The 1,153,433-nt window shown below is 39.2% G+C and overlaps 15 protein-coding genes and 3 long non-coding RNA genes across 35 annotated transcripts; 12 read left to right on the top strand and 6 right to left on the bottom strand.

Annotated features, from left to right (window-relative positions):
- Positions 1-159,755: 159,755 nt before the first annotated feature.
- On the bottom strand, positions 159,756-165,155 carry LOC148225357 (uncharacterized). Its single transcript, XR_015806233.1, has 3 exons — positions 164,993-165,155; positions 164,192-164,288; positions 159,756-160,680 (listed from the first exon to the last, which is right to left on the bottom strand). It is a non-coding gene; the product is annotated as an uncharacterized LOC148225357 (long non-coding RNA).
- Positions 161,055-166,650, top strand: IRX4 (iroquois homeobox 4). Its single transcript, XM_014880499.2, has 5 exons — positions 161,055-162,069; positions 162,993-163,244; positions 163,782-163,888; positions 164,840-165,162; positions 165,353-166,650. Exons 1-5 carry the CDS (start codon positions 162,025-162,027, stop codon positions 166,126-166,128), a joined length of 1,503 nt encoding a protein of 500 aa, XP_014735985.1. The 5' UTR covers positions 161,055-162,024; the 3' UTR covers positions 166,129-166,650.
- A 57,260-nt stretch (positions 166,651-223,910) lies between these two features.
- Positions 223,911-230,780, bottom strand: NDUFS6 (NADH:ubiquinone oxidoreductase subunit S6). Its single transcript, XM_014880519.2, has 4 exons — positions 230,599-230,780; positions 229,525-229,578; positions 225,553-225,675; positions 223,911-224,059 (listed from the first exon to the last, which is right to left on the bottom strand). Exons 1-4 carry the CDS (start codon positions 230,743-230,745, stop codon positions 223,994-223,996), a joined length of 390 nt encoding a protein of 129 aa, XP_014736005.2. The 5' UTR covers positions 230,746-230,780; the 3' UTR covers positions 223,911-223,993.
- Positions 230,780-231,722, top strand: MRPL36 (mitochondrial ribosomal protein L36). Of its 2 annotated transcripts, none has more exons than XM_088171873.1 (2): positions 230,780-230,876; positions 231,010-231,722. In XM_088171873.1, exon 2 carries the CDS (start codon positions 231,020-231,022, stop codon positions 231,332-231,334), a length of 315 nt encoding a protein of 104 aa, XP_088027999.1. In that variant the 5' UTR covers positions 230,780-230,876; positions 231,010-231,019; the 3' UTR covers positions 231,335-231,722. The 2 variants fall into 2 exon arrangements, with proteins under 2 accessions (XP_088027999.1, XP_088027994.1); XM_088171868.1 differs by having other exon boundaries at positions 230,795-230,871.
- A 108,059-nt stretch (positions 231,723-339,781) lies between these two features.
- Positions 339,782-406,378, top strand: LPCAT1 (lysophosphatidylcholine acyltransferase 1). Its single transcript, XM_014880507.2, has 14 exons — positions 339,782-339,898; positions 345,349-345,491; positions 346,908-347,122; positions 356,721-356,833; positions 358,215-358,275; positions 360,656-360,714; positions 365,422-365,456; positions 367,868-367,922; positions 371,439-371,521; positions 382,049-382,174; positions 387,810-387,963; positions 388,844-388,942; positions 392,889-393,027; positions 397,227-406,378. Exons 1-14 carry the CDS (start codon positions 339,782-339,784, stop codon positions 397,409-397,411), a joined length of 1,584 nt encoding a protein of 527 aa, XP_014735993.2. The 3' UTR covers positions 397,412-406,378.
- Positions 406,379-410,650: 4,272 nt separating this feature from the next.
- On the top strand, positions 410,651-436,088 carry CLPTM1L (CLPTM1 like). Its single transcript, XM_014880515.2, has 17 exons — positions 410,651-410,918; positions 411,823-411,923; positions 413,297-413,486; positions 414,244-414,386; positions 416,242-416,320; positions 420,159-420,276; positions 421,351-421,445; positions 422,983-423,067; positions 424,393-424,496; positions 425,839-425,904; positions 426,922-426,972; positions 427,609-427,691; positions 428,943-428,977; positions 429,260-429,315; positions 429,398-429,442; positions 432,534-432,649; positions 433,778-436,088. Exons 1-17 carry the CDS (start codon positions 410,745-410,747, stop codon positions 433,854-433,856), a joined length of 1,620 nt encoding a protein of 539 aa, XP_014736001.1. The 5' UTR covers positions 410,651-410,744; the 3' UTR covers positions 433,857-436,088.
- Positions 436,089-443,845: 7,757 nt separating this feature from the next.
- Positions 443,846-474,082, top strand: TERT (telomerase reverse transcriptase). Its single transcript, XM_088171831.1, has 16 exons — positions 443,846-444,151; positions 445,206-447,117; positions 450,068-450,263; positions 454,487-454,676; positions 455,983-456,165; positions 457,467-457,628; positions 457,993-458,088; positions 460,078-460,163; positions 461,964-462,077; positions 463,798-463,869; positions 465,679-465,864; positions 467,079-467,205; positions 467,489-467,550; positions 469,284-469,408; positions 469,754-469,891; positions 473,582-474,082. The coding sequence occupies exons 1-16, from the start codon at positions 443,846-443,848 to the stop codon at positions 473,683-473,685; spliced, it is 4,059 nt and encodes a 1,352-aa protein (XP_088027957.1). The 3' UTR covers positions 473,686-474,082.
- A 3,919-nt stretch (positions 474,083-478,001) lies between these two features.
- LOC106855665 (sodium-dependent neutral amino acid transporter B(0)AT3-like) lies at positions 478,002-502,711 on the bottom strand. The gene is made up of 12 exons (XM_014880516.2): positions 502,555-502,711; positions 493,674-493,814; positions 491,957-492,094; positions 490,768-490,949; positions 490,262-490,372; positions 485,179-485,291; positions 484,755-484,883; positions 483,979-484,135; positions 482,708-482,912; positions 480,684-480,843; positions 479,271-479,433; positions 478,002-478,214 (listed from the first exon to the last, which is right to left on the bottom strand). The coding sequence occupies exons 1-12, from the start codon at positions 502,709-502,711 to the stop codon at positions 478,002-478,004; spliced, it is 1,869 nt and encodes a 622-aa protein (XP_014736002.2).
- Positions 483,366-491,902, top strand: LOC148225355 (uncharacterized). 3 transcript variants are annotated; one of them, XR_015806204.1, is made up of 4 exons: positions 483,366-483,523; positions 485,354-485,442; positions 486,252-488,835; positions 489,498-491,902. It is a non-coding gene; the product is annotated as an uncharacterized LOC148225355 (long non-coding RNA). The 3 variants fall into 3 exon arrangements; XR_015806201.1 differs by having other exon boundaries at positions 485,354-488,835; XR_015806200.1 differs by lacking the exon at positions 483,366-483,523 and having other exon boundaries at positions 483,862-488,835.
- Positions 502,712-504,905: 2,194 nt separating the features above from the next.
- Positions 504,906-525,861, bottom strand: SLC6A19 (solute carrier family 6 member 19). Its single transcript, XM_014880521.2, has 12 exons — positions 525,585-525,861; positions 517,272-517,412; positions 515,699-515,836; positions 514,609-514,790; positions 513,737-513,847; positions 512,883-512,995; positions 510,479-510,607; positions 509,566-509,722; positions 509,224-509,428; positions 508,490-508,649; positions 506,178-506,340; positions 504,906-505,617 (listed from the first exon to the last, which is right to left on the bottom strand). Exons 1-12 carry the CDS (start codon positions 525,784-525,786, stop codon positions 505,411-505,413), a joined length of 1,908 nt encoding a protein of 635 aa, XP_014736007.1. The 5' UTR covers positions 525,787-525,861; the 3' UTR covers positions 504,906-505,410.
- Positions 525,862-534,461: 8,600 nt separating this feature from the next.
- CCDC127 (coiled-coil domain containing 127) lies at positions 534,462-539,062 on the bottom strand. 3 transcript variants are annotated; one of them, XM_088171807.1, is made up of 3 exons: positions 539,034-539,062; positions 538,596-538,724; positions 534,462-538,000 (listed from the first exon to the last, which is right to left on the bottom strand). In XM_088171807.1, the coding sequence occupies exons 2-3, from the start codon at positions 538,714-538,716 to the stop codon at positions 537,327-537,329; spliced, it is 795 nt and encodes a 264-aa protein (XP_088027933.1). In that variant the 5' UTR covers positions 538,717-538,724; positions 539,034-539,062; the 3' UTR covers positions 534,462-537,326. The 3 variants fall into 3 exon arrangements, with proteins under 3 accessions (XP_088027933.1, XP_014736008.1, XP_088027938.1); XM_014880522.2 differs by having other exon boundaries at positions 538,999-539,038; XM_088171812.1 differs by lacking the exon at positions 539,034-539,062 and adding an exon at positions 538,995-539,030.
- Positions 539,063-539,643: 581 nt separating this feature from the next.
- Positions 539,644-554,741, top strand: SDHA (succinate dehydrogenase complex flavoprotein subunit A). The gene is made up of 15 exons (XM_014880517.2): positions 539,644-539,728; positions 542,405-542,491; positions 542,780-542,941; positions 543,674-543,817; positions 543,950-544,114; positions 545,220-545,368; positions 546,609-546,733; positions 548,923-549,091; positions 549,665-549,860; positions 550,664-550,835; positions 552,137-552,255; positions 552,610-552,721; positions 553,271-553,401; positions 553,918-554,031; positions 554,397-554,741. The coding sequence occupies exons 1-15, from the start codon at positions 539,663-539,665 to the stop codon at positions 554,481-554,483; spliced, it is 1,998 nt and encodes a 665-aa protein (XP_014736003.1). The 5' UTR covers positions 539,644-539,662; the 3' UTR covers positions 554,484-554,741.
- Positions 554,742-556,708: 1,967 nt separating this feature from the next.
- Positions 556,709-572,168, top strand: FH (fumarate hydratase). Of its 2 annotated transcripts, none has more exons than XM_014880508.2 (10): positions 556,709-556,868; positions 562,972-563,106; positions 563,843-563,953; positions 565,334-565,510; positions 566,284-566,466; positions 567,424-567,589; positions 569,322-569,525; positions 570,724-570,851; positions 571,270-571,423; positions 571,957-572,168. In XM_014880508.2, exons 1-10 carry the CDS (start codon positions 556,740-556,742, stop codon positions 572,097-572,099), a joined length of 1,530 nt encoding a protein of 509 aa, XP_014735994.1. In that variant the 5' UTR covers positions 556,709-556,739; the 3' UTR covers positions 572,100-572,168. The 2 variants fall into 2 exon arrangements, with proteins under 2 accessions (XP_014735994.1, XP_088027921.1); XM_088171795.1 differs by lacking the exon at positions 556,709-556,868 and adding an exon at positions 556,966-557,185.
- Positions 572,169-572,813: 645 nt separating this feature from the next.
- CHMP5 (charged multivesicular body protein 5) lies at positions 572,814-582,275 on the top strand. Its single transcript, XM_014880509.2, has 8 exons — positions 572,814-573,135; positions 577,027-577,131; positions 577,846-577,892; positions 579,430-579,523; positions 579,602-579,673; positions 580,571-580,679; positions 581,053-581,165; positions 581,676-582,275. The coding sequence occupies exons 1-8, from the start codon at positions 573,067-573,069 to the stop codon at positions 581,724-581,726; spliced, it is 660 nt and encodes a 219-aa protein (XP_014735995.1). The 5' UTR covers positions 572,814-573,066; the 3' UTR covers positions 581,727-582,275.
- A 233-nt stretch (positions 582,276-582,508) lies between these two features.
- On the top strand, positions 582,509-599,223 carry BAG1 (BAG cochaperone 1). The gene is made up of 7 exons (XM_014880520.2): positions 582,509-582,615; positions 586,065-586,193; positions 586,342-586,424; positions 587,129-587,242; positions 587,752-587,859; positions 593,411-593,473; positions 595,886-599,223. Exons 1-7 carry the CDS (start codon positions 582,573-582,575, stop codon positions 595,973-595,975), a joined length of 630 nt encoding a protein of 209 aa, XP_014736006.2. The 5' UTR covers positions 582,509-582,572; the 3' UTR covers positions 595,976-599,223.
- Positions 599,224-599,968: 745 nt separating this feature from the next.
- Positions 599,969-611,515, top strand: ZNF830 (zinc finger protein 830). Its single transcript, XM_014880514.2, has 10 exons — positions 599,969-600,112; positions 600,212-600,311; positions 601,375-601,495; positions 602,039-602,072; positions 603,271-603,482; positions 603,836-603,926; positions 604,611-604,674; positions 607,652-607,732; positions 609,047-609,123; positions 610,859-611,515. The coding sequence occupies exons 1-10, from the start codon at positions 599,991-599,993 to the stop codon at positions 611,040-611,042; spliced, it is 1,086 nt and encodes a 361-aa protein (XP_014736000.1). The 5' UTR covers positions 599,969-599,990; the 3' UTR covers positions 611,043-611,515.
- Positions 606,465-1,107,733, bottom strand: LOC106855662 (poly(rC)-binding protein 3-like). 11 transcript variants are annotated; one of them, XM_088171732.1, is made up of 17 exons: positions 1,107,394-1,107,733; positions 1,003,524-1,003,661; positions 910,050-910,106; positions 783,196-783,281; positions 703,574-703,666; positions 666,852-667,005; positions 653,471-653,494; positions 653,341-653,373; positions 650,471-650,587; positions 645,161-645,292; positions 642,338-642,466; positions 641,369-641,512; positions 636,740-636,796; positions 636,185-636,260; positions 634,375-634,427; positions 626,381-626,550; positions 618,448-620,634 (listed from the first exon to the last, which is right to left on the bottom strand). In XM_088171732.1, the coding sequence occupies exons 6-17, from the start codon at positions 666,927-666,929 to the stop codon at positions 620,286-620,288; spliced, it is 1,362 nt and encodes a 453-aa protein (XP_088027858.1). In that variant the 5' UTR covers positions 666,930-667,005; positions 703,574-703,666; positions 783,196-783,281; positions 910,050-910,106; positions 1,003,524-1,003,661; positions 1,107,394-1,107,733; the 3' UTR covers positions 618,448-620,285. The 11 variants fall into 11 exon arrangements, with proteins under 11 accessions (XP_088027897.1, XP_088027902.1, XP_088027858.1 ...); XM_088171771.1 differs by lacking the exons at positions 618,448-620,634; positions 703,574-703,666 and adding an exon at positions 606,465-608,638 and having other exon boundaries at positions 1,107,394-1,107,723; XM_088171776.1 differs by lacking the exons at positions 618,448-620,634; positions 703,574-703,666 and adding an exon at positions 617,684-618,298 and having other exon boundaries at positions 636,755-636,796; positions 1,107,394-1,107,726.
- LOC148225354 (uncharacterized) lies at positions 620,817-629,444 on the top strand. 2 transcript variants are annotated; one of them, XR_015806164.1, is made up of 3 exons: positions 620,817-623,516; positions 624,748-624,899; positions 626,815-629,444. It is a non-coding gene; the product is annotated as an uncharacterized LOC148225354 (long non-coding RNA). The 2 variants fall into 2 exon arrangements; XR_015806161.1 differs by lacking the exon at positions 626,815-629,444 and adding an exon at positions 624,997-625,240.
- Positions 1,107,734-1,153,433: the final 45,700 nt, after the last annotated feature.

Raw genomic sequence — 1,153,433 nt, 5'->3', positions numbered from 1 at the left:
TGTAGAAGATTTGAAGTCTTTCAGGCAGCCAGAGCTGGCTTAGACTTCTCAGTGATGTCAGCAAAATTGAATTTTGCCTTCTGAACACTACCATGGGTGAGAGACACCCTTACCATGGGTAAGGATGCAGGGAGGAGGAGTGGCACCAGACTGAGTAGGACAATGGAGAGCTCACAGATCCTCTCCTGTCTGATTTGAGACACTGCAGCACCGACTGGGTGTGATCCCCATCCAGAAGCAGAGCCTGCCCCATCACACTCACCATTTCTGCAGCAGCAGCAACAGCAACCAACCCAGGCACACTCATGCTGCTGCTCTACACAACTCCTTGCTTTGCCTGTTTCTGGAGATAGCCCCATCAGCAGTGAAGGGCTTCCAATCCCACCTTCTAATGACATGACATTAGAAACTGCTTTGCTAACTGTGAACTTCTCCAGCCAAATGCCAATAAAGTTAATAATTTTCCCTGTGCTTTCAGAAGAGTCACATCCCAGCAGTCATGATCCAGTACCATCTCCAAACGCTTCCTGGAGTCAGATTTTTAAAGGATTCAGAATTTGATAGAAGAGCTACTTTCTTGCTTCCAGATGGTCTAAGCTGCTCTTATGGATCAAGCCTGGGACAATTATGATTGAGCAAAAGGAGCCAAGATGCCTGGGAGCCAACATTCAGCAGATGAGCCACAGTTTACAGTCTCAGATTTCGATCCACATTAATTTCGATCAAATTAATTCTTTCTTTAGGTCCATTCATGTTCGGACAGCATGAAGTTTTATGTAAACCTCATCAATTGCATTAAACACATTAAAAAGCAGACCTGTTACACTTTATACATCCCCAACAGCATGTCACAAGATAACAGCATGTCACAAAATAAAGTACATTTCTGTATAAGCTTTCTCTGATAAATCTTTTCGACCACACAGCCTGCTCACCAAACCTGCATGTGCAATAAAGAATGACTTAGGTTAACATAATGGTGAAATGGGGGGCCAACAATTGGAGCCTTATAACCTCCAAAAACATAACATAATATAAACTATCCTAATTGACATGAAGACTAGTGCACTGTGTTAAGGTATAACAGTTAGGGGTCTGGTATTTTGGCAAAGTTTTATTTATTATTTATTATTTATTATTTATTATTTATTATTTATTATTTATTATTTATTATTTATTATTATTTTAATTTTAAAAGTATTTAATTTTTATGGATATATTACTATATTGTTGGAAAATATGTTATAATGGAAAAAGCAGGAAACAAGATACAAAGATACAAATATAACAGTTAATTATCCAAATTTATGTATAGTTTGTTTCATCAGATGCATTTAATTATAACTACAGAACTATTTAGACCTATTAAGAGCTAGAATACAAAACAAAGTTTTCTTAGATATAAAATAACATTTTTTACAACATGTTTAGTTTTTTAAGTTATATGAATTTCTTCAAGTACTTTCAAAACATATTGACAGCTGGATATGGAAAAGTAAGGCCTATTTAAAAAAGAAAGAAAGATGTAATTTCTGGATAGACCTTGAAACAATCACCAGCTAGGACAGGACTCCATAACCTTCAGGTTTCAGGAGAGAATATCCCTGTAATTAAAATGGAACAGAGCTTGGGGAGTAAAGAAATTGCAGGAGAACAAAAACATCAGGCTAAAAGCAGTAAATCAAGAGCTGACTCCAGGGATGAAGGGGTAGATCAAGTGGGGCTAGAAAATGGGACTAAAATTCATAAGAGTTGGGCAGAGATGTGCAAAATGGAAAGCACAGTAACACAGCAAAACTGAGAGGAGCATCCAGCAGAAAATGTAACCTTTGTATTCTTTGGTTCCAATAGACTGTCTGGAGAATAAAGACGGAAAAGTATTGCCTTATTAATTTATATTTTTAATTAATATTCCTAATGTATTAGGGGTATTTGGAAATTATAGTAAAAGAATTTTTCTATTATAAACTTAACATTCGTGGATACCCACTAAAGACATGTTTCCAAAAAGACTCTAAAGGCACATGGGACATACTACTTTCATCCAGAGGGGAACTGTAACCACAGCACACACAAAAACATTTTACAGTAGGCTAGCTCTGGATTTAATTTGTTAAATTCTGCCATTTGTTCTCTTCCTGGCTTATTTCCTGTGAAAAAAAGATGACTTTAAAGAGTCTCAACTACATATGTTTAAGTGAGGATTTTTGTCAGGATAGAGGGAGTTTTCATGCCTACATAAGGTCAGAAAAGCAATTTGTGGTTGAACATGTCAGATATATTGTCAGAAAAAGTCCAGCTCCAACTCAGGGAACTGACATGCATACATTTTTTAGGTTTAAACTGTGCTGTAAGATGCAGATCATATGAGTTCCACCTGAACTGAGATGAAGACTCAGTGAATCTCTGATAAATGTCTGCTCTCCAGCACAATGTCCAGGGGTGCCTATAGTCAACTCATATCTCCTTTTGGGATGACAGTGTTTCCTAAGCACTGAGATAGTCAGGCAAATGCATTACCTTTTTCTAAGGTAACCCTGGCACATATCTTAATCGGGGATGGGAGATGGTTGAAGACATCTCGGTTTCATCATACACACATAGACATTCCCTCGACACTTGTACAATTATGAACTCAGTCTAGCCCAGTGCTCAGTCACACACATATTAATATACTTTTCCAGATAGAGTACCAGAAAACTCACTCAGCTAAAAGCTAAGAGACCAAAGTCCTAGATACTCCTGCAGCCTGCAGGAGTTGAAATCCATAGCTCTCACTATTCCAGGAAAGTCCTTTTGCCCCTGGAATATTGATTAGACTTAATACCAGTTCATCTTTCATCTTACCTGAAAAGGTGAGGGCAGTGTCAGAAAATAAAAGATGGGCTGAGCAGCTCAATATCCAGGTTCAGCTTATGCAGCCTCAGCTCAGGTACGCAAATTACAGGAGCGGAATACTCCATGTGCCATTGTCCCACGTAGGCCAACATCCAGCTTTAAGCATTCTTCACCCTTTGAGTTCTTATCTCTTTATTGCCTAGGTAGATTAGTTAGAGAACTAATTTTTAATGTTTTAAACTATCCTTGCTATGACCTTAGGTCTGTGTTCATTCAGGTACTATGTGTCCAACATGGGACGTCTGATCCTGACCATGAGTGCAACCTTGCTATGGTTTAAGGCCACTGCAGCAGCAGGAGAAGGCTGGTAAGCATTGCAGATACTGTAAAAAAAACCCAAAAAACCCAGCATATCAAACACAAATATGGAAAATTGTAAAGCACATCTAATGGTTGTGAAAGGGAGGATTAAAATTATTCAGTGATTATAGTTGTTGCTAGCTCATTCCCAACATGGTAGTCTGCTACTTCATCCTCATAAACCATCAGAAAAAGCTTACCACATGCTTGGAATAATAATTCTATCCAGAATGGCAGAAATCTCATTCTTAGCAAGAGAAGACATAAAGTCAACATCTTTCAAGACCACCAAGGACCTCAGCTCTCTTCAGGTCTATTTGCTACTGATAAATGCAAAATAACAAGAAGAAATAATTGCATTAGTAAAGGAAATGTTGATAAAACTCATTTACAGAGTTACATCTCCTTACAACACCTGCAGTTACCCATTTGACTCAGTCTACTTCATAATGAACCTTAAAACACTAAGCATGGTAGGAAAAGTGTTTGAGTAACAGCGTAGTAGATGTTGTTTGCCCCTGGCAAGATCCTGTTCAGTACCCAATGTCACAATTTAACTATAGAAGTTACTATTAAATAAGTTAGTTCAGACCTTTATGAGCCCACTAGCAGTGACTCTAAATTATGTAGTTAAATAACCACTAAAATAAATGAAATATGTTCTCTCCAACAAGAGAGAGTTTTCTTGTATATTATAGATATGAATGTAGAAATAAGTGAAACTACACCTCACTGGAATTAGGACCACTAGTTCTACTCTCAGTAAAAAATTTAAGAGAATTGTGTAGGATGGCCAGATTGATGATATTTACAAAGCTCTATCCTATGCTGTCACCGACAATCCAAAGGGATTAAGAAGAAAGAGTATGTTCCTTTGTACTGTGCATCTATCAAATCGGTATGTACCAATTTATCTCTTTTTCTGTCATAATAAATTAAGCAATAATAGCAAATTTCAGCTGGCAAATGCAATGGTCAGAAGACTGGCACTAGACTACACATGGTTGCAATGTGAATCTCACTCTCTCCTCAAATGTGAAACTTTCTTATAAAAATGTTCTGCGACTATGGAAATGTATCTGCGTTCTACCCTCTCCTGAGCCCATTAAGGTAACTGATAGACTTTAGATTACAGTGACTTGGAAAAAATTACTTTTTTAGTATAAAAAAAAGAAGACATTCAGAGAATAGAAAAGAACAAAATCGTACCTTTTCAGTAAAAACAGAAGGCAACAGAAGCTTTGGAACAAGTGCTTGCCAATAGAAGGATTTCATGCTCTTGTTAATTAAAGGAACAAAGAAAAAACAGTGCAGTAGGCTGTATCCTACATAACAGCTTCTACTAATAAAAAGTAATAGACAATTTCCTGCATTCAATTCTTTTGAATACTATTATACAAGGTAATAGAGTTTTGGAAATGGAAGTCCTAGCAGCCTGTCAGAAAGAGCTTTCTTCCACTTTTTTTTATTAAATGACTAAGTGCAGCAGTCTGTGTCCTATCTCTCCCTCTTGCATCTATTGGATTGTATTATTTTACATTTTGATTGAAATGATGTCACCAGCAGATAAAAGCCTGGCCCAGGCATTGTAATTGAATCAGCCTGAGTTGTTTATTCTAGTGATCTACAGCGATGCTTTCCTTGTCCTAACACAGAATACATAAAAGATCCTCTCTTGTTTAACATGCTACTGATTAGATCTATTTTTTTTAGAAGAAGGAGAAATCAAATTGGGGGGTCGAGAGAGGATGAACTGGAGTTTGGGGGGAAAATTGGAAAAAACAGATGAGAAGAGACACCATCTGCAAAACTTTCCATGTGTGACTGAAAGTTTAAACAAATAAATTTCACACGGCATCAGTACCAGATGCAAACAGATTTGATTGACAACATTTAAATAACAGTTAATGGGAACATCTACAATTTTTGGAAGGTTTTTCATGCTTAGGTTCTAAATTGGACACTTTCAAGTGTTTATTTAAAACTAATTCTAATCTTGAAAGAAGAAATATTTTAAATTACTGGGGGGCTTACAGCTCTAAAAATATGATGTGTTGGATATTAATATATTGTTAGTAACATGTTCTGTTTTCACCAAAAGCATTTTGCATTTAAAAAAGAGTAAAAACAACCTTCCATTTCACAAGTTGTTTCAAAAGCTGCTTTCTTTGGTAATTATTTTAAGAGAAAGTCTGTCTTTTATGCCAAGTGCTGTTTCTTTGTCGTTGCCCCCCACACATGCCCCTGCCCCCTCTCTGCCCCCCTAAAAAGCCTCAGTCAAATAAAGGAAAAATTGCACTATTTTATGTATGTCATGTGCATACCTTCACACAAAACTTCCTCAACAGCATTTTTGGTGGTGGTGGGTTTTCTGTTTTTCATTTGGTTTTGGGTTTTTTACTTCTGTGTCTTTCCTTAAAATAAAGTTTTAGTTAAATAAAATAAACTACTACTAAACCTTAAAATAAAGGTTTAGTAGTAGTGCCAAGATGAAAATAAGCCAAGCCCATCAGGCAATTTCCAGAACTGTTTTCTACTTTAAATCTATGTTTTTAATTGTTTGCCTCAAGTCTGAAGCTGGGACATTATTTAATTTCCTATTTGTATGAGAAGGAAACAAAGAAGTAATTTCAGAAAATACTTAAGAGATAAACAGATTTTTTTAATACATATAAAAACTATTTTATTAACAACTACAATTAATAAAGTATTATCATGGAAATGGCTATTAAAGATATTAGCGAAAAAATTAATTTTGGGAACTTTTAATAATCCATTTTTTAATACAGACAACATCTGTAACAAGACTATTTTCTACATGTGAAAATTTAAGCTAGCAAAAAAAGTTTTTTTAAAAGTAAAATAAAAACCTGTCCACAATCTCTCTCTATATATCTTAATTTGCTGTTATTTCCTGAAAATTTTCTGCAATGTATAAATAAAAAATACATTTCCTATTCCATTTGCAGTTTATTTAGCACTCCGAATAACTAAATTATAAAATTCACTTCATAATAATCACAGATACCTAACGAAAAGACCTTAGAGGCTTCATTTTTTTGTAAATCATTTATTGTCCTGAAGGTATCATTATTTGAGAGCATTTGTAAAATATACTTATTAATATTTTTAGTCAGTGATGAACTTGGAGGTAGGAAGGTACAATATGCACTATCTACATTAATAAATGTGTTTGTTTGCAGTGTATTGTAATGGATGTATTTTGTCTGAAGTTAACCCTTTAATTTGCATAGATTAGATTGAGTTGGTAGTATTCTTTGCAGTTATCTTGGTTTTCAACACTGCTACTCACTATGAAATACTCATCTCATAAAAAAACCCTGAAATAATGAAGAAATTAATTCATATCTGTCATTAATAATTTTAAAACAAACTCACTGCTTTATTTATATATAAATGTGTATCCCAGTTGGCCTTGTAACATAGAGACATACTGTTCTGTGAACAAATAGAGAGATCCAGACTCACCAAAGCAACGATCCATATTCAGTCCCCAGAGCTGGTAAATATAATTTGCATCACAGAGGTTACACATTTGGTCTCTGGGAGGAAAAAAAAATAGTAGGCAATGTTGATTTAGCCTCCCTTCAATACTCTCCAGCAGCTGCCTCAGGGAATAGCACTCAGAGGAACATCCCAATATGCCATGCTTTTTCTCACCATCACATTACTTTCTTGTTAAAGCATAAATGGTTGGTAAAGGCAAATTGATTTCAACAAAGGAAAACCATTGTGAACATGAGCTCCAGCATCCAATCCCTCTAAACATGAAGAGAGATTTATTTATAATTCAAAGATGCAGAATTAATTTTTTAATAGCAATTTTCATTACTTTTGGAGTTTCCACTGTGAATTCCTCTGATGTCTGGAGGTCTGGCAAATATCCTAACAGCATCAATGGGATTCCCTGTTTTAATGGGAGTTGTTTCAGATGCTGCCAGTAGAAAGGTGTGAAGAAAAAGAAAGCCTATAACTTCCATCTATTGTTTGTAGTAATTTCCTTTTATTATTTGTAGACAGTATCTTATGAGAGTCTTTTCTTGTGAGATTTGCAGCCCCAAGTACATTTTATAAATCAGTTAGGGACTTGTGCAATCTGATCAAAATCAAATTAAACTTTCAAACCTATTAAAGCTTGCAAAAAGAAATGTAAGCTGGCAAAACATAACACCAAGAAGTGAAAAAAGTGACCACAAAAGAGACAGCCAAACAGTAGTGCATATGTCAGAAATGCAGCAAAACATGAGAGAGATGATGCTTGGCTGTTTGCTTGATTTAAATAACTTCATATTAAAAGACACTCAAATCCCAGTACTAATGATGTTTAAACTGGAAGACAGACCTTACACCCTTCCTTCCTCCAGCGCTCTAAGCATGTGGAAGTCATCTCTATGATCAACAACAAGATCACATAAGAGAGTAATTTGTTGGGCTTTAAGGGTGGGAACAGCAAAACTGAGGTTCAGAACAACATAGGTTTCACATTAAATAATGTGCTTTTAAATCCTGAAAAAAACAGTATTTTTTTCCTTTCTTTAATTCATTCAGGAACCTGAAATGAGTGCTCAGCTTGTATTGGTAGAAACAATACTAATATTTCAAGTCTGTCTTTAATCACAAAGCCAGGCTTGAATAAAAAATAAAATGACAAGCAAGATGCTGAAATTTCAAGTATATCCTGTCTCTAACCAAGGTATGGAATACAGGAAGAAATAGGGTGCTCATAATAAGAAATGGCAGTTTCCTTGATCATTTGGGGTTTTTTGGATATAAACAATATATCACAACCTAAATCCAACTCTTGCTAAAGCATCTCAAGTAAGAAACCAGATTTTCAAAAATGCTGTGCCACAGCAGATTGCCCTGAAGTCAATTATTTAGAAAGCTAATTGAGAAATCCAATATACTATCATGCTTTTGAGAATTATGATCCAGGGTATGCAAATAACCACTGAGATAACCAAGTACACATAGGTCCTCCTGCTTTTTCTCAAAACTGATATTTCAGCTTTGTTCTATCTTAAAAAAAAAAAAATAATTAGTTGTAGCAGCTATGCAGGTCCTTCATAAAATCAAAACAAAACCAAAAAACTGTGTTACAGTCTTACCATTAAGGAATGGTAAGAAAATCCATAGAAATAAAGATGTTAGTGTCAGTCTTTAAGGGGTTATTATATACTAAAACAAATGTAGAGATATAAATTGTTCTTTGGCTATATATGCATATATACACACATATGAACATACACATCAGAAAAGCACAGAGTGCAATTTCCTTCTATATTATTTATGCAAAGATCTAAAACCTGATTAATTGCATTGTACAAAATGTGATTCTTTCATGAAATATACTGCCGCTGAGAGAAAATGTGTCTGTGTAGCATATTTTTGGTGCAAAGTGTGAATATTTAGAAAAAAGTTTACATGTCATCCTGTTCCATCTTTGCATGTACTTGCTCTTTATCTCTAAAGCAGCATACGTTCCATATGAGAGAGGGGGTTGCCATGGTATCTGCACTTTAAAAAATTGAATAGCAGATCTAAAAGAAGCATAAAATCGATTTAACAAGTTGTCATGTAAGTTACCCTGGCCCATAAGGATGAAGTCTATGCACCTATTTCTACATAAAAATGTTTATGTAAAAAACAAACAACCCCCCCCCAATTTTAAATTTTTTAGTTGCACAACTAAATACACTTTTCATTAGGTTGGCCTCATCAACTTACAAACCATTTGGTCATGCATGTGGATTTTCAATCTGTTTTTTTTTCCTTGTCTCTTTAAAAATATAAAACACATAAGAAGTAAAAAATAACTCTAAGAAGTGGTCCTAACACAGCAGATAAAATGCTGATGTATAATCTGAGACAAAAACAAACTTTACTTAAAAATTCATTTATTAACTTCTTATTCTAAAGAAAAGGTGTTTCAATAAACACCTTGAAAATGAGTACATTTCTTTTTTTTTTTTTTAACTACCCAGAAGAGAAGGCTTCATAACTCTTACTTTGGGACTTCTTTTAGGACCAAGCACAAAATAGTCACATTTATAGTGCCCAGTTTGCAGGGGAGGAGTTCTTGCCTAGTTTCACAGCAAATTAAAGAAACTGGTTTACCTCTGTTAGTTTGTTGGTTGGCTTTTGTTTGTTTGATTTGTTCTGTTTTCTAAAGAGAGAAATATGAATGGAAGAGGACAGGTGGAAGATGACAGCTTGTTCCAACACTACATTCTCTAAACTTTCCTTCAGGATAGGTTACCACCAAGTCATTGATTAAACCCCACACAGAATCATTACCTCTACCAAACACCCTCCTTGGAGCAGTACAGCCTTTGGGAAAAGGTCAATGTTACCTAGCAACTAAGAGGCAGTGCCTTTTAATAAATTAACCGCTTCATATGAGCTTTGGTGACATCTCAAATCACAGAAGGACACTGGATATTTGATTTTAATTTTAATGGGTTCAACTGTCAAAACTTGCCTGACAGAATCATGGCTGAACCCGGAAATTCTTTTAAGGATTGGATTTGTTCCGTGGAATACATAATCCTAACTATGCTCAAATAGAATTATGCTGATCTCCTGTAAACCCATACAAAAATCAAAGCCTGCTTCACAGAGAGTTTCAGGATTTTGTATGCCAAGTTTCCACCTCTGTGGAAACTTGGCTGAAGTTAGGTCCCAGAACAGGACAGTCTTAAAGCAAAGCCAAGGTCAACGTTCAAGACTAAGTCCCCAGAGAAGCCACAGGCACTACTCCTGCTGCAAGGTGGGTATGCAGTCTTATTGACTAGCTCTCCATTTTGAATCTTACTTTGAACATAAATCCCATATTGAAATAGGAGATGAATATGACTGGAATAAGAGAGGCTCTTTGGCTCAAGGATCCCAAATAGCCTACATTCTGGGGATTACAGAGCTCAAGGTAAATGCCAGAACTGTCAAATAGGGGAAGTATGAGTCAGTGTTAGGGAATGCAGGCAGAAACTGTGCTAAGAGTAACTAAGAAGGGGACAACCTCTTTACCTGATTATTTGCTTATATCCCACGACTCAGTCACGGCCCATTGTTTGTCTAGGTTTGTTTTCTCAATGAAGTACCTCTAGGTCAACAAACTAGCTCCCAAATTTATATAAAGCTCACCTACTACTGACATGTGCAACCCGAGGAACTGGCATTCTCTCAGACACATCTCTCTATGCCATGAGGCACCAGAAGAAGCAGCAGAAAGCTCAAAGAGAACCACAGAACAACCATTACTGCAGGCTCTATTGAAAGGACAAATGTGCATCTTTTTAGACACAGCCATTATCTGCACAAATCCTCTGTTTTTGCAGAGAGATTGAGATAGAAACTTTTTTTTAAGCTGGGTTAGAAGTTGTGTTAGCTTTTTGTTTGCTTCTTACAACATAGCAAAAATTTACTTAGTTTTGTTAAGGCAAGCTCACGTTCTAAATACTTTGTGTGGAAAATAAGGGAAGTATAATTAACATCCACCTATCTAGAAGATGGCCATACTCACAAAACCCCTGAAGTATTCTCTTGGATTTAAATCCAATGTTTTAACCAAAGAGTTCCCAGACTCTGCCTGCAGTCTTTAGCCTAATTTATGGTACAGAAATACAGTCTTGTCCAGTTATTCTCCAGCCAGCAGTAAAACTCACTTGGCTTTTAACCTTAGTTCTGCCTCAGTGAGAAAAAATGTCTAGTTAACTAAATAAAGAATTAAGATCTTTTCATGACCTGAGTTCAGAAAACCAGATTTATCTCCACTTCTCACAGTTTTGCAAAAGTATTTGTGCAAGAGTAAAAATACATTTCAGAAAGAAGAGCCAATTGTATCAATTTTGCACACTCCATTTTATGCTTTATGTACTTTCTCAGGGACACCAAGCAAAATTTATGGAACAAATTTATACAATTCTCTCTCTCCTTTTTTAAAGGAAATGTAGGAATGTTACCCAAAACTGTGACTTCAAGAATACATCGAAACCCAACCCTCCCCTACAAACATGTCAAACCCATGATAAAATTTATAAAAGATGGCAATCCTGACTGACATGGATAAAAGGAATGCATTATTCCAGAAAAATAAGTACCTTTGTCAAAAATGGCATTTCATCTTTTATTTTCCCTATTCTTCTGACTTTCACTGAATTTTTTATTACTTTGGACTCAACTGTTTATATTAATACCCTCATCTTTCTACCAGCTCAGAACAATTTATTTTCTATCTAGTAAGGCATTAAGTATTTAAAATTACTCCATACAACACATGGTATGTAGAGAGCCTGGTGCAGGAATAGCTGGAAGAAAAAGGCCATAGTCAGATCAACTTAGTAAAGCTAGCAAAGTGGGCCTCAGTCTCACGGATACAGTGTCCTTGAGATAAGGAAGACACGCAGAATTGAGAAAAACATGAATGCCGAAGTGCTTAGCTAAGCCGCACAGCTAGACCAATGATGAGCTCAGATTTTGCACTATGCATGAGCTAATTAAGCACTGTATTTAATCGCCACTCTGCGTATCAATAAACGAGACTTTGCTGATGACCGAATTGGTGTCCGCGTCTCCCTTCTCCGACAAATGGTGAACCCCGACGTGCCTCCGTCGCTGAAAAAGAAAACGGGGGAGAACGCGCCACGGTCGGTGAAGTAGAGTTGGGGCCTGCTGCAACCGGGTCGGTGTCAAACGACGTAGGGAAGACACCCCCAGGAGCCATAAAGGTGGTCCTGGGCCATACGTGCTGCCGAAGCCGGAGAGTTGCAACAGCGCTGACGACAAAAAATGGACAGGCAAGCAGCATATGATTTATTTTTAGTACATATAGATAAGTTAGGGTTAAAAGAGATTAATCCCAGGAAGGACATACCGGGGTTGTTAGTCTGGGGTTATGCTAAAGGTTTATTCTCTAATCCTCACACCGTGCATGATTTAAATGAGTGGCGTAAGTTAGGGGATGCACTGTGGGAGGCGGTATTACAGGATGATAAAACAGCAAAAAAGCTGGGAAAGATCTGGCGGGTAGTTCATAATGCGCTGCTAAAGCAGCAAGCAGAGAGAAGGGCGGCTCGGGAGGCAGTAGAGGCATATAAAAGGAATGCTCAGTATGGCGATAATGAGCCCCGAGCACCCAGCACGACCAGAGTAGAAATACCTATCTCTGGGGAGGCGGCAGGAATGACAGACATGGCTAGCTGCGCTTGGCCCTCGGCACCCCCCTTAGAAGAGCTCGAGGAGGATTCCGCCGCGGCGGCGGAGACAATTGCAGAAGGCGGAGTAACCCCGCCTTCCGACAGCGAAGGGCCCCAGACCGGCGGCGAAAAATCCCCTTGCCAGTCTGAGCCTACCGCCCCTAAGCCCACCGTGGAGCCAGCTCCGGTCCCTAGGGCGGAAAGCGACCTGTGGGAGGAGATGGCAAGACGGCGGGGGGAGGCGTGGAGTATGCTAGCCAGACACGGCTTGGAGACTGGGGACGAGAGCGCTGTTGACGCAGCGAAAACCTGGGCTTTCCCCGTCACGTATACACAGGGAATAAACCAGCAAGGACAAGCCGTCCAAGTAGGAGCATACTCGCCTCCCGACTGGAAGCTGCTAGCCCAGCTAAGACAGACAGTGAGTCAGTTTGGTTTCCAGAGTGAGCCAGCTAAGCAAATGCTAGATTTCTTGTTTGATACATACCTGCTGTTGCCAAATGATATGAGAAGTATAGTGAAACTGATTTTCACGCAACATCAGCAGTTGCTATTTAACGCCCACTGGCAAGCTCTTGTTCAGGAGTCAATTGCAGTACAGAGGGGCCCGGGAGATCCGTTAGCTGGAATTACCATAGACGAACTGATGGGATTGGGTCAATACCGCAGGACAGAAGCTCAAATGATTTCGGGACCCGACAAGGTTAGGGAAGCCATGCGTCTAGTAAGGAGTGCCATCGGTCGGGTCAAAGATAGCTCAGGCATACCCATGTATATGGGGATAAAACAGGGAAGAAATGAATCCTTTGGGGACTTTGTAGATAAGGCTGCTGCTGCTATTGAAAAGGCAGGAGTCCCAGAGTATATGAGAGGGGCGCTACTAAAGCAATGTGCGCTGCAGAATAGCAATGAGGCAACAAAAAGGGTATTATCAACTTTAGGAGCCAATTGGTCGATAGAAGAGGCATTGGAAAGGATGGCTTTACAGCCGACAGGGGCACAGGTTTTCTTAGTTAATGCACTAAAAGAAATAGGCTTAGGGCTACAGAAACAAGCCGAGTCCACACAGTCACAGGTGCTAGCCGCTCTTGCTCCTCTCCGTGCTTCCACAGCGGCCCCAGCCACGTCGAGTGATCACCGACCTCCCTCAGCGCGCTGCTACAGATGCGGAGCAAGAGGCCACTTCCGACGTGAGTGCCGTGCCCCAGGAGTATGGTGCCAAAACTGCCAGAACAACACGCATAACACATCAGCTTGTCGCCGCAAGTCGGAAAACTCCCAGCGAAGCGCGCCCGGCAGCCGCGCCCGAACACAAGTAGCCGCCGTGACATCAGCGCCATCTCCTGTCTACAACCAGCCACAACAGGGAGCCTGGGACTCGACCTGGCAGCCGCAGTAAAAACATCTTTGATAACAGATCGCCCTGTCAAAGTCCCAACTGGAGTTTATAGCCCGATAAATATCAAAGGACAAGCTTATGGAGGACTAATAGTGGGACGCTCGTCGAGCTCCATTGTAGGACTGTTTGTGCTGCCAGGTGTCATCGATGCAGACTACACGGGAGAAATACAAATAATGGTTTATACTCCTTTTCCTCCTCTGACAATTGAGGCAGGTCAGCGTATTGCTCAATTTATTCCACTTCCACAGTTGAGCCGGGGTGTTCAACCACAAAGACAAACCCCACGTGGAGACCAAGGATTCGGATCATCAGGCATTGCTATGCTCACAATGGATCTCCATACCAGACCCAAAAAGAAGGTGAAACTAACCTATGCAGGAGAGACAATAGAAATGATAGGACTCCTAGACACTGGGGCAGATACCAGCATTGTCTCACCAGAAAAATGGCCCCACAACTGGCCATCAATGCAGACCACGGATACCGTGACAGGCGTCGGAGGATTCACCCTTGCCAGAAAAACTCCTCCAATAAGGGTCACTATAGATGGGCAAGATTTGGTGACTGTGTTGTCCGTAGTTGCTTTACCACCATCGGTACATTGCTTGATTGGAAGGGACATTTTGGCTCAGATGGGGGTCGTTTTATCCAACGAGCACCCTTTGGGGTAATTGCCATTGCTTGGACTTTCCCAATCCCAATCACCTGGACTACCAATGAACCGGTAATGGTTAAGCAATGGCCTCTAAAAAGGGAAAGTCTAATACAAGCACATCAACTCGTAAAAGAACAATTCCAACAAGGACATTTAAAACTCTCAACAAGCCCATGGAACACGCCAATTTTTGTGATCAAAAAGAAGTCAGGAAAATATCGTCTTCTACATGATTTAAGGGCAGTAAATAATCAGATGGAGGCAATGGGGGCATTACAGCCAGGCCTCCCCAACCCAGCAATGCTCCCACAGCATTGGCCTCTTCTAATCATTGATCTAAAGGACTGCTTCTTCACTATAGCCTTACACCCTCAAGATACTAAAAGATTTGCGTTCACCCTACCAGCAATAAACAGAGAAGAACCTGATAAACGGTATGAATGGACTGTTCTTCCACAAGGAATGAAAAACTCGCCTACCCTGTGCCAACTGTATGTGGATGCCGCACTACAACCATTGAGGATACAGTGGCCCAACACAATTATTTATCATTATATGGATGATATCCTCTTTGCTCAAGAATCAGCATTTACAGACACTCAGATGCAGGAAATTCAAAGCACCCTAGCAAAGGCATCCCTCATAATAGCTCAAGAAAAAATACAGCGATCCACACCATGGAGGTACTTGGGGTGGTCTATCACAGACCAAATCGTACGGCCGCAGAAGCTCCAGCTTACAACAAAAATCACCACTCTAAATGAGGCACAGCGACTGCTAGGAGATCTGCAATGGCTCAAGCCGATTGTTGGGATACCCAACTCCTTGCTAGACTCCCTCAGGCCACTACTTAAAGGAACTGACCCAACCGCACCCGTAACCGTGACCCCACAACAACATGAAGCCCTCAAGGGTATTATACGCTGCATCGATGAGGGGTTTGTCTCTCGCCGAGATATCTCCTCGCCCATCGATCTTACCATCTGGAGTACTGCCAACCACCTACTCGGTGCACTCACACAGCTACAAAAGAAAACGCGGGAGACACGGGTACTAGAATGGATAACCCCACCTTTACAATCAAAAAGGACAATCAGCACAAAAATCGAACAAGTAGCCACCTTGATTCGTAAGGGTCGCGTAAGGATCATGGAAATCACCGGAACGAGCCCAACAACAATTTATTTGCCCATGAAAAAGGAGGACTTAGATTGGTATCTCCTCAATTCAGGAGATCTACAAACGGCTTTGCTGGAAGTCGGAGCAGCCATCCACACCGGACCGCTGATGCCACGTCACCTTCAGTGGCTAGGAAATTGGGACTGGATAGCAAAGCCAATGCGCTCGGAGCAGCCGATAGCGGGCGCCACCACAGCCTTCACGGATGCCGGAAAAAAGACGAGAAGAGCAGCGATCACCTGGAAAGAAGGCCCTCGGTGGAGGAATAAAACCATAGATGCAGCTCCTGAGGACAGCTTACAAACATTGGAATTGCTTGCTGTTGTGTGGGCACTAAGTGAACTGCAGGGGTCTTTAAATGTGGTCACTGACTCGTTTTATGTAGCAGGAGTAGCACAGAGAATTGAGGACGCCTCTGTGAAAGAGGTGCAAAACAAGAGACTCTATGAACTCTTGCTGCAGCTAAAGCGAGCAGTAGGAGCAAGGTTCAAGCCTTATTGTATAATACACATCAGGAGTCATAAGTGGGACGTAGGCTTGGGAGAAGGCAACGCCAGGGCGGATAGACTGGTTATGAATGTAGCTGATGACAGGGGGATTGAAGCAAGGGAGTCACACACACGATTTCACCAAAATGCTAAAGGATTGGTGCGTGAGTTCAAAATAGGCATACAAGAGGCTAAGGCAATAGTGAGAGCCTGCCCCACCTGCAGTCATCACAATAGTGGGGTAGGTCTTGGGTGTGGGGTAAATCCTCGGGGTCTGAAGAGTAATGAAATTTGGCAAATGGACATCACACATGTGGCAGAGTTTGGTAGACTCAAGTATGTGCACGTTACCATAGACACTTATAGTAAGTATATCTGGGCCACAGCACAGACAGGGGAAAAAGCAATCCATGTAATTAGACACCTAACAAGTTGCTTTGCAGTTATGGGAACGCCTAAGGAAGTAAAGACCGACAACGGACCTGCATATGTCAGTGGGAAAGTAAGTCAGTTTATGAGACTCTGGGGAATCAGACATATTACAGGAGTACCACACTCACCCACAGGACAGGCCATAGTAGAAAGAGCCAATGGGACACTCAAACAGTATTTATTCAAACACAAATCCGTAGATGATCCACAAGAAAGACTAGCCAAGGTTCTTTATGTCATGAATTATTTGTGTGTGTTCGGGGATGAATCTGAGCCGCCTGCAATCAGGCATAGAGGGAAAAGGGAAGGTAACAGAAGAGAACGCATGAGGGCATGGGTAAAGTACCGGGATCCAAAGACAGGAATATGGAATGGCCCAGCGGAAGTGGTATATTGGGGGAGAGGCTATGTTTGTGTTTCTACCCCCACAGGAACACTTTGGGTCCCTGCTAGGTGGGTGAAGCCCGTTCTAAATGACCGAACTGGTGGAAAGATTCCTGAGGAGGCGGCTGGCTCCAGCCGACCAGGAGCGGATTCAGCAGAAGTTGACGGTGACCTCACAGCCCTATTTGCGGAGGCTAGCACAGTTTAACAACGCTGCCCGTGAGGCGCTAAGGCAGCCACCACCGAATTGGGCTGATTGGATTGAGAGCCACGTCCACCAAGAAGAACAGCCTCTCAGCAGCCGTCCTTGTTGTGCGTGTGGGGGGTCATGGTGTGAAGCCTGGGTAGCCCTAAAGTGCGGGGGCTGTGGGGACTGCTCGTGGGTGGAACAGAACCAGAACAGCTCCTGTTAGCTTGGGCCCGGTGGGAACTTACCAACTGGATTAAGAGGCAGCACATCTATGCAAATTCACACATTATCGCTGCAAGATGCAGACATAAAGTCCCACACCTGCCTTGGCCTCAGGTAGGACCAATTAAGCCCGGTACAGACCCAGAGGAGGTATTAAATCAAAGTATAGAAGAGGTAAAACAACTGCAGATAACAGGGAGCAATACAGGGCGTAAAAAGAATAGGCCGCCAAAGAAATCAAAATGATGATCATTACACTGCTTATGCTTGCTAACTTTGCTCACACAAAATCTTTTCCAATGCAGCATGCGCCTCGGGAAAACGTATAGGTAACATTCACTAACATAACAAGACAAGAATCAATCTGCTTAAGTCTAGGAGGAGTACAAAATCCTTTTAAAACCTGTCTAGTAAGGTTGCCAGTATGGTTGCAAGAAGTTCAAGGGAATGTGCTGCATGAATTTATCTAACCACTCTGAGTCCATCCACAAAAAGATACAAAACATGCAGCAGAAATTACACAACCTAAAAGAAGAAGATGGTTAAGGCATTGACGAGTGGTTAAAAAGCCTAGGTCTTGGGGGATGGATTCGAACCGTTATTAAGTATGCTATTATGGTGTTAGATATATTCTTGTGCTTAGCTTTATTGCTACCTTGCTTGATAACTTGCTTACAAAATTTTATTCAAAAGACTGTCAGCAAAGCTTGACATACCACTCTTCTAGCTCAAAAAGAAAACGGGGGAAGTGTAGAGAGCCTGGTGCAGGAATAGCTGGAAGAAAAAGGCCATAGTCAGATCAACTTAGTAAAGCTAGCAAAGTGGGCCTCAGTCTCACGGATACAGTGTCCTTGAGATAAGGAAGACACGCAGAATTGAGAAAAACATGAATGCCGAAGTGCTTAGCTAAGCCGCACAGCTAGACCAATGATGAGCTCAGATTTTGCACTATGCATGAGCTAATTAAGCACTGTATTTAATCGCCACTCTGCGTATCAATAAACGAGACTTTGCTGATGACCGAATTGGTGTCCGCGTCTCCCTTCTCCGACAATGGTAGACATAATAGGTTTGCCAGCAAAGGACTGCCCATTTGGCTACTTATTATGTCCTTCTTCAAGTTTCTTAATCTTCATTGTTTCTTAATAATCTAGTTAATTTTAGGTCATTTGCATTTAGGTCATCACCATCCTGCTTCTTCTGCAGGAATAAAACATATGGAGTAACAGTAGAACCACCATAACTAATGTCAGGATTTTCTTCTTAAGACGTTTGATAAATTGTCTAAATATATATGTGCTTTGAGTTACAGGACTCATTAAAAAATAATCCTTTTTTTAAGGCTGAGAACCATAATTAGATCAGGATTCGTGTCTGTCAAGTTGCCTTTTTTATATCACTAGATTAGGAATTTAATACATAATACATAATGGACCCCAGGCCTTCTCCAGAGCTACTTTGGGTTGGATCCACAAAGAAGGTAAGGGTAGAATTTATTTCAACTAATCTTTGAGGCCTACAAAGTTGTTATCAACTTTTGAACTATATATTTCTTAATTTTTTTAAGCCAGTGGATGAAAAGGCATTTCTGGGATACAGATCACGTTTTCAAAAGGTAGATACTGCAGTTTGGTGAGAGAAGGGCACCCATGAAGTGTTCACTGGCTGGAAAGGGATTCTTGATAATCACCCCAGGTCTGGAAGGACAAATCTGAAGTGAAGTGGAATCAGCTACATTCCAAGGGTTTAGAAGTGCTTACCTGCAGATCATTCTCTGGACAGTGTCCATGACTGCTTTGGACTTTAGACAACAGCTGTGCTTGTCTTCTAAGTCTAACAGGAATCAAATATGAGGTTATCTTGTACATACTTCATATATTAATTGGGTTCTGCTGTGGTAAGTCTTCCAACATACCAGATCAAGCCAATATGAAAGTCATCAAATGAAGTACTGTACAGGTCCTAATCCTGCTGCTTGTTCTAAAGAAAACAAAATATTTTCAGAAGATAAAATTCGGTTCACATTTTTATAATGTATGTTTTAGAGAAACAGAGCATGTATAACATAAATATTTAAATACACACACACTCTCTCTCACACACACACAGAGATATAAATATATATCCAAATATATGTGAAGTAAGTCAATAAAGGAGCATAATGGGCACAGAATCAAAGTTAGAAACAGAAGAATTAAGCACACGAATCTTTGACACTGGGGTGTTAAAGTATTATTTGGATGCAAATCTTCCCACCTTTACTTGAAATTCTACCACAAAAGAATTTGATGACATTTTCAATAAGTTGAATTTTTTTAAGTAATTTATCCTTAAATATCCTAGTTGCAATTTGCAACACGTTTTGGTATTTTGCCCTGCCTATCTACTTCCCTACAGTTTTGATTTTATGTGCTGGCTTTTTTTCTCACTCCCCCATCTCAATGTTATGTGTTCTGTCTTATTCTGTGTCCTTCTCCTGGCAGGCTGGACAAACAGAAATAACAAGTAAATTTTGAGAGCAGAAAAGAACAATTAAAAACATGTATCACAAGCGATTCCTCCAAACTAGTTCTTGTGAAAACGCTGATTATGCATAACAAGCTCTTTGTGTAGAAGGTCTCAAGAATATCTCCTACAATGAAAAGGAACAAAAGATTACTGAGCTGCTAAAATACCACTGTGAACCTGCTGGTTTTTTCTGAGAGCTTACATCCTAATTATAGCATTTTTCTTTTTTCTTTATTTAAGAGTCCTTTTTTATCGCAGTGCAGACCGGACATAAACATTCCTTTGGATCCTGTGTGTAAATAATGAAAACATAAAAACTATGGATTTTTCCCCTATCAGGCAGGTTAATAGTTTAATTGTATACGGTTATTCTTACATTAAAAGCTGCATACCTGGCAAGCTTTATCGGGTAACAGGGACTTTTAAATGTGCCAATGTTTCTACAGAAGTAACGCGGGTCAATTGCAAAAGGGATAACCATAATGATTAAATCATTAAAATTTTGTCTATGCTTCACAGAGCATAGAGAAAATTAACTTCCCACCAACCTCATTTTTCTGCTGAACATGAAATAATGATTTTCTGCCAGTATAATTACAAAGCTAACATCTGATAGAGTCAGCATCCAGGGGGGATTATCACATGCATGAGTATTAGACCTCATTACCAGCTTGACTGCAAAATTATTACATCTTGTAATTGGATGGTGAGATTTATATACAGATTGGCTGGGTTCTCTGTAAGATTGTAATTACAAGCTTCGTTGGTTCGCTACTTATCACACGGTGCAGGAGGAGGCAAAAACAAGCAGAGGAAAGACCATTTCATTAAGCCATAACCCTATCAAGGGAGGAGCACTGTAACATCCCTGTATTTATTAGGCCAAACAGAGCTGTTTGCAGAAGGGGAGGCCATTTATTACCGCCTGACAAATGGGATTTCATTTATTTAACCTCAGTGATCTATTTCAGTAAAATGTACAAACGAGCCATCCATTTTATGATTCTGGAGTCAACGCCTCAATTATCTAAAGGCTAACTGACTGTTAAAGCACCCATCTGCTAGGATGAATTCATTGATTTAATTTGCTTCATGTTACTGAATGATTCTTAGCAGACAGGGAGGGGATGGAAGGGGAAGGGAAGAAGGGAAGGAAGCAAGGGGGCGGCTGGTGGTTTAGGAGAATGCATTGGAGTGATTCAGCACGCCCGTGTCTGTCTGCGCGTCTGCGCGCACGCACCCCTGGCTTTTTTTTTTTTTTTTTTTTTTTTTTTTATTTAATCCTTCAGCACAACAGAAGAAGGAGATCAATAGCAGCTTAAATTTTATGAGACAAGGAGTTAAGTTGTTCAGCTCGAGCCAAAACACCTTTGTTCTACCATAACAAGTAATCTCTGTGGCGGAATTAATATTGACAAGCTGGCTTCTTTGTAGCTAATTTTGTGGGTGCCTGAGCCAATCGGGAGCCTCGCAGTAATAGAGTTGTTATTAGAGTTCATTATAAAAGCTGTGGATCAATGGCTACACTGGGAGGGAGAGGACATGCTGCAGTAGAATGCATATGTATGCTCAAGGAAATGAAATCCTTTTAATGTCCTTGTAATAATTTATTCTATAGTTCTCTTTGACTTTAAAAAAAAAAAAAAAAAAAAAAAAGTCTTTCAGAAACAAAATTAAAAATGTTCCCTTGTGAGGCTCTTAATTCTCTTAATTTTATCATAACATTGAAACTGATAGGAAGTAAAGCAGGATTTCAGGGGAGGGGAATTTCAGGGAGACCCCGTTACCCAGCTCTCAATTTTATTAGAACTGGATTTTGTCTGGAAAATACCACCATTCCTATTTTATCTGAATCACGCTGGTTGGTTTGTGGAAAGCTTATGGTACTATTTGGGTAGCATTGACGTCTTTTAAAATACCCCATTTTTCTGTCCTCCCTAAGCCCTCAGTCTCATTAAATCTGATTTTTACTTTTTTTTTCTTTGACGGGGTGTCATTTTGTAGAAAACATTTCTATACTCAAGGAGAAGAAGTCACAAATACCATGCTAAAGGTTTTTTTCCATGTTTGTGGGAAGGAATGACCTGTATGCTGTGAGTTAGCAGTTTCAGCAAGCTGAGAAGGAGTTCACAGAACACAGCTCTTTATAAAAGGTTGCCTCTTTCAGCTGTAAAAGGGCCGTCCTTGATGTAAGTGTTCCCAGAGTAATAATCCATTTCTCTTGTGGCAGGCACCAGCTCATGCTATAATCTTTCCCACAAGTTCCAAATCAGTACAAGAAAGCTGTTTACTGGACAATTTTCCCTACATCTCAATGTTAAATGATACTGCATTAAAATGTGAGAATATCACACTCTAAGAAAGGCAGGAGGATCAAAGGGAGCCCTCACAGTGAGTGAGTTGAGACAAATTAGCATCTTTTGGTCATGGTTTCCAAGATATAAAAAAAATGGCATTTCAGGGCCATAAGTTGTTTGCTTTGCTTTCTCCTTTATTTCACTATAAAAAATAGCCATTTATTTTTTCCATCTCCCTATGCTTGTCTCTGCCAAAAAAATTGAATCACTTTCAATTGATGCAATTAGATGGGGTAAGTCCCTTGTGTAGACACTGTTGTTTCAATTCCAGCAGATATCATTAAGTCAATATAAGAGACTCTTCCACAAAAATAAGGCCATCAAGTATGAGCACTGTTTAGTCTGTTAGGTTTGGGTAGGGTTTTTTTTTCAATTACCACATTTTTCTCAAGGATTGACAAAAAACAATCATTTCAATTTTCTCATTTACTTTTTTTTTCTTCAGACATCTGTCTTAAAACTTAGATTCCTGCTATTTGGTACAGTAACAGAAAATATTCTGTGAATGAAAACCAGTGAATTAAAGAAACCTTGCCACCACATTTACCATCCTCTTTATCTTCTATTTTCTACCCCCAACTAGAAGAAAGTAGAGACATAGCGTCTGAAAACCAGTGACAGGAGTCATAGAAAATGAGGAAAAAGTTCAAAATACAGGCACTGTAAGAAGCTGGAAATCTTAGGGAGAACAATTTTTTGTTAATTAGAACAATTTTGAATTTGGCGATTTCTTTCTTTTCCTGTAGTACAAACCCCATGCAGCTGTACAGGTTGACTGCTGGAAAGCAGCTCTGCAGGGAAGGGCCTGGGGGTTCTGGTGAACAACAAGCTGCCCATGAGCCAGCAGTGTGCTCTGGGGGACAAGAATGGTATCCTGGGGATATCAGGAAGAGCAGTGCCATCAGGTGAGATGGGTGATCCTGCCCCTCTGCTCAGTCCTGGTGAGGCACATCTGCAGTGCTGTGTCCAGTTCTGATGGCCCTTCTTGAACAGGGAGGTTGGACCCACCGTGGTTTCTTTCAACCTTACCTGTTCTGTGCTTCTGGGACAATAAGCTTAAATTTCAGAATTTGAACTGAATATATCTTGACTGGCATTGCGCTTTGAAAAAGACTGAAAGGGAAGTAACTGTGACATATTCCCTTTCCCCCAGTTCAAATAAATAATTTTTTCAGTCACCCTCTGTTGATTTCCTCTTCTCTTCATGACAGCTAATTTCTAATAGTGAAAGAATATCAAAGGAAACTTATCTGTGATTTTTATGGCTTGTCATTCTGTTCTCTGACATTCATATCCCTCCCAGGATCTTTCAGAGGGATCCTTATGAACCTCAGTCTTGATGATTTAATTGTTCTTTGGTGTTCTTTATTTGCCCAGTATGGAAAGTCTTTAAGGAAAGGGAAAAAGAGAATTGGTAAATGTATCTCAGAGGTCAAAAAGAGTTTCCACAGAAATAAAATGATTGCAAAATGAGCAAGATCCTGCAACAATGAGGGAAAAAAGCAAAAAACTTTTCAGCCACATAAAAGAAATGTAAAGTCAGATCACAATGAGACTGACTCAGAGATTAAGAGCAGTATGGATCTGGCTCAAAAATTAAATTACCATACTTACAGAAAATGGAGATAAAATACTATCCTTAGATATAAGAGCAAGACAGCTACTGGAAATGCAAAGCAGAATTTCCCCTAGCAAATTAATACATACATATATATATATATATATATATATATATATACTGGTATACCATCCTTTTTTTATCATACTGCTGTAAGCACTCTGTGCTTACACAGACCAGCCAAGAGCTACACACAGAAGACCTATAGGAAGCCTAGTACAGCAATTGCAAAATTAGTATTATGATTTCTCCCATGCATCTGCCCTCTCTAATATATCTGTCAGGGCCTCAGCCAGGCCTTCTTAGTGTCGGTCTGAAGTTCCTTGGAACACAAAAATCTTTTTGCAACATTTTTTGGGACACTCCATGTCAGTGCAAAACAAGCATAGAAATCTTAATAAATTGTCTTTAGCTCTCCATTAACTTTCTACCAGATTTCACTGCTCTGAACCACTATTAGTCACTCTTTTTTTTTTTTTTAATGATTATTCTCCTACTTTACCCCATTTAAAGTTTGGAAATTACTCTGTTCTCTTTTTCTGCCTGATGGAGCACAGAAGGTTCCTTTTGTCTTGAATCCTGGATCGCTGACTTTGAAAGTTACTTCTATATATCACTGCAGCCCACTATAATCTCTAGTAAAGTATCTGCAGCTGAAATCCCTCCAGCACCAAGATCAGCCTCTAATTCTCTTTGATTTCAATGGAGAGGGAGTTTCATGATGCAGATCTGATGCTCTGTCACAGCACTTGCTCCAATAATTTCACTGTGCCATTCCAGATTTACACTACACTAGAAGCAAAGAACAATCAGAGCACTGTGGTAAATGGGTAGTTCGTAGGACAGACTCTTTCTTTGCCACACTTTTACCCTTAGTGGAGATGAAATAGATTGTGGAGTTGTATTTGCTATGCTCTCTTGTCACTAGAAGAAATGAAGCAACATTTAAGCTGCCATTCTAACTGGATATCCCATAATACCGCTACTACAGCAACAACTTCAGAACAATATACTTCTGAGTCCTTAAATGCAATTGGAATTTCTTTCTTTGGAGTTTCTGCTTGCTTTCTGAAAATATTTGAACAGCAGGGGAAGCTATTCATTAGAACACACATTCTCCAGCCTTCGTGCTCACAATTAACACAGGCAATAAAACACTGAATACAGTTGTGCATTGTACATGCAGCTACAGTAAAAGGCATCTACTTTTCAAGTTTCAAAGCCACTTGTCCTTTCACCCTACACCTCAAAAGAGGCCTCAGGCAGGAACATATTGCTGTATAAACACAGGCCTCAAGGCAGCCTACTCTTTAGTAAAATATGTGTTGTAATGAGATAATGCTGCACCTCTAATAGTTTATCATATCGTGAAGGCCTACAGTCATCTCGGTCTGAAGTCTGTTCAGCCGAGTCTTATCTACTCATTCAGTAATTTTTTTATTTACATATTTTCAATACAACCTGATTGTCCATATACAAACAAATAGATGTTCAGTTTCAGTTAGTCAGTGTTATTTCAATGCAAGGGCCAATATTTCCACTTTCATGAAAACAGCATAACTGCTGAGATTTTTGAAAGAGCTGTTTTTCTCTTTTACGAACTAATACTCAATCTAATCTACATGCACTAAGATAGGAAGCATTTCACAAATTAACTATGTCCACAACTCAGAAAAGACATTTGCCAGGGAAAAAAAGAATCAAACAAAGTAGTCATAGTAATCTGTAATTAAAGATCAGATCCAAAAGCTTATCACAAAACTGGTATCTACAATACATACATTCTTTCTCATCTTATTAGAAATAAATTCTAGAGAAAATCTGTATCCAAAACCAGTTTTCTTTCTAGTAAATTGGGTCAAAGGGTTCCTTAATGTAGCACATAGGATAGCATGAGCTGAGCCGAAGAGACTTGGTAGCTCCAAGGAAATTCACTGCAAAGGCATGTTTATTGAATGGGCTTAGGAAGACATCAAACTGTACAGGTGTGTAGAGTACCAGATGTCTCTCAAGAAGTCTTTAAAGCAAACATAGCAAAAAACTCTGACTGGGTGAGATTAAATCACGATAGGCCAGGTTGGAAGGCCTTTGAAAGATCACCTCAACATCTTATGGAAAAGGAAACCTAGATGAGATTTGCTAATAACCTTCCCAGATGTGTCTTGAAAACCTCCAGTGATGGGGACTCACGCCCTTAGGGAAGTTGTTTAAGTGATTGATTGTTCTCACTCTGAAAATTTTCTTTCTCATGTCAAGATGAAACCTATCCTGGAACTTGTTGCCCTTTGTCATCTCCACATTACTCCTTGTGAAGAGAAAGCCTCCATCCTCTTTGTAACCACCTTTTAAATATAGGAAAATGGTGATGAGATCCCTGTGAGACCTTTCTTCTCCAGAGTGAAAATACCTCTCTCCCTCCGCTTTTTTCTCATAAGGTATTTTCTCCAGATATTTCATCATTTTCATGGCTTCCTTTGGTGATGAGATTGAATATTTATGTTATTACTTATTCTGCCTCATAACTAGAAAAAAACAGTTAGGTGTATTTGGGAAAGACTGAGTTGTAGCTCGAGAGTCACAATTATCCTACCTGCTACCTCCATACCTGCCTGGTAATTACTTTGCTAATGGATAGGAAAAGTATCCTAACTAGGACAAGAAAGGATTCAAATAAGGGTCAGATTTGATGTGATTATGGAGAGATTCATGATCATAAATGCATTTTCACCAAAAAGACCTGGCATTTGGGAACTACCATGTCTTATAATAATGAGAGTGACACAATGATCACTCCCCTGATTTACTCAAGTATGTGCTTTCAGTTTTGTTTTAATCACTGGGTGAGGAAAAGACTCTGAAGATGTCATCTGTCAGACCAAAAACTACCTGGTTGTTGAATGAGGAAAATTCTGTTCTGGATCTAGATATTTTTAAGGATGTGCTTTCTACAATCTAGTTAAACATATGAGTATTTTAATTTATAAGGATATGTTCCTTCCCCTGATTAGGAGGATATGATTAACACACTGATTTTAATGTAGCAGTAATATTAATTAATCATTTACTATCACTTAGGTAGAAAATTGGTAGTCTTGGTTGTACATGTAAAAATAATATTTTAAATAAAGTCTGTAATTCTGGTAATGAATCCTCAAGAGTTCTTCAGAGTGACTTCACATGAACAACTCATATCACAAGATTAATATGAGACTAGAATAATTTTGTGTAACACATAAAGAGCTCTATCCTCATTTGCACAAAACCAAAATGAGCAAATGTCAGGAATACACCAGCACACAAAGAAAGTATTTTTAACTAAAAACTGGTAAACTTAGATTTCTGCTTTTTCCATTATCTACAAGTCTATACATTGTTTTAAACAATAGGGAATTATTACTTCAAGGATAATGAAAACACCGCAGAACTAGCAAAGCACTTGCTCATCAAGAGTGTTTTCCTTCATTGTCCTTGTCCTATTTTGCCCATTGCATTTTTTTATCAATATAATTTCTCTGCTGACAGTAAATGCCAATAGAGTCATCATACTAATAATTTTTGAGATCAAGGAAGAGATACATCCAGACTACTGTTGTTTCTTAGTTTGAGAAAAAGCCATTCATTTAACACATATTTTTGAAGTCAGGTATTCCTATATAGCAAGTTCCTCAAAAACATTTTCTAACACTTCTTGATTGCATACTAGCCTTGACAACTGTGATCTCAAAGAAACTGTCAGTGTATGGGCAAAGTCAGAAGTCCTCAGGAGTTCTGAAAACACATGTTTTCCTGAAGATAAACACCTTTGTGGAGAGGGGTGGGGAGGGTGTAGGGAAGAGGAGGAGACTAGTGACAAATTATCCCCACAAAAAAACACTTGGAAAACACACTTGGAATTAGAATCAGTTCTTAGGCAACAACTCTCTCCTCACCAGCTTTTCACAAGCTATAATAAAGTGTCAAAATTATATCTATCTACTTGTTCAGTGTCTTTGATGTAAGTGACAAAGCAATACTCTTTAGTTTGTTCCTCTGCTTTCTGTGATTTCCTAGAACTCTTATTCAAGGACTGAGCAGGCCTAGGACTATTTAACTTCTGAGAGTCAGAAAAGAAAAAAGGACTTCAGTTGGGCCATCTGGCCTCTATAACACTGCAGATCACTGGTGGGACAAACTCAGTTTTCTATGACAGTTTTCTATGTCACTGATAGCGGCTTTAAGCAGACCACCCTCCCTCCCCATGGAAGCATGATTTGTGTTTCCTTAACAAAACTACCAGTTTCCATCAAACAAAATTAAATTACAACATGGAACAGAACCTAGTATTTTTGGGCTGAATAAAGTAATTGAATTCTTGTGACTTAATTATAGTAGCTAATGGGGGAAGGGCATGGGACCTATTGCTTCTCTCTCTCAGATAAACACACAAGTCAGCAGCCTGCAGTGCTGCACTCACCTGTAGGCATAACAATGCTGAAATCTATTGTGCACAGCAGACCAGCTTCAACAAGGGACCAGGGAGCACTCACCTTGGAATATCCTACATCCCACAAGTGAAGGTGATTTTCTATTACAAGCACTTTACACCCCTTTTCCACCCTTTTACCAATTCCTATACGGAAAGAATATGTATGCCCAATTTCGCAAGGTTCTAAGTTCATGGGCTGCGAAGAAAGAAGTTTTTCCTCCCTCAACCTTGGGAAAAGAGCACTTTCCTTCCACTAAAAATATCTACCAACCAATCTTATTTTGTGTTTCTTTCTGTCTGTGAGTCATTTCTATGGTGGACTGAACATTTCTAGGAAAATAAATAAATAATGAATTTATATCGCACAATTAATTTTCTTCCATTCTCTCTCATTCTCTTCTACTGTGACTGAGGCTAGTCTTGTAGAGACAGGAGCCTTGCAAACAGGAAGGCATGAAAAATGGAAAGCTAGGGAGAAGGATGCATAAATAATATGCAAAATTCTGCATTCCTGTGAGACCAGGACTGAGTCCAGCTAAACATGGGGACAGTCAGGGTACTGGTTCCCAGGGTACTGGATGCAAAGTGGGCATAAGCTCCAGCAAAAGTAGCTGCTAAACTTAAAAGAGGAAAAGAAATATCTACCCTATCTCCCTACCTTGTTCTTTCACAGGGTGGTTCCCTGTTCCCTCTACACCACATTCACCCAGCTCCCCTCAGGGCTCACTCAGCCCGTGTCTGAAGAGAAGGCATTTCCCCAGGGACTCCCCATGTGAATCTGCCCTAAGGAGGCCCCAGACATTTCCCATCTGAAAGGAGCAGTCCCATCCTATCCCAGGCACCAAAATATCGCACCATAGCTCTGAAAATAGCATTTCATATATAACACACATATGGCATAACTTTCCCTCTTATGCTGCAGGACTGTCAAATAAAGTCAATGGAATTGCAGTGATATAAAATATGCATAAGTAAGGTAAGAATAAGATCCCTTTCTGCCCTCTGCAGCCTGATCATATGAGAAGCTGAACATTTCCCACTAAGTGCTTAGTGCCCTCTGCTCACATCTATTTGGTTTCAGTAGAATTCAGCTAGCAGAGTTAATCTCTTGTAACCTACTGTTCTGATGCAATATGTTGCTCTCATTCAGGAAATCTGAACTGAGTTTAGAAATTCCCAGGTCCCTCTCACAGTCAATAACTTACTATTTTAGTGCAATGAGCACATTAGCCCCAAACAGCTTGAGACTGCATTCTCCATTGATCAGATAAACAATTTGTGAGATATTTTATTACAAAACGACGCACCAATTTAGCCATCTTTTCATCAATGATGTGCTTAAATTGGATGTGAAATGCCAAGAAAGTTGCCTCCCCAGGGTGCCATCAGTGAGAAATGTAAAGCAGAGGCTTTCAGTTAATATAGTACATGTAGCAGAGTTTTATCTTTCAGTCAAATCAAATTTGTCAGTTGGTAATACATGTTTGACCTCCCATTATCTAAAGCCATAAATTGCATTGTAGTGATTTGTTAATCTCACCTTAAATCACCCAGCAACCTTTATATCTTTTTTTATGAATCATGGGGGTTTTATTTTTCATTTACTTATGAGTCCATAAAGTACAGTTGATTACATCTCTGGTTTCTTGTACCTACCCCAGTCATTCAAGAACTCTTACTTCTGTTGAACATAAAATGCATTATTGTTTCTAAATTCATTTAGGTACAGAATATCTCACTCTGGCTATAAGTGCTTTATTCCAGAGACAGCATGGATAGTCTCAACAGCCCACATTCAGATTGAATCTCTGAATCACAAAAGAAATGGAAAATGAATCATACGGTATTTGTGACCTTTTCTCAAAAAGTATCTAAGCCTGTGTTAGCATATTTGCTAATACAAATTTAATTAACAGAATGGATGTTCTCTTTTATGTCACAGCCACTTCATGTTGCAATTCTACCACAGTTTAATCATGGAATTTCAGGAATGATACAAACCATCATGGTTTAATACATGACATAAATGAACAGGCAACATTTTTCATTTCCATCACACCACTTCTGAAACAATAAAGATATGGAAAACTGTGGAATATAAAGTATATGCAGAACTATGGAAAATGAAGTATCTTCATGGTCTTTACAGAAGGAAAAGTTCAGAAGCCAAAAGTCACAGAATTATGAGAAATGTATTTTTTCAATGTAAACACTCAGTCTCAGTTATTCACTTCAATCAGACTTTCTAAGAATTGCTTTTCTTCAACATCCATGTGATACTGAGTTTTGCCAGCTTTTAGAAACCTGCAGCCTGCAATCAACATGAGAGTCCCTGGCAGAGGATCCAGAAAAGGCACAGTCCTGTGTGTTGGGCACTGTAAACAGCCTTAGGAAAAGATGCATCATAATCAATGTCATGGGAGTTAGAGCAGAGACTCCCCAAACTCATTTAAAGGTGTAGCTACTAAGCCTTCATTAGATGGGTCCACTTTCAATCCTGGCTGATCTCAACAGGATTCAGACTACTTATGTGTAAAATAGTAATTAGCAATGACTTGAGAGATTTAGTTTCTCTGCTTGCAAAATGAAAAATAAAAACAAAAAACAAACAACAGCTTTTTTATCCTGGCAATGCAATTTTTCTGTCCTTCAAAGATGTCTTAGATAGACTTTTCTCTTGGTTTGATTAACAGGCAAAAGGTCCCCTTTCCTCAGGTCAGACCTTCTCTTTGCCATACTTAAGTTTAAAAGGAATCTCTCACTGACCAAAGCACAGATGGTAAAGAACATACAGGCACAGCATTCAAACTTCTTGATATTACAGTACAGAGCACTTAAGCTTATTTTTATTAAGTCAAGCTTTATCCTTTGGTCTTGCAGGATGTCTCAGAAGGTTTAAAATCAATTTTTCCTACATCACCACTGTCCTTTACTTCAGCTATCATCTCTCTTACTGTCTGTGTGGACTCCTCTTGCAAAGGAGCTCATGACACCAATAGCAAAAGAAAACACTGACACCACAAGAGACCTGTAATCATGCCTAAGCTTGCACTCACACTTCAGGGACATTCAAATATCTAACCCAGATCATCCTCCCTTTCACTTATGCCACTGCATGTGAAAACCTTTAGGATGGGATGCTAGAGATAAGCCCTATTGCAGGAGCTACCTCTAAAAAGCAGAGCTGTCAGTCAAATAGACAGAAACTGGGGCAATTAGTCTTGTAATTAAGGATCAAAAAGAAATACTATTAGTTATTTTAAAGAGTTATATTCCAAAGAGTCATATTTCAAAGGATTATTACCACCCAGTACAATTCACATTAACAACCCTTTCTCTTGTACTTTTAACCTTGGTTCTCAATGTTTAGCACAAAAATCAAACACAAAAAGAAAATAAAATCAAGCTAGGAAAATATGTTCTGGCTCGCCTTTGCTTTTTGATGCAGCTCTAAAGAGTTCTCTGTTCATTGCATCTCAGACTACTCAAGAACTAGCAATAAAGGCAGCAATACATAATTACAACAAAGGCAGTACAATAAAGGCAGGTATAGAAGTGTTATGTGGCTTACAGCTCATTCATAGTTTAAAAATATTTTTTTGCTAAAACATAGGTGAAACATTAATAAGCATCTGATTTGGAATTTTATGTTAAGAACACAGATGAGTAATTAGGTAAAAAAAACCAGTTATTAGATGTTACATTTCAATACATTTGGGAGGGTGGGGGTGATATGCAGGAGTTGTGCTTAGTACTTATAGCAGCTAAACATTTGCTGGGTATCTGAGTGTTAGTGGGGTTAACATCAGACACTAAACAAGAAATCATTGCCAGGACCCCAAAATCATCATCAGAATGTTAAAAAAAACCCAACTAAAGAGCAAAAAAAATAAACCAAGAACCATAAGGATAAAAAAAAATCAGAAAGCAGTTTTAGTCTTTTGACTTTTTGGTGCACTAGGACTGTTCTAAACTTCTTCACAGCATTAGGAATACTGAAAAACATTCTCAAATTTTTGAATGAAAACTAAGATGATAACATAATCACTCATCTCTGGGAATTAAGGATTGAAATAAATTTATTGCTAAACTGGTACTAAATAATATTTTCATGGTATTATCAACTAATGAACAATCATGGCTCAGTACAAGCTACACAACTAACTCAGATCAGCTAAACACTGAAAGCTCCAAGGCAGCTTCTGGGTCCTTCTTTCTTCCCTGAGTTGTTTTGACCTCAGGCACACTCAGTGCAGACACAAATCCTTTTTGAGAGAGAAAGGACACACCACCAACATGCATCCATGGATTTATCTGAACTCAGATAAACTCATCTAAAGTATGAAGCTTTTACCTAACATCACTCTTTCACTAAATGGTAAATTATCTCAGCTTCCAGATATACTTAAAAAATAAAGAATCCATTGCCACAAAATACATTCAAAGCCAAACTAAAAGTAAAGCCATAAAGATGACCTTATCTTCACAAATGGGACAAAAAATCACTATCTAGAAGACACTGGATGTATTTAATAGAAACACAGGATCATTTCTTTTGGAAAAATACCTTTAAGATCATTGAGTCCAATTTAAAAAGAAAAATAAAGAGTTCTTCACAGTCAGACTGACAACATTAAATAAAATCTTTGTCTTTTTATTTAAAAATATTATTTTATTTGTGCATATGGGAAAAAAATCAGTAGGAACAAAGTGATCTTGGAGAAGATCATGTAGTATGTTTCATATGTGACAGAAGCAATCTGGCAGATTTATTGTAGGTCAGTAGTCAGAGCAGATTTTTTTGAAAAAAAATACCAGAAATGTTATAAAACGATTATACTTTCTATGATGTTCTCAAAATTCAGAAGAGTCTGCTTGTGAAAGCCTTGCAGTTTTGGTTTAGTTTGTTTTAGGTTTTTCTTCTCATTATTAACTTTAGCATTTATTACACCCAAAAGTGATCTTATTTTTTATCTCCATATTCTGCTCTTGCTGCATGCTTGCAAATTTCATAAGACTGTCTTTCAACTAAACAATTTCAATTTTCCATTCATACACTCAAGACTTAAATCACTATGGCTATTTGAAAAATTATATCACCAGCAAGAGCAGATAAGAATTTATCTTTTGTAAGCTATAAAAGAGAGAGATATTTATTTTCATTTCTATAGAAGAAGTATGTTGTGACAATAAAATATAAATGACACCCACAGGTTTCAACTGCACAGTCAAAACCTGCGTTTGTTTTCAGAAAAATCATGAAAATTGTCACACATTTTTATGGTTTTGCAGCTGCCATTTATATTCACAAATTGAGCCATGTGTTTAGAGCATTTTTTTAGTATCAAATTAAACTAAAAATATCACATCGTGAAAAAACTAACTTATGCTGACTAGAAATTCAGATAGCTTCCTGAGCAACATAAAATTCAGGAATGCTATTGGATGTTATATTAAATTTTGGTCTTTTTGTCTAAAAGAATCAATGTTGCACAGTTGTGTTAAACAAAACACATGTCATTTTATTTCATACCACTATGCCAGATATAAACATTACTCACTTTTGAAATTCATAATTTTAAGAACACTGTGAATGTATATGGGCAGCCAGGGAGCTAGCAATGAAGTTGGAGAACAAAAATTCATAGAATAAGTAGACCCACCATTTTCTACCTCCTAATATCACTGTGCCTCAACTTCTTGCATCATCAAAACAGCTCATGACCAAATTCACTGGGAAAATAATTTAAGCAGAAAAAGTAAATGATACCTGGGAACAGTGTTAAAGCATCTCAGTAAAAGTCTGAAAATCTTCAGACTTTTTTTTTCAGATTCCCTGAAGCAATTAAGAAAGATGCCTTCACCAATTAAAACCACCCTAACAGGTGTGAGAACAGCAATGAAAACATTGCTTGCTGATTAAAGAAACAAGATGCTAATGATAAATATTAATCAGAGTGTAGGAATTGTAGAAAATTGATAAGGGAAGGGAAGCAAAATGACTCAAATCTATCATTGTGCCAGAGTAAGAACAACATTTCTTCACTGAAAGACTGACTGGACACTGGAATCATCTGCCCAGGGAGGTGGTGGAGTCACCATCCCTGAAAATGTTTTTAAAAAATGATTGGACGTGGAACTCAGTGCCATAGTTTAGCTGATGAGGAGCTGTTAGGTCATATATTGGACTTGACGATCTCAAAGGTCTTTTTCGACCTAGTTCATTCTGTGATTCTGTAATTCTGTAATTTAAAGGCATATTTCTCCATGAAACCATGCTTAAGGCAGGAAAGGCCAATCAGGACTTACTTTTTCAACCAAAAGTGAAGGAGGTTTAGGCTTCTGACATCATTAAGAGACATACTGTATTAGAACAGCTGCTCTGTTGATGCTGGTAATTCTGCTCCCCCACGTATTCTTGCTCCTTCTATTGCCAGCTACACTATCCTGCTGTTAAATCTTCCTGAGTCCCTGCAGGAGAGAAGGAAGGCTAAAAGAAGCAGCAGTAGTGCAAGGGCATGGTTTCCAAACTTTTCTCAGACTTTTTACTTGCATCATTTCCTCTGATGGACGGCTGACATCCAAATTATGTTGTCCAGTAGTTGCTAGAACTTCCCTCCTCCATCATTTCCCCAACCGTATCATCACACTTAACACACTTCCACTGACTGAGTTAATGCATTACCGTGCCTTTCTTATAAGACTTCATTGCCCTGCTCTAGCTACCAGATATAAGAATTTACCCTTCTGTCAAGTTTCCCCTTCCCAATCCCTTCGGCCCCAAACAGGGAAAAAAACACATGCACATCCACACACACCCTCCCTGTCAAACTGCATTGCTGGTCTGTGCCAGTAAGCAAAACACCTTCGGCAAAATCCTGCTTTGCAGCCAACCTTCAAGCACACTTCTCTCACAATGCCCACAGATAATGGCAGTCCCCAGTGGCAAGGCCAGGAGTCGTCTGAGATATCTGAGCTGGTTAGGAGAGAAAGAAAGAAAGAAACAGGCAAAAGGCATTGCATGAGGATGCTCTCTTCCAAGAATAAAGTGGCTCTAATACACTGTAGCCACAGTAAGCATAACAAACTTGGTTAACTCATTTTCCCCGAACACCCTCTGTGAGCAGGGGTCCTGTTTGCATTACCACACTTGCACTTGCCAATATGCTCACAGCACCTTACGTGCTGCAGCCTTCATTTGCATCTGGTCTGAAACACTGACTGAGTTTTGGCTTTTCTTACATGTCCATGCAGTATCAAGGGTAAGGTAGCTCTGAACTTTTAATGAGGTACTTAAATACTACCTTGATATAAGTGGCTAAGAGAAACAGCAGTGAAAATACTGCATATTTAGGGAGCAACAACCAACTCACCACTATGGCTGGTTTAAATCCTACAAGAACAACGGGCTGTATGACCCTACCAGCACATACCATTTTGCAGACAAATTAAGTTTTGCTCACTGGATGTCTACTCTCCCTTTAGCCACTGAGGTACTGGACAAGAACAGTTTAAATATAAATTTAAATTTTGATCATTGGTTCTAGCTCATCTCTATTTCCAGTGTAATCGAACATAAATCTGATCACACAGCTTGGATAATATCATTGTTCACTTTATAGCCATGGCTCACCGTCACACTGGACAAGATCACACAGGGGATAAGGTCATAGAAACTCTCTGTGTGTCTTCTACCCTGTGATGTTATCAGGTACTCAACCCTAAAGCAATAGAAATACACTGATAAAAGAGGGGAAAGGGAACTGTGATAATAAATCAACTCAACTGCAGAGAAAGTGCCAGGGAAAACAATATTGATTTTTTTTTACAAGTCAGCGCACAGATTTGTCAGACAAAAGAATAGAGATGTCAAAACCCACAGAATCAAACACACTAATATTAAGAGAAAAACATCCACACTACCTACAAATGTTAGAATGTGTGCATAACAATGCTTATCAGGAAGATGAATGTATTTTATCATACTCAGAATATTTAGACAAAATATTTATATGATCCATATTTAGCAGCTACTGTTTGCTCCACACTGATTTCACATTAAGACATCTAAGTAGAGTCAGGCAGAAAGGGAGTCCACTGCAAAAGGAAAGTGCCTCTGGCCCAGTGAACAAAAGATGCTTCACTCCTCACCTAGGGGAGGTGACTCACTGGTCACAACCTCCCCAGGTGATAGCAAATTATCTTGCTTCTCTTCAGTGACTTAGAGGAGCTTTCTTTCTGAAATGGCCATGTTATGCTCCTGGAAAATAGGGGATTGGTCAGGGGAGGTCAAGCAGACAAGACAGACAACTATACGGGAGAGAGAAGACATTTAAGTTCTATTCCACTAATGAAATGAAATACTAAAATTATATAACCTATTTAAATAAGTATAGTAGAGAAAATCATGAACTTTGATTCTCTCACTGAGGATAATAAGCAAGTAGGAGTTACACAAAATGCTGAGAGTAAGAATAGGAATACCTAGAGGTTCAGAGCAGTGATTCATTTACTATCTAACACTTATCTTCAATAAATTCAGAGAAAATAAGGTCAGAAGGACTCTTACTTCAAATATTGTACCCTGTGGAACAGAAGTCCTTAAATGCAGTTCCTCTTATTTGTATTCCCAAAACCTGTTTGGCAAAACCAATTATTTTAGAAAGATATTTAACATTGATTTGAAGACTTTATAAGGTATAGAAATCATCAGTTCCACTGGTAATCTGTGCTAGTATTTCCATGCCGTCACTGTTACAAATTACTACTAATTTCTTATTCAAATTTAGATCCCTTTAACTTCCCATCATTAATCTTTTCTCTCTTAAATTACAGAGGCAAGATTTTCTCACTGTAGAAGTACTTGGGCATTATAATCACAGCACTTTTAAATCTTCTTTTTAGAAAAAGGGATAGACTGAATTCCTTAAAAGTCTCATTATAACTTGTCTTTCTCAGCATAAGAGTGATTTTTGTGGCTCCTTTGATCAATATTTTTAACTTTTTGCAATTCTGGTGCTGCAGAAGGGTCTGTTACACACATGGATGTGGGTTGCACCTGTGACCATCTGGAGATAAACTGATGTCAATTCCCCGATTCACAGGACTTCAGTTCCTTTCATGCTACTGCCAGTGGGGTACCAGGCATACCCACAGCTACATGCCATGGAATGTGTGCCAGGTACAAACTAATACTGAACCACAAATCAGGGCACTGTAAAAAATTATGCTTTAGCAAACATTGATATTCTTTAAATTGGACATGCTGTTTTTGTTTGCTAGGCCTTGTTTTTATTACCATTGCTTTATTTCCATTGAATGAGAAGCAGTGCTAAAAAAGAAGAAAATTTCATCTTTGCAAGATGGTCACAAGAGTCTTGTTTAGGGAAAAAAAATATAGTAGAAGTAGCAGACTAGTTCTAGGCATCACTGGAAAGGTAAGCAGCATCCTTGATTTTCAACATCTACACTTTACCAGCTGCCAACATGTTAAAAGAATTATGAACTTTCAAATACTCTTGAATTCTATATATACATTCTTTTCTGTGATAGGATTTTTGTTTTCTTTCCCCATCTTTTCGGTCTCTGAAAGGGTTATTCAAAAAGAAGAACTGTAATGCTGAGAAATACCTATCATTTTATACCCAGTTATTTGATACTGTATCTCTGAACAGTCAGAAAAGCTATTAAAATAGAGGCTGTAATTAAACAGTAGTTTCCCCTTTGCAAGTTTAAAACACATCCATGCCGTGAGCCACACCAGCAGGACACTTGTGCCTGATGTTCCCTTCTCTTGGGACACTTCCAATTACGAAAGAAAAGTGAAGTGCTTCACAGCCAAAGTTTTCAGAGCTTTCAACACAGTGATGCAGCTGCCTGTGCTGTGAATCTTCTCATAGCATGGGCAGTCCCCAGCCCCACCTCTGAATTAGAACCTCTTCATGATGGGGACACAGCACACAATTTGAAACGTGGTCTGAGTAAAATGCCAGTATTTGAGAAGGCTTACAGCTAATTTTGTCTGCTTGGCACAGAACCACAGTATGGAAATTGCCTTTCCATGATCTCTTCATGAAAAAGTAGTTCAGTGGTAAACAAAATTTCAGAAGCAGAATCTGTGTCTTTCGTGTTTGTTATAATTTTTGGGCCAAGTAAAATTATGTTAAAGTGAAGGCTATTAAGGCAGCCATCCTTCAGCAACTTAAATATTCTGAAAGACCTTAGAACCTTTAAGAAAAAGTGTGATAGTGCTAAATGTACTATGGGACAGGAAAAATATAAACCACTGGATAAGAGAGCAAGACTTTTGAATAAACACCTACATGTGATAAATGATACAAGCAGGAAATAAGTCTTGTTGAAAATACACTTTCCAATATACACTGATTTGTTCTTGTTCATCAAGCCTGTCAGACATACAAAAGTTGTTTGTTTGAATATTGTATGACCTATTTACTACCTGGACTTCTGAATTCAAGCCCACAGTTTAAGCCTATGAAGTCTTGGAAAAATTCCACCAAGAGCTTTAACACTGGATTCCTTGTACTTATCTTTGCATTTTTATGAAAACAGCTAGACCTAAAAAAACATTCAGTGGAATCATACTTCTTAGACACAAACAAAATCCTATGTACTATTTTAGCAAGAAATTGTCCTTCCTATTATTTTCCTTAGAAATTTCATTCCTACTCTGCCATCTAATGATTAAATGGAATGCTTTCTTTCCTTCTACTTTCCTGCAAAAATTAAGAGAATTCTCTCTGAACAAAAACTAACTAAATAAAAATACCCTAATCATTTTTAAAGAGGCAGAAAAACTTCAATTGTGTAGGTGTAATTCAAGATTTTTATATGACAACATCATATTACTTATCTTACTAGAAGCAATTCAAAATTACATTTATGTTCAAAATTCTTGGGGAAAAAAACCCACACTCTACTGATTTCATCATTTAATGCATTATTTTTCCGTTTCAAATGTGTGACTTACAACATGGACAGCTATATAGAATATTTCATGGGGGACTATATCTTTATTCTCTTCCTGAATGTCCTAGTTTTGGCTGGGATAATGTTAGTAAAACTGAGTACCTCTTCCAACTCATCCAGTACTTCCTCCTTTAGAGTCTCCTTCCTGGCTGATTTTTCCCTATCTGCTGACATAACATCAGTATTGAATGGCAACAACCAAGACACTCATGACAAACTTATCTTGCTCAGCCTATCCAGCTATTTGTCTGTTTTAAAGACAAGTTACTCTTACGAAAATCTAACATGAACACAACATGCCTGCTGGCGTTTTTCCTTTGCCCCAGCACATCTTATGAGCCTAACAAGGCTCATCCATCATCTGTACTAACCATGGACTGAGGTGAAAGGTCAGGAGTCAGGGATTGGAGAAAGTCAACTGTAAGGGGACAGAAGGCATGCTGATAGGTAAAAGACTGTATCACTGTCATCTACTGGCAACAATGATTGACAAAGACAATATTGTTTGGTAATACGTGACTATTATCCATTTATTTCACATTTTCCTTTTGCTCATCACAACTGGAGAGATGCAATAGCTTTTGCTGAAAGTCCGTGAGAGACTTATGATTTCTGCCATGTCTGTAGTACACAGCATCTGCTCAGCTTTTAGAGGTGACCCTTCAATGAGAGGTTCATAATTTTAGGTACCAGGTTCAGTCATTTTGCCCTACACAGATAAGATTTCTTATTTCTCCAGAGGGTTCAAGAAAGTCATGTGAAAGTACATGATTTTGCCACTGTCAGCTATTCCTGATAGCATTGCTCTGGACATTTTTCTCTGCAAGGAGGTTCTTTCTAAAAACTCGTCATTATATTAAGACTTCCTTAAATCCCACAAGCTTTATAAAATAAGCCTCTCTCTGAGCAGGGCTCCTCTTTCACTCCCAACTATCCATTCAAAATCTCAGCAACAGTTTTCCAATTTCTAAGACAATTACTTTCCATTATTCTAAATCTCTTAATTGTAAGATACGACAGCCTAACCAGTAAAAAAACAAGCTCTAAGGTTTTTTTAATTTCATTTTTTCAAATTTCAAAAATTAAGGCTCAATTGAACAGTATATTTGGGATTATTTTAAGAAGAGAGAGATGTTTCAGCAGTCTGCTAAACAATTGCATGTCCTCTCTCAAAAAGATTCTATGTTGTGAAAGCAGTAAACAGTAATATAAAGAAAGTTTCCTAAATTACTTGACCTTTTTTTCACAGTCTAATGAGCAAATGATAGGACGACTGATATCAGAGGGGTATTTTCGGAAAACATCCCTACAAAAAATATACAGGAATATGGTATCCTGGATCAAAAGGAAATAGTCTCCGTGTCTTAAACTTCTGATAAAGATAAAAATAGGATGAAGATCTGTGACTGTTTTGAAAAGTCCAGGTTGAAATTTAAATGTCCTTAAAGAAATAATCAGGGCTTAAGCCCTGAAGGGGTCTCTTAACCACTCAGCTTGATTTATTTTAACACTCATTATGTGTCTTTCAGCTATCCTATGCTAGACTGAAAAACTTTATCTTAGCTTAAATAGTGTTTGCCCAACAATTGCAGAGATTTTTGCCCCAGGATTAGCCAAGATGTGTCAGGTGAAGAAGCCCCTGTCCAACCCATAGTATGTCAGTACTTGCCCCTTCTCACTGCTCCCAGAGAGTCTCACTCATTGTGCTTTCCAGCCACAATGAAGAGCTCCTCAACAGCCAGTATTTTTTTTCACCTCAAAAATACTTACATGCAGCAATCAAGTTACTGCAACCTTTTGTTTTCCTTTCTCTCAGTCTAACAGCTGGAGGTTTCTAAGTCTGCCTTTCAAAAGCCTTTACATCATCTTTGCAGCTCATTTACGCACTGGCTCCACTTTTAAAATATGTCCACAGCCAGACTGGGGAACAGAACCATATTTAGCTTCTCAATATCTGTCTCACAGACTTGGTTTAAAGAGGTAAAAATCACCTACTTATTGATCCTCTGTGCTCATGCCTAAGGATCACATTAGCCATTTTGTCAGCAAAGCACTGAACTCAGTAGTTGAAAATAATGCTGCAAAAATGCCATTAGTGTTCCAGTGTGACACAGTTTATAGCTAGAAATTATGTCACCTGTAATATGAATGCCAAAAATATCACATACACATCACATTCAGTATTCCAGCCCAGAATTAATTGGAGGTCCAGAACCAAGGAGGTGAAAGTGTACACATTACAGACTGCTAGTCTTTCTTTCTATCACAGCCTTTCAATGTTTCACCTGCATGTCTTCATTTCCACAAAAAGATAAATATTTAATCTTTCATAATTTTACATCCTGTTTTATTCTGTTGTTTCAAGTAGGATTTATTCTAGTAGAACTACCATACAATCTTGGAAATGGTCGAAACACCAGAAAGTTGTTCATCTTGGATATATACACCAGGAAAACTCAGTATAAAAGATAAAGAGTAACTTGAGGATTTTATTCTTTAGTGACACATTCTTTTTATGTGCCCAGATCCTGAAATCTTACATCAGACAGCACATTAAACTCCCAGAAGGCAGCAGAGGAAAGGTTCGTGTGAAAAAGCACTTGACTGCTGAAGGAGCCACACCATAAAACTATTAATCCCCAAGAAGGACAACAGAGCTTACACTAAGAGTGAAATATGTGCAATTGAGGGTGCTACCCATTTCATTATTGATTACTGAATGATCCAACACTGCAATCTGCTGCAAGCAAGCAATGATTCTACTCTCCTCCATCGCCTAATTCCTTAATACTGAAGTTCTGAGGTCTCAGATTTTAGCATCATAGTCATGCTGCTTTTACTTCAGGATTTCTGGTTCTTGTTTTTGTAGGCACATGAAGTCAAGACAATGTAATGTCTAACTAAGAAACAGTGGAGAGAAAAAAAAGAAAAGAAGAAAAAAAAATAACAAAAAAGACCTGCACCAAAACAAACCTACCACCCATTTAGAAATATTTTTGTTAGCAACTGTATCATGCATTTTGGCATTTTTTGCTATTAAAATCAGTATCAGTCTTACCTCTGAATTAAAACTTCCTCATGCTGAGAACAGCCCAGAACCCTTTCTTCTTCTGAGAAATGCTCTTTATTACTCATCAGGCATAGCAAAAGCTAATGTCAGCATAAGGTTGGGAGGTTTTTCTCTTGTTGCTAAACTCGAGGTAGTTGCAGGAGCTGATGAGGCATGCTCAGAGCATATTTAGCCATTCTGACTCCTCAGAGAGCTTAAATCTGCCCACAGAGTATGATCTTAGACTGCTGAGACCAAATGTTTAAAATAAGGGCAGAAATATTAACTTAGGAAATAGCTCAAATCTTCTTCCTCCTTTTATCTACAAAATTTTGTCATTTTCTTTTGATCACAACAGAAATTTCAGGCTCATTCACACCATTTAATGCTAATCCCTGCAAGACAGTGGATTTCTTAGCTGTCCTTCTGACTACACAAGGAAAAACTTTTGTTAAAATACTATTAATCTTGGAGTCTTGAGTTTCTCTAACTTTACTCTCAATTACCTGCTCACCCCTGGTTGTACAGTAAAGTCATCCAGATGACTCAAGCTGCTTCAAGCACACTGTTTTAGCACCTCAGAAAAATCTCACTAGGCACTTAAACATCTACAAAAAATATGTTTTAGTGTTTTAAATCTGCTCTTTAAGAAGTCTCCAGGTAATATCTGGGCTTCATTATGTGCCTAATGAATAGGTACCTTTGAGAAAATAGTAATTTGGAATAATCTGTGAATGGAGTTACTGGAATCCATGTATAAAAGTGGATTCATAATGCAATTTTATTGATGTAAGTAATATAAAGATACTTTCTCCAACTCAGTTTCTGATTTGCAACATCTATCTGGTTTCAGTAACAGAAAAATCATACTTTTAAGGTGTTAACTGAATTGTACATTTCTCTCTTTCTGGCTTTCACAATCTCTCTATTTAGAAATGTAACTTCCCTACAAGAACAGTACAAACATCTGAACTCCACAGATTCACTTAAAGTGGGAATTCCTGGGTTTTCAAGCCCAAATCCCTGTAAATTCTTATGTCAGGAATTGCTGGTGTTCTTCAAACAGTGACTAAAGAACAAGTTGGCCCTTGTTCCCAAAAGGATACATCTATGACTCAGCAGTAGAAAACAGATAGATTAGATATACAGAGAAACACAGAAAGACAATGAAGTATTAGTTTGTGTGATTTATCAGTTAAACAACACAAACAATGTGGAAAGGTAGATGTGAACCAAGTAAAAGAAATACCTGCTTTTATCAAAGACTTGCAGAATCCAAAATGTAAAGCAAGTTATGTACCCTCCACCTGTTCAAAGGAGACAGTGAGGTCATTGGTTTGTCAAAAATTTGTTTTCAATTGACTACAATTTGGCTCTTCAGGGTTACTTTTGATTCCTATTCCAAGAACTGAAAAGTTCATAGATTTGCAGTGGCAAAGATCCTGTATCAAGCTACTAATACATGACATTATGTCAGACTACTTAAAATATTTTGCAACAGCAACTGCAAAGTATTTGAGGACTAAATTCCATTAGTGATCTAACTCAGAAGAACCTTTCTGTTTCCGTTATGTGTGCCTGTGGCCACCTGACATATTTCCAAGTTTTTTCCAAGGTATATTCTCTCTCAATATTTTTTGAAATCTCTAAGTCTCCATTTCATGTCGAAAATAATGTCTAGGTAACCCCCCCGTGCATCCTGTGACATTTTAGTACTGTCCTTGATTAGCAGTTACTCGGTTTTGTTTTGCAATGAAGAATAAAGTCAGCAAAGTCTAACAGGATATACCATTAAATCAAATTATATAGCACCAACTATACAAATAAACTTTTTGTCTCAGCATTTAGTTACTCTTTTCAGTTGACAGTAGGGTTAGTCAGATCACTCAATACATAGCACTGTCACTATGCAGCTGCCAACCACACAGTTCACCAGGTTTTAGGTACTACGTTCTTCAAACATTTTGATAAGGCTTAATTTAGACTTCTTTATGCTACACTTCAGCTGATGTGTCACTGCAACATTTTTCCTAAAAAAAAAAAAAATAAAAAAAAAAGACCGGCAAAAAACCCCCCCAATCTTTCTTGGCAACAATGAAATAGAATCAAAGAATATTTCAACTTGGAAGGGACCCATAAGGACCATATTTTAATGGATTTTGAGTCTACATTTACAGTCTCCTTTTGCAAGGAATATCATGGATTTCTGCATCTGTAACAGAATGCAGTACATAGCTTTAAATATTCTGTATCTGATCCTATAATATTCTAAACATTTTTAAATACTCTTATCTGGTAATAAAATCATACATAATAAAACAGCATCAAACTCTACTTTGGTCTACTCTATCTCTCTATTATAAAGTATTAAATATTAAACAATTTAGATAAAAGAAAGATGAAAAAGAGGTACTCTTCCTATCATAACTTAGCATTAATATTTCATTAAAGTCCAGATGTGACATATTATTAAATAGTGACATTTTTCTTCAGGAGTATTTCTTCTCATCACTGCATTTTTAAATAATTATACTAAAAATTATTTTTTTCCTATGAACCATTTAAATTTTGAAAAAGAAAAGTTAAAGGATTCTGTATGTTTATGAACTGTGCAAGACTGAACCATGGTCAAAATCACTGTACCTGACAGATTCCAAACACTTTATTTTTTTAATTATTTATTGGAAATTTAGAGCAGCAATGATTGACATTCTCTTCTACTTTTTAAGCAGACTTTTTTTTTTGCCACAGAGATGTAAAATTTCAAATGCAAATCTGCTCAAAACACAAGGAATGAGTCGTCATTTATCTAGGGAGCTGAATGAGAAAAAGGCAGGAAGGCAATCTTTCATTCAAATGTTAGGGGGTTTTTTTCAATAAACAAATAAATTCAGCTATCAAGATTTTATTTCCTTCCAGTTCTTTTCCTTCTCGCTTCTACTAGCTAAAGTTATTGCCACCAGGTTTTCCACAGGCTTTTGGTGAGTGTGCAAAGTATTTGTATTGATGACTTAGTCTTCCGCAGCATTTGTACTGATGGTTTCTTTTTTTTTCCTAAATACATGATCTGTGGCCTATTCCCACCTCTATATATATCACCATGAGCTCTTTCCATTCTATACTTTTCAGTACCAAGGCTGTATTAATGTTCTGTTGAGATGCTTTGTGTTGTGTTAGTCACATATGCTTTGGCCAATGCAGCTCCAGCACTTAATTGTTGTCTTATCCTCTCAGGCCAGGAATTATTCAAAAAATAAGAGTTTAATTAAGTTGTAGCTGAAATTTTATCTCGCTTAGAGTACATTATAGTTTATATGTACTTTCTTCATCCTAAGGCTGGTTCTTAATAACTCTAGCCTGACAGTAAATAATGCAGCAATTGCTTGCATCACTTTCAGTGTATTGTGTAGGAAAGGCAAGTGACCCTTGGAGCCTGCACTATTTTGCTGAGATAAATGCACAGTGAAATAGCTTGTAACACATCACAGACACACAAAAAAGAGAAGAGTTGGTAAGACAGGTCCGTGTATCACATAGCACAACATAGAAAAGGTTGAGATTAGTGATGATGTGCTTATTATCCCTGGACAGTGTACATTCTTGCAGTTACACCTCTGATGATCAGGAGCTTTTGGGTACACACACATCATACAATAAAAAATATTTCAAACTTCACGGCAGAGAATCAGAGGATCATCAATGCTGGAAGAGACCTGCAAGATCATCCAATCTGTCACCCAACACTACCACTGTAACCCCTAAACCACATCACCCAGCACCAGACCCAGATGCCTCTTAAACACCCCTAGGGACAGTGACTCCACCACTTCCCTGGGAAACCTATTCCAATGCTTGGACCCACTTACAGTGAATGTTTTTTTTCTGATATCTAATCTCCCCTGTCTCAGCTTAAGGCCATTTCCTCTTGTCCTCTCACTGCAGTCACGGCAGGAGAGACTGGCCCTGCCTCTCCACACCCCGCTTTCAGTAAGGTTCCCCCCTGAGCCTCTCCTTCTCCAGGCTAAACAACCCCAGCTCCCTCATCTGTTCCTCGTAAGGCTTGTTTCCTAGAGCCTATATGAGAATTGTTGCCATTATCTGAACATGTTCTGGCTCCTCAATGTCCTGTTTAAAATGAGGGGCTGAAAACTGAGCGCAGTTCCCGAGGTATGGCTTGACCAATGCCACATACAGGGAGACAATTTTTTTTCCTTCAGGATAAAATGTGTATTTATTTTTGCTGCTACTGTCCATCTCCCTAGACATAAACACTTGACTCACACTGTCAGGCCCTGTTCACACACATATGGACACACAACCTTGGCACATAAAACCTCATGGACTCAGTAGGCCACTAAAGAAAACAAACAAACAAAACAAAACAAAAGGAAAAAAAACAACAACAACAAAAATTATAAGAAAAGAGACCTTGGAAAGATTACGAGTAACAGATTTGTGTTATCCCATCCTACAAAGTTTTTCTAAGAAGGTGGAAAGCTCTTGTTAGTAGATAAACAGACTGAATGGGTTAGGTAGTGACATTTTTCATCTTGTTTCTTTTGTTTATTCAAGTGAAAAAAATCAATATTAATGAAGGTAAAAGCACAAATATCATTGGGGCAGGATTATCACAAGCACTGAGATTACATACCAATTACTTTCTACACAGACAGAGTGTAAAATTAGTTTTAGCTACTTTTGTTCTCTATGGCCACATTAAACAAAGCCACAGAAGTTCTTTGCTTATATGTTCATTAAAAACTGATATTGATCAGCCTAATTGCAAGTGCACATTTATACATCACTGCTGAACTTATTTATCTCTGCTAAAGGTATTCACCTTTCCCATTAAGTTATTAAGTCACAATTGTTCTCAAAAACATTTTATAAGGGCTTCCATAAAATTACAGTATTTAGAAGGAATGCTGCTTGACATCTCCCATGTAACTGTTTTCTGCAGAAGACAGTAAAAAAGATCAACTCCACAAAACTAAAAGTGTATTATAATCCATAAAAAGCATGCGTCATAATCTGGACCTGTGATGGAGTCTATATTGCCCAGGAAATATTTTTGTATATAAACACAGGAGAATCTATCACTTTCATAGCTCATCATCATGTCATTGTATTATAGAGCTCAGCTTTTGTACAAGATGGAGTTAATCACCATCCTTAATTGACTGTCAAACAGGAGTGTTTCTTTTCTTCACTTTATTTTCATGTACATCACAGACAGCAGGGGAACTGCTGCCCTTGTCATTTAATCAGACACAAGTTCACAGATAAGCTTAACTAAGTCTGCCAAGTTGATTCACTCCCTGAAATGGCCTAATCCCATAGCCAACTTCAACACACACAACATAATTTATTCCTAAATTCCAATGTGGAATAAACTGACCTGATCCCTTGAGAGACGGAGACAATATGATTATAAACCATGTCACATTACAATCCTCTAAGATGGTCCTTCAGCATTATTCTTGCACCTTCATAAAACTCAAAATACCTCATAAAAACGGAATATCCCTTGTTGGCATAGTGTAAAATCCCAGTCTCTTAAGTGGCCAAGCAGCCTTCTGATGAGTTGACTAATAAAAGTGATTACAAAAATAACAAAAACCAAATAAACAAACAAAAATAACCATGTTAAATGTCTGAAGAGTTGCTGTTGCTGTGCAAGGCTCATTGTTTTGCACACTACTGACGAGCTTCCTTGGGATGGCACTCTCCTAAAGACTAACATAACACTGAAAAAGAAAGGCAGTGTCTCTGCAGTTAGCAGGGCATACCAAATGATTTTCAGAGACTTATGTTATAGGTTTGATCTTCTGGCTCCTAAGATGATCGTGTAGAGCAGAAGATTATACATGCATATCCCTCCTGGTATATTCTTTCCCTTTATCAATTATTTTCTGTTCATAAGGCTATAGAATTAAAGATAAACTGTACAATTTTAATTGACCTTTTCTATCTTCTGTATGTTTGAGCAATCTTAATGTTATTCTCCAAAGAAAACCTCAAGTTACTCAAATTTCAGAGGATTTTTAAAATTTTTCTCATTAAAGAGAGAGTTTTTTAAAGTTTCAGAATTTAAGTAATTTGTGAGTCTTCCTTAATTTAATCATTTTACTGATTGTTAATAGAATTCCTGAAGAATAGTGTTTTGCCATAAAGTTTATGCATTTTCTTTTAGATTTCCTTCAATCTTTTGCTTACATCCTTATTCCATTTCAATTCTTCTTTTTTTGCCTTATTTTAGTCCTTACTTTCTCAGTTTTATTTAGTTCATTCCTACATTGCCATTGAAACAAATATAAATACACCATTTCAAACTTTTGAGAAGATCTTCCTGAAGTCCTTTTCCTTGTTGAGAACATCCAGTTTATTGAACATTGAGACTTACTAACTAGCTTTGAAGTCACTGACATTAGGCACGAATGGCTTAAGTTGACGTCTGGAAGAGATCTGAACTCTGGAGACAGACACAAAGGCAGCTGTGAAGATATCAGAACTGGCAGTGAAACCAGTGGATTACCTGTAATAGATTATCCAGACTGTCCAAAACCTATCTCCCATTTTCATATGGGTTGAATAAACAATATTATAGGTAAAATATGCAAGAAATCATATTATTTCTTACAACACCATATGATTATTTTAAAGTCCAAACAACCTGTCAAACTAACAAGCTGCTTTTATATCTGAAACTGAACCACCAATTTTTGAACTAAGCACAAATTTAACACAACTGCTTAGTCAAAAAAAAGTCTACTACTTGTACATAAAAGAAAATACCTTCTCATCCCTTTGGCTACAAATTGAGAAAATTCCAGCCTCCCATATCATTTCCCTATATCCTTCTAGGGAAAGCACTAGCAAAACAAAGAGAAGTGAAATTTTCTGACTATTCAATGCACTATAATCTTCAGTCTTCTTCATAAGTTGTAGTAGTCAGTGCCTACACCTACATTCTGCCTGTTCTCTTTTATTTCAAGCCCCAGCTGGAAAGAAGGCTGGAAATACTTGGTGAGCTCTGAACCACTGGAGAAATCCACTACCAATAGAAAATTGTCCACCAGGATTTTTATTTCTTTATTTTTCATGCTTACAGGTTTTTCATTCCTTGGGAGCAACACAAAGACACTACATCACATCAGTTAATCATGCCACAATATATCTAATACTTTTAAGTATAAAAATTGAGCAGAAAAAAATCTAATCCTTCTCATCTCTGCCTCCCCCTCAAAATGCCCAGAACCAAGAGATCATCAGTCCTTCTTAAGACATCACAAACAAAAGTTTAAAAGGTTAAATCTACTGTTTCTCCTTTTCTGTCAAGCTGATGCTGAACGTTTGATACAGTATTTATTTTTTCTTTATCTAATTCCTAGCAAGTGCCTTTCCTCAAAGAAGGAAATATTTGGGATATATATTCAACACAAATTAATTCCTCAGGAAAACGGCTTACACCAGATGTCTGTGAGCTGTTAGCCACATGTTGCCTGTTGAGCCTTTTGTTGTCAGAAGCTACACACAATTCTTCCAAGTATCGTTCGTTCCTTCTAGTATAACCAACTAATCTGATCGAAAGACCAGACAGTAGGATCCAAATCCCCATATGGGGATTGCCTGTAGCTGCTAATAATTTTCACACCAGGAAAAAATAAAAAGCTCTTTTCATGTTAAGGGCATTTTATTTTATTTTTAAAAAGATACCTCAGATCCACATCTTTCCACATACTCATTCAAACCACTTGCAAACATTCTTGCACATTTTCACAGTCTGTTGCCAAAATCTCTAAGACTAACAGCATCAAATTACCTCCCCATCTTTTTGATTTTTCAAACTCACACTTTTTTTGGCTAGTGTGATGGCTGAGGAAATTGCAAGGTGCTAAAACAATCAGATAAAACAAAACAGACCATTACCTTCTCTTACTGGCATATCCGGCTCTACTTATGGAACTTTCATATTTGAATAATGATAGAATTGGCTGTCTCCTAGCCACCTCTATTACAAAGCAAATGCACTTACAAGAATGGAATTAGATGAAAAAGAGAAATAGGAAATATCTTGAGCAAACATAAACCTTCAACCAAAGCGGGAGCCTGAGCTAAAACAGCACATCCAAAATGAACTTTCTCATGCAACTTTCCCTAAATTCCTAACGTTTGCACTGAGCTATACACACTTTTCAGCTATATACACTATCTAAATATAATACACGTACATAAACATTTTCAATTTTACTGAATTCATTTGTTTATTAAAACTGAAATCTTAAAATAAAAAATGTACTTTTTTTTTTCCTCAACAAGCGCTCTTTTTTTTCCTTGCCACATTGCAGGACTGGAATATTTGAGATTTCTAATCTGATTCCACAGAACTGATGTCAAAGTATAGTGCAGTCTAATTTTAAAAAACAGAAATTATAGAAAATCTCCCTTCCCAAACTTCAGCAGCTGAGCACTGAGGACCATCATAAGAAGGCAAAATGTTAGAGGTTATTTTTTCCCTTACTATCTCTGAAAATGCAACATGTAAAATGTGTTATCTTTCCCATTAATGCAAAATGAAATGTGGTTTTGCATGCTGTCTTATAGAGATCGGCAAAACAGGAAATTATTGCTTGATGGGGACAATGGCAATCAGAAGCATCAACTGTGTTACTATACAACATGGAAGTTATCTTTTATCTTAGAAAGCTGCATTTGCTTGAGTTGAAGGCATATTCATTGACCTGGAGGCCTGTCAGGAATTATATCATACCTAGAGAAACTCAGTAACATCAAAGATTATTTTCTACAGTCCATTTAAATTTCCAGCTACCTTACACTTTAATGCTCTTTGTTCAAAGCCAAAACTTCACAGATAAATTTGCATCTCCTCTTCCAAATTATTTTATTTATGTTTTTCCACATACCTGTATTTCCGTGTGCAGACAGAAATGAAAGGAAACAATAATTCTGTAGTATTTCCACTTAACACAGAAATTTACAACTCTAACTTTAAAACAGTTCTATTTCTCCACTATTTGCAGTGTCAAGTCCTTTGCTGTTTGTAATCAAATTTACAAATGCTCTCAGAACGGCTGTTCTTTATGGAACATATCATAACCTCCAGGTTCAAGAATGATCCATCTCCACCTGTAGGAAGTCAGGCAAAGATGACAGGAGACCCATGTAGTTAAACAAGGAGCTCCTGACTAAAACATAAAAAGGAGACATGCAAGGGAGGGATGCAGGCTCAGGTCATACAGGAGAAATATGTAGGTAATGAATACCCAAGGATGTGATTAGGAAAGCCAAAGCCCACCTGAAGTCAAATCTAGTAAGGGACATGGAAGTCAATAAGAAGGGCTTCCAGAGGCCTACCAACAGCAAAAGGTATCATAGGTGAAAAACCAGGACTGACACTGAATGGGGCAGGGAACCCAGTGATAATGGACATGAGTAAAGGCCAAGGTATTTCACCTAGAACTTAATAACTTAAGAACTTAATACGTTCATTAATAAGACTTCCTTCAGGAATCCCTGGATTGAGTTTAATGAAAGGGCATGAAGACTGGAGCATATTAAAAAAAGTGTGCGAGAAAGCTAGAATTGTTCAGCACATGACAGAGAAGGCTCACAGTAATTTTATCAATGTGTATGAAAACGTAGAAATAAAGATGACAGAGTCAGACTCAGTCATATTCAGTGGCAGGGCAAGAGGCAAGGGGCACAAACTATAATAGAAGAAATTTCATTTTAATATCAGAAAAAAATTCATTATTCAAACACTGGAACAGGCTGCCCAGAGGTGTTATGAAGTTTCCATCCTTGGAAATATTAGAAACTTAACTAGGCACAGTCCTGAGCAAGTTGCTTTAGCTGCCCATGCTTTGTGCACGACAGGTGGAATAGGCCATCTCCTGAGGACCTTCCAAACTCAGTGATACTGTGATACCAGAAAGGGTTGCAAATCATGCACAAGTACCTCAGAAATAAAAGCTAGGAACTTCAACATTTGGTTTAAGGTGTTGGAAAATGTGTTCCACTGACCACACAAGACAGATGTCAGCAGTGGAAAAGCAGTCTCTGAAATATTTTTCAAAGGGGCAAAAGAATCTAGCACTTTGTTCTGCCACTCAAAATCTCATCATTCAATAAAGATCTGAACAACATATGGAACTTAAATAGTAATTATTCAGTGATGTAAAAAGTCACTAACAATCATCAAGTGGTAATAATTTTGTGTATTATAAAGCTTGATGCCTTTCAATACTTTGTAAATGGTCTGGAATTAAGTAAAAACCGACTCATTATCAGATTTTTAAATGCATGAAAGTCTGCAGAATATTAAGTAAGGTAGTGAGGGCAACTGTGCAGAGGGATCTGGAAATTAATTTAGTAAATTTAAGCCCTTTCTTACAGCACATACCTTAATTCAGTCAAATAGATACAGAAGCAAGAAATACCTGGTTGAACTTTACTCAAGAACTCTATCCAGTAAAATAGTGACTTCAACCCTTATGACTCCTAAATAATTGTCAAACAAAACTTCCAGCCTATTTCTGCCACCCAAAAAAAGGCTACTGTGAGTGTGTGTAAACAGAATAGCAGTATGTGAGAATACCGAGATACACTTTACATCCTTGTGTCTTGATGAGAACTACAGTGAAGATACTGTAATTCTACTATCAGAAATAATATATAATTATATATAGACAGAGGAAGTGCAAAAGTGATTTAGACTGAACAAAGCTTTGCATTAATTTCATTGGCTTAGTTTACCAAAAGAAGATTAAGTTGTGATTTTGAGTGAATGATTATTTTTTTTGAAACAAGCAGTTTCAATGGCTGTTTAGTGGAAAAGAGTAAAAGCAGAACCCATAAGTGATCACTAACACTAAACAAATTCAAATAGAATTAAGTTATCATTTTTTAACAATGAGATAGAATATTGAATCATCTCTTGCAGGTTTGAAATTTAGGTTGCCTACATTCCTGAAAGAGTAGGATAGAGCTGTTAAGCTCTATGCATGTAAGGATCTAGAGGTTTGCTACCTTGCCATCTGGAACTAAATGATCTAATGGTCCTTTCTAAGGCAAGATCAATTACTTTGTGGAAGTATCAAAACGGTCACATTTCATTAAAATGCAATTTATCCTTGTCAAAACTTAAGCTCATTATGAAGTCACCTGTGTGACATGGGTTAAATATGGGACCAAAAAATGCAGGTAATCAGTATCCCCATGTTCCAGTAGCCATATTTGAAGGCATATCCTCTGATAGAAGCTGAACACTGACCAGCTATCTACCGTAGTATAAAACATTTCCTACATTTATTCTATGCTCCCTGATTGCTCAGACAGTATTTTCTAATGTAAGTTTTACACTTCTACTGATCTGCAAAATATTTATAGACTCTTGACATTTTTTCAATCAGAAGCATGTAATTTTAGCAAAGACGTAGCATTAATGCTACTAACCAGTATTGAAAGTCTCATTAATAAAAATATTTCAATTTATATGTTTCTTATGTCAATTTAGCTGTTTAATTACATTTCAGTGAAAGTACCATGTTATTCCTTTTACCCTCTACTGTCTCTACACTACAAGAAAGCATCTATATAGAGGTGTTTATACTGTTTTATACTGCACTGAGTCCAGTAGCATGCAGATGGCCACAGCCCCTTCCCCTCTGGTGTGTAGGGGCTCAGGACACATATTAGGGCTCATCTCTGCATTCTGCAAATGAGTGGGAAGCAGATGATCACTAAGAGAGAAAGAGCAGGGCTGAGAGAACAATGGATTTCTGCTCGGAGAATGAACATTAAACCTGACCAAGCAAAACAAGAAACTCAACAGTAGCAGATAAGAACACGTTTGTTTTCTAATCAACAATATGGGGAGAGCAAAGCTACTTTCATTTTGGAACAAGCCAAAATATTTCATTTTCTCTGGCAAGAAACATTTTATTTTTACCACAGGTGTTGCTAAAGCAGGCAAAGCAATGGATTGGAGAGCTACAGTTTAGGCACTAAGCCAAGATGGGAGATGGCTCTTTTTCTCTACAGAAGCCCTGGATTTAAAACAGCCAACTCATTACATGCACAAAGCTACTTAACTGCTCTCCTCCTGAGGAGATCTGAACTCAATAACTGCTCTTTGCAGAATGACTGAAACACAAAGTCCTTGGTAATTCTGCTGGGATGTTCTGCTGCTTTTCTACTCTAAAATATCTATCGAGACAATGAGAGAAAAGCATTCTGTATCTTCTTGTAATGTTCAGAGCCAAGAAGCCTGGCAAAAGCACGTTTTATTTAATGCATGAGATCTAACCAAATGGCTGTAGCTTACACGAGTTTCTACACTGCCCAACAACCATTTGCAAAAAGCTCTTGCAAGGCACTTCGAGGTATTTTACTTTTATCTTCCTTCCCCAATAAAACATAAAATAACTCAGTACCTAACTCTCTGAGATTTCCTGTGATAGTATCACACAGGGGTAAGTCACCGTTCATTTCCATTTCAGAAAATTACACCCTAAAATAGTTGCAGAGAATTGTTTCTAACCCGTAGGTCCCCTCCTACCCCACTGACACCCTACCCACTACATCTATTTTCTAGAATTTTTCTTGAGCAAAATGGCTGGTTGAGTCACTACTAATTCATCTCCTGCTGAATGCAGAGCAGAAAACATCTACTTCTTTGCATTATGTGCTGATATATAAGAAATTATATGTTTTCCAACACAGTGTTTAAAAGTATATCTGTTTCTCCAAAACTAGCTGAATCATTCAGCTCTGTAACATCATAGCACAGTGGGTTTTTTTAATGAATTCTAGGTCTCTCCTGAACACCAAAATGCTGAGGTTTTCATTTTGCTCTGCCAATATACACCTGCAGTTGGAATACAATATTCTAACTCTGCAGACATGCACCTTTTCAGTTCTCTGAACTAAACAAAAAAGTGGTAGCAGACAAAACCAAACTTTGTTTTGTCCATCTGTGGCTGAAATACACTGCTGAATGGACCCTGTGCTCCTCTTCAGCTCTAGGAGGGGCTTTACTCTCTTCACAATCCTGTGGAGAAATAGCTTTATCCACACTTTGCTGGATTTAATAGCCTAATCTCCCAATAGGAGCTATTATTAAATTAAACAAGGGCTAGTCCAAATGGATTTGGTTTTATGGTGACCTTTTTAGTGACAGCATGTTCAGGGAGGACTTTCTCAGAGGAGTGAAAGAACAGATGGGCAGCTAAGGCTAGCAACTCTGTTCATTTTACTGCATGGCATATTTTTTCCCCCACGCTCCCCAGATGTATTTTCCTGCTTTATCTTTTTCCTGCAGTTTTAATACATTTCTAAGGCATTATTTATACATACATTCTTATGGTCCAAGTTCTAATAGCGTAAATATCACTGTTCATCTGAAGTCTTTTTAAAGCAAGATTGACCCTTCCAAGAAGCGATGACGGTGTGCAAGTTTCCTTCATGCACTTCATCTTAGGGCTCTGTCTATTGTGAATGCTTCCTTTCTGTAGAAAAAGTCTCTAAAGTTTTGTTCTAAATCAAAATTCAGTATACGGGCCTTTGTGCTCACTACATAACTAACTTTATCTCATTCCTGGTTGTGAAATGCATTGGGTGCCAATGATAACTAATCCAGCACTCTGAAGAAACAACGTTTTCCAAACAGATTGCTGAAAACATACAGATGTTTTCATATTTCAAAACACAAAGATGTACAGCACCTCTTTCTCCCAGGACACTTACCAGACATCTATCACTGCATTGAGAAAAAGCTAAAAAACAAAACAAAACACAGATAAACAACAACAACAACAAAAACTGGGCTCAAGCATTGCCTACCAGATAACTCTAACTGCAGTACTGAAAATATTTTTCTTTACTTAAAAAGTTATTAAGGATATATGAATTCAAAAAAAGCATTTTTTTCGTGTGAGAATTTTTTTCCACCCTTACAGAGAACAGCAACTGCACCCACACTATGGATTATTTCCTCTAGAACCTGCAGAGCAACAGGAATATCACTCTCTGATGCAGGACACATTATCAAGAAAGAATTGAAGGAATTTAACTTTTTGTGCATTCTGCAACTTCCTTTCCCTTTCCAGGATGAAGCCCTCAAATATTTCTTCAAATTTTCTTATTCTTCCAGCTATTACCCTCTCCTGTTGAGAAGGGTTTGCCATTATTTTACTATAATTAACATCTTTTCAAGCTCAGCCCTTTACATATTTTCACACCGTTTTCGCATATTCACATTGCTTTTCTTCACATAGAATTGTATTTACCACATTCCCTTAGAATACTGTGTTCAGAAGCCTGTGCCCTGAAGTGTATCCATCTTCCTTTGCTACATCTGTCTTCTGTTTCAATGCTTGTCCTTGGCCTCATTGTGGCTTATGTGACAAGACTCAGTTAAACTAAAAATTAAAAAGAAAAAAAAAAAATCCCACTTGATATCAGCTTGGTATTATATTATTATCCATTTTCCTTATCAGAAATTATTTTAGGCTAGCAGTGCTGTTAGCATACTTACATGTGTTTTGAGGTCTTGTAAGCTCTTGCAAATTGATACAATTCCACCACAATTCTTGCCTCTTCTCAAACTGTGTGCACTTTTTTTTGTCTTCCAGACACCAACATACTTTCATCCTTGCAGTATTTTGGATCCTGCATCATGAATGGCAGGACCAGAGGACAATACTTGCACTCCACAGATATATGCCTAAATCTGCTTCCTTCATAGGAAAAAGTTACTTTTGTCAAGTGTTAGTCCTGAGCTACACAGTAGCCTCTTTTTTGATATTCTGCTCTCATATATTACCTATTAATTAATCACAAAACAAGAAAAGAGAAAAAAAAAGAGAGAAAAGAGAAGAGGGAAAAGGGAAAAGAGAGAAGAAAAGAAAAAGGGGAAGGGGAAAGGGGAAAGGAGAGAGGAGAAAGGGGAGGGGGGAGGGGGGAAAGAAGAGAGGAGAAAGAGGAGAAAGAGAAAATGGCTTTTCAGTCACATCTCAGGCAAACAAGTTCATATTTATTTTCTTTTATTTTCTGTTCAAAAATGAAATTCAGATACTTCATTCTTACATCATCCCCATCTCCTTTTCTTTTCTTTTCAACTGCTCTTTCTCATTTGGTAATATTCTTTTTAATTTGAGAAACTGGCATTCCATACTATATTCACAATGATTGTACATGATGAATTTGCAAAGTGGCATAATGAGGTTCAGATTTGTTCTCTGTTCCTTTCACAATAATTCATAATATTCTATCTGATTTTTGACTGCCACTCAGCACTGCTCTCCTGTTTCCATAAAGCTATCTATTACCACTCAGAATGAGATTTAGGGTTGTAATAGTCAGCTCACAACCCATACAAGATTACGTCAAATTAGGACCATTCTTTCCTCGTCGTGCCCCCTCCCCCCCTCCCAAGGGCATCATTATCTATTAATCTACATTGAATTTAATCAGCTGTTTTATCATAGCATTCTTGGATTGCTTTGCAGCTCTTTATCATCAGTAGATCATATCACCAGCAAATTGTTGTCTCAGTATTCTTTCTTCTTCTGATCATTTAGGAATATGCTAAAGAACATATTGCAGCATGGAACAGTCGACTTTGTTGGCAAATTCCGTCTATTGTGACAAATGATGTTTTACCCACACCTTCCTTTACCCTAGTTTACAATCCAGTATTAGTCCATATGAAAAACTTCCCTGTTATCCCATGGTCTCTTATTTCTTAGAAGATTTTTGCAAGAAACCATGATAAACTGCTTTGGGAAGTACATTTACCAAATCCAGAAAAAACTGTCAGACCTGATTTTCTTGTTTTTTGGGTTTTTTTAACAGAAGATGAAGGCTTATCCCAAAATATGTTTCCTACTCGTCCATCTAATATGGATGTTCTTCAAAAAAGTTTGCTCTAGCTTACCTAATAGTGAATTTACTGACATGTAGTAATGTTTTAACTGTTTCATCTCCCAGTTTCTTTAGAGCTCCTAAGTGTATTTCATCTTTGTCTGTAGATGTATCTTTTCTTTTTTTCGTTTGTTCAGACTTCATCCATCAATAACTTTCAGAAAGATCCATCAATAAACAGATTTGAGAAAGATCCTCCAAGATTTGTCCCCTTACCATTTAAATAATCTCAACCAGTTCTTCCTAAATGAACATTAAAAAAAAAGTTTAATTTTTCAGCTATATTGTCTCCTGTTTCATACGTTAATCACTTCTTGGACTTACAGGTCTCCACAACACTTACTTTTTGAACACACACAGAACAATGATTTATTACTCATGTTTTTGCTTTCAATGCCTCCCTGAAAACATTTTTTTAAACTCATGTTCTTTATCCACAGCATCCTTCTTTCCATAATCAAAGAATTCCCTTCACAACGCACAACAGCAATATGCACTTGCTCCAAGTTGTATGTTCTGAGTAGTGAAAGGAATGACCACAGTCTTGTATGTATTAAACAAAAAGTCTTGTAGACCAAGAGAGGCACCACTTGTCCCTGCCTCATTTAATAGTACAATAGCATACACAGTGTGTAAGTGTGTAGTATCTTTACCAAGAGAGAAGTTTCAAGGCACAAGTAGTAACATATAGGACAATGATTACATCATTCTTAGAAACAGCAAGAAATTTTTCAATTCAATATACCCAAGTAGTTCAATATACAAAACAAAACAAAATTTAAAAAAAAATTAAAAAGAGAGTGCAAAATGGGTGCAGATGAGCGACCAAATCTTATGGTCACAACTCCAAGTAGGGAAAGGTTAGGTAAAGGCGATTAGAGTTTATTAAAGGGGGATGTTTATCTCGGAAGTGGAGTAGGATAAGGATACAAGGTAATGAAAGAGTGGGATCTTTATTATCATTCAGTAGGATACCTTGAAAATGCACACACCTAAGGGCTCAGAATTCAATTGATGATGCTAGAGATAACATGTCTTTCGGAACAAAGGGGAAGAGAACATCTCTATGAAACCTTCAGTTGTAAACCAGAACAAGAAGTGAAAAACATTTCTAGCTGAGGATAACTGCCCAAAGAATAAAAATACAAGGAGAACTTGAAGGACTATAGTAACAGAACAGAAAAGGAAGTTTGATGCCTCAGAGAGACAAAAAAAACTTAAAAAATAAGTGCAGCATGAAGGAACAAAATACATTCTAGCTCTGAAATAAGACAAGAAGACCGGGTATCAACAACTCAAGGAGAACCAAGTCAGGAACACACAAAGAAAAAACAAGGGACATTCAGAGTTCCAGATGGAATTAAAAATTACATCCATAAGTAAAGGCAGGAGATTCACAGCAACACGGGGAAGGGCAGGTAGTCCTGGTTTAACCTCCACCTCAGCTCAAAATCACAAGAGCGGGTCTATGTGATGACAGCCTCCTTGCTACTTGCAACAGTCTGCTCTTGGGAAGGGGTCAAAAAACCAAAATGGCATCATGTCTGTTACATACAACTGGCAGGTGGACCTGCAACTGGGAAACATCACAAGGAACCTGAGAAACAATTACAACCCCTCAAAACCAGTATTGCCCAATTCCCACAGGAAAAAAAAAAATATGAAGGACTAACTGTTTCAGGGAATACCTGTAAACAAATAGATATTTGTGTGAACTTCAGGGGCATCAAGTCACAAGAGAAGTAAAATGTCTAATAAGAGATTAGATTAACCAATAGTTAAATGATGAGTGGTATAAGAAGACTCTATAGTGTTTGACTGTTGAGGCGAATTTATTGAAGGAAGTAACTTTTCAAGAGATAAATTTGACTTGAACATTCCAGGGAATAGCTACCTAGGATCAAAGCTGACACAACTGTTAAGAACAGCTTTAAACTAAGAAATGATAGATCCCCAAACATGAGTGGTAGGAAAAAAATATAGGGCAAATGAGAACCCAGACGTGGATTAAATAATCCTGTAATAACAGGAGAACATATGGTAAATAAAAAGAATTGACTGTGAACAGCAATCAGGTAAAAGAAGATGACATGCCTGAGTCTGCACTATATAACAATGGAGTAAGAAACAACTGATATGTAAAGCTTCCTCAACACAACAGAACATCTTGAATTACATTTATGGGATGTAAAAATAAACGTTAAAGAGAAAACATAAGCTTGACCAACACAGAATTCAGAACTGGAGCACAGAAACAGAAGGAGAGATACCATTCAGGAAAGATAATTCTAAAGATGTCAGCTGTGGGGCACTCACTAAGCTATAAGGCATTATGAAGGAAACACTTTTTATGACATCCATGTTCAGATATAATCTTGGATAACGATCACTGGAACATCATTGGAAAGTGAAATACTATTCACTGTTGTGACAGGGGACAAACTTCCTGACAAAGACTAGAACTGACTACAGTAATGAGCAGATAATGATTGCAGTGGAGGTGATGCACTATTGGATGTTACAACCAACAAATCTGTGTAACAAATACCCAGAGCTAACATGAACGAAGACTTAAATACTTTACACTGAAAGCTGAGTTAGTATAAATTAAATCAAAGGGCAAAAAAATAGTTTCATAACTCAATTATCAGAAACTTAAGTAAACCTAGAGTCCTCTTCAGGGGACCCAAATTAACTACGGAATTTAGACACTGAAGTATCTTTCAAAGATAGTAGGATACCGAGGAAAGTGAATTCCAGACAGATAGAGCAGAGTCCCAATCTGATTAAATGAAGAAATGTTACAAAGTAGGCTATCAGCTGCAAATGAAGAGCTGTAAAATGTTGCAAGGATTATGAGGGTCATTTAACCTCAACAATAACATGGAAATTGAATGGAAATTGCCAACTTTTTTCCTGGCACAGTACAGCAAAGTCGAACAAAAATTGAAAGAAAAAAAAAAAAAAAGAGAATAAAAGAGAAAAAAAGACTTATCATGATTTGGTGAGTTTGAAAAAAATTATCTATATAAATTGGACCAGGAGCTGAATTACAGTTTTGCATCTGTTTTCAAACAGACTTTGATGACAGACTATGAACATTGGAATGGATAGCAAGAGGAATACAGAACAGAAATTATCACATATGAGGCAAAAGTACCAAAAATTCAAAGCACTATGTACTCTTAACTGGGAAATAGTCAAACTTCTTCCCAGTGATACCAACAAATATGATAAGAAGGAGGCTGCAACCTCTCCCTTTTTTTCCTCATCAGAGGACGATATTATTGACAACACAAGAAAATGTTTGAAAAAGACTGGAGAGGCTGGGCTCTGATTTTAAGGCAGCAGAGTTTCTCAGATCCTTTCCTTTGCAAGACAGTTCTGGCAACGTTTTTGTCATTCCATAAATTCGACAAGGAATTGGACATGCCAGCCCACACTAACTGTGGGTTTCAATCACACATGGAAATAGGGGTGTGAAAATCCTGAGGATGGTGACCATTCAGCAATTTTCAGGATCACCTTTCACTCATGCTTTAACCTAGGCATGCTTCAAACCTAAGTCCTGCTGCTGAAAAACTGACTACAATCTGCACTGTCACTTAGCGAACTTCAGGCAGACATTTAAAAGTATCACACCTCTGCCAACAAACAAAATACATAAGTAACGAAAAGGTCTGGAGCTATCAACAAGAATATGCCCAAACCTAATGACAGGACAAACTGAGGAAATGTTCAAGAATTTCAGGAAGCCATACCTTCGAAACACTTCATTCCAGCAATGATGGTCCAACAGTGATGGTCCAACAGTGCTGATAGGCATCACCACTGGTGGCATCTGATCATACGCTCAAGGAACAATTAACCAGAGGCTTAAGCAGCAGAAATTAGTGCAGAGGTTTCCATGGTGAAGAAATGTGATGGAAAGGCAGACAGGAAAAATCTCATCATTTTATTTCATCAGGCCATGGCGGACAGATCTGTTCTTAGGAAGTTTCCAAGCTCACAATATCTGTGTTTCAACCTTTCAGGTCCATCCTGTAACTGGTATGATGTTACACAAATTAGCTACATTTAAATTAATCTTCATACTTTTTTATCCAAATGGCACCTATATATGCATGTTTTAATACTGATTTTGGCATACCCTGCAGTGCAGTCTGTGAACAGGCTGAGCCACAGCAGGGTCCTGATTTCAGATTAAATAGATCTCTAAGTACCTCTTCAGCATATCTCTATAAACGTTTATGCAATTTCCAGTATTTCTAAGAAAAATTAAGCTATTTAACTTTCTATTTTCCTGAAGAACTCCAACCAGACCTGTCACTCCCTTGCAAGCCTGGAAATACATGTTAAAGACTCAAGAAGTGGTCATCTTGATGAAGAATTCTGGTTTATAAGGTCTTAATCAGGGGCATAAACTAACTAACCTGTAAAAAAAATTTCAACCACTTCTATATACAAGCTGTGTAATGAGATCAGAGTTCATACCTTATTGCACAAATAGCATTTTTATTACAATAAAACAGTATGATACTAGTTCCTTTGTAAAGTACACCTATTACACAGTGAAGTAATTGAAGCTACAGGCAACAAATACCTGAAAAATTGCTCTGCAAATACCATCAATATCATGTTGTCAAATACCATCATTTTTCCTGATTTGGAAAATGATCCCACTAAATTTATGCTTTGGTTCCTCTCATTTTAATCATTTCCAAAATGGTATGAACAGAAGTTGCTGACATGTATGAATTCTAAAATTACACTACATGCTTTCTATGAAAGTGAGTGTGTATATATACATATATGTACGTATGTATGCAAATTAATATATATTTTAGCAGAATTTAACAAACACTTCATTTTCTTAACCTATCTTTATCATTTTTACAATATGCAATACAGTGGCAGAGTCCAAATAAGCTGGTATTGCACTATTCCTTTTGGCTACATTCTCAATGGAATCAACAGGGATTTTTGATTAAGCAAACAATGACACATCATATAACAAAAGCATAGCATGGAATCACTGAGGGTAAAATGTGCTTTTATCTTCATTCTCTGGAACTGAGGTATTTAATTTTATACTGATCTCTGCTAAACAAGTCCTAGTATTCCATAGCTCCTCATTCTTACCCTATAATAGAACTCTGAATTCCCACTAAATAGTCCACAAGGAGCTTTAAATTTCAACACATGGAATAAACAGCAGCAAAAAAAGTCACATTTTATTTTTATGTATGATGGATATGTTACAAATTTCTTAGAATGGTTTTTTATTTTAGATCTTGATTCTGCCAGAAAGACAAAACCAGAAAATATAGGTATATCACCCAGTGATAATATTTATCTCAGCTACATTTTATCCTGAAAGAGAGAACCACCATTTCTGCCATCAGTTTTCAGGGCCACTTTTATATTTGTGTTATCAGTTAGAATAACAAAAAAAAACCAACACCCAAAAAAAAAAAAAAAATTCTGATCTCACTTACAGCAGTTAGTTCAGCCCTAGATCCAGAAACTAAAGGTGGCCTGCTGCCAAGTAGTGGGAAGTCCTGCACACCTGCCTAGTCCTCAGCCATGCTTACATACAATCCAGGTGTTAATGCAGCTGCAGTGTGAATCAGATCAGCATTTGATCTCATCTTTTTTTCTTCTCAGGTTACTTTTCTGTCAGGTCCCTGCAGATTCAGCTCACAGTATTGCCACATGAAGACTTTTGCCAGCAGAAGGGATGGGACAGAGCTGTATGCAAGAGAAGGACTGGGTCTAAGAGACAAACCACATCTTAGTACTAGCATCATGTACTTCAGTCATCTAAGATACTCCGTGACACTTTTCACAGCCATACCATTAGATTCCTGTCTCAGTAATTACTCTATTAATAGCTATTTAATCTTTAGTTCATGCCATCAGGAAAAGATTCTTATCACACACAAAGTCATTTTGTACCGCCAAAGACAAAAAAGCAGTTTCAGCACTTCTCCCAAAGCACAAGGAGGTATTCAGTAACTGCAGACTGTGGCGAGATGTGCTGGACCCACGCGTGGTCTATTCCCCACTGTTCTGTAGGTGACAGAACATCTCTGTGAGACCCTCTGACTTGTATGTGCACCCATAGATGCTGAAAAACAGAACCAGCTCCAGCTCCTGAATCCACTGGCATCAGGACTGAGACACACAGACAAGTATGCATGTGCACACACATACAGAAACATGCAGTACAAAATAACACTTATGCGGCAGTATGTAATTGCTGTATTTCTACAATACTTCTGTATTTGCCCATTTGCCCGTGTATTTATGAAATTATGTTCTCTTTATCAACAAAGCTCTATTACAGAAATGTATCTTTGTTGCAAGAATATGTGTAAAATACATACAGATGCTATGTATCTACCCAGCATCTCTGCACAGAGATCTTTATATCATACACACACACACACAAATGTATTTTTTTCCAGTATGTTACCCAAACATCTCATAATTTAGCAGAGGCTAATAGCTCTGAGATATCGATTTTAAATACCATAAAACTTTGACCTAGTTTACTTTCCATAGATGTGAGAGACTGAAAGGATAATGACTCAAAAAAATTAGCCATTTACACAAGCTGCTTTGCCGAGACCAGGTGTGCACTTCCCAACCAAAGGAGAGAAGGAGATATTTTTGTGTGTTGGAAAAACCTCTGATCTGCAGAAGACAGAGGGGCTGCACATCCTCCGCCAGAGGATGACCATGACAAACCAACCTTTGTTTAGCAACAACCTGGGTTTTAAGCCAGATAAGAGAGAAGGCTGATAAGAAGCAAATCCTGCTAGGTGGGATAGTGCTTTTTATCTTGCCAATATCCTCCCTTACACAGCTGACACAGGTGAGAAAACTCCCCCTCCTATTCACACAGAGGCCTGAATTTGTTCATCCCTTCTGATGGGGCAAAACTTCTAAAAGTGTAAAACTTGTGACCGGGATCCATCTTGGATTAGACTTGAGTGTAGCCCCAGCCAGACTCTTGCACTGCCCAAGGTGTATCCTTTCAATAAATACCTATTTTATTCCTTTTGCTCTGCCTAGTCTCTGTTCCAGGTCAGCCTTTCCAGGCATCAAGACCACCAGTTTTGGGCTAGAATTAGAACTATTCTATTACTTGCTTGAAACCTAGTACAGGAATGAATTTATAGACACTGATATTTTGCCCAGCTGTCAAGGATGCAAATTAAACAGCCCAGGTAAAACCTGTACTTTAGTAACTATCTTTAAACTAGCAACTACTATTTGCAAAACCTCTCTAAAGTCCTTTAGTGTGGCAGCTGCAGGTGCAGGAGAGCAAGCTGTACAGAATCTAATTACATATGGGAAACTGGAATAACTTTGTAGGACAGGAAGCTATGTCACTCACAAATGACAGAACAGCAGAAGATAAAATGACTTCAAATGCCAACACAATTTTCACTTCAGTTGCCAACACAGAACTCACACACTACAAGGCCATGAGCAACCACCCCATCCCAGGTCTGGCTGCAGAGACAGTTGATTACAGCAGATAATTGTGCAGTCACCCTGGGAGGAAGTACCTCAGGCTCAGCCAATTCAGGATTCTACCAATCTTAACTGTCTGCAAACTGCACATGCCTCATTCAAGGCTGAGATTCTCCCTTCTCTCTCACTGGACTGCATTGAATTAGCTATCTCTTGCAGATGGTCATTTTAGTGAAGATTGATTAAAAAACCCACATTAATGACATCTGCCTCCTAGGTGTTATTTGTCCGAAATAAACAAAATTGCGCCTCTACAGAAGACAATTTCCTTGACTTTCCTCTTAATGCTAGAGCACACAGACAATGATTTCCTGCTGCCTGTCCAATTTGTTTCTTTTTTGCCATTATCTTCCTAGTTTTGCTATGCTTCTGAGAATAACTTGATCTTTTCCTTTCTGTGTCCTTCTTTCACCTGACATAAATGAAGAACAATTTTCAAAAGCTGCTATCTTACTACTTTTCTTATTTTTCATGCAGAATGGAAAATTATGTATGTCCTTACTACGCACGTATTCAAGGAATATCTCCCCCCCTTTGACTTCTTATCTCTCAGGCCAGTTTCCTGAAAAACTGTGTCTTCCACACATTTGAATTTACTGGTCTACTTCCCTAAAATCCACCTCTGTTTCTCATTCTCCTAGTTATTGGCCTGATGAAGTTTTCAAACCTTTCTTAACCAACTGGAATCATACAACCATTCAACAGCCATTAGAAAATGGTTCCAGTGAAGGTTTCAACCTTGAAAGAACCCAGTGTAGCATTTTTTACAAGGGACATTTTGGTTCTATATTAAATTATTCGTTTTTAATGAATGATCCTGTAGACAGACTACTTGGGCTAAAAGAATATCAACTGATTATAGTAGCTTAAAGTAGCAATGCGAGAATTATGCACTAAATTTTCTAAAGACTGTAATTGGTCCTTGGAACAAATTACAGCATCTCTGAAATGATTCACACATTAGTACCAAGGAATAAACAGCGTGATAAAAAGCACATAACACATTTCAGATCACATTTGCACAGAGAAAGTCATTAATCAATCACAATTCGTATAAGATACTGGTATCACTATGTAAGAGGCAAACTTGTTAGTTTTCATATTGGTATTACATATCTTGGCTTCACCTGGGCCCTTACACCTTACTTTAGGTTCACAGGTAGTTTCACTTGAATTTTATAACTTGTGTTGGGTTCTGTGCAAAACTCACAGCCAAACTCATCAGCTACTTAAAGTGATCAAACACCATTTGTGCCTACAGAACCTGCAACTGTACAGACTTTCAAAGAATGTATGAATACACTTACTGCAAACCAGCACCTTCTACCCAACTTAAAGACAACCCAGCAATTAACTTTTCCCCACTTGCCTACTCTGGCCCACACTTCAGCAGTGCCACATCTGATGTCCATGTCAGATGCCATGACATCATTGCTCTGCAGATTTTTCCAGCTGGCCAGGGGTCTAAGGATTGCTGATTCCAAGCAGCCAAATGCAGACAGTGACTTAGTCACAAAGATTCCTTATACTCCTTAGACTTACCCAATACTCAGTGGTGCATTTACTTCTATTTTTATAGAGCTCAGATTTTCTGTTTGAGCCATTGATCTTGTTAGCCTTTTTGTTTGTTTCAAGACCATCCAAGCTCATGAATGCAAGAATCCGTTTTGAAACCCAAGGAGGCCAACACAGATGGTTTTAACCATGTCAGTGTCAAGTCACAATCAAATGGATTTCCTCTCCTTGCACAAAAGCAGCTATTTTTAAAAATTGTAAAACTGCACACATCTGGGAGTGCTTACAGTATTAGTAATCCCTATACAGTATATGTTGTCATCGCTAGTAGGAATTCCCTCTTCCTTGACCACAGGCCAAAAGAACACAACTTCTTTTTGAAGCAGCTCCAGTTTATGTGGGCTTAATTTCAGATTTTTGGACATAATCTTATCACAAATTATTAGTAATGCTTCAGTTCCGAAAGTTTCTACTACGCAACACATACTATGCAATAAATAAAGAGACAAGTATGAATACGAACACTCTATTCTTTATTCCCCTACCTGTTTCAGCTCATGCTGAAGAAACAAACCATGAGTTAGGGATAGTGAACCTCCACATTTCTTGATAGATTTTCAATAACCTTCATCAGCTCTCTTCTCTGATGGTGTTACTTGGTCAGTAGTTCAGTATTCATCAAAAAACAGCTTATGCTAACCCCATGCATTACATCTATGTTGGCTTTTTATGTCCCTTTAGAAAATATTAGCAATGTTCTAGAACAAGAATTTCTCGTTTCCTTTCATAATTTTTTCCTAGTTCCCTTTTTATCATATCCACACCTTCATTCTATGCAGCAACCTTCCCCTTTGTTGAGTATTTGCTAGTTTTCAGGGTTATTTAGCAAAACTGTCGGGGAGTTGTTTCTATTTCAAGGAATTCTGCTAATTTCATTCCATTAAGAAAGGTTCAAGACAAGACTAAACAAATCCCTCCTCTTCACTGAACTCCCACTCATTACATCTAGTTGCCATTGTGGTTTCTATCCCTGGAGCCAGGAAACATTCAGTGAAAGGAACAATTTTGAAAGCATACTGCTCTCTTGCAATTTGCCTCACCTAGCCCACACCTGCATGAGGAACTCACATGGATGAAACTTCAGGATGCTTTCCCTGACACATATTAAGAAGTTATTTATCATACAGGAGTCCAAACTATTATTTCAGCCCTTGTGTTTTTGCTTTCCAGCTTTCTTATCAAATTTCACAGGCAAAACAGCCAGGCTCAGTTAGCTCAGTCTTGGTTAAATGCATGTTATCAACCACCACCCAACTGATTTCAATGAGTTAGAAGGATTTAGATTGTGTCAGGAAGCAGCAAGGGCCAGCTGATCCCTGAGGCAGTGCAAGCCGCAAAGTGAGGATGACCCAGTGTGGGCATTGCCTTGCAGTGACCACAGCAGTGTCCCACCAATGAACCCAGGGCACAGATGACACTGCTTACTGGGAACAGACCCTCTGGTAGTCCCAGAGATGGCAAAATGATGAACCAGGTCCAGAGACCATACAGCTCCAGCCTCTACAAGATAAAGAAGTGGAAATGAGGTTACAACACAGGTCCAAAGTCAACCCAGATAACAGAGACAAGACAGAAGACAGGCAATACAAAACATTTAAAGGCATCCATTTGGGAGACAAGCTACCTACAACACAGGTCTGAGGTGTCTCCAGGAGTTAGGGTCACACCAGCTCCAGTTCCAAGCTGGAGCTAAAGTAGGCTTCCAGGTCCATGGACACGGTTGTAGACAGAGGCTGGTTAAAGCAGTTAAAGCTCTTAGAGTCCTGATATTTTGCAATTTCTATTTATTTCCTACATGTTTGCTCATTTCATTTCATTTTTACCACATCTACTACCAGGTTTCCTTGTCCAGAGTCTCCATGCCAGTGCACTTTACAGCCAGACCTGTGTTACTGCTCTCCAGCTGTCTAGATCAGTACTAAAATTTTAGGTTCACCCTTGCAATTTTATTTGTTGCTTCTATTTTATATCCTTCCATTCCTCCAGGAACTGAATGACTTTTCATATCTGACACTTGTGAATGTCAGCTCTAATTTACAGGTTTGTTTTTTATGTCCAGGTCATTGTTTTCTTTTTTGTTGTTTTCCACAAAAAGACCAAATAACTGAGTTTGGGGGGTTTTCTGCTTCATTTGCATAGTGGTGTATAAGAGTGAGCTCTATGAGCTCAAATTGAAGCTCCCTTCTGGTTAGTGGCAGTACATTAACCATTTGCTACCATGATTGCTCCAGCTTGGTCCCACAGGAACAGAGAGCATCAGTTTGCACCCTGGAAACTCGATCCTGTTTCAAGCACCTGCGCAGGATCTGCTCATTAAGAAGCCGACATTTCTGACATTTGTCTATCTGTAAGTTGGCTCCACTACAAGTCGCAGATGATGAGCTCACAATTTGTTTAATTAGGAACAAATGTGTAAAGTAAAATGGCATGAATTAATGTCTTTTATTCTAGGCTCAAGTATTTTGCAGACCTTTGCTGCAAATGTTTATGCAAAACTAGCCCTCCCATTTAGACTTATGGCAATTGCCCAATTCCTCTTTCATGTCTCCGTCTTTCCCTCACAGTCAATTTAGCAAACCAGGCATCTTGAAACTTCTTGAAAATGCCTTTGATTTGCACGTAAGTTTCAGGTTTAGGTGTACTGCTGCATAAGAATTTAAGCCATTTATATTCTCCTACATTCATGTTTGGAAACAAAGATGTAAGTAAAGCTCCACCTGACTCACTGCAATAATTTAGAAGCAAATAAAGAGAGCAATCACAGAACTGTCACATGGTTGTGAACCTATCCATAAAGTCCTAGACAAACATTTCAGTATTTCCACAATTCATGTTTATAGTAGGAAACACAGACTCGTAAAATGGTTTGGGTTGCAAGAGGCATTAAAGATCATCTAGTTCCAACCTTTCACTAGATCAGGTTGCTCAAAGCCTCATCCAACCTGGCCTTCAACACTTCCAGGCATGGAGACTGCATGGGACAACTTGTTCCAGTGTCTCACCATCTTCACAGTAAAGAATTCACTGTAACTTCCAATCTAAATTTCTCCTCTTTTAGTTTTAAAACCCTCCTCCTTGCCCTATCATTATTTCCCTGTGCAAGAAGTCATCTTCTCTCTAATTTAAGCCCTTTTAGAGGTGTTTACTGCACTCCAAGCTAGAAGACTGAGCTGTGCTTGCAACTCGTGTGTGTCCCTATTCCAGGAAACTCGTGCCTTTGTAACCCTCCTTTTCCACAGGTGTCTGAGAACCTTTATTTCTCCTCCCTCTCCGCACAAACCTCCAGGACGAACCCATTTTTAAAAAATCTCAGTTGCCTTCTCAGGGCTTCAAAGCCACCATCAGTGCTGCCTAGCGGGCGGCGTTGTAGGCCCAAGATTATTACCCGTGGATTTATTTATGGAGGGCTGGGGAGGCTCTCCAGGGTTAGCGCGAGCTTCTCCCTATCCCCTTACCCCGGGGGGAGCACAAGCAGGCGGTGCCGGCGGGAGCTGCTGCCGGCCCCGCTCCCGGCGCCGCGGCGGCCAGCGGAGGGCGCCCGCCCCGCTTCCCTCCCTGCCTCCCTCCCGCCGGCCGGGGCCGGGGCCGGGGCCGGGGCGGTGAGGGGGTGAGGGGATACACTGGCATTCCCCGGGCCCGGCCGCCGCCTCGTCCCGCCGGCCGAGCCGCTGCCGCTGAGGAGAAGGGGCGAGGGAAGCGCCGTGTGACCTCCCCGGGGCTCCGGCGTCCCTCCCGGCCGCCCGGGGCGGCCCGAGAGGCAGCGAGCCGCCGGCCTCGCCCCGCTGCCCGGCACGGGCGGGCCCCGATCGCCGCTGCGGCGTCACGTCTCGCTTTTGTCCTTCTCCCCCTACACCCCCCCACCCACACACACACACACACACTTTTTTGTAACCGAAAATGTCCCCGTACTTTATTTGGTAATTTAACGGCATATGATTTAAATCAATATAAAATTCAAATACTTTTGTGCCACCTGTTGGATTTTGCCACTAATTACATGTAGCTGGAAGTGCTACATGTACTGCTGTGTTCAGCCTGGGAAGTGTTGCCCTTAGTGCCGCCGGGTGCCCTTACGAAAATACTACTTTGTTTGTTATGTTGAATTATTTTCTCTCTGGGCGCGCAGATAGAGCTGTTTTTTTCTTCATAAAAACCAGACCTATAAATTACAGACTGCATTCAATGAAAGCACAGCGTGATGCAGGGCTGGAGTCAGGGTGATAATGCAGTAATAATTATTTGGGAGTGTTATTAGCAGAGAAACTTCAGTCTGAGGGCCCGGGAGGCAGAAATGGCTGGTTCTAGGTACACAATAAATGCACCTGACTATCCATGGTTCAGGAAAGGGAATACTCCAGGCCTGTGCTTTCCTCATGCCTGTGAATACACAAACAAGTACCAGCACTGCTGCTCAGACTATCAATCATGGGCGGTCATACAACACAAAGCATGCCAAGTGTTACACAGCTGAGACTCTCTCAAAAAATAATTTTGTCTGACCCTTCTTCAATAGCTGTCAAGTCATAATGTCAGGACGCATTTTATCATATAAGAATAAGCTGATTTTATTTCACATTGGAGTGGACAGATTTATTCATTATAGAGTAATATTTTTTAGAATGACCAGGGATAAATGAGCTGCTAGAAATACATTCTGATAAGAATCTGAAAATTAACCAATGATTTTATTTGGATTTCATTGGGATAGGAAATTAATGACCTGTGGGTTATCAGCTGTCTTATTTGTTATTCCTTATCTGCCTGTAATCATACCATAGACACCTTACAGTTCTTTGAGATCCAGAGGTGCAGAAGCAAGTGGAGAAATGTCCGGGGAAAGAGTGGCCGCTTGCTCTTCTTCCCAAATGTAACTTCAAAGAGCTGGATGTGGGAGGTCTGCATGGTGACCCTTCCTTACAGTGGCAGGTGAAGGGCCAACACTGCTTCTCATGAACGGTGGGTCACGGCCATCCCTTCAACAGATGGGAAAGCACATTAGAACCAGGAAACATTCGCCCGTGGCAACACCAGAAATAAGTAAAGCCCCGAAATGGATTAATTTGCCTCCTTTTACATTTTCTTGTATTATTTTCCCATTTTTAACTGGAAGGTACACAGGACAAATAATGCATAAAATTGGGGATTATCATTGGTTTTGGTTTTGCATACTGGTACAACTAACTCTTTGGTACATATGTTTCTATAGTGTACTCTGCTTTTATGTTAAAATGCAAAAGTTTAGAAAGATATGTAGGATTGTTTAATGAAAATATAAATGCTTTCTAAATTTTTTGTGCTGCTTAACCCATTTGAGGAGGGAAAACTGCAAAATTAGATTACAGAATTAATAAACTATATCAGGAAATAGTGTGTACAATACAGTATTTCAGTGCTGACATCTGTCAGTCTGATTCAGAGAAGGCTTTAGTGATATATTTGTCTAAGTCTTCCATTAGCAAAGAATGTCTTTAAACTGTTTCAATTGACACCAATTTTATTGACTTTGGTTTTTGCAATAATCCTGCTTCTAAATCTTCTGTGGTTTTATGAGAACAATTTTCCACTGTTCAAACAGTCATAAATGCCCACAAAATTTACAAGATGACAGAAAAACACACCAAGTAAAATTAAAGTGTTTACACACCACACCAGCACTTTGCTCTTGGCAAAGTGCATAAGTGACTTCACAAGATGCAAATCAGTGCACATTACATATTGCACATTGTCTTTTCAGACCAGTCTGTAGGCAACATGAGCACGTCCTGGGGCCCCAACACCGTAGCTGGTTTTTTGTTCAGTTTCTACAGGCTCATAAATAGCATCTCAGGCTTTAGCTCCTAATGTGGTAAAAAAAAACCATGATGGCTTGCAATAAACTGAAGTCCAGTTATTTAAAAAATTCACAGCTGACTTCTTTACTTTCGTTCCCATCAACTTCTCTCTCATGTGGATTATACTATTTCTTGTCAATTTATTTTGACATATTCAAACAAGCCAAGAAGCAAGGAAAGCAGTCTTACACCATTTAAGATCTTTCCTACAAGAAGAAAAAAAGGTTTAAAAGAAGTAGTTGCAGTTCCTATTTAGCTAGTACTTTTTAAACCAATTGTAAAAAATGAAATCTCTTGTGCAGTGGAATTTAAGATTTAAGGAGCCTTTCTTCGAGTGAAGGAGTCAGTAAAAGTTGTCATTGTAAGCCAAAATCCAAAGAGAAATGCATCAGTTAAGGAGAAAGCGGTGATTTTTCTCATCCTCTTTCTTAATAAACTTGGGTAGATTTCTTTGATGCAGACAAGGTTACATGATAAACATTTGGCTTGGTATTGATACCAATCCTTCCTTAATTGAGAGAAGAACTAGCAAAGAACTAGAAGTGGCACTCTACAATAATGCCAGACACCTGCAGAAGTCATGACATATATGATGCCTCAGCTGCATGAAGTCACAAAGCGCAAATGCAGACATTCAGTGGGAGGAAGGGAGGGAGGCTGGAAGGGAGAAAGGGAAGGAGGGAGGGAAGGAGACCTTCACTCCGTGGCTGATCCCTTTGCAATTTCAACTACAGAATGCAGTATCCCTTTCTAGTGACAGACGTGGCTGGAGGTGAGCCCAGAGAAGGAAAGCCTGCACTGAAAGAGAAGAAAGGGAGAAAAGAGAAAAGAAGGAAGATTAATGGTTCTCCTTCAGGAGAACCACATGGGCTAATCTAGGAAGCCATCTTAGTCAGGAAATGTTGCCCATAGCCTCTTCTTCCTGGCAAAGAGCTTAACACTACCTAGGTTGTGATTTTCATCAAAAGACATCCTTTCCAATTCTTCCATGATTTTTATTGCTGTGCTATGATTCCTCAGTTCATAACATATTTTAGTTTTAATGCCTTATTTTTACAGTCCACTTAGAAGGGAGTCAAGTTCCTTTTTTCCCATTCCCCTACATTGCAAAAGCCCTGTGTTTTTCTGTCTTCCTTTTCATTTTTTTCCTCTTCTTCCTTATCATATATTTCTTCCCCAGAAGCACCAATTTTGTTGACTGATCTGTGTGATACATTACTCAATCTATGCCCTTGCTTTAAAGTAGACATAAAAATAGGTTAATTATAGGGAGAAGTTGAAAATGTAGAAGACTAGTATTTATTCTTGGAATAGCAGGAGTTACAACTACAATTCAGGCTTAATTTGGCTGGAAAAAATGGTTTTGCAATGACTTCAAACAGGCTGTAAAATATTTTCTGTAGATGTGGAAATACTCTAATGTGGGCAGAGTTTGGAGAAATATGCACAGGCCTTGCAGAAACATCTGGGATGTCGTTTTCCTGGTTCATAAGAGATACATTTTAGGTGATGGTCCCTGTGTTTCAATAACTGTGGGAGGAAACCTGACATTAGAAAGTGCATCCATCTTCCTGGACAAAAGAAAAGATCAACTTCCCAGAAACTTTTGTCACGGAGTCAATTCTTACACAATGACATGTAATGCTAAATAAATCATTTTTTGAATTACAAATTGAGAATCTGTCACCCTGGATAAATTCATCAGGGGGGAGGGCAGGGAAGAATGACTTAAAAAATAATTGTTTACAAGTATTCAGAAGACAATCCAATTTGTCACTCCCATTTTGAAGTGCCAGTGCAAAAGTTGTTGCCAGCTTTTAAAAGCTTTCCTTTGGCTTTCAAGTAATTTCAAGTAATATGTGTATGGTTAAAAGCCAGTTAGAGAATAGTGGTGTGATTTGGTGATGCAAGGCAAATGGCATGATTTAAAGTTTCATTAAAATCTACTCTCTTTACAGACTTAAATAAGGCCTTTATTTGTTTTAGTCATGCTTGGCTGTCCTATTCAGCATAGTTACCAGACTGATATTAACAAGATTCAGTGTGTAAAAGCAATGCCATCATTTTGAATTTTGTAACACGGTCTCTTCAAGATAAGGTCTTTTTCAGCTGTTTAAAAAGTGCAATGACCGACTATACATGCAAGCAAAAGAAGCTGTTCTCTCTTGCCAAAAAATGTGACTATATAGTTCATCACTGCCCTAAATACCTGTAAGTTAAGGTTGTATTCTTCTCTCCAGTTCACACTAGCAGAATTTATCTACAAGTGTCAGCAGGAAACACTCAATTTACCTGACAAATCATAAAACAATATTTCATGTTGTAAAGAAACTTTGGACTCTGCCAATGTGCTGGTCAATAGGTATGTACAATGAATCGTCAAACAAATATTTCAGTGCATGGTGAAAAAATAAATCTAGGTTCAGCCCACATGCCAATCAATCAGAGATTGCCTGAAGAATCATACAACACATTTGGAGACAAGTAAAAAATTTCTAGGCTCTGCCAAGATGCTGGGCCAATCAATCACGGTGTGGCTGATGAATCATGAAACACACTCTGCAGCATGTCAGCACACATACGTGGTTGGCACAGTTCTCATCATCCTGAGTTTGTCTTGCAGTTAAATTGACTGAAGGTGAGTTATAGGACTGTTGTTTCTCCCACCTACTGACCTCTGCAACCAGCCACTCTTAAATCCTCTTGCCCTGCACTTCGTTAAAAGTGCAGATTCAAGACAAAGGTTCAACACGAGAGCAAACATGGTTTCGATGTCAGACGAGTTGTTAACATGCTGCTGAAAGCTGTTGAACACGTATTTTGACAACAGAACAGACACCTACAAGAGTGTTATTCTCTTCAAAGTTTGCTGTGCAGTTTACATGGAAATTTAATATAAGACGTAATAAATATGTAATATATTGCACAATACTAAAAAAATAAAAGGATAAAAAAGTAAATCTGGACATTTTAGTCATTGTCCCATTGGCAATCTTTTTACCTAAGGAATTCCTAGCTTTATTGGCATTCATTCACCAGGTAAAGGTGGGATGGCATTATGGGGCTGTGTTAATTTTGTTCTCCTCTCTCAGCCAAAATTGTTCAGCACAAAATATTTCTCCTATGTAACAGTTCAACCTTGTACAACTTACATCAAAGTCATCCGTGTGAAATTAACATCGTCTACAAGTCTCTTCTCCTTAGTCTTGTGATTAACCCCCATTACATTTTAATAGTGTGCTGCAAAGAACTTTTCCTGATTACATGAATACTCATCTTGTGTGATATTTCCCACTTAAGATTTCTGAGTTTAAAAATATATTTTTGAAAAAGCAACATTTTTACTGAATCCTAACTCTTGCAGAATTTGAGTACTCATTGTATCCCTCTATGTAATATTATTTAAGTGTGCATTTTTCTAGACCAAGGCAGAACTTACCACAAGAATAGGAATAACATTTGCATAAATGACAGTGGCAGTCACATTTGAAAAAGAAAATAGGAGCAAAGAGAAACCCCATACTCACACCACATTTTTCCATAGTCAGCAAGGCCATGTGATAAAATAGTGACAGTTTCTTGAAGGTATTCCATCAGTAGGTGTTCCAGTTTTATATTCAAAAGGAGCAACCTGGGTCCTGATTTCCCTTGAGAATGCTGTTCAGTTCCTTATGGACTCTTTGACATCATCATCATCATCATCATTTTAATAAACAGATTTCTCAAACTTTCCTAAAGATTCTTCAGCTTTCATGCAGCACAGCATGTACAAATGTCTTAATACAGGATTCAGAAACATCTCAAACTGTGGGAAATTTAATTGTAACCTTTTGTTCTGCTACATATAACATAATCAATTTGTTTCAAAGAAGTTTGGTTCCTTATGCCAACAGACAGATAAACCATTACTGATTTCATAGGAGTAAATAAAGGAAAAATAATATTTTTAATAAAAACCTCAATTATCAACTAAGGAAAATTTTGAATGACTTTTTATGTAACTTCTGTTACTTCTGAGTACTCATTAATAATTTCTTTTCTTTTTTTTCCTGGTGGTTATAAGCATCTCTTTTCTTATTCTGAAACTAAAATTTTGGTAGCAACAGGGCAACAAGCAGTTTAAGTTGAAAAATGTTCTATTTGCAAAAATATAATACACAGGAATTATAGTGTTACACTTTAAATGTAAGTAGATAACTATAGTCAGTTCCCTTTGATGTCAAGGTGGTAGTAAGCATGGTGCAAGATTACATCTATGAATAATATAATAGTACTGAAGGAAGTGCTGGAAAAGGATCATAAGTTCTAAAAAAATATGTATGTGTATGTATTTATTTTCATGTATATCTTGAACACAAGTGTATATATGCCAGTTAGCTTTTTAAGGAATCAAAGGATGGATGATACCTTTCACCATTCTTCATAAAAATTCACTCCTGTTAAGGGGGTCCTTAAAGGGTCCTTAAAATTTGCACATATAGTCCCATCCCAAGTTAAAAATATGCTGAGAGGAATAAATAACAATGGTAAATAAATAATGAATGGACAACTTGCATAAAAAATAATACTTTTGATTCTACAGTTTTAATCTCACTTTTCACTCTTTGGAAGAGTGTATTAAAAATACACTCCTCCCATGCTATGCTGGTAATATCAGCCAGGTAATTAAATATGAATCACTGGGGCTATGTTCATTGACATTATCAAAGGATACAATTGTTTATATCCATAATTTTAAAGAATAAGTACTTTTCCTACTGTGGTCAGTAGATGCCCAGTGCTTTATTTCAAGGTGAGTTGTGCCACATTGTCAGCCTTGTTTACTTATGCTTCACTGAATTAGGCTGAGGAGGATGCAGAAAAAAATGACTATAATATTTATGAAATAAAGACCTCATCCAGTTCTCTCTAGGATAAAAATATGCTTTAAAGACGTCTGCCAACTTCAGAAACACATTGATTTGCCAGCCAGTGCTTGTTAGAGCCACCACTGAGAAATAAACAACAAAACTTGGAAAAGTGAATCCTTCCTAAACCCAAATTTTGCAAGGCTTATTGTATACAGATGCTGGTTTATTCCAGCAAATGTGTGCCAGATACGCACAGCTGTCTTTCTGTCACTTTTGATCCACCTCGGTATGTCTCCCCTGCTAGTTCTGTCTGTACCTTGGTGAAGGTGTTAGAAGGGAAAAAGTTCATTTCTCATTTCAAACTTTCACTTCTCTAGTATCCATCCCCCTCATATTTTGGTGGAGCTTTTATGTCTCTGTTACGTGGAGGCTGCAAATGGATGAGAAGGTGTTCCAACACTGATAAAAACTCATGTCTGAGTTGCCCATGACATTAAATAAAGGCCTAAAACAATAAGGTGGAGGTGCTAGTCCTTCCTCTAAAAAGCCAAATACTGATACTTTTCACTTAACTGGCTGAAGCTTATGATTTAAAGGCTTGTTTTCTTTGATGATAGCCCCAAGCTGTGCCCAGTTTCTCTACAGACAAAAGGATAAGAGCTGTGGTGACAAGCACACACCCCTTTTATGAATCAGAGAAACAGTGCTCTTCTTGTTCCCTAGGCAGTTGAAACCTGAGCCAGTTTTACAGCTTAGCACTTACCAGCTGGCTTTCACGTGAAAGGCTTTTAAAATATATACATACGTTCATGCACACACACGCACAGAGTAAGACATTTTTGATTCTGATGACAGTTATAGAAATACAGAAAAAATGTCTCTAAATCTTGTTTCTTGTTGCGACTGAGGCTCTTTCTGTTCTTGTGCTGTGCACCTTGGACAGGGGGAACAGATTGTGCCTCTCCACTTTTCATCAATCTTTTATGTATTTGAAGGCTAATGTCATATCCCCGTTCAGATGTTTCTTCTCTAGGATAAATTACTCCCAGCTTGTTCAACTTCTCCCCATAGCTGATATTTCCAAGTAGCCCATGCTGTATATTTTGTTCTTGCTATTACTTGGAGCATGTTGATAGAACAGAAGGTTTACTTGTGTATCTTGGCATGGCATTTACATGTTTTATCATCTCAGTGAGGTGTTTGCCTTTCTGTGTGAGAGCCTGGCATTGCTTCCTACCCAGTTCACCCACCAACCAGTCCAGTCCGATACTTGGTAGAGTGAATTAATTCTTTATGCACCTCAACTCTCATCCTAGATTGAAACCAGGGAATCTGACACATTGAGTTTTCTATGCTTCGTGTATTTTTTTAGGCAAAAGAATGAAATAGAGATACTTTAACTTTGTAGATATTTGCATCGGAACAAATCATCCATTACCTACCCTTTGTAGGTAATGGCAATAAAAGGAAATGGGCAATTCTGTGGTACAGTTTGTCTTGCTTTGCTATACACCTATCAAGTAGGTCAAATGAATCACCCACCATATGATTCAAAAGTCAGGAATGTGAACAAGGAAAATTGGGAAACAAAGAGAAACAGGTTTGACAGGAGAGATGGAGAAAATACTAAGAAGAAAGTGTTAAGGAAATTACAAGAGAGAAGAAAGAGGATATAAATTGTGAAGGCTGCATTGGTCTTTTGGAAAAAGTTGCAAAGATCAAGCAAACAACGCTGTGAGTACTGAATGGAAAAAATGCAAAGTGAAAATAAGCTACAAAATATGCAATAACATATTATTGCAAATACATAAGATTCTGTATATATTGAGACCTTCTCAACTAAGCAACGTATCTACACACGTGGAGAATTCTCAACAGCAATTGAGAAGTAGAACTTTCTGTAAAGGAATATAACGTGTCTTTTGAAAGAGGAAGTTGATTTGTCATGGCAAAAACAGAAATAAAGAAAGAATGACATAGGAAGAAAAATTTTGGTCTTTCTGGTTTAGATACTGATGTGTGAGAAAGAGGCAAAAGCAGAGAATGGAGGAGAAAGTGAAGTGAATTGAGTGGAAAGGAACCAGAATAAAAGGAAAATAAAAGCAAAGGGGCAGAGAAGCGTGGAGAGGGAAAGGCAAACACAAAGCCATGGCTGAATTATATAAAGAAAAGCCAGTCAAATAAGGTTGGATTAGTTTTATCTACCTTCAGGAAAAAAAATACTGGAGAAGTATTGCATGTAATTACACTGAAAATATGCTTTTGCGAGTCACTTTTATTCTTTATGGGGAAAAAAAAACAAGTACATGTAGTACAGGAACACTTCTGTACTTGTTCATCTTGAAAGATCCCAGAACAGCATTTTACATTATGATGTATCTTTTGCAAGATGTCTTAATCAAATGTTTTAAGTGTTTCTTACTCAAACTAGTCCTTAAGTAGATTAAAACAAGTAGAAAAATATATGAAACCACTGTAAAAATTGTTTCAAGTTCTGTGCTTTCATTACTTTAAACACCTTACCTGAAGGTTTTTTTTATATTCTTTTCATGCACAGAAGAAATTGGCCCAAGAAAAGAAACATTCCTGGATAATGGGAAGCAACATGTGTGTATTTCTAAAAACAGAAAAACTCTTTGAACATCTTCCAAAAAAATCCAAGTATATGCACACATTCTTCTAGCTAAAAGGAAAACCAACACTTGCTGTCTTCTTACACATTGCTTCATTTTGTCTTTTGTATTTATACAACTACTGCTTATATCCTGCAGTCAATCCTTTAAGAATAGTTTTGGCTGGGTGCTCTTCTTCCCCACCCCCTTCCCTGGTGGATCTTAAGGAGGAATTTTATCTCAGGGGAGAGGAAAGAAATTTATTTTTAGGTAGTCCTTTCAGATGGGAAAAGGGCACTGCTCATTATAACATATCTTAATCATACAGTTGTTTACCTTGCCTTCTGGATCAGCCCTTGAAGGTGGAAAGCAACAAGGAAGAGAACAGTACCTTCCATCCTGCTCCCCCCTCTTGGTGTTGTTCACATTTGGAGAAGCTGGAAGGAATCGCTTAAAGAACAAGGAGATATGAATTACACAAAAGAAAAAAAAAATAGAAAGCAATTACTGCTCTGCTTTCTCCTTTGCTTCTGCAGTCATTTCACACTCACAGTCTCTCAGTAAGTGAATGTGAATGACTCTTGGAAACCGAATTAATGCCAAGGTGTCACCTCCTGACAATAAGTTGTATGTCCTTCCTCCTATCAAATTATTTAAATTATCCTCATATCTCATATTAGCTGGTAAAATGTAACATTGGGGCACAGTTTAAGGAAAGAAATTTTGTGACATCTGAAGTAATTGCTTCTCTGAACCAAGCTCAGAAATATCCAAAGAAAGGGGAGCTACTTCAATCTAAATAAAGCATGAAATTGAACAAGAAGTAGTTGTACTGAGAACGGGCAGCAAGGGGCCAGACAATGGAAGCTATGCTCACATGGCTCCAAAACTTAATCTTGTGTCCCACCATGGGATATTTAGGATGCAAATATTCCTTATAAACATGTTAAGGAGTCGACAGTAGTGAAACATTATTAGGAAGCTAAGTCATTCATGTAACTGAGAGCACATTCATGTAACTGAAAGCACAGTTACTTTTCTCTTCATGCCAGTTGTTATTTCAGCATAAAAAAATGATACTAATAGAAAGCAATATAGTGCATACCATGTACATTGAAATAAATCACCTTATAAAGCAGACTCCTCTAATAGAACTTTCTGTCAGCTTTCTTAGTTAGGCGCTAACAGACACTGGAGGCTTTCAGATGGTCTCATTAAGGGAAAAAAGAAATCTCTGATGATACTCAATCACAATCTAACTTACTATTTTGTTTGTTTATTACAAATTATTTGTATTATTTTTTCTTTCATTTACTTGGATGAAGTCAGAAATATAATTCAAGGCAACATGGTTTTATATGTTTGCTCCAAGTGTGAATGAAGCCTCATGTACTCAGAAAATAATGATATAAGAACTTGTGTGAGCAAATACATTATTTATGTACAACTTCTGTTTGGGAGGTGAATCCTTTAGAAAATCTAGTGTCCTTCCAACATGGATAGGCAACTCTCACACTTTCCAGTGTTTTGGACAGAGCCTAGAACAAAAATATCTATCATCATTGCTGTTATCATGGGAATTGACTGGCAGAGGGCCTTGCTAAGGCCAAAAAATAGCAGGCAGGTATCCTAGAGAAAATGAAAAGAGAGGAGCTTGAGTATCACCTTTCAGTCATTCTGAGTCTCACCTGCCCACTTGTGAGGAGAGCTGGCAGCAGCTCGTTCACTGATCTTCCTCTGATCTGCAAACCTGCTATCAGGTTGCCCAGTTTTGAAGGAAAGGGTTGCACCATCCCCTTCTAGAAACAATCTAATGTACCAAACAAGTTGGAATTCAGTTTTGAGAACTTTTCCGGTTGCTATTATTGGCTTGTTGCTTAAACTTTTTTCTAAACGTGGACATGTTTTGAAGGAAAAAATTAACATTACAGCCCTCATTTCCTTGAGAATAAAATAACCCTTATGCCAGGGTTACTAGAGTAATTTACATAAAACAGACACATCAGAGTGGACACATGATCAGTTTAATCCAGTACTGTTTGCCAAGAGTGCAAGTACAGGACAAGCAAAGTGGGACGTAAGTCTCTTCCATAAAACTGTCCAAACACCATCCAAGCCATGTGAACTTCTGGCACTCACAATGTTCTGCATCAGGGAATTCCACTCTTTAATTTAGTATTAGGGAAACTACAGCCTCTTGTCATCTGCTTTGCACTTATCAGTTGGTGATTTTCACTCTTAGGTTTTGTAGAGAAGGAAAACAGAGGACAGGCAGTTCCTCTTCTATGCTCTCAATGGCACTCATCATTTAGGTATCTGTTGTGCACCCCCTCAGCCATCTCTCCAGTCTGCTTTGTGGTTCCTGTGCGGCTCACAACTATCCCAGATTTTTGATTGTGTTTGTTGCCCTTATCTGAGCCCCTTGCAGTTCTATCATTTTATTTTTGAGTTGGAGCAACCAGAAGCACACAGTGTGTTCAAGGTCTACATGCCTCAGGGAATAATCACCATCAGGTGGTGGTAGAGTAATGTTAGTCTTCTCTTCTGTTGTATATTGCTTTCCTTAAAATCCCTAACATTCAATTTCTTCTTCTCTCTCTCTTTTTTTTTATTTATTTTTTTTCTACTGAATGACTGTGTTACCTCCATGTTTTCACAGAGCTCAAAACCCTTGTTTCTGGGTGGTAATGACTTGCTCATGACACATGCAAAATTAGGATTTTTCTCCCAGGTACATTATTTTATGTACATCTATGGTAATTAGCATACCTATTTTTTTTTGTAATTCAGTACTGTGAGATACTTCTGCACCTCTTTTGCAGCTAACTTTCCCTTTTCACTGCCATAAATTATCAGAAACAAATTGTTCCCAAAGTGTGATCTTTTCTAGATCACTTATAAGTTGAACAGCATCAACCACACCTCAGTTGCAACTAAACACAACAATTGTGAAGTCATCAAGTGATGAAAAACATGAAATTTTATCAAGCCTGCCTTTGTTTATCCTTTTTCTTTACTGTGCATGTATTAGTTCTAGCTTAAGGAGGCAAGTTGTCAGGTGGTGTGTAAGCAGACATTGGCAAGCCCAATCTTCATTATTTTGGGACTCCTGCAGGTATCACTCTTCGGTCTGGGATGTCAAAAGACAAAGGCTCCTACAGTGAAGCAAGAAACAAAGCTGAGAAACCATCGTGGGAGATAGAGAGCAAGAAGTAATGACTTAGAGGAGTGGGAGACTGAAAAAGAGGAAAGCCTGGACGTAGCCTGGAACTGCATGGGTCATCAGAGTTTCAATACCAGAAAATGGCAAAGGGGAAGTAGTGAAACAAAAACAAATAAAGAGGTAGAGGGAGTCTCCAGAAATATACTCAGTACCAAGGGGCAGAAGAGAAAATCACACTCCAGAAGCAGAAGAAAAAACAGGTAAGGAAAGTAGGGATTCATTTAAAGGACAACTGTTCCACTCTCAAAACTGTAAAGGATCTAATTTTATTTTTTTTTTTTCAAATAAGACAACATGAGAGAAAAGTGGAGTCCTACAAGGTATAAAACCCCCAGTTATTATATTTGCCATTATAACCTAACAGAAATCTCACATCAGCTGACAATAGCTTTGGTAAAAACGGCAGAACAAATGTGTGCGTTGTTCAGCAGTGCTGTAAATTTGTGAAAATAATCTGCAAGTAAACAGCCTGTAAAAGAAAATGGTTACAATCTTTCCTAAATCATCTCCGAAGGGAATTGCCCATGCTTCATGTATGGGCACTGCTTTATAAGGCAGTACTTGTTAGATAACAATTTTGTCAGCAAGACCCAATGGATAGAAAATCTAATTGACACTGTCAAAAAAACCTGTTGCCACATTTCTAAACACAGCAGTTGTTCACAAAGCACTGAAATCTGTGCATCTGGCAAAGCCTCCCTCAGATCTGTAAAATTTGCTCAGAAACATTATGCTTGAGTCTAGGGCTGATGTTAAAAATCTTGTTCCTAATGCAGAGCTGTCTCCAAATTGAAGATGAGAAAATCATTTAAGAGACAGCAAATTCCAAGTTGGAGCATGCTTCACAGTTTGGTTTTTGTTTCTTGTTAGCTGAATTGATATTTCTTGGCTAGTATTTTTATCTGATTAATTACCAATGAGCACCAGAGTGATAACTCTAAAACCTTTGCATCGTTCACTGTACAAAGAGTAGTGCCAGAAAAAAACAAGATTTCCAATTATGAGCTGCCAAATTCCCTTAGCCTTGTTACAGGAGATCCACTCAGAATGACAAATTAATTCATTTTCATTGCCAATCTAGTCATTGTCATCTCCGCTGAGACTGTCAATAACTGCCAATTGTGATGCTGAAAATTGTGATATTTTATGAGACAGTTGGCTTGCCTGCTGGTGTCAAGGGATAGGAAGTAGATTTCTCAAATTCACATCGGATTTTTCTCTACAGAACTGGTAAAATCTGATACCCAAGGAAGACTTTCATGTCTGAATGTCAAATAATAACTGTTCCAAAAAGTGTATCTTAAGAATAGGGAATAACTGTCCAAGAAGCAAAATTATGTCTTTTAGACGTTAGAACTCTTCATGATAAAATGATAAAATCACTGACAAAAAATATACTGTCTTAAATTTTTGCAAAGAAAATTTATAAAACAAAATTCTTTAACTGCATGAATTAAAAAAAAAAAAAGTCAGAAAAAAACCTCAAGAGACAATAAGAAGTAGGTGAATAGGAATGGAGTAGCAATGAGATGGAGATTAAAGATACCTGAGATATGGTCCTCAAACTAAATCAATAGTCTATATTGGTTTCTCAGAAATTATGAAGTTACCAATATGAGGGATGGTGAATAACAATGAGGTCCATGGAATTTGAAATTAATGAATTTTAAGTGGAAGAAAGACTGTAAGATTTAAATGGGAGCAAGAGTGAGGAATAAACAAAAATTAACTTGATAATCTCTATCCTGATATTCTAAGAAAATTGATATTCACAATAGCATTTACAATGTCACAGTGGGTTTGGCATAATACCATTCTGATTGAATTACAGTATATGCAATGTATGCAATGTCTATGTTTGAGAAGATAAGAGGGAAAGAAGTGCTCAGACAAGTTTGTGTCTTGTCATACACTATATCATTATACACTAGACATTAGGACAGAGTTTGAAATAATTAGCAATTAATAAAATGGAGATAAATAGAAAAGGAAATGGAGTGCAATATGGATTTATCACATTAGACTAGCACAGAAGCACACAGTCTTTAATCAGAGACATAATGCTTTAAAAAAGAGAATGGGAATGAAACTACGGTTACTCAAATTGCTATAAAGTGGTTGGTACAACTCAAGATGGGAAATTATTACTTAAATGAAAAAGGAGAATGATGTCCAGAGAAACTATAAATGGAGAAAAGTAGTAAGTAAAAGAAAGACATCAATGTGTAGTACTGAAAGAGGTTGTACGTGGCGAAAGCGAGCATTAGAGTAAAACCTTCTTATGTATTGGTTCTAGGATGCTTTTTATTCAGCACTTTCATTCATTGTTTTGTCACAAGAAGCAGAAGTGAGATAATTAGATGTACAAAATATGGGGAAGAACTGTCAATAAAGAGAAGAATCATGATTTTCTCTAGGAAGTATTTTAATATAATCAGATGGAATTCAATAGGGGAGAGTCACAGCAAGTCACTCAATAACTGAGCATTTCTGCTAGGACCTGATTATTTAAAAAGAAGTTAGAAGCAGAAATACCTGAGTATATGAGGCAGTCACACTGATCTGCTCAGGAACATGAGGCAGTTGTATAAAAGAGAAATACAACCACCAGGTGTTCTGGTACTAATGATCTTTGGTGATGAATGACTATTGATAAATGCGATGGGAAGCAAATGTTTGTCAAAACAGAGATGTTTCAGGCAAAAGTGACTAGTATTTTTCAGTGAAATTAGGTTTTGCTAGTGAATTTCTACCCAGCTTCAGCAGTGCCACAGTCCTGGATTGTCAGCAGCATTCTCTTTTGGATTATCTCTCAGCTTCTTCATGGTACTTTTAAATGACTTGCCAATCTGTACCCATTGGCCAGCTGATGGCATGTTTTCATTTCCAAAAGCACTCTCAATAGCTTCTTTTTTTATTGTCTTTTTGACTGCCATAATTGCTGAGACTTTTGTTAGCAAGCAGAAGCTGCCAGCTTTGCATCTGGGCAATTTCTACATTTCTTTCTTACCCCTTTTTTGAAGCTTTGTAGCATGAGATGCTCTGAACAGCTGGGCCTGCTTCGAAAGAGCACATTATTCCCAAATGTTTGTAATCAAGTACTAATGTGGAGGTGAATCAAAGATTGACAGGACTTACAACACAAGATTTTCAAACTTGTAGCTCAGCTTAATAGGTCCATGGGCTTCCTTCACGCCTTTTGACATGAGCATTTCCATAGTGGTTCTTGGAATGTCTGGAGCTGTGTCTCAGAAGACAATAGGTGCTCAATAGAGGGAATTTCAGTCCCCACTGCCTTCATTTTTCTTGCATTTGGCACTCTTGCTATCTGCTTAAAGATAAGCAAAGTATTCTCTGGAGAGTGTCTTAGAGTAAAAGCAACCAAAACTCAGGATTTCACTTCCATGAGAAAGATCTCCCACATCCCAGACACTTTATGCAAGACTGACAATACATTATAGTTCAGGGCTCAAATGAAAAATACATTGTGTTAGGGGAGAAAGGAGATTTTCTTTTCCTTAAGGAAGAATTAAAACATTTCTTTTTCCTATTGCTTGAACAACGTGGAATGGAGAGCCATCCTAACTCCTGGCAACTCTTTGTGCTTACCTAAAACCTGAGGACAGCTTCTCAGGCAATCTCGAAAACTGGGGGAGCCTTAGAAGTCTCCTGGAAATACAGGGATGACCCTCCCACTTCAAAGTCCTTGGACAAGTCCCCAAAAGCTGTGGCAGCACCTTTACTGCCAGGGCAGACCCTCTAATTCACAGCAGACTCTAAAGCTCTCTGCCTTCCCTCTGAAGGTTTGTCTGAAGTATTGTCTGGAGGTGGAGAGTTATTCAGTCTCAAGAGGATCATCAGTGGCTCAAAAGTCAGGCATCTGTTTAATGAGACTTTGCTTTCATCCTCACAAAAGCATTTCAACAGGATATTTTGCCAAAGCCTGGCTGAATTTTGTTGAATTGGTTTTAAAATATTTTATTTAAAAAATCATAGTATTTTTGTTGCCTGTAGGCAATAACACTTCACAAAACATAGATAACACTGATAGTACAGAGATATGCTATAATTCATATAAGAATATGAATGGCTACTCATAGAACTGACTTTATAACAGTACCTGTGAAATTATGTGGCACAAGTTTTCAAAGTTGCTGTGTAACGTTCAAGGGGAAAAACTCATTCTTAACATAAACAGCAAAATCTATTCTTTTTTTCCTCTGAATAAATCAGGTCGACCCTGCAAGCATTTGCAGTGTTTTATATCTATTGCCATACAGTGCTTAGCAGTTTGGGTTCAATGCAGATCCCTGAGCTTATCTCTAACCTCTGTTTATCTCTCATCTTGGCTATGCAAAGATTAGTTTCTATGAACATGGAGACGGATCATCTCTGCAGACTGCTAGCTTCTTCGCCAACTCCTTGCTTCACAAAGGCTGAACTTTAGAAATTTTGTTGGCCTTTTTCCATCTTAAGTTCCCTCACTCACAGTCTGTCTTGCTAAAAGATATTTCATGCTCTGTCAGGATCCTGGACAACAGAGCTGCTTTTCTCTCACATTGAAGAGGATCTGCTTGGCTGGCACTGCTCACTGCCTAGCAGTGGGAGACGATATTGTGTGTCTCACGTATGGAGCTGTCTCTAATTAACCAAATGTCTGTGGTTCCAAAGATAAATGTGGGTGCTGGGAGCCTCAGCTCTATGATATAAGTCTGTGTGCCATCTTCAGCATCTTGGTTCTGGGCTTAAGGAAAATGTTTTTCCAATTTCTCATTCTCAGTGGAGTTTCAGTGTTTATCAAGCAAGAAGAGTGTTTTATCAGCTGTCCTAGTATTTCAGGCATTATTTCTGGCAAAAACTTTCTCACTCTTTTCTCAACAAGAGTGAAAAGCTTTACCTTTGTAATCACATCTGTATTTCCCAATATCAAGATAATTATATATGCAAAGTATCTTTGCCTGGGAGACAAGTATACTTTGTCACTGAACTTCATGAGAATAGCACAAATATGTTCAAGTTTTAAGGCTGTTTTCCTGTTAGGCTGTCACTTTTTTGCTGTCCCAAATCCTCATTAACCAACCAGTATTTCACATGACAGTAAGAAGTGCACATTTCAGCTAACTGAACCAGTCTACAGATTTATTGAGGTAAGAACTCACAGCCTTATGGACTTCTATGTGGATCATCATACATCTCTGTGTGTAACAAAAACCCATATCTAAGCACCATATGCATTATCAAGCTGTGGAAAAGCAGGTCAAGATAATCATACAGGACAAGGACAACTGATGCATTAGTCATATAATTAACATTCAGCACTGAGGTGTATTTTGCCATCATTTTGTTACACAAGGATTCTGATATCCCTCAGTACAAATGCCTTTATCCTGCAGAACAACTTTTCCTTCATTTGGAAATTTGAACTCATTGCTTCAACTGCTGATCCACTGAATGCACTTCTTGTTTAGTACACCTTTGTCTGCACCTTCTTCAGGTACCTTCCTCTTCTTTTCTGTCCAGCCCTCTGCTGCAGGTGTCACCAAGGCCATGGAGTCAGAGAAAAGCCAAAGGCTCACTCACACCACTGAGGTCTCTGCATCCTGCTGAGGGCAGGATCAGGACCAAGAGTGTAAATGGGGACACTTGAGCTATGACCCTATTTCCCCCTTTTGTACTTCATATAGGACAAAGAGGGTGAGCTGAGCATTATAGCATCCCAAATGTCATTCATTAAATATTTCCTCATATACATCTTTAGTCTTCAGCACTATTACTGAGGTGTTTTTGAAAGGCTGTAGCACAGCTTTCTATAGATTGTAAAGTTACAACTGAATGACAGGATCATAGAGAGGGCAATGCCAAAAAGCTGGATGAGAAGAGCTATACATAATAGAGTAAGGAATTCATAATATTCCATTGAAGACACCATATGTCCTTCCAACAGCTAGTCATCTTTAATAAAAGAATTTAAAGTGACTTGTTCTCTTTGTTAGTCTGTAGTCCAGATTTAGTAAGAACCTGCATTTTGAGAAACAGCATTTTTAAAACATTCAGAAGAGGAAGAAAAATAACACAGTGCTATTATAAACACTAGCAATAACAGGACCTAAGAAAAAATTCTTAATTGTTAATTTTGTCCTAGGAACGTTCTTATGAAGTGTTAATAGTACCTTTGAGTTAAAGAGAGGACTGAGAAAAATTGCTGCATGTGTAGCTGCACATGCAATATCAAAAATTATTCTTTTTCATTTCAAAATATCAGATTCATCAAACTGAAATCTTTTTCCAGGAGTGTTTTAATTGCAGAATTTTTCCCTTGGACTTGAGATTAAATTTTTGATCCAAATGAGAGAGACAAGCAGAAACTATTCCCCAAGTGACTGTTGAACTGGGACGTGGAAGCCACAGGTGCAAGTTCCTGTCTGTATCAGACAAAAGGAATTTCACTGCGGAGCAAGTATTTCATTTCACATGAGTGCCTCCAGTATTGCTATTCTGAGAATAGCTCTTTTTTTATGTTTTACATCAAGGAAAAAAATGTTTCAAAGTCTCTTGTTCTTTTTCAATATGGAATAAACACAATTTTCAAAATCTCCCACTTCTTTTTTTTCCCTGAACTTGAATTCTCATTTTTCAACTAGCTCTACAATCACATGGTCTGTCTTATATTTTACTGCCAATCTTACACATGTCATAAACAGAGTCTCCAGCTACAGAATGAATTATTTATATGAAGGGAGTGAATCCCAGAACATTGCAAGTTTCCTGCATGAATACTTTTGTGCCTCTCGTTTGTCACACACTTCATCCCATATTTGGCTCTTGTCAGATTGAGAGCAAAGGCCGCGAGTTGCTGCCCCAATAGGAGCATCTTCTCTTCCCCTTTTTTTTTCAGAGCCCAGAGGACATAAAAATATGACACTGCTATACTAGGAATGCTTAATACCCCCTTTGTGTCTGCCCTGTCCCTGTGCTTGAGGGGAAGTAGGGAAGATGGAAGGATTTGTTCTTTCTTAATGTGTTTGCTCATGGGTAGGGTAAGTTCTGGCACATCACCCACATCTGCCTGAACATCATGCTATGGTTTATACAGGTGCTATGTGGACACAGAGAAGTAAGTGGAATAGCTTTTACATTTTCCACAATTTCCATGAATTATTACATGGGAAGGAGTTTTTTTATAATTTTAATAACACTTTACTATTTTTCATTAAAGGTCTTTTTATTCTTAGTCCTATAAAATTACCTGATTTAGCACTCAGAGTGCTCATGAGGCGTATGGCTTGCAGCAGACCCCAAGGTGTCAGTTCTTCATTTCACAGAAAGACCATATATCTGAATTCTCCCTTTTAAATTGCAGGATTCTCCTCCAGAACTGCAAATCTGGAAGGGTCTGTAGAGAACAGGAAAACCTATGAAAAAAGGTCCTGATGAAAAGCAGTGGAACTGTGGAAAACAGTCTTGGAAGATATATACCAATTATGGAGGGTACCTCCTTTCAGCAACACCAGGAACAAAGCAATATAAATTACACACAGAAGAGAAATAAATCTAACTTTAATTAGGTCAGAAGTTCATGTGTCTGTAATAATGAGCTTCTCAGATGCTGCTGCCTCTTATGTTCTACCCCTGCTCCTCCCCAGCTCTAGGATGTGGCTCCAGGTTTTAGATGTGTCCCACCAGGATCCCCACAACCTGTTGCCTGCAATGGCCCTGGCGCATCTCTAGAAGGCTTTGAGTGCTTTTTCTGCCTTAACTGGCAGGAGCAAAGCCTTCTGGGATAATTAGTGCTGCTTCAATTGGACAGGTAGCGGATGGGAAATAAACAGGTTCAAGAGCTCAAGGGACATCCGTGTTGCTGTAGGCAGGGAGGCAGTGGAAAATATATATAGCTAAGCAGTTGGAAAAATATTTATTTATTTATGCTCCTTTCCTTTTGAGATGTGAGATGAGGACCAGCCCCAATATGAACTCATTTTTTTCCTAGGCAGTTGCCAGCTCTCTCTAGTCCTTGAAAATCGCATCCCACATAAATCCATGGCCAGCTACAGTGATGACCCATTTGGAAAAGCTTTTTCTTATTGTTAACTGTGAAAGGAGATAATTTGTTACATAAATAATGAATTAGATGTGTATTAATTTAGAACTGCTTGTCTGAATGGTTTGCAAAGCAGCTGTGTGATTTTAGGCAGTCATATGCTGTCAATTAACAACTTATTCTAAGCCAAATCTGTGTAAGCTTATTATGTGTATCACAGATTGTGGAATTTCTTCATAGGTTTTACTAATTCTAGCTGTATGCTATTGGCTGCATAGTAGTTTTAAACTGCTAAAGATTAGCAAAAATCCCAGTTAAATTACTGACGGGCAGAGGGAACTTCCAGTTGCATTCCAGCTATTAATCTGCTAGTGATACTTTTCATGTTGTTGAGAAGTTAGGAGAGCTCATTAAAATCCTCAGTTTTTCTGTATGGAAAATTTAATGCAAGTCCAGAAAGACAACATTCAAACTGAATAGTCATAATACATTACCAATATTTTATTCAATTAAGGGAGGGAGCTTTTAAGTTCATAGATAGACAAGAAGCATGGCTTATACTTACAAGTCTGAGTGCTATCTGTCTTTCCAAAAGAAATACGCCCCAAAATTTCAAAGGATTGATCCTGTGTCCTCAGAGAAGTTGGAAATGTCTGAGACAATTAACTATTAAAAAAAAAAAATGCTCAGAAGATATTAATTGAAACCTTTGACAATTTTTTATTTTTCAAGTGTACTGTATATGAAAGCAATAATTCCACATTTTGATTATTCTGATCTTATCAAAAGATAACAAGAACTTCAATAAATCTTGAGGGGCTGCCTCTGAGCAATACAATTATTCAAAGCCTCTCTTAACAATGTAAGTTTTTTCTACTCAATATTTCTAAAAGGATAGTCTGAAATTTGCACTTAGTATTTGTAATATACAGCACTGTATAGTTTGGAGTGAAGTACACAAGGATGACCATATCTGGGTTTCTGCAAAACTGTTCCTTCTCTAAGAATGTGGTCATTGCTAAGGCAAAAAAGGACAAGCTTTTATGCAAATTTTAGGGCATTTATTTGCTACAAAACTTTAGCCACAATCTCTCAAGCTTATGGAGCTTTAAGCATTTTCACGGGAAGGCTTGTTCAAGCGGTGTATCAACTCCTTAATAAAATCACTTATACTGAAACTTGTTCCATGATGCAGAAGCTTGGCTATGAGTCAGGCAAAACTCAAGCATATCAAGCCTGTGTATTTCTGTGTTTTCCAGTGTCATGGCTCCCCAGCTCCTCACTCTCTTGTCTGAGCACCTGACCCACAGCTAAGCAGGAGGATGAACAACTTTTTGTCATTGCTAGAAAATGCATCCTACTGAAAGGAAATTTTAGAAGTTTCCCCATTAACAATGTCCTCTACTAGTCCTTCAGTATATCTGCTTCTCCCCCCAGCGGAAGGAAACCCTGCCTTCCATTCAACACAGTGTGAATATGCTCCTGACTGCTTTGCTCTTCTTCACCTTGATCCTCCTTACTTTCTCCATTTCCTCTCTTCTCCATCTGAGGCTTTTCTTCTATTACCTATCCAGCTCCATTTTTCTCTCCAATCTATCAGCTCCTTCAGAGACAAATCTAATTTTTCAGCTCTGGAATTCAGTATTTCTCCTGTCCAGACACATGGAGAAAAAAATATTCCTCTTTAATAAATATTAAAAAAAAAAAAATAGGAAAACCTGTATGAAAGTTTAATCAAAATGTCTTTGGGATACAGCTGCCTGCAGACAAATTTAGTCAACAAACAATGAGTTCCAGTGTGACCACTCTCTGATCCTTCCCTTAGAGTAATTCAGCTGCAGTTATGTGGGCAAAATTGCTGATAACATGATACAAGTATAAACGGAACTGCCATAAAACTGAGAGGCAACAATTTTTAAACATGATGAAAGTATATTCTTGTGCAGAAAATGTTTCACACAGTTTTCCTTGGACTGAGATAACATTGACACCAAGAGCTTAGAGCAAGACAGAGAAATACAGTGATTTCTACATAGTGTGTGAACATCCAATTATATTGCACAGATTTCAGTTCAAGACTTCAATGACTATTACCTGATCTACCAGAGTCAGACCAGGATGAAACTTTCCTAACAGCAGATTATTTCATAATTTTCCATAACAAAACTTTCTGAACATTCTGCTGAACCATTTGGCTGTTCACAGAGATACATAGAAAAGGTAGTACACCAAAGTAATATCTTGAGTTTGCTTCATTTAACTGTAAGCAAAAGAAGCAGCATCATATTGGATCATACATGGATATTTCATGTATGTTAGGAAAAATGACAAAGACTCATTCTGACTTTTTCAAGTCAAAGTTCTTTGTAACTGAAATGAGCTACTCTTACATTGGATTTCTTCCTTTTCTGCATCCTTCTATTTACGGTTTATGTTTTCTGCCTCTCTGTACTTCTACCTGTGTAGTATAACAACATGTTCTACTTCTCCCCTCAAACTGGCAAATTCTGATTCCTCAGCTAAGTTTTTCTAGTAAGCAAAGGAGCCAGTAAAATTAATAACATTTTCATTGCATTTCTTTTTAATTCATTCTATTGCTTAATTTGCTTATATGATTCTGCAGCTGAAGAAAAGGGATAAAATGTCAGACTACTGTACAGATCCAAACCAACCCCTTTGAACTCTGATTTTACAGCATAAGCATCAAAGAAGAATTGCTACTCCAAGGCTTTTTATCAATAGAAACTGTAGGAAAGAAATGATAAAAGAACATATTCGAATTCTTACCTCAATTTCCCATTTTAATTTCAGGAAGTTCCTACTGAATTTGATGCTGTAGGATTAAGCCTTTGGGCCCAGATCCTCAAAGGTACTTCAGTGTTGCAAACCTAACTTTTATTCCTCCTGTGACCTCATGGATTTCTCAACCCAAATACAACTTCCCAGGCAATGAATATTAAGAGTGATTTTTTTCTCTCCTTACTAAAAAAAAAAAAAAAATAAATCAGGAATCACCAGAGCAAGGATCTGCTTAAATTGTCCATGTCTGAAGAGCAGACAAGTGGGACTAGACATAGTCACCTGCCACTACAGAGGCTCAGAGTGACCTAAATAGCATTTACCTCCACCTACTTTCTGGTTATTTTGGTGTGCAAGGGCTGGTTGATGTCTGTACATATGTAAGAATTGATTGACATGCCCAATCTAACTCCTAAACAAACAGTAAGTAAAAAGAATGGAATGGAATGGAATGGAATGGAATGGAATGGAATGGAATGGAATGGAATGGAATGGAATGGAATGGAATGGAATGGAATGGAATGGAATGGAATAGAATAGAATTAGAAATAGAATAGAATAGAATAGAATAGAATAGAATAGAATAGAATAGAATAGAATAGAATAGAATAGAATAGAATAGAATAGAATAGAATAGAATAGAATATTCTCAGCTGGAATTGAACTACGACAATCATCTAGTAAAACTACCTGACCAGGGCCAATTCACCTGAATGATCTGATGCAGGCATGCTGATTTAAGAGCCAGCTTACTCATTTGTTACATATCTATTCACAAAGTTGCACTCTTCATTGCAGACCAACCAGGTCTCCTATTGAGGCTCTCCCACTGTCTACAAATTATGACATGTAGATTCCAAGAGAGCAGGCAGCCCGTGATTAGAGACCTCACTTGACAGATAGGAAAGTGACATTCAAGCCCTTGACTTGGAGTTTACAATTTGATCCAACCTAAAACCCAAGTCTGGGCTGAGGTAAGATCTCAGCCACTGTAAACATTCAGGTTGACCTCAGCATTTAGGCTGCATAGTGTGTGGTCACTAGTCAGCCAGCTACAGGATTTAAGCACCCATCCTATCCAGTGGCAGCTTGCCAGAGATTTTTAGCACTTCAGTGGGATGTATGTGTGCATGGGGATGCTGAAGAAATACCTTTGGGGATCTGGGCCTCAGTTTCACTAACCTGAAGAACCTGTTTTCTCTTTCCAATCTACTGTGATAATTCAAGGGCAGGACAGTCTTGCCCTGAGTGAGGACACATCATCGTGATGGAGACTGTGGGTTACCATCATCAGGTGGCTCTAATCTCCTTGTTGGGGTAGGGAGGGCATCAGCCCTCAGCCCCCCACTCTCCCCTGCCCTCGCAGAGCACTTGCTTCTCCAGCTCCCTGGTGTGAGAAATGAAATAGTGGAACCAAGTAGTATTGCAGCTGCAGGGGGATAAAGGATTTTCAGCTGTATCTAACCTGCTGCTGCCTCAGATTCCCTCCCCAGCTGCATTTGTCAGGCCTACCATCTTTTGCTGTGCTCCATCACCTCTCACCCTTCTCCGATGCTCCATTTTTATGGAAATTCATTTATAAAAGGAAGACAGTTGTATTTATAATGTAGAGCATGCTGGAATACTTAATCTTTCACTTCATTTTTTTCAAGTGTGCCTTACTCAGACATGGACTGATAAGATGACAAGTGCTAAAACAATCTGTGAAATGATGCATGGACTTTTAAGCAAATTAATAAGTGCCTTGGAGCAAAGATATATATATAATCACAGAAAAACCTGACTCTTTTCATAGGAGATATATCCTTGAAATACTGTTTTATCTGGTTAATTAGAGTTAGGGGGTGGAAACACTGGCTTTCACGAGATTAAAGAGAAAACTTAAAATATTCAGATGGGAATTTGTTTTATATAATATACTACATACACACTTAAATATGAAAGTTTGATCCTTTAATATTTAACCAATGGACAGTCCACCGAGACATCTCTTTCATTTCCACTGAGGTCCTGGTACAAGCACCAGCTAGTTTTAATAGACATCACACATTTTAAAAAAAATAGGTGCAGTTAAGACACAGTTCAGCTAAGAGCCATGGGGCACAATATGTTGCATGGGTCAAAAGCGCACGTCCTAAAGGAACTAGTGAACTAGAACAGTGTCTTTGTTATTAATCCGGAAATTGCATTTTTAGAACATATATTGCTGACTATATAAGTCTCTTTTTTTTTTCTTTTCTTCCAGTAATTTCTTTTTTCACATGAACAGAGCAAACATCTCTCTTTGTTCCTTATAAAGATCTTTTAACTTTCCTGTTCCAGCTAGACAGTAACAATCCCTTATGCATCTTAACATTTATGTTTATGCAGGCTACAAATGTCCGTGCTCATACTCATACCAGACATCTTTAATACACACCTCCATCTGCCAGTGACCTGCCCGTGACCTCCTTCAGAAATGAAAGGTAACTTGGCTAGCTCTATTTCTGGTCCTTCTGAAAAAGGATTGTCAGGTCAAATTGTGACAGTTTAAGTGTGATGTCTGATATTGACTGCTGTCCAGCAGGGACTGTAAGCACTGCGACTCCCACTTCATTCAGGACCTTACTATTGACTTGCACTATCATCTTAAGGTTAGTCTTTAATCTCCTGTGCTTCCAGGCAAAGAAATAAGTGGCACTGGAGCAAACTGCTGTACCGCAGCCCAGGGACACTGCTCTCGTGGAGCTAGTGGCTGTATGACTTCAATGCCCACAATTAGATGAGCACTGCACAGTGTGTCAGAAACAGCTCTAATTACTATTAAAGCATGTTTCTGTAGCTCAATTTTAAGTAAAATAACTTTTCCAATATACCTATTTTTCTGTGTATCTGTGTTTGCATGTGTATACTTTGGACAACATGGGACAACTTCTTTAAAAGATAAGTCCTTGTACAATAAGGGAAGAAAATAGGAGAGATACTAAAAAGCAAGAAAACAAAGAAACAAAACAAAAAAAAAATACACTGTTGAATGCCTTTTCTAACTGTATGTTATTGCTAAAATATTGTTATTTCACCTTTTTCTTCCCTTTTCCACCCTCTAGGCTTGTCAAGCCACTTTCCTAACACCTGCATTTGTGCTCGCCAGTCCCTTCCCAGAGCAGTGCGTGCCCTCGTGGTTATTTCACTTCCAACTCCAATTTTCTTACATAAAAACTAAATGTGGGACATAAGGAGATTTGAAGTAGTGCTTATAATGGAGCAGGAACCTGAAAGAGCTTGCAGGTGCAGAGGATCTCTGCTAGTTACTGGCCAGGGTTATTAGCAAAGGGGCAGAGAGTAAAAACATCTTTGTGTTCCTGTCTTTCTCCCTTTTAATTTTGTGGATCTTCTACAGAAATAAAACAATTGGATATAAAAACTGAGTGCTTCAAGAATTGCAGAGTTCACTTTGGTCTGATCTTTGATGCAATTTAGTTTAACAGTGGAATATCAGACTCTTCAAAATATGCAAGTTATTTCTAATTCATAAATATCTTGTGAATAGACACTGTTTGAAAAATAGTTTGTAAATCAGCTTCACTACTATTTCTATTGCATTTAATTGGAATGGTTGTTATTTGGAATGCAGATACAGCTTCAGTTTAAGTGGGTGGCATTGCACCATCTGCCATATTTTATCCCAGGATAAAACCATATTATTTTATTTTTCCTGTCCACTTTCCAGGTGCAGTTTCTCACTTAGATTATTCCATAGCTGGTGTTTTCTCTCCTCTTCTCTCAACATGAAATTCTACCCAAGCCTTGAGGAAATCTTTGCTGAAACAAATATATCAACTGTGATTTTTTTTTTTTAATCTGGATTTTAGCAAAAGAAAAGTTGAAAACTCCTGCCTCATTCCACAAATGAAAACTTTGTTCAGTGTTGGCTTAGAATAGCTCAGTCTTGTTCAAAGAGATTAGCAACAATGGGCTTTCAGTTTTTACAATGTTAATCCATTATTAATCTAAACATATTTTAATGCTCCTTGAAGCACAGTATTATTTTCTTAATCCAAAATTTGCCTCATTGATCCCGTCCATGCTTATTTTTCCCACAACAATGCAATTTATACAAGACTGTAGCTAAAGTATTTGCACTTAAATCATAAATTGATGATGATCATGATGATGACGATGATGATGATGATGAATGTAGCTATAAGAGTCGATAAGACAGAAAGGTAGACCTCTTTCCAGCCCTTCAAATATGGCCATCACCCAGAAAAAATACTGAGAAATGAAGTGTCACTGTGATAATTTTCTACTTACTTGGGATTCTTGAGTATTTACAGATGCTGTACATATGCCATTTCATATTAATGAAAAGAAAAACAGTTAACAAGATGTCATAAGATACTAGTTAAAAATTTTGCTCACTAATATGCCATATATAAAAAAGAATAAGATTTCAGAATGATAAGGAGATTTTCTTGTATTTTGAATTTTACCAGGATATTTCCAAGAACACGGTTTTTAAATATTTTTTTCATTTCTTAATGAAGCCTATTTTCTATTTTTGAGTAGATCTCATTATCTGAAACAGTAATGGAAAAGAGTGTGATAGTCACAAAATATGCCTTCAGGCTCACAAAGTATCTCTAGAAATAAAATGTTTTCCTATAATTTTTTTAACATTTAAGACCTATATTAAAAAACAAATGTAGGTTAATGCTAAGGGTTTATTCACGGCTCCTGTTTAAAATTTAAAAGTTCAAGTGTGTTTGTTAAATGTCTCCTATGGCTGATGCCTCATAATATCTGTGACATCCACCAAAACCACTGTGAAGGTCATGGCATGGGCATTATTTAGTCTCTGTTTTTAATGTGCAGATTGTAGGCAAAAATCAACCTCTTGAAAAGAGCTGAAAATTTCAGAGATTTTGCTTTGCATTAAATTTTCTATGATCCTCAGTAAAAACAAATCATATTCTTATCTGTTAATGTTCCTACTTCCAGACTGTACTCCTTTCCAGACTGCACTCCTTTGCCATAAGTTATCTTTATTACTGTTAAAGGCTTTATACTCCCCAGTAATATTTAGGGAATCCAAAACGTATTTTTTAACCTTTCTGTGTAAATGTAATACCCATGCTACCCACCACGGCTCCTCCAGTGACTATACCGGTTGTTTTAGCAGGCAAGACGTTTTTCAAGGCAGGATGTTTAGGAAAGCTCCTGTCCTCTGAAGATTGAGTGCAGCCCCAGGTGGCTCTCCAGTGTCAGATGGACGGGAGGGAGCTCCTGGCTTTGGGGTGACTGGAGCAGGCAGCTGCCCAGGCTGCCCTTCCCTTTCCCAGGACAAGTGGCAGCTCCACACACTCCATCCCATCTGTCACCAATTTGCTTCCTGTCAGAGCCTGGCATCTCTGTGGCTGATGTTCCCTCCTTCACCGTGGGGGATGTCAGAGTTGTCATACCACAACAGAACCTCCAGTGACACTTGAGTCAGGACATCTGATAAGAAAAAAGAAAATGCTACCTACATGTACAAATACCCCATCTCCCACCAGTGAGGACTCCTAGCTTTTCCAGGGGCTTTTTACACTGAGGTGGACTAGGACGCCTCTGTGGTTGCCCATTACATATGGGCCCATTCTGGAATTTATTTGCTTTCTAGCAACATCTGCTCATATTCAGGGAGAAGAATAACCCTCAGGGAGCTGTAATATCCTTCCCCAAGGCTAGCAGCAGTTGTGGGAAGGCTCTGGAGTTTCCATTCCCTGCAGGAACAAGGAGGGTGGGGATGCAAACCAAACTGTAACAAGCCAGGCGGAGGCCAGGCAGATGGGTCTTCTCTTTGTTTATCCAGAGAGGCCATGCTCACTCCCAGTTATCCCAGTAAACACATCAGCCTTCCAATTCTTAGAAGAGGAATTCCAGCCGAGACTTTTTCGATCTGATCAAATTAAATTTGAGGGTATAAGAGGTTTTAGAAATAGAATACATTATTTACAACTAGAAGTATTTATTATTCAAACCATTCTATCAATGCTAAAAGAATATTTAATAGCTAATGTGTTAAATCCATATTTTATGAATAGTCAGATAATTTTGATTCCTTTTTTTCTTTTGTCAACTCATTTAAGTGCCATGATGAGAAATAGCTTATTAAGTCTGTGTCACAGATAAGATTTCTATTTTTTTTCACAGCTCAGAAACATGCCAAAATAAAAATGAATAAATAATATTTTTCATACCTTAACACTTTTATTCTTAAAACTTAATGTAGTGTTTGTGAAAATTAAAAGTAAAAATATGTTTAATATTTAATTACTGCATTTAAAGTTCACATCTTGTATGGCCATTGAGAAGGTAAAAATCAATTCCACTGTAATATCAGCTGTAAATGTGAGCAGAACTGCCATTATTATCAATTTCAGAAAAATGTTGATAAATATGTGAATGGTGAAATCTTTATTGTCCTGAAAAGAAGTAGCAACTATTTCACAAATGAAAAGAACCTTGCAGGAGATTATAAATCACACAAGTGCAAAATAGAAATAGAGTGCAATAATCTTAAATTATAAGCAGGATATGCTTTTATTAAATACTTTGTGCTTTATTAATACTTTACTGTGGAAAATAAAATTCACAAAAGCATAGAATGGTTTGGGTCGGAAGAGACCTAAAAGATCATCTAATTCCAGCCTCTCTGTCACGGGCAGGGACACTTTTCACCAGACCAGGTTGTTCAGAGCCACACCCAGGCTGGTCTTGAGCACTTCTGGTAATGGGGCAGCCACAACTTCTCTGGGCAACCTCACCACCATCACAGTAGAGAATTTCTTCATAATACATAATCTAAACCTGCCCTCATTCAGCTCAAAGTCATTTGGCCCTTGACCTGTCTCTACATGCCCTTTTGGAAAGTGTCTCTCTCTAGCCTTCGTGTAGACCCCCTCTAGGTACTGGAAGGTGCTCTAAGCTCTTCTCAGAACCTTTCCTTCTCCAGATTGGATGTCCCCAACTCTCTCAAACAGTAAAAACAGTAAGAACTGATGCTGCAATATTTTCCTGTTTCTATATCCTGCAGCATCTTTTTATTTCTTTGTTTCTTTTTATGCTGTCTTACAACACTTGCTTGCTCTTTTATTTGATTTATTGCACTTATCACATTCAATTTTTGACTTCATTTTTGTTTTAATGTCTGAAAAATTTTCAATTGCAATCTCTTTATAATGTCTTTTCTTCTGAAACAGACAGGATGCAGCTTGTCCTGCCAAGTGGAACTAAAGTTTATTAAATATGTTGTATATATAATATATGTAATATAAGATAAAGGTCTCTTTGTTGTTGCAACAAACAGTTCTAAATGCTGACTTACTCTAGGAACCATTTTATCAAAAGTTCTCAGCCTGATTTAGAGTAATGGTTCAAGGAATTAGCAAGTGAGTATTCTGTGCATAACTGTTTTTTTAAAGAGGGCTGTCAAAAGGAAAGGAAACAATTTTTCCTGCTTTCTGTAATCTGGGGACCCTCTGGAGGGAGAGCTGCACCCTTTCTGGACACAAGCAGCACAAAATGCTTCTATAGCACGAGGGGGAACTGACATGGAAGGCTGCAGAAGGAGAAAGGATTTGACACAAGGAGGGAGCCTGTGTTCAGAAGAAAGCAGACCTCCCTCTGGCATCATGGAAGGAAAAATACTTTCCTGAGCAAGGGTTTTGAGCAGATGAAGGTCTATTGACTGTTCCTGGTCTGAAAGGCGAGTGAGGGGGACACCTTGCCCTGTAAAGGTATGACAGACAGGGAAAAAGGAATTCAGAGATTTGTGTTCAAATTTGTGTTACCTGACAGATCCATGATGTCCCTATACAAAGAACTATGTTTTTCTAGTTAAGCAAATTTTATCTCTGATAAAATCTGTCTTTAGAGCCAGGGAGATATTTAGTGCCCCTGAATGACTTCTGAACAAACAAAAAGCTGGACAGCAGCATGTCTGACATGTCTGTGATGATCTGTATGGCTGAGCTTTAGCACAGCTTGTGGTGGAAAAAGGTGATGTGAGGGACATACCCAATTCTGGTAAGCTATATTATTTATCAGAGGGTAAATTTTTTTATAATTTTATGTAGGTTACAGTAAAAAGGATGGCTGTTACTCATTGCGACCATCACAGCACTTACTTTTACTCATCTACCCACTTGCATAAAACCAGCAAAATTTATCTGATGTTATTTGCATCAGACACGTAAGATATATGTAAAATTTGCAGATGGTACTGAGTCTTGTAGCTTGCTAAAATGGGGTACAATACTCAGTTTGAACTCAATAACTTGGTCAACTTTGGAGCAACCTAGTAATGTGGTGTGTTTTACTATAAGCAGAAACAAACTAGAACCTCAAATATGACTATGTTTCCCCAAGGCCACTTCCACCCCATGTAGAGGTCTTTCTGACATGCCTGTAACTAGTCATTCACAAAATGGGCTTATATAGATATATACATATATACAATGTATATCTTACATGCTTTTCTTAGTAGATTTTCTTCCAGAAAATTGGTCGACTTGCATGGGTCATACAGAGCTGAAGAATCAATGGTAGTCCTTCATACTTCCATACATATATATAAAAAACCAGACTTTTAATGTGGAAGAATACATGCTCAAAGTCTTGTAGTAACAGCTCTTACTGAAAACATTATACTGCATCAGTGCAGTCGCTTTTATCAATTGGATTTGTGCTCCCTTAAAAAAATTAATTAATTAATTAATTAATTAATTTTAAAACCCACCAGAACTCAACTGTAATATTTTCAGGACAATTTAAATCCACCAAGAGGATCTTTTTAGCGTTTTCAGTTCTATCCTTACACTCCATATGCACAAGGTTCAGTGTATCACCACCAGGATGATCAGTCCGATCCTTGGCTTTGGTGACTCTTTATTAGGGCACTGTGGGACGAGGGGCATTGTCCTGATGGCCACCACAGCTTCAGAAATCTCCCAGATGTCTCTCCATCACACTCCTGTGCACTCTGCCTTGTGTCTCTGCTGGACAACCAGCATGAAGAGCATATGGTAGGTAGTTTGTAATTTTCTTATTTATATTTGCTGTTGTTTATATTCTTGCTTATTGCTTATTTTACTTTTTAAATTTTTTTTTTTATACAAGAGGTGCCATATTAATGGCTACTTTAGTTTATTTATTTCCCCTCTGCATAAAGTAATTGCCAGAAAACCTTTCTGAATTCTACTAAGAAGAGAATAGCAATCCAATATTTGCTAGTACGTGCTATTTCCAATATAGGCTAGTCAGTGCAGAAAATATATGTAATGGGTGATAAACTGTCCCTTGATTCTGCATTTCTGAGGTTTTTCAATCTGTAAGTTGTCTTTTGTCCTTTCTGACTGTTGCTGCAAAGAGGATACATATATACAAATTTCCTGTGTTTTTTTCATTACACGTGTCAGAACAGGAGATGACTGATATAAAGTTGTCCTGCCAATTTCAGCATATCTTGGACAAAATATTTTCCAGCCAGACTGCTGAAGTTATGTTTAGGGCTCTTATTGTTTGCTACTCTACACTGGTGGAAATACACACACATCTGTTTTTATTTGTGCACATTTGTGGTTTCCAGTAGGTATCTGTTTCTCTGCTGTTACAGGATGTTTTGATGCAATATTTTTCATAATCTGGATGAGTCAATGCTGTTTGAATCAGAGCCAGAAAGCATATCCTTTATTTGAAAGGTATATTTTCCTATAATATTTATTCTGTAGTTTTCATTTAATTGCAGAGATTTTCCTTAAACCTTTTTGTATGCTTGAAGTGTCTGAGACATGCTTTTTATACCTTGCATTTATGATGCATCCAAAATAATAACTAAATTAATATAAGTCCTTATCATTTCAGTTGATTCATTTGTTCGAAATACACCAATTTAACTTCTACCAGTATATTTCAAGAATTAATGTTATAGTCAGGCACAAATATTTCTTTAAAAACCCGACATTTTACAAACCTGCATGCTTCTAGTCTTGCAAAGAAATTACAAAACCATCACAAACACTACTAGAAATTACTTTGCTATAGATTTGTACTACTTTGTTCACTCCTAAACATTCTGTGGACCATGTTCAGCAATAAATAACTACTGGGGCTATCTGTTCTTTTTCAGCTGAAATTGTGTAGGGCTCTAATTTTAGGAAGTGCATTTGACTGTGTTAGATTAGTATAAAACCTAAGCAGTGCATGACTAGCATTCTGAAAGACACTGATAATGGTGGCTCCAGTATAATACACCCATCACATGACGTCCAAAAACATACACTCACAAACTACATGTCTGGGATTTGGCACTTGTGTTCTGACTATAGCTACAAGTCCCCTCAGAACAAGGTAAGGTTTGTAGAGTATGAGAGATCTCCTCCGTCATTTGGCCACTTTATCGAGCAGAGGATTTTATTTTGCCCTGAAACAAATTGACTGAATTTGCCACAGATTCTGCTGAACTCGATGACAATTACACTTGCAAGTCAAGGAACAGACAGTTTCCATAGTATTTATGAATCATGATGGGAAGAAATGAGCAGTATGCACTACAATTGCCAGCTCTTGCACCTAAACCAGAGCAAGAGCCTTGTCACCAAGTGGTGCTGCTGGGACAATAAAAAGGATGATGCATGAGACTGCAGAGCATTGCAGCATTTTGCACTCTGTAAGTAATTCAGAAGGATGTTGAACAATATTCACAAGAGATAAATATCTTAAAAACAGATTCAGAAAATTTTCAGCCAAGAATTCCACAAGAATTAGCTGAAAGGACCTGCTGGCTGATACTAATCTCTAGTATGGCTTGCAATAGCAGAAAGACTTCAGATGCCTAGAGAGCATTAATTTTGTGAAAGCCCTCAATAGAAGGGCAAGCAGATGACCTGCATAACTAAAGACCAGAAATCCTGGTGTTAATCCAGGAAAGATGAATGAAAAAGTCATGTAGGATTTACATCCCAAAGTATTAAAGGATACATTAATACTACCACCAGTCATCAGAGCATGTTGTTCATCTTGTCAAAAAAATTACTTGATTACTTGAGGATAATGGATCACAAACTAGTTTCAAAAATGTGGGTATCACCTACAGCAGAAGATATTTCTAGTAGGGTCCATATTTAGCCTAATATTAGTCAACATTTTAACCAAATCTGTAGCTGTCACTGATGCAGCTGAATAGCAAATGAAACTGAGATAAAGGCAGGCCAGATATCCTGCCAAATTCTAAGCAGTCAGTCACATGCTACCCATACAGACTGGGGGATCAAGGAATTGAGAACAGCCCTGCAGAGAATTTGGGGATACTGGTGGATGAAAAACTGGACATAAGCCAACAGTGTGTGCTTGCAGGCCAGGAAGCCAACCACATCCTGGGCTGCATCAAAGGAGGCATAGTCAGCAGGCCAAGGGAGGTGAGCCTTCCCAGCTACTCTGTCCCACCTTCACTGCCTCCAGGTCTGGGGTCCTCAGCACAGGAAAGCCAGGGGTCTGTCAGAGCACATCCAGAGGAGGCCATGGAGATGATACAGGGGCTGGAGCACCTCTCCTGCAAAGACAGGCTGAGAGCTGGGGCTGCTCACTCTGGAGAACAGAAGGCTCCAGGGAGACTGTACAGCACTTTCCAGCACCTAACAGGAGAGCTAAGGAAGCTCAAAATGTTGAGAAGCACCTGTTGCAAAACAAAATGAGTAATGGTTTTAGACTAAAAGAAGTTCCATTTAGACTATATATACACTGAAGAAATTTTTTAGAATGGCAGTGGAAAAACACTGGAACTGGTTGCTTGGAGAGATGTCCCATACTTGGAAACATTCAAGGACAAGCTCAGTGAGGCTCTGAGTTGTCTCTGCTTGTGCAGGCAGGTTGGACTAGATGACCTTTAAAGGTTCTTCCACTCCAAACAATTCTATGAAATTCATGCGTGCAAGGAACAAAAAAGAATGTTGGCCATAACCACATGCTAAGAAATTGCATCCAGGTAAACAGATGTGTGAAAATAAATTTCCATTATGGTGACTCAGCAAAATAGGCATTTATGGTCTGCAGATACAAAGAGAATAATAAATGGGGCAAAGCCAAGATGATTTCAGCTGTGCCTTATGGCCTTGCTAAGACTAAACTGGAACACTTCTTCCAGCTTGGGTGTTTTATTTGAAGAAAGATTTTGAAGGTGCACATCAGGTTTTTTTGAGCTCAAAGAAAATGCCTTGCATAGACCGAATAAGGATTCTGCTCAGCTCTTGAAAAACAACAGTGAGAGATGGTCTGCTTGCAACATATAAAATATCTACATAGCAAAAAATACCCGAGTGACTATAAAAGAAATTTTAATACATCAGAAAAGGTATAACAAAGCAAAACAAAACAAAACAAAATTTAAAAAAAATTTCGAAAAAAAGAAAAAAAGAAAAAGAAAAGAGGGAGAAGAAAAACCAAGATCAAACTAGAAAACCCATTAGATGAAAGCTAAGCACAAAGAAATTTAGAAGGGAATATGCTCTAGTTGTTAACTGCAAGAATGATTAATCCCTGGAGCAAGGACCAATGGACATAGAGTTTCCCCACATCTTTATTCCTTCACATAAAGGTTGAAAGCTCTTCTGTAAAAGCTACATAAGTCAGATGTAACATAAGCACTAATTAATAGCAAGTTATTAACCTCATTACAGAGGTAGATGCTCATATTTCACAAGAGATCACACCAGATGACCTACTGATTCTTGCTGTCCTTCAACCCTACAAATTCATGTAAAGAACTGAACTACTCTTGTTCCAACTCAGCTTTGGGGAGTTACTAACGTGTGGGTGTTTGATGGCACCTTGCTTCTCACAGAAAGCCCACTGCTGGGGTGACCATCCATGGATCACATGCAAATCCTATGCCCTCTCCTTTCTCTGAGGTGCAAACCACAACGGTCCTGATTTGAAGCAAGATCAAAAAAAAAGGTCATTAGGAACTTAATTAAAAATATTTTAATTGCAGATGACTTTCTGCAATGTGTTTGCTCAAACAGTGTTCTGCAGCTGTCACTTAAGTAGTTCAGAACATCCAGCAAAGCATTATATTTCTTTTGTGTGCAAAACTCTTGTAATGAATCCCATTATGTAACCTGCTGGTGAAATAGCTGTGATTTCACAGAAGATATTGTAGAATTTGGTACATGGAACAAGGGGCGGCATGAAGAATATCTTTTTAACTCCCAGTTAGAACTAATCATGACTGACTGTCAGGAAAGAAATATGAAGGTATATAATTATTGGCTGGCATGCCTCAGGCATCACCCAGGTGTTAACAATACATAAAGGCTGGGCATGCAAGGACTAACCTCCTCCAAAGGTTCTTTGGTATCTATCCCCCAAATATTTTAATACTGCTATTTGCTTCACAGTATTGTTGAACTAGCAACAATTGGTTGTAACAGGATAGTAACAAGAAGCATACATGCATATAGATGTTTTTTTTCAGATATTATGAATTCACACCCAAGATAATTCAAGTTATTGCCTGAATTGTACAAAAACAAGTGCCCCTGCTAAGCTGCTGGTGAGTGGTTCCTAAAACTAATTCTTTTGCCTCAGTAGCACAACTCAAATGAGGAAATGTTTGCTTACATTACAGAAAATATGCAATAATTTCTTCCTATTACATGAAGTCTCACAACAGAAATTGCATATTTCAGAAAATCAGATCCTTTAATTGTGTTTAAATTCTGATTTAACTGCATATTCATTGCTCAAATGTCTTAAAAGTTTTAGTTCTCTGAAAGGGAAGCTGAAAGCTTTTACTGTAAGATTGTTACTCAAGTACCTTGTGAACAGCCAGTGGTGACACACTGCAGCAATAAATTTACAGACATTCTGCAGTCTGAAAGCTAATCACCCAGATTATTCAATTTATGCTTACAAATAATAAAGCAATAGGAGAATTCTGGATCAGTTTCTGAGTGATTCATAAGCATGGATGGAAAATGTAATCCCAATAACTACCTGACGAGCTCTGACACACACAAACACCCACAGACTGGCACACAATGCAAAACAGTTCATGTGGTTGCAAAAGAGTTTCCATTTATTCCCTGCTTTGCAAATTTAAATCTTTCCGAAAATTGTCCAATAATTTCTGATGCTTGCTCTTCAATAGGTTCAAGGCATTTTTTGGTCTAGGGCTTGGTTATTTTGAAAAGCCTGAAAAAAATACACAGCCACTTTAAAATAAAAATAAGCTAAAACATATTTTTTGCATCATTAAAAAAATAATATGTGGAAAGGAAGTTCTCCTATTTCCTTCAAGGCCTGAAGCCAAAAAATATTTAATTTTAACATGTCAGCTTAGCAAGAAAATATTTCTCCATATGCACAGTGGGCTTCTCAGAAATATTTGGTTAAGGGCATGATTCACTTCAGACTGATAGTTACTTCAAAGGTTTTAGCTGAGGCCCTACAGGTACATTTGGACAGTGGTGAGCTTTACCATGCATAAATCTGTAGTTAAGCACACACAGAAATGCCAAGTCCAATTAATTACTCCAGCATGGTCAAGGTAATTTTTCAAACTCTTCAAAAACATAGGAGTCATCCAAAAGCCATTCTTCTCCTAAGCCCATCACCTTCTGCAAACAAGCCTGTCCTGAGACCTGCAGGGCTAGGCTCTTGAAGATGCCACAGCCTTTATTCCTTTGCCTACACTTCCAACTGAACACGGGGTTTCTTTGCTTTCTTTACCCCTGCTTAATTGAGCTAATCGAGTGAAGTGCCCGTGCTGAGCCCAAAGGGCTGCTGGGGACGTAGCTGAGCTCAGCAGGCACCATGCATGAGGACATCCAGTTGGGCACTGACAGCAGCACAGCCTTGGTGTGGCTCTGCACCTGGGCTCAATGCTGTCACTTGTGTTTGCATGGATATACCACTCCCAGGTCTGGAGCTGTGTGGCCAGGTCCCTGGTCAGTGCTGTATAAGGAAGATCATAACTCCACCTGCATTATTTCAGCACAGGATAGCTGGATCATGCCAGCATGTATGCAGAAGTGTGCCTTGCACAGGGAGTGTTGGCCAAGCCAGCCTGTGACTCACCAGAAGAGTGCAGATAGGAGCAGCTGCCTGCTCGTGCCGACAGACACCAAGCAGAGTTCTGCCCCAAGTGCTCTTTTTTTCCGCACACACCATCTTTAACTCCTGCAGAATATATGACTTGCCAGATGAAATCTGGCATGTAGAAAACAACTTTGCAAGAAACAATGTCCTAAATGTTCGGCTGATGAAAGGAAGGATGTTCCTCTGAATGTTCCTTAACTCTTCAGATCAGATATTTTATGAAGTTTCACATTTCAGAAATGGAATTTAATCTGCAAATTCATTTGCCACTTCCATTTCCAAATAATGGCCTACTTGAAAATGTAATTCCTATGTATGTCACTGCAAAAGTGAATTTTTGGAAGAACACATTAATTTATACAAGTCTCACATAGATCATGCATCAGTTAGTTTAAAAGTATTCTCACTTTATTTTAGAGAATTGGTGAATTCTGTGTTCTGAAGGAGCCTTGTCTCATAATAAGAGCCGATTTTGAAGCATATAATCCTTTCTGTGATGATCCAATTATGTAATCTTCAGCATCCTTAAATACTAGGTGGTTTTTAAACCAAATTTTCTTTAATTACTTCTGTAGCTGGCTATATTTGTCAATGTCTATTTTGTATTTTCTACCAAATATTTTCTTGTAACAAGAAGAGAAGGTCACACCGATTTCCTTTACTATTTTTTATTTTGTGACTATCAGAGCTTGCTTTCAGGCACAGACTTTACATGTAATGTAATTGAGAAGTACCAGATACTTACTGTTAGTATTATTTTATCACACTACACTGTTTCTTTTTCTTGTTGAATTTTAATGCATACAAGTGCCTTAGAGTAGATTGGTCGTTGAGTTTCATGCAACATAATAAATTTTTAGCTGGTCGTTTAAGCTTAAAATCACAGCTCTTAGATACAGTTTACCACTCGACCTTTAACTCTCTTTCCTCAGATCTGTTTGTGCCACCCATGTACCCTAAGGCACCAGCGTCTGTTGCAACTCTTTAATTGCTGTCACTCCCTCGCCTGCTTTTTGATTCTCTCTTCTACTTTCCCCCTTTTGCACCCCAGAAGGGGTGTGGTGCATTTCTGTGGAAAAACGTCTTTAGGAAGAGTGCTTCTTAGCATTTCTAGAATGGGTTGCAAATGTGCAGTGCCAGATTTCATTCTCCTGTAACTCTCACCAATCACCTTTGTCATGTTTTTAAAACCAGCAGTAGATTAAGCATCACGCAGCCTCTCGCTCAACCTGCCCCTTTTCCCCCCACCTCTGTGGAATGGGGGAGGAGAATGGAAGTAAAACTTGCATGTTAAGAGCATCTAATAATTGAAAATTACGTAAAATACAGTAATAATTGTTGTTGTTGATGATGATAATAATAATAATAATAATAATAATAATAACAACAAGTGATGCACATTGCAATTGCTCATCCCCTGCTGATCAACACCAGCCCCACCTTCCCAAACCTTTGGCCACCCTTCCACCCTTCCTGGGTAGCCCCCCCTCCCAGTTTATATTCTGGGCATGACATGCTATGATGTGGAATATTCCTTTAGTCAGTTCAAGTCTCCATCCCAGCTATGTTCCCTCCCTTGTTTATGCGGGTTTGGTTTTTTTTAATGTACCTTCTCACTGGCAGAGCATGAGACAAGGAAAAAATGTCCTTGACTTAGGAAAAACATGACATAGCAAAAGAAAATTAAAAAAAAAAAAAAAAAAAAAAATCAGTGTGTTATCAACACCATTCTCATTCCAAATCCAAAACACAGTGCTGTAACAGCTACTGAGATGAAATTAACTCCACCCTAGCTGAAAACAGGACAACCCCAGAACACCTCAGCTCTTTGTTCTGCACCCCATCATCTCAGCGGGCACAAATCTGAAACTTATCCACGACTGAGAATGTGTCCTGCAGCAGTCATAACGGCAAGGGGAGGCAATTATCTTTTCCCAGAGTGTGAGCAGGACCAGAAGGAGCTCATCCTACAGGTGTTCGGTGCTTCACATCTGGGGAGCGCCTCTGGCTTTCGGTATATCCCCCACATTGCGTGTGTTGTAACCCAAGGTAGTACAACCACGCAGAAAACAGTGGTGGGCAAATTGAGAAACTCACAGGTTTTGCATGCCTGTAAGGGGTGAGACAGTCTGTGGTACACCAAATCTCTGCAGGTGCTTTCTCTGAGGGCCAGCTAAATTGAACCATTATAGAGCTGCCACAGGCAAAGAACACAAAATTGGGCAGTTAGCACAGCTCAGCGGACACGTGTTAACTTGCTGGCTGCATGTGTAAGACCAAATGGTTTCTATACCTCGCAGTACACTTTTACTACCCGTCAAAAATTACCATGCATCATCTTAGTAATCGGACTTAATATCAAAAAACAATAAACCAAAAACACTTTTGCTACAAATTTTCATTCTGTTTACTTGTCCAGAACAGAACAAAGGGAAGCATTAAAGGAATATATATGGGATCATGATCTCTGCTGTCTGGGGTGAGGAGTAGACGAACCAAGGTTTAAGAAATGTATTACAGAATAAGATAGAGACAGCAGGAATGCAGTGTAGTGGCAGCTGTAGCAGCTTAGCACTCTGCCCTGGTGGCATCTGCATGAAGTGAGGAGCGTAGTTATGCTGCAGAAACCTCTGTAGCCCAGCAGAAACATCATGATCCCATGAGGTCTCTTTAAGAAAAAAGCACTTTTTGTCACTGTCTACAAATGCAACGTTACTACTTAGCCATCATGTCTCTCCAGGGATGGCACACATGAAAAAATACTCCTGTCATTTCCTCACCATAGAAATCTTGGGAAACAACCCATTTCAAGTCATTTCAAACCTGAGGCAGCTTCAGCAATAGCCCACTGAGATTTACAGTGCCAGATCAGTAGGGTATGGAGTACCCAGAAGCACCACTGCTGTGATAGAGTGGACTATCACCCAAGTTAATTTACCTTCTTTCTCAGAGCTTTGGTCCTGGATGATCATCTTCTTTATACCTGTTTATCAGAGGCTGTTTCAAAGATGCTTCAAGAATGCTATCTGTGGCAGCCCAGTGCCAGCCCTTTGAGAATTTATGAAATAAGGGTCATGATTTCTGCACCTATTAATAACAAAATGAACAACTAGCGTAAGACAAAACCTACTGATTCAAAATTATGTTCATTAATCTTTCCGCATTAATCACCCTGCTGCATGCTGCACCTTGTAAAGCTTGTATATCTTTTTGTAACTAGCCTCAGATCACTTTGTAGTAGTCCAGTGGATAGGAAAAAGGCATAAATGACAATGCAACTGCTTTGTAATCCATTTATTCCATTTGTTAATTTGTCATCATGCTAAGTACCAGCAAAACAATGTTTTTTAAATGCCACGAGTGCAACACATCAATCATGACAAGATGCAGGACACACAAATATGCTTTATTGTGCTCGGTGCTGACTTCATTGCTCTGCTGCTTAGCCTCTGGTTTGGTTGGTTGGTTATTTGTTTGTTTTCTTAATGGGTGTTGACTAAAAGGTTTTGTTGTTGTTGTTGTTGTTTTTAATCAGGGCATGTTTTGTATTGCTGGAATGTCTGGGTGGAGTTCTTGGTCCTCTCTAAACATTTTTCATTTCCAGAATTTCAGAAAAATATATTATACACACATGCAAAAATAATTAGATGGATTAAAGGAAGAAAGGTTTTCTCCAGTTGTGTACAATCATTTCAGTAAAACAACTCAATTAAAATGCTGTATAGAAAGTACATTTTCCAAAATTTCTTTCCTATTAAAGCAGTTTATGGTTTTAATAAGGAGTAGAAAGAACCTGTAAATAATCTTATTATTTCAAGCAATGCAATTTTAATACTAATTTTCCAGGATTTTAATTAATTAGGTAGTTTAAATTTCTTTATTTATTCATTACAGTTTCATACTTTACGTTACAGTTTTGGGTGAGAGGTATTTGAAGCCTTAGGGGAACAAGTTACAACACAATCCTACTCAAACCACACAGACCAAGTTTCCTGAAGAAATACATTTCATCGTCTGGTCCCTACTTACATTCATAATTACCACTAGAATAAACAAGAGTTAAATAAAGCTACTGTGGGTTTAAGTCTTTGTCCATTATTTTAAAAGGGGATGGAACTGTCCAGACGTAAATTGTGGCTGTTGGCATTCTTTGCTTTCCTAATCCCTCCTGCTCAGCTCACATATCTAAAGTTAGCAGGCATTTAATGAAATGTGCTTTTCCTTCTTGTGCCTCCTACAGAAGAGAGGTTCAGATTAGTCTTGCTTTGGATTCATTAGTGCATTTAACAACTGTTAATTTATGCACTGCCTCCTCATATTGGCATGATGGCAGAAGGAAGAGAGTATTCAGAGCCTGAAACCCAGATTTCCAGCTGAGACATTCCAGCCGAGATTCACAAACAATCGCTCGGGGCAGAGCAAGATGCACTGCAGTGAGATGGGACACTGCCCTGTGCTTGCAGGAGGAGCCAGCTACCCAGTCCCAGGTAGGCTGGTCAAGCAGTCAGGTTGACCAGACCAGCCTTTGCATGGGCACAAAGAGCTGGATGTCACAGCTTCTGCTCATGTTTAGAATGTTTGCTAATAATAATAGTACAAAACCTGATTAACCTGATGTGAGCCAAAGTACCTGATAACTTAGTGTCTGAGAAGAGCTAGGGTGGTGTGGTGGTACTTAATGTTGCTCTGTCCAATCAACAGGCATCTCATAAATATTCAGAGTGGGAAGTTCCTTCTAGCTCTGCCCAGCTCTTCTTGCCCACTGCAGGTTCTGGTTGCTTTCAGTTTTCTTTTAGGCATTGTGGCCCATATTCCAGGCTGTGCTTTAGACTCTGGAAAGTTACAATCTGGACAGCTGCAGAAATGCATAGGGAACTTCAGAGGTATTTTGAAAACGTTGAAAATATAGTCTGCAAATTAAAATTAAGGTTGTTGTGGGATGTGTCACATGGCATCTCTACAGAAGAGATGCATTGACTTAAATTGCAGACAGAAGCCTTGGGGAAGCAATTGTTCTCTTAAGTGATTAAGGACTGAAACTTTTTTTTTCAGAAGCCTTGAAGCAAATGCTAAGCTTGCCAAGAACACTAGCCAACAGCTTGTTTTGAGTAGACAGAAGTCATGGCAGGAATTTTCAAGACTTGCCAAAACCCTCATAACTGTGAGTCTGATAATCAGATATACCCACAGGTGAGAAAGCATTCTCACAGTGCCTTGTAAAAATCTTTTTCTGTTCAATTTGCTCTTGATACACAACAGCTAGATTTTTGCAGTCAGACGGGGTGTTTTCCCAGCTCCTAACCGATACTCCAGATTTCTGTATGGATTCATCTCCTGTTCAGATCCGTGGAAGCATCCTCTTTTGCACAGCATTTGTACAGTTCTGCTTGTGCTGAAAATGCCTCTTAGGAAATTACTGCTTCACTGCCTAGCTCACCAGTCTTCAACACCATGTATTATGAATCATAAAATATTAATCTTGAGCCTTTAACAACATAAATAAGAATCTTGTTTAAACAAGAACAAACAATCACCACACAGTTATGCTACTGTGAATTAATTTCCCATTACTTTGATGGTGTCAGACTTCCAGCCTGGATACTTTCTTGCTAGTTCTTGAACTTTCAGAAATAAAAATCACAGAAAAAGCATATAAGAGCATCATTCTGTTTTCATTTTCATGATAGACATGCAGATATTAGCCAAGTGCCTAGATTTCAGTTTTCTTCTGTATCTACTGACTGACACTAAATAATTGCATGCTTCTAACTAATTGCTCTATTTATTTAACTAATAACTTGAAATAATTTTAATATTTCTCTAATTTTAAGTATTACCTTAAAACAGCAATAGCAAAATAAAAGTGATGGGGCTCTTTTAGCCAGCAAAATACATAACAAAAGGAAATGAATTACATCTAAAAGGCATCAGACTTTAACACCTCTGCTAAGCATCAAATCCAGAGAAATAATAAATAATGCACTATAGCTCATGTTAATTCTAACATTATTCATTCATGAATGAACAGGAATAGGTTGCAAACTCAATAATGGCCCTTCTCGAGTATATCCCTGGTAATGTAAAAACTGTGTTGGCATTTTGGGTTGATTTTTTTTTTCCATAAAATGCAGGTGTCATAAAACAATGTGCAGGGAACTGGCAGGATGGAGGACACCTAAAATAGTGTGATGGGTTTTTTTAGTGAAAGCACATGAGGGGAAAAAGCTCTGTATTTTCTACAAAGTTTGAATTCCCACAAGAGAATGTGACAGTATCTTTGTATTAGGTCACATTCAAATCCACCCCAATTTCAAGCAGGAAATATAGACATGACATAAGATGTTTCCAAGCATTTAATAAGGGGAATGCTGGTGACATAATTTTTAAATGGGTAGTTTGCCTTTCCTTTTGTGTTAACAGAATTGTTATCCACTCACAGAAGGGTTTATATACAGTGCTAAAATTATTAAAATCTCAAGAATTCTAAAATGTTTAGTCACTTGTCTGTTCTTCAATATGAGCAGCATTTACACAAAACCAAAAGATCTATTTACTGAATGGCTTATGTTGTACGGTGAAACTAAAATATGAGGTTTGGAGCATTTAAAAATATTTTTCCTATTTATTCCACTGCAATTAGGTTGGTTTAGGTTGGGCTTGAGTTCATTTTAACAGTATAGAAGTTTTTTATTAAACTAACAACAACCTTATAAATTTAGAAATCCTTATTTTGTCCTCCAGTTATTACAACATAATTATATGAATAAGAATAAAACTTTATTTCTTAGTAACATATTTCCCTGACCAAACAACTGTTGTAAAGAGCAGAAAGAAAATGTATGTGAATGAACATACAAAACCACCACTCATATCCCATTATACTCATTCTGTTTTCTTTTACCATTATTTTCTAAGTTGCTAAAGTTTCAGAACATAGGTTCAAAATATAAATAAAAAGGGACAGTAAGAAGAAAAATCATTGTGGTCTAGATACTTCCATGGCTTAACACAATTTCATTTGAAAGACTTAATAAACTTTAAATTAAGTGATATGCTAAATAGATATTCATTAATTTCCAATGTGGTGTTTCTATACAGTGTCTACATGTTCATAGTTGGAAAGTGCATCTTGATCTGTAGCGACTCTAAAGTCTAGTTCAATAAAATGTAAATTATTTTATATATCCATATTCCTGTTACACGCACACACAAAAAAAGTAAATTTAGCAAAACTAAGGAGATTATTTCTTTGAGCAAAAGTGAATTGTCACTTTTGTTGTAGAATATGCTATTATTGGAAAATGTCACACTAAGCACAGAAAAAGTAAGCCCATTTTATGGTAACTCAGTTTATATTTGAAGTTCATTATAGGAGTTTTCATACATTGTGAGGGGTTCTATCATTTCTAAACTGTGTGATTTAATGCCCTAGAAGTTTTAAAGCATCTTATTTAGGAAGAACAATCAGTCATATTTAATAGGAAATAGAGTTCCTGTTCATGGAGAAGTAGAAATTCAACTTAATTGATATAAAAATCACTTTTGGTAGCTATAATTTAACTTTACAAAAATGAGCATATAAAACTTTACTCAGACAAGAAAAATCTTAAATGTTATGTTCCGGTACAGTAAACCACAGGCTGTCAAATATCTTTTTTTATTCCAAAAGTGCTGTGGTTTTTGTTTGGTTGGTTGTTTGGTTTTTTTTACTCAACCTTAGTGCAGTAAGGCTACATGCTCTATCTGGAGGAAAGGAGAATGGAGCTTTAGTGTGAAAGATGAGTCTGGTGAATACTTCTGTGAAATAATAAAAATAAATATGTCAACTTGTCATTAAAAGAAATAGGTTGTCACTCTTTGTTTATTAGTCCTGCCTGCAACCCAGGGTTACCTACTGTGTATAAATAGGTTTGCCAGATAACTTGGTTTCCTGTTTCTTTCTAAAAACATTTGGAGCAATTTGCTCATTTATAACTCTTGTTAGGTGAAAAGTTTGGGGTTGCATTGCTTCCCTTAAAATCTGCACATTTTATATAATAAAGGAGAGTCTATTTTAATTCTGGCTTATCCTGATACTATCTGTCAGAAAAGTAATAACAGTGCAGGGTAATAGCTGAAGTGTTGGGAGAACTTCATAGCAGAACCAGAAAGAGCCTAATGAGCACATATATAAAAGGAAAAAACTCATTAACAAAACCAGAGAAGTGTCGGTGGTCACAAGAGCCACAGAATTGCTGGATACACTGTAGGCTTCTCCTGAAGCCTAATATAAATGTCTCTATTACAGCATACACCTTACAGTGACACTGGTCCCTTTGTTCCTAAATACAACCTTGTGTAAAGATGGAGCGCTGTAATTAAAGGAAATAACCAAAGTAAATTGCTATTTACAGCAACTTGAAGTAATACAGTGCTTATTTTTTAAAATGTGCCTGGCTCAGGCGACTTTATTTAATCATGCTTTCAAATATTTCTGACACAGACATCTATAGGTTTGATCTGCTTGTAAGAGATGTTTTGAGAGCTTGCTTCCTGCCTTTTCTCATGGCAGACAGGGAAAGTTAATAAATTTAGGACATCCACTGAAATTATCCCTTTTTCCTCTACCTGGCCAAACAGGCAAGATACCTCATCCAATTTCCAAAGCCAAGACAAAAGGAGGCGAGACTACTAGCCCCCATAATGAAAGCACTGAAAGGTGTTTATTTTTGGGTACTGTGTCCCAACCCTGGGACTGTCTCCCTGGTGAGATCTCTGTGTGAAAAGGCACAGTGCAGCTTTCAGGCTGCAGCCGTACCTTCTGGTATGCTGCAAGAAGGTAGATTTTGATGCCTCAGTGACCAGATCTCCTTCCAAGTAGTTTGCTAAATTCCCACTGGCTAGGAACAGCAAAGCTGGAAGTGCACTAGATGGAAACCTGGGGCCGTGATAATTGTACAAAGGCCTGCTGAGATTTTCCTGACTGCTTCCAGTGAAAGAAAAGAGTCCCCTACTAGCAGCGGTAAGTCCCACAAGAAGGAACAGTACAGTATGTTCACTCATAAATGAATAACACTTATTTTATAACATGAAGTTATAGATCCAGATGCCCTAATGGAAAGAGGGCTTAAGCAAATACATCACTGGGTAAGAAACTTGCCATTTTCCCCTCAGATATGGCTGAACTTACAGCCCTGCTATGTGTCTAAAAGAAAGGGTGTTCTGTAAGCATTTAGAATCAGAGAGGTTTTTTTTTAATTTAACTTACTTATATTATAACTGATACAAGAAGAATTCTGTGAATTTAATCTTTTTTGTTTCCAAAATCTGAAAAAAAAGGGAAATAATCTTAAAGCACACTGTGATTGTCCAAAGAAGGTAGGAAATTACATTCCTATGACAGGAGATCAGGAGAGGAAAACCTGAGATTCTGATCTCCTTTGCACCTTTATATCATTGTGTAATCATCCCAAGAACAGCTGTGATACTAAATATAAGTGATTAATCCAAATAACTTCCTGATCTTGTTTTACAGTTTTCATTTTTAAAGGCTATGTAACCTTATACTACAAAAATTATAAAATCCGCTGACCATTACCTGACTTCCCACACATTTCCACAGCAGTGGAGAATAATCTAAAATCCCAGGAGCACAGAAGTAAAGAGCTGGTGGAGGTGAAAAGCTGTGCAGACCTAGCTGTGGGGATTCAAGGCACAGCACTGGTTAACCAGGAAATGCCACAAGAATGAATCGTCTCTGTGCTCACGGGGTGCCTGATTTTGAGACTGCCGAGCATTAGACAAAGCAGAACTGCAGCTGGAAGTTAGTCTGCACTTAGAGTGTTGCTCTAAGACAAAGGCTGAAAAAAGTACCATCAAAATGCTTTGTGAGTTCTCAAACAATTGAGCTTACTGTCATGCAGGTAGTGGGGAGATCTCTGGAGATGGGAGAAAATGCACCATTCTGTGTTCTATCAACACAGTTCAAGTATCCCTGTCTCAGGGTAAAGAAGAAAACAGAAAGTGTTGATACCTTTTCCAAGGCAAAAACCCTGCAAAGAATCATTTATTCTAGCATCATCTTCCTAACAGTACCTGACTGAGAAGGGCCATGTGAGCAATGTACAGGGTAGCAATATTTTCCCTACTTGTCCTCCTTACAAATTCTGCTACCAGTTTCAAAAGGGGATGAGCAAAATTAAATATCCTGGGTGAACCTCACCATAGGATCTGCAGTTTTGCTTACTCTTGGCTACAGAAAAACCCTCATCCTTGCTCAGATGGAAGTAGACAGGGAGAAAGGTGCCATCCAGACCAGCTGAACTGCAGAGTGGTGGTGGAGCAGAGCAGCAGTCACACTGTAGGAGTAAGTGTAGGGGGATTAACCACTGAGAGTTTAAATCCGTTTGAGTAGCAGCAGGTGTCTTTAGAGTAACACATAAACTGGACATTTGAGGTATTATCAGAGTTAAATGAGTGGCAGGAAGAAATTATCAGTAATCTTGGATGACTGCAGAGCTGCTATCTCATCCCTGAAAAGCAGCAGGTCAAGTGCAATGCGGTGGTGCTGGTTAGCTAGAGGCTGGAGAGGGAGAACCAAGCAGCAGGAAGAGCTCCGGGGTAAGAAGTGGGGTTGGCTGCACACAGAATAAATGTGATAGGAACCTTTATCCAGTTCTGCTTGTGCCCTAGACATTAAGCGCTGTATTTTGACCCCTCCTATCTGTGCTTCTTGGAGGGAATGAGCAATTTTAAACAACATCATTTTTTTTCTAATACTTTATCTGTCTGTAGGCTACTTGGAAGAAATTAGAGACATTAATCAAAATTTTAGCTAAAAAATTATTTTAGCTAATATTTTTTTCAGAACAATATTCCTGGCACAGGGGAAAGCCATCACATATACGGCCTTCAGGATCCAAGATTGCTTATTACTGGCACAGATCTCCAGTCAGTGTATCCTTTAGCATCCTCCTCTCTAAGTCACTTAAAATATTTTATAAGAAACACAATATAATTCTGTAAAGCATAATTATTTTAGGCATATTTGATTTTGTCTATGCTTCCTCTTCCTGAACTCTCATTGACCAGGAACCCCTGGTTCCATATAACTTTACTTTCTATACCTCTGCCTTTCTTTTATTATTCAAAGACATGAGAACCATGAAAGCAACTCGATTTTAAAAATCTCCTTTTGGTACTAAAACAAAATCAAATTATTTTCACTTTTTATGAAGAGATTTTTAATGTTCAGCTACAAAGACAGTCAGTGAAAGGCTAATTTTAAACCCATGAGATATTGACAAATAAAGAGACATATTCATGTTTGTGTAATAAAGTCAGTAGTGGTAATCAGTCTTTCAAATAACATATTCAGAAGCATTTTCATTCAAAATATTTTTATATCTCTCTGAGAAATGTGGAATGGCTAAAACTAATAAGCCTGCGTTTCATACAAGTCATTAAGCAATTAGAAAGTGGATGAAAATTATTTTCTTCTCAGAAGAACTCAGCCCAATAAAGGAACAGCTTGGAAAAACCTTTTGGATTATTTCTAAAATTATCTTAAATTGTTATTTGATAAACAGCATTATCTGCTTTTGATACATTTTGAGGAAAAGGAAAATAAATAAAAGCCATTCGAATTGAAAGTGTATTTTGATATTCAGTCCTGGAAGCACGTAGTCAGTAATGTAAACCAGGATTTAAGGTGCTCTGATCTTAATAAAACATAAACATTAATATCACATTTTACTTTTTTTACAAAGGCAGAAGACTGCTGAAGGACAAGAGCTGCCACAATGAGTCCCTAGGAGAAAACTCAAATGGAAAAGGGACTAGCAAGAATTGACTGATTTCTAGTAAGAAGTCAGCTCCAGCTGGACACCTCTGTGATGAGAGAGAGGAGAGGAGAGGAGAGGAGAGGAGAGGAGAGGAGAGGAGAGGAGAGGAGAGGAGAGGAGAGGAGAGGAGAGGAGAGGAGAGGAGAGGAGAGGAGAGGAGAGGAGAGGAGAGGAGAGGAGAGGAGAGGAGAGGAGAGGAGAGGAGAGGAGAGGAGAGGAGAGGAGAGGAGAGGAGAGGAGAGGAGAGGAGAGGAGAGGAGAGGAGAGGAGAGGAGAGGAGAGGAGAGGAGAGGAGAGGAGAGGAGAGGAGAGGAGAGGAGAGGAGAGGAGAGGAGAGGAGAGGAGAGGAGAGGAGAGGAGGCAGAACGAGGCATTGCAGCCCTGCCTGCCTCTGCCCAGTGCCAAGAGGGGAATCCATGTCACCCAGTGGGAATCCATGTCACCCAGCACAGGGTGAGCCAGCAAGAGTGGGCAGGGGAGGCAGCAAAGGCAAAGCAGCCCCATGCAGCACCTGGTAGTGGAGTGAAGGGTGCTCCTCCAGCCCTGCCAGGGGAGTCGTTTCTGAGGAGAAGGCAAAGAGCAATTGGTGTGCAGTGATAGGCAGCGTTTAGTTCAGGGCCTGAACCTTAGCTGTGGCTGAGCCTGGGAAGAGGAAAATGAAAGCAAGACAAGTACATGAATTATTAATATTCCTACATTATTGTGCTTAGAAAGCGAAAGACAGGGAGCTGGATGGAAGGGACAGGCCTTACAATGGGGAAGCTGGAGGATTAGATGCACCTCAAAAAAGATGAGGTAGAAAAGTGGAATTTTATTGTTATTCTTACAACTCTGAAAAAAAAACGATAACCACTTATACTGATCAGGAGGAAATAAATAGAAATCAAATGCTATGGAACTGAAGGCTACAATTTAAATTTAAATTACATCAGAAACACAACAGAGATTTCTTTTGTCTGGAACATTTTGATCTGTGGCAGCCATAACAGCAAAGAGTTTATCCAGACTTAGTTGATCTGCGTCTTGGTATTTTGCCATTTGTAGTTTGATTTTCCTATGTGTGCTTTCAATAATAGATTAAGAGCCAAACTATTTTGCCTCCTCTCCTACCGCTTGAGTGCAACCAGTGCTTTTGAGCACTGTTCAGGAGAGCTTGCAGCTCTGTGTGCCTCTGTATAAGCTCAACATCTGCAGTACTGAGATACTCTTATTGAATATCATGCTATTTCAGCCAGCCTGGGACTTGCAGGCCATCAGTGGGAACTGGGCAGCCACCATATATGAACAGGGATTCTTGAAAAAGAGTGGCAATCTACAAGCCTGCTTGCCTGCCTGCCTGCCTGCCTGTTATTTGGCGTCCTAAACATAGGCTGTGGAGAGGAAATGTGCCCCTCTGTTTCTCCAGAGAATTTCTGTGGCAGTAGCTTCCTCTGCTCACTGCACAGCAACTTTTCATAGAAGCTAAAAGCAAAAAAAAAAAAAAAAAAAAAGGAATGCAATTTATAATATATGTTTTTCACAATAACTAGTAATACGATCAATAACTGGCAATAGAAATGTTCCGCTAGTGGCAAGGAACATTTTATGGTCTCAGCTCCATCAGCTGACATTACTAAGAAATACACGCCATGGTTTCCTTCACAAGACAAACAATATTGCAGCAACAAATTCTTTGTGTTTCTTACAGGCTTGTGGTAATCTTTATTTTCTTTCACATTTTATTTCATAGGATATAAACATATGCTTTGTCCCATCCTGCGGCACATCTACAAAACTTAACGTTTTAATTTATGTTTCTGCTTAATCACTCCAGTCCAAACTTGCTAACCAAGCTTTGGGGGTGCCTTAAAGATGAGATATTTTCTCCCATCTATAAGTAATATTCTTTAAATCTAAATCCTCTCTGGACATTAGAGTCTAACATTAGAACCACAAATAATTGCTTTTGCCTTTCACATGGGTAAAATCAGAGGTATGAGGACTCAATCACAATGGCTGATGCCGGATATTCCAACAGAAAATGGGTTGGCCTCAGGCAGTCAGTGCCCAGACAACACAGAATCCTGTAGAGATGAGCCCAGAACTGCTTCAGGAAATAAGGGGACATGTGATCCCCAGGCAACTTGGGTAATGGGCTTCCTTTGAAACATTCTGCCTGTGGTCTCCAGGTCAGTTCAAATAAAGTTTGAAGGAAGGTACCTCAGGAGGTTATCTTGTCCAGTCTCATTCCCTAAAGAAAATCTACTGTACTTATGTTGTTCTTGAGAAATATTGTCTAGGCTTTGGCACCTTCATCACTGGAGGTCTTTAGATGCAACCAATTTATTCCTCTGTCTTTACCACATGGAAAGAGTTTTAACATGTGCCCTATATATTCCTTTTTGAATTTTAAACCTATTACTCCCTGAATTATCCAATTTAGCACAATTTTTAAAATTTGGTGGGTTTTTTTTTAAATCAATGTTCCTTTTGTCTTGTCAAAAGCTTTTTTTTTTTTTTTTTTGTATATTTGACTCCTATTACACTTCTGTTCACTCCCAGCTCCGAGGTTAGTATATGCTGTGGACCATGCATTTGGTTTTCATCCCTATTGTGGGCCTGGCTGAAACACCAAGGACCTCTGTCAGCTTGCAAGCTGGTTTTCTTTTGTGGGAGTGGAGGCACCTAGGTGTTGACAGAAGGCAAAGGGGAAGGATGTGACTTTCCCAGAGAGCCCCCAAAGGGCAAGGTCTGCAGCCAGACCCTGGGACAGAGGAAGGACCTTCTGATTCACACCATGTCCAAATGTGACCTGCAAGAACACACTCCAAAGGCACCATGACACAAATTGCTCTGGCTGGATCTGTATTTTATGAGATAAATGCTACTTCTAGACACATTAGAGTGAAAATAATGATGTTTTGGTCTCTCATACATGAAATAAATGTTTCCTTCATCCAGTTTACTGTGGCAATCACTGTGGCTACACACAAACGAGTCTGGCTCATCCACCTAATTTAAAAAAAAAAGTCCAAATCATTAGCTTGTTTTCCCAGATTGGTTTTCTTTCAGTCCCATTACCTGAATTCAACTGACATAAGGAGAACAGCAGGGCTCCTAGGGTGGAAAAGGGAGCTGCTCCTTTCAGTGCTGCCAGGATGTTGGATTGACTCCAGAGACAAAGCACAACATCCCATAGGCTCTTCCCCTGTTTGATGGGGAGACAGAAAGTGCCAGATATGGTATCTCGTAATGCACAAGTCTATATATCAATGTCGCTTCTCAAGTCAGGGACTTGGTGCTGGGTGTCCCAGCCCAGAGCTTCAGTGGACAGGAATGCTTTAGTTAGACTGAACCTGGAATCCAAAAAAACATTCATGTCCTTCAGCACAGCTGACTTCAGTGAAAACTACAAATAGTTTTGTGAGTCTTATTTCCCTGTCTGCTTATCTACTGTCTATCTGGCACTGAGGACTTTTTCAGTACGTCTGTAGAAGGAGCACCAAATAGTTGAACAGCAGCCACTGCTGACGCAAAGAGGGAAGCCCAGATTTGGTATATACATACAAAATTTTAATTACAAAATATTTTGTATATACACTGCTTATCTGGGGAAATGTCACCAAGCCCATACAAACAGATCCAGAGAACCATCATTTGAGCAACAAGTGATTGTTGATCTATTAATGCTGTGAGAGGAACATATTAAAATATTTCCAAGGAGGATAAGCATGGTGGGAAATGGATGGACCGAAAGGAAATTGGAGTTCTGTCATTTTTGCATGATGATTTTGAACCAAAAATATAAGTAAGAATGTACAGATTGAAAAGCCACAATAGGAGACAAGTATTATTGAGAGTGTTTATTGTTGACTATGTTATTGCAACACAATTCTTTTCAATGCCATTTGAAAACCATGTATGACTGACAGAAATTAGATGTGATTACTCTTCTGTTTCTGGAACTTATCTCAATCTTATTTGTTTCATGAATAATAGGTCCAAAAATGTGCAATTAAAAAAAAATAATTTCTTCAAATTTCTTCAATCAATTCTGTAGTTTCTCTACAAAAAGTACACCAGCTATTAATAGGTACAGCTACTTTTTAGGTACCAGGGACTTCTGATGAAACATACAGTCCATACATGGAACAAGGCTCTGGAAGTATTGCAATACATACACAGTCATTAATTACATCCTTTATGCTGTTATAAGACAAATATCAGGAAAGCAACAGAAAAAATATTGTTGGAAATCAGACATCCAAAGAAACAATGAAAAAAATCTCATGAGGTTGCATGTACGTAGACACATAGCATTGCAGCTATAAACATTTATTCCTGATGAAAGGAAAATTCCAAATTATTTGTGGAGTCTCTAGTTTTATACACAGCCTTTATGAAACTATATCCCTTTCAGATTGCTCCAATATGTTGGAAAGTGAAGACCAAAGGGCTGGCTGCTGAGAATCAATAGACATTTTTACTTTGGAACAAAGATATAGTTTCTCTTTCATGACTTCTCAAAATATGCTTGTCCTTCTGAATGCTTTTTTTAATCTTGCATTTTGCTAAACTCAGTAAGAAACACTTGTATGTGCTGAACACAGCAATCATCAGTTTTGTTTCAAGAGAAAAGCATGATGGAGTGTTGTAACTGTCACTGGAAGAGGAAAATAAAGAAAATAAATATAAGTCTGAAATATTGATATAGGTTAATATATTAGAGCAAAAGAATATCTATCTCAGACTTCTACGCCCTTTGCCTTAGCTCAAAATGCAATAGAGAAAGTGTACCAGCAGAGACAAAATACTGGCCTCCCTTTTAGGCATGGAAATTATTTCAGATGAAATAAGTAAAACAACAACAAACATAATCTTCCTTGCTCTCTGTAATCAAAGAAAAACTCTCACTAGAAGTGGAACACTTTTTTCCAATATGTTCTCAAAAACAGTTGATTCTTTCATTTTCTTTATTTTTTTCCCAAAGGTTGTTTTGAAACTAACTAGCATTGAAGTCCAGAAATATCTGAGGGTTTAATTTCTCTGTGCACCTTTTTGAAAAGTCAGTTTTGGCTATCTCAAAACTCTTAAGGGGCACCTCTTTCCTCCTTCTAGTAAATTACACTTAATGCATTTTGTGCTCTTTTATTTTGATTCAGTAAAACCATCATTTAAACAATCTTCTAGATCCATCTATCTCTAAATAAATGAATCACAGATCTTGCCAATATAATACTGCAGAAAACTAGAAGCCTTACTTGCAAAAAGGACTTCCATTGGATGCTGCTGATACAGAAGGAGTCCCATCAACACATTTTTCTACAAAATTATGACTAAATTATTGGAGCAGAACCCAAAATGTTGCTCACAAGCCCCACCAGCATTGCACACCTACAGCCCCAGGAAATAAAAAGTTAAGGTTAAGACCAGCAGCAGCAGCAAAGTCTGATATTCTCCACTGCATGTTAATTTAGTCATCAGCATTCTTTAATGCTGAAAATAAATACCACCAGCATGAGGTATTACCCAAAGAACTACAATTGGCAATTGATGTCTCTCATCAGAATTTATATTTTGTCTCTATGGTCATGAAGAACTGCAATGTCCCAGCAAGGGCAACAGTTCTGTCTCCTTCAGCTCAGAGGTAAACTTTATGAGGCACTTGAACACATCTTCCAGGTGTCTCCACATGTGATCTGCCAGATTTCCCAAACCTGCTGATTAGAAATTCACCAAATCTTCCCACCAATCCCTTATTCCATTGTGGCTTTTAGCAGAGAAGCCACCACTACATAAATTCATTGATTTTTGAGACCACAACTCATGGCTGAACTATGATATCTTGTGAATGAGAATATATGTCACAGACCACATTTGAAACCAGTGGCTCTCTATAGAGAAAAATAAATCAAGATTAAGCATTGGGCAAGTGGCCCAGTCTCTACACAAGACTGTTGTCCTCATGATTATTTACCATTCAGATAATCTTTCAGCAGTGATCTCATTCATGTGAGCTTTGCAAACACTGAGACATGTCACACCATGCTGAGCCCAGTGTCTGCAGAAGACCATGAGAAACACCTACACCCCGAGACAGCTTTCCACGGACAGCTTCCTGCTTTACCTGTCAGCCAGACAGATCCTAATCTATTGAACAGGTGTTTTATTGACATTGCATTGTGATGGGAGTTTTTAAAATTAGAACAGCATGCTGTACGAAGTCAAATGCCTTTTAAATGCCTAAGTGCATCACACCTATTTATGTGTCTACCATATTTATCATCATCAAAGAGTAGAAGCAAGTCTGATTAACAAAGATCAATTTTGTATGAAACCATTCTGGCCAGTATTAATTTTATCCTGAACTTTTTGTTTATGTATGAACTGCTGTGACCATAGGGTGTTCTCATAATTTGCCACAGCCTGAAACCCACCCTACCATTTCCCAGCCCTTGTCACATGTCCTCTTGCCATCTCAGAGTAACGAGGGACACTTTTTTTCCTGGAACTTTTCCTAGTTTCCTAAAATTTTTTAAAAGCAAACATTGTTGAGAGCACATAATTTCTCTGCTCGATTTTTCAGGTCACTTGCATGTTGGTTTGGAAAATCTGAGAGAGGTGTGATTTAGTTTTTTGGTTTCTTATATTTTGAAGATAATATTTGACTTCATTAATTACAAATCACAGTATGTATCACAGCACACAATCATTTCTACTGTAGTCTATTAAGAAATTAAGACAGTTTTAAGAGCAAAATTTATTTAGTTTAGCAAATCATGGGGGACAATTGAAAACAAAAGCGTTTTCTGCTTCTGTATGTGAGGTCATCTGCCACAGAATCTTCTGAGGGGGAAAAATGTCCACTCTCCCAGTAAAACAAAGGAACTGAGAAAAACGTGTCTCTACTGGATTTCTTCTCACACTCTGGGAAGAAGAAGCAGTGCAACAAGGATAAATCTGTTCCTATCAAAAACTAAGAATTCTTTTTGAACATATAGGGGAAAATAAAATCAAACAAGGTTTATTTGCTTACAGATTGTTTCTCTTTCCTGAATTTTACATGAGTCTTACCTAATTTCTGATCTGCAAAGTCTCTGGTCGCATAAGTTTAAAATTAATATTGGGGCAGACCAGCGAAAACAAAGAAGCTTCTTGCAAGAGAAATAGTGAAATATGTGCACAATTGTACCAGTATTGTTAGCAACTGACTTTCATCTTCACTCACAAAACAAGAAAGAATGATAGTATTATATTTATAAGTTAAATGTGCAATTTTCAGAGGCGTTTCTAAATTCTAAAATTATTATTCAATGCTGCTGCTCAACCTTTAATGACCTGAATCTCTTTTTTACTCAGTTTTGGCAATTTTCTATATGAGAACACTTTCAACATGGAAAACAAAGATTATCTGAAAACATTGAAATTACTCCTTTTATTTTTAAATAAAACAAATTTTGTGAATAAAATTATCTCAAAATCTCTGGTACCCTTATTTCCTTTGAAAGGACTCTATTTTGGAAAATGTTGGCTTTTGTTTTCAGAAGACTCAATTCACTATAGCAACAATTAGCGTGAGAGCATTGAAATCCAACTATGATATACTTTCTGTATAAGCAATAAATTACTACTAATCAGCCATTATAATAGCTGATATTTTCCACTGTAAATTCTCGCAATACATCCCAATTTGGTTTTTGTATCCTTAAACTGAATTCATAGCCAGCCTTTTACTTAACAGAAAAGGATTCTCAGAGACTCTATTTGGCAAGAAACAGTACAAGTCCCTGACTGATTCATTAAGATTTCAAATGAAACCTTTTCAAGGGGAAGCATGGCTTTCATAAACATCTGTCATTCAGTTGATGCAATTTTTAACATCAAGTCAGTTTCAGAATATGAAAGCTCAATATGCAAAATGAGCCCCCAACCATTTTCAGTTTCATCAGTTTTAAAGAAAATATTATTATTTAAAGAAAATATTATGAACATGGAAAATAAAGAAAATATGAACATGGAAAACATTAGTACCAATGCATATTTTCAAAAGCTAGAACAATTACCAGATTACATTTTGCAATACCTTTTCCAATAAAGTATATCATCCAAATGTATTTTTAAAAAGAAACGAGGACCAGTTCAAAAGCCCCCTTTTCTCCCCACAAACAACAAAATTCAAAACAAATAACGTTTGTAGTCAGGACTTGTAGTCCTAAGAATGTCTTTATTAATGAGCAGACAGACCTGCCATGTATGAAATGCTGAAAGTCCAAATCCAGAGATGCACACCTTGTGACAAAGAACTACTGCACTGTCTTTGTTATTGTCTTTGAGCTTGCAAAATCACCCAGTTTCAAGAATTTCCTATAAGTGCTGTATTGTCAGGAAAATGACATATGTTCTGTTATTAAATTTTAAGTTGTGGATGTCTTGAAAGCAAATAAAGATCTTTCCTCTTTCTCTAAGAAAACAATTTTCTAAAAAAGACTAGAAAAAAATTGTAAACCTTATTTAGCTTCCTTGGATTTAATTTTTTCTGATTTCATGGGGGGAGGGAGGGGAGAATCCCACTAGCAGTGGTAATTGCATAAATGCTATAGAAAAAAAAGGAATGGATGAATAAAATAATTCAAGCAGTGACGTTTACTACCTGGACCAGATTAGTTTGCTGCAAATCTAATTTGCATGAGATACCATTAAATATAGGGGAAAATGTAGCTTATGCCCAGAACAGCTTATAGATTTATAGCTCAACTACAAGTAGAACTGTGTGAAAATGTGGAAATAAGGAAATTATAATTTATGGACTTTATATTTAAAAAAAGAAGTAATTTTGAAGATGTCACTTTTCATCTTAATTTAATTTTCTTTCTTGGATTATTTCTAAAATGTGGATCTTCCAGCATGATGATCTAAGCACCTTGTGGGCACATATTTTGATCTATTATAAAGTTCCATGCACTTTATTAGAAATTAAAGTGTTATTATGAATAATCTCAATAGCAATGAAATCTCAACACCTCTAAGAGATCGACCAAGGTGTACTTCTGATGCACTTATAAGATTACTTATTCATCATGCTTCTATTGAATACAATAAAAAATAAGGTGCATTACCTTAGAAAGCATTTTATTGTCTTCTTCTGTATCTCATTTTATGCCTAAACTAGTAAATGGACTTCTTTCTAATGACATTGCCATGTTATTATCAAAGTGCATATTGTACTGCCCAAGATGAAAGCAGCATGTTTGGAAATCCAATTACAAATTCTTTCAATCAAAAATACTGTGAATGCATTTGAATATTTTTTGACCTAAAAGAATTAAAACTACAGGTATACTATGTAACATGTAGCTGGTTTTTTTTTCAACTTTCCATTTATTTCTAGGTTCACCTGAAAACACGGCTAAGTCAAATTCGAGTAACTCTGGCAGTTCTGAACATAACATTACTTTTCCACAATAGAAAAAACTACACACTTTTTGCATATGGTGCCCATGAATAAAACACTCAAGACACTAACTGTTCAATCCAGAAATTGAAGTTTATCTGCCTTTGTTGGAGTTCTTGGCTCTGTATTGCACAAATCAAAAAAGAAAAGGAATAAAAGAAGGCAGGCATGAAGGAGGCTTACTCTTCTTCAAACGCCAACATGCAAAATTAAATCTGAAGTGAACACCTATTTGAGGAAGTAAAGGTGTAAAAGTAACCATTTCAACAGCTAAAGTTTCAGATCCAAGTGATGGCCATATCACTGTGTTCAGTCTTAGAGAAAAACTACAACCTTCCACCTGCCAGCCCTGCCAAAATCAAACAGGATGGACAGACAGGCCGTGCTCTTCTTCCCCTCACCAATAATAAGGCTGCTGCAAGCCAGATCAGTCTCTTAGTTGCATTTCTTCAGCCTTCCAAAATGCTTTCTATTAGATTCTTGGTAACACCTTTGTGTCATTTTGTGCTATCACATAAAAAAGAAAAAACCTCTTGCCTTGGTCATGAAGACGGTAGCAGCAGCAGAGTGTCCTTTCACTTTTCTGTTCCTACTCAAACTGGGCATAAAATAAGGCATTCTAAGTCAGGATTCACATAACCTACTTTACAAGGATCTGAGCCCTTAGACGTGCACATTTCTCTAAAAGAAGCCAGAGATGAGGAGTGTAAATGTTTGCAAAAATACCATCCCATTTGCCTCTCATGCTATTCAGAAAGGATGATTCTTACTGAAGGAGTCTTAAAGGTTTATAAGAAACAGACAAATCATAAAAAGCTAACACCCAAAGTTATTAGATCATTAGCTACAGCATGGAGCAGGCAGGAGGAAGAAGGAGGCAAATTAATGCTGTTTTGCAGATATAGAGACTTTCAGAGACTCCCCAGGAATTCTTCATCAAATAAGCTCCTCAGAAAAATTACTGATTGTTATTAGATGGTTTCTTCAGCCCAAGTCCCATCATGGGACTGGTACATGAAGAGGATGTGGGACAAGCCATGAAAGGTGGAGATACATGCCTCTCTTTGAAAAGATTTGATTTCTGGGGAAAATGAGGGATCTGGACCACTGGCTCCTCAATCATCTGGAACGATATGAAGTTCAATCAGAATACTGCGTAGAAAGATGGATCCACATTTTGCTACCTAAAATAATTTAAAAAACAAACAAACAAACAAAAATCTACCTCTTTTAAGAATAGAGCACAGTTGCTTACATTTAGGATAGGTTTCTGGGCTGTAAATCCTTCATGAAATATCTGCCAGTTCTTCTGGTGGCACCATGCAGACCACAAAGCCAAGAGAAAACCCTCAGACCTCTGTGTTTTATGCCCTCAGCACTGGCCTCCTTAGACATTTCCTTTTTGCTCCAGTGGAACTGTTTCTAACTGCTCCCACTAAGATTTTTATCTAAGGCAGGTCTACACTCCTTTGCAGGATCTGAAGGGAAGACAATGGAGTAGCCAGGCTATGAGAGCTCTCTGATTCCTCCAGCTGTGGTTTACCTCAACTTCCTCAACTGCTCCACAGCTCACAGCTTACCCAGTTTGTCCCATCCTTCCTGATAGCAGCTAATCCAAATAACTCTTTGCTACAGATGTTATCATCTCACTACTCACTAGCATAAATTAATTTGTTAGAACAACACTGACCATTGCATTAAACCTGGGGGCACCTCCCTGTTTACCATATTCCATCAGAGAAACTTGCTATTTTTACAGTCAGTTTAACTGGTTTCCAAGCCAAGAGATATAGTTTCCATAGCAGAACCAGTTTGTTTCTTTAGCAATTTATAAGGGGCTTTTCAAAATACAGGGAAAAAAATAACTGTCCCTATGAAATCTACTCATCAGAATCTGAAAAAAAATCATTTTAAAATAAAAATATAGACATATTTAAAAAAAAAATGCAGTGTAAATTGATTCTTGCTTTCTCCAAAAGTAGCATCATAAATTTTCCTTTGCCCACTACCAGTAGGTGCAAAGGAACCCAGTAAACAGAAAAATGTTTTATTAACTTAAAATGAGCTATTATGTTGCACATATCTCTAAGATTTTTCTCTCAATGTCTGCTTCCTTCTGAATATAAAAGCCAGCTACGTGGCTAGCAGAAAATGGTGTTTGGATGGACCACTTGTCTCCTGAAATTTTCTACCAATTAAAATGTTTTCTTGAAAATTGCCACACCTGGCAGTGGGGCTTGGTCTGTTCTTTAAGAAGAAGGATGAAAGACATAGCTGTAACACAGTGTCATAGTCCCCTTATGGAATAGACATTAATACATTCTGCAGTTTTTCCAGTACAAGTCACCATATCTCAGAAAATAAAAGTGGAAAATGAGAATTGACAAGCACGATTAGACACTCAGAAACAATCTCATGTTGTTCTTGAACAGGCTCATTAAGACCTTCAAAAAAATCCAAGCTCTGCTGAGGGCAGTGATGTTGGTGAATGACAAAAACTTAATTCCAGCACCTTTTGTGAATTATGTTTTTATAGTATTTCATAAGCACAGCATTCCTTATATGCTGTGTAACTGTAATGCTATTCTGATGACATTAGCTGTATTTGGAAGATATTAGGATTAAACATTTCTTCTGTTTTTCAGTATCTGAGCAACAGAACCAGTAAAGCATCATTGGCTCCACTAGAGAGAGCTCTTGTGCTAACATAATTATATTAATAAACATAATTACTTATTTGAAATCAGTGGAATTATCCATGGAGGAAGACGTATTGCTACACACACACAAGAAGAGTGTGGACAGTGTTCCTCTGACTTACCAAATACCTGCTGCTATATGTTCCCTTTGTGCTCACCTTTGGGAAGTGTTCCTGTATACATTGTTTTTCATTTACATGAAAACCTTTTCACGTCTGGCTCTGGGAAAAAAAAAAATAATCCCAAAATACAAACTCTAGCCCAGTACTAAATTATGTCCTTCTAACAGGCGTTTGCAGCTTTCTTGACTTGGAGGCCAGTGCTCAGTGAAAATTCAGGTATTTCCGAGTTGTTAGAGTGATTGTAATCCTATTGAAATTCCAGTGAGAATAAGCATAGAATGGGGCATAACTGGGTACAATATGCTGAGGTGGGTCTTACAAAGCCCTAAGTACACTTGTGGCATACAGGAGTGAGATCCCCACATTGGGCCATTTCAAGGAAAAACACACAAAATGTTATCACGGAAGGAGTAGGAAGAGATTAGGAAAGTTTTGACCTAATCCCAGTGGGGTTTAGATTTTAGCTATAATCACTCATCTGTCCTAATCCTACAAAGTGGCTTAATACAGAAGGATGGAAGAACTATTGGAGCATGCACAAAAGGTACAGAGAAGACTATTGATTGAAGGAACTAAGCTTCCTTTTCTACTGTTTCCCTCTGCAATTGCTATATCTAGTTTTATGCTTTCAAATCTTAATTTCTTTGTTGAAAATGTGCAGAATTGTTCTGCTATTTTTAATGGATCTTTTTGGAACAATAAAAACTGAATTGTATTCTTACTTACCTGAAATATCCCGACTTCAGTAATAATTTGTCTAGTACTAGACCTAATACTGAACATACATGGTCTAAAAAGCAAAAAATTTTGAATAGTTTCTTACAATACATCAGAAGTCCATCTGAGTCTCTCCCATAAATCTGTAACTTTTTGATCAATAAGAGAGCACTGTTCTATCAAAGGAAGCATTAAATTACCAGTGCACTTTATTCCCCCCAACCCCCACCTTCATCAGTGCTTCCCCTGTTCTCACTTGCCGAATATCTTGGAGTTGAAAGGCTGCTTAACCCCTGGCATTCCACTTGTTCTGTTATTTGTTCAACTCCCACTTACAGCGATGAAGACTTTGGGGAGTCATCATACCACAAGCCTGTCCTCAAAGTTAAATACGTAAGTGCTTTGGGCATCCTATTTCCAGTAGAATCTACTGTGTTCCCCTAATAGGTACAATCACTGTAAAACAAGCTCTCTTACTATTTTTTTTTAAACAGGGTCATTAGAGATTTCTTTAGTGCATTGGCACAAAATAAAAATTTATTTGGCTGATTGCTTCTCTCATGTCCCCTATTTTAAGAAGCATTAGCATCACAAATATATTAGTCTAGTACCATATACATCGTATATGTAAATACACTGTATACAATCCAATGGTATACAATCCAATACCTTTAAATTTATTATTTGCAATCTAGTATGCAAAAACAGAGCTTTTTTTTCCTGACTCCACATATGAATGTAAGACAATGTGACATTGAATTACTTACATAAAATTATTCAATAATTCAGTAATTACTAGGACTCTTAGATTGCTCTGTAAGGAATTTTCCACAAGTATCCACTGATATTCAACATTTATTTATATTCCTGAAATATATATCACAGTGTCTTTCATTCAGATTAATCTGACAAGTTCTACTAACTTGAAGATCAGAAAAGAAAAACCAAAGTCCTTTATGTTTCTACTGTGCACTAAGGTGCATAATCTTGTTGTCATGTGAAATTAGCAGCAAAGATCCCTGTGCAAAACAAACACTGGCATGTACTGTACATGTGCTGAAGTAAGACAGCTACCTAATTACCAAAAAAAAAAAAAAACAAAAAAAAACAGGTCATATATCCCCAGCTACTATACATTGCTAAGACATTCAGGTAATTCCTCCTTCACAAGATTTCTTTGTTGACAGCTGTTACACAGCTAGAATTTATTACTTTTTTATTTAACATAAGAGTTTTTCTCTTTAATACCTTTAAGTGTTAAATAAGTTACATAAAGTAGTAATATTAAATGCAACTTAAAGTAGAGCATCAGACAGAGGGTTACCCACCTGAGAGCCAAACATGAGAAAATGCTAGCACATTATTCAACAACTAGATTTGTCTTTAATTTTCCAGTCTTAACAAACCATTCCTTGAAACTGCATGATAAAGGATTTCAACCTGCATAATGATTCAGTACTTGGAAATACACTGACAAAGAGGGCAAACCAATAGCAAAATACATTCAAAGGCAACTACCATTTTCTCTGTGCACCCCAAATAGGGATTTCTCTTGTCTGCTGAGTTTTTAGTTGGTTTCCTCAGTGCTACCTCAAGTTTCAAGGCAAGAATCAAATGCTGGTACAAAGCAAGCAGTCAGTGCACATCCTAAGCTAAGGTAGAGCAGCTAACATTGTTCCAAAACCACTGAAGAAAAATGCTGATACCACATTTGATAAAAGTGACAGTACTTGACCTCTTCCAGAACTTTGTAACACTGTCATCCTTTATTGAAGATAAAAGCGGGAGCAAAGCACAATACAGAATATTAACGTGTCAATTCTTTCAGCTTCAGACAATAAAACATTTTGTTTTAAGGCTTGGGCTTTTTTTTTCGTTTTTACATTGTGAATTATAGTTTATCTTGGTTCTGTCATCTTTTTGAAGTGTGGTTTTATGACCAGCCACTAAGGCTGAGCTGTTAAGCTCTGCTTTTTCTGATAATGTGTTGTTATAGAGCAGCTGTTCACAAGTTAGGCAAACAGATTTAGTCCTCAAAGAAAATAGTTAATTGACTTCACTGCATGTAAAATAGATGGTAAAAGATATAAAATCATATTTCACTAAAATTTACTGGAAAATAAGCAGACGGTTCTACTTTTCCTTCCCACCTGTCCTCAAAATTTTAGCAAAATTTCTTTCTCCCATGGAAGCTAGTGACAGTGAAAAGTCATTTGACCTAAACATTGCATGTACTAAATTCTGAGATGCACACTTATATTTTGATTCTTGAAATATTGGGATATTTTAAAAGTAAAAATCATGTGCTACCTATTTATAATGTGAACTAGATACAAAAAGAGAAAAGCTATTGGAAAGATTTGCTGAAGCATTTCTGTGTTTAAATGTTCATCAAACTGTTAAAAATAAATCTTCATTTCTTTTGAGTGTGAGTACTCTGAGCATGCCATGTCATCTCTAATGGAAAAGTCAGGTCATTTACTCAGGTATGATGCACTTACTGCTGAAAAAAACATGATGATTTGTCTCTTTTTATTACGTATTATTCAGATAATGCTAAATAATTAAGGTATTTAGAATTATGGAACTTCTGACATTACCAAAATAAACAGAGATAGTAATAGGAAGGGATTTAGAGTACTTTCACTTAGTGTTTTTACTACCCCAAAAGATTTCACAGAAGTTGGAAAGATGCAAATAATTTTCAAAACTGTAAAAATCTCATTCAGTTAAACACTAAAATGTTACCATGTTATTCTAAGATCATTGTAAGAGAAAATACAACACATTTTAATTACACATCAGAATTAACTTCAATATCCTTTATTAGCTGAGGTTATTTTGTAGTTTGTAGATGACTTTATGGCTTAACTACAGAAATTACCTTGTCATAGAGAGATTGAATGAAAAGCACAGCTAAGGCAGGGTTCAGCTCTGGACTCTGAAGCATCATTTTAGGTGTTTACAGCAGGTGTCTGCACACAAGCCAGATGTGGGGGAGGCTCAGCTTCCACTAAATTGAAGGAGATTTTGCCAACACAGTTGGTAGCACACAGAGTTCCAGAGCAGGTTCCAGCTACCAAAACCTGCCCAGTCCAGTGGGGCACAAGTCTCCCTGCAGCCTGTGCTACATCTGTCAGATCTTTTGGATAGCAACTTGAATGACAATAACGCCCACATGAGCAAGTCCCCGAGCCCCGTTGATTCTGACAAGACTTAGGCTCCCACTCACATGGGAGCATCTCCACTGTCAATACTTCTGCCAGTTGTCTGAATCTGGAGCTGAATCCCACCCACAGCCTCACCCAGCACACATATCACGGCTTTTCTTAGAAGGAATCCTCTCCTAACTTAAACTTTTAATTACTAAACTGCTTCACAAACTAAACTCTTCATATACCTGACTTTTTTTTCCTACTCACTTTCATTATATTACTTATAATTGTATCTTCCTAAACCATGTGGATTTCCTGAAGTTGAAACACCTTCAGCCACTATATTCTATTAGTATACTGCACTCTGTTTTCTACCACCATTCCTCTGCAGTCACCTCTTGACAAAGCTGTGTATGCTTCATTTTTATACTCTGTCCCCACAAACCAATTTTGTCTCCCATTGTTTCCATCTGGATTATTTTTGCTGTTCCCTAAGTTTTTCTCCCAGGGTCTTTTTAGCAATATGAAATTCAGAACTGAAAGAATATCAGCTGCCACCAACAAAGCTGTGTAAAGAATTGTTTGTACCTGGGAACTCTTCCAGGGCAGAAAACAAAATGCAGGCATTAGAACTGACAAAAGTTACTGATAGTAACTGATGTGCCAACTGTATCACAACCATCTGAATCTTTGTCATTCTAAATGGGTGAGGGGTATAAGAAAGTAATTTTCATTCCTAAAAAAAGAAGAATGGATTACCTGAAAAGTGACTTCTATATACTTTCTACAGAAAATCCTTTAATTAATCCTTAATCTGTTCAGAGATAATTTTCCCAGTTTTAGTCAGTTTTGTTTATTCTCATAAACTGAAATTATCTCTCATGGCAAAAAGAGAGTCTTCAATCACTGTCCCACAATCTACTAAAGTGTCCAAGGTAGAATTTTAAAAGCTCGTAAATAATTTAGAAATGAACCTCAAATGCAGAAATTAATATGACACTACCACTATTTCAACACAGGGAAGTGCAAACTGATGCTTTGTGGATTTTTAGAAATTGCCTAATCTCTGATTCTTTCCATAGGAATTCATAAGCTTCAAGCTTTTGAAAACCACAGCAAGTATGAATAGTCCCATGAGGTAATTCAGAGCACCACCTTCTGCATCAAAAGGCTGCTACTTCAAAAATAAAGATTCTCTGCTATTTAAATATGTAAAAGAAGATACTTTGACCAGATTCCTTTTTTTTAAGCTATATTTTCCTATTACTTTATTTATTTATTTATATTACTTTATTTTGCTATTACTATTAGTCCAGAGCTAAACCTGATGTTTCTAAATCAGAATATTGCAGTGTAATTCATCTGAAGCAACATCTTTAAATTTATTCTCAGAATGAAAAAGCACTTATTGGAGCTTTATTATTAAATGCTCTCCCTGCCCTTGTCAATGGTTACAAGATCTACTTCTAGGTGGAATTTAATACACTGTTTTTCACCTGTGTGCTGAATTGTCTTTCCAGTCTGAGACACTGTTTTTTCTAAGACACATTCCTGCATTTGAGACCTGCAAGTACATTTAATTTCAAACAGAAGAGGTACAATCAGCCTTTTCTCTTTAAAGGTATCTTCATTTTGGCATTCATATTCCCCTTTGGCATAGAATAACCAAAGACTGCGACTTCCTTCTATTTAACGCAAGCCTAGAGTAAGGAATTACCTCTAGATTTTATTTAGCAATAATTTCTAATTTCAAAAATACCAGCTAATGGTTATTTTTAGAGGCAATAATCCAGGAAACAGGTTAACACTTTGGCTTTGTGATTTTCCCTGTACCGTGTTCCTCACATAAACAATAGAGCTAATATTGGAACGCTTTTAAAAATGCAGGGAAATGATTAATTAATGTGTCTATTAATTATTTGGGAAAAGGTGAAGTCCAAGGTGGCATATTCACAGATGTCAAAATAATTTAGGTTACTGAAAACCAGGAAGAACTGTGTGGAATTCCAGAGGCACTATAAAAGATAGACAACTGTGCTGCCTGACTGCAGTTAAAACTCAGTGTTAACAAAGGCATGTTAATGTACAGTGGGAGGTAAAACATTCAATATGATTTGAGCTGACGATACACCTTCATGAGCTCTAAGTGAATCGCAATCATTTGGGAGTGGGGCACAGGAGACATTGAGTCATTGCTGGCATCTCCTTTAATACAATTATTAACTATTTGGGGGACTAAATTTTAAAATGTATTTTAAAATTGGGTTAAAATAATACCTGAAAAATTGCACAATGCCATCAATTAGATTAGTTGGGCTTGCATTTACTGTTCATAAACCATTTTATTCCCTTTCTCATGTCTATAATTTATTCACCTTTTTACCATCTGTTTTAAACTTTCATTGGAAGATCTTCCAAGCAAGAGCTCCTCTGTGTTTGCACAGCACACAGCCCAAAGGAACCTTATCAGCCTGGAATCTTGTGGACACCAGCACACCACAAATTTATGCATACTACTGAGAACCAGTTGTTTGCTTTCATTTTGAATGTTGTGCTTAAGTCTAAATACCTCATTTAAAACAAACAATAAAGTGGAATTGGAAGGAGTTCAGAGAACATAAAGGCTACTATAATATTAGATTTTCATGAAATTAGGGTTGCTAAGCATCAGGATTCTATCCTTTGGAGAGCAAACATGCTAGAGACCAATAAAATAATACATGCAAAGCAAGAGCAACTTGTGAACTCTTATTCATCTCCTCATTGCAGAAAAACACAACAGCCAATAAAACCGAAGGAACATTTATGACCTAGAAAAGGAATTTCATCCTTTCCTTGTGTGAAAGGAAGCAGAAGAACTTACTGTGATAGATGCAGTTGAACTCAACAGATCAAAAATGAGCAAGATGGAAGAGGGCCATTCAATTGCCTGAAGATGGCACAAAGAGACATTTAACATGATCTAACAGTATCCTAAGAATGGCAAATATGACAGAAAACCTACAGGAGACCTGTACTGTGCTGAAAGCAGATGAAGACTATCAGGGACACTAAGGACATCTCCATAGAGTAAAAACTCCTTAAGGACAGAAAGCATCATTATTCAGTGCATTAACCAACAGGTGTCTGACTAAAATAAGAATAGACAATTACCTTCAAAGAAGGTTATTCTTACATCTTGCATTGATAGGTAGTGGCCAGTACCATGAACAATATGTTCATGCACTAAGTAGCACAGTACTCTTATATTTGATTTCTTGGGTTTTCCCCATGACCCTGATATAGGTTGCCCTAAATTCATCTGAATTTTACTGCTTATCACACCTCGTAATATAATCCTGCCCAATTTGTTATCAGAAAAGTGGAAAGTTATTTCTCCAAAAGGGAACTGAACTTAATGTTGCCATCAAGGATCTGAGACCTTTTTTCAAAACCTACTCTGTCTCATAACATTTTTCATTTTTATTTTTCGGGCATAATTTTGGATATGGTTTGGTGTCTTTCATTACACATAGAGACATCTCTTCCTTGGAAAATGGTATCTCAAATTCTTAGTCCCCAGACTTCTTGAGAGTTGAATATCAGGAGTAAAAGTTTTTTCCTTACAAACTCTACATGGTCAGAAGCCTGATCAGAATTTATTGTGATTTTCAAGTTACTCATAACAGCAGGGCAGAGTGAAAAACCATGCCTGTAAATAGAGCCTCCTCAATGGGTGCATAAACAGCCAGGAAATTAAGAGGTAATTTTATGCCTGAGAATTTTCTCCCTCAATTTGCCACTCTGTCATATTGGTAATGCACAATATCTTCTAGATCCAACCTATACTTGTGTACTTAAAGTCTATTTTATTTTTGCACACAAAGCCTACCTTTAACCCAACTTTGCCAGTGTCTTCAAAGGAGATGGAAAATACTTTCAGAAACAGATTTAGGGACGATCCCTGGACACTACTGCAACAGAAGGGGGAATGGCATCTTCTGTCTTTTGGGAAGTGTGGCTTTGAGACTTTGATTTAACATGACCTCAATCTAGCCTGTGTTGTCTTAATGGGAAATATATTACCATCCTGATTTGTCCTGATACAGTAATCTCCATTCTTTTGTTACTAGATCCTGAGTGTACTTTTCCAGTGAATGCCAGCAGGCAAGAATCACAGCATGAAATCAGCATGTGGCATGTTCAAAACAAGCAACAGATAATACTTCAATCAGTGAGCACACGAGTGTTGGAACTCCTGGCCACAGGATTGCTGAAGTGCAGAGCAAGTCAAAAAGGAATCAGGAATTAGTGCAAAGGAAAAAAAATCAGAGCCCACTAAACACAGACGTGTTACCTTTATCAAAGATCCTGATCTCAGGTTGTAGCCTGAGAGAATATCACTATATTTCTTTCCTGGTGCTATCTATATTTTAGCACAGGCATCCCCTGTGAACCTCTTTGAAACAAACCTTTGATCTCAACTTATGGCCTTTATATTTATTTGTAAAACACTCAGTTTTCAAAGCTGCTCAGGATTTTAAAAAGAAGCCCAAGTTTCAGGCAAAAGAATTTAATGCATATTTTCCAAATAAATGTATTTCATGAAACTGTTTTTCCAGATGTGATCAGTATTCCCTTTGTTTCCCTTTTGTGATCAACATTTGCTTTTTTTTCTTTCGCTATCTATAACCTTTTCTACTTTCATTTGTAATCGATCTTTTCCTGAAAGTACTTATTACTCACATAGTAAATCTTTCATTGTTTGTACAAGCCCCGTGTGCAGGCAGGCCTTGAACTCTGAAGTCCTGTAGGCATCTCAATTTGCATAGCAAATGATTGATGATGACAAAATGTGATGTCATATTGGTTTTCTTCCGACTGCATTCATGCAAAAGCTTTGAGGAAAAAAAATTTCAATTGAAAAGTAGCAAGTAAAAGAGTCCTTTAATAGCCATCATTAAATATTGCTTCAGCACTGTTCTTACTGTTTGATAACAGAATCCCAGAATTTAAGGGGAGATGGCAAGCATTGCTTACACAGAGAAGGTGCAGCAGTGAATTTTACCCTGTCTTGCAATGGGAAAATCCATCTCAATTCTAAAGGAAGGGCAGATAAGGTCTTACAGATACAAATCCTTGCTCTTATGAAGACTAAAAATTTGAAAATCCTGATGTTCTCAGGTGGGGAACAATCTCTCAAACAGATACATTTTTTATTGAAAATTGCAGCAATTTCTGTTAAGGGGTTGTACATGATTTAGACCCCAGGGATGAAAACAATTTTCACGCAGTTTTATGAAACTACAAACTAAAATAATGATTATGAAACAATTTCGAGAAATAATAAAAATTTCAAAAATCTTAGTATGTCCTTGTAGAAATCTAAAGTGAATCAATATGCTGAATGTTGTGTCCGGATCTGATTCTGCCCTCCATCTCAAAAAAGATGGAAAGTTTACACAGCAAAGTGAAAGAAACATCGAAGTCATTTCACATTAGATATAATGGAGAAGTGGGAACCTTCAAGACACTTCCTGGGGATGGGCTGAGGCTGGGCAGGATCTCAGCCCACACATCAGGATCAGGCCCAGGGACAGAAACCAAAACCTCATCATCTTGGACCCAGAAAGTCCCTGAACCACAGACCTCTGGAAATTGTAAATCTCTGCAATCTCTTCTGTTCATAAACACTCAGCAGTCAATATCTGCCACTACTGAAGACAGGGACAGCCCAGACCAGCCATCCTTGCACTATATCCTTACCATGAAAAAAGATGGAGAAGGCATGGAAGTTGAGCACATGACTCAATTCCTTGACTGGAAATGGCATCAGCTGGACTGCACATCAGAGAAGCCAGAATCATTTAAACGAGACTGTCTGTTTTCCAGATGGAAAAGGCTGCCTTTATCTGGCCCTGGTGCAGTAAAATGTTAATTTTGCATACTTTTAATGCTGAAGTAGTCAGTTGGTTTAACCAGGGTGAGGTGATTAACTAGAGTGTGAAAAGGTACAAGAAAGGGAAGAAGAGCTTCTTAAGTTGTATAATGAAGTTATCCATCACATTGCCACACAGGACAGCTCTTCTACACCTCACTATAAAAATTGGCTGGCTCTGGAGAGATGATTTTACTTGAAGGTAAACAAATTAGTAACTTACTGAGATGACTGTAAGTCCTTTCCACAGAATCACAGAACCACTTTTCCATGGAAATAATTATTTACAACTAATTTAGTCTGTCATAATCTCCTCCTTATTTTCAAAGTCCATCTGTAAACAATCATGCCTTATTCTTAGTAGCTAAATTACAGTTCCATGGTCAGGAGACAGGGAGTGCAAATGACTCCAACATAGCTTTGTCTATCCAAAACAAATTTGTGACCACATTCTTCAAACCAAAAGGTTTAAACCCAAATATCTGGCCCGAAGAACCTCTAGTTATGGAAGCAGAAAGGGGTGTTGAGTAGGAAATGGAGGTAATGACAATAAGATGGTTAGCAGGCATCTCCTTTTCAAAAATTTCTCTTACCTTTCTTATCTCAAAACTCCCATAAGTCATGTCTTTCCCACAGTCTAAAACAGGCATATAAATAAATAAAATCCTTCACATTAAACTAATAGAGCAATGAGCAGCAAGGCAGCCATAAAGAAAGTATCTGCATTATGTAATTAGAAAATTTATTTTCTGTCATATTCCGAACATTTGCTTGAGTATAAAGCAATATTCCTCAAAGAAAATGTGTATGTTTATATATATTTTAGCAGCCACCTCTTAAAAGGCTTCACAAGACGTCTCATTAGGAGAGAAAAGAAATTTGCCTGAAATATTCTGAAGCAATCATGCAATCGTAGTGATCCAGAACCGTTCCCAGAGAAAGTGAATCAAAGATGCTCAGGGCATAGTTTCCAAGGCAGCCTGCTCAAATGAGTCTTGGAATAAAGACTTCCAAAGAAAGGACAAATACTGCTGACCAGGAAGGGGATGGTAAACAGGAGAAGGTTAGTCTGACGGTTCTTCAAGACTGTAAGGAATCCACAAATCCTGATGAAAAGGAAGTCTTGATTGCAGGGTCTGTTTGCCAGAGAAGGCAAGCTACACTGACAAAATACTCCTCAACTGCATGAGGTGGAAGGAGTTGTTCCCAGCATAAAGGACAGAGGAGGATTGAGGACTGTTTATGTCACTCAGTGATCAGAGAATTAGTGCCAAAAGCTCTGTGGATAACTTATCAAAATTTTATTGAACAACTTTCTGCTTTTGGTGGTAGCAGTTCTGGGCAAGATACTGAGCCTTAATCCAGTATTGGAACTGCATGTTCTTCTGCCCAAAAAGGAACGTATGTCTGTCATAGTCCTCAGACAGATTTTTAAGACCCAAATATTCTATATGTTAAAATTTTATAAAATACAGATGCCATCTGATATTAGATATTCATAATGAGAATTTCCAAAGAGCAATTATCCACATTTAATTGGATTTAAAGTTATTCAAAGGTGTTTCTTTTCTCTTGCAATTTTAAAGTACTTTCTTGATTTTTGCAAGAGCAGTCTAATGCAATAAACAATTATTAAACTAGCAAAAGTTGAAATAGTGTTTTGAAAATTACACACACTGTAATGTAATCCATTAGAGAGTATACAAGAAGAACACTAAAGAAACAGATAGCCCAGGAAATAATAATTTTTCTACATAAAGGAAGTGGAATCAGTAGAAGGGCATATCTGTGTCTACAGATATTAAAATCTAATGGTCACAGACTACATAATCAAATGGTAGATAAAAATGCCCGGGTCGGCAGTTGAGAGGAAACCTCTGTCTTATTTATACAAATCGTGGATCAAAGAATATGAGTTCAAGGGAAAGCAGGACAAAGTTTCTTTTATCTGGTCTATTTGCCAGACTGGTATAGATACAGTCTATGCTACTCGGAACTTATTAAACAAACAAACAAACAAAAAACTTAAATTGCAGTAAGCATTCATCTAGGAATTCTCTGTTATCTCTGAAATTTGCAAATAGATCTTTGTCTAAAGCGTTGGGTTTGGGTAAACAACGAAGATGTAGAGAATGTAATGACAGAGGGACCAAATGCTAGAGAAGAATCCAATTTCTATTTTTTAGTGTTCTAGTTAGGTACCTGTCATTAACCTAATCTAGTTTGCTACTGGACACTTACAGGTGCAAAAGAGGGGATTTTTTTCCATCTACATACTAGTATTTCTAATTCTTGAGGCATTTGCAACAATGTCAATTTTTAGTAACTGCAACCAGGTTTGCTTTCAGTTTAGGGCAGACTATATTTTCAAGGAATTATTATAATTTTCTGAGAATTTCCATAAAAGGTTAACTCATTTAAGTTGCTTTTAAGTCAGTTACATTCTAAAACTTTTAGATCAATCCCTTCAAAGACTTTCCTTTATATATATTTCCCTTATATCTAATTCTTAGATTATTTCTGGACTCCAGAATAGAGAACTCTTCTGCACACAATTCTCCAGTCTATCTTTCTTTTGTCTCTCTTCAGACCTTACAGATACTTACAGAGGGCTCAATATGACTGTTGCAAATCAGGCTGCATTTAAGTGAAAAGTTCCCTGAAAGGACCAGTTCAGTTCTACCTCTACTCTCAAGGTTTCCAATATGCTAAAAAAAAATAAATACTGTTGCATTTCTAACTTGGAATTGAAATCTGAATGTTTTGACTGAGGGACATTATTGGCATATGTTCAATCAGACTCATAGATGACTTGAGTTCAGGTTCCTATCCTGCTTCTTTAGAGCTGAATCTTTCACCACAAATTGTTGTTTTACCTGCAACAGGGAAGATTGCAAGAGGGTTCTTTTTGCTTCTATATCTACTGTCTATGTCTATTGACTTATCACAACAGAAGACCAAATCTTACTTTATTTTTGTATTTCATATATCTCTAAATGAAATTGCCTTCCTCAACATCACTTATGCATCCCTTTCTGCAAATACTGGCATAAGGAAATGAGTTCCCTTCTTTGATAGATAAAAGAATTGAGAGCTTTCTCCAAAACAGTTACCTAGTCAAAGATGCTGAGCATCAGCTGGGACTGACCAGAGTGGAAGCTGCTGTTGCTCAGAAACTCTGGCAAACTTCTGTGGGTTCCTAAATGTGTATTTTAACTCCTGGTTTGATTCAACAGCTAAAGAAAGAATTAACACTGACAGATTCCCAAAGAGATATTGATGCCAGAAGGGCAATTTCCTCTAGACTGGTTAACAGCAGTCCAAATAAGTACGTCTTCAATGGAAGTTTTAAAAATGAGTGCTGTGTAGGGGTAAATATCCTCGATAATCTTGGCAATCAAGAAAGGGGAAAGAAAAGCAGAATCTGGAAGAAACATGGGAACAGCTATTCTGAAACAGAACTACAGTATATCCATCAAGTGTCTATTTCTAACATTGACTAGTACCATCTGCTGCAGAGGAAGACTAAAAAACCCTCTCATAAACCAGCTCGAGTTCATCAATTGGTTTATGCCCTAAGATGGGTTTGTTTTTACAAATCTTGTGGGTTGATAAAGTAAGAAGAAAGATTCTGGACATTTTATTTACCTGTAGAACTGCCCTTCTCTGAAACCCTGATCAATGATGGTATAAAAGCCAGACTGCTATTTATGTGTTTAAAAGTGTTTTGGGACAGGCCATGTAATTTGACTCATTTCATCCATTGAAATCTAGCTCTATGAAGTTAAATCCAGTAGAGGAAACAAAACCAAATTGATTACATGCACAGAACCTGTAGCATTTACACAGATCTATATAGTATTAACACAAACCTTTACTTCCAAGGAAAAGAAAAATATTAGGCTTCCACAAGACTTTTGATGGGATTCAGCTGCAGTGGGATATGGTTCTGCAGTGCACATGTAAAAAAGAAAGAAGTGTTTGGTGTGAATGTCCTAGGACTTCATCTGTCTTGCTATTTTTTCCCATAAACCTCTTTTTTATCATCTTCTGGGAAACATCTTCAAAGTATTATTTCAGCCAAGCTTCTATATTAGGCTGCTTTAAGTTCCCTCTAGCATTTACTCTGTAGTGTCATCCCTAGTTGGGAATGCCATCATTTGCTTGAAGGTAAGTTCTTTGAACTTGATTTTGAAAATAAACAATATTCTTCTCATTCAGCTTTCCAAAGGACTTCAAAATAGCTTCCAGATCTAAAGTAATGAACAATTACTATCCTTAGTGGAATTCACTAATTGCATGATTCATATATAACATAAGAAACATTCTTTATTTGCATTGTTAAAACTTACTTTCTTTTTTCTAGTTCGATCTATAAAATATTTAATTGTAAATTGTACTATTCAACAAATTTACTTTGGCATGCAGACTTCTATACAAATAACAAAACAACAAAAAGGAAAAGTGGCATTCAAAATAAATAAAAAAAAAGTCATTATCCTGTTTCTCAGTAAGTTCTATGTGGATTTTTAGTGCAATCAAGGCAAGACAAGAGGAAACACATAGTGCTCAATGAAAGAAAGAAATAAAATAATGGAGGAATTGGGACTGGACTCCTAAACTGCAGTTTTAATTACTGTATTTTTATAAATGCAAAAATGTCCACTCTTCCTGTCTCTTTTGGTAATTCTGAAGTGCCTTTGCAAAGCTGATCTGAGTGAGTTTAAGTTCTCTAAACTGCAGGTGAGCAGTTCTGGGGATTGTTTAGCCACCAAGCCACAGCACTTTGTAATTCCAAGGAAAAAAAAAGACTGGTTAGAGAGCCGTATACATTTATCAGCGATTACTGAAGCTATTTACTTCTTTTAAAGTAAATAATTCTCATTAAGTAGGAGCAAAAAAAATTGGTTTTGTTACTTCCTCTACACAGAGAGTCACATGACTCTCAATTTGCTCCAAAAAAAAGGTGTTTAGGGACACATATCATATAAGGATGGTCATAGACCAGAAGAAAAGCTGCTCTCCCAGTCTTCCTGTGACCCTCTCTGCTTTCAGGATCGACTGTGGTTCCTCCATCTGCCTTTTTCCAGCAGTGTAATTCGCAAAAAATCTTTTAAATAGGAAAAATTTGGATTTGTAAGCGCTACTTACATTTATGGAGTCTTCAGCATCTATTTATAACTTTTCTTTTTCAGATCGTCTCAGGTTTTATTCCGACATGCATTCTGTTCCAAATCTTTTAAGTTTCATGAAAGAGCAGTCAGCTGGGATTGATGTTTCCAGCAATTCCTCCTCACAAATGCTTGGCAAGCCTAGAAGGCACCGTCTGAGGCCCAGGAGCTGACAGAGTTAGGAGATCTTGCTGTACACATCAGTGTAAGGTGGCTCTCTGACTTTGAGTAAGAAAACCTGATGAAAAACTGCAAGCCAATAATAGTCGCACAGGGAACCGTAAAATAGATTTGGCTGCTCAAGGTTTCTAATAGTTGTTTAAAGATAAAAGTGACACTGGGCAAAAAAAGCAAGAGATCAGCTGAGCTCCTACTTTGGAGCCTGGGCAAGCCCCAGGGTGCCTGCACTTTGGTGATGGGAGGGCAGATTTTCTTAGGCTTGTCCATTCTGACTTCTTCATTTGGCTGACCACAAGCAGCCAGCAGCTGGCACGGGCACCTGCCCAAACTGGCAATAGCCATCCATTCATCCTCTTGCAGCTTGGAGCATCTGGAAATGCCTGCGGTGCCATGGGCTGTCATTGACCTTTGTCTCCGCTGTGTTGCCTCAGGTGAAGTTTCCTCTAGGTGACACACAGCAGCTGCACCAGCTCCACCAATGTCACTCCTGGTTCTGCTTCATCCCTGAATATTCTGAGTGTGGTACTGACATTTTCTTGGTTCCCGGATAAGCAGTGCTTGTCCTGCTCCGCTCCGCTTCCATCTGGAAAGATAGGCTGGCATAGGAACAGAGCGCACTGGGGAGCCCTGTGCATGGCCTAAATGTCAAACAGGACGTGCTCTCTGGGGACACGTGTGGCTGCAGGTGTCTGCTCTTCGTCTTTCACCTCCCACTGTTGCCTCTGGATATGGGCAAAGGCAGGAATCTGAGTCATCCTCCCAAGGCAGGCTCTTCCTTCAACATTAATGAGGATTTTGCAGAAATCCCCTGTCTCCCACAGCCCGTGTGTTTAGGACTGAGCTCTACCTGCTATGAAATCAGATGCTTGGAAGAGGAGGAGGATGTTAACTGGAAAATACAGTGCAGAGGAAGCAGCACCTTGCAGCAAACATGACTACATTTCATATCTTGTCTGCAGAGGCTCTTGCAAACCTAAAAATTGAACATATGAGCATACTTTTTTCCTTTGTGAACCATATTTAACCTTGTTTGACATGTATTTACAATGAAATGATTCTACTTTCTAGACAAGTTATCCCAGGTTTACCCAGCTTTAATGTGAAGCCAACATTCTGACTTGTTTTTACTTCAGGTCTTCTATATTACTGCAACCATTTCATCACCGGTTAAAAAAGTAAAAAAAAAATGAAAGTGTTCAAGCATTTATTGAATTTCAAAACAGGAGGGAGAAGAGGGAGAAATGTAGGAATTCTCTACAATTTCGCAGATTTTGTGGAGTTATTTACACTCATAAATCCATGTGTTCTTAGTTAGACAAACAGCCCTTTTGAGATAAACAGCCTAACTGTTCTGGAAAAAAAAATCTTTTGACTGCAAAGTCTCCAGAAAAGAAAAGTGCCGAAATATTGTTAACAGCAGTTTGGAGTAATTGGTGGAACAAACATTTAGCAGAAATTTCAGGCTTTTTTATGTAGAATTGACTTTAATCTGGCTGCAAATCACACATGATAATTTGGTGGATGTGTCTGTTTCAAGTGTTATGGGTATTAGCCATCAAAATAAACATAACAAACTCTCTTCTACAGCCCGCAGTCCCTGATTAAAATGGTTTTACTATTTTATTACTCTGATGAAGTAGAGTTCTTTGATGAGACCTGAGTCTTATTGATGGTTTTAGTGTGGTACTGTATTTATTACAGTTTGAAAATGACTGTTACACTACAAATGTATTGTCAGTGACTGTATTTTTGGAACTGCAATGTGCTGTGGATGTTTTCAAGGCTCAGTGATCCTCCCACCTCCCTAACACCTGCAGGGTGGGAATTACTGCATGGAGCTATAGAAAATAGTTATATGGTCATGACTTAATATCATTATTAAATGCTCAAAAAGTCTTATAATGTTTATGATTTCAAATACTCAAGGAAAAGAAACACAAGAGATAAAGATACCTTTATCTCTGTTGTCATTTTTAATTGTCTCAATTTAATGTGTTTTAAACACAGAGAAAATGTTAACATGCTATTAACAAAATTGTCAGTGAGTATGGAAAATAAATACCTATTGGGAAAAATTGCAATAAGTCTTTAGTAGACTGTTCTCAGTCTTCTCATAGAACATAGTTCTTCCAAGCAGTACAGACACTTCTCTACATGATTTCCCTCTGTGTGTGTACATACGAGTGTACAGACATGAATGTACATATGTGCATAGTTCTGGTTTCTAAACTTATTTCTAAACTTTCTGCACTAATGAATAATACATGTGCAGTTTAACTGTGACATATATTTATAACAAGCAATCATTTTGCAAAGGTTAGAAGTTAACCATTATCTCCGTGGTATGACGACTGTGGGTCTGTGATCTGTTCTCAAAGCTGGGTGCATGGTGGAGATTACAGAGCAGAAGGAAGAACCCTCCTGCAGAACAGAGCACCTCTGCTAAAAAAAAAATTGGCTGGTAGCAACAGTTCAGCCTCTACGTATTTCTTAACAGTTTCCTGCTGTTGAGTCACACCATATTGCAAAATCACCTTGCAAATCAGAAAATGGTGATTGTTTAAACACCTTTATTTCACAAAAACTTCAGATGCTCATGAACTATGGGCCAAATGTCAAGGTATTTACTCATGGAGTTAGATCCTACTGAGCATTACGTGGCATCCTGCGTCAGAGTTGCTTTCAAAAGGCATGCTGTGACTGCTCGAGATCTTCAGCACCTTGCAAAGCCATGTGGGTGCACAGGGTAGTGTGATTAATTCTAGGAGCAGGAACAAAAAGGAAAAGAGAGAACTGATTTGGCCCATAATCAGAGAGCCAGTCAGCTGCACACAGCTGTGCTCAATACAGATTGCAGGGTGTCACTGCTTCTATTGAATTCAATAGAAAACTGCTTACTGGCCTAACAAGGACAGATTTAATCCTAGACCCTGAAATATCACCACAAACCAGTTAATTTTCAGTATAAAATGTCTAAATGTATGCTTTATCAAGCCACTTTTATGTTTCGCTGGCCCCTTTATCTTGTGTCAACCAAAAATTCATAATACCAATTTTGACTGAAGGCTGGCTTTAATTACATTTTCTTTTACAGGTCTCAACTGCTTTTTGTGTCCTGGGAAATGAGAGCAATTCTTTCTATCATATTCAGAAAGAAAATGAAAAGGTTGGTAAATGTATAAGTAATTTTAACTGATTCATTGATCTGAATACTTTTAAAGTAATACAGTAAGTATTTCTGTCACACTTTGAAGTTAAGCTTGGAGCTCAGTTACATCCCTTAGGGTTATTTTATAGCCATTAAGAATGTGTACCTTTTATCTCATGCCTTCAATTAATTGAATTTCAAAAATATTCTCAAATGTTTTTAGAAAATCATTTAGTACCTGGAGGACATTCCTGTGTGATTTATTGTTACAGTAATTAAAAGCAGTGAGTATTACACTGGTCACTGTTGGAACTCCTGTCTGCCTTTGGCTATATTTTGGTTTAAGTTAAAACATATAGTACACTTGAGAGACTTGTGAAGGGAGGTAAGAAAAAAATTAATTCTTTTCAGATTGCTTCAGAATTTTGGCACACTTAGAAATAACCTCTTAAAGTGATCACAGTGATATTTACATGATAATTGTATGCAAGCACAATTAAACTTCCATATTAAACAATTAAATAGTGCTTTTCCTGCTATGGTGAATTATTCCTGACTACCCATATTAGTATTCTGTAGTTCTAATCAGTGCCATAAATAATTTTCAGTTTTACACATTCTGCTCTGAAGCAATTATTAAGAATTCTCAGGAAGAGTTAAAACAGCTAATGAAAATAATTAGCAGGAAAAAAATGATGGTTCATCCTGCATTGAAAGATAACCCTAACTGAAAACTACAAACGCTGCTTTAATTGCATCTTTGTTTTCTAGGCACTCACAGTTCTCTTCTGTGATCCCTTTTGTGCAAGAAGTGATTGCTCAGGAGCAGCGTTTTGCAGAACTCCTCACTCACAGAGGGATCGGTGGGATTACAGCCCCGGCCCATGTCCCTTCACTCGGGTAACACAGGGAAGGAGATTATTGCTGTATTGCTTCCCTGGAGCTCCACCTCAGCAGCACTGCTCACCTGCCCAAAGTCTGCAGCAAAGACGCAGTGCAGGAGGGAGAACTTGGTGCTACTGACTCGCTTGGTGTCTTCTGCCTTTTCAGCATCTTCCAAGAGGCTTGGTTCTGCTTCTAAGTCTATAAAATTATGCTCTTTTCCTACTAAAAAATAATCCTCTCCACCCATGCACATATTGAGCACGCTAAGACAGCCTTAGCTATTTCTCTAACCACATCAAATTTTTTCCTGACACAAAATAAATATCTTTTCAAAATCATGGGTCACAAATGGAATTATGGTAATACTTGCTTACAAAATTCTTTAAAAAATAATCATGAGCTTGTATCTGTGGACTACAAAAGACACTCAGATGACCACACAGGATCTGAAAATAAATATGGTTTATTAGCTTAGGCATTCATTTATGAATAAAACTCTAGTTGCATAGATTCTGGCCAATACAGGCCAGTACCAGATAAACATTTCACATTTTAACGTACGCACTGAAGTCATTGTTCAAAGTAATAACCTATCCTTTTAATAAACCATCCCCGTTACACAGAAATGCCTAAAGGTTTTCTAGTGTGCATCAGTCTTTTGAACATCACATAATGAATTTAATGTGAGAAAAGGAAAAGAAATGTACCTGTATGGATCCCTGCAAATTAAGCCAAACCTTGCTGCTCTGAGGCTACCATATAACTTGGCACTATATAACCAGATGAGGACAAAAATAGTTTCAGTGAAAATCTGATTTCTATCCATGTATTTACTACATTCTGAATTATATTGGCTTTCCTGAAATTATTCCAGTTAAGTAAATTATCTCAGAGGTTTCATGATTAAGCTAATGTGTTTCTAGGACCTTCATAGTGAACATGAGTTATGATACATGCATTAGTATATTATTCCTTGACTAGGTGTGATTTAGTAACCTCTACAGGAAAATAAAGGCCAAAAAAGTAAGAGATCAAGCTGCTGTTTTCTCCCGTCTGATATCTTAGAAAGTAGGTCTTCAAAATATGGCCGTGGTGCTGAAGGAATTTATACTGAAAATTAAATTATATTCCCTTTTTGAATGGAAATATGTGGCGCTATCACCGGAGCTGTTTGTCTAATGACATGGAAAATTAAGGGATTTAACCACTTGGTATCATTTAATAACGGCCTTTTCACAGCAGAGAGGGCATTGCTCTAGCTACAGAAATGGGAAAGAATGCCAAAGAATGCCAGGATAGACAGGACCAACAGCATTTCTACAGTGAAAAGAGCACCTTTTGATACTTTAAACACTAAAAATGGTTGAAACCTTAGCATTATTGGTTATTTAAACAAAAATAAAAATGGGACAAGACAACCTAACAACATCAGGAACAACATAAGGCAGGATCTACAAATGCCCTTCCAGCCTCGGACTCTGGCCCATGTTTTTTGGGGGAGTGCTGCCCAAAAGCTTTTGCTCTTTTTGCAAGCATCTTCCCAGATTTATCAGTGACCAGTGTTCCCTCAGTGTCCATCATGTCACTATGGTTGACCTGCATGCATGTCTACTGGGATTCCAGCTCCACTTAGTCTGGTTGCCCTCCTGCCTGGCTAGACCAGTTTCTGACAGAAAGCCACAGTGCTTTCTGCTATGTAGGTCAGAGTGGCAATGGACGGCAATTTCCAAGGTGTGCAGGTCGACATGAGCAAATTGGAAAAGACAGACTCGAGTCTGCTCACTTCCTTTAAGCATCACTGAAATAATTAAAAATGTTGATCTCGTGGACCTGAGGTTGTTATATCACAAAAGACTCATATTAATTGAGCAAGGAAACTGCAAACGTACTGCTATTGGCTGTAGCTGTTAATATAAAAGATTACTCTTTGAACGATGCCTCCTGCCCTTGAACATCGTATTTCAGGGCAGGGAGACAGCTGATCCCTCAGCATTGGAGCTCCTCGCTGTAACTCTGCCGTCGAGAAAAGCGGGGGCGGCCTCTGGCCGAGCAGCCGGCGCCGGGACGGGGAAAGGTTTGGAGGAAGACACCGGGAGGTCCCGATCCCCTCAAAGCTCCTTAGGGCCGAAGGGCAGGTGTCACCTCCAGGCGGTGGATGGTGCCACCCCGCTCTGGGGCAGGGCGCTGCCCCGGGCAAGTCGGCCGGGCTCAGAGGCAGCCCGGGGCGGGAGCAGAGGGACAGGCTCCCCGGGGAAGGGAGGAAAAGCCCAGACCCGCAGTGCCGGGACGGGGACGGCACACACGCCTCCTGCACTCCCGGGGGCATCGCAGAGCCCTCGTCCCGCCGGCGGGCAGCCGGGGCATCCACGTCGCTCTGTGGGTTTGTTACTCCGCTTTAAAACGCAAAGGCTCGTGGCATGATTGGCTTTCTGTTTACAGGTGCAGATGGGGAGAAAGCTCACGTTTTCTTTCGCCGTGTGGTTTCCCCACCTTGAAAGCTGCAAGGGCAATCCGAGGAGGGAGAAAGGGGAAAGAGAAGAGGGTTTCCCAGTTTCAGCATTCATCAGATTTACCCTGTCATTGCACTACAAGGTGCAGTGTGTGTCGAACATTACGAGCGCGGGGCCATGCAAATGACACAGGCATGAAAGAGCCCTGGCAAGAATAAATCTGTCGATGTACAGATGTTCCCTATTAACGTTACTGTTCAGCCTTGGTGGTTACTGTGGGAAGACACCGGATTAAAAATTCCCATTGCCACCCCACCTCTGCTGAACCTTTCTCCCCACACCTCTTTGTCTTCGCTTAATTAGGTAGGATATAATACTCTCTTTTTCTCCTCCTCTGTCTTATTGAGACGTCTGCCCAGGCTCACGCCTTTAAACAGGAATGATATTGATCCCTCCTCCCCCTTCTGTCAATCCCGATTTGTCCCTTTTCCTGCTGAACAAACAATTAAGAAAAGAAAGTACCGAGCGCGCGGTGGAACTTGTCATGCACAGGTTCCCGCGGGGATCCCGGGAGCTGCGCGGTCCCGGACACCGGGCCGGAGCCCGAAGCGGCCCTGGGCGCCCGGGACTGAGAGAGGGTGGCGGGAGGCTGCGCACCGGGAAAGGAATTTCGGACTGGGAGCTCGCTGCCGCTTCGCCCAGCCTCGGGCCCGTGTAACTCCTCCGCAGGGAGAGCGGCGGTGGCGGTGGCAGCCTGCGGGACGGACGGAGGGACGGGCGCAGCAGGACGGAGAGGACAAGCGGGAACAAGCGCTCCTGCCCCGACCCGCTTGCGGCTGCCGCCGGCACCTGCCCCCCCTCCCCGCTCGGCTGCGCCCCCACCTCCGCCCGGAGGGAGTCCCCGGTGCCCGGGCAGCCCCGCTGGGGCTGCGCCCAGGGCGGGCAGGGCCGGCGTAGCCAGCCTCGGGGGCGCTGCAGGGAGCGGGTCCCCGGTGCCGGGCGCTACCGCGCCGCCCCCCCTTGCCCCCTCCCCGCGGCCGGGGGGCGCTGGCCCAGGCAGTCCCCGGCAGCTCCGCGGCGCCCGAACCCGCCGCGCTGCCCCCGGGCTATGAATAAAGCCGAGGCGGCCGGGGGGACAGGTACAGGTGCCCGTCTCCTGTGCGCAGGGCCACGCCGACGTCCCAGCCCGCCTCCTCCAGCGGGAGGGAAACAAAGACGGCGAGAGAGGCAGGGAGAGTTGCCTGTAAGTTTAGCGCCTTTCAGTCGTGACTCGCGGAGATAAATGATAGTTTGGAGGTGCGCGCAGTTAATCACCGCCACGGCTGCCGTACAGCGTGTGCAACCCGCAGATCATTAGGTTAAATGGAGGACATTCGTGTCCTTCCAGAATCAATGCAATTATTGTTGGCAACAAGGACAACAATTGGAGTGGCAGCACTAATTTTACTAACCTGCTATTAATTATGGTGTCCCCCACGCCCCAGACGGCGTTTATAACCCGCGGAAGCAAGCGGCGCTGGCTGCTTCTGTTTTAAAACGGGAAAAGTTGGAAGTGGAATGCCTGGTCGTGTTGGAAAGTGTTAATCAGTAGGAAAGAGTGTGATCAGTGGAACTATTCACTTGAGCGTCACTCTGGTACAGGGGGTTAGTGGAGTGGCTGTGGCGCCTGGGGACCGAAGGCTCCGTGCCGCGCCGCGCAGGTACCGCGCACTGAGACATGTCTGCGTTAGCTCCCCGCAGCTCCCTGCCACGCCAGCCAGCGCAGAACGGAGGAGAGAAGCCCTACCATGGCACAGCCATCGCTACCAGATTTTAGCCGAAGCCTGGAGTGATCGCAGGTAAAAAATTTCTTCTTTTGGTGATGATGCTTGTCAGTGTGTGTGTGTGTGTGTATGTGTGTGTGTGTGTGTCTCTATGGAAGCAGAGGGTGGAGGGCAGCGGTGGGGCTTACTCCCCCGCCCCCCTTCTCCTTCGGAGCCTGCTTTAGCAGCAAGGCAGCTGAAAACGAACTGCTGGAGGGAAGAGAAACTATCCGTGATGAATCATTTGGCTTTGTGCAATCTTTACCTAGGACAGAGGGTAAATGTATTTTAACATACGTGTGTTATTTCTTGGGAAGGGGGTGTGGATATGATATTCAGCGAGCACTAAGGTAAGGTACTGAGTCAAACTTTCTGGATTTTAAGACGAACTTTAAAAGACAGAATGTGACCTTGCAAGCAGGAAAGTTTTGCCTTCGCAGGGAAGTAAGTTGAAGCTGTCGGCTGCCAGAGAGCTCAAAGGTGGTGGCGTCTGAATGCCTGCAGGTCTGCAGCACTGGGGGTACAGGAGCTGAGAAAGGAAATCTTAAACAATCTTTGCTTTGCTAGTGAAAACGTAGTTGCGATGCTCTGCACCGAGCAGGTAAATGTGGGCATGTTGTGGGGTCCATCTATAGCCATAGAGCACCTGCCCAGGTCACAGCATTTGCTTCTCTTGCTGAAAAGTTTGGTGTGGGGGTGTAGGTGCGTGAGTGTAGGTGTGCATGTAAGAGAGAGAGAGAGAGAGAGAAAGTGCTGGCTCTAGTTCTTAAGTGTGAAAAGTTAATAAGTACAAAGAACAGAATGAGCATGTGAGGCCTTTCTGCTCTAATCTAGATTGTTTGCCAAGAGGATTGAAGATTTACAAAATGAAAGCATTCAAATGGATAGCTTTGAACAACTGATTTTACATGTAGTTGTAAACTGAGTAAATTAATTAGCAGTGCCTTCTTATGCAACTGTTCTGTTGGTCATCATGGCTCTGCCAATCCCAAGCCATGGCATGGGTTTGTGCAGGTCGGCAGCATCGTCTCACTGTGCCTCGATCCAGAGTGCAGGAGGTGCAGTTACACCTCAAATTAGCTCAGGAAAAAAAGACCAACGTGATATTGTCAAATAGCAAGTTTATGGGAGCTAACCTACTTGAAAATGTTGTAGGCTGCCCTCGGTTCCATGTCAGACTCCAAATGGGCAAGACATAGAGCTTCAGAGCGTTTGTCAGGCTGTGTCAAATGTTGCTTTAAGTCTGTAACATGAAAAGAAAGCAAACTCGACTGAAAGAGCTCACTAAAGTCTGTTTAGCCCATAAGCAAATTCCGTTGCTGAAATATTTCCAGGAGTGGCAATAACCCCTCCAAAAGAGAAGGCGATGAAAACGCAGATAGTAAGTGTAGCTGCATTAACTGCCTCTAGATCATGTCCCTGAAGACGTCCATCAAAGCCTGAGTCCTGAAGAGGTTCTGTTTTACCTGCTGTGGCCTGTTCCAGCATCACACTCTTTCATTCTCATTCCATGTTTTTACAATAAAACTTGTATGAGCATTGGCTCCAGGTTCTCAGAGGAAAAGCTCATAACCCTGAGAGAGAGACCTGGCTAGGCTTTGGATGGGAAATTCCTGCTCGCCTGAGTGTGCAGGCTGGTTCTGACCAGAAGGGAACTCTCCAGCGTTTCCTATTGATCGCCATGGGTTTCCTTGCTCAAACTTTGGAGAAAGCTGTGTGTGTTTCTTTCTCGAAAGCTGTTAACTGCATTGTACAGGAAAGGGGCTTTGACGAGGATCAATTTTTATTGCACAGCAAAGACTTGCATTTTCCAAATGCTTAAGGATATAGCCTACAGCATTAAGCGTCTTTGCTTGGATTTGAACAGTGTTACGTTGTTTATGTGAAAGGACCACAAAGGTTATTTTAAATCATTGTGAGGCTTAATGCATGTTTGTGCTCTGGCACCAAAAATTCAAGATGAAATATAATTGTGTTGAGTTTCTTATCAACAAAGGGCCATTATTTGTAGACTGTAAGTGAAACAAGACATCAACAGTGGGGGAGGACGTAATGTCAGCTTTCAGCGTTTAAGTGTTTAAGGTTATTAAGTTTTTTTTGTCGATTTTCTTTTTGTTTGTTTGTTTTGGTGGAGGTTTTTTAATGACTGCTTTCTAGGGAATACAGATTGGAACTGACACAAAGCTGACCGGGGGTAAAGTAATAGAGCAGGCAGGCTGCAAAGAAAAATGACAAATAATTATCATGATTAATACAGGAAAGTTCAGTGCGAAAATGGGCACTAGAGTATTTGCATGGCGCAGTGAAAGACAACTGTGATATATAAATAGACAAGGACTATAAATATTGAATTTCTCCTTGTATTTTAAAGTTTAATGGACTCATCTAAATATCAAAACCTGTAGTGTATTGTTGGCCACTGCAGACTTTACATCTGCAGTGGAAAAAAAAAAAAAAAAAAAAAAAAAAAAAAAAAAATAAACCACAACTTCAGGACATTTCCCAAACTGTAGCCTGGAAAACTGGGAGGACTTCTTCAGGCAGTTCTCCAGCTCTCCCAGCTAATTATAGTGCTTTACACCGAGCCGCTCTTGAGATAAGTGCAACTATTTTCTTCCCTAGCACCGGTGAGTTTTATTCTGGAGCTTAAACAAACATCCCCCAGCGCAATGGGCACAGGAGGCAGAGGGAGCGGCACGGAACACTGCCTGCAGACCATTGTGTAAACACTGGGTGTCTTTTCTTCCCAAACAATGCAATAGTCCGTCAACACTCCGCACAGAAGGAAGCTGCTGGTACAGAGTCGCTAAAAGTATCGTTATACTTTGGCAGCATCATGGTATAACGCAGGAGGAGGAACAGAGAAGCCTTTCTATATAAGAAACCCAATGGCAAAGTTATTAATATTCTCAGAAATAAAAAGGAATTAGCATTTCAGGTGAGGAAAAAAAATGCACTTTCTTCCCATCCAAAAATCAATACAGAATTCCAAACCGATTATTTATGTCATTTGATTCCCTTTCTTTATACGTTTCTCCCGGCTACAGATACTGAGCTGTCAGGATAATTTGCATGTACTTTATCTGATATCTTTTATTTGCAAACACTCTAAAGCGCCATAAAACGCCTCTTGTTGTAGTCTAAGTCGATCTGAGAACTAGTATTTTCATCTGTAAATTAAAGCAATTACGCAGCAGATATTATATTATGTGTACTGTGGTCTCCAGATAGTCATCAATCACCCTCAATCGAGCTGTCAGTGTGGGCAGATTCGTTTCTGGGAGGCAGTCTTCCAGCTGGGGAGAAGAAGAGAATATCATCATTAATTAGAGTGTGACCCTGGGGCTATTCACATGTCTGAACCCAGGAATCTCTCTGAGCAAGTCTGCACACCATGGAGCAGCGTTCGACTGCACCAGCAGCCCAGCTTCAGCCTCGGAGCTGACTCCTCCGCTTCCCCCGTCCTCCCGGGGGCTGCCTGCCCGCCCTGCCTCGGTGGTGCCGGCCGTCGGGGGAGAGGTGCTGGGGCTGCCAGCATCTTCCCCCCACGGCCCGCTCCCTCCGAGCGTGCAGCACAGGGGGGTTGCTGCCTGCTTGTGTGGGGGGGGGGGGTCCCAGACCCCTGGAGGGTAGGGAGGCTGATGGCAGCGGTGGGATGGGTAGGGTAGAAGGGGGTGTTGGAAGTTTGAGACGGGATCAAAGTCGTTTTAACGTGAAAAGTCACATCTTTTCCATCATTCCCCGGAAGACGCTCGTAGGGTTTTCTACCTGTAATCACACGCCTGGAATAAAAGCCGAAAAGAAAAGCAGGATTGCTTATCATGTGCTTTATTGTTAGCGTTAGCGCTAATTTTAACTGTTGATTAAATCTTAAATGAAGACTCAGTCGTGTGTCCCTTCATATGTCTTGTTTGTAATTGAGACTAATTATTACTGTGGGGTGGGAAGAAGCAGCTGCTCATTAATTAATTTCTAATTAAAAGTGCTTACTAGCCTTTCAGTGACTAAGGAGGGTGGGGAAAATAGCTGATACAACATTGATCCTCCAGATTAAAAACATTCATTTCCTTCCCTTGCCCGCAGAAATATATATGTTGTAAGCAGGCGTTGCTGCCACCGAAGAGCTTCCCAAACTTTTCGCCCCTGTTAGGCAGGTTGAAGGCGATGCTGGAGAGTCTATTTTCCATGGCAGGGGAACTATTCCCGAAAATGAGTGTTAAACTTACAGGCAGGTTAATTTGAGTAGGTTTTGCGTGACGTCAGAGGCTCGGCTCTTTTAAAACAGCGCTCTGGTGAGCTGATGAATTTGTATCACTTTTCTTCTTCCCACCTTTTATTTTTCCGTGGGTGCAAAGTATTTATTTTTGCCATCACGTCTGCCTGTCTCGGAGCCTACATGTAACAATTATTTCTGTGTCGTAGTTATAGCGGGAAAGGTACTAAAATCTCCGTACATAGGAAAAAAAAAAAGTTTAAGTTTTCATGTAAATAAATTAAATGTGTGGTTTTCTGCTTCGTCCTATAAGCATCTAGGGACCTGTGGTTACCAATCAATTGGTACAACAGAGCAGAGCCAGGCTGCAATAGCGTGCAGATCAGACGCCTCGCCTTGTTTGTAGATAACTGGGAGCCTCTGTACCATGTCCTATCCTCAGTTTGGCTACCCTTACTCCTCAGCACCCCAGGTAAGAGTTTTTGCCTACCAACGTTAATTGATTAAATTTCAGTCCTTATGGATGCCTTCCCTCCGGGATGAGGGCGGCAGCGATCCTCTCCCGCACGCGGTAGCGGCAAAGCAGATGCTCGCCCCGCAGCTTTCCAAGATGACCAAGTTCTGTGTCGGGCACCAGTTTTAAAATGGGAAGAAACATGTGGGATTTAGGGTGTTTGGGGGTGATAAAGATGCGTGGGAGATGATTACAGAGATGAGAGAGGTGAGAAGGGGAGCTAGAGATCCCCAACCCCCACCCCTCCCTTTTTATTTTTTTCTCTTTCACGATTAAATTCACAGTTTATCAATTAAACATAGACGTACGGAGGTCCGGACCGTAGAAACAGAATGGGATATTCTAAACCAGCAGGTTAATAACAGATGCGTGCGTGGCTGGTACAAATCTGCAGTCAAAATAAATATGCATGAATGACTTCGAAAAAAAGGTTTAAAACGCAGATGGGAATCATTGTGCGGCAAGAGGAGAAAACGGTGTAAACCCCAATCTTACGAAAACACCCCAGGAAAGGTTAGCTTTTAAATGGAGAGGGCCTGAGGAATGTATTATAGAGGATTAAACATCCACAGTCACGGGGCGTTCTGATGTTGTGGAGTCGTTTTAAAAAACTGATAAAATACTTGTACCTCTGCGCTTCTCCAGAGCGTTTCTATCACAATTGAAGTAAAATACGGCAAGGGAGGGAGGGAGGAGGGCGGGCGACACCCCAAAGCTACGACCTGGTTTGAAAAAAAAAAAAAAAAAAAAAAACAAAGCAAAACAAACCCAAACAAAACCCCACCAAACTCACACATTCTAAAATCAACCGAACCCAAACTTGGTTTCACTTTAGGAAGTTCCCCCCACCCCGCCCTCAGCGCCGCTCTCTTTCCCTCCAGTTCCTGATGAGCACCAACTCCCTGACGACCTGCTGCGAGACCAGCAGCCGGACGCTGGCTGAGACGGGGGCGGCCGCCTCCGCCCAGACCCCCGTGTACTGCCCGGTGTACGAGAGCCGCCTGCTCGCTACAGCCCGACACGAGCTCAACTCCGCCGCCGCCCTGGGGGTCTACGGCGGACCCTACGCCGGGCCCCAGGGCTATGGAAACTACGTGACCTACGGTACCGAGGCTCCCGCCTTCTACTCCTTGGTAAGCCGCCCCGGGGGATGCTGGCTCGCTCCCTCCCGCTCTCCCTCCGGCCGGCTCCGCGCTCCCCCCGTGCCCCCGGGGCGAGGCCGCTCGGCGGGACCCCCTCCAGCCCCGGGCGGCGGCAGCCCCGGGCGCTTCTCCTCCGCCCCGCCGTGCACTCCCCGCGTCCAGCCCCGCGGTCAGCAGCTGTTCCAGCCCGGCGCTCGCTCCTCATGGTAACGCAATTAAAAGTCGCGCCTGATGAGCTGGCGGCCGAGTGCGGAGGGCCTGTCCGGGCGGGCAGTTTAGCGCGACCCAGACCCGGGCTTGCAAGAAAATGATGCGCTCTTCCCATACAGCCTTTTTTTTTTTTCTTTTTTTTCCGCCTGCACCGTAACAGCGAGAGTTAATATCGCTATTGATGTGGCCAGGCTCCGCGGCCGAGGGCCCCCCGGCAGGTCCTTCGCGCCGCTCCGGGACGCGGGCGGGGGAGCCGGGCGGCGGGGCCGGGCTCTCCCGGCGGCGGGGGCTGAGGGCGGCGGGCGGTGTCTCTTGCAGAACAGTTTGGATGCGAAGGACGGGAGCGGCTCTGCGCATGCGGGCATCGCCCCGGCGGCTGCCTACTACCCCTACGATCACACCCTCAGCCAGTACCAGTACGACAGGTAAGCGCCATCCCCACCCTGGCCCCGCTCGCTGCCCTCCACCCCCGCCACCCCCTCCCCGCCATCGCCTCTCCCCGCCCCGCCCCGCCAACCTGTCTCCTCGCCGCTCAGCATCTCCCGGCTCCAGCCATGCCGCCTCCCCTTCCCCACACCGACACGGGGTCCTCCGCCCCCCGGGCGGTCGGTAGCGCGGGGGGCAATCCCTCTTAACCGGGGCGGTAATTACCTTTCCCTGCGCGGAGGCAGGCTTGGGCATCCCGTGTATATTTATTAGTTTTAAACCAGCGCAAACCCCTTACGCACCGTTCCCAGCTCAGAGGCCCATTGGGCGCCAGTGACCTTTCCTGGAGGATGTGCATTAAATATTCAGTCGCAGCCCAGTGTCATCTGCGTTAGGTTCCTACAATTTCAGGAACAAAAGGGTAGAGGAGATTACTAATAAAAGGAGTAAGAGGAAATATATTTCTATTAACACTTACACCCTGGGGTCACCCAGATGAATTTTGTTTGGGGGGGACTAATAAAACGAGCGGAAAGAGGTATTTCTGTGAGTTTGCAAGCTGCTAGGATTTTCTTGCTCCCCCAAATGTTGACATTGACTTTACCGCAGATAAAAGCAGACGATTCCTTCCCTCTTTCCGCCACCACCGCCAAGGCAGAGCGGAAATTTGCATCGCCCGCTGTTGCTGCTGGCTGAACCCTTCCCTCTTGCTTTCCCTCCTCGGCTTGAATTCTCTAGGCTGGTCTCCCTCATAAAGCTGAGCTATCCTCATCCCTCTTAAAATCGAGCTGTCCTCACCCATCTCCCCCCTCTCCGGTCCAGCCACCCTCTGGGGGATGCCGCAGGCAAGCGGCCGGGGCCGGGGCTCTGGGACCCCGCGGCGGGCAGGTGAGACCGGGCGGGGGGCGAGAGCGAGGTGTCACATTCCGGGGGCTCCGCCCTGCCTGCAGGTACGGGACGATGGACGGTGGGACGCGGAGAAAAAACGCCACCCGAGAGACGACCAGCACGCTGAAGGCCTGGCTGCAGGAGCACCGCAAGAACCCCTACCCCACTAAGGGCGAGAAGATCATGCTGGCCATCATCACCAAGATGACCCTCACCCAGGTCTCCACCTGGTTCGCCAACGCCCGCCGGCGGCTCAAGAAGGAGAACAAGATGACCTGGCCCCCGCGGAACAAGTGCTCTGACGAGAAGCGGCCCTATGAGGAAGAGGACGAGGAGGAGGAGGAGGGTTCGCAGGAAGAGGCGATGAAGAGCGGGAAAGCCGAGGGTACCCTGCTAAAACCAGGCACTTAGCGGTGCGGCCGCGGGGGCTCGGCCGGCAGCTCGCCCCCGGGGCGGGCCTCGCTGGTGGGGGCGGCCGCGGGCCTCGCTGGTGGGGGCGGCCGCGGGGCAGCGCGGCGCCGACAGTGACCGTGTGTCTTGTTTTTACTGTCCCTTCCCCCGCCCCCGCCCCGCAGAACCCACGGGCAAGGAGGAGAAGGAGCTGGAGCTCAGCGACCTGGAGGACTTGGACGCCGCCGAGTCGGAGAGCTCGGAGTGCGAGCTGAGGCGGCCCTTCCCGCACCCGCTCCCGCATCCGCACCCGCTCCCGCTCCCGGGCGGCAGCCACCCGCCGCGGGCCGCCGAGCTCCCCGCCAAGATGCCGCCGCCGGCTGCCTCCGGGGAGGAAGAGGAGGAGGAGGAGGAGGAGGCGGCGGTGGCAGAGCGGGCGCGGAGCTGCCTGAAGACGGCGGCGGAGGAGTGCGGCCCCGACCCGCTGGGCGCTCGGCAGCGCGGCTGCGAGTCCAAGATGTGCTTCCAGCAGGGGCAGCAGCTGCTGGAGGCGAAGCCCAGGATTTGGTCCCTGGCGCACACTGCCACCTCCCTCAACCAGGCCGAGTACCCCTCCTGCATGCTGAAAAGGCCGGGGGGCTCGGCCGCCGCCGCCGCTCCCGCCCCGGTCAGCGTCATCGACAGGCACCAGGATTCGCCGGTCACCAACCTCAGGAACTGGGTGGACGGGGTGTTTCACGACCCCCTGTTCAGGCACAGTACTTTAAACCAAGCCCTGAGCAACACAACAGTTTCCTGGGCTACCACCAAAGGAGCCATTCTGGAAACGGGCGCCTTGGGACGCGCGGTGGGGAACGGCGCCAATGTGCTCAAGGGGCAGCTCTCAAACCTGGCCCACCATGACTCAAACAAAGAGTTTCTGGCGTTTCCCAAATCAGGAAGCAAAATGTTTTGTTCCTAACAGGCCCGCCGAGGGGCAAAGGACTTTCTAACGCTTGAAGAGTCAGCTACACTGAAAAGAGACTTGCAAGAGTTTAAATTTAAATATAAAACTTTTTCTTCCTTTTTTTTTTTTTTAACAAACAACATAAACGAGGATTTAAAGTTCAGTTTGCTCAGTTCAACGGAAAGACTTTGCTCATTGCTGTTCTGAACATTTTCTCCTGGCTGCGACTTTAAGGGATCAATGTCGTGAAAGTTATTTAATTCCATGTCCAAAAAGCACGTACTATAGTGTAGACCTACTTATAAAGTTTACATCCGAAAGTTTACAAACGGGAAATTTTAATTCAGATTTAATTTAAGGCATGCCGATATTAGTTATAAAGACTTTTCGAGAGTTTTTCCTCCTGATTTCCTTGTTAGCATATAATTCACAAACAGCACTTCTACTAAGTTTACACCTACTGCACAAATTTATCTTGACAAAAAAAAAAAAAAAGAATATGTTAAAAGGTATGCTCACTCCAATAAATTGTCTGTTTCAGAGGTAACACAAGTGGTGGCGTTTTGCATTGGGCAACAAACAACTTCCGTGTTTCAAATTCCCCCTCGGAGCCGATCCCGGTAATTCCAAGGACTGTCAACAGGCTGCCGGGAGAGGGGAAGAGAGGCTCAGCGCAGCGCTGCCGCGGGAATGAGGACGGAGCCCGGGAGGCACGCTGCGCGCAGGAGGGATGCTGGGCTGCGCTCCGCGGGGCAGCGCCGGGCCCCGGCCGCCTCCCGGGCCGACAGCGGGGGCACCGGCTGCCCGCCGAGGCCCGGCGGGCCGGGAGCATACCCCCCTTCCCCCTCCCCTCCTTCCCGAGCTGCGGGCGGGCGGGGGTCGGCCCCCAAGGGCCGGGCTCTGCCGCGGCGTCGCCTCCGCCGCGCGCGGAGCAATTGATTCACATGGAAAATTTGATCTTTTAAAGAACCGTTTTAGCTTTCCAGCTCCTCTGCCAGTGCGGAGAATCGCTGATCCGCCATGAATATTTCAGCACTTCAGTACAGATGCTTTACCGTTTTGACATTAAATAGAGTGCAGCCAACAAAAAGAGAGAGGGAGGAAGAGCGCTCTCGACGTGTGATTCAGGAGCACTCGCAGCCAATTTACCACTTAGATAACAGGCGCTTAAAAGATTTCATTTCCTTCCCCGGATGAGAACAAACTTTACTGATCCCCGGACCGGGAGAGAGGGAGAACTGCTGGAAAAGAAACTGCGATGCAATAATAGATCCCGGCTTACCCGAGCCGGCCTATAACCCCTGAGCTTCGGCAGCCGGCGCGGCGGGGAAGAACCGAGAGCACCCGAAGGACCAAACTGACATCGGGACAAGCAGAAGAGCCTTCCTTGCCTCCCAGCATCCTCGCCCATCCCATTCCAGCCGCTCCCCGTCGGTCCACCCCCCTTCACAATAAATAAATAAGAGTACAATAAAGGGGAAAAAATATAAAGTCAACTATAAACGCAACCGAGAAAACACTCAGCCAAAATATAGCATACTCCAGTCTGCGAAGTTTCTAGCGAGACCTGTTAGTGCAAGGACTGAATAAAGGAATCCAGGTGCGGAGATCAGATCAAGCCCTTCCCCTCTCTGCGAGCAGCCGTAATTGGATTGTATCCAGTCATATTCCCTGTCATTGTATTGACTTTCGCTCTCTTGGATGATATTATCGAGATCACTGAACCCCTCTGCTGATCTGGCTGTCAAAAGGCTCAGACAGGAGCCCCCGGCCTGGAAAACGTGCATCAGCCGAGATAATTTGAAGTGAAATTTTCATTTTGACAGTAAACCCCTCAATTTCTAAAGGCTCTGCACCCGGAGAGCTCGGTGGCAGGGGGAGGCTTTACAGAAAGCCCACGTCTTAAACTGAAAAGGGCAAAAGAACTCGAATTAGTTGTAATAGATAAAAGGGCAAAAATAAAGAGTCAAGGGTACTTGACAGTAATAGCGAAAGTGGAGTCTCGGGGGAGCCGCGATCTGAGCAAAAGGCTGGGCCGGCAGGAATTTTAATGCAGCCGGGGCGGCCGGCGAGCTTTGCCTCTGAAACCCTTTAGACAAAGCAAATTATTTTCAGCCAAACTAAAGAGACGGAGATGAAGGAGGCGAGGGAGAGGGAAGGGGAGAAAGGCGAATGTTCGGGCTGCCCTCAGACCATTGGTAGAGTCAAGCGGGATGGGGCATAAACCCCTCCGACTGCTGCGACGGTGATGTTAAAGCGGGGAGGTTTGTGTGTGCCAGCCTTGCTGGATGTGCAGGGACTGGAGGGGACACGGAGGCTCCCGGTGGGCTTCGGTTTCCATGCGACAGAGGCTCTGCAGAGTGCAAGGGGACTCCATTCTTTTTCCTAACACAGGGACAGCCCAGTGTGTGTGTGGATTGCGTGCAAAGAGAGGTCTCGTCCACCGAGCACCCAAATCTCTCTCACTCTTAAAAGCCCCCTGACTTCGAGCAGAGCCGGCCCTCGCTGGCCTCCCTGGGCTGGCTCTCTGCTGGTGACCCCGCAAGCCATATAAGTAATTTTACAAGTCTTTGCTGGCCGGCTTTGGCCGGGTCCAGGATTCAATTCGGACATCCTGCTGTTTGGGAGGCAATACCCTCCCCTCTCCCATCCCCCTCCCCTCCTCCCGACTTAAAATGAAGGTGATAACACTGTGGGCAAAGCAAAGGCGCACTGAAATACCAGAAGCGGATAGCTTCTGAAACACCAAAAGAAAAGCGGATCAACACTTTATCCCTTCATTTTCGTGTTATTGTTGTTATAAAACAAGTTTGAGTAAGTTTATGACTGCTGTATAACAAGAGCAGGGCTCTCCAGACCAGAGAACCGGCAGTATCTCGGGTCTGGTAAATCTGTGTGTGCTCACACCAAAACATTGCCCATCCTGAGAGGAGACCGTGTCAGTTAAGGGGGAGGGAAAAGAGTTTCTTGCTTTAGTACACAAACCTTATGACTTAGATCAGCCATGAAATGCAGAGATCTTTCAAAAGGGTTGGGGTTCTTGTTGATTGGTTGTTTTGATATATTTTTTTTTTAATATATTAACAGAAGAGTGTGAGAAATTAATTTTGCCATTTGATTCAATAGCACAAGTCAAAGATCAGGTTCTGCTGCTTTAGAGAAAGCTGCAGGGCTGAAAGGGAAAGCCGTGCAGCTCGTAGGTCTGTACAAAGCAGAAATATAAAGGCAGGCTGAGAAAGAAAAAGGAGGGGAAAAAAATCATAGAGAAACGTCTTGAAACTGAGAGACTCTAAATCATTCAGCCATGGCAAATTCAAACACACAAAGGAGGGGATGCTAAATTAACAGTGCTTTTTACATAGAGCCCAAATAAAACTGTAATCAGCGACGCGTTACTTTTCATTAAGCGAGTTTGACAGGAGCATATTCAGCCTCGACAAGGGAACAGGAGCGAAGAAATATACGGCTCTCCCAGCCCGAGTCATAAGATAATTCCTTAAGCTCCATTAACAACTCTTAGCCGCAGGAAATGGGCTCCCTGAAAACATCTCCAAATCTAAAAGCTTTATCGACCTCTCAAACCTCTGCTGATGGTTCTATTTTTTAAAAAAACTTAGAGGCGAGACGTCCAGCAAGGTAATAGACTTTGACACAACACCTTCTTAACTAGAGAGAGAGAGGCAGAGAAAACGAGACCTTAAATGATATTTAAAAGGCAGCCAATTAAGATTTAAAATGATTGTCTCCTGAGATTATGCATGCAATTTATGTCATCTACTTTTTTTTCCCAGACATGCATGCAAAATTGCAACGGGGCATATTGCCTGTTCCTTAAATGATGATGATGATGATGATGATGATAATAATAATAGAAGAAACAGTAGCAATTAACAATCTGGAGCTATCTCACGTAATTGCAAACGATGATCCAAGAAAGGGCTAGCGTTTAGGTAATCTGATTATAGAGCACCTTGCAACAGCCAGCTTATTTATAGGTGTCTAATTAAAAGACAGATAGATTAAATGATTCACACATTATCCACTAATGTTCAGGAGCACATTTCTTTTCATCCTGAGTGAATATTTGACTATTAAAGTAATGTAATTAATTTATAGTCAAACAACCCAGTGTATCATCTCCTTCCCACTGGCCGCATGGTAAAGTGTCCAAGAAGACTTTGTCTTGGCAAGACTGATTATATACTTTTAAGATATAAAGGTTCAGAAGGAGACTCTGACTTACTACACGTCTTTTTGCTACACGTTTGCCTTTTCCATTTAAATCTGACCTTCAAATAATATGAAGGCTTGCGTGTGTGAAAGTGTATCCAGTTAAATGCCAAGAAAAGAGTTAATGCTCACACTGTACCATTTCATGCAGAAATTCCGCAAAATGCAAGAAAATATTATAACTTGCTGATTTTGTGAGAGACCAGAAATTGTTTCAATGAGTGTGATTCTAGATGAATTAGGTGAAAAAAGATCATTCAAACGCCACTGCGTTTTGGCCAAAGGTCAAAGTGTTTTGGTCCCCACTTTGATGAAGTTACTTCTGTCTATGAAGCAATGAGCTTGCCTCTGAGTCCTGTGTCTCTTGAGGGCTGAGCATGTCCTTATAGTCCTTTTAAAAAGTGATGAATGAAGGAATGTTAACAGTCAAATTACACGTTTATTTGCATGTTAAAAAAGAAAAAAAGTAATAATTGTGTTTGTTCTTAAAGAGGAATCTATTTTTAATAGAATAGATAACCGTCAAAACACCAGTCCTGAAATGCAACATCTGGCATGTTTCACCTCGCATTTACTGTCAAAAAGTCTATCAGGTGCTTAGGACTTGTGGGAAGCGTTCTCTTCATTCTCCTCGTGAAATGGCATCATGGCAGAAAATAATCCTCAATTTGTAGGCCCCTCAAAAGGTAGTCTTAGTATACATACCAGCTATATGTGTCTGGAGGCTGTTTAATACATAAATCATTGGTCTCCTGTACCACATCACTATGTAGCAAAACCTGAATTTGGCCTAGAACTCGAAGACACATTTCACATAACCTGAAGAACCAAGGGAAGAGGAAATGCTTGGGAGCAATTCAAAAGCAAATTATAGTAATTGTTTCCCAGTGTGCCCCCACCCCAATGAGAAATGGGACTGTTTTCAGGGAGGAAAGAAAGGAGCCTCCGTGCGACCTAGAGAGAGTGCATATATGCAAGCCCCGCTGCTATCCTGCTTCTCACAGTGGGGAATGTGGTCTGGGCATGAGAACAGTGATTGACCTACTTACAGTGCTCAAGAGCTATCTCTTGCCCACCCCAGTTTAAGGAAAGCAAAAAAAAATGAAGGAAATATCCTGAAGGAAAGTATTCTCTTAACATTTTTGGTTTTTTTCTTGACATTAAAAAATTCTTGTATTCATTCATTTGGCTAGACAAAAGCAATGGCATAAAATCTTTTTAATCTCTGTTGTACCTCCATTTCCTTTCTCCAAATCAGCATGTCATTATTTAAATTTTGAAATGGGTTTCAGTAGTAATTGGTATTTTTTCAGTGGCTTATGTGGAATCATAACCAGCTCATCTTTCAAAGACTACCTCAGAAATCTTTCTGAAATACTGCAAAGAATGATGGTGGCAATGAAATGGAACCAAGGAAACACCTACTTTCACCAGTATTTCTTTAATTTATCCTACTCATATAGAATGCCAAAAATCAAACAATTAAAAAAGATGTACTTGAGATTTCATCAAGTATTTTCTTATGTGCATTGTATTGTGAAATAGGATTGAAACATTTGCTAGAAATATAGAACAAAGCTGAATAACCAACACTTTACCTGTGTCATTATGACAGGAGAGGTGCTACATCAAAGGCTAACATGTCTCCTAAAATTCTGTTCTCTATCATAGTATCTATTGATACTGGGCTTTAATGACCTGAGAAGTCACTCAAATTAGTTCTGTTGTCCTCAGTATGAAGGTGCTCAGCTAACAAACAGGTTCACTATATTAGTATTTTTGCCAAGGGGAAAATTATTGGAAGGGTAAGACAGTGCTCAGGGAACGAGCTGAAGTGGAACACTTTCATGGGAGGAGAAATGAATAAAGAGGGAAGTGCTTGGGAATCCCTTGCGAGTGAGGTTCCTTCCTTCCTTCCTTCCTTCCTTCCTTCCTTCCTTCCTTCCTTCCTTCCTTCCTTCCTTCCTTCCTTCCTTCCTTCCTTCCTTCCTTCCTTCCTTCCTTCCTTCCTTCCTTCCTTCCTTCCTTCCTTCCTTCCTTCCTTCCTTCCTTCCTTCCTTCCTTCCTTCCTTCCTTCCTTCCTTCCTTCCTTCCTTCCTTCCTTCCTTCCTTCCTTCCCTCCTTCCCTCCTTCCCTCCTTCCCTCCTTCCCTCCTTCCCTCCTTCCTTCCTTCCTTCCTTCCTTCCTTCCTTCCTTCCTTCCTTCCTTCCTTCCTTCCTTCCTTCCTTCCTTCCTTCCTTCCTTCCTTCCTTCCTTCCTTCCTTCCTTCCTTCCTTCCTTCCTTCCTTCCTTCCTTCCTTCCTTCCTTCCTTCCTTCCTTCCTTCCTTCCCTCCTTCCTTCCCTCCTTCCCTCCTTCCCTCCCTCTTTCCCTCCCTAACAGAAGGTATATAGGTCACAGCACAATGTTTTTCCTTCTGTCCTGGTTAGATTACAGCTCACATGAACACTGCATGTGAAGGTGATGTCACATCAGTCCTGATGACATTGGTTGTTGTAGCCTTGTGAACAGAATGCTTTGCTTTTGAGCCTTCATGCCGTTAGGTTACTCTCTTTTTGGACATACCATCATCTTCTCCCTGACCTTGTGACACGAACGGCTGACAAATCACAGGATCACAGAATATTCTGAGTTGGAAGGAATCCACAAGGGTCATCAAGTCCAACTCTTAAGTGAATGGCCCATACAGAGATTGAAGCCACAGTCTTGGTGTTACGGGGACCATACTCCAACCAGTTAAGCAAAGGATGTAGAAGCTATGAGATGTTGTCTTTTAGTCCAATGTCAAATACATGATGAAGTACTGATACAATTTTTTTTTGAGTTTTATTTGCCCCAAACACCAGTGTGCATGACTTAATTCTTTGGTTGCAGCCTTCAGAGAGAAACAAGTAGAAATCTGCTCACTTAAAGGAGCAATCTCATAATCTTACAGGTAAAGGTAAACCAGATCTGAACCAGCCTGCAAAGTCTTGTAATTTGTTTACCACAGCTAGGTTTGGCATACAGTAGCTGAAATGAATACCAACCAAAAAAATAATGTATCTATGTTGATTTTACTGGGGAGGTAAGGTGAGAAAGTCCCACCATGCTAGAAAGCTGGAGGAAAAGGGGCAGGGGATGGGAAATTATTGTGGTAGGAACTGAAGGGGTTTTAAGTCCATGTGTCAACCCAGTACTAATTTCTGCCTTTGTTTACACCAGCTTTAGTTCAGACTACCTTCACTGGACCTTCTCCATATTCATGGTACCATGTCAGACAGCAGGAAGGATCCTTGTGTGTGAAGGGTAAACCCCTACTGACTCAGCTCCTGCATGTAAATTTGGGGGTTAAAAACAATCACAAAGTATATGAGCAGAACCTCACAGTATGTCACTAGTTTAGATTAAGGATTTTAGATATATAAATGCAGTGCTTTCGTGAAGCTGGCCGGTTCATGTTATGTTACTCTGTATTAAATTGAAGCAAATAGAATCAACAAATGTGAGGCCAGAAGTAGTCAGATTCTCAAATTTATTTCTTGGTTTAGTGTCAAACATTTCCACTAAGCTCCTTTTCTCTGACAGCAACACAATAGAGAGAAACATTTCTACAGATGAAGAGCTTTCTATTCATCTTCCCATCTGGAGGAATGCAAAGCCTCTCTTGGTTGACAGAACTGCTCTTCCCCCTTCTGCTGCCACACGACCTAGTCTGTAAAAAGTCATCAAATACAGCTATTTCCTTGCTATGCACAAATCCTAGCTGCTGCTCTTCATTTGCTTGAATTTTTCTTTTTTAGGAGAAGTGATGAAAAAAGGAAGAAAAATCAGGTAGGAAAAAGTGTCCTTCACTTGAACTCACAGATGCAAGCTTGTGCCTACCACTGTGGTTGGGAACATTGTCAGTACTGGGCTGAATTCTGCAATTTTGAGCAACCATGTAAAACAAAAGTAATCCTGGAAACAACTACAACATATCCATTTCACACGTTCACTACATTTAATGAAATAAACTTTGCCAAGATCCTAAAGTAAGACTTTTGAACTGAAATGAAGGACATACAAAACTCAAATTATAATTTACTAACAAAAAAAAGTAGCAAGAGAAAGAGTCAATTTTGCAAGTTGACTGAAGAGGAAGGAACTTAAAATAGTTAGCTGATTCTGAGAAATGAGCTTTGTTCCATGGTAAGAGCAAAACAAAAGGGCACAAAAACGAAATCCTGATCCCAAAGCAATGAGTGAACAAGATGCACACCATATCGCATTCTGTTATGAATCTTCATTACAAAAAAGAAAAAGCTGAAAAGCAAAAAAAAAAAAAAAAAAAAAAAAACAAGACAGAAACTGAATTGTACATCAAGAAAATAAAATTTCCTAGTTGCTGGAATTGACTGATAGAAATCTGGGAGAATGGGACTGCACACATATAGGATGCATGGGAAGAAAGCAGATAACACTTCAGCCTCTTGAAACATATCCATCAGTGCTTCCTGCAAACACATGTAGAACATGATACATGTAGAACTAATTTACAGCTGCCACTATTTCAAAATTATAGTTTCTTAATCCTGACGAGCATAACTGATATCACTGAAAATGCCCAGTTTTTAATCCAGGCAAACAGTACTATAATATCAGTCTGAAAACCAGAGTGATAATGCATGGGAGAATCAGCCTGTTTACTTACTGTTCTCTCTGATCAGCTTTGTAAAGGGATGGTTTGGGCTGAATTTTAGCCCCATGCTCTACCTTTCAGAGTTATCTCCCAAGCTGAGTATAGCTATGTCAATATCCCCATCCTTTGCAAACATCCCAAGCTCTTCACAACCTAACTTCAGGCCTGGATGCTGAAGAATGAAAAGGTTTGTTACTCTTGAGTGTGAGGAATCCATAGGGTGGGGACAGTGTGATGTGTCTTGAAGTCTTCTCAGTGCTGCTGCCAGATTGCTAGAGAAAAGACGCAGCAGATTCTTGACAGACTGTGAGCAACTGCTGACATCCTCCTCTCTCGAATCCCAGTGGTAGGGCACATAGGGACAGAGTGGATCAGGGACATTTCATTTTGTGATGCATCACTTACAGGAGAGTGGTGAAATGAAATGTTCTGTTCACTGGAAGCGTGTTCTCAAATTTGATACGAAGTCAGCTGAGCACAGGAAGAGATTCTCCAGACCAAGAAATAACAGCAGCTTGTTTTTCCCAGTGGGTGGCTGTTATGTGAGGCTACATGAATGTGAGAGGAACAGATGAAGAAGGATTCTTGCAAAGATAGCTGCAGAGAATCCTTCATTGGGCATACCTCATTTCAGCTGCAATGCCCCTGGAGGTGTTATTTTTAAGCAGTTGGCACTGTAGATGGTCAGAAGAATGGGATAGGAAGTATTGTAACAGAGCTGTGATAGCTGCTGTCACTGAGGTAGCTGACTGGTAGACAGATAGCTCTACAAATAGGACAACACTAAGAAAAGGATGTAAGGAAGTGTTTTATTTTCATTCCATTGCCTTTAACTACTATAAATTCTTCAGGCACTGAGATGTGAGGAGACAAGATTCTCAGCCTTCCTCTTGACTTATCCTGATTACTGCTCTGCCAGAAGTAAGTAATATATTAATTGTTTGAGCTCTGGAAAAGAAGTTCCTGACTTTGCATACGTTACCAAAACTGAGTCAGATAATGCAATCTTAAAGGCAGGCTTTGGCACATTTCTCACCAGTGAGACTTCCTGAACCAAAGAGGGATGTGTGGCCATGATTATTGCATCCAGCTTCCAAAAAAGATGCCTCCTTCTTCAAAGCCAGAGCAAAGAGATTGAATTCACTCCACATGCAGATTCAAGTGTGTGATAAAAACCAAAGGTATTTAGCATGTACCCCATGTCACCAAATCTTTTTGTGGCAACAGTAAGATTAATTTAAGACTGAATAATTTCAGTAACTACGTTCTGCAAAAACACAGTATTTGCTCTTAATCAGTAACACATTATCTAACAGCTTCAGCAATGACAGGCTGCCACATGTGTTGGGGGTTTTGATTAAAGGCTGGGCAATTCTGAGAAATGGGAGTTAATGACTTTGGACCAGTTTGCTAAGTTCACTTCAGAGCTGTTTCTGCAGCATGTTTCACTCTATGCTGCTGCTGAACTGCAAAGTGGTTAAACAGGTTCTTTATCCTTCTAGATCTGGGCCTTGACACTTCCATAAATAATACTGGTGAAAAAGCTTTGCTCAGACCAGACTAGGGCATCTCATCTCTCTTTTCTTCCTCTGCAAGGTCCTGAAGATTCTGGTTGAAGAAATTGGCAATTACAAAGACTATTGATATTAAATTTGCTTTAAAAGCCTGGAAGTTCAGTATTTTGTTCCTACAGAATGCTGATTTCTCCTGTCTTTTGTACTTGCCCACTGGGTCTTGGCCCTGCCCCTTTGAAGTGCACAGAAAGAAACAAGGATCACAGAATCTGCTCCGTCTCGCTGTGATCCATCATACAGGTAATTTGCTTTAACTGAACTAGACTGAAGTTGCCTACCAGGTAGATATATAAATGCCAGTCATGATCTATGCTGTTTAGTGCAGTTTGATAATATTAGGACTACAGGTTAGGAAAGAAGTGAGCAAATAATTCAGGGTGGGATTGTTGTGCACTAGGAAAGCTGCATGATAATTCATGCATAGTACTTAGTATAACCTTGTCTAGCTTAAGTAATATCAATTTCTTGATTACCACAATTATTCACACTGATTATATAAAGAAAAGAAAAAAAACCCTACTTGAATTGTATCGGATATTTGCATGAATATATCTCTGTAAGTGGAAAAGGAAATGTTTCTGATAGGCATACTTCTGAATTTTTTATCTCGTTCTTTTAAAATAAATATTTGAGCTTGTTCCCTAACAGATACATGTCAGCAAAAACTAAATGACATAAACTATATAAACTGCATAATTTAGCTTTAATAAAATTCAGTACCTTTCATTTATTTTTAATAAATTTAAGTATGGCATAAGATAAAAACTATCTATATACTTTAATACATATGGACAGACATATATATTTGCAAACCTTGCTTAAGTATTCTCATTTTCTTTCAAAGGCCCCAAAGGATTCAAATGATATATGGCAGAAATTCTTTTAAGGTAATCATATAAGAAAAACTAAGCAGGTGGAAATAAATGGTCATTGACTATAAGATCAAACTCCCCAGTGAGTCTGTTGTGAACATCCAGTGTATATTGAAATGCAGTTTTGTTCTTCCTAATCTGTATTTTGTACAAAATGTGTGCTTTCCATTTTAAAGTAAATGTACACATTGAGTCATAAGATTACTGTTTTTAACAACAGAGTTGGAGTAAAAATTCCTACTTCTAAGTTTAGAATCAAGTACTTAAAAAAATATTTATATTTCTATTAGCCACTTCCAAAGTTATAACTGGAATACAATTTGAATTCAGTCACAGTAGTCCCATCCAAGGGTGATATCAGCTAATTCAACTGAAAGATGAGTCTCTCACTTTTCACAGTTGACATACTTGCTTCCGTTTTTAGATTTCTTTGAGTATGTAAAACAATTTTTTAAAAAGCAGATGGGCTTTTATGCTGCCATTTTTAGCAGTTTTTCATTCATTACTGCTCATGTTTTAATTATTAGCACAATTCAGATATAGTGATGATTTGAAAGACTCTAGGAAAGAGAGAAAAACTAAAAAAGTCTTAAATGGCTTAATTATAAAGCAAATAAACAAATTCAGTAAAAAAATCACATAATTTTCACACAAAATCAGTTTTACAGTGGACCAGTAATACCTGTGACTCCACTATTACAATTTAAGGGATTGATGATGCAACACTGACCAAAATTCTTAAAGATTATTTACTCTTTTGACCTTTTCAAGTGTACAAGTGATTAACAGTTAGCCTATTTGTCACAATAAGTTTGATTTTCAAAACTGGGAACTCAGTAATTGCCTGCAGTATTGGTAGAAGTTCTGCTGAGCCCTGTAACCCAACTTTATAGGAGGGTGCAGCCACAGGTACACAGACTATGATCTTGATTCTACAGAACAAAAGTCCTCATTAAAACATTCTTCGAAATCTTGGCCCAAAATTTTGCAAATTCAGCTTGATAAGCTGGAGTACAGGAGTTTGTGAATACAAGGAACATGAACATCCAGAAAAAATTATAGAAATCAGCTGCAGCCTCATATATTGTTGACTTTTCATTACAGATGTTTTGGTATTTGACAGTTACATACTGTACATAATTAATTTGGTTCTTTTCCTCGTAATGTACATGACCTGATAGTAATTTTCACAAATTGGATCATTTTTCATAATTATTCATCATATCATTTATGTGAACAAATATGGTTTGTCTTCAAATGCAGAGCTATATCTTCTGCTATGTATGACTGATCTTGTAAGCCCATAACCCTGGCCTCTTCTCTGGATACTCTTTAAAAATAGGAGCAAAACAAAAAATATTTCAAAGGCTTTGAAACTTTAAGGGAAAGCAGAGAATGCTTTAAGCAGAAAAAGGCGGTAGATACAAGAAAATTAGGACAGCTTGTGTTTTTCCTGTTATTATTTCCAAAACTTTCCTTTTTCAAAGGATTATGTTTGATTACAGTTATAGATAGAAGATTAACAAAGAGCTTGTGGTTTTTTTGACACATCAAAGTCAACAGAAATACAGGATTTTAAACATTTCAAATATCTTAGGTATCTTTGCAGTAGCTAAAGTCTCATCCTAAGCCAAAGGAAGTATGTGGCTTACTGTCTCATCTTCTTACTTTTCTTACTTTTAAAATTTCAGCTTTCTCATTGTGTCCCACAGAGAATTTGTTCATGCATAATGAGAAGAGCAGGGAAACCACCTGCAGACAAGTTAAAAAATAAGGTGTTTCTTCTGGTCAACTTTAACTTACTCTACAGTAAAAAGATGGTTCCTATGGCAGGTCCTCCGATCTCCAGTATCCATGATGGGTTAGAGGAATCCCACTCAGGGGCTCGCTGTGAATTTAGGCAAGTATTTTTCAGGGCTTTCCTACTCACTGGCTGTTGCTTCATTCTAACATGTTGTTCTGGCTCATACAGATCTGTTTATTTAGACACTTTTTAATAACACTTCGAAGGAAGTCCCAGGAGCTGACCTGTACAGGAGACCTCAGCAGAATTGCTGACACTGAAGTTTTGTCTGCACTGAAGGCTTGTGCCCTCACTCTCCCAGCCCCAGCCCCAGCCCCTTTACTACCCACAGCAGGGGATTGCTGCAGCAGGTCTTGACTCCCTCCTTGTTCAGTTTTCCTTCAAGGGCAGAATAAGGTGGAGAGAAGGAACAGGAATTTGTCTTAGCATTCGGGTGTGGTGCTGTAACATGTGGGCCAGGACACAGCATCCATGGGTAACTCAGCCTGGCTGGAGCTTCCTCCCAGCTGTTCCAGCAGCATTCTCAAACTTCTCTTAACCCAGACACAGAGCCCTCAGACAAAATGCCTGAGTATGAAATAATCTGGACACATGGTGGCCACTTCTCTGTCTCTCCCTGAATAGCACTCTCTGTTGAGCCTGTTGGTGTCTTTTGATCTGGACTTTGCACAAACCAATAGCTAAGAGGGAGCAGCATTAATCTTTGTAAGTATAGCTGGGAGCTAAAGACCCCTCAAACCCGTTGAAATAAGGGAGACATTGCTAGCATACCTCTCCACCCTGCAAGGCCTGCTATCAGCATCCTGCAATCCTAACTGGCGTGCTGCTACTTCTTCCCTTTCCTGCTAGCTTGCAACTGTGGTGGCTGCTCAGGCTGTGTGATACAGTCTCTGCTTTGATACCACACAAAAGGTTTTAAAGTGGAACATGCCGCAGAATTAGGAAGGGTGAATTGGCTTGCTTTCATGAATTACAATCTTCTCTTTCTTCTTCTCCCTCCTTTCCCATGCTCCTTATCGCTCAGCCTAGCTCTGGACTGGCACTATTCCCACTAGGTACACTGTTGTTCTTTCTGCTCTCAGTTTCTCACTGTTACTGTTCTACTTCCTCTTAAACTCAGAGAAATTTCCCTGCCTCAACCTCATTTCCATCTTCTCTTATTTCCCCCTAAATTCCATTCACTCACAGCAGTCGTAGCTGTAAATAGCTCCCCAAAGCTCAGAGTGGCTTCTCAGACAAGTAATTTCCCTTAAATGGCCCTACAATAAAGAAAAAAAAAATCTATGTATTTACTGTTCACTATCTGAGGAAAAGGGATATTTTGAACCTGACATGAGGACAGATGAAGGCAAGCAGTGATAAGTGGGAAAACCTGTTACCAGCTCCTGACTGGCCACACTCTCTCGTGACAGCTTCATGCCTCCTACTCCTCCAGAGTGTGAACAGCTGCCCACTGCTGCTTATTGTCCACAGGCTGCATTTGTTCTGCCCAGATCTGTGTCCTGTGGCTTTGGAAGATTGTCTAGGGCTTGTTGGGGGGATCTTTGAATGTAAGGAAACAACTTCATTGATCCCTGGGATCTAGACTTGGCTCTTAAGGCAAATAATCCTGGTGTGTTGACTGCCTTGTAACTCTTTCTTGTAATGTAGGGTTTCTTTATGAGGTCAGTTCAAAAGGAACAGAAGTTAGCTGAATGCTGGATAGTAACGAGCAAAAGCTGAGAGCAAAAGGCTATACAGGGCCAAGTCAGGTCTAGTACCAGGGATTTTTATTTTGCAAACAGAAAGTTGTAGGAACTCCAGAGAAGAAACAGTGACTCCTATGACAGGTCGTGGTACAATGCCGAGACTTGTAAAGCTGGCAGAAATATTTGCTGTCAAAAGAAGCCTGAAATTGCAGCTCATTGGCCACTAAGGAAAACAGTTCTATCAGGTCTTCAGGAAAAGGGTCCCTGCACAGGGGGGCTGCAATGAATCTGCCCAGACCAATTCCTCTAATTGCTTCCAGTGCTATACAGCAGTGCTGTCATTTGGAATGGCTGATAGAAGGAAGACCTTAAGTTCAAATGTAGCCAAGGGTTTTATATAAAACAAGTGCTGAGCCTACCCCCATCCTTCAGGGGAACAGAAGGAGCAACCAAACCTTTGTCAGGCAGTGGAAGGACAAGAAGCAGGGAGCACACTTCTCCCACTTTTGCAGGGGGATAGAAGTGTGTTGCTCTAACTCAGCTGTCTCTGTGGGTCAAAATACAGAGGCCAAGGGTGCTCTGGCATCAGCTAACTCAGTCCACCAAAACAGTGGAAAAGTAACCCATGGGAAAAAATAAGTTTTTGCTTTTTTAGTGAGCTGATGTGAATCAGCAAAGGAGCCATAAAGAGTAGGCAGAGAGCTACATCTGGAAGCTGAGAGAGGGAGGAAGAGCACGGGAAGGAGGATAGGAAGCCAGGACAGGTTATACAAGATTTCCTCCTTTAGTCTGCAGTAGGACATGGTGGGCTCAACTGCCTGTGAAACTAAAGCCTTGGGGTGAAGTTACACACCCATTTCAAGCTGATAGAATTGTTCACTGACATGAGAAGAAGTCTCCCAGCTTCAAAGCCCCAACATCTTTGCAAGATCCTGTCACATAGTTGTTTGTAACCCTTCTCCTCCTTTCCTTCATTTTTTTTTGCTGAAGGCTTATTTTCAGAAATAAGATCAGAATGAATTTAGTAATAGAGACATTCAGAAAAGAGTTTTGTGAATGTGGTAACCTTGTGCAACTGGGGTTATTAATTACTTAATAATTTTGCACTGCTTGCTTTGCTGTGAACAGACAGAAGATCATACAATCATAAAAGATGACCAATAGAGAAATGTGTAAGGGAGTTAGCACGATTTTCAAAAGAAGGGACACTGGTTTTGTAATTTAAATAGAGACAGATGAGTGATGATACAAGGCAGGAATCACACAAACTTCATCAAGATCCTTAGAACGTCTCTTTGTCTATAAACCTGGGTTTCCTTTTTGCAATTTGGATATCTGTCTGTGTCTCACTGCTTTGTAAAGGTCTTATTCTGAAACGTAATGAAGCATTAGAAACACATGTTCTTCTCCTTCAAGATGCAGTCCGTGGCTGTGTTCTTGTTCCTGGTACTGGGCCAGGCTCCCTGATGCTGCCGAGTTCCCAGGACAGTGAGGGAGCTGGTTATACTTTCCTGGTTATCTGAGTCAGCTGCTGCAATGTATATACACCAGATGACAATCATCCCACGAGGGACTGTTCCCCAAGCTAAGAATAGCTGGAGAAGTGAAAAGAGGGGGCTATAAAGGAGGAAAGCTGTCCCAGTGTCTGCACTGAATGGACCAGGTTGCAGCTTGTACAGCTTTATCATAATTAATAACAAAAGTGATAGGGACGAGAGGCCTGTAATCTTGGCAGCCCTTCAGCATCTGATCAGCTTCATTCGATATCTTTAAGTAACCCAGATCTAAAGCACTAGAGCAATCAGGCTCCTGTCAGAGGTGAAAGAGGGTGTTTCTGAGTCTGATCAGAATAAAAGGTTTGTCTTCTTGGAATAATGTCAAGTGAACCCCCCGATTTCTGAGTATGAAGAACTCACCTCATCCTTGGGAATGGGCACAAAACATAGGCTTACCTTGCACCACTGAGACCCTTGGAATAACCTCTTATTTCTTGAGACACAGGGGACAGAGTTAGGGACTTTTACCCACACAGGAGCTTTCCTGCTTACAACTCTCACGGGCACAGGCGATGCCTCCTCCTTTGCCAGCTGAACAATGCTCTGCCAGCACAGACCCCCCCATGGTGCTGGATGATAGATACCTGCTCCTCCTGCCACCAGACTTTATGCCTTTCTCTGTTTCAGTTGCAGGGGTACCTGCTAAAAAGTTTTAAATACCTGAGGCAAATATACATTTTCATCCAAGAAGCTGTTTGATAAGCATCCCTTGTTTTATCTTGATATTTTTCCAGTGTAACTTTCTCAGTAGAACAACATGCACCATATTCAACATTTTGAGTCATACCTGTAAATAGTTCTTTGTCCTGTATACTTTAGATAATATGAACACTATGCTTAGTCACCAATGACAATTGTCACTTGAGTATCTGGGCAAGACAAAACCACAAAACTGTCAAAAGACCACAAATTAGAAATGACAAACTTGCCCCTTCTGATTTTCTATTTGCTAAAATAGGCTTGCATTGCTGAAGTCTACTTTGAGCTCAGTTTTCGTTATGCAATTGTTTTTTGACACATAAAAACTGATTTTCTTCTTTATCATTCTCAAGTTACTGGCTTATACCCAAACACTTAACAGGAGTTTGATTAACAGTTAACAGGAGTTTGATGGCAAGGCCATCTCTCCCACTCTTCATTCCAAGGTAACAAAGCCAGTAATTTTCATACTGAGCTGCAGTTGAATTACAGCTACTGCAGGCTTTCTAATCCACAGTCACCTTGAATTTATTGTCTTACACCAGTAGTACTAGCTATAGAATAATTTTACATATGCCTATGTACATTCTAACCTGTCCAAAGTCACAATGTCTGTCCTGGAGAAAATTCTGTCTTTTTACAGGATATTCTTACTGAATTGCTTGTGAAACATGTGATGTAGCTCTTTAATACCTGCTGAACAAAATAAACATTTCATAACACTCATTCCCCCTAAAGAGGAGTTGCAAAGGCACAGTAAAGACCTTGGGGAATGAGAAAAACAGGTAAAATATCTTTTGAATGATGGAAATCCTTAGCCCTGGGTATAATTTCAAGTCTGTGGCAATTTGTAAGTCTTTAGAGGCTTGAGGCAGGAGTTATAGCCTGGGTTATGTTGCTCATGATCCCAGAGACCTGGACTGGCAGTAAAGTCTGAAACTGTAGGTCAAAATATGTTCTTTGTATGCATTTGAAGTTGGAAACCTGTTTTTCTAAACATTACTTCTGAAATGACTCATTTCTATCCAAAAACAGTAGTAGTAGATAATCCAGGTTTCAGTTTTAATGGCAGCATTATGATTCATATCCCCATATATCTGTTCTATATGTACATTTTATTAAATATCCTCAATAATTTAAGCATGAAACAATACACATTCTGTTCCTAAGAAATTGCAGTGATACTGAGTATTTTTCAATCCTATTCTGATTTGATGGCAATAGGCACTTGTTTTCCTCCTGCTAGCAACCAGCTAGACTATTCAATTTGTATCCATTTTAAAAAGTTAAGATTTGTGCCTAATATAAATAGACTGTCACAGTCATTCCTCAGAAAAGCGTGAAGACTGAGGGGAACATCTGCCAACCTATTTCTCCTTCTGAAAGTAGAATTCTTTATTACTCAATGGAGTTTACACATGAGATCAGTGATACATATGAATTAAAATCCCTGGCACATGTGTTTATGATAATTTTTCTTTGACCTCACTCAAAATTCAGGAATCTCTATTATTTTCAACAGTGCATTATATTTTCTTTGCCTATTTTGTTTCATTATTTGGTTTACTTTTCACAGGTTTCCAGATTTGTCATGTTCCATGTGGAAAGTATCAGGATTTCTTTGTCCTGCATTGGAATTGCTCAGGTGACTCATTAAGATGAGAACACACTCATTTTCTGAGAGGAAGGAAGACTACATTCTAGTTTTGATGTTTCCAGCGTAAAAATCTCAAAGTGCCATTAATGGTTCTCCCAAGCTCAAAAGCAAGAACTATTAACAAAATTTTGACATTTTTGTGTTTCCTTTTGACAATTTCCTATTTAATTGATCATTAAGGTGGAGATCACACTCGTGCTCTGTCCTTGTCCCTCACAGACGCAGATCTCTTTATAGCACGAGCTCCCCACAAGACACACACACAGAGTCTCTTCAAGGCTCCTTGATCCCTACAAACCTCCACGCTGCCTGAACCACCAGCCCTGGGAAAGAAGGAGTTGCCTTGCCCTCCATGTGGCAGCTGTTGCATTTGGGAAGGAACAGATGGACCTGGCAAGGTCCACTTGGGTGCTCCATCTACTCCAAGTAGTCAAGTTGGATGCTGAGCTGCAAGGAGCCAAGAGTAAAGTCTTAAACAAACACTGGAGCACGGGCTGGAGCCCTGGTCTGCCCAGTGTCAGACAAGGAGCCTGTGCTGTGGCTTGCAGGGTGCTTCTGCTGGCAGTGACCATGTAAATCCTCAAGGATAAAAGGAGGGAAGGTGATCTCTGTCTTACACCTGGCTGTAGGTTTGCAGCACGAGTCTGACACAGGACCAAAAAATTAGCTTTTTTTGCAGATTACAATCCTACCTTTCAAGAAAAGGTTATAGTCCTCAGTACCTTTGTGTGCCCAGGCTATAGCTTTCAGAACATTTTCCTTGAGGAGAAGTAAAATTGTTACTGTGTTTTACCCACCTAAGGGAAAGCCTCAAGGATTAATGGCACAAAACGAGCTTCCTAGCATTTTTCATTTGCATCACGGTATATTCATGATTTAAAGTTCACAGACACATAGAGAGCTGTGACAAGTGTCATGTCTGAGCGTGGCTGTGGTGCCACTGTCAGCCAAGCTAGTTTGCAGTGGTAAGGATATGGCCCTGTGTTTTGCATACATTTGTGTTATTTTTCAGATGGAAACTTCCTTTTATAAATATTTGCAGGTTCACACAAAATGCACATAAAAATACATACAACAGAAGCCAATATGCACACATCCATATGGTAAATCTCCCAAATAACCAAAATCCCCTGGTCCTTTTAGAAAATCATCACTACACAGGAACAGTATTTTCTGCACACTCAGTGATTATAGAATATCAGGTTAATGCGCTGTGTCCTTTATCTATTACTGTGGATTTGACAAATAGGTTATTTTCACCATTTTTCTCACAACAACAAAGTCTGCATTTTTTACATTTGGAAGTAAACATTCCTTAAAAACAATCATCTTTTGCAATGACCTTATTTCATATCTTCTTACTCCTCAGTGGGATGAACTGCTCATGCAGCTGGCAGCATTTAGCTTTATGTTGGCATACCCAGTGATGTGGCCAGGTTTCATAATGCTGTGAATACCAAACCATAAAACCGCTTTTCAAAAGCAAATTCATAAATGCACTCATGCATACCTTTTTGAGTTATGAGGTGGCTGCAGATTTGGCAGTGCTGACTTGATGCAGTTTTGACAGGTTAGGTTAAAGGATTAAGTCTAGTCTGTCTTCACTTTGCCCTGGCTCTGACACACTCTAAAAAAAGTTGTAGGCTGGCTCTGTGCCTAGTATGACCTCTACATCTCCTCAGTGACAACACTTCCCTTTAAGGCTCTCCAAAGGTCAAGGCAGATAACTTGTTGAGTCTTCCAGATACTTTCTTATCTGTGGCTCTTCCTCCTAACCTCACACAGTGGAAGAAATATGCAAAACCTTGGAGGAAAACAAATCAGGCTTCATGAGGAATAGCCAGCACCAGATCAAATATTTCTATCAACCTTTTCTTTATTATACAATCCTTATTTACAATAAACATCTGGGATCACGGGTCACTAAAATCAGATACATGTTCCACGAAACGAGATCTCATAGCTCATCTTTTTTTTGCTCTGGCTAATTTGCATTTGAAAGCAAATTTCAAGCACTTAAAAAGAGAGAGCTGGGGAAATAATGATTTGATGACAGAAGAGTACACTTCTACCAAAAAAAAAAAAAAGCCTGTGGTATTTGTTTAACAACAGTTCACCTTTGAGAAAAGAATAATGTGAACAAATATGGATGATAAGCTCAGCCTTTTATTCTGGCATTATGCCAAAGATTTTTACAGAGAAGTGTTGGTGTATGCAAGATTCATAGAGGTTAATAGATTTTAAAAATCAGAATACCATTTGTTTTTCTCTATGATATATCCATTTAATTTCATCTACTATTGTGTTGTGTTTAAAGGCTTGTGAGTGACTGCAAAACATCATTTAAGAAAGAGAAAAACTCTCATCAGTTTTGATGTACAAGTTTAAATTAAAAATAATTAAATAATCTTTCTATACATAGTGTTATCACTTTATATTATGATTACTGGAATGAGAACTTTTTTCTACTGAATTCAAGTGCTTTACTCAAAGGAAATGCTTTTGGTAGTTAGAGAACTATATACAGGGCACATATATCTCTTGTGTATGATTCTTTAAGCAGCTAAGCTAAAAACTTTAAGCTTCCTGTAGGTTTGGTTGCAAAGTTGAATTTTCTGTCTGTAAAATCATTCCTATAGCTCTTGTCTGAGCACTCTGCAAGATTTTAAAATCTTTTAAAAGAATAGATATCAGACTGCATTTTTACAGTGATGTCGGTAACTTTGTGGACAGACAGAACACAGCTCTCTTCCCCTGTTCCATGATTTCTTGTTTGTAAATCCACAGACTTACACTAATCCTCTTGGCTGTAGCACCAGATGAGAAAATATTTCCACTGAAAAGGTATTTGCCTTTCCAGGCTCAGTGTTTCTCAAAGTATTCTCTCCTTAATGTTAAATCTTGCAATTTTTTCCCTGTGTGGGGGCCTTACATTTGGTTATATTAAAATATGTATTATTTTTTCCCCAGTTTATTAAACAATTAAGAGGATCATGTACAGATAACCCAGCATCATGATTTTTTTTTACCACAGGTTTTGTTTTTGTGGCACTTGCAAAACTTATCAACAATTCTTCTATATTTCTTAAATGCTTTTTCAATGATTTATGGCTGCAGTAGGGCAAGAACCGGTCTGTGTGAGATCTCAGTGGAAGCACACTTGATTATGATACTCTGGTAATTACCCTGTTGGATATTTATCATTCACATATCACATATCATATTGTCTTATGATAGTGAGAAATTTGCATGGTAATATGTGAAAAACTGTACAGATATTCAGCCTGAACAGAATAATAAAGGTACTTTTAATCAGCCTGTCATCTCTTAAGAAAGGAAATGAGGCCAGAAAAAAGTGGTTTACGTACAAAAAAAAAAAAACAAAAAAAAACCCAAAGTCAACTGAAAGGAATTGTAATCTCATCCTTTATTTTTCATGTCAGTTATCATATTATTTTCATAAACTTCATGTCATCTTTACAGGTTCATTCTAATGATCATTTTAAAGTACAAATTTACTTGCCATCCTTTAGAATTTTCCTGCCATTCTGAAATTTTAAAATGTTACCAGGAGCAACCTTCAAAATCATTTAAAAACTCTTGGATTTAAATGATAAAGATTCCTTTGTAAAAAGCCTTTGTGGTAGATGTTAAACTTGTTTCTGAAGCCCATTTATTTCTAACAGTGCAAATGACTTTGTGACCAGGGCTTTTTTCCCTTTACAGAGCACCTGAAGTAAGAAGTTATAAACCCAGCTTAGAACATAGCTGCAAGCTCAGCTACTGAGATATGAAATTCCCCATATTGTTGTTTGAATCTACAAATGCATGACCTGAGACTCAGGTCAGTTAGGGGCTGGGTTTCTGTCCCTTTATAGAAGAAGAAGTGCAAGGAGAGAGGGAAGGAAAAAAATACTGTGAGGTTCACCATCTGAGGTCTTGGTTGCTTTATTTATTTAAGTATTGCCAAAGACACTGGTTGCTCCATGGGCTGAAGGAGTGGGAGGATAAGAAGGTGTCAGCCAGGCCAGGGGCTGGGACAAGAATGCCCATCTTCCTGCAGTGCAGGGACACCAGTGTGCCCTGCTCCCAGCAAGTGTGAGATCCATGCTGCCACCACTTGCTCCTCAGCAAGGGTGCAACCCAAAAAGCCCCACATCTGCATGTTTAAATGCAAAGAGGGTAGATTTAGATTCGATATTAGGAAGAAATTCTCTGCGACCCTGGCACAAGCTGTTCAGAGAAGTGGTGGATATGCCATCCCTGGAAGTGTGTACTTTACTAAATGTATCAAATATAGCAATGTACGCAGACTGTCCCCACAGCGTCGAGCTCTTGCTTCCTTGGGTACATTTTGGAGTCACTACCAGCAGATACATTGATATTTAGCAAAGTACTGAGGCTCAATACCATATATTCTGCTTGGGTGTCACTCTACACCCAAGAAGATTCAGAGCGTGAGATTTAAATTTTCTTTCTAAAAAGCTTACACATCCTTAAATCTAATTATCCTATAGACCTGAAAAGCAGTTTTGTGAACTTAAATACCCATCAATTATGATTCAGGAGTAGTTTTAAGCAGGCCAATTTCTACATGGAGTTATTATCCAGCGTGGATTGCTGAGTGTAAAGAGGACAATGGTTCAACAAGGAATAAAAATGAATTTCATGTTTTAACATTAGAAAGAGTAAATAAGATCATGTATTAATTAAATAAAAGACTAAACAGGACAAACCTTTGGAACAACAGACATAACATTTAAGAATAAAATCAACATGGCAGGGTAAAGGTCGGAGAAGATCAAGTAAGACGCTAATAGTTGTGCTTTTTCCATTTTCTTATCGATCAATATTATGTTTTTCCCAGTGAAAATGCAACAGCAGAGTTATTGCTGACCTTTTTCTCACCCTTCCATTGTGTATAAAATCACAGCAAAATAACAAACAACTTCATAAGCTGCAGAATTTTTTGAGTCAAAAAGCCTATGTCCAAAAAATAATTGTTTAAATGATGCATAGTAAAAAATGCTCTTTCCATGGTACAAAGTAATATACCTCTCTCCTAATTACACATGAGAAAAACTTTGTGCCAGCTTAAAAGTCAATAGGTACACATTTTTGGGGGGAAAATTCAGCAATAAACTTTGCCAGCACTTTAAATAATTGACGGGTCAAATACACCCTCAGCAACAAGAACAGGAATTAAGTATGTATTTCAATAAGGACATATATATTTCACATCATAATGTGGGTTTTTTCCTGATGCTAAATTCCTTCTTCTCACTTTAATGTAGGATCAAAATTCTGTTTATTAGCAATGATTACCCACGTTGCCCTTTTAAAAACTAAGAATATGCTTTTGTAAGAACTTTACATTACTTACTAATAAGGACATGGATGGCCGCAGTGAGCAATTCAATCAGAAAATCGTGTGTTCTGTTCCAGCAAAATGACACTTTCCATTTTCTGCGACTGCCACTGCCACCAGGAAGAATGACACAGAAACTGAGGCAAAGAATAAGAGAAATTTAAAAAAGAGAAGAAATAATTTACAGTGATTTCAGTTAATTCAGAATGATACCGTGAGTGTTTTATCCCATTTAATATTTTTATTTTGATCAGTTAAGATTAGGAACAGAATAAAAGTTTACATATGGTAAAGCTGAACTGATTCATCATTGTGAGTGACAGAAAAAATCACAGGGATATTATGACATACCATAAAGAAACACAAAGTTCCTTTCAAGTGAAAGAAGAAATGCTGATATTTTTCTACTGTAAATAGTATTTGCAGATCCTGTAGATACAATAAAAAATATTCACAATTCTCCTTTCTAAAACAGATACTGAAAACATGATGAGAAGTTAAGAACTGCCTAGTAAAAAGTTTATTTTAATTTCCAATGTGCAGGTAGTGAAGATATAATTTCTTTACATAAAAATTAGATAATCACAGGATTATCTGCATACAAATGTAGCTTGATAAACCACAAGGTTTGGTGTTCAATGATACAGTAAGGATATGTTGTGTTGCAGAAGGTTATATGCTCACTAGGTGTCCTTTTATGTGACATACAGGGTGTGGTGACTTTTGTAAACAAAGGAAGCCTCTTTGTCTTCCTGCAAGTTATAGTTGTTTCCTTAACTAGAAGCCACCAAAGAATAGAAGCATATAAGGTAATTTAAGAATCCATTGAAATCTCAGTATTACATGTCAGATTTCAAAATCTGAACAGAGGCTACAAAACAGTGACGATATATACACAAAAAATTATACATATACATATACATATACATATACATATACATATACATATACATATACATATACATATACATATACATATACATACACATACACATACACATATACACATAAAAATGCTTTGTGGGAGATTAGAAACCTTGACAGCTATCACAGCTTTCTCTAGAACCGTGATACAGTTGAAATTTACTCTGAAGCCATGACCTATAAAGCTTTGTGATTATTGGAGAATCTTTGACTTTTTTCGAGAAGTAGGTTGCAGCCAAACTTGTTTTTTTCCGAAGGTGCTTGAAAATGAAGCCTCACAGTATTCCATGAGTATTTTCAAAACGCAGATGGCAAATGCAGAGTCTCCAGATGCATTATTTATTACCAAGTCTCATAATTCATTTAATGATGTAATTGTTTTACAAGCCTGGGTCGTCATTTGTGAATATCTGAGTGTAGTGACATAGAAATTAACCTAATAAAATGCCACTATCGTGCTTTACTGTGGCACAGCAATTACTGTAGACAGTACACAGCTCTCCCTTGCTCTCCTCCTTTTCATTATCCTTATCTTCTGCACTAAACTGAGACTAATGCTGCTTGAAGTTACAGAAAACCATCCAACAAGAGAGAAGATGTGTTCTTTTCTAACTATTAGCCCACTCATTACAACATTTCCTTGAAACACAGGAAATGCTCAGACTCTGGAACTCCAGACAGGTTTTAGCAAGAGCTGTGCAGCAAAGAAGACATCTGAATACACTAAAATACTGTGATGGAGCCATGGGAAAATGCAGAACCTTCCATACTACTTTTTTGCTATTTATTGCTGTACATTTACAGCTTCAATCCCACTTTCCCATATCTTTTACAATTGCTAGTACCCCACAACATGTAAAAGCTGAATTGAAAAGCATGTCACAATTCTCTATCTGGTGAGACACTGGCTTTGAGCAGGATATTACTGTAGGGTATTACTATTTGGATTATCAAATTCCCAAAGTAACTTTCTCCCTCAGAAAGGCTGCTCTTTAGGGACACTCCTCCTGGGGTGCCATGGCTTTGGTATAAGCACACTTCACTTTCTACTGATCAAGACACACAAAAAGGCATTTCCATAGTAAGGAACTGCAATATTTCTATTGCAGAAGAGGATTTTTGAATGCCATTATAGTGCGTGGCTTGCAGCTCACTCTGCTTCTTCCTCCCTGCATCTTTTCACATCTTTTGGAAGGGTTTTAACTTTCATTCTCTTTCTTCTTCCTTCCCAATTTCCTCTTGCAGTTCTCTGTTCCTGTTCTCATCCTGCTTGATTGTCTCTCAAGCCGTCATTGTTTTCATCCACTCTCCACCTTTTTTCCCCTCAGCCTGCCTTAATTTTATCATGAATGTGGTGATACACAGATAATTTTAGATGTATCTCCAACTTGTCATACATATTCCTTTATTCAAATTGCTTGATATCTCCTATAATTTTCTGTGAGACTCGGACTCCAGAAGGTCTCTTTGGCAGTGGCTGCATGTTTAGGTGACACTGCAAATGTTGTCTGCCTGGCTAAAGATGGATTGAAGCTCCTTTTTTTCTGCCTGGAAAGAATCTTGGAAAGACAACTGTATTTCAGGCCTGCATGAAAGCAGCAGAACAGACAGTACAAAAGAGAAAAGGTTTTTCTAAGTGGAAGGAAGACATGCGTGAGGGAAAGCTATGTTGCAAGTTATTTGAGAAACAGAACCTCAATAACAATAGCAAAGACAGGTCTGCTTCTGTATTTTTCAAAGACGGGACAGTTGGACCAGAAGTCTTGGCAGGACATGGGCAGTGATCAAGGAATTTACCTGTAGTGACAGGACAGTGCAAGGCAGAGCATCATCAAGCCTGTGAAGCTTAGAGAGATAAGAGCTGACTCAGCTGGGGGAGCCCAACTTACTTTCAATGCTAATTTTTCACCCTGAAGATTAATTAGATTTGTGAATAGAGTAGAAGGGGATATGAGGACTGTGCTGCTAAAAAGTCTTGGCCCTAACCAAACTATGAATTTGCTAAGTGACACTATATTAGCTTTTCACATTTGCTCTTTTCTCATTTTTTTGTTATTTTTGTGTAATTTTATAGTTATGAGGAAGTTTTTCCCAAAAGATATGTGATTTTATATTTTTTGGGAAACTCTCACCACTTAACAGAGAAATGCCTGCCTATGAAGATCACTAGGAGATTCAAATTCCTCAGATTCTGAAGAGAATAGGGCTTTACTGGGACTGTGAACCAAACATTTTATTTTGAAAAGGATCTCTTGAAGTAATTGATAACTCCAGCTCCTTTTACTGCTGGTGGTTTCTGCCAGAAGGGCAAATGTTTGGAAGAGGCAAGTTACAAAATGTATCTTGCATTTAAACCCTAAGCATAAAGAATAAAATCTTCTATCTGAGGGAGGGAGGAAGGAAAAGTTAAAAAAAAAAAAAAAGCATCTTCCAAGAACAGAAAATGCAACATGGCTGTTTGGGCAAGAAATCTAGCACAGTTGCTGTGAGCCCATCAATCAGTGGCTGAGATGAACCCATTTGTAAAAGTTAATAGAGCAAAGTATAATGAAAGACAAATTGGCGTTATTAGTCTAAAGTTTATGGTTCAATTAAACTAATAATATGCAGTAAAGCAAAAAGAATAATTAGAAACTATGATAAATATACATGGGATTGTAAAAATATTACAAAGCTTTACATATTTTGTTCTTTTTGAATATGATCTCTTTTTGATAACTTTATACTCAGTTGCCCTAGGGCATACAAGGAAACTGCAACAGTAAGATTTAAAACAGATAATTACTTGAAACCAAATAGTATTAAATATGCAACATAAAATTTACAGCGGAAATTGTCCTGAGAGCTGAACCAATTTGAGATTTAAAAAAATAAAAGGACATTTTAAATTGGTTTCATGATATTACTTGTTTATCAGCTTTATAAATAGATAAATTATAAATATTTTATCACTAAGCATTATTATTCTGTTCTCTGAACCCTCTAATATTTACAAAATACATACAATGAGCTGCTCTATGTACCATGAGCCAAGCCTTCTACGTCCTCCGTACTTCTCTTTGTGGAAATGCATAAAGGAAAAAGATCCATTGTCAAGCACTCAGCACTGTCCCTCCCCTCCTTGTGGGGTGACATCAGGAAGACCAGGAAAACTCGAACCATCTTTTCCCCAGGAAACCAATGAGAGTCAGGAAGCCAGGCCAGGAGATGGGCTCACTGCTTAAAGTGGCTGCTCCCCTAACAGCCCCAGAAGCACCCAGAGAATTGATGTGATCCCACCAAGCCTTTTGTCTCCACCAGCCTTTCCAGCATGGCCTTGCCAGCAGGTACCCAGACAGCTTGGGGGGTGCAAGGCTCTGTTCTGCAAAATTAGGATCTCCTCGATCAGGAGAGCAATGGTCACTTACACACACGTACCTTTGACAGGAGGGCAGCACACACTGCACAGGCATGGCTGGAATCAGCAGGAGCAGCTGAAGGTGTGCCTTGGATTGAGAGCAGGAAACTGTAGAAATATCAGCCCAATCAATGTTACACTTAGCCTCTCAGCCTAAAAAACTTACCGTGCGATTTTAAAATATTTTCATTTTTCAAAGCTTATTGGGATGCCAGCCAGTATTTTGGCTATTGAAAGATGGATGGGGAATTTGCATTAGGAGAATATCAAAGGCAAATCCTACAAAAATAATCCCAGTTTAAAAAAACCCTACATTTAATCTATATATGACTCAATCTGCAGATGGTGAAACATCATTTCCAGCTCAACACTGGGAAACGGCTGCAGAAGGAAAGTGGAAAATAAGACAGTAAATGTTTCAGGTTCATAAGAGGACAGAGATCAGTTTTGAAATGTGGTGTGAATGCTCCTAGGGGATTTTGTTAAGCAGACAAAGACAATAAATAGAATTTTAGTACAGAAAATAATTCCATAGAGTAAAAAAACCTCCAAAACACAAGGACAAACCATTAATTCAAAATTTTATTAAAAGAACCCCAAGCAAGCCCAAACCTGTTCAACCAGATATTTTGGTATCTTTTATAGGCTTTGAAAGGACTGTCATATCATCTTCTCAGGGAAGTTAAATTTCATACATCCTTAATCAATCAAATACCTTTTCTGAAGCCCCAGGGCTGTGACATTTCAGTCAATCAAAGCCAGAGGAAAGCAGAGACCAAGACACTTCCAGGATGGGAACCTGATTAGATGTATATGCAACAAAAGCTCTGTTACCCTCACAGCAAGGAAACAGTATTGTATTTCAAGAAATGCCATCTAGCTTCAGCAGAACTCTGTTTGTTTGTGTCAACAAGATTGTAATCCCCTACTGTCAGACCTTTTTCCACTATGAAATTCCTGTTACCAGTGATCAAGTTACATCTTGATCTTCTTTCAAACAAGCTGGGCAAGATGAGCTCTGAAGGCCTCATACCACAGGGCTAGAATATTTTGATCTCACATGGCAAAATAATTTGAAAGAGAATGTCCTAAAAAAAAGTTTCACACTGTTTCACAAAAAAAAACCCCTACACAAAAAAAGTAACTTCCATGAAAATTGCTTTAGACTAGATATTTTTTACCACAGTTTAGCCTAGAAAGAGGTGAAAGGTTGAGAGGTTATTACTTTTATTCCATTTTCTTGCATTTCCATTTTCTTGCCTTTCAGTTGGATAAATTCATTAATTAATTGAAACAACTTGATCCCTACGTATGTTTTTTTTTAATGTTTGTTATTTGAAATTTTGTAACACAGCTTAGGCAAAGGTATTCAACCTTTAAAGTAACACCTACTACAATAATTGATTCAAATATTATCTTACCCAAACTTCTAATTTCCACCCATAATTGATTACTTAAATACAACAAGATGTTTGGATATTTCCCTCCTTCCTATTAAGTGAAAGACTTGCAAATTTGCGAAGAGTTTCCTACAATAATTTCAATTAGAACTGAGTAAATAGTCTCCACCTAGCAATTCAGGAAATGCTTTATTATCTTCCTTCTTGCTAACTCTCTGGGGAAGGATCCTCAAATAAAAAGGATGTGTTGCTAGTAAGAGTTGTTCTTCCCCTTCTTCCCTCACTCATACAATTTACAGATTACATCCCAGTTCTCTGGAATACTCAGTGTTCAAAGCTTCAAGTCTTTTGAATGTTGTCAGTAATTTTCACAACTTCATTCTAAGGCTGACTTGGTTGAACACAATGTCCAGTCAGGACTGGCACAATCAAAAACCTGACGGTGAGAAAACTTTATAAAAGCTTTTCCCTCCTCCTACTTGCAAGAGTAGCACAGCAGCAGAGCTTAAGGAGCACATATTTGAGATGACACTTGTCACTCTTTCTAATACAAGGCAAACCACTTTTCATGCCAGCTTTGGTCTAAGTGGTGACGGTCACTTCAGACACCAGTGTGAGAAAGAAAAGGAAGGGAAAAATTAAGTGATTTCTTTGCCTGCTTATGCTCGGACAACACAGAAAATTGAGACTTGACCATTCCCTGACCACCTTTGATGGAGAATCACTAAAAATGGTGCAGAGGTAAGATAATGTGAGCCATAGATGTGTCAGAAGTGGAAAACTGAACTTGGAGAGAGGGAGTGACACTGAAACAGTTTTTCCTGCAGGAAGCACAGTCTGTGGTCTTCCTCTGAATTAATTTATTTTAATGAGGTTTTGATTTTGCCTTGAAAGTTCCCTTCCCCTTCCCAAATCTTTTCTTGGGAGAATCCAGACACAATTGCAAGATCAGGCCTGTGTCTGATTTTGTTAGGATAATTTAGTTATTAGGAAATAAAACAGACAGAAGAGATTAAGTTTTCCAATTGGCAACACTCAATTCCTTCAGAGCTTTTGCAAAGAGCATTGTTGAATGGAGGGAAAAGCTTCCTGTTAGGTGAGTTTTTATCTTCGTTTAAGGGTGTCAAAATTACAATGCTCTACCCCTTGCTCATCTGGGACAACACAGGCATACCTGCATTGCTTGGAAGCAACCTGGAAATCCACAAGTATCTCATCCACGTCTCTGGCTCTATCCCCACTGCCAGTCATAGCCAAGAAAGCTCCTGGAACTTCTTTGGGGATCTCTGAGAGGCCCGAAGTTGCCTTGTGCTACCTGGAGTTCTTCCACCAAATTCTTGTAGGGCCAGTCTCACCTTCTGTTTTCTCAGCAAGGAGAGGACTCACTGATAGTTGGAGAGACCAGGGCTCAGTGATGGCTTTTCCTCAGCTACCTATTAGGAAGCTCCCTAAATGTCAGCCTTGAGGCTATTCTGGAGTAAAACCAGCCTGAGCTCCTATTTGTAGAAGGGGTCAAAATTTGAATGGTGGTACTATCAAATCTGGATTAAGACACAGAGGAGTTGGTGTGAGTGTGACAGCCCAGTTTTTCTGTCAGAGCATTTAGTGGACAGAAAAGAACTCTTTGAGTATATTAAATGCCTGTTTGATTATTTAAAATTTTTGTTCAAGCAGAAGCTTTAAATCATGCCTTCCCTCTCCTAGCCAAGCATCTCAACCCACAGATTCAGGAGTATGCTCAGGTCACACACCATTTCCTTCTGATCCAGCAGACATCTTTTTCTCACAACTCAAAGCACCAGAACATAAATGGGAAGATATGGGATGCATCACTCTCTGTTTAAGGGAGCACCCAGCCACCTGCTGAGGGCCCCCAGGTGCCAACTTCAGTTTTCTACAGGCAGAGGAAATGTGTCACACCAGATGCCCTAAAGATTCTGTCCCCAGTCGCACCAAAAACTGTCAGAAACTCCTAGCTGGGACTAGATGAAAAGGAGTGCTTGATGGGCAAAGAAAACAACAGTGCATTTCCACAGTCTGTCTCCTGACAGGTCCCTGCTTTGTGCTTTGCCTTCTGTGGCAGGAGGCCCAGGGACCTGCCCAACCTAGGACACAGTTAAACTGTGGATGTGGCTCAGGACCGCGCTGTACCTCTGGAAGAAGCAGAATTCCAGACAACGCTGAAATGCTTGGCAGCCTAAGTCACTGCTTTCCAAATCAGCAGATATCCCGAAGTCTGTGGGAAGCCTGGGAAAACACCACAGCCTGGTATTTCTAAAGCAGCCATGAAACTAAATCAGCTGAGGGAAAGAGTGGGCATGTCTTGAAGTCAGGCATAAAAATATATTTTGTAGGGCTAATCTTCACATTTTCCTGCACTTCACTCCTTATTCCTTTTCTGCATTTCAGCCAGAATCCAAGTCTGTACGTCTTTTCAAACAAGCCACAAATATTTTTCCCTCTTAAATTTGTTTGCCATTGTAGCGACATCATTTTATACAGCACACCAAGAATTCCCTGAGTTTTTTAATACTATCACAATACCTCACTTTTAATTACTTGAACTAAAAGCTTTCAAGTCCGTCAGAGTGCCTTTCAAGGCCTGTAAAGATATTAACTGATTCCAAAACCAATTACCTACATTTTCCTTTACTTATTGCAAATGTGACCTTTTGTTAGAATTTGATTGCAAGTTTCCTGCTGTGAGTATATAACTATCTGTGTGTCTGAGAATGGCTACCCTCCACTCATGTGATGACTGCTGTTAATTTTAATACACTTTGATGGCTAGAGAACAAATAAGTGTCTGTGACACAGAGCAGAGACATTTGAAGGTGGATAAACTACCACTTTAATGAGTAGAAATCAGCAAGTAAAGGGGCCTTCCAGTGACAAACCAGAAGACCTTCAACCTAAGCAAAGTATTTTTCAGTTTGGAGGGGATTTAAAAAAATCCTTTCTGTAGAGGTGGAATAACAAAACACCCCATAAAAATGACACAGATTATAGAAAAGAAGGATGCATAAATAAACACTCTCCAGAGGTAATCTATTTTTCTTATAAATTAAACTATGTCAGAGAAAATATTTCAGGGTAACTACTGTAGGTATATGTTTTTATTACCTGTTGATAGTAATTCTCTGAGATACGAAAAAAAACCAACACCATGTTTATAGACCATTTTTTCCATACTAGCACTGCACTACTCTTGTTTGGATGAATGTTTGGGGTTTTTTGTTCACTCTAAAGACAATCTTCAGGCTAGAATCCTATCTCTGAAGAAAAATACAAAAACAGATCTTTTGGAGTCCAGAGGAGAGCAAGAACTAAAATTAGGAACCTGGAATGATTTCCTTGCAAAATAAGATTAAAAAAACATTACTTACCCTGACTAAGTAATGATCAAGGTGAAAAATTAATTCTCTATAAATATTCAAATACTATAAATCCTTAGGAATGAGAGAAATTAATTAAAAATACGTAAAGGAGTACTGGGATATTAGAAAGGTTTTAAAAGCAAAAATATGAAAACTGGATTATTCATTGTAAAGAAAAATATACAAATTATTAAAAGTAAATTAATAAAAAATATTGTCTGCTAATGTAGAATATATTGTACTAAAGAGTGTGACTCTTCCAGCTGCATTCTTTTCTATACTGTTATTTCCCCTAAAAATCCACAACACAATTGTACATAGAGGTTCCATTGAGTAAAATCAGGAGACAAACAGAAAAGACTTGCACCAGGCTGGTTTTTTTTCCTTTTCTAGTTTTCATTCACAGTTTGTGGGTGTATTCTGAAACCTAAGTACTGTCTTGTTATCAGTAGTGGAAGAGTTTGCAGAACACAAGATCTCTGATTACGTGTTAAAATGGAGAAGCAAGCCAAAAAGATTCTCTGAATATGTTCTTTCCTACTCAGACCTCATTGGATGGTTTCTCAAACTGATGAAATAATCAATTATTAGCCTACAGAGTTCTCTTTTCTTATGTTTCCAATCACTCCTTAAAGATTCTCATTTATTTTCAGGAAAACCCCAAAACCAACAGTTTTTATCTTGTTACCCCCAGAAAGAAATCCCACCCTTGGGCTGACTTCAGAATCTACCACTTGCCTGGATTCTTACTCCCTTACTCCCTTACTACTTACTTACTAATATGACAAGAATAACACAAGGAATTTTATCAGGGATAAAGATACAGATTAGGGACAATCTGCAAGATGTTGAGCAATACAATGTGTGCCAGTAACAAGCAGTTTCTGTTTTCAAAGACAGGCAGCTTTGCATCCTATATTGTTCTGATTTTTAATTCATCTTGATTGTCTTATATTTAAAGTGCTCTTTGCCCTCAATATAATCAGATTTGCTGTCTCACTGGATTTCACAGTCTAAGTTTCATGACTTGACTGACATATATCTGGATATCAATTACATTTTATTAAAAAATATACCCATTGTAATATAAGCATTTCCTCCCTTCTGCTTAGTTCAGTAATACTGAGAATCAGGGAGAAAAATTGCAGGTCACACTGATACAAAAAGGCAAGACCGAGTGAGCCTTTCTGCAAACAATGTTCTACTAAGTGCTCTGTTTCTATTCAGTGTGAACATGGATTCAACACTCATTTTTTAAGCAGTTGTGTGGAACCACTTGTTACCAGTAGTTCCTCTTGGAGATTCCACCCAAGCCTTCGGGATGGTGTGCCAAATCTCTTTTGACTGTGTCTGTTGGCTGATGAGCTTGTTCCAGTCTGAGGATACTGCTGAGCACAAACCTTGCCTGTCCTTCTCAGCATCGTTTTCAAGGCCTGGCTGTCAGTTTTGTGTTCCAAAATGCTGTGCAGTTAGCCAGCTCGTCACACTGCAGGAGAAGGCCAAGTCTGGACACCAGCTGGCAATGAGCTTACACTCAAGTCCTGTCCTATGATCAGTACACCTCTGACAGCTCAAGCCCTGCCTGACCTCTTGCTATTACAGTCCTTCTTTAGAAACTGGCTTTCTTTTCCAGGAAAACAGCCACAGGTGCACCAGGTATACAGAGAGCTTAAGTCCGGTTCTCTAAAGGAAAGACAACATTTATTAATGCTTTGAAAAAATATTTTCTGACACAGAATTTAAGCAGGAGGCTTAGGAAGCTCATTGACAAGTTGGCAAGAGAACAGTGGCAGATTATGGATTACTGTTCACCACTCCCAGGGTTCAGAAGAATAAAAGGTTGGTGTGAGCTGGTGATGGCATCATGGCAAGTTTTTGATATTTGATATTTGATATTAGAAGAGTAGAAGGGCCAGTTGCCTACCACCCATGGAGCTACTCAGGTAATGAGACAAAGACAACCTTCTCCCAGTGACCTACACAGAACCAAAAGCAAAAGCAAAAGCAAAAGCAAACAAAAAAAGGGAGCAGCAGCACCATGAGTTTTGGATGACTCTGTGGATGGTGTGTGCCAACAGTGCAATAGCCAGTAAACTATGGGACCGCTGAAATGATGTTTTTACAAATATATTAATGGCAAAAGGAAGGGTAAGACCAACCTTTGTTCTCTACTGGATGCATGAGGGACCTTAGTAGCTGCAGATGAGGAGAAGGCAGAAGTGCTTAACACCTTCTTTGCCTCAGTCTTTAGTGGGAGATGGCTTGTCCTCAGGACAGCTGTCCTTCTGGGATGGTAAATGGTGTCAGGGAGCAGAATGGTCCCCTGTTATCCAGGAGGAGGCAGTCAGAAAACTGCTGAGCTGCTTGGATGTTCATAAATCCATGGAACCAGATGGGATCCATCCCAGGGTGATGAGGGAGCTGGCAGATGAGCTTGCAAAGCTGCTGTCCATCATTTACCAACAGTCCTGGCTCACCGGGGAGTTTCCAAATGACTGGAAGCTGGCCAATGTGACACCTATTCACAAAAAGGGTGGGAAGGAGGATCCTGGTAATTATAAGCCAGTTAGCCTGACCTCAGTACCCAGTAAAGTAATGGAGCAGTTTATACTGAGTGTCACCACACAGCACTTACAGGATGGCCAGGGTGTCAGACCCAGCCAGCATGGGTTTAGGAGGGATAGGTCATGTTTGACCAGCCTGGTCTCCTTTTATGACCAGGTGATCCACCTGGTGGATGTGGGAAAGGCTGTGCATGTTGTCTATTTGGCCTTTGACACTGTCTCCCACAGCATAGTCCTGGAAAAGCTGGCAGCCCATGGCTTGGACAGGAGCACTCTTTGCTGGGTTAGGAACTGTCTGGATGGCCAGGCCCGGAGAGTGGTGGTGAACAGTGCTGCATCCAGATGGGGAACACCAGTGGTGGCATTCCTCAGGGATCTGTGCCGGGGCCAGGCCTGTTCAATATTTTTATTGGTGACATGGAGGAGGGTATTGAGTCTTTCATTAGTAAATTTGCAGATGACACTAAGCTGGGAACATGCGTCCATCTCTTGGAAGACGAGAGGGCTCTGCAGAGAGACCTGGAATGCTTGGGTGGATGGGCAGAGTCCAATGGGGTGAAGTTCAATAAGTTCAAGGCTGAGTCTTTCATTTTGGCCACAATAATCCCCTGCAGTGCTATAGGCTGGGGTCGGTGTGGCTGGACAGAGCCCAGGCAGAAAGGGACCTGGAGGTGCTGGTCAACAGCTGACTGAACATGAGCCAGCAGTGGCCAAGAAGGCCAATGGCATCCTGGCCTGTATCAGGAACAGTGTGGCCAGCAGGAGCAGGGAGGTCATTCTCCCCCTGTACTCAGCACTGGTGAGGCCACACCTTGAGTGCTGTGTCCAGTTCTGTCCCCTCAGTTTAGGAAGGACGTTGAGACACTTGAGTGCCTCCAGAGGAGACAAGGCTGGAGAGGGGATTGGAACACAAACCCTGTGAGGAATGGCTGAGGGAGCTGGGGTTGTTTAGCCTGGAGAAAAGGAGACTCAGGGTGATTTTATCACTCTCTACAACTCCATGAAAGGTGATTGTAGTCAGGTGGGGTTGGTCTCTTTCTCCAGGCAGCAGCTAACAGAACAAGAGGACACAGTCTTAAGCTGCACCAAAGGAAATATAGGTTGGATATTAGGAAAAGGATTTTTACTGAAAGGGTGAAAAAGCACTGGAATGGTCTGCCTCGGGAGGTGGTGGAGTCACCATCCCTGCATGTGTTTAAAAACAGACTGGATGTGACACTTTGTGCCATGGTTTAATTGAGGTGTTAGGGCATGGGTTGGACTGGATGATCTTAAAGGTCTCTTCCAACCTTGTGATTCTATGATCATTAAAATTTACCTTATCAAGGATGAACTAGTCATGATGGGAATGAGACCAAGAGCTTTTTCCCACCTTCTGAGAAGAATGTCAGCTACAGGAGTGCATCCTCTGGCACCATTACTGAATGGAGGGGTTTGCATAAGCATTATAGCAATTTTGCTCATCTGACTCTTGGAATAAGCTGTGTCTTCTTTGCAGAAACTCTCTTTTCTAGTGAGTAGGATAAAATGATCTGAGTCTATATGGACAATTTCAGACCAAAATGTTAAGATATTGACGCAAATTATTGCTACTGAAAAATACTTTCATAATGAGAAGTATTTTGCAAAAGCAAAGCCCATCCTCTGCTTATGTAATTAAGAGTGATTACAGAAAACAAGTCAGCTATAGGCTGTGAAACTAAAATGCTTTAGAGGGTCCTAAATCCTCATATAAATCTGAAGTTTTCCTAGTTATTGTACAGAGTATTTTTCAATGGGAAGTTATTGATACATTTCAGTCTTTTTTGATCTCTTAGAACTGAATTTGCCATAGTTTTTTTACTACATCATAACCTTCTAAAATTAATTACAAAAATATTGATAAAACCAGTAAGGAAGATACCAATAACAAATAAAACTACTATAAATTTCCAATAGACATCTCTCAAAATTCTGCCAGTCTTTGCAAATCATGACTTAAAAGTTGTACTGTAGATTGTGAAGTTACTTTCAAGGAATAAAAAGAGTGATATATTGTATCTGTGAAAAACTGGACCAGCTACTCCATGACAAGGAGATTCAAATTGATTTTTTTTTTGCCCTTTCTTTTGCAAGATCAGAACAAACTGCATAGTTTGAGACAGATTTTCACATTTCACATTCACTGGTCTGGCTGGTGAAGTAGAATAAGAAGACAAATTCAAAGGCTGGAGAGACAATATTTGTGAGATGGACAGGATAGGTGGGACTCAGTTGCCTAAACATTGTCACCTCAAGCCATCTGAGATATCATGGGCAGCCACAATATCTGCAGGTGGCTGGCAGGTCTGAGGAACAATTTTAGGGAGATCTGTTCCCTTGCAAACCAGCAGGAGGCCAGGCAGGTTTAAAATGTCAGAGCCAACACCAAAAGTGATGCTTGGCCCTCCTGTTTCAGCAGCTCAATCTCCCTCTCCTCCTTGAGTATTCCTTAGCTTGACCTCCTTGTAGAGCCTGGGGCCGTACTTTGCCTTTCACTCCATTTCTACCAGAAAATCAAGTTTCTCCAGAGACTTCACTGAACTGAATCTTACACACCAAGATTTTGATTCCCCAGTTTTTCATCTGGGAAAAGACCAAGAAGATTTTATCTCTGTTTTCTTTCTTCCTCTTTAGGAGTTCATATAAATTATTGAATGCATTACCTGCATCCACACCTCACTTCCGGCCACCTTGGCAGAACCTGGAGATGTGAGAGCTTTCTAAAAGTTCCCATTCTCTTTTCAAATTAAATGCCTAAGAGACTTGACCTATCACAAAAGTAAATAAAAGCTACCAAAACCTTTGCTGTCTTCTAGAATTGTTCAGTGGTGAGTGCTTGCAGAAGGTGAATGATCTGCTCTGAGAGGCCTTTTAATGTGGAAACAAGGGGTTCAGTCCTGTTCTCCTACTAGCCAGGAGACTGCCTGCAGCAGAAAACCATTGAAGAACTGCAGGTGCAGCCTACCCAGGCTTGACAGAGCTGTTCCATCTCATGTTAATAATTAAATATTCATTGGAGCATGGACCAGAACCTGACTCTCCCACTTCCCAGGTGATAGCCCTAATTATATGCCTATGTCATCAATCTATGTCTCTGCTGTAATGAATTGTCATTATTTGTATATACTGGAAGAGTTTTAACAGGAGATAGCTCTCCTCCCTCTTCCCCTCCCCTCTGAATGTCTGACAGCCAAGAGGTCACAGTACTCTTTCTGGCACAGATGAAGGAAAAGGTTCAAACCTTCTCTGAATCACACATAGTAATAAATCTGAGAAGAGGTGCATGGGGAATAGCTACAGCCACTGCAAGGTAGTCCTTGAAGACTCTTCCTTGGGCTATGCTGTGGAAAACTGATTCTGGTAGGAATTCAACTGAGACCATTAAGAAGAAGGGTCCTGACCGAGTTGGCTGTGGGTATGTGTTTGGGCATACCCATTAGACACTGAAGTAGGGCTTTAACATCCCTGCTGCTTCCTAAAGACTAGAGCTGTGCACCAAAAAGAACACATGGATGCTTAAGTCTTTTCACACATCTAACCCTTATTATCTACAGGATTACCTGCAGAGGTATACATTGCTTCAGATAGCTTTCTAATGAAAGACAGTATCAATAATCAATATAGTGGCTCTATACTCCTCTCCCTTCAGGTGTCATTACTCAGCCCATGCCACTGACTTGAACAACATAAAGATTTCACATTAAGACTCACACAAAAGATCCTTCAGACTCTATAATCACATATTGCCTCTCCAGGGCATTTTCTACAATGCAATACCATATTTTCATATCCATTACTCACATTCTCTGTAATACTTTCAGCACTAACACTGCTGAAATTACTTGTGCAGGCTTTAAACAGGCTGGTTATACTACACTAAGCAGGTGTTTCCCCAGAGTTTTCCATTGCTAGATCCTTCCTGAAATGCAGTACGAGAGAATTCATTTATCACAAGTTAAGAGTCTGTTAATGCTTACCTTTTCTTTAGGAAAACAAATGAGATTAGAACTGATAAACTTAGCACTATTTATAATAGACTCACTAGTTCTGTGCATCCTCTGTGTGTGCAGAATTACTAACTCTGCAGTGTAGAAAAGCTTTTTTTATTAAATACTGGTAAAAAGAGAACATGGATTTTTTTTACATGACGGCTTTACACATTAACCTCTTTAATATTGTAGCCTCTCTCTTTGGTGTCTGAGTGCTTTGCCAAGTCAAACTGCAGCAGGGACCAGTGCAGTGCCCATGTGACTGGGAGAGGCGTGGGGCACAAGATGAGCTTTACCCCTTGCACACCTGATCACATGCTGAGGCATGATCCTTCTTCCCCCACCATACAGTACCCAGAACAAGGCTCCCACTCACCAGCTGCTGCATGGAGTCACAGATCCCCTTCAGTGACCTACAGCTGCCTACAGTGACCAAGATGCCAAGGAGCAATGGCAGTGTAGTGCTGCATATAACCAGCCTCCCAGTGCTGCTGCAAGGACTAGCAGATGAAAACTCCAGTGCTCTTATCCCCCTCTGTAAATCTGCACCTGCAAATATTGACTGAATTCTACCACAGATAACATGCCCATAGCTAACTCATGTTTATACCATCTACTTTTGGTCCTCCCTCATTGCATCTATTGTTTGTTTTAAAAGCAATTACTGTGTAAGGCAGCAGCTATTAAAACATTACTTTCCAAAATCCATTCCAAATGGTACTTTTAAAAATTTTCCCATGCAAATCTTTTGCACACCAATTGTTCTTTTGCTAACAGCAGTTACAACAGTGTCAGCTCAGTGAGTTTAGAATTACTCTTAATTTCACCTTAACAGAGTAGCAGGAGAACCAGACTTTCTGAAACTGGGCTTTGACACACTCAGAGGGAGAAAAACACTGAAGGCAAAACCGAATATCTGCTTTGTTAGTGGCAGCATTCAAACATTATCCCCTCATCCCAGCATAGTCTTTGTGAAGCCAAAGTGAAACGTGCAGCAAGACAGTGTATAGTAATTCACAAGGTCCTGTGGGACCCAGGAGAAAGATTCACCTGCAGTTGGGTGTGAGGGAAGGAATGGCACATTGCTAGAGCTTGGATCACACAACAGGAAAGACAGAAAAAGCAGAGAGAACATCTATTAAGACTCAAGTGTGCTTTATGAAATACAGCTACAAGCAGTATTGATTTTATCTCCTTTCATCTATGTAGGAGAAAGAGAACTTTACTTTCCTTATAATTGCTTTAATAATTAAGAAACTAAAATCCTAGCTGTGATCTCCCATATATCAGTAAGAAAACATGATGAAAATATAGGAAAGAAAAGGGAATGGAAAAATGTTGGCTGAGCAGTTCTCTTGGCTACTGCGCAGAGCATACCAGCACATCTGCCTTATCACATTATTATTATTGTGGTGGCTTGCCATGCCATCTAGCAGGGACTCAGGGAACTACCAGTTCTGGGGAAGAGCTGAAAAGACAATACAAAAACTAGACCAGGAAAAAAGTTCTGGAATATATATTTTTGAAGAGTAAATATAAGCATTTGCATTTTTCCAATAAAACAGTTTCTGAAAGAAGAGTACTTTCTACAAAAAAAAACTTCTGCATCTAATTCTTTAATACATATTGAGCACTTCCACAAGTTCATCACACTTTGTGTATGAAAATATTTTTCTTCCACCTTTAAATGTCTCAGGTTTGCTCATTTTTTCTAAGATTAACAATTAAAATCTGCAGCTAACTTTCTGTTCTTCATGTGTTTCACCTCTGGTGTGTTCGTTTTCTTAATCCCTTCTCTGACTTTTTTTCCTGATGCTTCTGTGAGTTGAACCCCACATGCTTCTAGACCAATACTGAGACTAAACTCAAAGTGATTTGTGAACATCACTGATGACCCCAACATCAGTCTAATGCAGTTATACTTTACTACATACTGGCATGCAAAATGATTTGTTAGACCTCTCTTTTTTTAAAAGGGGTAACGAGCCATTTTTTAGAGTTAAAATAATTTTCCATCCAAAAAATTACTAATCCCCACCAGATATGCCAAATCAAAACAGTACAATAATGCAAACTTCATTAATTCAGATTCCTGCTTGAAGGCTGTACTCCATGCTGCATGGAAAATATAATACTTCTGTTCTCTTTTTAAGCATTTTATGAAACAAGAAGTTTGAATTAAATTTTATTTATTCTTAGTGTAAAGCTACAGCTTTCTACCACTTGGCCACACAGAAAAAGCCTTTCCAAACTTTTACATACACCAATACTATGTTTGCTCCAAGGAATTCTTAAAAGGACATGAGAATGTCCCTACTGCTGTCCCTCTACCTCTCACTGAGAGACCAAGCCTCACAGAATTTTACAGACATCGATAACTTTGACTTTCTCTTTCATTTTCCCTCTCTCTTCCTCAATTTCTACTGCATCTATCTTCCTTCTCTAGCATGAATGCCTTACACTCCAACACCTTTTAACCCGTGTGCCTTTTCCTCACTTTAGCAGTTTCCTCTTGCTTTCTCTCTTGTAGCAAATAGCAGATCCTACCAAAATGTGGTTTTCATCTCCTTTGCAAACAGATGCACTTTGACTGCATTCTCCCATTGGAGCTATCAGTATCACCATCACCACCACAGACAGTTTAGAGAAAAAATTTGGACAAGTGAAGATTTGCTGTTGACTTCACCATCTTCCAGTCCCCTCATCCAGCAGAATGGATGGGAAAACAGGGACATAAGCTGTGGATACAAGACCAAACACATCAATGCAGCTCCACCCAGCCCTGATGCTGGCCATGCACCTATTTCTTCTTGGTCTCCCTGTGAACACAGGGGAATCAGTTCCTATGGTGTGCATCACATGTGACATGGCAGAGCCCATATTTGCAGTGACATCTCTCCACAAACCACTTAGAAATGCCAGGGTCTCTACCAACCTTACCCTGAATCTGTGGTCTCCTGATTACCAGATTATCCCATTTGAAAATGTACACATGGGAATTAAAGACAAGAACTTTGGTCATGGCAACACTCTCCAAGAGACAGAGATATATTACTTTTTTCCCTGGTACTGAAGGAACCCTGATAGACATGATGGAGAACAGGAATCCAGTTGTTCAGCCACCTTTGAGCACAAGGAAAATCTGTAAATCTTACTACTCATCTGCCCCAGGATACTCATCTCCCACTGGGCTGTACTGCTTTCACACTCCACTACCTGCTCTCCTGCCATTACAAGTTAAATTGCCATTATAGACAATATCCTGGCTGGAAATTGGTGTCACAGAATCTGAGTCTTCACCAACAATACCAGGACTCCCTCTGCCAGCCCATCATTCCGCTGAAAAAAATCACTCATTTTCTTCTAAATCCTAAAGCACATTTGGAGAAACTGGTTTTGGTCTAGGAGTAAAACCAGACTCAAAGACCTTACACCCCTTTCTTTTATGATGCTGTCCAACAGGTCAGTCTATGTCCTGGCTGATGTTTCCTGGCAATGCAACAGTGAACAGTGCCTGTTGCCACCTTGGATGATTACAGTGCCAGGCACTGTCAGGAGGCCTTTGCTGGCATCCATGTCCTCTTTATGTGCTTCAGGCTTTTTAGACTTTTTCCAATCCCTTTGTTTCCAGTTATCTTCCATAACAACCAGCTGATTGTCTTCTTCTGTAGCCCTGTCATGTCCTCTCTCACTCATCCTTCATCCAGGCTAACGAGTCAATCTGTTTAGTTTTGCTCCATGCTGAACTGCTGTACTTAGGATCAGTGCTGTTGTGAGATGCCTTGGTACAGAGTTCTGCGGACAGTTCAAGTTTATACAAGATCAAAATTGAACTGAACACAGTGAGGGGAAAAAAATCTGTTCAGTGCTACTAATTACAAAGATGTGACACCAGGAATTTGCTAAGCTATGTGAGTGAAGCATCACTACCTATAGTGTAGCATCTCTCTTGGGCACCCACCATTCCCAGCTGTGAGAAACAGGTTACTAGATCTTTGGTATGTCCTATCCAGGCAGTTCCTAAATTTTTATGTCTTACTCTTTACTTTCCCCAGTTTTATAACGTCTTTCTTTTCAGAGGGGAATGGGGAGTAACAACAACTATTGTCAGTATTCTAGAGACGAGTGCATCCATTGTATACAGGGTCATAATGATATTTCAGTTTTCCTTCCTAGTCCTTAATTAATCCTTTTCAGATTTACCTACTAAACACATAAGCAAATTTTTAACAGAATTATCTGCCAAGTTCTTCCTTGCATATATTCTTCCTTTGTGTGCATTATTTTTTATTTCCCGATACTGAATTCCTAGACCATTTAACAATTCTGCTAATATGTATCTTGAAATTCTTCTGTGACTCTTGTTGCTGTCCTCAATAATTTCGTATCATTTTGTTTTTCACAGTAGTTTTTATCTTCTTTTCCAGACGCTGCATGCAGACACTGAATGCAATTACAGATTCCTGATGTATACTGTCACAAAAAATTGATCTCTTAAAAGCTTAAGTTTTCCCTCATCTCCTAGATAATTATTAGTACATAAGAAGAGCACACAACAAATTCATCAATCCAGAGGCCTGTAGTGATGGAACTATCTAGAGTTCCATTGAAAGATGCTGCATTTGTTTTTGGCTGGGATATATGTCTCCTCCTGGACTCTCTCTTTGAGGAGGAGTTTTCTTTTTGAAAACTTTCCATTTCCAAGCCTACCTTTGTCCTTTGGCAATGTTTTTTAGACTGTAACATCAATAAGTTGATAATAGTTTCTAAAATGGAGTAAAATTATCATCAGAAAATCCATGGAACCCTAGGAAATTCTTGTTTCCAAAGACATTTATCTATTAAGACATCTAGCTAGAAGCTTTTAAAAATAAATTTGGTTGCATAGGAAAAGGATGCAATCCAGAGGGATTTTGACAGGCTTGAGAAGTAGGTCATTGAACCTCATGAGGCTAAACAAGGCCATGTGCAGTCTTGCACTCGTGTGGCTGCAATCACCAGTATCAGTACAGGCTGAATGATGAATGGACTGCAAGTAGAGCTGAAGAGAAGGACGTAGGTATCCTGGTGGATATAAAATTTTATATGAGCCAGCAGTGTGCTCTTACATCCCAAAAAGCCTGGGCTGCACAAAAATAAGTGTGGCCAGCCCATTAAGGGTGGTGATTCTCCCCTTTACACCACTCTCATGGAAGCCCATCCAGAGTTCCCAGTACAAGGAGCCTGTTGGGGTGGGTCCAGAGGAGGGCCAGGAAAATTACTCATGGGCTGGAACACCTGTCCTGTGAACACAGACTGAGAGAGTCAGGGTGTTCAGCATGGAGAAGGAGCTGGAGAGACTTTACTGTGGCCTTGGAATACTGTAAAGAGGCTTTTAAGGAGATAGGTAGGTAGATAGGTAGATAAGTAAGATAGATAGATAGATAGATAGATAGATAGATAGATAGATAGATAGATAGATAGATAGATAGATAAAATAGATAAGATAGATAGGCTGTTTTTACCAGAGCCTGTAGTGAGACAAGGACAAATGGTTTCAAATTGAAAGAGGGTAGGTTTAGAATCGATATAAGTAAGAAACTTTTTTTGATTACATTGGTTTGACAATAGTACATGCTGCCCACAGAAGCTGTGAATTCTCCATACCTAGAAGTGTTCAAGGCCAGGTTGGATGGGGCTGATCTAGTGGATGATCTTCCTGACCTTTGATGGAGGTTTGAAACTAGATGATCTTTAAAGACCCTTTTCAGTCCAAGCCATCCGTGACTGGAATCACTAAAACAGCAAACAGATGAATAAGAAGGGACACATAATCAACCACGTCAACTTGCATGCAAGTGACAACATCATGTTACTGAGCAGTGAAATACTCACAAGAGCAATTCCACTGCTGCTCACACAACCAGCTTTCCATACCTGGATGTTTTTACTCTGGAGTCTAAATAAGGCAAGATTAATGTGGAAAAATTGTATATGACCATGCAATTCAGAATCCAAATGCAGATCCAGAAAAGACAGGAAGCACATGCAGATGATTGAAGGGTCAGTTCTAGATTCTGAGTGCTTTGGAAGATTACAACAGAAACATTTTTCTAATATAATTCATTTTAAAAATTGTATTTTAAAATTTGATTTGTTTGTTCGAACCTTTAAAAAACCACCACCAAAACTTGACAGTACTCTGTAGAACTGCAGCAGCAGAAGCCACTACCCCAAGCCCTACTACAGTGACATGTCAGCATTTTCAGCACAGAGGTAGCCACTGCAGTTGCAGTTTTGGCTGCTGTAGCAGCAGCTGTTACTCCCTTGGCAGTAGCACAACCTGGGTTCTTCAGATGTTCATCAGATTTTGACAGGCTGGATATTCCTAAGAAGGGCAAATGAAAGGGGAATTTTACCACTGTACAGGAAGAAAAATTTAAAATAAATTAAAAAAAAAATTAAAAAAAGCACTTCTACAACCAAAATAATTTCAACATGAAAAATATCCAAGCCTTTACTTCACATACACAGTAGCAACATATTTTTCAGATGAATACTTAAAATCCACCTTTAAAATGTCAAGAAATAGCTATCCTAAAGTATTGGATATTGATCAATTCTTCTTGGTCAAGCATATACAGAAGATCTATCAAGACCTATTACAACAAAGCAAACACAATCTCCCAAAAATACAACTTTTCCCCATAAAATGTGTGAGGATTCAGGAGCTCAGTGTTGCAAGACTCTGAAGACTCTTTGGTCTTAGCAAGTTTTAAGGAAGCATAGAGAAACAACAAAAGGACGTAAAATTTTAAATATTTTTTAAAAAACTAGGTATAAGATAATGATCTTATTCTTTGGTTTTTTAACACGGGTTTAAGTCATAAGAAAGTCTTGTGGGATGAGTGGCATTGATCATCCCTACACAGCGCCTAAATAGTTTCACACTTTAAATTACTGACTGGTGTTACTACTATTAAAAAGACACAGGAAGGGAAATCTCTGAGGCTTCTGCTTTGGGTTTTGCTTTTGGTTTTTTGGGTTTTTTTAAGGCTGTGCAAAATGCTCAAGAAATCAGGTTCCAGGCAGTCTGCCCTGTTTCAGTAGTTTCAGTAGACAATGCAAAAGGAGAAGGGTTGACATCCACTTTTCACACCCAACACTTAAATTCTTTAATAAGCCTTATGCATGATGTAACCAAGATTAAGAACTACAGATCAGCCTTTCTGTGTGCCATTATTCGTTACTGGGGGGAGGTGGGGATGGTAAAAGTGCCTCAACAATAACTGAGGTACTGCCTGACAAGAAAATGAAAGCACCTGTCAAATAGTTTTTCTGGAAATAAGAAAATAATTCTCCCCCACAAAGCAAGATTTCGTTCACAATGAACATTAAAGGCAACAACAAGCAGTTCTACAGCTATACTGAAAAGAATCAGAAAGTAATGTTTTGCCTCCTCTGTAGATTCACAGTTAAGACTTTCTGTCCGAGCTTTTATTGTTAAAAGAAATTAGTAAAAACACCGTGACTTTTAAGCAGAAGGTTAGAAATGCATAGGTTCCAAGAAGACCAGATTCAAACCAAAACTTCCTCTGGTTTTGGTTTGGTCAGGTTTTTTTAATGCAAATAGGAGGCTTCCTTTAGTACTCGTGAGCTTGGTTTGTGCCTTAAGAGAGAGGAGTACAAGAGAAGAGCTGAGTCCTCTCTGCCTCCAGCACTGCCTGGCACTCTCCCATTCACTGCTTAATAGATCACAAAATGGTAATAAATATATTCCATTTTGCTTGGCCAATTATAAAACATAAGCTGGAAAAGAGCTACTTAACAGATACAGCTATTGACACCTTATGTATGTGTTGCTTGGATTCACTGGATTAACTTCCTTTTGTCAGATTTGTATTTAATCTGTTTTGTTCTGCTTATATCTGAATCTTACAGAGGGACTGTTAACTAATTTCTTTGATCACAGCCTAAGACACAACTACCCTTGAAATTGTCATTTTTTTCTACATCTGCACAAAACCAAAGTATACTTAAGAGAGGATTTTTTTTTTCTGGGCAAATTCTATCTACATAAAATGTTCATTTTCACTGTCCATTTTTTCTCTTCTGATAATGATATTTAAAAGATGTATGGAGAACGAATGTAATTATCCTTCTAGGAAGTTCTGAGGCATTTTATTTTTAAGCAGAGATTCCATGTTCTTCTACTGATATGTGGATTGAATTATTTCTAAAAATTCCTCTGTTTAACATATATAGATATTTTTTCATATTACAAAAAAAGAGAATTCAGAAAAAAAAATTAGACCAAAGTTTTCTACCTCTGAATTCCCCTCTTTTTCCCAAATGCTCATTAGCTCCATCTTTGCTTCACTACATCTGTCCCATTAAGTCCCACTGCTTCTAATTCTCCTTTGTTTCTGCCTTTATGTCACTTATCAGTGGCTCATGTCAAAACTTAAGTGCTTTTAAGATGGAGCAGATTATAATGAGGTACAGATTATCTGACTTAAAACACTTTTTCTTTGTTGCAATTGTAAATGCCCACATAAATATACAAAGATGAAAAGGAGCCATAGATGTACATAGAAGATGTGCATATCTGTAAGTTTTGCATATACCCAGACACGCACACATGTTTTCCTTGGCATTTTGTATTCAAAAGTAATAAAGTTGGACAGAAAATATTTCACAGGTGACCCGCTGCCAAGAAGAATTTGAATTATTTTCGGTCATTTTGAGTTATAAGGTCTCAAGATAAAAGAAAAGAACATTAAGAATAAGCCATTAAGTCACTTAACCAAACAGTCCTAAAGGAGTTTCCTGCTAAAGTGAACCACATTTCACTGTCCCTCTACCTGCTGTAATGAATGATACATGAAGCACTTCAGATAATACCATGGGGTTCAGAGTGATGAGCTGACAGTGTGACTTTCCTTGGCTTCACTGGCAAGCCATCAAAAAGAAGTATTAAATCATTGTGGCTTTCTTTTTTCCCCAAAATTTTTCCAACTGCCTAACTGACACATGCATATTTTTACTCAAATTACATGAGGCTCTGTTTGTTTACTTTTCATAATGAAGGAAATACTGCTTCATATTTGATTTGAAACTAATTCAAGATTTACCAACACGGAATGGTATCCATATATTTGCAAAAATATCTTAAAGATGTTTAGTGAAATACTTACCTAATGAATACAACTCAGTGAGGACTGTACAGAAAGCAAAAAGTAGGGATAAAAAGGGGAAACAATCCAAGCTTATCTCTCACACTGACTAGTTTGGCTTTGTTGCAGATGCTCCAGCTCTAACTTCTAAATTATTTCAAGTAGTCATAAAGGAAAGGAAGAAAGAAATTTTATTCTATACTTTTTTTAACCAAAGCTCTGACGCCTCTGCCCATTATTTGAAAGTTTGCACCACCAGCCCCTTGTATTCCTAAGCACAACAGAGTGCTGTAACTGTAGGGAAGCAGCCATGTCCACCCTTCTGCTAACATTTTGCCACCAACTAATCATCTCAGCAGAAATTCATGTCCTTGGAAGAAAACAAGCAGACAGGATAAAAGCAGATGCTAGCTTAAGAGTCTATAAGACTCAGCTAGATGCAAAACGGATTAGGATCCTAGTTCATTCTTCTTTACATTGTTTTAGATGATTCATGAATCAGAAAAATCCCCTCCACCAAACCAGACAGTCTGGAGAGAAGAATATTCCATGGATGAAAGAGCATAAAATGAAATAAAGTGGGTATTTCCTACAAATTATGAGGTTTTTTCCTATCCACAAAAATATGATTCACAGGAAAGGTCACTTCTTCAGAGCTCCAGATATACAGAACCCTAACTAGTCTATCAACACCAAAACCCATGAAAGCTTTAGATTAGATTATTCCACTTAGCATGTATTCCCACACCATTTTCCTTTGATTGTAGACATAGGTTACCAATTTAGCCTTAAATTGCTTATGAGGTTCTGCAAATTTTTAAGAGAAGTCATCCTTATGGGAACTAATCATGAGCGTCCAGGCAGCAGCACAGCCCTGATTATTACAAATTTGAGAGATGAAAGATAGATATTACCTGACATATTACCTGCATACATGTAATTGTATGGAATACCCCAAAAAGAGGTGACTAAGCACAGGTACTCTATGAAATACAGAAATGGAAAAAAAGACCAGTATTCAGATCACAACAAGTTTATAATATCAGCTGCTTCTCAGCTTCCAAATAACACTTTTCTCAGGTTACATGAAAATTTAAAAAGAGAGTTTATATAAAATTTAAAAATAGGCAAATAAAATGAAAGTTCACTAAAACACCAATAAGCCACCTGACAAGGAACTGTCATTGGCTAGTAAAATATTCTTCTTGAGCCACACAAGAATTTGAGATTAATACTTCATGGACTATGAAGCTTTGTATCCTTTCTGAAAGGAGAAGAAAATAGGTCATAGATTACTACCACAGTGATCATCAGAAGTCACGTTATTCATAATTCTGACCTTGGACGAAGCACAAGCAATTTCAATACAGAAAGTCTGACATGCTTTTTTCCTTTCTGAATCGAACGGGTACAGCACAGCAGACTTGATTCACACATTTTATTTCAAATATTTTTTTTTCTGTTTCAACAGCAATACAGAGTTGCAGAGCTCATAACAGCAACATCAAATGTCAAAGTGATCAAGTTCACCAAATAAAGTGAACAGTATTAACCTATCAATTTTTATTCATTAAATCAGCCGAAATATTACTAGAACTGATAAAACACTCTTAAAATACATGAGGGGTTGAAAAATTCTTAATGGAATGGGACTTATTTTCTGCCAAATGGTCCTGTTTTGCAACATGCTTTTCAAGTACTCAGACAGAACTTGAGAACTGAAAATCTGAATCACAAGCTAGAAAATGAGGAGTTTCAATTTTCATGAACTAAATAAATAATCCTGGTTTGGGCATTCCTCCACCACAAACACAACATACTCATTCCAGTATTTGCAAAGAAAAATAAAAAGACACAGAAAGAAAGTTACTATTGTTCTGAAGTTTTCAGCACTTTTCAGTCAGTTAACAATTTTAGGTAAGAGCCTGCTTTAAGAGGGAATAGCAGATCAAAGTCACAAATAACTACATAAGCTATTGATGCATACAATCATACCAGAAAAACTGAAACAAAATACGAAAACAGTAAAAAAGAAGGAATGCAGAAAATATGTAAATTTATCACAACTTATAGAAGATAGGACATCAGGAAAAAAATCTATACTGTAAGATGTAAGGCCCATAAATGTTTGAGTGTTTTAGGAAAAGTTTTACACCATTGTTATATTTCTACTGTTGGGTGAAATTAGAAGTAGGTAGGCAGCAGATTACAAAAAGTTGCTCCAAATGAGGAAATTCTTGTCAAACAAGGATGTTTCTCAATAGGCAAGGCCTGACACCAAGCAAAACTGTTTCCCAGAATTAGAAATACAAAACCATGTCTGGTTATGCAAATATTTGCAGAGGAATGTCAAAGACAGAGATAGAACTTACAAAGTGATTTGAGCCACTCAGCTGAGTGCACCCAAGCTCAAGGAAATCTCATACACTCAAGTGCAAGGTCACACAGTAAAGAACAGAATGAGCATCCAGAACAAATCTGTAGCACAATGAGTCTAGAGGGCATGGCAAACAACCAAGTCTGCATAAGTTTCCAACACTATGCTATCCAAGAAAGTGAATGCATTCCCTTGAATGAGAAGGGGATTCCCTCCCTGCTATTTTATTTTTGCATGCAGCAGCAATGTTCTTAATGCTAAGTTATTATGTTCACTGTAGCTACCAATATTTTAATGTGTTTAGCGACCAATATTTTAATGTGTTGAAAAATTACTGAGGGTTGAATCACAAAAGAAATAAAAACTTGTTCAGGAAACAGCCAGAATGAGCAGCAAGATGCTGTCATCAACAGTATCTTTAAATATCGCTTTATTAATATATTTCTTGCAGTTTTCTGGATGCTCTCCTGTGTTCCAAGAGGTTAGATCTATCAATGGAGATAACAGGGAAAGCTCTTCAGCCAACTATTTTCAAAGTTATCCAGTCCTGCTGGTCTAAAGGTCTTTACTGGGAATATATGCCTAATAGCTTTTCCATTTATGGTTGGAACAGAACATATTTCACCACTGTTCAATATAAGTATCAGCTCTTTTCCAACCCATTGGACACTACTAGTTAAATAGTTTCTCTCTTTTGAAAATCCCTGGAGTTTTTATGTCTTCAATATAACCACTATCAAAGATCATTGTTTGGGGTGTTCTGGAGCTTTTCCTTGGGGCAGGAGAGGGGAGATGAAGTGTTGGAATTTATTTTTGTTTTTTAATATGCTTTAAAAATTCTTTCAATTGTTCTTAGGATTAATAAGGCAGATGTTTTACTGCTAAGTACAAATTTTCCAAATATTGTCCCAGGCTTCTCAAAAATGTCTGAATCTGATGTCTAATTTATGCTAATTGGCATAAAAATCAGACATTTCACAATTTAACAGTAAACACTTTATTCCCTGGCTATTCTTGAGGAAGATGCTATTATCCAGCACAGGAGATGCTGAATGCTAGCTGCTTCAGCAAAGCCATGGAGAATGTGAGAAGCCACTGGAATCCAGAGTGGCATTCAAATGGGTAAGCAAAACTGAGAAAAGTACAAGTCTCTTCAATCCAGAATCTGGTATAAGCATCAAGAACACCACAAAAGCAAAACTGCCAAAAATAAAATTACACTAAACCTTTGGAATCTCGAACTTCAGTTTGAATGGAAAAAATCCTTTTATATTTTCATCCTAAAAGGTAGGGCAGATTTCACATATGCTCTCTTAAATGAGAAAGTGAGAACAGATCTGAAGTCCTCTAATTGTCCATGACCTGAAGCACCGACTTCTTTTTTATTTTAGTTTGTCTGGCTTTGTTAGACACTGAGCAGATGATGACAAATCTTCATCATGATTAATATCAGGATTTGAGGTTTGGTCTTTCTCCACATTGCTACAAAGCCAAATATTTTGCAACAGCAAGTCGCCATCGCTCAGACCACTAGAATACTTTTTGTGGGAAAACTAAGTTCAAGTCCTTTCTGAATCTTATTCAGAAAAAGGTCTGGAAGGCATTTTTAACATCACCACTGTTCAATGGAGCCACTATCTCTGGCCTGATACATATTTCATTTCCAAGACTGAGAATGGACCACTGCAAGGATATAATTACCTTTGGAACACAATCTATAATGGTTTTCAGATTCCAGTCTTGTTTCAATTAACACACATTTTAGAAAATACAAGCTTAAAAATAGAGTCAGGAATGCTTCAGAATTTACCGAAATTGCTTGGTAAATCCCACACTGTGAAGCCTCCTTTCCCCTGGTCTGAATCTGCTTGTCGATAGCTTCCAGCCATTAGAGCTCATTGTTTTTAGCCAGACTAAAGATCCCATTATCAAGCTTTTGTTCCCTGCATTTGTACTGGTAGACCCTGATCAAGTCATCCCCTTAACCTCATTTATAAGGAAATGCAAAGACAAAGCTTGTTAGATCTTCCACCACACAATACATTTTCTATTATTTTAATTAGTACCATGGCTTTCTCTGAACTTTCTCTCACTTACCCATATTAATTAATGAACCACAGATTTCAAACTGGACTCAGTATTCAAGCAACAAACGCACTCATGTAAAATTCAGAAAGATGTGCCTGCTGAACACATCTCTATTTATTCCTCCAAAGTTCACAGAAGTTATTTAAGAAACGGAATTGGACTGGAAATTCAAAGCACTTGATGATCAACAACCTACCCCAACCAAACGCAGCAGTCAGTATTTCCTGTAATCTGAAGTTACTAGGGCTGCTACTCACACAGGATAAATTTCAAATCAGTGATACAATTATCACTTCAAATAAATACATTTTTTACAATCAATTCAGACAGCATTTCATTTTTCCTGTACCATTCATTGCATTGAAACACATCCAGCTTTGTGCCAGTGTTGGCTGTCTAAGTGGCAGTGAACAGAATCACTGCCGAATCCTCTCCCTTAACAATGTTTCAACCTTTCAATTCTCAGCAAACCATCAGTCTCTATCATATGGCTTTTTAGGACACTCCTATGAAGCTAAGTGCCACAGGACTGAGAAAGGACACCAAAAGGGGTCCAAGAATGCATCCTTGCAGCAAGGAGTATCATCTTACATTGACAGTTGCACACCTAAGAATTATCTACCCTTTAACACATTTAATGTAAAATATGTGAAGTGCTGCTGGTTGATTACACGAGACTTTCATTTCTGAATCAAAATATGGACTACCAACTCTAAGCTTCAAAGAAATCAGAGTTACATTAACGCTTTTAGCTTTATCAACCACTTCTTCTAATTTCATCAAAAATACATAATGCTAACTTGACATGGCCTGGCTTTCCTATAACTCATGTTGATTGGCACTAATTATACAACACTTCTTTAATTCATTATTAATTAGGTCCCTTATTATTTTGCCCAGAAGTGATGTCAAACTGACAGACATGTAATTATCCAGGTCATGCCTTTTACCCTCTTTGAATGTTGGCATGTTAGCCATTTTTGTGCTCTTTCTCCAGTATTTCAAATCTTACAAAAAAAAAAAATCAGTATTAATGCTCCAGGAAGCTCATTGGACAGCCCTGCTGAAACTCATTATCTGAGCATACCAATTTAAAAATGGCTAAATTTAGCTGCTTACTAAAGAGCAACCCCTTGAGTGCCTATTACTGGACATTATTGCATTGACTTCCTATTATACAATTACATAATATAACACATACATCTTTTAATTTGCCAGTCTTTTTACACCACTTTACAATTCCACCACATCCCTCTCATGTTAGACCAACACATCTGCTTGATTTTAATGTAATTCAGTGCTCGATATCAGCCTCAGTTACGTTTACTATCTGCCCTCTGTTCTCATTTTCCTTCAACCTTACAACGTATGCATTACTTAACTTTACAGCTCTCCTAGCTGCCCACCGAACATGGGGATAAGTTTTTAACCCACGTGGCCTCCTTTAGCACTGGCTCTAAGCCAACAAGTATTGCCTCTCTGTACCACTAGCAGGAACACACTGGACAATACCAACAAACAAAGCAAACATTTCTATTGCTATTACAGCACACTCTATTTTGTCTGATACTTGCAACAGCATTAAATAAAAAGGCCATGTATTAATAGCAGGTCAAAGGATGAGAAATTTAGGGATACTGTTTTTTGATTTGGAGAAGACTTTTACAAGGGCAACTTCCAGAGCACAAGCAGATGCCATACAACTCAATAATTTCAGAAAAAGTGCTTTTGCATATTGTGCCATAGTTATAGTAATGATTTGTGCTCTTTAAACAGAATTTGCCTTGTAATTACATTTTAGTTAATTTCTAATTAGAGGACAGAGAACTACCAAGTAATGTGGGGAAAAGGATGGATGGTCCTTATTTATTTTGGAAGTTTAAATACATAATGATTTTCACCAACCTTAATACATTCAGCAATAAAGGAGAAAAAAGCCTATCTGGTTTTACTAAGTAAAACAAGATAAAATTGTGACCATTATCATGGGTTGGTACTTCACATTTCCCTAGTGACAGAGGATGAACTGTGGTTTGTACTCTGCTAATCAGACACTGTAGTTCCAGCCTGGGATGAATTATCTACAAGGAACAAAACAGTGACTGACAGAATCCAAGTCTGAAAGTTTTACTCCATACTGCTTTCGAGTCTGAATTTGTGGCCTGGGAACTGCAAAGCTGCTTTGATATTTACCTGGTTTAGTCTACCCTTGCCTTGATACTGATGTGTTCCAGTCTATTACCACACATCCATTTCCACATGCATCTGCTTGGGCAACCAGCACAGTTAAGTTCTTGCTTTTCCACACTTCTTTTTCCTGCAAATCAAGGCTGGCCTTTCCACAAGTATGTGGATGGCATAGTCCAAAGTACAAGACTTCCTATCAACAGCCATTCCCAAGTAGATACATGAACCTAGCACGCAGGAACTGATACGAAGCGAAGTCTAAAGTCTGCCATGGAGATCACTGGTGCAAAGAAGAGGCCTTTGTTCCACGAGTGTCAACAGTTTCACACAGCACAAGTACTTTAGGGAGAACATCCAAGAACAGCATTCCATAGTTAGACCAGTGGGATGGGATTTGTCAAGGTTCTCAGCAGACGCTGTGCCAATTTAAACATTGTTAATTTATTATGAGCAGCAGTGATCCAAGCAGATATATTATTCATTAGAACATCAAAGGTCCAAGGAAGAGGACTGCACACAATTATTTGTTTCATGTCTCTTTGCAGAAATGATTGCACCATGAGAGAACTCTGCCAGCCAAAATACCCTACAAACTGGTAGAGAGCCAGAGTAAAATGCAACCAGATTTATGCTTCAAGACAGACACTGATAGTTCAAGCATAAGACTTATCAGAAGACTGTTTGTAACATCCCATTTATGCTCAGTTGACAGATCATCTGCAGAAGGTCAGATTGCAAATTACTGAGTTTCATGGAAGCATCTGTTGCCATTTTTGTACATGCTCAGGTGCTACTCTAAACACAACATATTAACTTGGCCACTGCACTAACATTACAAAATTACAACCTTCACAGCAGACCCTGGTCTTACAGAAAGGTCAGTGCTCAGTAACCTACACTCCAAAACCATGCATAACTCTATTTAGTAGTTCCAAAAACTAGGTCATTACAAAGAATAAATTGGCAGCCAGAAGATCACTGAAACAAGCAGCAATGGAAAGGAGAAAAATTGAGGGGAAGAATAAGGGGAGGAGACAGAAAGACAGGTAAAGGTTTTAGAGGTGGAGTGAGTGAAAAAAGAGGAGGGGTGTCCATGCAATTACTCACATGCAGTACAGCCTCTAAGCATGACTTCTACAGAGAGAACCATTCAGACCTTGCTTTAAGCCTGAGTTGGTCCATCTTTGTCTATAAATTGAGGCAAGCAAGTTAAGAAGCTTTAGGCCCACATGATTTGGTTCAACTCGATACAACCACATCAATCTATGCAAACTGCAGGTTTAGAATCCTACCCTGTTAAACTTTAGACAAGCAGCAACTACTACCTGGGATCATGTTCCATCACCAGCATTTAAAACAAAGTAATTTACTGACAACAGACTAAAATGCTTTGGTGGAGCAAAGACCAAACCAAACTCAGACCCTACTGCTCCAGACAGAGACCCTGTTTGAAAGCCATGCTCACATGACAGAATACTACCTAAGTGAAATTAATCAAGTGGGTAGATATGTCCCACAAACAGCCTCACACAGCCTAGGTAAATGCTCTCAGTGCCAAATTACTTGTATTAAAGGAGCAGAAGCTACCACCTGCAATGGAGCAACGCCTTCTTTGAGTCTGACAAGATCCAGTTCCTACAGAGGCATCAGGTGTGAATCCCAAGCAAAACCAGATAAACATTCACCCTTCAAATGAAGGACAAATGGTTATGTCCTCACCTTTCCCATGTTCCAGCTTAGGTAGTTCTCCAGCTCACACTGATTACCATTCCAGGCACTGGTGGCTTCTTTTAAACAAGTGGCAAGAGAAGCTACTTAATTCAGGGCTTACAATCTTGCTTCCAGCAGTGAGTGTAGTAATGCTGACTATCATAATATCTTTGCACTTCCTTTTGTGAATCTAGCTACAGATACTGGACCATGAACCAATTAGGAGTGTCACACAGTGACAAAAGATAAAACACCTAGGATAATTAATCACGCAGTAATTACAGCCCATTCAGTGTTGAAAAGAATACATATCTACCCAGCACAAACCAAACCTATCTACAGCCAAACACCACTTCCAAACCTGTGAAAAGTCTGCCAAATATGAAAACTAAAAGTTAAGTACAAAGCAGATATGGTAATACCATTCACCTCTCAAATACTTGACAAGCTGGGTTTTAAAAATGTACAGACCGGACTTTCCATAGTTAAGATAAACACAAATTTTGGCATTCTAAATATATTGTTTATTTATAGTTGAACGTTAACATCTGAACAGAAATCTGCGAGCACACAGGGATAATCTTTCAGTGATGTTTCTGTTTAAACTGAAGTCCGCAGTAGCCACATGTTCCGGTCTTTGTCTCTTTGTCCTGCAAAAATACAAAAATACAACAACTGCTAGTTTCACTTTATAAACCTTTAAGAAATTACATTTTTTTTCTCTTATTTATTTGTGTCCTCTTAAAATCAATCAATATTGCCAAAGTACAGAGTTTAGTCTTATTTGAAACACTGGGAGCAAAGTTGATGGTATGAGGTTCTTGCTTTATTTCTGTATCCCATGTGGCTTCCCTTATGCCAGACTTTCAACTACAGGCCTAAATTCAACTATATAATTTTAAAGTCAGGCAAAGTGATATCTGTTCAGAAAGATAAGATCCTCCTACCAAACTGAACATCTCAAGCCAGTTTGGTCATATCTGTTCCAATGTTCTGAAAATATAATTTCACAATTACTTTAATACAGAACAGGATTTGGCATTTCCTAGACAGGAATTTTTGGTCAGTAACAGAGTTAGTTGTAGGAAGGAGGAAAATTCAGTAGGAATCCATGAGAAATGCTGGAAGGAAGTATCTTGGAGAAAAGAAGCAATTACTGCTGTATAAAATTTCATTATTTTCTCCAGAAGATACTTGTATTTTTTAGAATTTTGAAGTGTGACTGACTGCAAGGTGTCATTGCACTCCTTCCTAACATGGCAAAACACAATACAGCTAAATATTAGGGGAATCTTCTGTTATTTAGCAACATAACTACTTGTAGTCATGAAACAAAGTTGAACTCATGGTTCCCCTTAATAAAGGATTAGCATTGAAAAATCCAAACTACCCTCCATTCCCAAAGTCCTGCATTTCAGCTGTTAGGACCAGGGAAAAGTAGCTAATCTAATACCATTTTGTTTGCAGACTTTATTTTTCAAGAACTAAATCACAGAAAAATCTGCTATCAGGCTTTACCTGAGAACAGTACCTAAGCAACAGCTGCATCAACTATGGTCATAGGACAGCAGCTTCAATATTTTTACTCTTTAGAACAAGAATACACTGGAAGTTATCACTACTGTCAACAGGAGAATAAGACAACATTTACTCTTCATTCTCTGGCCATGTCTGAAATATTCAGTCTACCAAGATTCCCAAAGACTGAAAGAGGGACTAGTTTGTTTAGTTTTTCCTCCTTTTTTTTTTTCCCTTGAACTTGCAAGACTGAAAATAAACTGCATATTCCTAAGAAAACTGCAAATGTATGGTCAAACTACATGACAGCATTTAAATAATCAGAGTTCCAAAATGCAGCAAGGATGTTAATTTTTGCTCTCAGTGGTTGTTCTTACTATTTCACCTGATTTCTTTTTAAAAAAATACTGTCCTACCAAACAAACCAAAATTTAAAAAAAGAATTTCTATAACTTCAAATGGAAGCCCTCTAATTCTTCTGATTTATATCAGGCACCAAATAAAATGAGCACCTCAGGTGGTTACTCTCTTTTTATTTTGTTAAACTAGCATTCCAAAAACTAGATAATCTTACAAAAAAAGAATGCACAGGCAAAGCAAGCTATATGCAGAATAATGACGTTACCAAGTTTATGTATACTTTGGGATGTCCCAAAGCTCCACCACCACCATCGCACGATATCACTCTGCTTTCAACTTGACTCACAGGCTGCTCTGCTATCAAATCGATTGCAAAATTCTTGTTCACCTATAAGAAAAAGAAGGAAACTTTCAGACACCATCCCCATTCAAACAGAAAGTAATTGCTATTTGCTGCCTCCTCAGGTAGTTCCACCACAGCACTTTGAGAAGTTCCTGCTTAGGCTTCCTCCCAACTCCTCCACGAACTCTTAGGCTCTGCTATAAGCCAGATCAATGAACTATACACTAAACTTTGCAAAAGTAATCCCTTTCTCCTGATATGCAGGCCACATCAGTGCTTAGGTTTCAGCAGATTCAGCAGAGAGGTGAGCAGGAAGAAGTAGACAAGAACAGAAGATATTTAACCAACACTGTATTCTGCTTTAGTGACTACATGATAAAATTCCAGAAGAATCTCTGCTGATAAACTAAAAAGTAATAGTGAGACAAGTAAGTCAGGCATGAGATAAAACAACTGATGGCAATTTAGAGCCTCTAGCCACGTACCTTATTCCATCACTGCACAGGAATCTCATGAAAACATGAATGTGGTGCATAACAACAGTCAGAAAGACAAATTGCTCAGCATCAGAAAAAAGGAAAAACCTCTAAATGCCATTACTCCACTCTGTAAATCCATCATACACGTTTCCTGAATATTCACATCACTGACAAGTAGGGCTTCGTCCTAGAGCACACCTGCATGGTCTGGAAAACAGATCCATGTCGGGACAGGCTGGTGACACAGCAGCTTGTCTCTCAGCAAGACCTACAGCAATCCAATACTCTCCAACTCTGCACTGAGCAGACAACTATTGCTATAATTCAGGGAAAATCCAGGAAGGCCACCTTTTTCAAAGGCCATGTTATACACTCATGAATATCAAAGGAGGCACTATCTACTGCTTTGTGTATAAACAGGTATTGGAATAAAGATGAGATTCTTGGGAAAAAGACTGCTATGCGTCCATTACATAAAGCCCTAGGAATTACAATGGTGTTTTTGTATAATCCTAAGCAAACTTAGCATCTTCCACTAAGTCCCCCAAAAATCTTACATTTTCTGGTACAGTAATGGACAAGTCAGTTTTGCCAACTAAAAATTTGTCCTTGTCAAAAGAAGATGGTAGCTTAAAAAAGTTAGCAAAAAACTAAGTTTTGGTATTGAAAGAAACTGGCAACATCAAGAACCCCACTGTCTGGGGCTGCATCCACAGGTCGTGATATTTTTGCCAAACAGCAAGAACTTTTACTGCTGTTTTTAATAACACTCAAAATTTTGCATCCTTCATTTCATGCTAAAGGAGGAGGGAGATAAAACTATTTTACACCCTTGCTTCAAGATTAGAAGCAAGAACTCCACTCATTCCAACATTTCTTAATCACAAAAGGTACTTGTGGGGAGAGAGAGACCTCTCATCCACTGTATAGCTAAGACTTGTCTGTGGTTCAGCCCACTAAACAAGACACAATCTAGGAATTCACCATGAAAACATACCACAAAAAAAAAAAACCACAAAAAACCCCAAGTGGTTGCAGTTACAACATATCTCTTTGACTAAAGCACAGCAGTACTCAGCAGGAAGGGGCTGGTTTCCTCAGCACATCCAGATGTGCCTTGCTCCAAGCATAAATCAATGGGCTATTTTTTCCCTGCCACAGTGCCAGTTTGACAATTTCCTTTCTGCTTCTTCCCACCTATCCACCTGTGCCAATCCATGGTCTAGGAGAACAAAGAGATAAAATCAAACTTGGATTTGATCCCAGTCCAAAGATGTAGAGGGAAGGCAGGAGAGAATTATCTAAAACAGACCAGCACTGAGGTGGCCCTCCTCACACCTTCAGCTGCTGCACGAGCCCAATAGAAAGGGTAGAGCTGAAATGGGAATGGAAGTGTTGAAATAGGTCCTGCCCTACCTTAGGGATTATGGAAGGGCAGGATGACCTTAGGGATGACAGAAGGGCAGGATGACCTGGTTGGACTGTGGCAGATGCAGTTTAGCAGTTGCCATGCTCAGTTTTCTCACAGCTTCCTGCTTCAGGCCCTTGCCAAAGAGCACTAATCCTCAGTTCTCCACAGAGAACCAATGATTTTAGCTAAAGCATATGGATGTCACTAACAACAAGGCTGGCAGAACAGAGGGGACAGTGAGCACATACTCTAGGCCACATCCCTGGGCCTGGCCCCCTGAAGCACACAGGCCCAGACACCCTGACTGCAGGACAGTCCAGAGGCTGTGTCCCCCCGAAAAAAGGAAAAGGAAAAAAATAAAGGAAAGCTGCCATGGCTGGACTGGGCTGATCCTGAGCAGGTCTCAGCCACCTGCACTATACTGAAGGCAAAGGAAGAAGTGATCAAGAAAGAACAGTCACCTTAGTGCTTCTGCTTCAGAAATATGACAACATGCAGATAGCAGACATGGCTGTTAATCCTAATACTGGCAGCTGAAACACACTGTGGGATAATGGCAAAGACCCTAGAGAGAGATCCCATTAATAGACACAGACTGTTTCAAGTACTTAACATGTAAATTTTGTCCAAATTTCACCATTAAAACTTAGCATTAAACCTTGCTCAGCAGATACAGAGCTTGGCTTTTGCTGGAGAAAGAACTGGGCTGAACTGAAAACCTCGGGTGCTCCACACCACATAGAGTCTGAAATTACCTGATGGCAAAGGCACATTAGAAGGACCACTGCCCTGTGGAGAACTAGGCTTAAGGAGCATTTTCTACAAAGTTACAGAAGTAGCAGAGACATGGGCAATACACTTGGGAAAGACCTACTTTGCCAAATATCCTCCCTGAAGTAAGCTAATTTAGTATTTTAAGTGACATTTTCATTTAATTATTTCACATGTAAAATCCCCATTTTTGCCACACAGCATGAGTTAAATTGTATCCGTCACACAGTGAGGTAAACTCTATATGAAAACTCAGAAATCAGTGTAATTAGTTCAGGTTAATTTAGGAAAAGAATAATTACATGCAACTACATTAAAAATGTAACCATACTTTATATTTAATGACCCTGCTATACATAAACATTTATAGCATTAACATAAGGCACTATTCAAAGGCTCAGGCCTTTGAGGAATACATTTTAGCTGAAATAATTTTATTTCTACCCAAAGGCCAGCAGATCCCTTGTGGAGCTGCTCTGCTTGATCATGAGAGAAAACTCAGTGCTGAAGGACTTCTTATAGAGTGGGTATGGCAAATTTTAAGCAGCAGCAACAGGGATGCTTTATAGTACTGTACTTGGATGATGCTGGTATTACCACACTTTGCATTTGAGGCTTCATTATTTCAGAATAGTCTACATTTTACTTTTATTTGTTTCATCACTCTTTCAGCAAATGCTTCTCAGGCTCATTAAAAATGTAGTTTGGGTAAAGATCAGAATTTTAACTACACAGAAGCAAATTAAACTTCAGAGCAGCTGTAAACAGATATATAAATAGATAAACAATTCAGCATAGTATTTAGTGATGTGATTTTTCTGAATATAAATGTGCTGAAAACATACTAACTCCCTAAAACAGATACTTAAAACAAAAACTGTTCCAAATTTAAGATATTCAAATGCCTACAACTCTAACATCTTAAATGCAAGCACTTAAAGGTAGAGCAAGTCTTGAGTTTTTCAAGTTTATCAAAAGCAGGGAGGTAAGACAGAAGCAACTGTAAACTGCCTTAAAAATTTTTTTCACCATAGTGAAAAAAAAACCCCACTGAAACCCCAAATCCAAACCACTTTGGTTTTGGTAAGGGTTTTTTTGTTTGTTTTGGGTTTAGTCGATTTCTTGCTTGTTTGGGTTTTTTAATGACAATGAGGTTGAGGACATTTCTATCAGGTAAAGAAAAAAGCCCCATAAACTGCCCCCTCTCCCATGACAAAAAGTAGAACGAGTTACCTCCTTTTGTCGTCCAACAAATCTAACTCTTCTGTAATCCTTCTCATCATATACCTAGAGCGTAAAATAAACTTGATTTTATTTACAAAGCAACAACTATAAACATAGAACACAAAGACTTAGAAAATAAATAATCGAACTGTTTACTTAGTTTCAAATATTTTCACCTTACAAGCATGTAGTATATAGAAAAACCAGCTTCCAATTCTCTCACACAAGTAACTAAATCGCACATTGGAAAGTACAAAAGATGAGGAAATTGGTGGTGTCGGGGGTGGCATGAAAGCCAGTAAACAGAAGAGCCTGATCACAGAGATGCACAAAAATGTGTTATTTATAATGCTGTTCCTTGATCTCACCCAGGTGGCGAATTAAACTGGGAAATTCAGGTTTTGTATTTATTTCTGTTCAGCTAAGTAAGCGCAGTGCGAGCTTTCCCAAGTTAGCTCCACCCGCCATCCTCTCTCGCATCTCCTCAAGGCACCACTCGAGCCTCAGCTTCGACACTGGGAAAGAGGTAACACAGGATTATGGAGTCCCAGGGCATTGACACGAGGGTGTCTCCTCCACCTGTCAACTCCTGGGCTGGGTCACAAGTCGCATTCGGACTGGAACGCTGGGTAATGACCAGTGACCCTGACCCTGATTAAAAAGGGATTTGTGTTTTTTTCTTCCAAAACAGCGCGTTCCTCCTGTGTGCTGATCACCCATGAATTCCCACTGTGCGCGCTGAACAGAGAACCACAGAATAAATTAGGTTGGAAAAGACCTCTGAGCTCATCAAATCGAAGCAGCGACCGAACGCCACCATGTCAAGCAGACCGTGGCACTAAGCACCACATCCAGCCATTTCCCAAACACCTCCAAGGACAGACACCCCACCGCCTTCCCGGGCGGCCTATTCCAGTACCCAGCCCCTGTTTACGTGAACAAATTCCTCCCCATGTCCGACCCAAGCCTCCCCGTCACGTTACATCACACCCCACCGGCGCGCTGCTCGCGGTCCCGCCGGGACGCGCCCGCCGCCCCCTCCGAGCAGCGGAGGGACGGCAGCACCGGGCCCTGCGCGCTCACCTGCCCCGTGTGGGTCACCAGCTCGCCGGTGTTGGAGGCCCGCACGCCGTAGGGCCGGGCGGTGGCGGCGGCAGCCAGCCCCGGGCGGACCAGCAGCGGGCGGCTCCGCGGCAGCAGCCAGCGGAAGGTCGCGGCGGGCGCCGCCATCTTCGCGCCGCCCACGTGACTCCCGGTGGGGCGGGCACGGCCTCGCCCCGCCCCGGTCCCTGCGCGCGCTTCCGGCGGCGAGGGGACACGTGGGCGGGGACCGGCGCCTTCCGCGGGCAGCGAGGGGTAAGGTCAGCGGTGTCCTGCCTGGTGGAGGGAGCGGGGCGGGTGTTCTCAGTGGCGGGTGGTGTGGAGGCAGCGGCGGGAGAGGAGGAGGGCAGCGGGAGTGGTGCGTGTGGTCTGACCGGTGCGCTGTCCCCGCAGGGTGCCGAGCATGCTGTCCCTCCTGGTCAGGGCCGCCGCCACGGCCGCCCCGCTGCGCTCGCTCTGCCGCTCGCCCTTCTGCTCGCTGGCCCCGTGGGGACGGGCGGTGGGGCTGCCCGCGGCCTGTGGGAGCTGGGCCCCGCCGCCGTGGCGGGCGCCCCGCGGGCTGCTGGCCGTGCTGCCGCCGCTGCCGCCGCTGCTGGCCGGGCTGAAGACAAAGACGGCGCTGCGGAGGCGCTGCAAGGACTGCTACATCGTCCGGCGGCGCGGGCGGCTCTACGTGTGCTGCAAGAGCAACCCCCGGCACAAGCAGCGCAAGGGGTAGCGCCGGCCGGGACCCCGCCGGGCACAGAGCTGGCTGCCGGGCCCGGAGCCCCCGCCGCCCCTGTCCCTGTCCTGCCCTGCGGTCACCGGGAGCGGGCAGCTGGGGACACCAGTCGTGAAATCGTGTGCGCGACAGTGTTTCATCTTTGGAACACCTAGAGCGAGGCGCGATCTTGATGGCCCTTTCCGGAATTTCAGGCCTTGGATGCGGAGCACTGAAGTGGGAAACAATAACCTTCAGGACCTCTTGTCATCTTAAGCATGAAGCCTTAAAATCACCGTGCTGTTAAATTAGTAAGGATGAAGCTGAATCACTGGACTCTGAGGTGCATTTGGGCTTAATTAAAGCAAAATGAAAATAAACTCCACCGATGTTCATTACTACAACACACTATGGCTTTTTTCTTAAACACACTTTCCCCGTCCCCCAAGATACTGATAACAGAACCAATAGTTTCAAACTCAGGTGGGCAATTTCAGATTCCATCTAACTTGCCTTAAGATTCTGCAAAGCTTTAGGCTCACTCTCATAGATTGGGGAGGTTTAAGAATATACTTTTTTATCTATTGAAAGAACTCTCTCCTAATAGGTATGGAGAGAATGACTGAGAGTAGTAATGCCTCAGAGGTCATATAGCCAAGCTTAACATTGAATTCAAACTAGTGAATTGGTATCCATGAATTAATTAAAGATAAAATTGTTTCAGTCACCGGTGGTATTCTGCACACTTCTCAATATAACTCCACTTGAGGCATGAGTGTTTCATCATCCTCTGAACTGCAAGTTCTTAGCAAGTGGTACCAAACTAAACTTTCAGAAAACTGAAATCCAGTTACAGCTACAAGTTTGACAGAGTACCGTGAGAAAGTGTCCCTGACTTGAAAGAGGTGAAATTGGTTGAGCACTGTGTTTGAAGTTGCTGTAACATTGGATAGTAGGATGACTTGAAGACCTTTTCTGCCCTGTTATAATTCCACCACTTTACAATTGCAATAACTTTTATAATTAATGTATTTTTATTCAGTGCTTGTAGACAATGAGAATCTAAGCCTGTAAAGCTGTGGTTAAGCATTCCAGAGGCAATAATTATTGGTTTTCTGTATGTTGAGTGGTTTGTCACTCATCTATCTCATGGAAATGAGGGTTTGGAGAGAGAGGAGCAGGTTAGTTAATGTGCACATCCGTCTTAGGGGGCATTCAAACGAATTCATGGCAATGAGGGGAGAGAACAGGCTAGTTTCATCTAACTAAAGAGAGACAGATTGATTCAAAATGTGTAAGGGTCCTCAAAATTAAGCAGCCTTGAAGTAGTGGAAAACTTGCTGTACTTCAAATGCTCATGAAAAAGAACTACTTTCTAAATACCTGCAGCTTGTGCATGAAAGTAAAATATAAGCAGAGAAATTTCTTGGAAATATTTTACGCCTTTAACATGCTTTGACAATTAAGCCATCTTAAGAACTGAAGATTTTAAAAGCTCTGATTCCCAGTGTTAATGGTACACATTTCTAGGTGTGTGCTGTGTGTTTTGTTCCAGAAGAAAAGGCCTGTGTGCTGTGAACCTCTGTGATACCTTGTGAGTTTAGCTATTAGTACACCTTTAAAGTAAAAAATTATGTATGACCCAAAAAACCAATGATTTCCAGGCCTACCCACTTTTCCAGTGGATAGTAAGTACTGACCTGTGGATTGGGCATGAGATGAAGTGAGGTTCTCTTGGTTGGTTGGGCTTTTTAGGAAAGATATTTGGCAGGTGCCAAATATCTTACTGCCTCATAAACAGTTCATCCGACCCCTTGGTTCAGTGAGAAAAAGGCAGCTCACTTACCAAACAAATTGTGCTGGTGGGTTACCGAGGAGGTATTCAAAGGCTCTCTTGCCAGGAGCAGTGTCAAATGGTTGAGACACCAGCAATTGCCAGGGTGAGGAGCAGCAATCATTACCTGGCCAGACTTTGTGAATTCAGCCCTGAGACAAGTTCACTCTGCCAGGCTGGTGTGAAATACAGTCTGCACTCCATATTTTGGAGAAATTTAGGGCTAGGATTCCTGTGCAGCAGAGAGAGGCACAAATTACTTCTTTCATCTCCCCCTTTAGCCTAAGACAAGCTTTTGTACAGTGCTGATTCAGCATCTTATTTCAACAACTTACAACGAGGAAAACTTTTTTCCTAATTAAACCCTTTGAATGTAGGGCTGCTGGTCAGAAACTTGAGATGTGAAGTAATTTGAATTCAAATGTTTATTATGGCTGTAAACAATTCATGTGTCATTGTCTGAACAGTTAGTTTGTGATACCTGGGGTGGAGCATTCAAAAGAATGGAGCATTCATGGCCATCACTGAAACGACGCATTTGCTTATGCTTAATAGATTTTGGAAAGAGGTTTATAGGATTAGAAACTAGGAGGCTCTGAATTATAATTGTACTCTGCCAGTGACTTGCTGTATAATCTTGAAAAGGTAATTTTACCTTTGTCTCAATTTTTCCATCTGTTAGGCGGGAGTATTGAATCTCACACTTATAAGTACCATTTTTTAGTTGATGTTTACAAACTGTTAGAGAGGTGTTTTTAAAAAATCCGATTCTATATCTTTCTGTAATTTAACATGAGGAAGGTGACTATCACTGGGGGTGATGCATGTTTATTTTAAGTTTGTTTACAGCAACTGCAAAATGAGCAGGTGAAATAATGTCAGCCAGTAGCCTCGTGGTTGATAGCTAAAGGTTCACATCCTTCATTACAGACCTTCTGAATGTTATGCTACTTAAACAGCTGTTGGCAAAGGAGCAGGTATACAGCAACTACTTAAGCTACCCAGGCCAAAAATTTAGTCCTGGAATATTAAAAATACCAATCTATGTTAGTTCCTTAATTACATGTTTTCTTTTTATTTCTCCCCCTGGAGGCTGAAAGGGAGTGGAATGATAAGAAGAGCGCAGCTAGAATGCAAAATGTTTTAGGGAGGAAAATAGTACCCAATAGCACAGGAAGAAGAATCCATACACTGAAGACTGAAATAAGACTCAGGCCCAAATTACATTTTCAGCTTTTGGCTTCCTACTGCTTATGTGTGTAGGTTACCCCCTCCAGAAAATTTTCATTCTTCTTTAAGTCCCCACAGTGGAGTGGGAATGTGACACCTGATGTCTCCTGTGACTGTCTCCATTGTACAATTATGAAAATCATTTGCACTTGTGAGTGACTGAACTTACTTAACTCCTCAGAACTGTTCTAGGGAATAAGATTGTCAGATTCCTGGTATGCAACAGGTAGAGATGTATTTAGGTCAACTGGAGGATAAATCTTAGAGCTCATGTATATTAATGACTGTCAGACTTTGCCTGTGGTTCTGTGTATGGGAATTACACTATTGGTTGCTGAATTCAGGACAATAGCTGCTCAAAAATGACGGGTGAGGGAGAAGTCTTTAGGAATTACAGCACTGAGAATCCGTGTCTGCTTGGATGGAGGCAGTAAACTCTGAGGTTAGCTGACTGACAGGTGACTGCTCCAGATTCTGACACCACTACAGTCAGTTTCTTGCACTCAGTTAAAATAACTATTTTTGAGTAATGTAGACAACATATTGTTCTTCCATTCATTCTATTATACCATCCACAAAAGCAAAAAAAAAAAAATACGGTACAAGAAAGAGTGATATTTCAGAGCAATTACAATTGGAATTTTTTTCTTTATTTGTAGAGATGAAGTAGATAAAATTAAAAAATATAAATAAAACTGTTAAAAAAATGTAAATATTCTAAAACAATGAAAAAGAAAGTGATAAGTCAGTTTGCTTTCTCCTCCTTGTTTAACAGTGCAAACAGACACAATATCCTACTGCAGGTACTGTTCAGACTATCTTCTGTGTAACACCAAGGTCCTTCTGTGGTTTCAGTGAGCTGCATGCACCTGACACTAAAGCTGATTGATGTTTATCTGCATCACCATATTGCAAAGTCCTGAATCAGCAAGGGTGGACACACCTTGATACACACTGCTGAAAACTATCAAATTACTTTTAAAATGGAAGTTAAGGATAAAGTAATCCCATTTAACAAAACCAATTCTACACTTAAATACGTGCATTCTTTCTATTACAGCTCACCAGATCATTAATTTGGAGCCTGAAATCTGTTCCAGTTAGTCCCAGAGGCTGAGAAGGGGCTGGATTCTTTCCAGCTAGCTGGGACAGTTTGCCTCACCACACCTATGAGGGGGCATGCCCTCACCTGTCCTGTTTCCTCTGCTTTCCAGGACTGAATTTATCTTCCTGTAGGAATAGGTGAGCTGCCCATGAAGCTGTTATTGAACTGTCACACTTTACAGCCCAGTTTATTTAGGTAAGTGGTGGTATTTTACTTCTATACCTCTGGGAGATAAACTGCAGCAGTTTTGTTATTGCTCCGTATCCCACTCATAGTGAAGGCAGCAATCTTTATAAGAGCTTCATCACAGTGAAGACACTGAACCTGATCTAAAAATGATGAAAGTTGGTACAGAGAGAATATTGGCACCCAAGATGAAGCTGTCACTTGCTGGAGTTATCCACCTGCCTCCAGGAATGAAAAATTCGCCATTTCATATAGAAGTTTGTGCATCAGTCTTTGAAATCTGTTGTCTGTAAATATGAATAAAGTGTTGAAAACAAGCAGCATTTTCAAGAAGCTACCTCTGCTTATATGCCACGTGCAAAAAGAAATAAAAAGTGAGCTTTGTGAAGTCATTTGATCTAAAAATAGATTGATTCCATTTAGTGGTTGAAAGCAAGTCTCTTCTGTTATACATGATTAAAGATTGGTAATGAACAGTGCCTAAATGAGGAAAAGACTGGGAGCAAGCAGTCCCAGGGACTCATACTAGGAGGCTAATATTTATAAAAGCAGTGATTGGGATAGCTAAAATAGGTCACTTTCATAGGATCTTCAGGCTTTAGATAAAGAACTTTTGCATCTATTTTGTGCCAAGTACATTGGTTTTGCTTTGATTGCTCATCTAGCTGTTAATAGCAAGTTGTTTTTATGTCATCTGGTCATTCATCCTGATCACCAATTATGTAGTCACAGAAAAAAGGAATTTATTTGATGTATTTAAATGAATAAAAATACAGTAAATATGAAATGGTAGCCTGGGACTTGATCTGTAGGCTTAAGAATTCTGCTCTACCAGAGGTAGGACGTGAAACCTAAAACACGGCTGCAGCCAGAGACCATAGCTCTGGGGTTAGAGAGATGAGTAGTGGATAGAGGAGCAGCCAGTCACACAGTAATGATTATGTTACAAAATAGTGTCACTTCACTGTGACAAGGTGAGCTTGTTTTCTTTAATTTCCAGTTACCAAATTTTGTTAAGCCTTTCATTCTTAGATTCCTGTATTTTTTCCTTCAAAAGGCAGTCACTAAATGTGAGTGATCCTTTTAATCTTTTGTTAAAATAATGAGATTAATCATCTTTCTTAGTATAAAATATTTTGTCTAACCTTTGGATATTTCTGTTCCCTGTACCCTCCTCTCATTTATTTTTAAAAATACAGGCACAGGAATGATAGGTAGAATCTACCTTAGTGATCCTGTGCACTGAGGTTAAAATGCTCCTGGATTTTGTTCTCAGTAATCTTCTGCTTCCTTCATTTGAAGATTGCTATGGATTTCTGTAAAGAATTTGTTTGCTGTCAGCTTTTTATGATCTGTAAAGGATTTACATTGCTTAACACTTCCCCTCTACTTCACACAGCCCTCTCTTCTACAGGGGTAGCTGCAATGTCTGATTTCTAGATGACTTTGCATTTCAAGGTAACAAAATGAAAATTGTTTCAATGTGTTAAACAGCACAAAATTTTACCCATTGCTCCATTATCATTATTACTACTTTGCTGTTTTTTAACCTGAACTTATGAATGTTTGATCTATATAACATCCGAATCACTCATTTAAAAAAACAGGGTATCTATCGTTGTCTTAATACCCCTGAAACCACAATGAAAGACATTCAAATTTCATGGTGGTTCCCATTTGCAGTTGTGATTTGACGTTACTCAGGGAGTTTTGAATTCATATATTTATGCTAGAATTTTTCTTTGTTTGTTTGTTTTTAGTTTTGAAACATAAGGCATACCATGAGTCAGTTTGAACCACTTTGGTTTTGCTCCTGCATCTTGTTCAGTTGATCATCTGCCTTGCATCCATGACAGAGTTTCCAGGATGCTTTCTTCAGACAAAACCCAGACTCAGAAACAGTTCAGTGTCCAGAGTGGCATGGCTAGCTTAGTCTAAGACTAGTGTCATAGTCTTATATTCAGTGTGGCTGGTTCCTTCAGCCCATCCCAGGTCTCCAGTACTACTCCAGCTGGCCTTGATGTCTCATTACTTCATACCTTCTACATTACTTCATACCCTGGCCTTCTGCACACAGCATACATTCTCAGCATTATCCAACAAAAGCACAGATATGGAAGGCTGCAAGTCACCCATCTCATTGTATTGGGCACCTTGGAAAAATGTTCAAAAAATGGTCAGGAGGAAAAATAAGCAAAGAAAGGCAAAAAGGATTTTTATGAAAGATCCTTTCTGGTGAGTTTAAGGTGCATCCCTTGATACTGCTTGAAAAAGTGAAGAGCAAAACTAAGTGGATCTGACATTAAGGCTCACAGGGAGAGGTGGTGTAGCTGTGTGCTAAATGTGAATCAGACAACATCTCTTGTGCCATGAGCAGAAGGGCAGCTGTGCCCTTATAGTAAACATCTCATGTGTCGTGAGCTGTGATGGCAGAGCCACAAGGAGAGGCCATTGGTGTTAAGGCCTTTGAAACATTCATCATTTAGGGTCTCCTTAACCATGACATAGCTTTATTCTCTCCAGGCATGGAAAGGTACTGCCTGTGTGGAGTATGGTCGCAGTCAGCCCTAGGACACTTTGTCCACAGAACGGTGATCAACGGAAAAAGTTGTGAAGGCAGTGGATAAACTCCAACTCCCTTGCTATGCTGGCAACTACGTAATATTACTTAGGTAAATACATTAAATTCTGCATTGAATTTGAAGTCTCTTTTGTTAAAACAACTCTTCAAACAGTCTGGAACTTCCCTCTTCCTAATCTTCTAACTCCAGCTCTACATTTATTCACAATTTATGCCAACATTATCTTTCTGTTAAACAGCACTTCTGTTCCTGGAGAATTTACCTGCTTGATATTTATTTCTAGGTAGGTCTCATGTCCTTTCTCAAATCTTTATTTTCCTAAGCTGAACAATTTCTTTTAGTCTTTTCTCAGGAAGCAGACTTTCTGATCCTCTCATCATCCTAATAACACTTTCATGTTTTGTGTTTGAATTTGTGAGATAGGCCTTGTAAGAAAGATAATATATTTTATGAGATCACTGATATCATTAGAAAAAAATAAAAAAGCTTTTGAGTAGACAAGTCATTCACACATATGCCAAAGCTTACCAGCTTTTTTCCCAACTATTTCAATTGTATTTTAAAAATATTGCCTCTGCCTACAAGCATTCCGTCTCATACATTCTTGGACATTATTGTCTACACCATATACCTTCTGAGTTAATCCTTCCTGAAATATTTTACATAATTCTGACCTCCCAAATATTTCAGTGTTTGCCAGTATGGCAGGTGAATGTCTACCTCATGTATGTTTCTTGGAAACATACATCACCCTATGTATTTCAGGATTGACTTTGAACAACTCACTGGGCATCAAGGAGTAAGATGGCATGAATATTTCCTCCTCAGAGCACACTCTGTCAGAGGTCTCCTCCCAGAAGAGGGAATAAGGTGGGAACTGGGATGTGTGAAACTCGTCCAGTGATTCATGCTTGTGCAAAACAGCTGATCTAAGGCCTTGGAGAGTCCCTCAAGGACACACAACCTGCATTTGTAATATCATTTTGAGTGAAGAGGATTTCCTTCCCAAAAATCTTATTCTCAGCTCCAAATAATAGATGATCCTGCCAAAATTATATAAAAATTAGATATCTTATAAAGATGAATGGTATGCTTAGTAGGATATAAAGTGTATTCTTCCCAAACAGTCTATTTTTAGCAATTTCTTAAGAAATTTTGTGCAGGTTTGTATATGTGAAGGTTTGACTGGACTCACCAATCTTCCTCTTTTTTTAATAAACCAGCATAAAGTAGAATTTATTTACATAATGCAATGATCCATGAAGGTTACCATAACATCAAGGGACCGTATTAACCGCTTGAATGGAATTCATTAGAAATTAACTACCACTTAAATTAATTTTCCCACATTCACAAGGCTGTAATGGTGGAAAAAGGAACCGTCCATCAGTGTGTACTGACAGGAGAGCTGTCACTGCTTTTATTTATAGGTGAATACATTAACCCATGAGGCAGCCTTTTCAGACAAAATCTTGAGCTTCTGTACAAATAAGCTGCTTCTGAAGACTTTTAATAAGTATCCCAGCCTCAGTTAAACAGGAACACATACTGCTTAATGCTTTTGCCACTGGCTATATGTATTTCAGCTTTTTCATAAGCACAACAGAAAAATATGCTCCTAAAAAATGCAAACTTCACACAGTATGTATTTTCAATGGATAATATTATTGGTTAGATCTAGTTATAGTGATATTGTATTATCAGTATTGGTAAAACTATACAAACAAAAGATCATCCATTTGGTCTTCATTTTTTGTAGTTTATTGTCCAGTTTCAATTTTTTAACTCTCTTACAAGTGATTCTATATACAGGTCTTCAAACTGTAGGATGAAGCAAATGAGACTTTTACCCGCTTGGGATCTAGATACATTTTGGGCAAGTTTACTGTAGTGCATTGTGGTAATCATTTGCATAAGCTGTGATGGGAAAGGGCTTTGTGTAACCTGTTAGATGACCATAGTTGTCACAAAACAATACAGCATAAGAGGTGGGTGTCTTTTATATATGTAAACATCATAGCTGAAATGATCTCAGCACAACCTCCTGTACAGTTTAACCCAAATAAATTTTTTAATGTGTAATTATAGCTCAGAGCTAAAAGCTGGCCTTTACCAATCAACTACATTTGTATTTTAACAGTGTAAGTTCAATAAGGAAAGATTGTTAGCTTTTAAAAAACACCCCCTTACATAACCCCCTTAAAATAACTAAATAAAATAAGGTTTACTTCATTCTCTCTTGGGTGCTACATTATGTAATAAACAGTGGTGACACAACATCAGATGAGCCTGTGTGCCAGCAGTGGTGCTTACTGAAATGTTACAGTCTCACTGCTGTCCAGAAAGAGAAAATACAGAGGTTAGAGTGAACCTCACAACATTCTGAACACTTTCTCATAAGCCTCTCCATTATTTCCTGGCAGTGTCAAAGGAAGTTTCGACACACAGTTTCTCATATGGGGAATTTGTAGGACAAGTGGCCTTTCCAGGTATTTCTGTGAATTTACTGCTGTGTTCAGACACTTGACATAGCAAATATACAAGCTTTTTCTGGGTTACCCACTAGTCCCTCAAAGAGAACTAAAGGCTGTCCTGATACTCCAGTGATAAAACTGCATGCTCTTTTTATGTTGTCCCCTCTGAACAGATTCTTTTCAACAGCTTCTCAGAGGTATCAGGATGTTACATGCTTAGGGCTAAAAATATAAACTCTGTAAGTGAAGAGAAAATATTTTACAAGCTTAGCCCTCTGAGAGTGTATGTAGTTTTCCATTCCAGTTATTTAAATATGGCTATATTATTCTATTCAGCTATGCTAAATTATAATCTCAGTGTCAGTATTACCAAAAGAGTCTATGGTTGCAGTTAGGTCAATCTCAGACTGTTGTCACACATCTTAACAAAAAAAATTATTTGTATTCTTTTTTTTTATAGTTATATTTGACTTGCTAAGCTGAAAATCTGGAAGTATTTCTACCAATGTCTTGCTATGCTATTTGTTTACAGTACAGATCAGTGATTCTCAGATGTTCCCACGGCAGCCTGAGGAGAGCTGGTAGCTGGCAGCAGACTAGCCACTCTCCTTCAAAAGTAGCAACTGTTACCGGTACAAGTTATGATTTATTTATTATTTAATGGATTTAGAGCATTTAAAATTCTTACAAACACTGTTTTGTCTAATTCTTCCACATTTTATGTGGCACTGCTTTTTAGTTTGTCTGATTTGTACACACTAATGTACGCACATAATGGATAATGGGAATGAGTCAGACTAACTAGAAAATCATGCCATTTTACTTAGTTCTCATTGGGGACTGCAGTTAGTTTGGTTAATTGATACAATATTGACTAGGTAATGACTCTTAACTTCTGTCAACATTTTTACATTTGTTAAATTCCCCTGCCTGATTCTGCTTTTCTGCTTTATTTCCTTTTAAAATTTAAACATCTTAAAAAAAGCTCTTCTCAATTAATGCATTTCATGATTGAGGAACACTGAAATTAACTTTTAGCCAATTAAATTTTTACGAGTATTTGCTATTGTCGACAGTAGTAAAAACTTCTGTTTCAGCCACATCAATAATTAATTTAGAAGCACATGCCTGAAATACTTCCCCACATGCAAAGGCGTTGTTATTCTCCCACAGCTTCCCTCACAGTCATCCTGGTGACTCCCTTGGCACTAGTACGCCATTATTTTGTTGGCAGCATTTTGATTTCTGCATGGTTATGATTAACCTGTACAATGTGTTCCTCTTAATGCAAAGCTGTTTTCTTATCCTTCAATTCTACAAACTGGAAAAAGCATATAGCCGCAGGCCACACAGAATAATACCAGTGTCAAGCTTTAAAAAACATATTTGTTTTGTGTCCTCTAAGGACAAATGATAGACATGTAAAAATGTTTTCTCTGTTTCTCTTTCATTGAATACTTACTTTAGAATTAACTTCTGTCACAGAAAACATAATTTGAAGCATCTACTTTATTTCTGAGCATTTCTGCTATAAAGAGGGAAAATAGTACATTGTGTATGACATGTGTGATTACAAGGTTATAGAAACTGTTTATGTTTCTCTAGTTGTTATGGTTTCCCCTTAAGAAAGCTTGTCACTGGAAACATAAGAGCGTCCTTCCTTCAAAAGAGGCAAGAATATAGTACTATCAAGTGGTGCAATTAATGTAATTTTTAATTGCTTTACGATACTTTAAATTCCCACCCCCTGAAGCACTCAATGTTCTTCATGCAATCCAGTCATGCATCTGCTTTGAAACAGGTCAGAGAAGAAAATATATTTTTATGATACATTCTTAAGTGTTCTGATGATTACATGTGCTGTAACCCATTTCTTCATAAATGCATTCTGTCTTTAATTTACCCTCTTCAAGTTACAGTCACCCCAGTTTATTCACAAAGATTGTTCTTTTACGTACTTTCTCTGTCCTACCTATTTGTTAATTCTGTTTCTCTGTGATATCAAGCATATTTCATTTCATGCTTCATTGTCCAGGTTTTAGTTTCAGCTCCAGTATATTAAATGTTCCCACCCTTTTGCTCCATATTTTATAGTCAACAGTACAGAAGTGTTAAAAGCCTTTCTCGAGTGAAGAGAAAGATGAGTCTTCTTAATGTGGAATTCTCTTCCTTCAGAAACTTGATTGACCCAAAATCTTGTGACTCCACAGTCAAGAAAAATAAAACTCATTCAAGGCAAAAAGTATCTCAGCAACACATTTCTGAAGTTAAAATAGTAGAATTTTTCTCTTTTCTCCCTATTTTCTTCCTGTTGAAATAAAGAAAGAACCTGCATATTATTTTTTAACTACTTTAGCTATATGATTTTTGCTGAAGTCTACATGTTGTTAGGTATTTTATGTATCCATGGTTTTGATTAAAAAAAATGTGTTACTTTATTAGATTGAAGACTACTTTTTCTTTAAAATCCTTAATTTTCTGGCTCAGTTGACATAGTGAACCTGATAATAGAAAAAGATTTCAAGGACTGAGGAATTTCTGATAATACGAGTGAGGCAGTTTGGAAATATCTCTTAGAATCACAGGATCACAGACATGGTGAGGTTGGAAGTGACCACAGTGGGTCATCTGGTCCAACCTCCCTGCTCCAACAGGGTCATCCTCAAGCACGTGGCACAGGACTACGTTCAGATGGTTCTTGAATATCTTCAGTAAGGGGAACTCCCACACCCTCTCCAGTCAGCCTGTTCCAGTGCTCAATCACCCACACAGTGAAGAGGTTATTCCTCATATTGAGGTAAAATATCCTGTGTGTTGGTTTCCGCCAATTTTATTGCTTGACACCACCAAGAGCCTGGCTCCATCCTCTTGACACTCTCCCTTCGGATACTTCTAGACGTCAGTGAGGTCCCCTCTCTGTTGTCTTTTCTCGAGGCTGAACAGGCCACTTTCCCTCAGCCTTTCCTCAGAAGAGAGATGCTCCAGTCCCTTTATCACCTTTGTTGCCCTCCTCTGGACCTGCTCCAGAAGCTCTGTGCTTCTCTTGTCCTGAGTAGCCCAGAAATGGACACAGCACTCCAGATGTGCCTCACCAGGGCTGAGTAGAGGGGCAGGATGACTTCACTTGATCTGCTGAAAATGCTTCTCCTAATTCATCCCAGGAAACCATTGGCCCTCTTGGCCACCACACTGCTGGCTCATGGTCAGCTTGTTGTCTGCCAGAACCTCCAGGTCCTTCTCCACAGAGCTGCTTTCCAGCAGGTCAGCCCCCTGCCTGTGCTGGTGCCCGGGGTTATTCCTCTCCAGGTACAGGACTCTGCAATCTGCCTTTGTTGAATTTCAGACTGTTCTCTGCCCCTCTCTCCACCCTGTCGAGGTCCCTCTGAAGGGCTGCACAGCCTCTGGGGTACCAGCCACTCCTCCCACTTTTGTGCCATCAGGGAATTTGTTGAGGAGGTCTCTGCCCCTTTGCCTGAGTCACTGATGAACAAGTTAAACAATACTGGGCCCAGTATTGAACCTTGGGGGACACTGCTAGTGACAGGCCTCCTGGACCCTCTGCCACTGCCTGCTACCCTTTGTGATGTGCCATCCAGGCAGCTCTCAATCCACCTCCCTGTCCGCGCATCCAGGCCACACTTCCTGGGTCCGCCTATGAGGAGGGTGGGAGAGACAGTGTTGACAGCTTTGCTGAAGTCGAGGTAGACTCTCCACGGCTCTCTCCTCATCCATTCCGGAAACTGTTTCATCACAGAAGTCAATTAGGTTGATCAAGAATGTTTTATCTTTAGAGAATCCATGCTGACTACCCCTGATATCACCTTCTTGTCAATCATGTGGACAGAGATTGCCTTTAGAAGGAAGCACACCATCACCTTTCTAGGGATTGAGGTTAGGCTGACAGACTCGCAGTTTCCTGGGTCCTGCTTCTTGCTATTTTTGAAAACTGGGGTGACATTTGATTTCTTCCAGTCCTCAGGCCCATCCTCTGATCATCATGACCATTCAAACATTATGGACTTGTCAACCACGGAGAAGCTTCCTGCAATTGAGCTAAAGACCTCTGGAAGGCGAACTTGTCAGGGCATTTCCAAAGGATCCTGTATGTTTTCTTCCTGGAGTGGAATTACAAGAAATTTATTAATGTATTTGACAGAGGTGTATTTTAATTAAATGTAAAATTCCAGCAGGTATTACTGAAGTACTGTCATCTGAGTTTTGTGGAGCATACTGGAAAACAATGACAAAGCACTTAAACAAAGAACAAAACACCAAGAATCCCAACAGGTAATGACTTAAAAAGAGAGAAAAGTTGATAGTAACAGAAGTGAAGACAAAAATAACATCACTAAAAAAACTAAAATAAAATTATTTTAATATAGCAGAATAAAAAAAGGAAACCAGCTATATGGATCTTAGTTGTTAGTTGAAATGCTTTGAACAAGACTGTAGAAAATGTAAGTTTTATCTTTATTCCGCCATGTGAACTAATTGCTTCAGAATTAAAAGAAGGTATTATCATACTCGTGGTACCAAGATAGAACAGAAAGAAACACATGTGTTCTCCCTGATCTTCATCCCATACTAGTAATTAAAACCAAAGACAAAAGGAAAGATTATTCTGTCTGTAGCAGTTAGCCTTAATAACATATCAGCTGCTCCTGCTTTGGTTTAATGGAATATCAAACAGGTTGTGCTCCCCCTTGCAGCCATGAGAATGCTGACTGCTACATATCTGAGGCCTTCAGCTTCTCTGCAGCACTGTCATGAGGAACAACCAACTACTGTTCATGAGGAACACACCAAGGTGTCTTTCCTACTCTTCAACAGTTGCATTTGAATGTGCTTTAAAAATCTGATTAATTTCATCAATGAACAAAGCTAATTTCTGGGAAGGTTCAAAAATTATATATGTACACACACACATATATGTATACACTTTTAAATATTCCTAGGTCAAATCTTCTCCACATAATATATTAATTATTTAAAGCCAAACTTAAACTTTTTAGCACATTTTATTTCCTGCATACATACTTGAAAATTCTTATAAATAAAAAGATGAGATTTTATTGAAAGGTTGACAATGGGTTTCCATTATTTTGGAACAGCAACTGTGAAATTGAAGGAAATCGTTTCTTGTATTTATGACTGCCCTTAGAAAAGTACAACTTATTAATGGACTTTCTTTGCTATTTCATATGGGCTACACCACTGTTTGCTGTCCAGACATTTTAGTTTACTTAGACAGGAAATATATCACCCATTCTGGATACAAAGTATGAGTTAATTCCCATTAATAAAAGATCTTTGAGCTTTGTTATTATGTTTCTGCTGTTTGTAAAGTGAACTAAATGGGACACTTTATGTTGTCTGCTTGGAACAGCTCACTGTGAGGTGTTACAGGCTTTTCAGCAGTGATTGTCACAGGGAAATGCCTGCTGATCATCATCATCTGTCAGTGGCCCTAAAAATACCCCTTCTTTGGAGGCACAGTAATCTCTGTTGGGGACCCAAGGAGTTCAGAACCCAAAAATACTTTAAGCCCTAACTCAACGCATCTGCTGAATGCACCAGCAAAAGAAAATTGTAGAAGTGCTTGGGTGGTGTTTTCATTTGGCTTTTATGTGATTCAGCATGGCAATTAGTAATTTTAGAGAATAAACAAGATGACAACTGCTTAGCAGCAGAAGGCAGAAAGAAAGAACTCATCAGTGCTGCCATACTCCCACTCCCGTCATCCCGTTCACATTATCTCAGTCACACACCGTAATTGGAAGTTAAGGCAGCAGTTCTTTTTTACGCAGCATAAAGATATACAAATAACAAGCATTAAATAAGAAACATCACACACCACATCGAGATTAACAAAAGTAATAATGCTGACCTTGCTAGCACTCAAGTCTTTTCAACCGCAAATAATCTTCCATCCTGACAGGGAAGAGCAAGACACCTAATCCTCCAGCATGTTCATGATAGAAGAATTGCCACTCCCTCTCAATTAATCATTATCAGAGACAGTTCCCTTATTCTCAAAAAGATTGTTCCTTAGGCCTTTGTCAGCTAAGACTTCCCTAGTACAGAAATGAGCCAGTCAGAGTTCTCTTAACTTTGGTCCAATAATAGCCCTTGCACTTGAGATCTAGCATTTCCGATTTGTGCAGGCTCAAATGCTCCTTAAATGGCTGTTGGGTGAGCTTGTCCCAGTATCTAAAAGAAAAGCATATCTAAATATTATTGAGGTTTTCTGTTGATCATAACCAATGTCTGTTTGCAGATTTTGTAAACACAATTTGGGTAGAGCTTTAGCACTGTGTGAAGATTAATGACCCTTAGAGGAGTCCTGCAGATTTAATTTGTATTCTCCACGTTATGCTTTCACATTTTCAGAGGGCATTGCTAAACTTCTGAACCACTTTGTCAACCTTGTTAATTTGACAGTGATTTACATCTCTCTTAATTCATACTGGAATATCTTCAGCTGCAGCTATTTGTTAGTTATTCCACTCAGGAGGGAAAATCCTGGACTCATTGCCTTAGCACAAGCTGTCAACACATCCAGCTGAGGAAATGACCTTGACTGAGAGCACCCATTTTTTCAGCCCATGTTGGTACCCAGGTGTGTGTGTAATGGAAGTCAGGTTCATTGTATATTGTTTCCATTTCTCATTTAGACTTAGAGCTCTAAAATCTTTCTCTTCTTCCCTGAAAGAAGAAGTAAAAGGATTGTCCTTTATAGAGAAGTATATATGTACAATCAGATGAGACAGTCAACAGTATTTATATCTACACTCATGTGCTTTTTCTATAATGACTAGAAAAAACATTGGGAATTCGAGGCTATGCCTGATGAAATTCTTGCAAAAGCTGACACAGTTACACTTGTGGTTAAAATAATTCAATGTACTCTGACAACATCTACAAACAGCAGTCAGCACCTCAATTCTGCCAAATTCTGCTTACTCTTATCTGGAGATACTGACAGTGTCTCTGCCAGGACAGGCTGCTAAACCAGCAAGCTGCAGAAACATCTGCAACTGCTGCAAACTTTGCTGAACTCTTTTTCATATTGGAGAAGAAGCTTAAGCAGGGACTGACTGCCTCACAGGGCACCACCAATTTTACAGAAGTAATGTTAGATGGTGTGATCTACTACAATATTGACAATTTTTTTTTAAATTTAGGTATGTTTCTTTAGATATGATTAAATTCTTTGACATTTTTTTTCCTTAAATCCTTAATGCATTTTTCTATCTTTTGAGGGACTATCGGCATATATACTTTCCCTTCTCACATACTTTTCCAGGCGATAAGAGAACATCTGGAGAGGCATAAGCTGTGGACAAGGATTTTAGCATTTCAGTTTCCATCTATACTAATTTGTGGCACCTAGAGGCCTGTAGAGTTCCATTAAGTTTTTCCTTGGAAATTAATATGTCCTAAACGCTTACAAGGACAAGAACTGAGAAGGCAGCTGTGTGAAATAATTATATGAACTTCAATATTATATGTCTATCTAAGGCAAACTACATGTATATCACCCTTACTTGTAAGGTAATATTTTTTATTCTTTGAAGGAAGTTGCTATGTTTTAATATTCTTTAAATGTGCAAAATTTCATAATGAGAATGAGCATTTCTTGAAAGGAAACTGCTTTCCATATACACTGTACTATCTGTTATATTTATCTAGAATAAGACTCGTTAAGTACTTGACTACTTAAGTTTCTGTGAGACTTAGGCTTACAAACACTATTAATAATTCTATGAGTTGTAACAGAAATGTAAATTTTCATTAAATACGCATTTCTTGCCTGGATTTTTTTTTTTAATTCTATTGATTGTCTAAGTGGAAATTATAAATACTCCTACAGATTTTTTTCTTTAGTCTCTGGAAGACACTTGTACATAGAAGGTTTAGCTACATTATTTTCATATCCTTATATAATAAAAGAACTCAGTCTCTAATAAAAACTTCTTCAAAAATAACAAAATCAACAAAGGCATTAGGTGCTTCATGTGATATATGTATATCAAAACCATAAATGTATATAAAGTTGCTTAGATTTAACAGTTTATGCCTTAGCAAACTTTGGAGGAAATTGAGAATAGAGAATACTGCAAGTTTGGTTTTATTTCAAAGATTATGGTCTTTTGTATTAATCTTAATCAACATTGCACAAAATCAGCAACAATTTGAATTAAGAAATTAGATATCAGAATAGAATCTCTGCAAGAGCCCTCTTCATGAATAGGAATCTGAAGGCATTGTCTGGTATGCAAAGAATAACAGAGTTGTTGCTTTGTTGATTTTTTATATTTTTTTTTTCGATTTGTCAGAAAAAGAATCCTAGTTTCAGAGAGACTGCAAAATAATATAAGTACCTATCACTAGGAACTGTGGAAATTAAAATACCAAAGCAAAAATACTCATCACTTGAGGAAGCTTCTTTGCATACTTTCATGGAGAGGTGAAAGACACACCTTTAAGTAGAAAAAAAATCAGAGTCTCCAATAGACCAAATAGGGAGATATGGAGAGCAATCTTGCACAAAATGTTCATTTAAAGCCTCCTCGGCCAGTGCAGGTACTGAACCCAACTTCCATATTCTGAGCAAATGTTCTACTTGCCTGATTAAAAAAAGTCCATAACCAGGAAGTAATTTTTCTTAAATGTGGCTTATTTTTGTTTGACTGTGTTTAAAGTGGATGGAGCTGTATTTCTGGCTGCCAAACCCGTCTATAGGAGAGGCCCCCAGACTGCTGCTGACCAACCATGTGATATGGGCAGAGAAGCAGATAATTTCAGTCTTGCTTCAGCATGAGCACAAACAAGCAGAGCTGGAACTGAAAAGTCCCTCCTGCCTGGAGAAGCTGCAGAAGACTCTGCCCCTCCGAATTTTCTGAGTCAAGGACGGAGGCATCAAGGAAGATTCATTGCTTCGAGAATGAAGGATGCCTGATCAGTTTTGGGGATTGCAGCTTGGCTTGTGGTCTAACACCTCCTGCCATCTTCCATCCTCCTCGTGTGAGTGACCCCAGCCAGCAAAGCTCTGGTGGCTGGAACTGACCCTGTCACACCCCCTCCTTCTCAGTACGACTGCTGGGGCCAAACAGAGAAGGCAATGCCTCTCCATCAAATGGGAATAACGATTTTCTTTTCCCTTCTAGAGGTTTTGAACTATCCAGATGAAAGTCTTGCACAGGAAGTAAGTTCCCATTTTAAAACAAGCCTGCAATATTGTTTGTCTGCAAAGAAACAAAGGTTACATGTTTCAAAAGTTTGCACAGTAAGTACTTACAAGCTGCACATTGTTTTTCATTACCAATGATTTGTTTTCTTGCAGAACAACCTCTTCTAAAATATTAAACACAGTCAAAGTGACTAATGCATTTTTTTAATCTAAGAACTGCTCAATTAAAAATTTACAAGGCACGCAATTTTGATTTCTGCCGACAATAGTCAAAACTTGTGTATAAAGATTAATTACTTATAAAGTAAAACACATCTTTTAAAAACTGACATTAAAATTGCATCTGCACTTTATGTTGGATTTTATTCTACTCTCTTTAAGCAAAGGACTTCTGATGGACTTTTGGTAAAGTTTTATACTGCTGATAGAAATGCACTGTCTGAATTGAGTAGTTTTCGAACAAGCTGAAAATGAGAAGCAAACCATATCTTCTTGTACTTTTGGTTCTGATGTATTCATTATACCCCATAGCCATCCAACTAAACAATGTAAAAGCTACATGGAATTTGAAATTGCATTGTATTATAGTGAATTATAATCTGACATCAAAGGATGCTCATATTTCGGCTAAAATTAGACAACTTGGTCAAAATGGTCTTCAAAAATGTTTGTGCTTTTTTAACACTAATATTTGGTACCGACTCTACATGATTGAGGTTTCTAATGGCAGTAAAATATATATTTCTTTTACTATACCAAGACTGCCCTCTAGAGTCACATTGGGCCAAAATAATCTGTGGTGTAACCTCTCCAGAATATCTTTGAAATGTACATATTTTTACAGGGCTCATTATGCAGTGCTGAAGTTTGAATGATACAATGACTGCTTGAAAAAAGTAAGAAATGCAGTTTCAAGGCAAAGATGGGAATTTTTTTTTCACTTACTGTGAGCTCTGATAATTCATTGCAAAAAAGAAATACTTGTAGCCACTTTGCTGCACAAATTTCTTATTTTAATTGAGTCGTAAAATATTAGAAAAATTATGAAAAAGAGACTAGTTTTAATGTCTTCCTAAAATCACATGAGAAATGTGTGTGTCTTTTAAAGATGTCAGAGGGAACGCATGCATAGTAACTGAATTAGGCTGGACCTGGTTCTTTCTTTACAAGTGTTAAAAGGCAGCACTTCTCCCCTGTGAGGGTTGGATTAAGCTTCCACTGGAGCCAATGGCAAACCTTAAGTAATCAAGGAAACAGAATTATTGCACAGATTGCCAGAAGCGTTTGTATTCAGTTGTTAAATTAATAATGGGTATCTGGTTCAATAAACAGTTGTGTTTCCCATTAAATTGTAGCTGCAGTGCTGCTTCTTATTACTTACCAATATATTATGCAAAAAAAGGCAAGGGAAAGAGTACAAATGGGAAGTAAACAGACCCTCACAGTAAGGTTTTACATTAAATGATGCAATGAAACAAACTTTTAGTGCACACTTTCAACCACATACCACTTCATGTTATTGGAACAGAGGCTCATTTTCAGATTAAAGGAATATAACTTTTGATTACAACTGCAATTTAAATTGCAGAACATAATACCTAAGACTTTATTTATCTTTCCTCAGAGAATGGAATTTTCACTTATTTTGCTATTTCCCTGCTCCCAGTAGGAATGGCTTGTTCAAATCAGGTTACATTTTGTATTTTTTATATATTCTGGGGCAAGTTTGGAATAAATAGCCGCATCAAAGTGACTGAAATTGGCTTCATTAAATAAAGTGAAAAGGATTTGGCCTCACATTGATATTTACTACAATCTACATTCATTCAATAATGTTTTTTTTTGCTCTCATAATTCTGTAGGAAGCAACCAAAAAAAATCAATCAGGATCACAGTAAACAGCACAGAACAAGAAACTGATTTTTTTTACTATGGCTTTGTTGAGAATAAACCCCAGTTCTGTGTTATATGGTCCCAAGTTCTGGCAGTGTAACTGCATCTGTATTTTTCTTACCAAGGAGATCCCAATATGTTCTCTTGTGAGGAGCTGTGCATTTATTCTTGGTAATTGTGACTGCCATGTGAAGTGACAGCCAATCATTCAGGACATCTTGGGCTGGTTTCACATTGTGTGGGCAGAGCATGCAGAAGAAACCCTGCACACACAGAGTGCACAAGTCTTGTCTTTGAGTAGTTTGCAGGCAATCTGGGAAATATTTCCTTAATATAATAAAGCAATAACTTTCAAACATCATAGACCTAAACTGACAAAAACACCCACCAAGTGAACTTTTTTCATCTAAAAGAAATGGTGGAGTTTAATCTGACAGCCAGTGCACTCAATGGAACTCTGTCCATTGAGATGAGTGGGCTTCTTACTCATCCCTTCTTATCCTCTGTATACTTGAAATAGCAGGAATCAATTTAGACCATGTCCTAAACATAGCTACACAATCTCATGATCACAGGATACTAGATGAAGAATACAAATGCCTCAGACATTTTTCTTTTGTTGCAGGATATCATTTTTAATGCCACTTTCCTCATTATTTCCTTTCCCAATAATGGCAAAGCATTCAACATTTCTCATTATCTCTTTTACATTGGAATAGGTTTCTTTATTTTTTATTTTTTTTTATTTTGTTCGTCTTATTTTGATTATACCTTGAAAATACTTGCAGTCATTCCTAACACCAAGATATGCTTCTATCTTTTAGGGAGTATTGATTTTTTAAATCCTCTAATTTTGTTGCCTTCAGGCTGACATTTTTCACTATTAGGCCACTTTTCACTAAAACAGAAACATAGAAAAAAAGGCATTTTACGGAAAAAAAATCTTAATACTGATTTATTTGAAAGTCACATCAGATTATTCTCCACCTATCCCTGTTACAACCATTATTTCAGAAATAATGGATAATTCATTGGATTTGGGTGCTAAATAAAAGAGTTGCTGTATTTGCACAGTTTACGAAGAGATAATGCATTTTATATAACCACCTGCTGTAATGCATACATGAAGGATGTGAGCTAGAGCTTGCACTTGACTGAAGAGCATCATAACCATTAACCTACAATTTACTCCAAGGCACCTCTTTCCCTGTGTCCCCATCTGGAGATGTTTCACTTTGTCTGAAACCACTGTGATAAAGAGTGAGCTTGTGACAAAGACTGCACTGCTTGGTATTGATGTTGCTCGCCTGCAGAGTGGAGCTATATATAGTGTTTATGGTATTCTCACCACCCTACAAAAATGTCTGATTATGCTAGTAAAGGAAATGCCATAAAGAGAAGAAATCAGGAATTTGCCCTTTCACCTTTTTCCAAATATTCCTTCTCCCATTGATTAAAATAGTTTTTAAGACCTAGAACTGTCTTTACTCCCCACAGGAAGAGAAGGCCCTTGTGTGAACCCATTGTTGCCAAGATGAACAACAGAACCGCTGCAGATGGGGGTCCCTGGAGCTCTTCATGTGGTCTGGTGCTGATGCAGAACCAAGAGGACATGTCTGCACTGTCCCTTGCACTGGCATTAATTAATGCGAGCAGGTGAACAGCCAGTTCCAAACAAAACCATACAAAATCACTGATTACGTTTTGGGCTTGCAGAAAAGGATCCCCTCAAAGCGTGCAAAAGTGTGGAAGGGAATGCATGGCATATGGCTGAGGTGGAGGAGGGCACAGTGGCCCTCAGAGATGGCAGCTTTAGTAGGAAAGTGCCTGACATATTGAGCAGAATCAATAGTCTGTGGTTGGTATAAGAGAAGATATAATTCCTGTTCTTCTTCAAAATTTTTGCCCACAGTTTTCTAATCCCATATTTCCAAACTGAAATTAATAATTTGCCACAAGAAAAATGCTGATGATTCCAATGTCTTCAAAGACATGCTTTGACTACACTAAATATTTAACCAGAAATTTCAGCTGGAAATTAAACTGCAGATTTGGTACCTCTGAAGAAACAGCACCAAAACAGTTTTCAAATGGGAAAAATCACACATTTCTCCATATTATAATTGCTTGCCCATGCTGCCTCCAAGATTAATTAGATTTGTTTTAACTATTTCTTCAGGAAATAGAGGAAAAGAAGAGGAAAATTACTTGAACACAAAGAATAGAATCTTAGTTACTTTCTACCAAAACTTTCATTCTTCTACTTATTTTTTCTTTCCACAATACCTTTCCTTTAACCAAACATGTTTCTTCTTACATGTTGGCCCTTCCAAATTCATCCTCTTCCTCTGACAGTTATTGCATGTGTAAGAACTTTGTTGCCTCTTTTGGAAAGAAATTGTTTCTCAGTGTTGTGTGACTGACAAAAATTCTACTCCATCAGTTAGCTTTTTAAGTTTAAAAAAAAAATCTTATTTCCAATCCTAAATCCCCACAGCACAAGAAAGTAAGAATCATATAATTTAAAATCTGTAAAGGTGTCATTATATTTAAGCTGGTAGACAAGAACACTCAATTTGTGTGTCTTCATGTGTGGGTATATTCATTCCAATAGACATCCATATAGCTAATCTAAAGGAAAAAAAAGGTCCATGCAATTTTTTTCCCCTTTACTCTCAGATTCTTGCTCTTGTTACATAACATTGTAGTGAGGTAAGGATTAAAGATGCAGTGTTTCTTCTGCGATGCAGGACAAGAGTGCTCTAGTTAATCTAAACTGAATTTTGAATTTTGGATGAATTTGTCACACATAGCTGTTAAGGGCACCACACCATCCTGCCTGCTGTGATAAAAATGAAACCAAGGTACACCCTGAAATTTTGTCCTTGTGTGGTAGATGAGTCTTGCTGGTCTCCCGGAACAGGAGGTGCACATAGAAGCCTGTCTCTGGAGACAATGACATGAGCTGCGTTGCACTGTGAGTCTGCACCAGTGGTGCTGGAATTAAGGCAGAGCTTGGAGTGATTTACGCTTATACATTTGAAATTAATTTTTCAAACATAGCTTAAAATAGCCCCTTAGAAACTCTTCAGGTTCTGTTGAGCTAGCATGGTCTCCTTTTGAATTTATACAATGTCCCCTGTACATTTTGAAATTGCTTCAGAGTATCCTTCCAGCTTTCCTTCAGGACTTTTCTGAATTCTTCCCATACCTTTTGCACTTCTTGTCCCATTATTATCCCATCCCATGGATGAGAGGATATGCTGCTTACCCTCCACAGCATCTTTCACAGCTGACATCAGCTCCATAGTCCCCACAACTTCTCACAATACCTTCACTGTGTGAAAAGCAAAAAATCCTGAGGCTGTTGTTGCTTCTGGTGCTTTACCACAGGCTTTAGAACTAAGCATATCCCAGGTCTGGCTTTGCTAAATATAGAAACAGCCTTGTCACCCACAGCTGGCCCCAGAGCTCCTCCTTCTTCCCCAATATATGTCTGTACTAAGTGTCCCCATCTGATATCACATTTCTGATCCCCAGTTCAGTCTTAACTTTGTAGCTCTTTCTTCACATGGAACAAATTTCTTCTACTACCAACAACTGCAAAAGTAAAGAAATACATTCATAATCTGCCATGGCAGAAAACACGGCAGGGACTACATGCCTTATGGTAATAAATGCACTCTTTTTATCCTTATTCCCAGCCTGGGAAAAAAATCTACTTTTTTCCCTCAATAATTGCAGATGCTTATACTCCTAGAAACAGAGGGAAAGGTGCAAACAAATGCTGTCCTGTAGACATAATTGTGCTGATAAATATCTTAAATACAGTTCAGTGAAACATAGGACTAGGACCTTCCTTGAGTCCTGGCTCTTTATATCACAAACAATTGTATCCTAAAACTGATTTAATAAATGTATATGGTTTAACTTCAAAGTTAAGTATTTTTAACTGCAATGTCTTTCCTGGAAGAACTAGAGTAACTCTTAGGAATCTCATAATTTTGTAAATGCATTTACAATCTTTTTATCTCTATTTCTTCTTATGCCAACATTGCCTTTTAATTAAAAAGTTATTTCCCCTCACATTGTTTACCCACTTTATATATTTATAGATTGCAATCATAGCTTCCTCCATACTACAATCTGCTTATATAAACAAGTCAGTCTTCTGCAGTGTCCTTTCCATAAAGTTGGGTTCTCTGGCTCTCTAGTCTTCTTAGCCTCTCTGTGCACCTGATCCAGATTCAGCCCATTGCTTCTGGGCAATAAGAAACACCTCCACTGTAAAGCCTTACAACATCAAAATCCGATGTTGTTAGCCCTTCCCATCCCTGTAGTATTCCAGAAGTCTTTGATATTGATGGAGCTGTTGACTTTGTACCAATATCCTCTAAATAACTCCACCACGGTTTTGATGTTAAGTGAAGAAAATATTTAAAAGGATTGACTCAAAAGTTCATGAGCTTTATTAGTAACAGCTCAACTTTATATTTTAACCTGTGCCTTTCAGCACTACCCATTCCTGTCTTTGTTCACCTATTTCCCTTGCTTATTACCATCCTCATACTTTCTCCAGTAAATCCCATTTTTCTCAATTTTGCTTGAGGTTTCTCACGTGGCATTTCTTCAGGCCCATTGATGCAAATCAAATTGACAAAATCTACTCCCTCTGTCACTCTCTCAAGACTGGCTTTGATTTGTTCTTACTGCACTTTGCCTAATTTTCTTTTTTCTTTCAATACTTGATCATCTTTCCTTTCAAAAACATAACATACACTTGAGGTTCCAATGCCCGAAAAAATTTTAATCATATTCACTTTTCCAGCTCCAGTTCCTACCCCAATGTTGTTCTCATCTGATTGCAAGACTGTTGAAAAATCTTTCTTGAATGTTTGAACTGGATATTCCGTTGCCAGTTCTTTGAGATTATTTGATTTCCCTCAGAAAGAATTCAATAACATTTCTTCAGTGTTACTCCTGTCTCAGTTGAAGATATTTTTGTTTCAATAATCTTATTAAAATTTTCCATCATTTTGCCCCCACTAAAACATCACATTATTTGAAACTGAATCAAAGTATTCACTTAGTTTTGATGCTAAACTGAAAATGCCTTCCATCTAGAGGTCAGATAGTCACAGTGTAGCAGATTTACATCTTCTTTAGTCTTTGTCATTTGTCTTGCTGTTCTCTGCAAGGTCTACTTCACACTGAGTCTCTGCTTGTTGTTAACATCCTCCTTGGAGTTCTTCCAGTTGGATCTAAAGTCCTTCCCCACAGTTTTTTTGATTGATTTGTGACAAATTTTAATAATATCAGCATCTTTTGTTTAATGTTGAAGGCTCTGGGATTTCATTCTACCTGGATTCAGTGTCCAGTTCCCTTTATTTATTCAGGTTTACTTTCTTACATAGCTATAGGTATTTTTATATTCAGCCTTATTTTTAGCTGATGCTGAATTGACTTGTGATCACTAAACTTTCCTTCTGTTTCCATTTCACTTAAATGTCCTTATCACTAACCAAAATGAAGCCTAAAATGGTATCATCTCCTGTTTTAGCACTGAAACTTTGGTGGAAGAAATAATTTGCTTCTATATAATATGGAATATCTGAATCATACCATACCTATGACTGTTTATTTAGCAATTTTTATGTCTTTGTGTCTTCTGCAAAACTGTTCAAATCTGTTTCATCCCATATTTGTACCATGTTCTTGTTCCTGGCAGAAATCACCACTGTTATGTTGCATCACGATTTACACTACAGCAGAAATGAGCAGATACTGTGCTTCAGTAAGAAAATCTTATTAAAATGCAAACACATATTTCATTTACAAATGTAACCAGTAATGTTTTTTAAAAGATTCCCACTTCAGTAGCATAAAAACAGCTGATATCTTCTTCAACTTTGTCAACTCTATCAATCTCAGAAATTATAGGACTACGGGGGACTATGTGACAATCATCCTTCTCCTCCTTCACCTCTATAACGTAAAGTGTTGACTCTCTCCCAGAATGTTTCCCATGTAATAACAGAATATTTTTATGGAATCTATAAATTTTGCATGTGAAGATGGAGAATCTACTGCTTTCCATGGTACCTTGAATTTGTCTATTTTTAACTTGAATTTTTTAATATGTGATTATACCCTGTATTTTACAAAATCTTCTACTATTGGATATTTTTTCTTTTCTACCACACTGCCTTCATACCACTTTCAATCTTCTTTTTGATAAACTGATTGAGCATTTCAAATTTCATATTTTATTGGTCTTGTAATTGACAGTCTTCCTGTTTCCCCACACATATTCAAAAATATGGACAGAGTTAGTGCAGACAAAAACTTGATAGAGTCTTGTGATACTTCCATTTCTAACGCAACTTGCTCTTCTATTCATTTATACTGAACACCCTTATTAATTGTTTTGGTTTTTTTCCTGGAAGATTCATAGGAGATTAGCAAGTCATTACCATTATTGGCATATGTGTCACAGGGGAGCACTAGAGTTGTCAGCTTGCCCAGATATAATGAGTGATATTATTTTGGCCTTGTCCTCAAACAAAACACAAAATGTCAGTCACAAATGGTGCTGATGTGCTGTGCCTCCACACTGATCCAGACTCTCTCGAGTTTTTTTCAAAATGGTGCAAGCACACCCACTCCCAACATGCAGAATTTTACATGCACACACATGCACAGACACTGCTGCTGCCTTTGGGGAGGAAAGAGCAGAGTGGGAGGGTGAATAGGGAGGGATTGTCTCTCTCTGTTGTACAGTCTGAGAGTAAAGTTAGACATTAGATTAAAGAATTAGAGACTGGAGCACCCTGCTGCTTGGCTGCACTACTGACTATCCTTAGAAAAGAAACATTAATGTGGTCCCTGATAGGTGACTCACCTGAATGAAGGGAAAATGCTGTGACAGCAACAGCTAGTGAGTGTGAGTCAAAATTAATATTGCAGGATGAGATGCCTACTTTCTTGAATTTTTAATTGCATAGCAATGAAAATATAAGATTATAATTGTCAGATACTCTGCTTTTCCTGACTCGGTCTTGCTATAATTTTCAATGATCACAATTTGTTCGAAATTGAAATTCAAGAACTGCAAAAGTCAAATGTCAATGGAGTTTTAAACTGTCCTGCTACTAACACTATATACACTGTGATGTTAAGAACATAGTAGATAAAGAACAGCAGAATAATCCTATCAGAAAACCACTAATCTAATGAGTCTGTCCAGCAGAATATCACTTCCAGACATACCAATTTCTATTAAAAAAAAACTTTTGAAAAGAGAACAACTACTGGCTTACGAGAAGACAGCACTTTGAGAAGACAATTTAGCAGGGTAAAATTTTCCATATATACAGTAGTGTTTAAACCCTTCTGCAAGATAACTTCGTTTGCCTCATGGATTTTTTATTGACCTATGGTTTTTGTTTCAAAGACCACAAGCTCTGTATAATTTTTAGTACTTAAAACATTGTGTTTCCATGTTCTGGACACTACAGAATGCTCTCTAAAGAGCTTCATTTTAGTCTCTAAATGCACTCATGCAGCCTCAGGTTTTTCAGGGGAAAAGAAGTGAAGTTCACTGAAGAGTCCTTTGAAGTTTGGGTGGAATATTGCTGTTCCAGCAGATAAGTGATGCACGGCACCTTCATCATTTTGCAGCTGTTGGAAAATCTCAGAAACAATAATGTTTTTGTCCGCTGCACTTTTCTATGTTTTCAAAGAAGCAACATGACTTACCTTATGTTTAACTGCAAAGTATAAGTGCAGCCTGTAACAAATAAATGTAAGCACTGTAGGCTGGAGCCCTGGGACACATATTACTTATACATATCTTGTTGGTAACAGAACATAAATACTTCACTAAAGTCTCCATTTGTAATTTGTGCTGAACGTTTCTGAACATATGAAATATGAATTACATTTTGTAATGGCCCTTTGTGTTGAGGTCTAGCGGGAAAATATTGTTCTCCACGAGACAAAGTAAATTGCAATGATTCCTGAAGGGACTTGACTTTTGTACAAGAAAATACATTTAATCTGACATAGTTACTCTAATGATCTCTCATGTTATCTTTTATTGAACACAAAATGAGGTACAGCCATCAAAGTTTAGCATGCTACTGAGTGCACCATCATTAGAATACCAATATGCAGCTAAGGGGAATTTACTTAGTTCTACACACTTTTAGGGGCTCACAAGTTCAGTGCAGTGCTATGTGCTGCCTGCTATTTAGGGGAGGGAGGCTTGCAAATTGTGGGTTTGGAAACGTGCACTAAAAGAAGTTAGAAACAATCACTGTGTCTTCAGGTGTATGAGGCATCGAGGGACCTCTTCAGAAGAGAGGGGTAAGAGGAGAACCATCACTGACTTCAGCCACGTACTGGGACATTCCAGAGAAGGCCAGAGCTGGCCAGCAAAAGAATGATGGCAACAGGCTTGAGAGAAGGAAAATTCCAATCAGATATTGGGAAAGGTGTTGCCCAGGGAGGACATGGGATTTCCTTCTTTGGGAGATGCTCCAAACTCAACAAGAAAAGGCCATAAATGGCCTAAATTCAGACCTCACTTCAAAGTCAGCCCTGGTCTGAGCAGGGGTTTGGGCCAAATGCCACCAGAGGTGCTTCCTGACCTACATTATTGCATAATTCTATAACCATATTTTATTATAATGTATCTATTATGTAAAAGCCTATTTCACCTATAAAATGGAGTATATTTATGTATGAAAAAAGAACAGTAATACAATATGGTTCCAAGTGAATAATAGAAAATTGCTATTACCTTGTATCAGAAACATGACTAATAATACTTTTTTAAAGTTAAAATTAGCCTCTGGCTAGTTATATAAGACTGAATCAACTTCAGCATAAGGTTTTATTAGCTTTTTAATTTTTTTTAAATATTCTGAATATACAAATGATTGTTATACATTAAATTCATAACTGTTTTGCTATGCCCATGATAACCCTTTCTGCATCTGATTACTTTTTCTAATCTCAGCACAGGATGAGACAGCACTATGGAGAAATGGCAAGGTGGGGGGAGAATTGAAATGTATGCAAATGAAGCCTGCTAAGGCTACACTTCAGAGGCTTTTGGTTTGTTTTTTTTGAATTGGGTTTGGTCTGTATTTCTAAAATACAGACTAAAGATCTCTCTTAAAGAGGGATCAGACGTTTTTTCTTTTTCATTAATCTTATTTGCAAAGCTTTTACCCACAACTGTTTTTACACAGAAATATCACTCCAACGTCAAAGCAAGCTCAGAAGAAACAGCTGCTCCCTGTACATTGATTTTAGTTAAACTAATATGTTTAAAAAGTGTTTATGTTTATAAAGTGTTCCTGATACTTGCAAAGGCCTCTTGCAGAGCCCAGTGGCACATGCTTGATAGTATAGAGTTTCTTTCTAAGTTTTTGATGCTTGAAAAAAGATTTGGGAAAATGTCTAGCCTCTAGTGATATCCTCATAACATTAAAGATTATCTCAGTTCATGCCTTCACACATTTGACTTTATTTCACTTGTGATAGCAGCAACTAAGTATTTTAAGTATATAATGCATGCTTGTTTTCATTGTTATAGACTTCTAATGTGTTAACTATACTCTCATCTTTAACTTTTCATGAATGTGATTTGGGGATAAAATTGGTTTGGGGTCTTTATTTCCATTCTGGAAGACAAGGAAATTAATAAAGTCTTCAAGCACAGAAGTTGTAACTTTGCCTTATTCAGCTTAGACCTTTAGAAAAGTTGGGAATTGATAAAAACTTGTCCTATGTACATTGACATAGTTTTTGTAGTAGTTTCTTGTTCTTAGTTACTTTCAAGCTACTGAAGAATATGAAACATTTGAACATTGAAACAAAACAGGCAGGAAGCAGGTGTATCATTTAAAGAGCGATACTTAATTGAGGAGACGTACAACTCTTATTTCTGGGTTTTAGTATAAATATAATATTCTCTGGAGAAGATTAAGGAAGGCCAGAATTGTTTCTATCTATATTGCAGTCACTTTTCATTAAAAAGCTGTATGTACACTCTTTGCAATATTGTCTTTGATTACTTAGTTGAATGCTGTTACTGTTATTTCTTAATCAGAAAGCAAAAGTGGGAGCTTTGCATATATTAAAAAAGAAATTAACACATGGCATTCTGGTAATTTTTTTAATGAAGCTCATTTAAAAGCTTGTAATAACTATATTTCTTGGAAGAATTTTACTCATAAAAATGCTATTTAATAATTGCCTGAACTTTTAATATAAATCGCAATTACCACAGAATCACATTATTGTGGCGTTCTATAGTGATGCTTCCCCCAAATATTTCCTGGTATCTTATCAGTAGCTTTGGGAGCTAGAGGTGATTAATTTTTTTACTTAATAGTCCCTGTGAGATTCTTCCTCCATGACTTTGTCTGAAACCATTTTGAACCTGTACAAAATTTTGTCGTTTACAATATCAATCCATTTACACCACGTGGCAATCAGTTCAGCAAACCTCAGCACCTGCCCAGTAACCGATTGCAGCATTCCTTTGAAAGCTGAGTACGTTCTCTTTTCACATCATGACCAAGACCCATTTACTCCCATGGTCAGCTCAAAAATATTCTCTTTTTCATATTTAATGAAATAAAATAAAAATGCTAGTAAATTGATAGTTTTATAAGTATTTAATATAATTTGACAACCAAAAATACTATTCATACCCAAACGATCATTTTCTTTAACTCTTACAGCCTAACAGCACAGGCAGGAAAAAGTTTGTAGGAGTAACATAGACAAATTAATCTAGACCCCCTGTTCTAATAAATGATGTTACAAATCTTACCCTGCCAACTGAACTAAGGATAATCTAAAATTTTGCATCTTAGGTCACTTCTAGAAATGTTTTTGTAACATCTTTTTTGTCTCTTATTTTAAAACTTGACAGACTTTTCTGCCAATAAAGTGTAATAGAGAAAAGTAATATATAAAATAATATATTTCTTTTACCAAGAGTGAAATGAAGTATAGCTACTTTCCAAACACATGAAAGGGAATTCAGAAGGGTTTCTGCTTTTTTTGTCATGCTTTTGTGAATGGAAATAGCAAGATATAAAAAGTTTTTTATTTATCATACGCCATGCAGCAAAAGTCTCACAGATCTTGAATTGCCATCTTGCCACAGAAGATATTAATTATCCACCAGAGATTTCACCAGAATAATCCCTATTTCTCAGCCTGGCCTAATTTAGCAGCCCCTCCCCTTGTCTCTAAACACATATACACTCATCTTCACTTACATGTCAGATTATGTAACTCAGATTAAGCATTAAGCATATGTCTAAATCATTTGGGACTTTAATTAGGCAACTAGTGAAAAAGCCTGGCACTCTAATGCTAGAATTAATTTTAACAGAAAGGATTGGAAGCAAGAATTCCAGCTAGATAGTATGAAAGCCAATGGATACCATTAAGTCCAATATATTATCAAAAAGCTATAAGTAATCAGTAATAAAATAATTCTGCTATTTTGAAATACAAGATCAGTAATGCAATATTAAAAAAAATAAACAAAAAGGATATATTTAAATAATAACATAGGGTTTAAGCTAGGAAATTTATTTGCCAAGAATATATCAATTATGTTTTATTGCAATCTGGCTTCAGGCCATGAATCTATAATTTTAACTATCCAAGAGTGACAAAAGAAATCCCAGTAACTGTTACATATCTGTTCTTATCAGGTAACAGAATTTGGGAAAGTTGATGAAAAGTCAGAAGTGTAATAGTTTGTGGTTTTGTTTTAAGAGCAGAAGAGAAATACTAATCAAATGTTTGAGTTATTTCCTTATTTTTAGCTTTACCTAGAGCAAATGTTAAAAATAGTATCTACTGAACTTAATCATTAAGTCAACAACTCTGCATAATTTTCACATAGAATTTCAAGGCACTTCCTGGAAAACCATAACTGATACAATTTTAATAATTGTAATAGATAGTGAAACTGTAACAAGAGTGCTGGAAATGGACATAAAGCTGCTGTTGTATCACTATTTTCAAAGGGACGTGTAATGAGTAGGCTAATAGTCAATGGATGGTAAATGGAGGTGTAGTGAAAACATAAAGCAAATTAAATACCAAAATAAGCAAAAAGATTCAATTTGCAAGTTAATAACTTCTTTGGGGGGGTTTCGAGACATTAACTACTAGAAATGAGAGCTTCTGATTAAATATCGCAGGCACAGAACATAGCTGGGTCTCCAAATATTTGGTAATATCTAAGATTTCTACAGAGATTCTTCTCTTTCCCTCCCTGAATTCTACTAAAGGGCTGCATGGTAACTGTTCTTACAAATGGAAGGATTTGAGCTGAAAACACTTCCAAAGATGTTCTTCTTTCAAACAGGCAAAAGGCAGTGTGAAGTGCCCTGTCTTATTGTACCTAAATTTTAGTTATTTCTGCATCTATGGTGTTCATACAGAAAATATGCTTTCAAAAATAACAGTGTTCTGTTGCAATGCTACTTCTCTTTTTTGTTATTTTGAACTAAAAGATATATTAGGCAGCCTCACAATGCAGTTACGTTATTTGGGAGTAATGTAAAAATGCTTTATTTTGTAGTGGAAAACTGAAAACAATGTACAGAATTTTTAGATTATAGAAATAACATAAAAAAGGAAAACAAATAAGAATTTCATCCCAGTGCTGCCACTGGTACCAGGGTTGCTCTAGACAAGCATCTTTTCTGAGCTCTGCCTGCTGAATTATGCATGTAAATTCAAAAGTTTTGACCATCACTTCTCCTTATTGCTAACAGAAACTTTAAAACAATATTTCAAATATTAACAGAAACAGAATTTGTCTCAAAACCTAGTGTGATTTGTTCAACAAGATATTTGCAATGTCTGCCCACGCTGAATCAAATTAGTCATAGGGCTCAGCTCAACTGCAGGAGTGCTCAACAGAGTAAGAATTTGCTTATCCTTAGTGATAAATATGTATTCTGACCCTCTGTTGTCTGGCAAAACACACAGAGGATGGATAACATTGCATGTAAATGCCTAATGACAAGTGCCAGGATTAATGTGACCAAGCCTGGCAGGGAGATAGACCTACTTGCTGCATATTCTGCTAATGGATCAAAAGAAGAATTGTACTTGCACAACGAGTTGCAGCAGAGGTTAATACATCTTGTAGGAAAAGGGAAGATCCCAATCTCCTAATAACAGCTCATAGGAAAAAGTCCCTCTTTGGCTCTTCCTAGGACAATTATATCTAGAATCTAATTGTTGGGGTTTGGTTTAGTTCAAAATATAACATGGCTGTCTAGATGGTTTGCAAGCAGTTCCTTGTTGAACAGAAATATCACTGTTCTGTTAATTGTATCTCATAAAAATCAATGTTAACTGTACTGTGCGTTTATGGGTACAAGAAAGTTTTATTTTATGATTTGACTTGTTTATAAGCAGCCTTCTTATACTTTGTGTGAAAGAGATGGGGTTTGGTTCTTTTTAATTTTTTCTTTATTCTTTTATTTTGTAAAGAATGATTACTCAATCTTTTAAAATAAATGAATATTAATTCCTTCAGTTTAACTTTTTATTCAGATGATCCATTTCAGTGAGAGAGAACATTTTTTACATTTAAAATTTATTGACAAATTCTTTGTGGGAAACACAACCCTGCTAAGAACAAAACATACTGAGCATCCTGCCAGATCTTTCTGTCTCTTTCTCCTCCACTCAATAGGGAGGAAGGATGAGAAGGAGTCAGATCCTGCCATGGCCATGCACGAGGTCTCAGGAAGGGCAGACAGAAAATACCACCTTGCTGAAGGGAGAAGGCCTGTGAGAATGGGGATGAGCTGTGCAGAGATGAGGATACTAGCGTGGATTTTGGGACATTTACAGCCTTCTTGCTTCTGTGTTCAGTGCCCACAGCCCTGTGTCATAGCTTGCTTTGCCTACATGTCCTGCACCAGCCTGAGAGACTCAGGAAGATACTGAAACTCCATCCTTTGTCTTTACCCATCCTGGAGATTAGTCTCCCATAAAAATGCCTCTGAAGGACTTCTCTGGACAGCTGACAAAGAAGGTCTGTCTGCTGAAGGGAGAGGAGCTTTCAGGGGGCATTGCAGGGAGGTACTGCATCTCCAAACATCAGACTGCCCCCACAGGCTGTAGCCTGGCTCCATGAACCAGCTAACAGAGCAAGACAGAGATGAGCAGGCTGAGGTACCATGCCTCTGAGAATCAGCTCTACATAGCCTACACATTTCTTGTTATGTCAATTCAGTTTCCCTTCTTTGTCCCCTAGAGTATAACATCTTTCTGGCCTGATACCACTGCCTTTCCCAGATTAAAACTACTCAGCCAATGCTGGTGTTAAATGCTGTTTATTTGATCGCTTCTACTCTGCTCCTTTCAATTTCAGGACCACCCATGACTCACAATCCTCTAGCCTGATTCTTTTCCGTCATGTATTTGGCAGCCAGTCATGTTCTGCTGGCATTTACTGGCACAAGGGTTCTTCAGCACATTCCTGTGACAAACACCACTCTTTCAGGAGTGCACAGAAGCTCAGATGCCTAACGAAAAGCTGCATTTTCTTGTGGCTTGATAAAGCTTTTGTATTGCTGGAGCCCTCTAAGATACAGCATCTGCCTTCTCCACAGCTGACTAATGGCAGCCCTTCTCTCCAGAGGAGTACCAGCCATTACTTTCAGTTTCTCTGCTCTACCCAGCTGGCAGAGGGAGCCTCCTGTTTGGTAACTGAGGATGTTGGTCACTGTATATTGTAAACAGTTCTGCAAGCCCCAGTGCTGTCAGTTTGCTCTTTCCTGTACAGAGCAAGATGCACAGACAGACACTTGCACTTAGGCAGCAGTACAGAAATTAATCCTGGAAGGAGGCCCATTGTCACTGCTCACAATATCCTCAACAGCTACCAAATACTCAGCATTTCCAGAAGGATTCTGAAGTTGCTACCACTGAATATTCCCTTTTCACAGCAAACACATTTTGATCTGATCTCCCACACAAACATTTCTCCCCACGAGTGAAGAAGGCTGTACCAGGAGACATTCCACTCATAAGAACACCTGCAGAGTTTCAGACCAAAGGCCCATTTCATCCTGAATTGTTTCTCCAACTGTGGGTCTCTAACTGGATGCTTAGAGAGAAAACATCAAAGAAAAGCATGAAGTAGAATTTGCCTACAGAATCTCACCCCCAACTTTCAACAATTTGCAGAACAAGTCTATTTAATCTTTTCTTATACTGAAATCAATCCTTATTTCAGATCCCCTTCCTGTCACTGTTCTCCACACGTTTTCTAAGTTTTATAATATCCCTTATAATATCTCTCTTTTTTACTATGAAGAGGGCCAGAACTGCATACACTGTCCCTAGGTACATCAGTGTTTCATATAATGACATGATAATGCTTTCTATGTTCTTCCCTATTTCTGTCTCAACAGCTCTTACTGTTCTACTTGTCTCTTGATAACAGCTGAGTGCTGAGCAGGTGTTTCCAGAAATCTTATCAAAAAATCCTTCTCTCACTAACACATATTCAAAATATAAGCAACAACCCCCTCCCCTCAAAAAAAACCCTCAGGCAAAACAGAGGTATTTGTCTAATTATAGAAGAGTAAATGTTGTCTTTGTCAAAGAATAAATGGAAAGCCTTGCTCAGTACACTCCTTACAATACAAACACGTTAATATCCTTTCTGGAATAGTTTTTTTCTGGCCATTCTAATGTTGAATGAATTCATTATCTCCATGTACTGACCTCTAAATCTTAAGGATTCAAGATATCATTCTAGATATTTCCAGTGCATTGTCCTCTGTGCACTTCCTGCTCATACGCTTAACTTATGGAAGTGAAACAGTCCAATTGAGCAAGAAAGACCCTTAGGTTCCCTGCACATGTATTATTAGGAATGTTGGTATTAACTCCATACTTATGGCTTCCTATTTAAGAAATATTCAAAAACCTTTTTCTGAGAACTCCAACATTTTCAATGTTTGCAAGACACCTTCTTTGTAATGGCACAATTGAGGTAGGGAAGTTGGTTATGAAATAAGTTAATGCAATTAAATCCAGTTTTGAATGACTATGAAACACTGAAAAATTACCAGTCACTGACTTTGAAGAGATTGATAGTATCAACAAATAAATATAAATAATATAAAAATATATAACTGTGAGAACAGGTAGTGGAGATTCATACTTGTGGCTCCAAGTGAACTCAGAGCATCCCCTGTCCCTCCTCTGCATTTTGGAGATATCATGTGATGTGGATTGAAGTGCAGTCTTGAAACTCAATTGAAGACAATGGCTTTCACCAGTGTTTCCAGACTCAGGCTGACTAAACACTCTGCACAATTATGGACCTTCCAGGGGAGCCTGGGAAGCAGAGAAAAAAGCTGCATAAAACAGATAAGATGTTACTCATCAAAGGTTTGTCCAGTCAATGAGAATTAAGGGAGGTGATTGCTCAGCTCTGTAAACTAGATGTGTAAGGTGCTGCCAATAGGTGTAAATTAGTAAGTTTATTATGGTTACAGATACAAGGCATCTTCATGAGGTATTCTACCTCCATGAGCTTAGACTTCAGACACAGAGAGACTGCTGTGATCATGGTCATCTTCTCCATGCCAAAGAACCAGGCAGAGGACCAGCTTTTAAGGTTGCAACACTCTGAAATTCTGTGGCGACCAGACGTGAGAAACCAATGAGCCTCTCTGTCTCTTGGATTCAGCTTACATTTGTCAGTCAACATGGACAGTTTAGATGAATCCTTGGCCAAAGATTTCCAGCACAATATGACTCCTTGTCTGCACCAGAAATTTATCCAGGGGGAGATTTATCCAGTACAAACTTTTAAAGAGCTTAGCCAGAGAAGGTGATGACCATATAGTCTGTGGCGGTATGAGTCTGTGATTTATGTTCATTTTATGAGACCTTAAAATAAGACTGTGACTCTTTCTGGAGAGAGAGTTCACTTCTTCCTCCATCAGCTCTTCATTCTTCTAAAATGCCAACCACTCTTACTTGCTATCTGTATGTTTTCTATTAAAAAAAAAGGAAATATGCTTATTCTACCTTCAGTTCGCTGTTTATGTTTTGCTGCATAATTATGCTTGTGTCTCTTCAAGGTCCCAGATTTCTGCCAAGACAAATAAGACTGCTCTGAAGTAGAAATGTTTTACAGAACAGGTTAATTCTCATGGCAAGTATCCTATTAGGAACTCCAGCTACAGTATACAAAAGCAGTAGCAACTTCAGCAAAGCATTTAAATACAAGAAAAAAAAAAAAACCCTTAGCCTAGGCTTGGGCCAGGCATCTGGAATGATGAATATCAAAACTCTGTAAGATTATTTCGGGGCCACAAGGAAATACTGAATCCTCCTGAGCATCATGTAACTTCACAAAATTGTTGTGCCAATATTTACGTTTGGGTCCAAATCAACATAATCAAGGTGTGTGTGTGTGTAATCAAGAGGGATTTGAATTTGCAAAGTAACAGAACAGCAACTGCCAAAAGCCACAGAAAGCTGGACACTTCAGTGTTCTTTTTCTGACCTACAGTTTAAATTTCTGTGTAACTCACTGTCATTATGTCTACTCTGTAAAAGTATGAGCAGATATGGAGAAGCTGACACAGGAGACCTGTTTTTCTTGAGACCTCCACCCGACACAGAACCATCATTGTCCCAGTGGTTAGGACACTGTGAGCCTTAACTTTAAACAAATACATTTCTGTGCCTCGTACTGTGGAGAATAAATTAAATCTATCCTCGACTGACGAGTTTCAAAAACTAAAGTGTCAGTGAACTCCTGATTTCTCTTTCATCCAAGCACTTAAGTTTTTAAGCCAAAGTCATTATTTCTAAGCAAGCGAATTCATTATTTTGTATTTTTCTTGTTAATATCGCATCACAAAAGGGCTTTATAAGGAGCCTTTAGGAACTGAGTAGAAAACTTCCCCAAAACAGCAGCAGCAACAGTGGGAGGAACCAAAGCAGTTCCACAGAAATTAGTGGGATGGTAGGGGACAGTTACTGGGAATCATAGAAAAGAATCACAGAATATCCTGAGTTGGAAGGCACCCACAAGGGTCATTGAAGTCCAACTCTTGGCCTTGCACAGGACTCCCCAAGAGTCTCACCATGTGCCTGAGAGCAATATCCAAACACATCTTGAACTCAGGCAGGCTTCATGCTGGGACCATTCCCCTGGGGAGCTGTTCCAGTGTCCAACCACCCTGTGGGTGAAGAACCTTTCCCTGAGATCCAACCTAAACCTCCCCTGACACAACTTCAGGCCATTCCCTCAGGTCCTGTCACTGGTCACCACAGGCAAGAGATCAGTGCCTGCCCCTCCTCTTCCTCTCATGAGGAAGTTGCAGACTGCAATGAGGTCTCCCTTCAGTCTCCTCCAGGCTGAACAGACCAAGTGACCTCAGCTGCTCCTCATTCACCTTTCCCTCAAGGCCCTTCACCATCCTTGTTTCCCTCCTTTGGATGCTCTCTGACAGCTCAATGTTTTTATATTGTGGTGCCCAATACATAATGGTTGCATTTTCCTTTTCTCCTTCTGTATGAGACTATATTCCTAGAAGTGGGATCACACAATACAATTTGACCCACGGAGACCAGGCCACCTTCTCAGATATCCCAAATGGACTCTGGTACAATATTCATGGTGTCACTGGTTACAAATCCTGTTAGGGCTCTGAAATTTAAACAAAAATGTCACCACACTAAAACGTCAATTAAATGTTTGTGACCCAGCTTGACATCAATCATTCTTAATAAAAGCAAAGAAACACAGATTACCACTCAAGAAAATAAGCAGCTTTTAAACCTTAGTAAATTTTTTTGTTTGATTTTTTTTCCAAGTCACTGTTTCCATTTAATTGATGGACAAAATTTTCTTGTCAGAACTGGGTTACTTTTGCCAAACTTTTCACTTTAAATGCAATTATTTACCAAAATTACAATAAAAGATTCCGGCAAGATGAAATAATTTGGTTTTTTGTCTGTGATAATGCTTATTAGCTCTAACTACATTGCTGTAAGCATTGCTCACACTCAGAAATAACAGTGCTTTCCCAAGTCTGCTCTCCAGGAGCTCCTCCTTTTCTCACCTCCACTGATGATCATCCTGTCGAGACTACAGCAAAGCAACCTACCAAGAATATCTAGCACTGTCACACAGTGAGACTGGGCAATAAACAAAGCAAAATGTGAGAGAAGCAAAATATCCAAGCTTCTCCTTATCATTTAGCTTCCAACATTGAAGGAAAGCTCTTAGAAAGCTTAAAAGAAGGGATGAGAAATACATCAAGGTAAAACTTGGTAGCAAGACTCTCCAGATTATTTCTTTTTCTGACATAATGAATGATTTCATGAAATATAAAATGCATGAAGCCAGCTCAGCTCTTTGAAAAGATGGATTCAAAACTCAGTCGCGCTTGATGCAGACTAACGGGGAGAAAGAATTGTTAAGAAAACCACACTATGATAATCACAGTTATCATACTGAGGACTGGACACAAAAGACCTAAGAAGTAAAGCTGAAGTGAAGGTTTCAAGACTCATAAATCAATTTGGAGGCCAGGTTCCAAGCCACACTGTACTTGGGAGATCCTCTGTTAAATTTATTGAGGTAAGGCTATGTTTTATTTTTACAATTTTTACAATATTGGAATGATATCTGCTGCTGAAGAGGCCAGCAAGACACAGAGTCTGCCCTTTGTTGGTGACCTTCTTCATCTTGATCTTCTCAAGTAAGAAGAACACAAGACTTTAATGCATAGGTCAGGGAAGAAACAAAACTGCTGGAAAAGAAAATCTGGAGGATTTATCTGCAAAAAAAGTGGTACCTCAAAGGAGAGAGTCGCCCTCTGCAACTTTAAAGGACTGCATTTGGATAGTGAACAGAACACTCTGATAAAAATAGTAAGATAAAGTTGAGGGAAAATTACTTATTCATAGTTTTGTTACTATTCCTTAGATACTTACATTCAGGGACATTAGGCAAAACAGCCTGTTCTCACCTGCAGTATTCTGAAAAGACAAATTATTTCTGATGAAGAAAGCAGTCTCTGTATAAGGTAGGGAAGGCTGGGAGAAAATTTTCCCAGCTGGAGGAAATGGCAGAATTAGGGAAATTTAATGTGAAGCTTAGAAGTTTCCTGACTCCTGAGAGGCCATTGAGAGATTAAAGCAAATTACTTTGGCATACAATATTCACTTTATTATAATCAGATGACTGGAGAGAGAAAATCTAGGGTTTGATACCTACATTCACCCAAAGAAATGTCTTAAGAAAGAGATAGCAGCCAGATTTAAAGGAAAAAAAATAAAAATAGCCATCCTATACATGTGAAAACCCTTATGAGCCTGGCAAATAAACAAACAAAACAAACAAACAAACAAACAAACAAAAAACCACAAAACAGAAAGAAAAGATTCCAACACATTTTCCCTTGCATTTGTTTAGTTGGAAGCAAATTCCCTAAGCATAGCTTGAAAATGTGAAATGGTTAAGAACTCCATTATCATTCATGCTCCAGCAACTTCATTATGTACACAGGCCCAGTCTTTTACAGGCTAAAAGTGCAATCCTGATCCTTGCTGCATGCCATCTATAACGTAGCCTTGCTGAAATACCAATAACACTAACATCTGTCTTGTGCAATGTTAAAAGGAAAAAAAAAAAGGGGGAAAGATTCCCATAGATAAAATGCACATGAGGATGACAGAAAAGGAATATACAGAAAGCTATGACAGGCAAATTTTATTAATGGTTGGACCATATGCATCCGGGGCATAATTAACTATTCACAGGTGAAATTAGCAGATAGGAGTGTCGGTCGTGAGCAAATTGAATAGGCCCTGATTATATCAATAGTTTTCAACCAGTGTCCCCCGGTTATCAAACTATCAAATAAATTTGTCCACTCTCTCCTTCTCTGGGAGGAGGGGGTTAGAAGGAAGGGAGAACTTTAATTATCCGGCCACGGTATATGGCAGGTCATTAATAAAACCTAGTTATCTGGCTGCAGGTTTTATAGTTTTACTGTTATCTATCTTTTATCTAAATAAACATTTGGAAAATGTCCTTAAAATTACTGGAGATACTTTGCCACTGCTCCACCAGATATTTGAAAATGAAACTTTGTTGGATTTTACTATACGATGCATGGCGTCACCTCAAAGGCTCCCACATTCTTCCTCCTACCTCTATAATGGAATTACAGAGTTTGGCTGTACATACATTGATGGATCTAACCAACCTGCAAATGCAGATAAGGGTAAAATCACTTGATGGGTTAGTTCTCCTTAATGTATATTTACTCAGCCTTTATGTTATGTATGCATTTTTTACTTTCATGCCACATATATCAATGACAAATGTAAGAATTGAAAAGCCAGTAATAACATAAAAGAACAGCATTTTTTTTTTGTCTGTGGTGCAATTGCCAGAGACGTTATCTCTGCATTTGAATAAGGAATAGTAGGAAATTAACATTTTGGGGTCCTGGTCCTGATTCTGTTCAATGTACATCCAATTTCTAAACTCAAATGGACTTCTATGATACAATAGAGGTTTCCAATAATAAAAGCCTCACACTTCATTTACACTGTATTTTTCCACAAGTGGTACAATAATTGTCATAAAGGAATGTGGATGTTTATTTTATATGCAGTTATTTAAGATTAGTATGGAAATGGCCCATGCAAAAATGTTTATTTTGAGGAAAATCAACTCATAAATATATTTTCCAATCTGGCAATTTTCAGTCTCTTCTGTCTACAGGATATATTACACTTTTTTGTTTTAAAATTACCTGTTTTCTTTTCCTATCGACCTGCAGAAATATGACAATCACAGTATTCTATTAATTAAGATATAGCTTTGTTATCCAGTAACTTAAGAGGGGATATATGTCCCAATTTATTCTAGTTTGTGTTGAGGGGGTTTTTTTGGTTGGGTATTTTTTTACATATATGATCTTTCATAGTTCTGGGAACATTTTTCTACAATTTAAGCTTTTAAGCTTAAAAAAGCTTTTAAGCTTTTAAGTTTAAAAAAAGAACCTAAATCAAATAGGAGGTTGGTGAAAGCAGCTTAATTCCCATTTTCAAAAACTGTAAGCCTCAAGCACAGAATTATTAATTCTGATGAGTACTCTCCATGAGACCAGGAGCAAACTGACATAGGGCCCACTGCTGGGATGGGAAATGAAAGGAAAGCTGTTGTACTGAAGTTCCTTTAGAAGTAAATTAGGATTAGAGAAAACCCCTATGTTAATGTTCCATTAGATAGAAGAGAAAAAATTGTAGTGAGACCATTTTATGATTTTACAACTACACCAACGCAATTCCTCCCAATACAATAGAATTACTCCTAATTTAAAGAGCAAAAACATTGGTGGAGGAGTGAAAAATCTCTCTTCCTGATTAATCTTTGTAGTAGCAAAACACTGTGATCACAGCAAGTCCAAAAGGCTTTGACAGGAGAAGAAGAGAGGATCTACTTGAAGAAGCCAATCTCCTCTTTTGGAGTGGAATTTGGAAGAGGATTTATATCCTTTTTCCAGGTGACACTTAATGGTTTGTATTTAACATCTAAACTACAGACAGATAAATTATAATTACATTGGAACTAATATAGTTTCATTGAAATCAGAGAAATTATCAACTTAACCCTTTGGGAGTTTAGAAATGCAGAAATTTGAAAAATTACATATCTGTCACAAAAGAAATTGCAAAAAGCATCTGTCAGTAAACTAATAATGCATTTATCTGCAATTTCTAAAAAATGAGGTTTTGGTCAGATGTAATAATCTTTTAATTCTTTGTTGGTGGAGGCAAATTAATCCTATTCCTTTACTTTTTAAAAGATATTAACCCACAAACACATCTCTCAATAGTGATTGTATCTGGGAATTCTCTTTATATAATTTTTTTTAAATTATGCATTGGCATTAGTTTTATATTTTCTGTATTAACTGTATAATATAAGCAAAAATTCTCTTCTTTTGCAATTACAGTTGCTCCATTTTCCTTACATTGAGCTTTGGTGGTGATATAATTAAAAAGTGGTGCTTTGCACAGGCAGTATTGCACATGGTGAAAAATGGCAGCTATTTCCACACTTCACAGATCCAGCTGCTATGAGCATTAAAAATTACTTAAAACACAAATTTATCGCATCGTGATTACAATGAATTGTGTTGTTATATATTAATTGAATTGTAAATTGCTGTTTTAAATTAAAACACAGCTTATTAGGAATGGCAAGAGAATAATAAGAGATGAAGTAATGTTTCATGTAATTGCCAAAATAAAATAAAAAATCTGAAGAGAGAGAGGAAAAAGTATGTTCCAGACAACTACCTCTCATGAAAAATTGCCCTGGAGCTGTTGATGGACTGCATATTTCAGGGTCTTCAGTGAATAACAGCCTTTAGTCTCAGAACTTAAGGAACTTTTTGCAGCAAAATAATAATATTGGCAATAATAATAAACCTGGAGAGGAACTATCTGCAGATAAAACACCCTTTTTACAAACATGTTTTTTTCCCATATAAGTGCCATCTCTGTAAAAAACCCAGAATGGCTGGATGGCAGATACAGATGTGGGGGAAGTTAGGAAGATTTTGGGAAAGTGAGCAGGAAACACCAGCAGAGGCAAAGAAAACACTTTTAGGATGACATATTGTCTGCACATGAAGTCATTCACGAAGAACACGACAAAGACAAGTGTCCAAAGAACAGCTAAGTGGAGAAGGGGCTGGAGCAAATGTCTTATGAGAAGTGGCTGAGGGAGCTGGGCTTGTTAAACCTACAGAAAAGGAGACTCGATGCCTTATCCTTCCCACAGCTACAGGAAATGTTGTAGCAAGGTGTGGTTGGCTTCTTCTCCCAAGTAATGAGTGACAGAACAAGAGGAAGTGTTCCCAGGTTATGCCAGGCAAGGTTTAGATTGGACACTGGGATTTTTTATTTCAATGAAAGAATTATCAAGCACTGGAAAGGGCTGTCCAGGGAAGTGGTTCAATCACCATCCCTGGAGGTATTAAAAAGAGATGTGGTGCTTAGGGAGATAGTATTGGTAGACCTAGCAGTACTGGGTTTGCAGCTGGACTCAGTGGGGGTATTAAGGGTCTTTTCCAACCTGAATGATTCTCTGATTCTAGATACATGGTGTAAACATGGGAAAAAGACAGACCCAAATCAGTAAAATTCAAAAACAGCATCAGTACAAAACCACCTCTTTATTAGGAAACATAAAAACAGAAAAGTAGACTAAACCCAAATATGACATATTGCTATACATATCTAAGACAAGCGAGAGAGATGAACCAGGATTGACAAACTTTAAACAACCTAGTAAAAGAAATGCCAGTAGGCTCTTGTAATTAGTTGGATATAGATCAAGTTAGCTTGTGAGCAAGTGACATTTCAGGTTCAGAGTTAATAATGCAAAGTCATTAAATATATAATTAATTATCATATACCTAAGGATTTTTACCATGTGTTTTTAAAATCTTATAGTATTGGGACAATATCAAAAGTAACCTATCAGCATCGTCATTAAAGCTGATGTGTTATGGAAGGTTAAGAAAGTTTTGAAGAGAGAAACCCTAGAAATTATTGATGAGTTCACTTGCCCCTCTGTAAACTGGATGAATTGTGTAAGGAGCATGATGTCTTCTGAATTTTGGACACAAAGCAATGACTTGTTCTTGGTGCTTAGTCAGAAAATGAACAAGACAAAAAAAGGCCACAGTGTAATGGTAACCATAATATATTCAAATTCAAAATCCCATAGAGCAAACAAGCCTCAGAATTCCAGAAAATAAGAAGGCTTATGAAAAGGAACTGAAAACCAGCTTCTAAAGAGAAAATTTGCAAGAGACAGGTATGCCCCATCTCTGGAAGTGTTCAAGGCCAGGTTGGATGGGGGTCTAAGTAACCTCATCAAGTTAAAGGTGTTCCTGGCAGTGGCAAGGGGTTTGGACCTAGATGAACTTCAATAACTTCAGCAACTTCAAGGTTGCTTCCACCCCAAGGCATTCTATGATTCCATATTTTTTTGAAGACATCATATTAGAATTCTATTATAAAAAGGAAAATATCAAACTTGAAAGCCATTAACATGAAGTAGAAGTTTCCAAATTCCTCACCATGAGCAGGGACATTTTTCACTAGACCAGGTTGCTCAAGGCCCCTTCCAACCTGACCCCGAACACTTCCAGGGATATGGCATCCACAGCTTCTCTGGGAAACTTGTTCTAGTGCCTCAAGACCCTCATCACAAAAAACTTTCTTCCATATGTCCAATCTAAATCTACCCTTTTTCAGTTGAAAACCACTCCCCTTTGTTCTGTCACTACAAGCAGTGTCCAGCTGTCAGTGAGCAGAACATGGATGCCCTTGTGCTTGAAGATCCAGTCATTCTGTGTGCCTGTGGTTACTTATAAACCTGGCCCTTATTTTGACAATTCCTGTAGAAAATCTCCAGATAAATGCCTCTGCCTGAGCTACTGCTGCAGGAAGGCTGCAACAAAAGCATCAGGAGTTTGGCTCTGTGGACATGACTTGATCAAAAGTCAGGCATGCCATGAGGCTTGCAGACATAGATTACAGAGCAACAGCATTTAGATGACTCTTTGTCTCCATTGTGACTCAATTGGAAACAGGGCTGATGGGGACAGAGCCTGCTTGGAAGGCAGACACACATTGATGGAACCTCCTCCAGACTGTCAAGACCTTGTTAAGCCCAGATTCAGACTGCAGAAGACTTCCCAGTGCTATGTATCTCATGTCCCCCTACACAGCTCTGTTTGTCCTATTTCATCAAGTGTAAAAAAATAAGACATTAAAGTGAAGGCAAGCTCTTGTTGCCTCCTTGGCAGTCTTTTTTCACAGTGTTAGAAAGTTGAGTGTTGAAATATAATTGCAGAGACAAGACAAAGTGACATTGTGTCTTCATAGGCGTAGATATTCCCAGTCCAGGTACTTGTGGTTCAGTATTTTAGAGACACTGACAATCAATACTAAGATTCCTGGGATGGCGAATGCTCTTCTTCTGTAGAGATACAGACCAGAATACACCTTCAATAGTTGCAGGACTATTATGAGTGATACCTTTCAGTATGTTTGCCACAGTACCTTACTTCTGTGATGATGAAGCCTACACAGAAGTGGGCTTGATTCTCACAGGCTCGAGGCTACCATGGAGGTTGCTTATCTTGGCTGTGAGACAACTCACTTGCCTTTTGGGCAGAGTTCTGGGAAGATACACACTGGTACAGAGAATACAGAATAATAACATTCTCCCTCCAAGCCAAACAAAGCAATCCTGTTTTTCCTATGAAGAGCCGTGGTGATTGCTCGTTCATTTCAGCATAGACGTTTGGATCCAGATGGCTCTCAGCCACTGAACAGCACTCCTTAACACCAGGGTGGGATATTCTCTTTTATTATTGGAGGAATTTCATTACACTCATTTAATGAGGTAGAACTGCTTTACAACAAGAACATTTTACCCTGGAGTCTTCAGGGTTTTGAAGAAGGTTATCTGACCACTTAATTTACCACACTGTAATCACAGCCAATGTCCTGCCAGTCATAAGCTTTAGGAAAATAGAATTAAAGTGATTCAATGGCAGATTTTGTCCTCCTGTTTAAATATATTGCTCAAGATCTTGCTAGGACTCTTGTATGAATCTCTGAACACTTTGTCTCTAGGTTATCATTCCATTAAGATGGTTTTTTTGAGTGGGCAGTACCTCAGGACAGCAGGGAAAATCCTTCATATGGAGTCTTCTCACTAACTCCATATAAACAGTTTTTCCCAGAGCTGCTGCTGAGTTTCATTTGTGGCAGATGATCAGTGTCTTCACAATTTTCATAGGTAAATCTAAGCTGTCACACACTGCATGTGGAAAAAAGTCTCTCTTTCCACTGACTCAGGACATACTCACTTATATAACCTCCTATGTCTTATTCATCATTATCTAAAACCTCCTACAGCCCCACATTCTCTGCATGGCAGTCTGGCAGGATAATTAGGTTAACCTATGCAAAGACCCCTGGTAGTGTGGGTTTGTCTCTGTCTGAACTCAGCCTTCCTTAGAGAGACCACTAAGAGCAGTTCAACACCAGTAATGTTGGTACTAGGGGGTGCTAGCAAAACCAGCCATTCATTCATGTTCCAAACATTAAACTTTCACAAGGATGTCTAGGTTTGATGCTGTGTTTGATCAGTCAGGCTTCTGCTCACCTGCAGACTTCAAAATCCAGTTACAGATAAAGGAGAGGGTATTTTAATTCCCTTTAAGGTGACTGTGCATCTGTTGAAAAATAAACTTTAAAAAGTCTAAAACTTTAAAGAGATCAATAGCATCCTGCCCTCTGTGCCTCAAAAAAAACCCTAAACCAAATGAAAATCTAGAAATAAAAGTTAGCTTAGAAAATAGAGTGGTATCTGAGATGTGGTTGTCTTTATGGATATTCATCAGCTATGTTCCTTCCTTCCCCTTCAGAGTCCTTATATACCAGTGGGAGTTGCATTTTTACAGTTTGAGTCTTCCTAAGCACAGGAAGCACTAGAACCATCATCCCTTACATTTTGTGCTATTTCTTCAATAAAATAAGAAAGCTCCATAGATTTTAAACGCTTCATGGAAAGAATTGCTATTTTGCCCTTTTCTCCATTTTTTCCCAAAAGCACAGCTTTACTAAACCTATTTGGCTCAAGTGTCTTGTGCTATGCCATTTCACACAAAATCTTGAAAAAAAAGAAAGACTTCGTTGTTTACTGAAATTTTTAAAAAGTCTCATGTAATACTAGCTATGTCTTTTACACTTTTTAGTACAGAGTAAATATTGGAGATTCCATTAAAAAGTGATGATATAAAAAATTCTGGTCAAGGGATTATTTTGAAAAGACATTGTGTCTGTAAAAAAATTAGTGGCATCGATGCATCATGCAACATAGCAGACATTTGTGTTCATGTTAATGGGATTTTAAAACATTTTTCTCCTAATCTTTTAAAAATTAAGTCATCTTTGCTTAGTTCACCCTTCTCCAATTAGTTAGTATAAAGACCAAGCCAAATCACTTCTCTTCATTCTTTTAATTCTTCCTGCCTACTAATGTTTGGTTTTGCAACCAGAATCAAAGGATATACATTCAAGATGCTCTGTCAAAGGTGTTCCAAACAGATGAATAGTTTACGTTTCCACGTTTTTTCACGAGGGTATATGTCTACCTCTGCAACTACACAAGTGCACAAAGGAATGGTTCTACAGCAGATTTTTAGAACAGAGCTACTTTCAAGGATAGCACTATTATTGTCAGAACATGGCTTCATAATTTTAGGGGACTTAGCTGTAGTATTCAAAACCAGAATTCATAGCATTACGAGATGAACAGGGAAAGAATGAAAAAAGTTAATATGCCAAGCCAAATAATTTTTAAATACAAGTTTAAATATGAATGTATTATAAAAGGCCTGGTGAGATCCTCCACAAATTATTATACATATTTCTGGCCACTAATTGGGGGGGGGAAAAAAAGAAGAAGAAAAAAATAGAGGTAAAAAAAGAATCATTTAAACACATAAAAATGCAAAAAAGGTCAAGAAGGATGGTAAAGTGAGCAGGCAGCCAAGAGTACAAAAGGAAATATAAAAGAAGTTGTCTTGTTTAGCCTGGAAAAATGAAAGGCAAGAGGAGTTAAGACTGTACTGTATAAATTCAGCAGGTGGATGTATGCCACAGAAGTAAATGAGCTATTTAAGAAAAAGATAATGTTAGCAAAGAACAAATTAGTATAAACCAGTCATGAATAAAATTAGACTGGAAATTAGAAAAAGATTTCTAAGTACCAGAGAAGCAAGGTTCTGGAACAGCCCTTTAATACGAGTTGAGGAGGGCAAACCACATATAATGTTAAAAAAAGAGTCTGAAATAAATGTTAATAGAGGTATCTTGTGTAGTTGTCTGCAGTGTGGAGGACCCACTCAGTGACTTGTCAATTTTCTGCCAGCTTATTCCTATGTGGCTAAATTATTTGCTGTAAGGTCAGGAGGAATTCTGTGTAGATCTTGGTTCTCCTAGATCAAAGGCCAGCCTTGCCAACTTGTGATTTTCCTTTTTGTTCCATTACAGCTTTAGTTTTAAAGCTTCCCTTTACAGAAGCTGCAAAGACATATGGGATCTTTCTTTCTTTCCAGGACACAAGAAAAAGATGGTTGTTTCTAGCCTTTCTGGATGCAGAAGAGAATTTAAAACCTACACGCATTTTAAAAGCTTAACAAAGCATGGGACCACAAAACACCTAATATTTTTAGCTAACCTTATAGGTCGGGGCTATAAACAATATCTCATCTACATTCAAATCCAGCTTCCTTCCCTGAACGGTTACTCTCTTCAATAATTTATAGCATGCTATGAACTTATTTTCCCCCCCAGCACAGAAAACCCTCTGTGCACCACTCAAACTATGGCCCCAAGCAGGCCTTTCTCACCCCCTCCCACAGAAAGGACTGAGCTCCAAGATTTATTTTGCTGGTACATGTGTCCTCTATGTTGCCATGTGCACCCTTTAAGATAGCTCATTGTTAAAACCAAAGGAATATAGTTGAAACCAAAGGAAAAGAGGCTTTTAGGGACAGTCTGTGAGGAATTATAGAATTACAGAATGGTTTGGGTCAGAAGAGACTTTAAGGAGCACCTAGTTCCAATCCCCCCCACCATGGGCAGGAACATTTTGCACTAAACCACCCAGGCTGCACAAAGTTGAATCATTCCTTCTTATTTCACCATGGGGTAGGGGGGAACTGAGCCCTCTTCACCAGTGTCTCTCTGGTGGCACAGTCTTATCTCTGGGCACCACACTGCAAAGGGTCAAAGTCTGCCAGGGGCAGCCACTGAGAGCCTCGTGGCTGCACTGAACAAGCCAGTGATGTTTCTGATTGCATTGCTGGGTCAGCCAGCGTCCAGCCACTCTCCTGAGCTCTGGCTGTTATTAAGGTGAAATCCAGTGGAGTCCTAGGCACCTTTGCTCCCCTACCTTAGACAAGCAGCTTCTTCATAATGCATCTGGCATTATATGATTTTTACAAAGTTCTTCAACCAGATGGATGTTCCCAGGTTATATTTTTTTTCCTCTCAATAGTGAGTCAGAATTTGAGATAAGCCATGTTAGTCAACTGCTTTTCTTCCTAGCATCCACTACACATTCTGAGCAGCTTAGAAACACAATGATTTGTACTATATCAAATCTTCCATGGCTATGTGGTCTTGCTAATTTGAAAGGCTGCCTGTAAGTTTGGCACAATGGTCAATGCTGGGGTGTAATATCTAAGATGTCTACATAGCAGAGCTCCACCATGTGTCTTGTCTAGTTACAGCGATTGCTCTCAGCTGTATTTTTCACTCAGTGTTGTCACTGCACAGGTAATGGAGCCTCCATGGTTCTAGCACCCCAGCCACTGATGGAGATCTGCTATGACTTTCAGTAAATGCAATATGCCTTACAGTTCCATGGTAAATTCTTCTACAGATTCGTTCTTGGCATTCTGGAAAAATAAAAAAAATGAAAAAAAAAAAAAAAAAAAAAACAACAACAACAACAACAACAACAACAAAAAAAAAAAAAAAAAAAAAAAAAAAAAAAAAAAAAAAAAAACACCTCAATTTTCCATAAATAATATTTCCAGAGATCAAGTATTTAACTGACTTTTAGCAACTTCATGCTACAGCTTTGCCTCTCTAGTCACCTGGTTTCCAGCACAATCTCATCCCTGACAAACAGGGAAGTGCCACTGCTTTCCTCTCCCAGTGAACTCAGGTAGCAAGGCTGGGAAAAAAGAAAATCATCTACCCTTTGAACATTTTGAACTGCGTACCTTTGCAGTTCAAAAGGGATTCTTTCCAGTTGTTTTCAAAGCTTTGTCATCTCTCTGATTCCCATGCCATGCTGTCATCCTTTTAAAGACACTTACATGAAACTTTCCTGCACAGTTCTGTCTGTAAAAACAGCATTTATTCAGGGAGAAGATGGTGAAAAACTGACTTGCATGGAAAAAGAATAGGTAAAAATAGAAATAAAAGTGGTTTTAGTATTATATTATGACAATAAAAAATATTGTATAATTAAAGGCCCCTATTGCTAATCAGGGTATGGTAATACCACCTATTAAGGAAATTCTCCCACTACTAATTATAATGAAAAAACAGTAGAATAAGAGGACTACTGGTCCTAAACTGAAATCCTTCAAAAACTGGAACTGACATTCAAACAACCAAATGAAAATAGACCCTCGACTCTGGTGACCAAACTAATGAAGGATGAAATAGACTGAAATATAATATTAACAGAAACTAGATTTAATTAATAATAAATTAATAGCACATCCATAAAAAATTAAAATACTTCAAAAGATTTTCAAATACCTACAGCAGAGAGCTTACCAGAGAATCACCTTTCAATAAAAGCATTCAGAAAATGAGGATGGAACAAGAAGAAAAAGTGTTCTTTGCTTCAGTGTTCATTGCCGGGAAAAAAAATAAAAGTGACAGTGTGACAACCTTTCTTTTCAGAAAACATGCAAGAGGAGTACCCTCACTGAAGGAACTTAGAAAAGATTTCTGGAAAATCAATAAAATAACTAGTAAAAGGTTGTCAGCGCTAGACAGTACTCACTGCAGAGGTCTAAGAAAATTTAAACACGAAATTGTCCTATCTGTGATGCAATAAACTGTGGTAAAATTTACCTCAGTATCAGAAAAGTGAAAGCTGACAAACATGGCATCAGGTTTTAGAAAGGATTCCAGGCTGATCCAAGAAACAAGAGCCTGACATTTGTAAAAGAAAATTGGAAGGTATTGTACAAAAGACTAGAATTGGCAAATGCATAGATAAAGCAGTGCAAAGAGAAAGGCTCAGCCCTTGCAAAGACAAGCCATGAATCTGCATTTGGTGGAGTTCTTTGAAGGAGGAAAACTCCTGAGATTAGGTCTATCCCATAGACACAGGGATTGAGATTTCCAAAATACTGTTGTCAAAGTCCTGCGACAAAGGCCGTCGGATAAATTAACTTGTCAGATTAAATGGACTGGACCATAATGAGAGGTAGCTCAAAGTCCTCAGCAGTACAAAGAGCTTTGAATGTTGCAAGCTGAGACAGCTGTCTGGTCAGTTTTGGTCGACATTTTTCCCAGGTACCAAAGAGAGGCCCCAGTTGTACCCTGTAACTGAACCCAAAGTCTTCACCTTCCCTTCTCCACATCTTCCTCTTCCTCTGAAAGTTGGGCTCGACAGACCTTCGGAAAACAGAAGAAGACATATGTGTCACAAAGATTTAAATAGTTCTCTCTTTACTCCCTCCCATCTCTGGCACTGGCAGAAGAAATTTGGCAGTGTTTCTTCCTGCAGTGCCCCAGCTGTAGCACGTCTCTGCTGCTGGTGTGATGTTGGATTTGTCCTCGGATGGGCAGTGCACAAGAGCAGGGTGCACACACTGGGATTTTTTACTGTCCTAGCAAGTCTGCTGGCAAGACAATACCACCTCTGTGAGGATTAAAGCCAAAACCTAAATCAACCTGAGCAGCTGTGAGATGGCAAGTCATAAGCCAAACTGAGTGCAGGTAGTGTGCTGGTGCTTGCAGCTCATGAATAATTGCAGCATGAGAGCAATTTCACAATGACAAAAGTACACACTAGGTGATGAGGTAACAAGATGGTTTTTGCAAGGAGCTAGTGAATATATTTAGAACTGTAAAGGGTCTGCTAAAAATTTTCTTCCACATTTATTGTGGCCAATTCTGCAAGGCAGATGCATCTTTCCCCGTATTGCCACATTTATGCATACATGTTGAATAGTGATGGGGGGGAATTTCAGAAGAAAACATGAAAAACTGAAGGTTTTCCACCATCTCCCACATTTGTTTCACCTCTAGAAGTACTGGAGTTGCAGGGTTGAATATGTACCAGCTGTGATGGGGAGGCAGTGAAGGGAGAGTGGTTTGCATCCCCCTGCCTAAAGCTGCTGGAACAAGGCTCCTTCTCCATGGCCGTGAGGCTCTGATGAGAGATCTGCCCTTTCCAAGGAGGTCTAGTCCTGATAACAAGTGCCTTACCAAAGTGTTAAGGAAGGAGCTGTAGCTGTTACAGGAGCTGTAGGCAGGGAAAATCTTCCTTTCTGATCTCTTTTCTTTTCCTCCTCATTTTGCATGTGAATCGCAGTATTCTGTGAGCAGAAAGTTCTTCATGTGACAAAGACCCACCACATCTTCAGTATGTAGCTAAAGCTAAGGGACCTAAAGGCCATTAACTTTGTTCTGCTGTTCACCTTTTTTTTACGTGTACTTTCTGTTTGGTGGGGCAGTATCTGTTCCACTCTAGTTGGCTTTCTAATTTTGGCTTTCACTGGTGCTCTCTCATAGACAGTTCTCTGAACTGATGTGCACCTGAATAGATAAAATGATTAAATGAGATTAAATCACAAGAGAAAGCATCCTCCTGATCTGCATGTGATATAAATCAGTCTTTCTACAATTTAATGTGATAGAATGATAATACCACAAGATCAATCATCCATATATTATTAGGAGAGAGGTAAAGACCATCCAAGTCTTTCTATCCAGGATTCATATTACTTATCAGTGCATTCCCACCCTGGAATCTGCATTCCTTCCTTATCAGGTGTTCCTACTTCTGCTGCAAATCAGCAGATGCCACATAGGGAAAAAATCCCTGATGATTTGATAAAAGATGCCTTGTACAAAGTGTAACAGTAACCTAAATTTTTCTACAGTATCATTTCTACCTGAGCAGCCAAACCTCTGGTTAAAATATTCATATTCACAAATCAGCTCACTAATCTTTCTGGTTTCTGTGTTTCTGAATTTGAGTTTTATCTACAATCTCCTACAACAATGCATTCTAAAATGTATTCATGTTTTATGAAAAAAACCTTTCATTTATTTTAAAATCTTAATGATAACTTAGTTTGGTTGTCAATGGGTTACGTGGATGTGATAAACCAATAATTTTTCCTTCTTTTGTTTAGTTGTCTCATCTCTTGTCTAAGCCTAGGAAGCCTAGTTTGTTTTTGTCTCCCTTCATGTGAAAGCTGTTCTAAACCAGTGATTTGGCTTGTTACATTTCTCTGGAGTCAGTTTCTGAGTCCCCTGGATCAGCTCCAGCATGCTTTTGTTGCCACCTTCCTGCTCTTGGGAACCCATGCTCTTAAAAGCAAGAGGCAGATGATAAAGCCATCTCATATAATCATGGTCAACATTTTTATTCTCTATCCATAATCCCAAAGGATTCTAACAGCAACTTTGAAAAATACCCACAGGTTCAGCGAGTTTTGACCACATGGCTCCCAAGTGTTGCTGAAGGCAAAACTAAGGAATCTCCTGGGTTATTCTCAACAGTAGCTAAACAGCAGCTTCCTCCCAGTCCTCCAGCATTTCTAGTATTTTACTGCTGCTTATAAATGGGAATCCAGATAGATCAATTAATAGGCCTGTAAGTCTGACCTTATCCAAAGGAAAATGAAAGAGTGATTAAAATGTTCCTTTGATAAAGATTTTTTAAAGTATGCTGCTCTGAACAAATTTGCTCCATCTCCCAGTGCCCTCCTTGCATCTCCTTGTTAAAATATATACTGTTAATTTTTATGCTTTAGTTGTTGCTATGTGCCATCTTTGTGAGCTCTGTTAGATCACCATAGGTGAATTAAAAACATAGATTAAAACTGTGCTGGTTGATGACACTGCACAACGTCCTGTTCCAGATATCTCTTCCTATTCAGAATTTGTCAAATTCAAGAACTAGGAGTCAGCTGTGAAATCTGATCACAGTAACAAACATTTAACAGCGCTTAGGACATGGCTTTGGTTTGGTCTCCTCTTCCATGTGAAAAACTGTCTGGGGAATGGTGGTCTGCACTGAACCATTTTGGGTGAGAGGATGGTGAGGAGCCTTCAACCACCAAAGTTCCAGGCAAGACATCTCTCAGCAGTTTGATTCCCAGAGAGGTGACGACAGCCTCCCAAGCTCCAGGCTCTGCATGTGCCAGGGAGCTCCTGGGATCTCTTGGCTGCCATGGCTTTAGCAGCTGCAGCATTCACACAAGGTAACTCACCAACCAGTGGTTAAGCCCAGTGGCAGATACTAATAGCAGCAGCCTCTTTCCATTTCTCAAGTCCATTTTAAATTAATAAGAATGTTCCCCTTCTGTTTTTCATCCACAAAGAGACCCCCTTCGCATATTAATTTAATGTTAAATTGATGGATTAAATTATACCAAGCTCAAAATCAATTCTGCACATATTCATTAGAACGGACTAAATCCCTTAGTAAGGATAAAGCACAGAAAATGCATTTAGAGACACTGATAAGTCCAGGTCCATTATATGTCATTTTAAACAAAGAGCAAAAAAAAGCCCCTTTGGAGACGCTCTATCAGCTATTAAACAGAGACATTGCATGCACAGGGAGATTGATGATTAGCATTTCCATTCTCAGAATGGCTCTCCCTGGGCTGATGATAACAAGTAAATGCCTCTTCATGTCTTTGTCACAGTTCACAGAGAAGCAGATGCCTAGACTAAGCTTTTCTCCTTTGTCTTTCCTCTTGTGCAATCAGTTAACAAGTGCAAAAGCACAACAGTATCCGCTGTTTGCTGGAATTCTTTGATCTCTGGTAAGATCAGGTGGCAACTTTACATATTTTACTTTTTCTTTCTCATACTGGCCACTGCTTTTGCAAAATCTTCTTGATTGTAAGTACATTACATTACTCACTAGCATGGGAGGTTTCTCATTTGATAACATGGGACAGACCATCTTTCATGTGGCTGCTGTCCAGGAGAGCCTTTCTGGTCTACAATACCAAAGCCCAAATTCTAGACTCTCTTTAGCTTTTGACATTCCAACACTCAGCTTTGAACCTGAATCCAGATCTCATAGACGTCCTGTTTCTAAAAAGGAACAATCTAAATCCAAATTCTCTAAAATTGAGAATTTCACAAATTTCTGTTCATCTACATCTGCACCTAAGGTATGTTACCCACTTCTGCTTTAACAAGTTTGGGATTTTTATTGAGACTTTGCCGCTCTCTCAAGTCAGCACCTACCGTGGAAGAAATGCTTTTTTTTTTTAAGTACTTTTAACAAGTACTAGGCTTGTTTGAGGAAAAAATCTTCATTTTCCAGATGCCTGTTTTCTGGGTAGAAGCAACTATCTAGGCTGCTTAGGAAGCACTCAGGGCAGCTCTGCCTTTCCTCTGTTTGGCACCTAGAAGTGCTCTCACTCAATGAAAGGAAGGGCAGGAGCAGCACCCCGAGGTTCATTGGAGTCCTGAGCTGTGCTTTTTCCAGGTATAACCCCTATGGACTACCCTGCCTTGAGATGAGCTGTGGAGGTGGAGAACAGAGCCTGTTAGAACAACCTGTTAGGCACAAGTAAATCTCAAAAGCAGGCAGGACTATCTCATGCAGAGAAGAGAGAAAGGGAAAAGTAATATCAATAAATTGCCTAAGAGAATTCATTGGGTTTTCTTAGTCTTTCTGGTTTGGAAACAATATTTAAAAGAAAAAATTCACAACATTTGATGTCATGAAACTGGAAAAACTTTATTATTTTAGTCCCTGCAGCTTTTCCACAATAGGAGGCTGAGGATCATTTACCAGAGATGTAAGATCTGCTCTCTATTAATATTTTTTAGTTTCATCTGCAATGATTTCTAGTTCAAAAGTGAAGACAAGAGACTGTAACTATATACAAGCAGACAAGAGTTATAATCAAAGTACGACAACATTTCTAAAATCCTGTGTGTTTTCAGAATGTCTGTAAATTCAGTGAATTCGATCCCATTTCACAGATATTGAAGGTCATAGTGCTCAGTCTTCCAGCTCATTCTGCATGAAAAAAGATTTGATAGGAAGGGAAAAGGCACAGAGTATTGTGTGCCTTATATCAAATAACAAAGTAGTTACAGATACCTTGTTTTTTTATGCATGATATGAATTTCTGTAAGAAAAGGCAACTTCTTGACTACTGGGCCACTTTCTGGAAAATTGTGTGGTATGCTTAGAGTTGAACATTACATGAGGTGAAATATCAAAATTGCTAGCACAATTTTATGCCTAATCCCTGCTGTGGGAAGTGAAATTGTGACAGATGGTTGCTGTACTCATTACCCCTTTATTCAAAATGAGTAATGATTCACCATTAAATCCCACTAAAAAGAATGTATCTATTCATGTAACAAGGTTTATTCAGTGTAACCAAAGAATCTGGTCTTTATTTTGTCAAGAGCTTTACATTTCAAATCCATAAAGTTGAGCTAATAGTACTCATTTACCTTTACACCCAAGGCTGGGGACAATTTGAGCACAGAACCTTTTTTCCTCTGGTAAGCATAATTGCCTGTCTTTTGTATAGAAAGTAAGGACATACTAAGTTTGGTGTTAGGCAGTGAGGATCCCTCTTCTAGGCCTGATTCTAATGTTAATTTGAAATAAGATGGAAGTTTCTAAATTTGACCTCAGTGAAAGAAAAAGGTGAACTTCTGTCTATAGCTAAAAATGGCTGAGAAATTCTCATTCAAAAATACTATTTGTGACAAAGACAGGAATAATAAGTAATAAATATAAAATATAAAAATAATCCAGTACATCATAGGGTTTCATGGCACATTTGGCCTTTTTGAATTGAAATGTTAATGACGAAAAATGCATTGTGCTTCTTTTTATATTGAGAAAAAACATATTTTATATTATGTAAAGCACATTTGGAACTTTCCAATTTTTTATTTTGAGAATTGGTGAAAAACTAATCCACAAATAATTCATACTGTGTTACCATAATATTTAATACTTCTATTAATTATTTTTATCAATTGAAATATAGTGGGAAAGCAATTACTTTTGCTAGAGGGTTAAATTTTGATTTACAAGCAATGGCTACTTATGATTTTATGTCTTGCCATAAATATTTCAGTGTTTATTCTCAGTGGGTAAATATATAATCTTTTTCTAAACATACAGGTTTTGTTGCTACATTATAAGGGCTGTTAATCACTTGGAACTGGGCTTGGTTAAACAATTGCTGTAAAAAAAGTTTGAGTCAAAAAATTTTCTTTCCAGAAACCAACCGGAAGCAGACACAACAAATCTTAAATGGTGGAGGAGAGGAGAGGAGAGGAGAGGAGAGGAGAGGAGAGGACAGGACAGGACAGGACAGGACAGGACAGGACAGGACAGGACAGGTTTTTAAGGTTAGGATTATTAGTAAGTACCTTGTTAATTTTTTTTACTAGATCTTTTCATTTGAAATTTAGTATCTACTTTGTAAACAAGTAGATCAATGAGTCACAGAAATTAAAAAACCAATCCCCTTCCTCCTACAAACTTGGTGTTGAAGAGGTGTCAGTTCCTATTTATTCAGAAAAAGTAGTATTTCATGAGCAGATATTTCTTCTAAAAGGAACAGGTTGTGCATTTTCAATTTCAGAAATCAGATCAATATTCAATGTGTACAAAAGAATGCATCTTTGGATTTTCTATTTGAAAACAATATATTTTGGCTTGGTTCACAAGGGCCTTTGATGCTGAGTGCTGCAGCATTTAGCTTCCAGGCAATTTTGCCTAGTGAAGCTCTCAGCTGTGAAGTAGGCAGAAGCAGGTTCTTTGCAGAAAACACTGTAAAACTAGAGTCTGGGAATGGGATTTGCAGAAAGCAGCATGCCACACAAGAAGCTAGAGCTGCTGAGGGAGGCAATGCTGGTAGGAAGGTTGTAGGTTAAGTCCTATTCCTCACAGGATTCTTGATGTTTATCTCCAGTTGGTGTTCATAACCAAGACCTTTCTCCTGGAATTAGGCACTGAGGCTTTCTTCCAAGCATTAAGGATGGGGCAGTCCTTTCTTTCCCAACAAAGAAGTGGCAGAGTTAACATTGCAGTATCTCCTCCTTCTCTGCTCCATTCCCCCTCCCTCTGTTTCTATTCCAGACTACCTATGGTAAATTATCTTCCATGATCCGTGTAAGCCAGGTTCAAGCCTCTCTTCACAGGGATATGTCCAAGTCCAGATTTCTTAGTTTATACGAGCCAGGCTATCACATGAAATGAGCAGAGGATGTCTCACTTATAAATCTTGGTGGTACCCTGAGAAACATCAAGTAATTTGGGAGTCTCACAGCTTGGTTACTTGTGCACATCACTCACATTTCTGGTGATACAGAATCTGCTATTCAGCCCAAGCAGGTCGCATGATTTAATCCCCTACTTGATTTTCACTCTGAGCTGAGTTAATTCCAGTTTTCTTTCATCTGCTTAAAGCTAAGTGCAGACATGAATATTTATTGATATGTTTATGGATATTTGGCTAATGTGGTAATTTAGTCATGCTTTAAAGCAATAAGTCCCCACTCACTTGTTAATGAAAATAGTGTTTATTCTTCATGTTGTAGATTAGAGGAGGATGGTTGGCTTGCCACACTTAGTGGTCAAACACCATATCAGCAAAATCCCAACTCTTAAATACATACATATATATATATGTATAGACACACCTTTTATAATACCAGGTAATCATGTGTTTGAGGGGTTTTGGTAGAGAGTTCAAAATTGTCGATTTTGAATGATCGAGACAACTGTATTTACATTCTTTATTGAGGTGGACACTTCTCCTTAATGTAAATAGAACACTTGCACCTTTCAATTACTTCTGAACAATTTAACATTGAAAACATTTCTCTTCTAAAGTTTCTCCTTTTTAACTTTTGCTTTTCCTTCAGGCTTGTCATGTTATGGTAGTTGTCTTGAATGATGATTTATTAATCAACACTTATGTCCAGAAATGCATTGGGCACATGGTTACCTTGGAATATTGTCAGGAGTCCAACTGGAGTCAGCAAGACTGCTTGCTGTTAGTAGAGCTCTTTGCAAAATTAAAAAAACAAATAGATTAGTCGAACTAGCCTGGCTCATGCAAACATTTTATACTATGAGGACACAGGAAAATGTGCAAAAAGGCCTTACCCTCCTAATACACTTAAGACTAGAATCTATCTCCTGTGATGATCAGTGAATCCTATTGCAATGTTCATTTTGTTATTTGAAATGTCTATTTACAGATCAGTCATGACTCAAATCTGGGAAACTCGAACAGTAAATATTTCCACCAATATTTAATTTTTGCATTGGATTTTTCCATGTTTTTATGAGTAACCTGATTCTATAAGCAGTGGGAGAGGCAATACTCTTCAAGCACATTAGACCTGAATCCCTTTCCTGGCAGTCATTATATTGGTCCCAATAGACAGACTTTGAGATCCACACATTAGTTTTGCTGATTTTTTCTGATATTCTAAGGTCTATGGGAGGTGAACTGTGTAACACTGTTTAACACAGCCAAAAGTGGCAGATTCATCGTGCTAGTACTGAAAAGCTCAAATTAACTGTTGAACACTTACTACCTCTGCTGCCTTCCTCTTTCACTCACATGTTTTCAGCAATGTCATGCTGCTTGGTATAGATCTCTCTCTCCCAACACTCTGCAATCGTTTATTTTTTATCCAACGGGTGTAAAACATAAAATGTATACGCTATCAGAGGAAAAGCTAACAAATTCCAGGACTTCCTGCTTCCAGCCAGATGTCCTAACTGCTAGGGTACGAGATTACTTCCTGCCATTCAACTTTACCTTCTGGGAGATACAGTGTCCCAGTACCAATGGGAGTGGACTCTGTGCTCTACAGACATATGGGATGAAGGTCTGGGCACACTGCTGGCATGCAGAGGAATTACAGTTAGACCAGGAGGTCATTTCAATCCTAGTCTAGTGTAAAAAGTAGTGATTTCTTTTCTCCCTGGGACCATGCTTGCACTTTGGTGCTTTGATGATTCACAAATTACTGTTTTTTGAAGGTACTCTGATAACATAGGACCATTATATCCGAATACCATCCAGGTGGTCAGTGATAGAGGGCAGCTTCCATGTTTGCAGGACCACAGAAGGCTCCATCCTTCCCCTAGTCCCTGGAGCTGTCTCCTCATCAAGCTTGTGGCTGCACAACACACCTTGGGTTGCCAAAAGCGTTATCCTTGCTGGGGCCAGGTTCTGAATACATGCCCTTCCTTCACTATGTGGCTTCCCTACTTAAGACATTCAACTGTCCCATCAAGCTCTTTGCTTGAAGCTTCCTTTCTTCTGGCTTCCTCTTGAACATCTTCCAGCAGCCAAGGTGAAGAATAAACAAGGGTTTCTGCCAAGCCATGCAGTAGCAGCCTCTTTCTTGCAGGACGGCTCAATGATTAGTGATGAAATAAGCTCCTTCTGCTCCCTAAAACCTTTCAGCTCCACATCTCATGGCTCTCAGATGAGCACCACATCAACAGGTCTCAGTGCTATGTGACGGGGGAACACACCTGCTTGAGACAAAATAGAGAGAAGGAAAATGGACTGATGGAGTCAGTGATGTAGCCCACTAGTTGTGGGGTCACATCTGGGGAAGGATGTTGAGATGCTTGAGTGCGTCCAGAGGAGGCAACAAGGCTGGTGAGGGGCTTGGAACACAAACCCTGTGAGGAATGACTGAGGGAGCTGGGGTTGTTTAGCCTGGAGAAAAGGAGACTTGGGAGTGACCTTATCACTCTACAACCTCCTGAAAGGTGGCTGTAGTCGGGGGGGCGGGGGGGTGGTCTCTTTCTCCAGGCAGCAACTGACAGAACAAGTCTTAAGCTGCACCAGGGGAAGTACAGGTTGGATATTAGGGAAAAGTTTTGTACAGAAAGGCTGAAAAAGTACTGGAATGGTCTGCCCAGGGAGGTAGCGGAGTCACCATCCCTGCATGTGTTTAAAAAAAGATTGGATGTGGCACTCGGAGCCATGGTTTAGTTGAGGTATTAGGGCATGGGTTGGACTGGATGATCTTGAAGGTCTCTTCCAACCTTGTGATGCTGTCATTCTGTCATTCTGTGAAGAGGAGAGAGCTTCAATTCCTTGCTCCAGAGTTTATACATGCCTCTATGCAAGGTAGATGCAGATTAGACAGATGATTCAGTTATTGTGGCACAAATTAGAAGTCACTTTTATACATGAATGCCATATCATTCCTTTTCAGAGTCATACCTCTCCTGGCTCAGTTAAGTCCTGAAAAAGACATAGAATTATGGAACAGCCCTGGTTGGAAGGGACCTTCAAAGCTCATCTAGTCCAACCTTTTAGAGGACAGGGAGCATAGAGGAGATTATCCAGCACCCTGCCAACTGCATCTTGAAAACTTCCAACCATGAGGACTCAACCAAATCCCTCTGCTGAAGGCAAGTCACTTTAACAGGAACCAGTTAACAATACGGGGATGATAGGGTGAGTGTGAGAACTAAATTCATGGAAGAGGGAGAAGGGCAAGTAAGGGCTCCCCTGAGTTTCTGGACAGAAGGGGATGCAGCAGTGTCTCCCCTACCAGTCGTACTCACAAAGAAAGGAGTAACCCAGCTTGAAGGACAATAGCTGCTTTACTTTCTTGTTCTCAGTTTTTATATTTTGTTTATTTATAGAATAGAGTCCCACTTGCCCTTGCACTAGAGCATTTTTCAGGGGGAGAAGCTCTTGTGCAGTGGGATGTGGCAGAGACAAGAGGAGTAGGACTTGCACAGGAGCCAGCACAGCAGGGGCTGAGAGGCTGGTGAAGGAAGCAGGATGCCAGCCAGGCATGTCCCAGAGGCAGCCCCTTTTAGGATCTGGAAGGGCCTGCTTGAAATTTGCTGCACTTCAGAAAGCTACCACACTGACTGAAACAAAGACTGGAAGCAGACATTGCTGCTGCCAGGACACACTGGAATTTCTTTCTCATCCTTGTATTTCTGTTCCGCTGTAACAAAGGAGTAGAGAGGAGGTCCCCTTACAGTTGGTGTTTAAATTTAATTTCCCTCCTTGTTTAAAAAATCTATAATACCTTGAATCATAGAGGCTTTCTAACATTTCCTGGCAACATTCTAATTCTTATTATAATTAGAATTAGGTTATTACATAGACTTCTGACAAGTACCTGAGTATTTAGACTTTAACAGGATTTGAGATCATTAGACCTTGCATTGGGAAGAAGCATGGAACCCATCTACGTTTGTGATGATTTGAGAAGCAAGATCCATTAATTTTCTGCTGTATTTTTTCCTATTTCTATGCTGGTGATTTACATGATGGATTTATTAATCTAAAAATGCGTTTAAAACCAGCTTATATTAAAGTAAATAATACAATATTTCTGAGACTGTGTTTAGTTTCAGATATGTGATTTTTTTTATCTTCTGAAGCTCATTCACATTTATTGGCCCACACTTTCAAGTCCATTTCTGACTGATGCAACTACAAATTTCCAAAAGCAGGATAACCATCAATTGATTCTGACAGTTCATTTCCTGATTCAATCCTGACCGTAATCATACTGATTTGATGCATCACTTGTTGGCAGGAACATGATTCAGTATTCAATCATAATGCAGTGTTTTGATGGAAAGTTCTCCACACATATATAAAATATAATTGTAGTACATTGTATTTAACTGCCCATTGCTGTTGCAAGCATATGTTGTCCTAGGATTTCTCCTAGGAACACTACCTTGACATACTGAATGATAATAACTGCCACTAAATCAGGACAGCGTTAGCATCACTGTCACTTAATGCGGATTAATTTAACTAGTGCTAATGCATGTAAAAAATAATTAACCAGAACTTCAATATGTATAAAAGGTATGGTTTTGCCTTTGCAACAGGTCGGTTAAATAAAGATTAATTCTGTAAAGTTCACTCATTGTTCAATAGACCTTAGTGAAGAGTAAAGGATTTCTGAGGTTCACTTTACAGAGAGAGCCATGAGCATCAGTCAAAAATTTTTTGCTCATCTTGGGAATGAAAATATTCATGAGGTTCCATAACATTCTTTACTTGCATAGACAAATTCATTGTCTTTTATTTTCACTATCTGTGAATATTTATTTGCAAGAGGCCTTATGAGAAACAATTAGAAATTTGGTTACAAAGATGCAGAGTAGCTGAGAGTGTGAAAATAGGAAATATTATTTACACAGTTCTGTTTCTGAAAAATAGTCATACAGTAACAATATCTTCAGCAATGCAGTGGCAAAGTTTATACAGCCCATGCTGAACATTTTGATATTCTCTGGTTTTGAGGGTCTTAATTTACACTAACTTTTTTTTTCCACCATAAAGAGCAAACAGACCAGATATATGAACGAATGTAGCTTATGTCTCCTCAGTGTTGATATTGCATGTAGAAATCTTTGCCAACTAATCTCTTCTTTGGTAGTGTATGGGGCTGCATTTTCAGCTGGAGCATACTACCCACTTTGCTTCAGTGTAAGATCAAGCCCTACATATTTTATTTAGGGAAAAAAATTATGAAGAGAATTATGTTAATAAATGTTGAAGAGACTAGAGGAAGATGTATCCGGGGTTGAAAAAGCAGAGCTAATGAGTTTTGACAGGTTAACTTTCCTGGAATTTGCCTAGGGTATCCCCTCAAGAAGTAGATGATTTCAAAATCAACATCCTTGAATGAGCTTTTGCATAAGCTTTACCTTTCTCCTCCTAAGTGTTACAGGGGGAAAAAGTTAAGTGTCTGTAAAAGCAAATAAAGAGAAATTTTAAGGGGAGATAAAGAGATCCAACAGCATGTTCCCAGGGGAAATGTGAAAGGAGAGCACAAATGAATCTTTCTGTAGGCAAATGGAAGGGAAATTTTGTCTGGTTTAACTAGCAGTGGGTATAGCTGGTACTCATAAGAATAGCATGGTGCCAGCTTGTCTATAGCTATCAGTACATATATATTGCAGTCAGTATGAATGTGACAGCCAGGGAGTGCCCTGTGGTAGAAAGAAACCTAAGCCAGCAGTAAACTAGGTAGCCTAGTAGCAGCAGGCATCTATTGTGGCAGAACAGACATGGATGGAGTCTGCAAAGTCAACATTGCAGGAAAGGAAAATTACCCTGAAATCTAAAATAACCATAGAAATTAAAGCTTAATAGAAATTTAAATGGAAATAGTGCCTGCTGTTAAGGAGAACTGAACAATTCAAGGTAGCTCCTGGTCTCAAGCCTGTGGACCCTAATTAAGCCTATAAATGTTTTGGTGCTGGCCACCAGCTGTCAGCAGATGGATCTGGCTGAGAACTCCTACGTGAGAAATACATGAAGATATTTGCAGAAATACTGGGCTGGCAAAAGTTGAACAGTTTTCACATCTACTTGTTCTGCTTTGCAACACTGCAGTATCAGTTAACTTGCAGTAGGCAAGTTAACCAGCTGTGTCCCATCTCTCAATCATTTGCATCCATTGTAGGAAGTGAGTTAATATGCAGAATACTGTTAAAATAATTCATCAACCTGAACCCAAAAGCTCAAGCACAGCCTCAGAAATAATAAGACATACTTCAGTTTAATATAAATTGCATTTAGCTGCGTTGGAAACTTCATAATCACCTAATTTAAAGCACAGCAACACAGGAGGAAAATCTTTCTAGACAGCTATTTAGACTGGTTTTCTCTGACATTAGCAGAGATGGAAACTGATGGAATGGATCTAAATGCCTCCTTCCAAGCCACTAACTCTAATGAACATCCCAAATCCACCTTCCAGTTATAATACTGAATTACATTTCGGTCATTTTTTATAAAAGATGAGAAATTTAATTGAAGCATTTCATCACTACAGTACAGTATCTTATGAAAAGAAGTTATTAAAACCATAGTGCAGTCTGCTCCAGTAGAAGATTTTGAAAAATTAGAAATTTTGGAGCATCTGAAATCTGGAGAGCGAGTCCTCCTCCAGCAGTGTCTGCTTCTCCTAAGACTAGCCTGCAACTGCTACTTGGGAATTCTGCTGTAGCATTAGGTTTGCAAATATGGGGAGGTTTAGCAAAAGGGAAGTTTAAATGCTTTCCAAGCTGCTTTTGTGTATGAGATAGAATTTAAAATCTTTGTCACAAGTTCAGTTTAAGAGTGACAGTATCATTCTGAATCTACCTAGGTTTTTTTAGAAAGTATTCAGCAGTAATTTTCAAGTTCTACATTTGCCCACCCAGTTTGCTGGCAATGTCTGATCATTTTTTTTAAATCCTGTCACGCCACTTATAGAATGCTTTTTCCCCTTTGCTTCGGGAAACAGTGGCAAAAGGAACACTTAAAGCGCATTGATTGATAAAAACTGTTTTGTGGCAAGTCAATTACAGGCCCAAACAAGTAAATCTATTCCAGTCAGCTTCAGAACAGCACTCAGGTTAAATCACCGTGGTAGTCACTTCCAGGGGTATACACTGTGTGCAAACTGTTATCTGACTGGCAAAGACTGCAGTGCTGTGAACCCTGAAGCCCCTTTAAAAATGAGCCCTTAAAAATCCCCACACCTGTGTTTATAGCCTGCAGTAAGACTAAAGCACAAATTAAATGCTCCTTCAAATATAATGGCTTTTCAGCAGGCTGTATTGGTAGATCCTTTAGGGTCTGAGAAGACACAATGCTAACACCCCTTCCATTGTTCTTGATGAGAAATAATGGAGGAAGGCATTATTTGACAACAAGCAGTTACTCTGTCCATAAGAAAAACAGAATGGCAAAGGAAGAGATGGAGGGGGAAAGCTTTCCTGGCTGTCCAGCTTCCATATAGCTGCTTCAAACCAAATTGCGCTGAAATATTTTATATGGTTTGGACTTTTCTTGCAAGATGGAAGGCTGGATTTGAGGGTGTGAGTGGTTTCTATTTTGTTTTGGGTGTCTACTCTGAGGAACAATTTGCAGTCGATTTGTCAAGCACTTTATGCAACACAAAGACCAAGATATTCTAGTTAATCTGCCACATATTTAGTGTCTTGCTAACTATTACCTGGTGGGTTTATATTCCAAGCATCACTTAGAGGCATAGGAAGGATATTTTGGCCCCAAATCTATAAGATGGTCAGTAGCTGGGGTGGAACAAACCAGTACTTGGGCTGTGACACTGACAGTGTAACACAGGCTCGTGCTTTTACATATGTATTGTAATGACAGGGGGAAAAGACTGATCTGGGATCTATTCCACACAGGAAGATGTAACTGGATATATATGTAAAGCTGAGCACACACATGTATTTCCCAAAAATATATGTATTAGCAATATTACGTTTAAAGATTTAAAAAAATATCTTTAGCTGTCACATACGTTCCAAAACACTGTCTTTGTGGGACAAATTATTTTTTAACTCTTTTAGTCCAGTGATTGCGTGTCATTTGAAATGAAAAAAAAAAAAACCAACACATATTATCCTTCTTAGGAACATATCTATGAAAAATATCCAAATAAAGATTTGTACCAAAAAAAAAAAATCCAGGAAACCTATAAAGTCTAGTTTGAATAATGGGAAGATTCCTATAAAAAGTTATTATTTGTACTTTTTTTTTCTGACATAGTTTTGTAAAGTTCTATTGAATGATCTGAATTGTTATGTTGAAAACATTACAAAAAGTGCATTAGAAAATCTACAGCCTATTTTTTCTTTACTTTCTAGGAATTAATACTAAAATATAAAATGGACTTCTTTGTATTCTTTGTCTTTAAAAAATTAAAACTTTAATTGTTACACATAAACAGAATTCTAAAAAAAAAAAAAAAAAAACCAAACAACAAAAAAAACCTAATTAGCTACGTTCTGAATTTATGCCACTTTCAGAAAATGAAGATTGTTGAATCAGGAGCATCCTTTAGCCACCATCTCCAAGGCAGCTGCTCAATTTAAAAAAAAATTTAAAAAAGAAAAAAAAAATGTCTTTTTAGCTATAATGCATTTTTATTCTCCACTGGCATCGGTCTAACAGACAGAACTGGTCCTTCAGCAGTCCTGCAGTTTAACACAGATACGTGTCTTGCCAGCTACTCTTTCTGCATCAGTTTGGGAGCAGTGACATTATCATCCCCATTTCTCAAAGCAAGAGCTCCACCATTTGTTGGCCAGCAGCAGTGCATCCTTCCACATGCTTCCAAGGGAGAGACAAGCAAACGGAAGCCAAAGTTTGCCTAACGAGGTGACATTTCAGAAGTGATGCATATCATACACTTTTTTACTAGAGCTGCCTTTGCAATAAACAGAGACCTGTGGAATTTCTGCTCCCAAGACGCTCTCACTGCAGGACAGAGTCTCATTTTTCACAGTGCTGAGGAGTGGGGGTAGAAAATTCTGTAGAAGAGGAGAAGGGCACTGAGATTTGTGCATGGCTAAGCAGCACATGGTTCGAGGAAGATTCAACAGCATCCTTGCCTGGCACCCAGTGACTGGAACCATAGAGGGCTGCTGGCACCGCTGTGCCTGAGGTACCAGTACCATGGTTCATACATATACCAATTACAGTGGGAATGCCCCAGTTTTATGGCATTTTGGACTTTCCTGTTTTCAGCTAGGGTAGATTTAATTTCTTCCCAGTAGCTGTTGCAGTGCTATTTTGGGGGTTTGGAATGAGAATGATGTCGATAACACACTGATGTTTTGCTTTTTTGCTAAGTCATGTTTGTCCTAAGTCAAGGACTTTTTTTCCTTGTCTCATGCCAGTGAGGTGGCACATAAAGAACAAAAAAAACCCTAACTGTGAAGGAGCATAGCTGGGACAGATGACCTGAACTGACCCAATTCACTTAATTTTCAATTATTAAACTGTTCTTATCTCAATATACAAGTTTTACTTCCATTTCCTTGCCCACGCCACCGGGGTTGGAGTTGGGGGAAAAAAGGGCAGGTTGAGCCAGTGGCTGCGTGGTGTTTTGTCTCCAGCTGGGTTTAAAACCATGACAGTTCTTTTTGGCATCCAATGTGGGGCCTGAAGCGTTGAGATAAGGACAGATCCAACCAGAGTGTGTGAAAAGAAAATTGTTATAAACATTCACTCCATTGGTTTAACAGCTGCTACTTACAATTTGGACTTATTTGCTCTCATACTCACAGCATTTTGTCTGTATTATACTGGTTATACCTTATTTGCAGTAAGAGTTCTCAGTGGTGTATTTTGTAGGATAGGCTTATGATATGACAGTGTAACTGTTTGGGACACCAGTCTGGGGTATGCATTCAGTATTGCAGGAGTCTTTGTGCTTTGGTAGTCTTCTACTCAGAATAATTAATAATCACACCTTTGGTTTTTACTCCTCAGAGGAACAACCTATGGGAGAGACAACTTCCTATTTTTTTCTCTTCTCCTTTTTTACTTCCTTGTCCTCCAGGCTGATTACTGTAGTTCAAGAAGTTTAAAGATTTTTTATATCCTTTGACTACCCCTTAAACCAAACACCTTGTCCTTGAAACCAGAACAAGTGTCTACACAGAACAAAAATTCAGTGGATGTTTCTGATTTTTTTTTCTTTACGTGTCCATTCAGACTTTAATAAAATGTCCAGATTGCAGAAACTGAAATCTATGAGGTTTTAAGAAGAATTAGCACAAATATGGTGTTGCACTGTTTCCCAGAAAGAGTGAACTCAGGATAGATCTTGGCTTGAGTTGGGAGGAACCCCAAAGATCATCTACTTCCAACCCTTCTGCCATGAGCTTGGACATATTTTACTAGACCAGTTTGCTCCAAGTCTCATACACCCTGGCCTTGAATGCTTCCAGGGTTGGGGCATCCACAGATCCTCTGGACAGCCTGTTCCAGTGGCTTACCACTCTCACAGTAAACAGAATCATATAATGTAAAATGAGTCCCCCTGGGGTGGTAAATGTGATTGAAAAATAACATGCAAATTCCAGGTTAGGCTTTGAGCAGTTTTCCAAAGTCCTGACAATATTATAATTACCAACTACAGATTTTGTAAATGAAATGGTTGGTTTTGAGACACAAGGAAGAATTTCATTCCAGAATAGAGGGCTCAAAGTGCACTTTCTGCCTTTCACAATGTTTCCAGGCCTTGTGCATCTGTATTTCAGGATCCTACTTTTATAACCTTGTATTTTCATCGAAGAACAGGAATTGCTGCAGTGATCTCCTCAGAGAGATCCAGCGCCAGGCACTGTAACTGCAGTCACTCAAAAATCCAGATATTTGACCAACTATCAAAACTGTGATGTTCACCAGGCTTGAGCCACACAACAGAACTCACAGATTTTCGTTCCCTCAGTAGCTTTTCCTGTTGCACACAAAACATATTCCTATCCATCTTATACACCGTGTGCCTGTGTAGATTGAACTTCTCATGTTGTGGCATGAACTTTGATGGGCTGTGGGGCAAGGGGGGAAAGAGACACAGAGAGATGAGTATACCCCCACTCTGATCCATCCTGTCCTGCCTTTGCAGGAGTGACCCATGTACCTTCCTGAAGTCTGCAGCTGTCTGTTGTCTCATTGCTGCCATGGATTCGTGTATTAATGTGTATGTGCTGATGTGTCTGTGTGCACGGGCATGCACGTGTGCATACAGCTCTGTGCATATTACTGTGCAAGGATGGAATCATAACCTGCTTATAGATCATGCCTTACCTCAGGTATTGCATATTATATATGCAACACGGGATGTTGTACGAGTCAATCTTCAAATAAAGTTCACAAGCAACTTGAGCCATGTTTATTTATAAAGCCTTAGATTTATTCACAAGGGTAAAGGGCTGCCTGAGCTGCTGCCCCCAGGCTCCAACTGCCTGTGGTGTGACTGAGATCACAATGCCAAAGGACTCCCCATTCTGGCCAGGATTGTGTCCTTTTCCAGGTGACAGTCTCCCTTGAGACATGAATAAATATTTAATGTATTCATTCTTCTTATGACATAATTGAAGCATATCTGAAGCCCGCATGCATCAGAGATTCAAAAAGAGTATTTTCAAATTCAAAACCCAAAAAATTGCTCTGCTTTTGGAAATCTATTCCTCCTTCAGTGAGAAGCTAAAGAAACTCCAAAGAATTGCATAAGCTTTTCAAAGAAAATTAATGAGAAAACTCCTACTGAACTATCAGTTCCATAATTTAAAAAATGAGAAATGCTTTCTTTGGGTATTGAGTTATGAAACAAAATTAAAATATCCATAAAATCACAACAGATTGCAATATATTACTAATTCAGAAAATTTAATAATACTCTACAAAGGAGACAAGTGTGATTAGCTTAAGAGTGCTTACAGGTTTCTAAATGTTTAAAATTATAGTAGTTTCTGTGATAAGAATGGAAAAAAAGTCTTCATATTTTAAAGGGCATGCCAAGACTTCCTGGAATCCTGGAAAGGCTTCTAGATTCCAACAACTTTTGAATCTATGTGTGGATGCCTAAATTGTTTTACCATTCTGGTGCAGGAAATATATAGCAATATCATCTTAGACTTCTCATTTGGACCTTCAAGCATAGTATTCTGAATTTTTTATACACGGCAAGGATTCAGAATTGTTCTCACAAGACTGGCAGGTAACTTAAACTTGCATAATATAACATCAGAACAATGCATTTATTACCATAACTTACTAATAAATAAATCAGAATATTTCTGGAGTCAAATTTTGTTATTCTTTTCTTTTCCTCTTGGGAGAAGGAAAAGGGTGGAATGTCACACTATGTGACAAATGAAAATGACCTGAGCCCTTGTGCTTTTATGATCTGTCAATATCTTTCTGGTAATAAGATGCCATAACTGAACATAGCATTGCAAGAGCATGTTTTGCATCCTAAAACCACATAAAGAAAGATTATTAGTTTCCTGCTCCAATACAGGATGATAGGGTGCCTGGTGAATGCAACCCAAAACCACATTGACCTTTCTTCCACAGGCAGAACGTATTGGAAGCTCATGTCTAATTTGTTATTTAATATCCCTTGGGATTTTTAAAATTGGACTGGGAAAGGTACAAGGAAAAATATGAGTCTCACTTCAGCAAATGAGTGGAATTTTATTTTTAAAGATAGTTTCCTTTCTGGTTTCTCTTATCTTTTATTGTTGTTTTAAAGCAACAACTTTACATATATAAATCCACAGTGAATAACCAATTATTCTATTTCCAGTGGACTACTTTATATGACCCAAATCCTGATTGCTTTGATGATATGAGGTGAGCCTTAGAATCAAAGTTACAAGTCCAGTGCATTAAGTAACCAGGAGTTGGCTGAAGACTTGCAATAAATACAGAAGTAAAATATAAGCAGTGGGTAAATAATATTTTGGTAATCACAATTTCTATTAAGTATGTAGGGTTTTTTTAATCACAAATTAATTAAAGAGACAAGTAAGATAATGAAAGAGACTGTATTTTTTATAAATTTAGCCAGTTGAAAGCTTTTTTTCAAATGAGTGTGCATCTCTATTAACTCTTCTTGCTGAGCCCTGAGTGTTCAGGGACACAAGACTGTCCCCTTGCTTAATGTTAGGAGAGCCTGGTGCCCTAACTTTCTATCCCTAAAGGCAGTGTGTAATGCAGCTGGAATGCTAACGGGTGACATGTTGCAGGAAAAAGGAAGCAGGTTATCATATTTGGGACATTGACAACTCAAAGTGTTGGGTGATATTAAACAACAATAGTCACTTGACTAACATGATAGCATTAGAAAAGCCAAGTCCTGACCTGTAACTGAGATATGTCATGCTCAGAAAGTGGATTAAGTTCAAAATGAAATGTCCTGAATACAAAAAGAAAACCTCCCAAACAACAAGATTCAGGGTAGGTATTATAAATAGGGAATAATAACCAAACTTATCTCTGCAGTTACAAACATAGCTCTGCAATGGTCAGTCCATCTCCTCTCTTACTGGTGTCGTTGTCCATGCCTTCCTCTCAGGAAACAGAAAACAAGACACAGTTCTATACAGCACATAAAACTGCGAGGTGTTGGTTTTAAGCATCTGTGTACAGACCAAGTAGGAGAGCAGAAGCAGCTGTGAGCCCCTGTGAGCAGCACCCAGCACGGCAGGAGCGCGCTGGGACACAGGCAGGGCAGCACAGAGCAGCTGGGAAATCTCAGTGCCCATGATCCCAGAGCTGCCACCTCCCCTGGGGCAGAGATTCCCCACTGAAGGGACTAAAGAAAGCTTCCTGCATGTGGGAAGAAAATAGCTGCAGTGACCAATCTGCACCTTGTTCTGGCTGGTGACTTAGAGCTCTATGAGCATCTTCTGAAGATAGTGCCATGTACAAGAGTCTCCTAGACACACCTTAGATTGCAACTGGCTTTTTAGTACTGATCATCCGTAAAGAAACTGCACAAGTATTAGAACACAAAAGAACATTTATTTTAACAGAACAAAATTCCAATCTGAGGGTTTTCTAGTATGATCTACTTTTTTTTTTGTGAGATAATTCATTGTCCCACAGAGTCAGACTAGTGTCACTGTGTGCATGCGTGTGTGTGTGTTCCCTTATTCTTGGTTTTATTTTACTCTTCTAACTACATAATTAATATAACGAAAGGAGCAGGACACAGTTAATATGAGCAAAGCTCTGTCAAGAACCTGTGATTTCAAGGTCTGTGCTAGTCTCATATTGCCTTAAGCTTTCATGTTTGAAAAGCTAGGAACAATAGTATTTGATCACACACTTCAGAAGAGCATTTTGAGGCTTAATCCACTGCATTGCCCAATATTTTGAGAAATCTAAAAATATACATACAGAAATTCTAACTGCTCTAGGCTAATGTACTTTGTATGTATAATATGGATACAACAGTTCCTTTTTCATGAGACAGTAGTCCAGATTTTTAGTTGTTCTACAACAAAAGGTTTTACTTCATCATGGAACACACACACTCCTTTTTTGCTGCCTATGTTAGCATTGATCCAGACTTCAACCACACTAGCATCTTCTTCACGTCTGTCTCACAGTGCTGAAATGCACAACAATGACTACTCTGTACAATGACTAATTATCATTAGACCTCAGTAGTCGTTAATGGGAAAATAATAAAGCATATACTGCTTTTCCAGTAAAGTGAAAGAAGAATCACTGCTAAGTCTGATACTAATTGACATAGTCATATGCTTAAAAAAAGAAAATCAACAACGACAAAACTGTGGTGACAGCTTGGCAGTGTGATAGGTGATACTGAGGACCAGCCAGTTGCACAGTAATCCAGATGGCTTGGCAAGATCATAAAACTCAGAACTGGAAAGTTTTTCAAATTGCCTTCTAGCATGTTCCTCGCTCCCAAAACAAAATTAAGGATCCCCCTGTCACCATCATAGAAGCTTGCACAGACTGAATTTAAATATCTCCCAAGAGGGAGATTTACCAGCACGCTGGGAGAATCTCTTCCACGGTTTCACCATCCTTAGAGCTCAGAAGCTTCTTCTGAAGTCTCAGCTGAGTCTCCTGATGGACAATTGGAATGCTGATTCCTCTGCAGTGCTCCATGCATCTGCTATTTATCTTTTCTGTTGACACTTTTATCTTATTTAACAGCTGCTGGCCAAGTTTAATGCTGCATTCTTTACTTCAGGCTACCCCTCCTTGTTCAAATTTCCTTCACTGAGGACTTTTTCCAGACCTATGATCATTTCCAGTTTCGTTCTTCAGTTTTTCATTGCTCTTACGATTTCAAACTGTGCCTGCCTTCATAGTCCTCTCCTCCTCATGCCTGCTTCCATGCCCACAGACATATTCTTTTTCCCATACTCTAGGTCACTTGTAAAAATACTGAGCAGTTGTAGACACAAAGTGGACCCTGTCTGTTTTGACAGTGATATCAGCTGTAAAAATTTTTGAGCACACTTTTCCAAAGAATTTCCAAACTGCAGTTTGTCCAGAATGAGCTTTCCTATCTCAGCTGTCAGTGTATGACATGAGGCAGCAACCAACGCCACCAACTGCGGCTCATCTGTGCAAGGGATTTGTCATCATGCTGAAGAAATTTAACAAATTGCCACAAATTCCTTCTGACAAATCTGTGCTGTTTGCAACTCATTTTATTGTTCTAATAAGGGTATTCACGGGTATTGGTACCAATGGTTTTTTTTCTGTAATTCAGAAAAAAAAAGAGCCAGGCTGGGCTGTGAGGAGCTGGAGTCTGTCCTGAGCCCTGAGCAGGCTGGGAGAGCTGCAAGGGGCTGAGCAGGGGCACTCAGGGCTGGCTGTGCCCTCATGGCCCTGACAGATTCCTTACTTTGGTGAGATCAGGGAAAATCTTATCAATTAGCCACATATGTCTCTTCTCCAAGGTAAGTAACAGGACAAGACAAAACGAACTCAGATTACATCAGGGGAGGTTTAGATTGCATATCAGGGAAATTTCTTTGCTGAAAGACTTGTCAAATGCTGAAGCAGACTGCCCAGGGAAGTGGTTAAGTCACCACGACTGGAATTGCTCGAAAAACATTTGGATGAGGCACATTTTAAGTGATTTCATAATGCAGCAAGTCACTCCAGAGCAGCTAAGTACGGGAGTGAATAATTGTTTCTTTGGTGACTGCAGTAAACAGCCTTATGCTTAATAAATCTAAGATAACAGGAAAAGTCTCAGGGCTCAGTTACAGCAGGAGATTAGCTCTGCACTCCAGAGGCACCACATCCTGCCCATTCTCCCAGATCCAGCCCTGTTTCCCAGCTCAGTCAGGCTGGGCTCTGTCATTTGGTCATGATTTATTTACCCCGAGTGTTAAGTTGTCCTGGCATTTCCACAAGAACTTGTAATGGATATGTAGCTGGCAGAGGGCATGTGTACACAGCACAGCACAGAGCACTGTCAGAGATACCCATCTGGCTGGGAGGGAGCCAGCACACCTATGTGGAACAGCAGAGCTCTCTGCAAAAACTCAAACCTGAAATCCCCAGCCACATTCAAGCGCAGAAGCGAATTAGCTCAGCTCAGCACCACACATGCACAGCTTGTATCTCCCAGCCAAGCAAGATCAGGGCCAGCAAAGAGATCTGGGTGTTGCTCTCTGCTGTGCAAGGCTGGCATTCCCCACAGAGGTGGCTGTGCTGCCTTCTCTTCTCGTCCTGGTGGCAAAACCAGCTCTTCCCTCAGCCTCTTCTGTACAGCAGATGCAGAAACACCATCTGCTCTTTCCCCCCCTTCTTACTGAGCACTGGCTACAACCAAGATGACCTTTGTCAGAATATACTTACCATACTATTTATGTCTTGAATTGTTGACATACCTTGTCAAACAATGGATTTACGTCCTGCCTAGTTGATGTATGAAGTCCAAACCTGATTTATAAGTCACGCCTCTTTGCTACTGCATTCATTTAAGGGTCACTGAGCTGATTCATGCCTTGAGATTGTGAATGATAAATCACAACTGCATTCTGCATTTCCTGTAATTTATTTGTAATCCAGCAATTTTCACTTCCATTATAATCTTTACTGTACTAACTTGCCTGTACAAATAGCAAAAAGATGCCCTTTTTAACAAGCTAGACCTCTAGGGAATACTTTGCAATGCTCAGGCACCTTTAGCACCACCAGGCTCATCAGGCCAGGGAAAGTTATTCTAGTCCCTATATAACCACACAACACACAATGCCATGGACCATTCTGCAGCCTTGCAAAGGTCATTGCCTAACTCAAACCAACACCTTTGAGGCTGGTGTGGTTGGAACCATAGTTTCTATAGGTCTCTGCTTGTGTCTGACAATTCAAACTGCCAGCATCCATCATAAGGGCTCAATACACCCACTCTAAGATTTGGGATTATTAACAAAAAGGTTCTCAAACCAGGAGAGCATGGGCTGGCAGGGCAGCTTGGGCTGAGTGCTGAGAGGGAGTCCAGCAAAGCAGGCCTCACAGGGGAAGGCTACCAAGCCCAGCTGGGCACAGGGAACAAGTATTAACAGAACCCCAAAAAGATGGCAAGGTGCTAAATGCAGGAGTTTTTCACAAAAAGGGGGTCAGACAAGTAATACTGTCTATACAGCACACTTCAAACATTAGAAGTGTGAATTGCCATCTGCATATTTTGGCTGATCCTTCTGTTTATGAGTATCCCATGCTCTTAACAGAGGTGGAAGAGGTAGTAAAGTTAAAGAGAAAATAGAAAAAGGAGTGTTTACAGCCAACTCAGGTGCAATTATCTTCCCTAAATTTTCTATTTAAAACAGATGTAGAGTTCAGCATGTTACTGGAGGTGAAAATCTCTCTTCACTCTTGATAGTACAGTATCTCTTGGGAATTAGGGTAGGAAACCCAGACATGCATTTCTATATAATTATTTATAAGTTATTGCTGTATGTACTAACAGAGATTTCTTCTGCTGTTATACCATGAGTCTCTACACTGGTCAGGTATTTTCTTTCATGAAAAATAGCTTGTGTCACTAATTTGTGGCTTTGTCAACTACAATTCAGAAAAATATGGTAGATTTTAACACCTGCAGTTTTACAAAATCCAGTTCAGCTACAACAACTCACATTCATAGAAAAGGAAACCTCTCTTGGTGGTTCCAGTAACTACTGGGTGTTTCTTCATACAAAGCAACAAAAATTAAATACAGATGAGAACTGCCAAAGTCCTAAGGGTAGGTACCCACGCCCTGTTCCCTTTGCTCCCTCTGTACTTGGGACATGGCATGGCCCTCAGCTATCCTCTTACAGCAAATGTTGTGACCTATCCCTGGGGATTGACCCAGCACAGTAAGCCAAGTCAGAAACAAGTCTTTAAAGAAGAATATATATTCATCTCTTTATTTGGATCCTGTGACTAAACCAGATGTAGGGGCACTGACCAAAAAATAAGAAGAGTCAAAGGCTTCTGTTCCAAAAAGCAAAATGGTTGCTGAAAGAACATTATTGTCACCATTTGGTGACTGACATTTCCATTCCTGCTGAGCGTTTCCATGAATGCCTAATTCATGTCTTGAATATCGTAAGTTCAGAACTATGACAGGTTGTGTGTGACACACAATAGCATTCTATGTCTGCATGATGCACATAAAAAAATAAGAAAGTTGTTTCAAGAGCACTGCAGGACCAAAGGAAAAGCTGCAGAAGTTACTCCAGGGCCATACTGAAGCTTTTCAGCAGAAACCAACCAATGCATTTGAAAGTGGACAGAGAATGCAAGGGACTTCAATACACATAAAACCTGTGTGTATGGCATGTTTGCATGAGGGAGTCCTCACCTAAGGCAAACATCTTTATGGATTTAACATCTTTATGGATTATTTGGACAGGGCAATTGAGTAAGTTCACAGACGACACAAAGTTGGGTGGGAGTGTTGATACACTTGAAGGTAGAAGGTGTCCACAAACAGATCTTAACAAACTATGGATGGCCTAAGGCAAATGGCATGAGATTCAATAAGGCAAAATGCCAGGTCCTGCACTTTGGTCACAATAACCCCTTGCAATGCTACAGGCTGCAGGAGGAACATCTTGAGAACTGCTCAGCAGAAAGGGACTTGGGGGTTCTGGTTAACACTAGATGGGTATGAGCCAGATGGGTAGCCAAAAAGGCCAATGGCATCCTGGCCTGCATCAAGGATAGTGGGGCCAGCAGGACTAGGGGAAGAGATTTTGTCCCTGAACTCGACACTGATGAGGCCACATCTCAAGTACAGGGTCCAGTTTTGGCCCCTCACTTCAAAAAGGATCCTGAGGTGCTGGACTGTGTTCAGAGAAGGGCAATTGAGAGGGTGCAGGGTCTTATGAGGGAACTGAGCTGAGGGAACCAGGATTGTTTAGGCTGGACAAAAGGAGGATCAGGGAGGACCTCATTGCCCTCTATAATTACCTGAAAAGAGGTTGCAGTGAGGCAGGGGCCAAGCTCTTCTGCCATGTCTCAAGAGGAAGGATGGGAGAAAATGGCCTTCAGTTGCACCAGTGGAGGTTCAGACTATATATTTAAGAAAATGTCATGGACAGAGTGGTTAGGCATTGGAGTAGGTTACCCTGGAAGGTGGTGGAATCACTGTCTTGGGAAGTATCCAAAAGGCATCTGGATGTGGCATTTGGTGATATAGTTTATGGTGGTGCTATATTGGCAGCTGAACTAGATGATCTGGAAGATCTCTTCCAACCCTGATGATTCTGTGATTCTGTAAATGCCAAGGAGGGGATTTCCAGACTAGAGGAAGAAGATATAAAGCAGAAGAAGCACAGACTTGGGCAATCCCCTTGATTGCAGCAAACACAATATTTTATAGTTCTCTTTCTGCAACAGTGTTTGGGGATGGGTCTTGCTTTGGGGATTGTTCTGGTAGGTATTGACAAAAGGAAAATGGTTTGAATGAGAAAAGGATTTTAAAGAAATCTTCCTCTCATTTATTTTTCAGCTACCATTTCAGATTTCTTTTATTTAGGTGCAGATGGCAGTACTTGCAGATGAGGAATGGGACTGACATCAGAATAAGTGTTGTGAGAGGCTTGTAACTTACTGAAGCAGATGTTTAAGGTCTTTTAAGAGTAATTATTCTGTAAGAATAAATATATTCTTTAATAATGACATTAATAAATGTTATTATCTACTCTACATTTATACAAGCACTGTTATAGAAATCACAGTTTGAGAAGTTCCAACTAGAACTTAAGGAATTGTTGTTCCCTGGGAGCCATATACTTGAATGGATCTACGAATTTTTTTAAGAAACCATTATCCAATGTGCTGTTTGGTTACCAGCAGTTCTGAGAAGGGGCATGTGGTTGAATAAATCCAGCTGCAAACAGGTTGCAAAACAAACTTTTTCTTCTTTGGGCAGCTACCTGCAGGGACTACTTTGGGGTGTCATCCTGACACAGAGGGAAGAAATAATTTTTAGGTAATTTCCTCTGTCTCTAAAAATTCATCAGAAGGAAAGTAGGAAAGAGATGTTTAAAAACCAATAAATTGCAGCCATTAATGTTTTCAAAACCAATAATTTAAAATTACTCCTTGCATCCATTCAGGGCTACTTGCAGCTGCTATGACTACAGGCAGAACGTTAGCTAGTCTCAGATTTGTGACAACCAGCAGAGGGAAAATGGATCATCTCTATTTTTTGACACAATTTTTTTTTGCTATATAAACATGGCCCTGAAATAAAACTGTTCCAGGTGTTCTTCTGAAGATATTTAACTCTCAAAATCCAGAGACAATGACTGCTTGCATTACTGAATGTCACTGCATGGAATTTTAGGTGTTAGTCGCTAGAGCAGATAAATGGACACACACTCTGCAACACTCAGTTCATTTCCTTGGCAAACCAAGGTTAGTGTCTTTGTTTGGAGATAGTTCATCTTCTTGTGTGAATCCAGCAGGATGCAAACTGTTGGCAGTTATACTCACTCCAGTCTCCAGGCTTGCTTTTGAGTTGGCTTGCCTGCCAAAGCTGGAACATCCCAGTTAAAATATTCTTCTTCACTGCTGGCTGACAAGATCACAGCAGCCCTTCCTGTCTACTGGCTGCAGTGTGAGGTGTTAATTAAAGAAACTGAAGCACTAATATTTGCTATAGAAGTTGCATCGTTAGCTGCAATGACACTTGTACTTCCTGAGAAGGCACCTGAACCTCTGAAAGTTAGAAAACACCCTGCAGACAGCGCTGCCAGCCTGGGACTTTCTATTTTCAATGTAAGAAATGGGCAAGCACTTCGCTTTTCCTTTTTCCATGTGCAAATTCTTTTCTCTACAGGTCCCAAACTGTTTTCATTCACCTGTCCTACCCAGATGGGCAGTGTTGCTTTGCAGTTTCACTCAACACAATCTGTGGTTGTTCGGAATGCTCAGCACTGATGGTGGCACTGAATCAACCAAAACCTTGTAACAGATCTGCTCCACATAACTCTGAAGTGAGCAAACCAGAAGATACCATCTTCTTCCAGCTTTTAAAGCAGGACTTATTAGAACTCAGCATATTAGTGCAGAGTAACTTGTCAGGTAGAGAAATCTGGTTAAGCGAATAATGTAAATTCACAAATATTGAAACAGGTCTCTTGTTCCCTGAAGCCTTGTAGGTAAGATCCTTCTCTCCGCCCTGCTTCCTGCCTCACCCTGCCCCTCTGTCCACTGCTCTGGCTCTCTGCCCTCAGAGCAGAATCCATCTTTCTTCCCTGTTTAACAGAACACCCATGGAAAGCACAGGCTGCCCCAAACTGCCCCATACTGCAGCCACACAAGCCAAACAACAAATGCTCTGAGAAGCAATGTCTTCCTCATCTCTCAGTGACACCTTACTGTTAGCTGACATTTTTATAAATAAGACCTGTCTTCTCAAAAACATAAATATCCCCAAGGCTAGATTCATGGAGGACTGAAAGCAACATTTCCAATCTTGAGCTTCCTCCTCCAGCAGTCCTGTGAGTTCACCAGGGTCTTGTCTCAGCAAAATTAATCTGCCTCAGTGAAAGTCCAAGGTGCCAGCAGCAGGACAAGAGTGAGTTTGCCTCACTGGCAAACCTGGCCAGCCTGCACAGGCTGTGCCAAACTCCTGGAGAAGCACATCTCCATGAGACTGCTCAGTGCCATACACATTTTTTTCCAACCAGATCAAAATGTTGCTTGGTTTTGCACCAAGCATAGCATCAGGATGCTTTTCTGACTTCTCAGTAGACCGCTAAAGGACATGTTCAGCACACTAAATTCTTCCATATATCAGATAGCTTATCTGCAGGTATCTCCTGTTCAGCTTCCAATTTCTTGCTCAGTGCCAGACTTAGATAAGCCTTTCCACTCATCATTATTGCTTTTAAAAAGTTAAGTCTTTAGCTCATATCAGCCTGCTGACTGCTTGCCATCTGACTTAACGTGGCCACTGACATGGGGGCTTTAAATCCACAGTCTGTCTGCAGCCTGTAAACCAGTGGTTAAGCTGACATATTGGTCTTCCAAACACCAAGAATTCATTGGGAGGAAATTCCACCATTATTTAGTATGTGTGCATATCTGTAATGACAAGTTCTGCTTTAACAAGTAACAAATAACCCAATTTTTTTTAATGTACAAATCAGAAGGGTTGTGACAGAGACTCTGTACCAAAGAATAAGGTGATAACGATGAGTCATCCCAGAGACAAATAAACCAGATTTGCTGTATGTGAGCATGTGCAACTTCTGAATGCCTTCCATGTCATGTACTGTACAGGTCAGAAGTGCAAGAGAGCTGAAAAGAAATCTAAACAGTAACTGTAAATTGGGCATTTCCTGACCTGTGCACAGCAAGCCAGAACTATACTTCTGATCTTTTTGGAATGTGAATTTATTGATTTACCCTGACGATGTGAATATCCCTGAGGAATGCAACCTACGAAAAAATATTTTTGCACCACTTTATATCTCTGCAAAGTCTTGAGTTCAATTTGGTAAGACAAAAAGAAAGCACCAAACTTCATCACTTAAGCAGTGCAGAAGTTCTCATCATGTATCTGCGCTCTGTCTGCATGACTTTGTGGTCTCACAACTGCAAGAACAGAGGCAGTGCTTGGGCATTTGCTCTGTGTTGGGAGACTGAATGAGTAGGGGTGTGTGTTTATGTGTGGTGGCCACTTGGCTGACCATCTAGGCCTGTCTGGGAAGGGAGGGAATTTTTAATGAGCTTTCTAATTAGCAAAAAAACAGAGGGATGACGTAGCTGTGTGGAAGTGTCCTTGCAATTATACAGGGTTTTCAGGGTACAAGAAGCTACAGCAAAGCCTTCCTCATTCCTGAGTGGGGATGAGTGGGGATGAATGGGGAGAATTGGTCTTCTGTAAGAGTGAAGAGGGTTGACAAAGAGGCATTGCCTCACTCCATCTTTGGCAGCAGATGGGCCTACATGGCTGGGTAGAGATGGGGGTGCTACTACTCTAGCATGTATATTCTGCATGAGCCACCAAAGAAGCAGTGCCCTGGAGCAAGCCAACTAGCAAAACATGCCAGTATAAGGAGCACTCAGTTGCTTGGGGAGCAGGAATACAGCTTCACCAATATGTGGGTCAGGACCATGGAAAAAACTCTAATGAGTAAAACAAGTGACACAGGTAAAACCACCACAACCTACATGAAGAGATTGGAGGATTTTTTTATTTCTATCACCTAGCCACAAAGCTGCAGAGTCTGTTTCATAAGAAAATATAAGACACCTCAGACAGTAAGACTCTACCTGAAACATCTGGTTTTCTCTTTCAGGGTATGAAGGATCACATGTATATTTATGGATATGAAGGATCAGGTGTATGTTTCAAATACAAGTCCTTTCTGGGGTGGGGAAGTATAGATTACAGATCACTCAAACTGTTATTTCTGTGTCTACAAAAATAACCTTACCCAAGTAAAACAAGTCTCACAAGACAGAAAATAAAAAAGGAGAGGAAAACATAACTTCAAAAGGTGGTGTATGTGGTGCTGTAAAAGAAGAGGGGAAATGTGTGGATCTGAAGGGGTCTTAGAGAGTGACTCAAAAGAAAAATTCTTTTCCTAGAAAAAGTATACACCATACAGAATTTATCTGGGAAAAGGACGTGTTTCTATCACTGTGTTGCATAATCATCTGTCTTTGTTTATTATGGTTAAGTAGTGGAGAATGAACTGGCAATTAATAATATATTCGTTGTCTGAAACTTGATCAAGCAACATAGTTAATACCAAGTTAAAATTTAATAATAACTTTTTTTTCCCAAAAAAATCTGAATAAAAGTGCTTGATCAGACTCTGAGTATGTGTAAGAGTGTATTTTCAAACAATTGTTTGGAGATCTGGGAAGCTTTGTTGCCATGCTCTTAATGCAGAGAATATAGCAGATTCATAAGGAAACCCTGGAGCAAAACAGTTAATAATGTCGTGTAAACATTTTCCATACAGAGGTCACATATAACTGACACACAGCACTGCCGATTTGATAAAACACTTTTGCAGACTAAAACAACATAAGCCAGCCTGTCACTCATTTGAGCCTTAGCCTCAAGGCTTATTTAAGATATAGAAATGAAAACGAAGTATGCTTTTCTGATACTCTCTCCTGTTTCTCTTCCACTGGTGCTGGAAGGACCAATAGGAGTTCAGTACATGTTGGAGGAAATTGTGGTACCTATTGGTGAATGACACTGCTATTTGTACTCCATGCCCTACATGACCCAATCAATTCTTTGTTGTAATAAACACCACTGCTTGACTAAAAAACTTAACCTCAGAAATCCCGAACCCAAAACAAATGTCATTTGAACTAAATTGGCTTTTTTTGTTTGTTTGTTCATTAAAATTGTTTATAAGATTCCATTTCCTGAGGCAAACAAAGGGCAATAGAAGCAGAGATACTGGTAAACATAATCCTTGATGACTTTATATTGAAACGTCAGTGCTTGGCTACACTCATACATCTTAATTGTGCTGCTCTACTCAAACATTCAAACTAAGAATTACAACCAAGAATTCATACATATCAAACTTTACTAAAAAAGCCTACCTTCTATGTTTATCTTTATTGCTACCTATCAGACACTCTACACCAGCTCAGGATTTAGAAATCAAGAGTTTGCACTTGAACTTAGAATTTTGATTGATTTGACAGTGGCTACTCCTGTCTCCTCATGTCTCTTGTAAAAAAGACCCATTCCCTGAGGGAAATACTGTGCTATTGTAGTTAGCTACCTGAGTGAAGAGTTTCCTTGCTGTGACTGTTAGAATCAGCTCCTCAGGATGCTTTTTCTGATTCAACACTATGATAAAGATAAGAATATTTAAAATATTACTAAACTTGAACGTGGCTGAGACTGAAACGAGTATTTTTCTTAGTTCTTGCTGTCATAGGAATCTAAAAAGGTTTAGAACTCTCCCCCTGATGATAATCTTGCAGATTAGTTGTCTAACCTATATCAGTGAAGAAAGCCACAGAGCTGACTGACTGATTTGTGAGAAAAATAAATGTTTTGTCAGCCTACTCCAACTGTCTGAGGGACCATGAGCCCAAAAAGACAATGTCAGGTCTCAGTTCTAGAAGGCTAAAATAGTGCCAAACCCTTCTCAGGGAGAATAAAGCATATAATGAAAACTGTTAGAAAATGATAGCTGTAGCTGGGTAATGCACAGAACCTATAATTCTGTGGGAATAATTCTGGAATAGCAGCAGTATTCCCAGGCACACAAGAGGGATGCACAAGGGCTGTCTACACTAACACCTCTAAGAAGGGAGCAATGCCTACACAGAAAAATGTTTTTATAAGGCTGCTGTAAGTTGAGTCAACTCCCTCTGCGAGGAACCCTCAGCAATATTTGTGTTGGTGAAGGAAATCCCATCATTGGACTGAAAGAAGCATGCTGAACATTTGACAATTAGTGAAAATATTAGATTACATTGATGCAGATGAAACAGTCTCTGCACAGAGAAGGTACCTGCCATAAATGACATGCATGAAGATTTTAGTTCTTTGTTGAAAGCTTCTAGAGAAAGTGTCTTTGTGTGCTATATCAGGAGACTGCTCATTCCAAATACAATTTTTTATTGTAGGTTTCAATCTGTGTAATTGTCTTGTCATCTGTTACATTACATCCTGAAGATTTTCATAATTTTTTTAATCAAAATTAGGAGCAATGAGCAAGAGGAGTCCATTGTAGGGCTCAGTGGCTCTCAGAAATTAACAGAATTAAAAAGTCTTGAAAAATGAGAAAATTGGTGTTAATGTATTTTGAAAAAGAGTAAATTTGTTGATGATGCCAGTTACTGAAAGACAAAGGCTAGACATACAACTTTTCTTTATAGGCATAATATTTTATTTCAACACAGGCACTGTATTGCTGTTATGGCTAAAGGACATTAGAATGGTAAGATCTGTAATCATCATTCTTTACTAGAGCAACTCCTATTTGAAAAAAAAGTTAGTTTTTTGGGCAGAGAGGCTCTTGTGTACATAAAACCATGTCTTTGTTTTCCATTGCTTGATAACGATTACACATTATAAAAAACACAGCAATGCAGTTTCAACTTTAGGCTCTTTGAAATCTGTATGTGAAAAGTCTCAGGCAAAAAAACAAAAAAAAAACAAAAACCAAGAAGGCAGAGGCCCTTTTTTTGGCTATCCTTATAACTTACAAACATTGTGATTGACTCCAGGTTGTCAATTCATTTTGATCTTGGGGTTAAATCCAAGTGAGTGGCCTGAATCCTCCTTGGAACAGGATTTGACATCATTGTGAAAACTTCTTATGGCAATGGATTAGCCTTCATTTTGGCATGCAGGATGAAATCATATTTGTGTTGTGCACAGAGCTGTGAGATTTTGAGTGGGGACTTTCTTACAAAAAGATAGAATCCCACACTCACAAATTTTATATCTTGGTGACTCCCTCTAGGGTGAACAAATCTGATTTCAGAGACGGATGACATTTTGTGACAAAAAGGACAGAGAAATTAGCTTTAGACTGCCATTGCAACACATTGATTTTTTTCCGTTGAATTTCATTATTTTTTTATTAGTAGTAGTGTTAAGTATAATTATAAAAACAAGCTTCGTCCCAGAAGACTTCTGTTTAGTAATGCACATAATTTTAAGAAAAAAAATCACTACAGAAATCATTATTCACATTAGACTGGTTGTAAAGTCATTAAATGATGGTTGCCCAAACATAATTACTAATGAGGACTCATTGATAATAAGCATTTTCCTAATAAACTCTCTCAGGGATCAGCTGTCAGGATAATGTTCCTCAATACTCCCATTGATGCCATGGGAGCTGGAACAGAGGCTACACACAGAGTTGAGGAGAATAAAAAGGGTATTTATTGAGAGGCCTACAAAAGCCACACCCTAGCAATATAAGTGCCACAGTTGTGGCCCCTGCCTGGATGGCTCCAAGATGGAAGCAAAGGAGGGCTTGGTCACAAAATCTCACACTTTTATAGGTTTTGGTTCATTTGCATGAACCCACCCTCCTCTTTCCACGTTGTTTATGCTTAGGGCCTGAAGTCTGGAGAAACTGTCCTTGAGTTCTCAACTGGAATAGGACTGTTTTGTCTTCATCACCCTAGCACATCAGAAAAGCACATCCAAGCAGAATAGAAAAACTTAAGGCATCACCATGTCAGTTCTGAAGGAAAATAGAGGCAGATTATAACTGGGCAGAGAGCTGAAAGATCAATCAGCAATGAAAAGGAGCAGTGATTTACACAGTGGGGACCATTGCTGGGTCAGAGGGTGGGACAAGGAGAAAAGGGCTATGCATAAACTGGCAATGTGTTTCCCAGCTCTGAGCTTGTATGTATCTCTTAGCAATCACACGTGTGGATGCTTGGAACTCTCCCAAGCAGAAGGCCAGGACAGATTTCTTGGCTTCCTCCTTCAGCAGTCACCATCATGGTCAGCCTGGAGGAATGGTTCAGGCAGCAAGGGGAAGGCTGGTAGCCTTGAGAGTGGCCCTGGGCATGCACCAAAGGGATGGGCTGAAGGGAAAAAGCTGCTGCTGAGGATGTGAAACACTGATGCCTTTTTTCTTCCCTTATTATCACTCCCATCTCAACCTCAAGGCCTAATATTTCTAAGAGGTCTAAATTTAGCAACACTTTTCCTTGCTGGGGGACTCAAATCTGAAAGGAGGATGTATGAAGAGGACAGAGACTGTTTCAACACCCTTGCAAGGGGAAGCAGAGGGGCAGGTGCTGATCTGTTCACTCTTGTGACCAGTGACAGGACTCAAGGGGACAGCATAACACTGAGTCAGGGGAGGTTTACGTTGGACATCAGGAAAATGTTCTTCACCCAGAGGGTGGTTGGGCACTGGAACAGCTCCCCAGGGAAATGGTCACAGCACCAGCCTGACAGAGATAGAAGTCTTTGGACATCACTCTCGGGCACTTGGTGTGACTCTTGGGGTGTCCTGTGCAAGGCTAAGTGTTGGATTTAATGATCCTGATGAGTCCCTTTCAACTCAGCATATTCTGTGATTTTAGTAAGATTTTAGGGCAGAGCTATCAGTAATGAAATAATGTCAAAACAGCAGCACTAAAGTGCACCTTGAAAGAATAATGAGCCTTTTAAATCCTTAGGTGGTAATATTATAGCATATTGTGGCTATATCACAGTGATTTAAAACATTAGAAATATACGTAATTATACTATACAAAGTTAACTATGTATTTCTAAAAGTTTTTAAAAAAGCAAACAAAACAAAAAACAAAAAACCAAAAAAAGAACCCCCAACATAAAAAAAAAAAAAAAAAAAAAAAAAAAAAAAAAAAAAAACAACCAAAACGTGCCAAAATGTTGCAATATTTTTAATAGGGGTTGTTTAATGAAATTTTGTATGATGTTTTGGGGAAAAAAATTAAAATTATTTTTACTCATGCAAATAATTCTACAATACATTTCCAGAAAAAGAAACCGGTAAACAAATAAAAGTTCAAAGTTAAAAGAAACAACTAAAATTTTAGGGCAAAAGTGAAATTAGATACAGTATAATTTTTTGTTTGTTGTTGATACTCAGAAAAGATGTCCACTTTGCACAAAATCATTTGATATGAGGGAATGGGGCTCTGATGAGCAGTTGAAATCAAGTATGCTTCACTAACAGCAATTAACAGCATGCAAGTTGTAGGAGCTGCTGCAGTGAAACAGGATTAAGCAAGATGAAGGAAGTCACTGCATTACTTTGAGAAAGATTCCACTTTCTTTTAAGGCTAGTGTAAATCTGCAATTACTTCTGTCACTTTTGTAAAGTCACTATGGCCTCTAAAGGCCAATGTCTTTTTTCAGAATTCGCATCTCATGTATATTAACCAAATACTCATTTTTCAGATTTACTAATATTACAATAAGCAGTAACCGACCACATACAAGAAGGTTTTGTGCTTGTGACTGTTCTATGTATTGTTTTTCCCATGTATAAATGAAAGCTAAAATCTAGAGAAAGGATGTCTTTTGCAGTCCCTTATTTACATTTGTCAATAAATGTCTCCCAGTGCTAAAACACTATTAATTTCTGAGAAAATACAAGGTTGGACATCCAACGGAACTACGTTTGCTAACAGACCACATGGAACAGAAAAAACATTTAATTATGTAATTCTGAAATTCCAAGAGAATGAGTAAAGCTGCAATTTGTCACGTTATTCTGGTTTTGAATACTTCACACTAAACTGTCTGATTATATAAATGCATGCTGATTCTTATGTTAAAGGCATTTTTTCTTTTGAGCAGAAAAGGACAGATTTTCTCTCCAGATATTGGAGGGTGGAAAATACTGTTTTAGCAAAAGCCACCACTTGACAAAACACTGCAGGAGACTCTACTGTGAACTAGTTTTGTTTATCAAAAGACTAAAGTATTTCCACCTGCCTTCAGTCAGTGAGAACTTATCCTAGGAATTATTTTATAGGAGACTGAATTGGAAATGATAGAACTGTTTGCTAAGGAACATATAACCTATAATTGATTTTACTCCCCTTAGTTTGAATAATACTTTCCTTTATCTAAAATGCATGAGCACATTTACATCTGTGGCTCATTTTGGCACAAAACTACATTAAAGCTTCTCTCTGAAAATGAGCTGAAGTCTGCCCACATTGTTTACTGTCTTATCCTCCTTCTTCAAATATTAAATCAGTACCACAATCAATTTCAAACTATTAAGTTATAGACTTTAGTATTCTTGATGGATTGTTAGGCCATCCTGCTCAAAAGTGACACACAAAACCAAAAAATAAATAGATATGATAAATAAATATGTCATGATATATTTATGCAAATACGCTGATGGGAGATGTGCTCAGTTATCCATTTTCTATAGGCTTTTTCAAGTTTGTAATCATGGCTGATATATACAAGCCATAGAAAACTCTAATGAAGACTATAATCCAAATTATATATACTAGTTTCTGCAACTTTTTTTAGCATTTTGGCTTACTGATCCAACATGTTTTTGACGTTTCACATTCAGCACATGAAAGACCCGACCTCACTATAATGGAGAACTGCTTTTTTTAGAAAAAGGAAATGTCCTAGTAACTGTGTGCAATCCCCTCGAGTTCCCAGCCTTATCCAAAAAAGAAGAAGCATGAAGTTCATTTGTTGAGAGAAGAATGATATTACTGGGTCCTGTATTCCTTGCAGATTCTGCTTCTTATGCACTGTGTCCCTACATGCAGAAGATGATTTGGGTTACCCTAACAAAGAAATGAAGAATTAATATAAGTTAATAGAATGGGGGGGGGGGGGGGGGGGAGAAAAACCAAATAAACCCACAAAAATAGACCAGAAAAATAGTTCAGAGATGATAGTAAAGAATCATAAAGACCACATTTTCTTCTAAACAAAGAAATGTAGTGAAAGTATTGTATTGTCATTTGTAGGGCATGTGCAGATGCTTCAAAGGTTCAAAAAATATTCACGAACTGCAAAAAATGCCTCTAAGAATAGAGAGAGAACAACTTTAATACCTCAATCACTTTAACATATCAAACAGAAGACTTGAGAGGCAATTACACAGTATAATGATCTCTATGAGGGAAAAATACTAATACAAGTATTAAGAAGCTTTTGAAACCAGCAGTGTAAAGTGCACAAACAACAAGGTTGAAAGCTAAAACTTGTCATCCCTATTATTAAACAGGCAGAATATTTTAAAGGGAAGGGTAGTTTACCTCTGAAAAATGGTAATAGAGGAAGTAGCTGATTATCCACCTCTCATGGTCTTCAAATTAACCATATTTTGGGCTGCATCAAAAGTAGGCCAGCAGGTAAAGAGAGATGATTTTCCCCCCTATTCAACTTTCCTGAGATCCCATCTGAAGTCCAGCTCTGGGGTCCTTAGCAGAGCAAAGACATGACCTATTGGAGTGAGTCCAAAGGAGAGTAATGAAGATGACCAGAGGGCTGGAAAACCACTGTTATGAAGTCAGGCTGAGAGTTGGGGCTATTCAGCCTGGAGCAGGGAAGGCTTTGGGGAGACCTTAAAAAAGCTTTCAGTACCTAAAGGTGGCCTGCAAGAAAGCTGGAGATGGGCTTTTTACAAGGGCAAGAACTGACAGAACAAGAAGAAATGGCTTTAAACTGAAAGGTTAAAGATTAGATATTAGGAAAAAATTCTTTAGTCTGAGGGTGGTGAGTCACTGGCACAGGTTGCCCAGGGAAGCTGTGGATGCTCCATCCCTGGAAATGTTCAGAATCAGTCTGGATGGATCTTTGAGCAATCTGTTATAGTGGAAGGAGTCCCTGCCCATGGCAGGGAGGTTGGAACTGAATGACCTTTAAGGTCCCTTCTAATCCAAACCCTTCTACAATTCTATCCTGCACTGAATCACAAAGGAAGTACAGCTTCTTAATGAAGTAATTATAAAGAAAATGTTAACAGGTACAAAACAGGCTTCTTCTTGTAATATCACTCTTGGAAGTGACCGGACTATTTCAGGTGAAAATCAAACATGAACAAACACAGATTCAGCTTGAAGCAGGATCCTTAAAGGGAAAGTTTTGTAAGGCAGTAGACAAATTAAATTAAATCTTAATTATAAGCAGTAGTAAGACCTCATTCTTTTCAAACAACTTTTGGGTCTGCCTGGTCTTCCATACAGAATGTTAGGCAAAAACAACCTTCATATCTCAGTACTATGCAAAATTATTAACAGTATCTAATAATTGCTAAAGTGATTGCTTTCAAATATACACAGTATTAGCGTAGCTTCATAGCCATACTAATAGCCTTGATTAAAATTCAAAATTAAAAAAAAAAGATTTTAGATTGAAAAAAATATTTTGTTTTTCACAAGGACACTAACCTTTTAAAAATGGAACATAGCGTTAAAAAAACTATCTGTTGTATTTCTGAGGCCAAAAGCAATCTGAAAGATAATGCAAGAGAGAAATGCAAGAAAGATTATAGAGATTGAAAGGATATTTTTAAATAGTAAAAATATTAATTTTTTATAATTGGTTTTATGGTATTGAGAGCTTTCAAGTTTTTGAAAACTCTTTTTTTAATTTTTTTCATCAGTTTAGTATAGAGGTAAAGTGCACGGTAGCCTTTACCTATAAAATACAGAAATAGTTCTTAACCATGCCAAACATACCCACACGCAGTTAGAAATGTGCGCTCATACACATGGATAACATGCGAGTAACAGAGTTTGGTTTCATGTTTGCAAATTGCATTTTTTCTTCCCTTCCCTCCCCTAAAAATCTACTGTTGTAATGAAAGCCTTATTAGATTTTTCTACTTATTATTAACCTGGAGACCCTCCAGCCTCCTCCCTACTCTCTTTCTTATTCGTTTTTAAACTTCTGACCCGATGCAATCTGCCTGCAGGGGCAAATACAGTTATCTCCTTCTAAATTAAAATTGTAACTCATTTGGTACAGTTTACACAAGGCCTCAGCTTTGACACATGCAATTACTATGAACATAGGAGGAACATGATTGCTGAGAGCCACCAGAAATAGAGTTTAATCAGAAAACATGGAGTTGCTCCAACAGATTTGTAATTTCACCACTTGCTATTCTTTTATGTTCCTGAGTGTTCAGATAATTAGATACACTATTTTTTTGCTTCCCAAGAGGCCAGTGAAAGCGAAATTCCTTATTTTACATTAACTAGATGAAATTATAATACACAAAATCTATAACTTTTCTGTTGAAATGACAAATTCATACAACATTAATTTTAGCACTTACAAAATGTTACAAATAATTCCTTCTGTAGTATTAGTGTGTATCACAAAATGTAGACTTAGGTGAATTAATCACCCATTCAGATGGATTGCCCAGTCTATCAGCTTTTACTCACATAAGAACCCCTAGGTAGCTCCCTTTGCCTATCTTAAAAGGCAGGATTTTTAAAAAGTTCTTTAAAATATAAGGTTCATATTTTGTGCCACGGTTAGGGAATGATCCTCTGGTGCAGTGGATCAGACTGCAGATCTGTTTAAAAAAATGGAGATATTAGGAAGCAGATTCATAGCTCCCCCTCATCTTTGTGCCTCCAATTCCTCTATGAAAAGGGGATTTTTAGTGTATTTGATCAAGTTTAGTGAAACATAGAGATGAATCAACAGAGACATCATGCACTGTAATTAGAAAGGAAGATGCACACTTCAACTGTATGTTGCCTTGCATGATGGCACCACATTCTTTCAAGAATAGGGGGGTTTATGACTCAATTGCTTTTACAAATAGAAGCATCTGAACAGTAAATATAAATTAATAGACAAGTGCAACATTACAGGGTTTCGAGGTCTTTTTACTGGGGTCTGAATGCATTAATCTTAATTCTATTTTAATATCAAGTTCCCCAGGCTGATGGATGGGCCTCTGGGAGGACTGTAGGTCAGGTAGGGAGTAAGGTTACAGAAAAGGGCTACAAAAATACTTTGCTTAAAGAAAATGCATGGCTGATGATGTGCTCTGTAGTACAAATGTGGTCCTGCAGCTCTGGCTGTTTTTTCAAGAGGCCACCTGCTTTCTATTTCTCCTTTTATGTTAGCCATTAATGTTGCTGCCACAGGCACAATTCATACTTACAAGGTTGGAGGCTCAGACAAAAGCAGCTGCTGTTTCAAATAGCGCTACTCCATTCCCAAGACAGCCAACTCAGCTGCGACAACATCTATGATGTGGATACACCAAATTCACCAAAAGATAGACTTTCCCATCCTTAACACACTCTTTTATGCTGCATACATAACAGCAAAGCAAACCCATAAGGCTGGAAGGAAACAAATTGCAGATAAGGCAAGTTTATGGAAAGAAGGAGTCTGGAAGAGCAACAGAGAAGCAAAGCAAAAGAAAAAAAATTAAGAAAAGGATTATACAAATATTGGTAATGTGGTTTCCAGCCTGCCTCAAGAAAACTTCTAGGTCTAGAAGCTTTTCTTGGTCAGTGAAAACCTAATTTATTTGATAGTAGCAGTTACCCAATTTATAAAGAGATGGCAAAATAGAGAAATGTTGTATCATCCTGCTTGTTTAAGTGTGGGATGTCTGAGTCCGCTGCAAAGGCAGATTTGTTTTACTTGGCCACAGGAACACGCTCTGAGCCATTGGGACACACTGTCTTTCTGGCAGCCTGTGCACCCCCCGCCCTCTCCCTAGGACCCCACACTCAGCAGGCTCTGTGGTAGAAGGCAAAGCACCTGCAGAGTTCTCTCAGGTCTTAAAGAGTTTCTGACCTGTGACACGGCCCTGGGCAACCTGTGCTTTTTTTGTTCAAAGCCCATTTGGTTTCGTCTCAGCCCATTCTGAGAAAATCCAGCCCAGGGATCCCTGCACCACACTTCCAAAGCTGAAAATGCAAGTCATGCAACTCAAAGCATCCCAATACTATCACAGGCATAGCTCTTGAATTGCATTGATATTGATATAAGGAGGCAGGAACCGGCAGCCAGGAGCAGGATCAGGGAAGAAGAGGAGAGAAAAGGACCACAGTAGCCCCAAGCAGTCTGCCTTTTGTTGCAGGTAAGAAAACACCCTCCGAGTCAGCTGGAATTTAACCATGCCCTTGTGGACCAAGGAGAGTTAGAGCTTGGGAGCAGCTCTCCACTAACATATGGGGACAGCAAGGGCTCACAGTGAATGGTTTTGCAATATCCTGAATAGAAAAGAGACTGATTGTTCCCTGTCTCGTCCAGTAGAGAAGCAAAAGCCATAAAATTAATTTAGTAGCAGCCACGGTCAAAACAAACAAAAGGAATTGGCTGTGACCACACAGCAGACAGAGAGATGAGAAACTCCTTGACTAAGAGGCTGCAGCTTCAAGAAGTGTTATGGGACAGAGTCTGCAGGAGCACTCAAAAGATCCTAAGTGTTGCAAAAGAGACCACAGCAGATTCAAGAAATACTCTCAGATGGGGAAGTTTTAAAAGGGAAGTATTTTATTGATTTGCTTTTATTGTTCCTAAGTCACAGGCTTTTGGACACTGTTGGAGTCAGGATAATGGATTAGTTAGCCTATGATCTGTACCAGTCCAGCCACTCGTCTGCTCTTAAGATTGATACTTCCTACCAGCTTCCAGTTAGCAGCAGCTGGGAGACTTCCAGGGCTGCAGCTAAACTACTGAGTTTGACAGCCACATCAGGCTTATCCTCCAAAAGTATGCTTAATCCAATTTTTTTAACCGGTTTCTGGTCTGCATATTATCTTGCAACAATAATTCTGAACTCTGTTTAGAAACTGTGCATAAAGGCACTTCATCTTTGTTACTTTTAAAAGGTCACTTGGCACCTTCATTGAAAGTGCTCTACTCACCAAGTTTGAGAAAAGAGAAAAAAATCAGGGGATATTTATAATATTCTTTTCCATACATTCATACAGCTCTTTTCTTGCCTGAAGCAGTTAATCTACTTATTTATATTATATCCCTCAGTGCAAAATTATTCTCATAAAATGTTAGAAAGGACATAGTTTAGGAGGTAACTTTGAGAGTTTAATGTCAAAATTTACTACAGAAAAAGCATAGGAATTTAAAGGATAACTGTTTATTTCTATAGATAGTTTGCAATTCCTATTTTGGTCTTCTGTTGTGCTGATTTTTCATGGAATACAGACTCTACCCTTGTACCAGGCTCTTCTGCACTCCTGCCATAGTTCAGATATTTACAGGCACATAAACTGACTCAAAGAGAACTGGTGAGGACACTGAGTACTGTAATATGAACGTGAAAACATCAAATACTAAGTAAAGCAATATTTACAGCACTTAGAAAGAAAGGACTCTCTAAAGTGATACTATATTTTTATGATGGCCACGAAAATTGATAGTATCAGTGGCTCAACAGGAATGAGGATAGAATAAAAACACTTTTGTAATTCATTTGATTTGTGATGCTAGACTTAAATTTCTCTCCTGTGCTTTTAGATAGAGACAAAAGCAAGTATACATACTTCAACATAAAGACAAAATCTGTTGTCCTGTAAGAACAGGTTTATTTGCTGGACCAGCAAAGGTTTCCACTAGATGGTGCTCCTAGCCTTGAGAAAGCCATAATCAGATTAACCTGCTGCATTTCGAGGCGAGGAACAAGGCGTTTCATGAGCCGGTGAACCAACAAACACGAAGTGGCATCTTGTGGCTTTCAATCCACATTGCTAGATCCCTAGGCTGCAGTAATTTTGCTCTTTCCTCTCACCTGCTAAGCACTCACAAACATATTTTCTATTTCATTCTCATCTTCCAGCCTTCTCATCACAGAGACTGCCCCAGTCTTCAGCCACAAAATTTCACAAAGCCTGTAAAGATGCCTCTAAAACATTTTCTGCAAAGCAGGTTCGTGCAGAAGCCCCATCTCTCAGAAAGCTGCCTTAGGAAAAAATATCTATATGCATATATTATGAAAGTTCTTTGTCTGATCATCTTCATTTTTGCTGCTATTCTTTTTATCTCCTCCACTATCTCCATAAGCGTTACAATCTTCTTAATTTTTGACAGGTAAAAAGGAAGAAAATAAAATCCAAAAGAATGCTCTTCAGCGACACTTACTTTTGCTATTCCATTGGCAGATATCGTAGTATAGATCCACATCACCTCTCCTTGCCCACCAAGAGGCATTAATTCTTTTCACTTGGGTAACATTGATACATTCTCCTATACACTCTTCCATCTGGTGGCAGAGCAGCTTTTCATCAGCCCCCTCAGAACAGCAAAATACGTAGCAGGATGTTGAAATACTGGAGACATTTCAGAGATGAGTTGCAGAAATGGTCAAAGATAGGAAAAAGTATCTCCCAGTGAGAGACCCAAAAAGTTCAAACCTGTCCACTTTAAAAGTGTTTAAGTACCATCGCTTCCCAAGATAGGAAAAGAAAGTTAAGAATTAGTACAGAATCAAAAATACAGACATGGTTCAGTCCAAGATAGCACTGGTGTGCAGCAGAGTTGGGCTCATGTGCATTATAAGATGGAAGAAGCTAAAACTGAGCAGACTATGCAGTCTTCCCAAAGAGATTTTTTTATTATTATTATTATTTTTTTTTTTTTTTTTTTTTTTTGCAAGAACTGCCTGTCTTTGGCTCAAAATAGCTTCCTCTGGTGGATGGAACAGCCCAGCAGCTGGCAGCACCATCACAATTTTAGTGTCAGAATGTCAGAAGTGTACTGCCACAGTCCACTAAAGTGAGATTTCTGTTCAGGATGTAAGATTTTCCTGTGACATCTGGAAGATCACCATTTACAATTGCTGTCACTGGAACACTGCTGATAAACCAGTTGTTGTGACAGTAGTCTACACTGCCATCATGAAGGAGCAGCCCACAGCACTGCAATGCATTTGGAAAGACCACATAGTTATGTGGGCTGCTGGTGAGATTCATTTATCCAATACACTGAGTTTCCTCGTGGAAAGAATACTTCTCTTTTGTTTGACAGAGTTACAGAAAAGTCTAGTTACAGTAAGACTGGTTTATCACTCTTAATAGAGAAAGACAGTTTATTTTCCTCTCTAGGCTTCAAACCCCTTTAAAAATTACTTTGTTAGAACAGAGGAATGGCTGACCATGGCCCTAGGCTGACCAACAGTAAAATCTATACTGACAGGCAAATGAGAAATATGAGGCTGAGTCTGACAGATCCATTTAACCTATCTTGACTGAGTAAGAAACAGAGAAGAAAGAGAGACAGAGCTGCTAAAAGTTTGAACTGCAGATGTCCCTTCTATGAAACTCTGTGACTGATGGGAGAAGCCACTTTGCCTTACCATGTTGAGCCTTGACTCCATGTTACAGACTGCACTTAGTTCCTTCAAGGGAATTATCATGGACATGGAGTGCTCAGAACATTATCCAAAATAAAAATAGCTACATGTCCTCTCCCAGATTTATCGCCCTCACTACTGAGTATCTCCTCCTTTGCCTGTCTTTTCATCTGCCCCATGACCCAGTGTTGCCTTGTAGAGCACCTGGTAGAGGAAGGAGAAGTGAAAGCAGTAGTCAGAGTGTTCCTGCTGTCCTTTCCAGCATATATCCCTCACAGAAACAGTTAGGCTGCAACCTCCTGTACAAAGGAACAGAAAAGGTACTGAAACCACTGTTACGATGGTGTGTTTCTGGTTGCAGAGATGGCAATAAAACACCTTTCATTGTGGCAAGCAGGGGTGTTTTATGTTCATCTCTTTCAAAGGGGTTTTGAGGCAACATTGGTCTCTATTCCAGAGCAGAAGTTCTTGGACTCATTCCATTACTTACAAAACCCGTCCGGCTCTCTGATGTATCCTTTTCCACCAGGCATACACTTGTTGGATTGATTCACCCGTGTTTGAAGAGCCTGTGATGAGAATATGACGCAGGCTACTACACTTCCCTGAAGTTGAAAGAGCTCTCAAGAGCCTGGCAGCCTCCTCCCATGACTACCAGGTCAATGCAGATGTGTTTTCAGCCTCTTTGATGACTGCTGCCAGCTAACTGGAATTGGCAGTTACTTGAAACCCATCAAAGAAGGACAGATATGCACTGTGCTACCCTTTCTGGAATCTCCTCCTTTCATGAGTTTCCACATGCAGATGTAGAATTCAGCTACTTCATTCATTGCTACAGAATAACGCTGCCCCAACTTAAATGGTAATGGATGAAAATCAGTTTTGATTTAGTTATCAGAAGCTGCACACTCCATGATTTAAGATTAAACGTGGCAGAATATAAAGACTGACTAAAAATATTTACCAAGAAAATAAATGCCTACGGCACAATTTGTCAATGCATCTTTACTGCAAAATACAGTGAAGTTGACCCTCTTTAGGTTCTTTTCTATGAGGAAAGAGCCTTAAGCAGCAGTCTTGAGTGGAGAGTAACATGCCAGTGCAGTAGAGGTTTGGAGATTTCACAGAAGAGCAGAAGACATTGTGGGTTAATTGTAACTTTTGAAAGGAGATATGAAACTATATGAAACTATGGTGTGTGGCAACAAATTACCTGTATGCAACCAGTTCCTATATGGTAAATGATGTGAGACCAAGAACTGAAAGTATGGTGTATGCAACTGTGTGCATGAATATATATAAATTATTATTATTACGACTACTACTACTATTTAGTACATTTTTATAAATATGATGCAGCTGCAAAGCTTCAAGATTCTGCTGAACTGAGCAGGAGGATACTGAGCTATATTTCTTGCAATCATAGAATAAGCCAGTAACTAAAAATTTGACATTCACTACAAGGGAGAGAGCTAAGCTAAGAGGGTGCTCATGGACTGTAGACTCTGGCATGGTGCAGTTTTGAAAAGCAGTATAAAAGATTCTCTTCATCACGTCAGACATCAGAAGGCAGTAGTTAATGGTTCAGAAAAGACACAAGTAGGGGCATAAACTTCTCTCAAGTTTTCTGAAAAATCCCAAAGAGTAATTAAAAAGGAGGAGAAAAAAATGTTTACACTATAGCAGAAGTGTATCTGAAGAAAGGATGTTTTCTGAGAAACCTTCTTTTAAGTCGTTGCCACTCTGAGTTTCACAGTTAATGTGACAAAAAAAATCTCACCCATGCTACAGACAGTGAACTTGAGATTTTTAGGGCAGATGAGACTTGAAATATATTTCAGCTTGGCTGTCACACTTTGCTTTTTGTCTCTGATGCTGACTGCAACCATTGCCCAAGTCCCTGGTTGCTGGTAGATTTTCTGTGCAGTTCATTAGTTTAACTCACTAGTCAAAGAGGTAAAGTCCACCTCTTCTGGAGCAATGGCCATTCAAGCAGAACACCAGATGACCACCTAAACTGATCTCTGTAACTCCTGTCCCTAAATCCCAAAGAGCAACTTTTGCATGAATTTCTAATTCCATTATGAAAGACTGAAAATACTTACTACAACAGCTCATGAGAGAAATGTAAGCATCTTAAAGGAAACCTTTGAATGTTTAATTATTTTTTTCACTAGCATTTTTCTAAATCTGCTCTTCTCCAAATTAATGTGAACCTGGATGCTTTTAGCTTCTCTTCCAGCCACTGGATCTTGTTATGATATTGTTTTCTGCAGGGTTAGAGTCATCTACCATTGGCAATCTCCTTAAGTGCCTGTAATTATGAATCCTACGAGATACATCAGACTCTAATTTTCTCACCAGTCAGGGGTTTTTTTCCAGATCACGGAATATTCTTTTGTTTTCTGGCTGAAACACCACTTAAACACCAGTGTAATTTATGATGCTGTGATCCTCTGGTAACAATCTCACTCAAGCTGCAAAGGACTGTCCCATGCTCAATCCAAACAGGAGAGCCATGTTAATGCATGCTTGCGACATGAGTTGGAGCCTGAACGTAGGGAGGATCAGTTGATTCTGGGCTGATGATCTTCTTGCTCTCTCAATAAATTAATCATCTCTGAATACTGTTTCCCTTCTCTTGGGCTCACTGTGAGGTGAGCCAGAGAGTTACAGCCCATGAATCGCAGGACACAGCTCCGCTGAGGGGTACAGCCACCACGCAGGCAATGCAACTACCTCTGCCTCCTGGGGACAGCTCTGTGTTGTTAGCAAGGCACAGGGGCAATAATCTCCCCTGCTCCCTTTGCAAATCCTCTGCCGGCTGACCTGTGATTACTGATGGTTGTGGGTGGAGTTGCGTGAAGCTCGTGTAAGGCTTTTTGTTTAACAGAGGCTGCTCTGTGGACCATCACTATGACTATTCTTCTCCGCCACTGAGTAGATTTTGTAAGATCTCTCCATCTTTATCAAAATTCCGGGAAAACTATCTGATCCAGCCAGCAATAGCACACTACATACGAATGAATCAAAAGTCACTAGCAGGGAGTGCCTGCAAACTGAAAACTGGATACTTAGTGCCATCTTTTTCCACTTTACACAACAGACATAAAAAAAAATCAATTACCTTTTGGCAAAAGCCAATGAAAAGTTTTAAAATCTAATCTATACAAGATTAGCCTAGAACAGGACTGTGCAATTTACAACTGAATCATTTCAAGTGACTATTACTACTTGAGAGGGTTTTAAACTTTCACATCAACTTAATGCACTCTGTATAGCTAACCCTATTGTTTGTCATCACAGCTCGTTGTAAAATACTTCTTTTGAAATGTTATAAACACAAAATGTTCTATTCAAAGAATCGTCTTTTTATGGACAAGATGATCTTGAATTTAAGAAAAGCTGTAGAAAAGTTAGGTACAATCAGTCATATTAACTAACCACTCCATTCTCCAGCACCAAGAAATTGTTCATAGCATGAAGAAGAGCTAAGTAATTCTGAGCTCATAGAAAAGCCTATCTAAATTTAACTGCTGTATCATGTTAATGAGAGATAAAATGCCCTGCATCCACAAACAGATGGTACTAGCCCACATTAATAAACTCACTGGAGAACTTAATATGCTTAGATTTAGATAGGTTATTCCACTGGATGACGCAGTCCATGACGCATCCTGAAGCAATGTATCTGTATTTGGCAGTTCTTTATCATCTTACTTGGTTCTCCTGGCTATACCAGCTGCTGTCCCCGTGTCCTGTCCTGCCTCTGGGCTATCCTGACTTGCAGACATACAGGTGAACCCTTTTGTGGTTCTTACTTCTGGAAGCCAAGAACACTCACTGTGGCACAGTCCTATTTTGTATTTTCACACAATTCCTGGATTTTACTGACCCCATGGAAGATCTGTGTATCCATCGGTATTTGGAGAGCAGTTAGCGTATCCCTGAACTCCCCAGCAACATCCATACACACACACACACATACACACACTCCTTTTCCCAGCAGAGTGTGAGGAGTATACAGGTATGAAAGATATGGATGCCTGTTTCTGCCTTGCCCTGTTCCATCTGAGAGCTGCAGCTGCCAGGGAGATGCCAGGGGCAGGGGCTTGAGCTGGGCATAAGGCTGCTGGCACCACTCTTACTCCCATATGGGCTTCTTTTGGCTTCAGGCTGTGATTTTGCCTCCCTAAAATCCAAGGCAACAGATTGAATTTGGACATTTTTGCCCAGGGATCTTTTGGCAGCTCATTCTATTTGCACTTCCAAAAGCATAAAATGTTTGTATACCATGCTTTGCATATTTAGCCAGTGTTACTAGCTTATAGTAAATAAATATTTAAAACATATTAAGTATCATACTATTTCAGAAAAATTGAATTAAGAATTCATGTGATTGGAAAACAGTATTAGATGCAATTGGATTGTGCTATTAATTTCATGAAGGCTGCTTCTAGTGATACAATTTATATGAATTTGATTCATCTTATTAGCAATCTCTATGACTATTTGTTATGTGAATAATGAACAAAGCTTCCTAAAATAAATCTTTGGATACCGTTTTCCTCCTCTTCTAAATAATGTTAATGTAGCACTCCTTAAATAAAGGTTGCTTAATACAAAACCTCTGTAAGGTTAATAAGTACAATAACTTAGAAATGAGAAATCATAGGAAGTGGGTGGAAGAGAACAAGTGCAAATTACAGTCCAAATGTGTTGGAACTCAAAAGATATTTTCATAAGATATTGCAATATTTGCACAAAGACACAAAGTGGAGTATCCAGAAAGCTTGAGATGTTCTTATCTACTCATATAAAGGGATCTGGAAGACGGGAAGTATTTACTCAGTGTCCTAACTTAGAGAAATTATCATGACAGTCATGGAGCTTTAGCTGCTATATACCTGGGCATGGGATTTACATGGGGGCAGAGAAATACTCCTTCTTTTGAGCGTAAGTACATCTGGAGAATTTGGTGAGCATGTATAATCTACTTGCAAACCAGAGGTATACCTGAGAAGGCAGAGAGAAGACAAGGATTTAATTCCCTACCTTCCAAGATTATCTTATGTCAGGGGAATACTTTCCTGACAGAACTAGAAATATAAAATATTTTTGGCCAAGACATTCAGACAGAAGAGAGGGAGAAGGTATTTGAACATGAGAAAGAAATGAACACATATATAGAGGGGTACAATCATAGTGAAGCACTGAAAATATTTGCTACTTTTTTTTGCACCTAGTTCCCTCTATCTGTGCTCTGTTTTCAACTTCCTACACCTTGTGTGTAGCTATTTACAAGGATGTGGTTTTCCAAGTTAAAACTGAGAGAAGTTCAGTCAAGATCTAAACTGTCCCTAAAACCCAAATATTTTTAAATGTCTCTAAGACATTACCAGATCTAGTATGGATTCATTTTTCTGTGTTTCAGTTTAAGAAAAACAAGAGAGAAATAAAATACATGGGACAAACTGGGATACTATTGATCATTGATAAAGTACGAGGCAGATCTCAAATTGCACAGCAATTTGTTCCACAGTCTTAAATCAGTCTTCGAATGAGGTGAGTAAGGCTCCTGCTGACCAAAATTTCTTTTCCTCAATAAGGATGAAATCAGCATACATTGCACCTTAAATTCACTCACTCTCATAAGGCTGGGTATTTCCAGTAGTGTGCAGGAGCAGGGTTTGTGCACCAAGGGTGGAGAGCTCAGCACCTGGCAGAGTCTGTGACACCTAAAACATCAGCCTGCTCCTGCCCCACTACTGAGAGGCCATCCATCATCAGGGGGGAACTGAAGAGTTTCTTGCTGAAGCCAAGGTCATGTGTGAACTATAATACTGTGAATCCTGAGGTGAAACATAGGTATTAAGAGAACAATAATTTCTTGAAAATTCTGAATTACGTTATACTATGTTTCCTAATGATTTCTGAATGAGGGAGGCCTCTTTCTTTTTTTTAATTATCAAAGCAAGAAACTGCTCTTCTTCCCATAGAGACCTGCAACTAACTCCATGCATTTCTTTCCTGATTCAAGAAAGTCAGATAGATTCTGTTTCTTCACAAATCACAATAAAAATGGTAGTGCATTTTCATTGCAAATATTTTCTAGCTACTAGTACTTCTAGTAATTCAACATGTACTTTTATGCCTTTTCCCATCACAAAATATTTTTTGTTAAAACATTTTTAAAACCTTTCCTAGTTTAAACACATGAAAACCATAAGGGAAAAAATAAGAAAGAAAACTAAAAAAACCCTACAGAACATGTGAAATCAACTGTAGAAAAATTGTTTTAAGGGTGGAAGTGTACCAGAAGCATGCTTGAATAGGTATCAGCTGATACTACCAAATGGCCATCAAGGTCAAGGACCATCATAAAAATCAAAGCAAGGACTTTTCCTAGGCAAGAATTTTTTTTTTTTAATTTTGAAATAAAGTTCAGGGCTGCCGTCAATATATTTGCTTTTTATGAACACTTATTTGATTTACTTTTGAGAAAACCACTTCAATTTAGCTGTTAAATACCAAATACTTTTCCTACTTCAAGGCTCACAGAAGCAGGTTTCATAATATTTGTATGCTTTTTATGCATGAGTCCTCTTATTTATACAGCTCCCTATAAATCATATAAATGAATGACAGAAAGGACCAATTAGAGCTTTTTCTGGGTAGAATGGCTCTTAGATGGTTGTGCTGTCTCGTTTTAATGGTTTCAGGTTCCACAGTTTCCCTGAGGAGATTGAGAGCTTACTGCAATTTATTCTTATGATAGTCAGCTTCAACATTTCCTTTTCCAATTGTATTACAATACACTTACATCCAAAATAATGTATCACACATTTTTCTCCTCTTGTGATGCAAGATAGATTCCATAAATCCTGCAATAAATTTGTCACCTCTTCGATGTCCTTATAAGTCCATATTAGCTGTGTTATGTAGCACATGCCAGTCTTGAAAGCAACATCAGTTATGCCTCTTTAGTGATTTGCACAAAAAAGTAGCAATCGAACCCCAATACTACAGACATACTTTATTCAAGCTCCAAATTAATTCACTAAAATGATCCATGGTTTTTAATTAATTCTATGGTTCCAGGTATTATAAAATACTGCCCCTTTTTATGCATGCTTGTAGAGTCTTAACTCCATCCTCCTAGGGTCATATAATAAAATTTCAGGAGCAAGGTTTTTATCGTGTTTCTCTGGAAGGAAGCAAATAAATTTTCCAGTTCAGTACAAAGTAAGCAGTACTGTTGTGTGTGGCTGATTCTGCCCTGCCATGTAGGCTGGTCCCTTCACCCCTCTCTTTGTCATGTGCCAAACTTGGTTGGCTTTCAGATTCCTAGCCTGCCTTTCCCATTCAAGTCCTGCCATGGGATTGCCCCTGTTCCAGGGCTCATGATCAGTTCCTTCACTGTGCAAATTTTCTTACACAAGAAACAGGGCTTACATTCATCTTTTTACAGTTTCAGATTAAAGGGACTACAGAGATAGGGAAACACATTCCTGCAAGTTTAAGACCGCTAGGTTGCACATTTTTTTTAAGTTACCTGTCTTCAGTTACACTGATCACAGCAGAAAACAAATGAGAACCAGAAACCAGGAAAGCACCCCTTAACATCCTAGTAGTTCATGTATGTACATACAGCCTCTAAAACAAGCTAGGAGATGGTTATCAAATTACAATTCATGGAATGTTATCCCTACTGAACAAATGAGTTCTATAAAACTACAAAGTCTCCTGGAAACTCTGTCAGGTGTTAATGTGCTAATTAGAAAATAATTGACTAAACCCATGAAAGCAGTAATAAAAATGTAGAATACTGCTCATTCACTCACTAACACAGAACAAGGGCTCTAACAGCAAAGGTTTAAGAGCCAAAGGACCAGGCAGGTGCCTAATGCTTCGTTAGGTTTTATAACTGAGGAAGACACTACAAATACCAAAAGCCCTGGTGCGAATAAGAAAAATAATAATAAATAATTTTTGGAAGCTGGCTTTAGAAAACAAATAAAACACAACCAGCAGAAATAAAGAAGCCTGATTACATCTCACATCTGAACCCATTCCAACACCCTTATTGTACCTTGTGTCCTACACCTACCAGATGGGGAAGGAGGGTGTGCACTGGAGCGCTCTGATGAGCCAAGTGCTGGGCAGCCAGCGGCCACCACCTCCTCCTTGCTGACCTGAAGGACAGCTTTTACTGGCTGAAGAGCCTGGAAGATCCCTGAGGGGAGCTGCAATGAATTCCTCCCTGGCTACGTGGCATGTGGGCCCTGTTAGAGAGAGTCTCTCCTTCATTCTGCAAAAAAATCTGTCATTCATTACTGAAATCAGCCCCGTATGGCTGAACTAGCAACTGGCTTGAAGTCACCGGAGGGGGAAAAAGGGTGAAGGCAGCCAAATTGTTTGGAATGCAGCTAAAATACTTCAGAGAGTTGAAGGTTAAAAGGGATCATTGGATCACATATTCTGACCAGAGGCCAGTAAGTCTTAACTACCAGTCCCGAACTAAACTAAGGAGCTTGTTTGCTGTTAAAACCATTACATTTGCATTACATTATCTCGCTCCTGACCACTGATTCTTCTTTTATGTACTTTTCTACCATTCTAAAAAGCTTTAGAATAGCAAATCTTGCAGATCTTTTTGACAAATTGATAATGTGTTCAGAACGTATAATTACAAGAGACTTCCTCCAGTACTACAATGTTCTGGCAGTTCTTTCCTGCACCACTTGATCTTTAATGTCAAGAGGCACACGCCTTGTTCTATGATCAGTTCCCATTAATACACACTGTAATGCTGGTAGTACATCCAACAGTCAGACTGGACACATTGCACTTATCTGTAACAGTTTGCTTGATGTGATTTTTAGACAACTTTTTCTAACACATAAGCTCTCATTCCAGAGGCATGACTTCTATTCCTGGAAAATTTGGGAGTAAATTTGGCCTGCACATTTGGCTGTTTGAAAGTGTTAATTTTACTAAGCCATCCAGATGATTTTGCTGTTGCTCTCACAGTAGTTTACTAAGTTATCATTTAGCACATACATAGATTTTATTAACAGTGAGTTTATTTTGGATCTCTGGTAAAAATCTTGAAAATGCTGATCCTACAGAAACTTGCACCCCAAAACCATGAAGACTAGCCTCTGAAAACTCTTCTATCTTTCAGAAGTCAAAAACTATTTCTCTATTTAACATGTTGGTTATTCAATAGCATTAGCCATTAGAAATACATATGGTATTAACCAAAGGACTCAGAAACCATTTTGCAGTTCTAAGCCTATTAGATTAAAAACAGAATCCATGATGTTTCTGCAATTACTTTTATCAATTTACCCGTGTTACTGAATAAGGCTGTTAGAATTGTTTTACAGGCCGCGGTGATTGACATTAAGGATATCTTACTTATTTCTTTATCAAACCATTTTCATATCTTTTCCTACTGTTTTGTCTGTGGTTTATGTCAAAACAGTCAAGAACAGTACAGGTCATCCAGCTTGGTCATTTGAAAATGGACAGAACACGAATGATTTTCTTTACTTCTCAATTCTTACTTTCCATTTAAAGATTTATTAAGCCCCAAACTTAGCTACTTCTTCAGACAACTCTGCCAAGATCCCACGGCGCAAATTAGCCAGACTTCATTAAAAACTGTCTAGCTTTGCTTGGAACAGCGCTTTCCCCACGGACCTCACCAATTCCCGCCACGTGATGCCAACACCACACCTGGTTTGTCGCAGGTACGGCGGCGATGCTCACCGGGCACCGCCGCGCGCTCCGTGACAGCTGCGGCCTCAGACCCATCTCCAGCCCGGAGCGACCCCCCTGGCCCTCCTCGCTCCCCTTTTTCTCTAAATCCCCCTCCGCCGCCGTACGCCCAGCGGAACCCCCGTTCGGGGGTTCCAGCGAGGTGCCAGCACCTGCAGACCTCCCCGGCCACCCCCGCCACATTCCCGCTCCTGCCGCGGGGGATGCGGCGCCGGCGCGGCCCCCGGGAGCGGGCGGGCGGCGCCCCTCATGCCGCCGGGCGGGGCCGCGCTCCCGGCATGCCCGAGGGGGACGCTTCGAGGGTGGGTAGGTGGGCGGAGGGAAGAAGGGAGGGAGGGTGCGCGCCCACCCCACGGCCGCTTCCCATTCCCAGGCGCTTCCCATTCCCACCCGACGCGGAAACCGGCGCGCAGCCGAGCCGCTGTAGCCGGCGCGCAGGGCGCATGCGCGGGCGGCCGGGAGGGCGGGGGCCGGCGTTCAGCGGGGAGCGCTCCGGCCGCCGGTGCCGCCCGCACTCCGCGCTCCCGCCCGGCGCCGCCGCTACCCGGGACCGGCGGCCGCCGCGCACAGCCCGCGCCGTCTCCCCCCGCTCCGCGTCCGCTCGGTGTCCTGCCCCGCCATGAAGTTGAGCAGCCGCGGCCGGGGATGCTGCGCGGGCGGCAGCCAGGAGCGCGGGCCGCCGCCGCGGAGCCCCTTCGTGCACCAGCTGCGCTTTAGCCCCCTGGAGAAAGCCAAGGTAGGGGCGTGCGGCCGCCGGGCCGCCCTCCCTCCCTCGCCGCCGCCTCCTTCCGTGCGTTCCCCGCGGCGCACCGGCTGCCGGGCCGCGTCCTGCGGCGGGCGGGGGCTCGGCGCCGCCGGTGCTTTGTGAGCCGGGCAGAGCCGGGCAGCGGTGCTGGGCGTGTGCGAGGCGAGGCGGCGGCCGGGGCCGGGGGGCTGGGGGCGGCCGTGATGCTGTAGTGCGGGGCGTGCGCCTCAACTTGTGTCCGATGCCTTCTCCAAAGGAAAAAAAGCTGTTGGTGGTTTCTGGGGGTTTTTTTTTTGCTTGTTTGTTTGGGGGTCTTTTATGCGTTTTGTTGGCATTTTGAGGTTTGGGAGGGTTTTTTTTTCGTTTTTCTGGTATTCTGGGGGTTTTTGTGTTGTGTGTTTGTTTTGTTTTTTTTTTTAACGGGGGCGGGGGCGCAGCCCTGCGGAGCCGCTCATTTTCAGCGTCAAGTCAAGGTAGGTATTAACCTGGGCCGAGACATCCCGGTGCAGCCGAAGTTTTGCCCCTGGGTAAATAGTCCCTGCGGCGTAATTTAGGTTTTGTGCAGGTAGCGGTGAGACTACAGGAAGCAGTATTAAAATGCAAATTTGCAGTTGCCTGGCTTTTTATTTCATTGTTTGGTTCTAGGGGCTTTTTTCCCCTCTCCGTGCCTCTGCCTCGCCTCGCACAGCGTGCAGTAGCTGGTTGGGTATTCAGAGGGCATGGCCCTTGTCTTAGGCTTTCGGTAAGATCTGGGTCACTTGCTGTAGGAAGAAATACCGTCAGAAGCTCACCTAATGAGAGGCTGGCCATTTCTGCCACTTCATCACTGTAATACTTCAGGTTTATAAAGCTGTTGTTTTGGGAGCCTGACAGCCTTCAGTACCTGTTAACATTGGAAATTATGGTTCACTAATATTGAACCTCTTGGGTAAAGGTGCTTTAGATCCAGCTTTGATTTGCTGCCTAGATGCTTAACACGAGATATGTATGGCCTGACTTAAAAAACATAAGAATGTGCCTCATGCTACATATCAGGCAGCCCAGGAATTTATGGTATACTCCAGTAGAAAAGGTTTTCACTTTTTATTAAGTTGCCCAGTATGTATTCAGTGGTTGCTCATAAATTGTTGCTTAAGCTGGAAAAGGGAGAAAAAGCTTGTGTCATCTGCTTAATTCCTCAATAAATTGCATAGTGGTAAAGGTTTTCTTTCCGTGTACTGTACTTTGTTCCTGAAGTCATGGTTAATATGCAATTAATGAGGTAGAAGTCTGTCAGGCAGCTGAGAGGAGCACATGAAGCACATGTTCATATGGACTAGGATTGTCTCCAGTTATAACAACTATTGTTGCTTTCTACTTGGTTATTTATAAGAAATTTTAAAAACACTGCTGGGAGAGGACAGCAGACTCTGTTTTATGTTTTTTGCAATAGTAAGTCTCATAGGACCTACTAACATCGCTTATCTGATGATAGTCCTGACACCTTGAGGAGCTTTGCTAGGGAAATGACTGATTGTAAAACACATCTGCTTTGTGTGTGGGCTGCCCTGCTCGTAGGTATGAGATGTGAGCCTTGCAAGTGGATTTCAAGGATTTGTTTTTCTCAGTGAAGATGAGGAGATGTGTTTAAACTGCTCTAGTTTGTCACAGTGCACAGGCCAAAGGAACAGCCTCCTCACCAAAGATTGTGTCTTGGACTCGCTTTATAAGTGAACGGCCTTTCTCTGATATACGGCAGCACAGAGTTCTTTAACCTAACCTCCCTTCAGTCTCTTACTGTTGCAATTTCACACAGGAAAAAGCCCATAAACTGGCATACAGAACTGTGGTAGATATTTTTTCTTTGCCTTAGTCATGCTTTTCCAGTCTCTTCAACCATTAAAAGTTGTGCTTGAGACAAAAGCTGCTAAAGCAGAGCTGTGGAACTGCTCCACTTGAGAAGAAATGCCCCCTAGGTGAATGACAGAAGTGTACATTCTCCTCTGTACAGCCTTGGAGAGCTACAGAGGGCTTGGTGTGAACTATTGCAGCTGAACTCACTTCCTGTTCAGCTGCAGGCGTGTGTTGTGGCACAGGCTTTTCTGTCTGTCCTGTGAATCTAACGGGGGTTTCTGGGATTGCACAGGCTATCGAGGAAGGTTAGGAATGTAGGTACGAGCAGGGGACTGGGAGACAAGGCTGCTTTGTCCCATGGTCTGGTGTCTGTTGCTGATGGTCTGCCAGATAGCTCCATTATCTTTGCTACAACCTCATCCTGCACTCTGCAAGAGGTTAGATTAGCTTTTTTGTTCATTAATGCAGCTCAATCATGCTTTTTAGCATGTTCCAGCCTGAGACTGTGGGAGTGAAAGAAAGATAGAAAGTGAGAGAGGAGAAAGCGCAACAGTAAAAAGAAATCCTTCTGACTGTCAAGGAACTGTTCACATCACCTTTCATTTACTTTATAAAAACTGGGAGATTACAAGAGTGTAAAAGCAGTAAGACTGTTCTGAACTGAGTTCCATCAGTAGAAATTATGAGAATGGCTATTTTACTGTGATCTGAGGGTGACAGTAGGGGTCATTCTTGAAGCTACCTGTTTTATTTCAGTACTATAATAAAATTCTTTTTGGGAGACAGACGTGATTTTATTAACCATGGATTTTGTTCATACTAACATCTTCTGGGCACTGTCATATAAGTCTTAAGCTCTTGATTCTTGTTACCACTGCAGAACAGGCAGAAGCATTACTGGAGCTATTACTAAGCATCTGTAGCTTTTTTCCCCTGCTACTTCAAAATACAATACAATGCCATTTTCCATTTTTCTAGTGTTTCTGGCCCTTTTATTTCACCAGTGCTGGTGTTCATTTGGTGCCTTGGTGAGCTGATTTGCCTCATTAAACCAGCATATCATTGTGTTTTTGTGTTCTGATTATTTTCTTTTGCTGGGATGGCTGTGTTTTTTCTCACTAATGAGCTATATTGGCTCATTGCTAGCTCACATAAGTGCTAGAGCTGACTCAAGGGGAGGATTGAAGAGAGAGTGAACAGGACCACTCTTTCACAGCAGAGATCTGTTAGATTGGCTTTAGCTACAGGAAAATTTCTCCTCCTGTATTTATCTCTGTGAATGTGTCTGTTGGGGAGCTTGCAGAGTGGGAAAGTGGGTAGTGAGAGAATTGTTGAGGGATGAATTCCTAGCTCCTTCACTGCTATCTTTGGTGAGTTGAGCTTTTGGGATGATAATGGTGAGGAAGTATAGGTGTGGGGTAAGATGTAATTTCTGTCTGTAAAAGAAAAATCAAAAGCTCTGTCATGTCAAATAGTATTTCCTTTCTCAGTATTGTGACTGCTACTTTGTAAGTCATGGAAATTTTGTTGCAAATAAACTGGTTTTAGTGATGTGATTACAGTATTGGTAATTTCCAAGTTGCATATTTTCAGCTTCTCTGTGCATGAGAGCTATGATAGTGGTTTTCAAGATAGGAAACAGACCTAGAGAAGTAGAAACCAGGGTACTCTGATTCTTTTGCTCAGTGCTTAGATATGTAGGACCGGATATTTTAGAGAACTTGAAACTTGAGTTCATGTTTTATACCTTCATCGTGAGGTCATACTTAAATCTGAATGCAGTCTCTGTAAATAAGGAGAACATTCGATACTTATTTAGTTTAAGTGACTTGCCTTACATCAGGTTTAAGCTCTTCTGATGGAAGAAGGCAGATCAGTTTCCCAGGGCAGCCTTCCATTACAAGCTATCCATAGGTCTTTCACAGTATACACGGCAGCTTCCAAAAAACTAAGTTGGATGCTGTAGGCCAGCAAATGTTAAATAAATGGTAATCAACCCCCTCTTGAGATTTCTTTGGTGTGAGCTGAACCCCTCAAAGCTCTGGGTGGACCTTTTAGGGGTTTTAAAATGTATATCAAAACACAGGTGTTATGTGACTTACAACTTACTGCCAAACAGAATTCCTAATTTTGATGGAAGACATGTCACTATCAACATCCCAGATATGTTGGAATGTGATCACCAAAATAGTGTCCACATAAGGGCAGAGCCAGAGTGTATGTCTCCTGCATTCTGATCTCTGACAGTCACCTGTGGGGACAGGATCACCTCCTTTTTTCTGTCTGACACTGTTGCTGTGCATAGGTTTTACAGGGTAGAAGCTTTCTTACCTGGGAAGATGTCTGAACGTAGGTATAGACTGAACTACTTTTCAAATGTTAGCACCTTTCTTGACTCCTAACTTTCTTCAGGAGGTAGACCTACTTTTCTCTCCTGCCAGATTTCTTGTGTGAACAGGTACTGAGCTACTGCCTGCTCTAAAGAGGCTGGTGTCACAGCCAGACCCTGTGCATTTGCTTCTTGCTGGCCATTACCATCCTCACTGTATCTGGAAGACCAAGAGGCTTTTTCTGCACATTTATACCATCTTTTACGGCATTATGGATGCAACTTCTATTTTCATTCTGTGACATGACACTAAAATGATCTTTGGTACAAAGGATTAGTACAGAGGAGTCAAGGGATGGAATCCCTCACTACCGGATACCTGCCATTCAGCTTTGCCCTGGAGTAGGAGAAGACTTAGAGGAGTGATAGGGAGGGAGGAGGTGTGAATCCCAAAGGTCTGTGTCTTCACCTGCATTTTGTATCACTTATTTTTTAGTGGCTGTCCTTCTCATTTTACAAAATTAGAAGGTAGCTGCTCTCATCTCCAGAATGCTGGTGGGCTTGTCTGTGAATGCAGAGTTGTGTGAGCTGGTGGTAACTTTGATGTTCATCTGACCATTGTAGCGTGTGAAGATTTATTGGTTCATTTGGGAAACTAGCCTATCTAAGAAAAAAAAAATTCTTTTTTCTGTCAGTTCTGCAAACTCAAGCAGAGTCTCCATAGGGGCTGGAATCCTGTTCTGGAGAGTGGGGTCGTGGTTGTTATGAGATGATGGTGCTGGTCTGAACCATCACTGTAAAATCCAGCTGCAGTGGGCTGGTAGCTTAGGGCTTGAAAGTGGTATCTTGGGGTTTTCTCCTGTTGTGTATTCCCTGCACCTACTCTAGATTTATAGATTTGTGCACCTACAGAGTGAGTTGGTTGTTGAGCTGTTTTGGGAAGTGAGAGGAAGTGGAAAGTGACCTGCATGATGACTAGATCTGCATCAGGGAAGAGAAGAATATGAATTAATCTTTCCACAGCAGCCTGGAGATGCATCAGATTAAGCACATGAGACAGCACCTTATGGCTCATTACTCATGCTTGCCGAGCTATTGTGGTATTGAAAAGTGTGCTTTTTAACCTTATCTGCCTTATCTTTAATTGAATGATAGCTTGCTGTTTCTACCATTAGATATTTTTAAGTTAAGAAATAGTATCGGTTTCTAGGAATCACTGATCTTTTCAGTCTGAAATTGTGTTGGAATAATACTTTTAAAAATTATTTTTATTTTACAGATTGCCTTCATGACCTTGACTCTGTTTCCTATCCGACTCTTTTTTGCTGCTTTTATGATGTTGCTGGCCTGGCCTTTTGCGTTCATTGCTTCAATGGGATCTGACGAGCAAGAGCTTGAAAAGCCCCTCTCCTGGTGGCGAAAGTGAGTCACTGATACGGTGAAAATATAAAAATTATTAAACACTTTCCTCAGCTGGGTAACTAGAAATGCCTCAACTCTTTGATTTGCCAGGTGACCCAAGAATTGCACTTGTAATCTCTGGCTTCTTACCTTTTTTGGGGATATAGTGTGAAGCTTTGTTGTGGCATATTCAATTGCATTGATTCCTGTAATGTCAACTTCTGATTCTGAAGATTGACTTTATGGAATGTGCTCAGATTTCATATTCTAAATTTTTGTTGTAAGCTGCTTCAACCCTGTGATGAACTGACAAAACCTGTGTTGATTCCCTGAGGGCTTGCCCCATACTTTAGTGCTTATTAAAAGTCTGTGGTTGCTTTGATATTGCAATGCTAATTAAGGTATAATATAAGACTCTGTCCTCCCATCCATGAAAACTGCTATTTGAGGAGCAGGAATGGAGGGGTGTATCACCTCTTCTATTGACAACTTTAAAATTAGGAGCTGGCACTAGCATGAAGGAAGCTGATTGTGCTTTGCATCACAGGAGGGAAGGAGGTTGAGAACCACAGAGGTATATCACTTTACATTTCATTTGGAGCAATATCAATGCAATAACTAATGGAATAATTGGCTGCCTTCAGTCTTGCATACAGTTATTTTGAACCCTTTTAGATTCTCCCTTCCCCATTTAATCCAATTTTCTGTGTTACCCTGCTCTCTCTCCTCTAATCTCTATAAGTGTTACAATTTGTGGTGTTTGATTTTTGTGCTCTGTTCAAAGTTTCTCTTTTCATGACTGTGAGACAGTTGAAAAAGACAGACAAACAAAACTCCACAAAAAACCCACAAATAATCCCCACCCCACCAAAAAAAAAAAAAAATCCACATGAAACAAAAATCCAAATCACTTTAGGAGAAGATGGGGAAAGGGAAGAAAATAAAATATTTCCAGAGCTCTTATATGTATTCTGTAGGCCTTCCTATATTTGAGAATCTCTGCCCTACATATGCCCCCTGTTTTGTTAGGGTAAACTTGAAACCAAGAATCAGGATAAGTGCATTCTGACAATATCCTAATAGTATATTTCAGGACTCAATTTATTAGAGCTTTTTAGGTGTTACTTGAAAGCCTTATTAGGCATTGTGTAGAAGATACTTAACAGTCATAGTCTGAATTAAAATAAATGATGAACGAAATGCTAGTCTTGGAGACTAGAATAAATTAGTGTTCAGGTATAAAATGAAGTTTAACAGCATATTACCTTGAAAGTGGTTTTAAATCAGCTGAGAAAGAGAAGAACAAAGTGTGTGCAGTGTTCCAGCTGTGTTTTAAGCATTATATTTTTTCTGAACTTTTGTCATGGATGTAATTTTTCATTTCATTATTTTAAGGTGTTCCTGTGGCAACATAACCTCTTTCCCAACTCTTTACAGGATAGTGGATATTTTGCTGAAAGCAATAATGAGAATGATGTGGCTTGCTGGTGGATTCCACTGGATAAATGTCAAAGGCAGACGGGCATTGCCAGCAGAAGCAGCAATATTAACGGTGGCTCCCCATTCTTCCTACTTTGATGCCATTCCAGTAACTATGACCTTCGCCTCCATTGTGATGAAAGCAGAAAGCAAAGATATTCCTGTTTGGGGAAGTAAGTCGGTAGATACTTCATTTTTCAAGAACAATTAAAAAAGATTACTTAGGAAGTTCACTGAGTGTGTGTGGGAGGGACTGAAACAGGAAATTTTGCTTTAATATATGGTGAGAATTTTTTTTTACTGGTCTACTCTGAATGTCAATACAAAAAGTTGGGGCAGGGGGGAGAGGGGAATGTTCTTTTTCCACTTTCTCAAAGTTGAATGAAGTCAAAGCAGAACTCATGGTTTAATTTGCAGTGAACTTGTAGCATTTTAAAGCCTGCCAGATGGAAAAGCAAATTAGAATGGGGCTATGGAAGCAAAGACTAATGCTAGGGAGAAAGTCTACTAAGACGGTGCTAGTTGGGGTGCCCTGCCAGAAATGTCTTTTAGGAATGTGGTCTGCTCTGAATGCTACCTTGCCTTGAGGGAGTGCTGCTAATCCTTCACACATCAATAGGTTAGTTTCAGGCAGAGTGTGAAAGATGAGCAGAAGAGCAGATTGTTGTGCACTGGGTTTAGTCATGAGAAAAGCAGATTCCTGAGTCAGTAGTGCTTTAATACTATCTTTGGAATTATTCCTGTAAGCTCTCACAAATGTTTGAGAGACACCTGTTGTGACAGACAAAAAGTTGTGTAAGCTTTTGGGCTTTTAGACTTCTAACCAAAGTCTGTGTGGAAGCATTTTGGAGAAACCCATCATCTTGTGTCTAGCGACCTGCAAAGTTCAAAGAATGTTCCTGTGTGTCATTATGTAGATTTTTATGGGTAGTATAAAAGTGACAAAAGATTTTACTTTGACCATGGGTAGGACTCTAAAATTTAAAAGTTTAAACAAAAGCTTTGAGTTCCTTTGCAAGTAAGTGGAATCAGGCTGTTGGTTCTGACATACTTCTAAAATTTAATTAGACAGTGTGTTTTTAAGGTCACATTCAAAACCAGAAGCTAAGAAAGGCCCACAAAGAGTGAGTGATTAGATATGTAAGTTTCATTTAAGGAATCTTGTCATGTAAGGGTCTGCCTGTATGAGGTAAAATTCAGGCCAGATATGTAATTGTATCTTAATTCCATTGAATATCTTACTAATGGTGTTGAGAAATTTGTGGCAGTGGAAAATCTATGTAAAAATTAATAGATCCTTTGAAAAGAAAGAAAAAGTGCACAGGCAGGCATGTGTTTTCGTAAACAAGTGTATGCAAACAAGCATAGTGTGAAAACAAAAGGAAATTGAACTCCCTTGTTCAGTACTGAAAGGAGATACTCTTGTGTATGTTGGCATTCCTGTACAGCATAGGTGTTTCCAGGCCAACTTGGGCTTTAGGAGCAGTCCAGACATAGAAGCAGGGGCTGATTTATCTTCTTTCTCAGGTGACTCAGTTGACTGTTTAATGATTGCTGTCCAGCAAAATAAAAGTATTCTGTGTGGAACTCCCTTTGGCTTGAAGGTGGTCTGTCTGGACAACCCAAGTTAAATGAGGTAACTCCAGCCCATGTTGTGCTACTGCAATGTGATGAAATGGCAGAATGGCATTTGACAAGCCAGGAGAATTTGTAGGGATATGGAGATTGTAGTTTCCCTGAATGTAACTCAAGTTCTGTGTATCAAGTAGATCAAACTATTTTCTAAATATCTAATTTAATTTTGAGGTGACTTTTACAGGATTTCATTGAAAGTCTAGACTTTTTACAATGCATTTAAACAATTATTCACTTCATTTAGTTCATATGTGAGTAAAACCAGTTACAGAAAAAGAGAACATGTAGTGATTTGATATAACTGGAATGTACAGTGCAGTCAAATAAATGAATGTTTTGTCTTGTATAGCTGCATTTGCATTATGCTGTGCAGCCACAAAAGTTATGTAGTCACTTGTGAAGGGTTCACAAAAATGTCACAGAAGTGAGGCATACCAAAGGTCATAACTGGGACTGAGAGTTCAAAACCCATTTTTGTTTTTAGGGGTGGACTTTTATGTAACATTAATTGCAGCAGTTTGTGTTATTTAAGTAAATGGACCTTAACAGAGAGGTAGTAATCACTGCATTGATTAGTTTGGCTTAAAAATTAGTGAGAACTTTCCAGTACAACTGTGATTCATTTATCCTTCCACCTTTAAGAAAAGTTTTCTGTGAAGCAGACAGTGCTGAGTATCCTCTCCTTTGATGCAATACTTTAATCCCAATGTAACTTACACCTTTCTGCATGCACACACATAAAAAAATCCATTTCATGTTATTGGACCACTGATATTTCTCTTATGCTTATGTGATAGTGTGCTCATGTTTTTATTGGGTTCCCTGGTGAATTGTTAACACTCCAGACCTTCATAAAGAATTTATCCCAGAGGTCAGAATTGTGTTGTGTTCATCGGTTTTGTAGGTCTTGCAGGCTTGGTATACCATCTTCAGTAAGGTTTTGGAGCCAGTCACTGATAATCCTAACTTTGTTATCTCTTGAGTCTTGTTAATGGTTATTCTGAATCTTCTGGGAAGCTTTGAATAAAGTACATTCATTTAACTATCTGATCAGGTTTAAACATCTAAAAAATGAAGTGGGAGAGGAAATGTAATTTCCAAGGATGAGGACTTTGGGTGAAGAGTACTTCCTCATCCGATATATTCAAGTATGATATAAATAAATTGGCTTTTTAATGACTATGTTTATTGAGACATTGTACATTGTATACCAGAGGGATCAGGTGCTTTAGCAGGCACAAAATTATCTGATTGCTACATGGTTACTAAGATTGCTTCTGCAAGTACTTTAATAGGTTTCTAGAACAGCTGCCTGTATTATTGTACCCTTCGTTTGCCAGTCATGGAATATTAAGCTTCTGATCCACTTGAAAGCCCAGATGATTAAAAGCCTGTTCTTTATGGGATTGGTAGTACCCTGCAACTGTGTTTGTGTGTGAGAGTTTTATTGCTTTCTAAATTGAAGACAGCTCTCCTGGTTTGCAAAGTCCAATTTCGGAAGCAGACTTGAGTCTTGTGACTCTTACAGATATCTTCATCCTTTTTCAGAAAACCAGATTTTTAAAATGCTCTTTGGTTCTGGGAGAAGAGTTATGAACTCTTCAGTCAATGGCCAGTAGTGTAAAAAATTATCCATTTGGCACACACACAAGGTTAACAAACTCTGGGGAGGAACTGCTTGCCCAAATATAAACTATTTCAATGATCATTTAAAAAAAAAATCAGTATCCAGAAAGTAGAGATTGCCAAACAGATGGAATATGTCATGATGCTGAAGGAAGATGTGTGTTTCTACATGATGACTTTCTAGGGTTTTGCTCAATTGGACATGTGAACTTTGCTGGACCACTTAAGTCTTACAGTGGGAAAATGACTTGTAGGAGTCTGTTACACCTTACATGGTCTGAAGAAGTCAGATCCATTTATCAGTACAGACCCTTAAACTTTCCTGTTTTGCCTACTGAATCCCACTTCAAGTCAAGGACAAGGTTTGTGCATAAATTCTGGATAGTTACACTTCCCTGTCTTATTTTTGACTGTTGAAGCACCCTGGATAAAAGTAGTTTTTCACTGCTGAAATGATTGGTCCTGCTGCAGAAATGCTTCAGTAAGAAAGAAAAGGGATTTATCCCTATATATGAATTGATGGGGACTTGAGACCATTTTTATGATTTGAACTTTTTCAGTCGTCTGAACTTTTAGAAACGAAATATAAGTGAAAAGTTAGTTTCAACTTTATGCAACTTCTCAACATCTCTTAACACCACTCTCTGAAAAGGAGAGGGAGTTGATACCTGTGAAATGTACAGGATGGTATGTTATCTTAAGTTTATAAAGGGGAAAGAAGTAATTTGTGTTTGGTGGAACACAGCAGACCTACAGAGAAAGGGAGACTCATACAGTGCTATTAAACGATCAGTTCTCTTGTAGGTGTTTTTTTTTCCACATCTAGTAAACTCGTGAATTTTTGTTCAAGCTCAGTTTTTGAAAGTGCATTATGGGCCTTTCTCAAGCATCATGACTAAAAGATGAGAATAAGTAATTCAGGGGAAAGTATTTATGCTTGGGTAGCTGAGTATATTTTCATCTCAGAACTTAAAAGGTGCCAGATTACCTACCAGCTCTGTTGTGGAACCTAATCCTTTAGTCCTGCATCCCAGGTACCTCCCCCACCTCTTCCAAAGCACACAAGAAGAAAATTGTGGTAGACTCATGGTTCTTCTGTGACAATCTCGCATGTAAACACTTCTGAGATTGACTAAAACAATTGACTAGTCCTTAAACTCCTTGTGGAAAAACCTGTTCTGAGGTGAAGACATTACAAATTTCTTCTTTTATACACTGTAAATCAGGGGCTTAAACACAGAGGTCACTGGTAGGAATGCCAAAATCCTATGCTATGTCAGCATTGTAGCTTGCCTTGAGTACACACTTGAGCTCCCCATTTCTGAGGAGCATCTTGAAGTTGTTGCCAAGCTTATCCATTTTATCTTCTCCTTTAAAACCCTCTGTTTCAAAATTCAATGTTTCCTTCATACTGTGGGCACCCAGATGATCCTGCAAGATTTCAGTCTTCCAGAAGCGCTCTCAGAGAGACTTAAAATACTTGTATTGTCACATGTGTATTATATGTATGTGTTTATCATTTGGCTTGGAGTCCTGGAAAATTCTGTAAAAAATTACTTCTCATTTAAACTGCTGCTGGAATGAACCACCATCACTAGTTAATATATATCATTTATTGAAGTTACAAACTGCAGTATATAGGAAACCTTCAGATCAACAATTCTGCCTGCCTTAAATACTTTTTAGATTGTCAGCAGAAAGCTAAAACATAAAACCATGTCCTCATACAGGTATTGCAGGTGTGAGAGCAAGCAGCAATCTCTGAGATTAAAAGAAGTCTTTGTCTCTCAAGAAGTCCTTAGAGGAAATAGGTCACATTTTGAAAGACCAACACAAATACCACAGAATTTACTTCTGTTAAAACGACAGAGGACACCGATTATTTACTTCCCACTACTGACTTTTCCTTGTCCTATAGGCTTCATTTTTTTTCTCACCTTTCTCTTTGGAAATAGCCTCTATCCCATGAATAATTAGCGTGCCTTCAGTCAGGTGGTCCATCTGGTGAGCATTTAGTCAAACTTGGAGAAATTGTTCTTGACATACATTTGTCTTTAGTGGTTGATTCAGATTTGAGTCAAGTAAGTATATATATTATATATGTGTTTTTATAATAAGATACTACCACCAGCTTTACAAATCTCTTCTAGAGTATCATGATGTATCATGACTGTGATAACACTTCTTCTGTAAGAGCAATGTAATTCCAAGGGCAAAATATCCTAATTTTGTTTAAATTTTGTGCATTGATACAACTTGGTGTATTTAGTGTGTGTGTGTTCTTGAGTTTTTCCATTTTTAAGGTCTGTCCATATATGCAGGAAGTAACTGTAATCTAGAACTTTAATGGTTTTCTTCCCCTATAATTTTCAGAAGACTTTTGAGCCTCTTGCAGATTTATTTTCTTCTTTTCTCTGCAGTAAAGAGCAGTTTTCATATTAGATGTTACCTCATTAGAAAAATTTTGAGTTCAGAACCTTGTAAGCATGTACATTTCAGTAAGGCAATTCTTGAAAACTAAGCCCAAGATGGTGTTTTTCAACCTTTATCCTTCGTGGGTTTTGTACCCCTAAATACAGAACACACAACATGGCAACTGCTATTAGAAAAATAATTGTATTTTTTCCATACTAGAAAAAAGCTGTGGAGTAAATACTGTAAATGGATATCCCACTGCATACTACTTGTACAGCTTATCTCCACGTTAAAGGCAAGCAGAGCCGGTTGTGCTGCCTCTGTAGGATTCCCTTAGAATGTCAGGGGAATGTAGTGATGGGGCTGTGTGTTGTTTGGGGGAGAGGCCAAAAAAGCCTCAAATTCAGCATTCTCTACTTTTGCAGCTGTCACTTTGTTTGTTGCTGATTCTACAGTGGTGAAAATGTAACTGCCCACTCAAAAATGTGTGTATGGATACATTTCAGAAGATTTGTATGTAGTGCCACGTTGCTGTTCCATAGCATTTTGTGTTCTCCCGTGCCTTGTGGAACCAGTGGTGATGTTGTCAGTATAAATGGTTTGCTACAATACTTTCTGCTGTTGCGTATTATGCAGCACTTTGTGTCTTGAATTGAAACAAGGTTTCCTCACATGCACACTTGCCTGCAAAGAGAGAGGGGAAATAATTTTTTCCCTGCTGTTGTCCTAAGAATCTTAAAGACACCAGCTGTATGTGTTCAGCTTATCAGGAAAAAAACCTGGGGTTTGCTTATGCATTGAGCTGGTGCTAAAATTAATTGCCTGGGAGTTATGATTCTGAAACCAGTTGGAGCTGCCACCCTGCTATTAATTAAAGTAATACTGAGTTTTTGCAGTCTTTCTTTAAAGAGGCTGTTTTGAACAACTTTCAATTGGTTAGAGTTTCTGTATGTGGCATCTGGCTGATTTGAGAGGCAGAAATTTTAATGTTTTACTGGCAGCACCATTTAAATTGCAGGCACCTGCCTAATAAGATAGAATATAGCATGTCAGTTGTCCTCAGGACACCTTATATGATCTGAAACTGAGGATGAGAGTGACTAGATGAAATAGAGCTGACACTGATAGAGAAAAAGCTGGAATAATGACGCTCACAAGATCAGTTTTGTGAACTGATGGATGTGTCTGTCATTGCCCACTAGATTTGATAATTCAAGGGTAGTTTTAATGGAGTGAGAGGAGCTGGGCAAGATATTTTTCAGAATCTCTGAACACTTGAGCTGTGGTTTTCACTACCTGGTTACAGCCAGTCTTGGACCATTGAATTGCTGAGCAGAGAAGGATATGATTATGTTCTGTTTATTGTACATGTTACAGAGTTCTACTTGTTTCCTTTGGTTGCTCAGTATGCCAGCTGTTTGGAGCATTTTATACATTCACTTCTAGCCTTACATTTCCCTAGTCCTGCCTATTCCTTGCATCACGCACTATCTTAGGTACTGTCCCCCTGTGTTTCAACTTGACTTGTGACCACAGTCTCATCTTGGCTGCTAATTTGGTGTGTTTCTCAGCTTCTCTTTTTTTCACAGACCTTTGGCCTTGGTCCTGACTTGCACAGATCGAGTTGGTAGAGCCTTTGAATTTTCAAATTTGTGTTTACTGAACATGAAAATATGTGATGAGAGTAAAAGGTCTGTGTAGCCTTCTGCTCTGTTGTCAGAAGTGGTTAAGAAAAGACTACAGAGTTAGCCTTCTCTTCGTGTGTATTTTCAGCTTTTTACTGATGACTGAGAGTTTCAAATTCACTTAAATTGTTGGACTTAACCACTAAGGGCCTGGTAGCTGGTGTCTCACAGGATCTTCAGTTGCTGTTTAATATTAAAACAAGAATTCTGTCAGTTTTTTAGTCCAATGTCTAAGGAAGTAAGGCTTTAAATAACCACCCTAATAGGCTAATTCAACAGGCAGGACAAATCCATAGGAAGCTAAGATGTCAGTTACCTCTGTCTTTCAGCATACCACAGTAATTTTTCTTTATATGGAGGTGTGGTGCTGGTCATTTATAAGATAACTCACCTTGTGTTCCTCTGGAGCTTAGTAATGTTACAGTAGCTTGCTTTTGGGAAGGTTGTGACAGTAAAGCTCCCAAGTTCTCACATCTTGCCTGTACAGTTTTCAGATACAGATGACATCAGTGTAGTCTGATGTTTTCTGTTGCACTGCCTGAAGAAAAATCTGTCTGCTTTGTCTGCTTGCTTAATTTCATGTGTTATAAATAAGACCCTGCTTGCAGCATGTCCTCAGAAAAGAGCCTGGGAGTTCTGGAATTATCTTATTCATTCCTTGGCCTGAAGTAACCTAAATTCTGTCACTTGGGCCTAATGTAAAAGAAATTCCAAGTGAATGCTGGGGATGTTGTATCTTTTGCCTTCCTTTACTTTATAATGTTTTTGGTATGGAACAGTAATTTGCAACAGTTGGGCAAACTCAGGAGTAGGAGCACTAAGAAGAAAACAAGTATGGTTTCCCTTGTTACATTTATTACTTGTTCTGTGTTTGTGGGATTTTTTCCCCTGTTCTTTGCGTGTTAGTCTTTTAGTGATTTGTTTTGGGGCTTTTTTGTTTTTTACATTGCCTTGGTTTTTTTACCTTTGCCTTGCCCAGCTGGCAAAAGATGATCTTTACTCCCCTGACAGGCGTTGTTCTGTAGATATTGTCTTAAGAGCAGGCATATAGGAAAAAGTACAAGAGTAAGGTAACTTTTCTGAGTTCTGAGAGGAGCAGTTTGTCTCCTGAGCTGTGGCAACTTGTAATAGATCAGAGACTTGTCTGGAAACATGCTGTAAGGTTTGACAGATTTGTTTCTCAGAACCTAGAGAATTGAAGGATTTTGGTGAGTTGGTGGCTCAACTTCTAGTGGGATACCATAACCAGCAGCTTTTGCCGAGTACAGAGCTGTAATTCCTTACCCTGCTTTTTCTTCACACTTTAAGCACTGGCTGATCTGTTAACGTAGCACGTTTGTCCTTGACAAAAGCAGATTATACAGAGTCAGTGAACTCCTCTCACAGTGGCTGGAAAAATGAAAACTGTATTTGGGGCAAGTAGAATAGCTAATGTTTTAGAACCTTCTTTTAGAACCTTGGAACCTTCAAGTAAGATTACGTGATACAAAAATTATTAAAAGGTTTTTGAAGACAACCTGCTTAAGTGAAGGCATGACGCACACTCTATTTGAAGATACTTCTCTGGTAGTGCTTTTGGGCACTGCAAATGAGCTGTATGGGCTTCTTATTATTTTGTAAGTTATCTTTGGTGTCCTTGTGACAGACATGCGTGGAGAGTATCTTGTGGATTGATTTCTGATTTTTACTTATGTTCATTTTGTGTCTGGCTATGTACAAGAGGTTTCCCACTGAGCCAGGAAGAGGATGTCTGAGATCTAATTCATCTGGTATAAGGAACAGGCAAACAAGTGACAGCTGAGAAAATGAGCATGCCTTTTCTGTTGACACTGATTCTTCACAAAAAATAACATCAGTGTATATAATATCTTTGGTGTACCTTTAGTGGAGCTGAGCTGTTACAAAAGACAAAAGCTCTAAAGTCAGAAACAATTTGACTGACGGGATGTCTTTTGCAAACACTTAAGTAGCAGGGAGATTCCTGCTGCTTTGCTTGGTTGGGAGTGGCTATACATTTTGTGATTTCTGTGGAAGGAGGAAATGGCCTATAGACAGCCACAGCTGCACTGTTGCAGAAAACTGCATAGTATGTCCCATCATGTTTTATATTATCTGTGTTGTATGTATTGGTCTATTAAAAACTGAAAAAGTGCAAAATGCCAAAATTGTGAAAACTGTTTTCCTCACAGAAACTTACAAAAATATTTCAATAAAGGTGCAATAATTCAGCTGAGTATTTGATTTTGCAGTGTAATATAGTAGTTACGTTCTTCCAACAAAAAATTTTTGTCCGGAGTACTAAAGTGGGGGGGAGGTGCTAGTACAGGGATGTATGGAGGGAGTGGGGGATCTTTTTTAAACCAAGGGTAGGTAAAGGCTGGTCCTTGTTTTTGTTTTCCCTTCTCTTCAGCTCTGATCAAATATATCCGACCAGTATTTGTGTCTCGGTCAGACCAGGATTCTCGCAGGAAAACTGTTGAAGAGATAAAGAGGCGTGCCCAGTCTAATGGTAAATGGCCACAGGTACTGTATTCTGCCACTCTGTAAGAGATGGTATTTGGCATTTCCAGGCTTTGGATATGCAGTTTACTTTTTTCATTGTGGGTGGCTTTAGGTGGTTTGGGGTGTTGGGTGGGTGTGTGAAATTTCCCCCACCCTCTCTTTCTAGAAGATAAAATGTATGATTCTCATCTGCCTCTCATTGCATTGTGTTTCAAGGGAAACTGGGTAAGTACATGGGTAGGCAGCTCTTAAGTGGTATGAAATGGACAGACCACAGCAGGTGAGAAATTCCTTTAAGGAGAAAAAAAAAAAGAAGTGCTTACCAGAATACCTGGGGAAGTACGTTGTGTTCTCTCCCTTTGTGATATTTTGGCACTGCCATTGTTGGAGAGGTGATACTGGGCAAGGCAGCCCAAAAAATTGGGGCATTCCAATAACCATCTATATTAAAACACGTGATAAAAGCATGGATAAAATAAGTGGGTCTGGGTTTTTTTTCTACAGCTAAAATGTGTCTGTTTATAATGTGCCTTGAAAGAGAGTAATGGGAAGGAAAGGATGGCTATTTAAGATCTCAGATTCCTAGAAGCATGTGATTATTTTGCAAATTTGAAGCATTCCAGTGGTTTGTTTGAGATAAAGATGCTGTATATATTTTCTGGGATTATTGCTGCTAACAGTGGGTATGCCTCTGCATACTGGACTACAAAAACGTTATAAACAGCTATAAACAATGTGACAGGTGATATATAGCTTTTGCATCATGACTTTCATCATTAGATTTTTAAAGCAAGCTGGGACAGAGTGGGCAATAAAACTGGTGATGTTACTTCTAGTCCATTGCTTTTTTCCCTTTTGATATGGATCTGGGGGGACTTTGTTTCTGTACAGTCTACCCTCTTCTGCTGAATTGGTTCAACTTAAGCATTTTTTGCTTTTTTTTTTATTAGAATCCTGTTCAGATATTTTTAGTCTCTGTCATTTGGGCATCTGTGCACATGCCAAGTAATAGCAAAGAGAAAATAACTGTCTTTTCTTAGCCTGTAAACAGGTAGCCTGGGAGAAGGAATTTTGTTCTAGTATAAAACAGACTATGATACTTTTGCCAGCACCAAAATCTTCAGTGAAAATACTCATACTTAACAAGTGTTTCTAGTCAGTGTTCCAATAAATAGAATTATTATTGGAGGGCAAGAAAGAGGCAAAATCACAGATAAATAAAAATACTTTTTCTTTTAAGGTAGAACTTTGACATCTTTAGCACCTTTTTTTTTTTACTCTAGCTGAACTGTTTGAGAACATTTTTGCTGTTATCCGTTAATAAAAGCTTTGAAGAGATGTGTTTATAAATAAATTCACATTGAAATAGGTCTTAAAAGTCAACTTTTTTTTTTACTTCAAGATAATGATATTCCCGGAGGGCACTTGCACAAACCGATCCTGTCTAATTACATTCAAACCTGGTAGGTATTATGCTCATTTCTCTGTTCTCTACAGAATGTCCTTGTATCTTCATTTTCTGAAGTACTCCTTGTGTTTTAATTTGCTTGCTGTTGCAGAAGTTGAGTTAAAAACCTGCAGTAGGGTGAAATTGGAATATAAATTTTTCTGATGGTACAGGAAGATTGTAATTCTACCATTGAACAAAGCAGTTTCAATAATTTGGTTTTTTTCTTGGCTTCTGAGATGCATATGAGCTGGAGGAGTAATGTTTCTTCCTGGGGCTTTGTTTGTGGTTGTATCTTTTTGCTTTTTTTGCTTTCTTGCTGCCTTCATTTCCTATTTGGGTCTGCCATGCAGCATTTAGATACTCACTGCTACCTTAAGCTTTATAGTGTATCAATTTCAGGCTGCCCAGCATTTGTTGCTGTATCTGGCTGGTTGCTCTCTAACTCTTCTGTGGAGTTGCATTCTGGTGAAGGTGACATGAAAATGTTTCCCATGTAACACTGTTACAGAGGCTGCCATTTTTTACAATTTTGACGTAACATCCAGGTTCTAAGCTCTTTTCAGTAGTACCGCCCTTATAGTTTATCAGATTAGTAGAGAGTGTAACAGGGAACATTGCTGCAGCTGTAAACTGCATTTCCAGTAGGGAGAAATGCCACTACTGTAGTAAACTATTAATCTTTAATGTAATCTTGCCTTTTTCCTGTAGTAAGGAGATCGTCACTGAAGAAGCTTCAGTGAGCAAGACAGTTGCGAATGTGTTTTTTGACTTCCTAGTTTTCTGCCTAGTTTCTGGTCTTACTGTGTGTCTTGTATTTTGTTAGGCTTGCAATTTAAATATCAGTCTTACAGTATCATGCAGTGAGTCAGCATTGTGGTTCCTTGCACTGATTCATTTGGCTGAAGGAATCTCAGACTTTTCTCTCAGATCTTACCTTTCTAGATGAAGAATGGTGATTAGGGAAAAATTCACTTCTGCAGCTCTTAGCTCTCCTTCTCTCTCCACCTGAATCCTGACCATGCTTTGAAGGCTAGCCTGAATCCTTCATGTGAAGCCCTGATTGCCTGCATTCCCTCTGTGCAATAGACATTCTAGGCACCATGTATTTCATCTTTACATTCTCACTCTGTTTTCCTCTGCTCTGGTCTAGTACATGTTGCTGTCTGCCTCTTGACTGTCTCACTTTTCCTACTGAAACCTGCTTCTGATCCATCCAGCCTTTCAGAAATCCTTTGCCTCAAAATTCCTCGCTTATATCACATGACTTTAGGTCTTTATTCAAGTTTGTTCTATCAGGATGCCTTCCCCTATTCTACTAACATGGCCTGTACTCCTTGCTCTTACTACATATTTTCTTGGTTTTGTGTTTGTGTATAAATGGTAGTGTTATCTACCACTCAGCTTTTGTCAGCTTTAGATTATTTCAAAAGTTGCTTAGACTGTTCTTTGAGACTGAGCAGAAGGTACCACTGGTCTCCAAATCTCTTAAGGATTCTATACAGACCACCTTCATTTAGAGATGTTTATACTCCATAAACAATTATTCCTTTTATGTCTCAACAGTTACTTCGTAAAGCAAATGTTATGCTAGGAATAGAGTGTACTTCAATTATTTGGTTCTTAATTGGAATATTAGGGAGACCTTAGTAAATTGTCAAGAATAGCATACATTGAGTGAAAGTCTTAATTTATTCATGAGAGAAAGAGATGTTAAGAGAAGTCTTGAACAAGATAGTTATCATGCTTACCCAATCTTTGCATTAGAAACCAAGAAAATGTTTAGCAAATGAAATCGAACTTGTGCTCATTTATCAGAGCTGTAATTTTCCCATGAAGTGAAGCAATGCTTCTGAATAATAGCTCTAGTTCAATATAGCTCTAGATCAATTTATAACTATTAGTTTTCCCATACAGAAGTGACATTAATTCTGTTATTTCAGAGATTATAAATTGCCCGTAAATTGTTGTTGTTCAGATAAAAATAGAAAGCTTCTTTTACATAAGAAAGCCTAAGGTCTTCACCAAAAATATTGTTAACTGCAGGGAATAAAGTAATCATCTTGTGCATGCTCTTTTTTTTATTCATTTATTGAACTGAATTTGGTACTAAGCTTTGACTTGAGTTAATGACAATATATGTAAGTGGTAGATGATAATTTAGATAATGTAAGCAAACACTTTTAATTACCTATCTGCTGAAAAGGAGGCTATATAAACATTGTCATTCTCCAGTGCTTACTGTTTTGATTACTTTTGAGGCTGCTTTCAGATCCTATTTTTTCACCATCTACTTCCCATCAGTCTGTTAGTTGTATATTTTTTTCTTGTTACAGTAAATTTATTCTCTACCAAAATGCACTATAAATTAATTATGTATCATATGTGCCTTCTAGGAGCGTTTATTCCTGGGGTTCCTGTACAGCCAGTGGTTTTACGTTATCCAAACAAACCGGTAAGTTCAACTTGCAGTGTTGTTGGAAATTCAGGGCATTTTCCTTTAAGTGCATTGGCCCTTGTGTAACCTTTTAGGTTTAAAAATTCAAAAATCATTGCTAAGTTATTGTTAGTTAAGTATTTATTCCTTAAGCCTCAAGCAGTATAGGGAGGCTTAACTGAGACAGTTTAAATGTTTCTGCTCTGAAAGTTGTTCAGGTTGTTACAAGAAATATTCTACAAATGATGAGACAAATGGCAATTTCTGTCCAGGATCTGTGTTCCTAAGTGCTCCCTGTTCCTGCAGTGTGTGCTGGAGAGTTTTCTTAATGTCATTTATTGCTGGAAGATGTTTCTGCATCTCCTGCCTTTGGGATGTTAGTCACGAATTACTGTGACTGGCTGAATGGTATAGGATAATGTGTTGAGGACCTCTGCACCTTTATAAAGTGTCATCTTGTCTTACATTCACCATGCCCTTGGCTAAGGAATTAGCTAATTAGCTAATTAACTAGCCCTCCAATGTAAGTTATATTCAGGTAAAATGCAGATTATAATGTTTATTTACAATAGCCAAAGTTTCTTTTTGAGCCCACTGGGGCTATTTTCATGTCCAGTCTGTGCCCTTCTGAAGTAGAAGTTCCTTAGGGAGGGTGTGAAGAGCGTCAGAAATAAAATAAAGACCACCTGATCTCTTTTACTGATGCATGTCACATCAGAAGATCTCTGACTAGCCCATTAACAACTCCTTGTCCTCAGGAAGGATTTTGGTTCTTCTTGGTACCTGAGTAGCTTACAAATATTTCCATCCACTGTTCTTTTTGTCGTTTACAGGTTTGTCATTTACATAAAACATATGCCTGATTAAAAAAGAAAAGGATCCAAGCAAAGTTAATATACACAGGCCACCATTCACTCTTGGCTGAGACAAGGTGTAATGGCAATCAAATAATTTGCAGTAACTAAACCCAAAAATTAACTTCGGAGATGCTGTGACAAGAATAGCAGCCTGATATGCTTACATAGTGCATTGAAGCAGGCTGCCTGGGACTTTTCATTACATAACTTATATTTCCAGGCAGAAAGATTGTTTTCTAAAAATAGTTTGAAGTTTTGATGGCACTGCCATTTAAAATGGCAGACATACTCATGGCTTGTGTCATACTTAGTATGCCTTGTAACTTTGTTAATGTTAAGCCCATAGCAATATAGAGCTATCAAATGTTATTTTGTAAATATCTTCAAAATCCAGGTGCATACTGAAATGTCATTATTGCCTGTAGTACATAATATGCAGTATTTGTAAACCAATAGTAAATGTTCCTAACACTTTGTTAATAGAAATTTCTGAGCTTTTAATGTTGGAGTAAAACAATACAAGTGTAAATGATAATTTTGATAATTTTTATGTTACTGCAAAAATATCATAAAAAATTGTAACTAGTCATATAGATAGCCATTGTGAGCTGGCATGAGTTTGTGTATGGGCCTTTACTTTTTCCTACTACTTTCAATTGCTGTAAAACACTTAGTTTTCAGTGCCTTACTGAGTCATTTAACCTCCTATGATCTACTTCCTAGAGACCTTGCAAAGGTCTAAGCATTAATGACACAGGCAATAATTGCTACTATTGCTTTATTTTCACATGAGCTCAGGGGTTGCAGAAGAGTTGCATCAGAGTTAGGAGAAGAGGCAGAAGGAATATAATGTGGTACACAGAAGTGAGATTTTTGTTACAATACGGAGTTAGATTATTTTGCTCCAATTATAGAGGTATTCTTATTTCAACCTACAAGGCAAGGTTTATCTTTTCTTTCTGATTCTTCTGCCCATCCTGGGGGAGGAGTGAGCGAGCAAGCAGCTGTATAGTACTTTAGTTGCCAGCTGGGATTAAACCACAACACATGTAAGAACAGAGTAGGGAATGAATGAGTAGTTCTTACACACTAAGATACCAATTTTAGCAAACTTTAAATGTCTCTGACTTTCTATTTGCTGTCTTGTTTGATTGATGCATATTATAATTTTAGGTTTAGAAAGGAACTTCTTAAGATCTTTGCTTAGCCAGCGAACTCCAGATATACATTGTGTGCAGTCACGCCACTGTGTTTTGCTTGAAGTGCCTGCTCTGTTCTATGTTCAGAGCTTTGAGTTGCACAGTACAGATGAGAACAGTCTTGGATTTGAGTGCACCTGGCTGTTTTGAGAGGCTTTTTGAGATTAGAGCCTGGGGTGAAGGTAGTAGGTGTGTGCACTCTGGCATGTTTATTTCATTGTAGTCTATCCAAGAGCTAAGGAAAGCACTACTGTTCTGCAGTGAACTGAAACATGGCAAAAGTGAGGAAGTAAATTCAGGGTTTTTTCTAACAAATAAATCTAGCTCTGGTTGCTGTGAAGAACTATTTATATTTTTTATAGAGTTGCTCCGTGAATAGCAGTCATCTTGGGGCTTGTGACTATTTGTATTAGATGACATCCTGTATCAGTGCTTTTTTGTAGTAATATTTTAGTATATTGCTCTTATCGATGCATGAGCAGAAAGAAATTTTAAGGCTTAAAATGTTGTTTAGACCTGATATTCAAAATTTGCTACTGGTTGTCTAGATTGGCAACACTTTAGGTATTGGATGCCTGAGAGCTATTGCCTATATTATAATTAGAATAAATGCTCTAATGTCTTCACCCATAGGGATCTCTACTGTAATCCTTTCTGTAGTCTTTTACTCTTCTTTTTCTTCATTTGAGTTTTATGTCAGAGTGCTGTTACTTATGAAATTATGAAAATACATGAACTGTATACCTGTTTAAATATCACAGAGCCGTTTAAAATGTGTTTTATGTCCAAATGTCTTCCACAAGTAGCTGTGCTATTTGATAAGAGGTTTGGCAGCAGCTCTTGTACAGTTTTGGTATATTAGGCTTAACTGAACCTGTGAGAACACAACCAATCTCCTGTTTGAAGGTTGGCATATGATTCTCAGTATCTTCTTGTGTCAAATGTAAATTCTATGGAAGATGGTTCTTCTCCCTTTTTCCTCCCATGCCTAGGGGAAATAACAGAGAGGCTAACATTCAAGGTCAGGTTGGATGGAGCTCTGGACAGCAGGATCTAGTTGAAGATGTGCCTGCTCATTGCAGGGGAGTTGGAATAGATGGCCTTAAAAGGTCCCTTCCAACCAAGCTATTGTATCATTTTATGTATTTCCACACAATTTGAAGTATTCATTACTTAGATACAATAGTTTCAAAGTGTACTCAGAATGCTGTAGAAGAGAATGTTGTCAAGAAGCATAAGCTGGTAGCTGTGATAAATAAAAAAGGTCAACTTAGTTACCTAAGGAAAATCCTACTTCCCTTTGTCTTTTTGTTGTTTTTATCATAAAGATACTGGCTACGCTGGTAGGAATCTCCTATAACATGAATCTGCCTGTTGTAGATCAGAATCCTGTTTTCCATTGAACAGCATTTCTGGCCACTATCCTTGATGCATCCTAAAGTTTTGATGAGAAGAAGCATGCCTGTCTACTATGACATTCACATTGGGAATTTGTTGCAGCATTTTTGGTAGATAACATGACTTACTTGAGTTTGTCTTGCCAGCTAGCCAGCATGAGGCAGGATTCTAAAAATACCTATGCACTGTTCAGTGATCCAGACACTTTTGTGGAGAACATATTTTTATCTCCCTCTGCCCTGTTGCAATTTAGAGAGTTGAGTTGGAGAGGTGTAGTACTTGGTGTTCTATAAGGCAGATCTAGTCTCTAGATAAGTTATCAGCTATCTACACTGGTTTCTCACAGTTTGTAATGAAAGTTTCTTGTGGGAAAGACAAACCTCATGATGTGTTTACTTGCAATGTTATCAGAGACATCAAAATAGCCAGAAACTATCCACATTATAGTTCTAAAATGGATGGAGATGGAGTTTTTTTAATGCAGATAAATTGATTCCGATAGACTGCATCATATTTTGATTAACAATAATTGTTAAATGTCAAGTTTTAAATTTTTATTGGATCTTTATGACATATTGACCTTACTCTCCAAGCTGTTGATCTATCATTGTGTTTTTCACCTTTTATGGATGTGTTTGCTTTATTTTTACTTTTGGTGGCCTTTTGCTCTAAATAGTAATTAAAACTTGAGTTGAACTTGATTTTTTCATGGCCATGACATATGTAATCGCCTGAAATCTCTAGAATGGGTTTGGATGGTAGCATAGAACGGAACTGGAACATATTCAGTAGGTTGAAAAAATGTCTTTCAGAAGCCTGATTTTAATGAGTCCTGTTGTCTTACACTTATGAACTCTTTCTCAGTTAGAACTAATTTCCAGATTTTTAGATTCTTTCTTGTATGCTTAAATCACATCTCCAAGCAGTGCAGTTTTGTTCCTGTGCTGTTTTGTAGTATTAGTTAAAAATGGCTTGACTTTTATTGTCATATTCCTATCTTTTATATATTCCTTTACAGGTCTTTTTTCCCTTTTCACTATTTGTGTCTTGTTCACTTCTTTTACTGCTGTTTGTCCTCTCTTAGTGTTTCATTTTGGCCATATAGCTGTGTGAAAGATGGGCTGATTCCTAATAGGGTTAAGAACTTTTGCAAAGAGAGCATAGAAGTTTCCATGAAAATTTCTTAGTCATGTATTGTCAGTTATGCTGTGTACAATGTAAGAAGTTGAAAGCACAATAATTAATTGCAAATATCACACTTCTTTTCTTAGGACACAATCACATGGACATGGCAAGGGCCAGGAGCGTAAGTGGTTGATGTTTTATTGTTTTTATCATTGCTTTCTTCAATTAGTTTTTATTTATATTACTTATATGCTTATATAGTCAACCAGTTGCTTGTTATTTGATTATTCTTTGGGATTAATTTCTCTTTTATCTGTTATTCTCTAATTATACTAATAGTCAGTAAGAGGAATCTAAGTGTAAACAATGTGCCTGAAGTAAAACAACTTGCTTCTGCTCTATATATTCTATTGCCTGCAAGTTGGTTTGGTATCTTACTGTATAAAATCTAGGGCTGTTGCTTGAAATTGATCAAATCTCATGAAAATAGTCGACCCACTCAATGAATTTGGAGATACTGTTTCCATTATCTTGTCTGAATATAATTTCCACCCTTTTTTTAAACAAAATATTATTCTAGAGGTTCTTTAGCAAATTCATGAAATATAAAATATTAGATAAAGCAGTTCTTGCTTGTTTAAAAAAAAATTTACGCATTATTTTCTCATTGAGATTTGAGTAGAAATTCCAGAATGTCTAGGTGAAGATTAAAACAACAAATTTTGAACCCTAAATGAAAAGGAGTTGCCTTCTGTGTTTTATACTTTGTATTGTTTTGAACATCCCACTTGAGAGCCTATATTTTAGTAGTAATGAGGAAACCATGGGGATTAGCCAAGATTCAAGTAATTTAGAATTTTGTCAATTAAGTTTTGCACTTAGGAACCAGGTCTAATTAAGGGCAGGATTTGGAGACTTGAGGAAATCATTGATCACTTCCAAAGGTTTCAGCTTACAATTAATTTGTCACTTTGGAAATAGAGGAGTCTGTAGTTGTGTATAATGTAAACAGACACTGCAGCATTTGCTGCATAAAGGGGTTTGTGTTCTTGTGAGCTCTTACCTCTTCCTTTGCATTTGCACTGCAATTTGTGTTAAAAAGTAACTCAGCCATAGAGGAGAAAGGTGAGTAATTACTTCCACTTTGGTGTCCTAACTGAGGACTCAAAAACACGGAGGAGGGAAGTAGATGTGTTGCCTCAGATCACTGTAATGTGTACAAAACCCTTATTCTGAAGTTTTGACTTCTGCTAATAAAGTTAAATTAAATTAAAGCTGAATCAGAATCTGCAGCAGCATGTGACATTATACAAATTGACTGGGTCAGTTTAAATTACAGCTTGGCTTAATTAGGATTAATTCTCCTGGGTGACCTAAAATGTATTTGTGATGTCTTAGCAGAAAATACTATTAAGACTTCAGGCTTCCTTTTCTCAGTAAACATATTTAGTGTTAAACATAAATCTGGAAATATTTCTGTATCTAGGAGTATTCAGTTTATTTAAGGTGCTGTAGCCTATCAGATGGTTTGACAACTTGTCATATACAAACTTAAACACTCTCTTACACTCATTGAAAGTAACGTTTTTACTACTTGGACAGTATTCAGAGCAGATCAACTGAGTCTACCTTGAAAACAAAGAATGACCGTCATTGAGTTAGATACAGGTTCTATTAGTTTTAAATCTTTATTTAAATTCAGGGTTCAATCTTTGAAGATTACAGCAATGGCAGAGAGAAAAGTTTTCTTGTAACTTACTGGGGGTTTTTAATGCTCTTGAAGAAGGACCTAGAAACCAAACTTCTGTGTTTCTGTCAGGGGTGTAAACTTCAAATCACAGGCTCCATTGTTGTTACTGATTCTTTACTTTGCTCTAATGTGTTGGAAGCTCAATAAGAAGGAAGGGGGTAAAAATGTTTTGCAGCCCTACGTGGGTGTATAAGAAAATGAGGAGGGTTTTGCTTCTAGGAACTGCACTTTCTGTGTAAGAGGATTTTGACCAGTTGTCCCCTCACGATGATTGACTGCTGTAACTACCTAGATGCTGTATGAAAACGTGGCTACTTGACACTGCTCCCTAATTTAGCTTTACTAAATCCTTTCCTGGATTTGAATCTTAATGCTTTCTAAGGTCAAGTTGATTCCAGTTATCTTGTGTCTTAGGCTATTAAAACACAGGTACTGCATTTCATTAACAGACTTTGGAAGTATAATGAACTTTGATTCCAAAGTGAGGTAATGATAAAATCTGAGTGGTTGCATAATTAATCTTGCCAACTCTGTGCTGAATACAGCATTTTTCTGAAACGGACTTAGTCTTCCTTTAACACATTATGCATATATTACCTTTCACTGCGTGTCTTCCTGTTTATGACTATTTTTTAAGATGCCAATTCAGTGTAAACTACTTCTGTTCCACCTTACAGAATGTAATGTGTGGAAGTACTTTCAAAGGCCTTTTCTGTTAATTTTTATCTGAATATGATCATACCTACAAGTAGGATGCTATGTGAAGACTTTGGAGCATAATGTATTATAGTTTCATTAAATTTTTTTTTCCTCCATCCTTCCCTATCTTGTTCCCCTTTCAGGTTTGAAATTCTGTGGCTTACTTTATGTCAATTTCACAATTCCGTGGAAATCGAGGTCAGTAAAAATAACCTCCAGTGTATTGGAGCAGTTGCAGAATACATAATATTGTACTTAATTCTGTGGTAAAAGTTTGCGTTCAAAACTTGTATGTATGTCTGTAAAAACAAGTTAAGATACCACATATATTTTAGACAAATGGCTTCTGCATCTGAAAATATAGTTTAGAAATGGAATAGCAAAATATTTTTCCAGTTGGCATAAGACTTTTTTACTGATTTGAATTTAGATAAATTTCTGGCTCAGTTTAAAGAGTCTTTTCTGAACAAATTTCTTGTCTCCTAATGGCCTGATTGCCGTTTCAAGTAGTGTACCAACTTTGTATGTTAGACATTCAACTGTGTGAGTGCTGATGTACAAACTAAGGACTGTCTTGTAGAGAAAAATTTTAGATGGTTTCTTATAGGCCACGTAAGTTATTTAATGTCTGGCTAATATTTTTATTAGGCTGCACTGTTCAGAATGTGAAATTGGAAAACACAAAGAAAACCCATCTATAGTCTTAACTTTGTTTTGAGGAGAATATTGTACTTTTAAGGCTGAAAACTATTGTAGTGAAAACATGGAAACAATTAAAGCCTTTCCTTTCAATTTGTTGTCCTTACGCATTTTAGAGTCCACATTTTTGTGGACAATTACAGTATTTGAAAAGTGTTACATAGGATATTTGACAGATGTTCTGCAATTCTTTTCTTTTTTGAATAATGAAACAGCTATTTAGCTCTGACAGATGGAACTGATGGCAGGGTAAATCAGTAGGAAGAACTATTGCGTGTTTACATACATTGTGTTACAATAGTAACATATATTGCATGCTAATCACTGTACTGTCAGTGCTCTGTGTTTGCTTATTTTTGCAATCAGTTATTCTCAAAATTGATGGGTGTGCAAAATACCAGCCACTCAATAGTCGTATGTGTTGTAGAAATTTGTGGTTTGTGTTATCAATTTAGTTGGATGAAAAACAAATGTGATTTCCAGAATAGTGGTGGCCTGTGTTTTGCAGAAAGGCCAGGGAGTGACTGCCTCACGCAGGGCTAAGGCAAACCAGCTGGCTGGCAGGATTTTTACCCTTTCTCAGGAGCATAGTTTTCTGCCCTAGGCAAGTAAAATGGGTTCTTTCACACAGGAGTGAGCACTGCTGAGCTTTCTTAATTTTTGAGGCAGCAGCTGCTAGCAGATGTTGAGTTTCTATAGCTTTACAGATCTTGCATAACAAGCTATGATCTGTGGTAGTTCTTAGGGGGAAAAAACCAAACTGACTGCTGACCTTCCAGAATATTCCATTCTAAAGTAGGAGTTGACAGAGGATAGAGGAGCAGACCTATCTGCAAGGTTGCTCTCAAGTATTAGGCAGAGTATTTCAGAGCTACTTGTTGACTTACTTTTGTAAGGAAGTGCAGTGAGGACTAGTAACATATAGGAAAAATTAGTTATTCTGTGTTCAAAGTCATGTTTTTCACCTGGTCTCTGAAGCTTGTTGGTTGATATTCCTCTGTTCCATCAGCACAGAGATACTGGCAAAATATTTATCAGGCTGGATACCACAGTTAGTGCTGATGATCCAATAACTCACAAAACAACACAACTTCAGTGTTTTTTTTGATTAAATGATAGCCAGTAAGATTTAACAGCCAGCAATCAGGATCCAAAGTTAGCTAATCTGGGCTTCTCTGCATATATGTTCTGGCATATGGTGTGTGTTCTCCAGTTTGTGTATTGAGAAGTGAGCATCTACGTAGGTTTTATAATGGCTTTTTGTAAATATTGGCCCATCCACCCATCATGTTCTTATAACTGGTATGCTGGCAACGTTGTGAAGAAGAAAGGATATATGGTTATCTGCACATGTAGTTTGTTTTGGCTCGTGTCTGTTTTACTGACCTGTCAACTTCGGTGTTCATATATCTACCACAGTCTGCAGCAGCTGAGAGTTCTTCTCTTAGTTTTGTTAGTGATGCTGAAATGATTATGCTATTTATGTCAAGTTAGGCACAGACATGTAGAACACCTCTGAAATCACCTCATATTCAAACTTCTGTATTTGGACAAATTACTTAATAGTCGTTTGCAATACAAATAAATGGACTGAGGTTTGGAAGTTGAAGGAACAGCTTTCCATCTCTGTTAGCTTCACAGTCTTTGTGGTTTTGTGTGTTACATGAGGCTGGTGTACCTGCTTGTAATGTAAACCTAGAAGACAGGAGTCCTGTTTTCGGCTGCAGTGGCGCATATACGGAAAACTCCAGCAAAACTCAAAATAAATTCAGTATTTGTCCATTACAGGAAACAGATTAATATCTAATGGCAGTGTTTGGGTACTGTTAATCATACTGCTACGTGATTTTGAAAACACAGCTAGCTTCAGGGTTATTGAGAAGTATTGGATGAACTTATCAACTTTAAAATAGAGACTAACAACTTCACCCAGTTGTTAGTTTCTGTTTTAAAGACCAGTGTGAAATTTCTGGGTCATAATTCCCATTTTCACTGCCCATAGGTAATTATATGTGCTACAACTGAACTTCTTGCAGCTTTTTTCTAACTCAGAGGCCTTATGAGGATTGTAAACATTTTGCTCACTTAGTGCATAAATGATCTTATTGTGCTGCGCTACTAAGAGAGTTGTCTGTCTGGTACTGAGTAGGAGTGGTGATCAGAGTGATCCCCTCTTGTTCCTCCCATCTGAGAAGTAAGTTAGTTACTTGGCAGAACGAAATGTTTTGAAGGTTTTTATTGGTGAGACTGGCCATGATCTTGGGGCTTTTGTAATTTTTCAATGGACACTTAAAAACAGCTTAAAACACTGGAAGATATTTTAATGTTGGCGTGGCCAACATTCTGAAAGCTGCCCTTTCTGTTGCGGGTCTCCAGCAGTTCTGGTTTAATTTTCTACTTTCCAACATCAACTGTTCTGTGGTTCTCTGGTCATCTGCATTCATTTAGATTTCTTCTTTCTTAGTGGAGTGTTAATGGCTGATGTCCAATTCGAAGGGAAAAAAATTTCAAAACATCCAATAACAGAAAATAAAAACACTTCTCCTATGCACAGTAGGCAGTTGTACATGATTTCAAAATGTGCAGGAGGAACAGTAAATACCTGATGTCTTTAAATTTGGATTCTTAATATTTTAGCTATAGAGCAATATTCCTTTAACATGTGCTTTTTTGGTTATCTGGAAAGAGTTTAATAATACAGGATGTAAGTGAGGTTTGTGCAAGAGAGTGCTAATATTTCTAAAGTATTTAAAAATTCTGAGTTCCACTTAAGAAATTAACATAAAACTCTGCATAGGTTCCATGAGGTAAGAAATGAGCAGACTCAATGTTATATGAATCTCTAGAACTATGACGTATACTTAAGCATTTAAACATTTAATTTTTAATATTTTCTGCAGTCTTATTATAATTTTGTGAGTAACGACAAACTCTATACAATTTTCACCATAGTGCTGTGAGAGATTTGTTTGAAATGTTAAATATTTTTGGTATAATTCAGTTCTCTGTATGCAGTTTCTACCCGTGTATACTCCTTCAGAAGAAGAAAGAAAAAATCCAGTGTTATACGCCAATAACGTCAGACGGGTAATGGCAGAGTAAGTATGTTTCGATTCTGTATAAAAATAGATGATTTTAAGTTTAGACTGAAGAAAAGATCACAAAATCCAGTTAGTATGGTTGTCTGCCTACAAAGAACCTTGTGGTCCGCAGGAGTGTCTGCAAGACCTCTTACATAGCAGTTACTTTCCTCTTTGAGAAGGCCAGGGAGTCACTGCAGCAAGAACTGTAGGACTTGATAGGTTTGAATTTTTCTTTTCTGGTTGGTTGTTTTGGGGATTTTTTAACATGCCTTCATATAACAAGCCAGTTCTGCTTGCTTCAGTGGGTATTTAGTATTCTGGGGGAAGGGTATGGTTGAATTTTAGGAAAGTTAATGTACCTGAATTTTGTGCTATTGGGGTTGCATTTTAAGCTGTGACTGTTTTAATGAGGTTAAGAATAGTTTCATGTAATTATTGTTAGCCTGTGGCTATTTTAAACAGTAAAGCACAGTGAAGTGGCTTTACTTCCATTGGATGCAGAAGACTGATACAATGCAAATTAATTGAAGTTAATGTGGTGACAGTTGAAACACTTGTCTGTAGGGTATAATAAAGGCAACATTTAATACTTTCACTCTTTTGTTGCATTTTTATTAATAGCTTTTTCATTTATTTTTTGTCCTTTCAGTAAATCTTCCATTAGTCAGTAGATAACTCTTTTCCACATTTACATTGAACCCTCGGGCCTATGGTTGCTATTAACTTTTGAGAGGTTTATGTATCTTCCTTATCCTGATTTTGAAAGAACTTGTGAAATCATAATTTCCTTTGTGTAACTTCTCTTCCGTTTCCAAGTTTCCGATTTAAACCAAAGGCCAGTTTGTAGGTAGTAACTGAGAATTCTTGTCTGGTTGAGCCCAGGTCTGTCAGTTTCTTTAAGGATGTTGGCACAATAATATAACAATAGATTCATCCTGCAAAAGGATATTGCTCACAGGAGAAAAGAACAGAAGGACCTTTTGGAATCATCTTGTCTTGGAGTCAAAAATCTTTGAGGCATTGGCTTCAAAGACTTCTGTTGTTAATTAAAGACCATCACCTGGCAAGTGTTGTCCTCAGACTTTGTGTAGAAGGCCAGGGTACTAAATCTTCTTTCTGAACTCTACTCCAATCAGGTAACAGGGATTGTGTGCTCTAAGGAAAAATTTTGGAAGGCTACAAAAGTTAATAACTGGCATGTTGCAATCCTTCCCTTCTAAGTGCGCTTAGGAGGAAAGAAATTATGTTTCTCCCTCCCTGCCTTGAAGAATTAAGCATGTGTGGTCAAAGAAGAGGAACGCAGATCTAATGGGAAGACTGTCAGAATGAGTGACGTCAAAAAAGACTTACTTTGGGATGAAGCAGGGGCTGTAGATGCTGTGTTCATGTGAACGAGAAAATAAATGTGTTTGGATATCAAAGTTTTGAAGTTAAAATGCAGATGGGAATGAAACAGAATGTTGATGCCTGAGTACCACAGATAACTGTAGACCAGTTAACATAGTTAAAAATTACTTACTTCTGACCACTTCCAGGTGCTGCCTTCTTGTGTCAGTTCTCCAGACTTTCCTAGTTTATTCATGCAGCTTTTGGTACAGGAGATTTCAGCTCAAATGCTGTCAAGGCTGTTGTGGAGCTGTAGCAGTTGCAACTCAAGTACCTCGGGTGCTGTTTGGTGCTAGCATTGCACTCTGCATTTCTGGACAATGTTACTGCTTTATCTAGATTTGTCCTGCTTTTCTTGAGGATTGAGTCAGTGGTGATGTGGCATCTTGTTTTCAGAAGGTCCTTTTGAGATCTGTTTAGATATCTGCTTACTCCCCCCCCCGTCATATTTCTCTGGCAGAAGAGTCTAGTTCTGCTGGATATTTTACAGCATCAAAGGTGACACTCCCAAGTAATAAAGTATTTGTGACTCTAGAACCAGTGTTGTGGAAACCTTGTGTCTTGCTCTTGATTTCAGAGGGAGTTGATAGAAGTGCAGCAATAGATACAGTTTCTGCTCTTGAAATGGTTTGCCTTCACAATAATCTTGATTTGTGGACAACTTCTATTTAGCACTGAACAAAGCATTTGACAAGACGTCTGTATCTTATGCTGCTTCTGCTTGTTGACTCTCTGAAGAATTTTTTTATTACCCATATTTGATTAGCTTTTCTGTGGGTGGCCACAGATGTGAGTGATAGTGGTTTCTAGATGCTCAATTTATATATGTAGAGTGAACACAAGCTGTTTTGCTAAGGGGATGCTGTCATTTGCAGAGGTTTGCTTCTTTAGGACATTAATTTCTTGTACATTGGATGAATTTACTTGCCCAAAAAGTGAAATTCAAAGTGTGCCTGTGTTATCAGAACTGGAATTACTCCTACAGGATAGCAATTGCTGCTGAACGTGCTTGCCATCCTTTGGGTCATGTTGTTAATTTACACAAAAGGTATGTGTGGAATAGATTAATCTGATTTTTAAAACATGGTCCCTATTTATACATTAATGATATGTTTCACATTTAATTTTCTCATAGAGCCTGTTTTTGAATGAGTCTTTCTTGTTTCGTCTTTCTGGCCTTGTTCTGACACCTGCTCAGTTTAGTCAATGACTGTGTCACCCACAACATGATGATAGGAGCTGTGTTTAGAGTCACTTTCAAAGCACTGAAAATGTTGAGTACTTTTAAATACGGCAACAGTCCCGACCAGTTCTCTTTAAAATCAATAAAATGTGGTGCTGTTCTGAGCTTTAATTCACTTCTTGTGTTCTTTATTGCTCTAACAAAATTTTGAAACCACCCTACTAGTAAATCAAGCCACGCTAATAAATATTATGTTGCCATACTGTTGTATTACTTGAGCAAAATCATCATTTTGGTGTTCATGTGCATAAGCTATTATCATCTTATGTTGATGATAGTCAACATGGGTTGTTTTGGTCTGCTACTTTATTGAGTTCCACAGTCTCTCCTATATATTTTATACTTGGGTGTCAAGCTTATTGGCCCGTGTTGTTTTTTGGAGTTTTTTTTATCTTTGAATTAGTAAGAATTTATTGAACTATGTTAAATGGTAAAATTGTCAGTCACTTGATATTTCAATCTCAGCTTTTCCAGAATTATTAGGAACAAATCACTTGACCTTGCCATCACATGTATTTATTTCTAAAAATTTCTCAGTGGTAGAGGAAATATCTTTACCTCTCTTAGAGCATTGGGAAATACTTACTTTTATTCATAAGATACATTGTCTTGTTAACCGATGTAAAGTATTGAACATGACAGAGATTTTTATTGCCTAATGATGATTTTGCTATCCTTAGCTAGTAGTTAGTTGTGTTATTTTTTGTATTTTTTCTTATGCTTTAAAAAGTGTTCTTCTTAGCTGCATCAGTTGCAAGTTTTTATCTAGTTTTATCTTTCTTTGTTGTTTTGCTGCATCATAGTTCCTAATTTACTGATAGCTATTTATAGAATGATGTGTTTTGTGGTTTGTTTGGAGTATGTTCCCCAGAAGAAATATATTAGTTGCCTCTTTTCTTTGTGGGGTTGTACCCCATTTGCTAGTGCTCTTAAATGCCTAATTTTCATTAGGAACTGTATTCTGAAAGATATCTCTTAGTTGTAATTAAAGTACTCTTTAGGGTATAGAAATTCCATTTGAAGGAAAAAGTAGATAACTTTTACTCCCACTTTGGGGTGAAAAAAAAGTTTGTTACCCTACTGTTCTTTAGGACTCAAAAGATGTTTGAAAGAAGTATGTCAGGAGCTTAGTTTTTAGTTAGTTGCAAAAATTCATTTATTTCACTGCATTCACTGGCTGCAATATCAGCCAGTGGTAGTGCAGGCAGGTGATGGTGAAAATCTGCACTGCAGGCTCTTTGTGCAAGTCTAAAGTAACCTCACCTGTAATTACAAATACAAGCTGACTAGATGATGATACACATACCCACAGGTCACCTATTAACATGCAAATATAATTTGTTTTCCTTTAGTTTTAGTTTCTCTTAAAGACTATCTTCAAAATAGAGAAGAATATGGTTAGATGGTACAAAATATTGCAAATTTGTTAATTTTTTTTTTTTTTTTGCATGTGGTAGATGTTGAGACTGAAACTTGATGGAAACCAGACACCTTTGCCCCTTTGTTTTTCAAAACTGTAAGCACCTCAGAACCGAAGTTCTTTCAATACTCCTGATATGAGCATTTTGTTTTCCTAGGTCTTTTGAGTGTTAAACTCAGCATTGTAATAACATGTGTGATACTGTCCAGGAGTTGTGAAGTTTCATTTTTGATGAGCCCGGAAAGGCAGCCTTCCTGTAGAAATAGCAAAATGTCATAGTCCAGTTTGCATTTTTTCAATAATTTTTTCTTCCTCCCTCACAGAAACATTTAAAGACATGTTTTTATATTTGCAGTAGATGTTGATTAAAGTGCAGCATGTTAGACATTGAACTTGAAACATCTGTCTTCCTGATGTTTTCTGTCAAGTGCTTGCCAGGATCACTTTCCCCGTGTTGGAGCATGTCATACAGTTAAAGCATTGACTTACCAGATTGACATATGAGCATTACATTTTGCTTTTGAGAAATGAGTACTTTTATCCAGCATGCTGGTGAAGGCAAAAAATATTACAGGTAGTCTTCTGTGTCCATCTTCCCTTTTCTTATCTTCTACCCAGTCAAAATCAGGGTGGTTTTTTTTTTCTTGTAGGCACTGACAGCATCAGAATGTGATCTTTGCCAGTATATGTGATAATGTTAGTTGCTGAAGAGTAGTTTTGAGGATGATGAAGATTACAGTTGCTTACTCGTCTGACTCGTGGCTATTTGTTGTATTCAGTGGCCTGCTGAATCTAACTTTGGAAAAACTTCTGTGCCTGTGCTGTCTGAAGTTCTGTGTGTGAATCTGCACAGGTACTGTTGGATGCTCAGCATTCAGCTTCGAAATCCAAACTGGTTTTTGGCATTTTTATCCCATCAAAGGCATAAGCATCAGTATAAGGGGAATTACTGTAGTGCTGAAGTTAACAAGCATCCATTTGAAGCTTTGATGGTGAAGGGTCTAGAGAGTAAATCATGTGAGAAGTGGCTGAGGGAGCTGGGGCTGTTTAGTCTGGAGAGGGGGAGGCTCAGGGGGGACCTTATTGCTCTCTATAATTGCCTGAAAGGAGCTTGTTCCAAGCTGTGGGTTGGCCTCTTGTCCAACACAGCCAGTGATGAGAAGAAATGGCCTCAAGTTGCTCCAGGGGAGGTTCAGGTTGAACATTAAGAAGAAATTATTCATGGAAAGTGTTGTTAAATATTGGAATGGGCTGCCCAGGGAGATGTTCAGGAAACAACTGGATGTGCCACCATGGTCTAGTTGAAAAGACAGTGATGAGTCAAAGGCTGGACTTGATGATCTCATAGGTATTTTCCTACCTAAAAGATTCTGCGCATTGTTTGGGTTTCAGTACATATACAAAAATGGAGATGAGAAATACATTGTGCACTCTGTTCATTTCTGTGAATACTGTGAGTGTTGCGGGTGGAGAGCATAGTCACAGAACAGGGTTAACTGTGCAGCTTCTTGCTACATTTATTTTCTCAAGGAAGAAATTAATTTTTTTAAAGTTAAGTAATACTTTGCAACAGTCTGGTTTGAACTGGTTTTTGGATGCTGACAACACAAGGAGAACCTCCTTTTTTTTTTTTACCCCTTGAAGATTTGTGATGTGCAAGTCTACAAGACCAACAATTACAGGACCCATTTTCAAACAACACCAGGCAAAAATACAGCTGTTGGCAGCTTCTTTTTCTGTCTAAAAATTAAATCATTATGAGATAATAGATTCCTTATGTGAACTTCAGACTCATGACTGGACCTTCTTTTGCTTGGAGAATGTCACAAAGCAGCGGTCTGAGGAGAGAAAAAGGACTATCTACTCTGGCCTTCCAAAACTAGTTGGCAGCTCTTCATCTTGGGAAAGGATGGGGAGGAAAAGAGTGGAGGATTGTTTTGAAGGTCAGGAGAATAATCAGTGTTCTGGAAAAGCATACTAAAGAAAGTCTTACTTTTCATAGCAGAAGTTATGGAAAGCACTCAACGATTGATTGGCTGAAAGCAAATGGAGTAACTCTTTAAAATGTACAAAATTGTGGCATTCATTGCCAGATAGCTAAAATTACTTCATCAGAGCTGAGATGTACTGTAAAAAATATGTGGTTAATTAGTGATTCTAAAACATAGTGGTACAAAAGGTCTCTGGTTCAGGGAGCTTGTGTACAGATGACTACTAATAATTAGAGTTACTTGTCCACTGTTTTGTATGTCTTTTTGCTGAACATCTGATAATGAAGAAAAATACCAAATTAGATAGAATCTTAATGTTTTCAGCACCCAATATAGATTATAGTTGATTTAAAGGGGCTTTTTTTGAGCAGCCTGTGGAATAGTGTCTTGATAGTTCACAGTTCTGCTTATGAACAATGTAAAATATTTTGAGAATGTTTTTGTTGAAATGTAGATTCTGAATGTCACAATATTGCCTGTACTAGTTTCTCTCACTTTACATAATATTCCAGCAGTCACATTCTGTTTTATGTTTGGCATTTTGCATGCATAGTGGACTGGTATGCAGAAAATGAGGATGTTAATAATTCATCTTGTCTTATGACTGCACAAATGTTAGACATAGGGAGCTGTTTGGTGTAAGACACCAGGATATAACAAGTACACTTGTGTTTAACAGATTGAGTTTGCAGGAAAGCTTTTGGGGTTTTGTTTCATTTGAGTTTTTTATTTTCAAGCGACTTGCTGACTTTGAAACTTCATGTAGTGTGATATAATGATGGGTAAATAGCCAGCATCTTGTAGAGGGCAGAGAAGGAAAAAGTCTCAAGGAATGTCAGGCCAGACATTTATGTCAGGTCATATGAATCTGCTGGACTTTTTAAAAGGCTAGGCTCACATTAACTGAGTGTGCAAGCAGAGGTAGTTTAAAGAAAAGCGGGGGGAAAGTGCTTTTAAATGAAGAGATGGGAAAAGTCTCTTTTAGCTCATTAAAAATATGAGATTGTCCTTGTGATTTGCATCTCAAATTGAAATTATCTTTTTTCCCCAATTGAAGTAGAAACGGATTGTCCTGGAGGATAAGTTAGAAAAGTTTGATAGCTGGTTCTGTAGAAAATCTTGTGAGTTGCAGTTGTACCGAGGCCTTACAGTGAACTCTAATATACCAGGTTTAATCCTAAGAAATTTTAAAAATTCACTAGTCTTAGAAATAATGAATTTTATATGTTCCCCAGCTTCAGTTTCTTCAGCATTCTGAGCTGAAATCAAAGTCCTTTGTACGTACTTTAAACTGCTAGCCCTATATAGTTTGTGATTTTTCTTCTGAGCTCAAGAGCCCCTTGAACTCTATCTGGCCTTGGCTGATTCTGTGATTGAACTTTGCTTTGAGCAAAAGTGTTTTTCCTTCCTTGCTTCTGATCTTTGTTATTGTGAAAGTCTGGATGTATATCTACCCTGTTTAAGTTCATTTGTTTGGCTGGGGTTTTTATTAAGTCCAGCAGCTTGAAAATTGCAACAGGTGAATGAGAGAAGCTGCTTTTGTCTTTCTGAATCCTATTTTGTGTATGTGTGGACATTGAACATGTGTGTAGGTATTAATTGTAGTGGGGATTTTCCTTTACTGATAGCAATATAAGTCTGACCCAACTACGACCTCTTTAATAAGGGGTGCACAAAGCTATAAAAAGATGCAGATTGTGTTTTCCCCTTGTGGTTTGGCTGAGTCTGAAATGATCCTCGATTTTGTTTGGAATTTATTTTGTATCATAAGTTTGGTTTTGATTTTTTTGTTGATTGTATGTTCTGGAGTTTTTTTTAATTCCTTTTTGGCTGGGCTTCTTCAACATATTCAGGGACCATTATTTAGCAGTTATTTAAATTTGGCATTGCTGCTGGGCTGGCAGTCAGTCAGGCTTCAACCCTCCCATCAGGTTGAGTGCCCTGATCTTTCTTAGTCATCTTTCTTTTGATGTGTTGGAAAAGTATCTTGCTTTTGGTTTTAACAAGCTATTGTTTCTTGTTTTGGCTTGCCACCTTATGTGGTTATGTTTTAACTTGTCCATCTCCTCTGTTTCCCTTGAGAGAATACTTGGGTTTCTTTTGTTTCTTTAAAGTCTCTTTATTTGAATTGCCACATTTAATCAGTTTTAATGACACTATTTTTTTTTTGTCCTTTCAGAATTTAAGTGCCTTACCACTTCTTTTGGTTCCTTAATATGTCTAACAGAGGAACACTTTCAGTTTCCTAACTTACTTTTAGCAAACTTCCCCTATTGCATGTAGGTCCCCTGTGCTTCAGCTGATCACCTGTACATTCCTGTGTTTCTCTTGCATGGTATATCTGGCATGGCCTGGAGAACTGATGAATTTTGGTGTAATGTGCTTGGTTGGGCTAGATCTTTGTTTATTGCCTCATTCTTTTATGGAACTGCTCTGGGTAGTACTGCCTGTAGCAGGCTGGAGAGAGTTGGCATGGATGTCTGTAGGGATGATCGAGAGCACAGATGATACAAAAGAGGGAAGTAATCTCAGCTGGCTGGATAGACTCTACTTCTTTCATCCACTCCTTTTTCTTCTTTTGAGGAAAATTGATTTTGGATTGTAAAATACCAGTGATTTCATCTTCATCTTGTATAATACAACACTATATTGAATACTATAATGCAAAAGTCTTGACATGCTCACAATACCTGATCTCTGAGTCAGTTTGAACTTGGAAATGGATTTAAATCCACATGGCATGGGGGAGTTCTTCTTCTGTGTTTTACACACTTGTTGCTATGTTAACTGTAAGTCTGTGGGGTGAGGTAGGGTATCACAAGAACCTGGTCCATTCCATTAAGGTGGTTTACTGATTTAGAAGTACTGCTGGAACACTTCATAGGAGGAGTGGACTGATGAAACAAGAACAGATGAAGCAAGAAAATTTTGGAGGAACTGGATTTAATTGCTTAGATCAACAGTATGAGGCAATTTAATCTTCAACACTCTGCTTTTAAGATGATTTTTCTAAGTACCTAAATCACTTGGTTTAGTTGGCTTTGTCCTTTTTTCCTTTCTCTCTGTTGTTCCTTCTTAGGAAGGGGAAGGCTATTCAGCCAAGATCACTACCTTCTAATTCCTTGTTTTGTACATAAATAGCTTATAAATACGATCTATTTTTTTACCGTATTTGGCACTTTTGAACTTGAATATTTATTAGTGAGGTGTTCTTTCTGAATGTTTGAATTTCTCAGCCTTAAAGAGAGAAACCCTGGTCAATACCTTTTAAGGTTTAGTACATGTCCTATATATCAGAATTCCTGAAGTTTGATAATTAACTGGTGGACAGAAGAGAACTGGCTTGTTATTTACCTTGGTATTCAAAGGCCTTAGAGATTCTGAGGAAGAGACTGTTTGACAGAAATTTTTTGCATAAGAGGTAACTGCCATACAGATCAAATTGTTTATAATAAAGCATAGAATTGAATGCAGTTTTCATCAAAGCCAAAATTAATGTGGCAGGCCTCAGGGTTTTGCATCAATCTTTCCATTAGTGTACATTAACTTCACATATGAAAAAGGTGGTTAGCAGTAAGGTAGACAAACTGTAGATGAAAAGAATGAAGATAAGTAAATTTTAAAAAATTGTCAAGATTTCATCAAACTACAAAAGGCGACATAAAGGAGATAATGCTCCTTACTACAATAAGTAAAATCAAGTATAATAAAAAATGTAGCAGGTGAGTAGCTTATATGGAGCTGTGTTGGCTTTCTAAATTGCATCTCATGTTTGTATGCTGGATTCTTAAAGGCCTCTTTCACTCCTCAGTGTCTTTCTCTCAACTTTGCCACAGCAAATGCAGGGCAGCTACAATATCAGGATTTCCATCAATTACCTTTTGGTGCTACAATTACAACAGAGCATCAAGTTAGAAGTGAAGCAAAAACCAATACTGAATTGTTTGGTGTATAAAGGCTTGGGAGCATTTTTTTCCTACCTTTCTTATGTCGTACATTTAAAAATAACTTGTTTGCTTTGAGTTTAACTCCACTTGTTTTTGTATGTTGTGTTCTAGCTGTTCTTTAATGAGAAATGTTGCCTTTTGTATAATATTAATATTAGCTGAAGGTAATAGCTGTTCTGCTCAGGTGATTGCACTAACACATTAATAAATCAATAATGAAAATGTTGGACACAGTTGTTAATAAATATATATTTGTGTTCTAAATTGAAAATTTTCAAACCCTAGTTATTCATTTATATGAAATTTATGTCTGTGAAAGTCCATGCAATACCTAATTTTGCCTTGTGTTCTTGCATATTTTCATGGATTCAGTCAAAGGAGATGCTCTGCAACAGATCATTCTCTCTATGTAAACTTACTTTTATGGGCTCTTCCGTATAATTTTTCAGGATGGAGAGCATAATTGTTGCAGGATTTCTTGCTGTGAAAAAAGTGATTTTTCTGGTCAGTTTTCTTAAAGTGTCTTATTTACAGTGTTTCTTTGGTTTATTCAAGGGCATTGGGAGTTCCAGTGACAGACTACACATTTGAAGACTGTCAGCTGGCTTTGGCTGAAGGACAGCTTCGTCTGCCTTCAGATACGTGTCTTCTAGAATTGGCAAAGCTTGTGAGAAGCCTTGGGTGAGCATATACAATATTTATCTGTAAGGTGCATCTTTATTATATATGTTTATACAGTTTTCCCATCATATAATAATATTGCATTCATGAGTATGTATGGAATATTGTAATCATACAATCAGGAAAACACCAGTATAAAATTAAAACAGTATTGTACTTCATTGCAAGCAGCACCTCTGAATCTTAGTGAGTAGACTAGGTTGAAAAGTTATTTTCCATCTGAAAAGTGAGAAGAGTGAGTCTGAAGCCTTCATTCCTGAGCTAGAAGACACTTTCTGAAGAGGATCAGGAATACTGTGGGATTCCTACTATTTGATACAGTTAAGAGTCAATTGGCTTTTCCTGTGACATCTGTGGAGGGGAAACAAGTGCTGCCAATAGCAATCTTGTGACTGGATTAACCTTGTAATAGTGAGGACAGAGGGGTCACCCTTTCCCAAGAAGGACAAGGTAGTAGTTGATCTTTTGAGCAGGTCACTGCCACAGATGGATTTTCTAATGCAGCTGTAGGTCAGTGCATGCAGTGTGGTCCTCTCTTCTTTCTTCCCATAGTGCCATTTCCTGCTGGCTTTTCAAAGCCAGCAAACTTGAAACATTTGCATAAACCATGTAGTAGAATTTGCTGCTGTCTTCCAATTTTTCTTCTACTTCTCCAGTGATCTTATTGAGCGACCATTAAATAAATGTATGGCCTCATCCTATTAACTCTCAATATGCAAACACCCTTTTTCATTTGCTTGTCTCATCACCTCAAAGTACAGAGCATAGTCTAATGTTTCCATTGTGTATTTTATTTTCTTTCACTAATTTTTCCTTCATCTTCAGCTTTTGTGTGCATAAATGAAAGCAAAGAAGAAAAGCTCTGTTGGAGAATAAGGAATGTAGGACAGCACACATCATGAATTCAGATGACAAGCATATGTTAATCTATTGTCAGGACTTCTATCTGAAAGACTTCCATTAGGATAGAAAAGACTTCTAAGGGAAAAGAAAGATTCTCACTTTTTTTAAAAGGCTCTGAATTTACAGTACTAAGGAAGAAAAACAAGCAAAACAAAACAAAACAACCACGTCTCTTATTATGCAGTTGATAATCCCAGGATTCAGTTTAATCCTCTTGTTGTCTGGCTTCTGTCTGCTCAATATAAAGCTGTTCCTTCAAACTATGCTTTTCTAGGGTTTTGTTTTTGGTCTCTGAAACAATTACATGCATTTGTGAGTGAGGTTCACAGCAGCCCAGAACCTCTCTCTCTGGTATGAGCATTATTGGTGAAATATAATCCTCTCTGAATTTGGGCATGTGCCAATAAGAAGGATATTATGATGGTATTTTTCTGGCACAATTGGATGAAGATTGTAATATGACTTCATCTCTAATGCATGTTTGATAATAATGTAGTCATTTTGCTGTTTATTCAAAGGTTTTGAGGCCAGGGAGGCATTAAGATCATCCACTAGCATCCCTAAATAACTGGAACAACAAATTTTATCCAATGGATTTTTCATCCAGTCTTAATACTTGTTTTTGAGCAGTGACATACTTCAGAGGTAACATCCAGTTTTAAGATTCCTATAGTAAGGCAAATTCAGATGTAGATTTTTTGAAATCAACTTATACCTCTGTTTGCTATACTGAAGAATTACTTCTGTGCACATTATGTGTTTACAGGATTCATTATCACTGTCTGTAAAATTTGCTTATCCTGTGTTCAGCTGGATGGGATCCTGTCCAGAATCCATGCAGACACAGCAGTGAGTTCTCATGCTTCATCTAAGAGCTCAAGCTCTGTTAACAGAGCTGTGCAGCTGGCTTGTACTCAACTCTGTGATAAAATGGCTGCTTTATCAATGAGATCAATTGATCATAGACTTAACTTTGCAAATTGTGCATTCATTACCCTTCAAAGAGTCATGTTTCTCTTCAGTCTGATAATTTGTCTGACCAACGAGCTAATTGCTAAACTATGTGCAGTCTATATTATAGCTTTCATATTTTTGTCGTGTGTTTTAAATTCTCTGCTTCATTTGATGATTTATTCTGTAATTCATTATGCCACTGTTGAAAGTGAATCTCTATTTTTACTTGAACTGGATCTATTGCCACGTTCTGGACACTGAATCTTGTTTGGATTTTGCACCTTACTAAAGACCTCTTTGGATATCTTCTCCTTCAGGAAGCATTAATACAGTTAATTAAGTCTAGTCTCTGTCTTTTTATGAGATACTTCTTAAGAGCTGCTTTAGGGTAGTTACTTGAGTTCTGATTTGAATTTATTTGCTCCTATTGTTTCAAGCTTCTGTTTGTTCTAATTCTCAATATTACTTCATTAAATTGACCATGAGGATCCTTTTAGTCAATGCAGCTGTAGGCTACCAAGATTTGCAAGGACCTCAGGCCTGGTGCCTGTCTATTCTTGCTCAACAGTCTCTACTATCCAGACTACAGTGCAGACTTCTGCTCTCCATGTGTGCCTGAAATGGTGGTCCGGACTGTAGGGGTAGAACTTTGTGTCCCCAGAGTAATTACCCTCACAGCCACCTACCTGTGCTGTGACTTAAGAGTGCTCAGAGATATCATCTATAACAAGGAAAAAACCTCTGGAGAATGTTTACCATCTGCATTTGTGATAAAAGCAATGCTCTCCACTATAGGAGGTGATCATGGATCAGGCATGGCAGTAAATGCAAACCATGGTAGCCTCTGCTTTTGTGGATCAAGGCAGGGTGTGCCAAAAGTATTCAAGAAGATCAGTTTTGCAGTTTTTCAGTATACTTGCTCTATGATGGCAAGAAGTTGCAGAGAAATACATCAGCAGACATAAAACTCAATGTATAGTGCTTTTCTGGCTTAAGGCATGGTTCTCTCTGTGCTTTCAGTTTACAGTAGCTGGCTGCAAGAGCCAGCTGTTTTTCCAGCTGTCTGAGACACTGGAAGGTTTTTTGCAGGTTCCCAGCATGCAAGAAATAAGCTTGTTATCAAATAGTCAAATATAGCTAAGACTAGCTTACTTGCTAAAAATAGTGATAATTATTCTGTAAAATATTCTACCTTCAGGGATCTGGTTTTCCTTGTGAAGTCTGCTGTGAAGAATTTTATGTTCAGAACTGTTAATCTTGAAAAATGTCCTTTTCATCTTCATGGACTTAGGAATACTTCTTGTTCTCTTTAGTGTGCACTGACCTAAAAAATGAAGCAATGCACCACAACAGCAAAAAATTTTATTTATCATAAAGCCTAGATCCTGCATGGAAGCTTATTAAGACAACAAGCATGATTTCATGAGGGAAGACATTTGCTGTTGGCTTTCTATAATTTATTGCCTCCACGGGGGATAAAAGTAACAGTCGTCAAGGAATTGGGACATTGAAACCTTTTCACATTGGTTCAAAACCTATTATGAGATTGGCATTTGGCTTCTGAAGATTTTAGTTTAGCAGTTTATGAACATGAACATATTAATTACTTTCTGGTTTTGAAGAGCTAGAGGGAAGTGAGCCCACCTTGGATTACCAGAAGTACAATGCAGTCATACTCAAGTGGAAGCAGTTTGCCTCACTGATCCACGTACTGCTTTTGAGATTGCCTCACATCTTTCTATATTTACAAAACATAAACCACAAGATGCCTGTAAGGTTTATTGTGAGCTGTGTTACTTCCTGTACAATATTTTGCCTTCAAACTTCTATAGCTTTTCAGGCTTAATTACTGGTGAAGAAGGGATCTTGTAAGTCTTAGTGTTGCTCACCAAATGAGTGCTCTCTCAGTTCTAGAAGGTGAATTTTGAGACAATTCATTGCAAACAAAATCTCTCTGATTTTGAGACAAATGTTGCAGTACATATTGTGTGTCAGTGGGGGCTTATCTCAAGGGAGGATTTAGATGCCAGCTGTCCTTGTGGTAGAGTTAAAATCCATTTCAGCTACTACTCTGGGATGCATTATCAGCAGCCACTTTTTGCATGTAATCCTGCATGTGAGAAGATGAGTTGTGTGCATCTCAAATCCTCCGGATTTTTTTGGTTATTGTTCATTTTACTTTTCTACTTGATCATGGAAAATGAATATTTGCAGAAGGGCGTCTATTCTTTTATACTGTCTAGGACCAAATCTTAAGATAGGTTCTTTAATGCTAGGATGGAGACCTTGTGAATGTTCTATAGGAGCCATGGGTTTCTGGAAGAATTATTGCATCTTCAAGTCTTATAATTCAGAAATACAGGTCTTGACATGGGTTTAGTTAGTGTATATTGGTAAGTCAGTGTAGTTCATGACAGACAACATGGGAGCTGTATTTTTATTTAAAAGTTGCAGTGTTTAGAAGGGGTCACTACAACAAGTGATCAAGTTCTGAGGCTGATGTATCAGATCATCTTCCTAGCAGAAATGCTCTTATCTTTTTTCAGAAGCTCCTCATAATGCTGATATTAAGCATTTTATTCATTCTTGTTACTGAGAGGAAGCTGCTGAGGAGTCCCAGCTGCAGTCGGGAACAGTTCTGGTGTAAGCTTCTGAGTTGTGTGAATAGCTGCTTTTCCTTGTCTGCAGCAGCAAGCAGCAAAACAGGCAACTGCAGAAGGACATTGTAGGAGACTTTACTGGTATTTTTTTGTCTTCTGAGTGGAAAGATGCCCAAGTTACCCTAAATCAGTTCAGAGGAAACCTGATCTGGATCTGCTTGATGTTGTATTACAAGAGAAAGCTGCTTTTATTTGCATCGTACCTGCAGCACCATTTATTTTATTCATAGTAAGATTATTCAGCAGGGCTTTTTTGTTTGTTTTTTTTTTGTTCTTGGGGGGTGGGGGGGGGTGGGTTTGTTGGGGTTTTTTGTGGAGTTTTTTTTGAGTGGTTTTTTTTGTTTTGTTTTTATTTTGGTTTTTTTGTTTGTTTTTTTGGATTTGTTTTTTTTGCAAAGCCAAAACAGGAAGCTTGACTGAGGTAAAAAACTAACCAACAGCCATGCAGTAGATATCTAGATAAGATTAAAGTTGTTCATTCATCAGTCAAAGTCTGGTTTTGCAATGGAGAAGGACTGAGGAAATTCTGTAGCTGTAGGAACTGTTAGAATTTTGTTTGGATTACATCATAATGGTGTCCAGCTCAAGACTGAATGTGAAAAATGAGGACTGATAAACAGGATTAACAGTATAATCACTGTTATGTAATATCTTGATTTTTTTTTTTTTCTTTTTTTTTTTAAGATGCATCATGTCCTTCCTGTTCAGTGACATTAGTAAATTTGGAAACATAATTGGTTTATGTTACTGTCCTACAATACAGCCATATTTGGGTGACCTAAATTCCACCTAGTTCTCCACTCTTGGAATATATTAGCCAGTTCTAGGCTGTGTTTCTTCCTGTTGAACTGCTTACATGACTTGTGATCAAGGTAGACTAAAGGACTTGAGTTTGCCCAGCATTCTTAAGCCCTTGCAGTAATTCCTTATACAGCTTGAGAACTAATGGGAGCTTTAAAATACAGAAATACATTATTATAAAATAAAGTTGTGTAATAATTCTGAAACCAGACTTAGGAATGCTTTACACCATAATTATCCATTTTTTCATTTGATATTTTGAAATAATTGTTGAAATATTGTTAAAACTAGGTTGAATTTTAAAATATGCTTTATAGGCTGAAGCCAGAAACACTTGAAGATGATCTTGATAAATATGCTGCAAGTGCCATGAAAATGAAGAAAGAAAAGGTTAATCTCAAAGAATTTTCAGCCTACTTGGAGTTTCCAGTTTCTCAGACATTAGAAAGTATGTTTGCACTTTTTGATGAGGTAAGAAGCAACATTAAGTTTAAAACATTTACTACCCAAATGAAGTTTTGGTAAACTCCACTTTAGTCTAATTCTGTTTTAATTGAATTCCCTGAGGTCTGATTTCTGAGCACTTCACCTTAAAATTTGCTTACTGCACTTCCTTTTCAGAGAGGTAAAGGCACCTATCATCAGCTAAATAAAGCATTTCTTCAAGTAGAACTTAAAAGCATCATCAGCTGGACAAAAACTATCTCTTTTCTAGATGCAAAGTATGAAGAGGAAGAAAGGCAGAGTAAGGCTACACCTCTGCTGCTGTTCATTGCAGCTGAATGCAGTGTCTGTTAGCTGATATTTCTTTTACCTTGTAAATAAATGACTTGTTCTTCTATGAGCCTGAAACATGAAGGATCTTTGCAAATGAGCCAGTTTTTCGTTCCTCTGGCAATCAGTCAGAATGGGGAAACGACCATTATCTTTGTGTGGATGAGGTGCTGTCTGGACCAAGAGATGGATATGTCCTCAGTGCTCTCCCTTGGAGCAGATGTCATGTATTCAGGGCTTAAATTAGGATGCATTGTTCTCTGGTTTTAATTTCAGCCCAGTGATTCAGATTGTTTAATGGAAAAATCTTAAATACACGAGTGAAGGGTGACAGTACAGCACTGTCTTCCAGGAATATTTAAACTGTGACTTTTGACTGAGACTGTGAAAAGAATCTGCAGAGATTTCCTCCAGGTTCTTGTCCTCATGTGATTTCATTTCAGTGAGACTTTTTTTTTTTTTTGATGTGGCACATATAACAATCTTTCTGAATATTCTGCATTTTTAGCAACTGTTAGTTATTTATGAAAATTCTCAGACAAACTGCACTATTTTGAGAGGAGGTTTTCCTTCACAGAAGGAAGATGGTGTAATTGACATTCGGGAATTTGTCATTGCTCTGTCAGTTGTCTGTAAGCCATCCAAAACTCTGGAAACAATTCAGTTGGCATTTCAGGTAAGCTGCATTTTCTTGTTCCATGTAGTTTACTTATTTTTAGAAATTTTTAATACTGGCATTAGACTCAGTAGAAGTTTCCACATTTCCTTTTAAGACTTAATTACATTTTGAAACAATATTAATGGAAAGTTAGATTAAGAGTTCGTGTTAACAGAATGCATTCCAAGTGTAAGTTGTGTAAAATTATGGAAACTTGCTGTTTGAAATTGTTCTTTGTAGAACTGTGGTAGAATCCTTTTTAGCAAATTACGTCTCAAACCTTAAGTCATTTGTATTGATGCATCTAAGCAAACAGTCTGTAGAGCTATACTTACTACTCTTAGAATGTTTCAATCAAATCTAATTTTTCAAGTTAATAAAGTATTTTTTAAAATTTCCTGCATGTTAATAGAGAGATTTTTTTATCTCCTTTTTTCTTCTTGTTAAAATTTTCTTCCCTCTTAGTCTTACCATGTATGTGTGGTGGTCCTGCAGTCTTTGTCCAGACTTGATGCTTCCCAGAAGTGCTCCTGATCTTGCTCTAGCCTCAGTGGTTTGTTGTAGCATCACCATAAATTGTTAATGCAAGCTTTTTGGGAAAGTGACAGCAGCAATGCTTAACCAATGGATTTCTGACACCTTGATTTATTACTTTTAAATTAATTTTTTTAATATTCTCGTTTCAACATGTGAACTCTGCATCCTGTGTCATCTTTTCCCTTTGCCTTGAATTCACATGGTCTTCAGTGTTACTGAAACTGAGAAATGCTAAGTCTTGATGCTGTCTTCACTAGTGAATGCATGGAGCTCAGAGCATTCAGTTGCATGGTGCTACATTGCAGCCTTATTTTCTGTGTAGTTGTATTCAGGTTCTTCAGCATGACGACTTTAACTACGTTTTGCTGAAGAAATGAGGCTCCTGTGAATGCTTAGTGTTCACATGATCATTCTTACCCTTCGGCCAGAATCCAATACATTTGGCAAAGGAGGAAGGAGCAAAATATTTAGTTCCTAGAAATATTGTGGGAAATCTGCCATTAGTAGCTGCTGTTATTTATTGCTGCTTCTGAGGGAAAAGCAGAAAGAAAGGTCTCTGTCCTGACTCAGTCTGTTTCAGCTATAAAATGGCATAGAAAACAGTCAGGTGCTGTTTGGTCAGCTCTGTGTCTTCATACTAAAATGAACAAATTTGAAGTAAATGTAAAGGGGGCTTTGTAGAAATATTTTTTTAAATTTAGCTGTCATGTTTCATAGTGTGCTATATAATTTTATCATTTGAGAGGAAAAAAAGCTCAGTCTGGATGGTTATTTTCTTTCTGGAAGCACTTGAAGTTAATTAAACTGTTTCTTAGGAAAATTTCTCTTCTTCATTATCTCCTTCACTCTCCAACTCATAATACATAATTTTGATTCACTTTGTTAATTACAAAATATAATAAAGTTAGCTGTAAAACTTCAAAGAAGCTTCATGCATGTATTAAGGGGAAATACTCAGCGAGGGGAAGCAGGTATGGCTCATTTTATCCTGCTAGTGATGACTGGAAGGGTTAAGAAAAGTCTCAAGCTGAGGAAATTTTGCTTATTCTAGGATTAAAGAAAAAAGGAAGGAGAACCAAGAGAACCTTTTTTAATCCTTTCCCACCTCTTGTCCTGACTTCACATACCATAAGATATTCACACAGCTTAGCTGGCGCCATTGAAGGACCTAGCCAGTTCATGAGTGTATGACTTCGAGCAGGTGTTGTCCTCTGCCATGGGCTACTTCATTCAGGAAAAGTGCAACACTTCACATAGCTACAAATTTTCAAAGTGTTTAGTATTTGACTGTAGAACTTGAAAAATAGTATCATTATATGGAGTTGATAGAAAAATGAGGGGAGTGGGCTTCACCCATGTGAAGGCTGTGTTGCCATTCAGTGGGACCTCCCTAGGCTGGAGAGTTGGGTGAGGAGAAACCCAATGAGGTTCAGCAAGGACCAGGGCAGGGTCCTGCACCTGGGGAGGAAAAACCCCAAGTCCCAGCCCAGGCTGGGGTTGGACAGACTGGAGAGCAGCTCTGCAGAGAAGGACCTGGGAGTCTTGGTGGGTGACAAGCTGACAATGAGCCAGCAGTGCCCTGGTGGCCAGGAGGGCCAGTGGGATCCTGGGGTGCATTGGGAAGAGCGTGGCCAGCAGGTGGAGGGAGCTGATCCTGCCCTTTGCTCGGCCCTGGTGAGGCCACATCTGGAGTGCTGTGTCCAGTCCCCAGCTCAGGGAAGACAAGGAGGTAATGGAGAGGGTCCAGTGGAGGCCACAAAGGTGATGAGGGGTCTGGAGCATCTCTCTAATGAGATGAGACTGAGGGAGCTGAGGATGTTTTAGTCTGAGAAGACTGAGAGGGGATCTCATTAATGCCTCATACCTCAAAGCTGGATGTCAGGACAATGGTGCCAAACTCTTTACAGTGATGCCCAGTGACAGAATGAGGAGCAATGGCCATATACTCAATTACAAGAAGTTCCACCTCAAGATGAAGAACTTATTTATGCTGAGGGTGGCAGAGCACTGAAACAGGCTTCCCAGGGAGGTTGTGGAGTCTCCCTTTCTGGAGACATTCCAAACACACCTGGATGCACTCCTGTGTACCCTGCTCTAGGTGTACTCTGTACCTCTTGGCAGGGGGTTTGTACTAAGAGCAGCACTCTGATGTAAGTGCTACGCCTTCCCTTCCAAACTGCTAAAGAAACTAAAGGCTGCTGTAAATCTTGTCAATATGGTGTTTATATTGACCACCTAATATTACCTGACTATTTGTTCTGTGAAAATGTAGCGGGTTTTATTAAAGAAATGTCTTGTTCTTTGCTCTATTCCTGTGAAACAGTGTGCAGATCAGGTGCCAGGGGGCAAAAGGCAAGATTCCTGATTTGAGAATATGTTTTCTGCCATGGAACTTCAATATTTTTATTCTGCTGAGGTGTACTGTCTCATGGCAACAGCTTCTGCCTGTGTGAAAAATACATACTTATGCTTGTTTTGTTCAATCTTATCAGTTCCCACCTTCTTAGTGATGTAGAGAAATTAAAAGGAAGTTCCCAAAACAGCACTTTTTACATGGTTTGATATTTTCAGTGTTGTCATACTTGAAAAGGAGTCAGAAATATTTCAAAAACTCTTTCTCACTTTACATTGTACAGGCAAATTGAGTTGTTTTAAGGAAGCGTAATGAAGCTGTATTTATTTGGTACAGATGTTTTGAACTATTTAGGTCCATTTTTCAGGGTAAAACATTGTATATATGCAAAGATGGAATGAGACTATGAGCACTTATTCTTAGTTATCAATCTATCAATCTGTCACTAGTCAAGTTAACTCTTTCTGTGAGGTAACTCTTTAGGATGTAAGATTATGCAAATGATTGTTTTCTAGAATAAATACTTGTGTAAAATTATATGCCCATCACTGGTGTATGGGTTAGGATTCTCCTGATTAATAATTCTCCTGATTAGATACAGGCATTTTATGCAAGCTGGCATTTGGATTTTGGTCAAAGGAATCTTGAGTTTTACACCTGACCAAGTGGAAATGGTATCTGATTTATCCTGACCTAAATATCACAGACTGTCTTGGAGTTTAGACACGTAGCTGAATGGACTTAATATTATTCTCAGTTACATGTTTGCAAAACATGTTAATGTTTGACAGTCTTGTAACTGAATATCACAGTAATTCCAGTGGTTAGGCGTGTAAATGTAGGACTTTTTTTCTGATTATAGCAAGCTTTACTTCCTAAGCATATACAGATGAACTGATGATGATATTTTTTTTACCCAGACTAATCTAAAATAGTCCTTAATATACCACATCAGTCTGAGAATGATTAGAATTTCTAATACCAAATTTTTATTTTGCTTTACTTCAATGTAGTGCTGTTTATAGGAGTTGGCATTCAGCTTTGCAATGATTTTCTTGCTGTCTTGATTCATAGCTGTACCAGTCAGAAGGAGGAACTGTAACAGAAGAGGATTTAGGTTGTATTCTGAAGACTGCGATGGGTGTGTCACAAATTGATGTTACACATCTTTTTAGAGCTGTAGATGAAGAAGAAAAAGGAAAGATTACATATGGTAAGTATTCTGACTGCATCTGAACTGTCACAAAGTGTCATGTTGACAAACAAAACAGTTTCTTTTTTATTAAGCTTTACCTTTTTTAGTTGGCTTGACTTCAGTACTGATACCAACACGGCAAACAAAGTAAATTTACATTTAAAAAAAAAAAGAGTTTCACCTTTGGTATCAAATGCCATGTTTGCATATTTTCAGTTTTCCTTTCCACATCAAGTCACAAAATACAAGGATTAGCTTCTTCAGCATATTCTGTTCTGTGACTCCCATGTATGTGAATGTGTGTTTTAAAGAAAGCTGCTTTAACTCTTTTTTTTTTTTTTTTTTTGGTCTCTTGTGTCTGGGAGCAGAAAAGGAGGGGTTAACCAGGCTGCCTATTCTGTAGTCTGCAATGTAGGTAGAATGGAGGTGAGAAAGTTACATTTGAAAAATTGAGACCTGGGTGAATAGATTCTGCTAGGAGTCAGAGTACTTATATGTTACTTGAGATTTTGTTTTGTGCAGTAAGGGTCCAAATTTAGTTGTATCATTTTGAGTATGAACTGAGTTGTTGATAGCCAACATACTAAGTATCTCCAGTAGAGAACATACCCTCTTCTAATTTTCCCTCAAGATAACCACTATATATTTAATTTGTAAAAATCTTACAAAATAATATATCAGTGTTAGTAAATCATAATTTCTACACTAGTAATTCTTCTGTTTGAATCATACAATATCTATGTAAAACTTCCAATAATCAAATATTTTAGAGTTACTGAAATCTCTGTCTTTGCCACTGTCCTTTCCTTTCTTCCTTACTGTCTTCTCTCCTTGCTTCCTGCTGTGCTACCCCTTTCCTTTCTGTGCCTCTCATCTGTCACATCCCAGCATTTGCACATCCATCCCGCCCATTGCTTTTTTCCTGCCTATCACTGTTGCTCCTCCAGCTCATAATATGCAGTGACTCAGCTCTTCCCCCACCTCCCAGTCAGCAGCTTCAAAAATACCAGCACAAATCTTAAGCTGGTAAGCACAGAATTTTAATTTTGGCACATTTCATTGTTTGAGAATAGCTAAATTTGTAGTCATGTAAAAGTGAACTCAGACCAGGTCATGTGAGTTATCAAAGAATTAATATTTTAATATTCATCTTTAATAGTTGCCTTTAATCTGCTCTTTTTCCCTAAGTGGTCGTCATATGTTCCCATCACAAGAAAATCTGGACCATTGAGCCACAGCAGTGGCCACTGGAGTGCTTGGCTCTCATTTTCACTATTTTATATCCTGTAGCCAAAACCAGTTTTTTGTGATGCAACACAAAGAAGGTAGTAGGGTAGTGTTTACACAATTTCTTTGAAACTTTTCTTAGGGCTTTTTCTGAGAAAAGTGCACATTTTATAATAGAAACATGTCATTTTAACATATCTGAAAGTTGATTAGTGAGAGTAAATGTCCAAGTTACTAGATTAGAGAATTAGAAGTTGCAAATAAATTTCTGGTATTGCATTTCTGTCTTGAAAGTTCCTGCCATAAACATTCAACTTCTTGCCTTTCCTGAGAATATGTGGAACTTCACACATGCTCAATTTGTTGCACTTACTTACTAGAAAGGAGAGATGAAAAAACTTGCAGACCACATGGTTCTGAAGATACTGTCCAGACAGGTTCTGAGAAATCAAAACATTGTATCTGGTGGAACTAACGTTACTTTGGATATTCTCAGCAGTGGTCTACTGACAATCTCCTTTCTAGAGTTCTGGAATTTAAAGCAGGAATATTAAGTTGAGTCATACTTGTGAGAACAAAAGACAAAATACCTAAAGTATCAAAGTTGAATTGCAGCACACACGGCAGAGTCCTTGAAGCCTAAAGGAAAAGCTCAGGTTGCAGGTAAACAGAATAATCAAGAGCAAAATCAAGATTGTGTAACTAGATTGGTAATTGTGAATCTGAGTTATTGGAAATCTGGATTTTTGTTGCATGGTTGAAAGCACACCGGTTGCCAAAGATCTGTGTGTCAGTTCTCTCAAGCTGTGTGCAGTTGTCTTAGTTGTTCTGGTGTACTTTGGTAGCAAAGCATATCCTAATTTAGTCTAATACAGATCAAGGAAAGATTTATCAGTCTTAAAACATGGTTCTGGAGAGTTTGAATAGGTTCTCTAGGAGAGCATGTCAAATTCTAGGAAACTCCACCAGCTCTTGATAGACAATTCAGACTGTGAAAGTGTTCTGAAGATTGCATGGCTTGCTGTAGCCAGAAAAAAGGGGGAATTGGCCATATTCGGATTATTTCTATGGATGAAGAATCAGGAAAGGAAGATTTATTTGCTTAAAATAATTATATATTAACCACAGGATTATCCTATGATTTAGCTTAGTGGAAACAAAAACTAGGGAAGATTAATGAACACAGAGCTTCCAGGAAGAGCGTCAAGTAGTTAGGAGTTTCAAGAGTGGGGGAAAACTTCAAGTAGTATATACGCATACTTAATGTAAAGATGTAGGCATGAGTCTTAATTCCACTTTGGGTTCTTTCTTCCTTTGTCTCTGTTTTTAGTGGAGGTGGGAAGCAAAGTCACATTTTTTCCCCAAGTAAATGACTGAGGCGATCTTTTCCTTCAGTCAAATGCTTCACAGTTGCTTTCAGTTTGAACTCCAAGATGAGACCTGTGATTAGAAGTAATGCTGGAATAGTTGGTTCTTTCTACATCACCTTGTTTCACATTTCTGATGAATAAGGCAAATGGAATTTCAAGCACTTTTCATTGCACTCTGCTGAATACCACTTCAATTAATATTCCTTAATACTTTCAGGACTTATTTCAGCAGGACCCAAAATGTCAGGTTACTGAGATCCATCCAAAAGGTTACTCTGTTCAATTTGGATTCCCCTTTCCTCATGAAGACTTTTATCATTTATATGATCCATCAGCCTGTTGTACATAGTTTTTCACCATAGATGATAATGTTGTTTTTCATGACTTAAACTTGATCAACTTTATTGAAGTTACAGGTCCAGAATGCTCTAGATCTGTATAAACTGAGAATAAATGATATCCACATTTTTGTGAGTGGAAGGATAAAGTAATGTTTACTGCCTTCTCCTCGCCTATCCCTTTGCAACAGTTCAGAGGCAGGATTGCCCTACAACTTCAGTGCCCTCATGAGCCATATGGCATTCCCTTGCTCCCTTGCCTTTGCAGTATTGAAAAATGATGTCATCTTAAAGAGTGGCAGAGAGGGAAAGCTGTAGTGTTTCCCTTCTTCCATACCTGCCCAGTTGTAGGAGGCACTCCTTTGAAAGGCTTTTTCAGGTGTCATCTGCTCTGTTCTCCAGGGAATTCACATCATCATCTAATCATGAGCTCTTCTGGGATAACACAGTGAATTTGAGTGGGAGGTGTGTGATACACTGTAGGTGCCTGAATTAGTGAAAACATTTGCATCCAGATTTTTCTAGTGTCAGTTTACATTATAGGAATAGCTTCTTGTTGCTTGGATTCTGTACAGTATCTTGTGTTCAAATCCTGTCTGAATAAAGTCTTGGGCAAATTGAGACCAAGTTTCAGTGTCTGATTTTCAACACAAAATGTTACTTGATGTTAAGAATTCCCCATGCCTCCAAGAACTAATCTGGCTTTTTGTATTTTCCAGTTATTATCCAACATTAAAATCAGGAGTTTTTTCCTATGTTATGAATTATCTCCTCAGTATTATTCTCTAAAATGTTAAAATGCTGAAATCTTGAAAGCAGAAGGCAGCAATGACAGTTGGTGTTAGGTTGAGACAAACTGAGTGCAAAGCATTAAAGGGCATGTTTGCAAAAGAGTTTTGAGAATTTAAGAAATGACTGTTCTTGATGTTTAGCGATCTTCAGCTGGAGGGCTTCTATACTTCCCTAGTGAATAATGAAATGCTATGTCAGGGCATGTGGTACTCATCACGCATTTTAATGCAAATCTGAGCCTGTTTACCCCTTCATACAGCTAAGCTCTGGCCTGAAGTGTTTTCAGAGGGCTTAGATAACTCTTTGCAGCATCTCAGCTCTGTGGATGTGGTAAACTTATGCTGAGAAGCTAAAACAAGCACTGGGGATAGCATTATGTTAACTGCTGCTATTTTTCTCCAAAGAAATCATGTGATTATATATGTGTAACTATTCAAATTTAGCATCCTTCTGTTTCAAAGAGCTGATTCTGTGCAACAATTTTTTTTAGATGACTTCTACACATTTGCGGTGTTGCACCCACACTTTGCAGAAGAATATCTCTATGCTGATCAGATGGGAGCTGAGAGTGGCTTGGAGACTTCATCTCTTTCTGCTCCTAATGGTATCTGTACTGACTTCAGCCCTGACAGCAGTGGAGACAGAAGGAAGCCCTTGCAGAAGAAACTGAATTAACACTACAACTGTTACCTTCCTCTCCTGGTGAGAGGGTTGTATTTTCTTGGGATTTTCATAAGTCATTCCAATTATACAGCAAATACCAGTTTTGTGTGTGAAAATTCTACCTGAATACCATCCTTTGAATCATATGTGCTATATTTAACAACATGTTCCAGGTTACTTTGGGAAAGGTGTTTTTATTTTTTTTGGAAAGGTCTTTGAAAGGCAAAAATGTGAATGTGCTTCATTATTGATGTTCATATTTAAAAGGAAGCGGCACAACTTATTTATATTCCATTGGCTAGTTCCATGTACAAAGTGTCGCACAAACTGTGCATGTATAAAGAAACTGTAGCTACTATGGTGTAAAGTGCACTTTGGTGATTAGTGTTTTCCCTAGTTATGGGGATGTTTATTTGGGGCCAAACTTTGCTGTCCATATCTGAATAGCCAGTCTTGTTGATTTCGATGGGATTATTCTCTTGAGCAAGGCAAGCATACCTTTGGCCCTTTGTTTTGGTTTCAGTGAACAGTTTGGAAACTAATACAAAAACTTGCTAAGGATTACTTTTTATTTTTATTGCTGAATGACAAAATTGTTTCTCTTTCCATGGTAGAATGAAAAGGAAAGGCTTATTATCCCTCACCCCACACTTTTCTACTGTAATCTTCCGGATGCAATTAAACGTGAATTCTTTCCAAACTGACATGCCACATACTGTTTGAAAATACATAATTGAACTGTTTGTGCTTTTCTCTTACAACCAATTCAAATCAGGTCCATACAGCATTTTATGGGAGATGTTTACGGAGCTATATTTGATTTAGATGTATCAGGAATCACAAGTTCCTTTTGTAGCAGGCCTGTACAAATAACATACATGAAAGTTTTCATGATATATTCCATGCTATCAGCACAAGTTGGAAAAGGTTGCAGTCACTTCAGGGGCCAATCCAGCAACAAGTTGCAGAACATCCTGAAGAAATGCTAGTTAAATCTCTATAGCAACATTACATGTACTTCATAGAACATATAAAATAGAACTGTTAAAAAAAAAAAAAAACACCACACTTGTATTAGTAATATTTATGGTTCCTTTTGTAAAGCCAGATGCCTTAACTGCTACTGGGGGTCTCAGAGAAAAATCTAGATTATTATAAAGCCACAGAGATTCATTGATTAGGAAATGGGACAAAAGCCTCAGAGTAGGAAGGAGGACTCTCACAGCATAACTGTGATGGCAGCTCTGCTTCCAAACAAAAAAATCTTTTGAGTCATTTCTGACTAGTTTTGTAGGGTTTTGTGCATGGAAAACTATTTAGATTTGAGTCTTCCACAAAGGAATTAAAAACTAGATTTGAAAGGGAAGAATTTTGGTAAAGGACATCTGTTTGTACAAAATGCTTTTATAACTATTTTTTAAATAGCAGGAGGTGTTTTAAAGCTCATTAGGGCATTGGAATGTGTCCTTAGAAACCCCGAACTGTATGTGGCACATCTCCAAACCAGAACTGGCTTTAATGAAGAGGGAAAGAGGAAAAAATGTAAGAAAATATGCTTTATGGAGGTATGTGGAGGTAATAACTAAATTTTTGATTTATCTAGGTAAAAAAAGCAAAGCTCACAGGGCAGCAGCAGACTGGCTAGCAAGATTTGAATTAAAACTGATCATGAAAAATAGGAGAAATTGATTGAATAAATAAGGCATATGAGAAACTACACTTAAGTAGGAAGAGTCAGATGCACAGGGGGGAGTAAGTATTACTGTGCTATATCTTGAGATGGGGATTGCACAGAATATGTCAAACTGAGCACTGTTAACTCTTTGCTACAGAAAAGATACTCATGATGGAGGGAGGCATCAGCATGTGGCCTGTGAGAAGCAGGGTGGTATTTCTGTGTTACCAAGATGTGATCAGGTCTTACCTGAGGTACCTGTTCATATGGGGACACCTGAGAGAGATGAGGTGTAACTGAATAAAGTCTGGAGGATAGAAAGCACTCGAAAAGAGATCAAAAGTATCCTTTAATCCAAAGAAGAAGAGGCTGAAGGAAGATGTGAACAGTCTTCAAATAAGGAAAAAGTTGCTATAGGGAAAATAGGAGCATTCTTCTCCACAAGGATGGTAGATGGTGGCTATTAATTGAAAAGGCAAGTTAAACGTTAGTCTCTTACAATACACCTTGTTAAGCTAAGGAGAAGGGTTATTTCCGGTGCAGTGAAAAGCCTGCCTTCCTTCACTGGAGCTTTTGAAAACAGAAAAGACAGCTCCAATAGAGACACTTGATTTTGTTGATCATGCTCCAGGGTTACAGCGAGATGTCCCTGAGGTTTGTTTTCTGTAATTATACAGTATGTAAGGGAAGGCAGGTGTAGTCTGGACATCTTGTAGAGACAAGACTATGGCACTTGGCTCAAGCTAGCTGTATAAGATAGTTATCTTTTGCTTTGGATGTGAGCTTGGGAATTTGAGAATTTCAGAATGCAGGGAAGGAAAGAGAGCTCCCCAACACATACCTGAAAAGAAGAAACAGGTAAGCTTAGAATCTCGTGGACAACTCTGAAGTGAGAGAAGCTCCAGAGGAAGAGATAACATTGATCACATCTGTGAAAGAGCAAGGAAAGCTGATTGAAGTTTGCTGAATACAAGTGTGTCTAATTTGCACGTATGGTGTGAGTAACTTGGGGGGGTCTGTCTCGTAAAAGTTCATGGGTTCATTGACTTCTTTTTTTTTAATTTGTATTTGTGAGGTGTTTTGTAATTGTGGTGAGTGTAACAGCTGTACTTTGTGTGCACCTAAGCTGTGCAGAGTGCATTGAAGGGCGCTGCAGCCTCTAGTAGGGCTTTAAGGGCTAGTCCCTTAAACAGGCACCAGCCACACTGTGTGGTGAAGAGGCACTGAAAGTCTTGTGCACCAGTGAGCTCAGTCCAGAGCTGCTGCTGGAGAAGGCCGGTGACCAACACAAGTCACAAGCAAGTACTCTTGGTGGATTAAAACTAATTTAAAAATTGGTGGATTAAATAACTAAAATTTAAAAAAACCAAAAAAAAAACAGATTCTGGAAGGAAATGTGATTCTCTCTCTTTTGAGAAATTACTGAATGAGATAAAGACATAATAGGAGGAATGATAAGATGAAGGATCAGCCTGCATGGAAGCATTGTTAATCACACACCATGTCATGAAAGTTGAGATTAATTAATATAATTCCATTAATTTTAGCATTTGTAGTATATAATACTAGACTGCCTCATAGCGAGAGAGAAGCCACATTACCACAGGGTGGTGAACTCAGGCTCCTGAGGGCTGAGGCCTGGAACACATCCTATGACTGTAGCAATACTCCTTAAAACTCATCCATCAAACCCCACCTGCAGAAGTGTTTCAGTAGTTGCAGATGAGAAGCCTTTCTAGAGGCATCTGACTGTGGAGCAGCTGGGTTGTGACAGTCAAGTTTCAGTGACTTGATGCAAAATCAGAGTAGAAGTGAAAACTTCCTTCCCTCTTCACCAATATTGAAATGTAAATGCTTTCAATTAAAATATTACTGATTTTATAGGCAGATTGTTATATTTTAACAGGTAGTATCAAAACCCCCTAAATTTACAAGGAGACATATGCAGAAATTATTTTGGTCCTTTGCAACTATTTAACTTATGCTTACACAAAAAATGCAGGGGTGTGAAGGCATTTGACATTTCTGATGAGCATTTTTGTACTCTTATGTAACACTGCCATCCCTTGCCAGTAGAGTTCTTGCATCAACCTGAATTTTTACATATTGTATGAGATACCCAGCCAAGGCTGCTTCTCTTCTGCTGGGTATCTCTTCTCATATGCCTAAACAAGTATTTAAAGTTACCTAGAAAACCACAAAATGCAAAATATTTGAAGTTTAGGGAAGATTGATTTGGGGGTTTTTTTTGAGTTACATTTTTTCAAACATAATGAAACCCCACTAAAACTAAATAAATGTTTAGTAGGTGCAAAGCATATTTAAACCACTGTCTCTGGAACAGTATGGTGTTATTACAGATTTTTTGGGGAGTCTGTTGCAAACACTGTATAGGAAATTTATAAGCCTTATGGAGAAATTAGGCTGTACACTTAGTTTTATTAATTACACTATATGTTTTGATGCATTTATTGTAGCTAGAATGATCGAGGTGTGATAAATAGCAACCAGATGTGTGTGTGTTTGCTAATCCCATTTTCAAAGTATAAATCCTTAGGTCACAGGGGTTGAAAAGGACACGTGTGCAGTAGGGAAGTGATGCGATGTCTTTAGTGGCACAGCTGCCAGAAGTAAATAGCTACGTGTCACACAGAGCTCTTTATTAATATCTTCATACAAGCTGAATACCTTTGTTAGCTAGTTAAGGCATTGGGGTGATTGGAGTATTTCTGTATTCATAAAATGCAGTAAACACTTTCCTGGAAGTCTTTGTTGCACTTTAACATCTGATAAATTCTTAAAGCAGGTGTGGTTTTATTTATGAGTTCCCTGATATGGCAATACCAAAGACGAACATTAAATTATTCTTCCTACTTTTATATTACCATGTGGTACCTATAGCTTCTCATATTAACTGCTCTCTGCTCCTTCAAAAATAGCATTCTCATTGAAGGACAAATAAAAAAAGACTTGAAAAATTTTAAAAAAACAAAACCTGCCCCGACTTAAAAAATACTAATTGCAGAACTCTGGTAGCATGTGCTGTAGATTCTGATCTCAGAAAAAGAAAACCTGTAAGCACAGCTTTGCATATGTTACAGGACTAAGCTAGGCTGGAGAAAAAACAAAATTCTGATTAAAGTTCTGACCAACTGAGTTCAATGTTTCTTTAGGTCATTGTGGGTCATAAGACTTTATGAAATGTTGCATTTTTCTTAATGTGAAGTCTCTGGTTTTTCCTCTAGCAGAGCTTTCATGAGTGCTCTAGAAATAGGAAATGACAAATATGCTGGCCAAGAGTTCTACATGAGGAATTCAAATTTGGCTCCTAAAACCATATCGAGGCATGAAAGTCCCCTGTGAACCAGACACTTCAAAGAGTTTGCTACTTTTTAGGTATCTGAACTTCAGCTGGTTAGGAAAACTTAAATTAACAAATTATTCTGAATAGATCATTACCTAAAAAAAGGAAGAATGCAAAACAGAAAGTAAGAGTTATCATCAGTGCTGTTGATAATTAATTACTAATTAATTAAATTATTAATTGATCAGTCCAGCAAAACTGCAAGGTCTGTTTCACATATGAGCAGAAAGGCTGACATGTTCATTCAGGTAATTTTGCTATCCTGACTAGGTAGAATTTAAGCCAGGTGGTCTTCACTCAGAGGGTGATATCTTGAAGGTACTGCCAGTAATATCTTCGTCACTGGCAATGTAGACAGATTTCATCTCACCCTGCCTTTTTTCTTTGAGTTATCGAGAAAAACCATTGAAACCATGACAGGAACCCTGTAAGATCTTAAGAGGTAAAAACTCTCTAACACCACCTCGGAGGCACAAAGGTGATCATTCTGTGGAATAGTTATGGTGGTGAACTGAGTATACAATGCTGGTCAACACCTTGTGGTCAAACCACGTATAAGTGGTTAATGCTGAGGTAAAACTACTAAGAGAACTCAGCAGCAAACAGGGCATTCTTTAGGTGTGCTTGGACTTGGGTCTCTGAGTATTTCCTGCATCTCATAGTGCTCAAGTCAAGACAGTTTCTTTCTCTAGGAAACATTTCAGGTTTCTTTCAAGATAATAGTAACTTTGACTTCTTCAAGTGGAGGAATGATTTGTTTTGTAGAAAGCAGCTTCTTTTTTCCCAGATGGTGTGATGTGCTTTATCATGTGTAATGTGATTAAACTGAAACGGGTGATACCAAGAGAGCAGAGGATATAAGAGGCTTATAAAATAGAGGGTTTATGTTTCTGTGAGATATGCTGAGACATTTCTATACAGTGGTTGACATTGCCTAGATTGTTTTGCAAGCTCATTATGCAAAATCATTTTAGTAGTTGTGTGGTGGCAGTGGCTGTTTATTCCACTTTCCTTAGCAGGGTAGCAGAGCAGAGTACTCCTTTGCAGGCCAGCTTTGGGGTATAGATGTATTTGCAGTTTTCAAATGATCAATGTCTGGGAACAGAAACAGTAGAATCGCCTTGGCACTGATTGCACCTCAGTAAGTTATTCCTGTTATGTAACTTAGCTCTTTGAGGTATTTTTTTATGAACACAGTTATGCTTTATTCTGAGCTAAGTTGCACAGAGCCATATGAACATCAGAGCTCACTTGAGACAGCTTGGGGATCTCAAAAAAGGTGCTGTATGATAATCTGTTGGTAGTGTTACATTTCAGTTTTTTCACTTTGACCAAAAATGTCAGAAGCAAGAGGAAAATGTCATTACTTCTGTAATACTCTATACTATCAATGGAGTGTTATTTAAGAGTGCCAGTTCTGAGCCAAAGTCAGCTAAGAAAAATCAGGCTGAACTTCTGATCCCGAACCAGCAAGTAGAAAATCCCATCCATGCCCAGCATGGCAGCAAAGCTTTCACTCTGCAGCTGGCCTCTTCCAACAGTAAAGAAGGATCTTTTCTGTCCCTTGGGTTGGTGAATTCAGTTTACTGTATCCCTGGTTCTTGCTTGTGCTGTCTGTTCTTTGTAGGTTTGTTGCAGCCAGAGGGATACCTTGCTGCCTCAAGCTGAAGTGACATTCATGGACTTTTCTCCCTGAGCAGAGAGCAGCAGGTGAATATTCGAGTCCTGGTCTGGTCATGCTACCCAAAACTAAAAGCCCGCATACTATTTTAGCTTGTGCCTGCCATTCGGTATGGAACTGCTTTTTCTTTTCATACACTTCAATCATTGCAGGTGTGTCCAGGTGGCAGCAGGTCTGAAAGAGCTTACGAGATTCTCCTTGTTCCTGTGAGCAACAAGAAATTAAATTTAGAAGTATTAGAAGTTTACAGTGAAACCTTAAATTGGATTGACTCCTGACTTGCTATATATATATATATATCACTTTCAGTGTGAGCCTGTTCACTTCCATGTTCCAAATGCAGGATCTATAAATGTGATTGCAAACAAAGTCTCCTCATGGATACTGAAGAAAGCTGACACTCAGACACTTTTCATCCTACCATGGTACTGGAAATGAAATTCATCTGGCAGTAGGTTGTTTCTAAGTCTATGAATGTATACGGGGAAAACCCAAATACATGTCTTTTATTCACTCTCCAGCATGAAGACAGTTTTGTACTTTAAATGCTAAAGAAATAAGCTTTGAAAGATCTTTTATGGCCTAAGTATATATTTTTTGTCCTATGTTTTCTTTTATAATGAACTTCAAGCAAAATATTTCTTATATTTCAAAAAGGAAATTTAGGTTAGCCAGTGCTGTATTTTCCAGACAACAAAAGCAGTTTTAAACTAAACATCTATAAATGAATTTGTATTTTTAAATATGTGAATTAGAATTCCTTTAAGTTAAACATGTCTCCTTAGCAACTGTATATACTTAGACATAAAGCAAACCCATTGCAGCTGCTTGTCTCTAGTTGTGTTTGGTGATTTGTTTATATTGCTTTTTCAGATTGCTGTAAGGGTATTAAGAGTCCATGTAAATCAGCAATGTTAGAAATAGAAGTCAGAAGTAAATTTCTTTAGAAGTGATAGAATTTGTTTCCTGGAAGAGGACCAAGAGTCAGCATCAGCTAACCTTGTACTATGTACTATACTACTTAAATGTTGCAGCGTTGTGCTGAAAGTATTTGACATCTGCTAAATGGGACCACTTTCTAAACCTTTTTGTAATTCCCAGCATCTCTCCAGGTTTGTGAGAGATTTCTAATTTGATCACAGGTACTAGTTCATCTTTTTTGGAAAAATAAAATTGAGTAATCAACAAGCTGAGAAATAATTCAGAAAAAAAGTAGTTTTCATCTCCATTCTTGAACTTGCATTGAGGGATATCATTTTTATATTTTGGGGGAAAAAAAGGTTGCTATGGTTTTGAACACACTTGAAACTTTAAATGCAAAACCAAAAAAGTTAAGACTGAAATGATCACATTTTGGAATTTTCTTGTACTGCTACTGAATCCAAGTTAGGCACTGCCATGAAAAGGATGCTTTTAGCTGGAAACCTGTGTTGACAGAGCAGGAAGCTGTTTTGTAGGGACTCACTTGTGAGGTATCACGTGGTTGTTCCATCAGTGGTACAACTTCTGTTGCTGACTTTGAGGCTGCTCAAACAGACCTGGTGTGTTTAAAGAAGAGGTTTTTATTGTAAGAGCCCTTGGATGTGCAGTGTAAATCTGTAACAATATATAGTGCTACTGGATAATAATGATCTAAATGCATATTTTCTGCTGTAAATTTCCCTCATGTGGCTCCAATGATATGTGTACATAGACTATTACCTTTGCACTGAACTGACTATACTTCATAAAATGAAGAGCAAAATCAAGTATTGTACTAAAGATGACCATACCTTGTGGCTCCAATTGTGGAAATACTTTTGCAGAATGAAAGGTATAGCTTCAGTGTTATAAATTTGATTTTTATATTTTTTATTAACATGCATGGAAGACTAAGGATAATATTTTTTAAAAATGAACTTGTTTTTTGTACATTTTTTCAATGTTTAAAACTACATGATTTAACATTACCTCTGAATGCCAGTGATCAGTAAATTTTTAAAGGAAATACCTCAATTCAAGCATTCTTCTCTTGTTATTTGTCTGATAGGTTAAAATGGACTACAGGGTGTGATGAAGTGAGCATATGATGTAGGTGCTTAAACTGTGCTATAGCAGGTGTATGATGATTTACTGAAAGGGACCTAAATGATACACTACAAGTGTTGAGTGCAGTTACACAATCATGGCTCATTCTGCCCAACTGGTCATTTTCCTCATGAATAGCTTGTAAATTAAATTTTCAGCGTGAAGCCAAATTAAAAAATGAAACAAAAAATACTTGGTTTCCTCTGGATTTTTTTTTCCATTTTTTTTTTTTTTTAACAACAGGGTTTACAATAAGGAAAAGGATACAAACCATAATTGTAAAACTGATATGTTTAGGCATATATGTTGATGTGTGTTCTCTGTGTCAGTGTGTGTAGAAAAACAGCTTGTGTTTACCTGACACTTGGGAGGATGAAATACAGGGGTTTAAAGGGCAGGGAGGGATGGAAACAGAAAAAAAGAGAAAAAACAATATTCCTCTGAATTAGCTCTGGATACCTTTCTTTATCCGGGAAACAGACAAGAAGGGTTCCAACACTCCAGACACCTATATACCTGAAAAATTGATAATGAAGGGTGGACAAAAAGGCATCCTCTGAGGTCCAGTGGGTGTAAGCTGAACCATTAATATGAACAGTGTAAAAAGTAAAAGTGAAACACTTGGGACATTCAGGATGATACGAAGATTTCAAGGCAAGGCTTGGTAGTGCTTTACTTAATGTTATTCTCTAATTTAAAGTGATGGAGTTGTTGTGGTTAACCTTAGCTGGCAACTAAGGATCACGCATCTGATTGCTCACTCTCCCCCCACCCCTGGTGGGAAGAGGAGGAGATCTGGGGAAAAAAAAAGGAAAAACCTGAGGACTGAGATAAGAACAATTTAACAGTTGAAATAAGATAAAATAATAATGAAAAAGGTGACAACAAAGAGAGGGCTAAAACCCAAGAGAAACAAGTTATGCACAACATAACTTACCACTCTGACCAATGCTCAGCCCCTCTCAGTTTATATACTGGGCATGACGTTTTATGTAAATATCTCTTTGGACAGTTCTGGTCAGCTGCCCTGGACATGCTCCCTTCCAGCTTATTGTGCACCTCCTCATTGGCAGAGCATGGAATTCATCCCACAAATGGGTTTGCCTTAGCCCGAGGCAGGAGTAATCCAGACTGCTTTCCTCAGCATATTTTTTACATGCATTACAGGAACTTTATCACCTTCCACATGAAAGTACATAAACGTTTTGATTGGGTAGGGCCAGCCAAATTGGCTGATTGCCTGGTCTTGATTAACCACGTGGCTGTTGCTAAATGTGTATCCTTATGTTGGAAGATCCCATCTTGTTCTGTTTCTTCCTCATGTTTTTGTGGTGATTTCACTTTGTTCTCCTTTACTAAGCAAGGTGACTTTTGCATCCATGTCTTCTTGTGTACAGGGTCAGCCAATATCAGCATGGGTTTGTGCTGTGCCTGTCTGAGTAGCTGTAGTGCCTGTTTTCTTGTCATCAGATCCAGAGACCTTCTTCTCTCCTTGACGGTAATGAATAAAGTTGAAGAGGACCCAGTAGGCCTGGACCAGATCCCAGCATGTTGCAATCATTTGTGTCTCTGTGGAATAGCCAGGGCACCAGCATACTTTTTCCAGATTTTACTAGTTTTTCTATCGTCTGTGCTTGTTCAAAGGGTGAAGTTCAAGTATGCTGTAGGTGGCCACTGTCCTAGGCACCTGCCCATGCTGTCCCACTGTAGTGGGTTGGCCTGGATGGATTCCAGGCGCCCACCGAAGCCTTTCTCTCACTCCCCTCCACAACTGGACAGTAACAAATGGTTCATGAGTTAAGAACTGGGAGAGATCACTCTTGGAATACTGCTACGGACAAAACAGGCTAGAATTACAGATATTAATTAAATTTATCACTAACAAAGAGCAGTATAAGAGATAAAATAAAACCTTAAAAACACCTCCCCCCCACCTCTCCCTCCCTCTCAGCTCTACCTCCTCCCCCAGTGGTGCAAGGAAACAGGGAATGGGAGTGATGGTCAGTTTGTCACCTGTCATTTCTCCCACTGGAGAGCAGCCCTTCCTTTGCTCTGCCATGGGATCCCTCCCAGGAGACAGTTCTCCATTGACTTCTCCAGCATGAGTCAATCCCATGGGCAACAATCCTCCCAAAACTGCTGCAGCATGGGTCACTCTTCCACAAGGTGCAGTCCTTCCAGGACAGGCTGCTCCAGCATGGGCTCCTCTCTCCATGGACCTCCCCTGGAGTCACAGCCTCCTCTCAGGCATCCATCTGCACAGGCTGCAGGTGGATCTCTTTTTTTTTTTCTTATACATGTTGTCATAGAGGCATTACCATTTCTATTTGGCCCTGCCTTGACCAGCAGCATGTCCAGCTTTGGGACTACCAGGGATTGGCTCTGCTGGACATGGAGGAAGCTTCTGGCAGCTTCTCACAGAAGCCACCCCTGCAGCCCCCCTCCTGCTACCAAATGTTTGGACATGCAGATCCAATACACTCCCACACCCTGCCACTTAGGAAGTATCCTGTCCCAGGGCAGGTCTCTGGGTAGGATTCTTAAATAGCTGTTTGACCTTAGACCAGACCTGGAACACATGCAGGAGTCATAGCAATAGGAACAGGCTGGTTTGAACAACCAATTCAAAATTTTCAAAAGGTGTCTCCTCCATGGATTGGTTCTCCAAGCAGAAAAGGTAAAAGGCATAATTATTAATAATTTTCCACAGATGGCTCCCAAAGTGCAGAGCTGACAGCAGTGCTGAGTAGAAACAACAGGTTAGTTCCAAGGCCAGCCATTCCATCATATCATAAGCCAGAGTTGTAAAGTACAACCAAATTATAACCTTAGTTCTGTCCCCATGGGTGATAAACAGCACAACAGGGAACACATACCACAAGTAAGGTAACGCATAATGTAACATTAAGAAAAAGCACACCAATTCTGAGAGCAAATAAATCAACATTGTGACCAGCAACTTTGAAACTAACATAATGAATACTTGTATTTATTCTAATGCATTCTAGTCAGATTTATCATTATTGCTGGGCCCCATATCAGGTGCCAAAAAGAAGCGCTGCATGATAGAGTTACTCACCACATGCTGACTGATGCCAGACTCTGTTCCTGAGCAGTGATCAGCCCCTTCCAGTAAGCCCCCCCAGTTTATATACTAGGCGTGACATTTTGTGGTATGGAATATCCCTTGTATAGTTTGGGCCAGCTGTTCCAGCTGTGCTACCTCCCAGCACCTCCTCACTGGCAGACCATGGAATGCTGAAAGTCCTTGACTTGAGGTAAACACTGCTGAGCAACAACCAAACCATCAGTGTGCTACCATTAGTCTCATGCTAAACCCAAAACACAGCTGTGTACCAGCTACTAGGAAAAAAATTAACTCTATCCCAGCTGAAACCAGGACAGCCTGAATGCCCTTCACCCTCCCAAGTGACTGTTTTCTCATCTGTGTTGCAAGGAAACTCCTGGTTGTGCCATTTCACTGAGCTGCTGGGGCACTGAGCTGTAATTCGTGCTTGTGCCTCTTCTGCCCCTGCGCTCCTTCTGCCCAAGCCTCTCAGCTGAGGAGAACTTGAGGTGAGTACACACATCATCGCTTTCTTCTGGCTGGCCCACACAAAAGCACACATGCAAGGACTACAGGAAATGCTTTTATTTTTCAATCCAAGCACAGGGCCAGGAAGAGCCTTCCCAGCTCCCTTGATGGACAATGTTTGAGGCTCGGGCCTAGGAGAGAAGAGTGACTGATGGTAATAATGGTGATGGTAATCATAGAGTTACTCAGAATCCATTCAGCTGGAACAGCCCTCTGAGATCATCGAGTCCAACCTATGCCATCAGTCAGACCATGGAGGTTCAGTCTTTCCTTGAACACCTCACAGGGATCCATCATCCAACTTCATCTCCCTGGGCAGCCCATTCCAACATCTAATCACCCTTTCTGTGAGGAAATTCCTCCTGACGTGCAACCTAAACTCCCACGTGCAGCTTAAGGCTTTGTCCTCTCATCCTGTTACCTGGGAGAAGAGGCCGACCCTCAGCTGGCCATACTCAAGAGTTGTAGAGTAATAAGGTCCCCCCAAGCCTCTTCTTCTCCAGGCTGAACACCCCCAGCTCCCTCAGCTGCTCCGCACGGGACTCATGCTCCAGACCCTTCCCCATCTTCAGTGCCCTTCTCCGGACTGGCTCCAGCCCCTCAGTGTCCCTGCTCCAGCCCTGAGCGCGGCTCCCCCTGCTCGGAGCCCGGAGCGCTCCCGGGGCCAGGCCGCGCACACAGCGCCCCCTAGCGGCCGCCGCGAGGGGCCGTTCCGTCCCCGCAGGGCGCGCGCGGTCCCCGCGCCGGCGGCCGGGCGGGGGCGGGGCCGGGGAAGGAGGGGGCGGGGCCGAAGTGGAGGGGGCGCCGCGGGGCCTCCCGCGCCCGCCGGAAGTGGCGTAGAGGCCGGTGGGCGGGGCGGGGTGGGCGGTGCGTGGGGGATGCGCGAGCGGCGGCGGCGGATCCCGAGCGGGGCTGCGGCGGGGGGCGGGGGCGGCCGCCGCCATCGCCATCGGCGCTGTCACCATGCTGAGCCGCAGCTCCTTCACCAGCCTGGTGGTGGGCGTGTTCGCCGTGTACGTGGCGCACACCTGCTGGGTCATGTACGGCATCGTCTACACTCGGCCCTGCCCGGCGGCTGCGGACGGCGCGGCCGGGGGATGCGTCTGGCCCTACTTGGCTCGGAGGCCTAAGCTTCAGGTGAGCGGGGCGGGCACGGCCCTCGGCGCCACCGCTGTCCCTGCCCTCTGTCCCTGTCCGTGTCCTCTGACCCCACTGCTGGCCCCTGTCCCCGCTCCCTTCCGGGCGAGCCGCTCCCACGCTCTCTCAGTAGCGCTGGGCCTTGTGGAGAGCTCCCTTGGCTGGTGCACGGGTAGGACTTGGGTTGGTGTTTTTTACTGATTTCGTGTATCTGCTGTCACACACGTACTGGTTAGAGCAGCGTTGCGGACGAAACGCTGGGCCTGTTTAGTCTAGAGAAGACTGAGAAAATGTGTCATTAATTCGTATAAATATCTCAAAGGATGGGTGCCAAGGGGATGGTGCCAGACTCTTCTAAGTGGTGCCTGGCGACAGGATGAGGAGTAATGGCAATAAACTAAAACACAAGAACTTCTCACTTCGATGTGAGAAAGAACTTTATTCTGTTGAGGGTTGCAGAGCCCTGGAACAGGCTGCCCAGGGAGATGGTGGAGCCTCCCTGTCTGGAGGCATTCCAAACCCATCTAAATGTGTTCCTGTGTTACCTGTTATAGGTCACCGTGCCTTGGCAGTGGGGTTAGACAAGGTGATCTCCAGAGGTCCTTTCTAGCCCTGACAGAGACCCTTTCCTTTACTGATAAGGTCTCTGGTTCTGTGAAATGGCTCCACTTCCTTCAACTTCCAGAGCAGGTCATCCCATTAAAATGTATTTAGTGGCTGTGTTTCTGCCCCCAAAAAGAGCTGAAAGACTTTTTTTTGAGTACACTTTTCTTTCCCTGTGTGTGCAACCTTCCTGCAACAGGGAGAATTAGTGAAGCTGAAAGACAGACCTGTACTCTAAATGTAGTTATGCATGAATTTATTTCCATACTCTTAATTTCTCTGTGCTGTGTTCTGATTTCAGTTAAGCGTGTACACTACCACACGGTCAAGCATTGGTGCTGAGAGTAACATAGATCTCGTTTTGAATGTGGAGGATTTTGATATTGAGTCCAAATTTGAAAGGTAAGGGTCTGGACCAGTAGTATCCAAGGTATCAGAGTTCTTTGTGGAATTCTGAAATGTGCATCCTAACTAGGAGTTACATGGATGGAAGTATGCAATGATGCCAAGACAGATTTCACTATTGGTTAGCTTGGATCAGCGTGCTATTCTCAGCCATATAAGCAAACATTTTGCAGAAATGTGCCTTGCTTATAATAGTAAAAATTATTTTCCATTAAGAAAATTTAAAGAAAAATGTGCCTGGAAAAGCTTCAGATTTGTCTCTAATCACGTAGGTAGGACACTGGCTATGTGTTTTGTTTTGTTCTTAATTGCTGTTGCTTCAGACTAGAAACAGCACTTGGGCATCAAACTATGTTCTCCTGTCCTGTTTTAGCAACACACTCTTCCATAACTATTTCTCTGCTAAAAATCACACAAGAAAAGAATCACTTTTTTTTTCTGATAGTCGGGGTTTGGGGATCTTGAGAAGCCACATTGGTGCCAAGACTGTGCCCTTAGAGAAATTTTTTAGTAGAATACTGCACTCTACATATGCCTCTGAACAATTAAAATGGCTAGAACTACTTGTTTTGTTCTTCATATTTGCTGTCTCACTTTCGTTTTGTTTGTTTGTTTAAAATAATTGCCCATTCTTGACTCTCTTATCATAGTCTCCAAGGTTATTTTACTGTCTTGATTTTCTATGATTTAAAGAACTTGTTGGTTGCAGTTTAGGTCATATTGAACTTCATCTCTGACAGGCCTTGTAAGAATTGTTTTACTGACAGGGTCTGCTAAGCTATTGAAAGTATTCAGAGCAGAATAAGCTGAGCAAGACTGCAGGAATAGAGGAGGAATTATGCAAGAGTGCAAGTAGGATGATTTCTTGGCTAGTACAAGGGGAGTGACCTCATGGTTTGGGGCTCCAGTTTAGAGTTCTGCGTTTGGCATGCCATAGCTGAGGAGATATTTTATTAATGCAAAGTGCATGGCAAGACGTTGTGATTTTCTTTTTAAACTTTGTGTCATGTATATGATCTGTGATGCCTCTTCAGCACATAAAGGCTGTTTTTTTACAAGTGCTGTCATAATTTTGGCCCTGTGACGTATCAGTAGAGGAAAGCAACAAAAGAATTGATGATGCAATTCTGTGCTATCTAGGGCAATAAAGTAGGAAGTGGACAAATGTTAAATTATCTTAATATAATAGTGAAACTTTGGAAATGCATATATTGTGATATGTACTGGAGTATAAAAAATTATCCCATCCAGCCATGGAACATGTTAGCCAGATATAATTGTTGTGTTCCAGGCAACCCAAATGTTTAGTAACAGATAAATATTTCAGCATGTGCTATGTCATCTCATAATATATTTATTTTGTATTTCAGGACAGTGAATGTCTCTGTACCAAAGAAAACCCGAAATAATGGCACATTATATGCATTTGTATTTCTTCATCATGCTGGCATTTTGCCTTGGCATGATGGCAAGCAGGTGCATATAGTAAGCCCTCTGACCACATACATGGTCCCCAAACCAGAAGAGATTAATTTGCTCACTGGTGAATCAGCCACACAGGTAGGTGTGTTCCACCTCTACTAAAAAATCTGCAAAATAAGTAATTTGTTTTATAGATACTTCTGGTGTTAGTATCTGCTGTGCTTGCATCTTTAAACTAATGATGATTCAACAGAAAAAAAAGTCAAAATCCTCTTCTTGATTATCATGCTGATAGCAGACCGCTCAGCAGAGCAGAGGCAGAGCTCTTTAAAACACTGGTTAGTTATTAAAACACTTCCCTAGTTAGCAATAATTGTTTCACTGATTCATTGCTTTTGGTAAAAATACTGTATTGCTCTGTAACAGCATGGTGCTGCTTTCTATAGTGAATTGAATTCACGTGAAATAATACACTTTGCTGTTGTAAAATAGCAGAATAAGATATGAAGAGAAACAGATAATGTTTAGTTGATCATCCACATCCTTTTGCCTGTTTTGAAGTAACATCTGATTACTGTTAAACCCTGACTTCAAAGGGATTTTTTTTCTTATTAGTATCCTAAGGCATGAAGGTTAATTAGATGAATATTCCTTCTTGATGAACAAGGCTGTGAATAGACTGATGTTTTTCAGTGTCAGATTGTGGTGAGCCTTTAAAATCCATTCTGTTGTATTTGAGTAAAATAGTTGATCTGATCAAAATTGAGGTAAATTATTTCCTTGTGGACTTCTGGTTTTTGATATAGTTGACTCCCTGGATTCTGTGAGTTAGATTATTACCCTATTCAAAATTTGGGGTTGGTTGGCAGTATGTATTTTTATTCTTTTTTAAAAGCAAATTGAAGCAGAAAAACAGACCAATGCCTTGGATGAACCTGTCTCTCACTGGAGGTCAAGACTAACCTTAAATGTCATGGTGGAAGATTTTGTGTTTGATGGATCATCCCTCCCTGCTGATGTTCACCGTTACATGAAAATGTAAGTTGATGATTTAATTTTGTCAGATACATTGTTGTAAACTTATGCCACACTCCTTCCAAAATCCTCCTTGACCTTCTTTAGTATTTATGTTTAAATGGGCACCTAGAGACAAGAGCAGATGGACTTAATGCTTGTGTTTTGTTAAGTTAAAAACTGCTGCTGAGATATTATGTACTAGAAAGCCTTATTGGAGAAACCTGGTTCCAGGGCAGCTCAGAGTTTAGAAAATTTTTTCTGTGTGGAATTAACTTAGTAAGGCAAAGAAGGACTAAAAAGACACAGGTAAAATGCTACAAGAGACCTCAAACCTATTTGTTCTCCAGTTGTCCTTCTGGCCTTCAGAGCAATTGCCATCTCTTGACCCTTTCCAATTATCCTTCACCTGCAAGTTACAAATTGTACAAACTAAAGTGCTGAAGAGGCACAGTTGATGTCCTAGGATATAGTTTTTTCCTTTATGATTTGCTTTATTTTTCTTCCTACGTTATGTTATTTTCCTCAAGAAAATCCTAACTGACAGGGATGGGTTTTTAGGCCTTTAGGTGCAGGCAGTAGCTTCTGCTCACAGCTTGCTTCAATCATTTCCAGTATGAAGGGTATAAGTAGACTTATGCTGCTGTATGTTGATGCCGTTCTTTATAAATACCTTCTTAAATCCAGAAGTAGTTGGTTAAGCAGCAGACCCTAGGGTTCTGGGATAGCTTTCCAGCCAGAATAGATACACCCATAACACAAAGGGGTTGATGAACGAGGAAGTTTCTGTTATTGCATTGTACAGGAAAATAGTTTGTATATAAAATAACCTGCTGCAATTTCACTAACTTCACTAATAGCTTTAATCGTAGTTATTACATAGAAATCTAAATCACTTCAGTTAAATAACCAAGCACTATTTCTGAGCCTCAATTTAATACTTTTCTATGTTACTGTTGGAAATTCTATGTTTAGTATGCAGTCTTTCTTAGCATGCACAGAGACTTCTTTCTTTTGTCGACAGCTAAAATTCAACTTTCAGCCTTTAAAAATATACATAATGCTACTTCCATAGATTTTTACCGAGACCATCACAGTGTAGATAACTCTCTTTCTAGTCAAGACTTTAAGAATTTGTCTCTGTTAGGGTATTGGGCTAAATACTTTTCTAAGACGCTGACAAAGCAACTGCATGTAGATCATAATTTGCTGAATAACTTTACAGTAACCAATTTGTTAAGAGGGCTTGAAGGCTGGAAAGTTTTTATTGGATTCATGCAGGTTGGTGAGGTGGTATAGCAATCCAAATGGGAGCTTCTGTAGATGGAAGAGAAGATTTCTGCTCCTTGTACAGTCCCTGCAGTAGAATCTGACCTTCCCATTTGTGCATCAGCCATCATGTTCTTGGTTGCATGTTGGCCAGAGCATGGCTGATGTCCTGCCAGGCACCGATGAGGGGGGAGATGGTGGAGGAATGTCATGGTCACAGTAGGAGGGGGATACTAGAAACAAAGGATACAAATATATGGCAGTAAACTTCAGCATGTTTCTCTTCCACAGACTTTTAAATTTGCCTTGGTCATGCAAAAGCTTCAGCATCATCACAATCAATTTAGTTTGTATTTTTATTTGCTTATTCTGTCTTTCTGCAGATGAGAAAAAACAAACAAAATTTTTCAATACCAGTATCTTTCAATTAAAGATTGATTCTAGGCTAGTGGCTAATTTCTTGTTGTGTGTTAAAAGAAAACGTGCTTGAAAAGATGGTGGGAAATTTCTACATGGGTAGATCTGAAAGTGATGAATGAATGCTAATTTGAATAAAAGTAGGTTTTTTTAAAATCACTACAGTCATAAAATCCATGTTTAAACATCCTAGGGTTCAGTTGGGGAAGACAGTGCATTACCTTCCGATATTATTTATTGATCAGCTGAGCAACAGAGTGAAAGATTTGATGGTGAGTAATAAAGTACTTTTAATTACATTTAACAGTTTTAACAGTAATCTTCAATGTTGTTTTATTTAAGATTTTTTTCATAGTTTGTTTGCTGTAATGAAAAAGTATAAATGTACAAAAGGACTCAATGACCATTTAACTTAATGTGTCCTACTGTGATAACTGCAGAAGCTGGATCTGGATTTTGAGACTTCTCTCTGGCAGAAGTATCTGTCAATCACTGTCTTCTATTCCACCAAAGATGTTTGGACTCCATTGCTTCTGCCTTTTGGTGCATATGGACGACGTCACTGTAGCACCAGAAGTGGCAGGAGCAGTCTCCTCAGCAGTTTGACTTCCTAATATGAAGAAATTGTGTTAGCATCCCAAACAGAGTAGCTTCTCAAACCTTCTAGGCATATTGACAATATCCACAGCTGATAGTGGAGCTACACTTGAGATAAGTCAGTAGCTATTTTCTATTCTCCTCGAAATTCACTTGTGGTCAAATTTCTTGGTGCTGCTCTCTATCACGTTAGACAAACTTGCGCGCCGTGAAGTTTGGTGTTACAATACGTCCAATGATTTTGTGCACTCAAATAAATCAGGACTTTGAAACTTCAGTAATGGAATTACAGAAGGATGAAGTTTGATGAGATTTCTGGAGATAGCTAGTCCAGTGCCCCTTCTCAGAGTAAGATCGCATGGAGTGAGTTTTTCATGACCTTTTCCAGTTGAATTTTGGTTATATCCAAAGACGGAGAGGCCACAGCCTCTATGGGCAACCTGCCCATAGAGTATTCAGTCACTCCAGCAGTAAAAAAAAAAAAAATATATATATATATATATAAATTTCTGTATTCGGTTTCTGCCCAGCTCTTCTCTTGTAGGAAATCATGCAGTTCCTTTGCTACAGCTTACACATGGCAGTCCCATGCATCTAAATCATGTTGATTTTAGCAGTTCTTAGTTAAGCCTTGCAGTTTCTTTTCAGTTGCACTGACTGGAATTTGGTAATTGGCATTACTAAGAACAGCAGTCTTGGGGAATGTCTCAAAACTGTTAAATGAACATGTCTGGATTAATGCATCTTCTAGTTGGAAACCTTTGTAGATGTAAACTTCCCATAAACCTTCTGAACTGTCTCTCCAATTCATTACTTTAGCTCAGGCAAAGGATTTTGTTACTTAGCGTTCAGGAGAATCTTTACGAATTTGCGTCCCTTCCACCCTAAATTTGTACAGCAAAATAAATTCCTGAGCATTTGTTACAGGTCTGAACAACAGATTGTTTCGTCCAGTGTTTCTTTAGATATACATTTGTAATGTCTTTATTGTTGTCCTTTGTTTTATCACAGCTCATCCAGTCCAGTTCAGTTTCACATTCATGTGAGCTTTTAACTGGTCAAGTCATGTACTCTGTTTACAAATAAATTCAGCATTCTCTTGTTACTAATGACATTCCTGCAGTTGTCATGCATGCCACAATTAATGCTCTTGCAACTCACTGCCTTAGAAAGTCATTAAAGATCCTGGGAAGTGCTGCAAAGACTATTCCACTAGAAACTTCAACTGCAAACTTCCCCTTCAGCACTGGCTTATGTGATGTCTCAGTAGTGACTGGCCAAACTGCTCTCAAGCTCTGCAGAAAGAGTGGTCTTGTAGTAAACATTCTGTGAGAGAATGAGGGGTAAGTGAAGAGCAGGAAAGAATAAGGAGAGGAGGTGGTACAGTTTCTGTGAAGCTAGGTTAATATTTGACTGTAAATAGGGGCACAGACAATATCTGTTTTCTATGCCTAACCTAAAAGCATGGAACTGAAGACGCATTTTTCCTTCTTCTGCTGGGCTGTATAGATTGTCAACTGACTCATTTTGATCAAGATGTAGGTCTTCTGTGGTGAGTACTGCAGTCTAGAGATTGTGTTCCTCATGTTCTTAAATGTGCTTAAATGCTGGGGTTTTGGGGATTGCACGGACTTTATTAAAGACATAATTTAAAAATTCATACCACTGAACTTATTTGCAGTGCTTGCACACTGTTTTGTAATATTGATTAAGTAGAAGTAATGTGTGATGCTCTGATGCCATACTGCAAGAACAGGTTGTATTGCAGGGATTTGGTCATTGCTAGCTTTCAAAGGCTTAGCAACCATCAACTCACATCAAGGTTGCGAGGCACCACTTGTGGGCTTTAAGTTTGTTGAGAAGGAATTAATTCTTCTAATCTTACCTTTATTTTAGCTTTTAGTGTTGGAGAATTCCCATCTGTATCTTCTACTATAATCCAGTTTTCTTCCCTACACTACCCCTAATTCCTGCATAGTAATTCTTTGTCTGTGGAGTGTTCATTTGCTACATTCTGCTTACCCAGGAATTTGCAAAATTTTTGTTTCTTGTCCATCCTCTGCAGATGAAATTTCTTTTCCCTTTCTCCTATAAAGGTTAATGCTGTCTTTGACACACTGAGAAATTGAAATGAGACTAATTGAATTACGGGAATCCTTTGAAAAGGCAAAGCAGTCTGGAAGATGTTTATATAGTTTGGTAAACAGCTGTAGAATCTTGCCAATATTCTCCACAGTCAGCTGTAACCACACTTGATTTTTTTGTTCCATTCAGTTCAGAGATCCTTGACACTGTTCTAGTTTCTCAAGCTTTTCTCTCTGCTGTATTCATAAAACTTCTCAGCTTCCCTTCTTCTCCCTCATGTGCCTGGATGTGCTCCCCCTGTCTGAAAAGCTTGCACGGTCATGGGAGAGTGGTGAAATTGAGATTTGTTTGTACTCACTGGAGGAAAGAGTGAATGGGAGAATGAATGTAGCCCTCAGTTCACATTTGAGTGATAAGTGGGGAGTCTAAAACAGTGTTCTGTGTCACAAGAACCAGAAGAAGCCCATTCACTTCAGTTAGGTGTCAGCTAACTAATTACTGTAGAAACAGATGCAGTGTGGAGTAGCAGGTCTGAGATGAGAATTATGATTGGGAGTAATTAGGAGCCTGGAGCAGTAGGTCTTGAACTCTTGCAAGGCATGCCTGCCGAACTGTCATCTTGAGCTGTCCTTGGAAATGTAAAACAGAGTGCCTGAACTTGTTCTAAGATAGCTGCTGAGTATTCTAACATCTGAGAGGACAACGTGGGGTTTGTTGTTTTTTTTAAATCTGTTTGAAAGGTGGACATGTGCGGCTATCATGCAGAAGGATTTGAGGCAATTTAAGACTTTTTTTTTTCCAGCTGAAGTAACCACATACATGATACAGTAGGATTAGCAGAGATGTATTTTTTGGAGTGCAGGAAGAAAGTTTTTGTGACACCCCAGATCCCAAAGTTATATTACTTAGCTTTAGCTGTGGTATTTTCATTAGTCTGAACTAGGGGCATCATCTTGCTTCCCCACCCTTTGAATTTCTCTCAAAATCAGCCTCAAGTAAATTTCTGACTATGGCCTTTGGGATACAATTTGTTTGTTGGTTGAGTTTTTTGGGATTTTTGTATAATATTCTAGTTTAGATAATCTTCGCATATACATTCCGAGAAGAACTGTCAAAAGAGTTATCTTAAGCACACTTTTCCCACTTTATGCTGCCATCTCAGAGGCATTTGTATACAGGAACAGTGAGGTTGCTATAGGAACTTGAACAGATCAAACTCCTAATTTAACATTTCCTGGAAAAAACACAAAGACTTCAAGCATGGTGTAGAAATCTAAGATCTTATTCCCTTTAAAAAACAAACTGAATTCTTAAAATTGTGTGATCAAATTATAGTGTGATACAATCACTTCATTTTAAAAAATTAATGGAAGTAATTGTTGCCATTTTTCTGCTATTAAAAATGCAACATATCTTTTTGAAATGCAGGTTATAAATCGTTCAACAACAGAGCTACCTCTTACAGTGTCGTATGACAAAATATCTCTTGGGAAACTCCGATTTTGGATCCACATGCAGGATGCCGTGTACTCCCTCCAGCAGTTTGGTATGCTTACCTTTAATGACTTTAGGCCAAGAAGCCACAACTAACCCTTAATTTGTTGCTTTTGTGTACATAGATGACACTTTTTTCTGGATAGCTGGTGAAGAGATTTAATGCTACAAATCTTGTGTTGTTTCACCTTAAGCTAAAGATAAAAATATATGTTGACATATGGTAGGGAACAAGAATACGGAGGTGAATTAACCATTTTTTGTGAGCCTCCTCAGAATTTAAATTTTCATATTCTCTGCCTCAGTTGCCATATGATAGATACAGGATATCAGGACCTCTCATCCCAAGAGTACCTCCTCTGGCTGGAAAAAAGGCCTGTGTAAGATGCTGCATGTTCCCCCCAAGTGTGTCGATAGTGAAACATAAAATTTGAAATTTTCCTATTAGAGTAGTTTCTGGAGTTAGTCAGATTAGTAGCAAAACTCCAAAGTCACTTGAGAATGGCCACGATCCTGCTGTGATGGCAAAGTAAATTGGTTCTGAACTCAAGCACTATTGCCATAAATGCAGCATTGTGTAAGTACACACGTATGAGAACTGTGGACTTCAATCATAGTGTTGCATCTGTGACCATGTTTCTCACTGACTTTTGTTGTCCTTTACAGTGTAGTCCTTTTCTCATTTTTCAGCTTTTGATGTGAGGCTCACTCTTCTATGTATCAAACTAAAGGTCAGAGGCCAATTTGTAAAACTTTTTTTTTTTTTACTTCCTGCTCAGGCCAAAACGATTTAATGTGTCTTGCCATTTGTCTGTCAGATGGTCAGCTTAGGTTGTAATTACACAACATGTTAAAGGCACATGACAAAACACATTGTAATTACATAAGTTAAAGCCTTGTAACTGATGGCTTTTGGTTTTGGGCAAGCTAAATAATATATAATATTATTTAGCCAAAATATAGGTAGATTAGGATTTTACCAATAAAGCTTCCATCATGTTTTGTATTTATGATTCCTTAACAAAACATGTGCAGATGACATAAGATTCTTTTCATACTGGAACTTGAGCATAACAGCAACGAACTGTCTGGTACTGTTTGCACAGTGACTTTTTCTTTTTTGTAGGTTTTTCAGAAAAGGACGCAGATGAAGTAAAAGGAATTTTTGTTGATACTAACTTGTACTTTTTGGCTTTGACATTCTTCGTAGCAGCATTCCATGTAAGTAGTTTAGTTTTTAGGAAGTACATAATATGAAAGAAAAAAAGGGGAGGGTGTGTCTGACTTTTGGGTGTTTCATTTATTAAGAATTATTCTTGAAATAGTAATTGCAGTAGAGCAGTGGAAGCATTATCTGGTACAAGTCAGCTATATTTCCAGTACAGAATTAATATAAAACCCTTAAATAAGGCAGAAGTTTGAGATAATTATACAGAAATTACCAGTCTTGACTGAAATATGAAATATTACCTTCATTATCACTTTTTTTACATTGTAGTTGAACCAAAGCCCCTAGAATTAATATGCCTGTCAACAGTAGTTTAAATTTTGTAGACTTCTCACAAGGTTTACCACTGCAGTGACATAGCTGGGGCACCTGTACTAGGGTTTGAGTTTCTGACTTCTAGTCCCTGGAGAAATTTAGATCAGCTGATGTAAATTGCTTCCAGAAATGTTCCTGTGAAGTGTGGAGCACTCATGGTTATTTTTTTTTGTTGTTGTTTGTCCCTTTCTTAGCACTGGCTTAAATCTGAGTCTTGGTTTTAATGAACAACTTTTTTAGACACTTGGAACATTTTTGTTACCTACCATTATACTCAACACAGTTCACATGCTCTGGGAGAGATAAGAACTTGCCTGGAATGTTATGTTTCTTTATACTTACATTACATACAGTTAACTTGTTTGGAAAGTCTTTGACTTCCATGACATATTAATTTAATTTTTTTCACTCTGTTTGTCAGGTTACAAGGTATCTGTAGACTGGGACAAGCTTTTCTGATTTTCTTTTTTATTTTGTGTATCATTTTCCCAAATAATAATTTTTAAATAACAAACAAAAAACCAACCCCCTCCCATAAACAAACAAGCCCCACAAAAACAACTGAAAATTTCCTCATTAGAGTCCACTGACCCAAGAATTTCTGGAATCTGTTCGATATTTTTAAACACTGAAGGCTTAAAGGAAATACCAAAAACTATACTGAATGAAAATACTGAAGAAAATAAAAAAGCTTCCTACAAATAAATTGAATTTTTAAATGACCTGGAAGTTTAGGTCCAGTTAGTGACAAAATACAGAGGAAACCTGGCTTGCTGTATTGTAGGATATTTTTTCCTGAAGTTTTTATATTATCCAAATATAAATTTACTGTCAATGCAATACGGAGCATTTTTGGTTTAATTTACTATGCTTTTCCCTGGTCTCTCAAGGATGTCTTTGGTTCCTCAGGGTCCTCTTTCTTCACCCTCTATGATGAGTTACCCTGTATTGGGTCTCTGACTTTCTTTACAGGACACTGATTTGTGCAGCATTGCAATGGTAGTATTTGAAATTGATCCTGTCATTTTGCACTGCTTTTAGAGCTTGGGCTTCTACAACAACTTTTCTTTTTGGCTTTTATTTGTAAGTCTTAATTTTCCTTTCTGAAGCCTCTAAAACTTTTTTTTTAAAAAAATGTTGAATGCATTGCTAACATTTTCAGTCTCTAATTAGTGCATGTTTCAAACAAATGAGTGTGTTTCTTCCTATTTGCAGCTTCTCTTTGATTTCCTTGCATTTAAAAATGACATCAGTTTTTGGAAGAAAAAGAGGAGCATGATTGGGATGTCTACAAAAGCAGGTATGGATTAGAATGCATGTGTGCTGTCTATTTTACGGTGTTCGTTTTCAGTCTTGCTCTAAGTTGACGTTCTGTAGAGATAGTGAAGGGAGATGGTTTGTGTAGGAAGAAGAGATGGCTCGCAGCCTACACAGATGGTTCTAACTTTGTTAGTTCTGTGCTCAGGTGTCACTTGAGTTCAAGCACTTGCATCGCTACTGAGGTTTAACTGTCTTGAAATTGGGAATTAGATTAATATTGAGTCAATTACCATGTTTTCCCTGCTGAAGGAACACAGAAGTACTTTGAGAAAAGAATGAAGAGCAGAAAAAGTTCTGTGGGTGGAAAGAATGTTGCTTTCATGGGTAATGCTGTTCTGCAAGTCCCTTGTGTTCCTTCTAGATAACTACAGGTTCCAAAATATTTGTGGGTGGAAAGTTCTGTATTGTAATGCTCTTGCTTGATCTGGGCTTTGATGTAAACAGGAGCAATAGAGGGATGGGAGGAGGGGGAAAGCATGGGAGGGTTAAGTTGATTTGTATATAGGAAAGATAAGAGGAGCAGTGATCTGACATCTTGCCAAGCCTTCGTAGAAACAGATGAAGGTTTTTCCAATAACTTTTTTCCAATTTTGATTATGAAGCAAAATTGTAGACCTGGAGTCATTTGACCTCTGAATTATCCTTAATTCTATCATATTTACAGATGGATTAAAACATCTAAGGAGTATCAATACCAGGGGAAAAAAAAGTCATTTTAATTTATGGTGAACAACATGTTTTTATCCTGCGGAGAATCCATGTATCATTTTTATGAGAGTGCATTTGTATTTCAAAGCAGTTGTACTGCTGTTGGCATGTGTATGCCAAAAAGTTCATAAAAATTCAAAACAGTCCATGGAATTTCAGAAATAAGAGTAATTTGCCAGTTTCAAAACTCAGTCAAGTCAAATTCAAAAGACTTAACATTTACAAACAATAAATGAGTTTCAAATACTGACATTATATTATCTCACAGCCTTTCAGCTTCCTGGAGACAAGAATCATGAATGTAGTTCCTAATTGTACTCATATGTTGCTGAATTGCTTCAGTACAGAAATGTTCACTAAATGTTCCAATTTTCTTTCATCTCCTGTGATAAGGATTGCATAAAATGTTCTTGTTACCTATTTGCCCAGAGATCACTGGCTGTTTCTAGGACTACTAGAGATATCAAAATGTACACAGAAGAAATTTATGCTTAAATTGTGTAAGACAGAATTGCACTAAATAGGCCATCAGTCTCCTGTCATCTCAGCTGTTCATTTAAATATTAAAAGCCTTCCATTTTCATTTTTTCTGTCTAGTGCTTTGGCGGTGCTTTAGTACTGTGGTAATATTTCTTTTCCTTTTGGATGAACAAACAAGTTTATTGGTACTGATCCCAGCAGGCATTGGTGCAGTGATTGAGGTGAGTTCTTAAAGCTGTAGCACCAGATACCAATATTTGCAGCAACATCCATAGTTTATAGCAGAAAAAGCATGCTAAACTAGTTAATGGAAAACTCTGCTGTAGCTTGCATGTCCTTGGCTTTCAGTGACAGATGAGATTGTCCCTTGGTCAAATAACTAAACTGAAAGTATCAGTTTTTTCTGGGATGGTCCAGCTGAAATTATAGAAACCAAACACCAGGTGGAACCTCAGAATCATTCTATCACATCACCCAGTAGGCCTCACTCCTGGCCAAGCAATAACCATGTCAACAAGCCTGCATGGATGGAAGCATTGTCAAAGAGCAGGCTGTGTGCCCACAGCCAGTGCCAGGACTGAGGTGACTGGGGAAGGAGGAAAAGGAGGAGATTGCTACTTGTGTGCATGATTCTGAAAGTCTGCATCTAGTCAGTGGGTTGCAGGTAGCACAGCTATCTCAAAGTGACCGCAATCCTATGGACAGTACATCTCAGAGGAATTTGTCTGCTAGGAAGAACTTTTTCACAACTTGGACTTAACTCCTGTTTCTCATGCAGTACTAATAGTGACATTGAATCTGTAAGAAATAATTTTCTCACTTGTATCAAAGATAACAGTAAAGGATCATCTTTACCCTATTCCCCTTTTTTGGATTTGGAATATATGGTGGATGACAAGAGAATATTGGTGTATCTGAAGTTAAACAAATGAATCTTGTCCACAGAAAGCTTCAGGAAGTGTAGCTCTCCTGGGGAGCTGCATTGGCTAAGCTGTCAACTCTGTATAGCAGTGTGGGTACATGAGTAAATTTTCAGGTGAACTGAAACTTCTGGTTTACATTAGGGTCAGGCTGTTAGAGCTGCAAAGTAACCAAATTCAGCAGATTCACTGATTTTTGCTTGTAGTCCAGTCCAGAAATGTAATGACCTTGTAAGTGCCAGCTTAATCACTGTTAGGAGTTCTGAGGCACCTTCATCAAAAGCACGTAAAAACTTGGTTGGCAGGTGACTGCTGGAATTTTCTAAATGCCCAGCCTAGGATGCATGTTCGTGCTAACCCCACTTAGGCACTGCAATTCAGATATCCTGAAATTACTACAGTACTTCATTTAAACTACATCATCTGATAAAGAGACTTAATAGTGCAGGCTCACAACATTGTACTTTTGATGACATGGCATTTGGTTTGTGTAGACACAAGCAGTGTGTACTGCAATCAGGCTGCTACTGCTTTATGCAATGGGTGATTAAAATAGGTATTCTGGAATCTTGAGTCTAATTATCTGAATCCTTCATAAGATGTTCCTTTGAGTAATAATCTTTCATGTTTTTGCTGATCACAGCTCTGGAAGGTGAAGAAGGCTTTGAAAATGACAATCAGGTGGCAAGGTTTGAGACCCAAATTTCAGGTATAGTATACGTTGCCCTGTAGATGATTACTCTTTCATCATCCATCTGTTTCTAGGTTACTGTTGCAAGTTGACTTCTAGTAAAATGAAGAATTTTTTTAAATTATCAAAGTTTCCTGTGTACAGCCCTCTGAATGGCTTAATCCAGTAGCAGGATGAGCATTTGCAAACCTGTTTCTTTCTTTGAGTTCTTTGGAAGAAGCAGCTATTTGTATGTATTTATGGTGCAAGAAACTTCAGAACTTCTTTGTCAGCCCTGCTAAATCTTTATAGGTGGGACTGTGCTGCTGCCACTGTGTTGGAAAGGCACTCTTAAGTGACAGCATGTTTTGAAATGAAGAAACTGGCTTTTGAAATAAAGAAACTGAACCTGTAGGTTTAACTTCTGCATTGTGGAACTGACAGGAGATATGGCATGTTCAAGGGACAGCACACTCTTAGATGATTTTTCTGGGTAAAATGAAGTACCGAGACTGCAGAACATGCAGTGGCAAAGTGCAGTTGACACTGAAAGTTTATCTTGTTGGTAGAAGAAACCGTTGTCTTATATTCAGTGTTTCTTCACAAGAAGTGCTGGGGGTTTTGTGCTGCTTGAAGTCTGTGTCTGGAGTGACTGGTGGCTCTGCTTGTTCCTGTGTCAGTAATCAAGGAACTGTGTTTATGCAGACAGAATTTCTGCACATGTGGAGATAATCCATAACTGACCTCTTCATGGTTTTGGCTTTTCATAAATGCTTCCTGTATCTGACTGATTTTTGGCTACTTTGCTTTTGCTTTGTGAATTCTGCTGTCTCAACAGCATTTTTCTAAGCAAAGAAGTCTTGGAAGTTCGGTATAAAATGAGGTTAAAGGTTAATCTTTTTGCCTACCCTATATTTAGTGGGCTGCACAGGACAAATATGACTCTCCTGTGTAGAAGCTTTTAAAATCTTTGTTACCTGCTTAATGTAGAGAGTTGGACAGCAAGTGCCTTCCCTCTGTGTTCTGATGTGACTGTGGTTTTCATGTGTCTTGCAGTTTGGTGCATACAATGACTCTGAAAAGAAAACTGAGGAATATGATGCCCAGGTAAGAGGGAATCCTATGACTTCCAATCTACAAGGTCTGTCTGTGTCACCTGTTGACTTGTTTTGCTCTTTTTTTCTACAAGTGTATTTTCCACATCCTCACAATTGTCAAGTGGCTCATCATTGTGTAGAGGATCAGATAGTGAAGATTCTTTCTGATAATTTTTGAGAGGAAACAGTGAAATAGTTCTTTTGGTTGTTGAATCTGGTTGAGGCAGAATTGCAAATGACTTACATGAAGAGAGATCTGAAACAGTTATCACTCACAATTTTGAAAGCTGATATTTATACTTGTTTTTTGTACTTGTTATTTTTACTGAAGGAAAGTTCACGTGGTTCCTGATTTCTGAAAGGAGTTGAGCATAGTTGACAACACTGGTGTTAAGTAGGGAGCTACTTTTAGACACTGATCTTTGTGCTGTCTCTTGGTGCCTGCGCTCCAAGGTGATTGCTTGTCTGAACCGGGCTTTTCACCAGCATCACCACTAGAAGTGGAAGCATAATGGAAATTATAAAAGACATTTGGGAATAGAAAAAGATTTTCAGGAAAAATTTATGTGTCTGTCTTCTATTTAATGCCATGAAAAAACTGTTCATACAGAATGTGAACTAACAAACTATTTTCCTTGTCTACTAGGCTATGAAATACTTGTCATATTTGCTCTATCCACTGTGTATTGGAGGTGCAGGTTACTCCTTGCTGAATGTCAAATACAAAAGGTACTGTAACTCTAAAAATGATCTTACATGGAATTGAAACTTTCCCCATTTTTTTTCTACATGGTTATGGAAATCGGTTGTAGTTTGATACATAAGCCAAGAACTGGAAAATTCCTTGTCTTGTCTCTAAAGCTGAAGAATCTAGATGGTTTTTAGCATCCTGTAAGCAACAAGCTGTTGTATTTTACAAGTAACCTGATATTTACTTTAGCATATAATTCAATAGCTTGCATACATGTCAATCAGAAGAGGAGGAAGAAAGTGGCCATTGTTGTTCAGAGGACCAGTTGGTGATAGGAGACATGCAAGGAATTCAGTAGTTGAACCTGTCCAATAGCAGAGAGGAGCAAAAACCTTCACAAAATTATTTGCTTTGAACAAGAGGCTTCTCTGTTCCTAAGTATTATAGTTACCATGGCAAGTAACCAAAAGCATTTTTGAGAAAGGGCTCTTTATTCCTTAGAGCTATGGACTTCCTGCAACATAGTAATACTTCAGCAAGAGCTGGACACTCAGTATTTCATGGACAGATGAAAACCTTGTCGCCTTTCACTCAAAATAGCTGGTTCACTTTATGTTAGAGAGATGCAAGCAAGTGTGCAGCCATGAGACTTTGTTGTAGGAAAAAATTGCAAACACAAGCATGGTGATTGCCATGTAGGCATTTTTTTATAGTCCTTAGGCCCAGATGGGATGGGAGAAAGCAAGCAGTACAAGCAGTAATAGCTTTTCCTAATGTTATTTTAAGCTGTTGCTCCATATATAAGCTGTATCACTCATACTAGAAACTGGGGCAATTTCTGATCTATTAGAAAAGCAATTTTTTCAAAAGGTTTCTGCTTTTCTGACAAAATTCTTGAATTTGTTTTGTATTCCAAAGTATTATATTCCAGGTATTTATGAGCTGCAGCTTAAGGAAGTGAAAACAATTACTATAATAGAATTCTTGCCATTCTTAAATTGGTAAGGAAATGTGACAGAACAAGTAATCGTAGCCATGGACTATCCTTTAATCTTGGAGGATTTTTTTTTATTAATTCTTTAAATGCTTGTGGATTACTGAAATGCTACTACAACTGTAATGTTGCTATAAGCATATCAGTAATCCAAGGAAGATGTGAGGTATTTAGTTCTTGCATGGAGTGATTTGTAACGTAGCCATTTCTTGGAGTAGTCAGCATACAGTGGTGTATAGGATGTGTTATAAATTTGGCTGAAGAGAAATAACTGTACTCTCTTCTTTGTTTGTAGCTGGTACTCCTGGTTGATTAACAGTTTTGTCAATGGTGAGTCCTTTCTGTTCTTTTTTCTATTCGTATTTCTTCAAATAAAGGCCAGGACTCACAAGTAGAATATTAACTGCTGTCATTTGGATCGGTGTAGTACAGAGCAATAACTTAGTATTAAATTATCACAGTGATTGAAAAAGGGAGAAGAATCAACCTAAAGTGAACAAAATAATTAGATGCATTTTCACTCTTCAGAAAAAATGAGTGCAAGTTACTAATTATGAAAGTACAGTCGTGTGATGAACATCTGTGCATTTGTTTTCCATATTTCATCTTCAGGAGTGTATGCTTTTGGATTCCTGTTTATGCTGCCCCAACTATTTGTAAACTACAAGGTAAGATTGAAAAGTGATGAAAGTCTACCTTTCTAGTCTCTTCTTCCAGACTTTATTACAATTTGATATTTTTTATTTTTAGATGAAATCTGTTGCACACTTACCATGGAAGGCTTTCACATACAAAGTAAGTAAAGCTCTAACTTAAAGTTGGGTGCAGTCATTTTGAAAATTATTTTCTGTAAGAAACAGCCAAAGAATAATTAGCTTAAGGATGGTACTTTTTTTTGTTTTAAGAACTAAACTTGTTTGCAACTGTCCTTAAAAAAAAAACACACACCGATTTTCATTTTTCATAATGACTTCCATATGATGAGAATAGAATACTTGCATCCTAGTTTTCATGATAATACTGCTTTTTGTACTGTCAGCTGTCTTGTGTGAGTGCAGATGTTGGTCCTGCAGATAAATTTATCAGTCTCAGTTAAAGACATTATTTCAAGAAGATGTCAGTGAATCACTGACAAGGATAGTTCTCAAGAAACAGTTCGGTATGCTAAAAGACCTTATTTTGGCAGGCTTCAGGAGCTACCAGAGGATGAAGTAACGTAGACAGTTCTCTGCCAGGGTGGTAATTGTGAGCTTCTGGGCAAATGTGACTGGGATTGTTCCATGGGGGAAGAGAGGCTGCACTGTGGTGTCCCCACTGCCTGGAGTGCTCTGGTAGGAAATAATGCAGTGCTGCAGCCAAATTCAATAGCAGACATTGGAGGGGAGGGTGAGTTTATTTAAATCAAAATCAGCTCACTGACCCTTTGATAGCTGTATATCCACAAGCACCCACTTGTGTATCCAAGGTTTGTATAGTATTCAAACACTGTACCCAGGTATCCCAGTCAGGATTCCATGTGCTGATATGGGATAACAAGGGACACCCACTGCTGGGTTCCCATGTCTCCTACGTTCTCCCTCAATTAGCCAACTATATGCTAGTTTTGTTCTTGTACCCTTAAAGAGCTGACAGTGTTTTGACTATCATTTCCCACCAATCCCAACCATTAGGATTTTTGTACTGTGCTTTGTTTTCCTGATTTTTGTGTCCTGAGAAACCCTGGCTGGATGTGCTGGGATCAAGACCCTGATGCCATCACCATGTACTCTTTTTACTTGTGCTTCCATTCATAAATGCTTTCATTTTTCCTTTGTGCTGATATATTACAATTCTCCAGAACATCTGTACTTTAAATGGAACAGTGTTAAAAACTGCTTAATAAGTGGTGTCCAATTCTGAACAGAAGATTTGGGACAAAAGAACTAAAACGTATACATCTAAAGAGACTTCAAAGGCTTTTCCATTTCTGTGAGCTTATAGCAATTGTCCAACTCCCTTCTGCCTTACTGTTTTTAAGGAAATAGGGTGCATTCTAGGAAAACAGATTGAAATGTAGCTGATAGCAGAATAGCAAATAAGCAGTGTTTGATGTGGAAATAGAGAAAAAAGTAACAATAAACACAGTATTTCAGGTATATACTAAGAAATCAGCATGTTTCTTAGAGGAGGGAGCAAAAGGTGTATCAGTGAAGTAATTTAACAATTTTACTTCACCAAAGAAAATAACTGAGCAGAGACATCAGCAGTTAAATAAACAACAGAGGGAGGTTATTCAAGCAAATAACCTTTAAATCAGTACAACCTTGCTGAACAGCCTTTTCTTACAGAGTGTTTATCGTTCCTGTTTAGATGCCATAGGCTACCCACAACAAAGGCTTGTGTGTGTGGAGAAAGAAGTCTTATTTTTGTTTTCAATTATGCTTAATTTAGAGAGCTTTGGAGGGAGTATTTTACTTCTTTAAATGGATATTTAAAGTTGCTTACTCTCTTCTTCACTTGAAATGGAAAGAAGAGTCTGAGGGTTCACCTGTGATCATGTTTTAGAGAGCTTTGTTGGGTTTTTGCCTTAATTTGAACTCTGACTTTCCATTTTCTGTGGGTTTATTGTTTTTGCCCTTCATCATTAATAAAGAGTTCCTTCAAGTGACGTAATCTCAAAAGACAGTTATGTAGTCTGAACACTATTGGATTGGCTGCCTTGGTGCATTCACTTGCAGGGGCTTATGAGGACTGCCTGTGTGCCTGAAGGATGGAGCATTTAGGTTTTTCTTCCCATTGTCTTTGTAGGATCACTCTCTTGAGTGTTGACTTGTTAAGGGTGTATTTTCCAGCTTGCCAAGGTTTTTATTTTTGAAAAACCTTTGCACAGGCTTGAGAAGTGCCAGCCATATTCCTCAGTCACTTCAGATTGATAGATTTGTTTTGACCTGACAGAAAGAGCTCTCCTGTTGAAACTAACCAGAACTCTTTCCTGTCCAACACCCCCATTTTCTGCTGATATTTTCTTCCATCTCATGAACAAATGTTGGGTCATTTTGTAGAGTGAGTTTTGTGCTTATACCACTTGACCCCTTCTTATGGTATGGATTAGCATACAGCTTGCTAAACTGAAAGGAGCCACATTAGTGACTCAGTCTATTAACCCAACAGTTAATATTCTTTGCTGGGTTTGTTTCCTGATGTTTTTAGGGCAGTTTATTGCAATGTCAGTATTAGAGCTGGTGCACTGTAAGAGTTGATGTGTGCAGCCTCCCTGTAGCCAAGAGCCAAATCCAGAGGAGTTGGCTTTTGGTTAAATTACCTTTCATTATTGCTGCAGAAATAGAGCCTATACTATGCCTAGTTGATTTGAAACGGTGTAGAAAATTATCCATCCCTTATTCAAGGCATGGTTACTTCCATGAAAGCACTGAAAATATTTTAAAGTCTTTCCAAGGTTATCAAGTTAATCTTCTTAAGAGTAATAAATTAACAAATTTTTACACAGATTTCTACAGAAAACGAAAGTGAAGTGACATTTTGTAAATCTTGTCATTTGAGTAATGAATGAACAAAAAATGTGGGGGTTTTTCCAGTTTCTTTTGAAGTTTTCTCTGAAATTGAGTTTGTGTTTTTCCCCTCCCATGACAATACTCTCACTTACCCGAAACAGTCCTACTTCCTTTTTACTTGTAACTTTGGTCTGTAGAAGACAGTATGGCCTTCATTAAAAGAAGGCATTTTAAAGTTTGCATTAATTAGTTTTGCAGCATAACCTTTAAGTGTTTTTATAAATATGGAGGAAGTCTGTGTTCCCACAGAAAAACATAAGAAGCTTCTAACTTTGTATGACTAATGACTTCCTTTCTTCACAGTCAACTAACGTATACTTTTCTTTTATTTGTAGGCATTCAACACCTTTATTGATGATATATTTGCTTTTATCATCACTATGCCAACATCTCATAGGCTGGCATGCTTTAGAGATGATGTTGTGTTCCTGGTCTATCTCTACCAAAGATGGTACAACTTCCTTTAATATTGGTTACAGTTCTTACAATGCTATAGATGGTTGTAGTCTTGTTGCTATAAAGAACTATAGATTGGGATAGACTTGGAGCAGAAGTTTTATACTATAATAATCTATAGTATAATATAGTCTGGATAATGTTAGTTATGTAGTATGTTATGGTATGTTAGTGAAGGGAAGGGTGAGCAGGGCACCTTGCAAGGGAGATCTCAATACAAATAGGAGAAACAAGAACATTTTCACGTAACTTACAGTATACCCCTTTTCCCTCCCCACAAAATCCTTCTTTGCACCAGATTTGGAAGTCGCAAACTCCCCTACCACCAAAAAAAACAAACAAACCCAAAACCAAGCAAAAACTACAGAAAAGAAAACACAAAAACAAAATTAAAAGCCCCCACAAATCAAATATGAGACGTAAATATCTGAAGTAAGGGGAAGGAGGTAAATTCCTAAGTTTGTATTCACAAACTCACTTGGGAGTTCTGGGCTTCTAACTCTTCCTGAGGGCCCTATCTTCATGTGCTCAATATCTGAGGCATGCTCTGCAAGGCAGTAGTGAAGGGTGTTGTCTGATAGGGACTGCCCTTCTCTGCTTTTCTATTTATCTGGTTTACAAAAGCAAGTTATCAGATTCTCTTGTAAGTTGAGTACCTGTTGAATTTCGGATTCTATAAGTAATTAAAATCAGATGGGGAAGAAAGCTGTATGCACTACTGTTCATAGTGAAGTTACAGAAAGTGTATTCTTGTTCCCAAGAATGAATATTTTTGTTTATTGTTATTTTTGTAGAAATTAAGCAGTCAGCAGCTTCTGATAGGGATTGGGCACCGGTTTCAAGTTTGAGAGGTATCCTGGATTGCTTGAGAAAAGACTCCAGCCAAGCTTTAGGGAGTTAATACGTGTCTTAAGAGGTTCTGTTATGACAAAGTGGTTGAGTCATATTGTGAAGAAGCTGATTTGTCTGTACAAATTTTTAAAGATGTTGGGTTTTGCCACAAATGGGAATAGAGAATACGATGACAAAGAAATTCACTTTTAAAATTAAGCATCACAGAACTACTTAATTCCTTTAGATAGGAGACTGTAATGTAACTAAAGATTTGGTTTCTTTCTGCCAGGCTTTATCCTGTGGATAAGAGCAGAGTAAATGAGTATGGAGAATCTTACGAAGAAAAGTCAAAAAAAAAAAGCTCATAGAGAATAACTAAGAACTGAAGAACATTCTGACCCCTGGACTCTTACTTGCTTTGTGTATTACCTTGTCTTAAGGAATGAAAAACTTATTTAATAAGAGTATTTTTAAAGCTTATAACAGAACTACATGGACAATACATCTTCTATATTGCCAAAATCTAGTTTTGATACCCTCCTCTTTCAAGACCCTCTTCTGTTCTCACAAGGTCTGCAGTCTGCCAGATGACATTAGATAAACTTCCCGCATTTCAGCTTCTCTTCAGTGAAAACCTGAGCATCCTGACCATTGTAATTAAGATCCAAATCTGTGTTTCTAAGACAACTCATGAACTGAAACTGTGGTGCCTGTGCCACTAGGCTATGAAAACTGAAAAAACAAGACACTGTGTTACAGCAGAATCAAGGATTATTGCCAAACTGGCAGCTATCAAAAATAAAAGGCATAATATTGGATTGTATTCTACTTACAAATCATTCTCATTTCATAATGGAGATAATGGAAATTGTATAAATCATTAATTCCTAGCTAAAAAAAAATTGTTGGAAATATAGGATAAGCTAGGTGGTGGTGTTAGACTTCAAATTCTGCCATGTTCTTGGCCCACAATATGGCAGAGGGTTTCAGTTTCCTTAAGATGAATGAAGGTGTGAAAAAACTGTAACATGATTTCTTTCAATATGTATGCAAGTTTATAGAAATCTTTCTGCATTGTTGACAAACCTGATTTCTTGGCATAGCAGGTAATTGTGTAATGCAGATCATTGTTATGTACTGGGAAAGTCTCTTAACGCTTCTTAAATTCTTCATCATTTGGTACCACAGTGACCAACTAGGCCAATTTTGTCATGTTTCAAAGGGAATAATTCCTCAGTCTTCTCCCCTCTCCCTCCATGCCCCATCCTGATTTTTAGATTAAATACACCTCATTTAATGGAACTATTTTGCTGAAGTACAACTTCAACAAACTACACAGATACAGAGAAAAAAAAACCAGCCTGATAAAGAACAATTCATACCCTTCATACAATTTAAAATCTATTCCATGGGAATGGAATTCTTTAAGGGAGGTATTTTGATCTGTTTCTTTCAAATTTGTAAAATATAATCAGGATGAATTATTACACCAAAATCCAAACTCCACAGCTGTATCTAGAAACCACTTTTAATAATGGTTAGAAAAATTTTAAATTTAAAATATTCAAAGATTTTTAAAAGCAAGGTTCTTAGTAATAGTAAGGGATATACAGAGTGCATTCCTTTCAGCAGCAAATAAAATACAATTTAAAACATCCAAAAGGCAGAACTCTTAGTTTCCAATTCTAGTTCTGCTTTGGTCAGTAAGTTTACAAATAAACCATAATGATTCTTAAGTTTATTAAATTGCATGCTGTTTGTAAAAGACTGTTTGACCTCAACTTGTCATGAATTAAAAATAATTATTGACTAACCTTGAAAAACACAGGTTAGCTCCTGTGGTCTGTAACAACTTTGTGAAGTGGATTTTATCCATTTCTGATACTGCAAAAGTCTGAACGTATAAACATTTGGGTCCTGAAAAGATAAAGAAATGTGTCTGCCTATTGTGCTTTGCTACAGACTAGTCTTTCCTATACTGAAGTCCTCCTTACACACTGCTGGCAATGGAAAGGAGTCTTGAAGTGAATATTTATCTCCTATTAATGTTAAAGGCTCTTTATGCTGTTAATTGTAACTACAGATTATTGATTTTAGCATTAAACACACCTAAGTAAGTCTATGCAAAACTGGGGTTGCATTTGCTGTATCTTGTACCTGTTTTGAATTTGTTTGGAATGAGCTCTTTGCTGTTAAGCAAACTAATACTTCACATTAAGTTAAATGTGTGTGAAAAGTTTTCCTGATATAAAGAATGCATATAGCACATTCCCTTTTTGTGCCATTTCAAAACAACCGAGTCATTGTTCCTTCTAGAGTAGCTTCTCAAAGTCCAGAATACCATATTTGGGTACTTCTGATGTTTCATTGCTCGTTTTTGTACACAGCTGTTGAAAAATTGCTCTTGCACCTTTACATACTGTGAGGTACATACTTCTGTCTTGCATTTCTTGACACTGACCTCATGATGTCCTATAAAATAGTCATAAAGCATATAAAATTAGAACATTTTAAGTCTTTAAAATGATCAAGACTTTCCTGTTCAAGTCATTGTTTTATGCATTCCATTTCCAAATAAAAGACTTGGCATACGGGATAAAGAGTTACCTTTTGTTACTGGAAAGAAAGGTGGTAAAAAAACTGTAAGTAGTAGCTTTGGAGATACTGCATTATATGTTTTAACTGTCTAGTTGTGGTAATGACATCAGCTAAAAATGTGGTTCTGTATGTGAACCAGCTCATGCTGGATAATCAATATCTAGAATCTGTTGATGTGTCCAAGAGTAACTTAAAAACTTCCTCATTTTTAATGGAATTTACTGTTGCAAACAGCTGGGTGACCATCTCACATTCTCATCTTCATTAGGCTTGTAATGTCTTTGGAAATGAAAAGATTACTGTGATTTGGGGTTGGGGCTGTTTTAGAATTAATTAAGAAAACTATCATATGCTTCTGGAAGCTGCTCTTGCCCAGGACTTAGCACTGCAGTCCTGATTCTCTAAGGACGTGAGTGACAAAAGGCAGCTGGCTGGACTCTGGGTGTGGACTCTGGACTCTGCCTGTGGCACAGTGCCTCCGAGCTGTGACAAAGACTGTGTTCTATTCCTGCACAGCTCTTCACTTCCATACCCTGCTGTTTCCTGCTCATCATTTCCTACTGCTGTTCTCCAGGAGGTGACCTTCCACCCTTTGGGCTTTTTCCCCAGGAGACACAGGACAAACAGATTTAGGAAACAGCAGCAGCATAGACAGGTTTTTCTAACCAGCAGAGCTCAAGCAGTCTGCTCTGCTGTGGTTCTGTCCTGGAGCAGGGGCTGTGAATGCTGGTAAGCTGTAGCCTTGGCACCAGTACATGTTCCCTTTTAACATGACACTCCAATAACTCAGCTACAGCACCTACAGCTCAGTAACACAAGCCTTAAGATACATAATTCTGTAGTTTGTCTGCAAACACCACGCTTTCCAGTTTTTTCAATCAGAAGATAAATCTCATCTTGAAGAAGTGAAATGTGGCAATTTCTTGGTAATGCTTGTACCCTTTATGTTACTGCTTACAACTTTTCCTTATAGTACGATTTAAAACAGGTGGGAAAGGACTTGAGGAGGCTGCCCACTACCAGCACTTCCTCTTATCTGTCTTACAATGCTAATTATGCTTTCCTGATAGTCCTGTGTAAGACCCTCTTGAGTGAATAAATATAACGATAGGTATTGAGAAAGGGAGCCAGAAAAAGCGCAGCCTTCGCAGATGCCGAATGATAGTCTCTGACCCCCTCTCCCACTGAGAGAAGTTTGGCCCTGTGTGAGGATCGATGCACTTTTCCAGTGGTTACAGAAATATAAAAAAAAGACATTAAGTTGTTAGAGAGCATCAAAGGAGGGCAATGAGGATGGTGAAGAGCTTGGAGAGGAAGCTTTATGAGGAGCAGTTTGAGGTCACTTGGTCTGTTCAGCCTGGAGAAAAGGAGACTGAGGGGATACTGCATCGCAGACCAAAACTTCCTTGTGAGGGGAAATAAAGGGGAACGTTCTGATTACCTCACTCTCTTGACCAGTGAAAGGACTTGAGTAAACAGCATGAAGCTGAGTCAGGGGAGGTTTAGGTTGGCTGTTAGGAAAAAGTGTTTCACCCAGAGGATGGCTGGGAAAGGTAATATGCTCCCCAGGGAAGTGGTCACAGTACCAGCCTAACAGAGTTCAAGAAGCATTTGGACAGTGCTCTCAGACACATAGGGTCAGTCTTAGGAATGGTTCTGGGTAGGGCCAGGAGTTGGATTTGATCATCCTGATGGGTCCCTTCCAACTCAACATGTTCTATTATTTTATGTAAGAATTTTCTCTTAGTATAAAGGGAGAACTGTGATGTCTTCTTTTTAAGGATATCTGGAGCTAATCAGTTTGCTTCATTTTTTTCTTTAAACCATCCTATTTCTTACTGCTCCTTTTAATAGTGGGTCCCTAAAAATCCTGGTTTTTATTGGTTTTTTTCTAATTATTCTTTTTAGAACCCCTCCTCCTTCATCAGAAGGAAAAAATAATTCAAAAGTTACTTTTAACACTGGAGCATTGTAGCTTATGCCTGCCTGTGTTTGGTTAAAAGAGTAGGATAGCTTCTCACCTGGTGCCTCCAGCTTTCTGTTTAGTGGTACTCTGTCCTTTTAGTCCTTGCCATGTGGTACCCGTAAAATGTCTTGCAAGCTGTTTTGAGTCTATGTATGTATTTGGGTATAGTTGTGTCTCAGTTTCTGTCCCTTAAGGTTCTTTTTTTTCATCTACAGCTCCATAATCCATATTAAGAGAGAGCTCTGATGGTTGCCTTCATTATGATTTGTCTTTCTATTTCTTGCACATCTGCAAAGACTATCTTACTCTTATTTTGGACTTTGAAAAGTTGACTGTGAACATTTTTACCAGGCACTATTTGCCTGTAGCAGTCTCTAGCCCCCGGTTAGTCTGTGTCAAGCAGCTGAAAGCCAGGCATTTCATTAGTGTGGTTCGTCTGTGTGCTTTGGCCCTGCTAATCACAAGCCAAATGTGACCAGGGAGCAACTGGGAATGAAAAATGCCAGTTTCTCCACTCATGAGATACTAGAGAAGAAGAGGTTAGAATGGGTTGCAGGTCAGTGAAAAAAAGAAAAGAAAAAAGGAAAGAAAAAAGGAAAGAAAAAAGGGGGAAAAAAGAAGAAAAGAAAAAATAAAAGAGAGAAAAGAAAAGAAAAGAAAAGAAAAGAAAAGAAAAGAAAAGAAAAGAAAAGAAAAGAAAAGAAAAGAAAAGAAAAGAAAAGAAAAGAGAGGAAAAGAAGAAAAGAAAACCCAAAAAGAAAAATGATGCAAATTTAAGCAATTACGCCACCAACCAACAGATGCACAGCCTCTCCCGGAGCATCTTCTCTCCCCTGCCCCCTAATCTCCCCTCACTTTTTATGCATATGTTATGGAATGTCCCTTGGATCAGTTGGAGTCAGCTTTCCCATCCGTGTCATCTCCCAAATTCCTGTGCACCCCCAGCCTCCTCACTGGTGGAGTGGTGAAGGGAGCAGAATAGGCTCTGTAAACATTGCTCAGCAATAACAAAAACATCTCTGTGTTATCCAGACTCTTTCTGGCACAAATTCAAAATATAGCTCTGTAATAACTAGTATGAAGATATTTAACTCTACCCCAGTCAAAACCAGCACATGGAAAATTAATTTCCCCTCAAACTCCTTTATTGAAAGGCAGTGTGAAATCTGAGGAAGAATATGCCTGAGAAAGAGCAAAGTGATACATTTGGGCATAGCTGGCTGCCAGCCAAGAGGCTGAGATAAGGATCAAAGAACTTGGGGAGGAAATACTGGAACTGATGTGTGTAAAGTAGCACTGAGCATTTGTTAAACAGAATAGAAAAGTTCAGTGTTTGATGGGCACAAAGTATGTCTGATGCAATTAAGACCTGACTTCAAGGAGGCAAATGTGGGAGGAAAGGAAGGGCTGAAAATCTGTTTCAAGGAGCAATAAGCAAGTAAGGAGAAGCTGAATCAAACAGTAAGTCTGGGGCTGGTGTTAGAAGAGTGATGCTATTCAGGAACCATCACACAGTGTGAGAGGCACAGTGGCCTGGGAAAAGCATTTAGGAGGTGAAGGGACCGCCACAGCTTTGAGGGAGAGTCCCAATCCAGAGGATTGTGGTGGACAGACATGAGAAGAGCCAGACCCATGTAAGTCTGGTATCTGTGATAATAGTGCAAGAAAGGGCTTGTTTCCCCACACCACATGCCCTCTGCACAGGTCGAGCCAGGAAACCAAATCACTCCTCCTTTACCAAGACTATTGTAAAGAAAACAAATACTGCAGATGCAAGCCAACGAAGAGCAAATTACTATCACAACAGGCTTCATTCCACAGCAGATAAAAGTAATGACATGTGACAGATGCTCTAAAAAGGGATTACACCTAGCAGCTGGTTAAGATGAAAAGATGTCCTTGATTAAAGGCACATGACTGTATGATCTGTCTCAAGCATTAGCCTCAGGTGAGATGGGCACCAAGATCAGCCACACTAGCTGAAGATCCCCTAGTCAGTGATGATTCAGACTGGTTGATATGATGGGCCAAAAAGGAGTGTTACTCTGACAAATTATACTGGGTCTGGCAAGGATAGAGTTACCTTTCTTCAAAGCAGTCTGTTTGTGTTCTGCTTTGGGTCTGTGACTAACAGACAACACACTCGTGTCTTGGTATTGCTAAGCAGCACTTGGACAGCATCAGGATTTCTTTTTTCCCACTTTGCCTCCACCATGAGCAGACTGGGGTCGGCAAGAAACTGAGAGTGGGCAAAGCTGGGACAACTGACCTGAAATGACCAAAGGAATGTCCCCTTGTATCATATAACGTCATCCTCAGCAAATGCAATGTTAACTCCTCCAATGTGCCATAGTTATCCACTTGTCCACTGAATCCATTCTCTACAGTCAATTTTCACAGCTGAGTCCTCAGATTTACTGCTAGGTAGTCGTCATGATATCCTTTGGGATCCTTGATGTCAGGTTGCGTATTTTCATAGTGACGCATTCATAGAAACATTCTGGCTTGACATGTGCAATCACTGAGTTCCTTTAAACTCACTGGTAATTACCATCTAATTATAGAGACTAACTGATTTTTGAAATTTTTTTCCTCTTTCTTGAACAACATAATTCACTCAACTTGAGCCTGAGACTGTTCATACTCTGTGTAAAGATTTGACACGGGAGCCTCCCTCAAGTTCCTCAGTATTGCCACGATTGTCCTAAGTGTTCCTTCTCTATTTTTGCATTATAGACTTCCAGGCAAGCTGTTCCACTTCTGATGTTTTACGTTTCTTTCAACTTTGAGAAGTTATTCATCAAACTAATCTGATATTTTTTGATTTGTTTTTCACTTTTCTATTTTAACACATCTTCAAATTTTTGAAAGACACCTTACTTCTTCATCTTATGACATTTCTTGTTAGTTTCCTTTAGCCTTTTCAAATGGAGCTTTGAAAATAGAGACACATTTGCAGAAAGCCTGCCTCTTTAAGTGGCCATTCCTGAAGCTGGACCCAAACATAACATCTCATTTCCTTTCACTTTGTTGCTTGACCATAAAAAACCTTTATTTTTATCATTCCATTATCATCATCCATTCCCAGGATAACTCCCTTTCACAGAAACTGGTTGTAAAGCAGGATATGGATAAGGTTAAGTATGCCTTGAAGCATAAATTTTGTTGAGGAGAACTGTGACCCCATTATTTGTCCAGATCTGGGTTCTCAGTAAAAGAGTAATATATTGTAGTGAGCACAGAGAACTTTTCACTAAGGGTCACTAAGGTGATTAGGGAGCAGAACAATCTGACATATGAGGAGATTGTGTGACAGCTGGGATTATTTAGCTCAAGGAGGAAAGGCTCAGTGGGGATCATATCAAAGTGAATAAATACAAGATGGGTCCATACTCTTCTCAGTGGTATCCAATATCAGGATAAGAGGCAGTGGGCACAAATTAAAAGAGAAGAAATCCCATTTAAACACGATTTTTTAAAAAAAGTGTGATAAAGCACTGGAGCAGGTTGCCTAGTGAGAGGTTGTGGAGTCTCCATCCTTGAGGGTATTAAAGCCTGATTTGACATGGCACTTGGCGATTTGCTCTAAGTGAACCTGCTTTGGGCAGCAGGGTGGAATAGACACTTCTATAGAGCTCTTTCAGCCTCAGCTATTCTATGTCTCTGTGATTCTATTATTTTCCTTATTCATCCTGCCACCCCTCTAAAAAAAACCCCAAAAGCAAAATAATTAAACTTACTCTTTTTCCATGTTACTTGATTGCCCCTCTCCCTCCTGAATTCTCTCCCCAGCTCAATGGTCGACACACAGAAAAACACCTGTGAAAAGAAAGAGGAAAGACCCTCCCTTAGCTTGGCTGCAGCAGTCCTCCCCCCCTCCACCACTGCTGTGCTCATTGCCACCAAGCAGGCATCAGGAAGAGGCACAGGCATAAACCTGCCAGCAGCTGGCAGAGATTAATTAACCCCTTTTTCTTCCTTTTCCTCTTACTTTCTTCCTGAACATGTTTCTCACAGGAAATGGTGAACCTTGTGTTTGCCACAGGCAACATTCTACCTTAAGAGTGCTGTCACCTTTGGAGCAATGGAGACATTGGGGGAAATACATGTGAAATAGATCCTTCAGAGGTCAGACCAAGGATATCAGCTTTATCCCTACCCGAGGTGCAGATGCTGATGGATTCAGACTGTCTACAAATCCCCTGCCCCTCAGTATGCAGTGGCAGTGCAGTATTTCAGTTACAGCCCCTCTGAGGTCCCATGAAGCCTGGTGTTACTGCTCTCCCTCCCTTGGGAATGCCAGCTGGTGCCTATCTCTGTTAAGGGCTAAAAGCTACTGGCAAGCAGGCAGTGCTGAACTGAAACTGATGTAGGAATGCCTCAACTTGTAGGTCACAAGGTGCCAGAGAGGTGACTCCTCAGCCATGCTGATATTAGGAGAGCTGCTTTGCTCCCAGGAAGAAATTAATTGTTTGAGTAGGAAAGGAGGCCAGTCGTCCATGAGTGGTGGAATGCTGACCTCACTCCCTAGTCTGTAAAGGCTTCCCTTCGCTTGAGGAAGGGAAGGTACACATTGCTCTGCCTCAGTAGACCCACAACTTCTACATGTCAGTCCCTGCCACTGGTGAGAATTACTCATTGCATGGCACCACCAGTACCAGGGACAAGACTGTCCACGGGGACACTAACATCTCCTTTCACCCAGTAACACACCTTCTCTACGATGGGATCTGTTGGATGATTCCTCTCAAAGATGAGGTACTCTCTAATCTTTGGGAAGAAGAGAACTCATATTTCTGCAGGATACTCACAACAACCTAACTATGAAGCCTGGGTAGAAGATGGTCACCTCACAGTCCATGGTAGAGTGCCTACTCCATCTTGCCTATTTACTCAAAAGTCCTGGGATTGTTGAATTTATGTGATGTGTCATGTCACATCTCCTTGCAAAGGTTTTTGGAAATTCAAGTAGCATAAATCAACCAGATGACCATAATTTTCATGTCTTTCCAACACTTGACAGAACGCAAGAGCAGGACTCATTATGGGAGCAATTTTGGCTGAGCAATTTGTATTTCTTCCAGCATCCCCTAATTCTGTTATCGCACAGATATTTCACATATATTGTCTTTGCACATGGCAAGAGGGTTGGAAACAAATGAACTTTGAAGTCCCTTCCAACCCAAATCATGCTATAATTCTAGGATTTCTACTAATTCACTTGGAACATAAATAGGTCCTAGAGACCTGCATTTCCCCAGGACTCTACTGCAATCCCTTTCATAGTCTGGCATCAAGTTTTCTATCATGAAGTCTTCAGATACCAAGGCAAGTTTGGAGCAGGAGGTTACACATTACCGCAAGCGATTTGGCTTCTTCATTCATGAGTTTGATGAAAGAAAAAACAAAAAACCAAAAAACAGGGGGAGCCACTTCGGTATTTTTATGGTTTAGTGTGTTTAACTCCACCATAATCTCTCTTGGAGTTGCTCTTATTTCAGATAGATCCTCAATGGAGCGCTGATCCTGAGGAAAAGAAGCGCTCCTCGGAGAGGACTCCTCCCGCGGCGCGCCCTCCGGGGAGCTGGACAGCGGCCCCCGGCCCCGCCCGGCCCGCCCCGGCCCCGCCCGGCCCGGCCCGGCCCCGCCCCGTCACCGCCTCCCCGCCGCCACGCGGAGGGTACCGGCACGCCGCGGCTTTAAAAGGATGGTTTGCCTGCCTTCTTATTCTCCCGCCTCTGCAGCTAATGCCTTGATGTGTTCGTTCGTTCACCGCTAAGCAGCTGCTCCGCGATGCCCGGCGGGCGAGCGGCACCGTCGGAGGGGCGCCGCGGCGGCCCCAGGTGGCCCCATGCCTTCTTTGGCCGCGGCATGGCGGGCTGGGAGCCTTTCACGGCCGTGGTCTCCGCGCTGCGCCGCTGCTACGCCGAGGCCGTCCCGCTGGAGACCTTCGTCCGGCGGCTGGGGGACGGCGGCGCCGGGGACGCCGAGGTGCTGCGGGCCGACGACGGCTCCGGCTACCGCACCTTCGTGGGGCAGTGCCTCGTGTGCGTCCCCCGCGGCGCCCGCCCCATCCCGCGGCCCTTCACCTTCCAGCAGGTAGGAAGGGGCCCGGGGGCGAGGGGCTTCCGCCCTCGCCGAGCAGCGAGAGCCTTGCCGGGGCTTCCCGGGGACGGCGCTTCCCGCGCCCCGTGTGTGCGGGGGCGGCGCGGCGGCCCTTGGCCCCTCACGGCTGCTGCCGGCCGAGCCCGGCCCGCTCCCACAGCCATCCGCCCCTCATCCCGGCCCCAGCGCCAGCGGGAAACGCTCGGAACCAGCCCCTGCCTCTCCTTGGGGCTGGGAGAGCAAGGCCCAGGTGCCGGCCCGGGGCGAGCGGGTAGCGCTGCGGGTCTGTGTGCGTGGGGCTCCCTGACTGCCCGCCTGCCCATGTGCAGAGGGATGAACTAGCCGAATGTGGCCCGGGAGCGACTGGGGATGGAGAGTGCCCCACTCTTGAGAGATTGGAGAAGAGGCGGGTGGAACGGGCTGCTGGTCGGGGTTTAAGCGGAGGAAAAGCTTTTCAGAGAGGGGAAGACCACTTTTTTCTTAGCGCCGTATGAGCAAAAATGTGCTGTGGTAGGAAGCAGATATTGCAAGCCCAGGACGACTTGTTAAATGGGTTTTGGAATTGTGTGCCGAGTCGTTTAGTTGAGTTTTCCTTCACATGAAAGGAAATGGAGGCCTCAAGAAAATTAGCGTTAGTTCCCTGGAGGTTGGAGCCTGCGCGAGCACGTATGTACGGATGTGTGCCTGCAAACGTGGATCTGCGAACACGGATTCACGGGAGGCAGTGGAGTCTGAACTGCTGAGGGACTCAAGGGGAATAGTGTAGGGCGTTTCCTGGACATAAAAGCCAGGATCAAAAGGGCAGATGGTAAAAAGACTTCCTTCAAGTCATCGGCTTACGTTGCTGCGTGTTAACATCGTTAACATCTTACATTACGATTGGAAAATCTGAATTTTTGAGTATGATGCTTGTGAATCATTAATACTGTTTTGGAAGCTGATGGCTAGGGCTGTGTATCTTTGCACGTGTTTTTATTTGAAGTGTATATTGTGGTTTATGGAGGAGTAAGTGAAGAAAGCTAATTTTCTTTTTTCTTTGTTTCCTCAGTTATCTAGTCAGAGTGAAGTTACCTCAAGAGTCGTTCAGAGACTGTGTGAAAAAAAGAAGAAGAATGTCCTCGCATATGGATACTCCTTACCAGATGAAAACAGTTCTCAATTCCCAGTCGTGCCACTGTCAAAGATACACAGCTACCTGCCCAATACTGCCACAGAAACTCTTTGTATCAGCGGCTTCTGGGAGACACTGTTGAGCCGGATAGGGGATGATGTGATGATGTATTTACTGGAACACTGCGCCGTCTTTATGCTGGTTCCCCCTAGTAATTGTTACCAAGTTTGTGGGCAACCGGTTTATGAACTTATTTCATATAATGTAGACTCACCCCTGGTGTTTTTTAGACAAAGGTTCTCAAAGTATAAATGTACTAGCTTGCTTAAATATGTGCGAAAAAGGCTTATGTTTCATAGAAAGTATCTTTTAAAGTCATATGAATGGAAGTACAGACAAGGATGTGAAGATAATGTCTCCATGAGAATGAGAAATGAAGGCAAAAACAAGAGACAAAACTTAGTACCCACTGACCAGTGTTCTGCAAAAGCTGTTTCTAAAGCAGGCAAACAGATCAGAATGGTTACTGAACATCAGGAAAAACAGAGTAGCTCCGGTTCATGTGTTTCAGCTACAGCTCCATCTCAAAAAAGGAAGATTCATAGAGAGCAACCTGAAATTCCAGCCAAGAGGGCAAAAATAGGGGAGAAAGTGAGAGAGGAAAAGGCTTGTAATCTTGTTCCTGATCTAAACCAAAATAGTTCCGAGACACCTGAAACTGAATATGTAGCACCACGTTCTGAAAGTGTCATTAAAACCCCCCATATTTCTGAAAGAAGTAATAGTGCTGTGTCTGGTCCTTCTTTAGTTCACACGTCTCGCGGCAGGGGGAAGTTTTTGGCAGGTAAAAGCTATCTTCTGCAGAGACTTCAGCGTAACAAACCTTTAGGCTCCAACACTGAAATGCAAGCAGAAACGCACAGGAAAAGAGTAGAGATGCATACCTATGAATCTCAGTTGCCTTCGGGAGAAACCGAACCCATGGAGGGTACCTCAAAATGCAGAGGGCGGGAAAGTCCCCAACCTCATTTATCAAAGAAGTTACCAAATAGACTTCTGAGTTCTGCAGTATACATTGAGAGGAAGTCTCTTCTGTATTCTTGCAGGAGTTTCCATGAATGTTTTCCTAAATCATTTCTATTGAATCGCTTGCAGGACTCTCAGGCAGGTGGAAGACGGCTTATAGAAGCTATATTCTTAAGCCAAAATCAGGTGCAGCAAAGGCATAACCAAAGTCTGCCAAAACGCCGCAAGCGGAGAAAGAAGGCGTTGCCCAAACGCTACCGGCAAATGAGGCATACATTTCAGCAATTGCTAAAGAACCATGGAAAGTGTGCTTACTTAGCTCTCTTGAGAAAAAATTGCCCCGTTCGGATATCTGAAATCAGTATGAGAAAAATCAATCTATCTTGTCAGGCAGCCTTGCCTGGGGAAGCAGAGGTTCAGAAGCAAGCAGAACAGTTTGGGAAAGAGCCTACTAAGTGTGTGTCAAGCAGCAGATGTGAATCTGGTCATACTAATGTGCCAGACAACTTAGGTGCTCCCGTTGCAGAATCTCTGCGCGGGGAGTTGTTGCCGAGTGAGGAGCAAAACCCGGGAGAGGCACGAGATGCAGCCCTCAGGGAGCTCCTCAAGCAGCACAGCAGCTACTGGCAGGTGTACATGTTTGTGAGGGATTGCCTGGAGAAGGTCATCCCTGCTGAGCTTTGGGGTTCATACCACAACAAGTGCCGGTTCCTAAAAAATGTCAAAATGTTCATTTCCAGGGGGAGGTTTGCTAAGGTTTCATTGCAGGAGTTGATGTGGAGGATGAGAGTGAATGACTGCATGTGGCTTCGTCTAGGCAAAGGTACTTCTTATATTAACGAATTAAATGGTGAGACTGTTAGATGATTGATGTTCATGTTTAAGGTGGGAAGGGGAGGATATTGAATCTGGACTCAGAATTGCTGAGTTCATTGGTAATAACCATAGCTGAGAGAGCAAACATAGTAGTGTTTGTAACTGATGGTAGAAGGACACTTAAGCTTGTCTTCCTTCCAAAACTTGTTTGAATTCATGATGTTTGTGTTTAAAAGAATGACATTTTCATAAACATGAATTCAGAACCTGGGCTGAACAAAAAACCAACACTCTTTCCTATCCACTCCTACTATCCAAATTGCAGTAACTCTGAAAATCCATTAAGGTATGACCTAAGCATGTTAGGAATAAACTGCCTGTTTGTTACTGTAAGAGTTCAGAAATAGCTAAAAGCAAATTAAGACTCTTGCAGTAGCATGTGTTCCTCTGCTATGGGAGTGAATAAAACCAGGTTTTTTTTATTCCTCACATCAACCCTATGAGAAAGATGTGAATATGAGACCTATTCAATACAGGGATTGCCTACTATAGAATCACAGAATGGTTTGGATTGGAAGTGACCTGAAAGACCTAGTTCCAGCCTCCCTCCAATGGGCAGGAACACCTTCCACTAGACCAGGTTGCTCAGAACCCCATTCAACCTGTCCTTGAACACTTCCAGGGCTAGGACATGCACAACCACCTGGAGCAATCTGTTCCAGTGCCTTACCAGCCTCACAGTAAAGAATTTCTTCCTAATATCTAATCTAAACCTACTTTGTTTCGGTTTAAAACCTTTCCCCCTTGTCCTGTTACTACATATCAGTGTAAAAATAGCTGTCATCATCTGTCACCTTTTCTAGAGCCCTTCTCTAGGATCAAGAGAGCCTTACTGAGCACTGCTTCAGCCTGGCTAATTGGTGATGCAGAAGTCTCCAGGCCAAGCGTTCCCTAGCTAAAAAGCTTTCATTAGGGCAACAGCTGATTGCTCCAGATTGTGTATTAATCCATTTCTGTTTAATCTTCTTTTCAAATGGCAGGTGAATCTTCCTTTCCTTGAGTTTGTTCTTCAGACACTATCCTAGGATTTAAATCTAGGCTGAAGCTGTGGTTCTGGGGTTGGTTGCTGTAGGATCTAGTGCATATTTTCATTTTTCTATGCTTCTGTTCTTCATCTATTCAATATGGATTGCACTCTCTTAGCTGGTATACTTACAGTGTTTATTCTTACCTGGTATTGTACTTGGATCCTACAGTAATGTGAGCTGGAAATGTTATTCTTTTGTTAAAAGGTGCGGTAAATTCTGGAACTGTTACAGGTTCTTTCAAGTGTAGGAGGGAAATCAAAAGTCTGATGTTTGAGAACTGATGTCAAAAATAAGGGAGGTTACACTTTCATAAGAAACTCTTAATTCTAGGAAACAGTATTTCTTTATTCAGAAATGGTGGTTCAAAACCACACTTTCCAAAATGCTGAGGAGTTAAATATTTAAAAAGACTTTACTGTAAAATATGTGTTTGATTCATAGTAATTTGAAGCATGTTATCTTTGGAAAATATAATGCCTTCTTCTTCTCTGGCCATATTCCAGGTAAAGCAATATATAGGCTTATTTTAATTTTCATGGAAGTACTCTCATGTGCTTGATGTTTAAACATGCTCTAAATTGCTTTGCTGCACTGTAAGTGGTGTTGTTTTTTCCTCCAAAAGTAGTAGTGGTCTTTTTGACAATTTCCTGAATTGTAGTAATTGTTTACATCTGTTGTCAAGAACTTAGAAAAGAAATAATCTATTTCCAGAGCAGCTACCTATCAGCATCCTGATTCAACTGCATATTGCAACTCTTCAGTTAGAGAGTTTTCCAACTCTGAAATTTTTCCCTGATGTTAACTGGCTTCCGTTGAAGTAGTAGTAGTCTCTTTTTAAGTTCTGTAAATACATGAAAATGTCTCTGCCCTGGAGCATGCAAAAACCAAACAGATTAGAAAACTGAAAAATTATTTCCATTTGATAAATTTTACTGTCAGGTCTGTTGCATCAAAATTAAGCTGTTTTTAACACACTCATGCCATAACCATGATTTGTACTAAGCAAGCTAGCTAAACTAGTATTTCTGTGTAGTTTGTTTTAGAATCTTGTTTAGCATTTGGGCTAAATTCTACTCTTTAAATGTAATTAGAAAAATTATTATTGGAAGTTGGCCAAAACTATTGTAGCTCAGGGTCGTATTCATTGTTCATCTGTATTTAGACATAATTACAGATCTATGTGACCTTAAATTTGACAGTAGTTAGGAATGCTCTGTGTTCCTAATTGTTGTCCCATCTAAATATTGGAAGTACTGATGGACTTTGGGTGATCTGAATTTTTTCTTTGTTTTACTTTGACTGCAGTAATAAGTTTTATATAGGATGTCTGAAATAAATTCTAACCCTGGAATTAATTCGTTTTCACATAATTGGGAAATCTCAATATCATTCTTATCCCCAAATCATCCCAGTTTAATTTTGTTAATTTTTATAGTCTACCTAAGTTATTTTCAGTCTTTTGCTTCCTTTTTTTAGAAGTTTTATATTGTAGTAGGTTTCTTTCTTTTTATTTTATCTCTCATTTCACAATAATCTTGCCTTTGTGCATTAAAGGATATTGCACAATCAATATTGGGGGAAGAAAGTAAGTTTTTGGGCTACTATGGCATGTATTTGTATCTTCTATGTCAGTTTGTCACTGCAGATTAGTTCCTGTGTTTATACTTTAAGCTTGGGTCAGTTGCATTATAAAATGCCCCGAAAATCTGGAGTGGCATCTGTGTAGTTGTTTGTACTTACCTTTTTTCTTTCTAACGACCTCAAGCTAAGTCAAGAATTTTGTGCAAGTTTCTTGTTTGTGTGTTCTGTTTCTTTAATCATGCTAAGAATTGATAGTTGCTATAACTACCTTTGAATTGTTTATTGAAGGTGATTACTTTGTTCCTGCCGATGAACATTGTTTCCGTGAAGAACTTTTGGCCAAATTCCTATACTGGTTGATGGGTACCTATGTGGTTGAGTTGCTCAGATCATTTTTCTATATCACCGAGACGATGTTCCAGAAAAACATGCTCTTCTACTACCGAAAGTTTATCTGGGGCAAGTTACAGAACATTGGAATTAGGTAACACTAGAAAACTAATTAAACATTAATGGATATATAGAAATCATGTGTTTTGTAGTGTAAAGGTATATCTCTGCTTTATTACCCATTTATCTTCATTTTATTTGCTTCACTTCCCAGAGGAAAATTCAACCTGTGATTTTTAGCATGCAGAGTTTGTAATTTCAGAAATGTTTTGTGTAACAAAACTAATTCAAATTTAGATTTCTTTATTAGAAGAAAAATCTTTGGAATAATAATGTATGAAGAGGATTTAGTTATGATAAATCCATTTTTTATACCTTTTAACAATGAGTAAAGCATAGTGATAGAATCCCAAAGTAGCTTTGTGAAAGTTCATTTTAAAAATACTCAATTTGCTTTAACTACTTTAATTTAGAAACAGCAAAACCAAGACTATGCTGAAATGCTGTACTACTCTATTAATAAAAATCAGGCAGTATCCTAGTCGGTTTAGGATTTTGTTTGTTTGGTTTTTTGGTTTTTTTTTGAAGGCTAAGGGATTTAGAATCTGCAGCTCCTTTTTTTAGTATGGCTGGAATTCCGTGCTGGTTTTTTGGTCTTAAAAATGCATGCATTTAAGTTAGGGCATTATTTAAGGTAAAATTTTAAACAATTAAGTAAGAAAATAGGAAAGGCAATTCTAATGAACAGTGTTGTTCACCCATCTCCATAGTTCACATCTTTCAGGTTTTCATTATAAATCGCTGGTGTCTGAGAGAGCTTTGGAACTGTGAAAAATTAGCATACTTTGTCTTGTGTTTTAGTGGCTGTTTTGTATGATGAACCTTTTGCTTTTGCTCTTATTTCTTGGTCCAAAATGTTACATGTGTGATTTTTCCCCTCCTGCCCCATCACTCCCTGATTTCAGCATTTGTATCTTCAGTGCCACTCCTTGCATTAAATTTTTGTTTAACAAGTGTTTGCACTTAATGGGCTTTCTATCTTGTTTTGCAGTTGTAGCACAGAAAATAGCGCTTTAAATAGCAGTAGAATGTAATCTCCAGTCCCACATATTGTTTGTCTTGTCTTCAAACTAACAGCTGTAGTGTTGCAATTAGTGTTTTATGCAGTTTTAATGTACCTAAAGACTATTTTTGGCACAAAATATGATCAAGTACTGACTCTTACGTAGTAGAGATACAATAAAAAATAATAGAAGTAGCGAATAATAGATTTTTGTGAAGTTTGTGATTAAAAGAAAACAAATAACTTGGGATTTAGCTCTTTTGTTCATGTTCCCAGTTTCTCAGAAAAGGACAAGGTGCTCTGAACTCAAAGGACCTTAAGCTATGGTTTTATTTCTTATGATTCCCTCCCCTTTACTTCTGATTTCCTTACTATGCAGGAAGCCCCTTCTCGCCTTTGGCTTGGAAGATTCCTAAAACTGCAAGTAGTTGGAAACTGGAGAAACATTCCAAGGAAGTGCTGCCGCATGCTTGGCAAAGGCGTGTTCTAAGAACAGGATGTTTGCTCTTGGCTACAGCAGTCAGTTTATGTAGTTTAGGACTTTGAGTCTGATACCAGCAGCTGCAGTTAAGCTTCACTGACAGGGCTTTCAGTGCTGCTCTTTGAAGTGTGATGTGTTACATGAGGTCTGCCACGAGTCCAGCTTCCTGCATTCATACAGGTGGCCAGCTGCCAATTTCACATAGGAGGAAAGAAATTGGGGTACTGGAATATACGGGTGCTTCTGGCAGCCTTAAGCCATTTTGAGGCTGTTCAGACATTGTCTGCTCTTAATCAGCCAGGCACTGCTGGTGAAGCAGTGCCAAAGGCTGTTGGACTGTTTCTGTCTTCTCTGGAGGAAGAGTTTCTGGTGACCTCCGTTGTTGTTGTATTGCATGTTCTGTGGTTGTTCTGGTTCTGCTCAGCTGAAGCTGCTCAAGGCGGTTGCTCTGAGCTGGTTCAGCAGGAGGCATTGGTAGCCACTGATTCCTGTTGAGTTCCTTTGCATCCTCCTTTGGAGGAAGAGAGTGGATGGAACAGGCTGGACTGGAGTGCACCTGGACTTTACTTGTGAGCTTACCTTTGCAGAGACTGTGTTGTCATTAGGGAGTAAATGCTCATCTTGAAGGACTGTCCTTTTAAGTAGATCATCCTGGGCAGAATCCCACTCAAGGATATGAAGCAGGGTTCTGAGAGGGGTCCTGGATCTCTATATTAGCCTTGCTGTATTGGTAGAGATCAGAGTCATTGTACACAGACAACTTTATTAATTTTTGAAACAATACCAAACTTTATTCCCCAAATTAAAAGCAGAATTTACTAAGAAAAAATGAGTATTTTGTGACAGTTGCTTCAAGTTAAATAGCCTGCAGAATGTGAAGTTGTGTTTTAAAAATAATGAACCTGGTGTTATGGTGAGAGCACCTGTTTTCCTAAAACTTGTGCCCTCCTTGCCCTTGTCACACACAGTGGCTGCTGAGGATTAGAAACACTGCAGAAATTCTGAATCTTCACCATCAGATTGAGGTGAGATGTCAAAAGACAGCAGGACCATCCAGTCAAGTTCTTTCAAGTTTCAGTGCTTAACAGCATTGTGAGTGCCAGTGAGGGCAGCATCGTTCAGTGGCTGCTAGATTAATGCACATTCAAAATGATCAGTGCTGCTATAAATGCCATAAAATAAGCAATGAATATTGCTGCAGGCAAAATGACATCCAGTTCTCCAGCTGGCCAGAGGTAGTAGTGAAGATCTGCCAATAACTGGCCTTTGTCTCTACTTTCAAAGGAAGCCATATTTTTTAATATAGTGATAGGGATTAATTGGGTTTTTTTCCCTCTGGTCTTGAATGTGAGCTGTAAAGGGATGGAAATTTGATCATTGTTTCTTCTGTTGAACTGGAGTTACTTGTTTTGTCCTGGTTATCTGTCTAATAGTGTAGTAGATGATGTGTTCAGCAAAGAATGTAGTTCTATAAAGAACAGTGATCCCTCACTGTGGAAAAGCAATCCTTTCTGCTTTCCTTTGGGCAGCATCTGTACCAGGAGTTTAATTTGAAATGTTGAATATAAATCCTCAAAACTTTTCTCAGTAACTCAACTCACTGGCTCTGCATGCCACTATACCTTCTAGGTGTCATGCACTGTATCTCTCAGACCCCAAGCATCCCAAGCAGCTGGATCATGAGCTTGTGTTTGAGTTGTGTAGGTATACAAAAGAAGTGTTTGTGTGCCTCTCTTACCTGCATTCTTGGCTTCTCAGGTGTCTCCTAGAGCGTCTTTACCAGGTTTCTGCCATTGACCCACTGCCTTTTGTAATTAGTGTAGCCTCCTTTTGCTAAACCAGCTTGTTGGATTGTGTGGGATATAAAAAGTCTTTATGCAGATTTAGATTGACGTTCCTTCTTTTGTAAGGACTTGAATTGCCTCACTTACTTCCTGGGGTAATATTATAACTATTAGTCTGTAGGGCACATTTTGTCCATCTGAACAATGCAGGCAGTGCAGGAGATTGATCCAGGTTTTTTATATTGCAGGTAGGGTACTTTAACTCTTCATCTTAGATAAAAATGGGCTTTTGCTCCACCACCATTTCCTGATCTATTGTATGGAAAAGTATTGATTTTGATGAAGCCTCGTGGAACTGTAAATCCTGAAGGGAGGGATCTGAGAAGAAAACATATTTCCCATTAAGGTGAACTTGGGAAGCTCAGAGCCTGTGACTTAGGTGCCTTTGGTTTTTCATTATTTTCTGCTGTTTGCTTCAACTGATACCTGCTTGTCAAAGTCCTGGATACCTAAAGCCCTTATGTTGTTTGTTTATCCCAGTACGTGAATTACCTATAACTCCTAATAAGTGGTAGATCCTCCAACTGTTGGGAGTAAAACAGCCATTACAGTTTGTAAGTTCTTCCCAGGAGCTCTCATAGAATAGTTTTCAGAAGGTTCTTTTCAACTTTGTTAATGTATTTTAAACTTCTGAAACATGAGCAATATCCAACTTCCTGTTTCTTGTATAAAACATATTTCATAATGTTCATATGCATTCCACGATCTTAAATTTTAATTTGTGTTAAGAGGAGTTTTTATTTGCATCAAGCAGAAATGTGTGGTCTCTTATTGTATTACATTGTCATTAAGATACTGTGATATTGTTCTGAAATTCACAATTTCATGTCACTTTCTGTAGAGGTTAGTATTTGTACTATCTTAGAAAAATATTTGGCTTTAGTTTAGCTTTTCCTATTGCTTACACTAAGTGTGTATTTGTATTTTAGAAACCATTTTGTCAAAGTACAGCTACGGCCTCTGTCTTCAGAGGACATGGAAACTATCCGTCAAAAGAAATTTGTTCCTATGGCATCAAAGCTCCGGTTTATTCCCAAACCAAATGGATTGAGACCCATAGTAAAAGTGGATGGTGTTGTTGAACCACAAGCACTCAGCAAGGAAAGCAGAGAAAAGAAGGTTTTTATTTACTTCATTATTTTATGTGCATTTGATATAGGTAATTAATAGATGGAGTAAGGATTTTTGTTACATAAAGCTAGTTTCAACATGGTGGACTGTAACATTCTGATCAGAATGGCTGAATGGGTCTGTTGTAGCTTAGCTTCTCCCTTTCCAATGGTTAATTACCACAAGCCTCCAGTTCCAGAATCACAGACTTCTGTTTGCAAACCTCCCTTAAGGAAACGAGCCCAATAGAAAGGCACAGCTTCTAAGGTAATTTTGTTATTTTGATATGGGTGAGTCTGGCCTATTGGGATTTGCCTGAATAGTGATGGTGCATGTTGATCTGTGAAGCTGCCTGTGGAGCCAGTGAGCAGTGGTGAGCTGGGTATGTTACAGAAGAGGGTCTAAGGAAGGGCAAGGAAGCTGGAGCAAGCACAGTAGAGAGATAGGAAGGAAGCTGAAAGTAATTGCAGTGTGGGAACAGAGACAGAACACTCAGTGCACAGAATAATGTATTTAACAGGGCAGTTAACCAGAAGACATAGTGGCAACCCAGTTTCACTATCTTGCATGGCTGCATTAATTGATTTTCCTTAAGGCTGAGTCTCATTCACAAGATTGAATGTTCCCCAAATGGGTGAGATGTCAACAGCTTCTTAGCACTAACTTCATACCGTGTGATCCCAGACCAGATGAAAAGAGCATCAGCTAAAAGCACTTCTGAACTGTGGAGTGTTACTTCACATAATATTCCACATTATCGTATTTACAGAGCTAATCAACCTGCAGGACTTCAGTGCTGCTCTGATGTACTTGACTGCTCCCACAGCTGAGTTAAATCTTTGCTCCATTACTTGGATAAAGTACCTCCAGAGGCACAGTTGGTGGTGCAGCTGGGGTTAGCATAAAATCTCAGAGCACACCTTCTCTTTGCTGTTCTTGTTGCTGTCAGTATCTCTAACAGAGAGAATGAATGATATTTATTAAGTTATTTTCAGATCAGTGGTGGTTTTATTTGCTGGCATTCATCTATTTATCACTGTAACTATTACACTCTGATTTCCAAGAGTCAAGGATAGGCGCTAAAATATTTTCAATAGGATTTAACTGTAAAAAAAAAACAAAACTGAGACTGTTTTGTCACTTTGAAGTAGTTACTGCAGTGATATTCAGGCTTTCTGAAAGCTTCAGTTGAATAAAATAATAGAGTAAATGCATAAATATAATCCCAAACTTCATGTAAATTTGTAATCTATGTATTACAAAGAATTTAATGTGTTGCAGCATAACTTAAGGTGCTTCTCTTTGATCTCTTTAGATGAGTCATTACAACACTCAACTAAAAAATCTGTTTAGTGCGTTAAATTATGAACGGACTATAAACACCAGTTTTATAGGCTCCTCAGTGTTTGGGAAAGATGATATCTACAAGACATGGAAGCAGTTTGTTATAAAGATTCTTGAATCTGGCGGTGAAATTCCTCATTTCTACTGTGTAAAGGTATGTATTTTTTATTGCATGTTCAAACCAGCTTTTCAAAATCAGGGTGTGCAGATACTTTTATACCTGTACTAACTGTAATCTAACTACATAATTTTTTTCTTTCCTTAATAAAATTTTGTGCATACCTTACAGACTGGTTAGTTTTTTGATGGGGGTGGTTGATTGCTGTTTGTAGATAAGTGTCCTTGCAGTAGAGCTTTCTTTACTTGGGTGTTTTCTGTCTGTCTTTTGTGCAGGAGCTCCTGCTTCTATGCATGCACTGAATTTTTTGGAGTTAGATTTAGCTAGGTATAAAAGTGAGAGAAAGATAGATAGAAGCTCAGCCTTTTGAGCCATATGAAAACCAGAAAAAAATGTTCTATGTGCATTTGAATAAATTAAATGTCTCTTAAAAAATTGGTCCCTTCTATCAGTATCGTTAGTTTCTGTTGAAAATGAACATACAACTTCTGGTTGGTGTTTTTCCAATAAGTTTCTTCTCCCACTAGGAAAAAATCAATGCTTGTGGTAACCTACTATTTAAAGGAGTTTGCTCTTCATCTTCACACTTTTGTCAGTTCTGTCTAGTAAGCAACATTTTGTGTTTAATTTCAAGTCATAGCTTTGAATTGGGGCAATGTAAACAGAAATACATAAGTTACACAGATTTGTGTGTATTATAGGGGGGCTCTGGTCTCATCTCTCATGTTGCTTGTCATCCTGCCCTGAAATAACTTCCATAGTTTTGTCTTGTTATCTTTTGAGGCAAAGGGTCATGTCATTGACATAATTCGTGTTATAATAATCCAAAGATTGTTGTTTTTACAGAAAGTTTTCTGTTTTTATTATGACAAGTAAAAGCAGACGTAGGTTTCCAATATGAAAAGGAAAGGAAGGGAAAGGTAAAATATGTAGGTTTGCAGCTTTCCAAAAATCTAAGATGTCATCTCCCTGGCTGTATGGTGAGGCAAGTTCCTTAAAATATTTAAACATGAGAATACCAGCTACTAAGTTAAATTAGGGGTTCAGTGTTAGATTTAAGGTTGCATATGGTATAATCTTCTGTCAATAATAAGAATTGTGTTAAAACATGATTTGGATATTCCTTTCTAAGGGATTGATGAGCAGGGAAATTTTTTTCAGATAAGCAGTGAGTTTTTATTTTGTCACAGATTTGGCTGAATGATGCAATGTATTTACTCCCATATGATCTGTCCTTCAGCCTTGCTTACACACTACAGCAATACTTCTTCTATAGTACCATAGTGTTTGCAGCAATATTGTTGAATATGTGGTGGAAGATATTTCTTCTATTTCAGGCTGATTTGTCCAGGGCTTTTGATAACATTCCTCACAATAAACTTGTGGAAGTGATTTCGCGGGTCCTGAAGCCTGAGAAGAGAACCGTGTACTGCATACGGCGCTATGCTGTGATTATGATTACCCCGAGTGGAAAAGCCAGGAGGCTCTATAGGAGACATGTATGACTTCCTGATTGCTTCTGTTTGCTGTAGTAAACATATTTTGGTCCCAGTCACAATTTGAATTGACTAAGTACTTAATAAACTCTTTTTTAATACTCTTAGATATTTTCCAGGGGTAAAAAAGCTTGTTTTTAGTCTGTACCTTTTTAAGTTTTTACTTGCTCTTAGTAAAAATGAAGGTAAATGTGTTGTGGAAATATAGATTTGTGGGTGAGACATTTCAATTTAACAGTAGAGGAGCTGTTGGATTAAAGTAATGCAATAAGGCTGGTCCTTTGACCTCCACTGAATAGAAAAGTCAGTTATTGAATTTTCTATTGCTTTTGTTATTTGTTTCTTTACAATTTAAACAATTATACAGGTTTCTACTTTCAAGGACTTTATGCCAGACATGAAGCAGTTTGTGTCCCAGCTTCAGGAGAATGCCTCATTACAAAATGCAATAGTAGTTGAACAGGTAAGTATTGTGAGGTTTCTTTTCAACTGTAAAAGAAAACTACAGAAGAATTAGGGCAAGCTTGGGGTTTTTACTTGTATGTACATATTATATGGTGACATTACTTCTCATCTAGGTAACCAACACCTTCTGCAGAAAGACTTTCATCATCTCTTCTTTGATGTTTGTAACAGACTTGAGTGTTTAGTGGGAGGAGTGCACCAGGCAAGAAATCTGGAAAAAATCCTTCTAGACTTTTCCTAGACTTTCTCATTATTTTATAAAACTTTTATTTTAATCAGTGTTTTTTTCTTCCTTTCCTAATTTCACTGTTTCTTGCAACAGTCCTCAAATGAGAAATTATCTAGTATAAGCGGGCATCAACACTTCCTATTTCCAAAACATACGGAAGAAAGAATGACCAAAATGTATTGCAAGACAAGTAACTAAGGATATGGGATCTTGACTAGCAAACTGCACGACTTTGTTTGTTTTGTTTTAAGATCTTATTTTGTGCCTAGTTAAAAATAAAAAAAACCTGTTTTTAAGAATTACCTGTCAAGGTTGATGAGAATGAACTCTTCTTTAGGGGAGTTAAGTGCAACACAAATCAAATGCAAACAAAATCAACTCTTTAAGTTGTTGTTTAAAGTGATTTCTTGCTTTCAGTGAATTAAAGTATAGTTTAAAATTACATGTATTTTCAATTTACTCCAACTGATGCTTTTTTGCAAGAAGCAAGCATCATTCTGTTTTAATTTTTGTGATACAAGTGTTCTCAAGATTTCCTTTTGTGCAAGGAACGTGACAAAGGCATAGAAATAAGTGATAGACTCGGACAATTTCTTCATGCATTTCCTTGCTTGGAATCATGGTGTTCCATAATAACAACCTCCAAGATTTCCCAAGCGTCAAATGAGCAGACAGTTATGCTCTTTCAGGCTAGTAATTCCTCTTTAAATTTTTCTTCTCTAAACCTGGCAGTGGAAAATGACAAAGTTGCCAGAAGGTGATTTGTAACATCCAAGTGAAATGATCTTGTGTATCTGTGGATATAAGAGTAGAATGTATGGTGTGGCTGGTGTACAATTCCAGGATCTTACAAAAATAAGAAAGTCTAATGAATACCTGGATGAAAATGGAAACTATCTGGATCTCTCGTGTCTAAGTACATTTTGTTACCTTTTTCAAACTGATTTAGAGAACTATGAGAGAACTGGAGAACTATGTGAGATATTGCATGAGTAGCAGCGTACTATTTTAAAATATTTTATGTTTGAAAACTATTTGTGTGTTATTATCTTAAAAGAACAAAATATTTTGAGAAAAGTGTCATGTCAGGCTGGGTGTTGTACCATTGGTACATCACATTGTCTTTTCAATGCAAGTAATCGTGATCTTGCATGGCTCTTTCAAAAGCTGGGTGCATTTGTCTGCTGTCTGATCTATGCAAGTAGTAAGTAATTTATTTTAATTTGAATTAAGTCATTGTTAAGGGTATTTAAATTGTTATAAATGGATTTTTTGTCTTATAATTTTTAACAAAATGTTCCATAAATATTGGGTGGACAGCAGTGCATGGAAGTGTTGGTAATAGCTGGAGAAGTGTGTGTTTTGCAGCAGAATGGGCAAGTGAGTGTATCAAGACTTTGAAAATCATAGATATTGTGACATAAAGAAATTGTCCTACAGAATAGAAAGTAGCCAAAAGAGCAAAGTCTTATATGTTGTAATATGCCAGCACTTAAAGTGGCCTTAGATGTTGTATTTGATTTCTCCTAACGCAAAAAAAAACCCAAAAAACCCAAAAACCAACATCCAACAAAAATTAGCTTGTTGGATGTGAGCAGCTTTTTAGCATGTATGCTCAGATCTTGGCTTTAGGGTTTGTCTTTTCACTTACTTAGGGGTCTGAGCTGCTACAATCTATTTTTTTTAAATACTTGTGTATCTTCAAAGTTATAGTGTATTTTTAATTTCAAATCTTGTTTTGTTTTGTCACCTTTCTAGAGTTTAACTTTCCAAGAGACAAGTTCCAGCCTGTTTAATTTTTTCCTTCAAATGATACATAACAGCATCCTGAAGATTAGGAACAGGTAAAAAGAAACTAGTTATTCTGTATATAGCATGCTTGGTTGATTTGTTTGTTTTCTGTTAAGAGGATGCCCTTATTTGACTCTTTGATAGCTATATTTTAAAGATTTTTTTATTTCATATTAATGAGAAAATTGTGTATTGGTTTAAGCTCTAAAAAAGCATGAAGAGTCAACTTTATATTCAATAAAATTTCTCTTCCTTACCTGGATGACGTTAACTATTTACAATGCATTATTCTGTAGAATATGGAATAACCTTCATAATGTATTATTTCATAGAATGTGGAATAACCTTCATTTAAAACTGCAAGTGTAATTCCAAAGAAATATACCTCAAAATGATGAGCTCCATAGTGGTGAGCAAAATCAAGAATAACATCCAAGCAATCATGCAAAAGCCTTGTCAGTCGTTTCCCTGTAGTGCAATTGTTTTGCTATTTGGCAAGTTGCAATAAAAATAAAAGGTAGTATCAATAGGAATTTAAATTATTGACAACTCCAAAATTAAGATTGAGATGTTACAAAAGGTAGTGATGCAGATTTCTTCTTGTGTTAGTAGAGATACTAACTTAATACTTATATTTTGCCTCTAGGTGGCAAATATGTACTATGTCTAAAAAAGGAAGTACTTACATGATCATTATTTGTAAATTCAGAGTGATTTATATTAGATTGAATAGCTTCTTGCTCTGGAAAAATACCTTTGTTTTAGAATATTTATTTTAGAATCTCATAGGAGTGAGGGAGACTGAGAAATGCTCTCAAGGAGTCACATGGAAGTATGTTTATATTTTTTTCTATCATTGGTGCTTACGCTCCCTTTGGCAGGATCGTAAGAATGCTCTTGTGGCATACTTTAATAATGACTAACCAACATGAGTATATTTAATGGAATTTTAATGGTTTCAGATAAAGCACACCCTGACAAAACCAGCTTCACGCTTCCAAGTTCAGTCCCAACTTGACTGGAAAAATACTGTTGGTCCTGAAATTAACTTATCCCTTTTAAGTAGCTTGTTCTTCTTTGTCCAAAAAAAACCCCATATGTTCAGTAAATAAATAGACTCTTTCTCATTAAAAAAACACAGTCAACATTAACTTGGTGTTTTGAGAAAAATGCAGATTATTGAGCTGGGGACCTCTAAGGAATCTTATAATATCATTTGATACATTTAACAAAAATAAAATTGCAGCAAGGAGTATTTTCAGATGGCTGAAAATACAGGTAGGATCAGTGCTCAAAAGTAGTATGTAGTCTGAATTTATTCTCTTCAGCTTCACCAAGTCATTCATGTAATAGTGGTGAAAAGGACATTATAGTATCTCACTGCTTCAAAGAAAATAATGTGAAAATAATTCTCTTGGGTTTTGTGAGCCATACCCATTTGGTTGATGCCAGCATAGAAAATTCTCCCAGTGCACTTCGTTTTATGTGTAAGAATACTTCTCTTGAAGCTGTCATGGTAAGATGTAACATAAAGAATTAAAAAACTTCAATGAAGTATTATTCTGTGGCAGAAGGAGGCCTTGTGATTTGAGATCAGTTACACAAGTTCTTTCATTTAATGGCAGTTATCTCCTGGAGTTTAATACGGAAGGAGTGTGTGTATTAATGAGGTTTTTTTCACTATTAAAGTTAAAACTAGATCTCTGTAGATTCTTGGAAAAAAGAACAGAAAAATTTAAGACTAACTGGAAAACATAAAGTATATTTCTTATGTTATACTTGGAAAAAATATTTAACAGCTATTGTGATCTTGTTGCATGTTTTGAGTGTTTTTTTTTCCTTTTCTTTGGTAGGTACTACCTGCAGTGCTGTGGAATTCCACAGGGCTCCATTTTGTCAACCTTACTTTGCAGCTTATTCTATGGAGATATGGAAAACAAATTGCTCTCTGGAATAAAGCAGGATGGGTAGGGGTGCTTTGTTCTGTGCTCTGTTATAGTAATTCATAATATGTAGTATATGTATTAGTCATTTTCTGACATTTAGTTTTGAATTTCAAGGATTTCCAACTTCATTAGGAGTGTGGTGCACACAAACATCTCTGCAGCTTCAGTGAAATAGTGGTTGTTTTTTCTGGAGAATTTCCTTATTACAAGATTGAGAAGAAAATGCAGAGAGGCTTTCCTATATCTTTGGTAGGAGATTTATTCTTAGAGCACTGTATTTAGGGATGCTGTAAGGAGTCTTACAAGCTGCTCTTGTACTTCTCAGAAGTTTATGGCTATGCCTCACTCATTCCCACATCATCTATGGTCTTTTTTCACCCTAGACAAGACAAGATGTTTGTTACAGACTTTCTGATACTTCAGACTTCTGCCTGAGGGCTTTTCAATCCATTGTTAGTAAATCTTAACATTTTATCAAGGTCAGAGCTTTATAGCAGATTTTTTATGGGGTATGTTGGTTCTTGTTTGAAGCCCTGTGTGTTTTTTGGTAAATTTTCTCTCAGTCTTTGTGCCCTGCATGTGCTTGGTCCTTAGGAGCTTGACAGAAAGCTAGCCTGATAAAAGCTTTACCTCTTTATTAGCTGTAAAAATTTTGAAAGTTCCTTTTACCTTTGTATGAACAGATCCCCAATTGAATCCTAGATTATTTAGTCATGAGCTGGACCCTGAAACGTCTGTTCAGACATGTCCCTTTATTGCTGTGAGTTCTTCCCCAAAAGAATGAAAGAGACTGTGGGAATACTCCAGATAAGTGCATCTGTCTGATGTCTCTTCTTGGGAAGCTTGCTGGGTGTCAGAATTTTAAACATTTCCCTACAAAAGTAGTAGTTCTTACAGACTTTTGAGGATGTTCTGATGTGAGTCTGAAAAGCTGTCTGTTGCTTTCAAAGGGTGTTGTCTACAAAATGGAGATTATGAAACTGAAGAAGTTCAGAAGAATGCACTCTTTAATACAGCAGCTGTCTTTATATAGAGCAGATTTTAGAATGTTGCTTAGGTGTCTGTTGAATGATCTTGATAATTTAATTTTTTCTTTAAGTCAGAAGAATAAGGTGGTTATTGACTGGGCTGGGCCAAGGTGCAGCTGATCTGACCATAGTGATGGCAGTACTCTTGCTTTGAAGATGAGGCTGTAAGTCATCATCTCCAGAGCTACTTCTCTGTGATCTGCTAGGCAAGATTTACCAGAAAGATATGGACATGCTTGGGGTCTGAATTTCAGCCTTTACAGTGGTAGATAGTATTCTGTTTTACATTCAAGCTATAGCTTCATAAACAAGTTATTACGTGGTAAACAAAGATAGACTTGGAGCCCATCAAGAATCTACTTGTGTACCTGGTCTAGCACCTCTTTACTTTGTCCTCTAGAGAAAGAGACTGGAAATTGTCTCTTGGAAAAACATAAACCCCTGGGAAGCCACTGTGGAATAGTTTGTGTGTTTTAAGTTCCTTCATGTTTCATCTAGCCAGTCTCATTGCTTTTTAATTTACTTTTTTCCTTTTTGTTTAGGAAAGAAGCAAAACTGAGAATTTCTTCATGAGTCTCAATTTGGAGTTCATATCAGCCTCTACCATATTGTGAATTAAAATAGGCAGGCAAATTGTTGCTCTCAAGTGTATGAAAAAACTTTGAAAAGATTATGTACTGAAAAATCTAACATTCATTTCTTCTTGATTACAGCGTTCTCATACGTCTCATTGATGATTTTTTGCTGCTTACACCACATATAATGAAGGCAAGAACTTTTCTAAGGTATGCTATTAGAGTCATAGTCTTCAAAGCAGTAAGCATTATTGCCTTTTACGTAATTCTTTTTCATCTTTATGCACATCGGTGGGCTGTTTTGGAGTCCTTGGTAGTAGCCTGTGCTTGGGAAGAATCCTAAAACTGCCTTCTTGATAGCCAGTTAACAGTCTGTTGCAGTTTACATACTGGGCTATTCCTGCTTAAGTTTGAATTAGGGACCTACCTACTAACCTTGATGGAGCTTCAAGCAAAAATTAGTATTGCAGCCTAACCAAGGCAGCTAACAGTTGTCTATCAAAACCATTTTCTCTTAAATTTTTGAGATGTCTTATTTGCATTCTCAAAATATTTTTTATTGGGCTCTCGTGGTACTGCTTTCTGTTCCCAGGGAAGAAATGTAGCTCTTGTCTGATCCAATATTGCTAAGAATTTTCTGGTTATTAATATTCCATGATGCCTATCTGAAGATACCGGTAGCATGGTATTATGTAGGTCACACAGAAGTTTTAAAACAGTAATTCTTATTGTGCTTCAGAACTACCTTTTCTTTAAAATTTGAGTCTCAGAAGAGGCTCCTGGTTACTGTGGATAGGAGTGTACAGTCAGTTCTAAGGGAGTTCTGCTGGTGCCAAAATCAATTTAAAGGATCCAGAGGACAGGTCTTGAAGAAAAGTGTAGTGTGTGCAGTGTAGTCAGTTGCATCATGCTTTTCAGTTGTCAGAAAGATGCAGTCAGAAAGTTGTGAGCCTGAAAGGCAATGGAGCAATCAATTAAGTACAGTTTGAAGTATAAGTGGATAGTATATTTTGAAGACTTTATTTGTCCTCATTTCCTTATCAGAACAGAAGGAAATTTCTAGAGATCTCTGGGTTTACAGTTCTGGGAACAATAAACTAACAGTGAAGGCCTCAAGCCATTAATCTCTGTAACATCTTTTCAGCACCATGTCACTTGAGTAGCAGTGCAGATACTGTCCTTCTTGCCCTTTGAAGTTGTCTGCATCTTTGTTCTGTATCAACTTCTGTACCAGCTATGTTGATTTTCTGTAGAGAAGTAGCGTTTTTGGTGAGAGATTTCCAGAACTGTTTACAGATCAGATCCTATGAGCTCTCTGCCACAAATGCAGTAGTACCAGTGTTTCCTTATGTAGTATTAGAACTGGGAAACTCAATAACTTAGTTTTGAGGAGATAGCATTAAGACTATAACTTCCCAAGAAGAAGAGCATACCTCTTCCTCTCTTTAAAAGGATGAAGCCTGCACTTAAGTACATTGCCAAATAAGACAAACTGCTCCTTGTCCATGACACTGCTGATACAGTATGTATCAGGTAATCAGCAGGCAGTGCTGAAATCTGGCAGTGAAAACTTTCTTAGGGAAAATGTTCACCTCAAAGTTCAAAACTTTCCATCGGATAAGTGAGGTTCCTGTTATATAGATTCTCCTTGGTTTTGTTAACCTCCAAAACCAATAACTTGTCATCTGTCTTTTTCCAGTGATTTTTGTTTCAGAGGTTTCTGTGAGTGTGGTGCATACAGCTTGTCTCAAGTATTGCGTGGCTGATGTGCTTAATTTGCATTAATCTGTAAATGTTTTCCATAATCCTCAAGTTTATTTATTTTATGTTTTTATTTATCTCAAATATCTTCACTTTCTTTATTTCTAGCTGTGTTCCTTAACATGAAGAATTGGCTGTGATTCCCTTTATTCTTTGATTTCTGCCCTTTTATTCAAGATCTTGTGTCTTGCAGCATGGTGCCAGTTTTTGTCTGCTTTGCTTGCAGGGGCTTAGCCTAACTGTTTATATCTGTTTTAGGACTTTAACATCAGGTATTCCTGAGTACGGCCTTTTAATAAACCCAAATAAGACAGTGGTGAATTTTCCTGTTGATGATATCCCAGGATGTTCCCAATTTAAACAGCTGCCAGATTGTCGTTTGATCCCGTGGTGTGGTTTGTTATTAGATATAAAAACACTTGAGGTTTACTGCGATTACTCCAGGTAAATAAAGTTGTACACACCAGTGTCAGCTTTCTAGTATCTTGTGCATAGTGGGAGAAGCACAAGGGTGTTGGGAATGGTCTAGTTGAATTAAATGCAAAAGAGATTGGGATTAATTTGATATAGAGTAGAGGGACTAGCAATCTTTTTGACATCCGAGGTGTTCCCTCTGGTACATTTCAGATGGAAAAGAATGTGTGGGGAAGAGAACTTCTCTTTAAACTGGCAACCTTGACAGTTTAGACAAAACAATCTGAAGTGGCATAGAACTCAGGACAGGATAATGTATCCTACTGAAAAACTGTGTAGATCCTTTACATGGACTATTAGAGATGGCATTAGACATTTACTAAAGTTTGAAAAGAAAGGACTGTTTAAACTCAAGGATAATATTGCTGCATTATTGACCATTTTTGGTATAAGCAGCCCCTAAGTATTTAAGTGGAAAATTAGGAGGAGGTTTTCCACTGATAGGGTGGTAAAGTTCTTCAGTAGTTTTCCTAAACAGAAAAGTTTGGTCATTTTAGGAAAGGAATTTATATGACATGGTTTCCCATAGCAAAGGACCAAAAATCAACAGCCAAAGATATTTATTTGCTTGCTGAGTTCTTGAAAGAAACAATTTATGTTGAAAAGGGTACTGATGCTGCTGGTCTGGGAGACACTAATCAGAATCATAAAATCATAGAATTGTTTATGTTGGAGAAGACCCTTAAGATAGTCCAACCAGTAACCCAGCACTGCTAAGCCCACCACAGTGTTTCAAACCTTTGCTTTTGCTAATCTTGATTTAAGTAGCTGGGACATCAGGGTTGTTCCAGTAACTAAGGTGGCTTCAAGCCTAAGCTCCTTCATTCATGGATCATAGATATAGATAAGATGATTGTCACTGGAGCAATTAATAATGTTCTGGGTAGACAATGTGTTTAAGAAATATATTTAGTTTGTTTTTAAAGTTATTGCATTGGCTTTTTTAGCAGGGTCAAATTTTCAGCCCTGAGGAATTGAAGTCAGCCCTTAGCTAATACCCTTAATACCACAGGGCCTAGTCTCTTTCAATATTGAATTTAATTATGGTCATCTTTTAGCTACTGGCTCATTAATTAGCAGGAAGTCTCTGTAACATGGGAAGTTAAATGAGGCTCACTTTACAGAATTTAATTTAGTCTATTAGCCCATCGAGTTTAATTACTTTTTTACTTTTTTTTTTCTAGTTACACCTGTACTTCCATCAGATCAAGTCTTTCCTTCAATTCAAATATAACAGCTGGGAAAAACATGAAATACAAACTGAGTGCAGTCCTTAAACTGAAATGTCATAGTTTATTTCTTGATTTACAGGTGGGAATATGAAAATGAATGTTTGGCAATATTGTAATACGTGATGAAGACCATTAAAACTGCTTTGAGTTCTAACATGAAAGTTTATTTTGAGAGGAAATCCACATAATCGGGAAATGACATCAAATACAATGTTGGGTTCCAGAAGTGATCCTTCACAACATTGTTAACTTAGTTGCACAAAAGAAGTCTTTAAAGTTTACAATAAAATGCTTTTTGTCTAGATCTTCAACAAATCCTGTTATGACACTAAAATATTCTTATGGCTCTGTTTCTGTTCTAGATCAACAGCCTTAGAACAGTTCTCATTAACATCTACAAGATATTTTTACTCCAGGCTTACAGGTAGGTCACTGTCTTCTGAAGAAGGTGTTAGTATTTCATTACTCTTTCTTGACACATGGAGGAGCTATGAATTAGAAAAAAGTATGCTATGTAAGTGTGCAGTGTCTATATATGTGTGTGTGATGTATGCAGTAGTAAATGTCAGTAGTAGGTCAAATTATTCTTGTTTCAACACTGTTCTTAAGTAATACGGTTAGGTTTAGGATACAGGAATATATTTGATGTGTGTGTTTAAGTGATACTTCAAATGGATGTTCAGTGTCTTGGTTTTGACAGCTGACCTCAAAATAACCAGTCTGTTTTGCTTCAGGAGTATTACAAGAAGCCTTATTAGCCATTTTATATTTAGATCAGTTAGAACTTTGTATCTGTTAAGTCATATAGAACTTTGACCAGTATAACTTTAGGTAAAGTGAGGTTTCATTCTACCAAGTTAATTGCAGTTTCTTATTGCTGATAATGTTTTAATTACTCCTTAGCTGGTAATATCTTGGTATTTGTGAGCTGGGCTTGATCAGCAGAGGAAGTGAATGTTTTAAACAAAGATAAGGGAAAGAAATCAAAATTAATAAGTAAGTTGCAAGAAAAGACTCAACTATGAATATTGGAAACTTTGAATGATTGGCAGCAGCAAGTAATTGGGGTTTTATTGCTTTAACACAGAAAATATGCTAGAAGTTCTTCACTCTTCACAGAAATCAGATGTCGCTCTTTTGCTATGCTCACACTTGTTACAAAGGGACATTTTGATTTTGTTCTTAAATTCGTCTTGGTCCACATTCAAGCTATATTCTTTGTCCAAGAAGTGTAATTGGGTTTGTCTAGTACAGCACTGATGTGTCCAGCTCTTAAACTTTTGTGTTGTGGGTGATTTTTAAAATTTTTCTCTGATAGATGTGATCACTTAGTTACTTCTGTTTGGTTTTATGGTAACATTCTAACAGTGGCCTTTATAGGTTATTTAAATGACTGTCCACCCTAATAACTGCATATCAGGTTAATTCAGCCCAAGACCTGTTATGCAGCAGGTACTTGGGTCTATCCTATAAATATTGAAAGTGTCACAGTTTCTTTAAGTGATGGCAATATGCTGAGTTAATTTAATAAACAAGTATATACATTGTTGATTAATTAAAAATCAACATTGTAATTGGCTATATTTAGCATAAGCAGGATTATAATGTCAGAGTCTGAAGGTAAAAAAAGTCAGCAGTTTTAAAATATTTTCACAGGCGTAAGGAAGCAAACAATACAAATAATTTCTATGGAGTTGGCTTCCAAATAGGCAAAGGACTGACTATCTTGGTCTGTGAAATCATTTGGAAGTCTGTTTTATTTGTCTACATTTATTGTGGGGTTTTGCTTTGTTTTGTCTTCCTCTCACACTCTCTCATGTGGGTGTTCTCTGCTGGCGTGGTCTGTGAATTGGTGACTATGGGTATTTTAATTTTCCCTGCACACAGCACAGTTGTGCTGTCCTCAGAGGAGAATTCTGTTACCAAGGCAGATTGCTTCAAGATCATCTTTCAGCATAAAATTTAGAAACAAACATCATATATGTCTGACATTCCAGGAATGTGTATATATGGGAGAGGTGTCATGCAGTAACAGTGTTGATACAGCTAAATACTGATGTTTGCTTTTAAATGTTGTGTAGTGCCTAAGCTATTTAGTCATAGGTTCACTTGAAATTGCAGATGGCTTGTGATTAAATAGGCTGTTTTTGTGAACAGGTTCCATGCCTGTGTTCTCCAAATTCCATTCAACCAGCAAGTTAGAAAAAATCCTCATTTCTTCCTAAGGATTATCTCTCAGACTGCATCATGCTGCTATGCTGTCCTGAAAACAATAAATGCAGGTATAGGATGTTAATGGCAATGAAGTAGTGGGTTTGGATTTGTTTGGGGTGTTTTTTAGACAAATAGAACATCTTGAATGTGCAGTCTGATGGTGTGATTTTGGGATAAAGATCAGGATTTAATATTGTGAAGTGCCTGCTAAGAATCACAGTGCATTTTTCTTAAACTCAGTTTTCTGAAGATTGAGTCTCAGGCACTAGTTCTGCTGATGTACAAGACTTCACTGACTGCACAGGTTTCTAGTAAAAAATCCTGGGGTGGTTTTATAGAAGGAGAGGAGAGATCAGACATACTTCTTAATGCTCATCATTTTCAGTTACATTATTTTCCTTTTCTATCTCTAGGGATTGCTGCAGGTAACAAAGATGTATCTGGCATATTCCCTATTCATGTAGCAGAATGGCTCTGCTACCATGCCTTCACTGTCAAACTGTCAAATCATGAAGCTGTTTACAAATGTCTGCTTACATCTTTAAAAGTCTGTAAGTATTCAGCTATTTTTGCAGTTTTGTCTATGGTTAATTGTAACAAAACTTAGAAACTAAGGGATTTTTAAAGTTTTCTAATCCTAAAATGTTGTTCTCAGATGTACCTTAACAATCTTTCTGATTTTATTCGAATTTACTAAGAATAAGTAGGCAGACTAAAATGTCTTTTAGCACTGCATTTTCTAGAGCCTTATTCTCACAGGACAGCTGACTTTTGGCACTCAGTAAGCTTGTACACTTCAGAAGGCTTAATAAGACTGTGTTAATCATGTAAGTATTCTCAGCAGGTTTAACTAAATGAAATACAAATGCTCAAGCTTCTGTTTTAAAAAAATGTAGATTAACTGGCAATTAAATAAACTCCTCCTACATTTAAACTCTTACCCAAAAAAAGTGTCACCAGGGTCACTTGGAAACAGAAGCACTGGCTCTACTGCATGTGTATTCTTGAAGAGTTGTGGTGTTGGTGTATCTGACACTTCCATTTGGTGAAGGAAACTGTGTCCCTTGCCCCTGGGGAGCTCTTTCCTTAAACAGTTGTGCAGTCTGCCTGTAGGACAGCCCCATAAGTAATAGAATTTTCAGTTTTAAGATATTAAAAGTCGGCAGCAAGAGAAGCAGCCAGTACTGTTAATGAATTTAGCTGCAGTGATGCCCGGACTCTCAACCTGACTCTCTAATTTGCACTCTGAATGAGTCATTGCTTCGGCAGTTTTCTTATACAAGACTAAGAAATTCTTGGGTCACATTCCAGAGTAACACCTATTTGATTTGAAACGTATCCTAAGCTTCCTTTGATAGCTGCACTGAGGTCGAGTGCCCCAAAAAGAAAGCAGCTCTCCTTTTGAAAGGAAGCATTTCCTTCCCATATCAAAGGCTTCTAGCAACACCGGAGTGCAGTGCCTGATTCTTGGTGGTGCAGTGTGAATGTATCAAAACGACACACTTTTACAGGAAACAAACTGATGGTTTGGATTTTGCCAGCCACATTCTTGCGAGCTATGGACTTTCTGTATGGAGCAGAGTTCCAACAGCCTTTCCCAGAGGAACTCCTTCTGAGTTACTCACTGACACCAAAACCAGAGGTCCTAAGTCTGCTCACTGCTGCTGAGAAACCAGGGCAGGAGTGGAGGGGACAGCGACTGAAGAACGAAGCAGAGAATGCAATAGACATAACCAGGACAGTGGGTTCTCTGGGAGCTGCCTCACTTCTCTAAGATCCATTTGAGTTTTCATCAATAATGCTGAAGGTTTTGCTCTTGGGATCTTTGACTGGCAGACCACAATCCAAGCCAAAGCTCCTTCATCCTTCTCTGTGCTTTGCTGTTTAATCTGACAATACTTTCAGGGTGGAGGCACAGCCCCAGGAAACTTTATTGCTCAGCAGAATCTCACCTTCCATGGCTGTGTGCATCAGCTGTAAAAGTGGTCTCTGCTGTCCACAAAGGCACATCACCACAGATGTCAGGGAAGATTGGCTGGGAAGTAGAGGCAAAGTTTTCCCAGTTTGAAGAGCAATTGTCAGTAGGTTCCTTCTGCTGTACCCATAGAGCTGCTTGCCTAACTGCAATACTGACCTGAAGCTTGCATGTGGTCCAGGCCTAACTCTGTGCAGTTTCTAACCCAGGAAGGGAAAGCTGACCAACTGTCAGTTGGCTGCTCTGGCAGTGAGAATTGCCCTTGAGAAAGGGAATAATCTTTCTTCCTAAATTCCTGGGGAAACCTATTAATATTGTACTTCCTGAGTATTGCAGTGGTGGAGCAGGAAAAGTCCAAAGGTCTGTAGAAAGTCGGTGACAATGTTCTCTTGAAAAGAGTAATTTTCAGCTATTCTTTCATAAATCTTAACTTCTGTGAGGCAGAATCTATTCTTCACATCCATAGTGTTAAGACAACTTACTCTTTATCTACAGAGTCCAGTTTCTTTTGGAAATGTGAGACTTCAAGCACATTACTGAGAGATTAAGGCTTCAGAAATCTTTTCTTAACATCTGCCTCAACAATTAGCAGACTGTGACTTGTAACTTATGACTTGTGACTTTACTATGAAACTTTTAGGATGGAAACTTCCACTGTGATTGGTTGACAGATTGCTGGGGTCCAAGTAATTCAAATGCTATCTCTCCATTTGCTTATAGACACCTGAAATCTTACCTGTACTTCCACTAGCCCTGTTCCACCAGTACAGCAAGGGTTGATACAATAATTGGTGGAGCTGCACAACGATATCTTGAGATGATGAGTCGCATGCATACCCTTGGTGCAAAGGGGCGTGATTATCTCTGTATCCCCAAGGTCTCTGGCATAGGTGAAGGCTGTTTTTCAGTCCCTGATTGTACATGGTGTTTATATTTGTATTTTCTTCTGAATTTAGTACAATCCTAAGTGTCCTGATCCTTTGGGCATACACTAAAATCCATTTACAGAGATATTGATAGTTTTCTATGCAGTTACAAGTTCGTTTTGTTTGCCCTGCACCAGACTAGTCCTGGGTAATGTTATTGTAATCAGAACATCATTTTGTAGAGAAGGTTACTAGAGAACTAAACATTATGTAGAGATATTAGAACTAATTCTAAACATGGTATTTTAAGTTTTGACTTCTGGATATCAGGTAGCATGTGCAGATGTCAGTAGTCGTGATGGGAAAGTCACTGACTTTCAGGTGGGATCCTGTGAAGTTAGCTCAGTATTTCTGTATGTTGCAGTAATCTGCAGCATAGAGATAAACAAGGTAAAAGCCCTTGTGTTGACTTATCAGCTGCAATTTTTGTTGTCATTTTGGAGTTTGTGTTGGCTGCATAAAGTCTATTACCTTTGTAAGATCATGTTATTGACAGGAATTGATATAAATTTGGTTTTCTCTTGTATCCATTCACATACCTTTCCATTACACTCCATGGCAATCAATATCAAGCTCATAGGTTTTGGGGAGGAGGTACTTCCCGCTATTCCCAAACCTATTAAATATCAACATCAGGCTTGTCATGAGTTGTCATCATTCTTCAGAGTTAAGTATTTAAAACAGAGTTATTGTTTAACATCCCTCCCGTTATTACCAGTGGGGAAAGGAGCAAGAGTCTTTCCTTATCATGATAAGATATAAATACATCATCTGTCTCCTTTCCAGATACAGGGCAAATGTTTATTGAGTACTTTTGGCTTTCTGCACCATTGACAATTTTGCCGACTCTGTTTAGTGATGGACTTAAACTGTTGCTAGGATTTTACATGTTCTTCCTAATCTGTAAAAAGTCCTTTTTACTGTCTGTATTTCTATTGATGGGACATTCAGTCTTTCAAAGTAACTGTGGTTTAATGGAAGGCCTTATTTGGTGGGTAAAGTTGTTGAACTTTCAAAATTTACTTTTTAAAATTTAATGAAGTTCTCAAATCCGAACAAAAAAAAGTTAGAAAAACAGAAAGTAGGAGGAATTTGCTCCTTGATTTTCTTTGTTAATATTTTCACATACAATTTTGAATCTTTTTATTTTTTAGCCTGATTTAAGTGTGGAAGAACAGTAGCATAATTTATTGTAGCTTTTTTTTGTCCCCATTTTCCAGATGTTTCAACTTTTTAGTTGGTTTTAGCTAGTATTGATTTCATTGCTTCATTAGCATTTCTCTAAACCAGAATTAATAGTTATTTGCAGTTGTAATGAATTGTTTCTGATATTTTGGTAGGTAAGAGACGGGTAATTGGGAAGATCCCGGAGGATACTGTGGCACTACTGCAGGCAGTGACAGAACCATCTCTTTGTCAAGATTTCAAAGCTATCCTGGACTAACTGATTGAGGTTTATTTCATAGTTTTCTCAGGTTTGAAAATAAATACTATGTCTTTAGGTGACTTCTCTGTAATTTATTTTGGTCAAGTGGGCAAAAGCAAGTTAATTCAGAAATTTTATATGTCTGTTTCTCAGGTACCATACAAGGACATTAAAAGAGCAGATAGTTTTGTTAGTACCTTCTTGTTTGGGTTTTTTGTTTGTTGGGGTTTTTTGTAAATCCGTAGGCTGTTTGAAGTAATTTACTTGGTTATGTTCCATCACTCCCATCTTCTTGATGAAAGAATCATTAAATTATGTTCTGTACAAAATTATTTACTTTCTTGGCTCAATGAGTTGTCTTGAAGGTTTTATTTTTTTTACTTCTCTGTGTTGCAGACTATTTTATAATAAATTGGTTGGTTAATTGCAATAACACATATTTGTTTCCAGGGCCTTTATTTTATAGTAATCTTTAATATGCTAGTTTATGTTTCCAAAAGCAGTTACCTGCACAGGACAACTGCATTTCCTGGCCAGATGCAGAGGCTAGAAATTTTACGCTTTGTAGATCACAACTAATATATGCCAGAATTTCACTGTCCGAGCTGATTGTTTGATATATGTTTTACTTATTTTGAATACTTAGTGATATTTTTACTGCAGTGTTGTACAGAATGATGCTGGTCCATTTATAGCTACAAAACAAAAGATCTCAATTAGATAATATACCAAGTATATTGCTTTTCTTTTTGCATATCTTTGGCTCTGTAAAATCAAATTTTTTACGAGGACTTATTGTGATAGAAAAAGGGAGAATGGCTCCCAAAACTGGGAGTTGGTTTACATTCAATATAAGGAAGAAATTACTTACTTTGAGGGTGTTGAGATGCTGGAAGAGGTTGCCCAGAGAAGTCATAGTTGCCTCATCCCTGGCAAATCTCCACCACAGAGGGACTGCTGATTGATTTGCAGTATTGCAGTCTGTCCATTAACATCATAACTCAATTCAAAATGTACAGTCAGTCATACAGATTTGGGTTTTTTTCTGTCTGCAGAGTGGCACTCTTAAAATGCATTTTTAAAAAAGTCAGAGTAGTTGTTCCTACTAGAGATGAAGAACAGCACTCTTGCTCTCCGGCTAGCAGCTCAAACATTTAAACACCCCCATGCCCCTCAGTGGTCTGCAGTGATACTGGATGAGGGAGGACTATCAGTGACAGCACTGCATGAGAGAGGTCTGGCAGGGCAGAAAGCTTTATTTTATGGGATCGTGTGGCAGGAAGAGACAGCAAGATGGTCTAACATGAAGAAGAGAGGGAATGTAAACTTCACCAATGGCTTGGATTAGCCCAGTTTTCTCTGTGAGAAAATAAACTTTTGATGTGGTCTCAGCTGAAGGTGTAATTTTATAAAAATGAATACTGTGTAATGCTTGCAATTCTCTGAGATGATACTTGTATTTCCCAATAATTACTGGCTGAGTCATCAGTTTTAAAGAGTAGCTGTTTGTAAACTGATACAAATACAGTGTAAAAATCACAAGAGAAGATTATTTCATTTCGATTATCCTTCCCTCAGAAAGGCAAGTGAAAGTAAAGCTGAAACAGGTACATGTTTTAGCAAGTGGAGAATTTGGAGATTTGAAGAAGAGCTGGAAATCTGTACTGAAAACTTGAAGTTGCTGCTGTGGCTTATGGTAACTGGAGAGAAAATACTATTAATATATGTGTAAGAAATAGATTAACTATGGTGGGGGCATACAGTTTTTGCTCTAAAAACAGATGTTTATAGTGTTGGGAAGGTAGAAATTTTCCATAAAGCTATTCTGGCACAGAACTTTTCTAAAAGAAATAGTGTGCTCCATTACGGTGGCAAAATATATTCTCCTTAATTGGTAGCAAGGCAGTGTGTTAAACAGCAACTGCTGACAGGAGACGTTGGGGTAGAGTGAATAACTTGAATTTAGAAATATTAAATTAATTACCTTAGGAGCATTCTGAATCTGTAATGTGGATTTTCAACAATCATTGTACAGCTGGGAAAACTTCAAAAGATTTGAGAGGTTGCGGTGAAGGTTAAGGTCTCAGTATTTAAGAGAGGGCAAGTAGAGGGACTGAGAGCTGAACCACTGAACGTAACTCCCTGCTCAACCTGCCCTGCAAGTGTTGCAAACCACTCAGGAAGTTGAGCTTGCTGGAGGATTTAAATGGAGAGAGGGAGAAGTAGGGCTGAACATAGGTTTTAGTGTGTCTGCAGAGCTTAAGGAAGGAATTTGACGGAAGCCCTTCTGGGGGAGATCGCAGTATCTTCGATGCTTACATCAAACACGTCCTGCTCTCCCCACTGTTTCCTTTTGGGAAGGAAATATGGACTGGGAATCTCAGGTTGAGGTTGGTATCAAATTTCACAATGTAGGAAACTGCCTGTGTTCCAGAAGGATTGTGCATTTCTTCCCTGCATCTGTTTTCTGTTTATTGTATTATGATAATTTGGATTTGTCTTTATTTATAGTGCTGTTCCAATGCTCCTTCTGAGGTGTTTTCATTTAATAGGCAATTGATGTCCTTGTTTTAGGGCTGTGGATTCTGGTTAAGGCTGAACATCACCATGGCTGCATTTATGTCTTTTACTGATTTACCCCCAGAGAACCCATGTGGTTCTCGCAGCCTAGACAATTCTAGGAAAGTCAGAATGTTACAAGTTCACCACAGCATATTAGAACAAAGAAGATTTGATGGAATATGGAGATAAAAGATTGGGAAAAGAGTGAGCAGAAGGTATTTGCATACACATGCTCCCTCAAGTAACACAATTGAGTTATTCAGGAGAAAAATGTACCTATAGGATATCATCTTATTCTTCATGAAAAAGAAGGGGAACTTTATTGGAATAAGGCTAGAGTTTTGGTACAGGAATCTTCGTAGAAGTTACATCAGAAATGCATTGACAACAGAAAAACAGTGTTCATGCAAGTGTTGCCAAAGACATTTTTTTGCATGCCTACTTGAGCTAAATAATAACTTCAGCTTGTGTTTCCCAGCCATCATTTGTAGTTACTGGAGCTAAAAATTGTCCTCCCTCAGAGTCCTGTCCTGGGCTGAACTGTGTGTCTGGTGATCCATAAAGTCTCACCTCTGGTGAATGGAAGGGACAGCTCAAAAGTCACGTCTGGATACCGTGACAGTAACTCAAGATGGATTTTATAGACTTGGAAGTCTTCTAGATCTAGTTTAATTATTTTCTTAGCTTCTGTCTGTATTAGCCGGATGTGTTTTTATTTAAAAACAGAACTCTGGCTACTTAAACCTGGTCAATATAGTTGCCTATAGGATTATAATGAATATTTAATTAACTGTAGTTAGAAACGTGAATGTCAAATGTATGCTTTAGTTAGTTAAAAATTCTTATTTATGTATTTACAGATTTATAACCCTTTCCTTTCTCTTCCTTGACTCAGCCTGAAGGCACTGTCATACTTACTCCTCACATACTTTCCCCACATTTTTTCAGAGGCTGCTGGTTCCTCAAGTATCTTGACAAGAGGAAGCCTCATCTCCCAGCACTAGAGAGTGGCCAGGATCTGCAGCCAAGTACAGGAAATCCTGTTTTTCAATAAAGATTAATTTCATGTCCTGTAAGGTTGCAGCTCACTGAAAGGCTGCTATACATCTGCATTTTTGTTATGCTATTCAGCTATTGTGTTCAGCTTTAGAAATAAAGGGGAAAAAATGGGGAATTTTTTTACAGTATTTTCCACTACAATAAATTCTGGACTGTGCTAAGATAAGAGATTTGTGCACAATTCATTACTCAAATTTACTTAACACATTGTTTTATCTGCTGATGCTTTATATTTGCTTCTTGCAATGCTTGAGAATATGAAAAAATCACAAAATGACTGCTGTTTTACGTGGGTATAGGGATTTACAAAAATTAGAGTGTAGTGGAAAAGAGCAGTCCTTATTCTTAAAGAGTTCCCATTTTGCATCTCTTGGAGCAGGGGGGCAGGGCAGTGAATGAAACTGAAGATGCTTGTGTTCCAGTTTATGTTGTTGATCCTTAGGAACAGATGGGTTTTTTAAAAGTGAAGAAAGACAGAAGCCAGCAGCAATACTTAACAGGCTCTCCAAGTTTAAATTCTGGCTGCAGAGATACATGAAGCTGTGAAATTGGTTGAAATTAAAGGAAACACAAAGGCATTCTTTACAGAGTGTAGTGATTGCTGTGAGCATATGAACTGTGTATACCAGGTTGGTTGGATGATACCAAATGACAGCTAATAATGTCTAACAAAGGCTGTCTTATTTTTGCTGACAGATAGGTACAATGGATATTTATTCTTTTGGATGAGAAAAGTTGATGTTAGCCCCCTGACAGGAGAAGACTTCTGGGGGTACAAAGCTTGGGTCCTTGCTCCTGCGCTTTTTTTTGACCAGGTGGAAGAGCGCAACCAGAGGTAGGCACACGCAAGGAAGGGCAGCCAACAGCACACAAATGGCCTGTACCCAAGGTGGATAAACCTTCTCTTCTTTCATGGGGAAGCCTTCCTGTGGAGATAAAAAAGCAAGCAAATGAAATAATTTGTAGCTACACTTAGATTTTACTATGATTTCTATTTTTATTACGCTGTTTCAGTAAGGATAGTGAAAGTTTTACTCTGTCTGCAGTAGTATTCAGTGGCTGTGTCCTCTGCAAACCCTTCTTGTGGGTCTAGAGACAGCTGTAAATGTTTTACAGTTTCAAAGATGTATAGCTGGAATTGTGACACATTCCTAGTTATATAGGGATTGCCCAAAGTGTTATCAGACCTTCACCCTCTCTTGGTTTATACTATGTTCATTCTTGTATTCAAAGCTTACCTGGTTTCAGCAATTACTGAGCATGTTCTTTGTCAAATAGGGAAGATGTGTATTAGAGATTTTGAGGGAATGATGATTAAGCAATTTCTGCAAGTCTATGACTATGAGTTTTATTTGGAATGATAGATACTTGATGGCATTTGAGGGAGACACTGCTGGTGTGTAATTCTCATAGTTTAAGACCAGAATTGATCTTCAAGCCCCTACACAGGTGTATTTGAGACAGCTTAAAGAAACTGCAATTGATGTGTGACAGGTACATCTAGATCAGATGTTTTCAGCATGGACATGTCTGTTCCTGAATTAGCCACCGCTATTCTCAGACCATTGCCTTCCTGTCTGTCTGTCAAAAGTACACATTCATACATTGACCAGGGCCCCAGTAATACTGGTAGTTCTTGCTGAGAAATGCCTTCATCCCTGATGTCTGTTATGCAGCTCTAAACTCTGCTCAGGCATTTGTTCTACCTCTGGAATGTCTGTGACATGTTTCACTTCAACTTCTGAGCATTACCTACATCCATAAGAAATATGGAGCATGAAATAAGCAGGACACTCAAGAAGAGACACTTGCTAGTATGTGTAACCTCTCTGCACACTGGAGACTTCTCATTTTGAGCACTGTATCACTTCAGGCTATATTACATGGATAAGCAGTAGATAAGAATGATCTTAAAGGACCTGGTAAGGGAGGAAGATAATTGTTCCTTTCATTAGAAGTTCTGAAAATATTTGAGAACATACGTATTTAGGGTTCCAGGCTGTGTAGCTTGGTGGCTTCTGCATCTGGAGAGTAACAAAGGCCACGAAGACAATTAGCAGGAGCAGAGGGCTCATAAACCTCCATGTGATCTGCCAGTAGAGATTGAGTTTTCGTCCGGTCATCCATTCCACATCTTTACTGAACCTTGTAAAAGAAGGCAAGTTTATGATGATGTCAGATCTAGAGTGGTAATAGTTTTCCTTTTTTATAGTTTCCTATAAGTTGGAAAGACAGAGTACAGCACTGTAAATCTTTTCTATTCCACACCATTCTTTAATAACGCACTACTTGCTTGAGTAAATAATAATATCATTCAAGTAGATCTTTATTGATCCATACCAGGGCTGAATGACCAATTTACATTGTCAGTTTAATTACCTGAGTACCTAGTGTAAGGTTTCTAAGCGTAAATAAAATGATGATAATATTGCAGCAGTTCTGCAAACTATTCAGATATTTAAAATAAAAAGATGAAATTGCCAAGGGAACAAACACAGCATGCTAGGAAGAAGTCTCAGTTAACCAGCACCAAATCAAATCAGGTCAGGGCCAATGTTACTGCAACCTGAGCTACATTTATGTCTTACAAGAAAAATAATCCATCTCTTTCCTGTTGCAATCTAAGTCAAGAGTCTCTCTGCATTCTTCAGAGAGAAGTCAAAGTGCAGAAATTTAATTAAAACCTTTGAATAAATTAAAGTATGTTAAGGCACTCACACATAAAGTAAAGATGTAAATTTAAGCTTTAAAATAAGTAAGCAAGTAAATAAGTAAGTTTTAAGTGCTTTTAGTAAATAAAAGGTCTCAAATACTAAAGTAAAAGTGCAAGTTCTAGTAAAGGTTAAAAGGCATAGTCCTAAATACTAATGTTGCCATAGAAGCTCCAAGAACATAATTTTAAATATAATAAAACTATAGTAAAAATGTTGCTTACATTTTTCATATAAAACAAAATGAACCGTGTTTGTATGTAACCTGGCGTACTAAACTAAAATTCTTGTAAGTTAGAAAATAGTAGTTCAAATTTGTGTCTTTATCTTGTTAAGAAGTTCCTATAGAAAAATCCATGTATTAAAAAAAGCTTCACTTTTTCACTTTGCTTTGCCTTTTGCTTTTGTTCCTACTCTCTCGCCACCGTCATCATTGCCCAAAAAAATAGGAGTTGCAGCAATGTCAGCCCTACTAAAATCCTTGAGAGCAGCTTCTACTTCTATTTAAAATTCTATACCAAAACTTAACAAGGACTTTAATGCTTGTAACTCTGCCTTTCAAAACTAATGTGCTTTTACAATAAACAACTTTGTAACAACTATTAACTGCTTAACTTTTTTAAAAAAACAACCACCAAATAATACCTAAAACAACAAAAAATAAACCAACGCTTTCCAACATACCTTTTAATTTTATAGATGTACACAACTCCAATCACTTCAAAGAAAGCGATGACTAGAAGAGGCACTGAGCCTGCATATCTGTCAAAAATGTCAATCCAGTAACTCCCTGAACCCAGTGTAAAACACAGAGCAATGAGGAAGCTAATTAGACATATTATACCTGAAGAAAAAAAGATATCTTTGTTACTGGAGTACTAAACTTGGTAGGTTTATTTTTGTTCTTGTTCTAAGAATTTTTATTCTCCCTCTATGGAGATGCAAGCTGTTTTTTCCTTAGGGGAGCTAATCCCACTTTCCAGACTCAGTTTTCCCATGTGTTGGCCAAGAGCACCACTGTTACAGGAGGATTGCATTCATGTGACTCAGAGCATCCTCCAGTCGTTGGAACTTCCTTCCATCAGACAGCCTGGGCTGTGCTGTGACTCAGTGTTAATTTTTGACTGCTGTAGTGAGTTTCAAGTGCCTCATTTCCATGCAGCAATAAGCTTAAACTGCAGGCAGGTGGCATCTTGGAAGTGTAAGGACTCCCTGGATTTCTGCCCCTATTTCCTCAGAGAGCACAGAGCTACAAATGTGTGTGTCCCTTGTGTTCCAGCATGTATCATTTGGGTTTCAGCATACTTCCGTGCAACTAAGAAAGCAGAGGTTATAAATATTGATGAGATTGGAAAATGAGTGGTTCTTGGTGTTTGATACCCATTCTTCAGTGCTGAGTACAGAAAGAGAAAATGGCCCAAAGGACTCTTACCTCAGTAAAGATGCTCATTGTCTAAAATCTAGGAGAGCCCTCAGGCTTTCTGGATAGCAGCACACGTTGCTACATGTGCACAAAATGCCTGGCTTAGATATTTTATTTAGCTTAGTTTGTTTTCTAGTTTCCATTCAGGCCTTGGAACTGGCCTGTGCACTTCAGCACACTTCTGTACAATTCCCCTTTAGCCAAGATTAGATTTGGGATAATTGAGAGAGAAAGTGGGAAAGAAAGGAGGGAATAAAGGTATTGCTGGACACAGACAATCAGTCTGGGCTACTAATCAGATTGTGTGTCTTGCTAACGTGTTGCTAATTGCTTCTAACTCTGAGATGGCCTTTGGTTCACCTCAGTAAAATGCTGCCTTCAGACTTTATTTTTTAAAAAAAGTTCGCAATTAGAAAATCAATTTTAAAATAATATTGTTAACTCATCAAGTTGGGAATAAATTTGTTTCTACATGAAAAATTGTAAAATTAGATTAGATACAGTTTAGATGCCACAGGAATACTCTACAAAAGGCATGACAGCAATATTTCCTATAAGAATTTAAAAGGGCACATTGCAAAAATATTAGTCCATTTTTTGCAACTGCCATAGATTTTTCTGACCAGTTTCACAGTAGGATCTCAGACTCTCATCAAGTCTGGTTCTTAAGGAGCAGGTCTCATTCAGTTACCATCTCTGGTTAAAAAGATTCCAGTTTTGGTGCCAAAACAGGATCACACACCTTCATTCCTCATTTTTCAAGTGGCAATTTTCTACTCTGACACGTTCACAGTAAATGTGAAACAATCTATAGCAGCATAAACCTGGGTGAAATAGGAGTGAATGACCTCTCTTACAGTGGTAAGTAGTGCAGGTGATTATGGCAGACCAGCTGATGTCACTGAGTGCTTTAAAGTGATTTGTATCTGTGCCAAAGGCTTAAGGGAAGACAAGGCTCCTCCTGACTACTGCAGCAGCTCAGAGTGAACTTGACTCTAGGAACAACAATTTTACAAGCTTTCTCTAAGTGGAACAGCTTGACTTGCAAGCTAAGAAAAAACTGGCGAAGACAATATAATATTGTCACCTGACATCTTCTGCCATAACTGCTACCTCATCTCTCTGCTTATCTTCTGCAAACATAACCCACTGCCCTTACTTACACTGTGGGATTCAGCTAAATTAATACCACAAATTATTAATTCTTCTGTGACATTAATTAAGCAGTTGATATTTTGTGCATCTCTAAGGAAGCCACCTTCTTTGAACAAAGCAAATACCTTACCAGATAATAGCTCCTTCGGTGCTGATTTAGGTATAATATGAAGCTCTAGAAGAGGAGTGAAGACACCCTCAATGTTTCCAAACATCGAAGAAAGTCCCAAGCTGAACAGCATTATGAAAAACAGGATGGCCCAGGCTTGGGAGCCCGGCATGAGGATGATAGCTTGAGTGAAAACGATGAAAGCCAAGCCAGTTCCTGAGACACTCTGCAGAATTCAAAAACAGACAAAAATCCACCCTACAATGTCATTTCTCATGCATAAAGTAATTATAACACACTGCTGTCCTTCTCTGGAGTCAAGGTTGCTGATCAGTCTGTGCCCTCTGTGGCTGCCAGCAGTTGAGAAAATGGGCAGTGCAGAGTTTAATTTTAAATGTTCTACTAACGACATCTAGACAGTCATGGAGCAGAATTTTAGTCTGCAGAGAGATGGGTTCAGGGTAAAGCCAATTAGAGAATTGTAATTGTAATAGCAATTGTTTTGCTAATACCATCTTAAATGAACATACTTCTGCAAAGAAAGATTACCACTCTTAACACCTAGAGAATTGGTGAATCATTGGTCACAAAATCCCCTATAATGGCCAGGGCAGAAAAAACTAATAGGGAAAAAGCCAATTTCAACCAAATTTCTTTTAATTTATCTCTCAAGGACAAGGATATTCAAATCTAAGCATGGAAAAATCTAATGTTGCTATGATTTGGAAGTAAAGTATTTCAAACTGCAAATCAGAAATGGGTGCCATCAGAAGAAGTGAGACAAAAGAAACTGACTTGTACCGTGGCTGGAATGCCGTCCTTGGACTTCTCCATCATGTGAGTAAAATAGCCTGCTTTACCATTATTATGGTATGTTAGGCCTGTCGTGCATTGGCACACACTGACTGTGCCAAACAGGACCCTTAGAGCAAGTGGAATGAGGTAGGACAAGAAAACAGAGAAGAAATGTCTGTGTTTAGTGGTAGGGGAAATGTTTTAGGAGGGTTGGAAAAAAAGGAGAGGAAGAGGACCATGATGTATTTTGGTGGTGAACAGTGTACATTGTAATGGATTTTTTGATACTTCCCTAAATACAGATTTAGGAAATTCCCATTCAGCATCCTTTTTCTGTAATCTTTCATGTTGAAATTTTGATGTTGTAAACTTAATCTGTAACCAGCAGTTTCTGCCCACATTGCAGAACAGAGTACATGTACTTGAAAGAAAAAGAAGATACTGATCCTTCTACATAACTTTGTTTAAGGATTACCTGTTGGAAGCAGTTATGGTACCTGATCAAGAAATTCTTGAAGATCACAGCTTTTCAGTTTGAGTCCAGCAATTTTTTCTGGATATGATGAATTCAAAAAACTAATCCAGGATGTGTAGTTCTGTCGCATGATGCTTTCTTCTGGAAGATCAAATTCATTGATGATATTGATGATGTTCCTGCCAGAGAAGCCAACATATTTACACTTTAATTTAAAAGTTTACAGATGATGTGGCTGGAAATGCTATGCTGTGTATTCAGATGCTACTCCAAAATTGTGTTTACTTTCTGTGCTGCTATTTACAGTATAAAGGAAAATATTAATTGACAGCTTATCTATAAAATAGTAGACAATATTGAGATATTTAATGTTGTCTCAGACAAAAACTCTGAGTAGTTTACGCAGATGCACCCTCTAAAACATTTTTATTTTATCAAGTCTCCAGACCATTTCCACTACTTATGTTTAATAAGTTAGTGAAATAAATTTCTGGAGAAATAGAAAAAGGTAGGGATTTTTACTGCTTCTAATACTAACCTGAGAGTAGGGCGCAAACTTTGATGCACTACTTGAAATAGGTTGTTTTATAATTTGTCTTGCTTCTTACAAATGATCATCCTTTACTCAGTCTCATAGTACTTTATATTTTTACATTAAACTTCCCCATACAGATGCCTTTCCTTTCTAATGAAATTAATTCTCTAGATAAATGTATTTTAAATAACACAATATCACATTGTCTGTTTAGGCACTGAAACCAGTGTAACAGTATAACTTTGAGAACACATCTTTCTCACCTGTCCAAGCAGTCCCAGTAGGCTGTGGTTGCTTTAAACCCCAAAACAGAAAAGACTGGGATGGAAGCGTAGAGGGATGTCATGCTGTTCACAATTGCTACTGTCACAGCATCCTTTTCGCAGTCATTTCTAGAGATAGCATTCAAACAAATGAAGTGCTTTAAAAAGGCAGATTTTTTTTTTATCTGTGATAAAAAATTCAATTCAAGAAATTATATTTCTGCAAACAATTTTTAAAAAATATTCTTTTCTCCCTCTCTCCCTTTCCCTCTTCTGTTAAAAAATCTACTGGGCCTTTTAGAAAGACAGATACTTTTCTAAAGGTCTTTTAGAAAAATTAAGGAAAGCGTTTTGAAAATTTAAAGAGATTGCACAAAGTGCAGCATGAATTCAGCCAGCTAATAAAGGTTGTAGTTCTACTCACTTTGTTGGATTATAGCTCGCAAATGCAATAAGCCCTCCAAAAGCCAAAGAGAGAGAGAAGAAAATCTGTGTAGCTGCATCAAGCCATACACGGGGATTTTTCAAAGTGTTCAGCTGAAATAATTGGAAGAAATGCATGTATTAGGCTTAAATTAAAATTTTGTTTTCTCTTGCAGTTCTCATAGCTCATCTGTTATTTCACTTCTGAAAGTTTGAGCTGTGTTGCCATCTAAATACTATGAAAATGGGAATATGTACTAAGCAGGTCAGTAAAACAGGTGTTTTCACTTTTATAATTGAGGCTACTTAAATGTGTGCAACAGTTATAGGATCTTCTTTATTGTACAGTTTGTCTATCTGATGATAAAAATGTGGTTCTAAATGATAGACACTATGAACACAATAGGGAAAATACATATTTCCTCACTTTCTTTTTTTTAAAATTCACATACTTAAGCTGCAGTTAAAGAACATTGTCTTCCTAAAACTATATAAACAAATACTGAGTCTTCATTGTTTTAAGACAGAAAGTGATTCCATAGCTTTCCAAATTTGCTTTAAAAATAATTTATTAGAAGCAACTAAAAGCACAAGCAGACAAGAAGAGAACAGTTATTAAAAACAGCGTCTGCAATTCAAAATGCTGATAAAACGGCAATAAAAGATAGAAGGTCAGCATAGGAAATACAAGAAAAAAGGAGAAACTGACAATGAAATTTGAATTTTGTTGTAAGGACAGTATGATATAGGAAGGTAAATTAAAAAGCAATGATTGGTGGGTTACAGAGAACATTAAGCAGTTTTAAATAGGTGCACTAAGGAATCTTGACATTGAAATCAATATAAAAGGAAGAGATAAAATATGAGTAATGTGCAAAATGTAAATGTGATCAATGAATAATACTTTCCTGCAGAAACTGCAAAGTGATGTGTTATACCCTACCGTGTGAATTGCTCTCTCATCCATTACCAAGGAGGGGGAATAGAAGAATCTTTTGCTAAGAATGTTTTAAAAGCCAGATAGTTCAAAAGTGATGCTGGGGCTGTAGACTATTTCACTTTGTTTCACAACAGTCTGAGCCAAATCTGCATCCCAGTTATGCAGAGGATGACTTGTGTGTTTTGTGTGTGCCTGTGCTACAAGTGATCCAAGTCCATGACTGGGAACACGTGTAGGAGTGAGAGGTAAGTACACCAAAAGACCCTTCACAGCATTTTGGGTTTTCTCTGATGCTGGCCTGAGCTTGAAGAGCAAGAATAACGGGTCCAGCTCAGTGTGGATGGATTCAGGCAATGCCATTGCTGCAGGTGCTCTCTCCACAGGGAGGCCACTGCTTTCACCACAGCTGAACTGGTGTCACCTTTTGTACAACACAACATAGCAAGCAGATTCGTGGAACCACTGCTGGCTGAAATGCTTCAGCAAAGACAAACCCTTCTGGAGGTTTATTTTGAAGGATCATAGACAAGCCCTCAAAGGCCAGAGTGCTCACTGGCAGGACTTTGTGAAGGTGCAGAAACTTGGCACTCACGTGGCTCTGTGGCCTTCACACTTTGATTAAGGGCTGCCAAGCCAGCTGGTGCTGACAAATGCAACTCCTAAAAGTCTGGCTTTCTTACTGGGAACTTTGGCAAATGAGTCTGGAGATACTTTAGACTGGTGTTAGGTGCAGTGCGTTTATTGACTCCAAAAGATACTAATCAACCCCCAAACTTGAAAAGATAATGGGCAGGCAATCATGCCATGGCAATGTCACTATCTGGTCTTCAGCAAATTATTGAAAGTGTTATTTTATATTTATATGGCATACAGATTTTATAAGCATATCTTCAGAAGAAAGAATGTGCTGATGCCAGAAACGTGGATGAATATATACAATCAGTGTTAATGAATGAACAGGACAGTAAGAAGGAAAGGTAATATAATTGCTCTCTCGTGAGCAGTAAGATGTTTGGATTCTTGAATATGTGAAGCACAGACAGAAACAGAATTTAAAATTTCTGGGATTTCTGTGATGTGTAATTTTGGTGTAAAAGCAGCTAATGGTTTTGTGACTAGAGGATTTGGGGCCTGTGCTGCCTTTTTTTTTTTTTTTTTTTTGGCCATAGTCGCTGCTTGTTAAATAGCTGCTGCATTCTGGGCACAGGCAACACTTGCCCAACCAAGTTCTTGGAATTGTTCATTGCCAGAGAACCTCCAAATATTTACAATCTCTGAAGCACTTTGAAATGTGAAAGGGAATGGAGAAGGAGACTTTTGTATTCCTTAGGTGACACAGGTGTCCCCTGAAGCTGAACCATGCAGACTGTTGGTGATGTATGATGGAATCTCGTTTCTGCTGCCTCTGGTTATTTATTTTTCCAAAAACCTTTCCAAAAGTCTGTTCCAGCTCGTGTGTGGCTTCACCATTGTACAACTTTGCTTTCCACTCAGGTGTCAGTTCAGGATTCTTTTTTGTTTTCTTGGCTGCTTCATTTTCCAAGTAATCAAGAATTTCAAGAAGGTGAGTGAATCATCGGACTTCTCTATGTCTGAAAGTCAATGAGAAGAAGTAGTCATTATTTTTTCTGAAATATATGGTGGAAAGTGTGTCAGATGACAAAAACTGATTATGTATTTTTGTATGGAAATAAAAACACAGCCTCACATAATTAAAATCCATATGCATGCTTTTATTATTTGTGATACTTACTAACAAGAACTAAAATACAAACCTGGAAAGTGAATAAACTTTAAAAATTGTGGTTTAGAAAAACAATTAAATTCAGTTGGGTGATGATGTTGAAACTAGGTAAGATGGGACTTTTTGTGCTAGGTATTACTTTCACAGACTTCAGAAACAACACTGAGATAATGGATGTAGCAGCTTTTACACAGAAACTACAATTTCTGCTGCACTGTAAAGTTGGAAAGAAGTTGCAAACTATTGCCTCCAGTCAGGGAAGAATGTCAAGAAGGTTGATTTTATTTATTTTAAAATCAAGCTGAAATAGACAGTAGGTGATTTAATTCTTACTTTATTTTGATAAAATTTCTTCCGCAAAAAGACAGGAGAAGAAGAAGAAAACAGCACACATTTAAGAAATATACTTTACAGTTTTTTTAGCTGATGTGGCCTGAGTGGGCCCAGTAAATCTCTGCTAAAGAACCTAACAGCCCTCCTGTGCAATTCACTTTGGGACATCCCCTGTGGAGAAGTGTAAAAGAAAAACCGGTGTTTGTCCACAGCGGGGGTGGGAATAGTCCGACAGCAAAGGCAGTACTGGTACTGTGGGATAAGGGGACAAAGAGAGAAGGGCAATGTTGAGGGTGTGTGCTTACTGTCCTTTTGAAGTCCTTGAAGTGCCACAACCCTGTGTAGCAATTGGTAGGTTAGTTTAACAAAGCCATCTGTCTTACACTAACAGTCTATGCAGGTATCACTTACCAGGCTGTTGCATCAGCTTTTCCACATCTGTAGATAAGAACATCACTAAAATCATCTTCAGGTGACTTTTCAAGGATGTCCTCAGGATCTGCTTCCTCAGACCAGCTAACCATCAGCTGCAGATGGACTGCAGGTGGATTTTCATTCTGACTTCTGTTGCCAGTGTAGAAATTCATCCAGCTCTTTACAATGATCTGCTCCTCCTCAGCACTGCAATGCCTCCAAGCTTTGTGAGTACACACAAATCTAGTGTTCTGCATTTAGTTCAGGATCTTTGCAAACTAAAACCCCAAAATGCCTGAGCTCTTCCAAAAAAACCTGACAGCCCAGCAGAGACCAAACGATGACAGGCCAAGGCGTGTTTTGTTTGTGTTGTTGAAGCTGCTTTCTTCCCTAAGGCATTGCACCAAGCTTTTATAGTCCTGTCTGAGCCCTATGTCCTGATCTTGTGTAAAAACCAAGCTTGTCCTGGAGCTCTGACAGCATTTAGATGGGTGTCTGTGCCACTGGGCTTGTAGAAGGAGGGATAAAAGGAAGGGTGTCTCATCCGAGCTTTCTCTTGCTCTTGTCCCTTTCCAACCTGGCATGTAAAGTATCTCTGAGCTTCTTAGCTTATGTTTTCCTTAATGTCTGTGTTCTTGTTGTAGGAAAGGAAAGGAAAGGAAAGGAAAGGAAAGGAAAGGAAAGGAAAGGAAAGGAAAGGAAAGGAAAGGAAAGGAAAGGAAAGGAAAGGAAAGGAAAGGAAAGGAAAGGAAAGGAAAGGAAAGGAAAGGAAAGGAAAGGAAAGGAAAGGAAAGGAAAGGAAAGGAAAGGAAAGGAAAGGAAAGGAAAGGAAAGGAAAGGAAAGGAAAGGAAAGGAAAGGAAAGGAAAGGAAAGGAAAGGAAAGGAAAGGAAAGGAAAGGAAAAACCCAGTGCTCCTGTGTTTGAAGCACTGCTGTGGCTGCAGAGGCAGCGGATGCTCAAGAATGTGTCAGTAAGTGCTGCTTTTCCTCCTCTATACCCACCACTTCATGGAGCTTTTTAGCCATGAAGGCAGAATTGTGAGGAGCCTACAGTGGATAGCAACCTCTTAGTGGGACACTTTGACTTTGCATTTGGGAATGCTGCCAAGGACAATGTAGAAAAGGTACTTCTGAAATGGCCAGTGTGTGGAGGGATCTGGAACTCCTGTCCATATGAGAAGTTTAGAAAAACGGGAGAGGGGCTGTTCTCCAGGAGTTCTGAAGAGCTATGAAGAAACAGGGGCAGGAGAAAATTACTTTCACCCTTCCAAAAAAATCACTACAGTGTAATTCCTCAGTCATTCTCTTTGTGAATTCTTAAAAGATTAAATCTGTGTAAATTCTGTAGCAGTGGCAAGGAAATTCCATCTTTCTCATGTACTTGTGAAGTACAACAGTTTCATACATATGAGGCACCCATAACGTTCTTAAACTTAATTTTCCAGTATTTTCTAATACGCTTACTACTGAACTGTTAAATTTTCTGCTGCTTCTTTTCTTGTGAAAATGTATTAAAATACTTAAGTCGCTTCATCTCAGAAAAAGAGCTTAGCTGAGCTCTTTGATAGACATCTAAACCAGGAGTTGTTGGAAAATGGGTATTCAGTATGAAATCTGAGGGGAAGTAAAAGGAAAAATACTACTAATACTTACATTAGGGGTGAAGAGGTAAATCAGACCTTCAGTGGCTCCTGGTAGAGTGAGTCCTTGAATAAGGAATATAGTCAGGACCAGATATGGAAATATTGCTGTTACATAAATTGCCTAAAGTAAGGAAGTCAGAAGATAGACAGTTACTGGCAGTGAGTTCAATAAACCTTATTTAAATTATTGCAACATACAATCATAATGATATTAGATTAGACAGCTACAGATGAATATGGGCATCTTTCAAATAAGCAGGGTGTAGTTTAGGAGAATATATTTGTAACAAAATGGCTCTTAAAACAGTGTGAGGGAAGGCTGGTAGGGCAGAAATGGAAAAGGAGAGAAGCATCATTTTAAGCCACTTGTACTGCTGTTCTCAGTTTGCTGGACAAGGAGCACACTGAATGGTGCCAGTGTGGTAAATGGGGAAGGCTTTCCTAGTGGTAAAAACTCAGTGTCTGGAGGGCAAGATTTCAAACTGTGGGATAATCACTTCTCTGCCCTTTCCATACCTTCCCTGTGGTTTCAATTCCTCGGATGGTGCACAGATAGACAATTGCCCAGCAAGCTGCTAAGCACAAAATGAGCCACCACTGTAACCTGCCACTCTCAGCAATATCGGGTGTTATGTTTAAAGTTTTCCTGTACCAAAAATAATTTACTGCGGTGCTTTCATAACATTCTTCATTGAAACCTGGGGAAAAAAAAAAGTGGCAAGCATTAGAATAAGCTATGGGCTTCAAAATCAAATACAGAGATGGACTTTCTGTACTCTCTGTAATGTGCGGCAAGACAAACTCTCACAGCAGGGTGAGACTATGAGACTTCCATAAGACCTTCACCAGAACATCACCAGCATTTTATACAGGGGATAATTTCCTAATTAGAAACAATGTTGTACTCCGTGCAAGGTAAAATCTAAACTAATTGTAGTGAAAACCATTACATTTTTTTAGCTGTAGAGCTACAAGTTGGTGGAGCCATAACAAACTTCAGGCACCTGAGGATATGTCTAAGTCCAGGCTCTGCAGGTATGTCATGGCCCTGTGGTGGGGAAAGACCCTGGCCTCTTTGGTTTGAGTTTCCAGGACTTCTGAGAAGAGGAACCTCAGGCATTCACATGAAGGGGAATGGGCATGCCCCTGCCAGGCTCTGTGCCTGAAGAAAAGGGAATTGGGAACATGGTGTACACCACAACCTGTGATGTATTTGTCTTCCTACTCTAGAACAGTCCCAAGGCCTCCAAAAGAAAGTTTAATTCCTCTATGTTTTGTCTTTTTTCTCAGCCTTTTACTCAGGTGATATTTCTTGCTGTGCTCTGGAACTTGTTCTCTCTCATGCCCTGAGGAAAAACGGGAAGCTGAAAAATAGTTTAAAAAACCTGAGAGCATTCTTCCTTATCTTGCTAATGTACACTGTCTCTCTTTAATCTTAGTAAAAGTTTTGCAATGGATAACAGGACTTGTTCTTTATTTTGTTTCCCATTTTAAAGTCAAACAAAAGGACTCATGGACTTTCTGGCTATTTTTCCTGTAAGGATGATGAATTGAGTAGGCTAGCATGACTCTTGTACCGTTTTAACAGGAAATCAACCAGAACTTGTGCACAACTCATGGCCAAATAAAGTGTGGTTTCTTAATAAGCCCAGTCTGATGTTTGTGATCCTTCTTTTGCTAGCAGTGCTCATGGAGGTGTACTTACCTGTTCTGTTCTCATTTAGAGGACAAACACTCCAAGGAAGAGGTTCTTGGAAGGAGTTTATGAAATACCACATCACCCAAGTTAAAACAGTGTTGTAGTATAAGCTCACCAGAACCGACACCATCCACGAACCAACTCCTGCAGAAAGCCCAAGATCTTACTTTAGAAAAGCTTTGGGAAAAGTTATTAGTCAGTCACAGCACTAGCTCTTAGAAGCTTGCATTTCCTATTTTTTCAAGATTTTCTTCTCCATCCCACCAACCCCATGCTGAGATTTTTCCCATGAAAGATGGGCATTTGTGTCCTCAGTAGCTAAACACTTGTGCACAGTCCCCTGGATCACCAGCTGTGCTCTAGGAATGCTGAGACTCTCTACTTACAAAGAAGGTTAGAGTTGAAATGTTTGCTCTAGTATGTAATCCATTGTTTTCTACAGTACTGGACAATTGTAATAGCAGAGATAGCAGAGAGCAAAAGAGACCAAAGTTTTATAGTGTGCTGTAGCTGCATGAGGCCACTCTTGTCCCAGCACATGTGCCCTAACCTGGTAACTGTTTTACTCCTGTGATGAGGAAGGAAGAATATCAACACCACAGCTTCTGCTTGCTTGCATTTTTGCAAAGGTGAGTATGAACATGCCTGATTGTAGGAGGTGGGTTTAGCTGGAAGCACCACCTGCTGCTTGGTATTTCTTCCTTGTTGCCCTCCGGCCCTCAGATGACACCTCTTACCCACCCCTTCTCCTCCCACACAGGCCCACAGGCAGGGCTGTCAGTGCCAAGCCCATTTCAGGCACCTGCTTAAAGCAGGTCATGATGCAGCAGGGCTGGCTGAAGCATCCAGGCACTGCCCCTTGCCCTGCAGGCACAAGGGTGTTTATTATCTCCAATACCCAGTGGAGTCAATGCCTTAACCTCCTCATGGTGGCTGTTCTGCATCACTTTTTGCAGCCTAGCAATGGACGCAGAGCACCAGATGTGTGTTTTCATATATTCAAGAAATAAAAAAGAATTGGCACACTAGTCAGATGCACACTACCATGTGGACTGTCCCTGGTGCTGAGCTATGTTGATAAAATCCCTTCAGTAGCCCCACCCTCTTGTGGAGGGGAGCCTTCCCATGTGCTTGGGACTCATTAGGAGGTACCAGGATCCTTGATTTCATATCTTCCTGTCCTTCCTCAAGTCTGACTACTCATGGACAGAAGACTGGGTCCTGGAGGGGCTATGAGGGAGGACTGTGGGCAGGCAGCTCTTGTTGAGCACCAGGTTATGGGTGGAATGGGGCAGCATTGAATAGCAGAGCCCATGTTCATTATGCTTCCCACAGCAAAGGTTATTAGGTTTGCATTTTAGACTCCAAAATGAGCCTAAAATGTGCCTGGAGTAACACCTGGTGAGAACAATACAGAATTACAGAATCACAGAATGGTTTGGGTTGGAAGGAACATTACAAGATCATCTAGTGCCACCCCCCTGCCATGGACAGGGACATTTCAACTAGACCAGGTTTCTCAGAAACCCATTCAACATGGCCTTGAATGTTTCCAGGGAAACCACCCCTCTACATCTCACCACCCTCTCTGCAAAGTATTTATTTTTAATCCTAATGCTCATTTCTTTTTATATCCTAAAAAGCATGAGGCACAGGTCTGTAGGAAGTGAGTGCTGGGTAGGATCTGTCTGCAGTCTCTTGAGCTGGCACTGAAGAGACATACCAACTCCTCCAAGGTAAGGAGAGATGGTGTTCCAGGCTCCAACGCTGCCTTTCCTCAGGTACTGGCCTAGGGCCAGCTCGAGATGTAGCAGTGGGATTCCTTCGAAGAGAAGAGCAATGAAGTATGGGATCAGGAAAGCCCCTGAAAAGACATTTAAGTGTGATTAAGCCACACGATTATCTGCATCTCACTGAAATTATGGTTTGTAATTAATTTGCTTTATGAGCCTAACAAAGTCCTTGTAGGATGTGTTGGGAGAGGGATCATTGCTAGGGGTACCTACCAAGTAACATCAGTTGTTGGTAATTTTGGTAGTGAAGATGGAGGGACAGGGAGACTTAGTGCTGCAGGACACTTCCCTCAGGCATTGCTACAGCCCATTATAAGCAGCCTCATATTTCATTCATTTCCCTTTCTTTTAAGCATCTTTTGTCCCCTTTCTCATAAAGCACAAGGGTTTGCCTATCCCCTATACCATCTGTTTTCCCTTCAGTGCGTTGCCTCGTTTCTTTTCTTAAAGTTCTCAGGGCTGTGCTCCTCCATCCTGCACTGGAAAAGTAGAATTATGTGCTGTACACCCCCAAGAGACCAGGTTATTTTATTGCATGATGCTCTGCTCAGACCAAAAGCCTCTAATGAAAAACTGAAAGCAAGGCTGAACTTGTTCTCTGAGATGTGTGAGCCATGAAACTTCATTTCCTCCCAGTTTGTATCCTTTACCTGTTTTCTGTTTTCCTCACAACATCTCCCTTGGGCCAGAAGCAGGGTGTCCTCTTGGTTGCCTCTGGGAAGGGACCAGTCCTACCAAGGGATCAGCCTGGCTGATTCCTGCTAATCTGTGTGCAATGCCTCACTCCCCCACCTTCCCAGAACAGGGACACATGTTTAGGTCTTCTTTCTTTTGCACCGATGCTGATTTTCGAGAGATCAGAATTTTCACCAGTATGTTTGTACCACCTGCCCAAATGTCCCATTAAATTGAAATAGATTTATGTTTATTGCCATGACCAACAACCACTGTGACCACAAAGCCTCTTTTCTTCAGGGAAACAAAGACAGGAATCCTGCCTCAGCCACCTACCAATCCTCCTAGAAATGTGAACAGATTCTGTGCTCCTCATAGTTTGTCAATAAACCTGTGCTTCGTTCTACCATTTCTGCTTTGCCTCTAGACCTCATATGTGGATCTGCTCAGCTCTGCTCTTCCAGCTCTAGAAACTTTTTTATGAGAGAGGTGAGGGAATGCACGAGGATTTCTGGTCTCCACCTGGGATGGCGCCTGGGTTCTGCAATCACTGGCTGTTTAGAAAGGCTGGGCAGATAAAATCTAATCTCTTGAGCTAGTATTGTCTTGCAATAACTTTGCTACCTCTTGCTAAGTGCTGCAATGAATACATACAACACCCAGAGAAGGTGTGTTGTTGGATGATTTAGCCTTTTATCAAGTAATGCACAGGAACAATCACAAAGCTCTTCTCAGCAAAGAACTGTTTGTAAACAGCCAAACTTGGAAATAAATGTCTCACCTTAACATCTCTATTCTTAAAACGCTTCTAACTGAGAAGCACATTTGAAAAAGGAACTTCACAGTTCTTTCCCGGCATGTTAAATCCTCATTTTGAGGTCCCTTCCAGAAGAACCCAATAACCTCTTGCCATGCTCAGTCCTGTAGTCTGTTTCAAACCTGCTGCAGTACATCTGAGCATTCAAACCACCACACATGTGAGGGTGCCAGCCCAGTCTGATGCCTTGGACTGTCTCCTGGGAAGAGCAAAATATTGAGACAAGTGACCAGAGCACTGCAGTATGGAGCACTCCATCCATCTGCCAGGCCCTCCACACGCTCTGGGCAGCAGCTGTTTCTCTGTGATCCACGCTGAGCCCTCACTAGCAGAGCACTCCATAAGAGACCAGGCTATCTCCCGTATCATATCTCCTGGGAAATAACTGCGTAATAATTAGTGCAAGCTGTTATCTCTCTCCCTTTTTCTGTTTGCTTGTTGAACCACTGGCAGCAGAGCGTGTTTAGACATTCTGCTGATAAAAGCGTGTTTACTTTGTGCTGGCTTGTGTGTATCTCCAGGCATATTTACAGCACGGCAAAACATAATGTCACACTTGGAAAAAAGAATACTGGTTTTCCATGAGAATGATATAAAATAATCTGCTATCTGCAACTATGAAAATATGGCAAAAGAATGGGTTAACAAGAAATAGTTTATGAAGCTAATCTTTCTCACACCTAATTCAAAAAAATGCCTTGTAATGTAAAATAAGTTTTTAGTTGTTCATTCCTTTGCATTACAATATTTTTAGGCAAAAAGAAAAGAGGAAAAGAATAGACAGTCTGCTGAAGCACTTGAAGCTTACTTTTTTCCACAATAAAATCCCCCACCTATAGAGAAACATGGAGAAACATTAACAGTAAGCTGTCAGATACAGAATAGTGAGTAGGAACCCTCTAGCACTGTATAGTCAAGGGCTCTGATTAATGATAGAGGAGGATGTGCCAAAAGGCCAAAAATAAGTACCTTTAAAAAAAAAAATGCCATGAGAAATCTAACCATGGAGAAAGCAAGCAGAAAATCCAAGCAGCAGAGAACCTAAGATATAGCAGGTATCACAAACCAGAGCATTCAAACACAAGCACAACAAAAACTCAGCAGAACCCATAGGATGTTAAGCACAGGCACAGCAAAACTCTGTAGATTTGGCTTCCATGGGGCATGGAAAAGGAAACTTTAGCAGAAAGAAATCATAAAGCACAAATAACAAATTATCTTTTATCTGTACATTCTACAAAAAAAAAAAAAAAAAAAAAAAAAAAAAAAGGTTTTAGAGGTTTTCTTTCCTCTAGAAAAGTGAAAAAGGGAAATGACAGTGGTGAAGCCTTTTAAAGTACTTTAAAATCCTGGAGAAATGCCTATAAAAATCAAACGTATTGCCAAAGCATGATTTAGTTGCATTCCTGGGGTGTGACTTAGGAAAATTTTAGTCTACAACATTCCTTCTGTCAGAAAGACACTGAAGATTCATGAAGATTCATGAAGTATCTATCCTGCAAGTAGATACATGGTACTAAAAGAAGGTCAAGGCAAAAAAACCACAAAACTCTCCAAAACTTACATGAGTTAAAGGTTGTTTTGGAAGGAATCCTGCACAAGGATATCACAAAGCTATGGAGCAATCTCTGTGCACATGAGAAGGCACAGAAGGCCTCCAAAAGCTTTTTCAAATCAGGCTATCAACAGCTGCAACTACTGCACTACTGGTGAGCTGGTGTCATGAACAGGAGTCCCAGGTGAGGAGGAGCACCAGTGTGCTGGGGCTTGCTGAAGAGCCATTCATTCTTCAGCTGAAGATTGCTGAAGACCCATTGGGGAGGAGAAAGCTCCACAGCCGTAGCAGCAGGAGAGAAAGGAGCAGGTGCACTCAGGATACACAGAGGGTTTTCAAAACCTGACCCCTCGATTGCAATGCACGGGCAAGTCAGGTCAGAATAGCAACTGCCCAACCATATCCAGCAAAATGACACTTGAAGGGCACAACCTGTGTTCTGTCACCTGCACGTGACAGTCTGGGTGGGAAGGGCATGAACCACTGGGCAGCCTGGGGAGAGCTGCCAGGGCTCCATGGGACAGGGAGACCCGCAGGCTCTGGAAAGAGCGCAGTCTAAAGTCAGTTCTCAGCGACCAGCAAAGCAGTGAAATTCAGAGTGAAGCAACCAAATTGGGTTTGTCACTTGGAAAGGGAGACCAACAGGCCACACTAATGGGAATGTAAAGCAGTTTGAAGTATCAGCCAGGCAACCTCCTAATCTACGTGTACCGAGACCAGCAGAAATTGATGCGCTTCAGTGAGAAGCAGAGAAGAAGACCCAGTAGGTTTTCTTGATATTGGGATACTTAGACTTCCTAAATGGTGGAGAAAAACTTGGAAGGACTGATCCATGTGTTCAGTCTTGCATCTTACCAGTGCCTGTGGATCAGCTAGCAGAAGAAAAGCAAGTGACTTGATGATTTGAAGACACAACAGCATTTGAACGGCTGGAACATGAATAATACTTTTCCTTCAGATAGAGATTTAGGAGTAGAAAAAATAATTATAATAAAGACTGAAATGACCTAGAAAGTGGCAAAACAGTAATTTTGAAATTAGGAAATGTATCTGTAGAGTCTGAAAAATTCAGAAAGCGCATCTTAATGTGATAAAATGCAGCAAACATTTGGAGATCCACTTCATCAGATCTGTTGGTGCCTAGGAGGAATGGTGATGGGTGCACTTTTCCAAAAGACTAAGAACTTAATGGCAAGATACCTGTGATAATTTATACAATTTTATGCAATAGGTGGGAACTAGTTGTTCAAATACAGAGAAAAAGATATTAGCTATTGAGAGGGGATTTTCAAACCTGTCCACTCTCTCCACGGCAGTTCAGCTAAGTAGTGTGGTATAGCTAACACAGCAAGGAATTACATCGAGACATCAGATAGGAAAAAAAAGCAACTAAATCACACTCAACCCTCTAGAAAATAGCACTTCATGACCTCTTTTATGTCTTCTGCACATGCCTCAATCCAGATGAAAAGTATGAGCTACTGAGCATTGTATTTATGCAGCACGCTTATGGTGGCACTGACATTGCCTTGCAGGCCACATTACACATCTTACTGACTGGAACTTGGCAGGGTTGAATTTCCCAGGTAAATGACTGTATCTCCTTGAGCAACAGTGAGGGAGCTAAGGCCATGTCCAGAAAACCAAAGGAGCAATGGCCATTTTAAATGAAGGTGGGTAATACCTGCAAATAATTCATAAAATAAGCTTGGTGAACTCCCCTGTGAAATGTGAAGGATGCAAGCAGGCAGCTTTCAAATACAAGCATGCAACAATCTGAGATGTAAAAAGCAATCAAATATAACAAATTATGAAAGGATTGATTCCACATGTCACAGCTTTTCACCAAGGGCTTAAGCAGGACACAGCAACAAACCAGAAAATGAAGTTTGTTACTTGCTGTAACCCAATTTTTCTGTCAGCGAGAGAACAGTTCTGATCTTCCCAACATACTGTGTTTGTTTGGGTTGGTTTAGGTTTTTTGTTGTTTTGGTTTTGTTGTTTTTTTTTTTTTTTTTACAGTATCTTCCAGCTATACAATTAGGTTTTGTTTTCCTTTTGAGGACACAGTGAACCAGGCATTTCACAGCACGCTGTAGTTCAAATTTGAGCAAAAGGTCAAGTAAGCCATGAGTTATGAAAGTCTGTAAATGGTTGTCCCAGAAGTAAACCATTCTCCCTTTGTAGCATGACTGTAGTGTTTATGTGTATTTATTTTCCTAGAAAGAAACTGTATTTTATATTAAAGATATTTTTCAGCGACTTTATAGGCTCAGGCACTATACAGATTTTTAATACCCATGGGTTAAGCAAGCATGTACATATATATATTTATACACTAGCTATATCAAAAGTAAACCACTGCAATCAGTTCTAGCTAGAAGTGGGTTGGTTTTTTTAAGTATACTCAGATGACTCTGTGTGTACACATGTAGATGTGTGACTTGTTAGTGTCTCTGTTTCAAGTGACAAACTCTGTACTGGGCAATTTAGAGACTTCTTTTAAATCTCAGTTGCCTGGGAACATTTGTGTTTGTCTCCACCAACTGTGGCAAACAACCTTCATACCCATTAGCCATGAAAAGTAAATAACTAACTTAACTCAGGCAATAAATCCAAATAATCAGTAACGGCAGCAGGTGATAAATGTCAGCAGAACTGACATTATATTAGATCCGAGTTACTGAGTAACACTAATGTGCAATGAATCAGGGCCAGAGGTCTGATGGGAACAGCTGACACGAGACAAATGTACAAGCACTTGTTTTCATCTCTTGTTTTGGAAAAGATGCAGAAACGAGGATATCACCTGAACCAGCTGTAAAACTACCCTGGAAGCCACTCAGCCTTCAAGCATGTCCATGCAATATCCATACCTGGTTTCTCCATGCTTGTGATTGTGGCTGTGGGCAGAAAGCCATGGCACCTCTCAGGGCTCCCAGTTGAACACAGTGCTGCTGGTCTCTCCCATGTGCACATCTTCACAGGCACACATACAGGATTTATGCTCCAGTACCCCTGAAAATCTATTGGGCTTTTGCACCTGAGTTGTTTGCTTTCAAAAATGCAAGCCCAAACCATGCCACTGCTTTAAATTAACAGAAGAAAAATGCAGCTACCTTACACAAAGATGTAAATGCAAGAGCTCTGTCTTCTCAGTGATCTTCATAACTCACTCAACTTTTCCAATGCCAGCTTTCTAGGATAAATTATTCACAAACTGCAGTGCACTCTGTAACAGAGTCCATCCTGCTGCTGAGCTCTTCGAGCCCTGTATTGAACCCCAGTGACCAAACACTGGCTACCCATCCACACATTGACCTTAATTCACCACTGTCTTGTGCCACTGTTGGTGGTGATGCAAAGGAGCTGTTTACCATTACTGAGTCTGGTGGCTATTTTAAGCTGGTTTTTCACTGGCAGCATTACTACTCAGGGAGCAAAAGGAGCAACTCAGCCCTTGCCCCTGCAGCATTTTCCTGTTTTTACTCTCTTTAAACCTGCTGTCCCCCTGTCTTTTTTGTCCCTAGAAGTTCCTGTGGGAAATAGTGGAGTTCTGGAGCTGGATACACAAGCAAGCAGACTTTCTGAGCACCGTTAAGTCCATAAGACAAGTGACCTCCTTGCAGTCACTTCTCTTGGGGCACTGAGGTGTGTAGGGCAGGGATGCAGGGGATCCCAGAAGGGAGGATGGAGGGGAGAATTCAAACCTCAGGAGCAGAGGAGCATTGTTTTCTTCTGAAGTGAGGCTGGGATCTGAAGATGTTGAAGCACCACTGGCCACAGTTGGCCATGGAGAAGCAACAACTGGTGCTTCATAGGAAAGCGTGAGAGCCTTTTTATGGCCAGCAGAACAGTATTTCATCTTAATCCCGATTTTGCATAAATTTTGTGCAGCCTCTTGCAGCTGGTGGCTCCAGAAGCTGCTCTGTGCAATGAAATGTGTGGAGGAGCTGCATCTTGCTATGGCCCTGCCTGGGATTTTCAAACTTTCCACTGAACATCACTACATTACAAAAACATCACATTATGTTTGCTTTATTATGTTATTTGTTAATCCTAAATTCTTTTCCGCTTGCTTTCCAAGATAGAAAGGCCACCTGAGATGCTGTAGAGGATTTGACCTACAGCTCCTGCTTCATAAGAATATTTTCCTTGCAGGTTTCATGCCACATCTGCTGTGAGGATGTCTCTCTAAAGATGTACATCATGTCTCATTAATGCCAGTATCATTAACTGAATCGACAGGGTTTTTTTCCAGTAATTCCCATGGACAAAGATAGAGAAACAGTGTGCACTCCTGGCTTTCTAGCCACCCAGTGTTGGTACTTTTCTGTGAGAGTTTCACTGGGTGTCATATTTTTAAAATAAATGATGGAAATCATGAAGTGTCCTGGGAGGAATCTAAATGGCTGCTTCTTGTCTTTTTTTATTTCTATTTGTGTGACTGTAACTCTCAGCTGTTGCATATTCAGCCTTAAAAAGCTCCTTGCTACCAAAATAACTTACATTTTCTTGTTTATAGGCTATGATAAACATACTCTTTAATTTTCAACTTCACGACCTACATAGATTGAATTAAGTTGTTTCTCGTCCCAGAAGTTTTCTAACCTTTGAATAATTGCTGGGGCTTTTCTGCATTTTGTCTAATTTTTAAAGTTGACTTTGAAAAGTGGACTTTCAGAAAAAGTCAGAGATTCAGGAGCTGTCTTACTATACGCAGCAATATCTCTACCTACTTCCTAGTGTTCTTCTTACATCTCCCAAGGTTCTTTCTCTTGATAAATCTGCTATAACTCATTCATCGAGCCACTTACTATAGTCCCTAAGTGGCTACTTCTCTCTGAAACACTTTCCATTACAGGCTACATCCATTCTTGGTTCCTTGTTTGATTGAAATACGTGTAGTTCATCGAGTAATACTTCAGTAAAGTAAACTTGGGTGTGCTAATATTTTCTGTCATTTCACAGTTTCTCCAGGTGTGAATTTTTGGTTTCTCCAATTAATTGAAAGATAACAAATAATACTGGGCTGAAACAATTTGCTCACTCTTCTTTAGACAGCTTACCGTGGCAGATTTCAAAAGCTTCTGTGAATGGTGAGTTACCAAGTACTCTTTTCAGATCCATTTATATTTACCAAATTGTCTGCTTCTAAAGCAATTATTTGTGGAGCTGGTGCCCAGAGACAGGCTTAGGCAGCTGTCCACGACACCTGGCAGGCTCCTGTTGCTGCTCCATCAGCTGAGCATTTTAAACAGCCTCACAGACAACCTAAAGCACAATTTAGTTTTGTGCAGGGGCAATTCCAGATGATGAGGTAGCTCCTAAGAGCACCAGAGGAGGGTGGGGAATGACTCACTCACCATCCCAAAGGGAAGTTCAGTGGCCATTTGTCTAGGGGCCAGCTCCCTCAGGAGCTTCCCAGGACTTCTCATTTCTCCTTAGGGTAGCCAGCTACAGGTTCAGTTTCCTGCTTCCTTTGGGACTGTAATAGCAGTATAAAAACTTTAACATGGATTTGTTCTATCATCAGTCTGGTCAGCACCATTCTGGTCTTCCTAAAGTAATGTATCATTTTATAATTAAATATACTTCTAAAGAAAGAGCTAAATAACTGATGCAAAACAGTTATGACAATTAGTGTTTTTAAGAAAAGGATATAACTGATACAAATTATGCAATTTCCATGCCTATCAGAAGTTAGCACAGTTGTATGAGAATTGCAGTTCAGTATTTTGGCAAAGCCCTGTTCCAATCTTACCGCCTCCATGTATCTGACACAGGTATGGAAATCGCCACACGTTCCCCAGGCCAACAGCAAATCCAATACAGCTTAGGATGTACTGGAACTTATTGTCCCACTTGGGTCTGCCATCTTCTTTAGGGATTTCAGGTGCTGCTGATAAATCTTTTGACATTTTAATGAAATATCCGTGGCTCCTTAGCCTCTATCCCTAAAAATGGGAAGATGCTTCAAAACCTGTCTCTCCTACAGGTTTTATGCAGGGTGACAGAAGGATCTTGGAAGAGAGGTGGAGCTTTCTTTTCATCTGATGCAAAGGGTCGTGTCATTGCCAAGGCTGGAGTTTAAAGACAAAACCAGGAATTATTATTATATAGAGAGTTACCACTCTTGCTTTTTTTGCAGCTCCTTCTATAGTTAGACAGCTTGGGAATATGTTGTTAATGGGTAACTCAGGATCAAGCAAGTTTTTATTTTCTGTTCTCCTTATGTTCTCAGACTCTGTCAGAGAAGTGTGACGCTGAATATAGTTAAAAAGAAACCTTTGCAGCAGACTAATTAAAATTGCAAAATACCTGTAGAAATCTGTGAATAAAATGTTGGCATTTCATTTCTTAGTTTATTAATAGAAGCAAATAAATGAAGGAATCTTTTCCAAGTGCAAAAAGTCAATTAGGAAAAAAAGCCAAGAAAAATTAGAACTTGTATGTTCAGACATTAGAATTTGGTCCATTTTCACAAGAGTTGCTAGAAGTTAATGACTTCTCACCTGTAAATGAATCCCCAGTGACTATTTTTATTATTCATTAAATAGTTACTGATGAATGCAAGAGCTAAATGCTTTCCTTCAACTGAAAGTATGTGACAATATTTTTCTGTTTTCTTTCAGTCATACCAGAGTTTTGCTGGTGTGCATGCCAAATCAGCTCACTCCACACTGAGCAGAGCAGCCAGTCATCTTGCTTGCTTCAGTAAATCAACAGTTTCTGGCTGGATTCCTCTCTCTAAAGGGGAAGAGTTTCTAAGTGAAGGTGAATTGTTTTCCCCAAAATAAAAGCCCTGCTCAGCAGCTAAGCACACAAATGTGATCAGGTTGCAGATCATCCAACCAGAAGCCAGTTTCAGATCAAGGCTACACGACTCTCCCCAGGCTGTCACAGCTCATCTGCTTGCACCTCTGCAAATATCCAGACTCACAGATGGAGCAACTCAACTTCCCAGTGTCTTATGGGGGTTGTCTCAAAGGGCACACACGAGCTGGACACACGAGGTAGTTTGGCAGCACTTGCACAACATCAGTGGTACCAGGGCACAACCACCATCACCTCTTCCCCTGCTGCTCTTCTGAGCAGGAGATGCCTTGGGCTGGGCTTGGGCCCTTCCAGCAACACCCTGAATCCCACACCTGGCACCTGCAGCTGGCCACTTCACATTCCTGGTAGCTATTTTTTTCAGCAGAAAAATCAGACAAAAAAATGTCATTCCCGTTAAAGAGCAGCATCTTTAAATAGTTTAAATAGTTAGTTACATTAATGTAATTTTTAAAAATTGAAAATGGAATGTAAATTAATTTAATCATTCTGGTTCTCTGGAATGGGTTGCTCAGAGATGCCGTGGATGCCCCATCCCTGCAAGCCTTCATGTCCAGGTTGGATGGGGCTTGGAGAAATCTGGCCAAGTGGAAAATGTTCCTGCCCAAGGTTGGAACTGGATGAACTTCAAGGTCTTTTCCAACGCAAACCATTGATTCTATGATTCCATGAAGTACACACACAGTGTCTGGCACTTCACTCTCAATTTAGAGGAGATAGACTACTCTGAAGACACACTCTGGAGTAAATATACCCTAAGTGTACCTATTTCTTTTAAGTGTATATATGCAGACAGTTGGATGAAGAGGATCACCCATCTGGAGGAGACATGGACACTGTGTGCCCCAGGCACTCTACCTGGGTGCTCTAACAGTGCCCCTTTCCCTCTCCAGTGGCCACGTGAGGAATGGCACTCCTCACTGAGCTCCACTGGGTCATATGGAAGTTAAAAAATTCAAATAGTTGTAAGGCAAGTGTGTGTGTGGGGGGGGGTGTGTGTGTGTGCATGAACCAGAGCCACCTACCTTGATGGCAACAGAGGAGAGCAAGATTTGCATCTTTGTGTGCCTTGGATCTCCCATCAGCACAGATCCTCCAGGCAAGTGGTGCACCCCTGGCTCATGGGTGCCACAGAAGGCAGATTTTGCTGTTTCCAGAGCTGCTTCTGCCCCATTGCAAGATTGCCTCTGCTGTCATCAGCAATCAGCACTATCTGCTAGGAATTTGGAAGTCATAGGCAATTTATAAAACATACAGAATGCTAAATGAACCAAGTTGTCATTCTCATACATAGAAATGTTTTTATTAAATATTTTAAACTTCTCTATGAGACAAACAATATTAGTGGCTTTGTGCAACACAGTGGCATGTAAAGTAAAAACAATTTAATGTGCAAGAGAGGACAGCATTAAGTTACCCTTCATATTGGCCACCCAACCACAATGATTACATATGTTAAGAGTCACTTAATGGCATTTCATGCACAGTGCATCCCCAAGCGGAGGGGATGAAAGCCAGTTTCAAACAAGCTGGCTTCAGAACTAGAAAGAGAACAAATGATTTGGCCTCCTGCCCCAATCACTTGTAAATGTCACCATTTTGCTTCCAGGAGCCAGGCCATCAACTCTTCACAGTGTATTGCATTTTTAAGCAAATATTTACCTGGAAACAACACATGGTTATCCTTTTGCAAAAATAAAACTAACTTCAGATTCTTAAAAAAAATTTTTTTTTTACTTTCCTCACTGACAGAGTATCTTTCCACATTTGAAAAAAAATGGTTTTATGATGAATACTTTATGTTTCCATTAATAGAAGTCTCAGATGTAGCGATAAGACCAGCACGATCATTTTTTTTCTGACAGTGGTTCCTGATGGCTTTGTAGATAGCAAAGGTAGGGATGGTCAAACTGGGCACTCCAGCGAGGATTACAATGATAGCATACACCCAGGATGGATACTCAACCTTCTCTGTTTTGGGGAACTCCTCCTGAAAGAGCAAACAACCAAGTTGTAGAAAGCCATGAGGAGCAAAAGCCTGGGAACATGCACACATTCAATAATTCAAGAGATCAAAAATGTAATTGGGACGCTGGCCAGCCATAAGGGCACAACAGTTTGCCAATTCCACAGCAGCTTTCAGCTCAATGGTTTTCAGCCTCAGCTGTTTTGGACTTATTTTTACTTAAAAATGATGTAAAGAAAATGGCATGAAAGCAGTAAGAGCCAGGAAGGGAGACTGGGGGACTGGAACACTTCCTTGGCACAAAGGAATGTGGGAATGGGGGGTCTGACAGGCCACCAGGGCCTTATGGCCAATCAGCCTTTTTGTGGGAAGGCTGAAATCAAAGGGTCAGGGAGGGCTGAAACATTATTAAGAGGGAAGTGAGGTTGCAAAGAAGGAGAAAACAAAGCAGTCCCATCTCCATGTCTTGTGGCAAGTTTGCCAGAAAACTGTTTCAGATGGAAGATGAATATAACTGACAATGACTCTTTCATTAAAGAATACTTAAAATAATTATAAATAAATATTTTGGTTTACAGACTTACATAGCTAGGGTTCCAAACACTGTAGAGCAGTTCTTCGTTGACTTTCACCACAAAATAAAAGAAAAAGATAACTAACATAATGAGAGGACTGATGAGTCTCCAGGTAACCTGCCAGAAAATGTTGGGCTTGTGTCCAATCATGAACTCAATATCCTCGTTAAACCTAGAAACAAAAACAGGAAGTTCAGACTTCAAAACTGGCCAGGATCAAAGAATGCCTGCTCATAAACAGGGGAGTCCAAACTACCCCTAACTGTGGTTCTCAGGAATTTGCTAATGTCACTTTGAGTCCAGAATTGACAACATCAGGAGTCAGTAGTTTAAATTAAGGCACATATCATTGCAAGTCTGGAAGATTATTTTTGGAAATGTACTGTCTTGAAGATGTCTGCGAGGCACATGTGAAATAGTTTCAACAGGAAAAAGTCAGTGCAGATGGATTTTCCCCAGAACATACTGCAGTATCCTTTCATAAATTTTTAATAAATATCTCAGTACTGCATAAACTAAGGGAATGACACAATATTTTAAAAAGAGCAAAAGAAAATAGAAGTAACTTAATAATTAGATTATAATATAATGTTTGCCTAATTTTGATATCTACCAGTTTTCTCAGGCTGAATAATGAAACAATATTTAACTTTACACATTATTAAAAACACATTAATAACAATTCTGTTATTTGGATTATTCATGGAACATGCAGTGGTCAGTGGGGCAAAAATATTTCCACAAGAAGAAAGAAACCCTGCATTGAGAGTGGTACTGCATCAGTCCTGACTCAAATTATGGCCTCTCCATATAATGCAACACCTTGTGCACACACTTCTTAAAAAATAGTTAGTTTGGAACTTTGGGGAAGTTTATTAATTAAAAAAAAGATCATCTATTTTATCTTTTCATCCCTAACTTCTGCTAGGTGTCTTAAAATGGCATGGAGCCCCATGTCCTGACTGCAGCACAGATTCAGGTGTAGTTCACGTGTGCCATTGATAACACACATGTTCTCCTTCAAGCAACAGAGTCATCTTTCTACCAATGTCCCTTTCTCAGAAGAAGGTCACAGAAATTCTTCTGGAGCAGATAACACCTCTTCTGGGCAGCCCTGAAAAGCTCTGTTCTCAAAGAGGGCTACAGTGATGTGTGCTGCCCAGGAACATTAAAGTTTGGTATGAGACTCTTTTCTGAATCAAACATAAACACAAAGACACACACCTCGCCCCCACTTTATGGACTCAACCCATGATTGTGTCCTGAGATTAATTTTAATTTACTTTGGAAGGAGTTCTGAGATTTTGAAGGGGAGGAAAAGTGATCAACATAGACGTTTGCGTCCTTAACAAATAAAAACAATCCTTCTTTCCCAAGGGTACACCATCTAATTTAGCTAACCTAATTCATGCTTCCTCGAGCAGTGTAGAAGTATGGGAAAACGGGCCACAAGGGCATTCACCCCATTGCCAGGAGCTGCAGCTGAATCTGGCACAAATTCAAGTAAAACTTGCAGGTGATTGAATTCCCTGTACTTTATTTCACTTTTCTTATGTATAAATTATAAACATTAAGATTTTGAAACTTGATTTATTACATTTGTAGAAAGTTGAGAGGATAATTATTCACTGCTACAACTGATAAAGCCCTCCATGTATCAGCTAAGAATGTATCTCAGTAGCCTTGGATTTGCAAACTGCTGTAAACTAATATCTGCAGCCTGCCTGGAAATCCCTGTGTTGGACAGTATCATTTAGCACTCCCTGTAAACACTCCTGGGATATACCTCTGTGTTAAACTTTCATCTCAGTGCCAAGTGCTTGTACTTTGCTTCTGCTAATTAAATGTTTAATGCAATTATCCTGAAGAAGAGCTATTAAAAATGCCACCATATTTAAAAGGCAAATGAGCTACAGTGGCTCTTAAATAACTGTTGCAAGTGTCTACATTCTGATGCCTACTTTAAAAATAAGTTATTTGCATTCATATTATTGCACTCCAGGGCTCTTGTTGATGCCTAATATTCTCGTGCAATATCTTAGGGATGTATTTATTTGAACTGTTTGTTAAAGAGCCTTATTTAATATAATGTATTAAAAAAGTGGAAAGGTGTCATATACAAATTCTTAACAAGCATTATTTCTTTCTGCTGAGAACTCTGTAAGAAACCTGAAACATATAAGCAACCCTAAATCACAGCTGCATCATTTAATTGATTTCTATAACAAATTCTGTGCACAGAGATGCAGCAAGATTGTACCTATACAACAAAAATCACTTTATGCATTGATATCAAGTAATGGTTAAGCTGTATTTCATACCTGTCTATTCCATAAATGTAGGCGACTGAAAACATCTCACAAAATGCAATTATCAGCAGGGGAATAGAGCCAGCAAAACCATCAAATAGACTCAGCCAGTAATTACCAGAATTCAGCACAAAAATGAAAGCTATAAAATAACACAGCAAACAAACGAGACCTGTGGGAAAAAAACCAAAACAACAGCACACTTAGGCAAAGAAAGCAAAACCAAAATGAGAAAGAAAAGTATTTCCCCAGTAGCTATAAAACTTTAAAAGTAGCTCTTGCAGCCTGAAGGCCACCACTTTATTTTTGAATGGCACTCTGGGGAGGCTGGCTTCTATTTGGGTAAAACTCTCCTAACATTACACAGGTGGCAGATGCTGCAAACAAAAAGGGAGAAAGCTGAAGAGATGAAGCAGGTCCTCTTCCTCATAGCTGATGGGATAATGTTGCTCTGAGACAAATCCTGCCTGAGTGAAGGACTCAGGTCCTCCAAGTTCCCAATGGAGGAGTGGCCATCATGAGCAGGCTGATGGGCAAGCCTAAGGGTTAGCAGCTGCCTGCAGGCTCAGAAGGAGCCTCACATGAGCTGCCCCATTTGGGAACACGAGAAAATCTTTAGTAGGTTATCTGGGAGTCTTAAGACCATTCCAGATCAGAAGGTAGAAGCAGGGTGGGCTGCTTTTTCAGCACACCAGCTGCTCTCTGGGTAGGGCAGGGTGGTCACTTGTCTCTAAAAAAGCACTTACCAGTAACAAGTTCCTTAGGCACTCTGGAGGGTATAATCTTGAGATCTTGCAAAGGTACAAGCACACCTTCCATATTTCCAAACATAGATGACAAACCCAAGCAGAAGAGCATGATGAAGAAGAGAATGGACCACAAAGGTGAGACGGGCATTTTGGTGATAGCTTCAGTGAAGACAATAAAGGCTAGGCCAGTTCCTTCAGCTCCCTGGGGAAGATTTCGGATCATTAACATCACACAGCACTTAAATTTACATTGGTAGTCACTAGACTTGGCAATTAAATAGTTGCTATGTATTCCTACCATATTTAAGGTATCAATATGTGTTAGGGTGTTAAACTTACATCATTTAGGAAAGTTTCCAGATCACAGGTTTCAAACTTGAGGGTTGCAAAAGTTGCAGGATCAGTCATGTTGCACAGCTGCTGCATTTGTTCAAAGTTATCTTGGGTTACATTACCTTCTGGCAAATCAAATGCATTCATCAGAGTAAGAATATTTCTGAAAAAGGGAAATGCAAGTAATTTGAAATTATTAATTTTAAAATTAGAATCAGGATTCGTTTGCATAATCAAACAAGTCATTTAGAGTACACTATTAAGATCAGATTTGACATTGGAAAGTCCAGCAGATGTGCATGTGCAATTCTCTTTCTTCCAAGGTGAATATAACACTGTCTTTCGTGGCATAGATGACTCTAAATGGATGGACACTCTAGGAACCTGTGCAGGAGTTGAGTGCCTCTCTTAGCACTGCAGACTAAACACCAATCCCCAGACTGGGCAGCATATGGAAATGTCTAAGCTGTCTGCAACTGTGAATCATGCAGTTTCACAGTTGAATGTGGAGGAACTAGACTGGAAACCACAAAGTCTGACTGCCCTGGTAAAATGAGGCATTTCTGATGAGACCTAAGCTTTTGAGCTCTCTAGGAGGAAACCTAAACACAGAGCTAACACAGGAACCAGGGAATATTGACTGCATTCATGCCATATGTCAGCATTGAGAATAATGTAAAATATAGTTGCTTATGCAACATTTATGTAGGAAATAAGATGACTTAAACGATTATCACTTTCTATGGGATGTGTTCCACAAGATTCCATATTTTTATAAGTAATGACTGGTTCTAATGCCATGTGAGTCAAGAGCTGCAATCAGTCAGAAATGATAAATCCATTATCGACAGGCTAACAGAGCTGCCTCAGACAAACAAACACCTGTATATTCTGTGGGGTTTTTTTCCCAATAACTCACTTGTCAAAGCAGTCATCATATCTTTCTGTGGCTCTGAATCCAATGATGGAATATATGACAGTTGCGGCGTAGATGGATGTGAAACCATTGATCACTGAAACAATCACAGCATCTTTCTCACAGTTGTTGCTGCAATTCAAAGAGAAGAAACAGAGGATGTCAATCACATTCCCAAAATAAATCGTAAAACTGGCTACTAAGACTAAGAAAAAAGTAGTCTAGGATGCATAGTTACATCAGTGTACCCTCTAAAAGCACACTAGTAGTGCTGTTAGATTCAGTAAATTGAAACTTGGTGCCTTAAGCAATTTAACAATTTATGGTCTTGGTTTCTTTTGGTGTTTTTTTCCCCTTCAAAGAATCCTGTTCATAAGGAATAATTGTCTGAGCTGTTTTCATATTTGGCTCATGGGAAGTAAAGTGTGAAGGGCAAAAGAGTCCCCACCTTTTCAAGCTTGTCACGGATGTGTGCAGAAGCACATTGCCACGGGTTGTGCCTTCACTGCTGGTGTATCGTGCTGCAATAAAACTGAGGCTTGAATTCAAATATTCAGGCAGGAAAAGTGAGCAGTTCACTTTTCATAGCACTTAGGTATGGTAAAATTGCAATAGCCAAGAGCACTTGGGAATAGTTTTGTCTGACTGTTGAACAAAAGATGGTTCAAAATTTTCTCAAGTTTTGGAAGAACAACAAAACGTTATGTTGATAAGATGGGACAGAAAAACTCTTTGTAGAAATGCCTCTGCTGCAGGCACTTCTTGCCAGTGTGCCTATGCTAATACAAAGAATTTGCAGAGCCAGAAACAGACTTTCATCTAAGGGACAAGATAAAATATCAATATTAAATTAGTTAATGGTTTTAGGAGAAGGCTGTAAAATGGTAGATATCTTATTTCTCCTGGATAAGAGAGGGGTATTGAGATAAATTTGATGTTGTCATATTTAATTTTCTGAACAGGTCCAAGAGGAGAGACAAGCCTGTCCAACCAAGACACATGGTATCCTTTCCCCCTTTATAGCATTGCAAATAGCCTCCTGCTGGATGTAAGGCATTGAATGGAAATTCCTTGCTGTAGTCTTGTGACAGTTTTTGTAATGTGACACGAGATTCTCAATTACAGGCTTGAAAAACATTTATTTCTTTTAGAGAAAGTAAAATGCTCAAGCTCCTTCTCATTATGAATTTGTGAATCCTTGACAGCATTGAAACCTTACTGTATTTTCTGGTATTTTTGTACTCCCAAACCATCCAGGGGCAGAGTCATTGACACCTGGTCCAGCTACTGCTGGATTGCAGGTGGTCCAACACCAGAGTGTAACACTGTGGAATTTGCATGGAGATTTTTTACTTATATTCCTTGGGAGTTTAATGACTTTGTTCAGTTTCCTCCTTAAGTCATGAATCATTGAGCATTGAACAAACATGGCCTGAATGCAACTACCCTGTGTTTTGGAAAACCCAGAGGACACTGCTCCTTTTCTTTGTGTCTTTTGGAAAGGTGGATGATCTCAGTTCTGACCCCATGGCTGTGGGACATTGACTCAGACCTTAAGCAGGGCTTGGCATCTCACACTGAGACTTGCAGGCACCAAAAATTCCAGGTGATCTTTTCAAAAACACCTGAAATCAGCAGTGGTGGCAAGGAACTTCCATCAGTGACTGAAATGTTGCTGTGGTGTAATTGAACCCAAGCCAAAACTGAAACACAGGTTTCTGAATTCTTGACCAAACCACATATCCAAAACTTAATTCAGAGATGTTTATCAAAAATATCAGGTTTAGCGAATGCCACACAGTTTTCCTTTCAAGAGTGCTGAAGGGATGGCAGGCATCAGGAGGCATTGGTGGTTGCTGCAATATTTATGAGGTAGAGTGTAGAATATGGCACTGCATCATAATTTGCAGGCTGGGTCAGTCTCTGGGTGATGGGATTTCTCACTCCCTGGCCCCATAGCACACATATAAAGGAATTGAATTTAAATGTCAAGATTAGATATATCTGTTCATCTCAAAGCTAAAGTTTTAAACTGTGTTCTGTGAATTGATTTGAAATATGTGCTTTACCACCTGCTGAGACCAGGGGCATCACCGTGCACTGAGCACTCCCACAGAGGAAACTCCTGCTCATCAGCTGGGGGCGGGCAGCCTCCTTCTTCCTATCCTGCACCACCACATCTTTCTCTAACAAGTCAGCCAGAACAGGGACCTGAAATCTTGGTTTGGGAGAGCTAGGGGCAGTCAGAGGAGATGCACCTTACATGTCTGAAGGGGGCTGTCCCAGTCCCAAGTAGCACAATAGTAGGACAAAATAGAAATGAAAATGAAATTTTCATAGAAAATGAAAATTTCATTTCAAAGAATGAAATATTCATACAAAATTTGGGTTTTGCCTGGCTACTTACTGAATAGAGTTGTAACTGGAGAAGGAAATGAGGCCTCCAAAGGCCAGGGAGAAGGAGTAAAACACTTGAGCTCCTGCATCCAGCCACGTCACTGGGTTTGCCAGCTCGGTAACCTGAGGCATCAGACACACAGCTTTAAACTGCTATTTAAACTGAGTATGAGAGATTTAAAGCAACAGTTAAAACAAGAACATTAACCATGCAAAACTCACTGTTCTTGAAGAATTTCAACAAATAGGTCAATATTTTTGACAAACTTACTTTTTGTTTTTATAAAAGAAAGCCTATCTCAAGGTTTTATGTATTTTGAAAATTGATTTAAAAAATGCTTTGCATAGCTGACAGCTGCCATGCCTATTTTCAGAAAAGATGTTTATTACTTAGCATTAATAATGATCATTCAGAGATCTGCTTATGGAAAACGATCCCTCTTTTAATTTTGTTTAAATACTGTTATGTAATTAAACCATTCTCTTAGGTTTTGGTTCATATAGCAATTAGGTGGGTTCTACTCCCATCAAATACATGATTTATGCTTTAAACTTAGGCTGGATCTTAGGTAGAATACAGGAAAATAAACCAAGCCAAATAAATGACAACCCCATTGCTCTGTGATAATAATTCAATCCGTTAGAACAGATTTTGATGGAGGATGGAGAGAGAGAAAAAATATTTATGTATATGTACACATGTTATATCCAATGCAGAGGATTCACCTCACAGCATCAAGATTTTTAAGGTGTTTGAGGGATAGTTAGAAAAGCACCAGTGGGGAGGACTAATTTCCAATCAGTTGTTAATTACAGAGAGAATTACACCACGTTTCACTGAGCAATGACCAAGCAGTGACTCACATTAGGGGTGAAGAGATACACAATTCCATTGGTGGATCCTTTCAGCGTCAAGCCACGGATCAGGAAAATGGTAAGCACCACGTATGGGAGAGTTGATGTCACATACACAGCCTGCACCAAAAAAAATGTAAATAAACCACTCAAATAAAACAAAACACTTGAATAAACAAAAGAGAAGAAAGTAGGGAAATAATCAACGTGTGGTGGCTAAAAATAACAGCAAGTTTCAAGTGAGTCACAATTAGCATACCACAGTAATTTAACATACTTTCAGTAATGAACTAGTATTTGTGGTATATTTTGACAATAAATATTTTTCTAAAAACGGTAGTCTATTTAAGAGAAATTGTCATTGTTGAAATTCAACTCAGATCATTCAAAAGCTGCATCAAAAATAATCTATACCCAGAGACCAGATTGAATGCAAGGATGGACTCTCAGGGCTTTGCTGGGCAAAAGAACATTGATCACCCTTTCATAGAGATATTATTTACAACTTGCACAAACCCAAATAAATCTATATAGATATGTTTTGAAGAGAATAGCCATAATAAAAAGAGAGTCCATTGATCTTGCATTAAAGATTAATATTAGTGGTAAAGTCATAATGTGTAAAAATGTGTTACGGACCTGTAAGGACAAGGAAGACTCACAAAAAATTGGTCACAAAAATCTCCACATAAATCAAATCAAGTCAGATTCCATTTCATTCACTTTCATTATTCAAAAAGCAGTCCCAGTTATGACACTAAATTTTGAACATGCTTTCACTCAAAAGAGGACTTCTACAGCTTTATTAATTCTGTGTGAATGAGGGATCACAGCAGCATGATTAAGATAATCTCATAAAAAGTCCCCCAAAGACAGAGTACCTTTCCTGTTGTTTCAATGCCTCTGATTGTGCACACATACAGCACACCCCATGCACATGTTAAACACAGCAAAAGCCACCACTGAATACTGCCAGACTCCTCAATGGAAGTGGAGATGTTCAGTGTTTCTCTGTACCAGAAGTAATCTACAGGAGAGCTCTTGGCACACTCTTCTATATAACCTGAAACCATAAAACAGTTGTCATTCTGTATGTCTTCTATTTACCTGGAAAAAAGGAACCTCAATGATAAACATCAGTGTTTTAAATTGTTCCACTTAATGCCAATAGATTTATTGTTGGCAAATTTTCAGATTTTTGGAGGTTAGTTTCATGGCAAAATGAGAGATTTAAAAGACAGCTGTCTAATAGGTATTTTAATACAGTGGCTCTTCCTTTCCCACACCTCCTTCAGCAATATTTAGTCTTCTGTTTTGCAGTGAATTTTTCAAGGTCTTGTCATCTCAAGTTGAATCCTCAGTTCCCTGCACTGTGCTGGCCTATGCAATATTCTGCCCTGGCCTGCCCTTAAATGAGGCTTTTCATGCTTTTCCTGGGAGGAGAGGAGCAGAGCACTCTGAACAGCTGTCCCCAGACCCAGCAGAAAAACCTGCTTCACACAGTGTCAAGCAGGGCTGACTATGGAAAACAAAGCTGCTGTCACCCAGCAGTCTCCAAGGAGCTGTAGAGTTGTCATATTGAGAGATACAGGTGTTTCAAATGGATTAGGCTTTTTTTTTTTTCCTTTTTAATGTGCTAACAGAGGGCTGCTGGTGAAGAGACAGATGAAACACATTGCCTAAATCTGGAAAATGTTAACGTTTATACTAGATCTACACTTAGTGAATATTCTGTATATGAACACATCTGTCAAAATCTACTATTAAAAAAACAAAGTTTGTCTCAAAGATTAAGTGCTGGCCACATTTTATTTAATGTGAGTTTGTACAAAACACAAGTATCAAGTAGTGCAATATGCCTGACAGGACTGCCATGCCTTACTGCTATTTCACAGAAAGACTCATTTAGGGTAACTGTTAGAAACAGAAATCTGTGCTGTGCAACAAAATACAATATTTTATAAAATATACCTGTTCTGTTTTTATAGAGAGGACAGGAATTCCAAGGCAGGGGATCTTGGAAGGAGTTGAAGAAATACCACATCACCCAGGCAATAATAGTATTATAATATAAGCCCACCAGGAAAGATACAAACATTGATGCGATGCCTGAAAAAAAAAAATCAGAACACCATATAAATTGCAATACTTTTGTCTTCAAGATATATCGAAGTATAAGGTATTAAACTCCACCTTTCCTTCCTCACCTGCTACATTTTGGATGGAGGTTTATCACTGTGAATTTGTTGCCTAAAGGTTGAACAGGTGAGTCCTATGCAGAGTTACATCCTAAAACCTCTCTGAGGCTGAAGGTGATGCCCACTTAGGAGCCAGCTTTATGAGGGGACTAACTCCCTACAGACACCACACAGTCCTGTTCACAGCCTTGCCAGCTGATATCCCGAGAGTTTGGGATGCTGGACACATGTAAAGCTCAACTGACTTGGGAATTTGATTAAATGACACTGAAATATTTCCTTGTTCCACAATGTCCCTGCAAAGGCCAGCAGAGGTGGTGGTGTATAGGACGGATGGCTGCCAGGAGGCACAGTCTGTGACCAGGTACAGAATTCATGCTGGTATCTGTCCTCCTCTGCCTGCTCCCAAGCAATCAACCTCTGATGACTTCTCTGGCGGACAGTAAATGCTAATCATTAGCTCCTGAGAGCTCTTAGGTTCTAAAGAATCTTGAAAAATTCCAGGTGCAATGAACAATTATCTTTTGTAACTGATTTACAAATGCAGTGGATGCCAAAACAGTTCTGTTTCTTTCCTTTCAAGTGTGTGGTTGAGGCTGGAAGGGATCTCTGGAGGTCACCTGCTCCAACCTCCTGCTCAAGCCCAGCCACCCAAAGTTGGTTGCCCAGGACCATGTCCAGGCAGACTTATCAGAGTATCTCTGAGGCTGGAGACTCCACAACATCCCTGGGCAGCCTGTGCCAGCAGCTGCTCACCCTCACCACGTTTCCTGATGTCCAGAGGCACCTCCTGTGTTTCCTGTGCAATGAGGCAGCAGTGGAGACTTTATGTTGTGTGCACAATGCTGCTTTTACTATATTTTCAGATGGACTCTTAGAATACTCAGAAGTTTGGTACAGAGGTGAAAAAGTATTTTCTGTTTCTATGGCTTTTGGAATGGTAACTCTCAGATGCAAAAAAGTAAAATTAGGTGGATCGAGGTCTACCAGATAAAGATTCAACAAATGTTTATCCACGGGACAGTTACAGAACAATTTTTGGCATGCCTAAAGATTCATCCTAATGGCAAAAGCAGCCACTATGGATAACACAGAAAATATCTCTGAGGCCTGAAATTGGTCTCAGGTTAGAGAAGAGTTTTAACAGGGCCCATGGTACTTGGGAATATGAACACAAAATTGTCATTGTGTTTTATTGTGATTAATTTCACCTTTCAATGGAGAGTTAGGAAGAGGGGAAAATTAATAGATCCTGAAATCTCTAATGGCACGCCAAAATAAAACCCAGAAGATTTGTTTTTTAGATCATCAGTTCAGAGACTTTCTCAGGTGGCTTTTTGACTTACCAACCCCTTTCAGGGTAGGGTGGATAGAGCTCCATACACCCACACTGCCTTTCCTCAGCCTTTGACCAACAGCAAACTCAAGATGAAGCAGTGGGATGCCCTCCAGGACTAGCAAAATCAGGAAAGGGATCATGAAGGCTCCTGGAATGAATAAGAAAAATAACAATTCCATTCAGTGAATTGCTAAAGCAAACCAAAAACATTAGGTTTCTGAGACATTGACATGGTAAGCACCCTGTAAGCATCTTTGTGGAAACCCTTCCCTGTTTTCTGAGCAACGCTTTTCCTGATTGCTCAGGCAGGGCACTCAATCATATATGTAGTTTCGGGTAGGAATTCTTATTCTTCCCAAGTGACATACATAAATAGAAATTATACACTCTCAAGGTTAAAATTCGAAAAAGCCACCTTTAAATTACAAGTGAAGGAAAGGTAGCTACTCTCCTGGAATTACTTAATTACTTTCCCCCCTTTTTTTTCCTGCAAAACATTATGGTTTTATAGCTGTGACTCATGCAAAGTATATAAAATAGTTGAATGAGCTAAGCAAAGTACCTCTAAATATTAAGCAGTAGCCTTGGACTGTCTGCCTAAAACAACAGCAAATTCTTGACATGTGCATCCTGCAACTTTTGTGTTTGATTAGAAGGTATTTGAAGTACAGGGTTCAAACCCTGTTAATTACAATAATTAGTTAAGATAGGACAAGTATTCTTAATTATTTTTTTCCTGAACAAGGTGTACCTTGGTTATGGGAGGTAATACAGAACACCACACTGGACTGTGAAAGTGCAGAGTCAGATGCTTGAAAATTGCTACACATTAGAATTATAGTTATCTGTCATTACAAAATGGCTTTATCTTCCTGATCTAAATAGGAGCAAGTAATCTGAATGTAATGAAAAGAATGCAGACCAGAATGCTAAGGGTTCAAGTCTGGATATTTACTGACTTTTTCTCATGTGTGCAATGAAAATCAGATAGCAAATGAAAGAGGAAATCTGAAGAATGAAAATCATTCCAGAAACTGAAATTTACTTCCTGGGGATTCCATGCTGTTAAGAAAGCGGGTGAGCTGTGAGCACACAGCACACCTTTTTAACTTTCTCCTTTCTTCTTTTTGTGTCCAGGCAAGGATGGTCATGGGACCCTTTTATCTGACTGCTCTGTCATAGATACATCATGCTTAAAGACTTCTTCTACAGCATCTTAATAAAGGTACCTCTGTAAGTATCTGGAGGAAATCCCTTAGGCTGATAGAACACTCTTGCCATGTCCACCATAGAAGATGGTTCAACTCTGAGAGTCCTGTAGCAACTTTTACACACTGTGCTCTCCACAGGGAGAGCTGTGGTGCTGGGACTGTGCTGCTTTGCTGCTGAATCTCCCTGTCTTGGAGGGAAATTCATGTCTGCCCAAACTGCTAGACTTGTGTGAGTGGAGGTGAACTGTGCACTTAAGATTAGTGAGAAAAAATGGAGTCTAAATCAGAATATCAGTCTGCCTGCTGTCCACTGAAAGCAAAAGGTTCAGACTATCTTTAAATGCTTTCTAAGGCTGCATAGGAAACAGCCTGATCTTCCCTCCTTCTGCCAACAGAGATGGGAGCTATCAAAAAAGATTTTTCTTTGATAGGTATGATAAGGAATGATTGGTCATAGCTTGAAAAGACTATAAAGGTTGTACGTTTTCTTATTCAATGAGATCTTTGACCAGTGGGATAATTCCTAATCAAGTCCTCAAGTGATCTTACAGTGACCTGACAAAAAGAAGGTGATGTGTCTCCATTAGGAGCACCTTAGCTGAACTAACTACCAGTCCATGCTTAAGTTTCAAGGCATGATCTAAAATCACTCTCATGTGAGTTTCAAAGGGTGACAAGGACTTATCCCTAGTGCAAATGGGGAGTGTTTGGGTCAGCTAGCTGTACAGATCCATCTTCTGGAATTAACTGTTACCATTGTTCAAGAAGGGTTTTACCAGAGAGAATAGAGAGTGTGGTAGAGCACAGACCCATATGGCATCTGAAAGAGCAGGTAACGAGAAAAGATCCAGATGAGGCATCCATACAAACTCTGCAGGGTCAGGTTTCAGACGCTTATGAGGTGTCTTGGGCTTGAAACAGAGAGAATATTCCGGAATTTAAAACTGCTGGTATAAACACAGTGATTGTGTCCTTCTCTGATCTCACCCTCACGAGTGCTCCTGGTCAGAGTGACACGAGGGAAACTGTCACGCTGACATGGGGATGGAGCACAGGGCATATTTTTGGCTGCTTGCACTTCCATGTACTGGTAAATAACTCTGTCTTTGTGAAAGGCCAGAGACTCTGTGTGTGGAGGTTGTCCCACTGACCCTCCCACCAGGAGAGGGAGGATGGGCTCCCTCCCATCAGGAAAGGAAGCCATCAGGATGTAAGGGGATGGAATGCAACAGTGAGGGTGCCCTCACTGCATACACTGCAACAATCTTGCTTGCTATGAAAGCAAAAGTAAAGCAGTTATGAGAAGTGTTATTCACAGAAAGAGGGTGGAGAATCAGCAGAGAACAAAGTATTTGAAGCCAAAATTGCATGCACTGCATGTCTAATCAGATTAATAGGGGCACTTAGGTGCTCATTACTGCATGTTCTCGAGCAGCTAAGGAAATCCATAAAGACAATATGGGACAAGCCTTTAGAAACTGAAAGGACAAGACAGTCAGTTCCTTGAAGTGATGGAGACTGACACAGTTTCAGTGAGTCCCAGAACCTCTGTCAACACGGGCAAAACCTTTGCACTGTCAACAGTGACGCCAGGCACAGGTAGATGAGGAGTCCATTGCTATTTCTGGCTTAGAAGCTTTCCAGCTGCCAGTCAATACAGCATGGAGAGAGGGCTGCCCTGTCACATCTGACAGTCGTAGCTCCTGCAGCCAGTAAATTTGTAGAAGTCCCTGGAGTGGTGGGAAACAGAGGAAAGAACCTTGTTTTGGAAGAGATCCTAGGTGCTCAAGAATTGGAATAAGTCCTCAATGTTTCACAGATTTGTGACATGAAAATACACAGTCAGAAAGACATGAGTCAGGAATTGCCTGCTTTAGCACTGACACCATTTGTAACAATATCTCAACTAAGACCACAACGCTAAACTTGAATTTGCCGCTAGGGGAGTTCACTTTCCTCAAAACTAGAGTGGGTCATCACAGTTCACTCTTTCCTGGCCTTACAAATTACTTTTACAATTACTTTTCTGCAAAGTGAGACAGCACCAGCCTGAGGTTCTTAGATCTATCACAGAGCTGCTCCACACTAATGCAAGGCTGTTCTTGCAAGGACTAAAGGATCTCCTGAGAAGGGAATGTAGCTGAGGTGTGAGAAGTGAGGAAGAAAATAAATGAGACACTCTTCTTCTTGGAGATGATGTCCACAAAATCCTTTTCCTGAAGGGACAGACTGACACAGAAGAAAGAGATGAATAGCAAAGTTGAAAGTTTAGCAAACATCTCTACAAAAAACAAATCATAATGAGTCCTTCAGTCTTTGACAGACAAAAAGTACATCTCAGTTTTTCTTCTGGCTTTCCACTGAAACGTTTTCAGTTTGTCAGTCCAAATTTTTCCAGTCGCAATTAGGTTTTATTTCAAGCAAGATGAACCACGTTGATTTTAAAAAATGTTAATTTTTTAGTAAGAATGTTTTTTGTGTGTGGATGAATGGCATGCTTTATAGAAGTGTGAGCATACCATATCTGTAGAGCTACCTTTGGCAACCAGCTTCAATAAAAATGTGTGCAACGTGCCACAAAGGACTCAGCATTTTGAACAGCATTTTATGTATTTGAAACTACCAATATTTAGCTGTAGGAATATTGCTATATTTTCAAGAGAAATAAAATGATAGCTCTCAATTATATATCACTTTTTTTCTCCTTTTTCAGTTCTTTGGTTTCTAGCAGCCAGCTCAGAAATCTATCTTTGCTGCATTTTCCCTTTCTCTCAATTTCTCCCCAAAATTTCTGAATTGGAAAAATAATAATTTGACTTGGAAAAGCTGTTGTATAGAATAATAGAGTCATTGTGGTTGGAAAAGACCTCTAAGATCATGGAGTCCAATCACTAACCAGTGTTCACCACTACACCCTGTCCCGAGGTGCCACATCCACACACCTTTAGAACACTTCCAGGTTCACATGGGACACAAAAAAATAAACTAATACTTTTTAAGCTGCCACAATTTTATGATCCTAGCAAATGAACCAATGATCTGAAAATAGACACTGTATAGATGTACACAAACAATGGTCGATATTCCAGTCCGAAAACCTTACAACTGAGATGTTACATTCTCATCCTGGTTCAATACTGTATTTCACAGTCTGAACATCTGTATAGCTGCTATTCACTCTCTAATCTGAGAGTTTCTTATGTCAAATTGAAAAAAAACCATTATTTTTCTACATAGCTCCTCACAAAGGGAAGGCAGGCGGACTTCAGATGGAGATGTTTTACTATACTAATATATTCTTAGACCTCAGCTGTAGCAAGATGTTATTTCATCAATTGCTACATGAGGAATTGCTGATGTCATTACTGTGCCTTCTTTCAGTGTGGCATGCAGAGAGAAAAAAGTTCTCCCTCATGCAGCAGCAAGGTTTCCATATGCGAGCTGTAGAGTTAGAGACTTTTTTTATAATCAATGGTTTAAACATTAAATATGCATCTTCTTTTTTATAATGGTCATTAGGGATAAAATGAAAATGTTTAACAGTTGATTAAATGACATGTTGCTCAATAAAGATTAAACAAAAGCTATGAGCAATGTCAGAGAGCTATCCAATGAAGAGAAATTTCAATCTCATTAAGCTGGTGAAATCACTGAGGCAAACACCACACCTTTTAAATTGTGCGCATATTGGACTCTATTTTGCCTTTGGTAATGATGCATTTGTCAACTTTTAAGACATTAAAGGATAAAATGTGCTTTGCTCAATTAATTTTCACTGGAATAAATATTCTATTTTAAAAAATATAAACTCATTATCTATGACAACAAAAATAAGTAACCAACAATTTATTTTTTTGTGTGTGTTTGGTTATCTCAGTGTGAAAACACTATTATAGTGTTGTGCTTAGGAAGAAGCAGCTCTTAAATAATTCCAGATTTAAGTTGAACATCTGAAAATAAGCATTACTTATAAACTCAGTGTTCCTAACTACCTTCACAGAGGACAATTTGTAGAGAAAAGACCCACTTTTTTAAAGTCCAAGTACCACACATGGGTAGATTTTATACTTTACTGTCGTCCATTTATGTCTCACAAGGGATGTAACATGTACAAGCACCAGTTCACAAAGTAGGTGGGCATCCAGCCTCATTCAGGAGTGTCCTTGGCTGAAATACTCTCTACAAATACACCATTGCTACCAGACCTCACCCATCCAGAATGATCCAAACATTCATCCATATAACTCATATTCAAAAAGAAAGAAGTTAGATAGCAAAGGGAATCCTTAGAAATTATAAACAACTTTCAGGAGACAGTCTATATAACCTTGATTCTGCACACACCTGATATCTGATATGTGGTCACACAAGAATTTTTCCCATCCGCTGCAGATATTTCCTGCACAGCAAATAGCTGGTTGGTTGGGTTGTTTATTTTTTTTTAAATCTCTTAACGCACAACCACTATCCAATGTGAGTTTTAGGACTCTAAAATAATCACTCCAGTAATGATCCGAGGAGGAACATAATCCCCATTTCCAATGGGAGAGCAGGAACAGGGATTCCTGCTGCTCTGTACCCAGGATTCAGTGAAGACCACACCTTGAAGACAAAAAGTATGAGGACAAACACCATCCAGGGTAAAGGCAACTGAACTACTAGGGCAGAATGGAATTTCCTCAGTGAACTCATGCTTGCTTTCTAGAGGATAATTTGGAAAAAGGTACATAATGTTACAGCTTTACCCTACTTTGTTATAGAGGCACATCTGTGCCCCTGAGTGGACCACTCAAATGCAAAGATGAATGAATCATCTTGGCCACCATGTCGAGGGGCAAAGACTAAGGCAAAACTGGCCCAAAATGCCTAGTAAATACACATTTCCAGCTGGATGTAGGTGAAACTGGATAGAGGGAGCACAACTGAGGTAGGATGTCATACACAATGACTACCGCAAGCATCTTGTTCTGGAGGGGTGTCAAGGAGTTTCCTTCAGCAATCTGACAGCTGCAATCCACGACGTTGCAGTGCTGCCTCTACTGGGTGCTCGGTATGCTGCAAACACGGCTGAACGGGAACTAGAGATGCAGGAGCCAGAAAATCTCATGAGGCAGAAATTGTCTCAACACCAAAATATCTTCAGAAATAAGAACTTTGAGATCTTATTATCTTCTTGTTTTTACAATACAAATAATCACATGTTCAAATTCAAAGGCATCCATCCAAAAAGCAGGCAGTCTTCTTTTTTTCCCTTGATTTAAAGGGAGAAACTTGAGAACAGAAACTGTAATGGGAGGAGGACAGTGGTGGCAAGAGTTGGATTTAGACCTACTATGAGAGGCTGAGGTGCACTGTACAGCAGAGGAGGAGGGGGATAAGTGGGAGGAGGGATTGCACAATAGCTCTCCATCCTTATGTGTGATGAAATTAGGGAGCCCCTTCTAAGAAGTCACAGGAAGGCATTTTTCTTGTGTTTATTGATATGAGTCACAGCATTTGGTGCAGAAGAATATTAGAGAAGGTAGCAAGTCTAGAAGGACACGTATCTGTGTATCAACTTACAATTCCTTTGTTATGTGCTCCCTTTAAAATTCTGCCTAAAATTTGAGTGAGAGAGTCACAGTGAAAAAAGAAGCCAGGGTTAACTGCAGTCAGTGTTGCTGACAGGAGAAAGGACAAATTAACAAGATGATGAGAAAGAAAAATAATTGCTGCCAGAAGACTGACACACACACAAGCAATTCATAAATCTTCACTGACATCAGTGATAAAACCGTGATCCATACCAAGTTCTTTGCATTTGTTGGGTGCTTGCTTTTCAGCTGCATTTCACATGACTAGAACACAAGAAAAAGAAAGACCAAAAAGCAGGGAAGTGCCTGTAAATCCACCCTGGAAAACAGGGCATGTCCACTTTCTGACTGAATTTAAAAACCTGAGAAGCCAATGAATGCCACAGTTTTGGAGATATACATCCACTTTTTCCAAATTAAATTGTCAAATATAGAAAATGGCTTCTGCCTGTGTGTGTGTGGTTTTTTGTGCCTTTTTTGCTACAAGAACTGACTCTGGTGCAAATGACCTCAAGTTTACACTGAAAACTCTAAATACCAGCCCATGTTAGAGAAATTTTAATGATAAAAGCATCTCTTCTTGCAACTGAGCCACCTGTTGTTCCATGTCCCTGAGTCTGTGTGAGCAACTCCCCACAGAGCCCTCACTTGTCCCCACTCTAACTAGGAGAGTGATTTTTAAACATCTCACCATGCACATGTAAAAGAATATTACTTTGAAATACTGTTCCTTAAGCCAAAATTTTTCTTCTGAGACCAAACATTGCAAAGGCACAAATACATTTTCCATCTATCTCAGAGTGAAACATGGACAATAACCAGATAGTAGACAAAAAAGTCCGTAAGAAAATGGAAAACTTATGTTGTTGTAAAAATATTTAAGCAACGGTTCAGCTTAAAATTACCTTTCAAAACCAACAGAAAAAGAAAACAAAATCTTTTACACAGTCATTCAGTCCTTACCTAAACCTTAAGGAGTCCCAGCAAATAATATATGCTTGGATTTTAAATTACTTAATAACACCAACTGCTAAACAAATACTCTTACTGTTAACTTCATTCATGGTGTTAATCCTAGCACAAATTACACAGACACTGACTCTACAGGTGATGCATGGATCAGTCCAAGCCCAATGAAAAACCTATTATAAGAAGATCATTTGGTATCATGATCAGAATCATAGTCTCAAGTAGTTTATTAATATTTTAAATACACACTATATATATGTATGTATGTACAGCAATACTGGGTTTAGATTGAGAAAATAAACTATGTACGTGACAGTGGAAGACTCACTCGTTCAATCCTGTGTCCTGAAATAAAAACAGACCCTTCCTTTTCTTCCATCCCTAATGTGACTTCAGTGGGTGATCATGACCTGTGAAATTGCCTTCTCTGTTATACAGTCTTCTAGAGAGAACATCTCTGTTCTCACAGAACCTGAACAGCTCTAGACATATTCCATTATTTGCTTACCAAAAAGAGAATAAATCTGGTTTATACCCAAAGTTAGTTAAGATGTATTAAAGACATACCTCCTCCATGGCTCTGACAGAGATATGGGAACCTCCAGACATTTCCTAAGCCCACACAGAACCCTACACACGTCAGCATATACTGCGCCTTGTTGTCCCATTTTGGTCTGGAGCTTGCCTCTTCTTTCTCAAGGACCTCAAGTTCAGCATGGGAAGGTATCCTGTCCTCCAGGCCAGGATTGGGCAGCTTCAGCTTTACCATGTTCTAAATTTCCTGCCTGAAAGTGCTGCCAGTGAGGAATAATGAGAAAGGCAGCTGGTGAGAAACCTGCTCAAAAAGAGACCATCTATTTGCTGTCTTCAGCTATATATACTGAACCTTTGGCACTGGACTTGTAAGTGCAGGCTTGTGGTAAAAAGAAGCGTCAGCAAATCATTCGATTGACCAAGTCAGCTCTGACACTTATTAATGCTTTATCTGCCAAGGTTTTTACTGAACAGCCTGTTCATCCAGTAGAATACATTGATTTCAGCTAATGTAATTCAGGAGATAATTTGGCTATAAACCCTAATCGCCTATAAGGATATGTAACACCCCTTGCCACTCCCCTGTTTAAACTCACTTAAATACAAATATAGCCCTAGCAAATGAGGAATAGTAGGATTCCACTGGCCTCAGACTAAATATAGAGATTTCATATAATTTTTATTAGGAAGATAAACTGACTGTGACTCATAATCACGTTCAGTTTCCAATTGTGTATGCTTGCAAAATTGTATGTCTCATAATAAATGTTTCTCTGACATAGATTATACTCTACTAAACGTTCTGACCAAAAGGATGGAGAATGAAAGGGATTATAAAATCTGACCTTTAAAGTCATAAGCATAATCTGCTTACCCCAACACCTCTAATCAGTACAGAACAAGGTCTGAAGAACACGATGTCTTTCTTATAAATGGGCTTGAAATCAAAGGTCCCTTCACCTTTTCAGTGACCCTAGATATAGTGGTCAAAAATAAAAAAACAGGACACTGGTTAACAAATATCACAGATACTATTCCTATCTTCATTATTTCAGCACAATTATAACAAAACTGTTCCCTTTGAACCTGGTCATTTCTAAAAGATAAGTCACTTGTCACTGAAGACTATATATAAAATCCAACACTGTAAATGTCATAAGAAATATTGTCAGCTACAAGCTCATTCCATGCAGTGATACAGGGTGGTCAATGTAAAGAACTAGGAGAAATCTTGTAAGTCCAGCCCCTAGAAAAAGAGGTGAACACGTTGTAGCATCCCTTTGCAATCTCATCATGTTTATTCAAAGTTGATTCCAAAGGCTGTTCAGTATCTTTGTAATAGGTATTAATATTTCCCTAACGTGACTTGAAATACCTCTCAGTCTGCCTAGTGAGAGCACTTGTCTTTTTCACGAACTTGTCAGGTCTCTGCATGTGCTATCTCCTGAGCAACCATTGGATCAGCAACTTTCTTCTCCTTTATTGATTCCAACTACGGATTTCCTAGCTTGTGGCAGAACTTCCTTTTCAAAGTTGCTGAAAGCATATGTTCAATTTCACTCAGTTTCTGCTACTCCAGAGCATTGAGCTGCACAACTCTTCCTGAATGATATTATTACAGCATTCCCAATCCTTCTGAGAATATGTCAGGAACATCTAATTACCATGCTACTATTTTTTTGTCCTTAGTCATTAGTAGAAGAATGACAAAACATAGTTCCTAAACTGATCCTTCAGGAACTGCCTTAGCAACCTCCCCTTAGACCACCATTTCTGCTTTCAAGCACAGCTTATTATCATAATTAGATTTTTACTTAGTTCTTTGTTCCCAGAGTCATCACAGAATCATAGAATGCTTTGGAACAGACCTTAAAGGTCATTTAATTCCAACCTCCCAGCCATTGGCAGGGGGACCTTCCACTAGACCGAGCTGCTCAAAGCCCCCACCCAGCTTTTTTTGTGGATGGGTCATCCACAGCTTCTCTGTGCAACCTGTCCCAGTGCCTTGCCACCCTTGCAGTGAAGAGAACTTTTTCCTATTATCTAATCTAAACCTACTCTCTTTAATTTTGAAGCCATTATCACTTATCTTATCACTGCATGTCCTGTCAAAAGTCCCTTTCTGTCTTCTTTGTAGTCTCTTTAGGTACTGGAAGGTGCTCTAAGGTCTCACAGAAGCCTGCTCTTCTCCAAGCTGAACAGCCCCAACTCTCTCAGCCTGTCTTCATAGGAGAGGGGCTCCAGCTCTCTGATCATCTTTGTGGACACCTCTGGACTTGCTCCAACAGGTCCACATCTTCCTTGTGCAGAGCTGGATGCAGTACTCCAGGTGGTGACTCACGAGTGCAGAGTACAGGGAGAATCACCTTCCTTAGCCTGCTGGTCACGCTTTTTTTGATGGTGAATTGGTTGATTCATCTCCTGGACTGTAAATGCACACTGTTGGCTCATATCCAGGATTTTGTCCACCAACATCCCTACAGTCCTTTCTTCAGGAGTGATCTCAGTCCATTTGCCACCCAGCCTGTATTTGTGCTTGGGATCCATGTGCAGCACCTTTCACTTGGACTTATTGAACTCCATTATGTTCTCATGTGCCCACTTCTCAAGCTTGTCCAGGTCACCATGGATGGCATCCCTTCCTTCTATTGTGCCAACTGCAACACTGTGATCATGTTATATCTCCTATTTAGTTCAATCAATACATCTAGTTGTGGTCATGTGGCAACTAGTCTACTGAAAATTTCTCACTGCTAAGTTTCATGAGCAGGCAGCTTCTATCGGGATCCAAAAATACAGTCCTGACTGCCTTATATTGTGTAAATCCTCTTTTTGAAGACTTTATCTTGCTCTGGTAACGCAAGGTGCCAGTGGTTGTTAGTTATTTATCAGTTGTTAAATATTTGCTGAAACAAGTACGCTGGGCTGGCATCTAGCTTTCATGTCTTTATCAGAGTAATAGCATGGCTAATGACCTTAGAAGACACTGTGCCTTTTTCTAGAGGACTTACAGTAACAGTGACACCAGCTCCAATATGATCCACAAGTGCTTGGTGGTGTTGTCTATATTGCCACCCTGTGGACTGGAACAGGCAAGCTGGGGCTGCCCTTCCCTCCTCACAGTCACTGATTTAATCAGAGCCTCTTCCTGTGCTCTGAGGTAAACTCCTCATTTAAGAGGTGCTAGGCAGGTCACACAGGTTTATTAGGGCTAATAAATCTCTATGAAATTAATCCTTTAGTGATATAGTCCACGATACAAGAAATGTATTGCATACTGTTAATTATAAATGCAGGAGAAAAATGGATCTCACTTTTAGATTGGATTACTTGTGTTAAAACATTTCTAATGACACATTTGTTTTTTTGTCTCCTACCCCCATATTTTTAATGTACTATTTTTTTCAAAAGTTAAAAAGGCCTATAAAAAAAAGTAAGCCAACTCGTCTGTAAATAACACACAATTTTACAAAAACCTAAATAAAAGGGGAATGTTCCCCTTATAAAAATCCTATATTTTGCTGGAACATGCACACATAGGCATTTGTGGAAGAATGTGGGCATACTCCTTTTCTTAGATGAACATGTCTTTCACCTTGCAGGCTGATGATGATGTTATGAAAGAGTATGAGACAGGATGGCAATAAAGAAAAGAAAATTATTGGAGATAAAAATCAAGGTTACAGGAAGGACAGAGCCACTCGTTTCCTTTTGTGGGGCCAGCTCTGGTCATGGTGCAGTACCACCTGGGCCAAGGGACTCCTACCTATGGGCAGCCCTCAGAATGTCAGCCTGGCTCCATGGGGACATCCCAGCTGGGAGACAAGCTGTCCCCTCCTGCAGCTCAGGCACAGCCTGACACACTCTACCAAAACAGCTACTGGGCAGCTGCTCCAGCTGTGACCTCCCTGTGCCAGCACGGGCACCCCTGGGCCAGCACAGCTTACTTCCAACCCTTCAGGAAGCTATCCCATATGGAGAAAGACTGAAAGTAGGCTGAAATGAGGTGGGAGTTGGTCTCTTCTCACAGGTAACAAGTGTCAGGACCCAAAGGAAATGGACTCAACTTGTGCCAGAGGAGGTTTGGATTAGATAATAGGGAAAATTTCTTCCTGGAAAGGGTGGCCAGGCTTTGGGAAGCCCTGGCAAGTGGTGGAATCACCAGCCTTGGAAATGTTCAAAAGGTGTGTGGATGTGGCACGTGGGGACATGATTTAGTGGTGAACCTGGTTGGGAAAATGATTGGACTAGATGATCATAGAGGTCTTTTCCAACCCCAGTGATTCCACAATTCTGTGATTCTAAGGACAGGTTCTTCTCTTCCATGAGAGAGTGGAGGTGGCTGACGTGCTTGTCTGGAGTGCTTGACCCTTGCCTCCTCCACCATGGAAGGAGCCACAGCCATCTCCAGGACATGCATGTGCCAAGGGTGCCAGAACTCTCCAGGCACTGGCAGAGCTGAGCCAAACCAGACTGGGGCTGGCCAGAACTATGGCAGCAGCTGGACTTGGTGTGGCAACTGTTCCACACCAAAGGTGTACAGTTTCCACCTTTGGAACTTGTATTTCATCGTACTGTAAAGCAGGATTTGAACAGAAAAGAAGTGCTCAAGCAGCTTGTCTTCTTTTAGGTGCAAGTCCATTTGCTGACAAGGACAAAGTCAAATCAGCTGACAGAATTAGCAAGATATTGAAACATCCTGATAAAGGTGGATCACCAGACTTAGCAGCAAAAATAAATTAAGCAGAAGACTGGGAGTCCAGTGCTAAAAACTGAAGTTTGAAGCCTTGGGTACTAAAATATTCAGCAGATTCCTTGTGCAATAGCTTTCAGATCAACTCGCTCTGCATAGTTTTGTAATAGTGTATTAATTGTTCCTATTTATTGTCACAATAAAAATTTCAGATAATTTAAAAGCAAACGGAAATCTTTTGCAGCTATGCAAAGTTATATGCAGCTATGCTTCTGTGAGGAGCAGGGAGTCGGAGCTAATGATCCTTCTGGGTTCCTTCCAATTCAGATATTCTATGATTCTATGATTCTTCTGCCCTCCATCATAGGCTGGAAGAGACTGCCTCGGGGGAAGTTTTTTATCTGGATCCTGTGAAGGGGAGGACAAATAGGAAGAAGCACGGGACTAGTCTTGAAAAACCAGTTTCTTTCATGTAGAGCCATTGAGAAAAGCAGACACCACTGGCAATACACATTGTTTGCAACTAAGTTTCAGGTTGCAACCAATAGTTTCAGGCATGAAATGCAATATGATCCTTTCATTGTGATTCTATCACGTCTGATATGACATAGGACAAATCTGTAACTCTCCAGATATTTACATAGTTCCTTGCAATATACCAGGCTATTAGGATGAACGAAATTGTTTTGTGACCCTTTTTAGTACTGCAGCAGATACTGGAGTGAAATCTCTTACTCTAGTAATTCTGTAGCAATATCTTACCAGCCTTAATTCCATTTTCTTTCCAGTCAGCTTCTACTTGGTAGTCAAAGCACCATATAGAGCAATACAATTACTCTTGCTTGTATAATAAGCCTAAACTGGGAAAGGATGGAAATGCAAAGATGGTGAGGAAGAAGGAGAAGGAGATGAAGGAGAAGGAGAAGGAGAAGGAGAAGGAGAAGGAGAAGGAGAAGGAGAAGGAGAAGGAGAAGGAGAAGGAGAAGGAGAAGGAGAAGGAGAAGGAGAAGGAGAAGGAGAAGGAGAAGTTAAATTAAATAGTCTCTGTGACAGCCCATCCTTTAAAATAGGAGGAAAAAACACAATAATCCTTTTACAAGCTGCCAATGGGTAACATCCTTGAATTGATGTGCAAAAAGGAAGCCCCAGGCTCAAGAGCAGACTCAAAATCTCCAGCCTAGGGGGCAACAATGATCATCTTTGAAAGGGAGATACACAGGCAAAATATTTCAGAGTTGCTTAGTTTTAAGGGTAATAAACAATCGCAGGTGGTCATGCAGTTTACCTTGCCAATAAATGATTTGTAGATCTTTAACTTGATCTAAGTTTTATGCTCCGTTGTTCTCAAACTCTACCTGATAAGTAACCAAAAGGCACAGCTCTCACAGCTCCTCAGCAGGCATGACTGGATTGCCTATGTGAGTGCTTGAAAGCTGCTACCACTAGCCCACAGCAGTTCAAGAAGGGATACCTAAAGACTTTGGAGATGTCCAATAAACCTTGGAGCCTAAATTTCTTCCCATGAGATTGTAAACTTCTCCAGATTGGAGAGAAGTTCCAACTTGTGCCAACAAGTGTCACTGCAAGGGAAAAGTAAGACAGCACTGAGTTGTTGTTGGAAGTCTGTCCCAGACTACTGGGAACATAAAAGAGGTAGGATGTCACACACAGTGACTTCCATATGCATCCCATTCTGAGTGCTTTTACGGTGTCAAGGGGTTTCCTTCAGCAATCTGACATGCCTAGAAACTTTCAGTTTATGTTTATTATGGAAGTTTCAGTGTCCCTAGACACTGAGAAAAATTAAAGGGAACAAGCTATGAACAGCACATCTGGTGTAGTTCATCCAGAACTGAGCTGACACTGATGCCCACATGGCCTCTTTCTCCTTTTTATCTCTCAGAAAGAGGCACAATCTTTCAATCTTTATGTTTGTCTATACTGGTAGTTTGCCTAATATTTACTTCAGTCTATATATAAATATTTAACTGAAGTAATATCAACTACAGCAGAAGCATGCTTTGTTATTTTGTTCTTCTTTTTGACACCAGGGAGGGAGATGTGCTGTCTTTAATATTTCACTATATACAGTCAGAGGATCACCAAAATATTGCTTTAATCTTTGAACACATTTTACCTTTGTAATAACTTTGGGGGGAAATACAGGTAAGGAGCATAGGGGTAGAAATGCTTCTGTGGAGAGCATCAAATTGTCTGATCTTATGATCAGAAGGCTGGAGTGCTTCTTCTATGAAGACAGGCTGAGAGAATTGGGGTTGTTCAGCCTGGAGAACAAAAGATTCAGAGGAACCTTACTGTAGCCTTTAAGCACTTCAAGGCGGCTTCTTATTAATAGGGATAAATTTTTAGCAGGGCCTGTTGTGATAGGACAAGGGATAATGGTTTTAAACCAAAAGAGGGTTGGTTTAGACTAGACATAATGTAGAATTTTTTTACAGCAAGGGTTTTGAAAAACTGGCATAGGCTGCCCATAGAGGTGTTTCATCCCTGGAAACATTCAAGGTCAGGTTGGATGAGGTTCTGAGCAACCTGGTCTGTTTAGAGATGTCCTTTCTCATTGCAGGTGAGTTGGACAAAATGAGTTTTAAAGATCTCTTCCAACCCAAACCATCCTGTAATGGTCAGCATCTCCACAAATTTCTGAACCAGTGAAGTGCTATTGCTTGGGATCTGTCTCACAAGTGTCTCTCCTCCAGCTGGCAGCAGAACATGTTGACAGTTATAGATTGCTTCTTGCCATCCTCATTAAACAAAGAACAGTGCTCTTTAACCGAGTTCATCAAGGTTTTCTTTTCCAGTGCTGCAATATACAATGAGGTGCTAACATATTGCTGCACTACATCCAGCCCCTGCCTGCTGCCTTAGCACAGCAGTGTGCCACAGCACCCACCTCGGTGGAGACAAGTTCATTCTGCTTTGGTCACCTTTCTTGTTATTACCCCCGGAGGTGTTTGGGCCCGAGAGCTCTGACTGCGTAGGAATAGGAGATGTTCTCCAGTGGGAAGAGTCTTCAGCCACAAGGGGGAAGCAGCATCCAGTGACACAAGCATCAACCACAGCAGCTGAGGATTTTGTTCTGATCGCGGTAAGTTTAGAGGTGAGCTATCTCAGACATATAAACCTGTTATGAACATAAGAGTGAAGAGGCATTTTTCCAGCAGCTGGACAGCCCAGGTGATCTCAGCACAGGGCTCTTGGGTGCACGACTGTGAACAGCTGCCACCACTGTTCCCACAATCCACCAGATCTCTTCAAACTTTTTCACCCAGACTCCTTGTTTCCAGAAGCACATTTACTTTCAGTTTACTTTACTTTCAGTTTTTGTTGCAGCAATCACTCCGCTGTTTTGCTGTGAAGTGGCCATTGCCTCATTGCTGAGCTATGCTAAATTTCAGTGAGTTACTTCTTAGCAGGTCCATCTGATGTCTCAGATATGCAGTGACCAGGGAAAGCTGCTGGACCAGGCAGTAAATTAATGACCAATAAATGTGGGCCTTGGCATACACACCAGTAAAGCCTTCCTATCCAGCTGCACCACAACTGCAACTATAAGTTTGCCTTTCATCCTTTTTTCAAAGCAGTAACTCAAATTCCTTTGATTTCACCACAGTAACTGAACCATTGACCACTGTTTCTGCCTTGTATCCTGCAGAGGAACACTCAGTTTTCCCATCCTCATACAGGAGTGCTCAAACCCACGTTTTAAAGAGCCAGGGGATGGTGAAGGATTGTGTCAAATACAAATAGATTGAGGATCTTTTATTACAGAACAAGGATTTCCAGTGTCTGAACACTGTCCTAGAGCAGCTGCACTGCAGTTCTTCACAGAGAGCAGGAAGATGAAGGAAATGAAAAGCGGCTGACATGCAGAATGAGACATCTGAGCGATTCTGGAGGAAGGCAGAATATCCCACGCAACATTGTGTCAAAGGAATGTCCCCAGTCTTTCAGAGGGATGGTCACCTTTAACCCCACATCTTTAGTTAATGCTCCACACTTACCTGTGTTCTTTCCTACGAACAAAACTTTATAACATATTCGCTTCCCTGTACCAAGACCAAAACTTTTTACTGCCCATTTAAAAAATGTACAATTCATAAAACCTAAAATGGTGTGATTAGTTTGGAAAGTCTGAATAAAGTAGCAAATTCTATTTCTTCCACCCACCTTGCCCAAGTTACAAAGCAGGGCAGAAATACGTAAAGGTTTTTATTAATTGTTATTGTTTAACAGCTGAGTGACAATTTTATAATAAAAATAAGTTCATTAAATACTTTGAAAACAAATTATTCTTGCATTCTACATATGAATATGGGCAGTTCCAAACAACTAACCAATTCAGAACAAGTGCTGGGCAAGATAAAACTTACATTAGAATTTTCAGTATAACAACCTACAAAGGGTGAATATTTCAAAAATACATTGCATACCCACAAACACGAGTTTTGGTAGAAACTAATGGGACCAGTGCTTCTAAATCAGTTACAAACTTTTAAAAGGCCTTCTGAAACAACCCTTCTGTTTTGATACAACGATCTTCAAAGAGTCCATGAACAATAGCTCAATTAGTTGTACAAATAAATGACACTTCTAAAAAAGAGAAAGTGACTAACAAACCTTTACTACATTGTGTCCAACCCTGAACATTCAAGTGTATAAGGCTTCAATGTACATATCCATACTGAAAAAATAGTATTTTACTCTTGATTACATTTTCTTTAAACATTTTGAGTGATGAGTGACAAACTATGAAAAAATGAAAAAGCATGAAATCTTTGACCTTTTAATGCTAACTTGTACAAATTCAAGGCAGGAATCTCAAATACACTGGCACTGATTCACTGTCTGCTTTCAGTCAGCTGAGTGGCTTAGCTGCCTGTAGGAATGTGTGAAGTGTGCCACAGCTGGATGGCCACTTTCCACATCCTGAAGGAATTACACACGGACTGTTATTCAAATTACAGGTTTTAGTAACTACACACAAGTTATTCAAACTAATTTGTTCTCCTGGGCAATTACACTGTGTGCCTATGTCCAGCTGCAGCAGCTTGGCTCAGGGTGTCACACACGAGTAGCAACGCAATTGTGTTCTCATCTCCCAACCTGCATATGCTTGGCACCCAGATAAAATGTGGCCCTTCTGTGATCTCTTTTTTTGTCCAAGTTTGTCTCCTAAAACTTCATTAAAAGAATCTGTATGAAAAAAGGATTAATAAGTCAATACAACAGTATAATTAGTACTACCAAAGTGAGCAAAATCTCAACTGAAAAAACGAATAGTTGGGAAACATCTATCCTGCTCAGGAATTATGTTCCATGTTAGATATTTCTGTTTAGTAACTGGATTAAGTCGTGCACATTGTTTCAAAAGATTTATCTGCTGTCTTCTGTGCTCAGACTAAAATGAAACCAGGAGAAAATAGTAAGAGCAAAACCCCACATCTGCAGGAAGATGGGCATTCACTTAGCTTGGATTGCTTCCACGGTTCTACATGATTGCTTAGAGCAAATGCATTTGTCAAGTCGAGCCCTAAGTAAATAATAAACTGCTAATTAATGAACTGACAACCTACCAGCACTAATCAAAGTCAGGTAACAGAGAAGACTAGATGTTATAAACGAAAGGGTAAACACTGCCCCTTTGAGGTCTAAGGCTGGATTAGAAAGGGGGAAGAAAAAATTGTTATTATTTTAAATACATGGCACATTTGAAAAAAAGGTGGTTCTTACTGCTAAAAGGACCTGAAGTATACTCAAAGTTCTAAGAAATTGAAATGCACTGGGTTCTTAAAAGTTGTTTGTTGTTGGATTTTTTAATCTGGATCTGTTTATTTTCCTGTATTATTTCACTGTACTTATTTTTACCAAATCTATTTTGTTTTACTAGCTAAATTAAAAAGCCCCCTTTCTTTAAAGTTTGCAAAGCTTGTATATTTGTAGGCTTTCATGGTCGTGTATGTAAAGTGGTGAACCACAAGCACAAAATTTCAGAGCTGCAGAAAAGAGCATGTACATCAGTTCTGAGAGAAGGGAGACAGGTGCAGAGGGAGTAGTGGCTACAAGTGCAGGCTGCATTTAGGTTCCCATCTGCAAATGGTCCAACAGGACCTGTCCAAGGTGCAGAGCCAGGTGCAATGGCGAGTAGGTTCCTGCAAGCAGGCCAAGAGGCAGCCAATGCCCTGAGAGGGAGAGCAGCAGCACGGGGACATCCATAATGGTGGCACATTGTTGTGGTACAACTAAAACCCTGACTGAGGGAAAACCAAGTATTCTTAAGGTATCTCCAATACATGAAAACATAACTTCCAATTTATACACTCACTAGAGTCTGAGAATGGATCAGAAGTGCCAATGAGACATCAGTCTGTTTCTTTCTGTGTTACTTGAATTAGCATCTTTTGGATGTTTAATTTATAAAGCACTTTTTGTATATTAAGCTGGAAGAAATGCAGGACTGACTAATCTGAAACAGGATCAAACTATTCCCCCTCTCAGAATACTAACACACACACACACACACACATATATATTTATATAATTGTACATACGGACACGTAGGATTTATGTGTCAAGCAGCTGACTTCAACACCATCTCTCTCAAACATCTGCCTCAAAATCAGTCTTGCTTAAACAACTTTTTAAAAAATAATAAGAAAAGACAGTGTTGAGGCACCATGTAAAATGTCAGGGATAAGGAGCACAATGTGCTGCCACACCTGGAGCAGACAAATGACCATTCCCTGCTGCTGGAGTGTGACCATCAGCACGGCAAATCCCTATAAAATGAGTTCTGTTCTGCTGCTTCTGATACCTGGGGAGTTGGCGTATCTCTGTACTGCAACACAAACACACTCACAGAGTTTAGGAGCATGCATAGCTCACCAGAGCATCTGTTGTTAGTGAGAGGAAAGGCACCAGCACTGCACATGTCCCATGCAAATACAAGTGCAAGAAGGACGAGAGACAGCAACACAGCAGAAAAATTTAACAGCTTCGGACTACAACTGTGATTGTCCCTACCATGCATGGTGGATCACATGGAATCCCACTGCTTCCCCGGCCTAGCGTTTTCCTAACATGGCCTTTTCTACCCTCTTGAATTTCTGCAGTTCAACAGCTAGTTCCCAGTATCTCAGATACAGCCACATAAGCTTTCCATTTTGACTTCTGGCTCTGTTCAGCACATTCCCACAGTAGTTATCATGTTTGAAAATATCTTTTAAACCACTCTCCACATCTAAAGCCATAGCAACAGGATTAGTTGCTGCTTTAACTAGCAGATTTTTCTCTATTTCTAGTCTCTGACTTCTGGGTACAATAAGACTGCAGTAGATGTCCTGTCTTTCCTTCAGTCCCTCTTCAAATTCTTTAAGTAAAATATTGGCTCTCTGTTGCCACTCTTCTTCCTTTGCCAGGCATCTCTGGTACAAGGTACCTTCTGCTCCAGAGTGCATAAGGACTTGTTTTTCTTGCTCCAACTTCTCCTGCTCCTGTTCTAGGAGCTTCCTCTCTTCTACTAGTTTGCGGCTCTGGGACACGAGGGCTTCACGGTAACTCAGGGTCCTGTTGCGTTCCTTTTCCAGCTCCACCTCCAGATGAGCAACAGCACGACGATTCTCCGTGATTATATCCCGGTATTTGCCTTCCAGGTCTTTCTGTAATATTGACTCTTTTCTGTAGTACTCCTGCTTTTCTTTTTCTATTTCTTTCTGACATTCTCTGGTCCAGATCCAACCTATCACATATAAATGAGACCTCAGATGCAAGTATAACATGTAACAATGAGGGCTATGATTAATTAGCTATGTCTGAAATTAAGCTACTAAGTGGTAAAAAACCTCCTTTTTTGCCCTTCCCAGTGACATTCCAATTTACATGTCCCCACAAAATGTATTTCCGTGATCCCTACTTCACAGTGAGTCACTTTAAATGATCACGCTTTCTCTAAAATAAAATAAAATATTTTTTTTTCTTTTATTGTCTGTATTAGCACTACTTAGATTAGAGAAGGAAAATAAGATCATGGAGAAACAAACTGGAGGTTTCCGATGCAGATACTGCATGGAGAACCTTCTAGGGCCAGTAAATAAATATCAGCAACATCTCTGGGCTCTCCAGCACATCCTGTGCCCATTTTTCTTGAGAGAGCTTTGTATATTGAAGCTTATTAAATATGGATTCGACTCCGTGTACGAAAAGTGGTCTTTGCCTTAGCGGTACCAACAGCGCTGGTTATTTACAGCGCTACAAACAAGAAGGCCTGGGGAAGTCCCCAGACGGGGCATGGCTCTCGCACCGCACTCTTCGGGAGCCCCCTCGGCCCTACTCACGGAAGGCGGCCAGGCCCAGCATGGGGACCAGCAGGGCGTAATTCCACCGGCTGCCGTCATCGCCGGGATCGCGCCGATTGGGCAAGATGTTCCAGTTGGGAGGGTCGTTTAAGTTATTCATGAAGGCACCTGCGATGCACACAAGGGAGACGCGGCCTCAGCAGCGCGCACAGGGGCCGGGGTCGCTCCCGCTGGGCGACTGGGAATTCTGCCCGAGCCCCGCGAACGTCGGCCCCGACACTTGGGAGCTTGGCCGCGCTCTGAGTGCAGCCCCGGCCGCGACACGGCACCCCGAGCCCGAGCCCATGCCCATGCCCATGCCCGTGCCCATGCCCGAGCCCGTGCCCGTGCCCGTGCCCATGCCCATGCCGCTCCCCTCACGGCGGGACCCCCACGCACAAACCCGGGAGCGCGCGGACCCCTGGCGCTGCCACTCACCTGCCGGCCCCGCCCCCTCCCGGGCCGGCCCATCCGTCGGGAGAAAAAGGGGGAGGAGGGGAGACAACAGAAGGACTCGCCCGAGGCTGGAGCGCTGGCGGGCGTCTGTCCCCGCCCCCGGCGGGCCCTTTTTGTTCCATTAACGCGGTGTGCTACAGGCAGCCGTGAGCGGCATCTGAATTCCAGCGTCTGGAGCTGATGAGTCTACTTTTTGTCCTAGACAGACAGTACGGTCTTCCCTTCACCCTCCTGTCCAAATCTTATGTCTGTGAAATGGTCTTTCCCACAACTTCAGAGAACGATTCTGGCCTGTTTATTACGCAAAATTTCAGGCCATGTCAGAGAGACAAAAAGGCTGAATCTTACAGTATTGGAGACCTACATGTTTCAATATTTCAACAAGGAAAAACAACAGCAGTAACACAATTCTAGGATTTTTTTTTTTATGTTCTTTACTCTCAAACCAGGAGCTGTTTAGGAATCTTCCATCGCGCAGGTCTCTTGGGTGGAGTGAGATTGCCCTGGGGGCCCCCCCTCGCGGCAGTGTTGGTCTAGCCTGCCGATCTCCGCGCGTGCGCCCTTCGCGCCCGCTCTCTCCCAGCCCCCCCCCCCGAAGTCTGCGGTGCGTGATGGCGGCAGCGGCTGCGCGGGGGCTGGCGAAGCGCTGGCTGCGCCCGTCCGCGGCTTCCCGGGCGGTGAGTCCCTGCCCTTGTCCCTGTCCTTGCTCCTGCTCTTGTTCCCGTCCTTGTCCTTGTCCCTGTCCTTGTTTTTTGCCCTGCTATCCCGCCGGCGGCGGCCCGGCTCCGCTGTCTTCTCCGTGACCTTGACCCGCTCGGTGATCTCTCCAGCCCCTGTAGGTTCGGCTCCTCCGGTGCTATTTTGGAGCAGCACAGACCTCGTAACTCGTGTCCCGGGGGCAGGTTCCTGGGAGTAGGTGACTGTGGGCATGGCTGGGCCGCGCCTCCCGGCTTGGGAAGCTAGCGCCGTAGCCTGAGGCCCTGAGCAGGGTTTTGAGGGAGCCAGCGGAATTGGGATGTGCTGGGGAAAGGCCCTGGAGGAGCCTGGCAAGTGCAGCAAGGGATAGAAAGCTCGCCCTAGACTCACTCTGTATCATCAATAGTGTGCACAGGAGGACCAGGGCAGTGATTGTCCCCTGTACTTGGCCCTGCTGAGGCCACACCTCGAGCGCCGTGTTCAGTTCTGGGCCCTTCAATTCACGATGGACATTGAGGTGCTGGAGCGAGTCTGGAGAAAGGCAACGAAGCCGGTGAAAGGTCTGAGCACAAGTCCTGTGAGGAGCGGCTGAGAGAGCTGGGGTTGTTTAGCCTGGAGAAAATGAGGTTTAAGGGGGAGTTTATCACTCTATAGCTGCCTGAGGAGGGGTTGTAACAAGATGGGGGTCAGTCTCACACGCAGCTGGTGACAGGAAGAGAGGAAATGGCCTCATGCTGCACCAGGGGACGTTCAGGTTGGACATCAGGAAGAATTTTTTTCACAGCAAGGGTGATTAGACATTGGAATGGGCTGCCCAGGGAGATGGTGGAGTTACCATTCCTGAAAGCGTTTAAGAAAAGGCTGGATGTGACACTTAGTGCAATGGTCTAGTTGACACGGTGGTGTTTGGTCATTGGTTGGACTCGATGGTCTTGGACACCTTTCTGAGCCTGATGCGTTCTGTGATTCTAGACCTGTGTGGGAAGCCAGTGTATATCTGGGTTGCTTCAGCCTGGCTGGTGATTGTGCCCAGAAAGGGCTGTTGAGCAGTCTGGTATATTTTTGTTAGGGGGCTGTAAATTGTGCGTGAAGGCTGGTTCTTCTCCGTGGTGAGGTGGGAGTTTTCAGTTTCTCCCCACTGTTCTCAACCTGCATGCCCATAATGAGCTTGGGATTATAAAATCAGCTGTAGTTGTACTTGTGTTGCAAAGCAAGTGCAGGGAAGACAAATAGAGAGAGAGGAAAAGGCTTAAAGAGTATTTCCATATTTTAGATGGCAGTGAGTTGGCCCTGATTGGACCTTTAGTTTCAAAAGGGCCAGGATCTTCCTGGTGGCATAACAATTCAGGATTACTGCAATCAGTGTTTCCTTTAGACTTAATGTGATATCTTCTTCTGCTTTGTGGACTTTTGTTCGAGCTCAGAGCCTGGTAATAGCAGTATGGAACAGGGAGAAAGGAGCTTCCTGGAGAGTACTGGTGGAACTCTGTGAATACGTGTTAGGAACTGATCTCATTCCAAGACGGCTGCAGAAACCAGAAATGTGCTAGCAAGTATGACACAGTAGATCTGCTGTTATGCAAGAAGATAATTTGAGGAAACTGGTAATAGAGACGATAAAACTGGGTTGAAGAAAGTGTACTGAAGTTCACTTCAGAGATGGGCAAGAGGTGGACATTAGGGGAGGGAAGAGCTGCTTGTTAGCATATTGTAAGGTGGTGAGACCATGAATGTAACAGCTGCAGATATTACTCCAGTGCATTTTAGGTTATATTTCTGATAGAGAAGTGCTGATGTTACTGGAGAGGTAAGTAATATGGCTTTGTGTTGCTGTTCTTAACAGTCATACATGCTGAGTTAGGCTTATTTTTTGAACTGTGTAAAGAAAGCATACCAGGTTCCAATACATTGGAGAGGTGGAGACTAACATTCTGATTGTTTTAATCTATCAAAGCTAAGACTGCATACTGAGTAGGTTTGGGTGTGGTGTTTGTTGGTTTGGTTTGGTTTGGTTTTGAACAAGTCAAGGGGTAGGGAATGACGTTGCAGAAGGGTAAAACTTGCATCTTTGTACTAAGTTTGTGTATTAATAAATGGTTCTAAATTGGTCACTAATTTAATAAAGAAAAAGAGAAATATCTCTGGCTTTTGAAGCAATGCTCAACTGGAAGAGCATTCTCTACAACCGTTTTTAATTTTCAGTACTGTGACTGCCTGAAATAATTCAAATTCTGAGGATTACTTGACAGGAGAGTAGTTTTCCATTACTTCCCACGGTTCTCACAAAGCTTCATCTTTGCTTAATTATGAAAAAAACTGCAAGAAAACTTCCGCATTAATTGCAGACGTATTTTTCTGTCTGCGCAGCCTCAGACAGGTCTGAGAGGCTGGTAACTGTTGGTGAAGTCAATAATGCATAGTCTGGGACACCCTGTTAACTGCAGGCTATTCTCTCATCAGTCAAATATTTTTGTTTATATGGCACGATTATAGGAAAGCCAGAACTTTGCGTAGCTCTGAAATACATTAATACTCTTGTACATGTGCTACCGGTGGTAAGTGAAGATTTGTTAAAAATGTAGGGCAACTGAGAGTGCCATAAGTCTGTCCTGTGGAAACGTTTATTCCATAATGGTTGTCTTGGCTTCTTTCTGCAGTGGCCAGCAGCATGCCAGGCTCCTGCACGGAACTTACACTTCACAGTCTACGGGAAGAAAAATGCCTCCACGAAGGTGTCTGACTCGGTATGTCTGTACTTTTTATACTGTGATTCAATGATGCACTTAATGCTTGACAGACACAAAACTTCCAGGCTTTTAGTGGAGCGCTGTGTTCAAGTGCTTCGTGAGACTGAGCTGCTGAAATGCGTGGCTCTTTTTAATGACTGTTTCCATTCAAGAGAGTATAACAGATGTAGCAATTGCTGCAAAAGTCTGTTGAGAACATAATAATGATCCTGCTTGTGTTTTTATGGAACTTGTTTGACTTTCCTTGAACTATTTGTGATCATAAAAAGTAATTTATTTTTCCAGATTTCTACGCAATACCCAGTAGTGGACCATGAGTTCGATGCAGTTGTTGTGGGTGCAGGAGGAGCAGGTCTGCGGGCAGCCTTTGGCTTGTCAGAAGCTGGGTTTAACACAGCCTGTGTTACCAAGCTGTTCCCCACCCGCTCTCATACTGTTGCTGCACAGGTGAGAAATGAGGCAGAACAAGTGTTTAAGGAATGCCTGCTGTCAGAAAACTGATTTGGATGTAGAATGGGTTGAACGGGACCTTAGAGGTTACCCAATTCCAGTGTCCCTGCCATGGGCAGAGATTCCACACATTACATGAGATTGCTCAGAGCCCCATCCAACCTGGCTTTGAGCACAGGCACTTGAACCTCTTGTTTCAAGGCCATGCTTCTTTTTATAAAAATCGCATTTTTAGTTGAAATTTTTTTAGAGAGTAATGCATAATAAAATCACAGGATCAATAAGCTCTAAGATCATAAGAGCTTAACCATGAACTTATCATTGCTAGACTTTATGTTAAGTAACAAGTATATTTCATTTTGCTTCCAAGCTAATGATGTTGCAAGATACAATTTTTTAATCTCACTTGCAGTTGTTCTTAAAATCGTTATTTCCCCTTACGTTTTTATTTCATTGTATTCCACCTTCTTTCTTTCCCATGTCTAAACATTATCAAAATGCAGTGCTGCTTCTCTGACTATAGTGTAACTGTGGTTCACTGTGTTACACAAAAAAGCAGGACAAGCCATTGTGAAACTAAGGAGTTTCACAGTTTTTTCACAGTCACATTAAATCTGGCTTGACTTTATTTCTTGTACAGTGCTGTGTATGTGGTAATAGAAAGGAGGTAAACCTACTAAAGCTGTATTTGAGTAATGTAATTCCGGGAAAATGGATTTTCATTTTCAGGGAGGGATCAATGCTGCCCTGGGGAACATGGAGGATGATAACTGGAGATGGCATTTCTATGACACAGTGAAAGGGTCGGACTGGCTGGGTGACCAGGATGCCATACACTACATGACTGAGCAAGCCCCAGCTGCGGTGATAGAGGTGAGACTTAAGGGATTTGATGTCAGCTGTAGTTATAAATAATCCAGGCTAGCTTCCAAGGAAATCTCCTTAAAATAACCCATCGTATTGTGATGCACAAGAGTTTCTGATGCTTGTATTTGGTTTCAACAGCTGGAAAATTATGGGATGCCGTTCAGCAGAACTGAAGAAGGAAAAATCTATCAGCGTGCATTTGGTGGACAGAGTCTTCAGTTTGGAAAAGGAGGACAGGCCCACAGATGCTGTTGTGTTGCAGACAGGACTGGACATTCACTCTTACATACTCTGTATGGCAGGGTAAGCAATTGTGAAGTTTACTTGGTTTGGACTTTTGCATTTGTGTTTACTGTTTTTTTTTCCCTTTTCCCCCCCAGAGTTAAAAAAAAAAATCAAAACCAAACAAACATGTAGCTGTTCACATACGAATGAGGAATCCAGGGGAATGGCTTACAGCAGTTCTGAGTTATCTTCCTTCCTGAGGCAATGTGGAGGGATGAAGACAATAGATGCTAATTAGTGTACGATGTCAGCTTTGTGGTCTGGACTAGTTATGCACTGTTAGTACTTCTGTATCTGTTAACTAGACCCAAAGAGAATTTATGTAAACATTTCCCCCAAAGCCCTTTTTCCCAAAAATTCGACATAGCAGCATTGGGGAACTCTGAAAAGAAGTACAAGACAGCATTTTTTTTCACTCGTCTTCAAACTGGGAGGAGGGGGAAACAAGCTGTAAACGAATTAAAGCTTTCTTTGCATTTCTGAGCTTGTTCTACGGCAAGTAGGTGACTAATGTTCCAGAATATCTGCTTACTAATTCTACAAACCATAATTAAAGCACGTGCTGGCTGTTCAAAAATGGTAATGGGCTACTTGAAATGAGAAATCCAACTACCTCGTAGCTACTGTTTTTTATTTGCTTGGTAGCCAGCTAATTGCTCTCCTCCAGATTTACATTGTGTGTGCTGCTGCAATACAAATTCTCAGTGCTGACAAACACTGCTGTAATACCTGAGGGCATGAAAGAATGTTTGACTCGGTGCCTGTTGCTCCTGCTGGTTTATTTGGCCTCCTGGAGGTGTTTCTCATTTCTCTGGGAGAGCTTAAATGCAGCGTGCTTGTACATGTATGGGGCACTGCAGCTGGCTAACGTGTTGCCGGGAGAGTGAAATGATAAGTCCTGCTGCCTGGCTCCTGACTGCTCAGAATTAAGCACTTTTGCAGCTACTTGTATCTTTTAAAGCTGGAATAGATTAATTAGCAAATTCTTTAATAAATAGTTCTGAGGAAATAGTCTTCCCTGAGAGCTGGTGGGGATGTTTTTTATCCTGATACAGCCCATGTGCATTGACAGCTTTGAAGAGAGGTTACTTCAGTAAAAGTTCCTTTTCTAATTTTCCTCCAGTCTCTACGATATGATACAAGCTACTTTGTTGAATATTTTGCCTTGGATCTACTTATGGAGAATGGAGAATGCCGTGGTGTTATTGCCCTCTGCATTGAAGATGGAACCATACATCGTTTTAGAGCGAAGAACACAGTCATTGCCACTGGGTAATGTAACATTTGTGATGAAGGACCGAAATCTGAGAGTGTTACCAGCTGGAAGTTTGTGTGCTTGTACATGTATTTGGACCCACAGTGTGGAGAACATACGTTGACTGACGGAACATAATTTATAGGTTCATTCCCTCCACACTAAAAGCAATATAACTGAATTCAATCATTCCCTCTGAAAGAAGGCACATACTAATTTTGTGACCAATATAAATTTGGTATGAGGTCTAACTTTGGATTCTAGAACAATGACATAAAGTAAGAATGTGTAAGAGTAATATATAGGATCCAGATGGTTTTCGATTTTTAAAACATGATGTTTAAAACAAACATTGTTGCAATGCTGCCAACATATCTGTCTGTAGAGTCCTGATTTTCCTGTAGTGAATAGCTTCTGTCAAAATTCCACAGACTCTATTTCACTAAGATACTACCACTGTGATTCTAAGTGTTCTAGGATAAAATTATACTATGAATGTAGCTTAACATTACTTGGTTGCAAAGATTGTATATGTTTATTAGAATGCTATTTGAATTAGTCTTTTGCTGCTTATGGCACTCACCTATCTTTCAATGTGAAAAATATTTTATATGTATCTGTAAAAGATACACTTATAAATAAATTTTTAAAAGGTTGCCTACATAATCTGTTCTTATGATGTGTTTTTCATGCCTGTGTAATTTCAGGTACATGGAATATGTACATTGCTATTTCTTCTGAGAGTTTGTCCTGAAATTGGGCTGATTGGCTGTTCTCTATAATGTTGGAGGCTAACCTAGATGTTTGCAGCATAATAATTCATGTTTAATACCTGGACAATTAAGTTTTTAAATCTAAGAATATAAAACCAGGACCATATGAGAAATCTAAACCATCATTATATGCTATTATATGCTATTTTTTATAAAACTACTAGTGATAGTTTAAATGAAATTGAATGGTATGGATTGAGAGAACTTTGTGAAATAACCTTTTTTTCTGGCAGAAGGGCTTCTGATATTAACCTAATGATCCTGTTTTGGAATTGGTTTTCTTTTTCTTCAACCTTCTGTCACAAACTGGGCTGAACCAGTTTTATGTTCTTTTGGTTGAACTAGTACAGGATGTGGTAGAACTTGAGTACTTTTCTTATTAACGCTTTCCACTGTAGTGCAAAGAGCATAATTTAGTGGTATGTTGTAGTGATTTTTAAAAATTTTTCTTTCTGTTAATTCTGTTAACTTTGGTATTCTACAGTGGGTATGGCCGCACTTACTTCAGCTGCACATCTGCTCATACCAGTACTGGTGATGGCACTGCCATGGTCACACGAGCTGGGCTCCCTTGCCAGGACTTAGAATTCGTGCAGTTTCACCCTACAGGTACAGAATATGAAATAGTGCTTACAACATTATTTTTAATTACTTGAACAGATTTTTATGTAATTTTAAAATGTCACAGAATAACACATTATGCTGAGTTTGAAGGGACCCATCAGGTTCATCAAGTCCAATTCCTGGTCCTGCACAGGACACCCCAAGAGTCACACCATTTGCCTGAGATCAGTATCCAAACACTTCTTGAACTCTCTCAGGCTTGGTGCTGTAACCATTCCCCTGGGGAGCCTGTTCCAGTGCCCAACCACCCTGTGGGTGAAGAACCTTTTTCTAATACCCAGCCTAAACCTCCTCTGACACAACTTCAGGCCATTCCCTTGGGTCCTGTTGCTGACTGCAACAGAGAAGAGATCAGTGCCTGCTCCTCCTCTTCCCCTCACAAGGAAGTTGCAGACTGCAATGAGGTCTCCCTTCAGTCTCCTCCAGGCTGAAGAGACCAAGTGATCTCAGCTGCTTCTCATTCAACTTACCCTCCAGATTCTACCGTTCTTGTTGTTCTCCTTTATCCAAAGGTCTCTAATGTTTTAATGTCTTTTTTATATTGTGGCACCCAAAGCTGCCCCCAGCACTGGAGGTGAGGCTGCCCCAGCTCAGAGCAGAGCAGGACAATCCCCTCCCTTGCCTGGCTGGTGATGCTGTGCCTGATGCCCCCCAGGACAGGGCTGGCCCTCCTGGCTGCCAGGGCACTGCTGGCTCATGGTCAAATTGTCACTGAGCAGGACCCGCAGGCCCCTTTCCCTGGCACTGCTTCCCAGCATCTCCTTCCCCAGTCTGTCTGTACATCCAGGGTTGCTCCATCCCAGGTGCAGAATCCAGCACTTTGCCTTCTTTCACTTCATACAGTTGGTGATGGCCCAGCCCTGTTAATTTGTCGAGGTCTCTGTGCAGGGCCTCCCTGCCTTTGAGGGAATCAGCTCCTCCCAGTTTTGTACTGTCTGCAAACTTGCTCAGTATCCCTTAAAATCCTGTGTCGAAGTCATTTATGAAGATGTTGAAGAGCACAGGACCTAAGACAAGGCTCTGTGGAACCCCACAAGTGACAGGTCACCATCATGATGTCTCCTCAAGCATGATGTGCTCAAGTTGGTTTGCACTTCTCTGCAGCATCTGAGTAGTTGTCTTGTGACGTGTATTTAGACTTGTCTGCAGATGTTGCTGAATATAAATTTGAGAGTAAGATATGTAATGTGAGAAAGATCTCAGCTATTCCAATTTAAAAAGCAGTGTTTAATTAATTTTAAGGTGCTGTTCTTACAATCCTAAGAAGTTTTATGAATTGCAATCTGGAACTACCTCTTAAACTTGTATTTCCGTAGTCCTTAATATTTTAAGGGATTTGATACTAGATATTAGAGCAATGGGATAGGTGCGAATGGTAGGGAATTACATACTAGCATCTTCAGTGAAGTGGGGTAGTTGAAGTTAAGGTGTATATATAGAACTGTGGTTTTCTAGCACATGATCAGTATGTAAATTGTGAATAACAATGATCACAAACTAGATTTGTAGCTAATTAAAGGCTTCATTTTAACTCTGTGATTTTTTTGTAAATGGTTTATATTATTTTACAATGTTATTGTTATATCATAGAGATCCAATGTTCCTTTGACTTAGTTAACGTTTTTAGAGTTAAAGGAGCTTTACTGCTTGTATGATGTCTATCGCTTTTAAGATAATTATCAAGTGCACGAGTTTGCATTTTTGTTTTCTGTGATGACCAATGCTGCAGAATAACAGGTAGGCCTTTTTTCTCTAAAGGAAAAGGATACCAAGTAAGCTTTTGTGTCACAGGATTTGAAGCCATCCTGTACTGCTTCAGCACAGAAGAGGGAATAAAAATGTGCAAATGGACCTTGAGATAATCAACTTCCAGTTCATTAAAAATCTTAACATAATTGCTGAAGGTCTACAAGGTCTTCATAAAATTCTCCAGATGTATTGATAGGTGCAGATCACTTCCAGTTTTAATATTTGAAATACTATGGGTGTTCCCTTTCAGAAAGAGTGTTTGAAAGGATAACACCACCTGAGGGACAGTTTCTAGAAGTATGATTAGGGTGCAATAAAATCTGCACCTCTTACTATTTTGAGAAGACCCTGTTTATTCAGTGTTCATCCTGATTGTGAAGCTGTGTGGAGACACCTCGTTTGATGGCGTTTTTGTTCTTGAACAGGTATCTATGGGGCTGGCTGCCTTATCACAGAAGGATGTCGTGGAGAGGGAGGTATTCTGATCAACAGTCAAGGGGAAAGATTCATGGAGAGATATGCACCTGTTGCCAAGGATCTGGCTTCCAGGGATGTGGTGTCTCGTTCTATGACCATAGAAATCCGTGAAGGAAGGTTAGTTACATGCTCTAAACAAAGCTGCAGAATAAACTCTTAATCCTACTAGACTGTGAAGTGCAATAGTTAATTTGATAAACACGTGGTAATTCATGAGAGTGAGCTTTAATGACTGTTAAGCTGATCTCTGTGTGTAAGGCAGAAATCTTTCTTGTTAATTCCTAATGATACTGACAGAGAACAGGTGATGTTAAGAGTCTGCTGTTTGAATTCAGTGTGTCTGGAGACAGTTGCTCAAACAAGTTTAATGTATATGCTCTTACTACAAACAAAATAATTTGTTTCTCTGTTCTCTTGACTAACTACCAAGTTTTACATAGTTCTGCAGAGATGCAATAGTTGAAAGTCCTAAATAATGTGAATTACTGTGAAAAGAAAGCTGGGAGTTGGAAAATGGCTTTTATTCATCCAAGTGCCACAGTCTTATTAAATATGCTAGATACTAATTTTTGTCAGATAACATTTGAAAAAGAACCTATTTATTTTCACAAATTAAAAGAACTGGATTAGAAGTGCTACTAGTGTTTGTAAATTCCCGTTATGTATTCCAGTGTTGCTTTTTTTTGCTAGGGGTTGTGGTCCTGAAAAAGACCACGTGTACTTGCAGTTGCACCACTTGCCCCCACAGCAGCTGGCAACCCGTCTCCCAGGGATTTCTGAAACGGCCATGATATTCGCTGGAGTTGATGTCACTAAAGAGCCTATCCCTGTCCTGCCTACCGTGCATTATAATATGGGAGGTATTCCTACTAACTACAAAGGACAGGTGAGCAATACACATCACTTCTGGGCTGTCTTCATCATCATACTAGGAAATTACTTTCCAAATAGAAGAGCATTAAGAATGTTTTTCATAAATGAAAGGATTATTATTACAATTTTTAATAATAAATAATAATGATGTCAGATAACTTAAAATACACAATCTTCTTGGATTTTTAAAACAACTTGATAACCGTGTTCCAGTCTATGTGGATGGAGATGGGAGTTCCAAGAAACATCTAAAATTAAGTTACTGTCAGGTCTGACAACAATTCTCTGTTAATTGAGCTGAGGATAATATAATTGAACATAGAACAAAGTAGGGCTGTATTGCATTCTGTAACATGAGTTAATGTGTATTAGTCCTCTGTAGTTCATGTAATCTAAACACTAAAGCAGATCCACCAACTGACACTAGTTGGAAATCAGCATGGTCGTGTCAACTGAATTCTTCTCTTTGTGTACTTGTTAAATTTCAATGTAAAATTTTGCACTAGAAGCATGTGCAGATCAGGCTTTATTCCTTTGCATTTCTGACTTGCTGGGGTGAAACAGAACTATGCACTCTTCATAAGCATATATAAGGAAATCCTGGGTTTTAGTCCTGTCTGTGTTTACATACAGATGCAAATGTATGTATTTGCATATTTCTGTTTGCCCTTTAGAACTAAAATAATTCTGTGTTTAGAGTTGGAAGAAACTTTAGGTTGCTGTGTTCCATCCTTACATGCACGTGGCCTTTGCAAATAAGGAGGTTTGCACTGTTTCAGAGTGTTTTGAGTATTAATGGAGTGTGTGCCATGTCAGGTGATCACACACGTGAATGGTGAGGACAAGGTGGTGCCTGGGTTATACGCCTGCGGGGAAGCAGCCTCTGCATCCGTCCATGGCGCAAATCGACTTGGGGCAAACTCCCTGCTGGATTTGGTGGTCTTCGGTCGTGCTTGTGCCCTGACTATTGCAAATACATGCAAGCCTGGTAAGTCTCACTTTTCTAGAGACATTTGATTTTATGATGTAATTTCTGCCCAACGAAGAGTTGTTGCTACCTGATTCAAATTTTGAATGATGGACACAGGCTCTTACTTGTTAGAAAAGGAAGAAATCGATGTCTATGCTTTTTGTAGGCGTGTCTTTGCCAGGCGAATGTTTTGATGTTACTGTTTGCTTTGTAATTCCTTTTAAAACTAGAATTGGGCCAACGCTATTGGCAAGAGCAGTTAAGATTTTTGACAAATTAACACAGAATATTGAATGTGAAGACTGTATTCTCTACATACTGCACCATCTTCTACATCACAGTGCAATCTGTCTTACACTTGGCACTTTTGTATAGTGGAATTTGCTGCCACCTTGCTGATTTATTTATAAGGAGGACTGACATGCAAGTCGTGAGAGATAGATACTAAAAATTGCAATATCTTATCACTGGATTCTCACTGCTGAATCTTAAATATTTTTAAATAATCTGGTTCAGCAACAGTTGTTGACCTGAAAAAACAAAGAAGCAAGCCCTCCCTTCCAACCTCCAGCAAAATACTGGAAGTGGCAGTTACATTGCCAGAGCAGCTGGAGTCCACAAGTAGTTACCTGTTTTCTTGCTGCCTAATGTCCAAACTGCACCAACTGCAGAGACTGATGATTCCTCATGGAATTCGCCTAGATCTTGTGATGCTTATTTGGTCCGGCTTTGTGCCAACATTTTTTGAATCATTCTGTGGCTCTTCAGAGTTAGAAATTGTAAAAAGGGGTTTGTTAATAAAATCTGAATGCAAAGCTACATGTGAGATGAACTGTGCTGGTAAGATGCTGTGTTTGCTTTGTTGCCCAGTAACACGTGGCTTCTGGTATTAGAGGCAAGATGCAGAGCTCATGTCTAACTGCCAAGCTTATTGACTGGCCCTGGTCCCTTACACATCCAAGAAAAGGTGTGAGGTTTGGGTGTGAGGAGACGAGGAAAGTGTAGCAGAAGGACCACAGGATTATTCCATAGTTTAGACGAATTTTCATCAAGTGCTGCTTGGAAGGAATGAACAGCAGAATTTTGCTGAATCTATAAAATCTTTATTAATTGTTACAGGAAAGAATGAGATAATATTCCACTGAGAACTTTAAATATATGGATACAATTGGTGGAACTTCAGGAAAGTGTACACCTCAGAGGAAGGAAACATTATCTATATTTTACTCAAATCTGATTTTTAGTAATTGATAGTCTCTGAAACTGCCAAAAACCAAACCCAAGCCTGACTACCAAACTTACTGAAATTTTCTTCTTAGGAGAGCCAGTTCCCCCCATTAAACCAAATGCTGGTGAAGAGTCAGTTGCTAATCTTGACAAGTTAAGGTTTGCTGATGGAAGCATAAGGACTTCGGAATTGCGACTTAGCATGCAGAAGGTAAGCCTGGGGAAGCTCTCAGGGATAGGGTGGGACAAGCTGCAAGCAACTGTGGCAAAGTACACTTCAGGATTTGCCCTGCAGAAGTAAAAAGTGTGTGAGAAGATTGTGTGTGCAGCAAAGGTGGTGTCACTTTTCTTAACTCCTTTTTCTGTTCTTGGTCATTCCCTTGTGTACTTTACCTGCTGTATGATACAATGGGGTTTCAGTTGTTTGGGGTGACTGGAAGAATGTGGGGTTTTTCAGGCTGCAGACAATTTGAACTCAGAACAGCTCTGTATCCAGCTCTTCTGGAGCTGAGGAAGTTACATGCTTTCCTATGCAGCATATCAAACTCGTTTTACTGTGTTGCAGGCAATGCAAAACCATGCTGCTGTGTTTCGTACTGGTTCTGTACTCCAAGAAGGCTGTGAGAAACTTAGCCAAATTTATGGTGACCTGGCTCATCTAAAGACTTTTGACAGAGGTAATTTGATAGCATAGAACATACCTTGCCCAGAGTACTCTGGGAAGTGTTGGTGGCTTTGTTTCTGTTTTTGGTTTTTGTTTTTTTTTTCCTGTAAACCTAACATGTTTCTTGAATCTTTGGCTGAAGATTTTGACCATTTTGAATCTTCCAAAATATTTTGTAGAGCCCTACTTACTAAACATGGTAACGAGGTAAAATACTTACTCGGCAGTAATTTTCTGGTTGAAAAATCTTTCAAAGAAGCAGAGACTGAAATGGAATTTAAATGTGTAAGGTACATACTGCCCTCTGAACATGACGTGAAGTTGTCCAAATACTAAGATGAATGAGCTTTGTCAGAATCTTCTGAAAAGGCCAGGGACTTGCAGAGAGGTAGGAAGATGTGGTTTTCATTCTCCAGCTGAGCAGATCACAATACAGATAGATACTGCCATATCTTAAGAGAACTTGGTTATTTAAGTGCAACTGATGATGCACCTTTGGTTCACTCACATGTATTACTCTTGTTTATAGACAATCTTCCATAATATTTTAATATTTTACCAGGTATTGTGTGGAACACTGACTTGGTGGAGACCCTCGAACTGCAGAACCTAATGCTTTGTGCTCTACAAACCATTTATGGTGCTGAAGCTCGCAAGGAGTCCCGGGGTGCCCATGCTAGAGAGGATTATAAGGTATAAATATTTTCTGTGACCTGAATGTAAGATTGAATCTCCTTGTTATGTAGCCTCAGATGGATTATTTTAAAGTTGTAATGACTTCAAAGTACAGTCTTCAGTATTAGGATTAGTGTAGTATTTTTTGGGGTCCTATTTGTTCTGCTCTGTCTTTTATTTGTTATTTATAAAAGGACCAATACGTGGAACACTGAGGATGATCTCGAGTTGTTCCATGTGCACATCTGAGTGGTTATGTACCTCTAAACCAGGACTATAGTAATAATATTATGGATGCATAAACAGGATGTAAAGATGCGTAAGTAGAACAATTGTCCTATGCAAGGAAAGTTACCTTAGAGCCCTCGTTAAGGCTGAGTATTTCAAGTTTGACAGGCAGTGCTAAGGGAAAGCTTGCTGTCTGTTTGAAGACATGCTGGCTTACAGGTGCAATTGAAATGCAGCTAATCTCATGGTTGTGAAGTGATTTGCAGATGCAACTTCTGGTCTGTACTAATCTCATTTTCTCCCTAGTTACGGGTGGATGAGTTTGATTACTCTAAGCCACTCCAAGGCCAACAGCGGAAGCCATTTGAGGAGCACTGGAGAAAGCACACCCTGTCATACGTGGATATTCCAACTGGGAAGGTACTTTGAGCTTGGTGCTTGAGGATCTTTTTTGCTGTTAACAGCTGTTCTCATAAACAGCCTTGGAAATGTGATAATCCTGCACTGTTGATCTTTGGGAAGTGACTTTGCTGTTTGAGCTGGAATTGTGTTTCCTCTTGTGTCTAGTTCTTGTGTCACTTCCCCTAGGCTAGTTCAAAGGCTTTTTTCTTCTAATAGTGAGAAAACCTATTGTTGGGTGTTTAGTAGAACAGCTTCATGGTATTCCAAAGGTAGAACTGAATTCTGACCCTATAAAAATCTTAGCTGTTGTGGTTGTCTGGATGTCATTCTGTGAATCCTGTGAATCCTGTGGTCCTGAAGTTCTTTGTTCCCTTTTACTTTAGGTTACCTTGAAGTACAGACCAGTGATCGACAGAACTTTGAATGAGGAAGATTGCCAGACCGTCCCTCCAGCAATCCGCTCGTACTAGCAGCTTCCATCTCACTTGAAGCCCTCTCCCATAGGGGCCAGTGTACATAAGCATAGCACAAGCAAACCAAAATAGTGTTGGCACTTAGCAATGAATGGAAAATGCTGACAAAACTCTTCTCCAGCTTGTATTCTCTTGTGGCTTACTGTACACTTATTAAGCAGAACAGCTTATGTTCTTTCACACATCTTTCGAAAGGGACAGCAAAAACACAAATTGTGTCTAAATAAAGTCATTAAAGGCTTGTATTTGTTTGAATATGTTGATCTGTCTGTAATTACAATGTTCTTGTTGTGAATGTATAGTTACTTCCATATTTTAAGAGCAAGAAATGTACTCAGTGACAGGATAAGGGGCATTGGGCACAAACTGAAGTACAGGAACTTCCATCTAAATATGAGGGTGATCTTTACTTTGAGAGTAGTGGAGCAGTGGAACAGGCTGCCCAAAAAGGTTGTGGAATCTCCTTCTCTGGAAATACTAAAAGCCTGCCTAGATGTGATCCTGTGCAGCCTGCTCCAGGTGAACCTGCTGGCACAGGGAGGTTGGACTAGATGACCTCCAGAGATCCCTTCCAACCCCAGCTATTCATTGCAATAGTTTTAGATAAGACAGAGATGCTGAATTTTGTGTTGTGGGAACTTAAGCATCTTAGTTGTTGACTAAATAATACTTGAGGATGATGTTTTAGTAGTAATTACAAGTTTGTATTGTCATACTGTTTTATTGAATGACAAAAGAGACTTTCACTTCCTCTGATACAGAATAATACACATAATAATATTATACTGTGGAACTTCTGAAGCCTCTTTAGTGGCATGCCCTGTGTATTTCTTAGACTATCTCTTCTCAGAGGCGCCAAGGGGCTTGCCTAAACATTAAAGCTTACAAGACTTGAATTCAGTGTGCTTTTAGAGCCAGGATTGTAACTTGTAAGGCAGTAATAGAGCAGTTTCTAGCAGCATTTCTCTGAATAACAGTTTTTGTAGGACTGAAGGTTACCTATGTAGATTGCAAGGGAATAAAGTGTTTGTGTTAGACAAAGAATTTGTTTTCTTACCGGGTGAATGTTGGCTGCTCTTGGAAAAAAACCCAGAATGTCGGAAAACCTGAAATGTTGCAATGTTGCGGCTGGTGGGTGAAAAAATGGAATTTACTTTCTTTTGAAGGGTTTCTGCACTTTGCACCGGGGGCAGATGTAAGACGCCGGAGCAGGAATTAAGGGCAGGGGGGCTGCACCTTGACTTGGCTTGTCATTGACTGTCATTAGGAAGGAGGGAATAAGGTTTTAGATATATTTGAAAAGGTTACAGTGTCCTGGTTTAGGGCAAATTTGGGGGAAAACCTCCGGAAGGAGCCCCCAGACAGCAAACCCCACGACACCTCCCCCCCACCACCGGGTTCGGGAAGAATTTCCTCAGAGAAGAGTGGGAAAAAAACCTGTTTATTTAACAAGCAAAACACTCCCCAGCACAGGAAAAAAACAACACCAGCTGACAAAAAAACTCTTTCACCGTTCTGAAGGGATGACAAACTCAGTCTCTCCCGCGAGTGGTCGCCCAGTTATCAGTCTCTGGCGCTGGGGAATGACTGCTGCAGGTGACTCCCGGTGTTTCTTGGGGTTTCCCAGGTCCCCGTCCAGAACAGGTTCAGATGGTATCCAGGATAGGGAGGGGACGGGGTGAAAAAAAAAAAACAGTCCAGGGAAAAAGTTGGACTGCCTAGCTGAACTAACTAATAAGCAAAAGCAAGGGCAAAGCGAAGGAAAGAAAAAAGAGGCAGAAGCGAGCAAGCAGGCAAGCAAGCCAGCAAGCAGAGCTAAAACCTCTCCTAAAGATAGACCATGGGGGAGGTGAGCCGGCTGATAACAAGACAAAACAAAGCTTCACTTTCAGAGTCAGTCCTGAAAGCACAGGACATAATACCAAACATAATCAGAACACACGATTGGAGATACAAACACCATAACATCACCCTAGGACATACAGTAAGGCAGAACAAGCTCATACTTTTTTTCCCCCTCGTGGAGAAATCGCTGCTGCAGCGCTTTTCCCGCTGCCCTTCGCCCGGGGCAGGCGGGTTTTCCCAGGCCGGGCGGACCGGCCCCGGGGCCGCACTCAGCGCCCGGCGCTGCTCCAGCGGCCGCCGATTGGAGCGGCGGAGCCTCCGGGGCCGGGCGCCGCCGGCACCGTGACGCTCGTCCGGGGCGGTCCCGCCGCTCCTCCCGCCCCCGCGGTGCTCCCAGCCCCCGCCACCATGCACCGCTCACTCCGTGCCTGCCGCCGCCTCGGCCGCTCCGCCGGTCTCCTCCTCTCCCGCCCGCCGCTCCCGCCGCCTCCCGCCACCCCCGGCCGCTGGATCCCGGCGCCGCCCCGCGCCGCCATGGTGAGCCCCGGGCAGGGAGAGGGGAGCGGTGACCTCTAAGTGCCACCGCTGGCCGCCTCCCTCGCTCCGCCCTCGTCCTGCAGGCAACGAGGAGCGGGCGGTGACGGGGGGAGCGCCTGGGTCGGGGCTTTAATCCCGCGTGTTGCTTCGTCGGGAGCGCGCCGGCACCGGGAAGACGAGTCCGCCATCCTCTGCCGGGCTTTTGCGACCATTTCCCGCATCCTTCCTGCGGGCGGGCCCGGCTCGGCCCCGCTCGGCAGCCGCTCCCGGGCAGGCCGGGATGCGCAGCGCGGAGCTCTCCCGAGGCGCTGCCCGGGGTGAGATTCACCGGGTCCTGAGCACGGCCCCGAGCCCGGTGTGGCCGGGCAGGGCGGGCATCCTGCCGGGCAGGAAAGGTGTCGGTGCGGATCTGCTTCACAGAGCTGCGCTGTGCGGCAGCTGCTTCCGCAGGAATTTTAGGCGCTTTCTTGCAGCTGTTGACGTGCAAATAATAATAAGCTGTATCCTAATGGGAATATCCGTCACTGGAGTAGCTTTGGGGATGCCTGGAAACACGGGAGCTTGCGGCTGAGAACTGCCCGGTACTTCTAGCAGGCGTCAGCAGTAGATATTCGTGTATAATCAATTCATTGTCGGGCTCAGACGCGAGTGGGAGTTGATTGTTGCATGCGGTTCAGCACAGAAATAGAAACACTATTTGGATAAGGAACTTCAAATCTCAGTACTAACACGTTGGATGTTTCATGGAAACCTTAGTCTCAGGTTTATCTTTGTGAGTTCACATCTTAAAACGAGGTAATGTAGACTGTGACAAGAATTTCAGCAGAAAGATTTGGGGATTTCATCGATTCCGTAGTTTACTAAATTAGTTAATAAACTTATCTAGAACATCAGTTTCCAATCTGTAATGTTGATGAAGGTGTAAAAAGTAGCATTTAGTAAAACAAGTTTTCCAGCGAGTGAAAAACTTCATATGAGGTGCGTAAAACTTAACTGCATAAGAAAACTGGTGTCAGAGCAGAATATGTAACTCAAACCAGTGGCCTGTTGGATGGTTCCCTTTTCTATTTTGCCATTTGGCATAATCTGAGAAAAACACTATAAATCACGGCCTTCATTAATTTGCTGAAAACCTGGTATTTATGAGTCTGGTCTGCAATTTTACAAGAGATGTATTTTGCTTGTTGCACGTCAGAAACGTGACCAGTCCCGTGTGTGTTGTGAGTTCCTTGAGTTTAAATAACAGCACTAATTAAAATATCCCACAGTGGACTTGGAAGTCAAGCAGCTATTGAATTCTTACAGGAAACGTTCTGTATGCTTTTAGGTAAAAGAGGAACCACCAAAAGATGTGCTAACCAGTATTTAAATTTTAAAAAGCAGCCACCCAACAAACCCAAGCCATCACTTTTTGATGTTTGTAGAGATTTTCTCAGTAGCAAGAGTTGTTTTAAAAAACATTGTGTATGTAGATATTACCAAATATTCATGCTGTCCTGGTATGTTTATTCTGTTGCATTTACTTAAAGGTAAATTGCTCAAGATGTTTTAAATGGAATTGTCGTAATGGTCCTTCTATAGTTAAACATTATAAAGTATTTGAGCTTGGGTTCTAAAGGGTAGATTTCAGAATTTGTGACTCAAATTATGTTATAAAAGAGAAACTATGCTTAAAAATGGGAATAGTCTTCATCTAGTAAAGGAGAGCAGTAAAACATAAATTGCACATTCCGATGGCCTCAAAAGACTGCTTTTGACATGCTAAAAATGATGGTTCTTTGCATTGAAATACTTACGCCCAAAAGTTGCTGCATCCATAAATGACAATGTAATTTTCCACAGGAAGCATTATTGCAGCAGTTCTGCCATTCGAGAATCTCTGCTGTGTTATGGTGCAATCAGTTCTGATCAGTTCCCTGCAATAAGGCAAAAGTACAGTTCTATTTGCCTAACTTGACTAGCTTTGAACTGTTTGGGTTCTAGGCATTTTGGAAGGCTGAGCACATCTTGTCAGGCCTCCTAAGGGGAAAAAAAAATGTTTGGAACAGTAACTGTGAGCAGATCCTTGCTTGTAGCTCGGATAGAAATTAGGTGAGCACAGGAGCTCACCTTTGCTACTGGCAGAGTTTCCAAGCCTCCTTTTGGCTTCTCCTGAGGCCCAGGGATGGGGGAGTGGAGGGCTGATGGAGTGTGCCACTGATGCAGCATTTTACAGCTGGTCCTCTGGGTCATGGGGTGACTCCACAAACCACTTTACATACAGGAACTGAGATCTTCAGCTCATAAAGCCGCTCAAGAGGCTGAATTCTGGCCAGGGAGTGAGGGAATCGTGTTTGTTACATTCACACTCAGTGGCTGCTGCAGGCTGCTACACCAGTCCTTAGAGTAATGCTGCAGCTCAGTTCTTCAGTCTGCATGAAAAACATAATTTTGCTTTTTTACCTAATGGCACCTCTTATACTAGGAATCAGCAAATGACATTCTTCTTAAAACACCTTGCCCTGTTAACTTGATTGGAATTATGAGCATGGAATTAGTTAGGAAAGTTGTTTTTTTAAAAAAAATAATGATTTAATTGTTGAAAGGATGTACTGATCCTATTTGTCTTTGTTTCACCATTGTTGACACTGGAATTATGTAAGGTTAAAGAATCAGTTGTGCAACTGCTAGCTTTTTTGTCTGAAAGGTTCCAGGTAGTTTACTTTTTTTATATTGTTTGAGGGTAGATACTTTTGATTCTTAAACCACTGGTGATCTCAAGACCTGGGCTCGGAGCTGAGTGGGTTCTGCTTATCCAGCTCTGAAAGCTTTGCACACTTGTGGGGGTGTTGGAGTGCATTCCAGCCACATAGTGAAGGGGTCCAGGGACAAAGATGAGGAACATGGAAGGATCTCCATGAGGGGTGGAGAATGGGAACAGGGGAAAGTGGTGCACTGGAGGATGAGAGATCAGGGAAACCATTGGGGTAACGGGGGGAACAGTGCAGCAAACTGGGGCCAATGAGGATCAGGGCAAGGGAGAACATTCTAGGGAAAGGCCATATGGGGGGAAACAGTCAGTCTGGGCCAATGGGCCAATGGGGAAACAGAACTGGGCACATTAACATAAAACTGCAAAGGACTATGGGAAGAAGCCTTTTGTCTCCATGCCCTAAAGGTCTCTTCGATGACTTAGGGTCTCTCCTTCCAGGCCACTTAGACTTGTTTCCCTGGCAGGCCCCAGGGTCTCATAGTGTGTCCAAATGCCAAAAGCGGAGATTTTGAAGGCAGTGAGTCAGTGATCCCAAGTGTTTGAATATTAATATGTGCACATATACGGCAAGACCCACCAGCATCCAGTTAAACATTCTTGGTAGTGGTATACTAAAGAAGCATTTACTATATTCTCTTTCTTCTTAGCATGCAAATGAATGCTAAGTGACTCAAGCAGGACAAAGAGGAATAAAGAACATAGGAATAACTTACTCTTCCACACTAAGCTTTCCATTGTTGAAGAGTCAGTGCCTGGGAGGGCATCAGCCAAAACAAAAGATGTGGGGAGTGGGATAGCCATGTGAGAGCTAACCTTTGTTGTGGGCTGGGCTGCAGTTTCTTCCAGTTCACATGCACCACATCCTCTGAAGTACTGAAAGTGAGCAGGGGTGGTGTCTCTGGTATGTGACTGATGGTACCTGAAAAAGCAGAGTGTCTCCATCTGGCTGGGAATGATGCTTAGGACAGTAAAGAGGCTGGGACACTTCCCTCTCTCTGCTGCAGCTTGCCATCCGTGGTGATGCAAATCTGGGCAAGCAGAAGGTCAGGGCTGCTGGAGAGGGTGTTCTGGCCAATACCCAGTGGTGCTTCTGTCCAATGACACTGAGACCCACTAAAGGAGGAGTAAGTAAAATGAACAAAGAAGAGAGAGGAACAGTCTGACTTCAGAAGTGGACTCCTAGGGAAGAGTAAGAGCTGTGTGAATATAGATTATGCTTTCCCCATTTTCTGACCCAAACTCTTTACGTACTTAGCGCTGGTAAGGCTGCACCTCAAGTCCTGTATCCAGTTGTGGGCCTCTCAATTTGGAAGGACATGGAGGTGATGGAGTGAGTCCAGAGAAGGGCAACGAAGCTGATGAAGGGTCTGGAGCACAGGTCTTGTGAGGAGCAGCTGAGGGAATTGAGGTTGTTTGACCTGGAGAAAAGGAGGCTTGGGGGAACCTTGTAACTCTCTACAACTCCTGAAAGGAAAGTGTAGCCAGGTGAGGGCTGGCTGCTTCTCCCAAGTGACAGCATGGGAGAAAATGGCCTCAGACTGCACCCCAGGGAAGGTTCTGGTTGGACATCAGGAAGAACTTGTTCACTGGAAGGGTGATCAGACATTGGAACAGACTGCCTAGGAAGTGGTGGAATCCCTGTCCCTGGAATTGTTTACGAAATGACTCGATGTGGCACTTAGTGCTGTGGTTCAGTTGACATGGTGATGTTTGGTCAGAGGTTGGACTTAATGATCTTGGAGGACTTTCCTCACCTTAATGATTCTATGACTTTCACATCAGGGAGTTTCTTGAGGCTGCAGTTTGTCTAATAACCCAGTTTAGATCTTTCTTCTGAGGGCTTATCTCATCTTCCTTGAAGTCTTGTGGACTTCTTGCATCCTCAGCATCAGCTGACAAGGAGTTTTGTCAGTCTGTGACTTGTGTGAAAAGCTGTTCCCTTTCCCTTGCTTTGAACCTGACTCCTACAAGCATGTTAGGGCTCCTGTGTCTTGTATTGGAAGAGACAGTGAGCAGTTAATACTGGTTATGCCTCAGTTTTCCTTCAATCCCCAAGTTATCTTTTTTACTGAACAGAAAAAGTCACTTGTCTGAAGAAAGCTGTTCCCTACCTTTTGTCAACTTTATTGCCATTGAACTGTTTCCAGTAAAACACGTTTTGGAGATGAAAGAACCAAATCTACACAAAGACCTCAGATTGTCAATGAATCATGGTGGCACAGCAGTGTTTCTGTTTGTATCCTCTCCTTTTCTTGATAGTTCCTCGCATTTGATTTTCTTCTTTCACTGCACTGCAGTAGACTTGACTCTATTGATAAGAGGTTTGTTTCCCAGGGACTCACCCCTGAGGGTTGTAGTTAGGTCAGGAACTCAACATTGTGTATGTATATACCCTGCCTAGAGGGCTGACATTGTTTTACTCTGTGATAAATGAAATGAAAAAGACTTCTCCTTCCTGGGGACTCTGAAAGAAGGTAATCTCATCTCCTGGGAAAGGATGAATATCTTTCTCACAGAAAATTGGGACTTTGCTGACCAAAGTGTGGAAAGAGGAAGAGTAAACTGTTCTTGCTTCCTATCAGTTCCATAATCTTTGTAGAGCTGCATGTGAATGTGATCACATCATCACAAATTAAGGGCTGTTCTAAAAAAAAGTAAAGAATTACTTTTTTGGGGGTCTGTCAGCTAAAATTAATTTAGCTGTGCCTGTGTTAGATAATAACAGATGCTAGGTGAATACATGACATAGAAATATTACCATACATAAATATTGCACAAAATATACCTAGGTGTAGTTCCTTTGTGTTGCACAGCTAGAGAGCATCCATGTTCCTGGTTTATTAGGCTGGAAAAGATAATTAATGGTCAGTAACCCAGTACTGGATTAGTCAGTTACTCCCTTCCAGTATTAAGTGTCCTGTGTGGTGTGGATTTCAAATAGGAATTATGTTATATGTGTGTTGATTGCGTGGATGCTGCCTGAATTCTTACCATGCTACTTCTTCAGCTGGGTTTTAACAAAACACCTGTTCTGTAAATTGTGAACTAAGTTACTGATTGTTTGAAAAGGAGAAACAGAGTCTCTCATCAGGATGAGGTTTCATGCAGTGGGCACTGAGGTCTAAAGCCTGTCACCATGGGTCAGCAGTGGTACACACTTGTAGTTGTGGCTTTTAGTGAGACAGCTGCTCAAACCAGAATGTCTCAATTTTGAGGATGTAATTAGAAACATAGCTGTGACTAGCTGCATGTCTTGTCTGTGTATTTTTTCCATCTTTTTTTCTTGACTACCAGGTTTCAAAAAGAATATACTGATTGCCAGTGTTTTAATTTTTTTTTCCTTTTCTATAGTCTTCTCAAGAGGCATTCAGGATAGAATATGATACCTTTGGTGAACTGAAGGTCCCAAGTGACAAATACTATGGTGCCCAAACTGTAAGATCTACAATGAACTTCAAGATTGGAGGTGTTTCAGAAAGGATGCCAGTAAGTAATTCAAATCTGTGTTCTCTTCTTCTATAGAGTGTTTTGTATGTGGAAGTGAATACCTTTTTCTTAGGCTTTTGTTGGAAGTGTGAGCAACTTGAATTTTAATTAAAGGTAGAAATTTCATGGCAATATATTATTGTGGTAGAAATATTTCTTGTTGTCTTTAAATAAATTTAATATTGCTTATTAATAATTTTATGATGTTGCTTTATTTTTAATAACCAGGATGAACAGAAATCTGTCTTCCATCTTTACAAAGATGAAAAAGCAAATGGAGTCATTTGATGTAGCATTTATACAGTTCGTTATTGAAGTAGTCTAGTATAGCACGAGTTGATATAAACTTAATTTGTCACGTGTAGCTGTGCATAGGTCATTAATGTGCACGTGCTTTGTCATATACTGACTCTCTATGTACTGAAATTGGTCAAGTGTCCCTCAAAAAGCTGTTTTAGAAATGGAACCAGTTCAGTTCTAGTGCATGTGACTTTTGGTACACAGAACATACCTGGGCCTGCAAAAACAGCAGTGTGCTCCCCGCTGGACTGTTTGGATGAATGTTAGTGTTAGTGGGAGCACAGGTCAGATGACCTGATTGCTCTCTGGCTTGGCTGATGGACTGCTGCTGAATTTAAGATCAGAAGGAGTTTGGTTTAGAACTAGACATGCACTATAAATTGATAACATGCCTTTTGGGGGAAATTGTGTGTTTAAACGTACCCTTGTGCCTCAGATCCAAGTCATAAGGGCTTTTGGCATCTTGAAGAGAGCAGCTGCTGAAGTAAATCAAGATTATGGTCTCGACCCGAAGATTGCTAAAGCCATTGTACAGGCGGCAAATGAGGTACGAACGAGCTGTTCAAAATACTGCAACTGCCACTGTGTTTTTGTTAAGCTTTTCACAGGAGGTTGAGGGATTGCATTTCTCAGATTGTTAGAAGAAAGCGTTTCCTGTTAGTAAATCTTGTTCTCCAGAGATCATTTCCTTAATGTAATATTTGACTATTCTTGCATGTAAAGAAATGATAAAATGTTCAAATGCATGTTGATAAATACCACCCAAGTGCAGAGAGTTGTGAGTGACCATTATTTGAAGTGTGATAATACCAGGTGTTTTGCTTTGAATTAATCAACAGATTTGTTTGTCTAGAAGCATTTTTAGCAGAATTTTCTTGTCCTGACTAGCTTAAAAATATTTCAGTGGTGGCAGAAACTGTATCCTCTTCCTTCCAGCTGTAGTACCTGAAGTCCCAAGACCTGATAGCTTTGCAGAACTCCAGAATATGTCTAGGATCTTCTTCTGGTTTCTAAGATTCCTCTAGTTAAAGGTGGATAAGAAGTTTTGGTGGATTAAGGCTCCTTAGTTTAGATTCATAAATTCTGAAAGTTGTTTCTGGCTTTCTTTATTGTATTTTAAAAACACCTCTGCTATGATACCCTTTCTCTCTTCTCCAAAATAATTTTGTAATACAACTTAAATAAAAAGAGGAATCAAGTTACTCTTGGAGGTGGGAATGTTGCCCCTATATAAGATGGGAGATACAGAAGATCCTTTCTTGAAAAGCATGATTCCAGGAGGACTGATGTATCCTGATAATCTGATTGTCTGGCCTCAGAGTTGTGACAGTAGCTCCTTTTTTTTTTTGTGAGGCTAATATGCGTGGGGGTGATACTTCTGAGCACAGATTTTGATACTATCACAAACATATGTTTAGAAAACTCTCTGAATATGTTTAAGATTCAACAGGCTCCAAAAAATGTTGCTCAAACAGGAGAGTGCCTTACAGGAAGGAGGTATTTGATACTGGCAGCCATCTGCTGGTTTTGTTGATGCAACATGTAATGTCTACAGGTGTAAGAGGTCTGGAACTTCCCTGTATGAAATTTCTTTATTGACAGATATCAGAGTCGGGTTACACAAAGAGAAGGCATAACCTAAGTACCTTTTAAAAATATTTTCTGTCTGTGTCTGTAGAACATTAAATCAAATTCTATATATCTCTGTATTTCACAATTCAGTGTCTTCAAAAAGCATAGCAAATGTTTTTTTCCCTTTTAATGTCTGATATTACATAAAAATGTCCTAGTTATTCTAGTGTAAATTCACTAATTGCTATGTGTAGATTTAAAATGTAACGGAGAGCATAATTTTAATTATGGCAATAAAAAAGGTTTATGTGTTTTTTTCTAGTGGAACAATTTTTCTCTGTTTTTTCCATTATAGGTAGCTGAAGGAAAATTAAATGATCACTTCCCTTTGGTGGTGTGGCAGACAGGGTCTGGAACTCAAACCAATATGAATGTCAATGAAGTAATCAGCAACAGAGCTATTGAGATAATGGGAGGCACACTGGGAAGCAAAAAGCCAGTGCATCCAAATGATCATGTTAACAAAAGCCAGGTTGTTACACTTGTTTTATACTGCTTTTAATTTCAAAAGTTTTGTGTCTGTGAATTGTGAATTTCGAGTTTTCTTGTATCCACTGTTTAGGTTTAAAAAACCAAAAAGTTTTGTGGGCAACTTCGGCAACAATTTTCTGTTTTTTTCAGTTTAAATGAACTTTAAGATGTTTTTCAGTGACAGTATGAGCTTTTCAGATTAAAAACTTGGAACTCATTCATGATAGATAAATTCACATATAATGTATTAGACAATGGTGGCCTTGTGACAAATGCTACTATAGTCTTAAAGATGTTAAATATAGGTCCAGTTTCTAAAAGGTGGGTCATGGTAGACATTTTTATTATACTTCTCTCTTAAACTTCACCTGCCTTGAAGGAAAGGTTAAGCCACTGACTTGGTTGTTTCCCTTCCCTTGGTGCTCACTCAGTGTTCTGTGAACTACGGATTTAACATTATCAAAGAAACACGTGTATTTCAAAGACACCTATAATCCCTTTCAAATCATCTGTCCACTTGTTAGCCATCTCTCATTACTACTATAGTAATTCTTTTTTTAATCCCAAGGTTGTTATGAACAATCTGTTAAATTTAACTTTCTGTTGGTGTAGTCATAAAAAGTTGATCTATCAATGGGGAACACCCTTAAGTTGCTTACTCTTAGTTTAGTTTCTAACAGTTTATGAGATAAAATGAATAGAGCCACACATGTACATCTTACAGCAGCAATGGTGAGAAAAGCTTGTAATTAATTTCTTGAATTTTCTCCACAGAGTTCAAATGACACTTTCCCAACAGCAATGCATATTGCTGCTGCCCAGGAGGTTAATGAGGTCTTGTTACCTGGACTAAAGAAGCTACAGAATGCACTCGAAGGGAAATCCAAAGAGTTTTCCCAAATCATAAAAATAGGGCGCACTCATACGCAAGATGCTGTTCCACTTACACTTGGGCAGGTAAAACAAAAATTATGCATTTCTTTGGAAAATTCAAACTTAAGGATGCCTAAATTAAGTTAATAGTTTAGGATAAAATATAGGAAAATAGCTGAATCTCAGCCCGAGTATTTTCAGTATGTACTGGAGTTTGCTGGATATGCTGTACTCTTATACATCCATCATAATTTTTATTAATTTTTTACCATATGTGTTTTATTTCTAACAGTAGTAAAATATAAATTGTTTTAAAATGATGTTTCATTACCAGATAGCACAGCACAGTTTTTGTGTTACACTGACATTGCAGGGTAGTTGTTGTCTGTAATCTGTAAATTTATGTAAATTACGTTTTGCCAACACACAAAACTACTAAATATTGTGAATGAAAGTTTTCAATACATAGTCTTGTGTGTAAAAATGTGTGTGTGTATACATATATATATATATATATGTAAAATATGGCAAATGTTATCATATTGTCAGGAATGGCTTATATTACAGTAATTTAATAATGAATTAAACTGAATTGATAGAAAAGCAGGTAGAATTTATTAATTTTTTCCAAGAATGCATGGGTGGGGTTTTTACTAACTAAAATAAGGTGAACAAAGCCCAAGATCCATTTCTCTATTTGTACTTCGGGAACATTAATGTAGTCTTGGAGCTGATTTACTATGGAATCAAATCCTGCTAAGAATTCAACTAAGATAAAAGGTCAAAGTTGCATTATGTATATACTTTTGTATATTAAGATTGGTTTAATGTATAATTTTTTGTAGCATGGGAGCAGTCCTTTAATAGATGCATACTTTCCCTCTTAATGAAAACATGCTTAGATTTAGTATTTGGGTGAAGTTCAGTGCCATCATGTTTTTAAAGGAAATAGTCAAATCATGTTAAAAATCTAAAGTATTGTCGATGCTTGTTCTTGGTTGTTATCTTTTTTCCTTAAATTTGTCCTCCTTTCTTTCAAAGGAATTTAGTGGCTACGTGCAACAAATTAAATACGGTGTGGCTAGGATTGAATCCACCATGCCAAGGGTGTATCAGCTGGCAGCTGGTGGGACTGCAGTTGGCACGGGACTGAACACAAGAATTGGCTTTGCTGAGAAAGTTGCTGCTAAAGTGGCTGAGCTGACGGGTGAGGAATGATGTTTGGGAGTGGGTAGTCAGTAAAGCAGTGTATGTAACAAGCAGTCAGATTCAAACTGAATCTGTCCAGTTTCTATACTTCTCGTAACCTTTAACTGTATTTATGTTTTAACGTGAAACTTTTGTTAATGTCATGTGTTATATGCTTCTACTTCAGATTTTTTGTGCAATGTATTTTTATAAGTATACTCAGTGCATTGAAAGTGACTGAAATGATGGTGTTTGTCCAAGCAGGACTCTTTGGATATGGATACAGTTTCAGACTTCTATTATTAGCCCAACTATAATGCTTCTCTTGATCGTAGCTCCTCTGGCTCTCTTAATTTACAGTGACTTGATGCAAAAGAAGGAAAAAAAAACGCTTCCAAAGCCACTCTGATTTTTTCATATGGAAGAGTAAAAGTTAACTGTCTGATTTTTTTTTTTGATTCTGTCTTTATAGATCTTAAAACTTAATTTACAGTGCAATTGAGTTTTTTGATCTGTAAACCGGATCTTTTGTGTTACAGTGTCAGTTTTTGACATGCCCCTAAACAAATGTGTACATCTGTCATTTACATTTGCTGTAAAATCAGAAATTGCTTAGTGACAGTGTTTTTGTTTTAATGGATCTATTATTCACAGTCTTTCAGAGAGCCAAGACTGTCTTGTACCCTGAAAGAGAAGTAACTTGCTGTAAAGAACAGCTGCCAAGAGCAGTACAGGGCATGTTTTGGTGGTGTTAGGAAGCTCTCCCATGTCAATGGATGCTTTGTGTCCTGTATGGGCAGGTTGTATGAGTAGGGTAGGGCAGACTCCTGAGTTCCTCATGCTCTTATAGAGGGTGGTTTTTGGCAAGAACAAAAGGAGAAACTTGGGTGGATCTCTGTAACTAAGAAGGCAGCTGTGCAGTTCACAAGCCTATGCAAATTGGGTGGGATTTGGTGTTTGTCATGGAAGCGCAAAACACTGGAAGTTGTGGGAATTATGCTGCTCTCCTTTGAACTGGTGCTGAAAGCTCAGATCAGTCGTTCTGGGCAGCAGTTCAGCCCACAGTCAGTCCCTAGTGATGTCTGCAGTTTTTTACAGCCCCATTCTGCTAAGACCATCCTTCCAGGGCAAAGTCCTGAAGGAATGTTTTTCATCATGCAAACTAGGCTTACATCTCAGGCATTTAATTAACATAAATAAAGCTGTTCCTTCCATTGCTCTTGTTCTCTTGCTGTTGGCAGGAATCCTCCTAAGTCTGATCCAGCTTTCCCATGTTGTGGCTGGTTTATTGTTCCCTTCCCTTGTGATTACTTCTTACTTACCCTAATGTGCTGCAAAATCATCTATTTTTATAACTGAAAGCATCACAGCAATTAACAATCTACAGTATCTAACTTGATTTAATGCAAGAAATGCCTAAGCTGAGCTAACTTTTGAAAGATTGTGAGACACTGTGGTGCAGGAGCAGTGCTTAGAATGCAACACACTATGAAGGCTTGAAATTTGTACCTTTGTTGTAGGTGGATGCTCAAATTTTATACTCTTCTGTATTTTAGTGACTTTCATTGTGTCTTTTTGTATTTAATTTACTTTAAGAAATACGTTTGTGAAGAAGGCTCTGGAGAGAAGAGATGATCTTACAGGGTTGTTAATTTTTAATATTTTACTAAGCTAGTTATGTGTGTGATTGTCCAGCGTAGGTCTGCAAGGAAGTGCTTCACTGGATTAATGTTTACACGCTCTCCCTGTAGGTTTGCCTTTTGTCACTGCTCCAAATAAGTTTGAAGCTCTTGCAGCTCACGATGCTTTAGTGGAGCTCAGTGGAGCCATGAACACAGTGGCATGCAGTCTGATGAAAATAGCTAATGACATTCGCTTCCTGGGCTCTGGACCACGCTCTGGGCTGGGAGAACTCATCCTGCCTGAAAATGAACCTGGGAGCAGCATCATGCCAGGTACAGAGAACACATACGGAGAGAAAAGACCTGTTTCTTTTTCATTTTTTTGACCACTGTCTCTTAACAAATGTTTTACCAAACACCATCACAAATGTCAGTAAGTCCATGATTCTCTCAGGCTTTATCTACTGCCCTATTTTACCAAAACCTGTGTTCATAAAAATGCTTGCACAGATGTGTGTTGGCTAGTGTGTGGGGGAGAGTAGTATCTGTAAGAATATGGCTCTGGTAACACAAGCGTACTTCTCAAAGCTTGCTTCTAGAATTGCAAGATCTCTACAATTTTAGGTAAAGACTTTTCTGAAATAAACTTTAATCTGTGAATTGTAGTAATACTGTCATGTGAATTGACTACTTCCTAGCATGATTAGTGTTACGCACTCACATTTTCCCTTCTGCAGTGGTCTCATTGTATGTGAGGATAAGAAAGAAAGGAATAATACTCATAATCATTCCCTTCCTCTCCGAAAAAATTATGTACATATGAATATTGTACACCCAAAACTATTCTGAGATTGTTTCTCCTGTATGATAAATTATAAAAGAAACAGGCCACAAACATATCTGGCTTTAAAAAAGCAAACAATGAATGTTCTTACTAGGATTATGTCTAAAAATTAAATGATAAAACGATAAAACAAACTTGCTTGGAGACCACTCTAACTTGGTGTGTTTGTTGGGTTTGGCAGGGGGTTGGATTTTTTTGGGTTTTTCTATTCTGTTTTTTTTTTTTTTCCTGACAGAGTGTACTAACTTTATCTCAAAGTAATTCTAACCAATCAGTAATACTTTCCTTAAGCTGAGTGAGATTTGTTAGTGGTCTCCCAGAAATGCCAGCTTGTACATGTAAAGGTAGGTTATAATCTCTTGACTGTTAAGAACTGTGGTAATGAACAGCTGTTTAGCTCATGCACATGTTGAGCAGTTGAACTTGTGCTCAAGCTCTCAGAGTCTTGGAGACTGCTGAAGCAGCCATAGCTGTTTTACAAATCCTCGCTGAAAATACTGGAATAGTACTGTGGAAACACCTTCTTTTCTGTGGTGCGCAGATACACATGAGTAAGACAAGTTACCTCTTACAAAACCTTTTCTATTGAATATGACTCGGTAAAAGGCTGTGGGTGGGTGGTTGGTTGGTTTGTTTTTCCCCTTCCTTCTCCTTTGGTAACCTTTTTCTCTCTGTTTTTTCAACCAGGAAAAGTGAACCCCACCCAGTGTGAAGCTGTGACCATGGTGGCAGCCCAAGTTATGGGAAATCATGTTGCTGTTACTGTAGGAGGAAGCAATGGACACTTTGAACTGAATGTCTTTAAGCCCATGATGGTAAGTTCATAAAGTTTTATGTATCTAGGACTTTATTAGTAATTGTTTGTACAGTCAGATAACTTAGGGACAGAAAAAACCCTCAGTGAAAACTTGAACACTGCCAAGGTCGGGGCATCCGCAGCATTCCTCAGATACTGTTCCAGTATCTCACCACCCTCACAGTAAAGAATGTCTTCCTGATATCAAGCCTAATTTCCCCCTCTTTCTGTCTGTACCCAGTGCTCCTTGTCGTATCACTACAGGTCCTGACAAAGAGTCTCTCTGCCTTCCCTTTAGGCCCCTTCAGATACTGGAAGGAAAATAGCCTGTTAAACAGGTTGAAATTGCACGGAGGGCACTGCTTATGAACAAAGGTGCCAGAATGTGCAACTAGTAATATCTGAATTAAATAATTGCTATTTCTTTGTCTTGTTAGATTAAAAATGTTTTAAACTCTGCAAGACTTCTGGGAGACGTGTGTGTTTCTTTCACTGACAACTGTGTAGTTGGAATCCAAGCCAATACGGATAGGATCAACAAACTGATGAATGAATCTCTGATGTTGGTAACAGCACTGAACCCACATATTGGTAGGTTTAAGGCTCAAAAACTTCTCACAACATATCGAAATACTTTGTGGTAAAATTATTTTGTACACTTCATTTGTATTGTCACAATGCTTGTGAGGCCAAGTCAGGTCAAAAGTTAATTTACTTCAACATGACCAGTGGCTGTTGTAAAAGCTGTGTGCTCTTTGCAGTGGCCATGCCAGGATATTAGAAAAATAACTGATTAGAGTCAAAAGGAGATTGGGAGAATTTATGTACCTGTTTTACTAAATTATCATTATTAGAGGTCGAGTGAAAGATTACAACATGAGATTATTTTTAGAGGACAAGGTCCCATAAATTTTTCATCTAAATTAATTAAGACTAGAATAACAAAATCTACTTTTACTTCAAGTAAGGAGTAAGCATTTGGTGTGCATTTCCTGCAAATGGAGTTAAGCAGTAATAGTAATACCTAGCAAATAATTTTCCAAAGACTCTGTCCGACTTCTGTCACCTCTAATGAATCATCTAAAATTGCAAATGGATAACTTGTTGGTTTTGTTTTGTAACAGGATATGATAAAGCAGCCAAGATTGCCAAAACAGCGCACAAAGAGGGGACAACGTTAAAAGAAGCTGCTATAAAGCTGGGGTTCCTTACATCAGACCAGTTTGATCAGTGGGTGAAGCCTAAAGATATGTTAGGTCCTCAATAACTTCTGTAAAAAAAAAAGTGTTCTTAATATAAAAAAAAATAAATAAAATAAATATAATATAATCCATTAGTTGGAAGAGGCCTCTGAGATCACTGAGCCCAGTCTATGACTGAACACCACTGTGTCAACTAGACCATGGCACTAAGTGCCACATCCTGTCTTTCCTTAAACACCTTCATGGACAGTGCCTCTACCACCTGCCCGGGCAGCCCATTCTCATGTCTAAGCACCCTTTCTGTGAAGAAATTATTTTAATATCCAGCCTAAACCTCCCCTGGTGCACCTTATGACTCTGTCCTCTTGTCCTGTCACTTCTTACGTGGGGGAAGAGTCCAATCCCCACCTGGCTACACCCTCCTTTCAGGTGGTTGTAGAGAATGATAAAGGTCGCTCCTGAGTCTCCTCTTTGCCTGGCTGAACACCCCAGCTCCCTCAGCAGCTCATGGGACTTGTGCTCCAGAGCCTTCCCCAGCTCCACTGCCCTTCTCTGGGCTTGCTGCAGCACCTCCCTGTCCTTCCTGAACTGAGGGGCCCAGAACTGGACACAGCACTCGACGTGTGGCCTCAGCAGTGCCGAATACAAGGGACAATCCCTGCCTTACCCTGCTGCCCGCACTACTCCGCACTGCTCGGTTTTGGTAGACTTTACGTGTTTTCCTGGCATTTTTGACAGATCAGCTCAGCTGACGTTGTTGGGGTGATCCTACACTGCGAGCAGGCGCTGCAGGCCCAGCAGTTGGCTACGGGGGCCGTGTGGAGGGAGAAAAGCGTCCCTGTGTGGGCTTTTCCTCTGTGGGCCCGAGGGACAGTGACCCCGCCGCCAGGCAGCGGGGCTGGCAGCTCGGAGCTGCGCTTCCTGCTTCCCGGGCCCTTCCTCCGCGGGGCGGGGCCGGCCGTGGAGTTCCGGGTCGGCCGGGAGCTCTGCCGCCGCTGCCGGGGCCGGGAGCGACTCCGAGGCACCGCCGCCATGAATCGGTTCTTCGGCAAGGCGAAGCCGAAGGCACCGCCGCCCAGCCTCACCGACTGCATCGGGACGGTGAGTGCCCGCCCGGGCCCGCTGGACGCTGCCCGGCCCGGCCCGGCCCGGCCCGGCCCGACCCGACCCGACCCGGCCGCCGCCTCCTCGGGAGCGCCGCGGCGGCCCTAGGGCAGCACCTGTGCATGGGTGCGAGTGTGTGTGTGTGGAGACACTGCGGTGCGTGAGCACAGTGTGTGTGTGTGTCCGTGTGTGGGTATGTACATCATAGAACCACGGAATGGCTTGGGTTGGAGGGGATCTTAAAGATCACCCAGCTCCAACCCTCCTGCCGTGGGCAGGGACACCTTGCGCTGGAGCAGGTTACTCGGGACACCTTCCACTAGAGCAGCTTACTCAGAGCCACACCCGGCCTGTCCCTGAGCGCTGTCATGTGCGGGGATACGTGGTGTGTTTTGGTGAGCGTGTTTTGTGTGTCTGCACGCGTACACAGGGATGTACCTTTGTGTGTCCATACACCCGTGCCCGCGTTTGTGTCCTGTGCCAAGGAGCTCATCCCATAAATGGGTGCACGCAGTGAGCGTGGAAGGCATGGCTGTCCTTACATCCTCACGGATGTTCTCAGCATTTCCATCTGAGTCCTTCTCTTCACTATCTTAACTCCTGCCGTGGCAAGTTGTGGCAAGGTAGGGGCACGAGCAAGATCAGTGTCCCTGTGCAGTGCACAAAAGTGTTCTGTCTCTTAGGGGTGAGGAGGGTTGCTGTAGGGTTGATGCCAAACACATAAGCAAGCTCAGACCAAGTAAGAAACGCTCAGGAAACACGTGGCAAAACACAACTGTTGTTATGTTGGCCTGCCTGCAAAGAGGGTTAAGAAAAAGTGTTAAGGTTTACCTTGTAATTTTATAGTCTTTTTTTTTTATTTTAAAATTTATGAAGAAAACCATAGCATGGCTTTGCAGCTCCTTTTGTTGTAAGCTAATTTTAAGAAGTGAAGAAAGTGGAGTTTCTTGAGTATTTCTGTCAGTAAACAAAGGTCGGTAATGGTTGTGGTACAGATGTAGGTTAATTAAGCTTTGTCATTGGAACCTAACAACAAACAGTTTCCATGGCAAAATCTGTTTTCTCTCAGAAGATTCAGAAGATTTATTTTGCTACCCAAGGAAGAGACTCTCTAAATGAAATACCTAATATTTGTCAGTGCTATCTACACATCAGTCTGTTGTGTATGCCACCGCTGGTATGGGGAGAGAGAAGTGCTCATAATGGTTGACCTGGAACTTTATCTTATTGATAAAAATCTGTATTGCTTTTTAGCATTATTAAGCCCAAACATAATTTTAAATAAATTTCATTAGAACAGTGAATAAAGCATCTGATTGAAAATCAGGATTAATTTTCCCATTGTTGCCAATAAACACTTTGGTGGACGACTTGAACTCCAAAATCCATCGGAGATACTAAGTGCTTAAATTTGTTGTTTTGGCAATATAAGTGGAATAGCAGAAAGCCTTGTTTCCCTCACAAGAACTAACTCCTTATTAGTCTGTTAGATTTTTCATGCTGCTTTTGCCAGTTCAAGTTAATGTCCCATTTTCTAATGATATGTAAGTCAAAAGAAAATTTAGATCAGTCAATAGTCTGTCTTCTGCTCAGAGCTTGTTCAATCCTAGAGGAGTTTTGGGGTACATAAAAGTGTAATTTAAACAGAGGTTTTGATTGGCAACACCAGGAATTTAGTTTGGCTTTTTTTTCTTTGAAAATCCTGCTGAATGCAGTTTTGATCCTGTTCTAGTTGTTTGTAATTGCACTGTCTGATAGTTTGACTATGCAAGACAGCAGATTAACCAAAAATAAGATTTTCAGTTTCATTTTATGCATGTGATGAATTTGCCAACCAATGATGAGTTACAGAGTGGTTACTAGTAAGCATGGGGAGAAATGCTTTATTTACTAGTTTGAAGTTTATGAGTTAACTTTTTGTGCCAAGTTATATGCAGTAATTTGTGTGATTTGTGAAAGACTTCACAATCGCGGAGTCTCAAGGATAGGCCCTGCTTAAACTACAGACATGATTAGATTGTATATTTTAAACTACACAGAAGTGAATTATTATTGAAGAGAGTTGTGAGATACTAAAAAGCTTGCACTATTTCTTTACAACGTTGAATCCAACAGTTTGGAGGCTCAACTGCTGTTGCTTCTGGGGGGTCTTCTGTCTTAGACACATTTTGCTCTACCTTTTGAAAGAGTCAAATTGCTTTGTAAGATCTCTTACCATGTTAGTTCAGTTGTAATTACCATTAAATGGCACTTTGGAAATGTATTTGGTGAGCAGTGATTAATGCAACATTTGTTAAAAACATAGACAACTCTTAGGCAAGTAATCACGCCTGTATTTTGGATGTTCTTTCCTGTGTAGACAAGTTTAGTTATCTAAAATTCATTGCATTTAAAGGCAGGGGTTTTTAATGCCTGCTGGCAGAGCACAGTCAGATGACTCAAGCTGTCACGGGGCCGGCAGGAGGAAGGATGCACCAGGAAGTGAAGCATTAATAGTGCTTTTACTTTTTCGTCTTTGAAAAAAAACCCTTTAAATTTAGGCTTTTTCAGAGTGGTAAATAGGAAACATAGGAGCAAAAGACTAATAGTTGTGACAGTAGTGTTAAGACTCAGATTCCCTTTCTCTTGTGTAAATTGGGGCCCTTGTGTAGCAGTGAAACGTTCCTCAGTGTGTTTTATTTGTGAGTAATAGACAGAAACTCTTCAAGTCCTAATACGCAGTCTAATTTTTTTCGGATAAATTAGATCCATTCTCTCCTCTTCTGTCCAGTCTCATTTTTAAAAGCTGAGGTCCTGTGTCATGTGTGTGTGAAATTTTTATGTAGTTAGTCAATGTGGGAGATTTTGTCTGTTTCCTGTTAATACTGTGTGAAAGAATCATTATATAAATAAACCAAATAATTTTTCTTCCCCTGTGGAGGCTGACCTCAAAGATGCAGCAAGCTGATAAAGATCTTGAGGAGATGCCATGCTTTAAACACACAAGAGTTTTAAAATCCCAAGTTTTTCTCTTTCTTGCTATTAGTAAAATATTCGGGTAATAGAAAGCTTAATACAAATTTTTCAATGCTGGCTGTGCCCAGGTACTTTTAATGTCTTGTGTGGAATGTTCATATCAGATGTTATGCTCAGGATACCTCTGGCAAATGCACGTTGCTGAAATAGAGCAGAGTTTTAAAAATGTCATTGAAACACTGATATCAAAATCCACATAATTTTACATTAGCCACACCATTAGCAAGGCAGAATTGTAAATTTGCACTGATCTGTCTTATGCTATAATTGGAATGTCATTATAATCTAATCCCTAGAGAGGCTCCTTGGAATTAGAAGTTAATAAGCTTTATTTTGTTGTTTCCAGAGAAATGCTAGGTTAGTCAGCTCATTTTAAAAAGGCCTTTTATGAATTTGTGTATGCTGTTAGAACTACCTGTACCCATGTTTGGTTATGTAATTGTCATTTTCAACCCTCTTATGGTGAAGGGTTAAAATATATCCCAAATGAGAGCTCTGTGGAATGCCAGCAGGGCACACCTAGAAGTTTTCCATTCCAGTTTAGTCCCTGGCACTTTGTGTTACAGGAAGTTCTGGAGTGGAGAACTGCCTTGAGAGTGTTTGCAAGGGAGCATCTCAAAATGACGAGAACATGTAACAAAGGCAGAGCTTCCTGCAGCCTCAGAGTGTTCTTTCTTCTGCTCCTTTTAGAAGTTGTTTCACTTGATTCTGGTTCTGGATTCTCACAAAATCTAAGATGTTTACAAAATCACTGTATGAAGAAACAATTCAGTTAGAAACACAACAAAACAGGCTGTTCTTTTTATTGTCTCACACCTGATTACAAACCTTAATCAATGTTGTTTTCTTTGTTTTCCCCCTCATGTATTAAAGGTGGATAGCAGAGCTGAGTCAATTGACAAGAAAATTGCGAGGCTTGATGCAGAACTAGTGAAGTATAAGGATCAAATGAAGAAAATGAGAGAGGGACCTGCAAAGGTAAGAATCTTCTGTGGAATTTAAGCATGAGAGGATATGACTCACACTTCTTGTCATGTGATTTAGCCAGTTCATCAGGTTCTTAAAACTACATCTTGCCTTACAGATGAGAGATAAGATCCTGAAGGATTATTTTTATTAGACATACATCTTTGAACAGTGTTTTCATTGGTTTTTATTTGTTCCAGAGTGTAATGTAATCCCCCCATGAGAAGTAACTTGTTTCCCTTCTTCCTCATTACCTGAATTAAGTCTGGCAGAGAGGCTGTTTTATTTGTCATCCAAAATAAAAAGCTCCACACTATGCCTAAGTTCATCCCCATTTTTTAAGGGGATGAACTTACAATATAAAATGTGTCTGAAAATAAACATATATGATATAAACAGTATTGTTCAAGTACCTGTTTCAGTATTATTTTATGCTGACCATTAAAATGCGTTAATGAAAGATAGTTCTGATGGACTAAGTTTAATTTTATTCACCTTACTGAAAACATAAATAAGAATCTAGAAACGAAAAGTATTTTCTACAAGAAGCTTTGTATACTCTCCTCTTTAGTTAATCCTGCCAAATGCTGAATGTAATGTTAAACTCTTGGTACTAGTAACTGAGGAATCTTTTGGAAAACTTAAATCCAATGCATTAGGTTTAAAGAACATAATCAAGTGTAAAGTCAGATATTTTATCTAATGTAACACTCTTGTGTCTTTCAGAATACAGTAAAGCAGAAAGCATTGAGAGTGTTAAAGCAGAAGCGAATGTAAGTTGAAACCTTTCTCGGTTTATGGTTAATAAAGGATTGTTTTCTTTAGGGGGCAGTGGCACACTTTTATTTCTCTTTCCAGTACTCTTCTCCTGAGCATTGTTTAAAGAAAAATGCTGAAGAAGCCTTTCAGAAGTATCTCCTTACATATTTAGCATCAGCATATTTTTGATTCATATGTCAGTATATAAATTTGGATTGGTGCAAGATGACCTGAATCTGCTCATTATTAGAAATATATTTGGCTCCTAAACTTTGAGAGATTGCCTCATTTTATATTATTAGTTGATTGCTGTAAATTGTGTATTTGATGATCTTGCTCTGGTTTACTGGAAATTTACCTGTTCTTTATGGACACCTTTAAAGACTTGAGCAGATGTAGTGCAGGTAATTATGTCTATGCAGAAACTCCCAAATGGACAGGATAGATGATCCTGTGGTCTGGTCTTGTCTAGTGTACTGTCTTGAAAGTGTCCAGCAACAGATCCAAAGGAAAGAATATCACAACATGGCAAATGTTGAGGAATGTTTCATTGGAATATCTCATAGTCCATGAACTGCAAATCTTAGAAGCTGTCTGAGCCAAAGCTCCCATCATCTTGTATTTCACATCCCTCAGATGAATTGTACCTTTATGGCCTCACTCAATTACTTGTTAAGTATTATTAAACTCTATCATATGGCAAGGAATGTGGTACTTCAGTTAGATGTTGTGAGGTGGACTGCTTGATTCTGGCTTTACGGTTTTTTTTCCTGGTTTTTAACTATGCTGCCTGCTAATCTTCCTTGGTGGGATTACTGGGCCCCTCATAATAGACCATTGTCATATCCCTCAGTCATTTCTTTCTGCTCTTGTGGAACAGTAATAGATGCAGTCATTAGTTGTCCAGAAGGTTTTCCATGTGGATCCTCCTTGTCTTTCAGATCTCTTGCTTTGCATATTAGAAGGGCTTATGGTTCATTTTCATGCTTTCGTTCTTTTGCTTGACTTGACATAGTTCACGTTCATTATTTGATACAAGTTTAGCTTTGAGAAAGATGATTTCCTAATTTTTAAAAACTCTCTTTTCTCTATGGTTAGTCTTAAAGGTTTCCTTTTGGTACCCTATCCTCCTCTTCCTCCCTACCCTGAAAAACTCCAATGTGGAGCCACTGTGGGATAATCTCCCAACTCTTTCATTCTCTTCACAGCATTAGTGAGCATGACATGTGTGTCTGCCTTATGGTGATTAAACTTTTGCTGTATCCGCACCTATTTTGTCAGTCTAGGCAAATATGATGTTGCTGTCAGTCAAAACAAAGCTTAGTTCAGGAATAGCTTTGTGGGCTTCAAGTACACAGAAATGCATAATGGCCACGTTTTTATGGAGCTGTTTATTCTGCAGTTGTGTATAATGAGTGAAAAAAACCTCCAACAAATCTGTTCCTATCTTTAGACTACTGCTACTGGTTTTTCAACTCTTGAAAGATTAGGAATGTTTGTGGTAATAAATAGTGTAGCCTTTTAAAGCCATTATTTGCCTTTTTTTAACAGGTATGAACAACAGAGGGATAATCTGTCACAGCAGTCTTTTAATATGGAACAAGCTAATTACACTATTCAGGCACTGAAGGATACAAAGACAACGGTACCAGTTTGTTTATCACACTTGTTTAATTTGTTTAATCTGTGCTACATCAGATACAAGCATGTTTGACTCTTCTAGGTGGATGCAATGAAACTGGGAGTGAAAGAAATGAAGAAAGCTTACAAGCAAGTCAAGATTGATCAAATTGAGGTGAGATTTTATAGTTTAAATAATTAAGGAACAAAAATAATGTAGTGGAATAATGGTGAGTGGACTATGAACTTGAAGGCAAGATGACTATTTTTGTTCACATGAGTTTGTCTGCCTTTTTTTATGGGACCACCATCATAAGTCCTTCCTGATTTTTCTGGTACTGCACAATCAGAGGTTTGCCTTATTGTAGTGATTATTGTTTCCTTGCTGAGCTAATCTTTAATCTCACCTCTCCTTTCCTTGCACTTCAGCGTAAATGTTAGTGGATACTTCCTGCTATGGCTTTTTTTGTCCTTTTTTGTTTCCTTATACTAGTAACGTGCAGATTAGTCCTTTACCCCCCTTTAGTTCAAGGTAGTGCCTGATGAAAAAGAACAAAATTTAAACCAAAAACAAACAACAACAACAAAAAACCCCAACAACCCATCAACAAGGGCTGGCTGTGACTTCAGAAAATGAATAAAAAATCTCCCATAAGATCTCTAAATACAATTTCAAGTATGCTGTACTTAAGCTCCTACCCAATGCCAGTGCTGAATTCCTTTAAGTTCTCTTTCCTATTCTGTCTTTTATAAATGGCCTGCATTGTAAACCTTTAGGCAAGTATTGTTTCCTTACCTGTACTCAAGTACAGCGCCAGTAAATGTGCTAACGTATCTTTTAAATTCTGCTGTGGCACAACTCAGGTTAGTGCTTATTTTCCAGATGGTAGATTTGTCTAAATTTCATACCTTTACTGCTTTTCAGGTACTCCTGTCCTGAATGTATGTGTCTTGACTTGTATTAATACTGCTTCAAAAAATGGTTTATGCATTAGAAGAATTGAGTGTTTTGTATGTTGGAATTACTAAATTTGAGTAAATATGGGCCAATTGAAAATTATTTTTGCTTCAGGACATACAAGATCAATTGGAAGATATGATGGAAGAAGCCAATGAAGTCCAGGAGGCACTGAGTCGTAGTTATGGAACACCAGACATTGATGAAGATGATTTGGAAGCAGGTTAGGAAGGGGGAAGATGATTTTTTAATATTACTGAATATAAAAATCATCATACTGTCATACAGTGATTGTGTATTTCCTTGGTCAAATGCTTTAAATGTGTTGTAACGAGCTTTGATAGCTTTTTTTAAAACTTAAAATTTCCTTTAAGAGAAGTAACAGGAGCATAGACAATCATGAGATACCAATGGAGTGCTACAAGGCAGGGAAGAAGGTTCTCTCTAGTTTATGTGTTTATTTCTGACTGATGACTGATGCTAAGTGAGTCTGAATGTAAGCATCCAGTAGGAATCCTGAGTTTCTGTAAGAGCAGCTTTTCTCTTGCAAAAGGAACTTCCTGCCTAATGTTTCAACCAACATAATTCAATTTCAGAACTGGATGCATTAGGTGATGAGCTTTTAGCTGATGAAGACAATTCCTACTTAGATGAAGCCGCATCCGCTCCAGCAATCCCAGAGGTCACTCCTACGGACACAAAAAACAAAGTGAGTCCTTTGCTCTTTAACAGCTAAATCCATTTTTGTTTGGTTTAGGTTAATCACATTTGTGTGGGTTGCTTGATATTTGGGATCCTTAATATTTTGAACAAAAAAGTGTGCTTTATGTTATGTATGCTATTTATGTATTATATGTATGGATGCTACATACAGAGAATTTGAGAATACAGTGTACTGAATCCTCTTAACTATGTTTAAAATCACTAGAATGACATTTTGTCATTCCTATCAAACACTGTTAGACTGCCAGTAGAATTTAAGTGTACCATTATGGCTCTAGTCTTACAACCAGAAGAAAAGCTTCTGAATGTTTGCTTTTGGGGCTTTAGTTGAGCCTCATAGTGAGGAAGAACATGGATGCTCTTGTTTTGATTCCAGCTGTCATACAGTGGCAATTGCAGATACAGACACTACACATAGAAGTAGTAAGAAAGCTTCTGTGAAATGTTCTGGTTGCTGGAGAGTTGTTAACCCATTGCTTCTTTTTCTTTCCTACAGGATGGCGTATTGGTGGATGAATTTGGGTTGCCAAAGATCCCTGCAACATAAATATTTCAAAAGCACAATGGATACAATGAACTATACTTTTCGAATTGTATTAAGGATCTTTTTTAATTTAAAATTCTGGAGAACTTGTCTTTCCAGTGTAACCTTAATATCACTACATCCTAGAATGCAATATGAGTGGCTGGTGGTGTTCTTTCTTTGGAGAAAGTTGTTCTACTACTGACTTCTGTTAAGGGAAAATTCATCCCCATTCCCTTCAGTGGAAGCAGGCAGTCTGATAGGTTTTGATTTCCGTGTCTTATGGACAGAGTAAAACGTGAAGACTAGTGGTGACTGTCCATAGCTGAGATTTATTTTGACTTTGTACTATGTTTCTTTTTCTTGAGACTAAGACTATACGTTGCTGCTTACTCTCTGTAAAATAGCTCCCTTGTTACTACGCCTGTTTGATAAAAGAACTGAAAGCAATTTTTAAACCACTGCAGTCCTGAGACTTTCATGCGATTGTACTTGTAACCTTCTTGAAAACTGCTCGGGTTATCATTAATTTTATGTATTCCATGAAGACATAAAATCACGTAGATTAGCAGATCCCTTTGTGTGGCGTTTTTGGCGATTAATTCGGTCCGAAGAGCGGGGCGGGGGGCAGGTTATCAGCGTCGCGGGCACAGGGTTCGCCAGAGGCGGAGCCTGGTTTGGGATGGGGAAGGAAAGGTCCCGTTCACGCCAGGCCTGCCTCGGCCGCGTCGCTGCTGCCGTCGGGAGCCGCGGGGCGGTGCGGCCGCGAGAGCAGCCCGGGAAAGCGGCATTCCCGTTTTCCTGCTGCGGAAGTGACGCGCTCCGGGCGCGCCCCGGCTGCGCCGCCGACGGTTCCTGTGGCGGGGCGAGATGGCGGCGCCCGGAGCCCCGGTGACTGTCACCGTCACTTACAGTAAGCGCCCGGGGCAGGGGCGGCGGGCAGCGGGCGGGGGGCGCATCTCCGGCCGCAGGGGCCGCTCCCGGCCCTTCCCCGCCCCGCTGCCCGCGATCCCCGCCCGGCCCGGAGCGGCACCGGGCACTGCGGGGCGGGCGGGCCGCGGCGGCACCGGCGGTGGGGGCGAGCGGGGCGGCCTCAGCGGGGCACGGCCCGGCCCCCGTTCGGCCTGGGGTCCATCCCGGCTGCTGGTGTGAAGCTTCGCTCCTTACTGGCCGCGGCTTGCCCGTGTCTGCTCTAGCTGCATCGCAGGCGTAGGTGTGCTGCAAGGGTGGTGGCGGGAACAGTGACACGGCGGTCTTTGCCAGGGCAGAGGTTGTCTGAGGGCGACGAAGATCATGGGGAGCTGGAGCGTCTCTTAAAAGGAAGAGCTGAGGGCTGGGCCTATTCAGCCTCGAGGAGACATGACAGAGGGACCTCATTGATGTGAATGGATATCTGAGGGGGGGATGCCAAGAAGATGGAGTCAGGCTCTTCTCAGCGCTGCCGAGCAATAGGACAAGAGGCGATGGGCAGAAACTGATGCACAGGAAGTTCCACCTGAATATGAGGAAGAATGTCTTTATTGTGGGTGACTGTATCTTGGTACAAGTTACCCAGAGAGGTTGTGGAGTCTCCCTCAATGGAAAGAGATATTCAAGAACTGTTTGGACACAATCCTGTGCCAGTTGCACTAGGATGACCCTGCTTGAGCAGGGAATTGGACCAGATGACCCACTGTGGTCCCTTTAGGCTGACCCATTCTGTGATTCTGTTGTTTGGGTAGTCTTCATTTAGATGAAATATATTGCTGAAGTCAGCACTGCATGTTAAAAGCAGGTGCTACACAGTAGGCTTTCTTCCGGTTTGTTGAAGAGACTTGGATGTTTGCAGCTAGTGAGTTGCAAGGCTGCAACAGAGAGTGGTTCCTTCAGTAGGACAGGTGGGTGCTGACCTGATGGAATGGCCATCTCAAAGGCCAGCTGACACAGCTGGGATTTTTTCCACCTCAAAAAGAAAAACTGGAGGAGGGAGAAGAAAGTGGAGAGAAAGATAGGCTTGTATCAATAAATAAACATAAAACGTTACTGTAGAGGGGTGAGAGTAGCTTGGACTCCACAGTACTTAAAAACATGGGAACACCATGCTTAAATTTTAAAGTGGATCTAAGTGAGACAGGAGGAGGAATGAAGAGGACAGTAAGGTATTAAATCATCAAGGTATTTGGCTGATGTTTGTTAGCAAAACTTAGTAATGTTGTATTTTGTAAAAAATTACTGGATAATAATTTCTGCCTTTGTTTCTTTTACACTATGTTGGTAATGTCCTTTCCATCTCTAAAGCTTATGGTTTCCTTTTTCTTGCTTGCTCATTCCTGTTTTCAAATTGTGTTTCAAATTGTTTTGTAAAACGTTTCCTTTTATCACCTGGTAGTTTTGTTTAAGAGTCTTTGTTGAGGAATTTTGTAGAATAATCTCTTTGAATCATCATGATTCATGTGCCTGGTGCCTTCAGAGAGCTCATTTGATCTGAGGGCTTTTCATTTTGCAAAGATGTTAGTAATTTAATGATTTGACATATTTATAATTCCGATGTCTTACTGTTTGCCAGCAACCTGCTTGTTTGAGAATGTTTCTGTCTTCCCAATTGTTTTCTTACCTGATAATGACTTTGTTATTAGTAGATAGCAAATAGAAGCCTGTGTTCAGCTTGGGCTTCATCTGTCTGATTTGCATCTGCAGCTGTCAGATGCAGCTTGACCACTTTGCACAAAACATTTTTAGTAAAGTTTTGTGTGCATGAGTGAAAGTGGGGAAAGATGTAAATCAGGGCTGAGAAATAAAATGGCAGTAGACCTACATCCTGCCAGCAAACCTGCTCCAGTGTAGGCTCCTTTCTTATGGGTCTGCAAGTCCCTGTCAGCAGCCCGCTCCAGCACAGGCTTCCCACAGGGTCACAGCCTCCTCTCAGGCATCCACCTGCTCTGGTGAGGGATCCTCCGTGGGTTGCAGGGGCACAGCTGCTTCGCCATGGTCTTCACTGTGGGCTGCAGTGGAATCTCAGCTCTGGCACCTGGAGCAACCCATGAGTCTTTTTTTATGGTGATTTCACTCTGCTGTAAATTTACAGTAAAAGTTGTTTACAGTCTGTCCAAAGTGGTACTCATAATTTGTAATTAAACTGGTTCTGTTAGACAAACTTAATCTGTTTTTTTCCTCATTTAATGTTCGGGGTTTTTTTGTTTTTTCCTCTCAACTGCTCACGGGCAGAGCCCTTATATAAAGCAGTTGTATATATCAAAATTACCTTTTGAAATATATTGAGGTTGTATTTTGTGGTTTGGTTTTTTTCCCCCAAAACAAACTGGTAAGAAGGGCTGTTTATGGGAAATGCTTGGGTGAGAGGGGAATAATGTGATTTTAAGCTTAAAATTGTCTTGGAATAACAAATTTAGTTAGTACTTTAAAATTTTTGAGGCTACAGTGTCACTTGTCATGTGACTGTGGGAGGCTGGAGCATTTTAAAATCAATTTTTCTAGCACTCTCCTGTGTAAAAGATATGTGCACTTTAAATTAGTGGCATGAGAATAGTTTTCCTTCTGGTATGTGTTCTCTTCCTGCAGAGTAAAAAATGCCTGTTTTGATTTCCCTTGCAGCCAGAGGTGGCTGATTCCTGTGGGTGCTTTCAGATTGATAGACTTAAGTGTGTGGGAGTAGAGGGTTGTAGAAAGGGTCTGTTGCAAAGCAGAGATTAATAGGCATACTCCTTTTTCTTCCCCTAGGAACTGCCTCCTGTTTGCATGCAAGTAATCTTAGGGAGTCTGAATAGATTGCTCCATAAGTGGAAGGTGACAGATAAGCTGGGATTTCTCCAAGTGGTTATGTCTGCTTATCAGTAGAATATGGGGAGAAATAGATTTTATACTCTGAGAATTCTCTCTGGTCAGTGGTGGAGATGAAACAGGGTAGACAATGATTGTTTGTTTCTCATGTTTGAGGAGAAGGGAGCAAAGGAAGTGATAAATTGTCTCAGATACCAAAGACTCATGTCTTTAGAAGTTACTAGAAGTAGGAAATGGTGTGGAAGCAGGAAGGTGTGGGCTTTCATGCTTGAGCTTGTGGGATGTCTGGACACCATCTATACTCTTAGATAAGGAATAATATTTAGCAGGAGCTAAATTATGCTGGTAAAAGACACCCAATCTAACTCGTGAGGTTATTCCAATGTTAACCAAAATTTTCAGCTGGGGTCCTTTCTTCAAGAGGAAGGAAATTCAATAGAATAATTTGATTGAAAATTATGATTCTGCATGAGAATCTGTGGCTTGAGAACTTTATACATTGATGGTAATAAATATTAGAGATGAATTTTCTGTAATATTTTCTAAGTTACTATAGATATTACTGTTACTCTGTTTTTCTACTAGGTAATGAAAAGCATAGTATTCAAGTTGCTTCTCAACAAGAAGATGGTGAACCTACACTACAAGATATGGCTGTACTTATTGAACAAGTCACTGGAGTCCCAGTTCCTTTTCAGAAACTTATATACAAAGGTAACTTAAATCTTCCATGTTTCTTATAGATGATAAGCTTTCATCTTAGTCGCTTTCAGGTGTCCATGTTTTGAACGTTTTCAAAAAGACATTCCTATGCCACTAAGTGTACTTAACTGTTTTTTTTCCTTTCTCATTCTTCATTTAGGAAAGTCTCTGAAAGAATTGGAACAACCGTTATCAGCACTTGGTGTTAAAAACGGTTGCAAAGTCATGTTGATTGGGAAAAGGGTAAGCATTGCCTTTGCACCTTTCTTACCCCTTAAACTGTTATTTTCATCAGTAAGTCAGCTGTTGAACGCAGAAACAAGCTGCAGCATTAGCCTAATTTTGTATACCTATCCACAAAGTTGAGTTCTGTCTCATGTTACACTGCAAATAGCTGCAGTTTGTAGTTTTCTGAAATTACATTATTGATTGGCTTCTTTACATTATTGACAAGACTGCCTAATCTGTGGTCAGTGCTCCTGAACTTTCTGTGCACTGATGACCTTATCTGCTCATCTTATTTTTCTGGTTTAAAAAAAACTTCCCAAACTGTAGCTACTCAGTCTTGATCATCTGGATTATTTTTAGTGAAATGATTTGTAACTAGCTTTGCAACTTGAGGATGAGGTAATAATCTCATGATGTAAATATTGCATATACTTTAAAAATACAAGTTGACAAAAATAAAAAAATTTGCACTTTTTATTTTCCCTTCAAATTTATTTCATTATATGTGTTTATATACATTGCTGTTTTAAGTATATTTGTAATTAAGCTTTGGAAGAAGCTTATTTGGTAGGTACTGAAATATGGAAAGAATAGCCACAGTGTAGTGTGTATTCTAAACCCTCAGAAGCCTTTATGTCTGTATCAGCACTGCTGCTTTTTAGCTACATTGTATCTTTATTTGTTCCTTAGTTGTGAATGTTGTACTTTTGAATACGCAGAATAGTCCAGAAGAAGAGGCTGAATTAAAGAAGTTAAAAGATTTGGAGAAGTCAGTGGAGCAAATAGCTAATAAGTTAGAGGAAGTTAATAAAGAGTTCACAAGTATCCAGAAGGTATGCCAGTTTTGTATCACTTTATATCTTTGCAAAGCAGTTTTGTACGTATATCTATTTAAAAAAAAAACCAAACAAAACAGTTTGAAGGTTTTGAGTAGTCGGTAATAGGGTGCCCCTCCTAAATGTCCGAGCCAGTAATAATTCTTAGTGAATTCCAAATGCCATTTATGAGTTTGCAAAATAGAGACATGGCACCGTTTGGAAAAAGATAAATATTGTTTCATACGGGATAAGTTATGTTCTTTATATCTGGAAAAACTTAAGAGTTCTCTCAAAGTCCAAAGAAGAAGGTCTATTGCATGTTTATCATTTTAGTAAACCTAACAGATCTTACATTTACCATGTCAAGAATTGATAAAATACAGAAGAATACGGATTAAGATTGGAGTCCCTATCACGTTTGAAAATACAGAAATAATAAAAGATGTTTTCTGCTAATGTAGATTGACATTTTCTTAGGTGAGTATTGTGTAGGGTATGGAATAATTTTGTTTTTTCTTCTTCAGGGATTTTTAGCAAAGGATCTCCAAGCAGAAGCACTAAAACAGCTGGACAAGAGGATAAAAGGAACTGCAGAGCAGTTCATGAAGACCCTTGAACAGATTGATGCCATTGTAAGTAAATAACCACAGAAGAGGGTCAAATCCCAACAGAAACTTACTTGATATTGTACTGTACTAAGAAATTTAGTTTTTGGCTATCCAAGCGCTTCACAGTCATTAGTGGATCATAACCTTACATTACATTTCCAGAGTATAATACACATCTTTCTGTATCATGTAGTAGCTGAGAGCTAGATGAGAATAGGATCTTGTACAGAGATAAATAGAAAATTGCCCCAACCAGGGTATTTCCTTACTCTGTTTCTGTTACTGGTCCTTCTCTGTGAGCCTCATTATACAATTAGGTTACACATCAAGATCATAATGGCCTGCTCTGAATGAAAAATGCTGCTTTTCTGTGGTAGTGGTGTCTTTGGGTCTCCTCCTTGGTACAGGGACCTTTTATTGGAATTTTTTCAGAAATATGCCATACAAATACCTATAATTGGTGAAATAAAAGTAGTTTAATTTGATGGGCTCTTTGAAAAAGTTCAGCAGTGGACTAAGAGTAATAATTTGAACTGGCCATCATCAAATGCTATGTAATATGGATGTGTTCCTAGGAATGGTGGGAAGCTTACTAATTTCCTGCTTTTGTATTGTGAACCTATGATGATAGTCTTTGCTGCTTGTTATAGCCAACAGTTCTAAATACTTCTTTAAAAAATTGCTGTATTCTAAGTATTTTGAAATCTTCAAATTTCTCTTTCCTTTTGTGCCTCATATGAAGGAGGATATTGTGCTGACTGTTATTGAATGCTGTTAGACATAAAGACTTCATATAACTGATTTCCTGTTTGAAGTGCCAGATTTATTATGTGCTGTCATGAAAACGTCAATAAGGTGACAACTGTCTCAGTTAGATGGTGTTGAAGCTTATTTCTGACCCCTTCAGTTTTTGATACCAAATCCTATTTAGAAAACAAACTCAGTACTTCTGGTGTGCAGTTCTGGAATCCAGCAGGCAGCATTGTAAAACTGTTTCACTACTTCCTGATGAATCCAAACTTAATCCAAGTTTACTTTTAGTTCTGTTATTTTTTGCGTGGTTTAAATGGAAAGCATGCTGTGATGTATCTCCTTATCCAAAATATTCTAAATAGTACTGGACAAAGGATTTTAGGTCTGGTACAATGTTTTGGAAGACTTATAATCAGTGACCTAGTGTTTAGATTTGGGAAATAATGGAGTTCCCTGTACTTTGTTTCTTGAAGTTTTCTTTCTTGAGAAAGTGGAGCAGCTAGAGCTAAGACTAATTATAATCAATTTTTTCAAAATCTATAATAACTGTTTGTTACTTTACTGTATAAGAGCCTATGACATTGAAAAGTCTTTTTTTGTTTGTTTGTTTTTTTAAATAAGTGAGGGCTTGGAATACCTGTGATTGCAGTTGCATTGCACATACTTGTTTCTTTTAGTATACAAAGCTGGCTGTGAGATTTGTCATGAAGACTGGACTAATGTGCAGTCTTGCAGATGAAATGCATGTTGGTGGGTGGAATCTTTGCATAAAATGTGGGAGTTCAGAGTGCTGGTATTACACCAGGTCAGATGAACAGGCCAACAGGTTACTGAGGCAGCACTCAGCTGTGCTGTGGTTGTGCAGTATATGGAGGCAGCAGTACAGACTGGTAGTGAAGGATGTGTATGAGCAATAAATGAGTTCCACTAGAGTAAAAAATAGCAAATAGAAATGCAAAGCAGTAAAGTATTTTATCTTATCATAGAATTGGTTTGTTCAAGGAATTAGCGTTTTTTTCAGTAGCCAAGTAAAAAACTAGTTCTGACACATCTGTTAAATGCTATTGAACATGTAGAGATGCTGTTGATTGAGTCAAGAGCATGTTAAAAAATTCAGAGGGGAAAAATGTGACTGACTGAGAAGAATGGATGATACATTGTAGAAGTCAAATATACCAGGAAGCTCACACTATAAATGTTCTAGGTTTTTTTCCTTTGGCAGAATCGTCACAGCTCATTGAGGTGTCTCAGCTGCTGTGTGTTATTTGGATCACTCAAAACTATACAGCTTGGTGGAAAATGAGGTTTGGTTGGTTACAGAGAGATAAGGGTTAGGAGGCCTGCATATTGTTTTCTTTCTATTCTGGGTCTATCACTCACTTACTGGTAGCAGAAGCTCATTAATTAGAGAAGCTGAGTTTGGAACAAAATACTTTTACTAGTAGACATCATGGTTCAATAATTGTGAATTTAAAAGATGGGATTTGGAAGGTGGAGAAGTAAGTTTACAGTCATACAGTAGTGTAGTGTGAGAGAAAAAATACACTGCTGTCACTGCCAGAGGTGTGAAAGAAAAGATGCTCTACCCAAAAGCATGAAGGGATGCTTTTGGGTAGAGCATCTGTAACTTAAGCATTGTAACATAAATGTGTTTAAACAGCTACTGCTTTCGCTGCATCTTGCAAAATTTTAATTTGTCTGACACAGCCAGACATTGCCATAAGCCACAGATCTTTGAAGTTTTCTTTGGGAAGAATGCAGTCGAGTCTTGTTCAATACTTGAAGATTTGTGCGTGTGCATTCACAGATATGCTATTTATTTCATCAGTTTAAACATTTGGTCCAGGAATAGAAGTCAAAATACACTATGATTACAAATCTCAGTGAGAAGAACACAGGAAATGCTTTACCTGGTCATCTGGCTCGGGTTTTTAAATATCTGAAAGGCTTTTTCAAGAAAAAGCCAAGTTCTTATGAGATCAGTAGGAAGATTTGAATCCACAGTCATGACAGTATGTACTTGTGAACCAGCTCTGATTTAATGAATGTTTTCACCAGTATTGCAGTGTGAGCACTTGCTTTGTCATCAAGATGGTCTCCTATTAAATGGTAGATTTTTTAATCTAGAAAGACAATATTGCAGAGAACAGCTTGTTCTAAGAATTGAACAAAGTTTTCTCTTCTGAAATACCAGTCACTGATTTTGTTAGCATAAGTTCACAACAAATCTGTCAAATTGCATCTATCGGTATTGAGGACATTGATAGCACTACTGACTCATAGTTATGCTCTGGTGGTCCATCCTCCTTTCCTGAGGATTTTCTAAAATTATAGTTCCTCTGTAGAACTTACTTAAATTACTGTGCTGTTCTGATGAAATTTAACTGTCTACTTGTCTGTGCTATACTTGTCGTTGGATAAATCCATACGAAATTAACAATTCAAGGATAAAAAGAAAGAAGTATTCTGAAAAAACCCCATCACTGTTCCTGTAATAAACATTTCCCAGAAATCTGGGATGCTTTTCCACTTACAATGAGATGAGATCCTATTACTACACTTTTTAAATTTATCAGGAATCTTTGAATTATCTCACAATAAAAATGTGATAAGCATGTCTTACTATAATTCTTTAATCTCTTAGCATGAGTTGTAAACATGAAATCAGATCTTCAGAGAAAGGTATTTCTAAAGCTCAAGGAGCATTGTCACGTGAAAGGGGAGTTTTTCTCCAACCGTTTCTGTTTGATATCTGTATCAGTGCCCCAGGTTAGCTGAGACCCTTGTGCCCCACCAGTCTGTCAGCATCCTGTTGTGGGGACCCTTCCCTGAGCAGCCCACTTGATGTGGGGGTGGTTCAGCTTACTTGCTTGGGGTCACATGCAAACAGAGAGGCCCCTCCTGGACCTCCACACCTTTAATTGGTCTGTTGATGCCCCAGGCAAGATTCAGGGACAAATTCAGGACACAACAGCATAGGAAGAACCCCCTCCTGGGTATCCACAGTCGTTACTTGCTGCCAGTGACTGTAAGTGCCCTTGAAGGACTCACTTTACCAGTTTACGGAACAGCCCTCCTTTATTAATACAATAGAAGACTCTGACAGGTTTGCTGGTGGTAGTATCTTGCTGCAAAAACTTCCTTAAAGCAATAAACTAACCAGCTCTAATCCCCCATAATGGAGTCTTCTCTATTTTTATGCCATTTTTAACTTAGTCTTATTCTCTTTTTATATTTAGGTGGAGCTAGAGTGACTCTAGTGATGCATCATGTTCAGTGGGGGGTGGTTGTACATTGGAGGTGGGTAATGTCAGTATTACATCTGAAGTGACCTTTGGGGCTGGAGCTATGCATTAGTATTGCATCCAAGGTAAACTTTGGAATGGAGGTGGCCATCTGTGATCTTGCCATGTTTGCTGGTTCAGCAGCAGGAAATCTCTTTCCTTCCATGGCTGACAGCTGTTACGTGGCTTATCAGCTACAAGGTACTACTATGTTCCCCCTCTTGCAGGATTTGGACAGACCCTGGCCATGGTGTCTCCAGTCCACCCTCTCTTTAGGCCCCATCATGTGTATTGTGTGGGAAGCCAGGCATGCTGACTGCATTCCATTCTGGGAGCAGCAACTGCATTTTCTCCCTACAATTTTCCATATTGTTATATTTCCTTCATCCTCCATTTCATCCTCCCTTAGCCTGTATGCTGACTACAGTTTTTGTAACTTTCCTACCAAGTTTCAGTGATGGAAACTAGGGTTGTAGCCATCATGCTGTTGGGGCTCAAGAGGGGAACCCCAGCAAAATACCTCTGAGGAGACAAGGAGCATTCCCATAGAGAGGTGACACTGTCCACAGCTCAGCTGAAGCTCCCCACACCATCACACACAGCATGGGCAACAAACAGGAGGAGTAGATTCCATTTGTCTGAACAATAAAAGAAAAGAAGTTTGTGTATCTAAACCTCCCAGATATGCTCACGTTTTGGCTGAAATGAAACAGATTAGGTTAGGGAAACATCTATTCTTGGTCTGGAGTTAGGGTGGAAAATAAAATAAACTAGTGAGAAACTCCCAAGATTTTTATGCATCTTCACCAGTGAGAACACAGTGTTTTTAAGAATGTTCACATAAACTTTATATAATGATGATCATCTGTACAGATGTTTTACCTATTACAAAAAATATCATAAACCTGAGTACCATTCCTCAGCAACACCCCAATTTCACATAGCTCAGAAAGGACAAAGCATGTAGCACTTGCCAGGATGACATACATGAAAGTAATAGGTGGTAGGAATATATAAAATTATGCCCTTTGAATTAAATTAAAAGCTGACATCATGTAACACTTCACATCTGTTGCCTTCCATGAGTACTTTGCAGAGATTATATGTACAACTTAGACTAGCAGTGGCTGCATTACTAATGATGCATTCTAATGATGGGAAGTGATTGAGTTAATGTATTTGTAAGAAATTTGTTCATGTTACAGTCTTTGAAAAAAAACCCTGAAGATAAAGCTCAGCCGAACAGTTAACACACACCACAGCAGAAAAATCAGTGTGTGTAGTCTTTTGCTGTATATTCCCTAAAGACACATGGTAGATTTGCTAGCTCGATTCTTTGCAGTCAGCATGCTGCAACCTTGACTTTTTAATAACTTTTTCATATATATTATTTCCTGTGTAATCATCCTTAGTGACTGGGCATGGTATTTTCAGGATGCCTATTCAGAGGATTCTTTGATAATTCTAGTTTTTGCTGTAAGTCTATACGTTCGTTTTAGCATTAACCTGCATCAACTTGTTTGCTTATTTTACTGCAGAGTCTGCCAGAGAATTTCAGTGACTGTAAACTGAAAAAGAAGGGGTTGGTGAAGAGGGTCCAGGTGAGTTTTCTTGGTTTGTTTTTGGTTGTTTTTTTCCTTTTTTTCCCTCCATAAGTGCTGGGCACTTGTATACCAAGAGTCTGTGAAAATGAGCTGTTTAGATTTTTTCAATGTTTGTTCTTACACTGGTATTTTGTATGACCTTCCTTTGAGAAGTATTTAATAGCTTTATAGAACAGCACACAAAATACAGATTTTCATAGTTTATGCTGTTTTCAGATAATGTTTGTCATTTACATTAATGGTTTGTCTTATGGCTGCCTGACGATGTGAAGTAATCCTGATAACTTGTGAACACGAGAGGATTGATAATTCCTCCTTTTTTGAATCTTGGTGGACTGGAGTAATGACTGAGGTCTGGGCACGAGCATGCAGTCAACTGTAATTCCTGCTGACCTACTCCTGACCTTGCCAGAGGTCTTCTTTGGAAACTTTCGCTTCTGTTGCAATGCAGCAACTTTCTTTGGAGAGTAGGTCTTGAAGATCTCTACAGCAGAGTAGCTGTGCTGCGGATGGAGGGTTTAATTGCTTTGCTATGGTATGATGTTTGTAAATTCCTAGGCATTGTTTTCTTCTTGAACTGCAGGTTTGTTAATAAATACTGGAAGTCAGCACTCTCCACTCAAACTTACATAAATGAATGGTAGTTCTATTTGTATTACTGTTTTTATTTGTATTGTGCTGGCTTTAGTGCCAGGTTGGGCTCCTAAAAATTGTTCGTGGAAGTACCTTGCATTCATATATAGAGTTGAGTGATTTTGTCTTTCACTGTAACCTTATTTAATACTTCCCATTGATGTTTCACCAGTTTTTTAGAATAGCCATCTGTTTGAGAGGAAGGCCCACCAAGAGGTACTTCATAGGAGAAGTGGTTTTAGTTACAGCTTTAGGGAGGGACAAAGCACTTTGTACTCAGTTATTGAGACAAGTTCAGATAATGCAAATGGAAATGAAGGTGGTTGCTGGTGTGGCTGTATTATGTGGGGGTTCTGAACACACTCTTGATTCCATGTGGCTAACCAAGGCAGCAAAACTTGTAATAGACTATCGACTTTGTGGAAGCTACTGGATCTCAGCTCTTGGGTGAGGTTACAGCAGAAGTAAGTGGCGCTTTGTGTAAGAATTGCTGTTAAAGCATAAAATGGATTCTGTTGAGCAGAGATCAGAATTATTTATGTGCTTTTGTAGGCACAGCGTTATGCAGCTGTGGGTTATGAACCCTTTAAGGACTGCAGAGGAATCCTAATGAGTTTCAGACCAGAGCTGCCAACAACAGTTTGTTTTTCTCGAGCAAGAAAACAGAAAACAAGAACAAGGAAACAGTGGCAAGCTATGCTTATTATTCTTAAGAATCCATGAAAGCAAGGGGGAGCTATTAACTGCCTTCTACTGCTGGCAGTCACACATCTTCCTGGGTGGGGAGATAAATATGAAACAGTAGCAGCCAGCAACTGCAGTTGTTACCACCTCCGATTTTTCATCACTCAAGACAGCTCAAGGGATTGGTTGGAAACAGATGATTCAAACCAGTGTGATGGTTGAGGAACATTCACGTGGCCCAACAGTTCACTGCTCTGGAAGGAAAGTGCTTTCTTAGTGTCATTTTAATGTAAATAACATGAAATGTCGGTTTCACTGTCTGAGTCTGGTGCAGACATAGCAAAAACAAAGGCAAGACATGAATAGCTAATGGAAGAATCTTTCTCAGAAAGTGCAGTACTTGCATGCCTTGGGACTGGCCTAAAACAGTTTATTGGTATAAAGTGCTGTATGATGTGCTGTGTATGGCTGAGCAAAGTGACCAGGGGCTGCTGGGTCTGTGTGTTACTCTACTTGTGAGAATTCATGGGCGGGTTCTAAGAAAGTGTAAGGTGCTGTGGACTGCCTGTGTTGGAATGGAGCCTTCTGTCTTTTGAGGAACACCAGCTGCTGATGAAGATAAAGGTTCAATGGTGCCTTGAAGTCTTAAGAAGTAGAAAAGTTCTTGGTTTAATGAAAGGTTGTTTTAAATTTGACTGAGTAGGTTTGTCCCTCCCAGCCCTGGCCTCTAAAGTACATGTTTTAGAAAGGAGCTTAGAAGTCATACTGCAAAGTGAATGAAGTGCAAACTTGTCTGAACCTTTATGTTTCCTATTGTTGTTTATGGACTTTGGATCAACTGAAAATAGTCAGCATCAGGACTGGTGATGGTGGGCAGCCATGCTCTTACCCTTATTAGCCTTACCCAATGTCATGTTTCTATTGGATTCTGGGTGAATGCAGGTGTGCACAGGCTGTTACCAAAACAACTGGAAAGTGGCTGCTGAATTGACATCTTCAAATTCACAATAAAACTGCACTTTCACTTCTTCAGAAACACCTCCCAGTGCCAAACTGTGTATCCAATAACATTTCTTTGTTTTTTATTCTCAGGTTTTTCTTGCCCAGTGTGATACCATTGAAGGGAATATTGGTCAAGAAATGGACAAGCTACAGTCAAAGAATTTGGCACTGGCAGAATGAGGCATTGCCTTACATAATTAGGAAACATAATTGCTCTATGAGCAAGAAGAAAAGTTTGCTCTTTGTTTTGGAGCACATATCCAGCTTCCTTTTTTTTTCCCCCAAAGCCCAGTCTGTTAGACTGGTACCAGTCAATCATTTCTTGCTGGTTGTCTTGTTTGCCGCTTGGTTAGAACTATTATTTTGAAAAGAAAATCCTTCCTGAAGAATGGCTGAACTAATCTTTGTGATGAATTGTGTATCTCATGGATGATAAGATAGTTTAGTTAACTAAGTTATGAAGTTTTCAGTGGTGGGCAATTTTGTCTGATATATCTTTGAATTTATTTACAGCTCAAGTCAAAGAAGGTCTATAATTGTACAAGTGCCATAAGTTGCAGTTGTAGGACTTCAGCTTGGTTGAAAAAGGCAAACTGAGACAACATCTGGGAAAGTTGAACATTCTAGTAGACAGTTCAGAGCAATAAAAAACCCCTACGCATTTGTATCTACTTAATGTTTGTATGCATTTATAAATATAAGAAAGCTTGACTATAAGGGAGTCGTACCTATTTTAGCCTTAAATTGTCATAATAAATGGAATGTACTGTAACATGTATGGTACTTAATTTTGAGTGGTGCTTTGAGTTGTTACTGAGCTCCTTGATGCAGATGTATGTTTTTTACAAAGATTTCTGATGTACTGTGGTTTTTATAGATTATTTGTATTTTTATTATTTGTGTTTTGTCTTATGTTGAGAAATGAAATGAGATGACTCATGCTGCTCAAATACCAAGGGTTCAGTTCAAGCAAGGTATAACTAAGGAGCTATTTTGAAAGGTTTTTTTTATACTTTTTTCTGAATTTACTGAATTCGTGATGCTATATTTAATGGGAAGATGCAGTGATTATTCCAATATGTTAAGGCAATCAGTGAATTTTTATGACATGTTGCAAAGAGACACAGGTTTATTTTAGCAGTGCCATCTGTGTGAGGGTTATGACTGAGTCTCACAGTCAGATACATGCTGTGCTTAACCTTCTTTTTTAGGTGAGAAGTCAGCTTTTGCAGGAGACAGAACCTTTGAGTGGGTGCGGCCAACTTTGCAGTGGTTGCTCAGAGGTTCTGAGCAGACTGTGGAGCGTGTCAGCCTCTAGGTAACATAAATGTACAGGAGCTGCTTTTTCACTGATGCTCCTCTTTGGGAGGTCAGCCAGATACACAGCGGCTGGCAAAGCAGGGACTGGTAAGGAGCCTCTTTCTGTGCAAGAAATAACCTCTTCATCCCAAATGAGTCAGACTGAGAATGTTTAGAATTGGCCCCTGGGTAGTGAGCCATTATCCGTATGTTTGAAGGTTAGCTGTCCTTTCAAGATAAAAATAGGAAATGTATGTAAAAAGATTTTTAACTTCCTGTAAGTTATAAAGCTTAAATAATGCCTAAAGTGTAATTATTTCAGTATTGTCTTTGATGTTCGTAATTGGAGGAACTTTTTTTTTTTTAGTGAAAAATGGCATTGAACAAATGAAGTGATAGCTGTGCATTAGAAAGGGTCACTTGTATTCTAAAAATGCTGGTTGGCCATACCAAGGTTTGGTATGTTTTTTGCTGTTAACCAGTTACTCCAAGCTTATATTTTTTCCTTATGAAATTCTCTTATCAGCATCTGTGGAGGATTTCATAGTCTAAACTTCTAGGAACCTTATCTATCATGTTAGGATTTGGTGTGGTAGGACTGTGGAAGTTTTTTCCTAGTCTGTCATGCTGCATTTTCTCAGCACTTTAAGGTTAAGAGGAAGAAGCATTGGTTGTAGTCATTTTAGTGAAGCCCTGCCTAGCCTGTGGCTGCTTCTGGACCAGATTCAGCTGACTCTTAAGCCACCAGCAACACTTGCCTAATTCAGGGAATGCAAAATCAACCACTTTCCTATGATGGAAAGGATTCTCACCCTCCCAGATGTGGTTTCTCTAATGCGCTGAGCTTTCACAGGTGCACGTACAATGAGCAAGTATCCTCCTGTGCCCATGGAGAGAACTGGGAGCTGTGGTCATGGCTAGGACTGTGTTCATTTCTGCTGCTCCTGTGTAGTTTTCTCTCTTGGGTGAGAACATTTACACACAGACATCGTCTTCCCAGCAGTCTTTCCCATAAATTGCTGCTTCCTTAGATGTGCTCGTGTGAGTACATCTCAGAGCAAGGTCGATTAACTTCAGGGTATTCCATAGCAGATATTTTAGTGGTCTGGTGCTTTGAGGCAAAGAGAGTGATGGTGATGCTCTCCCACCAGCACATCTGTATTCAGCAGAGGGTGGGTGTCCTGAGCCAAACTTACCTTGCAGTGCTAAGTGCTTTGGTTTCTAGGACAAAAGTCTGTGTATGAAGACCAACTTGTGCAGTATAAATTGTTTTGTCTTCCAAATATAAAAATGAGTTGATTTGTTTTGGAAAACAGATGGTTGCATTTAGAGTTATCCAAGACATTCTAGAGTGAATTGACTTTTATATTTGATTTTGGAGAGGGGAGTTGTAAACATTTTTTGTCATAATAGCCTTAAATTCAGTAAAAGCAAGCGTCTGTGCTTTTCAAAAGTGCAGCAAACTGCAACTGTGGAAGGAAGGGGAAGGAAGAGGCGATTTTAAATATTCTTTAGAATTTGTAAATATAAATAATCAAGCTTAAGCTGTAGTCTCACTGATTCTGTAGTCCAGGTGTACTGTGATACCTGTTTTGCTACTGAATCATTTCCTCAGCCCAACAATCTGCCATGATCATGTCAAAACAGAAGTTCCTCCCTTTTGCTGTAGTTGCACTTATCCCATCGTCTTCCTCCAGTTACTGTGTTGCTCTGGCTGTGTTTACACACCTTGGACTTGCCATCCTGGCAAAATGTACCACAGGATTTGTCTTTTATCAAAATGGAAATTGGAATTGCACATGCCCTTGGCCCGTCTTCTCTCCCAGATCCCGTGGGCTGGTGTGAGATGAACCAAACCCAACTCAGGGAAATGTGGAGTCTGGAGCCATGGGATGGGTTGCTCTCTGGAAACAGCACAAAATTATAGTGGCATCCTCCATGACCAAGTCCTCTGGAAGGTGATGTCACTGTAAGCCTGGAGCAACACTTTTTGACTTCTAATGGACACTTGTGGTTTGGAGTGGAGCACTTGACACCATGGAAATTGGCACTAGATTTTATTTTTTTTTGTTAACTTACGTTATTGTACTGTGATAAATGAAAAGATAAAAATAAAACATGGAAAGTTCTCTGCTGTCCTTGGTCATGTTATAGTCACTAAGTGCTGCATTTGGGCCATATTTTAGTGGGGAAGGCACACCCTGCTCTGGCTGGTGCTGCCATGTGTGCTGTGCAGGGGAGCGAGCAGGGCCTCATGGAGGGCGCTGTGATTTGGGGCCTCCAGTGTTCTCAGGATCGGCAACGAGACAGAGATTTTATAAAGCTGGGTTAGGTGTGGGGGGTTTTTTTGGTTGTTGTTGGTTTTTTGTTTGTTTGTTTTTAATTATTTTTTTTTAAAAAGAACGGAAAGTACTTTACACAGTTGTGTTGCACACCGTGCACTGGAACAGGTTGTCCAGAGGGTGTGGAGCCTTCCTCATTGGAGATGTTAAAGAACCATCTAGACACAATCCAGGATGACCCACTGTGATGCCTTCCAACCTGACCCACTCTGTGATTCTGTTTTCTGGATCTGGATGTATGAGATGCAATGTTTATTATTTTTACTTATTTGGGTGGCTCAGCGTGACAGGTGGGGTACATTTCAGGCAGTTTATTCAGAGGCGTGTTCCACAGCTGGACAGCTGTGTCTAGCGAGCTCTGTTGGTGCTCCAAAGGCCTAACCAAGGAACATCCCGAGGAAGGCGACAAAGGAGATCCATCCATCCATCCATCCGTCCATCCATCCATCCATTTCTCATCCTCCTTCCCCCGCTCCCGCTCCCTTCCCGGCGCGCTCCCGCTTGCGTCACGGCGCGCGCCGGCCCCGCCCCTGCGCCCCGCGCGCCGGGGGAAGATGGCGGCGGCCGGGGCGGGCGCGGGGCGGAAGCAGGTGCGGCAGGAGGAGCTGCGGCGCCTCATGAGGGAGAAGCAGCGCCAGAACGCGGGCAAGAAGCGCATCGACTCGCCCTTCGCCAAATATCCTCGGCAGCGGGCTCCCTAGAGCTCGGGGGAGAGGGCTGGAGGGAGGGAGGGGGTCCGCGCCCCACACGGTGCTTCCCTTAACGCGGCCGACACGTACAATAGTCTGGGGCACCTGAGCTGCTCCCTGTGCAACGCGCCCGTGAAGAGCGAGCTGCTGTGGCAGACCCACGTCCTGGGCAAGCAGCACCGGGAGGTGAGCGGCGGCGCGGAGGGTGCGGGGCTCGGCCGGGCTTTGTTGTTGGGGAGCAGCGGGACAGCACTTGGGAAGGGGAGGGACTGGGGAGAGGCCGCACTGCCGGAACGGGGGCCTGGGGTTCGCTGCTCCGGGCTCTGGAAGTGCGGCGGTGGGAGCAGCGGAGCGCCCGCCGGGATGAAAGTGGGAACCAGCCTGGCTGTTCCGCCTGGGTTCTGTTCTCTTAAAGCCTGTGCGGGGATTGAAAAGCCAGCCTTTAAGAAGAGAGTCCTGTGTCTTTCAGGGATCTGCTCATCAGGTGAAGCAGTTCCCACCTCAGCGACAGCTTTTGGCTGTCACTTGTCTGCAGCTTGGACTTGGAAACACCCCCGCCCCTAACCCTCCCCGGGCTTGCTCGGGGACCTGTGAGCTGACAAGTGACAGTTCATGCGGGGTTAAGAAAATACGCTTTTTTTTTTCTTTCTAATTCAGCAGTAAAGATAAAGAACTTGTAAAGCAAGTCAGGGAGTTTGTAACTTGGATGCGACTCAGGTTTTTTGTTTTTATCCTTCAAGTTCTGCTGCTGCTTCTTAGCAAAAACTGAAAGACTGTGTTTAATTTTACAAGTACTCAGGAAAAGACCGAAGTAACGGAGGGGTTCCAGTTCATTGCCTTCATTCAGACTGGATGACTGTGGCAAGGCAGGGTGATGTCTTTCATGCTGTTGAACTGCTGTGCTTTAATTTTAATACATTTAATATTCCTGGATCTTAGAATAAATCTAGCCTTCCTGCTCTTTTCTCCAATGCCTTACTGCTGTCAGTGTCACTGCTCTTAGTCTTTTCTTTCTTACTGGTACAGCCTCCCTCGTGTGAGTGACAGTTCCTCTTCCTCCATGTCACATCATTCCAGAGGCTGACAGAAACACTGGTCTTTGTTTTGGTACCTGTGGTGTCTGTTTTAGTGATCTTGTTCTAGAGACGTATTAGCTCACTTTGATGAGCTGTTGTAAAAGCTCTGTATTTTAAGCTGCAATCCAGAAGCTGCTGCTAGTAATGCGTCCTGAATTTTTATTTCTTTACAGAGAGTTGCAGAATTAAAAGGCACAAAGCAGACGGCCACTGGCTCAGTTGCTGGCACATCATCTCATCCTGTCAAGAGAAAAACAGTTGAGACGGAAAATACAGACCTAAAGAGAGTAAAAGGTAATGAGAGAGAAATGCTTGCCAGAATCCATCCATTTTACATCTTGAATGGCTTTGGTTTGTTTTGTTCCTGTGGAAGTGAGTATGAATACAGCAGACTGTTGAGTTACTGTCAGCCTGTTGCTGCTGAAGAGGGAAAAAGTTTGCTTGCTCTTTCTCTGTGACTTCTGTGTCAGGAGAAAACTGTGTTTTTGGAAGTTTACCTGGTTTTCTTCTGGGTTATTGGGTTAAATTAGATCATGGAACTGTGGGCTTGGCCCAAATAGATCAAGAAGTAGGGTAAATTAAGCAGTAGGAGCACTTGCCTAGGAGTGGTGTTACTCCTTTTCAGTGGGATCAAGTCACTGGTTTTCCTCAAATCATGTACCAAAGTTCTTGCCAAATGAAAAACGGTGAATTTTTCCCTTGGTGCTGCCAGACATGTAAATATATGAGATATGTTAAATACACATGCATCTGGGGATTTGGTGCTTTCATAGAAGTCTTAGGGATGTTTGTTTTAAAAGCGTGGATTTTAAGAAGTGACTCTTGGCTGTTGTACAGGTACAGACGAAAAGCCACACACGTCTTCGTCGGGGTAAGTAGATCTTGTTATTACATACAAATTCTTTTCTAACTACCAGTGGCTGCATTCTCACCCAGCTCTTCCTTGTCTCTGCTTCCTAGACAAGGGCAAAGGTTCAGAGTCAGCAGATCCCTGCTTCTGCTCATTCTCTGACAAGAGTTGTATATTCCTGAACATGGCAGCATCTTCCTGGGTGGAGATAATTGTATCAACTCTTACGACTGTCTGAGAAAACAGGAATTCTTTTACTGTCACTGACAGACTTTAAAGGAGTGACATGTGGTGCTATTACACAGTTTGAACATAACTAGATTGTAGCATGTACTCTAATAATGCCGACATCCTACAGAAGAGGTGGCAGTCTGAAATTAAGACAAATTTTGAATGTGTAATTATATGATATTTATTAACAAAAACTAACAAATGACAGATCTTTATTAGGATGATGTCACCTAAAATTCATGTGGGTGCATATACTGCAGTTGAACTTGTACAAATATAGGACTGTATTTGACTTAAAGGGGTTGGGTTAAGCATCTCAACTGCCCCTAAAAAATTTCTGATGGTATTTGGACATCTTTGCAGGGTTGGCAGATGTCAGGTGACACCTGTGGGTCTCCTATCACAGGATAAATTACTATCTTGCATAGGTACCACATGCTGTTTCCTTGTAGGAATTTGAATTTGTGTGCACAATTAACACTTGAGAGGTTTGTCCGTTTTTTAACTTATTGGTATGATTAGTTTAAAATATAACATGGAAAAATGTTTGGCTTGCAGGCTGCAGCTATTCAGCAAATCTATGTTTTCTCATTGCTGAGCCTGTGTGGCTGTTCTAAATTGCAGTCCTGGACAGCAGTAGGTACCCAAAATAGGTAGCAAAATACTTAGTAGGTGGAAAAAGAATATTTAACTACCATTCCAATTTGCTACAGGCTATTTTTATTAATGTTTCTGATAGGAATATGGAAATAGAGAAATGGATCTAAAATGTGTTTTTAGAATTAACCTGGGCATTTCTGGGGAACTTAAAATGAGAGCCCCAAGTGTGTGCTGCCTTCAGACAGTGGCTGTGTTGGCAGCTGTGCAGTTCGGGGCATTGCTCAGTATCTCACAGCCTGTATTGCTCACAGAGGGACTGGGCTGCTGGTGCTGTACTGGAGTCATTGGTGTGAAGTTTCAAACAGTTGTGTTGTGGGCTCTTTACCAGGCTGCCAGCAGATTTTTTTGATGAAGCAGAGCAAGACAGCGCCAGTGTACAGCTTTCCAAGGGCCCAGGTCCCAGTTTATTGTCAGGGAATTATGATGACGACGATGATGATGAAGAGGAGGAACAAGAACAGTCAAGCAAATCTTTTGTCGTGCATAAAACTGAAATTCCACCTCCAACTCAAGAAGCAATAGCTAATTCTCTGCCTGCAGGTAATGCTGACTGAAATAGGAATTGATTCTGTAAGGAGAACCTGTGATTTAACTGATGATGAAAGGTTTTTATTTTATTTTTCTAATTATTGCCGTTAGGTGATGGGTAATTAGGTGGTGGTGAGGGTGTGTAATACTGGAAGAAGAGATAAACTGTCAAAGAATCTCCTGTTATTGTGTGGCCGGTGCTTATTATTTATGTTCTAGTTGCTTGAGGCTGCCAAGGGAAGTAACATCTGGCTGTTCTTCCCTTGATTCAGTAAGGTACTAACTGAAATTCCTGTCTAGTAGGAATTTTAGGAAATGCCTGAACAGCTGTTCTTTTTGTCACAGACTTCTGTCCTTTCCTATAGACTTTTTTGACACCAATACACCAGCTGCTCCTATAGTTTCCCATTCAGGATCCATACAGAAAGCTGAGATACAAGAGAAGGTAGTCGAAAGGTAAGCAGTCAAATCAAACATTGATAGTCTTAAGAATTGTAAATAGGCATTTATCTTCCAGGAAATAGAGACTGTGATCACTTAGAAATCTGAACTTATTGTTAGGTTGCATTCAGAATAGTTTGTATATATGTCAGCCTCAGGCATTATTTCAGACAGATGTCTTGCAGCCTAGAGATAGGAGAAAAGATGGAGCAAGGTCATACAGAGTCTGTTTGACATCTCTTTGCAGATTTTAACACAGGGTTAACTGTGGGAGCTTAATGTCAACTGCTGCTTTCCACTGTTTAAAGGAAACTGCTTTTCTGTGGTAATGGTTCAGCTCACTTGAGCACTCCTTTAGACAGTGCTTTAGTCTTTCAGAAGTAGCAACTATGCTGTTACAATGTTTGGGTGCTCAGCACACTGAAAAGAATAGTTTAAGAAGCATAAGCTCCAGCTCTTGTTTTATCAGTGAGATTGAAACCTTTCTGTGCAGTTCCTGAAGGAGTTACTGAAGTGAGGAAACACAAGCTGAAGGAGGAGGTTTTGATGGTTGTAGATAAAACTAAGGGCTTAAAAAACTTGCTGTGTTTCTACATACTTAGACAAAGGAGTATGAATTTCATTCTTGACTCTTTTTAACTCTGCAATAAAGCAGATTGTAAATGGTTAACTTGGGCTAATAGTAATCAAATATTTCAGGAAAGAAAACACTGCTGAAGCTTTGCCAGAAGGTTTCTTCGATGATCCTGAAGTGGATGCAAAAGTAAGTGATCTTCCCGTTTTATGCCACTGGATTTGTTTCTGCCAGTTGTAATGATTTTCTGAGTAGTAAGGATGCTTTTCCAGGTAGTCAGTCATACTGGCATATAAGAAGATGACTGAACTATTTAGAGTAGAATAGACTCTTTCAGTTGGAAGTGACCTATAATAATCATCTAGTCCAACTGCCTGAAAACTTCAGGGCTGAACAGAAGCTAAAAGTTATTATCAGGGACATTGTCCAAATGCCTTTTGAGCACAGACAGGCTTGGGGCATTGGCCACCTCTCCAGGGAACCTGTTCCACTGCTTGCCCACCCTCTTGGTAAAGAAATGCCCAGTCGGAATCTCCCCTGGTGCAGCTTTTAACATTCATTCTGTGTGGATTAGAAGACATGGAAAGGGATGGAGGTGGGCAGGAAGAGCTTGTTAAAATCATCTCTTGGAAAGTATTTTTGATTAAGGTTCCTCTGTGGCTCTTAAAGAAATGTCATTTGTTGGTTGGAACACTTGGGATTTGGACAATCTACCTTTATTTCTGTGAGTTGTCCCAGGAAAAGCAGTTCACTTAATTTGTACATTCAATTTTGCTTTGGAATTGGGGATATAAGTCCTTTGTGAGATCATGCTGAAAAGTGTTGAGTTACTGTGTGACTGATAGGGTGCATCCTGTTGGAATGAAAATAGCTCCATTATGGCAAACAGTGTCATCTGTGGTACTGGTTACACCACAAGAGTGAACTTGGTCTTCAGCCCTTGTCTTTTACCACTTTGGGGGTTTATGATGCTCAGAAAAGAAAAGAAATGTGGGCATTCACCTTGTTTCTCAAAAAAACCCCACAACTAAAAATCTTGAAATTGTGATCAAAAACATTCCTACTTCCTTCAGCTTGCACAGTGCCACATGATGACCAAAATAAATACTGGTATTTGAAAAATAAGCCTTTTTTTGTTTTGTTTTGTAAAATTTGCCAGAGATTTGGTGGCTTTCTTGCTTTCTTTATTGAAATACAGTGCTGTAGGCTTAAGTCTTTTTTTATTTTCTTGGAGTATATTTCCCTGTTCACACAGTGGAAGGCTGCTGGTGTATTTAAATGGCATTGTGAAGCCAAGCCATAAGATCTAGTTTGGAGACCTTCCAAATAATGCTTCTTCATGTTAAGTTAGTCCCACTGGCCCAGCTAACAAGCCTAGGTGTTTTACTTGCTCTGGCCAGACTCTTTTGGCACTACTCATGTCTATGTGTTGCCACTCTGAATAGTTTTGAATAATAATACTTCGAATACTGAAATAGGTAGCTGAAAAAGCCATGCTTTGGCTGTTTCATGGGGTTTTTTTTGTTTGCTTTTGTTTTTTTGTGTCTAAGTGAAGTATTAAATTTTTCAAATACTTAGTTTCATTATAAGCACAGGAATACCTAGGAGGCAAAGGAGAATCTGCTTAGATCTGTGAGGATACTGGTTAGTGAGCTTTGTTCCTTTGTTCTGGTTCTTGCCTCCACTGATAAATTTACAAGTGGTTACTTGTTCCAATCAGCTCTTCCTTGAATTGCTTGCAGAGGCTCAGCCTTTTCTGAGTGTAACTAAAACTCAGAGGAAGGAAAATGTTTGTGACATCACTTATACTGAGGTGGCTGTGGTGGTTCTGTGTTGGAATCATACACAAAATACTTATTTTAAGAATTAACTGGGCATTTGAAAGGGAGATCATGGGCGTGAAAAATGCTTGTTATTTGCGTCAGGTATTTGTAAAGCATATAAATTCTGGATTAGATAAATATTTCAAGAAAAAATAATTAACTTTAGCGTTTAAATTTATTGTAAGAAATACAAATAATTATGAATTACAAAAGACAACCACAATGCATAATAACACAGTACATACACATATGATAGAAATAATAACAGAACAGAAAAATGAAATGATGACTATTACTTTCCAGTATGAGTTTGCTTGGAAGCTTCTAATTTATTCTATAAACTTAATTCATACTACTTGATTTTGTATAATCACTCAGGAACAAAATTTAATCACTCAGGAACAAAATGCACCAAACTGTTGTCTTTACTAAGATGATGACTGACATATCACCAGAAGAGCAGAATGAATAAAGGGAAAATAAAACTAATGCAAAAAAATGGTGTCATGACTTACTATGTTCAAACTGCTTAGTTCTCCTAGCTATATAATTTCTACCCAGTCCTGAGTCAGGCATAATCTGTCCTCTAAAATACATTATATGCCACATCTTCCAGTCTTGAATTGTGGAAGTTTCAATTACACAGGTAGACTATCTTGTTTATTTATTTGCATTAAAAGCACAATCTGGCTTTGATTACCTCGGCTGTAGATCTTAAAACACATTCTTACCACTACTACTTTTTCAGACTTCATGTCTTAGTACTAAATGCCATCTACCACAGAATAAAAAGCTTTGCATGTCATTAAAATTGGTTTGTAGCTGTACAGTTTTTTCTGCTAGCCAACAAAATTAGACTAGATTTGAAATACAGTCAGGCTACCTAACACCAGCAGACTAGTGACTGAAAAGTTTGATATTTTATGTTATGCCAAAGGCAAACAATTCACTGCTTTTTGGCTTGTGAAATGGCTACTTATGCAATTGTACAGGCAGCTTACAGAAGAATTTAATAGTTATCACCTGACACAGTGAAATGACAGACCATCAAACTCACTTTTGTTACTCCAGACATTCCACACCAGCCACTTTTAGTCAATAATTATTCTTTAATGCTGCAGTCACGGATGATGTTTTAATCCAGGAGCAGAGTCAGATTTTTCTTCCGAAACCATTGTGCAGCTGCACTCTCTCAGTCATATCCATTACTTAAACTGATGTGCATCAACCAGACTTTTCTGATAATACAGTATAATTTTTCCTGTTTCTCCTGTTTTTTTCTACAGTGCCCCAAAGAGTCATTAGACTTAAATTGTTAATTTATAAATTTTCATGTTCCTTAGGTGAGAAAAGTTGATGCTCCAAAGGATCAGATGGACAAAGAATGGGATGAATTTCAAAAGGCAATGCGACAGGTCAACACAGTAAGTAATGGAATCTATATTTATTGATTCTAAATACTATACACAATAAGGAAAACAACAGTTTCATGCAGCTCTGCAGAATGGCTGACATCTGTATTTGTCAGCTGTTTGTTTCAATGCAGTATGTGGTTAAATGCACTTTATAAATGAGCAAAGGGTTCCTTGTATTTTCCACTTAAAGGAAATTAAGTTGAAAACTTAATCAAGATCCAGTCATATGTATCTAGTTACATTTGTTACACTGTATTTTATTTAAATACTATTTAGCTAACATATACCTCAGATCAGTGTCCTGTATCCAAACAGGACACAATCCTAGGCTCTTCTTTAGATCTATAGTCATATTTTAACTTTTAAAAACAGTACCTATTTTTCTGTCTTTTAGAAAAAGTATCTATAAAGTGTAGGTAACCCAGATTTCATGTTTAATTTAAATATACTGGAAAGGAACTCCAAAATCTGGGAAAGTGACAAAAGAGTTTTGAGACACGTAAATTGGCCACAGTTTTTCTGTACTTCCATTTTTCACTCTTTACTGTTGCATGGAAAGTCTTCCTGTAGCAGGTGTTTATCTGCCCTTGTGTACAATATAAAACTGTACTACAGATTGCCTGGTGTTTTCAGTCTTCCCCTAGAGTATTTACTATCCTTTTAATTATTTTAATTGTAAATAGTTACTCATATGTCAACTGCTGAGAAAAGTGGTGCAGAAAAATGTATCATTGCTCATTTTAAAGCAGTCAGCACTATAAACAGAGCGAATGTTCATACAAAAGCGGTGGTGGATACATTTTGCTAGCATAAGCCATTCAGATAATTCTTCAGCTTAGGAGGAATCTTCTCAGTTATGCGTGGACCATTGATTGCATAGCATCTCCCAGACATTCAGATTTGAGAAAGTATATGCTGAAAAAAATAACAGGTTAGAAACACTTCGGGATCTAGTGGGAATATTTAAACAGTATGTTCAATAACTGGTGTGTATTTAAGTCCCAAGCACTGGGATAGAGCTCCCGTTTCAGCCTTAGACTGTGGGGGTGTGTGTGCAGTTTGTTTATGCTCAGGTTCAAATCCTAGTGTATTGAAAATTTCCAAAGATTAACCCCAAAGCAGCCAAACTACTTTTGATTTTAAGAAAAAGCATTTCCATTTCAAATTAAACCAGACCTTTTTTTTCTGTATTTGCCCTTGTGAAGATGGGAATATACACAGAGGAGACTGACTTGAGGTAGAGGGGAGCAGGGGAGGACACAGACATTGTAAAGGAGCAGAAGTGGAATTCAGGATGAAGGTGAATTTTTTTTTCTGGTTTAGATTTCAGAAGCAATAGTGGCAGAAGATGATGAGGAGGGACGACTAGATCGCCAGATTGGAGAAATTGATGAGCAGATGTAAGTAGATCAATTTTTCCTCAAATTCTCTGTTCTCTAGCAGTAATGAATTGCTCTTTGACTAATGTGATAAAAATACTTTTAATCTTCGATACTACCTTTCATTAATCATCTGAGTATTTAAAGGACAGACTCCCTCAAAATGCAGAATGATACCTAATAAAGACATGGATTCTGGTACAAAGCTATGTAGCTTTCTCCAAAGAGAGAATGCACTGGAATCACTGAAAATGCACAAGGCAAATTCTTGGAACAAACTGTCCCTCTTCCCCTGTCAAATGTCTTAGTTTCTACTTCCCTGGGAATTTTGATTGATGTAGAATTTATGTGAACATTTTTAAGAAACCTTTCCTGTACTGAAAATGTCCTGTCCTGTGGCAAATGCTCTTTGATTCCAGTGGAAGGTTACTTAAACGTTTTTGTGGAGTGATGCACTTCATTACATTAAGTGGTTTGTTTCATTTTGTTTTGCTGAAAGGGTGACTGTGGTGTTGGATATGCATTGGTTTAAATTCAAGTAACCTGAATTCAGCTCAGTGGAACAGTTCATTACCATTTTCGTGTAGCTCAACACACTGATATTAACAGTGATAATGGCAATTGCAGTGACTGAAAAGAAAGAGAGGCAACAAAAAGAAGACACTAGAAATTAAAGCAACACTTCAACCATCTGGGCAGATTTAGATGCTGCACATAATCAGTGTATGGTAACAACAGCATTGGGTTCCAACTGAACTTTGTTATTACAGGAATGTCTTTTAACAGTGTTCATGTAATTCTGGAGAGGGCTTGAGCTAAGCCTGCCTCTCTTAGAGGATTTATTTTTCTCACTAGCTAAGGCTCTTGTAAGTACCTAGAACCAAATTAAGAAATTTATAGAGTATTTCAAGTTTGTTACTGTAATTATTTTTCCCCAGAATAAAAGTTCCAAATAGATTTTTGAAGACTTTTTATAACTTCTGACTTCTGAGTGTATTCAAATGCAAGTTGAAAATTAAATAAATTCCTTGGCCTTCAAATCTTCAGCCTGTAAGAATCATATTGGTGATATGCTGGGGGAAACAGGATCCAGATAGTAACCCCTCCATGTTGACCCTTCTGAGCAAATAAGAATGAAAGGGGCAAAGGTGATTTTACATCAGGCTGGTACTACTTGGCATTTTCAAAAAAATACCCTGTTTAAAATGGCTAGAACATTTATAAAACACAATTCAAGGACAGAACTTTTTAAGTAAATGGAAACCTGAAGCTTTTGGATTATGTTTCCTTAAAATGTTCTGTTACAGCACAGAGGAAGCAGATAAAGAATCTGAACACTTTGTGCTGCTTTTATTTTCAGAGATGCCACCAGTAAGTTACCAAAATTAATAATTGATGTCACACCTATCTCTCATGAAAACCATAAATTGAGCAAAGAATGGCTCCTTCTTGAGTGGAAGTGGATATTGGTTCTGTGCTTTTTGAAAAACGGTTTGTGACTGTAATGCAGTTCCTTAAGTATTTGGATTGGATCTCATTGCTAGAGAACTGATCACACCTCTCTTCTCCTTGGTCTGTTTTCATTTGGTGAACACTGAGAAGGTGCACTAGCATCGTCAAAGGTTATTTCTTTCTCATTGATGGGAAGCTGTAAAGTTTCTTTATCCAAAGTTGTAGAAACAAAATCCAGCACTGAAGATGATCAAATTAATAGGGAAAGGCTCCAAATATTAACAGGTGTTTCACTTTCCAACAGTGAATGCTACCGCCGTGTCGAGCTTTTGCGGAACCGCCAGGACGAGATGAAGGAGAAATTAAAGGAAGCCATGAGATTAAGAGCAGCACAAGAGAAAGAGGAGGAGGATGTTGGTAGTGAAGATGAAGAAGAGCTGCAGGATTTGCTGTCACAAGACTGGAGGGTGAAAGGGGCTTTGTTGTAGCATTTCTGCAACATGCTTGATACTCTTTTTATCTGTGGTCTTACTTTCATTGTTAGAAGGGAGATTATCTTGTTAAATATTTATTTAAAGAGGATTGTGAGGTAAAGAGCCAAGCTTATTAAAAAAATTTGTAGATCTACAGTGGTGTATTACTTGTTGTAAAAACTGTATATTGCAAATATTTTACAATACTGAATGGACCTTTCCTATTAAAATGACTGGTTTCCTACCAGAAGTATTTTAATGGGATTAATAAATCTGTAAAGAATCTCTAGGCTTTTGGAAGCATTAGCTCAGTTTGACAATTTTTAGACTTGGCTTATTGTCTAAAGAAGTGCATAATCTACAAAGTTTTCCTAGACTGGGAGTTTAGGGAAGGGAAAATATTATTAAGCATTTATGTTTTCTTAAAATTTGTAGGTGCCCTTCTGTCCATTGCCCCAGCTCCCAATAAAATTGTACATTTTTTTTCAGGGTCTGTTACAGTTTCTCTGTGTATATAAGGACTAAGCTAAAAAAATGCTGAGCTACAGCTTCTCCACACTGTATATACTGTCATGTGCCACAGCACTCCTGAGTATTTTTCTTCATAGTCTCCTGTTTTGCATAGTGCAGCCATCATGTAGCATACCTCACATTTCTTGAACCAGAGGGATGAGAACACAGTGGTTACATATCTGCATCACTTAATGAAGGGTGACAAAATGCCTGAGAGGAAGGTACTGCATTGGAAACTGAGGAGGTAAAATAATAGCTGCAAATACTGGAAATTTTCTTAAAATACAATCTTAGGCACAGAAAGCATCTAAAATTGATTCTGTTCTGATAAACACAGATTAAGTAAAATCAAGAACAAACAAACTTGACAAGACTGGGACATGGAAAGCAGAAGCTACCTTTGGTAAGTGTCTATTTTTAATTTTTTACTTTTGCAGATCTTCAAATATTTCAAATTTGCTGACGATTATTTAAAATAAGAAGGATATATGGCTTGACTTATACCAAAAAGTAAAGTTGTTAAGAACCGGTTAACTTTTTTTTTAATATTCTAGATTTAAAACTAATGAGATTTTAAAAGGAGAAAGCTAGCTTTGGTCTTATGAAAGCACTCCAGTTACTTGCCTCAGAGATGGTTATCAACCAAGCAATAAAGATTAGAACTAAACTTAGATGTTTGATTTGCCTATTTTCGGGGAAATACTTGATATGGCAGAAGCCCTTTCCTTATAGTGGAGATGCTTTTTTATCACTCCCAATTTCCAGGATCCTTGAGTTCAGCTCTTCCTATTTATAAAGCTGCCAAAATTCAGGCAGTGGCCCTTAGTGGCTTATATTTACTGCATCCATGCATTCCTGCTCACATGTGCTGGCTTACAGCCATTAGTAAGAGTAAGTAGCTGTTGCTGCTAAAATGTCAGATGTGACACTGAGGTCTTACATGAATTAGGACTGTCACTGAGATAGCAACATTCAGAGAGTAGTAAAAAACAGAGTAAGTGTTCAGAGAATATTGAAATAAATAATGAATGTTTGGACAAGTTGGAAAAAACTTAGTTGTACCAAAACTGAAATAAAATGTCTTTGTATAGCATGAAACATTCAAATATCAATGTCTGAGGTGCCTGTCATGCTGCAGTGAAAGATCTCTAGATCCATTTATCCCTGTAAAGAGAACTTCCAGCTGAGAGGTTGGTGCAGTATTAACAGGAATCTTTTTCAAAACAAACCAAAAAACACACCCCCAGTTTCCCTCTGAGAAAAGCTAAGCTTAGTTTCTAATTGTTCTGCTTATCTTTGCTTTTCACTGACCCCACTCACCAAAACACATGGGCTTGTTAACACTGAACTTCAGAATCACTCTGCATTTGGCTTAATATCAGAGAAACAGAGGTAATGAATGTCAGGTTACACTGAGCATCATGGACATACATGTTTTGACTGTATAAAAATGCTAATCTTTGAGTCTATAAATGACACTTTTTGTACATTTTTCTGTAATTTTACTTTCATCTTGCACATAAATCTGCAAGTCCTGGTTTCAACTGTGGATGAGTAGGAAATTAATGGAGCATTAAAACAGTTCAGCTGTTCTAGTCCAGTTGCCCTCATCTTTAGAGGTATCTTGTGGTAAGAAGCTAAAGGCAGTGCATTTAGTTACAGTGCGGGGATCTTGAACGTTCAAATCCAAACCAGTGCAGCCTGTTGTTATTAGGAATAGATGGCAGGAATAAACACTAGATCACTCATCATTCTACTTGTTCTCCTTGCATAACTTGCTGGAAGGGTAAAGATGGACCAGCCAGGGAGTGTGTGCATTGCTGGGGAAGTGACAGCATCCATCCCTCTTGGCTGTGTCTTGTTTAGGAGGTGGTGTTCTTTTCCTTGGGGGAATCTCACAGATCTCCAAATAATGTTGTATCCAAGTTTTTTACAGCTTACTGCATACAACTGTACCTTTCTTGAGCATTTGAAACAAAGCTTTTACAGAGCTTTGTCAAGTTGATGGGAGTGACTTTGTCCCTTGAGACTGACGTGCACTGATGTGCATGTGCTGTTGTGTCAAGACGGCAAGAAATCATCCTGCTTTTTAGCAATGAAAGTAGCACGGCTGTAAGGGAGAAGAGGGAAGTATCCTAACCTCATTTAGTAGTCAAGCTAATTTATTAAGGGAAATAATCTCCTGTATCTTAGAAAAACATAGGGATAATTAGTTTGTCATCTTAAGTATGTCTTCGGTTTTAGAAAACAGTTTTCTATACTTCTGATGAGCTATTCAGCTAGGTTATTAACCAGGGGAAATGATTGTTTTTAAAAATAATGTGCTTCCTTATTTTTCTCATTTATTAACTTCCTTGAATTCTATTTTTAACAATAAAGATTAAATCAATCCTAATAACTAGCTCTGTCAATAGCCACTATTAAAAACGAAATTTTAATTTGAATTAGGAAGACTATTTTAATTCTCTGATCTCCAAGACTTGCAGAAAACTGAAGTATCTGAGTTAGGGAGGAAGACGTTTGTAATCCTTATTTACTCATATAATAATGGAAAGTGTTGTCCAAACTTAAGAACTGTGGAATTTCATGCCACCAGAAAGCAGTTGAGATTCCTGAGCTTGATGGTTTTGGAGCTGGTGACTTCCAGGGGCAGAACATGTGTGCCTGCATGTTTGAAATGGAGTTTGAGGGAGCAGCTTGCCACAGCTACAGCTGCTGGCAGTGAGCTCTCCTCTGGCAAGGCAGGCGGTCACAAATGGTAATTGCTGTCCTAACTTTTCTTCTGCCCTTGAAGAAATAAGCTGCTGCTCTCATGCCTTAGATGTGGAACAAGGTCTGTATTTGATACAGAGAAGTCCAAAAGTGATTGTGCAAAATAATAAACCCAAATAGCAACAAACCAGTGTTCTCATTTGCTAACATTGTTTTTCCTCTACTACAGCATTTAATTTTAATATTTGCTTCAAATTGCAAATACTGATTGAAAAGAACATTAGCTTTGGCCAGGCCGCCTGCCAATAAATTCAGTTTGAGGAGACACAGATTTTGCTTATTACATTCCACTATAATTAGATTCTCTGCATTTTATCATCTTAAAAACTAGTGAGCTAGAAATTATAAAAGCCATATTACTAAAATATTTTCAGCACTTAAAAATACTTTTTTCTTATAATCCATAAAGGTTGCCCTAGAAAATCAGACATTCAGCCTGCATGAATCATGTAAGCAGAAATTCCCTTTTGTTAGGTACCATCAAATGACTTTGACTAATTTGAGTTACTGTCGTAAGACACATGTTGTAAGACATGCTAGTCCTTCTGCATTGATGCAGAAATTGATTTAATCAACATTACTGCATTCCTTCCTGCCACCAAGGAATTAAGTACACCTCAGTGCCAAGAAGGGCAGTGTGTACTTACATCCCTGGAAAGTGTTGCTCAGGCCAAGATATGGAAATTTCAGGTGTGAAGCAGTTTTTCAGTGTCTGCCTTCATTTATCTTCTGTTCATCAGTTCAGTTAGAATTATCCTGGCCCAACAGCCAGGAAAACAAATGTGAGCAGTTCCTTTGTGTAGATACCTAAAACAGGTCTTTCTTCCAAAAATACAGTGGAGGTAGTAATGCCTTGCACCACTGGTGGCTGCAGAAGTTACAGAGGATAGAGGAATTCTCTGTTCAAATCCCTCCTTTCGATGCTGTCCTTTGAACACACACTTTGTGTCACTCAGTTGAGCAGCCTGACCTGCAGTCTTCCCTGCAGAAGCTGTGCCACTGTTGAACCACTGGATCAGTGAGCATTGTGACTTTTAGATAATCATGACACTCCTCCAGAAGGGGAAAGTCCTGTCCCAAGAATACAAACTGTGCTGAAATACATTCAGCTGATATTAAGGCTGTGGAAGAAGTTGGATTTTCAGACTGTCTTGTGAAACTCGACAAACAGCACCTTCCCTGTGCAGCCTTCTGAGGCTGAGGCACTTCCCAGGTGCCTCTGTTTATGGCACCATTGAGACTGTGCTGCTTCCTAGGAGCTTGACTGGCACAAATGTGAACCTTGGAGCCCACAGATGCCCTCTGGCTATGCCTGAGAACAGAAAGCATTCTGTATTAGCAGAGGACTAACTTTGTTTGTTTATTTTCCTTCTGGTTCCAGCCAGCATTCATGCTGTCAATGTTTTTTCACTTGAGAAACACAACAGAGCTGCTTGAATTCATTTGAGATGTTTCCAGAAACCTAATTCCAATTTGATGACGCAAAAGCTGCGGAACTTGTGCTGTCTTTCATCTGGAAACTCACATTTGTGTGGGCAGTGACCTTTTCACAGCGAGTACATGCTTCCTCTTATCTACCTTTGGGCATGAGTGGTTTACTTTTCTGTCTCGGTTGCCATTATTCTTTTACCCTTTTTTTTTCCTTTTTTCTTTACCATCTTATCTTTTGTTTGTCTGTTTTGTATAGTAAAGCTATTAGGAGCTTTTTCTTGCCATTCAGAAGTATTTTCCAACTAAAATAATGAAATTAAAATAAGCTTAGATTTTACCACATTTCTGCCTGTATTTTTGCAAAAACCCTCTCAGAAGATTTCCTTCTTTGTCCATGTGTTTTTATTTTACCTTTCCTCATTCCTCACACAAATGCACCTCTGCAATAGTTTGTTTAAATCTTTCAATTCTGCAAGGCACACATGAATTATAAATGTGAAAGATACTATACACCCCAGAGCTGTTGCTGTCCTTTGCCTGGCAGCTTTACTGGGAGAGCAAAGCTTTGACCTACTTAGTGTTGAGCTGCAATAATGTTCTTCTTTTTATTTTTTTTTTCACTTACAGTAGCTAGGCTAGCCACAGAAATAGCTTTTGCTGTTGAAGAAATGAAGACTTCTTAAGGTCTCTGCTGTAAAAGCAGTTTCATCTCTCCCTTCAAGAATGAGAGGTTAAATACATTTTAAGTAATAAAAATATGGTTTAAGTAATAATAACACAGAATTTTATCAAATTAATATTACAGCTTATTGTTTTTCTAAGGGTTGGAATAGCTAATTGTCATCATTGGGTAAAGCCTCCTGGGTGCTGGGGTGAATTGTCCTGTAATGCTCATTGGCACCCTTCATCATCGGGGTTGTTGTTCTGTGGCTGCATCTGTATTGAGAAAGCTGTTGATTTCTACAGGTCTGCAAGCCTGCATGCACGTCCTGGTCATGTCCTAGTTCCAGGCTCAGACTGGAGAGCTGTCTATATCCTGGAGACCATGGAGAATAATCGTGGTATGCCCCAAAAGCTCAGCAGGGGCAGGGAGGGGAAGCAGGACCCCAAGCTAATCCCTGAAGGCAGGTAGAGACTTTTAACAGAGCAGGGAGATGAAAGTTGTACAATCAGTCTTGTGTCATTAAGGATGCTACTCTTGCACTGCCAAAAAGCTGCTTCCTCATGAAGCCAGAGCAGTACCGGTGACAGTACTGCCAGTGCCCTAAGAGCCAGAACACGGCCAAAGGTGCTGTAATGCAGCTCTAATGCTCGGGGCCAGCCCCTTTCTTTTGCTTGCGTATGAAGAGAGAACTCGAGGCTATGACTGCAATGCTTCGGCAGATCCAAAGGAGGGTTTGAACAGCTGGAGCAGAGTGTCAGGGCAGAAGGAGACAACTCCTGGGCCTGCTGAGCTCTCCATTCCCCCTCCTACCGCACATTGCCGTGCTCCTCCCTGCTGCTGGCTCTCTCCTGGCAGGGTGGAAGGTGCTGACTAGAAGCCTCACCACTGGGCAGTGCTGCTGGGAATGGGGAAGTACGAAGGGCCTTAGCAATATAGTACTCAGCATCCAAGTTCATTCTTTTGTTCCTGTTTTTCTTTCCCCAGTATCTGTTCTACAGATCAGTCTGGGAAAAGACCAGAGATACAAATCAGTGGCTGCTTGTAACATGAAACCAAATTTGTCTTTTCTATGCAGTGTGAGAAGTTCTCAACGAGCAGCTTCATTAAAAACCAAATCAAGTTTTGTAGAAATACTGGTTACTCTACTAACTGCACAGTCTGGCTCCCTCTAGTCCTGAAGAGACTCATCATCCCTGACAATGGGCTAACATCCTTACTAAGGTTGCCAGTCTTGCACAGGTGTTACACTTCCCAATGAGCACTGGGACCTTAAGCGTGATGATATGAAACCTTTAATCATTAATTGAAAACAAGCAATTTGTCCGTGATCTTAGTTTGACAATCCATAAAATAGTGCTTCTTCAATGACAAGTTAGCAACTCGGTTACAAAGAACAAAGTTTAAACAACACAACAGCTGTATGCACAAAGCTACCACGTCTTTTTTTGTTTTTTTAATCAGGAAAAAAATTTATTTATAAAAACGTCTCATTTAACTTACTGTCGAGTCTCTAGCTGAATACAGTGGTTTAGAACACTAACAGCCCATGCTTTTATACAGATTAGCCAAAGCATGAACATCAATGAAAATTAACCCCCAAAAATAACTTGTTGTTGCTTTATGTTATGAGCCACAACTGTGTTAAAACTGGAACAGTAATGAAAGCAACACAAGAGTTAAGAAGCACAGTTGCTTAAAGAGTATAGGAAGTGTTTTCTTTTGATGTCTCAGAATAATAAGAAAGTTAGAAATGGCAGAAACTCCTCTGTAGATTAGTCCATAGAAAGCATTGTCTCATGGGGCTTTGGAAAAGTCCTGTCTGGTGGCTAATGCACTAGGGCATGATGAGATACATTACAGAGCCCCCAGGCCAGTAACTTCTGAAGACAGCCTAAAATGTAGGAACAAAAATGAGGAAAAGAAAAAAAAAAAAAAGGCAAAAAAAAGAAAAAAAAATCTTCTCACTATTAAAAAAATACCACTTGAGTACAACTAGCATAGAACAGCATTTCAGTGCAGGCAAGTTTTCTCACACAGAGGTTGTTTTTTTTTTTTTTTAAATGTCAATTATTGAAACAGTTACAATAGTCCAGAACAATTTTACAGCAGTTTTCTAGAGCTTTTAAATAGCTGTGGTATCTTGACATTACTCCCAGTTTTTCCTTCATTATATGCAACCAAAAAAAAAAAAAAAGAAAAAAAAAGAAATAAAAAGAAAAGAAGCCACAAACAAACAAAAAACCCCCACAAAACAACAAAAAAACCCCAACAAAACCAACCAAAAACCCCATTTGGATAAGTGCAAATTGTAACAATGGCAGTTCTACAAATGGTTACAGTGACAAAACTTAGTGCAAAGGTACTAAGGTGAAGAAAAGCCCACAGAATACAGAAATGACACAAAATACTGAGATAGTACTTAGCCCTATACATTAACACACTTTGAAATACCATGTTTTAAAAAGTATTGCGTTTGCATTGTGTTTTTAGTTTATATTAAAATGCACTGAATACAGTTAAATTGTTAAAGCTTTGTGTCCAAGGAGTGCAGAGTGGATGAACATGGCAGGCTAATGGGACTGGATTTGGAAGTGGTGAGGAGAACAATATTGCATTACTGAGTTATGCAACAGAAATTAAAAAGAAGGTGGATGGACAAACATAAAATGCAGTTAAGAACTAGTTCCAACAGCTGGCAACCAGCCACTCCATTCCCCAGCTCTCTTGGCTTTGGCTGACATTACCTGTCTTGTTTTAGTTAATCTGAACATCCTGAAGTGCTTGGTAAAGGGATGGGATCTGTCCAGGCAGCAGCCTTTCAATAACCTCTAAAATGCTGCATGTTTTTCATGATTACCATACAACCTGGCTGCATGATTAGTAGCGAGTTGAGCAGGGATGTATTTTGTACAGAAACCTAATAAAAAACGGTCATTTTGGCTGAATAAAACATACACGAGAGAAAATATCAGTGATGGCATCTGGTTTGTACTTTCTCTGAAGTACTTACAGAAATAAGTACTGTGTCGGTATATGTAAAACATCTGAGTGCAAAAGGAGGAGCCTGCATTCTTCTCTCTCTCTCCCTCCCTCCCTCAAGCAGAGTTCTTAAAATTATGTTTTTCCAAAGCAGAGAAAAATGATTGCGCCCTTTAAAAGAATCACATGGAAAGGAACAGGTGCCTGATATTTTCTCCTTACTGTTTTACAGTCATTTTAATTTAGCAGTTTTTCTCAGACCAGAAGGATTCCTTGTATGCAGAAGTACCTAAAGTTGGTACATCCTAACTTCCATCTCCTAGGCATAGGCAGATTTTGGGACAGGGAAATGGGGGTCTCCAGGCCTTTTGGGAGCAGCAGAATGACTGAGGGGGCCAGCAGCACTTCACAGGGGCACTAGTGATCATCGGAAGTGCCGGATTTGCACATTCTAGCAATAGAAAAAATACATCAGAGATGCCAGTTTGCCGTAAGGAATTGTTCTGCAGTTGGAAGGATCCCTGCAAATTGATCTAAGTGTATTTTTATGCTGGAGCAGGACCTGGCTATATCACCACTTTGCCCCATTTACGTTTTTCCTTCTCTTCACTGTAACTCCTTGCTGGGCCGGGGGCAACCCTGCCTTGTTGCAGGGCCAGCCCTGGCCGAGCCCGTGTCTGGGAGACAGAGCCCGGGCTGGCACCTGCTGGCTGTTGGAACTAGTTGGAAGGTGGTGCCTGGTGTTAGGCGTTATGGAGAGCGGAAGACGACTTGAGTTGGCAACAATTAACACTAGCAATTGAACAGAAAATAAAAGATGCCGTATTGTTTCCTTGATAACTAGGATCTACCACAGACTCTTGGCAGAGCTGGCAAAGCTTGCATTGTGTCTCATCCCTTCAATATGGAGCAAACTTCTGGCGGTCAGATTTCTTAACCCCGCTCGTCGAAGGAATTTTGGCAGTGTAAGCGGACAAACTCCCCGTGGCCCCCGCGGCGGCCGCGGCATTTAGTGCCAGGAGTGGGACAGTTTTCATGCCAAGCAGACTGGAGACAGGAACGGCATAGTGGGTGGTTGGCAGAGTTGGTAGGGGAGGGGGGGTACTGACGGTAGCGGCGGAGGCGGCCGCCAGCACGGCCATGGAGGTGGGGGTGGAGGTAGGGGTGGCAGACTGAGAGAGGTTCATGTTGAGGTCAACAGGGGTCGTGACGGAAGCGGTCTGGGTGCTGACTTTAGCCATCTCTAAGCTGCAAACGAAGAGAGGAAGAGGAACAAACAGGTTGGGAGGGTTCAGCCAGGGTGGTGGGGCCGGGAGAAGGAGGAGGAGGAGGAGGAGGAGGAGGAGGAGGGAGGGAAGGAAGGAGGGAGGGAGGGACAGCAACCACGAAAGGGCAGGATCCAGGATTAGATCGGTGGACGAGGGGGACAGACGAGTGGGAGGGAGAAGGGGGAGAGAGAGAAAAAAAGGGAAAATGAGGGTCAAAGGAGGAACATGTTATGTGTTAAAGAAGAGAAATAACAAAAGGGTTTTCCATGATTTGATGGGGAAAATATTACTGAGACTCTAAAGTTCTTTCAGAACAGAAAAAAAAAGAAAAAGGAAGAGGGTATGGGGGTGTTGCTAGTTCATTTTACATATGAAAAAAAAAAAAAGAAATCTAAGGAATGCAGGTAATGGCAAAAAGATGGAAAAAACGAAACTTAAAAGAAAACTTAAAATAACTATGAAGTTTACTCCCCAGCACTGATATGGTGAATTTTGCTTTTCAAAATTAGGGTATTTCTGAAAGGGGGACGCGGGGGGTTTTGGTAATTTTTTTCAATTTGTCAGTTTTGTGACATAAATAGTATCCTTTGTCATTTTGCTAGGATGAGAGGAGACTGAGCAACAATTTGCTGCTTCCATTTAAGGCATAAAGTTTTGGTTGTTTTGGTTTTTTTGTTTTTTAAGTGAGTTAGTTTTTCATTTCATTCACTGTGAGGTCAATGTGCATTTTTCATATAAAACAAACCAGATTAGCCAGTGTGTTCACTTTGGTTTGTACTTTCCCCAGACTTTTTTAAAATATCACAACAAAATATTTATGCAATCTAATTATAAGTAAATTAGTAAAAAGGAACACTGAAGAACACCCCGGCTTGCACAGCAGTGGTATCCTTCCTGAGCTTGTGCAGTGGTTACAGTGAACATGACAAAGCTTTCCAGCTGACAGACAAGGTACTACATGGATACAACAGACACATCTGCAGACAGACCCCGCCAGCACCAGGAACTTTGAGACTGACCCGACCTCCGAGCCCAGGGCAGTGATGGGCTCTTGGGAGGGTGTAGGAATCAAACCACCTTCACTTTAACTCCACCCATCAGCAGGCAATATGAGTTTGGCCCACATACTCCTGCTTTTCTGTACATTTTCAGACATTAAAATACAGTAATTCCAAGGACACACTCTTTTCTTTGTATGCCAAATAAAATAAATCAGCCCTTTGCCCATTTGCTTGCTGCAGCTTGTGCACTGGCCTTTGGGTTGGCAAATAACACAAATACTGATTTCAGGATGCTTTTTGCAGGTGAATAGCTGGGAGCTATGGCAGCCTAGCATAGAAATAGGACTATGGGTTAGAAAACCTTTGCTGGCTACAGTTACATGTATATTCCTAGTAAGTTTGGGGTTGTCTTTTTGGCAATCACTAACTTGTCAGGCTCCTGGGCTTTGTCCTGAGGTGAGGTGAGGAGCTGTAGCAGCTCCTTGCTTCCAGAGTAAAGTGCCAGCAAGCTGCTGGCTGGCCATGCAGAGGACTTGGTGCTTTCTTATCACAGTCCATCAGACCCAGGAAGGCTTCCCAGCACAGAATTTGTGCTGGTCCCTGTTAGGGACTGGGTGAGCAGGCTTGGAGAGCAACTGTAGCCAGACTGCAGGCCAGGAAGGAAATTTGGTCCCCCTACAAAGGGCTTGGAAAAACCTCTCTTTTCCTCACCTTAGACACAGTTTTCAGAGTAACAGCCCCAGAGAAAGGCAATGACTAGCGCACTGCCTGCCTTGTGCAAGGATGCAAAGATCAACCAGTGCTACATAGGCAGTGGGGATACTGGACTAAAGCTCTGCTGCTGATGGCAAGTCTGAAGGACACCTGAAATGGGTCTGAGCTGGGGAGAGGAGTGTGGAGGAGAGGGAAATGCTTGAGCACCGAGCTCCTCTTCTCCACAGAGAGGAGGAGCATAAACACCTCAGCAGCTTTTGCTGGGAAGCTGGAAGGAGTGCATCTTCTGTGAGGAGCTGGGAGGGAAGGAAGGTGAGTGCATGAAATTCAGACTCTTTTGAGGGAGGTGAAGTTTTGATTTTCCTAGCCCAAAGTCTTTATCTGTCCCCATGGATGAGCAACTCCTAGCTTTTCTAAGCAGAGAGAAGAGCACCCATGTGCTGTTGGCCATACTACTCGCCATCTATTCACACAGAGGTGTTTATGTCAAGACCACTGAATCAGAAACTCCAACTCCACTGTACAGTCTCGACTTGGGGGTGTAGGAGCTACAAGTGATATCTTAATATGCTTTGAAAAACTCAGTTTATACAGGTGGATTTTTTAGTATTATTCAGTATTACACTGGGAGGGAGGCTCATAGAAAGACAGCGCAGGACTCAGGGTTTCAATTATTCCAAATTTGTCTACTGTGCATTTATCAAAAACAAAAAAATCTTTACTGATATGGATGGGGGGAGGGGGGTGAGGTGTTTGAGCCTAAGTTTTTCCTGCACCAGCAGGGAGAACAGATCCCACAGGCCAAAATGCTGTTGTTGGTAGCAGCCATTCCAACCCCCTCTCTCTGGTTTACTCTCACAGGTATGACTGTAGCAGTAATTTACCCTGTTTCCCATTTATTACTGGTGGCAACACATATGACTGGAGTTCATCAGGTTAGCTATCAGCTGTGCCATGGCAGTGGCAGTTTCCCAAACCAACTGTGGATACAACGTTACATGTGAAAGCGGGTGAGGCAGCCTTCATACAAAATTTCACAGTGACAATTTTACACTGTCCCTTTACAGGACCTTTACCGCACCTTCTGAATACATACACTGAAGGCCATATCCTGCATTACCTGAAACTGGTGAAGAGAACAGAGCAGGTGGGGCTTTGGTAGTGCTGTTGGGTCTGTGAATGAATCTCTTGCAAAAAAATACCTTCAGAAAACTGCCCTTCAACAAGGAGCAAGTGCTGCTGGCTAAGTTCATTTATAATCCAAAGTCAGATATTACACAAGAAAACTAAACTGCAGTTCAATCTTAATAAAAGCAAGATGAAATTGGGTAATGAAAATCTAGTTACTACAGTGGAGACCAGTTAAAGAGGCAGAGGGCTTTACAGGCAAAAAGACATTTCTACTGCAAACAAGCTAAGACACACTCTATTCATACAGAGGCCAGCGCTCGGGTAAGCAATACAGAATCAAACCAATACTTTAGAAAGATTTAAATCTCTGTCTTGATATTATATCAATATATTTATATATCTATAATTTAGAATATACTATGTACATATCCAACACCAGATTGCAATAAAATTCTTAAAGCAAGCTGATAAATTATTCTATAGATAGCAACTTTGGTTGGAGGATAGCTTAAAGATACACACAGTATGTTTCAGGATAGATAGTTTTGGTTTTTATATCTTATGTTGATGAAAGACATTGGTTTATGCAGAAATATTGGCCCTGGAAACTGATTCCCGTGAACAATACATCTTGTAGGGGAGAAAAGATCTACCTTATGCTGAATGCTTATACGGCTGTTATTTCTTATAATTATTATTTTCATATGCCAGACTGCACTTTGAGCAGTCTAAGTGCTGTACTCGTCTCTTCCTCAAAGCTGTTTTATGCCACCATCTTTAAAAGAGAGGCGTCACTTGTGGCAGGTTTAGGAGGTGGCTCCCAGCACACAGAGGCAGCAGCAGCAGCCTGGCTCTGCACCTCTGTCCTGCCCCAGCACCTAAACCTCGCTAGAGCAAACCTCCCACCTGCCTCACAGCTTCCCAGTCTTCCTCCAGTGCCACTGAACTCGCACTGCTGCTGTGGTGGCACCTGGCTGGACAGCATTGTCTCATGTGAAAGGAGATGTCTGGAACAGTGTCACTTTTTAAAATGAAAAAGCCACCTTAATTGCCTATGTTACCTTTACAACTTAACTTATTACATATTACTTTAAGAGTCTTCATTTACAAATGAACTCACTTCATCTAAATACAGTTCCAACACATGGTACATAATAATATATGATGGTTTATTGTAGATGACGGTAACAAATAACTTCTATCTAGAAATTTAACAGGAACAAAATACTTTGTTTCTGGTTTTACAGGGCATAGATAGAGATCCGTGGTATATGACTGCTGAGGAGTTTTCTTCTTTGCGAAAGTACGTTAAAAGAAGACCTCATATAGATCCCATTCCACCACAAGAATCATTAAACAGTAATCAACAGAAGTGTGAGAGTTCACAGACTTTTCTAAAGTGAGTCAAACAGTTTTGTTCACTAGAGTTTCTGTCTCTGGTGAGAAGCTCACTGCAACTCCATTAATAAGTGCATTACTTTATTTGCATGCTTTAGCTGTCTTCAAGATCCTAAATTGTTATCTTCCGAGATCCAGATGCATGCCATATGGTGTTTGTGCAACTAAAAATGAAGGGGTCTATTCTCGTCTCGATGTGTGGGGAATCCCTGAACACCAAGAGAAGAACATATCCTTAAGGGTTAAAGGAGGGAACACATTTTTATTTGATTACAGGGCTTACGGAAGTGACTTATATTTGCTACAAAGAATATAAATCAAAAGAGCTGTAGGTTGCTTTAAGATTCTGGCAATGGTTTATCTTAGTTTTCACAGTGCCACCCCTATATATATCTTTCCCTAGGAAGCTGCTTTCAGACTAAATTATAAAAAGCAGTAGTTTTCTCTGCTATAACACAGAGCTGTACAAACATCCCATTCCTCCACTCCAACCATTGCAGTGGTGCTCTACAAAACTGGGATGAAGGGGAGGCTGGACCACAGGAAGTTGTAGACTGGCTGTGTCTGCAGCTCCCACATAAATCATATACTTTGTACTACCTTGACAGCAAACACAGTTAAACACAAAGCTTGATTCACATCACAGTATTTTTGGAGGGGGGGGGGGGGGGTGGTGCAGGGGAAGAAAATAAAAGAAAAAAATGCCATAAAACATAGCTACTCCCCCTCCCCCACCATATATTTGCCTCAGTACAGTATTTACAAGTAGATCTATGAGACAGCGCTATATCCATTGCACTTTCTTCTCCACATAATTGCAAATGGAAGTGGGATCAATTTTAATATTTTTCTAAATAATCATATAAAAACTGTCAAGAGACTTAAGCCATCACTATGGCTTAAGTAAACAGCCAGTGATTTTATTAATTCTGGGACCAGGAAGTGGAGAAGCAGATAGTCTCACTCTGTCTCATTAGGGAATGCTTCTTACAGATTTGTGGTGCTGTCTCTGAAGAAGTAAATCCTGTGCCTCTTCAGCAACCTAATGTCAGTTTATCAACTCTGAGTGGCAATTTCCAATTGGTAAATTAAATCTATTTTGCAATCTGTTTCACTATATTTGCCACTCAGGACAGTAAAATGGGTCTGTGAAAAGTATTTTCCTCTAAACAATTTATGATTGTCATTTCATTTAATTTATCCACTGATATTTTAGGTGGATGCTAATATTAGTATTCAGATTTTGCAGCTTTTGTCATTCAACATGTACCCGGAATCGCACTGGATTAAGCTCCTTTCCATATAAACCAACAGCAAACACAGGTTCTAATGATACAGGCTTTACAAACCATTAGGAATTGAATAATACTATGCAAAATGGACACTGCAAAGCAACTTTCTGGATCTACCCAGGACAGACATTTGCTGGAGAGCAGACAGAGCAATCTCGCAGAAGCATGATCACTTACAAAGCCAACTTACCTTGCATTAATGAGGTACTGTGCTAAGCTGATGTTTGCAGGGGATCCTGTGATTGTAACTTGTCGTTCTGCGGAGCCTTCTGTGGCATTAGCAATCTTGATCTGTGCTCCTGACATCTGCCTGATTTCATTTATCTTACTGCCTTGTCTGCCAATAATGCAGCCTATTAACTGGAGTGGGACAAAGACTGAGATTAGTGCCACAGACACAAGCAAAAACCACTTAACTGCAATTTGTAGTATTGCTAAAAAACATGGTTATGAGCAGCTCAGTAGCAAAACAAAAATATTTTTGCTCTGCTGTTTGGAAGGAATCACTAGTGCAGTCTATTGGCTCTATGGTCATATGCTTCTAGATGCAGTTTTGCTCCTACATGGTTAAGTCATTATCTTATTTCTGGTATTTCAAGACTATTTCACTGTCTCCCATGGCAGGAAATGGAGCGTGCTGTGATGTTGAGAAAACCAAACCACAGCCCTGCCTGACTTGCCAGTGGCAGCAGCAAGACAAGAGCAGCAGCTGAAGTCAGGCTGACCATCCACAGCTGCTGCTTGTGGCTCTGCACCTTTCCAGAGCACTGACAGCCCTACACCTTCTTGGGTATACGTGGTTCTTGCTTGGCCAGGTACTGTGCATTAAAGTCAGTGGGATTTACAGCTCTCTGACTGCAGGCAGAAGCAGGCATAGGAAGAGACTGAAATTTGTCTGCCTTCCTTTACAGAAACTTACTAAAACTCTTATTTTGTGAATAGAACTGAGCCTGAGCTGTATGTGTGTGTATGTGTGCCCCAGGGTGTTGTTCCTCAGCATGGGGAGCCCCCAGGAGCAAGTGGGCACGGAGCCAACAGCTGAGGCTGAGAGGTTTTGGTTTCTGTAAGACTGACGAGGGGGGGTTCGTTCTGTGCTAAGAAAGGATGGGTGCTGAGAAGCTCAGCCATGGCCAGAATGAGTAGAAAATAGAAACTTTGCTCTACAGGTCTATTGATGCTGGGATTTTGCCAGTTTTGCAGAAGGATATGCCAAGATGTAGAGACTGCCCTTTCTCTTCCACTCTCCCCACTGCTTCAGGCTCTGACATATCACCCTCTGTGAGACTGTAGTACTGAGTAACTGGCCAGAAACAGATTCACGTTGTCCAGACATTTTATCAAAAGAAGAAAAATCCTCCAAACGCAATCCTTGCTTCACACTCAGGGACAAACAGAAAGCCAAAGTGGATACCCAGGCAGCTGAAACAAAGACCAAGTTGTGACGAGCACAAGAGGAGCAACCACGAGGTGGGGGAAATGGGGTGGCAAGAAACGTACACAGGATTTCCCATCCTGTTACAACAGGCGGGCCTTGCCTGTCCTTATCCCAAGGATCTCTCTCAGTGTGTGACTACACAAGCCAGTGCAGAGGACTGGTGTGACCTTCACCAGGAAGCCTCTGGCCTGTGTGTGCACCAGTGTGCCTGCACTGGCTACCTGTGGGCAGCACAGGGATCCTTAAGCCTCTCCTTCTGATGCCTCAGTCTCACTGGCCTCCATGGTCTGCAGGGAGTGAAGCTGGCACAGGAGAGGAGGGCACCAGAGCCCAGGCAGAGAAGGCACCTGCTGGGTCACATAGCAAGCTGCCACTTGTATGAGCTGGGGGTCCTCCAGTGATGCCCAGCTTGACCCAGGTGGGTCAGTGCAAAGAATGTGCTGTCTCCTAGCTGAGTTTGAGTTAGGTAGTGAGGATTCAGTTCACACTGGTCAAGGACTTGGTGATGCTGGTGTCTGGAAGAGAGGTTTGGTAACCTTTGGCCTGAAGCTCTCCCAAGTCACACTTCATCCTGTGACAACAGGATGCTTGGACACCCTCTGCAAGCTGTGACACGGCCTATGGCTCGTGCAGAACACACAACTCCATCTGCCTTGCAGGAAGGATAATAGTGCTTGGGGTCTCTCTGGGGTGCCTTTCTCATTACATGTTACATACACTGAAATTTGAGCAGTATCTGAGTATTCAAAAGCTGATGTGTTCTTGAAGAAGTTCAAGGGACATTTGGTTATGGGCATTTGGTTTTACATAAAGACACCTGCCTGAGATGCCTTGCTCTGAGATGGAATCAGATGGAAACTGCATCCAAACACCTCTGGCCCATTTGGGAAAGGAGCCAGACCTACCACAGACTATACCAAGCCTACTATACACTGTAGTCTAATACTAATACTATACTTACTAATAAATATTAATATCAGTGGCACAGGGTCCAGGAGGCCTATCACTTGTGGTGTCCCCCAAGGTTCAGTACTGGGCCCAGTATTGTTTAACTTGTTCATCAATGACTCAGATGAAGGGGCAGTTCAACAAGTTCCCTGATAACACAAAGGTGGGAGGAGTGGCTGATACCCCAGAGGACTGTGCAGGCCTTTAGAGGGACCTTGACAGGGTGAAGAGATGGGCAGAGAGGAACCTTCTGAAATTCAACAAATGTGGGGGCTGACCTGCTGGAAAACAGCTCTGTGGTGAAGGACCTGGGAACAACAAGCTGTGGACAACAAGCTGTCCATGAACCAGTAGTTTGCCCTTGGGACCAAGAAAGACAATGAGATCCTAGGGAGCATTAGGAATAAATAACACTGCCCCCAGATCAAGTGAAGTCATCCTGCCCCTCTACTCAGCTCTGGTGAGGCCACATCTGGAGTGCTGTGTCCACTTCTGAGCTACTCAGGACAAGAGAGACATGGAGCTCCTGGAGTGGGTTTGGAGGAGGGCAACAAAGATGAGTAAAGGACTGAAGCACCTCTTTTATGAGGAAAGGCTGAGGGACTTGGCCTGTTCAGTCTTGAGAAGAGACAACTGAGAGAGGACCTCATGAATGTCAGGATCTGATGTGCAGGAAGTTCCACCTGGATGTGAGGAAGAACTTTTTTATTGTGTGGGTGAGCAAGCACTGGGACAGGTTGTCCAGAGGGGTTGTGGAGCCTCCCTCACTGGAGATATTCATAAACCATCTGGACACAATCCTGTGCCATGTGCTTTAGGATGACCCTATTGGAGCAGGAAGGTTGGACCAGATGACCCCCTCTGTGATTGTCTGAATACTTGTATTATTAATATCTATAATATACACATATGTACATACACACATATAGTATGTACATGTATATGACTCTCTCAAGACTTGTTGGGAAGAGCTCACATCAGATGTGCATCAAGCCCAGTAGTCTGTCTCTGACTATGGAAGTAGCCCACCCTTAGAAGGAAAAAAACAAAGATAAAACCAGTGTGAGGCATAAAGTTTTCACCGGTAGTTCAAGTTTCCTCCTAAGGCTTACAGACCACCTGAGCAGTAGCTGCTATCTCTGTCTTTATGCTCTACAGTCCATCTGTCTGACAATTTATTTTTGAACCTGTTTCTCCTTTTGCTGTTCAAGGGCAATGGCAGTGACTTGCAGACCTTGCTGATGTGTTGTTTGTAAGTATCACCATTTGTTTGTACACCCCAATATTTCAGCTGGTGTACCCTCCTTCTTGATCTGTGAGCACCAGGTAAAAATGTTTCCCTTTCCACTTTCCCTACACCACCTGTGTCTGTCCTCCCCAACTTCAATATACCTCATTTCTTCTTGTGCCAAAAAAACCCTCCAAACAAACCAACCCTAAAGCACACGTTCTGCTTTTTGCCTTTTTCTAGCTTTACTCTGTTCTTCAATAAAGTTCTGCTGGCACGAATGGAAACAGGACTAAGTCAGGAGTCTGGACTCTTAAAGGGTGGGATTCGAAGGTCTCCTATAATTCCTCCCACCTCCAAATTACTGATGCTGATAGTTTCTCCCAATATGCTATGGGGTCTCTGGCCCAGGTACCTCTCTTCCATTTTTTTATCTTCCCCGTAATGCTAAATATAAATGCTTTTAATTATTAATTTATTTATTTTCCTGTAATGCTAAAGCACTAACATTGACTGCCACAGGAAATGGCATGGAGATTTTAAACACTGGTAAAAAAGAATCAGTTTCCTTTCTTATAATGTAGTGATTGTGAAAAGGGCCAAGAATTAGCCACTGCAGCTTGGTATCTGCTGTCAGGAGCAGAGGGATTGACCACACCTGTCTACAGGCACTCATGGTTCCCCTGGTTCCTTGCTGCCAACACACAGCAAGTTCATTTGCCTGTGCATCAGCTGAGCAAACTGATGCTCATCATGAGTGAGACTCTTCAATCTCTTTTCAGAAACATACTGGGCTGGAACTCTTAGTTTCAGGTTTGGGTTGGTCTGTTTTGTGTTTTTTAACTAGAAGGTCTGAGGCAGAGTACTCTATAGGGGGAAATATCTCCTGAGGCAGATTAAGGTTCTTTACAAACTTGCAGCAGGGCCTCGAAAAAGATGCTTAAATACTTAAAAATACTTAAATACTCTGTATCTCTTAAGAACAAAACAATAATAATGTTAAGAAATTTCCTTGTCACAACAATGCAAAATCTGGACCATAGTACTTGCACAGACTTTGCAATAAGCCATATAGAAAACTGAGAAGACATATGGGCTGCTCTGAGAACATTTTATACATAGGGGTCCCACTCACTGGCAGGGAAATATTTAAGGTACCATAGGGAAATAAAGGCAATTCTTCATGTCTGCCATATCCATCTTGGATGGATGGACACTTCTCTTTCTATGGAGTAGTGATCAGATTTACAGCTGCCTTAAAATGTTCTTGGTGCTTCTGTGGGGTAAGTTGCTTTCCTGTTGCTTGTCCCTGATGCCTCCCCCACACATATGCAAAATATGCCTAATTTTTATGAGACAGATTTTTAAGTTACTGGTTCGTTCACTTACTCTCAATGGATGTTTTGGGGTATTGACTTAAGAAATCTTAAGACATCTGATATCTACACCCAAGGATACCATCTATTCTTTCTTTTAAGATTCTTTTAAGGACCTGTTTATGCTACTTTATTCTGGGATTTAGGTGAAACACATTTACATTGTGCAACTTCGGCAGCAGTGGAAGGACAGACAAGATCCAGCAAGGAAATGGCTTTGATGAGCAAAATGAGATACTAGATAAGGACCAAGGTGACTTCTAAGATGGACTGGGAGAACTGTCCTCTTTGTTCTCTTTTTGGAATTACACAGAAGTTAGGAAAAACCTAGAAAGGCAAATCTTCTGAATTCATTATTTGGAGAGGAAGCCTCAGCTTTTAGCATGTGGAAAATAGCTTTCTGTAAAACATATTTTTTTAAAATTCTCCAATATTGCTTTGTTATTGAGCAACTGCAATTGTCAGCATACTGTATGAAGAAAGCAGCATGGTGTTGTTACAGAAATTAATATAGAAAAATAAATTTCTGTCAATGCCAGAGGGATTGAGGAAAATTTATTTTAATATGAAGCTATGTAATTTGTAAAAGGTTATTTATATCTATTTGCTGTAGACTAGGCTAAACTCTCATCTCCTCATTGTCTTTATATCTGATTTGGCTCTATCATGTTCTTACTGAGGCAGGCTTATCATTATCTTGGTCTTAAAAAGTATGTGAAAGTATGTAGCACATGTAGCTATACACTGATTTCTCTGGTAGCTGCAAAGCACATAGGTATTTGCAAATCTCGTGGTGTTCTCATATGTGCTGGACTTTTACACAGATAAGCACAAATGATAAGAAAGCGATGGATGCAGCACTGGGGATCCCTGGAGCTGGAGCAGGCAGGGGACAAACCATAGGCAGCTTCAAGGCTGCACTGCAGTTCCCTGCCAGGGCCTGCAGCTTCCTTCACCTTCAGCCAATAAACCATCACTGTGCCACACTGACAGCCTGTCCATCAAAGCTGGGACTAGGAGATGCTTATTGGGAAAGCAAAGTTAAATTGCCTAGGCAGGCTTTGCTGCACAGCTGCTGCTGCCTCTCCCACCCTACCTCCCTCCACACACAGCATCTGATTGATGGTGCTGGTGCCTTCCCACCCTGCTCCTCACTGCCTCATTGCTCTCTGTCTCCCTCATATCCTCATTTCTCTTCAAATCATTAAGGTTGTTAAAGACTTCTAAGGTCACGGAGCCCAATGATTAATCTGGCACCATCATTTCACCCCTAAACCAAGTCCTCAAGTGCCACATCCATAATGTCCATTTGAACACTTCCAGGGATGTTGACTTCACCACTTCCCTGGGCAGACTGTTCCAATGTGACCACTCCTCCAGTGAAGACATTTCTCCTAATATCCAAACTAAACCTCCTCTGGTGCAACATCCAGAGACTATTTCCTCTTTCCCTATCACTCACTTGGGGGAAGAGAACAACCTCCACTTGCCTACAGTCTCTTTTCAAGTAGTTACAGAGACCAAAGGGGTCTCCTGAGCCTCCCCTCTTCAGGCTAAATAACCCCAGCTCCATCAGCAGCTCCTCATGGGACTTGTGCTCCAGACCCTTCAGCAGCTTCACTGCCCTTCTCTGGACTTGCTCCAGCACCTCAATGTTTTTCCTGAACTGTGGGGCCCAAAACTGAACACAGCATTTGAGGTGTGGCTTCACCAGAGCCAAGCACAGGGGGACATTCACTGCCCTGGTCCTGCTGGTAACACCACTGCTTGTACAAAGAAATAAACTTTTGGCACTGGGCTGCCTGGAGAGCAGCCCTAGCACATCTGTGATGGGAACATGGGACACCAGTATGCATGGTCACACCGGGAGACCCCAGGGAAGGCATCTGCGTAACTCCCAAGCAGCTCCTGCTACCCGATAGGGCAAGAGACTGCTCCTGCAGGCTCTTCCTAAAGCCTAACTCCATTTTGGCCTTGGCTTTGCTCCTTTAGCAACAACAGCAGACACACACACTGTGTAGCCAGAAAAACTTTCTATGAGAAGCACTGTGCAGATTCGTGTTTGTTTCATGGATGAGAATCTATTGCACTACGGGACCCAGGGCCAACTTTCTCCCTCTCTTTCTCTGCTATGAACCCCAAAAGAAGGTAAGTCAGAAGAGTGACCTTGGATTTAGATCTCTGATAGCAAGAGCAACATTTGCCTGAAAGTGAAATTAAGAAACTTGTGCTGTAAGGATAAAGAAGGTGCTCCTAAAAAATTCTCAATGTAAAATGAATCCAGTTGCAAAGCAGGAACTGATAAATCACTAGAAAATTTTTTATATAACAGAAAGCTTAAGAAATCACAGCACTCACACCTCCACTTCTTTGTGATACTGTATCTTTTTCTTACTGTAAATCATTGCCACTGAGTTTAATAGGGCTTGCACAATATTTTAAGTATCTCTTAAGTAATATAATTGCTATTTGTGATCCCACTCATGCTTCAAAGCTTTTTCAACTGGAGGGGAAAACTTCCATTTTCCAAGTGACTCATTTGTAATGAAAACTGAAAAAAGACTACAACCCTGTCTGCAATGAAATTGAATTAAAGGGGAAGGCATTTTTATGTGATAGCCAGCATATGAATCGGGCATTTTGAACTGTTTCAAGATTCAGCACCATGTTGCTCAAGGACACTGAGCCTCTTGATCACAGCCGACCCAGAGCTGCTGGAGCAGAAGTGTTTCTAGCCCATGTTTTTTAAATAAACCCTTATACTGCACCTTTACATTTCCAAAGTAGCTTTTTGGCTCAGGAAAAATGCCATCTTGGGTAAGTGTGGGGTTCAGTGGAGATGGGCATGGAGGACTCCAGTCCAACACACAGCTCACAGAGCTGCAAGTTCTTCCACCCCCTTTGGCCACTCTGCTGAGACCACCTGTGCCAGTGCCACCTGAGAGATGAGTTTTGGGAACCCAGGTTTTCATGAAGCCAGAGAAGCCCCATGGCACTGTCACCAAGGGGCACGAGAGGGGACAGTCACTCCTGCTGCTGCCATCCAGCACTTCACCAACCCCTTGCACCCCTCCCCACAGACTGAGAGCTGCACAGTTTATTCTGGTGTTTACAGGTCAGCCAAAGGTTAGAGGCGTCCCCTCTGGTGGCAGAGGAGTGAGAGAAGAGAAAGAGATACGGACTATTGGTCCACTTACATCATTGGGAATAGTAAGTTCATGGGAACTGGTTGGAGTAGTGGCATCCAGTCCTATTCAGGGGACAGAGGGAAAATGTTACGCCAACTGTTTGCAAGAAGGGCAAGACACAACAAATGAAATTTTAAAGAAGGAAACATACAGAAAGGAGAGGAAAAAAAAAAGAGAAAAGAAAGGAGCAAAGAAAAATAGAGAACTGCTAGTGAAACAGAAAAGAGAGCAAAGGATGCAAAATTCAGAGGGCTGGACTAATTTTAAATGAGTCTTATTTTAATTAACCTTTAACCCACCAAAGCAACAAATGTCACATGAGATTCCACAGGGTTATTATAAAAAGCTTCTAGAAAATGAAGGGTTTCCTCTAAAAATAGTCTCCGAAGCTTGTTCTAAACACATCAATTAAGAAATTAATGGATGGCTGAAATTGGACCTGTCTACTATTAATTCTAGAACATGGAAAATTAAAGTGGATGTCGAATGAACAATCAGCTGAACAAAATACATATTTATGAAAAATAAAAAAAAATTAAAATAAGGACGAAGAAATTAACCTAAGAAAATCTGGAAATTATATGTGGGATTAGTTGCTGAAAAAACGTTGGGAAGGGTAATTTTGGAAGGGAAATGGACAAAGTACTCTAAGCTGCATACATTTGTTTGTAAATTGGGTGGACGAAAGGAAAATGCTCAGGAAAAATGGAATTACTGCTCTAACACACAGTAACATTACAAAAACGTACATCTCACAAATATAACCAGGAAAAGATTAAGGAGCAGGATGTTAACGACAAGAATAAGGAAAATACAAAGCTAGGAAAGGCCATTTAGTATTACTTGTAGGTATTTTATCAGATACATCACAAAGAAACAAAAGTATGTTTTGATGTCATGAGTCTTTCTCTTATTTTCTCTTTTAAAAACATTGTATTATCTGTACATGCCAAAAATAGTACTTTCTAACTAGAATATTAAAAAAATTCAACAAGAAAGTGACTAATTTTATTTGTTTACATTCAATTATGGACTGCATAAGCTTATTTCACACTGAATATCAAATAGTCAAGTTGCTCACTGAATTTGTGATGTATTTGATAAAATGTTATTTGCCATACAAAGCATGTACCAGATGCACTTCTGTTCTGTGAAGTTTTTACATGCCAAGCATGTATGTTGTGAAGTACAGTAAAAATCTTCATTTGCAGGCTTAAGTGACTTCTCTTCAATCAAGAATTCAGCCTCAGCTTTATGGAGCAAATTTTAAGTCCTTAACTAAATTTCCATTGCATTTTGTAGCTATATCTAGTAGGAAGTGAGGCACTTGTTGCAGCAGTGATGATTACAGATGTTCTCAAGATATTTCGCTCTACAGGTATTCAATTTTCAGCATGCCATGGTTTCTTTACCTGGTGCTTCTGTGCCATGAGTACAAACTGTTTTCCCATGTTTGCTTCTCTCTGATCCATGTCACCAAAGCATGGACAAGAAGCAGCCCAAGCACTTCCCTCAGAACCAACTGGTACATACTGTATGGTCCACAATAACTTTGCAAGGACTAAACAGAAGAAACTCAGGGCTTTTAGCCAAGGGCACAAATGAAGCAGCTGTGATTAATAAAAATAACAAAGAAAGCATGTTTTAGTAATGATGAAAGGAAATGTAACAGAGGCACGGGAGGGAAGAAGAGAGATTAATGTGCAAAAACAGAAGGATTGCTGGTCATTGACCACATTTATTATTAAAATGATGTAATGACCACGGGAAACAAAGCTGTTAAGAAGAAGGACATCCCCAGGGGGTCATGGGTACGTACCAGGGAAACCAGGGGTGGTCTGCCCAAGGGGAGTAAAGGGGGGATGCTGCATAGCCAACTGGTGAAGCTTGGTCAACTGCAGGGCAGGATGGGAAATTAGAACTAACCAATCAAATGGAATTATTTCAGAGCAGAGAAACCATCTTATGTGTTCTAAAACTGGATTAATTAAAATTATATTGAAAAATAAAAGGTTTAATCATTCATTCTAATCTACCATAGAGAAAAAAAATCGAACTGGTTATAAATGACATCTCTACTGTTATTATATGTAATGGCTATTGTTAATATTAACAAATTACTGTAGAAATACATATTAAAAGAACTCAAATATATCACATGCAAGAAGACCAAGATAACTGTCATTTGTTCCTGGGCCATTGTACTTTCTAGCAATTGTTACACAAGGTGAGAGATACAGCTGGGCTAATACTTGACTACACAGTGTGTTGGCCAGGAAAGTTGTCCTTAGGCCAGGTCTTTATTGCTAACTGTAGAAAGCAAATGCTGCCCAGAACAAATAAGAGGGAGAGGAACAAAAAGGGAATAATTTACATGTGCTGGACTCACGTCTGGATGAGGGATGGCATACTGCCCCTGAATCGTGAATGCCTGGAAACAAGCAGCATAGTTAAGACACGGGTTAGTCAGGTGGGACAAGCAGCATTCCTGTTCTCATCAGAAAACCTTTTCATGGCCCCTCCCAGCAAATGCTACCCCCATTGCTTTCCACACTGAGTGAGGTTTAATTGTCTTGTGCTGCTTGATAACCCTTGGCACAGTACAGAAAGGTTTCTGTCAGGCTGCCCATGTACCCCTTGCAAGCAGGGAATGCCAAGCGCTGCTGTCTGAGCTCTGATGATCTTGGCCCTCAGCACCTCTCTTTAGTCCAGCTCTGTCCACCAGGAGCAGAGCTGAGGACACTGAGGGGGTCAAGGAGCACAGGGGGTGGCCAGTGACACCAATGCACCTAGAGAGATTCTGATGCCAGAGCAGCAAGAGGCACAGTGAGGAGGGGACAGACCTGCTCAGGGGATGCCTGGCTCTGTCCTCCAGCTCCTGACTGCCACGTGTGTGCAGGGCCATGTGCCAGCCAGCTCTGAGCCACCTCGTCTGACAGCCACAGATGCCAAGTGCCAGCAACAGTGTGCCCTGGGGCACCTCACAGTGTTCATGCCCGGGCTGCCGTGCCACTGGGTACCTGAGCACTGTCCTGAAGTGCCTGGGCACAGGGTCAGCAGGCCAGTTTGGAGACAGGAGCATCATGGAGACCCCCAGCATGGTGGGTGGTCTTATCTTCCACAGCAAGCCAAGTATCCTCTCTCCAAATCCAGCCACACTGCACCACAAGAGCAGTGCAAGGGATGTAATTTCTGGCACCAGTTCTGGCAGTACTGGGGTGAGGCGTGGGGGCAAAAAAGCACACGAGTGAGGAGGGATAGGGTGGCATGCCTGGCACAGCCCTTTGTCTCTCCTGCTGGTCCTGTTCAACTCTCTGCAGCGACTTACAAAAAAAAAAAACTACAGAGAATTTATGATTTTCTATTATGTATGAAAGGAATGGCATGTCAGAAAAAATTAATGTGCTTGTGCTTAGACAGGCAGGAAAGCAGAAGGACAAATTATAACATAAATATTTGTAGTGGGAGAATTATAAACAGGAACAGAGCTGATTAGCTTAGTTTGCAAAATGCTTATTTGACAAAAGGCCTCTTAGAAAGTAATGAATCCTCTGCAAATGATAAAACAATTCATTTAATGGAGTTCGGATATTAAAACCTTTAATGTCTCAACTGCATGATGCACATTTCTGCAGCAGAATTTCCCTTCTGGAGCAGAAACATTTCATTTAATTTTTAAATTAGTTATAAAGCCAGACCATAATCTGGCAAACATTATGCACATGAGCAGTTTTCAGGGAGAAGTGTGTGTACCAGGCTCAATGGGAGGCTCATGGGCAAACATGCATGAGCATCTACAGGGGATGGGCATCACTGATGGGTTATAAATCACAGGAAAAGGTTCCAGTCCACAAAAACAAGAGATGACTGCCATCAGTGGGTCTAAAGGTAATGTATTCAAGCAAGTGAAAACTGTTTAACTGTTTCACCAAACGAGGAGAACCTGAGTGGGGAGGGGCCTTGTGGTCAGCCAAGCACAGTGGCAGCTTCAGCGAGGTTACAGCTGCGTCCATGAGCAAACAGTGGGTTTGGAAACCACACTTTGGTATCTGAGTTTCTGTGCTGGATCACAAATGTCTTTTCTGGTCTCAGTCATACTTGAAACCCAGCTGAGAAAACTTCTCTTACATGGCTGGTGTCCAAGCAGTGGTCTGCAAACTAGCAAGAACCCATCACAAAAAAGTCACCAGCAAACCTAACAGGAGTCATCCCCCCCTCATCATTCTGCACCCTCATACTTCCATGTGTACATAGGAGTAAGCAAACAAACTGGAGAAGTAACGAAAGCAATGATTTTTCATTACTCAGACCAGGTTTACTTTGCTTGATAGTCCACGAAAACCATCAAACCGAAATGGACAAGATAGGCCTTGAATTTTCTTCCCCAGGAAAAAAAAAGGAAAAGAAAAAGAGAAAAAAAGGTTTTAATTTCTCAGGCTGCCAATAGGTCATTTGATTGATTTAGCTTGAGAAAACAGTCTCTGTCTGCTTTACCCCTTGTCATGGGAGCCACATGTTTTTGGGGCTGAGGGCTGGGGCTTGCTAAGCTCAAGCCTGATTAAAGGCTATTGAGACATCTGTCCTGTTCCACTGAGCACATGGGCTATGGATCTGCTTCCATCAAAGTCAAGGGCAACTTCCCTACTGACGTAAGTAACAGCAGGGATGACCTGGTCTGCACATCTCCCTCAATTTAGACTGTCGTACTGGTAAGAGGCATAAAGCAAAGCTGCACCCTCTGAGTACCCATTTAAACATCAGTGTAGCACACAGGGTAGAGATTTCCAATTTAACCATTGCACATGCTAAATAACAGTAGGGGCAGAGCAGGGCAGTGTTCAGCTTCTTTTTAGTTTGGTTATGCAGCACAGTATCAGAGAAGCACAAGAGAATTAAAAACAATACTTAGAGTGGAAGAACCCCAACTTCTTAAGGAAAACTAGAGATTATATTTTGCTAATGTTACTTATTATACACAGTATTAAACAAACAACATCCTTTCAAGATAGCCATGATGTAATTTAGAACAGAAAAATAACTTCTGATAGCTTAGCTGACAGGTTGAATGGAACTAACAGTGGTAATAATTTTTTTTTTTATTAATTTCTACTAATGAAACCTGGTTAAAGTGTTTTTCCATACTAGTGTCCAAACACACCTTAAGCATTTTCTTAAAAATTCTGCTTAGTCAGAGCACAGAGAAGGTGTCTGCCTCTTACACTCTTTCTCACATCAATAACATTGCATTAGAAAACTGAAAACACTTTTTCAACTGATAAAACTGAAAATGACAAGAGCTATTAGACCTGAAAATAGGATAGTTTAAATTATTTATACAAACTGCTCAGCACCCTCTGGCAAACAGTTTCAATGCTTTTCAGTAATCATATACAGTCTTTGAAGGCACTGGCAATTACAACACTGGTAGAATAGGCTGCTGCATATGTATAAATACACATTTCTTAAAGGAAAGCACTGCAGTGTAAACTTACACATATGGAGTAAATTATTCTGAACTTTCAGTCATAGACCAGTTTCTGGCACATTATTTTACATTTCAATTCAGTTTTGGTCACTAAGGAAGCAGATTTCTTATTCTGATGACAACAAGTAATAGTACTAGGCCAGAGCATGATGAAAGCTACTATATCCTGATTATGAAAATCTGGATATAAATCAGAACAAATCATTAGAGAGTAGAAGGACTGTCAGAAGCATTTTGGTATATACTTGGGAGGTGCAGGAGCTTCCTTATACACCAGCTGTCACACCAACAATGCCAGCAGCACCTTGGGCACTCAGCCCCACCAGGAACTCCATGTCCAGCTTCTCATATGATCTCCAAATTGCCCGAGGTGGGACACAGTCTGTGCCTTCAGCCCACACCCTGTGACAGGATGATGATCTTGGATGGGCTGATGGGGTAGGAGGGGGAACCTGCCTGCAGATGTTCCACCTTGTAGGTAACTGGGTAATTGCTTAAAAAGAGACCTTGGCATCACCTTGGGGAAAAGATCTGGTTGGGTGGGGGTGCCTTACTGCCAGAGAAGCTTTATATTTGTTAATCCTGAGTAGAGAGATGTCTGCCTTCCTCTAGGCTGGGTTCCTCTAGAGTTAGGCAGGGCTTGCAGTATCTCACTCCTCCACCACTGCTTGAAGCTTGGTGGCTGCACAGGTCCCCTTGTGACCCTCCCATGGTGTTTTTAGGGTATTTATCAGCTCTGTTCATCACTGCCTCTTCAGTGAAAGCTGCATTCCCCCTGCAAAGGATGATGGCAGAGCATTCCTGCTACACCTCTGTCACAGGCTGCAGACCCATTTCAGACATTATTAAAAAACACAGAATAACAAATTGCATGTCGGTTTTTAAAGGCAGGTGAGAACCCTGACTGATACAGCTTAAGTTGAAAGGGGAATCATCAAAACTTCCTTACATAAAAAAGAAACAGGAATGCTGTTCTTGCGTTATCAATCAGGCTGCTCCACACCATGATGGGGAAGGTCTACACTTGCATATAAGTAGTTCCAGCCACCTCGGAATTCCATTGCTACTTGGTCCCAAGGGACTACAGGCAGTGGAAATTATGTGTGCATAAATCCCTACTGCAAAACGCACTAATTGGTTCCAAAAAGTATGAAAACTGAGAAAAAAAAATCACATTTTTCATTAGCAGAAATGTCCTGCTGTTTCATCATCTCTGAAAATTGTCAAAACTGCTTTTACTGCTAGTGAAGCTGCAAGTTAAGAAAAAAAACCCCAATCACTACAATAAGCAGGGATGCCCCACTCAAGGAACTCCTGATTTGGACACCTCTCAATCTGCAGAAGGGAAAACTGTTCTTAATTACAGAAGTGAATGTTAAATCTTGTATACGAGATCATCCCAATTTTGTGTAAAGTTTGCAATGCAGTGTTCTCCTGTCCTGCAACTGTAAGCACACACAGTAGACAAAGCACATCAATACTATACCAGGCAAGAAAGAGTAAAAGTTGAAAACTAACAGGCGCTGGCTGAGGCTGGGCCAGGACGGTGTGGTTTCCAGCTGAAGCCAAAATGGTGTCTGCTCTTACCTGGCCACCTGCAAAAATGATAGGTGCAGAGGCAGGTTTGGGACGGTAGGGGATGGTGGCACCTTTGGGTGGGGACTGCAGACAAAAACACAAAGCAGTCAATATGCAGAACAAAGCAGAGCTTGTATTAAAAAGATGTCTCTTTTTATAAATATTGGTCACCTCAGACAACAAGGCATGCAGATAACCCAGCCCAGCCCACCCTGCCCTCCACCCCATCAGACCAAAAGCACGTTAGAGGGCTCCTGTCTGGGCTACAAGGGAAGAGCTGAGGACCTGAGTGCACGGCCAAAACAGGCAATGGTGACACCTGTGGTTTCATTACTGCCACTGCCAGATGAAGCTATGCAGCTTCATTAAGCGTGTTAAGCATTTCAGGAAACATGGGCACAATTTTGAAAATGGCCAATGGTTTGGAAATTATGGGCATTTTCAGCAAGGGTTTAAATTGCCCAGATTTCTATATAAATTTATTTTGTGTCTCATTTAATCTAAGGGCTAAAAACTACCATCAGAATGAAACTTACTGATCTTATGCAACGACCTGACCCTAAGGAAGCAAGAAGTCCTGGCTGGTCAAAATTATTTCTATTTTAAACAAGAACCTGGATGTTTTCTGCCCTATTCTACATCAGAATAAAATGTGTTTCTTTCAGAATGACTACAGCTCTGTGCTGGACCTGGTTGTTGTTCGACAATATTATGACAGCCTTTGAGTGCTAAACCTTTCTGCAAGAGGCTCTCAAACACCAGGAAAAGCAGAGTTTAACAGAGCCTCTGGAAATCCCTGGCACGGGAAGGGCAGGCAATGCCCCAGGGGAACCCTTGGCAATTGACAATTATTAATAATGTGTCTGAGCATCTCCTGAGTGAGAAGGGACAGGCTGGGCGCCCGCTTACCTCCAGCATCACCACGCAGATCTGCTTCACACACTGGATGATGGCGTCGGGAGTGCCGGATATGGTCACCGCGCGCTCCGTGGAGTTGGGCAGCATGTCCCCTGCCACCTGCACCTGGGCTCCTGTGGACTTCAGCACAGACAGAGCCAAGACACTGTCACTGCCATGCAGGCAATGCCACCTCTCCAGTCATTCACTGATACAATAGAGGGGGTGCACCGCTAAACTTTTTGTCTTTTCTTTGCTGAACGTGGTAGAACACGTACGGAAACTCCCACCCCAGACTTGGATTTGGCTGTTCAAGCCAGTTTGCCAACACTACCACTCTGGGGAGGTTAGTCCTCAGTAGCTGTTAGTGAATCAAACTGGGACCTGAGCTTCAGGAGAAGCATTTTAACCCTGTCAAAGACAGACAGTTGCAATGCTGACTAAAAAGTGAAAATGAAGTACTCTTCAACATTAAAAAAATAGAAAGAAAAAAACCTCAATAATTCAAGAAGCTCGGCTAATCAAATGAGTCACTCTTTAATCTACTGATAAATGACTCTTTAATCTACTGATGGCTGACTTGTGTCTCTTATTGAAATTCAGGGCTTCCTTATGCTACATGGTACAGAAGCACTTCTAAACCATAATTAGTGTTGATTAAATATATGCATATCATCAACTTTTAGCTCATTAATGAACCCAAGAAAGCAATGAGCCTGTTTTGGGGATTTTTTTGCTCTGTTTTTAAAATTTGATCTTGTGTGTCTTAGTTAAAAAAACACCAACAAAACAAAGCAAAGGAAGAAGAAAATACAGGAGGCCTAAATAACCCTTGGCATTATTGGACAAACACAGAAGACCTTTTCAGTCAACAGAAAAAGCCCCAGGCTTTTGATGATAACTGAGCTCTTTAACATATTGCACAAAAGATCTATTCCTGACTGTTACTGCAATGCAGTATTTGGGCTTTAAAATACAAGTTTTTTCTGCAACCATTGACTTTGCATCAGTCAGCAAAGAGTTAATTTGTTTTCCTGCTAATTATACATAACACATGTGTTATCCTTCTTTGTAAAGACTGATTAATGTACTGATTTTATCTTCTGTTCACTAGTGCTGTGACCAAAAGTATCAATTCCAGGCCCTATAACAGGCTTTGGAATTTCACCATAATTTTATCAATTCCTCTTTTTTGTCATAATCTTATGTCAAAAATAGTACATGTTGTCCCTGGATGCATGACTGAACACAAAAGACCGCTCCTTTTGCAACTGTTCAGTGCGTTGTGTGATGATGAAATTAGACCACATCTTGGGCTGGATGCTCCTCGATTCCCCCCTCTTTCCCAGTATTTGCTTTTTAATGAACTTTCCTGGGTATCTGTACATCCAGCACAAAAGACTGCCAAATACCAGAGTCATTTCTGCATTTACTCCCAGTGCTAATCTTGTTTACTCTCTGGCTTTGGTCATATATCAGTAGCAAGAAACAAGACATATTTTGTCCATCACCCTTATGCTTAGGAAGATGTGCTGTGTGGCTTCTTGCTACATTAGCCTTATCAAAACACCTATTTGGCCAAACACTGTCCTTTTACCAGACTATAGGCAATTGCTTCTTAAACTATGCTCACGAGGATAATCACTGCAGTCACTTCATTTAACCAACAGACCAATCTCACCTTTATAAAACCTATGTTCTGAGCACATTCCCACAGTGCTCTGAGTGGAGTTACCAATATTGAATATAAAATCCAAAGTATGGATATCTGTAAAACCTAGAGCTAAGCAATCACTAGCACACAGTTCACACTCGTGTCTGCTCCTATTTTAACACAACTAAAAAATCAACTGGGAAGCTCCACAAAACCTACTGTCTTGAATTCACATTTTAGATTTAAAAAAAATGGAGTTTCAACTTTGTAAAGCCGGTCAAAACCCTTTTGTTTTGACACATGCAAATTTAAAAAATGGATCAACATGTTATCTTAGTACTTAACGCTTTATCCCATGTTGGAATGAATTCAATTTCAGAAGGAATATTGTCACTTCCTCCAGAATAACAATCAATTTTCTGTAATGTCCTATTCAGAGTTTTTCTGTGTAACTGAGCATGTACCTGATTTTCTTGTATGAGTGATTAAAACCACCAGATCCTTGGCTTGGCATGTGCTATATTTTTACAGTCATGCATGGAAGAGTTAAAACAGGCACTGTATGGCACTTTTTGCATTTTTTTGTTAGACAAAAAAGTGGCTCCTAGCACGCTGAATGAATACCTCCAGCTTAAGTCTAGACTATAAATAAATTCTGCATGTGTTTGGAATGCATCAAATCAGGTCACCTGTGGCCCAGTGACATTAAGGAGAAACAGGGAAGGGGCATGAAAATCACGATTTTCTAGAAAGTAGGTCTCCTGGCCTGGAATCTCCAGTGCTGCTTGGGCTTTTCTCTGACTGTAAGGGTGGTAATTAACTTGGAAATGCCTGCAACTCTTTGACTTGGGGTCCCCTGAGTATTGCTGGGCAGGGATCTGCGCTGGAAGAGAAACTTGAAGAGCCATTTGTCACTGTTGCTTTGCTTAACTGTGCATGAAAGACTTTATACGTTGTAAAGCTGTTTCTCTATTTCACACATGGTCTTTAGAGTAAAGGAAAGTACAAGTCCAGCTGTGCTGGACCCTTTGCTTCTCCCAGAGCAAGGTTTTTCCAGGTTTTTCAGTCGACACATGCTCATGTTGGTGTGATCAGCAAAGTGCAGTGGGCGATGCTGTCAGGGCACACTGCAGTAGGAGGGTGAGCTAGCCAGTGTCCCCAGCACACATCCCAAGACTTACCTCCCTGATTTCTTTGATTTTGGAACCTCCTTTTCCTATAAGGGATCCACACTGGCTTGCTGGGACGACGAGCCGCAGTGTTACGGGCGGTTTGCTTGTCACCGAGCTGTTTGTCATCGAAGCGTTTATGTCCTGTAATCACAGTGTCAGTGAGTGTTAGCAGGGGATTTGCCACTCCTGCTGAGCACTGAAGGGCTCAGAGCAAATGCCCAGGCTGTCTGTGGAGACCTGGGGAGTGTGCAACCAGCTGTGGCTGGTTCTTATGGTAAGGAAAGCCCACCACAGCTCTGCCGGTGATACTCTGTAAGCATGAAGTGACTTGTGCCAGAGGAACCCTTTGGATGTCTGGCATTGCAAGATCTGTGCTGTGGGACCAGAGGGAAGGGCTGGGGAGGAGGAGGCAGCCAAAACAGGAAAGGAAAAGGCAAAGAGGCTTTTGGATTCACAGGCTTCCAAAACTTGTTTCAGTCTGTTTTGTCTCTTTTTCACAACCTCAGCTAGAAAATTTACGCTGTGTAATATGTATCTACATTTCATATGTCTCTTCCCAGATTTGATTCAAAGGAAAATGGTTTTAAAAAGGAATGACAAAGAACATGTGAATGATCTGAAGCAGAGAAACTCAGATGATTTTGTAAGTCTTTTGCCACCCTCTAAATTTAATTTCTCTTTTGTAGCAGGTCCATAAATATTTGTAGCACTATATAATTTCTAAAATCTTTTTCATTGTGGTTATGTAACCAGAGTACAAAAAGCTCAGCAGAACAGTAATTGCCTGTGTCCAGGTAATGTAACATACATCCGTGTATCCCACTATCCAATGAGACTACATTACACACTCCCATAAGCACTTCAATACACTACTTGCTGCAAGGTTTAAATTGTTTTAAATATATTTTGTTTGTTCAAAATCTTGTAGGCAAGACAAAACAATCCCTCTAAAGACTTCATCGCAGAGGAAAAGATAAAGCTTATCTACTGACTGATCAGTGGGATGCTTTGAGAGAACTTAGGACGAAAAAATAAAAAGCCACAAGCTGCACGGCAGCTGCTCAACAACTCATGAGAATCTCGGAATGTTTTGGTAACACTAGCTATGAGCTGAGAAGACTCATCTGTGAGGTGGCATGGCACAGCAATTATGCTCTCCACAGGAATGCTACCAAAAGACTAGGATAGGAATGAGAAAACATGCATTTCCTCTTAAGTCATTTATGATGCAACAAGAGCTCCAGCAGACAGAACAGATGTGATTTCCTATGCTTATAAAGACTATCACTTAAAAAAAAAAAACAACCAAAAACCCAAAAAACCCCACCAAGTGCCTATATTGTGCAATCAGGACCCCAAGTTATAAAAAAAAAAACAACCAACAACAAAACTACTCAGCACTTCAAGCAACTCTGCACAGCTCACTGAACCAGTGTGGCAGCCTGTTGACACCAGCACTGATGCCTGCAGTACCTCCCCAGTTGTGATGGCAGCATTCTTCCATCCAAGAAAAGGCTTGGTATGACCTTAATTAGCTTAAAATAGAAGAAAATAAAATCTCGAATGGAACAAGGCATTGCTGCACATGACAAGACAGCTACCAAATCATTCCTCTGCCAGCCAGTAGTAACTCACATTCTGTTTAGTGGCTGTGTCAGTGAGAGATTGCAATCCAAAATAAAGCCAGAGAGCTAACAGAATTTTGCAGTACCCATGTATCTGAGACAAAGTTACGCCGATTTTTCAGCTAGAAGACACCAGCTCACTGTATCGTGTTTGTGTCAGGTAGAGCCACATGTAGGTGAATAATCCTTTAATCACACAGCACGAAACTTAATAATGTCTCCTACTTCCATATCATATGCAGCCTGGCCTCAAAGCCTTCACTGAACTTTCTGCCTTCAAAAGCACTTTGCAGGAACTGGAAGCCACTGTTCTCTTTATTTTGTCCTCATAATTTAAGAAGAGCAAAATCTAAACATGGACGCTCAGCAGCATGGAGTGCATACAGGAATTATTCCAGCTTAGAAACGTGACAAAGTAGAAATAAGCAGAAAAAAAATCCCCTTCAGAACTGCAGTCTTCTGAGTAGGAATGGCTGGAGATTTTCCCACAGAACAGTCATCTTTCAAACTGGGAGATTCCCATTTATTTAACCTCTAACTTTTTGTGCATCGCATCCATTTCTTCAGGGCTCTGGCAGACACTACAGCTGGACCTTGTGTGGCTTTCTCCTCGCTTGGCTCCTCAGCCAAGACAGGCTAACTGGGAGCCTGGAAGTGCTAAAGAGTCAGCAGCATCCATAGCTCTTGGCATCCCAGGGTCATAGCTCATAAGGCTTCCCAAGACAAGCTAACCTGGAAGCTCAGAGATCTATCAAGCTTCGAAAGAAAAAAGCATATCAAAATACTTCTTTTCTGGTTTCAAAGAAAATGGTAAACTGTCTAATTTTGACAGCAAGGAGGATTCTGTGAGGTGGCTCCTCACTTGGAAATGACCACTTAAGGACTGACCACAATTGTACTGGCAGGAATTAAAGTCTGTCAGAAAGGCATCACCCTGATTGCTTTTATCACCTTCCTTTTCTTTCCTCCTTCTTCATAGAGCTGAGCAAGTTCTCCACAGATGTTTAGAGAGGAACAAGGATTCCAGAAACCCTTCTCTTATTTATCTGAGAAGATCTGACTACCAAGCTGTGCCTGCTGGTTATTCCAGTGCTAAAGTACCATATGCTTTCAGAGAATTATGCAGACTTACAAGCAAAGCTAGAGCTGCCCCACTCACAGTGAAGTTAGAGCTGCATTTCTTGGGTCTCAGCCTCCAGACTGCACTAAAATGTCCCCTCTTGCAATTCCAGTGGTCTGCCTAGGTTAGTGTCATTTTCTAACAACTCTCTTTCTCCCCTGCAGTAAACACTTTAAGTAGTTATGTAAATATCTACTTAGCTCGTGAATTCATCATAAGACTGCTAGAAAAGCAACTTCCATTAGGAAGATTGTCAAAGCAGACATACAAGGCTACAGAGCAACCACAAGACAAACACAACCTTTCTCATTTTTCTGTCTATCTGACACATTTTGAGGTTTTTACTAACATTAGAAAAGCATTCTAGGACTTCCTAGACCTGCTTATCTCCAGGTATACAGCTGTAGGGTGGAAATTAAGGATCCAAGGTCTTCATGTGGGCCTGCATAACAAATACTAAAAAGATCCTTCAAAGCAGCAATCTCATACATGCATCTCTTTTCTTCTGTTTCAACACAGCTGCAATAACCAGAGCTGGACTGAATTTTTTAAATGGCTGAAGAAATCACCAGCAAAAAGATATGCATGAAAAATAGCACTTGGTAGCTAGCTAATTTGTAATTTTTGAAACAGCACTTAATTTTGCCTCCAGAGCAAAACCTAATTTTATGACAGGAAGATTTATAGGAAGTCTAACTGATTACATATATAATGTATTATATATACAATATGTATTATATATACATATTTCTTTACTGCTGTTCTTTTAAATATACTACAAACCAATTATATTAAAACTAAATGCAGATACTTCAGAGCAGGGAGTGATCTGCAGGGAGTGCCAATACTCCTTTGCCAGTGCTCATACGAAGAGCCCAGGTTACCCTCTAAAACCTGCAAATGCAAATAAGCACAAAATCCAGTCAGATGCCTGATTTTCAGCTTTCTTTGCCTATTGCTACCTACAGCACTTTCAAAGACTATGTCACATTGGGTGGTGGGCTGGGGATCTGATGCCCTGCAGTGTTTGATGTCTGTATGAAAAATGCAGCATTATTTCCACTGGGTACTCATTGTGGTGGGAACTGACAGGGATTATCCCTGCTAATGATTATCTCAGCATTTTACAGGATGAGGAACAGAGATACTGCTCTCTACAGGATTCTCTAGACTGGAGGGTATGGCACTGTACGCCAAGCTACCTCTTAAACTAGAAAAAACAGGGATTGGTCCATGATTGGTAGGAGAGGAAGAAGAGAAAGAGATGACAATAGGAGGTTTTGAAATTGGGTTAGACAGAATTACTTGTGTGGTTCTGCAGGCTTAAAGCTCAACATCATTATTATTTCATTAATAACTGGCAAAAAACTCAAAATGTGCCATGCCACAAAACTAAGACATTTTATCAACATACTGAAAGTTTGACCCAGTATCAGGAAATTGAAAAAAAAAATCTAAATAGTTTTTGATTGTGCTTTGAAGTTGTAAGTTCAAGATATATAGTTGATTCTAGAGGACAACTGCATCTGGTGACTTATGAGCTCTCTTCTAGTTGTGTTGCTCTAAACTTGAACCATTGCCATGTGTAAATAAAGGCACATGTTGACAGTTCTCATCAAGTCCACTATTTCCCTGTGCTATGGGTAGATGTGGAGACTAACCTTGCTGACTTGGAGAAATAAGAACTCTTAAGAAAGCGATTAACATCCCTCAAGTTTAATCCATTCTGGAGAGACCCTGTCCTTTGCTTCTGCTGCAGGTGACCCAGTCTACCTGTCTGCAAGCTCCTCCATTAGGAGAAGGTGAACTGCTTCCTGCAGGGGCATCTGCCTCTCCAGAGAGGACAGGAAAGTTGCCTGGACTAGACAGATGATTTTCAAAAGTAGAGGAAGTTAAATCCTCTCCAGAGTGACCAGGGTTTATGTTCTGTACTCTGCTGCCTTTTCTGTGAGGTTCTCCATTAAAATGTTTACTGTATCTAATTGTAGCTGATCCATGAAACTGAAGGAAATCTCAGAATTTTAGATACATATCTGCACAGAACACAAAGTCTACAGTGAATTGAACTCTTGCCTTATGTACTCTGAGTGCCTTTACTTTAATTGGTTTTAAAAAACAAGCCTTAAATGTGGTAATTGGTAATCATATTGTTTGTTTCAAAAAAAAAAAAATCTAGTTAAATGAGTTATATATTTATTTTGACATATATAAAATTTACATCAATACCAACTGGATTCATACAAAAACAGAGTTAAAAATTGGGCAATTATTCTTTTCAAATCAAATCCACAATGGGAATAGAATTTTTCCAAAACATTTTTCCTACCATTAGTGCACATTACTAGAAGCAATTGCTTTTCCCTGAAGCCTCCAAAAAGCAAAAGAAATGATCAAACATCTTGTAAATTGACCCATTATTTTTCTTCAGCATTGCTGCCAAAAGCATTTATAAAAATATAATCACTTTCATTGCTATTAAATAGAACATTAAACAAATCCTATTTAACATTAAAGCAAGAGAAAATTCAGTGTTTGTATTTCAACTTGAAGAGAGAAAAAAAATTATTTGCTTACCTCTTCAAATTTTAGTGCAATCATAGAAAAAGCTTTAAAAATTGCATCTGTTGGGCCTGTTATTGTCACAATTCTCTCTGGACAAGTGCCTTCTGAAATATTGATTCGAGCACCACTCTGTCAAAAGGAACAAACATTTTTCAAAGTTATACTTCCCAGGGAGCCAACTAAGTAGGATTAGGGATATAGTTTGGGAAGGAATACCTTGAGGCACCTAATTCCCTCCCCTACAACTGCAGCCCCAACATCATATAATTTCTGCATAAACTGATCACATTCCAAAAATTCATGTAACTGCAGGAGGCCGGATTCTGTCTGGGTTAATGCTTATGCAGCCTTCTTTGAAGAATGCAAATAGCACCTCTGTAACTCAAAGTTGCAAATAATTGCATAATCAAGCCTTTTCCCTTCCTTCTTGCAAGTTTAGCCTTAAGTAGGACTGGAACTGCAGAATTTAAGAGAGGATGGCTGTCTCCAGGGAGCACCAGCATTTCCCAGGAATGATGCACCTCTCTGGTTTGGAGCCCCAAAGGTGGGGCTTGGCATCTCTGCTTCTCTACTGGGGCTTTGCTTTGGAGAAGCCTCCTTGTAGATGAGCCTCATGCAAAGGCAGCCAGGCAATATGCACTGAGCATCTCTCTAAAGGAGTAGTGGTAGGACAGGAAACACCAACAGTACTGTGTCCATAGGGCAAGAAGCCTGTTGGAATGAGTTAGAAAACCAGAAGTCTCATAGAGAAGCCAGGCTGGCTCTCAAGTAGATTCAGTCCTCTTTATGCCATTGGGCAGTGAAGAGAAGTGTTTCAACCAGGGAGTTTTACACATTTAGAAATTTATATATTTTTTAATATATATTTAAGAGGATCTTTAGTGTAGGTAATGATCAAATCCAGTTCAGGTAAGAGCCACCCTATGCATTCTCTGAGGTTTCAGTGCTGGAAATGTGTTAATACAGCCTAACAAGTCTCTGGAACCTCAACCCACCCACAGGCACTGACCTTGGGGATCAGGGCCTGCAGCAAATTGAGACAAGCTGGGTAAGTTTGGCCCTTTGCCTGCAGGGTCACCACAAAGCTGCTGATGTGCTGTGTCTCAGCCCTTATCCACACCATGCTGCTGCTCTACTGCAAGAGACTGTTTCCCCATATGACAGCACCACCACAACATGAAAAAAAACCAAGGCTCAACCCCATCGATAGAAAAACTTTCCTGCACAGACCTAGGCACAGAACTGAGAACTCTGTACTTTCCTTTAGGATCGAAGTTGTCTCTGACATTTCCTCGACAGAATTGTCTCTGACATTTCCCCAAAGACAGAGCTACATTTCACAACATAAAGATGGCATGCACCCTGCCACATCTGCCAGGGAAGTAAAAATAAAAGTTGTATTTTGCTTTTAAAGAAGTACTGATAAAGGCAGTCATTTGGACCAAGTTATCATCATGTGGAGATACACCTTCTTAGTCCTATGCTGATATAAAGATGCATAACATTCCATCATTTAAAAAAAATACCCAAAAAAATAAAGTGTCTTCTGACCACATAAAAATGACAGCAGGGGTCTAGGACTGGAAGAAGAACATTTGATATTTATCCTGAAAGACAGACCAAGTATCATAGGTATTCTCTAAGATGTTTTACTCAGAAGTCAGGAGCACTCTCCAATGACGGCTTCCCTTCTGCGCAGACAATTTATATGCAAAGATATCTGCTCATGATTGTAATTAATAATTAAACTAAAATGTGCTTAATCAACTGTTAGGTTTACCTAGTACACTAGAAACATTTTTTTATTATCTTTTTTTACTTTAAGTCTTAGCAAACGTGTGATAACATGGGTGAAAACATGTCATCAAAAAGGAGCTCAGAACTCAGTCAGTCTGACAATGAAATCCCTATTGTATATATTTAAAGATGGATGTCTGCAATTTTCTTTACTAAAATACTTTGACATTTCCCTGCCACAGACCTTCTATCAGAGTAGAAAACAACAAAGCAGCTGACACAGTAATGTACTGCAGCTTTACTAGAGCCAAATTGACTTTTCTTGAGGCATCCTCTATATACCGCACTCCTAAAGTTTTAAACACTAGGATTTGTCTTTTGACCTATACTTTTAGCAGTTGCTTCAAAGCAGAAAAATTAGATGGATCTCCAGGCAGGATGTGCTGCCTTGCAGGACCAGTGTGGGTCTGTAGCCTCCACCTGAGCACACTCCTCTGAAGATAGCACAGCTTGCTCTGTGGCAGGGAAAGAAGCCTGCAGACACCGGGGAGGTTGAAATTTATGCAGTGCCCTGTTTTAATCCTTTGTCTTCAGCCTTTTCAAAGGATGGAAATGGCAGGTGTGTGTGTCTACCCTGCCCACATCCTACTCACAGCTGCAAAATGAGGAAAAGCTAAGGCTTTGCCAAGACATGGCAGAGAGATGCTCTGGCTTATACACATCTGGCTCCAGCTCTGCTGAAGCTTGTGTCTACCCTCAAACTTGACGTGAATCAGTCTAAGGCTTGCTTTCAGATTTCTGGAAACTCTACCAGGAGGGCAAGCCATGTGCAGTACTGATGCTGGTACATTAATGAAAGTACAGTGGGTCTGATGCACAGAACCGCGCTGTGAGCTGTTCCTGAGATAAGGCAGGACCAGGCACATTGCGATGGGATTGAAAGACTTCAGACTGCTGCGGTGATAAGGAGGTCACATTAACAACAATGTTTAATTTAGGCCAGCATATTTATACCCCACCGCTTGCAAAGAAGGAGGATGTTAAACGATGTGCCCGCTTGATGGCAGCATCGGTTTGCACATGCTGAACTCACTGTTCTCTGAGCTGGAAAGGAAGGCAAGTGAAGACATCAAAGCTTGTCTTACCTCCTCCCTCATCTTCTTCACTGTCTCACCTTTCTGTTAAAGAAACATAAAAAACCCGTTAGCCTGGGCTAAGAAAAGAGAACTGATATACAATAGTTTGACATGAATATAAATAAAGTTATTTTCTGACCTTTCCAATAATGCTTCCAACCTCCTGAAACAGAAAAAAAAGAGACACCGTGAATGATACGATTTGTTACAGAAGAGCATTTGTGCTGTTCCTAAGCTATTTCACTATCATTTATTTCAAAGCTTCAGTGTGCAGCATAGCTCCATTCCATTGTTGCTGTATACAAATATGCCATGTTAGATACAAAGGGATGGATCAAAAATGCAGCTTTGCAGCCAACTGATCGTACAAGAAAAATACATTTAACAGAAACGGATCTTGTGGTTACAGATCAATCCTGCTACTGTAAACACAGACAAATCCCTATCAGGGAATGAAAAGTTAAGAAATAACAGAACTGCACAAGCTACTGGAGAAAATGAGGTGTAATACAAACATCAAAATAATTGCTGGTTTCTCCAAAGGCAGGCATTTACCCTCCTTGTGCCTTGTAATAGTGAGAGCTGAATTTCCATGCTACCGAATGTTATTGTGCAAACACCTGGTGGCCTGTCTTAATCTCCCTATTAAGCACTTAGAGAACAATAATTGCTAATCACTTTTTAGGGATTTGGGAATTGCTACTGGGCTCCCACAATCTTCTGCCAATGGAAAGAAAATACTGAGAAGCATGACTGTGAACTTACAGTAGGGGAACAATGTGGCAGTTCTGGCAACATCCCAAGGGTTAAAAGCTTGGTGAATAAAACCAACAGGTAAGAAAAATTAAACTATTAACACTAAAATGAATGGTCTGGACATGTTGCACAAACCATGCAGCTGTGACATCAGACTGGCAATCATGTGATGGAGAGATCAACTAAAGGAAAATACACTCCTTTCCTATACTAAGATTGTGAAATCTACTTCTACAGTTAAAGACTGGCTCAGATGGTTGAGCTGTCCATGAGATGTATGATATATCGTTTCCCCCCACCCAGTCCATACACTTCAGTGTGATCCATCCTGGAACACAGTTCAACGTGTCAAATTTTTGAAATTTTAGTTCTCCAATGCTCTATCCAGTGATGGACTTATGATAAAGTGGTACTGACTTCACTCTGCAGGAAAGAACTACCTGCAGTGACCTTGAGTTATTTTTGCCAGCTGTTTATAAGCTTATGACATGAAGCTGTTTGTGCTTGCAACTCCTCACATCCTGCTCACAAGACATGACGACTTTTCAGTGAGAAGAAGTTATTTATTTCAGTGAACTCTGGCATACGTTCCTTTATGCTCTCTGCAAGTCTGCACACACCACCAGACTGAGGGGAACAGTCTACACTGCTGGACAGGCTCGAAAACTGGGCTGAGAGAAACTTCAGGGAGCAGAAAAAAGTCAGATGAAAAGCCTCATGTCTGCCACGGAAAAAGCCCCTGCAGCAGGACAAGCTGGACAAAAACTTGCTATCTTAAAACTGACTTAGCAGAAAAAGTCCGGAGGGTCCTAACTCAGAACTTCAAGATAAATAAGTGAGTACATCAGCAGTGCACTCCTGATCAAAGGGGGGCCTTTATCAGCAGGAGTGTAGCTAGGCTAGGGCAAGTGGCTTTTGTCTTCTGTTTGTGAGACCATGATGGGAGGACTGTGGCCTGTTTTGGGCTCCTAGTACAACACAGACAAGGACACACTGAGGTGAATTCAATTCAGGGCCACCAAGCTGGTCAGGGAACCAGAGCACAGGACACATCAGGAGAGGCTGAGAGAACTACATTTGCTCTTAAGAAGAAAATACTTGACAGGGGATCTTATTGCAGCGTACAATAAGGAAAGCAAGCTACAATATCAAGTTCCTACTCAATGTGAGGAAAAAAATTCACCATGGGGATGGCTGGACATTGAAAGAGGCACCCAGAGAATCATCATCCATAAAGGTGTGAGAACCCAGCCTGGGCAAGGTCCTGTGTAATCTGCTCCAATGCAATCTGCTTTATTCAGGAGATCAAACTGGAGACTTTTGGGGGTCCCTTTCAACCTTCAGTCTGTGATTCTTCAGTCACAGCCTTATACCCACTGAAGTCATTGCCTTATTAGTCACAAAGTTACTTAGCCCATTGAGGCCCCTTCTCAGGTTTATTTTCAAACTATGCTTTTCCTGTTTCCCATTTCCCTTTTTTATTTCTCTTCTAACTTCCTTCTTTCAAGATGGCATTCTGCACTCTTGCACACACTGATCTGAGAACAGATATTGTCCAGACAGGACCTGCAAATCTTCCAGTGGTATCTGCCTTACAAACCTACAGTTCTTTTGGCCGATGTACAGTAGACCTTTACACTTCACACAGCTGTGTGGATGTTTTTGGCAAGCTGCTTGTGTCCATTTGGGACTGTGAGATATCTGCACCTCTGTACATACAATGCAGAGGAGCAGCTCTGTGAGAATGGCAATGAAAGGGCTCGCTGCAGTTTTCTGTCCTGCAACTAAATTATTGTAATATTCTCTTAATATGAGGGTTTAGGTCACACCTTTTCCTGTGGATGAGATAGCCATACCAGCATGCTGTGTAGGTTCTCAAATGAGATGCAGCTTTTTTGTTAGCAGTGACACAAATCTGGGAAACCCGTTCCCCCAGATTTTTAAGATCTTACTATTTTTTATATTAGCATCATAACTCTGCCAATCTGCGAGTAATTGCTGAATGCACAATACAGGGAGCAAGGCTCTCAGTGATGACAAAACTCATGAATCCCCCATGTCCAGTCGTTCCTATCTGACCACTTAGCACATCTGGCAGTTTTATCTTAAAAACTTCTTCCATTCTTCTCAGTTCCAGCTTTCAGAAATAATTACTTTCATAAAACAAATTCTTAGGAAGTAGAAGGACCTTTTGCTAGGGGTGAGAGCATTCTGTTTCAGTTGCTATGGGCAAGCAACTATATTTCAGCCCACGGTATAACTTCAGGTTTTGTATACCTGAAGTTTCATTAGAATATGTAGGCCTGGTCTTGAACCTCCAGGGCTCTGTCAGCATAAACTTAATATGAAATCTGTCCAAATCCATTTGATCATCTTGGGTCTTAATGAGAAATACTGTTCTTTCAGAAATGAATGGTTGGTTACGGGTAATATGTGCAAAAATATCTTCCTTGGAAATAGGAGAACTTTGCTTTAGGAACAGAAAAGCAGTGCACTGTTTTTAACATTGGTAAAAAAGATGGTCCATTTCCAACAAGGAAGTTAGGAGAATTTAAACAAGTAAAAGCATAAAATAAAAAGATTCTCAAACTGCTTGTTTTGCTGAATTCTCTGTGAGTTTTACTTTGGATTTCAGTGGGGATGGGAATTCTACATGAGCAATCATCACCTTGTTATTTATCAACAGAGTATAAGCTATCAAAGAAATTAGTGAAATAACTAATTTGTGAATACCACTGAGAAAAAAATAAGCACTAACTTTACATTGACATTTCAGATCTTTTTTCAGAATTTTGCTTTATAGAAATTACTGGAAAAAAACCCCACAGAATACAGGTAAAAATACAAAACACAGATTTTAAATGGGCCATTTCAGACTTTTCCGGCACTTCTTCTAGGAAAGCTCCTAGAAAGTACTGGTGACAACAGATCATGTCTTTAATTATGATGAGAAACCTTTTTCAGCAGCAGATTAAATCGACTCTTTTCACCTCATTCTTCAGACTACTGAAGCTATTGCACCAAACCTTTAATGTTTCTTTATACAGCCCAATATTTGTTTCATACAGTTTCTTATATCAACATGAAATAAATTTACTGCTAAATGAGATACCTAACACCATTTTTATGATACTCAAGTTTTAGCATTATTTCTATCCAAGATCACTTTAATGGCTTTATTTTCTTCAGAAAATGTTTCTAAATCTGCCAGACACCAAATATGCTGTAATTACGTGCATAAGATGTCTGTCACCTATATCTGTTCATTACAAGTTAAGAGTTCAGTGTAAGTCAGGAAACCAACTGCAGTCCAGGGAGAGATAATGAAGGATATTTTGTTCCTAAAAAGGGAGGGAAGAAGTGTACTCCCAAGGGTTTTTGGCTTTTCTCATCTGCAGTAGAAGCAGCCTAAACTGACACTACATATGGAAAGTTTGGTGAGAGAGGTCCTATAGCTGATGTCAAGTTCAGCCTCAGTGCTAGTCAGACAAGTGTTTGATTTAGCTGCATTAGCAAATAATTGCCTGTTACAATATACTAACAACTAACTATTTGCTATTTTCCAGTGCTCAGGAATATAAGCCAGCAGTAACTATTTATCATCAATTTCAGACTGATTTATTGACTAACCATCCACATGTAAATATAACGGAAAAAGTTACATGATAACAATTACTGAGTTGCATATAATCACATTTCAACAGCAGATCAAAAAGAAGTGCACAAAAATAAGTTATAAAGGAGGGAACTAAAACTCAGTGGGAGAAAGACAGGTCCAAGCCAACCCATCTGGCAGACTGATGTTGGAGCTAGAAGTACTACTCAGGCTCCTTGGCCTCAACGTGTAAACACCCAACCTCCAGAAGCAGCTGTGCCATAGCATCCATGCTGGATGACTCAAAACACTGCATGTATCTGCCTACACCCACTGATCCATACCCATACACACACAGGTATATTTATTTGTGTTTAAAGTCAATATACACATTCAGGCACTAAACAGATGGGTATCAACTTTCATTCAAGGAATGACAGCAATTTGGGGTGCCTATACTGAGATTCATCAGAGACCTGAGTTTCAGATGGTGCTGTGTACCCAGCCCAGGTAATGCCTTCCAAAGGGCATTACCACCCAGTGACCGCATCTCAAGCAGGAGAGTCTCACACCTGTGCTCAAAGAGTTGTTCTGGAAAATCCCAGGAAAATTTGAAATCCACATGATGATTTCAAGAAGATAATTCTCAAGCCTGGGGAAGTGAGCTGTCATTACGATTTTTTTTAGTAGGAAACTTCCAATCAAATAGATAAAACAAAAGCTGAACCTTACCAACAAACCCTAGGAGACTGCCCAGCATCAGTAAAGTATATTGCTAACCAACCAGCCAATTCATTGCAGAAAACTTGAGGAAAAGCAATGGTAAAAACAGCATTTCTTTCATGCTGAAATGTAGCATATAATATTACTTGTCCACTTTATTCACAAGAATATAATGAATTTTATTCTTAATAAACACTTGGGAAGTGGTGGACTCATCAAAGAGTAGAAAGCTATTTCTGCAGATTTTGCATCATCTGTGGTGAAGGTGAGGCAGCATCAGCAGAACAAAAGGTGGCAGCAAAAATGCATGTGAGTTAAGGCTTTTGCAGGACTCTTGATGGTAAGAACGACTAAACAAAGATATAAAAGTGGCTGTAGAAGAAACCTATTTCCTAGTCAATTATCTGGTGTGTCCTTTGAATAACAAGAGAAAGAAATCAGTCATATTAAGAAAACAAGAGGCTTAACAAATGATAACAAACCTTGGTTTAAAGATTAACCTTTGATCTGTAAATATAAAGTGTGAAATTCCATGACTTTTTCTAAGTGTGAGGTTGGTTCAATAATTACTGAGTCCTGGAAAATCAAAACAAAACCAAGTAACTTTTGTGGGAGCATAGGAACGCACAGGTCTTGCTCTATTATCATGCAGCTTTTATTATCAGTGCTATGGGGCAAGTGAAACAAAAACTTCACAGGATCCCTGAGATAAAGCCACATCTAGAAGGAAAATACATTTAAGAAATAATACAGGAATATACGGTTTCTCCTCAAAACACAGCACAGGCTCCATCCTAAAGCTTGAAATTCCTTCAGGCAATACTCTGATTGAACATGCTAACTTGTTTTCTATAAAGCAAGGACAAGGTAGAACCAGTAGGGCTGGAGTCTACAAAGAGAACAGCTTTGAAAGGAAAGAAATACAGCCTTCCATGGTGGGGAGACACATTCGTCATGGGACAAGGAGGGGTCCTGGCAACAGCACACGACAGCTGTGCTGATAAAGTGTTCTAGACCTAGAGCAGTTGTCTTTCTCCCATCCATAAAGAGGCATAACATAACTCAACTCTTTCTCTCCTCACCTTCACCTGAGGACAGAGTTGCCAACAGTCAACTAAACTCATGAATATGCTTGTCTGGAAGATCCCAAGAACACAATCCACAAAGACATTCTGAACAACACGTTTGCATGGAGCATGTGGGGCATCAGCATTTTTCAAAGACCAGAAGAAAAGTCAGTTTTTGGAAACATGACATAATGTGTCAGCCTCAGAGAAAAAACAGTTACCTTGGACAAACGGAGCATCTGATTTGTGTTCTGGTATTATGTGGGATTAGCCTCACTGACATGGGAGATCTCATGTTCCTAGGTGATGCTTCAGTAGTCACAGTCTGATGTCCACAGCCCTAATTTAGAAAGGCATTGCAGTCCAACACCTTCCTTACTGAGGCAGATCTTATGCTAACAAATATGGTAGTGTATGAGATCTACAAATCACGGTTTTTCGGATGGAGATTCTAGTATTAAGCATCTTCTGCCGGTACATCTAACTTTTTTTGGGCAGCTGTGCCAATGTGCATTTTTCCTTTCCTTTTTTATAGCAGATGGGTAGCCAGCTTACATTCAATTTCACACCTAAGGTCCCAGCCATCCCCGACAAAACCAACCCAAAAACCAGTTCTGTCCCTGTGCTTGTTCCTGCACCTGAGATGCTGAAGGAGCAGCACTGAGTAGGGTGTGTGCCTTCTGCAATCTCAGCTGATTACAGTGATGGACCGATGAAGAGATTTTGTTTGGTAGAAGTGGGAACACTCAGCTATGGAGACTGTTTTCAGGAGCAGAGTGGCCAGGGGCTGGAGGAGACTCTCTCTCTTCCTTTCTGCTGATTTTTGAGACTAGTGAGAGTATCTTGCCTGCTCCTACAAAAACACTGGGAAGAGATCCTTCTTGTGTTCCGCATCTGCATGCAGAGTTTTGTTCCATGACCAGGGTTCTCAGGTATCACAGTAATGCAAGCTAACAAAACAGGAACTATAATAGCAATAAGCAGGACAGTCAATCCTCATAATATCCTGACAGTGTTTGTGGAAACTGGAAAGAACAGAACAAACATTGGCTTGATTGGCATTTTATGGCTTGGATTGGATTACTGACAAGGTGATTCTTAAAGTTACTTTGTTGCATTGTGTATTTCACTAAGTAAAAAGCAAAAAATGGAAAAGAAGGTAATTACCTTTAAGATGGGGAAAATAATTTTCTGTACTTGCTTTAAGGTTTCTCAGGGAGGCTATTAAGCAGGCACCAAAAAAGTGGCCACTAAAAGAAATCCCTGATGCTAAAATGGTATTATCTTTGCTAATGAAAAATGTAATTTTTCTTAATGATTTTATTCTGTATTTGAGCTGTTAAGTGTAAGCCATCGCTTTATGAGTCTAAATTTTCTTTCTTTTTCTTGTGAAAATTCTGTATGTAGCACCACAAAGTAATCACCAACATGTCTGAAAGTCACCATTGAAACTGGATATAAGCCACTGTAACTAGTACTTCCAGTGCCACAAGTCACCCACTGATCTTGCTGAAATAACTTTGAACTAAGGCACCCTGAGTTCCTCAGGGAATGTAAAATTAAGCTGGAAGTACTGGAAGTTTAGCACCTAAAAACTAAGGCACTCATAGGGTTTTGTCCAAACTCAAACATCTGACTGCAGGTACATCTTTCTAACTCACTGCTGCTGAACGAGAAATGCGTCATTGAACAAATGGTATTGGGGAAAGAAAAGCTCCACTTGGTCATCATATCCTTCCTCCATCAATGCAGATTATACAGTCTAATAGTACATGTGCTACTCATTACTGGGCATGTTTAAATTTTGCATAGGAGACTTACAGAACTCAATGACAATCTCAATACCGGATTTTTTTTCTTAGGATTCCCTTATTAGATTCATTTTCTAAATAGTATTTTATACCATTATTTTCAGCCACAAGCAATTGCAGCATTCAAAATAACTACACTCCATAACATTTGTTCTCTCTATGTATTTCTGAGAATATTTGAAGAAAGCTAGGCACAGTCTCCTCAGTCTCCTAAAACTTTTGTTATTTTTCTGTGAATTCCCTCTCTGTCTTCACCATCACTCACACATGTGGCACCTGCTGCTGAGCACAGAACTGCAGGTGTGATTCTGCCAGAAGAACAGTAAGGTAATTACCTTATCTTTGCCCCATGATGCACCAATGCCATACATCCAAAACTTCATATGCTTTTGCTGAAATAGCTTTCCTCTCCAACATAGAAGATCCCAAATGTGCCACTCTCTAGACACTGCCACATCTGATGCTTTTTAGCTTTTTATGCTTTCCAGATTTCCCTATGTCACTGAACATGTATCTTCTAAATTACCTTTGCCACTTAATTGCCTCAACTCTCCAATTAACACCTCTCAGTATTTGGCAAGAGTCCTACTTCCCTGCCACTTTTCCCTTCACTCCTTCATCCTACCTGTAAATTATTTCCTTGTTCTTCCTAACCATCTGACTTCATTAATCCATTTTGGATTTTATTGCTGAACTCCATTCTCTTTCTCTAAAAGATTCTTCAGACTCAATATATTACTACATTCTACTTTGGTTTCTTGCAGACTTCACTGCACCCAATATGACTTCATCAATGCACACGTTCACACAGTGCCTTTGGAAACAATGCATTATTTCTCCTGCAGGGTTGCCTCAGAGGGAGGAAGCAGAGATTCTTGCACCACCACTATGAGATGGAGGTGGATCTCATAATGGGTTTGTGACCTCTTGCCCTTTCTGTGCTGGCCCATTTGAACATTTTCTCCTGTTCCACCTCATGGACCTGGCTTTTAAATCTCCATTAAGCTGCTTTCCTGAGATTTATGACCTTTCTACTGGCACAGTCTCTTTACCATCCACATCTAAAATTAAACTTTAATGTTGAGTCTCCAGAGTCTTAATCAGCCTGTTAACACTGGCTGTGTATGAAACCAAACTAGTCCAAAATCATGTAATCATTATCTAATACATGTAATAATTATCTAATATCTGTTTTGATAATATCTAATATTGTCAAAATAGGTACTTTTTCAACAGTTATTTCTTTCTGGGCATGAATTGACCAAACCTAGTTCAAGACCACTGCAGATGTCAAGTGCTAAGGTATGTTGCCAGATACCTGTGGGCAAGGCTGTAATTTTTAAGTCTTTCAACCTCATTACCTGTGGCAGTAGGCAAGGAAAAAACATCAGCCACAAGTTATGGGAATAGAAAAGTCAGCAAAAGGTGAGCAAGGAATGGTAGGAAACATGGAGCTCTACACCTATACCCCATAACACGCAAAAAGCCAAAAGAATTTTTATCTTGACAAAAATTTAAAAAGGAAGAAAAAGTAAAAGATACAGTTCTTTTGGGGCTTGAGCTCTGCCTTTCCATACAGAGGGCTCTGAGGGCTGGGGGCTGTTTGCCCATGCATGCACGCATACTCCATTTGTCTTCTTTACACCCTTCCAAAGCAGTGATCTGATCTGATCTGATCTGGGCAAATATTGCTATTCTTGCTTTTGCTGGAAGCAGAAATCTTGCAATCCCTGCAATACTCCAATCTTGCCCAGAAATTATACTTTTGAAGTAGACAAAGATAATAGAATACCCATATTCATTCATGTCTCTTTCCTACACAGTGATTTTACTTATTTTACTTCAAGAAACAGCAAGAACCAGATGGAAAATACAGAAGTAGGGCACTGTAAACAGCCTCAACTCATATTCTGTTTTCCTCTACTGAAATGTAGGAAACAGGTTTATTTCTTAATGTGGTGCATCTTTCTCATTAATAAAGGATGAAAACGCGTATCTGCATTATTTAACATATTCTATGTACCCAACTGCAGGCCCTTCAAAAGACTCTTCTGTTTCTGACCTCTCTGGAGCAGCATTCAGGTAACTCAGTCAGAAAGGTGCAGAGCAGCAGAGGCTGCAGTGCCTGTCAAGTGCAGCTTTACAGGATGAATTCAGTTGTGTCTGACTTGTCCTTAGAAACCTTCAGTGATGGATGGTGCAGTACGCCAGGCAGCCTCCTCCCCTCCTCACACATCCTTGTAACAAGTTTTTCCTAATCTTGCTTTTGAGATTTCCTACAAACACTGACAGTTGCTTCTCTGTGGGTGCAAGAAATGCCTAAGCACTGCCCTTGCAGCATCCTCACCAATACCTGCCCTCTAATTCATCACAAGAAAATGTGACAAATGTTTTGTGTTGCTCATGATTTCTCTTCAGGGCTGTAACACCATCATAACTTTTTCACTGATGTAACATGGCACAAGATAAAAAAATAAGCCTTTCATCTTATATCATCACAAAATCTCTGAAGTCCCAGCTCAGGAGGACACTTCTCATACCAGGCCCTGGAAACACTGAGGTTACCCTAAGGTTAATGTTTTATACCTCGCAGTGGCTGGCTTTTTGCAGAGCCTGCACAAATTTTTTTTTCCACTTCCACTGATAAAAAAATTGCTCCCTTAACACCACGTTTTCTGCCATGAGAATATCGAGGCTGTGCCTTACCTTGTTGCCAGCTGGCTGCTCCCAAACCTTGCTATGCTGTGGCTGAGTGGCTGTGCTCACAGGGGCCATCCCAGCCTCTTCAGCCAGAGGCTGCACAAAGCCCTGCAGGAGCTCAGCTGGATGTGCAGACGCTCCTTTCCCCAGTGCAAGATAAAGCAAAGGTGCTGATTACTGGTGTCCTACCTGCACTGGAGAGACACTGGCCTTGGTTCTCCCAGAGATCAGGACTCTTCCTATTTTCCTTTCACTGCATGATAAGGTCTTTTGGTTTTGACACATAATTTGTTTGTTGTGGTGGTTTTTTTATTCATTACCATCTTGCAGAGGTCTGTCCACTCATGCAAATCCTAATTTTTCTGCAGGTATAGAATTTACCTGAATTGCCCCATTAAATGTCCACTCTTGACAATTAATTGCCTCATTAAGATGTCCATTCCTGACTTAAAGCCTCTACACAAAGCACATGAAAAGTACATGCTGAGAATCTCCTAAGTCTGCAGGACTTACAGTTAAGATAAGCAAACACAGTAGCACAAGTTATGGATTTCCAATCAAAATGCATGCAAACAACACAAAGCACATAGGCCTTCCCTATGCAAAGGTACACTAGTAATAATGGTTTAGACACAGAGAGTTAAGGTTAGTGGGAAGAGGTCCTCATTTTTCCATGCAATGCATTAATAAATAACATTAAAATTCTCTCAATTTAAAAATAGCTGAATCCAGTTTGCTTCTGCTATTTTAAAAACCTTTTCACTTCCCCTCTTCTCTTCCAATTATGACCAGTTATTTACAGACCAACTTCTGCTTCCAGACAAACTTTTTTGTCTAGAAATATTAATTAGAGATCAGCAATTTCCACTGATGTCATTACCACAACAAATCTCAAGGAAGATTCTAGAAATGTGTTTTTTCTTTTCCAGAGGCACATACAGTTTTCATAATGCCTTCTCACACTGAGTTCATATTGATTCAAACATCATTCTTTCCTCTGTATTATTTCTAAACCACAGAAATGACATCAAAGAAACGGAAAGTGTCTGACTTTTATCACCAAAATAAATTCTGATTTACTGTACTCTTTCCAATACTTAAGCACAATAGGATACATGATTAGAGCATAGTGGAACTAACAGAATACCCATCGTGCCTTGTTAACTGAGGAAGCATGGTATAGATCCAGGTAAATTTTGAACTTTGTAGTTTTGTGGGTTTAATTTAGACCCTTGGGGCTACATATGCATTGAAGGTTGGACACATAACATCCATTATTATTAAAAGTGGTTGCACACACAATCAATGATATTTAATAGAGAAAATGAACTTTATCTTATTTCATTTCTGATTTTAAAAAATCCCAATAATTCTAGCCCCCAGTTTCAATAAAATGTCCTGAAAATGACAGATACTTAATTTTTGCTTTAAAGGCATGATTCTGAAACAAGCAGACAATTTCTGACAATGATTAAAAAAGCCCAAGACACCATCACCTAAGCACATGGGAATTTGACTGTAACCAGTAGGACTATACCCATTGGGATAAGTATGTGTTCAAATGCTTTCTTGGATTGTGACCAGAACCCAGCAGAATCAACCCTGAAAACCTAATTTTGAGCATAGGCATGTGTACAGATTTTAGGTGGGTTTTGTAAGAGAGAGTGTTATTAAATTTGTTTGACAGATCCCTATTTAAGATGCAGATTTACACACCAGATGCCTGCCTGAAGCTGAATATTTCAGGGGGAAAAAAATCAAACAAAATGGTTAGATCATTTCTGAGAAAAAACATAATTTGATCTGACATAACCTAATTTCTGAGGTATTTAATTTGCAAACTTAAGCTGTACCCCCTCACACTTCTCCATAAGTAAAATAGAATGGGAGATAGTTTAGTGCCCTATTTGTGCTATGGGTATATCATATGTGTTTTCACGCCATAGGTTTAAAATATCCACTATTTTAAATGTAAAAGTATTTTAGTTATAAAAATAGACTCTAGGAGTAAAAATAGTTTTTAGATTTAAATATACAAATTTGATCTCCAGAATAAAATGCATTATATATTCACTGTTCCCTGTTACAGAAGAGACTAAACCACCTCCTTTCTATAACATTCATTCATTAAACGTAAAAATGCCTGGAGTTGCTTGATGTAAATAATACAAACAAACCTATAAAATGTGGTTTTTTAATTAAAAGCCCACTTTATGATCTGTCGATGTGAAATAAGCAGTGACCAGACTGTAAAGTCTGACAATGCTGAATTGGCACTTTGTCTATGGCACAGATTTCCCACTTATCTGCATGCTTTAAGTGCTGCACTGGACAGAAAGGAAATGAGAGTCAACCTTGCAACCCAAACCCACAGGGACCTGGACAAATCCCCGGCATATCAGGGGGCTCACTCTGATGAGATGTTACACCAGAATAATGAAGAACTCTACCCCATTTGCATTCAATAGAAATAGACAGCAACTCTGTAGCAATTATTTCACACGGGTCAATGTCCTGCTATCCTAAAAAAACCCTGCAAAACCCAGAAAATGCTGAGAAAGGCAAGCTGTATGCAGGTCAGCCTCTTGCAAGGGTCTGCCCAATTTGGCTCACTATCAATGGAATTTTTTTTTTGCCCCTGGATCCACTCAAAACGGGTTCCTTACAGGCAGGGTTTGTTTCTATGAGCTCGGGCTGCATTGTGAACTTCAGCAGGATTCCCTGAAAAGCAGGGGGTGATTTTTTGGCCGTGGCAATGGTGCTTTTGACTCAAGGTGGAGGAGGAGCAGACCCTCAGTCAATGTTACTGCCAGGCTCTGCTGGAAACTGCACACACACTCAACACACAGGCAACAGGAAATGCTTCACCTTGCCATGCATGAGAAGGCGTATGGTAAGAGTGACATTGAGACCTCCTTCAGACACTTTTCCGTCCTTCGTGTTCATCCTGGCCTTGTATCTTCAAGACTTGAAAGTAGCTTCGTTTTTCTTTATTTTTTTTTCTTCTAGTCACTTAATAAACCTACAGAGAAAGAAAAAAAAGAAAAAGTACCATTGAGTGGCTGAAGCTACTCTCAACTGAGAATATCATGTTGTACAAACCAATTAACATTCCTTCCTTTGATTTTCTGGACTACAGTTTAGTGCTGAAAAGGCTCCTTTGATTATTATCCCTCCCCATCCAACTCTTTAGCCCTTCACCAATTACAAGATAAACTCCCTTTTGAAACCTTTAAAATTTTCTTAACTTCCTGTATTTCAAAGTTGAAAGTATAGAGCATGGCAGAGTGAAATACGTTTTCTTCTGAAGAGCACTTTGTTAACCTCTGCAGTGTGTATATGCTATATACACATATCTATACATGCATTTTTTTACATGTGTCTGGTGCTATTTTCATTTCTCTCCTCGTTATCACCTCTTTTTCTTTTTGCTCTTGCAGAAGAGATATTTTTGTTTTCTCTCTAGCTAGAGAGAAATTAATTCTGAGCCTAAACACTGATCCCTGCCAGCAACAGCGGATGACACATTATCAAAGACATCTGAATAACTAAGAGCCACTTGCTGTTGTAAATCTGGGCACTGTCTGATTTTGTTTTTGTCTATGAGGCCCAGAGGTGGCTCAGTCCCTCAAAGGCCAAAGCTGAGCTTCAGCCCTAAGTGGAAGGAAGATTTTTCTTAATTCCTAATGACAAATTGCAGATTTTCAGTCATTTACAAAGCCATAAATATCCTAAAATGCTAATGAAAGCTGCAAGGGCTGGCTTTGAAGGGATAAACAAGATGCATTATGAGTTTATTAATGCAAGGACATTTATCAGCACAAACAAAAATACGGGCAGGAAGCAATATTACCAAGGGCAGGCAAATTCTGTAGTAGAAAAGGCTTAGTGACTCCTTATTTAGTTTTGTCCTTTTCAGGCTTATCTTATAGAACATAAAACCCTTAGGCATTATGCCTCTCAGTAACCATCCCTTTTTGTTAGCCATCCTCTGTAACAACCCTATTAGCTTTGCATCTTTGGGCTTCCCAAAAATTTGCCTTGCATTTTATATAAATAGGGCACTGGCTCATAAGCACTCCTAGGGACACCCATTTTGTGTTTTGGAGTGTACAACCATGTTTCACTGTTGTGGCAGGCTGCTCTCCCCTTGCCAAGATTGCTCAGGCATGGGACTAAACAATTGGAAAGGTCTAGGGGATCATTCTCCTAAAAACTCTGGAGGAAGTATCATGAGGATGTTTCACCACTTGATTAAGCTCTACCCTAAGAGACACTAAGCATTTTACTAGATCAAAGTGAAGGCCACATTGGCTGAACATGTTATGTGTGAGAGAAATCGACAACAATGGTTAAAGAAAGAGCACAAGGAACGTGTGGAGTGATTATTGATGGACTCACTGAGCTGCCAGCAATCAGTGGTTCATGGCACCCTGGGAGGCTGCCTCCAGACCTGCATTTTCCACAGCCATTGGTGGACAGCTCCATGAATTTGTCTAATGCCTTCTTGAATCCATACATCTGGTCTCCAAAAGTGATGGTCTCACACATTTAATATTAGTGTGGAAAAATGTTCTCCACTCTATATGGCTTAAATTTGCTCACTGAAATTTCTCTTTGTTACCCATTTTGCCCTGTGTGTGTTATATGAAGACCATCACACCAAGTCACTCCTCTGAAGCTGAAACTTCTCATTTCAGCCATGGCCTGTGAGTGGCCAAGCCACTCCTGATGTTTTTTGCCCCTGGGAAATACACTGGAAGAGTTTTCTCTCAAGCCTCTGCAGGAATACTAGGGCCACAGAGAATTCCTGTGCCTTCAGTGACTGTAAGAATAAGTGGCAGACATGCCTCAGGAGAGATGAAAAAAAAAGTAGGAAAGAGCATCTCAAACTCCTCATTCCACCTTCCCGATTTCCCCTAACCCAGCATGGACTCAAGGTATTTAATACCATGTGCTCCACCACCAAGACCACAGCTGCAGATTTAAATCCATTTATTTCACATTTAGGCTTATCACTTACACTACATATTCCCTATCTCACTGGAGAAAGGGAGACAAGAAGCCAGGTGCCTGGGTGAGAAGGCAGAAAACAGAAGCAGCCTGGCCATGTCTCTGATTCACCGTGAGCGCAAGAAGGTGACAGGAAAACACTCCAAGGCAGATCTCAGGGAATGGCAGAGAAGGGTATCAGCTGTACTCTACTTGTGTAAGATTAGACCAGGACACAGGGGAAAACCTGCAACTGTATGACCATGACAGCCCCTTCTGACAAGTTCAGAGCATGGAGCAGAGGAGATGACTGTGGTTGTTTGCAGACTGGAAAGGGAATAGTCTCATGCTGCTCACCTGCTCCTTGCTGAGGGAAATGTCCTGGCTCTGACAGCCCAGCATTTTTTGATCTGCCAAAGATAACTCAACCAAACCCAAAATGCCAAACAGGAGCGCTTTGGTACATAAACAGTAGCCTAGACCTTGGCATTCTGGACTGTACAGGAGCAACACTGGCCATTTGAGACCTCTAGAAACTGATGGCAGCTTTAGGGTATGCTTGGAAGATTTCAAGAACAGCTGTGTTTCATGTAGAAGCAAGGTATGTAACACCTCTGGATCAAAATTCAGTGATGAAGGTACAGTTGTGTTTCTAATGAGATGTATTCCCATGTGGGAAAAATAATCCCAGACTAGAAACAGGTTTATAGTTGCCATGGCCTTTTACTACTGGGATAGAACATCACTTTGGAAAAAAAATGTGGAGGAAAACCTCTACCCCAACAACAAACCAATCTCCACCCCAACCTGATCTTTTCCAGATAAAACATGAAAAAATCAGTAGTAAAGGTGAACACCTTTTGGGTTCTTTTTAAAAACCCAGAGGTTACAAATTAAATTCTACCACAAATATTGTTAAAAAAACCTCACTACTATCTGATTTCCTGAAGGATTTTGTCACTGTCCCTCCTCCCAACAAGCTTAAACTCTGGCACCTGGCACTGAGAATCAGAACAGATGTCTGGGGGAGGGCTGGGAGTGTGTGTGCCTGCAAGGAGTTAGGCAGCTGTGTGAGATACAAAAGGAATTAATTCAGAAAGGCAGCCTCACATGCTAAGGAAGAATACTTAAAACCTACACATACACCACGAAGAGAGAAGACTTTATTATGCCAGGTTTAAAAGCTGCACCAGGTAATTCACATCTGCCTCAGTTGTCCTGAGACTGCAAGTAAGTATTCTGGGTAAAACATTTACAGCTTTACAAAGTAAACCGACAATGCTGTTAATGACCCGGGTGTTTTGGTTTTAAAGACAGATTAAAATAAAATGCATTGTTGTACTTCATTGCTTTTAACTAATTAAAGCAAGTTTTTCTGCAGACAGCATTGCAAACATCCTGATCTCTATCTCTGTATGCATGCAGATGTCACATCGTGGCACAAGGAAGAGAATGGTTCCCTCTACAGAGCCTCCTACCAGACAGCAAGACATGTATTTATAAACTTAGTGCTGTCATATACAAGTGCATTGTGAATATCGAATCGGTAAAATAATTTCCTTCTCCTTTGCAAAGTCAGCATTTTGAACAATCTCTTATGTTCCTGCCTTGTGTGTGCCTCTCTGCAAGCGAACAGGAGGCTGAACACAGGCGGCTTTCCTTTCCCAAGTTCTGTGCAGCGAGGTCCCATGGCTACCCTGGGGGCTGGGAGAGTTGAGTTTCAGACTGAAAAAAAAAAAAAAAATCAGTGTTTCATACTTCTCCTGATGCCAGAGGAAAGTCAGGGGACTCCACAGGTGAGCAGAGAGTACTGTGCAGGAAGGCAAAGTCAGTGGCATAGCTACATGTTAAGAATGAGGGTATTTGCATTTTAGCCTGCCTTCAGCAGAGAGCTGTCAGCAACAGGAGGACAGCTGGACAACATTCTCTTGAATGACCTTGGGACTCTGGACCAGAATGCACAAAATCCAAGATCCGGGGTTCTGCAGCTCCAGGTAACAAGCAAAAACTATGATGCCCACAGAACAAAGGAAAGTAGCTCACATCACATAGTTCCCAGCAAACTGCAGATCTTTGCTTCCTTTGGGGATTTTCCATTGTCCTGTGGACATTTCCCCTGCTGTTTATCATGTAAAAAGTGAACATTTTTCTTCAGGTAGAAGAAGATATGCAAATGCATTCTATCTCTAAGTATATGTTTCTATACATTTTTAATATTAGCTATCCCAAGCTGGCATAAACCCACACGTCCTATATGCTCAATATTTATTACATACAATTTTTAACATGGCTTTTCTGTAACTGTGGGTAGATTAGGCAAATAAAACAACAAGCAGCTAAGACACATGTTCATTGGACTACTACAAAACCCCCACACAATTCCTTAGGAATTTCAGTGAATTAATAAAAGGTATAAGCTGAACTATATAGCTGAAGGGCAGTGTCACAACCCCCACATATGTACACACACAGAGGTTAGGAATCCTTGTGGCTGAGGGGATGGTGTGAGATGGCTGCCTGTAGCCTGAGACATGGAAAGTCAACCTCATGACCCCCTTTCTTCCTACCCCTAAAGCCTACTAATTCCCTAAGAAAATAAGCAGCCATTGCAGAGAAAATGTCTGCACAGTGCTTTAAAAAAGATACGCATGTTCAGGCACGCAGGGTAAGAAAGTAGCAGGCAGGGATGCCAAAGATGAATAAAATTAACATAGGACCAAGGTAGACATCAGGCAATTGATGTCTGAGTTTAAAGCCCAAATAAATCATTTCACATCTGTGAATCTGCCAAGAGAGCTCTCATCTCAAAGATCCAGAGGGATGCAAGGGAGAAGGGAAAGAAACAGAGTGTGTACAAGGTAAGGTGGGGTGAAGCTGCACAGTCACAGAGGTGTGCTGGAAAGTAAAGAGATGCAGAGAGAAGGGAAGGAGAAAGGCAGGGAGAAAGAGGGAAATGAAGCTTCAGATAGCTGATATAGGGAACAGTGTGAGAAAAATCAATGTGGAAGCAAGAACCACCTGGAAATGTTAAAGGAGGAAGCCTGCTTTGCTACATGAAATCTTGGTTTTACAGTTGTTAACTCTGAGCTGTTGGGTAAGAGGAAACTGGGCAGAGCACCCAGCATAGCATTCTCTGTGTTTGGTTGTTCAAAATCTCTTGAACCTAATTATGATGCTTCATCACTACCAACTGAAAAATGCAATTAGGAAGAAAGCAAGGAAGAATCTACTGATGAAATTGAAAACAACAAATTCCAGCTGTTCCACTGGAAGAAAAAAAAAAAGATAAAAGAATGGGGAAATGATAGTGACTGACATTCAAGAGAAGTCGCTTCTAATTTACATGAGGATGGTTAAACTCAGTCATATAGTTTCCATGTATCTGTAGGTTTAGAAAAAGCTAAATTCTGTAAAGGAAACACGAGAACATCCAGTCTCTCACAGTAAACGTGTCATTTTTATAATATGTGGAAATATTCCAGAGTAGGGGTAGCTAGGCAGACATCAAGCCATAAACATAAGGGCATGAAAAAGAAAACTAATACATCAGCAGAGTAATGTGAAGATGAACAGAACAGAGATGTATCATGAGTTATGAAGAACTGGAAACTGGACAGCAACACACTACTGTTATGAAGAAATAGTTCAGAGTTTCATCTATTTAGCAAGAACTCCAAAAACAGTATTACAAAAAAAAAAAAAAAAAAAAAAAAAAGAAAGAAAGAAAGATACCAAGAGTGAATAAAAAAGAGCAGAGAAAAATGAAACGCAGGAAGTAATGAAAAGGCTGTAGCTAAGTCCTCTTGATCAGAAGACTCCAGGTGGAGGGAGACCTCCCAGGAATTGGAAGAAACACACTGCCAGAGATCATGATGAGAAGGAACAACTTGTGCTTTCAGCAGAGCACAGCTCTTTGGAGGCAGATTTATGCTACTGACACGATTTTAGTCTTTCATTTAAACTGGAGGGAATATAGGAAGGAATAAGGAACGGAAGAAAATTACCACAGGGCAAGAAATGATGACATTATCTGTAGAGTCGACGTATTTGGCCATACAGTAAGGCTTAAAATTAGAAGTAAGTTGTCTGCCACAGAAAGGTTCGTGCTGTCAAATGAGGACATGAGTACTTTGCTTACAAGATCTTTGATAAGCTAGGCAGCTATTATCTATGGCTTTTTGCTTGAAAGTAACATCTCTGGATGTCAAAGGACTAAACAGTGTAATTACCCAAGATAACCACGGGCAAAACTTACCTCCCCCCAGCCAAAAACCAACAACCACAACTCTAGGTGAAATCCAGAGCGAAACCAGCTCAGCTGCAGTTGTATTAATTTGTTTCAAGGAACATTTTTTCAGAATTATTAAAAGAGATAATGATCAGACAATATTTACAGTCTCAGCTGAAGCAAAAGAAGACAACTGGATATTTGCTAAACATACACTTCTTCAGTTTCTGTGTCAACTGAAGGATAAAGACATCCATTGTTAATAAACCATATTGTCGTGAGGTTACTAAAAACAAAAAGCTCAAAGGAAGCCAGCAATAACATAACAGTAACAATAATGACAACTCTTCAAAGGATTTCTCTCCCAATAATAACTATTTGCAAAAGGAGAAATCATGCTTTGGAGAACTCCAGTTTTACACAGAAGCCTCACCAGGAGAACCTGATTAATGAACAATAGCTGAAGAAGCAGGTGCAGTATCAACCTTTCTACTTCATCACTTCCATCTCCCAAATTACTAGAAAGGACTCTACACAAAGGAATAAGATTATACATTTTATTCACATCCTTATAATTTATATCCCCAAAATAGATTTAATGCTAATCTCTAACTGTTTCATGAACGGAACAGGATCCGCAGATCCTGGCTCCCTTAAATCATTGTATCACGGCCCATTTTAAGTAGGGGGATAGTTGGTGTGAATCCAAAAATCCAGAAATAAGAAAATTAATTATTTGCGTTATCAGAACAAAGCTTGCATGTGTCAGTTGGCACAATGGATTTTTGCGAAAAAGGTAAGATAAAAGAACAGCACAAGAATGAAATTTAAACACTGGAGAGAAGAAGGATTCAGGAAATTCATATATTAGATGCTCAAGGAGATACAAATAACAACTAATAAAAGTAAGCGGAATATGGGCTACTAAGAGAGTAGTAATTGAGTGCACAACACATAGAGAAAATACATGCTTGTAGGGAGGTTTTTAAGTGGTAAAATATTAGCTCAAAAGTCAAAGAGGATTACAGAGCAACACATTCTTCCACCAGTTAACAGCCACTAACAAAAAGCAGTTGCACAGCTTAGCAAGCCCTGTGCTGCTTTTACTAATTATTGTAAAAATCTCTTTATCTGTCATATGCTAAGCTCTGTAGTTACTACAGATGGCTGGAAGTAGTAGTTTTGCCAAAGATGTGAAACTGATAAAGAACAGGATGAAAAAATAACAGAATAACTTTTATAGGCAATTGCAAGTATAGAAGCTGGCAAGACTCCAGGAATGCTGCCTTTTGAATGTAATTTTATGAAGTATGTGAAGCGACACTAGTTTTTCCTTGATATGTTTAATGGTTCTGCCTGAGGAAGAACCTATCCTATCTACAGAAGAAGCTGCCTTGTGTTCTCCCTGCAGCTGCCTTTGTGTTCTCCCTAAAACAAGAAATGCCCTCACCCTGTACAACTGACATCTCATTTGCTGAACATCACTGGATGTCAAATAATCTTTGAAGAGAACAACAAAAATTAGAGACTTATTTTTTCTGTTCTCAACTGATGAATGTTTAGCTATTGAACTTGATGCATATGAATCCTGCTCTTAAAATGTACCACTTTTCCTCACACTGGTCAATAAGCAGAAGCTTTAGGTAATTAAACTGGTTGTTCCCTTTTTGATTTATTAAAGGAAGGAAACAGCAACATATTCATTGACTCTTCTACTAATAATGTTTTTTTGTAAAGTCTTTTGAATAAAAAATATGATGATGTGAATTGATTACAGGAGGAAAAATCACAGAAGCACAATAAAGACTATTGTCTTGTTCACAAATTTTCTACTATCAACATTTAATGACAGATTACTTACTTAACATAAATTAATGTCAAAATATTATTCTGTGTGTGAATAGACAGCTACATACTTCCAAAATATCAAGAGTTATCCCTTTAGAAAGCATCACATGCCAAACAGGTAATAAATGCTATCAAATGTCTGGAAATGAAGTATCAGGAAATCTAGAAAAGCTACATAATGGTATTCAGCAAATGCCAAACAGATCTGGGACCTGATGGAAGTAAATAATTTCCAGGGTATGGAAAACACAGTGATTCTTTTGCCAAAGCTATCTTCCATCTTTCTAATTTTCCCCCTTCTTTCTGCAATTATTCCAGAAAGAATTACCCTGGCAGAAATGCAGAGAGCATCTTTACAATTCCCCATGAGCTACAAGACAAGCAATGGAGCGAGCATGCCAGTACTTTGTACAAACCCAGTAGCCAACTAGCACTTCTGCCTATGTGCAAAAGCCAGGCAGATAAAAGCTCTTGCAGATAGAAGCTGACGTTGGACTAATGCAACATAAATGCTTCCACAGGAAAGTTGTGGCAACCTACTATAAATTACTCTGTACAAATATTCTCCAAGAGGATTCAAGGATAAGCAGGAGGACAGAGCAGAAGGTGCTTTCTATCCTTTCCTAATGGCAGCAATGAAGTGAACTGTAAGCTTCACCACGAACCTTGTTGCCAGTTTGCAACATCAGGGAAGACAATTTATGCATATGGTAGACCAGTTATTTACTGAAGACTCTAAAGCTCTAATCATAGCTTTAAGCATAAAATCAGCTTTAACTGCCACTTTATCCTGTGGCTTCAAATCCTCAAGTAAAGCACCACGTTTCTCAGACCTCTGGGATTTTTGATGTTGCTTGTTTCAAACAGAAATTTTGCCTTACTTGCTTATGTTTGACTAAGAAAACAGACACTCCAGCTAACTTGGACTCATCATTACCTATGGTGTGAGATAATAAATCTAATAAAGAAATGTACATATAAGTCACAGGGAAGGAGACAAAAAATTGAACAGATTGCCATCACAAGTAGCATAGTCTAGCACGGAGCTGCTTAGAAGAATGGCCTACCATATAAGAAGAGATTTTTGGTCCACACCTATTCCTGGAAAAATTCTATGTTCTGATGACCTAAACATTGTGAATGTGTGGTATATTTGTTATATAATCTCTGCCCCCTAGAGTCAAATGCCTCAATAAATAATTTCATTCTAGAATAGTGTTTAAATTGTAAATTTACCTTAATATAATTTAAAACAAAGCAACAGCTTTGTTTGTTGATTTAAAAATAAATGTACTTGCAATAAAAGTAAGAGAGTCAAGCCTAAGTCTCTTTCCCATTTTTTAAAATGTGTAAGAGAACAGAGAAATTGTTCACACGGTCTATTTCCAATATATTTAAAGTAAGATTTATGTGCATACATAAAAAAAAAACCCAAAACATTTCAACATAGTATGCATATATGCACAGAATATGGTTAAATGCTGAGAAGCAGGTAAGGTATATTTTTTTACATGACAGATGTGAACCAATTTTAAAACATTATGCACCACATATTGCTGGGGTGTAATCCAATAAGAAAATATTAAGAATAGAATGATTTTTAAAATGAGATTTTTATCTTCAGTAAAAACAGTCTCACAGATATAGAGATCTATAATTTTTTTTGCCAGTACATATAGAAGTACAGACAGCTTCTTATTGATCAAAGGAAAAAATTCCAAACCAGACGAATAGTTGAGGAAATACAGAAGCTTCTTTAATAGGAAATATTAACCCATTAAGTATATTCCCACTGGGCACAGAAAAGATATTTAAATCTATTTGGGGTTTTATATTTCCATTGGTATTGAAATGACATCTGTCCTAGAATATATCTTTGTCCAACCTATTGTAAATTAAATGTTTTCTAGACATATCTGGTTTGATAAACATGAGTCAATTGTTTCACTCAAACCACAAACATGGTTGTTGGTCAGTGAAATGAGGCTAATAATAATGATGATACATTTCACTTCGTTAAGCATAGAAATATTATATATTGATATAATTGAACTTCTGACAAAGAAAAACAAGCAAAACAAGCAAAACTATAACTTTTGTGGTCACCTTAATTATGTTATTTAAAAGGCTGTGATTTGAAAATCCATTCAAGCTTCCCAGATGAATAAAATAAATATTTATTTAAAGAAAAGGAAATTCACACAGTGTCTCAGAAAGGGAAGAGGATGAGCTCCAGTCCTTCAGTTGCAAGGGGATGGGTACCAGCCTCTGGAGTGTGAGTCACAGGTTCCCTCTTGGGCCACCACACTTGTGCTCACTTGAGGCAAAGATGGAATTGTCTCAGAAACCAATCCAATAGCAGCACAGCTGTAACAGCTGCAAATATGGCTGAGCACTGCAAAGACTTCCATCATTCATAGGGATAAAAGGGGAAAACAAAAAGCAATGCTGCAATGTCCTGCCATGGTGTTGGAATTGTTGCCATCAAAAGCCACAACCTGAATATTTAAGTTCTCAGCCACTGATGGTTAGTAAAACCTAAACAGCATTATACAGATTTCACCGTAGAATTAATGACTATGGAGTAGGTAAGAAAATCCAGTAAGTTCCAGAGCCTCATTTAAAAAAAGATTTAACAGAAAAAACCCACCCAATCAAAAAAGCCAAAACTCAGCCCACAATAAACAACTCTTTTATGGGCAGTCAATACTCAGAGTAAAGAGCCAAACACATCCCAATATTTAAGCCACTTAAATCAATATTTTTGTCACTGATTTAAACCAGGAGAATCTTTAAAACTCAAAAGCCAGTCTAATTAATGAAGTATTCAAAACCAAAGAAAACATCAAATAGTTTATTAGTGACTTCAAAGTGCCAGTTGTAAAGTGAGCCACTATATCTTGCTCTAGCACTGCATTTGGCTCTAGCCATCCATTTGTTACTTCTGTGGAACCTTTAGAAAGGAAAGAGCTTATTTTTGAATAAACAACTAATTTGTTTCACCAAGTTGCTCAGCTGAAATAGTGCTTCATGAAATGTCTTTTTGTTTAACCTTCAGTCTCCTTCCATAAAAACACGTGGGCACATGTACCTGTACATATGTCCATGAATGTATACAAGCTTCCCAAACACTTTAAACATTTTTAAGAGATACAGGGATGTCAAAGTGTCAGGTTCACACAAGTTTCATTGAGACACAGACTAAGCAGGTGCAAGGTTATGGTTCCACTGCAGGTCATTGGGAGCCTCTCCTCCCAGTGATGACCTTGAGTGAGCAAAGTGGAAAGAGGGGACTCTGAAAGTGAACTAATACAATCACTTTTAAAGTTTCCAGATTCAGAGAAATTCCCAACAAGGGGTGCTTTAAGCAGACACAAGACACACATCCCTTTGTTTTTTTTTTCCACACCTGCTCCAGTAGCTTTGTGACTCCTACACAATCCTGCTAGACATAATCAGATGTGTAATTTGGTGCTATACATTCTTTATGAAAACAAAACAGGACCTTGGCTAATGAGAATGATTTGATGGTGCCCTTACCTTCCCACCTTTGGCTTTGGACCAGAAAGTAATCCGTTAGTTCATTCAAAAGAAAAAAGTAAAGATCAAGAGAAAGTAATTGCTGACTTATTGCAGAAACACCAGAGATATACTGTGGATATACACCCAGGAACAGGTTACTACTAAATAAATAAATAAATACCCCCCTCTAAAATTAAAACAAACAAAAAAAACAAACAAAAAAAATTACTAAAATTTTGGTAGTGTCTACATTAATAACTAGAAGGTATTAGTATCACATTAATGACTGTCACTTGGACAGACGGCAGACACTAAAAAGAGGAGCTCAAAAAAGAGTAGAAAGATAATAACCCAAAAAGTAATACAGTGAAAAAAAATAAATCTGAATATAATAAATCTGAAATACAAACACTAAATTTACAATACAAATAAAACAATTGAGAAACCCAGTTCTTAAAAATGAGTCACATCTGGGAGGCCCTGATGATACAAAAGACCTGAGGATGACCCAGGGTAAAATTAAAGGTTTAAAACCTGTACTTTGAATCAGGGGAATAGGAAGCAACTATGTTCTCATAACCAACTCCTATTTTATATTTGTACCTGGACAATCCATAATCATAGCAACACAAAAAAATCCAATCCAATCCAATCCAATCCAATCCAATCCAATCCAGACCAATCCAATTCAATCCAATCCAATCCAAAAACCCAAACAATCTCAAACAAACAAAAAAATGAAAATGGAAAAAGGAGTTCACTGAGAGGAGAACAGAAACTGACAGAAAGATGGAGGTGGATCAGTCTAACATAAAGAAAACAGAGGTGAATGAACTTACGAAGTCTTATTAATCTCAAGTCTCCAAGACTTTGTACATTTTCTGTCTCTTTGTCATTTATACTAGAGCACTGGAATTATTTCTATTGAAATGGGGGAGCAATATTTTAGAAATTTTTTTACTATTATTTAGTCAGTACGTAAGTTAACTTGGTAAGAGGAAAAGGAGGTCATATAGTATTCAAACAGATACAATACTTGTTTTCTTTTTTCCCCTCCAGTGCTCTGTATTGAAATCTGAAAAGCCCGTTTCAGATTCTGCACGTTGCTATTGCACACGTAATAATAGGACACACTGGCCTTTGATACAATTCTTTTCAGGGAACAAAAGCTTCCTTTGGCACAACTACAGCCACTGCTTGTTGTAGGTTACACATGTCTTTCCAGTCAAGCATGATTAATAACTGTTAAAAAAAATGCTCATGACCCATGGCAAGTATTCTTTCAACTATAATACCAGCATTATGGGCTCTGAATCTCAGTAATTTTAAAATGTGCTTCTACAATGGAACTATAATTTAATTACTTTTTCTGCAGCCTGTTCCATTTTGTTTCATCACTTTGATTGCACCATGCACTTGGCAGCTTATGGAAGACTGCATCTGCCTCCAGGATTATTTCACTGGGCTCTTTCGACATCTGTTTCTGAAAATGACTTTATTTGCAGTGGCATAAAGAATAATCAGAGACTTGTTTAATCCAGATAAATTGGAAAAGAGAGAGACACAGAGACAGAGTTGGAGACAGGGAAGAGATCAGGGAAAAAGAGAAAGCAGATCTATGCTACATGCTGCAGAAGACATCAAAATAATCTCTCCTCTTTTGGTGCTTCTGCAAATGTTGTTATCTGATGGATGATATGATACATGAAAAGATGCGTCACTAAGTCAGCTCCTTTTAATGTTTAGGGGGAGCTCAAAGATGCAATACATTCCAGCTAAAGCTTCGTGCTGTGCTTGATCAGTTTAATAAAATTTTCATGAATTACATTTGCAACCTCATCCACTGAGAATCACAATGCAGTCTGAAATGATCTATAGCAATTGACAAAAGTCCTTATAATAAATGAGCTAAATCCAGGCTCCAGCCTGACCTGACATCCTTCCAAAGGCAGCTACAGCCAACACCTGTTGCCGAGTGCCACTGCACAGCTATGGATTGAGCACACAGTTCAGCATAACTTCCCACATATCAGCCCTCGTGAAATGGGTCACCTGTGTATCAGATGATCAAGTGCAAGGCATCTGTAACATGCCCATGCCTGCCTGAGCTTTGATTCAACACAATGGAAACCACCACTGTTGACTCCTGTTTACTTTTGTGTTATAGATGGATTTGTTAACCCACAAACCATTTTAAGCAGTTAAAGACGTGCCCTCTAAAAGATCATAGGTGTTGGCAAGGTTTTATTTTGTCCTTTAGTTCTCTTTGCCTGTCTCTTTGTGGAGAGTGAACATATATTTGTCAAGACACATCCACTGACTCCCAAAGAAAGTGCTGCAGGAAGGCAGCTCTGGCAACAGAAGCAGACAGCAAAGGTTTAGGAACAAAGGACACTAAAATTCTAGGTGCTAGAGTGCTAGACCATAAAGATAGCAAGCCAAACAATTCCTAACATTGTCTTACTTTTGAGAGTTTCAAATCTTGCCTGTCTTGTGCTTCTTTTTGGAGATTTTTTTCTGTTCTTTGCTGGTCTTCTGGGCTACATTGCTGCAGCAAGCACATAAGAAATTAACTGGTTTGGACACATACTTTTCGTAGGAATTACTTAACTTCAAATGAGGTCCTGCAGTTCTCAGGAAAACAATGAAGAAAAATCATCGTCCCCAGAAGTAACAGGTATCATGCAAACACACAATAGCTAGACATGATCTTAAGTGGTGCCCATGCACTTTGCTGCTGTCCCCATGAGAAGGTCAAAAAAGTGAAAGACAAAAAATTCCTCCTCTTCTGTATTGCACTGACTCACCTTTCCTCAGCAAAATACAGCAGGTGAGCTGAGGACATGAAAAAAACCATCAAAGTTTCCATATTGTTGATCTACTTAGGCAATACAGGAAGCAAAACTCCTCTGGCAACTAGTGCTACTGCTAGTAACTTGGCAAGTTTGACAATCTGCATTTGGAAGCCTGGGTATTTTCATAAAAGATATAATCCCCAAAGTAAACAACTCAAACTTTTGGAAGGAAACAGACCAAACCAAAAATTCACAGTTAGCAAAAAGGAAAAGAATCATAAGTGTATTTTGCTGCTGAATTATTTGAAACCCAGTAGAACAAGGTACTCTTCCCTCCTTTCTAACCAAGGTCCCTGATACCTCTCTGATGTCTGAAGATGAGGTGAAGATTTGATAGAGGATATCAGCTATTCACAGAAGGTTTGTAGTTGGCTAATTAGGTAGAGAAGGTGCCCCAAAGAGAGATACGTTCCAGTGACAGAGCATGCTGTGAAAATCCTATTAAGAGACTATTAACAATTAATTTTTTTCTTTTCAATTTAGACAAATTTACTTCCTCCCCTCATTTTCCATCTCACAACCTTTGGCTGTAACACAGGAGTTGTGTACGACCAGTGGCCATGCAAAGAAATTACCCATTGCTTTCCTAGAGCTTCAACATAAAATGCACACAGCATAAGAAACAGAAAGTCTGACAAGGATTTGTTGTCTTGCCAGTATTACCAAAGAACAAAAGCCATCATGCTTAATTAGCAATTCTCCCTAAAAGAAATTGTAAGGATGTATTGTTTAACAACCAAGGTGAAAATTGGTTTTCCTCTGAAGCACCAGCTTGTGATCACTGTTGGACAATGAGTAGATGCCTGTGCTGTGCTGTTGGTCAGATGTGGCTCGGCAGCAACTCTTCCATAAAAAATGCTCTTAAGGACAAGGTAAGTGCTTGAATATACAGATATTTACCTCAGCCTAGCTACATGAACTTGGAATGAAGCTTTCAAACCACCAGTAGCAACCAAAGAGAAAGAAGCCAACACTCCCTTAAGCACTGATAATAAAAGCAGTTTGTAAGGTCAGGGTCAAATCAGGATAGGGCAGCATGGGCAAGTGGCCCTTCACTCAGGATACTTAAGAGAACAACAGAGGTGTCAGCTTGTTGCCTGTGGTGATGCCAGTCTGCCCTCTTAAAACCAATTTTTTAAGAGGTAAAACTTTAGTTTTGAGCAAATTTGAATATCCAGCTTGGAAAGAGTGGAAATTCAGTGGAAATTGGTTTGGGTCTTGTCATGTGATCAGTAGTCCTCACCGTGGAAGAGTTCTCCTCCTCCTGTAACCACAGGCTCCTATCCAGAGAGCATTTGAGACCCATCTCAGGGAGTGGCAGGAAGAACAGCTCATGCTCTGTCCAAGACATTTCCACTGAACTCCAGCAACAAGAGAAATTCAGTTTATGCAGAAGCACAGTCTGCCTTTTACCCACCAATCTGGTCTTAGGCAAGGCACAGAAGCAATTCTTTGAAGACACTATAAAGGCTACACTGTAACATGGAAGAGCTTCTCCAAAAATGAAATCTTCGTGTGTCAGCAGAAACAGTAGAGATGCCCCCTGAGTGTCTTGATACTGGCAAGTCTTTAGCTACTTAGCTAACTATAAAATCGAGTGATTTAGGCTCCAAGTTTCAAGCACATAAAGGATCCTGGAACCTGCCCATTATGGGCACAGACACCAAATCTTGTTATAATGAAACAAAATGCTGTCTGCAGTCATTCTATCTTAAAGATCTTATGTATGGACAGTTGTCTCCCAGCAGTTGCCCACAGACACTGTCCAAGACTTTTTGGAATCAACTAGGTACACCCAACAAAGCATCACAAGAGATGACCTGCTCCATATTATTACTCTTAGGTCAGCACCAAGGGAGGGCCTCACTACAGCATACTAACTATTCCTTATCCCTTTCCCCTTGACATGCTCTATCAAAACAAACTATTTTTATTGCAGCAAGATTTTAAGAAAATCTACTTAAACTGCTTTCAAAGACAATTGATTTTCATCTACAAGAATGTATCTTACTTATACATCCTTGGAGTGAAATCAACTAAAAGTGGCTAAAATGAAAATGGACCCTGTTTGTCATGGGCAGACCTAGTTTCTGCCTGTGGCTATCCTTCAGCTCAGTAGGAGAAGTTATAAGATAGAAAAAGAAAATGATCTGTGTGGGAGGCTTCACTGTGCTCTGCTTAATTAGCTGCTGTTCAATATGTGAAACACAGCAGTGTGCACCTTCATGTCCACACACACGCTTTTAGAACCGATGTGCACTGGTAACGGGGTTGATATATCTTCAATAAATTGGAATATGACACCAAAACATTGCCAAGAGGAAATACTCTGCATTACTTTATAAAACAAATCACGATTTTCCCAGACTGCAACAGCCCCAAGCAGATCATCTAAGTTTTCAATTGCTTCCATAAAGTGGAAGCTCTGTCTTTGCAACAGCATTCAGTCACGCTATCTAGAGTCTTCCTAGACTGTACTGTAATGTAAAATCAAGATAATTGAGAGATCATCCATGCAACACACATATACATATATATCTGTTCATTCTGACACGCATAAAACTGCTTGTATCAGCCCAAACACTCCTGCAGTGCTCAGAGATATAATTCTGATCACATAAAATGCATCAGCAACCACTATTTCCTCACACAGTCATTCTATATACAAATGTCAGATTATGTATTGTTCTTGTCAATGCAAATGTCGGTTTGGATTTGCCATAGGCTACAGATGTGCCCCAGATTATTCTGGGTCCCCTATGGAGCTGAGGCACAAATTCTCAGCACCTCGCAGGATGAAAAGCCTTTGCCACAGTGACAGGCAAGGGTACACTTGTCTTGCCTTTCTGGCATGGAAGAGGCACAAATAAAATATTAAGTCCATGCACTTCTGACCCGTAAACTGCAGCATCAAACAAAAGCAGGGCAGCACTGCTACAGAAGCGCAGTTTCTGTGGATATATAAAATTAATGATCCAGCTTCCCTGATCTGTGAGCACAAGTGAGTGCAGACTGAGAGGTCACAGGGAGGGCTTTTCTGGGCACAATCCGGACCTTTAAAGAGCATATCAAGCATCTAAAAATCATATAAAGGAGAACAGCATAACACTTGGTGGGTGCAACTTCTACGGAGAAACACTCCTTTACAGTTTCTACAGCAACCTGTTGATTATGAAAGGCTGATAGTAGATGTCCATGAAATAAGAGGGTGAAAACCAAGGCAATATAGGAAAAGGATATATCAGACATACCTGACGTGTTAATTGTTTCCTTCTGTTTCCCTTGAATTCCCTGTGTTCTAAATAGGAAAGGTGGTGAACCAGTCTGAAGGATTTACTGGGCTTTCCTGATAGCCTCCAGAAGACTCTACTTCACAATTTCTCATTGTGACAGATTTGGTTAATGGAAAAATTGAAGAAAAAAGATGTAGACAGTCTGGAAATGTTGAACCTAATAATTTTAATAATTTTGTGTGTTTCTTGGGTTTGTTAATTTTTTTTTTTTTTTGCTGAAGCGTAAATTCTGTTGAAACATTAGGACCTTGGAAAAGAATTACACAGGTAGTTTGTTATTATGGCTAGCTAAACAAAAACCCCAAAAACCTCCAAAATCACATTACAGCCTCCCAGAGTATTTCTTCAAAGATGTAGTTTTAAAGCCTAAGGCACCAAGTTTTATATGAGGTGTGTATGTGTTAATAGAGGGATATCTGTGATGATATCCCCAAGCCCTAGGCAAACTCTCCTCACTCTGAGCCATGCTACCTGCCTTCTTCCCTGCTACAGGTCTCTGCCAGCTAGTTCAAGAGACTCAAAAGCCAAATATTCTGTATTTCTTCAAGGTGCTTTGTTAAAAATTCACAAAGGAAAAACTAGTCTAAAAGTCCTATTTCTGTTACCTAAAAATATGTCAATTATCAGTTGCAGCTGAAAAACAGTGGAAGCCAGTTCTCCAAGGAGTACAGACTACCAAGATAACTGCAATACTGAAATGTTACTGTACTCTTAATAGTAATAACAAAAATAATAGCAAAACAACAGAGAAATGCAAAGCTGACTAAATACTTAAGAAGCAGTACTTTTTAGGTCATGCAAATACATAATCCAAGTCTTTTTATTCCCTGAATCACAGAAGCTGATGTAGAGGAATAGTTGCAGCTTCCACGCTCTCTTCCTTCCCCCACACACCCCCTCACACCACTCCCCTCTTGCTGACATCCTGGCACTTCTGAAAATTACTGTTTCGCCATCCAGCTTTTGGAAGTAAATGCAAAATTCAATGGATCTTACCTCCTCCTTACCAATGGACTATTAACACAACCTAGCTAGCTTGACTTTAAGTGCAGACTGACTATACTAACAGCTTCATTCTTTCAGAAAATGAGATATGCGGTTATTAATTTTGTCACCAGAGACATCAGACCAACTTCTTACTTGTGGCTGTGAAATTCCTTTCAGATGACATACTTACAAAAAAAATTAAGAATCCATGTAGTGGAGGATAAAATGACTCACATATTCTAGGAAAATACAGGCTTGTAACTGAGACATGTAGGTTTAGCTCGAAGCAAATTTATGCCTATTACAAAAGACATCTTGTTGGTCTCTCCCTTAAATGCATAAGTAACTGAGGCATGCTGTTTGCAAGATTTTCATGAGAACAGCTCTTTCATGGAAAACTGAGTTATTCTATTGCTGTTTCCTTTGTAAAATTTTAAACAGTCTTATTTTTTTGCATGAAGGACATTCCAAATCCCACTTTCCATTTTTAATCACAAAATAGTTTTGCAGCATGTATTAGAATAACAATGGTTCTTCCCAGGGAGAGGTCTTTGCTGGATGAAGTAGCAGCTAGCAAATATCATGCAGCTGGTAGAATAACAAAGCAGGAATCTATGGCCATGCTCTCTCCCTTTCCTCTTTTCAGATCTTGCCCAGAGCAGTTTCAATCTGAGCTTTGAGGGAAAAGTCCCTTTCCTTGGCCTTTTGTCTCCTTGCTTGAACATAAATGCACATCTGTGGATTGTGAGAGGAAGGAGTTGTGTCTCCATGAGGAAGAGGGGCACTGTCCCCTGTCCCTTCACCCACAGCTAGCAATGACTAAAGACAGGCACGAAGCCCTGCACTGACAGCACACACACTACAGAAAATGGCAGAGTGACCCTGAAGCCCAGGTTCACATGGGCTGGGCCATGCCCAGCGTTTCCTCTGCCAGGTGCACCCAGAATACACAGAAACCAGTCCAAGGTCTCAGGTGCAGCTGAAGTTACCAACCAGCCATGCCATTCCCTACACTGCGGCTGTCCCCTAGATCCTGCAAGAATTCTGGCCAAGCCCAGGCCTGCTATTTAGACCTATACATCCTATCATTGCTGCCTCAAGACACAAACTTACAGCCCTGTGCTGCAAATTCTGCAGCCAATGAAGGCAGTAAATAACATCCCATGGACTATCTGGGGACTAACTGAGCACATAGCAAAGGCACCAGGGCTCACAGCTACACAGGACCAAAGCAAATGGAAACTACATCAAGTTCCATATGTAGGCTTAGCTGTGAGAGTGTTAGTCTGCTTTCTAGCAAGGGTTAACTAGATCAATACTGCAGGTTTCTGCCAACGTGGGCTATCGAGGGACAGGAACATGCAGCTCTTGGGTGCTAAAGCTGTGCCAATGCAACCTTCCAGGCCAATATATGGCCAGAACCACATAACAACCAGAAGCAGTTTACTGTGCTTACTGTGAACAAGCTGTAATGTGTTCACTTGATATTCAAAGCCATAAACACAGAAGGTGCCCTTAATTTCACTGTGACTGAAAGTGTACAGAACTGGGTCTTATCCTTGCAATATTACCTTGAACTCTGCAAGGTGAGCAGCCATTTACATCTTTAGTAGATTAAAAGTGCTGGCTTCATTTGAGTTTGCTTTTCAATTAAATTTAATTTTGAAGATTCTGTGTCCTTTTTGCTCCTGGTATGTAATAAACTAATCCACTTATTTTTGTAAACATCCCTGCTTTAAGGTGTTTTACAACCACACACTTTTTGTGACAGAGTTACAATTTATCATATGCTGGCACTGAAGAAGATTAAATCAAAAATCTTGCAATACTGGAGCAGTTAAGTGATCACTGCGAACAATGGATCTAGATCAACCACTGGTTGTCAGCAGTTTGACAAATACCATGTTTTTATCCTGTTGGTAAATTGTCTGTAAAGAAAATAAAGTTCTAAGCGTGTTTGTCATTCTCTGGCCTAGTGGGTTTGATTTATCTAGCTTCAGGTTTATCCTGAACTGTTAACTGTAAATAACAAACTGACTGGACAACATACAGCATCTGACATTCAAAGATGGCTGTGTGTGCATCCAACTTGGTTTATCCCATCACAGGGCAATCTGGCTTGAATTAATATTACAAAATAGTATTAATCAATTTAATACGACCTGGTGTATAAGCACCTGAGGTGCTGAGAGATCCAAACAAAAAGCTTCTCATTTAGCAGTTTGTTTAGAAGCTGCTGGTTCCAAACTCCAGTTTCATGCATAATGTAACTACCCCTCTAAACAGTGATAAGTCTTTAAATGTGGCCATGAAGCTGAATCAAAATTTCCATGGCCACAGAATAAAAAATAATTTCAAATTAATAAAACACTCCCCCTCTATGTGTGTGTATATATATATATATATATATAAAAAATATATAAATATATTTAAAAACTAAGTGACCCTGAGCTCAGATGTCCAATCCCCTGGTGCCACAGCAGGCAAGCCCATGTGCACATTGCACATCCTTATCTCCCATAGACATACTTTCACATTCTCAGCAGCCTCCTTCCATAACCTGACAGACAACGAGGAATATTTAATTAGAAGATGCTGAAACTGCTTTGTTTCCATGAACTATTTGGGAAGTGGCAGATAATGTTCTTTTTTCTGACAATTCCCCTTTCTCTTTCATTAGAAAACTCTTAAGAAGGTGCTGTCACATCAGAACAGTGGCACTGCACACCTTCACCCTGCAAAAATGAAAGCAGAGATACAGAAACATGTCATGTGATGACAAATGCAGTTTTAAGAAGTCTTCACACTTTTTTCTTTATATTTGCTTCTTTCATGCAGTCCTCCATCCCCTCAGTCATGCTGAACAAACCTGGAAGTGATTTGATTTGAAAACCAAACAAACCAAACCAAAAAATAAATCCAAAGTCTACAAATTATCATCTGGCACAATGTGGAAGTGGATGAACAACAGTGCAGGAATGGTGCCTTATTAAAATAGCTTTGCTGGCTGAGAAAACACTTGTGTAACCACACTTGTCTATACAGAATAGATGGTAGTGAAGAATCAGATGTTATAATTTTTCCAAAGTCATTTTCCCCATTTCTAATCGGCCAGGGTTAAAATTTTCTGCTGTTTTTATGTGATCACATGAAAGCTTGCTATCTGTTTGTAATTCTTTGCTGTTTCTCAAGCATGCTGACCCCCTCCATGAATGGAGGAGGACATTTGTGGAGCTGAATGTCTCAGCAACGTGCCATGAACTGCCTTTCTGCTGGCAAAAGGAGTGTTCATTTCTTACTACCACCACCTTCACCAGTCTTCGAGCTGCAGTGTTCACTGTCAACCAAATTGGAAAGATCTGTCAAATCACGAGACTAAATCAATCTGCAAATTTTCTTCAGTCACTCACACATCAAAACATAGGTGTGATCTCTTTTCTTTTGAAAAGAGCAGCATGCATTGTTTTCCAGTAAGCTGTGACAGCTAAATGCTCAATACGGACTGAAAAGTCGAGAGAAGTAAAACATACTGTGCCTTCTTATATATTAATTATAACTTTCTAAGAAAATGAAAGCTTTATTGCAAACACATTTTGATTACTGAATGAAAATGTTCTTTCACATTTCAAAAATGTTTCAAGATCCCAGAAAGAAGACAAAGTGTAAGCTTTACTGTTAAAATTACCACCTGCTCATTGAGAAACGGTGCTCAAAATAGTGAATTTTAATGCAGTAGAAATGCCAATGCTATTTCTCCAAGACAACTTTTTTCCCCCTATTTTAGAAAAGCACTTGGGCCCAGATGTTACCAGGTGAAATGCAGCAGCAGATGTCCTGTCAAAGGCATGCCAAGCAACTTGAATTTATTTTAGTGATCTGCTGGCACTCCAGTGTAAACGGCTCAGTGTTATTAACTGAATTCTCCTGGCTCACCTGGAATGGATTTAAACCCATTTTTGTCTTGCAGGAAGAACCACACAAGAGTACTCTGATTAGTTTAGAAGCTCCTGGAATGAATAAAGATGATGCTTATATTGAAATATGTGGCAAGAACAACAACTACCAGCAGCAGGTTGCCTGCTTTTCCCAAAGACCCAAAAGCAAAATTTACCATCCTGTTTCTATGCCAGTATCCCAGCATGTCTTTCCACAACCGTCTTATCCCGACAATTTGCTAATGTGATTTTTGGAGATGGGTTGAAATCAAGACTTGAGCTGGGAATGCCAAACTCTGAAGTGTCACTTATTCCTATCTCTGCTGACAATTAGAAGTATTTCCACCAAAGCCCAACAGAAAGATTTAAGTTTCAAAAGCTTAACTTTATTTCTATTTTTATTCTCCATCAAACAGGATAATTGCCTATATTTTAATAATTTGCAGTGACTTTCCCAATGCAAATAAGGCTCTGCAAAATATCTGCAGTTCCTCACTAAGCGTCTCTAGATCAGGAAAGGACTGCTGCTCTGGCCAGTTGGACAGCACATGCCAGTGACCACAAAACCACAAAGATCTGAGCAACCAAGGATTGCATATTCCTAACATCTCCCAGTGGTCCTGCTGTCCTCAGCAGACCTCTGATCCAACCCCATGACCCACATCCTGCCCACTCAAACAAAACCTGCATTGACACTTGTTTCTTGCTCTTGGCTCTAAACTTTTCTGTGTTGCCTTCTGCAGGCATGGAAGCCTGATAGCCTCCTGCCAACACTACCTTTGGACCAATATGAATTTTTCCACATCTTCATACCTGGACAGACACCACCTCTCCCTGCATAACAAACCAGAGAATGGTTATTATCCACCACCGGCTTGCACCCTCCAGACTTGGGATAACAAAACATCCAAAGCTCAGCCTGTCCCACAGCTACCCCCTTTCCCTGCTTGCTGCCATCACAGCTGTGCACACGAAGTTGGGAACCTTGGGGGACCACAGCAGCCTGGCTTGTCCATGGCCAGTAGCCAAGAGGGACAGATAAGCCTGCTCAGACTGCTCAGAATCGTTTCCTAGCCCCACTGCTTATCCTTCTCCCTGCCACCCTGGGGCACTGCCAGCAGCAAAGTCTCCTGTCTCCAGTTCATCTGATTTACACACAAGATTGTCATTTCCTTTCCTGAAGCCATCCTTGCTCTTCATCACACCATTTTCAATTCCTAGATTAACTTCTCCGACAACATCCTCATTCATTACACCAAACTGATTCATGTCCTGAACACTGCACATCTCATGCTCAAAGGGAATGCTGGTCTTCTGGAAAAACGGCTGCAATGATGTAATTTGGGACTCTAACACAGTATGTGTGAATAATAAGGCCAAATCGGAGGCACAGAAGAAACCACACATCTGGCTTTTCCTAACTTCTAAGAGCTTGTTTCTGCCACTTAAAAGTTCTTTTCATGTTGGTTTTCAGTGCAATGTTACATACTCGTTGTTAAGCACTGACAGTGGGGTTAGTGCCACAGTGGAAACAGATATAAAGAGAGCCTCTGTCTTGAGAAATATCCTTTCAAGCAAAAAAGATGCATAAAGAAAAGAGACTGAACCCCCGTGGCCTCACAGAACTCCATGATCACCTCCCACCACCAGCCAAGTAAAATCTACAGGCATCACAACCCTGAACCACTACTAGCAGACACACAAGAATTCCTTCATCTGGAAAAACAGCTAAATGCAATTTAAGTCTAGATTGTTACCAATCAAGTGTGGCAGCTCTTACAGCATAGACATTAAATCCCCAGTGTTCAACCATCCTTCATTCATAAACATAGTCTGGATTGGTTTGGTTTTCTTTCTGAGCAAAAATTTGCACTGCAAGCCTCCTCAGTATGGAGGCTATGCCCTAGCATTTACTTCATTAAGCTTCATTGTTCTAATCAACAGCACATCCACTGTTGTTCTCCTTTACAATTAACATCACATAACATCACACACCAAGACTTTTTAAAATGAGACTCAGAGCTGCATGCAAAAGACCAATGCCAAAAAAAAAGCAGTACTACCTTTGATTCTGCTATCTTCTTCCTTGCAAGCCTTGCAACTGTTATGCTCACTGTTTCCATTTCTAATAAGTGCAATTTTAATATGCTGAGAATTTTAGGCACTCAAAAAATTCATTGACATGTTTGAGCCTCTCAGTACAAAGGGTCAGTCTATGCTAAATTAAAAAGGAGTGAATAATCACTTATTTTGAACAAAGACTCTTTGTTTTCTGAAGTTGTTGCTATGCACATTCATGTGAGAATATAACTTGATCACAGGAAACAAGAAAGCTTTGTAGTTTTCATTTTTTGGGCTTACAACCACAGTCCTGTTCAAAGTAGTCACAAAGACATCACTTGATTTTTCACCAATATTAGTAATGAAACAATCTTTTCTTGTTAATGTTTAGTGCTGCACAATTAATATACAATTGCAATACAAGCGACATGTCTTTGTGGGTCTGGAAGCCTGATTTTTGTATAGTGTTTCTGGTGTTCCAGACGCCAAGTGGTACCAGCCATGGACAGTGGGTGATGGTTTACACTTAGGGCAGCTGTGCCCCCTTCACAGCAGGTTCACAGTGCAAGCCACATCCCAGACCTGCCCATGCTGTCCCCAGCAGCACTTTTCGCATTTTAGACATAGCAATGATGTCCTCCATAGCATAAGGAAAGGCTGTCTCAGAGAAACCATGCTCTCAGGGAAGATTTGTGTCATGAGTGATACAACTGGGGGCAGAGAAGACCTACTCAAACTCTGAAGACATCACAGCGTGCTGCTGCCATGCTGTGCAGTTGTGAGCATGCACCAGCAGCCAAAAGAGTCTCTGGCCTCAGACCAGACCCGGGACAACTCTGGGCATTTCAGTAGCAAAGGGTATCTTCATCTGCAGTCACGTAGGTTTAATACTCACTTACAAATAGGCCTTAAACTAAGGAAAATTAGTTTACAAAGTGTATTTTGATTAAGAATAAATGGAACAGAGACATGAATACATGAAGTCTAGAAGCTGAGGCAATAAACCCCCAAACATTTCTTGCTGTTGAGGGGGATTTTAGTAAGACACTCAAAACCCGAGAACAGTATTACCTGTTCTTTGACCACAACCAAACACCATCTTCATTAATGCTAGCATAAAAGAAAAACAGCTATTGCTGCCCTTATCCAGTTACTGCTGAGTAAACATGGGAACTTGAAGCTGGAGAGGCAGGAAGAATTCCTCAATCCTCTTCCCAAAGAAGCTGTGCTAAGAGTCTGCTTTAAGATTCCCAGAATGTGAAGGTATTGTCTTGTTCTCTATTGGAACATGGGCATGTATGATGTGAGGCACCAAAGTGGCTCAGTATCTCAGGAACAGCAAGAAATGCAAATCATTTCATAAAGCAGCACATACAGAGAGAGTCTTTTTGCCATGGCACGATATCAATGACTATGGATGGAGCGCTTTTCATTTGTCACTGATCTGTAATTCACTTCGTTTTTGTCACCCTGAATTATCGTACAGTTTAACACTGAAAAGCCAACTTCATCCATGAGTTACTCTCATCTGACAAGAGGATGTGATAACATTGCTTTTTACATGCAAGAAAATATGGTATAAATTAAAATATTGGAATGGACTGCCTATCTGAAGGACTTTTCTAATAAAATTAGATGCGTTTTTCTGGCATTGTTAATACTAATTTTCACGGAGTGTATGTATCTAGTGATGCTGTCTATCAGATGTCAGAATGCACCTAATTTCTTCACAGTAATTCGGTAAAATCTTGAGAACAGGCAGACCACAACAACCTTCATTAGGTCAGTGGCAAAGCAGTGTCCCCTCACTTTAACCTGAAGCACAATCCCAAGCATTGTGCTTGGAATTGTCACAGAGATGATGTCAGGTGAGCATTCACACATGAGTCTGCTTAGGCAGTGGGATTAGTGCAGTACAAGGGAGACCTTAACATGATGCCTTTACCCTACAGTCTCTCTTTCTTCTTATTTCTTCTGCTCAGACTAAAACATGGATACGATTTCCACAACATAAAACTACTTTGCTCACTTTCAAGCTTTGCAACAACTAGAAATGATATCAGAAAACTAGAGGTATCTATTCCATAACATTTGGAAGTTTGAATTAAAATCATCACCAGCATTTTCTGCCCCCTAAGTCCCCTATCCGCAGGACAACAGGGAACTAGAATAATGTATAAAGTCAAATTCTCAGGATGTAAAAAAACAACAACAAGGCTCTTGCTTGCCTGATTTTTTGGCTGTTCAGTTTGGTTCTGCTCTGTTAAGCTAGGATGAAATCACAGCAAACACTACAGTAACTCTTCTGTTAATTAACAGCCTGCTTCGGAACTGCACTTTTCATTCCCACAAGAAGTGCTGCACTTCCACAAAGTATCACTTGTAGTAAGGCATTCAAACATGCTAATCGCAGCTTTGCCTCCCTGGGAGATGTATGAGCTTACTCTGCATTAGTTAAAGGCTTCTGAGTTGATTTCATTTTATTACTGTTATTACAACTTTGAAAAAGTAGAATTTTTTTACTTTTGCCAACTTGCACAAATCCAGCTCAATACCAGTGATGACACTCTGATATGCTTTACTAAGTTACACATAACCTAGTTAGGTTGACAACAGTGACAGAAAAATGCAGAGAGGAGGGGCTGGGAAGAAAATTTCTTCAGACATCTCTGTTTTTTTTCCATATAGGCTTGTGTGCATTGACTATGATGGGAATGGGATAGAGAAGTGACCGTGCACTGTGCAAAGCAGGTGTGATTGCAAATTGCAACATATGTAAATCCTCCAGTAAAGCTTCCTATAAACCATTTTTTTAAATGATCCTCACTTATATTTTTATTGAGTATTTCAGGCTTTATCCCTCTGCTTCATTTTTATTCTGCTGCTGGGTAGTTATTCAAAGATTGAAAAGTTCCGTCACAAGGCAACAGGATTCAGCACTTGGTTATTGCAAATTCCTGTTTACTGAAACCACTGACGTCAGTGAATAAAGAATCTGGGTTAAAAAAGCACAACAGAGCATGCTACCTGTCTTTGTACTGAATAGCAGGCAGCTGGGAAATTGGCAAGCTTTAGCATAAAACCAGTGTGAAACTGCTTCAAAGAGATGATTTATTTTTTTTTATGAAGGCATTTTAAATGCTCAGCCAAAGTAAGGAAAGTTGGTGTTTTCTATTGAATTAAGGCTTCACTTTCCAATAGATCTAGGCATCTGTGGGCTTGTATTTTTGTATCCACACAGCAGTGAAATTCATCTTGCTAGGAACAGCAGCACTGATTGTGTTGCTAAACAAATTAGCAGGGGACTGGACCTGTAGGTCTGGGAAGAAGCACTCTTCAGAACAGTTGTCCACTGCCAGATAGAGAAAGAAAAGATGCTGTGGAGAACACATTATTAGGATACTGTCTGGGAAGAGAAGCCCCAGGGACATTGCTGCTACACTGATAACATATGATAATCCGCTTGGAAGATTCTAGGGTAATGTTATAACAGGAATAAAATTGATGATGCAATTTCTGACCACGTGTAAGTGGTGGGAGATTGTACAATATTAAGAAAAAGACAAAAACCAGGCCACTGCATGAAGAGAATCTCTGGAGTGCATGAGAAGTAAGCTAACAAGGCATGGAGAAAAGAGCACAAAGGAAGCAGAGAGCCCCAAACCAATTTACAATGAGTCACAGTTCTCCAAAATAACACATTAAACTAAAAATATATCCAGTTGTCATCCAAACAATATGGCACTTTCTGAACCAGATCCTGAAAAGAATAAATTGTCTCCTGAAACTGAGCATTTGGATTTTTCCATGAAATATTGATTAATACCTTTAAAAACAATTTCAACACACGAACACACATGATGATATGATGTTGCCTGTTGAAGGTGTTGCCCCCTTTGAAAATGTCACATATCGAGAGTAGAGGGCTCTTCAGAAGTTCACACACATAGAGCACACTGTGTGTTGTTAATCTACTTAGTTGTATTTGTACACAAACTTGGTCAAACAAAGCCAGATGAATTGTTTTTACATTTTTTTCCTGAAAATACATATCCAAATTACATATATAAAGCCTTTACTACCTCGATCTCACTAGATATTGTTTTCACTGGGACTAATAAAAGTCTAGAGTAAATTAATTTATCTTATTGGTATTACTGCATAGGGATGGGAAAGGCAGATTAGGCTCCAATTTGCAGTACTAAAAATAGTCAAATACACTTGCTGTAGGCATTTTAAAAATAGAATTTTATTTTAAAAGAGAAGAAATAATTTTTAAAAGTTCCTCTAAATCCATACTAGATTTCAAAAACATGGATAAAACCCCCAAGACTCCTCTAGTGGAAAACAAAGGGAACTCTGCCATAATAAATGGTAGCCACATCAATGGCAATGAAAATCATAGGTAAATTAATTGCCTACAAACATGCCTTTATTGTAAAAAAAGAGGTCAGGATAAGATCGATTTGTTACAATGTAGGTGTTAGGTGTTACAGAGTCAATTAGTGAAATAAAAAGTTGGAGTAAATCCATCACTGTCAATTAAGATATATTAAATATAAGATTGTTTCTGGCGTTCTTACACATGTAAAGACACTTACCTTTAGGCTACTGTTATTCAGGCTCTGTGCATGAGCACCAGCCTGCCATCACAATGCTCGAATAATATATTTTAACTGGCTGTTTTCCTCATTTAAAGACGAACTGCTAAGCAAAAACTATGTCCCTAGTGCTGCTTTAGGATGTATTAAAGAACTCAGTAGCAGGACTGAGCATTTTTGCTTAAACATTGTGTGCTAACGTCTTTTGTCCTGCTTTCTTTTCTGGTCCCATCCCCAGCGAGCAGCTCTGAGCAATGAATCATCTTGATTTGTAAAAGTTTTATTGTTTGCTCCTTTTGAAAGGCACATGCCGCTCCATCTTGTTCCAGATCTGGGTGTTTCCACCACCTCGAAGAAAAAGGGCAATAGGTTTTGGGAACTCACAGAAAGCCTGGATGCCTGTCAGCTCCCACTCCCACACCTCGAGGAGAGGATGTGTGAGCCCAGGCTGCTGCACTTGAAGGAGGTGCCCTCCCTGCCCACTCGGATGGAGTGTGCTGACAGCCCAGTGTGAAGAGGGACCCTGACCGGCTGTGGGGTTTGATACGCTTCTGAAATTCCCTAAAACTTCTCTGGATGACTTTGTGCAGTTATTGTCCTCAAGAATCCCAGTCCTATTGCTTAACCAACAGTGACAGACAAGACTGTTCCCACTGCATGATTAGATAGATACAGGAGCAGAAGGTAAAGAACAAGAACCCACATTTTCCTGAAGGAAACCAGGCCAATTATCGGTACTAGCACCGCTATTAGAGGCACCATCAAGTTCACATAGGGAAGACAACCAACACTGTAGAGAAAAAGACATATTTCTCTAAATGCCACCCTGCTGTCCTCTCCCGTCCCTGCCCACCCGCTCTGAAGAGGGCAAGATACAGCTCTTTGTGAATTCATCAGGCACAGTTTCAGGCATCTCAATGAATGAATGTGATGGCAGAAACAAAAGAATTGTAACATTTTGTCCTACACACTGAACCTCAAAGGTCTTGATCTCAAAATGTCACTGGTCAGAGATGTCCAAACAAATATGCTTCAGAAGAATTGTAACCTTTACTAAAAAGGTACAAGTACTTTCTAAGGATATATGTCTTCAGCACAAATACAATGTATATAAATAAAACCAAATCCAGCACCACAGATGGTCTTTTAATGACACTTAATTTACATTACAAAAGCAGAACTGGATGTTTATAGACCTGGCAAATTATCGAGAAAGACTGCTTTACCTTCAAACTGCTACTAAAAAAAGCCTCCATTTCCATAGATGTGTCCCAATGCACTACCTTTTCAGTAATGAGTGCTAGATCTAATCAGAGACAGGTGTATTTCAGTAGGCTGAAATACAAATCCGTATCCAGTGGCTCCTTCAGAGAGCAAAATTCACCTCCATAATTTCCCTTTTTGCAGGGAGCAAGCCAGCTTTAAGTCTCTCTTGAACTTTCAAACTAGGGTTTAAATGAGACTTGGGAGAGGTATCATTGTTATGTTGACCACCTGCCTGAACGCTTAACTTAGGTATGAAGTAGATCATACAGCACAGGAGTCAACAAGCCTTGTGATCAGCAGTGTCAAAGGCTGACAATACATCTAATAATAACCAGCACCGGCACCTCCATATTCTGCATTCATTGCCAGGAGTCAATTATCCACCATCTATTCAAGGGCCTTTTGAAGTCCTTCTTGTGTTACTTGAAAATGAAATTACACCAGGTCAGGTCAGTTGAAATGGCTGGATTTCTTGTTGGCTGAAGTCCACATCTCTTTTTTTTTTTTTTGGCTGTAAGTCAATGCTAGCTGCAAACTTCTAGTGAAGCCGCAGTATTGTATTTAATTAATTATTTATTGATTAAAAATAAGTTTTTTAATCCAAGCTAGCAGAGCTCAGAACTCCTTGGGACAGTCAGTTTTATTTAGCTTTGGCACCAGTGACTCTACCCAGAATTTCTCTAAGCTCAAGCTTTTAAGGGCAACTGCTCCTTGAGTGCCCTGTTACAGCCCCCGTTTTCAGACTGCTGAGGTCTACCACAAACCTCAGTGAGAGGGGAAGCCCAGAACCCTAACATCAGAGCTCCAGAACAGGGAGCACTGAGTGAGCTGCATCAGAACTGCTTTCACCTGGCTGTCATCCAGCTTTCTTCTAATCTTTTCAGTTTCGGCATCATCATTCTCATATAAACTGCTTTTATATGCTGCTTTTCTCTTCTTACCCATTTAGATTATAAAACTAGCTTTTCCTTTCAGCTACCTATAAGCTGATCTGACATCACTGTCAGAAATTTACACTCCACATAGAAAATCATCACAATTATAAACTTTAATATTTCTTTGATGAAGAAAACAATCCTGAGAGATGAACTACTTTGTTTTTTAGGACATCTACTTGGAAATATCTTTATGCAAGTAATTCTTCCATTAGGCGTGAAGAAGGATGTCAATTAAATAAAGAAACTATGCAGCTGAGTAGTGATATTCTATCAATGAACATGGAGGTATGTGCCCAATCCATACATGTTGAAGAAAATACGATGTCAGAAAAGGGCACGATAGCCAGCTGAAGGAAATCTGGTGCAATTTTACTCTGTCACTGATCTAGGTGATCTAAGGTGATCACTGCTCAGTGTCCCCTCCTGTAGGCATGGCTAGCAGACCCAATGCTTTCCTGTTCAAGGGACTGAAAAGTCTCTTGGGCAGACATACTAAGGAAGTTAGGGTAAAGATAGAGATGTCACAGTAAAGGTCCAGAAAGAGAAATGCTCAGAAACCTCAGAGCATCTCCATGATACCAAACAATTACCTCATGGTCAAGGCCATTTTGCTGTGACTAGCTGAAAGCAGTTATATCAACACATTTAAAATCAACTAATAAATTTTCCATTCCTTCCAGGTAGGAAAGATCAAGAATATCAATGATAAAAACTGGAGGTATTTTATGTCCTGTTCCCTGTCCCCAAAGAAAGTTTAAGACTGAGTCTTAAATGGGTGGATGCTGGTTCAGTCAAGAATACATTTATACTGAAAAACAAAGCACAACCTACATTTACAGTTAGAAAAGTTACTCCACAAAGCTGTAAGAAAGCACAACAACAAGACCTCATTGGGGAGCTCATTTTAGAGAAAGCACAGCGGGATGTGTAGCCACAGTAAAATAATACTCAAAAAACCTGACCTAGATAACAGTATTTCTAAGTGACTAGAATTCATTAGAAACAACAGATTAAAAATGTACTGCACAGGATTCTTTGAAGGCTGAGTGTCACACTCAGATTAAATAACCAAACTTATGTAAAAATGAAAGCAACTTTTATTTTTTCCCTTAACAGAAAAAGAACAACAAAGAAAGCTGTGAGTTCTGCTATTAAGAAGAAGTCAGTAATAAGTCAGAATATGAAAAAGAGCTCTGACTTTGTAGGGTTTTATATGAGTGAACACTGTCTTTGGCTATGAGTGAAGCTGACGAGCTCACAGACCTAAGTGCTGTGGGATACCAAATACAAAAGCAGAACCCAGTATAAGTCTCAAAGTTTCCATACTATAAACCTAAAGCATTTTCACATCATTTATTCAAGAAATATGATGATTAAATTATGCTGTCTCATGGTAGCAGTGTATTAGGATGTGTTAGGAAACATCCTTTCCTACTTTCCTGCTTCTCCCTGAGTGCTACAGCAAAAATCCTTAGAAAAGGATGCTTGGGTGTGTCCGCTCACAGGGAAGAAAAGCAAATCAAACCCTTTAGTCCTTGAAAAAGCTTCTAAATTGTGCTGAATAAAGCCCAGGTTACTGCTCCATTTCAGGAAGGCACTTCAATGCTTCTGGACTCAAAGTTAAGTACGTGCTTAAGCACTATAGGAATGCCAAAGTGCCTTTTCACATCAAGCCTTTATTAGCCCTGCAAGTAGAGATGGTTTACTTTTGTATAAGCATGAATAAAGGGATTAGATTCATGGACTTACAGAGCTTTTTTTTTTTTTCTTTTTGCTTTTTTTCTGTGAAAATAATATGATGCATCACAAAATACCTTCTAGTGTAAATTTAAAATTTTAGATCCCTGCAGAAGGTCGTCTGGAAATGTGAAAGATACTCTCCCAAAACAACAAAAACAATAATCAAATCTCTAGCTTAAAATTTGCTAAAAAGGGGGAAGAATTACAGAATAAAAACATGCCTTCATGCTTACCACATTTGACAAGTTTGACAGTTTCTCAAAAATTACTCCAGAAGCACCTTTGAATTGTACAACTCCTTTACAGCTACTGACTGCATGGTTAGTCATTTGTCACGTGACAGTATTTACTTTTGCCCTGAATCAGTTACAGGAGCGAAACTAAGATATTATTTCCTAGAAGACACTAAAACAATGTAGGTAGATGAGCGTGCTCCGTATTTGTTGTTATTTACTTACTACTTGCATTTAGTATTAACTTTCTAATTAACTTCTAAGTATTAACTTCTAATTAATTAATCAAGGTTTTCTAAACAAACTCATTTAAAGGAGCTCAATAAGAAGATGACTACAGTTACCAGCTAATAGAGGGCTCCTTCATTCCCTGAAGATAGCAAAGCACTGGTCGACCATGCTGCAGGAAAGGAATGGTTCACTCCAACTTCTCCAGTCGGGACTGTAAGCAAGCATTCTGCAAAGCAATTCCCACTGGATTTATTAGCAGTGACTGAAGAGGTTGCTGGTCCTCCCATCCTATTCCCATACCACTCTACTGCCACAGTTAAATCTGATGAGTTAAGTGTCTCCAAGTTCCCCTTCACCTCTGCTTTAATATCAAATAAAACCTGAAGGTGAATCACACTGCCCTCAAGCTGGGAGCTGCAGTGGCTGGGGAGCAGGCACACTACATTTTGCTATTTTTACCTCAAGGATAAGAAATTCCAACAGAGGCAGGGCAAAGTAGACGGCAATGACTTCTTAAGCTGCCTCAGCCTGAATCAATGGAGCTCTTCAATCACAGTCTACAGAGCAAACCCCAGCCTAGTTCTCCATCGGCTCCATATAAGCCATCCACAATAGGATTTGCTAAAGTATATTGGGATTTGCTTTCTTTGGTTGGCCAAATCACTGACAAATCTCTGGAATTAAACTTTTTATAACTCAATTTCACCAAGCAGATGAAACTTCTTGGACAGACAGTTCTACTCAGTAAAGCAACTACATGGATGGCCTTGGATCTTGAGCAAATTTGCAGAACTATCAGAATGAAATCTGACTGAACTTTGTGTGTATTTTTTAACTGTACTCTTGCATTCTATAGCTACTATTTTTAGGCGTCACAGACCATCATCTTGCAGGACCAGTAATCTAAAGAAAATCTAGGTATTTTGGAATGAGTGCTCTTCCACCTGAGGTTTATGCAGATTGTCTCAAAAGTCCTAACACAACTGGCACCTGTTCAAGTGTCTCTAGTGACAGCTACTTCCTGGCAGTCATCTGCAAAATATCCCTAGCATTTCCTTTCTTACCATCCAGAACAACACATTATTTACCTGTATTCAGACTTTAAGCCTAAACATTAGGTAAAATTGCTACAAAGTCCTCCTGCTGCTTCAAAAATCTCTGGCAAGCAGCCTTTTGCTGGATGCTGCTTTACTGTGTTTGGTATCTGGCATTTCTGCATAGTTTCCATCACCTGGAAGTTCAAAACATGGTTAACAGTCTGGATGGCTAACACAGGCTATGCTGCTCTCCTAATGTCTGAGTGCACGCTGCCTTCATCCCTCTGAACAAGAGCGGAAAGGTAATGTTGCTCCCAGTTTTTACCTGATTTCTTTCTACTCCAGAAGCTTTGAAAAAAAACTGTTCCAAATTATTTTCCTGTTTTACTATTCATTCAGAATCATGACACTTTTTTCCTGGATGGATTTTCTTCTGGATGAAACTGGATGCATGTTTCTCCCATTTCCACTGTATGGTACAGAAAAAAACATTTCTCCCTACCCAATGTTCCAAATAACTGATTTGAGCTCTACATTTACTTCATAACATTTGCAGCTAAAACTGCCTAAACTATTTAATGCTTAATAAGGATGCATTATTATACATTCTTTCATGCATGAATTTCAGGTTTCCACTTTTAGACTCTCAAGCTGCAGAAAAGAGCAGAGTTTCTTGCTGCTCCTTTATAATTATTTACTTAATTTCACTTGAGGCACTTTTGTGAGGAACACTTCAGTATGAGTTCAGATCTTCAAAGTTAATTTACAGGTGAAGCTGACAAGAACACTAAAAGATGGATAACTGCAATATGCCATGACATTCCAAGTAAATGGAATTGCATTAGGTAAGGATAGTGCCACTTCAGCTCTGAAACAGGAGCTTGTTCTTTGGGAAAGCCTATCTGATCTCCAATACACTAGGGGCAAATCAGGAGCAATGTCAGGACATTGAATGGATTTACATCAGTGACAGAGCAGAAGATAACTGGTTTCATAGAAGGTACTTAAAAAATTGAAGCAGCCTCCAGGTCTCCTCTTCCCAGCCCTGTGCAAATACAGATCTCCAGGATGTATTTCAGGGGGAAAAAAACCAACCAAAACTACGACTCTCACCTGCACCTTTTTGTTTTTCCAAAAATTTTTTTCTGGTCCTAACACATAGTTTATTTTCACACTAAGGTCAGCAAATAGATACTCAAGCATCTTGGGAATTCTTCTTTGTTTTCTCTATAGGGAAATACAGGAATGTCTGTCCTTACAAAGACTGCCCAAAATCTCTACTTAGACCGTGACTAAGTATTACTTTGGATCATGCAAGCCCCAAATTCAGTAAAGCAGTTAAATTTATATTTTGGCTTTTACTTCTGAGCTAAAAACTCACATATACATATGGGTCTCACTGAAATCAGAAGGATTTAAACACATACTTAGTTTTACACTAGAGAGACAGACTTAAGGATTACGTTCAACAGCTTTTTGGAGATGAGACTTAAGCAAGTCAAGGCAAGTAACATATTCAATTAGTATGTATACTTCTCTCTGCTTCTGTGATACAACAATAGTTAAAATGTGTCTGCAGAAGTGATAAATCATACTCTGTACCCCATAAAAAATGAGTTAATGTAATTGAGGTGTACTTCAGACATATTGTTGGTTGTATCATGCTCCTGACTCTGTCTTTCGGGATTATTTTGTCTGACTTACTTCACCAGGAACAAGTGAGTCCCAATTTCCACATGAAGACTTGTTCCCGTAATTGGGAGAGAACAGATTTTCAAGCTCAGATAAGGTAAAATTAATGTGCCAAAATGCAGGTAACTCACCTGAGGATGAGCCCCCTCAGACTACTGTCATAAATCATCATTACTTCAGTCCCTACTCCAGACATTGGAAGAGGCTGTCGTTTAAGCCATTGTCTGAAACACAATTTTGGTGACTGTAAAATCTCGTCTGATCCTCAAGTATAAATCCAAATTATCCACAGTGACTGATAGCTGTATTGTTCTCCAAAGCCTTTATATGTCTCAGAAAAGTTGATATATGTAGAATTTACCATCAGAAATAGTATCTTTAAAAAAAATTAAAATCTCATTGCAGATGGATACAAGTAAATGGCTTTCAAATGATTTTAGAAAAGCTTTTTGCATTTGCTAAAGCAATGAATTTTAATATCCACATCCCAGGCTTGAAAGACCAGATACAGCTCTTTAGCAAGGTAGAGTAGCAAGTGAAGATCAAGTAATAGACACATTTATAACCTAATTCTGTGATGACCATCACATGATGATCTCCACATACATGTATGTACATACATAGATTTTTAACTTTATACTGTATATACTTTATGAAGACATTAAAAACACATACACAAATTATTCATAACAATACTAAAATTGAACCAGGGTGTGCATCAAATTAATGGAGTTTCCAATTATACAAATCTTAGTACTTCTTCAAAAAAAGGTAGCAAAAATTAATTTCCTTTTCCTTTTAATCTTATGATTTAAATAAAAAATATACTGAAATATACCTTAATCAAAACATGAAAAGGCACCAGTTTAACTGGTAAAATAGAAAATATCTTATTTTATAAAAATACTAGTCTCTTCTTTGCTTGTGGTAGTGCTCTTCAGACTTATTACTGCAATTCTCTTGCAGTTTGGTTAAATGTCAATGCTCCAATTACTTTAATAGTCAAACTGTGTGCTATTTTCACCACAGAGTCATTCAGGCTTGTCATGTTTGACAAATCCAGTAATTGAGATGAACTCTTGGAGAATACTGACACGTAACCAGTCATTTCCTACTGAAGAACATTGACCTCTGCAACACAAATCACAGAGGATTTATTCAGCAGCTTGAAAAAACAAACAGACTTTTTAAGTTTAGGATCATAATTTCATACATCTCCATTCAGTTCCTTGTTTATTCACTTTCTGCTCCACTGGGGTGGGTATTAAAACATTAGGGGCACTTTCAATAAGCACAAAAAAAGGACTACATCAAGTATTCTGAAAATCTATTGTGAATTAAAAATGGCCTAGTCGATTGTAAGAGGCTGAGTGTGCTGTCAAACAGCCTCAAATCCTCCCTCAGTGTTCCCTGCCCCCAAGCAGCTGCACCCCGCCCCAGCTTCAGTTCATTACCAGAAGAAAGTATTATACTAATTACATAAAGTATTTATCAACAGTGATCATTTCAGTCGTTCCAGTACATTAACCCTTGCAGGGGCCTTTTTATTTTTACTGCACCTCCCCCCATGAGGTCCTGCAGCCAGTGTACTGAAACCCCAGGACTCTCCTGATTCACCTTGGATTCACTGAACCAAGCACAAGCAGTGCAAACCCACCAAGTGTGTACTTGCTGGGCTGGCAGGTTCTTGGGTGACACCTCTGAGACAACCATCAGTGTTTGACAGATCTGAACAGCTACAAGCCCACCACATTTCCATCGAAAAACAAGTATTTTGCAATGACAGCTTGTTGCAAAGGTAAAATGCAACAAAGGTCTGGGATGAGGATGCAACCTAGTTCAAATGCAATTCTGAAGCTTCTCTGTGATCTCCATCAACTGGTGACCTCATGCTACTTTGTTATGAAAGACACTACAGAACTTAATACCAGAATTCAGCCTGTCTTTGGATGAAGAACTACCATTTCATAGAATGAAATTAACTCGCCCTCAAAGTAATATAACCCCAAAAAGAAAGAATTGTGATCAAAAGCAAATGACGGATAGAAATATAAGAAGAAATAATTGACATAGACAATACCAGCTTCCAAGAAATTATCTTTGCAGTTGCCAAAATTAAACACCCTTTTGAATGCTTCTGCCTGCCTTCATCAGAGACAGTAGCTGGTCTAGGATGTACATTACCAAACGAGGCTTATAAGAAACCTTGCTTCATGTCTCCTCTCCCAAAGACTTTTTGCTTGATCTTTGTCAAGTGAATTCATTTATCTATTTTACAAGCTGATAGATTGTTCCTCCCTGGAGTCTTTGAAAGAAATGAAAGCTAACTATCACAGGTCACGTAGCTTCTGCAGGGGATAAAGACCTCTTACATACTAATGACAGCATGTCCATGTAATTTTTTAATACATTCTAATTCACAAGCAAGTATATAGCAACCACCAAGATGAAAGGATATCAGAAAACATCTGAGAAGGCAGAACTAAGAGAAAAATGAAAAAAAACCAAACCTTAGAAGGAAAAGATAAACTAGAAATTATTTGTGCAGGATTCTACTTTCAGGAAAAAGGAAGTGTTCAAAATCCTAATAAAAAGGGAAAGTGAATAACTAAGCAGTTCTACTCTGGTTAAATTACTACACATTTATATCCATACTGTTTTTTTTTCCAGTATAACTTTTTCCATTAGGTGTGCAGTGCCCACCTGAGCGATAGAGACCAGGAACCTACTACGAGGCTACTTGGAGAACCTGGTAGTGTACAAAGCCTTGGAGCTGGGGAGCAACAACAATGCTCCCTCTCAATGCAGAGGTGATGTAACCCACATCAAAGGAAGGCACTTAACTGTCCCTTCAGCTGGATACTGCAGATTCCAGCCTTTTCCACAGGAATGCACAAGACCTTCACAGAAGATGGTGGTTAGTTACTCACACATCATGCATTCAAACAGAAATCAGCCTCTGGTACAGGGCACAGCTGACTGAAGCAATTCAATGCATTTGCCTCGAGGAGTCTGACTCAAAGAGCAATAGGAGGATCGGCTCTCAACACCAGTCCTCTCCAGGCTCACAGTCCTCAGAAATCCTCAGAATCTCCACTGGTCACACGCACTGCGTCCATCTTTACCCAGGAGTGCATTTGCCAAGATCATGAGTTAACTTTCTGGCTCTTCGTGTGACACAAATCCAGTTGAGCCTCGTAACAAGGAAAAATCGGCACCAAGAAGGTCACAGGGAAGACCAGGTGCTCTCCCAAGGTACTGCAAGCTGGATAGCAGTACCTTGCGTTCCCTGAAGGCACCACAGTCTCTTGCACCATCTGCATGCGACTGCAGCTGCCAAAGGGGTTTCCCTAAGTGTCAAAACATACAGAGTCCTGATCCACCTGTAGGCACCACCACAGTGCAGAGAGGACAACAAACTCCTTGAGTTTAGCTACGAGCACTTATGGATAATTTGCATTAGGAGGAAGGTAGCTATTTCTTCAAGGCAGAGCCATAAAGCCTGAAGAACAGCACATGTGCAACACAGTGGTCAGTGCCCTGCCCTCCTCTCCACCACAGAAAAGCTCCCCACCCACTTTACCAACCGAGGGAAAACAGATGATGCCACATCTGCCAATGCATGCTGGGCATTTATGTACTTTTAGACTTATTTACTTCCTCCTTCCCCATCCACCTGCTGGTACATGACCATATTACATTACAATTCCAGACAACCTCAAACCCCATGCACCTAAGCAGATGAAGCTTTTCCTTCCTGAGACACCAGCCTAGCTACTCATGCTCCCTGGCCTCACCACCTCTAGTGACAGTGGGGCTCTAGCAGAAATCATTTGCCTTTCTGTCAATGCGGAGAAAAGCAACATGCCAACTCAGCACACCAAAAATTGGAAGTTTGCATTAGGCTGCAGGCAGAGCTTGAGATATTGGTTATTGTATATGAAGTTATAAACAGGCATCAGACAACTGTTTAGCCCAGCTTTGGGAAATGGGGGAAAAGGTATTCCTCCTGTCACAAGATGCAGTAAATCCAAATCTCATTCCCCTTCCTTCTCCAGTAACTTCGAGCCTGGTCCAATGTATTCAGGTGACTGTCCCTCTTCCTGTACCTTATTGCCACAGAGCGGATTCAGAGCTACAGAGCAACAGAGTAGATTCTCACTTTTGTACAAAAAACCCAGGATTGCAACTCCCACACTTTTCATGAGGGCAATAGACTGTACACCACAACAGGGAGCAAATTTTTCAAACTGGAACATGATGACCTTCAGGGTACGATTTAGGAATGCTGATCCTTCTGACAGTGGGGCTGCACTGAATGACCTTTTGAGGTGCCTTGCAGCACTCCTTCCTATGACTCTGCTTGCAAAGCCCCATTTATTGGACAGCATTTCTGGCAAAGACAGAGTTTGCGTTCCTAGGTATTACACTCAGTATTACCGGCCTGTTAATTTGTTATTTACATATGGTTATCTATCTCATCTGGTCCCTAACACACAATTCAGCTTATTTTCCAAGACTATTAAAATTTTTATTTACAGGTAAACAGGGCCAAAAAGTGACAGTTATTAGCTGGTGACTAATAAATGAGGAAATGTCTGAGACATGCTTTCCAACATTTCACTTTGGTTGCCATAAAAAGCAACCTACTGTACAGGAGATAGTTGCTAATGATTATATAAAAAACATGTTATGGAAATCTCCAGGCTTACATGTGGTTTTTTTTTCTGTATAAACATCTGCTGCCTCATGAAATTTATCTTTTCTTTAAATAATCAGTATTTCTCAAGGAACATTTTAAGGCCTCAAAGATGGTCAAAGCCAGTTTTGCTGACTGATTCAAAATCAGCATATCTCTTCTGACAGTCTGAGAACAGATTATAACATCCTGTTTGGGTTTTTTTGAGGCCACATCCTTCTCTGCAAAGTCCCAGTGAATCAGATGTTTGAATACCTAGTCTGAAAAAAAGACTGCTCTTGCAAAAAGAGGCAACAGTGAGGGAGGAGTAAAAGGGCAGAAAGAAAACATTATTTAGGATTTAAAATTGGGAAGGCAGGCAACTCAGAGGAGCAAAAAAGCATAAGAATGAACTAGGAAGATTGTGGCTTATGCCTTCCAAAAGTGCTACTTTGCAGAGTGGCCTGCATGACAAGCAGGTAGGTTTCTTTCAGGAGATTCCAGGATGGAAGAAGAAGAAAGTATTACTTGCCATATATGTTTAGGGATATATTTTTGATGCTGTAACTCTTTGGGGACAAATAGAGAACAGACATCTTGCTGTTTGGTAGAAGAACAGAGACTCTATTAGGAGTATTTGCCCAAAGCTATAACAATTTAAGGAAGTATCAACAGCCTTACATCAATAATTAGATCAACAAGGGGCAGGGAAAGGCAAGTTTATTTACAGACAAGAAAACAAATGCATGTTGTATGCTACTGATCATATTCAAATGTTTAATTACACTGTATCTAAAGTGTAATTTTTTCTCAGTTACAAAATTAAGAAACACTCCTTTTCTTAAAATAAAAAGTGGATTTTTCAGAGTATTTTAGGTTAATTCACAGTTTGTTTGTTTGTTTTTGATTCAGAGATAGTTGACTCTATGCTGGCTTATAAAAATTTTTTTTACAAATACCCTAACATAGTCTAAGTGGAATGGTTACAGCTACGAAGAATATAATAAATTGGTGTTAATAGTACCTAATAAAGGACTTATTAACACATCTGGAATGGAGATCCAAAAGGCCTAATGTCCCATGAACAATAATATATTCCTTTAAAATAACAGTAACCATTTCAGTCTCAGAAAGAATTAGTTTTGATTATGTTCTGAATACATTTGCTCATGTTAGTATACGTGATCTTTAATATTCCCTTTACATTTACATTGCCAACAACTGTACTAAGTTCTTTAGAGAACAGAGGAAATCCTTGCCTTGGCAGGATGAGGGTCTTCAGAGAGAAGAGTGGGAACAGGAACACTGCACACACATTACTGAACACATCTGTGTGCACTGCAGCTACCAGAGTGTGTTTCCCTGAAGTGCCACTCGCAGCCTCACGTGGAGGAAGGTCTGTTCACACCAGGCTGCAGCCCACAAACTACAGGTTAAAGAGAAGATCCTTTAGGGTTTGTCCTAACAGGATACAAAGGGCTCCATGAGTGATTATCTCCTCCTATGAGCATGGAAAACTGAGATGAAACACTCTCATTTACCCATAACACTGCTCTCACAAACTTAGGGATGCAGAGGATAATAAAAGAACATAAAGTAGTCAGGGCTCTTGGTGATACTAAATGAGATCTTTTAATTGTATTTGCTTTATGTGGCTCTGGTAGCTATGATGCTTTCGATAAAATCTTGTTTGAGTTGCTAAAGCTTAATATGAAAGCCCAGACTGGGATTTTTCATTTATTCTGAGAATTTATATCATTTGGGCCATTCTAAGATAATAAATTCTATGGCACTTCTTATTTTTTAGCCATAAAATTTGTGATTATTATACAGAATTTTTAACATATAAACATACATAGATAACTTGAATATGCAGTCTATTTTTTATAAGTATAGTTGTATATAATCTATATAGTATGCAATATATTTAATGTACATTTATACATTAAATAGTATGCTGTATTGTGCCCTTTTTCCTTAGCACATTGCAAAATTCTTTGTACTGGCTAAACAACAAGAAATTATAGAAGATGTTATTTATTTTTTATGCATGTTGGGCTTGTGATGTAACTACTTTTTTCCCCTTTTACATCTATTTAGTTAAAGTGATTGTGCCACATAATTTTAAAAGTGGAAAATCTGAACAATGGACTGTACAAATAGGTGTACTCTATCATGACAATCTAACATCTAACCTCAATATCATAAAAGCATCTTACAGATTTGATCTGCATATTTATCTGTTCCCCTTTCAATCTGAAAAAGTGGAGTAGCTGTTGAAAATATGCTGTTAATTGTTCTCTAACATCCGTTGAATAACTCTTGAGAAAATATGAAATCAAAAGGGTACCTTTAATGGATAGTTTCTTCTTTATATCTCCTTCATATACGCATTTATAAGTGTATATTACATACGTCAACCCCTAAAACTAACAGGAAATATCAAATTACTTTGAGTAGAAACTGAATTTTCTTCCTAAAGGCACAAACTTGCAGATACTGCCTACATTGAAAATGAAGGTAACATAAAAGTTTCCAAATGAGAAGGAAAAAATGAAACAATTCTTCACACACTAAAGATAAATAATAAGGTGCAAAAACATATACACACACACACACACACACACAGAGGAAGCTTGTCCATAGTAAGAAATTATTTAGACTTATGTTTCTGGTTGGTTTTCATCCCACCAGCACCCTATAAACAAAATTATAACCATGTATTACAGACTGCCTACTTACTGTTAACACACACTTAATCCTGCCAAGGCCAGTTCTACAGCAAACATTATCAGTGTGCAAACCACAAATGAACAAAATTACCATCTGCACACTGAAGAACAGAATTGCAAACATAATTATATCTCTTACGTGTAGTAAGTACACAGTTGTTTAAAATTTGGACTTACAACCTGTTTTTCAAATAATGGCTTCAGTCTGCTTCCAAGTCACCAAGCTAATGGCTGTAATAAGTAGCTATACCTCTTAATCAGAGAATGTCACAATAAGCATAGTGCATCTATCTATCTAATCTTTTCTGGCCATGTTATTACGGTTTATGAGCAGTTTTACCACCCATATGTTATGCTGTCATGTTCTTCTAAAAGCTGGTTATTAGGATTAAATGGGGAAAGTGAAATATGAATGCTTGTATAAATTGCAGAGATGAATGCTGCTAAAAGCAAGGTGTCCTAGGTCAGAGAAAGACATGTCATATGTTGCAGGGCATGCCACTTATTTCAGCAGGAAACCCACACAATTTGCTTGGACTCTGCCAGGCTTTCTGACTCATTGCCACAGTTTGGCTTCATATGGAAAACAACAGCTGATCCTCATTTGTTTCTACCCTAACATGCACCATGGCTCAAAACACTAGAATCAATCCTTCTTCTCACCAATTTTAAAGCCAGATGCTGTAATGACTGTGTTATTCATCACATTAAGACCACTATACCTCATGAAAAATCACTGATATCCCTTTCTGACCTTAACAATACACCAAAATTCAGAGGACTGCTTTCATTAGAATAAAAAGTTCATAATTAAATCAGAAATCCTTAGATGCAGACCTTCACGTTTGGTACAAAATACAAGAGATGCACAATGGGGTATAACAAGAAAATAAAAGAAAACCCCAAAAATCCCAAACCCACAAAGAACCTTGGATGTGCCACTGACAATGAATTATGACTTGCATAAGAGCCAATACTATAAGGCTGCTTGGGGTGAGGGAGAGACAATTCTCATTCCGTAATATTTTAGCAGAAGAAAACAGGAAGCAATTACTGTGCTCTGCTCAGTACTGAGGAGGCCACATTTGCTGTTTTGGTACATTGCACTTGCAGGAAGTGTGGAGAAAATGGAGAGAATGTATAAGACAGCAACATATTTAAGAGAGCTCCTGAAAATCTGATCAGGAAGGAGAGACTGAAAGGTGGGGTTTCCTTGTCTTGTAAAAAATGAGAGCTTTCTGAGAAAAAGGTTTTTAAAAATGAGGACAGTGCTGGTTTTCTCCATATCTAGACCAAAAAAATCACTGATTTAACTTGCAATTAAAAAAAAAAAAAACAAGAAAAAGGAGAAAAAAAAAGATAAAAAAGTAATAATGTTCTAATTCTAATTAATAAGAGAGCAGACCTTCCAACTAAAAGGACCACAAAGCAGAGAAATAGACTACTGCAAGCAATCCACTTCACTGCAGATTTTTAAGGAAGAAATTCTGTAAGAGATAAGGTAGCCATAAATATTCATCCTAGCAGAACTAGATGACCTTTAGAGATCCCTCCTAGTAGAAGCAGTCTAAGAACCATGGTGGTCCACAAGGCAGATGGGAAGAGATGAGCCCCTCTTCTCCTGTAGCATGGCTTTCCATCCCAGCTGAAGAAGAAGGGCTGGTAGGGCTTGGTGCTCCCATCCAAGGGCCTGGAGGAGTCACTCTCACAACTTTTCTACCCTCCAGTCTTGCATTTCTGAGACTGACAAGATAGAGCTGCATAACGGAGATGAATGACAGAATTTCTCTTTTCCTGCATAGCAGCAGTCAAACAATGTAATTTCTTCAGAAGTCCCTCTGTCAGCACATCATCCAAAAGCCATCTGCCGTTTCCTAGAGCTGTCTTCCTGTAGCCCCTGGATCCTCCCTATTGCCTTTGCTGTGACCCTCTGCCATGGTCACCCAAGCCTTCTCAAATCTTTGCACTGACAACAGCTCCCTTTGGGCTGTGGGACCAGACTCCAGTTATTGTAGGAACCAGGCTACATAGAGGAGGTAAATGACCTCGATGCCTATCCGGACAGCAAGACTGAGATCCACCCATGATACACTACGGTGTATTTATCACTAAAACACAAGCTAGGGCACTTCTGTGACATCTTTTGCTACATCACTAGAATGGCAATGTCGTAATTGGAAGTTTACAAACTTCTCCAGGGTGAACTCTGTTCCCAAGTTTTACTATCCTTCCTTTAAGACATACACATCTTTAAATGTCTCTTCTGCTACTGTAGGAGGAAAGATTCCTTCAAAAGAACATGAAAGCTATAAATTGAGAAGAGACTTTTTTTTTTTGGTAGCTGCCTCTCAGATTCTGGAAAAGGCCATTGGCCAAAACTGGCCATGTCCAGTTCCAGGGAGTTTTAATTCTGCACATGATGGGCAGCCCTGTACCAGAGGGCTGGTATTGCAACATGGCAATGTGTAGACGAACAGCATCCATACCAGTCTTTTGGTGACCTTATGTGCTGAATGAGCCCACAGCTGGCTGCTGAAGTAAATGGGATGCCAGCTGATGATGCAGAGCACCAGTGCTGTGTGCTTACAGCGCTGCACCTACTAATGAGCTAGGCTGCTGCGCTCTGTGGTAGCTGAAGTTTCTATGGAGCTTTTATCTTCAGCTTCAGTGAGTTACAATAATCCAGCCTGCTTGTGCAGAATGTGTTCATCACTACTGCTAGAACCATGCCAAAGAAAAGGAGGCATAGTTTCTTGAACAGTCAGAGGTAGAATAATTAATTTCTGACTATTTCTGGCATCTTGGTATTGAAGTACCAGCTAGAATAGAATGCTGCACAGAACTCATAATGCTTTGAAAAAGGAAGGTCAAGTGCTTTCCCAGAGAAAAGGGGTCAGTGCCTCTTCTGCTTCCATCAAATCACTCACACTAGATGCATTGCTATGCTGTGGCTTGGATACACTGCAAGCCAGCCACTCTTGCTGAGTAATTTAACAGGATATTGTGATCTACACGTCAAAACCAGTAGGAAGATCAAGTATGGATGTTAATATGATTTAAAAGGTACTTTGCAGCAGCAACAGCTAGAGACACAATTAGGTCCCTGTCTCTGCTAGTCAAGGAAATATAATGGAAGATTAGTATAAGTAATTACATTACACTGGTCAAAATAAAAGAGCTAAGCACTGCATTTTCTTTCGTGTCTGTACTCATTCGCCTGCTTGAAGTGGCAGCTCCTTAATGCCTTAGCTGTGATAATACACTGTGGGAGCTTTATTGCTGGTGTACCTTTACCATTCTGTTCACTTCCTATGAAACAAAACTAAGTAATGGCAGCACAAAGTGGTGCTTTGCAACATATGTTGGAATAAACACTTCTCTAAACACTTCTCACTTCTCACACAACAGCCAAACATTACGATGGAGATGTATGAGAGGATGGGCAATCTTCAGCACCCTACTGGTAGCTAAGTACCACCTTGTAGTGATGTGACAGCCTAAATTGTTCCATATAAACCATCTTGGCTATAGGGAAAAAAATCCCATCCCAGAAAATTAATCCTTAACGTGGTAAAGCCTCCCACATTTTTCCAGCTTCCAGCGTTCCTCTGAAACAGCCTGCCTTGTTAGTGTGTACTAAAGCAAAGAGAGGTTTAGCATCAGCCAGAGGTAGCTGCTGGCTTTTCATCCCAACTTGAGGGGAGAGAGGGAAGGACTGGCTTTTTCAATGACAGAATCTGGAATATGGGATGCGGAGGGGAATATGCTCACAGTATTAACAACAAAACAGGACTGCCAGGATGTTTTCCTCTCTGATGTAAGGCAGTGAAAAAGAGTTGTACATAAAGCAGGAAAAACATCTGACCATTCACAGAGACGTCAAGACCTGCAGTATTTTCTGCAACAAATAACACCTTGTACTGCAACGGCCTTTAGTCAGTCTATGTGACTGATGGACACATGGTACTCATACAGCCAGACATGGTCAGAGCATGAGAACTTTTATCCTGAGCAGTGTGCCAAAGGGGGCCTCTCTGCCTTACTCATTCAGGCCTTTCTGGGATAAAACTGCCTCACAATGCAATTTTGCATGCAGAGAGAGGATACAGGACCTTTTGATTTCTCCCCCTACTGTGTGGCCTCCTTCTTTCTGTTACCAGCCATAATTGCAGCGCTGGTATGAAGCCACGAGCAGGCTGGCAGAGCATCACCCTGCTCTGCACAAAATGGCTGGACAAAGGTGAGCCAATACAGCATCCATACCATTCCCACTCCAGTGAAGCAGCAACCGTGACTTGCAGCCATCTGCAGGCACAGCCATCAACACAGAAGTCCCCAAGGAGCAATTCACATTTTAGAGATCCCAGGCATGTCAGGAGAACACACACCTTTTTCTACATCCCTTAGGGCTACAACACACAGTAGTGGGATGCCAACCTCATTCCTAAGAATATCCTTCTCCCCATTAAGTCTTATAAATGAGCTCAGCATAATCCAGTTATACTGGTGATGGTCCACTGGGCATCACTTTTTAAAATGTTGCCAAAGATCAGGAGTTCAGGTTGCTTCCTCAGCCCATGAATTTCATGTAGTATTATCTAGCAGTACTCAGTAAATTTTCAACTGCTGCTATAAAATGAAATAAAATGACCAATAAGCACTATTTTTAACCACAAAACATCTTACTCATTATGCAAGATATACTTCTGTCATTCTCTGAGGGAAAAATGCCTAATTACTTCCATTATATCTCACTGGAAATAAAACAAATAAAACAAGAAAGACTATTGAAGGATGAAAATAATGGCAACATGTGGTACAGGGGCTGACCTTAGGAGAGAGAGGTATTAATCATGAATATATGCAAATTACAACAGGAGTTTTGAGAAAAGCGCTGCCAATTAAGAAAACTGTCTGTGTTACATCATGGAAGACACACCTAAATAATATTTGCTTAACCTTAACCCATACTGCTCTGTTTGCATGTACAGGGGCTGGAGAACAGTGGCACAGAAGATAGATGAAATCCTGACTTCTCCCCCCGATGTACTTTCTGCTGCTCTTTAGGACGATAGCTCAGTACAATTCAGAAAGGTGTTTTTCTAAAAACTTTTAGTGGCTGTCACTTATGTCTGAATGTAAGGTCAGTTTGACAAAATCTTTAGCACCCTTATGGCTTAATACCTGCATACATATATATGCTGGTTTTACCTTAACAGGCAATGGTATAAACCCTTACCTTTTCTCCTTTCTGATGAGTCCCTGTCACTTGCACACATTTACACCAAGAGCTATATACTGAGAAAAAATAATAATAACAAGTAGTGACATTACATTTCTTCAAACACAATGGACAGCCATTTCTGAGGAAACCTCTATGTCCTCCTCCACACAAAACCTGTGAAAGATCAGAGCAGCAGCTACTTACTAGTAGTCTATAAAGCTGCACACCCATAAATGGGCTGGATATGCTTGGTTATCTATCAGATATGCATAAAGGTGGTGGTGTGGCACACATTAGAATTCATTACTGCACTTACTGTGGTGCTGTTTCTTTTTTTATCCCTGAGGTATATTCAGGCCTCCACAAAGAGTAGATGATTCTGTGCACAGCTTGGAAATCCATCCATGAAGGAGTGTGACATGAAAGATGTATTAGATAGCTGTACTTTATGGGGCCACAGTTGTCATTTTTGTGGAGAGGCACCTGTTACATGAAAAGTATTTACCAGATTTGACAAAATGGGGTGTAAGTGGTCATGAAGCCCTAAAAATCTCTACTTAAAATTGAAAGAGCAAATGTTTAAAGGGCATCACAGCCATCATTCCTACACAAGCAGTACAGCACTGGGAAGAACACTGATGCACTAAGATTAGTGTGAAAGGTTCTTAGCAATGACTACCTGCTAAACACAATGTAATTAGAGAACACTTCCCTATGAATTAAATGCAAATACTTTGATATGTTACTGAGCACATTACATTAATAGTATTAGCATATTAAATACAATTTAAGCCTTGTTCTCAAGCATCTGAATTTTTACCTAAAATGGCAGTCAGGCAGAATACTGTATTTCCACACTAGGGGCAGGAGGGGGACTGGAAAGCTTGGTGAGGCATGAAAAATTGAATTTCAGGAAGGCAATGGAAAGGACATTGTTGGGCAATTACAGCGCTCCAGTATTTGCCATCCGCAAAGGCTGCAATCATCTGCAGCGACAGCGTGGTGCACGGCTCCCCCAAGGCACGGCACTCCAGTTAAATCAATTTGTCAGGAGCGGGGCTGCTGCCTCCCTGCTGCAGAGGAGGCCCACTGGAGCGGGGGACAGCTGGGGCACACAGCTGTCTCTCTGCAGCAGATCAATTAGAACATCAAAATTCATCTGCTAATTAGCAAGCACGTACAGAGGGGAAAGAAACCTCCCTTAAATGAATCATTTCCATGTATTAATGAATTCAGTGACATCCCACATTCAGAAACCAGCCCAACAAGAAGAGACACGAAAAGCACCAGCTAGCACAATGAGACAATTTCATTATTGCAAAAGGTGATCCTATTGCTGAGGTGAAAAATAAAACTCCCTACAACTAAAAATTTGCACTTCCAATATCAGTGAAAGAAGACCCACATCACATTAGTAGAGCTACTAATGTCTGATTGCATTGTAAACACTCATCACTGTAAGACTGCATTGAGAGCAAATACAAGTGGGACCAGGAAAAACCCAAATCACGGTCAGCCTGACATGCTGCTTGCTTTGGAACATGCTGAAAGTCCCTTGACTTCTGTGATTGAGAACTGGGCCTCAGGTCAGCAGTTTTTATCCTTGTTTTAATTTATTTTTATATTCAACCTTTGTGTTATTATTAGAACAACACTTACTGTTTATTCACATGTTGCAATGTTGCTGAGGGTGTTTTTACAAGAGAACTTGGCCAAAGTCAGCTGCTGCTCCAATGCCAGTTCAAGGCTTGGCAGGACAAGGTCACTATTTTTTTTTTTCTGATAGTTTAGCTTGTTTGGCACAGACAAGAAAACACAAACCAACAACAACATACTACATTTTTTATCAGAGCTCAGAGCGTAGCTGTTAATTGTTGCACACAGAGCTCCCAAACCTAGGAGAAGCCAGGTACATTGACTGATAACACACAGAAAATTAATTTTTTCAGTTGGGAAGAGCCCCATTAACCTCTGTTACTTCCAGTGCCTTGCCCATCACAGCCTAATTGCAATGGACTTGAGGGCTCTTCTTTGGATACAAAGCACAAACCCTTTGCTCTTGAAAGTTTTTTCTGAGAATGTTTGTACAATGCCTGTGCTGTTGGAAGTGCTCAAAGAAAAGAGAAACAATGGTGAGGAGAGGACTAAGACAAAATGACCTCCCAGAAACAGCAGCATAATAAAGGAAACTCTAAATCTGGCATCTGCAATAACCCTACTGCTCATCTAAGCAGCTGACTCACTAAATTCTATACATTTTCCAAGGAGTTATCTTTTTTAAGGCTCTGTTTTCCTACAACTGTATGTTGTACATGTAGGAACCCACAAGTATAGATTTGATTTTCAGGCCATTTGGCATCAGATAACCAAGTGAAAATTATTATTTTGAAATAAATTGCTGCAACCCCCGCAGCTCAATGAAGCCACAACACAGAATTCCTACTTGGAAGCTATATTCTTTAACCTGACAAACAGGTGCTAACTGCTTACCTTGTTCTCAGATCTCTAGTTTCTCACCAGGTGTTTTCCCCTTTTATTCTTATAAGGACGCTCATTAAAACCAAAACTGTGTTAGATGGCTGAAAACAGAGCCACACAAGAATGTCGGTACCTGAGGAGCTGAACTCTCCAAGGGAAGGCTATGAAATGTTATTGCCAGCTCTGCTGCAGTAAGACAAACTGCCACAAAGAGCCACGTCCATTCTCATCTATTGAGGGAGGTCAGCTGAAAATAAGTCACAGAGGAAGTCAACCAAGATAGTAAAGTGCCCCCACTTGCCTTGTAATAACGAAGAGTGTGCATGAAAAATGTTTAATAATATGAGGAAGCTTTATCATCACCCTCACTTCTTTTCAAATCCTGCACTGGACTTTCATCTTGCACAATTTCCATTACACCCAATGATCCTAATGTGTGAGCTGGAAGAGTGTGACCCACCAAGTATTACAGCTTTAAGCTGCCATTTAGTATCAAATTTCTTTCTTAAGTGAGGATTGCTGAATACATGAAGCACAGAGCTATAATATATACTCCATTAAAAGCAGCCCAGAGAATGTGACATTCTTCTTATCATATTACCTCAGTTACTGGCAGAATAATATAATTACGATTCACATTGGAGTGGCCTACAGAATGGATTAATCAAATTTTAATATAAAATACAGCCACTTAGAGCATATTCCATTCAGTAGTTTGTTCAGTCAAGATGCTGGGTAGGGAGGGGAAGTGCAGTTATTCCCAGTAACAGGACAACAATTGCTTTTAAGTCAAATGTGGCATCAGGATGTTTAAGCACACATTAGAGGATGCATTGGTGTCACTGCTATTGTGCTGTACTCTGTATATAATTCGACATGGATGACTGCTGTGTCACTTTTTGTCCCTTAAGCTTACAACACAAAGACCTGAAAGAAATTGGTATCCGAGTGTGTCTAGCAAGGAATAAGTAATTCATTCACTAAGAAAAACTCTTAAGCTTCCTATATTCATGCAGACCAAGTGGCTGGATTCTGTTCTGAAGGACATCAGTGCAATTTCAGAGCACAGTCATCAAAAGCACACCAGTTCTGACTGAGCTGATATCTCCTGATTTGATTATAAACAGATGACTTAGAAGTTCAGTGTGTTCCATTGATTAGATCTTGAGTAACTCCAAGTGCAAGGAGATACTGTGATAAGTGTGCAAAATTCTCACCTCATAGATAGTTTTTCAGAGAATCCACTTGGGAACTATGGTTTCAAGTGTTCAGGTATGAAACTAAATGCAGAAAAGACACAAAGGATACAAGAGGCAAGAGGTATTAGATACAAAAGGCACTTTGAATGAGTTTAGGCTCATTCTTCACATCTTCTGCAGCACAGAAACTCAGGTTTGCTGCTCTTCAGTTTTAAGGCTCCAGTAAGGCACTCACATTCTGATAACAGGAGGAACTGTGCCAAACTAAAAATTCAGTGCCAGCTACCTTTTAGTTTACTGTGTCTAAGGGTCCACTCGTGCACTTTACAGCTATTCATTTTATCCATTTGACTACAATATCCTAGCTGTTTATGTGTTTTTCTTCTTGAGGGTAGTTTAAGCCCATGAATTCCCTGAATATCATTAATGGGTTTTGTTGTTGTTTTATTTTGTTGGAGTTCGGCCTTTGGGGTTTTTTGTTTGCTGCTTTTTTAAAAAAACCCAGTCCATCTGGTAGTCTCTTAGGGCTCTCACCTCAACCCTTACTGCCTCAGAGCATCTGCTTCCTTTATTCTTTCTTTACAGTAGATCCAATTGCTCTTTTCCCTTTGCTTTCTTTCTTCTGTTAACTTTTTGTTGGTTTCTATCTGCTATGTCTGATCATCTTTGTTCATTCATAGAATTAGCTCACAGTTTGCTTGAAAGACGCCTTAAAGACCGTGTAGTTTCAATCCCTTTTCCATGGGCAGGAACACCTTCCATGAACTAGAACAAAATTAGAATGTTTCTCAAAGCACTATCCAGCCTGGGATGAGGCATCCACAACTTCTCTGGAAAACCTGTTCCAGTGTGTGTCACTACCCCCTCTGTAAAGAATTTTTTCCTTACATTTAATCTAAACCGACCCTCCTTCAGTTCAAGGCCATTACCCCTTGTCCTATCACTACAGACCCTTTTAAGAAGTCCCTCTCCAGCTCACCTGTAGTGTCTGGAAGGCCTAAGTCTCCCCAGAGCCTTCTCTTCCCCAGCCTTATCCATCTTCTGATCTCAGCCAAAACAGAGCATCAACCTCTCCTCCCTGTCATTAGAAGTCTCACTGATTTTCAGGTCATGAACACTGATGTCTTTTTTGCCTATTAGAAATTTACTCTTGCATTCCTTTGCCCCTGTGCATGTGGTCAAAGATCATCCCTCTTTTCCACTTTTTTTACTCTGAACTCACTCGTTCTTCTGCCTCATTACAAAAGTATGGGAACTGTTCAGATATCCCAATTCCCACAAGCATTTTTACAAATACTGTTTCAAACTCTCCATTTCCATTTTTTAACCTCTTGCAGTAGTCTGGTTACTATTTCTTGTACAAATTCCTGTCTTCACTTAAGGCTTTACGATCTTTTTGGTGAGTTGTTTTGGTTTGTTGTGGGTTTTTTTTTGTTGTTTTTGGTTTTGGGTTTTTTGTGTGTGTGTGTGGTCTTTTTTCTAGTTCTTACAGCTCTCAATACACTCAGGATTTCACGAATTGTTATCTTCTTGTGGTTATGACAGACCCTTGTTGAGATCTTTCATGTTTCACTCCCTACCCCTACCTAAGGAGTGAAAGAGGCAGGCAGGTGAGCAGGAAGGGACAGATTCAGTCACACCAAGCACATGGGACATAAAGTTCTCTATTCTGTCTAGTGAAGGAAATCATGGAAGGGAAAAAACAGAAAGGCAAAGATAAGAAAGATATAGAAATAACGAAAAGGACAAAGAATCTAATAAATTCAAGAACAGTTAGAAGACAAGAATAAAGGAATGAAAAGTGTATGCACTAAAGGCTGAAACAGAAAAAGAAAAAAAATAGCAGGGAAAGTATTTGAAACTTCAAAGGGTATTTTAAAACCCCTAAAATTAGGTAGGTAAGCTCAGTTACGATTTTAGAAAAAGAAATACAACCCCCGAATACAACGAAATGTCAATGAAAATCACCTTGTCTTAGCAGGAGGTATATAAAATTCAAAATATTTCTGAAGTTTTTACTAATCTTTACCTTATCCTTGAAAACAGGGAAGGAATGGGTTTGGTTTGATCAGCTATTCCAAGTCAGTGGTGCAGCTCTACAAACCATAGCAACAAAGAGCTGACTTCCTGCTGCCAGGATCTCATATGGGAGCTGCAAAGGCAGTGCAGCCCTGGGATCATGATCGGCACCAAGAGAAGCGCTGTGGTTTTAGAGCTCTGTTCTCTGTTACAGCACAGCTGCTTCTTGTGTTTGTTACCATGCGTGCCCATCACTCGGTTTAGGATTATTTTCCAAGGAATTTACACTCGTAACAGATTTTAAAGTCTATCAGTATCATACATTAAAAATAAATTTTTTCTCCTCAGAGCTAGACAAATAGCTAAGGAAAACTTGTTTTGTTTAAAGACATGTATCATACTTCCAAACAGAAGATTTATTTTTCCCGGGTTATTAAAAATAAACAAGAAATCCATTATCTTTTAACTGAAGATTGGCTTCAAAGACCAACTCAAAAGTACTATAGATAACTTCAAACAAAATAAAACCTATTGAACTAATATCTACATAAATTCTATTTAATTAAAATTATGTTCAATTGTTAGTATAGAAACATTAGATTTATACGGAAGGCACATGTTAATCTAAACATACTATTTATAGTGAAGACAGATCATTAAATACTGTGGTTGTTGTCAGAAATACTTCAACAAACAACAGAAGTGTGTTATACAAAATTAAAATATTAGATAGGTCGTCTTCAAAGTTAACGTAGGATATCCCAGTCTCAAGATCATTCTTTTCTCAGGCAGAAGATGGAGTTTTTGTTTTGCTTCTTAATTTAACATGTTTTAGAACAATCTACAATCTAACTATGATACTTCCATCAGTTCCAGGAATATGCCCTTTCTGTACTACCTTTCCATTTATCAAGGCCATGATGAATACAAAAATCAAAACTATAATAAATTATCACAATAAAGCCATTGAATATATCAGAAATTGAGTAAAGAAAAATGCTGAAGTAATCTGTCTTGCCAGGTGGAATGACGGAAAAGGAGCAGTGCAGGGGGCAATGCTATGCATGGAAAAAAAATCAATGGAAGGGTCTCTGTTTCCCTGACTGCTTGGTATATTATCCTGCCCAGTTCTCTCTAGTAGGTTAATACTGTGCTGTCACAACCGTGAGAGCTTTGATGATTGTATTGACAAGAAATCATGATCTACAGCAGATCCGCTTTTATGGAATGGCCGGATAAACCCTTCCATTAACAATACTAATCAGATAAAGTATTCCTAATGGATGACCCTGCATCTGGTTAGAGTGAACTGTTCTGTTTAGTATGTATATGCTGTGTTTTCCATCCAAGATCAAGATGGCACTGCTAAGAATTTATACACTAGGATTGGAAAATTGTTTATAATTTGTCTCTATATCTGATGCAACTTTGGAAAACAGAGAGCTAGTTCCTTGGTCCTGTCATTAAATCAGATTATTCTCATGCATCACTAAAGGTTTCCATGACCCAAAAACAAACAAGGGACCAACATCTAAAGACTCATGAGGAATTAATTTATATATTCACTTTTTGCTCCTAGTGTAAAGGAGTAATCTATTAAAACGTGTCCTGATAATCACATTACTAGGTAAAACATATTATGAAACTAAAGGTAGAACAGCCATTTGACAGATAAGTTGCATAAAACAATAGTGCTCTGAGCCCTAATCTCGTCATGTAGCAATAAAATATTTAAAGTACACACTGTTTACAGGCAGTTAACAGATAGCAGTGCTAAATCCCCTTTCAGAAAAAAAACCAAACCTTCTTTCTGTGAGATTTATAGAAATGAGAGAAATCTTAAGAGGTGCAACATCCAAAAATTTACTTGCCAAGAGATTCCCCGTGCTCTTCTCCATGAAAAGAATGGCATCTGTGCCAAAGTGAGGATAAAAACCTTTTCCTTCAGTCCCATGATGGGTTTACCACCAGCTAAAGCTCTTACAGCAGTTGTCTTCAGTCACTGAAAATCTCCCTAATGGCTGCACAGATAACAGAACTTGCTTGGCTTTTTTCTCTTGAAGTATAACATTGCAAAAAGAGAGCAAAACATCACCAATTCCTACCAGCATTATTTTATATCTATCTTGCGGAGTCAGTCCAAAATCTGTTATAGTCTGGACATCAACAAGAAATTAGAACTGAAGTCATATTGTTTTGATCCTTCCCACTTTAGCAATTGCTTCATAGCAGTGTGTAGTGGTCTCTGCAGACTTGGCTGGCTTTGAATTTGAAGCAAAATTTAGGGTTCTTCCAGTGTGGCCCGGAAGACAGAGTTTTTGCTTCAATATTGCAAGGTTTACAGTAGAGACACAGAAGCATGTCTCTCTACAGGCTAACACTGAAATTAAAGCTGCAAACTGTTCAAAGGATTTATCCCATTTCAACTTACTGGCTTATCTATAATTTCTTTATTTTTCCTCTAGATCAAACATCACTTGCTACTCTATTAGGTCGAACTAGTGTAAGATACTGTTAAAAAGCCAAGTTACAAAAAAGCTAGCTGGAATTCTTAAACCCTCATGTCCGAGCAAATCCCAGTTAAAAGTTTCTTCTCTTTAATGAGGATATTGAACACTGAGGGACAGTTTCTTACCAGCAAGGGCCTTGGAAAGTCAAAAGCTTCCCTCCACCGATGTTTACTTTTTAGATGCAACTGTGATGTGTAATGCACTTATGAAAGAACACAAATCATGTCCTAAACTTCCATTGCTTTGGTATTAAGAACTTGGGCTTCATGGACTGGGAAGAAAATTGGCTTTTAAAATATCAGTGATTTTCAAACGTTTTATTTTGGCAAAGTTCTGGAATCTAAATGACTTATACCCAGCAAGACGAGCAATGCTGAATATTGCAAGGCTAACTCATAGTGCACATTTGTTGACTCACATATTGTACAGAGAAGCTAAATTACAAATTACTATCAGGTTACTAATCATCTCTCTATAAAAAAAAAAGAACAAACAATGCAATTTCATGCCTTAAAAGTGGCTCTTGCCAACCTGCAAATCTCTATTTTACTTTCAATCAATGCCAACCTCAGGTTTTTTCAAGAGTTATCTCCCCCTCCCACCAGAACAATGCTGTGCCAAAGCTTTTACAAGGATTACTTGATTTTTTTTTTTAGCTGAAATAAGGTCTGGATGACCTTTCAGCTTTAATGCTTTGATCTAAATACTGTCATGCCCTAGGTAATTTTGATGTGGTCTAGTGCCACACAGAAACAATGCCTGGGGTTATTTCTGTGTATTGTTTTGCCAAATTAAGCTGCCTTCCACTTGTGGTTGGAAACAGCTGCCAGGTAAATGTAAGTGAAGTCTCATATCTCTTCTCCATAATTCATCTATTATTCTTTAAACTTCAACAACTTTTAAGCTTTACAGAATGCAGCTTTACAAGGCCATGTCAAAAAAATACAATAAAACAGATCTTAACCCAGCACAGTTCATTTGACTCCTTTAAGGACAGAGACAGATCCATATAGTATAAATGTTTGCCCTTAATTTTCTCTAGTACGTTTCAGCCCCAGTGCACAACAGGAGGGTGGATAATGCAAGAAAAAGGAGAGTTTTGGTAAAAGGAGGAATCGAGCTGTCAACTTCTATAAATTCCACGGTTTTAAGGATTTTTTTTCTTTCTAAAATATAAATAACAAAGCAACAAACCTTTTGCAAATAAGCCAGGCTTCTCTACCCTTCCTTGACAAAGAGCACCAAAAAGTACAGACCATAAGAAAGCAGAGGGCAGCTGCAACTTGGTGTCAGCTCAACCATTCTTGCCTGGGTTTCTGCCCAAGCACTAAGCCTGGGAGGAGCACATGGCAGAGGACCAAGCAGTCCCAGGAGGACCAGGCTGGAGAAAGCCAAGCAGTTCCAAACTTTTTACAGGGTGGCATCAGTTCCAACACACTGACTGCTGCAACCACACTGTTCCATGAGTGCTCTTCAAAACTAAGGTCATACATACAGAAAACTATTTTTGCCTGTGTTTTGGGGGTCATATTGATACTGTGTATGCTTCTGTAGGGATAAGAAAGTTGAAGTTGTTGAAAAAGTACTTCTCATAACCTATAAGCATCTTCTGAAGATTGCTTAAAGGCAGGTGCTTTCATTAAAGAGCTGAAAGCAGCATTTGTTTCAATAAATTCATGGGAATAAGTTGTCAAGAATCCCTCTGACTATTCTTACCACTAATACGGCACCACAGCGTTACCTGGCTGCTGCTTCAGCTCTAATAGATCTGTGATTTAACTGTGAGAAATTCTCAGCCTCAGTCATTCTGCTCTCCTGGCATCATAAGCATGTTCCCTAGAGTTTAATTACTCAGCTAAAATGCTGCTGTCACCCTACATATATAATGTATGAAAAAGGTGATTTTCACAAAGGAACTCATCTATTCATTTCCTTTCAGGGCCTCTCCTTTCCTTTAATTTGTTGCTTAGCTGTCCTTTTATTTTTATTAGACTCACTTGCTGTGTTAGCAATTGCAAAATGATTTGAGGTTAGCATGGCTTTTTTTTCACCCTCCCAGAAATAAAAGACAGATTGCTGGTGGTGGTAGCAAAAGGATCTTTAGGAAAAGGGGAGAGTTTTGCTTCGAGGCTGGCAAGTTATTTAGATAACCTGGCGGCTTCAGGGAACATCACAAAATGAAATTATATGGTTTCAGTAAAATGAAAGGAGGAAGGTCACCAATATCACAGCAGTACTCCAGTAAAATGTAGTACAATTAAACTCCATGAGCTGCAGCTTCCCCACCTGCATTCAGAGCGGTCTGCAACACCTACAGGCCCCAGTCACCTGAACTGAAAGAATGTTTTCCTGCTCAAGACTGCTGCCAAAGGCTACGACCAGACATGAGCACATTCCATGAAGATGACAGTTACTTGAGATGACAGATATTTTGAGGGAAACAAAGTCTGGGCTGATGTCCACTCCAGGCAATCCCAGTGATTTCAGTGCATAATTCAGGGAACAGCAACCTCCTACGGGTTCCATGCCAACAAAAAGGCAGCAGGGAATCCCAAATAAAAAAAAAAAAACCAAAACAAAACAACAATGCCACATCACTAAAAACACCGTGTTATGTCAGAAAAAAAACAAATTCCACCCCGAACACTTTTTAGGGCTAACCTCTTCCTATAAACCTTCAAGCATAAAATACCATATAAAATAAAAGACTGATATAAATATATATGAATGAGCTCTGACCTTCCTTCTGGTTTGTCCATATGACTAAAATAATGACATCTGCTTAAGGTCAGAGGTCTGGAATATTTGAATGCTGTGCCTGTAGCACATGTGTTCCAAAGGCAGGCTACACTGTCATGGATAATTATGACATCTAGTGTAGACACATCTGTTCCATTTACAGTAGTCAATTTTGGGGTTTTTTGAAATAAATAGAACTAAACCTTGATCCCAGAACTATAAGACATCTTAATTATGATGGGAGATCTCTTTGGCAAGACTGATAATTTAAAATTAAGTGGAAAACATGCTTTTTTAAAAACTAATTGAACTTTTCATTTGCATTTAAATTTGCAGTACATTGGATAATTGTACAAGCAGTCTAGGAAAGCTCCGTGCTGATGTTTCAACACAGAAAGATCTCATTAGAGAAGGACCATAAGAAATGAAAGGCTATATTCTAGTTACAAATCATGTGATCCATTAGTAGGATGGGGGTAGGAGGGAAAGACATCAACATCACCATAGAGAAATGTTCTGCTAACTCAGTCTCACTGGTTTTCTGAAACAAGGAAATATATTTCCAGGTCAGTGATTTTCAACTGCTTTCAATTCACAGATCCCTAAATATTTTCCAGCAGATATGCAGACCTTTGAATAGCAAAATTAAGCCCAAGGCAAAATGCTTGCTTTTCATCTTTACCTGCCATGCGTTTCTGAGATACGGCTCACACACCATCAGCTGAAAAACATTTTTTAAAAGACATCTTTTCATCAGAATTTAGCTCTTTTGCTTAGAATGCTACTACCACAACCTTCTTCAAAAGGAAGGGGGAAGAAGAGACACCCTACTCGTGTTCTGTAGACAAGATTTCTTTGAACTGAAGCCACAGATGCTCACGTTTTCAGGTCTCTTTGCCACGGATGGGTTTAGGTACAAACTGCATTGCAAACCTTTGTTGTGCAGTTTATCAGTTTCCATTACACAGGAAAGCACCCACGTCTGTCTATCCGAGACTGACCTTCAGCACATGAGATCTGCACCTGGTCTTGGTTCAGAGCCAGAATGTCTGGACTTAATTTATGAAATGCCAGCACACAACTTGGCGCCCAGGGAGGTACATACCTGCTACCCTGGAGAAGTCCTGCTTGTCCAAGTGTCCTGAGTGTCACCTTCATTTGCTCAAGAGTTACTAGATGTGGAACCAACCTATACAACACTTATTTTTTATTTATTTTAGTTGCCTGCAGAATTCTCTCCTTCCCTCCGTTCCACTGGAGCCAGGGGAGGGTCTGTTGCTCTGACAGATGAATATCCTCTCCATATTTCCTTTGGGAGAATCTCATGCACTTATTTAGCAACAGATAGAACTCACAAAAGAGCCCTGCCAGGATTATGTGGTCTATGAAGAGACTCTTCTACATGACAGATAACCCCTCAGGCACTCGGAAACAAAAGCACCTTTCTGCACACTAAGCACTGAAGTTCCTGAAGCATTTAGTTCAATCCATGTTTTGTACACATTTGGTTTTGAAAATATGCATCCCTACTACTCTTTATAGCGTGTTCTTGGTGGAGGCATTTAAAAGAAACATTCATTCAGGATTCTTCCTAGCTATGTACTTTCTCTTTCCTAATTTCTTTCCAAATTTTGACTAAAGGTTTGAGCTTCAGCTCTAACTGGTGCTTGCCATAAGCTCATCATGGCTTCTGGTGATACACTGTAGTACAGAGAGGAAAGGACAATACAGCTACCATGCACTGGTGAAGGCCCAACCTAGGTGATTATGCAGGCTCTTTACAATAACAGCAACCCCTCCTCTCAATATTTTATACAGGAAATAATAATTAAAAAATACTCAGATCAATTCTTATGTAGAGATGGTGCAATTTGAGAGAAAACATGCAAAAACCTTGATAGGTTATTAGAATTACCAGAAAGAATTCATATATATTTATATGATGCGGGCAAGAATAATCTCGTATTTTTCCATGGTAGTTTTCATATTAGCCATTCCTCTATCTACAGAGTGTTAACAGTTCTTTCCCTTGCTAACACACTGTGGAAATTCCTTTCTTGGCAAATATCATCATCAAGGGGACAATTTCCCAGAGACTCACTGGCTCACATTCAAGATTCTTTGTGAGGATCAAAAATGGGGGGAGAGGAATTCATGAGCACATCAACCAGAAAAGTTGTATGCATCTACTCTTGCACTTGATCAAGAAAAATAAAATTGTTTTCTTTTAGTCTCTGTCTGACTAACATTGTGGCTGAATCAACACCTCTCATTTGCAACTGGGAGCAACTATGACATCAGACACATCCAGATCAAGTACATGAAATAACACCAGAAATCTTCATTGAGAACAAAAGATGCAGAACAGAGACTGGTATACTTTTTTCCCCCAACAAGTTATAAGATCCTAAAACATCTAATGTTCATATTTGCATTACTATAAATCTGCAAAGAAGTCAACTAAAAACTTGACTCTAGGAATCTGGTCTGGAGTGGCTTCAAAGAATAATTGACTACTTCAGAAAAAAAATCTTATTTTTGGATGAAATAAAAAGTATGATTTTCCTTTATGTGGCCATGAAAACTTATTGAGCATCTTTGTTATTTGACACAATGGCAATTGGGCTGCTTAGCTAGAGAATATTGAAAGCCATGTTAATAAAACTACTAAAGAAATAAACAAAAGAAACATGCTGTTGAAACTTGCACTAAAATTTATTACCCTTGGTTCATAATACTAAGTCAATTTGAAATATACAGGCTTGTCTTTGCAAAGTATTCTCTGCCACACATAGAGTAAAAGAACTCAGATCACATCAGAAGGAGCCTCCTCACCATTGATAACAACCAGATCAGTGGGTTCAGAGGAGAAATGGAGAGTTAACCCAAGAGACTGAGCCCTCCCAGCATTATGAACTAGTGCACTTTCCATCGGTCTTAAACTGTGACTGTTTCACAGCACTTTGCAACTTAACTTTGCTGAGCTGATCACTTTTTTGATGTCAAAAGTGCACAAAATGATTGTTACTCTGATTCGTGTGTTACATTTTCTTTGGCAGACAAGGAAAAAAAAAAAAAAGCGTGGTGGGGGGGGGGTGGTAAAAGACGGGGTCTAGGGAGGGGGAAAAAGAGCACAAGGAAGGGACAGAACAGTTCCTGCCTCTGTAAGCATTCCCTGTGCCATTCCGATTTAAAGACAGACTGTCTGACAAGCACCCTGGTGGTCATGTTCACTGCAAGCCAAAGGATGAAGCAATTAAGGTGCAAGGATTACCCAAGCACAAAAAGCAGTCAGATACAACTTTAAGCCCACAGTGGTGCTGTGGTATCAACTTCTGATGACCTAACTCTTCAGAAAATCATCATTTTCCAGCTCTGATTCCCTGTCAAAATGGATTAGTGCACCGTCAGTGGGTCCCAGCTGCCTTACTCCCAGCCCAGCGCCAGCAATGTTTAGGGACCTCAGGTCCCAAATGCAGCTGGGTCCCAGCTCAGCCCGGGATGCATTCCTCAGCCTGTGAATGCAGGAGGCATGGCCTCAGCTGAGGGAACAGAAAGGGGAGCGTGACACACAGCAGCCACTCATGCCCATGCCCACCTCATCTCTGGATCCTCTAACGGGTACAGACTCCCTGCTGCCTCCACGGAAACTCTGGGACTAGGATCTTGTTTTCCTATTTAACCTTGCCAGGGTAGCCCAGTAAAATGCAAGCAAAATTAATACAAATCACTGCTCAGACCTCGAAAATCTGGTTTGTTTGCAAAGTAATCCCCTCCAAAAAGCAACTTCTGACTCAAGAGCAGATGTAGTTGCATTCCCAGTGCCTGTGAGGTGAAGCTGTGGAACAGCCACTTCTGCTCATCCCAGAAGGTACCAACACAAGACAACAACCAGTCCATGCAGCACAACTGCCTGCGATTAGCAGACTAATCCAGCTAGGTGGTTTTGTTTAAAAAAAAAAAAAAAAGAGAGAGAGAAAAATAAAAAAAACAACCAAGCAGCCATCCACAAAACAAAAAGCCCCAAAATACACCCCTATTCTCTCTCTCTGGCAATTCAGCCACAAGCAGCATGGTCACATGCTCCCTGCCCATGCCTTGCCTAGTAACAATGCTGTAAGGGTTATAAATACCATGGGGATGCACATTTATGGTGCAGAGCCCACTCACTTTCTGTTCCCTGGCCTCATCTCCAGATGAGGACAGATCTGAAGGCTGGAAGGGCACTCCCAGGCTTTTGCAGCCAACCACAGTAACATGGCAGCATCATTTATTTCAGAAACCAAACAATACAGAGAGCTTCATCTGTATAAGTAGAAACCAAATGGCTTCTTCTGATCTGGAGAACATGTTATCTCTACATGTTTGTCTTTCACCACACACTTTTCTTTTGCCATTTACGTACTACAGCACAAACTTCCTGGGCAGGCTATTAATCTGAAATTACATTAAGTAAATAAATTAACAAATAACTAGCCCCTTCAATATCCCAAACTCAGGCACACGTGAAACACACTCATCCTCTGGAACGCCCCTACCCACCCTACTGTTAACAGTGAAGTAATCTGTTCTACAGGTCAGGGAAGCAAACCAGGAATAACCACCCTGAACCCCTCGGCTCCCAGCACAGTCTGGCAAGACAAACTCCCCATCTAATAGCCCAAGGCAGACTTTAGGAAGGAGTCACTCATTTACCAAGCAGATGGTAATCAAAGCCATGTCTCTGCCGATTCAGTGGAAATAAGGTATGAGATAACACAGGATTTGAAAACTTCCTCCAAATGGCTTAATTTTTTTCCCTAAATCCTGTTATTTTCCAGTTCAATTTTTGCAGTATTTCCCCTTTCTTTGGGCTTCCTTTGTACTGCATTTCAACTTTTCAGTACTAACACTGCTCTCCCAGATCTCAGCGACTGCTAACTTCAAAAGGGAACACACTGGATTCATTAGACTACTTAATGACATTCATTCTGGCACTAATCTTAGAGCACTTAATGCATTTAAAATTTTTTATTACTATTTTAAATAACCAGTATAACCTAGAAGTCAAAATGGATTTGCCATAATTGGCAAGGCCCTCCACCACAGGAGGAAGCAGGCACATTTTAAAGACACCTTGCCTTACTCAACCTTCACCCAAATTACAAAGAGTCATCCTTGCAGCAAAATATTTCCTAAATATAACAGCAACGCTTAATTTTTTTCCAGCTGAAGATGATGAAACAATTAATCTCTGGCACAGACTAATATGGAAACAAATAAGAAACCCCTTATAACAATGCTAAATCTGGATGGGAAGAATAAGAAACCATCAATGGCGATATAATTGGCACATAATCTTTCAAGTGTATACACCTGAATGAGTAGATGAATTTGATAATCAAGCAACAAACTGATTTCTTACTGTTTCTGAAATTCTAGGATTCACTCAGGCAAGTATACAGGATGCCAGTAGAGTGAGCTTTTCCACAGATAAGCAACTTTGGAAGGAAGTAAAAGGTTCTAAATGTAACTCAAGGGAGGAGCAGCAGCAGTAGAGAAAGAATTAGACAAGTAGGACAATTTCAACTTAAAAAGACTACTGAGTTGGAAAATACACATTACAAGTAAATTACAGCAAGCTAAAATAAAGATTTTAAATTATAGAAGTTACTACAGATGTCATTAATAGAACCACATGAATTTCTATGTTATTCGATTTATGAATGTAATTCATTGTTGAGTCATACAAACTGAAAACATTTTGAATTCAAGGCAGATAAATTAGACAGTTGAGAGGTTTGATATACTGAGGGCATGAGTGTGGAATGTGCAGTAAAGAACCAAACCAAACCAACCAAGTTTCTAAAAAGGTAGAGGCCTCCTAAGCACAAAAACTGAAGTTGATTTTGTGAGAGTCCTGCCAGCAGTTGTTTTTATGTGAAGTTCATTTTTTTCTATTTTAGAACTACTATTTTTTCACTCTCTTGAAATAAAAAATGACAAACACACATGTAAATTAACCAAACCCCAAATATATTTCCAGTAAAGATGAATTATTAATTTATTTTTTTAAGTCCACAAGCATTAAGTTCTTGTACTTTGGGGGAAATATTTCCCACCTTCCCATTTGATTTGTCCTTGTCTACAAGAGAATAGTAATCCACAGACATTTGAAATGTGCTGATGCAGAAAACAAGGGAATATTTACTCACAATAAGTAAAGCTATTCTTGCTTTAGGCTGGAATATAAGCAGTACTGAATGTTGCCTAGAAGCTCAGAGCGTGATGCCATCTGAAAAGAGGCTCAATATTTGATTGGAGATCGAAGATTATTTTGCAAGTTTGATCTGTTTGCAGGAGAAGCAACTGCTGGTCTTTGATGTGCATGTATCTCTTATAAATCCAAAGAGGTAATAATTCCAGAGTACAAAGTCATGATGTGACCACAAATGGAATATTGCATGCAGCTCTTATCTTCACGTATTGCAAAAAAAGATATAAAATAACCAGGCATATACAAAGAAGGCTAACTTAAATGATATAGGAATTGGAGGATAAGACACTGAATATGAAGACAGACTAAGGAAGCTAAAGTTCTATAATCCAGAAAAGAGGATTGAGCAGAATATGATCACAGTCTATAAATAACTTCCAGGTAACAATATAGATGAAAGAAGAGAATTATTAAGAGTCCTGGTAGAGGGTAAGATGACAAGCAACTTCCTTGAGCTATAGAAGGAAAAACTGAACAGAAGAATGTAGGCCAGACATGTGCAAAACTTAATACCCCACAGCTGCATGCAAAATTATTGCATTTTAATCAAGGTGGAATTACTTCATATGTGTGGCAGTTCCAAGTAGAACAGGTGAGTCTTGTGCCTCACAGGACACAACCCAATCCGGTGGTCATCTGCCAAACAGACTGGGGTTTGTTTTGGGGTCTAGGTGCCCAATAGCAGAGATGAATTCAAAGGAGACATCAAAATTGAGTATAAACTTAGAAAACAGGCTGTCTAGAAGATGTAATTTTATTTTTCCCTCCAACTAATGGGAGGCACGTTGTTAAAACTAACCACAGACAAGAAATATGGTATTAACACGGCAAACGACCCATCATACCCTTACAGATGGATATACATTGGGTGCTCAGGATGTGCCTCAAACAGCAAGAGAAGATTTGCTCCCAGTTAATCCAACTTGCAAATTTTCAAATAACGTCAGTAGAAGACATGCATTCTCATATAAATTGGAATGAGTAAGCAGAGATTTACCTCAAAACTGAAAAAAGTGTATACATGCACACCAAAGATTAGCTTCTCCTGCAAACAGATCAAACTTCCAAAATAATCTTCGATCTTCAATGTGACTTTTCTAATGCATTCAACAGAGCAGCAGAGATACAAAAAGACAAGAAGCTGGCCTTATGATTAATATGAGATCCAGAAGGCTGCTTTGAATGGGGTGGTGAGGGGGAAGTCTGCCTAGAATATGATCTTTTAGTTATTTCACTACTGAACATTGCATGTGGTTGAAATGAAAATACACGTTTTGTAAAGTTTATTCCTACTGAAGCAAAGTGGTGATGGACACAGTAGTGCTCCTGTACTAACCACTAAACTTTCCTACATCAATAAAAATATTATCTCCTCTCAGGGTAAGCTTTTTCTATCCACATATACTGCAAAGATTTTAACACTACATTTCCAATCTCATGGACATACGACACTCACTTTCCACTGGTCCCATCACTGAGACAATGCATCTTTGCAAACTCAATCCTTTCTCCTTTTACCCCAACAGAAGGAGCCATCCAGGTTTAAAACTCAGAAGATCTTCTGAAGAAGGCAGGGAAAGTTAGGAGAAACGGATGGAGAAAGAAGACAAAGCCTATGAAAACACAATTTCCATGGACAAGAGAAACACAGAATCAGTAAGGCTGGAAAAGACTCTTAAGATCATTGTATCCAACCATTAACCCAGGACTGCCAAGACCAACATTAAGACCATGTCTCTCAGTGCCACATCTCTAAATACCTCCAAGGATGGCTTCTCTGAGAAGCATATTCCAGTGCCAGATAACCCTTTCAGTGAGTAATTTTTTTCTTAATATCCAATCTAAACCTCTCCTGGAACAACTGAAGCTGATTCCTCCTGTTCAATCACATTTTACTTTACGTATTTATCCAGATACAAGCTGGAGCAGAACTACACATCACTGTCACAACGAGCTGCCGTTTTGTAGCCGAAGTCGATAGAAGAGTCTGGGAACATCATTGTGTCATCACAAAAATTGGATGTAGGAGGACAGAAGATCCCAGAAATCCTCAGGGATTAGGCAGCAACCTGTTCTCATTCTACTGCTCCTATAGATTAATCCAGGAGAAATTCTGTCAGGGATTTTGTGGGCATCGCATCCTCAACATCTTCCTTGGATGTTACAATTGGGCTAGGCTACCTACAGCTTGGAATTTTATCACATTTGGTCTTCTGTACACATGCCAAAAATCAGGAAAACCTTCGCAGTCTGTTCCAAAGAAGTAAGGCAGCAAATGAATAGAACACATTGAAACAGCTGTTTCAATTTGCAAAAACTAACCAGGTAAACCATATTAAAATAGAACTAGTCACAAATACAAGATAATTTCTGGCTAGGAATGCAGATCAAAGGCATTTTGGATTGATGATAGAAGGAAGATATTTATGTCTCAGAATCTCCTTTAATATAATCTTTGTCACAAAGTTACTATGCATATATACAAACCATAGGTAGTTATGTAAATTAGGTGCTCAGTGCTTGTACAAAACTATTGAATTTGATCAAGTATTAACTGAAAATGTAAGGTTAAAGTTAATATAGATTATGTCATACCTTGTTGATTACACATCATAAATTTAAAAAGGTATTTATCTGAACAAACACATTTCTGTAATTCCTTCTTCTGTATGAGAAATGTAGAGACTTACAGGCAGCAGCTATTCAGGACTGCAGACATGAAAGCTTGCCTCAAACATGAGCTAAAACCCCAGTTTTGCTTATTACTATATCCTATCCATTTGACATCTACCCTAATAAATGCTCTTAATGAAAAGCGTTCAAGTACACACCCTGTTCGCTGGCTTTCCCCAGAGTGCTGAGGCTCATTAGGCAGATTATCAGTTTTCTGCAAGATGTCTGCACAGTTTTGACTAATAATCTCTTGAAATAAGGTTTGCAGCAGAAGACATGCTGAACCAAACTCATCACTACACTGAATCTGTGCTGATGTGATTTTAAAAAAAAGTTGTTGCCCTTAGCATTAGATATATCTGCAGGGCCAAAGTGGTTTTATTCTTTGGCTATTACCAAACCCCAAGAAACAGCAATTACTACTAATAAAATAAAAGTACCAATCCAAAACAACTTAAACTGAAACAGTTCTGTGGTAATTCCAAGCAACAAAGTTTCTCAAACTTTTTTCAAGAAGCGGTAGCAACAGTGCAAATTAGTTTCCTTTTAAACTAGGGCAAACATAATCACACATTTTGCCCAATTTGTCCACATTCTAGAAACAAAAGCAAGCAAGAAATTTAATGTAGTATAAACCTGAGAAAGCTGTAAAGATTCCAGTTAATTTTTTTCACTTGAGTAAGAATTAATATCCTTGAAATCAACACAACCAAGAAAGGATTGTGCAAAACTGTCAAACTCCTCATAAGACAATCCCCTCATGTATTAAAATACATGTATCTGAAAAATGTGAATTGCATTAGCAGCATAGGAACTAGAAATTAAAGTGATTTAAGGTGTATCTGCAATCTTTCAAGCTTGTCCTGTATATTTTAAATATATTATTTAGAAATAAAATTATTTTCCTGGCAGGTCAGTTATATTCTCATTGAGAGAATCGCATTTTGACGTATTTTTAAGTATGATCTCAGCGGCATACAGAGCTAAAATGAAGGTGACATTTTATTAGTAGCCATAGGCAACACTAGTTATGGCTGCTTACATTTTTATCTATCTCCCGATACACACGTGATCTGCTTTTAATTTTATTGACTAATAATAATAATAATAAAATAATATTCACTGAAGACTGGGTCATTCCTGTCTAAGGACGGGAAATCACAGGGTAAAAGAAAACTCCATTTTCATAGGACCTTTAATGCATTTCTCCTAGAGGAATTCAAGTTGCTTTAGAAAGGTTTAGACACACAATAGTGGGCCCTTTATACCTGAGACAAGTATATACCTGAGCCCATCCACCTGTGCAGAATAATCTGTGTTTAATAAAAGCATACTAAAATAGATTCCTGTACGCTTTTTTTGCAAAGCCTCTCTTGCATTTTACTGCCAGCACCCCATTAACTCCACACACACACTCAAAGCATGACTCGAGTCGTTTCCTAACCATGAGTAAAATAGGCAAGGAAAGGTCACGGCGCTGGGAGATTTCAGATGATAAACAGGATTAAAAGCGAATAGGTCCTGGTTAGCAGATCACCCTAAAAGGAAACCCAGAAATGACAAGGCACAGCCCACAGTCCAAATTGTGTGTCAGCAATCTCCTCCCAGCAAATCTGGGGTCAAGAAGTAACTCCCAATAAAAATGGATATATACATGTATATATGTACACACATATATACGTACTCCACCACAAGTGGTGTTCATACAATTGTCCAGTCAAAAACCAAAGTGAACAAAGAGACCCCTGTCTAAGTTTACCAAATTCAAAAGCTAAAGCTACCTTAGACAGAAAAAGGGTAATAACAGAAAATATGGAAATATCAAGATAGGTCACTTAAATACTCATACTTCTGCCTTTTATCATCTTTTCATTGAGAATAGAAACCAGGAAGAGAGGAGGGATGTTTCTGACAGAAAGTGTCATCCAAGCACAATAAAGTACGTTCACACAACTGCAAGGAGCTAGTTTCACCCACTGGCTAAGAAGTACCACTCATCAGAGAAGTATCACTCATCAGCTGGAACTCAGCAACTGGCCATGGATGTGATCCCACTCTGCAGCAGTATGGAATAAAACAGGTTACTGTTACAGGTTACAAAAACTCTTACAGTCAGTCATGACAGTCTTAATAGCTGCAGAGGGAAGCAATTTCCATTTCCAGGGTTTAAGCTGATGCATTCTGCCCCACAGCCAGGAAAGGAACAGATATCCCTGAAGTTACTGTGTTACAGCTCAACATCAGTGCCTTCTAAAAGCGTGCTTTTCAAGACATGGGGGAAATTACTCAGAAACACTAATTAGCTACCAAAAAGAGGATGAATACCACAACGTCATATACTAAGTTATAACAGCACATGCCAACAAATTAATTGGTACTGAAGCTTCTAGAGATATACCGGCAATTAAGGTTCCTATAAGCAAACAGGAGGCCAACAGCAACACTGGTTGGAAGTGTGGGAAAGCCACATCCAGCACATGATGGTCACCTCCAAGCAGACACCTTCAACTGCAGCCACATTTCTGTCAGAATTGGGGGCTGCCTGGGGATCTGCTCTAGTCAGTCAATGGAAAAATAACAGCTTTAGGAGGCTCCGCCATCATGGCTCATGCTGGAGTCTTTTGTCAGAAAAGTATCATTCCTATACAAACAACAGAAGCTTCCAAAATTTAAGTAGCATTTTAAAACACGGGATCAGATTCTGAGAATCTTACTTATCTGACATTAGAAACACTGAAGGGACATTGGACTTTGTTACAAGCCAGTCTGAATAGCTCTTATAATTTTTACTCAGCTTCCTCTACCCCACCCCAGTTACTGTGGGATGCTCAATAAATTAACAGTGACAGCCTCTTCAATACCTACAGGCATCTCTGCTTGTGCACTGTGAATGCTGATGGGGGAAGGAGGAAGGGGGAAACAAAGTGCATGTCTCTCTGCATCTGCACAGAGCCCTTGTTCTTCATGGAAAAATCTAATGGTGCAATTTTTGATGTTCCCTACTACTCAGTCAAAATCCACCTATCTAAACTTCTCTGAATTAAATGGGTTTGGAAGTGCAAAGCTGATTCCTATCTCTGTGAACGAATACTATAAACTCGTCTAGTGGTAGAGGTAGAATTCTCATGTCTTCCTATCTGCAGGAGCAAAACATTTTATTTTAATTTACTCTCACAGGTATAGCATACACTTATAAAGAAAGAAAATAGTTTTCTTAATCACTTTGATCATATGTAAGGAAATCTCCACCCGATTCACACAGATCAAGGACCTTCAGTATTTAATCCAGTACCACATACTAATTATTGAGCTTATGTAGTAATTATTGAGTGGATTTAGAGCATTTACAAAGGTTGCATTAGCTTCCAATGTTTCACAGCCTTTTCATTTAAAATCTCTGCTGTTATTCTATAGAATGTTTAATGTTACAACACAGCCAGAAATTTTCTGGGCAGATACTGGCACATAGCTAGAACTATGTTAATGAGATCCTCGAGGTATGCACACAGTTTCGTTAACTGAGTGAAATCACAGAAAAGTCAATTTATGGTCTTCAAGTCTCAGGTTCTGTCCTTCTAGTCGTTAAGGCTCAAACGCTGAATAGGTGCTTTACTGCGAACTGACAAGAAAATGTATGCCAACAGGAGTAAAGGTAATACAGCATCATAAACATAGGACTAGATGGTGTGGACATTGCACCAAAAGCTTCATTACCATGTAGATGGAGATGTACCCTTCTTCGCTTTTCTGTAGCATGCTCTGCATCTGGGATAGTATTATGCTTCCCTTATTGCCACTGAGACAATCACACTGTTCAGATTTCATTTCATAAAATCCTATGATCAGCGATAATATCTGTATTTGTTTACCAACAAACATATACCTATTTGTATATAAAAGACAACAGAAGTCATCCTAGACCTCCACATTCTCTGTGTGCAGCTGCCCAGATTCCTGCTGCCATGCTTGGGACTGCTGTTCTGACACAGCCACCCCCATTTTCTAAAAGTTGATTGAACACTCATAAAGCCCTGCTGTAAGCATCAAAGTCAAGTTTTTTTTGTTGGTTTGTTTAATTTTAATTAAATGAAATTCTTTCTTTCTTATTACAGACATGTGCCTAAACTCTTCTGTAAGTAAATGTTTTTCAGTAAACGTACTGTGAATCTAACAGAAATAAACCAGTACAGGACAAAACAGAAAAGTACAGTGTTTTCCTAAGCATTTTCACTACTTTTGTTTAAATTATTATTTGAAAATATTTATCTTAAAATGTTTGTAAGGTTAAAAAAACCCAAAAAACAAACAAACAAACAAACAAACAAAAAAACAAAACAAAAAACCCCAACAAACAAACAAAAATCACACATTCAAGTTTTTCTTCGGACCATTTTGTGAAGGTTTTCAGGCGTCACTGCAATAAATCCTACTAAGAAATATTGCAGCATAATCTTCAGAGAGTTGTATCAAGCTATAGGCTGTTTGAGCAACTAGATCATGCCAAGAACAACAGGTACATGGACTCTATTGACTTTGTAAACCTGCTGCTTATTTATTCCATACTGTTAGTCAGATCCTGCCACTGATGCCCACATCCCCCACAGAAGGAAAGTCTGCCGAGGTCGCTGGCTGAGTCTTGGCCGTGTTAATCGCTGCTCAAGGACTCCCAGCAGCGCCGAGACACTACAGTCAAGCACAGACCTCCGAGGAGGTACACAGGAGAAAGAAACTTCATCCCACTCTAAATGACCACTAGCTTTGGGGAAAACAAGGTCTGATCCAAGCGGGAGCCAGAATTAGAGAACCAGAATTAAAAAAATCCAACCAACTGACTCCCTTGGGGGAAGAGATCAATTCATGTTGGTTTGCAATTTTTTTGGACATATAGATAATAGCCCTTTATACTTTAAATAACAATTACTTTCTATACTAATTGTTTTTTGTGTCTCTTTGCTGAAGGCTTTCAGGGCTCAGAAAGCAAGTCAAGATGCTGAACAGCATGTGTGTACACAAGATGACAGCCTCTGGCAGGGAGCACAAAGGCTTCAGAATACGGGTGAGCACAGTGAAGGGCCACCCGTGTGCATAGGGGATGATGGGTTGTCTGCCAGAAATCTGGCACAGTGCTCAAAAGGGAGTTTGTTAGCCTGAACTTGACTTCTGTGCCTGACTGATGAATATTAGCATACAAATGCTCTTGCTGAATATCTCCATGGCTCTATGACCACTTCAGGGATGCTTGCACATAATATTATCTCCCTCTTCCCTCTCACCAGTTGATGGGCACTACACCCTTAGGGGTAAAAAACACACACCCTTAAGACCAAGTAGATGTCTGTTAAAAAGACTTTCTGTTTGATTTCAATCCAGAAGAGCTGGCGTTGAGCTGCTGTTTTTTAATTAAAACCTCCTTTGCTCAGTTGTTTTTTTGTCTTGTGGAGCATCTATCAATCAGGAGGAGTCACCATAGGATGCAGCCAGTGGCAGCAGGCTATTTCATCCCTTCCCCCAAGCCCAGACACTGACTCTTACCTTCTTCCTCCCCTCCCCAACTTCATTAACTAAATGCACTGAATAAACCTTAACATCCCAGCTAAATCCTATTGGCCCTGGATTTGCTGCTTAATGCTAAAACCCAAGCGACCCATTTTTCTCCTGTTGATACTTCTATTGCTGATGGCAGCCAGCAGAGAAAAATACCCAACTATAAACTACTTTCATGTAAGGAACAAAACCGGGAGCATTCATCACTCACTCTTTCTGCTGCTGCTCACAAACTTTACGTAAGCTTTACGTGACATATCAAAGCGTCCCTTGCTTTTGTGCTTCATAGGCAGCACAGCGAGCCTGTTGCTTAGCAAATTATTACAACAGAGTGCATCTGCTATTAAAAGTGAAACTAGGTCTCTTTTAAAGGAAAATGATCTGCCAAACTTTATGAAAATTAATTTCTGTGCATTCTACAATCCCCAACCATGATGTTGTTATAAACATCAGAAGATGGAGATCCCACTAACTGAAAATCTTGGGGAGACAGTAACAAAGAAAGTAAAAAACTTCAGTGCTAGAGAATCATTCCGGTTCCCATCCTTAAGTTTTGCTTCGAACTCTAAGTTTGTCTTCCCAATTTCATATATGCCACAGAAAAGGCTAAAGATTATTCACTGTGTCCCTTCGTTCTGGGTGTCAGCCCTCATGCTGCACACCCGACTTATAATTGCTGCACGTCATCTCCCCTCAGCTCAGCCGCCCAGTGCTTCATCCTGGGTCTGTGATGACAAACAGGAACTTGAATGGTTCTCCCAGCTCCTGACTCACTCTTTCCAAAGCACCCAAACTGGGTCATCCATCCAGCTGCAAAGCCTCCCTAAGGTAGCATTAAGACCTTTGGCTCCTGGTGTCACCCACCTGTCTTTACTGCTTGCTCCACCAGACCTCTGATATCTCTTCCACCTTACAAACATTACACCACGAACACCATGTGTTTTGCCACAACACCTGACACTTCAAAACCCTTCCCTTCCACAAATACCTCTTTTCCACTTCTGCCACACACACCCGTGGCTGCAGTCACGTCCCCCATTAGCTTTGCAAGCTGCTCCACAACTTTCCACTGCCGTGATGGACCCTTGCAGTGATAGACCCCTCCCCAGAGGGACAGGGTCCCTCTGGAGTTGTCCCTGCCCAGCATGCTTCGACCCAGGCTCCCAGCACTCCTAAGCAGGAGAGCCACCTCATCCTCTTCTCCCCCATGTCCTGTCCTTCTCCCTGGGTACTGAGCACGAGGGATGTGAACCCCAGTCCTTTCACCAGGACAGCCTCCTGCCCTGTGATGGATCCGTGGAAAGCGGCTTCACACACAGAAAATGGAGCACTTTCCCTTACGGCTTACAAAAGTCGCTCACCACATTTTCAGTTATCTGTCAGAGTGGCTATTCCAGCTTGCTCTTGGGTATCCAACCAACACAGCAGTCTTTGGATTTGACTTATATTTTTAATACCACATTTCACTTGACTTTATTATCAGTGTCCTACAATACCGAGGCTAGCTTCTGAGAAGGGCTGCATCCTGAACTGCCCAGCCCACGGACACCCAGTTCTTTGCCCAGCAAATTCCAGCATCCAGAGGCTGCAAAGGCTGAAAAGGAACAAGGAGCCTGGGCATTTGGTGAAAATGCAGCTATCCTAAATAAAAGTTGTACTTATAACAAATCTAAAAGCAAATGCAATCTAGCACTGAAGATACACGGCACAGGTTGTGATTATTAGTGCGCTGTCTGGTACGAGAAGGCTTTCAAATAAACACACTTTCTTACTGGTTACGCATTCGCGTTAATGTATTTCTCACCAATACCACTAATGGAGTGTTCATCATGTTTCTTGCTTCTCTGAAGTAAAAAGAGAAATAGATTGAGCCACGTATGAATAAAATTAAATATATCCATGGTGCTACACGTTATCATGCTGCACACACTCCACAAATGCGTTTAAATAGGGTCCTTGAAGGAAGTAATGGCAACTGACTTCAATATTGCAGAAATATTCAAACCAGCATAAATTGGAAGGCAGGAGAGATAAGGACTATAACCAGTAAAACAAATATTTATATTCTTGAGGACTTGTTTTTGCAGCAAGGACACTGATGAGAGAAAGAAAGAAGGCAAGGTCTTCTGTAAAAAAAACAGCTATTCCAGACTGAAGAAATTAAAAATATTTTTGTACGCCTGATTATAGATAAGGATGATATGGAGCAATATCCACATGATTCATCAAGGTTTTTCCTTGCCTTGAGTACAGTGAGTAGCATACTAGATAGGGGACATATTTCTTAAGAGGTTTATGAGGAAGCAAACCTCAGCTTTTGTTTGTTTTTATAAACTTTTGACAGATTTCAGCATGGCCAATTCCTAGGCTCTGTTTTGAGTTGTTCTCAGTTATAGTTAATGAACTTTGCACCAGGAACCTTTTAAGGATAAGCAATGGACAAAGGGATTACCAGCTGTTTAACTCCATTTTTCACTACTGTCCCACTTCTAGAACCATATACAAAAGAAACAAACAAGACCTACAGCTAGACTGGATGGTACACAAACGTCTAACAGATACCTATTTATTTAATTCTTTTTAACACTTGAAGATAGACATGCAAAGGAATTGACATTTATGGCTGCATTTTGCTGTCCATAATTTATGCCTAAACGGGTAAAATACGTTTAGGTAATGTGTGTTAACTGAGTGTTTATTTTTCCAGGAGCATTAGAAAGGTTATCAGAAACACAAACACAAGCTGTACACTAACATAACCATATTCACTAACAGGACATTCTAACAGATGCATAAAGGACATTAGAACATCATTTTAGGCGCACAGGAACAATATTTCTTCCAACTTCAAAAATAATAATATTAATAACCATAGTAATGAGGTATGAAGCCCAGACTCCCCTATTACTACTGTTAATTTAAAACTACCATATATTTTCGAACTTTTCTTCAGGAAGCACACACTTCGAAGTTCACTTTTCCCCCACTGCACAACTCGCGGAGCGACGACCCGGTTGTTTACTCAGGCTGTTTACACGGCAACTTAAAAACAACAGCAAGAAAAGCCTCCAGGAACATTAAGTCTCCAACGAAAGGTGACAACTTCCAATGCCAATACAAATTCCAAAATACGGGACAATATTCCAGGTCGCTTGCTTCTGACGGTGCTGCTGGTTTACAGCACGTCAGAAACTTACAAACCTCTGCCTTCCTAATCCCTCCGCAGCCCCTGCGCTCCTGCTCGGCCTCTCTCGTTAAACTCTCAGGAAACCATTAACGGGGGGCACACGGGCACACGCCGAGCAGGCTCCGGGTGATATTATCGCCTTCGCGCCCCGGAGCCCCGGCTCAGGCGGGTTTACTCACCCGAGGGAAGCCCGACTGACAGTCCCTGACGGATCTCCCTCAGCGCGCCTCACTCGTGCGGCGGATAACCCAGCCCCATCTCCGCACGGAGCACTTCTACCGCAACTTGTTGGCTTCGGGCTTTTCCAAGTGGAGTTTTCCCGACTCGGCCCGGCGCTGCCCGTCCCGGCCGGCCGCGGCCCGCCCGCCAGGCTCCCCGCGGGGCGGCCCGCCCGGCTCCCGCCTCTGCCGCCGCCGCCGCCGCCGCCGCCGCCGCACACAAAGAGCCCCGCGCCCCCCGGGCAGCGCCCGCCCCGAGCCGCGCCCGCGCCCCCCGAGCCCCGCGGGGCCGGACCCACCTGCGGAGCGGCTCCGCTCCCGCCTCCCCGGGCGCTGCTCCCGCCGTGCCGCCCTGCGCGGACAGATGGCCGGCAGCCCTCGCAGCCCTCCGCCCTGCCGGAGCGAGGCAAAGCCCAGCTTTTTTTTTTTTTTTCCCCTCCTTTTTTTTTTTTTTTTTTTTTTTTTTTTTCCCTCTTTCCTCCCTTCTCCCCGTTTTATCCTCTCTTCCTCCCTTGGCTTAGACCCTGGCAGATCAGCACAAGTGTGCTCACAACACTCCCTCCACCAGTCACTTCAATTAGTGCCACACGAGAGGAGCTTCTGCCCAAAATCTGCTTAAGAAAGGGCCAGAGGGCAGGGCAATCGCCTTTGCTCAACAATGACCAGAAGCTGCTAAAAATATCCAAACAAAAGCACTGGTAAGGCCAGGCATGTCATATCCTAATGTGATAAAAATTGTAAATATCCGATGTATACCAGAAACGCAAAGCAAGAAAATTAGGGGTTTTTTATAAAAGAGACAAAGATTAAAAGCAGTCGCTACCTCCTTACCCTCTCCCCCCAGGAGGTGACCTTGTAGTATGTTATCAAAGTTGTGTATTTCTGGGTGCCAAGCTATTATATTTTCGAGGTCCCGAGCAGCTCGTTCACAATCCCTTTGTGACAGCTGCTCGCTAATATTTATAGGTACCCAAGTCTGTGCACCTTATATAACCAAGTCGACTGACCAGGGCTGGGCAGAGGTAGAATCCAACCCCACAGATATGGTGCATCACCATATCTGTACAAATAGTGCACCACTGTGCAAATAGTACAGGGGGTGACTTATCTTGTTGATTAAAACATTAACAAGAAGTTCCCAATCCACCGATAAGTAAAGTAATACATTAATACAGTACAGACAGGGGTCCATTTATATGAAGACTGGAGGATTTAATGTAATTTGGTTTTTACACATTTCACACTAACATATTCCAGTGCAGTGAGTGAGGAGAAACTACAGCCTGAGGTTTCTAACTATACAGTGAGCTAGAGCCGAAAACTAACAAAAAATCAACAAACAAACAAACCACAAAACACAAAAGGCCCACACACCCTTGATCAAGCACAGTGCCTCCACCAGCAGTGCCCGGACCTTGGGCTTGTGCACCATGTCACAAATGTCCAGTTCACACTTTGCAAGCAGCTGGATGCCGCTGGTTCTCGCATGGGGAGGGCACAGTGGGAGAAGGGAGTGGTTTCGGTCCCATGAGACTGCCTGTAAACTCTGCAGTGCCTTCGAGACAGTAATTTCCATTCTGCTGATGGCCGGATGACAACAGCTAGGTTCATCTGAGGGGAAGCCAATAGCCACTGACACCTAATTCCCTCCCCAGACGTTGAAGAATGTAATCATGGCAAAGGGAGGGCACTCAGCTCATGTCCAAGTCTCGTGCCTCAATGTTTATGTACAAATCTGTGTAAAAGTAGTTAATCCTATTGACCAACCGCATGCTCTATTAGAACTGAGATAAAGGCCATCTGAAATTAACCCCGTATTTCGTCTGTCGTGTTTCCATCAACTCAAAAATCTCTTCTACTACCAATAAATGTTATTTTTTCCATTTCATTCCCATGTCTTCTTCAGATCACACTCGTTTGTCCTGCTGCAGTGAACACTGCTTTCTCAAACTAAAGCAATTCACACACAGACTTATTCTCAAAGCACCCTTATCCACAAAGGGTGGTCACAGAGGGTTTTTGCTGTTTCATTAAATCCCTGAATTCGAGTATATGCCCAGTGTAACGAAGAGTGTACTTTTAGAAGATCACTTGATTTAAAAGAGAGAATATTTAAGTGAAGCTCATATGAAACTCTAGTCCAAAAATCTCACATGCAGGCTTGCAAGAACAAAACTGCCCACAAGATTTCCAGACTTCAGCAGGGACAGAAATATTCTTTATTTCAACCGAGAGTTGTGAGTAACCCCGAGTGCACAGATGCAAAACAATAACGCCAACACAAACAACACAGACTGAGCATTGTTGAGCCAAAGCTGCCAGCCCATGGGCTGACAAAGCCCTCCCTGATGACGGGGCAGAGGGAAGCAGAGGTCCTCACTCTGGCACAGGCATGGTGCAGGTCTGTGCAGCCCAGCCCAGCAGCCAGAGTAAGGGAAGTACAGCCAGCTGAATTTCCAAGGTGTTCCGTGCAATATGGCTAATTAACCCTGCCAGTTCCACTGGCTGGTCTTTACACAGGCTCCTGCCTCTACTTCAGCCAGGGCCAACTGGGTGGGTTGGCCACAGCAGCAGTACAAACATGTTTTGCATTGCAAAAGAGTGGACAGAAGTCTCACTGAAGGAATAAAAAACCCCAACATAATCCTCAACAACAAAACCCCTTCCAGGTAAGCAGGAAAAAGATTTTTAGAATAATAAGCTTACTTGGCAAAAACATGAGCAACGACTTAAATAACTGCATAGTTGTGACTGAATAACAAGACAGCAAAAATAAATTACTAATGGAGTGAAATGCAAGGCTGTGTGCATGTTATAAAAATTTAGCCAGCCAGGCAGATGAATAAATTGATGGAACTGAGTTACTGATGCTAGAAGTGATAGAAAAATATCCTTGTCTCTGAATTCTGGGCAGGTTTTGTATCTTTAATTTTTCTATCTGTCATCCCCACATTCAAAGAGGGGAAATGAAATGGGTTATAAAAATGAAAAAAAATAAAAAAATAAAATTCTCCTTTCACCAAAAGGCTCTGTTTGTATTGATCTGTCTTGATCTGCTCCTCATCATTTTGCATGCTGCTTTCCTACATCAGCTTTTCCAGCCTCCTGATAGAAATGGTGGAGGAATCTTGCCACCTCCCATAAGGACTAATGAAAATGTAAAATAAAAAAAACTGCATATATGGAAATATGCCTTAGAAAGGGATATTCAGAAGGGTCATCTTTACAAGTGTGAAAGTATTCCGAATGCCATTTGCTTTTCAGATCAAAAAATGCTCCATTTGATGCTAAATCTAAGGGACAGATGACAGAAATTTCCCTGACTGAGCAATGTTCCAAAACTAAAATGTACAAAGAAAAGATACTGTTTAGTTTATAAACAAGTTAATGTATATTTATAATTTTAAACTGTTAATAAAATAGTCTACCAATAGATCACTCATTTTATAGAGAATTATGCATTACCTGGAAGTTCTTTAAATTAACTCTTTATGGAAATAGAAACCTGGATTAGATCCATTTGGTCCTTGCATTTTACATAATTTCCTGGAGAAGGAAACCTGTGTACAGAAAGCTATCCTCAAGCACTAGTTGAAGTTTTCCCTTAAATACTGTTTTGTTTGATAAGTGAAAACTGACAACACCACCAAATCATCTAGTATTAGTGTTCTTTTCTTTTACATGTCCCTGCCCTTGGACCAAAAATAATAATGGCTTATGCTATTCTTTAGCCTGAATAAAATGTTGCAGTTCCGGAGATAAAGACGTATTGAGCTGAGCAATTAAACAGCTAAATAAATGAATCAGCAGAGCAGAAGTGACAGATTTAATTACTGCTTAGAGCTAGGAAGGGGAACTAATTATGGGGTTCATGAACCGCATGCCATTCTTTTCCTTAAGCATGTGCTTCGATTCTTCTGGATCAAACTCTGCAAATGTGGTAGCACCATGCACTAGATTTATAAAAAAAAAAAAAAAAAAAAAAGAAAGAAAGGCACAAAAAGCTATCCAAAATTTGGAAAGAAAGTCTAATTTTTGAAGAAAGAATAGTCAATATTCTGTTCTAAAAGCCCATGTTCAATTGACTCCATACCAAGCGTTACAAGTGCTTGCTTTCAAATAGATAAACTTTAAAAATTCAGTTCTCCAAAAAATGAAAGCACAATCAAGTTCACTAGATGTGAATAAGTCAAAGATTGCAACAGAAAGCTGTGGTAAGTGAGGCATAAAGCATATAGCTCTATTGAGTGATTAGGAGCTGTGTTCATCAGAAAGTATCTGTCACTGGGAAGCCTGAGAAAATTTTTGATCCTACTACCTCTCTCCTGCTTTGGTCAGCTCACCACACCAAGAAAAATACGTCAGAAAGATGCTCTTGTGGCCACCAACTATAAAAATGCTTACAGTGGAAGAAACCTGCTCCTCAGTTTCTGCCTTCTGTCTCATTTCTGTAGGTTGAATTTGCTTTACCATTCTAATTTTATTCTTGTTTGATAAAACTGTAAATGCTAATTTTTTGAGCTTCACATTAAACTCATGATCCTAGTGGTATAATCCCCTAAACATAGAATTCTCTTCCTCATTAATGGGAAGGAGAAAGGGGATAAAAGCCCACATATACAGCATTTGAATCACATAATTCAATTAATTGAATAATTTTGGGTTATAACTATCTTGTACAGATAAAGAGAGACAGGTATCGTTTCAGGAAAAAAAAGTGTCAAGCTGAGTTTTTAAAAATGAATTAGGAGAGGGAAGAGAGGAGGTCTTTCATTCATAGCCAGTTGTTTTCTAAAATTATAATCTCATTATGATGTCTGTTTTGGTACAGTTTTAAAAATCTACACATTTGCCTTTTTTCCTACAAGTACTACAAAGAGAAAAATATCTCTGGACAGCTGACTTCATACACTATTCTGAAAAGAAAATCAGGCCTTTTACTCCACTGACTTTGAAAATTTTAAAAATGCAGGACATGATGCAAACAATACAACATGGCTAGGAAAGATCTAAATCTACCCCACCTATAGTTGTGATCTCCTTCCACACCACGAGTAATTTTGTCAGAATGAAAATGATTGTGTCCAAACGCAGAGAAGTGGGCTGATCCTTTGGAAGGCTCACTGAACAATCACAAATGCCATCAGCGTCCAAGATTACAACATCAGCTCTGCTTGACTGAAATTCTGTCCTCTGAAGGCAGCCAAAACCAAGGTCTATTGCCTCAATAAAGTCCAAAATGAACTCTATCTTCAAAATCACTGTCTGGGTTTCTGTATCAAGGGAGACTGTATCTGCAGGGAACCAGGAGCACTGTACATCCAAGGTAAGATAAAACTAGGATTTTTTTTTTAATGGAATTATGGTATAGCTCTATACAAGTGATATTCTAGTGCAGTTAGATCAGAAGAAAATGCACTTTTTACCTAGACATACAGCACAGCAGAGAGGAGCTGATCTTCCAAAAAGACACTGTCTGAAACACTGGGTACAAGTTGCATTAACACTCAAACCATATGAATTTTACAGCATCAGATATCCACGTTATTAAAGTGTGATGTGTGTAGAATGTCACTAAGGTACTAGTGATCACGAAACTTGCAGAACACATACACACACAACTGATATCTCATAACAGAGGTATGATGATTGTATAGAAAACCTTAGAGGAGCATGATGAGAATTAAAGGATCTCATGGGCAGGGGCAGCTTGTGTCCTGGGGTACAATGCAAAAATGTGTATTCTATCACCATCTGTTAAAATGTGGGAGGGGTGGTGATCCTTATCTCTGTGGGAGATATCCTCTGCTGATGTGCCATCTGATAAGATGGGGGGATGATCATCGTTATCTATTCACAACCCATCCCTCCTCCAGAAGATATATTCTGTTAATGGGCCATTAAGTCCTATTGTGTGACTGATAAGATTACATCACCCCATTGGGAGATGCCCCAACCAGGGGCAGGAGCCAAGCCTTTCCTACCTAGATAAAAAACTGGGGTTTGGGACCCGAGGGCAGACCTTTCTACTGGATCCCAGAGGAAAGTCGGACCTTTTTCCACATCATCGCTGGATCTTCGGAGGAAAACTGCACCTTCTACAGGAGCACTGCTTCAACAGAACCACATCTGTCATCCAGGAGGACTGCAGCCACCATTTATACGGACTGCTACCAACACCCTGACTGACAGGGTGTCAGGTTGTATTTCTGACTGTGTTGGTGGTTGTTTCTTTTATATTATTGCATGTATTTTATTTTTTTCTCTTTTCTCCTATTAAATTGTATTACTGACTTGGAGTCTCGCACTGGTTTTACTTTCAAACCAACACATTAATTGGCGCCCAACGTGGGGCACGAAGGGTGCTGAGGAAAGTCAGTATTACAATTTTGTTTTCACCATGATTCTCAACATGCTTACATGGGTTTTATATCTTGCTCTCTATATTTTTCCACACATGGGGAACTATCTGCCAGCTGTAATGCTCCTGTGTAGACCAGGATATGGTATAAAAATTGCTTTACTGGCCTATTATGTCTACTGCATGATAACCTCTGAGGCAATGAACATAATCCGGAATATATACTCGACTTTGTTTGCTTGTCCTAGTCTAGGTTGCTACATCCGGGGTTTTAACAATCACACCCAGCCCTTGGGGGGAGGGGTAAAGGATGATTTTTTCCAATCTTTCCGGCCTGATACAGTAGTTTTTGGAAATGTTGAGTTCCCGCTGGATGCTAAGGACAGCACAATATTGTTGTTAGTTCTGCTTTGTCTCCTCTGCACAGCCTTTACAGCCTACAACATGCTTAGAAACAGAACACTACATGGCGTATTGATGCGTATTCTTGAGGAAGAGGAAAAAAGAAACAAATCAACTTCGTCCACGACTGCACAGAATGTCACAAAGAGGAGAAGAACCAAACAAAAAGCAACAGTGCCCGTGTCTATGCAGACTGCCACAAAGGAGGAAAAAGCCAAAAGCAAAGCAACGGTGTCCGTGTCTATGCAGTCTGCCACAGAGGAGAAAAAAGCCAGAAGCACCATCAGCATCTCCACACAAACCATCACTGAGCCAGAACAGCCTAGACCAGTAGCAGTTGCGCCCGTTCAGAAGAAGAAATCAAAGAGCAAATCAGTTCGCATAGTGACTGACGAGGACGTGGCAGGACCTTCGCACCCAGCAGAAGTGACAGAGCCAGAGATCATCACTCGCTCTCTATCCCTGGGTGAGCTGCGTGACCTGCGGAGGGAATTCACCCGCCAGACAAATGAGTCCATCTTGACCTGGCTGCTCCGCATCTGGGACGCTGCAGCCAATGACACCATTCTGGATGGATGTGAGGCCAGGCAACTGGGATCTCTGTCCCGGGATGTGGTCATTGACCAGGGGATTGGGAGAACCCAAGAAACTCTCAGCCTCTGGCGGCGACTGCTGACAAGTGTGAAGGACAGATACCTTTGTAAAGAAGATCTTCAGGTGCACCAAGGAAAATGGAGCACAATAGAACAAGGTATCCGATGCCTGAGGGAATTGGCCGTGCTGGAGATCATTTTCTCAGAAGATGAGAGATTTCCTAAGAGCCCAGACTGTGTCCGGTGCACGTCACAGATGTGGTTGAGATTTGCACGACTTGGACCAGAGATGTATTCCCGTTACCTGGCAACGCTGCAGTGGAGGGAAGGTGAGGACATGGTAGGCGTCTTGGCCAATAAACTAAGAATTTATGAGGACACTGTCACAGCCCCATTTCGTACCCATGTCTCATCCGTGGAAACACGGCTGGTGGAGCAAGTCCGAAGCCTGATTGAAGAGGGCCATCAGAAACTAAAAAAAGAACTTAAGGAAAACAACTACCAGATCTCTCCTGAACCAACAAGAGTTTCTGCCATTAGGAGCCGGCGTTCCTCAGGCAGGGAGAGAGGACACACTCCACGAGGTAACCTCTGGTTTTTCCTTCAGGAGCATGGAGAAGACATGAGGAAGTGGGATGGAAAACCCACCTCCTCCTTAGCAGCCCGGGTACGGGAGCTGAAAAGAGGGACACCTACCCCAAGAAGTTCATCTAGAGTCAATGCTGCTCCAGTCTCTCGTGTACAGAACTCCAGACAGTATCAGAATGATGATATGACTGATCCTCTTGAAGGAACCTCAAGAACCTATTTACAGGGAGAGAGCAACGTGTACCAGGATCAGGAATAGAGGAGCCCTGCCTCTAGCCAGGTAGAGGAGAGGGATAATCGGATCTATTGGACTGTGTGGATCCGATGGCCTGGCACATCCGACCCACAAAAACATAAGGCTTTGGTTGACACCGGCGCCCAGTGTACTCTGATGCCATCAAAGTATGTAGGAGAAGAATCCATCTCTATTTCTGGGGTAACAGGAGGATCCCAGCAGCTGACTGTAGTGGAGGCCGAAGTGAGTTTAACTGGGAACAGGTGGCAGAAACACCCCATCGTGACTGGCCCAGAGGCCCCATGCATCCTTGGCATAGACTATCTTAGAAATGGATACTTCAAAGACCCAAAAGGATATCGCTGGGCTTTCGGGATAGCTGCTGTAGAGACAGACGGCATTAGAAAACTGAGCACCTTGCCTGGTCTTGCAGATGACCCCTCTGCTGTGGGACTACTGAGAGTTGAAGAGCAACGGGTACCAATCGCCAGAACAACAGTACACCGCCGGCAATACCGTACTGACAGAGACTCAGTGATTCCCATCCATGAAATGATCCGTAAACTGGAGAGCCAAGGGGTGGTCAGCAAAACCCACTCACCCTTCAACAGCCCCATCTGGCCTGTGCGTAAATCTGAAGGAGAATGGAGATTGACCGTAGACTATCGTGCATTGAATGAGGTGACTCCACCGCTGAGCGCTGCTGTGCCGGACATGCTGGAACTGCAGTACGAGCTGGAGTCCAAGGCAGCAAAGTGGTATGCCACTATCGATATCGCCAATGCATTTTTCTCCATTCCTCTGGCAGCAGAATGCAGGCCTCAGTTTGCTTTCACCTGGAGGGGTGTGCAGTACACCTGGAATCGTCTGCCCCAGGGGTGGAAGCACAGTCCCACCATCTGTCATGGGCTGATCCAGGCTGCACTGGAGAAGGGTGAGGCCCCCGAACATCTACAGTATATCGATGACATCATTGTATGGGGCAGCACAGCAGGGGAAGTCTTTGAGAAAGGAGAGAAGATTATCCAGATTCTGCTGAAAGCTGGTTTTGCCATTAAGCGAAGTAAAGTTAAGGGACCAGCTCAGGAAATTCAGTTTCTAGGAGTCAAGTGGCAAGATGGACGTCGTCAGATCCCAACAGAGGTAATTAATAAGATCACTGCTATGTCTCCACCTACCAACAAGAAGGAAACACAAGCCTTCCTAGGTGCCATAGGCTTTTGGAGAATGCACATTCCTGAGTACAGTCAGATTGTGAGCCCTCTCTACCTGGTTACCCGCAAGAAGAACGATTTCCACTGGGGCCCTGAGCAGCAGCAAGCCTTCGCCCAGATCAAGCAGGAGATTGCTCATGCAGTAGCCCTTGGCCCAGTCAGGACGGGACCAGATGTGAAGAACGTGCTCTACTCTGCAGCCGGGAACCATGGTTTGTCTTGGAGCCTGTGGCAGAAGGTGCCTGGTGAGACTCGGGGTCGACCACTGGGATTCTGGAGCAGAAGCTACAAAGGATCTGAAGCCAACTACACTCCCACAGAGAAGGAGATCTTGGCCGCCTATGAAGGAGTTCAAGCTGCCTCAGAGGTGATTGGCACAGAAACACAACTCCTCCTGGCACCCCGACTACCAGTGCTGGGCTGGATGTTCAAGGGAAAGGTGCCTTCCACACATCACGCCACTGACACCACATGGAGCAAGTGGATTGCCCTCATCACTCAGCGCGCCCGTATTGGGAATCCAAATCGCCCTGGGATTCTGGAAATAATTACAAACTGGCCTGAAGGTGAGACTTTTGGATTGTCTTCTGAAGAAGAAGAGGAACAAGTGGCACGTGCTGAGGAAGCCCCACCATATAATGAGCTACCGGAGGCTGAAAGACGATATGCCCTCTTCACTGATGGTTCCTGCCGAATTGTAGGCACTAACCGGAAATGGAAAGCTGCAGTATGGAGCCCCACACGACAAGTTGCACAAGCTACCGAGGGACAAGGTGGATCGAGTCAGGTCGCAGAGCTAAAAGCCGTCCAGTTGGCTTTGGATATTGCTGAACGAGAGAAGTGGCCAAGGCTCTATCTCTACACTGACTCATGGATGGTAGCTAATGCTCTGTGGGGTTGGCTGGATCGCTGGAAAAAGGCCAACTGGCAACGCAGAGGGAAACCCATATGGGCAGCTGAGATTTGGCAGGACATTGCTGCCCGAATAGAGAAACTGACCATAAAGGTTCGACACGTGGATGCACATGTACCCAAAAGCCGGGCTAATGAAGAACATCACAACAACGAGCAGGTGGACCGAGCTGCCAAAGTGAAAGTATCACAGGTGGATCTAGACTGGCAGCACAAGGGAGAATCATTCCTAGCTCGTTGGGCCCATGATGCCTCTGGTCATCAGGGGAGAGATGCGACGTACCGATGGGCCCGTGACCGAGGGGTGGACCTTACCATGGACAGTATCTCACAGGTCATCCACGACTGCGAGACCTGTGCCGCAATCAAACAGGCCAAGCGGGTAAAGCCTCTGTGGTATGGTGGACGATGGTCAAAGTACAGGTATGGGGAAGCCTGGCAAATTGACTACATCACCCTTCCCCAAACCCGCCAGGGCAAACGCTACGTACTGACCATGGTGGAAGCAACCACAGGATGGTTAGAGACCTACCCTGTGCCTCATGCCACTGCCCGGAACACCATCTTGGGCCTAGAAAAACAAGTCCTTTGGAGGCATGGTACCCCTGAGAGAATTGAATCAGACAACGGAACCCATTTCAAGAACGGTCTTATCAACACGTGGGCCAAAGAACATGGCATTGAATGGATATATCATATTCCTTACCATGCGCCAGCTGCCGGGAAAGTTGAACGGTGTAATGGACTCCTTAAGACTACTTTGAAAGCACTTGGTGGTGGAACCTTCAGAAATTGGGAAATGAACTTGGCCAAAGCCACCTGGATGGTTAACACTCGAGGGTCCATCAATCGAGCCGGTCCTGCCCACTCTGAACCCCTGCACACAGTGGATGGGGACAAGGTCCCAGTGGTACACATGAAAGGTATTTTAGGAAAGACTGTTTGGATTAATCCCACCACAGGCAAAGGCAAACCAATCCGTGGGATTGTTTTTGCTCAAGGACCTGGTTACACTTGGTGGGTAATGCAGAAAGATGGGGAAACCTGTTGTGTACCGCAAAGAGACCTAATTTTTAGTGAGAACTGTATGTAAGGTTTCATTTTGTATTATATATCTGTAAGAGGGTATTGGTTTGGGTGTGATGTAGATGGTAATAGAATAAGGGGTGGATTATGTCCTGGGGTACAATGCAAAAATGTGTATTCTATCACCATCTGTTAAAATGTGGGAGGGGTGGTGATCCTTATCTCTGTGGGAGATATCCTCTGCTGATGTGCCATCTGATAAGATGGGGGGATGATCATCGTTATCTATTCACAACCCATCCCTCCTCCAGAAGATATATTCTGTTAATGGGCCATTAAGTCCTATTGTGTGACTGATAAGATTACATCACCCCATTGGGAGATGCCCCAACCAGGGGCAGGAGCCAAGCCTTTCCTACCTAGATAAAAAACTGGGGTTTGGGACCCGAGGGCAGACCTTTCTACTGGATCCCAGAGGAAAGTCGGACCTTTTTCCACATCATCGCTGGATCTTCGGAGGAAAACTGCACCTTCTACAGGAGCACTGCTTCAACAGAACCACATCTGTCATCCAGGAGGACTGCAGCCACCATTTATACGGACTGCTACCAACACCCTGACTGACAGGGTGTCAGGTTGTATTTCTGACTGTGTTGGTGGTTGTTTCTTTTATATTATTGCATGTATTTTATTTTTTTCTCTTTTCTCCTATTAAATTGTATTACTGACTTGGAGTCTCGCACTGGTTTTACTTTCAAACCAACACAGCTTGTCAGCAGACTGCTGAAAGACAAAAGGAGAATGTGCACTCTTGGTGCACAACACTTCTAATCTCAGGAGGCAAAATCAGCAGTATTTCACTAACAGTTCCCTGCCAGGCTCACATGGAAATACCCTTTAAATGTCTGAGGCGTCCCTCTCAAGAGAGGACATGACCAGTATTTGCCTATGCTTCCAGAAGCAGAGTCCCAAAGGAATACAGGGCATATAGGAACGGAAGCCAAGCAGAAGTGAGCTCACCACCTGGGAAGAAACCTGACTATGAATCCACCATCTTCTGCTCTCACTGCAGAGCAGTGCAAATGAAATCCCTCATGGGATACTTGCAAGTGGAGTCATGGTTAAGTATACTCTGGAAGCGAACTTGTCATTGCTTTATTTATACTCTTTTGCTCTCAATCTTGTGCTTGGATGTCTGCCCTTAGGTCTTGCTTAACATAATTTTGCAGTGTCTCACCACCCAGCCAGCCTGGTGCAGTGGAGAGACAAGATGAAACAGAGTGAAACCAGTAGATTATCAGCAGAAAACAAAGAAGGGTGCACAGGGTGTCTTTGAGACATGAATGTCTCTTCCAGCGAGGTCATAGAAAACCAGAGCTGGCAAATATTCCTTCCTATTTTTAAAGGGTCACTGGCTTAGGATGACTTTACTAGCAGGGAAAGGATTATCTCTAACAGCCATGAACTAATTCTTCTCCTGCCTGCTGGCAAAGCAACACTCCACTGTTCTGGGTGAGCTCTGGGTTTTCAAACAGCCTCTGACTCTGTGTTTGGTTATTACAGGGAAGATAGCAGGTCATTTTTCACTGGCATAGGGAGTGTGCCACTTCATCAAAGCTGCCCTTGGGAAGTTTGCTTGTGCTGATTTGCAAAAAAGTGACTAAGTATACCAGCAGGTGTAAGAAGAGTTGCTAGTTGTCTTGTACAAAGAAGAAATAACTGTGTTTTTTGTATAAAGTCTAAATGGCATTTGTACACTATGAATCTCACACCTAAAAATAATTTAAAATCGCGTACCATTTTTTTCTTTAAAATCTCAAAGAAGTACATTTTTTTGGAGTGGCTTCCTAATAGTTCATCGAAAACTGGAAGCAAGTATCCAGTCTTCACTGAAGACTAATATAAAAAGCCAATCAAGCTCCTTGACAGTAATGACAACTGAAATAACTGGAGCCACTGTCCAACGAAAAAGCTGAAGTAAGCCTCCAGCTACAGTTTTCACAAAGAAGGGCAGAGATGTGTGCATATAAACATCAGAGCTTGCTTACTCTTGGAATAAGTTGCATCTGGGAAAAAAAAATCAACCAGAATTATGCCAGAAATAGGAAAAAGAAGGAAGCCTGAGGACTGTCTAGAGTGCAGCCCTAGACTGAGCCTGAGCAAAACTCACAGGAAGTTCCTCCTCTGTCCTAGACTAGTAGTATACCAAAGATGAAGCAGCCGTAAGGAGTATGAAACAAGGAGTGAGAAATCTGATCCTCACGAGCCTCATAATATAATCTTGACTTAATACAGATGATTAAAAAGGGTTTATAATACGTGAGAATATGTTTGCGATAATACGTTCACTGTGACACTTATGAAAACTTATGAATTGTAAAAAATAATTAATTAATTTTTAAAAAGCTATCTTGATTTGTGAAACTAGAGAAGCAGTTACATTCAAAAATTCTGCCACTATGAAAAAACACTGGCTGCAACATGACGGATTAGCACAAGCCCAGAAGGGACCAAGAGAACAATTCAGAAATGTAAAGGAATGGTTCACTTCCATCTCTTGAGGTCTGAGGGTCGGTTTGAAGGAACAAAGCCCCAGGGCACAAAAATCAATCAGACAATTGTGGAAGAGACTTGGGAAGTTCCATGTACAATTTCTGGCTACTGAATTGGTAATGTCTGGAAATTGCATTGGTAGAAGGTATGGAAATTAGCAAAATCTTCCAAACACAGGGAAGTTTGAAATTCAAAACTGAATCTTTGTGATTCAAATCTCAAAAGCAGACAGTGATTGCAGACCATCCATCCATCCATCCTGAAAATTTGTTTTAATATTACACTGAATTCACAAAGAACTTTGGGTAGAAAAAGAAGAAACTGAGCAAGCCAGAGATGGAGAATCAAAAACTGATAAGGTCATCTGCATTTTGGAATCAATAGCATGCTACATACTACATTGAGACTAAGGACGCTCCCTGAATTTCTAAATATAAGTAATGCCATGATTATTCCTCATTTAAAAATTCCTCACTATAAACATTTTGCATGCCTATTATTCCAGAGCCAGCACAGGACTTTTCAGCAGCTCAGACAAAACTGACAGTCAGTCCTCCTAAAATAACAGATGGGACAGGACCACTCCTGCCTGCCACAGAAAAGTGGGGAATTGCAATGGAGAGGATCCATGCTGTTAATCTGGCTGCCTCCAGGGGCTGATAGCAGTCAGCTATCACAGCTGCTGGCACTGGGCAATCTACCAGTAGTTTCCACGCCTACTTTAGGGGCAGCAGCACTTTCAGACAACCTGTTTTTCCCTGTCTTAATATGGACAAAACTAGGATGGACAGATATTAAGGCATGTGCACTTTGTCTTTACAGGAGCCTGCCACCTTAGAAAATTTCTGCTTTGCTTGAGCTCACAGCCAGTCCAGTTTGCTGCTCAAAGCTCAAGACTCAATTTAGCTTGGCTTCTTCTGCATTTTCAGAAGATTCAGCAAAACCTATGTTCACTGGTATCATAATGCTTCTGAGAGTCAGGGGCCTTGACCCTAAACCTATGAAATCCACCTTGTGTCAGTCTTAATTCCATCTCCAAAGTCATTAGGATAAAATCATGCTCAAAAAAGCAAATAGTTCATCTCTAATGATCAAGAATATTTTTAACATGCTGTCTGTATTGTGCTCTTCAAGTTCTTTATGAAAGTGAAATTGCAGTGAAATTCTTGATGTAAAAAGCTACTGTGAGATATTTCAATATGCTGGTGCAACATAAGAGTTATCAGTGTGTCAGGGTAGACCATGACTAGTTTGATCAGGAAACTACTGTGGAGAGCTGTAGAATAAATGATAGATGTAAAATCAGAAACAGCTTTGAAATATATATATTGGCAATTGTTCCTTTTACAGGACCATTGGAACATTTGTTGCACCAATATCGGTGATAGCACTCAAATTTCAGTAACTATTAGTGTTTCAATCTGAAGTTATTAAAGCCTTATGGAGGTATATTTGCTGCAGCTTTTCTGACAGATTATTCTGTTGTTACCCAGCAAAGTAGCAAAAACAGGAAAAAAGGTAGAACAATAATTTTGTTCAACATAAAATCATACCTTGTTATACCATAATGATTTTTTATCTCAAACCCCATATTTTAATTCCATTATGTATATATTTTTAATATATGAAACTTTTCTAAGTGAAAAACAATTCAGTGATTCCCAGCAAATTCAGACCCCTTCTCCACCTGCAGATTTCCACTGTGCCCTCTTGAGATTCACTTTGTCTTTCAGTACTCAGCTCCAAGAACATAAAATAATAACCTTGTCCTACCTCATAGAGCTACTATTAGCACAATCCATTTATATTCTGTAGCATTACAGCATTATGGGACAAAAATGGTTTATATATGTACCATTCTATGTGTACATTTCCCACTGAACTTTTTTTTAAAAAACACAAAACCTAAATTTGTCTCTTGAACATTTGTTTTTTCATTTTCTTTTCTAACTTCCATCACTCTGCTTTGCTGTGTACTCTGTTGTGTCTCCTGGTATAGTCTTCCTCTTGTTTCAGTCACTTTTCTGTGTTATCTAACTGTGATGAGTTTTCTTTCAATATTTCTTTTCTCCACTTTCACAGTCTTCTTATTTCTTGCATATTTCCAGTCTCTCTAGATTGAGAATAGGTAACTATTCTCAAACTTACTCGGGTCTTTGTATCTCTCTTTTTCTTACTCTGAGCCTTTCCTTTCCTGTCTGTGAACCGCCTTCCTTTGCCTCCTGAAGGAATTGTGTCCCTTTATAGGGGTAAAGGAGAGCACTGCACCTGCAAGTCTTCATTGATGAGGAGACAGGGAAATCAGAAAGAGTGAATGATCAGAGACCTTTTATTCAGGATACATGAAGGCCTTTAGTGATGTGTAAAACACCTCAGAGATAATGAGTGCTTCAGGATAGGGATCGTATCTGCCTGAAATAAGGGTTTCTCCAGTGCTCAGTGCAAAAAAAGTTGCTAACCTTGCAGAGGCCTTCAAGTTGCTACAGCTCAAACCCCAGGAGGCTTTACAGGTTAAATTTTACATCTTGAACCCAATTGGGAAATAAACTCAAAGCTGTTGCATGCTGCAAAACACGTGGTTTATGGGGTGATGGCAGCCCAGGTGCTGATGGCTCACAGCTGCTTGTTCCCTTGTCCTGTGCTGTGGGTTCTCAAGAAATGCACGACAGAACCAACCAGTGCTGTCATTTACCTTGATTTAAATCATTTGGAGGACCTGTTCCCAAGAGATATAAATTAAAAGTCTCATTGTTAAGCCTAGTTAAAAAAAAAAAAGCTTACAACTGCAACTTGGCCTTTCAAATAGGAACTCAGAATCCAGCAGAACTCCTAGAGTAAGAATGGATATGTTATTTATATGTAGAATGATATTCATTTTTCTATTACTTCCCTTTAAAGGGTGGTAGGTGCATTTCTAAAGGTTGATAATTGCTCAGTTCCAAAAGATAAGATATCTTCTCCCTGCAAATCTGGAGAAATGTTAAAGTTGTCAATACATTGCTGGAAGGCCTTACATTAGAGTTACAGCTCTAAATAGACCCACCATTTCTTGTGCAGAGCAGCTGCCTCAGGGAGAAATCAGCAACTCTCCTGGAGTGGCTCATGAGCAAAAGCTCGCAGGACTCAGTTCTACAAAGGCAGTGACATAATCTGGTACCATCCTTGGCTGCTGCTGCAAGCGTGCAGTGCTGGGTCATTGCCAGAACATACCCAGGAATCACAACTGTGCACACCTGTTTGCAGGAGACAGAGCCCACTCTTTGGAATCTCCTGATGAAATCTGGCAGATGCTCAAGGATGAAATTTGCCTCTAGTTTGGGAGTTCTGCTCGCTATTCAAATCCCATCAAAGCATGTGGAAACCTTGCTGTCTCAGTCATCCTCATTTCTGAGGCAGAACATGCATACACACATGGACATATCCATATATACACTTCTATCTATATGTGGGAATAATTTTCAGAAAACACACAATTTCATAGTTTCAGAATATTTCTAGGACTCATCTCACTAAACTGTAGAGCAGGCTGCACTGAAATGCTTAGTATTTCAAAATGGATTATTTTGGTATGATCACTTTTTTATTTATCTGTGTAAGTTTTCCCAACTTATTCTCTTTTCATTCTGCTCCTTATTCTATTTATTTTTGCAAATGTTTTCTCTTTTTCTTTATTTCCCATGGTTTGAATTTTATGATCGTTCCCTGCATGTTTTAGGGCCTTTTCTGAGGAAGTAGTAAAGAGAGAGAAAGCAATTCAGAAAATGAACCATAATAATTTAGTAACCTTAACTACATAAAATAATAGAATCATAGAATGGGTTGAAAGGGCCTTAAAGATCATCTGGTTCCAAACCTCCTGCTGTGGGCTGGGCCACCTTTCACTAAGCCAGGTTGTGCAGAGCTCGATCCAACCTGTTGTTAAACACATCTGTGGATGGGGCATCCACAAAATCTCTGAGCAGCCTGTTCCAGTGCCTCACCACCCTGACAATTTTTTCCTTATATCTAATCTAAATCTACCCTCTTTCAGTTAATATCAGGTCATTTTGGAGGGAAAGGCAGGAAATGTGGGAAGAGAAACTCCCCAGAGTTCTCATTTTTTTCTATGCCATTTCAATGCATAGCACAGTAGTGGTGATTATTAGGAGTTCTTCTGAAAGTGGAAGTTTCCCAACCAGAAAAATATAAAAGAATATCAACTCTGGAAAGTTAAATTTAGTAAGTCCAGCCAAAAAACGACTTTGAAGAGCAAGTTCCCAAAGGCATAAAACTAATAATAAAATTTAAGTACATCGAAAACAGGAAATCTGCCAGAATGTCTGTAGGGCTGATAAGTAACTTGGATATGAAAGGGGAACCCAAATAAGATCAGACTACCCCAGCAAAGTGAAAAGAATTCTTCACAGAGGTGTAAAGAGCACTATGGAATAGACTTTGGAGGTTCCCAGGCTGAAACTTTATTTACAGGGCACAACCTCCTTACTGGTTAGACAGTAGTAAACACAGAGCAGAAAGTTGCATGGTCACTCTTCTCAATTCAGAGAGATGTCTAGTAGGTCAGTGTAGGGAAATGCACTGCTCAGCATAGTCCTCAGTAATTTCGTTAAAACTGAATAGTGAGGTGAGATTAAATTATACTAGATTATTTAATGTAATAAAAGCCAAAGATGTCTGAAAAATACAGAATAATCTCAATTCTTTGTGATTGGTGATAAAAGTGTGGACCAAGAATAAAGCTGATAAATGTTCAATCTGGAATAAAAAAAACAGAGTCCTAATTATACATATCCAGTGATGGACTTTAAGTGAGCTGCCACAAATCTGAAATATAGCTACAGCAACTGGTGAAACCATGTACCATTCTATAAAAACACCAGTCTAATGTAAAAGGAATATACGAATTATTAGGAAAATGAAATGGAAGAGAGATTTTAAGGTCACGAAGAAAATATAGCTGATCTTCTAAGCCCCAAGGGACTCACCTGAAGCAGAAAACATATAAACAAGGATCTATAGATAAGTAAGACAATTAATGGTAAGGGATGGGATCTGTGTGAGGAACAATAAGTAGGTTGGGATAACTGACTTTTTTTTTTTTCTGCTTAATAAAAACCCGCAATCTATTCTGGCATTCTGGTGTACATGATCATTCCCACAATAATTCCTAGCAGCAATGACATACATTTTGGTAATAATAATGATCTGCATTTTCACTGTTCTTTTTCTTCAAAATACAAAGTACCCCAGGAATATTGTTTAAATCATTAAAGCAGTCATTTAAGTAAGCAAAACCAAATTCTGCTGGAAGTAGCAGGTTGGAAGATGTATTTGGGGCTCATCTGGGCCTACCCAAACAAGATTAGCTTTGAAGTTATATTGAGTTCAAAGGTTGCTTAGGAGCTTGCACAGAGAGCTTCATCAGATCTCCAAGAATGGAAATGCCACAGATTCTCTTGATACCTATGCCAGTATTTCATATACATATGTACACAAACACGAGAAAGGAAAGATTTTTCTGATATTTAGACAAAATTTCCTATGTTGTGGCTTGGGGTTGCTGCTGCTAGTCCTATTGTGGTGCAGTATCTAGCAGTGTCTGACTTCAACTTATCTGTACATTGCCAGTAGGTATGTGAAAACAATTAGATTCCCCCTTTATTCTCACCTTCAGCCAGAAGAACCCCTTTTCTGTCAGCTTCTCCATGTATGTTGTGTGCTCCAGTCACCTGGTACTCCAAGAGACTCATTCCAGTGTGGCAATGTCCATCTTGTGCAGGGGAATCCAAAACAGAACACAGTCCTCCAGGTAGGGTCTTACTAGTGCCGAGCAGAGGCAAAGCATCACCCTTCTTAACTTGCTGGCTGCACTCTTGCTAGTACAGCCCAGGATGGTGCTGACCCTCAGGATGCACTGCTGACTCACACTGGTGTTTTTTGGTCTACTGGGACACCCAGGACTTTTTATGCAGTGCTGCTCTGGAGCCAACTGGTGCCCAGCCTGTCCTGCTGCATGATCAGGAATTTGAATTGGCCTGTGCTGAACTTAAAAAAGTTTCTGCCAGATTTATACTCCAGCTTGTTGAGAATGCTCTGAATGATAGCCCTGCACATTAATTGGCACGTTAATTGCTCCCCTAATCAGGTATCACCCGTGAACATGCTGAGGGCTTTATTTCATCCCACTGGCTACATTCACAGTGAAGGCATGAATGAATGTCTGCACTACTGCTGATTCCTGATAGATGTTACTGGAAATCACTCATCAACTGGACTTTTTACAGCTGATCACAACTCTTGAAGCCTCATGATACGGCCAGTAGTGCATTCACCTTGTAGTCCACTGCTTAAGTCCATGTCTCACCAATTTGGCTGTAGGAATACCAAGTAATAGGCCTTGCAGAAGCCAAGGTAAACCTCTTCTTTCATCCATCATGCCAGCCATCTCCTCAGAGCAAGTACTCAGACTGTTCAGTCACAGTTTGTGGTTTGTGAATCCATGCTGTTCCCAGTTGCCTTCTTGTCCTCCATGTGACTGCACATAGTTTTCACAAGGGTTTTCTCCAAAATCCTTGTGGAAATTGAAGGGAGCTCTACCAGCAAATAGTTCCCCAGATCTGCCTTCATGCCCATGTACATGTAACACTTGCCAGCCTTCATGATCCTCTCCTGATTCCTAGGTATCTTCTGACAAAGATACAAAGCAGTCCTTGCAATGACCTTAGCTACTTCTCTCCACATCCTTGGATATATTCTCTCTTGTCCCATGGACTTGTGTGTGTCCAGTTTGCTTATTTGGTCACTAACGGGGTATTCCCAAATTCTGCCTGAGAGATATGGGGACAGACCTGGCCACGAAAGACCAAGGAGAAGTTGCTGAGTTGCTCAGCCTTTTCTGTGTGCTTCAAGTCTGCTGCCTTGCTTCATAGCCCCTCATCTTCATTAGACCTCCTCCTTTTGATTCTACTTTTAGAAATTCTTCTTGTTGCCATTTCCATTCCTCACCAATTTCAAATCCAGCTGAGTTCTGACTTCCCTAATTTCCTGTCTACATGATGGACAACGCTCTGCTCCTGAATAGCCCTCTGTGGCCTTCTCTGCCTTTTGTACTGGAGAGAAGCTGGAGCTCCCTGCCTGTCTGAAGGCTGTGCACTGGGCTGGGCCCAAGTGTGGGGAGGTTGTCCTCAGAGAGCAGCATCCTCTTGAACAGTTCCCAGAATGAGCTGTTGAACCCTCTATTTTCATTTGTTGCTATAATTCTGAAAACTTTGAGCTTTTGCTCAAAGCACTTGTTCATTTCAGACAAAAGATTTGCAAAAAAATATAAAGGGTAAAAAAAGTTTAAATGAAACTTTTTTCTCTATCAAAATCAATTTAGATGCAACTGAAGTTCTTCTTAGAAGGAGACCTAGTCACTTAATTGTGTTCATTCACTAAGGTGAAATGAAAAGTAATGGAGTAGAGATGCTTAATGCTTGTTGACTATAAATAATTTAGATTATTTATAATTTTAAATACTAATTGGTAAATAATGATCCATGACTAAGTCTGACAATATGCCTGGAAAATAAAATCAAGAGAGATTACAAAGAACCCAGCGCAGCATCCCATGAATTTTGCTTGCTGCCTATCAACATCTGTTTCACTTTTCAGCAGCCTTGTCTTGCCTGCTTTGCAACTCACAGTACTGCCTAAACATTCTGTAATAGTGGTTTTTAGTCCTTAATGGGGTGAGATGTGCAATTATTGCTTCTATCATTTTATTTACAAAAGACAAGAAAGAGGGATAATACTGTTTTTTTGCTCCCACCCTTTATACTAAGAGAAGCTGAATGAGTGTTTGACAGGTAAAAATATAAATGATGAAGCCTCAGATTAAAATACTATCAGAATTAAATTCATATGTGTTTGTGAGAGTCTGGGCTTTTACTTTTCCTTCAACATGTATAGCATGCTCAAAAAGCTTCTCTTAAAATGCCTTGTAATTAACCTAGGATACGAGAGAGAAAACGGTGAACAGAACAACAAAGACAATTTGTCATCAGGATTTTCATTAAACCCCTCAGTATTATAGGAATTAATTTCAGTAGTGCTTTGCCCTGATTACTGCCTGTCGGATAGGATACAGGCATCCAACAGGATATTTGAATGGAGAGCGTTTTCTCCCATCCTACATCAGCATTATGAAGGTAAGGGCTTTATCTACATTGACTATGATTCATCATCTATATTTTAATATTGCAAAAACTGAAGACAGCTCTAATTTTAACTTCCCCTAGCACTGCTTTTTTCCAGTAAATGTTACATTGATAATAGCTCACATTGCCATTCCCATCTTGGGCAAGGAGAGAGATCAATGGACTTTAAGATCACAATAGTCATTAATTCGTTACTTTAGTTTCCCAGACATTATAGTTCACTACATATTGTTATATCACACAGGCACACAAACCTTGTTGGTCACAGAAGGGAGGGAACCAGCCCTCATTCCGGATTCTGAATTGTCCTACAACCCGTACAGCATCAAGGCAGCGTCTTTATCTAGCCCTCACATTTTTAGTTTTTCAAAATGTTCCCCTTGTAAAGCAGACCACTTTGGAATCTGCAGAACATTTTAAAGTAATGATTAAACACTAATCCACTAAAATACTGAAGTGGCACTTGAGAATTTGGCAGGATCACTTTAAATAATCTCTTAGCCTACTGATGGGTCTCTTAGTGTTCCATGTTTCCACACATAGCTGATGAATAAAATGATTTGAACTAATCTGTGCCTACACTTCTCACAGTATTTCTTGCATGAAAAGCAGACAGTGCAACATGTATGCCTTAAAGTAAGGAAAGCTGTAGGAAACATAGTCAAAATTTCAGTTTCTACAACATTTTGGTAATTTTGGCCAAAGCAGTGCCATTAAATGTCACACATGGGTGCAGGGGGAGGGTAGCAGATAGAGAAATCAAATTCACCCCTACAGCATAAAGGAGACATGAAACGTTACTGAGGAGCAACAAGCTGAAATATTGTACAGTGTCTTATAAAGCCATGTTAAATGAACAAAAGTAAACAGATGTTGTCTTAAGTTCTTTTTGCTCACTGTCAGGAATTTATGATTTTTTCTCTGCAGAAAAACTGACTGAATATCTGTGCTGTACCCAGCTGCTTATAAGGTGAGTAGGCAAAGTATCTTTTATGGCTAAAAAAATATTACAGGATTGAGATCGCTATAGCTCCTTGAGCTGAAATGCGACTAAACCCAAAGGACTAAGCTATCAATTCTCCCTCTTTGAATGGGAAAGTGAAAGGGGCGATGTGTGTGTGTGTGTGTGTGTGTGTGTGTGTGTCTGTGTGTGTCTGTGTCTTAGTGTGCACTTCAAGCAGTATTTCAAACAAAAAAACCCCAGCTTTCTCAAGCATTCTGCTTTAAAAGTTGGGTATGTTCACTGACTTTCCATCTGTTCCCAACTTTCCTAAGAGCTGTTCCTATATGCTACAGATACTGGGTTCAAACCTGCTTTGCTTGCATCTTCTGTCATAATCACATTATGAGATGACACATACATTCATCTGGTCATAAGGGAACGCTTAGAGAATTCAGGTTAAGAAGATGACTCAGTTGCCTTATTTAGATTAAAAATTCTTCTGAGTATCTGGCACATTAGGTCTTACACTAAATCACAAAATGTGCCATCTCTCTTTCTTCTCTGTTCTTATTTTTCCATTAACAGTTTTCTGACCCTTCTATCATTGCATGTTCCCCTTCTCCCAGTCTGTTGATCTCTTTTCTCCTCTTTGCTACTCATATAGTTGCCCTCCCTCCTGTTCATCTTCTCTCTTCCCATAGTCTCTGCTATGTTACTTCTACATTACACTGCCAGTCATTCCCTGCTTGTCCTTTTAATCCCATCCAGACTCCTTTTTATGCTGTTCCTTTTGAGGGAGCATATACACAAGGATGAGAAACAGCAGCTTTTATATTTTCCAGTAGTTTATGTAGGGAAAATCTTTGGCATGCAAGAATCACACATGGTGGGATTCTTAGGGTCTTCCATGTAGGGTCAGGAGCGGGATTTGAGGTCAGGAGGGTACCATTCAACCCAGCATATTCTGTTTTTTAATGATTAAATAGGATCTAGACACAGTCTACAGAAATGTCTGTTCAGCAGGTGCCCCAGAAGCAAAGGGCCACCATTCTTTTGATTGTCCTGTAACCTACAGAACTATTCTAGCCAAGACCACGTCCTGTAAGTGACATGCATGACTGCAGCTCCATGGTAAACAGTGGGTCTTGCTCATCCCTGAAACTCCTCCAGACTGCTGGATGCATATGTGGGGTCAAACTTCACAAAAAGTATTTTTCCCCTCCTCTGCCACTGCTAAATTTTGCTTTTAAATTATTGAAGCTTCTCATCAGATCTAGTTCTACTGGGCAAGGCCTGGGGCTTCAGAATACAATTATATCACAGGCATAAAAGCATCTCTTTTCTGCCACAATGGAGCCATAGAATGGAATCTGAACTAAAAAGCAGAAAATCTAGAGACAGAACATTAGACTTTTCTTTTTGATTATTCTTAAATGTAAAACCCATTAAATAGACCAGTATGTAGGCAAGCTTTTACTTAACTAGAATTTTGGCGATTGCATCCACTCCACATGGAAATGTATCAAGTACTTATGGCTAGGTATTTCAGTGCACTCTTTTTTCAATAAGTAATTACAACTCCCAAATATTAGTTATAACATGTATCTTTAAAAATATCCAGAATTATTCCTAAAAGACTGAGTAGCTACTTAGAGTAGAAATTATACACACTACAAGAGCAGAATTATTCAAGATTATATTCCTATTCTGCAACACAGAAAATCTATTAGCACACACAGATTAACAATATACTTTGTGTTTTCAGTCAGAGCACCAGGACAGTCTGTGAATGGCAATCTAGAACACAAATAAAGCTGTGAATTTGCTATGCTAAAGTGGCACCACTGATATTTTTACATTTTCCATGTCTTCCATAAATAAACTAGTCCAAGAGGAAGTGATGATTACTTGCATTTATATATTATTCTTTACATACCAGCTATCAGCCCATGTCACAGGGCCTATATAAGACCACTAGTTTCTGCATCTAATTCTTCCCTCTTAATTGACTTTAAAACTCTAGTTAACATCGGGCACAGGAATTTACATGGAAATTGGGCCATCTGAATATGACTTTCTTCCCTCAACTCATTTTCTCAGCCTCTCCTCAAGGCCAAGGAATAGGATAGGCTTTAAGAACAATCCAGCAGCTCTCTTCATTTCCAATTAACTTTTCTTCACAGAGAGGGTGATTAAAGATTGGAATGTACTGCCCAGGGAGGTGGTGGAGTCAGTGTCCCTGAAAGTGTTTAAGGAAAGACTGGATGCAGAGCTCAGCACCTTGGCCTAGTTGACATGGTGGTGTTCAGTCAAAGACTGAACTCGATGATCTCAGAGGTCTTTTCCAACCTAATTGATTCTGTGATTCTGTGGATGCAGAAGACAGCTAAGGGATATCTAACAACGTGGGTGCAGAAGACAGTTAATGATGATCATAAAATTAAATACTGAAATGACTATTTAATTCCTATTCTCTGGCAGAAATTATGATGTTGGTTATTGCTGGCCTTTTGTGCTTCAATAAAAGTCTTTAAAATACCATGTCTGACTTGATAGATGTGCTTTTGAAGCAGTTTCTTGAATCATAATACCTCCACTGCCACAGCACTACAGAGTTCCCTTCAGACGTCCTGGATTTTTTAATAACAAGGTGTTGTTCCTGTGATATTTTCTTCTCTCCTGTGGACAGGGTTTTTGAAATGCTACACTGCATTTATGCAAAGGAAACAAGGTTCCTCTCAATGATGTTATTTAACCTCTCTTATTTAAGATCAAAACCCAGTGGGTTTAATTAATTCTCATATATGGCTTCCAAGCTGAGAAACTACATTTCTTCTCCTGATTCTTCTGTTAATTCTACTCATAAAGGTTATTGTCATCGACTGGTAGAGAATTTAAACAGCAATTTTGTTGATGATACACCTTGCAGCAGAGAATGGATCTCGTTGTGACACTGGTGCTGCCATCCATCCATGGTAATACACAATAAGGCAGACAATCCATTTAGATATTGCAACAACAGTCTTCTGACTGAGGTCAAAGAAACTAATCAATCCTGTTCAGCATCTGGGTTCCTCCTGAGGGCTCCAAGCCATGTTATCTTCTTCATATACTTAATTTTTCTTCTGGAGGAATGATCAGGATTTCCTAGTAAATTACCAAACTGAACTCTTCAAACACCTTAGGCCTTTCCATAGCTGGGATTATGGAGCATTAGCTGTCTACTGCCAGGTCAAGCTCCATGAGCTGCTGAGTGCACCTCCTAATCAACTCTTATGTTCCTAACTGGTTGACTTAGAGATAACATTGTAGTCTAAATCAAAGTTTTGTCTCCTCTGTAGCAACGATTCGGCACATCATCATTGATCTCTACTTACTTAAATAAATGAACAATCAATTAATGTGAAGTAAAGAAAACCAACCTCAAAATGAAGGTACAAGCCAGCTCTAGTCTTAAGAAGGGAGGAAACCGTGAATGAATATTTAAATATCAGTGTGAACAAAAATATTTGCATATGGGTTTGCTTATTACTGCATGCTCAGCATCACACCTGAATGCAAGTCTGCTGGACACGACCAAGCTACAGCCACTTCTGTCACCTTCTCTTGTGTTTAAAGTGGTTCAGACTTGGGGAATAGCAAACTTATCACTGTTTTGACAACATTACTTCTCCCTGTTTTTTACACCCCGCCCCACAGCTGTGCCAGCAGAGGGATTTTTGTATGAACCCTCTCTAAAATGCTCACGGCAAAATGAGCCAGTTCATTTTAAGCAGTGTGAACTGTGGATCTGAACTGGCCTGGCTGAGTTAGCAGGTTTCAGGCTAAGGAGCAGTCATGCAAACCACTCCACTAGCAAAAACAGAGGGGCAGCACTGCCAGCTGTTGGATGGCAGTGACAGAGGAAAGCAGGAACATCTTTAGGCAGAACAGCTGGAGCATAGAAGATGCCATGCCTCTGCAGCTGCAAAACTTCTGCCTCAGTGTCCCTTAGGTGTGGGAAAGATCAGCCACAGGAACAATTTCTTTTAGAATCTGGGGGGAAAAAAGTTACAGTATGTTACTACTATCCACTTGATATATGATGTACTTGAAAAAAAAACCAAACCAAAAAACAAACCTAAAAACAGCTAGTAAATCAGCAAACTCTTTTAATTATAGAAAATTTCTTGTACCCAATTCTAAAATAAACAAATCACCCTTATCTGTGGTATAAATGCACTGACATAAGATTTTCCCTAGTTTTTGGCATTAAAAATCTCCAAACTCGTAAAAACCTTCAAATTTCAAAAACTATATCTAATTCTGTACCGGCAAAAGTTTTCAGCAAAGATTTAGTTCAGAAAAAACACCACTGCTATTACTTAAGTGTGTCTGTGTAGAGTTTACAGGCTAAAGCATCAAGCAAATGGCATGTCCTAAAATCCAGTGATGGTTTGATGGGCACTTTTCCCTGGCCTGCCTAAACTGAGTCAGCTCACTTCCCCATGATGCTTGTTCAGTTGCACTGGAGCAATGATTTGGAGGCTACACTGCAAACCAGATGAGCACATTGCTATGGCTTATAAAGGATCTTGAGAAAAAGAAAGGAGATGGCTAATCTTCCAAGGTTACTAACCCAGTTCTGGAGTTCAACTATGCCAGCACAATGAGAAGGAAAGGGGCAGAGATAGGTGGAAGGCTGTGGAGAGGGGTGGGAGATGCTTAAGTTGAATTTTACTACCAAAAAACATACATATAAAAGTCTACAATAGCATCAAGCATGAGTTCTGTGCCCCACTCAGAACCATCAATTAGCAGATATTAATTTATATTAATACTAATATACACATACATTAAATAATTTTGTTAAAAATTAAACATAAAAAATAATATTAGAAACCTTGATTTAATAGTGCTTTAAAACTGCAATCGAGGAAAACTAAAATGAAGGCATTTATAATGTATTTGTATTTTAATAGCTTTAAAGAACTTCACCTAAAAATATAATATGCACTCTTATGCAGGAAAATAATCACTTATGATTCACAGTGATTTGTCTGCTGCACTTCGAAGGAAACAGTGGGGTGGCATCATGGAAATATGTTTTCTTCTCATTCTATTAGATACACAATAAGGCTTTCAGAATATTTTTATTTCAGACACTCTCATTAGCATATAAACTTCAGTTTTCTGCACAAATATGGAATATGGACTTCAAACAATGGCTGCCAAAGCACACATTTAATGAAAGTAAAGTAATAGAGCACTGAAGAATATCAGCAAGTAAATTGCTCAGGGTTACTCGTGCAAGACATCATCATTTTCTTCAAACACACAAACACGCAGTGCCAGTCAAAAGCCGTGTTAATATAACATTGAATTAAAAGCAGTTTAACCTTCTAGACTTCACATCGTGGGTCAGAGCTCAGAACAGAGGGCCAGATTCTGAGTTTCACTAGGCTGCACCACAGCTTGGGTTTCTATATTAAAAGCACCTGGCAGCACTTCTGAGGATGTGTGTAGCATATTAGGGCATAAAGGTCAGGAGAGGAACTGAAAATTATTGTCCCAAGGGCCATCCACCCCCAAAAGTGCCTGTGTGCCATGAGAAATGACATTCTAAAGGACAGTCAGTCTCATCATCAGTCTGCCATAGGGGCAGAAATCACTGCAACTCTTTAAATATGATTGTTAGAAGGTGCACAAGTCTGACCTAAAGAAGGATTTACATTCTTGAAACTTGCCTGTGTCTCTGAACTACTGTGGTCCACACCAGAAGAAACAGTGCCCCTCCCCTACAGCCCAGCTCTGTCATCTCACTGGCATTTAAAATTAACAACAGCGTTTGAAGTAATGAAAAAACTGTTTCGAGATTAAAAAAATACACAAAAACATTTTCAAACATTGAATGGAATGAGTATGAGAAAAGTATGAATTGCAATTAAAGTTCTACCTCTCATTATTTCTAGAGTGAAACATAAACTAGCTGAGTGGCTGTATTTAATTCTTCAAGAAAAACTATAAAACTGGGTCTTTAGGTCTTCGCCTTAATGAAGGAAAATAAATTCTTTAAGGGTTAAAAGCTGTAGGAAGTTGGTATTACATTGCAGAACTCCGTATCTGGCTTGACTTTTAAAAGAAGTGATTGAAAGTACAGGTGCAACAGACTCAGATGCTGTCTTTTATCATTCAGTGGGCAGTGTTGAAGAGCAGTGCAAAAAAGGGTGTTTGTTCTAGTCAGCTGCAGAGGAGCAGTTGTACTCATTTTATACACCAGTAAGACATTAGGACAAAGATTTTAACAACACAAACAGTAACTGAAATAGTACCAGGCACAATTGTATATGAGCATACATAGTGGAAGTCTTTGCAGCTTTTGTTTTATTAAAAAAACTGTTAAATAAAGAAAACAAAGAAGTTTTGCATTTTTTTTTTCCCAAGTATTTAATGAAAAGCACAGCTCAAGAAAATATCTCCTATCCTTTTAGACTCTGATTTCTCATACAGAATGAGTGCACCGAGGTTTTAATATTAAATAGTTTACTCACAGCACTTTCATTCAGACTCACACGCACTAGCCTCGTTTTCCTCCTTCATAGAAAGGCATTTTTGGATACATGGCTGAAGAGCCAGTCCAGAAAGTTGCCTTGCAAATGCAGCAGCTGAGCACAACACACAGTCCCAGAGTTACTCCTCTCAATACACTCAGAGGAACGCATGGGTAGCACTCGGCACCTCGTTTGGAGCATAACGGGAAATGCCAGCCACACCAGCAAAGCTGGAAAAACCTTTTCCTGATTGGCTGCTCATCCCAAACTGCCTGGCAGAGGCTCGGAATATGCAATGTAGGGAAGTGATATTCTGTGGCATTCATTCAATTTACCTGCACTACACCCCAAGGAACCGTGCTATTAAACAACAGCTCCAGTGTGTCAATAAAGTTAACTTAATTAAATTGCCTCCCCTCCCACTCTTCCAATTAGCAAGATTTAGGGCATAGGGACACAGTGCTGCTTGTAAATAAAAGGATGATTTAGCTAATAATTCGCTGAGGAAAGACATATTTTCATCAATACAATACCAGCTATTGAAGGGCTGTGAATATTCTTTAAGCTGTGTCAATTAAATCCACTATTCAAAAGTTAAATCTCAGTGATTGCACTCTTTGCTCCATAAGACTGAAATAACAATTGCGTAAATGTAATGTTATAAAACATACTATCATTATTACAAGCCTAGTGAATACACATTCTTAATTTCCTGGGGACTGATCTAGTCCCTTTCTGGTCATTTTGATATGTACACTCTCACTGTCTTACAACAGTCACGTTTTAGGAATCTCTAGTCTGTCCTTTTCTGTGGCAATACATGGAAAATATTACCAATAATTAAGGATAAAAAAGACTACAGTTAAGACAAAATTAACAGATTGTTTGTAACCTTATCATACTTTCATGTTGTCAGTCTGAAACCTCTGTGGCTCCTTGTTTATTTGAGGTTAGATGTTTTGAAGGTTACAATTAAACTAGTATAGCTGTTTTGCAAAACAGTATTTATCTATTCTTATTCCTTTTTTCCTCAGAAACTCTGCTAATTTTGACAGGAGTTCCCTGTTGCTACATGTACACCCTCTGCTCTGTCTCTTGAGTGTTTTCAGCTTTGCCCCAAATCTCCTTTTGCAGACACTGAGTAAAAGCATGCCAAGCACTAGCAGGTAGACTCTCTAAAGATTTCTTCTGTGCTGTTTATATCCTATTCCCTCTGAGCTTTTACCTGCAGGTAATAAGCCTTTCTTGTTTCTTTTCTTCAAGTATCTTTACTGTTTCCTATTAATAGCAAGAACTTGGAGCTGGTCTGAGTTTTTATAAGCAAGTAAAGAGAGAGAGAGAGAGATATGCCTGTAAAGGCACATAGGCACAATTTAATTTAGGAAGTATGAAAATACAAGCAGAAAAAAGTCCCTTTATGCCCTCACGGCCATTTCTTGCAGTACAGGCCACCTCTCCATAAATGTGTCTGCCAGAGACTCTGAGACTGTGCTTTCCTCCTGGAGCTCAAATCCTCCTCTAGTGTTGGGCTTGCTGCTCTTTGTTCTACTCTGACTCAAACCATCTGATCACAAACCAATGAAATCACCAAGTAGAGTCCTGTCTCCATTTTATACTGGTTAATTAGTCTCTTATTTATTCACAGCACAAGCTGGAATGGCAACAGCCTTCCTGCATGTCCTCTCCCAATATCACAGAAAAAAGCCCAGAGCATTATTCACATAGACTTGAGTTTCACTCCATAAGAATTCCTACTGAATACTGTAAGACAAAACTAAAATGAAATGCAATTACTGTGATTAGAAATGTCAGAACTCAGCTGGAATGAGCAGCCCTTTGCTTCATGTTGCAAGATGTGTTACTTCATCAATGCCTTGTCAAAGTCAGGATTACACAAAGAAAAATGTGTATACAAATACAAATGTTAAATGCCTAGACTAAGAAATTTAATATAAAACTAAACATTACCTATCTAGGGAACAATTTATCAAAGAGACTGAATTAATTTAAATTAATGGTGCAGTGCTGTGGAAGGGTGGTCAGGATGCTGAGTGCTGTAGGATCAGAGCCAGTAGGACTGATGGGGTTGCCCATCCCTCTCCTGCCACAATTTCTGCAGCACCCAGGGGTGACACACTTGACCTCCAGCAGTCGAGGGCAATACTCAGCTGCTCCCAGTGCACCTTCCCACTGATGGATCTCAGCCTCAGAGAAACAGAGCCCTATTCACAGTATCCAGGAGTGACAGGAAAGGGAGGGAAATCCCCCTTCTAGGACAACAGTGACTTTTCAGCTAGGTTTGAATACACTGAAGAAAGCCCTTCTGGAAGTAGAAGGATGAAGAAAAGGAAAGTTTCTATTATAAAACAAATAGCATTGAAATGGAGATCTCCTTTTTTTTTTTTTTTAAACCAGTTGAACTCCATATGGCAGCATAAAATAATTCATACTATTACATTCACATATTTTCTTTTCCTTTTTTCCCCCCTCTACTTCCCAAGACTGATGAAGCTGATAGGCTAGAAGACAGATGCTCTGGTCTTCCATTCAATATATAAATCTCGGTGAATAGTAAGAACATTAGGAAAAAAAAAAAAAGAAAGAGAGAGAAAGAAAAAAAATTACAAAGACAATTTTCTTAGGATAATTATATGGCTTAGTTCCTTCCTAATGAGCTGTATTTCTGGCCTTTTGCTCATTTCTACCGTCACAAGACAGGCAAATAATGTGTCCGTATCTGCCTAATAAGTGTTATCTTTTAACTGGTTATTGCTACTACAATACAAAAATACTATGCATGTTGAGCTACACAGGACTGCATTTAGCCAAACTACTCTTAAGCTGGACCGAACCTGCCCTGTCCTATCAGAACGGGGGAATCATGCTTCAAAAGTGGCAGTCTGCTTAAAAAGACACGAAACACTCACTCTCTGCCCTAAATTCTTTGGTCAGGAATTTGCAGCCCTTTGCCAGAGCCCCAGGAGGAGCTGCTGCGGGCAGGGTGTCACAGACATTCTCCATAGCCCCAGGGATCCCAGCTGCAGCGACATTGATTTCTTCTATTTTTAATGTTGAGTGCCGCAGCACTGCTCCTCGGCCAAAGGGCTGGGGCAGGCACGCTGACCCTGGAGACCCTTCCAGCCCAGAATCCTGTGTCACTGGAAGGGCTGCTGCCTGCTGGGACACCACGGTTGGTGGCCACGGGAGCAAGGCTGGGAGAGCCCAGACCTGGAAGGCTCAGCTGCCTTCTCCAGCCCACTGGAGAGCAGGAGCAGAGCAGCAGCCTGCCTTTGCTGTAAGGAACTGAGGCCACTCTTCACTTACAGGAAGGAGGATTGAAGTTCACAGTGGTCCTGCCTACGTTTAGGCACTTAGCCAAAGCTCCCAGTTCTGGAGAACACTGCTTTTGGTCAGCAACATAAAGAAACTAGCATGTGGGAAGGCTCACTCAGCCCTTAGAAGGACCAGAATCCCTCAAGGTCTTGCTCTCCAAGTACCCCTCCCCTGGGTTAGCTGGAACAGTGTGAGATGATGGCATGACTAAACTTAGGACCCTCTATCAGATGCCAGAAGTTAGACAGACCCGTGTCCATGGGATTTTTGAGGAATGAGAATCCATGAGGATGAGAGCAGTGACTATGGCACCCAATACCTCAGCTGGACCTGCCCACTTAACTGCTCCTGTTGCCTCCAGCACCCCTGCAGAGTGTCCCCTCAAGTGGGGATTTCAAAAAGGTCCCCTCAAAGGGTCCCCTTGAGGGATCAGGATCAGGCTTGGGCCACAGACACGTTTCTGGGGAGGAAGGAAGGGCTGCAGAGAGCTTCCTCTGCTGCAGGGAGTGAAGGTGCTGCCTGTGGGTTCAGCATCAGGTGGCAAAGGCAGGCAATGCCTGCTCCACCACAAAATCTTGAGGGAATAGGTAGTCCCTGAATACTGTTTGAAACTTGAATTTTCCTTTTTTTTTTTTTTTTTGTGTCTGGTGCCACTGGCATTTCTTGACTGAATAGAGGCTCCCTAAAACTGATTTCTTCGATCAAATGTCCCCTCTGCTGCCCACACACTACCCCCAACCAGGTGACTGTGACCATTCATATTCACTCTTGCATTCAACTGCAAAAATCTGAATTAGCAAAGACAAGTGTCACAGGTGCTCAACATCTCCCGTTGAGCCAAGATCTTTATTTGTTATAGCTGTCAGCCCAGTCAATGACTGCTCTATCTCACTGTGGGCAGGCATATTCCATCCTGCTGATGTCAAAAGCACATCTATCTATTCAGCATGGCTCTGTGCTGAGCAATTGCCACACTGTGGGGAAAGAAGATTGTGACCAGCACCATTTGTCTGCATAATCTTCCTTGTTTCTGGACAATTGTTGGGTCAAAGGCTAATGTTTTTTATTTATAGTCTTTTTACACTCATCTGAATTTTCCTATGCCTTTTTCTACAACAAAGAATTCCGTACGATTTGGCTTCTACTGCAGAAATTCTGCTACAAATCTGAGAAAAAAATATCTGAAAGTAAATCCATTACACTCATTGGAATGGAATTTTACATTAGGGAGCTGGAGCAGTGCCTAAGACTCAAGGTGCATTTCTAGGAAAAAGAATCATCAAATACAAATTCAGCTTCTTTTTTCTTCATATTGTGTAACTACCAAACAGAATTCAAATATATTTGCAGGGATGCTATCTTGTCTTTAAAAGCTGAAACAAAAAAAAATGTTACCTTTATATGTCTATGTCCATTTAATCTGGTTCTGAAATTCCCTAAATATGAAATATTTCTTTATGGTAATAATTCTGTTTATTTTCACTAAGATAAATAATTTAGTAATTTTCCTTTCTGTTATGCTTATTAAATAAACAAATCAACATCTAAGTTTAACACAGTTGTTGCCTTAGGCAAGCCACTATTTCACTTCTTTAACACCTCAAGTGTTTCCAAATAGCCATGCAAAGTAGAGCTGCTTGCTTCATTTTCCATTGTCCTGCAGGCAGCCTGCATAGGAAGTCATACATAATTTTTTAATACAAGAATGGATTTTGCTGAAACTGTTTGCATTTTTTTTAATAGTTGCATTTTTTCAATTTAAATATATATTTTTATTTTAAATTATCCTTTCATTTCAAACAAGATAATTTAAAATTCAAAATGAATTTTTAACAATGTACTGCCCAACTTCTTAAATTCAATATCTGGATTTATGTTAAATAACATGCAGTATTCAAGTATTATGTGTCTATTGGCAAATATTTGCTGACCATCAAACCACTGAGCTGGAAGAGTTTAAGTGACTGGAGAAAACAGCCTCTGACAGAAGTGTTTAGTCCAAGTTTGATATCTGTAGCTTCGTCTGCATGTTCAGAGTAGGTATTTTCTTCACTTTCTTCAGATTAGTTTTATGCAAAATCTAGTTCATGCAGCGCTATCTCTTGAGAGCTGATAAAAGGCAGAAAAACCTTACTTTCTACTGTAGGGAAAAGCTCCATGGCAGAGACTGAAATCTGCTCATTTTAAAATCTTGCAGGGCACAGAAAGAGCCACACTGATCTGTTTACTCAGCACAAAGAATGGCTAATTTGACTAACAAATCACCTTAAGATATGTAATAAATAAACATAAACGTGTGAAATGTCATTCATTGGTTTCTAAGACAACAAAAAGCAAATATCAAGAATCTGGATAAATATATTAGGAACTTATATGTAATTCTCTAATGCTACTTTATATAGGTCGACTTTTACTAATATAAGTACCTAATGTAAACAAAGTAGTAGTCAAAATAATCTGTCGTATGATATTCTCACAGCAGTGGAGCAGAACTGATTATGGTGATCAAAAACTTTTCTCCCATCATTATTTTGACTACAGGAATTATGCTGCCAGTCAACAGTACAGTAAGCAGGGAGTAGATGATGCAAAAGGATGTTACCCACTTTTGGTTTTGGGTAATACTGTACTTCCCAGACTAGATTATCAGACTAGTGAGGTCAACCACTGTATTATTTACTGCTACACTTTGGCAGAAAGCCAGAATGCTTTAATAATACCAACTGAGGGGAACAAACCCTTTTCCAGAAAACTAATTACAAAGGAAATGCACAGAAGAAAGATGGTGATAATTTCTTCTGACCCTCTATGTTTTCACAGCACCAAAACACAGCCTTCTGGTATCAGTCTCACTGAAGTCAGACTCACAACCAAAGCAACAACCCCTGTTCTATGTTAGGAATTTTTTTCAGTGAAGTTGCTCATCTGCTTATCAGCTTATTTGCTGTGATCCTGAAATATTTCCCTCAAAGATTAGGATCCCTTAGGACACAATTCCTCTTTCTCTTGATGAAGCTAGTACTCTTCATCCCTAAATTCAGTATATTGCTGTACACAGATGGGCTGAGGTTACCAAGCAACCCAGGTTGCTTGATAGAGCAAGTGGTCCGGACTGTTGGTATCACTTGCAAATTTCATTGACAAAGATATTCTTGCAGATAGGCTTGATAGGCTTGCAGGCTGTCTGCAAAACACTGAAAACATCTCATTGTGGACCTTGCTGGAATCTTTGGCAAAAACTCTCCCTCAGTTATGACTCCTCTTGCCAAGTATTTTCTATGATATTTTCATTTAGCACATGCTCCGCTGAGATTGTGTAGGGATATTTTATGAGAATAGTGAATAGTTTGAAGTACACTCTAATAAATACTTTGCTGGGGATACCATAGAATTAAGGAAGCTGATAGGTACGTGATCAGAGGTGAGGGATTGTGTTCCAATATTATTTCGTGGAAGAGAGGATTTACCCTGTGACTATTACAATTCTGTACTACAAAATAAAAGGAGATACTAGCACCACTACTTCAACTTTGGGTGAAGATACGCCTATCCTTCTCCTTTGCTTTTGTAGCATTTGCCTCAAACCACAATGTTGTTAATGAACATAAATTAATTTGTCTAAGCAGAAATGAAGCCTCTTCCTTGGAACTTCCCCCCCTGCTTCATCTCAAAATTAAATCCTCTGCTTTCTCAATTCAGATTGATTCACAATTTATTATTTATTTCCTGGCTTGATGAACTGATAAATCAGTTTCGTGCACAGTCCTGACTTACTTAATGCCACAGAGATTCAATAATTCAATTATTAAGCTTGGATTCATTGTGTCAAACAGCCTCATCTTCCTTACCGTCTGCTTTTCATGGTAAACAGGACAGAGCTTCAAAACTGCGTCTCACAGAAAAATCCAAGAAGAATGGAAGCTGCCGGCTCTAGCCTGTCTGTCCTCTTACTTAATGGTCATTTAAGTAGTTACGGAAGCTTGTATTGTTATCCACACCTCTGACATGCCCTGGCCCAAATAGGAAAGTGAACCATGCAGAAATACAGCTGGATCACTAAGTGATCACTTAGCAGTACTTCTGCTTCCTGGGAAGAGAGAAATAGAAGCCATGGCCCTGGGATTCTTCAAGACCCCAAATAAGACTCAAAAGTTTGGCTATGTGCTTATAGCTAAAATGCCTGAAAAGCAACCAAACAAGCAATAAGAAAGAAGCAAGCTGTTTTTATAAATATAAATCCAAATATTTTTATTCCCATGGGCAGTTGTTAAATAGAGCATATTCTTTATACCGCTTTTTCTTCATTTATAAGACGTGATACATCAGAAGACTTTTGCTTTGGAGACTGCTGGTAGTTAAACATGCTTAATTATGATATACAAGGTCATGCAGTATTTGATACTGTATGAACTAAATTCAATTATCCTCTTTATCTCAGAAGTATACAGTGGCAAAAAAAAGAAGAAAGTCCTAAAATTTTAACACCAATCATCCACAGAGTGATAAAACATGATTGTCAAAACTGAACCAACCTGTAACCAGGAATTGTGTTTCATAAAATCTGTTGGATTCACTGAAGTGAAATAAGTGAAATATATTCCAAGAAGTAGCAAATAACAGTATTTACAGTAATTTTAGGGAAATAGAGAGAAAGATGAAATTTAGTAGTGCTATGAGAATCTCCACTGATATTTTTGGAACAGCAGTCTCTGGATATGTAAGATCTCTCACTTAAGAAGTTAGGATAAGTGAACTTCATTGTTTAGAATATCTTTGTGTTTTAAAATGCAGTATCTTATCAAAGTGAAACTTTATGCACAGGAAAATTAAAATTTTAATAAGTTGTGAAGTTCTCCCTCAACAAGTCCTGCACAGAAAGGAACTATCTTTTCTATTCCTCCTAGTAAGGATCCTCCTCCTCCTCATTCCAGTGCAAATTTTTTTCCTCTTCACTTTTTCCAGCCCTTACCAGTTATTCTAAGACTCTTTCCTCTAACTGTAGAGGCTATCTCCAGACACTATTATTTCCTGTGGTTTCAAAATTCTTCTAGCTTCCTTTCCCTAAGTCCAGCAAAACCATACAAATATTTAAATAATTTAGGTTTTCATTCCAAAAATATTTCACCGGGAAAAAGGTTTCCCAAAACATCCAGAGATATGACCACAGTTCCATTGGCTCTACAAGCTGGGATAATTGGGTGAATCAGTACTTTATCTCAGCTCTATCTGTAATATTGATAGGTTTCATTCTAGCTGGGAAATTTAAGAGCAGTTCTATATTATTCAATTTGCACTCATGTTTACTTGGCCCAGAAAATGAATGGGATAGTCCACAAAATAAATACAAAAATTAAATACAAGTCAGGAATACCAGAGAGAAAAAAAAAAAAATCTGAGAATGAAGAACTTACTTGTCAGAAGAGCAGTGATATCTAAAAACCTGCTGTTGGTGGTCAGCTTTTGCAGACTCAAGATATCTAAAAGCGCTGAGTATGCTCTGAAAAGGAAAAGAATAAAGCATTTAGTAATTTTGTCACCTATCAGATACTAAACCAAAACTTGTCCAACATAGATTTTTTTCCATTTTATTAGGTTATTAATTTGCAAAATAGATTTTATTTTCCCACTGGATTTGTAGGGATGTTATGGGCTTCCAGAAGCTGAACTGCTCAGATGGAACTTCCTGGAGTGCATAGGGAGCCGGAACAATGAGAAGAGTAATTATATAACTTATCATCTTGCATACCTACATTTCCAAGCTCTTACAGTTGACAGAACAGTGAAAATGAAAGAAGCCTGACTCCTTTCTTGTTTAAAAAAACAATATACTGGAATAAATGACTTTCCAAAACAAGCACAGAAAATCACGTCCCTAAATGTCTTTCAAACAAATGACTAAGAGTTCATTTGCCATCTTTTGGAGTAGTTAATGTATTTGGCCTCCTAATTTGTGGTCTAGTAGCTGAGACTATCTCTTTGTACTCAAACATTATTCCACATTAAATCTAGCTTTGTAATTTCCAATTGTCCTTAAGAGACAACAGGGGAGTTGACTGTATCAAGAAGCCCCCTTAACGCTCCAAATCAAAATGAAACTGAGACTAGGACGAGTGCTTCCATCTATGCAGGCTGCAGGCTGTGGTGGAAGGGGTTAGGGGAGTTGGGAATTAAGAAGTGGAGCTGAGTCTATGAAATAAAAAAGTGTTAGAGGGAAAGTGGGTTTAGTGTTGTCTCTGTTTCTCACTTTCCTATGCTATTTTTAATTGGAAAAAAAAAATTATTTTCCCCAAGCAGTGTCTGGGGTTTTTTTTTTTTTGCTTATGATGACAATCAGTGAATTATCCTCTTGTCTTTATTCCAATCTGTAAGATTTTCTATCATATTTTCTCCCTGTGTTCTGCTGAGAAGAGGAAGTGAAAGACTAAATGGATGGGTGCCTGGCTGCTGGCCAAAGCCAGCCCACCACAGCTACAAAATAATGTTTCCATTGTCAATCTTTCCAAGATCCCCAGGACAGACTGGAATGAAGATATAAAATCCATACTAATAAAACTCTGCCTATAACACACAGGAATAAACAGAATTAGTAAGGAGCAGAAATGTTGCTCAGAGAAAACTGCATTAACAGGAAAACTTCATAGATCTCTACCTTCTGTACTGTAGGGCAGCCACAAATTTGAAAACAGAAACTTATGGTAACAAGGACAAATCCAAATAACACTCACTTCATGAAAGGAGACAGCTGAAAACCTAATTTAAAAAAAATCTCTACTTGTGATATGATACTGAGGTGTCTTTGGCTCATTAAGGAATTTTTGACAGCAATCATGGAAATATAGCAATATTTTTAAAATCAGAGATGAAGCTGATTGACTTGCAGCAATATATTTATTCTGTCCGCATTCTTTTAGAGACAACTATTTAAAGTTCTTTCACAGCTAGGTTTTTACAGTCCTGAAGTGATTTATTTCATTCCAGATTTCATTAAGCTCCAGAACTCCATTTTAGCAATCATTATGATACTAATAGCACATTTCAGCTATGAAAAAGATTGAAGTGCTATGCATCTCCACTTAATATTGAAGGCGATGGGATAAAATGTCCATCAAGTCAGTACTGCAGAGGATTATGCATTTGTTTGGATTCTCTTGGTTTTGGTCAGGATGTGCCTTTTAGTGGCAAAATTAGCAAAATCCTCTCTAAAATTCATTGAATGAACTCTTTCCTGAATGAGTTTCCTGTTAGAATTAATGTTCTGTTAAAAGAATCAACAGCCCATTAAAAAGATGAGATCTGTGGCAAACACTCACACTGCCTCACATACATGAGAGAAACCTCTGGTATAACAAAACAGAAGAATAAAATTTTCCAGTAGAACTGAGCAAATATAAAATTCTATCAACAATCTCCCATTTACAGCCCAACCCCTCTTGTAATTTAGCTGTGTTTTCAAGACTAAATGACTGAGGTCTCCTACCTGTACCCTGGGAAATCTATAAACACACAGTGAAATTAACTACTAGTTGGGAAAGAGAGCTTGGAGACAGCCTTATGAAAATGTCACCTAAATCCTCATCAACTGTCAAGAAAAATAAAGCAGTATATTAGGAAATACTAGGAATAGAACAGAAAACAGCAGAAGAAACACGATAATGCTGCCAAAGAAATCCATTGCCCACCTAGCATTTTGAATATTGAATACAGTTCCAGTCATCTCACCTCAAAAATGACAGGATAGCAATAGAAGGATAAAGAAAAGGGTGACAGGATGATCAAAGGTATTTAATGGTTTCTGTACTAGGAAAGAAAAAAGAAAGGCTTTAGGATTTTCATATGGAAGAGGGACAAATGAGGAAAAGGACTGCGACAGAGCCCCAGGACAGCCATGAATTGTACTGAGAAAGTGAATAAAGAATGGTTTTCACTTTATTTCATGGCAAAGGAAGCAGTCACAATAAAATGAGCAGTTAGCAAGTTTAAAACATGTAACCCAAGAAAGGATGCTTTCCACAAGGATCATAATTAAAGGGTGGAACTCATTGCCACAGGATGTGGTGGGAAGCCACAAACATGTGTGGGCTTCAAAATGCAAGTCACTGTAGTGGTAAAAGAAACATTGGCCAGTACTAGTCTGTGTTTTACCCAGAGCTGCATGGTATAAATCTTCAGCTTAAGAAACATTACAGAGTGCTGTAGGGTGATACCAAGAGAGATTGTCCTTTGGTCTGATTTAAATACAGCTGTTGCAATTTTTCTCATTAATTTTGCTCTTTTTCTGAATTCTAAGTCATCCCTTGCAACATGCAGGTGTTAGCATTAGTGCAAATATGTGATTTTAGATTTCTATAAACATATCTACAGAGAGCTTATGGACCATTTTAAGTTCAAATAGTGCAGCCTACTCAGGCAGACAGGCTTTAGGCTAGGATTTTCTGATGATCCTCAGGTCTGGCATCCAAGTATCCAGCTGCTACTGAAGACTAAAGGGATCGGTAAAGAAACCTCTCATTTTATGGAAATAAGAAATGCTATTGAATTTTTTCCCCTCAAAAAAGAAGGAAATGGTCTTTCTTGTACAGTTAGTGGTCTTCATCTTAACTGAGTCTCATGATGGGAGGCATAGAGATTTTCCCAGACTTTCCAAATATGGAATTGTCATTTTCTATTTATTGTGGTGATAAAATACTGTTATTTTAGTGAATAAGCGAGGTTGCTTGAACTCTGTGTCAATCTTCTGCTCATCTGATGCAGATCTATTAAAGAGTTTGCCCTGAGACTCATGCTACGAGTGAAGGGCTTGTGACTTCCACCATGGGATGGCCGATGCTTCTGATCAGATAAAAGGGCCATGGTTAGGAAACACTTTTAGAAGATTATGATGGAAATGTTCTGGCAGACTTTGGCTGACTAGATCTCTGTTTTTGTAGGTGGCAACTAAGTTGTGAGGCATGTCAGGCCCTACAACTCTTGGTTTCCCAGATCACTAACATTGGCTGCTATCACTATTCTCCTCTGCTACCTACCCATGCTATTTTTCATTGAAAACCAGGAGGTGGGAGGAGGGATGGGGCATAGCTTGGTGTGACCCCAGTCACTGGGAAGTGAACCAGAAATTTGAGGAGAATTTTCCTCCAGTACTTTCGTAGTGGTTACTCAATGTCTGTTCAGGACAAAAAATATTTGCATGGCTTCTTAAATTGTTAAATATCCTGAATATATCATGCTAGGCTAAGCTAACTTGGTATTTTGGCTACTGTTGTAGGTGGGATATTGACTTAGGTAGACAAACCTGTCTGACCTCATGTAGACATTTTTAGTTACTCATTTATGCAAAATTCCAAAACACCAAAAGATTATCACAGGTATGTACAGAGGATTATTACAATTATCATTGTATTAATTTTTTATTTCCTAAACTACAGATGGTCTTGTAAAGAACTCTGAAAATAAACCCCTTCATTTATTCTAATTACCCTAGAATGTGAAGCTGTACAAAGGTACTAGTGAAACTCAGAATTTTCTGCCCTCAAAAAGTTTCTTGCACACTAGCTGGAACAATTCTTAAGAACCTTATGCCAAAAAGGGAAACCAGACTCAAAAGATGTTGAAGAAAAAGCTGCTTCTTGCTACTGCATTGGAACAGTGACTGCTCTTGAAATTCATACTCTATACAGAGAAATGGTTGCTGTTCAAAACTGATGGGAAACAAATGAGGTTTACATACAAATCAGTGTGTCTGCATAAGTTCCTTCAAAGCTTGTTAATTGTTACTTCAATTAACATGAAATCATTATTCTGTCCAATCAAAAAGACTTTCCTATGCAGGCATGTACTTACTCCAACACCTGTCCACTTTAAAAGGTCACCACTCAGGTTGATTGGTATTTCAGCTAGCAGGGTTGTGTCAGTCTGCAAGGTATTCAAGTCCCCAAGCTGAGTTTATTTTTTCTGTGACAGTAACTGGTAAATTATCTAATTCATTCTGAGTAATGAGATTTTTGAGGAGGGATTAAGAGAGCAGCCAGGTGGGTGCCTAGCTACTGGCCAAGATCAACCCACTGGATCCTTGGAGCAGGCAACATCTTTATGCAACTTTGTTTTCAGTGAAAATGTCCAGACTGGGTTTGTTGCACCTCCATTATATTCACCAATCCCGTACCTTCAGTTAACTTAAGCTAGACAAAGAATGTTTCTGTTCTCTAGGAGTATGAGGATGCAACCCTACTGTCCTACCACATCCAGTACAGACAGTCTGAAAATGCATTATCCAGCCCTATTTTCCAGTCGGAAATTGTTAATGGGCAGATTTCTGCAGACGCATTTGTTAATTGTGCATTGAATTGTTTGGACAAGGCACTTTTAACATGTGGGTGGTTTGTCAGCTGTTTTCTATTGGCTATGCATTGTTAAACAAGAGTTTCAACTTCTGCCTTATGCGCCTTATGGTGGAGGAAGAATGACAATGCTCGTGAATGGCCACCGCATAGTAAGCAGAATGTTTCTACTTGCTGAACAGATGAAAACAACTTTCAGCAAGATACAGATGAGTAAGAAATAATTGAATAACAAACAGAAACAAATGACCATGCTAGTTTGCACCTGGATTTGTTGTTTGTGTGTGAGTACAAAACAATCAGCCTGGCAAACTGCTTCCTCACACAGGTAAGTATTTCTAAAAAAGCTGTTTGGATCTAACAAACATTTTTGTCAAATGTTAAAACAAAAGTGAATCAGATTTTAAGAAAACAAGTTTATTGGGACCATCATGTAATCTGTAATGCAAAGGTTCCTCGAGGAGTTTTGATTAAAAGCTATGGAGGCAATCAATTAGAATAATTATATTTGCTCTAAGTTTGGACAATCACCTGGAATGATTTAATTTTCTTTAAGCTTGGCCAACCTAAGTGCATACACACCACCTGAAAAGATCACATCTGGTAGGGTCAATGCTTTTTCTTTGCCCTTCCAATACCACACACACAACATTTTTTAAGTCCCAAAGGCCTTTGACATTGCATTACAATGGATCTGCCACCTCTAATATGCTGAGCAAAACAAGGCATACTCCCCAAGAGAGGAGAAGCAGACAATCTGCCCTGAGGCTTCCCTATTGTTATTTCATTTAGAGACAGGCAATATCACAGTATCTATGACAAGGGAGCAAAAGATTTCAAATCCTCCCAGCTGTCTCCTCCTTAATTCGATACTGATTGTTCATTTGGTCCCAACTGTCCATAATGCACTGAGATTTCTTGTGGCTGCTGTGCTAGAGAAATCTCCCACCTACTTGTGATGTGCTCTTCTAGAGGCAGCAGACACTGTGCTACCTTAGCTAGGAGCAAGCTGGTTTTCTGTTGAAGATTTCCATGGCGTGTCAGGAAGCAATACCTAAATGCTTGAACTTTTCTAATTGCCTCAGCTTAGTTTCATAAGGACACGTGCAACACAAAGGTGTGTGAGGAACATTCCACAGCTGAGTAAGCATTGCCTTGGGAAGGATGGACAAAAAAGAATGTGGTGGTCAGTACAGTATCCTTGTTTGACAAGCTTGGGCTGACACTTAGGGAAAACTGTGCAGATAGCAAAGAACAAGGGTTGTTTCCCTGACACACTCTCTAGGAGATAGCCTCTTCTCTATGCAATAGACACTGATCAGTAATGGTTAAGAACAGGAGATCTCTGAGAGACTGTCTAGTTCATGCACCATCTCAATTTGGTATGCTTATTGTGCCTTGCTGCTCAGCAGGAATATTAAAGAGTTCCAGAGTTATCATTCCTCTCCACAGTGGGTATCGAAATCCTTTACCATTTGAGATGCAGCATTGTGCAATTACAAAGAGGCTGCGCCAACGCCTCAGGTCTTGCAATGAAAGGGGTAGAACTAGAAGTAAAATTTATGCCAGCTGTCCTAGGTGCTGTGCAAGTACCATCACAGCAGACTGACAGAGATGACACAACTAACAGATAAGGGCAGAGAAATGACATAACTCGCCACATGTCACATAGGTGAGGCTTACTCAGCCTTCGTTATCTGATAAACTGCTCTGCCTCTGGAATAAGATAAGTCTAATGAAATGGTGATGCTAACAGAAGACAACTGAAAATAAAAGTGAATTCTCACTGTGAATTGCTGAAAGTTATTGCTAGCATCACAAAAGTGACACTCATTAAAGTACCACCCTCCAGCAAAGCAAAACAGGACAACCATAACACAGACTTACAATTTGCACAGAGAACTCACTGTACAGGAGATGTAGGTATACCAGGAAGAAAAAACTGTTCAATCAGCTATTTTTATTGCAGGACTAGAATAAATGAATGTATACCTTGTTAAAAGAATCTGTGGGCACAGTCTCGTTTCATTTATACATTAAAATAATGGTCTTGCTTTATAAAAGAATCTCATTCAGTGACATCCTTGAAATTATTCACATGATGATCATTAAGATGAGCAAGATTTCACTTAATATGGTCAGCTGACATTCCTGATGCATATCACACATCACCAATTATACTGTTATGTTATCCTTACTCAGCACTGCAATACTTAAAATATTTCATCCATTCAAGCATCAGTATAAATCTCTGGCTACATTAAGTATTTCCAGTTAAACAGTATGAAAAATCCCACCTTTTAAGCAATGGTTTCAGTTAAATAACTCTGCTGAAAGTGACAAGAATAATAGTTACTCAATTTCCTCATTTCACATATCAAAATGACTGGCAGTAATCCACCTTACTCACACAGTGATCTCCCATTGCTTTCCAACAAGATATAAATGGAAACAAATAATCTTGATCAATCTACAGCTTATACACATAATAAATAGCATGTTGCAATCAGTAAGCAAATCTGTAAGGGTACGTTTTATAGCAGCAGGTCATTTGCTTGTACTGCAATTTAGATTTCAGTTTTCTCATATGTGCTTAGCAATTTTACCTGCTGTGTTTCCCAGAACACTGTGATCCCATTGTTTAAGGCAATTTGACCATGCAGAAGCACACTGATGTTTCTTTCTTTTAACTTGCACAAAGAAGTCCACCTTAACCTTCCTTGTGCCAAAAAGAAAGGCATTGCTTACAGATTAAGACCTTCTTATGGGTCGTCTTTGATCACTAAGTGTGACCTCCTGCAGAATATATGATGCAGAATCCCAATTAGTTTGCAGATCCTTGACTATGAGCCTAAACTATTCCCTTCCCACCTGTATCCTGCTTTTCAACAGCAGAGCTGTTTTTTTTAGTGTATGAAAATAGGATTCCTCTTCTAAATTACGCTTTCCCTTCTTCTGTAAAGAGAAAGCAGAAAAGAAAAAGAAAAGCTGATAGAGAAAAATGGCTTTAAAAACTTAAAGAAGGTCAGGGAAGGTGTGCTGTGGAATCACTGCTGGCCAGTTCCTCCCATCCAGCTCCAGGGTAGGTTTGTCTGTAAAATAAGGAAGCAAAATCTATTCTATCTGCAGCTACATCATTACCAAAAGCACTAAGTAATTGGGGGAATTGAAAGGTTGCATACTGAATAGGGCTCAGCTGATTATTTCAGGTCCAGGCACCCCTGGGAAAATCTGTAAGATAAGCAGGGTTTCAGCAAATTTGAGATAGTCTAAAATATTGTCTTGAGGATTGGGCCAAGTGGTTTGCAGTAAAGTCAACTGGTGGGCTGAGGGTGGAAGCATAACCCAGCCCCCTGTGCAGATACTGGACAGCAGCTTTCATTAGGTACAGTAGCCAGGAAACACTGTTCCTTGGTGTGGCAAAACATCCCCTGGCACTCCCTGCTGCTGTCCTTTGGGAGAGCAGTGTGCTGCTCTGGCACAGGGAAGGCTGATGAACGCAGGCAGAAGGTCAAGCAATAGATCCAATATTTCTTTGTTCCCTTAGCTGTGTAGTTGGCATGCACTGAAGTTAGTTGGACCTTGCTTATGTCTAGCAGGCACAGTAATAGTGTACCTGAGCTTTGTTCAACTTTTCAGTGAGGGAGAATGAGGCCTAAGGGAAACCTGACCCTTTCTGTACCAATCTGTCAGCATTAAACCTCACATCTTTGTGCCTGCAGCTGCAATAACATCACATTCTATGGATTGAGACAGGTGCTGAATTTTTTTTATGAGTAGCCATTGCGTTTAAAGTGAAAACTCTTCAGAAACATAAAAGTTCTTTGAAGCACTACAGTGTTTATAATGAAAAAAGAAGTAAGTCACTATAAATATTTAAGTGTCTTAGATAAAGATTAATTAAGGACTAGGCAGGAAACTGCCTTTGCTTTTAAAGCAATAAATTCTTAATTGCAAAGTATACATTAGTAACAAATTGGTGTTTAATGGTGATATAAAAAGAGAAATCTCAAGGTCAAGGATAAGGATCATGTACCTGTGTATGCATCTGCATGCAGAACACTGTACTATACTTGAACAAAAATTACAAAAAATATTGAGTAAAAATATATTCATTTTAATAAAATGACAATTTTTCTAAAGTATTTGCTATCTTTTTTACTTGTATGACTTTATGCTCATATGGAAGAGCATCCCTTAAAAGAATACAAACTGCAAATACCTACTAAAGATTTTCATGTGGATGACATACCACTGATTAGAAAACTACAGAACAAAGAGAAAGATGCCAATTAAAAGCAGTGAAAACATCTACTTTAACTGCAGGGAAAAAGCCACATCTATGGAGCATGAACATAAGCAAAGAGTTTCAGTTTTTAGTAATTGGGTACTAAACAGCATGGTTAGCCATCTGAAAATAGATGCAGATATTCCATGTGCAATGTCATGGCTTCTTTTAATGTATTGTCAATCTAACTGAAAATAAAGGTAATTAATTACTTTCTGGTCTTTTAAAATAAATAGAAGCCAGAAAGTCACTGTGAGTTCCATTATTCTCCAGCACTCAGAGAACCTGGAAAAACGGCTTTGGAACACAATGGGCAAGGCATACTTTGGTTCTGTTCTAGCCTAGTGCCTTTGTTTTGTTGGCTCACACTTCCCCTGTTGTGTGAACTTATTTTGTTTATTTGTGCAACTGCACACGTTGGGTTTTACATTCAAGTGAGGATATTGATGTCCATCCAGGTTCACAATGCTCAGTTTTGAATGTTGGGTGCTAAGCTGAAGAAGTAGTGCAGTATGTTCACCGTGCACCAAGTGGAAGTTGATCCCTGCAATAGCAGTTGTATAAAGGTAATTCTAAAATGCAGTTTTATGATTGGATGAACTGAACTGAAAAACCAACCAAACTTCAAGAATAATGTTACCTGAACTGAAACCAGTTCTTGATACAAAAAACAAATACCAGACTGAAATAATTCAATTTCCCTACATATGAGTGTGGCCTCCTAGCATGTACAGAAAAGGTCTCTTTCCTATACTGTTGCTTCCCTTTGCACATTCAGAGCCAAGAACATAAGAGATATAAAAACAAAGGGTCAGGGAAAACCTCTCAGTGTTTCCCCCAGCTGCTCTCCTGGTAGGACGTTCATCAGAAAGCAGTTCCATATTTTTTTTTTCTAGACTGCTTGAATTTCCTAGATGCAACGTTCCAAACTGAGCCCAGGCCATCTCCAGTAGGATATTGCTGTGATTTTTTGGATACTGACCATCTTCCCCCTAATACTTTATTCTAAGTTTACAGTGGAGCAGAGAATATGAAGTGGTGCACTAAAGTGAGGGACTCAAAACCAGAAGAAGTGGGCAGTTAAATAAAAGAGATTTTGAACTGCACGGTCCAGATGTATCTGAACACACTGGGTCGTATCTTCAATTGGAAGAAATCACCTTAAAACCAATAATCTCAGAGCTACACTGGTTGTGTATGCTAGTGATGTAGCACAAGTCAAAAAGCATCCAGTGCTGTGCTCCCACATTGCTAAGCTTTGGTGGTTTGCATATTTTATAGCACAAATTGTGGAAACAATCATGAGGGGTTGCTAGCATTTTACAAGCTGCATTCTGAGAGAACCTGAGCAACTCAGGTGGTGTGTAGCCCTGGAGCTGCTCTGCCTCCCCACAGCATGGACTGTGCACACTGGCAGGACAATCTGGGATAGCCTCCACAGCCTCTCCCCAGCTGTAGATACATTGGATCAAGGGATGCCTTCAGCCTTCTCAGTATTTACCAGGGCAGCTTTTTGAGAACCCAGGAACTTTTTCCCTGAGGATAGTATAAAATCTTCTAAACATTAAAAACAAATGGGGAGAAAAAAAATTTTTTTCAGCAATTTTGAGCACGGATTTTCCTGGCAGGTGTATTGAGGTATAGACTACATTATCAAATACTTATTCAGCTCTAATGGTCCTTCCTTTAACCCTTGCCAATTTAAAATATTCATTTTAAATTCAGTGATAGGGCTGTTTTTCACCACCTAAATTTATTTATATCCAGCATAGGCCATAGTCTTGGTTGCACTAATGAGAAATAAAGCCAAGTGAATTTGACATCATCTGTAAAACATGCCCTATTTTACTGTAATAGACTTCCTCCATTCACTCCAATATATTTTCTCTCTCACAACATTTCAAGAGCCACAATGCTCCTTGCTCTCCTCAGTTGTAGGTGTAAGATTGTGACAGAGGTCACATTCTAGGGATGCTTGATATAAAGAGAAATTACTGGCACTGATAAATGTATCAAGATATATATTGATTATAATAAGAGCTTAATCTGTCTAGTTTTGCTAGATTTACAAGATCAAGAAAGAATGATCAGAAATGTATCTATATCAAGGTACATCTGCAACTAAACACCACTGCTGGCAAATAAAACCACAATGCCTTTCAGTATTATTCACAGAGATTGTTTTGGTTGCCCAGTAGAGTGGTTTGATACCAACATTTCCGACTGAGCATTCCCTGCTGAAGCCAGAGCATGGTGCCACACCAGCCCAGCTGAGCACAGAATCAGGACCCACACGTGTTTGGACCACCAGAGCCATGGTCCACCCCTTGCCCACACAACTCCTAGTCACTAACATTTCCAGGGATCTCAACTAGTGCTGAAATCTGGCTAACAGAGATCCAGTCTTTTCTATAAACTTGTAATTTGTCTACAGCACAAATGAAGCAAGCACGTCCCTTATCATTGATCTCTTTCTATAATTTGAGCAATGAATGTGTTGAAGCAGTGCTGAAACAAGGTGGGAAGACTACTCCTGTGCATCAGGAGTAAAACAAATAAGAAAAGACAGTAAAAACCGTATGTTTTCTTGCTTAAACAGATAAAATCACAGCATAGAACTCTCAGAATCTGACAGCAAAGCACTAATTTGCTTCTTTGAATGATGCAGATTCAGTCAATAAATCCCCAGCTATCAGAGCAAATCATTCAGGACAGACCAGAAAATCAGAATTCACTCTTCTTTCCACAGAACATTTGAAACATTTAACCTTTTTCTCCTGTACCTTATTTCTAAGGTATTGAATCCATATGGAAGCCATGTTTTATTTTCCATCATATAATCATATCAAAGTTTCCATGCTCACATTCCTTAAAAAAAAACAACCAAAAACCACTAACAAACAACAAATAATCAAGCTTCAGTGAACCAGTGAACAATTTCTGCACAGCATGGATTCTACCAGGTACTTTAATGTCCATGCCTCGCTCACTAAGGTCAGTTTGATGCCAGTGCCAGTGAGAGATACCCAGAGCCTGAAAAGGAATCACACGTCAGGTCAGCTCTGTTGATCCTGTGAAATTTTAAAGTCTACCTCAGTTCCTGGAGTGTCAGAACTCCAAGATAAATATAAAAAGAAAACTTTTAGTAGCTAGGAACCCTTCTGGATTCAAAACTCTCACTTCTGTTAGAATGTTTACTTGCTAGAGAAAAGATTCAAATTGAGGAGCACCAAAGCTTGCACCTGGATGACCCTTTTTGGTTCAGATACTAAGAGAAGATCCACTGCACCATCAAACCTCCTGCTATCCTCTTCTGCCCAGAGAAAGAAAAAAGGATTCAGTGGGAGAGCAAGAGAGGGAATTATAGCTTCTGCAAAGGAATATCAAGGGAAAGTGAACTGTCATCATACCTCTGCTCAAACAGAAAGAAATGAATTTATGTAATACACCTGAAAAGTTAGAAATTAAGTAATATGGATCACTTTAAAAAGAAACATTTTCTTTCTCCAGATGGCATTACCTTAGCCACAAAATATACAAAATACTATAAATACTAATTTATAAAAAAAAAAAAAAATTAAAAGACTTCCCATTCTATTAGTCACAAGAGTTTCAGGACGCTTCCTGGTAAGAATTTACACTTCTGGAAATGACTCCTTCCTCCCAGGTCACACTGTGCCTAGTCCAATTTGTACAGCTGGTTTTGTTAACACCCTATGTCCCAAAGACTGCTCTTGCTGGTTGCTGCTGCAGAATTTTGTGTAAAAAAGACATTTTTAAGTAATCAATACAAATTGTTCCCACATAAATGGTCAGGCAGGACAGTATTTTATGTGCAGGTAAGATATTTAAGAGGAGCTTTTTATGTACTTAAGATATATAAGTAACAATGAATTAAAGAAATGCTGGATGGTGCCTGGATTACAAGAAATGAGCAGAGCAGAGCTTCAAGAGCACACCCCAATACAGCTGAAAATGCTGCTGCAAGTGCCCTTACAGCAGAGACTCCAGTCACCACCAGACAAACACCAACTATTTTGCTGAGGAGATTTGATCCCCCTTTGTGATAAGATCCTCACAGTTTTTTCTAAATTTATCAATCACTCTCCCTGAGTCTATGCAACAGCAGTATGGAAAAATAGTGCCTATGCAAGAAAACAATGGAAAAAAGGTATAAGACTCATAAAAAATTGCCATTGAGTTTCAATCTGCTGTAAGAAAGACAAATTCTGTCTGGAGACGCATAACATAAGGACAGAGTGCAAGAGAAATGAAAGGATCTTTCTGCTTCTTCCAATACAGGAAGATTCAGGTGAGGGTGTAAAACAAAATCAGTTATTCGTGCCCACAACAGACAGGACAGGAAACAATGAACATAGGCCACAGCAAGGAAGGTTCAGGCTAGAAACTAGGAAAAACTTTCTTTCAAGAAAAGATCCTGGATAGGGGAGTAGTCCATAAGAAATGTTACCAAACAATCTGCAACTAACATGGGCTTCCTGATTGTTTGAGTCCCTTTACCTTTACAAAGTGAAAACCTCAGTTCAGTTGTATCCCAAATGAATTCCATGATATGCAAAAGAAAATAAAGAGTTGAAACATACTTCTGTTACTAGTAGAGCTTGTAATACCATTAAGTTACCTTTAACTATGTTGTTACAGTGTTTTAATACCTTGAGACAGCAAGTAAATAGGCATTTGCACTCCTAGACACATTAGCAGATGAATAATCAATCTCATAAATGTGTAATGAATGAATAACTTGCTCCAGTCCCTGGAGGTAACACACAGACTTGATATCATAATTTTCTCCTTTAGAAGTGTCCGTTTCAAGAACAAGTCAGGGAATTTCCTGTGATATGAATTGCTTATCTTTACATCACGAAGTCCTTATCTTTGCATGCCTCTGTTTGCAGCAGGAAGCCCCTTTTTGTTTAAATTGAGACAGCTGCCAAATGTCATGCTCATAGTGCAACACCCAAAGTCCTGTCAGCAGCAGTGGTGGCCCCTGCAGCCTGACTACACTGAGGGGATGTAAGAAATGCCTTACATTGAGTCTGACACCAGGAACCTGTCAGTCCTCTTGCCCCAGCTCTGGTGAGCAGCCAACAAGAGGAGGTACAGAGCACCAGCAGAGAGCTGTGGGCTAAGGCTGATTCCTTCAGCTCCTTTCCCAAAGGGGGCAGGAGCAGGGAAAGCAAAGTGGCCGAGGGGAGAATAATCTGTCAGTAGAGATGACAGACAGGTGCACTGTTCCCTGGTCCCAGGAAGGCTACAGCAAAAGTGGAGGTGAAATCATACCTTTAAACATAGCCTTTAACCAAGGCAGCCCGTGACATAGGATTTGCTGCCATTAATGGAGACAGAGCGCGGGATACCCTGTGAAGGTGAAAATCCAGAGCAGGTCTGTGAAGGATGCACTGGTGCCTGAAGAGCCATGGACTTACTGAAAGCACCGACTGCACAACCTAAGCCTTAGAAATCATCTCACACCACTGTAAGCTCTCTCCTCTAGAAAGTCAGTCCCTCCTGAGCTCTTCCTTACCCATCAGTTTACTGTAAAAAGATTCAGCACCATCTCTGGCAACACATTCCCTTCCACCTGCACCACAGATTTCACTATGTCCAGTATCTCCCTCCTTCAGACTCCTCTAGGCTCATGTGAACCCACGTGAACACCATTTAAATTCCGTCCCAGAGATCATCATCAGCCTTTCCCACACTGGAGGAATACAGCAAGCAGCTTACCTTTTTAAACACTGATTCAGCTGCTGAATTCTTCTTGAATAATTATAACCAAAATTATATATTTGACTTGCAGAAAACCATGTGAGAAAAATCAAGTGAATCTTGTGAGAGTCCAAAAATTATGAGTGGCTCTCAAGAAGTTACTTTTATTAGCAAGTGCATACATACAACCTCCTACTCATTAAAATAAAAAAATATATAAATCGCTAAAGAGTCATAAATAAACTATTAAGGTTCAACGTATGTAACTGTCAGGTTTACGAAAAAATGACAGCATTCAATACAGAAAAAGACAATTACATCTTTAGCACCTAAAATTACAAATTAATTAGCTCTGATATAACTTCAGAAACATTTTAATAACAGCCATTCTAATTTATAAGCTAAATGCTTTTGCTGATAGGAAACATTACACCTAAGATAGCACAATATAAAATAGCACTTATCAGCTGCTGTGTCTTCTGTGGTGGTGTCCACCCACTTTACAGAGGAAAATTACCAACGAACCTCAGAGAGAAGGAAGATGTTGCATGTGAGTATTGGTGCAGAGCCTGACAGCGTCAGAGCCCAATGCTCTCATGGCACGTGAGACTGAACATTCAGAAGCAGAAACTGTGCTGGGAAAGGAAGGGTTGTTTCCTTGGTTTTGTGCGTTCAGTTTTTTACCTCCTGATTATTTTGTGTCTTTCTCTAAGTCAAAGGAAATAAGTTTTCTGATGAAGGCTATTTTGAGGAGAAAAAAAATCCGTGTTATTTTGTCTATTCCTTCGCTAACCTGTGTCACTCACTATTCCTTGTTTTTCAGAGCTCAGCATCAACATTAGACTCCAATTCAGCATGGATATGCTCCTATCAATCACTCTTTTCTCCTTAGGAGAAAAATACATTTCTTGAGTATAACTGCTACCTACGTTGGTTCTTCTTATTACAGGCAGATGACAAAACACAGCAGCTGACACTGTATGGTGTAATCTGACTGACCTACATTTCACTAAGTGCCAACCTCCACAGGCTTTAAACACATTATTTCTTACTTTCAATTCATTCCAGCATTTGAACTAAAGTTTTCCAAAAGTCTCCTTAAAAATGAGGAAGATTTCATTTAGCAGTCAGTGCAATCAGACAGAGGCATGACTTTCTGTGTTTATTTATAAAGTATGCTGTACGTTTGACTCATATGTCATCTAACAACGGCACCAATTCCCATTTTTTACTCTTACACCTCATCCTAAAAAGACTAATACAAACGTGCAATTTTTTTCTGAGTGGATCATGTTGAAAGGTTGAAGGTACTAAGGTTTAGTATTTTACAGCTCTGAGGGAATTAAATGGATCTTACGGAATTGAAACACGTTTTTTTCTGATCAGTGTTTTAATGAAACATTATTGTACGACCTTTGAACTGTTGAAGTGTAATCAAAAACATTCAATGAAGTCTCAACCAGAATGAAATTCCATTCATCTTATATTACAACATCTTCAGGCCAAATAAATAATTATTATAGAACACTTAGTTTAGATGATAGATAGATAGATAGATAGATAGATAGATAGATCAATAGATAGATATGTACATGTATGTATATGTGCAACAGTACATCAATGACATAGTAATAGCTCTAACCCATTCAAGTAGATTCTTCTTAGTACAATGATTTTTATTAATAACATGATAGAAAGGCAACAGTGTACTAGCTAAAGGGACACTGGTCAATCAATATTTCTATTTATTGATCTTGCTTTAAAATATTCTGCTTTTAAGATATTGTTAAAGCGTCTCCTTCCTCTACAAAGATGGCAGTGAAGTGGAGAGAGACAAAACAACTTTGGAGACCGGTATTGATATTACAATAGTTATTCTGAGGAACAGAGTGATTTAGATGTTTCCATTGTGTTTGCCAGTTTCCAAGTGCACTGGAAAACATGAAAACAGTGGTGACAGAGAGCAGAGAGCACGTGCCTGGACTGCAAACCAAGACAAATATCCGATTTGAAGCCTAAGAGGTCCGAAGGCATCGTGTCCACAGGAGCACACAGTGGGCTGTGGTGGAGGGGGCACTGTAGGTCTGCTGGGGTGCCCACCCTGCATTACCAGCCTGCAGCCACAACCCACACCAGAGACAGGGGCTTGCCACGCTCTTGCCCAGCAGAAGTACACATTTGCATTTTAATTATCTCAGAGACACTGCAAATGCTAAAACATAGAGAAACCAAGGCCAACAGTGTGCATCTCTTACACTCTTCTGCAGCAACTCTCATAATTGCTTCACTACTGTTCTCCACTGCTGTTAATTTTTTCTTTAAATTGCTGTACATTTATAGCTTCTAAAGACAGATTATTTTCTTGAACTCCTCTATAGCACACATTGATCTTCTTTCTTCTGTGTGGAAGTAATAATTATGTAGCTTTCCAATAACCTTAATTAAAAAAGAAAAGCCCCAAATCATCCTTCATGGTGCTGATACCTTTATTCTAACCTGTATCTGCTCTTATTTTCAGTGATATTTACTTCTGCTGTGAAGAGCTGCAGTTCTGTATTTGAAGCATCTTGATCTGTAAAATAGTTCTGTATATCCCTGAAAATAAATTTTAACTTTTCTAACTTCTCAGAACTATTTATTACTTCTCAGACTGAGAGCCCAAAATATTATTCCAGAGCACCTTCTGTGGGCATGTATCAAGATGAGAAAGCAAAATCAGAAGACACTGTTACTACCCTGACAATTACATTTACCAGGCAAGGCTGCATTCCCTGGAGAGACAGAATTACATGCTAAAATCACTCAAAGGAATCACCTATCACTTGATCCAAATAGGTGCTGAGAACTCATTTTATCAGCATTAACTGATCACAGCAAAAGACTGTTGGTTAAAATGATCCTTCTGGTTACAACTCCATACACCAGTGTAATTCACACAGACTCTCATTAGCCCATTAACTCACATGCTGGAAGAAAAAGCTCATGGTCTTAGTTCAACTCACTTTTCAGTCACTGCTTGTCACTGTTACAGGTATTATTTAAATATCATTATAATAATATTATTTATATATTACTTAAATACCTCTCCTTTTGAACATCCAGAATATTTTTGTTAATGAAAGCCCACATGACATGTGAAAATAAACGTGCTCATGCATCCTTAGTAACTTAGAAAGAAAATAAAGTAAAAATATGAACTCTGGTCTGCTTCTGTGTGCCATTTCAGGCATTGATTTAGCCACTCCTCTCTTTTGGACTGTGAGGCTGACAGAGGTCCAACACACAGCAATTGTGTTTTCCTGCTGTCCCTATCCAGGAACATGTGGGGTACAGGAACAAAGCTGCAAACATCTTGGGGTGCTCTCTAATCCTAGCTCACTTTGAAATATTTTTGAAGGTACTGTTGGCCAGGGTCCCAAACGCTATGCCTGTACATCCTGGCACTACACAGACCAAGCTCCACCATTCATCAAGCCTTGTTTTTCACCCTGCCTTTGACAAGCTGCATGGCAATATTCATTTGGTCTGCCCTACCATCACAGGCTGATTTGTAACCTGACTGCTCAGCTGTCAGCTCCACTGCAGGTTGCATTTTATTTTAATAAAACTGTGAGGAGTGAGACAACTTCTTTTTACAAGCATGGCAGAGACCTGGAGCTTGCCTAACTCAATCCATTACGGATTTATATATTAGCTGGTCTTCAATATCTGTTTAAATATCAAGTGTTAGTGATCTAACACAATGATCAGAATAAATTTAATTGACTATCGTTATTTTTTCCTGTTTGGGGTCAGAAGAACTGAGTGGTGTTAATGCTTTGCTACTAGAAAAGCTCCTCTACCCATTAGTGACTGCATAAGAGAGTACAAACCTACCAAACCAACACACAGCACTAAACCCCAGCCTGTTGAGGACATTGAAACTTCACATCAAAACCTACACAGTGCAAAGTATTTAATTCAAACAGGTGAAGTTTAATGAGGAACAAGCTAATTGATGGACTAATTATTTTTTTCTCAAAATTCCAAACAATTGATGTAAAATACCCAAATTCTTTTAAATAGCTTCCACATCCTCAATAAATAAGGCACCTGGGTTTGTCACTCCTAGAACTATACTAAACTCACACCACTTTCATTTCTCGAAAGGAAAATGCAAGCTCACGGGTTAAAAAAGGTTAGGCTCACTTATATGGGAATTGAGGAATGCAGAATCTACAAAATTTAATTCATAAAGTAAAATAAAGTAAAAGAAGCATAGCTAAATATATAGGAGACAACTGGAATTAGATTCCCAGGGCAGCAACATTACTGGTTCTGACAAAGTGAATTTATACAAGCTTCCAGGATGTCGAATTTACCTCAGAACACACTTAGATTTTTCTGTTCCATCTTTTCAATCTGATGACATTTCACAGACTGCTGTGCCATTAGCAAATAGGTTGCTGCTTTTATAAAATGGATTTGTCAAGCTCAGAATTTAACAGAGAAATACAGTTCTGATTCTGACACTTATGTTTCAATTCATTATCAGTCATCAGGTTAATTATTGCTCAGGAGGTAAATGTAAACCAAGGTACAAAATAACCTGGAACAACTTTTGCACTCTTTAATGCCCTTTTTTGCCTCGCTGATGTAATCAACAGAAGAATAAGAAAAAGGCTGAGATTCTTTCCATTACAGAAAATAACTTTTTTCAATAAAAACCTCTTCACAGGTCTTCTTTAACTCTATAAATGCTTTTGAATGACATTTCGGTCTGAATGATGTGTTCTGTTGACTTGCATAAAGCTGCAAATCATTGTCTGTTTTCTGCTTGTAACAGGATACATACACAGGATATATTTAATTGGGTATTTTATGAATTTCATCTATCTGGAAGAATAGCTGTTTTTTAAAAGGTAAGAGATAAGATACAGGTCCAAATCTGCAGCCCTGACCTTGAGTTCCATTTTCTTATACTTAATATAAATAAAAATTCCAAGGACTGATATACAGTCATTAACTGACTTCAAGAAAGATTTTTTGCCTTTTAAACACCATTTCAGAAATTATAAGTAGGCCAATAACAAGAGTGTTTGGTCAACTTAAAATGATTTTGATTTGCTTGAACTTCTACAATAAATAAACACAAAAAATAACTGAAATAAACATGTTACAAACCTCAATAGGGAGTTGATTTACTGTCAAGAACTGCTTTCTGTGTCCTGCACTGCCCCTTGCTGGAGTACCTTACAAATGTGACAGCGTAAACTCTAATAGCAATACTAATTAAAATGTTTTATTAGTATCTGAACTATGAAATAATTTTAAGATACAATGATTGCAGTTTATAACGCTGCTTAATCCACAGTTCATTGTCATACACATGAACTTTTTTTCTGCAAAACTATCGACCATTCTCACTCGAATATACTAGTTTTAATCCATACAGACCTGATGAACATTGTTAACTTTTTTCCCCCATAAAAAATTATTATTGAAAGAAGAAAATAGTAAAATAATCCACACAGAAATATTGCTGCTTTACTGTTAATGAAAAGTGGTGAGGCAAGATGCAAAGTCAGGCAGATGCTTTCCCAGAAAACATAACATGTCTAAGATGTACAGTAAACGTGAACATGATCTGTATATAGAAATGAGAAAAAAAAAGAAATGTCTCTTACCTATGAAACTCCCTTAGCATTTCCTGTTATCCTTCAAAAAAAATCTGAAAATCTGGTGTCTGTTCCCTTTGTGTGTGTTACTCGTCACAGATCCATTCATTCATTCTCACAATTCCAAGCTTAACAAAATAAATACACTTTTATATATACTGTGTCTGCAACTGCATTTTCTAGCTTTATGGTTCTGATCATTGTTTGATTTCTTTTAAGTTTTCCATCATGGATAATATCCAACCTCCAAACAAGAACATGTTTTCACAAAACTTTGAAAGGTCATTTGTACAACTGTGTATGTAGAAAAACAGGATTACATGTTAGAAACTCAGTGAACGCTCTCCTGCATTAAAGTAAATCCTACCACAATGCAACTTCTAACAAAATTATTTCTTATATTCCTCATCTATTCATAATTTATTTAGTTGTGCTGGTATTTTTAATTGGATTCTAACTGCATATATTTAAGCTTTGAAGAAAGGCTCTTCTATGACGCCAGATTTATGTATGCCTGATGCAAGTTACTCTATCCTTGTCTTTCAGTGGGAACAATCCTTTGTTGGTGAATGAAGCCAAGGACTGACCTTCCTTGAGCTCTTACTCTGAAACTTCACATTCCTATTTGTCAACAAATAGTAAAATGCTCTATTGTATGCTTGGTCTTTGCACTGGACTGAGTGACATCACTCTCCTGAAAGATGGGGGCAGTGTAAGGGTCAAAACAACTTGACTACATATAAATATTGCCCTTCCATTTGAAAATGCACAGGGAAAAAAAAAAAAAGAGCCAAAGGCAGGTAGTTACGTAAATGCCTGTAAGAACTTGCAGAGAAAACCTGAGGGAAGACCCTAGCCCTGGCCATACTGACAGCAGAGGTCCTCCTGACTTTCTCAAAGCTTTGATTTCACCCTCAGACTTAAAAAGCAACTTGGGTATTTGGCCCAAAATATAAAGGGGCCAAGTGTCAACAACAAGAATTAAAATGTACCTCTTAAATAATTCTCCATGCTGACAGATCTGTGGGTGGTAAGAATACTATGGGAACAGAAATTACTAAAAAATATGAGACAATATTGCAAAAGAGCACCACCAAGCACCTGCATCTCTTTAAGAACTTAGAAAAAAAAAAAAGTATAAAATATTAACTCTGGTGTGTTTCTGTGTACCATTCTAGGTGTTGATTTAGTCACTCCTCTTTTTTGAAGTATGAGGCTGACAGAGGTCCAAATGCATGCAGCAATTGTGTTTTCCTGCTGTCCCCATCCAGGAACACATGAGGTGCAGGAACAAAGCTGCAAACATCTTGGTGTGCTCTCTTCTCTTAGCTCACTCAAGGGAAGCACAGTGTGGCTACTTAAAATGTCAACTTGCTGCCACAGGTGATTACACATCTTCTCTATGATGGAGCGTCATCAAAGAAAAGGAAAATTTATGTGTTTTTCAGAGTGGAGAGCTCTGTGTGAAAGCTAACTTTAAGCCTGCCAAACACAACAAACCCCTTTCCAGGAAGCCTGCAGAAGAGCAGTACTGTGAATAAGAATCTGGATGCTACCACAGACATAGCATGACAAAAAGGATGACAGTCTTACGGGTAAGATTGTGTCACTGTGTTTCATCTATATAAAACTAGGCAGCCCAACTCCCAATTTACTGGTAGGGCTTGATTGAGGGAGAGAGAAGGACTACATCTTACTTCTGTATTTGGCACCAGTGTAGCTGTGGTTGAAACACTGTGCCTATTTCCAGCATCCAAATTTCAAGAAGGATGCTGAGAAATTGGATAAGGTTCATAGCAGAGCCTAGGGAATGATTACAGAATTAGAAGACATGCCTTCTAGTGAAAGACTCCAGAAGGTTAATCTACTTAGCTCATCAAAGAGAAGGTGAAGGGTTGAGTCTTAATCGTAGTCTCACATCTAATGCGAGAAGCAGAAGTTTGACAGTAAAAGAGTTTATCTTCCACTTAATTATCAGAGGTCCAGTGGTTGAAAGCTGAATATGAATACATTCAGATTCAGGAAAGAGAGAAGGCAGGTTTGTTTACTAGTGTATTTAATTTTAACCAGGAATAGTAATTAATTACTGGGGAAAAGAAAAAAGAAAAAAAAAAGTGTGTTACATTTTCCCAGTAATTTCAAATCAAGATTGATGCTTTTCTAAAAAATACTATACTGCAGTTCAAGTACAGCTATTGGATACAGGTTATATTTTTTACTGAAAGACTTAAATAATACAGAATTAACTTACAGAAACAATGTCATCAACATATTGTACTAAAGAGAATTTCCATTATTTCTGAATATAGATCCTTGAATTCAAAACTAGTTCTGCATAAACCTGAACTTAAAAAGATGCTTACAGAAAATGGAATCACTAAAAGGACATAACTAGCAACTTGCAGGTGGAATGTGAATTTAGCCAGCTGCAAAAATCATACACAATATCAGCTTCATTAAGGGCTATATTCTGAGAGACTGTTTTGCCACAACACTCTCCAAATTATTCTCAGGTATTGATTTGCAATGTCCAGGGGGATGAATGTGACTCTGATAAGGATGATGATAAGAATGAATGCTTCAAAGGTGAATGATTCTCCATAGTTGTCTGACAGATAAGCTTCTGAACATGTCTGACATTACTGGAAAAATACAACATAAAAATTGAACAGCTATTGCTCTAATCCTAAAATAAAACTCCTTCATATAGGAGACCTTTGTCTTCATCAATTACCTGCAGGTGTAAATTTAATAAATAAAGAAGTGTATTCTTTACATCATATTAGCTAATAAACAACTTTTTGGTAGACCAAAGAAAACATGTGACCTGACAGGCCTTAATATTAACCTGGAGGAACGTCAAAATCTGCCTATTTCTTATTCAGATTGACTTTTATTATCTGCTTATCAGAACCTGAAAGTACTGACTGCAGAACTGTGCATTACTTTTGTATGACAAGTTTGGAAAAATGGTTGTCAGTCAGGAGTCAGATTCATACTCTTGCCTTGACATACAAAAAGTGGATTTTACTAGAGACAGCCTAGCACTTTCTTCATTCGCTGAGGGATTTGGCTTCACAATATGTCGTCCTGGGAAAATAATCTAAAAATGCATTACAAATACAATTTCTCTCATTTTAGCATGCATATGTTGTTGAATGCTTGCAGTATTTTCAGTATTCTCTTAAAGGTGAGAGCAAGATTCTTTTGTCCTGTCAGCTGGGATCACAGGACTAGCTAGCAGCAAGGTGCCATGAGCAGCAGGACAATAGCATTGCAACCCAGCACTGCCTAGGGCTGATGCCACATTTGAATCTCTGGAGCCTGTCCAAAAGGAAAGGGAATGCACATGATGCTCTAAGGCTCAGAAGAGATTCATGGTGCAGGTCCATGCCCCAGATGAGCTTGCAGAGATGGGCATGACTGCAGTTTAAACAAACTCAGCACTAGCACATGCAATGCTTGCTGTCCAAAGCATTCAGACAGATCTAAATCAGCTGCACACCTAAAACATGTCCATGATCTGAAGGAGAGCCCTTTTTTTTCTTTTCAATATATTGTGTTTCTTTTTATGCTCTTACTGTCTATTGATGCTATCTTTTTAGAAAAGTTTAGTACTAAACCTCTTTGTTTTTCCACATACTAATAGGATAGTCTTATCAAGAGAGACATTAAAGCAGCCAGTATTTTCTGAGCAATCTGCATCAATCCAGGTTAGTAAAAAAAAATACAGGTTACTACAGAGCTAAGGAAATGAAACATTGATCCTAGGCAGTAGCACTAAGAGCTTTACAGGTTTAATGTTTTACAGCTATGGAGGTGTATGTTTGTATATTTCTAAACTGCTTAAATCAGTGGGATGCAATACTATAAGCCTTGAGGATCAAGCTTATTTGTGAAAGTTCAGGAGACAATAACAAATGCTGACACAGATTCTCTGTATTATTCTGAGCTATATTTTTGAAAGTGTAAGGTGAATTCAGAATATTTTTACATTAGATACTCTTGCAGACTTTTTTTCTCCAGATAGGCTTGAGATAAATGCTTACATTTTCCTGTCTTGCCATATTGTGGAATTTTTCCCCCATCAAATATTGTGGGCACAACACAGCTCCCCAGCATCATGGCAAGGTGAACAAGGCAACTTGCCAAGAGTCAGGAGCCTTTTTCTGATATTTTGTTCACAGAGGCAGACACACCGTACAAAGGGTGAAGTTCCAAGGTCTGTCTAAGCAGATTTTTACCAAGTTATTTTTGTGCCATTTCAGTGACCTGAACTGGTTTGCTGTGGATGGCACTCAAGTTGGCAGAAGGTGGGTGGTGTGAGCAAGACGTTAGGCTTTGAGGGGCAAGAATTGGAGCTCTGCATCTGAGCACTAACAAACCAGATGAAGTCATACCATAAAACTCAGTCGAGAGGAGTATTTTTTTCTGCTGTTTAAGGCAACTGAGTCATAGAGGAGTCCTCCTGAACAGGTCAAGAAACACCAGAGCCAAAGCAAGGGAATAAAGTCAGCTCAGAGGTGCTATGTGCCAGAGGCATAGCATAAGACTATGTTCTGGCAGACAGACAGTTAAAGAGAAATAAGCATTTCATTGCAAGATTTTTTTTAGAGGTTTCTGTTTAGCCCTACCTAGCAATAGCAACCAGAAAATCCTGTTAAGCCACAGCATCAGTAATGTACAGAGAGACATCCTTCTGTAGAAGGAAAAATGTGAGGTCAGTATGAATTGGGACCTAGGGATGAAAACCTGTGATTGGATGACACTGCATACATTGCTACACAGAAAGAGCCGTGCTCATCCAAGTTTCATGAGAAGCAACAACAACATAGATCTTAAATTCTTTCCCCACCAAGTTACACAAATATGCAAATTTAACATCAAGTGTTGATTTTAATAATTTGTAGTGGAAATATTACAACTACTACCCTGAAACTAATGCTTTGAAAACTATGATTACTAGATAATAGTCAATAAAAAGCCCACATACAAATTTTCGTGCCAAGAGGGGCAAGCTCGGTATGTGTATGCCAACATACCATGTTACTTGTTAAAGCCAAGGCCTCATGAATAGTATGCTCACAGGAAGCCTCATTACAGAGAATAAACTAGCTACCACCTAGCAAAAAATCTGAAAATACACTGTGAAGAAGCTGAATATTGAAGTACTGCATTTAAGTCCAATGAGAAAAACTGTCAAAGATTCCAAATTTCACTAATACCTGTGTTAGCTGAGTTAGTTGGAAGTCTTACCTATAACCTCTTCTAAATATTTCCTCTTCTTGCAATGATCTGTTATTTCTTTGCTTATTAATGGAACAACAGGTAGAAATTTCCCAAGTGACAGCCTGCTCTGCAGGCTGGCTTATAAACACGGAGGAGAACATTATAGCCATCCTCTGTTAAAGCTATTTTTCTGGGGATACAATTTGTAATCTTCCTTACCAACTTGAACGAACATCAAATATCTTGTTTTGCTATTAGAAAGGCAGAAAAACAGCACAACAATTTGTTGATTTCTTTTCTTTGAAGGAATTCTTAGGTAGTACGAAAACCTGCTTCAATTTTTCTGAAACTTCAATAATCTGAAAAAATGAAGGCTTGGAGATACTGTGGCATAGAGCTGTAACTGAAGGGAATTCAATTATATAGTGGTAGAGGGAAAATACACTGGTAGGGAGTAAAAATTATTTCACTGGGAGATTTTCTCTGTAATTCATTCATCCCTACACAGGAATAAAAAGTAGAAAAGATTGTAAAGGAAGAGTATGCACTAATATATATAAAGTATATAAAGGCTAGACAGCTACAGTCCTTTTTTTTTTCTTAATTAAACAGAGAAGAATATGTATAAGGACATATATTAGCTTTCAATATATTACTGTTTGTTTTTCCCACTCTTTTTGGCACCGAAGTTAATTTTAAAAATAAGAAACATAGCAGGATGTTTTTCTTTAATTTAAAAGGTCTTATGTCCTTCTCAGAAATCTTGCTCTATTTGGGTCTTTAACTCACAGTAGGAGTTTTTTTAGCTCCTCATTAAGCGATTCAACAAAGTTATAATGGGATCTCTGCTTCACAAGAGGAGAGGGAGCATGACACAGGATCACTCTACAAGCTCAGAGCAGCATTATAATCTTAGTGGACCAGGCAGATCAAGTTTCTTTGTTGGAAGTCAGTTCTGGTCCAAACTGTTTTATGTTTTAGGTGAAACTTGTAAAAAAAAATAAAACTGAAGCATTCCTATCTAAACTATAAGACTTATGATTTAACATTAGACATAAAACTGCCAATGGATATACTTCCAAAGGCTAGGAATGATGGAAAATCAATATTACTTGTCATGCATACTTGTTTGCTATTTAAACTTTTCCTGTATTTTCCTTCCTAGCCCTAACCTTAACTCTTTCACTTTCTTAGCTTACCATATTAATATTCTTTTAATGAAGCTTGTCTATGTGAATTAAATTGTATTTGAGTTCTGAATGATTCAGATGCTGCATTATTTTATCTTTTTTTTTTTTCCCCTCTGGATTATTTTTCCTGAGAAAAAAAGGCTTCAGCAGGAAGGCATTGCCACTAGCTCTCAGCTGCATGAAGAAAAGATGTCAGAGAGCACTTGGAGCATCCAAATTAGATATGGGTAAGTTCTATTTGGAAACTTTTAGAGAAGTCTAGGATAAGAAGGTTATCTGCTGACCAGCTGTATGAGAGTCAATAAAATGTAAGCATCCTTCATAAAGGATGGTTGTATCAGTGCATTAACAAAATGAATGAGAACCTCCTATTCAGAATAATTTACAAAGTTGTTGTACCAGATAAGAAAGAGCTAGAGTTCAGGAGTGTATCTCTTATAAAACATGATTAGATTCCTTAATCTTAGGAGTGATGAATATTTTCTCCAGAGCTCTTGAATGTATCCGAAGATTTACATATATTTATTCCAATAGTTTAAGATTTGACAAAGTACTGATACAGCTTTTAAGTCTTCCCTTATGGAGGCACAGCTGAACTGGCAAAGCAGCCTTCTACCAGTAGAGCTGACAGTGAGTACATCAAGTCACATAAAAGAAAATGTCGAATCGTCTTTTTTTTTTTTTTTTTTTTTTTTTTTTTTTTTTTTTTTTTTTCTAGAATCACTGCTGCATACCAGAACTCCTGCTCCTGGGAAAATTATCAACCAGAGGCCTCCTCTCCTGCTGCTTGTGTTCTTGCTGGGTGGCCCTGGTAAAACCTCGACACAGGTATGAGGTCTGAGCATAAGAGAAAATGTCTTTAACAGCTCCATGAGCAAAGACACCAGGACAACATGGACCTGAGGCACTGGACTGACTCACTAAGGAAGCATGACTTCCTATGGAATCTTCTCCCAGGGTGCAAGCACCAGAGGGGCTGCACTCATTGAGGGGTATCTCTGCTGCTTGCTAAGTTATTAGGAATCTATCAAGTGTCCCATTTACAAAATTAGGAGAAATGAAAAAAGTAACTGTAAATGACCAAAAGGATGGAAAAGTAACTGGAGAGCAAAGAAACTGAACTCAGTGACACTCCCACTGCCCTCCCCAATGAGGGATGGATGTAGCATTACTTGCAAATTCCTACTGCTAAGACTATCCTTTCTTACTTCTTTGATTATGATGATTGTTGGAATGTATGTATATCATAAAAAAACCCAAATCCAGTGTATGACACCTAATTTACAGTGAGAACAAAGTCAAATAAATTCCTTAACTAAAAGTTATATTTTTAGCTCTTATTCCAAACTGGCTCACTTTACCAGATAATATGATTTATTCTTAGCTCATCTTTGAGAAGGAAATATGTGTTCAACTGTTCCAGAGATAGTGCATTTCTTCTAGACCTCTATAGCTAAAAATGATTAGTAGCTTGGTAGTTTTATGCAGCAGGGTCTATGCAATAAGAAAACTGCAAGCTTGCTTTGTAAACCAGAGGCTTACTTGGAGCCTCCCTCATCTGTGTTACCACTTCTGAAGACCTCAATTCCTTGCAGGCAGGGAACTTTCTCCTTTCTTCTCTAAATTACTAATAATCATTACCTCTTCTTCTGTATTTTATAGCACTGGGGTTTTCTGCCTCCTGATTACTGATTTTGACCTAACACTTTGCAAAGTGTGAATACACATCTGTGGGCATAAGAAATGCTAACACTGGAGTATTTACATTTTAGAAAATGTTACTTTCAATAAGCATGCATCATTGGAGACAGCAAGAGTGTGTTTGTTTGGAACTAGTCTTCTGGAAAAAAGAAATTGGGCCTTTTTGATAGGATAATTTCCACCTAATATTTAAATCTGCAATGAAGATGTCTCCAGTCAAGCTAACACCCTCCACTTTCTTTAGAGTCAATGAAGAGGAATAAAAACTTGGACTACATGATTTATGTGACTGGTTTAAAACACATAATTTAGAATGGACTCATATATATCCTACAAGTGCTTGTTACTTTCTATGAAATAAAAAGGTGCTAACTGAAAGTTTGGCTATGTCAACATTTACACTGTAAATATTTATTTTGGCATTGTGAATCCCACCTTTTCTAAAGTAGGGCAAAAAAAAAAAAAGGAAAAAATAAAAGAAAAAAGCAACCCATGAAACAGATCTGATTGTCAGAACTGTGTCTGGAAGAGCTGGAAAGTTGTTAAATTCCTTGCAGTTCTCTAGTTGTGCTGTACAACTCCATAATTTGAATCTTCCTTCCATCTACAACTGGATGCTGTTGATTTAATTTCACACAGATACTAATTCATTAACAATCAATTTAATCAACTAAGCCCAATCAATGCAACTCAAGCTACAAATTTGATTTGTTGATTGTACTAGTCTCTTGTAATCAGTTCTGTTAGAGAAAAAAGTTTACAGGTTAATTGATTTTTTTATCCTACTGGTTTGTTAAATTTCCACAAAATGCTAAAACAACATTGAGAGCTTCTGCCCCCCAAAAGAAACACAACCTGTAGCTCTGCATAAATGGATATAAAGCAACTGAATCTTTTGGCACTTTACCATGCTACCAACTTACAAGAATCACCTACAGAAGTTCAATTAGTTAAAGCACTCTAAAATGATAATGAGATTCTCCCACGAAACAGTGGGAACTGTTAGAGGACAGGTAAAATGTGATACAGAAGTATTTGTCTCACAAGGAGAAGAAAAACACCTGTCTGAAAGACATAGCACAGAAATCTCTTTTGTGTTTCAACTGGCAAACACATTTGAAAGGTCAGAGTTTATAGAAGAGCACTGGAGACATTCCCTCTTCCAGACCAGAAAATGATACTGGGAAATTTATCCTAGAGTTTCATGTTCTCAGTTTCCACTATTCCAAATTACAGGAGTTTTTTTCCTTCCTGGACAATAACTCATGAGAAGGGGAAGATCTTAAGGGGACAGTAGGCAACAGTTTAAGGAGGTATTTTGACTACGATTGCCAGATTAAGGTCACCTAGTTTTATGTGTTCTGAAGCACAGAAATAAGAAAAGCCTCCCAAATCAACAAAGCATCAAACTCGATTCCTTAAAAAATGGGGAGAAATTTCAGCCTTCCAGAGGAGCAAGAACTGCTGCCAAGGGATACTGAGAACAAGGGAGATGAGATCTTTCTTACACTCCAGAATTATTCAACCTATTTTTATGATCCATCAGCAGCATGATATTCAAGGTGAGAAAGGTGAAAATGCACTTGTGAACAGTGGTTGTAGTACCAGTTTATTTATCATTATACCAATGTATCCATTCTGTGTGTTTTAGTGCACAATTATCAATGATGGTTTGTCAGCTGTGCATGAAGAACTTCAAAAAGTATTGAGCTTGTCATATGATCCAAGCTGGGTGTTCAGCAGGAATTTGAACAGTATTTTCTCTGTACTGGGGATGGAAATCTGTGAAATTGGTTACTTTATGCAGTGGATTAACCCTGGCTGGATGCCAGGCACCCACCAAAAGCTACTCTATCACTCCACTTTACAGGTGGACAGTGGAGAGAATATATAACCAAGGGTTCATGAGTGGGATAGAGACAAGGAAAGATCACTCGCCAAATACTGTCATGGGCAAAACAGGTTTGAATTTGGGATAGCATGTGAATTTATCATTAATAAAATCAGAGCAGAACAGCAAGGAGTAAAATCTTATAGATACCTTCTGCCACTCCTCCCTCCTTGCTGTACCTCCTCCCCTGTAGTGGTGCAGGAAAACGGGGAATGGTCAGGTCATTGTTCACTGTTCATTGTTTCTCCTGCTGCTCAGGCAGAGGAGTCCTTCTCCTGCTCCAGAGTGGGGTACCTCCCAAGGGAGACAGCTCCCCATGAACTTCTCCAATGTGAGTCTGTCCCACAGGCAACAGCTCACAAACTGCTCCAATGCTGGTCACTTTTTCTTGGGGTGCAGTTCTTCAGGTACAGCCTGCTCCAGGGGGGAACCCCCACAAGTCCTACCAGGAAACCTCCTCCAGTGTGGACACCTCTCTTCATGGGTCTGCAGCTATGTGCCAGGAGCCTGCCCCAGCACAGCCTCCTCTCAGGCATCCACCTGCTCTGGTGGGGGATCCTCCACGGGCTGCCAGTGGATCTCTGCATGCCTGTGGATCTCCATGGGCTGCATCATGGGCTGCAGAGGAATCTCAGCCCTGCTGCCTGGAGCACCTCCTCCCCTTCCTTCTCCAATGACCTTGGTGTCTGCAGGTCTCACATATTCTCACCCCGCTCTTCTCTGACTGCAGTGACTCCTGCACAGTAACTTATTTTTACCTTCTCTTAAATCTGTCATCACAGAGGCATTACTACCATCTCTAATTGGCCCTGCCTTGGCCAGCAGCATGTTCAGCTTTGTGGCTACCAGGGATTGGCTCTGCTGGACATGGAGGAAGCTTCTCCAGGCAGGTTCTCACAGAAGTCACCCCTGTAGCCCCCCCACTACCAAAACCTGGCCAAAGAAACTCAGTACACCATATCACTGCCAAAAGATAGCAGAGATTTTTGTAGAACTCATCAACCAAAATATTTATTTTATCTTCTAAACCAAGGTTCTAATACTGATAGAACCACTCCAACATGTAACTAAGCATCAACTAGAGGAATTAAATCACAAAATGGCCAACAATAAAGTTTTTGCCAGTGTGCTAGTTCCATAGCTATAAATAGCAAGACAGAACTGGAGAGAAATTGTAATTTTTCCAGTTTTCATTCTTGTGAGTTAGGACATCAAAGGTAATTCAGAGTACAAAAGAACCTTACACACTGGGTATATAAATATGGCGTCATCCAAAGATCCAGCAACACTTCATAGGCTCAAATACTACTTCCAGCAAACTAAGGTGCAAAGGGAAATATATCTCTTATGCTTACTGCTGCTACATCTGATTTCCACATAGGCTTAGCTCTGAATATTTATGATACACGATCAGCATAATAAAGGTCTTTATATACATAATTTATGGTTGTACCTATTAAGCAGTTTGGTCAGTGGAGCAGAATACGTCAGTATGAAATTGCTGAAATGACCAGCACTGGACCTTAATGGGGTGGGGAACACATTGTCTTGACATGAGGGAGTTTTCTATCCATATAATGTACGAGTTTTCAAAGTAAAAATCCTTTGATCCAAAAAGAAAATAAATTCCCCCCTTGCCCAAAAAGTCCTTGTGCTCAACTTAAGTAGTGACAACAGGAAAAAACACCAGATCTTAGTGGTTAGCTTTGTCTGTATTTTCTTTCTCCTAGATTTTCTACACTCACACAGGCCTGTCCCAAATCTTTTAAAGGATATAAAATACAACTGTGGTTACTTAATTTCTGAAGGCAATACAAAAGAAAAGAGAGAAAAGGAAGTGAAAGGCTAGACGACTAGCTGGGTTAAAGCAAGCCGCGGTCCCTGTGTTTTCCCAAGCACAGACACAGATCGTCAGTATTTCAGAAAGAAGGAAATTACTTCTGACCTTGCACATGAGATTGTCTGGCTATCTGGTCATTACAAAAAGAAGCTTATGATCCTCTCTGATCTAAACTGATGTGGAAACTTGGCCTGCATTGAATTAAGTTGAACATGGAAATTCAACAAGGGAAATTCCCTTCTGTCTTTTTCATAGTTTATTTTAAATCTAATTTATAAAGCAGCCCTTTAATGTGCTTGTAAACTTGTTTTTAACTCAGAGTTGTGCAGCTATCAGGGAAAAATGTAGACATTTTAAACAACTGCCTAACAGAATATTTACTCTAGAGATATAGTTTCATCCAAAAAAAGGAATTTCACATTCACTGGCAAATATTTTCAATTTTTATAATTTCATAAAGGTTTTTAAAAGAGAATTTAAATCTTCAACTACTACTCCTCATTAGTCACTGAGGGAAAGAAACAGAAAGTAACACTGTCCTTCAGTGCCTCAGCAGTGCCTTTGTTTTGTATTTTCATGGCAGTAGCTAATATTTCACTTGCTGCTTCCTTCTTTGTGTCATACACCTGTCTCTTTTGTCACTTCTGTGACAGTCATTCTGTTATTTAAACATTTCTTTCCCTTGCATCTAATATAATCACAAGCCTATCTGAAAAGTGGAAGCTGTGCCTTCTCCCTTTTACTTGAGCAAAACTGTGAATTTCAGTGAGAAGATGGAATCCCATTTGCTAAATTTCCAAGTGTAGATGCCCTCAGCAAAAAGGAGAAACATGCAAATTTCAGTGGGACCATTCTTACCAAGATCTACCTTTGGACACAGAGACAATTCCTCTCCCAGCCTGTGAAGAGGGCTGGGGAGTGCATGGAGACATTACTTTTTTCACTGCAGAATTAGCTTCAGTATTTGTGCTGTTGATAACTCAGGTCCCATTAATGAAAAAAATACCCACCAACAAACCAGTAACTTTCATTCAAGAATAGTTGTGCTTTCAGCAGGAGTTATCTTATCCAACAGCAGAAATCACCTCAGCTCCTCTGCATTGCTATGGTCTTAATTTACAGGGTGGCTTTCCTCATTCAAGCCACATTACCTTAAGGGGCATTAGTTTGAGTGTGTGCAATTTAAACTAATTCTTTAGTAAGATCAAGTTCTATCAAGTAGCTTTTAGCATAACCTTATAACCTTTCTTCCAGTCGTTCCTTATCAGGAATTGATTTTAAAAGAAGAGCTTTATCCCTATTCCTAATGGAGCACTGTTCTGGGAAAAACAATCAAACATTTGCCAGGTATTTTAGCATGCTGAACTTGCTGATCCCACCTACATTAGAACAGAGTCACAACAGAGTAATTTTTATTTCACTTGTTGTTACCATGTGCTTTGACCTCCAGGTTTTGTCACTTTTTCCAGTAGGACCTATTATCATGAGTGCTTTCTGCTAGCCAGTGTAAATCCTTGGCAGCCAGTCCCCTCAGCCTGACTGAAGCAATCAATCTGCCAGAAAATCACAACAGTATCATGTGCTATGAATATTTTATAGTTTACTTATTTCAATTGCCCAAGCACTAAGGTCCCAGCTGTTAGGATATTTTGTCCCCTATGAAAAGCAGGCTGAAAAGCATGTCAAACCCCAGAATATTCTCATAATTTGGTGAAAGAAATATGACTAGGATTAAGAAACAGATGAATTGATGAGCTTCTCCAGACCACAGAGCTATCAAAGCACTTTCATGACACCTAACCTCTTTTCACCCTGCCAACACATCTGCCAGGTGCTTTGTAAATATACTCTGGGTCTGGAACCATGCAGTGACCATTTCATCGGTTTGTACAGTGGGTTCTGTGGTACATGCTGAAGTGGAAAGCTGATAATTAACCTGCTTCAACGTGGGATGCTTTTAGGTCCAAAGACAAGCTCCACTCAGGAGAAACATTAACCATAATAAAAATTTGCTTTAGCAGCTTATTTTAGGATTTTTGTATCACAAGACCTGATTTGCATACCAGCCTCTGGAACACCAGACAACTCCTATACACTTACTGAAAATGTAAATGTGAATGTCACCTGGCTGCATTCTTTCAAGTTTTCTGTAGAAATTCCTGCACTATATCACAGTTCCAGATTCAACATGTTGTATGCAGCTGGCAAAGTTATGTTCCTCGCCCTTTCTGGTGAGGTTGACATAGATACCAAACATATATTGAGCGTGGATATATCATAAAAATTCTCAAGAAAACTTTAAAGACTTCTACAGTAGGGCATCCCCCCTGAATGCAAGCAGAAGCACAGTGTATTGGGCACATTAGAGACAAGAGCAATGCTCAAGGAAGAGATAAAAACTGTCTTGTCTGCCAGAAAAGGGGAATTGATTCTGGTCCTCTTTTCCTAAGACAGGCTATATAGAAGTGGAAAAATGCAAGTCACTTTGTTTCAGCACTGTGTCTGGGCTTACTGTTTAAAGACAAGAACACCTTCACAGGTACACTCGAGTTATACCACAGTTCCAGCACGAAGCACATGATGTCTGCAGCATGTACTGCTGTGATAATGCAGCAGGTGCTTAGAGATTCACACAAACCCATCCTTCTGTGCAGGCTGCTCTGGTATTCCACAGGCTGTGATAAGAGCTGCTGGGTGAAGGCCTGCTTTGGATGTATAGCAGTGCTCTAAGCACTCAAAGCAGTTGGGAGTCCTGTTATGAACCTTCGGAATTTGGCATTGTGGTAAATAAGATTATGGCCTGCAGATTCAGAGCAGATGTGACATTCCTGCCAGAAACAGGAGACAATGACTGCGGTAGCTTTCATGTTCAAGAACAGGCAGTTCTCAGCTGTCATGCATATCGAAAATTGGCAGGAATCCCTAAAACAGAATGTTTGCTAATCATTTCTGTCCAGGTCTAACCATATTTAGCACAGAAAGCAGCTTACCAGATTCATTAGCATATTACATCATATACTATCTGTCTCTCTGCACCTCAGTTACTGTTGGGATTCATCATTAGAAATTAGAAAAAGCAGAACAGAATAAAGAAGCCATTACAATTCAATGAATACCATGAAGCTACCACAAGAGAAGTAGCCTAAAGCAAGAATGCCATGTATTAGGTTTATTACACATGGTGGCTTATGCTTTTTATGGATTTCCTGTAAAGATTTTGACTTGGCAAATTCATGATGAAAATAAATCTACATATAATGTTTTCCATTTTTTGATGATTCTTCTGTTGGTGAATGACTTTTAATATGTAATGCAGTAATACACCAAGGCTATTTCTTAGTTATGTTAATTATAGTCAGCTGCTTTTCTAGAATAAAAGTGCCATCAGGAAGTTCTCTACCTGATTCCCCTATGAAAAGGATTCTTGCAAGTACACATAAAGTGAAAATATAATCCTTTTCATAAATAAGTTTATTACCACACTTTAGCAGCTGTTGAAATGTTTTAAAAAGTTTAGTGCAAACCTGAACTGGCACTTATATATACCCAGAATGATCTGTAGAGACATTAAGGTTGTGTGTCTATAACATGCTCCCAACTGTACTGAAGTAGATTTAGGATTGTTTGAGCACATTTTCCTTAAAGTGATGTGAAAGCCCTTGGTCACATCTAGAATGCAGGTTATACATTTTTTTCTAGGAAAATCTTTTACATATACTTTCTTTTCAGTAGGAAAAACGCCTTTGTATCATGGATAAAGAATAGTAAGCTTGTTTTTTCCTTTCAACAACAGGAAGCCCAGTGATAAATTTGTCTCAGTGGAGGAAGCTGCAGGCCCCATAAGCCTCACAGGATAGCATGCATAATAATCTGCTGAGATAAGAGCAAGGAGGAACCTTTATCAGTCAAAATCTGTGAGAAAAGCTGCTACTGATAAGAACAGTTTATGTAACTTCATTGCTCTGGGACTTCCAGGTCCATCTGTTGACCTGGAAATACTGGACCTGGATAAGCTGCCCCTTCTCCAGGCATACATAAGGAATGAACATCATTTCGGGGCCTTGACTGAACAAACTATTTATCTATCTGCAGAGAGACTAAGCCACATCACCCAGCACAAACCTGCATGAAATCACTCTTCTGCTATTTTTCATTAGTAACTATACATGAAAAATGCCAGGCAATTGTAATTTCCAGTCAAATCTTTTCAGCAGCAGTAATACAAACATTTTATAGCACAGCACATCTTAGTGAGAGTCTCTGTCCCAAAAAACATGTATGTCAAAACATTCTGCTATGTGCACCATCAGCTGAAGAGTCACAGCAGTATCACTGTCATGGATACTGCCTATGTTCTTGTAAATAAAGTCAGAACTTCTTCAGCTTAAGCAGCTTGCATTAGAGGTAGCAAATTAAACAAATATGTTGAGGATGCTACTTTAGTGACAGTGTCTGTACTTACTAGATGAGCTACAAATATGAGAGAGAGCACTGGTGTAAGATTTTCAAGTGTGGCCAATGGGGACATATGCCTACAAGCAATATAAATCACAACATATTTTTATTTATTTTATTACTATAAAAAGCTTCTATGTTACAATACTCAGCTTCTATGCATGGGACATACCTGATAACAAAGATATTCTGCTTTTGACATGTGCCTCATGTTTACTAAAATACTCCATCATCCTGTTGTTCTTCCATAAACAAGCCCACATCTTATTGCTTCAAACCAAATTTCTTACTTTTAAGTCAATCTTACAGTAAGCAACCATGCTATTCTCCCTCTGATTTTGCTCTGAATGGGCAAACAAGACCGAGTGTCAAAAAAACCACTGCTATCCTTATGGTAAATAGATATATGTACAGACAATGACTGAGATCTCTACTGTCTCCAATTCAACAGAGTAAATAAGGTAGATTAAGGGAGGAGTGGACAATATTTGGTATACAGAGCTTGATTTGCTCTAAATGGTTTCTGAGAGCACTGTACATCAAACTGAACATGACATGATAGTTATCATTCAGATTAGACAGTGTCTGCTGTGGGCACTGGGAACCTGAAAGGGAACCTGAAGCAGGGAATGTGGGATATTATGCTGAGGGATATGAAGAATACAAAGGCCAAGCCAGCCTTGGGTTTCCAGAGCTGCTGTTTCTTCAATTGGCTCTGACTACTGGGCAGTGTTCAGGGACATGGAAAGCTAGATGCTCAAAGACAGCTACTCTCTCAGCTGTGATTAAGAAAACCACACAGTACTTTTTGCTTCTGACAGCTGATTTCAGACTGAAGGCTATATATTGTCCCCTCAATGAAATGTGCCCTTTAGTAAGATTTGAAACCTCATTTTGTGTTTGTTTAAGTGGAAGCAGTGGACCACAAACACATCTGTCCTTTCCTTCAGCAAAGGAACAGCAAAACCTTCATTAATCAAATGCAATAAATGTAAACACAGACTCTATTAACTCAGAGTAAATAAGCTACATGATTACATTCAACTTGGAGGTCAAGCCCAAGGGGATTTGTCAGAGTCCACTTCATAACAGGCTACCCTTCTGCCCTGCCACACCCTTTCCCCTCTCCAAATAAAGCACATAAAGAAACAAGCACAGACCAAAGAAGCATCAGACCATGAAGTCCACGAGTAAATAATCTTGATTTCGCTGAACTACCTTCTATCTGGAGGCTTGAGAGAGTAGAGGAATTCACTCTCATATGAACAAATAATTTATTCTGCACATGTGTAAAGCATCCCCACATTTACAGAAACACGAGAACATAGTAAAAACAATTGTAAGTTTTCCAAAACATGATTACTTACAGAAATTCCTTTAATACATTTGCTAGCACACTCGTATGAAATGATATGCATATTCACAAAGGCAATGAGTACATTTCTCACATTTAATTAGCATGGCAGAATTTCTGCACCAATAATTTATCTGTGAAAATTATGTTAAAGATTTTGCAGATGATATGAAGACATTACAGTAAGAAACACCTAGCAAAATATATGAACTAATTACATAATGAACCTTGAAAAATCAAGTTCTCACTTGGTACGTCACTGGAGGTATATCAGATATCTACATCAGCAGCACCCAAAAGCAGTAATCTGTTCTATAAACATTGGTGATTATACTTAATAACTAGGTCTTAATTTTGCTGAACAGACTCTCTAGGATAGGTGTCTGCAGATACCCCTAGTGCTTGGAATGATTCATTTATGTCAAACCAGGACAGGTAGCTCCCTACAGCTCATATTTGTTTTTAAAAAGTGTACCTCAAACAATCCATATTGTAATTCTTCCTTAGCCTATAGGCAGCTTTTAATGTCAATATATGCCTATATATCCCTTATCCCAGCATATGTGCGAGTAAATTATTTTCTAGTACTCAGTGGAAATTGGGGGAATCTCTACCCACATGTACATGCTGCACACCTGAGATCACAAGGTCTGACCCTCAAGCAGTTGTGCACACCAGCAAAAGCAGCTCTCTGGAGCAAAACACTTGTTACTGGAGATCCCACATTTGCAATTTTCCCAATTTGAAGCTTTTCGCTTCAGAGTGGCCCTGGACTGATTCTACCAGCTGAATACTTGTTTTCAGCTGGAACATACTACAAACACCTCTGGAGAAAATATTACAACTTTATTTCCCCCCACAGGAAAGCATCTCACCTGTTCTGAGACAGCTCTGCCCTGCAAACCAAAGCACAGTGTGGAGGGATAGTTGGGAGGGTTGCATTGAAAAGCGCCCTCCTAATTTGAACTAAAAAGTTAATGTAGACATACCCCAGACCCCAGACTCACCAGACCATGCTTGTGCTACAGGGTGAAATTCTCTTTCCTCTATCTCACCTTTCAGCAAAGCTGAGGAGTTACAGTGCCAGAGAAATTTAAATGCAATCACCAAACTTCAGCAAATGGTAATATATCACTTCAATGTGTAGCTGCTTCTCCATGAAACCTTGGTCAGAAAGTTATGGGCTTTTGCTGAGTGGCCTTCCACAGAGGCAAAACCTTATGCTGATCCAAGATGATGTGAGACAAGGTTTCTAAAAATGTGTGTTCTGCAAAATTGTTTACCTGCAATATACACACTCAGTGGTAAAGATGATTTTTTGCTATTAGTCAAGACTAGTTTGTGGGTTATGGTCAAACAAATTTATAACAGCTCTCTACATATGCTTTTGCCTCCTCAGTCTAATTGCAAGCCAGCTTACACCAGGGCAAAAACTGGAGGGCCTGCTGGAAGCTTCAGCAGATACTTTGGGTCTAAGAAGCAGACATGCTTCACAGGTGCAGTTAACTTGCAGCCAGTGTGAAAAAGATTCAGTGTTCTCTGTGATTGTGCATATTTTAATTTGATTTAATAGTCTTTTAAATCTAGGAATTATTTTTAAAATTGTATATTCACACAACTATTCACAAATAAAATAATGAGACCTTCTCCATGGGAGAACAAGAAAATCTATTAAAAAAATAAAAGAAAAATTTGAAGTCCCTTCATGGAATTAGCATTGAAAGAGGTAAAGCAGTTTGTGACCAATTTAATGTGGCTTAAGCTGTACTGAGTAGAGCTTTGCAATGAGACTCTATGTGAATTTAAGGTGTTTTAAGTTACATAAACTGATCATTGTAAATCCTTCATAGAATATGGAGATGGGAAGGACTCGGTGCTCTCATTCACCTTATATCAGTGTTCCCAAATATAATGTGCTTATTATTCACTAAGTTGTCATCAAAGAAAACGTGTGCAAAAATAAACTATCGCTACACATTGGAATGAATTCAGATTGATAGAGGACAGCAACATCATACCACACCACTTCCACAGAGCTCTAGTTCTGGCTTAGTTCTGATCCTCTAGGAAATAGGAAAATAGGAAATAGAAACAGTAAATAGGTCTAAGAGCAAAATAACTGGGAATGAGTGTTTCTCTATAAGGAGCATGTTTTATTTTCCAGGGCTGTAATAATTTCTCCCAATCCAGATCTTGTCCTGTAAGTGACAAACACTTGTCTTTCTGTCCCTTCCAGAAAGAGTAATTACTGTCATAGCATCCTTTTGCTTCACAGGTTCCAGTGATTTTTGTCTTTTAAATTATCTTAATAAAAAGTACAATTAATTTAAATCAACATAAATTGTTCTTAATCTGCATTTGGTGCTCTTGTGTCTGTTTTTAGCCTAGAAAGAAGAGTTTCTCTTCAAGTTTGTTTGTATTTTGTTGATCAGATGAAAGATGCTTACTTTCCTGTCTCATCTTGCCTCCCTTGTACTTTTAAAGGACGTTTCCCCATCTCTGTAGCTGCTCCAGCCTTTAGCTGCTTCCTGGGCATTCACATGGTTATTGACTTCTATCTGTAGCTGCTTGCCAGTGTTACATATAAAAACATACCAGTAAAAGAGAACCACAAGACACTGAAGAGAAAACCTGTAGAAGTTAACTAGGCATAATTCAGAGGGTGATCTAAGGAATTTCAATATACTTGTATTTTTACTTTTTGCTTCTTCAGTGTCTGCAATAGCCCCTTACAAAATTCTTCCTTCAGAGCCTAGAAAAATCCTAAGCATGGTTCTCAAGGAGATTTACTAAGTGCATGCCCAAAGTTCAGGAAGGCGGAGTCACAAGTGTATGTTGCCTTTGAATGCTTTAGCTCTTCCTGATACTGGTAATAAATAGATTTGCATAAAATTTGATGCATAGGAATCATGAACTGAAGGAAATAAGTTTGTAATACATGCTTGTGACACAGACCGATCAGATCTTGATATCAAAAGGAAAAAGTCTAAATTAAGGTTAATAAGATTATGTTCCATCACATTTTCCCAGTAATTCGGGAAGAAAGTATTGCTTGTGAGACTATTTCAAGAACTGAGAAGACTAATTTGAAGAAGATCTATTTGAAGAAGATATATTTGATCTTAAGTTTATTTTTCTTGTTGGATGTTTTCTTTCTTTGAATGTATTTTCTTTCACATTGATTACTGCTGTGTTAGTCAAGCTCTTTTTAATTATAGCCGCCTGTGATATTTCTACTGAGATGAAATTCAGCTTTTAAATTTTTTAAGTGTTTTCTTTCTACTTTTCCTCTTTCTACTTTCTCAGTAAAATTAGGAGCTCTTTGGAAATGCTAAACCCTTCTTTAAGCATGCCTATTATGTTCTTTAAAACGGCTTTAATCCCTATTTTAGAAAAGTACAGGAAGTAACCAAAAATGGAGTGCTGTGAGTGCAATATCATCACTGTTCAAAGTGCTTCAGCCATCAATATGATGTGTAGTTCATTCTTGAAGCATTTTTTGCCATTGCTCATTCTATTTAATAAAGCACAGGGATATGTACAGAAATTAATGTGCTGTGCAGACAACATTTGTAGAAAAATTAGAGAAACTGCCATGCCTTGATTTATTGTTCAGTGTCATGGATTGACATAATCCAGGTCTCTAAACAGAGTCTAGAGCAAGACATAAGTTATATGAGAGTGTGTTACCTAGCTAGGACTCTTTATATAAATGTAATTTCCCCATGGATTCTCTCAGTCTTCAACCTGAGTGCTTGTGTTGTTTTCAAAAATTATTATCTTATTTAATGAAAAAGAGCCAAAGCACTACTGTCATGCAATGGGAAATCCCACTGTGCAGGTGTTTATAAACAAAAAGACCATTTTGGCACTGAAGGCTTTATGACAGTTCCCATTGTTCTAATTCATTGAACACTTAAAATTTATTATGCAGCTGTCTTTATAGAGCTTCTGACTCATCACTGCTCTTCTTACTTCTTGGCAACCATTTAAACAGTAAAGTTTGACCCTTAACCACATGTGGGAAAACAAGGGCCTGCAGAGTGAGTGTCTTAAAATACCATGTCACCAGAATTTCGGAGACAAAATCCATGAGAGCTCAGCACTGAGAAGCAGCAGGCACTGTTGGATCTGCTGCTCTAAAGAGATAAGAAAAGATATCAAACAAAGATATACCCAGAGGCACATTCTAGGGCTGCTGCAGGAACAGAAAACAACAGTTATGACAAGAGAAGAATCCAAAGATGGTAAGACAAACTAAGAAAAGTAAACAGGTAGTTAAGAAAAGGGCTGAAGACAAAGCAGAGCAAAAGCAGCCACGAAGCTGTGTGACTGATCTGAGGAAAAGTGATGGAAAAGCAGATTGAACATGGTTGAGGCTGAGAGGAATCAAATTCTTATGGAGGTAAGCACAGTATCCTCTCAAAGGATACAAGGACCTGGGTGATAACTGGGCTATACTGAAAAGATGTATCAGATTTCTGAACATAAAGTAATTCTGGAAAAGAGTGAGGGAAAGAATGCAAAAGGACTTGTGATGTATCAAATCTATTCTATTTGTAGATCTAGCAGACCTGAGAAGTATTGAGCCGTGCCACCACAACCTCCAAAGCAGCAATCATGGCAAGAAAGAATGGAACAGACCCATTCGAACTCCTCAGGTTTTCAGAAAAATATCTGATCAAAAGTACCAAGAACTACACCACTGCAGTCAAGGCAAATCTCAATCCCAAGCTCAAAATGAGCCATTCTGCCCCCTTGTCAGCCTCTTCTATCCAGGGTGTAGAATAGGATTTTCAAAGCATGATCAGTTCTGCCTCCTAGAAACTCATAAGAAAGTAGTCTAAACTCTTTGTTTCCTGAAATTCTGTTTCCTGCTTATCATTTCCACTGTGGTAGTGCCTCAGAGTATTAACTTACTGTAATAAAGACTGGAAAATCATATGCTATTGATTCTTATGAGAGAAAGCACACCTGAAGTAAGTGTGACAAGGTCACCAAAACAGAATGTGGCAGGAACTGCAGATTTAACAGCTGTATAGTGAATTTTGTAAGACAGCAAAGCTCTTCATTCTCTAACTTAGTGTTGAATTCAAATCCATTTTACACCTACAGTTTCAGAAGCTCTAGCAAGGTTTTATCTGCTACTTATAATTTGATTTTCATAGCAAACATGTGCTAAAGATTACTGAAAAGGTTTCTCACATTGATAACCTTAGTGAAAATAATATTGAGGGAGCAAACCAGAATTTTACAATGCAGACTCACACGGATGATAGAATTTCTTTTAATGTACTTAACCAAAGTAAAGCTTGGCAGTTCTCCCCTGCCAGAATAAAACTTTATTGCATGAAAGCTGCCCACGTAGCTGAATAGATGGAAATCTTTCATACTAGTTAAATAATATATGCAGCTTCATGCAGAGCAATAAAGTGACTATCATCAGAATTTCATATTGACAATGGAGAAAAAAAGAAGTAATGGGTCTCATTTATTCCTATAATAGTATGGTTTTATTCTCTACAGTAAGGTTGTAGCTTACAATATAATTTGGAGGCTTTGGTATGTCAGCTTTAGTCCGACTTCTCCTTTTCAGACTATCTGGGCTTTGATTTGATAACCCATTATAGTTTTGTGCACTCAAAAGGATTGCCTTACAGGTCCTGAGGTCCAAGTGGTAAAGTAACATCAGGAACTATCGAGTCAGAGGGATCTTTGTATTGGCTTTGAGTTCACATAACAGTGTTAGCACTGTGCTCTCTATTAGACTAGGCAGTTCAGCTTAAGTTTATTCACATACAACCTTTACGAAAGTTGAGTGGGGAGACTCACAACACACAGAGGCTTTGTCTCTGAATGAAATACTCTGTGAAAAAAAATGCACCCTCCTACCTTATTAAGCTAAGTGCCATGCACAGAGTAACAAAACTATAATAAGATAAGCCTTAGTATACTAACTGGTGGGTGCCTATGAAAATGAAACTAGATATTTCAGCTGGTACGTGACAGACTATCAGCCATTCATGTCTTCCCAACAAACACTGAAACATCTCTGAAAGGATTTCCCACATGAAAATTTTGTTGTCCTTTCTTGCTGAGTAGTGTTTTGGTTTGATCCTTAACTTCTTTAATTTCATTGCCACAAGCCTCTCCAGCTTCATCGAGTGTCAGTTGTCCTAGGCAAGAATTCAGACAAAAGGAGCATGCCAAGATTGATGTTTGAAAGGATCATGAATACTGGCAAAATGTTCATTCCAGAATGTCCCCATTTTCATCAGGGGGAAAATGGAAGATAATCTTGAATTCCTGCATGTGGTGGAGATAAAACTAGGGATCTCTGCTTCCAAGCAAGCAGTGAAGGACAAACAATCACAACATCTTGCATGCACATGGCTGGTGTCTAGCTGGCTCTAAAAGAATAGGATGTACTGCAGCCAGGATTTGCAAACACATTGTCATAAATCCCCCTTCTGATTGTTCCACAAAACAGAAACAATACAAAGTGGCATCACAAGCTCTTCTACAGTCCTGTTACATTAATGCTTGAATACCCCTCAATCCTTCTCTCTAAACACTTGCCATCTGTACTAACCCCATCTCAGTGGTATATACATGGGATATTCCAGGAGTACACACAGAGCTGAAATCAGGTTTCTTTGGATAACAGCTGTGCTACACAGCTCCCTCTTTGAGTCTGATCACAGCTGTAAATGCGTTCAAGTGGAGAAGGATGCCTTAGCTCAAGGTTTAGCTGCTCTGATGTAATCCTTGGTATAGATGTCCCTGTAGTTTCATGGCTTATTATATCTTGCATTAATGTGTAAGCCAGTAGCCATAAAAAGATACATAATAATGGAACCAGTAACATAAAACTAGTTGTCATTTGGCTTCATGAAACTAAATAAAGCGTGATCAGACAGTTATGAAAGAATCACAGCCAGAGACAGCAAATCCCGGGATCATCAGCTGAAACACATCTGAATAATTTTTGAATTGCATTACATTGTAGCAGGTGAGGATCTATTACACGGATTTATTGGTTCACATTTACCCCTCATATAACTCAGTAAAAACAAATGGTGGAACAAAAGAAATAGCTTTAGTATATTATGTATTAAACTTTTTTATAGCTTTGCTGAGTGAATAAATTATGATAGATGGGTTTGGTTATCTGTTATGGCAATTATTTTCTGCATTGTACATTTGTATTCATAGCAAACACACTGAATGTGTTTTAAGAGAAAGCAATCATAGAGTTGCACACTAAGTTATATATCCAGTGTGAAAATTAAAACAAAAACAAACATATCCCAAAGGATATAAATGCTCAGTCATGGTCTTATAAGCAAAATAAACAAATTGACCAATGTTTCTAAACAGAGAATCTGATCTCCTGCAGTGTTCTCACAGATTTATTCTGTGGGATTAAAGGGTTGAGGTTTAAGATATTACATTCTTGGACCTCCACCCTCTTAGCAATTACTGTCTTCACAGCAAGGACAGCAGAAACAGCATGCAAAAAAAGGCAATGGCTCTCTGGCTACTGGAGTTCACAAGTTCAGTGAATTAGTTTAAACTACACTCAGTGTTTGGGATTTAGCTGCAGCGTTTATCCTGTCCTCAGCAGGATGCTGAGGAGAACAGAATTCCCTTCTGCCACTCCACCACACACCTGCTGGTCTCTCGTGGCTCGGGCTGTGGACACCTGCAAGCAGCAATGTCCTTACTGCTGTAGCTAAATCCAGCACAGACCATCCCTCTGAAGCCTAAGGCCTCTGGAAATTTCCCCAGAGAAAGAGTAAAGGGTTTTACAACATATTTATATTGTTTGCTCTCACAGTACATACACCTCAATTTTAATGGTCTCCAACACAAAAAAAGTGAGCATCCAAATTTAGAGGGTTCATGGAGCTCAGACAAGGTGTGAGACACTCTGAAGCATCCCTTGGGCAATAACATTTTGCAGAGATTAGATAAGGAATCTTAATACTGCTCTGCTCTCCTTACCAAGGAATAAATCCCAAGAAAGTAGTGACAAAATTTTGTTTTACCACAGGCCACTGGGATCTTGCACCAACCCAACACTCAATATGTTAGCAGAAGCTGTACATGTTTTGAAGCCAAAATTTATACCCAAATAAAGTAATCTGTCTCACTGCTTTGCTCCAATAAAGAGAAGCCCATTCCTTGTGGTTCCACAAAGACTGAGACAGTAAAAGAGTCCCTTTCCCTTCTACAGGAAGAAAAGTATGGACATATCTATGGTATGTTCATTGATGTAGTTTACCACAGGGTGTCCTGTAGTATTGCACAACCATGTGACTTTTATTGCACAGGTCAGAAAAATGCTAGCTGATAAAATATGATTTCAGAAGTATTACTAATTAAGCAGGTAATGAAAATTTGCTCAGAGCAATTCTCCTTTGCCACAGCCAAGAATTCAACCCTCTCCTGCTTTCAGTCAAATAGAGAGAGGGATGAAAGATTCTTTTCTTTAAGTGAATTGAATAGTTCATTGCAATAGATTAAAGCAAACACAGACAATATCATCAGTAGGATTGTATTTTCATATGTAAAGCTCTTGTGCTCAGATGGACACACACCTCTAAAAGCACTACTCCTTAAAATACACATTGCACCCTGGGATAACTCAAACAAAATACAAGGTAAGGAAGGTGAAGATGGGGTTACTGAGGGAGAGAGAACAGACAATGGAGGGACTCCAAGGAAAATTTTTCATCCTTTTTTTACTCACACACATATACAACCCACTCTGCTGCTGGATGACATTCTGCTTTTCAAGCAGATAACCTGCAGGTTAGACACATACAAATACAGGTTATTATTGTTTGAGCTGCAGTATACTCAGGAATGGACTTGCACCCTAGTGTGCTGACTGGATTACTAAGAGAATTTATTTTTTAGAAAATGTTTCTGTCCAGTAGACCTTCACTGTCCTGTAAAATTACAGAAAGGTCAAATCTTGATAGTAAATTGAACCTAACTCTTTTCTGGTTTCAAGTCACTCAGAGTGTTTTATATTACACCCTTGGGTTCTCTGTAGATTCTTTCAGTCACAAAAGCATTTGGCAATCTCATTATAAACAGTTCAGAACAATTCAAAATACAGAAGCATAAATTACTTTAGATACTCTCAACCTTTAGAGAGAGAAGTGAAAAGAGGGGAGAAAAAGGTAACATGAATGTGAAATGGGGGACAAAGAAAAAAGACTAACAACATTTTACTGCCAAACTTTTATTCAGGCATCCAAGTAAGAGGGAAAGAATAAAAGATAATTTCTCAGGAAGTTCAGCTTCCAATAAATCAAATGGGAGCCATGACAGCAATGGAGATCATCTTCTTGGGCAAAATTTTCTACCTTACCTAGAGGAGCAAGGAATAGGTCCAAGATAGGCTGGACTGTTGCACCTAAGCCTGTTTTTATCTTACTCCTGGTGAATGGTACATGCTAAATTTGTCAGCCATACATGCCCTCCATGCAATATGGGGGAAGGCAGAGAAAGTTCTCAAAGGTGAGACTGCGATGCAGAGGAAGATATAACAAACAGGATTTTTTCCCCAGAAAAGAGAAAAATGCCCAAAAGGCAGCAATAGCAAATTCTGACACTCCCAGACCCCAGGATTACATTGATATAGGGAAGTGATCTCTTCATTTTTCCAGTTATGAGCTTGAACATTCAGATTCTCTGGTTTTGATACAGCTGAGGTCAACCTATTGAAATTCCACCAGCCTTCACATACAACCTCCATAAGACTGATTTTATTAATCCTATCTTGTATTTAAAAAGCAGTCTCACTAATGAGTCCCTCTTGAACTAGGAGTCCCACTTTGGGGTAAATTGCAAAAGTAACAGATATCTGTCACTAAGGGAAAAATTTTCAACCTGAAAAGGCAGACAAATGAAGAATAATTGCTCCCACAGACACAGAGAGATGAAGAATTGATTGCCATTGGAAAAAAGTTTTGGAAAAACATAGGTCTTGGTGAGTCATGCTTTTCTCATTCCAGCTCCATAGCCAAAATAGCATGTCTTATTTTTCTTTTAATCAGACAAGTAAGCAAACCAGCTCCTTTTAACCACCCTTTCAGGTAAATGTTCATCTAGAATTTGCCATCTCATTCCATCTCCCTACATCACATATCTGACCAGTGGTAAGTACGAAAAAATCATGGAATCATAGAATGTTTTGGATTGGAAAGGATCTAATTCCAAGTCCCTTGCATGTAGCATATTCTCTCCTTATCTCCCTTTCTTTCCATTCGTCTTATATTGTCAAGGTACATTTCTCTGAGGAATGTCAAACAATATGCTTTGTACCTTTTGAAAAAAAGTAATAAAGTGACCTATCTTTACTATAAGCATAGAGTTACAAGTGACATTTGCCACTACTAATACAGAAGAAAGATGTATGAATGTTGCCCTGTCTCGGCTACTTTCAATATTCGAATGCTGAAGATGCTACCAGAGATGATCCAATTCACATATGTGAGTGAAACAGAGATAATAATATTTCAAAGCAAGTTCCAAACCCAGAAAAGTGAGGCAAACCAACATCTACAGTGCAATGGACTCTCTCCCTTGTGCTTCTAGATGTGGCAGGAGCAGCAGTTCATTACCAATGCCTTTTTGCATCATAGGAGGAAAGCCTACAGAAGAGGATCACAAAGGAAGGAAAAGTTTTTTTGCAACTGTAAACCAGAAAATAACAATATGTTGCTAAACCTCTCAGAATGCTTGGTTTGCACACAAACAACAAATCTGAGATTAGCAGCCTCCCCCTGGATTTGTTACAGAGATCAAAGACTCAGAAGTCCAAACACAGCTTTGAAAAACAGGTTGGAGGATGTGATGACATGGCACTTCAAAATTAGGCCAGGAGCCTTGACCTTGGCCCATCTGATCTGTGGGTATGGACACCTTCTCTTACTCTGGTGATGGTACCAGATCCTTTGGATCCAAACAACAGAGGCAGAGTACACACAGACACAGACTCACATGCAGTGGGTATTTGGACAATAATTTACAGGTGACTGATGAGCAGCACTTGTGTAATTTAGAAATCTATCTTGTGACTTCTATACTTTCTGCTTTAGGTGCTTCCCCTGAGAGATCACAGGCTGAGTTAAGAGAAGCACCAATTACTCAGCCAGCAGTGGGAAAAGTGGGAAGGAAAGGAAAGAGCAGTATAACTACTTTATTGAGTACATGAAGAGCTTGGGCAGGGATTCTGGATTGCACTATGCTGGGCTTTTCAAGGATTAGTGACAACTCTAAGTGTCATTAGTTCTCCTAAGAGCAATAGGAAAACATCTCACCAATATTTGCACAGTTACAAAGTAGGTTAGGCTTGGCTGTGGTCTAACAGCTAGCACCAATGTATGTATACAGTTGTTGTGCACTTGATTGCTTCAGCACTCAGCTGATAATTTGTCAAATGGGCTCCCAGAAGTGAGGTCAGTCTGGCAACAAGGATGTTCAAACCTTGCTGCTGTCAAAAGTTTAAGGTTTTGCTTCCTATATCTTCTCCCCTGCTACTTTCATCTGCTATCTCACAGCCAGTCCCAAGACTCTTCTCCTTTCCTTGGACTCTGTCTGTCTACCTTCCCTGTGCTGGACAAATTTCCTAATGGGTCAGAGAAACAAAGCATTTCCATGAGAGGCAGACCAGGCACTAGAGCTGGCCCAAGGTACTGAACAGAACTGTGTTACCAGGACAGCCAGGGAAGATGATGGGAAGAAGTACAGTAACATCCCTTCTCAGTGGCTGTGGGAAGTTGTTAGATCTGTGCCATCCATCCTGGGACTCCATAAGGCAGATGTCTGGGTGCAGGAGAGCTGGCCAGTTATGGAGTAGTGGGTCTCTGCCTTGTTACCACTTGCCACTCCCTCATTAAGAGATAAGGAGAAAGTTGCATTTAATTATTCTGTTTTTCATTTTCATTCAGAGCAAATTGTTCTAATTAGGAAACTGAAGCCAAAGGATGAAATGGAAAGCAGTACATAGGCATGGTGTGCTTACATAGCTGTCTACTCTAGGAAATAAGAAGAAAACTGATGTCCTCCAGAACCTTATCATCTTCTACTTACCTACACATGTCAATAACTGAATCTCTTTAAAGTCACAGAAACTTGGAATAAGCAAGGCTAGAGAAAAAAAAAAAGTATGCAAATATAAAAAGCTAATAATTCACTGGTTTTGTGAATCAAGTCCTAAATAAGTACCTTTTACAAGACTTATTGGAGTCTTTAATGACTACAATTAAGGGAGGTACTGTTCTTGCAAGGGATGCTTTGAGAGACGGGTAGTTACAGTGTACAAGAGGTATCTAAGCCACTGTCCAGAACCATGGACTGAAGGACACCACCTTCCTTCATGTAAAACACAACTTCAGCATGTGGTTCCTGATGGCAGCTCATTTACAGAGCAGTAGCTCTGATGTCATAATTACAACATTAACAGGTAGCCAGCTGTTAAAATGTGGAATTAAAATAAATGTGGCTGATACCTAAGGATTATTTCTCAAATGAAATACAAGGGAGAAATATTCATGTTTCAGTAATTACAGTGACATTGTATGAATAGCTTTCCTCAATTAATTACATACATTCTGAACCAAATAAAGCCTTAATGTGGGTGATGACAGCAAAGCTGAATATGATCTTTTTTGCCTAAGGAATAATGGTTCTGTTCACATACTTGGCACTTCTGAAAGGAAGATGGATTCTGGCAACCAGATCTGTTTTCCTTAACAGATGTTTCAAAATATGGTAATGAGGTGTGGGTTTCCTAGGCTGTCAGCTGGAATTCAGTAAGCAGGAAACAGGACAAAATGGATCTGATGCAATTAGTCTTTTCACTTTAAACCTTTAAAGACTATGTCAGATTTTATATTAATTTTACAAAACACTGCTTGCAATGAATTATGTAATAGTACATGCACCTCTGCTAATACAATTTACTCTGAACCTTTCCTTCACTAATTCACAACTGTGTGTGACAGACATCATGTCAATTTGAAGTGTCACGGTGGCTCTGGCATCCAGAATACTACCCTAAAAAAAAAACCCTAAAAAAATCAGAAGAAGAACATTTTCTGTGACATATTCAGTCAAACTCTGGTTTGAAAAATGCAACACATTTTTAGATAGCAAACAAAATTCATACTGAACTCTAATCTTAAGTAATTTCTTAAACACAGCTTTATCTTCATACTGATGAAAGCTGTACTAATGAAGGACCAGCTAGAATTACATGTCTAGCAGAGAGATGAAAGAGAATGACTCTCTTCATTAAAAGCTGAATCACGTTTAAATTTTCCACTTGCGGTAGTTGCCAAACTCTGCTTTCCTGCATTTTTCTAGAATAACTCTCATGTACATCCCAGTACAAAGGAGCAGACTATATCATGAGCGTGGATATATTAAATGCTCACATACATACAAAGTAAACAGTTGAGAGACACATCAAAACCTACAACTTCCAGCATTATTACTAATGTGAATGACAAATTTGTGTACCAGATGTTATGTGTTGGGCATTGTGAAGACTGGTCTTTGGTTAGGAGTTAAAATACCCTACACTGGATCCTGACAACACAGAAAGAAGAGCCCTAGTCATTTTTAGCCAATGTGCCTTGTTAGAAAGCCAAGAACGTTGGTAGCTGTATCAGTAACATTATAATTGACAGAACTCATGGCTTTGACAGTCCCTAGGGCTACCTGACCATTCTTCTTACAAAGCCCTGAAGACAAGGGGAAATAAATAACTGGGTTATTTCCTGACAGGCTGGATTTCCCACACACGATCACACTACCCAATTTCAGACACAACTGTTCAGACATTTCCATGAAAGAAGTTAAAGAGCCCAGTATTCTGCAATTTCAGACAATTTAGGTGATTGTTCCCTGAGAAATTGCAGCATATCATGCACTGAAAGAGTAAGTTGCAATCTGGAAGATTGGTAGGTAAGATTTTGTGTCAAAAATGTGTTCCTTATTCTTACGCAAATCCTCCCAAAGTTGACCAAACTATGAAAATGGGAACTACTGTTACGAAAATGCTTATGCACTTACAGGAGGTTTCTCAGAGCTGGATAAAATGCCTGGAGCTCTTGTTCTTGCTAAGAAAGTTCCATTCTTTCCCTGCCCCTCTCTATGACTGAACTTACCACCAGACTATCACCTGCCTTGCAGAACTCAGGCTGCTCCACCAGGGAGAGAGAGAGAGAGAGAGGGATAAACTTCCTTCATTCCCTTGGGCTGCAGGAGTGCAGGACAGTGTATCTGAGGACACAAACTCTACCTCTTCTTCACCCCACTCAGCACAGGGAAGCTGCTGATTTTGTGGGTTAGGAACAAAAATTAACGTTGTTGGAGGTTTATTTAAATCTCATTATAAAACTTATTCGTGCTCTTCATGACAATCTCTCAGGTACTCTTTTTTATGGTGCCTGGAGGGCATTATTGCTCATATATTGTAAATAAACTACTGAACATTAGAGATTCAAAGCAGCCCTCCCCAAATGCCAGTTGTGTTGCACAGCCAAAAGTGAATCCAAGTTTCTGATTTTTTTTCTACTTTTCCGCTAGTCTGATGAGAGGCTAGGGTAGGAGGAGAACAGTGACTGAGGCTTAGGAAAAATCTAGGACTAATCTCTGATAGCCTTTGTCTAGTTAATTCCCACCCGTAAAGTGAAAATGTGTGTACTTCATTATCTTTAGGGTCTATTGTGAAGATAAATACATTGAAAAATTTGAAGTCACCAGATGAAAGCTACATAAATAAATAAAACATGTTCTAGTAGACGTGTTAGTTCTACAGTGAATATGACTTCAGTGGACTAGTGTTTATTTATATGCTAAAAAGAAATATTTTGCTTTCATTTTGCTTATTTACTCACTCTATAAAAGCAAGTGTATGTGCACATGCATACCTAAAGACAGAGGGGGATAGCATATATCATAAATTTAATTATAACAAAAATCAAAACTTTGATGTCAAGCTGGTAGTTTCCCTCAGTCTCCCATTAAACAATTCCTTGCACTCCCCACAGAGTTAGACTTGCCCTTATAAGAAGAATTTGAAAGACAGCAGCAAAACAGGGTTATTTTTTCCCTCTGCTGCTTGTAGAAATACCAGTAAAATGCAGTTTCATTATCATAAGCAATACACAATAGCCATTTTCTGCTGAGGCATTCCTGTATTGACCTGGAACAAGCAAGTAACCAAGCTTATGTCTTAAGTTTGCTGTATAACATAAATAATAGATAACTGTAAAATACATTGATACATGCCTCATAAGCAGGTCTTCATTTTCTCTGAGTGCTTTATAAACTATTATGTTAGTCCTATTGCTAATGGCAGAGCTTATATATAGTAAGCTGTTTTTACATCAGTCTTTGCCAAATTTTCATACCTCACAGTCACTCTCTTTTTTCAGGCCATGTTAAATTGTTAGTCCTGTCCAGTTTTGGATAGATAATTTTCTATGCACAAGACCTGAAGCAAGCACAAGACATTACCTACAATGACATCAAAACAGAGGATTGGGAGGTTAAACCAGCACACATTTCAATTCTATCACATATGCAAGAGTCCTTCTCAAGCAAGAAGTTTCTTAGAAGAAATGTCTCATATTTCAGTGGGAATAAAAATATGCTTTTTTGACCTCATAGTGCACCATCTCCTACTATCATTGCAACATTTATGTTGAGCAGAACTGCAAAGCCTTTGTGAAGAAACCAGAAGAAAACTGGGTTTTTATCACCTCCTTAAACAAAAGTCCATTCACTAACAAAACTTGTTCACATTTCACTGTTACCTAGGATTAAAAAAATCAGCAAAACAAAAGTAAAGCCCCTTGACTTGAGCCATTTCAACAGTTACCATTACAAGACAAACCACAGCAGGACTTGCTTAAGCCCTGAAATCAAGAAATGCTGAAGGCATTAATAATTTACACTGGTGTCACCTTTTGTTTGCTATCCCCATCCATATTTTACACATTCATCGACCCTGTTTTGCTTCAGTGGCAGCTGCAAGTTCATGAAAACGCTGGAATGAGCTGACCCTGTGTCTCAAAGGCATTCCTTTTTACAGGTGCTTTACTACCATGGGGTGCTTCACTTACACTGATGTTCTCGCCTTTTCAGTATCTGAGGCTTGCAGTCCAAACATTTACTTTCACTCCCCTCAATCTTTCCCAGTCAAGCTTTTTCCTTGACCATTTTACCAATAATTAATTCAAAAATTCTCAGATGTTTCTTGCACTTGATGATCTGTGATATTTGAGAGGCTACTGACTGCTTGTTCCGTGTTGCTCTAGCTATCACAGAGCAGCCTTCTGGTGCCTTTCTCAGTGCAGAGTGGGAATTAAATCCAGATTATTCAGAAAAAGTGTTTGATTTGCATCACTAGTGACACATCACAAACATCCTAAATTCAGTTTTGTTGCTTAATGAATAAGGAATCATAAAAGCATCACTACCTTGCACCTGATTTTAGACAAAAGATGTTTGCCTCTGCCTGTCCTTAGCTTTTCTGCACAGCATCACTGGTCTTCAGTGCTCTGTATCCCAAGGGATGTCAAAGAGATGTCGTTCTTGCCATTCTTTCTTCAGCTGAAAGTGGGATATGATCCCTGTATTAGCACACTACCCTTGCAGACAGGCACCCTCCACCACTAAAAATACTGATTTGTGCTCTGACAACACCTGCCAGAGGCAGTGCCATGTTATTGCAAATTTCCAGTTAACTACCAGTGGCCATTCCAGTGCCAGAATTTCCATGCTATCCCACAAATTTGGTAGCAGCCATAGCAGTCAGCATCTGGTCTGCAGGGCTGTCTACTCAGTGCCTTTATGTCATAATACAGCACTACCACTTCCATTTTCCTAGAAAAGGATGAACATCCTGACTCCATGCTCTCTTCTAAAAATTCCCTCCCTTCTCCCAGGTGAATTTTGATTTTTTAGCAGTTCTCAGGGACATGTCTCACACCTGTTCTCACTTCCTTTCATTCAGTGCCAAGTATGACCTCGTATTGGTTGTCTTATATAGAGCGTGTGCCATGCAAGTGCACACAACCCAGACTTTAATATCACAAGACAAACAAGTGTAATTCTCAGGTTCACATACTCACTCTTTCCTACAGCAAACAGAAACCATCCCCATTCCACAGCTGAATTTGGCAAAAGATTTAACCACGGCAGCACAGTAGATATGGAGAGTTGTCCTGCCATCATTCTGAAATCTAAAGTTTAAAACATGATTTAAAATGAACTATTTTGTTGTTCTCATCCACAACTCTGTTAAAAGACTTCTTTGCCTGTGACCATAAATATTAAATGGAGTTCAGTCAGATCATTAATTTCTGATTTCATCTGTGGATTGTAACAACGAGATTTTCATACAGAAGGAATAAGGATTCACAGGCACATATTTTAGTTAAATTGATACTTTGTTCCTCACACCTGTATGCAGGACAGAAAGAGAAAATTGGAAGCTCAGTTTCCAAGTTTGGCACTACAGGCCAATAGGGAGCTCAGGTGCAAAGAGAAATGAGAGCAAACGTACAGTCTTTCTTTAAAGTTATGATTCTTGCTGTGTACAATAAGATCTGACACAGGTAAGATCCACTACTGAGTGTCAGTGATAAGCTGCTTTGGTTTATTTTTAAAAAATCAATTAAAGATTTAGGTTCAAGTAACTTGACTCAGAAATAAATTTAAAAACCTTACAAAACATGCTGCCGACACTTTCAAACAGTGCATTAAATAACATAATTAACATCTGACACATGCTTTTCATTAACTTATCATCTTCCCAGTGCAAAGGGGTGCCCAGTTCAGAAACGGTTTTTCTTGCTTTAGATAATAATAATACAATAGGCATAGAATTCAATATTTGTTCATTAGCAAAAGTAGTGCCAAAGATGAGTCTATCTGGAGTTGAGAATGATAAGACTGTGATCATTCCCACTTCTTAAGAAAGATCAGCCAAGAACATTTTTCATCCAATTTCTGTTCCCTTCAACTACACTTCACCCATATTGCCAAACAATGTTAGTCAACTAGTGGCTAAAGAAATATTGGAAACTGGTCCAGTAAATAATCCAAAAAACCTTTTGGTTTTAATCAAAGATTTAAAAACATGGAATGCACATTCTTATTCTTTACAAGTAAACAAATAGAAACAGGGGAAAAATAGTGTAAAACAACTTAAATATCTTTTTTTGTTTGGTTTTAAATGTAAATAAATATGGTAACCAATAAACTATTAATCTGTTGTTTTCAGAAACATTTGTGTGGCTCTTGAATTTGTTCATGATAGGGCAAGTTATCTACAATGATTTCAAAGCAGTGAGAAATTGCATCACAAAGAACCAGAAAGAAAGTTTGAGACAGGTTCTTGCCCTAGGATTTAGCATCCTAAATGTCTTCAGGGGATCACTGGAAGAGAAAATGATTGTAAGTTTGAATTTGATTTCAAATTCTCAGCAAAGTCAGTAGAAAGCACAGACAGTTTTAATTTGCACTTGGCATAGCTTGTACTGTCAAAGAATCACATTGAAACCCTATGTTCTATTTACTGATTTTCAGAGTTCAGATTTTTGTTCTAGTCTGAATTGCAATGCTGAATTAGATATTGAATTGCCACAAGCTAGTCAAAAGAGGAATCACCTAATCAGGTCACTTGCTAGCTATATATGTTTAATGAAAAGAACAAGGGAAAAAACATGTTAGTCGGAGTTTTTTTGGTGATACTATATGAAAGAGAAATTAACTCCTAAAGAGAATTTTCTTAGCTAGCTTTGTTCCGCAGATTAATTCTTTTAGGTGAAGTGACACAAAAATGGGTAGCAAAATTAAAATTGAATTTTAAGCTTATGGTTGCCCAGCACCTATTTAAGCCCCCTCAATTGACAACTTGCCTGATTCAGTATCCTCAACCTTTTATTGATTAAAAGGGCCCAGAAAACTTTTCATTGCTCAGTCATTCTTCTATGGTCTCCTACTGTGATTCTTAGTAGAGATGCTTCCCTGAACCCAGCAGAATGAAAATCAACCACAAGAAAAGCAAATTTTAAGGAATATCGCTTCCTGTCATTAATGGTGTGGTAGTAGGATTGTTCAGAAATTGAAAAGATATTATCAGGGCTTGAATTGAAATGAAAGCAGAGGGATAGGTGTGCTTGATCAGAGCAGCAGAGGAGCTGCAAGTCCCCTCCGGGTTCTTCCGGTGGTAGAATTGACATGTTACATGTTCATTCAGTCATGCCCACCAGGCTGCTGCTGCTGCACTGGGAAAGAGCTTTCATTGTCCTTCCCAAGCCCAGGTCCAATCAGAGCATATAAATCACTGTCTTGAGTAATACTGACCCAATTCCACAGTTCTTGTTCTCTGAAGTACTCCCATTGACCTCTTTATCACATTGAAACCTTAAATTTTCCATCATAGACAAAATGAAATGAAAACAGTAAGAATTTAGCTTAGATGAAAAGGGGAAAATCCTGTGAGATAAAGTGACTGGACTTACGATCAGCACAGAAATTTGTTAATAAGCAACAAGCTGAATGCATGACTTCTGTGTCTTTGAAAGAGACATAAACACACACATGCTGATGAAATATAAGAGCCCTGCTCTGTAATCTTAATTCAGTTTTCAGCCTATAATAACCTGTATTCCTCAAGATCTTATTTCTTTGTAACATCTACAAGTGCAGACTCAAATATGAGAAAATAATGGATTTTAAATACTTACATTCAGCAAAAAAGTCAGGAGTGACATGCTCTCAGCAAGATAGAATCACAGTCATTACATAGTGAATGCATCTGTCATCCTGACATCTAGCTATGCTTAATTACTTATATCTTTATGGTCCAGAAATATCCCATTTCATCCAAACTATTGACATTTTCTCAGAGTGAGCCTGTAATATTATTATATGAGAAATATAACAAAAGAACAGCATGAGAAGCATTGTTGTTACAGGATGCTACTTGTAGTATAGTTTCATTATATCTCATGGTCTGTTCATTCAAGTGACTCTTCTTATATCTTATATAAAAATAAGAAGAGATATACTCTGAAGCTATATCCAAATAGCTGTATTTTGATTTGAACTAACCAGTAAGCAGAATTTCTGTTTGGTAACAACACAAGGTTTTGAGACAAAGGCCAATCCCACACCATTTTAATTAAAAGAAGAGCTGCAATAGCTCACTTCAGAAACACCAAGGTATTGCCCAAACATGGAGGAAAAGGTGCAGATGGCAATGGTCAAGGAAAATAACATCATTAAAATACTTCCAGGTTTCAAAACTGTCTAATCTGGAATGCATATGAAGTTTCATGAATATAGGCATGATAGGGTAGTCTAAACCATTTTAGCTGATTTATACCTAATAGAAAACTGAGACCTGGGGATTACTACTTTCTGGCTGTGAAGTTAAAATGCTCTATAAATTTAACTAGAATGTGAGTTTCAAAACTGAGTAAGAAATGTTTGACCTTATGTCTTTCCCAATAATATACTTACAGGCCGTTTTATCTTGCAAATCTGAATGCACAGCTTATGAGAAGAAAAAATTACAGTTTTAAAGCAAAAGCAAAGTATTCTATGTTTATTTCTTTTTGCTACGTGAGACTAAACAAGATTTAACTCCTGGACTTTGATGGAAGTATTTACATGGATCCTCTTACAAGTGAAATTTGGTACTCCATTCCTTTAAAGACTATTCCCAGAAGTAGATGCATGAGAATGTTCATTAAAATAGAATCCATTATACATAATTATTTTTATGAGTAGGAGAAAATAATGATATCTCAAGCATATAGGCACTTTAAATTAGATACATTAGCATTTATTCAATTGCTTTAAAAATGTAAACATCAGTAAATACTTAGGAAGTGCTGCAGCCATACAGGCCAAACCGTTTGAGCCAGGTGAGCAGTGCTGTTCCCTCAATAATGCTGATCAGACAAGTCGCTGCCTTAGAATCATAATTCCCTAAGGGATTACAGTACTGATGACAAAAACATCTGCAAGCAGCTATGCTTCAATGCCTTCAGAGTTTTATGATCTTTTATAAGGATCCATGTTTGGGATTCTCACACTGCAGCTGTGCAAAGCCCCCAGGCCTTGGAGAACCAGTCCAGCTTCCAGGTGAGAGCCATGGTACGACCTGTACTTGAGCCCTGCCAAATACTCCAGCCAGAGGGAGGCTCATCCCACAGCTCAGTCCTCAAGCTCTGCCCCCAATTGATTTATGGCAATCTCCCCTGGGACAGTGTTCTTGTCTCATTTACCATACACCACTGGAAGTTCCCAGGTCTCTGGTTTAAACCACCTCTTCAAACATACCCCCTGTGTCTTTCTCCTTCCATTTTGCCCACTCTTCACTAGGTACAGCCAGATTTTAGCCCAAATCCTTGGAGGAGAATCTTCACCAACCCACTCATTTATACCTTCCACTAATCTAGGAGCCACAAAACATGCTCCTGCATGTAAAAAAAACCAGAAACTTTCAAGGTTCACACTGCACTCGCAAACTCTGTGCAATGAATCCTGAGGGGAAAGCTGGGAGTGGTTTGTGAAATCCTCAGCAGCAAAGATGCCACTGCTAGAGCTCCTGGTATGAGGAACCCCACAACAGTCTACAAACACTTGTGTGATGAGAATTTCACCACAACTGCTGCCGTATAACTTAGAGGAAGTCCAAGGGGACACTTCTGTCAGACCATTCCTCTGAATGGGAATAGCTTTATTAGAAATGGGTAGGAAAACACATGTTGGATTCTACAAGTATCCATCAACATTAAGCTTTGCAATCAGTGGCACAGTGCATTGGAGAGAAATACTGGTGAGGAGTAAGGGGGAGAAAGCAGGTGACATTTGCTTTATGTTTTCTCCAAAAATAACCATAAACCCAAGAGCTACTGAACTCCACAGAGAGATAAATAGCTTTATGAAGTATGAGCAATAGTTGAGTCTTTAAGGCAGGAAGGATGTTAAATGACCTCCTGGGTGATATTTCTGGCATTACTTGTGCTCATTCTAGAGGTCCAGTGAATCTCAAGAAAAATTTTATAGCTCCCTGGTTTTCTTCCAGTCTTACACTGCCCCTTTTACTTCAATAAAGTTATCAGCCACCACCATGCAGAGCTCGGAGGAGGACTCTCAGAAGGCTGTCAACACCTTCTTATAACCATCCAGACAATCAGTTATATGGGGTGTCACACGTTACTTTTAAAGAAACTGGAACTGGACTAGGAATAAAGTATGCTAAAGACATTATTTTCCAATGATGATGCAATTATTTGTCTCAAAAACGAAGACTTTGGTTAATGAAAGGTAATTACCATAGATAAAATACATTAACAGATGTTAAATTATCTGTGATACATACCAAGATCTTACTATTTTTTATTTAAAGATATATTCTCCACTTTTAAGACTGTCACTGTGGAATTTGCTGTGGCTGATTCAGCAAAAGGACTTTAGTGAAAACAGCAGCAGTTAATAATGGGGAACTGCCAAAGGACTGGAAGCAAAGCCTGAAAGCCCATGCTTGCTGATTGTTAATCAAAGTCTGCTAGAGCACACTCTGAAACTGAGCTGCCATCTGCCATGCTTAAGGACAAGAGTCAGAAAGCAGAAGATATTTTTTTTCCAGATATTTCTGACCACACACATAGGTAGGAGAGACAGGGAAAGAAATGAAATGTGATGAAGTGCTGACACAACACAGACAAAGCCCTGGCCCGGTGATAAATGCCCTCATGCCTGCAGGACAGCAGAATGACCTTCTGGCTTTGTTTCTCTTCCAGCCCTTTGAGGAAGCTACAAGGCAGAACACGTGTGTAGAGGGAGTGCAGTGTTTGCACAGCACCTCAGAGAATTCCTGATTCCCTGGTCCATAGATCTTCAGGAGTCCATCCAGCACTGCAATATTGATTTCTCATTGCTGTTTTAATTCTGTCTTCTTTCTCCTGAACTCTGGGAAATCCTAAGCATGTTTAACTGTGACTACTCCAAAGACCTTTGTAGAGAGGGTGAAGGTAAATGATAAAGTCATTGAAAAGATCAGACATGAGAAATATCTGCTGCAAAACTGACAGCTTGAGACAGTGAACATCATTTAAGAAAAAAAAAAGACGAAGGATCAGATAGAGTATAATTTAAAAGTCTTTCTGTGACAATTGTTCTAATATTAAAAGAATATGAAGAATAATGAAGATGATCCTACTCAGTGACACATTTGAAAGAACAGCATGACTAGACACATGAAGATAATTGTAATTTCCCTTCTGTATACCTCTTCCTTCCTCTTTGCCTTGGTTTGGATCATAGATTGACTCTGACCACTGAAGAATATCAGAGCATACAATGTCTTAACTGCCAGGACCTTTCTGATGATGCTACATATCCCATTCAAGTCAACATTTGAGCCTAAGTCTGTTTTTTCAATTATATGTGTTTAAGAAAATAGTTACAGGCTTCCTTTTTTCCCCCATTCTGTTTAAGTTTCTGGTTCTGCGCATCTAACATACAGATAGAATTATACCTTTCTTGCAAACAGGTTATAAATTGTAGGAATGTTTTCATAACCATCAGGATTCTGTAAAATTGCACTGGGGTGGTGTTACATGCACAAGTAACACAATCATGTTATAGGTAAAATCATAAGCATGTAGGGGCCATATATGTTGAAGAGGGTATTGAAAAAATGAAGCTATTAGAGGATATGGTTCTGTCAGACAGAAATAGGACTGTCTTCTACCTTTACTTAAATGTTAGCCTACTAGAATGATAGAAAAAGATAAAACTAAAGCATAACACATCTTGCTAAATGCACTCCTTATTTCATACTCATTTGTATATTTGACATAGATAAAGGACCATGCTGCCAAAATCCTGTCCATTCTTCTGACTTTCTTGGTGATTTAACAGAAGATACTAACTCTGCCTGGACACCTTGCCTTACTTTGATCCGTGCCACAAGTACGCTGCTTACTTGCTTGAAAAAAAACCACAAAATGCTTAAGAGCCAATGTAGCAGCCACCCAGGAAAGTGGAGGTGAAGCGGGACCATGGCAGGACAGCTGCTTGAATCAGCAGCCTTTCCCTCTTTCTAGGTATGTGTGGAGTCACACGGCATTTTCCAGCTGCCACTTCTGTGAGCAACAAGCATCAGCATCTTTATTCTGCTTGCATAATCTGTAAGCAGCTTTCAATCAAATGAAAAACAGCACCAATTACAGATATTAATGTAACAAAATTTATTTGGCAATCTCAAATGATAGGAAGTGGTGAAGGATGAAGAAAAGTGTGACACATCATCATTCTCACCTCTGCTATGTGCTTGCATTTCAGTACTTTAAAATTAATTTAAAATTAAAAATTACCAGTCATATCACAAGGGAGTTTCAGCCACCTACTGTGTCTGGGAAACTAAAATTAATAAAGACGGCATGACCCATTCAAGCATGTATCTCAATACAGAAAGGATATATGAACATGCTTTTATCATTTTTTCTTTAAATTTATTTATAAGGCCATCTGCAGCCAGTCAGTTCACCTAAGCCTTGTCACATCTGAGAGCCCCCTTTTTGTTGTTGTTTGTGCTGTTTCTGACATGGAGTCTGCCTCTTAAAAAAACAAGATATGAAATGCACTACTCACCCACAGCTGCACCTTCTTTTCCCCCAGTAGCTGTATGATTGTTTGATGTTAATGTGATCAAGACCTGTAGGAGGTTGCTTGTTACCACCCTTATAAAAAGCAAAAAAGCATCTCATGTACAGAAAATTCATATTGATGGGTTGAAAATGAAACTAGCATACTTATGCTGTTTTTTTTCAGTTGTTGAAATTTGTCTGGGTCTTTTATCATTTAAATATCTTTCAACAGCAGGAAGTCCTGCTGAATAAAATACCCGAGGAATGTATTTTAGAGACATATTAAAGTACAGCAGAGCACATTTTTATAAATCAAGATCTAAGCCAATCTTCTTCTATTTAGTCTCACATCTTTCACATACACCCAAGCAATTCATAGTCTCTGTGAAGTCTCTCTTTCCCCACATCTCATTAGGTCAGGCCCGAAAATTCCATTTGTGGACAGAAAAGCTGCTGTTTCCCAAAGGTGGAAGGACTCATGAGTATCTTTTTCCATCTGCTTTGTAAGAAGTCACGCCTTGGAAAACATGGAAAGAAGGGTGAGTACTGACAGCCACCACAAGTTAGTCACTTCTGATGTTCTGAGTACAAAACTGTAGCTGACATTGCTTATCTCAAAGTTGCATTTACAGCCCCCATCTGCAGCTGGGGACCTCATTTCCATCATCAGCTCCAAACAGGACAATAATCAATAGCCAAATACAAACTGTCTAATCATAAACTAGGAAGTTTTAAATGCAGCAAAATGCAGCAAAGCCATATTTTCACACTTTCCCCTGCAATTCCGAAGACTATCAAGTTTCTTCTATTGGCTTCTCACAAGAGCTATAGATTTAAGGAAAAACTACAACTATATGTCTTGCAGTAAAACCTTCCAGAATTAGCAGATTTAATCACTAAAAGTTTGGGTATGAGGGATGAACAAGTCACACTGTGTCACTGCGGCCATACAAATAGACAACGTTGTGCATAAACGTGCTCAGTGTTTTAAATGGTGCATCAGAAATACAGATATGGTGAATTGAAAAAAACCCCAACAACTAGCAGTAGCCTTTCATTTATATAAGTGCCCAGCACTTCCAAGACTATGGCCATTTTCTGAAGAGCCACAGCATTTCCACAGCTTCTAGAGGGCATCTCATGTCTGCTGGAGGCATTTCTCTGACTACACACATAATTTTTTCAGGCTCAGTAAAGCCAAATGCTAGCTTAGGTAAGGCTTTTCATACAGATACAGATATTCCCTTTTATTATTGTTTTGGGTTTTTGTTTGGTTGGTTGAGTTTTTTTCTGACAAGGTTCTTGAATACTCCAGCAAGTAGCACTCTGTCATGTTTCCCTAACAACTGAAAGTTGAGATTTCAGGGTGGACATGGAAAAATTAACTGTGCTACTGTCTAAAACATTATTTTGTCCTAAGGAAAATTACACTGGGCAAGAGATCTGAACATATGATGACATTTATCTTCCAGAATCTTCTAGATGCATTTATAAAATTTAAGGCTGAAGAACTAATGCAAAATGTCAGATCTAATTTAGAAAGTTCAATATTTAAAATGTTATTTTTACCTTTTCTCAGATGTTCTGTAGCTCAAGTGCATTCAGAGAGAATGGTTTTGCTAATGCTATCTCCTAACTGAAGTTACCATGTCAATCCAAATGATCATTTTACTTTTAAACTATTAATCACAAATAACAAAGCAGGACCTTCTGCTTGATTTACTAGATCAGCAACTTCAGATATGTCCTTGCAATAAAATATGAGCAGAAGAAGCTTGTCTTTGCAAAATGCATTCAGATACCTTGCTTTGTATTAGGGTTGGTAAAATAAGACATAAGAGTAAAGTATTTATGCAACCTGTCATCTATTCTCTCCAGATGAATTATACAGGTTCCTTTTCATGTCCACTCTGGAAAAAATGAATGTCTACCAATTCTATGTAAAGTTATTCCACAAGGTATTACTTTTTGAAGTTCTTGAGTTTCTTCCTGAGTTCCTTCCACCCACAACCCCAAACAACTATATTTTAAATCTGAAGCCATATTCTTCCAAATTTGCACCAAGAGACAGCAGCAGATGAAATTCATGAATGTGTTTTATCTCCTCATATTCCTTTGTTGATCTGTTTCTTACTTCAGAAATTGCCTCCAGGTGAATCAGCAAGCATCTTGTGGGAAACTAAGATCTGCATCTCATAAATAAAAGAAGAATCTGGTTCCATGCTTGTATCCATGCATCTTTCCTCCATATATAATTCAAATATTAATATAACCCATCATAGGCAGGCAATAAGCATATGGAGGTGCTAAGACACTTGCACCTTTCTTGCTAAGCAAAGCCCTTTGCATTCCAGAGGAAAAGGGTTTGGATGCTGGTGGTCAATCATCATATTCTGAGCTTGACAGAAATTAAAGTTTGAGGTTAGTCAGTGAATATTCCTGAATAATACAGTCAGCATATGTAGTGGTTGCTCTTTGTCATCCCCATATTATCTTTTTTTTAATTTTTATTTTAAGTTTTGCCCACTGCTAGAGCAACTGGCAGCCAAAAAATAAATAACTACCCTCCAGGAGACAAAGACTCAACAAATTAAGGGGATGAACTGAGTCAGTTGTAATTTCAAGTGTGTCAGTCTGTTATATACCAAAGTATACTTGAATATATGTAGCTTATACTTCACGCTGCTTTTTTTTTCCACAGTTGTGTCACTTTCCTTTCAATATCTATTCTGTAGTCAAGCAGGCCACAGTACTTCCATATCGAATGAATTTCACCAGCCCTCTTCTTCAATTAGCAGCTAGTGCTTCAAATACACTAGTTTTTAAAAAAGTGTTTGGTGTTGTTATCTTGCAGCTCTCCTTTTTAAACACACTTTTCCTCTGCGATTTCTACCTGCGCCTGCAGGTGATAACTTTTCTTCATTACCAGACAAACAAATTTAGGTATTAATCCCACAGGAAGTACCATAAAATTGGCTTCAGGCTGCCTTTAAATTTCCTTGCTATTTACCTCAGCTAAATCCATGAACCAATCTCCAGCTTTGCAGCTTTGCTTCCTCAACTCATGTATTAATGATATGTCAAAATCTAAAGCTCCCTGAAGAAAAGAGGTTGCCATGGGATACTGAGCGCTTAGGAGCAAAGTGTAGAAAGATGCATCCTGCTAAGAAAGGCTCCAAAGACCTTGCTGTGTCAGGCACTATTGCTTTTTATCTCTTTAGATGAAACAAAATCACTGCTCTGGGAGGCACTGGGCATCTGTCAACCCTGATTGCACCATCACACTGACCATTTCAACAGGACTATAGGAATCCATTAGTTGAATGGAAAGACCTCCAGTTCCTCAAAAGCTCTGACTTTACTGCATGGTATCAGAGTTGCTCTCTGGCAACACAGACAAAGAATTTTTCCTCAACAGTACCTATCTCTAATTACCCTCTTCCCTCTTAGCTTTTCAAACAACTCCAAACCCATATGCAAAGAATTTGTGTGTTACAGATTAATGACACTTATGAAGGAGAAAAGGAGAATAAAGTGTGAACACTTTCGGGTGGGGCTAGCTAGACAGGTGAACATCACTAATTCAGAGGTGAACATCATTTATTCAGAGGGAAAGATGACTTTTGAAAGAGGTGAGGAAAAGAAGAGGTGAAGACTTGAAGATTTGATTGCCGAAGCATAATTTCCAAGAGAGAGTAAGAAGTGTGTGCTTAGTGAGAAGAATAGAAGACTGAGTTTTCTGGAAGGCTAACAAAAGAGAATGCATTTGTGACAAGTTCTCTGTGTGCATCAAAGACCTTGGTCACTGATGTACTTAGCTCCATGGAATCATAGAGTTGTCAAGGTTGGAAGAGACTTTTAAGATCATCAAATCCAACTTTCACCCAGCACTATCACTATAACCCTTAAATCACTAAACCACATCACCCAGTGCCAGATCCAGATGCCTCTTAAACACCTTCAGGAATGGTCACTCCACCACATCTCTGCAATGCCCATTCCAATGCCTGACCACCCTAATGGTGAATTTTTTTCCTAATATCTAATCTGAATCTCCCCTGTCTCAGTTTAGGGTAATTTCTTCTTGTCTTCTCACTGCAGTCATGGCAGAAGAGACTGGCCCCACCTCACTACAACCTCCTTTCAGGGAGTTGTAGAGGGGGATGAGGTGTCCCCTGAGTGTCCTCTTCTGAGACTAAAGAAACCCAGGTCCCTCAGCTGCTCCCCATAAAACATCCTCTAGTCCCTTCATGAACCTTGTGGCCCTTTGCTGGACATGCTCCAGCTCCTCAATGTCCTTTTTGAAGTGAGGGGCCCAGAGCTGAATGCACTACTCGACGTGCATCCTCACCAGTGCCATGACCAGGGGGATGGTCACTTCCCTGCTCCTGCTGCCCACACTACTCCTGATACAGGCCAGGATACCACTGGCCTTTTGGCCACCTGGGCACACTGCTGGCTCATATTGAGCTGAATGTCAACCAGCATGCCCAGGTCCCTTTCTGTCAAACAGCTCTCAAGCCACTCTTTCCCCAGCCTGTAGAAGCATTTATATATTCCCATGGCAATGTAGTCATACTAAAATGTTTAAAATTTCACTTTTTCAGAACACAAATTACTGCCACGGAGCTTTAGTACATACCCAGAAGGGGCTTCTGACACAATCTTTAGTAACAAACAAGTTTACTGAAATGCAGTTCTTCCTGAAAATTATTCACAAGAGAGAAGAAAGGCCGAATTTAAGTAAAATTTTGTGCCCTTTTCTTTTCCACCTCTGGCAGAAAAGTAACTCTGTAAGGGTAGCTATAAATATTTGATTGCAAATCAAATTGTTGTGCATAGTGTGTTTGTTGTTTCAAAAATCTACCTGAGGAGACAGTATTCAACCAGGAAAATCAATTGTGTGTTCACATGTCACATGTTTCTAATTGATTTCTTTGAAGGAAAACTGCACAAAATTTTACCTCTGGGTCATCAATGATGTTCAATTGACACACAGATGATATTGGAGATTTCAATGCACAGGTACCTGAAGATACAGAGTTGTATCTTTATAGCTATCCACACACAGCTAACATACAGGCTCAGGTTGTCTTCTTTTGCTGTCACTTGTGCAGAGAGAAATGAGGCAAAATGATCCTTAGGGGACAGCAAGCTCTTCAAGAACAAGTGCAGTGTGTCTGCTTCACCAGTGACTGGTGGAGGTAAGAGCAGTTTCCCTGTTGCAATGGCTCACAGTTGAAGACCATGCTGGATTCTGTCAGCAGGATCCATTTTTTATCATGAGCATCCAATGAGCACAATGATCTATTTTTTTATCATGAGCACAAGAAAAGAAGTAACAAAATACTCATTTTAGCTGCACACTACAGGTAATATTTTACAACAGAACAAGGAACATAGTATTATTTACCTCCAACACAACAATACCCCAATGAGTATACCACTGAGACAACATCTAAAATATTGTCTTCCTGTTTCTGAAATGTGTGTATCACAAAAAGTACAGGGAATTTTAAGAAAAAAGGAATACATTAGTAAAGAACAGGACATTGTATTTATGGGTAAAGATTAAAAAATTAATGCATGGTTAAATTAAAGCTACGGAGACAGGGGATTTGAAAATCAGTTTCAAGTATTTGAATGTCATGAGCAATGAAATGGGAGAGAAAATATTTTCACTTAATGCACAAAAATTAGTGATAATTGAATGATCATAAGAATAAGTAAATCTGGGGTAATAAAAGATAAAGAAACATCTCTCAACAGGGCACTTGACTGCACCTCACTGCTATTTTTCAGAAAATATTGAGGCTCACACCTCTTAATATAAATGCACATGCTAACTCATCAATCAAGTTACACGGGCAAAGTCTAGGGGAGCGCTCTCTATGTCAGCTTTCTCCTGCAAACTTGCAAGACTAAATTAAAAACTAAGAAAAAATAAAATTATATTGAGTTTAGAACAACAAATGAGAGCAGATTCTCTAAAAAGATGGGATAAAAATTACAGTTCTTGGGTTTATTTACACTTTTTCTCCTGCTGAAAAGCTCTGAGTCTCTTAAAAAACCCACAACACATTACAATAATAATAAAAAAATTGCCTTTGGGAAACATTTCTCCTTTAAAAAATCTTTCTAGTTCAACATTATTTTAAGGGTTAGGAATCCCCAAAAATTGCAGAATCTTTGAAACGAGAAGTTTTTTGTTTTGAAAGCAGCCATAGTGATTGTCAATGCTCTTTCAATATTATTTCTTAATAAGCATGAAATCCTTTTTTTTTCTATGTTATCATGACCCATTTAATTTTAAATAAAAAAAATAATAATAAAAAAGCAAAAGTTAGAGACAAAAATTATTGAAGCAAGCAGAAAAAATATTCAAGGTGCAACTAGTACCCAGCTCCCACTGTACGCTTTTGAAAATTTTATCCTCCCTGGTGCCCACTGGAAGCCCAAAGTCCAGATAACCTGTGCAGTTAATTGCAGCATCAATTCCCACCCATAGACCAGGACACAACCCACCTAATAAATATTGCATTTAGGCAGAAAACAGCCCTGGAGCTGTTGTTCATGAGGAATGAACTGCATCCTCATATCTTCGAATTTAACTTTGCAAGTCATCACTTTCAAGTGTGTAAGCCCTAGTGGGACTTTGAAAAGCTCCTGGTGTAAGTCAGTGGCAAAACTTCCACTGACTCTTGTGAGCTGTTACGAGCCTTTGTGGAAAAAAAAAAAAAAAAAAGGCAGCAGTCTGAGAGATTGAAGATCAAACTTTTGGGAGGCACAACACTGTCCCACTTACTCAGAGTGGTAAAATGACATCTATAACTCTGCAGTTTGCTTGGTTCACTTGGAGAGTAGCTCATGTGTGGGCCATGGGATGCCAACCAACTGATGTAGACATTTAGTTTTCCTAGACTCATTCTACAATCAAGTAATAGTGATACATAACAGTTGGCTCCTACTACTCTCACATTTAGCAAAATTAAGATTAAAATTTAAAAATTTCAGTCACAGTCCTGGTTCTCGGCTGCTTTTACATAAGAGCTGCTGGGGCTGGCATTTTGCTCTCCCAACAGAGCTTCAGTGTTGAAGCAAACCTCTGAAACATACTTCAGCTCCCTGGCAGAGTGCAGAGAGGGTGTAGAGAGCAAAGAGCAATGCAGCAGAGAGCTACCTAGATTACCACTTATTTAACCAAATACAGATGTATTCAGCCACTCAGCCCTTCCAGTTGGAGACTGGTCCTTGGACATATAAAACCCACTGTTTGAGCCTGCACCAAAAGAGACACTTATTTTAATATAACCTCTGTTAAACACAGAAAGTGGAGCAGCTGCAGTTTTAGTTCCTACTATAGGGTTGCTGCCATCTTGCTGGTGCACAACATATTCAGGCTTGACTTCACATGGATATGGGGAACCATTTCCATTTTGCATTTAAATAAATAACCCAGGATAGTCCTTGAAACTAGATAACCTCTAGTTTTAAATAATTACTGAGCCTCCTAAATAATGTCTTTGTACCTCAGCTCAAGGATGACCTCAAATTGCCTATGAAAGAGTTAAAACTACCTTTGTCTTGCTCCCACTGTCATAGTAAAGCAACACCTCCACCATGTAAATTTAACACAGAGTAAAGACATCCTTTTTTCAGTGAAGACACGGCCTGAGGCTGCAGCTTCTCCTTTTTTGTGTGTGGGAGCATGGATGTCTTTTGAACTTCCTGAAGTCAGCAAGATCCCCTGGGTATTATCATGTTTATTTTAGAAAAGGCCTATTGTTCTGGAGACTAACACCATTTCTGAGGCTATTTTGAAACTGCTCTTTGAAACTGTTAATTGTTCTAACCTTCAATTTTAGGGACATCAGAGGAGAAGTGATTAAAGATCCGTTTCCCCAGAGACACTATTTTTATTCATTTCTTATGCCCTATTTGACTATTTATTGCCCTTATTGTTTCTTTTGATTGTTGCTAGGGAGAAGATTAAAACTCAATGTGCAGCACAGCTCATTCTAGGGTATAATTTTTCTGGTGTTTAAAATAATATATGCTAGATAATATATATAAATTACTGTGTTGAGCTTAAAAGAGGATATTATTGTGCCATATTTAGTTTTATTTCTTCCTAGTCTTCAAAAAAATGTTTCCTGAAGGATGCACAGGAAGAAGACAGATATGATAAATGCAAACAGATTTCCTCTGTGAATGCAAGAGGAGAAACATAAGCCCCCAAACAACTGCCTGTTTTCCTCTACAGAACAAAGAAGTTCCTCTCCAGACACTTTAATTATATTTTTTGTTACTGAAGTATGTGCCGTCATGCATCATTCGGATCATACGACATAATTCTACAAATTAAAATAATTTCCTAATATAGTCATATTTGGACAAATATCCCCTACTTGTTTGTCAACTACACTGGGCAGGGCAAAACTCAGTCTCTCTTGAAAAAAGCAGAAAGCTGGTTAACCATCATGTTTTGCTTTCAGTCTCTAGCTCTTTCCTGGAGAGACTGATTTCTTCAAGAAGGTTGGATTTTCTAAACATGATCAGCAGGGAAGCAACAGATTCTGAGTAGACCACATGAGACATCATTGCTCAAGCAATTGATAAAGCTTCATTGATAAAGGCAACTTAAAAGCTGATAAAGCTTCATTGATAAAGGCAACTTTTCAAATGCAACTGAAGCAGGTGTTCGAGGAGGAGGACTTCCCTGTGAGCACTGCTGAACTGAGGTCAGTGTCCAGAGAAGGAGGAGTGATTTCCCCACGTCTGAGCGTATCTGGACCAGACTTGTGGAACCTCTAGAGAGAGAACTGTCATTTGGAGATCTGCACAGCTAAAGCCAGAGCTGTAGGAATGGCTGTGCCACCCACAATGCACCACTTGGCTTGTGATATTTTTCAATTTATGTGAAAGAAGAGGAAATAAGTTTTATCAAGCAGGAAGAAAAAATTCTTTCAAGGTGATTGACAGATTTTTAAAGCTCCTGAAATGTGGGAATGAGTAGAAACTTGTGAGTGAGTTTGGACAAAGCATTTATATTCTCTTAGAAGCAATATCTGAAACAAGGTAGTTGATTCCTGTTGCTGACACTTGTCCAGAAGAATTCAGAGAGGAAATTCTCTCCTGTATTAAAAGAAAAAACTTGCCTGTGGTCACAACCTCCTCTTACCTCCTCAGGCTTAGTTTCTACAGCTGACTGCCTTTGGGCACATGCCTATGTGCTGCTTATATAGTTTTAAGTGTCCCATGAGAAGCAGAAGTTGGAAAGAGCAAGCTTTCATTCCTAGCACTACCAAAGGGTTTCTTGTGAGCCCTGGAGCGTCTCATTTCATCTGCACTGTTCACTTCATTCAAAACTAAATACATAGCACTTATCTATTCTGCTGTAGACTAAAAAAATAAAAATATTAATGTACATGTGTCATTCAAATGTTGCACTAATAAGCATCACACAGAAACATCCCTAAATATTCACAGTGAACAACAGATAGTCACATCAAAGTGTTTGGCTATCTTACATGAACTTTGCATCTTTCTCTCATAGGTATCACAGTATGCCTCAATGGTATGACCAGAACTTGTAAAAGTTGAACATTAGTTACCAGTGTCACTGATTTAGGGGAAAAAAAGTTTTTAAAAAAATTAAAACCAAACTTGAAAGAGTTTTGAAAGACTCCAGTTTGGACTTAATGACTTAGTCTGGGATACTTTCAGTCTATGACTGTTGCACTGGACATCATCTGACTACCCAGAACTGTCAAGTTATGTTCAGAGTGGCAAACACTGGAAGCACCAGGAAAGCTATTTTTATAACAGAACCTTAATTCACCAATTTCTTTCAAGACCAATGGCCTTAAGAATTAAAGATATATTTTAAAAGAAGTTACAAGACCCAGTGGTAACAGATGCAAGACAGACTTATATACAACACTAACTCAGCTCCTTTCCTCATGGATCCTTTAAAATCTGTGATCCCTAAAATTAAGTATTTCTAGATATTATGTAGTGTTTAATTTGCTAGTGCAGTTTGTATCCTTTGTCAAACACAAAATAACAGATTCCCAGAATTCATAAAATTGCAAGACCTGGCATAGATATATGTGGGTTTCTTCTGACTATCAGAAAGTTAGTCTAGAGAACTTTAATTTCTGAGAACGTTTTTCCCACTAGCTTTTTATCTGCTCTGCTACTCTGACTACTTTTGTTGATATAAAGCCTAAGATATAATAGAGCAACAAGAAGTTCAACCTTTGTATTACAGGGTGGAAGATGTTTCCTTTGAAGTAACTTCAGTTTTATAAACATAAACATTAGGAAGATGAAAAATACGGGGAACCAAGTGAAAATAATGATCATGCAGAGGTCAAGTGATAGAAAGCTGAAAACACAACTAACTGCACAGCTCCACAAGAGAAGCAACTCAGGACACAAAAAAAAAGGAAAAAGCTTCAGAGACAATACCCACTTGAAAGTCAAGATTAAAATTAAAACAAGAGATGTTGTAGGAAGCAGGTGAACAGAGCTGACATTTTAGGGAATTAAACAAAACCTTAAAAATGGAAATAGGGAATACAAAAGTAATGCAAAAGTAAGGTTTAAAAACAGTTTTAAAAGAAAAAGAAGAAAGCACATAAGGCGAATTTTTAGTGGATTTGAAGATCAGCTATCAAGGGAAAAATTAAAATATTAACATTTAAGGAGATTATGAGGGCTACAAAACATGATTCCGAAATAGCTTGAACAATGTTAAAAGTCATTAGGAATATGAAAAGGACTTTCCTGAAGATGTCAAATGAAAATATCACTATACTTCAGTAGCACCTTAAGTAAACAGATGGTTAGGGTCAGGTATTACAACTGCACCAGCTACACCATTTTGACACTGCCAGATGAACCATTTCCATGTTCAGATATTACCCCAAGTTGGGACAAAACCAAATTGTGCAGAACATGTGTGTTAATGCCACTTCCCAGAAGGAAGGCTTAAGAAAATATTTGCAACTAAAATCTCCCCAAATCACAGAATATGCAGAACTGGAAGGGATCTACAAGGATCATCAAAACCCAACTCCTGCCCCTTCACAGGACACCCCAAGATTCACACCATGTGCCTGAGATCAGTGTCCAAACACTTTTTGAGCTCTGACAGCCTTGGTGCTGTAACAATTCCCCTGGGGAGCAGTTCCAGTGCCCAACCACCCTCTGTATGAAGAATCTTTCCCTGATATCCAACCTAAACCTCCCCTGACACAACTTCAGGCCATTCCCTTGGGTCCTGTCACTGGTCACCACAGAGAAGAGATCAGTGCCTGCTCCTCCTCTTCCTCTCATGAGGAATTTGTAACTGCAATGAGGTCTCCCCTCAGTCTCCTCCAGGCTGAACAGACCAAGTGACCTCAGCTGCTCCTCATTCAGCTTCCCCTCAAGGCCCTTCACCATCCTTTTGGCTCTGCTTTGGACATTCTAATAGTTTCATGTCTTTTTTATATTGTGGCACCCAAAGCTGCCTCCAGCACTGGAGGTGAGGCTGCCCCAGCTCAGAGCAGAGCAGGACAATCCCCTCCCTTGCCTGGCTGGTGATGCTGTGCCTGATGCCCCCCAGGACAGGGCTGGCCCTCCTGGCTGCCAGGGCACTGCTGGCTCATGGTCAATTTGCCATTGACCAGGACCCCCAGTGATGCCTTGGCTTTTAGCTTTTATATTTTTCAGATTCTCTGATGTTTATTGTGTAACTCTGAAACTTCATATTGAGTATTGGTAGGTTTTCTTCACAGGGTGGTTGGACAAGGCAATCCTTTCCCAGCTATAGAATCAAGGAGAACGGTGCCCAAAAGGCACAAACAATGGTGAAGGGAAGAGAGTGAGCCAGGGGGTTGAGACTTCATAGCCTGGGGCTGTGGATGGACACAGGGGCGTTGGAATGTGGGGATGAACCAAAACTTGTAGAAGTGTGTAAAGTCTCGTGACCGGGATCCATCTTGGATTCATCCTGGATGTAGCCTCAGCCAGCTCTTGCACTGCCCAAGGTGTATCCTTTTAAGGCCTTTCAATAAATACCTATTTTGTCCATTTAACTCTGTCTAGTCTCTGTTCCAGATCAGCCTTTCTAGGCATCACCAGGTCTCTTTCCATGGCACTGCTTCTCAGCATCTCCTTTCCCAGTCTGTCAGTATATCCAGGGTTGCTCCATCCCTGGTGTAGAATCTGACATGTTCTCTTGTTGTACTTCATACAGTCAGTGATGGCCTAGTCCTCTAATTTGGAAGGAATTATATATATATATATATATTTATAATGTACACTCCTTGGATAACCACAGTGGTTTCATTCACAGAAGCAGCATAGGAGTCCTTTTGCAGTCTGTTAGATAACTATACAGTCTATAAGATATTAGATAAGCTCTTTGATGTCAGGGATGTTCAGTTAATATCTGCAGTTTCTATGAAATATATAAAACACCAGTGTGATATCACTGTGGATACACATCTTCTGTTCTGCTTTACATTTTGACAAATTTCTTCCAACTTTAAGGAGATTAACACCAATTCTACTGAACCGTTCAATTTTAATTTAGAAAAAAAGCCATATAAAAATAATAACCTTTAATAGGTTTAAGTACCAACTTCCTTTGAAGAAGAAAATAATATAGAAAACTCCTGCAATGAATATTTACCACAAATTTTTCAATCATGATTTAAATGTTTCAATCAATATGGCTTCAGAGCATGTCCCTAGTGAGATCATCAGCTGTTCAGCACTTCAAGCTCATCTACAATCCTAAACCAAAACACATGATATCTAAATGGAACCAGTCTCAATTTTTTTTTATCAGATAGACACATTGAAATTTTCAAGGGAGAAGAATCAAGTCACAGCAAGAATAATTCAGAAACATATCAAAATGAACTCCTGATTTTAAAATCAGACTATCAGAATGAGAAAATTTGATCCTGTTTAATTATAACCCCAGACTCTATTGAGACAATGCTTTTATTTTTTAAAATTTTCCCTTTTTACAATAAATTCAGATACCAAGATGAGAAAATAGTCACAATTTCTCAGGTTCATCTTAATCTGACAACCAAAACCGAGCTCAAGACTCTTTTAGAGAATCTTGTAACTCTAATCAACATGTCACCAACTACAGCATAGACACAGAGGCGAGTACTGAAATGGCTTTAATTACTGTTTGAAGCCCCATGGAAGATATGATAAAGCACTAACAATCAGAGATTTCCACACCCTTAAGTGATAATCTGCAAAGCTCTAAAAATTCTGTATGTAGATACTCAAGAATAAAAGCCAGAAAGATAACAGGAATTTACATAGCATTATTTTTTACATAAATCAATAAAAAAACCCCTCATAAGTTTATGATTATAGTTGCAAGTTATTTTGCTTAAGTTGTTAAAAAATCCCCCAAATATGTAAATTTTTGAGAATAATAGGTGAAGAAGGTTAATGATCTTTAATTGAAATTTTACTTTTTCATTTTTCAATTATATTCTGCATGAGAAAGTATTGTTGGGAATGCCAAATAAGCAAAAAAGACATTAATTGCCTAAATAAGACTACATGGCAAGATAAAAATGAAAATGAAATGCTTCTAAACTTAATTTAGGCAGAGGGCATAATAATTTTGAAACTTAATAAAAGGTAAACAGAGTTTTAAGAGTCACTTTTCAATTCAATTGACATGTAATATGCTCCATTTACATGCAAAACCTATCTTGGCTAAATAAGCTACCCACAGTTGGAAGAGGTTCAATTTTCCAATTATAGCTAATAGCCTTCTTACTGTAAGATGAGAGAAGAATCACGTGCAATATAAAAGCTTGTGATGACCAGGTAAGTTGAGAAGGAGCAGGTCATCAATAACAAGCAAGATCTGGAATGGAAAGAGCAGCTGGTTTTTTTTTTCAAATGGGAGGAAACCATTGGAGAGACAACTGCAGGGGCACATCCTGGGAGCTGCTCATGCACATCAGGTGTGCGGGTGGGCATGCAAGAAGAAGGAGGAGGAAATAAGGTGAGAATCATTTACCACTCAGCTAGGAAGGGGATGTTTTGCTGTTGTCCTTCTCTGCTGCATTTGACTCATGTAGAGCCACTGAAGCCAGAGAAACCATGCAGGGTAGATGAAGGGACACAGAATCATATCCTGATTTTTCAGATTTTAAGTGCATATTCTTGGAGAGAGCAGCAGTCAAAAGCACGTAAGAAGCATAAATGACCCTTTCTGGAGAACTGCTTTTCAAACTGTATGAAGACAGAAAATCTTGATAATATTCAAATATATCTTTATGTATGTTATACCCTTTAACATTCATTAAAAATACAGGTGTTATTTCAGCTCTTCTACATCATTACAGAGATTCTTCAATGAATTTTGCTTGTCAAGGGCCCTAATTGGGTAGTCAGGAGGAGTCAAGCCACTTCATCTGGGTGGTGTTGCAGAGGTGTTTCTGGCTCTGGCTCCAGCCACAGGCACACATTCCAGGCCCTGGAAACCCTTCCTTGTACTTCCTAGCCATCCTTATCTCCCTGTCTCAAGCTGAAGCCTCAGAGATATGTTGTGTGCAGAAAGTGCAGGAACAAACAGAGAGGTGGAGCAGTCCATAGGGCATTTCATGCTACAGTTGGCTGCTCCTGGCTGAGCAATATGCAGAGACCTCCAGAAAAGCAAAAGCCTACTGCACACACATCTACAGTGTGCTGCAGGAAGGCCAGGCAGGATTTGCACTGTTCTTTGATGGGATTTCACATAAGAGGAGAGAAATGCAGATTCTCCACAATAACCTTAATTATTAGCAGTGTTAATTCTGTTCTTCACTACATCACAAGGGAAACCTGTCCCAGCGATATCTTAAAAACAGTTAATGGGAGAAAGGATAACTTTTTTCCTGCTATTGTTGCAGGTTCAAGTGCAGAATCTGTGCACTTGCACAGAAAAGGAAAGAAGGGGAGGGAAGAATGGGGTTTGCAAGTAGAATAAACCATTCGCATGGTTTGAGGCTTAAAGAATAAAAGTGATGATGCCTGGAAAGGCTGACCTGGAACAGAGACTAGGCAAAGCAAAAGGAATAAAATAGGTATTTATTAAAAGGCTACACCTTGGGCAGTGCAAGAGCCTGGCTGGGGCTACACCCAAATAAAATCCAAGATGGACCCCGTTCACAAATTTTACACTTTTATAAGTTTTGGTTCATCCACATATTGGGGTCAATTGTCCAACCACAGCCCCAGGCCATGAAGTCTCAGCCCCCTGGCTTGCTCCCTTTCCCTCACTGTTATTTATGCTTTTTGGGTACCAGCTGTCCTTGATTCTCTAGCTGGGAAGGGATTGTTTTGTCTAACCACCCTGTGAAGAGAATTTACTAACACCTAATATGAAGTTTCAGAGTCACACGCTAAGCAGCAGAAAATCTGAACAACATAAAAGCTAAAACCCAAGGCATCAGGGAGATGTGCAAAAGATTGTGAAGAAGTTATTTGATTAGCCTCTACAATTCATATATTCAGCCAGTGTCATGATAAAAAAAATGGGAGAAGCAGCTGCAGCAAAGAGGTAACAAAGAACTGAAGATACATGAAGGAAAGAAAAGGTAAGTAGAAAGAAATTAGGGCTAGACAGACACTGTATCTTATTATGGAACTATCTTTTGATGCAAAGGTTCCACTATCTGCTCCAACAAAAGACTGTCTTATACAGCATAAGAAAAGGTTAAGTCAGAAGGCAAGGGCAAAAGTGGAATGTTAATACAGGTGAAATATATTCTTTTGTGAAAGGTGTGAAAAGCTTTCCTTCATTGTTTTATTCTAACTGATCCTTTTGAAAAGCACATTTTCATATGAATTCAGGATTTCTTCTGCAGCCTGTCAAGTGTTTTTCCCAACATTTAACATCAAAGTGAGCATGTAGATAGATTAGAAGGTCACCCAGCCTCATTCCACAGGATTTATAATTGTTGGCAGCTAAATAGCATTTTTTTTCTGGTATAATATACCTTATATTGGAAACCTGAGGTTTCCAGTATTCAGTCTTCACTTCATCTCAGATCTGAAGGGTAAGGAAACCTTCAGGCTGACATCATGGGCAGAACAGAGAGGTGATGTGACCAAGATTAAAGGAAGCAAAATTTCAGAGTGCAATCTGAAAAGCTCACAAAGCTTCTTGCAGATACTGACATACTGACAGAAGGCACTTGACTTTTTAACACTGCTGTTCACTCTGCACACATGGACAGGGCCCTATACTTGGGATTCTCCCAGGCTCTTGTAAGGTCCAACATCACACATGGGTGTACACATTAATATCACTGCTGACTTAGCTTTGGCAGCTGAAACATTCATTGGCTGACAGTGTCTTCCTTTCCCTTTCCTGGACAGTGCTCTATGAGATCTTTCAGTTCTTTATCAGAGCACTCAGAGGAGCTGAAAAAAGACTGGTCCATTGGCAGAGACCCCTCTAGGAACAGCTTCTTCCCAGTGGCCAAAGAACACCACAAAGAAAAATACAAACACCAAGAAAATTATTCTGAAAATCTTGCTGAAACTTGACATATTGGATTTGCAGAGTTTCTTGAAATTACTGTATTAATTGGAAAGATATTTATAAAAACACATATAGTGAATGTATGTATATGTGTGCATATGTATTGCACACAGTACTGTTTGTGTGTATCTAATTACACCTGTTGTATGCATATTTATATAAAATAAAATGAGGCTTTATTGCTGAGATATTTTGCCAGAACTTTAGGGTGCAATTTAGAGCAGAAATGACAGGAAATCATGAGATTACCAGCACATTTCCAGCAAATAACTTGACTAGGTCTCTTCCAACTACGTTGCAAACAAAAAAATGACACTGACAAAACACAAATCCATTACCAAGCAACTTTCAGCCCATTCTTTCTTTCATCCTGTTCTTCCATTTTACATATTTCTACTTAAAGGCATGCCCCAGCTCATGCTGTTCTAACATGGGGTGTAACTAACATGCATTGTGTATTAAAAAATTACATTAAGGGGAAGTGTGTGGAGATTTCTGGAACGCCAGCCTGCTCTCACTACAGTTAATAAACACATCATAAAGTCCTGTTCAATTTTACTAATGCTCCTTCTCCAAACTGTTGATTATATACAGCATTCAAAACTACCGCTGAGTGCTAGAGGCTGACACACAAGAACACACAGGAAAAATGAATTTGAAATGCCAGTCTCGGGCTGCGACTATAACTAAATTTGAGGTGGTGTCATGCTTAACTAATGACACAAATTGAAATGAAGGCTAGAGAGAAAACCAGACGAGTGGCTTGTGCAACACAAAGGCAGTGCCCCTGCAGGTGAGGCAGTGGAGGAGAGGAAGTGGGCACACAAGATGTAAGGAGTGCCCTCAATACAGCCAGGGTTGGTTGAGTGATCCTGAGTCCTGCTGAGACCTGGCTTGAACTGCAGCTTAAGGTTCTGGGTAATATAAATCAGTGCATTTATCTCACTCAAATAAAGCTATATTACCTTATGCCTGTTGAAAATCCAGTCCAATATATTGCAGTTGATAGCAATGGTAAGTTGAGAAACTGATTCAAAATCACCACTTGCACTTGATGAATCAGTAATAATGAAAACGCAACCAGCTGGGGAAAATATCCCTTCAAATGAGAGCTTTACAATGCTACCATTATGTTGCACATGTTATTAGAAAAATAGACTAAAAGGTCGATTAGCCCTTCTAAGGGTGCCCATCCATTATTAATACAGCAATCATATTTTTAAGGCCTGATTCTCAATTATTTCATTAACTGAATGAAAAATTAAACTAAGATGAAGAGAGAAACATTTTAGCTTCCTTAGCAGCCCTGGAGAGAAGAACCTTTTCTCCCACAGAGTATTTACTGAATTGTTTGACAAATGGAATAACCAGACATTAATGCTAAGGATTTTGGCTGGTGAGCATACGCCAATGAACCTACCAGATTTGTTCATCAAGTCTGACTCATGGAAAGGCTAAAAGAGTACATCATCTCAGCGGTAGGAAAATGCCAAAAAATTAGGTGCTTTGTTTGACCTTTGTTTGTGAATTGGCTTCATCTAGAAATGGGAATGAAAGCCTCCTGTAAAAATGCTTCATCTTCTGGAAAAGGGCAAAAAGCAGCTTTCTTCTAATACAAGTTACGCACAAATCTATTTTTTTTCTAATTTATATAAAACTCACAATACTTTTTTCCCATTCAGTAAATAATTCAGAAACAAGAGAGCATTGTTCAGGCCAACTGTCTGAAATGAAATTCTTAAACAGAGCAACAGAACTTCAAAGAAGAAGTCAATATTTAAAACTCCAGGTGCTTCCCATTCTTCTGCTTATCTTTCCTGTGCTTACACAGACAACAGTCAACATATTTCCATTTTCCCGACAGATTGGTACCCACTATCCTATGAGAGAGACAAGGATTCAGTTAATGTCCTACCATATGGCAAAAGATGCATACTGATTTTTGTAGACTAGATTAATTCAGCCTATCAAATTATTTTTACATACACAGGCAGGAAGGGACACCAGGCTATAGGTTGATACTCAAGCCTTGGCTTACAATAAAATGTGTCTGAACAACAGTCAAAGGGGAAGGAAGCCATGTTTATCTGAAACCCCTAAATGTTGTCTGCTTGTTCCTTTGCTTTTTCTGAAAGGCTCTGTGTACACTGCAGACCTGTTAACAGCTACTCTGAAACCAAAACTGGCTGCAGAACATTGCCTAACAGAGACTTCTTTCAGAAGACCTAGGGACAGGACTGAAGGGGAGGCATGCAAGAGCTAAAACAGGGAGAAATGGATCAGAACATTTCCCCAGTGACTCCCCAGGCTGCTCATGCTGCATCCTTGTAGCTAATGCACCGTATCTGTGCTTTAGAGAACAGGCTTATGGGACATTTCCTTCCCACATTCCTTGAGGAGCCTCCCAGGCTAGGAACATCAGCAAGGCATGCCTTCGTGTCAGAAATGAAGTCACCTTACTCACTCTCACTGCTTAAACCACTTCACTGTCACCCAAAGGTGAACACTTGAAAAAACAGAAAAGTGAATATTTTTTTCCATTTGCAGAGAAGGCAGAGCATAGCATTCAAGAAAGAGGTTTGCAGGAATGTTCAAATAAATACTCATTTGTCTTAGTGTTCCAAATGTCTTCTTTTCTTTTTTTTTCTCTTTTCCTTTCTTTGATTTAAATGCAACTCTACAGTATTAAAGTTCTTTTTATATTCAAGGCTGATGCAAAGAGGGAATAGTTGCAAAGTGAAATGAAAGCAAAGATGTAGTGAATGGAATCTAAAACTTTGCCCTAACAACAAAAAGCAACAGAAAACAAGAGATATTTCTGGGAAAAGATGATGAAGGACATGGTGAGATTCATCTCTACGAAAAAACAGACAAGAGGAATGTTTTTATTATTTTTAAAATAAACCATAGAATTCTTCGAAAATAATTTTGTATCATCAGACTAAATTTAACATAAAGTTTTTTCTCTGCTGTTGTCTGAGAAGGACCCATTAAAGGGCTTATACTATTTCTTCATGGGTTCATTCTATGGGATCATACGATGGGTTTGTACATCCTCAAGCCTTTGCTGTAGCCCAGACAATGTCTCTCCACACGTTGAACCACAGGCTCAGGGCAGAGTAGTACATCAAAACCCTTGCCTTCATCCAGGCTCTAAGCTGCTCTCCAGTGCAACCACACTGGCAACAGGGAGTGCTGAACACCCTGAAGGGTTAGGGTTATCCATCAGTGTGGCTCTCCCTGAGAATCATGTCAGATCCATGTTTCCATACATTGCCGACAATGGAAATGGCACGGTTCACAGTACACCTCTGCTCTCCTGCAGCCTTGCATCAACTGGAAGATCAGCCAGAAGCACAGCCTAAACAGCAGCCACCTGAGCAGGCACACCAGCAAGCAGTCCTCAGGCTCTGGGAAAATGGCAGGTTTTGTCTGTTCCATTGTGCATGATGCCTGCTTCCATGGCACCCTTTGATTACTGTTCCTGTAACTATTACTACTAAAATTTTCTGGACCACGTGAGCCATGATGGCCACATCTTCCCTGCAAGCTTTTTAATCCCAAATCTTTTATATAACTTGTTTCCAGCATTGATTATTAAGCAACACTTTTTGGATCCCCATTGTTTAACACTGTAGTGACTCGGGCTGACTAAATGACTATGGAGTGACCAAGATGTTCAAGTCATAGGAAGGGAGGAAAGGTTTTCTTCTATTAGCATTTTGCTAATGTGCTTCATATGGCTAAACTTTGACCTCAATCTGCAAATAAAATACTTTCAGATTTGGAGTGCTGGGATCATTTTTGAGGTAATCCATTCAAATTGGGCTTACATCACGTGACAGAAATAAAAACAGATGAGATGATAGTACAGCACATTATACTTTTAGAATATCTGATTTCTGATTTACTTTTTTTCAATGCTGTAGAAACACACTAATGTGCAGAGGTCAGATGTCTGAAAAGACTGGAAGACAATATCCATATCCAGTAAATAAGACCCTTAGTGCAACCAATACCCACTGATTCCTGTTAGTAAAAAACTAAACTAGACTAAAAAATATTCATAGTAACACAATGTGGCAAGAAAAAGAAGTGCTGCATAACAAACATTGATTACCCTGTGAAAGTCAGAGATGCTCTGTATTTATGAGCCATGCCAGTTGTGATTCTTTGCAGTCATACCTTGAATTAAGCGATATATTTGTCATTTCAGTATCTCAGAAAAGGCTGAATTAACTCACTCTCTGCTATTATGAAAAAACTGTAATCATAACTCCTGCATCATTACATTAGCAGAGAACTAGATTATGAATCCTAATCTTTCCACTACAGATGACAGGAGTTTTGCCATGAGATTTGTGCAAAACAGAATCAGCCTGAATATTCCAAATCAGTCTTTCAGCTTGATAAAATGGTCTTTGTGTAAATGTTGACAAACAGAAAGTGATACTGCCCCTGCATGTTCAAGCAAAAAGTGAATGAATACTTATTAGAGAACATATTTACTCAGGAAAATTTGAAAATTATGTACAATTTTCTCCATTAAAATTGTTTCTGATATGTAATCAATGTATTTAAGAATATCTCCTATCTAAGCAGTAATCACTAAAAAAAAAAATAAATTAAATATATGCACATAATAACCACAGGGGCCTACAACAAACATTTGACTTAGAGCACCAGTCCTTGCTTCAGCAAGTGTGCAGAAATTGGATGCCCTTCTTTTCTCATCTCTACCAAGACCTTACTGGGAAAGTTAGGCAAACTATGTATTTTCCCATCTATGCAATGGATTTCTTGTGATATTTTGTTAGCCAATGTTTCTGAGTCATTTGTGTAACATTTACAAAGAACTTTAGTACCTTAATAGTGTAAAAGAAAGAATATGAGAGGTTGTTTTTTATCATTTGTTGAATGTATTTTTTCCATTCATTTTCCTACATCTGAGAAGAAGTTTTGTTTAAAATTTCTTAATCACATTGGGCTTTTTGGGAATCAGACAATGGCTGAAATTTTTGAAGCAGAAAACACTCTGAGATGATGGAAAGAATTCTGCATCAACTGAAACCTTTCTGAACTCCCTTGCAAAGATAAGGCTTCAAATCAATTATTCAAACTCCTTTCACTAGATCAATGTTTGCATACACAGTCTTAACAGGTGAAGTAACTTTTTTCACATGGGAGGACTGTTTTATTGGTTTCTTTTTTTCAGCTGCTGTTTAGTATGAGGGAGAGATTCTAAACCAGTTTCACTAGATTCCAACATTGACACCATTGGGAAGTCAAAACCTGAGGCTTCCTCTTAATAGGTGTTTTCAAGTCTAATAACTAATTAAAAATTAAAGCTTCTCCTGCCTTTTAAATAATGCATTGAGAATTCTTTGTAGCTGCATCTGGGTTTTGGGTTTCTGTAATTGCTTTAAAAATTGCTTTTTGCAGCCACCGGGGCTATAGACCAAGATTGTGTAAGTTAGTACATGCCCATGAGAATGTGGGAAACAGAGCTGTAGGCTGCTTAAAAAAAAAAAAAAAAAAAAAAGCAGCAAAGAAAATCTTACCCAGAATATACCAATGGGAAGCTGTTTTTTTCTTATAGGTCATCATCTCTTCCCTGACAGAGGATCCTGACAAAATGTTATGCTCTTTTCTTCTTCCTTCCCCTTTCCTTCCTTTTCTTTTTTCTTTTTCTTCTCTTTACTTTTTTCTCTTTTTTCTTTTCTCTACAGAAATTTTGGCTAAAGGATAGAAGAAGCTTATCTATGCATATGACAGTCCAAGCCAGTGTTAAGCAAATGACTGTCAATGGCACAAGAAATAGTAAGGTTGTAGGCAGACACCTTCTTTAGAACACCAGGCATAGAAGGAGGCATATGAATAAAAAAGTCCTTCCCCCACATTCTTTTAATGACAACAAAGAAAATTTTCCTTTTCAGAATAGGACACTGTCTTTCTCTCTCTTCCTCCCACACTGCAGTGCTCTATTCCCCTAATTTCCATTATTAAACTTGCTTAGACATAAAAATGCCAATGAAACAGCACAGAGCGAAACATTATAAAAAGAACTCCTTCTGGGAACTACAGACCTCCTAAGATATGGATATGAGTAAATGGAAATTTGAATCTATGAAAAAGAAAAGGACCTTGTTAAAAAGCACATTAATAACTCAGGAGAATCGAGACAAAACTACAAGATAACAAGCAGTGCTGTAACTCCAAGAAAAACTTTGTGTGATGAACTTGAAGTAAGAAAAGTTATATTCTTCCTAAGTGGACTTGCTTGTATGCTACAGGTTCTAGGTGCTGTGAAGACACAGCTTTGATTTCACAAAAAAAAAACCCAACCCCCCTCCACTCAAGTCCTCTGCATGGTGGTTCATAAGGGACTGCATTTCTTTATAACACAGCAGTCACAGTTGTTATTATGGCTGGTTTAGTGTAAGGATTTTTTCACTGAGTTGCTAGTATTAGAATTTTCTCAGCTACCCATAAAACAGTGCTGTAATTTCTCAACTCAGTGTCAACACGTCATTTTTCTAAGACATTTGACAACCCCCTCAGTCCCAGATCCAAATCCTCCTATTTTAATTTGCTTTTTATATTTCTGCACAATTTTCCTCAGAAGCTGTTACTGCTTTTCCTGATTTACTCAATTTTTAATGAATCCATTTGGTCCTCCTCTTTTGGCAAGAGCAAGGTGTCCTCAATCATAATAATAGCTATTTGAAAATTAATTAATTTGAAAAATAATGGACTTGTTTTTCTAGTTGCACCATATACAACTTTATTCCGCTTAAAAATGTCCTTTAAAACCCCAAAATGTCAGTTGTTTCCCAGATCTGAAATTATATAAATACTTTTCAGCACATTACAGTGTTTAGAAGATACCTACATTAGATGTAGAATTTTAATATAGAAGATGAAAATTTGAATATTAGGTTTTGATCTATTTCTACTACAATTAAATTTAGATAAATTTTTTTCAAGGAGCACTAAGAATCAGAACTTTACTTCATTACACAAAAAATTATTAAGAGATGTAAATTGGAGAGCTTTCATTCTGTCTCCCACAGGAAAAATTCTTGCTTCTAGTCGTTTCTTTTTAAATCAGTCATCAGTCTGATTGTCACTAGTTCAACATCATGTTACATGGAGCTCTTCTTCCAGTTTTATAAAGCAGGAGGGAAATTTGCAAACTGGTGGTGAAGTGCATAAATAATGAAGGATGTACTCTGCGAAATACTGATAATCCATGCTGAGACACAGCAGAGCCTGTGTAATGACCAAAATGTCAACAAAAGCAGTCTCTGACAGGTGTCTCCTCTAAGTGATTTTCCAATTTCCTGTTGAGTCTACATTTTGCATTTGTAACATCCTCCACTGAGGAATTGCATGTTCTATCATTCTGGTCAAGAAGCCATTAATGCAGCTTAAGTAATATATTCTTCCTGTCCACACCTGGAATTTCAGTCCGCATTAATTCTAATGTTATAAATTGCAGTAGTGAGTCGACTACTGTAATTTGAATCTTATCTCCTTTCACTTATATTAGTATTAAATCTTGTACAAATATTTGGCATTAGTGTCTATTTGATTGTCTTCTTTCCAGTAAGATGTGGATGTGCACCATTACATTCATGTCTTCATTTAGTTATGAATTCCTAATCCATCTTAATTCTTAGACTGACACAATTTCTTTAGAAGTACATATACAACTGCCCTGTTCCTTTCTTGGCAATCTTTTTAAAAGAACTCCACTTGTTTTTAATTTCCTATACAGTTGGTAAAGAAGATAATCAAAATAATGAATGAAACATTCACTTAAAGAGCGTTCACTTATGTTTTCTATCCTACCTTAGAAACAGTACTCCAAACTTCTATTCTTGTACCTAGTAGAAATGTCAGCATCTCAGTTTGTGATTTGCCTCTGGACAACCCAAGGACTACCTCGGGGAAGTCTCTGGCTTGCTACCACTATCAGCAGTAGTTATCTAGAATATTGTGAGTAAAGACCAAACGTACTTCTCCCCAGACTCCAGTAACTCAAGGACTCCCCAAACTAAAGATGTTATCTTCCATTTGGAAAACTTTGATGCTCTTCTTCCATTAATTTCTCCAATCTGAATCCATGTAAAGAAACCACTAAAAAAACTGTAAATGCAAACGTTTTCATCCTTGGCCTGCGCTGAGTGCTCTGTTAGGTTTTTAGCACGAGCAGTAACTACATCTTGTGTTGGAGCATCTGTGGATGTCAGTTATATATAAAAGACAAGCAGAGTTGTGTTTTATCCTTCTGAATTGACTAAATATAGAATGAGACTGAGCTGTATCCCTGCAGAAGTGAAACATGGCTTTAATGCTTATTACTACTCTATAGGGTTGAAATTTGGGAAGAGCAAAACAAAATTCTTTCTAAAATGCAATGTCACATCCTTCTCAACAGGAAGCACAACTCCACAGAAGTTCAGTGGAGTGACACAGTCTAGTGTCTCTCCCCAGTTTCTGCCTCCACCCTCAATGCACTGTCAGGTACAAAATACACCTAAATATTAAAGACAAAACTTAGCTTTGTTAACTGAGAGGCTGTATAATGCAGCTTAAGATATAAAATCCATACCTTTAGGGGACACTTAAAAAAAAAAAAAATTCCACCATCTGTTTCTGTATGAAAGAGGTAGAACACCAGACTGTACATTCTACTCTTTTTCAACAAGGCTACTTCAAAACCATGTGGGATGTGAGAAATGCTCCTTGCCCAAGCACATGGTCCTTGCTTAGCTCTCCTGGTCTTTTGAAAGACTTCTGACCTAGCAAAGTTCAAAGCCTTTGAACACTGTGTGTGAACATGGTCTGCAGCCATTTTAATAGCCAGGAGGTGTACCCTGAAATAGAAACATGTTGCATTCATGAGCAGCTGTGAAGTGTTCAGCTTTCAAAAAGTGTAAGAAGCACCAAATACATTTGTCCAACTGCTCCATCCTAATGTATAGTTTAAATTTGCTCTAGTTCAAAGCTCTAAAACACTGCTTCTGAAAATGTAGACATTATAAGCATTTAAACCCACCCAATGCTTCAGAGTCTCATGACAGCCTAAATTAAATCCTAAAGCCTTTATATCAGCTGGGCTAAAGAAAGAACAGTAGTCTTTCCTTGGAGGAAGTAGAGACAGCAAGAGAGGCCATGCTCCACTGGTAGCTCTATCATCCTGAGGATTTCTTCAACCACATAAATCAAATTTGTATATGGATATTGAAATAAGTATAAATACGCAGACATGCAGACATCTATGAACAGAATCTGTTATTTATCCTGAAATTATATGAAGTAGTTTCTTTTATTGTTGAGACAAAAGTTGTTTCCTAAATCAGCTGGCTACCATACAATTAGCATTGTGCCAAAACAATATCTAAAGGCAGTTAACCTCCAGAATTAGGGACTTCTCTAGTTTTATAGGAAATTGAAATTCCATCAAACTAAACAATCTATGATTTTGCTGGAATAATGTTTATTGATGTGAGAAACAGAAAAATGTACAGGGTTCAATACAACATGGAGGGAAGAAAAATGGCTTACTTATCTATCATTTTAACATACAAACTAATGACTAAATGACTAAAAAGTCATATCATAAGATTTTATTGGATGTCTTCTGCGTGATTAACTCTTTCTTAGACTTTGTCCACTGTATTTTGGCTTCCGAAGCTTTTATATTGGAGACTCAAAAAGAAATTCACACTGAAATATTTAGATTCCTGTAGCACCAGCTTCACTAACAATGTCGGCTTCTCTGTGTCTGAAAGCTGACCTGCCACAACAAGATTTACTTTATAAATTAAGTCACTTGTTCCCCTTCATGACTTGGAATTCCATGGAGGCATTTCAGTTCACACAAAACCAAGGAAATCTAACAGGGAAAAAAACTTCACAGGAAGTGCCTTTGAAACCAGATATCCTCAAGGGAAGAACTATCTATTCTAATTTTTCCATGATGCAGAGTCCACACTGGTTTTACAGTAGCCAGCCTGGAGACAGTAGTATAAGTAAAAGATGTCTCTGACTGCAGAATGCTGAGGCGTTTGCGCCTGGATAAGGGATCCAGCAATGCCAGCATCACATGCAGCTTCTACCCTGAACAGCCCTTCAGTCCTGCTGCTGCCACAGAGAGGGAGGCTGAGGTGGAGAACATGGTTATTGTGACAGAGGAAAGGTCCCACTAGGCACCTGCAGCTGACATCTTGCCTTTGATCAGGAGTAGCAAGGTCTGTCTACACTTTCACAAAGACTTGAGCTGGCTCAGAGGGAAGAGTTGATAATTATCTATTCTTTCCATCCTTGTACTTACTTTGTCATCAAACTTTCAGCAGATGAAATGAAACATCATTCTGATTACAAGTGCGTCTTCAAAACATCACTCCTGAGCATAATATTCCAGTGACCAGACAAAGAAAACCTCTGATTTACCATCTGCTTTTAATTCCTTTCTGAGCGAAGATTATGAGCAAACAGGCCATCTTCATGTCTCCTCAGTTTAGATTTAGATTCTATTTAGATTCCCTGAGTCTGCCCACACATGACTGAAGGCACTACACACAGAAGCCACGATATCTGAGGTTGCTGGGTGACTTCTCTTCCAAGTGTACTGCAAGACAGATACATTAATATCTCAAGCAAATACCTGTGCAGCATTATTATATCCTGCCAGGACTTAATCATAACTGCAACAGGATTCTGAAAACTATTATTTAGTCGAAGATTATTTTCTTTATATTAAGATGCATTAAAAAGGAAACACTTAAAATTGCTCTCTTTCAAACTTTTCACATTGCTTTCTGCAAGAGCAAGGTCATTAAGCAGACGCTTATTTTGACCCTTTGAAATGACCGCAATTTAGTAATGAAATTACAGTTCTTCACCTGCCACCATATACCAATTTGTTAGACACTTTGAAATTAATTTCCCTGCAAATGAAAATGATTGTCATCATGTACCAATCATAAAGAATGAGTTCAGTGTTTCTTAATAGGATGCAAATGCTGTGAGTTTTTTCTGATAAAATGATTCACTGCTAAGAAGTAAAGAATTTAGAAAGGTAATATGAAGGTGCAATCAGCAAGACAGCAAATGCTAGCGAAGGACAAAGCTGTAAGTGTGGACACAGTAGTATGCCTAGACTACAGAGAAATACCAAAAAGTGCAAGAGTATTGAGTCTTTTAAAATCAGTGTCAAGCTTCTCTGAAACAAATAGCCTTCCAAAGTAGCATTGCACCTTCTGTCCAGGTAGGATAGGAGTCAGTTAATTGCTATTTTGCAAACTTATAATTTTGCATTACTCATAGTTTCACATTTTGGCTTGCAACACATTAATAGCCAGCTAGAAAAGTGTGGTTCCCAAAATTGACACCTGGTCTCTTTAATCACACTCTGCATTTCAAACCTGGTCACATCTGAAAATCCTCACTCCAGTGACATCTCAAGTAACCAGATCCCTGCGAGGACTGGTGTTTTAGTGTGCTGTTCCAATATATCACTGATATATGTTACTGTGTTTGGTCCCTTTCTATCTCAAAAAGACTGGACAGCAAGCAAGGAAGATGAATCTGATCCAAACTTTGTCTACTTCTGCCTAAATTGCCTTTAGGAAGCAGCCAGAAAATATAGGGCCTAGATTGTCCAGCACATATAGTTCCAAGGTCTAACAGGACCTCAGGTGTACATTTTTAAAGCCCAGTTTATCTGTCTACATTTTTAGATTATCCTAAATGTAGCAGTAATAGAATATGGAAAGGAGAACCCAGTTGCCACAAGATGGCTCACAGGAGGTTTTAAGACTGTTTGCAGAAGTCTTCTATTTTACAGGCTCATAGGATCAGTCAAGTTGTGAGGGATCTCAGAGGTCTTTGGACCAATCTCCTGCACAAAGCAGGATCAGCCATAAGGTCAGACTGAGTTTCTCAGGGCTTCTTTTAGGCAGGCCTTGAAATCCTCCTACAATGAAGACTTCCCAGCAATGGTGTTCCCATGCTTAGCTGTTTTCAAGGTGAAGCTGTATTTAGCAGTCTAAACCTTCCCTTTTCATTTCACAGCGCTTGCCTTTAATTTTCCTACCATAGATCTCAGCAAAGAGCCTGGCTGTGTTTCCTTGCTAGCCTCCTCAGCAGGTGTTGACTGGTCACTGTTAGCTTTCCACTCTTCCCCAGGGTGAATGAGCCCCACTCCCTCAGCCCCTCCTCACAGGGCAAATGCACCAGTTTCCCAACCATCTTGGTGATTCTCCACTGAATGTGCTCCAGTTTGTAATTTCCCTTTTATGATTAGCCCAAGAAACAAATGAATAATCTCCTCCTTTGATCTTACTGCAGTCCTGTTAATGTGTACCCACATACTACCCAACTTCATTGCTGCCAGGGCACACTGCTGACTCACGAGCAGCTTCCTCTCCACCAAAATTTTGATCAGTCACATACTGCTTAGTCCTTCCCTATTCCTTTCAATGCTAACAATTTCTTCCAAGAACACAGGCTGAAAGTTTGGTGCTCCTGAAAGCAGTGCCAAGAATGCCATCATGGTAGCAAGCCAAGTGATTTCCTAAAGAGGATCACAAATAGCTTAAATACACTATGCTACATATCTTCAGTATAGCCATTAAAATTCTCTACTTAAACAAAGAAAGCATATCTCAGTCCCAGACAGGTTAAGAAAAGACATAAATGATACATTAATTTGATCCATATTTGCAATGGAAGAGATGTGTAAGAAGAAGAAGTAAAATAACATCTACATCCAACTGTACAAAAAATTAACTACACTAACTACTAAGGAGGGAAACAAGATAAATAGTTCCTTATACCTCAGGCAATTTTTAATCTTTAGTATTGATGTTCTTTTTCTACTGACAATTACTTTTAAGACCTTATAGCAAACAGTAGTTGACTATTTCAACAGTTTTAACATGACAAGGGGAAAAACCCTTCATTCACTCAGCATGCCACAGAGTGCTGAAACTAGAATCTACTGGCTTTTTTTTTTTCTTTTGAGTATGCTAAATATACACAAAAGGCATTGAGGAGAGAAGGTGATAAAACTGTTTAACTTCACATCACTGATTCAGAGGTCCAGGCATCTCAGAATCCCTGGCCATGGTCATCTTTAATGAATGTAATTTTAAGAATCTTCAGGTTGATCACAAGCAATGACAAGTAAGACTTTTTCCTTACATAAGAAAATCTTGTTGCTTGGACAATCACTATATATCTGTCTGTTAATAGTAAAGAAGACTTTGTAGGACTTGAGGGTTCAACATTGATTTTGTCATATTGTAAGGCACAGACTCTTAGATCTTTTAAGACTTCTAAAACCTTGTGATCTGTGCAAAGACAGTACTGAATATTCCATTTCTAGTAGGTTAATGCTAAGCTAAACCCAAAGTGGGTTGATGGCATCAAAGTGGGCTTTCATCTGAAAGGTTCTTGTTTAAGGTCATAGCAACCAGGCAATTTTTTATGTGTTTTTTCTTACTCATACTGAACTCAAAATACCTATTGAGTGAATGCCTTTCTTCAAAGACTTCCACATTCTTATCAGGTCTCTGCACGCTCCTTTAAAAGCATGTCCATTCATTGGTTACCTCCAGTCTAGGAATTACATTAACTTCTGCAAGAAGGTCACCATTATTCAGATCTCATCCTTTTAGTGAGGAGAAATTAATTCCAAATATTTTCACCTTCAGTGCACATGGCATATGTTAAGTGAATGCATCTGCAACTTACCATACTGTGTCAGACTTCCCTCACTTCAGAGATCTTCCTGAATTTTCTATTCTATTCCTGTGTATCTTTTCATGGGCTCCTGGAGAATCAGTTGCTAATGGCTTCTGTATACAGGGACACAGATTTGTCTTTTCTCTATTTAATGTTTCTAATAAAGTGCATTGTGAATCACCATCATCTCAGACCAAATTGCTCTTGAGTGAAGAAGGAAATGAGCAGGGTAAAACCTCCTGTCTCCTTGTGTGATTAGACATACAGAAGTTACAGCAGGAGGAATACGACTCGGTTATGACAAACATAATGAAGATTCTTTATTCAGGACATTGGAGACTGTCAAATCCCCTGCTTCTTCCTCAGTCTTATTAAACAAATTGTCTTCTCTGCTGTTACCATCCTAAGAACTCTTAATGCCCATGTATGTTGTGCAAAGCTCCACTACAGAATTTTGGCAACAGTAAATATGTCATTTTTTAAAAATTAATTGCCCTGTTCCTGATAAATACCTCTAAATCTTCAGCAGCAGTGAAAACTCAGTCTATCTTCATTAATAATCGCTTATCCCTCAATTATTTTCAAAAGCTCACATAATAGTTCCTATCACTTCTTTAGAAGATGCTCTTCTGACACTGATTTTGCTGTCAATACCAGCTTTGTAAACATCTACCATTTTGAATGTCACTATCCTTTTCAAATTGTTAACATTTTAAAGCTGTCCTGTTAATACGTGCTCAATTCAAAGCAAATTAAAAATTGTTTTGCCTTCATAATGTAGCTCTGCTTTGAAGATATATATGTATCATTTATTTCCCACAGAGTTCTAGTAAAATCTATAAATGATCCCTAAAGCAAACACTACACCTAATCACTACTTTTCTTCAGACTTTGTGCCATAGAGATATGAAATTAAAGCTTGAATTGTATTACAATTATTGCTATCTATTTGACTAAAGTGTCAGGGTTAGTGGAGTCAGATTTCAGTCGTATGATATGTGGAGAGAATCTCTAAGGAAATCTAGAGTTACTCTACTCAAATATGTGTCAGTGGAATCAGAGTCTGCTTGCACTACTTCTGGAAATCCTGATTGTTATGGTTTGCCAAAAGTCCCAACTGTAAGGAAACCAAGCTGGCTTAAACATACTGGCTGGCTAGAAGCTGTACAAACATAAATTAACAACATCAACTTTCCAAATGCTATCAAGAACATTACATCATCCACAACACCATTCAATGCAGCTTGGCTAAAAATGTCATTAAATAGATTTTCTAAGTACTTCAGCCTTCAAGTAATACTAGAGGTGGACTGACATAATCATACATTATTCATGTGCAGTCAGTGGCATTGTAAAAAAATTAGATACCTTGTCTGAGAGACTGTTCTTTTGAGAATATCAGTTGAACAGCTACTGCATTTTAAGACAAAAATCTTTCAATGAACAAAAAATACAAAACTCCTCTAATGATATCTGTATCTATGTAATGTAAGTCTATGTCTACATGCACAAACCATCAATTTGGTACAATGAAAAGAGTATAAAATTCATACTCTTGAGAAAGAAGAGAATTATATGGATGTCCTAAAGTATCAGAGTGTAATAAGTCCTAGAATTCTCACATTCAAATGTAGAGGAGCCACACAACCAGAGGCATTGATATTTATATGACCAGGAAATTTAAAAAATATTTAAAAAACCTCAAATATCTTATACTATATAATTGTATATCAGTATAAAAACAGGTTATTAACTACAACAAAGTGAATCTAACAGATAGTTAAGGTTAATGTTAAAGAGGAATAAGCACTCAGCAGACTATAAAAGTTTATATGCAGAAGTAAGTGCAAACAACTACTATGTTTAAGCAACATCATGTCCACAGGATTCCCACTTTTTCACAGTCAAGAGTCCTAGCAATTCTGCTCTGCAACATAACACAACAGCACTTGTGGTCAAAGCAAGAAAAGCAGACTATTGTTCTTCATGTTCAGGTACAAATTTCATAAATACATGCCATGGCACTTCATGGTGCAGAGAGAAAAAATTAATGAAATGTTGATAATCTATTACTATGCTGAAACCAAATTTGTCACCATGTAATAAGGTACAAACTTCCTCAATTGTAACCTTCTCCCTGTATTTACTCAAAACAACAATGGATTGAAATAGATAATTATCTGGGATGTTAACATCCAGCGAAGTCTGCCTGACCAAAGGCCTGATGGACTTGGTCAATATGGTAAAGTGATTAATGAGTGACTTTGGCATCTCTGCACCCACAAATCTAAGGTAGAGGGTGTAGTAAACACAGCCATCCAGTTGGAATTGCAAGCATAGAATTTACTATTCCCCATAACTTGTTCTGCAGAGAGAAAATTTTTGTACAGTAGTTCCCGGGTAGTCCACTTAGGAGAAAAAGCAATATCTGGTACTCTACGATAAGAATCTATCTTATGCTACTTTGCTTTTAGAAATCTTTTTACCAGTTGAAGGAAAAAAAGTTCTATTTTTCCCTATTGCTTTCTATCAAGTAATGAAAGATCTATTTTTCCTCTCACACAATTTTATTTTTCCATGCATTGAGAAGCAGCTTCCTTTTAAAAATATCACAAATTGCTCCCAGCTTCCCCAACCTTCCAATCTGACACTGAAAAAGACGTTACCATTAAATCTTTCTAGGTCACACACAAATTGTAGTTTCCTATTTGACAGCTGAGAACAACTTATCCTTCACTTACTAGGTAAACACAATATTGCTTTTTAGAGAAAATCATAGCAGGAGAGCAAGCGAAGTAGATAGTAAAGGAAAAAAATAATCTAGCAAAACAGTGCCAATGTTTTCCAAGCTAAAACCAAAATCCTCCAACTCTTCTACAGTACTCACTCATGTAATTTTTCAGAGACGGTTGCAAAAGAAGCTTGCAATCTTAAGTGAGGCTTGATTAATTGAAATGAGGAACCTACAATAACTGAGGTATAGAGCTTTTTCAGAAGCACTGCTTTAGCAGTCTGAAAGTGAGGTCAATGTGCTACCATAAAAAACAAACAGGGAACATAGGATCTTTAGCACTTGGTTAGCACACATTTAATTTCTTTTTATCCTACAGATGAAAGTGTCCGTGTTTCTCTGGTCAAACTGGGAGGTGCCTAGGACAAGTGGCAGTGATGACACCAGGCTCAAAGGCACAGAAACTTAGCCTTCATCTCAGCAGAGTCATTCTTTGTGCATTTAAGCCATGATCAAAAACAAGGTATATAGTAAATAAATCAATCTATTGTTGCCTTTGAAAGAACCCACTGCAAATGTTTCAAATCTTGAATGGGAATCTTTAAAATGTAAGAATTAACAACTTTTGAAATGAAAACAATCTGCCTGTAGGTAATTTTGCATATAACAGGCTAAAAACTAGAGAAAAGACAGTGACTCATCTGTTGAACAAAGGCTGTGGGGAAAATATTGCATTTGATTTTCCCAAATAATCATCTGAACATTTACTGTGTCACACGAAGTGAAACACTGGGTAAGACAGAGCAAGGCATCCAGTTCAGAACAGTGTCCCTGGCTGGTATTATATGCTTCAGCAGAAGTGTGGTTTCATGTAATAGCGAGCTAGGAAAAGGAGAGGACAGTCTCAGTAGAATAAAAATATGAACAAATACATCCCAGCAATGAGAGATTCATTATGAAAAGCCTCACAAGAGCAAAGAGAAATTATATGCTAACCCAGGAAATGGTTTTGCTAAGAAATTCTGTAGAACTGTGACTAACAATAGCAACCCAGTTAGATGAAGGATCAGGCTGAGGAAAGGAGAGACATTTTATGTCTGCAGACTCATACTTCCAAAATGTCTTTTGGAAATTCATCCTAAGGTAGCTTGTAGGAAAGGGAGCTCTATATCAAAAAGCCCACTGCAGCATCCTAGTACCATGGTCACAACTCCATAAATTGAGAATACAGCAGGCACAGCTTGCACTCCTGCTTCATCAGCCCTCCCCTCCCTGTAGCCCAAAGATTTGACCCTGCATCCTGCTAGGGAAGCCAGGCCCATCTGTTATTCCAGATTCCCAGATCCACTCCCCTGAGTCTGAGGAATTCCTGCTCCCCAGAAACCTTTCCACACACTCAGCTCATCTGGTTGAGCATCCTCACCCACTGTTGGTTCCTTTCAGAGACAAGAGGTTTCCCCAGCTGCCTTCATATCAACATGGCAGCTCCCTGGCTATCCTGATGTGTGACATCTCAACTGCCCTCTACACAGGAAGATACCAGAAGTGACAGGAAATGACAATAAGAAAATGACAGAATGAGGAGAAAACCGTGTAAAAGTTAAATAAAAATTTAAATTATCAAACATTTTTGGTAGATCCTAATTTGAATCTTGAAACAAAAACTGCTTTGCAGGTGACTATATTACTATTCCATATCCCAGAAATGAATCATTTAAAACAGAGTATAAAATCATCTAAGATAACTAGGTTTCAACTTCTTTAAACATACATTGGTGCTATTCTCAAGATAAAAAGGAATATCTCCATTCATAGCTCAAGACCTTGCTGATTTTTAAATAATTCTTGTTGAGCAATTATTTAAAAAACAATTAACAGGGAGTGCCACAATTATAGAACCTATGAGGTGGCATATTTAGGTAAGGATTTACTTCCTGTAAAGAAACACCTGCAAGAAACACCTGTGCAAGCCTGATGTCTGTCAGACAGCTGCCCCAAAGGCTCAGAGGCTGCACAATACCTGACGAGATGGAAGCTTGAACTGGAGAGCAAATATCAAGCTGTTATCCTGTGCCAATGAAGGCAGCAGATCTGTTGAGAGGATAAACCCATTGCCTTCGTGTTGCTCAACATTCCCTTGACAGCCTGATTTTTCCACTGGAATTTGCATCAGCTTTGTAGGGCTCTGTTCATCTGCTCTTGGAGTTCTAAGTGCAAGTGCCAAGTGTGACAGTGCTTGCTCCTGCATGCAGAAAAGGAGAGATCCTGAGAGAGAGCATGAGATTGTTTCAGGCATGAAAAACTGAGGAAACTGCTCTGTACATGATAAAGGCTAGTTATTGTTTAATGTTACTTTAAACTATGAGTTTGAAATCAGTGTCACTGAGACCAAGTTATAGTTTGTGACTCCTTATTGTGTTTGGTGATGTAGACTGTTTGCTTCACCAGCATGAGTTTCTTTAAAAGGCACCAATCCTTTTTCGAAGACCTTGACATTTCTGGTTCTGCAAGAGGCATTCAACTCAAGCTGTGTAAAATAACGCCCTCCATCTCTTCCATACATCCTGCTTGCCCTGAGTGAGGACACAATCACAGAAAAGGAATGCCTCTGAACTTAAGAGATGTAACACGTACAGCCAAACCCTTTCATTTCTATCTGGGAACAATGCTAATGGAAGCCACAGTCAGAAATCTTGTAAAGCAAGTCTACCACTCATTAATGCAAGAACACTGGCTTCATTATAAGTGTCATCTTGTTCAGCCAGAAACTTCAGAACTGTTAAAAAAAATCTCAGCATAATCTTCCATTGTTAAGTAATTACAAATAAGAGAGGTATATGCTAGAACTACTTTGTTTACTGCAGCAGATGTTGCCATGCCCTTTGATATCTTTCACATATGCTTTTCAGTGAAAAAAACCATGTAACAAAATTCCAAATGCTCCATTCTTTGACAGATATCAGACCTTCCTCAGTAAACTTGGTGCTTTTCTTCTCTCTTGTAAAATTTCACCTCACTTATAACCTTTTCTTTTTGAATACTTTTAGATAGTGATTTATGCCCCACACAAAGCAACTGACCATTTGCTGTGATTACTTAGATGGGAGAATTATGAGGCTAAGTGGGAGAACTAAATTCCATGTCTAAAACACATCAAATTCTGCCCAAGTTTATACCTCTCATGCAATCTTCTGTGTGACACTTCAGTTCAAGTTGCTAGAAGGTGACAAAGTCATGAAACATTTCAGGAACTCACAAATCACTGGGGTTTTACATTTCCTTGTAAAACTCAACCAATATCCATGCATGCATGAAACTGCTTGCTTTCCTTAGAAAACATCTGTTGTAAACCAAGGATGCAACAATGTGAAAATAGAAAGGTTTTTGAAGCCACATTGAGTTACAACCTTCTATTTTTTTCTGCAAATAAGAACATTAATATTTTGCTTTACTTACTTTACTGTAAAAACAAAAATATAGTCTTTGTGCATGCACATACAAAAAGGTCTGTTAAATTATACAAAAGTAACTCAAACTGTTCCACCCACCAGTCACCCAAATAGTTTGAATGTCTGTCAAGTCTCATATTTCTTTCCACAGGAACATGACTTCCTGACTCAATACACATCACTGATAAACAAGCTTAAAAATTTTTTAAAAAGCATATTTGAACTCCTGTCCTTTTTCCAGAACTCTTTTTCTTCCTATGCTTGACATACTAGCCTAGCAATTCACACAAACAAGTTCTTACTGTTTTTAGAAATTTTGCTCATGAAAATACTACCCCTGGGCTGTATGACCACTTTTAATAAACTAGTTCTGAGGTAAAGAAATTATACCAGCTTATAATCAGCTGGTATTTAAAAACAGAGTTGCTCTTTTAGAAAAAAACACTGGAGAACACTACCCAATATTAGCATTACTGTCACAGGACTGCCAAAATGTCTCCACCCCGTGCCCTGAATTGTGCTTGCAGACCACACAGTTGCAGTAGGTACCACACAACTGATACATGCATCTCCAATGCTAGATCCAGAGGATGTGCATGTGATTCTTCCCCTGTCCTTTATTTCTAAACATATTTCTATGTGCCTGTGCTTCTTGCAGAGGGTTTTGCAGTTGGCCTGACTGCCAGCCTCTGTCCCATTTCAAGCACCCCTCTTTTATACTGCAAATGCGGCCTGGAACACATTCCCTTGCACCAGCCAGGAATGTTAAGAGCAGAACCCAACCATGTCTAATTTTCTTCATCCTGATATACACCACAACAGTTAACAGACTGCTTGCACAGTTCTCACCTCCTTCAGTCCATGGCTGGACATGCAGCTGCAGTTCTCAAGAGTGGTGTCACCATGCCAGCATTGGAGATTATCCACCCACGCATGAGCAGCATGAGCAGTTTGGACAGGTACATGGCAAGGAGAGCATTAATTGTGCTCAGCAATACACCAAGAGTAAACAGAAACAGACTGTTGGTGAGATTCAATCCAGAGCTGGAAATTTAACAAGCAGGAATACAGCTTGGTGTGCTACTAGATGCAAACCTCCCATTAGATATCAAGGGCAGCTCTGCCACAAAAGATCTTGGGGACATTTCTTCAGTTCCAGAGAGCCCTTTTTCAGAACAGTGAGCCTAGTGCTTTGCTACAAATACAAAAAAATAAATAGCAGCAGTCTATTCCAAAACATGTGTTATTCCTGACAGGCTGCAACAGAGGAATTTTCAGCTGACTGTTTTAATGTAGATCATACTTATTCTTAGAGATTAATTACCTTTCAACCTCAGCACCAACACAATACAGAGTTAATTCTACCAAAACTGAAATATAGGTTGAAACACAACAATAATTTCAGCTAAAATACCCTGCAAGGCTTACATGAGTTCTCTGCTGTTCAGTAGTTTTTACTAAGTGAGAAGAACTTTTCAACAGTTTATATGAAAGAAGGTGTAATAAATACTGCCATCCGTGTAACTGTTTAGGCAGCACTTTGCATTAGCATCTGAATGGAAAGGTTAGGGCAATCTATCCAAATTTAAGTTTTGCTTTTTTTTTTTTTTCCTGTTTGTCCCACCACCAACGTTTTTTGATGTAAATATTTCTATGCTATTAGCGCTATTATTTTCTTGCCAAGAACACATTAGTTCAGTCATTGTAACAACATCTGTCAAAGCGCTGCTCTTCACATGGAATGAGACTTAAATACGTGTGGTGAAAATAGGCATTTTCTACACAAGGCAGTTGGGCCTATATGGGGTTACCCAGTGAGCTCATGGAAAGCTCATTAGCTTCCTTTCAGCCTGGAAATTAGAAAATTAATTAAGAGTGTCTGAAGTCACAGTATGTTCTCTGAACATACTTTGGTTAGGTAACATATATGCATCTATGTACACATATATAAAATACTATATATGTTTAAAACACACCCAAGACTGATGTAAAACTGGCAGTTTGTCTGCAATAAGAAGAAAATGTCCAATGCAGCTAATAATAAAACAAAATAATCAGGGGAATCACTACCAATAAGCATGGATTTCCCAAGGTGAATGTGCATTACCTAGTGTTCAATATAGGTTAATTTTTTAAGTTGTTTTCTGCTCAGTGAGGGCACAAATGTAGCCTGGCTTCCTCTTCTTGTGACAGTCACTATTACTCAAGAGCTTTAGAAATCCACCTCTTTGTTAAATTTGCCTTAAGCTGTTTAAAAAAGGAGATGGCTCTCGGACACATCCAGAGAATGGTCATGAGAGTCTTGTTTCCTTAGTAAATTAGGTTTAAGGAGAGGAAAAGACTTTAAAAAAAGAGGAAAAAGAAAAGGGAAAAAAAGAGAGATATAGTTAGAATGAAACACTACAGAGAATTTCTGAGTTTCTGACTCTGAATCCTGACTGTATATTCATAGTCTGTTCAGACACTACAGCTGTACTGTACACAGTGACCAGACTATTGGAAAGTGGCTACATTTCTGTAAAGCAGAAGCATGTGAAATACATACCCACACTAATTGTGCTTCAGATGCCTCAAGTCTTTCATTTTGGAAGGGATTCAAATTTGGCCAAAGTTTGAGCTTTCCCTTGAATTTACTAATTCTGCATAGCATTGCACACTGCCTCTATCTTCAGCTGTCATTTCACTATCTAATTGGCAGTATTGCAATTGCTCCTAAGAGAATACTATACAAAAGAAAACCTATGTAACAAGTGGAAAAAAGTAATTTTTGCTTATGTTTCATTTCTTTCAATGTGTATCATTTAAGAGAGAGGAAATATATTTTAATCTCAGATTTATTTTTTGTTTCCCGCTGCTTACGAAGTGAGAAAACAAATCCTTGATTTTTAAGGGGTCAGTAAAAAAGAAAAAGTATTCCAGGTAAGTTTTTCAATACTCATAAAATGTTTTCAGTAGCATAATTTTTTATTACACCACATGCAACTGTGATACAGTGTAGGGGTAAACAGCTCATGGAATTCTTTGCAAAAGCTTAATACCATTGCACAGGATTATTGAGGGCTACAGGTCAATGTCCAAAGAGGCAAAAGATATATTAATGTATTTTTTAAGAAGTAACTTATTGAATTGGTTTCAGGGAAGATACTTATCAAAATATCTCCACTGAAGGATGTTATTGTATTAGCTGTACCATAAATATTGTGTCATAAGAGCCCTCAGAAAATATCAAATATTTATTTCCAATATAAGTAATAGGTGATTCTAAAATATGTCTTTGTGTATCTATGCTACTAACTAAAGCCAGTAGTGATTGTGTGTGGAAAGGAAGGAGATCTGTCAAAACTTTTAAATATATACTCAATATTTTAACAGCTCAGACTAAAAACACACCTTCAGAAAAAAACTCGTCTCAGAAAAATTGTATACATTTAAACTTTAATTTTATTCACTTTATAAACTATTCAACATTCAAATTGTTAATTATGTCTGTTTTCTGCTTTTTTTTTTTTTTTTTTGTCTCAGAGCAGAAAACTTTATATGCTTTGAAAGCAGAGTATTTTGCTTGCATTTTCACACCTAAGGAAAGCAGCATATCATCTGTTCAGGAAAAAAATGAGTTTTCTGAGAGTATGAACTACTAACACTGATAATAGTTTCCTGTCTTAGAAGTCATTAAAAAGCCATTTTTCAAATGCCACAGAAGGAAAAATTGGAAAGAAAAGCCCACCCCAGTGTCATTAAAATTTACTTTAACAAACATTAGTATGGGAAATTAGGACTCTACATTTAATAAGCAGCATTACCAAAGAATGAAAGCAGATTTATGTGGGCGTCCCACAGTCATAATGCCATGGTTCTGAGAGCTGGATCTGTGCACTGTTGGTTTACTCAGCAATAGGAGCATGTTCCAAATCAGGCAGCTCTGAGGCTGCAGCACCGACTGCCCTGAAATTCACCAAGGCACTCTGTGCACTGTAGATGTGTTTGTGCTGGCTGCAGAAGAACAGATGATACACAATGAGGCGTGAAGCCTGCTGGAACAAAGCTCCTGTCAATGTTTTGTGAGCTGATCTAACTGAATTTAGAAAACATGTCATGTGCTTGCAATGGGCTCGATCTGGCAGAAGACTGAAAGAGATATTCTGTACCAGTTTCATTGAGCATTTCTGAAACAACTTCTAGTTTAATTCTAACTACAAGTTTGTCTCAATTTCCAGGAAGAATTATTTACTTTGCCTGCTTTTCTTCGCACAGAAGCTCAGGTTCCCCCTAGTTCTGATCTGACATAATAGCAAACCTAAAGGGCCTGCTTCTGATGTTACTTATGCTAATAAATTAGAGGATGACTCCTTCCATACATCACCTTAGTTTACCTCATGGGCAATCCTAAGACTACCTGACAAGTACTTACAGACTTTGTGAGCAAATCTGTCAAATGTCTAAGATGGACCTAAACAGTGTCCTGATCTGAAACAGTAGTGCACTTTTGAAGCAAATCTTCCACTTTGGTTTGGTACTTTGGTTCATATCACAAAAGGACCTCAGAACGCATGAGCTGGATTCTTGGTCTTTGCATCCAAAGAAGAGCAATGAAGCTGGTAAAGGGTTGATATAGCAGGGTCTAGCCTGGAGAAATGGAGGCTGATGGGGGACCTTATGGCTCTCTACCACTACCTCAAAGGAGGGTGTAGTGAGGTAGAGGTCAGTCTCTTTTCCCTAGGAAGAAGTTATAGGATGAGAGGAAATGGTCTAACTTGTACTAGGAGAGGTTTAGATTGTAAATTAAGAAAGATCTCTTCACCAAAGAGTTAGTCAAGTGTCGCTGTAGCTGTAGGAGTGGCAAAGAAATCACAGCAGCACGGTTTCCTCTCAGAGGTAGAAGAAGCAGATTTATTGTAGAAGTACACACATTTTATAGAATACTTTGCTGACCCAAGAATAGTCAGCAAGGAAAGCAACACCTCTTACAAACATGCTTTTACCAAAACATCACGTCTCACATGCATACAATGTCAACAACAGCAGGTGCAACTTCTGTTATTACTTTTGTTATTAATTCTTTCCTTGTTTTCCTTCAAATGCCTGGGAGAACTCTGCTTTCCCAGGCTCCAATACCCACAGTCAAGCATGGGCACAGGTTGCTCAGGGAAGCAGTTGAGCCCCCATACTTGGAGGTGTTCAAAGGACATGTAGATGTGGCACTTCTGGACATGGTCCATAGTGGTGGACTTGGCAGTGTTAGGTTAATGGTTGAGGGTTAAGGGTCTTTTCCAACCTAAATTATTCTATAAACCAAAATACGTGCTCCTCGAGTGTCTAGTGCATCCCCTTGCTAAGGAAGGCTCAGTCCAAGGGATGACACTGGAAGAAGACCTTAGGAAACCTACAGACAGCTGCTGTGACTGATATTCAGTATGTTCTGGTTGTCCTGACCTGTCACCCTGTTGTGTCTTCTAAAATGGGACAGCTTTATGCTTTTTCTACATCTAACAATTGAACTGTTGTCTAGATAAAGCCACAATGCATTAAAGACTGTGGAAGAACCTTCAAGCTCAAATTTAGTGGCATGGTTAATTGTGAGGTAAGAAATGGATGTCCAATGCAGTAATTTTCACCAAGTCTATATTTTGAGTGCATACAATAAAAATTTAAATTAGATGATGCAGAAGGAGAAGAAAGGTCAACCAGGATAAGGAAAAGTTTATATTCTACAAAATTTTATGTAAGTGATAAACCTGCATTCCCAATGCATACTTAGTAAGCTAGCAAAGCTCAGAAAGTTAAAAACTGTAAGAACAAAGGGCCTAAAATAGCCTCCTGGAATATGTTTGGTTTGGGTTTTTTTACTTGCTTTGTTCATTTTTGGGGTTATTTTTTGGTTTTTTTTTTTTCCCATGTACAACTCTTTTTCTGAGAGATAGAACATAAACATTATTTTTCTGAGCATTAACATTATTTCAAAACAGGATACTAAACTGTTTTTGATTCCACTATAGTAAAACAATATTGTGACATTGCTACTTGGAACTCAGTCAAATGGTCTAGGCACTGTTCAAGGCAAACATTTCCTTATTATTTTGTCACTTGCCCAAAATATGCCTCCAAAACATATTGAGAAATCTTGGTGTCCATGAAAATCTAGACAAGATGATCAAGGACTGACTCAGGTGGATACACCATTACTGGGATTAGTAGACGATGACTTGGTCATCATCCAGGTGATGTTAGATAAGAAATCCACCACAATAAATTTTGAGGAAGGTAGAAAAAATAGATATTTTATAGATGGCCCAAGTAACAGGATGTAAGTCTGAAATTAGTTCCAACTTTGAAGCTAGCCTTGTTTAATGCAGGTGCTGAGGGGGACAGCGGCTTGGACCAGTGGCATTCAGAGGTCCCTTCTATTTTAAAGTATTCCATGACTCCATGATTTTTAATATTTGCTACCTCAAACAAGTACAATTACTTAATAAGTAACACACAACACAACTGAGGCCTTGTCTTGTTTCAAGGCTCAGTGTTTTCTTCAAAGAGCATTTCACATCCTGGAGGAAAGAATTCCTGTGGTCAAAATATTACAATACTTCACTGGAATGAAAGCACATGGGTTTTTACAAAAATAAAAAAGGTATATGTCAGAGCCTGAGCCTTTAATTTAAATAAGCTTACACTACAGGTGAATTGAAGTTATTTAACAGTCACAAAGCCTTGCAATTACATGGAATAAATGAACACTCCAAAAGAAACAAATTCTGCTCCTAGACTCCTTCTGGACTGTGTCATTTTAAGCAAACTACTTAAAAAATAAAATCAAAACATCAATATTTCAATAGATGTGATTTTTTTTCACTCTAAATAAATCAGTGAGTAGTTAAGAGCAAGTAAAATTTTGAATTACATGTATACCTAAGGCCTGAAAAAACAATTAATTCTCCTTGAAGTTCTCCTTACTTCTCCTGCTGGTGATAGAAGCCACTGAATTAGACAGTAGATAATGTTCCTTCCTATTTGATGGATTGGCAACTACAGATAGAAATAACATAATCAGGTCTCTAGTTTCCTTATTAATATTTGGATGCACACAGAGACATATTTATACATATATAAAATTTGATAAAACAAAATTTACATTTTTGAAGCACTAACATTTTATCTATAAACGTGTATTAGCTAATTCTCCTCAAACTGGTAAAGTAGGGAGATGAAAATTAATATTCCTTCTTTAGCTGAAGGAAAATCAAGAGACTATGATGAGAAGTAAGTGATTTTTTTCCAAGTCCATGCATCAAATTAACATAAGAACTTAGCTTCTGCTTCAGTGCTCATTCCCTCACTTCATGTTGCCTCTAACTTGATTAATTTCTTATGACTAACCATTAATAATTCTGCATCATGCAATCATCTCTAGGTAAAAGAGAAGTTTATTCTTAATAAATGTCAGGGAATCTAAACAATTTTAGAGCACCACAAAATGTACAATAATCAGATTAATTAAAGTGGACTCTGTTTGATCATGGCTATAACCTGATGTACCCAGCCAGTAAGTCTCTCATAGGCTCTAATTGCCAGACAAAATTACATTTCAAATGCATCAGGGAAAGAGAAAATTTTCCTGCATTTGCAGTAATTATTTTTCTTCTCTGCTAAAATCTCGAATAACTGTTTCTACTTAAGTAAGCTTAGTAAATATTATTATTATTATTAATAATAATAAATCTGTGTAATAAACAGAAGGGTAAAAAAGAGTAATAATTTTCAGTGAACAACAAAAACCCCCGTAATTTGGCAGTGAAGTAGAAGGAATTCAACTTAATACATCTGACCACCCCACACAGATTTTAATCAGTCTCATTTAGCAAAGTATGTGTATGCATGCTTAGTATTAATTTGATACTGCCTTCATGGTCAGTAGGTCACGAGGACACACCTGAGCAGCCTACAGAAACTGGGTCTTTGGTGTTACATCGTGGTTCAAACCAACCAGTGAAGTAAATACAACATGTGAGAAGGTACCAGGGCTCTCCTTGCCTCCCTATTAATGGGCAATTTTTACTGGTTAACCCCACAGAGCCATGTATATGGCAAGAAGCTTGAGACTACATACTGAATACAAGACTATCCACATTCTCATGAAAGACAGCATGAACATAAAGGGCAGCTACAAGCATAAGTTTCAAAGATGACAGAATTCCAGATTGAGTTATTTCAGGCACAACCATCACTTCTGTTTCTTTGGTGGTAAGGCAAATAGGTTTGCCTGTCCACTTTTGAGTTACACTCATTTTGCTTTTTCAAAATCCTTAAGGAGTCATGGAGGGGAAAGTGTGGAAGCTCTGAAAAACGAATAAATCTTTACAAACAGCACATCATGCTGGGTAGCTTAAGAGGTTTCACATCTTAAGCTTAAAGGGTCTTGGAAATCACACAGCCACACAATAAAACACCAGTTTCTGTGTTAGAACTGTGAACTCCACCAGCTCTTAAATCTTTCTGGCTCCATGGACAAAATCCCCTTTCCCTGGGCAATCTGTGTCTGGAAAAACCCAGCAGCAGTAACTCTACAGTGCCAGGCCATGTCCCTGCCTCTTGACCCCTCCTGATGCCACATGCTACATTGCCCGGCCTTCTCTGAAGTGGAAGAGGAAACAGGAACAACCAGGTATGGACGTGATCAGATCTGAAATTCCAGGGACCCTTGGAAAAACACTATAGCTTCAGTAGGGTTACTCTCTTAGGAAAGAGAGGAGTAGTCTCATATTTGCATTCTGCCTCTTGGCCCCAGGATAAGTAATTCTCTCTGCCTTGAATGATCTAGCCTGTCACTTATGCAGATGGAAGCGCTGATGGGCTGCTAGCACTGCCTGTAAATTAATTTCCAATTAACTGTGCTATCCCCTTGATAGACAGTGCTAACCCCCTCCTTTCTTACTCCTGTTCCTAGCGCCTGTGCCAACAGATACTCGAGGCACCAGCTGCAGATAGAACATCAAATTAACCCTTCAGCCTTTTCTTAATTTGCATTCTCCTGAGCTTGGTCTCAGCCTCAGAAGCTGCTCCAGCCTCAGCACTTCACCTTTGATCAGCAGGGCTTTAGCAAATCTTTACCAACCCCTTGGAGACCCCTCCAGTCCATACTCATGAGATCCCATCTGGAGAATTTCCTCCAGCTCTGAGGTCCTCAGCAGAGGAGAGACATAGAATCACAGAATATTCTGAGTTGTACAGGATAAACAAGGATCACTGAGTGTGGCTTTATGTGAATGGCCCGTGTGGGGATCCAGTCCATGCCCGTGGTGTTATTAGCACCATGCTCTCCCCATCTCAGCTCATCTCCATAATCGGACATGGACCTGTCAGTGCAAGTCCAGAGCAGGACCACGAAGAGGGCTGAGGGGATGGAATACCTCTCCCATGAGGAAAGGCTGAGTTTGCTCACCCTGTTCACCCTGGAGAAGAGCCAGCTCTGGGGAGACTTTACAGCACCTTCCAGTACCTGATGGGGGCCTACAGGGGAGCTGGAGATGGATTTTTCAAAAAGGCATGAAGTGAAAGGACAAGGGGGAATGATCCTGAAGGAGGGTTGGTTGAGATTAGATATTGTGAAGAAATTCTTTATAATAAATGTAGTGAGATGCCAGAATAGGTTGCCTAGAGAGGTTGTGGATGCCCCATCCCTGGAAATCTTCAAGGACAGGTTGGGTGGAGGCTCTGAGCAACCTGATCTAGTTAAATATATCCATGTCCATAGCAGCAGGGTTGGACTACATGACCTTTAAAGGTCCCTTCCAACCCAAAATACAGGATTCTATGCTTGCACTGTGGATCAATAAATTGACTTTTTCAGTCTAAAGGCACTGCCAGCATTGTACCTCCACTGAAATCCAAGGGAAAATTCTCTTCTGAAAGAACCCAGAAGCCAGTACACACTTTTTCCATTAGGCACGTTGTCAGTAGCACATATCTAGCACTTCAGCTGTACCTACAAATTCTCAAAACATTATGACACAAAACACAAAGGGAAACCAACATTCAGAAGTTTTACTAGAAGTAAAGAACTCCTTTCAGGTTTCAGGTGGTTATTATGTGAATAATCTGTGATCCTAATATGTTGTTTACTCTTACTTCTTCTGCCACACAGATTAGCCCCTTACTCCAAAGGCTTCTGCCCAGAGTTCCTGCATAGTTGCAGCATTCAAACAGATGAAGTTTTGGATAAGCATGGAGAAAGAATTCCCATTATTTTTTAGAAATCTGACTTTCCATATAACAGCAGCAAATCAAAATGAGCTTGAATCACAAAAGGGAAAATAATTTATGACACAAGGGTATTTTACAAGAAAAATTAAATGCCTTTGTGAGAAAGGAATTTCCATGTGTTTTTGATCAAGTCTCTGAAAACCCAGACCTTTTCACCAGAATGTCATCCCAGTAAATAGGTATTCTTGTGACAGTGACTCAGGAGTATGGAAAGCTTTCAGCTGTTCCTTCTTCCACCCAGTACCAGTACCAATATCTCAATCTACACAATACAGTATAATTCTATATTATAAATATAAAATTGGACATCCCAAAAACTTGGTATAATCTGTGAATAAATAAGAATGATCTTCAAAGATAATTACCAGAACTGGAATGAATACATCAGACAAAGTCTTCCTCCTTCCATGTTTAGCTGACTCAAACGTCTCAACACTAACAGGAACTGAAAAAGCTTTTCCTGGAAAATGTTCAGTGTAGAAAAGATAGCGTACACTGTAGGTAACACAGTTCAAGAATAATGAAATCATATTCCAGGAATAGACACAGGTTGTTCCAGGCTGAGATAATGGAAGAAACTTAGAGCACCATTTAAACTAAATCTAAATTACGTCTTGTGTGAGACAGCTATAAATTCAGATAGAAAGAGAAAGGAGTAGTTACATGACTGTGGGTTTACAATGAAGCTCTTTGGATAATTGTTGAACCTGAGTATTTGATCTATAATTGAGGTGATTATTTAATTTGAATTTCATTAGGAACCATGCACTGTAGCAATATCCTCTTTCAGTTTACAGATATCAGCTGGGTAAGATAGGCGTGACGACCTAGAGAGAAACAATACACCTCACTGAAAATTCAGCACGTCTAATTAGTCACCTAAAGGACTGATTAATTAAGTTTGGAGGAAGGGTTGCTTCCATCATACTAAATCCTTCTTGAAAATGTATAGATATTCCAATAAGAGCAATCAGAAGGAAACCAAATTATAGAAGATTACTACTACACTTTCTAAGCTCGCAGAAATAATTTTCTGGATGCTACATATTACAGTGAAAAACTGGAATTAGAGCTCAAAAGCATTCCATCTCCGGTTTCAAATATCAGAGGAATTTCATTAAATCATATGTATATCCTTATAGCTAAGACTTTAACAGAAAATATAAATAATAATAGTATTCAGAACTTGTACTAACAGAACTTTTTGCTAACACCTCATGTTTCTAAAAAATGCCTTTGATTTTAATTGCAATTAAATATTTGCAGTAAATACAAATCATACTATCTAACTACTATTAAAACCTTTTAAGATTTTTAATGGTCTCTTACAGCACTTAGGTTACTAATGGATTAAAAAATTAGGAAACAAAACCTGATAGGTTGAGAACCAGTACTATGAAATAAATTAAATTTCCATATACTTTTTTATTCTCTCCTTAAAACAACAAATGAAATCTCAAATGTAGCCTTTATTAGAATCATAACATCTGCCTATATTTTGTTTTTGTAGTTGCTTCCTTTCTAAGTCTGGTACACTCAACAGACTCTTGGACAGCCCTGCTTTTAAAGTAAGACTGTCAAGTTGCATCTGTGTAATTTTCAACCTACTTTGATTTTCTGAGCATCAGCCACAAAGTCTTTCTGTAATGGCATATTATGTTTTCTCTGTTAGTATTCTGCAGACCAGAAACAGAGTTCTGATGCTCTTCTTTCTTCCTTACTCAGGCAACACCATTTTGACTTTCCAAGGAGCCTGCCTCAGCAGGGAGAGCTGACCTCATCCATTTAGCACAAAAAAAGGGCAGAACAGGGAAAATATTAGCTGTGCATTCATCTCTTATTTAATATCAGTAATGTGCATTGCAGTATAACCTAGCAGCCAGACAGTGCTGTGCTTTCATCTCTTCATACCACACCACAGACAGAAACGGAGGTTGTAACCTGCAAGGAGGTTTATAACTTTACAGGAGTCCTTATAAACACAGCTAAGGGGAACCATCTTGAACAGAATAATACAGTTAGGATCAGGTATCCATGTTTTTCCTATGTTGCATAAATTTATAGAATGAGTAATTCATATCACCAGATAAGTTGTAGCATTATCAGGCATACAAATATGACTGTATCTGAAAAATGGCAGCCAAAAAAGTACGTGAGCATTGGCAAAACTGCTTAGGAGGCATTCGTTTCCTGTAAGAGTTAGAAGTTGGTCTTTTTCAAAATGTTACAAACGTTTACATTTTTGGTACTAAAGTTTTATAAAGACAATTCTTGCAGGATCCTTCAGAACTTCTGCCTTTAGAGTTCAGACCTAAATGTACCAAATCAGATCAATTTAATTAGTTATAAGGAAGAAGTTTTTTACAAGGAGGGTGGTGAGATACTGGAACAGGTGGCCCAGAGAGGGGTTGTTTCCCTGGAAACCATCAAGATCAGACTGGGAAGCACTCTGAGCATCTCTGATTTAGTTGAAGATGATCTTGGTCATTGCACTGGGATGGGACTAGATGACCTTTAAAGGTCCTTTCAACCCATACTATTATATGATTCTAAATTGAAAGCCTTGACTGTCTGGACAGAGAGAGGCACAACTTTGAACTACTGCCCTCACACATCAGTTATCAAACTCAGCTGGGAGGTTTTTCCTTCAAAATATGTTTCAGCTTCCTATCAAAAATGTTTTCCAAAGAAAAGAAAAAACATTAAAAAAACCGCCTTTCTCTCCATCCCTTGACACCTTCCAGGGGGAAATATCCAAACATTTCTTCTCAGACAAGAAATTTTTATGAAACAGTACCTTCCAGGCTGCTTTGGTTTGATCAATATTCTACTTGCTTTTCTGTCTTCCACTGCAGCTATTCCACTTGGCATAAGCCACTAAATAATCTTCCAGCCATAAGCAGAATTCTCAGAGAAGAATAATCACTACCATAACTTCTGTGTTTCTTTCCTTTTCCTCTCAAAGCCAAAAGATATTTAGGGTTTTTGCCAGTGCAATGGAACAAAACTGCTGGAGCCACCTCCAACTTTTCACTCAAATACCATGCAACAACTTCCTTAGTAAATAAACACCCACAGGACAACAAGTCATATGTGGATAAATACAGAAAAACTTTTCTTTTTGCTGCACTATGCAGAACATAACTCTAAGTAGACCAAATCTGATTAGACAAAATAAAAGATATAACCAACCCACCATCTTGCACCCTGAAAATTATCAGTAAAAGGAAGAAAGTTAATTTCTGAATAGCATATGTACCTGGCAGGAATACAAGGAAGCAAACCCCAGTCACCAAGAGTGGCTGGGGCAGGTCTTCAATAAATCCACTAGACATCAGCACCCACAGGAGAGCTCCATGTTCTACTGCCTCTCAGCTGCACCATCATCTTTCACCAAGAGCTGTAAACCCATACCTACACTCTGATGTAGGGGACCCACACCCCACAAAATTTTAATGCATTTACTGCTCCCATTTCAAGTCATGTCATGCACTGGAAACATCCCTAATCAGTAGTGAATTATTTCAAAACAAAGGATCAGTGATGCCATGTGACTTTCTGGCACTGTACCCCACTGTGTCCAAGCTAGGTGTGGATGCACACAAGAACTGAGAGCCCCTTTGCTACTTCTTGTCTAACATAACATTGCCATTTTTTGGCAAAAAACAGTTGAAGAAGGTGCCCAAACTCAATTTTTCCAACCATTTTGAGATTAAGAGCCTTTAAAAATTCCACAGCAGAAGCATTGTAAGTTCAAACTCATTGACAATAAACATGCTCTTTTCACTTAGGCTTTCATAGTAGCTCATGGATCTCCATGCAAGGTATATAATGAAACACAACCCCAAGTGAATTAGAAGTACTTTTGCTTTCAAGCCCTGTCACATGCATTCTGGCTTTTATTAATACTAAGTTTACTATAGTTATACCACTAATGAAATAAAATATAATCATATGATACATGCAATTTCTTTATCCAAGAGCTTGCAAAACAGAATAAAATGTCAGTTACCTCACTTTGAAGCTACGAAACCATAATCATTATTATTTGCTTTGTAGAACTAGAACAAAAAAAAATCCTAGTCTCTTATACTGAAAGATCTCTTTAAAACCCATTGTTTTCTTACAAGGTTGTCTCAGATACAGTATTTCTTCAGTTAAAAATAAACAAGGAAGATAAGCCAGCAAGCAAGTTCCAAATATACACTGCTTCTACCTTGAACACGATCATTTTGCACTGCTTTTTTTTTTTTTTTCATTTTAAGAGAAAATGCATCCTCCAGAGATTGCTCTGCACCCAAGTAAGGGATGCAATTAAAAATCAGTCTTGTAAAACGTTATTGTTTCTCTCAGAAAGGATAGCAATTGCAGTCTTGTGCAACCTGAATGCAAATGAGCTCCTACTGTATCCCACGCAATTTGACCCTGTTCATCAGAACTGCTGGGCCCTGTGTGCTCAAAAGGTAAAACCAGGATACTGAAGCTGAAAATAAAGAAAATCAGCACCTAGACTGGCAGAGTAATAACAGATAGTCCCCAACCAATAACATATAACTTCTGTCTGGACATACACTTTCACTTCTGATTTTAATAATTTTTCAGGAAACATATACAGATAATATATTTTAATTAAAACCAGTTCCCTTCATCTACTAAATCAGGCACATAAGCCCTGCAAACAGTCCTTAAATTATATTTTTATTTTAAAATACTTATACGTGCATGGTGCATGATATTGGTAGGATAAAAGCATCAGGTGCAATGTCTATTTTTCACTACTCTGCCTCTGACTACCACTATAAGCAACTGACGCCTAAGGAAAGAGTAAATAAGTGAGGGAATGGCAGCAATATTTCCTCAACAGCCAAGGGACTTCCCAAGTCAAAGTCTGTGTCTATACCTTTGCTCTGATAGTGCTTCAGGGGGCTTTTGCCAAGAATTCATTAAATGATTTCACAGGCTGCTGGCGTAAAAGAATGTCCAACAGTTTTAAAATTTTTTTAAATTTTCCAGGTTGAAAAATTGTGTTTGATACCCTGATTCCTTGCACCATAAGAAACAGAATAAACAGTCTGTGTTCTTTTCCACACTGTTCAAGGTTATATAAAACTCTGGGAAATTGTTCAGATATGTTTCACCTAATGTGAAATCTGTCAGTGGACTTGATCTCCTCATAAATGGAAGTTGTGTTTTACTCTTAATTACTGGTCTTTTTTCTTTCTGTAATTTCTATCTTTCTCTTTTGAGAAAGAAATCCAGACCAGCACGCAAACTTCAATATGTGAATACACCATGAATTTTGCAAGCGGATATGCAGCACCATAAGACATTTTCTGCTCATTATTCTTCCTGGGGCTCAATTTTGACTGTTACTAAGTTTGAAGAGAAATTTTCAGGGACCGATATACAGCATTGCTCCAAGACCTACTGTCTAAATGCTAATAGCTAATTTCAGTACCATTAACGCAATATGTGTACTTTAGGTTGGTTCCAAATATTAATGTTTTTAGTATTATTTGAATCAGAAATTTCATCTTCTATTTTTCTGAAAGATCACTCCATAACATTAAGTTTTCCTAGACCTTTTTTTTGCCACGTGAGTTAACTCTCACTGCCCTAATCATTTGGTCCAATTAGGCAAGCTGGCCAGTTGTGTGCAATCCACATTTAAAGTACTAATTTTAATACTTTAATTAATGTTGCAAAAAAATAATCAAGGCTTGAAGACAAAAAAGAACTAGAGAACCAAACATTCTGATAACATATATATGAGAATGATTTGTCTTTGTCATCTGATTTACACCACTCAAACTGCAGAGTAAGAAAACCACTTTTTTTTTTTTAGGATTGCAGTGCTTTTATAACTAAGAAAAACAGGAAAAACTGAGAAAAATATTTTCCAGTGAATTGCTTAAAGTCAGAGTACTTAATCCTGCATAAGTAGATATGCAGAAGGTAAAATTAAAATAACATTTGTAATGCTCATGGAGCTATTAAATCAGCAGAATAGCGTACCTTTCTTTTACTGTAGGATCATATATACATACATACATATTAAAAAACACCTGAGCATTCAATCTATGTACTTCATGTGCTAAGAAGGATATTAAAGAATTGGCTCTATGCTGCTCTTTTCCTACAAGATACTCTGAAATGTAGCATTTATCTTGTTTCTGCCATGATGGGATTGCACACCTGAGAGAATGTGGTTGTTGATTTTAGCACTAAAGAGACATTTCTTTCTGTGCAGAAGTGCTAAATAACTGCGTGTGACTATTTTGAGGAGGTGAACGAACTATGCTCAACAAAAAAAAGGAGACAAAAATCTAATCACAATTCAGAAGTTAAATTTAGAAGCTATATCACTCTCCATATATTTTTCCAGCTCATGTTTCCAAATGAAGTTCTAGATGGCAAAAAGCAATTAAGATGTTAAACATGCAGTCAACTTATGCATGAGTTACAGTACACAGTAAAATCAGCTGTAAGCATGAGGAGACTGTGTGGTCTCAGTCTGAATGCAGCTCTAGCACAACTATGCAACAGATCAGAAAATGTAATTGATGCACACAGTAAAAGACCATCAGCTTGCAGAAGGGGCCTCACTGATTTTGCCATTTGATCTTCCATGAATAATTCTAGAGAAAGACCCAAATTAACCTGTCAAGCAAGCATCAGGGAAGGATCAAGCTAAAATGCTAGCTGATATTCCTCGTAAATACAGGAATGGCACTGCTGCTCAGATCAGTAACTGCACTGGGAAATCGGAAAATTCTCAATAATAATGTTTTATTACAGTTAAGTTTAAAAGCCAGAAACAGCACATTTTGGCCAGAGAAAGATGTGGTTGCAGTCCAGATCTGCAAACAGAGCTAAACACTTCACTGCTATTTTATTCACAACATGAGATTGGCTCATGAATGCTTTTGTTGGAAACAGTCTCAGTGCTTCCAGCTTCCAACACCTTCTGCTGGCCCACATCGCCTACACAGCTGGGAAATTTCATTCTACTTAGCAAAAAGACTACAGCTAATTAAAAGCAATGTAGTCTTTTGGAAGGCAAAGAAAGGAGAGTATTCAACCTCTCCATCACTTCAAACAAAAATGCTCACATTCAGTTCTGCTAACAATCTTGGAGTATGCTAAACAATGCTGACTGTGAAATGCATGCTTTAAAAATGTTTTAAATGTATTGAAATAATTGATATATTTAAACATTGGTTTTCTTTCTTTCTTACAACAGCTCTGCAGATATTTCAAAACCTTCAAAGGAAAAAAAAACAACATGCCACACACTGAAGTATCTCCAGCCTTTGAAGTACATGTGGGAGACAGCTCCAGCTAACAGAAATGCTCCTGGTAAATACAGCTTACATTTAAGTACAGTTAAGGTATGATACAACCCTTCTTCAGATAGGCAACTGTTGTTTCCCTTACACTGATCATACCCAGATATGGGGTTTCTGCAAGTGACCCCCTGCAGGTACCCAAGTCAGAACAAAAGACACGGATGTTCACACTGGGGGCTTTCAGTCCTAGAAGTGAGAAACCTGGATTAATTTAATTCATTTAAGAGGGAGGGAGGGAGGGAGTTCTTCCCCCATTGTATTAGTCTTAGGTGAGTGCTACAAGCAATTAGGTCTGACTTATGCTTCCAGTATCATCCTTGCCCAAAGATGTCAGGGACTTAACTAAGGAAATCAAATTTTCTGTCAACCACTCTATTTCATCAAGCTTTACTCCAAATTTTTTATCCTCCAAATCTCTACACTGCTGCATTGCCAGTCACTGAATAAAGAAGGTTCTCCAAGACACCCAAGTCAATGGGTGACACTATGGGGGAGTTAAAGGACTTAGCCCTTCTTCAAATGCTCAGGCAACTGGAGAGGTACAAATGGGAAAGACAGTCTTCCAAGACAGTCTACAAATATGTAGAGGAATTATGAGGAAAGTATTTTACGAGGAAAATACTGAAAATATTTCTAATTGCTGACTCCCAGATTTGCACTATGATATCAATGGAGAAAACTACTAAATTTCAGTTTAAGAGACTGATAAACTGTAAACTCCTGATAACAAGGAAACAGTTATACTATTCTTACGCTTTAATTTTTAATTGTTTTTTACAAAAGCTAATCTCAACAATAAAAAAATAGTGAGTCTTTGTTTTATAAGTAAAGGAAACATTTTCAAAAAGAGGAAGCTCATTAACATACTGATGACAATCTTAAATATTTCAAGATTCAAAAGAAATATTCAAGTAATTTAAACAATATCCCACCTTGGAATTTCCACCTCTTATTTTCATACAAAATAAAGCATTAAAAAAAAGGCTAGAGTGTTTGAGACTCCACTCATAAAATGGAGAATGCCATAACTAGATTCAGAAAAAAATACATCTGAAGGAATATAGTTTGTAAATCAAAAAATGCTCAAGGGTGCTTCTTTTCTGTTGATTTTAACACATTGCATAATACTGAACTAAAATTATGTCTTCAACAATGTGAAAACTGGAAGGAGGAAAAATATCCACCTTGAATGGGGCCTGACTTTGCATTCATGTTCTCTACAGAAAAAAAGAAATGCATACTTTTTCATTTTTATGAGAAAGTACATTTTTGGGAGGATGAAACATCACAGAAGAGTAGCGAAACAACACAGAATAATAGCAAATGTTTAACCAGAAAATCTCTCAAAAGCTTTTTCAATTTCACACTGCTCCAGTACCTGTTTTATCTCAACATCTCGTCTGTGCATTTTACAAATTTCCAAGCTGTTATAATGCTCCCAGACTGACAGTGCCCAGCAGAGCCAGGTAGCAGTGGGGCCTCATTGTGCCAGGCAGAGTACAAAACACAATGGCACACGTTTTATCTGCCCCAAATTGCTTCTAATTCCAGCAGCTGGGACACATGGCTGACAGGTGATAGCACATTCACAGCTGTCAGACAGGCCCTTCTCCAGTGATGTTGTCATGATTTCACACACGGGTTTAAAGTAGTATTTATCAATCCCACTCATAAAGGTTTTATTCTGAGGACAATTAAGCATTTGAAATCTCTCCAGCCACTGCCTTTTCAGAAAACCCCACGTTACCCAGGCTCCAGGCTCTTCTCTCTCCAGCACGGCACACACAGAGCCAGCGTGCTCTGCAGCCCTCTGGAAGCTCCCTAGGCAGAGTCCTTTCAGACACAGCTATTTCATTTCGAAAAAGCAGCTGAGGCTTTTTATTCCCTGTGTGATATTTCTGCTCCAAAATTGCAAGTGATCATAATTTCATGAGAAGCAGTTTAGAGAGTGAAAAAAACGTAAAAACCCAAACAAAATAAAAATCCCAGTTGGCTACTTTCCCTACGTAGTAAATAGTAAACTTACTACAGAAGTTGCTTGCTAAATATCTGAATTTACTGCCATGCTACATAAATGTCCTAGTTTTGCTTCCACTTTCCATTTTATAAGTGGTATCAGAATTTCTGCACGCTTGTTCATTTGCAAGGTTGGGCTTGACTGAAAATCTTCAGTTTGAATGATCTGTGAACAACAGTCTCTGATACACCACTGCTTAACAACAGGCTTGTGATTAAATATCTCTTATCCTCTAGGCATAACTAAAAATGGATTTTAAATGGCACTGGTATAGAAGCAATGCTTTTTCACCTACACCTTTTACTCACAGAAGGTTTTTGCCCCATCAGAGTTCATTCAGCATTCAGACAAAAAATGTAAGTGGTACTGCCTAGCAAGGAAGAAGCTACTCCTAAAACTGATTTGATTAGAAGGAAACTTCTGCTCTCATGATGTTTGGTCCCTTTCAGATGATTTTTCTCAATTTTTCTCAGCTACTCAATTCTGTGCTTTGGCAGCTGGAGATGGTGATGGGTCAAGTCTCTCGTCAAGAAGTAACAAGTTTTTAGAAAATTTTTTATCATACAAAACTCAGATATATGAATAATAGGGTGCCTCTTAGCACCTGCTTAATTATTACATTCAGGCTATATATCTTTTACAGGCATTTTTAATATATCTCTAAGAGGATTTATGGGATGGAGATGCTATTTAAAAAACAGATGACGAGGTCAATGCAGCCCAAGGTATTTCATTTCAGCTTTACAATTAACATGCACACTGGAAGTGCTGAAAAGATCTCTGAAGAGTAGTGGATTTGTCAAATGCTCTGGCAGTCTCTCACATGCATTTTCAAGGGGAAGTAATGGAAGACCAACAGCAAATATCAGAAAGCCACAGATAGCTCTAGGAGAGAGTGCTGCAAAAAAAACCAATGTGCCACAAAGAAGCACTAGATACAGAATTTATTTATTGCAGTAAGTTACACCAGTGAAAAAGATCAGCTTTGCTAAATGGACCTTGTTGAAAATGAAGTGAGCTTCACTCTCTCTTGATAGTTAACTTTCAACTGCCACACTTTGGTGGCAGAATTCATTGAACTTGTGTCTGTTTTTAAAAGAAATGTGCCTTCAAGCATTACCCTTTGACCAGTATTATTATTTCTATCTGCCTCAGGAAACACAGAAAGAGCAGTTTAGATGCTGTCTTATTAGAGATAGGGCCATGTAGGTTGAAGAAGGAATATACTAGGACACGCTATTAAACTTAAACTCCATGCACTGACCTGGAACCAGAGCATTTCTGTGAGAGCTGGCCCTCTCTGGGAAAACCACTGTTTGTTTGAACTCAAGCTTGGAAAATGTCTCTAAAGTGAACTGAAACGATATGGATTTGAACAAATCTACTAATACATATATAAGCTATACTATGTAGCATGCATCCCAACAGAGGGACAGCATTATATAACTATTATTAAGGAAAAAGCATCACTGAAGAGGAAAAGCAGAGAAGGAGAGGAAGGAAGAAAAAGAAATCTGGAAAGTAGAGACCTGGGGGATGAATTAGTAGAGAAGAGTCAGTGGTTTCATTTTCACTTGTCTCCCCGGGCCTTGGTAATGCCTACAGCTCAGCTTACTATATTTAGAAATGGATGTCTTCCTGCAGGTTTATTCAGTGATTTGAACTGGAAAAAATTCTCTTGTTTGGGGGAAGAGAAATGGAGAGGGTAAAATATCTTCTTGTGCCACAAAGACTGAAATTTCAGATGCAACTAAGTCTTCAGTAGAATAAGACACTCAATTGTGAACCAGAACTTGGGGTTAAATATACTTACATAATTTTAGCATTAGTGGTTGGATACAAAAAAGCAGTCATTTATTTCTCCATTTGTTTGCAGCTCCAGTCTCTGAAAGATAACTTGTTTTCCCAGACACAGTTGGCAGGAAAGTCAGATTTTCAGTTTATGAGATACCATTATTTTCCTTTCCACCATCCCTGCCACATATTTACATCAGAAACAAATCAGCAACTCTTTGAAAAATTGCCAATAAACCAGAAACCAAATTTTTTTATTTCAGAGAAGAAAAACAATCGCATTTCTAACATAAAATACCATTTTTCCATTATTGGGTGGGCCATCTTTATGCCAGCTGAACAAGAGAAAATTGGGACCAAATTAAGAGATACTCTTAATTTGGTACCAATTCAAAGGTGAAGCAGGGCTGGAACACGATTGCCTATTAACCCTATGGGAAGGATTATAAGGCAATCCCAACCTATGGAAAGGATAGTTGTATTCTGAGGGGGAGAGGAGGGGTTACTGACAGTAAATCTGTGGTCTGCTGGAAACTTTCACAGGGAGAGCGCTGAGCAGCAAATGCTGTCCAAAATGGATACAAATATGTTGTCAAGTCGCTGTGACAGATCCATTATGGGTGAGCAGCTTAGCAAAATGAACTCGATCTCAACTGTCTCACAATATAAATGCCACAAGCTCAGAAGGACCTGAGCTTCCAGTTCCCTCATCCCTTACTCTGAGCTTTGCAAAAGTGAGTTGGCATTCAAGAGAAGCAGCAGGTCAAGGAAAGCCTTATTCACAAGAACAGCCACTCTGGGAAAGACCCTCCTGTTACAAGCCAAATCTGCCACACTGTGAAATTACACATTTTCAAACACATATGCTCCCACAGTTGCTCTCTTCTTCTCCAGCTGCAGAAAGCAAATTTCAGTGCAGTTACAGAAAACAAGTCATATATCTATTTGCATATTCTGATTTCTCAAATTACACCAGAATGTCATAGCATGTGGCATTTTTTTTCCTACCATGAACTAATGAAAGAGCACAAGAAGGATAATGATCAAGTGGCGGTAGCAACTTGTAAAATGACATTTCCTCATGATGTATACATGGGACATAGATGTGCATGCTATAGCTTTTAAAATGTATTCAGTTTCCAAAACCAGAATATTTAACACAAAGTTAAGTTTTATGATAACATTTAAGGCCACACTACAATCTTTGCTCATGCTTATGTGATTGTTCAGCAAAAGGCACTTCAGCACATGTTTAAGTCTCATTAATGTCTCAAGAACGAGGACCTTCTGGCTTGCTGAGCCATGGCATGAACAACCAGCCAAACTCCAAGGATCTCCAGAATAACCACAGTAGCAAGGCAGCAGAGTGGGGACTGAGAAAAGGTGAAGTACTCTATCTCCACTATTCTGGAAGATTTCTCTCGCACTGTGGTGAATTTACTAGGAAATGAAATAACCTGCAAGATTTGATATTATTTCTTCCCTTTAAAATTACTGCTAAAGCAGACACCAGAGTTTCATAGAAAATCTCTTGCTACTTCAGTATAGTACAAATATTGCTACACATGTAGATCTGAATCCAGGGACACATGGATGAGTATATCAGAGAAAAGCCATAGCCAAACATATCCTCCTAGCCAACATGCTGAGAGACAAAACTGCTGGAGATGTCCTCATCGTAGAAAATACAGACAACTCAACTTGTTTATTAAAATTTAACCCTGGCCTTGCTCCAAAATCCATGTTTGATGCCACAAAGTAGAAAGAATAGCAAGGACTCCCTCCTGGCTGATGATCAGCTAGCTTAATGTGTTGCTCCACAGGACGAGATACTGCTGTGAAAACACACAAGTTTCATGCACAAACCAAATCATGCAAGAGTCATGCACTTTATATCTTTTTCTCTTTCTTTCTGCTTTTCATTCTTCCAATGCTACAGCACAAGAGCAATCCACCTAGTGTGAGGTCTTACTGTTTTTCAGCTCTGCTCAGTAAACAGACTGACAGGTGACACCATGGCTCCTCACCTTAGCCAAGGTCCAGGTGAGTTTTCTGCCATTTCAAGCCAGCCAACACTCTGTGGCTCATTCATGGTGTGAGGATTCCTCACTTATATCCAAGTGTTGCCCAACAGTTGTCACATAAATCATACTTAGTAGTCGCTTTAAGCCACCTGAGTACTTCAGCAACCATTTCCACTTCCCATCCACATACATTTTTTTAGAGCACATAGTCCAGTGTTTACTACAATACACCTTTTCAAGACCTATGTACCTTGGTATTTGCAGCAGTGAGTATATTGGTGCCAATTCTAGCTCTGGAGGTGTTTTGAGATGAAGAAGCACTTTTACTTTTCTTTAACTGGCCAAATCCTCATTGGTCATGATTTGCTTGTTTTGTCTGCTTTTCATTGTTTTGTTGTTTTAACAAAAATAATTATATTAACGCCATGAACTATGATTAGCTATCCAATCTAATAGACTTTGAATTTTGCATTTTATTCTCAAACTACTGCATAATAATATTAGCACAATTTGTTGAAGTAAGCAATCTTCAGTTTTTCAGTGTGCCCATATTAAAAGAAAAGAGGTATTAACTTATGTAAACATCTGACCTAAGTTACCATTTTCAAATGATGACCTTATGAGAGTGAATAAAGAAGCAGCTATTAACATAAACTGGTAGACTGCCATGAAACCAAAGGAGAAAGATAATGGGCTATCAAGCAGATTAGCATGAACTAAAACTGAAACAAACAACCCACACACTGAAAAAAAAAAAAAAGGTAATAAACCAGCCTCCAGTCTTCAGTATTTACTGCACATATAATGTCAGGTTGTTATTTTTACTGACATCTTTCTGAGCCTCTGCACGTTGCAATACCCTCTATTAGAAACAACACTGTCAGAACAGAAATAGCTTCATTTTCAGCTCTGTCTCCACTGAAAGTTTATTTTCGACTTTTTAAACTCCAAATTCATCCCTGAGGTGGAACAATATCCAATGTATGACTGCTGACCCATACATAATGGTACGACTGCAATAAATAATTCTAATAATTAATTTAAAAGCAAAGCAATATGATTACTAATTTTTAAAAGTGAGTTTACTTGAGTTCTTACACATACAGTGCATGTTCACTGCACAGTTTACCTCTCTTGTACTTTTGAACTACATGTAGATAGTGCTCCTTCATTTTCTCCACACACCAGTTACTGGCATTATTCCCTAACAGAGAAGCAACTTCTCCCAAATACCTTCAGCAGATTTTATTCTCTTCTGCTATCCTTAAAGGACCTGTCTGAACTTGGCAATTATGGCTCCAATTTCATCTCCTTTGTCCTTTTGCTGTGTTCAAATCATGCAACTGATAATAAAAGCAGAATGAATCAAAATGGGGAGTTGCCATCACAAGTAATTAAGCACTAGCAATGAGAGAAACCCAAGACACTGAACCAGGAATAATGAAGGATGTTTTTAGCTGTATTTGTTCATTTTCCCATTCCCATCAGCTTCTCACTGTAGCTCCTCCACTATAACCTCTGCCATTGAAATCTCACTTTTGGGCTCTTCATTTCCCTTTCACCTTCATATTTCCAACTAGGTGGAATGTCATTTCCTGAAACAGCTGCCTGTGTGCCTGCCTCTCTTTTCCATCAAAGTGCTGTTCCTCTTGAAACAATAAAAGCCCCACTATCCTTTTCCCCACATAATGAGCTATATGCACATCAAATCCACTGGCTGACATCTGTTTTCCTGGTGGATTTTAGGACATTAATTATGCTTCTACGAAAAATTTTCAATGTGTTTCTAGCTTGACAACATTGTGTATGTGTTACAGACTGTTATTCTGTCAGTCTGTTTCTGGTTTAAACCTATGGTACAATCTATATTCAATTTCCTCAGGATTAGACCTTCCAGAACATTGGACACTTGCTCCTGTCACAGTGAGGGAAAAAAATTATCTTCTTAGATCTTAGATCTTTCCTTAAAAGAGGAAAAAAAAAAATATATGTAATAGCTTGATCTTTCATGCTACATAACAGATACTTATACACAAACACCAGGACGAAAACCCTTACTGAAAAGGTTAGCTCGTGGGGAATCCTTCCCTTTCTGCAAGGACGGAGAGATCCACAATTTCTGTAGCACCATTTTTGCTTTTTCTGCTTCCCACAAACAAGAATGGATTTATCCAATCCATGATAAAAGGCAACATAGGAATGGAAAAATATATCCATTTGACCTCAATCACATTTACTTACACACGTGTGTAACACTGATTTTTCTCAAGCACTCCTGCAGTATGAATGCACCTCTCATTTGAGGCATTCATGCTCAGACTCCATTAAGTGCCTGTCTGTATAATAAATTGCAAGGTATTACATGCACACAAAGGAAACTTTATTTTATCTAGGAAAGGACAAATTTCTGAGCTGCAAATCACAGTGTACCGACATTTTAGAAGCTGCTCAATTCATGCATGATATATAGGTCTGGGTGGCAAACTGTTCTGCTGCTAAAAATATTATTATATATTTTACCTTCCCTGGCATTTAATTTACTTCATCCCAGTGTTAGTCTGGTGCTACCAGTTTGCCTTTGATGGTGTGTATCAATATGAATGAAAAATGCAAGTTAAAATCCCCAAACATATTTGATACCTTGAACGAAGTGATCAAAGTAAAACAGGCTGAAAGGAGTGAAACTCTTCCACATAACTTCATAAAAAGAGAACTATGAAGTATGGAAATTGAAGTTTCAGAAATTTATCATTATGTTCAGACTAGTAGAGAACACACAGACATTTTTTTCCTATCTTCATTTTTAAACACTAACCATAAAAAGTTAATGTAAACAACAACATGTATTGTAAATAGAACTCAAAATCCTACCAGGAATATATATATCTTGTCTAAATTACTTCTGAAAAAGTTACCTTGCAACTTGAAAAATGACATCATTAAGCAATCTCCTAAACTGGTTTTCAGAGATGGCAAACTAATAGCTATTTATCATTTCCCTTTTTAATACCTAAAAATTTCTATTGCAACTTTAAGTTGCAGTTGTAACTTTTTCATCTCAACTCTCTACAACTAAATACACTTTTCTACAATGCATCTATTTGCTTGACACAAACAGAGCAGGGCACCATTTGCCTAAATGCTTCTGATTGCCAAAACCCTTCCAGGAATTGCTTCCATGGTGGATGTTCTTGTGACAAAGTGTTTATAAAATCTTACTCAACCTTAACTCAAATCCTTTAAGGTTTTCTTCACTATTTCTTTAGCACTGGAGCAGCCTCACATACTTCAGGGTAAACAAAACTCCTGCCTGGTCACACTGCTGTTTCATAAGACCAAAAAGATCTCTAGATGCAGGTAGATGTATTAAACAATTACTGTGAATAATAAAATTCAGCAAACAGCTCAATATAAAACTCTACCCTTACTTTAGTCTCAGTTTTGGGAACTAGTGACATGCTCAGACTTATTTTTTAAACGTTGAACATTGATTAAATAGGCGAAGAGAAAATAGTGCCATTAAGTAATTTAGTTCTGTTGACCATTACTACACCCAAACAATTATCTATTAATGTATGAGCACATGGGCAATACATCAATTACACCAGATTTTCTGAACTGTCTTCTCATAAGCCCAAATATTCTTTCACAATAGAATATCTTAGCATCTTATTTCAAGAAATAAGGTTTATTGAAGCTAGGTTCTTTGTGTTAAATAGCTCCTGATGTATATTGTTTCTAAATAAAATGGTCATTCATAATAATTTAAACCTTGCTTTTCAAGTGTCATTTGGGAGAAATGGAAAGAGGCAAATTTTCATTTCACTGCTACTGGTGAAAATGCAAAATAAGAAAGAAAATAAATTGCACTTACACTTGCATAATCAAGATCAATATTTGTCATGTGGTAATAATGTAATAAGATACATCAAATTCGACTTACCCAGCACATCAGATGTCCATGAGCCACAGTTCCACCTCAATCTGAGGAAAACTTGACCTGTTGAATATGAAGCAACACATTTTCACTCATGATAAAGTCTTGCTCTCTTTAGAACAGGCTAACAAAACATGCATTTCTGTGGAGAAGGTCAAAAAGCACTTTAGCACCACGGACAACTTAGGATCCCAAAACTTTCTTTTCACTTTGTGTTACAATTTGAATATGAACAGATAACTTCGATTTCTCAATCAGTGATCTATCTCATTTTAATATTTATAAAGTGCTCACTGAGGTCCAGCATTTGGCTCTAAGAAGCATCTCTGAAAGATTTACAAAATCCCCTAGAGGTTACTGATTGTTAAAAATAGCTATGCACAAATTCTTATGATGCCCTTTGAGTAAACCTGCAAAGACCAGAAAAAAAAAATGTTTTTCTATCTTCACTTCCACTTTTCATCATTCTACATATTTTCTCTCTCAGAGAAAAGTTGAAAGACAATGGAAAGAGAAAATTAGGACTGTCAGGGAGATGAGCAGGCTCTTTTCTGCCAACAGTTTATATCAATTGTATTTTTATAAAATCAGCTCTCTAAAAACCATAGCTGTCAAGTATTTAGTCCTCATCTGTTCTCTCAACCTGAGATCTTGAACAATTTTGCCGAAATTTTCTGAGTTATTAAGCAAGACAAACACGACTCCCCATTCACTTGGACTCGCTAGGAGGCAAGCAGAAATTAGAGGCGTCTAACACTCACAGATGTATGTAGAACATATTTATAATGTTAATATTCTTGAAAAGAAAACAATCTCAACTCTCTACGAGCATGACAATAATATAACACGAATGTGAGCCTGAGATGATACAACACACAATCTCTATCTTTTGGTGCACAGAACTGTGCTATATTAACTGCCTCTCAAGTGAAGCACGAAACATGAATCCACCATTGCTGACTTATATTGTTTCACTGACTCCACTTACATAGCACAAGAAATCTTGTTTCAGAGTAAGCTACGAAAAGATACACAAGTCAGGATTATTTAACCTATGACACCTGATACTGGTTTTTTTACACAGTATCTATTAACTTTGGCCTTCCTATTTTTCTCTTGGTCTTACAGATGCAGGAAACTCGACTGCATCAGAATGGGATCAGTAAGCAAAGGCTCAATCCCATTTCCACTCAACTGAGTGGCAGAACTTCCATTAACTTGAAAGGGAATTACAGCAGTGCCTGAATGGCAAAAGGTGTCCAGGCCCCCTTTGCTTGCCTTTGGCTAGAATGATATCCATCAATACTTTAGGATATAAGACGGAGAAAAAAAAACATTTTAAAATGTAGTTGTTTGGGAGAGTCGAGGCAGGGGATTATTTCCATGGTTTGTTTATTTTGTGGTGAGCCATGTTTGCACATAGCTAAGCACAAACAAGAAAGCAAAATCTAACACTTTTACATGCTGCAAGGTTCAAACAGGCAGTCTGGTTTGCATTATAGACCAAAGTCTCCCTTTATAATGCATCAGGAAATTTCCTCAGGAATAATTCTGTCACAGCATACTTGCATGGTATGAAGAGGAAAGAGATGCAGACCATCAACTTACTGCTACTGCCTGCAAGCAAATTGCTTTGTCACACACACCTTCATGCAAGAGAAGAGTTACACCTTCCTTTGTGCTAATTTGCAGCACTTGTTTGCTATTAGAACAGTTTTCCTAGGGAACATATCAATAATTAAAAGAGACTAGTTTTAAGCCAGCTGGACAACTCTCTGCAGTTCAGGTTAAATGTATGCACTGCTTTCAAACCAACAACCCAAAGCTGATTCTCCACCCCTGTGAATTATACTTCACTTTGTTTTACATTTCCTGTGCCTTGAATGTCTTTGAAGTATTATTTGCATTAGGTCCTCAGAAGCAGTCAAACCTCTGTCTTTGAAATTATTAGGAATAGGAAATGAAACCAGCTCCTTTAGTCCCCTGCTGAGTTCAGAAGGGCCTCTCTTGACATTCCCCTGAAGGTGCACAAATCCTGTGGGCTTTAGAGGGTGGTTGAGGCATTTGAGCAGGCTCTGCCATAGGAAGAGCCATGACTGAGAAGGGCTTTCACAGCCTCGTTCTATGAGGATCTGAAAACATTTTAAAGGTGAGTGGCAGGATAAACACTGTCATATCTATCTCATCTTTATAATACATATGCTAAAGTTGAAGGAAAAAAATTTTTGTTCTATGCTTTAAGATCCATAGTTTCTTTAAGAATAGTACTTATGATTTAAATGTATAGTGGCTTTCTCTTTATTTTCATTTTTGTTTAGAGGAAGGTTTATGAATCAAAATTGGTGTACTGGAAATATATTAACAACACATTCAATCGTTGTTACATATGTTTATCTAGATTTTAAAAATTAGTTTGAAGATTCACCAGGTTTAATAAACAACATTTTTCTTCTTTCAATTTCAAATGTATTTCCTCATATACAGAACTGAAAGCATTTGCTTTTTACATCAAGATGGAGTTCATGACTGAATCTTCTCTTTGCTTCCTTCTTTCAAAAGACCATTCCCCTTTCAGTGCACAGCACACAGTTATGCAATACTAATGATGGAAAAGATCTGTGAGTGAATCCTATTAGTTGTGCTCTGTGCTGTTTGTCTGCAATATGCTGTTTACAATAAGGAATATTTTATCTTTGGACTAATACATCAGAGTAGGAAATGTACTATATGAAAGCTGATACAAATACAATTGGAAAAACGTGCAAGTCATGCAAACCAATATCCAATTTCTTAAGAGTTAAAGCTTTAAAAATGTGTAATTTTCTCAGTGAGCAAACTATTTGGCATGGAGTGTAATTCTGTTTTCCTCTTAAGGCTGTTTTACATTTACCATATATATGTGTTATGTATTGTTTAATTCTCCCTCAAGCAACAATTTAAAGACCCTCAACTCTAAGTTATTACTCCCTAATGTCTGAGGCAAGGTATTAATTTATTGTTTCAAGTACAGGAAGCAACAACAGCTCAGGTATCACAGTGCCTCTAAAGACAAAGGTTTGTTTAGCTGCTGCTCTTTCCCTGCACAGAGCTTCCCAATGAGCCAGTCATGATGGGACAAGCAGAGCAAAACTACATGTCCTGAAGAATAATTTGCTCACCTTCATGGGAAGGACACGCAGACAGCAAAAGTCATGCAAAACAAAGACAATGTGAGACCCTTGAGGGAGAGATTGCTGTGTCTGTGGCTCCCAAGGAACAGGCTCCTTGGGGAGATGTTGCTAAGATGAATTTTAAGAGAAATCCCATGATACTGCTTCTCTTTTCTGCCATCCATAGTGTGATAAAACTCGGTGATACAGCAGTTCCTGTTTCATAGCTGTGGTACATGAAGAAAGAGTACCTCAAAGCCAAAACACATGTGGAAGAGATGAGCTCTTGATTTCGGGTCTAAATTCAATATTTTGTAAATCATAGAAGCCTCCACATTATACTACAGCAATTAAACAAGATAAATTTTCACATTGTTCTCTAGCCATGAAATTCTGTAAAGCACTAGATAAGGATTGCTTCTTTCATCCAGAGCACCAGGAGGCCGCTGGCAATTTATCTGAGAGGACTTTAGATAGAAACAAAAAAGGCAGTGTTGATTAACATAACTCAGTATTTTCCTTTTCGGAGTTTAATGTAACTGAGAAATTGAATGTTTGGGGATCTGAGTTAATGCACTGCTTGTGCACACAGAAGATACAGAATTAACATGAGCAGGTCAAGCTTTTCCAAGACTGTTCCAGCTACGGTTCATTATCTATGGACTTCTGAAAAAACCAAAGCCTAAATGCAACTCACAAACCAAGTCAACTACCCAAACCTAAAATAATAACTAGTTAGATTAAGTAGATTTGCATAAAGGAGAGGGGGGAAAAGCAAAAAGCTTTTTATCAAACCATTCTCATAATGTTGTGAGACCATTTTAAAATGGAGCCAGTGAAGACTGCTCTATACACTCCTTATGCTCCTAAGATACTTTTTTTTCCCAAATAAAAAGCAAACAAAATTAAGTCTTACCAAGAAACATTGAATTTCATGGCTGGCATTTTGGAATACTTTATCTCTAAACTTTAAAAATGGTGCTACAAGAAGTTGGACCTTGTTAATTCACTAATGTGACCCTGAGAAACATTGCAAGTTAACACATTTAGATAAATGAGCAAACAAGTCAGAAGTGGGGGAAGGAAAACAGCTCTGAAACACAGCTCTACATCACATTTAGCAAAGGCTAAAACTAAGTACAGTTGCTAAAGACATCAACAGCACAATGCATTCAAAATATCTATTTACAATAACTGATACTTGACTAATTAAAATTTCCCAGTATCACAAGTGAATTTAAGTAAACTGCAATTATTGTGCAGACACGTTTCTGACCTGGCAAAGTGAAACCTAGTGATGCAAAATGCAGTAACTTACTAAGAGGCTGACAGCCACAAGCTGCTGAGGTCAGGCACTGCATTCTGGAAACAGTGATGCAGCACCTGTATCATGGCAGAGCACTTTGTGCAATCAGAGGCAAGACAAAACTCACAGGAGCCTTGCATCTGTCCAGCTCCTATGGATCACTTAATGAAGGAATGGAAAGGAAACACACTGCGTGTCAGGGACAGCAAAATGAAGCATTTAAAATTCATATGTGAAATGATAACAAATACAAAAGTGTCTTGAGCATATGTGGGCCAGATAATTGGTAGTGCCAAGCTGTGCTCTCACAGGGCTGTACTCAGAGAGCAGGTCTGCAGGTCCTTCTTTCAAGAACATGTCTTAGTTTTTTGTATATAGTTCTTTAATAACTCTGTTTAAAAATCTATTAAAGTTCTAGATACTAAAAAAAACTGAGAAAAATATTTAAACACCTACATTTCAGTTTATACATATAAATATTTAAGTACAACTTTATGTTCCGAACTTCTTCCAACTATTAAAAGGCTGAGTCTGACAGGACCAACATATGTGTTGTAGATCTCATGGTAGGATGTTCTCAATTCTGTGACTTTTCTTCTTTATTCATAAAATTCTTATACCTTTTTTTAAAAAATAAAAACTTATTTTATAACAGCTAATAAAACTAAATTCCTTGGGACAGAAGCAACAAAATCTTTTTGCTTCTTAATTTTCTTCCCCATAAACTCATTCTTCATTTCAGAACTACAAAATATTAAAGGGCTAAAGTAAGACCAAAATATGGATGACTTTAAGAGATCTTTGTTACTTTCCTAAACCTTTTACCATCTGCAGTGGCCCTGCTCGTCACATTTCAAAATCTAAGATCACAGCTGTAGGTGTGTGTAGGCTCTTTAGCCTTCCAAACCAGATATACGAATAAACTCCCAGAAACAACGCCTCAAATAAAGGCAAAGGGCTCGGGATTGTCATATCTGCTGAAAACCCTATTCGCAATCACTGAGTAAATCCATTATAGACGTTGACAGCTTTAGATCTATGCATAACATTTTGGGGAATAAATGCCACCACACAGTTAGCCTTTATAGAGCAAAGCTTTGGTTTTCTATATAAATCTGCGTTTAATGGGCCTTGAAAGAGATGATTGCTAAATAACAGCCTGCTGCATTCAAGCTCAACTGCCTCCAATTATATTGTTTATAATTATATAATTGTACAATATAACGTGTGTCCAACAATCCCTGAGTTTTATTACTGCACAACACTATGACACCAGCGTAAATCACCTTTTCACTTTCACAGTCAGTCTCTTTCACTTTGCTTAGTCAGCCAACACAAATGCACAGAAAACTGCACTTTTGACTGCTGAATGCATCAAACCAGCTTACCAGCCTCAGCAGAAATAAGAAAGTAATAGAAGTGGTCAGCTCACAAAGATGAAAGGAGAAAGAAAGGTACAGTCTATACAAGGAAGCAAGGGAGAAAAAAAATTAAAAAAATAATGAGTTCAAAACTCTATATCCTGCTAGTGAATTTTGCTTCTTAGGGTGTTTCTTGTTGGCAGATGCTTCCAGATATTGTGCCTATCCAAAAGACTCATGCGAACTTCAAAGCAGTTAACATCAGCAGGTAATGTTCTTTGTATTATTCTTACTCTTATATGGATACTGCAGCATTTGCTGTAATGCCACTAAAATTAGCAAAAATCTTATTAGCGAACACAACATTATGCTGTTAAACACCTACACAAACCTCTCATCTTTCTCTACCTTCGAAGAACAAAATTTCCGTGCTTTCTTCCATCATTTGAAAACTAACCCAATTTCTAATCAGCAATTAATACATGATTATTCAGCACGTAATTGTAACTCCTGCCACAGAAATGTAAACCCCAGTCATTCATAAAACTCCATTTTGACTGAAAAAGGATGCCATTTCTTAGTTTTGAGAAGCTTTGTTACATACACCTTCCAAAATAATAAAATTCTTGTTTTTAAATGTGGCTCAAAGCCCTCTGCCTCCTTCCTCTCTCCAAGCACACTCTCCATACAGGAACGTCTTCTTTTATCTTTGGCCCATAAGTTCTTACATCCACACCATCTGGCCTTTTAATCACTAAAGCTCCAATACTGCCCCCCTGTCAGAAGGGCTCCCATCAGCACACAGCTACCTGCTACACTCACTCTTCTCTTTGCTCTTGGGTGCCTGTAAAGCACCAACTTTGAATTGGCCTGTGCTGACTTTTGAAGCTTGCAGCTTAGTTTTACTCTGAATCAGTACACTGAATTTTGACAATCTGAAACTTTGATATTTTTAACATTTGAGCCACCCTGTGGCTAGTAGTTGAGCTACTAGGGAACTTCAGGTGTAGGGCTTCACATCTTCTAAACTACTACTGTCTGTCCTCCTTCCTCATCAGCATTTTCACACCTTTAAAATTACTGCACTTGCAGGCACCTGTACAGCAAGATGCCTCTCCCTGTGCTTGATGATTCAAATCACTGTCTTCTGAAATCCACTGCTATTGTTATTCTAACAACTCAGACAATTTACTAAATTGGGGGAAGCTGGTTTAAAACTTGCTTAATTTTTTCCACATTACCAATGAAACTACTGCATTCCTTTTTCAAGTCCATTAACTTCAATATTGCTCATCAGTTCCTAAACAGTCCCTTAACTAGAGTCAATGACAATAGAAAAGCAAGGGATCTGAACTTCAGTTTAGATGCTGTTTGGGAACTGTAGACTAAATTAAAAATCAACATGGAATTATAATTATGTAGTTATATTAAAATAATAACTGCACCACTTTCTTTGATCTTGAGGAAAGGTTTCACCATCTTTTATCAAACAACCCACTTTTATATGCTATTTCCTATAAAGATTCCTCAAACTGATCTTAATATAAATGTTTGTATTGTGTTGAATAGAAAAATAACAGGTAGTGGAAAACATGATCAGTCTCATAGTTTTGGAAAACTGGTTGTCACAGCAAGAAATCCCACATAATTGACAGACATACTTTTAGACAGCATTTAGATTTAGCAAATCATTTCCCGTAGCCAAGAGAACTTGTTAAAAGAATCCAAGCAGAAGCCATCCAAGGAAACATCCAAGGGCAGAAGGGAAAAGGTGCAGTGAAGAGCCAGCCCATGCAGTCCCCCAGCCACTGGTCCTCTTGGCCATTACACCACCTGGGGCTGACAGTGAGGCCACAGGGGAAAGCAATGTGCTGTCAGCAGAGGACATAGCACCACTTTTGTTCCCAGCACAGAGGCCCCCACAGCTTCCAGAGACCCAAAACTACTCAAATGTATTGACTCAATTTCCAACTGCTGTGCTGCCCTAACTAAAACAACTGGCAGAGTTTCTCACTGTGTCCTCCCCAGGTGCTCAGCCTCTTCCTAGGTGACCTTGCCTTGAACACGGGTGCTCCTTACAGAAACAGGAATGATAATGCTGATGGAAGAGACACTTTCTGCTAAAACCTGAGAGTGTAAATGCACGTTAAATTGCTAAAGCTGCTAAACAAAATAGGATATTCCTGAAATTCCTGAATTTCAGAATGAAAATTTGCCATCTTGTTTCCAAGTCTCTGGGATTTACTCTTTTAGATTTACAAGCTTTCCTCTGCAAAAGTAATGGCTGCGTGTTTTGGTTTCTTTGAACAAGCAGCAAGGTTTCAAGTGTTATCCTCTTGAAATCCTTTTTTGATTTTGCTGCAGGGGGAGGAAGGGTGAGTCTTGTATGATCTGCAGTAAGGATGAATGGCTATTCTGAGTGTGGAACCTTGAGGATGTAACCTGGGAGCAGCTCCATGAGACCCCACTGTTCATAAGCAGTGCCTGGTGCATGAAATTATGATCCTGCATGTGTCTCAGTATTTTAAATGAACAGACATCTGAACTCCTTTCACCTGGCTTTTTTTCAAGCAGAAAATTAGGTCCCAGCAAAAGGGAGAAGAAGCACTTGGTAGGAGATGGAAAGGTAGGGCAGGGGCAAAATTAAAACTGGCAGGGGAGGCAGAACAAAACAGATGAAAAATTTGTTACCAGCTGAGGAAAAAATAGATATGAGAAAAAAAAACCCAAACCAAAGCAGGTTATATATTAAATTTTTGATTAGTTTTCTTTCACATATATAAACATTACCTTTAAAAGATTTTTTCAGTAGATCTACCTCTACTTCTGCAAATTCAAAACTGTCATAATGGTTTGGTTTTTGTCCATGTTCTTTAAAGGTTATTTTCCTGACTGCTAGACATGGACTCCTTGGACTCCAGAAATTATGGAATTGATGTTGTTTTACATTTTCAGAATATCCATGTAGTACAGGAAATTGTCTGCTGTAGAAGAACTGCTTCAGAAGAGAATTCTTTTTTATGTTAGTTTTATATTTTAGAACCCCTCTCTGGAGAAGTAGCATCATTTACTGAGCTAGTCATGGCTTAAAAAGAAGTAAAAAAATCATTGTAAGCACTAGTGTTTAAATAACAGTGTACACTTCAAATGTGAAAAAAAAATAGAGATGGTAAAAAAAAAAAGCAGATAAATAAATCAAATTTAAGAGAAAAGAATGCCTTCTTGTCCTAACCATTGATAAAGACCATTTTCCCCCCCACTCCAATATATAAACTGACAGTAGATAAGAAAGCAGCTGAAAAGAATATGCATTAGATATTAGAATTTTTGCTGAGAATTAGAAATCCTGCTACTCTGTAGATGACAGACTTAGCAAACACTTCAAACAGATCTTATATCACTACCCATACATTTCTGACCTGTTGCTTCCAAAGGCACTGCTACCAGATGCAGCAATTTTCTGGTTGGCCTTTCCAGTTACCTCAGAAAAAAAATCTTCCTTTTCTATCGGCAAAAGTCCAGGAAAATGTAAGTTTAACATGCCAAACTGTATGCACTTTAAGCTCTGAATTTGCAAAAGCTTAAAAAAAGTCTGAGCAATAAAAGCCTTCTATAATTTATTATTTTGCCTAGAATATGGGGGATAAAATGCACAATTAAAAGGCTTCACACAGTTATGTACCCAGCAACTGTATTGCTGACAAAGAACTGTTAGTTACTTTGACTTCTATCTCAATCAATCTTTGAAAAAGTGCTCAACTTTTACCAAACTTTATATACTTTAGCTTCCTGCACAAAGTTGAAGTACTACAAGACAGTAAAATATTCCTGCTTCAACAGCTTCATCACAAAATCTATCAACATTTAAGAAAAAAAAAATTACATTAGTGCATGCGACTTTAAGTTTCTTACTTCCCCTTTCCTTGAACAGTCTTGTACCAAAAATTTGCACAATAGGTTGTTTTAATTTATTCAGTTTAACACAAAAAGATTTCAAACATGTTTTTTCCATCTCTAGCTCTCAGGTAACCCAGAACAATAGAAGGTAAGATGTGTGCTGTTTTCTTCCCCTGTTTTGTGGATATACAATGATTGAAACAGAAGTGAAAGTAGAAGTCTTTATATATGGATTCATCAAACATGGTATGCTTCAATCTGATTTAGAAAAGAGCCTGTAGATGCTATAATGTATTTGAATGCATAAAAGCATAGGTTAAAAAAAAGGAAAAATAAATGAGGTCCATTTAACAGAACATGCTAAACATGTCCTAAAAGAAATTGAAATGAATGAAGAAAATTTAAAGCTATAAGTTTTTGCAACAATATTAGATTCTATTCTGTATTGAGGTTCATGTCCTTGCTGACAGGTAAATACATTACTGCAAGTAACCAATATACATCCCTTGATCAAACACTACAAGTCCACATCAGGAATTTAAATGTTCATGTCTTCTTTATAAAATAATTTTACACCTACTGAAATATACCCTTCTCTCTATGCTTTCTCCCCACAATCTTTTCTTTCCTAGAAAAAAATAGTATAATTACCCAGCAAAAATTTTATTAGCATAATTTTTAAGGCTATAGGGTATCAGGCAGTCATTCATGATATCACAGATACAGTAATACCTAGTTCATCCATTGGTCACACATTTTCACTGTGCATGTCAGGCAGAAATAGATTCAAATATTGTAGAACTTGAAAGTGAACAGCTTTTCCCTATCACATGTAAAATACATTGCTGATTCCAAAGCCTGAATTCCTGGGTGTTACACTGATATCAGGATCAGTTGGCTTTCCTCATGGGATTCATCTGCAAGAAGTCTCAAAGCTTGTCAGCACTGGCATTCTAGGATCTCCATTTGCCACAGTGGCATATTCTACTTCTGTTACCTAATAGAAAAAAAGACTGTCTCCTGCCCCTGAAGCACTGAGAAGGGCTGTTCTTTGGCCATGCTGTCTGAGCCCTCTGATTGTGCCATGAGCAAGGAGGATTACTTCAAGGGGCAATGACTGCTCTTAAGAGGTTTTAAGACTAATTTCAAACTTCACCTATACAATCAGATCTTGCATCATCTGGCAGCTATTCAAGAGCCCAAAATGCCAATGGCCATACATCTGGAGCCTGTGCCCAAATGCATCTTCAGCTTTTCAGGGAAGTGCTTGCTCTTGCAGGAGCTGAGATGCAGCACTGAATGCTTCTCTCTCCCCTCACTTTATTTATTCACCTCTAAAAGCAATTTATTGGCTCAGTGGGAGAACAGCTAACTCCCTACCTTGCAGAAAGGAGAAAGGACAACCTAGTTCCCTTCTGTGAATTCACATGGCCTCTTTGAACTCCTCACAAAGCCCCACTGGGAAGCTGCTCTGAAGCATTTTCTGGACTCTGGAGTGTTGCTCGGCTTTATGAAAATGCTGACATTATGGCAGTGTCTTCTTTCAAAGATTTTGTCACAGTTAAGACAGGCAGAGTTTCCCTTCTGGGCCTAGCAGTAATTCTCTGGGCTGTCAACCAGCTCTAAAAGCACAAGATAATATATAAAAAAGAGGTATTTGCCTTAACTGCCTCTTACTTTCCAGAAGTTGTTAAATTCTCATACTTATTTTTCACCAGCCTACTAAAACCATTCATCTGATGCTTCCCCCCCCCTTCTTTTTCTCATTTTAATAGTACAGATTCAATTTTTAGCTCTGCCTCCTCATACAAATGTTTCCCTGCCTGAAGTCTTATGAATTCTGCTTGGACTTCTTCACAGGATTCCCTTGTATGAAATAGAGGGCTTAATTTTTCTTGTTTTTAACTGCACTGCATCTCCTGAGCTAACAACTAAGGGATGCAGCCTGGCTTTGCATAGTAACTGAGATGTTCCCTATACCCACTGTATAACTCATTCCTTGAATCAAAAAAATTTATCCTGGATCAGCAAAGCTAGGCCACATGATGCCTTGTACTGAAGTAGCTCTTTAGGAACAAGAGTGGGTCGAACCAGGCAGCTGGGATGAGCAAGGGCTGAGCAGGACCATTGCTATCCCCATGGAAAGCCACTTCAGCCTATATTGACTCTTGAAAACAAGTACAGCACAGGCACACCTGCCATGGATACGCATGGAACCCACCTGGCTCCCAGGGAGATTTATTTGCCCACACCTCAAACTGCAAGACCCATCCTAGAGTCCTTCCTTGCCAGAGCTGTTCCTGGAAGCAATCCATCCACCTCCACACATGTTTGAATGGGATCTGTAAGATGGGAGCTGGCTCCCTGTTGCCTACTATGGATAGTGGTGGCAGTGGGCAGCCCTGCCTCCTGCTCTGCACCAAAGCATTGCCACCCTGGGGAAGAGCAATCCCATGCCATTAACAGATTAGCAAGAACGGGGATATGCACTTATTCTCAGCCTTGGTGTTGGGAGAACATCATCAAAATAGTTGGAACTGAAACTACACCCACACTGATGCTTCAGATCCAAGTCCCATATTTTCAGGAAGAAAGCAGAATGACGGAGAGTTTCCCTTGTATCTCATATTTTCTCTGTGAACATTCAGAAAAAGAAAATATGAAATGCAATGGTCTGCTAAGGCCATAGTACCCTTTAATTTATTGCAAAATAGGGCCAGATATTCTGTGTATTGAGGCGAACTACTGCATGGAAAATGATGATGCAGGATAATGTAGCATGGTTATGGTACACTTAGCAATTCAATACAAGTATGTTTAGGGTTTTTTTTAATGTCTTGGCTTAAGAGGATTCTGAATCCCCTAAAAGCATGCTTCTTTTCTATACTTCATGTACCAACCTAATTAATTCTATTTTGAAACACATAAATGGATCACATTTATTTTAACACACAAATTCTAAGACAAACAAGGTTTCATGTGTTTCAAATACTTATATATCAGGATGTTTCTTTATGGAACATTTTTGCTGGTCCCACACCCTCCTCCTTCAAGAAGATGATTATTAAGACAAACTTTAGCAAGACAAAATTTGGAAACAAGACTGACACAAAGTCAGGAATTTCTTACTATCCTTTCTAAAAGATTCAAAACAAAGATGAAGAAAATCATTAACGTAAAACCTTGTTCTTTGGACTAAAGCTGAAGGTGCTTTAAGCTGTATATTGACCTGCCATGAGTGTTATTCAAAAAGCAAGGTCGAGTCTTTAATATCAGAACAGAGTTTTTGTTTGTTTTTTAAACACAAGTGACAGTGTTTTATAGACCAATTCATGAGATCAATATTGAAACTGTTAGAATAAGAGGTATACGTTTTCCCTATCCACATAGCAATTTAGTCATTTTACATCCCATCATCAAAAATGACAGATTTGATCACTGTTTCTTTCCCAAAAGGGAACAAAAGCTGAGAAACCACGGGCAGCAAATGCAATGCAAAGATTTAAAAAAAAAAATTTATAATGCATTATAGATGGGATATCCTTTTTAAGTGAAAGAGAACTTTAAATAGAATCCAAGGATGTTTCTGTTCTCAGTTTACAAAAACAAATTCTTCAAATCCACAAGACTCTTTTCCATTATTTTCCAAATCTGATGTATGAGGTGACTAATAATGATGATTACTATTAGTATTTATGGTGCCATAAAAATACCACTAATTTTTATTTAAAGTTAGTTCAGTCCTCTGTCCTATCTATCCTCTAGTCTATGTTTGCATTAGTTGCTACAGAAAAAGAAAAGAAAAATCAGGAATCTTTCCAAGCCTAAGGTTTACAACACTATGAATTCTCTCTCAGAAGAACTACATAGATGCACTAGCAAGTTATAATGCTAATACAATATCTCCTGTAACAGAAAATTTCACAATAATTTTCAGGCATCACAGACATGTTTGAGAAAATTATGTGGATTTTAATCTTATGTATTTTGAAAATTATACGTGAAATCTCAGTTATAATAACCTTGGAGACAAAAATACTAATATTTTGGTGCAATTTTAGGCAGCTACAAGGTGGACATTAGAAAGACTTTCCATAGTTAAAAGTGCTTGATTTAAACTAGTGTTTTCCAACCCTTTTTTTCCCCAAAACACATTTGCACGTTTTTGCTTGTGAATAAATCCCATGTCAGTTACTAGTAAGGACATAACCCAACATTGCTGCAGAGCAATGAGACCATGATGATAAAACCTGAATTTGGAACACCTAGCCATTTTACTGCTTTCTGGCATTATCCTGGGGGCATTTTAACCTTTTTTTTACTCTCACAGTGCTCACATGCTTTGGGATACAGAGCTGTAGATTTTTGTTGCCAAATCACATTCCATAAACTTTAAGACACACTCTCTCAGCCCAAACATGAAGATCTATCTATAAATTAAGCATGGAGATGGGAGATGTTGAAAATACGTAGTTCTTTACCTTGTCACAATTTCTGGCAGGTTTCCATTAAAACTTCAAAGACATGCATAGCTGAAGGTAAATCAAATAACACATGCGATGCTACTGGAAAAGGTCTGAGTTTGCATGAATCGTTCAACAAATCACAGCTCATGTACTATGTTGCTAAGGAGGACTCCCAAGTAATAGATTATCCATTAAACAAACAAACAAACAACAACAAAAAAACCTAAACTCAAATGAACAAACAAACAAAAAATATGTTAATTGGAAGAAGAGTCATCAGAGTGAACACTGTGTGCCCATACACAATAAAATCTGAAACAGGTAAATCTGTTGTGGGCATCCCGGTTTAGGTGCATGAAAGTGCACTAAAGTCACAGTCATCACCAACACTAGGTTTGACTGGGCAATGTTCTTTTCCCCTAGTCCAAGCAAAGAAGAATATTTCCAAAGAAATCATCCTGCCACAATCCATTTTGCACTTGTACCTGTCTGTCAGTCTTGCTCTGTAGCCCCAGCTACATAAAGGCAGGAAGGGAGCTATTATGGCTTAAATCCAGACAGCAACCAAGCCCCTTTCAGTCACTCATTCTCATCCCCTGGGTGGGATGAGGGAGAGAATTGGAAGAGTAAAAGTGAGACAGTTCATGGGTTGGGTTGAAATAAAGACAGTTTAATAAGGAAAGCAAAACTAGGAATTCATTCACCACTTCCCATGGGATGACAGGTGTTCCATCCACAGGAAATCTGGACTCCACAACACCCAATGGTGACTTGGGAAGAAAAATGCTATCACTCTGAACATCCCCTCCTTCCATATTCTCCCTCCAGATCTATAGGCTGGAGCATGATGCCATATGTATGGAATGTCCCTTTGGTCAGCTGGGGTCAGTTGTCTCAGCTGTGTCCCCTCCCAGCTCCTTGTGTACCCCCAGCCTCCCCTCTGCTGGGGCAGGGTGAGAAGCAGAAAGGGCCCTAATGCTGCAAGCACTGCTCACCAGGAACATAACTATCTCTATATTCTTCTAAAAGAAATAGAAACATTTATATGCTTTTATATTATGCTACTCTCGTATATTTTTGCTCTCAGTGTAGAAATAAAATACTCCAGGCAAACAAAATTAAGGAGATGATTATTTTGTTGTTTCAAGTTTCATTACTATATCTCTACTGTAGAAGCCAAAATGTTTCAAGTCTCTTTGGATGCATAAAAGGCCCTAGGTACATTTTCCATGGAAGTCACACCTTTTGCCACAGGTTTTCCATTACTTAAAAAGAGGTTTAAAAAAGGTTCAAATTGTTCCTACATGCCTTGTGAAACACTATTCTTCTGAGATTAAAAAAAACAGGAAACAGTAATAATATTTTAGCTGTGCCCTTCCCAAGTTATTGAAGTAATTAATGGTATTACAGAATCATCTTGTAGTCACCTAAGCAACAACTAGAGTTGAATCATCACAGCATGAGTGAGTTGCAGGAGATTAACACTTTTACAAGTGGCAATGTTCAGTTCAACTTAATTCTTCACTCCTGAAAATATCATTCACTCCTGTGTCACAACGCAGAATCAAAGCTCCATAAATATTTCTTACCCTCCTTAATAAATCCCTGAACAGAGATGTTGAGAGTACCTCTGAGAGAAATTCAGAAAAGTTTGACTGCATCCTGAGATGCTGGCAGCCCTTATTATTAGTCTACCTGCAATTTGCTGCAGCAAATTGCTCTCACTCATATGCAAAGACACAAACAAACGTGTAAGTGTGGTTTGACTCTATCCCAAAAGAGCAACCAAAGTCATCTGTGGACACACTTAGCCTAAGTCAGGTACCAGTAGCCAAACCACCACTGCAGCAAAGCTTAGAGTGAGCAGCAGAGCTCTGCCAGAAAACCCCAGCCACTTTACAGGAGACAACACTGCTGTCACTAGCTGACAGTCCCAGCCTGCTCTAGCTGATATTCCTCCATGGAGCTGGATTGTGCAGAGACAGCTGGAATATCTTGGCATGTGCTTCTTTTCACTGATGTCTTTTGCCTGCAGCCAAGCAGTAAGGCAAGTATGTGCTGAGCACAGAAATGCCCACAGCTTGTGTGTGCGGTTTCTCAGTTTTCTTGCAGACCAAGCATCCTGTTCCTATTTCCCAGCAAAACTGACTGCAAGACATTCAGGCACATGGAAAAGTTTTTTGTTCGCTCTGATCCACTTCTGAGAGTTGATTGTGTGTCAGTGACAGATTCTTAAAAATGAATTAAAGTACAAGGAGGAGGAGAAACTTGTATCTAGCAGGTAATCAGGGCTAACAAGGGGATAAAGCTCTACCACTTATAGGAGTGACCTAGTGAACCACTGCAAGGACCCCAGTTCAGCATTGGGACCCTTTTATTTACACAGCCCATCATCCTGACATACCAGCTCTAATACTGAAGCAGCCTGCAAACATACAAATACCTTCCCTGAGACACCATTGTTTCTTCAGGCCTCATGGGAGTCCTTGCAGCATTTTCCATCTTCCATCTTAGGCATTAACTCACAACAGTGCACAACTTCCTCACAGATCTGGTTCTTCTGGCCCCAGAGTACATGTTTATGCTGAAGCCAGTCTGGATAACACAATGTGGCCTCAGCAGAGGAGTATAGAACAATGTAATGAAATTATCAATCCAATTCCTAAAATTTGGTAATTTGAATTGCAAATATAGCAGATAGGTATCACCCTTTGAGTGTTAAGAGTCAGTGTTAATGCTACTACACCCCAAAAAGAAGTAGTAAGTGTGAGAACATATATTTGTGTTGAAAAGAGAGACTATGAAAATAAGGGAATGCATATAAGTAGGAAGGCCTAGATAGGGACGTATCACAGTAGGGAATGAGGATGGTAGGAGATTTATTTATGAAATACACAGTTGATAAGATGGCTTGTGCAGAAGCTTACCCACTTATTTGGTTTGGGCATTCCTCCAAAACCACAAAAAAGTCATAAACTGATTTTAAACAGTGTAGGTCTCTTCAGAGTTGTTTGGTGACTGTACACAGTAGCTGAACAAGTGATGGGAATTTGTTCTCTTTCCCAAGTCCTTTAAAAAAACCCTGCCTTTCATATTAACATCTCCCGGATTGCAAATGACAGGCAGATTACCAGAAGTGAGGGTTTCAGGTTCTTGGCAAATTGCAATGATTTATTCCTTTTATGATTCCTAGGCACACTCCAAACTTATAAGTAAGTACAAGCTTCAGTGATGAAAACGACAGCATGATCCTCTCACCTCAAATGAGTAAAATAACAACAGAAGAAAAGATCATAAGAAAAGGGAAAGTATTTCAGTGGAAACCCATCTGACAGCTGGCCACCTGTAGCTCCAATAAGTGATTGTTTGACATACTGCTGTTGGCTTTCATTAGCCAGCTATTCCCCCAACACATCATGCTAATTTAAAGATTCAATCCCATATTTCTTTATTTTACCTGATACACTTCAAAATAATCCAAAAAACACCTTAGGACTGAACATTGATGAGGAAGCCACAATTTTACATTCAAATTATGCACCTATAAACCTTCTTCATTTGGACAAATCATATATAGCTATATAAAATAAAATTTATCATAAAGCAAGTAAAATAAGGGATCTAAACAAAGTGTTTTGATGCTTTAAAATCTGGATTCTCTGATTTTGCAGAGCTCCTTTACATAGAAATTTCTGAAAGCATTAAAAAATTAGTATTATTATATATAATGGATGAGATACTTGGCATTATAGGAAGCTAACTATTCATCAGCTTCATAGTCCTCTAGGGTGTATCGCACACCTACATGGTACACCTGACTGCTAGGCCTGATTTTTCTTTTTTAAGCCAGCAAAGGAATAAAAAAGCCCACGTGAATCCAACAACCCTCAGTTGGATAAATTTCTCAGAGGTTTTTACAAAGAGAGTTTTATTCCCACTAAGAGCTGAATGAAACATATACCTCATTAAATTTTTGCCAGATAAAGAGCCTGTCCCTTCTCCTGTCCCTCAGATTTATCATAGAGACAACTGCTGAGTCAGGCAGAAAATGATATTTCAAAAAAAATTATCCAGATTCACTGGAAAGCAAAAAGAAAAAGAGTACAGAGACCTGCAGGATGTAGTAAAAAAAATGCATAGCTTTGAATTTGAGTGCCTTGCTCAATAGCACTAGGGAAAGTTTCTAAATAGGAAGAAATAAAACATGTTATCTATACCTTCCTTCTGGAAGAAAATGCATGCAGGTCTGGTCAGAGGCTGGTATTTCTACCTCTTCATTATTATATTTGGGTATTTTTAAAGCCCGTAAGGAGGTACTCACAAAAAATCATGTTACCATGGAAGGACAGAGTAACCACAAGCTCAGTAAAAACACTCCTGCACGAAACTGTATGAAGTCATTGTCCACTCTGAGGGGCATTTGATGTGGCAATTTCCCTCAGATGGTTTTAAAGAGTTGGCTCAGTAACCACTTCTCAAGGGTGATGCTTTAACCATCACTATTCTTTGAAGCACCTTTTTACTTAAGGCTGTTAGCATATGGAGATCACCAACTGGGTTTCATCTAGTTTCAAAACTAGGATGTGGCATAAAGACAACTGTTTTCTTTTGACTGATGATCTTCATCTGCAGAAGGACAAATGTGCAATGGATGAACATGAATTTCAGCCTACCAGCCAAATCTCTGGGACTGTCTCGTTTGGTTTAAGTAACAGAAACCCAGAACAAGCTCAAGAGCACAAACCTCTCCCACTGTGGGGTGGGGTTGGCTTGCCATGCCCATGGGGATTCTTTCAGGAGGGAGAACACAGCTGCCCTGACCGACCTTTTCTCAAATGACAGGACAGGCTGGGATTATCCTAATGAAACCATGCCCACCACAGGAAGAACTCTCTACTAATGTGTCTTGGCTTGCAATAAAGGATGTGACCAAAAGTATGTATTCTACCACCATCTGTTGAAACAAAGTGGGGCAGTGATCCTTATCTCCGTGGGAGATATTCTCTGCTAATGGGCCATCTGTTAAAATCAGGTGGGGCAGTGTTCTTTATCTCTTCCACAACCCAGCCTTCCCCCAGGAGGATATCTTCTGTTAATGGGCCATTGGGTCCCAGTGCATGACTGATAAAATTACATCATCCCACTGGGAGATGCTCCAGCCAGGGGGAGGAGCCAAGCCTTTCCTATCTAGATAAAAACTGAGATTTGGAACACCAAGGCAGCCTTTTCCCACTGGATTCCAGAGGAAAATTGGACTTTTCCACATCATCACTGGACCTTCAGAGGAAAACTGTACCTTCTACAGAAGCACTGCTTCAACAAAACCACATTTGTCATCCAGGAGGGCTGCAGCCACCATTTAATGGGACTGCTACCAACATCCTGACTGACAGGGGGTCAGGTTGTATTCTGACTCTGTCAGTGTTTTTGGGTTTGTTCTCTGCAATACTGTATTTCTATTTTAATTTTCATAATAAAGACCTGTTATTCCTATTCCCATGTCTTTGCCTGAGAGTCCCTTAATTTCAAAATTATAATTATTTGAGGAGAGAGGGTTTACATTGTCCATTTCAAGAGAGGTTTCTGCCTTTCTTAATAAACACTTGCCTCTCAAACCAAGACATAACACCAAGCCCCAAGCCAGCAAATGCAGCACCTGTCAGCCCCCCACAGCCACTCCATCTCAGTGGCAGTGCTGCCTCCAGCTCCTCCATGAGGAGACATTTCCCCTGGCAGCCTACACTTGCACCCTAGTCATGCAGGAGGTGCTGACCTGGGCCCTCGTGTGACCTTGTCCCTGCCATCCCCATGCCTATGTCATCCTCTGCCCCATGGTGACTGGACACCTGGGACATGCTGTCACCAACCTTATGCCTCTCTCCTACTCCAAGCAAGCCTGGACCTTGCATCCCCATATGGCTTCTGAAAAGCCTGGTCCTGGAAGGATCTTGCCAACTATTTACTTCTTAATTTTTTTTTAATGAAACATTATGATCCTGATGTGGGGTGAAAGCATTTTGACACTGTGGGATGGGAAAGGTGATTGTCTGGTTCAGGTCTGTCCCACACACCCTCCCAGACTGCATGTCCCATCCCCCCTTCACTTCAGCCCTGTTTTCATTTCATAGTTAACACCATGTCTACTCCTGATGCCCAGACAGAACATAAATATCAGAAATAATTATAATACTTACTGACTCTGCAGTTAGTGCCAAGAAAATAACCTGCCACAGTGACATTTCTCCTACTTTAAGCAGGACATGCCAGCCATTGTTATTTAATGTCATGGAATATTTAATGTTTCCATGTTATTTGTTTCTCTGTCAGTCTTATCAATTTGAGTAAAAAGTGGAATTTATTATTTTTATACACAAAACCTGATTTCTGCCCACTGTCTGTAGGGTAACACAAGAATACATGAGAAGGCGAGGAGGACAGAGTCACTCAGTGACAAAATAAACCAAAGATATATAAATGCAACTGGATGTGAATTTTTGCACCTGTAAGCATCCTTTAGGATAAGTTAAATATGCCAGAAGGTGATTGACAATTTTCATCAGTCCTAAAGACTGAATAATTTAAATGCAGGGCTTCTTCTCATCTAATACAAAGTGCTGAGTACAGAATCTTAAACAAACACTGTTGAATTTAAATCTGGTTGGCACAAAATCTGAAATGGAAGAAATCGTTTAACCCCACATGAGCCTGCATGCTCTGTGACTACAGTACCATCTGGTTACTGAGAAAGTGAAAGGAAAATCTACTACTGCAAGGAAGAAAGGATAGGGCATGCTAAACACATCTGAAAAAAAAGCCAAGAAAAAATCCCAAACCCTGTAACTGTGCTAGTATTAGATTATGACCTCTGTTTGCCTTGTCTCTCATTACAGCTAATCTTAGTGGGAGACAAATCCAGAGCCCTGTGCATCCCAATACACACCATATTCCTGAAAAATTGAGCAAGAGCCGGATGGACCTTACTGTTGTTTATAGAAAGCTTCAGAAGAGCTTCAGAGCTGTGGGAAAATAGTAGAGCAAATCCTCTAACTTGTGAAGGAACCTATATGCACATGGCTAGGCCAGCTATGTTAGGGAATTGGTTGGTGGCAAGGAAACCAAGGGAGATCTTCCTCCATTGTCACAGACCATTCTATGCTGTGTGAGCTGTTATTCCATCTCTCTCAGCCAGTCCTTTCCAAATGCCCATACAGAAGCCAATATTTTCATCTGCATTTCCCAGTAATATTTACAGAAATGAATTTCCATAATTTTATCTGCTAATTAATCCTAGGGGTGCCTTATATAGGCATTTAACATCATAATCACTGTCATCAGCCAGTAACATATTAACTCTGGTGGTGGCATACTGTGAGAGTTGGTCATCTCATTCTGTTTTATTATAAAACTGGGGCAAACTGCTGAGATTTCAGATTACTGTGAGTTTATATTTTTCTTTCCCCATCTTTTCTCATATCTGCAAGACTCTTGCAAAGCTGACATACTTTTCTCAGAGTCGAAACACCTCAGCATTCATTCTTCCAGTGCACTCAGCACAGGCAGTGATAAAACTTGATGGTTTTGGCCTTATGCTGTGTTTTAACACAAAACACATAGTGATATGCCACTTCTTTTTTTTTTTTTTTAATAAGAACCTTAGTACTGTAGTGAGTAACCCAACTACTTGTTATATTAGGATTACCCTTTTAGTTTCAAACTTTACGACAGCTTGTTTAAACACGACCTATATTTTTTGCAGCTTTACACAAAAATGCATCTAGTACATGCAGCTACTACTTCTAGGAATGACAAAGGTGAGAAATATGCTGTTCTGGGCAAGCTGTCCAAATAACCCTAATTGCTTTTTTGCCAGATGTCATTTTGCAGAATTAACTCTGACAGTCCCATTCCTGCCCCTTTCTTTCCTCACCTCCATCAAACTGACATTCTTTGTAATCTAGCTATGATTAGCTAGAAATAGCTAATTTCCACAGCTATGCTTTTGACAAATGTTCAGGAGAAGGTGTTGGCAATCATACAATTTCTCCTAGGTTATCATTCAATTTGCAGCCACCAAAGTGCTCTCTATCCTTGGTGAGAAACAGGACTGCTAATCAGAATCCTTTTAGGTAAGAGAATCAGTCTCAGCCAACTTAACCTCCTAAATAAAGGTATGAACTTTTATTTTCTGATTTTCTGCCCAGACTACTAAAGTATACTTAACATTCAGTTTTTCTTCAGGGTGAGACAAAAAAAGCCACTGCTCAATTAAAATCATACTGATCTAGGGTGTTGCATCAGTGTCTTCTTAAGACATGATCACAAACAAAACTATTTTGTGTTTGTGGATTCCAGACAAAATAGTCTGTTCTTCCATCCTGATTTTCATATAAACACATCAAAAAGCATGAAATTCTTATGAGGATCAGAAGATTTCTAAATATGAAAAGTGACTTACGTGAACATCTTTAATACTTGAAATATCTCCAGCAACATTAATTTTAAAGCACATATTTAATGAATATAATTACTGCTTAAATATCTATTATATCCAAAGTATGAAACATTTATCTGATTATGAGATTTCACTGAAGTCAATAAAGCTTGTCTTTTTCTTTTCACAATGTGTCACTACATTTTTCTTCAATTTTTAATCCAGATGCAATCTGGCATGAAAAAAACTGTTGGCTTCCCAGACACAGTCTGATAAGCCAAATTCCATGCTGATTCAAACCCTGCTTCAGTGGGAGCATGTGGGTTTCAGAGGCAGCATACAATAGTTGTTGCTGTTGAGAAACATCTGAAGAGACATGAATCACCACAGCCAAAATAAAATTGAAGATATCTGGGATTTCTTTTATGGATCAAGGCTCTTGCCCATTTCCATCTTTGCATCAATCTACTGCATGTGCTTTTCTGTTTGTTTTCTTTCTGATAGTACATGAATTCACAGTGATCAGTTCCTGCTTCTGTTGCTGCTATATCAAACAATTTAATTTCCATGCATAAAGCAAGTTCAACTGGAAAACAAACAAGCAGACAGACAAAAGAAAAAGTCTCCAAAAATCACACAAACAATTTTTGTTCTGTATCATAAATGGAACCAATGCTTTCTAATTCTGCCTTCTTCCTTTGCTGTTAGTGAACTGTGTGTATTTTTTGGGGGATGGGGGGTTTTAGTTTTTTTTAAATGAAATTAACAATTCTATTTTTGCTGCTATAATCTGGACTAAAGTTCTTTTCTCTATTACAAATATAACCTAACAGCAAAACAGATTAAGGAGCACAGCCTTTGTCTCTCTGTTTCAACTGTGAATCTCATATGCATTGCCACTGACGCAAACAGAATTACACAGATTCAGACATACAAAAATAAAAGACAGAATAGTCCAAATATAAATTTGGACCAAAAATGAGGCTTACCTTTGCATAAAAGCTTCTGATAGTATTGCAATTGGCAAAGCATGTTTAGCTAAATATGCATGGGTACAGATAAATATGTATTTAGGCTATTCTTGTAGCTGCAAAAGTGCGAATAGAAATGAAACCTATTTAACTCTGTAAGAAGAGAAAGCAAGTGGGAAAAATCAAACTAGAATCAGGAACACTTTCACAAAAATATTGTTTTGCATAAAAATACCCTTTTATAGACAGACACTTATGTAGGCAGACTTACTGAAATCTAGATAATATTGCTTCTGTCAGCACCTGATGCAGCAGCAGCATGTGCCTCTTTATCAAGGAAGATTATTTTCCCCAGTAAGTTAATGTCCTCAATTACAGTTTATCATAAAACACTGTTGTTAATATTTACTCTGAGTAGAAGAATAGCTCTGATTATGTCTTCATGCATTTGATTTTTCTCTACACACATGGTCCACATTGGCTTACTTTGCTGCTGATTAACAGAGAACAAGTCTGGAGACAGCAGTCTATTTTAAGCATATGTTTTAGAGCAACTAAACAAGTCAGGGGGAAAAAAAGTATAAGTGAAAACTGTGGTATTTCCAGCATCTATAGCAGAAGATCCCAACAATGCAAGCTAAATTTTCAAATTCTCTGTTCTGGAGTCATGTTGCTCAGCTTAATCCTTAAACACCAAGGCAGGCAAAAGACAAGGGTGAGGTATAAAGCACCATATTGTGGGAGGGTGAGAGAGAAGGTGGGAAAAAAAGGTGACAATCCTCCAAAGTCTTAGAATAGTAATCCAACATCTGCTCAGATGAAGCAGATGACAGGACAGCAGCTGATGCAGTTAGTGAACAAACAACCCCTTGGATAACCCACCCTTCCTCTATCACTTTTAGGAGAAGTCTCTTCTAGTGACATTGATAACAAGGAATCACTAACCCATCCTTTTTACAGTGGTCTGGGGGGACCCACATAGCAGGATGATAATTCTTACTAATCGCAGTAGGGTAAGCAGTAGCAGAGGGCATAATATATGTCCTGGGTGCACCTTATACCAGCCTGAGAAGAAGACAGTGGCAAAAACTTAAATTTTGCTTCCTTTTGGTATTGTCTGACTATTTCTAGATATGCATGTACATGCTGGGAATGGCGGAGAGAAAGGAAACTTATTCAAAAGTATGTAGAGGGAAGAACAAAACTGACAGAAATTTAGAGCCTGACTGCATTATGAGCCTTTAAGACTGTCTAAGAACACCATACAATTTAATAAGAAAAGCAGTGCCCCTCCCAAATGATAGTTCCTCTAAATTCAGAGGCTCATCATTCTAGTTGGATATAGTTCAGCTGGACATCAGACTTCATCTCCACCCTTCTCACCATGTAAACGATTCCATTTAAATATGCTGGTACCATATTTTGTAGCACCCTTTGTGCCTAAATTTTCAAAGCAATTTCAGAAGCATTATTTTTACCTCACACTCAAGAAAGGCAAGGGAAAAAATTAAGTGATCGGTCCAACACAGCTTCTCAAACTGCACCTGCTCTCAGTACAAGCCAGTCAAAGCTGGACACATCCACATGTAGCAGAAAGTCAGATGCAGAAGGCCAAGGTAGACTTGAACATGCCAGCAGCAGCACTGCCAGCATTATAAAGTTATCAGCACAATGCTCAAGACTATGCTGAGAAACAGGGAATAGCAGCCCCCAGAGCACCACTCTACCATAACCGTGCTGGGAAAATAAGCAAGCAACTTCAGCTGTGGGAATGGTGTTCGCACAAACCCACACGTGCTTAGTTGATTTGACTCTAGGTGGAGCTCAAGAATACCTATCCAGTCCTGCATTTTGTGGGATGGATGCCGGCTGCACTCACTCTCAGTCCCTCTCTAGAGCCTTCACTAGCCTTACATCAAAAGCTACCTCAGCAGCTTTAAATTGAAATGGCCACAGAGGCTCAAAGCCACTGAACAATATATTCACAATAATGCATACCTGACTGAAAAGACGGACTATTGTCACTCCAAGTTGCATAAGAGTACTTGTAACTACCCATCCTGATTATCTGCTCACAGAGGCAACCGTATCTCCCAGGAACTCCTTTCTTTCCTTGTCCCCACCTTTAAGGCTTTTTCCTGAAAACCATGGGAAAGAGATTACCAGGATTTCCCCCCACCAAGACCAAACTACACAAGCACTACTAACCAAGTCTCCAATTCAATTTATCCTAAATTTACAGCAGCAATACTGTGTTCTTTACTGGGCCATATACCATGAGCAGACCTAGATAAGAAGCCCTTGCATTTGTTTCATTCACTGATACTAGATAGGAGTAAAGCCATTAGAAACATTAGCTTCATCAAATAATATGCTCTCTCATTAAGAAGTGAGATTTTTTAGTAATCTTCTTTATTGTAAATTGCTAATATTTGACTTTAAAATCTGAATAGGTTTTTAAATAATTAGTATTTTATTGTTTCCACATGCAAAAACAAAAAAACACAAACCATGATATGTTATGAAGCTTACAGATAATTTCTTAACTATTTCAAATGGCATTTATTAAAATAAGTTTCTTGGTCTTAATAATAGGAAAGTACATCTCAGATTCTGTTCCAAATTATAGCCATTGTTGTCTCTCAAGAACGGATCCAAATACAAGTTACTCCTCTACATTGTTACCTGAGCACAGCTGGGAGCAAAGTTTAGTGAACGGGCTAAAAATGCGATTTCACTACGTATGTAAGCTGGGATCATGGTTCCAAAGGCAGGATGAATCTGCAACCTAAAGGAATGTTGTATGTTGTCGGTTTTGAAGTTCATAACACAAATATGGCCAGAGTGCTCCCACCTGAGAAAACCAAGCACTTGTGAAATTCCTATTAATCTAGTAGCACCATTTAAGATGTAAAGCCAGCATGCAACTGGCCCAGTCCTGATTCCATTTAAAAACAGCTTTAATCTATATTAAGGTCACTAATGGATATAAAGGGATTCTGGATTAACACCCAGACAAATAGGACCAGGGCGTCTCTTGGTAAGGATTTTGAAGTGCAGATGACTGCACTATGTATTTTTATTTTAACTGAGTGCCTGGAATGGTTCACAAAGCTTGTATCCACTAGGGATTAGTGGACACATGCATGATCCCATTTTGATGGTGCAGATTTTCAGGAGTATTATTCTAAGAACTTCTTGAGAAAATTATGAACTTCGCAAAAAGTAAAAACTTGGAACTTATGTAAGTAAAATAGAAACAGTGATGCCCAGGGAAATCAGAACAGCAAGGGCAACAGAAGCCAGCAGAGCACAGAATCAAGTTAATGATTTCTCATTTCTTACATATATCTGAAAAGTTTTTAACCATTTCACAGAAGTTGCAGCATCATTTGTGACAAAATGAATGAATCCCAGAGTGGGCATAAGCACAGAATCAGCAGCAGAAGAGAATGGATCACCAGTAAGTGATTCTCACTGGCCAGTGCAAAGGGGGAAAGCCACACTGAAGGAATGCACACTGCAGGGTGTTGGCTGTGCAGAATGCTTGATTAGCTCTGTAGCAGTGAGTGGGCAAGTCAATGCTACCAAAAAGGTAAAAAAACCACAGGAAAACAATCACAGCAGCTGGGAAGTGAAAAGGAGAAAGGCCTGGAGGTTCCATATAGAGCCCAAATTTAAAAACAAAACGGGGACATTAAAAACTAGAATTGCAAAACAGTCCTCAGAGAGTAGCATCCCTCAGGCTGTTCTCTCACAATTTAGCATCCAGTCTTCTTGTTGCTGTTATTTCTTACAGGGTTTTTCTACATGTACTTAAAATTTATTTAAGCATTAGTGGCTCAAATAAACACATACAATGCTTTTCTAAAACATGTAAGGGCCAGATGACAAAAGTTTCCCGTTTTGTCTACCCGTACACCATTTACAACAGAGACAGATTTTATGATAGAGCTCTGTTTTGCATAGTAATTACCTGATTTTGAAACTCTACATTTTATAGAAGTTGGCCCAATAGCTAGAAATGCAGAACTAAGTGTAGAAAAAGTCTTCAAAACCACACCAACTCTAAACATCGTTTAAGAATATTAAAGAAGATAAACCCTTCCAATTCAGCAAAGGATGCAAGACTCATATATAAAAATATTAAATTTTGGGTATGCTGCAATATCACTGTTTTCCCCATTCCTTAGTGACAGGGATTCTAGGGACTCCATAATCTTTATGAGCTAATAGAATAAGTCTATTTTCTAGTTTCTGCATGCCAGTAGCAGCACAAGGTAACCAAGGGCAAGGAAGGCCAAGGACTGGGCTTAGACCATAGTCACTAGCAGTAAAAGTCTCTGAAGCCCTTCCTTATATACCAAGAGGGGAAATGGGAGAACAAACCAAGAACAGGAATGGGAATTGGCAGGAAATGAGTCTGGCACATTAGGTGAAATGCTATCCCCTATGTAATGCTAAGTGGAGCACTTATCTGTGCAACCCTTCAAGTCTTGCTTTTCCCACTACACAACAGTAGCAGCAGGACTTCCATTAACACAGGACTGGATCCTCCTTACAGCCTTCTCGAAGTTGGAAACACATACTCATCATTCTGCATTTTTGTCATGCTAGATTAGGTTTTCATGAGTCAAAATGGAGAAACTCAAATCCCAGACAAGTTGCCAGTAAGGGAATTAACAAAGCATGAGTTGGCTCAAAATAAACAGCACCTCCCTCACTGTCTGCAAAAATCCCTGTTCAGCACTCACTCCATTGTAGTCTGTTTGCAACTATCTTTATGCATTTTCTCTCTCCTGCCAACTTTATGCACTAAGATTGATCTGTACAGTATGTCAAATATGTGCTAACTCATCAAACTCAACATGTTTCATGCAAACACTTCCATTTTCAGAATGCTTTCAGTGAAATTATTTTTTAGGAACAAGAAGAGCAAACTAAGACAAAAATCACAGGTTAGGAAGTGGGAAGCCCAAGTTCCAGTGCCTGAGTTCTCAGTGAGTGATACAGGATGCAAAATTATTTTGAGTTGAGCAGAAAGCAAATCTGAGGTGAGGTACTCCACATCCTACCAAACAACCCCTTACCATATTGGCCAAGCTTCTCTTCCCTGAACTGAGAGTCACATGCTTTCTACTTGAAAAGGGAAATGCGTTGACATTCAGGCCAAAAAAAAGAAAAATCTTAAAAGTGTTTAATTTTCTTTATGGTACCTGAGAGAAATGGAAATTAGAAGCCTTGGGGAATGAGGTAAAATAGCAGCAGCATCCCCCAGCCAGCCAGCCAGCACCTGCCCATGCACTGCTAGCAGTGCAGATTGACTCTCTCATTCTGCTTTCCTTCTCCCATGTTATGCCAAAAAACCCAGACGTGAGATGGAAAAAAACCAAACAAAACCAAAATTGAAAAGATAAATCCTTGGGTTTGGTCCTGCTGATGAAGATCTATTAGCTTTTCATCAGACTCAAAAGAAAATAGCATTTAAAATGAATTTTCAGAGTACTGCTCAATAACTAACTGCAATAGAGCTGGAAATTCTAGCTGAATTCATTGAAGACAATGAATACATTTTTACATTGTTTAAAATGCTAAGGGGAGCTGTAATTGTCCCTCAAAGCATCCTGACAATGAACCACAATAAATCAAGTTAAATATATATCAAGGGAGCTGCAGTACTGGGGGATTGTTTTAACATCTACTGTAATTATAATTTAAATGACAGGAACAACTGACCAGAAAAACAATGTGGAATTGAATAGTCTTTAAAATAGCATTTAACTTATTGACCACTGACAGATCCCAGCCATCACTTCTATTTCATCCACTGTTTAACAGCAACAGGTTGGACAGACAGAGTAAAAGAAAAATAAGCAAGGGAAAACTCAAATTGTGTGAACTTGTGTTCCCAAATATGCAGAAGTCAGTTGCACTAGACAACACATCACATTTTATTTTCTTCAGGAAGCATAGTTTTTTATCTAAACTGAATCAAACCAGTAAAATTACCATAACTTATTAGGCATCTAGACACTCCACACATCAAAAATCATTATTTTTCTATTATAAGAGCTCTATATCCAAACATGGTGCAAAAGGCCAGTTTGCTAAGATTAAAAAGAGAAAGACATGATCCATAAAGGATCTCCTCCTGCCCTGAGTTTTGAGAGGAAAAAGCTTAGAAAGACAGTTTTGCATTTTTGAAAGATACTAAGATCTATCATTGATATCTAGAGGGAGAATTGAAGGGGTAAGGAAATGGATTGGAATTCACAGCTTGCATTTTTTTAAGAAGGAAAAAGAAGAAAAATAAATATTTGGTAAAGATCCTATTCTTTGAAATTTTAAAGATAAAGATCACTGTCTTTGTTAGCTTCTTCAGTAGACAACATTTACCTGATAAATACTCAGTTACTCCAACACGAGTCCTTTATAGGCGCTACTGGCACTGTCACTTACTAGAAATGAGGAGAAAAAGAGCATTTACTAACGACATGAAAAGACAGCACATTTAATACTTTGAAAAAACCAAGTCACAAAATAAGTGAAAACAAAATACGTTTCTTACACCAGCATACCTACTCACGAAGGCAAAAAACATACAGGAATTAAATCTGAATCTGGTACCTGGTCCACAAGGTTTGCTGCAAGACCTACTTAATGCTGTAAGCACACTTACCAACTTCGATGGGAATTGTGGTTCTAAGCACCACCAAACATTTAGCTATTTTTAATTAGTAATAATTTATGAAAGTGCATTTTGCAAGAGGTACCGAGGCCCTCAAACAAACCCTAGCTGAATTCAAAGTGCATCAGATATGGGAGCAGCAGGTACCACTATCATGCATAATTTATCATAATGGGACTTCTCCAGCATGCAGCAGCACTGCTCTGCAGGCTGTTCCTGCAGGCAGCTGGAAGAGCTGCTGAACAAGTGGCCTCTTAGAAGGTTTTTGGGTATCACAGTTCCCCCGAGCTAAAAGCTCACTGCACAGCTGGCGAGGACAGCAGAGGGGCTTTTCATTCCTGTCTGATGTCAGTCTGGCCTCTGAATTAAAGACAGAATTTGTGGTGTGGGTGTCATACGAATCCCCTTTGAACTCAGCGCTGAAGTAAGAAAAGGAGTAATTTAAGTAATTCCCTGGGAATATAAGCCACTTTCTGCATGAGTTATTAAGACTTTTCAAGTCACTTGTAGAACGCAGCTGGAAGTAAAATCTGTCCTTCTGGGAGATTTTTTTATTGCTAGTGATGCTAAAAAAGACATTGAAACCTTCTGGGAAAACCAAAAGTAAAAGTCTACTGGGAAAGCCAACACATAACAAAAAAAAAAGCATCTCATGACAACAGTCATTGGCAGTTACAGATAACATTTGTGAACAAAAAACACAGACCCAAATGTTGCAGCATAAAGCACAGATCTTTTTCATCTTTTTCACACCAGTTTTGATACAAATTTTGTCATGGGATAGTGTAAAAAACATAGTAAGAAACAGAGCAAAGATTTACCAACTTTAATTATAAAGATATTAGTTAAACCAATTTTGCCTTGAGATGGTTCCTTCCAGTACTACTTTCTCCAGCAGTAATTGCACTCTTTGAGCCAAATCAAAGTACAGGGTAATTAGTCCTGGTAAACTAGAGACCTTATTCAGCATCACTTGCACAGTCAAGACTCCTGCTGAAATCCCAAGGAATTCTGCATAATTAAGGTGCAAAGAGGACGGCTCTCAAGTTGCATCTGAAGAAATCTGGCTAGAGATGGGCTCTCTTGAATTATGGTAGCTGGTTCGGAAGTTAATACTTCTGAAGTATCCATCTCAAGGATGTGTTGCTAATCAGAATGTAAGGTTTGGTAGATCAAGCTAACAGGACAAGCAGTAAGTAAAAGAGGACTTTTACCTACTTCACAAATGTTAAAGGTCTCTTTTGGGAGAGATCAGCCCTTGGTGAGTAGGACAGAACCTTCTGAGTTCAAGTCTTAGGAAATGCTGCAGTTCCAAGGGGGATAGACCAACCCACCTGCCAGCTGTTACCCTGCATCCTTACCACTGACATAGGCATTTGTCTGAGCCAGTGCCTGGACATTTTACTTCAATAAATTGGCAAGAAACAATTTTCGGTTTGGTTTTTGAGGAAAGAATGAAAGCCATCGTTGTCTGTTTTGCTGGCAAAGCATGCTGGCTGAACAGTAAGTAGCAGAGTCAGAGCAAGAGAGAAGACAAGACCAGATAGCCAGTTTGGGATAGAAGAGTAAACAGGATTACCAGCTTAGATGACAGCCAGCTGTTGGATTAGATCGGTAAGTTTTTGCAACCTGAGAAGCTACTTCAAACAGTAGGATCTGCTTCTTAAGTGTCACTGTTGAAATGTCACCCAGAAAAGGTTAGGAAGCTGGCTTAACCTCTGCAGGACGAGCAAAGACATGGTGATCTCTTGACCTCTCTGTGAACTTTTAAAGAACGTGGCTCCTGCTGATTTGTCCTTCATTTGAAAATTACATAGAAAAAAGAATTCTTTTAAATCATGCCCTTTTAATTTGAAAAATTTTCTTTTTAAATGTGGACACAGAACAAGCTTGAGGCATAAAATTAATTTCAGATTAGGCACACTTCAATTCAACACAGAAATGAGAAAAATAAAGGACACCTTTTGACTAGCCTGTAAAAACTAGGCTTATTCTTCTGTATAGAGTACATCTGTACAAAAATGAAAGAGATGTCAAGTCTGCTCAAACACTCTCACAAGACATCTAAATATAGATATATATATATATAACCCCCACCAAAATCCAAACATCCCTGAAGCTGTGAGCTTCTTTATCCAATTAATTTTCAGAAGTATGAAACACATAAACAATATCAGATATTTCAGAATTTCAAATCATTGAAACAGGTGAAAGACTGCATTTAAACAGTAAGTTTGAAATCGAGATTTTTACTTGCAGGAGAAAGACCTGCAAAGTTTGGCCACCCATAAGGAAAATGTACAAAGGCAATTGGAAAGTGAAGAAACGTTTAAAGTTGTCAGCATAGTCCTTCAGTTGTGTGAACACATTCTAATGGAAGGAAGCTGTGTCAGGGAAAGTTCAGATGGGACATTTGGAAAAGTTTTTCACTGAGAGGATGGTTGATCACTGGAACAGGCTCCATAGGAAAGTAGTCACAGCCCCAACCCTGCCAGACATGTCTGAATGATGATCTTAGATCGTTTACTTTAAGGCAGTCCTGTGAGGAGCAGGGAGTTGGACTTCATGAGATATTTCACGACCCTATACAAGTGTCAATGAAGTTCTTATGTAGAATTTTTATTATTGTCTCTAATACAGATATGCTGGAAACACGGGGGAATTAATGAAGTAGTAATTTTGATATTCAGATAGTTGAACACAAGAGCGATGCATTAAAATTTTAGTTACCAAAGCCATTAAACAGCATGAAGAAAAAAAACCCATTCCAGTACTTCTAATGTAAAAGACACATTCAAGAGGAAATTTGTATCACAAGAAAATGTATGAAAGGAATTCAGGAGATTTAACTACAACCTTAAACTAATCCCAAGTTTTTGAGCATTAAAAAAAGGTAATCTATAGATGTCACTAGACAGAAGAAATAACCAGACTGACTAAAGCAACAACATGCAAAACAAGTTTATTTTTAATAGGATTTTTCATAGATCCTTTCAAATACAACTTGCTATATATCAATTTAAAATATGAGTGACCATATTTTATTTTAAAACTGTAACAAAATGTGTACATATGTATGCACACACACTTCTGGAAAGCCTATACGACACAGTAGTGAGTACTTAAGACAGAAACAACTCAGAATGGAAGAAGAGGGTTACTGATAATCACCAGTTTTGTCATGCCCAATTACACTTACATAATAAATCACAGTCCTCTAGTCAAAGGCAAGTGGCAAAAATTCCTGGTGCTGAGGCTAGAAAATACAAAGGGCAAGGGAAAAGCAAACTATGCGTAGCAGTTTTATGAAAAATAATGCTTCCCAAGATGTGCTTAATGACAAAGTAGTATATGAAGATAAGAAAGGGTTATGAACACAGAAATGGAAGGGACTCTAACCACATTGGAAATGTGACTAGAAGCCCACCTCAGAGCTATTTTATTCTAAAAGGCAAAGTTCTTGTCCTGCTGCCAACTGATGCATAGAATTCATTGCCTTTGAAGTTAATTATAGTTGCACACATTACAATAGCTAGTGTTCTGCTGATGATATCAGCAGATGATATTCTCATATCAGTTTCCAAGAGCCATCATTTTTCTCTAGTTTAGTCCTTTAAAGAGGAACAAGGTTTGAAATGTGGACACAAATAGTTGACTTCTGCTGTTTGTAAATGCAATCCAGGCATTCTCCTTCCTTTCCTTTTAGAGCAGACCATGCTCTCAGTCTAATGCTAACAGGTCTCCTGGTTGCCTTTCAAATATATTAGTTTTGGTCTAGTGCCATGTTCTGGTGTGAAACGTTCCTATTTAGAGTGTGGTATATATAACTTGTTGCATGTCAAAGTGAGCACACCCAAAAAGGATCTATCAGGAAGAGAGGCATGCTCCTAAAAGTGAAGACTGATTTATGCCTCTTCTCTTCATATTAAAATGCCACACATCTCAAACAGGGTAGAAGCTGCATACCTAGAGTGTTTATGGAAATGATATGTTTATTTTGCATGAGTAGATAGCAGGCATTTGCCAGGAACCCTGCATAAGCAAGTACTTCTACTGCTTATTTTTGGGTAAGGGAGTATATACAGATTGACTCCACATCCCAAATTCCTACCCCACTTGACGACAAAGGGATCAACTTGACAAATAGCTGAAGCTGTACAGTCAGGAACACAAATAACTGATGATGATGAGTCGTGTCACTGGGGTATGCATTTATTAATAAAAAAATTAAAATACTGGATTCCTTAATTGAAATTAACCAAGCAGCTGACTTATCCAGGATGATGGATACAATATGCTAATCAAAACCAGCATGTCAGTGAGTGACCATTACTTAGAGACTTCTCTTTAGTAGAAACAAAGTACTTACTTTTGAGTAAGAAACCTCAACATAAAAGCTTTAGAAAATATTCCTATTTCCATTGGCATAGAGGGTACAGGTGCCAGTTCAAAATATCTGCTTTATTGAGTGAGTGGCTGTACTGCATGCAAGTCAAAAAATCCCTCTCTTACCCAAAGACCTTTATATTACTGTTTGAAAAATGAAAACAAATTAATCAGAGCTCCTAAGAATAAAAATAGTAATGTTACCAGACAGATTTCTTCTTTGTTCAAACAGAAAATAATACAACAAAAGTTTGATTTTGGAATATTTTGGAAGTGGCTTAAAAAAAAAAAAAGTGGCGCCCAAATGCTGCTGCTTCCATGGAAATAAAAAGGACCCCAGCAACTTGACCCCTCCTTGTATGTCCTTGTCCATTTTCTCTGATTATAGCAAAGAGAGTCACCAAATGCATAACGTTCATGAATTTTCCTTAGTGTTTAAAGCACCTAAAAGTTCTCTCTTGTTTTATTCAAGAATTTCAGTTCCTCCTGGAACTGGTGAAGCCCTGCATCTCTTCAGGGCTGCTTTCTACTCCCATTCACTGCAGGAATAGTCCAAAGCATTCTTTTTTCTCTGAACCCTGCAAGAGAGAAGCACGGCCACAGCAGACCCCCTAAAGTTTTACTAAAGGTTAATTTGAGCTCTTATGCAATAAAAAAACCTCCACCCTAGAGCACAGGGAATGGACCACAGGCAGCAACACAGACCAGCCACAGAGGGGTAGCAACCCTGCTCAATGGTGGCAACTGCTTCCACTTAAGAGCTCTAGGAACAGAATAGCTGGACTGTGTTGGGAATATGCTAAGCCCTTAACAGTGCTGGCCAATTTCTTGTAGCACTCCTAACCAACCTAGGAGAAGAGGTCACTAACCTCTAAGTGACTACCTTCCCCAGAGCAGAGACACCTCAGGGGACAGCCACCAGCCATCACCTTGTGCTCATGTACACTGAGAGCAGCAGAAGTTTTCTCTCGACCATGGGGTGATATGTTGCAGGGCTTAGGAACTGGATGTAAGGACCACTGAACTCCCTCCAACAGAAAGCTGCCATCAGACAACCGCCAAAAACAAAGGCACTGTGGGCAGTTAAGATTGTAAATATTACAACTTCTCCAGCTGTATCATTTTTTAAGTACAAGCCATTTGTTCATCACCAGAGGAATATAGACACTATGCAAAAGCAGAAAAAAAACCCCGATAGTGTACCAGCAACAGAAGAAACTGAATTAAAAAAGACTATTATGGAAGACTCCCAAATATATTGTTTGAGAGAAGTACAGCTCTTTGGGGACAAAAAAAAAAAAATTAAAAAAAAAAAATCAATCTGTACATTATGTTTTATTGTTGTACAGCAGATGCAATCCAATACTGAATTTATTGAAAATGTTGAGGTACAGGAAGATATAGTCAGAATCAAGTACTAGGACTTAAATTTGGTGAAAAATCTTTTTGATGTGGTGTGACAAACTTACTTTAGAAAGCATAACAACATGCCTGGTTTCAGTTTCTATTCCCTTAACATCAAACTTGGTACCAAGACCATTACCAATGAAGGCATCCAGGAAAAGTTATTTTGGGTAGCTTTTAGCATAAAATAAAAGAACACTCACTAGTTTTGTAAATCTGAGTTCTTGAGAACTTAAACAAGAACAGCATGATATTGTTCTCTAATCTGATGGGGGGGGGGGGGAGGAAGCAGTAAGATTATAGAAGAGGGAATGAAAATTAAGAAACCCAGGACAACACAGAAGACTTATACAGAAGAGAATTCTAAACTAAAGTATACAGGTTTTGTTATTTTCTCTCAACATGAGCTCAGGAAAAAAAAGATGAGACAAATTTAAATACTGTTTCTTACTCACATTTACCAGAATTCCAAAACATATGCTTGGAATGAAGAACTACTAGAACACTTAAAAGCCTGGAGCATTATTTCAGCATCAAATGAGATTTTTTTTTTTTTTTGTAAGCTGAAATTGTGGTTTCCTCTGCATTTAACTTAGGGGGCGAGGATACTGAAAACCAATGTAAAAAAAAAAAAAAAAAGAAAAATCAGTACTTTGTGGAAAAACACTTTTAACACTGCTTTGCAGTTCAAAAAGAAAGAAGCAATGGAGTCACACAACAAATGACACATTCCTACAGGTCTCTCTCAGATGTTGCAGCTAAAGTCCCAGGAAAGCTGCAAAGATTCAAACAGGCTGTTTTCCTGCTGTCTGCCCCAGTTCTGGTGATCTCAGTCCAGTGACTAAATATCAAACCAGCCTTTAGATACAAGCATCTGTTGGATCTGAGGTTCCTCTGCTCACACAATTCCTGAGGTGCTAGGGAAGGCTTCTTCCCAAATCAGCTTTTTCTAGGCACACCCCTTGGATCATACAGAGCCTTTGAATTCCTACCTAACCCTCCCCAAGGTCTATGATGGCCAAGCACGTGTCTTATGCTCAGCAACTCTTCAGTTTTCAAATCGCAAGCAGTAGAAAACCAAATATTCCTGTTGCAAATCAAAAGGCATATATTTTGTCAAAATTATCCCAAAACCATAACACAAAGCCTCAAGGTACAAACCCCCCATGAAAGTCACAGGAAAAACCACCACATGCTACAAATAATTTTAAAGATAGGAGGTCTGTGGTCAAACTTTGTCTGAATTGCAAACATAGTTTTCACTGATCCTTGCTCATTTGTGAGCGAAATAAATGGCTTTTCAACATTTTAATCACTCATCAAATTTCCTGATTGTGTTAAAACTGACTTCATTAGAGGATCACAAACACTCCTTATTTCTGAGACAGTCAAAATTAACACCAGATAAAAATCTCTGTATGTTGGTTCTCTATCCTCTACAAGTTTTCTCAATATACATCTCAACCACTTCCATCCTAAAAATTACTACCATTGTACATGACACGCTAGTCATGACATCTCTCTCCTGTGAACTGGTAGAAATAAAGGCAAAAAGTAATCCTGCCAGGATTTTTTTATGCTCTATTTACACTCCTTTAGTGTCTTCTCAGAGCTGCTGTAGTGTGAAATACTCCAAATCTGAGAGTAGCTGCATTTGTGGGAGACTTAGGCACATCACCATGCCAGAGGAACGAAGGCATGGTGTCAGCTGAATGTGCTATGGCAAATACTTCTCTCTTTTTTGGCAGGCATTACAGCAGAACTCCAGGCACTGAAGGCACTGGGCACAAGAAAGGTAGATGCTGAGCATATATAAAAGAGAAAAACAATGTTAAGGATATTATTCTTATGGGTGACAATTATAGGATGGTATGACGCCTTTTTACCCTCCATAGACTGTTACATACTTTTCTCCTTTAAAATCCTGTTGCAGTTTCATCTGTGAACCAAAATGCTGCAAACAAAACATTACAGAAATAAATCAATTTACCCTAAAATCACCTCAGCCAAGAAACTCTTGCTATCCACACTATATACACAAGGGAATGGAGAGCATAAGGATTAAGAATCTCAAAATAACACTGATGGCAGAAGTAAGAAATGAACCTTGACTTTAAGTCAGCCTGTTGTGTCATGATTACTGAATCATCCTACTCTCCCCCTAACAAATCTGAATGGTAAGAAGGGATCAGAGGACTGTTAGATCTTTCTAAAATAAATAAAATCAGAAGCTCATTCTTCACTCCCTGTTCTCTATATTATAGTCTTAACTTCACATTTCACAGTTCACATAGCAAAAAAAAACCCCAAACCCACAAGGCAATGGAAAACAAGTCTGCACCATTACTGTATATTAAACCTATTAGTGAAATCACTTCCCGTGAAAGCAACAGGATGACAATTCTAACCAAACTAGAAAGTGTGTGTGCAGTGAGTACAATACAAAGCTCAGATTGCAGAAGGATGATGGCATGATCTCATTTTTACTCAGAGTTACTGATGTAATGCTACAAGGTTCAGTGGAAAGCTCTTGGTTTAATACTCCCAGTCAATCAAAACAAGAGTTCCAGTTGCTAATAACATCAGCTCTCAGAATTGCTTTTAAGCTGTTTATGGGCCTGCAGGGCATCAGCAAAAAGGTTTATTTTGGGTTGTAAAAAATAAGCATATTTTCATGCAGGGTTACAGAAATTTAAAAACAAAATACTAGAGCAAATCTTCAGCTGGAATAAGTTGTTCATTCATTTCAGTAGAGCTGCCTCCTCATATTTATGCATTTTCAATTAACCTATCAGAGATGTTGCCAACTATCATTTTTAAAAGACATGCATCTCAGCCTGACTCTATATTGAAAAGAGCCCTACCCTCCCCAACAACAACAAAATACCAAACAACCAAAATACAAAGAAACCAACATCCACTACACAACCCCCAAACCCCATAGTATAGACAAAATATGAGTGTAAAGCAGAATCGTTGATTTTAATTGAAATATTTTGTGAATACATTTTTAGGTCAAGTATCTTACTAATTATTCTTCCATGACAATTGTGGAAAGAAGGGGGCAGGGAAGAATGGCAGACAAAAATAAATCTGAATTCATCTGATGCATAAATGAGTTGTGGTTAGCTTCCTTTTTAAACCTCTCACTTTGTAAACCTGCAGAAATTGGGGGCATCAGAGCCTGCAGATATTTTTTTTTTTTAAATGTTGTCACATTTTTCAGTCATGCCCATTCTAGCATAAATTTAGAATTGACCAGACACAAAATTCTGTTTTTCTCTGCCACATCCAAAGCCCATAAGAAGTGTAGAAGTCCTATTCTGGGAAGGATAAGCTTCTAATTTTGCTAGCTTGGTAAAATTTCATTACACCAATGTCTTGCTGTACCACCTGAAGAGGCTTAGTCTGATCTTTTCACTACTGTAAGCCAGTTCTTACTTAAGTTGCACAAAAGCTGAAGAGATCCTGGCTCAAATACTTTAAATTGACCATAGCAGGCCACAGGTGACATTCAATATCCCCAGGAAAGCAAAAATCCTTAATGGAACTTCTGCTCAATATGATTTCATTTATTTTCCTCCTTGAGCTTCCAGATCTCTTCTGACCCCAGTCTTGCATGAAGAGGCGCTACCCAAAAAATCCTGACAACTGGAAGTCTCTGGCCCATTCCAGAGCTGCATGGCCAGTGAGCCTGTCCTGGTTTCAACCTGCATGTTCTCTAGAAGGATATGTTGTAGTCCAAGGCTAAGGCTGCTTTGGGACTGGGAAAGGAATTTAAGATACCATAGTTATTGTTTCAGCTGTAAATTAGGGAGGATTTACATTTTTTTAAAAAGATGGCAATTAAAAATAAAATTATTATGACACATTTAAAATAAATGGATTAATAAATAATTCATCAGTGTATGGATGGTATAAAAACATACTTGAACTTAAAGCAGATTAACTAGTATCTGAAATAAATTATTACCAAAAAATGCAAATGAGATTTCCACTGCAAAAATATTTTATTCACGTTGTTTGATATTTATAGCTGTGTTCAATGTAGAGCAATAAATTTCTTTATGAAAACAAAGGAATCGAGATTAACTCCATGCTGCTTAAGTGGACTTTAGGCTGTCCTCTAGACATATATGCAATTTTTAAAAAGCACTTCTCTCTGAAAAAAAGAAAAAGCAACCTTGACAGGTGAAGATAAATGTCTTCATTTTCAGTTTTTCACAGGAACCTTGTCTTTGTGATGCCTACAGATAGCCTGCTAGATATAAAACTAAACAAGTTCCTGAAATTGGCTGTAAGGCATAAAGTTTTACAATATTTGATATATGTTATTTTAAAGAGATAAAAAGATCCCCAAAACCAAAATAAAACCCCCATGGACACAAAGATAGTACTCCAAAGATAACACTTTCCCCCACTCCAAATTCCACTAGCTTAAATGAAAATGCGACTTTTAAAGAGGTTCACATTTTCAATAAAACATGACCCAATTAGCAGGCAATAAAACCAAAAATCTCCCCATTTTCTTTTAATAGGTAATAAAACAAAGATATGGGTTACTTTTCTTGATCTCAGCTATTTCAATTCGCCAACAAAAACACACATCCATTTTACATTTCCTTCTCCCTTTTCTAAAACTTCAGTATCTGAAGCTTTCCCTTCTTCCCAGTTGGGAGCTAGAGAAGAGTGCCCTTTCAGCTAAGTCATCTTGTGAAAGCCTGTGGACACCATCAGGCCAACGTGGATGTTCAGTAAAGGCTCTAACAAATCCCTCATCACCAGAGTGAGGATTCTTTAGTCACTGGGCTCTCCAATACTGCTGCACTCTGATCTCTGTTTATATCTGCAACTGCTTCTCTCGGCTCCCCTGTGAGCACCAGCATCTTCCTTCCCCAAAATTCGTACATACAGGAGCCTGGGAAAACAGTTTTCCCAGGCATTTGAAAGAAAACAGAAAGAAAAGAATTAATAAACAAAAGTTGTGCTTGCTGTTGTTAACGTTGCATGCGTGTGAAAAGTGATGTTTTAGTAAAGGCAAGAAGTGTTGCCTTCCTTAGACCTATAAGCTGGCTCTATTCTTGGGTCAGCAAAGTGTTCTGTAAAAATGTGTGTAGTCCTACAATAAAGAGTTTATTCTACCTCCAAGAGGAAACCATGTCGCTGTACCTTTCTTCACTGCTCCTACAGTAATAGTGACAAGAATGTAAGCTAAATTTGCTGTAGCAAGGCCAGCTATGAGCCAGTCCACTCTGGCACACCTAAAAACTCAAACCCTTGTCTTTCATCGTTACCTACAATTAACTCTGTGCAGGATGATATCTCAAGTGTAATAAGACCTCCAAACCTGTTGAGACTTCATTATATAATGATAGTAAGGATTTTCAGTAGCATTCAAGATGCATATCTTCAGGAAAAACAGACTCAGTGCTTGGTTTATATATGAAGTTTCTATTTCTCTTCAAATTTTTTTCATGGTCCCCTGGCATATTTGGCTAATTCCTGAAAATTTAAGTTAAGCTTTGCACCTCCTATGTTTTCAGTGTTCCTTTGTCATGTTTGACTGAAAACATAGATTGTAGAACAAATTTCTGGTCATAGTAAATTTGAAATTAGGTTTACTTGATGCTTTAATGCATATTTTCAGTATAGTTTTTGACATAAATTATAGCACTATTTAATGTGTATAAAAGCATGCTTTGTTTTCTTTTGATGATTTAATTTTTTAATATAGTCAAGTATTTTGTACTACACACAAAGAATCTGTTAGACTGCATGAGTGCCCACAAAGCATCACAATAATTTGAGTCCCTTTCAGATTATAGTAAAAGAGATACTTTAAGAACACATGCAAGACTTTAGAGGCAATAAACAAGGCTACAAAAATTATCTTACCCTGAACCAGTTCTTGTCATCTGAGTTCTGAAGTGAAGAGCTCACAGAAATTGAATAAGGGAAGTAAACCCATGACTCTCAGAAACAGAAAACCCTACCTTTAGCCAAGAGAGCAGATTTAGCCCATCTCCTTTCCCAAAAGGACAGAAGAGTAAGAGGATATTTGTTATAATGGAGAGACAAGGACTTTTAGCCTTTCTGCCTACTGTACTACCTACAGTTTATGCTATTGAGCAAAGAGCTGGACCTTGAATAAACTCCTTGAAATTAAAACATTGTATTCAAAATATATAGGAAGTTTCAGTATCTGGCCTAAATACCTTTGCCTTAAAAAGAAAAAGAAAGAAAAGCTTTTTTTTCATGAAAGGTGGTTTATTTTGAGCAATGATAGAAGTACAAAAATTCATTGGCATTTGCCTCTGTTCTATTTTGAGAACATTTGGTGGCAGAAGAAATGGCATCTTTAGGGCTGAGTAAAAACCTAAAATCTCTGTCAAAGCCTCTGTAAGGCAGCAGCCTGGGACCCAACAGGTGAAGATGTTAACAGGACCAATGGCATTGTGCAAAAAAATGTGCCTCCAACTCTCAAATATGAAATAAATTAATGTACACACTACAATATAGTATGGAAAACTACCATTAAACTGTAAAGCAAAACAAAAAGCCCCATACAATACTTTTGGATAAAGCTAAAAATTAATTGTATCACTGAAATTATCTAATCACCCTTTCTTAATATAATGTCTGAGAATGTTATTTCTTAATTCTTCTGTTCAACCTTAATACTCCTAACAAGAGTTCCTTTAGAATAGAATGAACTTTCCCAAAACCATCTGACATTGACCTAAAGAAATGCCAAGAATCTACAAGTGCCAAGTTACCCCCACACTCCTGCATTCTACTTGCAGTCTACCCTCACTATTGAGAAATTATGCTGCATTCTCAGCAGTTTCCTCAGGTTCTGGATGCCAGACCCTGCATTTTCCTAATGGTACAGAGCTTGTTCTCAAGTACCACCTCTTTGTGCAGCTACTCAGAGGTTTAACTTGGAAGCAATTTCCAGAGTGATTCCAGTAGAAAAGCACTATTTCACTTAGAGTTACCTGTGCAAGATCATTTAAGCAGAGTTACCTATAAAGAACCATTACATCCCACAGGTCATGCAAGCATTACTGCTCCAGGCATTCTCAGTATTTTTCCATCTTTTCAGCTGCAAATTAGCTTGTGAAGAACAATATGGGAAGGACTTGGTGAAGGCATATTTCCTTCACTTGGCTTCAAGGACATTTCTGCACCACAAAAATTAACATGGTGGCACTACACACATTTCCATGCACTTTCCAGATAGGACTCTGCAAAGCATGTTTGCCCACTTATTTGGTTTCAGCAAGAATGCACAATCAAAACTATTTCAGCATTTTCCAGAAATCTGAATATCTGTTGTGTATCAAGAGAGATGTCCTAGAAACCTACATAAAGCCAGATTTTTCTGTTAAGCAGCAAAGCATTCTATATTTATTTGCATCAACATCAGGATGTCAGGGACTTAGCATATACATAAATTGAACAGTCATCTGTTAAATATTGACAGTAATCAAATCCCATACTTCCAATCCTAGCATGCAAGAGCTCTGCATCTTAGGACACCAATTTTAGCACGTATCAGTTGTTACTGTTCTTGGATACAGACATACAGTCTGTACTTCAAGACTACTGTTTCTCAACTAAGTCAGAAACTGGAAGATGAAAGAACTTGAAAGATTTGTCATTGAAATACCAGAATACTCATCACTCTCTGAGATGTTTTCTTTTTGCCAAATATTTCTTGTATCTTACAAAAAGTTGTATCATCTTGTATATGACTTCTCTGTGTAAATAATTAGAAAACACGCAGGTAAGAGAAAAGGCAAAATCTACTGTAACTCTATCGCAAAAAACCCAAAACTTGCAATGGAAACCTGTTTAATCAATGACCTAGGATAAGGCAGTAATAAGTGCCAGTCATCCCTGTCCTTCCCAAATTTATAAGGTGTTTGAATCATGCCTAGTTTTGTACACTGAAAAAACCAGAAAGATATCTGCCTTTTCTGCTCTCAAGAACACAAAAAACAAAACACCCCGTCGCCAGAAAAAACAAAAAATTAAAAGGGAAAGAAAAAGGGGATTGAGGAAGAGTTTTATTGTGCAGATGTGAAGGCTGATGTAGTTGTCACATCTGCATAGATGCTTTGGAAGTGATGCCTTCTAAGCTTTGATAACCTCTTTTAATTAAAGTCTCCCTTGAAGCCTCTAAACAAATATCACTGAATGAGGTAGTGTAAACTCCTCTGGGGATTATGCTGGGGAGCAGACATAGTACAATCAAAATATTAAACTAGTCTCACAAAGCAGAAATAAGGCTTCCTAATTTATGTATAACTTACCTTATATTTCCTGTTCATGCTATGAAAAACTTCTTTGTTGCTTTTTTTCTTTTAAGCAAAACAAGAAAAGGAAATTATCACTCAGATATTCTTCAAACTACGTGCATGATGAAGAGCACAGGAAAAAAAATCTCAGTAATTAGACAACATGATATGGGCCCAGAAAAAATGTCAAAAATACATGAGCCACATAGTTGTGACTTACAGAAGATATTTCTCTGGTTTGTTGTTTTGAGTGTTACTATTTCTGGCAATCTTTTCTCTGAATATTGTTCCCCTAAGTGTTATTTCTTATGTTTTTATTTTCTCCCAGAAGTTTAATTAAAAACAAAAAAAAAAAAAAAAAAAAAAAGCAAGCCCCTGGCATTTTGAAACATTTTTCCCCCCCTCACTGGAAATTTGAATACAGAGTTCATTCATAGTTACATGTAGTAGATTTTTGTTGTGGTTACCACAATTAACTTATTTTCTGCCTTTAATTTCCACAAATTAATGACATTATGGCTAAACAGATCTAGTTTGGATGAAAACTGAGAATTAATCTGTACAATAGGTTTTTTTTTTCTCTCTGTTGCTTGGGGGCTTGGTTTTCAATAGACAGCTAGTAGCATTTTCTGAACTTTAGGATAGCTGTTCAGTTAGTCCTCTAGCTCTACCAGCATTTTGCCTTGTTCTCATATCCCTTGGTCTGTGCAGATAAAAATGTTCCTGACATGCTGCAAACTTGAGATAACATTTGTGATAGGAATATACATTAGAGGAAGTGGAATGCAGCTGAGCCCCTTAAGTCCACTAATCAAAGTGACAACACACCCATAACAGCAACAGGGCATCACTGCTACTGGCTGAGAACTCAATAATGAGGCACTGGGTGCCCCATAACCCAAAAAATCAAAATACTTCATAAATGTGTAAAAACTCAACTTTACAGAAAGAAGCTCTTGTAGTTCAGATTGAACAACAACAGCCTTGCACATGCAATGGCTGCTTGCACCAAAATGCTGCTCGCTGTAATATTTCCAAGCAGAGAGCAGGACCTGGCTCAGATTAAGTCTCTCTGACCATCTCACATTCAGGCTGCAGTTGCACCACTCCCTAAAGGGTTGAAAAGCTATTCTCTGCCTGTTTCTCACCAATGCACAAATGCAGAGGGAAAGAATATTATTATTTAAAAAACCCAACACCTGCCTCCTGTCAATCTCTGTAGCAGTAAAGGAACTGTTTAAACAAACCTGATTGAGGACTTGCACAGTGGAGAGGCTAACAACTTACAAGCAAAGATAAAAATCCCCACCACCAGAGTTCATTTTGAAAGCATGATTACTTGGACATGAAGACAGATATTAGAAACAAACCAAATATTTTTATTTTGAAGCTTTAAATTTTTTTCCTGAAAGGATTTTTTTTTCCCCTCAGTGGGTGTTCAGAAGGGGCTGGCAAGTGTCCACCTGTTGTAAAAGCTGGCTGCACTCAACTCTGTGCTTAGAAAAAACACTACAAAAAGAAAAAATAGGCAATTGAAATAATTGCCTCTATTTGCCTGTGCTTTATCTTTTTAGAAGTTCCTCTCTTCCTCTTCTCAACCTTGAAGAGTCTTACAGATAGAAACATTGCACAGGGCATTTATATTGTCCAATTCTACACAGCATGGTGTCTTCAGATACCAGAAATAAACATCTTTTAAATGGTTAAATGCCTCATTTGATCATTGATAACTCGGTTGCAGATATTCCACCTCCATAAATATATTGCAAAACTTGTGAATAGCCTAAACAACTTATGAGGAAAAGAGAAACATCTCTCAGAATTTAAGCTTATTGTTGGGGGGGGGGGGGGGGGGGTGGCTGTCAAAACATTGTTCTTTTATTTCAACATTCTAGTGTACTGCCTAAACCTAACCTGGAAAAGTATCAGAAAGTATCAGTATGATCATAAATAGCCAATGAAGAATATCCTAAACAGTACTATCCTGCCTGTAAAGAATTCCTTTCTGGGCAGTATCATCCTTGCACAATCGTTCTCATGCGTTCCCTCTCATTACTTTATTTTTGTGACTGTGCTGGCACACAGCTCTGGGGTGTGTGCTGCTATCAATCTCACAAGTGCATGCACATACATACTGATGTTGCAGATGCATCTAAAACAGATTCAGCCAAATCCATACATAGGCAAACTAAGAGGGAAATTATTTTAGGATAAAGTTTGCTCTCACTTTTCTGATGTCAGTTGGATCAAACTCCTGTTGCTCTAAAGAGAGGTGGTATAACAGAGAAGGAATTTTGCCTGATTTAGCTATGGATGAGAGATAAATAGGATTCTGCTTCAGACACTGAAAGTATTTTAAATAGTGTTAATGTGCAAATGTTTCTAGTGGATTTGTGAGATCTCCCCCAGAGTTTTCAAAATTAATGTGGGACCCACCCACACTGGGGGCACAGCTGCAGCTGCCCAGGACTGCCTGGCAATCCCATCCCATTACCCAGAGGGTGCCACTTTCAGCTCTGTCACCACATACTTTCATCCACTTACTTTAGCAGGGGGAAAGTAGATTTACCAATAGATTTTATAGCTTGATTTACAATGCTGCTCTGGGAGAAAAAGCTGAAAATTTGCACAAACTGTTAGGAGAGTGTTAATTGCAAGACATTACAATAAGCTTATTAAATAGAAGCCTGTGATTGAAGGTGATTGCACAGCTTCTGTTGTCTAGGTAATTAACAACAAGGCATGGAGGGACCTGCTTGCAATACATTTTAAGATTTTAAATACTCAAAGTATTCCCTTTCTTCTTACCTGCCCAGACCTAATCAGTTGTTATTGCTGTTCTTTATTACTTGTTAAGCACCTTCCCTGTGCTTGGTGCCTGCAGGATCCTTTCTAGCAGAGTGAAAGCAGTATTTGAATTTTAAGGAGTGTAAAGGGGATTCTTTATTCAAGCTGTGGGAGACAGAACCTCTCATCTCACTGTTCCTTCAGCACAGCTCTTTCTGCTTCAGATCACCAGGCAGGGCCTCCACCACCCATGGTCTGATCCCTACACTCCTGAAAGGGGTGGAGGACCATATGCTGGCTGCCCATCAGCAACAGGACATCAAAAACAGATACAAGCTCCCCTCTGGCCCAGCCAGGCCACAGCTGCAATGCCCTGTCCTTGCAGGTATGTCCTGGTGGGTGCAGCCTCATCAGGACAGGTAGAATTAGAGTTTAGCAGATAGTTATCCCCAAAGTGATGTTCACCTCACATGCATTACATGCATATCCTATATATTCAATCCTACATGTTCATATTTTCTCTTCTTCATTACTGACATGGGTGACATAAGACTTTGAATTGGCAAACTCAGTTTAAAAAAAAATCTCTTCATTTTCATTCACAGATTCACCGAATCAATTAGGTTGGAAAAGACCTCTGAGATAATCAAGTCCAAACTTTCAGCAAACACCACCATGTCAACTAAACCACGGCACATCCAGTCTTTCCTTAAACACGTCCAGGGATGGTGACTCCACCACCTCCCTGGGCAGCCCATCCCAGAGTTCAATCACTCTTTCTATGAAGAAACTCCTCCTAACATCCATCCTGAACCTTTCCTGGCACAGCTTGGGGCCATTTCCTCTCTTCTTGTAATGTAGGAGAAGAGGCTGACCCTGACCCTCACCTCCCTACAACCTCCTTTCAGGTGGTTGTACAGAGTGATAAGTATCCACCTAAGTCTTATTTTCTCCAGACTATACAACCCCAGTTCTGTCAGCTGCTTCCCATAGGATTTACCATCTGGATGTTTCACCAGCTTTGTTGCCCTTCTCCGTAGTCACTCCAGCACCCTCAATGTCATTCCTGAACTGAAGGGTCCAGAACTATGCCCAGGACTTGAGGTGTGGCCTCACCTGTGCCAAGTAAGTGGGACAATCACTTCCCTGGTCCTGCTGGCCACAGTGCTAATAGCATGTATGGCTAATACAGGCCAGGATGCTGTTGGGCACATGCTGGCTCACGTTCAGCCACTGTTTAACCAGCATCCCCAGGTCCTTCCCTGCTGAGCAACTTTCCACGCTCTGTCCCCAGCCTGTAGTGTTGTAGTATCTTTTATAGTTATGGCCAGATGAAGTTCTAACTGAGCATTCATCTTTCTACTTTTCTTTCTACATGACATGATGACATCTTGGTACACCTCCTGAGTTGCCTGCCCCTTTTTTCAAAGACAATACACCCTGCTTATTTTCCCTTAATTCCTGAAAAAGCTCCCAGTTCAGCCAGGTCTTCTTCTTTACCAAACTGTCTTTCAACACATTCAAATGTTTCTGATCAGCCATTTTTTCTAGACATATATATTTCAACCCAGAAGTTTGTTAGCTTGAACAACTTCATTTTCCAAGACAAGAAAGGTTTATGGGCTTCCATAAACCCCAATGCTTCTGGATCTTTGTCCAAGACTGAAATAGATTACTTAATTTGCTCAAATGAATAATCAAATTATCAGACATTGATCGAGATTTTAGATTTGACTATTCCAACATTTTTAATTTCTATCTTTATATATAATGGAATTATATGGAAATATATTTGCAGAAAACACACTTGAACAACACTTTAAAGTTTAAAGTTGATTAAGGCAATATCAAAGAAGTTTTAGTTTGGAAGCAGGAATAGAATACTCCATCAGACAACATTGTAGGAACACTGCACCATTTTGTGGGCAATGCTGCTCAGGAAAGTGGTGTCAGTGTCAGAGTCTTTGGTAAAGGAAACAGCAGAAAAGATTCAGGCAGCAGAGGAGGGTTGCCTTAGAAAGAAGGATATTTGCCTCCTTAATTCAGAGGCAGAGCTGAGTTTCAGTGTACTGTAGTATTCTTCCATCCATGGGTGAAAACTGGGTCTAAGATGGCTCAAATAAATAACTTGCCTAGATGAAGTTTACCTTGCACAGGTGTTAATTGAAAGGGGGAAAAACATCTGTCAAAACCTAATCAATTCAAAGAGATGAATGTCACAATAAATTAACTAGTACTTAACAAAGTACTCATTCTCTGACAGTCTGTCACACACCAGTACAGGATACACACTCGACTGCCATAGACCGAAAAATACATACCTGAAGTTTTCCTTTGACACAAGAAATTCCCTAGAATTTTCACTTTTCCAAGTTTCTCAGCATAATGGAAAGGGAAATAACAAATGTACATTACACTTCATTAGAAGATTAAGCAATTTGCTTTGTCACAACCCAGGAAGAATATATCTATGCTGTTCCTCTGTTTGTCATATGTTGATAAAGACATGCAAATGTAAAACAAAAAAAACAACAAAAAAACAACAACAAAAAAGGAGGGATAGAACATACTTTCACTTTTTCAGAACACCCATTTTCAGAACCCTTCAAAGACTCTTTGTCTCTATCACCTTTTAAAATGTCTGGTCCTCTTGCCTCCTGTTACATATGCCTTACCTTAGCCTGAGGAAAAGTCCTCAATAAGCCCTTTAACCTGTGCTCAGCTGTCACACAGCAGAGCTTGCACCCTCTTTCCCTTCCTTACCTCCTCCCTCTACAACCATTTCCCATGATAAAAGCTGTTGTCAAACTGATGCTATTTATAGGGGCTACCAGCTGTGGAGAGGGAGACAGCAGACAGCATTTCTGAGTAGTCTTTGGAGAAGGTGCTGAGACTCTCACCTATCTTCTCTTTGCCAAATGGCATTTCTGAGACTGTTCCCAGCCCTGGACATAAAACAAAAGACACATTTCTTGTACATCTGGAGGGACAGTAGATTACTTATTAGAAGTATTACTCAGTACATTTACCACATGCCATGCAAAAATAGCTGCATCAAACACCTGACGTGACTGCTACCCTGAGATACACTTCTTGCAAATGGCTTTTCAAATAGAATTTTTTCAATGCGTTCTTTTCTAAAAAAAAGTTTCAAGTCTTTCCCATAAGTTTCTGAGAGTAGGCACTATCTATACCTAGCTACTTGTCTGTGATCTCAAGATCCCCCCAAATGCTCTTGAGCAAACAATCACACCTAAACCCCCTGAAATTTTGGATTGAAATTCCAGAGAACCTACAAGGCTCTCCATAAAAGCTTCAGTATATTGGACACGTCAGAATAAAGTTCATATGTCTCTAATGGGAGTGTTTTCAAGTTGTGTCCTATTTCTATGCATTGCATTTTTATTATCTCCCCCCCCCCCCCCCCCCCCGTAGTTTAACATGTTATGCAGCTTCTTTTTCTGGAAAAGATTGACACCAACGATGAAGTATGACAACTGTCCCACTGTTCCTGCTGTCATATGCATTCTGCTATTACTGTACATGCCCTACCCTTTACCACAAAACCTTCCTGAATCTTTCATGCATCTTTCAGTGCAATTCAATAAAATCATCTCTGAACAGGGAGTGTGAAACAAGGTCTGCAATGTTCTGCTTCTCTACATTGCCACAAGTTGCTCATAGGTCTCAATTGTTACAAATCTTCCAATTTATTTCTGTCTGAAAAATCAGTGCAGCCATATGGCTTCCATTTCCTATACCTTCCAAAAAACAAAGCATATACACCCATACTTGCCCTGCCTCCACATGCCCAAGCATGTTAGAGGATTTCAGAAACCCATACACTTTAGCAGTCTTGGCTTCACGTATAACACAGATTCCAGCAATTCCTCCTCTTCTTTTTCAACACTGGAACAAGCTGCAATGCTAGAGCTTATTTGCTTCTCAGTTCATAAAACAATGGCAGTAAACAACAGCCTACTTTAAAAAATGGATCTCTGTTTCTAGGTCACTGTGTAAATTAGACTGTAAGCATATCCATATTTGAACACAATAAACAAAGGACAGAGCAACAGCAAGTGAAACAAAACAACATATCTGGCCCAAGTGCTAACCTGAATAGTATTAATGCCAGCAATACATCAGAAAACATTCAAAAGCAGCTTGTTGTTGCTCAAGTGTCAGTGTTCTATTGTGGCAAGGATCAATAAGTCTCCAAATGGCTTGACAGCTGCATAGAAGACACAAGCATGGGAGTTAGTTTCACTTGAAAGAAGACCACAGAAGATTAATTTGCACCAGGGACTCCTGTGCACCTTCACGTTTCAGAACAAGAGCATAAACATAGAGAGCAGAAAAGTATTCCCCTTCAACAGAGAATAAGAATTTCATCAAAGTAGATAAACTTACTTGACCTACAGCTAACGTTACTTGTCTGAGAGGTAACAGATGCATCAATTAAACATGTTGAGGCACTATTTTAGATGGTAGCTGTGATGCCAGTACACGAACTACCTGGGTAATTTCCTTAGTTCTTCATTAGGATCTCTCTCTCTGATTAGCAAAAAGTGTGCTTTGTATCTAGCTGGGGTCTCAGAAGCAAAGTTACAGAGCTAGAATGCAATTAGCTAGCTTGGAAACTACTTCCTTATAGTTAATTCCTTCACGTAAGGGATTTTTTTGTTGTTGTTTTTTGTGCTTGTTTTTAAGCAAAAAAAAAGTATGAAAAATTTTACAACTTTAGGGTACCTGTCCCCAAGCAAAACCCAAAAAAATACTCCTAAACCCCAAACTTTTGACAAACAAGTAAGCATCCAGCTCAAAAAAGACAAAGGGCAAAAATCAAGCCATGATGTTTTATTTAACTAGGTCCAAACTAGGAGGAAATTTCAAAATGTTATTTCAACTTTTTATCCCTGAAGATATATCACTTTTACCAGGTGAAGAATTTAGTTTAAAAAAGTAATAGTTAAATTATGGGTAGACAGATTAAAATCTGCGAAGCTGATCTGTTTTGAATTTTTCTGCCTGTAATTGTCAGCATTTCATGGCAGAAATCATCCTTCCTTTTCCGTGTGCCACTAAAGAGATGACAGTTTCAGTCATTGTGTTCTAAAATCTGCTCTCAGTAAGAATACCAGAACACCAGTAATTCTCACACAGCCAAAAGTCCGTGGAGAAAGGATCCAATTCTCTGTGTCCAGCCTTCCAGTTTCCCCACTGCCTTCCACCAGATTTCTGACCCCATGACATCAGTCCTTCAGCTACTGGACCAGTTAGAAACATTTAACAACCATCCCTAACTGGCCATGGAAGGAAGTTACAGGCTGTTTTCAAATTCCAGAGGAACAAAGTCCTACCAGTCCTTCCAACACGGAGTACTAGACAATAACAAAGTCCTCAAACATCTTACCTTCAATTTTTGTGTGCAGCAAATTTCTTCAGGACCCTTCCCTGCTTCTTTCAGGACTTGACAGGAGCTCTAAACAGGCTCCACATAACACAGTGTATGAACACAATGTGTATGGGGTCCAAAGCAAGCAGTTTTACTATAACCAAATCTTGTGCTATAGCACAAAGACTGAGTGTGAATAATGCACTCGATTCCTCACAGCATCTCTGGGCAACGACTGTTGTGGGGAGAGGAAGAGCAGAAACTGTTGGGTTTCACCTTTGCTGCAGATTAAATTTGTGACAAAATGGATGCTTTATGGCTGCTTGTGTATTGCCCACAAGGAATAGATAATGTGGGCTTCACAGCAGTGAAGAATTCCCTATGATTGCAGAGGACTGGATGGGGATTGATATGAAGGCAGGGATGAAAGGGACTGTCTACGACTATCAGTATAAACAAGGGAAATAAATAAAGGAATCCATGTGTTTTGCAAATTTTAATTTGTAGTGCATGGGTAGAACGAGTGTAGTTGAGAACACAGACAGTAGCTGATTTATCCATGGAAGACTAGTGAGATCTACAGAGGAGTCCCATGGGAAAACTTGGTTCAAAGGGAAAAAAAGAGGAAAAGTCCCTGCACCATTTTCAACACTGGCAGGTGCATACCATGCAGCATGTTAAATATGATGCATAGGCATGTCCTGCTTGAAGAAAGAGAAAACATCCTTACAGATATTCACTTTTCTACTACCGTACAAGCAGTGACCAAAACATTCTGGGAGAGAGAAACTGAACACACGTGAAATTGGCAAAATGAAATATTTAAAACTTTTTAAATTTAGAAGATAAAAGTATATATCCCTCCTCTCCCTCTCCCAAGAGCAAGAGACTATTTTGAAATAGTGAGTACACTGTTTCAGAAAATTAAGGTATTAGTTTTAGATTATGGATTTTCAAATTCTCTGGGTCAATTATTTACATTAGAACAGTTTGTCAAGGTTCTATCTTCAATGGAAGGATCAACATCACCAAAAAGCTCCACTAGAAGTAAAATGCATCAGAAAATATTAGTCTGTATTCAGAAATGCTTGAAATCACAATTTAAAAATTTAGAGAGAAATATAGTTCATTGAGCAGTCAAATAAGCCCCAGTTCCAACCCCTTTCCTAATTGTGACATTTTTCCTCTCTCTGGCAGAGAGCACCATATGCATCTGTTGTTAGAAGTAAAAAGATATTACCTTCCAGGGTAATATCCAGCCATGCTCCTTTATTTTAACATATGGCCATCAGACTTCAGTTTTGGAAAATGTACAGGAATACAGTATATGTCGTATTGTCAGGTAGTATTTTAGTGCTGCTTTAGCATGTTAAATATTTAAGTAATACAGATATCATCCTCTTTTGTGCACATTTTCACAGCAGACTGTTTGTTATCAAGCTCAAATTTTCCCAGAAGACAGTTGTCAAATATGTCTATACAAAACAATAACCAAAAGGAAAAATCTAGCAGACTTCAGTGTGTACTCTGCTGTTTTTCCTCACATATGCATGTATTACATATTACAGACCCACAGCCATGTGCATTGACTAATTGTCTCCTTCCTTTTGCATCTACTTAGCTTGTCCTCCCTGGATGCTTGAACAACAGGATATAGTGGCATTTTCAGTTGGAAGATTTTTTTTTTTCATGTGAAGTGGTCCAAGTGGAGACCAGGAAGAGGAAGTGTTTCTCAGGGGTTGGTATTGGGACCACCACTGTTCAATCTCTCTGTTGGCAATAGGGACAGTGGGACTGAGTGCTCCCTCAGCAAGTTTGCTTATGCACCAATCTGTGTGGTGCAGTTGACACACTGGAGGGAAAGAATGCCATCCAGGGAGACTTTGGGAGGTGGACCTCCATGAACATAATGAAGTTAAGCAAGGCCAAGGGTAAGGTCCCACACATGGGTCTGGGCAATCCCAATCCCAAATACAGCCTAGATAAAGAATGGATTAAGAGCAGCCTTGGGGAGAAGGACTTGGGTGTTGATGAGAAGGTCAGTGTGACCTGGTGATGTGTTCTCACAGTCCAAAAAGCCAAGTGTATCCTGGGCGGCAGCAAAAGCAGCAGAGCCAGCAAGTAAAGGGAGGCGATTCTGCCTCTCTGCTCTGCTCCAGTGAGACCTACCTGGAAGACTGCATCCAGCTCTGAGGCTCACAACATAAGGACTTGGCCCTGTTGGAGCAAATCCAGAGGGCCAAGAAGATTATCAGAGGGCTGGAGCACCCTTTCTTTGAAGTTGTGCTGAGAGAATTGGGACTATTCAGCCCGAAAAGGCTGCAGAAAGACCTTATAGAAGCCTTCCAGCACCTACAGTGAAGCAAAGCTGAGGAGCAAACTTTGACAAGGGCATATAGTGATAAGGGTAATGGCTTCCACCTGACAGTGCAGCTTTAATTTAGATATTAGGATGAAATCCTGCACTGTGAGGGTGGTAAAGCACAGGAACAGGTTGCTCAGAGAAGCTGTGGATGCCCCATCTCTGGAAGTGTTTGAGGCCAGGATAAATGGAGTTCTGAGCAACCTGGTTGAGTGAAAAATGTCCCTGTCCATATCAGGAAGTTAGAATGGTTCAGGTTAAAAAGACCTTAAAGATCGCCTAGCTCCAAGATTCCATGAAGAATCATCACCACATTGCCAAATAATTAAGTCCTCTATCTGCTATATCCTTCGGATACTCTCCATCAACTGACGCTCTTGCCCCATACAGGCACAGGTGTTATTCTGTATTTTGCTGTCTCTTGAAGAACTGTCCCCAACACAGACCTTGCAATCATTATCACTCCAGCTCTCTGCCCACAAAATAAAAATTTCTTCAGATTCAGCTCCAAGCTGGACAAAGATTAAAGTCCTCTCTTAAATTACATATCTGTATTGCATGTATAGTGTTTTATACTAGAAGATTAGCTAGACCTTTGATATAAAATTAGTAATACCATTTTCAATTCGTGACACTTCCCCACAAGAGACATGGTTCTCTCTCTCTTCTCTTGATTTGAAAAACAATATATTAACATAATCATTCAATTAGAACAAAATCTCTTATTGGTGAAATACTGGTCATTCTATAGATACCCCCTCTTCTCTAAAATGCAAACACTGTTACATTCTGATCCCAAAGAAACGTGGCTTTTCCCCCTCACTGGTGTACACAAAGCAGATGGAAGTTAAAAGGGGACACATTTAGATACAAAGTATATATCAGTGCCTCTTACAAGGACTTAATGATCAATTAATATTTTATGGCTTGGGACCATTTTCCAGCATGATTCACTTTTTTAGTAGCTTGTATTTGCAAACAGTACTTTAAACATTAAACTGCCTCGTTCACATATTCTATTCCTTTGCTTCTTTCTATAGACCAAATATATTCTTTATTGGCTACAGACTGGAATTAAAGCCATACCTATAGCTAATTATGCAGTTGCCACCATTCCCTAAATGAATCCTTATCTGGAAGCTACTCTTCAGTAATTTTAGCTCTGCATACAAATGAACTGATTATATTCAATTTGGCCAAACTGTGTTTTGTCTACAGCAGAGTTGAGAAGCACGTGCTTACACTCGGGCTACAAAGTGGGATGTACTGTGCTTGTTTTTCTAATCTTGACCTCAACGGGTGACATACCACAGCATACAGAAAGACAATAACTGATATGAGTTATGTGCCACAAAACTGGACTCATGATGAGTACCAGCCTACCTGAAAAGGAGTAAAAACTCTGCCACTTATGCGATGTCTGTTCAGGATCAAGCCACAAATGACTTTGGGGGTTGCAGCCCTGGCCACTGCTTAGTCTTTTGTAAGTGGTCTTGGAAGGCAAGGAAACAAATCCCAAGGGTATGACAGCTACATATTCCCTATGCTATGGCCAAGAAATAGATCCTTTTCTAAAAGTAAGTAATCTTATTATTTTCTCTCTACCATGAGTCTTATTCTCTCCATGCCAGGTAACTCCAGAGGCTGCAGCAGATGCTATCAGAGGGCAAGGAAAGATACATGTTCCTTATTTGGGAAACTCATCAGGAACATTCAAACTGCTTAAAGAAGAATCAAAACATTGATTGTAACATTTACTGTTTCACATCATCCTCCCCAGGCTACTGAAAAACTGTCACTCCTATGTATTTTCAAAAGGCACACGACTGCCGAGGTGACATGTCACAGCTGAAAAGCTTATGGTATTCCTTTCATTTCACTTTGAGGCATGCAATGCAGTGCAGTAATCCCAACTGCAAAATACCATCACAGATCCCATACGTTGATCAAGCATATAGCATTACTGGGCTACTTACAATTGCAGCAGCCATGAAAAGGCTGAGAAACTGGGGGAGGCAAGAATATCCATATGTCTGTACTTTTTAGGTCACGCATATGGTGGATTAGCTGTGTTTGGCATGTGAACTTTCAGCAGAAGGTTGCTTATTTCACACTTGCTGTTATGTTAAGCACACTTTTTTCTTATGCCTACTGAAGAATTGTTTAAAAATCCTCCTCCTGATTAGGCAGAGAAACAGAGACATAGCAAACCAGAGAGTTTTTATAGAAATTTTGATATCAAGAGCACTCAGGTGTCGTGCACAAGTACAAAGACAGAGAACAGCAGCGAAGTCAGGATCTCTCTTTAGAGCCACATAGAAAATCCTGGACTGAGCAAGTCAGTGATGAACCTCCTGTTAGCATCACTGAAGCTTTAGATGTGTTTGTGCAAGGCCTAAGCTGATGTATCCCCAGCACCCAACAGGGAATACCCTACTGCTGTTAGTAAATCCTGGCACAATTCTTCACAGAAGACGGCACTTAGCCAACACAATTATCTGGGGTAACAGAATAGGATGCCTCCAAATCCCAAAAAGCAGCCCACCACCCACACTGACAGCACAAAACACAGCTAGTCTTAGGTGCAAGATATGCTTAATACATTCACATTTGGAATTATCCATTTCCAGCCATCTGCAAAGAACAAAGGAAATATCAAGTGCAACCAGGCAAAGGAAGACTTGATGCATGCTGTGTTCCAAAAAGTGAGCAACACAGCCCTGCAGCTGGTGCTTGTGGGAAAAAGCTTAATGAATTCCTAACATAAGAAGTAATAGAAAGCTGGCTAGTTGTTTTAGACTTTATCCCCACTTTACAACTCTCTTAATCCACAGTTTGCCTGCTTTTTAGGAAGGAAGCCCCTCCTGGGTTTCTGCCAACATCATTTCCCATGTGGGTACCTTTGCTGCATCCAAGTCCTCCCAGGAAAGGAGTAGGGAAGAGAAGAAGGCAAGGTGAGAAGAAGATTTGTAAGTCCTCAGCAAAGGGATTGCTGCAAGGATTTTTGTAGAAAGTAATCCTACCCAACCCAAATCTGAACCAGTTTTTACAATGTACCCTATTCTGCAACCTAAAACAAAAGGAGCCAAAATATTTTCATGTTCCTGACCCTGAAGGGACCACTTATAAGGCCAATACAAACAAGAACTGTTTTGCTTTTTACTCCTATGACGTTCATATTAGAATGGGAACACATACCAGATTCACCTGTCTCACATACAGATGCCCCTTCCTTAAAAGCAAACAGCAGCAGGCAAGCAACCAGCAGATACACATTAAAGGAAGGGAAAGAAATATCACAGGCAAAAAGGCAGAAAAAGGCTAGCCTTGAAAATAAAAAAGAAAAAAAAAGGAGTAGAAAAGGCAGAGGACAAAGATACAGAAAACTCCCTCCCCCTCAGAGGACTATGCAGGTGCTGTAAGCACCATAGGGACAGTTTCTACATGAAGTAAGGATTAAATCTTATAGGCCATCAGATATATATGCACATTGACACATAAACCCAATTTTTTTGCAAAAAATCTCACTTTGATATTGAAAACTAACTGCTGTTACTACAGTGTATGAAAGCTTTAGATGCCTTGCATCCTCCCTGCACAGAGAATCTTCCAATAAAGCACTGACAGAACTGGCAGCAACCCTGTGTTCTCAAACAACGCCCCCAGCCACCACATCTTCCCATCAAAATCACTATCACTGAGCGTGTTTGGAGGAATCACAGTAAAATGAAGAATTCCTTGCTCATAAAAGGACTTCCACACTTCAAATGAAACAAGCCAAGCGCAAGACAGTACCACTGAATCCCAAGAACAGTATGCAAGCATAAGTCTTTGCCAAAGTCTTCAAAAGTGGGACAGGAAAGATGTTGAGACTTTTAAAGAGTGCATATTCACATATTTCAATAGCTTCTCTAAAAAAAGTTATTAAAAACCTCAAACTCAAACTATTAGAGAGGAAACACCCCATCACTAAGCAGCCTGAGCACTCACCAGTGCCTAGGGAAACAAAAGGCACATGGCTCCTTTAGCTACAAGAAAAAAAAATTAAAATCCAAGTAATCTCTTTTCTTCTAAGCTTCTCTTAAAAATATTATAGCAAATGTAACCTTTAAATCACATTTGTTCCCAAATATTTTCAGAGAAAAAAAATTATCAACAGATAACCACTGTATATTTTTACACTGACAAATAAATGCACATGACTAGTTATTTTTCTGTAACAGCACAAATTATGTATACAGGAGTCTTGTGGAGTCCACACATGCTCTTTCAAGCTTAGGAAACATTCATAAAGAAAAGGTCAAAAGCATCTCATGCTTTATTTAAACTTTGCAGTTTTTCAGCTACTGTTCCTAACCTACAAAAGCAATGTTACAACCACAAAAGTTTAGAGATTGTGATACTAAATTTAAGGATTCTAACCCATAGATACAATTACTTTCAAAATTAATCAAAGTAGATGTAGGCCAATCCAAAAGAAACATTGGGTGCTGGTTTTATGGAATAACAAAAGGACCAAAGCAAGAGAGAGCCTGCCACCAAGGCAGGCAGGGAAGGGCAAGATCCCAGGAGTCTGGTTACCCACTTTCACACGTTGTTAAGTGCCACTCAGAAGCAGAGTGACAGACCCACAGAATTTCTTCTGTTTGGTGCAGCATCCTTGTTTCTTCTTGCTCTACTGCAGCAAGGTTACAGATCCTGTACTTAGCACTGTGGGACCAGACCTACCCATAATCATTATCTATGATGCAATAGGGACATAAATGTAAGCCCTGCTAAAGAAATAGAAATGTGTGGATGCAATAATGCTTCTCAGTTTAATTTTACATCCAAGGATCACTGACTGTGACAGTAAAGAATGAGTTTTACAAGCTTTAGTATAACATATTAAAACCAGAGCCACACTCTCATAAGTCTCAAGCATGAATTTAACTGCAAGCATCCCAAGCCTGAATTATTCACATGAACTCTGGATCAGATTGAAAATAACCTTGAACAGAATTCTAAACATCATTACATATACTACTAGTGTCTTGCTTTTTTTAATTTGTTAAGGAATCATCCCCCCCATTTCTTAAACCAGATAAAGTATGTAGTAAAAGAGTTCAAGTGAATGAAACCATTATTTTCTTGTACGATGTAAAAGGTATAAAAAGCAAGTGTTGCAAGTACCCCAATTTTAAATTAACAGGGGTACCCATCTGAAAATATTGTTACCAGAATTGAAAAGCAACAACATAATGCAACTTGGGATGTGATGTGGTTAAGAGATGGGGTTGCCAGTAAAAGACAGCTAAAAAAAGACTAAGGCTGGACTTCTAGGACTGAATAGAATAGTTTGGGCTGGAGTGAGCCTTTGAAGGTGATGCAGTCCAGCTCTTCTGCAAAGGGTAGGGACATCTTTAAGTTGATCACGTTTCTCAGAGCTTCATCCAACCTGACCTTGAATGTTTTCTGGTTGGTGGCATCTACCACTTTTCTGGGTCACCCGTCCCAGTGTCTCACTACCCTCATTGTAAAAAAAATTTCTGTAGTATATCTAATCTAGACCAACTACCTTTCAGTATGAAGCCATTCCTCCTCATCCTTGCACTGCAAACCCTTGCAAAAATCCCCCTCCAACTATTTTGTAGCCCTCTTTAGGTACTGGAAGGTCTCCCTGAAGCCTTCTCCTGTCCAGGCTGAACAAACCCAGATTTCTCAGCCTTAAAATATGAGGTTTTTTTCCATGTAGGTGTCTCACAGTTTATGCTTCAATAGTTTATACATGTGTAATAGCTTTTTTCTATTTTTTCAAGGGTACATTTCCAAGAAACAAAAAAGGGTGTTATTTACTTACCTCCAGCAGCATAAAATACAGCTGAAATTGATCAGCAATATATGGAGATAAAGGAGGAACAATGAGATTACTCAGATGAATTAATTTTAACTACAATATTAAAAAAAAAAAATCTCAATTCTATATATGGATTTATTAAACTTTTCTTGGAAAAAAAATTCCATGAGCAGCCAGGAGCAGTGATAGGACACTGAATGTTACAGGCCACAAAGCCAGTCTAAATGTTCATTCATCATAAATCCCTGCTAAAATGACTAGTTTTTATCTAAGACAAATCTTACCTAAATCACTGCTCAAATACATCTGACTTTAGCAGATTACTGCAAAAAAAAACAGTTTTGGCAAAAATATTCTCTACAACTTTAGCCTCTGCTACTCGCAAATCTCACGTGTCATAAAGAGAAACTGGGTTTATCTTTAAATAATTAATACAATACTCAAAATAGCACTTCATATACAATATTTAGTAGCTACACAGGGCAACCATAACAAGTCCTGTGCTCATTCTTGCACGCAGCTTTACAGACAGAAGCTGTGATTATTGTCCTCTTTTCAGGTTTGCAAATCAAACTCCAGCGAGTTCTACAGCTTCACAGTGAAGCAGAAGTCAAGCAACATTCTGACAACACATCTGGTATAAACAATCTGGTGTAAATTAGTAATAGTTATTGTTTCTACATTTACAATTCCTCCTCATTTCCTTTTTGGTTAAATTGTACATTGATAAACACCTGGAACTCCCATCTTGCATCTGGTAGAAGAAATATAAGAACAGCACTTGGAATTACATGTAGGTCTCATGTTAAAGTCTGCAGGACCCTAAACAATAAGCTACACAATATGGAATTATCTATTACGTTTCCAATAGAAGCCTATAAACACAAAATAGCCTTATAACAACAGCTGAAGATTCTGGAGCAAACCCACATTATTGATTATCATTGGCATTTATGGGCTGAGAAAAAGCAAAAGCAAAAAGGGAGGCTTTCTTCAGCCATGTTTTTTTATTCTCTCAGCAGAAAGAGAAGCAGCCTTTATTTTAGGCAATTTAGACCCCTTCATCCTCTTTGTCTGGCACCAGAGCTGCAGCAGCTAATAGGGCCAGTTTTCCTGAGCTCTGGGGCTGCTTTGATGTATCCCACCATGGATAAATCTGGCATGTACCAGAACAGTGTAGTTTCTTCACATCTGTAAAATATTCTCCATGAAACCTGCCTCTCCTTGCTTATCCCAGCACCAAAGAGACAGGCTGCTGTGTCTCATAGGTGCTTGCTGCTGCAAAGACCTCTCAGAGCTCTCTGAATCCTCCCTCCAGCCATCTCTAATCTGTGTGACAAAAACAGTCTGGCACTAAGAAAGATGAGGAGTCACTAAGCACAAAATCACTTTGCACAAAACATCTCTCCCTAATCTGTTCTGAGCACTTGATCTGGTCTGCATCCATTTCTGCTCATCCTGTCATGTTTTTTTCAGTGCCCTACCAGCCTGTGGCATTTGAAGTGTATGTATGCTTCTTACATAGATGCAAAGTCTGTAATTTGATGTGCACTTCTTCTGAATAATCAATATAAATTCAGTCACCTAAGAAACATTCCTGAATATATCCCTCTAATTATACATCAGTCTGCAATTCCATGCTACTCTGACACAACACTGACAGTATAATCCTCTTCATGGCAGCATATGGTATAATCACAGATCCTGAAAATATTAAGAGCAGGCAATACTTAAGCAGATGCTTAAAAGCATACTACACATCTCAAGTATGCAAGCAATCCAGAAATAAAACAAATTCCACAAGTGTGGGACTGCATATTACCAAAAGATTAAATATTTCATACAACCACTCACTACAACGAATGTCTGGAGTCATTCATCTGTCTTTCCTAACAAGGGTAAATATTTCTTCACTGTTCAGGAAAGCAGCACTCTATGAATAATTGATTTTTAAATAATTGGTATGATGTCCAAGTTCGTGTAATTAAATCTCCCTTTGTCAAGACATACCACCAGTAAATGATTCCTAAAAGGGAATTAGAAAAGACAACAACATAAAAACTTAACCTCTTTAAATCAGTGAACTAGAATATTCTACACCACTAGGCCAGACAGACATATTGCTTGCAAATTCCCTCTTCCCTCATCCAGCCCTGATCACAAATAGATAAGACTGTTAGAGTCCACAAAAAATTATGTGAAACAAAGGCAAACAGAATTTTTGTAATCTAAATTCTATCCCAACTGGAGTCAGTGGCAAGACTCCCATGAACTTCAAAGACAACAGGATTTGGCAGAGGTTAAGCATTCCAAATGGCATTCAAACAACAGATGGATGTTTGCTGCAGTTCAAAGGCACGAGACATAGCTTGTGCCTTACTTATGCTAAAATATTACCCCAGCTTAAATAATTGTGGAAAGGCCATTACTTCTACAAGTGAGGGAGAGACCACTGAGAGCATCATGCAAGCTACTGTGAATCTGCTCCAAAACAGTGGTGAAAGTCAGCTTACTATGAGAAAAAAAATAAAACAGTAAAAAGTGGCTGTAGTGGTCAGAGGATGCCTATGCTTGGCAGCAATCCAGCAGTTGGCAGCAGATGCTGGGGGACAGGGATGTATCCCCTCCATCCCACATTTCAGTTCATTTCAGTCAGGAATCTATATGGAATATTTAACATTACAGAAAGGCACATACTCATGATCACAGTCAATTCTTGCTTGGCCCTAGTTTATCACTAAAATATTGCTTTTGTTTTGTTGAGTTTAGAAGACTTATCCTATTCTACTAAAATCATCTATGCGGATCTACATATTATTAATGACAATTTGATGAATAAGTATTTTCACATCCAACTAAAATTGGGAACTCAAATTTTTGAAAAAGCAATCAGCTCATTGCTCTCATTTACTCTCCTGGCATCTCAATTTATTTCATTTTAGAACATTCCTACACAATCTGAAAACATTGTTCATGGGTTCATTTCCTCTAAACAGTTCTTATATACAGTCATATCTATTCAAAACTGAAATCTTAGGATATCACCATCCTGCAGAAAGCAATGTCATGGCATTCTTAGAAAAGCCACAGATATCAATTCTAAGACAGGAAATCTTCTACCAAAGAGGAAGGGTTTTATAGGCTTAAGAGTGGGTTAAAAACACTCAGCTGGAGGAAAAAATATAATACAAAAGGACCTGGTAAATTTTGAGAAAAGTTTACATCAAACTCAGCCAAGTTGAATTTACTACGAGCCACAGGCAGAGTATTCAGGTGCTAGACTATATAGGCTGCAGGTACAGAGGCATCTATGCTGGCTCCAGGCATAGCCAGCTTGGACTCAGAACCCACAGAACCAGGCTCATAGGGCCAGTGTCCAAATAGCTCAAGGGAGCATTACTTCTCTCATCTCAGCTACACTTTTACTGGGCATTTTTATAGCTTGATTTGCATGCGTTTTGTATTATCCATATTATCTCTACATCTATATTATCTATATATTATATATATATTATTTACATAATCTATATTATCTATATATCTGTATTATCTATATATCACCAGTGTCACTGTCCTTCCTTGCTCTGTCTCCTTTCTGCACAGATAATTAGGAGATTCTTGCATCAATTGAGTGACAAATTGCAGAACAGTGAGGATGTGGTTGAAGAAAGCTCTGTAATATCTCCATGAAACAAAAATATTTAATTGAAATTGAGACCATCATTCAGTGAGCATAAATATAAACTTTAAGTAGTTTTTGCTCCAATACTCACATCACCTTTGCTGTATCTGCTTTTGCAAGTCTATTTTCATACTCCCAATGCATGGCAGCCAGTTCAAAGATACTTCAGGCTTACAAAGTGTAGCTCAAATTGCTTCAGAGTTACAATTCAACATCTTCCCAAAAAAATAAAAAGGGTCCTTTTGTTCTGGATGACTCTGACTGAGAAATAGCTTGGATTTACCCATCCCAATTTCTCATTCTCTCTGAGCATGCACAATTTGGAAGCAGAACACTCTAAAACCAAGCAAGTTATTAAAAGCTCTCTGGCAAAATGACAAATTCTACACAACAAGCCTTGACAGCAAAAAATTTCACCAGCAACTTGACAGTTCCACTTTGGAATTGAGGACTAAGGCAACTTCTCATTCACAAAGAGTTACTCTGGGCATCTTCCTTATAACAGTATATTCTAAAATGTAAATTGAAGACTAGTGTTTAAAGCTTTATCATGCAGTCATTTTTCCCGTCCTTGTAGATAAAGTATACCTTACACAAGATGCCCAATAACATCTTTTTTAAGATGTAATGAAATTATTGTTGCTGTAAAGTTCATGCCCTTGTGCTTAATATAACATGGATCTAAGCCATCTTTTGTCCCACAAGCTATCCTTCCCTTATATGTAGCCACACTAAAACAAAAACAAGGGATGTGTTACAGCAGCTTAAGATGCCCTGTAACCCTGGCTGGTGGTGAAAGACTGCAGTGAGAGCTCTCACATTTCCCCTGTATTTCATGACTGTCCCTGCAAAGAAAGTAAAATGTAAGGCTGCATAGATAACATTTCTTGGCTTGACCATTGAACAAAAGCAAGCATGAAAGCACAAATCCCACAACGTTTTTGTTTGCATTCATCTCAAATGCAAGTTTCTAAGAAATCCAAAATTAAACAGACAGGTTTAAGTACTAGAAAAATATAAAGGATCCACATAAATACAGAAGTAGAAAACATCAAATATTCTGTTTTAACCAATATCCTACTGCATACAGAATTTTGTTAGTCATAGGGAATTTAAACCCATTACAACGAGGAGAAATCTCACTGCTAGCCCATCAGTTTTTCCAGACAGAGCTGCTAATTTTGCTATTACACATGCACTGGAACAGATATGTGAATCAAAATCTTCAGTCTTTAAGACAATATAAACGCTTGCTTACTTGCTTGATATATATCTCTGCTTTACGTGACCGAGCTGTAGAACTGGAAAGCTATCTCATCCTTGCAGTCAATTGAAGACAGACATGGATTCAAATCTTTTTAGGGAAAAAAACCGTCATTTCAGCTAATGTCTTATGCAGCTCAGAAGGAGGAAACATTCTCATAATCCTGATACTGTTTGTGAGAACAAACAAAAAGCAAGAACCCTCCCTACACACTTCCACAAATAGGAGTGTCCCAGAGTCTTTCTGAGCCAAAACCGAGATACATTCAGTCTGACTTTAGAGGTAACACACAAGTCATTCAGCAAACATTCAGACTCTTGAACTGACTTTGCATCTATCAAGTGAAATATAAGCAATATATCTTCTCTTTCCCTTTCCTCCAAGCATTGAGAGAGCAGGCAGCAGTGTATTCCAGTTCTTTAAAATTATATCACAGAAAGTCAAAGTCTTGAAGTTCAGAGGTAAAGATGGAAATCATGGATCTACAAAGTCCACAATGCCATAATTGTATATTTAATGTTTGTTCATAGAAGCAAATGAAACCCGAAGATTTGCAAGAGCAGAGGCTCTTCATGGCAAGCAGCCATGAAAATGGATTTTCATACTGAGAACAATAAGCTTGATATTGGAGTTTCTGCAGAGGAACTTAAGAAGCAACTGTCCTGGTTCCAGCTAGAACAGGGTTAATTTTTACAGTAGCCAGGAAGTGGCATGGCTGTGATAGAGGTTATTCTGTGTTACCCCACACCATTGTCTGGGGTAGTAGGAAGGGAATCTCTTCCAGGGGGAAGGTTTCCTTCTGGGTGGTGTCAGTGGTTAGGTATATCTGTTGTTTGGGAGGGGTGTGAATCCTTTACCCCTTTGTTGCACCCTCTGTCATTAGTATTGCTGCTGTTACAGTTTGTCTTCTCATTGCTGTTTCCAGTAAATTTTTCTTATCTCAACAATGGTGTCTTAACCTTTTGGCCTCCAATTATCCTCTCTGTTCCGCCTCAGGGGAGGGGAAGGGGAGAGAGTGGTTTGGAGTCAGTGGGAGAACTGTATCAGGCAGTATCGTTCCTAAACCACAAGGCAAATTAGAGGCAAAACTGAGCAAACCAAATTCCCATCTGTTGGTGGTTAAACCAAGTTTTAAGGCTCAGAAGAGAGTAAAGGTTAGTGTTTATGGCTTTCCAGAGATACAGTACTTTTCCTATGCTCACTTCGTATTCTGTCCTTGGCAAGTGACTGCTGGAGTGCTGAAACTTCCACATATCTACTTATCCTGCTTAACTTGGACAAAACCTCGGTCCCAGATCACCAGTTACAGTTGCAATACAACAGAGTAAGGCATATTCTTCTATTCAATCCCTAATCTACAATTATTCAAGCATCAGATCATCATTCAATGAGAAACAGTTTTTGCATAATTAAAACTGAACTCTCTTATGCCCTTTAGTTCTTCCAAACTGCCCTGGGGAACTGAAGGATAATTAGCATGACCAATATCAAGAGGAAAGCAAGCTATAAAATTCATCTTCATACAAAGGCTTTAACTCTTCTGTACATCACAGGCACATACAAGCTTCAAACAGCAATGACAGTACAAGGTACATAACTGTAAAAATCAGTCTACACTAACAGGCTAGTACCATTTATCCCTGCTAGAGCATGCATTGTGTTGTACATTTAAAAATATAGGAAATTGTATCTGCATTCAAGGATTTCTCCCTTCTTCAGATACCAGTATTCAACCTCAGTCTGCTTGTTCCCTGAAGCACTCTGGTGGTTGAGTCCTCTTTCTTCAAATCCCACCCACAGTGGGAATGAAATGGACATACTTGAATAGCAAACTCTCTAATAGTGAAAAGCTTACATGTGTTTGAGGTGAGGCTCTAAGGGCCCTAAGGACCTCCTACCCCTCACAGAATACCATGAAACTAAAAAAAATAAGATACAAACGAAGAAAACCACTCATTATACTGTTCTAGACTTGGCTTAATTTCTCCTATCCTTCTTATCATACACAAGAAACGCTGGAACAGAGACTGTACTAACATTGTACCAACACAGATGTACAAATTTCTTATGAAATTTGAAAAACTGAGGGCAGGGAAAGAAATGAAAGACCCTAATGACATGCAAAAGGCCTTATACTGACAGTAGTCAGACTCAGCATGGAAGTGATGAGGAAAAATATGTTCAGCTCTCTTATCAACAGTAGTCAGATGTAAAAGAATTGTCAGAATATTTAGAGAAAAAGCAAAGGTAATCAAAGCTAATGCTGCCTTACAGTGAAAGGGAGCAATTCCACAGCAACATTCATTCCTTTGGGCTAAACTGAACAATCTGCAACTCTTGGCACTAATCACCTGCTTATGATGTACTGTGTACACTCTGCTTGGGTGGAGAAAAATCAGAGCTGGACAGAGAAGAGAACGCCAATGGAAACTCTCAGTGTTTCTTCCATTTCAGTAGAAATTTCAAGCTAAAAGCTGATTCTTTTCACAGAAAATCTATTTTTTCCTGAATTTTAGATTAAAAATAAATAAATCTCGCTACCACAGTTACTATGGATCTTATTTTGAAGCACCAGATTATTGTTTTGTGTGGCCTGTGAAACATCCTTCCTCAAAATGAGAGCTTATGGCACTAGAGAAACACACCCACCTCCCATTAGAACCAGTATTTTTACAATCATGGAAAGCCTGTACATAAGCTCGTTTTCAGGTTATCTTCTGTATAATCAGTGTAAAAATGAGATATTCCTTTTTCTGAACTACTTGCTTAACTTGGATCCACTTCCAGTGAGTTGTTTGGCCAAAAGACATCTGCATAACAAGAGGAAGCTCTCCTCCATGGAGGGACACCCTGCACCTGGAAATGTGACATGAAACACTGTACCTGCCACTCGGGATATATGAAAGCCACATGGCACTTCAGGAACCCTTACAATGCTTCTGACCTTGGCCATTCCACCAAAAAGGCATGGCATCAGATGCAGCATGAAGAGTTCATGCAGCTGCATAGTTTGAACAGGTTGTCACCTTATTTATCCCTGTACAGCCTCGCAACAGCACAACACATGCCCCTGCAGCCACAAAGACAAGCTATTGTAATTCTCTCTGTATTGAGTTTCCTTACAGCGTTTTCCTGGCACACACAGTAGGTGTGGCATGCCACCAGTGTGTTGGCTGTGGGGACAGAGCTGCAGTGATCACATTACAGCCACTCTGCATGGTGCTCCACACTCAGGCCAAAAAAAGCCATTTCGAAGCATTGTACAGATTTGTTCACCAATATTACAAAACTATATTTTCCAAAAATACCTCCATCCTTGCATTTGAATTAACAAAGGAACACTCCTCCAGGTAAGCAAGCACCTACCCTGCAAGAAGCTCTGTGTGTCTTGGCAGGTCACAGCTGCCATATCCACAAGTCCTGCAATGCTCAGCCAGCCTTTCAGTCTACAAACACTTCTGCCCTTCAAAGGATTTAACTTCAGCCTTCAGAGCTGTAACTTTTCCCTTCAGTCTCATGCCTGGAAAAACCCTTCTTGCAATGCTTATACATCCTCCTTCTCCTAGGCCTCTTGCCTTCAGGACTTTGTTAGAGCAATTCTGTAGGTCTATTTTAACATGATGTACCCTCCCTAAGTGAAGAAACAATATGTAAATAGGTATCAGACCCATCCAAAGCATAATCACCATTAGTTCTGGATTTAGTGTGATTAGCTAGTTCAAGTGAGTCCAACAGCCATACAATTAGCATCCAAGGCACACAGCAGCAAGTGCATTATCATCACAGAGAAATTAAAAACTGTCAGTGCAGCACCCTTCACTCCTCTGAGGACTCAGGTTGGAGTGCTTCACAGGGAAAAGAATCCTGCTCCAAGGGCTCATCTACTTGAAATAAGCTGCTTCCACAGGCCTCAGAGAAAAGCCCCAGCTTGCAGACCATGCTAAAAGCTAAACCTCCTGGCAATCTCTGTAGTGCTCCCTAGGTCTGTTCAAAGTACATAGAAAATTAGTGCAAGACAAACAGATTAATACATTGAAGCAATTGTCATCAAAGACACAACAGCTATCTGCAGTTGGTGTATTTTACTTGAAACTGCATTTTGCCTGGTTCCCTGGATAGGTGTTCCCAATGCAGAAGCAGTACCAAGCTGCTGAAAGAGATCACCAGTGTCTTCCATGCCCATTAGAGGCGGAACCATACTTTGAAATAAGTGGTTTTTGCACAGCTTTCCTTCAAATAATCTTGCTTGTATACATGAAAACTGCTTTATAACCAATTATAACTGAAGACAAGACAGGGATATTGAAACATCCTTTTGATGAGACTCCAATTCCCCCCTAACTTTTGCTCTGGGTTGGGAATCCCCAAGCCTTGTCAAATGACAGCTGCCTTCCTAGACGACTGCTACGTTTCTTTCAGAAACATATGTCTGAAACAGACACTATTATACTTTCTCTCTTCAGCTTCAACTCAAAAATCATAGGTTTCAGTGCTGTTTAAAGTGCAAAACTTCAGGCTACTTGAGGAGATCTCCAAATTGCTACCCAAAGTGCTTATATACTGCAGGAACACAAAGATCTCATAGCACATATAAGGAAATAGCTCGAAAAAGCAGCATGGGTTTGTCCTCTCCTAAGAAAAGCCAAGCCCATTTCTAGAATTGCCTCTGTCAAGAACCCAGGTGCACTTGGTAGAAAACATAGAAGGATGAAGGAATTCAGTGTGTACGTTAAAGAGCTCAGCAACAGAAGCACGTAGAACAGAGGAGGAAGGGGACACATACTATGATAGTTGTGGTAGTTTTCCTCCCAGGCAGATATTATACATACTGAGGCTCTGCTTATCATGAAGTAGATGAACATGTACCCAGCAATGGGAAGTAGTGGATTAACTCCTCCTCTTGTTATGGCTGGACACACAGCTTTCACTTTCCCTATTAAACTGCCACTACCCCTGTTCAAGAGTCATCTTGCCTTCCTTCTATTTTGTCCCCATTCTGCAGGAGTAGAGAATGAGCAAATGCCTGGGTGGCTGTTGACCCATGTCAACCCTTGACACGTGCATCATTTTGTGCAAACTAGAAGCACAAAGACTGTAAATGGTACATGTTAAGGGCCAACAAGTTCCAATATGAAAGGTATTTTGAAAAAAAAAAAAACAAACAACTCCCATCCTGAAAAAAACCCATCATTTTGCTTTTTTCAATTATATAACAAAATTCATTAGAGACAAGAGTGGGTATGAAACTTAAAGGGGATATATATATATATATATACACACACACACTCACATGTGTGTTTGCATGCACATACATATATGAAATAAAGCAAAAGCACTAGCTACTTTCCTGAGCAACTTGCTCTCTCAAAATCTAGAGCTGAAAAAGCCAATTTAAATTAATGGCTCTGAAAGCTGCCCCATATCACAGACTGGTCCTTCTGCACAGGGCCCCACAGTGCTCCCAGGGTGGAGGAGATGAAGACCTGGTGTGCTTGTAGGATATTGTGAGGGCTGTGCCTAGCCACTGGCTGGGTGTGGTGCTGCTGACTGAGCCCCTCATCACTTCTGTCCTGGTGCTGTCTCCATGTTCAGCCCTGCTCTAGCAGATGCTGCCCCAAATCCCTACACATGCAGACCAATGTGTGTTTGCAAGACTGTGAAACAGCAGGTAAGGGTCAGAGTCAAACATGGCCAAATTTTCAGTTTCACCGGGAACAGTTTGTATGGTTGTTTCCAAAACCAGTGATATTTACTTTAGTCCATGATGTTTGCTAGTCTATCCAAATTACAAAAGCAAATATTGTCTATTGTGCCAAAATTCAAATCTATTATTGGTATGAATTCACTTATTATAGAAAAATTGCCCAACTGATTGAATTATAATCAGAATATGAAACTGATCTTTAAATTTTACTCAAATATGGTTAAAGAGCAACTAGAAAGTCACCACTGCAGGAGGAGATACAAATAGATGCATTCAGATCCATGTACTTTGTTAATCTACCATCCATCTGTTAGATGATTATAGCATTAGCCAATAAAGTCTTGATCACGTAGTACAAACAAACAAGAAAATACTCTCTCACAATTAACATGCAGGAGGGTTTTTTGCAAAAAATAAGCCACATAAATTTATTATTGGTGTTCCCCTAATGAAAGCAAGTTTTATCATTGACTGGATGTGTAAAATGTCTTTAGGTCAAGAAAAGAGCACATAAAGTCCTTAAAGAGAAAAATAATGTTAATCAGTACCTTCATTAGTTGCATGCAGATCATAGATGTTTCTGATGCTAATTGTTAAAAAGTAAGGCATAACCAATTCAGCTGTAAATTCCCCTGTGCAGACACACAATTTTTACATTTGTTGGAGGATATGGAACTCATTAGTGGCAATTCATCAACAATCAATTTCAAAAAGAAATTCAACAACGATCTGGAAAAAAGACTGCCATTTTAATGCAAGAGTTACTATCCTTATTAAACACAACTCTTTAGAAATAGAGCAACTGTGGTAACACAAACAATAGAATCCTGATTCTCCTCCTCTCCCTCCAATCATCAAATTCTGAGGAGAAGCTTTTGTTTAAATTGCTTAGTTACTGCCAAGTTGTTTACTGACCTCTTAAATTTTATGTTACAGCATGCTGCTGTGGTAAAACTGTGAGCACAGATGAAATATCTGCTTTTAAAAGCTTCTCCCCACCCCCACCTGCCCCTCATTGTATAAGGAGAACAATTCACCAGAAAACTATTAAATTCCATATTTTTAAGAAGAGGAACAGCTGCAATGGGCTGGAAATGAATTATAATGAGGCACAATCTCCACTACCAATTACAGTTGCAGAAAACATTCAAGACTCAGATGTGAGAGCCAGGAGCAAAGAGGAAACAAAGAAACCTCACTATCCCATTGCCATCTGCAGCAGGAATAGCCTGCACTCTTAGAGGTAACAGCATATAGGGCCAGAGTGTCAGAACAACCTGTGGCGGCTTTTCCTCTCGGAAGATGAACATGTCATAATGAAGACAGCAATGGCACCTTTTATCACTGATGAAACCTGCCTGCTTCTCACATATGCTGGCAAGCACTAGGAACAACCATAATTCCCTTTGGTGGAGTGCCTGCCTGCTGCCTAACCAGATTGGTCCACAGAGCCATGCAAAGCAGAAGCATCTAGCTAGAAAAAAACCGTGAGTCACTACACCTAAACACTTGATGGTTATTACTATTCTTATGTCAAAACACTTGGTGTGATCTGTACTTTGCATAGAGGAGGAAGTATTTAACACACTCGGGAATGGACTTGGGCTCAGGCTAATCAGCTTCACCTTAGTCCCTGGCAAGGGGTCAGAACAACTTATCTTGGAAACCATTTCCAAACAGACAAAGGGCACGAAGATAGTCAGTCTATAATTATGCAGAGGAAATCATGCTGAGCATCTCACCACCTTCTGTGAGGTGACCAGTTCGGTGGATTTTGTTTGAGCAGTTTACCTTGACCATAGTAAAGCTTTTGACACAGTCTCCTATAACATCCTTGGACAAGGCATGGGTTAGGTAAGGAGGCAGTGAGGTAGTGGTGGAGCTGCCAGTCCCAGAGAGTTATGATGAGTGGTGCAAAGTCCAGCAGGAGCAATGTCAGTAGTAATGCACCCCACAGGTTTACCCTGGAGCCAACACAGTCAACACCTTCAGTAATAACCTGGGTAACAAAACTCCCTGTACTCTCAGGAAGTCTGCACACACTACAAAACTGGGAGGAGCGTCTCATACACCAGATGGTATTAGTCTGTGCTAATCAGCAGGACCTGGACAGAGAGGAATCTAATTAACCCCAATGAGGCCGGGTATAAAGTCGTGCATCTGCAGAGGAATAATCTCAAGCACCAGTGCATGCTGGAGACAAAGCTGGAAAGTAGCTTTGCACAGGACAGCCTTGGGAGTGTGATGAACCACAAGCCAACCACAAACCAGCAGTGTATCCTCATGGCAAGGAACTCCAACAGAATCCTGTCCTGCTTCAAGGTGTGAGCAGGTCTGGCAGCCTGCTTGAGCAGGGGGTTTGGAGCAAAAGATCTTGAGAGGTATCTTCCAGCCTCAAATCTTCTGTGAGGCTCTATGTGAGCAGAGAACTAACTAGCACTGGTGTGTTTGCTGAATTACTTGAAACAATATCATGAGTCAGACCAAGGGATTTTATTCAGGCCTTAGGGCCATACTGGGCAAATAAGACGACTGAGAACACCTTATTAACTACATTGAAAGTATCAAAGTTAGAAGCAAGTCATAGGGGTTACCTCGAATGAGTGACAAATTCGGACCACATTGAGGCTCTTTCATTGAATATTCCCTCTTGTTTATTCCTGAACTGAGCAATGTTTAACCCGTGGACTCATAACACCACAGGAGCAAAATCAAGATTGATATATTCTATTCCAGAAATGTTTCCAAATAATTTATTTCTAACAACAGAAAAATACTTCAGCATCAGCACTATTTTGTTCTTTATAATCTAGTGTTGTTTTGTCTTCTATTCTGCAAGCACCCAAGCTACAATTTGTCAAGAAGTTTGTACTAATACATTGTTATACTCCCTGAAATTGCTCAAAATTACTTTTCTGGAAATTGCAACATCGCACTGCTAAGAAATCAATATTTCCCCCCCCCCGTTTGAGATGGACACAAATACTCTGCTCATCAATGAGACTGTAGTTGCAGGTCTGTAAAACACCTGACACCACGTGCCACCTAAAAGGCAGGTAAGAAGAGCAAGATAAATCGCTACTGTGATTTGTAACCCACTGAACTCCAACCCACGCCTTGTGCTCACAGCTGAAGGCAGATATCAGGCTGTTACTCTAGGCCTAAGCCCTTTAAGAAGAATGAGGAGGGAAAGTGAGAGGGTAAAAGCCAGACTTTTTCTTACTTTTGTGTTTGTGTGAGAAGCACACACTTATTCTTTCACTGGACTGTTAAATATCAAGCTCACTGGAGAAGTAATTGACTGCTATGGTTATAAAGGAGTCAAATCTCCGTGTGAAAATCACAGTCTGAAACCTATTTTCCCTGTAGCATATGTTAAACACTGTATCTTAAAATCATTGTTAAGAACACCTAATTATTTAAGAAATGATGGTATGTCCAACTGACACAGAGCAGATGGCTCAGATCTCTGCAGGGGCAGCAGTGCTGCACATCTGGCTAGAGCAGACACAGCTACTGCCAGGGAGAAGAGGGAAGAGTGTGTAATGGTAGGACTCTATAAACTCATCCAATAAAGTAAACCAAGAATAAAATTACTTTCTTAGAGAACAACACCATCCCACTCCACACAAAATCTGGCCTAAAAATGCATTAGGAAAAGGCAAAAACTAATGTGGAATTATTCAATTTACTAATGGAACACTGACTTGAGAAATTCAATTCAGGAAAATATTTAGTTTCAGTAATACTTGCATTACTCCTTTACAAAACAGTAAGGGAGCATAGCTTTAAAGCTTCCTGAAATGGGGATTATTAGTAAAATAGAAGTTCCCCTTGGAGAAATTCAGCAAGTATCTTGTATCTCAATTATAAAAGCAGAAGGGATGAGGAAAGCAAGAAAATCTAGGCGATAACATTGAACACAACTGTTCTGCTTGCCCTAAGGAACTAAAGCATTGTAATAAAACATCTGTGGATCTGAATACGCAGAATGAAAAAAACCAAAGTCTTAAAGATTTCAAAAAAATTAGCAGACTTTCACATTTGCTAGAGACATATTTTTGGTGGACCATGTTTTTTAGGAAGATGTTTAAGTGAATAACAGATATGCAGTTTGAAAATAACGCAGGACTAAGTTCATCATCTACATCCTCATCTTACTGCTTTGAAAATCACATGGTCTTTGTAGTAGAATTAATGGAAGGGAAAAAAACCCTCACCAATAGAACAGGTTCAAACTAGCATTAGATCGTTTCCTGTCTCCAAAATGTCATAATCTCATGCATTGCATTATGCAGAGTAATGGGCTAGAAATAACAAGTTACTGCGTGCTTGTGGTAAAGATGTGCTGTGTGCAAGTGCAGAATAGATCTTACAGAGAGAATAGACTTTACAGAGAGCATAGTACAATGTGGAAAAAATTCTAAGCTTAAACCAAAGCCAATAATAATTTATAATACCAGGTACAAAACATGATTGAAAACACCTGTGCTCTAGATCTCATCCTAGACAAGTACCAGAATTAGTATGGAACAGCAAAGATTTTATCAAGTCCTATGCTGAAACCAGAAAAAAAAAATCTATTACACTCTTAGTTGTCCATATATGAATCCAGAGTTACAGCTGACATTGATGTTATTTCACACATTGAGGCTTAACAGGGAGTACTATGAGAATGTGAGAACTTTTCTATACCTTTGATAGATTTTGTAGTTAAAACATGCTTTATTACAAGGCCACAAGGAACAGCTATTTCACAGTCTTAGAAGATTTAATAGCTATGTGTTAACACTTGTTACATTTATCTCAGAAGTTGCCCAGGAAATTTATTATTATAATGCCAGAAGGGAAGTGAGAAAAAGATTGCAATTGTTTTCTTGGTCCTTCAAAATTGGAACAAAAATAGAAATGTGAACACTTTGAGGCCCTGAAGTATACTATATAGCACCTGTTAAAAAAACAAAACCAACAGAAACCAAAAATACCCATCCCTTTATTTCAAATGCAACCTGTCCACATACTTGGTAAGAGTTGCTATCTTTACTAATATTGAAATGGATCTTCTTGTTTCTCCTTTTGTCTTCTTTTAGGAAAAATGTCATACATTTTAACATTTTCCCTCATGTCCCAAGCAGGTCATTGAAAAAGCAAAGATGTGGCAGAATGGATGTAATTTGTATATTAAAAAAAAAATGAATTAAAAAATTATTACTTGGCTGAGACCTCTCATTCCCTCAGTGGAAGGAAACTGGCAGTGGCTAGTTTAAGAAAAGCCCTAGACTGCCTGTTTGGTCTAAAGGAGCTGAAGTCTGCTCTCATACATGGCCTCCTTTGCTTTAGCTCTGCTGATTGGCACTGAACCAGTCATTCCCAGTTATCACCTAAGCAATATATGAATCACATTTCTAGACTTCAGAATCACAGATGAACACTTTCAATACACCAAGTCACTAGGAATGAGGCTAAGTTACAGCCAATTTGGAAATTTCCACTCATAACCGTTTTTGTTTATACACCACAGCATTTAGACATCCTAATCACAGGCCCAGACCCCATAATATTTGATCCATGAAAAAAAGGCATTCTTAGTAGCTGAAAGAGATTTACATTTCCAGTTCTAAGAGCAAAAGGTGGCTCTAGGTTCTACAATGAAGCAGAGGTATCAACATTTGTCTTCCTCCTAGCAAAGCAATGTGAATCTATTTCTGTTCAGAGACTGTTGTTTAAGAAGTATTTCTAAAAGTAAGGTTTTGAAATTAAAAACTCTCATGGGACTGGACCATAAAACATAGTGGGATTTTTCATACAACATTTATGAACCAAAACTCCCACAGTCACTAGGGTCACCAAGAGCTAGTATCAATAGAAAAGTCTTCCTTTGCATTAACAGTGCTATGCTGTATTTAATGCAGGGAGAGCCAGGTGCTATCTTCCCACTGCCTGGTACATTCTCAAGATACCACCTTTTCTTGTGAACTGACAAAAAATGAAAACTCCAGCTCCTAAGTGTTGGTCACAGGTCTTCCAAAAGAAGAGAAAATAACATTACAGCTTTTGTTTGTGCAGGTATGGTTTTCACTGATATAGGCAAGGACACATGAAGGTTATGAAAGTCCAGAAAACACTTATCTGTACTAAAAGCAAAAAATACACATTTTGAGGGTTTCTGTAGCTCAAAAATCCACATATATATACACTGTGCTGCACTGGCCTTTACAAGTTTGAAGCAATTTCTTTTTGTCTTCTAAGTTCTGTCCCCCATCCCACTGGGCACTAGTGAATGAGTGGCTGGGTGGGGCTTATTTTACAGCTGGGTTTAAATCATAACAAGATGCTGGCAAAAATTTTAGGTTAACAAAATCTGCATTTAACATTTTGAAACCTGTGATGCCTTGATTACATCGAACAAGTAGCAGATATACATTTTAGTTAGGAAGCACTACTGTTGTTTGGAAGTTTTCATAGGTAGGTCCCATACTTCAGTTCATCTTGAGGAGAAAAAACCCCTTGACAATAAATAGGAAGGAAGTGTTAAACAATTTAGTAAGTAGTCGCTCATATGGTGATCCCTCAGAAACTTGAGAGTACACACGGAAGTTTCATGTACCACAGATAACCCAGACCTTATCTTTTACTTTAATATTAGACTTACTTTTAGAATGCATTTTTCTTATTGATACTTAATTAATCTTTTTAGCAAGGGATTCATATTGTTCTCAGCTGATGTACAGTTTATGAATACTATATCCATTTAAAAGTTACGTTGCCTTTGATATCCAAGCTAACATGCCAAAGAATAAGTCATACATACATGTAAAGAAATAGGGATTTACACTTGTTTGCATTTGTAAATCCAACAAAATAATATGAGTAGCATGTAGTCAAATCATATAGCCTAATCAGCCTATAATGTCAGCAACAGTTGTCTCATATTAGACAGTTGATCTTATAACCACAAGGTTCTGAGTAGAAATTTTACAATAAATATTCTGCCAAACATACTGTTTTATGAAGCTGAAATACTTCAGTAATGTTATAATACTTTGACCAACATCTTTTGTATTTAATCAATGGGTCTCAGGACAGAAAATAGCCCTTTTGACATGAACTAATTTTGAACAAAGGTTTTTCTTTGAGCACAAAATTACGTATTTCAAAACATCTAATGGTTTCATAAAACTCAACTAGAATTATCCACACTGCTCCTCCATAAAATGTCTGGAGACCTTATTGCAAATAGGTTTTCTATTACGTCTCCTTAAACTCAGCACTTAAAAGCTTCAGGAGTCAAAATATTTTACACCTGAAGTAGCTATCTTAGTTCCTTATCCTCATCTCTTTCAGTAACAAATTATTACTTATATTTTATAACAGAATGACTCTGTGGATAGGTTTTCTTCCTCCTTCACAGCTGCATTAGTTTTCACAAATGTTCTTGCCTGAGGAGTATCAGCACCTTTCCAGCAATTCAAAGGTAAGAAAATGAGTCCAAAACAGAGAAGCAGAGCACGTTGTAGGGAAGCTGCTAGAGGACCAAAGAAAGAAGCTCACATGGTCAGACTTGGGATGTTTTCAGAGGTCTTCAAGTAACACATGTATCAGTTCACATATCCAACCTGTATTTTTGCATATGTTTATAAAGACACATGATTCCGAACTCACACAGACATAAACTGCAGAGAATATTTTAAATTTTTTAAATCCAAAAAGTTTGAAATTAAGCGGTACTATAGAAGCTACATAAGTACATCCTGAAGTATACATTTCAGCTTCGATAGTATCCAATTCCTTTTTTCAGATATCTGCTCTGTGGAATTATTTTTCTCCTTCAGGTGATTTTACATAGATAAGTAAGATTTCTGGTGATTTCAATATAGCAAGAAGCCCAAATTATTATATCTGTCCATGGGGTGTGAAGGAAGCCCCTTTTGTCATCATATAGGAGAGGGGGTATGACAAAATAACCTTATAGAGCTTGATCTACATAAAGCAAGGAGAGCATTTCACCTTTGCTGTTTAAGACAGCATCACACAAACCAGCAGTTATAAGTTAGACTCACAATGAGTAGGATGACTCTCATACTAGAGCTAGTTTTAAAGCACACCAAACAAGTTCATTAGTAAACCCAACTTCCCTAAGTTTAAAACCCAGCAAAACAAAGCCAGTGCGTTCCTAATACAGCGTTCCAGGTCCGGAAAAGGGCTTCAAGGTCAAGGCTTGTCTTATGAAGGACAAACCTCAAAGGTGGCCTTCTGAAGGGTAGATAGCAATGCTTGGACTGCAATACAGATAACACTGGAGAAGAGATGGATAGCACCAGCATTGTAATCCTGGGAGAATACAATCCTTACAACACTCACAATTACAACAGATATTATTCCCAAGGTAAAAGATACAATAGCACTGGAATCCCACAAGTCTAACTTATAAATGAATTAAACCATTCTCTGGCTGTTGCTGAACAGTTATTCTTCAGCAAGCCATAAAGCTTTCATGCAGGTATAACCAAACAGGACAAAATGAGCTTCTCATCATTTTTAGTTGGCTTATAAGTCTTCAAGTAAGCTGCCAATAGAATGACAGTGAAAAGTGTGGTATGAATTGATAGTGAAACGTGATATGAATGATAGTGAAAAGACTCATACAAATTTGGTACATCATTAGACTACATGGGTGGTGATGGTAATTAACAAGATCCTACACAGGGTCTATGAATTGAGCAGAAACATAGCATTAGATGAACCACACTACCCTAAAAATAATTCCTCAGTTCTACAACTATGGAAACAACAAGGATAAAGTAGAGAAATTCTGCAGTGACATGAGAAAGCTCTGGCAGCTGCCTCTAAGTGGGAACACAGACTCTGGATGGAATCCATCAGCTCTGACCCCACAAAACCCATTGTACAGCAAAGCCCACGCATGCTGAGTCAAACAGCAGAGTGACTTGTGAGTTAGGATGACTCAATCATAAAATTGGTTTTGCCCATTCATAAGCCATCAAGATGATGTTCAGCCATAATATCAGCAGACATAATTAGAATAAAGTTATCATTATTCCAGAAAGTGCAATTCTGCCTCAAAAATAAACAAAACAATATTTCAAAACTTACAAAGTGTCTACAAGACAAAAGGTCTACATTTTGTACCTTGGCAGACAAACCTATTAGTGGGACCTCCTCTTTCACAGGATGATACGAGCAAGAAAAAATACCTAATCCTAAGGTTTTTCAACACTGTCCACAGAATTTCATTCCCTTTACTTTTCATAGCAATAAAAGCATTTCCATGCATTTTGAATGCACCCACCACAGAACAGAACTGTCAGTCCCACCTTGGCCCATAGGCTTTGGGCTGTCTCAGCTACATTTGCTCCTCTTATCCATCTCCCCTCTCTGTATTAGAGTTCTGAACAGACGTTGTCTGCAAATGAAGGAACATGTTTTCCCTTTCCCCAGCAAAGTGGGAAGTGTTCCCTAGCCTGAACTGCCTTCCATCCCTGAAGGGCTAGTATTTCTTGAATTAAGGACCAGTCATTGAGGAATTCCACTTTGGGCAGGGGAAGAGTGACAGGCTAGACAAATTTTAATGTACTAGTTGACTCATTAGGTCTTATGATCACCACTGACTACCAGGACATGTGTTGGAGAAGCCACTTTTCATAGCTTTGTGTTCCCTGACAGAGTACTTACAAGGCTTGCAGACAGCTGTGAAGCATTTCCGAGCAGGCTGTTACAAATATTTCCGAGTAACTGTCATTCAGTAAGACTTTACAGACATTGTTGCCTCCTTAGAAAAAAGATTGATGGAGAACATTAAATCGATACAAGTCCAAGTTGATCCTTGGCTTCAGTGAGAGATGGAAAACCAGGCTTCAAGCATTTTGAACACCTTTGTACTTCCTTCAAGGTCTGCACAGCATTGACCAAGCTTGAAAATTCTTGAGCTGCTCTAGGTCCTCAATAATATTACTTGAATATTATCTAGTAGGTGAGATAACAGAAAGCATTTTTCTACTAAAATCATTAAAAAGAAGGTTTTATGTTGTCTGGGGTCCTCTGTCTGCCTCCCCATTCCTTCACAGCAGCCAAGTCCCACTGCCCTGTCTGACACCTAATAGATGCCATTAAAAAAGAAAAAAAAAAAAAATCCAAGACTGCTGTTTTGCCAACATTGAACTCCCACCTTCAAGTCTTAGAGGAAGTTCAAAATTCTTTACCTTTTTCTAGATTAAAAGCATAATGAGCCCTCCAAAGCTACTGTTTCAGAAATATATAGAAATAAGTCCATTTATTGCAAGCAGGTCTATAGTAGGTCTTAACTTTTGTCTTTGTCACTTGACATCATAAATTAAGAACTGATAAGTAGTAAGATTGTATTCTAATGTGTTCCCATGCAGCCATAGACATCAACAGAAATTACCACTATAAACCAGGAGCTAATCTGCCAGTCAGAAGAAGTAAGATTATTCTGATAAAATACAGAAATTTTCATCAACACAAGCCACCTCAGGCTTCAATGGTTCTGAGATTTAGGGTGTAGTTCCTTTAATCTTAAAATGGATGATTAAAATAGGTGAGATTAATCTCATCCTGTTTCTCTCTAGTGACAATGCAGACAGTCCAAAGCGGCCATTTCTAACACACACACAGGAGAAAGACAAATCTCCCCTTACTCAAGAAATCTACAAGCTACCAATAAGCTCTGTCCCCACAGCAGACCCCAAGATGTAACAATAAATGTTTTTATATTAGGAAGCATCGATTCTCTAGAAACTCTTGGAAAAGTAATTTGAAATGCTGAGTGGTAATAGTTTTACACATCCTAAAACAAGAACAATTTAAAAAAATGAAGGAAGTAGACAGAACACCTAATTGAAACTGCAAAACAACAAAATCTACCTCTCCACCTCACCTATCTGAAAAGACACATTTCAAAGACCTTAGTTTTTCAACCCTCACAAAAATAAAACCTGAGGAAGTTTCACATGCAACAAAGAGGCAAAACCATTTAAGATAAAAGGCAATACCAGCAGAGAAATAAATATGAATAAACTGCCTTTGAGCTTGCCTTAGTAAAAAAAACTAGAAGGCTTCCAATTTACACAGAAGCTCAACTACAGAACAGCCAGCCTATAAAAAGGCAAAGAACTCTGTTAAATTGAAGATATACTGTAACAACCTTGTCAGAGATTTATATACTACACCAGCTATAATGGCAAGAGGAAAGAGAGGATTATTTAGGAGGTCCCTTCCAATCCTGTGCTCCTAATTTGAGTTTCTACTAAAGACCAGAGGTCAAGCTGATCAAAGAGGAAACAGTACCAGTGTTCAAGTAATTCTTGAACAACTTCAAATCTCTCCTTTCCCCATCTCAACCCCCTCTACCTTCACCTTACCCTTAGACAGTAGTGCCAAGGAGACTAAGCAGGCCTGTTGTTTTCTGCAATTAAATCACCTCTGTCCTGATAGCAAAAAATGAAAAAGACAGCTTCCAATCCCCCTTCCTTCATTTAGCACGGAAAGAATGCTATACAGCCATACAACAGAAAATAACTTCAGTAGAGCACAGCACTACCCTTAGTAATGCACTATATGATACCTCACTTCAAAGGTGAAGGACAACACAGAGAGACAGCTCTGGTAAAACACTTCCTTCAGGAAACTATACATTCTTACAGGTATCTAATATAACAAATGACCAGATATAATCTGGGAAACACACACTACTTTCATTTACAATGCAGGTTTACCTTACCAGAAGAGTTTACTTGTCTCACTTGAGCAGAGCTGCACAGCATTAAAAAAAACCCCAATGCTGCCTGGTAGGCACCAGCTAAGAACTGGCTGTAATGAGAAGAGACATTTCACCTGTGCCATACAGGAAGGTTCTTCTCCTCTTTGGGAGGATAATCAAGTATCAGAATTAATGAAAGCAAAGCAGCAGCACCTGTGAAGGTGGCACCGACATTCAGAAGAATGGATCCCTAAGGAAATTTTCTAGGCAAGAGTCTATACTCTATGAGAGTATATATTACTTAAGTAAAATAAAAATATAAAAAAGCTGCAATTTCTGCACTGAGTCTGGACTACTATGAGTAGTAATACAAAAATGTTTTAGAAAAAAAAGAATTAATGTTCACACAGCAACTTTTTTTTAAACCCCACAAACCTCAAACCTACTTCCCTATCTGAAGAGCAGACAGCACCCAGAAGCATGCCTAATCTTCAGATCCAGTGTGGTTGACTTGGGAGAGAGGTGCCATGCCACTGCCACTCCTCTTGGTACTGCCTGCACGGCTTCACACAATGTTCAGGAGGGAAGAGGCAGGGACTTGAGGTGCCTGTGGCTGCACGAAACCTACTCAGGGAGCTGCACATGCAAGGGTTGCTGGTAACAGGGGTCGAAGATGTTCTCATGTATGGCAAAATGCAGAAAAGAGCTCAGCTATGGTCTGGCAGGGAAGGCAGGAGTGTGATGGGACCAGGGAATTGTGGGTGGCTGCTGGTGGGAATAGGGGAGGTTTGTGTGGTGTTAAGGTGGTGGATACCACCACCAAGGGGATGTGTTTGTGCAGTGCAGCTAAAGGTGTTTAGAATTCCCATTTAAGTTTGACTAAAGGACAAGTTTCTTCAGGCAATTACTGATGGAAAAAGTTATTATTCAATGGAGTAGGAAGTGGCTCAGGACAGCAGTCATACTTTAACTATTTTGGGTGAACCCAGATTGATTTCACTGACCAAAGCCACATTACTTTTGGCTAAACTCTATTACAGAAAGCAACAATGATTCAATCTGTGATGTAGCTGAAGGCTTGACTCAGTGCTCCTGTGAGGAGATGGTGGTGGTGGACAGTGAGCTGCAATTGAAGGAGGAGTGTGTTTGTATAACTAACCTCTCACCTCACTAAGCACTAAGAGGCTCATGGGGGCAAATCACTGAACCTAAGCAACTTACCAAAATAGAAAAGATAAATAGGAGTGGCTTTATATGATACACTCACAGCTTGAAATTAGTCCAGAACTCAAAGTAAACTGGACTGACATCAAGTGAACCTTATTATACAGAAAGAATATTACGTTATAAATAGGAAAGGATATGTAAAGTATCCCCTCCAAAATGCTGCTGAGCCTGGTGAGTAGGTATATAGTGAATACATAGGTGATTTCTGAACAAATGATTTTTCAAAAATTACACATTTAATGTTTTCTGAGATGCTAAAAAGAATCACTGCTGCCTTTAGCCAAATTCTTCCCCCCTAATTGCAACAGAGATGCTATTAGCCAATTCCCCTGGCCTCTCCAGCTATCACAGTAATCTGAACCTAGGATAATGTTTTTCATTTTGGTTTTTTTTGTAGACAAAATCAGGAGCATTTCCTTTCTGACTATATGACACAGGCTACAGACAGCCTGGCGCCAAAGCTTTCTCCAGATCAATATATTTAATGCATTTAAAGTCAGTAAAATATCTCAGGTTAGTCCCGGGTTGCTTGAGGGAAAAAAAAGTCAAAAGGCTAGGGAACACTGAAGATATGGATTTAATATTTCATTTGCTTACTTAAGGAGCTCTCAATTTTAACAAAAAACCTATTTAAGTTACTTTGGGTTTCAATTTAGAGTATTTTTGTCAAAAAATAAGTGCTTTGGTAAGCATGGAGAAATATTTAATGTATTAAGTGGAGTCAGATACACTGAGACACAGGCTGGTGGGAGGCTTGTTTATGTGCATAAAGGCAAAACAGTGAATAAATGCTAAAGATTGTGGGAACAAAAGTATTATCAGTCCCATCATACCAATTTTCTTTCTTCCCATCTTCCAAATTTTTTTTTCGCTTGAATATTACTTCAGTCACTCTGGCCTTTCCCACTGGCTTTCCTCATTTACTTAAGTTGCTTCTCATTTTCATTAACCTCCAATCTTTATTGCTCCAAATTACTATTTTTGTTTGTTGGTAAGTTTTACTGCCTCTTAAATACAACACATAGAGGCAATCACATAAATGAGGAAACCATTCATTCTCCTATGAAGTTCACCAGAATTGTTTTTCTTTCATTCAGCCTCAAAAATTCCACAGGGACTTCCATTTTTACCCTACCTACTTTCCAGCTTCCTCTCCAAAAAACTGTCTAACAAGAAAATATGAATGAGCCTCACTAAAAAAGCGGCCATCCTTTTTAGTCTCAGTTCACACCCATCCAAAAATCATTATATATTAAAACTTATAAATACCATAGAGAATTTGCTATCTTGCTGTCAATCTTCAAAATAATGGTAGCCCAAGTTTACCGTACATCTTGCAAAGCAGAAGCATTTTTGTTGCCCACAGCTGGAAGAGCAACTTTAGTCCTATGCAAAACATTAAGCTGCCAAAAGCAGTGAATGAAATAACATTTTCCACCTTAACATAGTATTAACTACAAAGCTCACGCACACACTGCTTTAAATGCAAATATTAATTATTTCATGCTAATATTTTAGCAAGAATGAGTGCAATTATTTAATCAAAGTAGATGCAGTGGGAGGTAAGCAAGAAGAAGTAGCTGTTACTGGTTTGTAGGAAATAATTTTAGTCTTCTCTTGTATGAATTAGATGTTTAGAAAGAGAAATATTTCCTTTCTGTTACATCAAAAAGTCTGTGACCTTTTGGAAAGTTCCAATACACTTTTGCTTCCTCCCCAATTCCAGATTAACTCAATATTTGGAAGTGTTTACAATACTTTTATAGGGTTTTTATTGAAAATCTGGACATGAAATTCAAGGTGCTTCACACAATCGTTAACATCACTTATTTTGCTCCCTGAGTGCATCCCATTCTGCTAAAAGTCCTCAGCCTTGGTGTGCTACAGTACTACAAGAAAGTTGGTCCTTGCTGTGAATTCCAGGACAGTTTGACTACAGCAGCTCTGGGGAATTTCATTCCTTTGTAGCAAGTACATGCTATATGTTTATTATATATGTATAGGCATATAAATTATATCATCTGGGTACAGAACAGTAGAACAGGGGAAAACTAGAGGAACAGCTTCAGGTTATATGCATTGTTGTTTTGTGCTTGGAATGGCAGAAAGCAGCTGTGAATATTTCACCCTGGGACCAGGTCTGCCTGATGTCAGAGGTGTTGGGCAGCAGCCCAGCTCCCTGCAACTCTGCCTATCAAGGCAAATTGCACAATCTCTGCTTCATCCAAAAGCTTTATGTGACACCTATCAAAGTTCCTAAAGAACTCAGTGATCAAAAAAGTGATGATCCCCTCTCAGAAAATCTGTCTGCTTTGGATCCTAAGGCTTTTGCTCCTTGAGGTTCTTGTGATGGAAAAATCGAGCCTGGAAACAAGTAAGCAATAAAATTTTCACATTCATTCCCTTCACAGTGTTAACTCTCCTCTACATAAATATCTCAGTGAATCAGCTCTTCCTAACTGCTTGCCCCCTGCTACTCAGCAATGCACAACAGAATACATGCATTTTAGAAAACATCACCATTTCCCTTGTGGATATTGTAGTGACCTAGAGAAAGCAGATTTTGCCCCAGTTTTCCGAAGGAATGACTGTAATATAATATAACACTTCCATGTTAGAAAGGTAAAAATATGTACAATGAGAATAAAAAAGGACCATTTCACCTATAAAAGATTTCAATCTGAGCTGCAAACTTAGTTTTGAGCTTGCATTTTCAGGGATCTCAGCTGTAAGTTTTGCAGCTACATTACAGGCCTCAAACTTCACACATGAAAATATATGTTCTAGCTCTTAAGTTTAAATATGGCATATGTAACACTGTAGCATCTAGGGAGTTCAAAAAATACAGCTATAAACTGATAAGAAGGGATAGGCAAGGAAGGAGAGGTAGTTGGGGTAGTCCTATTTGAATGGAAGTGTTTCGACTGTCTAGAGCTTTATGATGGGTTGAATGTTTATAAATATTTAGAGACAAGGCCAACAGGGCAGATATCTGGGTGGGATTCTGTTATAGACCACCAAGCACATTTCACAGGGGAAGTTTACATTGGATATTAGGAAACATTTTTTCACTGGAAACATTGGTGTAAGCTGCCCAGGGAAGTTTTTGAGTCACCATCCCTGGAGGTATTTAAAAGACACGTAGATGTGGCACTGAGGGACATGTTTTAGTGGTGGACTTGGCAGTGTTGAGTTAATGGTTGGATTTCATGATCTCAGATGTCTTTTCCAACATTAATGATTCTGTGATTCTAATACTGACAGCAGAAAATATACCCTGCCTCTAAATTTTGAACTCTTTTATATGCTACTACTGTATGTAAAAACTCCAGTACATTGCACTGGCATAAGGACCAGAGGCCAATTTCCTTTCTACTGTATATTGGAATGGCTAAACCAGTTGACTTCAAATAGGCCATGCTATTTCATTCCAGAGAGGAATTTGCCCCGAGGATCTTGCTAACACTTTTGATCATGAACACTAAACGGGTAGTAATCCTCAAGCTCAAATGAATTTACACACCAGATTTCTATGGCTCAGAAGAAGCAAAAGCTGTTCAATCTACTGTGAAAATCAGGAATTTCGTCTAAAAAATGAAAAAACCAAGCAAATAGTGTTGTAAAAATATGCATGTATATGAGGGTTCCAAAAATATAAATTATTCACTCCTAAACACAGAGCTAAATATTATGGGTGGCAGCCCATAGCAGTGCTTTTCTGGAAGCTTCTCATAAGGAAGGCAAGTGCTAAAATCCTGAAACTGTGACTCATGCAAAGCTAAAAACCCACTGAAGCCACCAGGACCATTCACCTTGCTGTAGGGTGACCCATACCTCTGTTTCACAGTGCAAAATTAGAAATCTCAAGTACCATAAGGGGTGGCTGATACCAAACTTATTTTTTGTAGCCATGAAATGAGTTACAACAATAGACTTTAAATAACAGCAAGATGTGAATCACAGAATCACAGAATTGTTAAAGGTGGAAGGGGGAGCTTTGGAGATCATCCAGTCCAACCCCCCTGCCAAGGTAGGGTCAGCTAAATCAAGTTACACAGGAATGCATTCAGGTGGGTTTGGAATGTCTTCAGGGAGGAAGACTTTCACAACTTGCATGGGTAGTCTGTTCTCTAGGCAGAGGGTGCTCTGACACCCTCAATGTAAATAGGTTCTCCCTCATGTTGAGGTGGATCTTCTTGTGGTTTTACAGCCATTGCTCCTCATCCTGTCACTGGGAACCACTGAAAAGAGCCTGGCATCATCCTCTTGACACTCACCTTTAAGATATTTATATGCACTGCTGAAATCCTCCCTCAGTTCTTTCTTTTCCAGACTAAACATCCCCAGCTCCCTCAGTAACTTTGTAAGAGAGATGCTCCAGACCCCTCATCATTGCAGCCTCCACTGGACCCTCTCCATTACCTCCTTGTCTTCCCTGAGCTGGGGAGCCCAGAACTGGACACAGCACTCCAGATGTGGCCTCACCAGGGCCGAGCAGAGGGGCAGGATCAGCTCCCTCCATCTGCTGGCCACGCTCTTCCCAATGCACCCCAGGATCCCACTGGCCCTCCTGGCCACCAGGGCACTGCTGGCTCATTGTCAGCTTGGCACCCACCAAGACTCCCAGGTCCTTCTCTGCAGAGCTGCTCTCCAGTCTGTCCAACCCCAGCCTGGGCTGGGACTTGGGGTTTTTCCTCCCCAGGTGCAGGACCCTGCCCTGGTCCTTGCTGAACCTCACTGGGTTTCTCTTCACCCAACTCTCCAGCCTAGGGAGGTCCCACTGAATGGCAACACAGCCCTCGGGTGTATCTCCCACTCCTCCCAGTTTTGTATCATCAGCATAAGATGGTACAACACAGTACTTCTGTAGGCCTAGATTTATTGCACGTATATAGTGATTATTCTGAAGAGGAGATAATAACCAATCACTAATTTAAGTTAGTCAGATATGGAGAAAGCTGTTATGAAATTTTGAGTGACCTCTGATTCAAATGGGGACTGCAATAGCAGGGAAAAATGCCAGATAGCTAGTTAAAGGTCTGCTGACTGAGAAGAACAAAAGAGACTTCTCAGGTGGATTGTCAGATCTTAAACTAGCTATTATAATCCAGGGAAAAATCACAAGTTTAATGTGAACAACTCCTTTCCTAAAACAAACACACATCTGCTCAAAAGACATAAATATTAGCCTCAAAAAATATTAAGAAAGGTAGTACTGGAGTTGTGGCTTCTTATAACTTCCTGGAACAGCATTTTCTTGCTGGTTACCTACCTTAAAAACAAAACCAAAACAACCAAAAGCAAAACCAAAAAAGCCAAACAAACAGCGATGAAAAAGAAGCAATAATAGCTGAAAAATATTACAGCAATGATAACTTGCTCAAAAGGCAGAGAGACATACTAAAGACAAAAGACAAAACAGACATCCCTTTTTACATAACCATTTCTCAAAAAAAGTAATTTTTACACTTTTTATTCAGCTACAATTTTGTAAAGATCTCTTGGAAGTTTCTACTGTAATCGTTGCAGAAGAATAAAAGAAATGGCCCCAGTGTTTTCAAGGAGACAAAGAATACAAAGAAACACAATAATATTACACAATGGTAAGGAGAATGTAAAATACAGTACCTTCAACAGAGCATAATTAAACTGTGTTAAACATTGCTGTGAAAGTGCCTCTATAAGTCATAGTTAGGTTAAAACAGTGAAGATGACAACATATTTTTTCTGCTCACGTTAACAGCGCTAGGTGAAGTTAACATGAATGTGAATTCAAACTCACAACCAGAAATAAAATCTGAGCTATTTCATCCTGCAATAGTCTGGAAACAACACTTGTGTGAAGTTACTGTAACATGAGAATCTTAGTACCATATGTTGGTAAGAGAATAAATCTTTCTTTAAGTGGGTTCTTGACCAAGAGGAAGTTAAGAGCACATAAAAATTTACACGTCTACATATGAAAACTGTCACCAAAAAATTCAATTTTCACTCTCTCTTTGAAGTCTCACAAACAACTCCACGCAGCAACGAGATGTTCATCTCAAGTTCAAGAGCCCTTGTGAGCCTGAAACAGCACCTAGGTCTCAAAATCTCAGATCTGGCTTATTTTCTATGGTGCAGCTGGAAGAAGCAGTATCCTGTACTACACAAGCTTAAATTGGAACACTCACTTGAGTGTGAGGTATCCCATTTCCAGGCTCTCCCTACCTTGAGGCAGTGTGGACACCACCTTTCCAGCAGAACTACAAGCTGGTTTGGAAAACAGGATCTGGGACTGTTTCACCAGACATACTACAGCTCTGCCAGAGCAAAGCTGCTAATTTCATGCAGCTGGAAGAAAGGAAAAAGAGGATAGCACAGCCCAGTGGCAGGGTAACTTGGAAAGGGAGGGAAGAGCCATTGGTTTCACACAAGCAACAAGGTCCCACATATCTTTGGGCAGCTGTGGTGACCACAAATACTGCTGAGTCCTTTTAAAAAATCCTGCTATGGGGACCTACCTCTGGAGAAGGGTCCAGACTCCCAGCCTGCAGGCACTGGACTCTGGTCAGCCTTTGCTATGGGCTATTTCAAGGCTGTTTCTGCTGTGTTTGCAGGTTTCCACCCAATTCTGGCATGCACTACAGAGGGAGATTGTGTGTCCCAGCTCCATGTCTTTATTGAGCCTTCCTGGGACTGGCTACTGAAGACACCTGTTTCAGCCCTAAATATGACAGCAGAGAACCACAGAGGGTACATCCTGCCCTTTGTTCTCACAACTAAAGCATTACTGGCCCAACAATGTAAATCCACCACAATTCTCCCACCAGCTGCTGTGGGAAGTGTATTGCATCTTCTATGCTTTGATTTGACTCTCCTCTGAATCTTGCAGCTGAGAACAAAAGTATTGACCTTGTGACAAATTTCCTTACTGTAATAATACAGACACTAACAATAATGAAGGAAAGAAAAAACACTAGAAAAGAAATTAATTACTTACAAAAAATAATAAACCATAAATCACTACAGTGACAAGATTAAATGTGAAACCTCTAATTACACATTTAATCATTTGCCAACATCTTATTTTCTTGAAGTAATGTTCATGAAGCTTCAACAAGATTGGAATTTGAGGTTGATTTTCTTTTATGTGTGAGCTGCAAAAGCAATATACATAGAAATGGTTTAAAGAATAAAAAAAAATTAACTCTAATCTTCAGCTATGTTGACGTCTCACTGAACACCTTTATTGCTCTCAGTCACACTGGCCCTCATTTAGTGATATCACTGTGACAAAACACATCAAGCCCATCTCCATTGCACAGATACTATATAAAATAAAGTACAAAAGTAAGGGGCTTAAAAAAGTAAGTAGTGGCTTAGAAAGTAGGGTATTGTATTAAAACAAGAGAATGTAATAACACTGTTGAAGAAGACACTTTTATTTGTGAAGTATGGAAAAACCTGTGCCCCCAGGCTGTATCTGCTCCACTGCGTTTTCCACAAGGAGGCAAGGAACAGCTGCTAGAGCAAAAAAGTGTCTCATCAGCATCTGAACACCTTTTCCTATGGATTTCAGAATCCTGAAACAGAGAGCAGGGCTGGTTGTTGCTATTGGGTTCAGAATGGCCAAGGGAATTTCCTGATTTCTGTAAAAAATTCTGAGCACCAAAGTTATCTTCCAGCACACTCAGAGGAGTACTTACTGAAAACAAAGTAACCCAAAGCACAACAAAAAGCAAAACCAGCAAAACTCTCCTTCTAACTGGAACACAAAGCAATGTCCAGACAACCTTTGGATTTAGACAGATGCCCTTAAAGAATGAGGAGTCAGAAAGTGCAGACTTTCGCGAAAGTCAGAATATTGCTTATGTGCTAAGAAAAACAATCTAATACACTGAACACATCACCTAATATGAATTGTAAAGGTACTGCTGTATTGCTAGGTTTTGCTTCCTCTAAAAGAGAGCAGTTGAAGTTGGAGTTGAAGGAAAAACCCTAGAGTGCCTTATATTTTATCATGTTGTAGGTTTTGGTAAGTTGTCTTATGATTCCTAGCCAGGGTGGAACTTCACACAGACAAAACTGCAATTCAGTTGCTTTTTTCCTTTCTAAAAACAAATTTAGACTGGACCTGGGTTGCAGGGTAGATGGGCTTGCTGTACTCATGCTTTTCACCCTAGCAGAATGAACCAAAACATATGGGGCCTGACCAGTGTTTAGGGTGCAGAAATGTGCAGGACCAAATATAGTGGGGAAGCATCAGCCACTCCAATGGAGGAGGGCAATATTTTTATTATGTCCTTTGGAGCCACAAACCACCAGACAGAGAACTCTGAGGTAATCTTTGAGTCATATTTTCTTCCATGTTCATCTATTTCTATTTGCATCATCCTTTTGAAAAATAAGTCATCCTCTGTACATGTAGCTCTTGATTCCCTTCAATTGACTTGTTGGTACTTGACAGAACCCCTGACTCACTGCTGTGAACTGGAGGAAATGCTCCAGAACCTGCTACAGTCTCTGCTTCTACCACCTTTTGGAAGGGGAAAAGCCAGAAAGAAAAGGGGATCATTTAATCAAGTTCTGACTATCACATAAGGCCACTGCATGTTTGCTTTTCAACTAGGCATTTTTTTTTTTTAATTGTGTTTTGTGAACAAGAAAAAATTGCTTAGGGAAAGCAGGGAACATAGGCCCATAGGAATCTAAGATTAGATCATGGAATCTAAGTACAGTCAGCACTGGGAAACTGAATTTTCTTCCTTTCTTTCCTCTTTTGGATCTCTTTTTGAATCATGAGGAGTTTGGACTGATTCAGTAACAGATATTTCTGTTTCACCTACCACATTTGAAAATGGCTTTAACAGCACAGCATGCATTAACCCCCTCCTCCCTATACAGAACTGCCTGTCTATTAAATCCATGTTCAATGCTTAAACTGAAAATATAGGAGGTGTTTGGCTTAGTACTTCTGAATGCACGTCAGGCACCAGTGTCAGAGTCCTGGAAACATGACATATTTTGATCTTCTTTTTCCTCAACAATTACTGGATAAATAATTCCTGAGGCAATGCTTAAAGCAGGCTCACTCACTGTGTACCTGACAGCACAAGATTGAGATGACAGGACATTTACTCACCCTGCCAGCCAGATGATCTGTAGGTCTTTGGAGTTTTCCTCTCTTTCTCTTCTCTAGTCCACTCATGCATCAGGTTCCTTAGAGATATGGGACAGCCAAGTGAATTTACTTTTCTTGCTCTGGGTGTAAGATAGTTACCTGTGACAGAGAGGATAAAGAGACCAAATGTGGCATATGAAGGAACTGGAACAATAATCTGCAATCATACCATAATTCAGGTAGGTCTTACCTCCTGCCTTCAATAGTAGCCAGTATTGAGGAATAAAAGCCCCAAGACATGATTTAGAAATAAGCTCCCTGGGGGAATTACTGTTTACAAAGGGCCAGAATTTTTTATGCTGCCCTATTTAGTTGTAGAGAAATAATATGTGTGAAGAGAGTTTTCAGTATTTAATTAATTCCACTAGTTAACAGATCACATTTCAAATAGATACATTTAGTTAGATGCATTTACTTTTAGTTTCTCTCCCATTGTTCAGATACTACAATGATCTGTTCTGAAATATATACTAAATCTCACCATTCTACACATATTCTCTTCCTGTACCTTCTCTAAGCTATTTTTTCTACTATTTTTCACCCCAGAATGTCTAGAATGAAGATTATTCACTGGTATTATGGCTTTTCTTTTAATATCTATAGGCTTGTCCTCTTTAAGGATGAACTGCTAAATATATTTCAAAATTGTGACCAGCATTTCTTGTTTCCCTCTTTTCCTCCCTATACCACCAAGTGAGCTGAGGGACACCAGTTCAAAGCCAAGGATGATAATCATCTATGTCACTTTTCTGCTCCATTTCCTTAAAAAATACATCTGGTAAAGAGGTGGAAGATGAGACTTTGGAACATATGCACAGGTCATATCCTCTACAACCACTGGACTGCAATAGGTCAAGGAGAGAAAAGCAAACATGCAAACCCCAAACATGCTGCACTTAAGAACATTATAAAAAGCAGAAATGGGTAAATGTCTAGCTTTCTAGAGCTCCCATGAATAATTTTTCTGTTTTGTCAACTGAATAGCCAAGATACAGAAGTAACTGAGGGAGAAAGGAACCAAGAATAGGTCATTATTTAATTGCCTCACAAAGTCTAACATACAAAGGACTTTCACTTTGGGGTTACTTTGGAGGTAAAATTGGAAACTTCTCTTCAGAGAGTTTTCTATTAAAGGTCATGGGTATCAAAATCTTTTGTCTCACTTTAGATCAGTTCTAAAGCTACTATAAATAAAGTCTCCTATATGGCACATTGTCATTGATTCTCACTTCAATGTAATCAGCACTGCAGACACAGGAAATTCCTAAAATAAACAGCAGTACTCTCTACTTACTGCACTTAAAGAGGAGTCAGGAGTTCTGTATTTATATTTTAAGATATTCATTACAATAAGTAATTCATTGTAATTTAAGATATGCATCATACTTACTATAGAGCAAATTATTTTATTATGATTTCAATGAACAAGTCTACTGTATCAAAATACAGTGTAGCTATGACAACAGTAATTCATAGTTTACCACGATCTTTACCACTAAGCAAATTAACTAAGTTTGCTGAATTGTTTCTTGATAATAAAAATGTGATAATTTGCAAGCAGTAGTGTTAGCATTTACTGTTCTTAGAACTAGGCCAATGCCTTCTATGACAATTGTAAGTACATCAAAATATATTTCTTGGATTAAAGCAGACCATACAGTTGGAAAACATAGTGTCTATATTTCAAAGAATAGACTTCAGTCTATTCTACTGAAGCTACTAAAGAACTCACATGGTGACTGCTCTAAAATTCCAGGCAAAAAATACCAACAAAAACAACTAGATTAAAACAAACAAACAAACAAACAAACAAAAAAAACAAACCAAAAAAACCCCCCAACAACAACAAAAAAACAAACAAATAAAAACAAAAAAAACCTGTAATAATTTTACTCACATGAAAAATAATTTACTCAAATGAAAAATCATGCTACAAAAAATCCTCTGTGGAAATAGATTGTTTTGATATCTTTCACCTTACTCTATATATCTTGCTGAAAAAGATTTGGGAGTGTGAAGGTGGAAGCAGGAAAAATGACACGAAAAATATAAACCAAATATTTGCATCAACTTTTTTGACAGCTCCAACTGAAATGTGTCTCCTGAAAGCAAAAGGGACCCAGAAGAGGAAGCTGCTTGCTGAGGAAGAAGAGGCAGCTCTCCCAGGGCAGTGGGACCTCCCAGGTTGCCATGTGGGAAGTCATGCACGCCCAGCAGATGGACAGCAGAGGATGAAGAGGTTGGGAGGGCTACCTGGGAGCAATGCAGAATTTCCTTGTTCTGGACTGCTTGGATGAAACTGGGGAAGCCAGACCTCAGCTGGATTTGAAACTGGTGAGCAACATGAGAAACAACCAGATGAGCTTCTAGGGGAACAAAATGAGACCTGAGAAACAGGTTGTTGGGAGAGGCTGGCAAATCTCCATTGTTGTAGATACTCCAAATTCAGCAGAACAAGGCTGTGAGTGATGCTATCTGATTTTTTCTTGCTTAGACTAGGATATTATTGATACCCTCCAGAGCCCTCCAGAAGCCTATTCTAACAAACAAATTGCTGTGATTCAATGACATAATTTAATTTGCCTGCAGTATTCTTCCCTCTGAATAAAATAAGGGCGAACACAAGAACAAAAACAGAGGGAATAAAAAGTAAAAATGCATCTCACCTTCAATAATTTTCTCTAACAAAAATTACTGAATTTGAACAACAACAAGCAAATGCAAACAGGTAAATTTATTAGACTGCTACTAATTACAGTTTTATTTTATCTTTCATTCTCTTATAACCTGTATGATTTTGTAAGCCATTCACCTTGTCCTGCTTTTTTCCTTTCACTGGAAGTAAATGGCAATACACGGGACATGGAGATTTTGATATCAGCCTTCACAGGAGGACTTAAAGAGTCCCTTCATTTCACCTGATATTTCCCTGAACAGAAAACTTCCACTGTACCATGGGATGGCACCAGACTGTAGACACTATAATTTTTCCAGGTGCATGGTCCATCTGTTTCTCCCTCCTTGCCTCTTCATGTTTACCCAAAAAAGTGCAAGAATTTAGCACCATACACTTTTCAAGCCTGAGTAAGCAGCTTAATTATTCAGACAAAATAGCATTGATTTGAAAGTGTCTGAACAAATGAAATTCAGGCTTGCCAACCTCATTGAGAAGGACAGCCAACCTGCTCAGAGAATTTCCAATCGTGTTACTTACAGTTCTTGTTTCTTTCTTTTATTTCAGGGTCATTTGATGCAATACAGAGCAAATTCTGGCAAAGCAATCACACAGCTGCTTTTGAAATCAGAGGAGACTTTGCTAAAGAGGCAGACCTTCAACTTCCCCCGAATTCAAGAGCAACCTCTGTGTACCCAAAGACAATACATGAATCAGGGAAGTTGACAGCTGACAGTGACAAAAAAATAAAATAGCAGGCTCAATTCAGCATCTGCTAAAATGAATGGGACCATTATGTCTGTGAATGAGCTACCCTTAAACATGAAGTAAATATCACACTCTATTGTTGACTCCTTCTCCGACCATAAATTCAAGTTTCCTTAATGTCATTATGTCATTCTACAGGCTCGTTTTTCAATAAGCCATGCTTTGTTTTCTTCTGTATTTTCAAAGGTAGAAATTTAGACAATGGACAATCATCTTCCACAGTAATCACTTTTATCACAGCAATCATGCTACAAAATAGAGACCCTATTACACTCCATTTACTAAATGTAGATAGGAATCAACTTCTTGGGCTATAAATGGACAGTATTACTCATTATGTTATTTGCTATAACACTTGAACACCAATGAGTTGCAGATCCAACAAATATCCAAAAATGGCTATGCAAAAAGCCCTAAAATTAAGTTCTTGACAGATAATAACTAATGCTGTAGACTCCTACTCTTTATGTTATGAACAATACATACACTATATTTATGCAGGAAAAACCAGTATTTAAAACTCTTACATTTATCATAAAAATAGATTTTTATTACAGAAAACACTGCCTTGCCATAAGAGATTTACAACTGATTAAAAAGGATAGCTTGTCCTAAAACACTTACACAATTGCATGCAAAGAAAACAGATGGTCTGTGTAACAGTAATTTGATTTCTTCCAGTAAACATTACTCATGATATAGAAAATGCTTATGCTGATCTACTCCAGAATGATGTGTGTGCTTTGCCTCTCTCTTTAAATGAAGCCTGTAATTCTGTTCAAGAAACAGCACTGCAACTCTGGTTTCCCAACAAATCAAATAAAATCAGGTTGTCTAATGCATCATTCCTCACTTAAGAGCCTGACAACACAAAGATTAATTTTAAGTATTCACTCTCCCAAAAGTGCTTAACATAATGCCACGCTCCCTACCCATTTAGTCCTTTTTGTAATGCTTCTTCTGGACAAAAAAAAAGAATACTGCTTCTACCTTCATCTCTGAGAAGAGCATCATAAGCCAAAATTCAATATTTATTCTCTTCTGGCTGCATCTAACATTCTTGTCCTTTATATAACTGCAGGTATATAAGAAGGAGGGAAAAGACTTACTGGCAAGTCCTCATCTGTCCACCTCAAATTTTGTTCTCTCTCTTGGGTCACACCAAGAATGCTGCTCAGGGAAATTCAGCACCCACATTTCCCCTACTCAAGCTTTCTGCTTCCCAAACTCCGGATGAAAAGCTGCCTGCCTTTGTAAGGCAAACCTTCATTGGCTTGTTTAGATCACTAAAGATCTTGGAAACCAAACCATGGATGGGAACTCTCACACTTGTTCACACAGGACAATGATCTGGGACGATTAAGGGTTCATGATGCCTTTTGCAGCTCCTTTTGCATGGGATGAATACAGACAGATCTTTCTCAAAAGCACAAATTTAACCCCTAAGAATACATCCTTAAATATTTGCCTGCATTTCACAGGGACTTCACACCTGGGTATGTTTTGTCATTTGCAAGCAATAATACTCCTGCTGGAATGTAACCCTATGTGTCATTATCTTGTCTTGTTTCATTACTGTTGCTTCACCTGACCGGCCGGACTTACCCCAGCCAAATGAAGTAAGGGCACAATCCTATTAAATGCCTGCTGGGAACACCCTAAGCTGCCGCTCTTGTCAGCGGGAATTAAGGGTTCTCGGCACATTGTAACAGGTATTCAGACCCTTGAGAAATTGGACCCTTAATGAGATATTCCCTCGTGACATTGTGTGATTATTTAATGTTCTGACAAGATGCCTCAGCAATCTCATAGGCTCTGAATTAACTATCCTAGAAGAGCTCTTTGCCAACTGCAGTTCTGTGAAACCTTTATCATGCTTGGCCATGGAAGCAAATTGCATTTCATGGAGCGTATGAAATGATTTACCCAATGAATTGGCTGAATTATATATAACATGAACTACTGGCCAGGCTTGACATGTCCAGTTTTAAATATCTGTTCTTCTTTTGTCCCTTTCCTCTTCTCTTGTGTGTGTCCTCCCCTCCACTCTTCTGTGTACACTTTTTATTGTCACACTCGCTGGCAGAGCTCAGTAGCAGTACCAGGAGCAGCAGCAGCAGTCCTTATGGTGGTGACATGGGATGATTCATCACACAATCTACACGAGTCAGATTAATACTAGCAGACCAGTCCCTTATTATGAATTTCCTTTTCTCTGTCTGGCTCATCTGCATTATAACATTTGTTACTCACATGTAAATTTTCAGCTTAAGCCTATCCATCCAGGGGCCGCTGAAGTTTTTTAATCTACATTGAAAAGTTTTTTAAAAACATAACAGAATAAATATTTCTGCCTTGCAGCTAATGCCATGTTATCAAACACATCAATAAAAGCTACAGTAAGCATGAAAAAGAAAGCATAAATAGACAGAAGTGCTAAATTATATAGTGTATCACATACAAACGCACAAAACATCTTTTCATCATTCCCTATGCATATCACCTCCAGGAAAGGACATACTTTAAATGTTTTCCATAACATTTTAGCATTCTAATTATTAAAGCCTGGCTCAAGAGTGCAAAATTTTGGTGATTAGCAGTCAATACTCATCTTCATCCACTTTGTAGAAAACAAGATAGAGAAGTATTTGGACAACCTACCCTAAATCCTGCAACACCCAAATACCCACCTCAGGCCCATGGACTGTAGTCATGGCATATCAGATACCAAAACTGAAATGTTTGTTGCAGGTAAAAAATAATAGAAACTATGACTGTCAAGAGAGGCATTAAATGACACTCCAAAGGTTGTGTTTTTAGGAAAAGCCTTATTAAACTTTGAACTTCTCTGCCCCTGCTGACTTGTAACATATTTTATGAGGCCACTATGAAGATATAGCAGCACTTGCATGCTCTCTGCTGTGGCTTGTAGTTTCTTTGCTTGCAACTGCCTTTTAAGGGGTGCATTCAAACTCACTTTTTGTGGTCACAATTTCTATTAAGTCTAAATCAAACAACTTGCAGACATGCAGTCTCTCCAAGCCCTCTTCTCATCTGAGACACGGCTCTTGCTTTACCTGCTTACATTTAATGAGATTTTTTTCATCCTCATATTGCTAATATTTCCATCAACAACACGTTTTTATGAAGTTTCAACACAACCTTAAACTGTATCTCACAAGCACCATCAAACACACTTCCACAATGAGGAATCAAATTTTAGATAAATCATTCTACCAACCAGTTTTCACAATAACAAAACTAGGTCCTTGAGTGCTTTATGCATTCTGGCAAGCATCTGCTTTGCCAGGAGTGGATTAAATAACACTACCTCTATTACTCTAATAGTGTGGGAGATCATATAAAATATTTATATCATGATCTGCAGGCAAAATGCCTACTCTAAATTATGCTCCACAAGCTCAGCAAGATATTATATTGATAGAAAAATACCTCAGTTTAAATAATTGGGCAATTTTAGTTATTCCTTATTCTATGAATCTCATGTAGTTTTGCTGTTTCCCCCTTGGGAATGCTATCTATTTTAGTAAGTACTATTTTCCACGTTCAAGGGTTTCTTCTCTGTGTACTAGTAGAAATATCTCACCCACATAATACTGAAGCACGGGACCAACAGAGAGGTAACTAGAAAAAAACACAAATGCTGTCAGTGTAGGTCAGTGCCCTGTCTGAGCTTCTTTACTGAATATCTATAGGCAATCAGACATTTTTTACTACACAGCTATGAAGAAATGTACTTAAGGCTGAGTTTTCATCTGACTTCCAAATTTGCAAACAAAGAAGGTTTTTATAGTTATTTGCAAAAACTGTATTCACAAAACACTTTATTTGTGGTGAGTTGAACCAAACTACATATGTAGGAAAATTGTTTGTAAATACCAAATATTGTGTGTCTTCAGAGTTGTGTTTTTTGCTTCACTTGGGTTACTCCAATTCACTATGTGGTTATGTATGACTGCTTTAGTATCACAAGCTCATTCTCAAAGAAGTGACTTGCTTCAGCTGGCTGAAGTTCTAACTTGAATTTTGAACACAGGAAGCACTAAGTTTTCCCCTCATTTTCCTGATTATACAGTGCAGGACAGTTAGCATTAGATTCTGCACTGAGCTAAAAGCAGTGTGTCTGTGCTCGTGATGTTTTGCACAGCTCCAGGACAATGTGGCATAAGAAAGAGGGGCATGAGCCATTCCTATGCAGAGTTTTCCCTGGGTAGGTGCATTTTCACTCAGCCTGGAGCCAGTAATGACAACTCACTGAATCCACACCTCTAACCTTTATGGTTCTTTGCTGAGAGAGGAGAGGAATGCAGAGGGAAAGCAAAAGTGGCACACAGTAGACTGTGCAGTGTGCCTCCCCCTTCATTGGCAGAAGGCACCAAAAGCAATCCTGCTGCAGGTCCATGCAGCCCTTCACATGCTATAGGCAGGCATGGTCTTTGAAGGTTGGAATCTCCACTAACAGCTGAGGTCACCTGTAAAGGAGATGTCCAAGTTAATGGCATTTTTAGTGGCCTTGGGGAATCTTCTCCACAGGCTGTCACATGGAGTCTTGTCTGCACTTAGATTCAATGACTACTGTAGGCTGGTCTTGCCCAGCTCACCTCCCATTGTGCAATTTCTCTGACAAAACCAGCTTTGCAATGCTGCTGTTGACATGTAAGGCTCACCTCCTCCAGTGAATGACATGCCTTGCCCTTCAGCTTTACTCCCATTTGTCAGGGTAGGCATGGACAAGGGCAGCAGGAGGAAGGGAAGCTGGAAGGGTTTTCCTTGGCCCCCTTGCTCTTGTCTATTCTGCCTCAAGTCCAGCCTCACCACTTGGCTGCAAAGCCCACCTTTACCAGTGAGAAACACAGAAAAAAGAAGTGCCTATTTTTCCTGCTCCCTTCTCACTACATGAGTCTGCTCCTTTATTTTGTAGGTACCTCTTACTGCAGTGTCCTCCAGCACTTGCTCTCCTATCTGTACCATATATTTGTAAGCAAGTATTTGCATTTCCCCTCACTGGTCTGATTTTGTCCCACTTTCTCAACCTGCTTCTCATACTGACCCTCATGTTCCTGCACTCCCTCCAGTCCTTTTCTCCTTTTACTGTCTCCAGTAGAGTAAAGAAATCCAGCTAGAAAAGACATCAATGAACATCCATAACCCAGTAAGAACTCATCCCATGTATTAGGTTTTCAAATGATATTTCAATACAAATTTATCACCTCCCTTACCAGTGGCTTGTAAAGCACTCAGGCAAAGAGCACCCCCTAGCCTACACTTTAAAGATACTTGAAATTCTTAAATAAAAAGAATCAGTTCTCAATCATTCCAAGTATAGAAAGCAGTTTTGCACTTCTTTTTTTTTCCAATTACCATCAACTATAAATACACAGAAATTATCAAATTAATTTTGCTTATGACTCAATAAATACATGCAACAATACATTTCTCTGTAAATAGGTTTTATTAAAGGAATCATCCTGACAATATAATTACCCAAGTACTTAAAATAATTAATTTTAGACTTGTTACATGACTGGGACCCTAAAAGCATCTCCACAAATCTATTCCTTCACTATCTTGGACACAAATCAAGGAAGAAGAGAAAACCCTGCTGCTTGCTTAAGCAAGCATTTGCCCCACAGCAAAATAGAAGAGCTTCTCACATTAATGAGGGAACCCTTCCCAATATTCCTGCAGAAGTAGCAAGGTGTTTGAATTTCAATTCCATTTTAATCTAGATATGACTTCCCTCACTTGTATAGACATAACCTTAGCATCAGTCACACTGTTGGCTATTTCATGCTGTTTACTCCAGACAATAAGCAACTCAGGGAGTGGCTGGACTTTCCACAAGCCTGAAGCCTATGTAAGAACTGCATTTAGCATAAATACTTCAGGTAGACTCCAGTAGTCTGATATTGTGTGAGTGAAAAAAACAGCTAGCCTGAGAATGTGCAGTCCCACAACAGGATTGCAGTCAGATGTGAAGCTGAGCTGTACATTTTACATTCAAATAGCCTGTTTGACATTTGGATGCTTTGCAGACCAAGGGGGCAGATAAGAATTCAAGTCAAGCCAGGCGCTTGGTTACTTTAGAGCATGTCCCAAGATGGCAAGGATGGTTGAAATTTTGCACCTGCTCTTTTGAAGACCTGGTCAACCAATACAAAGGAGAAAATACAGACCAACCATTTGAGTAAGGACAGCTGTGTCAGACGTAAAGAGGAAACCTATTGTGCTTTGAATGTCTTTGCTGTATGACCTTTGGTGACAACATGTTGTCAGCAAGTGGGATTCTATTGATGCAGTCCTCCACTCCTGGCAAAATAAGAACAAGGTTCCCCAATAATGAGTTTAATATTAAAACTTGTTCAGAGAAGAGTTTTTTTCAGGTTCTCACTGGAAGTTGTGCTTGGCTTTATGGCTTGTCACAGCAGATATGATTTTTAATCAGAGCTCCTTTAAAAACACAGTGAATAGATAATAATATCTGGAAAACTAGGACATTAAAACTTTGATTCACATTGCACATCTCTCTAGTCTTATCATACATTATGCATAGCTGTACTATATTTTGAAGGAAACTGCTGTGACGTGTTTTCAGTGGGAGATATACGCATGACTACAGTCCACAGCATATCAAAAAACCAGGATTCTGATCAGTGGAAGATGTTCGCATAATTAGGAAAAACTGCAATACAGGAACATTTTGCCCCAAACCAGAAATATTTTGGGTTGATAGTGAAGCAGTTGGATTCCATATTAACACAAGCATATTTTGTGGGAGTTACAGTTTTGGTGCCTCAGCAGCCCGGTGTCAAGGAAAATTAGTTTCCCTAAAACTCCAGTTTGCCATGTGAAGTCTGTCATTGGAATTAATCAAGCTCCAGTTAGTATGTAATAAAGATCCATAGCTGCCTACTTTTATCGTGTTAGTTTTGCTTTTTAAAGCAATGGTAATTATTGACAAATCGGTATTGACTCTGATCTCTTTAGCTGCTATGTAGATAAATTTTCATCCTTCTAATTTACTTGGCAGTGTTAATATCATATCCCCACTTTAATGATGTGACTGAATTTAAAGATTCATAAATTCATTACTACAGCACATATCAAGGTTAAAAGAGGGAGAATTCCCTTATCAGTATGAAGGACTCGTACAGTTTACAGCAATACTAGATGAAATTACCCTTTTGTCTTTCAATAAGCAGAAATCTCCTGCAGTGGCAAATGTTCATAATGGACTGTTTAATCTTGACAATCATCTGAAAAGCATCTAATTCAATTAAAGCTTTAGGCCAAAGTGATCTCTCTTTTAACAATTAAATATTTATGTTAACACACATATCACTTAATAGGCATAACATATCAAAGGATATTAAATGAGTGTACTGTGGGCAAGGACTGAAAAAAAAGCCGTAGCACAGGTTTAAAAGCCTTTTCTCTATTAAACACTAAATAAAAAATTGCAAGAGTGAGAAAGGGTATCAAAGATACAATAATAAGCAAGAATTAAGAAAACTTAGAATTTAATGATCATTAGCTCTATGTTACCACTACGTTAACTACTGGCAGTACAGGCTGTATGGCAAGAACTGCTGTGTTCACATAAGCCACATTAACTAACGCTGGAATTGAGGGAAGGAACAGGAGCAGAGATTAGAGAGCTCTTAGACTCAATAGTAGGTCTGGATATTCTTGGTCATTAATCACTGCTGAACACTTGATTCCAGAGCTGTGCCAAAGAAGCTATAAGTGGCACAATACAATCTATGTCAACATGAACGGTATAACGAAACAATATTTACAGCCTACATCATCTCAACGAAGATCAAAGAATGTATCACATTTTATTCAATTATCTGGCACAGACACAGAGAGTTTAAATATGAGAAAGCCACACTAATTGGAAACATAATTTTCAGACTTTTTTATGCCTTTTTCCTAGGGAATTAGAACATGTCTGTGAAGGGGAGGAGGTGAGAATTTGTCTGAATAGTTGCTAAAATTAACTTAAATGTGCAGTTATAGGCCATCTCTTCAGTTAACAAGGATTTACTGATACCATTTTATTCAGTGAGAAGTTGACTTCTACACTACCAGGTACCTCAATGGGGAACATTCAAGCAGTTTAATGGGGAAAAATAATAAATTAACCTATTACATACTACTTTTTGAGGTCTTACAGTGTTAAAACCTCTTTAAAAATTTCTCTATCAAAGGCAGAAGAAAAAAAAATTAACTTGTGTAGTCAGTCAGTACCACTTCAAGGGATTAGCTGTCATGTAGATACGGGTGATTACCCATTTATACAGCCATTTGGAAATGTAAAAGCTGTTCATTGATGTTGCAAATATTAGCAAATAAAGCCTGTTTAAGCTAAAGTGTCAACACTTTAAGCTGGCATGAACAGATGCTGCTACCAAATGTAGCCCTGGATCTCTCAGCTAACATTGCTGCCTTTGTGGGTGTAACCCACGCTGGTTCCTTCCAGAAACACTTGTGGTAACACCAGAGAAAATACAGGCTAAGGAATAAAGCAGTTGGGTGGAAGGAAGGCAGGATGTCTTCCTTCAGTGGCAGTAGAAGTTTATTAAAGTTCTTGATCTCACATCCACCCTCTCTCCTAGAAGCAGAAAAGGAAGCAAACCTGAAACCAGAGGAACTCTTCATTCTGCATTCTAGAATTATCTGCCACACTCAACCAATAATATACTTCCAATTATTTGCTAGTGAAAGAAGAAAATATGGCATCTTGTCAGAAATTACAGCAACAAACATTTTAGAATTGAAGCCCTTCTTATACAAAAGCATACCAAAAAATGAGTAACAAATATCTTGCAGATAGGGAGAATTGTCTGTGAGAAGACAAGGGAATTTTAAAAATGGAGTTGTGGTGTGCAGAAACAAAAAATGGAGACACGATATGCAAATCTCCTAGGTGTAGCATCCCAGAAATGAAACTCAAAGTCACATAAGCATCACTAGTTATTTTAGCCATACACTTCTCAGAAATACAGTCTGTGTACTCTCCCAAGGGTTTATTTTTAAAATTATGTCAATATCTAGTATTCATCTCAAACTTCAATGAGTCTGGAAAAGCTTGCTCCTTATACACAGCCTGATCACTACTACACTTATGAACGCTTTTACAAGAGCAGCTGTTTATGAATCTTTGCACATTCCTTTGCCTATTTGCAATGAACTTTCTCACAATTAATTACTCTAAAACAGATTATATGCTACTCACCAGGGTTCTAGGGCTATATTTTACAGTTAAGAACAAATTTTTTTCCCCTGACCACCTTTAGAAACAGAAGGAAGTATACACGAAAGATTTATTCCAGAAACTTCAATCTAAGATGGACTGAGCAGCTGATGAAGGTTATATTCAGAAGTATAATGGGAAATGGCTGTACTTGATCACAACTTTTAATTCAATACTCTGTCTTTGATAACAGTGAACAACAGATATTTGTGGTGATAAAACAATTAAGAATCAGTCAAATAAATAAATTTTGTAATCATGTCTGGGACTTTCTGAGCCTGGACTGTTTTATCCTTATTCAGTCTTGAAACATCACTTTAAAATATACTTTTAAAATAAGCATTGAAACTTTACATACTTTCAGCAGCTAAAATAGTGTAGAAATAAGAGTATTTCTGTATGTATTTAAAATTCTGCAACTTCTTTTGATTACTTCTGTTTCTTGTGTTATCAGAAACACTGAACACTTGGTTTTCTTTAAGAGTACCACTTCATATTCAACCATATCATATCTCAGTTTTCTTTTTTCGAAGGTGAAAAACTAGACAATAAAATAATATATGATATTCAAGATCAATAAATTAAATTAATATGTACAGAGAAGAAAATGCCCTTTTTATTCTTCAAATAACCTACTAGGTCTGAACTAGCTACTCCTGTTGATGAAACAGATCTCAAAATCAGCGTGGATATTCTAGTGGAAACATCTAGTCAGTTTCAATGTTGGCCAAAAAAGCAAATATATCAGTATTGATAACCTGGAAAGTAACAGAAAACAAAACTGAAAAAAAATCAGCTAATAATAAACAGATAATAAACGAATAATAATAAACTAATAATGCTAATATAAAAAGCAATATCAAAATAATTTGGTAGTGTTATTCATATTGATATTAATATTACTGTTGCTATTATTTGTTGATATTATTATGCTAATGTAAACAAATAGCATGGCTCCGTGATAGCACTGATTCACAGAGTTCTGCTCCACACTGTGAGAAAAAATAGAGAAAGACACAACAAGGTATATATTATACACTAGAGCAAACAGAGATCTCAACAGGCTGGAAGACTGGGCCAACAGGAGTTGCATAATATTTAACTAAGATATTTATAGGATCCTGCATCTGGGATGGAATAATCCCAAGCAGCAGTCCAGGCCAAGGACTGACTGGCTGAGCTGTGCATCCTTGTAGCAATGAAACCAACCCAGGGCCTCGACTGCAGCAGCCAAAGTAAACCCAGCAGATGAAAGTTTATCACTGTTTTGTTTGGTATTTGTTAGGTCACACTTGGAATATTGTGTCCAGTTCTGGACTCCCACTTAAAAAGAGACATTGAAGTATTGGAGATGGTTCAGTGAAGGGCCACCAAGCTGATGCCTGTCTAAAGGTGAAAGTAATTCAGCTTACTCAGCTGAAAGGGAGGGGAGAGTCACATTCTAATCACATTCTCTCAATATCTAGAGAGGGGTTATAGAAAAGATGTGTCCTCCTTTCACAAGGACACAGCAAGAGGAAAAGAAGCAATGAGCATCAGTTGCTTCAAAAAGCAATTTCATCAGATTACAGGGAAACCTTCTTCACTGTGAGAACAACCAAACATTGGAACAAGTTGTCCAGAGAAGATGTGGAACCTCCCTTACTGGAAGCAATTCAAGACTTGTCTGGTTGGGCCAGTGGATAATTTAATCCAAACCCCTGCTGTCAGCTGTAGGTGGACTCAGGTGACCTCCAGAGGCTCCTTCCAATTTAGGATTTTCCCTGCTTCTAGATGGGGGGCAGCAGGCACAATGAAATTTCCGAAGCAGCTTCCACAGCAGGCAAGGAGCAGCAGATCAGCACTTTTTAGCAATGAAAAGACAGAGGGGAGACTGAGGTTTACAGGATCATGAAAGACCCAGAGAAGATAGGTAGGGAATAGATATTCACAGCCTTTCTCACAGTACAGGAAGGAGAGGATATACAATGAAATTTTCAAAGGGAAGGCTTGAAAGATACCAAAGTACTTTTACCTACAAAACATAACTGACCTGTGAAACACACTGACTTATATTTTCTAAGTATCAAAAGAATAAAGGGAATCAAAAAAAACATGCTAAAACAAGTCCATCAAGGGCTGTTAATAGGAAAGTTGCAGAATCAAACACTGGACAGGAAGTCACCAAGTGCAGAAGGTACAGAACACAGAGATTATACAACAGCAAGGCTCAGGGGATGAATACATGCCTTTTCTGAAAGGATTTTACATATTTGGAAAACAGAAGTTCATGGGAAAAATGAGAATATTTTACCTAAAAATGAGAATATTTTACCCCCCCAAAAATCTGATGTCTTCACTGCCATATCTGAATCAGGACATGTTTTAATATTGTTGTTTTCGTTGTTGTTCAGTTTTTTCCTGTGTGTTTTTTTTGTTTGTTTGTTTGCTTGTTTTGTTTTGTTTTTCCCTTTTCTTTCTTTCAGTTGTATTTTCTTTTTTAAGATTTCCACTAAAAAGCTTAATTTTTTTCCTGAGGACAAAATTGAATCCCACAAAGTATATGAGGTTTCTAAGCTCTTGGATAGCTGACTACACGGCAACCAACATTTGCCCTATTTTTCTTTTTTTAACTGATGCTGGAAGCACTGAGATGGAAGAAGGATCATGCATATGATTACAGCAACAGTGGGAATTCTCCTGGCTTTACAAATGAGAACCATGGCTTACCACAGGGAAGCCACAGAATGCCTTGAGGCCCCAACTGTAGCAGCCTGTCTAAACCTGCTGTGCAGCAGAATTTGTTTCTTAAAATCCACAATTTACATCTTTTTGCTAGAAGGGAGGTTGCGCATTTTCCTATTAAAAATAATAATAAAAAGTAGTAAAAGTGTAGATTTTATCACTAGCCTTTGCTGTGTTTATTTCTTTTTCTAACTGAAAGGCTCCAAGGGAAACCTGACTCATTTAAAAGTGAAAGATGAGCTTGCATGCATTTTGTTGGTAGCAAACAGGTCAGAACATGATGCTGCAGTGCTGCCCTTTCACAGCAGAGCTCTGGTTGGTTCATTTTCCCTGTCACACAAACTCACAGGTAGCTAAGGGTAGCTAAGTTGCTCAGCCACAGCAAAGAAGGGTGCAGGACAGGACAGCCATAACACATATCTCCATTGGGATCAAAACATCAACTGGTTTAATTTCAGCCATAATTTCCTATTCTAAGTCTATCTGTGAACTGATGCAGGATAGAAATACTGATACCAAAATTTCCTTAGGTTTTTACATATTGCTAGCATTAAAGACTGGCCACTGAAATTGTTACTTAAAATAAAATCTGTTTCTGATGGGTCCAGATTTTACTGCTGTTGTGAAGCAGCAAAATCAAATGGCAGTATTTTAGGATGATACACGACTTTCTGTGTTCACAGGCATCCTGGCCCAACACTTTAACTGATTATAAGGCTGTGCATTACAACCATTCTGTCAAAATATTGATAAGAAATTCAAACATCCAGATTTGAGTCACTTACAGCACATGGCTCAACCACTTGCTTCCCAAAATAAATTGCAGAGAGTTACATTTCTTTCTACTTTGCTTTTTGAAAGTTCTTAAAAAAGCAGAGGTCAATCAATGTGCCTGTTCATATATACGTTTCATTTATCAGATCCATTGTGAAGTATCATTTCATTCTCTTGTGATCAAATGCTGATCCTTGAAAGGATTCAGTTATGTTTATATAAAACCCTCTGTACATTCAACAAAAAAGAAACAGAATTTTCTTTTGCAGATTTAGACAATTGTAAGCAATTGTCTAAAAGTGCTGAAATTTGCTTTATTTCAAACCACTAAATTAATTTCCTATTGCAGGGATTTGCAAACTAATTTATCAATTTGTTTTCATTTGTGACAGTCAAATGTGAACTTCAGCAGAGATATTCTCTGGGTTGCCTTGGTTTCATCATAGAAGGGATACATTTCTGTTTTCTGGTATTTTCTTTGAATAGGCCAAGGAGCTGTAACAAGAATATCCAGCAGATTATCTGAATTTTAAATGCAAAGAGAAAAAAAAAGAAAGCCATCCAACTCCACACATTTGAATAACAATGTTAATCTGGTGAGATTTAACATAGAAAATGTCAAGTTATGTGGATGACCATGAAAGATTGGTGTGTGGGGCAATGGATTCTACAAGATTCTTTTTTAAGTCTAGGACAGAAAACCTTTAAATCAATAGATTAAATTATGTTAATTGAATGCATGCACTGTTTTAAGATGTTCTTCTCACTTATAAAAAATCAAATTATGAGTCAGTTATAGAATAAATAAATATACTATATCTTATATTCTACATAAGTCTCAAATACATAAATATACTCTTTAGAGAAATGAAGAGAACAATTAATTTAATCTAAAATTGAAATCCATTTAAATTCAAATTATTCTTTAAATACTGCTCTTTTTTTCAGAATAAACAAACCAGATTAACATTACTCTAATGCAGTTTCAAATACCTTTGGCCCCATTTTGTTGTTATTTGGAAAGTGGAAAATGTTTGTTGATCTGTTCCATTCAGATGATGAGTTATTATAAGCAGAAAATCAATGAGTTTCAGATATAGTTGTCAGCTTCTTAAACAAAAACAGAAAATCAAACTTTGGAGAAGAACAGAACTGATGTTATTATCCTGTGATCCTAACTCAAGTTGCCTGTTCAGTCACTATGAATATAAAAAACACAAAATAAAATTACTGAGTGTTCTACAGCTGCTGCATTTAAAATACCCCAAGGTGCATTTTTTTTTGTCAAATGGCTTTTAAAATCTATCTACGTTGCAGTAATGGAAGCATGCAGCAATTAATCACAAGCTAATTTTTTAAATGGAAGGCCTAGAGGATAAAGTACTCACTTTTTCACTAACATCAACCCCGTGTACATATTAGCAACTGGCATCCACAAAATTCAAAATCTAAAAATGCTACTCTCATCATTTTCTCTCAAGCTGGCAATCTGTGCCTAACACAAGGACTTATGAATCAGCAGTTCATTTGCATGTTACCCCAGAAGATGAGAAAATTGTTATTTTTGTTTGGGTTTAGGGTTGTTTTGAAGGAGACTAAAAAGGGAAAATTATAATCAGGCTTGATTACTCTAAAACAACGGGTGCATTCAGATCATACACAATCGGTTTATCAGACCTGAAATGCAAGCATATGAAAATGTGTGCATGGCAATGTGCAATATTTCTAGCTATTTTACTTTCATACTTTACCTAGGACACTATATTGTGAATTTTGAAGAATTTCTATATTCAAAATTGCTATATCAAAGTGATAAAATTCTGATCAGCGTAAGTTAAATGCCTTAGTACACGCATTAGCTTGGCTCCTTTATCCAGTGTAACTGCAGGAGCTAATCTCTTTTCAGGGCAGATCCTGCCTGCACGCATACAGAAATCTACAGCATCTAAAATCCGACTTCATTCTGGCCTGTTTGCAACTCAGTATCCTGACATTTCTTACGAGATTTCATGTTTTCAAACACGGTAAGGTCAATCCCTCATTACGTCCATAAATCAGAGGAACAGATGAAGAGTCTGAGTGGGATCACTCTTACTTCCCTGACTCCTGAGCTGGCTCTTTGCAGTTTCTGGCACAATTTAATCCAGTCTTGCTGCAGAGCAAGAAGTGACCATATGAAATAACGCTGTGGCACACTGGCCAGGAGTGCAACGTTTCTCCAAGCTTGGAAGAGAAAATAGCTCAGTTCCCCAGATCTCCCAGCTATTTGTTGTTTGGCTGTGCTTTTTCTTCAGCGCTTCCCTTCTCTGGCAACCTGAGGCTGGAGCAAGACACCAGGCTAACCTGGCCATGGCTATCAGAAATCATGACTGGGCTCAGTCCACTGTCTGAGATATAAGTAAATTGTTATGGTCAGATTTTCCTGCCTGACTGACCTTACTTTGTTTTCAGACCACAGAGTTTTGCTATATTCCAGTTACAAATACCTTTTTGGTTACTAATTCTTATGGCAGATAATTCAGTGCTCTGGAGCGTAAACCTTTGCTTTTTCTCACCTCAAATCACATCCTGCCATGCTCTCTTAGCCAGCAATTTTGCTTCAAATTCAGTTCTACCCTTCTTCCATGGGCTGAGCTTACTTCCTCCTCCTATAACAGAGGGAAACACCAGGAAATTGTTCATTTCCTTCCTTTTTATTTGTATTATTTATTTTTATATGTATTAAGGGACAGAAAGAAGAGCAGGATAGAGGCTAGCCTTTGGTCTCAGGATAACATAGCAGGGCAATGTTAGGTTAAATGTAGCTTCTCTTTCATTCTTTCTAAATATATTTTGCTGCGCAAGGGAAGAAGAATACCTATAATGCGATTTAGATAGTTTTTTCTAAATACTGCACTGTAACCTAGTTTTGTAGTCATTCTGAGTGCTTCCTCCCAGACAACAGGTGATCCTGAGCAGTGTTTGTGATTTGCATGCTAAAGTCAGTGAACTCCTTGCTTGTTAGAAAAGAGACGGCCAGGACATTGTTTTTCACTTTCGGATTCTTTTCACAAGCTGGCAAACAAGCTCTCTTCTATGTCTACTGATAATATGCCAGCAATACCTAAAATTATTTTAATTCTAGATTAGGGAGTCACTGAGCTTGCATTCTAGGAAGAAAAATATATTTTAATGCATCCAACCTATAGAAAATTGTTTGCTTGGTTAATTTTAATTAAAACATCATTTATCTTGTCCCAAGAGTCTTGCACTCTACTAAGAGTTCTCTTCTATATTAATGAGGAAGAGGAAGATAGGATTTTTTCTTCCTTTGAAGGTACATGTAAGTAGATTTACTTTTCCACAGAGAAACAAGCAATACATCAAACAAGCAGACCTAAATGTTACTGTCTGCATCACCTTCCTTTAAATAAAATTAGTTAAAGCAAGAGCAAGTGTGAGCTCTGAGAATAAACTTGTCTTTAAAAGAAACAAAAAATGGACTATATGAAGCTACAAGTAATGGTGAACCATGAAAGTTGAGTGCAAACAAGTGACTGCCCAGCAGATATGGAAGCAAAAATGTGAAAAATGATAAAGGTGGAATTTGTTCACTTTTCAACATTATGTGGCCACTGGTTAAACTCTGTCTGTTTCTTCCCATTAAAGTTGATTATATGGATCAAATAAGAGGGAGGAGTTGAGTTAGGTCATAAATATTCCATTCCAAAATGGACCAGAAAGAAAGCAACAACTTTTGTTGCCTCTATTTCAAAAGTCAATAACCGTAATGTGACCAACAAGAATGTTCAGGATTATGCTTCTAAGATTTGATATAAATGTCCTGAAACTGCCTCAAATTGCAAGTGAATTGTTACAGAGATAAAACCTCATTGAGATTTCAAGATGAAAGTATGGCAAGAAAAGGTGTCAGAATTGAACCCCTTACAGACATATTTAATAGGATATGGTGAAGTCTGTGTTTTTATCAATAACTGCAACCAGCTTATAACACAGACAGCATAGAAAATAATACTTATTCATTTTCCAATGGTAGTAACACAGAAAGAAGTTTTGCTTGAGTAAATAATATCCCTGATTTTGCCTTCAAGATACTACTGCAGCTTTAAGGCTTCCTATTTAAAAGGGTGAGTGGGTTTTTTAGTGGTGACATAAAAAGCATTGGAATTTTGTGCCATTTAAAAATCTAATTTCAATTTGGATTTTATTTCCTGCTAGTAAATCCAGAATAACACTTTTATCTTGTTTGACAGAACTATAAAACTGCCCACATATATATCAACTGCTCCTCATTAAGAGATGCTCTCACACCAGCATTCCTCTCCCCCCACAGAACAGACATCATGTCATTTTACAATATCTAATTCTAAGTTAGCAACATCAGTAAGGCTGAATTTAAAAAAATAAACAAACCAAGCAGTTGTTGGCAGATAATATATGAACAATTTGTCTGAACCGTTTTCCCGCACATACACTTCTAATTCCTATCTCCAAAATCCCTCACACTTAATCTGTGATGTATTCTCCAAACTATGACTTCAAAATCAATGTATTAGTCCATTCTGGGAACTGGAGGAGGTGAAGTATTGTTTTTGGAGTTTCATTTAAATTTAATATTTTAGGGAATTTAGGTCTCAGTGCTGCTTCCACTGAAGTCATTGGAAGTTTCAATACAGATAGTAGGTGGACAAAAAATTATACAGGATTGAAATGGCGCAGGTTTAGATTCCCAGAATTATATCCTTTACTCCTGATGAATACAGGTAGAAAGTGGTCAGATCATCAGAGCACTTTCCTTGCACAGCAACATACAGTGATATGTATATAATAAAGTCAGAGATGGTCATGAACAGAAAAAGATTAAGTATTTATTTATATAAATATTTATGTGCACTCTTTCTTCCACTGGATTTGTTTCAGAGACAGAATGACAAAGTGTTGCTTGATGTTGTACTTGTTTTGGAAACGAATACATTCAAATATATTTGGATTGCTGTTGAAATGGAAATTACAATTTCCAAAGCATCCTGGACAGGAGTAGGTGCCATGAAGGCTTTGCCTAGGACTGTTTCTGCCAGTCAGTTATATTGGAGAAAGGAACTCTAATCTTTCTTAGAGAGGCAGAATTTCACATAGAAACTCCATCAAAACCTTCATCTGTGAACAAACGGACATTTCTACCGAAAAGTAGTTGCCCACTCAACATCAAGTTTAAAATAAAGATTCCTCTTTTGGCTTTTCCAGGCTTTGGATGACTTTCATATTCAGTACAAAAGCAGTCAAAAGTCACTGCACAGTCTGATAGTGTTTGGTATCTGTCTCCTTTTCTTTAATTAATTCTCATGTGTATATGCATTAAAAGAGATTTTTTATATTGCCCACAGATTCGTGATAACTATGCAAATATGCAACATTATTGCAATGCTTTTGTTTTGGCTTCTGATTGCAATCAATTGTTTATCTTTTTCGTTGTCTGTTGAAGCAGCACATATTAGACCTAATAAATGTTTCTATCCAGTAACAGGCAACATCCACTACAGGCAGATACCATTTCAGCTGTCAGAAGCAATACTGCACCAAATGAAAGAACTTTTAATGCAATCTTCAAGCATGATAAAAAATGCTATGCACTGGGTTTTTTCTCTTTAGATGTAGACAATTTTGAAGTTCCAAACTTAGCATGGGTGCAGATTGTGACTGGGAATGTTCATATATTAATTTGGAAACAGTTGTAGATCTCAGCTCCAGAAAACAGTAGAAAAAAAAAATCTGGCCTTCTTCCTCAATAGAAGAGGAAGACTCTTTCAGTATTTCCAGTAAAGAGCAGTGACTGGCACCATAAGTACCTCCATCTAAGTAGCACAGAGACAGATTTTCATATCCTTGTGCTGGGCTTCTTCCTTGGCCCATGAGCCAAATTTGATCCGTAGGAAAATGACACTGATTAAGATCATTGCTTATACAAAGGCAAACTTGGAAGAACCCATGGAGATATTAATCACAAAATCATAGAATAGTTTGGGTTGGAAAGAACTTAAAGATCATCTTGTTCCAACCCCACTGTCATGGGGAGGGACACCTTCCACTGGACCGGGTTACTCGAAGTCCCATCTGACCTGGCCTTGAACACACAAACATTTCAAGGATCAGTCTCTGGCCTACATAGAGCTTATATTCTTTCCCATCTGCCTGTCCTCCAGAAACAGTCCTGCACTCTGTATTTCTCTTCTCACAAGTCAGCCTGCCAGTTTCAGTTCTGTTCTCCAATTGCTTTGCTACTCATGTGATGCCCCTGTAAACTCTAGCACGAACACCAGGAGTGTTGCTTACTCCCTCTGTCTGCTCCTATTTATGTCACATCTCAATTGGACCAGTTGTATCTGTTAAGCTCTAAATGCTATTTTGGGAACATCCCCTACTTTGTTGAGTTCAAGAAGCCAACTGTAAAGTATCCACTGTAGAGAATGCTTCATTCACCTTTCAAGCAGACTTTTCCCACCACCCCTCCACTAACACATTTTGCAGTTCCCTACAATGCATGATTTCTGACAGAATCAGTTCTTGCCTTTAAAGGTAACTAAGTGAAGAAAGGTCTAAGAGGCACAGAAAAAAAAGCAGTTTTACTATGTCATTCATGAGGATTACAGTATGCAATAAAATGTTGAGCATTTCTGCAAGTGTCTGACCTAACTGCCATGGGAAAGGTATGGACAAATCCAGGTAATCTAATCCAGCTTCTTCTGTATGAATCTGAGTCTATGGTTTGGCAGTACTATAGGAGTAATTAATGAATCATCTACTGTACAACTTAGTGCACCATTCCTTTGTTCTCTGGTGTTATTACCTGCTATGCTGAGAAGCACAGGAAATATTTTATTTCTGGAGCATTATTTTTAATGAGTGGCATGTTTGTAGTTAACAGCATGTTTTGGCTAGTTGGTTCAAGAGGAAAAGAAAATCGTTGTATCAGGCTTCATTAGTCTTCAACCATGGCACACCACATTTGTGATTTTTTCCCCCTAACTCCCAAGGTCTACTCCTCAACTGATAATTGATCATCATTATTATAATTGATTATTCCATTTTGTTTTCATTTAGACAGCTACTGTGTTTTTACAAGTATGTGTTTGTCTTTATGTATGTGTGCATATGTGTATGCATTTATATATAAAAATAAATACTGTTCTTCACACTAATGTTGTTAGTCTAGATTATCAACATGGATTTTTTATAAGGCAATATTTCATAAGTTTAAAATAATGAAAATTATTAAAATAGAAGTCACAATGGAGGCATTTTTCTAGCTCTATAGTCTTGTCACTTGTGTAAAGGGACAGTATCATGTTTAGCATGTCCCTTGAGGAGGGAGTTATTACTTTTTAGTAGGTATTTGATAAAAAGTCTGAATTTTTCTTAAATCATAATTTTATATATTTTAAGTCTCCTGAAGCCAAATATATACTCATTAGAACACCATGAAGGTATTCTATGTGAACAATTATATGCAGTGAGCATTTTGTTTGGCCAAAGAAAATGAGAAATGGTTTATGCTTCTGTCAATGAAGGTTTTTGGGGCTACTCTTTTATCCCATGGAGGAGCTTTCTTTCACCAGAAACAGCTAGATAATTTTTATTAATTTATGATTACCAAAACCATAGCAATTATGGGGCCTAGTCACTGGCTTTACTTCTGCAAGGGACAGAATGACAATTGGATTCATTGCACATGGTTTTGAGCACTTCGATGTGCAGAGGTAAAGCTTATGTTCTTTGTTAAACAACTCTTGGAAAAAATGGCATGAAGCATTTAATGGTCAGAACTGGTGTAAAATGGAGATATTTTTTTCCATGAAATGGTGAGATAACACATTTCATGTTGTTTGATTCTGTGTATCACTGAGGTCACCTACCCAATCATTAAAAACCTGTTTTAGATACCTTAGTTTCCACTTGAAGATCTCTTGTGTAAGCTGTAGTGAAATCTGATCTTGTCTAGTTAGTAGATGGATCAGAGCCCAAGGTCACGTTTTATGTTTGAAGGCCAAGATACAGAGGGATAATAAGACATAACACTTAATGAGACGGACCCAGTAGGGCAATTAGGAGTTGACTGTAGAGCACACACCTCCTCCAGCTTCCCATGAGTGTTTCTATAGAGGCTTGAAAAGCAGCAGGGACAGGGAAATGGATGTACAGAAAATGAAAATAATCATGTGGAAGGTTTTCAAAGACCTAGAGGAAACTCAGAAGCCTATCTGCTGGATACATCATCTCAGTGAAAATCAGAGAGGTCTAATTCATCCTTCTGTATTTGAAAACCTCCCATGGTAAGGCAAAAAACCCCAACCTGAAAGTCCATAAGACATACTACTTACTTGAATGAAAAAATTCTCCTTGGGAGAAAGAAAATAATTCTCTGGACTTCTTCAGTACATAATTTTCTATGGGAAATATCTTGGATTCACAACAACGAGAATAAAGTCTAGGCTTCTGATCTTGTGGAAAATAAAGTTGCCTATGACCAAGGCAAATGCCTGTAGTCACACTAGCTAGAGAACAGACTGCAGCTGGGTTACTTTAAAATACGTGTTAAGTGGCATCTAAAGATTTATGGAAAAGCACTGCATTATTCTGGTTTAGTAAAGAACCTGCCTTTCAAAGATTTTTAGTGCTTCTCTTCTGGTGCATAACTAAACTGCTCCCTTCAAGAAGTGATATACTGACTTTAGACAGAAATACAATCTTAGAAAATAACGATTTATAAGAAATGCCATGTATCAAACTACCATATTGACAGCATCAATAGCTGAGACACATAGGTAAAAAAGTCTGCTGTAAAGGATTTCAACACAGAATTGCTACTGCCACATAAATTTCTTAGTCTGATGCAGTAGCTAAACCACTGAAGACTTTGGTTTGAAAGACACCATGAAGAGCAATGATAAAATGAATGTTCTGCATGAGTAACTCTACCCCTCAAAACCCTGGGAATTGTGAAATTTCAAAGGCAGTTTTCATTATATTATCTTCCCCTTCCATCTCGAGAGAGTAATTTATTTGAGAAGCACAGTAGTACTCAAGTAAGATTCTCTGAACAAAAGCATCCCATTCCAGAAAAGTTGACTTTGAAAGAAGATGAACTGGATCAAGATTTTTGCTTAGACTTTACGGGTTTGGAATTTCTAGCAGGAGATCAGCTCCAAAGTTCATCAATGAATTTTACAGAAGCCAAAGATAGAAAAAAAACCGAAAAAGATGAGAAAATTACGCCTATGAGGTACTCCTCTGCTCTCTGGAGTCAATCTTAAAATATAGATGGTACATTAGATGCTAGAAGAATGCATAATAAGTGGAAGACATTCTACAGATATATTTATGCACAGTAACTTTTCAGTCAAGTAAATACTAATATAAACACCATAAACATATGTTACAGATGGAAATATATAGAGAAGCCCTTTAAGAATTTTTTTTGTGATATTCAACAAGGTGCAGGAACTCAGTGTTATCCTTTCTTTGACGTGTGACAGAAAAAATAATGCCCTTTACTAAAGGGAACTGAAAATTTTGATACTCCAGAATTTAATACCTCCAAAAGATTCTCCTGAAAACTATGCTAAGGCACACAGAAAATAAAGTGATTTTGACAGCCTGCATGGCTTCTCTAAGGACAAGTCAAGTCAACAAAGTTGGTGACCTTCTCTGATGGGAATAAAGTATTGTTGGAAGAGGAAAGAGCAACTGACATCATCTACCTGGAATTGTGCAAAGCATATCACTCTTCCATATGCCATCCTGTCTCTAAACTGGAAAGACAGGGATTTGACAGACAGGCCATTAAGTGGATAAGGAACTGGCTGTATGGTCACACTCAAAGACTTGCTGTTAATGTCTCGATATCCAAGTGGAATCCAGTGAGTGCTGTCCTCAGGGATAGGCATTGGGACCCTCACTGTTCAACAGCTTTGCTGACAACAGGGGCAGCATCTCAGCAAGTTTGCCAGTGTCACCAAGCAGCTGATACCCTGATGGGACGGGGTGGCATCCAGAGGGGCCTTGACAGGCTTGAGAGGCAGGAGATGCCTTGCAAACCTCATGAAGTTCAAGGAGGCCAAGTGCAAAAATTCTCATTAACATATCACATGATTCTGGAAGAAAGGGGTAGAGGTGTTTTCACTATGTGCAGTTCTTCAAAGATAAGACAATAGGAGAAGTTCCTAGCTCTGTGAATTTGTTAGCTGACACACACTTGAGTCACAAGAGCTTTTCCTTGCTAAACCCTAGGGGCTTTGTAAAGCTTAAATTGCTCCATACTTTTGAACGGAGCATGTGAATCCACTCTGTGCCACTTGACACTTGGGTAGCTAGAAATAAGCTTTCACTACTTTCTGAACTTTTAAACAATTGTTTAGGTGTTCACCCAAAGTGACTACAGACAGTGGCATATCATTATTGAGGGCTAAAAACTGTACAAGTATGGACAAGGTACAGGTGGCAGATTCGGTGTACTGTGCTATAATAGAAGGGATGGTCCTTTCCCTCTCATTTGCATTCCAGGACAAAAAATTCAATTGCAATTAACTTGTTAATTGTAAATTGGCCATCTCTCCTCTGTGCAATTTGACATGCTTATTTTATAAAATGAAACCTTAGATCTCACTCTGAAGAAAAATACATCCTTTCGTTGACAGTCCCATGTGGATCAAATAAAGTGTTCTTTTAAGTAATGAACTTCTCAAGTGATAAACACTGCCCAATGAAGTCTGTAACAGATGCTATGGAACAGAACAAAGGTACAAATCACTTAGCCATACAAAGAGGCAAAAAGAGGAAGTGAATATTGACCAAGCATTCCTAGAACTTTGTTCTTAAACAAAGCAGAATTGATTTGGCCCCCTGTTGAAATGGTCTGACAGGAAAGAAACTACTGAATTTGAGTTGTCAGCTACTCCAGAGTAACACAACAAAAGTCATCCTGGCTCAGAAGCACTGTCCTTGAACTATTCATTTTCTGTATTTGCCTTTCCAGGCATCCAGTTCTGCGCAATATAAATGCACGTTGTCTTTTCAGACTGTCCTCAGCCCAGCCCCACTGGATTAGTGCATCTGTGGATGGACATTTCTCTGTTTTGGCTCCTGTTTCTAAACAAAAAAAGTAATCTGATTGTATTTTCCCAAGTAGATCAAATGCCCAAATAGAATAGTTATCAAAGGTTACCCTGTAAGGATTTGAGAGAGGTGTTTTGCCCTCTTACCTTATTACACCATTTCACAACAAGGTCCAAAGTGTAGAAAAAGCCTTCCTGACCAATCTGGATGGCTATGAGCTGCTAGGGAACAACCACAGAGCTCTAGATCTTGTTTTCAGATGCCTTCTGTTAATATCTGAGTGTACCTTCCAAAGTGGAGCACAATGCTTAGCACAGATCTATATTCTAATAATTCAGAAAGATTAAAGATTCTATTTAAGGCACTTAAGAGTTATAAATAAATAAATATTGGGTCCCCACAGTTTCCATCTTGGTCCAATGGCTAGCTGACTTACAATCACTGAATAGCATCTAAAATCCGTGACATTATTTATACAGTAATATTTTTCAGTCAGTTTTTTAAATGTAGTCCTTGGATTTTAGCTATTGTATGGACATTCTTCACCTCAGAGGCTTACTCCTAGAAGAAAGATCTGTTTTCATTTTCTTCAGTAAAACTCTAATGTCATTCAATATAGGCTATTCAGATCTGACCATAAAACAGATGTTCACAGATGTGCAGTGGACACAAAAATAATACATTACCCCAAACTGGGGCATTTATAAAGCTTTACCTTCTAAAGTAAGCATTTTGGTGTGAGTGTAATGCCGCTTACATACAAAGGGGAAAAAATTAAAAGGTCAAGTCCTGTTTCTCTGTATGCAGGAGAAAGAAATGAAGAAAAACAAATAGTTGTGTTTGGTTTGATCAGATTATTTTTTTACAACAAGCACTGTGTCCAAGACGTCTTCCCTTTTCCTGTTTCTGAGAGTCAGTCACAGATTCCCAGACCATTTATTTCCATAACCTGCACTGGCATTTCTGCTACCAAGCATGGGTCACAGTCTGAGTAGTTTCTCTCTAACATTCATTCTGCCCAAAGAGTCAGGTCAAGCCTTCCACTAGCATTGTTTATCTGCATGTAGGGTCTGTTTATTCTTACTTCCACTGAGAAATATTGCTTTGTACACTCACAGACTAGTGCATAGGTGCACTATTGCACTGCAACCTCAGAATGCCTGCCTAATTGCCAGCCGGCAATGAATTCCCTCTGAATTTGATCTCTATCAGTCTACACCTCCTTGGATCACCTAAAAGCTCGATTTTTCATGTTGCACACAAGACACCTGGTACCCTGCAAAATTCCATCTATATTTTTGTTATCTATTTTCACTTTGACATGTTCATATATGGACACAAAGAATAATACAGAATTATTGAAAAAACTATTTTAAATTAAATTTCATTTTCTTATTTGCTGGAAAAATAATACAGCCTATATATCTATTACAGAAAAATATCTGTGGATACTGTTAATGAACTTAGAAACTCCAGAAAATGTTACAAACCCATGTAAAATTCTCAAACATCCAAACGTTTATAGGAATTGTAGGATATGGAAAACTGCTTGCCATCAAAGAACTCCTTATAGTGCACATATCGTGTAAATTGTTTATTCACATAGTGAAAGAAATATGATATGTGAAAACCCAAGGTAAATAAGAGGGGGAAAAACCCATACCTTCACAGAGATAAAAAACCTCCTCTCTTATTATAAATCCCACATTTTATTTTAAAAAAAGTAGGTACCAGCCAGGAGCAAAACTCCAGCATCAATACCACAGGACATGTAAAATTAAAAAATGTGAAACAAAAAAATGATCTGTACTTCTATTATGCTTTATAATATGTTTTTTGAGATCAAGGTGATGTTCAGATCTGCAGGTTTTTATGTCTCATTTTCATCAAGTGATCTTGTCTGCATTTGAAGACATTTTTTCTTAAGTTTGAAGAAAAACCCTTAAAAATTATCTTCACTCTTGCCATATGGTGTATTACATTATTTAACAATTGCTAGCAATGGGAATTGCTGAAAACACTAGAATTGGTTGCCTAGAGAGGTTGTACGGTCTCATTCTGTAGAGATATTCAAAACCCAATTAGACAGGGTACTTGTCAGCTTGCTCTAGTTGAGCCTGCTTGAGCAGGAGGTGTGTACAGTATGATCCCAAGATGCTCCCTCCAACCTCAATTCAATGATCCTGTGATTCTGTGAATAAAAGTCTGCATATCCTGCCATAAGCCAGATAAGTTCTTCAGTATTCCTTCTTTTTATTTTTTTTTAAATGACATAAGCAAAACACAATTCTCCTTTTTACCCTTTAGATAAGAGATTAAACAATTTGGCGTATCAGTGGGGTAATTTAATCTCCTTCACTTTGCTAATGCATGGAAAAATCCTAAGCTATAATATCCCCCTCAAAAATAAACCTCATTATCTGCCATTAAACATGACCAATAACTAAATACAGAAAATTTTATTCTTAAATTTTCCAATCATCTCTATATGGCTACACATAGATATAGGCTTGGAAAAATGCCTACTTGTAAGCATATATATATATATTGTCATAGAGCAACGTATGGCTGCAGCCAGTAGAAAGCAAAGAACCATTCAATTGGAGAGAACTTCAGCAGCTTTGACTGAACACTGTGAAATAAACCAAAATTAACATACTGCAGTCAAGTAGTCTTTCTAAAATATTTACAGAACAGGCTGTATTCTGTTACTCATAATTGAGCTGTGGTTGTGCAACAAACCCAGTGACACTCAAGAAGCTGCCTGAATAAATTAGGCTGCTTTGTTTGGACCCCAGCACCCTGCCTTCTTCGCAGAGCTGTCCAAAGGTGAAAAAATGTGCACTGTAGAGCTCAATGGAAAATGTCTTCTGGCTCATGTGGATTAGCACAGGAACCAAATAATTTGCCCATCTAGCAGCACAGAAATGGAAGGACACAGTAATATAAATTATCTTTGGATTATTTTTTGTACTTGGATTATTGTTTTTACTGTAATCACTAAGGCTCTTCTTTGCTTATTTTACTAGCAGAAACCAGCATTGTTGTTACAGTGTTTAAAAAGAAGTCTTCCCTAAGTGGAAAAGCTTTCAAGCAATAAGCCCAGTACCTTCATCAGTGCCAGTGGTATAAATACCAGAAAGAGTGACAGCTAATCCACATGCAATCAGAAGAAAAATGAAAAGGCCAGTTACATGCACTTGTCAATGCTAGTCTCATCCACACCTACCAACTTGCAAAACCTTCAGACAATCAGTCAGTAATGAAATGAGTGGGAGGGGGAGAAGAAGAGAGGAACAGGACAGCTAAGAGAAGGAACACCAGCCAAACATCATTCCCCATTAACATAAATGGGATCGGGGCATTTTAAATTGAGCTTTACAAGGTGGCCTAAATAATTTCAGGACTAAATATATTTTTCTACTATATAAACATCCCAAGATCACTGTTTGTTGGGTTTTTTTGCAATCCTCTATCTACTTTTCCACCTACCCTTTCCTACTCCCCCATAATTGTCATCATTTCTGTCTTGGCAACATCAGAGCAAACAGAGCAGGGACTGAAACAAGAGAATCACATAGAAGAGATTGTTTTGACAGGGCTATGCAGGGCTGCCTTACTAATCCAGCACACACAAGGTAATAGTGACTTGTATTCTATTAAAAAAATATATTAGCAGAGTGAAAAGCATCCCATGCCAAATCCAAGGCCTGCTGAATTCCAAGTGAAGTTTTCTCTTACAGCCTTCACCTTTCACTCTCACCCTGCAAATGCAATAAAAAAGGAGACACCATAGTTCTTCCTTGCTTAATAGCAAGTTTTAAAAGGCAAAATGCATGCAGAGCCAGTGTGCTCAGTAATTTGATTGGCTATGCCAGCCTGATATATGTGTTCCAACAATCTGTGATTTAAGTTACAGGGCATTTATGCATCAAAAGGGAGCTCTTCTCTATCATTTGTGGGGGGAAAATACTGATTGACAATACAATTTTATACAGATAAATCATCAAGGCACTTCATTCCTTTAGACTCCTTGAAAAATCTCATCTGAACATATTCTTTAGAGGAACCTTTCTGCAATTACATGTGAGGGATCTACTAATTTTTCCACTGAAGTTTCTGAGTTCACTCAAGGCAGAATATATGGCCCATAAGCTTTTTAGTCACAAAGCTTGGCAGTATTTTAGAAACAGCATTTTCAAAAATCTTGTCATGATGTCAATATCCGGGAACAATGATCGACCTGCTGGTACTAGGAAAATGAAAAAAACAATCCTGTCTTTGGTGAATTTGTTGGTGAAAACATCACTGCATTATCATTTTGCTCAAGCAGCCTAATTCAGTGAATCTGAACGCTTACATAAGACTTCCAGAATGGATCTTCAAACCCTCATACATTTATTAATACCATACAGGTAAGATAAAGATTTAAGAAAAGCTACATTGTATCATTAACATGTGATGTTTTGTAAAAAACCTGCTGCTCAGTACTATCTATGTGCTGGATACAATGCTTGGACTGGCAGACAGTGGGAGAAAAATGTTCATTGTCACTTTATTCAGCATTATTATATAAATTCTCCTCTTTTAAGGCATGATGGACACACAGATTTTCTATTGTAAAAGATCTGTTATAGTTCCTTTATTATGCACTTTTCAAGCTTGTGGGAATTATTGTTCTGGATAGATATTACAACTTAGTTATCCCTCATGAGTGTATTTTGTAGCCTTGAAGAAGATGGTACTCCTCTAGCTATTTAAAGAGAAAACATAAAAGAATTCTTGTGGCATCGAATTTTCTTTCCAAACAAGCAGAAGTCATAATAACCCAAAAACTGTTAGTCAGCCATGCAGAAGCAAAAAAAGCTACAAATAGGGAAGAAAAAAAAGGGAAACAGGGCATCAATCATAAAACTAAATTTCAGCACCATGCTTATTTTAGTCTTTGGTCTTTTACCAAATTCTCAAGAAGAGATGAACAACAGAGATTTAAGATGCAACTGCCAACTGGTTGAACCTTCTCTTTTCCCACTTTCCCTGGACATTAATCTTCCTGTAGCAAGCTGGCTGCTCCTTAGAGGCCCCAGCTGACAGCCTGGAATATGAATGCAGAGGCAGCTGAAGTAGATGTGCTGGGCTGTGATTTGTGGTCAAGAAGCTGATCCATGCTCTCTTGTGTTATTTCTGCTCCAAGGCCACTGTCCACTGGAGGATGGATGGCACAGCCCACAGGATGCTATAAACTTTTATACTGATGGAGAGAGATCCAGAAGAGCTTGGTCCATTTGTGACCTTATTTGATTTTTCATTTTAAGCACTAAAACCTACAGCTGGACCAATTGTATCTAAGAGTTTGTGATGGTACCCTCCAAAAAGAGGAAAAGCCCCCTGGCTTGAGGAAGACATGACCTCTGGCAGGGACTTCAGTAAGTATTGACAGATGGGTTGCCCTTTGCTTTCTACTAACTTTTTGAGGAAATGCATTTGCTTGAGCATAGTATAGTTTGCTGCTGGCACAGATGACCATGAAATTATGACTCCTCAGAAAGCAAAAAAAGAATCACAAGATGATCTGACAGGACATACCAAATTCATACTGACTGAAATTTCTCCAAAACTCTGCCAAACCCACTCAGCTACTGACAACATCAATGGCCTTAACCTCTTACCCTCTTTTCTTCAGTCATCCAAGCTTCCCCTTATTTTTAACAGGGTATGTGGACCTGATTTTTTCTCATATCTATGTGACACTAAATACTATTTACTCACATTCAGTGAAGAAAGAACACAATACAAAATACTATAAACACAAGCCAGGCCGTGTGCATATACATGCTATTTTTTTGTTAGATAGAACGAAAGACAAGCCTCTTGAGGAAAATATTCTTATGAAAAGACACAGTGATTTTTCCGAGATAAAATTTTTAATACAATGTATGAGCATCATAGCTAGCCAACTGCTGTAAAGAGAAAGGCAAAAGGGAAAAATTGTGTTTTTATAATATGATTTGATTAGTCTCAATGGCCCACACAAGGAGATCACATTAGAAAGGTATTTGCCTTTTTTTCTTGCAACATGAAACGAATATTGTGTTGCAAAATTAGTCAGCATTTTTAAGCTACATTACAGAGAAACGTACAGTTATATAGCTATCTGTTTTAACAGAAAGGTACTGCTGGATATTGCACTACTGAGAATTACTGAAACAACTGAGATTATTGAAAAGAAAAAAATAGTCAAAGGATAATAACAGAAAGCTTTTATGTTTTGTTAAAATATTTACCCTCTTTAGGATACTACATTCTATTTGTTAGATAGGACTGCAAGATTTCTACATTACAACCTAAGAATAATTTTCTTTTTGGCTCATTTCAGCAGGAATAAAGGCATTTGTCATTCAGTATTTTTTTTCTGTCAATTTCCAAAGTGGTTCAGTGCGATGTAGTTAATGTCACTTATAAAAATACAACAAACAAAACATAAATCGGCTTGTCTAATTTTGTGGCTCAGAGAATATTTTGATTTTTGATTCAAGAAAGAAAATCATAGTTCATCTTTGACTTTCTTTGAAATAATTCAATACTTAAGCATTATATTCCACTAACTTGCTCTAATCCCTTGATTTACTTTCCTTATTTTTATTGCTTATGAGTGTAATGTTCAAGAACTAAGCTGGTATGAAAGTCCCAGTGAAGAAAACTTGGCTTTCATTTTATATCAGTGTTTGGTGCAATGTCCCCCTTTCTACCCACACTGGGCACATCAAGAGTAATGACAGCAACAGATTGCTCCATCTCTATGACCAGTCCAAATCTAGCAAGAACTGCATCTGTTTCATTTATGCCTTTTGCTGTCAGTTAGTAAACAATGTACTATTTATCCATGCAAACTGAAGGTAAATTCCTTCTAATTATACCTGTTGCTAGCACAGATGATTGGGCCAGATACCAGAGAATGAGATAACACCAAACCAAAGGGAATCCAGCTCCCAGCTCTGAGCACAACTGAGAATTCAGACCCCATAGAATACCGGATGCTCACAGGTCCTAGCAAGAAGGGAAATAGTTAGAGTTAGTCATAATCCCCTTTCCATGGTCTGGGTGTCTCCATGGTAGAGACAGGAAGAGCTGTGTCAGAGTTCATTCAGCTCCTTGCATTTCATGCTCCTGGAGTCCAAATCCAGTTCATGCTTCTGAGAGTGTGACTATGTGAAGGACATTTTCATTCAAGTTGTAAAACAAAGGGCTTCACTCTGCTTTCATTACAGCCACTGTACACACACTGAAACCTACTTCCCTATTCTGAGAGAAGTGCTTGCTTGTCCATATTTCATCTCAGAATTATTATTTTTCTTAGTTACAGAATGCGTTTTCAAGGGCTGAGGGCAGCTACGACATTGATCAGAGGCTATACTGAAGAAATGAAAATGCAATGCTCTTCTAGTGATGAGGAGGTGTGTACCAGAGCTGTCAGTGCTAAGAGGAAACATGGATGGTGCACGTCCAGCCCAGAAACAGCAGTGCAAAGGTTAACATTTTCAGTTATCAAACCATTAACCTTCACTACAACATTTTGACAAGCCTGTAATCTAGGTTCAATAAGAAAAGCATGCTCTCCCCAGCATTTTGCCAACATGACCAGAAGTTTGATATCTGGGAGGCTATCTACAAATTGTTATTTTTCATTTTTGTTTAGAGAAAAAATACAGGTTTCTTTTCTAATTTGAATTTAAATAAAAGATTTTGTGCAGCATTACTTTACTCAAATGATGTTTTAAGCGCAAATCTTTTGGTGCAGTATAATCTCCCTGAGAGAGTACTTTAATATGTAAATGATGACAAATCTCTATCTGGTGTAGGTTTTCTATCAACACTTGATAGATAAATGAATTTTCAAAGTCTTCATTATTCTGATCAGATGACACATCATATTTACATTCAGATAATCCTGAATGGGAAGCTTACTTGCACAGAAAAACAATCTGGGTCATCACAGTTTGCTGTATGCTTGCAATTTACATCCCACAGTGAACATAAATAATGCCCACAATATATCCAGGAGAGGAACCCTAGAAAGCAATACAATGGAGGATGGAAGAAAAAAGCAGTCTGGTTTTTCAAGATGTGTAGCAGTTGTATCCTCATCTGGGTGACATCACTTAATCTCTGCCCCTCCATTTAAGCCTGAGGATGAAAAGGGATCTGGTTTTAAAACAGAGGTCTGAGAATCTTTTTGCCCATAATTTGGATCTCACATTATTTTCTGATAATGTAAGGTAAACTCATCTTGGTAAATGGCTGGATATATTTTGTAAAATGAAACCTTAACTGACTGAAGACACTGGAGCTGGTAAGGTCCCCACACTTTCTCATGGAGCTGGAGTCAATAAATACCCATGTAGGAATACAGATTGTGGGGCAGCAGGAGAATCCTGTCTTGGTGGTCTTATACAGAACATGAAAGAACTAAATTAGGAGTGAGAAATGGCTGACAGGAAAACCACCCATACAATCTGGGAAAGTACCAAGGTAGTTTTGGAAGTCCTTGCACAGGGGACAAATGAAACTCGTAGCAAACTAATGCAAACAGTTATATCTTCTGCAGTTGACATTAGATGTTCCGTCTGAAAAGAAACAGTTTTTATGAATTTGCAGTCCAGGACCTCACGGAAATGAGTACTCCATGGGAGACCTGTATCTCATCAATGATGTTGAGTTCCACATATACAGAAGAGATGGATTCTAAAGATGGCTTAGGGCTCTGAAGAGGCACACAGATACATACACAGATTTCTGCCACTCAAATCTGCCAGTGTTTTCTTCCCTATGCATGCAGCATGAAAGCTAATTTCAAACAAATTTGCATTAATGGCAGTTCTTTAATTAACTCAGGATGGGGAAGCTTTTACATCTCAACTGGAAAGACACGAGAGTGAAGTACAAATACAGGGCTCTCATTTCAAGCCCAGTGACTCAGTGAGTTGTAACACAATGAGAATCAAGATTTGCTTCCTTTCGCATTTTTTATCAATGAGGTTCTTTTGTTCTTATCCCTGTTTTTCTTTTTGCTCCCATTGTTACTGGCACTACCTTTAATGGCATGTTGAAAACTCCAGCAAATGAAATGATAGACAGCAGGATACTTGATGCACCCTAATGAAATAAAAGACTGTGATTATCCAGACGTGAGTAGCTCTTTGTTCCAAGGAAAGAATTTGAACCCTTATATCCCTCAGTACTGCCTAGTAAATAAATGGCATCCTAAAAGCAAAATGCCTGTAGGATATGAGGAAACCAAATGATATACCAGGTCTATTCTATACAAGGTCTATTATCCCTCTAAACTTTCAACTCTCTAAACTTTAAAGTTGTGTGCTAAGGTATCTTGGGAAGTCTTGTAAAACCTTTCTTATAGGTCTGGCAATACAGCATGTCCCAAACATTTAAGACTTTTTTGTTTGTTCATGATGAAACCATGGTCTACATTTTTAATATTTCACTTGTTTACGAAGTTCTTATTCCTGAGAATTCATTTAGAACGAAGAGATGTCTTAAAAAACCATGGAATCACAGAATGGGTAAGGTGGGAAGGGTCCTCAGTGGGTCATCAACCTCTTTGCTCAAGCAGGGTAATCCTAGAGCACGTGGCACACAGGATTGTGTCTGGACAGGTCTTGAGTATCTCCAGTGAGGGAGACTTCACACCCTCTCTGGGCACCCTGTTCCAGTGCTCAGTCACCTGCACAGTAAAGGAGTTCTTCCTCATGTTTACGTGGAATTTCCTGTGCATCACTTCCTGCTCAGTGCCTCTTGTCCTATTGCTCAGCACCACCGAGAGGAGCCTGGATCCATCCCCTCGACACCCACCCTTCAGATATTTATAGGTGTTGATGAGGTCTCCTCTCAGTTGTCTAAGAAATGAATATTTACAAGTAGAGGAGAACTCAAAATGTTAGAAACATGTTATATTAAGCATCTAAAATTATCAGTAGTGTGTAAGTAAATAGCATGCACTGTTCTTTGCGTTTGACAATCTGGCAACACCTCACTTTTGTCTGCAAAACTTTCACATACCGGTATGAGAGAACCTCTGTGTCGGTCTCCATCCCCAGTCACTGGGAAGTTATTGGGAAGAAGTCAACCTACTTCAGTTACAGTCTGAATTTATGTCTCAGAAGTTGCAAGGAGGTCAGCATTTGTCCAAAGTCCACCCACAGATTGTAGCAAAAAGAAAGAAATGTTGTAGATGGTGTCCTCTTCAAGTCAGTGCATATTCTGGATCCTGCCCTCTCTGAAGGGAAATATTCCTCAGGAAATATCTAGGACCTTGTCTGGAGCAGCAGATAATTTGGCAATACTGTATGCTGACTCAGGACAACTTTCAAAAGATAGCACAGACTTACATATTCTTCTTTACAATGCATGAGAAACATCCATAGTAATTTAGTGTCAAGTGCAGCTCCAACACTTTTCACACAGTAGCAATCTTAGCTGTAGGCTAAGATATAAAGTACCTATTAATAGCTGAATGCAATTTTCGACTGCAGCTTTTCCGTTTCTGGGCTACCTGCTGCAAAATGATACACACGCAGAAAACAGATTAATGCCAAATGTAACCATGTCCTAATGAAAGAAGTGGACAACAAATAGATCTTTTCATTTGTGCTCTCTATTTTATGTGGGCTAAGGTTGCCAATGCAAACCAGGGCTAATGAAATTCAAGATTTAATATTTAATTATTAGTAGCCATGTGGTATTTCTGTTCATGAAAGAGTGAGCTCAAGGTTAGTAGGCGAAAAAAAATCAAAGCAATCTATCCCCTTATCAATATATAGAAACTGAATGCTAACTCTATGAGTACAATGCCATGATTTCAATAACATTACACCCTTGTGCATTTGTCTCCACAGAGGAGTCACACACATCTTTCCAGAGCAGCCCAGGCTCCAGCTCTGTCTTGACAGTAGAGCTGCTGGAACACCGTGCGAGAGTTGACCCCACAGCTAGGGCGGCTGGCACGGAAGATAAGCTGCAGAGAGCTACTGTGCAAAGCAGAGGATGTCCAGAAGGAATACATAAAGGACAAATTTCAGATTTTTATTGATGAGAAAGAAGTTCAATATTCATTAGCAGAAGATGTAGAAAAAAAGCCTAGATATAAAAAAGCCCAAACAAGTATATTGTTGGCCTGAAAATAAAACTAGGGGGAAAACTAGCCCATGATGAAAAGCCTGGGGACTATTTTGAAGCCTGATGTAAAATACATTATTTTTCAATGATCCAGGATCAATCTGAATATTCTTTTGTAGATATTTTGCTAATAAATATTTTGATTGATCTTTTAAATGCAAACATTAGGCTAATAGTGAAAGCACATGTTGTTACTTCAAGTCTGGAGCACTTTCCATTAGCTATCTGATCATCAGGGGGATTTATTGACTAATAAACTGCCTACTGGCAATAGGCTTGCAGAAGCTCAATACATTCTTATTAGCGTCTCAAAAATCTGCAATACAATTATTAGACTTTGAGTGAAACAGAGACATTTTTCTGCATTCTGCAAAGTGTTGAAGAATGATTTTGTGAAGTTCTGGTTGCAGTATATTATTTGGTAAGATCATGGGACTCACAATTGCAACTCTTGATAACTCTAAAAGGTCCACCATGGGACATGAAATAAATGTAATATTAAAAAAAAATCTTTTTTCATAAAAATGTAGGATACCTCAAACACTCTCTTAAAATTATAGTATTTCTTTTTGTCTGTTTTCCATGGAATAAAATGGCATGTTACATGGAGCTTGCATAACTTGAACAGCTCTGAAAAAATATATTGGCCAACAGAGTGAATGGGGGCCATAAATCTCATCTCTAGCTACCTCATAATTTTTAGTGAGCAGTTGTCTCAAAATGCCCAAATGGGAAATACTGTGCTTTAGATTCAAGCTGTAAATAAATGTAGCATACACAAGGAATCATTCCAGTATTAAAAGCATGAAAACATAAAATCCAATGTACTTCCAAAGTTCTTCTACACAGTCCAGCTATAGATTGCTTCTTCTTCTACAAGGACTTCTTTTAGAGATGCTTTGGTAGATGCTGAACTAAAGTATAATGACAAGACATAGCTAATTTAATGAAGAACAAATTTCCTTGAAAGACATAGAGAGCATCTATAAGCATATTCTGACACACAGAGTCTTTTTTCTTCTGCTACAACACAAACCTAAATAATTAAGACTATTTGGACTCAGACAGCAATTGGTTGCTTTTTTAAGGTGTGGGAAAATGCCTCCGGTTCCAGTATCAGCCAGAGGAACATAGTGACTGGTGACCTGATGGCATGTCCTGCAGGACTCTTGCTTGTACCTTAAATCACCACAGTATGATACCACAGAGGTTGTAGTCATTTCTACCTGAGGTGCTTTACCACTCTGTTGGGAGAAAAAACTCACTACACACTGGCTGTGCTACAACTAGCCACAACTAATGTCATCAGTCCGTAATTTTAAATAAAAAATTCTAGGCATGCTGACACCATTTCCATCCCGAACTAATCTGACCCCATCCTTGCACCTTGATTCTGTATCTCCACTGAATCTTTTGCAAACTATTAAAGGTTAAGGGAGGGTGTATCTCTTCTCAATTACTCTACTCCATGGTATACCATTTTATCACACACAGTGGCATGCAGTTCTGGGTTAGAGGATTTTACTTCCTGAATCTTCCTCTCACCCCTAGATTTTCACTGTTATACTAAGTTTACCATACAGTATCTAAGTAGAATGAGTGGACAGGCAGTGTGTGCAAATTAAGACCTGAAATCTCTTGCTGCCTTTGACCTCTGCATCATGCAACATCTCTAAGCCTTATTTTCTCTAAAGATAAAATGTCATTCTCAGTAAACTGGTGTGACAAGTACAGATGAGTCATGCTATTTAAAAAGCAAAACATAAAGAAGGAGAATGTTCATCATTGAAAGATGAGCAGCACAGGAAAACGATGAGCAAAGAACACAAAACCTGAATAAACAGCTGCAAGATCAAAGTATGTGAGAAAAAGTGGTTGATGTCCAACTGAAGCTGCAGGATAATAAGGGAAAAGGTAAAAGAGATGTTATAGAGCTGCTTTTATTCACAGAGATGTATGGATCTGTAACTGTGACTTGGTAAAAAGCTAATTCTGATACTAAGAAAAATAAGTTAATTTTGTGAAATACATGCCATGTTGCATAAATCTAAGTCAATCCTCAGGCAATGAACACTATGAAGCTATTCTTTTCAGCTTTATCTTTTCCTCATTTTAGCAAAACCAGGTCAAATAGACTATGCACTACCTGCCTCATATCTGTAAGTAAAAGATCCAAATTATAATTTGTTAGAATTACTCTGTCTTGCTTTAAACAAAAAATTGTTTGCTAACTGTTCCCTTATCAACTTTAAAGCCTTAAAATAGATAGACTAATAGTGGTCTGCATTAATATCTACAGCATTAACATCTACTCATTTACCCAGTATAAATTTCATCCCATATGAATTATTAATAGTGGTAAATAATTTTGAACTAATCATGACTTTTTCTTGTGTTCTATTTGATACCAGTGCAGTAAAGTACAATTCATAACCAATAGCTCAGTTTCCACTACCTGGGAAGCAAAAAGCAAACGATAAATCCAAATCCATCACATTTTCAGATACTAAACTATGACAAGGCTGGATGTGCAAGGAGGGCAGGGAAGCTTTCTGAAAAACCTTTTAAATAGGATTCAAAGTCATTCTGGATACTTTCCTGTAAAGGGAGTGAGCAAAGAACATGGAACCAGATGCATTTTTTCCTGTTTCTTTGCCTTGTGCAACAAATAAAGGCGGTGAAAATCTCTTTTTTGTTTGTTTTTCTTTTCTTCTTTGAGGCACAATGAGATTTACTTTCCTACTTTTTTACACTTAAAATTCAAAGATTGTTAACCTCAGTAAACTACAATGACAAGGTAACTCATCAAAAAAGGACATCATGGAAAGCAAAAAAGAAAAGCTGGGTAAATAAAAGAATTTGTTAGAAAAGCTGGGTAAATAAAAGAATTTGTTGCTCCTGTTAGACACAAAAAATCTTTTTTTCTTTAAAAACTTCTGCAACTACAGTGACTGACAGTTTGGACAAGAGATTTTTTGGTAACACTTTTATCTCAGCTTAAGTGTGAGAACTCATGATATACGTCTTTAAGATTTCCAGAGAGTATTCTAAAAATAAGAATCAGAACAGGTGTTGCCAACATTTCTTATTTTTAAATAGTGGGGAAAAATTCAACATTTCTAAGAATTTTTCCAATCTGTCTTATTCACTGCAAGACAACAAAGAGAGGGAAACGTTCAAATGGTCAAAAATCACCTGATGGTCACCTTCTATTGCATGAGCATTTACAGAGAGAGAAAATGCATTTTTTATGTTAACCTGGAAATGGATTTCCAGCCAAATGTGCAGAATACCTTGAATTTCATCTTACTTCTGATTCTTAGGGTAACATAGCTATAACATAATTAGACTGTAAATTGTCATTATCAATACCTGAATACTCTGTGAAATATAATTATTACAGCAGGCTCTTCTACAACGAACAATATATAAAGTAGAAATATAACTAAATGACCCAATTTATCCTGTTCATAACTCACCTCTAATGATACATGAATGAACACTTAAAAACAGGGAAAAACATGAAGTGATTAAGCTTCCATCAATAAGCAAGAAGAAGTATTTCTTTGACACCTCCAAAAAGCGCAGATGTTCTTGCCAAAAAAGAATGGTGACCCAATTAAGATCTTGCACCTACTACTCTCAAATATGAATGCAATACTTCCGTTATGAGCCTTACAGTCAGGCCAAGGAAAACAAGTGCCTATGGTTTTATTTGTTCTGATAATGTAGAAAAATCGTCATTTTTCACACACATTATATTTTTCAGTGTAGTTTTAAAGTATCTATATCACATTTAAAGGGGGAAATGATCTTAAAAAATACCTCCTGGAATTGCCTAGTTAGTGGCAATTCCTTGAAACGGCCATAATTTACAACACATTGACAGTTCTCAATCCCCAGGAAGTTGGTGAAGGCTTTTGCATGGACCTCAAGGTCAGGATTATATACAATCTCAGTTTTGTGAAGTATCCATATGAAATGTGGTTATTCAACTCTGAACACAGACTCATATGCCAAAGTGCACACTGAGGTAACTTCCAACAATCACTGTTATGCTGAACCTACTGAGTCATTGTTGATTCAACTGAGATTAAAGCAAATCAGACAAAATAAATTAGATATTCTGCCTTTGCTTACTCAAAATTATACCAGCACCCCTGCTGCCACCACAAGCCAATACAAACATTCAGCAAATTTGGTCTATGGCCATTCCCGTGGCAAAATGCCAAGCTATGTATTAAGGCAGCCTGTTATTTCCATAATATATGTGCTATCATCACACCTAGTTCGTGTGGAGGAAAAACACAGTGAGCAATTTGCATCTCAAGGTTTCAGTCTTTAATGATCTACTATAGGAAAGGAATGAAGGCATTTCTGGAGTTTTTGTGGCACTAAGGTCAAGCTCACAGTGAACCACAGAAGACCAGTGGACAGGACTTGGGAAAAAAAATTTAAATCCCCTATTCAATGAAAGGAACTTGTTTTGAAGGGCCTAAACAATATTCTTAGATTATCAGATTTCAGTTGAATGACTGAAAACATGAAATGTCAGTGGATGCTTCTTCATTTATGCTTTCTTTTATTGCCTTGCACTTCTCTGATAAGAGATGCAGCAAAAGCAAAAAAGAAAGGAACAAAAGTCATCATCATTTTCAATTGAAAAAGTGAAGAAATTTAGGAATCTGCAAGTTTAAAACAAATGCATGACAATGCACTACAAATCCAACTTACCAGTTTATTAAACTGCTCAAGACCTTGAATAAAAATTTCATCATCTACTTCCATGTGATGATATATCATGACTGCAGTTAAACTCGATTCTTGGCTATGGCCCCACATTTTGAAAAAATCACAAGCACTGTGGTACATTTGAAATGCCAGGCTGTGAATACTGTTTTTGTCTGCAGGTTATTCTTCCATATCTAGCTATAACAGTTTCATCTATAAATTTAAGCCTTCCAGGTTACATATTCCCAACCTTTAAAAATCTCTTTGCCTTAAAAGTAGTTTTCTCTAAAGCCTCTGCTTCACCAGAAGGAAGATGTAAGGGTTGTATGCATCAAGACTGAGATGCCTAGAATCAGTAAAATCATAGCTTTTCATCCTACCAGCTTACTACAGATGAAATAGATTACACAGAGCCTGCCCATGTGTGAATGCATCCATATGTATTAAAAACTGCACTCCTTGCTTGCTCTGCATCATTTTTCTTGAGAGGTTTATGTCAATATCTTTGGCAAAATTCCTCCTCCTTCCCACTGTTTTGCAGTATGCTATGAAACTGTTGCCTACTGCCTGTCTGTAAGGTGGCTGAATTTGAGCAAACTTGTAAGCACAGACTGAGCAATGTAAAGTAATGAATGTGATAGAAATTTGAAAAATGGCATATAAATTAATGATATTATTCTGCATTTTCATTTACTAAGCCACATGATCCTATTTCAGCCAGAAGAAGAGCTTAAACATTGCTTTATGACAGCTATGTTTAATTTCCTATTCATTACTTTATACTGCTGATCCTCCACATTTACTTTGCTCTTCAGATCTGATTGAGAACATCTCCAAGTCAAATCTTCTTTTGCCTTTTAGTATATATAAAATTATATTTTTTTCCCTATATGTCATCTATCTTCAGTTCCAAAATGTTGGAGCTCTGTTATGCATCTGAAAAGTCTTATAGGCAAAAGATTAATACAAGAACTGTAATTCAGCTGAGCGAATCAAATGTAAATATTTCAAACAGAAGTTCCCAAGCCATGCTTAAACTTCAGCCCAAAAGGCTTTTTTTTTTCCTTAGGTGCAATGGGCAGAGAAAGACCTCTCAGTGACTATACAAGAAATGCTGAATATATTGCAGATGGCACTGCAAAGGACCTGACCTTGTGACAGCAGGAGTAATTTTTCATAAAAGAAAATAAAAAATCAGTCTAATGTAACCTTAACAGTCTGCTGCTTGAGGCTGTGACTGGTGAAGACAATTCTTCCCCAGCCTCCCACTAGTGTGACCCATATTCTGTCTGATCAATACCTGTCTGAAAATATCAGCCTTCTACCATTCATGCAAAATGCTCAAGGCCACGTTCCTGGTAACTAAGTACACATAGTGCTGTTTGAAACCCTTCACAGCATTAGCATAGGTTTTCATAGCATTATCTAGACATTATAAGTAATAATTTGATCCAGATACTGTATCAGAGAAGAAAGTGGTGCTAGAGATCAAACTACTCCCTGGGAATAATTTTTCCCTATTCAAAGCACTTAGTGATTGACTTCAGTGACTGGGATTTCATCTATAAGAGTGTAATGATTGCAGTGGTTAGAACACAATGGAATTTTATTTTAATAATTATTACTATTAGCCTCCAGTTATTCACTCTGCATATTTAAAAAGAGAAAATGCTCCTACCTCTGCACTATGAGATCATGGTTTCAGACTAAAAGTAATTTATTTTACTTTTATCTCTTCAACGTCGCAGTATTTTGCCTGTCCTTTCTTTGCAACAAGAACATACTACAATTAGATGTAACCAAGCCCCCCTCCTCCTTCTCCTTCTCTCTCACCCCTCCACTCCACATCAACCCCACAAAAAAAAAAAAAAAAAAAAAAAAAAAAAGAGAGAAATTAACTTTCTTTGGTATTGAAATTCCTAGTAGAACCCTCTGGCCCTTGGTAAGATTTTGTTTCCATGGAAGAATATGAGTTGGAGGTTTTACAAGATTAAATGATCATTGCTCTTGCATGAATAGAATGGAATTTACCCATCTCATTCCTTGTGACAGTATTTCAATATTTATTTTAGGACAATGAACAACAGAGGACCATGTCCCTGATGCAGTAACAGATGCACTACATACAACTTAGGGAAGGTCAAACAAATGTAAATATGAATAACCAGTATTGTCCCCTACTGTAGATACGTGATGAATTTTACAATATGGAAATGTGCTGGTTACCAATTCCACTAAATATTTTGGTAACAGAAGAATCCTGTCCAGTAATAACATAAACCAGAATATGGTTCATAGATTAAGCAACTTTAATACAGTAGCTGCTAAAATACACATAAGATTTGTTTAGTTTAGTAGTAAACACCCTTATAAGAAACACCAGATAGAATTGCTTTCATTTAAGCTTTCCCCTGGGTTTCTCAATAAGGAAAACTCTACTAGAAACATGAACTCTACAAAATACAGTTATCTCATTGGATTTGAATGACATCATGTTCTGAATTAAAGTTTCCCGTTGAATGCAAATTGCAGAATTCCCTGTTTATTTTCTTGAAGGACATTACCCCCATATGCATGTGAGACTTATCCATCAGAATTAATTCCCATTAAAGGGTAAGAGTTAACTCCACAGCTAGAGAGCTACTGGAGGATGGGACCAGCTGCTTTTTTGTCTCAGGACCTGCAGGGGACCTTTTGCTGAGAGCCTCACAGTCTCCTGTTGTGGTAGTCAGCCCTGGGCAGCAATGCACACCCACCAGGCAACTGGAAGACTGAGACCCTGCAAAGAACCAGCCAGACACAGGTCACACTCAGCCTTTGTCTCTCATGGTCACTCCCTGACCTTGTCCTTTGGCAGAGGGAGCTGGTACAGTCTCCTCTAAAGAGAACATGCAAACTGGCCACACACCCCATGCCATGGTGATCCTGAGATAAGTGTGCATATTTACATAAACAATGCCTTCTTAAATATTTTTCCTTCCCTAAAAGTTTTGAGAGGAATAACTCCGTCCTGAGTGGAACCTATTTTCTCTGTATTTTACACATTCACAAATATGCAACACCTAAAATACACAAGCTCATTTTGACAGCTATGAGTGTATGGCATGGAACAGGAGGAAAACCAGGCATATTTGAAAATTATTTATCAAGTTTCCTTGGTTATCCATCATGCCATTACATTTATTCTCCACAGAGTCATCCCTTTTTGTCATTCTAGGCTGCACAATATATTTCACATTCTACAGTGATTTTGACAGTGCACATGCGCATCTGACAATTTCAATATGAATACTGAGGAAATATTACATAGCATTCCGTAGACCAATATAAAAAAACCCCAACTTTGTTTTTCATAAAATTAAAAAAATATTCAAGCTGAAGTATTACTGCTATACTCACAAAATAAGACTGCCAAATAAAGTGTGGGTTGCAAAGCTACCAAAACAATTTAGTAGTATGAAGTAATTACTCGAGGGAGGAACAAAGTATTCTGAAGATCATTTAAATACATACTTACTAGTACCATTTTTATTTTTTCTATTCAGATAATTTAAAATCATCAAATAGTGCTGCATTAAAGTTCTTTAAAGAAGAACACACCACTCTCAAAAAGGTTTTTCCATTGGTTTCCAGCTTCTGGTCTTTGCAGGATCAATTTTCAATACTTCATATCTCTGACTCCAACCACTATTCAAGGATAGCATTAATATAACCAATAATAAGACTAATTCAGAAAAGTAGGCAGGGTGGGTAAATACATTAGGAATGAATGAGAGAAGAATGGGAAACCAAGTTGCTTTAGTTGTAAATGCCAGGGGAGCTAGGACCATACCCCAGGGAGAATCTTATATGGCCAATTCACATTAATGCAGCACTAGTGGCTAATGGACGTGGAACAGGATTAAATCCATATGGAAATGGCACTTAAAAGGTAAAAGAGGGAGTAATAAAAAAAGAAAAATAATAAAAATGAACAGTCATCTCCTCTTAAACAGTTTTATGCCTCAGTCCATCTTCTGAGGAAGTAGTCCAATTTGCCATTGTGCATATTTAGAATACTATACACAACTGTGAGTTATGCACTCCCAGAAAAAGTGAATACCCCCCAAAAAACCCTAAAACCAGCCACTAAGGGAATGGCTTCCATTAGTGCTTAGCATACTAAATCCAGCAGAGTTCTAATGGCAATGGTCAGGGGCTCCGGTCCAACAGCTGATCTCTCCATTCCTCCTCTCAACAACAAATGCTTGGGATACCCTCATATCTAGAGGGGCTGCTGCCAAGTGAAAAGAAGAATTAAGAGTACCCTCTTTATGGCAATTCCATGGTCTCTTAAGTGCTTGTTCAGGCTTGATGCTTCAATACTTTTCAATATATCTAAGTCCTAATTTCCTAATATATCTGAATCCATCTATTCCTAACCTTACAATTTTAGTAAATGTGGAATTATTGGTAGGACCGAGATAGCTTCAGGTGCCTCCTCTTCTCCTTGATCAGGAAATTACTTTTCCCATGTCCTCACAAATTCTGACTTGCCATAATGGAGTTTCAGTGCATGGAATTTGCAGGATAATTTTTAAAGTGATTTCAAAATGTAAGGAAGGAGAAGTGCACTTGCAGTGCATTCCCAGTGAGCACAAGAGCTACTGTTTACAACAGCACTCGAGACTGGGTATGCTGGATATTTCACCTCGACTTCCCAGCAAAATATTTGACTGTCACCCACAAACAACTAGGACCTTGAATCAACTGAGATCCTACTGTTTTACCACAGGAAATCTGGAGGCACAACATTTATGACTACAGTTTCACATCACTCTGAAATCTCATAGATAATCTAGTACTATTTCTAAAGGTATTGACTTAATAAAAGGAACAAGGGCCCTTCCCTGTAGCACTGCATTAAAAGTCATACTGAAACAGAGGGGATAGAAACAGAACACGCTGGGTTGAAGAGGAACACTGCTGACTCAAGTTATGAAGAACTCTCTCTTTTTATCCAAGGAGTTGGCTGAGCTCTCTATTGCTCCCATTTAACTAATCCCTTCACCTAACAGATAGACAGTAAGTTCTTATTTTAATGCAGCTGCCAAAGATACGGTGGCTCATTTCCCTTAAAGGCTTGAGATGGGAATGTACAAAGAAGAGTCTTAGTCCTGGTCAAGGGAGCAGCTTAGGAAACAAAAATACACAGCCCCATGGTTCTTCTGTTCCCCTAGGACTAGGATCCAGCTTGTACCACTAAGCCTCACAGATGCCTGAAAAATCCCTTGCTGCTCATGTAAAGAACCACAAAGTGAAAGTGGAAAAACAAGCCCCAGATGAAATTTCTGGGTATCAGATATTTTGGAACTTAAAAATCTGAAGCCAGGACTTTGAGTCACAACTGCTCATACTGAAGAAAAAACGTGAAACTTTTGTATCCAGGGATGTCAAGCTGGCTGGACTGAAATTGGCCTTCCCCTTAGAGGTTTGCAATGACTGACATAGTAAAATGTAAGTATTATTTATAAAGTAAGCATAAAGAATCCAAAACTTGAAGAAAAGACTGGTGATTATCACAGAACTAGTGTGACAGGACACTTAAATATCAGAAATGTCAGCAACTTGTCAACCCATTGAATACTGGTTTTGATTGATGGCTTACAGATACAAAGCTGCTATCTCCAAATACCTTGGCAATTTGGGGAAACTCTTATTTTAGGAAGGTTTGTGCAAAAAGAGCAGCAGGTTAAGCAGCACAGTGTTGTCTTTCTGACCTGAAGCTGTACTGTCAGCCTGGGTTCAAAAGCACATGGCTACCTCCACTGACACAGCTAGACTCTGAGATGAACCAGGGATGATAATCTATGGCTTCTATAAATACTCTCACCTCTCTCTTCTCCTGTCCTGTCCTGTCCTGTCCTGACCAGTATATTTTACTGCTGAATCTTTCTCTTTTTGCCCTGTAATGAGGGCCCAGTTTGGCACACTCTGGGAAATGTGTCCTTGCATTGCTTTTGTGATAAAAATGTAAGTGAAAACCAACACTTCCATCCGATTCTCAGCCACCAGCCCAGTCTTAAATTTTCCTCAGCTGAAAGTCACACTTGCTATACTGCCATCATACCCACCATATTCTGAGACTCCTGCCAAAATACAAGTCTGACTCACAAGACCAGAACATAAATATTTCTATTCCTTGATTTTCATGACACACTCTAAAATGCCTTTTTCCCCCTAGATACAGTTCCATGGCCTGTTGAAGAAGCAAAAGTTTGATTTATAACACTAAAAACATCACCACTAGGGCTAGATCTATGAATAGACCACTCTGCCATTCTATGGACACAGAGAGCTGCAGGAAAGGACTCTCTCATCTCAAATCACTATATTTGGAGAGGTTTCTTGAATGGCTGTCAGCTGCTCTCCCTTTGGGGAATGATGTCAGCAGTTGTGACACTGACTTCTACAAGATCTGGTGCAGCTACACTTTTGCTTTAAATTTGCTTTTTGGGCATCAAAAGAATTTGTACAAAGCAGCAGAAACTCCACATATTCTGAAAATGGGGTTATGACCCTAAGCTCTGTGCTTTTGTGACAAGACTGCATTGATTAATCAAGCTAGATATTTAAATATTTCACTTTAGTATCTCTGCACATCACTAAAATCTAAAGTACAGATAAACTCAGGTCTTCACACCAATCAAGCTCTCCCTTACAGGCAAAGCTGCTCAACATAAACTAGCTTTTTCCACCTGTAACTTGTTAAAAACTCTAAAAAACCACACAAGATTATAGGCATAATCTGTTTTTTCTATACAGAAAAGACTCACAAATGAGGTAAAAAAAGGACACCAGTCTTCCTCGTTTTGAAGGCAGCCCAGAAAAATCTAAAAAAACCCCAAAAAACGCATGGTGGAGACTTGTATGATTTACTGAATAATAAACAGCTTGCTTTTTTGTGTTTTTTTTTTTTTAATATGACACAGGAAAAAATATGCACAGCAGGCAAGATATTATATCACTCTTCAGCTTAAAGGCAACTGTAATCCTAGAAATTAGTCTGTTACTCCTGAGCTATGCTCAGGTGTGATTGAGATCAGTATGAGATGCTTGGGAAGTGAAACCATCTATGTTCTCTATTAAAAAAAAAAAAAAAAAAAAAAGATAATGCAGTAGTTTTAATATTTAAGAAACTCCAATCAAACCATCCTTATACTCAACAGTATGCAATAAATACTTTGGCAGGCCAGAGCATTTTAGATGTAAAGTGGTGACATGCTCAGCAATGAATAAAGGGAATTATATTACAGCATTGCAGAAGGACAGCGTGGTTGAGGTGGGAAGGGACCCCTAGGGGTCATTTCGTCTAACTCCCTGCTCAGGCTGGGCCACCTAGAGCACGCTGACCAGGACTAATTTAAATGCTTTTTGAAGGTCTTCATTAAAGGCTTATTAGATGTTACACTGTTTTATTAGGTAATATATATATAGTATTTTGCTAACTGACAGAAACGAGGAAAATTATCTCTGAAACTCCTAAGGAAGTACTTACTTATTAAAATTATCACTGTGTTTGGGTGGTTATCGAAAATTACACCTGTGAGTAAATATTACAAGCTGAAAAACTTCATAAAACAGAATGACAGAATTTATCCAACAGACAGCTTAGGTACTGCTAATTTTTAAACCACATCTCAACTAAGCAAATTTGGTTTAAAGTTTTTGCTAACCCAGTCAAAGCCACTGCGAAAGGAAGACAAACAACAGCAGCCAAATAAAATAAAAATAAAAAAGTAAAAAAACCCAGAGTCAAACATAGGCAGAGCAGGACTTCCCAGTAAAATTACAAATCCAAACAATGAACAGTCAGTTTTGACCCTTTCTGTTTTGTCTGGTAGTTACCTTAGTGTGTACTTGTCTATACATGCAATGATATGTTTCAGAACATTACTGATTTTTCCATAATCTAAACATAAAAATCACAGTTTGCCCATGAAACATGATGCCTCTGGTTGTCACCATTCTTCTTCAGATGCAGCTCTGATATTTATATTTGCTATACAGTATTCCTTAAATGGTCCACTCCAGCACAGGAAGCAATTACAGCTACTAATGATGCCTTTCTCTGCAGGATCGGCATGTCTATAAAAGGTTGCCTGATAAGGAGCTGAGGCTGAGATAAGGCTGCAAACAGATTGCTTGCCTCTCCATCAATATGCTGCCTTCTCTCAGGAACTGCACTGGATCTTACACATCCTGCTGGAAGTACTTCATGCCATCATCTATATAAAACTACGTGATCCCTTTATGATTATTGCTTTTGAAAGCATGTATCTCTAGTAAAGCACTTAATTCCTCTTGTTTGGCCAGGGAACAAATGTTGGCTTTCTGTGCCTCCAGGGTACTTGGTGTATGTGCAGAGGGCCAGGGTGGTGAAAGAAAACAATGAATACCATCTCCTGAATGCACTGTTTTGTTCACATGTGTATTTATAGTGGGCTATAAAGACTCAGCTAAGTCACAAATTATCTGATGCATGCAGGACTCCATGACACAGAGCTGCAGTACTATCTCCTGAGATTAAGGGTGGGGCACAGAGCTATTTCTCAGCACAAATACTGCAGTTACTCTGAAAAAGAAAACACCATCTCCTTTTTCCATTTCAGTGCTATCTTGTCCCAGTTACACTCAAATGTGTTAGGCAATAAGAAATATGGAGTTGTTGAAACTTTTATTTCAAGATGGGCAAGATGGCAATTCAAAGTCAAATTCAAAATAGAAGGCATGTCTATTCCTTCAGTATAGATGCATTCCTGTGACTGCAACAAAGACAGCTCTTGAACAAACCTTATTGCTAAAGGGCCAGACCTGCCCTTGGTTTACAGCAGACCCTGTGGTGAGATCAATGGAGAAGGCAGCTTAAAAAACAGTGGCACGGCATGGCAAAGATATTTACTACAATGAGTTTCCCATCTAAGTGTAGGAAATCCCCTAGTGGGGTGTTTCTGGAAACATACCGATGGCTTGAAATCAATGAGATGGAGCGCTGAAGGAGAATGGGAAGAGTGGCTGGCTGGCTCAGGGAGTGAGTTGTTTGTGAGCAGCTGTGCTGTGGCCTTCCAGCTGTGCAGGGTGTGCTGCTAGCCCAACCTGCCTCACTTCCAGACAGAAGATCACCTGCAAGTGGTGCTTTCTGCTAGCTCTTGAATATAGATACAGCAGCTGTGGGTTAAATAGAAAGAAACAACACCGTGCTAGACTGCTTGCTATTTTGAAAACAAAATCAGTGATCTGAAATGATTCCAAAGTCCTGAACACTCCAATTAGTGCTGGGGAAGATAAACTGGTAATATAAGAAGAGATGAGGCGATTTGGTAAAAAGATAGAATCACTTACATAGGTCTGTAATTCATTACCTAGATCAGCACAAACTTCCAAGGCAAGTAGCTAGGAATAAGGGAGGGAGGGAGGGAGGGAGGGAGGGAGGGAGGGAGGGAGGAAGGAAGGAAGGAAGGAAGGAAGGAAGGAAGGAAGGAAGGAAGGAAGGAAGGAAGGAAGGAAGGAAGGAAGGAAGGAAGGAAGGAAGGAAGGAAGGAAGGAAGGAAGGAAGGAAGGAAGGAAGGAAGGAAGGAAGGAAGGAAGGAAGGAAGGAAGGAAGGAAGGAAGGAAGGAAGGAAGGAAGGAAGGAAGGAAGGAAGGAAGGAAGGAAGGAAGGAAGGAAGGAAGGAAGGAAGGAATATCATGATATACAAAACTCCCAAGCTTAAGGTGGCTGTTCTCTCTCAGCTGTCCACAGTCATCCACAGTTAATGGAGACAGGCATTCTTCTTTGAAGGACTGTGCTGGCCACCTGGTTAGGTTTCCACTCTACATGATAATCCAGAAGCACAGAGCTGTGTAATGTAAGCAGTGTAAAATACCGTGTCCTAATTTTCTCTTGCTGCTGAAGAGGGGAAGGAAATGAGACACAGCCTTCCACACCTCCATCAGAAGCTCTCTTCTATTTCAACAGAGTTGCTATGGAAAACAAAAACTAAAAAAAAAAGGCAATTTACTACTATGAATCCTCTGCTTCTGATAAGACCTCTGATTATTTTCCTGGACTATATGTCACCCCAGACTACTGCTATAACTACATAGCACAAGTAAACCAAAAAATAAGACAGGAATGCTATGGACCTTCGTCTCTAGATAGAGAGATGCTATTACTGTGATTCACACATTATTCACCTTGACACTACATAATGCTCCCAAAGTAGCAAAAAGTCAAAGAAAATAATATATTTTGAGTTGTAAAGACATTTTTAACTTGCTAAAAACATTTTAAAAAGTCTAATAGATATCTAATATAATATTACATAGATATATATGTACTTTGTGGTAATTAAAAAAATATGTGTGGAATCAGTTTGGCAAAACTTTTTTCTGTAATAGAGAAGGCTAGAAATGGGATTCTTTTTATAAAGAAACCTGAAGTTAAAATGGGTGTAAAAGGAAAAATCATGAAACATGGCAATATTATGGCAGTTTAGAGTACTTAAACACTAGTGTTGTCAACTGGAAGGTGGGATAACAAACAGAATGCAGTGCCTTTACACAAGCTGCAGACAAGAAAATGGTAACAGTGAGAATGAGGAAGAAAAAGATCAGAATATAACAGGCAAAATAAGCTGTTTGGCATGGACCAAAAGTATTTAAATATGCAGTTAGATCTAGTTTAATTAAACAAATATTTTTAAAATTAAAATGATTTTTTTTTCTTCACATTATGCCAATGGTGGGTTAAAAAAAAAGAGAAACAGAGCAATCTCTGGCTGGGCTGAGGTGATGTTTTGGCTTTAAAATTTTCCACTGGAAAGAGAACTCGAAAAATTCTTTCTTGTCATGGCTTTCTAGCTCATCTTCATGAATGAGACCTCCAAAAGTAGCTTCTCTTGACCCTGTTGTATTTTTTCACTTCTCCTTATCTTACAGTCTCCATTGCATACAACAAAGAGAATGTTTAGTATTCAGGCCTTACCCTGTTATAAAAGATGCTTTTTTTACTTCAGCACACAGAATTTAATTTACATCATTTTTCTCAGTGGGTTTTTTACAAGATAATCTAATGATTCAGCAAGTGAAAGTATCTGTCCCACTATATGCCACAAAGAGTAATATTAACTATTATTTTTTGTGATAGGTTAGAACATCATCTTGCTGGCTGTACCTAATTCAATGACAGGCTGGTGCCCCTCAGGAATTCTGCAGATCTCTTCTAAACATAACAAAGTAAGCATATTTCCTAAATCTGCATCAATCAAGGTTTTTTAAGAATATTCTAGGAAGCAAATATACTCCAGCCTATTATGGAGGCACGAGTGGAGGGCTAGTTGGAGTGTGGATAGGTAGATCTCTTTACACTCTGGTTTTGAAAAAATAAAACCAAAATCCCCAAAGAACTCCCCTCCTCCTATAATCTTAATGAAAACTTTAATCATATTCCCTGAGGTTATTGTAGTGAGGACTTCTCAAATTTTCAGAAATTTTGGAACAATTGCTTTGAAGTCTGAATGTCCTAAAATTCTCTTCATAAATACCAACTCTGATGCAAAGTAACCCCACTCCTTTTTTTTCATTCAGGACTTGTACAATGAGGGATAAAGAAAAATGACAGTGGCAAGTACTCATATGCATACATAGAGTACTGACTTGTGCTTTCTTTGTATGCATCTTTTTACAAATTTAGAAATCACCAATATTGTGATTTTTAGTATTGAAAAATATTATTTCTTCATATTCTCCTTGTTACTAATGTAGAGGATTTTGGATTGTGGCTCTACCATCATGACAGCATTTTTCACTACATATCCAATATGTGAATTCCATTTTGAATTAACATATTTTCTTTTACTTTTTAATAAAATAATTATCTTCTCTCTGCTGCAATTTGTTCACAAAGGGGTTGGAACTATCAAAAGATGTAGGTTTTTAATACAAGGCACTTCAGAATTTCAGTCCTCTTTCTGAAATCCTTGTTTGACTGAGGACCACAGTGTCTTACCAGCAACACAGCTAGAAGATATTTCACTCCTCTTCTGACTTTTAGGTTTAAGTGAAATTGCCGTAATCTTGGACTTAGAAAGAAGAAAAAGCATTTTTTTATCTACTAACAATACTTGAAAGCCAGCTTATATATTTTTTTTTTTTTTTTACTTCTGAGAAAGTAGTCAAAAACTGGGTATACAACATGGAATACCATTGTGTTAAGATAGCTCCTGAGCAAGTGTTTATTTACTTCCAATATATGAAGGAAAGAGAATAAGTAGCAGTGCATCCAGGAAGATGGAGGAAAAAAGAAAAAGCATGGGTTAAACCCCAGGAAACCCCACAAAATTTTACTGGGGGAAGGAATAATTTAGAAACTGTAATCAACAAACAACTGCAAGGCAAACAATCAAGGCATATCCAAGCCATAACACAGCAATAACCAGATAAAATTAAGTGCTGGATCTCACAGCATCTTTTAGCTGATGAGCAGACCAACTTCGTTGTGTTGCATCTAACACTGGTACGTTGAGCATGCTCATCACAAAATTGCTTATTCAGTAGAGACAACCAAGCAATGACTGAATAGATCAGTGACTAAAGTACTTAACAGGCCACCCGTGGGACATGGCAGAAGAAAGCTCTATGGAAGCCTGAATTACACTAATAATTTTCCTGGCAACATGGTGGATAATCATCATGCAACAGGCAAGGATAAACCTTGAGGTCAGTAGTCCTAGATCAGTTCTATCAATCTATAGAGATTCTAGTGGTGAGTACATATGCAGACATTCATCAAATTCAGAAGTACTCACTCCTCTTTAATAACTGCAACTGTGATAAAACTAACATATGAAAATTTAGTTTTAGCCCCTTGGAATTTTCCTTAGAAAATACACTGGCTGAAATTTTTCACACATTTTGATTATCCATGTTGCCTTCAAGATAATGATGATGCTGATAATGGTAATAACAATAAGAAGAACAACAATAACAATAACAACAACAATCCCCACCAGGAACAGGTAAAAAACATCAATCTTTTACAAAGAATTAAGATGGGTAGTGTTTAGGGAGAATTTTGCTAAGAACTGGAATTATTGACATACTTTAAAGTCTATAGTATAGCATGTAAAGCATTAAAAAGTCCTCAAGAATTACAGACTCTAAAGACCTTTTACTTCTCCCCTGCTAGGACATCAGTTCTGCCCAGTAACATCAGATCAAGCCTTTTACAAACGCCATAATCTTCATGTTAGAACTTGCTGGGTTTTTTTCTGCTCAGATTGAAAAGCTTTTGCAGAAATGCTTTCCTCTAATAGCTGAAAATCTTTTCATTTGTTTTGTGTTTGTGTCCACTTTTTCTTTGTGCCAATGCAGTCCCTTAGTTCATTCATCTCAAATGTTTACCTACTTAGTGTTATAACAGAGAATAATACTCTATTAAAATAAAAATGCACTTAGCATTTGTTTTGCTGATATAAGAAGCCACAATCTTTAAGTTGCTCCACAGAAAATAGCTCTTTCCTGCCACTTAGCCTTATATCTCTTTAGGAAAAAAATCAGAGCTTTTCATGAGGCCCTAAATGCATAACCTTCAAATTCTCACTGTAAAATTCCATTCTACTGATATTACTTCTCCCCTTAAGGTGATCCCATTTCCCTCCTGTATTGTGATCTTTCCCTTTGTTCTTAATCTTTGCAAATTTAGAGTATCAAGCCATTTTCTCTTTCTCTCTCTCATAGATGTTTAGGACATTCCTTTGTAGTTTCTGGAATGATTTTAAGAGGCATTTATTCCTGCCAAAAGAAGCATGTAGGTACTTGCTAGCATTTTTAGCAGTACTTAGATACCTAACTTGGATTAAATTCTGTGACTGCTGTGCTTTAAGATTCGCATTATGGGCATTCCAGTTTCTCTAAGTATTTAACACATCCTTACAGTCTGACTGGTTGCAACTTGAAATTTCTTTACAAACAAATTTTTATATGTTGAATTTCCACAGATCTAGACTGTGAAAGCTCAGTGATCACCTAGCTATCTGAAAAGTTGATGCTGAACATCTGGAAAATCTTCTTCGAATACTTTCTGTAACACCTTTTTTTTCCCTTTTATTAATTATACATTCAAGAACAATATAGCAATTTTCCCTGTCTACTGTGACCAAGTTATGAAACACACTAGTTATGAAACTAGTGTGTTTCATAACTTGGTCATCCAAGATTCAACATGTACTGTTTCCAAGTGATTAGGCTGTCGCATGCAGCTACCAAAAATAAAGAAATTACTTCTCTCTCCAACAATATATATATGTGTATATATGTGTTCTGAAGGAAAGCCCTTCCCTGAAGAATGCAGCCTGCAAAAGGGAAGCTTACCACAGACACTGCTCAGAAGCAAGAGGAGCCCTGATATCACAGGGACAGAACAGTAAAGACAGCAACTTTTCCATAACTTTTCCACAACATTCTCCAGATTTTTCTGTGAGACTAGAAATTGAGTCCCCTTGCTTTTAGGCATCAGAGTGGTACATCAGTCTCAGTCTTGCTAAATGGATTCTATATTTAATATGAAATACGACTAATACCTTTTTATCCAGCAAACATGTACTTCTATTTTCTTAAGAAAGAAGCTGCCTTAATGGCTTCAAAATAGAAATGTACTTCCTTAGCCTGTTCAAAACCCAAAGAGAAAACAGTCAAAGACTGTAACAGGAGAACTTGCATTAGTATCACTGCTTTTCTTGTTTATACTATTCTTACTCTGATGGTCATGTTTCCACAAATGCTCAATTCTTCTTGAAGACTGGTAAAGTCTAAACTGCCACCAAAAATGCAACTGTGATAAAATACTGGCTTTTCACCTACTTTGAATCTGCCACATGACAAATGATTCATATATTTTTGTTCATCATCTTTTCTTTCACTTAAAGCCAAAGTGCCTTATCAGTGATGCTGACAAATTGCAGTCTTGAAATGATGCCAAATTTGAGTTTACCAGAGACATTTCTTTAAAGGCTCCCAAACAGGTAGGTACACATGAGGAGGTCAGACTGATAGTCTTCCTTTTGGAAAAGTAAATTTCTTTGGCTTTTCATCTAACTGATGAACCAAAATGGTTTCAACAGGGTTAACTCTTGGCTGAGAAGAAATGTTACTACCATGGTGCTTGTGTCAGATTCATGGCATTTGTCTTTCATAACAAGCCTTCAGCACCCTTCAAAGTGGGAATGGACAATGTTTCTTCTATTTAATCCTATATCTGAGTTATTTTGTTGGCTGTGGTTTTGACTGATAGGACTTTGAGAGGATGATAGTGGTGGAGAGGAGGAAGCATAAAAGGGAAAGGTCTATTTCTTGTCTGTATTAACTATATCTGGTCTGCCACCTCATTTTCACATTTTTAATTTTTTATGTAAAAGACAGATAAAGCCACAAAATGCCTTGGATAAAGCAGTAAGAGGGGGATATACTTATTGCAAGAAATCTCCTTTTTTTGTACAATTTCCATGGAAATTTTACTCAAACACCACGGTTATGCTTTTGGTGGTTTGTTTTTTTTTGTTTTTTGGGCTTTTTTGTTTTTTGTTTTTTTTTGTTGTGGGTTTTGTTTGTTTGTTTATTTGGGTTTTTTTTTTTTTGGTTGCTTTTTTCTGGTAATCCACTGCCAGTGCCCTGGATTATCAGAAGTGCTATATACTTGACCTGGCTTTTATTCCTCTTACTATTCTGTCAACCCCTGAGGCTTCAAGTAATAGAGTTTAAAAAAAAACAAACAAAAAAACCCCAGTACCCCAGTACCAGTCAAGCACACCAAACCAATTTAGGCTTTAATCTTTTCAGCTCACAAAGCAAAGGACAACTGTGTCTGACCAGTGCCTAAATAGAGGCCTTCAAAGGAAGACAAGTTAAAGGAAATGCATGTACCATCATTATGCATCCCAAAGGAAATGTTCTTTGCTCTGAAGATTCTTCCTGCAGTTTTGGAAAAACTGCTTTTTCTTTGCCTCTCTATTCCCTCATTAAAAGAAAAAATAAACTTGGTTTGCAACTGCCTCCTTCAATTTTAGTGAAAAATGAATAGATCACATAGGTAGTGTACAGGAAACAGTAAGAAAGCAGTATCTACAGTAACTCTGACTCTGGCACACTAGAGAATTGCTGCACGAATTTCAGATATCTAGTTTAGATTGACAAATGAGGGTCCCCCTGTGGAAATACACATTCAGAACAGATTCCGAACATTTTGTGTGGAGCTTCTCTTCTTCTTTTTTACCAGAGATAACCTAAATGTCAACAGTAGCAGCACTCTCTGTTTGTGTGTGTATCACACAGCCCTTTCCTTATCAACCAGTTCCCAGTGATCATCACCAGCTTTCCTAAAGGACATCGTGCCCTGGTGATCAAGGAGCCTCCCTCCAGTGGGTCAGTCTGGAAAGGCAAGAGGTCTTTGATATCACTGAAAGGAAAATGATACAGACCTGCCACTAGCCTGCCCCTACTATGTGATTTAAAACAGAAGCAAACTAAAAAGTCTTGGGCTCAATCAATCTGTTTACTCCTCTAGCTCAAAGAGCTTGCAGCTCTGGGGAAGCTGGAAAGTTAAGAAAAAGTCTGATTACAGCTGCAGATATCATGAGTTGGGACCTAATTTTAAGGTCAGTATATATCAAGAAAATAAAGGAATTCCTGAGAGTCCAGCATTTTTAAAAATACAGCCATTAATTTAGATACTTAATTATGAATTTGGAGTCTACCACGGGCACATGTTTCCAGATCTGCCGGAGTGCAAACTGCTTTAGCATCTCTAATTCCTTTTTTAGGGCTCTATAAGTGTGTGCAAGAGTGGATAACATAACAATTATGTTATTCAAACAAAATACTGCACACATGTAAATGAGTTTTGCCAAGACAGAAGGCAGATATTTGGAAAGCTAGAGCTTAAAATGCAACAGCACGACTCTGTCATTTATAAAAGGAATTTTCGTTTGCTATCATTATCCATGGTTACTTGCCAACAGTCACTTGATAAAAATCTGAGGTACTAATGTATACATAGCTTGATTTAGAAAATTCAGCAAGTCATTAACCCTAAGCAATATATGCTTATCTTTGTGGGTGATGCTGTCAATGTTTAATTTCCTGTAGATCATAAATTCAATAGAGAGTTGACAGTGCTGCCTGGAGTAAGAAGGGGAAAAATTCCCTTTTAATATCTCATCCTATTGATTATTTTCTTTCCCAGTGAAGCTCTCTTTAAGCCATTTGGACAGTAAGATCATTCCTGCAAGTTGCAAGAGACGTATGATTCATCGTGGCCCTCTGAACAAAATAAATGGGGGAAAGAAGGAAAGAGGTCTTTCTATCCTTTCATCCCCCTTTCTTAGATTCCTTGAGCTTTCCAATACTTTTTTCTTGTAAGTCCTACATTCTTCTGAATGATTTATCTTTTTAGGAAACACTTTTCTCTGAGAAATCAGTTTACTCCTTAATGATTAATTATTAATGTTGCATTATTAATGCAACATGTTGCATTCTTTGTTTTATTCATACTGTGATCAAAACAATCACTTTTACTCTGCCCATTTCAATGGCCCCTTAAATACACAATAATATTATCTAAGACATGATCCTATTTTCAAATAATCAGATATCTACTACTAGCATGGGGAAAAATCCAACAGATGGCGCCTGAGCAAAAGTCTATGGTGGTGAACAGAAGTCATTCCATTGACTCAACCCTCAGGAGGCACGAGCTGCAGTCTCCTATCAACCATGTGCTCCACCAAAATATTAGGGAGTGGTGCATATGTTTGATGCTCCTGTGCTGGAGATCTTGAAATTGGCATATGGCTTAACTTTGACAGTGGATTCAAGTTTCGCATAAAGTTATTTATGGATATCCTGTTAAGTCTGGCAACTTCTGAGCAAATAGCTTTAGAGTAACTTATTTTAGACTTTTAGACTAAGCAATGTGCAACAGCCCTCTCAAATTCATATTCAACTGGGAACCGTATGGCTACTTTTAAGTTGATATATCTGTCAACAGAAAAGAAACATCAAATAAAAAATGCTGTGTTAAGAGAAGTATTGTCACATTCCTACAGAGCCATGTTTATAAACCTATGAGTAGTTTTTATTTAGCAACACATGTAGCTTTAACATTTATATAAAACAGCACTACTACTGCAGTCTACTTCAGTATTCAGTACACAAAAGATTTCACAGATTTTGGAGAGGCTCTGTTATGCTACTGCTCAGCATCTCTGATGTTCAAAGGTTTGCAGTTAAAGTAAAACTTCCTGGACAGCAGCAGTTGGCTGCTCTCCATGGGCAAGGTCATACCATGTAGCCTTATTAGTTGATGTTCTATATTTTTTGATGTTTGAAATGAAAATCTTAGTAGAAATTCATTGAGAGGAAATTTGGACCACTTTGTAGTTTGCTGCAAAAGCCTACAATCCAATTATACTCCTGGGGAGAAAAATGTGTATTGTCAGCTTCAGTGGCAGGACAGCAGTGTTTAACCAAGAGCAGCTCTTGCTGCCTCAACCCAGTCTGATTAGCAGTTCCAAAACTTTTAGACAGGATCAAGATTTTCACTGTAGGAATTGAACTGCCATAATGATCCAGCTTGAAGATGAAGTCCCACAGGGAAGCCCAGATCTTCAGATCTCCCTCTGGAGGTACATTCACCATGCACTCTGCTTCTGACTAGAACCAGAGTCATCAAAACATCCTATTCAGGTTAATGAGCACCACGCCATTACTATGTTTTGAATAAGTGGTTCTTACAACATCAGAGCAATCACAGGATGCCTCTTGCAAATGAGCATGATCCTGGGTAGTTTTGCATGGAACTTGCATGGGTTTAACCACTCCAGTTCAATAACTGATATACACTAACCACATTGATTAGAGAATGTTGACAAATTGCATCCATACAGACAGCTAAAAGAAAGAAAAAAAATTCAAAATAAAACATCATTTTGGGGTCGGGTTTTTTTTTCCATCAGAACTTATAAAAAAAGTGCAACTGATCCACAGGAACCTAAAGACAAGACAATCTGGAAGAAAAAATGTTGACTGACAGAAGAACATACTGAGAGGTTTTGTCCCTCAAAAAATTCAACAAGATTTATACTTATTTGAAAAAGGTAGGATTCTAGAGTCAGTCTAAAAAAGCAAAACAAAATTTCAGATTTCCAGAAAGCTCTTAAAGCAAAAGAAGGCAAATGCTATTTATGTTACCTAGCTGTTGGAGTCAGGAAATGAAAAGCATAAGCACTCCTGCTCTAATAGCCAGCAAATGGAGCAACCATCTCAGAAAAGTTTATTGTAATCAAGCCCTTGCATATTTAGGCACTGCAGATTTAGGGTCACTGCTTTCAAAGAAATAACTGAGCAAAGGGACTGCACTCTATGGGAACATTTCAGCTTGGAAATAGCTGTGAAGCTGCCAGGAAATGAAGGACAGGGTATGCCAGACAGAGAAATGCCTTTCTCTGAGGATTCTTCAGTAACAAAAAACATCCATAGAAGACTGGAAAAAAAATGGATTGTTTAATCTCTATTCACCATTACTTCTATTCACTTCCCCACGATGACAGTGGATTGTGTGTGCTGTGCCCACCACAGCTGGTGATGGCTGTGAAAGAGCTCTGCTCACTGCACAGGCCCCACTGCCCTCTGAATTGTGGCTGAAAACAACAATAAGTTTCCAAATCCCAGACGCCAGAGAAGATAAACCGTAGCATGACAGATCACATGGGCAAAGATTTACTACCACAACATAGAAACATGTGCAGAAAGAGTGATAAAAATTAATGTAGGAGTGATGCTGCCCCTTGGTTTGTAAGAAAAGTCATATGCTTCATTTTTTTTTAAGTGATAGGTTAGGATATATCTTTCTGCATAACAATTTGTTTTGCTTGACTGTGATTTTTTTTTCTCCTGCTCTTTTTAAGACAGTAAGGCATGAAAAATGGAAGTTACGTCAGGAAAAACATCTTATCACGGCTCCTACAGCACTTCTTACAAGGGGATTTAAAGCCTAAAATAGTTCTGCAAATCTAGAACGGATGACGTACATTAATACAGAACAACTGAATAGTTCTTAGCAAAACCCTCACAAATTCTACATCATCTGTAACAGAAGGATTTAGGACAAAAAACCCTAGCTGACCCTAACTAAAAATAATAACACTCGGCCCCACCCACATAAGAGGGTATAACAGGATTATTGTGTTCTCATATTATCTTGTCATTCTGCATTTCTCTTCATCAAGCCTATGAAAAAAATCTCCTCACAGACAGCTGTTTTGTAGATTGTGTGAATGATGCAAGATGAAAAAAGTAAACATAATAATAAAATGAGGAATAGCTGTAGTCAAGTGGAAACCACTGTATTTTAACAGAACCTGTGTGCAATGCAATATGTTATGTACTCGATGACCCACTCATCCACTTCTTTTTTATGGCTTCCAAAACTGACACTTCTGTATGTAATAAAGCAAGAATTCTCATCATCCTGTGAAGAAGAATTGCCTCTTCATAAAACTAAAGCAAAATTATGGCTCTCACATATTTTTGTTAATTTTTGCAAGTGGTTTTGTTACATCAGAGAGTGTTTTTCATCACAAACTGAATTAATTAATTGAATTTTAATTTTATGACTCTTTGTTAATACAATTTTGACTTGTCTATGTTTTATTTATTTTGAGAGTTTTTATTGCTAAAAGCAGTTATTTGAACTCCTTACTTTTTCATGCTTTCACTTATTTTAGTATCAATAAGCTATATTAGTAACAAACTCATTTGCGAAAGAATTAATCCCCTAAGAAGAAAATTGTTCTGAACTAGTAGTGTAATAGCTAAAGGGTCTGTAAATTACAACACACATGGGTCTTGTCAACAAACTTTATATGACCCACTACTGCTTTAAGAATTTCTGGAATACCTAGAACTCAGCATGTCTAGGGTTTTCTTTGCTCCATAATCATCAAGAAGCAAGTGAAATAAGAATGGAATTCCATCATATCCGAGGGATGGTAAGCTCCTCCTGCAATTAAATTAGTATTGTCATTATTAATTGAATCTAAAAAAACCCTGGATACTGTTTCCATAAAGAATGCTGACTCTTCAGCCTACTAAAAATCTATTTTTTTTAATTTCTGGAAACTCTAGCCCTTTCAACCCATTAACAAATTAGCATTGATTCACAGACACCACTGAACATAAGCAAAAATTACTATATTTTGAACGTATTAAAAAATCAGCAAGGTATATTACTATTACTGTGATGTTCAAATTTTTAAAAGTAGCAGAAGCTATTTAAACCCCCTCCCCATCCCCCCGTCATATATAATGTCATAAAGATGACATAATGAGATATATTCCCTGGGAGTAGATACTTGTGCCACTCACATAGATTCCAGTAAATCTATTTTTATGCTTTCCTATGCTCCAGTATGGACCACTGAGCTGGAAATGTCCCTGACAGAAATATGGGTTTCTATCTGTATGATTAACTAAATAAACATATTGAAATGTAGTAAAATCTCTCCACATGTTTTGCAGGAAAAAATAGAATCAATGAATTCTGAGCACTCCTTTTAGGACTTCTCTAGTACAAAAATAGCAGTGAAAGTCTATCAAGACACTGAAAAGGAATTCTGCTTACTCAGTGCAATTGCTCCAGCTTGTCTAGGGGTACTGAAAAGAGGCAAGATACTGCACAAATCTTTGAGTCAGGGGCAAGCCAAGGTTTTTAGCAGAGCAGTTGGTATCTCTATTATTATAACCTCTCAGCATGCTCCCTCTGCTTATCCATGGACTTCAGGACTGCTGCACAGCTTCAACTCACTCCACAAAGGCTCCTGTGAGGCAGCAATTAAACGACTTATGGAAAAATTCAGCACAAGTAGATGCAGGTTTAAAAAGGAGAATCCTCAATCACTGAGAGAACACTTTTTTTTTTTTTAAATGTGACCTAGAAGGTAAAAATGCCATGAGCTAACTGCTTTTTAAGATTTTTGAGCAGATATAAATTAAGTATTTAGCTTCATCTTCACATTGTACTTTGAAATGTAGGTTTGTTCGTGACTGTGGTCGTTTATGGTAGTACACCTGAACAAGCATAGCACTGAGGACCAGCCATCATGAGCAGTCAGGAGTGACACATCTGCAGAACGTTTGCAAAAAAATGTGACCTCTGCCTACCTGAGGCTCATATTTGCTGGAGTTACCAAAATACATCTTGAGAAAAGGCCAGGATCATTCAAGCACCATGTTACTCTGAGTCACTATGGTCTGCTCTGTGAAGGGATTTTAGATCAGAACCAAGTCGTACTAGAAGACCAAGGTCTAGGACTTTTGTGTGCATCCCAGCAGCCTTGAGCCTTGCCACTCTGAGAGATCAGCACAGCCAGCTCCCAGGTCTGCAGTCAGACAGCAGTGGGTCTCCCCAGAACTGACAAGAAACAGTCCTTCCCAGCCCAGATGACCACCTCAGGACAGCTAAATTCTGATAAACACCCCACTGGTCAGAACAAAGCTGAGCCATGTGTCTCCATCACTTTGAAGGGCCTCCTCTATGACTGCGTTTGATGAACCACAATTGTTCTGCTTATCTGCTTAGAAAGGGCTCATCTGCATGTCCTTTAGATATTTCTACAAGCTAAGCATTGAACCAGAGCTCCTAGGATCTTAAAGCTTTTCCACATATATTTTACAAATTCAGTATTTACATACTGAAAAAGAACATTTTCTCTCATGAATGGAAAAGCATCTCAACAGGAACACACATTGCTTTCTGCTGCTGTATGAAATATATCCTTAAGCATTTTAATAGTACATTTGGTCTAGCCATTAAATGGCTTTATGAAATCATCATAATGGACTAATTTTCACAGGAGTGATTTGAAAGCAAACTAGGTCCAGGTTTTACATCTTGCATGAATAATACATGTACTTTTAAAACTAAGTATGGCTGATAATGTTAGATAAATTTAATAAACCCTGATGGCCCTCTGCTTGGTATTACACTGATCGGAGTCCTAAATGAAGTGAGCTCATAACCTGCTTTGTCATTAGATTGGCATCGATTCCTGGCTACTCCTTTGTATCTGCTATTAAAAAATCTCTTTGTCATGCACAAAGAGATGAAGTTTGACACCAAAATACACCTAAGCCATTCACTCAAGAGATATTACATAAAGCTATTAAATGCTTTTTGTACATATATTTTTAAAATTTCATATCCAGCTTGGTTTTTTCCATTTGCAAACCAAACCAAACCAAACCAAACCAAATCAACAGAACAAACCGAAAAATCTGAGCTTCTTAATGTCTTATTTTGAAGAATCTCATTTTTGTGCTACTTACAATGGTAGCTCTAATTGTGACTTTGCAATGTAGCCTGTAACTTTCACAAATTTCCATGTTATTTATGCTAATTATCTGTTAAAGACACAATAGGCCTTAAGTACCTTCCCTGAATAGATATAGAAATGTTAAATCTTTCTGTTCCTTTTCGACCCTAAAGTAATTTATTCAAATTTTAAAAGCACTTTATAATTCAAAAATATTTAACCCTACTAATACCATACAATATTCTCTCTATAGTTTGTGACAAAAAAAAACTTTTACTTGAAACACAGTAATGGCAGTTAAGGTGGTACAAAGCACAAACACAAGCTTTTCCTATCATAAAAAGGCATTTCTGTGGAAAAGCTCATCAGTCTCCATTTCACACATGGAATCCACAGACTTTCTGACTATCCTCCCCCAGCTGTGATGCAGGCAGGAGTGACATTATGTATTGTGCAGAGCACAGCTGGTTCCACAGAGAATGGAACACAAGAACCAAAGTTTTAATAGGGGCAAATTTACTTTCCTTTCTAGTAAGGAATCTGCTGAAAAGATAGCTGGGTGGAGCACCTAGCTCTTCAATTCCCCAGAGCAAATTTGCCACTGATCTTCAACTCTCACAGAGCTCTTGAGTAGCACTTGAAAATGCCAGATGATGTCTTTAAACCATAAAGCAATTTGTATTTGCTAGTATAAAGGTTGGCATGTCTAAAAAGGACAAACTAATAAATTAGTTTCTAAAACCACTTTTAAAGTAGCTATTTACTGCAGCTCTGCAGAGCAATGTCTTTGTAGGCACTTTAGAAAAGTCTTCTTCCCATGCTATCCATACATAACCAATTATCCACAGTGGGAGTGAAGTGCATGCCTGAAAGGAAAAAGCCCCTGAACATGGATTTCACAGTAGTGACAGCGCTGCATCAAAGTGGGCAGAAAAGTGCTGAATGGATAGTGGTAAATTTCTCATACCAGATGAATCCAAAGGTTGCTTTGCAGGACCAGAAACAGGACGAAGATTACAGTTGTTTTGTTTTGTTTTGTTTTTTTTCCAGTTTTCATGCTCAATTGAGAAGCTTATTCAATTGTTTGACTTCTAAATGAGGTCTATCTTATGTTTCTTTAAATATCCTACCCAAAAGACATAACGAAAGACAAGGAAATTTGTCTCTCTAAAAAAAATCAAAAAGGAAAAAACCAAACCAGCTTACTGTAATGCAATAGATTTATAATGGACTGTTAAATAGGCAATGATATCAAACACTTTTTCAGGACACTTTTTCCATTAATTCCCACAAGAACAATAACTTCTTCAGCACTAAATGATACCTTAAGCACTCAAACACCAGACTGTACTGCAGAACCCTCCATGTACAAACACAAGGAGAATCTCTCCGTGGCACACAACAATTAGTTAACATCCAATAGCAGCAGAACTGAGCTGTTTCTTGCAAGACACACCAGTCAGCACTTATCTCAGTCACCGTGTACCAGGTTGTATGGCAAAAGGAAGGCAGAGAAAGAAAAGCTCTATTAAATCTCTTATACAGTCCCCAGAAAGCATTAAGAGGGAAATCTTCCCTTACAACAAAATAGTTTTGATCCTGGAAGAGATTTGGGGTAGCAGGTGTGGAAAAAAAGCAAGGCTTCTACTTTTGAGAGCCGTGTGACAGGAGAAGTGGTACCACTACAGCCGGACGTCAGGTGTAGCAGGGTGTTGGAACCACTCGCACATTCGATCTCTGGCAATGCAGAGTGCACAGCAAACGAGCTGTAGCACAGCCACTGGCAATTACTGGTGCTTCTGCATCTCAAGAGATACCAGCTGAAGTGCGATACAAACAGAGTCCTTCTCAGGCCCCCTGGGAACTGAATGGATGACAGCAATTTCCAAGGATTTTATACTCTGGCTTTGCTCCAAATTACATCAAAACTGAAACACTTCAAATAATCTTGGAAGGAAAATTCCATGTCTCCTTTGATTATTTGTTTATTGTTCGCACTTATTTCTAAATAAATCAAAATAGATAAAAAAATGAACCCAAAGGATCACTTTAAAACTAAGAATTTAAAAAGATGTATTCCAAAATATTAAAATGTGTTCTGTCTGACAGTCTATTTTTATTTTTTGAAGCAAAAGTCTCCTGCAGTTGACCTGCTTTGTAAAGTATTTTGATTTCAACAGAGCTGCATTTTCCAGGAGAGCTTTCACACCCCCAAAATTTGTAGATTTCCTCCATCTGTCTCTCACTTAGCCAAGATACGCATTTAAATTTTATTCATTTTTTATCTTCAGCTCATTATACAACCTCTGTCATTCCTCAACTGATTCTTACTTTTCCATTCCTCACCACCAATCTATTTATTTCTTGCTGTGTGAAAGTGCATGGCTATAGGGTCTGCTGGAGTTTTCAGTGAGATACCACACCTTGGTCCAACAAATACAGCAATACATGTAGCACATTTACAGTTCTGCACATGTCTTTCCAAGCAAATATCAAGGGTCTAGGTCAAATAACTACACTGCTTTGTCAACACTGCAGCTGGCATAGTACAGGAGAAACCTCAGTGAATTAATTTCTATGTGTACTGTCTACTGCTACATCCCACTCTCCAGCCAGGTAATTTCTTTCCTTCTGCTCTGCTATTTATCCATCTGATCAAACTCTGGCCTCACAGATCTAGGCACAAAATGTGAAGCTTTTCAGACAGCCACTGAAATAAATCTGAACACTCAGTTTCTGAGGTCTCCCCCATCACTGCATGTGTGCAATGATTCTCCTACGAGGGAAAGATCAGAGCGCCAGCTACAGAAGAACTCAGATTTTTACTAACAGCACATGCCATCTGAATGTGGCATTGCCTGCCACTCACAGGAGTTGGTGACTCTCATGAGATCTCAATCTGCTGCGGAACCGCAGGAAACAACTTCCCGCTCCATCTCAAACTTGTTAAGAAGTCACAGGAAGCACATAAAGTTAAGGACACCTGTGATACACAGTAAAAAAATGACTAATACATGATGAATCATAGAAATAATGGTTGGAAAAAAAACCCTGGAGGTCATCTAGTTTAACCTCCCACTCATAGCAAGGACTATCACTAACACAAGATAATGTCAACTGTGACTGTGCTTGGCTAACTCTAGGAAAAACTCCAGGGACTGGCTGAAAGGAAATTTAAAAAAAAGAGCTGCCAGATGATAAAACCATCAGACAATTCAAAGTTTAAAAAAGGACAGAATATAGAGCATAATAAGATACATTCGTGACAAATATACAATCACATTTGAAGTAACACTGCCAACATTTAAAATTAGGCTACTTGATCATCAGCACACCTGAAACCTAGCTGTCAAAAAACAACATACTTCTAAAACGTCTAAACCCAGGAAATGTCATGGAGGAAGGTGGAATGTGTCCAAGAAAATAACAAAAGCTATGAGAAGGAGACTGGGTGGCTGAGGTATGGTAAGATGACACATACCTCTTTTTATCTGGGTCACAGTTTAAAGCCTCACTGTGGAATAAAGATGTGATAAGAAATCCTGAAATAGGGCAGCAGACCTTCCTTTCTCTTCGCCTACGTTCAGAAATAATCCACCTCATGGAATTCACTCCAGTATAGCTACATCAGTGCTTTATGCATACAGCCAAGATACCAAAAAGTTCAGTCTGGAATTACATCTTCTTTAAATCTGCCTGGAAAATACTTCTCCTGGAAATAAAAGGAACTCTCTACCTCTGTATCTCAATCCACAGAGACTGATCCAGATGGGCGAAGGAAAGACACCAAGAGCAGGATTTACAGTTTGTCATGTGTCTTCTCTTTGCTGTGAGATCCTGAATATGCAATTGTTCTTATGCACAATTCTGCCTTCCAATGCTCATCGCATTTCAGGGATGAAATTTTATGAAGTTTTATTTGTCCACAGGTTTATCTGTAGGAGGGTAGTAAGTGAACAAAACATGGAACATAATTGTCCAGTGGCTACTCTTAGAAAATTCTATAGGTAATTGTTGTATGTTCGCATTTGACAGTGAATTGTAAATTCAGTGTAGCAAAAACTTTCCTGAAAAATTGCAGGTACGTTTAGAAGTTTTGCAGATAGAAAGAAAAAAAAGATCTTATTAAAAAAACTAAAACATACTGATATTTTTTTTTTATTTAGTGATGCATCTAAGTGTTGCATCTTGCAAAATATGTGAACTAGAAGTCTATGCTGTAGACTGAAGGTTCTTCAGTAAACATTGCAATAGGCACTGTAGCTTGCAGGATCTGCTCCATTCCAAAGCCTTCAAAATTCCTTTTATTTAGTTTTGTTCCTCCAGTTTGGTTCACGCTCCTGATGAGAAATACTCAAACCTTTGTGCCAGCCTTTGTCCTAGAGTCCCAGGTCTTCAGCCATATTAAAAAGAATTGGTGGCCACCTCATTTCTTAGCAGGCAACAGCATCTTGTTCTGGTTTGGCATTGCATGGACTTCAGGCTTACAGCTTTTTTGGTGACATGTGCCCACGGGGATGCAAGGACAATTTCTTTCACTTGGAGCCATGAGGCACACCACCAAGACATGCCTGCATGAAAGCTTGTAAGGCAGCTGGTGATCCTACCCTACCAATAGATCAAATCATTGTTTTCATGGCAAAAAAAACCAACAAACCCAGCAGTTTTTTAATAAAAATCAAGTTTTTTTAAGAGAGTAAATAGAACTAACTTTCAAAAAACAAAAACAGAATCTAATAATATCATGAGCAATTGTCTTGAATGTGTTAGCACATAAGGTGTTTTGTTATTTTTCACAGCATTTTTAAATGTATTCCATTTTCTTCTGGTTAGAATAGAAATGTAAATCACAGGACTGGGAAGTGTGGATTGTATTACATCTGCAAGAATGCAGCCATGCTCTTCTGAATCATCTCCCAGTTTTAAAAAAAAGCTTTCGAATATATTTATTAAATCATCCTTAAGAAATGCTAACAATAACCAATGTATATGAAGAACTCTCCTGAAGACACTGAATCGTAATGATATTTCATTTTCATCTACAAATGAAATGCTTTTCTCCTCTCTAAACTTAAGTGTTATTATGCCTGATTACATTTTCAGATTTATCCCTCTCTTTTGTTATCCTTTGGACTGTTTTACAAACAGGTTTAAGCAAAAACAGTTAACATTTCCATCACGTGGACACTCATCTCATTTAATTGTGTTGGGGTCATACATTTCTGGGATGACTAAAATGTATATGGCTTTGCTTAGCAATGCAAACTTACTTGATCTGCTTGAGCAGAGCACAAGACACAATAGTCTTTTTGTTCTGTACTTTTAACGAAGACAAAAAATTAGACGGATTTAGGTCAAAGAAAAAAGAGCATGCTAAAATGCTGTAGAGTTAAAATTCAGCTGCAAGAGTAACAACACATTCTAATTAATTATAAACTTCATGAATACTGATTCAAAGATAATGCCAGTTGCCACAGCACTTGCAACATTTTTCTTCAAAATAGTACCTCTCTATTCTTGGTGCCTAATGCTGCAGTGAAATTTCCTGTTTATCTTACCTCCCTACATTTTTTCATTTTCTCTTTGTCACAATGAGAAGGGAAATTTTCATAGCAGTGCTGTGAATATGACCCATTTTCTGCTAGTCACAATGAAGATGAATTCAAACATCAGGGGCTATAAATTGAAAATATTTATTCACTTCCTGTTCCATTACTACTACTACTAAATTCCAAAGTATTTTAACAACAGTCACTGCATATGCCAGTTTTAAACCAGTTCTCCCACAGAACATTCTCCTGTTCAAAATTAGTTAGCCAATGACAAGTCTCCACATTCCATAGTATAAACTTCTGTTACACACAGCCATGCAAATGGTGATGACAAAAAATCTGACTTTTGGATCTGGGATTTGTTTGTGGGAGAAGGGAGTTATACCATACATATAAGAAAAGCAGGTGGAAAACTAAAGAAGAACAAAAGAACATTGATCGAGGAAAAGTGTTTATTCAGAAGTTTTTCACAGAAAATACCAGCAGCATTGTTTTCAAAAAGAAAACAAAGGGCCATTAGGGAAATGGAAAAGATCTTCTGTCTTTGTGTGATACCTGTGAATCATCTATTCTCCAGACATGTCTCTGGACAGCTGCGTTGCCAGCAAGTGGCACAAGGAACAGAACAGGAGGTCATAAGCTGCATGGCTTATCATCTTAGAAGCAGTATGGAGTTAGTGCCCTGCTGTGGCCACACGCAGGTAGCAGGAGAGGCAGGAGGGAAAGCACACCAAAACAAGAGGAGCCAAGGACAAGGCTTCAGCTCCAGGGAAAACCATAGAAGAGAGGAGCTATTGGAGAAACATGCTGGGATGCACTGCCTTCACCAAGGCTAGGATGACCGTGCTACAGAGAAGGAACTTCTCTCTGCTCCTTGAGAAATGGTGAGTGCTACAAAATCAAAACTCACTTCTTGCCCTCATTACCTGAATGCACTGATTGATGGGCCAGACTTAGCCCAACCACCCAAAGAAAACATGTCTCCTGCAATGCTCCAGCCACGGAATAGATTGTACCCCACCTATAATTCCATGTTCTACATATAGGAAATACATAGAAAATTGCAACATACTTTATACAAATACACTGAATAATTAGAGTTGGAGGGGAAAAAAAGGAAAATTTAGTGTTGTTCTCCTCTCTCTCCCAAGGTACTCTTCAGATCTCCAAAGACAGTCTCTCACGTGTGAGATCAAGGACTGCTGCATGCTCCTAATCAGTCGAGCTGACAACGTTAATTTCTGGACAAACCAAAAGAGAAATAGATTTTATGTTATGCTGTACACCTAGCAAAGTTGCTAGTGGTTACAGTAAAAGTACTAAATCCATGAGATGGAAAGGCGTTGTTATTAACTACACTGCACTGTGATGCTCCTGAGTTTCAAAAGCATCGCTGATAAGTTAAGAGTTCCTCAGAATGGCAGAAGAAGAAGTGCTCCAAACTCGTGTAAAAAAACATCAGCAAAGAGACAGTAGATGAAGGATTAAAGGAGGGCTATGGTTACTTGGTCATTCATTTCAGCAGGATGTTAAGGTTTCAGAAAAAGGTATTGAAACTCCTAAATAAGTCAACAACTCTATCCAATAATAAATCTCACAGAGCCTTCCTTCAAGAAAATACCATGCCTTCTATATCTATTTATATATTTAAAGGAAAGGACATCTGTAATAACTTTAGCACAGCAGGCAGGAAAAATGAGTTTGATAACGCTTGTGTGAGAACTTCAAACACCTGTTTAATAGTTAATATTTGTAGTCTTGACATACAGGATACCAACTTCCTCATACAAGTCTTAGCTCCGGTATAAAATTTTCAGTATTTCTCATAAGAAGGTGAAAAGAAGAAAGAAGAAAATCAAAACAAAATCACATTAAAACAGTAACCCTATCTGGCTTCATTTGTTAGGGTAGCTAATGCAGACCAACACAGAGATATTATTAGCTAGCCACATTAAAAAGCTTAGTGCATCAGCACATTTATCATTACTCTGTTCCACTCTATGCTTCATTGAAAATACTGTTTCCAGCATGAATCATTCAACCTAAAGTATTGCTTCATAGCACTTGGATCATAATTAGCAAAAGCTGATTCTTAACCTACAAACCCACCTTAGGTAACTGATACTGTAGCTACATTAAAAAAAAAAAAAAAAAAAGCAGTATCATTACACATAAAAATAATTCATTAAAAAAGCTTCTAAGTTGAAGACACTCTAGGTCTCTACACTTCATCTCAAGTATCATACTTAGTTGGACCTGATGTCCTATTATATTAACCTGCTGTATGGTGTCAAACTTCTTTAGAGTCACTGGAATGGTATTTGGTAGCTCAAGACTAATTCAGTAGGGAGACAGGTTGTTAAAACTCAGGTGTGGTACCTGAGCAGAAGTTAAATAAAACTGAATGTTCTTAAGTACCCTAAAATACATATCCAATAGCTCTTCTCGAACTGTCAATAAAATCTAGTCTTAGCATTAGCATGATTACTGAATTGTCCTACTGAGTCAAATGAAAACTGAAAGAAAGCATGCTGGCATGAATTATTCATGGTCAAAGTTCTGTCCTAATATACTCTGTAACTAAAGATTTGAGAAATGTAGTTTTGTAGAGCAGCTAGTTCTCCTTTGAACAGTGAATGTCCATAACTTCAGGACAGAATAATACCTAGCTGGACTACAAGGAGAAAGGCACCATTTTTAAGAGATAGTGGTAAAGAAAATGGAAGAGAAAGCCCTTGATTCAGAATTGTGGAAGGGTTAGTTTAGGAAGAGAAAATCCAACTTATATTTACATTCAGTCAAACTAGACTCTTCTTGGATGCTAAAAATTAGAAGCTTATGAGAAGGAAAAATGTTATTCAAGCCAATGAAATATTTTTAATGTTACTTTATGAAAAAAATGTCATTATTTCTATCCCCACCTTTCTTTTGACAGAAGCAGTCAACAGGACACATACTTATCAACTTGACTGACAGTTCAGGACTGGACATGCAACTTTGGCACCTGACAAACCTGAGCTATCTCAATTATACAGGATTGAACATGTGAAACTTTAATGTTATGATGTAAAGAAAAAAAACCAAAACCAACCAACCAAACAAAAAACCCACCAAAGAATAAACAAAAAAAACCCTTACCCAAACAAACAAATCATCAAACCCCATGCCTTTATGATCCATATTATCCTTCAAAGACTTCAAGACAAAATATTTAACACTTCTCTTGAAAAAAGTTTCAAAACTTCTAACTTTATGCATGTACTCTATCTCAAAGTGCAGAAATATTCATCAGCCTTGAATTTACAATAAGTTTTCTTTTTACAAAATACTATGAAAGAACAAACAGAAGCCTTTATAGGTAATGTTAAGTATGTGATGTAGGTGTTATTTTTTTCTTACATGTTTGTTTTACCAAGTAGAATAAGCTCATGGTTCCTGTGACCTAAAATGAAAATAAGGTGTGAAATCACCAAATGAGAATGAACCAACATGAATTTATTTGAATAATGTTGAATAATAATTACTGAGCAATAGTTTCTGAATAAAATTTGCTATTTTAAAAGATAGCACTGAATGTGTTGGAAGATAAACTCTACAAAGTTAATGTACAACTAAGGACTGAAATACTGCCTTTCTTCATTAATTTCCCCAATCAGTTTCTTAAACATACTATAAATACTTATATAGATTTTGATAACTACTTTAGCTCACATAATTTAAGCCACTCCCCCTAAAAATACATCATAGGATCATAGAAATATTTAGGCTGGAAAAGTCCCTTAAGATGATAGAATCCAACCATTAATGCAACACTGCCAAGTCCATCCCTAAGCAATGTCCCTCAGTGTCACATTAACACGACTTTCAAATACCTCCAGGGATGGTGACTCAAGAGCTTCCCTGGGCAGCCTGTTCCCAAGTGCTTGATAACCCTTTCAGTCAAGAAAATGCCAATTACTCTTTTATTGCTAGAAAACTAAGATATGATGCTCATACAAAAAACAACCTATGACAGGGGTAGAGCTCAGACCAGTAATCACATCTGCCAAATTTCAGGGTCTGAACCATGAAACCGTCTCTGGTTATTTATGACATATCCCTGATGCACCTTCCCTCCCCTAAAGAAGCAGAAGCCCTGCCACTATCATAATTCACGTCCAAAGATTCCTAATATTGAAACATAAATTCATGAAGAACTTCTCTACAGGTGGAAAGATTTAATGCTCTAATGGTTAATGTTAATTAGCATTGTAAATTACCTTAATTCAGTGAATCTTAGAACTGCTGACTGAAGTGCCTGACTTGATTGAAATATTCGTTTTAGTTGTTTGGTCTACAGTGAGCCTTCCCTTTGGGTGAAACCAATTTGAAAAAGGAAAGAAAAATCTCATCCCTTAAAATGCTCATTGACTTTATTCATACAAAACACACATAGGTTTCAGAGGAGACTCTAGATCCCAAACCAGGGTAGGATTTGCTCAAGAACAGGGAGTTCTGAATGATGGATGAACAGGTGAGTTCATTATGCAAAATGTTAGCATACTCCTAATGTCACCTGAAAGCTTGCAATTGCTGCCATAAATGCTGAAGATCAGAGCCCAGTTTCAGTCTTGAACCTTCCTATGTAAGGATCGACATGTGACAGAGATCACTATATTTTTTAACCTGTCAGTACTTCAGTGTAGCAGCTCAGCCATCCAAACATTTTTGTAGGATAGAGACCACCTCACAACCTCGGAGATTTCAGAAAATTTCAGGGGAAATAACAAATTACTTCAAAGAGACCCCATTTGATAATCTGTAAACATAGGGACAGAGAAGAAGTGAGCCACATGAACTCTGACTTCGCTGTTCCCTTTTTATTCTAGCATTATATATTGTTGGCCCAGAGAGGCTTCTGAGAACTGAGAAGAGATATTGGCCAAGAAGAGCTCACTGATTTAATAGCTAACAGAAATCACTTTCCTGAAAATCTAATGGATTGTTAAAGGGCTACCCTAGAGGGAAGTATCTGCCTCCTGAAGGTTTTCCTGGGTCTAGTTCTGCAGAATCAATCTATGGAACATGATTTCATACTATGTGAGACCTGAGTTTGACTCCTTACTTTTATGTCCAGCTTTTTATAAAAGCTCACCAGAGTGAGCCCTGATCTTGGCCTGTGACACATGAAGGGCTTTTAGGTCTTAAGCTCCTTTGAAAAAACTGACCATATGCACTTAAAATCTCTCTCTCTCACACACATACACACGTATTCACACATATTCACACACCCCTCGACTGACTAACAACTTGCTCAAAGTTCAAGCCTCCCTGATGGCAAAATTTGCATGGCAAAAGGACAGGTGAAAAAAGTCACCACCAAAATGACAAATCTCTCTGTCACTCTCTATGTTAGGAAAATTTGAAGATTTGCATCATTTTCCTTACCTCCATTAAGTCATACTGTTCACAGATAATGCAGGTTTACTCCCAGAAGTGATTTCACTGAGGGACTCAGAGTAGCTGATCAACATTTAAGGGAAGAGATTAATAACTTGAAGAGTAGCTGTTCTAAATGAGCAATCTCAACCTTCATCTTTTTTCACATACTTTTAATCACATAACTAATAAGATTTTATAAAAAATATCAAGACTACTCGATGGTGTTTGGTTATTATCAGATTACCGTGCCCTAAGAAGATTTTATGGATAAGGCAGTATGGTCTTTTTGCGTAATTTGAATAGAATTTTCATGTGCTAATAAGACAAGATACTAATTTGAAGTCTCTATTCATTTCTGTAAAATTAACAGCCATTCACAAAGACTGACTCAAACTACCATATCAAAATTTCCCATTTTCCAGTTACTAGACATTTGACCTCTTAAGACAATGACAATCAGATCAGAAATGTTTTCGTGTTCCTGATGGAAAAAAGAGGAGAAGAAAAATCACAGACCTTTTCCAAATTAGCACTTGCCATACTCAAACGCTGCAGATATTAGATCTGGGCATGCCACCCTCCAGAGCACCTAGAAAAAGAGCCTGTGGGCCTGCCCTGGCAAAACTCATCATGAATTAATAAATTCAGTAAAAAGGCTTGGGGTTTTTTGGTCTATATTTGAAAAAAAAAAGTAGGCAGCTGTAAATTGAGCATTAGAATGTTTGTGTCTGAGCAAAACTTGCAGTGTTTCTAATGAAATGTTTAAACACCCAAATACTGCACAATCACTATTTTCACTTCAGGTTAAACTACCTATTGGGGTGGTGATTTATTTTCCTTTGTAGGTTTTCATTTTCTGAACAAAATCCTTTTGTGTGATTTCTTATTCAACTGCCTGCATCACTCTACCACACAGTTCTCTATAGAGCTGCTAATGTAAAGTGTCCCTCTTGGTTAGTCATGAGAACCTCAGGCAGGGTAATTTGCACAGATCTGAATGAATACAAGTAGGAGAAAGGGAAGTACTCTCCAAATGCTGCTGGGCAGTAAATAAAGGTGAATCAGTGGTTCCCTCTCCAACAGTATGGCCTCAACACAGAACTTCCTCTAACATCTGTGTAAATGTTCCTGTTGCTTTCACTGGCTGTGGTCTTCAGAGGTGAACTGCCTCTGTCTTTTTACATGGCTTTCCACCTGTGTTCTTTGCCGTCAGTGTGAACAGAAAGAGCTCAAAGAATTGGACTCTTGCAAGGTCTCTGTCTTTATCTACTGGGTGAGCAGACATTTCAGACAGGAGCATGAACAACTGCAGCACCGCACTTCAAACATCCCCTTTTTTCACTCTTAAATATAAGACTGGAAGAACTGACTCAGAAACACAGACCTATTTCAGGATGATTGGTTTTCGGAGAAATGAAATTTCAGTGAGTCCTTTAAAAATACAGTAACATGGAAAACGGAGCTCCCAGGAGGAAGTGGTGTAAGATAATTCTTGTCTCTGGAGGTATCAACAAAAACCCTTATGATTTTGGGATATTTAAGGAGTATCTTTGACTGTATCATAATCTGGCATGCTAAAATAATTTGATGAAGCAGGTCTCTGAGTTTTGCAGGTTTTTTATATTCCCCAGTAATTTTATGATGAATGCATGTATGCTTAGATAACAAAATATACATTTTTAACAGTGAGTTGTTATTGTTAATTACCTTTTACTGATCCCTAAGGAGGGATGCCTAGGGGTCTGTAAGATCATAGCTGAAAACCATTATGATCCTTGCAACAATTATTATTTCTGTTCCTACAGAAATATTTCTTAAGTCTTTTCAGGACAAATTAAAACACTTAATTTACCAGGGGGCTATTGTCCTCTTAAAACTAAAGGTACCTTGATCCATCTAGTAACTGAATGGCCCTCTGGAAATTCCCAGCTCTCTACCTTGACTAACAGGTGTGCTTAAGGGAGCTGCTCAAGAGCTTAAAGGGAAATGCATGGTATTTATAGTCAATGGATCTCAGAAGGGGCTTCTCGTCCCAAGATGCATATCTAATTGAGACTAAAAGAAGCCTTATTGTGATAGATGTTGATTAACAAAATAATATTTCAGTGCAGCAGTTGCTTCAAGGCTTAGGTACATCAGTTCAGGTTGGGTTATGAAAATGGCAAGACTGAGGTCCCCAAAGGTACTCATGTGAAGATTCACAGAAAGCACTGTGAAAGTTTGGTGCCTTTGAGAGACTGGGTCCTGTGCACGTCTTTTTTAGGTCACTCTAAAGGAGCAAATATAAGAATTTTTCACACGGGTTATGTTCAACACAGATTCATACAGATTGCTGTAGACATTAGGTTAATCAAAGCAAGCAGGGTATTTTGTATCAGAAGATTCAAAACCAGTCAAGAATATTGCTGTTTGGACACCAGTTTCAGAACGGCAGCTTGACTGCACGTGGCACTCTTTGTGAAAACACTGCTAGGAGCTCTGCCTTTACCTGGGAGGAGCACAGGGCAAGAGCAAAGGTATGGAAAGCCATAGCATTTGTCAGCACCCCATGTCCCAGACTACTAATTTTGAAGCCTTAAGTTTTGAGGTTTTTAAGATTTGCTTCTTAAAAAAAAAAAAAAAAAGAGAAAAGTGCTCTCTTTCTCAAAGTCTTTCCCTCACTAATTCACTGAGATGCTGAGCACCAATAGATAGCAAGAAATGGATGCTGAGCAGTAGGAAGCAAAGACTTTGGAAAGAAGAAGACTGAAGTGCACTCATGCTTAAGCAAATAGTTATCAATAAATCTGCTTTATATATATATTTATTGATTAGACATTTAATTGCAAATATTGTTTTAAAATAGGAATGAGAAGGTGCACTCTATCTGCAGCAAGGAAAACCTTTTCCAGTGTTCATCAGCTCAGTAAGTATTTTCTTGTGGAACTAATAGCATATACTTTGGAGTGCTCATGTGCTCTCTCAATTGTTTTTCTTCCTCCTAGTTCTATTGGCAGCTCTATTGACAAGATTTGTGTAGAGTGCCATACACCAACCGTCATTATACAAATAATTTTTTTGCAGCCCCTACTTTAAAAAAATAAAGTTATCTCAAATAATATATGCAGATGCAGCTTCTTTGTTAGCCATTGTGCCACCTATAAAAGACAACTAGAAATTTTTAAAAATTAGTGTGTAGTGAATGGAATTTTAGCTGCAAATTTTTTTCTATCTACATCCAGGCAAGGATTCACAATGAAAACAAGCATCAAAACAAAGTTATGTAAGCTATCAGCAGTTCTCACTTATGAACCCCCTGGCTTCTTGAAGGATTAGTTGCCAGAAATAATGCAAACAGAAATGAAGAGTCCTAACTTCAATATTTATACAACTATTGCATTATTCAAACAGAGACTGATCTTGGTAATTGTTTTAAGTTGTTGTCCTAGATTTCTTGCATTCCTACGAATTTGACAGGAATTTGGGCTGGAAAGGCTTAAAGGATTAGGAAGACGGTTATGGAGAGGCAATATCTTCATTGAGACAGCTTGCAAGGTGTTTTTTCCTTAAAGTTGACACTTTCAGTGACCAAGGAAACTGCAGTACATTAAACTGTAAAAGAGCTGTGAAAAGTTGAGCCTTCTTTATGTTCAGGTACAATTCAAAGGGAAAGATGTAATACTCAGATTCTAACTAAATAAATAGCATAGCAAGAACATTTGCTCCTACCTATGCACTAAGAGACAGATAAAATTGCCACCACTGCACCTGTGAAGACAGACTTGTACCACTTGAATCAGATTGTTGCCCCAAACAAAATATGCAGTTGTGCCACTCAGGCACTGCAGGTTAAGTGTGAAATACCTCCTTCATGCTGATGATGAAACAGGAAGGAATGAAAGCCTGGCAGAGGAAGGAGAGAGCTAGGAGTGGCTGCCCAGCTGAATAGCTTCCAAATTAAATATGAAAGGAATAACATTTACAAAGTAGTGATTCTGAGCAGGGAGTGCCTTCTTGCAAGACTGAAATTCTGATTCACTAATGCACAAAAAGATCCTCTGACAAAAAGCCTTAAGCTGTCATTCTCCATATAGGCAAGACTCTGGGAAGTACTGGGGAACTCTAAGGATGAGCTGCCAGGGCTCAGAGGGTGAAAAATCTCACTTGGTGTGGAACACTTTGTGAGGCTCTGGAAGACGGTAGGGTAAGGACAAGTACAAACACAAGAGTACTTGCTACCCTTTCATGTCCCATTCCCTTCTTGCTCTTGCTCGTGTTTGTCAAACTTGTGGAATTTTTGACAAAAGCAGGTGTTTCTGAATTATGTGCATTGCTGTGTTCACTCTCCCTCAATTTTTTTCCACAATCTCCTCAATGCGATGAAGATCTGTTTCTTGCATTTGCTGGAGAACACCACCAAGTCTTCAATTCATCAAGTTTGAGGCAGACTACCTGCACAGAGTAACTAAACTGTTGCCACCTGTTTATATTGCACAACTGGTGCTACTCATCAAATGTCATCTGAAGGTACTTGTAAGAAGAACTGCTGTTAAGTCAGAGGTGGCTTTTCACATCTTACTAATCAGTGGAGGAGGAATGAGACATACAATGCTTATGGGGAAGAATAAAAAAAAAACAACTCTCTGAAAAGAAAAAAATGAAGGAATTTCCTATTCTATGCATCAAAGCCTCTCACAAATTTGACCAGAAAGTTTTCCTAGTACCAAAAAGCATTGGGTAGAACTGAAGACTTAAAACATACACACCTGAAAATTCAGACCTATCTTCAGGCTTGATGTGATTTTTTTTGTGTGGTAATCAAGCATACCTTAGAGACAGCAGCACTTTCCCTGATTTATGAAGCTGAGGGTTTGGTCCACTGGTTTCAGAAGGAATTGATGGTGGCTGAGCAATGCACAACAATCTGCAAAACTGAGCTTTCAGAGAAGTGTTGAAATATACACCAGTGAGGATGATTTTTCACATTGCCAAATATCTTCTATCTGTAATCTTTGCAAGCCTGAGGCTGTTCTCATTCTGGTTACAGAACTGCTTTCTAACTGGCTGGAGTTTTGAAGTCAAGTTCACAGGAAGGGGAGCAAAGGTTGGTCACTGAGCCACAAATATGACTTCTAGGAATCAAATCCCACAGCATGAGCCTGAGGTTCAAGGTGCAGTTTTTTTCCATGGATAACTAGCTATAAAGGCTTTTTATGAAGAGCACTTTCACTGGATCTAAGCATGGGACCATTCCCAGTTCTAGCTTATCCTCTGCTCTTGAAAACAGAAGCATGAAATCAAGAGGGTCCTGCAAAATTGAGTGCTTTCTAATGAGAAATTATACTTATGTTCAACCTAAAGAAATGTTGAAAGAATTAAACAAACTACTATAGGAAATGTATCAAGAATAGGTATAAACATCAAACAAGAAGAGCTTTGATGACTTTAACTTGTGTAAATTTTGCATAGGTTGCACATAAATAGGCATCTGTGGTCATTTTTGACAAGGGCTTTCTTAAGCAACAAAACCCATCAGATCCAAGACAGAACACCCCAAACAGACCATAGTTAGCTGCTGGGATTAAATAGTCACTTTCTGAAACAAGCAACTTAGTCTTCAGGAAGGTGCTGTATTTTATTTCCTTAAAGACATTCATTCAACAAAAAATGCCATAACCTCTGAGTTAACTAACAAAACTGGTGAGGTACAAAAATCAATATTTATACACTGAAACTGAAAACTCAAGGGTTTCTACTGTGCTGAACAGCAGAATATAGGTCCTTCTTATAAACAATCCCTACTGAAAAAATGACAGCTCTGGCACAACTCACAGTGGGAAGGGGGAGAGGTAAGACACATTTATTTTGTTGCGGAGAAATGTAGTCTTGCTTTGAAGAATGCATGTCAGAGGAATCATCCTTTGAACTTGCTCTAACACAGCTATTTAAAATATTTCTGTGCAGCGAGAGACCTTGTGGTGGAATATGTTAAAGTGTTCAAAATGGTGAAATAAATAAGAGGGATTTCAACACTGAGCTTACCCACAGTCAGAAACCTCCGTGATTCTGAATGTTAGCTTTGGGGTGGATTTCGAAGGAAATATAACTGCTAGACTGAATCACGTTGAATGGCAATATCTTACTTATGTTTTATATTTTGTCCCACAGGTTAAATTTTCAGTAAAAAGGAAACTCAGTATTAGTTTAAAATTTTCAGATGAGATTAGGCAGAAACAGATGAGAGTAGCAGATTACCATGACTCAATAAAACACCAGTAGAGCTGTCTCTGGAAACTTCTACAGTGAAAATCAAAACCACAGAAGAGTGTAACTACACTGGGCCTTGAATAAGGAAATCCAAACCTGATTCTCTACAAAGAATAGACAAGTGCATTCCACGCAATATCATCGCAGGGAAATAAAGCACACAGTAGCTACACACATACATGCATTTCTTGAGGTTGAGTTTTGTGAAAACTGTGAATATCTAAGCAGATAGCAGATTGAAGAAATCTCAATTTTAACTAAACGCATAGCAAATACTGTTTGGAATAGTCTGTAGTCTTCTCATAATAAATCTCACAAGAGCAAGCTCAGGAGGAAAAATTTCTTTAAGCATCTGTATGAGGCACTCTTATTCATTAAGTCCCCAATTCATGTGAATGTGGCTACTCAGCCTAGTCTCCAACCAGCAGAAAATATGCTTCAAGTATTGGAGGGACTCTGTAGGAGCCCAGAAAGGAAACCTGCTCTCCTTGAAAGAAATGATAATGAAAATATAAAAAAAATGTCTCCTACACTTTCCCATACACAACTGTATTCCTATACCAAAGAAAAGGAGGTACATTGCAGATAATGTTTGTTACACAATAAATAGTTGAGACCAGGGCAGGTCTCAAATTATACTGACTCAGTCTAAGTATAATTTACAGTAGCATGTGTAAATAACAATAATGATGAACTAGAATAAGGCAACTAGGTTTTCTGACTAATTCCTCTGCATCTCCTTCTACTCTTTCTGTTTGTGAGCTGCTTTATTGAGATCTTAGCCTTTTTCTTAAAGACTATTCTAATCTGTAGTCCAGCTCTGTAGCCTGCAATAAGTTGCACTGCAAAAAAGTGACAGAGCTTTAACAGAGGACTGTTCACTTGGCACTTTCAAAGGATTATCAAAAATCATTAAGTTCAAAATTGGTACTGGTTAAGACAGTGTGCCTAAAAATAAGTATTGTAGGACCCCTTCAGAGTCATCTGACAGCACTTTTTAGTTTTTTTCATCCAACCCTTAGGTCATCTGACATAAAAAGCAATTACCTTGTTTCTTTAACAAGCACTGTTTTCTGCAATCATCACATAAATATCACATAAAATCTAAGTTATTGCATTTTTTCCATATATCTCTCTGTATGAATACATATATAACAACTTAATGAGACTCTCATTCTGTGAGTCCCTGCTGCCTGCTGGCATGTAGTTCTATTACACTCAAAATACTTAGCGCTTTTTTTTCCTTATTGTTTTCAAGTCTTGTATTTCATCCAGCTCTCTGTTACAGCTACAGAGAAGATGCAAGGAACTTTTGGTGTCTACTAACAGGTGCCCAAAAATATGTTTAGCTGGGGTTTTGGCTGCTCATCCTTCTTATACTGCTCATGCGGTGCTATGACAACATTCTGCCACATCCTGCTCATGCGGTGCTGTGGCACAAGATTGAACACTTGGTTTCAAAAATTCATTTCAAGAGAAAAATACCTCGGAGATCAACACTCCATGCCCACCTCCACCTGCTTTTTTCACCCTGTTCTGGCAGAAAAAACTTGCTTCCCATGAAAAAGTCTGGCCACAAAGCTTTCCCAGTGTTAGTCAAAACTTGCAAATTTGCACTTGGAAGTAACAGTTTTTGCCACATGTGATTTGAAATGTATTTACTCCCATTCATTTGACTAGATCTTCCATTATGGTGCTTGCCATCAGATTCCCAAGATCCCCTAGGTAAGGAAAAAGGCCTCTCCTTAAACCAGGTTGGTCAGGACTGGTTGGTCAGGAAGTCAAGTTTGTAGAAAGATATAAGCCCCCTGAGCTTCTGGCCATGGAAATGAGTTGCCACGGAAATATCTCAAAGATGTCACAGTTTAGGTTTTAGCCACCTCTGCACTTTTTGACCATCAGCTTCTGATTCTGATTTTTTTTTGTTGGGTTGGTTTTTTTTTGTTGTTTTTGTTTGTTTGTTTGTTTGTTTGTTTTTTAAGAGTAATTATTTCTGAAACAGGAAGTGATTTGAGCATAAAAACTGCCTCTTGTTATGCTTTTGGTCTTGTACCATTGCCTGGGGAGTTGAGAAGGGCAGAAAAGAAATTGCCTGTATATATGGTCTTTTGTGCTGATGAGGCAAACAGGACAAATGAGAATGGAATGCATCTTTGCTGCTGAAATACCATTCTGTTCTTAATCCAATTTTCCTTGCGTATCACAAATAATTTCGAAAGGATTTGCAAAAAAATCTTGGTGTATCCCCAATATGAACAAGTCTGTAGAGTATCAGTGCGTTCAAAATGTTCCTCATTCTTCCTAATGTTCTTTTGGACACTGAAATCTTTGATAAAACTTGTGCCAGTCCCAGTATGAATGACACATATGTCACAAGTTGGTCCACATTGAATACGGCACACTGCATAAAAGCCAACAACCCATTGAAAAGGCAGAATCACCTAGAAGGGTAAGAAAGGAATTTTATATAGTTCTCCCTTATGAGATCCTCCCTTGTACCATATATTTCAGTTCAGCGGAAATTAAACTTTAAAAACCCCTCAAATACCCATAAATAGAACGCTATAAGCATATGTGACAGGGAAAATAAACTTAACTTCAGCTCCAGGTGATCTAAAGTCTTTCATCATTCCAACCAGGCTTCTTTGATTTTTAGGTGTTTGCTGCTGGGGGAACAAATAAATTACAACAACTTGGAGCTTCTTCTCCTTCTTTCCTTTCTAATTCCTCCCCACATCCTGGAACAAAACCACTATCTTTCCATTATTTAGAAAATTTCTTATATTTCCTGGAAATAATAAAGGTTTTATGCTCTTTATCCACAAATCTGTGGATATGTATAAATATTATATATACCATACTACCATCATCATTTGTGGTTTTGAAAACTAGAGAAATACTTTTGTAGTTACACTGGCCATTGAGTTAACAACCTACTTAAATACTTGGATTAGGTAGAGCATAAAACTGTAAAAGAAATAAACTCAAATCCAGCTGTATGTCAGGCTGTGTATTTATAAATGTATGTCAGCATCGTACTGCTTCATGATTTCTTTGTAAAAATTTGGATAAGGAAAATTCAAAATAACAACAGATATTCCAAAGTACATCTTCACCTCAGGTTGCTACATTTCTCCAACTTCTGATATTGGATTTTGGTTTCATAAACATTTCATTAGCATATCTGAAGAGCTGCTCTGCCTCTTTGCTATTCAACAGTAACATAGTATGAACAGATAATTTGACATGTAAAATAGAGTTTCATGTCCCACACACTTTTACCTGCCTTTGAGACATTTATCTATACTCTGAAACATTCGGATTAGTTGATAACAGGGAATTTCATGTGCCTGACCACATATCACTTCCTCCAAAGCATAAGCATTTTTTCCATGATTTCTTTCCTTTTCTTTAAATTAAATTCCACTTTGCTTTATTTTCAGTTTCATTGTACTGGAATTATTTATTAAATGAGATCTAAGGAGAGCAAGATCTAGCTCTGTACAGTCTCCAACTTTCTTCAGAAAGCTGCAACAAATTATAGTTCCATGATACCAAACTCCTGCTGTATGTTGTCGTGGAATACACATGATATTTGTTGAAACTAATCATTTTCCAGAAAATATTCAGTGAATATATAAATTAAAGTAATCAACAAGAAATGCCAATCTTACTTGTACACTTCAAATTAATTCTTCCCATAACAATAGCTATTTCTTTTGAGCAGAATGCTGTTCAACTGGATGAATTCCAACCACTCCAGTAAGAAGGGGCTTGGTTTCCAGTGCTGTATGTTCCCCAGTTAAACAAGATGCACTTGATCATTGTCTCACAGCAACCGCTTTTAGCCCCAGCTTAACAAGTTTCCCCTCAAAAATATATGGCTGTCGCTGGGCTACCAAATCTAATTTTAAGCTGTTAGTCCTGATTTTCACTATCTGTGTTAAAAACTCATAAATTGAGAACCTACCTGGAATAAAGGGACTTAACACTAGGGTTGCTGGCTATTCTCTATGGTTGGAGCAGCTCTTAGCAGACTTCTGCAGGACAGACCAGCAATGGTCTCAATGGTCTGTTCTGTAGAAGACAACAAAATGATCTTTTGCACCATGGAACAATGCACTTGCAAGCCCTAAATCAGGCCCACAAAAGTGGCATTTCCAAGCAGGCAGCCCATTCAGGTAACGCCAGTACTGTCCTGCCTGTATAAAATTTGCTAAAATGGTATCAGAGTGTTCCAGAAGAAGTGAAAGAGTTAAACAGAAATCTTGTATAAATCACATTTTGCAGGAATCACTCTGTTACAACAGATTGTGGAGCACTATTTTTTCCCACTCTTTCTGATACAAGCACCCTAGGCAAACTTTCTAATTAGAGCAGCAGATGTATGCAGTGCCATGTCTCTGTGAAGTTATTATGCCCAAACCAAATTTTGTCACCAGCAGCCAATAATTCGTTTGTCTAGTAAGGGCTTGAAGTGGCCATATCAATTATTTAAAAACATACTAAGAAGAGGAATCCATTTAAAATCTTCTGGGAAGCCCAGTTATAAAACAGTGCATGTTCAGGTTTCATTCACAATATTGTCTTTTTAAAAATACAATATTACTAATTAAGGCTTAGTGCATTAGGCCATTAGTACTTGAGTGATTCATGACAGCATAACGATCTTGCTTATAATTTGTGCCTTAATTTATGAGATACTAAGAAAAAACAAAGGGAAAAAACCTAAGCAATTTGTGAAACTGAAACTCATCCAAAAACTGCTTGCAGTAATTTCTCCTGAAAAGTGATTTCACTGTGTGTAAGTGCTATGCTGGTAAGAAAATGCTTCCTATCAATAATTAAAGGATAATAAAAGTTTCATGTGTCAGAAGACATCCTCAAAACAGGACTAGAAAGAACATTCCTTTTCATTCAGACTGTCCACATTTTAAACCTCAAAATAATACCCTTCTCAAAGAAGCATTTTAAATAAACTATTTAGTGAAATAGATGACTATTCCAAACTCACAAGAAGCTGTAATAACAATGCAAATTAGCACAAAAAAGTTGCAGCAGAAAACAAAGGTCTGCACAGTGCCAAGCATCCCTGAATGCCATGGTTAGCCATGAAAGATGTGGGTGGTTAGCATGTCAGGGTTATGAACAAAAGCATTACAGAGAGAGTCGACAAACTTTTGTTGATTGCAAGTCTCTCAGCTGTCTAAAAAGGTCCAGCATTGTCTGACTCCTTTAGTTGGAGTATGCCGAGAGTCTGGAGCTATCAAGGCTTGGAGCCCATCACAGACAGTCTGCAGTTCTCCTCATCTGTACAGGCACACATCTGACAGAATTTTTAGGCACTGGATTGTATTTTGAGCTTCACATTCTCCTGGCAGATGTGGCTGATATCAGCGAATGAACACAGGAGTTACAGGAGATGAGAGGAGGAAGGCAAGAAGCACACTGCCAACAGTGTTTCAGAGAAACTCTCTAAAAATAGTAGTAATTCTGCTCTCTGATTTGAAATATCCACATCTAAGACTGACAAAGACAGAAGCTTAGCAGGATTTTCAGAGGTCTTTGGTGCAAAATCCTCTTTAATATTGATGGAAGTTAGTGAGTAATGCTAGAGTGGGATTTTCCAAGAAGTCTAAGTTTTTGGACAGCTTATCCTCCTGCTTCCTCAAGTCTAGTTGTTATAGAACTCCATTGCCATCACACTACATGAAAGAACTTACAGGTGGGAGGACCAAACAAGCAGCAGCATTTCTTGGGAGAAAAACAGTTCCTCTGCTGCCAAGGAGGCACCTTCACCACAACTTCACTGCTCTGAGAGTTTGCAAACCATCCTGCAAGTGAGATCTGGTATGTTGGATCAAAACATCAGCTAACCTGCAGAAAGCTAATCCTTGAAACACATGGGTGGGTCTGGATGAGGCTACTGTGAGTAAATTGCAGCCAGAACATTTGAAGGCAAACCTGTCACATTGCTAAAACACTACTGAAGTGCAAACTCTGCATGATTCCGAATGGATGCTGGGCTTGGCATGAGGCCACTGACTGCAATTCAGGAGGTGTCTGCTTAAAAAATAACTGAAGTCATTGTAGTCTGAAGAATCAACTAAACTTCTAACTAAACATATTTTTATACTTTCCATTTCAAGTAGTTTAATATTACAGAGTTACACTTCTATGTGGCATTTAGGTGGCAGTTTAGAGCAACATCTGCATTGATGGAACTATTTATATCAAAAAATCCACTCAGTTTTGTGGTGGAAAATATTAAATATGGATTAAACTCTCTTGATCAGGCTCCCTGTTTCTGGCTTTCAAATGGGCAGGCTATAGGTCCTCCTATACCCAAAGGCCATAATTCTGGAGAGAACCAGATGCCCTCTCATAGATTTTTCTCCAGTGTCTTGTTGCAGGAATTGAAGTTAGACTTGTGTGGCAAACCCACTCTTTTCTAATACTGAATACAAGGACTCCCTTTGATCTCCTGACCTCCCAATACAGCCACTGCCTGTCACCCCATGTTTTCAGATACTCAGAGAGCTTGGAGTCTCTAATCCCCTCTCCACCTCTTCTCATGTATATAATTAATCTGTAACTACAGCTGCTATTTCAAAAGTACAGCCTCATCTCGTGATAAGCTTATTTCATCACATTTTGAAACATAGGTAACTTCTGCTCAGTGAATTCAAAACTCTTTTCAACAGGCTCTCTGTTTAGCAGGCTGTGGTACCCAAGCACTCTTGGTAATAGAGTTGCAGCAATTAGGTCTGGAACCATCTGAAGGTGCCACCTGTTTTTCAATACTCAACTACTTTGATCAACCTTTACTACGTAGGAGCTTGGCATGCCATTACAGGCCACAGCTGGTATTTCCAAGTTCTTGTACTCATCCAATTTTATCATGACTTGATTATTAAAAGTCAAGTTGAGAAAATCTTGGTTTACATCATCCCTCTCTGCTCCTCCTCCCCTCCATGCTCCCCACAAAAGCTGAAAATCTCCCATTTTGTTTTTCTTAGCTTCACCTCTATTACCCTATCATACTGCCTTTTGACTTTGTTCCTTTTTTATTTTCCCCTCTTAATTTATGTAAGACCTAATATTTTCTAAAGGAAGTAAGAATTAATTTGTAGTTATAATCTTACTGATAAAAATGTTGATTTTATTGATTTGCTTTGTTCATGTATAAGCAATCCCTGAATAATGAGATGCCACCCACAGTTTGAAAACTCTTCTGACAGGGCTTCAGTAATAACTCCAAACTATGGGCCCTATGCTGCCCAATGAAATACAAAGCTCTTATAGGTTATTTTTTATGACATTATTTGCTATGATACCTCTCCCTGATGTACTGATTCTTACCATAGCAACAGCATGTGGAAAAAGAAATTTGAAATCAAAAAGCATCCGAAGCATCCCAGGAAAACAGATCAGACACTGCCATGACATCTAATTATTATATTTTTTTCCAGATCTATAATTCATTTTTTAATAAAAAGAAATCTGGGGTGGGGTTTTTTTCCATTTTTTTCTTTAATAACAGCAATGTAAATAACACTTTTGTGTGCATTGCTGCATTCTTTTAAGCCAGCATAAACATTCTGGGTTGATGAACAGAATTAGTGCTAAGGACTCTAGGCTCCTTCCCAGCCCCAACCTTTGTGCACGTACACACTGGCAAATCTATTCCCCTACATGGATTTTTGAATCCCGTCCATTCCCAGGTCTGCAGGACAAATATGACTCAGAGCTGACTCCTACAAACACTCAAATGTGAAACCGCAGTCCTGCTAGGTTAAATGGGACAAATCCAATGAGGGAAGTTATTTGCCCACATAGGTATACAGAAATCTTAATGCTGTGACACACACCCTTTTTCAGGAGGAGGACATCTACACCAGGATTAAAGGTGGCTCATTACTAATGGATTAATGCCTTTCAGATAACATGCATAGTCATTCTGCAGGCAAGGCAAATGTCAACGGCCCCAGGAGAAAGCTGAAAGCAGTGTTTGCTGTAGGGCAGCTGATATGAGTTACAGTTCCAGCTGCTTCATTCACTGTGGAATTTTACTGTTTCAGATACTGCTTCTTGTAGCAGTATTACGTAGGTGTAGAAGAAGAGATTACAGGCAACCTCACCCCTGGTAAGTCACAGTTGTACTAATTACCAAAGAAGAGGAACAGGCTTACCCTTAATGGGTCAAGCTGTGACTAAAAAGGATAAGTGTGATAAAAGGGGTGGGTTGAGTGGTTAGGGAGGATCTTGGAGGCAGAGGGCCCTGAGGAAGATGGAAGGCTCCAGAGAGACCAAAGAAGACTAAAACAAAGGAGAGAGTTGCTGCAGTAAAAGATCTGCTGTGAGGTCAGTCTGGGTCTGGTGGAGTCAGAGCTTCCTGTTGGAGCCTGCAGTCACAGTCGAGCTGGGTGAAAGCTGTGCTCAGAGTCTACAAACCAATACTTGCAGTCACAGTCCAGCAGGACATAGCCAGCAGTCAGAGGCTACAGTTGGACTCTACAGTAGGAGCTTGCTGTAGTCAGAATCAGGGAGGCTAGGCTGCAAAGAAGAATAAACCAGGACCCTTTTCATGTTGTTGAATAAGAGCCTGTGTCTCATTCCTACCCCTAATGAGAGGTCTGCTGCAATATCATAGCATTGTCATAGTCGATATTACTTATTGTGGTATTTTAAAAATAACTGATAAATAGAATTGTATCTTACCCATCCATGTTAAATTTCCAACAGAAAAATAATGACAAATAATATGCAAAAAAAGTAGGCTTTTATAAATGAAAAATGTAATAATTCCACTTTAGGTAAACATTAATTACCTGTATAGCTTAGTAATGTATAAAATTGCTTAAAGTGTTTCACATATGGCTATGTGTGAAATAGACTATGACTCTTAAAGTTGTAAATGATGTAAATCTTTGATGTCATGACTTTGCTCCTTGATTTTTGAAAAATAACAGAAATAGAAAACTCAAAATATTGTGAATGGATAGAATATTTCACTTGGAAGGAACCTAAGATGATCATCTAGTCCAACTGCCTAACCAATTCAGGGCTGACCAAAAGTTCAAGCAAATAATACCTCTTAAACACTGACAGGCTTGGGGCATCCATCACCTCTACAAGGAGCCTGTTCCAGTGTTTGACCACCCTCTCAGTAAAAAAAAGTTTCATCATATCTATCCAAACCTTTGCTGGTCCAGTTTTAAACCATAACCATTCCCATGTGTCCTGTCACTGGGTACCCAGGAGAAGAGCTGAGCATCTCCCTCCTCATGTTCTCTCCTTAGGAAGCTGTAAAAAGGTCACCCTTCAACCTCCTCTTCTCCAAACTAGACAAGCCCAGAGTTCTCAGCTGCTCCTCACAGGACATATGTTCCAGCTTTGTTGCCTTCCTCTGGACACATTTGAGAACCTTCACATTTTTCTTGAATTGCAGGGCCCAGAACTGCACACATTACTCAGGGTGAGGGTATGCCAACATCGATACCTGTTACTTTTGGAAAGCTATTTGAAATAAATTCTTGAAACATAAAAATGCCAGCCACTTGAATTTTCTGTCCTCTATTTACATGATACTTGAAGGATCACAAATAAAAAAGACATCTTCCCTTTGCCAGTAATTTTAAAACCAGATATGAAAATAACTTTGTTTAGAGCACAATGGCTACCTCCTATTTGAAAGACTAATGCTTGGAATGTTGCATCTATGTAAATGTTAAGAACTCAACTCTCACCAGCTGAAATGTAATCCAAAGGGGAAACAGGACTTTCTGCCGAACTATAAACAAAGATCCTTTCTGTCTTACTTGAACTATTTATAGTGAGAAATCAGAACTAAGCCAAATGAAAGTGAGTCTGCAAAAACCCTGTGGAGCACTGCACACTGGAAGATCAAACCTTCCGAAAGAGAAATGTGGGTAAGGCTCTTGACATATCATTTACACTCTGAAGGTCAGTAGTGAAGTCTGGTTTAAGGTTAGTCATCCATAAATGGGCAGCATGACCAGAAACCTATTGTGCCTAACTCTACACCATCATCTATCCTCCACAAGAACTTAGGAGTCATTGCTAGAGCTGGCCTCTGTCCAGCAAGAACTTTGCTTTTTAAGTCTAGCAGCGAGCCGGACTGCTCCCCACTCTGAGTCGGTAAACATCTTACATTGAAGCTCAAGTAGTCCAAAAACAAAGTAATAAAAGCAGGCATGAACATATTTAAGGGAAAAAGAAACCAGAAAACTGGAACAGCCTCCAAATGGAGTATGGGAAGTAAAAAAATCCCTAAATAGTTGTAAGAAGGAGTTTGATCAGTACATGAAAGGAATTGTATGACATCTTGGCTGAAAAAGCAAGGGACTGAACTGGATAACCCAGAAGAATCACTCATATCTTCTTATAAGCAAGCAATTCTCTATAGGTATGTTTAAAGGGAGAAAATAAAGTTATTAAAAAATATTATGAAAAGACACCAGAACCCATAGAAGATGATCAAAGCAAAATCTAAGATCATCAGCTAACACTTACAATTTCTTACACTTTCAAAATATATTATTTAAATAAGTTAGCTAAGATTTTTAAAATACATCCTTTATTCCAGTCTAGACAGCATGACATCAACTGCCTGCATCTTATTTCTCACAGGGCCGGGCAAACTGCTTTATTTCAACCCTCACTTTTAGAGAATGGAATCCATAATGTGGTTTAGCACGTGTCTGTGTATTTCTGCATAATCTAATTTCCTAATTTATTATTTTAAAACAAATCATTAAAAAGATAACCAATAAGATCTGGGTGCTTTATTTTTTCATTCAATACAAAACATATTCTAATCTTTGCCCCCTTTTCTCTGAAGGCATTTTATTCTGAATTTACTTTTATCCTTCTAAATAGTTTATTCTTATTCCAAGAGAAGCTTGAATCATGTGTTACTATTTAAAAGTAAGCTTAACACATTCTGCACATGTATGGCACGCTGCAGGTGCAGCTCTGAGATAAAAGGGGCAGAAAAATGTTCTGTTTGAAAGCCATAAACACCGGGTTCATCAAACAGTGGGTGTAACACTGGGTTAATAAAAAGTCAGTATGGAATATGCTGCGGGCCCATTACAGAGATGCCCGTGAAGGACGTGAGATGGAAGCCTGAAGCTTCCAGCGGGACTGCTGAGCACTGGACTATGTCATTCATGACACAAGGAGGTGAAGTAAGCCCCAGGTCACAGGCACTGCTCTGCTCAACCAGGGTCATGAAGGACAGGGTAGCTGCTTGTGAGTAGGAAAAATGCCCTATTTGATCATATAAATAAAGACTGCACCAGCAGATGTGTCCAAGGATACTGAGTTGAAGACAAAGATAACAAAAAAATATTCTTTTTGTGACTTTTAAATGCTTGATTTTGTCTCTTAGATGTTTTCACCATCCTTTTTCCTTTGCATGCAGCCATTTTAACTGCTTGCACTAAGTGCTGTCCCAGGTGGCTTCTTCCTTCCACTGTGTTACCACTCCATGTCTTCCTAGCCCAGTCTCCTAAATAATTTATAACTCAGAATCTCACCAGGACTTTCAGACCAAGAGCACAGATCCATTGTCAGCCTAAGTCAATTTTATGCTACTTTTTCCTACGCCCCCCTCCCACTTTGCCTTGAGGCAGCTGTAGTGTTAATATGAGCAGTTAGTCAGATGGATCAAGGATCTGATTGGGATAAATTTTTATTTTTTTATATTACCAGTTGCAGCACACTATTCAGAGGAAAGATTGTGCAGGACTCTCTCTGCAGAAGCAGCTGGAATTTAGACCAACTTAAGCTGATCTTGAAACTATATTTTAAACTGGCAGTGTACAGCTCCCTTTCAGCCTGCCATTTTTCCTTTTAACATTAGTTGTGCTTTCTTCCACTCTCTGATATTTGTTATGTTCCTTTTATCTCACATTCTGTTAAATCTTATTAATCCCATCCCAGAGCAATGCTTTTCCCTCTTCCATCCTCTCTTAAGGACTCCTTCACACTTTTTTAAAAGCAAGAACTTTGTTACTCTTTTGTTTGTTTCTTTGATTCCATATATTCTACTATTCCTGATTCTGCCTCACTTTGCTTACACCTCTAGGCTGCACTTGTAGGTGTGACACACAAGCAAAATCTGCATGAGAGTGCAAATTTAGAAGTTGCTTTTAAGATTTCAGCCTTGAAGATCAAGCATGAGTTTGCCTCTGCAATACATACTGGAAAGATCTCACAGGAGTGAAGGATTTGATATTATCCATATGGCACTGCAGATTTCACCTTCAGACTTGAAAGAATCAAAATCCTCCTCTTCCCAGATTCTTCCGTATTGCCAGGCAGGAGAATTCTGCCAATCCCAAATGCTAACACAGGCACCTATCCCCACTCAAAATGCAGTTTTAAACTAAGCTGGTGACAGCCACATTTACAATTCTTTTCTAGTCTCTACCCCACATTACCACTGAAAGCAAACTATTAAAACAGACCTTCTCCTGGTCTTTTACTTTACTATTACTGCTGCTTAAAATTTTGTCTGTGCACTACAAAACCCAAGGGTGGAGGTTGCTGACATGATGAATTAGTTGATGTCTGTGGCACAGAAACATAGAATGGTTTGGGTTAGAAGGGACCTTTAAGATCATCTAGATCTAATCCCCCTTTCATGGGCAGGGATGCCTTTTAGTAGATCAGGTTGCTCAAAGCCCCATCCAACCTGGCTTCCAACACTTCCAAGGATGGGGCACCCATAACTTCTATGCATAACCCCTTCCAGTGCCTCACCAGTGTCTCATCTCTGATATGTAAAGAGCAAACGATGCAGTATCCACCTGCTTCTAGAATTCATAGTATATTTTTATATTAAGTGAAAATCCAAATACAGACAAAATAATTTCTTGCATGTAGATGGACAACCAGAAACATACAGCTAAAAGATTGTATTTTTGTATCATATAGAATTAATACATTTAAAATATTCCTATAGTTAACATATGCTTTATTTAGACCTCAGATTTTAGAAAGAACTCTCAATTTATTTCATCCTGTGATGGAATCAAGCAGTGTCGTGTTGCAGAAATCAAATGAAAGTGCCAAGGAATTTTGGTTTAGTTATGCAGACTGCCTGGAACACGAGCCATCTCATACAAGATAAGATTCTCTGAAGTAATAATAATAGATACTTCACACCTTCCCTGTTGTCAGTGTTCTACGAGCCTGTTTGGAGTCTCTCACTTAGGCAAGAAATCCTACTGAAGTCAAGAAATTATTTAACACGAATAGGAATTGCTGAATTTAGCCACAGCTCTGCTATCCCATTTTACAGGTGGGAACAGCATTGCACAAACCCCATATTCAGTGCCACTTTAGGAGATATTTCTAAAACCTGCAGTGAGAACTCATGAGACACAGACCATGCTCTGTAAGAGTTAAGTGAAAGCCAAGACTTAACTTTGAATTTCCATACTTTTATAGCCCAAGTCGTTCCCCATTCAAACTATAAGACAAAATGTATAAAGCTTTTCAAAAGGCACACAAATAAAACAGAACACACTTCTCCACGGATATCACAACAGGAGAAGGAACCATTCACATTCTTATTTAAATAGAAGTATTTACATTTGCTAAGTTCTACCTTTCTGTTCCTGTTACAGCTTCAGCTGGGTTATACAAATTTGAAACCTGATCTACTCTGAGGTGTCCCTGGAAGGTGGCCATCACAGGGTTTGGAACTGGATGATCTTTAATAGCCTTTTCCATCCCAAGCCATTCTATGGTTCTATGATTCTACAAAATTTCATTACGTTTCTGCACTGCTGATAAACTCTCGGATTTTGTCCGGCAAGGAAGTCCAAAGAAGCTTGGAAGAACATCAAGTACATCATGGCCAGATACTTGTCTTCTCCTTCAGAAAGACAAGCTTCTTCATTTATCCTGACGGGTTTTCTAAGCCCACATCAGGACCCTATTTCCTTCCCAATTCATGTTCCCTGTCTTTCACCACATTGTCTTTGAATACTGGTGTACTCAAGATTAATGAGGCAGCCATCATGACCTAAAGATATTGTCTGAAACTGCTAAGCTTGGCTTGCAGATGTTTTATACTGAATTTACCAGGTGGAAGAACAGCAATGGTATGACTGGTAAGAGAATCACACAGTCATGGTGCTTGATTCTACTAGAGCTCAAAGAATTCTACCACTTTGATTTGCATAAAATTTCCAAATTTTGATTGCAGATTAAAAAATCTTTATGGGAGTCCAGATGCCTCATTATAAAAGATACTGTTGTATGCAAAGTGCCAGTACCTTTGAAATAGACCATGCCACTATATACATGTGCTGGTTTTAACTGGGACAGAACTGATTTTCTTCACAGGAGCCAGTATGGGGCTGGGGTTTGGATTTTTCCTGGAAACAGTGTAGAAAACACAGGGATATTTTTGTTACTGCTGATCAGTGCTTGCACAGTGTCCAGGCCTTTCCTGCTTCTCACCCCACGCCACCAGAGAGAAGGCTGGGGGTTCACAAGAAGCTGGGAGGGGACACAGCAGAGACAGCTGACCCCAGCTGATTCAAGAGATATTCCTTAGCATATGGCATCATGTGCAGCATATAGAGCTGGGGGAAGAAGGAAGGAGAGGGATATTCAGAATGATGGTGTTTGTCTTCCCAAGCTTCTGTTAGAGCAGACAGAGCCAGGCTTTCCTGGGGATGACTAAACACCTGCGTGCCCACAGGGAGTGATGAAAGAATCCTCATTTTGCTTTTTGTGTGCATGTGGCTTTTGCTTTACCTGTTAAACTGTCTTTGGCTCAACCCATGAGTTTGGTTTTTTTTACTCTTTGGATTCTCTGCCCCATCCTGCTTGTGTGACAGTGAGCAAGTCGCTGTGTGGGGCTCAGTTGCCAGCTGGGGTGAAACCACAACAACATGTCACTTATATTAATGAAATTTCATGTTAACTACTAATTAAGTTCTCATCAGACTTCTGGGGTTGGCCCTAAAACTTGCTACAAAACTAACTATTTTTTAAAAATGCATACAAAAAAGCCTGTCAAAAAATATGAATAACAATCCTTCTGCAACTATTTTTTAAGTAAACCAAGAGCCAAATTGTAACCAAGAAAGGTATAGTCCTGAGCCATCCACATCTTAAAAGGCCAAATGAATGAACAAAATATTTTATCTGTCATTTACAGAAGACAAGCATTTTGCTTCCTTGGATTAAGTGTCCACAGCATCTAAATATATCTAAAGCATAGATGACAAAGTCAGATATTGCAAGATCCATAATCAAAATTATTTGATTCATACTCCTTGTTAAAAGCCTTGTCCACTAGCAGAAATCAATAGTACATTATGTACATTGCCCCATAAACAAAATTTAAGTTTTGTTACTGATACAATGGCAGTGCTGGAACAGGTACCCATCTACCAGCATGGAGCTGCAGCAGTGGACTGTGTAGGAGAAACTGCCTCACCCCACTTTAACCTGTAATTACTTGGGCTGCTCCCAGCAGATTCTTTGGGACATGAGAGATCACTGGGACTTACAGTAAAACTCATTCCGAAAAACACGTTCCCTCTGAATTATGTTTAAAAATGCGTCTCTTCTCACGAGACATGAAATCTCATATTTATATCAAGCAAATTCTCAACATTTTAGTTCCAATGCCACAGCTCTTCTTGCATTTGGTCGGAATTGGTGGAGCAGTTACACTGTTGTCCAAAGTTAACAATAATATTCTTTTCCCTTTCCTACGAACACCTTCTGCACACAAAACAACCTCCAGCCTTTGCTGGCAAGTAGGGTGTAATAGCTGGATGCAAAGCCAGGCAAAACTGGAGTAAAAAACAGCGCAAAGAAGAAACGTTGCAGTTGGAGACCCCTCTCCAGAATTACTTTCCACTTGACCTCCTACAAACAGTTGTCATCAGAGAGCTGTGCTAGCACTAGCAGACTGCAATTAAGCCTCCCCTATCTAATAAAGGGAAAACCAAGCAGACTGATGAACGCAAGCCACAAGACAGGGGAGTTTAATACTGTTAAGGATGAGGGAGCGCTTTGCTCTCTTAGCCCTGAACAACTCAGCCACTGCAGCACCAGATCATTAGACCCTCAGCTTTCCCGAGAGCCGCCCTCTTCCTTTTCCTGCCATGCCTGAGCACTTGTTACCTCTGGCACTCATCCACATGCACCAAGAATGGGAAGGGAACTGCTTGTAGATCTGTTCAGCAGCCCGCTCTTCAGAGTAACACGTTTCCCAGGAGGAAAATACTAATTTTCTTCTATGCGTAAACAAGTACAGCAGAAGAAAAATACCTATTTTATTATAAAAACTGAGTTTCCAGCAGACAAAATGCAAATAAATAGTCATTTTTGCATAAGGCAACACCATTCATCTAAGCATCTTAAAATTACAAATATACACTTGGATAGAAACACATACACATATAGTACCATTTTAAACTAGTAAACAAAGAGGTATCTAAAGAGAAAAATGGATTAATGTTTTCAGCTGCTACTGATTTTTAATGTATATCGTGATTGCATTCTGCGTGGATACAAATAAAACCACCGCTCCCCATCCCAAAATTACCAGGCAGCCCTGTGATAGTTTTCATTTACTTTGTTAAAAATCTAAGAAAATCCATGGTCCATATAGTTTCCTCAAATGAAACAGCAACTTTGCCCTGCAACAAAATGTCACTGAACCTGATGGGTACTTGTAATTTAGGACAAGACAAAATATAGGCGTTCTTCTTTTGTGGAACCACCACATCCACAGAATAAAAACTCCTTTGACTAAGCATTTTAGACTGACATTGCAGAATAACAAAGTGCAATAATACGAGAAAATAATTTCAGTTGGTTAGCAGTAGAGAGAAATCCCACCTTACTTTCATAGCAATAAGGTCCACAAAGTCGTAGTGACTTCTGAACACTCCATTACTTTGTTTATAGCAGTTCACAGCTTTAAAAGGCTTGTTTCAAAAACAAAACAAACTAAAAAGCCTCTGGAAGCTAATAAATCCAAGGTTTGATGTCATATCCAAGTCTCAAAATATAAATTAAAGAGATGTTTAATCTAGGTTAGCACATTACAGAATAAGCTAAGTGTTGGTGTGCTGTCACTCACGGCAAGAGGAACAACCCCCAGATCAAACTCAACATTAACCTTCAACGCTTTCATATCCAGCTGAAAGCACTCCTGTCTTTCAGTTGTCATAAAAAAACCCAAACACATGACTTGCTCTTTTTGTGTACAAACATTCCATCTTTTTTTTTCCATCAACAGCTAAGCAACCAACTTAAGGTTCTTAGTGTTTAGATTTGTGAAGTGAGCACTGCTTTTCCAGAAACAGCTAAAGGACACCGAGAGAATTCTCTTTAAAAGCTCATGAGAAATACAATTTTAAGAGTTTTCCGTTTCCTGACATATTTTAGTGTTGCTGTGGTAAAAGACAATATCTACCTGTAAACATACAATATGCACCCAAAGTAAAATCTAAACAAAATGAGATCTACTGTCAATAGTATCCTTTGGAAATATCCTTAATCCTGACATGTTGAGATAAACAATCATGAAGAGTGATGATCACAAGTAACTCCTGGTGACTTCAGTAGGAGTAGTGGATATTTCAGCCTTCTGTGGATTAAAACGAGGCGGCATGATTTTTATCTACAGAACAAGAGCTGTTCTGTGCTACATGTGATTTTAACAGCAAACTCTATCAAATCAGAAAAAATGTATCACACTGCAGTGCTTACCAAGAAATTATGTTTAGCCAGCAGTCAGGGTTCAGCAGAACAGCAGCTGACAAGCTAACATGCATCACCCATATTTATTTATCTAAACTGCCAGTACACTGTGCTCGTTTTCCATCCCTTTTTCTTACCCTGCATCCCTTCAAGGATGATGTACACAGCACATCAGGTGTCTCTCCCCTCACAGCTATCAAGCATTAGGAATGTCACATCTCACTCAAAGCATGCTTCCCACTTTCACAATCAGCCAGCCACAGCAGAAAAAAAAAAATCCAAGGCAAACTTGTGTAAAATATTTTAATTTAGGCTAATAAAAATGATGAAATGACCCTTGATAGCACAAGACTACTTCCATGATTGCTCATTTTTGCTGAGTGTTATCTATGCAGCATGTGGAAAGACAGGATATTTTGGAATTACATTAACTAGACAGGAAACATTAATGTTCCTGTATCCATGAAAGCCTCCAGATTACAACAACCATTTTAGCTCATTTGTAAACTTTTAGATACAAAAATGATTCAACCTGTTAGAAAACCATGGATACAAAGTGCTCTTTCATGTACTTTGTATTAACTAAATTTTATAAGTAAATTCAAGTCTCACAGCCAGACAAGTGTAATACTTTTGAGCTAATATCGGAAACTGTGTGCCATTGTGAACCCAGTTTTCCTACAAGTTCTTAAGCAAAATCACCGCTTGTTTTGAAACAAACAAGGGAGATGTGAAAAATCCATGAAAAAAAAGAGCTAGAGGCTGTTATTTTGCTTCATATTAAGTGACACTTGGCAAATGGCACCCTGCAAGTTATGCCTTAACACCTTGTTAAAATGCAACTAAAATCTATATTACCCCGCTTCACACACACAGGTAAAATACATAATTGAAGGCACACCAAAACACTTGGGGGAATTCCACAAAACATATAAATTACTTGATTGCCTCTGAATAATAAATCGTTCCCCAGCAGATTTATAATAGACTGTTTTACCATAAAAACACATTTCTGACATCAATAGGCACAGTTTTCTGAAGAATGAAGAACTGTCTAAAACAACTTTGGAATTGGGAAGTAAGCCGGACTCCAATGCTTCTGCAGGCTGGCCAAACTGAGAATGTTTCATGGCTCTTTTTCTCACTGAACACTAATATGTAACAGCAAATGATCCATTTACTCTGGATCACAGCTCTATTTTCCCCACTCATCCCTGGAATAACACTGTCTCGGGCTGCTGGAGGAACAGAAATGCTATCCCTTCACATTAGCTGTAAAGTTTTCCTTTCCTGCACTCCTCTGCTGAGAAGCCAGGAGAGGAATGGGAGCCATCACCTTGAAGGTGCCAGTAATGATCTATGGAAAGATGTTCTGGAGCACTGGGGACTGAACTGTGTGGAGAGCTCTGTAGCTTTCCCGCATCCCTGACCGGTTTCTCCCTCAGCAGCCTCTGCTGTGCTCCTTGCCCTATGCACAGGGACTGTTTGGAAGCTTTTACACTCATCATCCCAGGAACACGAAATACAAATGCACTTTGCACATGCACATAGGCACACACACGCTCACTCACTCTCAAGACACACGTGCACACACACAGAGCTCCCCTGGCACTACATGCAATTAATTCCAAGTCCCCTGAGTATTGCTTAAAAACAGAAGCCAAGCATACACACAGGAAAAAAAAAAAAAAACACTAAAAAAATAAACCAAAACAAAAAATAAAAAAAACCCCACATCACCCACCCACCACCAAATCCCAACCAAACATCCCACCAAAATATTAAAAAAAGAAAAAAAAAAAAAAAAAAAAAAAAGACACAGAAAGGAGGAGGGAATGAGGAAGGGAGTGGAGTGGGGGGTAGGACGAAGGAAAAAAGAGAAGCTTGTGTTTTTTCCTGCTGTTGCTGTGGCTCCCAAGCATGCAGCGCTAAGGAAGAGTCGTTTCCCACTTTCATCAGCTAGCTACATCCTTGGGATAAAAGGGAGCAGTCCGGAATGATGCTGAGGCTGCAGAAGGCAAAATAAGGCTTTGCCTGACTCCCCATGAAATTCTCTCCTCCACATCCCCTCCTCCCTAAAACCTGCCCTAAATGGGGGAGAAAAAAACCAAAAAACCAAAAACAAAACCAAAATATTAAAAAAAAAAAAACCAAAACAAAAAAAAACAACACACAAGGAAAAAAGTGATGAAAAGACACAACTCACCTTAACAAGGGGTGTTGGATGGGGTCAGAGAGGAGGAAGGGTATAAAAAGATCTATTTTTAGCAGAGGTTGTGATAGTATTGAAACACACAGACACAGGGTTTGGAAGCAGGGAGAAGAGTATAAAAAATGAGGGGAAGAGAAATTATCAAGAACGTGTAAGTCAGTCTGGCAGGAGAGAAGAGAATCCCCAAGAAAAAAATAAAAATTAAAAGAAAAAATAAATTATAAAAAAAAAAAAAAAAACAACAACAAAAAAAAACCAAAACACCGAACGCCGAGAGGAGAAGGAGGGAGAGCGTGGCGGTGCCGGGGTTGTGTTTTGTTTCTCTTCGCTGGGGGCGGGCGGAGGCGGCGGGGCGGGGGTGTGGGGGGTGTTCGCGCTTTCGGCAGAGGCCCCTCGCTCGCTGCCTCCCCGCGGGGCCGCCGCGGCCCGAGCCTGCTCCGGGAGGCTCCGGGCGGCTCCGCCGGCCGCGCTCGCTCCTCGCCCGGCTCCGGTGGCTGCGGCGGGCACGGCGCTCCCGCTCCCGCGGCTCGCTGGGGCTCTGCAGCCGCGTTCACGCCGCCGCTGCTCGGCCACCCCCGCGCCCGCGCTCCCGCCGCCGCCGCCCGCGGGCGCCCCCCGCCGCCAGCGCTGCGGGCCGGGCTGCGGGCTCTGGGCTGCGGGCTCCGAGCTCCGAGCTCCGAGCTCCGGGCTCCCAGCTCTGGGCTGCGGGCTCCGGGCTCTGGGCTGCAGGCTCCGGGCTCCCGGCTCCCGGCCGGCCAGGACGGCGGCGGGGCAGGGTCTCTCAAGTGCCCGTGCGGGGCTGGGGAACCGCGGTGCCCGCCCGCCGTGTCCGTGCGGGACCCGGGCTCGCCCTCCGGGCCGCGGTGCCCCGCTCCTGCGGCCGCATGTCCCACGGCACCCGGCGGGGAAAAGGGGCTGGGAAGCGAAAGTTGGGCATGCCGAAAGGCGCTCTGACAGGTCAGCGCTGCTCATCGGCCGCGCATCAGCGTCGCTCGGTGTCGGTGGGGAAAGCATCGGTGACAAGCCGGGAGGCTGAGGACTGCACTTACTCGTATCAAAAGTAGTAAAACCGCGTTCTGCCGTGCCTTTAACACACAAGCGTGGCTCACAGAGAGCGGCGCCAGCAGATGATGTTCCTTCCTGGGCCAAATGGAAGCCACTCGCAGCATTGTGCTGATGAGGACCATCGGTGGGTCACATTTATCTCAAACAGCTGACAAAATCCAGCAAACATTTACATGTTACTGAAGGAAGCTTTTGACACCCTCAGGAATACTTTGCAACTAAAAATAAACACTGTTAAAGTTGTTTTTAAGGCGATAAACACAAAAAACTTTGGACACCTTTTTATATTTTCATTGCTTAGACTGAAAGAAGTAAAAGAAAACAAAAAAGAAAAAAAGGAGAATTTAAGAGCACAGAAATGAATGAGCTTTAAAAAGTACTTTATCTACAACGCTATTAGCAACTGCAAGTAAATATGTGTTTATGACTTGTGATTTTGAATTGGCATTGTCCCATAAATGATGAGAGCAAACGCAGACCAAGCTGTTGGATCCACAACCTGCAACTGATATGCAAGCTGTGCTTCAGCACCACTGTTACACTGAGATAAGCACATATAGTAAATAGTAGAAGGATATGCTCCAGTATGCAAACTCTGTAAGTGTACATATAGTAAATAGATATAGTAAATTGTAAAAGGGTATGTTCTAGGGTTGTAAACGGATGCTAAGGAAGACTCTTAGTCACACTAGTGTCGGCTGTTGATAGCTGGCAGTAGATAAAGGTATCTGGAATGAGTGTTGTGGAGGTACTGAGGTATGAAATTGTAGCTCCTAAGCACTTTCCTCAGTACCCACAGAGAGGATGTTATGTGAACCAGCTGCCAGTGGGGGTCTGCAGGCAGCCTTGATGAGCAGGTCATGGTGGCCAAAGGGTCGGGTACCAAACCATCCGTGTAGCAGGCCAAGGGATGTGGAGTGCCTAGTTTTATTTGCCATTCAGTGTGGCTCTGGAGCATTCCCACGGGGCTCTCACGGATACACTAGTAACCTCTGTGCTCTGGCTTACCATTCACCATCAGCTGAAATAGAGGAGGAGGTAAAATATTTTGAACCCAAATCATGGTTAGAACCAGAACATCCTTGCTAAATTAAATAGAAAAAATACATCCTCAGAACAAAACAAAAATTTCATTATTCTACATTTTATCTCTCTTTTTTTCCCTTCAGATAAAAGGTGCTTGCTCTGGGTTTACAGGAGGGAGGAATTGGAAGAATAATGAACCTTCCAAATCTCTCATATGAAGGAGAAATAAAATAAGAGCTTGTAGTTCCCTAACTGAGCTTCTCGCGAGAATCAGAAGATCCTCTTCTGTCTTGTTGCAGGTTCAATTTCGTCCCATTTCTTCTCCGGTTTCTTCTTGAACCAAATTGTTCAGCAGCATAAACGATGAACCCAAGAGTTTTCAGGGTTTGGATTATGTCTCCCTTTTTTAAAATACCAAATATCTACAAAATTATTCACAGCCATACTAAGGGGAGTAAAGACATTGGAAATAAACTTTGTGCTACTTTGGGCCTTGATTTCTGCAATAACTAAGTTGGGGAAACACATTAAAGTGAGGGTAATGTTTTATACATTATGCTAGTAAATATTTTCTTTAATTTCAGTTCATTTTCAAGAAACTGCATCACAGTTAGCATGTATTTACATGAACTCTCATTGGTTTTTAATATTTATGAATCATCTTGCACTGTTACAAAATCATCAGTTTACTGTAAACCACAGGTCCATTCAGTATGCAGTGTGATGCTCTGACCATTTCCAGTTCCCTTAGCTGCTCTGTGCCCAGCAACATCAGGGCAGTACTTACTGTCAATTATAGCTCTGTGTCCCTATTGACTTTCCCAAATTTGCACAGGGCTATTTTTTTTTATTCCGATTAAAAACAAAACCAAAAACATTACAAAACCAAAAGCCCCTTTTGATGAATGGCTTTATAGTTGAATGATGAAAAGCACACACACTGGTGGTGTTCAGGAACACTCAAATACAAAATGTTCAAATACCAGCATATCTTTGCAAAATGTACGTTTCAGTTTCCATGTCACAGGATCTGCATATTTAATGTCTGATTTGCAAGCATAACTTGGCACTCAAGTCTTTTGAATGCTGGGAAACAGTTTTACAGCTTAAATATACATTTAAGTGGATGGAAATGATGACAAGGGTTAAAATAAGGGATTTTTTATTATCTATAGAGCTCCCGTAGAAGTTTTTTTTCCTGAAGAGACTATTTCTGCATTAGAGATAATTGTCTAAATTGCTCAAATAACCCAAAGGTAGTCAGAAAGGTTATTGAGAGAACAAGACAGAACATCTAAACTGACACAAACAAAATCCTTCCTCATAAGTCATTATCTTGCTTCAGGGTGTCACTGGTGCTGCAAACAGTTAATGCCAGGGAGCTTTCCCCTGGTTTTCATTCATGCTGTCCAGAGGAAAACACACTTTCTGTTTTGTTCATTATGAAACACACAAATCTTGTGTGCTGACAGAGCAGCAAACTAGAGAGATAAAAACTTAAGTTTGGGTACTGTATTTGATGTCCTTGTACTGCTGAGAGGTATGAACCAGGCCTCCACGACCCCTTGTCAGTTGATAGTACCCATTAGGCAAAATTTTATCTTCTGCAGGGTAGACCTAGCCACAAAGCACCTTGCTTCCATTCAACCTGCTGTAGATGTCTGCAGATCTGTTAGTACTGTTAGTACTGTTCCCTCAAAGCCGTGCTGCAGCCAACATGAGGTACAGTCTCACCTTGACTGCTGTGTGTGACTCTGGGCTCCACCTTTTAAGACAGATGTAAAGGTCCTGGAATGCATCCAGAGGAGGGCAACAAAGCTAGTGAAGGAGCTGGAACACATGTCCTATAAGGAGCAGCTGAGGATTTCAGGTTTGTTTAGTTTGGAGAAAAGAAGGCTAAGGGGAAACCTCCTTGGTGTCTACAGCTTCCTCAGGAGGAGACATAGGGAGGGAGGTACTCAGCTCTTCTCCTGGGTACCCAGTGGCAGGACACATGGGAATAGTTCAAAACTGTGTCAAGGGAGTTTTAGACTGGAAAATAGGAATAATTTCTTTACTGAGAGAGTGGTCAAACACTGGAACAGGCTTCCAGCAGGGGTAGGCAATGCTCCCAGCCTGTCAGTGTTAAGAGGTATTTTGACAATGCCCTTAATAACTTGCTTTAACTTTTGGTCATCCTTCAACTGGTTAGGGAGTTGTACTACATGGTCCTTGTAGGTCCCTTCCAAATGAAATCTCTCCTCTCCTCTCCTCTCCTCTCCTCTCCTCTCCTCTCCTCTCCTCTCCTCTCCTCTCCTCTCCTCTCCTCTCCTCTCCTCTCCTCTCCTCTCCTCTCCTCTCCTCTCCTCTCCTCTCCTCTCCTCTCCTCTCCTCTCCTCTCCTCTCCTCCCGTCATGTAATAAAAAAATTCTTTCTAAATCACCAAGCATCAATTGAATGGTGCATGTTAGTGATATGTCTGAAAGAGGCATAATGCCAATCTTTCTGTCCTTGCTATTGGTATGTGCAGATGCTTATTTTATGAGTGTAAGTTAGAAAGTGAATTTCAGGCCAATAAGTAGACTTTTAAAATAATATTATCTCATATAAATTTTAATATATACATATTTATTGTTTCAGTCAATTTGGGATTCTCTGACTGTCCCTGACGTCTAGGATTTTGTCTGCTTCACCTGAGTCTGGTAAGGTCTGTCAATCATGCCCGGGTGTGATAACCATTTCACAGATTATGTGAATGGCCATTCATGGGAACTTTTCACAGAGCATGTCAAAACATTCATTTAATGTACACTCTCAAATTTAGTGTAGATGTGCAAGCAGTAGTACTTGAAATGACTGGGAAGTCCCCAGAGATCACAGATATGCCAATTACTTTAGACTATGCCCTTTAAGAAATCACCTCCCTGTTAAGTATTATTGTGTAAGGAGTGTAGCCTTGAGACTTTATTTTCTCTTGTACAACACGATAGAAATATGGGTTCCTTGTGTTTCAATAGTAAGATTTACTGTATTTGTGAAAGAAGGTATTTCAGAAGCAAACAATGTTAGAATTCTAAAAATGGGACCAGGAAATAAAAGATAAAACAGTCTTTTGAATTGGAAAAAAATTAGGAAATAACACTGAAATGAAACTAGTCTAGTCTTCAGACTAGATTATCAACCTGAATAGTCTTACAATTTTATAGCTTATCGATTGTTTTGTTAAAATTTTTATGCACTTTGCTAATTATCATGAAAGACTTCTTTTAAAATGCTATTATTCTAGCCTACATGTCTTTAAAATTATAAACATTCCTAATACTGTGTAGTGTTGAGTGAGTTGTTTGCTATTTGATTGCAGTTTGATTGAAGTGACAGCAATTTTAAATATCTAACTACATATTAATAGAAATATGACATGCATTGTCATATTTTTGCTCTAAAATTATTAGCATTGTGATAGATCTGGATACAAATTTACATAATTTGAATTAACATAAACCAGGCTAATAATGCGCACTTGTGGGCAAATCTTTTGTTCCCGACTGAGGCAGAGAAGTTGATCTGGAACTCGAGCAGACAAATGATGGGGTTATGGAGGGAAATCCTTTCGCCTTCAGCAGAGAAGGAGCTGTTATCTTAAGTTCCCTATTAATATGAAAGCTTCTACCCTCTATCAGAGAAAATGCCTCTTGCGATCACTAGTCTGGAGTCACAGCTATATTTGTCTGCTTCCTGTCAAAACTGCTTAAACTATTAAGGATTATTTGTGGTACTTTGGTTTGTACGGGGTTTTGTGGAGGGTTGTCATACCTAAACTTTCAATATTCATTTATACTGCTGTCCTGCCAGTCCATTCTAGGACAAATTGGTAAATATGTGTCTCTAGATGATGGTGATTAGCACCTCCAGCCCCTATATTCCCACCAATTAATTGCTTTTTGTTGCTGGGTCTATTTCCTGCATCCTTACAGGATGTTGCACAGACCAGGACTATTAGACTTTTTTGAAAATTGTATTACTCCCATTCACTTTTTATGTTTCCACAGGTATGTCACAAACCCACCAGAAGTGATGCAAAGGGATTTGTCTCCCACCACCAAACATACTTCTTCCCGAAAACAATCAACAAATTCTTAAAATTGCATTCCATTTCAATAATTTCTGAAATTTCAGTTGCATTTTAGAAAGTGAGCAATAGAATCAAGAATGGCTTGGTTTGGGAGGGACCTTAAAAGTCATCCAGTTCCAACACTCCTGCCATGGCAGGGACAACTTTCACTGGACCAGGTTGCTCAGAGCCCCATCCAACCTGGCCTTGCCAGCACCCTGTCCTAACATTTGCATGCCATCCCAGAGCTTGCCAGGGACAAGCCTGGTACAGTTCCCCTCTCCTATCACATCTAGTTTGAAGCTCTGCCAAGCAATCCCAATAGCTGTGGAACAAAGACTCTGCTCCCTCACTGAGAAAGGCGAGTTCCATCTGATGCCAGCATGCCCAGGGCTGAGTAGGGTATTCCATTGTCAAAACCCACATTATTTTGGCGGTGGCATGTGTTTATAGAGTCAGTTCATCTGTTGCTTCCAATGTCACTGCCTTCAACTGGAAGCAGAGAGAAGAAAATGCACCCCAGATTCCTTTAGCAACAGTCCCAAGGCCCTGAAGTCCTTTTTGATCATTCTTGAACTATGTGTTGCCACTTCATCATCCTCTCCATGGCAGAGCAGTAATGGGTTGTAGTCTGACGGCTGCACCAGACTAGGAAGCTTCCTGGTGATGTCCTTAACCCCAGTCCCAGGGAGGCAGCAGACCACCCTGTGGGTTTGGCCTGGTCAGCATATTGCCTCCATTCTCCTAAGGATAGAATTGCCTATAACTATTACCCCCCTTTTCTTACTCTTGGAAATGGTTGTAATGAGGTGGCTTAACCTTTCTGATTGTGGTGACCCCTGTGCTGTAACTGGACTTTCCTCCTCTTCACCCTTTGGCTGGCCTTCCATGCACAAAGCCTCATGGATTTTGTGCCGAGACACCTGGGGAGCGATGTGGGCGGAGGAGCATTTCACTTGCCACCCAGAGTGGACATGGACTACCCTCCCTGCACTTCTTTCTTTACAGCTTCTACCTTCTCCTTGCTGGGAGATGAATAAAGGATCCTCTTGATCTTGAATTATTTCTGATGTCTGCTTCTGTCTCAGGGCGGCCAGAGCTTGATTACACCAGTCTATCTCCCTTTTTGATTCTCTAATATTCCTTAAACTTTCTACCTCATACTGTAGCTGATACCAAGCTGAACAAGTGTCCACCTGGTCACATTTGACACAACAGCTATCTCTGCTACAGTCCAGTCAAAGCTCAGGCACTCCCTATGTCCTGAAACCTGAACACCTCATGGTTTTCTGGGGGGCTGTGCCTGGGTTAATACATCCTTTTTGGCAAGTGTAAATGACCTTGTCTCCCCTTCAAGTGAACACCATACCTGGGCTCTCTTGGCGAGGGCAATGGCCACCACCTAAACTGGTTGCTTGAGCTACATTGCCCCAGTGCCCCTCCTGTTTGCCCTGCCTGGCATAGTGCTGCACCATGCCCTAGATAATGCACCCTGTTTGCCCGTGAGCATGGGAGCATGCTGCTGATTCTGGCACCTGGCACCATACACACAAGGCTGACCTCTGCAAGCTCCTTCCAGTGGATCAGAATGATACTAGCTCTTCCCCCATACTATTAGCTTATTTATTAAACTTTGGTAGGCTATCTGTTCAGACTTATTGGTATTTCTTATCTGACCAAGAAGATTACTGACAGGTTCATTCATTTTAAAAGGAGACTAGAATGGATTTCTCATTTGGCTGTCAGTCCATGTTCTTCATTTGTCAGAAAAAAAGTCAAAGCTTTCTCTTCATTTGTCAAATCTGTCTTTCCATCATATACAGTGAGTCAGAGATTACAACTCATCTCAAGTACTTATAGCAAATATGTTGTGAACAGTAAAAATGAGATTGCTTGACTTCACAGTGCATGTACATAGCTCACAGCATGTGCTACAGGACACCATTGGGAAGAACAAGCCAATAAAATAAAATAGCAACATATATAAAAGTCCTGCTGTTGGTTGGTCTTGTTTTCATTGACTTTGATGCTTGTGACAGAAAGAGATGAAGTTTCCCTCTTCTGTCATTGTGCATATAAAAGTGTCGGCAGGATTCTCTTAAGGAAGCAGCTGAATTCTTTTAAATTCCAGTGAGCTTTTCAAAGTTTTGCATCCCAAGAATATTAATCACTCAGAATCACATAATCAATCATAACATGGTTGGTTTTTGAAGAGGCCTCTGGAGATCACCTAGTGCAACCCCTGCAGGTTCATCTAGAGCTGGTTACACAGGATCTCTTCCAGGTTTTGATATCTCCAGAAAATGAGACTTCACAGCTTCTCTGGGCAGCCTGTTCCAGTGCTCTGTCACCATCAGGGTGGTTTTTCTTCATACTCAGATGGAACTTTCTCTATTTAAGTTTGTGGCCATTGCCCTGTGTGCCCATTGTCCTGTCGTTGAGCATCACTGAAAGGAAGTCTGGCCCCATCCTTTTGACACCTGTCCTTAAGATACTTGTGTGTATTGACAAGATCACTTCTCAGTGATCTCTTCAGGTCAAGCCCAACTCCTCAGCCTTTCCTCCTCATCAAAGGGATTCTCTAGTCCTGTAATCTTCTCCATAGCCCTACTCTGGATCTCATCTCACAATAACCAGTAAGTTGAACAAAGCAAGACTAGAATTAATTGTCAGGTTCAAGCGGAAATCCAGATCGTCAGAGAAGTTTATGTGAAATCAATCTGCAAGTCAGGGACAAGATCAAGTCCAGTGATTTCTGGGCATGTCCATGATGACAGAGGAGATCTGAGATTAAACTGGAAATTCAGACTGCAAATCAGAAATATACCTGGCCAAGAACAAATGTGGCTGAGCCCAAGACAAGTACTCCCAAAGCAGAGCCCAGAAAGAGATTAAGAGCTTTAAAAAGCCCATGTGTCCATGGGCAGTGGTATGAGTCAAGACCCGTGATAAGGCTGCTTATAAGTGCAGTAAGGCTCATTAATGCATTCAGAGCCAAAAGCTGATGGTGAAGTGATGGTGAAAGGAAGAAGAGAATTATCTCTTGCTCGCTTCTTTGTGTGTTTTTTTGCTGACAGGAGGGGCTACAGAAAAAGAGAGGAGATGCAAACTAGGTGTGTAGCAGTAAGCCAGTTTAGAAATAAGAGGAAGATTGAGGGGATGGGTGATTACAAACTAGAGAAAAATGAAACAAAGCCAACCTGTGTGAGAACTGGAAAAAGAAAAGAAAGAATGGAAGAAAAGAGTAATGAGGAAAATTGTGGTTCCCATAAGCCTAATGCAGTCAGAGTAATAACACTTCTATGGGAGTAAGGGAAAAAGCTTGAGTGTATGTGTTTATTCTACCTATTTTAATGGCAGCTGGAGCTTTGCTCTTATGACTGTGCCAAAAAGGGAAAACATCTTACTGAGTCATTATATTTCATCTCTTTTTTCTCTCTTTCAAGTTGCCTTTGTTTTTACTGTCATATCTTACTCTGCTCTGATGAAAGTACCTTTACTTGCCTTGGGTGTCTGTAGGATTTCCTGTGAAGATGGCTATTTTTCCCTCTGTTTCTACTTTCTGTTTCCCAGCTTCTGTCTGTGCCCTGACCTGTGCCATGAATTTCCTATCACCGAAGTAGCATCAGGTCCATAGCTGACCACATTTTGCTCTCTTTCCTGGGGTATGTATTTGGTTCACTGTTTGCTTTATTAGGAAGGGACTACTGGCTTACAGCGAATCAGAATTTGCATTTGCAGCAATGTTAGTGTAGTTTTACGCCAGAAGAGCTTAGATCAGATCATCATTAGTTGTGTCGAGCATTTTTTCAACCCATGTCAAAAATGCCTCTTTCACCTTAATGATACCTCTTCCAATATCATGTATCATCAGCCCTTACATTATCAGTTCTTCTGATATTTCTCTGTCAACTCAAGTTTTCTTGCTGTCATTTTCCTCTTGTTTCCTAATCACAGATTTAGGCACAGTTCTCATTGTCCCTGTCAGCCTTGGACTGATGAGCAGTTTCACAAAATGAGAATCAAATGCAATATAATTTTATATTTTCACATTCAGAAGTATATTTTAAGATAAATGTAAATTCCTATTACTTTGTTGTGTTAAAATATACAACAGCCCTTTAATGTTTCACAGTTTTACCTTTTTCATGTTCCATGGTCTAAATTGAATTAATAAACAGAATATAGGGAAAAAATAGAAAACTTACCAAGTCTTTTACAGCAGTCCTAGCTCTGATTCTTTTTGCACTGGATTTCACATCCCGCTTTCAAAATAACTGAACCACAGCATGAATGAAAATGTTACTTACCAGGATAAGTGAAGTGAAAATACAAAAGAGAATAAAAAATATTTCAATGGAACATACATATTACTTAAAGGTTGCATAGTTACATCATGAACAGTAACTTTTGACTGTATTTAGAAAGAGATAGCTATCTGTCAATTAATCAGAGTCAATTCAACTGTATTAAGTGTAGTTTACCCTTATGCTTATAAATCTGACCCATCATCCAATTTATTCTCACTTTTATATTTAAATTCATGCATGATCTGACACATTTGATAATCTCAGTTACCACAATTAATTTCTCCTTTCAGAAAATAATGCACGAAGCATCAGACTTATGGAGCTGACCTAAATAGTTTAAATCAAGTCTAATGTAAAGGTTGTCAGGAAAAAACATGCCTTTTTATTTTTAAACTGGCATGCAGAAGGTGTGTTACTATTTCTGGTATGTGATAATAAGATCAGACAAGATGTAGTCCTTTAGTATAGAAACGGGAGGCCCATACTCAAGTTACTTTAATTTTAATAAGAGGAAATTATATTTATTATTTGAAATTGTTAAATATTGAGTGTTGAACAGGGAATTTGCCAAATTAATTGAATTAGTGCATGTATTCATTTTTATTATTTGATTATGTCAGCTAGGAAGAAGCAGACTCCTTCTGTGAATAATTTGATTCTTCTGTATTTTTGCTTCGACCAACAACAGAAATAGTTTATGTTTCCCATCTGGCATATCCAATTCCATCAATATTTCAGGAATCTTTTCATCCTGAGCCCCATTTTACAAGAACCTTTATTCATCAATCTGACCTTCTTCAGAAGGTGTTTTACTGGCACTCAGTAGCAACTGTTTGGTGACTCCTGAGCACATATATGCCTCAGGCAGATGAATCAAAAGTCCAGTGTCCCTTGAGACAGGGACTGTCCTGGATCATTTAGGAGTGCTTTCAAGAGTCTCACTTGCACTAATAGTCTTCCGAACATGTCCCAGACTTATTCCACCCTGGCCCTGAGCCTGGGGCATCTTCAGGGTGCCAGGGGATGGGGTGGGAGCTGCAGCCACCAGCAGCAGTGGCGAATGCTCCCACTTTGCTTCAGGCAAGTTCAGCTGGGGTGGTGTAAACAATTTAAATACATTTTCTCTTGGATGAGGCAGGAGCTGGTGAACTTTTCCACCTGCAGATTACTGGCTGTAGCAACTTCTGACAGGAAAGCATTGCCTCACAGTGAGGGTTAGTGAGGAGCAGATCCCTCTTTTTCTGCCAAAAACTGTCTGAAGTTTAAGTTTGGTAGTGAGCAAGTGAATTCACATTGGTGCGGTGCAGTTGTGCCAACTTCTGGATAGCATGGAATGGCCCTCAGTCACCTTAAATTGTATTAGGGTTGTTTAATCTGCACTGGGGGATTTTGACATCCAGATTCAGAGGTGATAAGAAGTAGGAAGCTCAACAGAGTCTCAAATTTACTGCAGATAAAGATAAACCATAATCAGCATTTAATCTGCCAAATTTGATGACACTTTGAAAATGGAATTGCCTTTAGTCCTTTCTCAACAAGTAGTAGGGGTATTATTTTCCCTTGCTCTGTCTGGGGTAATAAAAAAGAGATGTTAGGTATCTCCTTTCTTTTGGAAAATCAATGGTGGCAGAACATCAAAAGCTTCTGAGAACATGCAACATCTCAGACTTGAATTGCAGTGTGACAATTTCTTATGTGGAAAATCCCTTTTTGAATTTTATGAATATATACATGAAAGCTATTACAGGAAGTGGGGGAGCAGGGGGGGAAGCCATGAGGAAGCAATAGAGACAAATGGATTTGAAGTTTTTCTTAAGACACCTTTTCCTGTGAAGTTTCCATGCCTTTCTCATAGGAAATATATTAGTAGTATCAATGGAGAGAGTAGTATTTGAGGTGAAGCTGTTTAACTGCTTTTAAAAACACCACCAAACAGCATAGAGATCAATTCAGAATAGTTTCAGGAGGAAAAAAAGGGAGTAAAAATGCAGGAGCTCTACTACTACAGAGTTTGTGGGGATCCTTAGAAGTTTCTGGTGTTAATTGGTCAAAGTATTGTTGTTTCATGCCAAAACTCATAATATAATGAGCTAATTTGTTGTTGTTTGGATGTGGTAGGAAACACTTGTTTGTTAAAATCCTTGGCTTAGGATAGACAGCACAGAGTGTCAGAGATAAAAGAGGATTTTTAAAAGTGCTCACCAGCAGTAGAAGGCAGGTCGACAGGTGGAGGTTGCTCTATTTCTCATAATACAGATTCTGAAGCAGCAAATTTTTTGTCAGTTTTTAGCTATCTTAGAAAGAGGAGGCTGCTATGAAACTATATTGCAGAAATCTGAGGAGTATTGTGTTCCATCTGAAAATATATGAATACACACAGAGAAAGATGCACTTTGGCAGAGATTGTGTGAATGAGAGAAAAACATAGAGGAGTTTCTGACTGATATAAGATTGGAGAGCTAGGCTTGCAATTTTCAGTATCTGTTACAGTACCTGTATCTTGAATAAGAGAACAGATCTTGAAAAGAGGAGACACAGAATTAAGCTATGATTAAAGCAAATAGAATTTACCAATCAAAACAAGCAATGTAATACAAGCCTTTAATTTGTGGATGGTTTGCAGTCTGGACATGACAGAAAATCCAAAACATTAAAGGAACAGAGGGTTTAGCTAGAAAGGCATGAAAACCTCAAAGAGAGAATTCACAAATAAATACCACAAGAGCAGCACGAACTGAAAGCAAATGGGACATTTCTTATTCCTAACTGCAATACAGGAGACCAATTAATGAGCTGTCAGAAACAGTTACTTCCCAACTGAAGGAAAAGCCATAGGTAGCAGAAGGTAAGGAAATGAAATTAAAGATTTAGAGAAGGAGGATTAGTCCACTAAGTGATTTTTTTTTCTGGGTATATGGGTAAAGGAATTCTCAAAGATACAGATTTTAATAGTATAAGAGAAACTTAATATACCTTCCTGTAATAAAAGGTGATGATCCCATAGCCTGAATTTGTAATGAGCAAGATATCACACAAGACCTCTAATGTTTTTGTGCAGCAGCATTTTTTCTTCTTTTGTTTGTTTATTTTTGTGGAGTTTTTTGTTTTATTTTTGGTTTGGGTTGGTTTTGGTTTGTTTTGTTTGGGGTTTTTTGGAATAATGCAGCTCAAGGCCTTTGACCCTAAGTTGGTTTGATACAGACTGCTGTTCTTCGCCATAAGCTTGGGAGTCACTGGATAATTGCTGAAGTTGAGATAGGAGTGTTCCTGCTTTGACAAATACAAGCCCAAGGAGGTAGCATGGGCTGGGCAGTAGGAAATAAAAATCAAGGCCAGTAGATGAGCAAGGTCATTGCAAAGGAAAATCTCACAGCTTCTGTCACCTTTAAATCAGTAGCTTTACCTGGATGCCTTTCTTGGGTCCGTGGACACAGCCAGGGCTGCTTCTCTCCTCCTGCACATCATGGCATGTTTCTTTCTAAGGATGGGGCATCTAGAAAAAGGGAACATTCATAGCTACTTCAGTGTGTAGAAAATGGCATAAAGTCTTTTTAGTCAGAGTAATTTTCTCTTGTAAAATTAGTGATATATGCCTTTAGTGCTGCTTTCCAGGTGTTTTGCAAACAAATGTTTTAATCAGGAATAGGGTTTTATAAATAGTGGTACAGCTAAATCTATTAATAAATTCAAAACAGGACAAAATATTTCTTCATGTAATCTGAAATCAAGCTTGAAACCTATGGCCACCACAGAAGGAGTCAATGCCAGGACAACATCAAGATGGGAGGGAAGGTGCATATGGATATCAGCTACCTGGTGCTAATCTAAATCTTCCATCCTGTATTGCTGCTACAGGATGGAGTTTATACCTTAGCAAACACAGGAGTACCACACTGGTTTGGAGAACTTGCAGTAGTCTCAGGTCAGGAGAGAGCAGACATTCCTTAGGCAGTGCACAGAGGAGGGGTGCAGGCCACGTGCCTTCCAGTTACAAATGGCTTGGAGGAAACTCTTCAGGCTTCTACTGCAACCTGTCTGTGCTCAGATGTGAGCCAGTCCTGTGGTCAATCTTTTGGCAAGTCAGTGGAAGACACAGCCATGGAGCTGAGGAGCCCAGAGGTGTCACATCTGGGACAGGTCACTACTGAGCGGGTATTGGTAGCAAACAAAAGCAAACAGACACAATGTTGTGGGGAGCACAGCTTGCAAGGCTAGGGCCATATATCAGGTTACTAACATCAAGAATGGCTTTAGTTAATAATTCAGTGCTAATTTAATTTAGAAAATACCAGAAGAGCCCAGCAAACTTGAAAAAAAAGCCTGAAATCTTGTTAAGTTGCTGGAGGAGAATGGACAGATCCAGTCAGGAAGCAGGTGTCTCATTGCACAGGGCACTGCATAACTATGATTTTGACCTAAAATAAACTGACTACCTGCATCATAAAGGCAATCCAAGCTCCAGTTCTGATTCATTGATGTTACTTCATATTTAGCATAATTGCTAAATATGCATAATGTGAGGCATTTTCAAGGGCTTTTTTTCTCATTTGGTTTTTCACTTTCAAGTGGAAGGTGAGGTCCAACTATTATCCAGGTCCCCTTGTCTTGAGGATATGAGGCAATGGGCACAAACTGAAACATATGAAAATCCTCCTGCACATCAGAAAATACTTTTTTTTTTTTTTATTTTGGTGAAGGTAGTTGTACACTGGAACAGTGTTAAATGGAGAAGCTGTGGTTTCCATCCTTTGAGATACTGCAATGCCATCGGGACACAGTCCTGGACAACCAGCTCTAGATGGCCTTGCTTGAGTCATGACGTGAATCAGAAAGCTTGAGGTCAAGTTAGGAATTAAGCCCCTATCTCCAGTGCATCACTTTATCTAAGCTGGGAGTAGTATTTCTTACACTTCTGCTGTGCCTCTGCTATGGATCATGGGTTTTCTTAAGCAAATTCTGTTCAGAGTCCAGATAAATATGTTATTGCTGCAGTTAGATTGGATTTTTTTTTCCAAATGATGACTCAAACATTTTTTTAACCCACATATGTATTTTCCTGAAATGACTTCAGCTCCTTCAGTTTATGCACCTCAGCCAAGTGTAAAATTAAACAAAACCAGGGAGAAAATTATGCTCAAAGAAAGAAAAACACATCTGGAAAAATAAGTCACTGTATTTTCTTAACAGCATTGTAGTCAAAGGTTGAGAAGTGGAAAGCAGAAATCCCATTCCATTTTTTCTCTCCTGGCAGAGGTGAACCTAATAAGGCTGGTAAATCTTTATGATAAATATTTAATAAAACTTCATAGGTGTATGATTTACTGCATTATCATTCTTCAAAGCAAGGAAATAAGTAAGACCATATACTTGCAAAGACTATGCATTTCCTTTAATAATTGCAAACCACAAACCTCCCCACTGGTCACAATTGTGTGGGTGTGAAATGGAATTCTCCTCTATATTCCAGTTGTCTGTAACCCATACTTGGCCAGTACTCCCTAACCTGAAGTGCTGAAAAATGATGAAAATTTCCCCAAATTGGAAGGGAATGAGAGGCAGTTTCTTGGTGGAGAGGACAGCTTGCTTGTAAGTCATAAATCATACAGCTCCTCTCAAAGCAATCCGAGTTCGTGGACACAGCACAAGCCCTCATTCCCATTTTAATAGATACTCTCCATGCACAAGAACATCATTTGTCTTGATAACATCATTTTATTCATTTGAGGTGTATGTAAACCTGTACATTTTATTGCATGTAATTAAAGAAATCAGTGAGCGTATTTATTAAAAAAACCTACAAGGTTCTATATCTCTAAGTAAAGATGTTAGAAGTTGCTGTCTTAAGCTTCATTAAGATTTTTATGAAACAGAAAAGTGCTTCTGGCATTGTATGGTTCTGTAGAACATCTTTGATATGCATATTAGCATCAATATATGGTTAGGTTTAGGTGCCTGTTTAATTAAAGGGATATTTCATATGCTCTTTTGGAGAGGAGAGTCTATTTAAAAGAAGAACAGGGCATTTTGAATGGAGTGAAAGATCATTTGCAAGACAGTATACCTAAAAGAGACAGCTCTCTATAGTGATTAAAAACATGAAATTGCCAGAAATGCAATGATTCATGGAAAAAGCTTGTATTACTTTTTTACCCTACCATGAATTTCAATGGATTGATTTATTGATGGTTTTTAAACCTGTTAATTAAGATGTTTGAAAACTGATGCTTTCTGTGTATTTACATAGTATGTCTTAAGTAGGACTAAACTCCCACAAAAAATCATCCTTTAGTTACTTCCCAGCAAGATAAGGTTTATCACATTCCTAAACAGTCAGAATGCTATGGGGAAAGCAAAAAATAAAAAAAAAAAAACAAACAAACAACAAACCAAAACCCCTCCCCCAAACAAAAACAACAACAAAAAACCAACCCAAAACAAACAAACAAACAAACAAACAAACCCACTAAACCAACAGCAACTTACTGCTTTTTTGTATCACAATGTTGGTAAGAAACAAGATTCTATTTTGCTACAACATCGAGATACAGTGAGAGAAAAATATGGGAACTATAAAAATAAAGCCAAGTGACATTTCCTCCCAAATTCCACAATAAATATACTGGTTGTGCAGTAAATACACAGGTTTTGGAGTAGCTGGGTTGGACAAGGATATGTACAGTAGTCATCTGCTGTTAAAGAAGAGTCTATTTTTGTCCTATAGAATGGAGAAACTCTTCAATAATAGTTCATCTATGTGAAAATATGACACAGGAAGGCCTAAAAAGTCTGTACATGCTAAAATGATTCGGTAAAAAAATTCAGCCCTAGGGAGGGTACAGCACGGAATGGCACAGGGCATTCTGTAAGTCATTTCCCTGTGTTTAACTGGCAATGACACCACCCCTATCTTGTTCCAGACAGTTTTGCACATCATACTGGCACAAAGAAAGAAACGGAAAAGGTGTAAAAGAAATCTTCCAAAAACTTTTCCTGGTTTAAGATGTTGAAGACCCAGGCCTAGTTTTTTATGAGAATACCAGATTAATTGGGCTCATGACTGCTCTTTTCCCCTTTTCCTAAAGTTTGTTAGAAAATATGTTCCCATTGCTAATGCACAGATTTTATTTCAGCTGTTAAAACTCACATTCTAATCTTTAAATATCAGTCTATGCTGGCATTTGCTACAAGGCAGCAGTTTTGGAACAATGATGCACAGAGTTTCTTTTAGAGTTGAAGCAAACCTTCCCCAAGAATTATGATGAAGTGGAGGGCTGCACTCAGCAGCAGAGAGTCACTAATGACCATTTCTGTCCTCACCAGTAAATAGCACAGCAGTTAATGGAAATTACTTTTGAGTATTTCTCAAGGCAGTTGAATGAAGAAACCAGCAAAAGACACATTTAAATCTCCTCTTGCTTAATTAACATGCATCTGGCAAACACATAACACTGTAAATTCCATATTATCTCGGATACTGTAAAAGAAGAACACTGAGTGGATTGATACTGATACAGATAGGGAGATAAATTAGCTTTATAGATGGTCTCCTGATGTTTGTCGCTCCCAACCACTGTAATTACGACTACATTTAAATACTTGGCAGTATGCAAATCACAATTTAAAGTAAATAGTTTAAAATACATGTGTCTGAAGAATTGGTTCAAACCATATTTCAAGAAAGAGATAGGAAGGAAAAGGGAGATTTGATGCATTCTCCAAAAATCAATTTGTTTTAAAAATGGGGAGAAATGTTACTGTAGAGAAAGCAATCTCATAATGCCTCTTTGTCCCTTCATTTTTTAAAATAGTTTCTTCTGATTGTAAGAGTTGATTTCTAAGGCAAATCCTCAGTAGTTTCAGAGAAAATTAATTCTTTACAGTCTTTTTGATTAAGCACCTGTAAATCTGGAATTTCCAAAATAACATTGCTTTTGGAAACACAGGTCTATGATTGCTTAACATAAGAAGCCTTCAGATGTGACCTTCAATGCAATTCAGAACTGCACTGATTTTCAAGTCCAGCATTGCTGAAATGCCCTGGGCTTTAAGAGAATTAAGTATGCCACAGCAAAGCTGGGATGGTGCCTTTTTTGGAAGACTGTACTGTGAGTTTTAGTACAGGCATGGTGTGAGGAACTGAGCTGAAAACTTAACTCTGGCATGGGGCTTACAGTGGTAACAATTAACTTTGTGTGGTAGGAAGAAAGACTAAAACTTTGAGATGGGACTATGCAAAATCATAGGAACAACATTGTTCAGGAGAAGGAAAAAACAGCATCCATAAAAGCAGTTTTAAAAAGCTGTGGACCAGAAAGAACATAAAAAACAACTGGCTTCTGATTGGTGATTTTCTTTGTGTCTACCAAACTGCTTTGGATGGAGAAGTCCTTCTACCATTTATTTATGTGTAGCATCCCTCAAAATAGAAAGATCTTGAGACCTTTTTATTGTGGGATACAGGGTATGTCTGAAGAGCATGTTGCTAGGTACAGTGTAATGACTGTGATGGCTTTTGAGACCTGCTCCCAAGTCCCTATCCAGAAATTCCAGGCAGTGCCTTCCTCTGGCTACAGATCCTGCAGAAACCCCTCTGACCTCCCCTTTCTCCTGTTATTCTATAAACACCTTGTTATTCCCACACAAACAATGCTGCCATACTGATTGATGATCCAATGGGTGACCCCTAGGCTCCAGCCTGACTAAAAAATTATTTGGGGCATGGTGACATTGGATGAGTGCATTAACATCAATAGGTGCCCGTGTGTCTGTGGGACTGAGAATACCACTCCCATTGCACTTTCCCATCTGCAATGACACACTTCTGTTATGTTGTTTTCTTCCATATCACACTAGCTAAAACTCCTTTGTGTCCTGTGCTGGGATGTTTTTCCCCTCCTCTTCCCCAGTAGAGAAGCTAGAGCTTAGGCCATCTTCATGGATATAAAAGTCTCCAAGGCTTCTTCTTCCTGTAGGTGATATCAGGACCTGTGTAGACAGGGTTTTTGTATAGGATTTGAAATACATTCACTTTTACTGTGTGCAGTCAAAGCCCTAACAGATGAAGAGGTCCTTTTGGAAAAAGAAAGGCCAAGAATCATGACCCTGGGACAGTTCATGTAACTCTCTGACCCTTAACTGAAGACCCTGTGGCCCTTGCTTCTCCTAGCTCATTAGTAGACTTCCAGATTTCCATGAGAGTTTGCATTGCAAAAGAGACAGGTGTTGAGAAGCTTGCAGGCCAGTAATCTTTGAGCTTCCAGGATTCTGGCCCTCCATCATTTTGTTGGAAGATGATCAAGACTCTTAAACAGCTGCCTGACCAGCATGCTATCGGTGAGGTGGGAATCAAAGATCTTACAGAAGTCCTCTTCACACAGCCTTCCTGGGAGTCTTCAGAGCTAAGAAACAAATTAACAAAAGGTAAATACTTAGCTCCCAGTAGGAAGATCACAACAATTGTACAGCGTTGACTCTGTCTGGATTCAAGGCACCAAAGACTTTCTCTCACTCCCCTCCACAGCTGAACATATAACAGAGAAAATATAACAGAGGTTTCGTAAGTTAAGGAGTGTGAGAAATCACTCACCAAATACTGTCATCACAGGCAAAACAGGCTCAAATTAGAGATATTAATTGAATTTATTACTAACAAAATCAGAGCAGGATAATGAGAAGTAAAATACAACCTTAAAAGCACCTTCTCCTCACCCCTCCCTCCCTCCCTCCCTCCCTCCCTCCCTCCCTCCATCCCAGCTATAACTCCTCCCCCAGGGATGCAGGGGAACAGGGAGTGGGGATTATAGTCAGCTCATTGTACATTGTTTCTCCCTCTGCTCAGGGAGAAGAGTCCTCCTGCTCCAGCATGGGAGACAGTTCTCCAGGAACTTCTCCAATGTGAGTCCATCCCACAGGCAACAGCTCTCTGCAAACTGCTGCAGCCTGGATCACTCTTTCATGGACTGTGGGTGGATCTCTCTCTGCACCCCTATGGATCTCCAGGGGCTGCAGGGGCAAAGCTTTACCTTGGTCTTCACCATGGGCTGCAGAGGAATCTTAGCTCTGGTGCCTGAATCACCTCCTCCTTCTCCACTGACCTTGGTGTCTGCAGGGTTGTTCTCACATGTTCTCACCCTGCTCTTTGTTCTTTTGCCAAAATTACAATTGTGCAATATCTTTCTTTTTGCTTCTCCTTAAATATGCTATAATAGAGGAGTTACCACCAGTTCTGATTGGCCCAGCCTTGACAGCAGCATCTCCAGCTTTGGGACTACCAGGGATTGTCTCTGCTGGACATGGAGGAAGCTTCTGGCAGCTTCTCACAGAAGCCACTGCTGTAAGTTCCCCCCTGCCAAAGCTTGGCTATGCAAACCCAATGCAACAACAAAAATCAGCTGCTGTCTAAAAGGCAGTTACATGGATGTGCTTCTTTAGAATGCCTCGCTTAAGGAAGCAGGGAAGCAGAAGTGACCAGAGTGTTGGTAGCATGGGAACTATCCCAGTGCCCTCATCACTGCTGGGCTTAGCTGCCTCATCCCACTGCTGGAAAAGCACATTTCTGACGGAGCACTTTGCCTTTCCTCAGTTAAGTGGAATAAGTCTACCACCTCCTCCTGCACTGAGACTGCATCATTGTTGAAGTGGAATTCTGAGTTGAACCAAGACAGAGACCAGAATTTCTATCCACAAATGATGGACTGACACTGTTTTCAGGGTTTCTTTTGTTTCTAGTTTACTTAAAGGTCTAATTTGCATTGTTTTTAACTCTGCTGACTCGAAGTTTTTCATCATGTTTCTGTTTCTTCATTTTATATATTTTCTATAACTCTAACTTTCTAACTTATTTATATTAATTTCATTCTGGTCACAGAGAAATGTGCCTCACTTAAAGGCTTACTTTCACTAAGTAAATGCTTATTTCATAAATATTAAACAAGGAATGAAGAGTATTCTCATCAAAAGCTTATTATGAGCACTATGTTGAGAGTTTACCCCATGTTTATACACATTTTAAAATAATGAACCACAGTCAGAATACTTTGAACATTTATGGATAAACTCCCCATTTCATTTTTAAAATACATATACTTACACATATAAATTAAATACAATTTTTCTCCTGCTTTTTCCCTTATTGTTTTTTAAGCAGTGAGGATATTTTTCCACTTTTTTAGACTGTAGATTTTGAATATAATGTGAAATAGTTCCAGTCATCTCTCAGATGCTTCCATTTATATTTTTTCTTGATGATTTGACTCATAGTTATTTTCAGCATTTCTAAGTTGGCCCTATTAAAGCACCAAGTCTAGAACACAGCAGTTACACAGTTATATATTCTGTTTCCACATAAGAAATTTAAATCAGACTTCATCACTCCCACTGAATTAGGCATCACTAGCCTGATAATCAAGGAATTTCTGTAGTATACAATGTCCCCGGGGTCAAACCCAGTTACAAGTCAGGAAATATTCGTCTATAGTTTCACAAGTTCCAGGGGCAGAAGTGTAGTTTTTTGCTGAAACATCTGTCAGATCGAGAGAAAGAACCCACAGTAATTAACTTTCCTCCCTGCATGTTATTAAAGAATACTTTTGGAGCTCACTCTACACTGAGATTTGATGGAAAGAAGAACCCATATTGTGATTTTTCCGTTGGAATGGTGATACATAATGATTGAAAACCTTTAGGTTTCAGGCATTCAATGACTCAGGCACGCTGGATGAGCAAGAACACCCTTTCTCTGTTGCTTTTGCTGTTTCATTCCTTAGAAGGAATGTATTGGAACATAGCAAGTTTTTAGAATTTTGATTAATATGCCCCCTCCCTGCTTCAGTAAATAAATGAAATATGTGCTCATAAGGAAGCAGTCTTAATATCTCTCACCTGTTGCCCACACATCAGCATATAAAGAGTCTTCATGTGTTCTGATCTTTTGATTTATTTTTTCCTCAGCATTTAGATTTTGAGCTAAATAGGAGCTGATTTTATTTCTGTCTCCTTTTGCTGCCCACATACCACCAGTGGCTGTAGCTAGACGATTCTCCTGAAGATAGTTTCCTGTGCCAAGTAGACCATCCTGACTGCTTGGTTGCCTGTACACACAGAAGGAAAAACAATGTTCCACAAACCCCAAACCTCCTCCTTTCCCTTATACTAAAATATGTTGAAGTATAAGACAGTGCTGGTTTGCCCAAAAGCCATAAATATAAAGAATGTTGGCAATATGTATGTTATTTCCACTAACCTGCATAAATGTGTTACTTTAGATCTCTCCTTCTTATGCTTCCCAAATATGTATTAATAGAATCATAGAATTATAGAATGGACTGGGTTGAAAAGTACCTTAAAGGTCATCCAGTTCCAACACCCTGCCATGGGCAGGGACTCTTTTCACTAGACCAGATTGCTTAGAACCCCCTCCAGCCTGGCCTTGAACACTTCCAGGGATGAGGCATCCATTCTCTGGGCAACTTGTTCCAGTGCCTCAGCACTTTCACAGTAATGAATTTTTTCCTAATATGCAATGTAAAGCTACTCTCAGTTTGAAGCCATTCCCCCATGTCCTGTTACTACATGCCCTTGTAAAAAGTCCCTCTTCATCTTTCTTGTATGCTCCCTTCAGGTACTGGATTCTCTCCTTATAATTTATGTATCCAAGAAACAGGGGGATACTTGCATGCAAAAAGTGCAAATTGAGTTTCTGGAACTCAGTGAACTGAGCAGAAGGGGTACACATTTAAGACAGTAAACACTACATGGAGAACACATTTAAGACACTAAGCTCACGTATTTCTTAGAAACCAGAATGTTTTATAGTTAGGATTTTCTAATTAAAATATCCTTCAAATGGTATACAAGGTGTCTTCCTAAAAGCAATGAAGTCAGTGAGAATGGATAATGAAGATCAGAGGCACACACAATGTTCCTCTATGTTGACAAAATGTTAAGCTAAAACTAATTTAATTCACAATAGTATACTGTCTCTGTTCATGAAAACACCTTAATCATTTGGCATTTTCGTATTTTTTCATAAAATAAAGATCCTTGCAAAATTCCAATTACTTATGCTTGAAAGATTTTCATAGCTCAGCTCAGATAGATTAACATCGTTGATTTATAAAATATTAAGCATTTGTAGTGAAATTATGTAACACCTCACAGTTTGGGGGCTTTCTTGTAGGGCTTTATTTTAAAATAATAACAGCGTATAAGCACAGTAAACTCTTGACAGTACTTAAAATGAGGTTTTGGTGACATATTACAATATATATCAATCTTAATATTTATGAAATATGCATTTACTCCATAAAAATAAGTCTCTAGGAGAAGCAGTGTGGTGCAGTGGCCAGGATGCAGACCTATGAGTCAGAAGTTTGCATTCTATTTCTGGACGTGCCAGAAGGCTTTTCCTATAATTATCAGCATCTATATTTGTCTCTTTTTTTCTCACTGTCTTTTGTCATATATTTGGAAACTCACAAGAAAGACAAGAAATTATTTTAGAGGGAGGGTGTCACCACGCATTTTGGGTTGTGTGCTGACACTTGGAGAAAGTAGCTCAAATTGCCTCAGTGCTTTCAAGTCTTGAAATATTATTAATTTTTGAATCCTTTTCATTCAACTATAACCACACAGAATAACAGTATCAGTGAAGACACCCAACACACTGGCTAAAGATAAATATTTATGAATATATTTAGCCAAAATATGGAGAATTCCCAATTTTACTCATGCAGTTCTTCTACTGTATCACTATTTTGGATAAATACAATCAATTAACAAAGCAACCAGATTTCAGATTAAATTTTTCTTAAACCTGAGAGGCAAATACTGGGATTTGGGGTTTTCTTCAGGCTCCTTTACCTTTAGAACTACTTCATGCCTTAAAAATTTTTATGCCGGGAAGATTCCAAGAACTGATGGTGCAGTATTTCAAGCGGGAATCTAAGAAAATAATCTATTCCTAAGTCTCATGTTATAAAAGAATGTTTTCACCACTAGTTTATAGAGGGAGAAATTTGTGTCTATTCTTATTCAGGATGGAATGGACTGCTGAAAACTCCAATGAATTCAATTAAATTCTATTAGGGATTTTTACAAGGTAGAATTCATTCACCATAGAGGAAGTCATAGGATTATGATTTTTAAATGGAATATCTGGTGGCACGGGAATAAAGATCAAAACATCAGCTAAAAGCAATAAACCGCATGGTGCTAAACTGAATAAAAAATAAAAATCTCTGTGACATTACAACAATGAAATGTCTTTCCAATGATGCCAACACAACAAGAACAACATTATAACCGCTGTTGCATCAAATAACACAATTTATTGAGGCAATTTGTCTTCAGTCTGTGTTGTATGAATAATATATCCATAAAAAGATGGATATAGGCAGCATAGCTTTAGCTATATTTTGGAAATTTGTAACATCTATATTAGGACAGAAGAACCAGAAAAGAATAATTTACAGTGAAGCAGTTGAATAGCCTGGCTTACCTTTGGTACCCTAGCCATCATAAGCAGCACAATTTTGAAGATATTAGTACTAAAATCAAATTAAGTTACATAGATTAGAGCATGGAAAGGAAGACCAGAGCCAATTTACATAATCTGTCAGGATTTTATTTCACTTAATAACCAGTTTTCAAGTATTCACACTAGAAGTAGGCTTTCCAATGTAAAATGTTAGATTTACCACCTGTGTTCCACATGAAAAGACTTTCTTTTCAGTTTTTAATTGTAATCTTTAAGTGCAACTGGATTTGATGTCTGCCATCCAATTTGAAATTAACACATGCTCCATTTGTATTCAAGGTACTATTCAAGTTGTTGGACCTAATTCTTCCACCGGAAATCTTTACTGGTGCTGTTATATAGATCTTGATTTTTCCCAAATACTTTTCTTGAAAATATATATACAGCTGTTCTTATCAGTCCATTTTATTCTTGTTGAGTCTCTTTTGGAAAATGATTTTGTTTCTCACTAATGCACCAACTCTATTTCAAAGCAGATTCCTGTTTTGGTCTGCTTTCTTCCACACTCTGAGTCTACTCTATTTTCATTTTGTATATTAAAACAAGTTATCATTCTTTGCTGTGGCTGTACCCACCTCCACAAAGATCCCAAATTCTTGTTCGGACCTTTCCCTTTTTACTCCTGCAGTTGTAAACGCTCTAAACACACTGTATTCTTTAGTTGCTCCACTGTTTTACTATCTTTGCTTCTGTTTTCTTGTTTCCAGGTAGTAGATACTGAACATTTTCTTTGAAAGCACATGAAAAGGGCAAGAGTCAGACTTCTAGTAGGATTCCCCACAGACGCCAAGCCCCAGCTCTAAATGGGGCTTTGTTGAGTATGTCCATCTTCCTGACTGAAGATACACAGTAGTCACAACTCAAGGCTTGGAGTCAGTTTCCTCAGTCTTGTATTCCTTCACAATGGGTCTCAAGTTTTAATTTCTGGACATATTTGCACAGTTCACTCCATTAAGTGGATCACTCATCTGATCCACTGCATCCTTTTCGGCCCAGTCTGACTTACTATTTGTAGGCTTGGAGTGCAGCTTCTTTTTTTTCCTTCCTTTGGAGATGTCTGAGGTCTCCCATTTCTCCTGCTGATCTACCTCTACTTAGCAATTTCTGCAGTAACAGGTAACATCTCCCAGTGATACACTTGCCTTCTGCACACATGTTTTGCTGTTCTTTTTATATTTAGTGTTTTATGGATGAAAGAGCTTTATCATCCATTACCTTTCATAACGTAATCTGCTTCATTTTCTCATAGCTAATAAGAAATATCTGTACTTTCATAAGCAGTAGTGACCACCTAAGAGATTATCAACTTTCTACTGAACTGTATGAAATCATTTCTATGCAATTATTACAACCACTCCCTGAAACTCTGTGTCACCAAACAGGGATCTGAATTTGTTTCTAAGGCTTTTGAAATTCTGTTTTCAAAAATATTCTGCAGAGCTTTTATAAGGGCAATTCACCATGGGTACACCAGACACTGGAGCATTTAAAACCATATTCTTTAGCAGAACATCAGAATAACTCCTAACAAATCATATTGTGGTCCATTATTTGTTACTACCTCACTTGGTATGCTACATTTAGCAGATATTGATTAGTGAGAAGCTATTGCAATAACACAGCAGTAGCACTCAGAGTGCTATTTCTGGATAAAAAAAATAATTTCAAAACAGTGTGTAATATTTTCCAGTGTAAGCAAATAAATTAATGCCAACCCTTTACACAGATCTGGTTTCCTTTAACATGCTTGAATTATAAGCAGAATTTCCATCTTCAATGTCCTTCTCTCTTGAGTCATTTATTGTTACATGCTGTCAAGTTTTTTAACTGTTCTGCAGCACTTCAGCTTGTTTACGTTATGGAATTTTTGTTGTTTTCTGGGGAATTTAGTTTTTTCCTGTGAATGTTTCATATTTTTTTCCTTCGCTTTTTTTTTTTCTCTTTAACTTTTGGATGCCACTTTTCTCAGCCTCTTACAGTGTAAATTCTTTCAGGAACACCAGTTTATGTGAATTCAAATTGTTGTCATATGATGACTTTGATTGTAGACATGCTCATTCTCTGAAAATAACCCATGCTTGGCAGTGCAAGAGTTAAGTCCTCAGTTAATTTCTCTGTTTACAGCAGCATTTAAAATTTGTATTTAAAAGAAAAATATTTGCAGCAAGGGATGAACTAACATTTAAAGGTAATTACTTAGTTGTATTTTAGAGTAACCTTGATAATGAATAGATGCCATGATAAATTACATTTATTTTTAAGAAGAGTCAAACTACTCTTCCATAGGGTGATAATGGATGCCTTTAATGACAAGTCATATACATGTGCGTTCACAAATGAATATTCATGCTGCAAGTGTTCACAGATAGTGCTAATATTTCACTTATTCTATGAGGGAGCAAAGTAATAATGTACCACTGCTAGTGAAAAATCAAAAAGCAAGTAGATCAGAGACAACTCAGGGGATGAAACTTTTTCAGATAAATCATTTGTTAAACAATTACAGCTAATGAGCATATTCATAAAAATCAGTCTATTCATTGATAATACATCAAGTGACTAAAAGTCTCTGTTTGATGGCTACATTATTTGCTATGAATAGTTCATCCATCTTCAACTGTAAAGCTTTAATTTTTTCTTTTAAAGTGTGAACAAATATGGCTGAAATTATCTCTGAAATTTGGAAAAACTGAGCTTTTTTTCCCTTTTTTGTACCAACAGGTTTCCTACTTGACTTTCAACAAATCTTTTATAGTCAGAGCCTGCTGTACTGCTTCACCATGAGCAAGATATCAGCAGTATTTTGACACTATTTGTGGTTTTAAAGGAGTCCAGAGGTTTGAGATGTCCCTCCGTTGGTTGTTCAGGAAGGTGAGCTTGAGCTTCTTTCAGAAGAAACCTCTTTTTGAGCATGGCCAGTGCCAAATGCTTGCCAGTGCAGCTGTCAGACTTGCAGCATATCCCAGCCCTGCACCATTCTTGCAGAGCCAGCTGACATGGGCTAGATTACAAAACAATTGGGGTGTGTGCTTAGCAGGTTGTGGCTCCAGTGTGTGTCCTGGCCTCAAATTAAGATGGTAGCGTTGGTGTGTCCTTAAATCCCAGCATTAGCTGGAAGATGCATCCTGCTGCCTTGAACTCACTTTTCAAAATCATGTTCTTGTCCCCAGTTTAATCTGGTTTCTCTTAAGTGCCAGATGGAGAGCCATCCTAAGAGCCGGAGCTGAAAGCCACATCCTTCCCTGCTGCAGAGCTGCCAGCCTGTCTGCCACTTGCATTGAAACATCCCTGCAAGCCATTCCTTTGCACAGTGAATTAGTGGGGGACTGGGTGTACCAGGAAGTGTAAAAGAAGTGAGAGTTTAGAACTCCAAATAAGCTCATCTGACCTGGACACAAAGAACACAGGGCACTTGAGCCACTGTGGTTGGATATACCATGGGTTGCAGAATACAGTAGGATCTGACACACATTTTTGAAAGGTTCATAGCAAGGAGTTTGAACAGAATTATTGTGGGTTTGGACCATACGACAAAATGGCAACAAGCACAAGAAAAAATTAAGAGGTGTGTGGTGGGGGAATGGGAATTTTAATGGGGTCTATGTGTTTGGCTTCCTGGGCATGGTATGTCTTTGCAGAAATGTTTGTGGGCAAAATAACTAAAAGTATAATGTGCAAATGTGATAAAATATGACTTGATTCTACTGAAAATGTCTCACACTATAGTGGCTTCACACCCTTCTTTGTTAGGGAATTGATTTTACAGATTACAGATACTGCATTTTCTTTGTCTTCAGTCTGATGTCAAGTCGGAAGCTTTAGTTTAAGTGCAGAAGATGCAATTTTTATAGAAGAATGATAAGATTAGTGAGGAAAAAGATAGAGAGGGAGCTCTAGAATATGCTGAAAGAGCATCTATCTGGCTGTAGAGTGATTACTACTCAAAGATCAGTCTTGAGACAGAAGTCATTAAATATTATTATTAATGACCTTGACACCAAAAAAGGCACTGTACTAAATGTCATAACAAGCAGTTGTAAGGCACTGACAATATTCAAGAAGAGTTAGAATATGATTCAGGGTACACTTCAGAATATCACTGACAACTGGAGTGGCACAAGTAGAGTTCAGTACTGTAGCTGGAAGTGCGTTTAGCAATGAATAACACAAATTTCATTGATGAATTTGGAACTTGTCAACTCTTAAAAATTGATGAGGCTAAAGCAACAGGAAGTCTAAGTCTATTATTGGAATATATGAGACATCAGTCTAGCAGGCATAGCCTTAAGAATATATGTGAAAACTTAGGATGTAGCATCTCTAGTACAGAAAGGAAAGTACTAGGACTAATTTCTAAGGCCAACTCTGCAATATTTTGCTCTATTCTGGGTGATTAAAGAAGATGAATCCCGACTCAAATAGGTGCAGAGCAGGAGAATTAAAATGAGTGGGTAATGGAAAACTTTACTTGGAGGGAGGAGATTACAAGAGCAGATTTTTTTTAGTTTAGAGCATACCTTATTTAGTTTAGTAAAAATAAAATAGAGGACATGCTTACAATACGTAAGTAAATCAGCTAGCATGGGATGTGGAATACTGGCACAAAGGAAAAGGGTATAAACTTATAAATTCTATCTGCTTAAATTTGATTTGGAATTTAAAGGAGATATAGAAAAGACAATATTTGATTTTTTTTGTCTGAAGTTTCTTCTTGTTTAGGAAGCAGTTTCCTACACTAAAAAAACCAATGTCTTCTGGGCTGAAAGATCCCATTCCTTTGTTCCTGTGGGAAGACACTAGATATAAAATCATGAAGGACACCTAGTCTGGAACTGCAGAACAGCAAGATATAGTCTGGGAAGGCAAGGACTTCTCACAAGGCTTTAGGAGGGATATTTCTGTGAGGTGCTGGCAAAGCTAAATAATGAAATACAGCACTTGTATAGATGTAAGAACACATGGAAGGTCAGATCCTGGAAGTGTGGAGAAAAACTGAGACGAGGTTGAGGAACCTGGTTGTGTGGAATGAGGATGCCAATGAGCAACCTGAAGAAAGAAAATAAACAAACAAGAGGGGGGATATAAACAAGGACCAAGACAGAATTGACTGTGGCCAATGTAGATCAGTTCTCCTCAGAGCCCAGAAAAGAGTCAGTGATTCCTGAATTCTGCCATTCTTCTGTTGATGCAAAATATCCATGAAACCTTGTGTTGCTTTATGCTGGACTTCAGGTCTGTATCTAATGCTCCCTTAAACCCAGAGATCTGGGCAGCAGTCCTCATTATCCTGTCCCAAGTGGTGACCACAGCTGTCACTATAGTGCGTATGATTAAAAAGATTTATCTGGGTGATACAAAATCCCAACAAAAGCTAACAGCAGACTCACATCAGAAATTGACACTAGAAAACCTCTAGTGACATGGTGAATAGTTATTTCAGTTGCTCTGAATTCAGGAACCTTTGAAAAAATCCTAGAGGTTGGAGAAAATCCGATATAATAAAAATAACTCTCAGTTAATTATAGTTTAAATAATGAACTGTGGAAAATATCAGTTTATTCTTGATTGTAATTATACTATTTTAGGATATTTCCTACAAGAATAAGAGAGCTGGACATTCTGTTCCTATTTTGTTTTCAAAGTAAAAATTCCACTAAAATCGTCTAGGTTTTAGTTGCACTATTTAATGTTTAGATTTCTTGAGCTGTACGTTGTGTCCCTAGTTTGGGGCTCCAAAACCAATTTGAATTAAAACCAGCACAATTTTCATGGGGCAGTTAAGTTCTGTAGGTGACCCAAAATGAATGAAGTCTGGCAAAGAATAAGGTCACCTGCAACTTAGTTCAGGATTGTGTACAAACTTGCTGCAACATAAAATGTCCAACATTAAATATAAAAACCAAATAATTGGAGAGACAAAAACATGCTGTAAAAATTCTGAACATTCAGTTTTTATTGCATTTTTTATTCACTGCTTTAGAAAAAAATTGGAGAGGTGTAAGGAAGTTGGTTTTTTTCCCCACACGGAAGGCAATACTAGCAGGTTGGTAAATCTTCCTAAACTTCAGCATGACTATAAATAGCCACAGGAGAATTACTGAATATCTCCAGTAAAATGATGATAGTTTATCATATGTCATCATCTACCTTCCTTATATTTTGTGTCTTGTAAAGAAACACAGAGGTTTTAGTCAGGTAAAACTGACAAATTACTTGATGGTCCTTTGTCCATGGGCACTTCACCCAGCAAGGCAATTTTGCTGTTAGAGGGCAGAAAGAAATTAACATTTTTGAGATCTAAAGGAATTCTAACATTTGTGCTCCGGCAGACCAGGTTCTGATATTAAGAATCAACTTTATGTATTAATTTTCCTTTGAAGTTATTTAATCCCTTTTATAATCTGACTAGAACTTGACATCTTGCATAGAGGGTGTATTTTAAAATAATTTTATTTTACTTCTATTTCTATCTTTGCACTGTTGCCTTCCATTTTAGTAATCTTCACATACTTATGTGAGACGGACTTAATTTTTATAAATTATTTCCTGAAGCAGAATGAGAATATCTAGTTGCCATAGGTATGCACATTACCTTTCTGTGATTAGAGGAACATTATGGATGTCCCCATTTTACATAAAAAAGGGCCTATCCTTTTCTTATTCGAACTTACCTTTATGGAGAGGGGCACTATTTTGATGCTGCTGAGCACAGAGACCACACCCCACACTTGTGTTTCTCTTGCACACCTAGTCTCATGCAGTCTTGCTAAATCAGTTTTTTCAGCCTTTGATTAAAGCAAATTAAAACTCAAAGGATCCAAGGACAAATCAAAACCACTGGTGGTTTCATGCACACTAAATGGAGAGACAACAGACACCTGTCATTGGGGTTAGCACAGAAAGGAATAAAGTGTGCTTGCAAGTGTGGTACTAAAGGGTGATAGAACCCCATAGGGTGCCCAGGGTAGTGTTATTCCTGAAGATTGTTCCAAAGGTGGGATCACAGTGATATCCTGTGAGTGGCACAAACATAACTTGAGGCAAAATCCTGCAGATATGTCAATGAACTTATTAAGTAAGAGTGAGGAGGGAAGAGATAGGGTTAGGGAAAAAAAATAGCCAGGGTTAGGAAACCAAATCTGATCTGTTTTTCTTTTGGAATTACATTTTCATACTTCATGTTGAAAAGAAGTGTGGGAAATAGAGGTGCAGTGGCATGGCAGGGAGACATGCACATGTGAGCACTGGTTCAGGGGATGCAGGTAATAGTAAATATACTGTAAGGGTTTGCTCTGTGGCTTGGCAAGCTAAATAGAAACTTCTCACAAAACTTAGACTTGCACTTCGCTTGCTAGCCTGTATCTTCTTTAGTGTGACCTATGCCAAACAGATAGGATCTGTTTAGCTGCCTTCAGCCTGAAAGCTGAATGAGAAATTAAAGAAGCTTTTTTTGAAGTAGCTTTCACTGCTCTGCCCTGTCTTGCTCTGAGTATTTATGCCTGTATACTAAATCCATATAGCTTGGAAACACTGTAATATATAGTATAATACAGAGTTGCTTGGGTTCCTCTCTCTCCTTATTTTGTTTCCGTATGGCTAGAATATTCGGTGGTTTAATATCAAGACATTAATTGTGTCATTGACATCACCAAGAGGCAAGACTAGTTCCTAAAATTTCTTATTCCTGGCACTGGGTTGTGCTGTTTTAAACCAGATCTTCCTTCTACAGTCAGATGATTAAAAAGAAAAGATATCCCTTCTGCATTTAGGTCATGATATTCATGAGTACTTACAGACAGTGCCAAAGACACAGAAAATTGCATGGGAAAGGCAAATGGGGAATTGTCTTCTGCTCACTGTCTGTGCTTAGTGATTTGCTACAGCCATGATTCCTATTTTCCCTGTTTCTTGTTGAGCATTATAATTCAGGGCAAAAAACTACCATGCCAGTACTGTTCCCAAGGAAGGCCTAGGACATCTGATCACCTCTGAAAGAGGTGCTGTGCCCTCTTCCCTGTTACATTCCATTGCTTGTTGCACCAAATTGAAGTTATGCAATGTTACAAAAACTATAGCATAAAAAGCATTTAAAAATTGCTGTGTATACGATGAGTGATCAGTATAGAAATCTATATCCTAACAAGGTAATTATTGGCAAAAAATTAAATTCTAGCAATACCTATTCCTCAGTTTAAATGAATTCTGATGTTCAGTACAACAGGTCCCAATTTCTATGTAGTCTTTAGACACATCAATTGGTGAAATCCAGTACTTCAGAAGAGAAAGCATTATAGAGACAATAGCAACAATCATGTTTTGCATTATCATTCCTGCTGCCTAATTTTTCAACAGTGAAGGCTTTAACAAAGCCTTTTAAAAAATTAATCACTACTTCTATTCTGCACATAGATAGAATGAGTTTGGGAAAATTAAACCCTGTGAATGTCCAACTGTTTAAAGAATGATTATTGAAAAGAATGGCATGGAATAGGTAGTTTTGCCAAGGGAATACCCTTATCTCTACTACTCTCTTTGTAATCTTATGTGGTATGGAAATGCAATTAGCCATTGTGAAGTTCTGCTCTTTTTTTGGTCAAAATTATTATTGTTTTCCAGGAAAATAGTACACATGAACCCCATTCTTGGATTAAAAATATAAATTTCAGTGCAGGGGAGGACGTTTGAGGTATTGAATGAGTATTTTTTACTTCCATTTCTTTTTAATGGCTTCATTTTCTTGCTTTTAAGATTGATCTACATTTTTATGTTATTTAACTTGAACCTAATTTCCTAATAGTATATCAGAAGAAAAATTTAATAACTTTAGAAATGTTAAGACCTGTATTATGTTGGAGATTAGACTACAGATTTCGAATTTAGAAGAGATGACTTGGCTTCTTTTATGGGAATAAACAGGGATGTGTTAAATAAACAGAGCATCACATGCATCTGGCTGTTTAGCACAGTGATGCTGTAAAAAGACAAAAAACTTTCAATAACTCAGTTGCTTTCAGTGCTTCTTATTCATATGAGCAAACTCTTTAGTGCATGCCATGAACCATAAAAACCTGGAGACAGTAAGATTAATATACCTAGAGAAAGTAAGCGTTAACAAAATGTTTTATATATAAATTGCAGACTCACATGCATTCATTCTGCAGTACACACATCGCCAGACACCCACTGGAGTAGGACAGAATCTCAGTATGGCTATCAGTAAAATGCCATCAGGGGCCATTTTTTAGCAGTCAAGGATCTGTTTCATTGTTCATCCAGCACACTTGGCCAGGTCTGACTGGAGGAAACAGTAGTAATTCAAGAAGTTAGTGACAGAGATGGAAGGACTCTCTCCATCCTCCTTCAGTACTTAGAGAATCTCCTCTTGAAAAGACCTGAGCAGAAACAGAGCAAGGAGTGATGGGCATGCTCACAGACACATATTTTATAGAACCCAACTTCATCTGCAAGGGCTGGATCTTAAACATCTGCCTCAAGATATGCCTCAAGCATTTGAAAGCCTTAACAGCATTTAGCTTGACCCTTGGTGGACTGAAAGACGTACTTGAGGAAAAAAAAAATTAATCTCATTTCCATCTGTGCCCTCTAAGAAAGAAATTCACAAAACTTAATTCTGCTGTTTCAGACTTGAAAATAGCTTTTCAGTCTTAAAAGAGTCCACAAAACAGACAGCAGATATTTTAAAACATGCAGCTCCCTACAAGACTGCATCTTTTTTTCGGTGTAGCTGGTAAACTTTGTTGGATGCTATGTTTATAAATTAAATTACTGTGTTTCATGCAAGTAATTTAGTAACTTAAAAGAGCTGATTGAATGCATGTATGAATGAATGAATATAAATGCAGTGGTAGTATAGCTTGGTAAATTCACCTCAGCATTTCAACTCTATTTATTTTTTGTTAGACTAAATGCTTTTGAGAAAACTATGGGACAAGCCAGTGTTGGATTAGGCATCTTCAACTGAAGAACCCTGCATCTTGGGAAGGCCATGATTCTGTAAGGTAAAAGGAGAAAGAAAATAATTTTTTATAAGGAAAAAGATATACTGATCCAGAGTAAATCAAACAACTACCAGTGTAGTTGCAGCACCATGAAGTACTTTCCAGTTTCACCTGTCCACATTAAATAGAAGTGTCCTGTTTTCATACAGTTCCATGTTCAACTCATTCTCTGATAAACTGTGTTGTCACATCTCCATGGAAAGCCATATGGAGCATGTTATGGTCTGAGCAGAGTCTGGAGACTTTCTTCCAGCTGTCACTTCCAGTAAGGTAATGACTCATACCCAATTAATTCAAAAGGAGTGACCGCTCATTTATTTTTTAATCATACATTTTCACAAAATTTTAATTTAAGTTGTGCTCCAGGTCAGAGCTTACAAAGTTGTACCTTGGTTTAATGGGAGTTTAGCAAAGAGCTTTATAATACTGCTGGAGCAATGATTGGTTTTGGATCAGAGTCTAATTTGTTGCTGAGTCACAGGTGACTAAGGATATCCAATTCTGTCTCACATATTTAGATTTTACCCACTTGCTTAAATTTATGCAAAAATTGAAAAAAGCAGCAGACAGACAGCCCAGGCATGCTGGCATACTTGTTTGTGTCTCACCACAAAATCTGGAATGATGCTTTTAACCACATTAAGCTATTTTTCTGATTATCTATCTTCCTTCAAAAGGACACAGCAGACAGTTCAGGAGGACAATGTGCTGCCATTTATTGCTGAAGTGGAAATAACACTGGAAGTTCAATAGCTAATTTAGCTTGCTACTAGTTAGGAGTAATATAGAGTTCTTGACCCCTTTTTTTTAGTAATTGATGTAGCATCAACAAGGTGTTTGGGCAAAATGATGGCCACCCGTACTGGAAAAAACATAAATGACAGATGTTACTTAGATACATCATCTTTCATCTGGATAAGATGAGCTGTTAGATGAAAGACATGCTGTGCTGAGGCTTTGCACTGTGCTGGGCATGAGGGGCAGCTCTGAGCTCCACACAGCAATGCAATATGAACAGCAACAGTAACACATTTCCTTTTGGCGTTAGAATTTCAGGTCTAGAATGTGAAAAAGTCCAGTTATTTTCCAAGTCTGATCCTAAAGCAGAGCATCAAGCAAGGCTTTCAAAAGTCCCAGTAAACTTAAGCCAATAGGGAGCACAGCTGAAAAAAAAAAATCTCATTCCTTATTTATATATTTATAGCTTCATATGTCTTATGAATAAAGTAAAAGTCACTTTAAGTATAAGCAGTTGCATTCAGTATCAGTGAAATACAGAATCAACACACTGGTAACATACCTTCAAAGTAAACTCTAATAAGTATAGAAGTTTCAGGATAAACATCAGAGAAGGGCTGAGCTTTGCTTCACTCTGAAAAGTCATCCCTCTGATGGCTATGTCTCTGAATCAGATATTTTAATCCTCTTAGAAGACTTAAAATGATCCACTCAGAGAGTTACTCTGCCATTTCTGTACTTAACTAATAGCAAAACTTTGTCAGGAAATTAATTTTGTTCTCAAATTTCTGGTTATGAAATCTCTTAGTGAGAGAAATTTGTCCATTTTACTGGCAACCAAGGAAAGACTTCTGAAGTTCAGGTTAAGATGTTTGAAGACGGGTGATGGATTTCCCTACCTTTGAAAAATTCAAGTGATTTGATATGTATCCAGGACAGTAAAATATAAACCTGTGCGGACTGCTCATTCAGATATGCTTGACAGAGCAGGCTCCTACTCTTATAAGCTTTTTAATTTCATTAGTATTAACATGGAAGTCACAAATTCAGTAATAAATATAGAATAATTATTCTGGCAGCCAATTCCATGATCATACTGCTTTGGTCTCAGAGTCAAGTGATAATTACTGGATGCAAGTAGAGCTATCTTGCTCCAATGGATGGATTTTCCTCAATACCTGTGCACCTCTTGTCATGTCCAACGTGAACATGTCATGTGAACATTTACATGGGCATTTTTTTTGCCAGAATAAATACATGGCAAGTAGGACAGATTCAACCTGCAATGCACAGACAACCTTGAAACTGAAATTTTTCTTCAGTCACTGGTGTAATAGACCAACTTTCTTTCGAAACATTTTCCTGATTATATTGTCACCGTGCAGACTTTACTACCACTTAAAATAGCAGTGTATGCCAGACTTCTGACCTACAAACCAGGACAGCAGTCCTTTGATTTTCCACCATTGATACAGTAATGTCATACTGTTATTTTTAAACACTTGGAACATACCATGCTACCCAATCTGGTATTAGCAAATCTTGCCTAGGAGATTTCTCTTCTTCTCCTCCAGTGGGGCAGTTTGTGCTGCTTTTCCCTGTCTTTAGCTCAGCACTAGCATTTGAGATGCAATCAGGGAAAATGTATTTTTTTTTTTCAAATGTGCTTGGTTTCTAAATATTTTTTAAGAGTGATCATGAATGATTGTTAGAAATCACAGATATCTTTACATATATAAAAGAAATTTATATATATATATAAAATAACTAAGCTGAAATGAAACCAATTTTCCACTATTTAAGATTGTACTGTGTTATCAATGGAAACAGTATTCCATTCAAAGAAAAACCTATAGCTTTTTAATGTCCCTCACTGAAGCCTGAAGACGCTGCAGAGATTTTACATGCCAGTCTTTGAAAATTAGGTGCATGATCATTCAAATACAGTCCCATGATGCATTCACATAATTTGATATAAATACTTACACAATTTCTGACTACTGATTCACAACCAGATCTGGTTCAGCTAATTTGTAGTGACTTTACCCACAGAACTGTAATACACAGCCCCACTTACCCTTTAATTAATGAGGAAATAACCCCAACACCTAAAACTAAGGTATGACTGCTAGGGCTAACGCTACGCCTGTTTAGTAAGCTTGACATCACGAAGTCTCTGGCACGAGCAGCACACTCATCTTGGTTTCCTAAAGTGGTATCTTCAGACACACTGAGTCATCTCTGAACCTGTGGGTGAAGATGATAGTGATGACAGTGCTCCTGGAAACATTTCTAACTTCCCACTCAGTGAACAAAGCTCCCTGTTTTGTTTGGCATGCACTGAGTGAGGTTACACTGAACCTCAGGGGAAGAAGGCTCTGAAAGACTGACATCTTCAGCAAAGATGTGAGTTTTTCTTGCCATCTCAGAGGGAGTTTCAAAGCAACTCTGCCTTCTGGCCTTAAGTGACAGAATGACTCTCTTGCTTGTTCAATGAGAAGTTAGCGCTACTGCTGAAAGAACTGCTGCTGTTTGCACTGATTCTATGCTCCTGTTGGGGACTGTGAAGAGGATTTATCAAGAAAAAAGTCCAACAACCCATTTTTATTATTGGCCTGTAGCCACCAGCACTCCACCATCCCCATTTACAGTTTGGGAAGGGATGTCGTAGCATGTAGCAGCTGTTCAGGGGACCACCTTGCAGGAGGTGAAGATGGGATATCTGCATGAAATGGGGCAGATAGGCGTCTTTGGGAGAGGGAGACATGAACTGCAGAGAGAAACCTTGTTACTCTCCTACAGTCCTCTCAAACACACCCTTCTAATGAAATGGATAGAAGGTCTCATTAAAAGGATCCTTAAACCAAAGTAGTTGTTGATTGTCCTTCTGCCCTCTTGGTGAATATAGGAAGTCCTGTGCAGTGGTTTTTTCTACAGCAGTAGTAGTTCCCATCCTCCTTTCTTGAATTTCTGGTGATGCTTCGGCCTGCTGGGCTTGAGGATAGCTCTCTAATGCAGCAGTCTCAGTAGCAGCAGTTCCAGTTCTATGCTCTAAGGCATTCTTGCCAGCAATATCATGGATCTGCTTGACTCCCTACAGACAAAAATTACTACAGTTTGAAAATCACCATTGTAGGTTTTAATACTGAGCTCATGCCACTTGCAAACATGGAATTTCTAAGGGAATCGCTGGAACACGGTAAAACCTCAGGGAATGGAGAAATCTAGGCAGGAACTGCAGCAGTAAAAAAACCCAAATAAACACCAAAACACATATTCTGTCATTTTATAGTCTATACAGTTTTTGTGACATGGCATAATACTTTAAAAATGTTCCCCTATTTTTGTAAAGACAGACAAGCCACAGGTCTCACGGGTTTTTCTTGTAACAGAGCTTCCCAAGGAGAATTTTGTAATATGAATCTCTTTAATCACCTTCACCTCAGATATATGTGACTCAGTTGTCAATCTTAAAGCATCAGGTCTCTTTTTAGACATCTTTCCAATAAAACAATTGAAGTATATGAATAACACTGCAGAATTGAGGTTTAGGTCATGCATGGTTCTACAATGTCAGTAGCTTCAGTACCCATCAGTGCATTGACAATGGTTATCCAAATAAATTCATATAGAGATGTGCTCTGCCTGCTGAGACACTGAACAAAATATCTGAGCTTATGGCTCCTATCTCTAAAGCAGGGAGTTTCTCACACTGGGTCCTATATTTAGTGCTGATGGAGGATTTACACAGAACACTTAGAGTAAACAGACTTATATGGCAGCAGTAGTTAGGATTCTTGAAGTAAGTGTTGATGCTTAATGTTCCATGCAAACTGCAGAAATGTAGGTTACTCCAGACAGAGTACTCTCTGATGGTATCCACTGTTTGCAGAAAACCAATGGATGACAGAATCCCACTTCACAAAGCAGAAGGGGTGGAGGACATTGTACTTGGACTCCCCTGAGAAAATATGATATGGGTATAAAATCTCTCTGCTTGTGCTTTACCCACAGGGCTTAATTAGATCTGATCAAGGTTAATAACTATGAATAGGTAAATCTCAAAGTTTACAACATCTAGATTTTACCTGAATTAGCACCTTTTACATCAGAGGCCAATTACTCTGCTCTCCTCAACAGAGATTAATTGGGTGACCTGCTCCCAGGGCAAGCAGCCTAGTGGCCCCTCTGCTCTGCTTTGAAAGGGCTGTCTACCAGGAGGCATCAGGAAATCCCTAATTGCAAGCTTTTCAGTTCTCAGGAGGGGGATTTTACTGCATTTCTGTGTCTGGTGAGTGAGCTCTCTCATGCACCTAGAAGATTTTAAGCATGTTATTTAGATGGCAAGGACTATTGTGTCCCTCTGCGTCAGAATGATGAAATGGACTATCTTTTTTTTTTTTTTTTTATGCAAGAAGCTTTGCCTTTGAGCATTTTCAGGACTGTTTTCTTTTTCCAATCTAATGACTTCTAGAAAACCTGTTTTAATTCATTGCTTTCCCTTGCCTATATACTGCAGAACGCCACAAAGCAACTGGTGGGAGCAGCCTCCATCCTGGACACTTAGCACTTTCATCCATAAAACACTTCACACATAACAGCTATTCCTCACAGTGTTCTTGTAGGTAAAGCATTAGAGATAGGTAAATAACTCACTACCAACAGTTTAAAGAATTAAAGCCCATTTTGCCTGTAAACTATTGCCAACTCACTTCTATGTTTGTTTTTTTTCCTTCCAGTCCCATCTCTCCACTGCACTGTTTGCATAACATGTGGAATTGGGATTTCTGGTGCTCTTTCTTAGGAGACGTGGCACTATATGATCCCTTAGCCACATATGGAAATTCCAGCCATCAAAAATGGATACTGCCAGTGGTTCTTGTTCAAGTTCTTCGGGAAAACTGCGTCACCTTAAGTGTACAGCTTTGTGGATAAGTTGACGAATTGCACGATGTTCAGTGAGGGGCTTCCCATTTCCCCCTCCCAGAAACCACCCTTCCCATGGCCTCACATTCCCACCTTTTGTCTTGGGCTGGCTCTGGTGATTGCAAGATCTGTTTGTGAACTGCCATGGACTCCTCCCTGAGAGTAGAAAGAAAAAGCAGTGAACAGCTCTGGCTAGCTAACTGCTGTGTTAGCAAGTTAAACTGACTCATGGAGAAGAGTGGAGGGAGCCAGAGCTGGCACAAGGGGGAATGGTTGATCTGGGAAGTCAGGAGAGAGGCCAGGGAGTAAGAAAACATGGCCAGTAGTGGACAAGAAGACAATGCTCCTTCTGAATGTGTCTCCCAGTCAGTTCTTCTTTTATGGTGATGGGAAAACATGGCACTTTTCCATTGCTTCCTTTTCACTGATGGGAGTGAGCAGTCTTAGTATCAAAAAGAATCATGGATAAATAGGGAAATCTAGTAAGAATATTTTAAAAAAGTATTTTTATAATATTTGACCAACAGATCTCTCACCTCCTTTGTTAGAAGCAGGAAATAGTGTGTTGTACTTTTTCATTTATTTAAGGAATCTGTCATCTGCTATTTTCCATGATCAGACAATGCCCTCAAGGCTTTGCATTGCACCAACTCTGGTAGTCCTCAGACAGAAAATTCATAAATGCAAGACAGATGGGACAGTCCAGAGCTGAAGAAAGAAGCTGAAGAAGAAAGTAGTGAAGTGGATAATTTCCCAACATCTCATCATGTTGTGGATATAATTGAAAATCCAAAATGTGGTTATGCATAATGTGAGGCCACAGAGCTATCATCTATTGCTCTCTTTAGGGTTTTGCACGAAATTTTATTTATTTTTCTAACTTATCAGCATAAATGCATACAGAAAATAATTCTGTAAATCCTAGAGCAATTGCATGACAGAAAAAGTTAATTATATATTACTGGAAATATGTTGCTCTGGATTGATTGCCTTGTTTTGGAAAGCACTTGTACATGAAATATTTGATGAAGAATAACAATAGGAAGCAGGAAATCCAAAACCCCAGAGAAGACATAAATCTGAAGGAAATAGAGTGAGGCAAATAAAGCACAGAAAAAATAAAAGAGCTTTTGTCTCCAGGAGAAAGTAGTGAATATTGTTAGTCAGTTGACTCAGAGTTAGATCAAGTTGTTGAGGGTTTTGATTCAGAAGGTTGCTTAAACATGTCCCTCTGCATCTGAATAATTCCACTGGGACTATTACATATTTAATTTAAACTTGTATTTAAAATGCTTTCCTTCTGAAGAATATAGTACATAAAGACTGAGTAACACTTCTTGGTGTGATGCTAAAACAGCCACATGTTCTGTGCCAGATGCAATTCTTAGAATTGCCGCATCTGGTCACGTGTATATGTTCTGGTTTTTGTCTGCATTAGCAACATCTGCAAGTTTTGCTCCTTTTAGCTGGGAGTGAATCCAGTGCTCTATTTTGGGAATTACTCTGCTGCCAGAACACCCCTAGCAAACTACCTCCATTCATAACAGGAGAGTTCATAATCTGTTCTTCTAAACTTTTTCTTAATTATAAAGAGCTTAAAACTGTGAATGGTACTATTAAGTCATTGAATCTCACTATTTTTTAGCTAATTACTAACATTATTTCTATTTTGGGGGGGTATATTTTCATCTTTGGAATTCAATCAGATCTTCTCCTATAAAGCCAAGTTTAATCATTATTCTCTGCTAAAGGCTGAATTTTAAAGCATGCCAATACAGCTGGCATGACATTGGCCTTCCTAATTCAAGGACACAAAGGATTACCCTAAACTATAAGCAGAATAAAATCACATTTGTTCTATTAATCAAGGTTTTGGTAGGATTTTTTGTCAAATATGATTCATACTTGCCTCACAGCAAGGTGTCTGAGCAACTTTGTGTTTCCTGGAAGCCCTTTGTTTAGTAAGAGTTGAGCATTGAACCATGCAGTTTGTCACCTGCCATACTATTTACAGAGCCAATGAATGGGAACAAAATAGTGCAGAGCAGAAACTGTCAATAATTCACACTTAGTGACTGCTGACATATAACGTATTGGCAGGAAAACTTCAGCAAGTCCCATCATTTCAGTTCATAAACAGTAACAGATTCTCTTTCTTTCAGCTCTTAATTCCTCCACAGATTCTTTTCCAACTATACCTTAAAAAAATTTAAAGGGAAATAAAAAGAAATAAGAAATTTTTGGAAACCAGAAAGTACTGTGCTCCCTATAAAACATGGAATTTTAATAGTTGGTGTGGCAGAAATGATGGAGCTCCTGCCTTCAGGAATAGAAGAAAACAATGGAACAAGCTGTTCCTTGGACAGAGGAAACAAAAAAGCCTGGCTTTCAGCATATCTTTCTTCCACTCTTTCACTCTCTTAACTCTTTGAGTCTCTGATTGCCCAAGAAAAATAAGATTGTCATTTTATTTGTCTTCTTTCCCAGTGGGAACGATCAGCCCTTTATCTTCTCACTTTGTTTTCACCAAACTCAGAGAATCTTTGTCAAATCTGATTGAAATTCAGCAATGGATTAGAAATCAGAAGACCAGCTTGTAGCTACATGTGCAGAATGAGTGATGAAACAAGCCTCATTTCAGTGAGAGATCAAGCTAACATCCTCCCACTCAGTGAGATATTTCTGAAATTTTACTCTAGAAACCAAGGCAGTTCTGTCTGCCCCAGAGAAAATGTCCACAATCAAAAGCAAACAGAAAACGTCAACTAAGGCAACTCTTTATGTCATTAACTCAGTATAATGGGTATGAATATTAGGGATGAGAAGACACATTGCCTCCTCACAGTACACAAAGTTTGTGCCACGATTGAGTAAGCACGACCGAGCAGGGCTGAGGGCAGCAGGCTCCGTCCTCTAGGGCTGCCCACAGGGGATGTCTGAGTGGAAGCACCAGTGCTGGGATTGTTTGAGGCTCTGTGAAAGACCACGGCCTCATACGTTCATCCTTGTTTTCTGACAGTTTTAGTTTAATAATGAATTTTAGACAGGGCTTGAATGAAAGATGCTTTATAATATCCTGCAAAGTCCTGAGTGACTCCACTGAAGGTTTCCTTATGTCTTTGATGAAAGATCCCTAGCTATGTAAAAATCTTTCTTGATTAGTGAAGTCAGCTGCTGTTGGGATGATTTGGGTGGATTTATTTCCTCTTTTAAATTCAAATTACCTCCAAATAAGTTTTCAAGGCACTGCCTATAGATTAAAGGATAGGAGGAATGTGACACAGAATATTTCAGTAGAAGATTTTCCTCAGAAAACTAATCACTTGGGATTCTAGTTCTGTTAAATGAGTTATCCGAACAGGCTCAGAAATTTTAGCTGCAGAATATCTCTGACCCAAAATGTTACTGAACACAGTCAACATTCCATAGACGTCAGCTCAACAAGGGCACCCTATGCCTCACATGGAGCATTTGAGATGTTGGAAATCACACCTTTTGTGTCCTTATGCCTTACCCGTGATTCAGTTTTCCTCCTGCCCTGTCCAGGAAGCCTTTTCTCATTAAGACTTGGGGGACAGGGTAGGTTCAGCAGGATTTGGGAGCTCTCATAGCAGGATAGTGTGCCTCACTCACAGCCACCTGCTGGGGTGGGCAACTAAGTAGGAGGGCTGAGGGCATGGCTACAACCAAGAAAGATCCTTGGCAGATATAAGGGAAGTGTGGTGGCAGAGGAGTGGGGGAAGATACACATGTGCCACAGTGGCAAAGAAATTAAAGGAGAGAGGTTGGCAGCTGGAGATCTGAGAGCTAGATCAGGCAGAGGAACAGCAGAGAATCTCTGCAAGCACCTGAAAAGGAGAAAGCGAGTTTAAAGATCCATTTTTTCAAGGACCTGTATATGCAAGTCACAGGCTCATTTCAATTTTACACCTTTTGGAAATTCAGAGCTGTGAATGAATTGTTATATGACACTCTTCTAGCCTCTTGATTTATTTTGTTTAAAGGACAGGTTTAAAAAGAGGCATCTCTTTTGGCAGTTTGAGAATAAAGGAGGGTTGCATTTAAATATATATATTTTAACAGGAAGAAGGCAGTAAATAACAAACATATCCATAGGTTTGTTCTCTGTTGCATAATATAAATATCGAGTACATTTTTGTATAGGTTAAGAAACAGTGAAATTTCTTCTATCGTAAAATTCTCTCACACCACTTTGAACACATTTTATGAACTAACTTTCAGGCTCTATGTAAATCTGCTCAGAATTCTGAGAAAGGAGAGGTTTATTAATCTGGAAAAAGTGCCTTTGCTTAGAGCTAACTTTAGAATCTGTTTAAAATTGGAATTTTTAACAAGTGAATAGTATTCCCTCAGTTGCCCTTAGATTAGCTTTTTTTCATAGGTACTGGGCAGAGCCAGTACATTTTCACTCCTGGAAAAAAGTTTTTACATCCCCGAACAGATATTAAACATGATCAACATAACATCAGTGTATCTGACAAGATTCAGCCCACACAGTTTGTTCCTCGGGAGCTGACAGAGCTCTTGCTAGCCCTTATATCCCAAACTAATCAAAAAAGAAAGACTGAATGAGCTCCCACGACTAAAGCAAATGAACTCAAATACTAGACAATTTTAACAAAACTAATAAGGTTTCAGTCATCAGTGAGCGTACCAATTCTGCTGAAATGAAATTTCTCAGTGAGCCAAGTACAAGGCATGTTTAATTCAATATTATTGCCAAATGTTGACTGGCTGTGGAGAGTCCTATCTTCAGATATTCAAATCTAGCCTACTCCAGCCTCATGTAGGGATTCTGTCACTTGCATTACCTTGCAAATGTACCTACTTTTAAAGAGTGCTGCCATTGTCAGGTTTCAATGAAAGAGTTGTCATGAATACATGTTATACTGATCTGGTGATTTAAAATTTGACCCTATGGATATGCCTATTTCTTTTACACTGTGGGATGATTTTAAATGTTTGATTATTTGATTTACTTAGTGAAATTGAAGTAAATTAGCTTGATACTATTTAATTTGGAACATAATTTTAATGGTGTAATTAATAGAAGACAGGAAAATTAATGGCCTTTAGCTGTTCCTTTGGATCTTTGCCATTTGAGCCCACTGGTTTCCCAGTCTTGACAGTCATGCTGGTAGGTCATACAATGTTGGCTGTTGTGTCATGTTGCATTTTCCTTTTAGTCTCCCCCAAGCTAAAGCTAAAGGATATGCAAGAGGCAGAACATAGCCAAGTCATAGCTCATCTCCCTGCTTTTGTCAGGCCAGAGCCACCCTGATCACAAAAGTCATCATGTAGTG

The sequence above is a fragment of the Sturnus vulgaris genome, chromosome 1 (assembly GCF_052056855.1).
Source record: "Sturnus vulgaris isolate bStuVul1 chromosome 1, bStuVul1.hap1, whole genome shotgun sequence".
NCBI lineage: Eukaryota > Metazoa > Chordata > Aves > Passeriformes > Sturnidae > Sturnus > Sturnus vulgaris.
Note: the sequence above shows the minus strand (reverse complement) of the source record. Positions and strands in the feature narration are given on the sequence as shown.

Bases quoted from the DNA above. Each gene is read 5' to 3' on its own strand.
- IRX4 (XM_014880499.2), top strand. From the start codon at position 162,025: ATGTCCTATCCTCAGTTTGGCTACCCTTACTCCTCAGCACCCCAG. The intron at 163,889-164,839 runs GTAAGCGCCATC...CCCTGCCTGCAG, and splicing joins AGCCAGTACCAGTACGACAG to GTACGGGACGATGGACGGTG. The intron at 165,163-165,352 runs GTACCCTGCTAA...CCCGCCCCGCAG, and splicing joins GAAGAGCGGGAAAGCCGAGG to AACCCACGGGCAAGGAGGAG.
- NDUFS6 (XM_014880519.2), bottom strand. From the start codon at position 230,745: ATGGCGGCGCCCGCCGCGACCTTCCGCTGGCTGCTGCCGCGGAGCCGC. The intron at 225,676-229,524 runs GTAACTCGTTCT...TTTTTCTTATAG, and splicing joins TTGTTGGACGACAAAAGGAG to GTGAACAAGAATTTTGCAAT. The intron at 224,060-225,552 runs GTAACGTCATTA...GTATTTTTGCAG, and splicing joins CCAAAGTATACATAAACTTG to GACAAAGAGACAAAGACCGG.
- MRPL36 (XM_088171873.1), top strand. From the start codon at position 231,020: ATGCTGTCCCTCCTGGTCAGGGCCGCCGCCACGGCCGCCCCGCTGCGC.
- LPCAT1 (XM_014880507.2), top strand. From the start codon at position 339,782: ATGAAGTTGAGCAGCCGCGGCCGGGGATGCTGCGCGGGCGGCAGCCAG. The intron at 365,457-367,867 runs GTAAGTGGTTGA...TTCCCCTTTCAG, and splicing joins ACATGGCAAGGGCCAGGAGC to GTTTGAAATTCTGTGGCTTA. The intron at 367,923-371,438 runs GTCAGTAAAAAT...CTCTGTATGCAG, and splicing joins ACAATTCCGTGGAAATCGAG to TTTCTACCCGTGTATACTCC.
- CLPTM1L (XM_014880515.2), top strand. From the start codon at position 410,745: ATGCTGAGCCGCAGCTCCTTCACCAGCCTGGTGGTGGGCGTGTTCGCC. The intron at 423,068-424,392 runs GTATGGATTAGA...TTTTCTGTCTAG, and splicing joins TGGGATGTCTACAAAAGCAG to TGCTTTGGCGGTGCTTTAGT. The intron at 425,905-426,921 runs GTATAGTATACG...TGTGTCTTGCAG, and splicing joins GTTTGAGACCCAAATTTCAG to TTTGGTGCATACAATGACTC.
- TERT (XM_088171831.1), top strand. From the start codon at position 443,846: ATGCCCGGCGGGCGAGCGGCACCGTCGGAGGGGCGCCGCGGCGGCCCC. The intron at 456,166-457,466 runs GTATGTATTTTT...CTTCTATTTCAG, and splicing joins CTCATTTCTACTGTGTAAAG to GCTGATTTGTCCAGGGCTTT. The intron at 458,089-460,077 runs GTAAGTATTGTG...TCACCTTTCTAG, and splicing joins ATGCAATAGTAGTTGAACAG to AGTTTAACTTTCCAAGAGAC.
- LOC106855665 (XM_014880516.2), bottom strand. From the start codon at position 502,711: ATGTCAAAAGATTTATCAGCAGCACCTGAAATCCCTAAAGAAGATGGC. The intron at 493,815-502,554 runs GTAAGATTGGAA...ATGTCTTTTCAG, and splicing joins GTGTCAGATACATGGAGGCG to GGGCTTTCCTGATCCCATAC. The intron at 484,884-485,178 runs GTGAGTAGAACT...TGCTATCTCTAG, and splicing joins GCGAGCTATAATCCAACAAA to AAATGACTGCGAAAAGGATG.
- SLC6A19 (XM_014880521.2), bottom strand. From the start codon at position 525,786: ATGGTAAAGCTGAAGCTGCCCAATCCTGGCCTGGAGGACAGGATACCT. The intron at 514,791-515,698 runs GTATATTTTATA...TTATGGTTTCAG, and splicing joins TCTCTATAAAAACAGAACAG to GTTATATAGAAGAGTGTGCC. The intron at 505,618-506,177 runs GTAAGTCTGTAA...TTGCTCTTTCAG, and splicing joins GTGTTTGGAACCCTAGCTAT to GAGGAGTTCCCCAAAACAGA.
- CCDC127 (XM_088171807.1), bottom strand. From the start codon at position 538,716: ATGAATAACTTAAACGACCCTCCCAACTGGAACATCTTGCCCAATCGG. The intron at 538,001-538,595 runs GTGAGTAGGGCC...TATATGTGATAG, and splicing joins GCTGGGCCTGGCCGCCTTCC to GTTGGATCTGGACCAGAGAA.
- SDHA (XM_014880517.2), top strand. From the start codon at position 539,663: ATGGCGGCAGCGGCTGCGCGGGGGCTGGCGAAGCGCTGGCTGCGCCCG. The intron at 544,115-545,219 runs GTAAGCAATTGT...ATTTTCCTCCAG, and splicing joins TACATACTCTGTATGGCAGG to TCTCTACGATATGATACAAG. The intron at 554,032-554,396 runs GTACTTTGAGCT...CTTTTACTTTAG, and splicing joins TGGATATTCCAACTGGGAAG to GTTACCTTGAAGTACAGACC.
- FH (XM_014880508.2), top strand. From the start codon at position 556,740: ATGCACCGCTCACTCCGTGCCTGCCGCCGCCTCGGCCGCTCCGCCGGT. The intron at 570,852-571,269 runs GTAAGTTCATAA...TTGTCTTGTTAG, and splicing joins ATGTCTTTAAGCCCATGATG to ATTAAAAATGTTTTAAACTC. The intron at 571,424-571,956 runs GTAGGTTTAAGG...GTTTTGTAACAG, and splicing joins AGCACTGAACCCACATATTG to GATATGATAAAGCAGCCAAG.
- CHMP5 (XM_014880509.2), top strand. From the start codon at position 573,067: ATGAATCGGTTCTTCGGCAAGGCGAAGCCGAAGGCACCGCCGCCCAGC. The intron at 577,893-579,429 runs GTAAGTTGAAAC...TTTTTTTAACAG, and splicing joins GTGTTAAAGCAGAAGCGAAT to GTATGAACAACAGAGGGATA. The intron at 579,674-580,570 runs GTGAGATTTTAT...TTTTTGCTTCAG, and splicing joins TCAAGATTGATCAAATTGAG to GACATACAAGATCAATTGGA.
- BAG1 (XM_014880520.2), top strand. From the start codon at position 582,573: ATGGCGGCGCCCGGAGCCCCGGTGACTGTCACCGTCACTTACA. The intron at 586,194-586,341 runs GTAACTTAAATC...TTCTTCATTTAG, and splicing joins TCAGAAACTTATATACAAAG to GAAAGTCTCTGAAAGAATTG. The intron at 587,243-587,751 runs GTATGCCAGTTT...TTTCTTCTTCAG, and splicing joins AGTTCACAAGTATCCAGAAG to GGATTTTTAGCAAAGGATCT.
- ZNF830 (XM_014880514.2), top strand. From the start codon at position 599,991: ATGGCGGCGGCCGGGGCGGGCGCGGGGCGGAAGCAGGTGCGGCAGGAG. The intron at 600,113-600,211 runs ATATCCTCGGCA...CGCGGCCGACAC, and splicing joins ATCGACTCGCCCTTCGCCAA to GTACAATAGTCTGGGGCACC. The intron at 607,733-609,046 runs GTAAGTAATGGA...TTTCTGGTTTAG, and splicing joins CAATGCGACAGGTCAACACA to ATTTCAGAAGCAATAGTGGC.
- LOC106855662 (XM_088171732.1), bottom strand. From the start codon at position 666,929: ATGAACACGAAGGACGGAAAAGTGTCTGAAGGAGGTCTCAATGTCACT. The intron at 634,428-636,184 runs GTACGTACCCAT...TCCCCTGAATAG, and splicing joins GACCACCCCTGGTTTCCCTG to GACTGGATGCCACTACTCCA. The intron at 620,635-626,380 runs GTAAGTTGGCTT...CTTCGTTTGCAG, and splicing joins CAGTACCTCATTAATGCAAG to CTTAGAGATGGCTAAAGTCA.